The sequence below is a fragment of the Lissotriton helveticus genome, chromosome 1_1, assembly GCF_964261635.1.
Source record: "Lissotriton helveticus chromosome 1_1, aLisHel1.1, whole genome shotgun sequence".
Classification (NCBI taxonomy): Eukaryota; Metazoa; Chordata; class Amphibia; order Caudata; family Salamandridae; genus Lissotriton; species Lissotriton helveticus.
This window is the reverse complement of record NC_136057.1, coordinates 151,278,346-152,431,778: the sequence shown is the minus strand read 5'-3', so window position 1 is coordinate 152,431,778 and position 1,153,433 is coordinate 151,278,346. Positions and strand designations below refer to the sequence as shown.

General features: G+C 46.3%; 1 protein-coding gene and 2 long non-coding RNA genes across 3 annotated transcripts; 1 reads left to right on the top strand and 2 right to left on the bottom strand.

The window, feature by feature from the left end:
- Positions 1-49,195: 49,195 nt before the first annotated feature.
- Positions 49,196-51,082, bottom strand: LOC144768373 (uncharacterized). Its single transcript, XR_013598536.1, has 5 exons — positions 51,023-51,082; positions 50,872-50,931; positions 50,722-50,781; positions 49,886-49,958; positions 49,196-49,799 (listed from the first exon to the last, which is right to left on the bottom strand). It is a non-coding gene; the product is annotated as an uncharacterized LOC144768373 (long non-coding RNA).
- A 176,197-nt stretch (positions 51,083-227,279) lies between these two features.
- LOC144775216 (carnosine synthase 1-like) lies at positions 227,280-771,012 on the bottom strand. Its single transcript, XM_078659222.1, has 10 exons — positions 770,906-771,012; positions 707,776-707,797; positions 641,443-641,701; positions 542,769-542,858; positions 424,428-424,900; positions 329,500-329,704; positions 310,811-310,896; positions 258,844-259,075; positions 247,466-247,749; positions 227,280-230,129 (listed from the first exon to the last, which is right to left on the bottom strand). Exons 2-10 carry the CDS (start codon positions 707,776-707,778, stop codon positions 228,894-228,896), a joined length of 2,868 nt encoding a protein of 955 aa, XP_078515348.1. The 5' UTR covers positions 707,779-707,797; positions 770,906-771,012; the 3' UTR covers positions 227,280-228,893.
- Positions 771,013-810,906: 39,894 nt separating this feature from the next.
- On the top strand, positions 810,907-811,927 carry LOC144768367 (uncharacterized). The gene is made up of 5 exons (XR_013598533.1): positions 810,907-810,969; positions 811,062-811,167; positions 811,269-811,335; positions 811,427-811,529; positions 811,634-811,927. It is a non-coding gene; the product is annotated as an uncharacterized LOC144768367 (long non-coding RNA).
- The last annotated feature ends 341,506 nt before the right edge of the window (positions 811,928-1,153,433 follow it).

The window sequence follows — 1,153,433 nt, the reverse complement described above, 5'->3', positions numbered from 1 at the left end:
CCAATAAGTCTTGGAGTTGGTATGTTCAGTTTCCCGCTGTTGACTATTTGCCAATTTTTCTTGACAAATTTGGCGACCTGGGTTGATGCAATATTGAATGTAGTGATACATATTGGTTTGGTTTCCTTTTCTTTGTCTTCCCTTTCATAGGTTTCTAGCAGGGAATCTCTATGATTGTTCATTGCTGTTTTCTTTGTCCTCATGATGGTTTTGGTGGGGTATTGGCGTATTTTCAGTTTTTCAGACAGATCTGTGGCTTGTATGTCGTAATCAGCAGTGTCTGTACAGTTCCTTCTCAATCTAAGGAACTGGCCAAAAGGTAGGTTCTCTTTGAGGTGGCGGGGATGAAAGCTATTGTATAACAAGAGGCAATTTTTGGCAGTGGGTTTAAAATGGGTCGTAGTTTTTAGAATCCCATTTTTGGCAAAAATGTTGAGATCAAGGAACACCTTATCATAGGTTCAGAACCGGAGTGGCAAACATGGGGCTGGCCCCCAAGTTGTCCTGAAGAAAAGGTGTAGGGGACACCTCGAAACATGTCGACGAGATAGCTAGGCCTTTGACCACATTATAGATCAAATTCCTACATCTAACCCCCCTTTTTTACTATACCAACTAGAGGCAAGAATAAATGTGTTTGCTTACGAGCTAGGTATTTTTAAACTCACATTTTAACACCACTCCACCACACACTGCACCACACATAGTGTCACTCAAAGTACTCCTACGTATCCTTCGCAAGTTGCAGCACGCCCCAAGCAGTAGATGCTTGAGAAGCCCCAATGATGAAGCATGTCACCTAAGGGCAACCTCTGGTGAGTGAGGGGACTAAAGAAAATAATGTTCTTTTCCAATCAAGTACATCCAATTGGGAAGACCTGCCATTCTCCCTTTTTTTGACAGTCTAGATTCTTACAATCCATTCATTATGGGTCACAATGTTATATATATATATATATATATATATATATATCAACATCTTGTTCCTCCTCCGCAAAAACTGGACTCCACACGCTCAGGTTATAATAATTGGTTTATTTAGGCAACCCGGTAATGCGTTTCGATAGTCACAGCGTTCTTGCTCACAATAAATAAATATATATATATATATATATATATATATATATATATATATATATATATATATATATATATATATATATATATATATCTTTCGCAAAGAGCCCAAGCTATTTGAAAGAGCACTCGACAGCGCTCGTCACCCAAGGGCAGCTCCTAGCCTCGTTGCAGCTCACCTCTCCTATACCATATGGTGTCTTCATGCCGACGCGTTTCGAGGCTTCAACGCCTCTTCTTCATGGGCTTGATAAAAACACGCACTCAGGGTTCACTTCAATTAACAATGTTCTTTTATTGCTGACACGCCTTCATTGGGCAGTTTTTTTCTCGTTAGGGCATTATGGGAATTGTTGTCCCTTCAAGTGAATACATTGATTCCTTAGTAGGTTGAGTGTCCCGTTTTTATACATTAAAAGCATTATAAATCCTTAGTAGGCTGGATAGTTAAAGCAAACTTCTGTAAGCAATCCGAGCGCTGTGCTTCGCAGAAACGATGTGTTCGTCTCCACAGCCTTCCACACAGCATGGAATGGTGCATCTTTCCACGGCGGGCCGCCGTGAGGATCATTTCTTTCGCAAAGAGCCCAAGCTATTTGAAAGAGCACTCGACAGCGCTCGTCACCCAAGGGCAGCTCCTAGCCTCGTTGCAGCTCACCTCTCCTATACCATATGGTGTCTTCATGCCGACGCGTTTCGAGGCTTCAACGCCTCTTCTTCATGGGCTTGATAAAAACACGCACTCAGGGTTCACTTCAATTAGCAATGTTCTTTTATTGCTGACACGCCTTCATTGGGCAGTTTTTTTCTCGTTAGGGCATTATGGGAATTGTTGTCCCTTGAAGTGAATACATTGATTCCTTAGTAGGTTGAGTGTCCCGTTTTTATACATTAAAAGCATTATAAATCCTTAGTAGGCTGGATAGTTAAAGAAAACATCTGTAAGCAATCCGAGCGCTGTGCTTCTCAGAAACGATGTGTTCGTCTCCACAGCCTTCCACACAGCATGGAATGGTGCATCTTTCCACGGCGGGCCGCCGTGAGGATCATTTCTTTCGCAAAGAGCCCAAGCTATTTGAAAGAGCACTCGACAGCGCTCGTCACCCAAGGGCAGCTCCTAGCCTCGTTGCAGCTCACCTCTCCTATACCATATGGTGTCTTCATGCCGACGCGTTTCGAGGCTTCAACGCCTCTTCTTCATGGGTTTGATAAAAACACGCACTCAGGGTTCACTTCAATTAACAATGTTCTTTTATTGCTGACACGCCTTCATTGGGCAGTTTTCGGATTGCTTACAGAAGTTTGCTTTAACTATCCAGCCTACTACTAAGGATTTATAATGCTTTTAATGTATAAAAACGGGACACTCAACCTACTAAGGAATCAATGTATTCACTTCAAGGGACAACAATTCCCATAATGCCCAAACGAGAAAAAAACTGCCCAATGAAGGTGTGTCAGCAATAAAAGAACATTGTTAATTGAAGTGAACCCTGAGTGCGTGTTTTTATCAAGCCCATGAAGAAGAGGCGTTGAAGCCTCGAAACGCGTCGGCATGAAGACACCATATGGTATAGGAGAGGTGAGCTGCAACGAGGCTAGGAGCTGCCCTTGGGTGACGAGCGCTGTCGAGTGGTCTTTCAAATAGCTTGGGCTCTTTGCGAAAGAGATATATATATATATATATATATATATATATATATATATATATATATATATTACCTACTGGCGGTCGCCAGTAGGTATATATAGTTAGGATTTTTTCTCTATGGGTTTTTTGAAAATTCTATGTCTAATAACTTTGGCGTTTGTGGACGGAATTGGCTGAAATTTTCAGGAAAATGGCACATTTTGTTTCTGAGCAGCCCTTGAAAATTTGGGGGGGGGTTCGTCAAGGGGGGGCCGAGAAAAAAGGGGGGTCCCAAAACGTGTTTTTAACATTGAGTTTTCCATAGGGCGGTTGGCCTCACTTTTAGCCCGAACGGCTGAATGGATTTGCACGAAACTTGGCAAAATTGTAGGGACTGGTAGCCCGATGTGCCTTTTGTAGGTCTCAATATATGTGCTCCAGTGGATTTTGAGAAATTAACGTTTAAAAAAAGATATATATCTGTAACAGCGGACCGGGCAGCGCACTGGTTCGCGGACTTTTCGCGCAACGGAGCTTTGTGAAGCGAAGCTGATTGGTTCTCCGGCGTCTGTCAACATTCCAAACAGTCCGTAGCGGCCGCCATCTTGTCTCTCGGTAGGATCGAGAGACAAGAGGAGGTCAAAACAAAGGGGGAAATAACTATAAGGGGGCATAGTAGATCCTCGCTGACCCCCTAGGTTTGATGTGGAGGTTTTAAAAGGGCCCCGCGGGGCAAAAAAAAAACAAAATAATAATAATCGAACGGCTGAATGGATTTGCACGAAACTTGGCAAAATATTAGGGACTGGTAGCCCGATGTGCCTTTGCTAGGTCTCAATATATGTGCTCCAGTGGATTTTGAGAAATTAACGTTCAAAAAAAGATATATATCTGTAACAGCGCTCCGCTTCGCGTACTTTTCGCGTTACGGAGCTTTGCGAAGCTGATTGGTTCTCCGGCGTCTGTCAACATTCCAAACAGTCCGTAGCGGCCGCCATCTTGTCCCTCGGTAGGATTGAGAGACAAGAGGAGGCCAAAGCGAAGGGGGAAATGACCATAAGGGGGCATAGTAGATCCTTCCTGACCTCTTAGGTTTGATGTACCATTTTGCCAAGTTTGGTGTAATTCCGTTCAGCCATTCAGGCTGTAGACGTATGTAAATGTCCTATGGAAAATTGCATGGGGAAAACACATTTGAAAGTGTTGAAATTTAGAACCAATTAAAATGTTACTTTGGTTTTGTATTTGTGTGTGATGAAAGTTAATTGGTTATGTATATATGTCAAATGAGAGGAAACCACAGCCATTTTGTGATACTACTGTCTGAGGTACATTTGTGAGGAATTTTTGGTGGTGAATTTCTGGTGTTTGATTTACACAGTACTAACACTTCTGCTACTTTTAAAAAGGTGAGTTGTTAATTTGTAAGGGGAACTATGTTGTACACTTGAAGATAATTTGAAAAATGTTTTCTGTTATTTATTTGCAGTCCTTCTGTTATACTAAATACTTGATAAAGTTAGTTTTATATTATGTATTACTAAAAACGATAAATGAAAGTGATTATTTTTTTCTGCAATTTACAGCAAGCAATTTCAAAATAAAATGGCTCACAATGAAGAGACCGTGGCAATTTCTTTTGAATTGTCCAACACATTGATTGAAATTGAGAGCACCAATAATGAAATATTGTCACAAGGAGGACATGACTTGTATGATTCCATTAGATTGATTGAAATGGACAGCACCAAGAATGAAATATTGTCACAAGGAGATGACTTGAATGATTCCACTACATTGATTGAAATTGAGAGCACCAATAATGAAATATTGTCACAAGGAGGAGATGGCTTGTATGATTCCATTAGATTGATTGAAATGGACAGCACCAATAATGAAATATTGTCACAAGGAGGAGATGACTTGAATGATTCCACTACATTGATTGAAATTGAGAGCACCAATAATGAAATATTGTCACGAGGAGATGACTTGAATGATTCCACTACATTGATTGAAATTGACAGCACCAATAATGAAATATTGTCACAAGGAGGAGATGACTTGAATGATTTTTTTGATCAATCTCTTGATGGCGAATTTATCGAGTGTTTGGAGACCATAGAGTTACAAGAATCATCATTGGAGACTTTTAATGAGGACATTGCTGATGAGGACATGTTACTAGTTCTTTCAAATTTAGAAAATTCTGAAGAATAAATTTATATTTAGAAATCAAAAATTGTTTGAGACATTATTCATTTTTATTTTTAATTTATGAGGTTGTAGCGAAGTGATTGTAGTATAAAATGAGACTTATAGTATAGAGTGCAACATTTTTATGTTACATGGTAAGTTTACTCATATTTACTTCCCTTCTGCCACTATATTATCTCCAATGTGTATTTGACATGTCTTCTTCATCTCCGGCCTCCTTTCTCTCACTGTGTGTCTCCGATGCATCTTATCGCTGGTATTTTGTGTAATTACAGAAGAGAGTAAAATAAAATAGTTCGGAACGTGAAAAGGGGGCAAAGTAGAGTACTCCTCACCCCCTAGGCCTTTTTAGGCGGTCCCAAAAGGATCAGTTTCTGCTTTCCTGAGAGATTATGGTATGAGTTCCATATACCACAATAACTTGCTTACAACATGCAAGATATCTATCTCCTATTACCAACTTTTGGAGATATTCGCGCTAAGCGCGAATATCTCCAAAAAGTAACACCTGCCCTGAGCAGTTCTTAGCCATGTTATCCAATGGGAGGTGGATAACATGGCTAAGAGCATTAGCTCGGTAATGCATGAATATCGCTGAGTTTTTAGCGATATTCATGCATTGCGGCCGTTTATTATCGCATTTGCGATAAACCTTGATAATAGTAAGGTTTATCTTCGATAATTTCTGACGATGCTTAGTGGTAAAAAATTGGTTGGTAAGCATCGTTAGCGATAAATATCGCTTAACTTTGGTAATATGCCCCAACGTCTGTTAACGTTCGATTCGAAGGAAATGAGGAAGTGTTGAAAAACATTGTCTGCGCCATCTTGCCTTTTTTGAAATGCCACACTTTTGTCGTGCACGGCAGCCATTTTAGGTGTCTTGACCAGACCCACTCTCTGCACGCTGTCGATTCGTAGCATGGCTCCTCACCCACGCAAGCATCTTCCCTAGGCACTGGTCACCACCGCTCTCTGTCTTATGCATGGGCAATAAACCTCCCCCCATCTGCGCTGCTCTTCCCTGAGAATCACACTCTGTGCCCGCCCGACACCTCCCTTTCGCCCTATTCACTACCGCACCCTCTGACACTCCTCTTTCTCTGTGTCCGATTGTCCAGGCTATCAGCTAGCCCTGCAGATGTAGTTTATGGCCCCAGCTGTAAAGAATCACCCCTCTTCAAAGGAGTTATAGTAGATCAAGGCCCACACTCGATGAGATCCGTCACACCACACGTGTTCCTACTATCTGAAAACCATCCTGTATTGTGATTGGGGAGGGGACCGAGCCTGAAGCGGAAGATTCCAGGAATGACTCTTTGTACATCAAAGTTTTTACAATTATGTGTCACATTAAAAATATATAGCACTCCAACAAAGTAGTAGGAATATAAAACTTTAATAACATATAAATATATACAACAAAACAAAAACAGTAAAAACATTTAAACAACGAAGAGACCGTGGCAATTTCTTTTTAATTATCCAATAGATTTATTGAAATTGACAGCACCAATAATGAAATATTCTTGTCAGTAGCGGTCTGTTGTGCGAATAGTTCCAAGGCAGCAGAACGCGCTGAAATCTAGATGGCACGAAAGTGATGTCTAGTAAGTTGCCGCCCAGCAAAAAACGGCGTGGGGCGCCGCGGGGGTGAGTGAGTCCAGTAGGCACCACAGCTATTCTTACCGGCATTGCAGAATTACTGCTGGGGACAATGCCTGTGCTGTAGCAGGGTCACAGCAGAAACAAAAAGGATTCTGTTGAAGATGTTGTTGGTTTTCAATTTGAAAACAGTTCTGGTGTCAACTGCTATGCTAATGTAGTGGTTAATGTTTTGTTTTCTCTAGAAAATGTAAAAGAGGGGGAGGCAGTCCAAAGTTCCGTTAAAAGGGCAAAGGAAAGGATCGGTGGTTTGAACTATCAGTCAAAAAGGGGAGGGGGTGCAATAATTTTTCCTACCGGGTCACACTGTGCTTTCACCGGAAGTGAGGTCTGCAGGATTCTAGTAATTCAAAGTGAGGCTGGCGCCAGCATGGGAGCGCCGACGTCCCGCGGATACAGTTTCGTCACTCCACGGGCGATCATGGCAGTCATTCCCCATCGGGGGTCGGAGACTCCCGCGGCTCCTCTAGAATCTTCAAGGTCGTGGAGGACTACGGTGGTGGAGTCAACCAGTGACCGGGCCATTTCTTTATGCTGGGCCCGCTCTTGCCAGGTCGACCGCCATTTTGAGAGTTCGGCAGCTACCGGCGATCGCGGGGTCACATGAGCGGACGGGCTCCACCCTGCCGGGCGAGACGTTGCAGCATGGCCACAGTGGAAGAACCGTTTTCCGGGCGCCTGGAGCGCTGAGGGTGCAGCTGGGAAGTCTCCACCTGGGGAGGCGGGAGAGGCCTGTTCGCACCGTCTCTCCCTCCCAGTGCACCCCACGGCGTCTCGCTTGAGATTTGTTATGGCCGGACCAGGCGATGAGGACGAGGGGGGGGTCGGAGGCATGTGCAAGACATCCCCCCCCAGTGTTGTCGCAGCCATTATAAAAGAAAGAAGTGTCCCGTCCGTCTTCGGGCCGGGCTTCCGGTGGATGTCGGCCGGACGCCCCTGGCTCTGGCCCCATGAACGGGTTTCTTGGTTTATCGGCTGCAGCCGGATCCCGTCGGCCTCGGCCCCCCGACCGTTGGTGGTCGGACCGGAAGAGCATGTGGCGGGACTACCTGCAACTCTCAAGGGCCACCGCGGCCGGACTGGGAGAGAGAGGGGAGGGTCGAGGAGACATTCCCCCCCCCTGCAACTGTTCAGCGTTGTAAAGGCAATCCCCTGGCCGGGTCCCGCTGGCCTCGGCCTCTCCTTCGGCTACACCCTACGTTAGGATCTCCTGGCCGAGGCGTGGCAGCAGGACCTGCCTTATATGGGCTGCTCCCGGCTGGGCGTAGCCGGAACCCTGCCCCACCTTGGAAGTTTCCAGAGTGGGGGTGGATGTTCTACTGACTTGCATTTTCCCTAGTCTATCGATTTTTTTGGCGTGGCAGGCGGTGGGACAGCGAGGGGTGATTTGGTTTCTCTTACTGTTTTTCTGGTCTCTCACCACTGGCATATTTTAACGTTTTCTTGTTTCTAGGACATTAATAGGTTTTATCATTACGTTATGTTATCGTTTCTTTGTTCGTTGTTTAATAAAAGTTCATGTTCATCAGTGGCCTACTGATTTTCGTTTTCCTATTTTTTTCTTTCCAGGTTGTTTCATGGTAAAGTTTCTGTTAACAGGATACAGTGATCACTTCGTTATTATTGCATATGTCCTTTTCACTAGGGGTGCTCTCTGGTCGGGCCAGATGACGTATCTCTAGTAAATGGTCCGGGTGAAAAAGGTGCATCAATCAGTGGGGAGTAGATAGGCATGACAGATTACAACGGGGGAGAACGGTCCGCATTACGTACCCTTTCACTACTTGCAAAGATTTTCCTACGTTTATTTGCAAACAGGGAATACCTCCAAAAATAACTAATTCCCAAACAGTCAATGTTCGGACAATCAATCAATCAATGAGGAATGAAATAGGTACGACGTGTTAAAGGCTTGCGTTACCTACCCTTCACTATCTGCAAAGGGAGATAGAATATTCCTATTCTTCCTCGTTTGCAGGTAGAGAAGATCCTTAAGAGAATTAACTTCGAACAATTCAATGCTCGATTGAAACAATCAACAAGGGGTACTGTGAACACAAATGAACGCCGCTTATATACATACGCATTGCTATTTTCAACAGGTTGTTCCTAATGTTTCTATTTTAGCGAGGTCAAAAGAGATCCCATTAGTGGCCTACTGATTTTGCTCGATTCCTTTTGTTTTTTTACACGATTTTTCGCTATCTGCAAAGACTAAACAGAGTATTGCGACTCTGTGCTTGTTTGTAAATAGAGAATGAACCAAAGAGAACAATCAATCAAATGGAGAGAGAAGCAGGCACGACGGATTACAAAGGGGGCAAAGGGCTGCGTTAACTACCCTTCACTATCTGCAAAGAGAGAGTACTCCTAATAGAAATGAGGGGTGGGGGGCAGCAATCAAAGCAGATCAGTGTGCATAAACACGAAAATGTTTTTACTTACCACGTACTTGACATTCGACAGCTTATGATATTTGCTATTAAAAAACCATTGAAATTCACTGAAAAAACCATAGGTTATAGACCATATATAGTTAGGAATTAGCATTTACAAAACCTTGAAAATTCACTGAAAAAACCATAGGTTATAGACCATATATAGTTAGGAATTAGCATTTACAAAACCTTGAAAATTCACTGAAAAAACCATAGGTTATAGACCATATATAGTTAGGAATTAGCATTTAAAAAACCTTATTTTACTCACACAAAACCATTGAAATTCCATATATAGTTAGTTGCACTAACTATATATCGCGCACCCGCAATCCACTGCTGATGATGTCACATATTACATCATTCATGACATGGTCAGTGACATCACTGATGACATCACTGATGACATCTCAAATGACATCACTGATGACATCACTGATGACATCTCATTTGACATCAATGACCACATCACTGATGATATCATTCATGTGACAATACAATGCATCTCCTCACACTTTAATATAACCTCTGTTACACCCAGTGTTAAATACAGAGTATAATTTTTGAAACCATTGACACACCAATACTAGTTACTACATACGCACTCAGTGATTCCTATGTTTACACACACATTCACTCATTTACCCATACAATCATTCATACATACAATCACTCATCTTTACAACACTATCATATGCACTCATACACCTATACAGACTCTCACACTCTGTCACTCATCCATGGAGTTACTCACACACCTAGTCAGTCCTGTAAAGAATCAATCACACTTCCATTTTCTAATCTATACAGTTAAACATAGAGCACCTTACATTTTGAAACATATACTAACACATAATTACTCTCTTATACAATCATTGATACAAGTACACATTGATCTGCACAGAGTCACACACCTCCCAGCCAGCCACACACACACTCAGTCTCCCATACAAATACTTGGGCAATCAATCAATAACCCATATAGTTACTCATATAGCTACTGATCAACACATGCAGCAGTTTACAGAACAACAGACATAATGATGCACAAATTAAGACAGTTTAGTCACTAACCCATGCACTCAGTGAGACACATTTAATCACTCACTCATACAGTCAGTCACGCACCTACTAAATCCTTCATCCAGACACTTCTACATCTACTCATTCTTCAATATGTAAAACATATTTAAACTTTACAGAAACACACAGTCACTGGATGATGTCATCAGTGATGTCATCAGTGATGTCATTTGAGATGTCATCAGTGATGTCATCAGTGATGTCACTGACCATGTCATGAATGATGTAATATGTGACATCATCAGCAGTGGATTGCGGGTGCGCGATATATAGTTAGTGCAACTAACTATATATGGAATTTCAATGGTTTTGTGTGAGTAAAATAAGGTTTTTTAAATGCTAATTCCTAACTATATATGGTCTATAACCTATGGTTTTTTCAGTGAATATATATATACACACACACATATATATATACACACACACATATATATGTATATGTGTATGTATTACCTACTGGCGGTCGCCAGTAGGTATATATAGTTAGGAGTTTTTTGAATAGGGATTTCTGAAAATTCTATGTTGAATAACTTTGGCGTTGATGGACGGAATTGGCTGAAATTTTCTGGAAAATGGCACATTTTGTTTCTGAGCGTCCCCTGAAAGTTTGGGGGGGTTTCGTCAAGCGGGGGCCGAGAAAAAAGGGGGGTCCCAAAACGTGTTTTTAACATTGAGTTTTCCATAGGGCGGTTGGACTCACTTTTAGCTCGAACGGCTGAATGGATTTCCACAAAACTTGGCAAAATTGTAGGGACTGGTAGCCCGATGTGCCTTTGCTATGTCTCAAGATATATGCTCCAGTGGTTTTTACGAAAATTAACTTTGAAAAATATATATTGGGCTACATTGGGCTATATATATGTTAGAGCCCAAATGTAGCCCAATGTAGCCCAATGTAGCCCAAAGGTGGCCACCAGAGACAAAAAAAAACAAATGTAGCCCAAATATCAGCCAGATGTAGCCCAACTATAGCCCACTGACAGAATGTCCCAGAGTGTTCTAAAGAACAACTAGAGCGCTAACAGTCTTACTTATGACAAAAGTATGGCACACCTGAAGTCATCTTGATTGGAATAAAGTGTTAACACTTAAAACATTTAATTTGCAAAGGAACAAAATGAGGGGTTTCATTTTGCCATAGAAATGTTGGACTCACTTTTAGCTCGAACGGCTGAACGGATTTCTATGAAACTTCGGCTCTCATTCATGACATGGTCAGTGACATCACTGATGACATCACTGATGACATCTCAAATTACATCACTGATGACTTCACTGATGACATCTCAAATTACATCACTGATGACATCACTGATGACTTCTCAAATGACAGCACTGATGACATCACTGATGACATCTCATTTGACATTACTGATCACATCACTGATGACATCATTCATGTGATAATACAATGAACCTCTTCAGACTCTAATATAACCTTAGATACACTTAGTGTAAACAGACACTCACAGACTGTCACTCATCCATGGAGTTACTCACACACCTAGTCAGTCATGCAAAGAATCAATCACACCTCCATTTCCTCAACTATACAGTTATACACACCTTACTTATTCAAACATATACTAACACATATTTACTCTCTTATACAATCCCTGATACAAGTTCACAATGATCCATACAGCCACTTACACATTCACTGGCTCTTATGCACAGTTATTTATATATGTCAACTCTCACATGTACTGTGTTTTACATATGTACTTACTTTGACATGTAGCACTGAGATATCCATTCACTCACCAATACACTCATGCACACATTCAACCGCCCATACAGCTGTTTCCACATGCATTTTTGAACCCATACATCTAGTGAATCAACTGCTCACACATCTATGCACAGAGTCATACACCTCCCAGCCACCCACACACACACTCAGTCTCCCATACAAATACTTGAGCAACCAATCAATAACCCATATAGTTACTCATATAGCTACTGATCAACACATGCAGCAGTTTACAGAACAACAGACATAATGATGCACAAATTAAGACAGTTTAGTCACTAACCCATGCACTCAGTGAGACACATTTAATCACTCACTCATACAGTCAGTCATGCACCTACTAAATCCTTCATCCAGACACTTATACATCCACTCATTCTTCAATATGTAAGACATATTTTAACTTTACAGAAACATACAGTCACTGGATGTTGTCATCAGTGATGTCATCAGTGATGTCATTTGAGATGTCATCAGTGATGTCATCAGTGATGTCACTGACCATGTCATGAATGATGTAATATGTGACATGATCAGCAGTGGATTGCGGGTGCGCGATATATAGTGAGTGCAACTAACTATATATGCGAATTTCAATGGTTTTGTGTGAGTAAAATAAGGTTTTGTAAATGCTAATTCCTAACTATATATGGTCTATAACCTATGGTTTTTTCAGTGAATATATATATATATATATATGAAAAAACCATAGGTTTCACACATGTTATAGTTAGCTGGACATTTCACTCATACAAAACCATTCAAATTCTCTTGTTATAGTTAGTTCAGCTAACTATAACTCGCGCGCCCGCAATGCACTGCTGATGACGTCAAATATTACATCACTCTTGAAATGGTCAGTGACATCACTCATGACATCACTGATGACATCTCAAATGACATCACTCATAACATCAGTGATGACATCATCCAGTGAATGTGTGTCATTCTGACAAATAAATATTTTATATATATGTATTTCTAAAGGTCGATAGAAGAATAAATGGGTAAATAAGTATCTAAATGGATTTTTTTTTGTAAAATTGATTGTATAACTGACTTAAGTGCATCTTAGTGAATACAAGTATTACCGAGTAATTTTTAAATATTTAAATATCTGTATCAGTGTCTCACTTTGTTTAGAGGTGGCATATGGGTTGGTGAGTAGCTACATGAGTGTCTACATGGGTTATTAGTTGTTTTTTAAACTATCAGTATGAGTGTTTGTATGTTTCGGTGTCGAATATTACTTAGCGCATAGATGCATGAATGAGTGACTCACTGTTTGTATGTGTTTTGAAGACAGCATGTGTGCAGGACTGAATGGGTGGATGAGTGTGTGTGTACGGGTGTGTTAGTGAGTGAATGACTGTCTCAATAGTATCTTTATGAGTAAGTAGATATGTTTTAAACTAGTATATGTGAGTGTTAATGTTTATAAGTTAGTATATATGAGAGTGAGAGATTGGAAGAGTTCCTGTATAAATAAGTATGTGTTTCTATAAGTAATTGTTTAAGAGAGTAAGTATGTGTACGTTTCTGTAGAAGTAAGTGTAGTGATGTGTGTATAGCTGTATATGCAAGTGCATGGATGTTTGATAGTTTATTTGCATGCATGAGTATGTGTGTGAGTAACTCTATGGATCAGTATCGGTGTGTAACAGGATGTATAGGTGTATGAGTACGTATGATGAGTGAGTACATGTATGAGTGACTATATAGAACTGTTGGTGTCTGAGTGGATGTGTATGTAGATGTTGGAATTACTGAATAGATTGTTATAACTGGTATTTGTATCTCCATTTTTTTTAAATTTTAGTTTCTATTTTTGAATGTGTCTCTATCAAAGGTTATATTAGGGGTAGAGGAGGTCTGCCACTCTTTCACAAGGATGATGTCATCAGTAATATCATCAGTGATGTCATTTGAGATGTCGTCAGTGATGGTATGAGTGAAGTCACTGACCATGTCATGAGTGATGTAATATGTGACGTCATCAGCAGTGCATTACGGGCGCGCAAGTTATAGTTAGCTGAACTAACTATAACGGGGGAATTTCACATGTGTGAAACCTATGTTTTTTTAGTGAATTTCTAAGGTTTTTTAAATGCTAATTACTAACTATAACGTGGCTGAAACCTATGTTTTCTTTCAGTGAATTTCAAAGGTTTTGTAAATGATAATTTTTAAATGTATAAATTATTATATTTCTTCGTTTTTATACTAATTTCTTACATTTTTATTATGAATATTTATATTTATTAATTTTTTCAATTATATTTCATATTCTTAATGTAAAATAATAACAAAACTAAATCCCAATTTTTTTTATAAATTAATTTTACCTATAGTATACTGTAGTACCTCCAATGCACTTCAATGTAACATATCCATATAAATATGTTACAAGTCTATGCTTCAATTTGCATTGCTGGTGAAACTGCCTGGGTGAATTTGTATGTGTTAGGAGCGGATTTACAACCCCCTTGTGCCTCTTTTACACATCTTTTCCTGCACTTTTGTGATGCAGCGGTGGTGCAAAAGATGTGCCATGGTGTCTGATAATTACAATGTGATGCATATGGAAGGTGCATCACATTCTAAAGCCCTGCGCCAGAAAGAGGCTTTCCTGTGCAGAGAGGGGGGGAGGGAGTGGTGGTGCAAAAGATGTGCCATGGTGTCTTATATTTACAATGTGATGCATATGGAAGGTGCTTCACATTCTAAAGCCCTGCGCCAGAAAGAGGCTTTCCTGCGCAGAGAGGGGGTGGAGGGAGTGGAGGTGTTCTGGCATAGGAACGCCTCCTAAAAGTGACTGAGTGAAATCTATAGGATTTCATTCAGTCACTTTTAGGCCTATGCTACGTCAAAACCGTGCGCCTGCTTGAAACAGGTGTACGGATTGACACAGCACTGGGAGCATAGAACCCCGAGAGCATTGCTTGAGCTGCGTTGCGCTTGAAACACAAGTCAAGTAATGCACCACCTTCACAACACAAATACATCACATATCTATGCCGTTTTTGCTCTATACTACACCACATTGTAAATACAGTACATCCATTGTGGTGATATCACAGTGCACAATCACTGGCATATCTCTGGGGATGTACCACTTATTGTACATCTGCTGATTACTGTTCGAATGTAGTGAATGGATTACTGCACACTGATCAATGAGTCACTACAAAACTATATCAGGAATGACAGAGTGCTTGGTGGAAGTGTAAAGATAAAGACTGAGGAATTCCAAATATAAAAAGTAAATTTGCAGGGGCATAGAACAGTACATGCATAGTACATAGGAGTTTGAAGCAGTCCATATACTAAGGCCTACTTTGCTCCATAATTACTTGGGTACTGACTGCATGATTACAGTTCTGCAAAGAGAGTGCATGACTGAATTTATAAGAGCTTCAGTTTTACCACAGTACATATATAAGGAAATACTGCTGAATGGCTCACTACAATATTGAAACAGTAGCGTGAGAGTGATTGTGAAAGTCTAATGATACAGACGGGGAAATTGAATGTATAAAAAACAAATGTGCAGCTACATAGAAGACTGCATGCATAGTCGATACAGGTTTAAAGCAGTACATGGCCTAAGGCCTACTTTTGCACCATGATTACTTGAGTACTGACTGGATAATTACAGTTCTGCAAGGAGAGTGTCTGTCTGAATTTAAAAGAGCTTCATTTTTAGCACAGTGCACACATAAGGGCATTCTACTGAATAGCTCACTACAATACTGAATCAGAAATCACAAAGAGTTTGCTGGAAGTGTAAGAATATACACTGGATAATAAAAGCTATAAAAGACAAGTTTGCCCGTGCATAGAAGAGTAAATGCATAGTGTATAGGAGTTTGAATCAGTCCATGCCCTAAGGCCCACTTTGCACCATGACTACTTGGGTACTGGCTGAATAATTACAATTCTGCAAGGAGAGTGTCTGGCAGAATGTATAGCAGCTTCACTTTTAGAACAGTGTATACATAAACACATACTGCTGAATGGCTCACTACAATACTAAAATAGCAGTACCAAAATGTTTGGAGAAAGTGTAAAGATACAGACTGGGCAAATGAAAGTTTAAAAGCCAAGTTTGCAGGTGCATAGAAAAGGGCATTTATTATTTATTAACCTTCCCAAAGCCCCAAGCGCCAGCACACCTTTCCGAGGGTAGGATTACGATTTACAAATGCTACCATTTTTTAAATTAAGAACCATAAAAATAACAAATATTACACCTTTTTTTTCTTCTAATGATAACGATATTTTTTTATATGTCTTCTATTTAGATGCTTTTAATCATGAAAATGCAAAGAACACATTTTACCGAGTAACACTTTTTAAACTCTCCAACGTATGTAGATAATAATACCTTATACGTGTTACTATCAAAATCGAAACCTTTACAGCTTCACAGTTTGTACGTTTTCCGAACACGTGCCGAAGGAAAACAGTTAAAACGTGAGCACGTGTAAACTGCAAAACGTGCCATTTAAATAGGCGGAGCCACATCTTCCTTCCATAGACTACTAAACAACCAAAAACTATATAAACCACACCTACTGTACAATTAGTTTCGTTTTCGCGAGTTATATCTGAATCGCCAATCTCTGTTGCAGGTTCCGTTTTCTAGCATCAGATTCTCTTTTTGCGTCAACAAACATATTCCGGAGTTGTAAGTTGTTTCAATATGGCATAGGCATAAATTGTAGCTATTTGTCAATATTTAAACATTTATATGTAGAAAAAATGTTATTGCATGTTTTTTGCTTTTTCTCTGTAACGTCAGCAGCTTGTTTTTAGAAACAGATAGATTATAACAAATATCGCTCCTTTTCTGGCTCCTTTCACCTTATATGTAGTGACTTTTTATATTATAATATTGATACTGTACTTCGCTCGAGAGGTGTTGCTGACCCGTTGACGCAAACCCTAAGCATTTACAATCAACGTCACAATCTTACACTTAATAATCTGTTTTCCCCTAGAGATCACATACTGTTAATGTGTATATTATAAAATTAACAGTCTTGGTGATCTTAGTGGAATTCACAATCCGTCGCCACAAACAGTAACGATAAGTAAGCAACGTTACCGGCTTGCGGCTTTCAGTCTATCTTCCCCTTGTGATCATATGGTGTGAGAATATATACAAATTATTATTCTCACCGTCATGAGGAGTTTATGACCCGTCGCCACGAAGATCAACATTTTTCACCTCCCTGTTAAAAGAAGTTCAGTAAATAATTACCGCTCGACAGTATTTCATTATGTATGTTCTGTTAAATACATAACTTTATTTTCCTTTTCTTTTTACTGTAACAATGGTATCAATTGTTATATTATAATAGATTGTCCTTTTGCTACAGAAGAGGAATGGGAGATTTTTCAGCGCCATCTGTAATATAATTATCAAATATTTATAAGTACTTGGTCAGATATTTTTATATATTATAAAATATAGCTATCATGCATGCTTTGTTACTTTAAATGTTTAATAAATCTTACATTTCTGAATATTATTTTCTAATTTCTATTCTTATTTGCGATTCCTATTCACCTTCTCCCTAAAGAATATATAGGACCTGTACTATATATTATAAGAGTACCATTCTATATATTCTTTAGTGAGTATGTGATTTATTAGCGGAACAGTCTGCAACCTGTAAAGACTAGGACAGCACGTTTCTGAATTGTACAGAATACAAATTTGAAAAATAATAATGCATGCATTTCTATGTAATATGAAATAATTTATATTTAACTGTTTTACTTGTTCTCTTGATCTGAGATAATGTAGTGCGGGAGTGTTTGTTGTAGCACTTCTATTCTACTTTATCTAAAAGTAACTGATGCCCTCTTACATCAACAAGAATGTGGGGCAACACTTTTACAAACTGTCGCACAAAAAAGAAGTATATAGCCACGCTTAACTGATATTTTATGAAATTCCATTTTTAATTGACACCCCTTTCATATATACAGCGACAGTTTCTGAAGAAAGTTTATTTGTATTAGCTTAATAAAAACTGTTTCAAACCCAGACTGAATTTTTTGCTGCACAACCACACCTCCCCATCAGGAAAGTAAACACCACATTATAAGTAAATAGTACTCCTAAGAAGTATGTCACCTACAAACTTGATAAAAGAAAACAGCGCAGGACACTGTCATTTTTCCGCTGTGATTTATACACCACACGGCAATTATATAAATGGCCCTTGAAACATATTAAAAAAATTGTTTCCCTCATAATTCCTCTCCACCACCTTATGGGCACTGTACAGAGTTATTAGTGTTCCTAACCTGCCCTCTACTACTTTCTTTCCCCATACTCCTTTGGAAAATGCATCACAATATCACTGACAATAGTGAACCGTTCCCACCCAATAAGGAGCAAACTTGTGCTCGGAACACTTTAGGCAATAAAATGTCTATGTTGTTCCACAGACAAGCAAGGAATGACTGCTAACCCTTCTACTTTTAATACTTCACACCCAATGAACATTAAGCTTCGTAAAGTCCCGCTTGGAGCACGTTACCCCAATACTCCCCGAACAGGAATGAATCCCTAACCAAACTTTTCCACTGACTTCTTCTACGACTAACGGTTCCTATGAAAAAAATAAATATAAATCTCCAGCACAGTAACTATTTCAATTAGCAACATATTGTGATGAACTTCTAACCTCTGTACTCACGCAAGTGATCCATGAACTGTTACTATGGTAACAGGCAGAAAGGTAGTGGCTGTACAAAAAAACTTTATATTCACCCTGGATCCTCTACAAGACAGAAACAAAAGTAAAATACCACATTTACAACCCCTTTGCACAGATGTTTTTAATAAAAAGAGGCCCGGGGGGGGGCTCAAGTGGGCGAGGAGGCGGTCCCTGGAACTCCGGGGGGCCATGAGTCCCCCGCATACATATAGTTAAAGATCCGGGGGGTAGCGATCCCCGCGCAGGTAAGAACCTCTAGGCCCCCCATTATGAAAAACAAATTGCCCCAGGGATTTGGCCCCCCCGGAGGCTAATGAACAATGAAGCGGGCTTCGGGTTTTATTTTATTTTTCGCCCAAACGTTTCCATCTCGCCTCAAGGTAATCGACAAGGGTCAGACTAAGATCTTTTTCTCAGAGATTAAAGCTCAGGCATATCTTGACGAGATTAAGCAAAGAAAAGGGGGCTCAAAAAATATGACGGTCGCACTAACTCAGACAAAACAAAAGATTTAACAATAATCTGAAAAAATTAAGAGGGCAAGGCTAAACACAACAGCAGCGGCAGTCTATGGCATAAACATAAGATTGTAACTAGAGCGGGGGAGGGAGGGAGGGGCGGGTGGCACCTGGGGCTACAGCTGTCACGCATAGGTCAGGACTGACCTATTTGCCCGTAAGGGGTGGGGCAATGGGGGGGGGGTACAGGGCACCTTGGTGTTTTTTGGTTGAATACTTATGCACAGAGAAGATCTCATGAAATTTGTATAATTGAGAGGGGGGACAGATAACAACGAGGAGGAAATGATAAAATAATGTGTTTTGCTGATGTTAACTTGTTGGGACACCTAACTGATGCACATTAATGGGTACTCGCATAATTACTGTGAATATTTGTGGATTAAATGATCGTGCTAAGAGGCAGCGGGTGGCAACGTGGTTAAGATCTTTAAATGTGGACCTAGTGTGCCTGCAGGAAACTCATATAGAGGGAGAACAGGGTCACTTGTTAGACCAGTTGGGATATCGTGTACTAGCCTATACTAAGCAGGGGGCCAAAAATAGAGGAGTGGCAATTTTGTCAAAACAAAGAGACCTTATAATAAGGAGGAAGCTTGAGGATCGATGGGGCAGGTGGGCCCTCATAGAATATAAAGTTAATGAAGAATGGGTTACTTTAGGGTGTATATATGGCCCAACAGAAGATGACCCTGATATCTTTGATTTTTTGGATCTGGAGTTGTCCACCTGGTCGTCAACTGTTATCTTAACTGGGGATTTTAATATCAATGGGGCAGGTGGACCCGGATTGGTCTCCAATGGGGGGTATCAGGGTAGAAAAAGGAGAGTCTGGCGCTCATTATGTAGCCTCGTAAGGAATAATGCTCTGATAGATGTAGGGGGGACAATATATCCTGACTAACAGGGGTTTACTTACTACTCAGCGCCACATCGGGTATGTGCTAGGTTAGACTACTTTTTTGTCTCAAACTCGCCCCAATCAAAAATAAAAATTGAGAAGCTCCCACGTATAATGTCTGACCATAACCCCCTGATCTTAACAGTAAATCTTGGAAGTAAAAGTCCGGACCGCATATGGACATTCGAGAGAGGGCTGTTAAAAGACGAGACCTATGTTATCCATATGAAGGAATGGATTACTAGTTTTTTAAATATCAACAGAGCTAGCACGGCGGCTGGGAACGTCTGGGACTCGTTCAAAGCAGCCGTTCGAGGGGAGACAATAAGTTATAGTGTAGCTAGTCGGAGGAGGGAAAGACAAAAGGATGCAGATCTCAATAAAGCGGTGGCAGATGCAGAGGATGAATTAACCAATATCGTGATAAGGGGCGCATCTCTGGACCAGGTATTAATTAGAATAGCTAAAGCAAAGATGGAGGCGCAGGAGAGCATAGCCAATAAGGCAGCTAAAACATATCTAGTAAACAGAGAAAGGTGCTACGAATTTAATGAGTCTGTGGGCCGTACCCTTGCTATACGTACAAGGCAAAATGTCTCCACTGGCCAAGTACGGGAGGTTCAGGATGATGTAGGAATAACAGTGTCAGACCCAGAGGGGATACGAGAAGTATTTAGGAAATTTTATACTTCATTATACGATCAACAGAATACAACTGACGTCTCTAAGATAAATGATTATCTGCAAGACATCCCAGTAACTATTCTGCCGGAGGAGGAGGCAAAGAAACTGGAAGATCCATTTAGCTCTGAAGAGATTTTGGCTGCCTTAACTAGTCTCCTCTCTGGGAAGGCTGCAGGACCTGACCAAATTCCAGTGGAATTTTTAAAGATTTTTTGGGATGTAATTAAACAGGATTTGATCATCACAATGCAGCAGGCGCAGGGAGGAATATCAATCCCGAATAGTTGGGCAGGGGCAGATATCGTTATAATTTTAAAAAAGGGCAAACCACCTAACCAACCTGGATCATATAGACCAATAACTCTGATGAATGTGGATACAAAAATATACTCCAAGATATTGGCGCTCAGAGTTGCCAAAGTAATCAGTTCCCTTGTGAGCATTAACCAACACGGGTTTATACCAGGGAGAGGTACCACCCACCACACATGAAAAGTCGTCACTCTTTTAGATGCTGCAGAGGTTACAGAAGACCCGATGGCGGTAATGCTATTGGATGCAGAAAAAGCCTTTGATCGGGTCTCCTGGGACTTTATATGGTTTATCTTGAAGAGGCTGGGGTTTGGAGGGGGAGTGGTGAGAGCCTTGCAGGTATTATATGCAGACCCAACTGCTCATATACGAGTAAATGCAGGGTATACTATTCAATTTAAGATCAAGAGGGGAACGCGGCAGGGGTGCCCCTGCTCCCCGCTTCTTTTTGCTCTCTATATGGACCCGTATATACGACGCATGGATTTAAATGATAACATCTGCCCAGTAGACATTTATAGGGACAAATGCAAAATTTTGGCTTATGCCGATGATGTAGCGATTTTACTCCGAAACCCACAGAAGCCATAGCATTGGTGGAGATGGAAGCCCAACAGTTTGGAGAAGTGTCTGGCTATGCCATGAATACTACTAAAACGCAGATTATTAAAAAGAGTAAAACACATTGGGGCAGATTTATGTCGGACTTGCGCCACGTTTACGCCGCCATTGCGTCACGCAACAGCGGCGTAAACGTGGCGCATCCCTGCGACTCATTTACAACGTGACGCATCTAGGCAGATGCATCACGTTGTAAAGCCTTGCGCCACCTGTGGGCGTTCCAGCGCAGGGTGGGCGTTCCGGGGCAGGTGCGCCTCGCAAAAGTGCCTGCGTGAAATCTACAAGATTTCACGCAGGCACTTTTAGGCCAATGCTGCGTCAAAACCCTGCGCCTGCTTGAAGCAAGCGTAAGGCTTGACGCAGCATTGGACAGATAGGGCCCCCCCAGAGCATTGCTGGAGCTGCGTCGCGCTTGCGACGAAACTCCAGCAATGCGTCACTTTTACGGCACAGATGCGTGACGCATCTGTGCCGTTTTTGCCCCATGGTGCGCCGCACTGTAAATGCGGCGCACCATGGGTGGCGGAGCTGCGGCGCACAATAACTGGCGCATCCCTGGGGATGCGCCAGTTATTGTAAATCTGCCCCTTAGTGTAGATAGTCGGGTGGTACAAAGTGGAGTATATCTAGGGGTAACAATTACAGCAAATTTAGACAAACTAGTAGAGGTAAATATAACACCTGTAATAAATATTAAATAAAGCCAAGAAGGACTTAGACAGGCTACATAACATCCATTTTTCAATAGTAGGGTGAACTAATATAATTAAAATGATCTTCCTACCAACATTTCTGTATTTATTCAGGGCTATACCTTTATTATTTGAGGCAAAATGGTTCAAGACCCTGGAACATATGATAAATCGTTTTGTTTGGGCGCATGGAAAAACCCGATGGGCTCTGAGATTTATGGCACTCCCCAGGGAGCGTTGTGGGTGGGCCCTACCAGATTTAAAATTATATTACTGGGCGGCATCCCTTCAGTATATGGCAGGACTATTTGGAGGGGGAGAAAGGGAAGGGCAAGATGAGTTAGGATCCCTAGCGATCTATACACTGGTTCTAGGAGACCATGCTGAGAACTTCTTCTTGAAGATTACTGATCATAGTTATTTTAAGAGGACTACATTTAAAACAGTCATGGCAGCCCATAAGATATGGACATCATTCGCGAAAAAGTTTGGCCTTGGTAAATATAACGCCTACACTAGGTTAAAAAATAACCCTAACCTCCCTGGTGACATATTCTCAGGGCCTGTCTTCAACGAGTGGGCAATCCATGGAATCACGAAGATGGGTGATATTATGGGAGCACAGGGGATTATGCAGTTTAGTGCTCTGCAGGCAATATATAGTCTGGATTCGACTCACTTTTTTAAGTATTTGCAAATAAGGAGTTTTATGTTGACAAAAACTGGAGGGGCGGCTGGATTCAGCTTGAATCCCATTTTGGATAATATACAGAATGGTACAGAATGCACAATCAGAAGAATTTATGGTGAATTGATAGAGCACCAAACAGATGATTTGGAAAAGTTTGAGTACAAATGGGTACAGAAACTGGGAGTAGAGAAGAAATGTTTTCATAGGTCATTGGAGCTAGGCCAGAAACTTTTGTGTTCGGCACCACTTCAGGCACAACACTATAAGACTCTATATCTATTATATCACACGCCCGCCAGGATAGCACAATGGGGAGGCACAGCTGGTATTACGTGTCCAAGATGCGACAGCGATGAAGCTGATTTAGTTCATATGCTTGCAACTTGCACCCATTTAAAGGTTACCTGTGATGAAATTGAACTGTTCCTTAAAACATCATTAAGGATAGAAATCACACTTACACCAGCAGTGGTGCTTCTCGGAATAAGTGATAATGCTACCCAAACATATTATGAATATTTTCAGCCATGGCTGTTCTGAGATTGTTTATTGCCACAGCTTGGCTCGACCGTTTACCACCCACATTCCACCAATGGTTAACAAAGCTACTAGCCACGTATAATCTTGAGAAAGCAATTTAAGCTAGGAAAGGCAGAAATGGTAAGAAATTAGGAAAGGAAATATGGGAACCAATCCAAAGATGGAAGGAGATAGATCCGGGATAGGGGGTATTAAAATTAGTGCCTCTAGGATTTAATCCACTCGTCTGATTTGTGCTCAACTATGTTTTGATTATATCTGTTCAAGTTAATCCGATGGTTTTTATGAACTGTTATACCTCTCTATGCTGTATTCTTTCTTTGTTTTATTTTCTAATTTTAATATTTGTGCCCTGTACAAAAAAAAAGGGGGGGAAAACTTTATGAATAAAAATATATATTTTTTTTAAAAAGCGTATATTACTTTTAAAATCAATTACGGAAATAGCGGCCGTACGTCGTGAGAGTAAAGATAGTTTGAAGACTTATACATTTTATAAAACAATATAGTACTGCACGCTAAATGAGAAAAGTCAGCACAATTATTGATCCCTCTCCCAACATTTAAAAGCCCCTGGGGGAGGTGGTAAATTAATCGAGACTGAATACGTTAGTACAGCCTACTGTGCTTACGCTACCAGGAACACACAACAACAGTACAAAGCCCAGATTTCCATTGTAGTGATTTCTTAGTTGCAGGTCTAGTTGTCAGATTGACACACACTCTCTCACGGCTGGTATACGCCCACACCACACACATCCACACATTCATCACTACACACGTGACCCTATGTATAAAAAAGACAGAGCGCACGTGTTGTACGCCATTTTAGAGTTGTTCTCAAACTACCGAACAAGGGGGCCCACTACTACATGCGTGGCCTCTTTAGTCACTGAGTTGGTGGTGCCCGAAGCACTGAGCGGGTGAAGAACCCGCGATGATAATGGTGGGAGCACGAGTATGTCGTTAGCCATGTACATTTACCACCCATGATAAAGGCATAAGCATGATAACGTCTTTCTGTTGACGGATACGCGTTGTAATGGCTGTGGCTTACGTGCTTCAAATTAGTTTTTAGGTATGCGTGTGACCAAGTCTGATAACATCAGAGGCCATGGACAAACACCGTTGTGTCTGTGGCAGGAAATCTCATCGATCACAGACAAGATAGGCGGAGGGTAAAATGAAAGTAATAGGTATAAAAAAAATAACGGAGGAAAACTACTAAAATGGCGGAGGACGGAGTATGTAATCAACGTTTGCTGCCTCGGCAATATGATTATTAATATATTACAAAAGTATAGCAGCAGATTACACACACGGCCCGGGAAAAGAGAGCGGCAAATTTAATACCTGAAATGAGGACAGCTTTGATTGGCGAACTTAAAGAAAAAGAAAGAAACATGGGCTTGGAAACGAGGCTGCTCATGCATAGAGAGTACGACTGGTGCACAAAAAAAACCTGAAAGTTTCACATACTTTCATTGAAATATAGCTCTTTTTTTCACCAGTAAAGTTAGTTCTCAAAAGAACTGTTTTTTTTTTTTAGCCCGAATGCCCCCACGATCCTTCCCGCATCCTTCGAGAGCCGGCATTGCTTTGTCAGAGAGAGCAGCTTACATGCTGTTGTCTCTAACGAAAAGCAATCTGCTTTCCTACTTGAAAGAGAGAGCAAATTAACTTGCTCTCTCTTTCAAATAGGAAAGCAGTTTGCTGTGGTAAAGTGGGAACGATGACGCTCCAGCCCTACCATAGCAAACAGCAGTGTCCCGGAGGTAGGCACCCCGGGACACTGCAGGAGCCGGCCCTGGGAGGCGGTGGTCCCCATGGCCATCAAAGGCTCCAGGAGGGGGGCCGCGCGACCCCCTCTCAACATTAAAAAGCCCCAGGGGTGCAGGTCCCCGGGGCTGAAAGGTCATTTTACATATTACTGCCCCAGGAATGTGGCGATCCCCGGGGTGTGTACGGGGGGAGGGAGAGCTGAAAACATATATATATATATATATATATATATATATATATATATATATAATTAGCAAATTCCACAATGCTCTATGTTCTGGAAAATTGAAAAAATATATAAAAAATACATATGTCATTTTCGTGAATATCATTAGATGTAAATGAAACACATTATGAGGGAAATGTTTCTTGGACATTATCGCTATATAAATCTTGCCTTGGTATTTGATCGCTATCTAGAAGTATTTTATCTATGTCCATACCTAGCCCTAGCATGTGACCCAATTAACATCTGACACTGGCACTTTAAAAGAACGATTCACAGTAGTGAACACTGTCATGTGAACAAGGCTCTTCAGAGCCGAAACGTCATGCGGCGTGCTTGCACCTGAATAAAACGAAAATTGCACTCAACCTGGTCCGTGTCTGCGTGTTCTGTGGTGTGGAGGACTCTGAACCCACGGAGGAAAAGCGCTGTTCTCTGGATATATTGACCGGCCAGCTTCCGAGCCGATCGACACACGAGACCCTCCTTACTCTATGGTCAGCACCTAATCGGAAACTCCCCTGGAACTGTTTCTAGGACTTTGTTTGAACCCCGGAAGGAGTAAGGTTTGCTAGACCCCCATCCACCGCTGAAATATACAAGTTACAACAGGGAGGGAACGAGCTCACAAGTTGGCGTGCCGAATTGAGGAAAAACCGGCAGTAATTGACTCGACACACCGGCAACAAATCAGACGCGGTATACTATTAGGAAAGGAGTTAAGTGCTTGGGCGTTCCTGTCATCCAACGATCCAACTTGGAATAGTCAGGACGCCTATCTACAAATCAGGAAATTAGCAAGTATGTCGACTGACAGTGTTCAAGACTGGGAGGCATTGGCATTAACAATGTTTTCCGACAGTTCTCCTCCCCTAAGCAACACCCGGGAGAAACCTGACAATTTAGCCAGTAGCAGCGGCAGCAGTGCTTTACGAGACCTAATCAAAACATTGGAGAAAAAATCCCGCAGTGAGCAGTCGAAATGGTGGGAATCCAAATCGCTACAGAGGTATGTGGAAGTAAATCGTATCCCTCGCGGATTGCGCTTTTTAACAGCTCCCTATGATGACCCCAACCCTGATTTAATGAAGGAATGGGCGGAATGTAATTTGGAAGCATCTCGCCGTCAAGTTCAGATCTTAATTAAATATGCGGACATTGACCGTGCTAAGTTACTGATTGAAATTGAGACTATAAATGAACAACTATCAAGTTTGGGCGAAAGTGAGGAAGAGGAACAACTCCTTAAAGCAATGAATGCGCGCCTGAAAAAAGAGGAAGCGAAAATCATCGAGAGGAAAACGTACAAATTCCAGCGAGATCGTAATGATTACGATTTAGGACAAATATTTACGTTCTCTCGAAAGTATGACTCATTGCGCGGAGGAAGCAATAAACCTCAAACTCAGCCCAAGCATAAAGCAAATAGACAAACCAGGGAGCAGGTTGACACGACAAACTCCACATTTAGGGGCCGATTATGATGGCGGACGGACCTGAGTCCGTCCGCCACCATAGAGTAGGAGGGACCATCCGCAGGGGCTGCGGCGGTCCCTCCGTGCAGATTAGGATGTGACCGCCAGGGTGGCGGTCACATCCTCAATCTTTAACATTGCGGCGGGTGCAGCTTCAAGCTGCACCCGCCGCAATGTTAAAAATGCATACATTGCATTTGTATGCAGCAAGCGGCAGGCACCGCGCGGTGCCTGCCGATTACTGCATACAAATGCAGGGGGGTACCATAGGTACCCCCATGTGCACCCCCAACCCCCCTTCACCCAGGGGGCCCGCAACGGGCCCCCGCAGTGAAGCTCCGTATGCTTTTCCACGGCGGAAAACCCGCCGTGGAAAAGCATTTCTTTTCGGGCATCCTAATATGGCTGACGGTGTCTGAGAGACACCATCACCATATTAGTGCTTTTCCGCCGCGGTTGTAAGCCAACCGCGGCGGAAAAGCTGCGGACGGAAACCAGGACCCACCAGCCATCCTACTGTGGCGGTGGGTCTTTGGTGGGTCCGCAGAGGATTTTCCGCATCCTCCGGGCCGGCGGTGGCTTCCGCCGGCCCGGAGGATGCGGAAAATCCTCCATCATAATCGGCCCCTAAGTTCGGATTTCGACTCTGGATCTGAAACAGAGCGCCGCAACCAGGCGTAAGCAACTGGCATTGCAAAACCATCACCGGGGCAAGAGATTGTTTTTTTATGCCAGCAAAGACTACAAACCCTGAGATCAAGCACTCAGCAAAAACACGCAAGCAGCGAGCAAACTTCAGGAGGCGCCAGAGGTCCAGGGCGTGTAAGAGGAGGATATCAAAGGAGAAAGAGAGGCAGAGGCCAGGGAACTGCAACCCAGTCAAACTAACTCGAGGTAAGAACCAAACAATTGTCAACTTAACTCCCTTTAATTTAACAACCAAAGAGGAGGAGATATTAAATCTGGGGTTGTCTTTTGCTCCACAGTGCAATTTCAATTATCCAGCAACTAGATGTGACATTTATAAAGCAGTAAGAAAACTTAAACTGCGTAAACTTTATGCCTCTAAAGCCAAACATGTGACTAAAGTAATCAATGTGGAAAATACAGTTGTACTTACCCAAGGTACTCGAACTATAACAGAACTATGGGAAACGGATGGAGTTGGGTATGATGAGAACACACAAGAAAGTGAAAATACAGGCGACCTGGATGAACTTGGCAACAGGTCATTAACGACTACACCTTTTAAACCACCCTCAACGTTTACCCCAGTACTCCCGAGAGACTCCATTGACATTTTTCATGAGAATGTGATAGGGGAATTAAAAGAACTAAAATGCAACATGTCCAAATCTAAATGGAAATTTGATAGACTATCACAAGGATATAAAGCAATTATTACCCGCCTAGCACAAGAGAAAAATATCATTGTCAGAGGAAGTGATAAAGGTGGGAATATAGTGCTGATGACAAAAATTAACTATGATAGAGAAGCATACTCTCAAATCAACAACAGGGAATGTTATGAACGCATCAAGGCACAAACGGTGGCATCGATCAGAACTGAATACCATCAAAAACTGTCCCGTTGGTAGTCCTCAAAATTGATCAGTGATGAGGAATTCAAATACCTAAAGGTGGACAACCCTGTATTGCCGATTATGTACTTTATCCCAAAGGTACATAAGGACCCATTAAACCCCCCTGGCAGACCGATCATCTCGGCCAGAGGAAGTTTGCTTGAACGAACCTCGATTTACATAGACTATTTTTTACAGGGCTATGTACAACAATTAGACTCCTGTATACGTGATACCAGTGATTTTTTGGTTAAAATTAGAGATATTGATTGGAGTCGGGGAGATTGGCTTATAGCATTGGATGTAACCTCGTTGTACACGAGTATCACACATGAACAAGGATTGATGGCGGTGAAACATTACCTATCCAGACGCACAGAAAGATTTGATGCACACAACATAATGTTATTGGACATGTTGGATTTCTGTTTAAAAAGCAACATCTTTATGTTCAACAATTTGATTTACCGTCAACTTCAGGGTGTGGCGATGGGGGCCAGCTTCTCACCAAGCTTCGCATGTTTGCACATGGGTGCTTAGGAGGAGCTGGTCCTCAGAACCACATACCTGAATGAAATCGATAACAATATTATTGCTTGGCATCGTTTTATCGATGATTTGTTTATTATTTGGAGAGGCAGTAAGGAGTCAGCTTTGATGTTCATTAATAACATCAATAATAATGAATTAAATCTCACATTCACTGCCACACTCAGTCAGGATGCAGTAACTTTTCTGGACAAGGAGGTGTACATTGATAATGACCATTTACATACTAGGATTTTCCATAAATTGACTGCTGGAAACAGCAGTTTACATGCTGCCAGCGCACACCCCAAGCACCTCATATCAAGCATCCCCTATGGGGAGATGCTTAGGATGAAACGTGGGTGTAGTGATCCTGTTGAGTTACAGAAGGCTCAAAATGAGAGTAGGGAGCGGTTCCTAGAGAGGGGATATTCAACTCAAATGATTGATAGGGCCATCACCAAATCTAATACAATCACCAGGGAGGAACTCCTTGAGGGTAGCCTCCGTAATACTAAAATAGATGATGAAGAGGCAAGGGGGAAATCTGATTTTAGAATTATCACTGGGTTCAGTAGGCAATCTCGTGACATCTACAAGATTGTCAACAAACACTGGCCCTTAGTGACTAGTGACCCCATTATTGGTGATAGTTTACCCAAGAAAGTATCCCTAACGTACAGTAGGGCACCCTCCCTAAAAGACCAAATAGTGGATACCAATCCAGAACCAGTTAAAAAGAGCACTTGGTGGCAAACAAATAAAGGATTTTACAAGTGCAAGACATGCAAGGCGTGCACTCATGGCATCAACACCAAAACGTACAGGGATGGTTTTAGTGATATAGAACATCAAATTTCACAGGTGTTGACGTGTAAAACTTAGTATGCCGTCTACATCTTGCAATGTCCCTGCTCATTACAATACGTTGGGAGCACCAAACTCCCGGTGCACCAGCGTATACTCCAAAATCTGAGGGCTATTACAAATGGGGATAACACCTACCCTGTCGCCCGTCACTACCGTGATTATCACCAGAGCAATAACAACTCGCTCAAATATTATGTAATTGACAAGATCAACACCAACAGACGTGGAGGTGACAGGGAGACAAAATTAAGAAAGCTGGAAACTAGATACATCCTCCTACTTAACACCAAAGCACCGACAGGATTAAACGTCACGGAAGATATGTACACGTGTCTGTTATAATTTAATTGTGAATAATTTAATTGTGAATCTTGTATTATATGAAACAACTACACCATACATACTAGATATCATTCCCGGCTGGGATGAACTAGGGTGTATTTTTACAAGCAATGATAGACTGCTTTGACATGGAGTCTCTGAAGCATAGTTGCGGCTGCTAACTGATCAGAGAAACAAATAGTTTTTTTTATGTTAATATAGGGGCATGGTGTTGCTGGTTCAACTCGGAGGACCCTTGTATCCCAGTAGTTGATTCACAGAACACTAATTGTAAACCCATTAATTGTCTTTCAATTCACAATATTACTTGATGTATGGGCGAGTTATAGCCTTCTACATGAAATTGTGTAAAAACCTCAGGCAATGATTTATTTTATGAAAAGACCAAAAAGTGGAGTTTACAATGCACATATTGTCGATTTTGCAAGTGACATTATTTGATAGTTTGACTTATTCAGGTGGAAAGAATGAACTTCGTATTATTTTGTTTACATTTATGCGTGTGTTTGCACAATTAACAGTACAAAGAATTTCGGGTACTGATAATATAGCATTTTTGCACAGTTGCGTAATTTGCACATTAGATTAAGCATTAGCACTTTAGCACTAGCACTTTAATTAGAACCTAATGTAATATTTCTTTCCCGGAAAAAATTATCCCAATGTTTTCATTTTATGAATGATGAATTATTCAACAATTATATGCATATTTATTAAGTCGAACCTATGTTTAGCTATAATTTTGCAGTTGACATAATATTGATAAGTAATTGTATTTAACTTATTAAATTAATCTTTGTGCAATATCAATAGGTATTTAACCGTAATTAGCAAATTCCACAATGCTCTATGTTCTGGAAAATTGAAAAAATATATAAAAAAATACATATGTCATTTCCGTGAATATCATTAGATGTAAATGAAACACATTATGAGGGAAATGTTTCTTGGACATTATCGCTATATAAATCTTCCCTTGGTATTTGATCGCTATCTAGAAGTATTTTATCTATGTCCATACCTAGCCCTAGCATGTGACCCAATTAACATCTGACACTGGCACTTTAAAAGAACGACTCACAGTAGTGAACACTGTCATGTGAACAAGGCTCTTCGGAGCCGAAACGTCATGCGGCGTGCTTGCACCTGAATAAAACGAAAATTGCACTCAACCTGGTCCGTGTCTGCGTGTTCTGTGGTGTGGAGGACTCACGGAGGAAAAGCGCTGTTCTCTGGATATATATACATATATATATGTTTTTTTAACCCCACGGGGGTGGTGGTCCCCGGGGCAGCGGGGGGCCTTACAAGCCCTCCTTTATGGAAAAAAATTGCCCCTGAGGTTTGGCCCCCCGGAGGCTAATTAAGAATAAAACGGACTTCTAGGTTTTTTTACCTATACACGTACCCCGCGATTTTTTTTTTTTTTTAAATTGGGGGCCTAAAGATCCATGTGGGACCCCTTGAGCAGGCCTAGAAGGTCAGGATGTTTCAACACTGCCCCCTTTCCTTATTTTTTAACTTTGTTTTACTGCTTTCTTGTGACTCGGTTTTACAGAGGCACAAGATGGATGCCAACACTTCCTGGTTTGGAGTGTTGACAGACAGTTGACATCCAATCAGCATGCAGCTCGTGCTCGTAATTGTACGGATTTCCATACGCATGCAGTACTTCGTCTCTAGATATCACTATGATTTTACTTTTGATTTTCTCAGGAACTACTGAACGGATTTACACCATTTGACAAAAAGCACAATCTGCGAACCGAACTCTACCTCTCTGCCAAATTTGGTGCAATTCCGTTCAGCCGTTCGGGCTGTAGCCCTGGCTAAAGGTCCCTATGGAAAATTGCATGGGGAAAACATGTTTTGGGACTGCCCTTTTTTCTCGGCCCCCATTTGATGAATCACCCCCAAACTTTCAGGGAAGGAGCGGAGCAGAGCAGACCATTTTCTTGGAGAAATTCGCGAAGATTCGTCCACCGGCGCCAAAGTTAATCCAAATAGAATATTGTGGATTTCCTATGGAAAGAAGGTCCTAACTATAACTACCTACTGCCGACCGCCAGTAGGTAATATATATATATGTAGCCCGAAATGCATTATGCCGTCTGAAATCCAATAAAGCTCCTTTTAACTTGTCCCCCGGGTGGCCTCCGCTCTTTCTGTGGGAGGAGTTGGTTTGAAATCTATACTAATATAATAAAGAGAGAGCCCAAACCTTTGAGGCGGGTAATCTCAGGAACCACAGCACCAATCACAACACCCAATACAGCGTTTGAAAGGGCAGTTGCAGCAGAAGGACATAGGCTATGCAGACGCCCACCATATACATTTAAAAGGTAAAAGAACCGTGTCAGCAAAGTAGTCCCTTGTGGGCATGTCTGCGTTGTGCTGTGGGCGTGTGCTGGGGCGTGACAAATGCTGGGGGCGTGTGGTACGTTCCGCCCTTCATGCCATGTCTCATATTGTGTGCTAATCCCACCCTGCTCCCTTTAAATACCCCTGCACCCCATAATCATAACCCACCCTTACTCCTTAAAATACCCCAACACCCTTAAACACTAACCCATCTTAACTCTATAAATATACCCTGTACCCCAAAACCCAAACCTATCCCTAAACCCTAAAAATACCCCTGTACCCCAAAACCCAAACCTAGCCCTGAACCCTAAAAATACCACTGTACCCCAAAAACCAAATCCACCCCTGAACTCTAAAATGCCCCTGTACCCCAAAACCCAAAACTACCCCTGAACCATAAAAATACCCCTGTACCCCAAAACACAAACCTAGCCCTGAACCCTAAAAATAACCCTGTACCCCAAAACCCAAACCAACCCCTGAATCCTAAAATACCCCTGCATCCCAAAACCCAAACCTAGCCCTGAACCCTCAAAATACCCCTGTACCCCAAAACCCAAAACTACCCCTGAACCATAAAAATACCCCTGTACCCCAAAACACAAACCTAGCCCTGAACCCTAAAAATAACCCTGTACCCCAAAACCCAAACCAACCCCTGAATCCTAAAATACCCCTGCACCCCAAAACCCAAACCTAGCCCTGAACCCTAGAAATACCCCTGTACCCCAAAACCCAAACCTAGCCCTGAACCCTTAAAATACCCCTGTACCCCAAAACCCAAACCTACCCCTGAACCCTAAAAATACCCCTATACCCAAAACCCAAACCTAGCCCTGAACCCTAAAAAAACCCTGTACCCCAAAACCCACACCTATCCCTAAACCCTAAAACTACCCCTGTACCCCATAACCCAAAACAATATCTGAACCCTTAAATTACCCAAACACCCTAAAACATACACCTCAGTACCCCAAAACATATACCCCTATACACATACTTACCTTATCCAAACATAAAAAAAACATGCTTTTTCCATTTATGCATTTACAACGAATTTCGTTGTAAATGTATGCATGGTAAAAGCATATAAAATGTAATGCCATGCGTTATAATGGCATTGTGGAGTCATAGTACTTTCGTAATGAAAGTATGCAGAGTGATGGTATGCGGAAAGAAAGTTGCAGAATAATGGGTGTTTACCCTCCCTCAGTACATTGGTGGCACGGCGGCCCACATCTCCAGCAACATACTCATATTTTTTTACCACCCATTTGAAAAATGCACAGGTCTTTCTCATTGATGGCCAGCACCCACATACACTTTTAGACACACCTCCCGCAACAAGTTCTAGAATTGTGAACTTTAGAGCTGGGGAGCTACGTTCGAATCTCGGCATCAGCTCAACATCCTGGGATTCCAGGCAAATCTCTTTGTCTCCCCTTGCCTACCACAAATGAATGTGTTCTTCAGTACTGTAATTTGTGCTCATGCCATGTTGTTGAGTTTGCGCTATATAATATTGCAAGGAAAAATAAAGTAGGGAAACTCAAGTTCACACACTACTGAACACGCACTCTTAAGTGCATCAGCAGTGCACTTTGAATCGGAGCGTTTCACAGGCCTGTCACAGATAAGAAATGCTATCAAAACGAAATCCTACAAAACAATATACTACTGGCCGGCAGCAATTCATACCCGGACAACGTCGGGACGGGCTGCTAGTATATACATACATACATAAATATATATATATATATATATATATATATATATATTCACGCTCCCACTCCACTTTTTCTTTGGAAGCACTCTCGAGCAGGTGCGAATATGCGGCTGTGGTATCCGCATTAAATTATCGCTCCACTTTTCCAATATTGTAAAGAAAAACTGCACTCACGGGGTGCTTGAAGAACCTTTATTTTCAAGCGGGCAACAGACGCGATTCAGCAGTCGGCCTTCTTCGGTGTTAACATCACACCGGAAGACGACATGTTTAAATTCATTAGTCAGTGTGTCTCGCAATAGAAAAGGGACTAGCGCCGTAGCGCAAACACGGGCGCCATTTTGTAGCGTGTACATATATAAACATATTTACTTTGTTTGCCCGTTTCTGTGTTAGTTATGTATACTTTACAGTCCATTTTGCTGCATTGATTTTTAGATACATCATATCAATTACATTCCATGATCAAAATGTCATCATTTGGAAAATAAAAGCAGTGTACAATGTACTCCATTTATCTTGCCGTGGATCGGCAAGGGTCCCTTCAATTATCAACATCCTGTGAAACCACATTCAAAGCGCTATTCAATGAGTTACAGCTAGACATTCATCTCAACCATTATTATACAGTTATTGCACCATTTGTTAACGGGGCATGTTTAATTTCATCATGCTGTGAATCAGCCTATAGATTTTATGCACAAATCATAAGAATAATTCATACCCCCAAATGTGAGGCCAATTCCTCCCGCAATTCAGTCCCTTTGGAAATTTAGTCTGCAGATCTATTATAAATCGCGACTCTAATCTACGCACCTTGCGGGTTCTGTCACCTCCTCTCCCATTTGAATAAACACAGTCGAAACCAAAAAACTTTAGTTTGTTGCGATCACTGGAATGTTTTTCTGCGAAATGACGCGCAACAGGATATGCAGCATCTTTTTTATCTATCGCCCTCAGATGTTCGAGTATTCTCATTTTTAGAGGGTTGATTGTGCTGCCTATATAGCGCAGTCCGCATATACATATATACACACACACACACACACACACATACATAAATATATATGTATGTGTGTTTGTATAATATATATATAAATATATATTTATATATCCGTAGAACAGCGTTCTCTCTCCATAGGTTAGGGATCCCCCACACTCCATAGAACAACGCAGACACGGTCCAAGTTCGTGCAAGTAATTTAATTAGTGCAAGCACATCGTATGACGTTTCGGCTCCGAGGAGCCTTGTTCACATGACGTATATATATCACCATAGGTCCTGAACTTCTGTAATCTCCAATACTTTTCAGGTACAGACCACAGTAGTGCGCTTTCCGGTTTGAATATTAAGTGCTTTTATTCTGTTCTCAATGCCAGCATGACGTGTTTCGGCTGCGTGGCAGCAGCCTTGATCACATGACCCCCAGGACATGGTGTTCAACATATATAGTGTTACTTCCTCGATAGGCTGAATCACGTTACTCATAGAGATAAAAGAGATACTACATTGCAACAAACTTCATATTGGGTCTGATGGTGTTACATAAATCCTAAATACATATTTAAAAACATAAATATGTGTAAAAACCATGTATCTAAATAGGATAAAAGTCCACATATAATAACCAATCACTTATAAAACTGTTTAAAAATACAGAGTTAATAGTAATAAAGGCCAAGTGGCAAATGGTTTTGGAACTTGTTATAATTGTAAACCCTAGTTCATTGCATCAGTACCTGACCTCTTCCTGTAACCGCAATTAACTCCTTAAAAGTGCTGGTACAACAAAACAAAATTACTAATGTGCAATTAAAGTGCATATCGATCTTAGAAAAACTTTATATTAAAATTCATATAAAAAAATTCCAGGATAAAAAATATAAGTAAAAAAATGGGTAGTACATATGAGAAACAAATTCACGAATAATTCGTTCCAGACCAGACCCATTAATGTAAAGTGCAAGTGCAGATATTAATTTGGATATCTCCAAAGAGCAAACATCAATACAAAGACATTACAACAATACTCTTTAAGTCCAAGATCTATAGGTCCACTGTAATCATTAAACATTTCATAAATCACAATCTTATATAGAACCACCATAGATTATACTGAAGCTGATACTTAGGTTATTCACTACATAACTCAAGTCATAACAATGTTAAAAAATGTTACAAAATATTATCATTCATTACATAATAGCTCAGCTTATCCCTTATTTTCAAATGTAGAACTAGTCCTACAACAAATATACAGAAATCAGGTATGGAATAGTGATGCAAGTTAGGTCTAAAGGGAAATTGTCCAGGTCCTCCCCCGTATTCCATCCATTAGGGATTCTAGTGTCAAGCAATAGAATATATTTAGACTCTAATTGCCTTAGCTGCTTCTCCCTATTGGCTCCCCTTATATTTTTCGGAACAGAGTCAATGACGAAGTAGCTCAAGTCATTTAAGTTCTTGTTATGTACCAACTTAAAGTGACGCGCTACCGGGTAGTTATCATCAGAATTTACTATTGCCCTTAGATATCTATATAAAGGCTTTATATGTACCTGCAAAATACTTAGGTTTGCGTTGTAAAGGCATGCATGGTAAAGTAAAGGTAAAACTGAGCGTGGTAAACACATGCGATGTAAACCCATATGCGTTGTTAAGCCTGCGTAGTAAAGTCTTGCTCGGTAGTTGCATGTGTGGTTCCATCATATAACCCCTTAGAGGGTCTGATGTCTCCAAAGTTGCAGGCTCCTAGGTGATGACAGGTGTCTACAAGGTTTCCTGGTCTACCTTTTTGTGGAGGAGCCTGGTGGAAAGTTGGCTGAAGATGAAGGTCCACCAAAAGCAGAAAGGGGTAAATGACTCTATAATGTCCCTACAAATGTCCTACCCTCACTACTCTGTAACCTTGGAATGTTGTGCACCATAACAGTGAGCCCCGGCTCAACTGCAGATGTTGTAGGTGTTGGCCATACAGAAGCGAGGATTAGGGTGCACACCACAGATATGCTGATGGATGTTTGGCCGCAGGAGGCCTACCCAACTATAGTATGTTGAGGAGGGGACTGCAGGATCTTCAGCACTATGTTTACTGATGATGTTTGCTGATGATGTTGTATTAATAGGCTGAGTGAGGCTCACCCTTGCAGCCTGGCCACACAAACCTGAGGGACCAGACTGTTCCTCCTCACAATCCAGACCAGCAGAAGATGTGTCTCCAATGAAGGCTTTGGCTGGAGTTGCAGTGGTGGTGGTGGTAAGATTCACAGGGTGTTGCTTAAATTCAAATCCGGTTGATGGCCCTACAATGTAAAAATAAGTATTTAGTACTATACCATCTTTATAATAGATATTTATAGAACATTGAGATCAGTGAGCTTCGGTGTAGAATACTTTCTCCAAAGGGTAACCTGCTGGTCATAGTGATATTTGAATGCTTTTTCATGTGTCCATAAGAGAAAGATACACAATAGTAAGTATTTTCTAAAATATACACATGTTTAGGCTGACTGAGATGATATGGGGCTTTACATCTCAAAGATGACATACATACTATCCAGTAAGATGCAAAGGATTGCTCTGCATTGAAACACTATCTTCAGGATTTGTTAACAAGAGAGTGCGCTGTCTTCATAATCCATCATAAGGGCCATCAGTCATATTTTAATAAAAGTAAGGTGTATAGTTTCATTTCAAAACCCATACATTCATTTCATTACACCTATGTAGTAGCACTATTGTGAAGACATCATTTGTTTTACTGTTAACAGAGGTGTACATGGCAAGATGTATGTGGAGTAACTATTCTACGCACACCCATTGGCCAATACATATTTGGCTTAACTGCTAGTGCTTACCTATACTTAAACACTGATTTTACAAACTAATTATTATGAATATTCATTTAGGTCTCATTAGAGGGCTAACAGCCTTGCTGTAACAGCAATGAAGTAGGTACATATTTTTTTAACAATAGTACTGTGCTGCAGCCTGTTATACTGAACCCACATTGATATTTTTATTAACAAATATTGGCATAGGACAGTAAATCCTAATGTTTTTGTTGCAGGGATTCTGCTCAGACACAGAACTGTGCACAGAGATTCAGGACCTCAGTGAATTAGGGTGTACCAAAAACTCACATTAGTACCTAACTTCCCCAACCAGACTAGCATCAGTTTCTCATTAGCTCTTCGTCCTATAGCAAAGTAACCAATGATTACACATCCCAGAACATGCGACTTAGGTTACCTCAGGTAAGGTGGGAAACATGAGCAATCTTTCGTTATACTCTCATACCAGTCCAAAACAGGGAGTAAAGGGAGACATGTGCAAGGTTTAAAATATTTATTTTAACGCCATGATCTCAGGTGCAGCATCTTAGCTAATGAAAGCAGACATATGATAAGTAATAAGATTGTCAGCATAGTTACTATTCCATAAAATACAAAGGGAGAAAGCATGTTATAATGCTAAATGGAAACAGGTAAATATATACCTATATTTCACCCTCCCTTGCTAGTAGGTTATTTTATAACTAAAGAAGGTCTCTTAGGCTTGCATAGGTGACCCCATACCTCAAGGTTTAGCAGGAGTGAATCACATCAAGTTCTGCACAAGCTCTCAGCATACGAATGTTCTCCAAGTGTGTTCAATCATGCCTACACAGTGCATTATTAAAGGCTCCAGTATCTGAGGTGGCCGCAGCTGCATATGTGTTATGTCTAGAACTTGCGCTGATCAGTTCGAACAACAGCCACAATGTTGAAATAACCTTGAAGGCCTCGGCACTCACTGTTTATACTAAGCTTACAAAGCAAGTCTAGCAATGTAGAAAAACAAGTTATTCTCATGTGAAGCAAAACACTCAGCCTAACTCTAAACAATTAATAAAGTGTGTGCCGTGTGCAAAAGACAGCAGGAAGCTAAAATGGCTTTAAACTTCTAACAAGCTCATGCTCACTTAACCCTGTGTGAATGCAAGGCTCAGCCCCACTACAGTTTACTATAGGTTTGTCATTGACCAATACTTAGAAGGCTTAGAGACAACATGAAAATGCAGCACTAAGTGAAGTAACTTATAGAGACCATGGAAAACAGATTTCATATAAATACAATAAAGAGTGTCACAAAAGAGGCTAAAGTTATGAAAACAAAAAATTGAAATGTTTATTTGATGTATTGATAACGGTAACTAGACATAATATCGACTCCACAATATCGAATGGACAAAATATCGAGTTAAAAATATCGACAATAATAAAATATCGATAACAAAAATATCGTTGGGAAAAATATCGATTAAAATAATGATAAAAAAAATCGAGTACAAAAATATCGACTCAAAAAAATCGACAAGACAAAATATCGATAAATAGTCAAAGTAAAAAATATCGATAATATGTAGAAAAAAGGTATAAAAAAAATAAAATGTATTAATAGTAATATAAATTGTAGTTAATGTTTAGGAGCGGGATGTTGGGTTAATAGGGGATAAGGGTGGGGAGTAATTTAAAATAATTAATTAATTAATGTTTGTAAATATTTTTAATTATTAATTAATTGATAAATAATTAATTTTAATTAGTTAATTAATTAATATAATTTTGTACATATTTTTTATTAGTAATTAATTGGTAATTAATCAATATTAATTAGTTAATTAATATTCATTAGTTAATTAATTAATATAATTTTGTACATAATTTTTATTAGTAATTAATTGGTAATTAATTAATATTAATTAGTTAAATAATATTAATAAGTTAATTAATTAATATAATTTTGTACATATTTTTTATTAGTAATTACTTGGTAATTAATTAATATTAATTAGTTAATTAATATTAATTAGTTAATTAATTAATATAATTTTGTACATATTTTTTATTAGTAATTAATTGGTAATTAATTATTATTAATTAGTTAATTAATATTAAAAAGTTAATTAATTAATATAATTTTGTACATATTTTTTATTAGTAATTAATTGGTAATTAATTAATATTAATTAGTAAAATACATTAATTAGAGTTATGTTTTTATATATAATATTTTGTTCTTGTTAATTAATTAATTGGGAAAAAATATTATTAATTATTACATTACATTAATTACAGCTAATGTGCTAATATATTAACTTCTTTGTTATTGTTAATTAATAATTAATTGGTAATTAAATAATATTAATTCATTTTGGGTAAAGGACCTTGTAATTCTCCTGAGGCGGAAGCCGGGAGACCTCTTGTTTTTAAAAATTGTATTTTTGTATTTTCACCTTGCGCATTCTTTGCATTTTAAAACTTCACTCACTCCCTGCCTTCACGGAACACAGGCGATAGAAGCGCCGAACAGCGACCCTTTCGCTGCAACGTAGGAAGCGGATACAAACAATTGTGCCGCCATTGACGGCGAGGCAGTCAGGCCACGCCTACCCCGAGGCCACGCCCACCCGCCCTCCACAGTATAAATACGCTGCCTTCAGCGCTACCAAGCAGACCTTGTAATTCTCCTGAGGCGGAAGCCGGGAGACCTCTTGTTTTTAAAAATTGTATTTTTGTATTTTCACCTTGCGCATTCTTTGCATTTTAAAACTTCACTCACTCCCTGCCTTCACGGAACACAGGCGATAGAAGCGCCGAACAGCGACCCTTTCGCTGCAACGTAGGAAGTGGATACAAACAATTGTGCCGCCATTGACGGCGAGGCAGTCAGGCCACGCCTACCCCGAGGCCACGCCCACCCGCCCTCCACAGTATAAATACGCTGCCTTCAGCGCTACCAAGCAGACCTTGTAATTCTCCTGAGGCGGAAGCCGGGAGACCTCTTGTTTTTAAAAATTGTATTTTTGTATTTTCACCTTGCGCATTCTTTGCATTTTAAAACTTCACTCACTCCCTGCCTTCACGGAACACAGGCGATAGAAGCGCCGAACAGCGACCCTTTCGCTGCAACGTAGGAAGCGGATACAAACAATTGTGCCGCCATTGACGGCGAGGCAGTCAGGCCACGCCTACCCCGAGGCCACGCCCACCCGCCCCTTCCCCACCCATAAAAAATGTGCAATTACCGGACGCGCAGCGGACGGGCGCAGCGGGCGCGCCGGCAGCGCGCCGAAGGCGCGCCAAAGGCAAGCCCGTCTGGGCCCGTCCGGGCCCAGCCGGCCCTAGGACCAGTTACTATGCCCAAATCACAGCCCCACCTATCCTACTCCCCGGATACCCTCCGCCTTTGGAACACTAAGAAAAACCCTCAGTGCGACTTCATTCTCAAGGATGACACCCCGTTCACAGGATGTCCCCTTTGCGACACCCACAAAGCTACGGAACCTTGCCATATGCTTCGACTGGGCCTTTTGAATTGCAGGTCGCTAGCTAAACACTCGCACGAGATCAACCTCCTCACTCAAACCCTCTCGTTAGATGCCCTATTTCTGACCGAAACCTGGCTGACCCCCAGCAACGGTTCGGACCTGGTCAACGCAACCCCCCCCCGGCTATCAAGTCTGCGGCCTTGATAGACCAGTTGGAAGAGGTGGCGGGCTCGCCATTCTCTATAAAAGCAATTTCAGCTGCAAGATCAACGAGGGCACGGTAAAGGACTGTGAAAACGGTAATTTCTCCCTCCAGATCTCTCCCACCACTTCACTATCGGTTCTGCTGGTATACCGACCACCAGGCGCGATAGGTGATTTCTCTAGCACGCTGATGGACCACATCCTTTTAAAAACATTAGAAACGCCCAACTTCCTCCTTCTAGGGGACTTGAACCTTCACTTTCTAGACAAGGCAGACAACACGGCCGCCAATCTCCAAGCAGACCTCATGTCAGCTGACCTCCTGCTCCTGAACTCGAAACCCACGCACGAGAAAGGGCATCTCCTAGACCCTGTCTTCTCAAACATTAAAAATCTTCAAACACAAGACCCTACCCCTCTCCCATGGACCGACCACTTTCTGGTCCCCATGCACTGGCCCTTTCAGCCCGCCACGGTTCCTAAACAGAAAACCAAGATTCTAACCAGACGTTGGAACAAGCTAAGACCAGAAGAATGGGAAGTGAAGCTGAGGGAATCCGACGGTCCCCTCTCCACTGACCCTAACACCGCCGATAGGGAGTTCAACAGCTGGCTCACCAACCCCCTAGACAGCCTCGTCCCACTAACATGCGCCCTCAAGCATGTAAAAAGGATTAACCATGCCCCTTGGTACACTCCGGCCCTGAACATCCTCAGGAAGGAGTGCAAAAAGACGGAGCGGACTTGGAGAAAAAATAAAACGGCGACGAACAAAAACGCCTACCAAACAGCCATGAAGGCATACAAACAAGCCCTCCACAGCGCAAAAAGCTCCTTCTTTGAGGAAAAAATAAAGAACTCCGCGTGCTCTGCGAAGGAGACTTTTTCCATCCTTAAAGAGCTTCTCCATGTCCCAGCGCCCCCGCAGATATCCCTGGACCCCAAAGCAGCCGAGGAGAAATGCGCTAACTTGGCTAATTTCTTTGATAATAAAATAAAGAAAATCCTTTCCTCCCTACCTGCCACCAATCAGGCCACCCCTGGATCAGCAAAGGAATATACCCTCATGTCAAAAAATCCCACTGATTCCTCCGAACTCCCCAGTTTAGCCTCATTCGGACCATTCACGGAAGAAGAAGTGGCAACCACCCTAGCAGCCACGAAAAGTGGCGCTCCCAGCGACCCAGTGCCCGTTCGGTTCACAAAAAACATCGCCCGGACTATTGTAGCTAGACTCACGGCCCTAATTAACACCTCGTTTACCCAAGGAGAAGTCCCTCAAAGCTGGAAGGAGGCCGTGGTCAAAGGTGTATTGAAGAAGCCATCACTAGACCCCACGGACTTGTCCAACTACAGACCCATCTCGCTCCTCCCCTGGATAGGGAAGGTCGCAGAGAAACTTGCAAATAAACAGCTGTCCCACTTCTTGGAGGCAAACCTTCTCTTAAAAAACTCCCAAACCGGCTTTAGACCAGGTCAGGGGACAGACACCGCCCTCCTAGCGGCCGTAGAAAAAGCGAGGGAAATCATTGACACAGGAGGATCAGTGGCAGTGGTCCTCCTGGACCTCAGCGCGGCATTCGACACTGTCAACCATCAGGTCCTAGCCCAGCGCCTAGACAACACAGGCATACAAGACAGTGCGCTGAGATGGCTTACATCCTTCCTCTCCCAACGCTCCTTCCAAGTTTGGGAAGCAGAAAGCCGCTCCCCCCGATTCCCCCTCCGGTGTGGAGTGCCACAGGGCTCTTCACTGAGCCCTACGCTTTTCAACGTGTATATGGCCCCACTGGAGGAGCTGGTCGCCCCATTTGGAGTCACGATCGTCAGCTACGCTGACGACACCCAGTTGGTGGTGACTCTCTCACACCCCAAGCTAAAACCCTCCAACCTGCGTGACTGTCTCTCCACCGTCCACCAATGGATGAGCGACTCTGACTTAAAGCTCAACGGGTCAAAAACAGAGATCCTGCTCCTCGGCCACAAAACCTTGAGTCTCCCACCTGACATCTGGCCCGCCTGTATGGGTGACCCCCCCTCCCCCAAAACAGAGGTCAAGAGTCTGGGAGTGTGGCTGGAGACAGACCTCACCTTCAGGACTCAGGCGAGGAAAACTGCCGGCATCTGCTACGGGCTTTTGAGATCATGCAGAAAGGTACTTCCCCTACTACCATTCCAGTCTCGTCTTCTGCTAATTCAAGGTCTAGTGTTAGCAAGGCTAGACTACAGCAACGCTATTTACCTCGGTGCGCCGGAAGCCACCTACCAGATCTTACAAAAAACCCAAAATGCCGCAGCCCGCCTGCTCACAAACACCCCATCAAGAACATCGGCCAAACCAGCGTTGAGAAAACTTCATTGGCTCCCCGTGAGGGAAAGAGTCGCATTCAAGGCCCTCTGCCTAGCCCACAAGACACTGCATAACGCTGGCCCCCCCATTCTGAGCACGTGGATCACCCCTTACAGACCACCGAGAGCGCTCCGGTCTGAACAGGGAAACCTTATCGTTGTCCCTAGGGTGAAGAAAGCCCGCTTTGGCGGTCGCAGATTCTCGGTAAACACGGCCAGAAAATGGAACGCTCTTCCCCCGAACCTTAGAGCGGAACCTAACCTCCTAAGATTTAGGAAGTCCCTCAAAACCCTCCTTTTTCCTTGATCTACTTGAAGTTTCCCTTGCCCCCCCCTGTAGGAGTACGAGGTTTCAGCGCTGGGATACTCGAGGGTGACTACGCGCTCTATAAAAACCTAAATAAAAAAAAATAAAAAAAATAAGGAGTATTTTTAGGGTTCAGGGTCAGTTTTGGGTTTTTGGGTAAAGGGGTATTTTTAGTGTTCAGGGTCAGTTTTGGGTTTTTGGGTAAAGGGGTATTTTTAGTGTTCAGGGTCAGTTTGCAGTCTTTAGGTAAAGGGGTATTTTTAGGGTTCAGGGTCAGTTTGGGGTTTTTGGGTAAAGGGGTATATTTTAGGGTTCAGGGTCAGTTTAAAGTTCTTGGGTAAAGGGGTATATTTTAGGGTTCAGGGTCAGTTTAAAGTTCTTGGGTAAAGGGGTATTTTTAGGGTTCAGGGTCAGTTTTCAGTTCTTGGGTAAAGGAGTATATTTTTGGGTTCAGGGTCAGTTTTCAGTTTTTGGGTAAAGGGGTATTTTTAGGGTTCAGGGTCAGTTTTCAGTTTTTGGGTAAAGGGGTATTTTTTGGGTTCAGGGTCAGTTTTGGGTTTTTGGGTAAAGGGGTATTTTTTAGGGTTCAGGGTCAGTTTGAAATTCTTGGATAAAGGGGTATTTTTAGGGTTCAGGGTCAGTTTTCAGTTCTTGGGTAAAGGGGTATATTTTTGGGTTCAGGGTCAGTTTTCAGTTTTTGGGTAAAGGGGTATTTTTAGGGTTCAGGGTCAGTTTTCAGTTTTTGGGTAAAGGGGTATTTTTGGGTTCAGGGTCAGTTTTGGGTTTTTGGGTAAAGGGGTATTTTTTAGGGTTCAGGGTCAGTTTTAAGTTCTTGGGTAAAGGGGTATTTTTTGGGTTCAGGGTCAGTTTTCAGTTCTTGGGTAAAGGGGTATATTTTTGGGTTCAGGGTCAATTTTCAGTTTTTGGGTAAAGGGGTATTTTTAGGGTTCAGGGTCAGTTTTCAGTTCTTGGGTAAAGGGGTATTTTTTGGGTTTAGGGTCAGTTTTCAGTTTTTGGGTAAAGGGGTATTTTTAGGGTTCAGGGTCAGTTTTTTTGGGGGTAAAGGGGTATTTTTAGGGTTCAGGGTCAGTTTTGGGTTTTTGGATAAAGGGGTATTTTTAGGGTTCAGGGTCAGTTTTGCGTTTTAGGGGTACAGGGATATTTTTAGGGTTCAGGGTCAGTATTGGGTTTTTGGGTTACAGGCGTACAGGGTAAATATAAAATAAATTTATATTAAATCAATGAAATGAAATTATAAAAAAAAATCCCTGATAATAGTTTGACTGGAGTAGGAATAGCAATTATTAATTGGTCAGTGTCCAGCACCTTCCTTGATATTAGCTTGACTGGAGTAGGAATAGTAATTAATAATTGTTCTGTGTCCAGCACCTTCCCTGATATTAGCTACACTGGAGTTGGAATAGTAATATATATTTTTTCTGAGTCCAGCACCTTCCCTGATATTAGCTAGACTGGAGTTGGAATAGTAATTAATCATTGGTCACTATCCAGCACCTTCCCTGATATTAGCTTGACTGGAGTAGGAATAGTAAATAATTATTGGTCAGTGTACAGCACCTTCCATGATATTAGCTTGACTGGAGTAGCAATAGTAAATATTAATTGGTCAGTGTCCAGCACATTTGCATATAATTGTACATTACTGTGTTATTATATTACAAAATAATGCAAAATGGATGTTTTCACTAAACTTTATTAATTTTTTTTAATTTTTTTATGTGTACTACAATACAATCACAATCAAAAAGAACATAACATTTTTATTAATTGTAGTATTTGCAGAATAACACATTATCATTTATGTACATGTTGTACATTATAACACAAAATTATTTTACAACATTTTTTCTGTAAATAAACATATTTATCATCATTAACTTTGAGTAACAAGTATTTATATTGAAATAAATAAAAAACCAGTTTTTTTTCAGCTTCTTCCATTTATATTTAATAATGTTAATATTATATATTAATATTATTAAATATTTATTTTTTTAATTTACATTTTTATAAAGTAAAGTAACATGACAATTATTATATTTGCTCAAGATATGGAAATACAAAGTAAGACATTTTTTGGTACATATTTCAGACAATGTTGTTTTTAAATGAAACATATAAATATATTATGTTGTAAACTTTATAACTGTATAGGGGAAGAATATGTTTTATAATAATATCTGGTATTGGCAAAAGATTATTTATGCAATTATATACTTTTATAATACTTAGAAATTATTATAAAACATGTTGTAATAATTAATAAAAATAATAACAATTATATTTATTATTATTATTATTAATTAATAAACATAATCATTTATCTCTTCTTTTCTGAAAAACATACATTCAGAGAAATAAAAATACATTATTTCAGGGCATTGTTTATATATTAAATGGTTATAATTTTTTTTATTAATAACAATAAATAAGTTATATTATTTATTATTATTAATTATTACCATAAACAATTATAATGTTTAGTTATAAACAAACACAAAGTTATTCCAATAAATGTACACAATAAGAAATCATTTACATATATTATTTCAAGTGTTACATACTTTTTTAATATTATTAATATATAATAATTACTATATATTAATTAATATTAAATATATTTATATTTTTCAAACAGTTTAAATTATAATGAGTCTAGTGTATTAATTTGTTAAAATAACAATGTGTATGTATTATATTTTTTTACTATAACATTGTATTTTCTATGATACCTTTTCAAAAATGGTTTAAGGGGACTACTTTTTTACCGCGTAAGGTTATTGCGCTTCATTCAGGACTGGAGAAGCTTGCGGTTGGGAGTTGCTTCGCGTGGAGAGAGGTAAGGTTAATTTTACATACAATTTATAACTGAGTGGTAATGTTTGAGGGTATATTCGAACTGTGTAGTGTTTTTGTGTGTATGTATGAATTGTTTATGTAGCGTTTAGGTGAAATGTCGTCGTTATAGATGCGTCGTGTATGTTTTAGTTCTAGTGTTATTTTAAGTGTTAGGAAATGTCTTCTTACATGGTTAATGTTAATTGTGAGTGTATTTACAAATGTTATGGGCTATTTGTGGGTGGGTTTCGTTATGCATGTTTTTTTCCAGGTTCCGGTTCCTCGCATGAAAACTACATGGAAGGAAGCGTGTTTTTTTCCGGAGAAACTAATGTATGACTTATTATGGTTATATTTTGACATGTATCTCCTATTTTTCGTGTTTGTCAGGAGCGGATTTTAAATTTGTAAACATTTTTCAGGTTTTTGGAGGGTTTCGTATTGGATTGATACATTGATATGCGTGACCGTTTTTTAAAAGTTGTGTGTATATCACTTTAAATACTAAAGTGTCCACACTACTGTTTTCGGGATTTTCCTGGAGCGTTTATTTCAGTTTTACATAATTTTCGGGTTTTTGAGTGTTTCCCATATTGGAATTGTCCTACATTGCAATGGATTGTATGGATTGTATTTTGCTTCATTACGTCTTTTTCATCTACAAAAATTGTAAGTATTTAAAGTAGTTTTTTTATTGGGTGGGAAATGTCGATCTTTATGTCATGTGTATGTGTGATGTAATTATAAATATTGCATATTTGTTCAGAAATAATGTCCCAAATTTTGATAAGTTTCTTAAACAAATATGTATTATTTATAATTGTTTAGAAATGTTTATGAATTTTATATTTACCATTATTGTAAGAAGACATTAGTATATTTTGTAGACATTTTTATAGTAGGCTTTTAGCTATTATTGACAGGTATTCTAATCCTCTAGTTGTAGGATATAGTGTGACTTGACTTTGCAGTAGTCGGAACATTTGTTTAGTTTGTTTAGTTAGTTTTGGACCAATTTGGGTCACAGATTGTTCCATTCTTAGTTCTTGATAGCTTTGTTCTTTTTTCAAAGCTTCTAGTAGGTTATGGAATGTGGGTTTGGCTCTGCTTGTGGTAGCTTGGAAAGCATTATGCCACCCTTCTACACTGTTGTTTGTTTTAGCCTCTTGGTTTAAAGTACTAAGATAGACATTCCACCAAGGGATTTGGAATTTGGGTTGGCGTCGATGTCCAGATCTGTGCAACCTTCCCACCCAAGTATCTTCGAAATAGTCCAGTAATGGGGTTAGTTTATCTTCATTCCTCTTGTAATATGTGCTGTCAATTAATAAATTATAGTGTTCCGCTACATCGGTAACAGGAACGTAGGCCAGTGCTATCAATTTTTTAATTTGATAGGCAAAGGTGCTATCTGTTGAGTATAGAATACTTAAAGTTGATTTCTGGAGATGTCTCCATATGCTCTGATTGAAATGATAGTAGCAACCCTGGATTGCTGTGTGGGGAAATGTTTTCAAAATGCTATTAATCATAGCTAATTCAAAATCAATAATTATTTTTTGTGGAAAATAATTATTGATTTCATTTTTGAGAACATTTAATATTTCTGTATAAGTGTTTTGCTGTTTGTTAGGTAGCACACAGTAAATGAAAGGGATGTTATAGTTATGGTATAAACCGTGGATGGAATATAGTTGATAAAAAGGTTTTGGGCATGGTTTAAATGTTCCATCCATCATCCATTGGGGACACTGTTGGATTTTTCTTAAATTACTTGCAGTTGCAAACATTATGATTGTGTTTGTACTGCTTTCATTGTCAAAAAGGATAAATTTGTCTTTATTGTGTGTGATGCACATTTCTGGTGAAATAATAATTTCCTCAAAAGTAGTAGGGTTGGGTTGGGTTGTGGTAGTGAGTCTTTTAGTGTATGCAATTGTGCGTTTAAGGGAGTCAATAGAGGGTAGTTGACCTGAAGCATGGGCTGGGACTTTTAACAGTTCTTCTTTAAGGATTTGTGTTGTTGGTTTATCACTTTGTGTGCTAGCAGTTTTTATACTTTCTAAAGCATCTCTTATTTCAATTTCTGTGACATTGGGGGGATGATTGTGTTCCCTGGTAAATAACACATTAGTTTCCTCAGTAGTAGCCCTTCCATAACATTTGTTTGAGTAATATTTGGTACATTTCCAGAAAACTTTTCTACCACTTTGTCTTTCCTGATTATAAACATAACCCATATAACATAACAGTAATTTATTTTTCTGTGACATAACAAATTCTGCACCTTCTGTCATTTTGTTTTACTTGTTCTAGGAAAGAGTAGAAAGAAACAAAATCAAAAAACATATATTTCACTTTGTGGTGTAAACATAATTAATGATGTTTTTATACTTACAGTTACTAAAAGTAGTAATCACAAATGCAGAACTGTATTTTGAAGGATTTTCTTGTATGTATTTCTTTATTTACTGTTGGTATGAAAATATAGAAATGCAAAGTTAGGGGCCGATTAGGATGGCGGACGGACTTGCGTCCGTCCGCCACCCCTGAGTAGGAGGGACCGTCCGCATGGGCAGCGGCGGTCCCTCCATGGCAATTAGGATGTGACCGCCACCCTGGCGGTCACATCCTGTATGTTTTACATTGCGGCGGGTGCTGCTTGAAGCAGCACCCGCTGCAATGTAAAAAACGAAAGCTGTGCATTTGCATGCACAAAGCGGCAGGCACCGCACGGTGCCTGCCGCTTCGTGCACGCAAAGGCAGGGGGGTACCATAGGTACCCCCCATGTGCACCCCCCACGCAACCTTCACCCAGGGGGCCCGCAACGGGCCCCCAAAGTGATTGTCCGTATGCTTTTCCACGGCGGAAAAGCCGCCGCGGAAAAGCATTACTTTCCCTACATCCTAATATGGCTGGCGGTGTCTGATAGACACCGCCTGCCATGTTAGTGCTTTTCCGCCGTGGTCGCCTTCCGACCGCGGCGGAAAAGCGGCGGACAGATTGTGAGACCCACCAGCCATCCTGATTTGGCGGTGGGTCTTGCAGGCCTCCTCGGCGGATTTCCCGCATACTCCGGGCCGGCGGTGGCTTCCGCCGGCCCGGAGTATGCGGAAAATCCGCCATCATAATGACCCCCTTAATGTTTACACATAACAAACGTTTTTCCTAGGAAAAAGCAGTTTTCTATTTTGCTTAGTAGTACATTTGATGTAAACATTACATATACTTACTTGTTTAAATAGTTGAGTTGTAGTATTTGGTGGAGTACATCAAGGTAGTAAAGTTCAGATCTGTAGAGAAGATAGAATAAATAAATGTTAAATATTATAAATAATATTTGGAACCGTTGGGAAATTGGAAATATTTAAAAGTATACAAACTTCTAAATAAGTAGTTTTGTTTGCTGTAGGTAGAATAGATGTATGATGTATTCAGAATATCTTGAGAGGAAATATAAAATAAATAACATGGTGTTAAGAACATAGTTTTCATTTTTTTCGGAAGTTTTAGACAAATTACAAGTATACTTACATTTTTTACAAGGGTAGTCTTGTCTTTTGGTATAGTTGATGTTGGATGTTTTTATTGGATCTGTAGGGAAGATGTAATATGCAAGATATGTTGTTTAGAAAATAGCATTTTTATTATTGGGTGTTTACTAACAAAAACATATATACTTACATGTTTAATTAGTGTAGTTTTATACATTTGTAGTGTTGAAATAGGAAAATCTCAGAATATCTGTGAATAAAATGTTTAAAATAAAGAATGAATCTTGTGAAATAGTGTTTAAAAACAGCAGTTGGTGTATAACAGAGCATTAATATATACTTACTATCTGATTTTCCAGGTGAAGAAATAGGAGCATGTATTAGGAATTTATTTGGAGTAGTTTCTATCAGAAATGCAGGAGGAGATAAAAATTAAATAAGTTAAGTGCAATAGTTAGGAGATATAAGTAAAATAGTAGACTACTAATTTAGATTTCTAAATAATGCACTGTAACTTACTTGAATAATTAGCTAGTGAGCTGGATCTTTAAAGATGTTTGTTCAGGAACAAAATCTTCAGAGTGTTGGCATCTTCTTTCTATAGAGTTAGCAGCAACAAATGGTAGAATGCATGTATCCCTTTTATAGTATGTGTATTTTGTGTGCTTTGATTTGATTGGTTGTAGGATGAAATGAAGCATTGTATAGGCTAGTTTGAATTTTTTTTTGTTAATTGGTGTGTTTGTTGATGTGAGAATGGTGGTATGTGGTGATTTCCGCATTAAAGCAGGTTAGTTGTTAAATAAAATAGATGTGTAAGTGAAAAAAAATAATGAAAATGTTAGTTAAATGTAAAGAATATTTTTCAAATGATAGAACGCATTTAATAGAATGTATAGCAAATGTAGATAAATAGGAATGTTATAAAAGTAACAGGTATTATATGTAAAATGTTTTTGTATAGAGCAATGACTTTTATTGACGATTAATATGGTATTTTAGACATGAAAGGGTACAAAAAAGAACTCGATATTTTATTTGAAACAATATTTTTGTACTCTATATTTTAGTAGTCGATATTTTTGTAGTGTTAGGGTTAATTTCTTGAAAAACGATATATTTGTAGTCGATATTTATTAAGGCGATATTTATGTACTCGATATTCTAAAGAGTCGATATTTTTGACTCGATATTTTTGTAGTTGGTGTAATAAGTATACAAAGTCGATATTTTTGTAGTCGATAATTTTTCAACGATATTTTAGCAAGTCGATAATGTGACCGTCGATAATATTTCAGTGATCCGTTGATAACACTAAAATATGCCTAAAGATGTTACCAGTGACACATGTAGAATATAAAAGGCAACATTTTCAATGAGGGAACATGACCTAGAATGTTGCAGTTTGGGAGATGTAGTCATTAACCCCTAACACTGTCTTCAAAGATGTGGGACATAAGTTAAAGTCACAGGTGATTTATTAATAAATGCAGATGAAACATAAAAGATTTTGTGACACATGTAAGCACAAAAAACATACCTGGTTTTGGAACAAGACAATACAAAGACATGGACTACATATCCCTGTGACTAGATTCTGCAATGTGATACTGAGCCAATGTTTGTTTTTCACTTCCTTACAACATTACTGTTTTGGCTAGTTTGAAAAATGTTCAGAGAAGGCACAAACAAACGAATACAGGTAAATGGCTGTGCTAATTATATCATGGGCATGGAGATGAGATGTTTCCAGTTACACACTTTATTGTAAGAAATGTCATTTTTCAATGATAACTTGAACAATTTTTAAAAAAGTAATTAGGTGAAAGAAATATGTAAAAGTATTATTAGCATATATGCAGAGAGAATTATAATTCTGGTGATGTTGCCCTTGCATAATTACTGTGATTTTACTGGCCAGTCTCCACTCCACTGCAGAATCCTGCAAAACATTCAATGATGAAGATTCTATACACCTTCTTCTCCGAGGGAAAGAGGTTCATGGGCCTGGGAGAACCAATATCTGCCTGCTGTGCATCAAGGTGTGACGCCTCCCTCTAAGATCATTCCAGTGCTTCCTAATTTCATCCTGTGAGTGTGTTGTATTAGATACTGTATCTACTCTTGTGGCAATTCTATCCCACGTTTGCCTTTTCTGGGTTACAGTGGTATTCTGAACAAAGACACAAAACAACCATGGCTCTACTCTAATAATCCATCAACCAGGACGGTTAATTCTGTCTCAGAAAATCTAGGGTTCCTTCTTCCAGGCATGGTAAACAAAAGAAAAAGAAAAACCTTGGCAAAATAAGTACAAAAATGGAGTAAACCAAGGACAACATTTCCCCTATGTCTTGCACCTTCCAAATAAGAAAGGCAAAGGATTGTGGTTTAGAAAGGGGTGTGTTTTATGGTGTGGTGTGCAGGGGTGATTGGTTTACACACTAAGCTCGGGTGTTTGACGTACATACCCATCATTAAGACATATGGATACGCCAAAGGGAAACTGTATGCAACATTAGTACTCCATCAGTACACCCCTCCAAGGCCACCGATATGATGGACACATTTAAATCTGGTGCAAATTAAACTACCACTCCAATGCAAATGGAGTATTATCTGAAGCTAGACAACTGTGCACCGCCGATAAAGGATAACCGCTGATCGGACATATAAACCGTCAACAAGGCTGACAGAGGTTTTTCCATCCCACTTATAAATTGGGTGGGAAAGCCTTTGCCAGCATGACAGACATATTGAAATCCCCATCATGGAGGAAAGATGGCCCGAACATAAACCTATAATCGGACCCTGAGTCAGAAGATAACATTTTGACCAGTACAAACCTGGTTTGTGTATTCAACCCATGTTCTATTGCGGTCAGCCTCAAATTGTGTCTAGATCCATATATACAGTGACCATTGATTATTGTTGGTCATTGTGCTTTTTAGCTCTATTTTTACTTTATCTTTAAAAGTTCATTTCTCCGATACCCCTTATTGCATTTTTGTCATTTTGGTGCCATTTTGTTTATTCAGTTTGGGATTTTTATTTTGCATTTTCACCTCATTACTAATTGTAAGTTTTTTTAATGATTTTGGAGGTTGGAGCAGCGCACATTTTTCTAAAAAGTTAGCTGCCAGGCTTTTCCCTTCACTTGAAAGCTCATATCCTAGAAATAATACGTTAAGACGGCTATCTTCTATATTTTAAAGTTGAATTCGTACATGGTATTCACTCTGTTCAAGTGTTCCTCCAGGTCATCGTCCATTAGATAAATATCATCCACATAGGACAATGCCTCCTCATCCTGATTTTGATGTAATTCAGTTACTCTGGCTATAAATAACCCCGGGCTGTTCTTAAACCCCTGGGGCAGTCGACAAAATTGCTCCTGGGACCATAGCGCTGAGAATGCTGTCAAACATATGCTCTCAGGCGCTATATTTTGGAAAAAATCCATTTGAGATATCTAGCGCTGTTTGTATTTTTTTCCGCACAATGTTATTCATTAATTGCGCACTGTGTGCATTCTGTACTGCAAATGTTTTAGGGCAAGTGTTTAAATGTCTGTAATCCAACACCAGATGGTATGTTTTGTCCGGTTTTGATAAGGGGAAACAAAGGGTTATTTATTTGAGAGGTGCATGTTTCAATCACTCTTTTGGTATTCAAGTTGATCCAAGATCTCCCTAACCTGTTTGTTTGCTTCTTGCCTTATTGGATACTACCTTTGTCTAGAAGGAGTAGGAATTATGTGGTGTGTTGAATCCTCATCCCATCCAACATGGTTTCTGTATAATGCTGGGGCTTGGGCTATCACCCACTCCTGTGCATATGTATATTTTACATATTTGGGAATGTGGTAGGAGAATGCTGGTAAAATTACCTTTTCTCCCCTGGGCAATCCTTGACGAATGCTGGCGGCCAATCTTGTTCAGCTAACAAAATGTCGTAACCAAACGTTAGGTTCTCCCAAAAGATACCTTTAACTGTCCTGCATTTGTGCCCCTCCATCCAGAGTGTTATTTCATACTATTTATGTGGGACACTTACCCTGGTATCAGGTGTTTCCACCATGTTATAATCATTCAAGTCCTCTGTCACCAAACATTCCATCAGGTTCTGTCGAGCTATTGTTCATCTGCCGCACTGTCTATCATCGTCAGAGTCCATTTCCTGTTCAGTAGTCAAGTCCTCAGAATTCTGGGCATGTCTGATTTTTAGAAATGTGGTTTTGGTTTGGCTTTATCTTCTTTTTTGGAAGTATAGTCTTGAGCGTTCTGCTTGTCTCTGGACTTTATACACTCTTCTTGTCTGTCTGACCATCCTTCCCTCTCTGAGTTTTTCGATGAACCCTGAAAGGAACGAGAGAAACATGTATCAGTATCCTCATACCTGCCAGGTTTCCTAATATTATCACTATTCCTAAGGTTATACCTCCTTTCAGAGGGCTCCTGTGGTGGAGATCTACCTCTTGATTGAGATCTGTTTCTTTAACTTTTTGTTATTGTACCACTTTTATTTAGAAGAAGTAGGTGTTTGCTTTAAAGTCTCCTTCTTGGGACTCCCCATCAGTTGTGATTTTAACACTTGTCCACCCAAACTAACTCTGCATACATAGTCTCAATTATTTTGGGTAGTTGGTGCTCCAGTTGTAAGGGACTGAACTCCCTTAGGCGTTGGCGGATGGCCACTGATGCTGCCTCCCCTTTAATATTTGCTAATGTTATGGCTGATACCTGGGCATATTTACCTAGTAACCTCATCCCTAATTTCAGAGCAGATTCTGCTCCGTATTCATTTTGTATTTGTCTTAATACATCTGGTAGTACTGCTAATGACGGGATACTGTGAGTTCTGCTATATATGGCAGCGAAAACTGTACCCCAAGAGGTGCAATCCTCTATCTGTGGTGTTATCCCCATGGATAAGCATATAGTCAGCGTGCTGTATTTTTCACAAGGGCTAGTATTTGGGAATACTGTTTCTAGCTGTGTTATTTTCTGAGCTATCCAGAATGCCATTTGTTCATGTTTTGTGGGCATTTTACCCATTACCGCATGTAATGTTGGTGGTGTAATTTTAGTCACTGTGTTCTGAACGTGAGCTGTATTTGTTGTTACCATTGCTGGCTAGACCGTAAGTGTCCTCATGACGTATTGCATCATGTTTCTGTAAAGTTTTATTAATTCTTTGTGAAGTATGAGTAAGTCTGGTCCTGGAATTGTTTCGATATCAGGATGTGGTGTGTAGGCTGCTAATATTGGCCTGGTTGCCCCTTCTCGTCCAAGCGGGCCGAGTCTCACTCTTCTTCTTGTATGGGGGAGAGCGCCTTTAAAGCAAAACCAAAGGGGATGATGGATGGAGTGTTGAACATTGCAAGCACTCACCCCCAGTCAACTGATCTGGGTTTAATCTATCATCATTCTTTAGCTCACTCCGCCACCCGAGTTCAGACATGGCCATACACAAATCAGTCTGACCCTGTGCCTCATGGGAACAGTCCAGCCCGAACTGCCAAGCCATGTCTTCCCTGGACTGGAAACAAGCATCCTGGGACCGGTTTCTGGCTAATTAGCCGTCATCTGCCAGGCTAGCTTGAATCCAGTGGCAAGGTGAGCAAGGGACCCACGTCTGGGCATACCCTGCCAATTTAGGGCGAGCAAAGCAAAACCAAAGGGGATGATGGACGGAGTGTTGAACATTGCAAGCACTCACCCCCAGCCAACTGATCTGAGTTTAATCCATCATCATTCTTTAGCTCACTCCGCCATTCCAGTTCAGACATGGCCATATGCAAATCAGTCTGACCCTGTGCCTAATGGGAACAGTCCAGCCCGAACTGCCCAGCCATGTCTTCCCTGGACCGGAAATAAGCATCCTGGGACCGGTTTCTGGCTAATCAGCCGTCATCAACCAGGCTAACTTGAATCCAGTGGAAAAGTGAGCAAGGGACCCACGTCTGGGCATACGCTGCCAACTTAGGGCAAACAAAGCAAAACCAAAGGGGATGATGGACGGAGTGTGAACATTGCAAGCACTCACCCCCAGTCAACTGATTTGGGTTTAATCCATCATCATTCATCATTCATAGAGCGCCTTTGAACCAGTATAAATGTTCCTGGTACTTGAGCAAAACATCAATGTCCTCATACAGATGATATTCCACTGGTGCATCACCTTCTGTGTAGAAGTGAAATGTTTCTGTTCTGGTATGATTCGTGTGCCTCAATCACAAAAGCTACTATGCCACCCCTAGGTGTTAAACCATGTGCAAGCAGTTTCAGGGTGACAGCATTTCTAATATTTTCTGTATTCTGAAATGCATTTGCGTCTTCCTCGTCATCTGCGAGGTACAAGTTTTGCACAACTCTTCCCGCGTTATCCACGTCTTCAGTCATTGTTTAAAGGAGGAAGTATTTTCCAAGGGAACTAAGATAAGGCGTTTTGCACAATTTTTGGGAACACTGTGTCCTTCAAGCTTGATTAACCAATAGCTAATAAATAGTATTTTTTGCCTACTCAGCTGTGGCGGAGTTTAGCCTACCCACTCCAGACGTCTCTGGTATTTTGTGAATAGGAACTTCTGAGAATAGCACGACTGAACTACTCAGATTCTACTGTTAAATAACTACCTAACCAACGTTGGCGGCGCCATGTCGTGTAGTTCCTATAAGAAATATACAGGATCTGCGCGTTTAGACAACATGCACTGTAGGATTGGTGTCAGGCAAACTCTGATCACCCCCACCGAGTATGCTGGCCTTCTTGTACCAACTAGCTAACAGTGCCACTAGAATCTCCTTATACCAAGGAGAGAATAGTTCCTGGCAACCATCGAACATTACAACCCTGATCCCTCAGGACCGTGGAAACAATATACTACCTTTCACTCAGTCACTCGTGCTTACTTAGTCTGTCTAAGAGAAATACATAGAATAAACTGGCTGGGCGTCTTCAGTAAGAATTTATTGAACAGTTGGTGTAGAATAGATGAGCTGCAACAACCGTTAGGCAGTATAAGATATAAATGATTAGCAGTACGATAAAGGTAAATGGATGGTATAGCTCTACCATCTTACTATAGTCATGAACACATATATGCATGTATAAAACACATGATAAAAGATGCACACTCCTACGATGCCTCCCTAACTAGATGTACCTAAGTGTACCTAGCATGTATGTAGGTGTTAAGCCAGGAATCCCCCTGGGAATTCGTCAACCCCATTACCCAAAGTGAGACACTGTGGGACCCCATCCTGGCCTCCAGTGGGACACCCTGCGAGGGATGTTAGACTACTGCAAACTGGAGTGTCTTGGTTCAAGGGTGCAACTTTGTATGCTCTAAGAGCCTCTCCTGTTTAGTCCTCCAGCTCCAGGTCAAGAGTTTTGAGGTAGGTTTATGAATGCAACTGGTGTCCCCCCTGCTGAATTTATAATATCTCTTGGGCCAAGGTCCATTAAATCTCTCTCCAAGATCGTATCAGAAATTCTGGGTCAAGTTTGGCCGTTCCACAACAGTGGGATCTCAGCAGCAGAAGGAAATTCCCAGGCATCTCACTGCAGTCTTCTAAGACTTTGGGTTGAGGTAGGAGTAGAATCTTATGTCAGGACTATTTTCTGGGCTGTGGGCAGTTCAGTGTGTACTTGACTTACAGTACTTCAATGAGTACTTGGCGCTTATTCTTGAAATTAACAGCCACACACCAGCAGAAGCCAAGTGCTACTTTTGGCACTATGGGCCCGATTCACAGAATGAACTTAAGACTCAATCCTAAACTTACTACTATTTTGGTATTCACAGAATGCACTTACTACTTTTGGCATTCACAGAATGAACTTACTACTTTTGGTATTCACAGAAGTTAGGATTTTGTCTTAAGTTTGTCTTAAGACAAACTTAAGACAGACTTAAGACAGACTTAAGACAGACTTAAGACAAAATCCTAACTTATGTGAATACCAAAAGTAGTAAGTTCATTCTGTGAATGCCAAAAGTAATAAGTGCATTCTGTGAATACCAAAATAGTAGTAAGTTTAGGATTGAGTCTCAAGTTAATTCTGTGAATCAGGCCCATAGTGCCTTGAGATGAAGATCTCGATTCTTCAGGAGGCGCCCCTAGGGCAACTCTTGGGTCACTTAATCTTCAGGACTGGCTTCTACCCGATGACCAAACCCTGTGTTGTGGTCACAGAGTCTTTTTATATACCGATATATACACAGCGATATCCTCAAGAGGTGCCAATAAAATTCAGCTGCGCTCTTCACCTGGGGGTCACCACAGGGAACGGGAAACCGGAAGGCAGAGCGTGGACAGCATCCCCGTGGCAGGCAGCGGTGATTACTGACTCCCCCCAACTTCCCACGGCTGAGGCGCCCGCAGACACCTGGAGCATCATGGGGAAGCCAAGGCCAACGTGTGCGGCCTAGCAATAAACTGGAGAAATATGCATACCAAAAGGATCAAACGGAAACCCAACAATTGTCTGCACAAAGCAAAAAGAATCGCCCCACTGACCAGCCCAAGGAGGTCACTCTTCAGGACGTCATGGCGGCCTTGCTCCAAATGCAAACGTTGATAGGGACGATACCCACAGATATCACGCTATTAGAGCAGACGTTTCCAAAATAAGCATGCGACTCACTGACATTGAAACTACAACAAAGGCGCTCTCCACAGATACGGCAGTGATGCAGAAACAAATCTAGAAGCTGGAATTGGCACAGAAACAGATGGCGGAGAAGCTGGACAATCAGGAAGGACGCTCACGGAGAAATAACATACGCCTGGTCGGAGTTCCGGAAAGCATCAAAGGACCGGCTCTGGACCTCTTTGTTGAAGAACTGGTCAAGACTCAACTTCAGCCGCGTGGACTTTCCAGCTTCTTTTCCGTAGAGCGCGCTCACCGGGTGCCGGGGGGTAATCCCCCGCCGGGAGCCCACCCCAGAACAATCTTGGCCCACATGTTTAAATTCCGAGACTGGGACACAATTTTACAAGCAGCATGCATAGCACCCCCTCTGCAGGTGGACAATAGTACGGTGTCCATATTCCCAGATTACACAGCCACAGTGACTAAACAACGTCGTAGTTTCCTGGACATCAAACAAGAAATAAGAAAGAGAGAACTTAAATATGCAATGTTATACCCGGCAAAATTACGAGTGGAAGCAGATGGTAAGACTTAGTTTTTTGCAACGCCAACAGAAGCGGCTGACTGGCTGGAGGGCTATCCCAAAAAGATAAGGATCTGTGCAACGACTGTGAGAAGTTGGCCTGGTATATGATGTCCACTATTCTAGTGGGCACCCTGCACCAGTCCAAACGACCCTTATGGTGATGGTTGTAAAGTCAACCTTATAGACCAGCTATCCCAGTGGTAGCATGGACAAAGCAGTCTTAGGCTAAAACGTCAGAATGCTTGTGAAGCCAGCTGTTTTACCATATATAATCCCTTGAATACCAAATGAAAGGACACCACACAAGGTATATATCAAATATATATGTATTTATTACTAACACAACCCCTCTGTACTCTTTATGAGGTCAGAGTTCGAGATACATTACAAGTTACTCATTAAGCATACTATAAGTTGCACAAATACAATTCTGCCCTAGGGGCCTCACAAACCATATACTAAGTAAGTGGTATAAGAGCCACTTCAGGAAAGGTGAATAGGCCTAGGGCCTAGGGAATCGCTGGGGCTACACTACAGGACCAAAGGTTTGGAAGTAGGAGACCCATGGGAGACGTGTGCAGTGTGGGAACACAGACGCAAGCTACCTTTGACAATGGAGAACGAAGACGTTACAAAGTTACTGATTAGGGACTCTTCCGGGTGGACTACGGTGAAACCCCTTTAAACTAGGACACTTGGATAGTCAATACCCACGGGAGCACCGGAGTACTCGAGTTACCTCACCCAGGGAAGCCGGGTGCATAGGTGTCTTTTCGTGTCGGGTTTCGTCGATGCTTTCAATGGAGACCTCCAAAAGAAGTGCTGCAGGCGGCCGAAGGAAGAGTGCCCGGGTGGATCCAAGGGTGGATCAAGGAGCTGAAGAACCTGAAAGCAGAGGGGACAGAGTCTGGGTCACTAGCCAGTGACCAGGATGGAACCAGGTGATGTCGCGAGGTATCAATTTAGAGAGAGAACAGCCACACTAAAGTCTAAAAACCAGAAAATCACAGCAAAAAGTGGGGGTGACGATAGGAAGCAGACCCTACTCTCCTACAAAGACAACAGCCGACAGTCACAGAACACCACGAAAGCTCAGATTGAAGTGAGACGCCAAGATATATGAGATCTGTAGCAATCCACACGAAGGCGCCTGCCAGGTGCTGGTACAGATTTTGACTTTACTCCACTGGACACTGGGTGTAGAAACAAGATCATAGTGGTCTATGCCTAATGGGGGTCCCTATGGAGGATGCTGAGCAACTCCCCCTCTTACGCAAGTACAAGTTATTGGGGAAAAAGCACTCTGCTAAGTTGGGGTGGCGGGTAGTGTTAAATCCGCAATGCAGGGAGGCAGGGAGGTGGGTGGGGGGATGGGAACTGTTTTACGGGTTGTTTTTTAGTTTGGTATTGATCTGTTGTACACTGTCTCAGTACAAACACGACTCTGATTTCCTGGTTGCACCAGAGACAATTTTTCCACCTTAATGTAGATGGCGACCACATCGCTTACCATTGACTCGCCACCTGATGTATTAGAGACACAGATGAGGACGGCCCTCTCGTCCACTCTTACCTTTGGGGTGTTGACCTGGAACTTGAAAGGTCTTAGTGGCAAAATAAAGCGAGGTTTGGTTCTCCAATATCTTAAAAGAAAGGGTCCCGCTGCAGTATTGTTGCAGGAAACACATCTGATGGGTTCGGCATGTAAGGCCCTAGATAGATGCGGCTACAAAATGGTTACGCACTCAGCCTATACATCGGGGTCCCGTGGGGTGGGGATATTAGGTAATAAACGATTACCACTGATAGTAAGCGGATCCTGGACTGATGACCTTGGACGATTTGCCGCTGTGTTGTGTCAGTGAGAAGGGCAACCTTACATTCTGGTGACGGTCTACATCCCTCCAGGGCTACATCAAGCGTTCCTCCCAGCTCTGGGAAAATTCCTCTTAACACTTCCGCAAGGTAACCTAATTATAGGGGGAGATTTCAACGCCACCATGGACCCATCTATAGATAGAAATCCACCCAGAGACCTCAATAGGGCACATCTTAGATTAGTGGAATTCACCGAAGCCCTTGGCCTCGTAGACATATGGCGGACTAGGAACCCAACAGACCGACAATTCACATTTCACTCAGGTGTCCATAATAGTCTCTCGAGACTGGACTACATTTTCACACTGACAGAAGGTTTGACACGAATTTCAGACATTTCACACCTGCCCAGGGCATCTCAGATCACTCCCCAGTACTCCTTACTTACACGTCCACCCTCCCGACTAGACGCCGTCTCTTCCCAATTTATCCCGGCTACATCAAACATCGAACGGTCGGAGGAGGCCTCCTGCGGGAGACAGAGCACTATTTTGCTGATAATCACCATTCAGTTTCGTCTCCCTCGAAACTATAGGAAGCGTATGAAACTGTGTTACGTGGCAGTCAATTTCCTTAATTATGGGACATAAGCATACTCAGCGACAAGAGATCGACAGCTTAGAACAGGAGGTGGCCTTTGCTGAAGCTGCTCATGTGGCAAACGCAAATGAAGACTCACAACACAAAGCATACTTAGCACAACAAGATTACAAGTCTTACACATGGCAGGAGACTAAAGCTAAACTAACCAAAACCCAACACATGGTTTATAAACTTGGGGAAAAGGCGGGCAAGCACCTAGCATGGCTTGATAAATGGGAGCGGGCTAGTAAATGGGTGGCGCAGATCCAATTAGAAGATGGTACCACTACGGGGGAGCCCCGTCGAATTACCGGAGGCATTTGCAGCCCACTATAAAAGAGTGTACACGCCTACAGCCACCAAAACTGTACTGGAGAACCTTGACTTCCTTAGAGATATACAGATGCCGGTATTGACCCTGGAACACTCTGAAGCTCTCGACAGCGACCTGTCTCTTGACGAGGTGGCTCTATCGATCGGCGCCCTTCACACTGGCAAGGCTCTGGGACCTAGTGGGATCCCAGTGGAATTGTTTAAGAAGGCCTCATCTCAGTTAGAGCCCCATTTTCTCAATATGTACACTGATAGTCTGGAAAAAGGAATCCTACCAAGGGACTAGCGACAATAGTGACGATCCCCAAGACAGACAAGCCACTGTAGGACTGTATGTCTTATAGGCCAAAATCTCTCATAAATGCAGAACCTAAAATACCTGCGAAGTTATTGGCCTCGAGACTGCAACCTTATCTCACTACACTAATTTATCTAGACCAGTCTGGCTTTATGCCTAACCGTAATACCACACTTAATTTAAGGAGACTGCATAGTGTAATTGCGGGCAAGCCCATGTTTGAAGAAGACACAGTCATCCTATCACTAGATGCACGCATGGCGTTTGACCTGGTCGAATGGCCATTCCTATTTGCAGTCCTCCAACGCATGGGTTTTGGTCCCAAGTTTTGTGCGTGGGTGCAGCTACTATACACACAGCCCTTGGCACATGTTGCTGTTAACGGCCATATCTTAACTGATTTTCCGCTGGGCAGAGGAACGCGACAGGGATGTCCTTTGTCCCGCTCCTTTTTGCGCTAGTGCTGGAGCCGTTGGCGGAGTGGATATGCCGGGATCTAGTTATTTGTGGCATGAAATGGACGCATGGATGGGAGGACCGCATCTCCCTCTAAGCAGATGATATATTACTGTATCTTACATCCCCGGCGTGCTCACTAAACTGCTTACTAGATATTTTTACCTCATATGGGCGAGTGTCTAGGTACACTATAAACTGGGGGAAGTCAATCCTCTACATACCATCACTCACAAAGAAGGGGAGAGGGTCAAACATAAACTCTACCACTCTTGAACCCCCAAAGTCAAGTTATGCACACACAAAGAAGGGGTGGCAGGACCAGAATACACGTATAATAATACAAGAAAGAGAAAAATTCATCTGTTTTGAAAAACTGCCCTCACTCACACACCAAGGTGTGTGACATGCTTCATCATCGGGTCTGCTTACAATACACCCTGGTGTAGCCTCACTCAGGGCGGAGCATAAGGGAGGGGGAAAAAATAATAAATAAAACAGGATCACAAGACGCAACATATACACGCAATGACAAACATTGTGATCAGGTGCCAATTCTCACCCTGTGACTGGGAATGGTGATACGACAAAAGTGCAGTAAAAAGGAAAGTGCTCTAAAACTGGTTTGGGGATACCAATCAAAAACCTTTATTCGTAGGTTCCACAACCAGGATTAAAAAGAAAAAAGGATGGGTAGTGTTTAAAAGAGAAATAAGGTTCTCAAAAACACCCCTCCTGATACTGCTTGTGCCAACATGTTTTGACCGACTTACTGTGCCTCAAAAGTTCACCCCGGTCTTCTTCAGGACGTCTGTCGTTCCCAATCCTGAACCTGGCCAAGCCGCAGTTCGGTCAATGTGCCAAGTGTAAAAAAAATTTTTTGTTTGTTTAGAAAGGATCGTAGTTTGATCGTCCCATGTAGTGGAGAGTCCCAAAAACACAGGATGTAAATACTGCAAGGAAGCACAATGATGTATATGCTTACTCCAAAGTGCCAAGCCAAATGAGCCCCTCAAAAGTATCAAAAATATGTTGTATCCAACTTGTGACCCAAATCGGGTAGCCTGTAACATTCATTAGACCCCCACAATATATCAAGAGTAACCTCATTTGCCACGCTATTGTATATGTTTAAAAGAAATCGTTAAAATATATTTCACTGCAAGGAAAAGATCAACATATCTTCCTAAAAGGCACACACTCCACAGGTCTGTCACATTATCAAACCAGTGCATACCCACACTGAATAGATGACAAAAAATGGACATGCCATGTACTCACCGAGTTTACCAAAGTTCGAAACTCGAAATGGCACCCGGTAGGGAGGTGTCCCAAGAACACAACCTATGTCACGGAATAAAGAGAAGTAAGCGTCTGCTCTGATTATCTTATATTGACGCCAAAAAGGGGTTCAACCCAGCACAAATTTGTTTATTGCCGATACCCGCGACATAATGCCTGCTATCCCGTGACGGCCGTCCCACCGTACCCTCATACGTCACCCCCAATCGCTCCTTACTGTTCTGCGGGAATAACCTCTCGTCACTGCCTGAATCCGAGTTGCCGTGCAGTCAGCAGCAGTTACGGTACTCGGGACTTAGATGTTGATGGCGTTGTCAAGCCATGATTCAGCCCAGTCACGTGACTCGCGTCAAAAACGTGATTGCGTGACTGCATCAAAGCATCTGGCGTCCAGGCATGCTGGGAAAGGTAGTCCCAAAGTGTCAAGCGTATTATTCTGAACATCAGGACTTGTTTTAATAGTCTCACACTGTCAGACACGATGGATAAGCGAAGCCCTGCATCATACCAGCAAACCCCCTTCAAACCTAGGTCTCTATTAGCCAAAACCAGATGGAAACCCTGGCCACCAGCGTCCCAAAGGCAACCAGATGTCGCGTTGCCACACAGACCAAGGAAGACAAGGAAGACAGAAGTAGTCTGACTTCATCAATTACACAATACTTGAAACGTGTATGGGGGGGCAGAAGATAATATAAGTCTCCAATTTGACCGGTCTCTAGAGGGAAATGCCAGGTCACCTTGGGGCAAAGGGAGCATAATTCAAGCCATAATCAGATCCCCTACCAGTCCATGTAACCCCCCTCAAGCAAACCCTCTCAAGGACCAATCATAGATAGTGACAATAGGCCGAGGGACTCAAGGCCATGAGTCACCTCCCCAACGTTTGCCACAGGATATCATCATTTAATCCCACTATGTGGCTCCGTATACGGTAGGCCCATTTCTGCTCGCGTAGGAGTAAGGTGCGTTGGTCGTCTGCCCCATATCTACCTAATTGTAGCTTCTCTATTACAGTCCACCTGATGTCTTCAGAAGTGTGACCCACCTCCAAAAAGTGTGCTGTGAGTCTAGTATTAGATCTGCCACATCTAATAGTACTTCGGTGTTCTGTAATTCTTGTCTTAACCTTTCTGCTTGTCATACCCACATACTGTTTTTGACAAGGACAGGTAATTAGATAGATCACCCCCTGTGAGTTACAGTTGGTATGGGATCTCTGCTCCCAGGGTGTTCGAAGTCCCAGGTCGATCTGTTTAGTACTGGTGGTAAGGTGGCAGACACTACACGAGCCACATTGTGTGTGGCCCATCAGTCTTGGTAGTCCCGTCACAGTATGAGTATCCCTCGTGATCATAGGTGCCCTTGGTCTCGTATGGACTAGCAGATTTTTCAAATTCTGGTTACGCTTAAAGGAAAACAAAGGCTTCTCCATACTTGAGCCACCCGAGTTTAGAATTTTCCAATTTTGTAGCACCAGCCGTTTAATCTGCTGGGATGCAATATTGAATGTAGACACAAACACTGGTTTATTTGATTTCGGTCTAGTCGTTATGGAGAGGAGGGACTCGCGATCAGTGTTGATGGCCCTCTTCTGGGCCCTTTTAATAGCCCTCCGGGGGTACCCCCTTTGCTGTAATTTTTGAGACAGGGTCCCCACCTCCGTGATGAAATCAGCTTGTTCTGAGCAGTTACGGCGGATGCGGAAGAATTGTCCCACCGGCAGGTTCTCCACCCTAAATCCCTCCGGGAGAACCTGCCGGTTCTCCCGACTCCCATGGGATGTGACATTCAAATTACAAGCACAGGTTTTAAATATTTGGGAATTTATGTAACGCATGAAACTACACAATTTACAGTTGAGAATCTCACGCTGCCACTATCGCGATTTAAAAGTGACGTCAAATATTGGCACTCCCTCCCACTTACATTGTTGGGAAGAGCGGCCCTCTTCAAGATGATGGCGCTCCCCAGATTCCTTTACGCTCTCCAGAATACACCGTTCCCGGTCCCCTTGTCCTACTTTACGGTAATAAACACAGAGGTTTATTCAGGCACTTCTGTCGGAAGGAAAGGCGACCCAGACAGCAATGAACAAACTAGTGCAGAGTTGGTATGATGGAGGCATCACCCTCTCCAATATACAAATCTACTATTGGGCCTCCCAACTGGCAGTCATTAATCAAGGGCTTCATGCACCCCACGACGATCCCGCCTACCGCATGGATAGGCATATGTTGGAATCTGGTGGGATCGTGGGAACACTCTATAATAAGACCATGTGATCCGCTCTTTTAGGCCCCATGGCACACAGTACGGGTATGGTTCGAGGCGCAGAGAGCACTGGGATGGGAGGGGGTCATCACGCAAGCCACGCCACTGTGGGATGTAAGGAAGCCAGGCATGCTACGAAATACTAAAGGTTTTACACAGTGGGACTTGATAGGCATCTCTAACGTGGGTGATCTATGGAAAAAGGTTGCAGTAGTTCCATTTGACCAATTGCAGCACACTTACAATCTAGCGCACACGGAAATGTTTCGTTACATACAGATAAGACACGCACTCCCTGAGAAAGTTGCACTTGGTACATAGCTGGCAGAGGCATCACCGTTGGAGGATAGACTCCTAACGGACCACCTGACAAAGAATGTTATCTCCCTCACCTACTGTAAAATAATTAATAATCAACCAGACACCGTTGCAGCCCTGAGGACGAAGTGGGAATCGGGGCTAGGCGACTTACACGATTCGGATTGGCAGGAGGCGCTTGCATCCCCCAAGGAAGTGGCGGTATCCTCCAAATTCCAATTAATACAATTAAAATTTTACATCGCACGTATTACACGTGCACGCTTCTACATAGGATTGGTAGCTGTGATATGCCACTCTGCCTCCGTCAATGTGGCGAGACGGGCACCTTTTTGCGTACGATCTGGCACTGCCTGAGGATAGTAAGGTATTGGGAGGCGGTTATGCGTACGATCTCACAAGTAACAGATGTCACAACTCTCCCGGAACCTAAGAGATGCATTCTCAACATTTGGGAACTAACAGACCTCAAACACGCGACTCAGGAGTGGGTGACACTTGGTATTATGGTGGCAAAGCAAAATATAGCACAACACTGGGGATCCCGACTGACCACTACCCTCTCACGGTGGTGTTGTGACATCGACGGCATAATGGTTGTTGAAAAATCTGTGTATCTCCACAGAGGTTGCCCCAAACAATGGACTCGAATATGGGGCAAGTGGAATGGTTACCGTGGGTATATCTGTGAACCCCCCTGATCAGACACACACTCGGAGGCCAGTGACTGAAGTGGTCTACAAACTGCTATATACAGGTGGTGTGACCCCCTGTTGTCATCCAGGAATATTATCTGTGCACTGTATTTATTGTATTGACTGTACTGGGCTGCAATGTATTGTGTGGAAACAGGAAATATGTACACATGTCAATCAGATCTACAATACCATGTTTTGTTATTTGCAAAATGCCAATAAAAATAAATAAAAAATGAAAAAAGACTGCATTTTATGTGGTTTAAAGGTGTATAAAAAAGACTCAGACAAGTGTTATGATAATTGTAAATGCTTTATTAACAATACATGGCTGACAGTGGTTTGTGATAAACATTAACTTTCTTTATTGGTATTACTGATTGTATTTAAACTGGTTTTTGATTATGGCAAAATAATGGTGTATTATTTGTGCTTTAGTATGGTGAACGTTCGACAAAGCCAGTATACATAGCATTTAGTAATCTGTGTAATAAATGTACTTTTGCTTTTCCAAAGAAAAAACGCTGACTCTGACTCCAGTCTTTCCCAAGTTTCCAGCTCCGGGGTTGGGCCCAGCAGCTTTCCTGAACGCTATGTATGCCATCGTAACCAAGGCCTCGTCACCATCCAGCACACCTTCGAGCCCGACTGCCCCACTGCGTCTGGCACTCTTCTTGCCAGTTCAGCTGACACCTCTTGGTGCCGTACCCTTTGGAACCAGTGCCGCCGCCACATAGCTTTGAACCGAAGCTCTGCTTCTCTGCACCGATACCCTGGATGGCGTTACCTCCACCATCGCCACTGCTGACTCCTCTGGCTTCAGACACAACAGTGTTGGCGCCGCAGCCCAACTTCAAATCTCAGATTCACTCTCAGAGGGAGGCCCAGAGGCTACTTGAAGAGGAGATTACACCTCCATTAAAGTTTTGGGACAGATTTTGTCCCAATAGAGTATTTGACTGGTGGGGAACCAGATTAGGAACCCCTTAATGTCATACACCTTACTGGAGCTGGCTACGGACTTACCAATGACCAATGAGAAGGGGGACTCCTGGCGGCGAATGATAGACAGATAAGATAGGGGAAAGACAACTAAACTACTATATACTTTACTTCCAAGATTCTAGAATCCACAAAGTCCCCCAAAGAACTGTTTAAAACAGTAACAGCACTGTCTCGCCGTCCGAGAGACACTGTCTTTGCCCCTGACCAAGCCTTTGTAGATAAGCTCGCGGTTTTCTTCCAGACTAAGGTCCAAATGGTTTATGAGGAACTTCAGAACTCAGAGGAGGCTAACAGGACAAATCATCTAGAGATATGGGAAGAACACTCTCCCCAAGGTAGCCTAACACAATTCACCGATCTGAATGGTAGACATACTCTCTCTAACCAAGTCTGGGTCCTCACTAGACCCCTGTCCCCCATACATTTTACATCTAGCTATGAATGAGGTTGGCGTTTCGCTGACCCCTCTGTTAAATTTAGTTATTGGAACTGGGACCTTCCCCTTCAGATAGAAAATGGCCTGTATTAGACCTATCCTAAAAAAAACCTTCATTGGACCCCTTGGAGGCTAAAAACTACTGCCCTATCTCCTGTTTACCTCTACCCTCTAAAATCTTGGAGAAAGCCATAAACCTAGAACTGGCAGCTTACCTTGAGGATAATAAAATTCTTGTTGCCACCCAGCATGGGTTTAGAGCTCGGCATTCTACGAAATCAGCTCTGATCATGGTTACAGAGGAGATTCGTAGGGTGTTGGACGAGGGTGGCAGGGCGGCCTTAATACTGCTAGACCTCACGGCAGCTTTTGACACTGTGAGTCGTACAGTGTTAATAAATAGGCTGCAATCCGTGGGAGTCAGTGGCAAGGCCCTGGCCCTTCTTACAACTTTCCTTTACTCCATAGAACAAATAATATACTGGGAGGGTTTGAGGTCGGAACGATTCACCCTCCCGTGTGGAGTTCCCCAGGGCTCAGCCCTCTCTCCCACCCTGTTCAATATTTATGTAACCCCATTGGCAAGACTAATTAAAAGTCACTGTCTAGCACTCATGTCTTACACCGACAACACACAGCTGGTAGTGTCTGTCACTCAAAGTGACAGTATGTCAGCTGAGCGGTTCTGTAACTGTCTCTCGTCTGTGATGTCATGGATGAATGGCCATTTTCTAAAACTCAACACTGGAAAAAACGAGGTTCTGGAATTCGGCAAGAAACCTTCAATCTGGAGCCGAAGCTGGTGGTCCCCTGAAGCCGGAATATGTCCGCTGCTGGTGTCTAATGCCAGAAATCTCGGCTTTCTCATTGACAAAGATCTCACTTGTGCCCCACAAATAAACCAAGTGGTCTCAGCCTGTTTTTTTACACTAAAGGTATTTCGTAAGATCCTTCCTTTTATTCCATTTTCCCTGAGGAAAACGGTGGTTGGTGCCCTTATTCTATCAAGGATAGATTATTGCAATTCCCTTTATTTAGGAACTGGAGTGAAACAACTCAACAAGCTTCAGTCACTTCAAAATGCTGCAGCACAAGTTTTGTATGGTCTACCCAAGCATGATTCCACCTCGGCCAGTATAAAACAACTTTACTGGCTTCCGGTGAGACGTCGGGTGGAGTTTAAAGCCTTATGCTCAGTGCATAAAGCCCTGTACGGAGGAGGGACAGAAAACATACAATCATTGTTTCCCCGATACATCCCCGCGCGCTGTTTAAGGTTTATGCATACTGGGCTTGTTCTTCCTCCCAGGATGAAAAGGATCAGTTGGGGAGGGAAACGCTTTTCATTCCTTGTAGCCAAACTATGGAATTCCCTCCCCTTCTCGCTGCGATTCCAGCCCTTACGCACCATCTTCGGGAAAGGCATTAAAACCAGGCTTTTTATGCAATGCTAATCACAGTGCGACTCTCAGATCACTCTACCTAGTGCCAAGACGCCTCAGCAGAAGTGCGCTCTACAAATACCCTCCATCAGTCAGTCAGTCACTAAACTACTATAGAAGACAACAACCTGCCTATATATACGATATATATAGTGCTCAAGTAGGGTCACACAATGTTAGACAACATGGGGCTGACAATAGGACATAATCATAATAATTCCAGGGATAACATAATTACAAAATTTCATTTTTTTAATTATAGTCTTATGGCCGCAGGGAGGGAGCTGCCAGGCTGAGCTCCTGGTCCGGGATCACCAAAGTGCAAATCCTGACCGGCGCGACCCCCACCAGCCACCCCTAAGAAGCGGTACTACAGAGTAACCCACAGAACTGTCCGGGGACGATTCATCACGGATTTGAGAGGCGGATCAGGTGACGAGAGGGACCCTGGGCGCAACGTGGTCAGAGCTCCCCAGGAAGGCGGACCGTAGACCCTCCGAGCTACATCGACAACAAGGCAACCTAGGAAGTCCTCTGCTCGGGTCCGGAGAGGTGCGGCAGCTCAGGAAAGTCGGGACCCACGTAATCGCAGACTCACGCTACTGCAATTGCCTGAGTGGGAGATGGCCGCCCGTAACTACCGGAGCCAGCCCTCAATGACCGGGGAGTGACCCTGAGACCTGGGTCCTCCCGACCGAGTGAAAGACGGTCGTCTGTGACCCCCAGGGGAGACCAGAACCTCCCGAGGCAGGAGAGGAGCCCAGGGACCCAACACCGTGTCTGAACCTCGGCTCCGGGGAGGGTGCTGCTCCTCGGACGTAAAAACACCCCTCATCACCTCCTGCGCCCGAGGTGAGCTGATCGGAGGAGGTGTGAAGAGGCGCTTCCTGCTCTTCGGCGAGGAGTACGCCCGACAGGGCTGCCTTGTGGCCTGATGCCTGACTCTGCAATGGCGGCGCTCGTGAGGCAGTGGTGCTGACTCCCGCTGACCACCCTACGCACTCCCGGGACCTGGTGGCGTGTGAATGACCAGGGCTGTGGCAGCGTGAGTTTAACACACGCCCATGTTCTCATCCGCGGAGCCCACCATACGGCATTACCATGAGGATCGTCTGCCTGGTTCTAAGATGGCGACGCCCACAGAACCCCTGTACCACTAACTTTGCCCGATTGCCCAGCGTGCTGCTCAAGCTTCTGCTTCGACAGGTGGGTCCTGTGCTGCGGCGCTCACCCTGTATGAGGCAGATATCCTACACACCACACCATTGTGCCCTGCGGTAGCTAGAAGTCTTGCCTCTGAGCAACTGGGAGAAAGTATTTATTATAATATTTAAGTGTGATGATAGCGCAGATAATGGATTGCCTGAAGTTCTGAGTGAGACCCTTGGCTGCTCTATCACTGAGTGGGCTCCCTCCTCTCCTCGGACCAACCCTCGAGATCCCTCTGACTCCTTTGGTGGCAATGTGATCCCACGCCGCCTCTGCTTTCTCCTCTACTCTGCGGCCCCCGACCCAGCAGTTCCTCGTCTCCCAGAGCTGCGATGGACCGCTCCTGTATTCCAATCTCACGTAATCCAGCTGTGATGGATCGTACCTGCATTCCATTCTCATGTAACCTATCAACACTACGCGGTACCCCAATCCCTGTCGATATTCCCATGCCGACCCACACGAAACCGCAAGGCGTGAACGCCTTTGAAATTAGCTCCCCCCCCCAAGCTCTCCACCAAAGCAGGGAGAAACCTCAAACATATTCTTATCAGACAACACCCAGAAACACTTTTTGTAGACACCTACCACTGCTCTTCCAAAGGGCAGGTGAAGATGGATCTCATCTTCCACACGGATAGACCGGACAATTGGATCACGACACTTAGATTTCAACTTCACATATCCAAAACGACGACCACCACACATAGCTGTAAGTTTATGACCTCTCTTCCGAACCAGGCGATTCAAAATGGGAACACTACAGTGACCATTTACTCAAATGGCACAGTGTTGATACAGGCCAACAATGAGAACCTCGAGGCTTTCGAGGCCCTCTTCCCTGCTCTCCGTTCCGCCCATCTCCACTCTCTCCGGTCGGCTCCGCCTCAACCACGTCACCAGACTCCCTTCCACACCACAGGTCACTAATACCGACTCCCATCCTCCCGGTGAGACCCTTCAGCCTCCCAGCTAGGAGCCCTTCTTTCTCCCCTGCTTCTAGTAATCGCGATCTCCAATCTCCCGAGGCTCCCCTTATCCCTACACCCCCTCAAACTCAGCCGCCCCCACATCCCTTCACCCTCACTCGAACACGGCCGTCCGACCCCCTCCCCTCTCCGACTGAACCTCTGAGGAAGAGCTCGCTACCCGACCCCCCACAGAGGAGCATGAACAGCGGCTATCTAGGCGACCCAACCAACATTAGACCCCACAATTCGATCTTGCCCACCACCTCAAGGGCTGTCCCGACACACAAGGACATGCCTCCACCCCCGGAAAACATGTTACACCGACTAATCTTATTAGAGAATCAGCTACTAACAATATTCAAAGACCTAGACGAAATTATAACCAACCTAGACAAGGCTCGTTTGCTCGAGCAAGCCCCCATAAGGGACTCTCCTCCTACCAACTCTAACCTTCCAAATTCCCAGTCCAAGCCCTGTCCTGCCCTTGATCTCCGGCCCCTGAGGCCCAACAAAAATGTTCTGGAGACCCCGTTACAGACCCGCTCCCGAATGTCCGAGTTATCCCTTAAAAGGGCTCCGCCTGCGACCAACTCTAACCTTCCAAAATCCCAATGCGATCCGTTTCCCGTCCACGATATCCGGCCCGAGGCTCAATAAAACCGTTGTGGAGTCCACGTTACAGACCCACACTAGTCCCCCAAGTTTGGTTACAGTATCCCATACACATAGACCCTCCAGGACCGAAGTAGCAATGTCCGAAGAAGCAGCGAACGTAGCCCCCACCTAGGCCTCTCCTTCCACAGCTTCACTTGAATCCAAAATACAAGTGATCACAGGCTTCAGAAGAGAACACCCCCCAAAGCCAAAAGATCCCCACCCTCCCTCCCGCCCATACCTAAGGCCCCACCAAGAAAGTACCCTAGCAAAAAGAGTCTATCCACTAGCTGTCTACTCATTAACTGTAGATCAGCCACCAAACACGCAACGGAACTAGCAGAAACCATCCTCTCCCATGACCTAGACATTGTGTTCATCACAGAGACATGGTTAAAAGAGACCTCCCCCCCAGCTTAGATATGCTTGTCCCTCCTGGCTACTCCATCATCAAAAAAGATAGGATAGATCAACGAGGTGGAGGTATAGCCATCATCCACAGAGTCAACGTAGACATCACTGTAATTGACTCCTGCAATTACAGCTCATTTGAATGTCTTTCTGTGACCATTAAGACTAAAGACAACAGCCACATAGTCTGCCACCTGCTATATCATCCCCCAGGGAACATCCCCACATTTGGGGAACACTTATCCGACCTAATTGCCCAGTGTGCACTCAAAGACACTAACGTCCTAATCCTGGGTGATCTCAACCTACGTTGGAACGAGACCAACAACTCTCTAATTCAATCTCTCAACAACCTCCTCTGTGACAATAATCTTTCACAACACTGCTCAGAAGAAACGCACTACAAAGGTGCAACCCTGGATGCCATCATTGCCCACCAAGATGCAATTACGATCGACAATATTCTTCCAGTGGACTGGTCAGACCACCACTTGATCCTATTCCACATCAACCAAAGACTTTTATCCCTGCCTCCGATCCTTGACCCCCCCAAATGGTCCAGAAATCTCTCCTAGATTCCCCTGGATGTCATGGAAGAGAGGCTAAATCTGCTCCTACCTAGTGACACAGAGCTCCCCACAACTGAGCTTATCTCGCTCTATAACGCGAACATGGTAACCCTGCATGACCAACTTGCTCCCCTGAAATTTAAAAAAAAGTCTTCCTATTCCGTCCAGATCATGGTTCGACTCAATGATGAAAGGAGACTACTAAGAGCTACAGAAAGTCGGTGGAGGACCATGCCCAGCACCACTCATCGCGATCAACTTAGAACAGTCTGGAAGAATTACAACAGACATATCAAGAATAAAAAATCAGTGTATTTCCGCTCCGCTCTTGATAGCGCAAAAAACAGACCCAAGGAGCTCTTTAATATCATCAGACGCCAAATCTCCAAACCTGATACGTCCCTAGGACCGGCTTCCTAAGAACGGTGCGATAACCTCGCCAACTTTTTCAATGATAAGATCTCCAAGATTGAACGATCCCTCATCACCAATCACGCCCCACTTCCCTATAGCAACCAGGGTGAGGTGTTGGGTAACGCTCCGCCTCTTACCTCTAAAACCTGGTCTCCTTTCCAGTCCATCCCAGAAGAAGAGATAGTTAAACTCATCTCTACCTCCAAACCCTCATCCCACGCCCTAGACCCCCTTCCGGCTCAACTCACTAAAAAGCTGAATCTCTCCCTAGCCCCTCTCTGGTGCAGGATTATTAATAGCTCTCTTAAAACTGGTATCGTCCCGGATTGTCTGAAAGTGGGACAAGTCACCCCACTGCTAAAAAAACCCAGGCCTAGACATAAATGACTTAAACAACTTCAGACCCGTCACCAACCTTCCTCTTCTCTCCAAGGTCTTAGAAAAATGTGTACTCCAACAACTAACACAACACCTGGACAACACCAATCTTCTCGACTCTTGTCAGTCGGGATTCAGGAAAGGTTGCAGCACCGAAACCGCAATCCTTAACATAATAGATGACATCCACAAATCACTGGACTCAGACCAATGCTGCCTACTTATTCTCCTAGACATATCAGCAGCATTCGACACGGTAGACCACAAAATTCTCCTCAAGGCCCTCGAAGAGAGGGCTGGTCTAGATGAGGTGGTCCTCAAATGGTTCTCCTCATTCCTCCACAACCGCTTCCAAAGAATCAAAATCAAAAGCTTTGAGTCCGACCTCCATCCCGTCAACAGGGGAGTTCCCCAAGGATCAGTGTCTCCCCTCAACTCTTCAACATCTACATGGAACCCCTCACCACCCTTCTCAGGAAAGGTACATCCCTTTCCATTTATATGCGGACGATCCTCAAATTTTCTTGGAAATCTCGTCGGCCAAAGACATCCAAAGACTTAACGAGTCACTAAGAGAAGTGCAACTATGGCTGTCCAATAATCACTTAAAACTAAACCCAGACAAAGCCGAACTCCTCCTCATTTCTAACAAAGAAGATAATCCACAAATGGTCGAGTGGATAAAAAGCATTGATGCGCTCAAAGGGAACCTCACTCTGGCCAATTCTGTTAAATCCTTAGGCATTACTCTAGACTCAAAACTGGACATGACCAAGCACATTAAGATCTCAGTGAAGAGTGCCTTCCTTAACCTTAAGCTTCTAAACAAAATAAAACCTTTATCCTGCCCAAACATCTTAAGCAAGCCACCCAAGCATTGGTGCTGTCAAGACTAGACTATGGAAACGCAGTCCTCTCCGGAATAGCTAAAACACACCTTGCTCCCCTGAAAACAACTGCCAGGATGGTCACTGGAGTTAAGAAATTTGATCATATTTCTCCTGCTCTCAAAGAACTCAAGTGGCTCCCTATAGAACTGCGGGCAAACTTCAGAACAGCCTGCCTCACCCACAAAGCCCTTCACACAGGCAAACCCGAATATCTGGCGGCCAAACTCAAAAAAGCCGGCCAGAACAGGACCCTTAGAAGCTCCAACACCTTACTCCTCATCCCGCAAAAATCACGAAAACAGAAAACCGCCACCAGGTCCTTCGCCGGCAACGCGCCTAAAATCTGGAACTCTATTCCCCCGCACATCAGAACTATTCCATCCTTTGCTAAATTCAAAAGAGAACTCAAAATCCTTTTCCTTGACCAATCCCTGACGAACAGATAGGAGCAGCTGGAGCCTAGAGATTCATACTTCCCTCCCCGGAGCCAATGTCAGTCAGGATCTTGATATGGACCCTCCACCGCTTTGGCACTGTGACTCTTATTGCTGAACTGTCTTGCCTTACTGTATTTTGTGCTGCTATCTTTTCCTATGCTGTGTAACCGATGTGAAGCGCTCCGATACCCTCCGGTCAGGCTAGCGCTATATAAAACTTCTAAATAAATAAAATAAAATTACATTCTGTCAAAATTTATAAAATGAAATACATAAACAAATTAATAGTATATAATAAACATATACATATGGGTCCCACACATAACATTCAGTCAAACAACACTCATTCACAGTTTCAAGGTTGCATACAGATTCATTCATCACTCCCAGTCCAACACAATCTAACAATCTTACATATAGCTAATACAATCTTGGATGCTATACAGCCAGATAATATAAATATCACAGGCTCTCGTGTGTACTCCCAATAGTCGATGGAGGTTGGATCCAACTACACAAGGTAATTCAACGCCAACCGCATTTCGGTGTCAGGCTCAGGGGGGCTACACCTTCATCAGGGCGGTAAATATATACAAAGTGTGGGACACACAGACAAACCTATTAGGGTAAGCGTATGGGAAAATAAATGAATGACACACAATAAATGTACATATCATCATCAATTCAAAATACCTATAACAATAGGTATATACAGTACATGGATACATGATACAAGGTTTTCAGGGCAGAGCGTTAAAAAATAGAACCTATGTCAGCCACACTGGTGCCCGAAGTATATTATCAAAGGATTAAATCAGGATAGGTCTTCAAATAAATACATGGATTGTTTTAGCTATATGTATGATTGTTAGAATGTGTTGGACTGGGAGTGAGGAATGAATGTGTATGCAACCTTGAAACTGGGAATGAGTGTTGTTTGACTGAATGTTATGTGTGGGACCCATATATATATGTTTATTATATACTATTCATTTGTTTGTGTGTCTCATTTTGTGAATTGTGACAGAATCTAATGAACTACAAAAAAGACTATAATAAAAAGAAATGAAATGTTGTAATCATGTTATCCCTGGAATTATTATGATTGTGTCCTACTGTCATCCCTGTGTTGTCTAACATTGTGTGACCCTACTTGGCCACTATATATATCGTATATATATGCAGGTTGTTGTCTTCTATAGTAGTTCACTGGACCACCAAAGCCAGAGGTTGTGTATTTTAAGAAGGGAATGCTCAAAGCCGCAAAGCAGTCGGACTTGTAATGGCCAATGACACTCTCACTGAGGTTATCCTGCCCTCATCAAACTCTTCGGACCCCTTCTTTCATTCAGTGAGGTTTTATTAGAACCAATTGAGGGGCCTGGGAGAACCCTTCCTCTACTCTGGCAGTCAATTGGCTCATAGTCTGCAACTACCGTTTCGCATCTTGCAATCTGACCTTTCTTTACATGCACTCTTCACCAGAGAGTTTGCTTCTCTAGGTCTCCTGTTTGGGGACCGAATCAGATGGTACCTTCCATACAGCCCTTTCTAACATGGAGCCAAAATGGTTGGAATCCTGGGGCAAGAAGGTCTTCTTGCCAGGGAATGTGTCCTTAAAGTCTCTCTGTGCCAACTCCCTTCTCACCTGCTACAACCACGCTTGTGGAACATGGCCCAGCTGATCCTTCAGCATGTTCCCACCAACATGAAGGACCGCTTTCAGGAGCTTATCAAGGATGGGCGAAATGCCTCCCAGCATATTGTTACGTCTGGATTGGACATCACAGACTCTGTTGCCAGGGCTATGGGTACATATGTGACAGTGTGTCACCATGGTTGGCTCAGGATGTCCAATTTCTCATTAAATGTCCAGGCTAAACTGATGGACCTCCCCTTTGACAGTGTGCACTTGTTTAGAGACAAGACCAACTCAGCACTGGAGTGGTTTAAAGCCTGGAAAGTCTTGGCCAGGTCTTTGGGCCTTCACTCTACACCCCCGACCAAGGACCTCAGGTCCTTCAGTTGCTTTTGTGGTTTTAACTAGTCTCCTCCCTTCTCTCCCAGCAGCACACACCAGCACTTCATCAGACATATCCACTAGTCCGGCAGTTCAGAGGCCGTGGTAGAGGTAAAAGCCACGGATCTGCCTTGCAACCCTCCTGGTCTTCCTCTTCTTCTTCCCCCACACAAAAAGAAAAGAAGGTCTAGTTTACGTCCCCAAGCGCTCATGGAGCCTTTGGGTGGGCAGGTGTCCCATTATCTCCTGGCATGGGTAGCAATTACTTCGGACAAGTAGGTCCTTCAAATTGTAGAAAAGGCCAACACCCTTCCCTTCCTTCAGGTCTCCCCCATGACGGATGAAGGGTGTTACCTGGAAACCAGCTCAAGATGCTTGTTTCCGGTCCAAGAAAGAACTGGCTTGGCAGTTTGGGCTCGATGGTTCCCATAAGGAAGAGGGTCAAGACTGATTTGCATATTTCTGAGTCTGAACTGGGATGACAAAGTGAGCTGAAGAACGATGACGGAGTCAAACCAAATCTGTGACTGGGTGTGAGTATCTGAAAAGTTTCAGTGCTTTGTCCATCATCTCCTTGTATTTGTCCTATTCTTTGCCCTCTTCCTGCTCTGCCTCCCAAACATTTGGCTATTCTGCAAAAAGAGGTGGCAATTCTCTTCCTCACAGGAGCAGTGGAGTGAGTGTCAGACGTAAAACAGGGCCAGGGCTATTACGCGTGTTACTTCCTGGTGCCCAAACGGACTGTTGTCTGCCTCAGATTCTGGATTTCAGGAGTCTGAACTTCTTCCTCAAATAGGAAAAGTTAAAGATGCTGATCCTAGCACAAGTTTGACTGGCGTTAGAGCTTGGAGACTAAATGGTGTCCTTTGATCTGCAGGATGCATACTTCCACACACCTATCCTGTGATCTCATCTGAAGTACTTGTGGCTTGTAGTGGGTTCTACACACTACCAATTTGCAGTACTACCCTTTGGCTTGATATTGGCACCTCAAGACTTCATGGACAAAATGGCAGTGGTGGCGGCCCATCTCAGACTGTCGAGTATCCTGTTTCCCATACCTGGACGACTGGCTCCTTGAGGACAGCTCATCGGACAAGGTGCTGCGCCTTCTGCAATCAATGGGATCTCTGCTGTTTGACTTGGGCTTTTTGATCAACAGGCCCAAATCTCACATGTGACCCTCTCAATGGGCCCGATTCACAGAACTAATTTAAGACAAAATCCTAAACATACTACTTTTGGTATTCACAGAAGTGTTTGTCTTAAGACAGACTTAAGACAAAATCCTAACTTAAGTCTGTCTTAAGTCTGTCTTAAGACAAATTTAAGACAAAATCCTAACTTCTGTGAATACCAAAAGTAGTAAGTTTAGGATTTTGTCTTAAGTTAGTGCTGTGAATCGGGCCCAATGACTCCAGTTCATAGAGTCAATACTGGAAACCACTCTTCTCTACTTTCATGCTTGAAGACTGAGCGGAGACAAGTGAGCTCTTTTTCAGACGCCGCTGGAGGTGGTTGATGTCATCTTCCTTGCCCATCACCCCTTCAAAAAGTCGGCCTATTCTGGCAGATTATGCAGTTGCTCGAGGTGTCCCTATTGCAGTGATCTGTAAGGCGGCAACATGGGCTTCCTTGCACACGATTGTGGAGCATTACTGTCTGGATGCTGAGGTGCACAAGGATGGACACCGAGAAGTCCGCCTCGCAGGATTTCCTTGTTTAACCATACATCAACCCTCCTCCCGGGCAAGGTATTGCTGTGAAACCTGTTCTACAGGTGAGAAGTCTGCAGGTAGAAGTATTCATCAAAAGAAAAAGTTGCTTACCTTCGGGTACGATGTTCCTGGTGGATGAGCTGTGAGAAAAGGTAATAACATTCTATCTTGTGTTATTTTAGTACTGCAATCCTTCAACAATGTCAATCTGTCACAATCCGCCTCTAAGACTGGGAGAAAACGGAGGGAAACTGATGTTGATGAACCATTGCAGGAGCTTTATGACCTTAGTGGCATCGTCTGATGTCACTTCCGGTGCCGACTGAGTCCAGCACCCTCTACTGGTGACCTTGTTGCTTTGAAGTTTCTAGATCCAGTCTGACCCCTGGGGCTTGTTCTACAGGTGAGGAATCTGCAGGTAGTTAGAGTATCCACCAGAAAGAATATTACCGAAGGGAAGTAACTTTTTCTTCAACAGCTAAAAGCTAACAATTATCAAATGAAAAGTAAACAATGTAAAATGAGCCAAACATCCATGCCATGGTGTTTTAAAATGTAACATTGTCCTCAAGATTTCCAAACTATTTATGGGGAGATTTCCAAACTTTCCAGTAAAGTTCTGAGCAACATTACTGGATGATATTACTTTAAATGCAGCGATTTTCCATGTTTACAAAAATGTCCTTCATAGGAGACCATATAAAATTATCTTTATGCTACCACAGTTTTGATTAGTTTTACTATGCTATAATGTGGACGGGCTCTAGGAGTTATGTGCTGTGATGTGGGTGTGCTGTAAGCCAGATGTGTTGTGATACTGACATGTTTACAATGGGTGTGCTGTGAGGTGGGTGTGGTAGGAGATCGCAGAGAGCTGAGTCTCTCACGAGGAGGGCCTTTAAAATACAGAATGTGCCACAGGAATTCTGTGAAACAAGTTGAGAGGAGAGTTCCCCTCTACATTAAGTGGTCTGTAAATTACTTCATTGTTCTATATCATGAAGTACCCAATAGGCTTTTATTTAAGAAGTCTTTGCATGCATTCCAGTAGTTGGAGCATTGTTTATCTTCGCTCCAACATATTGGCCATCACAACCAATAGCATTGTGAAATGGAAGTCAGGGTTTGGAAACTATGTGCCCAGAAGATATGAAATCATTTGGTAACCCTAGCTAAAATGCACCAGTGTCCCAAGATGTCCACCATGGACTTCCCTTGGTATCCAAGCAAAATGGGTAATATTTGGTGTTTAGTGGAGTTTTTTTGGCCACGGTGCCGCTGCACCTGCTGCACCATTTAAATCAAACCACTTTTAGCTGCAATGTCACTGCACTGCTGCCTGCCTGTTTAGTAGTAAAATATAGCAATATTAGGTGTTTTCCGAGGAGTTCTGCTAACTTTTTGGCCCGGTGCCACTGCACCTGCTGCACTATTCAAATCATGACCCTAGTGCCTGAAAGATAACTGCACTTGTGGATGCGTTTTTTTTTTTAAACAAATTTTATTTGTTAAATAACACATATAAAGCAGAGCTCTGTACCCCAGAGACTTCCGCAGCATCAACAAACACCATTTTGACTTTGACTATTTTCATGTGGATACAGGAAAAAATTAAAAGAAATACAAATGAAATATAACACAATGGCTATAACCCCCCCACACCCTCCCAATGGCACTGTCGTCCACTCCAGAGCAACATAGCAAAGACTTTAATTATACATTTATAATGTGTCATCACCCAGGAAGCAGCTTTTCTGCCACACGCATAAAAGGAAACAAAAGAAGAGAAGGGACAAGTTAACCCAGGTCAAGGTGCCGAGCCAGCGGGGCAGGCTCTAGCTCCAGGCCACGGTAGTCCACCCAGCGCTTCCAAATTTTAAAGTGCTTAGGTGGGCACCCCCTTGCCACAAAGATAGGAGCCTCTAAGCCCATACAGAAATCCAGGCCGTTCTTCCATGCAGAGAGGGAGGGTGCCACCGTCGCCTTCCAGGCCCTGGCAATATCCCTTTTAGCTAGGGTAAATCCCAGAAGCATAAGATGGCGTTTGTAGATATTGCCCCCAATGCCATCCATAACGTGTAGGAGCACCAATTTCGGTGAACAAGGAAGGTCGCAACCCAAAACTTCAGAAAGGCAGGCCATTACCCCCCCCTCCAGAATCGCACCAATGTGGAACAGTGCCATACAGTATGCAGCAAGGTACCCTCCTCATGCTCACATCGAAGACACTCCGGGAAGCCACCAAACCCGCCCTCCACAGCCTAAACCTGGTATAGTATACCCGATGGAGGTATTTGAACTGGATAAGCTGTAGGCTCATCGCAAAAGCTGCACCACGTGGGGAGGCCAGGGCCTCTGTCCAGTCTTCCTCCTTCATTGGGCCTATGTCTTCCTCCCATGTCTCCCTAAGATGCTGCAGCGAAGGGGAGCTATGCATGAGTAGGGACTGGTAGATTTTGGAGATCTTATGATCCTGGAGATCCCCCATGAACACCTTAGCCTCACCCGGACTAAACTCTGCCAGCGTCTCCAACCCCTCAAAACTAGGGGAAATAGCATGTCGGAACTGTAATTATTTGTAAAATTGTGTTTTTGGCATTAGGAAGTCTTTTCGTATAACTTGGAATGATTTCAAAACAAGCCCCCGCATAACATCTCTCTAGGTAGATATCCCAATAGTGTCCCAATCGCGAAAGACATTGTGGCTGCCTTTTTAGTTGTAAAATATAGCAATAATCAGTGTTTAGTGAGGTGCCTGGAGCTTTTGGGCCCAGTGCCAGTGCACCTGCTGCACTATCGAAACCATGACCCTGCTGTCTGCAAGGTAACTGCACTTGTGGCTACTGGTTTAGTTTTAAATGTTAGCAATAGTCTGGGTTTAGTAGGGTCCCTAGAGCTTTTGGCCACGGTGCCGCTGCACCTGCTGCGCTGTTCAAATCAAGCCCCTTTTATCTGTAAGGTAACTGCAATTGTGACTGCCTGTTTAGTAGTAAATATAGCAATATTATGTGCTTAGAGGTAACTGCACTTGTGGCTACCTGTTTAGTAGTAAAATGTTCATAGCTCTTGTATATTAACTTTATGTTTATCATGCAATGTTATTACAACATTTAGAATTTGATGAAATTGACCAAATAGATTGAGTTGAAAAAATAAATCAGAGAATGTCTACAAAGTGCAAAGAAAGGTACTGAGGCATGAATAGGGAATGCACAAACACTCTAAGGCATCTGCTTTACACAACTAAGTATTCAAAAGCAAGCATTCCAGCATACTGTTAGAAGCTGTCTGCCTTATCCGTGGGAAGAAATCTTATCTTAACAGTGAATGGGGCTTAAACAGTGTGAACAGTTTTAGTAGAAGTATCATAAATGCATGCAGCCAGGAGAAATTAACAAAGAAAAAAGTTCTACACAAAAGCGAATGGACACACTAATTCGGCTATGGGAACTGATAAGAGCCCCTTTTAAGATATTTAAATACAAGAGATTTCACAAGAAAAGCGCAAGCGCTGTGCAGGCAAAACCTAAAAACAGACATTCTTTTTCGACAAGGTAATAGGTGACCCTATTAGTGATGCAGTACCTATTACATTTTACATATTTTACTTCATGTTGCAAGGTACATGTATGTCACTTTTCCGAGTATGCACCTGTAGTTTTGTGTTTTATGCAATATTTAAGTCTTTTACAGCACATTCTGTACACTGAATTGCCTCTAGGTGTCTGAATGAGTTTCTGGTGCGGATGGGTGTTGATGGTGGGGCACACTTGAGAGCTCTGGAAGGCGGAAGGCAGTTTCGGACAGTGCTTGTGTGTCCTGTCATCAAGGTGTTCTGACTATATGCTCATAAAGTCCATATAGTCTCTCTTGAGCCTACAGGGCGATATTCACATATGTGCCACATGTAAATACGATTTGGAATGTGAAAGAGGTAGACAGGTGTGGGGATATGGACTGCCCCCCAAAAAAACGAAAACACAGAGGGGCAGATTTATGAAGGCCTTGCGCCGCCGGTGCGTCATTTTTAACATGGGAAAAAGTGGCGCACCGGCGGCGCAAGGCCTTCATAAATCTGCCCCAGAATGTGTGTGGGAGAGAGAGGCAATAGTAAAGTGGAGGAGATGAAAGGAAATTCATGCAGAAGAAAAGAGTGAAAAGAACTGATAGAGAAGAAGATTAAAGAAATGCAGATTGAGGGACTTCATAAAGATATGAAAAAAGACAGGGCGTAAATGGCTGACGTAGAGAGGAAGATTGCAGAGGAAAATGATGTAAGGAAAAGAATGGGATTGTTACTCATTCATCTCATGCTGATTAAAAAGGGGAACAGCCATTACAACGCGGTTTTTACCACGTGTTGCTATTACATCGCATGCATTACAACGCATGCGATGTTACAACGTGTCTTAAAAACCGCACGTACCATTACATCGCATGCGCTTTTACAACGCATGCAATGTAATGTGTAATTCGAGCGGCGGCGGCTATCCATGTAGTTGTGAGGAAACTTAGGCTGTTTCCTCACAACAACGTTCACCAAGCAGGAAGGAGGAAGCAGGAACCCGGAGCAGAGACGGTGATGCTGGAGAGGAGAGAGGTAAGGGGGTTTGAGCTTGGGGTGGAGGTTACTTTTTTAGGATTTAGGGTAGTGTAAAAGTAGTGTTCTAACGTTTGTGTGTTTTTTTAAAAACGTTTCAGTGTGTTTTTTTGTAGTGTAGTGTAGTGTTGTTGTGTTTGATTAGTGTAGTGTATTAGGGTTTAGGGAACTGTTGTAGTGATTTCGGTTTTAGGGTAGTGTAGTGTAGTTTTTAGCGCTGGGACACTCCAGGGCGTAGCCGCACGCTTTATAAATATGTGTTAACATAACATAACATAACATAGTAGTGTTTGTGTAGTGAGTTAGGTTTTAGGGTAGTGTAGTAGTGTTTGTGTAGTGTAGTGTTTTAGGGTAGTGTAGTGTTTTAGGGTTTAGTGTAGTGTAGTAGTGTTTGTGTAGTGTAGTGTTTTAGGGTTTAGGGTAGTGTAGTGTTTTAGGGTTTAGGGTACTGTAGTAGTGTTTGTGTAGTGTAGTGTTTTAGGGTTTAGGTAGTGTAGTGTTTTAGGGTAGTTTTGTAGTGTTTGTGTAGTGTAGTATTTTAGGGTTTAGGGTAGTGTAGTGTTTGTATAGTGTAGTGTTTTAAGGTTTAGGGTAGTGTTGTAGTGTTTGTGTAGTGTAGTATTTTAGGGATTAGGGTAGTGTTGTGGTGTTTGTGTAGTGTAGTGTTTTAGGGTAGTGTAGTGTTTTAGGGTTTAGGGCAGTGTAGTGTTTTAGTGTTTAGCGTAGTGTTTTAGGGTAGTGTAGGGGTGGGAGTAGTGTAGGTAGTGTTGTAGTGCTTTAGGGTTTAGGGTAGTGTAGGGGTGGGAGTAGTGTGGGTAGTGTTGTAGTGTGGTAGTGTTTTTGGGTTAGGGGTAGTGTAGGGGTAGGAGTAGTCTGTTGTGTAGGTGTAGGGGTAGGGATGTCACTTACCAAGCAAACTTTTACTACGACTATTGCTTTACCATGCATGCCTTTGCGTTGTAATGGAATGCGTGGTAAAGGCATACTCGTGGTAAAAGTATGTGTATTGTTGACATCACGTAGTAATACCTGCGTTGTAATGGCACACATGGTATTACTATGCGATGTAATGACATACATCCGAATAAAAATATTGCTAGCAAGCATGGATAAAGACAATAGGTCTTGTTTACAAAACAATTTGCTTATACCCGCTTAAGCCTTTTATTCTCTTTGTGTGTGTACTATGGGGAGCTTTAATCTTCCTGATACTTCATTCTCTGCTTATGCTATTTTTTCTACCAGGTTATCACCAGCACTAACGAGTCTATTTGGTGGTGGGTGGGAAGCTGAATGCGCCAGCCAGTCCTCTGTGAGGATGTGAGTGCGTTTGCCATTTTGTGGACGGGATGGTTACCCAAACACCGCCTACGCAACGCCTCTTCACTACCCGTCTCTGCCATCTACAGACCTGCCAACTCATACGGTGCCACTGTGTGAAACACGATTTTGGCTCCGCTAACATGGTCACCGGGTGAGGAGCCGAAATCCCACGATGGCAGGGAAAACAAGTCGCCAACCACTGTAAACAGTGGATTTCCAGCTAATTTTTACATCGAGCCTAGGCAGCGCCCATGCGCTGTCGGCAAGACCTGTAGTATTCAGTAAATGAGGTAGCTCCCGCCTGATACTTACCATTTGTCCAGCACAGTTTTGGTCTTCTTTGCTGCAGCGTAATTGGTTTTGGCAGCCAACGCCACTTCCGGTTTTTACCAGTGCAGCACCGACTAAGTATAGTTCTGTTACGCTTAGACAGCGTAACTGTTAATTAGGGAACTCTTTGTTTTGTTAATTGTTTTGCTTAGTGCTTGTGTAGGTGCTTGATGAACATCTGTCATCCCACCTTCGTCACCCCACCGCCACCCTCCCTCAGTTTCATCCCCCCACCGCCACTCGCCCGTCGCTCCTGGTTTGTGTTTTTGTTTTTTTACAATATCAACGCTTTCTTTATTTAGCACGGGGAGTCTGTTTCAGTTACTTTGAACATCGGAGAAGTGTTTGTATCCAGCTGGGGTTGCTGCTGAGTGTGTGGGAACGAGCAGCAGCACCATAACACTCCCCACTCAGTGCAGGCTTTGTCAGGGAAGCTGACAGAGCACAGTCAGCCCATGCAAGAGAAAGGCTTTTCCTCTGCCATCATGTCTTTAGCTGCGGCAATCTAGCTTCCTCAGGAGCAAAGCCAGCAGCAGCTCTTGCAAGCAGAGGCGACACAGGCTGCTTGAAGGAAGACTCTGGTTTAAATGGGTGGTCACATCTGCCAGATCTCAGCAGTGGAGGGAGAGCACCAGGCAGCAATACAGGCAGGGGTAGGCTCCCCGAGAAAAACACAGTGGATAAAAGCTTGAAAGGCAAAGTGGGGTGAGAGGCAACTAGGAACATCTACAATCCCAGGCCTTTCATCATTGGTTTGTCCCTTCCCTAGCCGCAGCAAAGCACGCTCCCATTCATCTCTGTTTGCAAGGGCGTCCACAGAAATTGTTTCGGAAGGGGGGGGGGAGCAACATTTTACTTCATCACCATCCTCCGACATGATTGAGCACAAGTATTAAATAAATAAATAAAAAATCTAATAAGACAAAGAGCTTAAATAAACAAAGAAAGCCATGGTGGGGGGGAGAGAAAAATCTCGTGAGACGCCACAGGAGAAGACCTGGAAAAAACAAAAAATGGCCGTAAAAAGAAATCTGAATCCGATTGATGTGGTTCAGAGAGATCCACATCAGAAAACCTTTCATTGATGATACAGTGGATGATTGTGTCAAATTTAAGAGCTAGTAGGATCAGCCTCGCTAAGCCACATTGTCTAGAACAATATTAATGAAGCAACTTATTACGTACCAAAGCCATGACTGATTCCATCTATCTACTTGGACATAGAAATGTCCTCTTGAGAGTCTGTGGAAAAGCAAGAGAGGGAGATCTCAGTGCAGAAGTAAAGGCCAGGTGCAGGAAAACTAAAATGTGGAAAGCATGAGGCTGATAAATGGGTAGGTTTTAGGTGTACTCTGTAAGTCATTGAACACAGACGTGGCAAGGCTACATGTCCTCTAATGCACACCTCTTTAGAACACAGGAAGAGACCATTTTTATTAGGTTATAAACTAAAGGGGTGGGGAATTCTTTTTAGTTTTTTCTTGTCTCAATAATAACATGAACTTTATTTAACTTTAAATTTTGTCTGTGCTGATTTTATTGCTCTTTTTCGTCTTTCAATCAGAAGTCAATTAGTTTGATCCCAAATAGATAATTCTCCAGTTGCTAGCCCAAGAGAAGTGGCTTCAAATATGCACACCCCATGTTGACACCATTGCATACACACACATGTATAGTCTCCACACCCATTCCTGCCTAAAGAGCTGCATTTCACATCGACAATGCCCCCATGGAGCTTGAGGTAAAAGTTTGTTCAAAATAGTGACACCTCACACAGATCCCAACAGAAGCATAGCACTTTGCAGACAAGACACTTCTTCAAAAGAACTGCATCTCTCCAATACACCAAGGAAGAGTTCTTTCTTTCTGAGACACTGTCCGTAGGTGCTACATAATTAAGGCGACAAGATGACTGCAAGTGATGGGGAGTATTACTTTTCCAGACCTGGGTTTTGCTTTTACATTATTAGCTAGTGTGTTCGACCAATTGGTTGAAAAAAAATTAACCTAGACTACAGCTCACAGAATGCACTAGTATGGCAAATCAAAGCTGGAAAGGTTGTGCCCTGGTGAGAGTCATCTGGTCACCCTATATATATGACTGATACTGCCCCGAAAAATGTATATTCGCAGACAGTGCCCAACCACCACAATGTCACCAAAGCTCTGCACTTCACCCAAGCAAAGACCCACATAAAGGGTGAGCCTCATACCAATACTTATTTCTTCCAAACAACATTAATATCGACCCGCCAAAAAGGTAACATAACAATGCTGCGGCATGGGGTACTTAATACCAGCACAGTACTCCAAGAGACATAGCCCACACAAGGGGCTTTAGCTGCAACTCCCTGAAGAGGCCCTCCTCTGAAATAACCCCCAAAGCACGCACAGAAAAGAGCGAAACCCCACAAATATGCCACCACAACGAGCTATCAATTAAGTCATTCTATACTGCCTGCCTCCCCCCTCCTCCCCCAATGCAAAACGACAATCCTATTTCTGTTCATGAAATGGGGGCTAGCTCACTTCACACTAACCACAGGTACTAAACCAACTTCTAGGCGGAGTTGCATCACAAACATACAATGCGCCTCCTCTCAAGTTTCGCATAACCAACTGAAACCCTTACCTCTAATACATAGCATAGCATTCCTTTATGTACCAATATTTCACATAGCCCGAGATGTACTTTAACAAAAATCGGCATCTTCCCCAATTAAATAAACGATTTATCATACCGCCACTTTGAGGATACCAAAAATAAGCAAAACATGCTGTAACCTGACTGCTAATTTAAGCAACATATTGTATCTAAAAGGTGTAAACCAACTGCAAAAAGCAAGAACGTCAATGTCCATTGCTTAAATCCTTGCAAAACATAAGGAGTATGGTTTTAAAAGACCACATTCATGAACATAAAGCTGCAGTACACATTTTATAAACTAATATAAGGAAAACAGTTTATAAGGGTGACATTTTTTCTCTCTCTAGTTCTGCCACTCTTACATTACTCTTGGCCCTAATACCTCCATGCTCTACTCTTGAAATCTCATCTTCCCACCTTTCCTCTCATATTTGCTTGCTGATTCTGCCCCTCTTACATTCAGATCTCTCTTCCCTGCCCTGCTCTTCACCTCTCAACTCTCCACCCAGTCTTTATCTTCTCTGTTGGTTATGCCTTCCTAAATACAGCTATGCCTTTTCCTTTCCTTCTCCCGTTTCCTTTTATCTTCTCTTGCTGTTCCTGCCCTATTACATACACCTCTCCCCTTCCGCCTTCTCTCTCCTCTTGCTGATTCTGCCCTTCTTACATCAAACTCTACCTCCCCGATCTAATCTTCATCTGTAATCTCTCACCAAGCCTTTAACGTTCTCTTGCTGGTTCTGCACATCTTACATCCACCTACTCCTCCTCTTTCCCTCTTCAGCCAACCTCTTAATATCTCTTGGTGGTTCTTCTCTCTTCCATCCACTTCTCTCTCTTGCCACTCTGCCTATGTGCTCTTGCTGGTTATGTCTCTCTTATAGCCATGACTCCTATCCATGCACTACCTTCACTGCTCATCTCTCCTCCAGCCTTATAACTTTTTTTCACTGGCTCTGCCCCATTTACATCTTCTCTATATTTTCATCCTCCTGAACACTCTATTAGTTTCTCACTGATTTTGCTACTTACACCACCTATTTCCATACATCGTCTACTCTTATTCTCGTCTCTTCCTCACACCTTATTTTGTGGATTCTACCCTTTAACATTAAACTCTCTGCTATCCCAACTTTGTTGCTTCTCTTTCTCATTATGTCCCTCTTATATCCACCTTTCTCCTCTATGCTGTATGCCTCATCTCTCCCCCTGCCTCTTACCTTTCTTACTGATTCTGGCCTTCTGCATCCCCCTCTCACCATTTCCTCTCTCTTCTCTGTGTAAGGTTTCTTGATTGTTCCGCCTCTCTTATGTCTACATGTCCCATGCATGTACTGCCATTCAGTTCTCATTTCTTCCTCCAGCCTCCTAGTGTTTTTTGCTGGTTTGCCCCCTTTACACCCACCTCTTCTCTTATACCTCCCTGCCTCTTACCTTGTCTCACTGTTTCTGCCTCTCTTATATCCACGTCTCCCTTCCATGCTCGACACTTTAACTTTATCTCTACTACTGTCTCTTTCCTTTCTCACTAATTCTGCCTCTATTACACTCACCTCTTACCTTCCTACTGAACCTTTCACCTCTCATCTCGTCACAGCCTCTAACGTTCTCTCACTGGTTCTACCTCTCTATATTTTACCTCTCCCCTGCCTCTCTCCCCTGCCTCTTACCTGCTCATGGTTGTCCTGCCCTCTTACATCCAACACTCACCATACCCCCTCCTTGACACTTAAGTTCTCCTGATGGCTCCACTACTCTTAGATCTACCTCTCCTATCCAAACACTTCCTTTCACCTTTCATTTTCTCTCCAGCCTAAACTTTGTTCACTGGTTCTGCCCCCTTTATGTCCACCTCTCCCTTCCATGCTCAACTCTTCATGGTTTATTTCCTCTCACCTCTACCCTCAATTCACTGTTTCTGTCCCTTAAGCTTCCATCTCTGCCCTACATGCACTGCTATTTACCACTCTTCTCCCCAGCCTCTTACCTTGCTTCACCTCTTGTGCCAGGACTCAATACAGGCCCAAGCAGCACAGATGGGCCCACAACACTTCAGGAGGCCCCCAACCCACCCCGGGGCTCCCATTCAGCCCAGGGCCAATGAATATCTGTGAGATATAGGAGACTCAGAGACCCATTATCACATTCTGCGGAAAGGGACCCCATCATTTTGGGTTACGCCACTGCTCTTGTTTTATTTACTAGAAGAAAGGGGAGTTAGGCCCTAGGGGACGAGGGGTAGGCAGGGCCATCCAACTATTGTAACTATGAAATTTGCCTAGACCTCAATTTATTCAAAGCATGCAATAACATCATCATCATTCCAACATTGTGTCATCATTCCATCAATATATAACAAAAACAATTAGGAAAACAATCTGGAATACATTGTGAAAAAGTAATTAATAAATAGTGCTCATATGTTAAAAAATCGTGAAAAATATTGTCAGCAACAATTTGATATTCACATTATTTCATTTGCAGATAAGTCAAGTTTATAGATGCCTATGCTTGACACCTATCATATTCAATCAATCGTATTCAATCACTTGATCGATAAAGTTTTCTACAAGGAAACAAGGAGAGGTTATTTTCATAGAATGAATATTCCTTGATCCTATCATGAGAATAAATCACAACATGTCTAGTTGTTTAGAGACTTGTTGTTTACAATATTTTTCACGATTTTTGAACATATGAGCACTATTTATTAATTATTTTTTCACGATGGATTCCAGATTCTTTTCCTAATTGTTTTTGTTATATATTGTTGGAATGATGATGTTTTTTTCTATGCATCAGTATATGAATATTTATTAACGAATGACAAAAGAAAGGTAAAATTAAAATTACCAAGATAAACAGAAGAAATTTGTTTACCTTTGTGCAGAAATTAATTGCTTGCTTTGAATAAATCGAGGTGTAGTCAAATTTCATAGTTACAATACTTGTTTTATTTCCGGCATTCTCTCCCCTTCAATCTTCCCACTCTCCCCGAGCCTGTTACATTTCTCTTTTGCATGCTATTCCTTTTACCTAACCAAGACTCTCCCCTTCTCTCATTGATTCTGCCATTACATACACATCACTCATTCCCCATCTCCCTTTCCTTAAGCGTCTTGTTCTATATAGTTGTTTTGCCCCTTATGTTCAGATCTCACCTTTGCTGCTCTGTCATCTCCCCCACCTATTACCTTATTTTGTTTGTCTAGCCCCTTTTAGATGTGCCTCTCCATTGATACTTCTATTAAAAGCAAAAGTGGACATTAGACCTCGTTAGATGTACCCAGGAACACAGAAATTCAATATTTCAGATATGAATAAACATGATGCCGGGGAGTAGTGCAACCTTTTCAGATGTGTAAAACAAGTAATGGAGAGTGACTTGAGGGGTTATAACTTGGGTGCATCTTGGAGGGTTTGTTGCACACCTCTCAGGGTGGTGATAATGGATGTGAGGATCACGCCTCCTTACGTCCTACCAACTCAATGTTATCATCTCCACTATTTTTTTACCTAACCAATTTTTCATTATTCCTTTTTTTATGTAAATTACATGAAAATAAAAAAAACACCAAGTGCTTTCTTCAACTGATGTCACTATTTATGTTTAACTCTATTTATGTTTATTTGGATGCACATGCTTGTTCGGAAAAAAACAAGAAAACAGTTGCAAAAAAAAAAAAGAAAAGAATAGCCTTTCTCTCCATTTTCTGCTCTTCTCCCTTTCCCTTCATTGAAACTGAGCAGCGCCGATTGTGACACTAAGGTCACTCGTTTTTTTGTTGTTGTTGTGAGCCCTGCAGGATGCTCTGCCTTTCATTCATGCAGGGGCAGGGCTCACTTCACACCTGCCAGTTCAAGCATCTGCAATTATCATGCAGATGCAGCGATTAGGATAAGAGAAAGTTGTCAGCAAAGAAAGGTGATCACGGCCACCAAACCAGCCATGCCCAGTCTGCCACAGCTGAAAGGAATCCGGGTGTCATATTACCTTTTCAGCCCATGGCAGCATGGCCCAGGAGAGGGGGGCCCGCCTCGGACCTTGCAGCTGCACCTCGACTGAACACCCCAAGCGAGGGGCGCTGCGATCCGGGTGGAGGGGGCTATGTGGGGGGGGGGGGGGGCAAGTGCCCCTCCTTGCCCCCCCTGTGGACGCCCATGTCTGTTTGGGGAACGGTATAACACCCATCTCCTCCCAAAAGCAAGCCAGGTGCAGTTGGGCATGTGTAGGTTGTATTATATTATTTATATATGATTTGCTTGTATGTAGCCTACAATTAACAGCTGCCAGACTCAGTGCTGAGAAAGATCACGCAACTTGGGGCTTATGTCATCCAACAACATCATGATTACAAAATGACCACTGCATCTCAGTATGTTGCTGTGCACAGTTTTAAAAGGCCGATGGGAGCACTCCCTCCCTGGTGGCCGACTGTTGGCCGACGCAGCCCCGCCCAGCCTTCAGAACGCCCACACTGCGGCGGAATGTTCGCCGCGCTAAACGGGTTAAACTGTTGTTTACTTCTTATTATTATATAGTGAGTGTACATGTGTAGTGTACAGCTTTCGTACACAGAAGTAACGAGGCAGGTGGCAGGAACACACAAACATGCTCTTTATTTTGTAAGCTTCAGACATAAAGGAAACAGGTATGTCCAACTCCTCTGCCACAGCAACTCCTGCAAAGAATGCTGGACAGTGGAACCTCACTGTGTCACCATCTACCACCCTCTACATTCCATGTCGCTTTGTAAGCATACAAACCATAACAACCCCCTAACAATAAAAACAATACATCTTCCCATAACCCCTTGTCCCAAACTAAAGAAAACAAGCATTTGCAATGCAAGAGTTCTTGCTTTTGCGAGAGTTTGAGCGCTTGGCATTGTAAATGACAATCCTTATTATTTTGGTTTTTTTTAAAAGCAGATGCACAGTATTGAGGGTTAAAAAACTGAGATGAAACGTAACCAGAGGCAGGATGGTTTAATAAGAATTGAAGTATAAAATAGCTGGACTAGGTTGTGTGCGTGTAAACTGCCCACAGGATATTCAAATACAAAGCTTCTAGATGTGCCCTCTCCACCCTCGCCCTTATTTAGATTTACATCATTGGTACGGTACAGGCTACAGTTTCCAGCATGTTAAAAAGCATGGTCTGTGGCTATTTGAAAGCTGACCACGCTTTCATTTGAGGTACATCCCATGGGCTTTGTTTCCCTTCAAGTGACTTTTTTGTGCAGTATACAAAATCGAAGTGTGCATTGGCTGTGAACAGATGAAAGTAGCATTTAGAATCCGGTCAGGAATAAACTCCATTCCATCACAAACTCATCAGTAATTGTGAAAAATTCTGGACGAGTTTAGACCTATACAGTAGAGGTGGAATCTCAGAACAAGTATTCGTACACAACGAGAGGACCAGTGTCCTCTAATGGGATTTGAGTTTTAAGTTTTTTCCCTTACTCTTCTCGTCGATGTTTGCTGCATGCAGTTTTTTCTGGCATGCTTGACACATTTTACATCATTTAAACAGATTTTACTTTTTCGTTCAGCGTTTAAGTGTATATGAGTACTGTTGTTTTGGTTGCTTTCCACTTCACAAACTAAGAGATCCAAGAAAAGATAAACATGCAGAAAAGATAAACGTGTGCAAGAAAACAAAGTAACGTGCTACATTCTTTTTTTTTTTTTTTTTTAAATGAACGCTCACCCAAAATCTTTGAAATATTAAACTAAACAAGTTGACAGTCTCACTAAGATATGGACAATTCAACTTAATGCTTGTATGATGCAAATTGACTTGCTTCAGTCTATCCCCCTCCAGAACCCTTTTATTGATATGTTTGTTTGACCTTAGTTCTGCAGAGAATTGTGTTTTCTATTTACATCCCATCAAATCCAGCATAGCAACAAGGACACACGAGGCACCCCTGCAAGAAGCTCCCATTCCATTCAACTGCAGAAAGGCAACAGGATGCATATCCCTCTTTGTTAAAAAAAAAGTGGAATGGCAGCTGGTACTACCAAGCAACTCCCCCTGCTGCAGTGTACTCGGCAGACTAAGAGCCCCATCACTCATATGTTGGAAAGCATTCACAATTTTGGGAGAGGAGTTGGTCTAAGGGCAGCCAACCTCAAATCTGGGTAACTGTGTTCGAGTCTCTGCAATGACGCTGAAAATCCTGTGATTCTGGGCAAATCACTTAATCTCCCCATGCCTACCAAAAATGTATGTGTCCTCATGTAATGCAACTGGTGCTATGTAAAGCGCTCTGATACTCGATTCAGGTCAATTTAGCGCTATATAAAACTCAGTAAAAAAAAGGAGGATCCAGTCCAAACTAAAGCAAGGGAAGGCTATAGCTGACGATATCCCAATATGATGACCAACTCACCTCCACTCTGGACAGTACTAGAACCTGTTCTTCTGTTTCAAATTGATCACATTGAGATGATTGATATGGAAGCGCACCTGACCACTGTTACTGTTCAACCATAACTTTTGTTCTAAAACATTACACAAAGTTAGTTTGTTAAAATTCCATTTGTGTCCATCATCTAACAACACACAATTACCAAATACTTTAAGTATTTTCTTTGGTATGAACCATTTGGAATAACTGTCCTTATGCAATCCCATATGAGAAGTTCTGACCTAATCGTTTTCCTTAAATTTGCAAACATTACTTGATATTTTACTGTTGTGCCTCCACCTATATTTTTGTGGATAGGCACTTATCCTACTTTTCAAACTTTGTTTGGAAATTGGTTTACAACTAGTTTTACGCATCCATGACGGGGGTTACTTTGCTACATGCAGAACGTCCCTTGAGAAGAGAAAATGGTGTTTCTAACGTGGCTGAATGTGGAGTATTACGATAACTCCAAATCATATTCTTTACAGCAACTTTGCAATCAATACTGTCCAAAACAGCCAATTGAACACATTCCTTTAACACACTGTTGAATCTTTCCACCATTCCATTCTCCCTAGGACAATAAACAGCAGTGGTGATATGTTTTATACCAAATGCTTTTAAATAACTTTGAAACTCACCAGATACGAATTGCGGACCATTATCCGTTGTAATAGACTCAGGGTAACCCTCTCTGTGAAAAAATTCCTCGCAAAAAGAGATCATATTGGAAGACTTAATTTCCCTAACAAAAGCTACCATTTGCTATGATAATCCATCAAAACAATTGCAAACTTTCCCGAATTGTTGCCCAGATTGAATGTACAACAAATATCGATAGCTAACTTCTTCCACGGTTGTTCAGGAAATGGTACAGGATGGATCTCAGATTCTTGTGAGGAATGAGATTTGTCACTGAAATTGCATGCCACACAACTTCTTACACATCTATCAATATCCTTGTCTATTCCTGGCCACCAAAAGTCACTTCTAGCTCTCCTTTTCATACCTGACATACCTGAATGACCCTCGTGTATGAGTTCCAGTAATCTGGAACGCAAAGAAAATTGAACTACTAATTTTTCAGCCCTTCTCACTAAATCAAGACTGGAATCATAAGACAACTCTGTCCAAACAGTCTTGTACTCAGAAAGTTCTTTGTCACTCCAAGTACTATGGCTGTTGTCGTGGGTTAAACGTAATATAACTTGTTGTAGCACTACATCATCAGAAACAGCTTGTTTCCAATCTCCTAAACTGATGGCACCATTGCACGCCTCATCTACCGTGGCAACTGACCAATCCTCATCCATTTTATCAGCATCACAACAATCATCAATAGGAAGGCGAGATAAGCAATCTGCATTCACATTCTTAATACCAGGCACATATGTGATTTGAAAATCATATTCCTGTAACTTATATATCCACTTTGCGATCCTAGGAGTCGCTTTGCCAGTACCCTTGGTTGAAAATATGTCCACAAGGGGTTTGTGATCAGTCCTTAATTCAAAATTAGTACCCCATACATATGTTCCAAAATAACTAACACCCCAAAAACAAGCAAAAGCCTCCTTCTCTATGACAGAATACGAAGGTTCAGCACCTTTTAATGTGTGGGAAGCAAATGCAATCGGCCACTCCAACTTACCAGTTCTCTGCATTAATACTACACCTAAACCATACGCACTAGCATCTACCACTATGATTGACTTTTTATTGGGATCAAACGGTTTCAAGGTCACAGCATTGACGATGTCTTTCTTAATCATGTCAAAAACCAGTTGGCAATCAGTGTCCCAAGCAAAAGTTACCCCCTTTTTCATTAATGACCTCAAGCAAAATTCCTTGGATGCAAAGTGAGAAACAAATTTTGAATAATATTCAGCTAACCCAAGAAAAGAACAAAGTTGTTCTTTATCAGTAGGCGATGGAGCATTTTTGATTGCATTAATTAAGTTTTGTTTAGGTTTGACACCTTCGGCGGACAAGGTATGTCCCAGATACTCAATTTCTGACACTGTAAACTTGCATTTTTCAGAAGCGACAGTTAACCCAGCTGTTTGTAACTTTGATAACACATCATTCAACACCATGTCATGATCTGCTTCACATTGTCCCCAAACCAAAATATCATCTTGGAATACTAACATGTTAGAAACACCTTCCAAAATCTTGCACATCGATCTTTGAAATACAGCTGACGCTGAAGCCAGCCCAAAAGGCATTCTTAAAAATTGATATGCACCCTCTGGAGTTATAAATGATGTTAAATGGCGAGATTCAGGGTGCAATCTTATTTGATGATAGGCATTTGATAAATCAATCGAAGAAAAATACTTTGAATCTTTGACAGACGCTATCATTTCATTTATACGGGGTAAGGGATGTCGATCAATCCATAATTCTTATTTAAATCTCTTAAATCTACACACATGGGAGGAGGAGCTTGGCGGGCATCCGAGATGGCCGCGTGAGCTCAGCGCTCCCCGGACCCCCGCCACTCCCGGCATGATATCCTGAACTAATCCTGACTTTTTACGAGGATTTGTGTAGAGGACACTGGGCTGATTGCCCTGGACTTTTTGAAATTTGATTTGGACCCGGGGTGCCGGAGTTACATCGATTCGGACTTTCGGGCTCCGCCCTCGAGGTACGCCCGGGACTGGGTGAGGCTCAGTGGCCGTCTTGCAGTTGAACAACAACGGCAGGGGGATTCGACTTGTGGGTCCCCCTCTTAAGTTTCGGTTTAGTTTCTGCCTCAGACTGAGACATCTGGCAGAGGAGCCTGGCCTGGGCTGAAGTCGGGGCACGGACCGGCTGTCGGGCCTTTGGCTGGTTTATTCTCCTGTCTGTTGACCCTCCCAAAAGTGGTACCCTAGCTGCGGTTCTTTGGTCCCGAGGCCCTGCTTTCCTGTGGCCATTCTATCGAGCCTGGTTGATCTCCTGGTGACGCAGTTCTATCATGGCTGGCAGAGGGGACCGAGAGACTCGGAAGACCAAGACGCCCCTGCGTGGGGGCCCGGTCCAGTCCAACGTTATGGACCGCTACACCCATTCCAAGGGGTCCCCCGGAGCCGCCCTGCCCGGATCAAGTAACGCTGATCACACTGTGGATGCGTCAACTGAGCCATCCTTGCAGGACGTCATGGGCGCCATTTCTGCCATGAAGGAGGCGATAGGCCAACAATATGAAGCTTTGGCCCACAAAATTGACACCGTGGCCATTGATGTGAACTTGATTCGTGCTGACCTGTCGAAAACCAATGAGAAGGTGAAGTCGTTGGATCTCAAGTCATCCAGTCTCATGGAAGACGTTTCGGAGATACAGACGGAGATCGGCAACCTTCGTAAGGTGAACGACTTCATGACCCGGCGCTTGGAGGACTTTGAGAACAGGGCCCGCCGCTGTAATGTGCGCGTGGTCGGCGTTCCGGAGAATCCAGAACCTCACTCGGTTGATCTCCTTGTTGAGGACTTGATCCAGAACCACCTCTCCCCGTCTGGTTTGACTAAGTTTTTCGCAGTGGAACGTGCCCATCGTGTTCCGGGGGGCAATGGTAAGCCGGGTGCCCCGCCGAGGCCTATTGTTGCGAAACTCTTCCATTATAGGGATCGGGACGCTATCCTGCAAGCATCGCGTGTGAGGGGCCCGGTGGCCTTTGAGAACGCCACGGTGAACTTCTATCCTGACTTTTCTCAACAGGTCCAGAGACAGCGTATGGGCTTCCGTGATGTCAAGAAACGTCTCCGAGACATGGGGCTCCGCTACGCCATGCTTTTTCCGACCAGGCTGCGCGTCGAATACAACGACCGAACCTTCTTCTTTGATCGGCCTGATTCTGTAAATGACTGGATGGACTCTCTGCCTGACCGACCTCCCGAGACTGAGTCCGCCGCCCACCCGGGTGGTGCTGAGGGTGGCGTGGAGAGCTGAACAATCCGCCTACGCCTGGGCCCTCGAATAGAGTAAACTCTTCAGGGATTTAATGCCTCAGTGCCTCTACTGTTTGTGTGTTTTCCTCATTATCTGTCCTACTCGGGGTGGCGGGTGGGCCAGAGCCTTTCCTCCTCCGGGGTTCTTTTTGTAGAATAGGGGTTCTTGGGCGACAGGCACACTGCATGTTGGGGTGGCTATTTAGCATTTTGCAGGGGTGCAGGGTGGGGGGTATTTTCTTAATTGTTGGGGGGTGGGTGATTGGGATGTTCGATGTTTATGTGTTATGTTTTCAAGGCGAATCAATCTTGCTTCTGATATTTGTTATGTCATGCTCATCACGGGGGGGTTTCGGCGTTGCTATGTGGGATGGGGGTAGCGGGTTGAGGCTGGTTTCATGGAATGTTAATGGTCTGGGAGATCGCATTAAGCGGAGCGTGGTGTTAAAATGTCTACGCCTTTTATCTCCAGATATTGTTTTTTTGCAGGAAACTCATTTGGTGGGCAATTCTTGTCGTGCGATGAATAGGTGGGGGTATCGCCTTGCTGCACATTCGGGGTTTACCACTGGTTCCAGGGGGGTGGGTATCCTTGTTCGGGCTTCCCTCCCCCTAGCCATTGATGATGTGATCCTTGATGATCGGGGGCGTTATGCTGTCCTCGTGGGTCGCTATGAGGGTCGTACCCTCTCCTTGTTTACTGTTTATGTGCCCCCCGGCCTACAGACTTCCACCTTTTCCGATTTGGGCCGTGTGTTGCTGAACCTTCCTGACAGTACTCTTTTTCTTGCAGGCGATTTTAATTCTGTGATCTCCGGTCTACATGATCGCTACCCCCCTAGGGATACTCCTTCGGCCCAACAATGGCTAGGTGGGTTTTTGGACACGTTTGGTTTGGTGGATTGCTGGAGGCTCATGCATCCTACCCAGCTCCAATACACCTTCCATTCGGGGGCCCACGGGAGTCTGTCTAGACTGGATTATTTCCTGATGCCCGCGGCGCAGACGCCGGCGGTGCGTGAGATCAGACACCTCCCCCGGGGCATCTCCGATCATTCTCCGCTCTGGCTTTGTTTTGAGTTTGGGGTGGAAGCGGCGGGCCGAGTGGCTCCTATCAACCCCTGGTATATTGCCTCCCCTGAGACCCGAAACCTTTTGACTAAGTCTTTAGATGCCTATTTTTTGGACAACGAGGGGTCGGTTTCCTCGGCTGTGTCACTGTGGGAGGCCTTTAAAACAGTGATACGTGGGCAGGCCCTTTCCCTTATTGCTCAATCCAAGAAGGCTAGGAATCGGGAGGTGGTGGACCTTGAGACAGAGATTGCGGAGAGGGAGGCCGACTTAGAGTCTGAGGTCACCTCTGATAAACTCCACGCCCTGGGTCTGAAACAATTTGCTTATAAATCCTTGGTCACGGATGCGGCTAGACTGATGTTTCGGGAACAACAGGGTCATCTATATGATGTGGGGGACAAAGCGGGTAAATTGCTGGCGTGGTTGGATAAGAAAGAGAGAGCGAATCGTGTGGTGCCTGTGATTCAGTCGTCGAATGGTGTCGAAGTGACAGACCCGGTTGGAATAGTGGAATGTTTTGCAGAATATTTTCGTGTGGTTTATACCCCTGTGTCTGGACGGGATGTGGCTGACTCTCGCCTTTTGCTGCGCGATATAGCTTTGCCCAGTGTTTCCGATCTAGACCGTGTCTCGTTGGAGTCCCCTTTTACTACGGATGAAATAGCGACTGCCATTCGTTCGCTCCGTTCGGGCAAGGCCTTGGGCCCGAACGGATTGCCAATTGAGCTGTACAAGCTACGCCCTGACAAGGTAGCGCCCCATCTTCGTGCCATGTTTTTGGAGTCCCGGGAACGGGGTATTCTCCCGTATGACCAGCGTCTTGCTACGATAGTCGTAATTCCCAAGGACGGGAAACCGCGGGACCTTTGTTCGTCTTATAGGCCCATTTCCCTGTTAAACGTTGAGCCTAAGGTCCTGGCTAAGCTCCTGGCGACCCGCCTACTGACGGTCATTAGCGACTTGGTTCATCCGGATCAGTCCGGATTAATCCCACATCGCAACACGGCTCTTAACCTACGTCGTCTCCACGGTGCTGTTGCGAGGGCGGGGCGTCTGACGGAGCCGGCCATTTTGGCCTCGTTGGATGCCTCGACGGCTTTTGACACGGTCGAGTGGCCCTATCTTTGGGCAGCTCTCGAAAAATTTGGTTTTGGACCTGAATTTATTGGATGGGTGAAGTTGTTGTATGTGGAACCCTTGGCGCAAGTGGTGGTGAACGGTAGAGTTTCTGTCCCCTTCAGCCTTGGTAGAGGGACCCGGCAGGGTTGCCCCTTATCTCCATTGCTTTTCGCGCTGGCCCTGGAACCGTTAGCTGAGTGGCTTCGATGGGAACCTTCACTCAAAGGGATCCGTTGGTCTCCGGACTTTGAAGACCGTGTCTCTCTTTACGCGGACGACATTCTTCTATATCTTACATTCCCGCGTAAATCCTTGAACGTCTTATTTGATGTTCTTACTTCGTTCGGAGCTAACTCGGGCCTTGTTATTAATTGGGCTAAGTCCTGCGTGTATGTTCTCTCGGGTGTTTTGCCCTCTTTGCCGGCCAGGTTCCCTATCCAAGTGGTCCAGTCTGGCTTCAAGTATTTGGGGATTTTTATTACCCTGGACCCCTCCCTCCGGTTTGAGCGCAATCTCCTCCCCCCGCTTCTTAGATTACGACTGGATGTGGCCCGTTGGCGTAAGCTACCCCTGTCTCCTCTGGGTAGGGCGGCTCTATTTAAAATGATGTCCTTGCCGCGGTTCCTCTACGCCCTTCAGAACTCCTTCGACGACATTCCCGCTACTTATTTCAGAGAAATCGAGAGTCTGCAAAGACAATTGATTTGGGACGGGCGCCCACGTATAGCAAAACTTACTATCCCTTGGTACGACGGGGGCATGGCGCTCCCCGACATCAAGAGATACTACTGGGCTGCCCAGCTCGCGGCCATTAACCACGCGATGTACTCGCCGGGTCGCGATCCGGCTTTTGAGATGGATAGGCTCCAGTTGCCGGGAGGGGACTTTAATAGAGCGCTGTATTCTAGATCGGCCGGGAGCCATCTTGTGGGCCCGTCCAGGGCTGCGGTCAAAGTGTGGCGTGCTGCGAATGGGAGTTTGGGGTGGGAGAATCGACTGACGCTGGCGACTCCGCTTTATGCTTCTGAACGTTTGGGATGTCTCTGGTCTACTAAGGGTTTTGAACGCTGGGATATGATTGGGATTTGTAAGGTGGGTGACGTTTGTCTGAATGGTCGCGTGAAGTCATTCCAGGCCCTTAAGGCGGAATACGACTTGAGTGATAGAGAGTTTTTCCGGTATCTGCAAGTCCGACATGCCTTGGCCTCGGTTCTGACTCCTGATGTGACCCTACCCGAGTCTTCCCCCCTTGAAGATCGTATACTAGATGGACACTTGCCCGACAGCACTATCTCGCTCATCTATAAGAAACTGATTCATAATCGTGCGGATTTGTTGGTCCGACTCCGGGAGATGTGGGTTGGTGATGGATTGGAACTGGATGACGAGGACTGGCAATCGGCACTCTCCTCCCCAAAGGAGGTCGCCATTCCCGCCCGTCTTCGTTTGGTGCAACTTAACATCCTCCACCGGGTGTATGTGACTGGTCCGCGTCTGGTCGTGATGGGTTTTTCCCCGGATGGATTGTGTAAGCGTGGCTGTGGGATGAGCGCTACCTTTCTGCACATACTTTGGGAGTGTCCTGTGGTGGCGGCCTATTGGGTGGATGTGCTTGCGATAATGACTGTAGTGACGGGTGTAGCCCTGTGGCCTGAGGCCCGACGATGCCTGCTGAATGTGTGGGAACCCTCTGATTACTCTGTGGCCCAGACTAGATGGGCGACCCTGGGTTACATGGTCGCGAAGCGCGACATTGCGCAACTCTGGGGCGTATCCCGACCTCCTGACGTTTCGGTGTGGGAGGACAACATGGACTGGTCCATGTTCCGAGAGAAGACAGTCTACGTGGCTAGGGGCAGGCCAGGGGCGTGGACGAAAATCTGGGGTCAATGGAATGCATACCGTGGAGATATTTGTACCCCTCCCTTGGTTGCCACCTCCGATATTACCCTGTCTCCTTAGGCCGACGTTCCCGAAATTTTTCACTCTGTTCTGGGATTTTCCTGTCCTCCCTGCTCCCCCCCCCCTCACGGCCTTACCGAAGCTCATTGATTTATGTCTGTTCTCCTGTTTAGTGACCTCCCCCTCTGCTATTTGGGCTGACTTGATTACTGTACTCGCCTTGTCTTTGTGTTAGTTATTTTCATGTTTTATATAGAAAATTGTTGTATCCTGTCCTATGTCTGGAGCAATTTTATTCTATGATTCGGCCTGGCCTCGGAAATGATTGTTTATTTCATGTGTCGTGCTATGTGACTTAGCGGCCAGCCCGTGTGGTTGTGGGCCCATCTTTGTATTTTTATGTGATTGCTCAATAAAAAAATTTCAACCAAAAAAAAAAAAATCTACACACATGCGCAATTTTCCATTGGGTTTTCTTGCCAAAACCACTGAACTAAGCCAATCGGATGCCTCGATTGGTTCAATGATGTTTTGCTGACATAATCTTTTCAATTCCGCCCTCAATTGTGGTCTTAATACAATTGGTACATTGCGTACTTTGTGTACAATGGGAACGCAATCAGACTTAAGAATAATGCGATGTTCAAATTTCTTTAAACATCCTAAATTGGAATTAAATACATTTGGAAATCTCTCTTGCCATTTAGACATAGAATTGTTGATCTGGGTTAATAAAACTTGGTCAGGATGGTTGGGGTCTAAAATAATCCCCAAATGTTTTTGTTCTTTCCAACCTAATAAGGCTTTACCCTGTTCAACTACATATACTTTACCTTGTGTACACCTGCCTTTGAAATTGATATTACCTTCAAAACATCCAATCACAGGTAATTTCTTGTTACAATAGCCAATAGGTGATACATCTGACTGAGGAAGAACACATTTGTTAAGAGATTCCCACATACTTTTATCAATAATGGTAAATGGTGAGCACGAATCAGCATATAACATCATGTCACAATTATTGATAGAAACTTTGCATTTATGTGATTGACTTTCACGGGAGATTTCATCAACCTCATTAAACTAAATAGCCATGACTTTAACCTCACTGTCACTGCTATGTTCATTAAAATCACGAATAGCATTCACAGAGCTTTTCCATGCACCAGGGTTACCTGATCTGCACATTTTTGCAAAATGTCCACACTTATTGCATTTAAAACAAGTGACATTTAGGGCAGGACACCTTTGAGTTTAATTAGAATGTTTAAGGTTTCCACATCTAAAACAAATACGTTTGTTAGGATTTTGTTGTGTTCTATTAGTAAAGGTTTTTGTTTGAGTTGTGTTAGTCTTGTTACCTTCTGAACTTCTAGTTTTGGATTTGCTAAAATCGTGACGTGGTGTGTAAGATTTTGGTTTGGAGTTTGTTAATACACTTACTTCACTTTGATCTTTGTTACACAATTCATTATGATCTTTGCTATGTTCTTTACCAAGTTCTTTTACATAACGAGAATTATTTTCTACTCTTCTAGCTATGCTAATAGTTTTTTGAAGAGATGGATCTTTCAAGTCTAATAATTTCTCTTGAATTTTTAAATGACATGTCCTGTTAATAAACTGATCCCTAATTATTTGATCATGTAAATCTTTAAATTTGCAAGTAGCAGCTAATCTTCTTAACACAGCTATATATTGTTCCACAGTTTCACCAGATAATTGTGCTCTAGAGAAAAATGTATGCCTTTCCACAACAATACTTGTTTTCTTTCCGTAATTTTCTTCAAGTGCCTTTAAAGCTTCCAAATATTCGTCAATCATGCACTGTTCAGTTTTGGTGCTGTCAAAAACAACATCCTCATCACTAGAATCACAATTACCACTACTATTAACTAATATAGTAGAATTATTTGAAATAGATGGTTTTGGCAGAGTCTTAAATACCTTTCTACCTTCTACACCAAGGTTGTGTTCAATTCAATTCAATAAAACTTTATTTCGGTTATATTGCAAACCATAAAAGTACACATACAGTATAAAATCTTATATCACAGATAGATGTAAATACATATCATGTAAAGTGCCAAAAGTGAAAAATAAAATCTACTTTCTTCCACAGAATAGGATCAAGACAAATAATGGAAATATAAAATGATGCAAAATTCACAGTGAGTCATTACTGGTCCAAACAGTTTCTCAATTTAACAGTCAATTTTAAAAATTCCTTAATTTGGAGGATACTGTCACTATGCAAAAGTTGTAAATACATTAACGCCGGTCTGATATGTGTAAAATTAAGTTTTTTTTAAAGTATTACCAGATAACACTTGCGTGGGAATTCATAAAACTTACATAAAAATATAAAATGCAGCATATCCTGCGGAGACTTTCCGTCGCAGCCGCAGGGTGCTGCCGATTTGTTAAAAATGTCTGTTTTTGGTCTGATCAGCAGATGATGGAATAAATTTAGCCTGAACCTCGTTAGGAGATATTTTTCATGGGAGGTCAATGAGCCAGCCAGGTACGGTTTTATAGTTTCACAAGTTTTCAGCATGGCAAATTTCCTCACAGTTTCTGAAGCTCCACTTCCTCTCTCTGCATCCTCCTGTCCAGAAGGAAGGCCCTTTTAATGAGCTCCGGACCCCCTTTTACAATTTTACTTGGATGTTCAAACAGATCCAGGTGACCCAGCCTAGCAAAGTTAGATTTCAAATATTTCAGCCAAGGGGTACACATTGCATTATCCTGACAAAGAAAATCCCTCACAAGCAAATGCGTTAGTGGTATATCCTGGTTCAACCACATTCTTAGCCAGCAGATCAAGGGACGTAGAGAGAACAGATCACTTAAATATTGTGTCCCTAACTCTTCATGTACAGAAAAGTTGGCGGTGCCTACCGGGACACACAAAAGACGCTTCAAGAAGAAGTTTTCAGCGATCTGCAAGTGCTCACCACCAAGATACCCCCAGATTTCACTCCCGTACATAACAGTTGCCACTGACTTAGCATTATACAATTTCAGCATGGCACAGATAGGTTTTTTGCCCCAGTTTTGCAGCAAAATTAAAAATGGAAGCATTAACCCGCACAAGTTCTCCTTTCTTTTTTGCAAGATGAGGGGCCCAATTGAGTTTAGTGTCAAAAAGAACCCCAAGATAAGAAAACGTCTTTGTTAAAGGGATTACAGCTTCCCCAATTTTAAAAACGAAATTTCTTCTTGATGGCTGGCCTACTTGCATGACAAATGATTTTGCGATATTAACCAAAAGATCTCTATCTGTCATGAATAAATTAAAAGTGTTTAGCAGAGATTGGAGTCCCTTCTCAGTTCTCGAAATTAAAACCGCATCATCTGCCTACAGGAGAATCGGAATTCCCCGCCTTCCTACTCTAGGGCAATCTGCCGGAACTTTCTGAAGCACGTTATCTAGTTAATTGATGTAAAAATTAAAAAGGAAGGGCGCCAAGATGCATCCTTGGCGAACACCCTTTCCTTTTTTTTTTTTAAATAATTTTATTGTTTTCTTGCAAGGAAATACAGCAGTAGATAGTAACAGAATACCGACTGTATACATAATAAGAACAAAAACATTTGCAAATTTAAGCAAAATAATAAAATCCAGTCAGCAATGGGTGCCCAGATCTTCTCCCCCAGAGCTCTTCTTTTGACCCCTCTTAGCTTATAAATAGCAGACTCTAAATTATACATAAAAAGTAACTTCTCACGCCAAGTTAAGAAAGAAGGGGGATCTGAATTTATCCATTCCCTAGTAATGCATGCTCTGGCTACTGCCATACAGATAAATAAAAAGCACCTTATTGGTTTAGTTCTTGAGATGGCGGACTCTAAGCCCAAAAGCACCAACTCGGCAGTTATTATAATATCACAGCTTAGAACAACCGTCAGAAAGTTTTCAATTTGTTGAAAGAAATCCCGGAGTTTAGGGCATTGAAAAAACATATGGACATCGTTAGCTGCATGTAGCCCACACCGACTACAATTCGTTCCAGTGGTCGTGCTCCACTTAACGACCTTGCTGGGAGTGTAATAGAGGTCATGTAAACACATAAAATGCTGTGATTTCATCATCCCTGTGATTAAACAATCTGAAGCTAATTTAACAGAACACAGAACATCAACCCCGACACCCCCAGTTTGTTAGCCCATTTCAGTTGGCACTGATCCATATCATCCCCACATTCTTGAACCAAACTTAAATACAACGAGCCAATAGGGGCCTTTTTCTGTAACAGTTCAAACAAATGGATTCTAATCATTCTGGCTGACTTAATAGCCGAAGAGCTCTGTAAGAAACTACGAATCTGAAGAAATTTGAAAAAATCACTTCTTGCCAAGGAAAAATTATTCTCTAATTCCTGAAATGAAACCATTTCACCATTCATAAATAAGTCGCCCAAATATCGTAATCCTTTCTGCTCCCACTTGTGAGTAGTTAAATCACAGAAAATCACAGATGGCAAGAGACCAGGAGAAGCTAAGGGAGTATAGACATTCAGTTTAGACAAGCCCAAAAGCTTCCGAACTTTTTTCCAGACTATGAAAGCTGCCTTCAGCGTCTTATACTTTGGTTTTTTATGATAGCTGGGCTCAACAACCTTAAGGAAACTAGCTTTCACTCTCTCTCCCTTAGTCATTTCAAAGATCGATGGATTTTGACAAACGGGGATATTTACTCTGTCTCCAATTATGAGAGGGCTGATATACTGAAGTGCTGCGGCCAGGTAGTAAAACAGAAAGTAAGGGACATTTCATCCCCCACACTCTTTACTCAGAATCATTTTTTTGAGGGCTTTGCGATGCCATTTATAGCCCCAAAGAAACCTAGAGGTAGCCCTTTCTAAATTTTTAAAACAGGAAGAATGAAATTCCAAAGGTATAGTGCGATATAGATACAGCACCTTTGGTAGGATCAGCATTTTCAAAATGTTGAGCCTACCATATAATGATAGATGTAGATGATCAAAGCGATATAATGTAGTATTGATTTGGGCTATCAAGGATTAAGATTAAGTTCTGGTATTTTTTCAATGGGCAAAGATATTTTGATTCCCAGATATGTAACCTCAGAAATAATAGGAATATTCGGTGATGGATTATCCCTAAAGCATAAAATCTGAGTTTTCCCCATGTTTAATTTATAGCCAGAGAATGATCCAAATTGTTTGGCAGGATCATTTATTGCCGGAAGAGCAGTCTGAACATCCGTGGTGGTAATTACAATGTCATCGGCATAAGCCAAAGCTCGGTAGTTTGTGTTGGCTAGACAGATAGGTCTAATCTTTTCCTCAGAAATAAAACGGTTAATTAAAGGGTCTATATAAAGTGCAAAAAGTAAAGGTGAACAGGGGCATCCTTGACGAGTGCCCCTAAAAATTAAAAAGGAAGGGGAAAGTTGGGCATTAATTCGAATACGGGCTTTCGGAGAGACGTACAGTGTTTTTAAAGCCATTATAAAACCTGGACCAAATCCCTTTCTAGCAAGCACATCCCACAGATAGCCCCAGGCAACCCGGTCAAAGGCTTTTTCAGCGTCAAGAAATATGAGTCCAACATTAGACCGAGTTGCCTGAGACCAATCCAAACACGCATTTGCAATGCAATAGGTCTCGCATTAGGAAAAGTTTGAGCTTTTAGTATTGTAAATGGCATTGTCTATTTATTTCTGCAGTAGTTAAGTTTTGTTTGTATAAAAAGGGACATATAAAATATGGCTTGTACAAAAGTATCAAATTTTAATGATAGATAGAAATAAATGTGATATGTACATGCGATTTTCAAACAAGGTAATTGTAAACATCACAAATATATTGTGCAAACTTTGCAATAGTGTTTTAGTTTTTGTAAGTTTTTTTTGAGAACATGGCTTGTAAAACATTTTTTGGAAAAGTACAACACTCTAAATAAAAAGTACAATATAAAAAAACAGTTATGATAGATACAAATAAATGTGATAAATACATGCGATTTTCAACGAGGTAATTGTAAACATCACAAGCATATTGTGCAAACTTTGGAATAGTGTTTTAGTTTTTCTAAGATTTTTTTTGAGAACATGGCTTGTAAGAAAATTATTGGAAAAGTACAACATTCTAAATAAAAAGTACAATATAAAAAACAGTTATGCATAGTAAAGATAGATTAATTGTATAGTATCAGTGTTATATAAAATTTTACATTTTAAGAATAAAAGCAAATATTAAAAACAAAATTTGTCAGTATTATTTTTTAGGCAAATAAACAGTTCTTTGCAGTTCAAGAAAAGTTTTTGTTATTGGTATCGAGTTAAATTTCTTCAACGACATCAGTTATGCATCCATTGCAAAACAAGACCTTTAATTTGATGGGTAGATATGGCATTAAAGCATCCTCAAAGTTTTCAGTATCTGGTTCAATTTCTAAATATTCCATTAAAGCTATATTGACAATGTCCACCGATTGTAAATTTTCATTTGTTCCTACTTGTGCTGTCATTGTTGTGTTTTCTTGTAATGTTTTCTCAACTCCATATAATGTTACGCAAATAGTTTCTTTTGGAGGTTGTATGACCTATGGAATTTTTTATTTTTAATTATTATTTCTTCATTTGGGTTAAATGTTAATAACATCTGAATGTATTTTGATAAATACAGTGTCTGAACTTAGGGAAAATCATTTACATACATAGTAGAAATTTATACAGCATACATAAAAAATTCAGTTGCACAAATTGTTTTAGGTGGTTTTAAAAATTATATTGTACAAGAAAGTGTTTTAACATAAAGCATATTTTTTAATTCATTTATTTACAAATTTTTACTTACTTGCAATATGGTATGTCTTGTCGTATTTAATATCTTTTCATCGTTAAATTTGTGTACAGTCAGATGCGTTAGCTGTACATACTTTCCAATATCGATAGTAAAGTCTGTTGCTTCTCTCCACAGACTAATTTTAATGGAGTCGGTAGCATAATTTATTGTTATGCTCCTTATTTTTGTTTCCTGTCCTTTGACGAATATAATTTTTGTATTTTCAACCTGCAATATATTAAATTCTTATTTGTTATTGTTATTATTGTTGTCCTATACATGTTGTTTTCAGATGAATAAAAACATATTTTTACATACTTTTCTTAGTAGAAATACAAACTTTTGTTAAAGCATAGCATGTATATTAATTAGGAATACTTTACATAAGAGTTAAGTAAACATACAGACAATTGTTACTGTTACTGTTAATTGAATTTTATTTTAGCTAGGAAAATTTAGCAAGTAGTATCATATGTAAAGAGTTTTACTTACCTTATACTTGTTAGAGAAAATATAAACTACTTTACTTACTTTGTATTGTTCCTTCAATATTTAAATTAAATAAAAAAATTTTTTAAAAGTATTTTTTCAAAAGTAGTGCTGGTTGCAATGTGCGTTGTTAAGTTGGAAGCATGTGGAGGAATGTTGTTTGGGAAGTGGCGGACATGGTGTGATGTAGGAGTGGTGATAACAGGAGGAGGCGACTGGCGGTTGAGTAACAGTGGCAGACAGTGCAGGGGAGGAGTCGTGGTGCGAGTGGACAGGCGGGAGTAGTGCTGGCAAAGGTATTTATGTAGGGGCAGGCAGGTGTTGGGGCATGCATGTGGCAGTTGGGGGAACCTGAGGATAAGGAAGAGGAGGCAAATGGTGCATTACAAATGTCAGAGAATTATTGCATTACAGGAGGAAAAATAGGGAAAAGTGATGTGTGCAGGAGAAAAAAACTATGTTTGCAGAAGGAAAAAGTGATATGTGTATGTTACAAAAAGTAGTGTGGGTGGAGCTCCTGAAGCAAAGTAAATTCCAGGTGGAAAAAGTAATGTTTGTAGTTAAGGTGAATGGCAGGGGGCCTTAAAGTTTAATTGCTCTTGGCTAACATTCCGATGGACTTCTAGTTAGTAATATTTCGGTAACACAAGCATGATTAAACTGCTTTACTATTGGTGTATTAGTATTTAATTGATGCTTTCTGTCTTAAAAAGTTGTTAGTGTAATGTTTAAATAAACATTCCTTTAGATCTTATAATAAACATTATAGTGATAACTTTTTGTAAGTAGCATTGGAGAAAGTGTTTTTTCTGTATAAGCAATATTGAAAACAGACAATTGTTCAATCAATCAATCAATCAAGTCATTTGTATAGCGCACTACTCACCCGTAGGGTCTCAAGGCGCTGGGAGGGGGGGGGTGCCGTTACTGCTCGAACAGCCAGGTCTTGAGCTTCTTCCTGAAGGAGAGGTGGTCTTGGGTCAGGCGCAGGTCGGACGGGAGTGAGTTCCAGGTCTTTGCAGCCAGGTGGGAGAAGGACCTTCCTCCTGTTGTCGCTCTTCGGATGCGGGGGACGGCGGCGAGGGCGTGGCTGGTTGATCTGAGGGGGCGCGTGGGAGTGTAGAAGTTGATCCTGTTGTTGAGGTAGCTCGGGCCTTGGTCGTGTAGGGCTTTGTGCGCGTGGGTGAGGAGGCGGAAGGTGATCCTCTTGTTGACCGGGAGCCAGTGCAGGTCTCTCAGGTGTCCGGAGATGTGGCTGTTTCGTGGGATGTCGAGGATGAGTCTGGCTGAGGCGTTCTGGATCCGCTGGAGTCTCTTCTGGAGCTTGGCGGTGGTTCCGGCGTAGAGGGCGTTGCCGTAGTCCAGTCGGCTAGTGACGAGGGCCTGGGTGACAGTCTTCCTGGTCTCGGTGGGGATCCACCGGAAGATCTTCCGTAGCATGCGCAGGATGTTGAAGCATGACGAGGAGACGGCGTTGACTTGTCTGGTCATGGAGAGGGAGGAGTCCAGGATGAAGCCCAGGTTGCGTGCGTGGTCCGTCGGTGTGGGTGCGGTGCCCAGGGCGGGGGGCCACCAGGAGTCGTCCCAGGCGGAGGGCGAGGAGCCCAGGATGAGGACCTCCGTCTTGTCTGCGTTCAGTTTCAGGCGGCTGGTCGTCATCCATTCGGCAACCTCTCTCATCCCTTCGTGCAGGTTGGCTCTGGCGGCGTCGGGGTCGTTGGTCAGGGAGAGGATCAGCTGGGTGTCGTCGGCGTAGGAGATGATGTTCAGGTTGTGTTGGCGTGCGATGGTCGCGAGGGGGCTCATGTAGACATTGAAGAGGGTTGGGCTCAGCGAGGATCCCTGGGGTACGCCGCAGATGACTTCGGTGGCCTCTGACTTGTACGGTGGTAGGCGGACTCTCTGTGTTCTTCCGTCGAGGAAGGAGGTGATCCATTCCAGTGCCTTGTCCTGGATTCCGATGTTGCCGAGGCGCTGTACTAGGGTGCGGTGGCAGACTGTGTCGAAAGCCGCGGAGAGGTCCAGGAGGATGAGGGCCGCTGTTTCCCCGTTGTCCATCAGAGTTCGAAGGTCATCGGTGGCGGCGATGAGGGCGGTCTCGGTGCTGTGGTTCGCTCGGAAGCCAGACTGTGAGGGGTCGAGGGATCCATTCGTCTCGAGGAAGGCGGCCAGTTGTTTGTTGACGGTCTTCTCGATGACTTTGGCCGGGAACGGGAGGAGCGAGATGGGACGGTAGTTCTTGAGGTCGGTGGGGTCTGCTGTGGGTTTCTTGAGAAGGGCGCTGAGTTCGGCGTGCTTCCAGCTCTCCGGGAAGGTGGCGGTGCTGAAGGAGGTGTTGATGATGTCCCGCAGGTGGGGTGCGATGACAGCGTCGGCCTTGTTGAAGACGTGGTGAGGGCAGGGGTCGGTCGGCGATCCGGAGTGGATGGAGTTCATTGTGCGGATGGTGTCTTCGGTGCTGATCGGAGTCCAGGTGCGGAGGGTGGTGGTGGGTGGCGTTGTTGCGGTTGTGGCTTCCGTTGGTTGGTTGCTGAAGCTGTTGTGTATGTCCGCGATCTTGTTGTGGAAGTAGGACGCGAGGGAGTTGCAGAGGTCTTGCGACGGGGTGATGTCGTTGTTAGCGGCGTTCGGGTTGGAGAGCTCTTTCACGATGTTGAAGAGTTCCTTGCAGTTGTGTGCGTTGTTGTCCAGCCGGTCCTTGTAGGTATTTTTCTTGGTGGCGCGGATCAGTTGGTGGTGTTTCCGGGTGGCGTGCTTGAGGGTGGTCATGTTGTCCGTGGTTGGTTCCCTTCTCCAGGCTTTCTCGAGGGCTCGACAGTTCTTCTTGGAGCTCTTGAGTTCTTCGGTGAACCATGGTGTTTTTCTGCTGCAGGGTCCGCTGGGTGGGGTTCTCAGAGGGGCGAGTTCGTCTGCGCAGTTGTTGATCCACCTCGTGAGGTTGTCAGCGGCCTGGCTGGGGTTCGCTGAGCTGGCGGGAGGGTGCTGGCTCAGGGAAGCGGTGAGCTGGTCGGCTGTGATCTTGTTCCAGCTTCTTCGGGCAGCCTGTTGCTGGTGGTGGTGGATCGTCGTTCTTTTGAAGGTGAAGTGGACGCAGCTGTGGTCCGTCCAGTGGAGTCCTGTTGCGTGGCTGAAGGTGACGTCTTTGCTGGATGAGAAGACTGCGTCGAGTGTGTGTCCGGCGAGGTGGGTGGGGGAGGTCACCAGTTGCTTGAGTCCGAGGTTGGCGAGGTTGTCGAGCAGGCTGATGGTGTTGCGGTCGCTGTTGTTCTCCAGGTGGAAGTTGAGGTCCCCCAGGAGGATGTAGTCGGCGGAGGGGAGGGCATGCGGGCTGACGAAGTCGGTGATGTCCTCGCTGAATCGTGTGCGTGGTCCCGGAGGTCGGTAGATCAGGGTGCCTCTGAGGGTGGTCTTCGGGTCGGTGTGGATCTGGAAATGCAGGTGTTCAGCGGTGGTTAGGGTGTCGTCGGTGTTGGTCGTGATGCGGATGGTGTCTCTGTGGATGATGGCGATGCCTCCTCCCGTCTGGTTGTCGCGGTCTCTTCGGATGATCTTGTAGCCCTCCGGGATGGCGATGGCGATGTCTGGGGCTGAGGAGGCGTTCATCCAGGTCTCGGTGAGGAAGGCAACGTCAGGGGCGGTGGTGTCGAGGAGGTTCCAGAGTTCTACGGCGTGTCTGTGGACGGAGCGGGTGTTGAGCAGGAAGCACTTGAGGTGGTTGCTGCTGATGTTCGGCTTGGCGAGTGCTGGTGCAGGGCAGGTCCGGATGCAGGTGAACCTGCAGGCGTGGCAGCTGAAGGGTCCGTGGGTGTGCTTCGGGGCGGCTTGGTGACATCCTGGGGTGCGGCCGGCGTTGAGTGCGAGGAGGTCCGCGGCGTTGTAGGTTCGTCGGGTCGGCTTCCGTCGGTGGGGACCAGGGGTTCTGGCACTGGGCGCGGTCCAGGCGCGGACGGGCGCAGACGGGCTTACCTTCGGCGCACAATCGGCGCGCCCGCTGCGCGTGACCGCTGCGCGTTCGCACGGTCGCCATATAAGGCGAAGTGCGCGGGTGGGCGGAGCAGCTGGGAGGCGGGAGCGGGGAGGGAACAAAAGAGAAAGGGGCGGGGTAACTGGCGGTGGCGGGAAGCGGGGAGGGAGAGCGGCGAGGGCGGCGGGAAACGGGAAGGCGTGGCACAGAAATACAAAGTCACAGAAACAGGCCCAAATTACGGGGAAAAAGAAGACAAGCACAAATTACGGTAAAAACAGGCAAAACGGGGAGAAAGAGAAGAGAACAAGCACAAATTACGGCAAGAACAGACTAAACGGGGAAAAATAAACAAGCACAAATTACGGTGAAAACAGGCAACGCTTAGGGGGAAAAGAAAACAAGCACAGATTCCGGCAGAGCAGCTGGAGCCGAGCGCACAGGGAGACGCAAGGCGGCCGGCGGCTCGGCAGTCAGGCACAACGGGGCAGAGGGGCACACGCAGCAGCTGGTGGCCGTGCGGCGCGGGGGGTGTCCCACAAGTTACAGATAATTGTATTGCATTTTAGCTAGGAAAATTTAGCAAGTAGTATCATATGTAAAGAGTTTTACTTACCTTATACTTGTTAGTGAGTTGTTGCTTTCTATTTGTATAATTTGTTTTTGCAAATTGTTTGCAAAAAATAGTTGTCAAAGATATTGTGAACATTGTAAATAATTTAATGCAAAACAGTACTGGCATAGTGTAAGTTGTTCATTGGGATGTATATTTTTTAGTAAGTAGTATCATTTGTAAATTGCTTTACTTACCTTATACTTGGTAGTGAATTGTTGCATTCTAATTGTATAATTTGTTTTAAAATTATTTGCAAAAAATAGTTGTAATAGCTATAGTGAACATTATAGAATAATTACATGTAGAAGAGCATTGCAATAATTTAAGTTGTTAATTGGACTGTATATTTATTATGGAGTAGTATGATATGTAAAGCGCTTTACTTACCTTATATTGAGTACTGAATTGTTGCTTTCTATTTGTATAATTGTGTTTGAAAATTGTTTGCCAAAAATAGTTGTAAAAGTTATTGTTTACATTGTAGAATAAGTTACTGCAGAACAGCACTGGCATAATGCAAGTTGTTCATTAGTATTTATATTTATTAGTAAGTAGCAACCTTTGAGACTGTCTGCCATGTTCCTTAGTGCAGTGCCTTAGCAATGTTGGAATCTAGGGGAAGGCAGTGGAATGGATCATTTCTTTCTTTGCTGGAAGAATAGAGAAAGTGTGCTTTCCCCTATTCAGATCAGAAGTCATTGAAGTCATCTGTGGCGTGCTTTAAGGCTCCTTACTCAGCTGAATCCTTTTTAATGTGTACATGAGCCTCCTTGCAGTTATTGCATGCCAACACAACCTTAATATTATCTCCTAAGTTGATGACATCTAGTTGATTTTCTTCCTTATTAATGATCTAGCTAATGCTAGAGTCAACCTACTTGAAGAAATGACAGACATAGCCAAGTGGATGATGAACATCCGGCTGAAATTGAACTCGGAGAAGAAGGAAGTTTTATTTTGGGATCTTCACTCTTTGTGTGGGATGACTTCTGGTGGTCCCTCTCCTTTCGTAGTGCATTCAAAGCAACAAATCTTGCATGCTATCTGGGCTTTATCCTGGACTCCTTCCTGTTGATGACCAGATAAATAATTGCTGTCTGTTCATTGTGCTTCAATATTATTTGCATGCTATGTAAGATGTTCTGTTGGATTCTCATCTAGATTAGGAAGATGGTCATCCAGGCCCTTGTCAGTAGCTTTTTGGACTATGCAACTCTATTTACGCCGGTATCACTATTAAACTCTAGAAGATACTTCAGTGGATCTAGAACGTCTCAGCATGTCTCATTTTGGATATCTTCCGGCGCAGTTACATTTCTGGCCACCTGATAGACCTGCACTGGCTCCTGGTTAACAAGACAATTATCTTTTGTCTTCTCACCTACATACACAAAGCCCTGTATAACTAATGTTCAATATATCTTAACAGCTGCTTTAACTTGTACACTTTTATATTAGCTCTTATTGACCAGCCACTTTCTTGTTGCTGTTCTTTGCATTTGAAGAGCTAGCAGAGGGGGAATGTCCTTCTTCTATTTGGCTGCCAAGATTTGAAACTCCTTTGTGAGCTATGTCTGCCTGACCTAGGATCACCTTAATTTCAGGAAGCAGGTCAAGACCTGGCTGTTTGAGCAATAGCGGACCATTTGTCTTTTAGTGTTAGTGACTTTCCAGTTGAGTAGTGCGGTTTATAAATGCTTTCATTGATTGATTGATTCATTATGTAAAGCGCTTTACTTACCTCATAATTGGTAGTAAATTGTTGCTTGTTATTTGTATAATTTGTTTGTAAATTGTTTGTCAAAAATAGTTGTAAAAGGTATAGTGAATATTATAGAACAATTTCATACAGAAGAGCAGCTTAATAATGCAAGTTATTCATAGGTATGTATAATTAGAATCATGGTAAAGTACATTTGCATAATAAACACTTAACTATAGTTATTCAGTTGTAAGTAACTTTTTTGTGTTTTTGGAAAGGAGACAAAATGGCAAACGTCATAGTAGTAACAAAACAATGTAGTGCATCTTACCTCTGTTACTGTTCCTGATACACTTAGTAGCGTCTTTACAGGAGCTTCGCGTGCAGCCTTTATTGGAGACACTGGTGGTGCCTTTGGCTGTAGAATATATTCCGCCTCCTGGATAAGAGCTGGAGAAATAGAAAGTGGTGGCATTCTTGCAATCTTTGTTTTTTTCATCAATAATAGTATATTATCCTTGAAAATGTAATTGCGAATAATCAGTCCATTTTGTTCTCTTGTTTGATTATAGAATTCTTCGTTGTAACATGTTGCTTTAATACATCCAGTTTCATCTGCTAATGACATATGGTATAACACTTTATTTTCATTTTTGGCATTTCTATAGTAAGTTTTTGATGAACATTTAATAATGTTGACACGTATTCCTTTTTGATATGGCTTGCCATTAACGTCTTTGATGTTCTTGAGTTCTTCAATAGAAATCATCTGTAAAATATAATGCAGTATTTTAGAAACATATATAATGCTGTAAAGACAACAATTTATACAGACAGTAATCTAATGCATGTATTTAAATAGCTATCCATATGGGTTTATGATCACTATAATATGATTCTAATGTGCCGCAAAAGTATGCATTTGTAAAAATGTGGTCTAACAAAGAGTTGTAGTCTGTTGTAGCTGTTGTTATTTTTTGTTCGCAATTAAAATGTGTTTGCATGTAAGTCAAAAGCAATTTAGTATCGTGTGTTATCTTAAGTAAATCAATATTAAAATCACCCATTATTATATATTTATGATGTGGATATGCATTTAATGTAGTTGTCAATGTTGTTAAAAAGGTTTGTATTGGTATTTTGGGTTGTTTGTATATAAATACTATTAAGTAATTTGTGTTGTTGATTGTTTGTGTTATTTGCAAAATGTCAACTTGTTGTTCTGTTGTAAATATTGGATGTATTATATGTTGTTTTTTGTAATAGATTGCAATTCCATGTTTTGTTTGTGTATTGAAAAATGTGTCAAATATTATACAATTATAATGTTCAATACAATATGCATTGGTAGATGTTTTGTGTGTTACATTAATTTCAGTTAAGCATAATATGTCAGCATTTAATATGTTACTATCAGCTTTCATTGACTTAAAATGTTTTTGTAATGATCTTATGTTATGTGTTATAATCGTGAAATATTTGTTATATTGTGCTATGTGTGTTACAGATATTTCTAATAACATATATGTTTTTAAACGTAGCATTTCTTCATGTACTTTAAAGTGTGTTGCTATTTTATTTTCATTGAAATTTTTTATATATATGTTTTGTAATGATTTTGCTCTGCTAATTGCTACATAATGTAAGTGATGTGTTTTGATGTTATTGAAATGTATATATAATGGTTCTATTGTTTGTCCTTGAGTTCTATGTATAGTGCGTGCAGATGATTGTCGTATTGGGAATTGTTTTCGTATAATACTTATACACTTTTTGCTATATTGAAATTGCCGAGAAATTGGTAATATTGGTGTCCAAGCAGTAGATATATTTGTATGATACAGATGTTGGTTTTGGTGTCTTGTTTGTGTACCTATTTTGTGATTGTCAAAAAATATCCAAATAATAATTGGGATATCATTTGTACTATCTACATATTCAACTATGCCTGTTGCACCATTAGTTAAACCATCATTAACATTTATATTTGAAGTTAGATCATAGCGCAATTTAATGGCAATATGTAATATTTTTGATAAGTTCATTGTTTGTGTTGCATTTGTAGGTAATCTTTCTATTATTGCTTCTTTTGCTTTAGCACTTAGGTCTCCTGCTACTGTATCTATTGCTATTGTTGTGTACATAGGATAGTGTTTTATGTGTTGTTGTAAAACATTATCATTAACTTCATCAACTTCTTTATTTGTACCCATTATATATGGTATTGATTGTATTATATTTGATTCAGGTTCTATTTCGCGAGCTTTCAATGTTTGTATATCAGCATTTGTATGTTCACCTATTCTCAGTCTATTAAGCATTTGTGCAAATGGTAAATCATTTATTTGACGCATTATTTTAGTAAGTTCATACAATTTAAAATGTGTTTGCCATATGTTTGTACTTAATGGTGCATACATATGCTTAGAGTTTTCAAATATATATGAATCAAAAACTGGTTTCAATTGGTAAAAGTCTCCAATAGCTAATATAGATATCCCTCCAAAAGGCTTGTTTGATGCTTTTATTTCTTGCATTCTATTGTGTATAAAAGTGAGCATATTTGTACCTACCATTGAGATTTCATCTATTACTAATACTTTCAAATGCATTAGCTTACTTTGTAGTGCACCTCTGTTTTCATGTGTTAATTGTTTATAGGTCAAAGTTTGAGATATTGGAATTTTAAATGTGCCATGTAACGTTTGTCCACTAATATTATGTGCTGCTTGTCCTGTTGGTGCTGTAAGCAAAATATGAATATTGTCTGGATTTTCTCCTGCTTTAGTATTGAAGTATCTTAGTAATGTTTGATAAAGTGCTGTTATAAGAAAACTTTTACCTACTCCTGCACCACCAGTACAAAAAGTAAAGAAATGTGTTGTTTGTGTTTTGAGCCAATTCAAATGGTGATATACAAAATCTAGTTGCTCTGATGTTAAATTTTGCATGATATTATTGTATTCTTCTTGTGGTAATACATTATTTATTAGTAAATCTTCTTCTGTTATACTTCTAACTCCTAAATTTAGTGCCAAGTCATAGTTTGCATCTTGTTGATAATCTTGTGCATGTATTTCTCTGTCATCTATTGATGTTTGTGCTGTAGGTGATGCTGGTGATGTTATCATATTGTCATCATCATTTGCTTTTTTATCAATAGGCACTATATGCTGCTTGTTATATAAGGAATAGTTGTTATCAACTTCTATTTGTACCTCTAGGTACCTTTCATAGTATGTGTTTCTGTCAGAAATTATATTGCTTTCTATTCTCCAGGGGTAGTAAAGCATTAACAATTCTCTGTAATAGTTTTCAGGGTCATCAACTTTATTAAATTTGCGATAGCGTATTATTTTGTTTTTTTTACGGCAAGTGTATATTTTACTTGTTTTACTGCTAAGTAAATCATCTATAATAAGTTCTTCATCATCTGAACTATAAAAGTTTGTTTCTAACAGTAAATTATCATAAATGTTTTGTTCTTTTTTTATGTTACTTTTTGTTGCTATATTATATTTGGATGCATAATCAGCTAAAGTACATTTTTCTAATGTTATTGGTCGCTTGCTATACTTATTAATTATATTGTCAAATTGTACTTTTGTTGATGTTTCAGGCATCTTATTAATTGTATTCATGTCTTTCATTAAGTATGTTCGTTTGTCTGGTGAACTTGTATTGATAAATAGAAATGATCTAGAGCTTTTTCTTAATGGCATCTGTAGTATAAGATAAGCAGCTTCTTGTGCACTAATTTCAGTGCAATTCAAAAATTTATTTCCAATATGTTTTAATTGTTCTTTAATGTTTACATTATGAGAAACTTCTTTTGTGGCTTGTGCTATTATTTTGCTTAGTCCTCGCTGAGATTTACTCATATATGATACAATATATACATCACAAGCATATGCATCTAAGACATATTGTATATCTATGTTAGCTTGCCATACTTGCAATATTATTCTATTGTAGTTATTATTAAAAGATTCAGCTGGTGTTCTTTCTAAAAATATAGTTGTTTTGTTTATGTGTAAACGTATGCATTTTAGATATTGTTCTTCTGTTAATTCCATTTTGTGTAGAAACTCTTCATATGTGTAACGTGGAAAACTTTCTGTGGACATTGTAGAATGAGTAATATCTATGTGTTGCTTTGCAATAGTATCTTTTTTGTCTAATTCTAATGGCTTTAATATTGTAGTACATGGCATAGGATATTTTGGATATTGATATTTGCATGTTTTTTTATGTTTTATACGACAATTTTTAGTATGTCCATGTTTTTGCAATGGAAGTAAACATTCTAAAGAAATGTCTTCTGATTTGTGACATGTTATGTGTTTGTCAATAAAAGTAATACCTTTGTCATCTTTGTCTATGCCATACTGTGGTGCATTATCTACCCAAAGTAATGCATGAATATGTGGTGATCCTCTTTGTTGAAATTCAACTCTGTAGAAATAATCTGTAATTTTACCTATTGGATTACTTTTGTGCAATAAAATACAGTTAAATAATTTTTTTACTTGATAATCAAAGTGGCGTGCACATGTTATCGGATCTTGCTGAATTAAACTACATTTAGTTTCCCAAGACATAGTTTTGAATTTTTCTTTGGTGCATTCTTTTAGTTTTTTTATACGTAAAATTATATTAATTAAGTGATACCACTTTGTTTCTGCTGCAGACAAAGTAAAAAAAAAGTAGGAATTCCTAATTGTCTTATCATTGCAAATAAATCTCTTTTGCAGTTTTCCCAGTCAGGAGGAGAACTTCGTATTGTTTTTAATATTTTATATCCTTCATTAAATTGCAATATAGTTTGTAAATTTTCTTTTATGTCTTTTACTGTAATAATTTTACCATCAGTAAAATGTTTTCTAAGTGATATAAATATTTTATCTTGTATTTGTTTAATTTGCAATTTTCTCAATTTGAAAAAAAGATTTGTAACATTATTAGCTACTCTTTTATCATAACTTCTCAACTCAACTTTACATATTGTACTATAATGTACTGATACAGGTCTATCCTCATTAGCTGTTCTACGTTTGCCGCAAAATATTGTGGGAAATGCTAAATACTCAGAATCTTTATCTTCATATAATCCACGTGGTTTATTATGTTCAGCTGGTGCTAAATTTAATATATTTATGTTATCATCTGTAATTGTTTCATTGCTCAATAATGTATCTAAATTGCCCACAGGTATGTCATCTGTACTACTTGAACTATTACTACCATCAGAAGTATTTGTAATAGTACTTGTTTCATTTGGAGTATATTCCCAATTTGCATTTATTGTTATTCCATATTCTTTAAACAAATCACTATTGTATGCTAAATATGAAGCTGCATTTTTAACTATATTCGGTCTCACATTTTCATAATGTGTGTATGATTTATAGCGTAATCTTCTTTTTAATCTAATTGGTATTGTCATAGTATCACTTATCTGTCTTGGTAAAATTGTAATAGTTGTCATCACATCAGCTGGAACATTAACAACAGCACCTGTTAATGCTTTTTGAAATCCACGTGGCAGTGTTTTAATTTGCAAAAAAGGTATTCTTGGAGATATTAATCTTTCTTCCAAGTCATACAAATATAATTCAGGTGGTATATCAGGAAAACTCATGCCATTATAAACTGAACATGGTGGTATTTTATTTTTAATAATGTACATATTACAGTATTACATATATAATTTGTTTGCTGGTTACTAATATTACATAATATGAAAGTTTTGTTGTGGATAATATTGCAAATATTTCTAACTGTTTGTTTATGTCACATTTGGTTACAAATAGTGCATATATATTCAGGTCCATACTGTATTTGATTGATGAAGTCATCTATAATAGACATCATTATTAATTGATTACCATTAATATTTTGTGTTGCATGTATTGTAACATTTTTAATGGTAGTAACATCACTATTTTGTTGACTTGCAGTAAGTTCTTGTATTTCAGACTCTTTATTTAAGATAATAGGCAGCATGGTATTTTCTAAGTTATTTGTTTGCTGCACATCAGTATTATTTTTGCTGGTACTAACATTTAGTTCAATATTTGCAGATATAACAGGTATAGTTTGAGAATTTAATATTGTACTATAATGTATAAGCATACGTGTAAGTACCTTGTTTTTTGTCTGTGCACTAAGTCTCCTTTGAGCTTTTTGAAATGAAGTTGTAAGAATTGCAGTTATAGTAATAGGTATAATGCTCATTAATATTGATTTATTATCAAGGGGTAAAATTGTATTTGAAAGCAGTGTTATATGTTGCACTAAATGTGTTTTTGTTTTAGTATGTAAAAGTACTCTTGTACAATTGTGTTTTTCCTTATTATGTGAAGCTGTATATGAATAATACATTAAATAGTTGTCATCACTTTTAGCAATAACAATTAGTATTGTATTTAAGTATATTATGACAGAGGCATGTATAGTTAATATATTTTTTAAAACTAATGTTATGCTTTCTTCTAAACTATCATTTTGTAACATTCTATGTATGTGTTGTTTTTTAAGCTGAATTGAATATGTTGTATTATTGTATTCAATGTAATTAGGTATATCTTTAATGTCTATATTTTGTTTACAATAAAAAGTTAGCATGTCTATATAATTTTTTTTTCCAAGTTGCATTACATTATGTATGTCTTGTATAGTCCATTCTTTCATAAATGTAAATTTATTGCAAAGAATAACAAATACAAGATTGCAAATATATATGCTATTTATTTCTTTTTCTTGAAATTCTGTATTTAAAATGCTATGATGTACTGTTATTAATTTGCTACTATCTGTATGATCATTATTGAGAAAGATCTGCTCATCAACATTTAATGTATTCTTAAAGAATTTCTCTATTTCAGTTTTTGTAGGAAATTCTTCAGTAACATTTTCTTTGTTGCTATTGCTAATAGTTGTTGTATTATTTGATAACAATCTTTCTTTCATAATTAACACTTGTTTACTATTTTTTTGTTGCTATTTTCTTTTTATCTGTTTTAGTATTCTGCAAGTCTTTAGTGAGTACTATATGTTGAGTAACTATGGTTGTAGTTTTCTGTTTTTTACAAGTCTTATAATGTTTGTTTTTTGTGTTATGTCTTTTTTTTGTGTTTTTATTAAAGTAGTAGTTTCAGATAATGTATTTAAGGATGAACTTGCTATTTCTGGATGTGTACTATTGTGAGTCTGTTTCTCTTGCAACTTAGATGTTGATGCTTCAATACTCATGTTACTATTGGTATCCGTTTGTACAGAAATTTTTGCTGTATGTACACACATTTTTGTTGTTTTCTGTAATTTTCTGTGCTCTATTTTTAAAGCTTTTTCAAATGATGTTTTTTGTATTTTCTGTATATTTATTGGCGTTAATTCAAATTGGACATCTACTGCATTAAATGCTTTTATGCTATTTGCTAAATTTTTAATATAATTGATTACTTCTTGAAATGTTTTTTTTCAGTACTACACATGTGCCATTATGATGTGGCATTCCAGTGTTATCTCCACTATGTGAATCAAATACAAAATAGCTATCTTCATTTTTAAAGATAGATATAACATAAACATCCATACAAAGTAAGACTCCAGAAGCTGTTATTGATAAATTTAATGCTTCTTGTATGTCTGGATATATTAAATCGAAACGTGTAAATATATTACCATAATAAGCTTGTCCCAATTTAATTGAATAAACATTGTTCCCATGTGTGATATATTTTGGCAGATCATCAGGATGCGTATAATCTTGTTTATTGATAGAATGCATTTCTAAATATAATGCATTTCCAAGGTCCATTATATAATGTAAATCTTCTGCATCCCATATATTTGCTATTTTATTTTGGTTGTGAATAATAGCAAAGAGACTATTTGGAAGGCATTGTTTACCTCTTGAATGTATTGAAAACTTTTCATGGCCTTGATGGTATTGAGCTTGTATAATATTATGCATTTTTAAATGTTTACAAAAGACTATTTAAATTTTAGTATTTAAATATATTTGTGTCCTTACTAAGTGTACTGTATATGTACAATTTTGTATGAATAATTACAGTTTAAGTACACAGATATAGATAGGCTTCTAAAATAATTTTGTGCTTAATGAAAAGTTCTTTACCTTATTGATATCTTCTTCTTTTGAAGAACCTGTAAAACAAAGTAATATGTGATAAATGTTTTATGCTATATATGATTTATACATTTATTGTTATACAATAGCATACAATACAACATGTATATAGAAAACTATAGTACAACAATGCTTTGTAATACTAAACAGAATACCTGCAAATATACATTATTGTAAACAAATACTAATTATATATTTAAGTATACATAAATTATTGCTAAATGTACATATCATTTGTGATGCATTTATTATTAAATAGTGTAGTCATTGCAGTTTGCAATTACACTCATAATGACTTACTTTGCACATACTGTTATTCAGTTTACATTCATTTTGCAGTGACTGTCTGTGCATTTACTTTGCATTTACTGTTACTTTGCATTTATTCTGCATTTCAGTGACTGTACATTTACTTTCTTTGCAGTTAGTTTGCATATAACAGAGGTGTTCAAACTTTTGTATGTTGAGCCTCTCTAGCTTAATTTTTTAGATGTTCGGCCCTCTTATTATCTGACAGAAATTTCTGGACCCGATTGCCATGTGAAATTCCGGGCATATTTAATGAATAACATTCAATACAAGTAGTTTTTTAACGTTTTTGCATGAAACACATATTTTTTTACAAATAGTAATAGACTTACTTACATTAATTACATAAAAAATAAATTAAACAAAACAGTATTTACAAGAATTTGTTTAGGAATTATTCCAGTTCATTAGAGAAAAAACAGAACAGTCTGTATCAAGGGGCCCCTGGTAGGCTGGATTGTAGTGTGTTTACATGTCTACTTTTGTAATTTAGGACGAAAACGTTAATGAGGCATGACATGCCTATATTTGTGTACAGGGGTAAGTCAGGCGAACATATGAATTTGGGTGCGCATGTTAGTACAGAGTGGGATGAATATGTATTGTTAGTGGTGGGCTTATTTGAGTCAAGTCAAGTCAAGTCAAGTCAGAATTTATATAGCGCACTACATACCCAGAGGGTCTCAAGGCGCTTGAGGAAAAGGGGGGGAGGTTTACTTAAATATCCAGGTTTTAAGCTGTTTTCTGAAGGCTAGGTGGTTTTGAGTGAGGCGGAGGTGGATGGGAAGGGAATTCCAGGTTTTGGCTGCTAAGTAGGAGAAGGATCTTCCCCTCATGGTGGCTTTGTGGATGCGCGGACGGTGGCGAGGGCTAGGTTGGACGACCGCAGCTGGCGGGTGGGGGTTGTAACGAAGTTAGCAGTCCAGTAGCTGGGGTGGGCGGAGCTAGGTGGGCAGAGGGGAAGAGGAGGGGACAGGATAGGAAAGGGCAGTCAGAGTAGGGACAGGGACGAGAGTAGATGTGTAATAATAAAGCTCCAGTGATAGCACTATATAGCGTCTGTGATTATTGTAGCAGGATGCTACAGCTGGCGACGAGGGTGGGATGCGCTTGAACCCAACCCACAGACCCTCACAAGAGAGCCCTGTCCCCAGGCAGCCTCGAGGAGAAGGAGACGCTGACCAAAGAGACGAAATTACGACCTGCCACGAGAGACCGGTAGCAGGTGACCCTGTCCCCCCCCCCAGCAGTCGAGAGGGACCCAAGAGGGAGCCGAGGCACCAAGCGTCTGAACGCTCAAGGTAGAAGAGACCTTTTCGCGCTAAAACGCGACTTGCGCAGGAAGCGCGTAGTGACCAGCCAGTGCTGCAAGAGCAGAAGCCAGGAGCCTACCCTGACTCTGCCAGACCCCAAGAGAGAAGAGAAAGTGCCCCAGCGTGGAGGACGGCGCCCCACGGAGACCGCCTGCCAAGCGGTGCTGAACGAGCGCTGTTCGCGCCAAAACGGAAGAAAAGCTCACCCCGATGCGTGAGACATCGCCTGCACGCCACGCAGTGAACCGGGAGCTCGCCTGGATCGCGTCTGACTGCTCCGGTGTCCGAGGAGCGTCTGGAGAGGTGCGGAGGGTGAGCTGCCTGAAGAAACCGGCTGCCGGTGAGTGCCGAGTGGAGAATGGAGGCTTGAATGAGATCTCGGGGGACACGAGATTCCCATAGCGGCGGCCATCTTTAAGTCAGGCGACTTCTGGGACATCCTCCCTGGGCAAAATAGAGGCGGCCATCTTGAAGTCAGGCATCAAGAAAAGAAAACAAGCATTGGCCATCGAAAAGAAAGAGAAAGGGAAAACAAGCACTGACAAAGGAACAAGCATTGGAACACAAACAAGCATTGACAGCCACAAGAGACAAACAAGCATTGCTAGCCACAAGAGAACAAACCTTGGAAACGCACGCCAGTCGCTGACGCAAGAAGCGGTCGCGGACGCCAAAACTCATTGCCAAGATGTCTAACCCTCCCGCGCAGAAGGACGTCAAGGGAGGCACCCACCTGCGAGCCCCGGAGCCACTGTCAGTCACAACAGGAAGCAGCATGGGACTAAAATGGCAAGAATGGCTAGAGGACTTCGAGGATTATATTGAAGGGTCTAAAATTGAACCAGACAAAGATAAGATCATAGCCCTTCGCAATCTAGGGGGGCGTGAAATAAGCAAGATCGTACGAGAGATCCCTGCCACAGATGGTGACACCTATGATAAAGTAAGAACTGTTCTAAATAACCATTTTCTGCATAAGAGAAACGTCGACTATGAGAGACACAAGTTCCACCAGCAGCGCCAGGGAAAGGAAGAACCACTGAGTTCTTTCATACATCGGCTGCGGCGGCAGTCCCAACATTGTGACTTTACCAACTTCTCGCCGGATGCAGCCATCAAATCTCAAATAATCACGGGGTGTCACTCGGAGTCGCTGAGACAGCGACTGCTGAGAAAACCACAGGAACTAGCAGAGATCGAAGAAAACTCCCGACTGTATGACCAAGCCGAAGAAAATGCGGCGGAAATTGAAACAGGACCCAGTACCAGCCGTGAACACGCCAACCGCATCACTGAGAGACGGCAGGGACGACAGGATCGGCGCGACAGTGGAAGACGTCACCCGCGAGACAGATCGCGGCGCTCCAAGTACTCGCCCAGGCGACGCCCGGACTACAGAAGGAAAGTATCCGGAAGGAGAGATCGCCGACCTGAACGCACGAGGCGTTGTTTCAGGTGCGGATACGACTACCCTCACATCGACTCCTGCCCTGCCATGGGCCAACGGTGCAGAAAATGTGGACGGTCCAACCACTGTGAGGCCATGTGTGGGGATTACCACAAAGAAAAACGCAACGATGGTGACAGACAGGATGGGTCGCAGCGGCCCTCACGATCGGAGGCCAAGCGTCATCACATCAGAGCAGTTCAAGAAGAGCCTCCTAGATCTCCCACATCCTCACACTCCAGTCACGACTCTCGGCGCTCCCGATGGGACCGTCGTTCCCCCTCAAGAGACTCAAGATCGTCCTCATCCAGGCGTTCATCCTACACCACCGAATATGTCAACTTTGCTGACCATGATCAGTTCAAACGTTATCCACGCCTCAACATCAACGTGGGCAACCATGCCGCCAAGTTCATGATGGACAGCGGAGCATCGCTCAACTACATATCTGTTGCCGAACACGACCGCATGGACCCCAAACCACGTTTGCATTTCGCGCCTGTCCGCGTCTACACCTGGATGGCGAAGAAACCTCTCCAATGCTTGGGCAAGTTTGACACCACCCTCACGCATGGCAAGCTCTCCATCCCAGCAGTCATCCATGTAATTAAAGGACCTGAGGCTGACTGTCTGCTGAGCCTCCCCACGGCGGAACGTCTTCAGTTGGTGCACATCCTCTTCAACGTCCATGACATCTCGGAATGCGCCGGAAAGTTCCCTTCCCTCTTCCGAGGTCTGGGGAAGCTGAAGGGCCGTCAAATCCACCTGCATATCAACGAGCAAATCAAACCAGTGGCTCAACACCCGCGAAGAGTGCCATTTCACTTGCAATCCGCGGTTGAATGTGAACTGCAGGAACTTTTGGACGCCGACATCATTGAGCGCACTGCGGGCCCCACTCCATGGGTGTCCCTGGTGGTTATCGTCCCCAAGAAGGGGACCCAAAACAAAGTCCGTCTCTGTGTGGACATGCGTCTGCCGAACACAGCTATTGAGAGGGAGAGACACCCAGGCCCTCTCCTGAGCGACATGATCACGGCCCTCAACGGGGCAACCGTGTTCTCTAAACTGGACCTGAACAAGGGCTACCATCAGCTCGAGCTAGACGACAGCTCTCGCCCCATCACGACGTTTGCCACCCATCTTGGTCGTTTCCGCTACAAACGTCTCAGTTTTGGCGTCTCATCAGCCGCCGAGATCTTCCAGGAGGCCATTCGTCTTGTCATCCACCACATCCCTAACGCCCTTAATTACAGCGATGATATCTTAGTCTACGGTTCGGACACGCAGGAGCATGACACCGCCCTCGATCGTGTCTGCCTCGCTCTGATGGAAGCTGGGTTAACCCTCAACAAGGACAAATGTGAATTTCATCAGTCGACCCTGAAATTTTTCGGACACATCTTCTCAGCGAGTGGCATGAAACCGGACCCGGACAAAATCGCCACGCTCAACAACACCAGGAGTCCGGCAGACGTCAACGACTTGCGTTCCTTTCTTGGGATGGCCAGCTACTGCGCCCGCTACATTCGTGACTACGCCACCGTGAGTCACCCTCTGAGACTCCTCACGAAAGCTGGCGCGCAATTTGTGTGGACCCCGGAGTGTGAGCGTGCCTTCAAGGACATCAAACACGCCGTGGAATCAGCCAAGTGCCTCTCCTATTTCAATCCCAGGAGGAAAACGGAAATCACCGTGGACGCAAGCCCCGTGGGCTTAGGGGCCATCCTGGCACAGTACGACCATGAGTCGGATCAGAGGAGGATCATCGCCTATGCCAGTCGGAGCCTAACAGACCCTGAGAAACGATACTCCCAACCGGAGAAGGAGAGCCTGGCCGTCGTGTGGGCGTGCGAACACTTCCACATCTTCATATACGGGAAACACTTCATGCTCATAACTGACCATCAGGCACTTGTCACGATCTATGGAAATCCCAAGTGCAAGATGCCCCCCAGGATCGAGAGATGGGGCTTGCGGCTGCAAGAGTACACGTTCTCGATTATTCACAAACCGGGGAAGGATGAGAATCCAGCTGATTATATGTCTCGCCACCCCCGAGACTCATCAGAGACTGCACCCTCCATTGCGGAACAATACATTCACTTCGTGGCCAATCATGCTCGTCCACCAGCCATCCCCATGCACGCCATTCGGAAAGCGACCAACCAAGACAGCATCCTACAAGAAGTGATAAAACGCACCCGAACCAACAGATGGAGATACCACCCGCAGGAGGAAAAGGAAAGCCCTGCTGTCAAGAAAGAACTCCAAGCCTTCCGACATGTCTCCGACGAACTCTCTGTAACCGGTGACGACCTCCTCCTCAGAGATCACAGACTAGTTATACCAGCGACACTGAGACAAGGAGTAATCGATTTGGCCCACGAAGGTCATCGAGGAGTCGTCTCCACCAAAAGAGCACTGAGAGAACGTGTCTGGTTCCCAGCCCTCGACCAGATGCTCGAGGACACATTGAAAGACTGCCACCCGTGTCAACTGACCAGCCACAGTAATCCACCTGCACCCCTACAGATGACCCCATTGCCTGATGGGGTATGGCAAGAAGTCGCCATGGACTTTTATGGCCCCCTGCAATCCGGGAAGTATGTAGTCGTCATCCTGGATGAATACTCCAGGTTCCCGGTGGCCCAGTTCATATCATCCACCAGTGCCGCCTGCACCCTCAGGGTGCTTGAAGAAGTCTTCGCGACTTGGGGTGTCCCCAGGGTCATCAAGACGGACAACGGGCCCCCATTCAATAGTCATGAGTTCAGCGACTTCGCGAAACACATGGACTTTCAACATCGCAAAGTCACACCACTCTGGCCTCAGGCCAACGGCACTGTGGAAAGATTCATGTCCACCATTAAGAGAACATTCCAGCAAGCCACGGCCAAAAAGAAAGATCTTCAGTCAGCACTGAACGAGGTCCTTAGTGCCTACAGGACCACTCCCCACTCCACGACGGGCCAATGCCCTGCGACTCTCATGCTTGGGAGGACAATGAGGAATCGGATCCCCACATGGGACGGAGCCCTGAGAAAACCTCCATCGGATCAACAACACAGAGACATGGCCATAACAGATCGACACCGCAAGGACAAGATGAATGAGTATGCGGACCGCAAGCGAAGGGCCCGGTCCCCCTCCCTGAAAGAAGGCGACAGAGTCGTTGTCAAGCAGGAACAACGCCAAAAGACTGATTGTCGTTTCAAAGATGAGCCCCTAACAATTACCCAACAAAAGGGCACCATGGTGACAGCAGAATCAGAGACACGAAGAGTCACCCGCAACGCATCTCATTTCAAGAAGTGCTCTCCTGAAGTCCATGAAAGTACACCTATGGTCCCCGCACCTGAAAGCAGGGACAATCCTGAGACTGTCGCACCCGACACCGGACCTTCACCTACAGAAGAACCCTCACCTGAAGATGTCGTGTCCACACCAGCGAGACCCCGCCGTCACGTGCGGCCTCCCAAGAGACTGATTGCAGAGATGGACTAATCTCTATTTCTTTCATTTGTTACTTTATTAAGAAAGGGGGAGATGTAACGAAGTTAGCAGTCCAGTAGCTGGGGTGGGCGGAGCTAGGTGGGCAGAGGGGAAGAGGAGGGGACAGGATAGGAAAGGGCAGTCAGAGTAGGGACAGGGACGAGAGTAGATGTGTAATAATAAAGCTCCAGTGATAGCACTATATAGCGTCTGTGATTATTGTAGCAGGATGCTACAGGGGTGTAAAAGGAAAGGCGCGTGTTGAGGCAATCCGGTCCAAGTTCGTAGAGGGCTTTTTGTGCGTGGGTGAGGAGACGGAACGTTATCCTTTTGTTGACGGGGAGCCAGTGCAGGTCTTTCAGGTGACCGGAAATGTGGTCTTTGCGAGGGATGTCTAGTATGAGTCTGGCTGAAGCATTTTGGATGCGTTGGAGTTTTTTCTGCAGTTTTGTGGTTACTGGCGTAAAGGGTGTTTCCGTAGTCTAGACGGCTAGTAATTAGTGCGTGGGTGACCGTTTTTCTTGTTTCGGTGGGGGATCCAGCAAAATATTTTTTTGAGCATGTGTAGGATGTTGAAGCATGATGATGAGACGGCATTGACTTGTCTGGTCATCGAGAGTGAGGAGTCCAGGATGATGCCCAGGTTCCGTGCGTGGTCGGTTGGTATGGGGGCTTTTCTTAGGGCCGTTGGCCACCAAGAGTCGTCCCAGGCGGAAGGGGATGCACCTAAGATGAGGACTTCCGTTTTGTCCGAGTTCAGTTTCAGACGGCTGTGCTTCATCTATTCGGCTACTTCTTTCATTCCTTCATGTAGGTTGGTTTTGGCGGTGTTTGGGTCTTTGGTGAGTGAGAGGATCAGCTGAGTGTCATCAGCGAAGGAGATGATGTTGAGGTTGTGTTGACGTGCGAAGGTTGCGAGAGGGCTCATGTAAATGTTGAAGAGGGTGGGGCTGAGTGATGATCCTTGCGGGACGCCGCAGATGATTTCGTAGGCCTCTGACTTAAAAGGGGGGAGGCGGACTCTCTGAGTTCTTCCAGCGAGGAACGAGATGATCCAGTCCAATGCTTTTCTTTGAATTCCGATCTTTCTGAGGCGTTGAATCAGGGCGCTATGGCAGACTGTGTCGAAGGCTGCAGAGAGGTCAAGGAGGATGAGGGCGACTGTGTCTCCGTTGTCCAGAAGAGTTCGGATGTCGTCTGTTGCTGCGATGAGGGCGGTCTCGGTGCTGTTTTTGGCTCGGAAGCCAGACTGTGAGGAGTCAAGTGATTTGTTGGTTTCGAGTAAGGCGGCGAGTTGATTGTTGATGGCTTTCTCAATGACTTTGGCAGGGAATGGGAGGAGCGAGATGGGGCGGTAGTTTTTGAGTTCCGTGGGGTCAGCTGTGGGTTTCTTCAGAAGGGCGTTGAGTTCGGCGTGTTTCCAGCTTTCTGGGAATGTGGCGTAGTTGAGGGAGCAGTTGATGACGGCTTGGAGATGGGGTGCGATAACGGAGTTCGCTTTTTTGAAGATGTGGTGGGGGCATGGGTCTGTAGGGGATCCTGAATGGATGGCGTTCATCAGGTAAATGGTGTCTTCTGTGGTGATTGGGTTCCAGTCAGAAAGGTTATTCGGAAGAGGCACATGTTCGGAGGTGAGAGGGGTGGACTGCTTTACGGGTTGGTTGTCAAAGCTGTTATGAATGTCGGCGATTTTGTCATGGAAGAATGAGGTGAGGGAGTCGCAGAGGGCTTGAGAGGGGGTGATGTCGTTGGAGCTGGCAATAGGGTTAGTGAATTCTTTGATGATGTTGAAAAGCTCCTTGCTGTTGCGAGCGTTGTTGTCTAGTCGGTCTTTGAGTGCTGATTTCTTGGCTGTCCGGATTAGTTGGTGATGTTTGCGGGTGGCGTTTTTGAAGGCAGCTAGGGTGGTAGTGTTTGGGTCTTTTTTCCAAGTTTTCTCAAGGGAGCGACAGAGCTTCTTGGATTTCTTAAGGGCATCGTTAAACGAGGGGGCGTTCTTGCTTCCCTGCTTGATTTGATGTTTTTTCAGGGGTGCTAGTTTGTCAGCGCTTTGGGTTAGCCATTGTGTGAGGTTGTTAGCGGCTTGGTTAGAGTTTGTTGAATAGGCAGGGTGTTTTTGAAGAAGAGATGAAGAGATCTGGTCGATGGAGATTTTGGTCCAATTTCTTCGCAAAGTTGGTTGAGGGTGGTTGTTGGTCGTGGTCTTGTTGTAAATGAAGTGGACGCAGCTGTGGTCCGTCCAGTGGAGGGGTGTGGTGTGAGTGAAGGAGATATGCTTGCTGGAAGTGAAGATAGGGTCGAGTGTGTGTCCTGCGTTATGTGTGGGGGTGTTGACAAGTTGTTTGAGTCCGAGATTGGCGAGTTTGTCCAGAAGGGTGGTAATGTTACTGTTGTTGCTCTTTTCCAGGTTGAAATTGAGGTCTCCCAGTAAAATGTATTCTTCCGAGGGGAGGGCGTGTGGGGTGATGAAGTCAGTGATGTCTTCGCTGAATTGTGTACGGGGACCTATTGGCCTGTAGAGGAGGGTGCCTTTGAGTGTAGTCTTGGGGTCGGTGTGGATCTGGAAGTGAAGGTGTTCGGCGATAGCGAGGTTGTCTTCTGAGCTGGTTAAGACGCGGATGGTGTTTTTGTGGACGATGGCGATGCCTCCTCCTGTTTGGATGTTGCGGTCCTTACGGATGATCTTGTAGCCGTCCGGGATGGCTATGGTGATGTCTGGAGCTGAGGAGGCATTCATCCAGGTTTCTGTTAGGAAGGCTATGTCCGGAGAAATGGTGTCGAGTAGATTCAAAGGTCGATGGCGTGTTTGTGAACCGAGCGGGTATTGAGAAGGATGCATTTAAGGTGGTTGGTGTTGGGTGTCTGTTTGGTGTTTGAGTGTTTGGTGTGGGTCTTGATGTAGGGGAATTTGCAGAAGTGGCAGCTGAAGGGTCCATGGGTGTGTCCTGGTGCTGCTTGGGCGCAGTTAGGGAGTCGGCCAGGGTTCAGTGATAGGAGGGTGGAGGCGTCGTAAGTAATGCGGGAGGGGTGGGAGATGCGGGGACCAGGGGGTCTGGTGCTGGGCATGGTCCAGGCGCGGACGGGAGTAGACGGGCTGATTACAGATTGAATAGTAAGGGGGACAAGTGAGTGAAGTGTTACGAGTTTGTGTTGAGTAGTGTGCTTGTATGACTGCAGGGTGAGGGACAGGGTGAACAGTGCAAGTGCATTGTGAGTGCAAAGTGATCACTGTGAGTGGAAGGTAAGTGGGTGAATGATGTGAAAAGATAGTGTTGAGTGTGAAAGCAAGTTGAGAAGGTGACTGGGTGAATAGTGTGAGTGCATTGTTATCAGTGTGAGCACATTGTGATCACTGTGAGTGCAGAGTGATTACTGTGAGTGGAGGTTAAGTGGGTGAATAGTGTGAGTGCATTAGGGTCAGTGTGAGTACTGAATGATAGTGAAAGTGAAGGGCGAGAGTGACGAATGAGTAGTCTGGATGCAGGGTGCATTCCCAGACACTTAAAGTAAGTCAGCATGTTACTGATGGCAGCATAGTGTTTCAAGTGTGTTAAACTATTGCTATTATGGCAGTAACCAGGGTTCAGGGTGGAGCAAATAAATAATGTGATGTTCCTTCAACAAACTTCTAGTCTTATAATGAGTATTTCTAGCTCATTATTTTGATGTCACATATGGTATAAAAATAATTAGTCACCTAAAAGATGTATTTTGAATACTTGTCTGTGCATACTTTGAACAGCAAAAATAAATGTAAAGAACTTGTATTTTCTAGAGTTGCATAAATTATTCATCACTGATAATAAAAGGGAACAAATATAGAAAAGTTACATTACAAATGAATCAACAAATAAGAAGAAGTGTTCGAGAGTTTGTTAACATTACAAATGAATACATACTTTTATTTATAACCATATTTATCAACTTGCAAGCTGTTTAAACAATACATCGCTGACTGACAGGTTGTGTGCCTGTCTGTGTTATTTAAAAAAATACTTTCAAGGATGTTTTAAGTATTTTGAGGCCTGGGGGCTAAATGTATTTTTGGGGCCCCTGTTTAGACTAGCTTTGATTTTATGATTCAGTCTCAGCTCTTTCATGCCTTCTTTGGTTAAATACAAAATATGTGTACATTGGATATTCCGGGATAGTGATGTGTGTTTTCACTATATAACACACCAGCAGTAACAGCAGTTCATTAATCTTACTGCAAATAATCTGTCATATTCTTCTATTTCTTATATGTGAGGTAATGTAGTGATTCAAAATAAACTTTTTATATCAATGTCGCATGACGTATAAAACATTTTGTTTGAAAAATGTCTGTAATAGACTCTTACACATAAAAAATGAGTGATTGAATAACGCTATTTATAACATTGTGTTTAAAAAGTATTCAAATTTTTTTTTTTTTCCTGAGTTAAACAGCATCCAAGATATTAATTGAAATGTTTTAAACAGTCATGGCAATTGAGGCAAGACATGGGCTACATTAGAACTTAGCATCCAAAAGTGAAATGTATGACTTTCTGTAATTGTGTACTTATGGTGACTGTACAATTCGAAATACTATTTTTTATCAGGTGAATGCAAAGTGTCCACCTTCAGTTGAATGTTTTTATGTTCAAAACGATTTTATTTTTATTAGTCTTGTAGTACATTTTCTGGTCTAATAGGGAAAGGATGATGGGGCGCTGAGTTGTTATGTAGTTAATGTCTCACCTCAATTGCCATGACTGTTTTAGAACATATTAATTAATAAAATCTGGATGCTGTTAAACTTGAAAAAAAAAAAAAAAAAAAAGCATTTAATGTTATGAGGGCAAGACTGTCAAATAAAGCTGGCTCTTTAATGCCCCCCACCTGCCTTCCCTTCACATCTCCTTTGAAAGGCTAGGGCCTATGCCATAACTTCTTTGTAAACTTTATTTTCATTCTGCAAGAGCTAACTCTCTCAGGAGGGGTTAATTTGTAGGTGACATGCTCGAGCTGCATTTGTAAGCAATGAGTTTGCTATGTTAAAACTAAAAGCGTATCTGTTTGTTTTTTTTGTTTTAAGAGAGGAGACTTCTTGCCTTCCAGTGCAACTCGAGCATGTCTCTACAAATTAAGTTTCTCCTGAGACACTTAACAACACAAAAGATATCAATGTCTCTTTCCTCTCTCTTTTAAATACTGGAGTCTTTCAAGAAGACAGGGAATGCAGGGAACAAAGCAGTTCTGCATAGTGATCAGGCAGATTTGCACCAGAATTTGTAGTAACATGCTAATGCAGTCAATGTGTACATCATAATAACAAGTATTTGTAAAGAGGCAAACATTAAAACATTTAAATACACTTACGTTTTTTTGTTGCTGGAGTTTATTTAGTAACTGTATTCTTTTGGTGATTGCTACAATAAACAGCGCAGCGTAGTAATGTAATAAATGCTGTAAAGAAATAGCAAAAAATTATTTGTGGATAATATACATTTTTTTGTATTTTTACAAATAATACTGTATTATTAAGCGTAATAATATAATGCAATAATCTTATTAATGCAAATTTATTTGTACTGTACAAAGTAATTGTCTGAATTATTAGTATTCATGCCTTTTGATGCCTTCAGGTAAAGTATGCATTATACAAAAACTGCAAAATAATTAAATAAGTACATAAATAAAGTAAATAAAAGTTGAGAATTTGCAGATGAAGTTTTTTTGTACTGTATTTGGAGCACTGGCTGTTAAAATGGTGTAAGTATTTATAGTGCAGCATTTATTGTAATTTAAAGAATTAATAGCATAAAGATGGGGACAGGTTATGAGGTTCTTTAGATGTGCTATAAATGTTCCATTGCCATTAACTAGGAGCATGAAGCAGGCCCGTTAAGTATTTTGCTTAAGGTGTGTGACTTATGTATTTTACTGGGGTATATCTAAACTGCACTGAAATGCACTGTTATGCATTTTTGCTACTCTGCGTTTGTATGCTATTCAAGGTGGTCGTGCATGACACAAGGTTTGTTGCTAATTGAAGACGTGCTGCTAGTAGCTGTACTCAGTAAGTTAATAGTTAAATTTTTGCAATCATCTGTAGAGTGGCTGAAGAGCTACATTTTAAATTTTGCCTGGGTGGCAGCTTCATGGCAGTATGCCACTTTTAGATGTATGCACACTGAGATAGTTATGAATCACTGATTGGCTTCAGCAATTACAAAGTCCTTGGGTGTCTGTACCTAACAGTGGTTGCTATTGTCTTTGGCATACAAGGGGGCCTGGTATAAAATCTGGAGGTGATATTAATTATGCCTTTTTATCTCATTAAGTATTTATTTATGTATTGATATTTTATATAGTGTGAACTTTACTTGAAGGTGTCATAGCATTTTACATAATAACATAACCAGTTACAAATATAAGGACTAATACATACATAAAAAAATTGCAATTTTTACTTTATATAAGAACTAGTTAAAAACGTACAGATTTAGGATAACATGTGTTACAAAAAAGGTATAAACAAAATATTGCAAATGTACAAGATATCCACTCAAAGCCACCCTCAAACAAGCATAGCACCTGGGACTGCTCTCGGGACAGATCAGCATTTATTGCTTACAGCAGAATGTTGCATGCAGCTACTCTGTGTGCTTAATAATAGACTGCATGACTCAAGTGCATGAAATTGTATCTAGTATCAGACATACTCTTTGCAGCTTTATATACTTATTTGCTTTCTAAGGAGTAGATGCAAGTTTTGAATCTGTGTGGAAAGTCTCTCAACTGAAAATGATGCAGCCCACCTATGACTTATGCAGGATGCAGCCTACTGCAGAGATAAGTTGTGTGTTTTTACATTATGAATGCACAGCTTCTTGCAGGGACTAGTTCGGAGGGTACTGTAGTATCTGCAACATTAAAGCCTTTTATGCCTCAGAAGCATAGATTTTCTAAATACCTTCTGTGAGACAAGATTTCGAGATAATATGTTTTGTTTGTATCTGGAGAATGTTGATATCCACAAATTGCATGTACTCCATTATATAGCATTCATCAATAAATCATTCATTAAGGTATCTAGGGCTGCAGACTTAAGAATGGACAGACGAGACATATGCATCATAATAAGGTATTCAATACCTAAGGCTGTCCCTAAACAATGATAGCACCCGGGATAACTTCTAGGACACATTAGCACTTATTGCTTACAGCATAGCACCACATGCAGCCATTGTGTGAGGATTACTAATAGATTGCATGACCTAGGGGCTGGAGGCAACATTTTGCGCCAGATATACTTCTTGCAGCTTCTTCTACTTATTTGACTCTTAGGGACTGGATGCAAATTTGTAGAATCTGCGTGCAAGCCACTCGTCCTGATGATAATACAGGCAACTCTTGATAAATGTATGTTGCAGTTTACTGCAGGGAGAAGCTGCAGGTCTTTACATTACTAATGCATATCTTCTTGCAGGGACTAGCTTGGAGGGTACCTTAAGGCCCTGCAATACCTAGGCCTTCTATGTCCAACTAGCATAGATTTCAAATCCAAGCAGCCTTTATGTATGTTACTGTATTCTTATATAGTCACTGCACGTAGTGTTCAAGCAAAACAAAATGCATGGCGTCATGCGTTTCAAGCAGATTTCCTGCTCCCCCTCCTCTCCATACTCTCCCAAAAATGTGCATCAGTGGACTTGCAATTGAATGCATGCTATTCCATGCACATGTCAGACAGAACAGCATGCACTTCTACTTATATCTTATGGCAAGAATGTGTGCATGCTGTTTGAAGTGTCATCCTAGTGAAGGGGAGGGCATCACTGGGCATTTTATTTTAGTGCACATTTCATTTTGTCCACATGTCATACAGGAAGCATTAATGGGTACATGCCTATCTTATGCCTCCAAAAAGAGAGTGCATCATTGGGTTTGTTATTTAGAACTCCTGCACTTGGCACCTTATGTAGGAAGTATGTGTGAAATTTTACTTTATTGTACCGTGCACACAATGTACAGAAAGAAGGTGCAAGTTCCTGCTTTATGGAACAATACACATGTCCTGTGGGTAGAGCATATAGCATTCTGCTTTATGGAATGGTGCATGCATTCTGCAGAAAGAGGTGTATATTCCTGCTTTACAGTTCATGCATACCTCCTGCAGGAAAAAGAGCTTGTTGCAGCTTCATCATATTGTGCACACTTAAAGTTAGAACACACATGTTCCTATTTAACAGATCCATTCATTATTATGCAACAGTAGAGTAATATCACTGCCTTACAGTGCAAGGTAAACCCATGCAGGAAGGGTAATGGAGGGGGCTGTGCTTTACAGCTTCATGCAGATTTCCTGCAGGTATTCTGTACACGTTCCTGCTTCACTGTATTACATACATTTTATGCAAATATAGAGGATGGGCGTTGCTTTACTGTACCATCCAATATACCATGCATATCTTTTGCATAAAGAAAGCAGTCGCTGCTTTATTGTACCATGCATACCTCCTACAGGAAGAGAGTAGGTGCTGCTATACTGTTCCATGCACACCTCTTCACCTGCAGGGAAACAGAGTGGCTGCTGCTATATTGTACTATGCACACTTCCTGCATGGACAGTGTTAGTTGGACAGTGTGAGTCGTTGTATAGTGTATTATGCATTTTTTGTGCAAGTAGAATTGAGTCACTGTTATACTATACATGTTCCTTCTTTACAATACTATGCAAACACCCGCAGGTAGAGTGTGTGGGTCAATTCTAACTGTACCATGCACACTTTATGCAGGGAAAGAGCAGGCGCTGTTATAGTGTAACATGCATACCTATTGCATAGACAGAGTGCATTTTTTTTTTTGCTTTATGTTTTATGCACACTTTCTGCTAGGAACATTTATTTAATGCAATTTTTATGGGGATTTTTAGTTATAGAATTTTTTGGACAGTGATTAGTTCCTGCACAATGATCTATTAGCCATATGGAATAGGTGTAGCACAGGACTGTACACATAACATTACAATACCAAACAACATTGCATTTTTAACTCAGCAATCACGCACGCATAAGTGAACAAAACGAGACACATTGTTTGCACCCGTCCTTTAGGATCCTCTGCCACCCTCTCCTCCGTCAATGAAACTTGCAGGCAAGGGATCGGAAAGTGAGATAGAGTTTAGTCTTTAATGCGCTGCTCCTGTCGGGCAATAGAATACCCCCTTCCTTCCCTCATTACTGAACTAGCAAGTGTGATCAGTGTTAATATTAATGATGGAGTAATTTGTTACATACAAATAAACTAATGGCCGCCGTGCATTAGAGGCATAAGCGGCTTTTAGGGCTCTCCTTTTTTTCCAGCTTCAATTTTATTTTATTTTATGTTCTGCAGCCTTCGTTTTTGGAATTTTTTTAATTTCTATTTGCATGTTCGGTGAACATTTCCAGACGGGGAGAGGGGGAGGGCGAGTCAAGCCCAGGCAGCAATAGCAGCGGGCCTCAGGAAGTGCATAGATAAATGCTTGCGATTAGAACATTTTCAGACGGGAAGAGGGGGAGGGCGAGTGAAGCCCAGGCAGCAATAGCAGCGGGCCTCAGTAAGTGAATAGTTAAATGCTTGCGATCAGCTCTAGAGTGGCTGAGGTGCTAATGTAACAAATGTGCCCGGGCGCCAGCCTCACGGCGCCGCGCTGCTTTCAGATGCACGCCTTACTGAGACAGTCATGACTCACTGACTGTGCTCCAGGAATTACTAAGACGCCCGGAGCCCTGCCTTCAACTTTGGTTGCTAATGGCTGTGGCAGACGAGAGAGCCTCGAGGTAAAATCTGTTGGTGATGGTCATACTGCATTTTGCCGTCCTCAAGGAAGAGATCGGGAAGTAAGGTAGGTGATAACAGAAACGGCGGAGGACTTGATAGAGTCAAGTCCTTAGTGCGCTGCTGTTGTTTCGTAATGGAACACCCCCTTCTCCCCTCTCCATTGCTGGACAAGCCAGGGCAATGAGTGTGAGTGATATTGATAGAGTAATTTTTTAAAAGAAGAGACACTAATGGCCGTCGCGCTTTAGAGCTATAACCACAATGCAGGCCACCCCATGCACATTTCAGTCAGGGCAGCTACGAAACAACATTGCGTTTTGGAGCCAGCGAACACACAAGTAAACAGAACAAGGCACACTGATTGCACCCGTCCTTCAAGACTCACCGCCACTCTTTTCGCTTTCAGGGCGATCACTGGCGGCATATTGACCCAGCACTATGTGACTTGGGGCAAAAGCTTGCTAATCTTCCGTCGACCTGTAGCGCTTAGAGACACTTACAGGTGACTTTTCGCTTTACAAATGCCGATTATTATTATTTTCTATAAGCGCTTTGAAACATGATCTCTAAATGAGAGTATATAAAAATGGCCACACAATTAAATATATGTACTTCATTAAAGCCTGAAAAACAAAAACAATCTGTGCTTGGCGGGTCGCGGCCACCCCCCTCCAGAATGTGCCTCTGCCCGGACACCTGGAATGGGGGTGCCGCGGGCGCGGGGTTTATTTACTGTGTAAATGTTGGAACTCTCTCCCCTCACCCCTCCCACCTACCCCCTCTAGAACGTGCTTCTGCCCGGACACCTGGAATGGGGGTGTCGCGGGCGCGGGGTTTATTTACTGTGTAAATGTTGGAACTCTGCCTCTATTACCAGATAATATGGCACTATGCTCTGCGTGTGTATGCTAATAAATCGCTGCGTCTAACAAGCTCTGCATGCCTGTCTTCAACTTGCAGACAAGGTGCTTCTTGTTTATTGCAGTTTTAAATAGCGCGAACTGGACCCTAATGTATTGGACCGCTTTACATGATGACCAGTTACATTACACATGTACGCGCGGGAACCTATGTGTGTTGACGCCGAGACTCGAGCCTGCTTCTCCAACTGTAAAGTTGGCAGTTCTGTTCGTTACACCACATTCCGCCTTCTTATGGGAGGAATAGCGTTTATACCGACAAAAAGACACTTCGGAGCATCAAAAAGCAGCGGGTGTCGAAGGAGGGAACATTTCGGAATTTGAGGGATGAGCAAGGAATAGACTATAGTGGTTAGGTGAACAGAGAAAAGAAGAAGACTTGGAATGGGGGTGCCGCGGGCGCGGAGTTTATTTACTGTGTAAATGTTGGAACTCTCTCCCCTCACCCCTCCCACCTCCCCCCTCTAGAACGTACTCCTGCCCGGACACCTGGAATGGGGGTGCCGCGGGCGCGGGGTTTATTTACTGTGTAAATGTTGGAACTCTCTCCCCTCACCCCTCCCACCTCCCCCCTCTAGAACGTGCTTCTGCCCGGACACCTGGAATGGGGGTGCCGCGGGCGCAGAGTTTATTTACTGTGTAAATGTTGGAACTCTGCCTCTATTACCAGATAATATGGCACTATGCTCTGCGTGTGTATGCTAATAAATCGCTGCGTCTAACAAGCTCTGCATGCCTGTCTTCAACTTGCAGACAAGGTGCTTCTTGTTTATTGCAGTTTTAAATAGCGCGAACTGGACCCTAATGTATTGGACCGCTTTACATGATGACCAGTTACATTACACATGTACGCGCGGGAACCTATGTGTGTTGACGCCGAGACTCGAGCCTGATTCTCCAACTGTAAAGTTGGCAGTTCTGTTCGTTACGCCACATTCTGCCTTCTTATGGGAGGAATAGCGTTTATACCGACAAAAAGACACTTCGGAGCATCGAAAAGCAGCGGGTGTCGAAGGAGGGAACATTTCGGAATTTGAGGGATGAGCAAGGAATGGACTATAGTGGTTAGGTGAACGGAGGAAAGAAGAAACGGGAGAGGGAAGAAGGGAACTGGAGACATAAGAAGGAGAAGAGAAAGGAGGAAGGAACTGGAGAAGGGGAAAGGGATATGTGTGTGAGAGTGAAAGGGGAGAATGTGAGATGGGAAGAGAAAGCAGAAGCTGCATAAAGGGAATGTAAGGCACAGGAGAGAGGAAAGGAAGGAATGTTAGAGGCAAGAAAGTAGGACAGAAGGAAGGAATGATTAGGAGAGACAGCCTGCACACTGTTTAGTAAAGCAGTCACGGGCTTTTCTACTGAAATATGGGCGCAGCCGCCGCTTCCACCGCATGGGAGACGTGACTCTCCAGCTCAAACCATCCTGCAGGCCGAGACCGGGCCCTGCCGCTCACTAGGGCACCTCCGAGCTGAGCCGTGGAGAGAAGGGCTGCCAGCAAAATTAATGTATAGCACACGCTGTCAGTAATGCAGCATATTATTAGCATCATCATGTTTTTTGAATTCAAACATTGCCAAAGCTACCGGCCACTGGACAAGCTGTGCTTTCCTACCCATGCTGGCAGTTTTCATTTAATCTTTCCCTTGCTGGTTTCTTAGGCTTTGTCACGTGTTTGGCACCTTCAAACAAAGTCCGCGCTATAGAAAAATGCCGCGCTAAATAAACAAGGAACGAAACACTTTGAATGGCGCGTTCAAGTCAAGTCCGCGCTACGAACGAAAGTCTTTAAAGCCTAAAAAAGAATGACACCTTCAATTGCGCTATAAAAAACAAGAAATGAAACTCTTTAAAGCCTATAAAAACGAAAGCATTCAGCCTACAAAAACGAAAGAATTCAACTAAAGCGATCACGCTCGAGGAAACGAAACTGACAGCACGCTTACACAGCCAAAGAAACACGCTGAAGGAAAAGCGCGTGCACGCAGTGAAATCCAGGACAAGGAAAGCTCGTAACACCTTCTCGTCCTTCCTTCCCTCGAGACAGATAACTATAAGTCTCCAACCTGGACGCATCCTTCGGATGCCAATTCCAGGCGAGACCTAAAAAGTGATTACCCGTCGAATATGGTCAGCGGTATCGTGAGCAGGAATAAACCCATGTTGATACTTAGAAACTAAAGAAGAAATAATATTAGACAGACGTGAGGCGGGGATTTTAGAAAAGATTTTACTGTCCGCATTTATGAGTGAGATAGGACGAATAGATGACGGTAGCAAAGGGGGTTTGCCTTTTTTAAGAAATACAGTAATTATGGATTCCCGCCAAGAAGCAGGGGCGCTGCCACGTTGAGCTGCTGAAAATAAGTCAACCAGTTCTGGTCTTAGTATGCCTCGAAAGAGCTTAAAAAACTCTAAAGGAATAGCGTCAGGGCCAGCAGCTTTTCCAGACTCCAAGGACAGCAGTGACAGCTCAATCTCCTCCCAAGTAATAGGCACGTCCAGCTTCTCCCTCTCTTGTATAGATAAAATACCGTTCAAGGCCTGTTCTGTAAATTGAGTTACCTGAGCTGAGCAATCCACTACCATGTCTTCAGTGTATAGTTTAGAGTAAAACTCGGCAAACACATTAAGTATATCAGCAGCATTATTATCAGTCTTCCCTACAGCATTATTAATCTTGTCTATACTAGCAAACACAGCTTTCTGCCTGGCTCTTTTAGCCAAATGTTGCCCTGAGGTTTCTCCTACTTCATACACCTCTGTTCGAAATGCAGCCAATTGCTGGGCATATTTTAAGCAAATCCTTGGTGAATCTTAACCTTATAAACCAATAGCTCTTTAAGAATAGTATCCATGGCTAATCCTTTGCTACAAGCCTGCATAAGCTGAATCTCCAACAGTCTCAAGTTATTCATCTCAGTTTCTTCCTTCCTCCGGTTCTCCTTCTGCTTTCTTATTACATAGCTCAAGGTTTCGCCTCGAACCCCACACTTAAATGTATCCCAAACTACTTCTGCAGAGGCAGACCCTTTATTGTTAGAGAAGAACTCAGGAATCCAGGTATTCATATGCCCAACGTAGGATAAATCAAACAAAAGCTTACGGTCAAAAGACCACGACCTAGGATTAGGTCCAATTTCTAAATCAAAGCCAAGGGTAATAGGATTATGATCAAATATGACTTTTGGTAGGACCCTGTATTCTATATTGGCGAGTTTGTTAAATAGTGCCCTAGAGACAAAGAAGTAGTCCAGCCTAAAATATCTTTTATAAGGGGCAGAAAAGAATGTACATCCATAGGTTCCCTCCCGTTTTTCATACCCCACATCTACCAACTGAAACTCTTGAACAATCCCATTGACTGCCTTAAATACGTTCCTTTTTCTACCTGCATACACACTGTTGCCACTAATATCAAAAGTCGCATCCAAATGCAGGTTGAAATCCCCACTTAGTATTAACCTAGGTGACCATAAAGCCAGCTCCACACTTAGTTGATGCAACGCTGTGGGGTCATCGATGGTGGAGGCATAAAGCGAGCATATAGCAATGATCGAGTTCCCAAGTTTAAGTTCTGCAATTACCCATCGTCCCAGTGGGTCTTCTTTAACTCTTTTAACTTCCCCCAACCAGGACCTTGTTAGAATAGCAATCCCCCTTGTTGTAGAGCTCTGACGAGAACACCCCACAACCTGCAACCCCAAATCTTTGAGCCAAGCTCTGTTTGCCCTTTCCAATGTTAAAATTATTCGTTATATGCAGGTCTTGGGAGTATCTCATATTAGCTCTGGCACTGGGTCATTGTAGAACGACCGCTACAGAATCCATACTGAGCAATGGACATAATATTTTTTTCCTCTGCCCATTCAGATAGTCTCTGCAGTACCATTCTCCCCACAATTTTAACCATGGAGTCTATTAGTGAGATGGGTCTGTAACAATGTGGGCTACCCTTGTCCCCCTTCTTAAAGACCGGGACAATTGTAGAAACACCCCATGATTGCGGACAACCATCTTTCACAGCAGCATTAAAAACAGACTCTAGTATAGGTGCCCAGAAGTTGGGCTCGGACTTGAATAAGTCCGGTGGGATCCCATCAGGCCCTGGGGCTTTCCCGGCTGTTAGTCCCACAACACCTTTAATAACCTCACCTCTATTAAAACTAGTCATTTCACCACCACTGACTAGAGGGGCAGTATTATGAGACACATCCAACGAGCAAGAATACAATTTCTTAAAATGTTCTTCCCAGTCATCCTTAGATATGTGACATTCTAGACCATCCCCCTGCACCTGGGACAAGAAAGGTTTCCTCATCATTGCCCAGAATCTGGTACTACACTGCAGAGTAGTGGGATCAAGAATCTCGCTCCAGGCCTCTTTCCTAAGTGAGTCCTTATGTCCCTCGATCACCATCTTCTTAGCAGGAGCTGACAACAGCTTTGGAACCTTGACCGTTAGATTTTGGAAAGCGCTAAGGATATTATTTGGCTGTGCGCCTTCTTGCATACAGACCATGATCTCATCTGCACAGGCAACTTTAATCTCTTTGTACAGCAGGTCTGGAGTGATCTTGGACCATCTTAATCGCCGTCTAACATCTGTCGTGGTCATCCTACCTAAAGTGTGATTCAGCCCTTCTTTAGCTATCCATGGGCCCCTCATATGTACAGTGAGTGGATTGTGGTCACTAAATTCACTGTCGTCAATAATGAAGGAGTCCACAAAGGACTGCATTGATGATGTTAAAAATACATAATCAATGAAGGTTCCCCTCCCATGACCCTTAAAGGTCGGTATCTCAAAAAGCATAGTAGGGTCCATGAGAGCCATTGTCGCCGTTAAGTCCAGATCGTTAAGCATATCATTTAGGTGTACCCCCTCGGTAGTGTGTTCAAGGTGAAATCCCTCGGACTGTGCACAGTGAAGGTCCCTAATACATTTGAGGAGGGGGTCCCCACAAGGATGAACATTAAAATCCCCCATAATTAAAAGATTATGCAGGCAGTCCTTCATTGAGCTGCTGATAAAAACATTCAATGCTACTATCTGACTAGGAGCGGAACAAGAATTAATAGCATTATAAAAATTTACCACACCGGCCATACAGTTATCCCCCGATAAGACTAGACCGATAATACCAGTATTACAAGTTGGCACTCTAAGAACTTTGCTAGATAATGCAAAAGAGATAAACGTGACCATTCCCCCCTTGGGTCTGCCCCTAATGGTTGCCGTTGCAGGGATATAAAAAGCCTTGTACCCTTCAAGAAAGTGATTGCATTCAATAGACCAAGTCTCCTGCAGGCATATAATTTGATACTGCTTAATGTACTTGATCCAATTACAATCCTCCATCTTGGTACCTAGGCCCGCAATGTTCCATGAAATTACATTGTTCTCCCTCATTTTTACACGGGTTATCTCTGTACATCCCACTTCCTCCAAACTATCAATTCCCTGACCCACAGATTTCTCAAGTCATTCACAGGACTCTAAACCTGAAAGTTTATCATATCTATTCTGTGTTACAATGTTGAACCCTTTTCCACACTGATTACCAACATTGTACTGATATGCTCCATTCGGGGTCAGCGGCTGATTAGGAGTAAATGGTCTAAATGACCCAGGATTCAGTGGGGCTTTAATCAAGTGGGTGTAAAAATAACCAAGAGGGCGTACACATATACTGTTCACAGTGTAAACTAGAGAAGCCGCTCTTAGTAAGACTGTGGCAACATGTTGGGGATGTTTAAAGTTGACAATAATACAGTCTCCATTTATTGTCTTTTTGGAAGTTCCAACCCAGTTGACCCTCCTTGTTGACAGAACTTGATCAGCAAATGTAACTGGGAACCCACAGTTTTTGTTCAGCCATGATTCTGTTCTGTTTTTTAGTGAATCATGAGATTCCTCATGGGACTGAAGAAAATGACACTCAGTGGGGGGGGGGGGAGTGGGACATTTGTAAGAACAACCACATATGGTGCGCAATCCGGAGGAAGATTAGCAAGGCGACTTTTCTTTGCACACATAGGAGCTGGCGTTCCCTCTGGGTCTGCAGTGGTCTTTATATTCCGGGTAATTGGAGGGACAGGCAAAGGTGGGGATGGCTCAATTACAGGTGATAGCTGGCTGGTTTGCTGTAGAGTCACTCTGCCAGCTCCTTGCCCCTCAGCAGCTGGTCTCTTATCCACAGCTATTGTTCTTCCAGCAGCGGCTGAGGCCAAGTGTGTTGCCAACATGCCACCCAGTCTCACCACTTCTGAGGACACAGTATCTAATTTGGAGATCAGGGGTTTCATCAGCTCTGCAATTTTTTCCTCTATCTTAGCTTCCATAGTGTGGATTAGGAGGGCAAATTGCTCCAAATTTATATTTATACCATCCGCAGTTTTTCCTTCCTGCAGGTCAGTTATATCTGCAGCACTATTTGAGGCTGTGTGACCTTTTTCTACTCTTCTTTTACTGTTCTTACCCCCCTGTTTAGTTTGGGGCTTTCTGCATGATCTGACTGGCCTAGGGGATGGTAGTAACTCTTCTACTGTATCGTTAGTTAAATCAGGTCGTTCATCATTTGGTTCAACATGGACCTGTGCATCGGCCATTGTAATAGTAGTACCCCCATTGCCTTGATCCAGATTCTCAGTTACAACCAGATCAGCTATTGGGAAAGACGACTCTTCATGTACATCAAAATGATTCCCTCGACCCAATGAAGCCCTTCGCTCGGTATTAATTTGGGTCACTTTTTTTACCAGGTAATTATCCATGGTTCCGAGGGCAGGTGCAGTTTTGTTTGTCTTCACCATAGACATATTTTCACAAGGCTAATCAGGATACAAATACAAATAATCACAGGCACTTTACTCAGGTAGCATTTAAATGGGACTCTTAAGTCAAAGATCCTTGAAGTAAGCGCCAAGGTCCGTGGCCCAGCCCAGGCCCAGTAGGAGGTAGGAGGGGCTGCTGCTTTGTATCGCCTCCGGGCGCAGTGCTCGCGTCACCGATGGAGCGCCGGGACCCCGGGGCAGCTGGGATGTGTAGTTCTCCCGCTATCACCCGGTCCCGGTCTGGCGAGAGGGAGAGACTGCTGCCGCTGCCCACGCGGCGCTGAACCGGAGCTGTAGCAATCCCCTCGCAAGGACAGGTGAGTTAAAGCTGGCCTTTGCCCTCACGGCATATGTCCGACTATTATTGATTAAACTGCTAAACTAAGATGTAACAACCACCACTGCCAGCATACCAGAACCCACATCAGAAGCTCATCTTCAGCAACTCAGAGGACACCTGCACCTCACTTTCGGTGCTCAGCATGGATTCAGATGCTTTCACCTATGGTATCAAGTGCATCAGCCATGGAGAGACCCTGTACAAGAGAAGAGGACATTGAGGCTGGTTCAACCTTTGCGATTGGAATAGATAAATGTCTTCTGTGGGTTCTCGTGATGGCATGTGTGCAATTGATGACTTTTATTGTGAGGAAAGCCACTGATATTTATGCAGCCCCACTCTGCTTGTTTCTTCTGTTATTGATGTTTGAGGGAAGTGACATTTCTTGTCATATGAGACTTTAACGCAAAAGATAGCTTTGAGAAGATAATTCTATCTCTAGTGACTCTCCTTACCGACTCATAGGCATAGTAGCATAATGTGCTTAGCATCTATTGGTCGCCGTGACTTGACTTTTTTTCATTGGTGTCTGGTGAGGATGTCTCTAGTGGTGTTCATTGAATCTGCACCCACCCCTCCATTCATTTCCTGACTGTGTAGCCTTGGAGTGTAGAAGTTTTATTGGAACACGCTTTTCTTTTCTGCTGCTCTCCTCTTCAGGTTTCATTTGGCTCAATGCACCAAGTATGGCTCAATTTTTATGAAGTTTCCATGCGTATTGCAGGTTCACTCCATCATTGTAGCCCCTGTTATGCTTTGGGATGCTGGATTTAGAAGTGCTTTTGTTAATGTTTATGGTCAGCATCCCACGTACACGACATCCTGTGATCTTTTGTGCAGTGATGGTAATGTAGCATTTGTTACCTGTTTCAGGCCTTGCCACACTTTAGTTTGAAATATGCCTTGTTGCTATGTTCACTTATAGCATCTTTTAGTTTTTTTTAGGTTGAGCCCGGGAAGCGCATGCGCTGCTCTGCTAGGCATGCTGTATTCAGGTATGGACTTGAAGCTACGCCCATCTTTTCAGTTGGCTCCTGTTACTGTCCTTTGTAAATGGTTGCTTTTGATTCATGAATAGGCTTAGTAGTCCCTACTTAGTTTCACCTTGTCTACATTTGTAACCTCAAATCAAAATTGTGGGGGAGGGTCCCAGGGGCATTATTTAAAGACCAGATTTACTCCATACCCCTAAGTATGTACCTATCTAACAACGGGGAGTCAATCGGTCTAGTCAGTGTAACAGATGTGCCTCCAATCCTAAAGCATACCCAGTTCACCAGTTTTCCGCAACTCGTGCAAGACCTGGCTTGAGATGAGTTTCCATCAGCCCACCCATTTGGCGGAACTTCGTCATCTGGAAACACAAGAGAGATGGGTCACGTGTAGCCAAAGTTGGTCTAAGGTTAACATACATGGATACTGGACCTCATACTCTCATGAAATCCCAGCCACTATGGTTGTACAAGATATGCGGAAACCGATGAAGTGCAGTGCAAGTGATAAACGTGTGTGGATTAAAAATGACTAGGAGGACATAAAATATGTTTATTAAGGATTGTCCTGATGCCATCTACTAAAAACCACCTGATAGTTTGGAATAATTGGACTATCTCTTGGCAATAGGTGAGGTCGACATGTTTCAGCCGGATAGCTCACTGGGTCGGCTTTTTTCAGGACCTTATGAGAACAAAGTGCTACTGCAAATAAGTCATAAGTGAAAAAATAGTTAATCAATAATTCATTTGTCAGCAGAAAATAATTCAGTGGTATATTACCACCCTACCAGACATGTATCCCATGTAATGTAGTTTTGAGAGTTATTTCTTCATTCCTGAAAAAAAGAAAGTGCTATCAAGAAAAAACAATAGGCTTAAAGTGGTGAACTAAACATATGCTCCATACATGGAGGTGCAACACGTTACTATGTCGATAATACATTGTATTAGACTATACCCATTCTACATAAGAATCTATTTGGGAGATTGAGATTTTTTTACAGTTGAAAAGGTACTCACCCAGTTTTCTGTGGGAGTAAGCCTCACCTCACCCGGCAACTGCTCGGTGGCTGAGGCCCCGCTCTAAAGGTAGGAGAGAATACAGGGACAAAGGGTAATCAAATTATCCATCTTATGTGCCCATAGTGTACTCTCAAAACTAAAAAAAACCTAAATCCAAATGACCATAAACCATGAAATTCAACACCAACGACGGCTGAAGAGTAGCATCGACCAAGGTAATTACTTCAAGTTTCTAAACATGTGGATAGACCAAGGTGTGGTCTCAGTGGTTGTTATATTTCATAGTGCCCACTTGTCTATATACCAATGATTATGATGTCGCCACTGACTGACCATTGTTGGAGAAATACCTTCACAGAGATGATTAAATTAAGCATGGGCGTAAAATCCGTTACGCTCGCGGATTTTTCGTATTTTCGGGGAATCCGCAATCCGCGAACTCTCGCGGATGCGGCGAGAATACGCAAAATCCGCGCGAAGCGGATTTTTTGTTTGTGTTCGCACTGCTCGCGCTGCTCGCGGTCCGCGGCGCGGGCAGGAACAATCTCGCACTAGCGAAAGTACAAAAATTACTTAGTAAAGGAAGTGGCCCAGTCTCCAACTTCCTGTTCCTGTCCAGCAAGCTCCTCCCATAGGGGTGGGGTGAAGGAAGTGCCCCAGTCTCCAACTTCCTGTTCCTGTCCAGCAAGCTCCTCCATTTCCTGGCCACTTTTCGATCATTCTTGACTGGGAAGGATTACTTTTTGTGGTTGCTGCTGGATATTTGGATTTGAGGCTTTTTGGATTACTTTTGGATTCGAATTTTGATTTCACAAAGAAGTAAGTTGATGTTGTTTGTTTGTGGTGATTTTTGTGTGTGTTTTTTTTTTCGACTTTTTGGGGGGAAAATCTGCAAGTTCGCGAGCTGAGGATGTTTTTGCTTGTGTTCGCACTGCTCGTGTCCCGCGCAGCAACAATCTCGCACTCGCGAAATTGTAAAAATTACAATTCTGCTGCACATGAATTGAAAACCACCAGGCTTATTTATGGGTGCATGGATGATACAACTGTTTTGTAGAAATTATTTTTGTTAACATGATTCTGTGCTCTGATGTCATCCATTATGCCCAGGGGGGCCCAGAATCGGTCTGTTCGCGGATTTTGTGGGTTTTTGCCACGTTCGCGCCGTGAAGCAACAATCTCGCACTCGCGAAATTGTAAAAAATGCAATTTTGCACCGGAAAACCACCAGCAGGCAGCATAAGCCTTCTGAAAATGGATGGATGGCATTGGATTGTGGTGATTTGATTTGTGTTGTGTGTTTTCACTTTTTGGAGTAGGGGTTGGGTGCTGGCTATGTTGGTGGTGGCCATTTTGAGGCATGGTCCTGGCCATGTGGATGGGGGGGTCAAGCGGCCATTTTGAAGGCAGGCAGTGAGCTATGAGACATAGGCCTACACCCATTGTGCCTTGCTTTCACCCATGGTGCCCAGGCGGAGTCAGGGGTACATGAAAGCACAACCCTCTGTGTGTGTGCTCTCTTGGATCAATGTTAAATTCCTGTTTCCCAAAAATTTAGCAAATCCTAATTTTGAAAATTCCATATTGTGTGGTGTGCACGTGTGTATTCATAAATGCCTACTTGCTAACTGTTTATTCAAGCGCTACATATGCAACATTTATATTTACTGATGTTCCTCTGTCTTCATTTGCGTTTAGGTGCACAAAACTACGCATCATCGTTGAGCATCAGTGCCAGGAAGAAGTGCTGCTGCGGCCTGTTGTTAAGACATCTGAAGAAGATGGCTCCAAAAAGAGGTGCCCGTAGGTCCTCTTCCAAGAAAGATGTCTCTACTAAGGAGAAGAAGAAGCAAGTGGCACCACTTACCAAGGCGACTGGTTGCTCAACCAAGACATTTTTTGGGCAACAACAACCAAAAAAACAAAGGCCCACCATGAGTGCTGCACAGGTAGCCTGTTTAGTTGTTGAATCACCAACGACCAGTGATGTTGGATCATCGCAAGAAAGTAGCAGCACGCCATCAACACAGGTTTTAACTCATCTCACAAGTACTATTCAACAACCAAAGCCGCAACAACAACTGCATGGGCTACTAGTACAAGCAGAAGTACATGCGCAAGGAGCTGTCCGAGAAGGAGCTGTCCGAGGAGGAGCTGTCCGAGAAGGAGCTGTCCGAGAAGGAGCTGTCCGAGAAGGAGAAGGCCGAGAAGGAGAAGGCCGAGAAGGAGAAGGCCGAGAAGGAGAAGGCCGAGAAGGAGAAGGCCGAGAAGGAGAAGGCCGAGAAGGAGAAGACCGAGAAGGAGAAGGCCGAGAAGGAGAAGGCCGAGAAGGAGAAGGCCGAGAAAGAGAAGACCGAGAAGGAGAAGGCCGAGAAGGAGAAGGCCGAGAAGGAGAAGGCCGAGAAGGAGAAGGCCGAGAAGGAGAAGGCCGAGAAGGAGAGGTCCATGGAGACTTGCAAGTAGAGGTCAGTGAAGATGGCCATGGAGCGGTGCAAGTTCCCACAATGGTTGTTCTTCCAGAAGTAGGGGCACAGGAGGAAATTGACTTTGGAGCCGGGGTATCATGTCAGGAAGACGAAGCCACTCCTCCTGATGATTCATTTTCTCCCAGCTCCCCAGCAAGGAAAAGATCAAGGAGGATGTGTAGCAGTTCCTCTTCAAGCCCCGCTCCATCAGACGATGATCTGGATCTGGATTGGCAACCATCTCCGACGTCTGAGAGGGAGGCACACCATGAGCTGCGAAAGGTATCAAATGTTAAAAGGAAGGGCCCCGGAAAGCTTATACTTATGGATCCGAACGTCGGACTTGATGAAGTGGTGCATTCTGATGTTGTTGAAGAGGATGACAGCAATGACCTAGTCATCACACATGTCAGTCCAGCCACACCGGCCATGCAGCAGACAGACATTTACACCCTATCCCGACGTCATGCTGAGCGTGACCCTGGCGACGTGCCACTGGTAGCACCACCAACGCAGTCAAGTAGTACCACAAGTTCAACAAAACCTACAGCTCCCATATTTTCTCCCCGGAGGGGGACTCCATCCCGCTCGACTCCCTCAAGTAAGGTTGCTGCAATAATTGCACAACCCAGTAGATGTCTGCAAGGCTCATCCACCACTGCTTCATCTGGCATTGGCAGCAGTATCACCTCGTGCGGCAAAACCAGAAGTTTCCAGTCCCCAGTTTGGAACTTTTTTAGTGTCCATGAAAAATATGATAACATAGCCGTTTGTTGCATTTGTAAGACTAGAGTTAGCCGTGGTAAGACTGGTACCAACTATGGAACCGGAGGCCAGATAGGTCATCTTGAAAGAAAGCACGCTGTCGAATGGTTTCCGCACCTAGCAAACGTCAAGGGAAAGCGATCCCAAAGGGCAAGTGGCCAAAATATACCCATAGTAGGTGTTTCATCTGAAGATGATGGGGAGGTAGAAGAAGCGTCAGACATGTGTCCGGTTGCACCCAGTACCCCTTGCAGCATCACACCCTCCGTAACACATAACAGGCACACTGAGAGTCTGGGAGACACACCAATGCGGAAAATGTCAACACTGATCAGAAGTGGGTCGAAGAAGGCATCCGCATCATCCCGTAAATTTGTCCAGCGCACCATTTCAGGCATGTTCTCCTCAGATGCGCAATTTCAACGCAACCACCCAACTGTACGCCTCTATAACACTAAGCTGGCAAAAATGCTAGCGGTGGACCTTCTCCCTTTTTCGTTTGTCGAATGTGTGGGTTTCCTTGAACTCGTGGCAACATTGGCCCCTAAATGGAAGGTTCCTAGCCGGTACTATTTTGCCAGGGTTGCTGTTCCAGCACTACACAAAGAGGTGCTTGAGTTGGTGGGGGCAGCTTTGCAGAAGAGTGCTGTTCACACTATACACCTGACAACAGACATGTGGACCAGTTGCCAAGCCCTTGATTACATGTGCATCACTGCACACTGGGTCTCTTTTTCAGGGGTTATTAAACAGATAAATGCAGGTGGTGATTTGGTCGAGATTTTTAAGGGTGCTCGTAAACATGCAACATTAGCCATGTTTGGCATGGAGAAAAGTCATACTGCAGTCAACATTTTGGCTGACTTTAACAAAAAGGTCTTGAAATGGCTGCGCCCAAGAAATTGCAAGGTTGGTTATGTTTCTACAGATAATGGCAGGAATGTAGTTAAGGCCATGGAGGACGGTTTCTATATCAGAGTGCCGTGTTTGGCGCACTGTATCAACCTTGTTGTGCAAAATTTTTTGAAAAAAGAACTTGCAGTCGACAAAACACTGACCATCTGCAGAAGAATATGCACACATTTCAACCATTCTTTTAAGGCCCGGAAGGAGCTGAGGCGCAAGCAAAATGAACGTAGAATGCCAGTGAAAGCACTTATCCAGGAGGTAGCAACACGTTGGAACTCAACCTTCTACATGCTTGAGCGTCTGCATGAGCTGTTTCCAGTAGTCAATGAGTATTTCTACAACCTGGGTGGTGATACGACAGGAATGATGCTAGCGGTGGAGCAATGGCAGCTAGTTAAAAGCCTGACAGACATGCTTCGGCCTTTTGAGGTCTTCACGCGTGACGTGAGCAGGGAGGACTGTTCTTTGAGCAAAGCTATCCCACTGTTGCTGAAGCTCGAGCACCAAGTCAAGGTGGTGTCTTCACAATTAAAGGACGTTGGAAAGAACGAAGCACATGAGTTGGCGCAGAGATTATTACAACGCCTAGTTAGCAATGAACGGCTTGTAAATATCAAGAAACAACAGCACTACATTTGTGCTACTATTCTGGATCCACGTTACAAAAAGCCATTGTTTGGCAAAGTAATAATTCCTTTTGAAACATCGGATGTTACAGAGTACAAAGGTTGGCTAGCTCAGTCAGCCATTCGTTTTGAAATAGAACGGAAGGAAACTGTAGGAGAAGACAGTACTACTAGTGAATCAGCAGGCGATCAGGCGTCCCAAAAAAGCACTTCACCATCTGTGCCTGTGGCAGAAGTGAGTGACTTTCCCTCTGAGCCGTTAACCACACCAGCAACCGTATCATCTGCACCAGGCGCATGCGATATGTCTGAAGCGAGTTGGCTAACTCAGCTAGGGTTTCCTGGTCCTAGAAAGGACACAGAAGTGCAAAGTACAGGAATCCGGGAGGACATTCTTTCAATGGTGCAGGCCTATCTGGATGACTCAACAGAGGTCAATATTACTGAGGACCCATTGGCGTATTGGCATGGGAAAAGAAAAATATGGCGAGAGCTCACCAACCTGGCTATCAATTACTTGTCTTGCCCACTCGCAAGCGTGTCTTCAGAACGTGTTTTTAGTTCTGCTGGTGGCATTGTGACTTCCAAAAGGTCCCGCCTCTTGCCCGCAAATGTGGAGCGGCTCACCATGATAAAGATGAACCAGCACTTCATACCACCAGATTACAGAGTACGAGAATGCACGCAGGAAGAAGAGGACACCGCCCTACCCGAGGAAAGTTCTCCTCAGTTACCAGAAGTAACCCCGACTGATGATTTAGCAGAGTATGAGGACGAGTTCTGCTTCCCTGACAGCGAGTTCTGAAAATGACTCAATCATTCATTCATTAATTGTAAATAGTCCTCCTTATTCACTTTTATTCCTGTATGTCTGTCTTTCTTTAGCAAGTGCTTCATCACATTCCCAACAAAACTGTAATCACCCAATCAAACAACAAGCACATCAGCAGAACTGTCTTGATTTTGATGCCGCAGCATTCCTCCGGTTCACAACAGTTAGTTGACAAGAACTCAGTCCTGGTCGTCTATCCTGAGTCCTCCTCCTCCAGACTCACCCTATCCATTACCCATAATGCTGATGCCTGGATTCTGCACAATGAAGAAATGAAGAAATGAAGGAGCCAGCCCTCAAACACAAATTACAGGTAAGATAAGCTTTTGGATGGGAGGTAGTATAATGGAGTATTCGGAGAGGCGAGAGAGTGACAGTGGTACTAGCAGCAAAGTCCTAGGGCTCTTGAATTGACAAAGTCTGTGACAGGCATTTACTTAGGAAAACATTTGGCCTATTGCACGTGAACGTGTAGGCGTTCTATTGCTCGCTTGCCTGTCTCAGGGGTGCTGTCTCTGGGGCTTCTAGGTTTTAGGGTTGTGTCAGCACCGCTACCACATTTCTAATGTTGATTGCTTTTGATTTGCAGAAAATCCACGCCGGGAAACTCCAGTTGTGGCCCTGCTGCAGAACGCGTTAGGACTCTGTGAATTCCAGGTGGAGCCAGCCCTCAAACACAAATTACAGGTAAGATAAGCTTTTGGATGGGAGGTAGTATAATGGAGTATTCGGAGAGGCGAGAGAGTGACAGTGGTACTAGCAGCAAAGTCCTAGGGCTCTTGAATTGACAAAGTCTGTGACAGGCATTTACTTAGGAAAAAATTTGGCCTATTGCACGTGAACCAACACGATGACAGTGTTCTGTTAAATGAAATTACTGCAAAACCACCACCCACCCAGCTCAAAAGTAGTAAAAAAACAGGTATGCTCAGATAAAGTTTGAAAAAGTATATTTATATCCCTAACAAAATAATCTCCCGCAAGACCCTCCCTAACCCCAACAAATAGTCCTCAAAAGTCCCCAAAAAACCCAACTCCCAATTCCCACCCCCCAAAAGTCTCAAAAAAAGGGGCAAGGGACACTCTAGGGATGCAAGCTGGTAAGTTTGGCCTCCAGGGCATCATGCTTTAGGGCCAGGGCATCATATTTTTCTTGGAGGATGGCTTGCTCTAGGCGGAGGCCCTCCACCACATTTTGAAATTTGTGCCATTTCTGGACCTCCGCCTCTAGGTCTGACACTCTGCGGAGTGCACGGCGCAAGCGACCTTTAACAGTGCTGCGAGGTGCAGCTTTTGCTGCTCGGCGGTGGCGTCTTCCGGCACGGCTCCGGTTCGCTGGAGCACTGTGCTTACCGGCAGAACGTGGGGTAACAGAGGAGGATGTAGACGATGTTAAGTTGGATGCACTGGAGTGCGTGTCATCCCCCTCGAGTTCCACCAGTCGCCGATATTCCGCAACAGTTGCTTCCAGCCTCCGTTGCCGGGCCAGTACAGCCAGCATACTCCTCGTTGGTTTGGAGGTTTTAGTATTGCCAACTATATGAAGAAAGAAAGACATAATCTGTAAGCAATGCTCTTTAGGAATATGATTAACACAAAATGATTCAGCAGGAAGTTGTGTCACAGTACAACTAGCAACTAGCCAGGGCAGTACAAAACTATTCAGGCCAGTATCATGGGCGTCCGCAGGGAGGGGCGCTTGAATCACCATTTCCCTTCCCACAACTCTCTTGTATCCTTGGTTTGGTGCTCTTTCATATGAAAGAGATCTGGCAGAAGTGTGTGATTTTTTCTCTGAGCCGTTAACCACACCAGCAACCGTATCATCTGCACCAGGCCCAGGCGATATGTCTGTTTCCCTCCCTCTCTCTCTCTCTCTCTCTCTCTCTCTCTCTGTCTCACTCTTTCTGTCTCCCTTTGTCTCCCTCTACCTCGCTGTCTCTCTCTCTCTGTCTCCCTCCCTCACCCTCCCTCTGGCTCCCTCCCTCTCTATCTCTCCTTCTGTCTTCCTCTCTCTCTCTCTCTGTCTCTGCCTCTATCTGTCTTTCGGTCCCAGCCTGCTGTAATTACCATATTGTAATTTGTCACTGGGCCACCACTGGATACACATCATATCCTATCTAAGAGTCAGATAGTACCATGATCCAGCTTACCTGTACTCGCCACCGCCACTGTCTCCTTCCTCACAGTCTGTACTTCTTCTTGGTCCGACTCCTCTAGCGCCGCCTCCTCCCCAGATCGACCCTCGGACTCAGAGTCAATGATGACCACATCCGAGCTGGCCCCGCCACCAGATGTTCCACCTACAAAGTAGATTTAAGAATGTTAGATTACACCACTCCACTAGTATTTGGTCTATGAATGAAAAAATGTGAAAACAACTGAAAAATTAATTGACTGTCTACTCTAGTCTAAAGTAAATGTCCCTCCTTCCAGGGAAAGCTGTTGTCTTGCTTAATTTTTTTGTCACAATTGTTGAATGCTTGCTTAATTTTTTAACACACATTATTTTTCTCTGAACAGACAGAAACTGGACTTCTAATGACAAGAGAGGAACATCAACTTGAAACCAGGTGAAAGCTCGGCTCGACCACAAGAAATGTGTACCATTCCAGAACTCATCAAATCAGCACCAAGCACTTTTCCATTTCCAACTAACTTTATTTTAATATATGTGTTTACTTAAACTTTTAATAAAGCTTTTAAACTTGAATTGACTCTGTAGTTTTTCCTCTAGAGAGTCCGGACTAGAGTGACTGAGCGAAAAGTTTTGCAATTTTTGGAAGGAGGAATCTGTGCTGCTGACACTACCAGGTTTATTTATACAGTGTGCCAAACACGCCCCTCTGAAATATTATTACTCTGGTCTTTGGTGTCCATAGTTCGGTTTGTGGAGAATTGTCCCTGCAACAGTAGGATTATTGATTTTGCTCCTATCTAAACACTATTTCGAAACAATTAAATTAGGAATGCTTGGACAACAATAGGTCCTCTATATTTAAAAGAAAACTTACTGGGGCCAGCAAAGGAGCACTCGCCGCCCTGGCCTGCATCCTCCTCCTTTGGAGCCACTGCTGCAGCAGATTTTTCGGTCCGCTTGCCCCTGGGCGGACCTAACGTACAACATGAAAGAAATAACAGAAAACATTGATGATTGCTGCTTGCCGATGTCCTTGTCAACCAAATCAAACATTTAGAAAGAACAAGAACCTACTATTTCATCCAAAAAGAGGGCTACAAAGGAAGGACTGCACCTGAGCCTCTACTCTAGGGGCAGATTTACAAGCCCCTTGCAGCTCTTCTGCTCCATTCTTGCGTCAATTTTGTGACGCAGCGCCACAAGAGAGGCGCCATGGTGTGGCGTATATTAACAACGTGGCGCATATGGGAGATGCATCCCATTCTAAAACCCTGCGCCATTAGGGAGCGTTCCAGCGCAAGGGAGGGCGTTCCTGCGCAGGAACGCATGCTAAAAGTGGCTATGGGGAATATATAAAATTTCAATCAGTCATTTAGGACAATGATGCGTCACTGAAACCCTGCGCCTGCATGAAGCAGACTTACGGCTTGACGCAGCATTGCTGGAGCTGCGCCATCGTTGCAACGCAACTCCATCAAAGAGCCGCCTTTACGGCACCGATGCGTAACGCTTCGGTGACGTTTTGGGACCATGGTGTGCCGCATTGTAAATACGGCGCACCATGGGTGGTGCTGCCGTGCCACACACTTTGCAGGGATGCGCAGGTAATTGCTAATCTGACACTTACGGGCATACTTACGAGTTCTGAGCTGCACACCTCCAGATGTGCACCAGAACAAATACGTAACACAAAAATAACCTTGCGTCACGGCAGATGCGCCGCTATTACAATGCGGCAAACCCTGGCGCAAGGGTAGGCAGATGCGTAACGCATCTCGTGACGAAATAGGGGCGCATCTCTAGAGTCGCTTCGCGGGCGCAATGCAACTATAGCAGTGCTCAGGGCTGCCCAATACTCTACATACCGCATCAGTCCTTACGCCTGCTTCAAGCAAGCAGGCATAAAGAATTGACATAGCAGCGTCGCGGAAGTGCCTGCGTTAAATCTTGTAGATTTCACGCAGGCACTTTTGCGAGGCACACATCTGCCTGACCGGCACCACCCACCCCCCACTCCCCCCCTGCGTGGGAACGCACCCATTGAGGCGCAGGCCCAGGCATTCACGTGGCGCATCTCCTTAGATGCATCACGTTGTGCATGACTCGCAGGGATGCGCCACGTTTACGTCGCTGTGCGTCAGGTAAGGCAGTGTAAACGTGGAACAAGGGGCTTGTAAATCTGCCCCTTTGTGGCTAGCATTACGCAGTTCTGTAAAATACACTCATACTCAGCCCAATTAAATGAACACAAAATAGATAACAAATAAGCAGTGGCACCGGCACAGAGAAGGAGAACAGTGCACATGAAATGCACAGAAGATTTTGAAATATTAATGAAAAAATTGCTACTACTACTCACCAAGACCGGGGACCTCCACTCCCAGCACGTCTAGCAGGTCACGCTCTCGGTCAAGGATGTCGGTCCAGCGGTGGGTGACCTGATTGTAGGTGCGCTGGACCCCCGTGATCTTAAAAAGGGCCCGGCACACCTGCGCCCACCGCTTCCGTCGCTCCTGGCTGTTGGTGTAACCAGCAGCAATCCTGCCGCCTGCCGCGATGGTCCTGGGGAGACGGCGCTGCACGTAAAAAACAAGTGCGCCCACCTCCTCAGGGCTGAAAATCTCCCGAGGCACCACCATTTCCGCCCTCAATCGACCACACGGGAGCCGGGCACGGGCTGCGGTGCCCGTCTTGGGCAGCTTCACAGCTGTCTTGACCATGTTCTTGTTCTGGGCAGGTGTGAGCAGTAAAGAAGAGACAAAATGAAAAAAAATAAGAGTAGGGAAGAAGGAAAGTAAAAGTTTAAAAAAGTAGTTCAAAAGTAAACAAAAATAGCCTAAAACACAAAAATATAGATCTAGAAAAATACAGGGATAGAAAATAAGTTAAATAGATCAAAAAAATAGTAAAACAAGCAAAGGATGGCAGAGATATAGAGAGGATAGAAACACCATACCCAGACACATAGGAATGAATGAAAAACAAGATGGCGGCCCGATCACGTGCGAGTAAGTAAGTTCGCACGCGATTTCTCTCGCGAACTCGTGCGAACTTGTATTCGCAAGGCGCGAGTCGGGCGAGATTACACTTAGCGGGCGGAAACGGAAATACGTCACGCAAACAAAATGGCGGCGCCCATACTCAACCTTGAGGTAACTCGCACGAGTTCGCGGCTTCCACGGGCGAGTTCGCACTACGACGCGCCCCGCGAATAGGGCGAAATTACCGAAAAACGAGTTTTGCAAAAGCAAAACGAACGAGCAGGTGCAAAAGTTCGAGCTATTCATTTGTAACCATTTACCTGTAGTGCTTCCTGAAGGGGCCCTCCAGAATCCGGTTGCCTACTTGCAACTATTGTGTGACCCTGCTCTATCAGTCACAGAATAGTTACAAGTATGCCATTGCATCCTGTTAAAAAAAATTATTTACTTTGCATTTGCAACAAAAAGGAAAGGGAGCAGACAAGCAGGTGCCAGCCTTCATTAATGTCAGTTGGGGCAGGGCAGGTGTTGTTGTTTGCAAAACTTAAGGCACTTAGCAGGTGTTTGTTCACTCAGTGGTCAATCAGAGGGTGTTGTGATGACACTGAGGGTGGCATGGGTGTGCCAGCCAGAGGGTGGCATGGGTGAACCAGAGTGCCAGTGTTGACAGAGGATGGCAGTGCTTTGCTTTGCCCCAATAATGTACACTGGTGAACTAGAGGGTGATGTGATGACACAGAGGGTGACATGGGTGAGCCAGAGGGTGGCATGGGTGACCAAAGAGAGTGCCAGTGGTGACAGAGAGTGGCAGTGATGAAGAAAGCTTAGCAAACAGACTGGGCACGTACAAACAACAAGTTCGCTAAACTGGCGACCCGACAAGTAAGTTCGCAATTTGCGAAATAGTACAAAACCCTCGCGAACTTGCAGAAACCCGTGCGAACACACACACCCCCAAAAAATCCGCTAATCCGCGAGAATTCGCGGATTTCGCGTATTTTCGCAATCCGCGAATACGCAAATCCGCAAATTCGCGGATCGCGAATCCGCAAAATCCGCCCATGCTTAGATTAAATCTAAAATGCAGTGAAGGGTTAGCCATAATTTTCAGGGTATTACCATTGGTGTTAAGTCTATAAATGAAGTGTTGGTACTAAGCCTAATTTAAATGGTTATTGGCAATGACTAGAGAGCCCAATGTTAAAGATAATGTTCAATGCCCATGCTGATAGTTAAAAATACTGCTTCTATCATCAGGAAAACAAGAGAGTAGGCTCAAACCAACAAAACCCAACCAATAAGTACAGTCCACCAACTTGTGTTGACTCACCTCTCCGTCTGTACCCCTTCACGATCTGCGAACAGTGTGGGAGGTATCGAGGATGGTTTGGAGTCTTTTTTTATAGACGAGCTGATTGGCCTAATCAGAGCTCATCAAGTAATTAGCCAAACACTGCCCGTGTAATGGTGTTGGAAATGCCGACATGCCTGTCAAGCATTATGCTATTGGAGCATATAGGCTGCCTCGTAACCAATCATACGCTGTTTATTCCTCCCTGGGACTGGTAAGTTGCCTCGCCTCAAACTGAGACGCTATCTCGTCTGTCTTGTTCCCAGCACGCATGCGCCCTTCTGCCTCACCGCTCTCCGCGAGTCCTTAACTGATATCACGCGCGTCCTACCCTGATGCTGTATCAGCACGCATGCGCGCTAGTACCAAACTGCAGATAGCGCACGTGTCATCTTTTGAAGCCGCGAGGTGGCAGTGACAGCACAAGTCGCGGAAATGCACGACGTGTAAACAATACATCTCTCGTCAAAAGGAGGGGAAAGATTTGTACGATCATTTATTCAAACCCCACTTGAACATGTTCAAGTGGGGTTTGGATACATGATCGTTGGCTAACTTTGGCTACATGTGACCCATCTCTCTTGTGTTTCCAGATGACGAAGTTCCGCCAAATGGGTGGGCTGATGGAAACTCATCTCAAGCCAGGGCTTGCACAAGTTGTGGAAAACTGGTGAACTGGGTATGCTTTAGGATTGGAGGCACATGTGTTACACTGACCAGACCGATTGACTCCCCGTTGTTAGATAGGTACATTTGTAACCTCCCATGAGGATTGGACTTTTTACTTGTGTTGTTACACGTCTGTTTTATCTACAGTCTGTGAGCACTATTTTCTTTAATGTATTTATCCTAGCTGCTGTTGCAGGCTTGATAGGCTCTCCCTAACCCACCCTGTTCTCTGGAAAACGCGGTGCCGATCATGGAAGCTGGAACTTATCTTTGGAAGATGCTCCTGCCACGCGCCTTTCTTTTCTTTTGCACAGCGCAGCACTTCTGCATGCGCTATGCTGCTTCATGGTTTGCCACTGTCGTAACCTGATAGGGTGGGCGACCAACAGTAGGGCGTTAGGACCCTGTGGGTCCTGAGGGGGAGTGACCAGGTCGTCACCGGACACCAGTTCTGGTGACGGGACAGGAAGAGGACAGACAAGGACTAGGACGGGGATGAGTAAGGACGTGCTGACGAGTAGCTGTACGAAATGATAATAAAAGGAATGCCCGACTAACCTGTGTCCTGTGTTTTGGTGTGCCGCTCAGCAAGGGACAAGAACATGACAACTGGCGACGAAGGTAAAGAAACGGATTGACGCGTGGATCGACGTGTGTCCAGCAAGTGCACCATCGTGGAAAAAACCAGGTGCTCACCCTGGATGCGCCGCAAGTAACATGGAAGACGGGAAGAGCGACGCGGGAGCCCACCAGACAGCAACAGTGGAAAGATGCAGCAGATCGCGGTAAGCGCTAAGAACAAGCGCGAGCCTTTGAAAACAAGGCGCGAGGTCCCGCGAGAGCTTAGGAGTCTCGGCGGCCATCACTAAGTCAGGCGGCTGAGCCAATCAAAGTGGAAAACCAATGAGGAGGCCATTATGAGGTCAGGAAAAGCGAGATTTTGATCGCGAAATCTCGCGAGATAACGGCGGCCATTTTAAATGGGACATTGGAGAAATAGGCCACAAGAAACAGCGGGGCTGCCATTTCAAGGCCAGGCGAAGAAGAAAATAAGTGAAAAAGAGACAATTAAAGAACACGAAGAGAAACAAAGGTAAACAGAGGTAGAAAGGGACTAAAGATCCCCACAACAAAACAACAAAGAAGAAAAACAAGGGGCAAAAGAAGATAAAAGAGAAGAAAATAAGTAGAAACACAATTAAGGCGCCAGAGAAAAAGATAAAGAATAAAGAAAAAGGAGCACAACATAGCATACCAAAAGAAACAGAGACTCAAGAAAAGATCATAGGAAACAGCAGAGCAGCCATTTCAAAGCAAGGCAAAAGGGCAAATAAGAAGAATAACACAAGAAAAAGTGAAGAATAAAGGATAAACAAAGCGAAACAAGGGCGCACAAGTGGAAAAAGAGCAATAAGACAATGGAGAAGACAGTGCAATAAGAAAAGAGAAAACTAAAGAGAGAAACAAAGAGAAAGGACATAAACAAAAAGACAAAAAGACAAAGAGAAACAAGGAAAATATATAGGAACGGAGCAAAAGAGAATGGAAGAAGCCAGAGAAGGCTAAATAAAAGACAAAAAAAAGAGGAATAACAAAGAAAAGAAAGAAAAATAAAGAAAACAGAGCAGAACAACAAAGAAAAGAAGGACAGAGATCGCACAAGAAAAAAGAAAGAGCAAAGGAGAAGTTACAAGGCAACAAAGAAAAGAAGAAAGAAGAAAGAGAAGTAAAGTAACAAAGTAACAAGGAAAGAAGGGACAAAGACCACTCAAAGGAACAGAAAGAAGAAAGGAGAACAAGGAAGAAAAGAAAACAAAAGGAAAGACACAAACATAAGAAATACGTCGCAGGAAAGACGCAAATATAAGAAAACAAGGAAATAAAGAAGAAAAAGACTAGGAAAGCCCAGAAGAGGCCAAGACACAAACATAAGAAATACGTCGCAGGAAAGACGCAAATATAAGAAAACAAGGAAATAAAGAAGAAAAAGACTAGGAAAGCCCAGAAGAGGCCAAATAAGAATTTTATAAAAAACAAAGAAAAGAGAGAAGGACAAATAAGAAAGAAGTAAAAATAAAGGAAAGCCAGAGAAGACTAAACAAAGGACAGAAAAGAGAAATAACAAAGAAAAGAGGGACAAAGAACAAGAGACAAAAAGAGACACCACCATGCTAGCAATCCAGGAAGTATCGAGGCACGAGATAATAAGTGAAGAACTGTCAGAAGCAGAGAAAGGCATCTTAATGGAGGAGACACGGATAGCAACACCTTACAGAATGTGCAAGACGAGACTGCCACAAGTGGAAGATAAAATAAGTACAGATCGAAGGGACTTAACAATAAAAGACGAGGAGGCAAAAGGACAGATGAAAGCACGTGGTGATCACCGGAAACATGCATCTGGACTAAAACTGAAAGAAGGCGACATGATACTGGGGCGACAGAAACAACAAAAGAAGTCTGACAACCAACTATCCAGAGACCCACTAACTGCGACGCAAGTAAAAGGACCAATGATTACAGCAGCAGCATGTCAACACGACATGACGAGAAACTGCTCACACTCAAAGGAGCTCAAGACTGGAAAAAGAAGAAGCATCAACGGAACAAGCTGCAAGAATAACGGAGGAGATAGAGGACAAATAAAGGAAGATGAAGCAAGGCTGAGAAGAACATGCAAAAAAAAATCACAGAGGCAATTTGTGTGAAGAGGGATAAAATGAGCAGGTTTCTCTCTCTCTCTCTCTCTCTCTCTTCTCTCTCTCTCTCTCTCTCTCTCTCTTTCGTTCTTTCCCCTTCATCAATGTAACTGTGAATAAGGACTGTCAATGGTGGGCGACAGTGATTATGATAAATGTGTCATGAACATTTGTTTGCAACAAGGGGGGAGATGTCGTGACCTGATAGGGTGGGCGACCGACAGTAGGGCGTTAGGACCCTGTGGGTCCTGAGGGAGAGTGACCAGGTCGTCACCGGACACCAGTTCCGGTGACGGGACAGGAAGAGGACAGACAAGGACTAGGACGGGGACGAGTAAGGACGTGCTGACGAGTAGCTGTACGAGATGATAATAAAAGGAATGCCCGACTAACCTGTGTCCTGTGTTTTGGTGTGCCGCTCAGCAAGGGACAAGAACATGACAGCCACCTCGCTCAATATTATTTTGTAAAAGCGCCCCATGCCATGCTTTCACTTTAATGGTGGCCGTGCACCTTTCTTAAGATGCGGCTTGTCTTAAGAAAGGGGCGTGGCCACCACTAAATTGAAAGCACGGCATGGGGCGCTTTTAGGTTCAAGCATTTGCAATGCATGGTCTCGCATTTGCGAGAGTTTGAGCTATTGGGATTGTAAATGGCAATGCCTTTTATTTGCCTGTGTTAAAAACTAACGCATAAATAAAAGGCATTGCCATTTACAATGCCAATAGCTCAAACTCTGACCAGTGTGAGACCTATTGCATTACAAATGCTTGTTTGAGGCTGTAAGATGCCGATATCCATTAAGTGGTGTGAATATTCCGCAGGACGTAGGCGACAGCCTCGATGAGCCTTTGTCTTTTTTAGGGGGATGATAAGGACTTGGTGTGGGGTAGAGTGCCTCTTAGATAGCTCTTGACACCACGCCTCAGCCCCTCGAAGGCCCCGCCCCCTCCTCACACAAAGAACTTATTTTGTTAGATGGCAGGTCTGCATCTGCCCCACCCCCATGTCTTGTGCTCTTTCGACAGTGGTTATGAAATACGAAAGCAGCGCTGCTGTTATGCCTATCTAGTTATCATGTGTAATTCATTTTTTGGCACCCCCAGCTGGGATTCCACTTCCTATTATTCCAGTGCGTCTTAGTACCAAGGATGGACTTTGTTTAGCTGTGGGCCTCTTTCAAATCTTTGGGATACATTCTACAAATCAAACTTATTATTTGCTGCGCTTGCTTTGCTACTATTAGAGCTGAGTGAGGTTAATCCCGTGGCCTAACACCACAGCCCAATGCTGTCAGGCCTCTGACCACCATTATGTGTAAAAAGTTCAATCGGGTCAGGGACAATCGATATTTGCCCGGCAGTATTGCCTCTGTGACCCTCTAGTTATTTAAATCAATGAAGAGGCAGGCGCTGGAGACTGGAAAGCAGGAAACAAGGGTTTTTATTCTCTCCGGAGGAGAACACAACGAAACGGACAGAAGGTATCGTTCTGAGGTGCTCTAACTGTATTCCTGAGGCCTGGCCTCTTATACACACATTTATGACTTTATTGTAGATTACACATACATGTTAAAGCTTTGATGTACGGAAAAGACATTCTCGGAACTCCCCTTTGGGCCCGTTCCCACACACATTTACAGTTGAAGTCCCCACCCTAGTCACAACAGGTGATGAGCATCGCGCAGCTGGATAATCCGCCGATTCACGGAATGTGGAGGGTTTGATCGGATCTCATGGGGTGGGGGCTTTGATCAACCCGGGGATTCTTTGATGGGGGAAGCTTTCTATTGTACGGGGAGGGGCAAGGATGGTATCGGCAGAGCTGGGTGTCGGCTTGGGAACGGGGAGGACAAAACGGGCACACGGGGAAAAAGGGTTTTGCATCTAAGGGCCGGAGATCATGAAAGGAAAGCAGGGAGGTGTCGCGCTGGGAACAGGATGAGGGCCTGGGGCAGAGCAGCGCCGAAGAGGGGTTTATGACTCAAGGCAGGTGCAAGCAGGGGGTGGATAGCGTGCAGGCTTAGTGAAGGCGAAGGGCTATGTCAGGGGCCAGCGGCATGCAAAAGGGTTCGTTCTGATCGGGGCATCTTAGAAAATGGCGGGCGCGCACGACAAAAGTGTGGCATCAGGGGAAGAGGCAAGATGGCGCAGATAATGTTCACCAAAACGTACTAATTTTCAACAGTCCTCCCTTTAACATATTCAAGACATCTTGCTGGTTCATTTTCTACTCGGTTCTATTGTGGTGGGCATGAGAAGGAAAATGGTAGGAACCCTAGATAAAAAGAGTTGTAAACGATACATTTTAACTTTTCTAGTTTTCAGGAGGCGGGCCTATTTGATAAACTTTGATAAACTTGTTCAGCAGGAAAGTCATAGGAATGTAATACAAAAACGGCGAGCAGCAAGTACATATCATAACGTGAACTGGCAGGTTAATACATATTTCAGATTCGGATTGGAGCAGGATCAATACAATGGCGGCTGGGAGAGAAATGAGGCATAAGAAAACGGTGATTGAGGATGTCAAATGTTCGAAGTTTTACGAGTTCTCATTGTTCTTTGTGGTCTTTCGTTGGCGCTGTTGAGCACCGGCGGGGGAGCTACAAGTCCAGCTCTGTTCTAAGTTCTGCGTTGCAGGGCACGACCCTTTCCTCGCGTTTCTGGTCGGAAAGGTCCTTTTCGCCCTGTGTCCTTTGAGGTGATTGTCAGAAAGTTCGGATGGAAGAAGAGCGTACAAAACAGTCCATAGGGTAGGTCAGAGGGAAAGGGGGATGGAGCAAGGCCAAATTAGGAACAAACTAGGGGAACGAGAGACTTCAAATAGGCGGGCGTGTGACCGAATTCAGAGAGCGGGGACTTGTCGACAGGCATTGGACATCGAGCAGGGGCATCAGGTCGACCCTTTCTTCTCATGTTGTCGAAAACAGTGCCTCGTCCTGCAGCTCTTTTCAGTCGTGGTCTCGCCTTGGCTAATGTCGCAGGTGTTCCTTAGTCTGCAGTCGGGCCTCGTGCTCCCACATCCGGTCCTTTTCTCCTCCAACAGCGGTACCCTTAAACAAGTTTGAAAAGACAGTCTTTAGAAAATTTGCAGATGAAGATAATCAAAAAGTCTATTTCTCTCCCAGCTCCAGGCAAAGAATGAAAAATGCCCGTTATTTTAGTGTTCACAACTGGCATATGAATGACCGGTGACGGGTTCTGTTGGATTTACTATGACTTTCCTTCATAATTATTTATTACAGGCATGGAAGTTCATCTGATGGTAACCCACCCTTGTGAGACAAATCTGGCGAAGATATGCCGTTCTCTAGAGTTTTACATTTACAAAAGGGTGCAGTGAGTCGTCAACATGGTACTACACAGGTATTTTGCTGAGAGACGAACATGGCTAAACATTTCCTTTCTATCGGTGCATCCTGTTTTGCAACTACTGCGGGGTTCATTTCGATGATTTCTTTACCTTGAACTAGTCTGTTAACCTTGTAAAACATCATTCTGGGTCCTACGTAACCTTTTACAGCCCGATTACTTAATTAGGAAGGACAGGGGTTTTATGGGAAACAACCAGGGACATATACAGGGGAGGTAACGGGGGTGGTCATTTTTCCGGTTTGGGTATTGCGACAATTCGGGGAGGGGAGGGTCGCGTATTCTGAGGTCCTTGTCTTATACTATAGGAGCCGTTGACATGTAGTTCCCTTATTTTCGGGTCAGATTAGGGAACCTCTGTCGTTTTACCTGTCCTTTCCCTTACGGCCCAACCTGGGTTCATTGACTTCTAGCGGAAAAGGAGAGGTAATGACGCGGTCTCAGGGTGATTGTATTAAAGACAAGTTTTTGTGCAAATACTGACGGTATTTGAAGCCAATTAGGTGGGGTGCTAGGGGTGGCAGTCTGCCAATTTCGGGGCTAACCACTCGGAAGAGTGGGAGTGCAAAAATAGAGGGAGAGAGAGAGAGAGAGAGTGCAACGGCAGGCTAAATAGTACACGTGCAACAGAGAGGGTGGCAGTGTATTCAAGAAAGGCTATTTAGTGCATTACACAGTAAAGGGCATTCACGAGTCTGCGTTAGAATCTTGTAATCATGCAGTTTGAGCATTAGACAGGGTAGAGGGGACGTGCCTTGAGAAAAAGGAAAGAAGAAAGGAGGTACCATGTTGTCGCACTTTCTCGCATTCTCGGTCCTTCGACCAGTTGGGCCAACGCCTCAGTCACACACACACACATTCCCTCATAGTTTCGCATCATACGTGACATGGGTTCATTCGTCCGGTCTGGTTTAAGGGTGACCACTTTTTATCAGGTTGTGCTAATTTTTCGGGTTTGTTCGGTACGTGAGTAGTCTGCAGGCGTGCTTAGACACCACCTTGCGGCGCTAGTCCGCTTCGTGTATTAGACGTGGCAAGGCTTCAGATCTTCGCCACACCTCGGCTGTAATCTCTGATGTAACCTGCAGAAGGAGGAAAAAAGGGGGGGGTGGGGGGAGACAGCATTCGCGCGCATTCAAATACATGGATTCATAAGTCCTTTACTTACCTCTTACTCGTCTTTCCTCCTTGGGGCAGGGTCCCCGGGGATATGGTTTCTGGAGTCGGGGGGGGTAGTGTGTTCATGTAGGGCGTGTGCGGGGAAACATAAAAAGGAAACCAGAGGTGCCTAGTGCGAGGTATCTAGTCAAAGGATGTATCTCACTATCGGGGTCCTTAAACCTCTTTCAACGCTGTGGCGTTCTAAGGTTCTTTGGTTCTTGGGTCCCTGCTACTTTGGAACGTTGTACTTTATAATATTTACATTATTTCATTTCACCCTCCTTTTACATTCCCTCATTTACACCATTCGTTTTACCCATCCTTGGAAGTCAAGGTCTTCCTCTACGCGAGAGTTCATGAGTCAGACGCGTACCTTGAAGGCGGAGTGTCGTGTTGTCGATCCGATCCGTCCTCCAGGGCTGGGCAACCATCTTCTTTTAACCTTAAAGAGAGAGCAGAGTAGGGTGCACAGAAAAGAACTTTCCCACCCATCCCATATTTTTTTAAAATAAAGCATGCAATACCCGTCCATAGTTTCAAAGACTTTATTTTGCAAAATCATTTCAGCATATGGATTATGAGGGTGCGGTCGTATTTGGCCGGTCGTGGCAATGGCTAAAGTGCGTACAGTGGGGGGGTGTCGTTTGCAGCAATAAAAACATCGGAAAGTTTTACTCATTCATTTGTAAGAGACTATAACGTCTATTAATTGGCTGGGGGTTCGGGGGCATATATTTTCATAATTTAGAAGCATAATCATAACAGTTGTAATCAGATTTCCTATATGCATACCGTACGTGTGCGTCGTAAATGGGGTTTACATCAGTTATAAAAATATAATACATTGTACATTCGTAATCAACATTTGTAACGGGGATCTTTTCATACTGTTCGTCGAGTAAGTTCTCCTTGTCTTTTCTAGCCAAGTGTACAAAGGATCATATAAAATCTCAGAACATCAAGTTTATATTAGTGCGAAGGAACACCACGAGGTGTTCGTAAGTTCCGATTGATACCAGCGCCATTTTGGGCGGGGCCGGCTCAGTCCGGAAGCAGCATCAGGGGGAAATGTTTCCATTACTGGTAGTTTGGACCAGAGTCCTTTTCGGCAGTTCTAGAATTCACGCTAACAGAAGGTGTGGCAATGTCATGTTTGTTTCGTTGGCGATCAAGGCAGCCGTCCCTTACCGGAAACCTGCAAAGGCCGAAGGTTCCGCCGGGGACCCTTGTAGGATCTTCAAGGCTGCGGAGATGCTGTCGGAGATGGGGGCTCGTGCTCCAGAGGGCAAATGTTCGAGTTATATTGCTGGTCAAAGTTACTCTAGTGGCCGGGGCCCACCTTCCAGCGGACCCAGACGCCATTTTGAGGCCCTACCGGGGCCACTCTCGTCGAGTTTGCAAGAGTGGAAGAGACCCTTCGGAGTGAAAAGGAAGGGGTCCCTGTTTTGTGAAAGCGGGACGTTCGGCTGGGGTGCGGCTGTGATGCCCCCACCTGGGGGCAAGGGAGACTCGTTCGCCTCGTCTCCTTCTCCCGGTGTACTCCATGCCGCTCCTTTTCATCGCCCCGCATGAAGGCCTCTCCACATCCGGTGTTCCCCAAGTGCCACCATTGTACGTTCGGTGCTGCGCAAGTACTGGGGTGCCACCATTGTACGTTCGGTGCTGCGCAAGTACTGGGGTGCCACCATTGTACGTTCGGTGCTGTGGAAGTATTGGCACCATCGCCTGACTGGGGGTGTTCGGCGTCGGGCTGGGGGCTGGGAAACCTCCTACCGGTGGAGGTGGGAGAGGCTCGTCCGCGTCGCCTCTCCCTCCCAGCCCAACTTGGACAAATTGTTGTGGAGGTACGTGCAGGACATCCCGCCGTCCAGGACTGCTGCGGCTGTGACGGAAGAGAAAAGGAAGAGGTGCCTCGTTCTCCTCTGGACATGTGGCGGGACTACCTTAGTCTTTCCAGGCCCGTTGCGGCCGGCCAAGGAGACATGTGGCGGGACTACCTGCAAATGCCCAGGCTGCGGGCTCCTGCCTCTCCTCCGGCTCCCCCATACGTTAAGATTTCCTGACCAAGAGTTGGCGGCCGGGCTCGCCTTATATGGGTTGCCGCTGGTTGGGCGTAGCCGTAACCCTGCCCTACTTTGGAAGGTTCCAGAATGGGGGGGGGGGGGCGAATGTTCTGTTTGACTTTCATTTTCTACAGTTTATCGTTATTATTCCTTGTTTGTTGTGTTAAATTAAAAGTTCAAGTTCATTAATGGTCTACGGATTTTGTTTTACCATTTCTTTCTTTCCAGGTTGCTTTTATGCTAAGTTTCTGCTAACAGAGGTCGAGTAACACGGAAACACGTGTAGAGGGATGACGCAGATTTGCACATTACATACACACAAACTCAGACGGGGGACAGTACAAGTACGACATACAAAGACCCAAGACAAATATAAAAACAGTTATTGGTCATAATTATCTCTTTCCGTCTGTGAATTTTTAAACGAGGCTGGGTTCCCGTCTTGACATTGCCCGACCTAGGAGAACGTGAGCATGCCGCTGAGATTTTCCTGGCGAAATCTGTGCCATCGGGCATAATCAAACGTGGTGGTTCTGTCTGGTTTGTCTATGTAAGTCGGGTTCTTCTTTTGTCTCGCGCCTTTTCTCGTACTGTCGGTCTGTCGTTCTTGTCGGCCCTTTGCCTTTACTCACGCTCAGTAGAGTCGGGCATTGGGCTTTCCAGTGTCCGACATACCTACAAAAAGCGCATTGGTCTGACCCTAAGTCTGGTCGTCCTTTGCATAGTGTCGGGGGATAAGTTGTGGGTAGCGGTGTCCTGGGGTTGTCCTGTCGGTATATTTCCCTACTTGGTTTATCCTCGTCTTTTCTCTGTCGTTTCGTAGCCTCTCTGCGCCACATACCGAGACTGTCGAGCATAATCGGCGTTGTCTTATTATTTCGAAGGGCTATTTCTAACGTTTCTATTTTATCAAGGTCAAAGGATCCTGCCAGTGGCCACTGTTTGTCTTGACTCTCTTCGGTATACCTGTGCCATAATTTATTATAGGCTATGGTGACTAACCCATAGTTTATGAACATGTCCTTATTAGGGGTGCCTTCTAATGGAGCTATATGGTCCACCTCTAATACGCGGTCCGGACTAAACAGGCTATTTATCAGTGGGGAGAAGACAGACATGACGGCTCGTAACGAGGGACTAAAAAGTCAGCACTGCCTATCTTATCACTAGGTGCAAAGACCGTACAGAATATTTCTATTCAACGTTGTTTGCAGGCAGTGAATACCTCATGGATCAAAAAAAAATATAAAACCAAACGACCAATAAATAACAATGGGGAGAATGAGTAGGTCCGCAAAGATCTGCGTTACCTACCCTTTTCACTATCTGCAAAAAGGGTGGTCTCTTCCCTGCTTGCAGACAGGGAATCTCCAGGAAACAATAGTTTGCGAACAACAGTTCAGTTTCAAGCAATTATTGAGTGGGGGAGAAAAAAATAAGCACGGCTGCTACCCTACCTATCCTCCACTGTTTGCAAAGAGAGAGAGAGCCTGTTGTTTCTCCGTTTGCAGACAGTGAATCTCCAAATAAAAATAAACAGAGCAATACTAGTATTGTTGAACAAACAAACAATCAAGCAAATTTTTCGCAACTTGTCGTGGTAACACGACCTTACCCGGACCGCATGGACAGTTTCTTGTCTTCCGAATCCAGCGCCCGATCGTCCTCTTTTTCTCGTATTTCTCACGGCACTCCTGATGGTTCCCAGTCAGGACCGTAGATCACTCGAGAGAGGTCTGTTCGGAACTAGTGAAGTTCGGATGATCGGCTGCCAGACGAGGGTCTATTGGGCAAGAGCTCTCCCGATCGTTGCAGTCGTTCACTCTGTCGTCGGGACCTCTCCCACTGGATCCACGAGTCGCTGATGGGCCCCACGCTTGGGACGCCAATTGTAAAAAGTTCAATCGGGTCAGGGACAATCGATATTTGCCCGGCAGTATTGCCTCTGTGACCCTCTAGTTATTTAAATCAATGAAGAGGCAGGCGCTGGAGACTGGAAAGCAGGAAACAAGGGTTTTTATTCTCTCCGGAGGAGAACACAACGAAACGGACAGAAGGTATCGTTCTGAGGTGCTCTAACTGTATTCCTGAGGCCTGGCCTCTTATACACACATTTATGACTTTATTGTAGATTACACATACATGTTAAAGCTTTGATGTACGGAAAAGACATTCTCGGAACTCCCCTTTGGTCCCGTTCCCACACACATTTACAGTTGAAGTCCCCACCCTAGTCACAACAGGTGATGAGCATCGCGCAGCTGGATAATCCGCCGATTCACGGAATGTGGGGGGTTTGATCGGATCTCATGGGGTGGGGGCTTTGATCAACCCGGGGATTCTTTGATGGGGGAAGCTTTCTATTGTACGGGGAGGGGCAAGGATGGTATCGGCAGAGCTGGGTGTCGGCTTGGGAACGGGGAGGACAAAACGGGCACACGGGGAAAAAGGGTTTTGCATCTAAGGGCCGGAGATCATGAAAGGAAAGCAGGGAGGTGTCGCGCTGGGAACAGGATGAGGGCCTGGGGCAGAGCAGCGCCGAAGAGGGGTTTATGACTCAAGGCAGGTGCAAGCAGGGGGTGGATAGCGTGCAGGCTTAGTGAAGGCGAAGGGCTATGTCAGGGGCCAGCGGCATGCAAAAGGGTTCGTTCTGATCGGGGCATCTTAGAAAATGGCGGGCGCGCACGACAAAAGTGTGGCATCAGGGGAAGAGGCAAGATGGCGCAGATAATGTTCACCAAAACGTACTAATTTTCAACATATGCTGAGCAAAAAAGTCACCCAAACCATTGACTCTGTGGATCGCAAGACCGTAGAGAAAGCAGTGTCACTGGCCCTAAAACCCCTTCACACCTGGGTTGACAAACCCACTCAAAAGTCTTTAAATGCTTCACTGAGAGGCCAGGGAGATTCATGGATTCCTGATCAGGTTTTAAAGGAAGCCCTATGCTTCGACAGCAAAGGCGAAGTTTTACCTAACCCAAGCATTGGCAAAGCCTATTGGGCCCGGCAATGCGAGAGCTACTGGCTTTGTCAGTGTATTTCAGCATGGCATGGCTAGATTATAAGTGTTCCCCAGGCAGTTGAAGCCTCCCCAAGTGCATGCAGCTGGTGCACCATTACTCCTTTGTGTAAAAATGGGCATACATAAACAAGGCATCCCAAATTAAATGTACCATTTAATAGAGAGCAAAGAGAGTTCCCTTAAATGAGTGCTGCCAAATTTACACAGTAAAATTATTATACTTATTTTGTTCACCTTTCAAAAACAGAAGTTACCGTCTGCCTTAGTCACACACATGCCTACTGCAGGCACTCAACCCACTGAGCTATCCTACTGGCTAAGCATCACGACCAACAATCATCAAAATGTAGAGACCACTGCAAGATGGATTCACATTGCCAGACATGTTGTACAGTGTCACGGCTGCTGGGCAACATGATTTAAAGTACAAACAAAGGAAAAAAAGAAAAATAAGTGCTACGACACAGCCGGTGTTGAGTGCGCCATAACGATTGTTTCTTTTCTTTTAATGTTTTTTTACTTTCAGCCACACTGCACAGCAGCCACAATGCTGTACAACATGACAAAAAAATATAGACACAGCCAATAGATTTCGCGTAGGCAAGACATATTTTGTAAGCGCTGTCTAGCCGAAACTTTAAAAATGCATATGTTAGCAAGTGTTGCTTGAATGAATGGTGAAGTCTCCCCGTTTTAGTGGCCCAATTACGTTTTCAAGACCTACGATTTATCGCTGTGCCAGCCTGCTCAGTAGAAGGCTTCCCTATGATATTTGCTTCCTAAAGATAATTATGCAGCCTTTGAGTTAATTGCCTTCTGTGATTTAAACACTTTCACAGCTGTGTGTCCCTGCTGCTGAAATAAGATACAGAGTCTGTGATACAGGAGAGCCGTGTAACACCTCCCTAGGGCAGATGGGAAGGCTATGCCCTCTCTGAGGTAGTGCCTTCATTTCACAAGGCTCTGATGTCAGGTCTAACTTCCTTCCCTTTACCACACTATTAGTCGCAAGAAGTGCGTTTATCGGATGTTTGTCAAGTGCTCAGTTCTTCCACTTGACGTGAACAGCAGAGCTGGTGGCTGCCTTGTCACCAATGGCGTTCAAGCGATCTGAGCAAACAGGAGTTACAGTCGCCCATGTTACACAAAGGACCATATGTACAAAGGAGTGGCGGAGTGAGGCGTTAGCGTCATGGCTTAACGCTTCACTCCGCCACTTCAGAAACGCACGGCTGCACCATATTTATAGGAATGTGGTGCAGCCTTGCATTTCGCCCTGAGCTGGCGCTACACTTAGCGGTGTAGTGCCAACACAGACACCCTTGCACCATAGTGCAAGGGTGTCTGCGTGCAGGAGATTGTTTATATGTAGGAAGGTGTCTATTCCTACACATAAACAATCCTGAAATGCCATTTTGTCACTTCTATGTGTGCTGCTTAATGCAGCACACATGGAAGTAAACACGTAAACAATCCAAGGCGGTTTGCTTTTTCCATGTGAAGGAAAAAGCAAAAATTAGGATAAATAAAGTATTTCTCCTCGTTCCGCCAAGTTAAGATCTGGTTTTCCCTTGACTTAATTTTGGCACTGCCTCCTATTTACACCTCCCTTGTAAATAGGAGGCAGCGTCAAAATCAATTGATGTTCCGGTGGAACGCCCACCGCAACACCCATTGTCCACCCCATTCAAGCTAAGCATAGCATGAAAGGGGGCCTTATTTACAAGGCAGCTTTAAGCCACATTGTGGCTTAAGACTGCCTTGTAAATAAGGCGAAGCCCCTATTGCCGCGGAAATGTCAATAAAAGTGACGTTTCCGTGGCGATAGGGGCTTGTACATATGCCCCAAAGAATTTTGCACCAGGGCAAAAAATGGAGCATACAGCAGTGGCTCACCTGCCAGCAGTCAAAAAAATGAAAAATAAAACGATAGTAAACTCTTATTCATTATCGTTTTATTTTTGCTCTAGAGCCAAGGCTTGGGGGTGGGGCCAGAGGATGACAGGCTGGTGGAGGAGTGCTTTGCACTGCTATTCAGTGTGCATGTCAGTCTGTCCAGCCGCCACAGGCCGGCCAAACCGTCATGCGCACTGAAGCTCCTTCCAACCCAAGCTGCGTTGCTGCGTTGGGGAGAGCAAACACAGGCTTCCAGTCTGACTGGAAGCGCAAATCATCGGTGCTCAGACCAATCCTGACGCTGCATTGAGCAACATGAAAGCAACGTTGCGATGCCGATTCCCCAGGTAAGTGTTTCTTTTAATGTGTTTTATGTGTTTCTGTCATCTGTCCTCCCCCCCTCAACCCACCGACCCCCTCCGCCTCTCCACTGTATCCACATACCGGCCGCTACTGGGAGCATACTGAATTTGCCCTGATTTGCAGTGTTTGCATAGCGAGAAATGGAACAAATGTATTTTCGCAACTTTTAAAATTTGAAAGATGTCAATAATTTTGAGGTAAATATGTTTCCTTTTTCTTATAATCAGTTAGCTGTATTGTGGGTTTAGTTTTATTTTTTAAGAACTTTAATACATATATAAAATGACTTATTAACATAGGATGCATCTTGCAGTTTTTTCGTTATTCCTCTTTACCCTGGTGCTTCACTTGATATAATATTGACAAGAGCAATCACTTTTCTCCGTTCCCTTTGAAGCAAACAACAACTGTTCAAAGGAGCAATTGATCCATTTTAGCACGAATGCAGGCCCTGCGCAAATTAAAACAGTTAAATGCATCAGTGCAGTGCGTATCATTTCTCGCTCTTATCTGTATAATCTACAGCTGATTAGTATTAATCACGTCAGGGCCCCCACTATATATACACTTCTGGGTCGATAAATTCAGGGACCCATTAGCACATACCTACAATGTTTAATGAGCAACTAAAATTTTCCCAGAAGGCAGTTTTCCGCTGGCCATAAAGGCAAGACAAACTGAAAGTGTGACCCCATAGCCTGGGCGATATGGCAGCAATGCACATTATTATAAAGTTAAGCCTAGCACCTTCGCTGCGGCGGCTATTCCGCCACAGCGCTAAGGGGGTGGGGGGCCACGCGGCGCGCCCATGCTGGTGACGGAACCGCTCCGTCACCAGCCTCGGTTGAGGTGTGCTCATGACGGAGCGGTTCCGTCATGGCCCCGCCCGCTCAATTGAACGCGCCACGCAGGCGCGAAATCAGCGCCGCTCAGGCGTTTTGGGCGGGCCATGACGGAACCGCTCCATCATCAGCACAGCTCTACCGCGGCTGATGATGCAGCGGTTCCGTCATCAGCGCGGAAGAGGCTAAAGTATTTTTATTCTTGAGCTGCTGCGTCTAATACATGAATTTATTTGGTTTTATATAGTGTTGATAAAGACTTTTAGTTAGAGTGCTAGAATGATTTACAAGCACTTTCATCAATTTCTGGGAAAAACTGACAATATGTCGTTGTTGTGCTTGTGGTAATTATAATTGTAGTCCTTAATTAGACGTAGCCTCTAGGTGCCGCTTCCGTCATACATTTAACTGGTGATAATGAAGGAGCCGGATCTCCAGTTCTATATTCGCTCTCGAACCTCGAGTCAAAGGTACTTTTTCTCAGCATGAGAGTGTGGGGGAGGTGGGGAGGAATCATTAGCAGGTCAATATATTCATTTGATGGTCGCTACAGTCATCAAGAAACACAAAAATAGAGTTAGAGGATTTATTACAAAGCCAGCAACAACTGAACGTACAGACACCTCAAGATGAGGGTGTAGAAATGTATTGAAGCTAATACAAAGCCAAACTTATGAAGGAAATTAAGGCAGTGTAATATGCACAAGACTATTAATTCAAGAATCAGGATACTAAAGAGCAGAACACAAAAGTCCGGATTTCCTTGCATTGAAGATTGCAGAGAAATAAACATTAATCTATACCTACACTAACACTAACATGACATCCCTAGTTAGGCATATTGTGTGGCAGGGTCGGTTAAGGTGTCAGTGAGTGGAGTCTTCCTTAGAAGTCTCTCCACATCAATTGGGTCAAGTAGCATGAAGCTATCGAGACAGAGCTCGTTCTAAGATGCTCTCTCCTTGAAGGCAGAGAGGAAGTCGGGCTCTTTCCCTAGTTACCATACATCATTATTACAGGTGACTTCCCAAGATCCTCCTCGGACATACCATCCGTCCAGGCCACATTCTCAAAGGTATTTTTCCACTGGACAGCGATGCTCTCAGGCAGTGGCGAGACAACCTTGATTCCCAGGCTTTCTCCAATGAAAAAGCACAACAGTTCTCAATATCAGTATCAACGTATCTCCTTCTGTCCTTGCCTAACTCCTAAAACAAAGACATTATTCTAACTATCAAAGATGCTTTTTCCACCTGCAACATAAGCGTGAGAAAGAACAAGACCTAGCATGCAGATGAAATTCAATTATTAATTCTAATGCAAGAGCTTTCAGGGAAAATGCATTCCAGACCTACATAATTCAGCTAGCTATGGAAAATAGAATATGATCATTCATGAAATTAAATCGAAACTTAGGCACATAGAGTTAACATTCTCTTTTACATGTGAAACAACATGATTAATAAACATATCGCTAGAGTGACATAAGTCAATTGCACAACACAAGCGTCTTTGTTAATGTTTCAGCTAGTTGCGGTTACTTGCCCCACTACTTTTTCCATTTTACGTTGAAGTATCCTAAAATACATCACGATTAATGTTATTACATTTCAGAATCTAATATCTCAGATTAATACAGTGAAGAAATATATGTGGATGCGGTCTACGTATGATTATAATGCAGCCCTACAAATGAAAAATAGATTTGGCGCTACATCAATCATGTCAGTGCAGGAAGAGGCATGACAAATGCATGCCATAGACAAATGGGGAGAAAGAATATGAGACTGACAGTGGAGCCAGCAAGTGAGAAGCCTATGACGGGATGAAGCCCACAAAGTATTTACTACATGCCTTGAAGGCTGAGACCTAACAAGAGGGTGCATTTAAAATATTGAAGGCCGCCTTCTTAGCTAAGATGCAGGATAGTCACTGTAAGACCCGTTCTACCCACTTCCCTAAGGAGAATTATTAATTTCAGCCAGGCAGACCAATCTCTTAATTCATTGTCGGACCACTATTCAGCTGATATGGGGTTATGTGCTTCGGAGGTCTCTGAAGCATCTAAAGAGGAAGATCAAAGGATGTGGCATCCTCAAAGCCACAGAAGGAAAAGGGTTGATGACAATCTTAAGGCTCAAAGTGAGAATCTGGATCCTTCCCCTTCAAATAAGATCCTCTTAAAGAGGTTGTTTGATCTAGAATATATTGTGCATCCCAGATCCACTGACTCCCTGCGAGCGGCCTCCTACATGCAGCTGAGACATAGTAAGTCCATTGACAGGGACCTGAGAAGCCGCTTTAGGGGAGAGTGCCCAAGACTTTCTTGGATGGATAAAATGGCAGCCGTCCAAGCGTTGGATCCAAATATGTCTACCACTGTCAAAACGCTCCAGGCAGAGTTCCTTGGGAGCCTTCACAGAGCTTAGCAGAAATTCTAAATAAGCTGTTGGATTTAAGAGGCCCCTTGACTAAAATATTTGATTTGGCGCTCTCGGCTGGCGAACCAATGGTCAATCATGTGATTTGTCTGACTGGTGGAGGAGTGAAAGATGCCTTTTAGGAATTGCGAAATGTGCATTGTCAATGCGAAGACCTAGTTCGCTTCCTATTAAGCTTGGCCCCAAACTGTGGGAACCCATCTGGCTATGAAGTGGGTCCAGTGGCTCCTCATAGGAAACCGTTTTTGTAAAATAGTTGGTTCGCTTTGTTACAACATTCACTGAACTTGATAAAGCTCAACTCTTGCTACAGAAGTTTTCAACTGTGCACCTTTTTCAAAGGCCAGCCGTATAAGGAGGGGGCAGTGTTTGTCAGGGCTACCTACAAGGCCCTCAGACATTTCAGGATAACAGGCAGACAGTGGAAACTTCGCCTCCCTTTTCCTAACTGAAGGCCTTATTGGTTGTGGATGATTCAGGGACCATACCAGAGGATCTGTTAACTTTCATCAGGGACTCTCAGGTGAGAATAATTCTTACATCAAAAATAACAGTAGACAGACCCGTGTGTTTGTCTACAATACACATTACCTTGTGGCAAATGAGCTGAGTCCAAGGTTTTCATCTGAAGTTTATCGCTTCTCTACAACAATACCAAAAATCTCTTTAACCGTTGTCCATCCAACCAAAACAACTACTAATAGAAAAGAGGTCAAGTACCTCATCCAAAAATAGAATGTCTGCAAATCTAACATGTATCTAAATGGCTTTGTAAATCCTTTTAGTCAAGAAACAAACAGGGGTTTCTGTATAGTAATCAGCTAAAGGGAACTGAATATGTGGATACACCACTTCAGGATGGAATGGAACTATCTTCTGCGAGACACTTTTAGGCACCAAGACTGGATTGTCAGACTGCACTCTAAAGAACCCTATTTTAACATCCCAGCTTTCTCCCATCATCATCAATTTTTACAATCATTTTGTGTGAGGGCGTCAAACCTGCACCCTGGTTAAATAATTGAAGACCCTGGGAAAGAGATTAGGTATTTATCTAGATTATATGGTTTTCATGTCTCAAGCTCCTTGCTTACTGCGGCCTAAGCTGTGTTCTATCCAGACATCCTTTGGAATCTTGGGTTTCAATTAAACCAAATTAGATTTTAATCCCATGAAACAGTTAGACTCTCTAGGCTTCAATATCAGCTCAGTTCTAGGAATCCTACGGCTTCCCAAGGGAAAATAAGGAAACTAAAGAAAGAGATTCTCTTGTACCGGAAAAGAAATCAGATTTTATTCAAATAGTTGGCGAGGGTTGTAAGTCTACTATGCTCATTGAATCACGCCCTTTTCCAGGTCCACCCCTCTATTGTGCCCTACAGTGACTAATGGTCAGCCTTATGCTTGTTCTACTTGGACTTGATACCATTCTCTCAAGAAGCCCAGACGGGACTGCTATGATGGACACAACATATGAAAACATGGAACAACAGAGCGATCATTGGATGCTGCCCAGGCATAGTAATAGAACTGGCGCCAAAATGAGGGGCTGGGAGGTCAGTTATGCTCTGTGTGGTTGTATGCTGGACAAAGGACAAGATCAACTTTTGAATTTCACTGAAAATTGACAACATCTCATCAGTTTGCTCTATAAACAAATTTAGAGGGATTAAATAAAAAATATAGGCAGATCTGGACAGAGATTTCTGGCATTACTTCCTACACAAAAAGGCATTTTTAGTTGTGGAATATCTGTAAGGAGAGCTCAACGATAATTAGGATTAGCACTCCAAATATCTCATCGACAACAGCCATTGACACAGATTTTTTGAGGCTGACAAAAGATTTTGGACCATACATGATAGATTTATTTATCTCTTTGTTGAACTACTAGCTTTAAGCATTGTACAGATGGCGCCCATACCTAGAAGCAATGGTGATGTATGCTTTCCTCCAGGGTTGGAGGAGTGAGAGAGCATATGCTTTCCCCTCCTTTTGCAAAGAGAGTGACAGCCCAATTGAGGCGTTAAGAAGTGGACCTAATCTTAGTGATTTCTGTTTGGAGGTATGGTTTCCAATTTTGTTGCAACTGCTGTTATCATCTGATTCTACTTCCTCAGTCCTCTCACCTTTTGAAGAATCAATTTGGGTAATATCACCCGATTACATCATTGCAATTTTATCTGCTGGCATGGAAACGATCTGGAAAATATGTCAAATGCCAGGCTTATTACAAGCAGCTGTTTTCTACATCAATCAGGCTTGGGCCCCTAGAATAGGAAACGAGAAAAATCAGTTTCTCAACGGTGTGGGTCCGGTACAACAAACCCCAGGATGAGCGCGATTTTTTATTGAAACAATTTGTTTCTGTACGTTTTTTTCTTTGTTAAACAAACACTTTACTCCATTTCTCTGTGTTCAATCAATAAGTTAATTTATTCCATCATCCATTACTTCATGGTGAAATTTCAAAACACGCTATGTAATCCAACAATTTCATATAACCCAATTCATTTCGGGTCTAGAAGGAGACCCTTCCTCAGGGGTCTGTAACAGAAAGATACATGACGCAAGATCAGCCTTTCATAAAACAAGATATTAAACTTGACATGTGCAAAAGTAACAAGATACTCAAAAAAGACCCAACACTGTTCAGTGGCAGCATACTAAATTCTGTGTCCCACCTCGGTATGATCTAGTTAGCGCGCTTTGTTTAAAAAAATAAAATAAATGTAGGTCTAAAGCTTAACATAACTCTGGGTCTTATAAAGAGGATTTCTCGTGCAGTACATGGTTGAGTCTTTCGTCGCCGTGCTCTATAGAGTATATTTACGCGCATTTACAAAATTCGAAGATGATAGTTGAAACTGCACACGGAGGCTAATAGTTACGATAAGTCAATTCAAATTGACTTACATCTTCTGATGGATAGGCTGGCGTGTGTCTCGTTCAAGCTTGACTGCTTTCGCGTCCTGGATAAAATTCCAGGAAGTATGTAACAAACTTTATACACAATCGCGTAGCCATTTGGGATGTTCCCTATACACGTGATCAGAGCTAATTCTTGCATAGCGGCTTCGAGTCACATGTTTATATTTGACCTATCATAGATAATGAGATGCGGTACGAGCACAACCCAAACTTTTACTGGTGCATGTGATGGGGTGAATTATTCCTTGCCGGCTTCAAGTCACGTGTTGTCAATAACCCAATTGTAGGGCTCAGATCCCGAACAAAATAAACTAACATGAGATTACGACAATAAATGTTGCCTAATGTAAACGACCCATTCTTATCATGAATAACATGCAAAAGAAAGCGCGCTTTGGTGTGAACAATTGCCATGAAAAACATATCTATTCTAACATCTTGTTTACACATGAATTGGTCAAAACAAAATGCTCATTCTTATACCTTCATATTATAGTTATTACATATGCAATCAAAATACTATAGCAGATGACTCCATGTTTAGTCATTATACGTATATGTTATGTAGAATTCAATAAAGCACAGTTCAGATGATTCACGAGTTCATTATCAAAAACAGGTAAGTTGAACACGATCATTCATTCCGTGTGGTTGTAAGGAGTTACATTTTTTTATCCCAAAAAATTCCGCCATTAATAATTATTTATGCGGATCGATGTCACAACACTGTTCTACTGCTTCTAGCACAGTGAATTTCAATTGAGATATTTGATGAGCCAATTCATGCCAGTGTGCTGCAACGGTTGATTTGATTTTGTGTGTTCTTATACTGCTTTTATGTTCGGTCATCCTGATCTTAACTTTTCACTCGGTTTGACCAACATATATTTTGCCGCATGGGCATTTGATAGAATATACAACGTTCTTTGTATCACATGTGCTGGAATGGTGGAGTGGTATTTTAGTGCCTTTCATTGGGTGCGTAAATACATTGTCTTCCATGACATTATTACAGTGAACGCAATTTAAACATCTTGGCATTCCTTTTTGGATAATTTTCTCAGGTTTCTTTGTCTTTAACAATTCTTTCAAATTTTCGGAACGTTGAAATGCGAACGTGATTTTTTCATCAAACAGATGCTTAAGATTTGGTTCAGAGTTAATCAATGCCCACTGTCTCTTGATTATACTTTTGATTGTATTGGCGTGTGTGGAGTATTTCAGAACACATACTGTGGGTGAATTTTCTTTGAAGGTTTTGGGTGCTAACAGTGATTCTGTCACGATTGGCTCCCTGTGCTTTCGTGTCCACAACCAGTGGGACTCTCCAGTGTTCTAATATGCTTCCAGACCCTTCCCTGCATGCATATCCTGACTTCCAGCCATTTGGGCACTTATTGGGAATTGACATCCATCCCCAATCCATGCCGGGTTTTGTGAAAGCCATCCTGCTTATACTTGAAGCCAGCCTACTCATGCCTGAAACTCCATTACCCAGAATTCCCTGCTCACTGCTTTGTCTCCACCCCTGCAGGCCAAGGATGGGTGGAGGAATTCAGTTCACCGGTGGCTGGCTGCTGCTAGCCTGCTCACACCTGCTGCATGTGATTACTGTGAGCTCTTTTAAGCACAAGCTCCCTTCAGGCCAAGGTTGGTCATTGTAGCTGTTTACTGGTGAGACCGATCCTTGTTTCCAGTGCTCCTGAGCTTTTGCTATTCTTGTTTCCTGAGCTTTAGCTATGTCTTGTTCCTGACCTGTTGCTGACTTCCTTGCCTGCAGTGCTACCCTGACCCCTGAGCCTTAGTATTCCTTGTTCCTGATCTGCAGCAGTTTCCCTTCTCCTGAATTAGCACTGCTTGCAGTGCTACCTTGTTTCCCGAGTTCCTGAGCTATAGCCATTCCCTGTGCCTGAATTAGCACTGCCTGCAGTGCTCTTGTTTCCTGAGTTCCTGAGCTATAGTTATTCTTTGTTCCTGGGCTTACCCATTGCTTGTTCCTGATTTGCACTGCTTGCAGTGCTCTCTTGACTCCTGAGCTGTAGCTATGTCCTGTTTCTTGAACTAGCACTCCTGTAGTCCTACCTTGACTCCAGAGCTAAAGTAATTTTCCCTGTTCCTGAACTAGCACTGTCTGCCGTGCTACCTTGACTCGAGCCTTAGCTTAATTCTTGTTCCTGACCCAGCACTGCCTTCTATGCTATTTTGTTTTCTTGGTTCCTTAACCTCCACTATTCTAGTATACGCTTGTAGCCTCCCCTTCTGTATATCCCTTTCCAGTCCCTGCCTTTTTTCATAATTACTTGGTTCCAGTTCCTAGTTTGCTGTCTTGCTTCTGTTGCCTTTTATGTGTGTTACCCGCTTTCTGCCAAGTGTGCCCTGTCATTTCCTTCCTTTCCTGTTAAGCACTCCTCCTTGCTAGCTGCTTGTCTATTGTGCTTGTGTTTAGTTCTACCCCATTGCTGTTACTGCCTTGCGCTTTCCTGTTTGAATCGCCAGGATCCGTGGGACAGCTGACTACCTAGGTGGTGTTTCTTGTTCACTGTGAGTATTGTCTTTGAGTTACATTTATAACATCACCAGAGGTATAAGCTCCACAGACCCTGCCTTTGCATCCATATCTTACATGTGGGTATTTGCAGTCAGTATCTGTAACAGCAATTGTGGGTAAGAAACTTACTGAGCTTCAGTCTTACCGTGTGAAGCTCCTGAGTGCTTTACCCAAAACCCCCTTTATTGTTAATGTTGTATTATATATATGTCTTGCACGTCCATCCTGGGTGTAGTTAGTCTGAATTCTAAATTGCCTTGTGAGTGCCCTTCATTTCTGAGTCTTACCCATCTTGTTCACTTGTACAGGCTTCCCCTTTGGATCCCTTTTTCTCCTCTGACTCCCTGTATGATCCTGGGCAGCGCTGTACTCTTTCCTTCTGTGTACGTCTTTTACCCAGTTCCCAGTCCTTGCCCAAGTCCCTGACTGTGTTCCCCACATAGTCCCGGACAGTCCCTGACAGATTCTCTGTTCAGCAGATTCACCTTTTTAATAGATTCTTCTATTATGTTTTTGTGGTAACCTCGTTTAAGATACTTCGAAGCTTGGTTTTTGATTGTTGGTATTACTTCAGTGGAATCTGAAGTGATGCGCTTAAGTCTGATAAATTGTGAAAACAGTAGATGTGTCTTTAATGATTCTTGGTGGAAACTTTGAAAATGCAAACATGAGTTGCGGTCCGTAGTTTTTGTATGTACCCTGGTATTTATGGTGTTTTGCTCAATTATTACCAGTACATCAAGAAATGATATTTGTTGTTTGTCTAATGTGTGAGTGAAATTAATCCGTTCATTGTGCGAGTTCAACTATTCAATGTTCTTTTTCAACACATTTATATTGCCTCTCCAGATGATGAATATGTCATCTATGTACCTTTTGAATAGTACAAGATTATCTGTCCACTCAGGATTCTGTAGAATGTACTGATGTTTGAATTTAGCCATATAGATATTTGCTTAGGACAGTGCCCCTGCAAAACCCTTTGATGTACCGTTGTATTGGCTGTAGTATTTATCTTGCCACTGGAAGTAGCTGTGGTATAATGCAAAGAGCATTAGTTCTAACAGAAATACCTTATTCACATCCTCTACATCATTGTTTAGCAAACAACTTTCTAGGGCATCTAAGCCTTCTTTGTGGGGTATTGATGTATACAAAGCGGCGACATCCACTGTGCATAACCACCAGCCCTCTATGTGATCAGTATCTAGAGATGTTAAAATGTTCACGAAAGCTGTGGTGTCTTTAATATAGGGTACCCATTTTTGAAAGAGAGGCTGCAGGAACCAGTCAACATATTTTCCAATGGGTTCTGAAATGGATCCACAAGCTGAAACTATAGGCCTGAAAGGTGGTGTGCGGATGTTTTTATACACCTTTGGGAGCATATATATTTGAGGTCTTCGGGGATTTTTGGTGTCAAGAAATTGGTACATTTGGTCTTTGATCCATTCCATAAGTAAAGCGTGATCTAATATTTTCTTGAGAACTGTTTGAAAAACGTGCGTGGGGTCTTGTTCCAACTGCATATAAGTATTCTCATCAGATAGATGTTTTGCAACACTATTAACATAAAATTCAGTGTCCATCACAAATAAGGCACCACCCTTATCCGCTCTCTGGAAAGTTAGTGTTGAATCTGCTAGTAGTCCTTTAAGGATACTCCAATCAGTTTTTGAAAAGTTACTTTGGGTGTCTGGAAAAGTTGATCTTATTCACTTCCATTAAGATTGTTCTCTCAAAGGCGTCGATCATTTTATGGTACATTGGGGCACAAAAGGTACTCTTAAGTTTGAAAACTTTAACCTTTCTTGTTTCCTCATTGTTGATGGAAGGTTGAATTGTACTGAAAAAATATTTCAGTCTTAATGATCTCAAAAATCTAAACAAGGATATTTCCGTTTCTTGTAAATTGCTTTTGTAGACTGCAACACATGTTGCACCTTTGTTCAACAAGAGCATTTGTGCCTTCGTGAGTTGTTTACTAGAGATGTTCATGACAAGGTTATCTTGGTCTTGCTCCTGGTTGCTCGTGTTTTCCTTTCTTCTTCTGTTTCTTTGCCCCCTCCTTGTCATTCTTGTTGTGGAGCGTTGTTGGCTGCCGGGCTTGTTGATAAAAAAAGACGCCTTTTGAACTTTAGAAGTTATCACATTTTTAGCTTGTAATGATGAAGTGCTGGCTATTGGCGCTCTGGTCTGTGCTAGATCAGAATCAGAAACCACACTCTCTTGTGAAGAGTTATTGTCAGTTCTTGGTTGTTGCCATTTTTTTTTATTGTAAACCTCCGCCCAAGTATAAACTTCTTCGAGTTTATAATCGATCGTATCTCTACGATATTTTCTTACTTTTCGTTCGTGCACTTTTTTAGCATATCTTTCCAGTTTTTGCTTTATGTCATCAAGTGTGTCTTGAAGATTTTCATGTTTTTCTAATTCTTTTTTGATTCCACTTAATTCTTCCTTGAGGCTTTTCAGAATGCTGGACAACTGTTCTTCGATTAGTAAAATCAGATCAAGTGAGCATTTGTTTAAAATTTGATACCATCTCTCGGTGAAAGCTTTATTGTTTTTGCACAACATAGGTTTTAAAGCAATTCGCAAACCTCTAGGCATTCTTTTGTTTTTATGATAATGTATTAACGTAGTGGCATGAAGCCTTTGATTGATCTCTCTTTTGCCTATGTATTCCAATTGTTAAAGTAACTGTGTAGATTAGTGGGCTGAAAGCTCTAGTTTTATGTATCAGTCCGTAAATTTCTTCAGCCGCCTCGGATGAGAAGGCTAATGTGTCTGCTTTATTAGTGGTGATCTAAGCTATGTCGTCAAACTGCATTTTTGATGGTGCACCAGGAGATAGGGTGGACAACAGTGTATTAATCAGAGTTACTGTATCTCTGTGCACTCTATATCAACAAGTTTTCAACAAAAATTAACCTGGTTCCTTTACGTTGATACATCCGTTGCACTGTGTCCCACAGTGGCTGTACTCAACGGTGTGGGCCCAGTACAACGAACCCCAGGATGAGCGCGATTTTGTATTGAAACAATTTGTTTCTGTACGTTTTTCTCTTTGTTAAACAAACACTTTACTCCATTCCTCTGTCTTCAATCAATAAGTTCATTTATTCCATTATCCATTACTTCATGGTGAAATTTTAAAACACGCTATGTAATCCAACAATTTCATATAACCCAATTCATTTCGGGTCTAGAAGGAGACCCTTCCTCAGGGGTCTGTAACAGAAAGATACATGACGCAAGATCAGCCTTTCATAAAACAAGATATTAAACTTGACATGTGCAAAAGTAACAAGATACTCAAAAAAGACCCAACACTGTTCAGTGGCAGCATACTAAATTCTGTGTCCCACCTCGGTATGATCTAATTAGCGCGCTTTGTTTAAAAAAATAAAATAAATGTAGGTCTAAAGCTTAACATAACTCTGGGTCTTATAAAGAGGATTTATCGTGCAGTACATGGTTGAGTCTTTCGTCGCCGTGCTCTATAGAGTATATTTACGCGCATTTACAAAATTCGAAGATGATAGTTGAAACTGCACACGGAGGCTAATAGTTACGATAAGTCAATTCAAATTGACTTACATCTTCTGATGGATAGGCTGGCGTGTGTCTCGTTCAAGCTTGACTGCTTTCGCGTCCTGGATAAAATCCCAGGACGTATGTAACAAACTTTATACGCAATCGCGTAGCCATTTGGGATGTTCCCTATACACGTGATCAGAGCTAATTCTTGCATAGCGGCTTCGAGTCACATGTTTATATTTGACCTATCATAGATAATGAGATGCGGTACGAGCACAACCCAAACTTTTACTGGTGCATGTGATGGGATGAATTATTCCTTGCCGGCTTCAAGTCACGTGTTGTCAATAACCCAATCGTAGGGCTCAGATCCCGAACAAAATAAACTAACATGAGATTACGACAATAAATGTTGCCTAATGTAAACGACCCATTCTTATCATGAATAACATGCAAAAGAAAGCGCGCTTTGGTGTGAACAATTGCCATGAAAAACATATCTATTCTAACATCTTGTTTACACATGAATTGGTCAAAACAAAATGCTCATTCTTATACCTTCATATTATAGTTATTATAACAAGATACTCAAAAAAGACCCAACACTGTTCAGTGGCAGCATACTAAATTCTGTGTCCCACCTCGGTATGATCTAATTAGCGCGCTTTGTTTAAAAAAATAAAATAAATGTAGGTCTAAAGCTTAACATAACTCTGGGTCTTATAAAGAGGATTTCTCGTGCAGCACACTAAATTCTGTGTCTCACCTTGGTATGTTCTAATTAGCGTGCTTGTTTTTTAAAAAAAATCAGTTTCTGCCAGGTGGTTTAGTTGGTGTATGAAAATACATCTGGATCCCAAAGGTAGAATTGTAGTCCATATTGACAATTTACTATCAGAACGTTCTCAGAAAGATTTAGCCTACAGAAGAATTAACTCTTAGAAAGCCATGTTTTTCAGCGGCCCTTCAAACAATATTTAATTTTCCAGTGGGGGCTAATTTTTTAGTTAAGAAACATCTCTGGGGCGTCTGTTTGTCAAATACCTAAAACCTGTTCCAGAATGATACAATATAGTTTATTTACTAGTCAACTACAACTTTCTATTTTCAGTTGCTTATATATATGAGGATAGACTTCAATAGATGACATCTAGAGATGCTAAATAGTTGATGATATCATTTGTAAAACCGTTTTGCAATTGTATCTATGGCCACCATGGCAAAATGGGTGAAATGGATCATGTCGGAAACCAATATGGAAAGATTTGCTGAAAACTTGGTGAGAAGAGCCATATCAACCAGGGCTTACCTAGTAAATACCTTTTTAGAACATATTGTGCAAGCTGCCGACTAGGTCTCGGATTTGATATTTTAAATGTTTTATTTCAAATCACAGACAAATGTAGAATCTAAGGTAAGTGAAAAACTTTGAACTAGTATAATACTTAGCTCCAGCCTGCCATAGAAGGTACATTTTTCTAGCTTTCATATCTGAAAATTGTATTCTATGAAGGACATGGGTATGAGTATTATCCCACCCAGGTACTGCATAATTTTAACATATACCTGAGACATCTTTTAACACTTTATGCAAGGTTCTTCTCATTATGCTTCCTTGCAGTGTAATTTTAATAATGATTATAATTTCTTATCTTATTTTACCTTAGAACATGATGGTAAATGGATGATCTTCTTTTCGTTAAATAGGTTCGCCCGTACACTAGGCCAGTAAATAATCATCAGATCACAATACACTGACAGTTGAAAACAAAGGAGATCACAATAGCTGTGTCTTCATAAGTACGATGCAATGCAAGCCCATCGCAGTGGCAACTGGTGAGATTTTAAAGTAGTCCGGCATAATACTTGGGTATGAATTTTAAGTAGCGAACGAAGCAAGCAAGCTCATTGGACATGAGCATGGTTTGGGGGAGGCATCCTGCACCCCGAGATAAAAAGATTGACAAATAGTGCTTTTTAAAGTAAATTATAATAAGGAATTTAGTGAGAATGCAAGACATTTATACAGCAGGTGTGAACGTGCAGTCTTCAAATATTTAAGCACTTTAATATTTTCAACAATTTCTGTAGTGCACAAATTGTACAGTGCAACAACTTCAGGCAATTTAAAGCGTGTGCCTGCCCAGTGTCTTGTACTGTGTGCAGCATTGACTTTGGAAACATGCTCTAACCAGGCTTGGGGAAGCACTCGCAGCTGCTGGCTGCAGTCAGTCATAAACAAATCTATGCAGACAGGGCTTTAATTGGGATGAAAAAAGTGGTGTCTTTAAAAGCCCTATGGCTTAAACATGGAATATACATTTCTGTGATTCCGGTAGTGTGCCACCAGACAAGTATTTCGGTTTCTCTCTGAACTTTCTGTTATTACATCCTGATGTATATACCATAACAACTGACATAAATGTACAATCTGCTAGTACTATTGGCTTTGTCAATGGTTGTTAGTTGTTTAAGATAAATGAATAACAACAATGATTTTGTCGTAAATAGTTTCGTTTCATAATCATAAATAATAGTTTCAATTCTGAAATTGTGAGATTGTGAATTCAATATTATTAAGGCCTGTGGAATTAGTATTGGTCTTCAGTTAGGTGCGCTTTATGTGAGACATGTATAGCTTTTTTCTATCAAAGTTTCGTCCATCTACATATCTTAAATCTCATCTCTTTTTCTTTAGCACCCTTTTCTCACTCTCTCCGGAATGGTCTTTTCTGTTCTTAAGTTCATCAAGACTGGCTCACTGCTGGATCCTTTACCACCTCACATGCACAGCTGGTTGGATTCTAGCCTGCTATTAATTATGGATCTTCTTAATGCCTCACTTTTGGAAAGGGTTGTCCTCCAGAAGTGGAAACATGTTATGGTCCTACCTCTTCAGAAAAAAGTTAATTTGGACGCAGCCAATCTGTCACATGTCAGCCCTATCTCCATGTTGCCCATTTTCTCCAAGATTCTGGAGAAACATGTAAACGGCCAGCTGACCTCATTTGCGTGAGCTCAAAATTTTCACCATCCACCTCAGTCTGACTTTAGGGCTGGACACTCCCCTGAATCCACCCTTCTGGGGGTAACTGAGCTTCTAAGGCAGCTTATGGAGGAGGGAGGAACAACCATGCCCATCTTATTAGACCTCAGCGCAGCCTTTGATACCATGTCTCATTCTGTTCAGATGAAAAGATTGATGACACTTGACCTGCATAGCTTATCTCTGGAGTGCTTATGATCTTTTCTTAACCCCTTGTATGCTCATGACGAGCTGAGCTCGTCATGGCATACATTGCTCGGGTGCTCATGATGTGCTCAGCTCGTCATGAGGCCCACCCACGGGGTGGGAGGGGCGCTGGCGCTCCCCCCGTGGGTGCCCGAATGTATTCTTTTTTATGGGGAAGACCTTCCCCTGCCTCCCCCCGCCCACGTTATCAATGACGTCATTGGAGGTTCCCTTTCTCCTCTGACGCTCAGGGAAGCCATTTGCTTCCTGCGCGTCGGAGGAGAAAGAGGTAAGTTTTGGGGCTGGGGAGGGGGGATGCGAACGAAAGAGGCATCGGGGGAAAGGAAAGGGTTTTCCTTTCCCTCGATGTCTCTTTTGTATATTCCTGCTGCATGATTGTGCGATCGTGCAGCAGGAATGCCCACTAGACGCCAGGGATTTTTTGTTGAATTGGCAGTGTTTGTTCGGGGAGCGGCCCCTTGGGCAAGGGTCGCTCCCCCTTTTGGGGCAATTTCCTTTGCTTTGTCTGCCCCCCTTGGGGGCAGATTTTCATTATTTTTAATTAAATTGAGGCACTGGGGCAATGCGAAGGGAGTGGCCCCTTGGGCAAGGGCCACTCTCCTTTTGGGGGCCAATTTGCACAGCCCTATTGTTTTTTTTTGTTTTAGGGAGCGACCTCTTGGACAAGGGTCGCTCCCCTTTTGGGGGCAAGTAAGAAGGCTTTGTCTGCCCACTGGGGGGGGGGGGCAAATTTTTTGATACATTTTAGGATGTGCTGGGGAGTGGCCCCTTCGGCAAGTGTCACTCCTCTTGGGGACCATTTTAGGAAGCCCACAATGTTTTTTTTGTGTAGGGGAGGGACCCCTTAGAGATGGGCCGCTCCCCTCTTGGGGGCAATTAGGAAGGCTTTGTCTGCCCCCTTGAGGGGGAGCAAATTTATTGTAAATTTTAAGATGTGCTGGGGAGTGGCCCGTTGGGCAAGGGTCACTCCCCTTGGGGGCCATTTTAGGAAGCCCACATTTTTTGTTTTTGTTTTGGGTAGCGACCCCTTAGGTAAGGGTCGCTCCCCTTTTGGGGGTTATCCTTTTTGCTTTAAAAATGTATTTGAGACACTGTGCCAATTGAGTAAATGTAGTGGGGAATGGCCCCTTGGGCAAGGGTCACTCCTCTTTTTTGGTGCATATATTTTGCCTTGCCATTTTGGTATGCCCATGATGTTAGGTTTTAGTTGGTGTAGCTCACTCCAGCACCTCAGTTCAGACATGTCCATATGCAAATTAGTCTGACCCTATGCCTCATGGGAACAATCCAGCCCAAACTGCCAAGCCATATCTTCCCCGGCCCGGAAACAACCATACTGGGACCGGTTACTGGCTAATCAGCCGTTATCAGCCAGGTTAGCTTGAGTCCAGTGGCAAAGTGAGCAAGGGACCCACGTCTGCCAACTTAGGGCCATCAAAGCGCACAGGGTCAGTCTGATTTGCATATGGCCATGTCTGAACTAGGGTGGTTAAGTGAGCAAATTAATGATGATGGATTAAACCAAGATCCGTTGACTGGGGGTGAGTGTTAGATTTGCTCAAGCGCTCCGTCCATCATCCACTTTGGTATCACCTTGAAGGGCAGTTCTGCTGTTTTTTTTTTGTAGGACCACTAGGGCACCAGGGTTTATTTTTATGTTGGGGATCCGTCCCTTGGACATGGGTCATTCCCCTCTATGGGAGGATGATTGTGACCTTTTCTGCCCTCTTTGAGTGGCAGAGTAGCAGTATGTGTTTAGTCCCATCTGTCCCCAAGGGGAGCAGAAGCCACTTATTTTGGTCGGGTGGCCTCAAGGGCAAGGGTTGCTCCCCTATTGATTTTATACTGTTAGGCCCACCTACCCCTTAGCTTGGCAGGTGGACTGGTGCATTTTTTGTATATGTGATGTTTTTTTCTTCTTTTTAAATCTAGTGTAAAGCTTTTGATTCCTGTTTGCGGTTTCGACAGTGGTTGTTCTGCAGTTTTGTTTAGTTGCATTTTTTAGGTAATAAAAACATTTTTGTTGTATGTACTCCAAAGGAGTAATATTGCAATGTATGAATTATTTATTATGTAAGTGGTGTCATAGTGGCATTTAGTTAGTGTTTTGAGCATGAAAATCTTTGTGATGTGTTTTGCATATTCTTATGTGTATTTTGATTTTTCTCTTTCTTTTTTAGTGGGATATTGTTGATCCATACTGTGTCTGCGCAGAGTACGTGGTGGTGAGTTTAGCTGCTTCTGGCAAGTGAGTGGTATTGTTTTGTAGTATATAGGTATTTTTGATAAAGGTGAATTTTGTTCATTGTTTATTTTACATAGTGTTTGTTGTTGTTGACTTGTGTGACAAGTTACCTTTATTAGTAATCATTATGGCTAGCTGTAGAATGACTGCTCATCAGGTAGTTGGTATGCTTCTTGAATCTTCCTCTGAGCCGGATTATGACACTGACAGTGCGTCTGAGGGAGAGGAAGAGCGGAAGATTCTGGCAGTGAGTTTTCTCTCCACATGGAATTATCGGATGATGAAGGTTCTCTCAGTGCAGATGAAGGGCCTGTTTTAGAGGAGGATACTGCTGTGCCGATGGTGCTGTGGAAAAGTAAATTTTGCCATGTTCTGTGTCCCTACGTGTCCTCCATCTTATGTTATGTGTGCATGATTAAATATGCATATGTATCCCCCATGTTTGATTAAAGACGCAATTACAGTTGTGTCCATTACTAGTATGCCAGTTTCCAGTTCTCGTGAAAGCTACGAGTATTAGGCCTATGTAAAGTTACGTTGCCACGTTTCTCAGTGTGCACGTTATTTCATTGTAAAGTCCCCGTTTCTAGGCCTCAAAAGGGCCCGGACACCAGATTCAGCTCCTGTCTTCTGAGTCCTCGCTGAGGAGCGATACAGCCCCCACCTGTATCCTCGACCCTTCACTTACTTCCTGCCTCACAGTGCCCGGCTCAGCCTGGCTCTGCCTCTGAGTCTGCCAAGAGTATGTTATGATTCTAGTTATCAGTCCAGCCCTCCTTCTCTGCATTCCTAAGCTACTGAATCGCATCAATAGTTTCCGTCATTGTCTAGCCTTTACGTCTCCATGTAAGAGAAATACTGCATTTAATGGTCATTTAATATTCTTCATCACGCACTACATGTAGAGTAATGCATGCACCATTCTTAGAGTCTGTTAGCCTTTACCCCGATAACTTTTGGATTCTATCAACATGTTCTCTAAACATCAGATACTAGATACTGTTTAGGTACATGTCGCCCTGACTCTCCAGACTTCAGTCTCTGCTCCTAGCACAGAGTTCATAGCCCCCAGCTTCTCCTAGTAACACGTCATTGTCAGTTTGCGCGCACCATTAGGTTAGAGGTCCCGGCTCCTTAGGTAGCCCCCTCCATGTTTCCGCCCCATTTATGACATATTCTGTTACGTTTGCATCACATGTCTATGTATACGCCCCTGTTACACCCATTTTCACCCTTATCTTTCGCGACTGCTATTGACCACACCCACTGCTCCGCCTACTGTAATTCATTGTAATGTAACTGTTTTAGTATATATATTTGTGCACTGTTATTAAATGTTACGCCGATTCTGATCCTGCCCCCGGCAGCGCTGTCCATCCTGTTCCCGTGCAGGTTGTCCTGTTCCTGTCCTTTATGCTGTATTAAACCTGCAAACTCCTACTACCTCGAATCTTGACTCTTATTTATTGAGCTATCTGTTATTGCTATGTCCAGTCAAACCTAGATCCGGTATTATTTATTTATATACCACATAATGGCGCCCGAACAGGCACTTGCCCTTTCCCCACGCGCCGGTGAAGCTACGCCGGCCCCCTGACCCTCTGCAGCCGTGACGGAACCATACCGTGCACGTGCAGATATTTCTGCTTCAAGTATCCCTCAGGCCCACGGAGGAGACGGAGGTGGCGGTCCAGCATCCAGACGAGGCGGTGGAGGAACGCGGCGAGTCCCGACCAGAGCCCAAGCCGAGAGTCCAAGGTCCGAGGTATCCGGAGGCCCACCCGTAACAGAAGTCCGAAGCTCGTCCGTCCGGCGTCGAAGCAGTCCAGTCCAGTCCGAGGCCTTCCGTTCTTGCTGCCCGGTGAGTACCATTGCTGGGGTAGTATCTAGACAGGGTCAATCTAATTGACTCTGGTCCGTGGGTTGGTGGTACACAGACCCAAAACGAAGTGTCCACTTCGGTGGATGCGGGTCCTGACGTGTCTCTTTATGAGACCGGTAAGTTTCGTACTGTTTCAGCAGTGCATCTAGTTTCTGTTCTAGTCAGTTCTGTTCTCGAGAAAATTCATGTATTCTGAGTATTCCAGGTAGTATTCTGTTCGAACTGTTATTTTAAATGTTCTTCATGTATTTTTAATGTCGTGGTATGAAAGTGGTGTAGTTATCGTGTTCGTTGTGTATTGTATTGTGTCTAGATTACAGTTCAGTCATGCCTTTATTCTCGAAATTACGTCAGTTAAAAACCAGAAAAGGTCTGCTAGAAGCAGCAGTTCCTGTCCCGCCTAGGGACAGTCCAGGTCATTTTATGTATCAAAAGCATGGCATAAGTGCCATATTATATCTAGATTTATGGGTAGAGTATACCAAACAGTTAGAAGAAAAGTATAGATGGCCTGTATCGGGTACATGGGATGCCGAGTGCATCATGCGAGTAGAAGAAGTATTATGGAAAAAGAAAGCCAGACAGTCACAGAAAGATGCCATCGAGTTATGGCGCAAAGAATCTCATAAAAGAACCGAAAAAGAAATCAGAAAGTCAGAACTAAGTAGAGAATCCTTAGAACGAGCCCAAGAAAGGGAACTAATCGAGATAGGTGAACGAGTTAAAACAGAACAGTCAGACAGACAGAGGCATGCCCTTATTAAGGGTATGTATCCTCTTCTTGCCGAGGGCTTGCCAAAAGCGACCCCGGAGGCATCCAGTAATTTTCCGCCACCACTAGTTCCGACTAAGCTACGTCACAAACCGACCGCAGCTGATATTTTCATCTCGTCCTATTTGGACGACACAGTCCCGGAATATGCAAATCCTGTTCCGCCAGTCCCTGTAAATCAGGCAATTCCTGCTCCCCCAGACACCGGGGCACCTCTTGCAGTACCTGCTACGGTACCCCCGGTCCAGCCTACATTACAATTTCCCGCCGCGCTAGTACGAAGAGTATCAGTCGACGGTCCAGTTTAGGGGCCGCAGGAGGAGGTCCTCCTGGTACCCCGCCACCGCACCAACGTAGAACGTTGGCCGAGTTACATGAATGTGCGTTACAGCGTACGCCCAAATTTAAGTCCGTTGCAGAAATCCGACGAGCTCTTACTGAATGCCGCTATGATCCAGTTGCAGGTGATGATAGTACAGTAATATATTCCATCCGTGTAAGACGGGTGACCGGGTATTTAGACACCCTACCAGATATGAAAGGAGATCTAGACAGAATATATCGTTTCATCCGTACAGGGGATGATCCAGAAAGTATTGGTGAAGCCATGTCCCAAAGGAAAGCTGAGATCCAGCTCATGATATTAAAGTTTCTGATTAATTGTCTAATAAGAGAACAAGATTACCCAACTAAAGATCCGGCCGAAATGAAAATCCTGACAAGGTGGAGTGATAATATAGCCGAGGGTAAACACAAGACTATCAGTAGTATAGAGAGTATGTACAAGAGAATTCGTAAAGAAATAATAAAGTTACATGAACAACGTAAAGCAGCACAAGTAAGCGAGAAAGAAAATGACTCTTCTACTGAAGAGGTAGAGGACGAGAATCCCGCCAGAATAGCGTATGTAGGAAAATCTAGATTTCCAGACCGACATTCACGTCTAGACTACAAGAAAACTGTTCCTCATCCGGCACCAGAACAAGGTTCTCTAGAACAAGTATTTCAAGCTACCGATCACATTCTGAAATCACGAATCGGTTACAGTGAGTTAAGTACTATGCATGAACAAGAACTAGTCCGATCAGCAGTCCGATGGATTACTGATTCTACCACTTTTCCAGACGAAATAGTGGCACAAATGTTTCTGAAACTGCCTCCAGCCGAGCAACGACTGGTGGGTATGTATATGATCCAGCACCTCATTACTCTGTATGAGGGTCAACATTCTGATCCAGGTCCGTTACACGATGTCCTGAACGAGTTACTCCAATATAGATGGAAAGGTTTAGGTACCGATTTAATTAGTGTCATTCTAGAACAGCGCCACAAATATAGAACGTTTTTGAACCCGCATTTTGTTCATGTCTCACCTCCAGAAAGTAAACCCTTTTACATAGACAGACAGAATCCGTTACGAGAAGTACACCCAGTTAGGACAACAGATGGTGAAATGCAACGAGTGTTTGTTTACACTCCGATTACAAAGATGGAACTCTTAGAGATGAAAAAGTTAATTCCCTGTCATGATAAAGATCCAGCAGGGTTCCACCGGGAATTAAAAGACATGCTCCGTATGGGAGAATACACGTATCCAGATATAATTAAAATGTTAAAAGTCTTATTGCCCGCAGGGGTATACGAGAAACTCAAGGAAAAAGATTGGGAGGTGGGAGAGAAAAAGATCGATTGGGCAGTTCTAGAAGCTGAAGATAAGATACGAGTACCAGGTACCGGTCTTGGAGAGAAATGTAAAGAATTACCAGAATTGTTAATACAAGTTTTGCCCAGATTATTAGCAACTAAAAAGGAAGACTGGGATGCAATCTCAGCCTGTAAACAGAAACAAGATGAAGACACTAGTGATTTTTATTCTAGATTCGAGAAATGCTTTAGTATCAACAGTGGCCTCAAGACAAGTAGCGAGTCATACCCTCATCTTTTTGTTACTAAATTAGTCGAGAATTCAAGTCCACAAGTTAAGAATCGAGTTTTGAAAGTCGAAAGTACCTGGCAAGCTAATACCCCGTCCCAGATGTTACAGATGCTCCAATACCACCAGAATAGAATCAGAGAAGAGCAAGAACACGAGAGAAAACGTATGAAGGACACGAAAATGAAAGTGCTGGTTGCACAATCTATTCCACAAGACAGTCAAAAGAGGGGTCCGAATCAAGCCAGTCATCCTGCAGCTCCCGTTAAAGGGAACTGCAATTATTGTAAACAGCCAGGTCATTTCATAAACGAGTGTGCAGTTCTGAAACACAATATAGCTACCGGTAAGACTAAAGAAAGACCACGTCCGCCTAGACAAGAACAAGTTTCACAGACTTCTCAGCCACAGAATGCACAACAGACAGTTCCAGCACCGCAGCCTATTGCTGCAACACAGCATGTTACACAGCAGATGTACCAGTATGCGCAGTCCGAGTATCCAGAGTATCAGCCGTACTCATGAAACAGCCTAGAGAGGGAGGTAGGCTTGCCTCTCATCGAGATACCTGTAGATCAAGAGGGTCCCTATGTTCATAGTCAAGTACTAGGGAAAGACAGAAAGTTTTTGATTGATACAGGGGCAAGTAGGACCACCATTAGTCACGCCGAAGTTCCAGGGGCTCCGCTCTCAGGCTCTAGAAATGTTTCCCTTGGATTTTCAGGAAAGCCTATTGTAAATGAGATATCTAAGCCAGTTACTCTAGAAGTAGGTCCATTGTCCCGCACTACTGATCTGTTACTTACGAAGTCATGTCCAGAAAATTTATTAGGCATTAAAACACTGAAAGAATTAGGTGCAGTTATTTGCTGTTCCCCAGAGGGAATACGATTGTTCCTACGTGACTTCAAGGGTCACTATGTATTACGAGATTTTGATCCGAGATTGTCTAATGTTCCGCAGCATCTATGGGCGCAAGGTCCAACTGATGTTGGTTATATGCAAATCACACCCCATCGTGTGACTCTCAAACCAGGTGTAGTGTTACCACGAATCAGACAGTACAGATTGCCACCTGAGGCTGTAGCAGCCTTATCCAAAATTATTGACGAGCTCATCGCTCAAGGAGTAGTTGTAGAAACTGACTCCAATGTATGTAATTCTCCGATCATTCCAGTCATGAAACGTACTGATCCAAATGCACCCCCAGTATATCGATTAGTGATTGACCTTCGAGAACTCAACAAATGTATTATTCCCCAGTACCCAGTTGTCCCAGATATCTCTTCCCTATTGACAGCCATTGATTCTGAAGCCTCATTTTTTTCAGTCATAGACCTCAAGAACGCATTTTTTAGTGTCCCCATTCATCCAGACAGCCAGTTCCTTTTCGGATTTTGTTTAAATGGAAGGAGCTATATGTTCACACGAGCTCCTCAAGGTTTCACAGAAAGTCCTAGTATTTACAGTCAAGCACTTAAGAGACAACTAGACAATATTCACATGCCAACTGACACTGCCCTGCTCCAGTATGTCGATGATCTACTGATCACAGCCCGTTCTGAACGTGCTTGCGAGCGAGCATCCCTTACAGTCTTGTATTTCCTTGCCGAGATGGGGCACAAGGTGTCCCCTTCTAAGCTTCAATTCTGTGTCCAGCAAGTGATCTACTTAGGCCACTTACTGTCCAAGAGGGGTAGGCAGTTGACACCTGACCGTATCCAGTTAATAGCGAGTCTTCCTCAGCCCAAGACCCAGAAGGAGGTACGTGCTTTTATCGGCCTCACTTCTTACTGCAGACAATGGATTCCTCAGTATGCATTTCTAGCTAAACCACTGATACAGTTAACGACACAGGAGGCAGCCGTATCGACTGTCCTCCCTTGGACATCTGAACATACACTTAGTTTTAATGAGTTAAAGAAAGCTCTATGCCAAGCTCCAGTTCTAGCAACACCGAACTACAGTAAGCCTTTTACACTTTTTGTCACTGAACGTGAAGGTACAGCATTATCTGTTCTCACACAAGATCAAGCAGGACAATACAAGCCCTGTGCTTATTTTTCGAGCACATTAGATCCAGTAGCCCAGGCTCTGCCTGCGTGCCTCAAGTCAGTTGCAGCCACAGCACTAGCTATTAGACAAAGTGATTCCATAGTATTAGGACATTCCTTGACAGTACAAGTTCCACACTCCGTGGAAGTTCTTTTAAACCGAACACAGACTCAGCACTTGACAATTGCACGTTTAACAGGTTATGAACTGACACTGTTCCAGCCACACATAGAAATCAGACGCTGCAACGTTCTAAATCCTGCTACACTGTTACCGTCAGTTAATTCAAATCCTGCCACACACGACTGTGTGGAAGTAGTTAACATTATGACTAAGCCAAGACAAGATCTGACAGATATTCCATTACCAGATCCCGACCTGACACTTTATGTGGATGGTTCATGTATGAGAACAAGTACAGGAGAACTAGTAGCCGCGTATGCAGTGACTACTGACACTGAAGTTATTGAAACACACCGTATTGACACCCTGTCTGCTCAAGCAGCAGAGCTAGTTGCTCTGACACAAGCCTGCATATACGCCAAGAACCTGAAAGTTAATGTTTACACAGATTCACGTTATGCATTTGGAGTCGTACACGACTTTGGAGTGCTCTGGCAGGAGAGAGGTTTCATGACTTCTCATGGACTCAAGATTCAGCATGGTCTCCTTATTCAAGCTCTGTTAGATGCCATACACTTACCGACATCCATTGCTATCATGAAATGCAAAGCACATACGAAAGTTACCGACACTATTTCTCAAGGTAATGATCTAGCAGATCGCACAGCCAAGCTTACAGCACAGACACCAGACATTCCAGTTAATAAGACACCGACATACACTCCAGATCTGACTACCTGTATGACAGTTAAGGACCCCACTCAAGATGTCATAGATATTCAGTTACATGCTACTCCCGAGGAAATCAAGAAATGGTCCGAACAAGGAGGGGTCCAGACAGATCAGGGATGGGTAACGAAGGGTAAAGCCACATGGTTTCTCCCCGACTCTATGGTTCAAGTCATTATCAATACCGCACATAGTCCAGCACATTTAGGAGAAAAAGCTATGTTAGATAGTATCCAGAACATTTGGTTCAACAAGCATTTACGAGCTGCAGCCAAGCAGAAAGTCCGTACCTGTATGATATGTTGTCAGTTTAATCCAGGTAAAAGTGTCCCGGTGGAACAAGGTGGATTCCAGCCCCCTGACCACCCTTTTGAAGTCCTCCAGATGGATTATATTCAGATGGAGCGATGTCGAGGTTTCAAGTATGTCCTTGTAGTTGTATGCGCTTTGTCCAGGTGGACAGAAGCATATCCAGTCCCAGATTACACAGCCGTGACCACTGCCAAGCAGTTGGTTCGTGAATTCTTCCCCCGTTATGGACTCCCTAGGGTCGTGTATTCAGACAACGGCCAGCCATTCTCATCCGAGCTTATGAAACAAATTTCCCTGTTGTTAGGGTACCAGTGGAAGTTCCATTGTGTACGCCATCCAGAAGCAGCCGGTCTCGTAGAGAGACATAATCAGACCCTGAAAATCCGAATTGCAAAAGTATGTAAAGAGAAAGGTGTAGACTGGCTAGTAGCTCTGCCAGTTGCCTTATTTTATATGCGCATGGTCGCACATTCCAGATCAGGTCTGTCCCCTTATGAGGTCGTATTCGGCCGCCCCCCTAACATGTGGGGTACACCTAGACCTCGAAGTATTACCGATGTTTCAAGTAATATGCTGACAGATTACCTAGCTTCCTTGATGTCTGCCCTCAACTCTTGTCGTTCACAGGTTGCTGCCGCATTTCCAGACAATACCGAGGTGGCACCGCATGAAATCGTTCCCGGATCCATGGTTCTCGTCCGGAATTTTGATCGTTCAAGTCCGCTGGAGCCTCGCTGGAAGGAACCCCGACAGGTCCTCCTGGCCACCCGTACTGCCGTCAAGCTGGAAGGCAGGAAGGGCTGGGTCCATTTGTCACATGTGAAAAGATTTTTTGGATTGAAACCTGTTTCAAAGAACATTTCCGAGGATCTTAAAGACTGCCAAAGTACTATTCTTAAGGACTGTCCCGCAAAAGACATTGCTACGAACCCTTCCCTGTTAGAGAAAACTCCGCAACAGGAGTATAAGCTTAAACTAAGGTCTAGTAAAATAAGTCAGCCAGTTTGATTGTCTAAGTCCTCCCCTAGGTGAAACGGTTAGACCGGTTTCTGACATGTATATAATAGACCCCCACAGAGAGAGAGTTAGTGAGAACTCTAGAAGTTGCACTATTATTTTATGTTTTCTGCTATATTTTAGCATTATGATTTCCTGCACCAGTTATGCATTTTATTTGTATTTTTCAGTTTCTCATGTAAATAAGTCTGCCAATGTTACAGTAGAGCACACGTTTAGTGTTCTGCCTCCTCATGAACTCTCATATCGTCTTGCTATGCGTAATAACTCCTTTATCCGCATGTTACATTATTCACACCAGACCAGCAATGCCACAAATTGTTGGGTGTGTGGTCGACTCCCCCCTTTCCAGACACCGAAGGGAGTTCTGCCACTCTTTCCTTATCCATTTTCACATAATGGTTCGTGTGGAGCATGGTCCACGTTAACGTCATCCTCAACAGATATGTCTTTTCTTAACAGTACATGTTTCCCAGACAAGCAAGGTCTTCCCCACAGAACAGGGTTAGATCTAGAAAATGAAGTTTATGATTTGGGTAATTATTCTTCGAATTTCATGGTCCTGAATGTTCAGTCTGATCCTACTCCAGACTTACCTGCCATGTCAGTACTACCAGTCAAAGGTGAATTATGTGTCCGAAATAATGGTTCCATACATGTAGGCCATAGTGATTGTACTACTATTATCAAGTATAGTGACAGTAGGAAATCTATTTTCAAAGCTTCACGTCATTCTTATTTTGTTTGTGGTCAGACCGCATATGTTCGTCTGCCCCTCGATTGGGAGGGAACCTGTTACATTGCCTTCCTACTGCCACCAGTTTTTCTAGCCCCACCTGACTATCATAGGAATTCCCACCTAGTACATACTAGACACAAAAGAGACCTCCCGATTGTCGATTATACTGAAACTGCTCTAGAACAATACATAGATATCAATAAAGGTGTCTTCCCTTATTTAGGTACTGTCGTGAATAGTAAACTGATACGTAGATTAACGAGAACCCTTGAAGCAGTAGTGATTGAGACTACTTCTGCTCTAGGTAACTTAACCGAAGAGCAATCCTTTATGAGAATTGTCGTGCTCCAGAATCGTCTCGTCCTTGACGTCATACTGGCCGATAGGGGCGGGGCCTGTAGAGTCATCGGATCTAGTTGCTGCATTTTCATTCCTAATAACGCACCGTCTGTTTATTCAGCTATTACCAGACTCCATAAAATTGCCCATATGTTACACCAAGATCCAGGCACCTGGACATGGTCCGGTTGGTTCTGGAATATAATTTCCGCCTGGGGATGGAAAGTATTGTCATTTCTGGGTATTGCAGTAGCGATCATATTCAGTTGCTGCCTCTGTTTACAATGTGGCCCTGCGATTTGCGGCATTTGTGCTACATCTTGTGTTCCTAGTCCCAAGTCCCGTCCTAAATCCCGTTCCAAGAAAATTCGAGACGAGCAAATGATACTGTATGAAATGATAGATGGTATCATGAATATTGATGTTTCCTGATGGAAACGTAGTGACAAGGAGGGAATGTGGAAAAGTAAATTTTGCCATGTTCTGTGTCCCTACGTGTCCTCCATCTTATGTTATGTGTGCATGATTAAATATGCATATGTATCCCCCATGTTTGATTAAAGACGCAATTACAGTTGTGTCCATTACTAGTATGCCAGTTTCCAGTTCTCGTGAAAGCTACGAGTATTAGGCCTATGTAAAGTTACGTTGCCACGTTTCTCAGTGTGCACGTTATTTCATTGTAAAGTCCCCGTTTCTAGGCCTCAAAAGAGCCCGGACACCAGATTCAGCTCCTGTCTTCTGAGTCCTCGCTGAGGAGCGATACAGCCCCCACCTGTATCCTCGACCCTTCACTTACTTCCTGCCTCACAGTGCCCGGCTCAGCCTGGCTCTGCCTCTGAGTCTGCCAAGAGTATGTTATGATTCTAGTTATCAGTCCAGCCCTCCTTCTCTGCATTCCTAAGCTACTGAATCGCATCAATAGTTTCCGTCATTGTCTAGCCTTTACGTCTCCATGTAAGAGAAATACTGCATTTAATGGTCATTTAATATTCTTCATCACGCACTACATGTAGAGTAATGCATGCACCATTCTTAGAGTCTGTTAGCCTTTACCCCGATAACTTTTGGATTCTATCAACATGTTCTCTAAACATCAGATACTAGATACTGTTTAGGTACATGTCGCCCTGACTCTCCAGACTTCAGTCTCTGCTCCTAGCACAGAGTTCATAGCCCCCAGCTTCTCCTAGTAACACGTCATTGTCAGTTTGCGCGCACCATTAGGTTAGAGGTCCCGGCTCCTTAGGTAGCCCCCTCCATGTTTCCGCCCCATTTATGACATATTCTGTTACGTTTGCATCACATGTCTATGTATACGCCCCTGTTACACCCATTTTCACCCTTATCTTTCGCGACTGCTATTGACCACACCCACTGCTCCGCCTACTGTAATTCATTGTAATGTAACTGTTTTAGTATATATATTTGTGCACTGTTATTAAATGTTACGCCGATTCTGATCCTGCCCCCGGCAGCGCTGTCCATCCTGTTCCCGTGCAGGTTGTCCTGTTCCTGTCCTTTATGCTGTATTAAACCTGCAAACTCCTACTACCTCGAATCTTGACTCTTATTTATTGAGCTATCTGTTATTGCTATGTCCAGTCAAACCTAGATCCGGTATTATTTATTTATATACCACAGTGCAAGAGGCATCTGGATTGCAGCCTGAGGCTGCTAGTCTTCCTACTGGAAGTGCTGGACTCTGGGTTGATCCTAACCTGATGCAGCCGGTGTTGCCTGCCTTTAGCGGTGATGCAGGGTGTAGAGTGGATTGTGAATTTTTTTTGCCTATACAGTATTTTCAGTTATTTATGGATGATGTATTTTTGGGTGAGATTGTTGAGCAGACTAATTTGTATGCTGAACAGTTTTTGAGGGACAACAGTGACAAACTTAGGCCCCACTCTAGAGCTACAAGGTGGACTCCCACAAATCTGGAAGAGCTGAAGAAGTTTTTGGGTTTGACTTTATTGATGGGTCTGGCTTCATATTGGTCTTCCAGTCCCTTGATGTCAACAGCCATATTTCCAGCAGTTATGACTCATGATCGGATTTTACTTTTGCTACGTATGTTGCATTTTGTGGATAATTCTTTGGAGTTGCCACGTAGTCACCCTGACTGTGACCGTCTTTTTAAGATTCGGCCTGTTCTTGATCACTTTGTTGATCGATTTTCAGAGATTTACATTCCAGGGAAAGAAATATCTGTTGATGAGTCTTTGGTTTTGTTCAAGGGTCGTTTCGTTTTTAGGCAGTACATCCCTATCAAAAGGGTACGCTATGGAATTAAACTGTATATGTTGTCTGAGAGTAAGACAGGATATGTTTTTAATTTTCGTGTGTACACTGGTAGAGATTCTACTATTGACCCCCCTGGTTGTCTGTCCACTTTTGGAGTTTCAGAGAAAATTGTGTGAGATCTTGCTAGAAGACTGTTCAACAGAGGCCACCATTTGTACCTTGATAGCGTCTACACTGCTGTGCAATTGTTTAAGGAATTGTTTAAAGTGGACACTTTTGCATGTGGCACAATCCGCTCTAACCGCAAAGGTTTTCCGAAAGAGCTTGTTTGCAAACAACTTCAGAGGGGTCAGTGCAGTTCCTTGCGTAGAGAAGAACTACTAGCTGTGAAATTTGTGGACAGGAGGGATGTGTACATGCTACCATCATGTGCCTGTTTGGGGTCAGGTTGCTGATGTGCACAAACCTATGTGCATTCTGGACTACAATAAGCACATGGGTGGTGTTGACAGAGTAGATCAGAGGTTGGAACCTTACACTGCTATTCAGAAGGCTTATGTTTGGTATAAGAAGTTGGCCATCCATTTTTTCAACTTAGCAACTTTCAATGCTTTTATTGTGTTCAAGGAGTGTTCTCCTGTGTCCAAGTTGACATTTCTTCAGTTTCAGAACTCTGTGATATCTAGCCTTGTTGTTGTGGAACAAGTAAGTGTTCCTAGATTTGGAGTGGTGGAGGATGTGGCTCAATTGAAAGATCGCCACTTTCCTGATTACATTTGTCCCACATCTACAAAAGACTTTCCCACTAGGAGATGTAATCTGTTGGCGAAAAGGTTTGCAGGAGACTCGTCTTTTCTGCCCTGGGTGTCCTTCTAACCCTGGGCTGTGTGTGCCTGCTTGTTATAGAGCTTACCACACACAAAATAATTTTTGGGAGTATCCATGAGTGGTAAAATGAACTGCCTGGTCTGTATTGTTTAAAATTTGTATTCTGTTTTAAGGTTAGCATTAGTGCAATGTATTTAGTTTCAGATTTTGTGTTACTAGATTTGTAGCTATTTGCAATTTGTTTGTGTTTGCCTTGGCATGGCTTTACAGCTCACGAGCTGTGAGTCAATGGTTCAGTTTCTCATCCTTTTAATTATTAACAGTGCATTTCATTTTTGTGAAATGACTTGCTAATACAATTGTATATACTGAATCATCACTCACCCTCGTGCCAAATCCAACCAGTAAGTGTGTGGGCTTGAGGATTAGATGGCTGTGCAGTAATATTTGTCTTTTTTCTCTTTCTGAAGCAGGGTGTACCTTGTCCCTTTTTGTGAATGTTGTAATGTGTTGCTTTTGCTCCCGGATGGTGTGAATGGTCTTGTGTGTATCAGGTATGAAAGGTGCGTGAATGGCCTGTAAAACGGTTGGTGCCTTGTCGTGGCTTTACAGCTCATGAGTTGCGAGTCACTGGTTCGGTTTTTATGCATTTAATTATTGACAAAGCATTTCATTTGTGTGAAATCTCTTGTTAATAAAACTTTATGTACTGAATCATCTCTTGCCCTCGTGCCAAATCCAACCAGTATGTGTGTGTGTTTGAGGAATAGATAGGTGTGCTGGAATGTTTGACTTTTGAGTGTCTCTGTTAAGGTGTACTTTCCATCTAAGAATAACCTACTAAATGTAGATATTATTGTTAAACCATGGGAGTATATGGTGATGTCTCTCTTGTCAATCCTGAGTTATTTTTTTATCCACAATGTCCTGCAAACTTGAAAATGTCTGTCACAATTTCCATGCAATATTGTCCCAAAAATCTCACGCTGTAGAACTGAACACATAATTAAGTCAAAACAATTTAGGTTTACAAGGGAGGTCACCTGGGTTTTTGGTTCTGTGATCGGTGGCCATCTAGGGATACCTATCAAACCCACACACTTCTGAAAACTAGACACCCGGGGGGCTTTCAAGGAGGTATGGCTTGCATGGATCCCCCAACGTTCCCTTACCCATAATCCTATGCAAACTTCAATTTTAGACGAAAAAAAGTTTTTTCACACATTTTTGTGTGGGAAAGCGTGTCATCACTGGGCTCACACAAATTTCCAACCACCCAGCGTTCCCTTAGGTCTCCCGATAAAAATGGTGCTTCACTTGTGTGGGAGGCCCAATGTACCCGCGACAGGCAAGGGCCCAATACGTAGTGAGGCGACTTCAAAATTGCCTATGTCAAAACCACCTGTTTTTGCAAGGGCGGTGACCTGTGTTTTTGGCCCCGTGCTTGACGGCCATCTAGGGAAACCTACCAAACCCACACATTTCTGAAAAGTAGACACCCGGGGGCTTCCAAGGAGGTATGGCTTGCGTGGAACCCCCAACGTTCCCTTACCCAGAACCCCTTGTAAACCTCAATTTTAGCTGAAAAAATCAGTTTTTTCACACATTTTCGTGTGGGAAAGTGTGGCTTCATTGGGCTCACACAAATTTCCTACCACCCATCGTTCCCCCAGGTCTCCCGATAAAAATGGTGCCTCACTTGTGTGGGAGGTCCAAGTACTCGCGACAGGCAAGGGCCCAAAACATTTTTTGATAGGCAATATCGATGTTGCCTCAAAATGGGGTACCAGTTTTTCTCGGAAGACTTTGGGGAACGCGGAGTGGAATGAAATTTGTGAATCCACGCAGATTTCAGAACTTTCCACCACAGAAATGTGGGGAAAATTTGTTTTTTTGTCAATTTTTAGGTTTGCAAGGGGTTCTGGGTAACAGAACCTGGTGGGAGGCAGTGACTTGACTGCTTTCATCCTGGATTTCACTGGGTGACTAGTTTTCAAAAATGTATAGGTTTGCTAGGTTTCCCTAGGTGCCGGCAGAGCTAAGGTTAAAAAACTACAGCTAGGCACTTTGCAAAACAAGGGTAATTTTTCACTGCGAAATTGAGGTGCAACCTTGTTGCATTTTGCGCCATTTTCTGTCGAAGGCAGTAGGCCAACCCACACAAGTGAGGTACCATTTTTCTCAGAAGACTTTGGGAAACGCGGGGTGGGTGGAAATTGGTGGATCCACTCAGATTCCAGAACTTTCCACCACATAAATATAGGAAAAATGTGTTTTTTTGGACAATTTTTTAGGTTTGCAAGGGATTCTGGGTAACAGAACCTGGTGGAAGGCAGTCAAGTCACCCCATCCTGGATTCCCCAGGGTGTCTACTTTCAAAAAATGTATAGGTTTGCTTGGTTTCCCTAGGTGCCGGCAGAGCTACAGCTAGACAATCTGCCAAAAAAGGGTCATTTTTCACTGCAAGATTGAGGTGTGACCACGTTGCGTTTTGCTCCGTTTCCTGTCTCGGGCACAAGGCCAACCCACACAAGTGAGGTACCATTTTTATCGGGAGACTTAGGGTAATTCAGATTTGTAAATCAACTCTTATTACCTATTGAGTTTTCATGCATTTCTCCCTTCCAAATGAAAGACATTGTGTAAAAAAGAAGTCATTTTGACAATAATTCTCATGCTAGTATGAGTATTCCCAATTTTAAAAATGTGCAAATATATACTGTTTCTAAACTCTATAATTTGTACCCAATTCAGAAATACATAGGTGTCTTTCATACCGATTTTTCCATGTATACATTTTCCCAGAATAATTGCTCTATACCCGGTACATAATAAAATACCATTGCAAGTTGCTGCTCAATTTTTGGCTCTGGGTTCGTCGGGTTCTTGGTGAACCTACAAGTCCTATAAATCCCCACAACCAGGACAATCCAGCGGATGTAACAGTATACTGCTTTCAAGGAGCTGTCCTAATTACAAGAAGTTACAGGTGAAAACATTGAGACAAAAGGCTGTTTTTTTCAACTAATTTTCAATTTTTCCAATATTTAACTGTTAGTTTCTATAAAGAGACCTTCATGGATTTAGACAAATGATCCCTTTATGAATTCTGAATTTTGTTTACTTTTCTAAAATGTATAGCTTTCCAGGATCTATTATTGCTTTCATACTCATTTTTACCATTAACTGGAAGGAGGTTGAAAGCACTAAAAATAGCAAAAATAGGCTATGTCCCAGAAAAATGCCAACATTCTGTGAAAAATGTTGGTTGTCTGACAAAAGACTGTCATTCCCTAAAAGCTGTGAAAATGGTGATTTCAGCCCCAAAAACCCTTTTTTGATAACAGTTGCACGGAAAAACCCACAGCTTTCATTTGCAGTCCATTTTTCCCATTTTTCTGGAAAAAAACCAAATATTTTACTGTATTTTGCTTAATTTCTGGGACCCCTCTAAGGGAATCCACAAACCCTGGGTACCTTTACAATCCCCATGATGTTGGAAGAAAAGGACGCAAAATTGGCGTGGATACCTTATGTGGTCAAAAAGTTACAGGGGCCTAAGCGCGCACTACCCCAAATAGCCAAAAAAGGCTTAGCACAGGAGGGGAAAAAACCTAGCAGCGAAGGTGTTACAGATCGGTCTTTTCAGGTCTTCTCTTCCACTGCCAGGTCCAATTCACAAGCACTTTCTTCTGGAGTCCAGCAGGGCTCTGTGTTGAGCCCTATGCTGTTTAACATCTACACATCTACCCTTTTGTGGATGAGGTCGAGAATAGTGGCTGCCCATTTCTTCCTATGCAGATGACACCCAGATAATCTTGACTTTGTCAACTGCACAATCATGGGCCTTTTGACCTCAGCCTGGGCTTGAGTCCTCTTGTCTTGTCTCCTCTTGAACACATAACAACTCACTCAAGCTCATTGGGAACAAAACTGAGGTCATGAATTTGGGCAAGAACCCTGCTCTCTGGGATCCACTACATTTGAATTTTGAATTTTTAGCAATTTGTAAAGCGCACATTCACAAGGCAGTTTCTTGGTGCTGTAGGATTTCAGAACTGAGGAAGATATCGGGGGCTATCGGCTAAAAGCTTGCTGAAACAAAAAAGTCTTAAGGGCTTTACGAAATTCTGTGTAGGAAGGGGAGGATCTGAGAGGGAGGGGGAGGGAGTTCCAAAAGGTAGGTGCAAGTACCGAAAATTTCTGGCCGCCAGATCGTTTTTTTCTTGAACCGGGGGATAACTAATAAAGATTGGGTAGAGGAACGTAAGTCTCTAGCCGGGCTATAGTTAGTGATGGCAGAATTGATAAAAACGGGGGCCGTGCCAGCCCGGGCTTGGAAAGTAAGGCAGCCAAGTTTGAAAAGAGCTCTTTGTTTAATTGGGAGCAAGTGAAGGGCCGAAAGAAGGGGGGAAGAGTGGTGATATTTCGATAGGCCATGCACCAGGCGAGCTGCCTGGTTCTGCACCAGCTGGAGGCGTTGGAGTGCGTAAGTGGGAGCTCCATTGTAAATGATGTTCCCATAATCAATCTTAGATAGAACCATGGCCATTACAATTAACTTGAGTGCAGGAAGAGAGAAAAACCGGGATACTTTCCTGATAATACGTAAAGTAAAAAAACAAGAAGAGACAACAGAACTGATATGGGAGTGAAGTGTCAGGTGATTGTTTAGTGTGATGCCAAGGGTCTTAGCCGAGTGAGAGGGAGTGGGAGGAAGGCCAAGAGAAGAGGGCCAGAAGGAGGGCGACCAGGGATTGCCACTGACTCCAGTCAGAATCAACTCTGTTTTATCCGGGTTAAGTTTGAGATGATTGGCGTTCATCCAATCCCGGATAAACAGCAAGACGGACTGGAAGCTGGAGGTGGCTAATGCGGGGGAGGAAAAATTAAAAATGAGTTGGAGGTCGTCAGCGTAGTTGTACACTGAGACCTCCATTTGTTGAAGCGCAAAGATAAGTGGGAAAATATAAAGGTTAAATAAAAGGGGGGACAGAGAAGAGCCCTGAGAGACGCCACATTTCACCCTACTTGGTAGGGCGGAAAATTCGGCGAGGTGGACCGCCTGAGTACGGCCTTCCAGGAAGGAACCTATCCAGGCTAGGGCCTGTTCCCCTATGCCCGCCGCCCTGACGCGGGACAAAAGGATGGAATGGTCTACCGTGTCAAAAGCGGCGGACAAATCGAGAAGGACCAGAGCCTGGGGGATGTTGGTATCAAGTCCTTCCCTGAGTTGGTCCATAACTGAAATGACCACCTTTTCCGTAGAGTGACGGGGCGGAAACCCGCCTGGCAGGGTGAAAGGTGGTAGCTGTTCTCTATAAAGGAGCTGAGCACCTGGGTGACATGGGACTCTGCTACCTTTCCCAGATAAGAAAGAAGGGATATAGGACGGTAATTTGCCGGGGAAGAAGGGTCAGCCCCTGTTTTTTTTAGAATGGGTAAAATTATGGCAGTCTTAAAGGAGGCCGGGACAGAGCCAGAGGTAAAACAGTTGTTGAGGAGAGTAAGGGCGGGGGATGGCCATGCCGAAAAGAACGGACAGAGAATGCGTGCCGGGCCGATATCAACTGGAGAGCCCGATTTGACACGGGCAAGTAAGAGGGGCAAGGATTCTCCAGTGAGAGGGGGGATAGAAGTAAAGGAAAATTGATTTTCAGGGGGTTGGGGAGGAGTGAAGGTGAGGGGGGATGTTGGCTTTGATAAGGGCTATCTTATCAATAAAAAACTCGTTAAGCGAGTCGCATAGGGCCTGAGAGGGGGGAACATTGGGTAGAGTTCTGTCCGATGATGCCAGCTCGTGGATGGTGGAAAAAATCTCACGAGGCTGGCTTTCTGCAGCTAGGATACGTCCAGAGAAATATTCCGTCTTGGCTGTCAGAATGGCTGCTTTGTATTCGTTGAGTACGACCATGAAGTGTTGTCTGCAGGTAGGGCAGTATGCTCTTCTCCAGGCTCGTTCGGCCTGCCTTAGCTCTAATTTCTTAGCTTTAAGGCCAGGGCTGAACCATTTGTTGGCCGTGTGGGTGCGGTTGATGGTAATCCGCTTCAGGGGAGCCACAGGGTCGCAAGCGTTAGCAAGCCAGTGACCTAATGTGGCAGCCTGAGAGTGAGTGTCCATGCCCGAAAGATCAGGGCAGGTGGCGGTTAACGAGTTACAAAGAGAAGAGATGTCAACTTTATGCCAGTTCCTAGCCCAGGTGTTCTTGGGAGGAGGAGGTGATGTTTTATGGCTCAAGTCAAGGGAAAAAGCGAGCAAGGAGTGATCCGACCAAGGGCAGGGCTACATTGGTGTGCTTCCCTAGGTGCTCTACCCATGACATCTTCAAAGGTCAAGAACTCGGCTCCCTTGTGTTTGACACGCTATCAATGAAGCCGCAAGCGACTAAGGTGACGTCCACTTGTTTTGCAGTGCTCAAGTGGCTACATAAGATCCTTTGGTTGATCCCCGCTTCTGTCCAAAGAACGATGAGCCAATCCCTTATCATCTTCATAATAGATTACGGCTATGTGCTGTGTTTGGGAGCCAACACAGCAACTATCTGTCGGCTTTAGCTAGTGCAGGACACTACTACTAGTCTTCTTTATTGGTTGCTCAAATTTACCTCAATCTCAAATCTTTTGCATGAGCTGCAAAGGCTTACGATCTTCAATCGTATCAAATTTAACACGGTATGCTATACATTCAAGACAAAAGCCGTAGTTGGACCTTAGTACATTCGGATCTAGTACTCCCTTATCCTCCTTTTTTAATAATTCTTTTTATTGAAAGTTGGAAACAAAGCAACTATTGTTAATGACACATTGTTACAGCACATGTTAACAAACAATTCACAGTGCAGGGTACGCATCGGTTACAATATGTACAAAGTTATCCATAGCATGTGTAGTATTTCCCCACTCTCATTGTTCCCCGTGTAGGGGCTAATCCTCAAATGGCATACATAACATTCCTCTGCTTTAGTTCCAAGTCCCTCAGATCTTGGTCCACTTTTGAGGACAACCTCTTTCCTCATAAATCACTCTTTCAGCCTACATCCACCAGTCCATGTAATTTTCCCACTCTTGGAGTCTAGGCTCAGCCACCCCCTTCACTTATCTTCCTTCTTGTTCCTTGAGAGGGCTTTGGGAGCTAAAAAGAGAGCACGTTTTCCTCAGCAATGTGAAATAAAGTCTAATATTCAGAGAATAACATGTAATTCCAACAGCCCCAGAGAGTAAGTGGATTCTCCAGTGTTCTACTACAGCTTCACTACAATGTATTTATGATAAAAGCATGGCATATGTGAGTGCCATCTTCATGGAATCAAAGCTGTAAAACTTAAAGCATTTCCTTTAAAAAGAAACAAAATGAGGGAGTTCATTTTGCCATAGAACTTATGGTTAATGCTTTAGAAAGCTAATACTAGGACATACTTCTCAAACATCTTCCTCGTTCATTTCAGTAAAACATTATTACATGCAGACTAAAACATGTACTTTCAATACCAGCAGCAGTCTTTCCGTTAACTCCCTAGAGATCAATTGCAGCCTCACCGCACAGTTCTAATGAGCAACTAGAGCACTAATATTCTATATTTATGACAAGAGTGGCAGGACCGAATGCCATCTTGATCCAAACAAAGCTCTAAAATGGGTTGCACTTTCTACAAAAGAGGCTGCAGTAGATCAAAAAACGAAGGGGTTCTTGGTTAGTGCTCTAGAAAGCTAAATTAAAGGTAAATTTTCTAGGAGGGCTCCACTATCTTCAACTGTTTGTTCTCTTCTCTGACACCAGCCGCTACTGACTCCATGCGTGGACATGTGTTCCAGCTCTCTGCAGGCGTATTTCTTCCCACCATCAAACACATGCCCTTGTGTTTTGTCTTGCTCTCTCCTTCGTGTGTGGCTCTCTTCCTATTTCCCCACTGCGAAACCCACACCATGCTCTATGTAGCTGTCCTCCAGGTGTGCTGTTTTCCTCCTTTATCCTTTACCCCCATCCAGCTTATTTAATTGCCCAAACCCAGTTCATTCTCCCCACCTCCTCCTCCATCGCCTACCCCTCGTGCTCCTTTTCATATTTTTTGTTTTATACACTTCTTGGGGTTCCTTGTGTCTTGCATTAGCTTCTGTGCCACTCTGCCTGCCGAAATGCACTTTAGCACAATTGAAAATGTATTTCGTTTTTTACTGCACTATGTGGCTGCCACCATCTTGGATCGACAAATTAAAAATAAAGTGGTGCCTGCGACATTCCCCTTGCATGGTGCTGCATGTGTCATGCACATATACCAAACGTGGGTGCCAGTAGCTTTATGACAAGGTATGCTTTAATCACATGATGACACATTTCTCTTTTTTTTGCTTTTTATCGATGCCTACAGTACCATCAAAAGCATTAGCAAAGCCAATAGGACCCAAAGGCTACACCTTTTGGCTTTGCCAATGCTTGTTGTTTTTGTCACTAGGCATTTGGGGTTTTCCACTGGTCGCAAATATCGAGAAAAAACATTGGTCCGTAATTTTTCCATGAATGTTAAATGTGTACATGAGTGCCATATCTGACAATACCAAATATATATTTAGTGATAAGATCAGGGTTTATTGTCACTTGGGGATTTAGCATTTGTAGGTAACTATTAGCATGTATAGAATGCCAGGATAACAACAAATTGCTGTGCTTATCCGGAGGGGACTATTTTGTATTTTGTACCTAAGAGAATACAATAGCATAGTCAGTAGATATTCGGTTTTCCAACACACACACACACACATTGAACATAGAAAAAAACCAAGAGTGCAGTGAGATAGTAATTTAAATATATTTAGGGGTTCCTAAAGAACAGGCTACTTACCTTTGATAATGCCTTATCTGTAGAGACTCTATGTAGCTGTAGATTCCTTGCCTTAGAATTACCCCAGGCATCAGAATGGTTCCATACATTTTCAAGCATTTCTCCTGCACACTCGTAGGTGGTGTTGTTCAGATCACTGTCGTCCGTGCCGGAAGTGACATACAGATGCGATCTCGGCACGCTGAAGTCAGTTCATTTTCGCGACTTTCTACGGCAGGAGCTTGGAGCCACAATAAAGACGGACCACTGGTGTGAGTTTCTAGGGCTCTTTGTAAGGGGCAACCTCCTCCTTTAATCAGGTCGCTGAGCAGGGAGGATGGAAGGGTCAGTATGGAATCTATGACTAGATGGAGTTTCTACCAGATAAGTCATTACTGAAGGTAAGTAGTTCATCTGATAGAGACTTCTAGCCACAGATTTTTAAATCTAGAATAGATAATCAAGCAATACCTCCCCAGAGGAAGGTCTGCAAATCCAACTTAGACCAGGAAGTCCTGCAGGAACAAATGGGCAAAATGCAGATCCCAATGGACCTGACTGTCCAAGCAGAAGTGCTTTGTGAATGTGTGCCGTGAAACCAGATGGTGGAGTCTCTCCTCTTCCTTAGAAGGAAGAAGCAAGGCAAAAAAGGTAGGTAAGTTGATCACCTGGCCTACATGGATAGGAGTGACTAACTTTGGGAGGAAGGAAGCACATGTCCAGAGCACCCATTTTCAGGATAAAAAGTATTGAAAGGTGGATGCACTGAGAGAGCTTGCAACTCGCTGACCCTCCTGACCGATCTAATAGCCACCAGAAAGGCGATCTTGATCATTATTAACCAAAGAGGGTAGTAGTGCAACCGCTCAAAAGGCACAAAGAGAGAACTAGGTTGAAGTCCCAAAGGTTCATGATGATTTGCCTGTGGGGGAAACGTCGAGAATTCTCGTCACAACGGGTGACTTAAATAAGGAAGGTTGATTCAATAAATGCAGAAATGTCTAAAAGATAGCCCTTAACTGTGCTCAGAGCACAACCTAGCTGGGCCAAAGAAAGAACAAATAATAGGACCTCAGAAAGAGGAGCAGATAAGGGAATCAATGCTTTTTGATACACACCATGCTACAGATTTGTCCCAGCGGCAGGAATATACTGATTTGGTGGAGGGATGCCTGGCTGCAAGAATAACATCACAGACTTCAGGAGGAAGGTCAAAGGCTATTAATTGTCACCACTCAATCTCCAAACTTGAAGGTGGAAAGTGTTCAGGTTTGGGTGCAGAACCCTCCCCTGTTGTTGGGACAAAAGAATCTCCTGAAGAGGCAGCTTGACTAGAGGACCGACTCTCATGGTCAGCAGCTTGGTATATCAGACTCTCGATGCCCAATCCGAAGCCACAAGAATAACTTGGGCCAGTCATTCCTATCTTCTTGAGAACTATGGGCAGGAATGGTATTGATGGAAAAGCGTACAGGAGGCCAGAGCACCACTTGAGACAAAAAGCGTCTCCGAGCAGTGTGCAGAACTGCTGACATTGCTTGTTCTCGGCAGTGGCCAATGGATCAAACCAAGGTTCTCCCCACTCTTGGAAGAGGGCTTGCAGCACCTCTAAAAGAGATGCCATTCGTGACCTGCTAGATATCGATGCCCGATTTTGTCCGCCCTTGTTTTCAGATAGCCTACCAGGTGTTGAACCGCCAGGTAAATGCGCTGGTGTTCCAGCATTGTTCAGAAACGCTGCTCACTTGAGAAAGGGTCCATGACTTCACTCCGGACTGTGTTTTGCAGTACCACATGGTGGTGGTGGTAACCGAGAACCCCAGCACTAGCCTTTCCTTTATGAAGGCTAGCAAGGCCTTCAATGTCAAGCAAATCACCCAATTCTCCAACAAGTTTATAGGGGTCCGGACAACGCCAGAGATCAGAGTCTTTTGATTTCCACCTCCACCCAAATGGCTGCCCCACACCAGGAGTGACACATCTGCCACTGTAGTCAATTTCAGCTAGGGAAGGGAGAATGGTCTGTCGCTGGCCCAATTCTAGTTCGTCAGGCTCCCCAGCAGGTCTTTTGCACTTTCCTCTGAGATACGGACCATGTCGGAGAGATTGCCCTGATGCTGCGCCCATTGAGACTTCAAGTCCCACTGCAGAACCTGCATGTGCCAACGGACATGTGTTACAAGCAGGATGCAGGAGGCTATGAGGCCCAGCAGCTTCACAGTTTATCTCACAGAAATCACAGAAATCCAGGAAAAAGGCTGAATAGTTGGTATCATAGCTTGAATATTTTGGACTTGCCTATCAGTAGGATAAGCTGATACTGCACTGTGTCCTGAACAGTTCAGATGAAGGGGAGTGTCTGAAAGATAGTCTGGTATGACTTTGGCATGTTGATAGTGATCCCCAGTTAGTGCAGGAGGTTCACCGTAGTCTGGAGGTGTGGGGCGGCTGCTGGGGTAAGCCAGCCTTCAACAGCCAATCGTCCAGGTTGGGGAAGACTGGAGCCCTAGTCCTCCACAGGTGTGCTGCAACCACCCCTATCATCTTGGTGAGCACCTGCGAGGTGCCCGTATAGCAGAAGGAAACACAGCAAACTGAAAGTGCTCGTGGTCCACCATGAACTGCAGGTAACATCCGTGGGCAGGCAGAACGGGGATGTGAAAATATGCATCCTGCAAGTCCAACGCTCCCATCCAGTCTCCCGGATCTAGGGCAGAAAGAACTTTAGCAAGCATGAGCATTTTGAATTTCTACTAGTATAAAGGCCCCTGTCCTTCTTGAGCACCAGAAAGTAGCAGTAATATCAACCATGATCTACTTCTGAAGCCGGCACCCTCTCCCTAGCTACCTTGACCAAGAGAGCCAACATTTTCCTGGGAGATTAAGGAAAGATGGTCTTCTGTCAACCAGTTGTAAATGGGTGTGGAATAACCCTATTGTACAATCTTTAGTGCCCAACAGTCTAATGTTGTTGACTCCAATGGGACACGTGATGTCGTATCCTGCCTCCCACTGGGTGACCATGATGGATTGAGGGTAAACTAAAGAGGCTTGGAGGCTGTGGCTGCCAAGGGAGAGGTAGACTGGCTCAATTTCTAGCTACCTGTTCCACGTGGTCTGTGGGAGCCGCTTATTTGGCCACAAAAAAATGTGGATGCCTGCTGGCCGTGGTGGTGGGGTTGGTATTGACGCAGTTGGAAACACCATCCATGGCCATGAAATGGGCAAACGGCAGACTGGGGAGGGTGAGGGGATCATAGAGAGGCTCAAGGTCCTGGCCGTAGCCCTCAAATTCTTAAAGTACGCTATCGCTGAGTCTGCCTTCACTCAGAAGAGATGGGAGCCATCAAAGGGCATGTCCATTAGCGATGCTTGCACATCCCTGGAATAGCGAGTGTAGGAAGGTGGATACCTGACTATGGTTACCCCCAACTTTTTGCCTAGTGTTTAGCTGGTTTTCGACTTAGTTGGCCTGGGATCCTGCTATTCAGGACCCCAGGCTATCTGCTCTCTCTGTAAAATGGACTCCATGTACTGTAGGTACATAGCAAATTGGATATTGGGTCACCTTTGTGAGTCCCTGTATAGTGTACCATAGGTACCCAGGGCATAGGTGCACCCAAGGCCTACCAGGGGCTGCAGCATATATTATGCCACCCCTGGCTGGCCACCTAAATTGACACAACTGGCTGATCACTCAGCTGGGGCAAGGTTGTGTAATCACCCCTTGCTTAGGTATAGTATCCCTATACCTACTTTATATATAGACACATAGTAACCTATAAGTCACTCCTATGGCAGGCCTTAACAATCCTGGAGGCAGAGGTCTTGATTATGTGTGAGATGGTGCTCTAGAATGAGCTGAGCCTGTCTGCAGCTTTCGAAACCATGTCCTTATAGCTGTTCTATGATATTGCCATACCATATACTCTGTAGCCACCCCCCTTCCTGGTCCCACCCATAGGAGGGACCTAGAAAGTAATCCAGCCCCTTTTAGTTGTATAAAGGTAGGAGCTGAGTCCTGAGAATTTAGATTAATCCTGAATTGAAACTTGACACGAAACTCTGGACCTTCGACATTCTGCTGAAGCTGAAGACTGAAGAATCTCCCTTGTGGCCAAGGAGTGACCACACTGGGCCCCCAGGCACCATCCAGCAAATCAACGGCTTGCTTTGTCGACGCTCCCGGCAGGAACCGAGCACATGGCCTGACAAGACCTAGACTTCCAGACCTCCCTGACCCTCTCTTCACGACTGCAGCATAGCTGAGATCCGTGGAGGCGACAAGAAACGTGGGACCGGACCCCTTGAAAAGCCTGCAACGTGCTAACTGTGCAGCTCCTGAGGCATCCTCGAAGCTGTGCCCTGGGGACTGAGAAACCCCGAACCCGAGCTCCACCTGCACCGAAGATCAGCCCTCCACACTCCACGAGTTCTGCGTGGGGCCCTTCTGTTCTGTTCTGCTCGACGCATTGTCCGGTTGCTGGCCCGTTGGCTATTAGCCTCTGTGACGACAATCCTTTTGATCGCCTGCAGCATCTTTCTGCAAAGGCTCCATAGGCTTCAACGGCGAAACCCGACCCATCTTCACACCTATGCACCCGCCGTCCGTGGGTGAGGTAACTCGAGTACTTCGGTGCTCCCAAGGGTATTGACTATCCAAGTGTCTAGGTTTTTAGTTGTTTCCTCCTAGCTAAACCGGAAGTGCCCTAAATCCTTCTAAATCTAACTTCTAAGTTCCCATTGACCTTACATTGACTCTCGCGTGTGTGTAAAGACACTTCACGCGCCGCTTGTGGGCCTCCTACTTCTAAACTAAGGTTCAGATAGTGTAGCCCCAGCGATTCCCTAGGCCTTTCCTTTTCTCGTGATGTGGTACTTATACCACTTTCTTAATATATGGTTTGCTTCGCCCCTAGGGCCTAACTGTAAATTGTGCGACTTAACGTATTCTGACTAAGTAACTTGTTATGTGCTTTGGCCTCTGATCTCATAAAGAGTTCAGAGGAGTGTGTTAGTAAATAAATACATATATATTTTATATATACCCTGTGTGGTGTCCTTTCATTTGGTATTCAAGGGCTTACATATGCTAAAACAGCTGGCTTTACACGCCCTCAAGAGTCTTTTAGCCTATGACTGTTCTGTCCATGCTACCACTAGGATAGCTGGTCTATAAGGTTGACTTACAACCATCACCATAAGGGTTGTTTGGACTGGTGCAAGGTGTTCACTAGAATAGTGAACATCATATACCAGGCCAACTTCTCACAGCGAGTAGTCTTCAGACAGCCATTGGTTTGCCCAGCGAGTCGGTTGTGTTCAGACCATAATGAATGGTGAACTTTGCTGCATCTGCAATAGCCTGAGAGCGTATGACTCGGGCCTTCTCCAAAGCGAGGTCTAGGTGGCGAAATTCGCTCCATTCGCTGAGTTTCCTGCACTCTGCAGAGCTTGCGGAGTGCAGAAAACTCCGCGTTGCAATGTGCAGCTGAGTTTGTTCCCCGATCGCGAACTGTAAGTTTGCGAGAAAAAGCTGCCACTTGGGTAGAATTTCTTCTCGAGCTGCAGGAATACCAGCACTAACTGCAGTTCGCACTGTACTCTGCCACTTGTGGAACTTCGCAGGGTTTTTTTGAAAACTCTGTGAACTACGCCCAGGCCTATCCAAATCTAGGGGTAGCACTTGGCAACCGAGTCCCACATCGTGTGGGAGAAACTGCCCAAGAGGCATGCGGTGTTCACCGATTGCAGTGCTAGGCTGGTGGAAGAAAACATTCTCCTAACAAAGGTATCCAGCCTCTTACATTCCCTATCTGGTGGAATGGAAGGGAACGCACCAGGGATAATTCTGGAAGTGAAGGCCTGGACAACCAAGCTCTATGCAGTGGAGTGCTGGGTGAGGAAACTGGAGTCCCCTAGGGTGGTGGCGGTGGGCAATCGTCTTGTGCACAGGAGCACCTGGGCAGGGCTTGGACCAGGCCCCAAGGAGGATATTGGTGGGGGCTTCATTAGAGGGGACCAAGAGTTCAGAGGGAGCAGTCCCTGGCCGAAGCACTTCTGTCAAGATGTTAGTCTTGACTGGCACTAAGGGCAGCTGAAGATTCAAGGCCTCAGCCGCCCTATGCATCATCATATCGAAAGAGGGCCCCCTCCTCCGTACCCACAGTAGGAGCAGCGATCAAGCCAGTGTCAGGTGAGGTGTATAACCCACTGGCATCCGCCAGCTCCTCCTACCAGGTGTATTTGGTATCATCCAGTGAGTGGATATAGTCATCTGGGTTGCCATACCCCTTCCATTCATCCCCTGTATCAGGCCTGTCAAAGACAAAAAGGCCCTGGCCCAGGCATAGAAGGTATGGCTCTGGATGGTACCAGAACCAGCATTGTCAGACACCGGTCCTGCTCCATGTCGAAGCCGAGGAAGATGGAGATAGCGTCATCAATGGGCAACACTGGGAGCAGGTGCCAGAGCAGATCTCTGTCTCGCTGGCAGTGCGGCTCTGGATCACAGAACGTATCCATGGGGCCTAACTGGTGCCGACGGTGTACCCGCTGGCAGGAATCTAGCGGGGGCCCCTCATTAACCACAGGGGCCTGAAGGTGCTCCAAAGTGGTCGGGCCACCCAAAATAAGGTGCATGGCCTCATAGAACTCATGTAGTTGGGCAGGTGTTGCTCTGGGAAAATCGGGGAAGACTCTGGTTGGGGTTCCATGGAGGCCAGGGGCCTGGAGTGCTGATGCTCCCTCATCTTGTTGAGGATTTGGACAGATACAGAGAAGTTGAAGACCTCAGATTTGTGATTCTTGTGCGACTTACCTGATGACAATTTTGACCGGGATGGCGACCATCGGGTTCATCTCTGTGAGTGGTCCCGGGACCCTCCACGTAACAAGGATCTTGATCATCGCTGGATCGTCTGACGTCTGGTGACAAGGAGCTTGAGAGAGCACTGCTTTAGAGCATTCGGGTGCATGGTGCGACAATCGTCATGGTCTTTCTCAAGGCACCATAGACAGACCAAGTGGGGGTCTGTCACAGACATCTGTGACAGGTGCCACATGGTTTGAAATGCTATAGTTTTTTGGGGGACATCCCTGTCATACCAGGAAAAAGGATTTTTCTCAAAACGTTTCTGACAAAATATCGAAAAAGATGCCAGTCAAAAAGTGACTGAGGGGTACCTCTTCACAGATTTGCGCTATCTGGCATGGAAAAGAATGAACTGACTTCAGCGCGCCAACATGGCATCTATATAGGTACTGCATACACCACTCTTGGCGCTGACGTGAAGCCGACCAACGCCACCTAACGGCGTGCATGGGTATTGTTTGAACATTTCCCGATCCAGACTGACACCTGGGGATAATTCTAAGGTAAGAAATCTGCTGCTAGACGTCTTTATCGGGTGCAATTTGGAATAGCAACTGAGTCATCAGCCAATATGTTAGTGGCAAGAGCTTGAAATGTCAGACATATTTTTGCAGATAGGGCAGTCAAATGGGAAATAGGTGGAAAGATTATAAACATAATTTTAGTCCACTATGTGCAGGCAGGCATTCACCCAGATACCCTTGAAGATAGCGTTAACAGGGTCAGATTAACTTAGCCCCCATGTTGTCTGGTAAGAAGCAGATCCCCATCAAAGATTATCTCCAGAACACAAAAGATTGAGGACTGGATGCATTGTGTTTATTACAGTATGAAAACTCCAGCCTTGTGTTCTGTGTACAGTCTAACCAATCTCGTGCTATTTCTGGTGATTGACATGGCCAGATGCTGAAAAAGACCTCTATGTATGTTCTGGAAAGATAAAATAGCCAGGATGTGAGGTATGAATGTGGTGAGAGTCGAATTCAGTCATGATATGCTCTGGCCCCTGAGCAAACACGTTTTCTGAATATACAAAAGGTTTAATCTGACCACTGGAAGGAAAAAAATAGACTAATTTACTTAATTTTTAATTTTGTAAGCTGACACACAAGTGGGACACAGTGAAAACCCCGATAGTCTGAGGGCCAGGGAATGCTTATAGTGATGTTTGACAGTTCACAACTCAAAAAACAGAAGCCATGTTAGCATGTATTAATGTCTAGAATGAGCCAGAAACCTCCTGGGTGTGCCCAATCTGATCGGTACCTTAATCTTCTTAAGTCTTGACATTTTCGGAACATACAATGCTAGCAATGGGGACGTGCATCTTGTGTGTTTACTTCTGATTAGGTTCTTGACTTCACGGACACATAGAAGAGAGGTAATGCTAACATAGTCTGAAGTGATTCAAACCCACACCTCCTGAAAAAAGTTTGTCACTGATGAACAAGTCTTTGTAACTCTAAAGAGTAAATTATGACTAGATTTTTGATGAGCCAAATGTTGATATTTAAAAAAAACCTGCTAATATGCTCTGTGCTAACACCAGTCTTCATGACTGTAGAAGACGTAATGTGAATAAGGAACCATGTCTCCACATTTTGTAAGAAGGTCATATTGCCAGACACTGTGCAAATCGTAGTATTAAGGATTCCAGAAGTAGTGACGTTATAAATATCTTGATGTGCTTTAATGATGCAAGTTTAGCAATTGCAGTATCTGAAGAGAGCTGTATCTAGAGGTCTAGCAGCACCAAAGTGGTGTAAGCATGAAGCTAGCCAAGAGCTCTACTTTAAAGTGTGACATGTATTTTTTGAAGAGGTGCTATTAGCAAGGCCTGAGCATGATGTTCATGTTATGTGAAGATGTGATATGCATTGTGAAATTATACTTGACCACCTTGGAATGGCAATGATAACATGGTATGAAGGGATTTCATTTGAGCTTCCTTTTTCAGAGGTAAAGGGTGATACCAGTCCAGATTTCTCCAGAAGAAATTATGTCAACACGGTTGGGATTAGGCCCAGTTGAGAGGTGAGTCTAATTTAGATTTCTCTTGAAGTGAAGTTGTCAGCACGTTTGAGAGGTAAGCTCAGTCTATAACTCTTCTTGAGTGATGATGGTAGCAAGATGTGAGGCAAGACCAAACTATATTTCTGCAGGTCAGATAGTTTTGAGTTCACCTTCAGTTAAATATGTCTTGATGATTCCCAAAGCACTTTCAAACCATGAGAGATGGTGATTTAAGATGAAACAGATCTTAATGTGTCCTAAACTGGTGAGAATAACACGGCCAGGAAGAGTAAGCAGAGGCATTTGTAGACACAATGTTCATATGATATGAGTTGGATCTAAAGTACATATCTTATTCCTGTAAAGGTTGTAGGTAAATAATCTTAAAAAAGAGAGAGTTAATGTAGGCATGGATGAATCAATCAAAAGTTTGTGAAGAGACACTGATATTTGATTTTGCTGTGTAAACTTCCTCGCTCTTACTGAAGAGGTTCCCGTACACAAAGAAACAGAGGTGATGCTGGCATGATCTGAGGTGACCCATCCTAGATCTCTTTGACAAGAATAATTCTCATAGAGTTCATGTTTCCTGTCTGTCTAGGGACACCACAGATGGGTCCTTTATGTTCACCATCTTCGATTCTCCAGCCCTCATTCCACGGCGTCCTTATCGCTACTTGAAGTCAGAGGTAAAGTAGGACACTGGATATTCCATGGTGTCAATGCCTAGGACCTGGCAAGTGCTGATCAGCTGCTGACATGCCTTTTCTCGGGTTTCACTAACACAAGCCACATTGCAGAATGGCTCCTCATATTCACTGGAGATCATGTCATCATCTAACATGTTCAGCCGGATCACACCACGCTTATGCAGGGTTTGCAGGGTCTCCATGTTGGCTGTGGTCTTCAGTGCCCATAGATGTAGTGAGACCACACACATGACACCTACCAAGTAGGTCTGTGGCCGAGCACGATGCACTGGCATCAGTGGTGGCACACTACAAGCCACCATTACACTGGCTAACATGATATCTTCTCCATAGATCTCCTGTATCCAGTCACGTAGGTAGAATCCGCCCATCCGTGGGTTGATTTCAATCAGTTTAGGTCCAGTCTGCGTCATCTTCAGCTCAACATTAAAGACGCCATCTGTCAGGCCACAGCCAAGGCAACACTGGTAGGCAGCCATCACCAGCTGAGCTTCCTTATCCGGTGGAAGATATGTGGGCATACAGGCTGCTGTCTCTGTGAAGTAGGGCACCCTGGTGGGGCCATTATCAGAGACAAACGCTCCCATCAACCGACCATCATAGATGATAATGTCAACATCATGTTCTGTACCAGAGACATATTCCATCAGCAACATGGCATTGCCCCAGCCCAGCCCAATGCCAGGGTAGTCGGTGTCTTCTTTCAGGTCACTTGAGATCTTCTCGTAATGCTGGTGGCACTGCTCAAGATTCTCTACAAGTTTTACACCCACAGCTCCAGCCCCAAACTCTAGTTTCATCACTCCAGGGAAGTTGAGGTATCGAGAGGCCTTCTCTACATCAGCATGACTCTCCAAATGGCAGCAGGGAACAGCATAGGGACCTGCAGCTGTTACACAAGTACTGCCCTTTTTGTGGCGGAGCAGGTGGAGGTGGGTGCGGCTCTTTTGCTTTGAAATGCGCATGGCGGATACTGGGCTACATCGAAGGCCTAGCTGTTCACATACCAAAGCAGTGAGGACCATACAGTCATCCCAGTAGGAGAGGCAGCCATCGAGCTGTATTTCACGGTCACGCACCATCTCTGATATCCACTGGGCATGCTCCTCATCCCGCTTGTGGTCAGTGACATCATAGTGAATGAAGTTGTGTACAATGCTTGAGGCAAAGTGGTTTGGGTCTGACTCAATCAAGTGAACCTGAGGACAAAAAAAAATTCTGTGTTACTCTCTGCACACTATCCCGTTTACCTAGTCATCCATCCACCCAATTCACCACCCATCGGCCAATACCAGCATGTTGTTAATCTCTTTTGTACTATCTGTTCCACAAATTCATTCATCTATCCATATACCAAACAATCCATCCCACCACTCTACACATCAAACCACCTGTGTAGCAACCTATCCACCCACATTAACATTGATATGCATAAATAATTGCTCACAAAATAATTTCTACATCCACGCCTCATTGTATCTAAATTTAGTAGCAGCATGATGATTTGCTTATTGTGTACAAAAAACCCATTGGGGTTAAAAATACTGGTTGCACAATCTTTTCTTACTGATTGCTGCAACGTCTTTGAGATAGATGGGTAATTTGCAACCAGTTGGAATGGATAGCTGGCGGAGCACATTATTTCTGGTTGGTTGATGGTATAATTCAGGGATGGGAGGCTGTATGTGGACATGGCTTCCATCCTGAGAGCCTATATTTTTACATTTGTTGCAATGTTTGGAAAGCCCCATCACTGACAATGTACATATAATCGCAGACACAACAGAGCTTAGCATACATCTTTTTAACATAGATGCAGGCAAACCTAGAAAGCCTTAACAGACCAGGGGGCATATTGATTAACATTTGACACAACGCAGCACAGCAAATGAGACTGCAGCACTGCATTGCATGAAAGGCGGTGGGACATATTTTTTTACTTTTACCCCATCTCGCTCAACCAGATGTCCGTGTTTGGTGCTTTGATCTTTTAGGCGCTCTTTTCTACTAAAAAACATAACAAAATTCGTAACTACGGTTGTAGTGACTTGATTTTTTGTCACTTTGGCGTTAAATAATTTATTAAAATGTACTCTATTTCTCTAAATTCGTGTGGGATTTTTCTCGTGTTGTGTTATCACTTTATTACTGTTTGTGTGCTGCATAAATTCTTTACAGTTAAATCTACCTGCTTTTTGTGCCAAGCTACCTAAGGATAAGCACAGGTTAATTTAGTGACTTTCTGTGGTTCTCCCTCCCAGGTATTGTGGCTGTGGCTTGACCACGGCTCACACCCCAGTCAAACACCAATCCAGTCGCTCGTGTCCGGGGCAGACAGGATGTGAGCGGGAGTGAGTATTTTGAATTTGTCCTTCCTCAAGAAGGCATTCAGAGATCAAAGGATTTCCTATAACTATCTAAAGAAAATAAAGGCATGTAATGTAAATAATTGGTCTGTTATCATTCTAATCCGTTCAGTTGCAATGTTATTTTGAATGCTGGAAAGGGGAAACGGTAGTGTAAATGTAGGGAGCTGCAGTCTAGGGACCATAGAAAATAAAGGACCGGAACTTAGAAGTTGCACAAGGTGGCCTGTGTATGGCTAGAAAGTTATAAGAGGTGCATGTTAGGGTGTGAGATAGCGTTTAAGTGTCACTGTCTGATAGTCAGTCAGGAGCCAGACCTTTTACAGCTTTGAGTACTAGTAGCCTATTCCTAGCAGTGATGAGCAGCTGGTAAAATGTACAGAGGTTGGGTGGCAAAGTTTAGAACTTATTTAGTGCTGATTACAAGTAACTAAGAAAACCTACTTAAAGAGATGGGTAGGATAAGTTACTTACCTGTAATCCTAGTTCTCTTCCAGGGGTATACTCATCATAGTCATAAGCACTGAATAGTCCCGCCCACGTGCGGGATCCCGGAGCAATAGTCAATAATATGAATACATCTACATATATACACATATAAATACCCATATATATATCAAGGGTGAAGGGGTTTGGAAATAAACACTTTTGTAACTGGATATTCGTGTGCTTGCCGTTAATCGACCGACAACTGGTGGATTGTGTGTTCATATATATATATATATATATAGATAATATGCATATACATATGCAGCCTGAAAACACCATATTAGGCTCCAAAACTGTCTTTATTGCATGTAAAACCTTTACATTTGACCAAATAAAGACATATAAATCACCATATATGATGTATGTAAAGAAGAAAACTGCCCTGAGTTTCTTTGAAACACACAACCTTTATTTTCAAAGGTAAAAACAGGCAGGATCATAGAGGCAGGTTTAGCCTAGACAGGCTGCATGGGAAACCATTAGAAAATTGGCGCCGTGCCTTTAAGACCTCCAGGAACCCCCAGGCTCCCATCATGCACCACAGGTGACAGTTAGGTCAGTTCCTTTGGACGGCGTATAACAGTGTAATCACAGCATGGGTAACGGGTACATATATAGGTCTGGCATTCGTCCGGGGAGGAGGAAGAGTTGCTTATGACTTTGTGTATACCCCTGGAAGAGAACTAGGATTACAGGTAAGTAACTTATCCTTCTCTTCCAGGGGATACTCATCAATAGTCATATGCACTTAGTAGATTAGCAAGCCCATCCCCATACCCTGTGGGTGAATACCAGCCTACCAAAACATTTCACCAACAGGCATTACCCAAACAAATTCCTTAGGGGTGCTTGACCAAACTGAGCATCCACCTGAGTGTCAGAATCAAGGCAGTAATGGCGTGCAAAGGTATGAACCGAACGCCATGTGGCTGCCTTACAAATTTCATGAATTGGTACATTCCTAAACATTGCTATTGTAGCAGCTTTGCCTCTTGTAGAATGAGCTCTCGGCTTGCCCGGGAGCTGCTTTTGTGCCAACTGATAAGATAACAAGATGCATGACACTATCCATCTGGAAATGGACCTTTTAGAGGCAGGGAAACATGTATTCAACGGACCATAATTTGGTCAGACTTTCGTAAACTCTTTGTTTTATCAAGGTAGAATGTCAACACTTGTTTTAAATCCAAAGAGTGCAGAGCTCTCTCAGCCGGAGTGTCCGGATTGGCAAAAAATGTGGGAAGAGTGACTGAGTGGTTAATGTTAAAATCCGAGACCACCTTAGGGAGGAACCTCGGGTGAGTACGTAACACCACTCTATTCGCATGAAAAACAAGATAAGGCTCTGTAGAGCATAAGGCCTGTAACTCGCTTACCCTGCGTGCAGAAGTGATTGCCACGAGAAAAGCAGTCTTCCATGATAGGTGTTGTAAGGAAGCCTTATAAATGGGCTCGAACGGGGGGGCAATTAGTTTAGATAGGACCACATTTAGCTCCCAGGGAGGAGAAGGGGCCCTAACAGGGGGATAGACTTTCTTGAGGCCCGCCAGGAAATCCTTAACAACTGGCATTTGAAAGAAAGAAGCCTGAGTGGGAGACTTTCTATATGCTGTTATTGCTGCCAGGTGAACTTTTATGGAGGAATACTGTAAACCTGCTTTGGCCAAAGACAGTAAGTATGGCAACAGTACCTGTTCTTGACCTCAAATAGGCTCATGACCTTCAGCAGTACACCGCATGAATAAGCGCTTCCACTTAAAAGCATAAGACTTCCTTGTAGAAGCTCTCCTGACCTCTTTTAAAATCTGCATGCAGTCCTGTGAGAGGCCTAAATGTCCGTTGTGGATGAACTCAGGAGCCATTCTACTAACCTCAGGGACGGCAGGTTGTGGTGGAACATCTTGCCGCTCTTCCTGGTCAGCAGATCGGGATGACATGGCAGCCTCCCGTGTGGTACTTTGAATAGATGAAGAAGTTCCGGATACCACCACTGGCGAGGCCAATCTGGAGCAACCAGGATCATGTCTGTCTTGGCCTTGTACAGCTTCCTGATCACCAAGGGAATGAGTGGAATCCATGGAAAAGCGTAGAGTAATGTCTCTGACTAGTCTATCCACAGAGCATTCCCCTTGGACCCTGGTTGCGGGTACCTGGAGGCCAAGACGCGGCATTTTGCATTTTCTGCGTCTGCAAAAAGATCGATGTCTGGCGTTCCCCAGTTGTGGAAGATGTCTTGAACCACTTCTTGCTTTAACGTGTGCTTCTGGAAAGTGCATGCTTAGGTTGTCCGCTTGAACATTGAGGACGCCCGGCAAGTGGGCTGCAGATATTCTCATATCTAGTGCCAGAAGCCAATTCCAGATTGTCTGTGCTTCCAGAGACAGGGGTCTGGATCTTGTTCCACCCTGCTTGTTCAGGTAGTACATCGTTGTTGTGTTTTCCGTCTGAACAAGCAGAGAGGTCAATGTTATTGACGGGAAGAACGCTTTGAGAGCTAGATGTACAGCTCTGAGCTCCAGCATGTTTATGTGGTATAGTTGCTCTTTCTCTGACCACATTCCTTGGATCTGCAATGATCCCATATGAGCGCCCCATCCCTGAAGGGACGCATCCGTCACCAGAGTCTGTTGAAGCCTGTCCTCTTGAAAAGGGACTCCCACGATGAGATGAATCCGTCGCATCCACCATCTGATGGAGAGTCGGACTGACAGAGGTATAGACAACCATCCACCCAGGGATTGGAGATCTTGGACCACTGTGAAGCCTGAAATTTGGAACGAGAAATATGCACGAGGCCATGGGCCCCAGTAGGGAGGAAATCTGTCTGGCCGTAGGCTGAGGTGTCTTCAAGAGAGTTTGACACTTGAGGAGAATGGATGAAAGTCTCTCCTCCGAAGGATACGCTCTTGCGTTGACTGAGTCCAGAGTTGCTCCAAGATAGTGTATCCTCTGTGCTGGATTGAGGATGGACTTCTTGAAGTTTACATGTAGACCGAGCCGATGCAACTGATGAATACATTGCTCGAGATGTTGTTGCAGAAGAGTGGGAGACTCACTCATGAGAAGCCAGTCATCTAGGTAAGGATAGACGAATAGGTGCTGTTTCCTCAAGAAAGCCGCTACTACTACCATGCACTTTGAGAAAGTGCGGGGAGCCAACTTCAGCCCGAAAGGCAGGACCGTAAATTGGAAGTGGTTTGATTGGATGCGAAACCGTAGGAACTGCCGATGCTTTGGAGAGATTGGTATGTGGAAATAGACTTCTCTTCCAGGGGATACTCATCAATAGTCATCAGCACTGAATTATCTCCGCCCATATGTGGGAACCCGGACCATATAGCCTAATACATATATATGTGTAAAATATATACAAAAAACCCCCAAAAAAAGTACATAGTACAAAAAAATTACACACATATACATGTATAAACTAATAATATGTAGCCCTAAACATATCCAATAGGCTAATAAAGCCATAATTACATGCCGTTCTGTAGTATGAAAATAACTCATAACATATAATGCAAGAAAAGGACATAAACATTAGTTGCATTCCGCAGAAAAACTGCCCTTTATTTTCATCAAAGAAAACAGGTAATGAAAGACCATTAGCCTAAATAGGCTGCATAAGCAAATAACATCCCTGTACAGAAAAGAAGACTGGCACCTCGCCTTTAAGGCCTCAGAGAATCTGACTACTTCGCCTTTAAGGCCTCTAGGAGGAGCCTGCTCCCATCATGCCCCACAGGTGACAGTTAGGTCAGTTCTTTTTTCCGGCTCTTTCTGAGAGGAACCTGGAACTTGAGCTCAACTAAGTTTTACCCTTTTCAGTCAGAATTTGGTTATTTCCTATTTGTTTTCGAAATTTCTGATCGTTGGTGGTAATTTTACATCTTTTCTGACTAATTAGTTGCTATTTTTTAGTCAGATATGCCACCTTTATTTTACAAGTGTCCTTCCTGTGGGAAGAAGATGTCTAAAACCGATCCTCATTTGGTGTGTGTGGTGTTTACCTTCTTCTCACGACAGAGAGACATGTTACCTCTGCCTTCAACTTTCCAGAAGGACTTTGAAGGAGAGAGAGAAGATCCAACTTCTTGGTCTTATGGAGAGTGAAAAACATCATGAAAAGGGCCCAGGAAGTCATCTTTCATCTGGAAGGCCCTCCTCTCCCAGAAAACTTCGAAGATCTGCTTCTCCTGATGGTAGAAGTAAGAAAAAACATCATGATGTACCGTCGACGTCTAGACCAGTTGAAAAAGTAAGATCGACGTCAAAGTCTAGATCGCCGTTGGTGCTGTCGACGTCAAGGCCAGTGGAAAGAGTGAAATCGTCGTAGAAGACATCACCTTTAAGAAGTAAGTCGACGGCGAAAGTGGTATCGACGTTGAGACCCGTGACGTCGACCGCAGCAGAATCAACGTCGAAGGTGAGAAGTAGATCGACGTCGAAGGTGAGAAGTAGATCGATCGAAAAGCAAGATCGCCGTCGAGACGTAAGTCGACGTCGAGACATGCTTTGGGCTCGAGGCATGTGAAATCTCCATCGACGTCGAAGAGGCTACCGACATCCAGGAAGTCGACGTCGAGATCTCCGCCACCTGTTTCAGGGTCGGCGTCAAGGCGCTCGAGATCAACCTCTCGGACCCGTCATAGGTCTTTGTCGAGGTCAGAGCCGACGTCGAGGACACCGACTGACCATCAGCGGTCGACGTCGAAGGGTCCGACATCGAGGGTGTCTTCCCATAGATCTCCATCTACCAGAGCCTCTCCTCATCAGTCATCGTCGATGGTGGCTCATTCTGGTTCGACGTCGAGGCGTTCGACGTCGAGGGACAGGCAATTGATCCCAGTGGAAAAGTTGAATAGACCTGCGTCTAGATCTCCACGGTCAAGGTCAAGGAGTTCTTCTTCATCTTCAATGGGGATATAGATTATTCAGGTTACACCGGACGGCTCACCAGTTCACATGTCACCTCCTGTCAACATGTCCCCTAGATGGCTGAAAAGCATTGGAAAAGCATTGGAAGATGAAGTCCAGAGCGGGCGAAAGAGCTTTTGCCTTGGAATGCTCAAGACCGCCTGGTAGTAGGTTCCCGAGACGTTCCAGATCTCCACTGAAACAACGTTCGCGCTCAAGAGATCATACTGGATCTCCTACAACGACCACGTCAACGAGGTCATCCTATAGAGACTATTCTCCAACGATTTCTTCAACGCCACCTTCCAGGGTATCGCCTGTTGATGATCTGGGGACTTTCAATGAGGTGTTATGTCGGGGAGCCAACAAGTTTAACATAACTATGACTGTACCTCAAGTTACTTCATCGGTTATTTTTGAGACATTACATCATAAGTCTTCGGCAAGACCTCTATTGCCTTTACTCCCAGGATTACTGGAACCGGCAATGAAGACTTTCTTAACACCTGCTACAGAGGGCTTGGGGCCCTCGAGGATTGCAAAGAAATATAAGGCTCCAGATCAGGATCCTTTATTTCTACGTACAGACCCACCACCGGATTCTCTTATAGTTGCCGCTGCTAGGAAGACACATTCTGCTACGTCCATCTCATCTGCTCCGCCAGAAAAGGGTAGCAAGAACATGGACTCCTTGGGACAGAGAATGTGTAATATGGCAGGTTCTGTAATGAGAGTGGCGAGTGCAGCCGCTTTACTGGGACGCTACGACCGACTGTTATAGGATTCCTTGACAAGATTTGTTGAAAAATTACCCATGGAGGATCAAAAAGATTTCTTGGAAATTGTACAAGAAGGAGGTTTGGTGGCCAACCAGATTATTGGTACGGCAGCCAACTCTGCTGATTTAACAGCTCATGGATATGCCCATGGCATCTGTTCCAGAAGATCAGCCTGGCTCCGCCTCTCGAGCCTCAAGCCTGATTCTCAGAGGAAAATTGTTAATTTACCTTTTAATGATCAACGTTGTTTGGGTTGCATGAAGACGATGAGATGGCTAAGATGAAAACTGAACTAGATACTCTTAGGGCTGTTGGCCTGGAGAAAAAGCAAGAGTTTCGTCGTCGCTTTCATCCCTATGACAAGCGGTCTTTTCAACAGCGAGGGCAAGCAACGGACTGATCCTCACAAAACCAGGGCCAATCTCAGCAAAGGTCGCAGTTTCAGCAACGCAGACGTGGACGGGGCAGAGGCGGTAACAGACAGCAGTCAACAGCTTCAAAACAGCCACAGAAACCATGAGATGCACCTTCCTCCAAAGCCGTTGTCCACTCCGGTAGGAGGAAGCATTGCAATATATCTGGACGAGTGGAGGCATTTAACAAAAGACAGGTGGGTCATCGGCATCGCTCAGAACGGATATCTTCTCAAATTCAAGAAACCTCCTCCTTCCATAGTTCCAAAAAGTGTTATTCCCCAAAACCAAAGTTTGCTGCAAAAAGAAGTGAACACCTTATTAAGCAAAAAAGCCATAGAGAGAGTTCTAACTCCACAAAGAAATCAGGGGCTTTATTCTCGTTTTTTCCTTGTACGAAAGAAAGATCCCTCCGCAGAGTACAGACCTATACTGGATTTGAGATTGTTGAACAGATTCATTCGAAGGAAAAAATTTCGAATGTTGTCACTTCATCAAATCTTCCCTCAACTTCACCAAGGGGATTGGATGTGTTCCATCGATCTGAAATTCGCATACTTTCATGTGCCAATTTCTAAGAGACATCGTACGTTTCTGAGGTTTCGAGTGTGTTCAGCATTACCAATATGCAGTTCTTCCGTTTGAGCTGAAGTCAGCTCCCCAAACATTCTCCAAGTGTATGGTGGTGGTAGCCGCCTTCCTTTGGAAGCAGAGGATATTAATTTACCCTTACTTAGACGACTGGCTCCTGAAGAGCTCGTCTCCATCTCTGCTGCAGGATCATCTCTCAAGATGCCTTCAACTGCTACACAGACTGGGGCGTCAGGTCAATTTCAAAAAGTCCATACTAAACCCAATGCAAAGGATTCATTATCTAGGTTCCTGCCTGGACACAGAAAAAGTAAACGTGTGTCCTTCGGAGGAGAGGTGGTTATCAATTCGAACAAAATGCCAGACTCTTCTTCATGCAAGATTCCCGACAGTTCGTCACGTGTCATCTCTGCTGGGGTCAATTGCTTCGTGCATCTTTATAGTACCAAACGCAAGATTGCACATGCATCCACTGCAACAGTGTTTAGAGGATCAATGGATGCAAATATCAGGGTGCTGGGAGGAACAGATAATTCTTCATCAGGCAGCCAAGGATTCCATCCGATGGTGGATGAAGAGATCGCACCTAATGAAAGGAGTGCCGTTCCATCAGGATCCTCCAACACAGACTCTGGTCACAGACGCCTCTCTCCAGGGTTGGGGTGCTCATATGGGCCCTTTGCAAGTACAAGGTCTTTGGTCCGACTCCGAGAGGGGTTACCACATCAATCTGCTAGAGCTAAGAGCTGTACATCTCTCAAGTCCCTATTTCCGTCGTTCAAGTCTTGATCCCTTCTAATTCAAACAGACAATACAACAACAATGCATTATTTAAACAATCAGGGAGGTACTCGGTCAAGGACTCTCTCCATGGAGGCTCAGACCATATGGAACTGGCTTCTGGCAAGGGACTTGTCAATAGTAGCTGTGCATCTGCCGGGCTCTCTCAATTCTCAGGCGGATTTGCTCAGCAGAGACTTCATCGAGGCTCACGATTGGGTTCTCAACGACGAGGTCGCAGGCAAAATCTGTCAGGCATAGAAAACTCCAGACATCGACCTGTTTGTAGACGCGGGAAACGTAAAATGCCCTGTCTTCGCATCCAGGTTTCCCCAGAAAGGATCTCAAGGGAATGCCCTTTTGATAGAATGGTGTCAGAACTTACTGTACGCTTTTCCACCAATCCCATTAATACCAGCAGTGATCAACAAGATGTACAGGGCCAACTCCAGGATGATTCTAATAGCCCCGGAGTGGCCTCGCCAATGGTGGTTTCCAGACCTCCTTCAGTTATCGGAAGTGCCACACAGGAGATTGCCATGTCGCCCGGATCTTCTATCCAAGCAGGCGGGGAGAGTATTCCAACCCAACTTGTCCTCCCTTCGGTTGACAGCATGGCTCGTGAAGTCATCCAATATGATCACTTACAATTGAATTCAGACTGTATGGATATTCTTAAAGAGGCTAAACGTCCTTCCACAAGGAAGTCATATGCTTTCAAGTGGAAGCGATTCTTCATATGGTGTGTGGACAATGGACATGATCCCATCCAAGGTCAAGAGCAGGTGATTTTACCTTATTTGCTGCATTTGGCAAAGTCTGGCCTTCAATTTAATTCTCTTAAAGTAAATCTTGCAGCAATCACCGCCTATAGAAAGTCACCTAACCAGACTTCTTTCTTTAGGATGCCGGTGGTGAAAGACTTTCTGGAAGGCTTAAGAAAGGTGTATCCTCCAGTCAGATCTCCCTCTCCTCCATGGGAGCTTAACATTGTGTTAACTAAACTAATGGGGGCTCCTTTCGAGCCTATTCACAAAGCTTCCTTACAACATTTAACTTGGAAAGTTGCGTTTCTGGTAGCCATAACCTCTGCTCACAGGGTGTGCGAGATCCAGGCTCTTTGTTGTAAGGAACCTTTCATGGTGTTTCATGCTAACAGGGTGGTTCTCAGAACACATCCTGGTGCCTAAAGTAGTTTCGGACTTTCACAATAACCAAACCATAACTTTACCGACTTTCTTTCCGAATCCTGCGAATCCTCCAGAAAGAGCTCTCCATTCTTTAGATCTCAAGAGGGTTCTCAAGTTTTATTTGGACAGGATAAAGGCTTTGAGGAAGTCAGACCGTTTGTTTCTTAACTATGGTCCTATGAACACGGGGTTTGCAGCTTCAAAACGATCCATATCAAGATGGATTGTTTCTTGTATTCTTCTGCCTACCAGTTAGCCAACAGGTCTTTGTCGGGGAGGCCAAAGGCTCATTCTACGAGGGGAAAAGCCTCTACCACAGTTCTCTTAAGGAATGTTCCCATGGCCGGAATTTGTAAAGCAGCTACATGGCGTTCAGTTCATACTTTTTCTCGCCATTACTGTCTTGATTCAGACACACAGGCAGATGCTCAGGTTGGTCAAGCCTCATTGAGAAACTTGTTTGCTAATACTAGCTAATATGTATGTGACAAAGTGTTTTTTCTATTTTCTGCTTTTCCGCTTGGAAGTGGGTATGAGGTTGCTACTCTATTCAGTTCTTATGACTATTGATGAGTATCCCCTGGAAGAGAAGGATTACTTACTTACCTGTAATCCATGTTCTCTTCCAGGGGTATACTCATCAAAGTCATGAGCACCCTCCCGCCTCCCCGGGCGAGCAGTAGCATTGTTTGATATGTTATTATTACATTGTGTATGCAGGTTCCTACAGGTTTCTTATACCGTACAAAAGAACTGACCTAACTGTCACCTGTGGGGCATGATGGGAGCAGGCTCCTCCTAGAGGCCTTAAAGGCAAAGTGTTAAGATTCTCTGAGGCCTTAAAGGCGAGGTGCCAGTCTACTTTTCTGTACAGGGATGTTATTTGCTTATGCAGCCTATTTAGGCTAATGGCCTTTCATTACCTGTTTTCTTTGATGAAAATAAAAGGCAGTTTTTCTGTGGAGTGCAACTAATGTTCATGTCCTTTTCTTGCATTATATATTATTTTCATTCTACAGAAAGGCATGTAATGATGGCTTTATTAGCCTATTTGGATATGTTTAGGGCTGCATATTATTAGTTTATACGTGTATATGTGTATAATTTTTTAGTACTATGTACTTTTTTTGTATATATTTTACACATATATATGTATTAGGCTATATGTTCCGGGTTCCCGCATATGGGCGGAGATAATTCAGTGCTTATGACTTTGATGAGTATACTCCTGGAAGAGAACTAGGATTACAGGTAAGTAACTAATCCATATTGAAGATCTATGTAACACATCCAGTCCCCTTGATGCAGAAGCGGTATTATTTGATGTAATGCCAGCATTCTGAACTTTTCTCGGAGTATGAATCTGTTGAGATGTCTGAGATGTAGTATAGGCCTGAACTCCTTGTTTTGACCTTTCTTTGGGACCAAAAAATATCGGGAGTAGATCCCTTGCCGACGTTGTTGCCATGGGACTTCTTCGTTGGCGCTCTTTAGGAGTAGAGCACACACCTCTTCCCTAAAAAGATTTATACGATGGGTGACAGTCTTTTGAGGAGGAATGGATGGTGGCGTGGACTTGAATTTGTGTTGTACCCATTCTTTACAATATTCAGCACCCACCTGTCTAGCGTGATTTTTGTCCACTCTTCCAGATGAAACTGTACACTTCCCCCCACCGGAGTGGGTAACGGAGATAGGGAAAGCAAGTGTTCACTTCTGTTGCTTGGCAGCAGGTGTGGACTGTCTTGAATTGCCACCTCTTCCTCTACCAGGACGACGCTGGGAGAATTGTGACCTTCCTTGGTTTTGTTGCGAGGACCATTGAGGGGTTTGAACCCTCTCTTGGTTTTGTCGTCGGTCGTAAGGCCTGAAGTCCTTCCTCTTTTCGAGACCCACAGCTTTAACCGTATCAAGCTCGGTTTTCATTCGAGACATCTCATCATCGGCATGAGACCCGAAGAGTGATGACCCATTGAACGGAAGGTTAAGAATCCGATGCTGTGCTTCGGGTTTCAGTCCTGTGACCCTCAGCCACGTTGAGCGTCGAGCACAGATCCCATGCAAGTAGCCATGTGCAGCTAGATCTGACGCATCCGCCGCTGCGCTGATCACTTGATTGGCTACTAGGTCACCTTCATGCAGGATTTCAAGAAAATCTTGTTTGTCCTCTTTAGGGAGCTTCTCTGTAAAGCGTGACAGTGAGTCCCATAATGAACGATCATATCGACCCAGGAGGGCCGAGGCACTGGCTACTTTCATGTAGGAAGCCGAGGTAGTACACATATTCTTCCCTACAGAGTCCATAGCCTTACTGTCTTTATCGGGGGGCACAGATGATGATGCTGCCCCTGTCTGATTCTTTCGTGCCGCCTACAAAATAACAGAGTTCGGTGGAGGGTCAGCTCACCCACCGGTGCTGGAGTAAGAAACTTGTGCAACGCAGGCTCCAGCAATCCAGGCACTAGAGGAAACAAAGGTCTCGTGGAGGACTTTTGGTGCAGGGTTTCAAATATCACCGATATCTTGGTGGTAGAGACCGGCATATCAATGTGGAGTTTAGCAGCCCCATGGCAGAGAACCTCATTAAAGGTTAGAACATCATCAATGGGTGATATTCTGCTTGGAGGAGATGAGGAAAGAGTCGGAGAGTAGTCTGCCTTGGAATCCGACGACCCTGGGGAAGACCTATGGCTCTGCCTTCTAGAAGATCGGTGGCGTGATGATCTACTCCTAGGAGAGCGTGATAATCTCCTCACCGATGGGGACCTTCTCGGCGTGGCCTGCTCACGTCTCCCCGAAGAATGCACCAACTGTATCAAAGGTGACCTATACCTTGAAGAAGACCGTGGTAGGTTAATCCTGCGGATCTTCCACTCTCTGATATCTCCTAGCCATCTTGGCGAGATATTGGTCGGTCGGGCTGGAGACGGTGCTGGTGAGGGCTCTGGAGATACTTGTACGATCTGAAGCCCTGCAGAGGAAGAAGAACTCCGACGACACCACCGGGACGTCACAAGTCGAACGGTCCTTCGATGGCGCGCTAGGTCTCTTCGCTGGAGGAGAAGCCGATTTAGATCTCCTCGACGTCGACCTCCTCGACGTCGACCTGGATCTCAATCTTCTAGACACAGAAGGCCTTTTTCTTGATCTTGCTGTCGATCTCCTCGATGGCGATCTCTTCGACGGCGATCTTTTCGGCGTTGACGTCAATGGGATGTGTCTCAACGTCGAGTGACTGGTTCTCTTCGGCGTCGAAGCCCTTGGTGTTCGGCTCGACTTCGATGCCAGTGGACCTCCCGCCATTGACCGCGATCTCGGCGTCGGTCCAGAGCCTCACGGCGGCGAACTTCGACGTCGATGGGTCGACGTCAAGTCCAGACCTCTTGCCGTCGTAGGTGGGCCAGACTTGGACCGCCTACACGTGGATGGAGACCTCATCCTCTGTTTCTTCTCACCTTGTCTCGACGGCGAGGGACGTCTAGACGACAAGGGATGCTTCGACGGCGAGGGATGTTTCGATGTCGACGGACGTCTCGACGGCGATTTAGATGCCGACTCTGAGCACAGAGGTACCTTGGATGAAGATCTGTCCCTCGACGGAGAAGGAGACTGATGCCTTCTTTTTTCACCTCTTTCCTTGCGCTCTTTAGGATGAAGAGAGGGCTTTCTTGAATGATGCTCTTCTCGCCCACTCCCTGTTTCTCTTCTTTTATGAAGGGAATGCAGCTTGATCTTCTCCCTCTCTCTAAGGGTCCTCTTGGAAAACTTGCTGCAGTGGTAACATTGGTCTGGCTTGTGGGATGAAGGCAAACAAGCAATACAGACTGAATGAGGGTCTGACTTAGCCATTGTTTTTACTACAGGCCGGGCACTTATTAAATAAGGCCGGCTTTTGACTGGAAAAAATAGGCAAAAGTCAGAATAAATTGCTCAATTAGTCAGATAGAGACTAAAGACTAAAAAAAAATAAGTTTCTACCAGAAAGAAGTGATAAAATATCACCAACTGGCAAGCTCAATGCTCCAGGATCCTCACAGAAGGAGCCGGAAAAAAGAACTGACCTAACTGTCACCTGTGGTGCATGATGGGAGCCTGTTTTTTTTTGGAGGTCTTAAAGGCACAGCGCCAATTTTCCAATGGTTTCCTATGCAACCTGCCTCTATGATCCTGCCTGTTTTTACCTTTGAAAATAAAGGTTGTGTGTTTCAAAGAAACTCAGAGCAGTTTTCTTCTTTACATATATCATATATGGTGATTTATATGTCTTTATTTGGTCAAATGTAAATGTTTTACATGCAATAATGGCAGTTTTGGAGCCTAATATGGTGCTTTTCAGGCTGCATATGTATATGCATATTATCTATCTATCTATCTATCTATCTATCTATCTATATCTATATATATATATATATATATATATATACACAAAGTGGTAGCTGTTCCCAAGCCACGGTATCGGCGGGCTCACGGCAGGGGTAGCCACCCCCTAAAATGAATCACGTCACCACCAGCGCTCTCCTTCCCGATATTGAGGAAAAGAAATACACAGGAGCCGTGGCCTCGGTTGCAGTGCAGATTTAATTTCAGACACAACGTATCCCGCACGTGGGTGGGACTATTCACTGCTTATGACTATTGATGAGTATCCCCTGGAAGTGAACAATAAACAACAAAAGTATATAAAATCAGTTTAAGAGGAGATCAATACAGGTGATTATAGTGTCATCTAGTGCATGATTTCAACAAGGCAGTCCAAAATGCATGACTGAGTGAGTGTCTAAAGAAAAACAGTATTTGAGTTATAAGGGATTAAGAGGTCCTGCATGAGGCCACATGATGCAAAGATGTTACCCATAGGGGTGGTAAAAAGTGTGATTATAGGAAGGCCAAGGACCATGAGCTTCGGGAACGACCTACTGGAAAGGGATAGATGTTGATATCTTTGAATCCCAGGAGACAGGGTAAGAGAAACAAGCGAGGTAAGAGGTGATCCAGTTGTGTGATAAACCAATGATACCTACTAAATCTAAAGAGGAGAGGAGAGGAGAGGAGAGTAGAATGATTAAATAGGTTAAGGGAGTCAGATAGGTCTAAAAGCATAAGCACTGAAAGAGTCAGATGTGATGGGCACTAGTAATGACGTTTGATATGCATGAGTGTTGTTTCTGTGAAGTGGAGGTCTTGTTGGAGGAGGTTATTAAATTGTATGAGGAGAGATACATTGTGAAGCAATTGAAGACAAATTGTACCAGTATTGTGGAGAAAAAGGGAAACTGAGAAAAAGAGCGCTAGCACATAACAAAGAATCACACTGGGTTTTTTGAGAAATGGAATAGTGACTAGGGATTTGAAACATCTTAAGGTCTTTGACAGATCTATTGAAATAGTTGACAACCGATGTAAGACAGAGGAGAGAACTGGGCATGAGTGTTGAAGTTTGAACATCTGATGGCTGAACAAATTCTCTGGTGCACAGGTTCATTTAGCAGTTTTGCTTACTGGAACGAGTATGGTATGGTATTGCAACAAATGTGAACATGTAGATGAATGCAATTGGAGTGTAGAAAGGCAGTGGTGCAGAAAGTTCTGTTTCCATGCTGTCCCTACTAGTAGTAAGCAAAGCAATTAGCTGATAAGTATAGGGCATTGATAGTGTAATGTGGAGAAGGTCCGGATAGTGTGTGCTAATTGTTGCAGGTGAGTCTGAAGCAAGGTAATCAGGGTCCAAAGTATGAATATTTGCATCGTCAAAGATTCTTGATAGTGTGCTTAAGGCTTATTTGTAGACTTCAAGGTTTGCCATTGATTTGTTCTTGCATGGTTTATGCAGAATTGCTCTTATTTTTGGTTTTGAGATTTTGATTGCTAAATAGTATCCAATGTTGCAGGGCAGTCGGAGTGAAAGTGCTTTGAGGATAATGTGAATTAAAGGTTTGTATTGTATTGCTGCTTTTAGCTGTTTGTATCATGATAATAGTGGAATAAATAAACGCCATTGTCATAGAGTTTTTTCCTACTGTATCATATGTGTGTTTGCCATCTGCAAAACCCTCACCTATATGTAGATAACCATACTCCCCTGCATGGAAAAATTCCTTCATCCATCTATATAGGTAAACCCATTCCATTCATGTAACTGTTTAAACTTATGCCGCAAATTAGATTCCATTGTTGAGTGGTAATACCTGAACTCAAAACTACTTGCTATAATGCCAGCTCTAGTGAAGAGAGGGTAGGTCTAGGTTAGGTCTAACAGCAAGAGCTAATGCAGAAACTCTTGGGCACTAGTCCAGACACTGGTGCTGCGCAGCGCAGCAACTCGTTGTGAGGCACTCAGGGCTGTGGTTTGCTGCTTAAATTGGCCCCCCAGTTCTGGGATAGGTTTATTTTACTTACAAAGGTTCAGCAAAAGTTCTAGAACTACCTGGGTTCTAATATCATTCCTGGCGAGAGTTTAGCACAGGTGGTGAAAGCTAAGAGCTAGAGCCAAGTCACCTGGGATCTCTTTACTGTGCTGGAGGGTGGCCATGCATGTATACAGGGGCAGGATCCCTGTATAATGCAAGTGCCTGTTGCATATATAGGTGACTCATGGGCAGATCTACAGTTGAGAGCTCACCTTTGAAGTCAAAATCAGAAGTTCTGGCGTGTATTCCCAGGTCATACCCCAGAGGCGACCGAGTGATCTACAGAGGTCTGGATTTTACTCTCTGCTCAAACTGATAAAGCTGAGGTCCAACAGTGAGGCCTATTGCTGGATAGTAGAACTGCTGGCAGAAAATCCCGCTGTGACAAAGTTAAGATCTACTGAGGTCTGAAGTCAACATATCTAATATCTAATCCCAGCTTTGGAAGATGGAGATCTTGTTGTTGTGACAGATCACAAAAATCACTTGATTACACTAGGATGTAAGAACTTTAAAGATCCATTCAAACACAATGTACTCCGTATAGCTCAAACTGCACCAAATAGGTAAGAGAAGACGAAGACAGAACATCAGTCTCACTTTGATCTTGTAATCTCTGGTTGACTCCCAGATGAACTTCTTGCTGATACCGCCAGCTCCTATGACGAGGACCTCCTTTCCCTCCATAATGTAGTGCTGGGATCTCTTCACCATAGTCTGAATCAGCAGGCTTGAAGCAGACTCTGACCCCGCACATGCTGGCGACAGCAGGGAGCGGTTCATTGATTCAAAATCCCCACAGGTGTTCAGGCAGAGGTGACAGTTCACACCTACAGCAATGGGAGTTATGATCTGGTCCACACAGGTCAATATGAAGTCAACACCTAGGATGAGAACAAAGAAGGATTAGATGGAACAACCTCAAATAGAAATATTTGAATGAGATCTAATTACCATGTAGTTCTTTTTTGCCTGAAGGTGCCTGTATCAGTGGATGGAATCCTCACCTTTTCTATGGTGTACAAGATCTGAACCATTATTAGTACTTGAATTAAACATACAATCATTCACTTAACCTACATCCATGTCCACAGTGCTTTAAGTCACACATTGTTCGCTTAATCCTTAACTAGTCAAAATGTTTATCATTTAACTGGCGATGCAAAAGAATGACCAGCAACATCGATTATGTAAAGTATATACGTATTACAGATAGATTAAGGTACATAGTGTACGGGCTCCATCAAGGTTTTTTTTTTAAGGGATTTCTTTATTCACAGTCTTCTTGTTCTTTAAATAAAACCTTTCTTCCTTAAATCTCAATGTAGCCAACATCTTTCGTCCCTTAACAGAGACTTCTTCAGGGCTTTAAGGTGTGTTGACACTTGTACTGGCTAGAAGTGTTGATAGATTCTAAATGTTACAGCGTGGTGTCCAATGTAACCTTTCCAAGATGTCCAATCTTTTCATTAGCCTATGTCTATTGCTAATGATGATATATTATCTTGTCTTCGTATTTATCAATCTCACGATCCAATTAGTTGTGCCATAGTTGGCATATTATGTCCAAGCATGTGCTGGCATCAGAACCAGTAAGCACAGTATCCCACAAGCGGCGTAATGCGGCACGATTGAAGTTTAAAAAACTTTTTATTTAAAGAACAAGAAGACTGTGAATGAAGAAATCACTTTTAAGAAACACCCTGATGGAGTCTGTGTACTATGTAACTTAAACTATCTGTAATATGTACATACTTTACACAATCAATGGTAGGTGCTGATCATTCTTTGGAAATTAATTTATGGAGTTGTGCTCCTGTTTGGAAGTTTCAGTGGCTGACTTCCAGATCTGTGCCACAACTGTATTTGCACTAAAATAGTCCACTATAAGTGATAGGTGCGAATTTGTCTGCCTCCGCCTTGTCTTTTAAATCATTTAAAAGGCACCTGCCTCAGCTCTAAAATGACCAAGAATTCAACAGTTTCCCAGCTCCGGGCACCAAAATAGTTTTTGTGATGGCAGCTGACTAAGGCCCTCATTGCGAGGCCTCATATTTTGGGATTTCTCTCTGATAGAACTGCTTTTGTGGTTGCTCTTAGCGCTCTAATTGTTGCCTTTTCCAAAAGGAATATGCAAAGATTTTTGGTCTCAACCATACCTCCTGAACTAGATTTTTCCTTTTTGTAAGCTGGCTAATTTTAGGGTTTCATATTTTGTTCCCCTGCATTGGAGTTGTTTATCCGAATGTGTTCTAAAAAATAGAGGAGATAGGGGAAGGCGTATCCAAAACTTTATGTTGAGTCTGAAGGTTACAGGAAGTGAGTCTCAGCCATGAACTATGTATCAGATCATGTTTGTCCTCGGTTGCAATAATTGTTTGGTCTGAAGGGGTCATACCTTTTTGAAGGGTGTCCTGAAAGTCTTCTCTACCCACTTAAGGAATCAGCACAATAAGGTGGTCAAGAGAATTTCACAACTGTCTTTTATATAAGCCTTGCAGCACGCTGGTGCTTGCAACCCTCATGGCAGTGGCTGAAGTTACAAATACTTTCTTTCCACACCAATGCACTTGCGCTCTTTTTTGGGAACTGCTGAGGTAGCAGAGCTAAAGGCATTGTAGTGCGTCTTGGCAACAAATACAACTATAGAGTCAAAATACAGTGCTTCCCTTAAGAAGAGGAGATCAATTTCTGGAAGTGTGTATTACTTTTCTTGATTAGAGTAAACAAGGTTTATGGAGGCACAAGCCAAGTAGGTATCCTCTTGGATTCTAAGAGAACTGAGACCAAAACTACAGTGGGTCTCATTTGTAATTTTGGAAGCAGGGTTTAAAACATAATGGAGGTTTTGTAAACTGGAGCAGAAACTTTCATGTTCAGTTTATTTTGTAATTTAGCGATTCTGCAATCTTAAGAAAAAGATCGCAAGATGTTCAACCACTACCATGTCATGCCCAGAGAACTCAGCCCAGAGAACTCAGTAGCATTTGCACAGGATGATGATCCCGACAAGGAGGTTAGGGGTACTATACTTTTCTAATAATCAGTGAGTTGAAAATTAGTCTAATACCACTCTCACCCTGGCAAATCAAAGGAACTCTCTCATGCCCAAGCCGACAAGACGGAAATTGCTACGGCTCAAATGGCTATTGGGAAGAGTCATCCATTACTCCTATAGACCATGCCAAAATGGTTGAACACTGCTGATGACCTAGTGGGATTGTGGCAAAGCACTGGAGGTGACCAGTTGGAAGCTCACTTTGGCGGTGATGTAGATGAATGATGTCCAGGATGTTGATATTCCTATGAAAATGTGGACATCTGTGACTTTCTGAGGTGGACCGATTGTGCCAATATCTTGTACATTCTGCAGAGCAGCATAAATAACCCCACATATAAGACATAGCCAAAGCACTCCACTTTGTTTTGGACAAAGGCACCTTTCTTCTTGAGTACTGTTTGCATTTTGGCAGCTGCTTGACGACGGCTGATAGTCATTAATGATGTTCACTAATGGCGTAGGTTTAATCAAGATGTCACTGCTTACATTTATGATGCATTTCAGAGCAGTTAACAATTCTTTCCTACATCTGCAGATAAAATGAAGCTAAACTATAACCTGTACAGAGTTGCTGTGGTGTTAACTGTACAACAACTTATATACAGTTCCTCTGTCAAGTAAATAAAGAAAACAGTTGGTGCTTTACCATAAAACACGCTGCTACTCTACAGCAGATTTTGCTTTTAATCACCTTATTAAGGAGACTAATTTTGCAGTCAATTTCAGTTATCTGAAGGAAGTATATACAAAATAGTAACCTGATTAGTAGCTAGTTAAAGTATTTGTTCTGTAATTATTTCAAACAAAGGTATCATATAAAGTGCTGTCAATTTATCTTTTAGACTTTTGGTGATTTAAGGTGCACGTCAGATGAGAACGATGATAGTTGCTGCTGCTATGTGTTGTATCACCACTGGTAATTTATGATGGCTAGTATGAGGTTTTTCTGTCAAGTTACTTCTGGATCCAAAGGGGTGCGTCGTCCCTTAAGTGGTGGAGAGTAAATGTTCATAGAGCCATGCACTGTCATGTAGAACTAGGTAACCTAATTTAAATAGTTTAGAGCATTCCCCGAAGAAGTTGAACAGGTCATTATTTGCAGATGTGTGATGCCTTTTTCTGGTGACGCCTCCTGCATAACCATTTCTTTATTACGGAGCCAACACCAGAGAACTGGTGGTGGATGTCTATCCATCTGGGGTTTGACCATCCTCCCTCAAGAACAAGAGACAGGCAGTAGGTGCCCATCTAGCTTGCCAGCAGGGCTCACATATAGAGCCTGAGAAATGACAGAACTAGAGAAGGATGCAACCGTCTACTAATGGGCTGTTAACATTTTCCAATATGAATAACATGTTAGAGTGATAAAGGATCACAAAGAGCTGATCTGTTTGTTTCAGAGGTCTGCGCCACATCCCCCTCTTTAGACTGAAATAGGCTTCACAGCCACAAGAAAATCAGTTTGAGATCTGCCAATGGCCGGGTTAACAACTCAGCTGATTAATTCTCCAGACTTCAAGGCTACACAAATGTGCAAGCTCCAGTTGGGCAGTATGGAGGAATACGTAAAGGTAAATCGTATAAGGGGATCTGTGCAAAAGTCTTTTCCATTGAGGAAATGTGTGAAGCCACCAGGACATATTAAGGTGGACATTCAAAATATCGATTTTTAATTATAGAAGCACAGTTATATCGAGTTTTAGATATCATAGGGATAAAATATCGAAGTGAAGAATATGTACAACCAGAATATTGAAGTTAAGGTAAGAAATATCGATGTTGTAAATATTGATGTTAGTGATATTGATAGTTAAATTATCGATGTTAATAATATCGATATTTATATTAGTGTTATGTATTTTAGTATGTATTTAATATGCATGTGTTCTATATTTTTTGTTAAGTATTATACTGTTTTTTTAAAATATATGTATACATTTTTGGGAAATTAGTAATTTTTTTTCAAAGTAAATTTTGTGTTTTAGTACCGTAGCGGGTTGTGGGTTTATAGGGGAATAGGGTGGGAAGTAATTTGATTATATTAAATTAAATAATAATTTTTAGGAATTATTAATTTATTGTAATTAAACTTTGTGTTTTATTTCTGTAGCGGGTTGTGGGTTTATAGGGGAATAGGGTGGGAAGTAATGTAATTTTAATTAAGTCATTATTATTTTTGTATTATTGTTATTAATAATTAATTTGTTGTTAATTAATAATTGTTAATTAATTATTAATTGATACATATTTTATTTGTATTCATTTATTATTGGAGTGGGTTGTGTGTTTTTAGGGTAATAGGGGAGTAAGTAAATTATATGTAATTAAGTAACTAATTAGGAAAAAAGGAGTATTGATAATTACATTTTTTGTTAATTAATTATTAATTGGTTATTTTTTATTAAATATTATTTATTGGTATTGGTATTTTGTTGTTAATTAATTAGTATTTTTTTTAATAATTCCTACTAAATAATATTTATTGCTGTTGATAAATATTTGTTGTGTTAGTTATTAATGTTTATTACATATTATTTATTGTTACTGATAATTCTTTTTTTGTATTTTAATATTATTTTATTTTATTATTTGATTAATTGAAAATTAATGCAATTGTGTGACATTTTATGTGGAGTGTGTTGTGTGTTTATTGGGGAATAGGGTGGGAAGTATTTAATATTATTAAAGTAATTATTATTTGTGATATATTTGTAGTTCTTTTTCTTCTAAATTTATTAATAAATCATTATTTAATTACAATATTTATTACATTTATTAATATGTTATTTTTAACATTTAGGTTGTCCAACACTTCCCCTACTGTTGCACTCGCGTAGTACGATCCGTTCCGAGATAATACTTCGAATCATTGCGAACCGTACGAAAATGAAGGGTAAATCCGTATGACATCGACCCGCACAGTGAAACGTATGATTCGTAAAAATGCTGTACGACCCGCCAAGTACGATCTGGACCAGGGAATGAGTACGCGATTCGTATGGTAAATGTCGCTTATGAGCAATTCGTACAGATGGCAACACTATTACATACGCACCGTACCCCTAAAATCAAGGGGTGTACGCACCGTACACATACGACACTGGGGTGTACGAACTGTACCCCTATGGTCAGTACACATACGATCATGGGGTGTACGCACTGGGACATACGCACCGTACCCCTGAAATCCAGATGTATACGCACCGTACCCCGATGCACCGTACCCCTGCAACCATGGGGTGTATGTACCGTACCCGGGGGGGGGGGGTCCGTTTCGTATGCATTTCGAGGCAAAATCTGCTTTTACGGAAGTTTTAAGCTCCAGTGGAAAAAGAGTTGTAAGGAGTGTCGTCGATACGATTCGTACTTGCTGGGTCGGAAAATGCAGCTTCGATCCGTACGGACATCGCGTACTGCGCGTTCCGAATGCGATTCGTACGGATTAGTGAGTTGTACGGTCTTCGGTACGATTCGTATGGAGAACTGCTTTGGGTACACATCGTACTACATCGTACGTACGGGTACGATTCTGCATATGATTCGTATGGGAAAAACGCTTCGTACGGCTATTCAGAGGGCATTTTACCAAATCTGAATCGACCCCTTAATGTATTAGTTATTATTTTTATATATTTTTAACTATATTTCTTTTAATAATATGTATTATTTACTTAATTTTACATTATTATTAAAACATTTTAAAAACCAATATTTTTAACTTCAATATTTTTTACTATATTTTTTCTCTCGATATTTTTGTACTTCCCTTTATGTAGTTTGGACTTCGAATATTTTTGACTTCTAGATTTCTGTGTCGATCTTTTTGCAGGTCAATTTTCTGTCCGTCGATTTTCTCTCACACATTCCATATTAATGCTTGTGAGGAACCTTCATGGCCGTGAGCTTCCACTCCACCAGTTTCCCAACCACAACCTTCCTTCCACTACCACCCTGCTCATCTGTATCTCACCCAATCTTACCTCAGAATTGACTTGCCCACTACCCCTTCACTTTGCCTGACTCCCGTCTTCCCTGTAAACCCCAGCTCCTGCTACAAACTTATCTCACTGCCCCGCGCTTCTGCCCCCGATTTCCCAAACTTAGACCCGGCTCCCTACTTCCTATTACCTTCCTTGTTTTTTTCCTTGACCCTCAACTCCTATTCAAAACCTTACTTCCGGACCTACCTTCTCTCTGTTTCTTGTCTCTCGCCCCAACCCTGGCTCCCACACCTAGCAACAACACCCACTTTCCTCTTCACTGTGCTCAAAACTCCACCTCTCCTCTACAAACAATTCTTCCTCCTACCACTCCCTCTGAACCACTCCTCAATATCCACAGCATTTTATGTTGCCACTCCATCAGTTCTCTGTACACTACCTTCCTCCCCATCTACATTTCTCCCCCGAATCATTTATCTCTCTTCCTATTCTCCACCAAAACCTGGATAACATTTCGCTACCTCTGACTTGTACCCTCCTCCACATTTCTTATTGCCCCCCAACATTGGCTACCCCACCGAACCGACAACCTCTTCTTGCTTCTCCTTCATGAACACCCCATGTTTCACCCCATTTCAACATCACTCCACCCTCACCACTGTATCTCTTCACTCCCTTGTTAAACCCCAGTACCCCTTAGTATCCTACTTTGTCACCGATTAAGGTTCTTCCCCTTTCTACTTTTGATGCCCTACTGACAACTATAATACACACTCTCTATTTCAATCAAGCAGTTTATCAATCAATCAGGGGTTTGTAAAGCGCACCACTCACCCATAAGGGTCTCAAGGGGCTGGCGGAAGGGGTGTGCAGCTCTGTTGAGGTCATTCGAAGAGACAGCTTTTGAGGTATTTCCTTAATTAGTGCAGTGTCGGGCTTCCCCGTAGGTGAAGGGGGGATTGTTCCAAGTCTTGGCTGCGAGGTATGAGAAGAACCTTCCCCCGCTCTGTTCCATGGGACGGTGACTAGGGAGAGGTCGACTTAGCTGAGGTTTCTCTTGGAAGAGTGGAAGGAGAGGCAGTTGTTTAGGTAATAAGGTCTGATGTTGCAGAGGGCCTTGTAGGCATGCGTGAGCAGTTTGAAAGTTATTCTTCTTTTTGTTCTTCTGGTATACTCCTACCAGACCGATTAGCTCCACGAACACGGGCCTCATCCATTCCCCTAAAATTCGGAGAGAGCCAGATAGGGAGGCCGGAGTCTATCATACTTTGCAGCCAAATTATGGAACAAACTACCATCTTCCATGAGACTTCAACCCAACCGGCAGCATTTTAGGAAAGTGCTAAAATCCGGGGTGTTTCCGTCAAACTAAACCATCAGTGCTATCGCTCAGCTCTCTTCCGTACACCCCCAGTGCCAAGATGCCATGGCGTTTGAGCCTTTAAAAATGACTATCGTATCCTGATGGTTGTGCCATGGGATATTAAGGGGCTAATTAGGATGGCGGGAGGACTTTGTCCGCCCGCCACCCTAACGGAGAATGGGACCGCCCGCCATAAGGGCGGGGGTCCCGTAGGGGGAATTAGGATATGCCTGCCACTGTGGCAGGCACGTCCTCCATGTTTTGCATTGTGGCGGGCAGTGCACTCTGCACCGTCCGCCACAATGCAAAACACTTGTGAGCGCATTTGCATGTGCAAAGCGGCAGGCACCGTGCGGTGCCTGCTGCTTTGCATATGCAAATGTGCGGGGGGATACCATGTCCTCCCCTTACACCGGCATCACCTGGGGACCCCCCGCAGCAAACACCGCCTGCCTTTCCGTGGCGACATTGCTGGCGGTGTCCATTCGACACGGCACCATATTATTCCATTACCGCCGCGGTCCGACTGCGGTGGTAAAGCGGCGGATGGTCTTTCCGTCCGCCGTGCTCCCCCCCGCCATCCTAATACGGCGGGGGGGGAATCCGGGCATAGGTGTCGGGCGGATTGCCTCCGGAGGCAATCCGCCCGACATCATAATGGGCCCCTGAGTATTAGTCTGGCTGCGGCGTTCTGGACAGTCTGGAGTTTGCGGAGGAGTTTTTTGTCGATTCCGGTGTAGAGGGAGTTGCTGTAGTCCAGTAAGCTGGTGATGAGGGCATGCGTGACTGTTTTCCTGGAGTTGGGGGGATTCATTTGAATGTTTTATGTAGCATGCTGTGAGTGTTGAACCCTGCAGTGGAAATGGCATTGATTCATAGTGAGTGATGAGTCCAGTATGATGCCAATGTTATGTGCATGATCTGTCGGGGTGGGAACCTTCTCCCCCCCCTCTCACACCCCCCGAACTGCATATGGCCACTTCCTATACCCAGTTCAGAAAACTACTTAAAAGCTGGTTATTCTCCCAGGCATATAATTGAGCCCACTGCCTTGTGAATGCAACCGCCCCTACTTAGCGCCAAGAAACCGCTCGGTGTACGTGCGCTCAATAAATTACTTTAAACATAACATACAAGTGTCCCCAGCGTAGAGATCTAAAATACATGCCAACATTCTCCTTCTCCTCAACATGCTCTCTCCTCCAGTCCTAGCTCTCTCCCCATCATCTACTCATGAGCATCAGTACCCTTGACCCTGCATCTCACAAACCAGCCCTATCCACCACACAATATGGCTCTCAACCAATCAATATAGACCTTGTTTCAATCAACAATAACCAGAAGTGGGTTCGACATTTTGGAGACTTCTTCAGAAAAAAAACCTGCACTCATTACACACAGCACTTACTCATCCCCCGTGGATCAACCCATTCCTTGAGCAACACCACAACTGCAGACGAGCTGTCCACCGAAGAGCTAAGAGCCGTTCCAACACTCTCAGGACCTACTTCTAGGCAAAGCTGTACTGTTCCCTATGTTCAACTATAATTCCTGGCTCCTGGTGGACGAATTCCACTTTCTGTATCAGAGAGGCTGAGCATGGGTCCAGGAGTGTGAGCTCCATTCCAGACATTCAGGATATGCACATAAGATAAATTTAAATATAATGAATCTTATCAAAGCTAATTTACGTTGTCTGTGGCAAATCTAGCCCAGACCCGAACCTCTTAGACCTATGTTGGACACCCCTGTTCATATGCAACTGCGGTAAAACATGGGGTGGGACTAGGACATTCAAGCATGATAGTCTCTGTTCTGTTTATGCTTCTTTTCCTCTCCCTGGTAGGGCATATGCAGAGAAGATGAAAAGGCAAGGGCTTGCCCCAACATCTCCATTTCTAACAAGAAGTCATAGAAGCAGTAGAAGAGAAATGGATTTTAACAACTAGGGCTTTTAAATCAAAGTCATGCACGCTCACACATGCAATCTCTCCATTCTAGCAACTCCTCCCTCTTCCAATGCCTGTGTCATCAAGGCACATGGCATCTGTTTGACCAATCAGTGGTGGCAGAAATGAGTCTAAACTTGATAACTGATATGAAAAGGGGAACCGCAATTCAGCGACGGGGGATGACCAGGCCTCAGCATGATGTGAGGATCGGAGTGTCTTTTGAGCAGCTCATGGTTCCTGGTACTCATGGACAATGACATTGTGAATTAATCATCTCATAGTTCAATGACATTGTTAGGATGATGGTGTGATTTAAGCACCTCATGGTTCTCTTGGACCCTCTGTGGATGGCAGTGTGCTTTAAGCATCTCATTATTCATGATACTCATGGACCGTCTGTTGATGGTAGTGTGCTTTAAGCATCTCATTATTCATGGTACTCATGGACCCTCTGCGGATGGCAGTGTGCTTTAAGCATCTCATTATTCATGGTACTTATGGACCCTCTGTGGGTGGCAGTGTGCTTTAAGCATCTCATTATTCATGGTACTCATGGACCCTCTGTGGGTGGCAGTGTGCTTTAAGCATCTCATTATTCATGGTACTCATGGACCCTCTGTGGGTGGCAGTTTGCTTTAAGAATCTCATTATTCATGGTACTCATGGACCCTCTGTGGGTGGCAGTGTGCTTTAAGCATCTCATTATTCATGGTACTCATGGAGCCTCTGTGGGTGGCAGTGTGCTTTAAGCATCTCATTATTCATGGTACTCATGGACCCTCTGCGGATGGCAGTGTGCTTTAAGCATCTCATTATTCATGGTACTCATGGACCCTCTGTGGGTGGCAGTGTGCTTTAAGCATCTCATTATTCATGGTACTCATGGACCCTCTATGGATGGCAGTGTGCTTTAAGCATCTCATTGTTCATGGTACTCATGGACCATCTGAGGATGACAGCGTGGTTTAAACGTCTCATAGTTCAAGGCTATGGATTACGAGAATGGCAGTGTGGGTTAATCATCTCGTGGTTCATAGTACTCATGGACAATGTTAGGATGATGGTGTGTTTTAAGCACCTTGTGGTTCATGGTACTCGTGAACCATCTGAGGATGGCAGTGTGGTGTGAACATCTCATTGTTCATTGTACGCGTGAACCATCTGATGATGGCAGTGTGCGTTAAGCATTGCATGTTTGATGGCGCTTGTGGGACATTCTGAGGATGGCAGAATGGTATATTCATCTCATGCTTCATGGTACCCATGGACCACTCGAGGAAGGCTTTGTTTGTGGCATCTCATGGGTTCCAGTCTAACACCAAAGTCATACAACAGTGTAAACAAAGAAGTCAGCCCTCTGTCCTCCAGTTTAAGTGATACTAGTAACAGCTCCATATATCTCACCCCTTTATTCATGACACCAGTACAGGCATCAATTTTCTTCCCAGTGCTACAGTGCTGCAATAAATGTGAGTTCTTGACACAATGATTTCAAACTACAATTAACATGGAAAACTGACATAAGTTCTAGTATCATCCTTCTTGCTCAGCAGGGAGATTTTTATAGACACTCCAAATATAATTTCTGAAAATGCCATTATTTGCAAGGTTACCCTAGTTTGAAGTCTAGATGTTGACTAGCTTGTCTCTGTCATCCTCACCAATCACGTCGGTCTGTGCTCTCCTGGCTCCCCGCTGCTCACTGGTCAGTCCCTTCTCCATCTCAATCACAGCTGCCATAGCTGCCTGGGACTTGTCCATGACCTGGAGGTGAATGACTTTCCTCTGGGCCTCGTCAGTCACCCCACATTGCAGCAGCGTAGTCTCCAGACTCTGCGGAACCAACGTCTGATGGCTCAGCGGTTTATCAGCTCTGCCTACTGCACAAATCACCTGCAGGAACAGAAGCAGATGGGAAAAGCTGCATGAGTTAGAACACCACTCTCTGATCATCAGGACGAGCCAATCGCATCCCTTACTCCCAGGTAAAGCTCAAAATGTTACAACAATCTCACTTAGTCTTTTTCAGGCCTTAAATTCAACTCCTGCTCTTCCTTGATATGCTGCTCATCAGAAAGCTTTTCACCATCCATTGTTTCATCCCACAACAGAACCTTAAGCATCATTCTTTGACACAAACTCCTCAGCACAAAATTACCTTTGACAAGATAGATTTTCATCTACTCACCATTGGGCCTTCAGCATTAATCAGACCCTGCTGTCCTTTGAAATTAAAGTCATCTGAAACAAATGTTCTATTCATGCACACTCACAGTCAATTTCATCTGCCAATCATTTAAACTCCAGCTCCACTAATGTCTTGTCTACTCGCAGGCTTCTGTCCTCCCTTCTCCAAGATTGTAAAATGAAGAAACTGCTAAATTACACACTTTTCAAAGTAGCATTCCAGTGATATCAAAGTGTGCATGTGTGTGCTTTAGAGGGTAGAAATTTTGAAAGAGTTCATCTATATGGAAGCAAAATAACATGTTTATTTCCTTTCATTTTAATGCAACCCTTAGTTTCTCTTTTCAGCACACAGCAACCACAGCAACTATTTCTAAATAAAAGAGGAGAATATGGAACGAATTGCGCAGAAATCAAGGGAGAAGGGCTGCTGAACTTATGGATTGGTAACCCTTGATATCCTGTCTATAAAAGACAGTCAGGCTACGATTCCACATGGACATGGATAATCAATATCCATAAACTAGCAGCGCTATGCACGTTCTAATTCCAACTCACACATCCACTGGTATGAGGACCACAAAAGGACACAGAAATCAGCCCCATGCTTGGAACACAAACTACTGGTGGCTAGCGGTAACAGTTGCCACTCGCAACCAGATTTTGTGACCTATGGACACCAGCTGGGGAGAAACCCCATTCCCTTGCTTGTATTGATTTGTTGATACCACCTGGAAGAGAAGAAACCATTCCAGCAAAATGTGATGCCTGATAACTGAGTAGGTGGCTTAATGTTGAAATACCAGGGAAAGAAGCTACCTCGGCCCTCTTATGGCTGTATGTGGATGCCTAACGGCTGGGGTAAAGGGCCACTTACATCTCAATCTTGTGACCCCTTCCAAGTCACTTCCTCCTGATGGTGCGGGATAACTGTACAAATTGTGGCAAAAAACCACCTCTATCCTCAGGTGATGATTTATTGGTGTGGCCGAGAAGAAGGGAAACTTCGGTCAAAACACTGCTGCTTAGACTAAAGCAGGGTCCTGTATGTGGATGCCTAACAGCTGGGGTAAAGAGCCACTTACATCTCAATCTTGTGACCCCCATCCAAGTCACTTCCTCCTGATGGTGCGGGATAACGGTACAAATTGTGGCAAAAAACACCTCTACCCTCAGGTGATGATTTATTGGTCTGGCCAAGAAGAAGGGAAACTTCGGTCAATACACTGCTGCTTACACCAAAGCAGGGTCCTGTTAGTTTCCACCCAAATGTGGTGGCTTAAAACAAACAACTGGAAATGACTGTCATCTCCACCCTCATGTGTTGAATTATAGGCTATTGATAAGGTAGAGGACCTTTTTGCATTCTAAAGTGATCCATTTCTGAATGCATCTTAACATGATGAACTATGAATTCAGCTGGACCACTAACCCCCTAGTTTTATTGTGTATTGTTATAGTCCCCCCAAAAATTACATCGTTTTCAATGCACTAGGGAAAATTCAGAGCGACCTCCCTCTTACAGCTCCTTCCCAAGGCAGGGATATGTCTTGGCATTACCTTGTATGTAGACTATAGGCCTTCAGGATCAGTTGGGTTTTTAGAACCTCCCTAGAATTTCTAAAAGTATTCCTCTCCCTCTTTTCAGTTCTTAAACTAGAAGTCCCAGAGGCTGGAGCCTTGATTATGGAGGGGTATTTTGCTGACTGCTTTCTTTTTAGCCGAGATTAAGCTAGCCTGGTTCTGGGTGGCCGACATTAGGTGGGTGATTACTTGATACTTCTGAAAGACCTTGGATAGGTGAGCTCAGATCTTTAAGTTCAGTACTGTTGTGGATGATTCACACAGTTTAAAATTGGGTTCTTTCTGTGACTAGTAGCCAGTGTCGAGCTAAAGCTGGGGTTATGTGGTCAGTGCAGTGTGGTCAGAAGCTGATATTTGCCATATGGTTTTGGACCTTTTGTTCTATCGAGATGGTAGTGCATGGCATCCCGGGTACACAACACCACAATAATCCAATTTGGAGACTCTCATTACGATGACCATTGCAACTAAGTAGTGGAAGATTAGCATATGTTTGCTTAACCCAAGTAAGAGCAGCAAGTAGAAAATACTTCTAGTGCCCCTTTTAGATTTGTGGATTGAAAGTTAGCTTAGATTCAGATTTTAGCCAGAGATTGTGTGCGCTTTCTGCCTCTGCAGACGGCACCCTTCTGTGCTATTAATCTGAAGGGAACAACAGCATGATTGAACTGGCCCATTAGCATGGATGCAGTGTCAGCTTTAGTGCATCCACCCTTGCAAACCAGCAGGGTTTCCCAGGCCTTTCTACAGTTATGCATATAGCTGATCACCGTCATCATATACATGGACTCCTATGTTGTAGGATTAAGTTATTTGTGTCAGCCCTCCAAGGTATTTGTTAAAATTGATATTGGTTGCTTTTTTGGAGATCAGGCTGTAGAGCTTGAATTGATAAATTTGGGTCTTCATGAAAGATGTGCACCAAACAAGAGATGGACTTCTATTCCAGCATGTTTAGTCATTTGCTATGCATTGTTCATAGGCCCAACTGTATGGCCTTAGTCCAAGGAGGAGAGAAGTTCTTACCTTGTATTCAGTATTCAATTTCTTTGTCTAAAGCATGGAGTGAGCTGAGCGTGGCTCAGTGGTTAGAGGCGGCAGACCTGGAAGCTGAGATCGGCCGTGGACCAGGGTTCGATTCCCCGCCTTGGCGGGTCTCGGGCTCAAAAATTCCACGGACTCGACAATTCTCGCTCCGGTGCCTACTCGACTCACGGGGTCACACTCTGCGACTCTGGGCAATAGCTTGCTTAATCTCCACTACGGCCCCTTGCGGCGGGATGCCTGGCTTTCACCTTGTGGATACCCTGCCGGGGTATCTCACAGGGGAATACCAGGACGGGTTCCCTAAGCAAGCGCCTTGAGACCCCTGGGTGATTCGTGCGCTATATAAATCGAAATACATTTACATTTACATTTAATGTAGACCCCATTGCAGCTGCCATGGCATTGTAGGTGACTAGAGAATTCCCTGTTCAAGACTGCCTTGACGGGTTCAGCTACACAGTGTAAGCCAGATATGAATCAGAAGTTAGCCATGATATGTCATCTGTCTCCTTGTTTTGAGGAACCATGTGCCAATGGCAAGCTTGAGTGTGTTGGACTATAGAGGAGGCCAGGGAAGGACCGCCACTTCCACCGTAATGTGGTGACTAAACCAGGCCAATATGGCTAGAAGGGAGATGCTTATACCCTAATGTGGCAAACAATGGAAACCCACGAATTGCAGTTGTACATCAACATGTATTGCAAAATGTACTGTGTTCCAAGGTTTAGGCCTGTAAATCAAAATCTCAAATCTTCGCAGTTTATGCTGCACAGAGAAAAAGACTATTACCTAAAAATCCTACTAATCATAAGAATACCGGACAACAGACCAATTAAAGGATAGAATGTGCTGGTGGAACACAACCTCGATAGTTGTAGATGAAGATGATGACTATGAAAGTCTTGGTGTGAACACACCACTTGCTTTTTAGCACTTGAATGTGGTGGCATTTACCACTGGCCTTTTATTAACAATATAGGCGCGTTGAGCCATGTCAGAATTGTAGAGGATTGGAGAGTCTAACTTGGGCAGTTTGATTTTGAAGGAAGCAAACCATTCCAGAGCTGTGTCACTAACACCAGTCAACGTTGCCTCCTAGTCTATGAGCACATTATGGTCATTAGCATCCTCTAAGGCTGTGAGGGCTCATAGAATTAGGGCAAAAGGGTTACTCTGGTTTTGAGAGTTAAGTGATTCTTGGATAATATTCAATGGCATTGTCTCAGTTCTGCAGCGAGGTCTGAATCCTCATGAGAAAGGAAGGTGCACTCTGGTAGAAGTCAGTCAATTGACACAAGTAAAGTCCATTAATCTTCTTTTTATTTAACGTTTTTCAAAACAACGTTAAATAAAAAGAAGATTAATGGACTTTAATTGTGTCTTTTGACTGACTTCTACCAGAGTGCACCTTCTTTTCTCATGAACTTTTTTTTACACATTTGGTATTCATCAATGGCGGATGCTGGGAGTAGCTGCAGCTTTTTGTGATATATGAAACAAGTGGAATTGAAGTGCTCAACATTGGTCGGCCGTTGTTTGCTTTTCTGTTCGAGGTCTGAATCCGCACTGGTAATCGCATAGCAGGCCATTTACCTTGAGGTTTATGGAGAGTCGGCAACTGACCGCTGTTTCCAGTGCCTTAGCAACGTAAATTGTGACCTCGATTTGCTGGGCTGTCAGAATTAGCAGAGGGTTTCTTTAAAGTTCATAGATGACTACATGTTTCAAGAACACAGGGGTTTCACCAGAGCTGAAGGCGTTATTTAAGCAGGTGATAATCGGTGTAAGTGTTGGGAGGCCTAGATGAATAACCTTAGCATTTGATGTGTCCAAAGAACTGGAGTGTTTTTTTGAAAGACTTCAGGATTTTTCAAATGTCTGAGTCATTGCTTGGGTGAACTCACAGAGGTGAGCAGGGGAACGGTTTGGGCTGGTCAGTATCTTCAGTGTGTGTAGACCAAAGGGCAATATTTTTTTGCCCTCCAGTAGTCAATTGTATTGTTTACATCTGCTCTGGGGTTATCACAAAGATCTTGTGAAGTGTCAGGTGATTTATGCACTGGGTTTTGGGACACCAGTTTCTCACAGAGACAGGCGAATTCCTGTGTAGACTTTTCAGCCTAATCGATGCAGATATGGGCATACACCATGTTCTCTCTATTACAGGCTGATTTATAGACCCGAACAAATATGCAAAAAACATTAAAACAACCATTAACATTGATTTGTTCCAATATCTGCTAATTATCCTTTCATTACATTACATTTCTTGGAGACCTTAGTGAACCGCTGTAGTCCATCCACAGATTAACCTTGCAGATGCAAATGAGTTGATGCTCAGTATGCTTTTGACTATAGTTGCATTAACATGTTGGCAGGTAGAGTTTGAGTGAAAATGCCCAGTTGGATTTTGTTCGAAATCCTCTATGCGATAAGCTGCCCCTGTTCAGCCTGCAGGCTTGGATCCTTTGTAAAGCTCGGTCTCAACGAATAAGGTAACTAAAACATGATACAACCAAAAGAGATACTGCATTCCACTGAGTTCAGGCATAAAGGAGTGCAATAAGCTGAGACTTAGATTGCCCCGGGGGAGGGGTATAGGGTGCGGGAGGGGGGTCTATTTGTTGGTGAAACCTGGTCCATCCATGCGCTCTACAAAACCTTGCCTGTTGCACTTAGATAGTTCATCAGCTTAGATGTTTAGAGCGCCGGGAATAAAGTCTTCTTTTAGGATAGCTAAAATGCATTTGGGGAGGAGATTCATTGGTAAATTCAGTGACCTAGAAGGAGGTGTAATCCGCTGTGTGAAGGATTTCTGTTCCGTTTTGTGAAGGATGCCCCTCTTCTCATTCTCTTTGTTCATAAACTCAACAAGATCCTCAACCAATCCAATCTGTACCTTTCTGAGTGATACCACCCAAACCAGAGTTTTGTACACAGGAAAACCCTCTACTGATAAGTATATTTACACAGCGGGATCACAGGACCCAAGTTCTAACAGAGGACAACAAGAACACAGTTTCTTAAATTCATGTATCTAATGGATTATTTATCATACGGACAGGTGGTTCTGACAGAACCGGTAAAGCACATTAAACAAGAAATTGTCCACACAGTTAGAGGGAGAAAAAACAACAATATTGCCTTAGGCACAAACTTAAGAACTGATCGAAAACATATCAGGTTCCCCATCCAGACCATAGACAGGATATTAGAACAAGTCCGGATGGAACGCGTACCACTGCGCCTTCTTGGATAAAAATGGGTCTGGCTTTGATTGCCTGGCACAATCCTCTTGAATTATTTATTATCAATGGAGGTAGCAATGACTGCTTGGCTGGATGTTCTATATTGGGTTCTTAACCCATGGTTTGTGAACCTCTCTGGTCCGTGAGACATACTTAGAAGGACTGTGAGTGTTTAGAAAACTAAATCATTTTAGCAAATTAATAAACTATGTGCACATAAAAGCTGAATTTAAAAATGAACATTTTAAAACTATGAAAAATCAGACTAACCATCAAGACGGTATCCCTACCTTGATTCATGGGAGCTGAGTAAGTAGAACAAACAGATTCTAGTATTGATGATTGGGAGCCTCAAATGAAGTGTTGGCATGTGCCGACAAAAAAAGCATACATTGAGAGCAGAAAGGACCAAGTGATCTGCAAGAGTCTAGCGTGGCACTGCGTCTTGTATAATGAAACTCAATATTGAAAAGTTCCAACCTCCCCATTAAAATGAAACTTTTGATTTTTGTAAAAAAAATTGTTTGTGACTGAAATCAAGTATTTCATCCTTTGTGTAAGTGTTTGATGTATGTTTGTTTCTCTATTGTTCTGTAATGTTTGGGATTTGCCGATAGTGATTCAGTTGCGGTCCAGAGAAGCCAAAAGATACAGGACCTAATTTAGATCTCGGTGGATAGGTTACTCCATCACAACAGAGCTGTTGGTGGAACACACACCATTCAACACTTTTCCATCTACTGCTTGTCTTCAGGTTCAAGCCGAAGGGATGGGTGATTTGTACAGGGTTTGGGGTTGACTCAGGGTGATTTATGTGACGACCCAGAAAATGTACATCTGCTGACAGGACCTGTATCAAGCAGTCATTCAGATAGGCGTAGCTGAAATGTTACTTCATTTGTAGGTGACTTGCTACCATCACAATGCACTTCGAAAAGGCCCGTGTTGCTGATCTGAGGCTTGACAACAGAACCTTCTATTGGTAATGAGCCTAAATGTTTTCCTTCTGCCCTTCTTCTGCACCAGAAAGTACCCACAGCGAACTCTTCCCCTTCTGAAATGAAGGGACCGCTCTTCTGCTTGTTTCTGCAGAAGTTTATAGACTTAATACTGTAGACGTACAAGTTGGTGATTTCCCCTCCACCTCCGTAGGTATTTTATCGGACTGAGGCCAGAACCTGACAGCAAACAGAATCCTCTCTTCCCTCTCTTCTACATCCAGCCTCTCTCTGGAGAGGCCATGAAGCAAATGATCACGTTTATTGATATAAAGACTTCCCTTTGCACCGCGTGTAATGGGAGGGTTCATAGTTTCTGTGATGAATATTTCCTAGTGGGAGCTGGTGGGACACTCTTTGTTTCCTGTAAGCCTGTAACTACAATAAAGAGAACCCCCTTCATACCAGGGGCATTCTACCTGATTCCTGCGCCCACGGGCGCTTGTGAGTTATAGCATAGACCCTGGCTAGCAGAGCAGTCTCAGAGAGTGGCAGCCCTCCAGGGGCTAGTCCTGGGTGGACGCCCACAGACATCAGTTCCTGACGGGAGGCCGAGTGCTTGCATCCGCCACCTGTTCACTGCTTCCAAGGACAGCCTTCCGTGCTAACAGACTTTCTAAACAGAGAAGGCCGGGTGAAGAGTAATGCTGAGGGACTCTCCGACACCACTTATGGCATAGTTGTGCCTGTGCGGCTGTGCCTGCACTTCTCAGCGACTCCCTAGTATGCACCCGTTTAACGGTTTCCTTTAAGTCCCTAAAATAAGAGCCTGTTTGTGACTGATTAATAATGTCTTGTTGGTACCTGTGTTATCACTGCCTGTCTGCAAGTGACAAATTACTTTCCATCAGTACCCGTACTGTGACTGCCTGTCTGCAAGTGACAAGGATAAGTTACTTACCTGTAATCATAGTTCTCTTCCAGGGGTATACTCATCAAAGTCATAAGCACTGAATAGTCCCGCCCACGTGCGGGACCCCGGAGCAATAGCCAATAATATGCATATATCTACATATATATATAAAAACATATAAATACGCATAAAATAACCATATATATATAGATAATATGCATATACATATACATATGCGGCCCAACATACACCATACTAGGCTCAAAAACTGCCATTATTGCCTGTAAAATCTTTACATTTGCTAAATAAAGACATATAAATTACATTATATGATAATGCAACGAAGAAAACACTGCCCTGGTTTTCTTTGAAACACACAACCTTTATTTTCAAAGGTAAAAACAGGTAGGATCATAGAGGCAGCTTTAGCCTAGATAGGCTGCATAGTAACAACAGAAAAATATGGCGCCGTGCCTTTAAGACCTCTATGAGCCTCCAGGCTCCCATCATGCACCACAGTTGACAGTTAGGTCAGTTCTTTTGGACGGCGTATAACGGTGTGATAACCACATGGGTTACATGTAAAATAGACAGTTCTGGTATTTGCCCGGGGAGGAGGGTGGGTTGCTTATGACTTTGATGAGTATACCCCTGGAAGAGAACTAGGATTACAGGTAAGTAACTTATCCTTCTCTTCCAGGGGATACTCATCAATAGTCATAAGCATTGACCGGTATTAGGGCTCCTACATCTGGCCCTTTTTCTGCAAAACGAGACAAGGAATCTCACAGTGCGCGGTCATAGCGACTCAGTAAAGCGGAGGCGCTGGCGACCTTCATGTAGGAAGCAGAGGTGGCACACATTCTCTTCCCTACTGAGTCCATAGCTTTGCTGTCTTTATCCGGCGGCACAGAAGATGACACCGCTCCTGTTTGATTCTTTCGTGCTGCTGAGACAATCACCGAATCAGGTTGCGGCTCAGACCTCAGAAATAACGGATCATTGTCCGGAGCCTTATACTTCTATGCGATCCGAGAAGGAACCGCTCCCAAAGATGCAGGAGTTAAGAACTTGTGCTCCGCAGGCTCCAACAGACCTGGTACCAGAGGAAGTAAAGGCCTTGAAGATAACTTCTGATGTAAAGTTTCGAAAATGACCGTTGTCTTGGCAGTAGAGACCGGCATCTCGATATTAAGTTTCGCTGCTCCACGACAGAGAACTTCATTAAAGGTAATCACATCATCAATCGGTGATATCCTACTCGGAGGAGTTGATGACAGCGTTGGTGAGTAGCCCCTCTTCGAATTTGTAAACCTTACCGAGGATCTAGTATCGCGTCTCCTCGAAGAATGGTGACGCGAAGACCTAGGAGAGGGTGAAGTCCGCCTCCTCTCTGATGGAGACTTTCTCGGAGGAGTACGCTCACGTCTTCTCGGAGAGTGCACCAACTGTATTAGGGGCGATCTTGATCTTGAAGCAGGTCTTGCCGACACAGGGGACCTGGAATAAGACCTTGGAAGGTTAATCCTCCTTATCTTCCAGTCTCTGATCTCCCCCAGCCACCGTGGCGAGATATTAGCCGCTGTAGGTGAAGGTGCCCTTGAGGGCTCTGGAGAGATTTGCACAATCTGCAGCCCAGGGGAGGAAGAGGAACTCCCAGAAGACACAATAGAAACCTTAGACCGGTCTTTAGACACTGTTCTAGGCCTCTTTGCTGCAGGAGACGCCGACGACAGCCTCCTCGACGTCGATTTTCCCAAAGGCGATCTCCTCGACGGCGACCTCCTCGGCGGCGACTTCCTCGGCGGCGACCTCCGCGGCGGTGACTTCCTCGACGACGATGGTCTCTTCGGCGTCGACGTCATGCGCCTCGACGGCGATGATTTTCTCGCCGTCGTGTGCCTAGACGCCACATGACTTGGGCTCTTCGACGTCGAAACCCTTGACTTATGTTCCGAGCCTCTCGGCGGCGACCGTCGACGTCGATGAGACGACGTCGAGTCCCGCCCTCTTACAGTCGTAGGGGAGCCAGACCTGGATCGCCTACGCTCATGCCTTTTCTCACCTTGCTTCGACGGCGAAATCTTCTTCGACGGCGAGGGATGTTTCGACGTCGACGGACACCGCGACGGTGATTTCGATGCTGATTTTGAGCACACAGGTACCTTAGAAGAAGATCTGTCCCTCGAAGTCGAAGGAGACCAATGTTTTCTCTTCTCCCCTCTGTCCTTGCGCTCTTTGTGCTGCGAAGAAGGCTTCCTGGAATGAAATTCTTCTCTTCCACTCACAGTTTCTCCTCTGTCATGCAGGGACTGAAGCCTGCTCTTCTCTCTCTCTCTCAAAGTTCTATTTGACAACTTGCTGCAGTGGTAGCAGAGTTCTGGCTTGTGAGAAGATGGTAGACAAGCTACACAGACCGAATGTGGGCCTGTCTTGGCCATTTTTTTACCACAGGCCGGACACTTAACAAATAAGGCCGGCATTATGACTGGAAAAATAGCCCAAAAACAGTAAAAAATTGTTGAATTAGTCAAATAATGACTAAAGACGTCGAGTAAAGACGAAAAAATTAGAGAAATACCAGAAGAAAGTGAAAAAATGTCACCAACTGGCGAGCTCAATGCTCCAGGATCCTCACAGCAAGAGCCGGAAAAAAGAACTGACCTAACTGTCACCTGTGGTGCATGATGGGAGCCTGGAGGCTCATAGAGGTCTTAAAGGCACGGCGCCAGATTTTTCTGTTGTTACTATGCAGCCTATCTAGGATAAAGCTGCCTCTATGATCCTGCCTGTTTTTACCTTTGAAAATAAAGGTTGTGTGTTTCAAAGAAAACCAGGGCAGTGTTTTCTTCTTTGCATTATCATATAATGTAATTTATATGTCTTTATTTAGCAAATGTAAAGATTTTACAGGCAATAATGGCTGTTTTTGAGCCTAGTATGGTGTATGTTGGGCTGCATATGTATATGTATATGCATATTATCTATATATATATGGTTATTTTATGCGTATTTATATGTTTTTATATATATATATATATGTAGATATATGCATATTATTGGCTATTGCTCAGGGGTCCCGCACGTGGGCGGGACTATTCGGTGCTTATGACTATTGATGAGTATCCCCTGGAAGAGAAATGACTTTCCCTCAGTACCCGTACTGTGACTGCCTGTGTGACACGACTACCTGCCGGTAACTATGTTGTGACTGTCTGTATAAAGCTTATAAATGACTTCCTGTCTGTACCTGTGTTAGGACTGCCTGACTGCAGTTGATAAATGACTTCCGGTCGGTACCTGTGTTATGACTGCCTGACTGCAGTTGATAAATGACTTCCGGTCGGTACCTGTGTTATGACTGCCTGTCTGCAGTTCATAAATGACTTCCTGTTATAGCTGTGCTGTGACTGCCTGTCTGCAGTTGATAAATGACTTCCGGTCGGTACCTTGGTTATGACTGCCTGAGTTACTGGAGAAAGAAACTCATGCAAAGATTAAAAACACTAGAAGCCAAAACAAAAACAATGACACTTATGTTCTCATGAGGTCAACATATTTCTTGCCTGGTGCGCTCAAAACTGTCAATGTCAAATTTTCAGGCTCCTATGACTATCCTATAATCTACTTTTGAGTTAGACATGCTGGTATCTTTCCTCACCACTTCCCTTTTGTAGAAGAGTGTTTCCATTGAGAGATAATCTTGAAGGCAATCACTGTGTTGCGTTTGGCCAGCCAGCGTTGCATTTGCTTGTTCTCATGCAGCCTCATCTTGGTAGTGGTCCTTCTCCAGAGATTGTAGTCGCTTCCTGTCCTTGAACTTGTTTATCTGACTATGGGGGTGCATCGCCTTAAGGTAACCAGAGGATATGTGAGAATGTAATCGTGCTTGTTGAGTGGTGGGCTCATTCTGACTGAGCACCAAGCCCACCCAAATCTCTGTAGAGTGATCCGCTGCTGTGAGCTATGTAGACCCTACCAGCCTGATGAGCGTGTCACCTGTTGTCGAACCTCTGTTTCTCACTGCTGCTAATCACGTGCACCCTTCCTACTTGGTGGTTACACTATTCTCTGAGTCACTGCTTGTACTGCACCTGTCTGCGCTATTGCTGTTCTATACTTCTTCTCTGCTAGCGAGAGACGCATGCACCTCCACCGTGCATGTGCAACCTGTTTTTGGAGGGAATCTTAGCCTGCTCTAACCTGCCCATGCTGAACTTGTATTGCAATCCTGAAGCTTTGTTGAACACATTCTAGAAAGCTTAAAAGGCTGGCTTTATCAGTGCTTGCTGTTGATGCTTTCTTAGGTGGCACATGCAGCATGCAGGCCGATTCATAGCGTCATAAATGGAAGTCTCTTTCTTCCCTAGTCTGCCTACTTGTATTCCTGTACACACTCCACCCCTTAGATAACATGACCATTCTTGGCCTGTTCACCCTGTCTTCACTTGTACAGGGACACTCACAGTTTCTTTATATTTACCACTTTTATTCCCTGACAATCTTGGAAAACTGTTCTTTGAGGTTTGGTTTATTCTATAAATATATACTACTATACACTTTCTGTGAAGAATAACTTTCTTGAGGTCCTGATACAGATGGTGGAACAAATATCCAGGTAAAAGAACTGAAAATTCAAGAAGAGATTATTCCCAAACACAACGTGCTTCACACTAGAGAAACCCTGAGGATCCTCCATTCCAGACCTCATGAACTACACAGCTGTGAGGGTGGAAAAACAGAAGTACTCTAGGTTGCAAGGAGAAGATGTTATATTACTACTTGTTTTCTATCATACTTAAGCTGTCTGCTTCAGGATGCCTAAATAAACAAGGGAAGCTTGCTCACAAAGTTTTTTGAGTTTACACCATGATAAATCACTGAGTAGTCGTTAGGGTCAACATCTACTGATATAGCCCCCCTAATTGTTCAGGAAAAGAAGTTAGCCGTGCAACATAAATGTTATATGACAATAATTCACTTCTCCAAGGTGAAAGAAAGGAGATTTCCCCAATGCTCACAGCTTATGATAAAACCCAAGCCCTTTGCGTTACAATAATCAACACTATCTGTTATTTAACCCTAAAACCATTTAAATGCCCTCCCCCTGCCCCCATCACTGGTGTGTTCAAAGCGCTTACTGCTTCTACATCGGGTACAAGTGAAGCTTGCTCACATTACAAACAGTAAGAGTAATACGATTAGGACAATATATCAATATTAAGGAAAGGGGAGCAAAGCTTAGACATTCACTTAAATTCTTCTTACTATAATGCAAGATATAAGGGTCTTGGCTGCCAATATCATGAGAATGAATGCATGCATGCCATTTCCTTGAGCCTTTACCTCACAGATACCTGTACCATGCATGCCTTTACCATGCATTCTAACCATATGTAAGGTAAGTCTATATAATATTTATTTTTTGAATAACACATCTATATTAATTTTGAGGGAACTCCCCAAGTCCTATACTTTCTTTTAACATTTTTCAGGCCACAAAGTGAAACCATAGAACCGAGCACAAGGGGCCCCTGCACTGTAGCTGAAGAGAATACAGCTCCAGCTTCGAATGCTTTAAAAAGATATGTTAATCTGTCCTGGAGTCATTAGTTAAAGGACCCAGGAGACTTATTGTGCTTTTTTTTAATGTTGCTATAGGCTGCTGCACTCCCTGTAGCCCCTCAACATTCCAGAAAATGCTTTGTAGTGCGCCTGCCCCTTCTAGGGGCACCACCAGGATCCAAAAATATAAACACAGCTCATTATGGGGACTCCTTATCTGGAGCAGTGAATAATAAGTGAGCTGTTCCTGCTGCTCATTTATTATTCATTTTATATATAAATTTTTTATTGTTGGATGTAGCGAGTGGAGCCCCAGGGCCTCTATGGCCTCTGCCAGCTTCCCAGCCCTTCTAGCAGGAGCTGGTGATTTTTTATTTTTTTTCCTATGGGTGCCCTGGTGTCTACACAACATGTTAAAAGTTGGGGGCCATGGGGAGCGCTCCAAGGCCTCCACAGCCCTGGCCGGCTCCCCAGCCACCATTGTGGCAGGACCAGGCCATTTAAATTTAGGTGCTTCACAGATTGGGTCCACAGATGAGAAGAAAGGGTTTCCAAGGGGTGAGTCCAGTGGCTATGAATAGTAGTAACAGAGGGATCCAACTGAGTTCAGAGTTGCATAGAACTGACAAGGAAAACTGCAGAAGAGGCCCATTGTCTGTGGCCTAAGCAGGGAAGCCCATCACAGTACTGATTAGTCTACCCTGAGATTGGCAGGAGGGAGTTGTGTTTGACTTGGCCTCCTCTGTAGGTTCATCCTCCATCTTTTTACCGTCTACCCTCATGTTTTCTTAACCTGTTTTTGTTGGCTTTTATGACTCTGTGTAGTTCACCACTGCTAACCAGTGATCGAGTGATTGTGCTTTCTCCTTTATACATGATACAATTGGCTTACACCCAGTTGGCCCATTTAGTTTACTTATATGTCGCTAGCAAAGTGGTACTAAATGTACTCAGGGTCTATAAATTGAGTGCTACAAGTAAAGCCTTAGCACTTCTTGTGTCACCTGGCTAAGTAGCCCTTTTTTAAACATATCAGGCCTGTCACTCCAGCCTGTGGGCAGTTTTAAACATCCATTACGCTCAGGAAAAAAAAACATTCCACCAGGCTTAAACCTTCCCTTTTAACACCTTGAACGCTATGGGGATTTTTCCCCTGTGCTGGAAAAGCAGCAGATGCACTTTACATGACGAGCTGGGCTCGTCATGAGCGTAGCAGGAGGCTACTGCATGACGAGCCCAGCTCGTCATGAGCGTCGAAGGGGTTAATACTTAGAAGTCACCCCTATTGTAGGTCCTAAACAGCCCATAGGGTGGGGCACATTTAAAAAGATGAACAAGTACTTTTAACTTTTACTTGTCCTGGTAGTGTATTTAAAATCCTCTTTTATGGTAAAGCTGATTTTTAAGTCAAGATTCCGAAAATGCCACTTTTAAAAAATTGACATTTTCTTATCCCAATCATTTGATGCCTGCAGTCTGTGTCCTGGATTAAATGATGAAGTGTAGTTGGCAGTTGGACTTTTGTGTATTCCACCCAGACAGTGGCACAGAGGGGGACTAGATGCTGTCAGGATGGGACATCTTTACAGGATGGGAGGGGGTGAGCTGTCGCCTACCACACTTGCATTTCAAAGGGGTTGCCTCAGCAAACTCACAAAGGGCTTCAAACTAGTTTATTGGCACCTCAGACCCCTCAGAACTAGGCAGGGGAAAGAAGGAAATTTCAGAACCAGATGTGGGGGGACGTCTGGAAATTTCTCCCATGTTAACGGTGGCACCAGGTATAAACAATTGACCCCCAGACAAACTCTTCAGTTTACTACTGGACCTGTGGTTACTACTGAAGAAGGACTGCTCTTTTGCTACAGGACTGCCCTGCTGCTTGAGGCCTGCCCTGTTCTCTGAAAAGGAAGACCTGACATGCTCACTTCATGCCAGGCAGAGTGACCCCAAGCCTCTTTTTCTGAGCTACAGGGACACAACAAGCCCCATAGGCCTTCCTGCAACTGCCCAGATGACCTGCTGCACTGGCGCTTCCTGGACCAGCCATGGAACCTGCCTGAGCCCTGCTGGCCTCTAGTGGAGTGAGCTCCTGATCCCCAAGAGGTACCTCCCCAGGTCAAGTATCTTGGTTGGCATCAGAGAGAACTACTCCTGGCATAACTAAAGGTCCTATCAAATCCGGAGTCAAGCAATGTGAGTCTCCACAAAGCTTTGCCACACAGCTGCACAGCTCCATTGGAACTGATGATGAGCATCGCACAGCACCAAGAAGCCTCACTAAACAGTTGCAAGCCTCTTTGGAACCGACACCAGAGGACGAAAAGCCTTGCAAAGTAACGCCGTCCAGACCAAGCACCAAGGATATAAGATACAATCCTCAGCATGCAAACTTGCTGCCTGATTATGATGTCGGTCAGACTGCCACCCACAGGCTGACAGTGGCGGTCTGACAGACTGACAGTCCTTAGGTCCGAACACTACAGTATGATGCAGACGGTCGGACCCTCAGCACCTGGGGGGAAGACTGCCACCTCCAACAGGATCTTAGATCCCTTTGGGGCAGCGATCGGAATCGCATCCCTTGAATGGCAGCGGTGCAGAGACAGGCTTAATACCCCTTCTGACAGCCCTTTCATGTAGGATAGACTACCATGAAAAGGCTGTCAAAGACGCTTTTTGGGGGCCCCAAACAGGGCCCCTGTCCATCATGAGCCACTGTAAAGTGGCCTGGGGGTAAATGTAGGGCACCCGCGCACCTCCATGCACTGTGTGTCATGCACCACATGCTCTCTGGCACACAGTGCATGGATGTGCACAACGTGCTCTTTTACGCTGCAGATTTTGCTGCCGCCCTTTTCCTGGGCCACTGCATAAGCCGCCGTGTAAATGAGCAGCTTCCAACTCGGCGGTCGCATCAAAATGCAGTGGTCGGACAGCCAGCTGCTTGTTGGGCGGTCTCAAGACCACTGCAATCTCGGTCGGAAGCCCAATAGTCTGCCATCATAATAAGCCCCTTAGTCGGGTGTATGCTTGCCCTCCATCGTGGTCAGCCCAAACTGTGTGTTTTTGTCCTGGTCCAGAGCAACCAGATACCCTCTTTAGGAACTACTTTTAATTTAATCTTTTAAAATTATTTTTCTACAGTTCTCTAAATGGATTTTTGTTGTTTTGGTCAAAAGTTGTTTATTACATTTTTATCTATTTTTCTAACTTGATTTCCGATTTTTCTTGTGTTGTGTTTACACTTTATTACTGCTTGTGTGCTGCATAAACACTTTACACAAATTGCCTCTAAGTTAAGTCTGACTCCTTTGTGCCAAGCTACCACGTTAAGCAAGGGTAAATTTAGTGATTTTTGTGGTTCACCTGAATAAGGATTGTGATTGTTGCCTGAGTAGGTTTTCACCCTCTCAACCAATCACCCCAATTACACACACATATATATATATATATATATATATATATATTACAACAATTTTCCCCGTAAAGGAAGGTGGAGCCGCACATGAACACCTGATGTTTGCCAATGGTCTTTTTATTATTCAATTGCATTTCCAGACGCGTTTCGTTCTCCTCGGAACTTCTTCAGTTGTGGTACACCGTTCTTCTGGGAGTGCCAATTTGTTTCCACAGGTACGCAGCAATTTGAATTGTTTATCGAGCCTCCAGTGGTTAATTTTTTGGCAGGTCACTTCCTGTTCACTAAGCATGATGGTACCTGTAGTGCAAATGGTTCCCAGATTTCTTTAACAAAAGTTTTTTACCCTCCAGTGGGTGCGGTGTTGTTTCAATGTCGTGGTTATTTATTCTATTGCTTTTGGGAATTTATCCGGCAATAGGTTCCCCAAATCAGCCCCTCTTTTTGGTTGGCGCGTTGGGTCCAAAACCGGGTCCAGTACCCGGGAGCACCATGTCCCCCTAAGCCGTATTCACGGAGCAACAATGAGGTTCATTTCGGAGGGCATGTGGCGCTCAGGATGGCAGCGCAGTCTCCTTCGGCGGAACCAAGCCGATTTTGTATTACAACAATTTTCCCCGTAAAGGAAGGTGGAGCCGCACATGAACACCTGATGTTTGCCAATGGTCTTTTTATTATTCAATTGCATTTCCAGAACGACATTGCACAAGACGCGTTTCGTTCTCCTCGGAACTTCTTCAGTTGTGGTACACCGTTCTTCTGGGAGTGCCAATTTGTTTCCACAGGTACGCAGCAATTTGAATTGTTTATCGAGCCTCCAGTGGTTAATTTTTTGGCAGGTCACTTCCTGTTCACTAAGCATGATGGTACCTGTAGTGCAAATGGTTCCCAGATTTCTTTAACAAAAGTTTTTTACCCTCCAGTGGGTGCGGTGTTGTTTCAATGTCGTGGTTATTTATTCTATTGCTTTTGGGAATTTATCCGGCAACAGGTTTCCCCAATTCAGCCCCTCTTTTTGGTTGGCGCGTTGGGTCCAAAACCGGGTCCAGTACCCGGGAGCACCATGTCCCCCTAAGCCGTATTCACGGAGCAACAATGAGGTTCATTTCGGAGGGCATGTGGCGCTCAGGATGGCAGCGCAGTCTCCTTCGGCGGAACCAAGCCGATTTTGTATTACAACAATTTTCCCCGTAAAGGAAGGTGGAGCCGCACATGCACACCTGATGTTTGCCAATGGTCTTTTTATTATTCAATTGCATTTCCAGAACGACATTGCACAAGACGCGTTTCGTTCTCCTCGGAACTTCTTCAGTTGTGGTACACCGTTCTTCTGGGAGTGCCAATTTGTTTCCACAGGTACGCAGCAATTTGAATTGTTTATCGAGCCTCCAGTGGTTAATTTTTTGGCAGGTCACTTCCTGTTCACTAAGCATGATGGTACCTGTAGTGCAAATGGTTCCCAGATTTCTTTAACAAAAGTTTTTTACCCTCCAGTGGGTGCGGTGTTGTTTCAATGTCGTGGTTATTTATTCTATTGCTTTTGGGAATTTATCCGGCAACAGGTTTCCCCAATTCAGCCCCTCTTTTTGGTTGGCGCGTTGGGTCCAAAACCGGGTCCAGTACCCGGGAGCACCATGTCCCCCTAAGCCGTATTCACGGAGCAACAATGAGGTTCATTTCGGAGGGCATGTGGCGCTCAGGATGGCAGCGCAGTCTCCTTCGGCGGAACCAAGCCGATTTTGTATTACAACAATTTTCCCCGTAAAGGAAGGTGGAGCCGCACATCAACACCTGATGTTTGCCAATTGGCTTTTTATTATTCAATTGCATTTCCAGAACGACATTGCACAAGACGCGTTTCGTTCTCCTCGGAACTTCTTCAGTTGTGGTACACCGTTCTTCTGGGAGTGCCAATTTGTTTCCACAGGTACGCAGCAATTTGAATTGTTTATCGAGCCTCCAGTGGTTAATTTTTTGGCAGGTCACTTCCTGTTCACTAAGCATGATGGTACCTGTACCTCCATGCACTGTGTGTCATGCACCACATGCTCTCTGGCACGCAGTGCATGGATGTGCACAACGTGCTCTTTTACGCTGCAGATTTTGCTGCCGCCCTTTTCCTGGGCCACTGCATAAGCCGCCGTGTAAATGAGCAGCTTCCAACTCGGCGGTCGCATCAAAATGCAGTGGTCGGACAGCCAGCTGCTTGTTGGGCGGTCTCAAGACCACTGCAATCTCGGTCGGAAGCCCAATAGTCTGCCATCATAATAAGCCCCTTAGTCGGGTGTATGCTTGCCCTCCATCGTGGTCAGCCCAAACTGTGTGTTTTTGTCCTGGTCCAGAGCAACCAGATACCCTCTTTAGGAACTACTTTTAATTTAATCTTTTTAAATTATTTTTCTACAGTTCTCTAAATGGATTTTTGTTGTTTTGGTCAAAAGTTGTTTATTACATTTTTATCTATTTTTCTAACTTGATTTCCGATTTTTCTTGTGTTGTGTTTACACTTTATTACTGCTTGTGTGCTGCATAAACACTTTACACAAATTGCCTCTAAGTTAAGCCTGACTCCTTTGTGCCAAGCTACCACGTTAAGCAAGGGTAAATTTAGTGAGTTTTGTGGTTCACCTGAATAAGGATTGTGATTGTTGCCTGAGTATGTTTTCACCCTCTCAACCAATCACCCCAATTACACACACATATATATATATATATATATATATATATATATATATATATATATATATATATATATATATATATATATATATATATATATATATATATATATATATATATATATATATATATATATGAACACCAAATCTTCAATCCTTTGCATAAAGAAGACACGGACCCCAGGCTGCAGTAAGGGAGATTTTATTCACCTCTCAGGCGACGCGTTTCGAGCAACTCGTGCTCTTGATCACCTATATATATAGGTTTTACTTTTTTGGGAGGGAATATCTCTTCCCTCAAACCCCCATGTTTTTATTTACTCCTAACCTTTTTTGATCCTACACCACCCTAAACCTTAAAATTATCCTTATCTCCCTTTATCCCTGCCTACCCTTAACCCCTAAATTACCTTTGCCTCCCTTTACCACTACCCGCAACTAGCCCCCCATAAAAAAAATACATACCTTTTATGTCATTTATATATAAAAAAAATCATTAGCATGGGAAATGTATGTGTGGTAAAGGTACAAATACTTACCTGCATGGCATTTTGTGGTAAAGACTTTGGGTCCGATTCTGATCTCGCTATGAAAGCCCACCATACGACTCTGGAAGGCTTTCCAAGCGAAACGTGCTTCAGGAGTCAGAACGAGCCAGTACGATGCAGCCGTATGCTTACGAACTCGGTTCCCTTTGGACTCCCATCGAACTCCATAGGAGCCTGTGTAAGCAAAAAGGGGTGCTAATGCGTACAACCTGTGGCGGGCACCCCATGGTGCCCGCTACACTGTGCATCACTGAATCAGAGGTACCCATGGGCACACCCCCGTTACAGATTCGGAGGGACCCAGCTGAAGTACGATTCTAACAGCTGCTTCCTCTCGCTGAGACTGAGGCGAAGTATCTGTCCGAATCATGCATCGTACTCGCTCGGTTGGAATTCGGCTCCATTGCATGGCACGATTCAGCTACAAATGAGTTGTACGGACAGGTTAGGGTCCTGGAAATTATTCTGTCGATGCGTACATGATCGTTGCATCGTACTTGGTAGTTCGGACCTGTGTACGATTTGGTCGGAAACAAGGGCTACAAATCGGATCCCAGAAAGCCAAGTCCAATTCGGAGGCCTTCCGAACCACATCTGAGTCTGGCCCTTTGTTGTAAAGGCTGTCTCCCATATCTGGAGTAGAGGGAGCCAGCCTTAAAGAAGTCACCCTGGTAAGGCCATGATGTAATCACAAGCAGGGCAGAATGAAGCAAAAGTAAGAATAGCTGAGAGTAACATGAAGTACTAACAAAAATAAGAACCCATCATTGAGGTTACATCCTGCCATAGCCAAGGATGTCTAGTGATCTCCATGTAGATCAGTGGCACAATATCGAATCAACAAATATTGAGACGCACAAATATTGGAAAATTAATATTGAGAACAAAATGTCGACTCTATATACATAATTATAAAAATCACTAATATTAAGCACACAAATATTGTTCACAAAAATATTGTTTTTTTACAGATATCAATAACAAACATATCGGAAATATAAATAATGCTGCCTATAAACATGTACCATGTCAAAAATATTGATTAACCCAAAATCAACTACAACATTATCGTCAAAATAACTAATGAATTCAATAAAAAAACACCAAAAAGCCAATTTTCGCATAAACCAATCACTTCAAATAAACCTGAAACTTACAATAAAAATATATAATTTATTTCACGTATTACATCACTAAAAATTTAAACTTGCAACTGAAAAAAATAGTACACCTCTAAAATTATTTTTTACTATAAACGTTTAAATATAAATAAAAATATAAAATATTATGTCAAAAATAAATGTATAGTTAAATAAATACAATTGTATATAATACTACTAACAGAAAACATAAATTAGCTATTACCAAAAAAAGGCCTACCTGATTCAAAAAAATCAAATTATACTAAACTAACCAACAAAATCACACTAGAAACAACTTCCACCAATAAAATTACTCAAACAGTTAAACAATATAAAAGGCACACTATTTAAAGCAAATATTTACTTCAAAAACGACACAATACTGCTAGAGGAGGAATTCTTTTTATTAACATGCTCAGTATTCAGCACATAACTTATGTTCCTGTGGGCGTGGGAGAAGGGACGACCTTGACACCAGGTGTTGCGGGCAAAGAAGGTTTTATTTTCAGAGAACTTTTATACACAAATGTCCGTCGCCTCCTCTGAGTCAAGCGGTCATGGGGGAACGCACTAGGATCCGTGGCTGTAGGCTTTGCTCGTATGTTGGGGCTTCGGGGAGTTGCCGCGCTGATCCCACGTCGTCTCAGTCACATACAAGAAACCAAAAAGAGGGAGGCCATTAGTTCAAGCCCTCTTCCATAAGTGCACCTTTTTGGGACCGGGTAGCGTGAGGATAACCCCAGTGAACAGTGCTCTCACTTAGATTTAGTGCACGGTGAACGAGGGGTTCGGGTAGGAGGTGCGGTACAGGGTAGGAAAGAGTAATGGAGGCAAGAAACAAAACAAAAGGGAATGTACGAACCGGGGGTTTCTTTACACTATGTTACACGTGAGCCCTCCGGCTCTCCACCCAAGCTGCCCTACGCCGCCGTACCTGTGACAGCCACACTCCTCCCTCGGGAGTGTGGCACGGCGGTGCACGGGGTCGTTGGCCTCCTGGCTCTCCTTCTCTCTCCGTCTCTGCTTCTTCTCCGCGATGTTCCTTCGGATCGGGTCCCTCTTTGTCTCCTCCGCTTTCTCCGCTCGGCTCCGCAATTCCTTCCGCTCCTCCGGGGTGATGACACACCCTGCGTACCTCACTTCCTTGCTTTTGGCCAATTCGGCTACTCTGACGTCTTCAGGGGGCTGTTCCTCCTCTTCAGTTACGAACGCCCAATTAAAGGGGCCGCTGGGTTCGTCTACGTCATCCTGGCCGAACTGATCGTCTTTCCACCGGTCGGTCTGGAAGGAAGGAGATGAGGTAGGGTCAACAGGGCTCGGGCTCCACCAGTCCCGAGGGGTACTCACACCCGCCTCGACTTCGTTACAGTTCCATTTCAGCAAGTTACATGTCTTCTTTTTACAATAAGCATATATTTGGACCTATGACATCAGATTTAGCCCGCCACTCCCCCCTATTCCTATTACATATGTCGATCAACACCTGCCTCGATATGCACTCCAGGACTCCCATATTTTCTCCCATTTCTTCGGGCATCCCCTGCTCTGGTAGACCGTATGCTCTGCTTGCTGACACCAATCGAGGTCAGCTACCCACTGCGACACCTCGGGGGGGCTTCCGCCCCCCAGTTTTGAGCAATATTCAGTTTTTTAACCACTGCTGCTAATTTTAACAATTTTTCCATGTAGATGGGCTACGCCTGTTCATTTGATATGAGCGGTAGGAACCACCTGGGGTGCAGTAAGATTGATTGATGATCTGTCATAATGATCCTCATGTTTTCCCAGTATGCCTGTAACACTGGGCAATCCCATAACATGTGATAAAAGGAGCCCACTTGTTCGCACCACCTCTGACACTTACTATTCTCTGCATGTCCCATATGGTGTAGAGCCGTATGTAGATTTTTTAATTGGATGAGTCGAAATCGGGCACAGATCACTACCTTTATTGGTCCCTGTCTCAGCTCCATCCATCCATCCATTCCTTCTCGTCTATCTGCTCTAGGTTGTCCTCCCATTGAGATTTCGACGCACACGCCGACCGTGACGTCTGGCGGCCGGAGGCCGTCCGATGCATGGAAGCGGTTAATACGTTTTCTATATATAACCGATATGACTTTGTTGGTCAGTGGATCAGTCAGAAGCCTGTTTTTCAATGGGGACGTTTCTGGCAGGGCGGTCCCTTGCTTTATATGGACTTTTAGGGCATGTCCCAGCTAGAGATATCACAGCCACTCTCCCTGGCTTAGTTCGTAATCCTTTTACAGGTCTGCAAATGTTATGTGGGCTCTACCTCTCCACACGTCTCCCAGTCTTTCTAAGCCCAGCAGCCTCCATTTGTGGAAGCTTTGTAGGCGGCCTAATCCCTCTAGTTGTTTCCTTTCCCATAGAGATGTAATCTCCCTTAACTTTCCTTTCCACTCTAAGTACTTTTGGGCCGCGTTCCAAGCTTTTATAACTGTGAGTCTGTGTGGGGGCAGGTTTTTGGCTTTCCTTGAATTATAAAGGAGGCGTGGATATCCCCCCTCTTCCATATCGTCTCTATCAACACGATAGGCCGGGTCTATCCTGTCCCCAAACACCCAATCATTAACGCATACCAGCGGCGAGGCCCAGTAATACAGCCTAATATTTGGTATTGCTAATCCCCCATCGTATACCCCTTTCTGTAGTTTCCTCAAAGCTATTCGAGGTGGGCCACCATTCCTGATCAGAGCTCTCAATTCAGCCTCTACTCGAGTAAAGAATGTGTCCGGAATCTCGTTAGGGGTGTTTTGGATGGCATACAATAGTCGCAGAAGGGTCATCATTTTGAATAGGGCCCTTTGGCCCATCATGGTGAGGGGCAATTTTTTCCAACGATCAGCGTCTGCCCTGAAGCAGGCCAGCGGCCGCTCGATATGTTTCTGATAGAAATCATGTGAACTTCTGATGATATAGATTCCCAGGTATTTGAATCCTTCAGTTTCGACTGGGATTGCACTTCTGCTTGTGAGTGTTGGGATACCACCTGCCAGGGGTAAGAGCAGAGACTTATCCCAGTTGAAACGATATCGGGCATATTTGCCGTATATACGTAGGATTTGGAGTAACTTATCTATCGACTGCATGGGTTTCCTTGCATATAGAAGGACATCGTCCGCATATAATGATATGCGTTCTTCCCCCTCCTCCCCGACTGGAATCCCCCAAATCAATGGGTCGCGACGAATCCACCCTGCAAGAGGCTCAAGGGCCAGGCCAAAAAGGAATGGGGACAGGGGGCATCCCTGTCTAGTTCCCTTCTACAAGTTAAATGCCCAGGGCACCGTTGGGTTAACCCTCACTTGCACGAGAGGCCGACAGTACAGAAGCCTCACCCTTTGTATAAAATTAGGACCGAAGCCCAGGTGGCCCAACCCTGCAAACAGATAGGTAAATTCAACGTTGTCAAGGGCCATTTTGTCTTCTAAGGACAGCAAGGCTGCCGGCTGCAAGTTGTCTGTGGATGTAAAATGTAAGACCCCGAACAATCGTCTGAGATTGAGCCTTATGCTTTTGTGCAGCATAATTCCTTTCTGGTCTGGGTATATAAGGGATGTAATTACCTTCAGTAATCGTGTTGCCAACGCCTTGGCTAGAACCTTTGTCCCATAATTTATCAAAGAAATTGGCCTGTAGGAGCTACAGTTTTCGGGGGGGGGTTTACCTTCCTTTGGGATTACTACGATTGTCACCACTCTCTGATCGGGTGGGAGAGCCCCAACTGTTTTGGCCTCCATATACATTGCCAGAAGGTGTTCCGCTGCTTTATGTCATAGTGATTTAAGTAATTCAATCCGCAGTCCGTTTGGTCCTGCGCTTTTCCTGATTGGAGTGCTTGTGTAGCCACTTTAATTTCCTCTACAGTTAAGTCACTGTCTAGCATGTTTTTCTCTGCCTCGGGTAGAAACGGCATTCAAATGAATTTTAGGAATTCCCTGCATTCAGCTTCAGATTTTGAGGAGGGGACCTGGTATAAGGACTCATAATACGTGTCAAAGGCCTCTGCTGTTGCCCTGCATGTCTCGTGCAATTGACCCTTCTCGTCTATTATTCGGGGGACCCAATTACGTTCCTGTTCTATTCTTGCCTAGCTAGGCCAACAGTTTGTTTGCTTTATTTCCCACATCATATAGCCTATGCTTTGTAGCCCGGGCCAAGGTTCAGGCACTATCTTCCAATAAGTCCCTCAACTCTTTTTGCTGTAATTGCAACATGTGACTTCTATACGGCATCGTCCGACACTCCAATATGCTCCTGTGCCTACCCTCTAATTACTGTTTTGAATGATTCCCAGAATGTTATTTTCGAATCAACGGACCCCACGTTTTCAAAAATATACAGTTCCGCCCCCTTCCGCAAAGCCTTTTTGAGTTTGGGGTCTTTAAGATACCATGGGTCAATTTTGGGGATAGGGTATGTTCTCTCCGCGGGCCTTCCATAATCACCTCCACTGGGGAGTAATCGGACACTCCTCTTGCAATGTGGGTAGCCCTGCTGAAGTCTCCCAGGTTAGCGGCCGGTGTGAGAATGCAATCCAGCCTGGCGAGGCTCCCATGAGACGCCGAGACATGTGTGTATTGTTTAATCCCGGATGTAAATGTCGCCAAATCTCACTGAGCCCCAGCGTACTGAGGAATTCACCCAGTGGCTCTAGGCATCAGTCTATCACCACCCCTCTCAAGGTGTCCAGGTCTCCCGAAACCACATTGTTCATGTCGCCTCCAAGTATTGATTGGCCCTCCGGGAGCACCAGCAGCACCAGACCTCGTGAATCAAGAGTTGCCCCCTGTAGGCCCTGGGGGGGCATAAACCGAGCATAAATTTAAGATCCTACCGTCGCGCCGGCTCCCCACCGCCGTAAATCTGCCCAGTGGGTTGGACCATTGTGCCGTTACAATATATGGAAGTGATGCCCTACATAATATTCACACCCCCCTTGACCCTGTTGTGTAACCTGCATGTGCAAACAAGGTGTATCCGTATCTGTTTAGTGCTTTACATTGTTTGCCGAGGACGTGGGTTTCCTGGATCAGGAAAATATCTGGGGCATGCCTTTTAATGAACTGGAGCACCATCGTTCGCTTCAGCCCTTCATTCAGACCATTGACATTTCAGGACCAGCTCTTTATCTGTCTTCATGCAGTATCAAAGGACGCCATTAGCTAGGACTAATTCAGCCACCCTCCTCCCTCCCTGTCTCTTAGTGTGGTGTATGCTAACCAAAATGTCGGTTTGTCTAGCATTGTAACTTCACTGAGTCATTACCTGAGCTTGAACCTGAACTATAAAACTATTACAATACTTAGCCCTCAAATGAAAACAACCCCCTTCCACTCCCACCCTGCTAAATAGGTTGTACCTTCCCAACTCGTGAACCCACAGAGAGCCTGTCGCCCCAATACTTAACTGTGTCAATACAATGGAAGGGATGTCCCAGCCTCAAGCGCCCCCTGCCACCCCGCTCAAGCGCAATGACAATCCTTGTTTCTACATTTGTCAATCCCTTTCTGTCTTATGTGTATTATGATGATCGGCAGTCTTTCAATCCCTAAGTACCTTTATCTCATTGTCTCTGTCGCTAGGCCCTTCTCTGGGACTCTCCTCAGTGTGATCACAGTCCGGTTGAACTTGCTGTACCCCCCACTACATTTGGGGCTCCACCGACCTCCACTGCGTCTTCCCTGGTGCTCAATCGTTCTTTGTTACTTTGTGCTCGGTCAGGGCCTTTTTTGTGCTGTCGCAAGCAGCTTGCTTGAGTTCGAGTTTCTGGATATAGCTCCTTCTGCCATTCTCAGACTTCCTCCGGGCTGACGAAATGCCATGTTTTACCATCCATAATGACTTTGTGTTTGGCTGGAAACAGCATCATGTATTTGATTCCCCTGTCACATAGTTTCCTCAAAATTCCTACATTGTTTCTGCATCAGCAAGGGGAAGTCCGGAAAGAGTCTAATTTGAGCATTTTCGAGCTGTAGTCCTCCTGTGGCCCTGGCTGCCTGAAGGATAGCTTCTCAATCGCAGTAATTAAAAACTCTTGCGATTGTTGTCTTCGGGAGTGGCCCTGGGCTATGGCGGAGAAAATGGAGCTCGGTGTGCCTGTTCAATGGAGTAAAATTTGGACAGGTTCTTGGGCTTCAGTTTGTTTACAATGAGGTCTTCCATGAAGAGCTCTACGCTGGGGTCCTCCTTTCCTCCCGGACCCCCACCACACTTATGTTATTCTGCCTCATTCTGCCTCCATACCTTCAAGTTTGGCCGCAATTGTCTGGTGTAGTGGGTCAGTTTCTGCACTTACCCCTCCAGCCGTTTTGTCACTACTTGCAGTTGAGCTATTTGCTTTTCGGCGGACGTATCTCTCTCTGAGCTTTGACAGGTTGGTGCAGATTAGCTTTACCTCTATTGTCACCGTACCTATCTTTGGCTTTAGGGTGTTTTTTAAATCTTGTATGGCCGCCATGAGAGTGACAGGGCCGTCTAATCGTCTGGATGAAGCACAAGGGTCCCCGCCACAACACCATTCACCGCCTCTTACTTCTTCCGTTTGCCGCCGAGGGACAAGCACAACCACCTCCGCCGGCTGGGCCCCTGCACGCTCCGCTTCTCAATCACTGCGACCCTGTCAGGGCTCAGTCACTCATCACCTGGCCACTCCGGGGAGAGAAGAGCACCACCCCTGGGTACCTTTGTTTCTCTACTCGGGTGCTGAGAAAGCACTCCAGGACCAGATACCGTGTCCTTGATCCGCTTCTTGGACTACTGCCTCGTGACTCTCGGCTCATTTCCCTGACTCCACTGTACTCTTGCGGGACGCGGTCTTCTTCGGGATTCAGATAGGATGTCAGGATTTGTCACTTCGAAATGCAGAGCGCAACAGAGCGTGGCAATCTTCGCTCACGGCCAAGCCACGCCCTGCAGAATGAGCAAAATTGATGACTTCACAAAAAAAAACAGTTATTAAGTAATATGGGCTACAGCTACAGCCATGAAAGTGTATCAACAGAAACTATAAACTGGAAATGTACTAAATATTATTCTAATTCATGCTATGGAGGGGCAAAAACAAAAGAAAATGTTGTTAATAATGTAAAAGGGCATAGCATGAGAGGCAAGCATGAGTTCTCATGAACCCACAACCAAACTGCTTAAAGACATACTACCCAAATTCCCTGAACATATAACGGGACTACCATCTATCCCCACTCCAAACATCTAATTACATGCACAGAAAAAAAGCCACCAACGATAATCCACCTGCTCCTAGGAGATACCAGGACACAGACATACCAGAGCATTTAACAGTAACACATTAAGAGGAACCCTTCCTCTTACATGACAATAAAAATAATGAAAAATGAATCCTAATCTTCTCCACTGTAAACAACTTTATGAAACTTACCCAGTGCCAAATGAGGATGATGGATGGGACCATCAAAATTTGTCCTAAGCCATTCACTCAAATGTACACCATACATGGTGAATTTCAAAACACCAATATCCATTTCATATACGCTTTGTCATGTGTTTTCTGCGTGGCCCATTGCAGTTTTCCCTATGTTAGCCTAATTGTGCACATTGTAGGCCACATTTTCATTTGCACACATTACTATATAAACATACTTACTTTGGGCAAAACTATACTTTCACCCGGAACCTGTAAATGTATTTGCGTTTTGTTCATTTCTTGGGATTTAGTTTGAACACTCTAGACAAGGTCAAACAACAATGCCCTTGTTATTCTATGTGGTCAGACACTAGCACCTAGACACACTACAGGAATGCAGTCGTTTATGAGCACACACGTCTTGTCATATAACTGAGCACAAGAGTTTAGAAAAAGACATGGAGCGAGAGTTCTGGGACAAGATCACTGCAGCAGTTGAGATGTAGAGCGTCCATCTGTGTTTGCTAAGGTACGGTGATTGCCACTTATCCCACATATATTTGATATATAATCATTTAGCTTCATTTGAAAATTGGGGGGAGGGGCTAATCTGTCTTATACCATGACAGGGCTTTTTACAATATATAGTTTATTAGCCATGTTAACAGTATTTTTGATATGCATTTGTTTTCTAATTGTGGCACTTAATATTGCAGTTTAGGAAACGATAGTTTGAATAAATATTCAAAACTTCCTTCATGTGTTTTTTTGATTGTGGACGAGTACAAGTGAGAGAGCGAAGAGGTGTGTCCTGTTACTGCGTTCCCTGAGAGGCTTGAGAGGGTTGCGTTCTGGGGTGCCAATTCACTTGCTTCGCTGGTAAGGTTAGGAGGGCAAGTTAGGCACTATAGCTAGTCGGACTTGGGCTCATAGGTACTGAGGTGGTATGATGACTCAGTCCCTGCACGCAATTTTCTGTGGTCCCAGGCATAGTTCTGTTTCTGAGCAGAATCCCTGTAACACAGCACCAACGTTTTGGTCAGGTACTTACTTGCCGGAACCCTGAGTAGACAACAAGGAGATTCTCCACCACGGAGTCCTCTGAAAGACGGTACAATGTTTGCAATCGCACTAAAATTAAGACTCTAGACAGGTGTCAGTCGTCTAATACACGTTCTTCTCATTCCTTTCAGGAATCATCAGACCAACAGTATGACAGAAGAGGGCGATCTGACCACAGACAAGAGAAGTATGTGAAACCAAAAAGGTAGACACAACGCTCATCTTACGTGAAGATAAAGGAGGATAGATTTCCTCCATATAAACCACCTTTTCAGAAAAAGACATTTGCGGCTCTAACTGCAAAATATGCCACAGACGGTGAGAACCCTCCACCTGTACAGGAGTTGGGCAGTGACTCTCCTCGACAGCACAGTAAAAGTCGCCATAGCATGCCAGAATCCCCACCAATTTCTGGTAGCGAAAGCAACTGATACATTTATTATGGTTGAAACTGCGAACACCCAAGTTACATCTGGACAGATAATACCTTTTAGACATTCAGATTGAGGGTGACGTCATATGCACTATTGAAGCTATATTGTAGAACAACTTAACTCCATCTTATGACCTTCTCTTGGTGAAGATCGAATGGCCCCCACCTTTTGTTCTGGCATTCCCCCAGGGTGAGAATGTCATTCTCCCTTCTTTCTCACACCACGTCCCGTTTGAGGGAAACATCCTTTTCAACGCAACTTTTACCACGCAGTGCCTTTACGACGCAACTATTACAACGCATGTCATTACAATGCATTGCGCTGAGGGGCGCTCTAGGATAGCCACGAATACGAGGTTCGCCGGTGTTGGTAAGAACAGACAACACTACGGCGATGCACTATTTAAACAAGCAGGGAGGAACCAGATCTCTCTCCCTATCTCAGGAGGCCCAGGAGATATGGGAATGGGCTCTTCGACAAGGAATATCACTGTCGGCAGAACATCTCCCAGGAGATCAAAATGTCAAAGCGGATACCCTCAGCAGGCTCAAATCGTCCTGCCACGAATGGGAGCTGGACCAGGGGACCCTGGACAGCATTTTTCACAGATGGGAGACACCAATAGTGGACCTCTTCGCCACAAAGGAGAACAAGAAATGCTGGTTCTCTGCAAGCTGGCTTCCCCAGAAGGGATCTTGGGGGAATGCGTTTTCGATGGCATGGTCCGGCGTCTTTGCTTACGGTTTTCCTCCAATCCCTCTTCTCCCCCGCGTACTGGTGAAGATCAAGAGGGAACCGTGCAGGATGATCCTGATAGCCCGTGGTGGCACAGACAACACTGGTTCACGGAACTCCTGCTGCTATCGGAGGACCGTCCAGTTCAGCTTCAACCAATTCCATCGCTGCTGACAATGTCCAGGGGTCAAGCGCGCCATCCGGACCCGAAATCCTTGTGATTAGCGGCCTTTCTCCTGAGCACTGTGAGTTTAGTCATCTAAATATCTCACACGAATGTAGGAGAATCCTGTCTAAGGCTAGAGCGGATAGTACCAACAAAACCTACAGGATGAAATGGAAGAGGTTTTGTCTGTGGTGCACGAGACATAACATTCACCCTCTTACTGCTGCACCTCATCAAATTATCCCTTACATTCTGCTGCTAGCGAAGTTGGGTTTGGCTCACGCTTCCATCAAAGTGCATTTGGCTGCGTTGTCCCGCTACATGAGGTCCTCATCCAGCCCGTCATTGTGGTCATCGAAAATCATCAAACAGTTTATGAAGGGACTGTTCAGGGTTTTTCCACCAGTAAAGCTCCGCCACCATTATGGAACCTCAATGTGGTACTGTCGCAATTGATGAAACCACCGTTTGAACCTATACACAGAGCGGACCTTAAGTTCTTGTCCTGGAAGGTGGCTCTTCTCATTGCACTAACTTCAGCGAGAAGAGTAGGAGAACTGCAAGCTCTCACAATTCGGGAGCCTTTTCTGCAGTTTCAGGAGGACAGAATGATTCTGAGAACGAATCCAAAATTCATTCTTAAAGTCCCGACTGATTTTCATTTAAATGAGCCGTTGGTGTTGAAACGTTTCTTTCCTCGCTCATCAACAGAAGCAGAGAGAGTGTTACACTCACTGGACGTTCAGAGATGTATCAAATTCTATTTAAAGGACACTAAGAGCTTTTGTAAATCTTCTCAGCTCTTCGCCGCTTTTAGCGCACCCAGGAAGGGTTTTCCTTTGTCAAAGAGGGGAATTGCCAGATGGATTTCCAGCGCAATTGTCTACTGTCATCAAGCAGCTGGAAAACCTCTAAATGCACAAGTTCGTGCTCATTCTACAAGAGCAGTGGCCACATCCACTGTACTATTCGGAGGAGTGCCGATCCAGGATATCTGCAGAGCAGCGACCTGGGCATCTACGCAGACCTTCACCAGACACTACTGCCTGGAGGCAGCTGCAGAGTCGGATGCAGCAGTGGGAGAGGCAGTACTGCGGAATATCATACAATGATGGTGAGCCTCTTTTACATCCCTCCATCCTTTATTTCTCTTGTTTTACAAAGTCACATTATATATATCTAAATGTATGATATTATGCTTGATTTTCAAATGGTATTGCATGATTATGAAATGTATCACGGGAAGTGACTAATGTGCTTTGTAATATTACTGCTGGCTAATCTGATTCAGGCATGTGAATCTATGAAAGTTCCAATACTGGAGTAAGAAAACAAGTTACTTACCTGTAACTTTAGTTCTCCAGTATTGGAAGCTTTCATAGATTCACATGCACCCGCCCTCCTCCTCTGAGAGGCTCACCTCGGATTTAGCACGACAAGTGTTCCAGGTAAACAAGTGCGCGAAAAATCTGAGGGCAAGAGGTTCTCTCAGGAGTGTCCTAGAGGGTGAGGAGCTCTGATTGGTTCAGGGAAAAGTTTGGGCCTTTTTTACATAACAAAGGCTATGGGTTGCAAAAGGGAAATGGGCCTAGGCCTCTTTTCAGTTTGCTATACTACTAAGCATTGCTTTTTTATGTACCGGAGACTCCCGTCTCGACGACGGGGAATGATTCAGGCATGTGAATCTATGAAAGTTCCAATACTGAAGTAATCATCTTTTTCCTGTACTCAAACCACATCATTCATATCACATTGTCTTAGATTATAGACATTTACATAGCCACATGTGCAGTACAAAATACCTTTATATGGCACTCATTAATAACGTAGTCGGTAAAAAATATAAAACCACTTTGGATATTTCCAATGGGTTTTTCAGTCACAATTTGGCTCCTGAGACCGAGACTGGGTTGCTGTTAGCACTGTAGGCCTTTCAAAGGTGCTACGCTCGACTTCCTGTAGGCTATAAAAACAGCCCAGGAGCTTTTGCGTCACAAATTGTGTTGATTCTTCGGGAAATAGACCCTGATGCTTTGTCCTACATAATGATTTCTACCTGGCCGATGATAAATTAAATTTCCATCTAGCGAGAGTTGATTGAATAATACTGCGATTTACAGAACTTGGCTACAAGTTTAACTTAAAAAAATCAAATATAGCTTTTCTGAGTGTCCCTTTCTAGGGTTATGAACTTACAAATGAAGGAAAAAGTTTAGCCCATCACTTGGCAAACCTTAAAGAACGGCCACTTGCTCAAGGCAAGTGCATCATTGTCGTTTCTCCTGTACCAGCCTTAGAGGCTGTCACAAAAGCTAGCGTTTCTAATGCTAAATCCCTCCATCCTTGGTGGATACACTGGGCTACATCTTTATTTTTGCAATATGAACATGTTTATCATTTATTTTCTTTAGTTCTGCCTCTTCATCAATATAAATATATTATTTATACTGATGGTTTCACACAACCTGCTATAGGTTTTAAGAAGCAGTATTCTGCTACATGTGCCATAGTTATCGGTTCTATGGTGAATGGCATTTTTAACCCCCAATCAACTTGGACACAGTGCATTTGGCTGAACTAAAGACATTGCTTCTTGCACTTGAGAATATGGAACCTAAATTCCCCACTGTATTGTGTGTGATTCATATTACTGCATACATTCCTTAAATGATTATTTACATTTTTGGCAACAAAATGAGTTTCACATTTCCAAGGGTAGAACACACAATCGAGCACAAACTGCTTTGGGTTAAAGTGGCAGGACTTAAAGATAGGTTGCCACAAACTCATGTTACACATACATTGAGTCATCAACGTGTGGGATCACAGCCTGAAGGGAATTCTCTGGCTGATAAAGCAGCAAAATCTGCAGTAGCCACAGCTAAAATTGCAGCAATAACGTGCTCTAACACTCGTATCGACAATGATATTTTGGCTGCAGTGAATACTTTTAAGCACAGCAGCCCTTTAGCGAAGGGTTTTCCTTCTAAATATTGTTACTACTTAAATGACCAAAATGTTCCTTTTGCAACTATTCCTGGAGTTAGTGATCATGTGATTCCCAACGCTGACCACAGACATAATTTAATTGTAGCTTCCATCCATGCAGGAGTAGCTGCCACTATTTTGCTCTTACAGCGCCAGTATTGGTGGCAAAGGTTATACCTACAAACCAGAAAATATGTTTGATGTTGTGAAATATGTCAATAAATCAAATGTTCCAATGAGTCTCTTCCGCACAGACAAGTCTCTTTATTTCCAACCAGCCCTTTGGCTTTATTTACTTATATCATTGTGGTCAACTAATTTCAGATACTGCATTCAATTTTTGGGGGATTTCAGTTGATTCTTGCTCTAGGAGTCTCTGGGTTTGGCCACAGCACTCGGCTGATGCCCACACCATTCTTAAAGACTTGCAAGTTTTTGTCTGTACTTATGCCTGCTGTACATTCCATTCGAACCAAGGTCCGGTTTTCACTTTTAAAGCGTACTATGATTCGATGAAGTCCCTGGGTGTACAAGTGCATTATTGTTCACCATATAGGCCAAGAACATTTCTGTTGTGGAAAAACTGAACCGTGACTTAAAGCATTACTTAATGGCAAGGGTATTAAGTACAGGGTGTTGTTGGTTGAACCATCTCTATGAAGTTGAACAAGCATTAAATAACCTCCCCATAGAGATCTCTAGGTGGGCAGATCCTCCAAAGAAGTACTTTTTGTCATCAAGATGCATGTTCCAGACCTCGACGGTCCAGACATTGTGGCGTCTGCTGCATTCTTTTACGTAGCTAACAATTGTGCTGACTTACAGGACATACACAAGTTTTAGGATGTTCAATCTTACAAGCACTTGCCTATCTAGCTCTACGTGTGCTGAGAATCCACATCTAGGTTCCAATTGGCTTCCAAAAATTGGTGATCTAGTTCGAGAAAAACTGGTGATCAAAAAGGAATTCGGCCCCACATACTGTGTTCCTGTTCCAGTCCTTGGTGTCCAGGGTACACGTACTATGATTTTGCCACAACTGCCAGGTAACAGAGAAAAGGGCTTTGTCTCCAGTAAAAATGTCAAATTACACCATGTGGTTGATTCTTCATAGTATGCCACGGAACAGTTGTTGTTTTCCAGCCATGAGCACCACCGACACTGATACTCACCGGCAATGGGGGGGGGGGAGGTGGAGTCCTCAGTTTACAACTTAACTGATGCACTACCTGTTTTTACTATTACATCTTCTACAATGGATGTAGTTTATACAGATCCACCGTTGGCGAATTCTTCTGAATCTGATTTTTTGAGCCCTACTGCTAAGTCACAGCCTCCTGATTTGCCAGCTGAGTATCTCCCGGTACATGGATCAAGATAATTTTTCTTCCGATAGTTCTTCTGTTTTGTACAAGCCCAAAGCACCGATTTGTGTTTTTATTTCATGGTTAAAACTCACTTATCTAGTCTCACCTTGGATTCATGTTTAGATCGTTCTCTCCTTGGTTTTTCTGTTCATGTGTAATGGATTGGTTACAATTTATTTTTGTCAATCAATGACCATTACCTCCTGGAATATTTTGCTACAGATCTGGTCGAGTGGGTTTGACCCTCATTCTTCATTGCATAGATTGAAAAGAGACTTGTCCCTCATTAACATTTCAGGCATTCCAGTGACTGATGTAATTGTTTGGGATACAGTTCCTTTGGAAATATTTGGTCCTACGGAAATCCTGCAGATACTATATGTGTTCAAAGTTTCTACGAGTGATGTAAAAGTACCATGTTACATTTGAAATATTTGGGTTGTTTACACTGTAAATTCAATGCTTTCTGAACTAGGTTATTTTACCATTTTTCAATCGGAGGATCTATATCTTGATTCTGTAAATGATGCCAATATGTTCTGTTATCATCACTATGCACATCATTTTCTACACTAGCCAGTGAACAGCGCCCTCATTTGAATTTTAAACAGTGGGAAAATTGTCCCCTCAAGGGAGTTCCAGAAAGCAAAAGGAAAAGTAGACATATGTTCCTTGATATGACCCCACGTCATATTATTTCAAATTGGTTCCAAGATATACTTACTCAGACTAAGGTCATCTAAACAGCTTTGTTAGTTGACCATTTGGCGCTCAAAGGTTATGACTACTATAGGAAAGACAACATCAATTTGAGATCGCTTTGGGGTACGAAGTACTGGCAGGTTCAAGGCACGGAAATCCTGTTTAATTCCCACCCAATGATTTTCTTGAATGTAACAATCCAACAGACGACCTGTCTGGGATCGGCAAATATTAAAGAAATAAATGCCCCGAACATTACCTCTGTTGCCTGCGTTGATAACTGGCAAAATCTAACAAACTATACTGTAAACCAATTAAATAGAATTTTGCAGCATGGCACATATAATTCCTTCTTTTTACCCCAGGTTGGAATTCCTCATTTAAACCCCAGGTTGGAACTAAGAAAACGGGCATGACAACCATTTGTGTCCCCCGGCCACAATAACCAATTCCTCATTTTTAGGTCCTGTTGGGTGGTTATTGGGGCCAGTGGACACAAATGGTTGTCCTGCCAGTTTTCTTAATTCCAATCTGAGATTTAAATCAAGCAGACTTGCCCCAATACTCTCAGTCAACACATTCTAGTACTTTTACCACCAATTTGTTGGGAAAGTTATGTCAACAATGATTGTAACATCCCACACTGTCTGCAGTGAAACAAAAACGTTTTTTCCTGTTCGAAGACATGAATTTATCAGATTTTCTTTTTGGTTCCAGATCCGGCAAGGTTCTACAAGCTTTCCATATTCAACTTATAATGAAATTTGGAAATTGTCCCAAATGGAAGCTGCTGTATGTTTAACACAAAATGACCAAGATAATTTAAATAAAGTGCTACCTGTTGTTGATAATAATATTAATGTGCTGCATTCTCCTATTTACAACTTAAACAACATTGTGTCGTCTGTTATTGATCTTATGCAAAGTGATATGTCAACGTTGTAACATAGGAAAAGTCAGCTTATATCTATTATACAGTTTAGTTGGACGCTTGAAACACATAAACAGCAACTAATGGCTATGAAAGATGCAACCTACATAATGCTGCATTTAGAAAAATTAATTAACTTCCATTCACCATAGCTGAAACGTTTTCGGCAGTGTGGTTAATACATTTGTTATTTCTCTGCCTCTTTCGACATTTCAATTTCCAGAGTGCACCAAACATTTCCCTATAGGTAGACTTGAACCCCTTGGAAGCAGGTTTCTTTTACATATCGGTGTGAATGTGTTAATAAGGAGGGTTTTATTACTGGGAAAGAATGCTACAGTCGGACATTCACTTGTTTATAAACAGATTAAAATGAATGGCGCCTGTAATACTTCAGTGCCTAATTTAGCTTGTTTTTTTAAAGGGATTCCGGTTCCCGCAATTCTCCCTTTTTCTTATGGTACTCTCTAACGGTAGTTATCTCATGTTTAGTGATCAAGACTTTTGCAGAATGCGGGCTGAAGTACAGTATATTTAGTCAGTTTTCCAGTTAGTCACTTGTTGCAACAATGTCTTGTTTCCCCTTTCGCGTGGTATTGCAGATAGCTCATTGTGGCCTTCCAGTCCAACTTTGAAGGCAGGTTTCAACAAGCTCAGCAGACTTGGAGAATTATTGTTTCAACAAGAAGTAGCTATTACGTCTGCTCATGAGACCATTGTACTGCAGGTGGGTAGAACTTCTAGTGAAATACATTCATTGTATAACACAAATCTTCCCCTGCACTTCGGAGAATGAAAGTATCACATTTGTAATACTTCTAATACAGCCGGTCTAGCCCACTTTTTAAGGGTGTGGGCTTCAGCATCATTAGCTCTTTTCAAACCATCTTTTGAGTAATATCAGCTTTTATCCACTCCATTTTTTAGGGCTCGCCTACGCAGAGCGCATGCGCTGCATATGAGACCTTTAGTAATCGATTCTGTTATGGCCCCAAAAAGTGCACATGTTGCATTGCTTTGAATGGCAACGACTGCACGTTTGCTGATTCCCTTGCGGGAGCGAGCTTTAAAACCATTTGGTTTTAATTAATATATGGTTCCTGCTCGCTCCCGCAAGGGAAAGAGGCGCAGGCCTCCTCCTCCCTCCCCTCCCCCTGCTGCCTCCTCATCTCCTCGTTAGCGCGAGACGCGCACTTGTCTTTTTTGGATCCATTTCACAGGGAAGCAACTAAATGAAAGAAGGAAAGAGAGGTTGTGAACCGTTTCTTCAAGTCATGGTTTTCAGTAAGTGAGAAGCAAGACAGAAAGAGATGGAATAATAGGAAGAGAGGGGGGGCAGCTGCCAGCACAAAAAAGAAGAGGACTTTGTCCGTGTCTTCTCCAGCAGTCACTAACTAGGCTGAGTCAGGCAGACCTCAGCCGGTCCAACTCTCAACACCGGTCCGGGCTCCTGTGTCTCACCTCTTCGGGAGACCGGAGATCAGTCTCATGGTTGGTGCCATGCCATGTTGGGGTCAGGCAGTCACGTATGCAGTGCTCTCCAGCCTCGGTGGGTGGGTATTGAGGCGCTATCAGCTGAAACCCCATTTGTGAAGAAGGTCCCAGGTTAGAAGGGGGCATCAGAAATAGGTCTGTGTTTCTGGTCCAGGAACAAGACCAGAGGATGGACGTTGGCCTCTGGACACCCCAGGGATGAGACTGTACCAGATATCACTACTGTTGAATGGAGTGGTGGGCATGACTCACAGGAACATACCCCACATATTATCTGGTTTAAGTCATGACATATTTTCATGTACATTTCTTTTATTAAGATGCTTAAAAAAATCAAGATGCAGGGGTTACACTTCTGCCGTGAAATGTATGTGAGATTGCAGATACCCCTGGCTTTCGGGAGAGTTGTCTTCCTATATAAAGTTGAGCCGAGGCAGTAAAAAGTTTCTGGCTGCTGTGGCAATAAACTGAAATCTGACCTTTGCACTTTAAGTATATTAGTACAGTGGACTAAATCACCAGCGTTACCCTACAAATTGGTTATAGTATTATTGTAACTGACACAATCATGTCTACTTCAATAAATATGACTGCTTCAGCATTTTCCAGTAGTTACCATATGAACCTTCTTAGGTCACTGAATCTGCTGCCACCTGAGACGAGGGGGACCACCCTCCCAAGGACCGCTCACACCATTAACCCTTTGCACACCCCGCATTCACCCAAACATTCAGCCCCAGACAGCACTAGGAACTGAGCGGTAGTTTTTGCTGATTCCATATAGCGCCGCAACGCTGCATGCATTTGTAAATGCCGACCCCATCAGGGGACATATTTCAAAAGTCTGAATTATTAAAAGTCCCAGTGTCGCCAGGCCATGTCATTCTTCTGTGCAGATAAGAATAGTTTCTAACCAGCGCGGCGCTGCTCAGCCGCCATCTTCTCCTTAGGGGGCCCTGAAAAATAACTTCCTCTCATTAGGAGCGAATAAATAATTCACTGAAAATCGCAGCATCGTTTTTAATAAAGCATGCGGTGTGTTAAACTGGAGATCCTCTGTGCGTTAAAGGGTTTGAGACAACAGAGGCCTTGGCGGGACCCACACACTTTAAACTGACTCTATATGCCCCCACCATGATTATTTTAAATGCCAGCCCCATATTGATACCAGCAAGGGTGCCCCCTCAGGACTAGTTGCACAGCAAGGGTGCCTTGCGTCCTAATGCACGAAGGAAACTGGCCCTGACTGCCCCAGATCACGTACTAAATGCCATCTTATTTGGGGTGTAATGGGTCTCGGTGCCACTGCACCTGCTGCACCAGGAGTAGCTACACCCGTCTCGGAGGGTATGTGGAGGTTTCCTGTCAAATAAATATTTTGGGAAATAGGGCCAGACAAATTTTAAATGTTTCAGTTATGAAAGTTGTACAATTTTCATTTCTTTATCCACTCCCCTATTGTTCCACACATTTTAATTAACCACCAATAATCCTAATTGCTTTGTTCTTTCCAGATCACACAATATCGATAATAACCCGTTCGCAAAGGGGTTCAGGGACATGGGCAATGGCAGAAGATAGAAGAGGTGGTTTTTACTAGTCTTGGACTATTTTGTTTCAGAAAAGGCCACGTGTTCCAAACCTCAATTTTCTTTAACTCCCCCTTCCATAAAGTTGATGCTTTTATGGTAGAAATAAACACATGTGTGGGTAGTTGCTGTGGTGAAGTTGATGTGCTAGTGTGGTGGAAAGGTCTGTGTGAGGGGCTGATGGGTGGGGACTGTTTGCAGTCACCTGGTATATGATTGCTTGACTCTGTTGGTAGTATTCATGCCTTATCTGGCGGTCATTTCCCCCCCTCACGAAGCAGTTGACTCTGCCCTCCCTGTGGATGTATAAAGACCACTGCAGACCCGACTGAGATGGGGTTGAATCGGTTGCCTCCTCCCCTCCACTGCCCTCCTGCGTGAAGTGTTATGCTCAGTTCACACTGCAGGCACTATGGCATGCTGCTAGCATGTTGTAAGTTCAGTCTGTGGTTGGCACAGTAGTGCAGGTTCGAGCAGTGCCCCCTAACCCAGGAAGACATACAAAGATTTTTCTTTTGTTTAGGTCTGCATAATGAGAAACAGTCATTCCAATTGTGCAGCCATTTAGCCCAAAGTAAACATGTTCACCGTGGCCACAACTGTAAAGCCACTTTCATACAATTTTAAAGCCCTGTTTGGGAATATGAATGTTAAAGTGATTTCCTATACATTCTAACTCTAATTTGCACATTGGTCCTCAAGAAAGCTATACAATAACATTCAGTGAGTCCTTGTACCTGCATCTTAAAGCATCTACAGGCAGTTTGTGTTAAAGCTTTTAAGGCCTCCTTGAGTGTACCGTTTTACAATTTTTGGACTCTTGTACTCTTCGCAGCGTTTGCCTGCCCCCATAAAGTAGAAAGTATATGCAACAAGGTGGCTCCCCTCTATACTATGAAATACGGTAGTGCCTCCGTGACACCGATGCACCATGAGGATTTCACCATGACATCCATTTTATTAGAGTGGTTACAGAACATGAAATAAACGTTGCTCTTTCATTTCAGGCCGGTTCTTCCCTTGCCATTCACTACAAACCCGCGGGCACACAGGCACCCATACCACAGCAGTACCTTTCCACACACCATAGCCCCAGGTGCTCTAACACGCCCACTCCAACACACTGGAACCACACACACGGTTACACCAGCAAGCGGTCACTCCTACACACTTGTATGATACAGAAACACACAGACTCACTCGCTGCATCTCTGACACAGACTTAAAGTATACACACTACATAGAACTCTTTGCAAATTTGCAAAAACACATGCATTGGAAAACATGCACAAGTAGGTTTTTGCACAGCCATGCATCACACAGACACTTTAACATGTGCACACTCGCGTTATCTTTGTACAATGAAACACTTGCACCTGCAAAAACGTACACTGTTACACTACCTCTTTACTCTGACACTTACACACTGCTACATAGAAACATACAGCTTTGCACAGGCATATGTGCCTCACACAAATACACATACTCTTAAAGGTTCACACACTACCACACACTGTCAACTTGCCAACACTGAACAAGAATTGGCATAGCCAATAGGTCTCGCCTTTGGGACCTTATAAGTGTTTAGTTATCCAGCACAATATCCTTGGTGCAACAACATCAACTGTTGCATGGCTAAACACTTATAAGGTCCCAAAGGCGAGAACTATTGGCTATGCCAATGCTTGTTTCTAGTGCCAGTAGCATCCCAACCGCCGTATTATGAGTTAACCGCCGGGCTGGTGTTGTTGTGTCTGCGGTGCCATAGTGGGGGCATGTTTTGGCTCATAGAGAGCCTGTGGCATATGCTGCAGCCATGTCAGCACCACTTGCACTTTGGTACACTGTGTACCATGAACCATGTCATCAATGGCACACAGTGTACGCATGGCAGTGCAAGCAGAGGGGGGGGGCACAACATATGCCCCACTGCATTCCCCCATGGGCTAAAATGCCCGGGGCACTGCTAGGGGCCCCTTTCCCTGCCTCTCAGCTGACCTTTTCATAGCGGGCTCACCGTCGTGAAAAGCTCTTTGGAAAGGACGGTCGTAATCTGCACAGTGGTGCTGGCATCGACACCAGCCCAGCAGACCACCGCTTTCCCCACCACTGCCTGTCGGGGTCCAGGAACCTAGCGGTGGTGGCTGTCATATGTCGGGCTGGTGGCGGTCTGACTGCCAAACTCGTAATCAGGCAGTCAGGCCACCGATATTGCGGCAGTTGGACCGCCACTGCGGGTACGGTGGTCTTGGGCCCCCCATACTTGTAATAAGGCCCTAAGTGTAGAATACAACACTAGGAGCCAATTTGCCTTCAAAGTCAAAAAAGATGATAGCACTAGCCTAGGTCCCTATCACAGACGTAGTAAACCATTATAACATACTAATAGCAAGCGCTTACCATCAACAAAATGAAGATAAACTTAGTCCCCATATGGACTATTTTGAAGAGTCATTGGTTGGCAGACTGCATCGTTCAGGACACAGACGCCAAGCCAAATTCCATACACCATGGTGGAATTTCTAGGACAGCACCCAGGCACAGGAAGCAAAAACAAACAAAGCAGTGGAAAAATGGCATAATGCCTTCCAATCCACATTAGGCAGAACTCTACCTACATTATACAAATTTATCAAAGCACTACAGAAAGAACACAGCTACCAAAAACTGAGAATAGGAAGAACAATTGTTACTTACCTGTAAACAGGTGGTTCTCCAGTATTGGTGTCTTTCATAGATTCACATGCTTGAATATTCCCCGTCGTCAAAGTGGGAGTCCCACGGTACATAAAGATAGCAATAATGCTAATATATATATATATATATATGTAATAACATAATACATAATAAAATAGAGAAAATACACACTGGAGAGACCTCTACAATGGCTCCTCCATAGGAATACATTATAAAGAGAAAAACTCATTTGTAACATATCAGTGTCATTATGTTAGTCCAAACTGCAGCCAATCAGGCTCAAGCACCCTCTAGAACCTTCTCCTCAGAAGCTCCAGTCCTCAGATTTTCGTAGCACCAAAGTGAAGTAGAGTGCATGAGGAGAAGAGAGCCTCTGAGGGGAGGATGGGTGGGTCGCATGTGAATCTATGAAAGACACCAATACTGGAGAACCACCTGTTTACAGGTAAGTAACAATTGTTCTTCTCCAGTATTAGGGGTGTCTTTCATAGATTCACATGCTTGAATAGAATAGATAGCAGTAAACTCCTTAGAACTGGGATTGCTAAACATATTCTCCAACTTGAAGAAAAAAACATACAGCTTAAAAGCATATAGCAATCACAGAAAGAAAAGGAGGAGGGAACAGAGGCTCACCTTATTTAAAAAGATGACGAAGCACTGCTTGCTCCACTGCGGTATCCGCCTCATTGATGGTCTCCAAACAGTAATGTCTGGTAAAGGTGTGCCTGCTGGACCATGTCGCCGCCCGGCAAATCTGGTGTAGAGGCACCCCGGCAAACAAAGCGGTGGATGATGCCATCGCCCTCGTCGAATGTGCCTTCACTGAACACTGTAAAGGCTTGCCAGCTTGTTGGTGACAGAAGGAGATAGCTGCTGAGAGCCATCTTGCAACTGTTTGTTTTGTCACTGAGTGTCCCCTCCGCATCCGTCCATATGCCACAAACAGTTGATCGGATTTACGGAAAGGGGAAGTCCTTGAAATGTAAAACTTTAGACAACGTTTGATGTCTAAAGAATGTAGTCGTTGTTCCGCCGGAGATCTTGGATCCGGGAAAAAAGTCTTTAAGAAGACAGGTTCGTTCAAATGGAAATCAGTAGGTACTTTCGGCAAAATCGAAGGATTGGTACGAAGTGACTCTCCATCGGGCTTAAATTGTAAATACGGAGGCTTGATCGTGAAAGCGTGAAGATCACTTACACGACGAGAAGATGTTAAGGCCAAAAGTAATGCAACCTTCCAGGTAAGAAACTTGATGTCTGCTTTGTGAATTGGCTCAAAAGGAGGCTTCATAAGCTGTGACAACACCACGTTGAGGTGCCATGCCGGAGGAGGGCGCCTAACAGGAGGAAACTTCCTTTAAAGAACTGTCGGATTATTCTGGATGAACAGAGAGACGCTGAACAATCGTGTCGAAAGCTGCTAGAAAGACTCTCAAGGTGGCATGAGAGAGACCAGACTGAGCGAGGCTCAAAAAGAAAGGCAAAAGCTGCTCCGGAGTGGAATTGACTGGATGTACATCTGATGCAGCGCACCAATGACAAAAACGCTTCCATTTTAGCTTGTACGTTTTGATGGTTGATGGAGCTCTAGCAGAAGCTAGAATGTCTCTGCATTCCTGGGGCATATCTAAATTTGCAAATTCGATGTATTCAGGTTCCATGCCCATAACTGAAGCGTAGTTGGGTCTGAATGGCAAATTTGACCTTCGTCCATCGTCAGGAGGTCTGGACGTGGATGCAGATGAATGGGTGTGCATTGGGATAACAGAAGAAGTTCTGAGAACCAAGCCTGTCTGGGCCAACGAGGTGCGATCAGTATTAGGTGGCAGGGTTGCCTGCGCATCTTCCACAACGTTCTCGGCACCAACGGGAACGGAGGGAATGCATACGCAAACAGTCCGGTCCAATCCATGAGGAGGGCATTTCCGAGGGACTCTGGGTGAGGATGCCAGCTGGCAAAGGTTCGGCACTTCCGATTGACCGGGGTTGCAAAGAGGTCTATCATGGGGCGACCCCAACGGCGGAAAACCATGTCTAGAGACGGCTGATGGATCTCCCACTCGTGAGTGGATGACGTGGACCTGCTCAAAGAATCCGCAAGGATGTTGGACACCCCCGGTAGATGGACCGCCGAAATTTGATGACGAAGAGCCCAGTCCCAAATCCTTTGAGCCAGTTTAGACAGTGGCTGAGATCTTGTGCCGCCCTGTTTGTTCATGTAGTGCATGCTGGTGGTGTTGTCTGTCTGAACCAACACCGACTCTCCTTGCACTACGGGCAAGAAAGATCTGAGCGCTAGGAAGATCGCCATCAACTCCAGCCGGTTGATATGCCAGGTCCGTTGTGTCGCCGTCCATTTGCCTTTGATGGAAAGGTCCTGGAGATGAGCTCCCCAACCCTCCATGGACGCATCTGTAGTCAACGTCAGATCCGGAGACTGGGCTAGAAACGAAGTTCCTTCGTCCGGATTGGATGAGTTTACCCACCAAAGCAAACTGTCCTTCATGCGGGACGTGACCCTCACCAGGTCGTTGAAAGACCCCGACACCTGGCGCCATTGCAGGTCCAATTCTTCCTGTATAGGACGAGTGCGTAACCTGCAATTTTGGATCAGGCCGATACAGGACGAAGCCATCCCCAGAAACAACTTTAACGTCCGCACAGAAACTGACTGTTTTGACCGGATGAGAGAGACCAGACGGACTATCTTTTGATGACGTTTGAGGGAGATGAAGGCTTTTGACAGGTCTGTGTCTAGAATTGCTCCTAGGAAGTTTCTTCTTTGCAGCGGAGCAAAATGTGACTTCTCCATATTGATGGTTAACCCCAGTGACTCGAACGTCTGCTGACATAGACGTGTGTCGTGAGCCAACTGTAGAGGAGATTGGGACTTTAGAAGACAATCGTCCAGATAAGGAAAGATCTGAACTCCCTGAAGACGTAGATGAGCCATGACCGGAGCCAAAACTTTCGTGAAGACACGAGGAGCTGATCGTAGGCCAAAGGGTAGCACCCTGAACTGGTAGTGTGCGTGACCCACTTTGAACCTCAAGAACTGACGATGCAGATGGAGTATTGGCACATGAAAATAGGCGTCTTGCAGGTCTATTGTTGTGAGAAAATCTCCGCTGGAGAGAAGTCGCAAGACCTCTGATAGCGTCAGCATGCGGAAAGATTGCTGTTTTAGGAATAAATTGAGAGCTCTCAAATCTAGAATGGGCCGCCACTCTCCCGTCTTTATGAGAACGAGGAAAAACCGTGAGTAGAAACCTTTCCCTCGCTGAGATACAGGAACCACTTCGACTGCACCCTTTTCCACTAGAAGACGCACCTGATGTTGTAGTTCCTCGAGATGTGGAGGTGGCGGGCCTGATGGTGGAGAATTTGGAGGAATCTCTGTAAACTCCAAGGCATGACCCCTGTGTACAATGTCTAATACCCATTGGTCCGATGTTATCATGGACCACTGGGAATAAAACTGCGAGATTCACCCTCCAACTCTTTGCGGAACTTGAAAGTCATTGGCGCTTGGTATTGGAGCCCCTATAGGTAGTTTTGCCTCTATAGGGTCTTGATTGCTGTTGACGATTTGACTGTTGGTTGGAGTAACGCTGGTTTCCTTGATTGTACTGACGGTACTGGGACTGTCCTCCTCGAAAAGTGCTGGAAGTAGTGCCTCGTCCACGTACGCCACGAAAGGGCTGCTTTTTGAATTGCAAGGATCCAAGCGATTTTGCTGTATCAGTGTCTTTCTTTATCAATTCTAGTGCCTCATCGACGTGAGAGCCGAAGAGAGACTCACCGTCATACGGCATGTCGAGTATCCTCGATTGGACCTCTTGCCGAAACGACGTGGATTTTAACCAACCCTGACGTCGGAGAGCCGCAGCACTGGCAAGGATACGGAAACCAGTCCCCGCAACGTCCACAGCACAGTCGATCATCTCTTCTGAGGCCCTCCTGCCATCCTGAAGGATCTGGTGCGCTTCCGCTCTCGATGCCTCCGGAATCAAAGAGACTAACGCAGAAATGTCAGACCACATTTGTCGGTCGAAACGACCTAAAATGGCCAATGCATTTGCGGCACGGACTGATGTAGACGCCATGGATGAAAACTTCTTCCCAATCGCATCCAAACGCCGACCCTCTCTATCAGGTGGAGTAGTGATAGGAGTTGCAGGGTTACGTTTTCGCCGTTGCGCTGCTTGGGTCACCACTGAATCCGGCTTAGGATGCGAGAGCAAGCAAGCGGGCGAACCAGTCGGTGCCCTATATTTCTTCTCCAGCCGAGGGAGTTGAGCAGGTAAGGAGTTAGGAGCGTGCATGATCTTTAAACCCTCCTTTCACACAAAGTCGATAATAGGTATGGTGTGGACCTGTTTATAAGGCTTGTTTTTAAAATCGTAGAGAAAGCAGTCTTCCTCTCGCTGTGCTCTTGGCAATTTGAAGCGTTCTGCCGCTTTATCCATCAAGATATGGAAGCTAGCGATGTCAACCGGAGGTGAATCACCGGAGTCACCCGGCTGAGGAGAGGGCGTCTGCGTTCGATAGTCATCGAATTCGGCCATATCCGGGTCTTGGTCGTCATCCGTATCCTGGAGAACTTCTCCTTCCTCTCTATCTGGCTCTGTCTCATCCTCCACATCTTGATAAACATCAGTGGGGATGGGTTTACGGGGCCCTTCTGGAAGAGCTATCTGCTCTGCAGGTTGGTGCTGGTGCCGAGTAGGCTCTGCAGACTCAGATGCAGTATGGCACGGCGTACCCTGAGGTGTTGGAGGAAATCTCCTATTGTAGTCGTCCAGCATATGCTGGAGGTTGGAAAACAGAGAGACTGGGAAAGTTGCCATTGGAACCTGTATACATTGTTCCTGCTGCTGGTCATCGTCCTCCTCCTCACCGTCTTCAGAACTGGAGTCCTGACACTTAATAATTAAGTCCGATGGACTGTGGGCATCACCAAGAACATCGTCGTCCGCAATGGATTCCGTTTCCTGGTCAGTCGCGAACATTGGCGAAGGTGGTTGGAGACTTGGAGGTGGCAACTGAAGTGCAGATCCCTGGAAACCTCTCACGGAAGAAGTTGAAGTGTCCAAAGGCACTAGGGGCATAGTGGCGAAAGACATTGCTCCTGTGGATGCTACGCCTGCCTGCTGCGTTCCCGAATGTAAAGGCAAGACTGCCGTTGACGGAGCCGTCGCCGTCGATGAGGTAGTCAACGAAGATGTTTTCCCTGGAGCAGCCGTCGAAGATGAAGACGTAGACACAGCTGTTGGAAACGGTGATTTTTTAGATGTACTCGTCGACGACGAGTGTTTTGCCCCTACCGTCGACGGAGCCTTCGTCGACGGTAACTTCGTCGACGAATCCTTGGGTGTGATCTTCTTCGTCGACGAAGCATTCGTCGACGGGGTTGTCGACGAACTGGTCGATGGAGTTTTCTGTGCCGAAGGGAACGTCGTCGCCTTTGAACTCGTCGACGGGACATTAGGCGTTGACGATGTTTTCTTCGTCGACGGCAGCTTCTTCGCCGACGAGATGACAGGAATCGTCGACGAGACCGTGGAGGTGGAGACTCTCGTCGACGTGCAGGCCGTCGACGAGACGGTCGTCGACGACGATGAAGCAGACGTCGTCGTCACAGTAAACGTCGACGAAGCCACAGCAGCCAATTTCGTGGATGGAACGGTCGTCGACGAGCCCGTCGACGACCGCGCTGACTGAAGTGTTAGAACACTCGAAGAGGCTGAAAATGACGCCTGAGAGCCAGGTCTCGTGGGCGTAGACACAGAAGTCACAGCTGTAGTAGGAGCTACTGCCAAGGCCAGCTTTTTCTTCTTTAGAAAAGGAGAAGGCAACTCCTGAACACTGCCACGCTTGGAAGCAGAAGTTGAAGGACCTGACTGAAAACTCTCTGCATCTGACAAAACTGCGTCTTTGTCCTGAAGGCGCTTCAACCACAGAAGAAGACGACCTTCCCTGTCTCTGAGAGTCTTAGCAGGAAAAGTTCTACAGAACTTACAATCAGCCACCTTGTGTTCAGGATATAAACAGTAAATACACTTTTGGTGGGGGTCCTTCTCAAACAAACGCAGTTTCCCACAGGAAGAGCAAGGCCTGAACAAAGACTTCTTACTTGACATCTTGAAAACTGAAGTAGTAAAGTTGTAATGAAGAAAAACTGAGCAGAGCTCAGGAAGACTCCCTTCACACGACGTGCGGTAGAAAATCTGAGGACTGGAGCTTCTGAGGAGAAGGTTCTAGAGGGTGCTTGAGCCTGATTGGCTGCAGTTTGGACTAACATAATGACACTGATATGTTACAAATGAGTTTTTCTCTTTATAATGTATTCCTATGGAGGAGCCATTGTAGAGGTCTCTCCAGTGTGTATTTTCTCTATTTTATTATGTATTATGTTATTACATATATATATATATTAGCATTATTGCTATCTTTATGTACCGTGGGACTCCCACTTCGACGACGGGGAATATTCAAGCATGTGAATCTATGAAAGACACCCCTAATACTGGAGAAAGTTTGTTACCGAAATTATCCGTAAAACTTAACAAAATGAACAAATGTATAAGATGCTACAAAGCAAAGTAAAATCTTCATAAATAACACCGGACTAGACTACTTAGAAGTAATAGCCAAATCTGTCCTCTAAAATACATATTAACCTACCGTAAACCTCAAAAACTACAACATTAACATCATGAACCAAATATATTTTTTAAATCTTAATATATATATTTTATTACATAGAAATAGAAATGTATTATTCACTGATATAATGCAAATATTATTAATAACTAAAAAATATATTTGATACAAACCAATAAACAAACTGAAAAAAACCCCAATCCATAATATCAAATAAATATTACACATAATTTAAACAATACCACATAATAATAACATAAGAAACTGTTAAAGACCTGGCTGTTTTAGGTGGTCCCTGCTTATGAGTACCCATTTCTCGAAGCGCCGAGAGATCCCTTTGGGGATGATTCGTTGCGCTCTATAAATGAGTAAATAAAAAAAATACAGGATGAACAAAACAATATTACACTATACCCACTGGAATTAGGAAATTGTGTGGCTGCTGCAATTTTCGCATAGTGATAGATTGTTCGCATTTGTCACATAATCCATCATCTGCTGTATAATATGCAGATTTTAACAAAAAATATTTCATTTCTAGCTAAAATGGTTCAAAAGTTACTAAAAATGCAGCAGCAAGTGTTACTGCGCAGTGGAAGGCCTTCTGCAAAGGCAGACTGATCATCTTTCTATTGATTATTGCTATATTTGGGTACTACTAACCCAACATCCCGCTACAAAAAAATCTACAATTGAAAAAAAATGAAGACACCTAAAAAGGACAAATTAAAACAATTTAATAAATAAAATAAACTCTAAAACAAAAACATATAAAAAAATATAAAAACATAAAATAAAAGAATACATTACATACTTTTTTACACTGAAAAATTATATTATGTTAAATACTATTTACTACTATATTTTTTACATCAAAATTGAAAGGAACACTTAAAACAATGTTTTTGACTTCGATATTCCGGTCCACGATATATATGAAATCCCGATATTCTTGGAAAAATATTTCTGCAACCCAATATTTTTCCCCCGATATTTTGTCCAAATACCTTTTATACACCTCAAAGGACTCATGGGAAGGGAGTAATTACCAATACTGGTACATCTGGACTATTGTGTACCAAGGGTTGGGGGTGGGATAGTACATGCATGAATGTGTGAAAAGCATAGGACAAGTATGGGCATCAAGTAAAGTGTAAAATTACTATTTAGCTCTTTAACAACTTATGTAAGTGCAAATTGATGTAACAACTAATAGTATCAAGGAATTATGGCAAAATGAGTCACTCAGGCAGGGAGAAGAGTACTGATAAAGAATTGAAGCAGTTTGGGGATTCTGCCACAGACAGGACAAATACTGATGCTAACTAATGGAGAAAATGAGAAGAGACTGTCAGGAAAAATTACAAAGAGTGAGCAAAGTATGGAAATACCTCAGAAGAAAACTAAAACATAAGCTAAAGGAGCTTTAAGACAAAATCTTGATTAAATGTACATTTTAAATTTTGGACATAACCTAAGACGCAGTTAAGGCAGACCTAAAGGAGGTAATTGTGAGTATAATAGGAGAAAGAAGCAATTCACCAACTACCTACACTCCTGCAGTTCAGCCAAGGCTCTAAGAAAACCATAATATCACTCTTTTCTCCTCTCTGAGAATGAAAACTCCCAAGCCATGTGGGCTCTCACAAATTTTCTTTCTCTTTGGTTCTGAGTTCATCTTGGTCACCAGGTATCCTCCGATTTCAAAAGTTGTTTCTCTTTATATCATCTTTCAGGTTGCCTACGAAGATAACCGAGGAGACACATTTGCTGCTGAATGGAACAATCATTTCACTGCCAGATGTTATTACATGTTGTCTCCTAATACTTCACTTTTTGATTGGTTTGCCTCAAAATACTGCAGTTCTCTGTGATTAAGTCATACGTACAAAGAAACCAAATGGCGTAAAAACACAAGTTGTCATTGCCTGACATATCGGTTCACAGCTAATCTCCATTTCTTAGGCGTCAATGGGGACCAAACCCTTTCTCTCCCCATCTTCTAAGACCGATGGCTTATTTATCATATTGGTGGCCATTGAAAGAGTGGCTGAGGTCCCTGAGAATGACTCAGGCTGTCACTAGGAGGGAGGGACAGAGGCTGCCCCCGTTACCTTGCTCAGCTGAGGCCGGTCTCCGCGGGATCTGCAGATGACGGTGCAGATCCGAACCGCCAGGTCGGGCCTCGGGAACGAGCTCCCTGGGAGGGCGAGAGAATAAAATAAAAGGAACAAGAAGAAAGAGATGGAAAAAAGAGGAGCTGGTAGCCAGAAAGGATGAAAAGACAGGAGAAATAAAGGGAAGGGAAATGAAACGTGAAGAAATGGAGGAGAAAGAGGGAATGATTAATAGGGCAAAGTAAAAAGGATGTTAGAGAGAAAATAGTATGAGAAAATAGAGTAGGATGAGAGAGTTCCTGACTGAAAGAGAATCCCAATGACATAAGAAGATGAGTTAATGAGAGGGAGAGGAGAAACAGAGTAAAGAGAGAGAAGAGGCGGTGAGAAGGGGCGAATTGGGTAGAGATGGTGACCTATTTAGAGGACACAAAATGATACAGAAGAGCATAGCTAGGAGGAAAGAGATGAAGTAAGAGCAAAAGGAAGGTGGGGATGTGGAGTAAGGGGGAAAGGAATAGGAGGAGAACCAGGCTAAATGCACAGAAAAACAAAAAACTGCAGGGCCAAGATGATAGGGTGGGAAAAATTGATGACTCCTGATGGGGAGAAAGAAGAGACCGAGGGAAGAAAGGGAGGGAAATGGAAGAGAAAGTAAATATAAAAAGGGATACAGCAATGAATTAATGAAGGAAGCACAAGAAGGACAGGAAATGAAAAGATGACTAGAGAGTGATAAAGAGGAAAACAGAAGAGGGGGAGGCAAATGGAACATTAAACGAAAAAAGATACAAGTAAAAATTGAGAAGAAGAGGATTTGAAAGAAGAAAGGGGAGGGACAGAGGAAAGGACAATAACAGAGAAGACAATAGGAAATGGTTGTTACAAAGAGTAATGAGACAATAAGAGAACATTACATAAAGGAAGTGCAGTGCAGGTGAAGAGAGAGGAGTTAGATGGCTGGATAGAAGTGAATACATGGGAATAGAGGAAAAGCAAATGAAAAGGACATTGAAGAATAGTCAGATGCAGAGTAATAAAGAGAACAAATTGAGTGCTTTAAATGTCATGAAAAATGTACAGCACTAGATTGGAAAGAAGTGGAGAGAGTAAGACTTATGAAAGATGCATATGAATAACAATGAGCTGAAATAAAGATGTGTTGATGGCTGACTTGTGATTGCCAATGGCGAGAGAGGAGACAGGCTTGTGTGAAGATGGACAGGTGTGTAGTGAGATCGTGAGCAATGGACAACTGTGGAGGGAGATGGAGAGCACTGAAGATTGGCAGGTGTGTAGGGAGATTGAGTGCACTGGATATGGACAGTTGTGTAGAGAGATGGAGAGCACTGAAGATGGACGTGTGTGGAGAGATGGAGAGCACTGAAGATGGACTTGTGTAGAGCGATTTAGAGCACCAGAGATGGACTTATGTGAAGAGATATGGAGAGCACTGGTGATGGACAAGTGTGAAGTGAGATTGAGAGCACTAGAGATGGACAGGTGAGTACAGAGATTGAAAGCACTGGAGATGGACATGCATGTAGAGAGCTGAAGAGCACTTGAGATGGACACGTGTATAGAGAGTTGGAGATTACTGTGGATGGACAGGTGGGTAGTGAGATTGAGAGCACTTGAGATGGACAGATGTGTAGATATATTGAGTGCACTGGAGATGGACAGGTGTGTAGAGAGATGGAGAGCATTGGAGATAGACATTTGTAGAGAGAGAATGCGAGCATTTGAGATGGACATGTGTGTAGAGAGATGAAGAGGACCGGAGATGGACCTGGGTGAAGAGAGATTGCGAGCACTTGAAATGGATAGGTGTGTGGAGAGATGGATAGCACTGGAGATGGACAGGTGTGTACATAGATTAAGAGCAATGAATCCCCTCCTCTAAAAACCCACTGCAGATCCGACAGACCTCAAGAACTACTGACTGATCTCTCTCATCCCTTTTGCGACCAAAGTCACCGAAAAGATCGTCAACGTACAACTAACAAAATTCATCGAAGAGAACTCCATCCTCAACCCCTCCCGATCCAGATTCTGCAGCAACCACAGCACAGAGACCGCCCTACATGCTGCTACAGACAACATGCGCACGCTCCTCGACCAAGGACACACCGCGCCCCTGATCCTGCTTGACCTCTCTGCAGCCTTCGACACTGTCTCCCACCGCACTCTTACCGCCAGACTCCACGATGCCGGCATACAGGGAACCGCCCTTGACTGTCTCCGCTCCTTCCTCACCAGCAGAACCCAAAGAATCAGACTCCCTCCCTTTCTCTCCGAACCCACAAAGACCAGTTGGAGAGTGCCCAAAGATCATCGCTCAGCCCCATGCTCTTCATCATCTACATGGCTCCCCTCGCCACCATCGTCAGACAGCATGGACTCAGCATGGTATTCTACGTGAACAACACCCAGCTCATTCTCTCCCTCACTAAGGAACCCCTCACCACCAGACTCAGCTTCCAGGAAGGAATGAAGGACATTGCATCCTGGTTGAGCAGCAGCTGCCTGAAGCTCAACTCAGAGAAGACAGAAGTCCTCGTCCTCGTACCCTCCCCCTCTGCATGGGACAATACCTGGTGGCCCACTGCCCTTGGCAGCCCCCCACGGACCACACCCGGAACCTTGCCATCATACTCGACTCTTCCCTCTCCATGACCCGACAGATCAACGCTGTCGACTCCACCTGATTCAAAACCCTCCACATCCTTTGCAAGATCTTCAAATGAATAAAGAAAGACCGTAACCCACGCACTCATAACCAGCAGATTGGAATACAGAAACATCCCCTTTACGCTGGGATCAACAAATCTCTGCTCCGCAAGCTCCAGACCATACAGAACACCGCAGCTAGACTCATCCTTGGCAATCCTTGACACAAACACATCACCCTACACCTGCGAGACCGCCACTGACTCCCCGTCGAGAAGAGAGTAATCTTCAAGATAATCACCCATGCATACAAATGCCTCCACAACACCAGACCCCAATATCTCAACGAAAGAATCGCCTTCCACAAACCCAAGAGAAACCACCGATCCGCCGACCTCGCCGAAACACTGTGCATTCGCAGAGCCAGAACAGGTGGAACAGTCTTTTCCTAAATCTCGGCAAAGACCTGGAACGAGCTCCCGATCATCATCAGATGCGCCTCCACTCTGCACATCTTCAGGAAGACCTCAAGACCTGGCTTTCGACTGACCGGAACTGCTCCTCCCCCCCCCCCCCGTCCCAGTGCCTTGAGACCCTTACAGGTGAGTAGCGCGCTTCACAAGTCCCTGATTGATTGATTGATTGAAAGAACTAGAGATGGGCTGGTGTGTAGAGTGATGGGAATCATTGGAGATGGACAGCTGTGTAGAGATTGGGAAGGAGATGGGCAGGTACGTAGAGAGATTGAGAGCACTAGAGATGGACTTGTGTGAAGAGACATGGAGAGCACTCGAGAAGGATCAATGTGAAAAGAGATTGAGAGCACTGGAGAGGGCCAGGTGTGTTAGATTGAGAGCACTGGACATGGACAGGTGTGAATAGAGATTTAGAACACTGGAGAAGGACCACTGTGAAGAAAGATTGAGAGAACTCGAGATAAACAGGTGTGCAGCGAAATTGGGAGCGCTGGAGATGGACTTTTGTGACAAGAGATTGAGAGCACTGGAGATGAACACATGTGTAGAAAGATGGGGAGCACTGGATATGGAAAGATGTGTAGAGTGAAAGAGAGCACTAGAGATGGACTTGTGTGAAGAGAGATGGAGAGCTCTGAAGATGGACAGCTGTGTAGAGAGATTGAGGGAACTGGAGATGGGCCGGTATGTAGAGAGATTGAGACCACTGGAGGTGAACTTGTGTAAAGAGAGTTTGAGAGCACTGGAGATGGAGAGGTGTATAGAGGGATTGGGAGCTCTGGAGATGGATAGGTGTGAAGAGAGATGGGGATCACTAGAGAAGGACAGATGTGGATGGAGATGGAGAGCAATGAATATTGGCAGGTGTGCAGAGAGATTGAGAGCGCTGGAGAGGGCAGGTATGTAGAGAGATGGACAGCACTGGAGATGGACAGGTGTGTAGTGAGATCGTGAGCACTGGAGATGGACAGGTGTGTAGATAGATGGAGAGCAGTGGAGATGGATAGGTGTGTAGGGAGATTGACAGTACTGGAGATGAAAGTGTGTGAAAAGAGATAGAGGGCACAGGTGATGGATAGGTATGTAGAGAGATGAAGAGCACTAGAGATGGGCAGGTGTGTAGAGTGTTGGAGAGCACTGGAGATGGACATGTGGGAGGAGAGATTGAGAGGACTGAAGATACCCAGTGGTGAAGAGAGATGGAGAACACTGAAGATGAACCTCTGGGAGGAGAGATTGAGATCACTGGAGATAGACAGGTGTGTAGAGAGATTGAGAGCACTGGATATAGATATGTTTATAGAGAAATGAAAGGCACACAAGATGGACCTGTGTGAAGAGAGATGGGGAGCACTGGATGAGGACATGTGTGTAGATGGATTGAGGGCAATGGAGCTGGATAGGTGTGTAAAGAGATGGAGAGCACTGGAAATGTACAGGTGTGAAGAGAGACAGAGAGCACTGAAGATGCACAGGTGGGAAGAGAGATGAATAGCACTGAAGATGAACCTCTGGGAGGAGAGATTGAGATCACTGGAGATGGAGAGGTGTGTAGAGAGATTGAGAGTACTGGAGATGGACATGTGGGAGGAGAGATTGAGAGCACTGGAGATGGGCAGGTGTGTAGAGAGACTGAGAGCACTGGAGATGAAAATGTTCGTAGAGAGATGGAGAGCACTGGAGATGGACTTGCGTGAAGAGCGATTGAGAGCACTGGAGGAGGACAGATGAACAAGTTACTTACCTTCGGTAACGCTTTTTCTGGTAGATACTATATCTGCCTGTGGATTCCTCACCTTGTGAATATCCCCCTTGCGTCAGCAACGTTCGGAAATTTTCTTCGTAGCACGCCAACGTGGACGACGTCACAGGAGCACGGCAACGCGCGCGACTCCGTCTGACGTCACCGACCCCATATCAGGCCCACGCCGGGCGTGATCACGTCAGTTCCGCCCTTTTTTCCATGCCTTCGAGGCACACGGACGGACCAACGACAGCAAATATGCATATATACAATGTACACAGTACATACAAACATCATACCAAAGGTATCAAAACCCAAAATATATACAAACAATAAAACCAGGTATAGCAGAGTGGACAACGGGGAGGCGGTGGGCATGTGAGGAATCCACAGGCAGATATAGTATCTACCAGAAAAAGCGTTACCGAAGGTAAGTAACTTGTTCTTCTGATAGATACATCTGCTGTGTGGATTCCTCACCTTGTGAATAGAGTCCCACAGCAGTCCCCACTCCCGGAGGAGGGTGACCACTCCGTTATACCAGGAAATCTTGGAGAACAGAGCGCGCGAAGTGGCCGTCCTTCCTCACCTCGGTATCCAAGCAGTAGTGCTTCGCGAAAGTGTGGAGGGAGGCCCAAGTCGCGGTTCTGCAAATATCCTCAACAGGTACACCCCTAGACAAAGCAGATGTTGCAGACTTTGCTCTAGTTGAATGTGCTCTAATACCCTCAGGAGGGTCCTTACCCGCAAGGGAGTAGCAGATCTTGATGCACAGGATTATCCACCTGGAAAGTGTGCGCTTGTGCACCGCTCTGCCCTTCTTGCAGCCAGCAAAACCAACAAACAGCTGGTCGTCCATCCGGAAGTCTTTAGTCCTGTCCAGATAGAAAGACACCGCCCTCTTAGGGTCCAGGCGATGCAGCCTCTCTTCCTCCTTAGACGGATGAGGGGGAGGATAGAAGGTAGGAAGGGTAATGGACTGCCCAAGATGGAAAGGAGTCACCACCTTAGGCAGAAAAGCATCCCTGGTCCTGAGAACCATCCTTTCAGCATGAATGGTCAGGAATGGGGGTTTGGAACTTAGAGCTTGAAGCTCACTTACCCTCCTTGCCGAAGTGATTGCAACGAGGAAGATCGTTTTAAAAGAGAGAAGCCTCAATGGACACTTGTGCAAGGGTTCGAAGGGAGAACCCGTTAAGAAGGTCAGCACAAGATTCAAATCCCAATGAGGAACAACAAAAGGAGTAGGAGGGAACATATTTATGAGACCCCTCAAGAATCTTAAAACCACCGGAGATTTAAAGAGAGAGGGCTGATCCGGCAAACAGAGAAACGCCGATAAGGCCGAAAGATACCCCTTGACCGTGGACACAGCCAAACCTTGCTGCGCCAGAGAAAGAGCAAATTGTAAAATATCAGATAAATGAGCCTTCAAAGGGTCAACATCCCTCTCCCTGCACCAAGAAACAAACTTAGACCACCTATAGGAATAAATGGACTTAGTGGAGTCGCGCCTGGCAGAAAGAATGACATCCACCACATCGTGAGGGAGAGAAAAAGAACTCAAGTTGCCCCGTTCAATCTCCAGGCATGAAGGTGTAATGTCTGGAGGTGGGGGTGTAGAACCTGCCCCTCCATCTGAGAGAGGAGGTCTGCCCTGTGAGGGAGACAGAGCGGCGGGTGAGAGGAGAGGTGGAGTAGGTCTGTGTACCACACCCTTCTCAGCCAATCCGGGGCGATCAATATGACTTGGGCCCGGTCTTGGCGAATCTTCCTCAGAACCCGAGGAATCAAGGGTATGGGAGGAAACGCGTAAAGGAGTTGATTTCCCCAACTCAACTGAAACGCGTCCCCCAAAGCTCCTTGCAACGGATACTGGAGACTGCAGAATGACGGGCAGTGATCATTCTCGCAAGTGGCAAACAGGTCCACCCCACATCTGAAAGATGTCGTGAACCACCTCCGGGTGAAGCCTCCACTCGTGGTCGGCAGAGAACTGCCGACTGAGACTGTCCGCACGAACGTTCAGAACCCCGGCCAGATGATTTGCCATCAGACAAATCTGATGATCCTGAACCCAGGACCAGAGACGCAGAGCCTCTTTGCAGAGACACTGTGACCCCACTCCTCCCTGCTTGTTGATGTACCACATCGCGGTCGTGTTGTCCGTCAGGACTTGAACCGACCGACCGCGAAGGGAAGGGAGGAAGGCCTTGAGCGCCAAACGTATCGCCCGCAATTCCAGAAGGTTGATCTGAAGCAACCTTTCTTCTGGAGACCAAAGGCCCTTGACCTCCAGGTCCCCCAGATGAGCACCCCACCCGAGAGTGGATGCATCCGTTATCACTGTGGCCACTGATGGAGGCAGATGAAAAGGCTTTCCTTGAGACAGATTGCCTTCCACGCCCCACCAAGACAGATCCGCTGCAGCTTCTCTGGAGATCCTCACTGACTCCCTGAGATCTCCGTTGTGCTGATACCACTGCCTGCGGAGGCACCACTGGAGTGCCCTCATGTGCCAGCGTGCATGACTGACCAACAGAATGCAAGAAGCCATCAGACCGAGCAGACGAAGGACCTTCAGGACTGGAACAACCGCTCCATTGTAGAATAAAGGAATCATCTCCTGTATGTCGTGAATCCTTTGAGGTGGAGGGAATGCACGACATACAGTAGTGTCCAGTACCGCACCTATGAACAGGTTGCGCTGGGAGGGCACCAGGTGAGACTTGGGTACATTGATCGAAAAACCCAACCTGTGCAACAACTGAGTTGTCTCCTGCAGATGATGGAGCACCTTCTCCGGCGACTCCGCTTTGATCAGCCAGTCGTCCAGATAGGGGAACACAGGTATCCCTGATCTTCTGAGATGCGCAGCCACCACTGCCATCACCTTGGTGAAAACTCGAGGCGCAGTAGTAAGTCCAAACGGAAGGACCGCAAACTGGTAGTGCTGCGATCCCACCGTAAAACGGAGATACTTTCTGTGCGACTTCAGAATGGGGATGTGAAAATACGCATCCTGCAAGTCGATCAACACCATCCAGTCTTCTTCCATCAGCGCCAGAAGAACCTGAGCAAGGGTGAGCATTTTTAACTTCTCTTGTTTGAGATAGAGGTTCAAAATCCTGAGATCCAGGATTGGCCGAAGCCTGCCATCCTTCTTGGGAATCAAGAAATACCGGGAGTAGCACCCTTGACCCCTCTCCTGCTCTGGAACCACCTCTATTGCACCCTTTCGGAACAGAGCCAGGACTTCTTCCTGCAAGAGAAGCAGGTGATCCTCTGAACAATAACCTTGGCAAGGAGGGTAATTGGGAGGGAACTCCTGAAAAGGAAGTGCATACCCATTCTCTACGAGATTGAGAACCCAAAGATCTGATGTAACCGATTCCCAATCTCGTAGAAAATGAGTAAGCCGACCCCCTACTGGCCCCACATGATCCAGAATGGTGGATCTAGGGCTGCTTTGCTGATGCGGGTGGGGGTTGGGCATTATTGGAGGAAGTGGAGGAAGAGGAGACTTGACGTCCACGTCCACGACCCTTCTGTCTACCTCTATAGGACTTATATAGAGGGTTCTGCTGTTGCTGCTGTTGTTGTTGGCCTTGCCTGAAGGGACGAAAAGAGGATCTACCAAATCCTCTAAACTTTCTAGTTGTCGACCCTCTCATCTGGAGACCCAAAGACCTTGCAGTGGCACGGCTATCTTTAAACCTTTCCAAGGCTACATCCGCCTTTTTACCAAAAAGGCCAGTCCCTTCAAAAGGTAAGTCCAGCAATGTAGACTGCACATCCGCAGAGAAATCAGAGGACTTTAACCACGCAGCCCTCCTGGTCGCAACAGAAGAGCCCATAATCCTGGCAACAGAATCAACAGTGTCCATGCCACTCTGAATGACCATGCGTGCAGCAGCCTGAGTGTCAGATACCACCTCATTAAAGTTCTTTCTATCTTCCTCAGGAAGCTTGGGTGATAACTGCTTCACTGAATCCATCAACGCATGCACATACCTTCCTAAAAGGCAAGTAGCATTACATGATTTAAGAGCCATGCTCCCTGAAGAGAAAGTCTTCTTTGCAGACTGATCTAATTTCTTTGATTCTTTGTCCGCTGGTACTTGAGGGAAAGAGCCAGCAGCCCTGTTAGAACATGCCGCCTGCACCACAAGACTTTCTGGAGAGGGGTGTGAAGAAAGGAACGCAGGGTCATCAGGAGCCACCCTTTAGCGCCTTGCAACAGCTCTTGAAACTGCAGGAGCAGACAACGGTCTCTTCCAAATCTCTTTTATTGGATCCGTTAAAGCATCAGTGAACGGCAGTGTAGGTTCAACAATAGAAGAGGGAGAGTGTAAAACTTCAGTGAGGATGTTGGGTTTGTACTCAACTGTGGGCAGCTTCAAGTTGAGAAGATCAGCAGCCTTCCTAATAACAACGTGATAGGGTGCCACATCCTTAGAAGGAGCATCAGAAGCCGACGGTAGACCCCACTCAGGAGAGAGCTCCAAACCACTAGCATCACGAAGGTCTTCAAAATCATCATCCTGATCAGGAAGCTCACCTTCTTCCACATCTGAATCTTCATCTTCCCTTTGTTCAAGAAGACGTTGAGCCCTTCGTCTCGACCACTCTATTCGAATCGAAGTCGGCGGATTCGGTAACGACTCCGACGGAGCCGGATTCGACGTCGAGCGAGGAGTCGGGACAGCCGGAAGATGAGACTCACGGACAGGTGTGGAACCTCGATCCAAACTACGAGGTCGATCCGGAGTCGGCGAAGCCGCATGCGGAGTCGAAGACCTCGGTGGCGCCGTACCGAGCCAAGGTGTAAGAGGCGCCGGCATAAAAGGCATAAATGGAGCTGGGGCGTACGACTGAGGAATGCCCAAATTGTACGATAATGGACCCATGGGACCAACAGGTGCTCCAGCGGGGTACATGGCCCTGGAATACACTCCAAACATCGCATTGAGAAAATGCGAGGGGTCCTGACCAGGACCAGGAAAGGGAGGGTACGAACCTACCGGATGTTCTAACGGAGGTCGTTCCGACACCTGTTCACCCTGACCTTCTGGGTCCACAGGAGTCTCCATCGGAGCCGGAGTCTGAGGAATTACTTCTTCTTCCTCTTCATGTTCCGAAGGATGTAAAGATACCGGATCCGGTTCCGGTTCCGGAGTCGGAGAACCTTCGATTGACAAAGCAGGAGAAGGAGAAACAAAGTCCTTATGGTGTTTACGAGACTTTTTCTTTGAATCAGAAGATTCCTTCCCTGAATGATGTTTTGAACTGTGCTTCCTCCTCTCGTGTTTTCTCTTCGAGGAGCTCGAAGCGTGACCCGAAGCCGACTTGGATCCAGACCTAGATCTCTCCCTGGACCTCGACTTCGCTCTGGATCGTGACTCCGCTCTGGATCTCGAACCCGCTCTGGATCTTGACGCCGATCTCGACGTCGATCGAGACCTATGCTTCGACTTCGAGAGTCTCGACGTTGACCTTGAAGACCTTCCAGTATCTTGTCCTTTTACCTTCGCGAGAAGTAGCTTTGCTTCACGCTCACGAAGCGCCTTTGGGTTCATTTTAAAACAGGAACTACAATTCTTGACGTCGTGAACCGAACCAAGACACCACAAACAATCCTTATGTGGGTCAGTGATAGACATCATGCGGGCACAAGACCTACATTGCTTAAATCCTGTCTTCCTCGACGACATTCTCGATGAAGAAACAAATCGCAAGGAGAAACAGAAACTTTAAGACAATAGCTAGATACTAAGTATCGCAGAAGATCCCGAAAACCGTTAGCGTCGAAGACGCGGAAAAAAGGGAACTGACGTCATCACGCCGGCGTGGGCCTGATATGGGGTCGGTGACGTCAGACGGAGTCGCGCGCGTTGCCGTGCTCCTGTGACGTCGTCCACGTCGGCGTGCTACGAAGAAAATTTCCGAACGTTGCTGACGCAAGGGGGATATTCACACGGTGAGGAATCCACACGGCAGATGTATCTATCAGAAGTATAGATGGATTGAGGGCACTGGAGCTGGATAAGTGTGTAGAGCGATGAAGAGCACTGGAGATGAAAATGTTCGTAGAGAAATGGAGAGCACTGGAGATGGACTTGCGTGAAGAGCGATTGAGAGCACTGGAGATGGACAGGTGTGTACAGAGATGGATAGCACTGGAGATGGACAGGTGTGTAGATAGATGGAGAGCTGTGAAGATGGACAGCTGTGTAGAGAGATTGAGGGCACTGGAGATGGACCGGTATGTAGAGAGATTGAGACCACTGGAGGTGAACTTGTGTGGAGAGAGATTGAGAGCACTGGAGATGGAGGGGTGTATAGAGGTATTAGGAGCTCTGGAGATGGATAGGTATGGAGTGACATGGAGAGCACTGGGGATGACAGGTGTGGAGGGAGATGGAGAGCACTGGATGTTGGCAGGTGTGTAGAGAGATTGAGAGCGCTGGAGAGGGACAGGTATGTAGAAAATTGGAGACCACTAGAGATGGACTTGCGTGAAAAGTGATTGCGAGCACTGGAGATGCACAGGTGTGAAGAGAGGTGGATAGCACTGAAGATTAACCTGTGGGAGGAGAGATTGAGATCACTGAAGATGGACAGGCGTGTAGAGAGATTTACAGCACTGGAGATGGACAGGTGGGAGGAGAGATTGAGATCAGTGGAGATGGACAGGTGTGTAGAGAGATTGAGAGTACTGGAGATGGACATGTGGGAGGTGAGATTGAGAGCACTGGAGATGGGCAGGTGTGTAGAGAGATTGAGAGCAATGGAGATAGACATGTTTATAGAAAAATGAAAGGCACATGAGATGGACCTGTGTGAAGAGAGATGGGGAGCACTGGAGGATGACAGGTGTGTCGATGGATTGAGGGCAATGGAGCTGGATAGGTGTGTTAAGACATGGAGAGCACTGGAGATGGACAGGTGTGAAGAGAGATAGAGAGCACTGAATATGCACAGGTGTGAAGAGAAATGGATAGCACTGAAGATGAACCTCTGGGAGGAGAGAATGAGATCCCTGGAGATGGACAGGTGTGTAGAGAAATTGAGAGTACTGGAGATGGACATGTGGGAGGAGAGATTGAGAGCACTGGAGATGGGCAGGTGTGTAGAGAGATTGATAGCACTGGAGATAGACATGTTTATAGAGAAATGAAAGGCACGCAAGATGGACCTGTGTGAAGAGAGATGGGGAGCACTGGAGGAGGACAGATGTGTAGATGGATTGAGGGAACTGGAGCTGGATGGGTGTGTAGAGCGATGAAGAGCACTGGAGATGAAAATGTGTGTAGCGAGATGGAGAGCACTGGAGATAGACTTGCGTGAAGAGCGATTGAGAGCACTAGAGATGGTAAAGTGTGTAGAGAGATGGATAGCACTGGAGATGGACAGGTGTGTAGAGAGATGGAGAGCACTGGAGATGGACAGGTTTGAAGAGAGATAGAGAGCACTGAAGGTGCACAGGTGTGAAGAGAGATGGAGAGCACTGAAGATGAACCTGTGGGAGGAGAGATTGAGAGCACTGGACGTGGGCAGGTGGTTAGAGCGATTGAGAGCACTGGAGATGGACTTGTGTATAGAGAAATGGAGGACACACGAGTAGAGAGGCTGAGAGCACTGGCGATGGACAGGTGTGTAGAGATAGAGAGCATTGGAGATGGACATGCGTGTAGAGAGATGAAGAGCACTGGAGATGAACAGGTGTGTGGAGAGATGGAGAGCATTGGAGATGAACAGGTGGGTAGAGAAATTGGGGGCACTGGAGATGAACATGTGTGTAGAGAGATGGAGAGCACTAGAGAAGGACTTACGTGAAGAGAGATTGAGAGCACTACATATATGGACAGGTGTGTAGAGAGATAGAGAGCACTGAAGATGCACAGGTGTGAAGAGAGATTGAGAGCACTGGAGATGGACATATGTGTGGAGAGAGATGTGCAGACAGACTGATAGCACAGACAATGGAGAGGTGTGTAGAGATTGAGAGCACTGGACACGGTCAGGTATGTAGACAGATTGAGAGCACTGGCGATGGACTTGTGTGAAGAGAGATTGAGAGCACTGGAGATTGGCAGCTATGTAGAAAGCTGGAAAGCACTGGAGATGTTCTTTTGTGAAGAGAGATGGAGAGCCTTGGAGATGGACTGATGTGAAGAGAGATTACGAACACTGGAGATAGACAGTTATGTAGAAAGATGGAGAGCACTGGAGATGGACATGTGAGTACAGAGAGTACTGCACTGGAGATGGACTTTTGTGAAGAGAGATGGGGAGCACTGGTGATGGACAGGTGTGTGGAGAAATTGAGAGCACTTGCTAGATGTGTAGAGAGTTTAGGAAGCACTTGAGATGGACTTGAGTGAAGATAGATTGAGAGCACTGGAGATCAACGTGTGTTTATAGAGGAGAGCACTGTTGAAGGAAAGGTGTGTAGAGAGACTGGGAGCACAGGAGACAGGCTAGTGTAAAGAGAGATGAGAGCACCGGAGATGGACAGGTATGTAGAAAGATTGAGAGCACTGGAGATGGAGTTGTGTGACTAGAGATTGAGAGCACTGTAGATGGAGAGGTGTATAGAGAGATGGAGAGCACTGGAGATGGACTTGTGTGAAGAGAGATGGGGCGCAAAAGAGATGGATATGTGTGGAGAGGGATGGAGAGCACTGGAGATGGTCAGGTGTGTAGAAAGATAAAGAACACTGGAGATTGACATGTGTGAAGAGAGACTATTAGCACTGGAGATGGACAGGTGTGGAGGGAGATGTAGAGCACTGGAGATTGGCAGGTGTGTATAGCGATTGAGAGCAGTGAAGATGGAAAGGTGTGAAGAGAGACTGAGAGCAATGAAGAGGGACACGTGTGTAGAGAGATTGAGAGCACCAGAGATGGACTTGTCTGAAGAGATATGGGGAGAACTGGAGAGGGACAAGTGTGAAGGGAGATGAAGAGCACTGAGATTGGCAGGTGTGTAGAGAGATTAGAAGCACTGGAGATGGACATGCATGTAGAGAGATGAAGAGCACTGGAGAGGGACAGGTGTGTAGATATATTGAGCGCACTGGATATGGAGAGTATTGGAGATGGGAAGTTGTGTAGAGAGATGGGAAGCACTGGAGATGGACATGCGAGTAGATGGAGAGCACTGGAGATGGACTTGTGTGAAGAGAGATTGAGTATACTGGAGATTCGCGGCTATGTTGAAAGATTGAGAGCACTGAAGATAGACAGGTGTGGAGGGAGATGGAGAGCACTGGAGATTGGCAGGTGTGTAGAAAGATTGAGAGCACTGGAGATTGACAGCTATGTAGAAAGATGGAGAGCACTGGAGAAGGACAGGTGGAAAGAGAAATTAGGAGCACTGGAGATAAACATGTGTGTAGAGATATGGAGAGCACTAGAGATGGACTTGCGTGAAGAGAGATTGAGAGCACTGGAAATGGACAGGTGTGTAGAAAGATGGAGAGCACTGGAGATGGGCAGGTGTGAAGAGAGATGGAGAGCACTGAAGATGAACAGGTGCGAAGAGCGATGGAGAGCACTGGAGATTGACCTGTGGGAGGAGAGATTGAGAGCACTGGACGTGGGCAGGTGTGTAGAGAGATTGAGAGCACTGGAGATGGACATGTGTATAGAGAAAAGGAGGACACAGGAGATGGACTTGTGTGAAGAGAGATGAGGAGCAGTGGAGATGAACAGGTGTGTAGAGAGATAGAGAGCACTGGAGATGGGCAAGTATGTAGAGAGATTGGTAGCACTGGAGATGGATTTAGGTGAAGAGAGATTAAGAGCACTGTAGACGGAATTAGGCGAGGAGAGTTTGCGAACACTGGAGATAGACAGGTGTATAGGTGGGTAGAGAGATTGAGAGCACTACATTGGAGATGGACTTTTGTGAAGAGAAATGCGGAGTATGGGCGATAGACAGGTGTGTAGAGAGATTAAGACACTGGAGATGGACTAGAGTGAAGAGAGGTGCAGAGCATAGGCGATGGAAAGGTTGTTGAACGATGGAGAGCACTGGGCATAGCTTTGTGTGAAGGGAGGTGAAAAGCACTTGAGATGGAGAAATGTGATGATAAATGGTGAGAGATGAAGATGGATAGATGTGAAGAGAAATGGAGCGCACTGGAGGTTTATAGCGTGAAGAAAGACAGGCGGACATGGACTGGTGTGGAGAAAGATTGAGATAGGTGAATATGGAAAGGTGAGAAGAGATTAGAAGCACACTGAGCTTTGATATTTGTGAACAAAGATGGAAACAGCCATAGGTAGATAGGTGTGGAGTGAGGTGGAGATGGATAGACATAACAATGGAGAGTACAGAAGAATGAGAGATATAAATGTGGAAAATAGATGTGAATTGAACTGGATACAGATGGAGACATGCAGGTGTGAAGGTAGAGCACTAAATATTGATGCGTGGGAAGTGAGAAGGAGACATGGAGTTGCATAAGTGGGAAAAGAGGAGACAAGTCAACATAGATATATGTGGGAAGAGAGGAGGCAGGCGGAGATGAATCAGTGGAGCTAGATATATGTGAACACAGATGGAAATGGACAGGTGTGAAGAGAGATCCAGACCACTACAGATGGATAGGTGGAAAGAGTGATGTAGAGCACTGGTGATAGATAGGTGGGAAGAGTGATGGAGAACACTGGGGATGGACTTGTTTGAAGAGTGGTGGAGATCACTGGAGATGGAAAGCTGTGAAGAGAGCTGGAGAGCATTGGAGATGGATAGGTGGGAGATTGATGGTAAGAACTGGAGATGGCTTGGTGTGAAGGGAAAGAGAAACAGACGCAAATGCTGAAGTGTGAAGAGACAAGGACACACAGAGATGGATAGATTTGAAGGGAGTAGAATGGTGGTGTTCGATAAGTAGAACATTGTTAAAGACAGGTGGAGATGGATACATTTAAAGAAAGAGAGCACTGGGGCAGGATGCAAGTAAATATAGATTGAGACAGTTGAAGAAAGATAGACCGGAATTGAGAAGGAGACAGTAGAAGTTAGGTAGGTAGTTGTGCAGAGAGATGGGGTGGTACAGAGGTGAATACATTGACAATAGTGAGAGCCAAGAAGATGGACAGGTATGCAGAAATATGGAGTTGGGGACGGGTGGAGATGGATGGCTGTGAAAAGAGACAGGTGGAGATGGGTAGGTGTTAATGGAAAAGGATATCACTGGGGATTGATACTTAAGAAGTGAGATGAAGAGCATTGAGATGTTTAGATGTGAACAAACATGGAGGCAAGTGGAAAGAGATACATGTGAAGAAATGAAACAAGGTGAGGATAGAGAGATGGAGAGAGGTGGCAGGAAAAGATGGATATATGGAGATGAATCAGTGTGAAAACAGGTGGTTATAAATAGGTGTGAGAGGGTGGTAGATAAACGGCAGAAGACAGAGAGTTAGAAGGAAGAAAAGTATAACAGAAAAAGAAGAAAATAAAATATTTGAGAGCTTTGTGATTCCGCCAAAGATTTTGGCCCCAACTTTACTGATTGGTTTTAGCTCCATGCTGTTGAACTCTTGCACCAGAAAACACCCTTCTGAATCAACCACACCATCACCCAGCCCTTTGCTGCATGCTCCCGCCCAGGCAGGCTGCACCCTACCCCAACACTGCAACCCTACCCTCCCCTGCCAGGTACGCTGCAGTCTCATATTATGCAAAAAGAACAATTGAAGGACAGAATGCTGAACAATGTCTAACATTCACCCCCAATATAGAGATCTGGGCCTAAAACCATCGTTTATTTGCTCACCATGTCAACTCAAGTTCAGACCTAGCCATATGCAAGTCAGTCTTGACCCTGTGTCTCATAGGAACAGTCCAGCCCGAACTGCCAAGCCAGATCCAGTTCGGACCGGAATGAAGAATCCTGAGAATAGTTTCAGGGTATCACCCCGTTTTAGCTAGGCTAGCTTGACTCCAGTGGCATTGTGAGCACGGAAGCCACGTCTAGGTAGTCCCATCCCACTCAGGGTGACAAATGCAAAAAGAATAATTGATGGACGGAATGCTGAACAATGTCAAACATACACCCCAAGTACAGAGATCATTGTGCATTTTGCTCACTATGACGTTCCAGTTCGGATCCAGCCATATGCAGATCAGTCTTGATCCTGCGCCCTATAGGAACAATCCAACCCAAACTGCCAGCTAGCTGGCTGATAATGGGTGAAACACCATAACGGTCCACGGAAGTTTGTTTCCGCTCAAGTGAGGACCTGGCATGGTAGTTCGGGCTGGACAGTTCTCATGATGAGCAGGGTCAAGACTGTTTGCATATTGTGGGTCCAAACTGGGTTGGCTTGGTGCGCAAAAAGAGCAATTGATTAAAGCCAGATCTGTGACTGGGGGTAAACGTTTTCATTACTCAGCATTCTGTCCATCATCTGTACTTTTTGTCGCCCTAAGTGGGAAGGGTATGCCCAGACATAAGCCCAGTGCTCACTGGATTCATGCTAGCCTGGCTGATGAGGGGTGTTCCCCGAAACTGGTTCCATGATGCTTGTTTGCGGTCCAGGGAGGACCTACCCTGGAAGTTCGGGCTGGACTGTTCCCATGAGGAGGAGGGTCCAGATTGATTTGCATATGGCTGGGTCCAAGCTAGGGTGGCTTGGTGATCAAATGAACATGGGATTAAACCCAGATCTGTGACTGGGGTGAATGTTTGCAGTGTTCAGCATTCCGTCCATCATCTGTTCTTTTTGCCATCTCATATTATAGCATACCACCCTTGTGGAGGAGGGTGAGTAAAGCGGGTTGCGAGCCTCTGCTGGCTTTGAAGACAGTGAGCAGTGTGCATTGGGCCTCTTAGTTGCCCCTCTATCTTGTATTCATTCTTAAGCATGTTGTCCCCCATACTACAGGTGGCAATATGATATGGTGTTGTGCTGCCTTTAGCAGTGGTGAATTTGTTTTTCAGGAAAAATACTGAGGCCTTCCCTCTGAAAGGTAGGTGAGGTCTGCTCACTGTCTTGGGTGGCACAGCAGGAGTGAGAAGCGACCCACAGCCGCGCTGCCCTAGGATCACACAGCCTGCGTGACTGCCATGTTCTGATCTCACTGAGGGACACTTGTATGCTCATGAAGAGAACTCACGAGGGGCGTGTCTGTATATAGAACGATCTCAGCCATGGTGTGGCATCCAACAGAACGTGGCAGAGGCTCAAACAAAAGGGAATTGGGAGCAGTGTCATAGAATGGTTCAATGCACAGTTTCTTTATATTCAATATGAATGAAGGGTGTGTGAGTTCCTGAGGGGTTACTTTAGATTGGCCTACTAAGGAGTCTAAAGACTCTTTATTTAGGGGAATGAGTTTTTGAGGGAGGTAATAGAAGTAACACAGTGGACTGTACTGTGGGGCCTTGAAACATAATTGAAAGGACTTCAATCCTTGAGGGACAGGGGACCCGCATACTCCGTTCCCTGTTTGCACAGGGATTGGAATTGTGCCCGTAATTCATGAGGAGGGCCCACAACTCTTTATTTAGGGGGATGAGTTATTGAGGGAAGTGATACAAATGTAACACCATGGGCTGTGGAGTCTTGACACAGCATTGGACTGCCTTTAAAGCTTGAGGGAGATGGGATCGGCATATTTCAGCTGAGCATGTTATGCAGTCTATCATGTCCCTGGGAGATATGAATGGTGTCACTCAAATGATAGTAGGGTCCTGTAGTGGCCGCACACCTATAGCTCTCTGGGAAGCTAGGGATACCCTCCCCACTCCCCACTCTTGTCACACTGTTCTTACGTCCGAAAGCAGCTGGTGTGTCAAGGACAGGTGTCCGCATCACAGGGAGGGCTGGGCAGACCGCCTCCAGCAGCAGGCTCTCTCCGTCCTCCAGATTCTGCAGCCGAGACTTGGCTTCCCGAAGGATGCCAGAGTGGTCACTTCTTGGATGAAAGGTTATGGTGGACTTCCTGCTCCATCGATAACCAGCCGCCTTCACTGCCACCTGTGGGACAAATATTCAAGTGCATCATAAGTGAATGTGGCAGGAAGAGTTTGCAGTCTTCTTTGGCATGGAGGCTTCTATGAGCGAGAGGCTTGTTGGGAGATTAAGGAGACTTAGGGCCATATGTATGAAGCCAAATTGTGATCGCAATGTAGGCAGAGTGCAATGTAGCACACAAAAATCCACTCGCAAAATGAGGAATCGCAAAATTTGTGATTCCCTATTTTGCATATGCATTTAAGGAATCCTAAATTGCGATTCCTTACATGCAATGTAGGAAGCACCCAAGTTGTGCAACTTTGACTTAAGGAATCACAAATTACCAGCAACTTCAGGTTGGTGGTAATTTGCGATTTCTTTGAAAAATGCACTTTTTTGCTTTTTTCAAAGCGTCATGTGGCGCACATACATGCCCTTAGGGCACGTTTGTGCCCCACATGTGCACACATGATTATTTCAGGGGTGTAACAGGGTGTCCTATTGACTCCCTTGCAACCTTGAAATTGCATTCTCAATTTGCGATTCTCTAATTGGGAATCGCAAATTGATAATGTCTTCCCATTCATTCCTATGGGCCTTCTAGCCCGTATGAAAGAATGGGAAGGCATTCCTTATTTGCGAATCTCAATTTGCAAATAAGGAATATGTAGGATTCGCAAAATATTTTGCAATTCCTACATACATTGCATTTTGCAATTCTCTAATTGTGATTCCCTATAAATCGCAATTTGAGAATCGCAAAACACGTTTTTCATACATATGGCCCTAAGTTACATTAGAGTGTGACAGATGCCTTTGAAAGGACACCAGACCTGTGCAAATTCATCCACATGTCACCCTCAGTCCCTCGTTTAGATTGCTGTATTAATGGCAAAACAAGTGGTATCTCGATTACGCCACATTTCGGAAATTAACATTGATTTAGATACTAGCCTGTGCTCCTGAAACCTAAATCTCATGGCAATATCATTCAGTGTCACTACCAAACTTACATGAGATTCATAATTGTATAAATATTTTTATTTCAGTTCATTAGCAATTTTCAAATGTGTGATAAACAATAATGTTTCATGCATTTTACAACGTAAAAGCACATTTTTCTAATGACCGTATTTCCTTTCCTTGTTGATGGATTATTTAGTTCTATGTGTCCGTATCCACGGCTGTTGTCAGCAGGACTCTGCAGGGATTTGCAAGGATCTGCAGTCTTAGGTCCTTATTAAGAGTTTGGGGGTGCGGGAGCAGAACCGCCTACCTCACACCTCACCAAATGCATATGGGAGCCACCTGCCAGATCAGGCGGTTTCTTCTGTCTGGCGGGCTATTCTTTGGTGTTCCCAGGGTGGTGCCTTTGAAATGGCACCGCAGTGGGAAGGTCAGAGGCAGTACTTGCATGGCATGGACTGCTCCAGTCCATGCCATGTAGGTACTGCTGTGCATGCACACAGGTGCCCCCCTGAGTGCATCCATGTGGCGTGAAGAAACTCGTAATATGCTTGGCGGGGCTGCAGCAGCTATGCCAAATATACAGTGGCCTCAGGACCGCCGCACAACTGCCAGGGAATGGACGTTCTATGGCGGTTGCAGCCGAAGTGGTGGTCCCTGGGCGGCCCGAACAACCTAGTCGTAATAAGGTGGTCTGGACACCGCCACTGTGACTCTGGAGGTCCGTGTACCGCCAGACTCATAATAAGCACCTTAGACACAAAAGAGGATATTTTCAGCAGGTTATTGTTAACACAGGAGTACATTTAAATCCACCTAAAGAATCCAGCTTGGATTGTTTGAAGCCCTTCTGCAGGAAGGCATGCTGTCATGCACTCACAGTGTATATTTTTAAAGGACTATTTATAAATCCAGTCCAGGCGGGTCAGTCCGAGCTTTAGTGACACAATGTTTGATTCTGGAAGCATGTAGACAAGATTCAGAGGACAACACAGAGGCAACAGGAATATGAAGCGGAGGCATAACTTGTGCAGGCGGGTACCAGTAGGGGCACCAGAACTCATTCTTGAGAACCTGGAGTTATTTTTCTACATCAGACTTAGGGCCTGATTTATATCTTGGTGGTATGGATACTATTTTGCAACAGCGGCAGATTATCTATACCGCCAAGAATGTGGTCCACCCGCCAAGCTTCAATGCAAGTGGGCCTTTGGTTTATTCACTGTGGAGACTACTCTGTCTCTGCCATTTTTGAAACCCTCTGACAGCCAGATGGAGTCAGGAACAATTGATGTTGACCTCTAATTCTTCCCTCCTAATTTATAAGGGAGAAATTAGAGGTCAGGTTTCACTATATGTCACTGCCAGGAAAACCATGACACATAAGGAGCAGTGAAAATGTTCAAATGCTCCCCTTGCCATGGGAGAGGACTCCCATGGTGAGGGGAGTAACGTATTTGTTAGAATTGGGGGTCTCTGGTTGGCACAGGTGAGTACTTGTGACAAGCAGGGACCCTCTCCTCTAGTAAGGGCAAGGGACGTACTCTTTAAAATAACCCCTGCTCACCCTCTAGGTTGCGTGGCGCGAGCAGACAAGGCTAAACTTCAGAGCGTTATGGGTTAAGCATTTGTAAGTGCATACAGTAATTCAGTGATTACACCACAAAAGGGATACCACACGAGGATTTGTATAAAAAATAATTACTTTATATAAGGCTTAGCACAAGAACCAATTACGTTTTAAAATTAGGCCACAATACTATTCAGGCAAAGCGTTATTTAAAAATGCGTAGTTCTCTTATCTGTGCGCTTCGCGCACTTTTGTCCGACACAGGGTAATAAAACAATGTCTAAAGGCTTGCTCAGGCGCTGCGGACCTTCCGGCCCGAGGCGTATTAACAGGGGGTGCGAGTCGCAATGACAGTACCTTTAGGTGGTGAGGAGTCCGGCTCGAGTGAGGCATACGGGACGTGCAGGCAATCCAAAGACGCTGGCGGTTCCACTGCGAGGCGGGTCCCGGCTGCTTTAGGCTTCCCGGTGAGAGGCGTAGAGCGGGGGGGTCTCAAGGAGCGAGGCGAACAAGGCTGGGTCTTCGAAGCGTACAAAGCGTTTAGGCAGCCTTAGAGCCGTACCTTCCTGAGCGGGGCTGGTGGTGAGGGGAGAGCAGTGTGGCACGAGGCGGCCGGTAGGGTGCGTACGGGCCGGCTCTTCAGGCTCGGCACTGCCGGGGAAGCTTCACCCGGGTGTTGCACGGCAGATGGTACGCTTAGAGCGTACATGCCGTATTGGACCTGGTGGTGCAATTCGATCCCCAGCGGCAGGAGGCAACAAGCAGTGCGGCTCAGAGATGGGAGGGGGAAGTGGGGTGTGGTGCGGCCCGGCTGAAGTACGGTGCGAGCTACGGCTCGTAGGAGAGCGGAGACACACAGTGTGGGGCGGCAACAACACGGCTTCAAGCGGACAGGGTTTCACGAGGCGCACTCTGCTTAAGGCTCTGACGGCGCAAGAACACAGGCAGTTCCAGCAGCTCTTGGGGAAGGCAGGGGAGAGTCCAATAGTCCCGGGACTCTGTTCAGGGGGGCAAGCTCACCCACAAGCCCTTGGAGATTGTTGAAGCACAAGTTTGCAAAGTCTCTTTAGTCTTTTCTTCTCCTTTCATAGCAAGGAACCCACTGCAGGCCAATCCCCCAGGTCAGTCTCTCCTTCAGCTTTTCCAGGTCCTTCTTGTCGGGCAGAGGTTCTTCGTGGTTCAAGCAGGATCTGATTTCTTAGGAGCAGGGCTCCTATATTTATACTGCATTTCTTTTGTTCTTTCAGGCCAGGGGGCCTTTGCCTTGTTCAGTCCAGTTCTTGAGCACTTTGTTGACATGATGCAGGCTTCTGCTTTCAGTGTGCAGGGCAGAGAAATCAGACGCTCCACAGGAGGTGGAGCCAGCATTGTGGTGGCAGAGCACAGCCCTATTCAGAGTCAAGGGGCACTCCTCCCACCCATCCTGGTGTAATCTTTCTATTCACCACCTGGGTGCCCAGTCTGTCTCCTGGAATTCCCCAGCCCTGTCACACACAGAAACCAGACAGCAGATACACATCCTAGCAGAGGCGGGCTGAAAAGGTTAGGCTAGCAAATATCAACTTTCTAAAAGTGGTAGTTGCAAACACAGAACATTAAAATAAACTTTACTAAAAGCTGTATTATATTATTCTGAGTTCAGCCATACTAAACTTGAATTTTTACCATGTTCTCTGAGTCTGTTAGGAATGTATAATGTAACAATTCCAACCGCCCATTCTGGCCTATGAGAACAGGTAGCCTTACAATAGTGAAAAACGAAAATGGCTGTAATTCACTGATAGGACATACCACACACATCAGGGCTTGTCCTAATGCGTACAATGCACCCTGTCCTTGGGCCTACCATAGGGGTGACTAATATGAAGTTAAGGGTAAGTTTAGGGACTGGCAAGTAGGTGCACCTGCGCAGTCAGCATGACAGTACCAGACTGCACGCAGGTTCTGCAATGCAGACCTTAGACACATTTTACCAGGCCACTTCTGTGGGTGGCACAACCAGTGCTGCAAGCCCACCAGCAGCATTTGTATTTACAAGCCCTGGCACTCCTGGTGCACTTTACTGGGATCTGACAGTAAACCAAATAAGCCAATCATGGAATCCAATCAATGTATACACTTAATACAGGGAGCACTTGAAGTGTGGCACTGGTTGGCAGTAGCACAGTGCTCTGAGTAGCTAACACCAGCAATACACATGAGGCAACAGCAACAAAAATGGAATGGAGACCCATGCCAATGGTGCCAGGTCTAACAGTCTTGTTTATTTTTGAAAAGAAAATCCAGCTTAAGGATTTTTTTTTAAAATAAAAAATGAAACATTTGCTATAATGCGCCATCATTCCTGATGGATCTGTGCATCAAACTGCACAAAGCACTGACAGGAACTGTGCTGATGGTGGTTCCTGGCAACGCTTTAGGAAATGACCACAGGCAGTGGTAGTCATTTCATAAATTGCCAAACCTCTGTCCGCCAAATTATAAATCAACCCCTTAGATCGGGGGACACAAGAACAAGGCAAAAACAGGTGACAAGAAGAAAAGTAAGAAAGAAAAACAGGGAACAATGTAAGATGTAGGGATGAAAAATAATTTTCAAAAGTAAAATACAGAGAAGGGAGGTGTAGGGTGGTGGGAGGATGAGGCATGATGTGAAAATCAAAATTAGGTACTATTAGTATTTGGTACCTCGGCATTTGGGAACACGGATGGTGGACTACTAAGAAAAATCTCCGGGCCCTTGCACTTTTGAGAGATTAGGCACTGAGTAGAGGTGGGGCTTCTGTTATTAACTTAGAAGCGACGATGATCACCTACTGGCTTGTTAAGAGATTGTCTACTGTGTAATTTGCCCCTCAGGTTTCGGATTGTCATGAATATCTTCCCCATGGTCTCCATCCATTTTTCCATTCCCTCGTCCAGGTTTCAGGTTATTTTTATTTTTAACATTTGTTTGGGAATTATCTTAGACCAAGGGTACAGTGGATCTTCTGGTTTCTTATGGGGGAGTCTCTTTTGAATATTTATTTCCGTTGTAAGATGCATGTGACATTCATCTTTCACCTGTCTGATGTATGCTGTACTTGACTTTCCTCTGATGTAAAATGTGTACAGTAGACTGATGGGATAGCTCTGTTTAAGGAATGGACTCTGTGGACATCAACATACCAATGATATACGGGTAATGTCCTATTCTCATGAACTTGACCAGGTTCTTCCTCTTTGGCGGTGACAGATTAGCTGTCTGGCTAAAGACGCGATTATCAGGGGCTTTTGAAGTCTTACAGCTGAACTCAAAGGCACTATTTGGACTGCAGAGCTGTAATTCTGCCAGCAGTTTGGCCTTGATTTTGACTCCTCTACTTAAAATACTCCCCAGGTGCCAAACCGGATCTGGAACACTTTTCTCCAGCAATGCTCCCATATTCCAGTAAGTGACACTGTGCAGTTCAGCTTTGATTCGTTTCCACTCCAGAAATCAGAGTAGAGCCACATTTAAGAGCCACCCATGTGCACTGAAGTCAGTTCATTTAGTTCTGCGCCTTCTGATGATGATTCAGAGCTCCACTCCCAACTTCAGAAAATGAAAAAAAATCTAGTGTGCTAAGGAACCATGTCCCCTCGCAAGACTACAGGTTTCAAACCATGCTGCGACTGTAGACAACAGATGTCGCTAACTGATCTGAAACAAGATGTTTCTCTGGTGCTTGGGCCTTGCGTGACAAGTGTGCCCTCTTGCACCCTAAGGTGATCCATCACCAAGAAGCAAAGCTTTACATTGTCAAACACAAGAAGAAGTCTGAGGCCTCACGTAAGTCCCACTCCAGTTTCATGTCAAGAGTGCAAGCGCTCCCAAGGCAACTGCTGTGATTTTTTCCGGCTCCTTCTGTGAGGATCCTGGAGCTTGAGCTCTTCAGTTTTTAACTGAAATTGTGAGAGATTTTTCTAAGAAAATTCGACATTTCGGGCTTATTAAGGCTTCTAAATTGTTTTTTTGTGGTAACCCACAAGAATTTCTAGTCAGAATGCCTGCTTTGTTCCGGAAATGTCCTTCTTGTGACAAGAAGATGGCTCTGGCTGACCCACACTCAGTGTGTATTGTGTGCCTTCCATCTGCACACAATCCTGACCAGTGGCACCACTGTCAAAAATTTTCAAGACGGACTCTTCGTGACAGAAAGAGAATTAGACTTCACGCAATGCTGGAGAAAGACAAAAGTCACCAGGTGGGTGCTCCTGCAGTCCCCAGATCTTCTTCTGCAAGCAAGCATGGCCAAAAACTGCGTCGTTTCGCTTCTCCTGCCCCCAGAAAGAGGAAGAAGGTGGCCGTCGAAGAGGCCCAGATCACCATCGCGACGCAGTCAAGTAAGTCGGCGTCGAGACGCCACACTACGGGCTCGAAGTCTGTGGCTGCTACCATCTGTAAGTCTCCGTTGATGTTGAGGCTTCCGTCGACGTCGAGACACTCTCCGCCGCCCCCGAGGGGTTTAGCGTCGAGAGCTAAGACGGCTTCCAGGTCGCCGCCGGCTGGCGGGTCCCCGTCAAGAGGGTCTTCAAGATCCCACCATTCGACGTCAAAGAGGACGACGTCGAGGCGACGCCAGGAAAGGTCGCCGTCGACACAACGTCGAAGAAGGTCATCGTCGACACGACGTCGAGGGTCGTCGTCGACACGACGTCATGGAGGCTCTCCATCTGACCGACGTCGAGGAAGATCACGTCGAGGGCTCGACATCGAGGTTCGCAGTCGAGCCCCTCACGGCGTGGGCGATAGACGTCGAGAGCATCAAGACCCCGCTCGATGCCATTGGTCACACAGACGTCTTTGACGTCAAAACTTTCGCCGTCGAGGGATCAGGTGATGGTCGTGGTGGAGTCCCGTGGTTCCAGGTCTTCAGGAGACAAATCATCATCTCCCGGATTGAATATCATGGAGATCTCCCCGGAACCTTCCCCCAGATCTGCGGACAGATCACGCAGCTTAGTACCTCATCGTCCTCAAGGGGCTGTCTCTGGCGGTCATAGTAGTCCGGGCTCCGATTACTCCCGCACATACTCTCCTACTGCAAGAACCCCGGCCAGACCGTCTAGTTCTCCTCGGAGGCCCCGGGTTTCATCCAGACCAAGATCTCTGGCCTGATCACGTTCTCCAGTGTGGCCAAGAACATCTATCAGGCCAAGACCTTCTCCTAGACCGAGATCTCCGTCAAGACATCGCTCTAGGTCCCGGGACCGTCACAGCGGGCATCGTGACAGGCCCCATAAGAGGCGGCGCACAAGATCTTCTTCATGGTCATCTTCCACTAGGTCGTCTTTCCGAGATTACTCTCCGACTTTCCCCTCGATGTCTCCTTCACGAGTCTCTCCAATTGATGACTTCGCGACTTTCCCAGATGTTCTGGGCAGGGGAGCAAAAAAGCTCAACATTACGCTGCATACACCAGTGGTACCCACTTCTGTGATTTTTGATACCCTTCATCATCGCACAGCGCCCAGACCTCTGCTGCCCCTGGTTCCCGGCCTCCTAGAACCGGCTTTGGCTACTTTCCTCACACCGGCGGTGGTGGGTTCTGTTCCATCTCGATAGCCAAGAAGTACAAGGCCCCGGCAGAGGATCCCTTGTTCCTCAGATCTGACCCTCCTGTGAACTTCATAATTGTGGCGGCTGCCATGAAGTCCCATTCGGGCACTACCTCCTCCTCGGTACCACCTGAAAAAGACAGCAAACTCATGGACTCGTTTGGCAGAAAGGTATGCAACACCTCCTCTTCATATATGAAGGTAGCTAGGGCCTCTGCCTTACTTGGAAGGTACGATTGTCCAAAAGGGTGCGGTAATACGCACCCATATGTCGCACTGCGGATTAATGGAAATATCCTAACCATCAACTTCTTCATTATTCCTTATAATTGTAGTGCTCATTTTTTCGCAGTAAACAAATCTGTAATCCAATACTTTATCAAAAATTCATCCATATTTACAACATCACTGAGGTAGCAGCGAAATTCCAGCTTGATTCATTTAAAATTTTCCCATATCTCCTGCATGCCTTCCAGGCCTTCGACAGCGACACGTTGAAAAGAATCATTGGAAACTCGTTTAGCTCAAAAGATGTTTATTTTCTTTACACCCAATGCATTTCAGGCCACAGGGGCCCTTCGTCAGGGGTCACTTAAAATCTCGTCATAACGTACAGCTCCCATTAACACTGTCAGCATTCGGTTTGGAACTTGGAAGGTACGACAGGTCCCTCTGGGACTCCCTGACTCGCTTTACAGAAAAGCTTCCTAAGGAAGATCGGCAAGACTTTGTTGAAATTATACAGGAAGGAGGGCTCGTAGCCAATAAGGTCACCAGCGCCACAGTAGATGCCTCTGACCTTGCGGCCCATAGCAACTCACATGGAATTTGCTCCCGTCGTTCGGCCTGACTCCGCCTGACAGGACTCAAGCCGGACGCCCCGAAAAACATATTGAACCTTTCCTTCAATGGTAATTCTCTTTTTAGGACACATGAGGGTGACGCAATGTCCAAAATGAAAGCGGAAATGGACACTGTCAAGGCTGTGGGATTAGAAAAGCGTAAGGAATTCAAGAAGCGCTTTCGCCAAGGAGACAGGAGGTCTTTTCAGCAGAGGATTCAAACCCCTCAGTGGACATCCCAGTCTCAGCAGGAAATGCAGTTCCAGCAGCGACGTCCTGGCAGAAGCAGAGGCTGTAGGAGAGTAGGGTCTGCAATCCTATGGTCACCCCAGATTTTTGCTTTTTGCTTCACTGGTTTACGACTTTCCCTGGCTGTGAGCCTGCTAATCAGACCCACAGCCTAGCAGTTCTCTCTCTAAATTGACACACATGTACTTTAGGTGAATTTACCAATTGGTATCGGGTCACCTTATCAGCCCCTGTACAGTGTACCTTAGGTACCCAGGGCATAGGTGTACCCAAGGCCTACCAGGGGCTGCAGCATGTATTATGCCACCCCTGGCTGGCCATCTAAACAGACACAACTGGCTGGTAAGACAGCTGGGGCAAGGTGGTGTAATCACCCTTTGCTGTTGATATAGGATACCTATATCTAACCCCAAAATGGACACATATACTCCTATCAGTCACTCATATGGCAGGCCTTATCAATCCTGAAGGCAGAGCGCTTGGAATTATGTGAGATGGTGCTCTAGCATGAGCTGAGCCTGTCTGCAGCTTGCGGAACCAAGTCCTTATAGCTGTTCCATGATAACGCTATACCATATACTCTTAAGTGCATTATAATCCTCGCAGTTATTGCTAACTTTGGTATAGCATTATCAAAACATGTCGAGTAAGGTGTCATACGAATTGGAATACTACCCCCTCGCCAGTTCTGGCGACGGGGGTAGCATTCCACCCTTTTAGAGGGACACGACATGTATGTAAGTGTGAACCCCGGTTAAAGATAAACAGAGCCTCAGCATCACAAAATGGATGCTGCCACCACAGACACAAGTCTGACCTCCTGCTGCTGGGAGTCCTTTCAGCGAAGGAGGCCTGGACAAAGAGTTTCCTGCCTTGGGAGGTGCTAGCACCACCCCAGACAGGATTTTGTGTATTGAGGTAGGGAGGACTGAAAGGAATGAGACATGCCTAGGGCACACAAGGTGTCCCTGTGCATACCCCGGTTCAAACCAGTTGCTGGGGCACTCCAGCCCCAGCTCTGGCGCGAAACCGGACAAAGGATAGGGGGTGTAACCACCCCCCTTCCTGGTCTCACCCCTGAGAGGGACCTAGTCACTAGTACAGCCCCCTTTAGCAGGATAAAGGTAGGAGCTGGTCTCATTCCAAATTAGAATATCCTGAACAACTTTACAAGAAGAAACTCTGAACTTCGACGTTCTGCTCCCCAGAAGACTGAATAATCTCCCTTGTGGACAAGGAGTGTCCACCCTGCAACTGCAGGCACCATCAAGCATCCTAGAGGTTCTCTTTGTCGTCCTTCTTGCCGGAACCAGACTTCAGAGCCCGACGAGACCCGGACTCCCAGACCTCTCCGACCTCTACCTACATCTGCAGCACAGCTGAGACCCGTGGGTGCGACGAGACACGTGGGACCGGCCATCTTGAAGAAACTGCACTCCGCTTCCAGCACGACTTCTGAGGCATCCTCGAGTAAGTGCTTTTGGGGATTGAGAAGCCCCAGCCCCGAGCAGCCCCTGCACCGAAGACCAGCCCTCCAGCATCCACGAGATCTGCGTGGGGCCCTTTTGCTTGGTTGCTGCTCGACGCGTTGTCTGGTCACTTGCCGGCTGGCTAGTGGCCTCCTAGACGACGATCCACGAAATCTACACTGCTGGTCTGGTTGCTCCAGACTGGCACTTGCTCTGCTACAAAAGAGGAGCACCCCGTACCCTCCTGGTCCGCACCAGATGCCGTTTCCACTCACCGCGTTGGTTACCTTTGCCAAGGCCTGTTGACTCCAAATCCGGATCCGACACCGCCGACAGCAAGAGCCTGCGTGGGACAGCTCATGCCTCCATCCTGGTCGTCGAAGACACCTCCTGGTCCACGTGGCTGCAGAGTCAAGCGTCCACTCTTCACCTGATCGCGACAACAGCACCTGGTTCCTTCCTGGTTCCACACCGGTCACTGGCTAGTGACTTTGAACACTGTCCCCTCTGCTTTCAGGTCCTCTTCCTCCTTGATCCACCCTTGGATCGCACCGGACATCATCCTCCTGGTCGCCTGCAGCATCTTTCTTCAAGGCTCCATTGACTTTAAAACCCGACACACTTTCACACCTATGTACCCGCAGCCCGTGGTTTAGGTAACAAGAGCATTTCGGTGCTCATATGTAGATTGACTCTCCTAGTGTCCAGATATCCAGTCGTTTTAGTCTTAACTAGTTGGAACTGTCTGTTACTTACCTTTTCGTAATTTGTTCTGCCCATTGACTTTGTTCCGCATCTCGCGTGTGAGTTCACACTCTGCACACGCGTCCCGTGGGCATCCTGCTACTTACCTAAGGTTAGGGTAGTGTAGTCCCAGCGATCCTACAGCCTCTGGGCATCTTCATTCCCTCTATCGATTTCCTTATGCCATTTACTTAGTATATGGTTTGTCGTGCCCCTAGGGCACCATTGTAATTTGTGCGATTTACTGTATTTTTCTTAAGAGTCTTGTCAGAGGTGTTTGTTATTAATAAATATATTGTTTATTTTCATAACAACCTGTGTGATGTCCTTTCATCTGGTATTCAAGGGGTTATATGTGGTAAAACAGCTGGCTTCACATGCCAAAAGAGTTTAGCCTAAGACTGCTCTGTCCATGCTACAATTAGGATAGCTGGTCTATAAGGTTGACTTACAACCAATCACCATAAGGGTTGTTTGGACTGATACAAGGTGATCACTAGAACTAGTGAGCATCATATATCAGGCCAACTTCTAACATTGGTGTGCAGCGGTTGGGATTTGAGCTTGCTGTTGTTTTTACCAAATATAATCTTGAGATATCATTTGAAAGATCACATAAGGTACCATAGGTACATATACAAGCTTAGAAATACACTCTGAGTTCTACTGAACCAGCTGTTGTAGTAGAAAGGGCCTAGTACACCCTGACTACAACTCTAGCAAGGGATCAGTAGGAAAACCTATAGTGTAGGTAAGTGCACCACTTACACCTCACTAGAAAGCATGTCTACCACAGGAGAGATCTCAGTGGCTCCCCTTGTGGTTAGTGACCCTCCACAGGTCCTTTCCAGATATGCAGCCCTCAGCGTCCAGGAGATGAGACAATTGTGTACCTCCAGGAAACTGAAACAGGGTTCTAACCCTACCACTCCTTTTCTGTTAGGTCTCTTAGAGACATATGATGCTGGAAGGGCTTCTAACCCAGGCCCCTCTAATCCAGCAGATGGGAGCATACCCCCCTTAGAAGATAACCCAGACTCTAACCTCCCTGAAACAGAAGATGTAGATGGTAGGGAAGAAGGGGACTTATCTGAGGATGAGGTAGACAATGGCCAACCTTTAGTCAGCAGACTTACAAGGGCCAACTTAGGCCTACATGAGGATGGGTTTGGGGGAGCCCCAGACCTAACCACAGGCAGGCCTAACCTTGGAATTAGAAGAGATAGGTCTCACTCTAGGGACTCCAACAGATCTGTTCACTCCCATGCCTCTCATGCATCTGATCAGAGGAGGATGACTTCCCCTCAGAGGAGAGAGCATGAGGCAAAGATGAAGGAAGTTAATCTGAGGATCCAAAGGGAAGAACTTGCCCTTGCCAAAGAGAAACTTGCTTTTGCAAGAGAGTAGAAATTGAGTGGGGTAGACTCCACTGGTGGCAGCAGTATCCCTAGGGATAAAGACAGGAGTTTTGATAATAGACACCTGAGTAAAATAGTGCCCTCCTATAAAGCAGGAGATGATATCCACAAGTGGATAACTGCTCTGGAGAGGGCCTGCGAAGTACAGCAGGTACCCCAGAGTCAGAGGGCAGCTATATTGTGGCTCTCCTTTGAAGGTAAAGACAGAGATAAGCTCCTCACTGTTAGAGATGAGGATGCTAATGATTACCAAGTCCTGAAAACTGCACTGATTGATGGGTTTGGCTTAACAACTGAACAGTACAGGTTGATGTTCAGAGACACCCAGAACACTCAGGCTCAGGATTGGACTGACTTTGTTGATTGTGCCACTAAGGCTTTGGAAGGCTGGTTACTGGGTAGTAAAGTTACTGATTACACAGGATTGTACAATCTTATTATGAGAGAACAAACCTTAAATAATTGTCAGAACCAGTTGTTGCATCAGCACCTGATTGACTCAGATCTGACCTCTCCCCAAGAATTGGGAAAGAAGGCAGACAGATGGGTCAGAACCAGGGTCAAGCAGCAGAACCAGAACCAGGGTGGTGGCCAAAAGAAAGCAGACCAAAAAGGTAGTAATCAGAATCAACAAAATGGCCAGACGTCTTCAACAGGGCCCCAAGAATCCAAGGAGGGTGGGTCCCAGAATTCCCAAAAGAACAAGACTGATGTTCCAAAGAAACCATGGTGCCAATACTGTAAAAGTAAAACTCACTGGTTTAGTGAGTGCACCAAGAAAGGCCCAGCTCCTACCACTACTGTCCCTAAGACACCTGAACCCCCTAGTACAGTTAGTAGTGGTAGTGTACACCCCAAGGCTATAGTTGGGTTAACCCTGGGGACTGAGGTGGGTTCTGACTTAGTCAGAATACCTACTCAGGCTGTTCTTGTCTGTAGTGGGGACATGGATATGACCCCTACTATCAGTCCCAGTACTCTGGGCAAATACAGGCAAACGCCTTTAATCAATGGAAAAATGGCTCAGGCCTACAGGGACACATGTGCCAGTATCACTATGGTGACACCAGCCTTTGTGGACACTGATCAGATCATGCTAGGTTCAGATGGATCACTGAAATAATATCGAGGGACAGAATATCGACCAACAAAAATATCGTTGACAAAATATCGAGAGACAAAATATCGAGTTTCTATCTACAAACAGGTAAGTACAAAAATATCGAGTTAAAAATATCGTTTACAAAAATATAGTTGTAAAAAATATCGACTTTAATAAAAACAATGTTTAATTACATTAATATAAAAAATTAATTACTAAAATATACTTAACAATACTTAAAATAACTTTTAATAATTAAATAATTAATGAAAGTTAAAAAATAATATTTATTTAATCATATTTCTTAAAACATATATATATATAGTAACAAAATTTAATTAAATAATAGCCAATATTATTAACGTACAAATACAAAAGAGTAAAAATTACTATTCCCACTCCAGTGGGTGCAACAGTAGGGAAAGCGTTGGATAGCGTAGGGGTTAAAATTACTATTCCCACTCCAAAGAGTGCAACAGTGGATATATGACGTTACAACGCAACTTTTACAACGCACTAACATTACAACGTAAGTATTGGTAAGTATATAATAATTTTTTTAATTTAAATTATTTAAAATTATTTTAATATAATTTAATTTCATTTCATTTCATTAAATTAAATTAATGTAAATTTAATTTTACTTTATTTTTACACTGTACCCCTGTACCCCAAAAACTCAAAACTGACCCTGAACCCTAAAAAAAACCCTTTACCCAAAAACCCAAAACTGACCCTGAACCCTAAAAATACCCCTTTACCCAAAAACTAAAAACTGACCCTGAACCCAAAAAATACCCCTTTACCCAAAAACTAAAAACTGACCCTGAACCCTAAAAATACCCCTTTACCCAAAAACAAAAAACTGACCCTGAACCCTAAAAATACCCCTTTAATTTAACATAATTAGCAATTAATCAATTAAATTAAATTAATTACCAATTACATTTTAATTAATTAACAAATATTTTTTAATTAACAATTAATTAAATATTACTACCAATTAATACATTTACATATTTAATTAATTATAATTAAATTACTTCCCACCCTATTCCCCTATAAACCCACAACCCGCTACAGGAAATAAATTATTTTAATTTACATAATTAGCAATTAATTAATTAATTAATTATTAATAGTCCTAGCTCCAATATGGTGCAAAATTATCAATAGCTCTTTGAGCTCCGGATCCGTTCCAGACTGCCTCAAGGTAGGACAAGTCACTCCACTACTAAAGAAGCCAGGTCTAGACACAGAAGACTTAAACAACTACAGACCGGTCTCGAACCTTCCTTTTTTGGCCAAAATAATGGAAAGATGTGTCCTCCCTCAGCTAACCCTTCACCTTGATAACATCAAGCTTCTTGATCCCCTCCAATCAGGATTCAGAAAAGGATGCAGCACTGAATCGGCAATCCTCAACGTCATTGACGACCTACGCAAATCACTCGACGCGGATCAATGCTGCCTTCTCATCCTCCTTGACCTATCGGCTGCATTCGATACAGTCAACCACAATTTACTGCTAAGGGTCCTTCAAGAAAGAGCTGGTCTACAAGAGACAGTCCTCCAATAGTTCTCCTCCTTTCTTCACAACCGATCACAGAGAATAAAAATCAAAAACTTCGAATCCGACCTACATCCAGTCATCAGAGGTGTTCCTCAAGGGTCTGTTCTCTCCCCACAGCTCTTCAACATCTATATCGAACCCCTCACCTCTCTACTCAGAAAATCCAACATCCCCTTTCACCTATATGCGGATGACACGCAGCTGTATCTGGAAACAACCTCTATTGAGGACATCCAGAGACTAAACAACACCCTCAGGGAGATACAAGACTGGCTGTCAACCAATCACTTGAAACTGAACCAAGACAAAACCGAAATACTACTCATCTCCAACAAAGATGATAACCCTCAAATCAAAGAATGGCTTAAAGCCATCGATGCCCTCAATGATAACCTTTCCCTAGCAGACTCAGTGAAATCTCTAGGGATCACCCTTGATCCAAAACTCGACATGAAGAAACACATCGCAAAATCTGCCAAAGGTGCTTTTCTCAACCTTAAACTACTATACAAAATAAAACCCTTCCTTCCACCCAAAGACCTTCAACAGGCCACCCAGGCCCTAGTCCTCTCCAGAATAGACTATGGAATTGCGACCCTGACAGGGACAGCAAAATCCCATCTTGCCCCCCTGAAGACGACACTCAACGCAGCAGCAAGAATGGTCTCCGGAATTAAGAAATTTGAGCACATCTCTCCAGCCCTCAAAGAACTCAGATGGCTCCCAGTGGAGTTACGAGCCAGTTTCAGAACAGCCTGCATCACGCACAAAGCCCTGCATACAGGTAAACCAGAATACCTGGCCGCCAAACTCAATAGAGCAGGCCAGTCTAGAAACCTAAGGAGCTCCAGCTCTCTACTGCTCATCCCTCCCAAACTGGGCAAGCTCAAAACTACAGCCAAATCTTTTGCTGGCAACGCTCCCAAAATCTGGAACTCCATTCCTCCCCACATCAGAACAATCTCCTCATTTCCAAAATTCAAGAGGCTCCTCAAAGACTTCTTCCTCGACCGTACTCGAGGTACCTGAGAGACCTCTGTCACTCCAGCTTTAACAAAATTCCAAGTCTGACATCAAGGCTGCAGATCAAAATAGCTCTTGGATACAATCATTCTTTCAACAGATTATGTATATCTAAGTTTCAGTCTGCTCATTATGTCATTTACTGTATTTGTTGTGAAGCGCTCTGATACCCTTGGGTCCAGTCAGCGCTATACAAAACTACTAAAATAAATAAATAAAAAATAAATAAATAAATTAAATTAATTACCAATTACATTTTAATTAATTAACAAATATTTTTTAATTAACAATTAATTAAATATTACTACCAATTATTAAATTTACATATTTAATTAATTATGATTAAATTACTTCCCACCCTATTCCCCTATAAACCCACAACCCGCTACAGGAAATAAATTATTTTAATTTACATAATTAGCAATTAATCAATTAAATTAAATTAATTACCAATTAAATTTTAAATAATTAACAAATATTATTTAATTACCAATTAATTAATTATTACTACCAATTAATAAATTTACATATTTAATTAATTATAATTAAATTACTTCCCACCCTATTCCCCTATAAACCCACAACCCGCTACAGAATAAAATTACACAATAATTTAAAAAAATTCATTAATTAAAAATAATTATAACATAAAATGACACTTTTCACACATATTATAACATAAAAACACTATAAATAATTAAATATTATTTAAAAAACGATATTTTTTACTATCTAGATTATATACTTGGATATTTTCACTTTCTATATTATTTACAGTCGATATTACTTCACTTACCTTAAAAACGATATTTTGGCTGTCTATATTCTGTCCTGTCGATATTTTGTCCAAACGATATTTACAACTCGATATTCTGTCCAAACGATATTTTGGAGTCGATATTATGTCTGTGCACCGTTCAGACTACCTAGTAACCAATGCTAGCAACGTCACTACCAATCACAGTATGGCAGTTGTTAACTTCTCCTGGAAGGGGTAACTGCCCTCAAAAGGGTTGTAGTTAGTTCAGACCTCCCAGTAGATTGTCTCTTGGGCAATGATTTGGAATCCTCCATGTAGTCAGATGTGGAGTACAGGACTCATGTAGAAATGTTAGGTCTCTCCTCACATGTCCTTGCTGTGACCAGGTCACAGGCCAAGAAGTGCCCAGCTGAACAAGTGCTGGATCCTGGAACAATGGACCAGACACTACCAAAGAGGAAGAGTAGTAGGGTTAAGGCAGTGCCTCCCCCCCTGCCTCGGGTTGAGGATCACCCCTCTCAGGAGGCTGACCCAAAGACCCCAGAAGGAACTGTCCTAGGAAAGCTTGAACCTGAACAGGTTGAGTTTCTTGGGACAGGGGGACCTTCCAGGGCAGACTTGAGACAGGGACAGTTAGACTGTTCCTCCCTTGCGCCCCTCAGACAGCAGGCTGCTGCTGAGGCTGCAGGGAATGCTACAGGTGCCCACAAGGTATACTGGGATGAAGGACTCCTATACTCTGGGGCAAGAGACCCCAAACCTGGTGCTACCAGGAGGCTGGTCATCCCCTTGTCTCTCAGAGGTTTCCTTCTCACCTTAGCCTATGAAATTCCCCTTGCAGGACACTTAGGCCAGAACAAAACTTGGGACAGGCTTGCCCCACACTTTCACTGGCCTCACATGTCTGAAGATACCAAAGAGTTTTGTCGCTCATGTGTCACCTGTCAAGCCAGTGGCAAATCAGGTGGCGCAACAAAGGCCCCCCTTATACCACTACCTGTGGTGGGGGTGCCCTTTGAAAGAGTGGGGATAGACATTGTAGGACCAATGGACCCCCCAACAGCATCTGGGCACAGATGTATACTGATGGTAGTGGATCATGCCACCAGGTATCCAGAAGCTATTCCCCTTAGGACCACTACAGCTCATGTTGTGGCCAGGGCCCTACTTGGAGTTTTCTCCAGAGTGGGGTTTCCTAAGGAGGTTGTCTCTGACAGAGGTGCAAACTTCATGTTAGGATACTTGACTGCAATGTGGAAGGAGTATGGTGTAAATTACAAATTTACCACACCCTATCACCCACAGTGCAATGTGCTTGTGGAGAGATTCAACAAGACCCTAAAAGGGATGATAAAAGGGATACCTGAAAAGCTTAGGCGAAGATGGGACATCCTTTTACCCTGCCTCCTGTTTTCTTACAGAGAGGTCCCACAGAAGGGGGTTGGCTACAGCACTTTTGAGCTTCTGTTTGGGCATCCTGTAAGAGGACCCCTATGTCTTGTGAAGGAAGGATGGGAGTTACCTCTCAAAAAGCCTAAGCTTGACATAGTGGACTGTGTACTTGGTCTCCGCTCCAGGATGGCAGAGTACATGGAGAAGGCATCCAAAAACCTTGAGGCCAGCCAAGAACTTCAAAAAGCTTGGCATGACCAAAAGGCTGTCCTGACTGTGTATCACCCAGGACAGAAGGTGTGGGTGTTGGAGCCAGTGGCCCCAGCAGCTCTCCAAGACAAATGGTCTGGACCCCATACCACAAGGTGTCCCTGTGCATACCCCGGTTCAAACCAGTTGCTGGGGCACTCCAGCCCCAGCTCTGGCGCGAAACCGGACAAAGGATAGGGGGTGTAACCACCCCCCTTCCTGGTCTCACCCCTGAGAGGGACCTAGTCACTAGTACAGCCCCCTTTAGCAGGATAAAGGTAGGAGCTGGTCTCATTCCAAATTAGAATATCCTGAACAACTTTACAAGAAGAAACTCTGAACTTCGACGTTCTGCTCCCCAGAAGACTGAATAATCTCCCTTGTGGACAAGGAGTGTCCACCCTGCAACTGCAGGCACCATCAAGCATCCTAGAGGTTCTCTTTGTCGTCCTTCTTGCCGGAACCAGACTTCAGAGCCCGACGAGACCCGGACTCCCAGACCTCTCCGACCTCTACCTACATCTGCAGCACAGCTGAGACCCGTGGGTGCGACGAGACACGTGGGACCGGCCATCTTGAAGAAACTGCACTCCGCTTCCAGCACGACTTCTGAGGCATCCTCGAGTAAGTGCTTTTGGGGATTGAGAAGCCCCAGCCTCGAGCAGCCCCTGCACCGAAGACCAGCCCTCCAGCATCCACGAGATCTGCGTGGGGCCCTTTTGCTTGGTTGCTGCTCGACGCGTTGTCTGGTCACTTGCCGGCTGGCTAGTGGCCTCCTAGACGACGATCCACGAAATCTACACTGCTGGTCTGGTTGCTCCAGACTGGCACTTGCTCTGCTACAAAAGAGGAGCACCCCGTACCCTCCTGGTCCGCACCAGATGCCGTTTCCACTCACCGCGTGGGTTACCTTTGCCAAGGCCTGTTGACTCCAAATCCGGATCCGACACCGCCGACAGCAAGAGCCTGCGTGGGACAGCTCATGCCTCCATCCTGGTCGTCGAAGACACCTCCTGGTCCACGTGGCTGCAGAGTCAAGCGTCCACTCTTCACCTGATCGCGACAACAGCACCTGGTTCCTTCCTGGTTCCACACCGGTCACTGGCTAGTGACTTTGAACACTGTCCCCTCTGCTTTCAGGTCCTCTTCTTCCTTGATCCACCCTTGGATCGCACCGGACATCATCCTCCTGGTCGCCTGCAGCATCTTTCTTCAAGGCTCCATTGACTTTAAAACCCGACACACTTTCACACCTATGTACCCGCAGCCCGTGGTTTAGGTAACAAGAGCATTTCGGTGCTCATATGTAGATTGACTCTCCTAGTGTCCAGATATCCAGTCGTTTTAGTCTTAACTAGTTGGAACTGTCTGTTACTTACCTTTTCGTAATTTGTTCTGCCCATTGACTTTGTTCCGCATCTCGCGTGTGAGTTCACACTCTGCACACGCGTCCCGTGGGCATCCTGCTACTTACCTAAGGTTAGGGTAGTGTAGTCCCAGCGATCCTACAGCCTCTGGGCATCTTCATTCCCTCTATCGATTTCCTTATGCCATTTACTTAGTATATGGTTTGTCGTGCCCCTAGGGCACCATTGTAATTTGTGCGATTTACTGTATTTTTCTTAAGAGTCTTGTCAGAGGTGTTTGTTATTAATAAATATATTGTTTATTTTCATAACAACCTGTGTGATGTCCTTTCATCTGGTATTCAAGGGGTTATATGTGGTAAAACAGCTGGCTTCACATGCCAAAAGAGTTTAGCCTAAGACTGCTCTGTCCATGCTACAATTAGGATAGCTGGTCTATAAGGTTGACTTACAACCAATCACCATAAGGGTTGTTTGGACTGATACAAGGTGATCACTAGAACTAGTGAGCATCATATATCAGGCCAACTTCTAACATTGGTGTGCAGCGGTTGGGATTTGAGCTTGCTGTTGTTTTTACCAAATATAATCTTGAGATATCATTTGAAAGATCACATAAGGTACCATAGGTACATATACAAGCTTAGAAATACACTCTGAGTTCTACTGAACCAGCTGTTGTAGTAGAAAGGGCCTAGTACACCCTGACTACAACTCTAGCAAGGGATCAGTAGGAAAACCTATAGTGTAGGTAAGTGCACCACTTACACCTCACTAGAAAGCATGTCTACCACAGGAGAGATCTCAGTGGCTCCCCTTGTGGTTAGTGACCCTCCACAGGTCCTTTCCAGATATGCAGCCCTCAGCGTCCAGGAGATGAGACAATTGTGTACCTCCAGGAAACTGAAACAGGGTTCTAACCCTACCACTCCTTTTCTGTTAGGTCTCTTAGAGACATATGATGCTGGAAGGGCTTCTAACCCAGGCCCCTCTAATCCAGCAGATGGGAGCATACCCCCCTTAGAAGATAACCCAGACTCTAACCTCCCTGAAACAGAAGATGTAGATGGTAGGGAAGAAGGGGACTTATCTGAGGATGAGGTAGACAATGGCCAACCTTTAGTCAGCAGACTTACAAGGGCCAACTTAGGCCTACATGAGGATGGGTTTGGGGGAGCCCCAGACCTAACCACAGGCAGGCCTAACCTTGGAATTAGAAGAGATAGGTCTCACTCTAGGGACTCCAACAGATCTGTTCACTCCCATGCCTCTCATGCATCTGATCAGAGGAGGATGACTTCCCCTCAGAGGAGAGAGCATGAGGCAAAGATGAAGGAAGTTAATCTGAGGATCCAAAGGGAAGAACTTGCCCTTGCCAAAGAGAAATTTGCTTTTGCAAGAGAGTAGAAATTGAGTGGGGTAGACTCCACTGGTGGCAGCAGTATCCCTAGGGATAAAGACAGGAGTTTTGATAATAGACACCTGAGTAAAATAGTGCCCTCCTATAAAGCAGGAGATGATATCCACAAGTGGATAACTGCTCTGGAGAGGGCCTGCGAAGTACAGCAGGTACCCCAGAGTCAGAGGGCAGCTATATTGTGGCTCTCCTTTGAAGGTAAAGACAGAGATAAGCTCCTCACTGTTAGAGATGAGGATGCTAATGATTACCAAGTCCTGAAAACTGCACTGATTGATGGGTTTGGCTTAACAACTGAACAGTACAGGTTGATGTTCAGAGACACCCAGAACACTCAGGCTCAGGATTGGACTGACTTTGTTGATTGTGCCACTAAGGCTTTGGAAGGCTGGTTACTGGGTAGTAAAGTTACTGATTACACAGGATTGTACAATCTTATTATGAGAGAACAAACCTTAAATAATTGTCAGAACCAGTTGTTGCATCAGCACCTGATTGACTCAGATCTGACCTCTCCCCAAGAATTGGGAAAGAAGGCAGACAGATGGGTCAGAACCAGGGTCAAGCAGCAGAACCAGAACCAGGGTGGTGGCCAAAAGAAAGCAGACCAAAAAGGTAGTAATCAGAATCAACAAAATGGCCAGACGTCTTCAACAGGGCCCCAAGAATCCAAGGAGGGTGGGTCCCAGAATTCCCAAAAGAACAAGACTGATGTTCCAAAGAAACCATGGTGCCAATACTGTAAAAGTAAAACTCACTGGTTTAGTGAGTGCACCAAGAAAGGCCCAGCTCCTACCACTACTGTCCCTAAGACACCTGAACCCCCTAGTACAGTTAGTAGTGGTAGTGTACACCCCAAGGCTATAGTTGGGTTAACCCTGGGGACTGAGGTGGGTTCTGACTTAGTCAGAATACCTACTCAGGCTGTTCTTGTCTGTAGTGGGGACATGGATATGACCCCTACTATCAGTCCCAGTACTCTGGGCAAATACAGGCAAACGCCTTTAATCAATGGAAAAATGGCTCAGGCCTACAGGGACACATGTGCCAGTATCACTATGGTGACACCAGCCTTTGTGGACACTGATCAGATCATGCTAGGTTCAGATGGATCACTGAAATAATATCGAGGGACAGAATATCGACCAACAAAAATATCGTTGACAAAATATCGAGAGACAAAATATCGAGTTTCTATCTACAAACAGGTAAGTACAAAAATATCGAGTTAAAAATATCGTTTACAAAAATATAGTTGTAAAAAATATCGACTTTAATAAAAACAATGTTTAATTACATTAATATAAAAAATTAATTACTAAAATATACTTAACAATACTTAAAATAACTTTTAATAATTAAATAATTAATGAAAGTTAAAAAATAATATTTATTTAATCATATTTCTTAAAACATATATATATATAGTAACAAAATTTAATTAAATAATAGCCAATATTATTAACGTACAAATACAAAAGAGTAAAAATTACTATTCCCACTCCAGTGGGTGCAACAGTAGGGAAAGCGTTGGATAGCGTAGGGGTTAAAATTACTATTCCCACTCCAAAGAGTGCAACAGTGGATATATGACGTTACAACGCAACTTTTACAACGCACTAACATTACAACGTAAGTATTGGTAAGTATATAATAATTTTTTTAATTTAAATTATTTAAAATTATTTTAATATAATTTAATTTCATTTCATTTCATTAAATTAAATTAATGTAAATTTAATTTTACTTTATTTTTACACTGTACCCCTGTACCCCAAAAACTCAAAACTGACCCTGAACCCTAAAAAAAACCCTTTACCCAAAAACCCAAAACTGACCCTGAACCCTAAAAATACCCCTTTACCCAAAAACTAAAAACTGACCCTGAACCCAAAAAATACCCCTTTACCCAAAAACTAAAAACTGACCCTGAACCCTAAAAATACCCCTTTACCCAAAAACAAAAAACTGACCCTGAACCCTAAAAATACCCCTTTAATTTAACATAATTAGCAATTAATCAATTAAATTAAATTAATTACCAATTACATTTTAATTAATTAACAAATATTTTTTAATTAACAATTAATTAAATATTACTACCAATTAATACATTTACATATTTAATTAATTATAATTAAATTACTTCCCACCCTATTCCCCTATAAACCCACAACCCGCTACAGGAAATAAATTATTTTAATTTACATAATTAGCAATTAATTAATTAATTAATTATTAATAGTCCTAGCTCCAATATGGTGCAAAATTATCAATAGCTCTTTGAGCTCCGGATCCGTTCCAGACTGCCTCAAGGTAGGACAAGTCACTCCACTACTAAAGAAGCCAGGTCTAGACACAGAAGACTTAAACAACTACAGACCGGTCTCGAACCTTCCTTTTTTGGCCAAAATAATGGAAAGATGTGTCCTCCCTCAGCTAACCCTTCACCTTGATAACATCAAGCTTCTTGATCCCCTCCAATCAGGATTCAGAAAAGGATGCAGCACTGAATCGGCAATCCTCAACGTCATTGACGACCTACGCAAATCACTCGACGCGGATCAATGCTGCCTTCTCATCCTCCTTGACCTATCGGCTGCATTCGATACAGTCAACCACAATTTACTGCTAAGGGTCCTTCAAGAAAGAGCTGGTCTACAAGAGACAGTCCTCCAATGGTTCTCCTCCTTTCTTCACAACCGATCACAGAGAATAAAAATCAAAAACTTCGAATCCGACCTACATCCAGTCATCAGAGGTGTTCCTCAAGGGTCTGTTCTCTCCCCACAGCTCTTCAACATCTATATCGAACCCCTCACCTCTCTACTCAGAAAATCCAACATCCCCTTTCACCTATATGCGGATGACACGCAGCTGTATCTGGAAACAACCTCTATTGAGGACATCCAGAGACTAAACAACACCCTCAGGGAGATACAAGACTGGCTGTCAACCAATCACTTGAAACTGAACCAAGACAAAACCGAAATACTACTCATCTCCAACAAAGATGATAACCCTCAAATCAAAGAATGGCTTAAAGCCATCGATGCCCTCAATGATAACCTTTCCCTAGCAGACTCAGTGAAATCTCTAGGGATCACCCTTGATCCAAAACTCGACATGAAGAAACACATCGCAAAATCTGCCAAAGGTGCTTTTCTCAACCTTAAACTACTATACAAAATAAAACCCTTCCTTCCACCCAAAGACCTTCAACAGGCCACCCAGGCCCTAGTCCTCTCCAGAATAGACTATGGAATTGCGACCCTGACAGGGACAGCAAAATCCCATCTTGCCCCCCTGAAGACGACACTCAACGCAGCAGCAAGAATGGTCTCCGGAATTAAGAAATTTGAGCACATCTCTCCAGCCCTCAAAGAACTCAGATGGCTCCCAGTGGAGTTACGAGCCAGTTTCAGAACAGCCTGCATCACGCACAAAGCCCTGCATACAGGTAAACCAGAATACCTGGCCGCCAAACTCAATAGAGCAGGCCAGTCTAGAAACCTAAGGAGCTCCAGCTCTCTACTGCTCATCCCTCCCAAACTGGGCAAGCTCAAAACTACAGCCAAATCTTTTGCTGGCAACGCTCCCAAAATCTGGAACTCCATTCCTCCCCACATCAGAACAATCTCCTCATTTCCAAAATTCAAGAGGCTCCTCAAAGACTTCTTCCTCGACCGTACTCGAGGTACCTGAGAGACCTCTGTCACTCCAGCTTTAACAAAATTCCAAGTCTGACATCAAGGCTGCAGATCAAAATAGCTCTTGGATACAATCATTCTTTCAACAGATTATGTATATCTAAGTTTCAGTCTGCTCATTATGTCATTTACTGTATTTGTTGTGAAGCGCTCTGATACCCTTGGGTCCAGTCAGCGCTATACAAAACTACTAAAATAAATAAATAAAAAATAAATAAATAAATTAAATTAATTACCAATTACATTTTAATTAATTAACAAATATTTTTTAATTAACAATTAATTAAATATTACTACCAATTATTAAATTTACATATTTAATTAATTATGATTAAATTACTTCCCACCCTATTCCCCTATAAACCCACAACCCGCTACAGGAAATAAATTATTTTAATTTACATAATTAGCAATTAATCAATTAAATTAAATTAATTACCAATTAAATTTTAAATAATTAACAAATATTATTTAATTACCAATTAATTAATTATTACTACCAATTAATAAATTTACATATTTAATTAATTATAATTAAATTACTTCCCACCCTATTCCCCTATAAACCCACAACCCGCTACAGAATAAAATTACACAATAATTTAAAAAAATTCATTAATTAAAAATAATTATAACATAAAATGACACTTTTCACACATATTATAACATAAAAACACTATAAATAATTAAATATTATTTAAAAAACGATATTTTTTACTATCTAGATTATATACTTGGATATTTTCACTTTCTATATTATTTACAGTCGATATTACTTCACTTACCTTAAAAACGATATTTTGGCTGTCTATATTCTGTCCTGTCGATATTTTGTCCAAACGATATTTACAACTCGATATTCTGTCCAAACGATATTTTGGAGTCGATATTATGTCTGTGCACCGTTCAGACTACCTAGTAACCAATGCTAGCAACGTCACTACCAATCACAGTATGGCAGTTGTTAACTTCTCCTGGAAGGGGTAACTGCCCTCAAAAGGGTTGTAGTTAGTTCAGACCTCCCAGTAGATTGTCTCTTGGGCAATGATTTGGAATCCTCCATGTAGTCAGATGTGGAGTACAGGACTCATGTAGAAATGTTAGGTCTCTCCTCACATGTCCTTGCTGTGACCAGGTCACAGGCCAAGAAGTGCCCAGCTGAACAAGTGCTGGATCCTGGAACAATGGACCAGACACTACCAAAGAGGAAGAGCAGTAGGGTTAAGGCAGTGCCTCCCCCCCTGCCTCGGGTTGAGGATCACCCCTCTCAGGAGGCTGACCCAAAGACCCCAGAAGGAACTGTCCTAGGAAAGCTTGAACCTGAACAGGTTGAGTTTCTTGGGACAGGGGGACCTTCCAGGGCAGACTTGAGACAGGGACAGTTAGACTGTTCCTCCCTTGCGCCCCTCAGACAGCAGGCTGCTGCTGAGGCTGCAGGGAATGCTACAGGTGCCCACAAGGTATACTGGGATGAAGGACTCCTATACTCTGGGGCAAGAGACCCCAAACCTGGTGCTACCAGGAGGCTGGTCATCCCCTTGTCTCTCAGAGGTTTCCTTCTCACCTTAGCCTATGAAATTCCCCTTGCAGGACACTTAGGCCAGAACAAAACTTGGGACAGGCTTGCCCCACACTTTCACTGGCCTCACATGTCTGAAGATACCAAAGAGTTTTGTCGCTCATGTGTCACCTGTCAAGCCAGTGGCAAATCAGGTGGCGCAACAAAGGCCCCCCTTATACCACTACCTGTGGTGGGGGTGCCCTTTGAAAGAGTGGGGATAGACATTGTAGGACCAATGGACCCCCCAACAGCATCTGGGCACAGATGTATACTGATGGTAGTGGATCATGCCACCAGGTATCCAGAAGCTATTCCCCTTAGGACCACTACAGCTCATGTTGTGGCCAGGGCCCTACTTGGAGTTTTCTCCAGAGTGGGGTTTCCTAAGGAGGTTGTCTCTGACAGAGGTGCAAACTTCATGTTAGGATACTTGACTGCAATGTGGAAGGAGTATGGTGTAAATTACAAATTTACCACACCCTATCACCCACAGTGCAATGTGCTTGTGGAGAGATTCAACAAGACCCTAAAAGGGATGATAAAAGGGATACCTGAAAAGCTTAGGCGAAGATGGGACATCCTTTTACCCTGCCTCCTGTTTTCTTACAGAGAGGTCCCACAGAAGGGGGTTGGCTACAGCACTTTTGAGCTTCTGTTTGGGCATCCTGTAAGAGGACCCCTATGTCTTGTGAAGGAAGGATGGGAGTTACCTCTCAAAAAGCCTAAGCTTGACATAGTGGACTGTGTACTTGGTCTCCGCTCCAGGATGGCAGAGTACATGGAGAAGGCATCCAAAAACCTTGAGGCCAGCCAAGAACTTCAAAAAGCTTGGCATGACCAAAAGGCTGTCCTGACTGTGTATCACCCAGGACAGAAGGTGTGGGTGTTGGAGCCAGTGGCCCCAGCAGCTCTCCAAGACAAATGGTCTGGACCCCATACCACAAGGTGTCCCTGTGCATACCCCGGTTCAAACCAGTTGCTGGGGCACTCCAGCCCCAGCTCTGGCGCGAAACCGGACAAAGGATAGGGGGTGTAACCACCCCCCTTCCTGGTCTCACCCCTGAGAGGGACCTAGTCACTAGTACAGCCCCCTTTAGCAGGATAAAGGTAGGAGCTGGTCTCATTCCAAATTAGAATATCCTGAACAACTTTACAAGAAGAAACTCTGAACTTCGACGTTCTGCTCCCCAGAAGACTGAATAATCTCCCTTGTGGACAAGGAGTGTCCACCCTGCAACTGCAGGCACCATCAAGCATCCTAGAGGTTCTCTTTGTCGTCCTTCTTGCCGGAACCAGACTTCAGAGCCCGACGAGACCCGGACTCCCAGACCTCTCCGACCTCTACCTACATCTGCAGCACAGCTGAGACCCGTGGGTGCGACGAGACACGTGGGACCGGCCATCTTGAAGAAACTGCACTCCGCTTCCAGCACGACTTCTGAGGCATCCTCGAGTAAGTGCTTTTGGGGATTGAGAAGCCCCAGCCCCGAGCAGCCCCTGCACCGAAGACCAGCCCTCCAGCATCCACGAGATCTGCGTGGGGCCCTTTTGCTTGGTTGCTGCTCGACGCGTTGTCTGGTCACTTGCCGGCTGGCTAGTGGCCTCCTAGACGACGATCCACGAAATCTACACTGCTGGTCTGGTTGCTCCAGACTGGCACTTGCTCTGCTACAAAAGAGGAGCACCCCGTACCCTCCTGGTCCGCACCAGATGCCGTTTCCACTCACCGCGTGGGTTACCTTTGCCAAGGCCTGTTGACTCCAAATCCGGATCCGACACCGCCGACAGCAAGAGCCTGCGTGGGACAGCTCATGCCTCCATCCTGGTCGTCGAAGACACCTCCTGGTCCACGTGGCTGCAGAGTCAAGCGTCCACTCTTCACCTGATCGCGACAACAGCACCTGGTTCCTTCCTGGTTCCACACCGGTCACTGGCTAGTGACTTTGAACACTGTCCCCTCTGCTTTCAGGTCCTCTTCTTCCTTGATCCACCCTTGGATCGCACCGGACATCATCCTCCTGGTCGCCTGCAGCATCTTTCTTCAAGGCTCCATTGACTTTAAAACCCGACACACTTTCACACCTATGTACCCGCAGCCCGTGGTTTAGGTAACAAGAGCATTTCGGTGCTCATATGTAGATTGACTCTCCTAGTGTCCAGATATCCAGTCGTTTTAGTCTTAACTAGTTGGAACTGTCTGTTACTTACCTTTTCGTAATTTGTTCTGCCCATTGACTTTGTTCCGCATCTCGCGTGTGAGTTCACACTCTGCACACGCGTCCCGTGGGCATCCTGCTACTTACCTAAGGTTAGGGTAGTGTAGTCCCAGCGATCCTACAGCCTCTGGGCATCTTCATTCCCTCTATCGATTTCCTTATGCCATTTACTTAGTATATGGTTTGTCGTGCCCCTAGGGCACCATTGTAATTTGTGCGATTTACTGTATTTTTCTTAAGAGTCTTGTCAGAGGTGTTTGTTATTAATAAATATATTGTTTATTTTCATAACAACCTGTGTGATGTCCTTTCATCTGGTATTCAAGGGGTTATATGTGGTAAAACAGCTGGCTTCACATGCCAAAAGAGTTTAGCCTAAGACTGCTCTGTCCATGCTACAATTAGGATAGCTGGTCTATAAGGTTGACTTACAACCAATCACCATAAGGGTTGTTTGGACTGATACAAGGTGATCACTAGAACTAGTGAGCATCATATATCAGGCCAACTTCTAACATTGGTGTGCAGCGGTTGGGATTTGAGCTTGCTGTTGTTTTTACCAAATATAATCTTGAGATATCATTTGAAAGATCACATAAGGTACCATAGGTACATATACAAGCTTAGAAATACACTCTGAGTTCTACTGAACCAGCTGTTGTAGTAGAAAGGGCCTAGTACACCCTGACTACAACTCTAGCAAGGGATCAGTAGGAAAACCTATAGTGTAGGTAAGTGCACCACTTACACCTCACTAGAAAGCATGTCTACCACAGGAGAGATCTCAGTGGCTCCCCTTGTGGTTAGTGACCCTCCACAGGTCCTTTCCAGATATGCAGCCCTCAGCGTCCAGGAGATGAGACAATTGTGTACCTCCAGGAAACTGAAACAGGGTTCTAACCCTACCACTCCTTTTCTGTTAGGTCTCTTAGAGACATATGATGCTGGAAGGGCTTCTAACCCAGGCCCCTCTAATCCAGCAGATGGGAGCATACCCCCCTTAGAAGATAACCCAGACTCTAACCTCCCTGAAACAGAAGATGTAGATGGTAGGGAAGAAGGGGACTTATCTGAGGATGAGGTAGACAATGGCCAACCTTTAGTCAGCAGACTTACAAGGGCCAACTTAGGCCTACATGAGGATGGGTTTGGGGGAGCCCCAGACCTAACCACAGGCAGGCCTAACCTTGGAATTAGAAGAGATAGGTCTCACTCTAGGGACTCCAACAGATCTGTTCACTCCCATGCCTCTCATGCATCTGATCAGAGGAGGATGACTTCCCCTCAGAGGAGAGAGCATGAGGCAAAGATGAAGGAAGTTAATCTGAGGATCCAAAGGGAAGAACTTGCCCTTGCCAAAGAGAAATTTGCTTTTGCAAGAGAGTAGAAATTGAGTGGGGTAGACTCCACTGGTGGCAGCAGTATCCCTAGGGATAAAGACAGGAGTTTTGATAATAGACACCTGAGTAAAATAGTGCCCTCCTATAAAGCAGGAGATGATATCCACAAGTGGATAACTGCTCTGGAGAGGGCCTGCGAAGTACAGCAGGTACCCCAGAGTCAGAGGGCAGCTATATTGTGGCTCTCCTTTGAAGGTAAAGACAGAGATAAGCTCCTCACTGTTAGAGATGAGGATGCTAATGATTACCAAGTCCTGAAAACTGCACTGATTGATGGGTTTGGCTTAACAACTGAACAGTACAGGTTGATGTTCAGAGACACCCAGAACACTCAGGCTCAGGATTGGACTGACTTTGTTGATTGTGCCACTAAGGCTTTGGAAGGCTGGTTACTGGGTAGTAAAGTTACTGATTACACAGGATTGTACAATCTTATTATGAGAGAACAAACCTTAAATAATTGTCAGAACCAGTTGTTGCATCAGCACCTGATTGACTCAGATCTGACCTCTCCCCAAGAATTGGGAAAGAAGGCAGACAGATGGGTCAGAACCAGGGTCAAGCAGCAGAACCAGAACCAGGGTGGTGGCCAAAAGAAAGCAGACCAAAAAGGTAGTAATCAGAATCAACAAAATGGCCAGACGTCTTCAACAGGGCCCCAAGAATCCAAGGAGGGTGGGTCCCAGAATTCCCAAAAGAACAAGACTGATGTTCCAAAGAAACCATGGTGCCAATACTGTAAAAGTAAAACTCACTGGTTTAGTGAGTGCACCAAGAAAGGCCCAGCTCCTACCACTACTGTCCCTAAGACACCTGAACCCCCTAGTACAGTTAGTAGTGGTAGTGTACCCCCCAAGGCTATAGTTGGGTTAACCCTGGGGACTGAGGTGGGTTCTGACTTAGTCAGAATACCTACTCAGGCTGTTCTTGTCTGTAGTGGGGACATGGATATGACCCCTACTATCAGTCCCAGTACTCTGGGCAAATACAGGCAAACGCCTTTAATCAATGGAAAAATGGCTCAGGCCTACAGGGACACATGTGCCAGTATCACTATGGTGACACCAGCCTTTGTGGACACTGATCAGATCATGCTAGGTTCAGATGGATCACTGAAATAATATCGAGGGACAGAATATCGACCAACAAAAATATCGTTGACAAAATATCGAGAGACAAAATATCGAGTTTCTATCTACAAACAGGTAAGTACAAAAATATCGAGTTAAAAATATCGTTTACAAAAATATAGTTGTAAAAAATATCGACTTTAATAAAAACAATGTTTAATTACATTAATATAAAAAATTAATTACTAAAATATACTTAACAATACTTAAAATAACTTTTAATAATTAAATAATTAATGAAAGTTAAAAAATAATATTTATTTAATCATATTTCTTAAAACATATATATATATAGTAACAAAATTTAATTAAATAATAGCCAATATTATTAACGTACAAATACAAAAGAGTAAAAATTACTATTCCCACTCCAGTGGGTGCAACAGTAGGGAAAGCGTTGGATAGCGTAGGGGTTAAAATTACTATTCCCACTCCAAAGAGTGCAACAGTGGATATATGACGTTACAACGCAACTTTTACAACGCACTAACATTACAACGTAAGTATTGGTAAGTATATAATAATTTTTTTAATTTAAATTATTTAAAATTATTTTAATATAATTTAATTTCATTTCATTTCATTAAATTAAATTAATGTAAATTTAATTTTACTTTATTTTTACACTGTACCCCTGTACCCCAAAAACTCAAAACTGACCCTGAACCCTAAAAAAAACCCTTTACCCAAAAACCCAAAACTGACCCTGAACCCAAAAAATACCCCTTTACCCAAAAACTAAAAACTGACCCTGAACCCTAAAAATACCCCTTTACCCAAAAACCAAAAACTGACCCTGAACCCTAAAAATACCCCTTTAATTTAACATAATTAGCAATTAATCAATTAAATTAAATTAATTACCAATTACATTTTAATTAATTAACAAATATTTTTTAATTAACAATTAATTAAATATTACTACCAATTAATACATTTACATATTTAATTAATTATAATTAAATTACTTCCCACCCTATTCCCCTATAAACCCACAACCCGCTACAGGAAATAAATTATTTTAATTTACATAATTAGCAATTAATTAATTAATTAATTATTAATAGTCCTAGCTCCAATATGGTGCAAAATTATCAATAGCTCTTTGAGCTCCGGATCCGTTCCAGACTGCCTCAAGGTAGGACAAGTCACTCCACTACTAAAGAAGCCAGGTCTAGACACAGAAGACTTAAACAACTACAGACCGGTCTCGAACCTTCCTTTTTTGGCCAAAATAATGGAAAGATGTGTCCTCCCTCAGCTAACCCTTCACCTTGATAACATCAAGCTTCTTGATCCCCTCCAATCAGGATTCAGAAAAGGATGCAGCACTGAATCGGCAATCCTCAACGTCATTGACGACCTACGCAAATCACTCGACGCGGATCAATGCTGCCTTCTCATCCTCCTTGACCTATCGGCTGCATTCGATACAGTCAACCACAATTTACTGCTAAGGGTCCTTCAAGAAAGAGCTGGTCTACAAGAGACAGTCCTCCAATGGTTCTCCTCCTTTCTTCACAACCGATCACAGAGAATAAAAATCAAAAACTTCGAATCCGACCTACATCCAGTCATCAGAGGTGTTCCTCAAGGGTCTGTTCTCTCCCCACAGCTCTTCAACATCTATATCGAACCCCTCACCTCTCTACTCAGAAAATCCAACATCCCCTTTCACCTATATGCGGATGACACGCAGCTGTATCTGGAAACAACCTCTATTGAGGACATCCAGAGACTAAACAACACCCTCAGGGAGATACAAGACTGGCTGTCAACCAATCACTTGAAACTGAACCAAGACAAAACCGAAATACTACTCATCTCCAACAAAGATGATAACCCTCAAATCAAAGAATGGCTTAAAGCCATCGATGCCCTCAATGATAACCTTTCCCTAGCAGACTCAGTGAAATCTCTAGGGATCACCCTTGATCCAAAACTCGACATGAAGAAACACATCGCAAAATCTGCCAAAGGTGCTTTTCTCAACCTTAAACTACTATACAAAATAAAACCCTTCCTTCCACCCAAAGACCTTCAACAGGCCACCCAGGCCCTAGTCCTCTCCAGAATAGACTATGGAATTGCGACCCTGACAGGGACAGCAAAATCCCATCTTGCCCCCCTGAAGACGACACTCAACGCAGCAGCAAGAATGGTCTCCGGAATTAAGAAATTTGAGCACATCTCTCCAGCCCTCAAAGAACTCAGATGGCTCCCAGTGGAGTTACGAGCCAGTTTCAGAACAGCCTGCATCACGCACAAAGCCCTGCATACAGGTAAACCAGAATACCTGGCCGCCAAACTCAATAGAGCAGGCCAGTCTAGAAACCTAAGGAGCTCCAGCTCTCTACTGCTCATCCCTCCCAAACTGGGCAAGCTCAAAACTACAGCCAAATCTTTTGCTGGCAACGCTCCCAAAATCTGGAACTCCATTCCTCCCCACATCAGAACAATCTCCTCATTTCCAAAATTCAAGAGGCTCCTCAAAGACTTCTTCCTCGACCGTACTCGAGGTACCTGAGAGACCTCTGTCACTCCAGCTTTAACAAAATTCCAAGTCTGACATCAAGGCTGCAGATCAAAATAGCTCTTGGATACAATCATTCTTTCAACAGATTATGTATATCTAAGTTTCAGTCTGCTCATTATGTCATTTACTGTATTTGTTGTGAAGCGCTCTGATACCCTTGGGTCCAGTCAGCGCTATACAAAACTACTAAAATAAATAAATAAAAAATAAATAAATTAAATTAATTACCAATTACATTTTAATTAATTAACAAATATTTTTTAATTAACAATTAATTAAATATTACTACCAATTATTAAATTTACATATTTAATTAATTATGATTAAATTACTTCCCACCCTATTCCCCTATAAACCCACAACCCGCTACAGGAAATAAATTATTTTAATTTACATAATTAGCAATTAATCAATTAAATTAAATTAATTACCAATTAAATTTTAAATAATTAACAAATATTATTTAATTACCAATTAATTAATTATTACTACCAATTAATACATTTACATATTTAATTAATTATAATTAAATTACTTCCCACCCTATTCCCCTATAAACCCACAACCCGCTACAGAATAAAATTACACAATAATTTAAAAAAATTCATTAATTAAAAATAATTATAACATAAAATGACACTTTTCACACATATTATAACATAAAAACACTATAAATAATTAAATATTATTTAAAAAACAATATTTTTTACTATCTAGATTATATACTTGGATATTTTCACTTTCTATATTATTTACAGTCGATATTACTTCACTTACCTTAAAAACGATATTTTGGCTGTCTATATTCTGTCCTGTCGATATTTTGTCCAAACGATATTTACAACTCGATATTCTGTCCAAACGATATTTTGGAGTCGATATTATGTCTGTGCACCGTTCAGACTACCTAGTAACCAATGCTAGCAACGTCACTACCAATCACAGTATGGCAGTTGTTAACTTCTCCTGGAAGGGGTAACTGCCCTCAAAAGGGTTGTAGTTAGTTCAGACCTCCCAGTAGATTGTCTCTTGGGCAATGATTTGGAATCCTCCATGTAGTCAGATGTGGAGTACAGGACTCATGTAGAAATGTTAGGTCTCTCCTCACATGTCCTTGCTGTGACCAGGTCACAGGCCAAGAAGTGCCCAGCTGAACAAGTGCTGGATCCTGGAACAATGGACCAGACACTACCAAAGAGGAAGAGCAGTAGGGTTAAGGCAGTGCCTCCCCCCCTGCCTCGGGTTGAGGATCACCCCTCTCAGGAGGCTGACCCAAAGACCCCAGAAGGAACTGTCCTAGAAAAGCTTGAACCTGAACAGGTTGAGTTTCTTGGGACAGGGGGACCTTCCAGGGCAGACTTGAGACAGGGACAGTTAGACTGTTCCTCCCTTGCGCCCCTCAGACAGCAGGCTGCTGCTGAGGCTGCAGGGAATGCTACAGGTGCCCACAAGGTATACTGGGATGAAGGACTCCTATACTCTGGGGCAAGAGACCCCAAACCTGGTGCTACCAGGAGGCTGGTCATCCCCTTGTCTCTCAGAGGTTTCCTTCTCACCTTAGCCTATGAAATTCCCCTTGCAGGACACTTAGGCCAGAACAAAACTTGGGACAGGCTTGCCCCACACTTTCACTGGCCTCACATGTCTGAAGATACCAAAGAGTTTTGTCGCTCATGTGTCACCTGTCAAGCCAGTGGCAAATCAGGTGGCGCAACAAAGGCCCCCCTTATACCACTACCTGTGGTGGGGGTGCCCTTTGAAAGAGTGGGGATAGACATTGTAGGACCAATGGACCCCCCAACAGCATCTGGGCACAGATGTATACTGATGGTAGTGGATCATGCCACCAGGTATCCAGAAGCTATTCCCCTTAGGACCACTACAGCTCATGTTGTGGCCAGGGCCCTACTTGGAGTTTTCTCCAGAGTGGGGTTTCCTAAGGAGGTTGTCTCTGACAGAGGTGCAAACTTCATGTTAGGATACTTGACTGCAATGTGGAAGGAGTATGGTGTAAATTACAAATTTACCACACCCTATCACCCACAGTGCAATGTGCTTGTGGAGAGATTCAACAAGACCCTAAAAGGGATGATAAAAGGGATACCTGAAAAGCTTAGGCGAAGATGGGACATCCTTTTACCCTGCCTCCTGTTTTCTTACAGAGAGGTCCCACAGAAGGGGGTTGGCTACAGCACTTTTGAGCTTCTGTTTGGGCATCCTGTAAGAGGACCCCTATGTCTTGTGAAGGAAGGATGGGAGTTACCTCTCAAAAAGCCTAAGCTTGACATAGTGGACTGTGTACTTGGTCTCCGCTCCAGGATGGCAGAGTACATGGAGAAGGCATCCAAAAACCTTGAGGCCAGCCAAGAACTTCAAAAAGCTTGGCATGACCAAAAGGCTGTCCTGACTGTGTATCACCCAGGACAGAAGGTGTGGGTGTTGGAGCCAGTGGCCCCAGCAGCTCTCCAAGACAAATGGTCTGGACCCCATACCATCATTGAACAAAAGGAAGCGGTCACCTACCTGGTGGACCTTGGAACTCCCAGGAGCCCCCACAGGGTGCTTCATGTTAACAGGCTCAAGGCATTTGTCGACAGGGAGGACATGGGCTTGCTCATGGCCACAGATGAGGGACAGGAGGAAGAGAGTGAGCCTCTCCCAGACCTGCTCACTCAGAACCCTGATGATGGGTCAGTTGATGGTGTGGTCTTTTCTGACAGCCTCTCTGAACATCAACAAAAGGATTGCAAACAGGTTCTTCAATCCTTTAGACAAATGTTCTCACTGACACCCAGTCAGACAAACTGGTGCACCCATGAGGTAGACACTGGTGACAGTCTGCCTGTCAAGAGTAAAATCTACAGGCAACCTGACCACGTCAGGGACTGCATAAAGAAAGAAGTACAAAAGATGTTGGAATTGGGAGTCATTGAACCCTCAGAGAGCTCTGGGGGTAGTCCTGTAGTTCTAGTGCCAAAACCTCACACCCAGGATGGTAAGAGAGAGATGAGGTTTTGTGTAGACTACAGGGGTCTCAGTGCTGTCACTAAGACAGATGCCCACCCAATTCCTAGGGCAGATGAACTCATAGATAAATTGGTTTCTGCCACATTCTTGAGTACATTTGACCTAACAGCTGGTTATTGGCAAATCAGGTTAGCTGAGGATGTCAAGGCCAAAACAGCATTTTCTACCCCAGGAGGTCATTACCAATTTGTGGTGATGCCCTTTGGTTTGAAAAATGCACCTGCCACTTTTCAAAGGTTGGTGAACCAAGTTCTCACTGGGTTGGATGACTTTTGTGCAGCATATCTAGATGATATTGCTGTCTTCAGCTCCACCTGGGAGGATCACCTGATCCACCTGAGGAAAGTTTTGGAGGCCCTGCAGAAGGCAGGCCTCACTATCAAGGCCACCAAGTGCCAGATAGGGCAGAGTCAGGTTGTGTACCTGGGCCACCTTGTAGGTGGAGGCCAGGTTCAACCCTTGGAGAGCAAGATACAGGCCATAAAGGACTGGGCTCCTCCAACCACCCAGACACAGGTCAGAGCTTTCTTGGACCTGTCTGGTTACTATAGGAAGTTTGTAAAAAATTATGAGTCCATTGTGACACCCCTCAATGACTTGACAAGCAAGAAAATGCCAAAGAAAGTTCAGTGGACAGTTAGCTGTCAGAAGGCATTCGATGACCTGAAGCAGGCCATGTGTACTGCACCTATTCTCAAGAGTCCTGACTACTCCAAAAATTGTCCAAACAGATGCATCTGAGTTGGGTGTGGGAGGTGTTCTATCTCAACTGAATATTGATGGTCATGACCAGCCCATTGCTTTTATAAGTAGAAGGCTGACCCCTAGAGAGAAACGTTGGTCAGCTATTGAGAGGGAGGCCTTTGCTGTGGTTTGGGCCCTGAAGAAGTTGAGGCCATACTTGTTTGGAACTCACTTCAAGATTCAGACCGACCATAAGCCCCTCTTGTGGCTAAATCAAATGGGGGTGAAAACCCCAAACTTCTTAGGTGGTCCATTTCCCTACAGGGGATGGACTTTACAGTGGAGCACAGACCAGAGACTGACCATGGCAATGCAGATGGTCTCTCCAGGTATTTCCACTTAGAACAGGAAGATTCACCTGGTCAAGGTTAGTTTAATGTCCCTAAGTATGTAGGAGAGTAGGGTCTGCAATCCTATGGTCACCCCAGATTTTTGCTTTTTGCTTCACTGGTTTACGACTTTCCCTGGCTGTGGGCCTGCTAATCAGACCCACAGCCTAGCTGTTCTCTCTCTAAATTGACACACATGTACTTTAGGTGCATTTACCAATTGGTATTGGGTCACCTTATCAGCCCCTGTACAGTGTACCTTAGGTACCCAGGGCATAGGTGTACCCAAGGCCTACCAGGGGCTGCAGCATGTATTATGCCACCCCTGGCTGGCCATCTAAACAGACACAACTGGCTGGTAAGACAGCTGGGGCAAGGCAGTGTAATCACCCTTTGCTGTAGATAAAGGATACCTATATCTAACCCCAAAATGGACACATATACTCCTTTCAGTCACTCCTATGGCAGGCCTTATCAATTCTGAAGGCAGAGTGCTTGGAATTATGTGAGATGGTGCTCTAGCATGAGCTGAGCCTGCCTGCAGCTTGCGGAACCAAGTCCTTATAGCTGTTCCATGATAACGCTATGCAATATACTCTTAAGTGCATTATAATCCTCACGGTTATTGCTAACTTTGGTATAGCATTATCAAAACATGTCAAGTAAGGTCTCATACGAATTGGAATACTACCCCCTCACCAGTTCTGGCGACGGGGGTAGCATTCCACCCTTTTAGAGGGACACGACATGTATGTAACTGTGAACCCCGGTTAAAGTTAAACAGAGCCTCAGCATCACAAAATGGATGCTGCCTTCACAGACACAAGTCTGACCTCCTGCTGCTGGGAGTCCTTCCAGCGAGGGAGGCCTGGACAAAGGGTTTCCTGCCTTGGGAGGTGCTAGCACCATCCCAGACAGGATTTTGTGTATTGAGGTAGGGAGGACTGAAAGGAATGAGACATGCCTGGGGCACACAAGGTGTCCCTGTGCATACCCCGGTTCAAACCAGTTGCTGGGGCACTCCAGCCCCAGCTCTGGCACGAAACCGGACAAAGGATAGGGGGTGTACCCACCCCCCCTTCCTGGTCCCACCCCTGGGAGGGACCTAGTCACTAGTAAAGCCCCCTTTAGCAGGATAAAGGTAGGAGCTGGTCCCATTCCAAATGCTCCCCAAAAGACTGAAGAATCTCTCTTGTGGACAAGGAGTGCCCACCCTGCAACTGCAGGCACCATCAAGCGTCCTAGGGGTTCTCTTTGTCGTCCTTCCTGCCAGAACCAGACTTCAGAGCCCGACGAGACCCGGACTCCCAGACCTCTCCGACCTCTACCCACATCTGCAGCACAGCTGAGACCCGTGGGTGTGACGAGACACGTGGGACCGGCCATCTTGAAGAAATTGCACTTCGCTTCCAGCACGACTTCTGAGGCATCCTCGAGTAAGTGCTTTTGGGGATTGAGAAGCCCCAGCCCCGAGCAGCCCCTGCACCGAAGACCAGCCCTCCAGCATCCACGAGATCTGAGTGGGGCCCTTTTGCTTGGTTGCTGCTCGACGCGCTGTCTGGTCACTTGCCGGCTGGCTAGTGGCCTCCTAGACGACGATCCACAAAATCTACACTGCTGGTCTGGTTGCTCCAGACTGGCACTTGCTCCCCTCCAAAAGAGGAGCACCCCGGACCCTCCTGGTCCGCACCAGATGCCGTTTCCACTCACCGCGTGGGTTACCTTTGCCAAGGCCTGTTGACTCCAATTTCGGATCCGACACCGCCGACAGCGAGAGCCTGCGTGGGACAGCTCGTGCCTCCATCCTGGTCATCGAAGACACCTCCTGGTCCACGTGGCTGCAGAGTCAAGCATCCACTCTTCACCTGATCGCGACGACAGCACCTGGTTCCTTCCTGGTTCCACACCGGTCACTGGCTAGTGACTTTGAACACTGTCCCCTCTGCTTTCAGGTCCTCTTCTTCCTCGATCCACCCTTGGATCGCACCGATCATCTTCCTCCTGGTCGCCTGCAGCATCTTTCTTCAAGGCTCCATTGACTTCGACGCGGAAACCCAACACACTTTCACACCTATGCACCCGCAGCCCGTGGGTGAGGTAACAAGAGCATTTCGGTGCTCATAGGTAGATTGGCTCTCCTAGTGTCCAGATATTCAGTCGTTTTAGTCTTAACTGGTCGGAACTGTCTGTTACTTACCTTTTCGTAATTTGTTCTGCCCATTGACTTTGTTCCGCATCTCGCGTGTGAGTTCACACTCTGCACACGCGTCCCGTGGGCCTCCTGCTACTTACCTAAGGTTAGGCTAGTGTAGTGCCAGCGATCCTAGAGCCTCTGGGCATCTTCATTCCTCTATCGATTTCCTTATACCATTTACTTAGTATATGGTTTGTCGTGCCCCAGGGCACCATTGTAATTTGTGCGATTTACTGTGTTTTTCTTAAGAGTTTTGTCATGTGCTTAGCCCTCTGATCTCATAAAGAGTTCAGAGGTGTTTGTTATTAATAAATATATTGTTTACTTTCATAACAACCTGTGTGGTGTCCTTTCATCTGGTATTCAAGGGGTTATATGTGGTAAAACAGCTGGCTTCACATGCCAAAAGAGTTTAGCCTAAGACTGCTCTGTCCATGCTACCATTAGGATAGCTGGTCTATAAGGTTGACTTACAACCAATCACCATAAGGGTTGTTTGGACTGATACAAGGTGATCACTAGAACTAGTGAGCATCATATATCAGGCCAACTTCTCACAGAGGCAACAATAACAAACAGCAGTCTGCCTCCAAGCAGCCTCCCAAGCCCTGAGCCATTGCTTCCTCCACGACTGTTCGCCACTCCGGTGGGAGGGAGTGTTTCTCATCTTCTGGCAGAGTGGAGATCCATAACAAAGGACAGATGGGTGCTGAATATTGTGCAGCATGGTTACTTGCTGAGGTTTAAATCCCCCCCTCCGCAAGTCCTCCTTCAGGCAAGGCACCTTCCCCGATTCCACAGCAACTGCTGCAAGGTGAAGTCTCCGCCCTCCTCAAGAAGATGGCCATAGAGGAGGTTCCCCCATGCAAAGAAATCAAGGAGTCTACTCCCGGTATTTTTTGGTTAAAAAAAGAGGAACAGTCAAAGAATACAGGCCCATTCTGGATCTACGGCTGCTGAACCAATTCATCCAAAAAGAAAAGTTCCGCATGCTCGCCCTGCACCAGATCTTCCCGCATCTCCATCAGGGAGACTGGATGTGTGCCATCGACCTTCAGGATGCTTACTTCCACATACCAGTGTCAGTCAAGCACCGAAATTTTTTAATGTTTCAGATCGGAAGCCATCACTACCAGTATCGAGTGCTTCTGTTTGGCCTGAAATCTGCACCTCGAGCATTCTCCAAGTGCATGGCGGTAGTGGCTGTTTTTCTTCGCAAAAGAAAGATCTTTGTCTATCCATATCTAGATGATTGGCTGTTGAAAAGCTCCACTCTGACTCGGCTTCAGAACCATCTGTTGTTCTGCCTCAAAATGATTGACTCGTTGGGTCTTCAAGTCAATCTAAAGAAGTCAGTACTCAACCCTTCCCAACGGATTCACGACCTGGGCGCTTCCCTGGACTCGGTACAGGCAATCGTGTGTCCTTCGGAGGAGAGGTTGTCATCTATGCCCCTGAAGGGTCGCCTTCTACTGGACACTCACGCCCCCACAGCCAGACAAGTGTCCTCTCTCCTGGGGTCGATGGCCTCGTGCATCTACATCGTGCCCAATGCTCGCCTTCACATGAGGCCTCTGCAGCAAGCCCTCGAGGACCAATGGTCTCAGAGATCGGGTCACTGGGAAGACCGGGTCTTGCTTCCTCAAGAAGCCAGGGACTCGATAAGATGGTAGTTGAAACGGACCAATCTCCTCCGGGGGGTTCCATTTCATCATCCTCCTCCATCTCAGTCACTTGTCACAGATGCCTCCCTTCAAGGCTGGGGTGCTCACATGGACCAGCTCCAAGTTCAAGGCCTCTGGTCCGAAGTAGAGCAAGGCTACCATATCAACTTCCTGGAGCTTCGAGCAGTTCATCTGGCTCTCAAGTCTCTTTACCCTTCTCTGCGCACCAACTACCTCCAGATTCAGACGGACAACACAACAAATATGTTCTATCTGAACAAGCAGGGAGGCACGAGGTCAAGAATCTTGTCTCTGGAAGCACAAGCCATCTGGCACTGGCTCCTAGCAAGAGGCCTTTCCATCGTGGCAGTTCATCTACCAGGACTTCAAAACGTCCAAGCAGACTGCCTAAGCAGAGTCTTCATAGAAGCGCACGATTGGGTGCTCAACGAGGAAGTCACGCAGGAGGTTTTTCTGCGCTGGGGCGTACCAGACATAGACCTGTTCGCAGATGCGGCAAATGCAAAATGCCCCGTCTTCGCGTCCAGGTTCCCCCAACAGGGATCACTGGGGAACGGTCTTTTGATCAGCTGGTCGCAGACATTACTCTACGCCTTTCCTGCCGTGACTCTGATCCCGGCGGTGATCCAGAAATTTTACATGACCAACACCAGGATGATCCTGATAGCGCCAGAGTGGCCACGCCAGTGTTGGTACCCCAATCTTCTACAGCTTTCGGAGGTCCAGCACCGGCGACTTCCTTGCCGTCTAGACTTGTTATCCAAGGACCAGGGGAAGGTGTTTCACCCAAACCTCCCCTCCCTTCGCTTGATGGCATGGCTCCTGAGGTCATCCAGTATGGACACCTAGACCTCCCAGCAGACTGCATGAACATTCTTAAAAAAGTGAAACGACCCTCCACTAGGAAGTCATATGCTTTCAAGTGGAAAAGGTTTTTCTTATGGTGTCATGAACACTCTCTCGACCCGGTACATGGCCAAGAGCAGGTGATTCTACCTTATCTGTTGCATTTAGCGAGATCAGGCCTAAAATACCCCTCCATCAGGGTTCATTTAGCTGCCATCACAGCATATAGGAAGACACCTTCACAAACATCTATTTTCCTTATGCCTGTAGTTAAAGATTTCTTAGAAGGGCTTAAGAAACTCTTCCACCCGGTGAGGTCCCCCTCCCCTCTCTGGGAGCTTAATATCGTCCTGACTAAACTGATGAGAGCTCCTTTCGAGCCTATACATAAGGCTTCTTTGCAGCACTTGACCTGGAAAGCTGCTTTTCTAGTGGCGATTACCTCTGCCCGTAGGGTCAGCGAAATCCAGGCCTTGTACTTTAAGGAGCCTTACATAGTTTTTCATGCCAACAGGGTGTTCCTACAAATGCACCCATGTTTTCTGCCTAAGGTAGTCTTGGACTCTCAAATCACATAAAAACTTTTCTTTTCCCTAAAACCTCATAAAAACCCCAGATCCTGACACAAGCGGAGATGGCGGTCGCAGCTTACTAGAGCTCCCGCCTGCCCGCCATTAATCCGACTGTTTATCCTGGTCCCTGACCCCGAATACCCACAACAAAGCAGGGCGATTGTGGCCAGGAGTGCAGAGGACCCTCCGGTACACTCAGCGGTGGTCCTGCGCTCCGAAATCAGCCTGGGCTGCGAGGCGAGTGGTGCGGCCTAGAGGGCTGTGGAGCAGCCGGGGCCTCGATTTTGGAGCTCCCCGGTTGGGGAGCCGTGCAGTGCGCCGCTTGGCCTGGTGGCGGCCGCGACGATCGGCAATCCGGAGCGCCGAGGGTGCAGAAGACTTGCGCGGACCTCCTCGCCCAGCTGCTTCGTGAGGAGACCCGGGGGCAGCAGAGGATCGGAGGCGGCCGAGACGGCCTGGCGACCTGGGCGCAGCCGGGACCTGGATTTTCGCGGCCCCGCGTCCACCTGGGGCCTGCGGACTTGGAGGGGATCGGACGCCCTGGTGATCCTGCCTGGCGGTGAATGGCCCGGGACACAGATGACCGGCGGGGCGGCTGGCAACAACAGTGAGTAGTGGCCCTCCCCATGCCCCCCCGGACCGGAGGAGACACCGACGCTGTGGCGCGAGATACACTTGGCCTGTCCGCCCTTCAAGGGGAGGGTTGCTGGTCGTGTGGAACCCTGCTCATTAGCGGTCGTTGAGGCCTGTCCCGCTCTGGACTTGGCATTGGGCCATACCAGAACGGCCCCTCCAGGACCCACCGGGGGGCCAGCGTCAGGACATTGCTTTCCCCCCCCCCCCCCCCCCCTCCCACTATATTGGATAGGTTTCAACGGGGGCGGTCGGAATCCCACGCATTCGGCTGCGTCTTGGGGGCCCCCATAATCTCGGCGGTCATGACCAGAGGAGGCGGTGGCCCCACCAAGCAGGTGACCATCGATAAATTTACGGGGCCCGGGGGGGGCCCTGGTCCGTCGGGGGGCGCTCCACCTGGAGGGGGGCCGGACAATGCAGCACTCATGGCGGCCATCACCCAGTCGAGAGACATGTTGGACGCCAAGATAGGGGCAGTTGGCGCGGATGTGACCCTGTTGCGCCAAGACCTGAGAAATGCCGTGGCGCGTATCACCGAGACCGAATCCAGGGTATCGGTGGTGGAAGACGATGTATCTACCCTTAAAAAGAAAATGGCGGCGATGGAATCTGCGCAACGGACCACTGCGCTCCGGGTGGAAGATGCCGAAGGGCGGGCACGCCGCAATAACCTCCGCTTTATTGGCTTTCCGGAGCGCTGTGGCAAAGGCAACATGGAACAATTCCTCGCACAATGGCTGGAGTCCTGGATGCCCCCGGGGACGCTATCTGCCTGCTTCGTTATTGAAAGGGCGCACCGAGCCTTGACGCAAAGGCCGCCTGAGGGCGAGCGGCCAAGGGCGGTGATCGCTAGACTGCTGAATTATCATGACAGGGACGCCATACTGAGGGAAGCTAGAACCAAAGACGCCCTCCTGTACGAAAACAGTAAGATCATGATTTTTCCTGATTACACTAAACTTGTGCAACAACAGCGTCAATCTTTCCTAGCCGCCAAGGCAAAGTTGAGAGGCCTTAAGCTTCAATACTCCCTGCTGTACCCAGCGCGCCTGAGGGTGATCTTCCAATCACAGACACTGTTCTTCGATACGCCGGAGGACCTGTTCAAATGGACGGACGAAACGGTGCGGATCAGACCCAATTCTCAACCAGGCCTCAATCCAGGCTCTCCTGAGGGATCACCACGGGCGCAGAGACACCGGACGACGAAGAATAGTCGGAACAAACGCTCCAACTCGCGTAGGCGCGCGGCCTCGGTAGATGGCACACAGAACAGTGGTAGAACCGAGGATTCGGAACACTCTGGCACAGATCATTGAGATCACCGGGGCCTTGGCTCCCCTATTCTACTGTGGATGCTGTGAATTCTGGTGGGACTCATCGGGCTGCCTGAGCCCTATTGCTTGCCTGGCTATGCTGCTGCCCTGGGGCAGTACTGCTTCTGTCTCCTGAACGTGGATAGAGTTGTGGGATGGGGGTTCGGGGACCATGTGATAGGGGCTACCACTCTCCAATTAGAGAGAGGGACACTGAGGGAGGGGGGGTGACTTTACGGTTCCTTGTTCGGGGATGTTGGGATCCATTGGTATGGGTGGGCCCGGGCCCTATGTTCTGGTCTCGAGACCACCCATGCCGCGACAGGTACTTCATGGTTCATTGAGGTATGGGGTGGGGGGAGGCGGGTTGCGGGTGGTCAGGGTTGTGGCCACTGGGTTGGGGTTGGGGACCGTTTGGGGCTGTGGGACTGGGGGGTCTGTTGTTGTTGGGAGGGTCGGGGATGGGAGGGGTGGGGGAATGCATGTGCTGTATTTTGAAGACATGGAAAGAGTACATGGGGAGTGGCGATGGCACCCGGGGCCGTCATGTTGGACTTCGATTGACTATGGCTGACTCGCCTCGCGGACTCCCCCGGGAGTCCCTTCGGATAATCACATGGAATGTCAGGGGGATGCTGGATGTAATTAAAAGGGGAGCGGTCCTGCGGTGGGGAAAGAGGGAGGCTGCGGATGTACTCCTGCTCCAAGAAACTCACATGATGGGCTCTAAGGTTCTTAGCCTACAGAGATTTGGATATCATCAGGTCTTTCATGCCGGATTTGTCAGAGGTTCTAGGGGTGTTGCTATACTGGTGCATCGTAGAGTTGCATACGTTCACGAGAAGCAGTGGGTGGACCCACAAGGCCGCTTTATATTCATCAAGGGCATGGTGGGCAGGGAACCAGTAGTGTTGGGTAGTGTGTATGCCCCCCCCCCTCTGCAGTGGGCCCTATCCGAGAGGCTGTTTGCGGTGTGGGATGATATTCCTGAGTCCTTGGCGGTGATTGGCGGCGATTGGAATGAGGTAATGGATGTGCATGTAGACCATCAGAGGCGGCAGGGAATGCTTGCTGGTCCTTCTGCGAGTTCCCCAACCCGGTTGCAGGCTATGGCTGAGGGATTAGGATGGGTGGATGTGTGGCGGCATTTGCATCCGACTGCGCGAGAATACACATATGTCTCTGCGGTGCATGGCTCGTTCTCGAGGTTGGATTATGTGTTTATGCCTGCCGTCTGTCTGAGTAGAGTGCGCAGCGCGGCGATGCTTCCGAGGGGCCTCTCGGACCACTCCCCTGTCTCAGTCACAATAGACCTTCTGACGAAGAAACAACCTTTCCGGTGGAGGATGTCCTCGTGGCATCTCCAACAGCCCTCCTATGTCCAACACTTGCGGGAAGCTGTTGCACACTATTGGCGTGAGAACCTAGTCGATGATATGGATGTTGTGGTAGTCTGGGAAGCCATGAAACCTACTATAAGGGGGGTGGATATTGCCTGGTGCGCTGAAGCCCGCCGTGCTCGTCGGGAGTCGACCACTACGGCTGCCAAACTTGTAGAGGAGCTAGAGCAGCGGAGTCGAGGTGGAGGGGACGAGGTAGCGGTGCGGCTGCTTCTCCAGGCGCAGCAATCCTATGCCACTCTCCTAATGGACGAGGCTAAACAGGCGTGGCTCGCCACGCGGAGCAGGATATACCAGTGGGGGGACAAGTCCGGTACCATGCTCCATAGGTTGTGTCAGCAGCGTCTCCAGCCGATCGAGCTGCCGGGCCTCACTGGTGAGGACGGGGTGACGATTACGGAACCGGCTGACCTTGCAGCGAGCTTCGCCGATTATTTTAGGTCACAATATGCCCCACAAGATAGTCTCAGCGCTGAAGACGTAGCTAAATTTATTGACGACTTGCCCCCTCGGGCGGTTTCCGACGAGGCTAGACGGGACCTAGATGCTCCGCTTACGGCGGAGGAGCTAGGGGAGGCGCTGGGTCAACTGAATGTCGGTAAAGCTCCGGGCCCGAATGGCTACCCGTGTGAATTTTTTAAGAAGTTCCAGCTTCTCCTCGGGACCCATTACCGGGCTGCTCTGGAGGCGGCACGAGAGCGGGGCGGACTGCCGCCTGACTGGTGCCACGCCGAAATCGTTGTTTTTCAAAAACCTGGTAGACCCCCTGACCGACATGACTCGTATCGCCCCATATCGTTACTAAATATAGAAGCCAAGATTCTAGCTAAGGCGATAGCGAATCGTTTACTCCCCTACATGGTGGACTTGGTCCACCCAGACCAGGCAGGCTTTATGCCCCACCGAGCGACGCGGCACAACATTAGGCGCGCGCAGGCGGCGGTGGACGCGATGGGGGTCCTGGGAGAGGAGGCGGCTTTATTATTGGCAGACATACATAAGGCGTTCGATTCCGTCAGTTGGACGTACCTGTTCGCGCTCCTCTCCCGCCTTAATCTGGGCCCGGTGCTTCTGTCGTACATCTCACTGCTTTATACCGGTGTCACGGCGTCCGTTAGAGTCGCTGGGGCCACGTCGGGGACATTTCCCATCGGACGGGGGACCCGTCAGGGGTGCCCGTTGTCCCCGTACTTGTTTGCGCTGGTCATGGAGCCGCTAGCGTCGTGGGTTCGCATAGATGCACAGCTGCGGGGTTTTGTTTGGTCTGAAACCCTTATCGATAGGATTGCCTTATATGCGGACGACGTCCTCTTCTTTCTTACTGATTTGGACCGCTCGGGGCCCCGAGTGTTGGAGATGATGAGGATTTTCGGAGAGGTCTCGGGTCTCAGCTTGAGTTTAGGCAAGTCTACCCTCTGGGTGCTGGGAGGCAGGGCGGAGGTGGGCCTCTGGGCGTCAGGCTTACGGCAGGCAACTGATGGTCTGAAGTATTTAGGGGTGTTCCTATCTGAATCCGCCAGTGTTACGTGGGAACGTAATATGGTGCCTGTATGGGGCAAAGTTCAAGACGATCTTAAAACTTGGTCCCGGATGCCATTAACCATTTTTGGCAAATCGGCGATATTTAAGATGGTGGCTCTTCCCCGTCTATTGTACCAGTTGCAGACCTACCCTCACCCCATCCCTCCCCTGTGGTTTCGGCAAGTTAATTCCGCCCTGTGTCGTTATCTGTGGGCCGGGGGCGCAGTCAGAGTTGCCCTGAAGACGTGCTTCCTCTCCACGTATTGTGGAGGTTTAGCCACCCCAGATCTGCTGTCATATTATCAGGCTTCACAGTTGCTCATACTTAATGAGTGGTGGTATGGTGATAGAGGGGACCCGGCCTACGCCCTGGAGCGCTCATTGATGGGCGACCATACTTTGCACACGGTGCTCTACTCGGCTCGGCTGCGGCGAATACTGCCATGCGTCACGAGGGTGGTTTTCACGGTGTGGCGGCAGGCGTTACGTCGTATGGGTTGGTGGGGCAGGCTAACTGCTGAGACACCGTTGTGGCATAACGGTCTACTCCCCAGCCTGATGACTCTCTCTGGGTTCGACGGCTGGGATGCTGTTGGGATATCGACGTTGGGACAGGTCATGTCCGGGACTACTCTTAAGTCCTTCCAGGACCTTAGTGCTGAGTTCGAAATGCCCCAGACCCAGTTCTTCCGATACTTGCAACTCCGACATGCACTTACACCCAGTATCGCGGACCTTGACTCACTCCCTGAGTTTAGCCCCATCGAAGCTAAGATATTCATGGGGGACCTGGGCGACAAGAAAATCTCTCGCATTTATCAAACGCTGGTGACCCACTGCTCCTCCACCTTACTGCCTTTGAAAGCCGCATGGGAGGCTGACGTAGGCCCCCTAGACGAAGATGACTGGAGGGAAGCCCTGGAGTCCCCACGTGGAACCGCGATAGCGATGAGGCTTCGCCTCATTCAATTCAAGTACCTCCATAGGGCTTATTATACACGAGAGAGGCTCTGGAAGGCTGGACTGATTGGCTCGTCGGATTGTTTGCGGTGTGGCGCGGCGGTGGGTACGCTGCTACATACAGTGTGGTCATGCCCTAGATTGATTGGATTCTGGAGGGGCGTATGGAACTGCTTGTCTGAGGTTTTGGGGTGGGACCTCCCGCGCACCCATTGGTTGGGCCTACTCCATGTACTCGAGGGTGTGGGTGGGAACATCTACAAGCGCCACTTATTGCTACTGGGATTAATAGTGACCAAGCGGGACCTAGCCAGGGCGTGGAAGAGTGTCCGGCCCCCCCCCTGTGTGCATGGAAGGCCGGCTTAGATTTTTATATGGGATTGGAACGACCTGTGTTTGAGGCGAGGGGCTGTCCCAATAAGCATTTCAAGATCTGGAAGAGATGGGCGGAGTACAGGGGGCTGCTTCTTGATCCCCCGGAGGTGCAAGAGGAAGAGTTGTAGACAATGGTGCCTGGTGCCTCCTTGCTGTGTCATGCCTTACGACCGATGTTACTGAATGTCTACTGCACGTGCATGGGGTTAGGGTGGGATAAGGGGTGGGTGATGGGGGTGTTGGGTGTTGGGGGGGACAGGGGTGGGGTGGGAGATCCTTACTTTGACTTCTTCTTCTTTTCCTTGGTTCTCCTATGATGTGTGTACACTATGCTGCAATGTTTGGTGGCGCTCTCCTGATTGTGGAGAACCATGCCTTTTTGCTCTGCTTTACCTCAAATAAAATAAAAAGTCGTTGTGAAAAAAAACCCAGATCCTCAGAGTCTTCTGTTATTAGTTAGGTAGCGCTGGGACGCTCTAGGGCAACCATGCGCTTTATAAATCAAATTTCATTTCATTTAATTTCATTTAATATCAACCAGTCTATTACCTTAACTACCTTTTTTCCTCAACCTTCTACTCCCCCGGAGAGGTCATTACACTCTCTAGATCTCCGGATGGTCCTGAAGTTCTACTTGGCTAAAACCCTTCCACTTAGAAAGTCTGACCGGCTTTTTGTTAATTATGGCAGCACTAATACTGGCCTGTCAGCCTCAAAACGGTCCATTTCTCGCTGGATTGTCTCCTGTATAACTTAAACTTACCAACTAGCTAACAAGACCTAACAAGGTAAACCACATGCACACTTTACTAGAGGGAAAGCTTCAACTACAGCTCTCCTCCGTAATGTTCCTATTTCTGAAATTTGTAAAGCGGCAACTTGGCGGTCTGTGCATACCTTTACCCGCCATTATTGCCTGGACTCAGATACTCAGGCCGATGCCCGAGTTGGGCAGGTCTCTTTAAAGAACTTATTTGCATAAGATGCATTTTCAATGTCTCACTTACTCAGTCTTAGATGTATTTTTTCTTGCTCGTCCGCGAGACTTTGGGTATGAGCTTGCTAATCTATTCATAGATTATGACTATTGATGAGTATCCCCTGGATGAGAAGGATTAGTTACTTACCTTTAATCCTAGTTCTCATCCAGGGGTATACTCATCAAAGTCATAAGCTCCCGCCCACCTCCCCGGACGAGCATGTTCATAAAGTTATGAGATGTTTACTGTGGATCTACTTAGGTGTTATGCACCTCCAAAAAGAACTGACCCAACTGCCACCTGTGGTGCACCATGGGAGCAGGGTGTCGCCTTCAGGTCTTAAAGGCACGGTACCCCTACTCTAATGCCTTAAAGGCAAGGTGTCAGTTTTCTTTGTTGCTTTATACTCTACTGCAGCCTACTGGCAAATACCTGCAATTACAGGTTTTTCCTATGGCAATAAAGCATTGTTGTATGCAAATGTTTACTGCTCTCTCTTTCTTCCTTAGGGGTTGGGAGAGTACTACTGTGTGTATGCTAATTTTATGTAATTTTGCGGCAATTTTGCCAGTTGGGAAATGTTTTAGGCTGCAAATATATGTTTTCACATATATATACATATTATTTTTATGTATTTTCTATATGCTCCGGGATCCCGCACATAGGCGAGGATTATTCATAGATTATGACTATTGATGAGTATCCCCTGGATGAGAACTTATCTGACACAAGATGTTTCTCTGGTGCTAGGGCCTTGCCATAACTCAAAGTTGTGTAACAAGTGTGCCCTCTTGCACCCTAAGGTGATCCAGCACCAAGAAGCAAAGCTTTACATTGCCAAACACAAGAAGAAGTCTGAGGCCTCACGTAAGTCCCACTCCCGTTTCATATCAAGAGTGCAGGCTCGCTCTCAAGGCAACTGCTGTGACAGATCAACCTCACAGGTGAAGTCATCTAGTAAAACAAAATCGAAATCCAAATGCTAGCACAAGACAGCGAAGCAGGATTCGACCCCATTTTGCCACTTTCTATCTACAGAGTATGCGCAAGGGCTTCACAATGTCAGTCTGTCTCCATTCAGAACTCTATTTCTGGTGCCAGTTCCCGAATTAATTTCAGTCTGGCCCGAATTTCTTGGGCTAATGACGATGCCGCAGCAACAAATCGACATCTTTAAGGAGACAACTCTGCAGATATTTGGCATTCTTCTGGCTCCCTCTCTCACCACCTTCAGGCTGCAAGGTTCCGCAGAGATCTCTAATTATGCTACTACAGGAGGATCCTCAGACTTGTATGAATCCCTTGAACCTGTTAGGGCCCGTTCCAACTTTGGTACAGACTTACGGCTTCACGGCCTATGGCGGTCGCTCGCTCATCTTTGCTGGAACTGATGATTCTGATGTCAGATCCTGAACCGACTTCAGTCTAATCCTGACTGATGTCGCACTACAAAATTCCTAAGTGCAGCTGGTCACCATACGACCTGACTCTGCCTCTACTAGAATGGACTCACCATCAGAAGCTCCACTATCTTTTTGGCTCTGATCCTAACAAAGATTACCACCATCCAGAGAGGACGATGGTGGATGGAGGTAATGTACCCCCTCATTATGACAATTTTTACATGGACTTACAAGAGGCCAGTGGGCTTGATACTTTGCCTGGTTCAGTACTTAATTTGCCCCTTGGGCCACCAATGGAGAGTGCACCATCTGCAGCTGTAGTCCAGTGAGTAACAAAGGGCCTTTATTGAGACTAAGACCGATGTCTTTAAAGAAATCCTACAGCCTGGCCCAGCCACATCTGAAACCTTCCTCTTTTTCGATGGAGCCGTCACTAATACCATAATGTGCACCTAGTCAAACTCTTGTTCTTGTCATTCCCAAGGAAGAGCGTCATATGTCAGCTCTGAGTCTGGAGCCCCATACGTAACAGCATTCAGTAGTAAGAGTGTTTCACCAATTAATGCATAGCAGGTATAGACAAACGCTAATACACGGTTAATGGTGGGCGCTTATCAGTCGTTACTTCTACCTAAAGTACAAAAGACTCCCACTCCCCGCCCATGTGTCTCCACCTTCATAGGAAGCTGTTTTCGAGTATAGGCCTCTGCTCTGGTCCAGGTCAACAGCACACCAAGTCAGCGTCTGAGCACAGGAGGGGCAGACGCCTTCATGCCATGGCTATTTGATGTCTGAACAACACTTATGCTAGATCTATGAAGTGTGTAGGGGCTTGTCTTTGGGGTGGGCGTAGTTGGCGGAGTACTACTACATGGAATTCTCCGATTCCGCTCCGTCGGACTCCAAATTAATAAAACAGAAATCTCATATACTTTGGTTAAAATAACAAGTATCTCTGTCTTTACATGCTAAAATGCATCTGGTCATTTCACAAAAGTGAAAATGAAAATTTAGTAAGCAGTAATAGAGGTGATGATTTTGGGATCCTCCCTAACCTAGGGAAAGAACGAAGCAGATGCCTTGAAAACAAAGAGCACACCTTGCTGAACGATTCAATGGTGGTCCAATCCTCTTAGGACCACCCTAAGCACAGTTATGGGCAAAAATACAATCCCAACCAAAGGCCCTGCAAAGCATTATGGGACGTGATTAGCAGAAGGCAGTGAATATTATAGTATCCAATATCAAAATAATTCTACAAAGAGCTGCAGTTCAACTAGTCGTTACTAGGTGTCCCTCATGAGTCAAATGCAAAAGCATTGAAATTATTACATCAAGCTGCAGTTCCACAAGCAGTGGCAGGTATTGCAGGCACTGTCTGTGGCACCGGAGAGGACAGAGGGTCAGGCTCGCCAGTCGAGGCGCTCAGATTCAAGTCAACAGGGAGGACTGATATGTTGCTATTTAATAAACCGGTTTGCAGGTCAGGCCAGGTAGTCCATCCGGCATAGAGAGCGTGTGCATTCCCGTAGGGCAGATGTTAGGCCCCAGGAAACCCGCAGGACAACCACGCAGCAGCTGGGACAAAACAGGGATATCAGGTATGAACATGGCATCTGACAGAGGTCAAGGCCACAGGCAGCAGTGTGTGGCAGACACCAGCAGGGAAGTTCGTTCTCCACAGGACTGAGGAGCAGTCAAATCAGAGTCCAATACTACTTATGCGTTTTTTTCCGTATCAAACCCTTGTTCTTGCCCACCAGTAAACAAGGTGTTGTTTGGCGATCTTAATTTTCTCACTAAACATCCTACTCAATAAAGTCATGCTTCAACCAGAAAGAAGAGAATGGAGTTTGAACAACTTATGTTCCCTTCTGCTCGTCTAGCACTGAGATCGGCCAAAACAGTCTGGTTTTGTGGCCATTATAAGCATGCCCTCTGGGACATGGCCATCAAGGTACTGCCAGTGGTCCCAGAAGACCTTGCGGCCTCACGGTCTGAAACAGTTCCTGAGGCTCACGATGTGGCTGTGATTCCTGCTGGCCTTGATACTACTGAATGATAAGGAAGGGCAATTGGCACCAGTGTGGTGTATGCACTCCACAGATTTTCCAGAGACCTACAGGCCTCTCTCATGGTATGCCTTTTGATGGTTCACACATTCGGTGAAAAGATGATTCTGCCTAGGAGCATTTCAAAGAAAGCCACATCATGCTACTGGGTTCACCAGTTTAGGAAATTTAGGAAATTACAAGGCTACTCTGGGGGCTGGGCATAGGCAGTGTCAGTCTCCCCAACCACTGCTACAAAAACCTCAGTCCTTTGGTGGCCAGAGGCGTGGATCTGGCAGACAACAGACAGGTCAACAAGGGCACCAGTCTTCCCAGTCCCCTTCCACTGCAGGAACAGTCACCAAGCTACTTTAGCTTGCCATTGGTGTTGAAGAAATATCCTATGGCAAGCACAATTTAGCACGTGTTCCAAGGATGGCGATCCATCATATCCGACATATGGGTCCGTCAAATCAGTCTGCATGGTTATGCCCTAACCTTTGTTTCTGCTCTGCCAAATCTTCCCCCACATCCGAGCGAATCTTTGTCCCATTATGTTGCAAATGGCGTACATTTTACTTTCTAAAGAAGTAACCAAGTACCAAGAGACTTCTAGACTTGAAAATAGGCTCAGGTTGCTACTCTCGCTGTTTTGTTATGCTGAAGAAGGATAGGTCCTTTGGTCCATTTGAGACCTTTGACCTCGGAGTACCTTGCTGCAGAATGTTAAATTCAAAATGCTCATGCTGGCTCAGATTGCGTGTGCTCTGGACCCAAATGTGTCTTTTCATACACCCGTCCTGCAGACCAAGAACAATAGTTACTTACCTATAAACAGGTGGTTCTCCAGTATTGGTGTCTTTCATAGATTCACATGCCTGAATCATTCCCCGTCGTCGGAGTGGGAGTCCCACGGTACATAAAAAAGCAATAAAATGCCATAATATTTATAGCAAATATCAGAAGTACCCAACCAGGAAGTAAAATAGTACCAGGTACAGTAGAAAAGCCCTCACACTCGTGACTGTCTTAGTCATTATGTGTTAGTCCAAACTGCGGCCAATCAGGCGACAGCACCCACCAGAATGCTCTCCCCAGAGGCTCAGGCTCTCAGATTTTCTCGCACAGGAGTGAAACCCCATAATGCCTGAGTGAGTCTCTGGGGGGAGGCGGGCGGGGTGCATGTGAATCTATGAAAGACACCAATACTGGAGAACCACCTGTTTACAGGTAAGTAACTATTGTTCTTCTCCAGTATTAGGGGTGTTTTTCATAGATTCACATGCCTGAATCAGAATAGTAAGCAGTACTCCCAGCAATAACGCTCGTAGACGTCAGAGTATCAAATATATATATATATATACAGTATACATGTATAACAATAATCATCAACATGTGACCAAACGTCTAAAGAGCATAGAAGAGGAGGTGGAAAAAGAGGCTCACCTTATTTGAAAAGATTGCGCAGCACTGTTCTTCCAACCGAAGCATCTGCGTCGTCTGCTGAATCTAGACAGTAGTGTCTAGTAAAGGTGTGCCTGCTAGACCACGTAGCAGCTCTGCAGATCTGTCGGAGAGGCACACCAGCAAAAAGGGCAGTGGAAGAGCTAACCGCCCTTGTAGAATGTGCTCTTGGCAAGGCCTGTAAGGGTCTACCGGCCTGCTGATGACAAAGTCCAATTGTAGAGGAGACCCATCTAGCAATGGTCTGTTTTGAAACTGCACAGCCTTGGCGTTGCCGCCATAAGCTACGAACAGCTGGTCTGTCTTGCGGATGGTAGAGGTTCTTGATAGGTAAAACTTGAGGCATCTCTTAACATCCAATGAATGCAGTGCTCATTCAGCCGGAGACTGTGGGGTTGGAAAGAATGTCTTGAGAACAACCGGCTCGTTCAGATGAAAATCCAAAGGCACTTTTGGCATGTACGTTGGATTAGTACGTAGTACTACCGAGTCAGTGGTAAATTGGATGAAAGGCGACTTAGATGTGAATGCCTGAACATCGCTAACCCTTCTAGCAGATGTTAAAGCTAGCAACAATGACACTTTCCATGTTACAAATTTCAGGTCCACCTTATGGATCGGCTCGAAAGGGTGACGCATGAGTTGAGTCAGTACGACATTCAGATGCCATGTAGGAGGAGGTTTCCGCACCGGCGGAGACATACGAAACAATCCTTTGAAGAATTGCTGTATAATCCGCACAGAAAACAAAGAATTTGATCCATCCTGACGAAATCTGGAAATGGCAGCCAGGAAGACCTTAAGAGTAGAATGCGCCAAACCCAATCTGGCCAAGTGCAAAAAGAAGGGTAGAATTTGTTCAGCCGTGGCATGAATGGGATGAAGACCATTAGACTGGCACCATGCACAGAACCGCCTCCACTTAAGCTTATAGGTTTTGATCGTAGATGGAGCTCTGGCCTTCGCCAGTACCTCCTGGCAATCCTGTGGAATGTTTAAGTGTGCAAATTCCATGTGCTGAGGAGCCAAGCCGACAATTTCAGCGGGTTCGGGTCCGGATGATACACCTTGCCCTTGTGGGTAGAGAGAAGATGCGGAATGCGAGGAAGTTGGATCGGATTGCATTCCGAGAGAAGTAGTAGCTCGGTGAACCAGTATTGCCGGGGCCATCGTGGCGCAATCAGGATCAACCGGCATGGTTGCTTCTTCATCTTCTTGATGACTTTCGGGATCAGAGGTATCGGTGGAAAGGCGTAAGCGAATATTTGATACCAACTCATCGAAAGGGCATCCCCGCAAGAGTCCTTGTGGGGAACCCAGCTTGCAAAGTATAGGCATTTCCGGTTCTGATGTGTCGCAAACAAGTACAGATCCGGATGCCCCCAAGTCTGAAAGATGCGGTCTAGAGATGGTTGATGTAGCTCCCACTCGTGAGTGCAACCTGAGGATCTGCTGAGAGAGTCCGCTAACACATTTGCGATTCCCGGGACATGGACAGCTGACAGATGGATATTGTGAGTCAGGGCCCAACTCCAAATCTCTTGTGCCTGGTGTGACAGCCGGGCTGATCTTGTGCCCCCCTGCTTGTTTAGGTAATGCATGCAGGTGGTGTTGTCTGTCTGGATCAAGACTGTGGCACCTTCTAGGGTCGCCTGAAAGGACTTCAGGGCTAGAAAGATGGCGTGCAATTCGAGCCTGTTTATGTGCCATTTCATTTGGATTTTGTCCCATTTCCCGCTGACCGTCATGCCTTGGAGGTGTGCACCCCAGCCTGTCATTGAAGCGTCTGTCGTCACTATGAACCTGGGCACTTCCGTTAGGAAAGAGCATCCCACTTGTATGTTGTAACTTTGACTCCACCATTGGATCGCTTCTCGCATTCGTGGTGTTATTTTTATGATGTCCTCGAAGGACCCCGACACCTGTATCAACTGGTGGCTGAGCTCCTCTTGCAATGGCCTCATCCGAAGACGACAGTTGGGGGTGAGAAGAATACAGGAAGAGATCATCCCTATGAAGGACTTGAACATGCGTACTGAAACGCACCTTTTTAACAACAGTGCAGCCGCCAGCTGTTGTATCTTTTCCTGTCTCTCCTTTGAGATAAATACTTGGGCAAGCTTGGTGTCTAGTGTCGCTCCCAAGAAAGTCTTTCTCGTTGCTGGCGTTAGGTGCGATTTCTGGAAGTTCACTGTGAAACCCAGGCTTTGCATCAGTGACAAAGTTTTTTGAATGTGAGTTTTTACCATGTTGAAAGAACTGGCCTTGATAAGGCAATCGTCCAGATATGGATATATCTGTATTGACTGCAACCGAAGGTGCGCTGCCACCGGGGCCAACATCTTTGTGAACACTCTGGGGGCTGAGCGCAGTCCAAAGGGAAGAACTTTGAACTGAAAGTCCCTGCCAGCCACTCTGAACCTTAGAAACTTCCGGTGCCTGGGAAAAATTGGAACGTGGAAGTATGCATCCTGAAGGTCGAGTGTTGCCATATACTCTCCCGCCGAAAGAAAATGGAGGATTTCTTGCAGTGTCAGCATCCTGAATGACAGTTTTTTGAGGAATTTGTTGAGGGCACGCAGGTCGAGGATGGGTCGCCATTCCCCCGACTTCTTGCGAATAAGGAAAAATCTTGAGTAAAAGCCTTTTCCTTTCTGATGATGAGGTACCCTTTCTATTGCTCCTTTCCGAATCATAATGTTGATTTGGGCAAACAGCTCCTTGAGATGTGTTGGAGGTGGTCCTCTTGGAGGGGTGTTTGGGGGAGTTTTTATGAATTCTAAAATGTGACCTCTGGCCACCACATCCAGAACCCATTTGTCCGTGGTAATCTTGGACCAATTTAAGTAATTTTGGGATATTTTTCCTCCAATTTGGTTCGGTTTGGGGCAAAGTGGCGACAGGATGCGTTTCTCACTTTTTATTGTCTCTTCCGCGATAGTTGGATTTTCCTCGAGACTGAGAAAAATTTCCTCTTCTCTGCCCGTAAGTCTGCTGACGATACGGCTGGTATCTTTGGTTTCCCTGGGTGGAAGTATAGGAGCGCTGTTGGTTATAGCCTCCTCTATTAGAGAAATTCCCTCTTCCTCTTGCTCCACGAAAGGAAGACTTCCTGTATTGTAAAGTGCCCAGCGAACGTGCTGTCTCAGTATCCTTCTTAATGGCTTCCAGAGCATCGTCCACATGCTTTCCAAATAAATACTCCCCATCATAAGCCATATCTATAATCCTTGCCTGGACCTCCTGCCAAAAGGATGTTGCCTTCAACCATCCTTGCCTCCTGAGGACAGCTGCACCTGCTAGCTGACGAAAATTTGTGGCAGCAACGTCCACTGCAGCATCAATCATCTCAGATGAGACGCACTCTCCTTCTTGCAGGATCTTCTTTGCTTCTGCCCGATCTGGCTCGGGAAGTTTGTCCACATACGGTAAGATGTCTGACCACATCTGCCTATCGTATCTCCCTAATATGGCTAGGGAGTTTGCGACTCTAATAGTTGTAGCTGCAATTGTAGAAACTTTTTTCCCGATTGAATCTAGACGCCTCCCATCTTTATCTGGCGGAACAGAGACCTGAGCTGATGGGTTAGTAGATCTCTTTTGCGCTGCCTGCGCCACCACAGAGTCTGCTTTCGCTTGTCCAATGAGGCACGCTGGAGATGAATTTGGCGCCCTATATTTTTTATCCACTCTCGGGAGCACTGCTGGCAAAGAATTTGGTTTGGACATGATCTTTAGTCCTTCCTTCCATATGAATTCTATGATTGGAATGGTCCAACTCTGTTTCTGTGGTGAAGACTTGAAGTCATACAAGAAGCAGTCTTCTTGTTTTGACTCCATAGTTATCAGGAACCTCCTTGTTGCTCTATCCATGATCTTGTGGAATGAGGTAATGTCCGCAGGAGGTGACTCCGATGTTGTAGGCTCTGCCGGAGAGGGTATGTTTGCATTGTAATCCTCATACTCCGACGATTCAGAGCTAGTGTCCAATTCTCCTTCCTCTTGCTCCTCATTACCTGAGTACCCACCATCCTCTGTTTGAGGAGCTATGACTTGTGACGCAGCCAATGCTGAATGTCCTTCCTCCAACGTCACAGAAACAACTGGCTGTGCCTGCTTTGAAAGCGGCGTCGCAGTCTTAGGTCTTGGTGTAGATACATGAGAGTCACCTGACTCTGAAGGCGGAAAATGCCTATAGTAGTCGCTGAGCATGTACTGTAAATTGCGAAACAATTCCTCTGGCATTTGCATGCGGGGAACAGGCCTGTCCTCATGTGACAAGGGCTCCGTTTCTTGCACATCTTCTTCCGTATCACTGTCCTGAATCTTAATTTGGAGGTCAGACGGACTTCTGGCCAATCCAAAATTCTCATCCTCGTAGGATCCCTCCTCATCAGAATCCAAAAGCTTCTCTGGCACTACCAGCGTAGAAGGGATCGCCTCATTAGTAGCCCGTTTCTTTAACAGCGTAGCTGTAGTTGCAGGTGAGGGCAACGGTATCCCAGATGGCTGTGCCGACCATACTTGCAAGGCAGTGCAGCTTGACAGTGGCGGCGTCAATGGGTACACCTCCGTCGCCGACGAACCTGCTTTTTGATAATGACTCTTATGTGTCGTCGACTGTACCATCGTCGACAATTGATCCATCTTCGTCGACGACGACTTTTTAGATGATACCTTCGTCGACGAGGTCGTCGACGATAACTTCGTCGACGGGGACGTCGTCGACGGTAGCTTCGTCGACGTGGATTTCATCGTCGACAAGGATTTTGTCGTCGACGGCAACGTCGTCGACGAGAGCTTCGTCGACGAGAGCATCGTCGACGCCACCGTGTTCATCGTCGACGGAGAGCCAACCGTCGACATTAAATTCGTAGACGAGGAGCTCGTCGACGGTCCTTTAACCATCGTCGACGGGACTATCTTCGACGACGAGATAGGTCTGATCTGAACATGGACCAGCGTAGGCGATGAGGCCGAAGACATCACTAGAGCTGGCTTAGGTGAGGAGAAAGTCATCGTGCAGGTGGTAGAAGTGGCCACATGAGAGGAAACACAATCCTTTTTTGACGTTGAAATTGTCAAAGGTAGCGACTGAGGAGGCACAGACTGTGAAGATTTCTTGGGAACTGTGGATTTCCCAGACTTCTTAGAGGGCGTATTATCCATTTTACCAGATGGAAGAGGCTTTTTGGAGACACTAGGCCCAGAAGAATCCAGAGAGGAGTGGGCCTACTTTGCCACCTTCGCCCTTGGAGATGAAACTTCAGTTTCAGCCTTCCTCTTAATGGAAATTCGTGACGAACCATAGGCAATACTTCCTACCTCAGACAAAGGGTCGTCTTTGTCCTTAAGTCTGTTAAGCCACAACAGCAGTCGTCCTTCCCTGTCTCTGATAGTCTTGGGGGGAAAGTCCGGCAGACCTGCACTCCTTTGCCTTATGGTCAGGATAAAGGCAATATAACATTTTTTTGTGGGGATCTTCTTTGAATAGCCTAAGCTTCCCACAAGAATCACAGGCCCTAAACAGGGATTTAGAAGTAGACATCTGGAAACTTGTAGAAACTAACTAATCTTAAGAAAAAACTGAGCAGAGCTCAGGGAGACTCCCTTCACACGACGTGCGGTAGAAAATCTGAGAGCCTGAGCCTCTGGGGAGAGCATTCTGGTGGGTGCTGTTGCCTGATTGGCCGCAGTTTGGACTAACACATAATGACTAAGACAGTCACGAGTGTGAGGTTTTTTCTACTGTACCTGGTACTATTTTACTTCCTGGTTGGGTTCTTCTGATATTTGCTATATATATTATGGCATTTTATTGCTTTTTTATGTACCGTGGGACTCCCACTCCGACGACGGGGAATGATTCAGGCATGTGAATCTATGAAAGACACCCCTAATACTGGAGAACAGATGTTACCTGCAATTCAAGGTTGGCCAGGAGAATTTTGAGTTAGCTGTGTTCCCAGGCCCCCTCGAGTATTCACAAAGTTGATGGCGGTGGTCGCTGTCCATCTTTGAATGTCAGGGATACCAGTTTTCTATGACTGGCTGTTGAAGGTGGGTTTGCCACAGTCAGTTAGAGACCACCTCTACACAAAAGTGACTCTCCTGACATAAGAACAATAGTTACTTACCTGTAAACAGGTGGTTCTCCAGTATCGGTGTCTTTCATAGATTCACATGCCTGAATCATTCCCCGTCGTCGGAGTGGGAGTCCCACGGTACATAAAAAAGCAATAAAATGCGATAATATATATAGCAAATATCAGAAGTACCCAACCAGGAAGTAAAATAGTACCAGGTACAGTAGAAAAAACCTCACACTCGTGACTGTCTTAGTCATTATGTGTTAGTCCAAACTGCGGCCAATCAGGTGACAGCACCCACCAGAATGCTCTCCCCAGAGGCTCAGGCTCTCAGATTTTCTCACACAGGAGTGAAACCCCATAATGCCTGAGTGAGTCTCTGGGGGGAGGCGGGCGGGGTGCATGTGAATCTATGAAAGACACCAATACTGGAGAACCACCTGTTTACAGGTAAGTAACTATTGTTCTTCTCCAGTATTAGGGGTGTCTTTCATAGATTCACATGCCTGAATCAGAATAGTAAGCAGTACTCCCAGCATAACGCTCGTAGACGTCAGAGTATCAAATATATATATATATATAAATATATATATATATATATATATATATATATATATACAGTATACATGTATAACAATAATCATCAACATGTGACCAAACGTCTAAAGAGCATAGAAGAGGAGGTGGAAACAGAGGCTCACCTTATTTGAAAAGATTGCGCAGCACTGCTCTTCCAACCGAAGCATCTGCGTCGTCTGCTGAATCTAGACAGTAGTGTCTAGTAAAGGTGTGCCTGCTAGACCACGTAGCAGCTCTGCAGATCTGTCGGAGAGGCACACCAGCAAAAAGGGCAGTGGAAGAGCTAACCGCCCTTGTAGAATGTGCTCTTGGCAAGGCCTGTAAGGGTCTACCGGCCTGCTGATGACAAAGTCCAATTGTAGAGGAGACCCATCTAGCAATGGTCTGTTTTGAAACTGTTTTAATTAAACAAGGGTAGTTTGGGGTCTCAGGGATTATTTTTAATGACCACTCAGCACTATACTCCCCGGAGGTAACTGAGCAAAATACAAATAATAGTGGAGGGTCAAAACAGCGAATTTCAAAGAAAACGACTATGTGAGAGAGCCAGTGGCTGTAGTCCACTAGTCAGGGTACATCATTCGTGGTTGCTGAAAAATACCCATCAGTAGCTCTTCCTTGGCGCCCTTTTCATCATGTGGGTTCCTTCTAACCATGAAGGATGGTTTTTTAATATGGTCAAGATTGACAGCATAAGGACCAGTGATGGTATGACTGGGTCACAGGGGGCTACTGAAAAGCAGTGCGAGGGGGTGTGGTAAAGTGCAAAAAGTGCAGGGTAGTGATGTATAAAATTAGATAACTTTGAGGAAAATATGTTTATTGCAGACCTCAGAGTTTCTAAAAGTTAAAAAGAGCGAGATTGGTAGTTTCACTTAATAGCTACCAACAGGTTGGTCGACATGTTTCAGCAGAATTTCGGATCACAGAGGTATCCACTGCATTCCTCAGGACCTGTGTCGCTACTGCTAGTGTTGTGTTAAAAGAATAAGGAAAAATTTCACCTGGGTGCTAGTGAAGAGTCATTCTCCCAGCTGAGAAGTCCAGTGGAGAACAAACATAGTCGAGAACAAAGAAAAAACATACAATTAGTATATCTACGGTATCCAAAACACTTTCATGGTGTACCATATCTATAAAGAGAACATATAATGCAATCCTCTTAGTAGTACTTTTATTCCTACATATGACCACAATACCTTGATATGATATGTAGTAGGACTCTCACTTACCATGTTGTGCAGGAGAGTGCTGCCTCACCTCACCTGGCTCACAGCGCAGGTAATTGAAGCACCGCTCTAATGTAAAAAGAAAGACATACAAAGACACGTCAGCAACAGCTGACTTCACACTTAGTCACGACTTTTACTGGTGTTTTTTGTTATTTGGCTGGTCAAAATAAGCCACAATGCCCTAGGCTTGGGCATTGGCAACATTTAGTAGTATGGCACTGGCACAATCGTCGTTTGCAGGGAAAGGTGCATTATACCAGTTGTTATTGAGAGAATAACAATTATATCTAAATCACAACAGGGAGCGTAAACGGCATCTGTGTTGACCCAGAACACCGCCTTGTAATTACACATGAACATATCATGTCTCCCTTCATAGTTTCAATGAACCACAGCGAAAATCTCACAGGAAATCACAGAGAAAATCACAGAGAGAAACCCGCTGTTAGAGGTATGTCTCAATCCGTGTGTAATCGCGTTTGAACTAACACTCGATTAATCAGTAAGTAGTCTGGATGAGCCACAGAGGAAATCTCAGCGTTTGGCAGCGTGTCTCAATGCCTAATCACGTTTAGACTGACACGCGATTAATCAGTGCCCCTGCTTTTCAGCACACTCGGTTATGACAGTTTTATTATCCGCCGTGGTAGAATGACAAAAAAATATATATTTTATTTTGCCGCTTTGTAATGTATATTTGCGTTTAAACTAACGCGCGATCAATCAATGCCCCAGATCTGTAGCACAAGCGGTTATGACAGGTATGTATCCCGCCGTGGTAATTTAACAAACATATTACCGCTTTGTCACACTCTGTTGCGAGCGGGGAGGCAGCCTAGCCTAATAGACGCGCTCGCGCTCGGCGATCCCTGTTCTGTACAAAGACTGGGAGAGGGCGCGCATAAAGTGGCAGCCTACTTCTATGATCGCAGACAGACAGGCAAAGAGAGCGTATCTCTTACCTGTCCGTCGGTACTTCCAGCGTCCCTCTGGCTGTAAGGGGAGGTGGCGCGCGAAACTACCAGCATCAATTTCACTTCCTCAAGTGGGCGTGTCCCATTACATCACGTGCCCCTAAAGGATTGTGGGACATGTAGTCCAACGAAAGAGATACCTGATTCCACATAGTTTAAATTGTGTGATCCATTACAGTTATATAATGGATACATAATCAGATGCGCAGTCATTTATTCTAAAAGGTACTCTAATCTAAATCGACTTCAAGTGGATTGTTAGATATAAAGCGCCAGCAGACCTCACCGGCAGGTTGAAGGATATGTGATGCCATATTGAGTAGCTTGTGGATCTACCCTATTAGATGGAGTCTATCCGTTACGATTCATAATCAATCTATGGGTGATCTACGAGTGATATTAGTATGTATAGATACCAACACCTGAGGAAGGCGAACGTAGACTTATATCTGGTCAGAACTAACTCCAAGGACCCTGATAGGGTTTGTGTTTCTTGAGATTACCCTTATAATGTAGTAAGGGAATGATTATCAGAGTGACATCCACGGGATGTCATCATTCAACCCGTCCTTGTCTGAGTTAAGGGTGTACACCCATTTTTGTTCTTTCTTGAACAAAAACCTGTTGATGTCTGTCACGTGGTTAGGTATCAATGGGTGTTCTAGCACATTCCAATGAAAATCATTTGGGCCATGTCCCACATCCAGAAAATGGTTGGTCATTTTGGTGGACTGTTTCCGACACCTGATGGTACTCTTGTGTTCGGAAATGCGTGTCTTAACTTTTCTGGTCGTCATCCCCACGTATTTATACTCACAAGGGCAGACTATCAGGTAAATGACATTTAGACTGTTACAATTGGTGAAGCGCCTTTGTTCCCACTGACGCCCACCCCCAATGTCAATAGTTCTAGATTTGGCAGTCTGCGGGCATGCAGCGCAATTCCCACATGGATGGTGACCTGTCACGGCTGGCATGTCCCAGAGTGTACCTACTGCTCTAGGGGTCACTAATCTAGGTCTGGTGTGGACCAGTTGGTCCTTTAGATTTCTGCCCCTTTTGAAGGCAAACAACGGGGGAGGCAGATTGTCATTACCCGTGTTGAGGATACCCCAATGTTTCTTAATGATCTTCTGAATCCGGTTGGAGCGAGTGCCGAAAGTGTTGACACAGGTGATCCGAGGTTCTTGTGTTTTGGGAACTGATGGCTCTAGAAGGCTTTCACGGTTATTATTGAACGCCCTCTTTTTTGATCTTCGTATCAGCTGCTTGGGATACTTCTTCTCAAGCAAGTTGTTCTCCAAAATTTTGGCATGATTAAAGAAACTCTCCTTGGTGGAGCAATTCCTCTGAATTCTCAGGAATTGCCCGTATGGCAGGTTGTCTCTCAGAGCTTTTGGATGACAACTCTCGTAGCTCAACAGAGAGTTCCTTGCCATGGGTTTCCGATAGAGTTCGGATTGGAGACCAGTCGGAGTGACATTGATCTTGAGGTCCAGAAAAGCCAGATGTGTTTTGCTGTGTTCAACTGTAAACCGGAGAAATGCATTTCTGCTGTTCAGCCAAAAGTGGAAGGTTTGTAGCTCATCCACAGTCCCACGCCAGACCACGAGGACGTCATCGATGTAACGTTTCCATAAGCGGAGCGAGGCGAAAAAAGGGTTCGTGTCGGTGAGGATGATTTCTTCTTCGAACCGATGGACATAGAGATTCGCCAGGCTCGGGGCAAAAACGCTGCCCATGCTGGTCCCAGAGACCTGAAGATACATGGAATCCTCAAATTGGAAATAATTTTCGGTCATCGCTAGATTGGCCAAGGTCATGATGAAAGACACCGGAGTGATAGAGTCTAGATCACGCGCTCGTAGCAAGGTCTCGACCACATCAAGAGTCTCTCTCTGGGGGATTGACGTGTAGAGAGATTCTACATCGAAGGATACCAGTAGATCCCTGCTGGCATCAAACTCAATGTCTGGTAAAATCTTCAAAACATCCTTCGTGTCTTGTAAATATGTAGGCATATTGTGGACCATAGGTCTCAAAACCTGGTCTACGAATGTGGAGAGTTAGAGTTAGTTCTGACCAGATATAAGTCTACGTTCGCCTTCCTCAGGTGTTGGTATCTATACATACTAATATCACTCGTAGATCACCCATAGATTGATTATGAATCGTAACGGATAGACTCCATCTAATAGGGTAGATCCACAAGCTACTCAATATGGCATCACATATCCTTCAACCTGCCGGTGAGGTCTGCTGGCGCTTTATATCTAACAATCCACTTGAAGTCGATTTAGATTAGAGTACCTTTTAGAATAAATGACTGCGCATCTGATTATGTATCCATTATATAACTGTAATGGATCACACAATTTAAACTATGTGGAATCAGGTATCTCTTTCGTTGGACTACATGTCCCACAATCCTTTAGGGGCACGTGATGTAATGGGACACGCCCACTTGAGGAAGTGAAATTGATGCTGGTAGTTTCGCGCGCCACCTCCCCTTACAGCCAGAGGGACGCTGGAAGTACCGACGGACAGGTAAGAGATACGCTCTCTTTGCCTGTCTGTCTGCGATCATAGAAGTAGGCTGCCACTTTATGCGCGCCCTCTCCCAGTCTTTGTACAGAACAGGGATCGCCGAGCGCGAGCGCGTCTATTAGGCTAGGCTGCCTCCCCGCTCGCAACAGAGTGTGACAAAGCGGTAATATGTTTGTTAAATTACCACGGCGGGATACATACCTGTCATAACCGCTTGTGCTACAGATCTGGGGCATTGATTGATCGCGCGTTAGTTTAAACGCAAATATACATTACAAAGCGGCAAAATAAAATATATATTTTTTTGTCATTCTACCACGGCGGATAATAAAACTGTCATAACCGAGTGTGCTGAAAAGCAGGGGCACTGATTAATCGCGTGTCAGTCTAAACGTGATTAGGCATTGAGACACGCTGCCAAACGCTGAGATTTCCTCTGTGGCTCATCCAGACTACTTACTGATTAATCGAGTGTTAGTTCAAACGCGATTACACACGGATTGAGACATACCTCTAACAGCGGGTTTCTCTCTGTGATTTTCTCTGTGATTTCCTGTGAGATTTTCTCTGTGGTTCATTGAAACTATGAAGGGAGACATGATATGTTCATGTGTAATTACAAGGCGGTGTTCTGGGTCAACACAGATGCCGTTTACGCTCCCTGTTGTGATTTAGATATAATTGTTATTCTCTCAATAACAACTGGTATAATGCACCTTTCCCTGCAAACGACGATTGTGCAAGTGCCATACTACAAAATGTTGCCAATGCCCAAGCCTAGGGCATTGTGGCTTATTTTGAGCAGCCAAATAACAAAAAACACCAGTAAAAGTCGTGACTAAGTGTGAAGTCAGCTGTTGCTGACGTGTCTTTGTATGTCTTTCTTTTTACATTAGAGCGGTGCTTCAATTACCTGCGCTGTGAGCCAGGTGAGGTGAGGCAGCACTCTCCTGCACAACATGGTAAGTGAGAGTCCTACTACATATCATATCAAGGTATTGTGGTCATATGTAGGAATAAAAGTACTACTAAGAGGATTGCATTATATGTTCTCTTTATAGATATGGTACACCATGAAAGTGTTTTGGATACCGTAGATATACTAATTGTATGTTTTTTCTTTGTTCTCGACTATGTTTGTTCTCCACTGGACTTCTCAGCTGGGAGAATGACTCTTCACTAGCACCCAGGTGAAATTTTTCCTTATTCTTTTAACACAACACTAGCAGTAGCGACACAGGTCCTGAGGAATGCAGTGGATACCTCTGTGATCCGAAATTCTGCTGAAACATGTCGACCAACCTGTTGGTAGCTATTAAGTGAAACTACCAATCTCGCTCTTTTTAACTTTTAGAAACTCTGAGGTCTGCAATAAACATATTTTCCTCAAAGTTATCTAATTTTATACATCACTACCCTGCACTTTTTGCACTTTACCACACCCCCTCGCACTGCTTTTCAGTAGCCCCCTGTGACCCAGTCATACCATCACTGGTCCTTATGCTGTCAATCTTGACCATATCTTGGCCACTCGTGGAGAAAGACTCACCGCCTGATATTGCTTAGACTCCCTTTCCTGCTGCTGATCCCTGCTACAGGAGTAGCATAGCTGTTTCCTCAAGAGCGCCGCTGAGTGACTGTGAGCGCGAGGCCGCAGAGGAGGACGAGGCGCCGGCCCCAGGACTGCGAGGACCAGCATTCACCACCTTCAGCTGGTCCTCTTCCTGTGAGAGCCGCGCCCCCTTCCAGTGCCCCGCCCCCAGCGAAGCGCTACAACACCTCGCGGCACCCGCTGCGCGGGTGCCACTCGTGGAGAAAGACTTACCGCCTGATATTGCTTAGACTCCCTTTCCTGCTGCTGATCCCTGCTACAGGAGTAGCATAGCTGTTTCCTCAAGAGCGCCGCTGAGTGACTGTGAGCGCGAGGCCGCAGAGGAGGACGAGGCGCCGGCCCCAGGACTGCGAGGACCAGCATTCACCACCTTCAGCTGGTCCTCTTCCTGTGAGAGCCGCGCCCCCTTCCAGTGCCCCACCCCCAGCGAAGCGCTACAACACCTCGCGGCACCCGCTGCGCGGGTGCCACTCGTGGAGAAAGACTCACCGCCTGATATTGCTTAGACTCCCTTTCCTGCTGCCTGATCCCTGCTACAGGAGTAGCATAGCTGTTTCCTCAAGAGCGCCGCTGAGTGACTGTGAGCGCGAGGCCGCAGAGGAGGACGAGGCGCCGGCCCCAGGACTGCGAGGACCAGCATTCACCACCTTCAGCTGGTCCTCTTCCTGTGAGAGCCGCGCCCCCTTCCAGTGCCCCGCCCCCAGCGAAGCGCTACAACACCTCGCGGCACCCGCTGCGCGGGTGCCACTCGTGGAGAAAGACTCACCGCCTGATATTGCTTAGACTCCCTTTCCTGCTGCTGATCCCTGCTACAGGAGTAGCATAGCTGTTTCCTCAAGAGCGCCGCTGAGTGACTGTGAGCGCGAGGCCGCAGAGGAGGACGAGGCGCCGGCCCCAGGACTGCGAGGACCAGCATTCACCACCTTCAGCTGGTCCTCTTCCTGTGAGAGCCGCGCCCCCTTCCAGTGCCCCGCCCCCAGCGAAGCGCTACAACACCTCGCGGCACCCGCTGCGCGGGTGCCACTCGTGGAGAAAGACTCACCGCCTGATATTGCTTAGACTCCCTTTCCTCCTGCTGATCCCTGCTACAGGAGTAGCATAGCTGTTTCCTCAAGAGCGCCGCTGAGTGACTGTGAGCGCGAGGCGGCAGAGGAGGACGAGGCGCCGGCCCCAGGACTGCGAGGACCAGCATTCACCACCTTCAGCTGGTCCTCTTCCTGTGAGAGCCGCGCCCCCTTCCAGTGCCCCGCCCCCAGCGAAGCGCTACAACACCTCGCGGCACCCGCTGCGCGGGTGCCACTCGTGGAGAAAGACTCACCGCCTGATATTGCTTAGACTCCCTTTCCTGCTGCTGATCCCTGCTACAGGAGTAGCATAGCTGTTTCCTCAAGAGCGCCGCTGAGTGACTGTGAGCGCGAGGCCGCAGAGGAGGACGAGGCGCCGGCCCCAGGACTGCGAGGACCAGCATTCACCACCTTCAGCTGGTCCTCTTCCTGTGAGAGCCGCGCCCCCTTCCAGTGCCCCGCCCCCAGCGAAGCGCTACAACATCTCGCGGCACCCGCTGCGCGGGACGCAGCCCGGGGCGAAGCCCGGGCCAAGGGCGGGCCCGTTGTTGCCCGTTAGTGCCCGATAGAGTCCGGACCGGGCCACTCCTCGTTCATCAACGACCCAGTAACAAACAAACATGCCACCCAAAACAAGAAGTACCTCCAAACCAAAATCCAAACATGCGCAGGAGGTAGCACAGGTAACAGGCCCTATTGACTTATTTATATCGCGGGTCCATGAGACGATAAACCAAAGCATAGCTTTGATGGAGAGGAGAGTATCATTAGATCTCATGAGTGCAAACGCGAAGCGCTCTTCACTAGGCGCTATAGCCAATGCCACCTCTCCAATTAATCTTAACACTCAAAACAGCTCTCTTCCAGTGACTTTGTCAGTACCAGACTTAAATACTGTCCCGTCGGTAGTAGACCTGTCAGTCACGCACTCTGAACTGGATCTTTCTATAACGTCTGATGACCTGGAAGCAACTCCCGATCTAGCTGGTTGTCAAACCCAGGGAGACGCTCAAGCCTCTGAAATCGCGTTCCACAAAGGCGAGAGAGAAGGAGCAATTCCGAAAACTCGTCCTGCAAACAGTGAAGAAATACTTAGACCATCGTGTCAGGAACATACAACAACTCATTCAAACTCCTCAACGACCCACAGTATACTACAGTTCCCCGAAACCACCCTTCCACACAAGGCAATCCCCAATGACACTATCACTAACCAATGCAAGACTTGCAGAATCACCTCGCAAGTTCTTACTACAACCAAAGACCTATTATACCAATATCTAAAGCCTATTCAGTTGAGCATCAGAAATCTTGAAGCTCAACTAACTATAATTTCGGCCACCCTCCTAGATTCAAACACTCGTATTGACATAAAGGGGCAGCGCAACATCTCGCACCCATCCAAAAAAGAATATCAAGCACACACGCAGAAAACAGCAAATCATATAAACTCAACATCTTCAGTACAGAAAAATTTAAAACAAAACATTACACTACCCAAATCCACAGCAAACACGCTCCATCCCCAGAAAGATAAACCACCTCCCAAAATAGTACAGAAAACTGTAACCACAGATAAAGATACGGTAGATACCCCAGGTCCAGTAACAAACATAGACTCCAGCAGAATCTGTTCAGAAAATAAGTCTGAATCTCTTTCATCGAAACCTCCGCCCCCTCAAAAAACACCTAAAAATACACCTAAAAAACCTCCTTCAGTTAGACGTCCTGCCCATTTGCCCCCGGAAGCTACTCCCTATACAATAGTCCTTACAGGAGTACCCGAGTTAACAGATGATACATCAGAAACTGCATGGTCACTTAAAAACAAAGCCATGCAGTGGCTAAGCATCAATAGACCCCTTGAATCCCATCTCTCGGGTGGGATCACTACAGCCCGCAGGGTAGCCTGGATAGGCAAAACGAAAAAATCAATACGCGGTGATTGTATCATCGTAACATGTAGAGATCCCTCAACCGTAGATCATATTTGTGCTTGGCCTCAACTCGACAAAAAAGGGGGGATTGACGCCCGACACCTCTCCTTCTTCTACCCCCCAGTGAACCAATATCGTAACCCACCATCCTGGGCATGGCACTATCATCCCAAAGATTCGCGTAACCAGGAGCCATGGTATCAAACGCCATGGAATCAGATGGAATACCCACACGAATACATAGCCAGGGGCGGATCGAGAGAAGGGTACTTAGAACGTCAAATGCCCTACCGGCAGGACAGATCCTATCAAGCATATGAAGGTTGGCAGGGCTTCCCAACCCATAATCGCTTTGATTGCCTCGAAATGGTCGACTGACCATCCCTGGATAAATCTAGCTACCATAACCCTGACATTATACAACACTCTGCATCCGATAAACAGTACACATCATCTCTAGAGTTTTCTTACATCTTTGAGATATCATCGACATACCCAAATAATCTCTTGACTAGTATTTCTCCAGCAGCAGCGGATACCAACTTGGGACCAAGCATCCAGCAGGATGCAGTCAATACAGTTAATATTAACAACTGGATAACATCTGCCAACGTGAAAGAAACACAGTCCATGGGTATAGGTATTGCCTATTGGAACGTAGCAGGCCTAACCGCAAAAATAACATGCCCCTTATGGCTGAACACAGCAAGGAGCAAACAAATCTTGTGTCTGCAAGAGACCTGGCGTACAACCCCTCTCCATCTAGTGGGTTACAAAACAATCTTTACCAAAGCAACACCTAGTACAATGGGAAGGCCAAAAGGTGGACTCACGATCTACCTCTCCAACACCGTTCCACTTACTGTAAAACTACTAAAAGAAACATGCATCTACCAAATTATTCAAGTTACGCACGAGATGGCAACAAAGAGAAATTTACTCATACTCATAAACTATTACAATAACACTGGTATCCTGGAACGCTGCTCACACTTAGATGAAATGGTAGCATATATATCTTCACTACAAACAATAACCCAAAACGCAACACTTAATTATATCTGGGGAGGTGACTTCAACCAGACACTATGTCCAAATCACACAAATGGGATCTGTGGACTACAGAATGAACTTGGAAACCCCATCCCTCACTTTGCACATACCCCGGGTGGCAATAAGCTGAACGAAATCCTCTTTACCCTGGATCTCGATTTCGCTAACGAACTAGTCAATCCTGTGCAGGAATTTCAACCCACCTTTCATGGGCGAGGTTGTCTGACAACCATTGACTACATCCTAGCCTCAAACACCTGCAAAGGACTATTAAAAAACTACAAAGTAGGGTCTAGTCCAATTAGTGATCATTATCCCCTTAGCGTGGAATTCCTCATGGATAAAACAGGTCCACCTTCAATAAAAGCCAGCTCCCTCGATCAACACTCGCTGGCCATAAAGAAGAAAAATGGCTATGCGATTAAATGGTCAAAAATCGACCCTGAAGAGACAACACAAAGAGTATTTGAAAAAACAAGCCTATGGCTAGCGGACTGTCTGTCTGCAGAGGCATCCCCCGAATCAATCATTATCTCCTTTAATAACATCCAAGGAGCAATAAGGGAAGAGCTATTTAAAAACACAGCAAACAAACCCAGACTCCCTATGACGAGATGGTTCGACACTGACTGTCGAAAGGCCCTTACATGTCTCAAAGAAGCTCTTGGACAGAAACCAAGAGACGTCCAAATAATTTCACAACGGAGGAAAACATACAACAACGCCCGGAAAAATCGCAAGCAGCAGATAAAGCAAGATCTATGGCATCAATTACATGACAGCGCATTAAGGAAAGACAGTACTGTATTTTGGCAGACTATAAGATCACCCTTCCTGGATAACATCGCTGACCCATATCATCTAGACGTGGCAATAACTGAGAACGACTGGGTCCACCACTTCACAAAAATCTTTGGTATACCAACGGACTTTCCCCAAACAAAAGACCAGGAACAAGCAAAGAATAACATATACCCCATTAACTTGCGTTTCACCCTTAATGAGGTCAGAAAGGCTATCAAAGCCTCAAAAACTGGCAAGGCCCCCGGCCCAGATGGGGTACCTATGGACTTGTTCTTATATAACATTGATTATTGGTCACTAATAATTACCCGGGTAATGGCTGCAGTCACTGAAACTGGACTCCTCCCATCATGGTCAACATCTACCCTATTGCCAATATTCAAGAAAGGGGACCGCAACGACCCTGCGTGCTACCGACCGATCTCCCTTCTGGACTCCACGGGCAAGATTGCAGGTCGACTACTCTTGGACCGACTACAATCTTGGGCCCGAGAGAATAATACCATCACAGACCTGCAATATGGTTTCCAGAAGGGGCTTGGAACGGTGGAACAGGCCCTAAACCTGACCCTCCTGGCTGGGAAGTATACATGTGCGAAAGGAGGTAACATCTATTTGGTCTACGTAGACCTGAGCGCGGCATTCGACTGCGTACAGCATGCAAAGCTGTGGCAGATTATGACAAACCTTGGAGTGGATCCACCCATATTAGCTTTCTTGAGGGAGCTATATACCAACGCGGAAGGCCGAGTTCGCTACGGCATTGGCGGCGAACTATCACGTCCCTTCAAAATATCACGGGGAGTAAGGCAAGGGTGTGTACTGGCTCCCTTCCTGTTTAATCTATATACCAACGGCCTTGAACAGGCTATGCTGGAAGGGAGCCAGGATCTCCCACAGATAGCACACCGTCCGATACCCATCCTCCTGTATGCCGACGACTCGGTCATCCTGGCCCGGACACCTAACCAACTTCAGCGGCAGTGAACAAATACGTGTCATTCATGGACTCCCTGGGGCTAAAAGTAAATATTAAAAAAACCTTCACAATGACTATTGGACCAAAACGAGGAGTTTCAAAGCCCATATTCATTAGTAACAGCAGATTGGAAAAAACATCGGTATATCCATACCTGGGCATATTAGTGGAAGACAAAATGACCTGGCACAAGGCAATTGAAGCCAGAAATTTCAACTTTCGCCGAGCAGTGTCAGCACTAAGTGCTTTCTCTAGGAAACTAGGTAAACCGGCCCCAGCGGAACTGCTAACTATATACTATGCAAAATGCCACAGTGTGGCTACATATGGAGCAGGTATCTGGGGTTATGGATGTATCGACCAACTCCAGATCACGGAGAATGCTTTCATCAAATACATCCTAGCCCTCCCTCAAAGCTCCCCGATCTTGGCCTCGCATCGGGAGCTGGGTATGGAATACGTGACCGATACCATACGATGCCAGCCTCTGATACTCTGGCACCGTATATGGTGTAACCCCGAAAGCCACATAACACGTTCCCTTATTACCGAATGTCTTGGCCTAGCGTACTGGAGGAAAATACCGTGGCTCAATTACATCCACAAATTTTTCCAAGACCTTGACCGTGAGCAATACTTTTTAGAACCACCTTCAATAGAAGTCATTTCAAAGAAACAGTTGAAGGAACTATCCATGGGCCATTTAAGAGAGCTCCGCAATCAAGTCGAGATTGTCAAAACACATAATGAAAAAATCTGCACATTGCAAACGGAGAAACTCATACAGCCCTACCTGACGTACTTCCTTTCGAATTATGAAAAATTTCTACTGACAAGACTACGGTTCGATCTTTTCTACCGCATAGTCTCATTTCCTGAAATGAAGAACTGGTCTCGAAACTTGATGCGATGCCCCTGCGATGGAGTTTCCAAACAATCAACGATACACGCCATCCTGTTTTGTAAATACTACAGATTAGCAAGGAAAAAATGGATTTTGCCTCTCCTCCGTTTAAGCGGACTCAGACAATCATACCCAGCACTTGCTTACCTTCAATTGCCGAAATCCCCGCATGAAGCAAAACTGATAGCGACCTTTTTAAAAATAGTAACATCAACTCGTCGTAAAATCGTCTTTTAATATTGTATGTGTTCAAATATCATTGACCTCTTTTTTGATTTCGTATTATTCTTGTGTTTTTTAAAAACTGTACTTTTTATGATTATACAAATTTTATAATCGAATAAAAGTTGATGAAACTGAAACTGAAACTGACCATATTAAAAAACCATCCTTCATGGTTAGAAGGAACCCACATGATGAAAAGGGCGCCAAGGAAGAGCTACTGATGGGTATTTTTCAGCAACCACGAATGATGTACCCTGACTAGTGGACTACAGCCACTGGCTCTCTCACATAGTCGTTTTCTTTGAAATTCGCTGTTTTGACCCTCCACTATTATTTGTATTTTGCTCTGTTTTGAAACTGCACAGCCTTGGCGTTGCCGCCCATAAGCTACGAACAGCTGGTCTGTCTTGCGGATGGTAGAGGTTCTTGATAGGTAAAACTTGAGGCATCTCTTAACATCCAACGAATGCAGTGCTCGTTCAGCCGGAGACTGTGGGGTTGGAAAGAATGTCTTGAGAACAACCGGCACGTTCAGATGAAAATCCAAAGGCACTTTTGGCATGTACGTTGGATTAGTACGTAGTACTACCGAGTCAGTGGTAAATTGGATGAAAGGCGACTTAGATGTGAATGCCTGAACATCGCTAACCCTTCTAGCAGATGTTAAAGCTAGCAACAATGACACTTTCCATGTTACAAATTTCAGGTCCACCTTATGGATCGGCTCGAAAGGGTGACGCATGAGTTGAGTCAGTACGACATTCAGATGCCATGTAGGAGGAGGTTTCCGCACCGGCGGAAACATACGAAACAATCCTTTGAAGAATTGCTGTATAATCCGCACAGAAAACAAAGAATTTGATCCATCCTGACGAAATCTGGAAATGGTAGCCAGGAAGACCTTAAGAATAGAATGCGCCAAACCCAATCTGGCCAAGTGCAAAAAGAAGGGTAGAATTTGTTCAGGCGTGGCATGAATGGGATGAAGACCATTAGACTGGCACCATGCACAGAACCGCCTCCACTTAAGCTTATAGGTTTTGATCGTAGATGGAGCTCTGGCCTTCGCCAGTACCTCCTGGCAATCCTGCGGAATGTTTAAGTGTGCAAATTCCATGTGCTGAGGAGCCAAGCCGACAATTTCAGCGAGTTCGGGTCCGGATGATACACCTTGCCCTTGTGGGTAGAGAGAAGATGCGGAATGCGAGGAAGTTGGATCGGATTGCATTCCGAGAGAAGTAGTAGCTCGGTGAACCAGTATTGCCGGGGCCATCGTGGCGCAATCAGGATCAACCGGCATGGTTGCTTCTTCATCTTCTTGATGACTTTCGGGATCAGAGGTATCGGTGGAAAGGCGTAAGCAAATATTTGATACCAACTCATCGAAAGGGCATCCCCGCAAGATTCCTTGTGGAGAACCCAGCTTGCAAAGTATAGGCAGTTCCGGTTCTGATGTGTCGCAAACAAATCCAGATCCGGATGCCCCCAAGTCTGAAAGATGCGGTCTAGAGATGGTTGATGTAGCTCCCACTCGTGAGTGCAACCTGAGGATCTGCTGAGAGAGTCCGCTAACACATTCGCGATTCCCGGGACATGGACAGCTGACAGATGGATATTGTGAGTCAGGGCCCAACTCCAAATCTCTTGTGCCTGGTGTGACAGCCGGGCTGATCTTGTCCCCCCTGCTTGTTTAGGTAATGCATGCAGGTGGTGTTGTCTGTCCGGATCAAGACTGTGGCACCTTCTAGGGTCGCCTGAAAGGACTTCAGGGCTAGAAAGATGGCGTGCAATTCGAGCCTGTTTATGTGCCATTTCATTTGGATTTTGTCCCATTTCCCGCTGACCGTCATGCCTTGGAGGTGTGCACCCCAGCCTGTCATTGAAGCGTCTGTCGTCACTATGAACCTGGGCCCTTCCGTTAGGAAAGAGCATCCCACTTGTATGTTGTAACTTTGACTCCACCATTGGATCGCTTCTCGCATTCGTGGTGTTATTTTTATGATGTCCTCGAAGGACCCCGACACCTGTATCCACTGGTGGCTGAGCTCCTCTTGCAATGGCCTCATCTGAAGACGACAGTTGGGGGTGAGAAGAATACAGGAAGAGATCATCCCTATGAAGGACTTGAACATGCGTACTGAAACGCACCTTTTTAACAACAGTGCAGCCGCCAGCCGTTGTATCTTTTCCTGTCTCTCATTTGAGATAAATACTTGGGCGAGCTTGGTGTCTAGTGTCGCTCCCAAGAAAGTCTTTCTCGTTGCTGGCGTTAGGTGCGATTTCTGGAAGTTCACTGTGAAACCCAGGCTTTGCATCAGTGACAAAGTTTTTTGAATGTGAGTTTTTACCATGTTGAAAGAACTGGCCTTGATAAGGCAATCGTCCAGATATGGATATATCTGTATTGACTGCAACCGAAGGTGGGCTGCCACCGGGGCCAGCATCTTTGTGAACACTCTGGGGGCTGAGCGCAGTCCAAAGGGAAGAACTTTGAACTGAAAGTCCCTGCCAGCCACTCTGAACCTTGGAAACTTGCTGTGCCTGGGAAAAATTGGAACGTGGAAGTATGCATCCTGAAGGTCGAGTGTTGCCATATACTCTCCCGCCGAAAGAAAATGGAGGATTTCTTGCAGTGTCAGCATCCTGAATGACAGTTTTTTGACGAATTTATTGAGGGCACGCAGGTCGAGGATGGGTCGCCATTCCCCCGACTTCTTGCGAATAAGGAAAAATCTTGAGTAAAAGCCTTTTCCTTTCTGATGATGAGGTACCCTTTCTATTGCTCCTTTCCGAATCATAATGTTGATTTGGGCAAACAGCTCCTTGAGATGTGTTGGAGGTGGTCCTCTTGGAGGGGTGTTTGGGGGAGTTTTTATGAATTCTAAAATGTGACCTCTGGCCACCACATCCAGAACGCATTTGTCCGTGGTAATCTTGGACCGATTTAAGTAATTTTGGGATATTTGTCCTCCAGTTTGGTTTGGGGCAAAGTGGCGGCAGGATGCGTTTCTCACTTTTTATTGTCTCTTCCGCGATTGTTGGATTTTCCTCGAGACTGAGAAAAATTTCCTCTTCTCTGCCCGTAAGTCTGCTGACGATACGGCTGGTATCTTTGGTTTCCCTGTGTGGAAGTATAGGAGCGCTGTTGGTTATAGCCTCCTCTATTAGAGAAATTCCCTCTTCCTCTTGCTCCATGAAAGGAAGACTTCCTGTATTGTAAAGTGCCCAGCGAACGTGCTGTCTCAGTATCCTTCTTAATGGCTTCCAGAGCATCGTCCACATGCTTTCCAAATAAATACTCCCCATCATAAGCCATATCTATAATCCTTGCCTGGACCTCCTGCCGAAAGGATGTTGCCTTCAACCATCCTTGCCTCCTGAGGACAGCTGCACCCGCTAGCTGACGAAAACCTGTGGCAGCAACGTCCACTGCAGCATCAATCATCTCAGATGAGACGCACTCTCCTTCTTGCAGGATCTTCTTTGCTTCTGCCCGATCTGGCTCGGGAAGTTTGTCCACATACGGTAAGATGTCTGACCACATCTGCCTATCGTATCTCCCTAATATGGCTAGGGAGTTTGCGACTCTAATAGTTGTAGCTGCAATTGTAGAAACTTTTTTCCCGATTGAATCTAGACGCCTCCCGTCTTTATCTGGCGGAACAGAGACCTGAGCTGATGGGTTAGTAGATCTCTTTTGCGCTGCCTGCGCCACCACAGAGTCTGCTTTCGCTTGTCCAATGAGGCACGCTGGAGATGAATTTTGCGCCCTATATTTTTTATCCACTCTCGGGAGCACTGCTGGCAAAGAATTTGGTTTGGACATGATCTTTAGTCCTTCCTTCCATATGAATTCTATGATTGGAATCGTCCAACTCTGTTTCTGTGGTGAAGACTTGAAGTCATACAAGAAGCAGTCTTCTTGTTTTGACTCCATAGTTATCAGGAACCTCCTTGTTGCTCTATCCATGATCTTGTGGAATGAGGCAATGTCCGCAGGAGGTGACTCCGATGTTGTAGGCTCTGCCGGAGAGGGTATGTTTGCATTGTAATCCTCATACTCCGACGATTCAGATCTAGTGTCCAATTCTCCTTCCTCTTGCTCCTCATTACCTGAGTACCCACCATCCTCTGTTTGAGGAGCTATGACTTGTGATGCAGCCAATGCTGAATGTCCTTCCTCCAACGTCACAGAAACAACTGGCTGTGCCTGCTTTGAAAGCGGCGCCGCAGTCTTAGGTCTTGGTGTAGATACATGAGAGTCACCTGACTCTGAAGGCGGAAAACGCCTATAGTAGTCGCTGAGCATGTATTGTAAATTGCGAAACAATTCCTCTGGCATTTGCATGCCGGGAACAGGCCTGTCCTCATGTGACAAGGGCTCCGTTTCTTGCACATCTTCTTCCGTATCACCGTCCTGAATATTAATTTGGAGGTCAGACGGACTTCTGGCCAATCCAAAATTCTCATCCTCGTAGGATCTCTCCTCATCAGAATCCAAAAGCTTCTCTGGCACTACCAGCGTAGAAGGGATCGCCTCATTAGTAGCCCGTTTCTTTAACAGCGTAGCTGTAGTTGCAGGTGAGGGCAAAGGTATCCCAGATGGCTGTGCCGACCATACTTGCAAGGCAGTGCAGCTTGACAGTGGCGGCGTCAATGGGTACACCTCCGTCGCCGACGAACCTGCTTTTTGATGCTGACTCTTATGCGTCGTCGACTGTACCATCGTCGACGATTGATCCATCTTTGTCGACGACGACTTTTTAGATGATACCTTCGTCGACGAGGTCGTAGACGATAACTTCGTCGACGGGGACGTCGTCGAGGTCGTCGACGGTAGCTTCGTCGACGTGGATTTCATCGTCGACGAGGATTTTGTCGTCGACGGCAACGTCGTCGACGAGAGCTTCGTCGACGAGAGCATCGTCGACGGCACCGTGTTCATCGTCGACGGAGAGCCAACCGTCGACATTAAATTCGTAGACGAGGAGCTCGTCGACGGTCCTTTAACCATCGTCGACGGGACTATCTTCGACGACGAGATAGGTCTGATCTGAACATGGACCAGCGTAGGCGATGAGGCCGAAGACATCACTAGAGCTGGCTTAGGTGAGGAGAAAGTCATCGTGCAGGTGGTAGAAGTGGCCACATGAGAGGAAACACAATCCTTTTTTGACGTTGAAATTGTCAAAGGTAGCGACTGAGGAGGCACAGACTTTGAAGATTTCTTGGGAACTGTGGATTTCCCAGACTTCTTAGAGGGCGTATTATCCATTTTACCAGATGGAAGAGGCTTTTTGGAGACACTAGGCCCAGAAGAATCCAGAGAGGAGTGGGCCTCCTTTGCCACCTTCGCCCTTGGAGATGAAACTTCAGTTTCAGCCTTCCTCTTAATGGAAATTCGTGAAGAACCAGAGGCAATACTTCCTACCTCAGACAAAGGGTCGTCTTTGTCCTTAAGTCTGTTAAGCCACAACAGCAGTCGTCCTTCCCTGTCCCTGATAGTCTTAGGGGGGAAAGTCCGGCAGATCTTGCACTCTTTTGCCTTATGGTCAGGATAAAGGCAATATAAACATTTTTTGTGGGGATCTTCTTTGAATAGCCTAAGCTTCCCACAAGAATCACAGGCCCTAAACAGGGATTTAGAAGTAGACATCTGGAAACTTGTAGAAACTAACTAATCTTAAGAAAAAACTGAGCAGAGCTCAGGGAGACTCCCTTCACACGACGTGCAGTAGAAAATCTGAGAGCCTGAGCCTCTGGGGAGAGCATTCTGGTGGGTGCTGTCGCCTGATTGGCCGCAGTTTGGACTAACACATAATGACTAAGACAGTCACGAGTGTGAGGTTTTTTCTACTGTACCTGGTACTATTTTACTTCCTGGTTGGGTACTTCTGATATTTGCTATATATATTATGGCATTTTATTGCTTTTTTATGTACCGTGGGACTCCCACTCTGACGACGGGGAATGATTCAGGCATGTGAATCTATGAAAGACACCCCTAATACTGGAGAATATGGGTTTACAATCAATGAGCCGAAGTTGCACATGATTCCTTGCAGAGGCTTCCTTTCATTGGAGCTGTTCTGGATACAGCACCGTTCAGGGTCTCCTCTTTGTTGCAATGTGTCCAGGACTTTTGGGCTATGATCTTGATATAAGTCTCGGTCCTGGAACTCAGTGAGAGCACATTCAATACCTGAGTGGATTATCTCAACCAATGGTGACTGGCACACCATGAATAGTGGCTACACTCCATGATGGTGCAGGGCAGTTTTTGGCAGTTGAGAGATCCCTGGTAGTTCTTTGCACCACCGCTGAGAGTGCACTATGTTTGGCACACTTGGGTTTCCACATGGGCACGGTCTAGTACATGCTTTCTGGCTGGAATGGAACTCAGGACCTCTGTATGCCTTCCGACCTATGTCTCTCTGGCCCTGCTTTGTAAAAAATATCTGGGACTACTGAGCTAAAGAAAAACCAAAGGTGGTGATGGACGGAGCGTTGACAATACAAACACTCACCCCCAGTCAACTGATCTGGGTTTAATCCATCACCGTTCTTTAGCTCACTCCGCCACCCCAGTTCAGACATGGCCATATGCAAATCAGTCTGACCCTGTGCCTCATGGGAACAGTCCAGCCCGAACTGCCAAGCCATGTCTTCCCTGGACCAGAATCAAGCTTCCCAGGACCGGTTTCTGGCATTACAGCCGTCTTCAGCCAGGCTTGCTTGACTCCAGTGGGAAAGTGAGCAAGGGACTCACGTCTGAGCATACCCTGCCAACTTAGGGCAAACAAAGAAAAACCAAAGGTGGTGATGGACGGAGCTTCCAGGCTGATGAAGGCTGATAGCCAGAAACCGGTTCTTGGATGCTTGATTCCGGTCTGGGAAAGACATGACTTGGCAGTTCGGGCTGGACTGTTCCCATGAGGCACAGGGTCGAGGCTGATTTGCATATAGCCATGTCTGACCTGGGGTGGTGTGGAGTGCAAAAAAACGATGGATTTAGGCCCAGATCTCTGTACTGGGATGAATGTATGACATTGTTCTGCATTCTGTCCATCAATTGTTGTTTTTGCATTTGTCACCCCGAGTGGGATGGGTATGCTCAGACGTGAGTCCCATGCTCTCCACACCACTGGAGTCAAGCTATCCAGGCTGATGAAGGCTGATAGCCAGAAACCGGTCCTTGGATGCTTGATTCCGGTCTGGGAAAGACATGGCTTGGCATTTCGGGCTGGACTGTTCCCATGAGGCTCAGGGTCGAGGCTGATTTGCATATAGCCATGTCTGACCTGGGGTGGTGAGGAGTGCAAAAAAATGATGGATTTAGGCCCAGATCTCTGTACTGGGGTGAATGTATGACATTGTTCTGCATTCTGTCCATCAATTATTGTTTTTGCATTTGTCACCCCGAGTGGGATGGGTATGCTCAGACGTGAGTCCCATGCTCTCCACACCACTGGAGTCAAGCTATCCAGGCTGATGAAGGCTGATAGCCAGAAACCGGGCCTTGGATGCTTGATTCCGGTCTGGGAAAGACATGGCTTGGCAGTTCGGGCTGGACTGTTCCCATGAGGCACAGGGTCGAGGCTGATTGCATATAGCCATGTCTGACCTGGGGTGGTGTGGAGTGCAAAAAAACGATGGATTTAGGCCCAGATCTCTGTACTGGGGTGAATGTATGATATTGTTCTGCATTCTGTCCATCAATTGTTGTTTTTGCATTTGTCACCCCGAGTGGGATGGGTATGCTCAGACGTGAGTCCCATGCTCTCCACACCACTGGAGTCAAGCTATCCAGGCTGATGAAGGCTGATAGCCAGAAACCGGTACTTGGATGCTTGATTCCGGTCTGGGAAAGACATGGCTTGGCAGTTCGGGCTGGACTGTTCCCATGAGGCACAGGGTCGAGGCTGATTTGCATATAGCCATGTCTGACCTGGGGTGGTGTGGAGTGCAAAAAAACGATGGATTTAGGCCCAGATCTCTGTACTGGGGTGAATGTATGACATTGTTCTGCATTCTGTCCATCAATTGTTGTTTTTGCATTTGTCACCCCGAGTGGGATGGGTATGCACAGACGTGAGTCCCGTGCTCTCCACACCACTGGAGTCAAGCTATCCAGGCTGATGAAGGCTGATAGCCAGAAACCGGTCCTTGGATGCTTGATTCCGGTCTGGGAAAGACATGGCTTGGCAGTTCGGGCTGGACTGTTCCCATGAGGCACAGGGTCGAGGCTGATTTGCATATAGCCATGTCTGACCTGGGGTGGTGTGGAGTGCAAAAAAACGATGGATTTAGGCCCAGATCTCTGTACTGGGGTGAATGTATGACATTGTTCTGCATTCTGTCCATCAATTGTTGTTTTTGCATTTGTCACCCGAGTGGGATGGGTATGCTCAGACGTGAGTCCCATGCTCCCCACACCACTGGAGTCAAGCTATCCAGGCTGATGAAGACTGATAGCCAGAAACCGGTCCTTGGATGCTTGATTCCGGTCTGGGAAAGACATGGCTTGGCAGTTCAGGCTGGACTGTTCCCATGAGGCACAGGGTCGAGGCTGATTTGCATATAGCCATGTCTGACCTGGGGTGGTGTGGAGTGCAAAAAAACGATGGATTTAGGCCCAGATCTCTGTACTGGGGTGAATGTATGACATTGTTCTGCATTCTGTCCATCAATTGTTGTTTTTGGATTTGTGACCCCGAGTGGGATTGGTATGCTCAGACGTGAGTCCCATGTTCTCCACACCACTGGAGTCAAGCTATCCAGGCTGATGAAGGCTGATAGCCAGAAACCGGTCCTTGGATGCTTGATTCCGGTCTGGGAAAGACATGGCTTGGCAGTTCGGGCTGGACTGTTCCCATGAGGCACAGGGTGGAGGCTGATTTGCATATAGCCATGTCTGACCTGGGCTGGTGTGGAGTGCAAAAAAACAATGGATTTAGGCCCAGATCTCTGTACTGGGGTGAATGTATGACATTGTTCTGCATTCTGTCCATCAATTGTTGTTTTTGCACTACTGAGCTAAAGGCATTCTAATGCTCCGGATTACGCCAGGAGAGTGTGGTACCCGGAGCGTCTGGGCATGAGTACCTGCCCTTCAATCAGGAAGTCACTTTGGGAGGTCCTCCAGTCTCAGCAATAGGGCAGTATCCTCCACCTGAATATATGTAATGTACACCTCAATTAATGGCAATTGACTGGTGGAAGTGAACTGCATTTGACCTGCTACCGGAAGTGGTCAAAGTCATCCTTGCTGCTAGACGCCCTTAAACAAAGTTCAATTATGCCAGGCGATGGGACTAGTTTGTGGTGCGAGAGATTGACAATTCACAGTCCAAGCTGTTGGATGTTATTTTGTTTGTTTTGCCTTTGACCCAACAACACCTCGCAATGGGCACTATAACAGGGTATTTGTCAGCCCTTTCAGCCTTTTTAAGTTTGCCAGACCAACTGTCCTCATTTACATCATCTATTGTGATGATGTTCATAAAAAATGTTTGACAAGCATATTTCTACCTAACTTGTTTCTGATGCCACGGTGGGCATTTAATTTGGTCGTAATGTTTCTCAGATGAATGGCTGTTGAGCCGATGTATTACAGCTCGATACCAATCGATACAACTCTTGACTTTGAAGACTATCTTCCTCTTGTGATCGTGGCGTGAGTGACTTCCGAAGGGAATTTTTTTTATTGTTTTAACATATTCACAAATAGGCGGACATTACATATGAACACATGCAAGTGACACAACTGTATTTTCCACTGTTTTGCAGCATTTAAAGCAGCAGCACAGGTTGATTCTGTCACAGCTCCCTCTCCTGCATTGCACTGTCCCAGGTCTGCTTATATGGGGAGTCTGCAGATTGCTCCTGACAGGGAGCATTATACAACCATAGGTAATTACAAATAACATTGTAAACTGTGAAGTAATCCATGAATTAACCCTCAGCCCCACGCCTGGCTTATTCCTTCTGGCCCTCAAGCGTTGACAAGGGTCTGACTGTGCACCTGTCCTGTTTCCCCCTCAGTTCGTATCTGTGTTTTCCGCAGTCCTATTGGATAGAAGTGTCAGCCCTAGCCTCGTCCCCTGCTGGACTGTGGTCAGCCCAGCATTTCAACAAACAGTTTAACAAGATCTTCCCACTGGTCTGCAATGGAGTATTTACATGGTCCCAGTTTTTCCTCTGTGCAAAGAGCAATGCCATCGGTTACAGCCTATTTCCCTAACTTCTCCTTCCATCGGCATCTTGGCAAGATCACAGGGAATTTCCAATGCATTGGTATACCTCGTCTAACGAGCACTATGGCCAGGGCCAGGAACACTAAGCTGACCCTGCTAATCTTCAGAGACGCATACATGCCAAAGAGATAAATCTCAAGTGTATAAAGACCTCCCTTGACACCCATCAGCAGCGCCACTATAGTACCCTTCCAATCGGTATTTGGATTAAAATACAGAGTTGTAAATATCAGGAGATGGAAATATCGTAAAAAATATATCATGTTGCAGAAATATTGTAATGTAGGAATATCGCTGTCAAGAAAATCGTTTTTTCAGTTAGGTAATATTGTTAAGAATATAGTTGTTGTAAATATCCTTTTCAATAACATAGTTGTAAATATATTGCCCGATTCACAAAGGTAAACTGAGACGAATGTCTAACTTTACGACTTTCGGTATTCACAAAAGGGCATTTAAGGGTAGTAAAGTTAGACTTTTGTCTAGTAAGTTTTGGTCTTAAGTCTAACTGAGACCAAAACCGAGATTTGTGAATCAGGCCCATAGTGTGTAATGTTAAGTGATTTAGAATTTTTTACTGAATTGTTAATAGTAATTTATAGAGTCATAACGGGTAGTTGGGTTTGTAGGGGGATAGGGTGGGAAGGTAAGTATTTACGATTTGAAAAAGTATGTGATAGATGATCCTTGTGTATGCTATGTAATATCAATGTATTATACTTATATTTTAAGTACAGGTTGCCATATATGTAGGGGTATAGAGTGTGAAGTTATTTAGGTAAAAATGTACTAGCAATTTATTTATAATGTATTGGTAATTATTTAATTGATTACTAATTATGTAAATTGTGTAATGATCATACATTATAGTCAAAGTTTAGCTGCCGGCTGCTGAGTTTGTAGGGGTATAAGGTGGGAAGATAAGTAAGTAATAATTAATGAACACATAATTAATAATGTATTATGAATTATTTTATTGATTATTAATTATGAACAATATGGAATATTGATAAATTTTTGTTACATTATAGTTATGGATTTCTAGGTTTGTAGGAATATATGGTAGGAAGTTAATTACATAATAACTACAATATTATAATAATGACTGTATAATTAAATATGTAATTGATTAATAATTAAGTAAACTGTGTAATGTTTTTGTAGGGTGGGAAGTTTATCAAGTGATAATTAACAATTAACTATCAATTGTTTATATTTATGTAACTTTTTAACATTTATGTAAACTGTGTTATACTTGTTTATTTTCATTATATTTTTGGTGTGGATTGTTAGGTTTGTAGGGGTCTAGGGTGGAAGGTTAATTAAGTAATACATAAGCAATATTTTAAAATTGAATACTAATTATTACATTGTTTATGACTTTTTGTAAATTGGATAATTGTTATTCATTTCTTTTAATGTTTATTTATGTTTTATGTTAAGTAATAATGTCTATGTTTAGAGCCTTACATTTTTTTCTACATTATAAGAGTTAGTCAAGTATGTAATGTGTTTGAAGTGAAGTAGTTTACCTACTATTGGTTAGACTGGATTGGGAATAGTAAATCTTACCCCTTTGAAGTCCAATGCTTTTCCTACTGTTGCACAGACTGGAGTGTGAATTGTACATCTAACCCCTTTGAAGTTCAACGCTTTCCCTACTGTTGCAGAATGTGGAGTTTAGAATAGTAAATCTTCCCATTCCAGAGTCCAACACTTTCCCTACTGTTGCACTGACTGTAATGGGAATCGTAAATCTTACCCCTTTGAATTCCAATGCTTTCCCTACTGTTGCACAGACTGGAGTGCGATTTGCACATTTAACCCCTTTGAAGTCCAACGCTTTCCCTACTGTTGCAGAGAGTACAGTAAATCTTCCCATTCCAGAGTCCAACACTTTCCAGACTGGAAAGGGAATAGTAAATTTAACCTGTCCGAAGTCCAACTCTTTGCCAGCTGTTGCCTAGACTGGAGTGGGAATAGTAAATGTAACCCCGTCAAAGTCCAAAGATTTCCCAACAGTTGCAAAGACTGGAGTGTGAGCAGTAAATCTTACCCCTCTGAAGTCCAACGCTTTACCTACTGTTGCACAGAGTGGAATTGGAATTAATATATTTAAACTCTTTGAAGTCCTACAATTTCTCTACTGTTCAATAAACTGGAGTGGAAATAGTATATCTATTGTTCCCAGACTCCAATACTTTTCCAAATATTAGTTGAATATATATTTTTTAAATATGTGTCTATAATTTTAATTTTTAGTATTTGTTTATATTTTTATCTGTTTTTCAATGTCGATAATATTTTTTGCAAATGTGTTTTTTTATTTTTATATTCTGTTTGTTTGGTAATTTATTTAATGTTTTTAAATTGAACTGTTACTATATTTTCATTTTTGTGTACTAGATATCTAGATATATATATATATATATATATGTATATATATATATAAATGCTCCGATTTTCCACAGTTTACGGCGCACTCTTAGACGGGTGCGGAAAGCGGTCATGGATACCGCTAAATATTTCAGCTCCAAAATCCTTCGTTTATAAAGGAATTCTCCGCACTCACGGGGTATCTTTCAAAGGTTTTATTCAACCAGCCAGCAACAATATAAATGAAGGATTTTGGAGCTGAAATATATATATATATATATATATAGCACTTCATTACCATCCAATCAAGAAAGAATCACGGACACTGAGGTTAGTGTTGCTTATTATTGTTTCAATTTGCATTGAATGGTAATGCAGCTGCATTAAATCTCTGCTGCAACACTAACCTCAGTGTTCGTGATACTTTCTTGATTGGATGGTATTGAAGCGCTATGTTACAGGGTTTCCGGTACACTGAACGCGGACCGCCCTGCTGACAGCCCTTACCCCGACCGGACTCTGTTTGGAATATATATATATATATATATATATATATATATATATATATATATATATATATATATATATATATATATATATATATATCGCCACACAAATGCCGAGCAAACCAAGCCCGAACCTTGAAGGGCGGCCAGTGTGTCTGGTGCGCGCCTTCCAGTAAATATCACAACGAACCCTCCTTTCCTTCCAAGAAGGCACACTGACGCTGGCTGGGTTGCTTAGAAAACTGCTTTAATGATGAACAGCATGACAGCAAGAGGCTACCTGAGCCCAACGTTTCTGCTCTTTCAAGCCTTGATCACGGGCGGTGCCTCTCTGTAACTTTGAATAGCCCACGTGACATCTCTTTTATTGACGCGGGCCGTATTCTTCCACAGAGTGCGCGCAGGTAAATTAGTTTTATTTCGAAAGGGAACGCCAGCATATTAAAGTTCTACTGCTGAATTGCGCACACCAGTCTTGAGTATTTAATGGTCCCTTCGCGCATTCATTAAGGTAACATTCTTGCCCAGTTCATGATTTCTTGTTTCACTCACTGCTTATCCAAAGCACTTCCAGCCTGCAATTCGGACATCTGTCCTTCTGCTCCCAGCTCGCCTCGCTCCGCAACACCGTCACAGGGGGCAAGCAGGTCGGGCTCCAACAATTGAATCGCCACACAAATGGCGAGCAAACCAAGCCCGAACCTTGAAGGGCGGCCAGTGTGTCTGGTGCGCGGCTTCCAGTAAATATCACAACGAACCCTCCTTTCCTTCCAAGAAGGCACACTGACGCTGGCTGGGTTGCTTAGAAAACTGCTTTAATGATGAACAGCATGACAGCAAGAGGCTACCTGAGCCCAACGTTTCTGCTCTTTCAAGCCTTGATCACGGGCGGTGCCTCTCTGTAACTTTGAATAGCCCACGTGACATCTCTTTTATCGACGCGGGCCGTATTCTTCCACAGAGTGCACGCAGGTAAATTAGCTTTATTTCAAAAGTGAACGCCAGCATATTAAAGTTCTACTGCTGAATTGCGCACATCAGTCTTGAGTATTTAATGGTCCCTACGCGCATTTCATAAAGGTAACATTCTTGCCCAGTTCATGATTTCTTGTTTCACTCACTGCTTATCCAAAGCACTTCCAGCCTGCAATTCGGACATCTGTCCTTCTGCTCCCAGCTCGCCTCCCTCCGCAACACCGTCACAGGGGGCAAGCAGGTCGGGCTCCAACAATTGAATCGCCACACAAATGCCGTGCAAACCAAGCCCGAACCTTGAAGGGCGGCCAGTGTGTCTGGTGCGCGGCTTCCAGTAAATATCACAACGAACCCTCCTTTCCGTCCAAGAAGGCACACTGACGCTGGCTGGGTTGCTTAGAAAACTGCTTTAATGATGAACAGCATGACAGCAAGAGGCTACCTGAGCCCAACGTTTCTGCTCTTTCAAGCCTTGATCACGGTCGGTGCCTCTCTGTAACTTTGAATAGCCCACGTAACATCTCTTTTATCGATGCGGGCCGTATTCTTCCACAGAGTGCACGCAGGTAAATTAGTTTTATTTCAAAAATGAACGCCAGCATATTAAAGTTAATGCGCGAAGGGACCATTAAATACTCAAGACTGGTGTGCGCAATTCAGCAGTAGAACTTTAATATGCTGGCGTTCACTTTTGAAATAAAACTAATTTACCTGCGCGCACTCTGTGGAAGAATACGGCCCGCGTCGATAAAAGAGATGTCACGTGGGCTATTCAAAGTTACAGAGAGGCACCGCCCGTGATCAAGGCTTGAAAGAGCAGAAACGTTGGGCTCAGGTAGCCTCTTGCTGTCATGCTGTTCATCATTAAAGCAGTTTTCTAAGCAACCCAGCCAGCGTCAGTGTGCCTTCTTGGAAGGAAAGGAGGGTTTGTTGTGATATATATATATATATATATATATATATATATATATTTTTTTTTTTTTTTTTCTTTCACCTATAGGAAGGCCCGTTCTCTAAAAGATAGCCTGGTTCATAATCATTTAGAAAACACTTCGCCCAGACAGGGAACTTTAAAAGATATGAAAGTTTTTTATTCCCTGTGGGAGGTGTAAAGCTTGTGTCTCCAGTAAAAGGGTCTCAACATATACAATCAGGGGACTGAAGGGGGACAAAAAGATCAATAAATTTATGACATGCCAGACTACCCATGCAGTATATTGCCTGACGTGCCCCTGTGGATTAAATTACGTAGGGAGCACTATTAATATGGTGAAATTAAGAGTCGTAGACCACATGCGTGCTATCACAAAAAAGGATTTCAATTACCCAGTGGCGCACCACTTTTTTGTAAAGCATAACAGTAACAGGGATCTGTTATGATATTTCAGCATTGACCATGTACCCCCACATGTAAGAGGGGGGATAGAGTATTGAAATTAAGAAGGTTAGAGTCCCGTTATATCATAGACCTTGGCACTAAATCCCGAAACGGATTAAATAGTGGAGAAGAATTAATAGTACATCTTGGCAAATAATAATGAAAGAATTAATTTATTGAAATCATGTTGAAACAATTTTTCTTTTTTGTAGTTAGTTCTTTGTAATTTATTGGAAGCATGGATTTTGGGCCTATATATGGCTTTATTATATGGGATAGAGGGCATCATGCTGATCCACGGCAAGATCACGGACATTGCAAAATGCATTTGAAATGATAAAAATATCGGGCATTTAATTGTTTGTACATGAGATGCATTGTTGTGTAATGAAATATACTGCTAAAATTGGATATTTCTCCTACCAAAATGGCGCCTGTCCCTATTGAACGACGCATAAGCCCCCTTTTCTATTTTGATGAAATGAATGTGCTTCCCTTTAAAGATTTTTTTTGTAGATAAGACAGGAGTATAACCCATAGACCAGGTCAGGACTGGGTAGGAAAGTACAATTATCACACAATGTCCTGAAAGGTAAAAGTCAGTAGACAGTTATGTATAGCATGCACATAGCATTGCTGTCGTAGACAAGAAGGAGATTATTCATTTTTTTAAGTCAAAAGATAGTTATTCATCTTTATGTAATAGCATTCATTTCATGGTTGGAAACATACAATTAGGAATATACAGTTAGAAACAGCACTGCATTGAATGTATTGACAACCACAAGAAACTTGGTGCAACAACAAACGTGAATAAATAGTGCAAGTGGCGACGCAATTGGAAGAAGAGAGAAAACAGCGTGTTCGGCGCACTGTATGTGAGGTGCAAATTATCTACAGTGAGTGGCTAAGGGCGGCGCATGTGACATAGTGATATCACATAGGGCACAATTAGTTTGGTAGGTTTAGAGCCACTAAGGAGAGGTGCGCCTATTAATTAGGCTGTTGTTGGCAGAGATCGAGTCGTGTCCGATACCTGGTATGGGACACGCTGACTTAGACAGCGCTGACCAGACACGGCTGACTAGCGCGGCCGAACATAACGCGGAGGTGAACCAGCACAACCCTCTCCAACTCGGCTGAGTCAGAGGCGAAATCGATAGCGAGCCTTCTCCGGCCTCATCCAGCGACTCGATCTCTGGTGATCACCCTATTCATACCTCCCCGCAGTCTACAAGTATTCCAATTTACAAGGATTGCCCAAGATTCCGAATTTACAAGGATGGTGAAAGCACTACTTTATTCAGACAACCAGTCCTGATGATGATCCGAAATGGTCCGGATCGAAACGCCGTCGACCCAACAGCCTAATTAATAGGCGCACCTCTCCTTAGTGGCTCTAAACCTACCAAACTAATTGTGCCCTATGTGATATCACTATGTCACATGCGCCGCCCTTAGCCACTCACTGTAGATAATTTGCACCTCACATACAGTGCGCCGACCACGCTGTTTTCTCTCTTCTTCCACTTGCGTCGCCACTTGCACTATTTATTCACGTTTGTTGTTGCACCAAGTTTCTTGTGGTTGTCAATACATTCAATGCAGTGCTGTTTCTAACTGTATATTGCTAATTGTATGTTTCCAACCATGAAATGAATGCTATTACATAAAGAGTTCAGACGCAGCTATATGCAAATCAGTCTTGACCACCCATTGAGCAGCCAGGTAACACACCTCAAAGTCTGGGGGGCTGAACCCTTCCTCCCACACAGGACTTTGCAGTATCTCCTTTGAAACTCTGCAGCCCCACCATCCGAGATCACCTCCCTCAGTAACATATGGAGCTGCATGAACCAGGAGAGAGGGATCCAAAGCAGTAGGTTTGTGAAGTGGTATAGTATTCCCTGTAACATCACAATCTTGGAAAGTGCTAAGTGCGCCATGGTGGGTAGCTTAAGAGAGCGCCAGAAGTCTACATGCACCTTCAGTGCACAGAGGGAACCCCTTAGATGTCCTACAGCTTCAGGCACTGTTGATGCATCTACCGTGTAGCACCTTTTGTCCAAACAGGCATGACAGCCTTCTTGCCTACATATAATATATCATCCTGCCTATGTTCTTAACCTCTCTTCAGCCCTCGAAAGATAAGGAGAAGCTTCATTAGCGTCCACTGAACCCCTAAGGGCCTAAGCTTTTAGATTGACTGTACCAAGGAACACCATGTGGACGATTTATTTTTAATGGGGGGTTCTCTGAGGTAAAGAGAGGAACTACTGTGCAAAAGAGGCCCATGTCCTGGCGGATAGCCCTGTACATTAAGATTTGCTAGGCACTGGCCAAAAAACACCTGCTGGCAGGTCAAAAAGCCCCTTCCACCAGGGCTAAAGCTGCTACCATTGCATTGGCACATGGAGTTCCTGTCCTTGACATCTCCTGCGCTGCGATGTTTGCATCAGTGCATACGATCACAAAGCACTACTGCCTAGATACCCATGACCAGGGAAATAGTCATTCCACTTGCTCAATTGTGCAAGACTTAGAGATCTGAGTCCACTCCGAACACCTTCCACCTGGGGAGGGTCTGCATTGGTATCTGTTCTAAGGTGAGGAATCTGTGGTTAGAAATGCCAGCAGAAGAACAAGTTATTTACCTTTGGGAACGCGCTTTCTGGTGGATACTCTATCTAACCACAAATGCCTCACTGCCATCCCACCTCCCAGTTCTGTGGAGCATCCTATTTTTAACATCTAAAAAAGGTGCTAAGTTAGCTATCTTCACACTGATACTACCAATTATGTACATTCAACGTCTTAAGGTGCGGAACACGACAGACAATAAACTGAGGGCTGATGCTTATTATTCGTGGCTCAGGTCTCTTATTTTTAGGGAGTCAACGCACAGCCACTCGCAGAGCACCAATAGCGGGATGTGGGACTATTGCTGGAGACAAATTTCCGGATTCAGTCTTGGGGTCTGGGGAGTACACTGATGTGAATAAAACGTGGTCAGATAAAGTATAGGCCAGAAAGAGCATTACCGAACGGAAGTAACTTGCTCTTTACAGCTTATTAAGAAGGCTTAAGGTGACTCCGCCTACTACAGAGCATGGCTGGAATTTCACACATATTCGTAACACTTTCTGATAGTTAGCTACTTTTTTACTTTTTCTAAAATTATTTGATGTGTGTTGGTTTGTTGCTGTTTGTGTTCTTGAATACAAGAAAAGAGAGGTAGAAGACAAAGAGCAAAAAACAAATGAGAAATAGAGGAAAAAAGATGGCCAAAAAGAGACAAGCACCCAGAGATGTGGACAGACATAACAAAAGATACAGGAGAAAGGGAAAGGAACTAATGAATAAATGAGATAGAGAGATACATAGAAAACGAGAGAAAGAGTCAGTGAGACAGAGAGAGAGGCTAAGGCATATGTAACACAGCAGAAGTTCTATGAAGGCTCCAGCACCGAGGCTTACCTGCTGGACATTGATCCGGCTGTTGGACTGCAGGAAGTCCTCGATCTCCTCCTGAAGCAGGTTCTCCTCCCCCTCCTTCTGGTTGAGCACCACCGTGCGCACGTGCCTGCTTGGCTCATGCGCTCTTCTATATGTGAAAGCAAGGGTTGTTGGCACTGCCAGGCCAGCCCGGCTGAGAAGCAGGCGCGTTGCCAGCTTGTCCTCCAGGAGGTGGGCCAGTGAGTCAGAGCCTCCTGATGGACAATCCAAGTCACAGCTGAGAGCCACTAGCCCTGACAGGCACTCCGATCGAGGTACCTCAAAGGAGGCCGTGAAATAGGTGACACGACGAGGGGTCGTAAACTCGTCCAAATAACTCCGTCCACCAAGGTCGAAGGTCACAGCTTTCTGCACAAGAAGAGTGCACTGGTCAGGGTGGGATTTCGATGGAACTTTGGAAAGCCACGTGGTAGAGAGACACAGCAGCATATTACCTGGGACAGGGGATAAGAGGAAGATGAGGCATGAGAGCAATCGAAAGACAAGGAGAGGTAGGCACATTGAGAACATGATAGAAGAAGAGAAAAAAGTTAAAGACAAGTAAATATTGTTTAATTACAACGGATTCTCGCCTTACAAAATGCTCAAATTGCTGTGAAAGCATTATCAACTTTTTAGAAAATGCAACTATTTTGATTCTCAGAAAACGTGTGTTATATACACATTCATAATATGCATCAGGGATCGGAGGGAAATTCTCACAAACCATGTGCTAAGTGCACAATCAGTCTTCTCGGCATGTTACTTGTGAAACTCCCAGGTGTTCTGCGTTGACGCTTGCAGTTACTGTCTCTCAGCCTCCATTGGAATGCTTATATTCTAACATGCCAATGGCCCTTTCTCTAAAAATGTTTTCCCCTTTTTCAGTTACTGAGTTCATTCCCGCAGGCACCTGTCTCATAGGACGTCCCTCTTTTGTACCTGTGAACACTTTAGAGCTGGTTGATAATCTTCTGTGGCGTCTCACTCTAGACCCAGGTTTCTTACACGCTCCTGGGAAGGCTTCAGACGTGATGACACCTGGCTGGATATAATTGTTGCATTAAATCCCCATTAGTAACGACAGTAATGGGCTTTAAATGCTCTAAGAAAGAGGGCACATGTCCTTTAACTGTCTTGTAACTGCCCTGTAATCGAGTAAAACATGGTTGATTCTTCTCAACCGTGTTTTGCAAGTTTCAGTGTTCTAGACCATTCTAGACCGTTCTCATTGAAGCACTCACCCATGGTTTAGTTATGCCTTACAGATGCTGGTAGAAAGGAGAGGGGTAACCTCTATTCTAATATTTCTTGGGAGGACCTTGTTTGGTAGTAAGAATGCGAATAAAGTGATTTCTTGAAGGTCCAGTCCCTTCAAGGGAAACGTTTATAAAAATATACAAGTCTGTGACAATGGGAAAAAGAAAAAGAAGTGTGGTGGAAGGAAAGCAGGAACAAAGCTCATCTACTGGTAATGTACTGTGCACAGCATACGTGTTCCCATGCAGTGCAGAGTGGACGGGACCTAACAGTTCCTGCTGCTTGCCCATATGGGGCAGGGCCAAGACTGGTTTGCATATGGTTGACTCCTGTCATAGTTGCACAGTGAGCAAAAATACTATACATTAGGAGGCGGCACAAGCAATTACTAGAAATGAGATAACCGAGGCATTCAATTAATCATTCATTCGTTTTCTCAGTGAAAAACTGTGATAAGGTATGACGAAACACTACAGGACAGAAATTGAGCCTCATTGACGAAACATGTCTTGCGTTGTTAAAGTTCTCCTGCAGACGAGACCTTGCCTAATAGTTTAGGATAGACTGTCAACTTTTGAGCGGGCTGAGACTGATGTGTATGTAGTTGGTCTCTCTCTGTAGTGGCACAGTGAGCAAAAGGGATGATCAGTACTAATGGCCGACTCATTACTAATGGCCGAGGTAACATCATGTATTCCACCCATCACTTTTATTTGTTTCCTCAGTGAGACAGCCCGAGGACAACAGGTATCCCCAATATGGGTCCCCTAGATCATTGTGCCATGATGCAGTAACTGCACGTCACCAAAATGGCCCAACAAGACTTAAGCATGTCTGTGGTTACTTGTGTTCCCATGCAACGAGGACATGGCTCTGGAATTTTTAGACTTCATAGGATTTTTTGTCCTGCTCAATGATATAATAATATACCCTTCTATAGGTTTTTCTTACAGACATATAAATACAATAACGTATTAAACTCTACCCATGATTGGCATGAAGGCGCATGGCTGATCCTTCTTGTCCCAGCTGATGGGTCGCCATACAGGGAGGGATGCCATGAATGACTTAATGAATGAATGAATTACAGACCAGTAAAGAGTGCTGTTACCAAACAATGGGTGTCATGGTGCTAAGCAAACATAAAGCAGATGATGCCTGGAAGTAAATATACAGCTAACTTACAAATAGGTGGAATTTGAGAACTTTTCTCAAATCTATATGAGAGGCGAACCACAGGGATGAAGGAAGAATGTTCTAAGGTTTATCAATCAATCAAACACACATGCCGGAAGCTGGAGAAGAAATGGCTCCATGACCGCACGCCAGACAGCCAAGCAGCCCACAAGGACACCATCCGCAGACACCATCACCTATTCAGAACAACTAAGAGATCTTCCTTCAAAGCCCGCATGGATACCAACACACACAACAGCAAAGAGCTTTTTAGCATAGTAAAGGAACTCTCCAACCCCAGCGCCAACACCAACGACATCCCACCCTCGCAAGGACTGTGCGACTCACTGGCCACCTTCTTCCATTGCAAGATCGCCGACATCCATGACAGTTTCAACACCCCGTCTGCCCCGACAACGACAGACCCCTCCCCGAACACCACCTGCACCAACCAGCTGACCTCCTGGACCCACGCCAACGACGATCAGACACGCAAGATCATGAACTCCATCCGCTCAGGATCGCCAGCAGTCCCCTGCCCGCACCACGTGTTCAACAAAGCAGACGTTACCATCGCACCCCAACTACAGAAGGTCATCAACATCTCCTTCGACACAGCAACATTCCCGGAAAGCTGGAAGCACGCCGAAATCAACGCGCTCCTCAAAAAGCCCAAGGCGGACCCCAAGGACCTCAAGAACTTCCGGCCCATCTCCCTGCTCCCCTCCCCGGCGAAGGTCATCGAGAAAATCGCCAACACTCAGATAACCCGCAACCTTGAGGACAACAACATCCTAGACCCATTGCAGTCCTGATTCAGACGGAACCACAGCACCGAGACAGCCCTCATCGCCGCCACAGACGACATCCGGCGCCAACCAGACAAAGGTGAAACTTCAGCCCTCATCCTCCTGGACCTGTCAGTCGCCTTCGACACGGTCTCCCACCGCACACTAAGAACACGCCTCCAAGAAGCCGGAATCCAGGAGAAGGCCCTAGACTGGACCACGTCCTTCCTCTCCGGCAGAACCCAGAGAGTCCGCCTCCCCCGTACCGATCCGAAGCTACTGACCTCATCTGCGGCGTACCCCAGGGCTCATGCCTCAGCCCGACCCTGAGTTGTGTTTCAGGCAGCTGTTCTTCATCCAGGTTGCGACGGCTTTCATCCATTCTTGGAAGTTGTGCCTGCTGATGTCGGGTTCCTTGGTGAGTGGGAGGATGAGCTGGGCGTCATCGGCATAGGAGACGATGTTGAGCACATGGTTTCTGTCGATGGCTGCGAGGGGGGCCCTGTAGATGTTGAAGAGGGTGGGGCTGAGGGAGGATCCTTGGGGAACTCCGCATCTGATCTCTGTCGGTTCTGAGAGGAAGGGCAGGAGTTTAATTCTCTGTGTTCTGCCTGTGAGGAATGAGCGTAACCAGCCTAGGGCCTTTCCTTGGATGCCATCGTTGTGGAGTCTGGTGGCTAGAGTGTGGTGGGAGATGGTGTCAAAGGCTGCTGATAGGGTCAGGGGGATGAGGGCTGCTGCTTGGCCTTGGTCAAGGAGGGCACAGATGTTGTCTGTGGCGGCTAGGAGGGTCGTCTCAGTGCTGTGGTTGTTACAGAATCCAGATTGAGAGGTTTCTAGGATTTTGTTGGCTTTGATGAAGTATGCTAGCTGGGTGTCAGCGGCCTTTTCGAGGACATTGGCTGCAAAAGGAAGCAGTGAGATTGGCCTGACGTTCTTGAGGTTGGTCAGGTCTGCGGACGCTTTCTTTAGGATGGGGTTGACTTCTGCACACTTTTAGTTGTCGGGGAATGTGGCGGTCTTGAGGGCGCAGTTGATGGTTCAACGTAGTTCAGGTGCGATGGCTGTGGCAGCCCTGTGGACGGTGTGCTACAGGCAGGGGCCAGAAGGTGCTTGTGAGTGGATGCTCTTCATGGTCTTTAGGGAGTCTTCTGTTGTGAGTGGGGTCCAGTTAAGAAGGGTCTGTTGGATCACTGGGGGTGGGGTTTGGGGCGGTGCAGAGGTCTTGGTCGTCGAAATTGTCGTAGTGCGTCTTGGCCTTGAGGTGAAAGAAGGAGCTGAATCAGTTGCAGAGGTCTTGGGAGGTAGGGATGCCAGTTGTTTCGCTGTTGGGTTTGGCAAGTTCCTGTAAGATGGCGAAGATCTCAGAGTAGTATGTAGTCTGTGGAGACGATGGTGTGGGGTGCGATGAGGTCGGCAATGACATTGGTGAACGGAGCTTGGGGGCCAGGCAATCTGTAGACCAGTGTTCTGCGGAGCGTCGTTCTGGGGTTGATTTGGATTTCGAAGCGGGTGTGTTCCATGGGGTGCAAGGCGTCATCCGAGTCAGTGGTTGTCAATCGGAGAGAGCTTTTGGGGATGATAGCACGGCCTCCTCCTAGGTGGGTGGGGAGGTCTTTACTCAGGATCTTGTATCTGTCGGGGATGGCGGTTGCGATGTCGGGTGCCGAGCTTGCATTCGTCCAGGTCTCTGTGAGGAAGGCGACGTCAGGCATGTGAGTGTTAAGGTCCTAGATTTCTATAGGGTGTCTGTGCAAGGAGCGTACATTGAAGAGGATACAGTTCAATGGCTTGTGTACACTGGCATTTGGCCGCTTGGGGGCAGCTGCTGGAATCAGGAGGTGGGTGAATGTGCAGCGGCAGTGACTGCAGGAGAATGGGTCTTGGGTGTTGCTCGGTGTCGAGAGCTGGCAGTTGCTGCGTCTGGGGTTGAAAGCATGAAGGGTGCTGCGGTTGTAACGGCGGGGGTCGGGGGACCAGAGTCCCTGGTGCTGGTTGTGCTCAGGTCATGTGTGGTTTAAAGGTTATAAAGTGGCAAAGTACCCCCTTTTCTGGTTTTGGGAATGCATGGAAACTGGGGAACCTTGGTTGAGGTGGAAAATATACAACTTGCAAGGACATATCTTGTGAAAAGTACATAGGACCTTTTAGATGATTAGAACAATGACAAATACATAGCACCTTAAAACACAGTGTTTTCAATGGGCAGCCAAAGAAGCGAATTGAGATGAGGAGATAATGGCAACATTTCCTGATATTCAGAATAAGGCATGATGCCACATTCAACAATAGTTAAAACGGTATTTTTGTAGGCTAAGAAAGATGGAGTTGGAGTAGTCTAATCTCGCCATGACAGTGGCCTGGACTGCAGCTGTATGATGTTTATAATAAGTATGTAGAAAAACAAGTAGAGACAAGGTTAGAAAAATGGTGGCCAAGTGTTAGATTCGAGTTAAACACAACTCCTAGATTCTTATCTGACGAAACAGGAAGGGGAAAGATGCCTAATTTGTCTGGCCACCTATTAGAATTTCATGTGATGGAGGAATTTAGAGGTAAGGAATTATGGGTTGTTTAGTTGGGGATGGTTGACGCACATCCTCTTAATTAAGATTGAAGCGACTGAATGCCACCATTTATTCTCAGTATGAGTTGTTTGTTGTTGGCGTAGGAAAAGAAGAAAGCCTAAAATGTCTAATCAGAAAAACCATTGGCGAAACATTCAGATTTAAAAGAGTAACGATGAGTGGAACCATGTGGCACCCTAAATATAAAGGTTTAAAGTGTGATTGCTAGGGAGGAAAAATTACCGACAAAAAAATTTAAAACCAACCTAAAACCAGGTTTCCTGCTCCTACCCGTGTCAATCGTGCAATGAGGGTTGAGTAGGTGACCCTGTTGGAGGCCGCAAAAAGGAGTAGTAGGATGACGGCAGCACTGTGCCCCACATCTAATTGCTTGGGGACACAGTTGAGTAGTGAAACAAGAGCTGTTTCCATAGCATTGGAAGGATGAATACCTGACTGTTGAATATTGCAACAGTTTGAGGATTCTAAAAAAGATTATAGTTGTATGTTGGCAAATGACTATGACTTTGGAAGCAGCAGAAAGAAGAGAAATTGGATGGTAGTCAGAAGGTAGTTAGATTAGGTTCTACTGCGGGCTTTGTAAGAGGAGGTACTTCAAGCATGTGTTTCCAGGCATTGTGGATAACATCTCGAGAGAAGGATATGTTATACAAGATCATCAGTTGAGGGCAATAGATGGAGCCCAGAGTTTCAAAATATTTTCTGGAAGAGGAACTAAAGGGGAGCCTGAAGACAGGGAACAGCATATTTTTCTAACAGGTTTAAAGGGCCACTTCAGTGGGTGGCAAAATCAGTGCTGCAGGCCCACTAGTAGCGTATTACCACCTTTGTGAATGTCGGTTCCACCAGGATGGAATTAGAAGCCTGAATATCAGTACTGTGTAGAGGATGTACAATAGCAATTAGTACTCTTTTTAATCCTGCACACAATATCCATTCCTAATGGAATCTACCGCATTTACTTTGAGAACAGCCACTACAGTGCCCTCTCCTGCCAACATAAGGCAAGAACATTGAAATGATTTGAAGCTAGGGTGCACTCAGTAATCAGAAGTTACAAGACACATTTTCTTTTAAATTAGCACACAAGTACCTGCTCAAAATGCTGTCAGTTTTAAATGCTTTATCCTTCATATTGCTCCAAAATGTGAAAAGTAAAATGTATCCATACAAATGATTTCTTTGCCAGCCGTTGCGTTTTATCCTAATGTTGACTTTCTCAAGGCATTCATATCAGTATTCTCTATATAAGTGAGTAGGTAAGGACTCCTGTATAGGCATATCCAATAATTCTTTGCTGAGATTAATTATTTAGTCACATGGTTACAACCTAATGAATATCATAGTGAATATACTATGTGCACAAAGTCTCCTTACAATGAGGTGGTCAAATTGTACTCCTCTTATTTTTACATATTTTCATGATTTAATCCCAACTCAATATGTATCACCGACCCTCTGTAGAAACGACATTAGCGTCAGCTGTCAAAGAAATTGCTTCTATTAATACATTTTACTACTCGTATTTTGGAGCAATATAAAGAGCAAAAGATTTGCGACTTTGTACTTGTGTGCTAATGGACTCATGTCAACTTGGAAACGATAAGAAAACTTGCCTTGTAAAGTCCGATTTGGAGTCCAAAGTAGCTTCAAATCTGTCTAAAGAAAGTGTCTGGGCAATTTCAAAATTTTAGGGACTTTACCCTGAAGAAAGTTAGAGATTAAATCAAGAGATATAAGATAAGTAGGTTTACAAATATCCAGCAAGGTTAGTCAATCGAAAATATTAAAAACATTCTTCGATTTGTTAGAAGGTTTTTTGAATCAATTGCCATATTAATAGATATGTGCGATTCGAATGATTTTTTGTAATCACAATGTTAATATTGATAAATACGATGCTGATGTACACCATGATATATGCACGGATAACAACAAACCCACGTCTTTGTTGTTGAATTCACCAAATATGACCTTCTCCTCCACCCCAAGTCAGAAGTATGTGGTCAAGCAGGCCCTGCCTCCTAGGCCTGCAGCAACTGATTGACAGATCACAGGTGGAGGGACACGTAATCCTAAAATAAACACGCAAACAGGATCACCCAGATTGCTCCCTCAGATAAGGAGCAACGGCACAATGGTCCTTGGAGATTGGCAATGATTGACCAGAGGTTTGCACATTTTTAAAAACATAATAAAGTCAGATGTCACACTAAGTTAGGAATACTCAGCTAATTGGAACACAGCATGTATATTACACACAGTGATCAGGCGCTCCCCATGCCGGACATCTGGATACATACCCACTACCCCTGCATTGTGTCCACGCAAGTTGGAGACCCACCTGCGCTCCTCATCAAAGGACCAGATTTATGGCCCAGTGACTAGGCCCAGATTTCTGTCTCCAAAGGAATGTACAAATTGTTCTATGACACTTCCTGTAATGTATACAATTATGGCTGAAACATGTGTGGCGAGACAGTTTTCAGGTCCCGACTCTGTTGCCTGCACTTCTGGTTGCTGCATTTAATTAAACCAACTGTTCCTGTTTAGCCAAACGCTGCTTGCCTTTTTTTTCTCAAGGTAAATTCATATTCGAGCTACAGCAAAGAGATTGCTGATAAAGTATTTTGTAGGACTGATCAAGGAGCAAGCCAAGGGAAGATTCCAAACCAATGTGTCTCAGTGTACACAATGGTGGCAACATGCATGGTAGGTGAAGCAACCAACCACCTAAACCTCCTGCAGAAGGCAGGCAGTGGTTGTGGAAGAGTGTGCATAAGAGAAGGGCCATTCTGAAGAGAGTATAGGGGAAACAGCCAATCTTGCTGCCTTCCCTTCTGGGATTATCTTGCTGCCTTCACTTCTGGGTTAAGGTCTCCTGCGTGTCAGCTCTGAACCTGATGACACCTGCACTGTCCAGAACAGGGGTGGGAGACATCCCAGACCTATGAAAGCATCCCTTACTGCGCCTCTACCGGCCTGGTCGCCCCCACGCTCCTCCTGCCTCCCGCTCCTGCACCTACCTGCTCCTGTGCCTGCCGCCGCAGCCGCCGCCGCCTGCTCCCTCCTCCCTCCTCCAGCGCCCCAGCCGCCGCAGGGCCGCCCACACTCGATTTTCCCGCCGCTGCCAGCCCGCGGCCCCGCCCCCCCACCAGCTGATTGGCTAACCCGCTCCCGCCTCCCCGCAGACCCTCCCTACAGGCTCCCTTCTTATGAAGCCCCCAGAGCGACCGCGCGCAGCTGGAGCACCGAATGAGCGCCGAAGGTGCGCCAAAGTTAAGCCCGTCTGCGCCCGTCCGCGCCTGGACCGCGCCCAGTGCCAGGACCCCTGTCCCCCGCAGTCACCAGCCCCCCCGCCGGACCTACGCCGCCACCGACCTCTACGCACTCAACGCCGGCAGACTCCCGGGCTGCTACCGAGCCACCCCGAGACGCACCCACGGACCCTTCTGCTGCAACGCCTGCAAGTTCACCTGCATCCGGACCGGCACCACTCCAGCAGTGCCCAAGACCTCGACGAGCATCAGCAACAGCCACCTGAAGTGCATCCTGCTCAACACCCGCTCCGTCCACAGACACGCCGTCGAGCTCTGGAACCTGCTCGACACCACAGCCCCAGACGTCGCCTTCCTCACGGAAACCTGGATGAACACCTCCTCAGCGCCCGACATCGCCATCGCCATCCCGGACGGCTACAAGATCATCCGGAGAGACCGCATCAACCAGACAGGAGGAGGCATCGCCATCATCCACAGGAACTCCATCCGCATCACGACCAACACCGACGACACCCTCGCACCCGCCGAGCACCTGCACTTCCAGATCCACATCAACCCCAGGACCACCCTCAGAGGCACCCTCATCTACAGACCCCCGGGACCACGCACACAATTCAGCGAGGACATCGCCGACTTCGTCAGCTCGCATGCCCTCCCCTCCGCTGACTACATCCTCCTCGGGGACCTCAACTTCCACCTGGAGAACAACAACGACCGCAACACCACCACCCTGCTGGACAACCTCGCCAACCTCGGACTCAAGCAACTGGTGACCACCCCCACCCACTACGCCGGACACACTCTCGACCCCGTCTTCTCCTCCAGCAAGGACATCGCCTTCAGCTACGCCACCGGACTCCACTGGACGGACCACAGCTGCGTCCACTTCAGCTTCAAAAGGACCACGATCCACCACCACCAGCAACAGGTTGCACGCAGAAGCTGGAACAAGATCACAGCCGATCAACTCGCAACTTCCCTGAGCAAGAACCCACCCACCAGCGCAGCCAACCCAAGCCAAGCGGCCACCAACCTCACGATGTGGATCAGCGACTGCGCAGACGACCTCGCCCCTCTGAGGACCCGGCCTAACAGACCCGGCAGCAAGAAAGCCCCATGGTTCACCGACGAACTCAAGAACTCGAAGAAGAACTGCAGAGCCCTTGAGAAAGTCTGGCGCAGAGACCCAACACCGGACAACATGACTACCCTCAAGCTCGCCACCCGAAAACACCACCAACTGATCCACGCCACCAAGAAAACTGCATTCAAGGAACGACTGGACAACAACGCACACAACAGCAAGGAACTCTTCAACATCGTCAAAGAGCTCTCCAACCCCAACGCCGGAAACAACGACATCACCCCTTCGCAAGACCTCTGCAACTCCCTCGCCTCCTACTTCCACGACAAGATCACGGACATACACAACAGCTTCAGCACTCAACCGACGTACGCCACGACCGAACCACCGCCCCCCACCACCACCCTCCGCGCCTGGACCCCGATCAGCACCGAAGACACCATCCGCACGATGAACACCATCCACTCCGGATCTCCGACCGACCCTTGCCCTCACCACGTCTTCAACAAGGCCGACGCTGTCATCGCACCCCACCTGCGGGACATCATCAACACCTCCCTCGACACCGCTACCTTCCCGGAGAGCTGGAAGCACGCCGAACTCAGCGCCCTACTAAAGAAGCCATCAGCCGACCCCTCCGACCTCAAGAACTACCGACCCATCTCGCTGCTCCCGTTCCCCACAAAAGTCATCGAGAAGACCGTCAACAAGCAGCTGGACGCCTTCCTCGAAACGAACGGATCCCTCGACCTCTCGCAGTCTGGCTTCAGGGCCAACCACAGCACCGAGACCGCCCTGATCGCAGCCACCGATGACATCCGAGCTCTGCTCGACAACGGAGAAACAGCGGCCCTCATCCTCCTAGACCTCTCCGCGGCCTTCGACACCATCTGCCACCGTACCCTAGTACAGCGCCTGAGCAACGTCGGAATCCGGGAGAAGGCGCTGCAGTGGACCATCTCCTTCCTCGCCGGAAGGACACAGAGAGTCCGCCTCCCCCCGTTCAGATCAGAAGCCACCGAAGTCATCTGCGGCGTCCCTCAAGGCTCCTCGCTCAGCCCAACCCTCTTCAACGTCTACATGAGTCCCCTCGCAGCCATCGCACGACAGCACAACCTCAACATCATCTCCTACGCCGACGACACCCAGCTGATCCTCTCCCTCACCAACGACCCCGCCACCGCCAGAGCCAACCTACACGAAGGGATGAAGGAGGTAGCCGAATGGATGAAGATCAGTCGCCTGAAACTGAACTCGGACAAGACGGAAGTCCTCATCCTGGGATCCTCACCCTCCGCCTGGGACGACTCCTGGTGGCCCCCCGCCCTGGGCAGCGCACCCAAACCAACAGACCATGCACGCAACCTGGGCTTCATCCTGGACTCATCCCTCTCCATGACCAGACAAGTCAACGCCGTCTCCTCGTCGTGCTTCAACATCCTACGCATGCTACGCAAGATCTTCCGGTGGATCCCCACCGAGACCAGGAAGACGGTCACCCAGGCCCTCGTCACCAGCCGACTGGACTACGGCAACGCCCTCTACGCCGGAACCACCGCCAAACTCCAGAAGAGACTCCAGCGGATCCAGAACGCCTCAGCAAGGCTCATCCTGGACATCCCCCGTCGCAACCACATCTCCGGACACCTGCGAGACCTGCACTGGCTCCCGGTCAACAAGAGAATCACCTTCCGTCTCCTCACCCACGCACACAAAGCCCTGCACAACCAAGGACCAGGATACCTCAACAGCCGCCTCAACTTCTACGCTCCCAAACGCCAGCTTCGATCGACCGGCCACGCCCTCGCCGCCGTCCCCCGCATCCGAAGAGTCACCACAGGGGGAAGGTCCTTCTCCTACCTGGCCGCCAAGACCTGGAACTCCCTCCCGACCCACCTCCGCCTGACCCAGGACCACCTCGCCTTCAGGAAGCAGCTCAAGACCTGGCTGTTCGAGCAGTAGCGGACCCCCCTCCCCAAGCTCCTTGAGACCCTCCGGGTGAGTAGCGCGCTATACAAATGCTTTGATTGATTGATTGATTGATCCCTTACAGTCAATGACACAGAGAGTTTTTGGCAGCACTACCAACTGAGCCATCATAGACTAACACTTGTCCTGCACATTGGATAGCTAAGCAGCGTACTCCAACTACGACAATTGCCTTTTTCAAATGATCCTAATGAGAGAAGGGAGCTGGGGAGATATTGAGGTCACCAAATACATAACTATAATGCACTGGCAGTCTGCCAACTCCTCTCATTTTGCTGAAAAGGCAGCTTGCACCTTACCATCAAGAGAATCTCTGCCTAACACCATCAACACAAAAGACCTTCCGTCGGGGAAGCAGAGGACAATACGGAAGCCACCCTAAAGGACTAGCACTCTACAGATTCAGAGATGACCACAGGCCCAGTGGTGATATCTGCACCTTCAGGGTTACAGCTTTTTGGGTCAGAAAAGCCCCTCACATGTTAGTAAACTTGAACGACAGCCCAGAGTACCCCAACTGATATGATTTATAGTGAGTGATAAAGTAATAAGGTTAGGCCTTTTAACCTGTGTCATATGAGTGGATCTTTTCCCAATTCATAGATGTTCCACTAATGTGAACTCAGCTCGACCTTGGCCTACATCAGGGAAGATTTGGGAACAGGCCATGCATATTGAGTAGGTCTGGGCGGAGTTCGAGGAGTTCTGCTACGCGGAACTCCGTGAAGTGCAAAAAACCTCTGCTGTGCGCCGCGGACCTCCGCAAGCAGCAGAGTGCCTTGGATAAATGCTGTTTACTGTGATTTTCAATGCCAGGTGCTTGTCTACACTGTGCAATCATCGCGAACAGCACCATGCACAGAGCAAGCGGGCGCTGCTTCCTTTCTGCAGCTCAAGTAGGTTTTTACTCGAGCGGCAGCTTTCTCAATGCGAGCGGACAGTTTTTCAATGCAGGCGGTCGTAAGCATATGCGACCACTCGCAATGAGAAATATGAGCGCCTGCGTTGAGAAATCTCGCCGGGAGGTTGATTTTCCACGCTCGCTAACTTGATGTTGACGATCGCGGACTCGGAAAAATCTCGCTGGGAGGTCAATTTTCCTCGCTCGCCATCTTGCCGTTGATGAACGCGAGCAAGGGAAAAAACTCTGCAAGCTCCACGTAACGCAGAGTGCGGAAATCTCCCAAAAATTTGAGTGCAAAGCAGAGTTCACCACCCAGACTTAGGGCCCGATTCACCGAATGAACTTAAGACTCAATCCTAAACTTACAACTATTTTGGTATTCACAGAATGCACTTACTACTTTTGGCATTCACATAATGAACTTACTACTTTTGGTATTCACAGAAGTTAGGATTTTGTCTTAAGTCTGTCTTAAGTCTGTCTTAAGTGTGTCTTAAGACAAACTTAAGACAAATTCCTAACTTCTGTGAATACCAAAAGTAGTAAGTTCATTCTGTGAATGCCAAAAGTAGTAAGTGCATTCTGTGAATACCAAAATAGTAGTAAGTTTAGGATTGAGTCTTAAGTTCATTCTGTGAATCGGGCCCTTAATGTTGAGTGTACTGCGCTAGCATGCTCATGAGCCTGTTAGTGCCACCGTACATGGGGAGAGCAGGTGCATGTGTGAGTGTACAGCACTGCTATGTTTTATTTTTATTTTGTTTAATAGGATTTATATAGCGCTGGCCAGACCCAAAGGTATCGGAGCGCTTTACAGCAGAAAGGAGATAAATTAAATAAAGGAGATAAAAGTAAACATGAGTGTTCAAAAGTTGCATTGTGCTGTGCGTCTGAGGTGCGCCATCAAAGTAGAGAGGTCAAGAGGTTGTCTCGAAGCATGGACAAAGTCTTAGGCTGAATCTTCCTCCGAGCGGCGGTGAACAAGGGAGGGGGGGGGTAAGGAGAGGGGATGAGGTAGGGAGTGGAGGAGCATTGCCAGGTGACTGCAGAGTGGAGGCTTGTGAGTTACAGGTTTCAGTTCGGGAAGGCACGGTCAAGGTAGAGGTCTTTTAGGAGTCTTTTGAATTTTACAAAGGAGGGGGTAGTTCTGATATCAACAGAGATGGAGTTCCAGATTTTGGGTGCGTTTCCTGCGAAGGAGCGTGCTGCAGTTTTTTGTTTGCGTGTTTTCAAGGGGATGAGTAAGAGGGAGTTGGTGATCCTGAGGTTTCTAGACTGGCCGGATTTCTTAAGTTTAGAGGCCAGGTATTCCGGTTTCCCTGTGTGCAGGGCTTTGTGCGTGAGGCAGGCAGTTCTGAAGCTAGCACGCATTTCCACTGGGAGACATTTTAGTTCTCTGAGTGCGGGAGATATGTGGTCATATTTTTTGACTCCGGTGACCATTCTGGCAGCAGCATTGAGAGTTGTTTTGAGTGGTGCTAAATGGGAGAGAGCTGTACCAGAGAGGACTACGTTCCCAGAGTCCAGTCTAGACAACACTAGTGATTGGGTGGCTTGTTTGAGGTCCATGGATGGAATGTATGGTTTGGTTTTATTGAGAAGCTTCAGATTAAGGAAGGCACTCTTTGCGGAGTTCTTGATGTGGTTGGTCATGGTTAGTTTTTGGTCAAGGGCGATTCCTAGTGATTTTACTGAGTTTGCCAGGGTGAGATTACCGTTGAGAGCATCGATTGCTTTCAGTCACTCTACAATTTGCGGGTTTTCTTCTTTATTGGAGATGAGGAGGATTTCGTTTTTTTCCTGACTGAGTTTAAGGTGGTTTGTTGATAGCCATTGTTGAACTTCTCTGAGAGTATTGTTGAGTCTTAGAATGTCATTAATGGAGGAGGTTTCCAAGTAGATGTGGGTGTTTTCTGCATATAGGTGGAAGGGGATGTTGGCTTTTTTCAGAATGGTGGTGAGGGGTTCCATGTATATGTTGAACAGTTGAGGGGAGAGAACCGATCCTTGGGGAACACCTCTGTTGACGGGGAGTAGGTCGTACGGAAAGGATTTGATTTTTATCCTTTGGGAGCGATTGTGAAAGAAGGAGGAAAACCATTAAAGGACCACCTCATCTGCACCTACTCGGTCTTTGAGAGCCTTGATGAGAAGATTGTGATCCACTGTGTCAAAGGCTGCCGACAGGTCTAGGAGGATGAGTAGGCAGCAATGGTCCGTGTCAAGGGAATTGAGGATGTCATCCACGATGTTTCGGTGCTACCACCTTTTCTGAAGCCCAATTGGTGTTGGTCTAGCAGATCGATATTGTCAATATGTTGGTTCAGTTGACGGAGAACGCATTTTTCGAGGATTTTGACAAGGAAGGGGAAATTGGAAACAGGTCTGAAGTTGTCCAGGTCATTGGTGTCTAGGCCTGGCTTCTTCAGAAGTGGTGTGACTTGGCCGACTTTGAGGCAGTCTTGCATGATGCCGTTTTTTAAGGAGCTGTTTATGATTTCACACCAAAGTGGTGCAAGGGAGAGTTTCGGCTTTTTGGCCATTTGGGAGGGTATAGGGTCGAGGATGTGGGATGAGGGCTTGGAGGAGTAGATTAAATTGAGAATCTCAGCTTCAGGGATGGGGGTCGAAGGATCTCCAAAATTTTGTGGGGCGCCAGCTAGAGGTAGTTTTGATTGCTGGGGCAAAGTTTTTTCCGGCAGGATGGAGGTTGGTGTCAAGTGGTAGTTCAATCTTGATGATTTTGTTGTTAAAGAAGTTGGCGAAGCTGTCACATAAGTCTTTGGAGACCTGGACTTGAGTAGTAGAGGACTTGGATGTTTCTAGCTTGATGATGTTAAAGAGTTCTTTTGGTCTGTTTTTCACATTGTCAAGTGCGGTGCAGAAAAAGTTGTTTTTTTCATTATTGATCTGTCTTTTGTACTTTCTGCTTGCTGTTTTGAGTTCTTCGCAGAGGCTAGAGGAGGTATTCTTTCTCCAGAGACGTTCTGTGGCTCTAAGTTGCCTCCTTTCATTGTTGATGTCCTTGTTGAACCAGGATCTGGAGGGGATGTTCCCCGATTTTTTCAGTTTCAGTGGGGCTAGTTGGTCTAAGATGGAGGATATGGTTGTGTTGTAGTGGGCTGTGAGTTCTGTAGTTGAGAGGCCGTCAGGGGAGATGGGCAGGAATGTGCTTATTTTTTCTTCTAAGTCAATTGTGTTGATCTGTGTTAGGTTTCTTAACCATCTAGAGAAGATGTGATCCACTGTGTCAAAGGCTGCCGACAGGTCTAGGAGGATGAGTAGGCAGCAATGGTCCGTGTCAAGGGAATTGAGGATGTCATCCACGATGTTTCGGTGCTACCACCTTTTCTGAAGCCCAATTGGTGTTGGTCTAGCAGATCGATATTGTCAATATGTTGGTTCAGTTGACGGAGAACGCATTTTTCGAGGATTTTGACAAGGAAGGGGAAATTGGAAACAGGTCTGAAGTTGTCCAGGTCATTGGTGTCTAGGCCTGGCTTCTTCAGAAGTGGTGTGACTTGGCCGACTTTGAGGCAGTCTTGCATGATGCCGTTTTTTAAGGAGCTGTTTATGATTTCACACCAAAGTGGTGCAAGGGAGAGTTTCGGCTTTTTGGCCATTTGGGAGGGTATAGGGTCGAGGATGTGGGATGAGGGCTTGGAGGAGTAGATTAAATTGAGAATCTCAGCTTCAGGGATGGGGGTCGAAGAATCTCCAAAATTTTGTGGGGCGCCAGCTAGAGGTAGTTTTGATTGCTGGGGCAAAGTTTTTTCCGGCAGGATGGAGGTTGGTGTCAAGTGGTAGTTCAATCTTGATGATTTTGTTGTTAAAGAAGTTGGCGAAGCTGTCACATAAGTCTTTGGAGACCTGGACTTGAGTAGTAGAGGACTTGGATGTTTCTAGCTTGATGATGTTAAAGAGTTCTTTTGGTCTGTTTTTCACATTGTCAAGCGCTGTGCAGAAAAAGTTGTTTTTTTCATTATTGATCTGTCTTTTGTACTTTCTGCTTGCTGTTTTGAGTTCTTCGCAGAGGCTAGAGGAGGTATTCTTTCTCCAGAGACGTTCTGTGGCTCTAAGTTGCCTCCTTTCATTGTTGATGTCCTTGTTGAACCAGGATCTGGAGCGGATGTTCCCCGATTTTTTCAGTTTCAGTGGGGCTAGTTGGTCTAACATGGAGGATATGGTTGTGTTGTAGTGGGCTGTGAGTTCTGTAGTTGAGAGGCCGTCAGGGGAGATGGGCAGGAGGGTGCTTATTTTTTCTTCTAAGTCAATTGTGTTGATCTGTGTTAGGTTTCTTAACCATCTAGAGAAGATTGTGATCCACTGTGTCAAAGGCTGCCGACAGGTCTAGGAGGATGAGTAGGCAGCAATGGTCCGTGTCAAGGGAATTGAGGATGTCATCCACGATGTTTCGGTGCTACCGCCTTTTCTGAAGCCCAATTGGTGTTGGTCTAGCAGATCGATATTGTCAATATGTTGGTTCAGTTGACGGAGAACGCATTTTTCGAGGATTTTGACAAGGAAGGGGAAATTGGAAACAGGTCTGAAGTTGTCCAGGTCATTGGTGTCTAGGCCTGGCTTCTTCAGAAGTGGTGTGACTTGGCCGACTTTGAGGCAGTCTTGCATGATGCCGTTTTTTAAGGAGCTGTTTATGATTTCACACCAAAGTGGTGCAAGGGAGAGTTTCGGCTTTTTGGCCATTTGGGAGGGTATAGGGTCGAGGATGTGGGATGAGGGCTTGGAGGAGTAGATTAAATTGAGAATCTCAGCTTCAGGGATGGGGGTCAAAGGATCTCCAAAATTTTGTGGGGCGCCAGCTAGAGGTAGTTTTGATTGCTGGGGCAAAGTTTTTTCCGGCAGGATGGAGGTTGGTGTCAAGTGATAGTTCAATCTTGATGATTTTGTTGTTAAAGAAGTTGGCGAAGCTGTCACATAAGTCTTTGGAGACCTGGACTTGAGTAGTAGAGGACTTGGATGTTTCTAGCTTGATGATGTTAAATAGAGTTCTTTTGGTCTGTTTTTCACATTGTCAAGCGCGGTGCAGAAAAAGTTGTTTTTTTCATTATTGATCTGTCTTTTGTACTTTCTGCTTGCTGTTTTGAGTTCTTCGCAGAGGCTAGAGGAGGTATTCTTTCTCCAGAGACGTTCTGTGGCTCTAAGTTGCCTCCTTTCATTGTTGATGTCCTTGTTGAACCAGGAGCTGGAGGGGATGTTCCCCGATTTTTTCAGTTTCAGTGGGGCTAGTTGGTCTAAGATGGAGGATATGGTTGTGTTGTAGTGGGCTGTGAGTTCTGTAGTTGAGAGGCCGTCAGGGGAGATGGGCAGGAGGGTGCTTATTTTTTCTTCTAAGTCAATTGTGTTGATCTGTGTTAGATTTCTTAACCATCTAGGGGCGTCTTGGATGGAAGGTTGGCACATGATCGGTTGCGAGATGTGGAATAGAATTAAGTGGTGTTCTGACCAGTCTCCCGGGAGGATGTGGTCTATTGTGATTGCATCGTTTTGGGCAATGATGGCATCCAGGATTGCCCCTTTGCTATGAGTTTCTTTTAAGCAGTGCTGGATAAGGTTGTTGGAATGTAATAGCTCGTTCAAGTTTTGTATTGGAGCGCTATTTTTATCATTCCAGTGGAGTTGAGGTCGCCCAGAATTAGGTTGTTGCTATCTCGGAGAGACCAGTGGGCAATCAGGTCAGACAGGTGTTCCGTGAACATGACGGTGTTGCCTGAGGGATGGTATAGGAGATTGCAGTGTAGTAGATTGTTGTTACTGGTTTTGATGTTGGCAGTTAGGCATTTGAAGAAGTTGTAGTTGAAAGTATCAATCTCGGTCACTGACAGGTTGTTGTTGTGAATGATTGCTAAACCTCCGCCTTTTTGGTCTTTTCTATCTTTGTTGATGATAGAGAAACCCGGGGTACAAGCATATCCATGATTGGAGGAGAAGAGTCGTTGAGCCAGGTCTCGGTGATGAAGGCTATATCTATGTCATGGTTAAGGATGGATTCAGCTAGCTCTGTGGCATGTTTAGCGGCTGATCTGCAGTTTTTTAGCATGCAGTTAGTACGGGGAGTCTCTTTTTTTGGTTCAGTTGTTAGTGGAGCAGTAGGGATGTTGAGGAGAGAGGCTGGGGGTCTAGGGGGTTTCGGAATGGAGTGCTCACTTCTTAATCCAGTGATTACCTGAATCGTGGATTGCAGGATGTGAGTGGAGGGGGTGGTGTATGCGGAGGCCAGCTTGGTCGCTTCATCAGAGGACATGGCTTCCATAGTTCTATTCTGTCTTGTGGCATGGATCGAGGGGGGATGAGGTCCAGCTGGGACGCAGGGCCTTGGGAAGCCTATGGTGTGCGAGGTTGGGGAAGATGGGAGTAGAGTGAGTGTTTAAGGGGGGCTTATGGAGTGTCGCGAGGTTGCTTAGGATGTCATTCAGGCCCTGTATTATAATAGCCACTTGGCTTTCAATAAGGGAGAGACGGCGGCCCGTCTCTTCTTGAGGGGGGGTGGGTTGCTTCTGGGAAGGGTCTTCTCGGTGAGGAGAAGAAATGACACTGTTGTGCTGTCTTCTGGTAGTAGTTGTGTTGTCAGTTTGGGTTATGGGATAAGGCGTAGAGTGAGAGGGGGGTTGTGTTGTGTTAGTGGTTTTTTTTTGCAGGTGGGTATAGGCAGGTGATTGGGAGACTTAGAGTGGGTATTGAGGTCGCCCGGTAATGTTTGTAGGAAGTTATGCACAGCAGGCTGATCCAGAGGATGGACTAATGCAGGAGGGGGTGCCTTGTTCTTGGTGGTAGAGGTGTTGGAGGAGGTTCGAGGTGGAGCGTAGGTGATTGTGATAGCGGGAGCAAGAATGGGGAGGGTGTTCTGTTGGGGGGACTGGTTGTCCGGGTAGATGGGGAGCGTTGGGAGGGGAGCTGTGCGTGGGTGTTGTTAGTCCGTAGAGAAGGGAAGAGGAGAACAAAAGCCTCAAGGTTGGCATTGTTAGCTTGAATCAGGACTGTGCCGTTGGAGTAGATGGTCACAGAGGTGTTCCCACAGTGCGGCAGGTGGTTAGGGGTAGAGAATGATAGTTTGCAGCTATGGGGAGTATTGGTGGTTTTGGTAATGTGGAGTTGTGCTCTAAGGATGGAGTTCCAATTGCCGGGCCTTTCCGTGTGAAAGATAAGGTCCATTTTTACTTGCCCTTTGGCGGAGCAGTGATATATGTCAGCAAATAGTGATTCAGGGTATTGCCTGATCAGTTTGTGTTTGAGTGTTTTTTCCGCTTTGGGTGAGAGGTTGTGGGGGAGACTGATCGAGAAGGAATTCGGGTCGTGCTGCTTTATGTAGGGTGAGGAGAGGGGGTTGGGGGAGGTTGTCGTAGTAGAAGGCATATTATCTAAGTTGGCGGTGGGGCTAGTTCCTTTCGGGCTAGGTGTGTTATGATAAAGCAGCAGTCTGAGAGGGTAGTGGCGACAGACGAGACTGCTAGCGGGGTCAGATCGCTTCTATATGTATTGGGTTAGTTGGCTGCTGACACGTGGTCTTTGTGGGCAGGGAGAGAGTGGGAGCAGTGGGGCTTGAGTCAGTTTTGTTTCTGGAGGGGAGTGGGCCAGTTACTGTTGTCCGGCTGTTGAAATTACGAGTTATGTGACCAGAGTTTAAGGGGAGAACCCTCAGGTGGTCAGGCCTAGTGAATAGATGGGCGGTGCAGGATAAGGATGTGGCGGGCTAACTTCGCAGCAATGCTGACACTTCATTAGGGAATTAATTAGCCTGGCCGCAGGGACAGTGCCTCGTCAGTGGGGTTAGCAGGAAGGAGTGGAGCTACAGTATCTACGTGGAAAGAGTTATCACCTATGTAGGGGGTCAGATTTGTAATAAAGAGGGGTGAGTCCCCAGGAATGAGGTGAATGGGTGGCAATCAGGGTGAAGGGACTCACCGGGGCAGTCTGGACGTTGTGAAGCTCAAGGAAGTTTGTAGTGCATTTTTCAGGTTTCCTTAGTATCAGCTTGGAGATCTTTGGTGGCCTTGGCAGTCTGGGCTCCCTTGGGACCTCTGCAGGGTGCCCTTGAGCTGTGAGCAGTTTATTCCGTGAGTCAGGGTCTCATTGTGCCCACATGGTGGCCATTCTTTGAACAAGCACTGTAGAGCTCAGCAGTAGCTCAAAGACGGCTACCTGAGGTCTCCCTGATGTCGGATTGAGGAACACTGGGGGTCGAGGTTCTCATGTGCTCTGTGCAGGGTGACAACAGATTGCTTACAGTCAGTTTCCCAGGAGTTTTTTCAGTTTGTGACCTAACTGCGCGGTCATTTTAAGGTCAGGCGTTGCGGGGCTCGGGAGCATCTCGCTCTCCGTTTTCAGCCAATGGTCCTCCTTATTGTCCAGGGTGGGGGGATGATTCCAAGTCCAGGGCTGTCGGGACTAAGAGGGTGTCCTTAAACAGAGATCCGTTATTTCCCCAATGTTAATGAGGCAGACGATTTTTGGTCAGGCACTGCAGGGCTCTGCAGTAGGTCAAATCCAGCTGTCTGAGGTCCCATTTCACCAGAATCAAGATTGAGGCGGGTCGTGGCTCTCGTGGGCCGCAGCAGGGTGTCACCAAATTGGCTGCAGCCCTTTTGTTGCAGCTATTTATTGAAGCTGACCTAACTATGCGGCCATTTTAGGGTCAGGCAGTACGGAGCAAGTGAACAGCTTGTGCTCCATTTCCAAATCAGAATCACAGTGGTGACCGTGCATGGGAAGCGGTCCATGGAAATCAAGGGGGGCTCTTGTGTGTCCGCTACAAGGTGCCAGCAATTTGCCTGCAGCCGAGAGTTTTATTTTTGTTTCCTTCTTTGGACCTGTCCTGACTATGCGGCCATTTTGGGGTAAGGTGATTATGGAGCATAGGAGCAGTTTGCGCTCCGTTTCAACAAAAGGATCTTTGTGAGGGCCGGGTGCAGGAGGTGACGTGAAGTGCTGAAGGTGCTGGAACACTGTGAACCTATAAGTGTTACAGAACATGAAGACAGTGCGTGCGGTTTTGTGTGCACCACAATGATATTATGTGTGTGTGCCTATGATTGGTACAGCACATGGAGAGTTACACGCAGGTTTGCGTGCATCGCGAAGGAAGCGCAGGTGCATGAGGGCCTATCGTTTCCCTTTTGGGGGTCGCTGAGCCTGCTGATAGGGACATGTCTAGGTAGAGGAGCAATCCAGACAGATTTGTGGATTGGTACATTCCTGATGGCTCAGTGGGGCATACACACAATGGAGGAAGGGGGAGCCAGGCTCTTCAGTACACTTCACCTGGTGTGTTTCATTCTGAAAGAGGTCACTGGTAAGAGGGGCCTAGACACATCTCAGGAAGGAGATGAGACTCTTAAGAGTGTCATAATAATTAGGGCTGAGGGTATTTGCAACCTTTTGATACATATATTAATGAGGCTGACATCCAAGTGTGATCCTCTAGTCACTCCCATGGCCTGCGTATGGAACTGTCAAGTGTATAGACACTCCTGCTGTGTTAGACGGCTCTCTGGAGGGACAGCACAACAGAGGAGTGGGCACCTAAAAGTGGGCAAACCCGAGAACACAAATTTCAATGACTGAGACACTAAATCACATGTGTGTCTGGAAATGGAGGAGCCTCCCAAATTATCATAATGAAGCTGTACATCAGCGCAGAGAAGCACAGTCCTGTAGGACAGACCGCGCAGAGTGACCATCCCTCCTCACCTCGGAATCCAAGCAGTAATGCTTCGCAAAGGTGTGGAGGGAGGCCCAAGTTGCCGCTCTACAAATGTCCTCTACAGGAACACCTCTAGACAAAGCAGATGTTGAAGACTTTGCTCTAGTAGAGTGAGCTCTAATACCCTTTGGAGGTTCCTTCCAGCCAAAGAGTAACAGATCTTGATGCACAGGATTATCCATCTTGAAAGGGTGCGCTTGTGCACCGCTCTGCCTTTCCTGCAGCCAGCAAAACCCACGAAGAGCTTGTCATCCACACAATAGTCTTTAGTCCTATGAGGTAAAAACTCACCGCCTTCTTAGGGTCCAGGCGGTGAAGCCTCTCCTCCTCCTTGGAAGGGTGAGGGGGAGGAAAGAAGGTAGGAAGGGTAATGGACTGCCCCAGATGGAAGGGAGTTACCACCTTAGGCAGAAAAGCAGCCCTGGTCCTGAGTACTATTCTTTCCGCATGAATGGTCAAGAATGGGGGTTTGGAACTCAGAGCTTGAAGCTCACTCACCCTCCTTGCCGAGGTAATAGCAACCAGAAATACTGTCTTAAAAGATAACAGTCTCAAGGGACACTTGTGCAAGGGTTCAAAAGGAGAACCCATCAAGTAGGTTAAGACAAGATTTAAGTCCCATTGAGACAGAATAAATGGAGTGGGTGGAAATGGGTTGGTAAGGCCTTTAATAAAAACGTAACACAATATTTAAACAAGGATGGCTGATCCGGCAAACAAAGGAAAGCCGACAAAGCCGATAAATAGCCCTTCACAGTAGCCACGGCAAAACCCTGCTGGGCTAAAGAAAGAGCAAACTGAAGGATGTTAGATAAACGAGCCCTTAAGGGGTCAAAAGACTTCTCTCCACACCATGAGACAAATTTGGACCACCTATACGAATAAATAGACTTGGTGGAGTGTCGCCTGGCCAAAAGAATCAAATCCACCACATCAGGTGGTAGGGAGAAAGAATTCAGATAGCCCCGTTCAATCTCCAGGAATGAAGGTGTAAGCTCAGAGGGGCGTGGCTTGGAGGCCGAGGGGAATGGCGGCGTGAGCCCGGAGCTCCGCGCCCGACCCCCGCTGAAATCCTGATAAAAGGCACGAAATCCGGCGTGCAAGGAGCATCCTGCCAGCAGAGAATGTTGGAGGGGCGACGGAACCCCAGGGATCGAGTTTAACGCCACTCTGGCGCTTTAAAACCTACTCGGCGGACTGAGTGATAATCGTGACGCTTCGGCCCAAAATGGCGGACAACGCTCGGAGCTAGTGCAGCTGAGTGCCGAGGGAGAACAGCAATCCCCCCGGACACATCGGACAGGCGAAAGGCGCCGCCTGAGACCCTCCCGCTCGGCACCAACAACGGGGGCCGCGACTTGAGTCCCCTGGCAGCAGCGGCGGCGGACTCGATTGCTGACTGACGGGCTCCCCGGCAGGATCCCATAAGATGGCGGCTACCCCGGGAATCGGCGGATGAGGGGACCGCAGTGTCAGAGGGCCAGGGATACAGTGAATGGTGAACACCCTGCGCGGGGATTGCCCGTGAGGAAAGCGGACCACCTGCATATACGGGGAGTGGACTTCCCGGCGGTCTGAGGCCGGAATACCTACGCAGCAGGAAAACGAGCAGAGGCCAGCAAGAAGCGGGCGAGGGGCGGCTATTACCGGCATATCAGGACTGAGGGAACACGGAATCGGGCGGAACTAAGGCTGAGCAAGCTGCCGAGAACTGGGGGAAGCAGGTGCTCCGGCAAGACTGGGGGTGCACAGAGCCCCATGAAAAGGGCCGGATAGCGGCAGAATTGGGGCTAGAACGCCGGCGGCGCTGACGACGGCTGTGCAGCCCAAAGGGAGTGCAGGTGAAAAAGAGCCCCTGCGTGGACCCACGCTACCTGAGCGACATCAGAGATGGCAAAATCTCCAGGAGGGCCCTAGGCCTGTGAAGGAGAGCCCGAACGCGGATCGTCACTTAAGCCGAGGCTGGGATGGTGCTTGGAGGATTGGGAGGCTAAGAGCACTGAAAATAGAGCAGCAATAAGAGCGGGAACGCTCAGCCCGAGACCTCATTATACACTGGAGGTAAACGGAACAGCGAATGTGCAGTGCTGGGGGAGCCCCTAGTCCCTGGTGGAGCGCAGGCCTGATAAAGGCTGCAGGGAAGACTGGGGCACTGAGGTTGGCCGGATCAAGACAAGAAGAGTTGGGCGGGCTGGTGCTGTGAGTGACCCCCTGGCACTGGAAGCCGCCACGAAAAGGGCGCTGATCCGAGGCGGCGGCATTGAGCGCTGACCAGAACTTATCAGCTGGAGCCTGTGGCGCTCTTGAAAAGGATTAAAGAGGGGCTGCTGAGAATACGTTTCTTGAAGGGGAGCAGTGAGCGAACCCCCCCCCCCTCTAGTATTACGGGGGAGAAGCAGTCGACTAGCGGACAAGTCGAGATGGGGAAACCCAAGGGGAGAGTGGAAGGGGCTGCCGGCTCTGAGACAGCGGATGGCACGAGGCAGGGCCCTACGGACTTACAACAAATGCAAGACCGTATCTTGGAAGCTATCACGGCCACGAAAGACGCTCTGCGACAGGATATAGCTCAGGTGGCAACAGGACTGGGGATTCTGCGAGCGGATCACGATAAATTGAAGGACAGGGTCAAGAGCGCGGAGAACGCACTACAAGAGATGGTACCAGGGCATAAATCTATGGAGGGACGGTTGGGAGACGCGCTAGACCGAATACAGGCACTGGAACGGCGAGCAGAGGACGCTGAAAATCGCAGTAGGCGCAATAATGTACGCTTGGTAGGCCTGCCGGAGAAAAAAGAAGGTGATGATATGGTGGGATATCTGGATAAATGGTTACAGACAGAAGTGGCGCCAGAGGGACTCTCACCTTTCTTCACGCCGGAACGAGCGCACCGGGTCCCGGCCAGACCACCTAAACCGGGCCTACCACCCCGTCCAGTGGTGATAAAACTGTTGCATTATAAGGACAGGGACTGGTTGTTGCAAAGGGCCAGAGAGGCGGGCCCATTCCAAGTAGATAATAACAACGTATCACTGTTCCCTGACTTCACATTCGAAACACAGAAACTGCGGGCCTCCTTCTTGTCACTCAAGCGGGAACTACGAGTGGAGGGCATAAAATACTCACTCCTCTTCCCAGCCAAGCTTAGAGTGGTGGTGGATGATAAGGCACTCTTCTTTCCTACATCAGCGGATGCCTGGGCGTGGTGGGAAACCTACAAGGCCGTGACGGACGGAGCACAATTCAGAGCTGAGGAGGAGCAGCGTAAACAGCCGGTCCGGAAATCACAGAGACTCCGGAGGCAACGACAGAGGACTAAGAAGCCAACGGAATCGCAAACGGAAGAGGAGAGAAGAGCAGCACTGCAAGCGGTGGTGGACTTATCGGGGACGGTGAGCAACCGATCACGTAGGGGCTCGGACTCAGAGGGACATGCTACGGGTTCCGAAACGGACCTTTCGGAACTTGGTGGCGCCAGGGGCCCAGTGGTGACGCCGCAAACATCGGAGGAAATTATAGAAGCTTGACGGGAGAGGTGAACAGTACTAACTACGCAAAGTGCCTGGGGGGACCGGGGCCTTCCGACGTAGATGACTACGACAAAGAAGATCGGAAGCTCGTGAGTGACTATGGGGGGAGGGGATGGGATTGTGGTGGTCACCCTCGGGGTCGCGTCATGCCCTGTTGGCCCATAAGGCCACCGTAGTGAAGACTGCGGATTAGGGGGGGTAGTGGTTGGAGTAGCTAGTCCTTTTGTTGAAGTTTGGATGGGAGCTGCTTTTGCGAAGTTAGGTCCTGTTCTGGGGGGAGGATGCCGAGAGTAGTTGGGGTGGCTCGAGGCGAGGGACATGGGGTGGGGGGGGGGACAGTTGGTTTGGGGGGAGAGTTGGGTTGGGGTGGTGCCTCCGCATGCGCCTGGAAGTGGACTTATGCTATTTCATGTTGGTTAACATGGGATTATGGCTAATACTGGAACGGTGAAATGTGTAACCTGGAACGTGAGGGGGCTACATACTATGGCAAGGAGACATAAGATTCAGGCTTACTTAGTTCGCAGGGGGGGTCCAAATTGCGCTATTGCAGGAAACACATCTGACAAAACAAGAAGGGATTGCGCTGCAGCGAAGGTGGAGAGGGCAACTGTTTAACACCACGTATTCAGCATATGCAAGGGGAGCACTGATCTGGATTCGGGCGGGGGTTCCCTTCCAAATGGTTAGGCATACAATAGACCCAGAAGGTAGATTCGTGGCCGTAGAGGGGAAGCTTAAGGGCCGGGATATAGTGCTATGTAGCGTATATGCCCCCAATGTCGACCAATCGGCATTTTTCACGAGGCTCTCCGGCGCGCTAGCAAGTTATTTAGCGGGCCCCGTAATAATAGGAGGAGACTTTAACTCAGTGGTAGACACAGCATTGGACAGATCTCACCCACCGCTGGGTGCATCCCCGGTACATCGACTGGCGAAGCGTAGCCTAGAGTGGCAGGAGAGATGGGAGCTGGAGGACGCTTGGAGAGCCCAACACCCAACTGTAAGAGATTATTCATATTACTCTAGTTTACACGACCTCCATGTCCGCCTAGACGTCTTTTTGTGCTCCCAGCTAGTGATCTCCGCTGTGGCGAATACTGAGTATCTGACCCGCACGCTGTCTGATCATAATCCCCTGCTTCTGACATTGAATTGGATGACTGAGGTCTCACGAGTCCCGACGTGGCAACTGCGGCCGGATACATTGGACGACCCACTGTTTAGAGAGGCATTGGGAGAGAGGATTGCACACTATTTTGAGGAAAACGAGGGCACCACGGCATCCAGGGCGATGGAGTGGAATGCCTTCAAGGTTGTTGTCAGGGGCCACTGTATAGGGAAGTGTGCAGGAGTGCGTAAGGCTTTATTGGATGATCTGGATAAAGCAGAAAGGACATTGCGGTCGGCCGAGCGGGCGCGGCCTAACCATCCCGAGCTACAGGGGGCTGTCTGTGCGGCCAAGGAAGCAGTAGCGGTCGAAATGGAACGACTTCGTGGTTTCGACCACAAGGCCTATCTGACGAGGGTGCACGCAGAGGGGGATAAGGCCGGGACGCTGCTAGCCTGGCTGGCTAACCCCACGAGGCGCAGCCACCTGATATTGACCGTTGAGGGGGAAGAGGGCCGAATATGCCATACCCAACTGGAAATACTGGACCGCTTCCAATCATACTATAGTACGCTTTATGAAAGCGCGTTAGAAGGGCAAGAAAGCGAGATCGACACCTTCTTGGAGGGGCTGCAATTACCGCAGCTAGACCATGAGCAGGCAGATGCCCTGGGAGGTGACGTAACATTGGGGGAGATAGGAAATGCCGTGAAGCAAATGGCTCGGAACAAAACCCCGGGCTTGGACGGTTTGCCCATAGAATTTTACAGTAAATACATAGGGCACCTCGCTCCGCGACTCCAAACAGTATACAACGAAGCTCAGATTAGAGTCAATCTACCTCAGTCCATGAGCGAAGCTCTCATGATCCCGCTGTTGAAACCGGGAAGGGAAAGCGATAGGCCAGAGTCCTATCGACCGTTGTCCATGCTTACAACGGACTACAAAATCCTGAATACCATATTGGCGACCAGACTATTACAACACATGACGGGATTGATCCATAGCGATCAATCTGGCGTCATCCCCACACGAAACACTACTATCAATATACGTAGACTGATACGATTGATGGGCGACCCACTGCCGGACGCGAGAGCGCCTTTGGTGTTATCAATTGATATCGAGAAGGCGTTTGACAGTTTAGAGTGGGAATATCTGTACAAGGTCATGAAGCACTTTGGCCTTGGAGATGGGTACATAAGCTGGACGAGAGTGTTGTACACCTCGGCGACGGCAAGGGTGCGGGTGGGCTCCCTTATATCACACCAATACCGGGTGAGCCGTGGCACACGGCAGGGGTGCTCGTTATCCCCTCTTTTATTTGCGTTAGCTATAGAGCAATTTGCAGCGGAAGCCAGAACGGGACATTATTATAAGGGCCTAACCTACAGGGGAAGACCGCAGGTCATCTCGCTATATGCGGACGACCTCTTATTATTCCTAGAAGACGCAAGCGAGGCGCTGGAAGGCGCTGAAAGACTTCTGGCACTCTTTGGCAGGCTGTCGGGTTTAAAGGTTAATTGGTGTACATCATGTTTATTTCCACTGCGACAGGGGGAGATGCGACCTACCACTCGCCCACTGCTCAATTGGGAGCCTAATTGCTTGAAATATTTGGGGGTACATGTGTATCACAGGGCTGCAGATATGTTGGAGGGCAATGTGGGTCGATGTATCCGGGCACCGAGGGGCAGCATGTCCTTTTGGGCCACCCTCCCGCTCTCGGTGACGGGACGCATCTCGCTGGTGAAAATGATAGCTCTGCCACGCCTACTTTACTACTTCCGCACACTACCGGTGTGGATACCCTGCTCTATTTTCCAACAGCTCAGATCGATGCTGATATCATTTCTTTGGGGTACAGGCAGACGTAGAATAGCGCTGGTTACACTACTCCGGCCGAAGGACGAGGGAGGATTAGCGGTCCCGGACTTTGAGCTCTATTACTTAGCGGCTCAGTTGCAGATATTCACGCAAGAAGTGGCGAAGGTGTACCGGGGTCCGGAGCATGAGAGGGAGGGAGGTACCCCCCGCCACGTGCTGGCGTACATCACCCTACAGCAGAAACTACTTCTTCGGGACCTATCTCTTGAGGAACAGACGTTCAGGCTCTGCTGGAATCGGTCGAGGCGACGAGCGGGAGTGCGACGCATGTACGCACCCGAAATACCGCTGGGAATGGTGACGGCGCTCCCTCATGGAGGCGATTGGTCGTGATTACAGGGATGGGAGGACGCAGGACTGCAAATGTTAGGGGACCTGTACGAAGATGGGGAGTTAATCCCTTACCAAACCTTGCAGGATCGGTTTGACCTCCCGAGGGGGGACTACTTGATGCACGCAGCTGTGACCAGAGCCATGCAGGCGCACTGGGGGGAGGGGCTGCTGGAGCCCGCCACATCCATGGCTTGCCAATACACTATGATGGCAGCTGGAACTTTTAAAGCGGTGACGTGCCTGTACTCTAGAATGTTGCGTGAAAATTTGCAGCCTCTGACAACACTGAAGACTAAATGGGAATCAGACCTCCAAATAGAGATCCCTGATAACACTTGGGCGCAACTAATGAGGCGGGCGCGGAAGAGTACGAGGAATGCGCGTTTTCAACTGATACATTTTTATGTCCTCCATAGAGCCTACCTCACGCCAGGGAAAATGGGGAAGTACTTTGGAGTAGAGAATGTGGCATGCCCCAGATGTAATGCGGCAAAGGCGGACCTGGGCCATATGCTATGGGACTGCCCACACCTACAAGACTATTGGAGGGAGATCGGGGAGACATTAAACGGAGTAACGGATAGGGAACTGCAATATAGCAAGGCTGTAGGTGTTTTACATTGGTTCCCGCACACACCCAAGAATAGGATCACGAGCAAATTTATTGATATGGGGCTGATCCTGGCCAAGAGAGAAATAACTAGAAATTGGAAATCGAAAAAGGGGCCCACTCACAGGAGGTGGCTTAATGAGCTTCTCAAATGGGCAGCGAGCGAAAGTACACTCAGATTCCAGCTGGCTCACCGCAAGGCTGACGACATAGCACGGGAGGCGGCAACGACGTGGGAGTCGCTGGTGCAAGCCTTGCGAGACAGTATGTTGGAGGAGGAAGAAGAGGTCTCTAACTCAGGGGCTGAAGCTCCCACAGACACACCAGGTGCACTTTCTACATAATTAAACAATTACTCCTGTTAGCACACACACATACACTCTAACAGCAAGGTCGGGCGTAGGCGGGGGCACTTAGAGGTGGGTGGGGGAGGGAGGCAGGGAATTAAGAAGTTGGGGAATGGAAGGGGTTTGGGGGGAGGGAGAAAACACAGTAAAAGCAGACTGAAGACATCCTTGCATGGGGAAAAGTCAACGATTGAAGGTTGCCGTGCATGATGATCCATCGTTTGACGCCGCCCGACCTCCGGGTTGTGGGCTCACAGGCTGTGTATGAATAGCAATCGAGCGAGAAATAAGCATTGACGATAGCAGCGCAAAATGATTATAAGTGTATGCTATATATCTTGGTTCTGCAATAAAAAGTGTTTAAAAAAAAATGAAGGTGTAAGCTCTGGAGGTGGGGTGTAGAACCTTCCCCTGCGACTGCGAGAGGAGGTCTGCCCTGAGAGAGAGACGGAGCGGAGGGCACGAGGAGAGGTGGAGAAGATCTGTGTACCACACCCTTCTTGGCCAATCCGGAGCGATCAATATGACTTGGGCCCGGTCTTGGCGAACCTTCCTCAGAACTTGAGGAAACAAGTGTATGGGAGGAAACGCGTAAAGGAGCTGTGAGCCCCAACTCAACAGAAACGCGTCCTCCAAAGCTCCCCGCATCGAATACTGGAGACTGCAGAATGACGGGCAGTGAGCATTCTCGTGAGTGGCAAACAGGTCCACCCGAGGAAATCACCATGTCCGAAAAACGTGACGAACTACCTCCGTATGAAGCCTCCACTCATGATCGGCAGAGAATTGCCAACTGAGACTGTCCGCACGCACGTTCAGAACTCCGGCCAGATGATTTGCCATCAGACAAATCTGATGGTCCTGAACCCAGGACCAGAGACGCAGAGCCTCTCTGCAGAGACAATGCGACCCCACTCCTCCCTGCTTGTTGACATACCAAATCGCGGTAGTGTTGTCCGTCAGGACTTGAACCGACTGCCCGCAAAGGGAAGGGAGGAAGGCCTTGAGCGCCAGACGTATTGCCCGCAACTCTAGAAGGTTGATGCGAAGCAACCTTTCCTCTGGGGACCTAAGACCTTTGATCTCCAGGTCCCCCAGATGAGCATCCCACCCTAAAGTGGATGCATCCGTAATCACTATGGCCACAAATGGAGGAAGGAGGAAGGGCTTTCCTTGAGACAGATTGCCCTCCACGCTCCACCAAGACAGATCTGCTGCAGCATCTCTGGAGATCCTGACTGACTCCCTGAGATCTTCGTTGTGTTGATGAGGGCGCTCCACTGGAGCGCCCTCATGTGCCAGCGTGCATGGTTGACCAACAGAATGCAGAACCAATGGAGTCGCCTGCTCATCTGGCACAGGAATCACTTCTTCTGGAGCCGGAGAATGAACCAAAGCCGGTGAGGGAACTGGCGTCGGAGATCGAGGTGGAGAGGCTGCAGGCGAAGCCGATTTTTCAGGAGAAGCTGGATTCGAGGGAGAAGGAGACACAAAGTCCTTACGGCATCGTCGAGATGGAGAGGTTGACTTTGGCGCCGCTTCTTTATCAGAATGGCGTCTTGAAGAATGCCTCTTCTTCTTGACTCTCGAAGCATGCCCCGACATCGACTTCGAGCCCGACCTCGACCTGGAGCAGGACCTCGACCTTCTCCTACCTCTTTTTTCCTTTCTCATCTTCGCCATGAAGAGCTTCGCTTCCCTCTCGTTCAGTGCCTTCGGATTAATTTTCCTGCAGCAGGCACCTCCCTCAACGTCGTTTTCCAACGATAAACACCAAACACAGTCCTTGTGTGGATCAGTAATGGACATATGTCCTCCGCACTCCATGCAAGGCTTGAACCCGGACTTCCTCGACAACATCCTTGAAAGTAAACAAGAAGTAGCACAGAAACACAGCCAGAAACACAAAGTAACAAGTGTAACAACGTAGAGTCCTAGAAAAACCATTAGCGTCGATGGCGCGGACAAATGGGAACTGACATCATCACGCCGACGAGGCTCCTTTATGGCTCCAGTGACGTCAACGGAGTCGCGAGCGGAGCCATGGTTCTATGACGTCGTCCTTGTCGGCGTGGAGAGCTACAAAAATTTCCGAACACTGCTGGCGCAGGGGATATTCACAAGGTTAGGAATTAACTGGCAGATGTATCCATCAGAAGTCAGGTGCAGTGTTGTGACCTGAAGAGGGACGCTGCCTAAGTATGTGACTTGTCACCCTCATTTGCCAAGTAGGGGCCGCAGTGAACCTTAAGGACTTGTTGTCCTGGTGGCGAAGATAGGGTTGTTGTCCAGTGCAATGTTGTGACCTGAAGAGGGATGCCACCTCAAGTGCGTGGATCCCCATCCCTGTATGCCAGATGGGAGTTGGTGTGAATCTTACGGACCATCGCCCTGGTGCAGTGTTGTGGTTAAGATAGGTCCGTCCCCTGTGTAATGTTCTGATTCAAGGTGGGGGCTGCGGAGAAAGCTGAGGGCAGTTGTCTATGAACAGTGTGCAACTATGAACTTAGAGCTGCTACTAATTCATTGGAAGAAAACAAGTTACTTACCTGTAACTTTGGTTCCACAGTATTGGTAACTTTCATAGATTACCATGCTTTGTATCATTCCCCGTCGTCGGAATGGGAGCCTCGGTAAATAAAAAAAAATATCACAACCATAGGTACAAAAGAGAAAACCAGGCCTAGGCCTCATCTAATTTTGTAGCATATCACCCTCTTTGTGTAAAAGAGTCCAAACTTTCTGCAACAACCAATCAGAATAGCCTCACCCCATAGAACCTTCCTGAGAGAGCCTCAGATTTTCGTAGCCGTTGTGCAAACAGCCACTATCTCAGTAAAAAGGCCGAGCTTTCCCAGGGGAGGAGGGTGGGCGCATGGGAATCTATGAAAGTTACCAATACTGGGGAACCAAAGTTACAGGTAAGTAACTTGTTTTCTTACCCCAGTATTGGAACTTTCATAGATCCCCATGCTTTGTATCAGAGAAGCTAGCAGTAAGCCAGAAAAGCACATTTTGTTACATGAATCTCAGGACATGACAATATAGCTATCCTCCTAGGACACAAATAATAAATGTTATCACAGAAAGAACTCGATAGCTGAAACAAAATGTGACAAACAGGAAGGAGGGATTGTAGGGAAAGCTCACCTCTTATTGAAAAAGATTCCTGAGGACTGCTTGCCCCACAGCAGCGTCATCCTTCATTGTAGACTCTAGGCAGTAGTGTCTTGTGAAGGTATGTGTACTGCTCCACATTGCTGCCCTGCAGATGTCTTTTATAGGGACACCAGAAAATAGAGCCACCGAAGATGCCACTGATCTTGTGGAATGGGCACAGACTTCTCTTTCCAGTGATTTGCCCGCTCCTTGGTGGCAGAACTGAATAGCACTGGAGATCCAGCGGGAAATGCTGGCTTTGGTTAGCGGAAATCCCTTCCGCGGGGCACTGTAGGACACGAACAGTTGTGAGGATTTCCTAAAAGGTTTTGTGCGCTCTAAATAGAACTTTAAACACCTTTGAACGTCCAAAGAATGCAAGGATCTTTCTGCTGGAGAAGTAGGTCGCGGAAAGAATGACTTTAAAATTAATGGTTCATTCCGATGGAATTAGACGGCACCTTTGGGATGAACCTCGGATTTGTTCGAAGGATCATGACATCCCGCTTGAACAAAAGGAAAGGTTCCACTATAGACAGCGCCTGAAGCTCACTAACTCTCCTGGCAGATGTCAATGCCAACAGAAGAGCCAGCTTCCAAGATAGAAATTTAAGGTCCAATTTGTGGATGGGTTCAAATGGGGCTTTCATTAGCTGAGCTAACACCAAATTAAGCTGCCAAATCGGCGGCGGAGGACGGACTGGAGGATACATCCGAAACAGGCCTTTTAAGAATTGCTTGCCGATCCTAGCGGACCAAAGAGAAGGACCTGAAGATGTCCACCTGAATCTTGAGATGGCCGCCAGATGAACTTTCACATAAGAATGAGCCAACCCAGATTTAGCCAGCGACAGGATATATGGTAAAACCTGATGTGGAGCTGAAGTGTAAGGGTGAAGATGTTGTGTCTGACACCATAGGCAGAATCTTTTCCATTTTGCTTTATATGTTTTGTTCATACTTGGAGCTCGAGCCGTCCCTACACTCCTTGGGGAGGTTCAAATGTCGGTACTCTCTGTACTCAGGAGCCACGCCGCCAAGTGAAGCAAACTCTGGTCCGGATGGAGCACTTGACCCTGAGACCTCGACAACAGAGAAGGAACCAGCCGCAGTCGAATGGGATGATCCTGGGAGAGCAAGAGGAGTTCTGTGTACCTAAACTGCCGGGGCCACGCTGGTGCAATCAAGATCATTCTGCACGGTTCTGCCTTGATTTTCCTGATTAACCTCGGGATTAGATGTATCGGAGGAAAAGCGTAAAAGAATGCGCCCTACCAGGCAATCGAAAGCGCGTTCCCCAAGGACACCGGATGGTGATCCCTGCTTGCATAGAACCGGCCTTTGGTGTTCTCCGGAGTCGCAAACAGATCTATGGTCGGGGTCCCCCAGATCGAAAACATCTCCTCTAGAATGGTTTGGTTTAACTCCCATTCGTGATTGATCGATTTCTGACGACTTAGCGCATCCGCTGTTACATTGAGCGAACCTGCAAGGTGTTCTGCCGTCAGAGCAATGTTGTGAAGAATCGCCCAATCCCAAATTAGTTGAGCTTCTTTGGATAGAGTCTGAGATCTGGTTCCCCCCTGCTTGTTGATATAGTGCATGGCCGTCGTGTTGTCCGTCCGGACCAGCACTGAATGATTCCGAATCCGTGGCAGAAAAGCCTGCAGGGCTAATCGGATGGCTTTGAGCTCCAATAGGTTGATGTGGCACTGGCGTTGACCTGGATCCCAATGTCCACTGACTTGTAGTTCCTGGAGCACTGCTCCCCAGCCTTCTAGTGAGGCGTCCGTGGTGAGAACCATGGGAGACGGAGGAAGCATGAAAGTCAATCCCTTCGCGATGTTGCTTTTCACTAACCACCATCCGCATGCCTTTTGCATCTCTGATGTCACAGTAATCCTGTCGTCGAAAGAGCCCTCTGCTTGGTACCATTGCTTGTCGAGATGCTCTTGCAGCGGCCGCATTCGCAGCCTGTAATGCGGAATTAATGGTATGCAGGATGAAATTGATCCGAGCAGGGACTTGTAGAGTCGTACTGATAGGGATTTCTTTTTTAGTAATCGGTGAGCCGAGAGCATCAATTTGTTTTTACGTTTGTCTGTTGGGTAAGCCTTGCAGTGTTTCGTGTCCAGAATTGTCCCCAGAAACCTTGCTGACCTGGACGGTTGAAGAACTGACTTGTTCTCGTTGAGTTGGAAGGCCCAGGTGAGTGAACAACTGAATGCAGGTTTGAATGGCCCTGGAAGTTTCCTGGAAAGATGGAGCTTTGACTAGCTAGTCGTCCAGGTAGGGAAAAACTTCCAGAGATTGCTTCCTGAGGAAAGCTGCTACTGGAGCCAATATCTTTGTAAATATTCTCGGTGCAGACCAGAGACCAAAAGGAAGTACTTTGAATTGGAAATGGCTCTTGCCTACTGTGAATCGCAAGTATTGCCTGTGAGCTGGGTGGATCGGCACATGGAAATAAGCATCCTCTAAATCCAGAGTCGCCATATAGTCCCCTGGATTTAGCAGACGAAGAATATCCTGGAGGGTGACCATCAAAGGATAGTTTGATGAGATAAGTGTTGAGCTCTCGTAGATCTAATATGGGGCGCCAAGTTTCTGTTGTCTTGTGAACCAGGAAGAACCTGGAATAAAACCCTCTCCCTCTCTGCGAGAGAGGTACAGGCTCTATCGCCCCCTTGATAAAAAGCTGGTGGGTTACGAGACGTTGCAATCCCAGATGTTTTGTTTGACTGGCGCCTGGAGCTCTGGTTGGAGGTAGATTTTGAAACTCCAACGTATGGCCACACTGAACGATATTCAAGACCCACTGGTCCGATGTAATTACTCTCCAGCAGTCTAGACAATGGGAAATCCTGCCCCCCACTCTTGTTATCGGTAAAGCAGGAACAGTAGAAAGAGCCGCAAGGTCGCTATTGCCTCTTGGAGTTGTCTCGCACTTGCCGATTTTGATGTCCTCTCTGCGGTTGACGAGAGAAAGACGCCGACTGCCCTGGCGTTGGTTGGAATACTGAGGTTTGTACGATTGGGAGGATTGTGATGAATATCTCTGTTGGTTGCCACCTCTGTAAGAGGAGAAACCTCTTTCTCTCGCACCTCTGAATGGAACCTTACGGTAGTTCAAAGATCCCAAGGACGTTGCTGTGTCCGTATCCTTTTTAATGCTTTGAAGGGCGTCATCTACATGCTTCCCGAAAAGCATTTCTCCCTCGAATGGTAAGTCCAAGATCTTATTCTGGACCTCCTGGCGAAACCAGGTCACCCGCAACCAGCCCTGACGTCGTAGTACAGCTGATCCAGCCAGGGCACGAAAAGCAGTAGACGCTATGTGCATAGCACAATCTATTACCTCTGACGAGGATCTCTCTTCATTCCATCAACACCTTTCTAGCCTCATCCCTGGTTGATTCAGGAAGCTGTTCCACAAACGGGGATATATCGCACCACATCTGGCGATCATACCTGCCTAGGATGGCAAGAGCATTGGCAGCACGAACTAGGAAGCTGGCCATAGAGGAGAATCTCTTGCCTACATTGTCCAAGCGCCTCCCTACCTTGTCCGGAGGTGTAGTAAGGGGCGTCGAAGGATTCTTCGATTTGCTTTGTGCCGCTTGAGATATGCCAGAAGCCGGTTTGGCCTGTCCCAGAAGACATGCTGGACTGCCGTCCGGCACCTTATATTTCTTCTCCAGCCGGGGAAGAACAGGAATGACTGTCGCCAGATTTTGCATAACTTTAACCCCTTCTGAACATACATGTTCTATTATAGGTATAGATCGGACTGATCTCTTGTATGGTTCTTTAAAGTCATAAAAAAAGCAGTCTGTCTGCACAGTCTTGATCAGCAGACCAAATCTTTTAGATGCCCTCTCCATGAGGTTATGGAAACCCCCAATGTCAGCTGGTGGAGATGTAGCCGAATCTTGTCCTGTCACATCCGGATCTTGAGGACCACTATCATCATAATCCAGATCTGGATCATGCGTAGCATCCTCCTGAACATTGTTATCAGAAGACACATCATCCACAACGTCCTGGGTTTCCTCTCTGGGTTCCGGCTCCATCATCCGTGGAACCACCGTTGTTACAATGATTGCAGGAGCAGGAGGTCTAACTGGAGAAGAAGAGCGCTCCTGTTGTGTTATAGGTTGAGATGGAAACCTATTTCTATAATCTTGCAACATCAATTGCAAATCCAAGACTAGAGAGGATGGCATGGCCACCATGTCCTGTCCTAAGGCTTGTGGAGGTCTGTTTTGCTGGATATATTGGTGTTCGTAATATTCCTCAGTGTCTGTATCCTGACACTTCACATTTAAGTCCGAGGGACTGTAGGCATCCCCATAAGGATTATCATCCTCCTCGTCATCAGACTCCTTATCCAACAGCATAGTGGGAGGCAAAGGTGTTACACGCCTAGGAGAAGTTATCTCCGGCGTTATTTGCTGCTTTCGCATGGAAATGTGGATCTTTTGAACCGTCGACGACCTCGTCAACGGAGTCGTCGTTGACGGAACTGTCAGTGTAATCGTCGTTGTTGTAATCGTCCACGGAACCGTCGATGGAGAAATGGTTCTCGTCGACCGAGTTTTCATCGACGACGGCGGATGGATCGTCGACGGCATCGTCGACGTACTCGTCGACATCAACATTACAGCAGCCATCGTCGACGTCGTCGTCGTCTTCGTAGTCCTCGATGCAGCCATTGACACTACCCTCGCCGTCATTATCGTCGACGTCGAGTATACAGCCATCGTCGACGAGCAGGAAGGCACCTTAAACGTCGACGAAACCATCAATGGAGTTGTCGTCGACGCAGCCACCGTCGACAGACCCATCGACGGAGCTATATTTGAAGATAGGTCTTTCTGAGAAGTCGTCAACGTACCTGTTGTTTTCGTCGTCGACGGATGCTGCTTTTTTGTCAGCTTTTCCATCCTAAGAGACAGAAGCCAGTTTTTTACTCTCCTTCACTTTTTGGGATGGTTGTACAGGGTCTGAAACATCCTTTTTCACCTTCTTGACTGTGTCCACCTCAACAGCCTGTCCCAGCCTCTCCTTTTCACCTCGGTGAGGATATTTAATGGGACTAGCCCTCTCAGACCTATCAGAGATCTTATGTTGGGCTTTGACAGGGGCCCCAGAAGAAGTAGAGGGAGGAGACCTACCCCTCTTTCTTGATTTTCTGGAGGAAGTAGCAGATGAAGAGTCCTCCTCATCCGAAGACAGCACCTCCTTCCGTGACTTCATTTTCTGCAGCCAAGTCAATATTCGGCCCTCCCTGTCTCTTAATGTCTTTGTAGAAAAAGTTCTACAGATCTTGCAGTCTGTGGCCTTGTGGTCCGGATACAGGCAATAGATACAGTCATCATGCTTGTCCTCCACAAAAAGTCTCTTTTTAGCACAGGTAGCACAGGCCCTGAACAAAGCCTTCTTCTCCTTGTTAGACATTATAGTTTGAAGCAATTTGTAGAAGAATCAAGTTGAAAAGAAAGAAAACTGAGCAGAGCTCAGTGCAGACTCCCTAGCACAAAGTGTGGTAGAAAAATCGGAGGCTCTGAGGCTCTCTCAGGAAGGTTCTATGGGGTGAGGCTATTCTGATTGGTTGTTGCAGAAAGTTTGGGCTCTTTTACACAAAGAGGGTGATATGCTGCAAAATGAGATGAGGCCTATGCCTGGTTTTCTCTTTTGTACCTATGGTTATGATATTTTTTTTTATTTACCGAGGCTCCCATTCCGACGACGGGGAATGATACAAAGCATGGGAAACTATGAAAGTTCCAATACTGGGGTAACTTGAGTCGCAACCCCTGGACTGCTAATAGAGACAGACCTTACTTACTGCAAAAAAGGAGAAGATCAGTGGAAGTCCAGAACCTGTGCTAGCCACAATAAGAATATTGTAATTGCAAGCACAAGCTGAAGCCGACCGTGACTCATGGCTGCTGAATTCTCCAGGACCTTCTGTTTCATCTAAAGCAGGAGTAGGTAAAAGTGCATCTTGAGTCGCAGATCCTTTGTAAGGGGAAACTGCACTGACTGAAGTGCTGAAGGTACTAGAACACTGTGGACCTTTGTGGTACTTCTAAGACTCATATTCTCTAGCAGGGCCTAACCTGTATGTTGCCTCAAGTAAATGGGAAAAACTCTAGTCCATAGCTAAAAGAACAGGACACTGGTGCCTGTGAGGACAGTTATAGAATATAGATCTTAAAAGAGTATGTTATTAGTTAGTGTGTACCATATTTCACTTTGTGTGTTTAAATGGCAAATTTTATAAAAGCAAATATTTGGCTAAACATTCATTTATTTAGGCTGCTGAACATACGTTAAGTTGTGATACTGTGTTCGCCCTACACCTACCTCGTCCCTAAGAAGCCTTGGCTGCTCAACTTGTGCTACCACTGAGAATCAAGTGTGGAAGGGGAATTTGGCCCATTTGCTCAGAGCCTATAGTAGCTAGCACCAGGACATCAGGAGTAAAGGGCCTCAACCAACTCAGTTGGGCACAATAGCTCCTGCTTGCCCTGGGGCGATTTGAAAGGGGTTCTGACACTGCTGTCATGGCTGGACCTCTGCAGGACCTACACGGTTGGTGGATAGCTGCTGTTTGGTTGGCTACCAGTCACAAAACATTTTAATTTTTCAGAAACAAACTCCCAAAGTTGGGAAGTTTCTCCCAGGAGGTGAGGAACATTATGTTTTCTGTCTCTGACTGCCAGGTTTTTCCTGGAAGCGACGGACAGAAAAAAAATCAGACCCTCCCCTCTAAACAGGACAGGCGATCTGATGTCCTAACACTAATGGCCCCTTTTCTGTCGGGTCACTGGTGTATGTTTTTTGACAGTGGAGTAAGTGAGGGCACCATCATCAGAAAAATGACAGTCTGTCCAACTCAGAACAGAGATTTCAGACTGATGGTTTGGCTAATTATTTGTGACGGGAGTAGCCTATCCCCCTACTCAAAATCAGGCCCCAAGGGTCCTACTTAACCTGATTCCACCGAAACAAGGACAAGGCTAAAATCAACCCATTTAAACAGGCTAATTTTTATTCACTCTCATTCATTTAGTGAGCATTTATAGAATACCTGAATGCCACATTGCCACCACCATGAAATAAGTGACGAATTTCGATTTATATTAAAATTTCATTGAAAGAGTCTTAGGCCACTGAATGACTACAATTTTAAAGTGTAAGCTCTCTTCTTCTGTCCAACCCCTTTGATGCAACATTTATATTGAAATGTTGTTCCCTGCAGGACACACAAAGCCACCATCATGCCTACCTGTGACATCATCAAAAGGAAGGCCCAAGTTCTTTAAAAATAGTATGGAGTAATTTTACAGGGATCTACAATTCTACACTCAGAATCCACTTCTTAGCCTCTCCATAGGTTCTAAAAATATCAAAATGCCTTATGGGAGGAAGTTCAGCATCTAAAATTAGTAAATATTAAATAACAGATACTGCTCTCGGTCTGTGCGGGTGTTAAAGAGAACATTAATCTTAAACATCCGAACTCTCATCAACAAATCAGTATGTGTTTGCGACCATTAGATGAGCGCAGAACAGAAAGGGGAAATGGTCTTTACAGTGTCACGTGTGCCAATTCCCCGCAAGTGAACGACGCTTGCGCGTGGTTAAGGCAGTGCGCTAGTGCGCGGTCTAGCGCTAATGAGTGAGTACAAGAAGGATTGGGAGAGGAGCTCCAGGACGTGGTCTGTTAAATACATCTGGGGATTGTTTTTTTTTAGTTTTTAGAGGCTCAGGGGGTAGGGTTGTTTTTAAGGCAGGGGGCTGGGTTGTAGGGCTCAGGGCGGGGGTGCGGGGAAGTTTTAATACATGAGGGTTGAGTTTTAGGGTAGGGAGGGGGGTATGGGACAGTTTTCAGGGCCGGGGACAGTTTTAAGACTCAGGGAAGAGGGGGCTGAGTCAGTGAAGTTTTTAGGATGTGGGGGCAGGTTTTAGGGCTCAGGCTTTGTGAAGGCACTGTTTTTAGGGCTGGGGCAGTTTAAGGGCTCAAAGATGGATCAGGGTAGTTTTTAGTACATGGGACCGGGTTTTAGGGCTCAGGGCGGGAGGGCTGGAGTGTGGTCTTTACCACTTATATCCCTTAACCATTCATGCCTTTACCACAAAATTGCATGGTAAAGGAATGCGTTGTTTAGATGCATTAGTTGATGGGGCCATATTGAAGATGCATCCATGGTTTAGCCATGCGTGCTTCTGTCATACAACCACAGAAAGGGCTCCGGCATGTGTGGAGTAGTGTGATGTATGAAGAGAATGTTAGAGCACTGCCTGTGATTAATCTTCCTCATGCCTTGTGTTAGTCCAGACCTTTCAGAAAGAGTGAACTGGTACAAGACTCTGCACACATAATCAAAACACCTTTATCTGGCTCTAGCTGCTAATGAAAGCCAGATAAAGGCCCAGGCGGAACCAATATAAAAAAATATCTAAAATAAAAAATAAAGTTATGCTGTGGAATCTCCTTATAAATAGGCGGCAATCTGTGTTTGTGGTTTTCCGAGGTTAAGGCATTGTAGTTTCTCCGCATTGCTGCACATGCCCCCCCACCCGGGTGAGGTGAAAGATGAAGGGAAGCATGCACTCCAGGACATGGAAGGGGAGGACAGGTTTGTTTGCTGGGTCTCTCTCATCTGTCGTGTACAAGATATTGTGCAGATGATGCATAAATAAGCAATAACTTTCAGTCACAACAGGGCTAATCGCATGCAACTGGTGTGTATTTGCTTTTGAATGCGATGCTGTTATGTTTATTGTACACTGTACAGATTGGTGGGTGAATGTCCTCTGAGGCCTTAATTTATAACATGAGGTGTAGGAGGATTGTTGCAGCATCGGTGCAGTTCAAGAAGTGTGATGGTTAGTGCTAGCTTTGGTGTTACTGTGCTGTGTTTTGCGTATGTATGTGTATTTGATGACTGTGAGAATGTCCAGCGCCCACTCATATGTTGCTGTACCAGTGGTTGGAGTGGAGAAAGAGAAGTAGGGGAACTCTGGATTCATCTGGTTAATCTACGCTTTAACCAGGTATTGCAGTACCACCAAGATTGGTGCACTTCCCCGCCCAGGGAAAATAATGTTTTTCAAAGGAAGACAAGAAAACAAAAGTAGCTCTCCAATGGCAAACTCTGTAAAGTTGTGCTAATGTTCAGGTGTGAATAAAACCAATCTGGCCACTTTGCGACCACTATGTCTTGTTTAATTTATTTATTTATTTCTCATATTTTGAACTTTTTCCCGAGGCTGCACTTTGGAACAGAAAAATGTCAGAAAAGACGGCATTTTTAGGAAAAGTGTTTTTCTTTTTAGGATCCATTTCACAAGGGAACAAATACACGAAAGAGAAAAGAGAGGATGAGAACCCTGTTTGTTGAAGTCACGGTTTTCACTAAGGAGCTAGTCAGGAAGAAGAGGAAACAAGCATTGGCGTACTCAATAGGTCTCGCCTTTGGGACATTAAAAGTGTTTAGTTATCCAGCACAATATCCTTGGTGCAACAACTTCAAGTGTTGCATGGCTAAACACTTATAAGGTCCCAAATGCGAGACCTATTGGCTATGCCAATGCGTGTTTTGAGTGAGTGGCTCATGCAGGTATGCCACTGTGAGGTAGAGATGCTAGTGCTTTTACAGGAGCCCCTGTGACATTGCGCTTCTTCAAAATGTATCTTGGGTCTGGTGTAATACTTCTAGCCCCTATTCCAGTCTTCTCGCACCCAATGCATCCTTAAATGTCCCATGTGCAGCCGGGATTGACACTCCTATTACCCCTTCCCTCCAGTGACACTTTACCTGTGGTGGACGGGGTGGTGGATGTAGTGGTGGTGGACGTGGTGGTGGATGTAGTGGTGGTGGACGTGGTGGTGGTAGACGTGGTGGTGGACGTGGTGGAGGACGTGGTGGTGGATGGAGTAGTTTCTGTCCTGTAACTCCAGTTCTGTAGTAGGGGTATCTCTGTTATAGTCATAATCTAGTGAATAGTCCCGCCCATGTGCGTGGACCCCGGAGCAATCAAAAATAATCTCTTACAGTGTCAAAAAATGCAGAAATGCATAGACACTTAAGAGAAAATTTTAAAGACAGATAATGCAGCCTAAAAAGGCTACACTGTCCAGTACTTCAACTAGAAATTCCACCATAAAATCCACAAAACAGCAAAAGCCTGTACAGATTTCCATTGCTTTAAAAGCAAAACTCCCTCAGGAATGATAGAGAGAAGAACCTGGACAGACAAGCCCCATAGGCTGCCATTATGTGGCTCAAAACAGGATACTGTGCCTTTAAGAGAATCTTCCAGAACCTTCTCCCAGTATCCCAGAATGCATAGCAGGTCCAACTTACTTTCAGTTCTTTTTGAAGGCGACACACGCCAGACCTGTAGCATTCCTTAAAGGAATTTTGTCTCTCTCTCCACCGGGGAGGAGGGCGGGCGCTTATGACTATAACAGAGATACCCCTACTACAGAACTGGAGTTATAGGACAGAAACTACTCCTTCTGTAGTAGGGGATCTCTGTGTATAGTCATAATCTAGTGAATAGAATGGCAAGCCCATCCCCACACCAAAGCGGCGGTGGAGAAAAGAGAAGTAACACCACTATTGTGCGAACAGATTTCGCAGCGAAGCTTGCCCAACCTGAGGGTCTGCCCTGGCATCAGTGTCCAGGCAGTAATGCTTAGCAAAGGTATGAACCGACTTCCAAGTGGCCGCCTTGCAGATTTCTGCAATCGGAACATTACGGAGCAATGCTGTCGTGGCAGCCTTGCCCCTGGTGGAATGAGCCTTAGGCTTACCTCCTAAGGTCTTATTAGCTTTTTGGTAACACAATTGTATGCAGGACACAATCCACCGCGAGATGGACTGTTTAGAGGTCGCAAGACCCGTCCTGACTGATCCATAATTGATGAACAATTGGTCTGACCTACGAATATCCTTGGTTTTATCCAGATAAAATTTCAACACCCTCCTAACATCCAGGGAATGCAAAGACCTTTCCGCTGGAGAGGATGGATTCTGAAAAAACGTAGGTAAAGTTATAGTCTGGTTGATATGAAAATCAGAAACAACCTTGGGAAGAAACTTAGGGTGAGTACGCATAACAACCTTAGCAGCATGAAATACAGTATAAGGTTCCTGGCAACACAATGCCTGAATTTCACTCACCCTGCGGGCCGATGTAATGGCCACGAGGAACGCCGCCTTCCAGGACAGGTGCTGCAACGAAGCCTTATGAATAGGTTCAAAAGGCTCCTTCATCAATCTGGACAGCACCACATTCAAGTCCCATGAAGGCGAAGGAAGCCTGACAGGAGGGAACACTTTCTTCAAGCCTTCCAAAAAATCCTTGATCACAGGGATCTGGAAGAAGGAAGTCTGTGAAGGGCATTTCCTGTAGGCAGTCAAAGCAGCCAGATGAACCTTAATGGAATGGACATTAAGGCCAGACTGCGCCAAATGTAGCAGATAAGGAAGGATGACATCTTCCTTGCATGTCGTAGGGTCATAGCTCTTAGACTGGCACCAGATGCAAAACCTCTTCCACTTGTAAGCATAAGAAGTCCGAGTGGAAGGTCGCTTAGCCTCCTTCAGTATGTCCATACAATCCTCTGGGAGATTCAAATGGCCATATTGCACTATTTCAGGAGCCATGCCGCCAAACTCAAAGACGAGAGGTTGGGGTGCACCATCCGCCCCCCGAACTTCGTGAGAAGGTCCAGCCTGCACGGCAGCTTCATGTGAGGAAGGAGAGACCGGTGAAGGAGGTCCGTGAACCACCATTGTCTGGGCCATTCCGGGGCAATCAGAATCATCTTCGCCCTGGATTGTGAGAGCTTGATGAGAACCGCTGGAATCAGGGGAATGGGTGGAAAAGCGTACAGAAAGCTGTTCGACCAGTTGATCCATAACGCGTTCCCCAGCGTCCCCGGCTGGTAGTACCTGGAGGCGAAGCCTCGGCATTTGCTGTTTTCGGCGGTGGCGAACAGATCGATGTCTGGAGTGCCCCACCTTGCGAAGGCTTCTCCTAGTACTTCGTCGTTTAGGACCCATTCGTGGTTTTCCTGAATCAGTCTGCTCAGCTCGTCTGCCTGAACATTCTGCACACCTGGCAGATGAGTGGCCGTTATCGAGAGTCCTCGAGCCAGAAGCCAATGCCAGATCGCCTGCGCCTCCTGAGACAGAGTGCGCGATCTCGAGCCCCCCTGCTTGTTGAGGTAATACATCGTGGTCGTATTGTCCGTCTGTACAAGCAGAGAGTTGGTCCGGAAGGACGGTTGAAAAGCCTTCAGTGCCAAGTGAACAGCTCTGAGTTCCAGGAAATTGATGTGGTACGTGGATTCCGACGGGGACCACGTCCCTTGAATCTGCAGGTCTCCGGAGTGCGCTCCCCAGCCCAGGAGAGAAGCATCCGTCACGATAGTCTGAGTGGGAATGTCCTTGTGGAAGGGAACCCCCTGAGGAGATTCTCCGCTGAACACCACCACTTCAGAGACTGAAGAGCATGTAGAGACAGTCGTATCTTGTCGTCCCAAGATCCTCTCCTCTGGTCCCACTGATCTTCCAAGCATTCCTGCAGCAGTCGCATGTGCAGCCGCGCATGCGGCGTCAGGAAGATGCAAGAGGCCATCGATCCCAGCAGAGAGGACACCGTCCTCACTGTCGTGGATGGAGTGGACATGAGAGCCTGAGCCTTCCGAAGGAGTGATAAACGTCGCTCTTCCGAAGGAGACATGCTTGCTGACAGCGTATCGATGGAGGCTCCCAAGTACTGGATGCACTGGACCGGAGTCGGGACAGACTTGGACATGTTGATGTGCAACCCCAGCTTGTTCAAGAGAACGCACGTCTTCTGGAAGTGTGCCTGAGCTTCCGAGAAGGAGGAGGCCTTGATCAACCAATCGTCCAGGTACGGGTAGACAAACACCTTGTTCTTCCTCAGGTGTGCCGCTACCACTGCCATGCACTTCGAGAACGTCCGGGGCGCAGACTTCAGCCCGAACGGAAGTACCGTGTACTGATAGTGATTGGTGCCGACTTGAAATCGCAGGAACTTCCTGTGTTTGTGTGCAATGGGCACATGGAAGTACGCATCCTGTAGGTCTATGGCGCAAAGCCAGTCTCCCCGCTGCAGCTGAGGATAAATCTGATGCAACGACAGAATGCAAAATTTTTCTCCGCGAATCCATTTGTTTGCCTGTCGCAAGTCCAGAATGGGCCTGAACTCGTTCTTGTCCTTCTTGCGGACCAGAAAGAACCGGGAGTACAGACCTCTTCCTCTTTGAGACAGAGGTACGTCTTCTATCGCCCTTTTCCTTAGAAGGATGTCGGCCTCCGCCTGGAGCTCGCGCAGTTGATACTGCGAGCTGACTGGAGGAATCGATGGAGGAGGGCTGATGAACCGAAGACTGTATCCATTGCAAACAATATTCAGCACCCACTTGTCCTGAGTAATTTTTCTCCACTCTGCCAGAAAAAATTGAACGCTTCCCCCCACCGGAACGGGTAACGGACGAAGGGGAAGTAACCGCTCAGGGTCGAGGCCCAGCCGGGCCCTTGTTCGCGGTAGAGGACTGCTGTCCACCTCTACCCCTCTGACGTTTCTGGAAGGGTCTTCTGTATTGCTGCTGTTGTTGCTGCTGCTGTTGTTGCCCAGAAGACTGTCCCCTTCCTCTACCCTGCGACCCGAACCGTCGTTGGAACTGGCGGTAGGGTTTCTTTTCTTTGGGCTTCTCCAAGCCCACAGCCGTCAGGGATTCAGCCTCGGCCTTCATCCTGGCCATTTCGTCATCTGCGTGTATCCCGAAGAGGGTGTCGCCGGAAAACAGCAGATTTGCCACTCGTTGTTGCGCTTCAGGCTTGAGCGACGTCAGCCGGAGCCAAGCATGGCGTCTCTGATTGATACCGTGGCAGTACCCATGCGCGGCCAGCAGGGAGATATCCGCCGCGGCGCTGATGGCCTGGTTCGAAACCAGCATCCCTTCCTGGACGATCTCCATGAAGTCCTCTTTCCTGTTGCGCGGGACAAGGTCCGCAAACTGTTCCATGGAATCCCACAGTGCAAGGTCGTATCGTCCCAACAACGCCGAGTCACTGGAGGCCTTCATCGTCGTGGAAGACGTCCCACACGCCTTCCGTCCGCTGAGTCAATCCAGCGGCTCTCCTTATCCGGAGGCACAGTGGAGGACGGGGAGGTAGCATGTAGTTTCCGAGCCGCCGTCACAATCACCGAATCGGGCACTGGGTCCTTCCGCAAGAAGGCCGGGTCCGACTCTGGAGCCCTGTACTTCTTGACGAGCCTGGAGGGAGCAGCTTTCACCACCGCCGGCGTAAGGAAGAGCTGTTCAGCAGGCTCAACCAGTCCCGGCACCAAGGGCAGTAGGGGGCGAGACAGGTGCTTCGTGTGCAAAGTCTCGAAGATCACAGAAGTTGTGGGCGTAGGGGCCGTCACCTTGATCCCCAACTTCGCAGCCCCTCTCAGGAGAACCTCCTGGAACGTGCCAATGTCATCTATCGGAGACACCCTCGTCTCCGGTGAATCCGACAATGTAGGCGAATACGAACGGGTCCCAGAGGCCGAACGGGACCTGGACCTATGCCTCCTATGGCGATGTCTGGATCTCGAGGAGGAACCGTGTCCACTCCTAGATCTATCTCTCCTCCCGGAGCGTGACCTCGATCTCCTGGGTCTGGGACGCTCCGCCGGCTTCCCCTGGCCAGACGTCTTGGGTTGAGGAGGAACCTTCGACTTAGGAGTCTTCTTCGGAGGTGTCGGAAGTTTGGGCATCGACACCGATCTCGGCGGAACCGGAGGAGGAGCACCCGGTACCGGGGCCTGCGGTCCTGACGGAAGAGCAGGTAGAGGAGGTAATGGAGGAGGAGTCGAAGCCCTCGGAGGAGGACCTTCAGGCAAAAGAGTAGTAGGAGGCGGCTTAACAGTCTTCCTCGGGGTATACACCTCTGAGTACGCCGTTCCCGGCGAGCCACCATCCTGACCTGACTGAGGGGAGCCCCCCACAGTCCTCGGCCTGTCCTTACGACCCCCTGACGTCGACGACCGGTGTTCAGACGTCGACCGTGGTTCCTTCAACGTCGAGCGGCCCTTCGGCGTCGACCGTTCCACACGCTTCGGCGTCGACCGGCTTCTATGCCTCGACGTCGACCCCGACCAGATGGACGATCCACGAAACCTCGACGACGGGCGTTGACTCATCGACGGCGACCTCGACCGCCTCGACGACGACCTCTTCGATCGCCTCGATGTCGACCTCTTCGACCGTCTCGACGTCGACCTCTTCGATCATCTCGACATCGACCTCTTCGATCGCCTCGACGTCGACTTCTTCAGCGCCGGAGACCTCTTCCGCCTCGACGGCGACCTCGCCTTCCTCGACGGCGGCCTCGACGACGAGGATCCCCTCGACGACGACGATGACCTCGCCCTCGACGGCGAACGGCGGTGTCGCCTCGACAGCGAGCGCCGATGCCGGGTCCTCCGATTTCATCCACTCTACGCCGACGACGAAGAGACCGACACCGGGTTCGACGGCGGCCTGTGTAAGTCCCTCGACGTCGACGGGCGACGTTTTCTTTCTCAACCCAGAGCCCTGGGGAGACTGGGAACTGGCCGTGGACCTTCCTCTCGACGTCGTGGTCAGCGCAACCGACCCAGACGGAGACCTTGGACGTTTGCTGGACTTCCTGCCCCTGGGGAGCCCCCCAGAGGCCTCAGCATGGGCAGTAGAAGCCCCTCCAGACCCACCTCGAGCCTTCAGTCTTCTTTCTTCAAGTCCCTGAAGTCTGATCTTCCTCCTGTCCTTCAGGGTCCTGCCAGAGAAGCCTCTACAGATCACACACTCCTCTGGGATGTGGGAAGAGGGAAGGCAGAGGATACACACCTCATGGGGGTCTGATTTGGCCTTCTTCCTGGAGCACTCCGGGCATTTGTCAAATAATGCAGGCATTATGGACAACAAAGAGTGCAGAAAACCAAGAAGAAAGTCACCAAAGTACTTTAAAAGTACACAAAATCAAATTTAGTGAAAAAACACCAACAAAACCCTTGAAAAGGGAGAGCTCAATGCTCCAGGGTCCTGCTTGCAGGAGCCGGAAAAAAGAACTGAAAGTAAGTTGGACCTGCTATGCATTCTGGGATACTGGGAGAAGGTTCTGGAAGATTCTCTTAAAGGCACAGTATCCTGTTTTGAGCCACATAATGGCAGCCTATGGGTCTTGTCTGTCCAGGTTCTTCTCTCTATCATTCCTGAGGGAGTTTTGCTTTTAAAGCAATGGAAATCTGTACAGGCTTTTGCTGTTTTGTGGATTTTATGGTGGAATTTCTAGTTGAAGTACTGGACAGTGTAGCCTTTTTAGGCTGCATTATCTGTCTTTAAAATGTTCTCTTAAGTGTCTATGCATTTCTGCATTTTTTGACACTGTAAGAGATTATTTTTGATTGCTCCGGGGTCCACGCACATGGGCGGGACTATTCACTAGATTATGACTATACACAGAGATCCCCTACTACAGAAGTGATAGTACACGTGGTGGTGGTGGACGTGGTGGTGGATGTAGTGGAAGTGTTGGACGAGGTGGTGGTGGTGGACGTGGTGGTGGTGGTGGAGGACGTGGTGGTGGTGGTGGACGTGCTGGTGGTGGATGCAGTGGTGGTGGATGTGGTGGTAGTGTTGGGGGTGGACGTAGTGGTGGTGTTGGCAATGGACGTGGTGGTGGTGGATGTGGTGTACGTGGTGGTGGTGATAAACATGGTGGTGGACGTGGTGGTGGTGGTGGGCGTGGTGATGGTGGTGATGGACAGCTATTGGGTAGGAGGGTGCTGGCAGAATGTGGCAGGAGAGGAGGATCTCAAAGGGGGCACATGGGAGAGCAGAAAGAGGCCGAATATTAGAAACAAAAAATGGCGAGTAGATAGAACACAAAACAGATTTAACGGGGTGGTCTCTTCTTATAGCGTATGTGAATGTTCCTTACCACCCCGTTTTCAGTAAACAGGGGGACCGTGGGGAGATGAATTGATTAATCACGCATCTTGTTTCAGTCACGTAGACCCCTTCACTCCCTGGTTTCTGTCACACAGACCTCTTTGCTCCCTGGTTCAATCACAGAGACCCCGTCACTCTCTAGTTTCAGTCACACAGACCTCTTTGCTTCCTGGTTCAGTTACACAGACCCCTTCACTCTCTGGTTTTAGTCGCACAGCCCCTTTCGCACCCTGGTTGTAGTCACACAGCCCCCTTTGCTCCCTGGATGCAGTCACACAGTCTCCTCTCTTGTAGCGTGCACTGATTCCCTGTCCCATTTCACACCTGGTTTGTGCTCTCTTCCATGGCCTTGAAAGCTTTAGGGTGTCTCTCAGCCCCCCTCCTAATGCTGAGAGGCTGTGAAGGGGATCAAGCAGGCAGATTCAGAAGTTTGCAACTTTCGCTCGCTGCACCGCAGATGGAAAGTGATCACGAGAGGCACTACATTGGCGCAATCACGGCCGGAAGCCATGTGAGTAGGTGCAAAGTCTTGCAGGTGCTCTGCTGTGCGCCCAGAAGGTGGAATTCTGAAACTCTGCGCTCCACTGTACAGTGCCTAAATTCTGCAAGCGGAGAGGAGTTTACCGCCTGTGCCTAATCAGGATGGCCCACCCTGACAACTCCTAGACCCTCTTTTGTGATGCTGTCTGGGAGGGAAACACAACGGCCACCTGCCAACTACACTAGGTCGTGTGACCGTGGAATCGCGTTGCAGACACCAGATAGTTAGGACCAAAAAAGACCAAATTTCTAAAGTGCATCTACAGAATTGTGACTTAAAATCTGACATTACTAATAAAGCGAGTTTTAACCTACAATTGCCCAGCACCAGACATTACTTTACTACCTGCTCATAAACAAAAGTTATCCTTGTTGAATATAATAAGGTAACCAAATGTTATTTTATTGGAGCAGTAGGCCTTGCAATTGTGAAAAACGAATTTATGCTCTGCCGGTGGCTCTGCCGTGACGAGAGGAGACGCTATCACTTGAGAATACTTATATTATTTTGCCACCTGAGACTGACTGCATCTTTATCATTGCGCCTATTGGAATTCTCCTCCTTAAAAGAATTGTTTCTATATATTAGAAGTTGAAAATACAGACTACTACTGATATGATTTACTACCTTTGCTCAAGATCATATTAAAGAGCCCTGACGAAGTTCCCTCTGTCAAAAAAACAGGACCGAAATTTGTTGGCTGTGTGCCAGTTTTTAAGGATTTATTGAAATAAAAAGAAGTACTTTTGGAATATACTTTGACTGCTGCCTCTTTACTCCGCAATGTGTGCACCTTCCGCTTTCTTTGAAACAACCTAAAAGTACAAGTCAAACCTTTTAAATACAACGTAACCTGCCCTATGGACAGTTTAGGGTCTACTCTAGGGGTGACATGTGTATTAAAAAGAAAGGTTTAGGCCTAGCAGCAGGTTTATTTTGCCAGGTCATAATGGCAGTTTAAAACTACACACAGGCTGCAATGCCAGACCTGAGACATTTTTAAAGAGGCTACTTAAGCGCATAGCACAATAAGGGCTGCAGGCCCACTAATATAATTTATTTACAGGCCCTGGGTGAATATAGTACCAGTATACTAGGGCACTACAAGTGAATTATATTGTCCGATTGGGTGTAAACCAATTTTACCATGTTTAGAGTAGAGAGCACAGTCACTTTTGAACTGGTCAGCAATGGTAAAGCACACAGAGTCCTAAAAGCCAGTAACAAGTGGTTAAGGCAACAGAAGGGGTGAAGGCAAAAAGCTCAGGGGTGACCCTGCAGAGAGGGCCAAGCCCAACAACCAATCACTTTAAGAGAGATTCACACACATCAGAGACTGCTAAATTGATGTTTTAAGCCAGCCATTATTTAAAATATTGCTAGGGTATATGATACATTGACTCACTCTACCCTCAATTGAGAGAGACGTAACCCACAGATATACATAGGATAAAGTAAGACAAGCTATATGCTCTAAGGAGTCCATCCAGTAGTAAGAAAAACTCCAGGATCATGAAGCAGAGGTTATGGCCATAACTACTGTCCATCCCCAAAAATGGAAATTGTCACTGGAAGTTATCCTGAGACAAGAAGTCAAAACGAGTTCAGAAACACAGAAAGGGTTAAGAGCAATACTTCCAAGCTAGCGAGAGACCAGGAGTTAGGAGGCAGAGGAGGAGCTGGTGGAGATTCGCCATTAGGCAGAAAAGGTGTGGACAACATGCTGTGCACAAAAATACACACAGTACAATATAATTTCAAGCAGCCCAACCACAACAGTTTATTTCATTCAAAATTACAATCCAAAACTCAAAAGATAGCTGCTCTCAGCAATGACCATAAAGTGCCACTGGAGATCATAGCATGCAAGATTTCTCTTCAGTGTGTCTCCTCTTGCCTGAAGCATGCAACAGCAATGGATGCATGCACCACAGTATGGAGCTCAGCTAAAACATGGTTAAGAATTTCCCCCCTGCAGATTCAGTGAACAGGGCAGTTTGAGCCCTGCTAGGGAAATATCTCCTTGACTGGTAAGGTTGTGGTGGACGTTGGTGATGGAAACAGTTTCCGAGCAATGCAGTGCAGCACTATACTATATTGCATGCCACTGACCACAGCTTCAGCCTCAGTTTTCTGAGTGGATATGTAGTCTGGCTACCTGGGCAGCAGAACTATAGCACCTAGTAGGATGCCAAGCTCAGCAGATTCAGTGCATGCTGAGTAACATTAGACTGCACAGTCTATTGGTGAAGAAATTGAGAGCCCATCCTACTGCGAACATTCTGAGCTTTCCTGAAAATTGCAATGAACTATTTGTCAGGGTGGAGTCTAAATGTATAAGGCACATCTCACCACTGAAGAGGGTGGTAACGGAGTATGCAAAGTGCATATTGGCAAGTGCCAGGGTGCACTGTACAGTGCGCTGCACAAGGTGAGCTGTTATTGAAGGGGGGCAACACACCCTGTCTGGGATATGACACCTCGGGATGCACACCACATGAAGAGCATACACGCCCCAGTGTCAACTGTACAGCTCTGACAAATGGAGCAAATATTCAGCCTTCTCATGGTCTACATACCATCACTGAATTGTTAATTGTACATCCTGAAGGTTATTTAACATTGAAGATTTTTTGAGGTCCGCCATTTAAGAAATTCTACATCGGATTGTTGTAAACATTTCAACAAAAAACGAAATCCTTTGTATTTTTAGATGGGCTGATGTCCCTTCTGTAATTTAACGGTGGACATCTCTAAATAATCATGTCAGTGCAGGAAACACCTTGCCCAGAGTGAGTCTGTGAGGTCATTATGTATGTCTTCAGTCTTTTGTATTGAGTGAGTCTTTTGTACTGCGTGAGTCAGTGTTGAAGGTTCCAGCCTTTCCTATTGAGTGTGTCTGTGAGATCACTCTTGCATTCAGTCAGTCTGTGAGGTCATTGTGGACAGCCTGAGCCACTTTATAATTCAGCAAATGAATCTGAATGATAATTGTTGAAGCTATGCGTTCTGTTGTTGTAGGCAAACTCTGCATAGGGCAAAAGGGAAGGCAAATTATCATAGGTAGTGCTACAAAAACAAAAAAGGTATGTTCCAGCTGCTGGATGATCCGTTTGGTGAGCCAATTAGTTGGGGGGGGGGTTATGAAATCCTGTAGATAAGGCTCTGGTTATTCCAAGGGCTGTACATACTGCTTTCCAAAATCAGGAAATGAATTGGAGCCTCCATCGGAAATGATGATGGATGGTAGACCATTTAAGCCAAATACATCAGATATAAAGCACTGGGTCATCCCCATACCTGCAGGTACCTTCTTAAATTACGAAAAATAAGTCATCTTGGAAAACTGGTCAACTGTTCCCATAATAAACGCAACAAGATGATGGATGGAGTTCTGATACTTTTTACCACTCACCTCCAGTCACAGATCTGGGTTTAATCCATTGTTCTTTTGCTCACTATGCCACCCCAGTTTGGACAAAGCCATATGCATAACAGTCTTGGACATGTTCCTCATGGGAACAGTCCAGCCCAAACTGCCAGGCCAGGTCCTCCCTGGACCAGAAACAAGCATTCAGGGACTGGTTTCGGGGTGTTACCCTTCATCAGCCTGACTAGCGTGAATGGACGAGAAACAAGCATCATTGGACCGGTTTGGGGGTCTGAACTGGGGTGGTAAAGTGAACTAAAAAACGATGCCCTGATGTGAGTTCCTTGCTCACTTTGCCACTGGATTCAAGCTAGCCAGGCTTGTCAGGGGCGCTACCTCGAAATGGGTCCCAAGATGCCTGTTTCCGGTCCAGTGAAGTGCTGGCTTGGCAGTTCGGGCTGGACTGTTCTCAAGAGGAACAGGGTCAGGACTGATTAGCATATGGATGGGTCTGAACTGGGGTGGCAAAGTGAGCTAAAGAATGAAGAAGGATTAAACCTGAATCTGTGACTGGGGGTCAGTATCTGAAAAGTGTCAGCCCTCCATCCATCATCTCCTTGTGTTTGCTTTGTTTGCCCTAAGTTGGAAGGGTATGCCCAGACGTGGGTCTCTTGCTCACTTTGCCACTGGATTCAAACTAGCCTGTCTAATGAGGGGTATTACCCCGAAACTGGTCCCAGGATGCTTGTTTCCATCCTAGGGGAGACCTGGCTTGGCAGGAACAGGGTCAAGACTGATTTGCATATGGCTGGGTCTGAACTGGAGTGACGAAGTGAAATACAGAACGATGATGGATTAAACCCAGATCTGTGACTGGGGGTGAGTGTCTGGAAAGATTCAGTGCTCCGTCCATCATCTCCTTGTGTTTGCTTTGTTTGCATTAAGTTGGCAAGGTATGCTCAGACATGGGCTTCTTGCTCACTTTGCCACTGGATTCAAACTAGCCTGGCTAATGAGGGATGTTGCTTGTTTCCATCCTAGGGGAGACCTGGCATCTCTTTGACTTTTGGTAAGTCTAAGATAAAATCTGTATATAGTGTGCCAGGGTCTGGGGTCCACAGGAAGTGGATGAAGAAGGCCATAGGACTTGGCATGAGAGACATGGGGTCTGATTTAGAATTTGGCAGATGGGTTACTCCGTCTACAAACGTGACAAATATTCTGCCCACTGTAGTACGAGTGCCAGAGGGTATAATTTTTTGTTTGTTTTTGAAAACCTTTATTATAGCATTCAAGAAAATACAGGCATGGGCCTACAACCGCGGGGGCTGGCCGCTAGATAGATTAAGACCACCAATAGTACAGTACTACACAGCCCATCAGCCGACAACCCGAGGTTCGGCGGCGATTCAGGACAAAACTGGTATAAGAATGCAAAATTAAGTTTCAGAATGAGTCAGAGGTTTCGTTTTATATTATATGAGAGAGGATCAGGTGCCATACAATCAAACCAGATAATGCGGGGGACAGGGTAAGAAACAGGATAGACACATAATAACCACTGTGATGGAGAATCGGCGCCAAAGGATTCAGATCGATGCAAATGAACACACAATATACATTCCATGTTGTGCCAATTCTCGGAGCCTGCCCACCCGGAAATCGGATATCAGAAAAGCATGAGCACTAGATACAAGCATACGAGAAGAGTCCGAATAATTCGTAGCTATACTGATCCTTAAGAAAGAAAAGGAAGGGAAAGAAAGGCCATAGAAAATAAAAAAGGCAAAACAAAAAAAAAAACCCGTCCAGCCCCCCACCCTGCACCCCTGCAGATGGCTACAGCCTAACCCCACTAGCAGCGTGCCTGTCGCCCCTAATAACTAAAACCCTAAAGAAAGGAAACAAAATGGAGGAGGGCATAGACATTTGGGCTCCCAGCCCCTTTAGACCCCCCGCCAGATACAGCCACCCCCTATCAATAAAAGAACACTTACGACAACAGTATAGAAGAGAGTAGAGGGTACCGGAAAACACCGCCCAGCCTCTTAGAGCAAGCAGTTACAGGTCGAACACTTGTGAACGTCACTCCTACCCTCCCCGACCTAGTCAATCCTAACCTTGGCCCTTCCGAACAAGAACACGGACCCCTCCCATCGAGACCCAAAGGCACACAAAGAGGTAATAAAGGAGAAAAGAGTCATCAAAAAGCAATCCATGGCGACTCGCAGGCAGTAGGTCCACGGGAACCTTAGACGCTGAAGACCTCTCCCTCCTGGACGAACAGTCCCAATGTATTCTGCACAGGAGTCGTAGAGTCACCAAGAGAGGAGAAGACGACCACAAAGTGAAAGGAAAGTCACAAACAAAAGTCTCCGGGAGGGGAACGCCTCTTGATATCTCCCCAGCCGGTAACGGCGGAAGGTTTGGTGATACCATAACATCCTCGGGAACACCGTCTCCCAGGGCACCATCCGATGGTTCCAATGCCGGTTTCCACACGGGGCTCTCTCACGGAGTCAAAATGGCCACGGCTTGAATGGCTGCAGATTCCTGTTTCAATCGTAAGGCCGGGTCCGGGTCCACCGGGAGCATCTCTGATAGGCGCGAGTCCAATTTGCTCAATAAGACATCAACCTGTGATCGAAACGCCCAAATTTCCGCCAGTACTGACTTCAGCGATGGCTCATGCATCGTTCCATCCACGGTCTCATGCCCGATATCAATCCCAATCACCTCCCCGGGTGAATCCGGCAGCCTCGGGGGGGACAAACAGGATCGCAAACATACAGATGCCGAGGGTGACCGGTCTTTGCTCGCAGCCACGGTCCACACCGTTAAGGCCGCAGGTCAGCGGCCCCAAACCACGAACCCCGGCGGCCCCGATACCGGGTCCGCGGGACGGGAACCCCCACTCACAGCCAGCAATAAGCAGGATCACTCCTCCATCGATAATGAGCAATTGAAACGATCACCGCCAAATTCGGGCTTAAACAAAGCCTCCACTCCGGTTGACCGGACCCAGCCTGATTCTTATGGCCGATATGTTGTTGCACTGCAGCCCGGCTGTGAAAGTACTCGAGGCCCCGGCTTCACCGCTGGAGCAGGCAGCATACTTCAACACGACAGAACTTCTTCCAACAAGCCGATAAAAGTTTCCGGATTTCACCATCGGAGTGCGGAACAGTTCATGTACACAGAGACCGGGCGTAAAGTCAGGATAATGTACAGGATATCGCGGCGGGTTACGGAGGTCGGCGGAGCCGGGAGCCTAGCAGCCATCTTGTTTGCTGACGTAGCTCCTCCTCCCAGAGGGTATAATTGACTCGTAATACGGCGGATTGGGATATCCGTCATGTTTGTGATAGAGTGACCCGGTCTACCAAACTTTAAATCAGGCCCATTGCATGTCGAACAAGAAGAAACATACTGTTTCACATCCTTGGCAATGGTAGGCCTCCAGAAAAATTGAAAGGTTAATTCCAGGATACTTGTTTTGCCACAATGATCAGCACTAACAGTGTTGTGACATTGAATCAAGACAGCTCTTTGTAGTGTGGACTCAGAAACAAACAGGGCTTTTTTGAAAACATTTAAATCATCTTGTTTCTTTAGATGAAATATGTCACACATTTTCTTAATTTTTCCATACTAAATGAGGAATATGCTTGTTTGACTTCTTCCAGAAAGGAGGTGACTGAAAATATTATTTGTTCTGGGGCCAACAAGGTTTGTGGTTGAGTATCCTAAAAAGGGATTCTTGATGGTATAGACCATCTGCAAGAGTGTCACGAGAACCCGAAATGTAGGTCATCACAAAACTGAAGTGGGAGAAACAATACACCGAACTGGCTTGCCAACTGTTTTGACACTGAAAATCTTGCTAAATATGAAGATTCCAATGGTGCATCCTGATTTCAAAAGGTTATCGACTTCCTTGAAGTTTCCTTCATTGCTAACAGTTCTCTCTCGATCACTGAATAGTGTTGTTCTGAAGGTGATAAAAATTGGTGAATCCCAAGAGACTTTGAGTCTCTTTATTGGAAGAAGGGTTGGCCATTGTAAGACGACTTGCACTTTCCTTGGATTCATAGTGATTCCACTAGCGGCGGCATTAACCCCAAAATACTCTACCTCAGCCTTTTTAAACAGGCATTCTCAGGTTTGCCTGTTAAAGAAAGCCTTTGTAACCTATGCAAAATATCTCTGACATGTTGACCCTGTTCAGCTACATATCTGGAAAAGATCAAGATATCACACTAATACACAATTTATGTTGAGGTTTGAAAGGCTTGAATAAATGTTGAAAAATGGATGGGACATTACATAAACCAAATGCCTTTACTTTATATTCAATGTCCCAATAGAGTTCGAAATGCAGTTTTTCCCCCATGTCCTGGTCATATTCTCAGCAAATGGTAGACCTCTCTGAGATCTAGCTTAGAATATACTTGAACTCCTCTGGTTGACTCAAGAATATCCTTAATTTTTATAAGGGGACACCAATCCTAAATCATGATATTTTTTACTCCTCTGAAATCTATGCACGGTCTTAAACCGCTAGTTTTCTTTGGTACAAAGAACAGTGGAGCTCCTGCAGGGGATACAAAGGGGACAATGAGGCTGTTTTCTAAATTTTCATCCAAGAACTACGAAAAACCTTCCTCTATGTTTCTAAATCCATTTATATCCTGCCATTTGGTATTTCAATCCCTGGTACAAGATTGATTGCACAATAACACAAACACTGAGGCGGTAATGCTTGCACCTTCGCCTTTTCAAAGATATACCAAAAGTTGTGGTAATGTGTGGGTATGGAGAACATACTTACCACCAGCCTTACAGGTTCTGTAGCCCAGTCCTTATCCATGAACATACCTGTGGCAACGGAATCCAATAATGCCAGCACAGGAACAGACTGAGGGCCTGATTTAGAGTTTGGTGGAGAATGTTACTCCGTCGAAACATGACGGATAACCCGTCCACCATATTAGGATGCCTTTATAGCTTATGGGGATCGTAATACATCAGACAGGATATACGTCATATCTGTGAGGGGGTAACCCGCGAGCCAAACTCTAAATCAGGCCCTGAGCCATGTGCATGACAGTAATTGGTAGCGTAAATAAATTACCCTGTTCAGTAGACCTGGTGGCCCAGAAGACATTATTTGAGGTAGTGCTTCCAGACCCAATCCTTCCTTCTTCTCAACGACAGGGCTTACTCGTTTCCCTACAAATTTCTGGGCCTCCTAGGACACTGAAGAAGAAAATGTCCATTTTCCCCACAATACAGACAGAACTCTTTCTCATGACGCCTACGTCTTTCTTCCACCGAGATAAGACCTCTAGTGGTCCCTATCTACAGGGGCTCTTCAATAGCTGATGTTGGTTCCAGATCTTTCCTCTTCCTGGATGGAGGCGGCATTTGTAGAGTGGAAGTAGAAGATTTAACACAGTTCCCCCTTTCTCTCTTTTTGTCTCTCATTGAGTCGATGTTCTATGTATAATGCTAATTTGATCGCTTCAGTCATTGTAGTGAGGCAAGGCATATACATACATTAGTCCTTGATTTCTTCCTTGAGTCCCCTGTGAAGCAAGGGTAAGAGCATTTGCTCCACCCAAGTTAGTTCTGCTGCCAGGAGCTTACAGCAGGTCATGTAGGATAACACATCCTGTGTTCCTTGTTAAATTTAGAAAGGGCTACATCTGCAGAACTTTCAAGATTGGGCTTCTCAGACAATTCGCCTGAATGCTACAACAAAGGTGGAGTAATCCAAGAGTGTTGCCCTAGGCAGGCCAGCTTTCATTAAGCAGCTAATAACATAGCCCAACTTGATTCTTTCTTGAGTGAATCGGGTGGGTAAAAATGCAAAATGGACCTTTAAGGGGTCCAGGAATTCATTCTTTCAACTTATTAGAATTGCCATCAAAATGCCGGGCTCCTGCAGGAAGAGGCGGTAACTCAGATCGAACCCTGGCTGACAAGGCTTGGCGCAATAATGTTTCTCGTTACGTAAAGAATACAAGCCACCACCTGACTCTGATGCTATTACAAGTGTTGATAATCATCTTAGAGATGAGATTACATATCACATAACCCTTAACAGTTTGACAGAGATGACTATGAATGTAGTATGATTAATTGATTTGGTTATGTGTTGTTTCTTAATTGCATTTCGTTTGTAGGTGTTGTTATTTATTGTTGTAAATATTGTAGGGGCATAAGCATTGCTATTGGTGTATAAGTTATGATTTGCCTAGTGTTGTGCAACCAGAATTAATACTAGCTCAGCCGACAAAAATATTGCTATTGATGAACATTAACCCATTACTTTCCTAAGAACAGAATTGGCGCAATGTGTTTTTACCTGTTGACATCAACATGAACTCAAGTAATCCTTTGATTTTGTTTGTCAGAAACTACTTTGATTAACAGGATTTTACTTGTACCTCCTTCCCTGGTTCTTGTATTCATTACCTTTGAGCAACGTCTAAGGAGTATAAGTGGTATAGACTACTGCATGTGCTCACTCTACTTTGTTAGGGTCCTGATAATGACCTAGTAAGTTGTATGATGATCAATAGGCTGTCAACATAATAATGGTCACAAAGTAATTTTTTGAATTCATCCTTATACAGAGTACAATAAAAGAAATGACATGGACTTCATTAAAATTATTGTACACTGCCTAAACTGTGTATTTAATATATTACCTTTTTCGGGCTGATTACTCACCAGTGCAGTGAACTCACTTTTTCACACTGAACACATATAGGCTTATTCATTTATTTATTACACCTTTGTCTATATCGTACAATATTGCAAAATGTAAATATTTTTTGCATTCATTGGTATTTACATGGACTTTTTTTATGAGCGGTGCATTTGATGTTTTTATGATATATTAAGTATATTGCTCCAAGGCTTTTTGTTATCTTTATAAATGATACCTTGATGGACAAAGTTGTTGGCTATAGCCGTATCCAGGTCCACGCAAGGTCTACGAGTTGTTCTTGTGGTTTATGTTGTTGAATTAAAATACCAAGCGGTACATAACATTTGGCACAAAGTGGGAAGCAGACAGAACCTTACTGAAACAGGTAGCAGTAGATGGACTGCCTGTCTCACTGATGAGTTGGCTGCTAAATTCACCTACTGGGTTACACAAAAGGGTAAACCCGGAATCACTGAGATCTGGGTATTCAACAGTATATAAAGGGGTGGTCCCAGTAAGTATAACATCAAAAAGTGTTAACAATCAGGACAAATTGGAAAACAAATATTTAGGAAAAGCAGCTCAAAACACAATTTAACGTTCAGTGTTATTTAATCACACTGACATTGATCATAGGTTATTCAACCAGAACAAAACCATTGAACATTAAATACATCACTGGAAAAATTACAGTGCACAGGGGAAGGGGGTGGGAGAGGTTGTGATTCTGGTGAGGTAGTGGGATGGAAAAGAGTGTAAATCACATGTAATGCAAGCACATATTAATCATGGTCCGAAGGACACAAATCAAAAAACACATTTATAATAGAAGTAAATCTAATCTGTACTGGTCTGCCATGTAACATGTAGTAGCTCAGTAATTTAAGTACTGAAGGTAAGACTGGTATTGGGTAGTTGTCGACGTTTTGACCCCCTTGAAGACGTAGGCCACCTCAAGAACCTTACAGTGGGGGTCTTCCTCAGGACAGTGAGTAGGTGGAGTGGGGTTTCGGGGCACCTAGGGGAAGAGAAGAGGTGTGTCACATCACTGGCAACTGTGGTAGGAGACTTAAAAACGTCCCTAACAAGGGGCGTGTGTGAATAATTACCGTCAATGGGAAGGAAAGGGCTTCTCACAAATAAATGGTGGGAAGAGGCATGGCATCGGCGGCTCATGACATCGGAGGAGTGAGAAAGCACCTGCAATAATAAGGTGGGTGTCAGCCAATCCTGAGGGGGTACTGGCTGCGTAGAAGACAATCTAATGCTTGGTGCGAGACTTACTCAAAACTGGGTTTTGACAGCTGCTGTGTGAAGGAATCCAAAGGACAGGTGGGCTGAGGGATAAATCCAAAAGTCAACAAGCTTCAGGGACCCGAATCAATCAGGGGACCAATTCAAAAATGAAAGAGGAGGAACAGCTAGCATAATCAAAGCCTTACGGGATGTTGCAGACATTGACAACAGCTTAATCTAGAGGGATTAAGGCTATGGGTGGTGCCAGAAGGCGATACCCGGTTCAATGTAAGAAATGTGGGCACCGCTGTATTCATGGTGTAGCCACAAATCAGACAATTGTATTGTGCACAAACTTAGGAGGTAAACGACACTCAAATGCGCCCAGTTTATCACAAACCGATTCCAGTCCACAAATCTGGACCCAAAGTTAATAAATGGTAACATGAATTAAAAGAACTGCGTTACTTACCTGTAACAGCAGTTATCCAGTATTGGTGTCTTTCATAGATTCACATGCCTGAATCATTCCCCGTCGTCGAGACGGGAGCCTCCGGTACATAAAAAAGTAATGTCCTATAGACATACATAGAGAAAATAGGCCTAAGGGTCTCACCTTAGTAGCCTTTCTTTGTCCTTATGCAAAAAGGACCAAACTCTCACAGTCAGCCAATCAGCTCCGACCTCCCTCTAGAACCTTCCTGGGAGGAGCCTCAGTCCCTCAGATTTTCGTACGCACTCAGTTAGTTAGGCGTAACATTGTGAGAAAGGGATGTGAGACTTCCCAGGGGAGGCGGGAGGGTTGCATGTGAATCTATGAAAGACACCAATACTGGATAACTGCTGTTACAGGTAAGTAACGCAGTTCTTATCCAGTATTAGGGGTGTCTTTCATAGATTCACATGCCTGAATCAGAGTAGCTAGCAATTAGACATGCACATTCGTGATGGAAAGGTGCCCTGCAGGCATGTTAGACAATGTACACATTGTACTATAGCATGTAAAAAGACAGCATAAGCAGAGCATCACAATAGCAGAGAATGTGCATACCTGGATGGCGGGATGAGGGAAGGCTCACCTCACTGAAAGAGATGGCATAGCACCGCCTGGCCCACTGCTGCATCCTTCTGAAGTTCGAGATCCAGGCAGTAGTGTCTGGAGAAGGTGTGCGGTGACTTCCAGGTCGCCGCTCTGCATATGTCCAGGATCGGCACTCCAGCGAAAAGTGCTGCAGATGTGGACATCGCCCTGGTGGAATGTGCAGTGACACGATCAGTCAAAGGCCGTCCGGCCTTGGTATGACAGAACGCAATCGCCGAGGAAATCCATCTCGAGATGCTTTGCTTCGTGAGAGGCAGGCCCATTCTTGGATTGCTGTATGCCACGAATAGTTGTGAAGATTTTCTGAAGTCTTTGGTTTTATCCAGATAGAACTTTAGACATCTCTTGAGGTCTAAAGAATGGAGTGCTCTTTCGGCTGCGGTGGAAGGGTTTGCAAAGAAAGACCTAAGGACTATTGGCTCATTGAGATGAAAGTCCGAAGGCACTTTCGGTATGAACTTTGGGTTCGGTCTTAACAGCACTCTGTCCTGTCTGAATTGCAGGTATGGATCCTGAATGGACAGGGCTTGAAGTTCGCTCACTCTCCTGGCCGATGTTAGAGCGAGCAAGAGCGCAGTTTTCCATGAGACGTGTTTGATGGATGCCCGATGAATGGGTTCAAAGGGATGCCTCATAAGTTGGTTGAGAACTAGGTTCAGATGCCACATTGGGGGGACTTTCCGAGGCCTCGGAAAGGATCTATAAAGTCCCTTCAGGAATTGTTTGACAAGTCGATTGGACCACAGGGAAGGTCCCGTGAAAGTTCTGGTGAACCTCGATATAGCTGCTAGGTGGACTTTTATGGACGCATGTGCCAGTCCTGATCGTGCCAAGTGCAGCAGGTATGGCAATAGCTGTTCAGGAGTGACTAACAGCGGTTGCAGGCATTGGGCCGAACACCAAATGCAGAATCTTTTCCATTTGAGAGAGTAGGTTTTGTTGGTACTGTCTGCTCTCGCTTTTGCCAGTATATCTCTGCAGTCCTGCGGGATATTTAGGCCACCGAACTCTCTGTGCTCAGGAGCCAGGCCAATAAGCTGAGCGATGGCAGGTTCGGGTGTTGCACCTGCCCCTTGGACATCGTCAGGAGGTTCGGGTGCTGTCGCAGACGAATCGGTGTCTTGATAGAGAGCCGAAGTAGATCCGAGAACCAGTGTTGTCTCGGCCAGTACGGGGCAATCAGGATCAGGGTACAGGGCTCCGCCTTCATCTTCCTGAGGAGCCTCGGGATCATGGGAAACGGAGGAAAAGCGTAAGCAAACACGCTGAACCAACCGATGGAAAAGGCATTCCCCAGCGATCCTTGTTGGGGATGCCAGCTTGCGTAGCTTGGGCATTTGGCGTTCCCCTTGGTGGCAAACAGGTCGATTCTTGGGACTCCCCATTGAGAGAAGATGTGAGTCAGCGCGCTGTCGCTCAGTTCCCACTCGTGGGAGAGTGATCGTTGCCTGCTTAGGGCGTCGGCGATGGTATTTTCCTTGCCCGGCACATAGGCGGCCTTGAGTGCGATTCCCTGCAGCACTAGCCAGTTCCAGATCTTCTGCGATTCGCGTGATAGAGAGAGCGAACGCGTTCCTCCCTGTTTGTTGAGATAGTGCATCGTCGTGGTGTTGTCCGTTTTGACGAGCACTGGGGAGTGCCGGATGCGTGGTAGAAAGGCCTGTAGCGCTAGATACACGGCTCTCAGCTCCAAAAGATTTATATGAAGCTGTTTTTCCTGAGTTTCCCATTTGCCGCTGATCCGAAGGTCCTGAAGGACAGCTCCCCATCCCTCCAGGGAAGCGTCCGTGGTGATCACCAGAGGTGTTGCCGGAAGGAGAAATGACAGTCCTACGGTCAGATTGTTGCGACTCCTCCACCAGGTTAGACTCTTGGTCATTTTGGGTGTTATCCAGACAGTGTCCTCGAAAGAGCCAGTACTTTGAGTCCATTGGCTCGCGAGCGCCTCCTGCAACGGGCGCATTCTGAGTCTGCAGTGAGGGACGAGGAGTATACAGGAGGACATCATGCCCAGGAGGGATGTATAGGTCCTGACCTTCAGGTTTGTCCTGTTCGCCACAGCCGTGGCCAGGGACAATATCTTGTCTGTCCTTTCCTTCGAGGGAAAGGCTCTCGCACACTCTGTGTCCAAGGTTGCTCCGAGGAACGTAATTTTTGTCGTAGGGACGACACAGGATTTCTTGAGATTGAGGGTTAATCCCAGCCTCTGAAAAATATTTGTGCAGGCGTTGGAGGATGTGGCTGCGTCTTCCTCCGAGGGTGCTTTCACCAGCCAGTCGTCTAGGTAGGGGAAGACCTGGTGACCCATTTGACGCAGGAAAGCTGCCACTGGTGCAAGGCACTTCGTGAAAATCCGCGGCGCGGATTTGAGGCCGAATGGTAGTACCTTGAATTGATAATGTTGCCCTGCCACCTCGAACCTCAGGAATTTTCTGTGACACTTGAGGATGGGAATGTGGTAGTAGGCATCCTGGAGATCCAAGGAGGTCATGAAATCCCCTCTTTCTAGAATGCCTAGTATTTCTTGAATCGTCACCATCCTGAACGATTGGCTTCGTAGGAAGACGTTGAGCGCTCGGAGGTCCAGAATGGGCCGCCACTTGTCCTCTTTCTGGTGTACAAGAAAGAAGTGGGAGTAAAAGCCCTTCCCCTTCAGGGGTGCCGGAACGCGCTCGATAGCTCCTTTCTTCAGCATTACAGAAATTTCCTGGAGAAGCAGGCGTAAGTTTCTGTGCGCCCGCCTGCGAGGAGGAGTCCTGGGAGGGATGGTGGTGAATTCGAGGGAATGGCCAAAACGTATAATTTGGAGAACCCACTTGTCCGTGGTTATGAGTTGCCAATTGTTGAGGAAATGGGTCAATTTTCCTCCAATTTGTAAGGATGGATAGGGTGGCTGGACTGGCTGGAGTAGCTCGTCACTGGCGGCCTCCAGTGCCCCTCTTTGTAGACTTGCCTCTGAAGGTAGATCGTCCATAGGATGATTGACGGCCTTGAGGTTGCTTGTGTTGGTATTGACCTTTGTTAGAATAGGAGTACGAGGACCTATTCTGATAGGAACCTCGATACGAGGACTGTCCTCTAGATCTGTTGCCTCGAAAGGACTGGTTTCGGGACTGTAAGGTACCCAGAGCCCTTGCCGTATCCGTGTCCTTCTTCATGGTTTGCAATGCCTCATCGATTTTGGACCCAAAAAGGTGCTGGCCATCGAAGGGCATGTCCAAGACCTTGGACTGCACCTCCTGGCGGAAGGACGTCGCTTTAAGCCATCCTTGACGGCGTAGGACCGCAGCTCCAGCAAGTTGACGAAAGCCAGTCATGGCTGCATCGATAGCACAGTCAATTATTTCGGCAGCCGAAGATTGACCCTCCACTAGTAGAGCCTGGACTTCCCCATGGACCGAGTCCGGCAGGTCTGACAAATATGGGGCTATGTCTTCCCAGAGTTGGCGATTATAACGCCCCAATAAGGCAATGGAGTTGGCTACCTTGACGGTCATGGCCGAAGTCGTGGTGAACCTTTTGCCGATCGTGTCCAGTTTTCTTCCTTCTTTGTCCGGAGGAGCGGACAGCGGGGAGGAAGGGTTGCGTGAGTGTTTCTGGGCTGCTTGTGTGACCACTGAATCCGGTTTAGGGTGCCCATTTAGGCAAACCGCTGCAGACAGTGGGGCTTTGTATTTTTTGTCTAAGCGCGGAACAACCGCAGACACAGAAGCGGGCGTCAGCATTATCTTCTTGCCTTGTTCCCATAGAAATTCTATTATTGGAATAGATTTCGTCGTCTTTTGAGTCTGCTCCTTAAAATCGTGTAGGAAGCATTCAGTCTCTGTTGATTCGATAGTCATATGGAATCTCTTCGCCGCTCTTTCCACAATTTTATGGAAGCCGCCTATGTCTACCGGCGGCGAGTCCGCATGGCGCGGTTGGGGCGATGCTGGTGAGGACGCCACATATTCATCCTCCTCATCATGGGAAGAGTGGGCCTCCTGGACCTCTCCTTCCTCCAATTCTTCCTCCTCCTCATCCTCGTCAGACGACACTACCTCCTGAGGTTGAATCTTTTCATGGTGGGCCTGAGGGGGAGGTCGAGACGGTTTTGGGGCTGCCGCTGGGTTAGGAACGATAGGTGGCTGATCTCTACTGTCAGCGTCCGGGAAACGTTGTTTGTAATCCTGTACAAGGAATTTCAGGTCGTTCACCAGAGCAGCAGGGAGGCAGATCATGGGGGTAACCTCCGTGGTGACTTTAGTGTGGACGGAGTGCTCCTGGTAGGAGTATTCCTCTACCTCCTCGTCAGTGCTTTGGCACTTGACATGTAGGTCCGAGATGGAAGTAGCGGGGCCCAGGTGGTCATCCTCCTCTGATTCTTCACTCTGGAAGATTTTGTTAGGTGGGTGCAGCTCCACTTTGCTTGGAGACGTGGTCTCCGGCGTAATATGCGGCTTAGTTGACTTGCCCAACGCAGGACTGGAGGTGGAAGCTGTCGAAGGCGTCGTCGACGGTGGTAGCGTGAGGGATGCCACCTCCACGAGCTTGGTTTTCTTCCATGTGTCCGGAAGTGTCTTCGTCGACGACGAGTCCTCCGTCGACGGCAGCTTTAACTTCGTCGACGACGACGACGAGTCCTCCGTCGACGTCTTTAACATCGTCGACGACGAGGAGTCCTTCGTCGACGGTAGGGTCCTCGTCGACGGAATCTCCGTAGACGGCAATTTGGTCGTCGACGACCGGGGCGTCGTCGGTGCACTCGTCGACGGCGAGCCCGTCGTCGATGTCGGTCTCGTCGACGTTTTCGTCGTCGACGTCTTCGTCGTCGATGCCCTCGTCGACGCTGTCGTCGTCGGGGCTGTCGGTGGTGGGTTCGTCGTCGACGCCGTCGTCGTTATCTTCGTCGACGGCGTAGTTTTCGTCGACGGAGTAGTTTTCGACGTCGACAGGGTCTTTGTCGTCGACGATTTCAGCAGTAAAATGGATGAAATAGGCCTACCTGTCGATGACGATGATGGAGATGTTATCGTCGACGGTGAAAGAGACAACGCTGACGTCGTCGAGACCATGGTAGTCACTGAGGTAGTCCTCTGAGGTCTGCTAGAGGCCTGAGCAGGCTTTTTAAAAGTCTGAGTATCCTTAACAGACACAGAAGATGTCGTAGATCTTGCCTCTGAAGACTTCTTGGCTGTCTTCCTAGGAGGGGTGTCTGAGGGGCCAGGGGAAGTTACCCTTGGCCTCTTTTGAGAGACTGCTGAGGTTTTAGAGACACTACCTTCGGAAGATTCCAGAGTGTCTCTGTCCTTGAGTCTGTCGAGCCAGATGAGAAGGCGGCCTTCCCTGTCTCTCACGGTCTTCCTAGGGAAAGACCTACATATTTTGCAGTCTGCAGGGACGTGGTCCGGATAAAGGCAATATAAGCATAAGGTATGCTTATCATCCACATGGAGCCTTTTCTTCCCACATGAAGAGCAGGCCCTGAAAAGGGCTTTCTTCTGGGATTCAGACATCGAAGAAAGCAGTGGAAAGCAAACACTTACTGCCTCAAAGTGTTACTGAAGTAGTCCTTGAAGATTGTAGAATGAAGATTCACTTTTCAAAGGAAGTAGATGAGTTATAAGGAATCCTGAGAAGAGCTCAGGCTGGAGACTCCCTAGCACAACGTGCGGTAGAAAATCTGAGGGACTGAGGCTCCTCCCAGGAAGGTTCTAGAGGGAGGTCGGAGCTGATTGGCTGACTGTGAGAGTTTGGTCCTTTTTGCATAAGGACAAAGAAAGGCTACTAAGGTGAGACCCTTAGGCCTATTTTCTCTATGTATGTCTATAGGACATTACTTTTTTATGTACCGGAGGCTCCCGTCTCGACGACGGGGAATGATTCAGGCATGTGAATCTATGAAAGACACCCCTAATACTGGATAACACAAAGGGGCTTTAACTAAAGCCGGGCGGCATAGCTGCAGTTGTGGTTAACGCAACAGTGTATGTCTAAGTGGGCACGCAAAAGGTCTTACAATCAGCTGAGTGTCACTGGGCGATTGTCATTAAAGATCTCAATGAAAGGTTTAGTGGACACATCATGGTATTGAACATGCCAAGTGTCACGGCAAAACTATCATTAGTAATTAAAACAGGAAGGGGAGCCTAATCCACTAGAAAAAATAACTAAGACCATCTCTACTTTCCAAAGGGCAAATTAACAATGTAAGTTAAATTAACCTATATACAGAAGCCCGACAGAAGTCTGCTGAGAAATCCAAAGTGAACGCTTCAGACAGAATATTTCATTATTGAAAACCGTGGGGGCATGCCACTACTGGAACGACTTATTTCAATAACAAGCATTTGCAATGCAATAGGTCTCGCATTTACGCGAGTTGGATCTATTGGCATTGTAAATGACAATGCCTTTTATCTATGTTTTGGTTTTTAAAACCTAAATAAAAGGCATTGTCATTTACAGTGCCAATGGCTTAAACCCTCGTAAATGAGAGACCTATTGCATTGCAAATGCTTGTTTTTATTCCTAGCACGCTTAAAACACCAGATAGACGTGTTTCGGAACGTTCGCCTTTCTCAATGTCGGTGTAGCTCAATTTAAATAAAAAAAATGTATACTAAAACAAAATAACGAGTGCAAAGCCAAAAGGCTACCAGCCAAGCAAGACCAAACCTTTCGACCTAGTCAGTGCTTTTAATAGTGAAAGATTAAAATGATCCATACGACTCAAAGCACTGGCAAGTATAGTAAAACTAACAAAAGCTGCGCATGCCTTCCTCACACCATTACCTTTGTGTTAGGACAGTGTAGTTATTAGTACTGCGTCACAGGACCACTAACCGTCATCCATATCGATGTTTTTTCCTCCCCAAAAAATCTGTATCTGCTTCGGCGCTGAAAATATACTAAATTTTTTTAAAAATAGAAGCGGACATGTCTCCATTTTGTTAGATGCCCTTACAGGCCTTACACACTGCGACCTTTGCCCAATATCACTTTCAGTCAACCTGTTAAATGTTGCCCGGCTAATGCGGGGAGGGGCGGGGCGATAAAACTGCCACGCAAGCCCTTTAAATTGGTTATGAACTTCTGCATTTAGAAGCTGCAAGTAAAACTAAAATACAAAATGCTGCTGAGCTAGAAAAAAATACAGCTCTTGCCTGTAAATCCCTGCTGACATGGCTAGCCGTGTGGGCCGGAAGTGGAGGCGTTGCCCAGTAGGGTGACCAACCGTCCGTAAATTTCACGGACAGTCAGTAATTTTGGCCGTCTGTCCGTTGTCCGTGAAGGATTCTTTAACGGACGCCATTTGTCCGTCATTTTAGCCGGGCCCTGGTCGCCCCCACCCTAAAGCCGGCACAGCTTCCACACACCTCCCTTCTTGACTCCGATACTGCACCAAAGCTCCTCAGATACTCAGCAGCATTGGAGAGGCACAGCGGGATGGCAACCCCTGACACATCCAGCCCTTGATGACCTCCAGCCCTTGCTGAGCTGTTAAGAGGTGCTTGAAGGTGACTGAGAGGGAGGGGCTGCAGCTTCAGGAGCAGGGGCATCCATTCAGATGCAAACAGCCCTGAATGGTCATGTCTCTGCAATTTAGAGGGGCCCCACACATTCCATTTCTACCCAGGGCCCCAAACATCCTAGACTCCGCTCAGCCAGATTACACCAAGGCAGCACGTGGTTCTCTTCACCGAGCTTAATTACTGTCACTAAATTGTAAGCAAACCTGCAAACCTCGGTTCTTCAAACATGCAGTCTATAATGTAATACAATAAAGAAAATGCACAATCGCACCCACACTGATTAACAAAGTATGGAGGACAATCAGTTCAATCAGTTCTATTAGAGTATCTCCTGTAAGTATTGTACATCACAGTGGGGGATGGCATTTTGGACAGAGAGCCTCTTGTGCAGGAGGGGGCGAGGAGCCCAAGATGATACTTGAATACTGCATGCCCACCCCTGTGCCCACCCTGGTGGATCCTGTTCCCCCTCCTGTGATGGCTCTTGTCCCCCCTGTGGTGGATCATGTCTCTGAAAATATGAAGCTTTACCGTACCTGGAAGGGAGTGTGCAAACGGCAAACTGTCCCCAGTTCAGAACACTAGCAGGAAGGTCCAGAAACGGGTGCTCTCTCAATCCAGTGCCCTACTCTCTGGGTATTAAGGGTAGATGAACATGTTTTCGTATGCCCTGAAATCTGGAAGACTCCACAACTAAATTGACCTGCAATTTGGGGGTGGGGAGGGGACAGTGATCTCCTCACACCACTTAGTTCTGAAAGGAAGGATGCCCCACGGGGACAGCCCATTTACCTAGTGACAAGGACAGCCTCGCCGGAGACAGTGTTAAGCAGGTGTCTGGCCAACAACTCCATTTGATGGAGCCAGATCATAGCTCAGTTGGTGGAAGCACGCACAGAGCTGGTTAGTAGTTTATCTGTAAGGGTGCAGGTAAATCCAGTCATTAGGACAGTCGGGTATGATGCACACAGGTCCCAAGGAGGGTGAGGGTACAAATGGGTGTCCGAGAGATGCGAAAATAAGTAAACAAACAACATTGCACCAATGCAGAAACACATAACGAACCCCAAATGAAAATTCAATTTTTGTGTTAAAAATTAAAAACTAATATTGCTTGTTAGCAAATATATAGCAAATATATTTTAGCGATGTGACATTCTGGAAATTTTATAAGAACTACAACTAGGGCCAATGCATGGTGAAGGATAAAGGTTAGGGGGGGTTTCCATGCATGGAGATTATTCTAGGATTCTTTCCCATGTGTACTTATGTAGTGGGTGGCAACAAGGGGAGAGTGGGAAAATGGACTAGGCAAGGAATGGTGGATTCATTCAACTTTAGAGGAGCTCCAAGATGTACTTTCAGTGCGCTTTGTGGCGCTATGAAGAAGCTGTCTACGGAAGTCAAGGAGAACAGGCTGTTGTGGTACCCCGAGCGAGTGCCCACCTCGCTTAATATTTAGATTTAAGGCCGGTGCCCACCCGGCATTGCTCCGTGTATTCACCGCCGCGGCCCCGAGTGAGAGGAGGAAGCAGCGCCCGCCTTCAAGCCCGGGCCGCGCTGGGATTGGCCCAGCCGGTCGAGCCCCCTTCCGCGTCATCGCAGGAGGAGGAGGAGAGAGCCGGAAGGAGGAAGCAGCCTGCATCGACCGTCCCGAGGCTCCCGAGCACAGGAGGAGCCCCGGGGAAAGAGAACGTCCCTCCGCGGCCCCGGAGAGTCCCGAGGAGCGGGAGCTCTCCTCCAGCAGCCGCCGGACCCGGTGAGTGCCTGCAAGGGGAGAGGGGCGTCGGGACACATTGTCGGTGTCCGCCCCTCCCCCCGTAGTGCGATCTCGCACCCATTATACTGTAAGCTGCAGAGAGCTCAAACCAGAGACCCGGATGTACGCGTCGCTTCGCTTTTAATGCACCACTTCACTTCTGGTGCACCGAGTCGCTTCTCCTGCACCACTGCCTCCCCGAGCATCACTTAATTTCTCATGCTCCCCTTCCGAGCACCCTTTCGCTTGTCCTGCACGACTTCTCTTCCCCAGCACCGCTCCACATGTCCTGCGCCGCTAATCCTTGCACGCAGCTCGGTTGGTCTCAGCTCGTGCACGCAGCTCGGTTGGTCTCAGCTCCTGCGCGCAGCCGTCTTTGGATCAGGGCGCATCTACAGCTCAGGGCACAAAGCTCCAGTGATCCGCGGTGATGAAGAGCTTCTTTGTACACACATCATGCCAGCACGCGCGTCCACTTCCTGTGCACACAACTCGCGTGAACAGTACAGCTGTCCAGAGATACTCCGTCTCTGGGCGCTGCACCTAGGGCGAGGAGCTGTCTAGTAACTAAATCTACCAAATAGCTGTACGCATCTGGTCAAACATTACACCTTCCTGGGATATGTCCTCCACAGAGGCAGAAAGAGTACAATTCCGAGAAACAAATAAAACTCAAGCCTAAACATTACATCGGATGGCTTGACCTACAGACCTAGCGCTGAGATGCAGAAGGATGGAGCGCTTTACTAATTCACAAAATAAATGAAACGGGGAAACGACACAAAGCAGTCCATCATTTGCTTAACCTGGGGCGAGTGGCAGGTGTGACTCTAATGTGTGCAGCGGGATGTGCACGCGGACCGTGGTGCGTCAGCAGAGGACACGGCCGATGGGAGGGGTGCCACATCTCCCAGGTATGTCAGTGGCACTGCCCAGCACCAATAAAAAATCGATGATGCGTGTTCAAACCAAACCTGTGGCACTTGATACCTGTCAGGCAGTGAACCACACCACGTGCAAAAGGATACCAAATGAACATTTATAGCGCACACGCCACAGAGTAGATGCATCTCGGAGCTTGATTAATACCTCATGTCAGGGCCACCCCTCCGAGCCATGATTCTTAAAACCCTCTGATGCCCTTAAGCTTCGCCTGACATCTTGCAGGCCAGATCATGTTTCGCTCCCGCCTGAATTGGCACCGCGCCTAGAGGCCAACACGTACGAAAAGTGCCCGAGATACATTACATAAGTACGCACAAACAAATTGTTGTTACTATTTTCAACTGAATGGAACTCAACTCCGCCCTTTGATCTGAGAAGGATAAAAGGCTGAGCCTTTCCGATCCATGTGCGAAATAATTAAGCTAGCATACAACATTAATCACGAACAATAAAGTGGGTCATCAGCTTGTTTTCAGAAGAACACTTGTAAATCACTTTCACAATTAAAATGTTATCATTTTTACTGATTCTTTATGATATTGTGTTTTTTTTAAAAATCTCATAAGTAAATATGTATTATTTTTTATTAGCCAATCTAATAAAGCATTCATGAACTGGATTGCCTTTTAGCATGGACAATCTACATTCTGAGAAACATTAAAAGCATAGTTACTTCTGCCAGGATTTTAACAGACCGCACAGTTCTTTGCTACAGGTGCATTAACCCGCTGTAACCGTGCAAACAAGCCAGAAAAAGACCGGTTCATACAAACGTGTGAAGCCCCGGCATTTCAGGGCACACTAGTTGAGAGAGTTACATGTGTAATAAAAACACAATCACACCCCTTCTATTTTAGACAGTGGTTCTTCCCAGCCGAAGCTCACCTTCTCCTGGCAGCCTGCTCATTAGCACACAAAGCGGCTGGAGAGTCTGTCACTCCGCTCAGCTGGCCATGTAAGTTTCAGATGTAAGTGGCCGGGAGTAGGAAATCCTGTTATATCCTGCCAGCCAATTAAACCACTCAAAGGCTGCAACTTCAATCGCCTAACAAGGGCCGGCTGTGTGTGTGGGAACACAGAGCGGCCGCCCCACCGAAATCCATATTTAAGGAGACAAGAGGGAAGGGAGGCCTAAAAGTACGGAGTGCCGTGTAAAGATTATTTTGCTGAAAGATAGAATATATATACACACACACACACACATATATATATTATATGCACACGCACATATATACACACATTTATACACATACGTGTATATATACACACACACACACATATTATATATATATATATATATATATATATTCCAACCTTTCGTCCACGCTTCGAAGAACGACGTCCAAGCCACAAATGTAATTCAAACTGGATTTATTTCACATCCCACTGTGTTACATGTGTAATAAAAACACAATCACACCCCAGTTTGAATTACATTTGTGGCTTGGACGTCGTTCTTCGAAGCGTGGACGAAAGGTTGGAGTATTTAGGGACTGGCGATCCCGTCCAAAGCCCGCCGCTGTAAGGGGCCAACACAGCTTAGCGCCAAAAACGTGGCTGGGATATATATATATATATATACACACACACATATATATATCGATCTCTGGCTTCGGGAAACGGACTTTTGAGCGAGTAAAGTATAATACAGCAATTGCAAGGGTTCGATGGGCCACTCTCCACTGGATAATAGAGTTGGCAAAACGCTAAAAAAAGATAGACATAGAACAATAACTGCTGAATAAGGTGTGCTTCCACGTCAACGAGCCTAGGCCCCAAATACTGTACCGTTTTAATCTCCAGATGTTATTCGCCATCTTGACCACAGATCACATTATTCTCGAGCCCCATGTAAGAGTCTGCGCGGGGTGGCGGGATCTGACCAGTGAGGTACGTACAGTTAGAAGACACATTCCAAATTAAAGTATCCGGTTTCAAAAAGAGTTTTGTTTCCGCTTGGTGAGTTTACACGCTAGCTTGTGTACTCGAAACGAGCGCGGCCTCCCAATTTCTTATTGCGGAACCTCTTTCAGAACAGTTTCTCTTCTCAAATAGTGCTGCGACGTGGTGGAAAAGAAACCGTGGGCGCTTTAGAAAACACCAATTTAATTTAAAAGCCACTAAGTGTTCCTCTCAGTCGAGGGGTCAGTGAGTGTCAAAGCCAAGAGGGCTGGGGTGATTTAATATTCTGTATCTGGTGCCACTTTAAGATATTATTTCCAGCCCAGAGAAGCACTTCGAAATGAGCAGATGTCGGTGTTGGAACCGCCCCTTGCAGAAAGGAGAGAGATAACGAACGCATCCGAGTCACCAACCGCTGGGACAACATCTGGCCGCGTAAATAACGCCAACTGACTTGTGCAAAGCACCAGCAAACCTAACATTGCAGAAGGCACTGCTACCAGGGAGGTGTGCGTTTGGTTGCTTGTGGTGGTTTAAAGGGAGGGAGGTGATGTTATGAAATGTGTGATTTCCCAAAAGTTAATTAAGCGACTGTTATGTCTAGTGGGGTGAAGGAGGGCATTCATAATAAATGCTCCGCTTTCGGAGCTTCGTGAACTCGCCGCCGCAGAACCTTTGGGAAATCGGGGAAAGGATCGGGTTACCCTGGCACAGACGGTGGCCTGCTCCCTGGCACAGGTCGGGACACACTTTGCAGCATCTTAAACAAGCTACTGCCCGGCCACCATCTTCGCCGAAATGACGAAAACAAACATTGAAAGAAAAAAAAGTAAACCCGCCCACCGCCGCAATGACGTTCTTAAAGGGGCGGGATGAGTAAAAATCGCCAGAACGCCCACGAATCTGGTCCGGCCATGACGGACAGATCTCTGTTCCAATGGCTAGCCTCCATTTATGGAGCTAGCCAATGGAACAGAGGGCGTATTCCAAAGCCACATATTATTATTCTCATTAGGTTTTCACCTGCGTGAAAAAGCTGCGCAGCGCGATCGGTACAGACGTGCAGCTCCTGTGCATACCGCTTTTTCGTCTGTACGGGTGTCCAACGTTATCCTCTACTCCCGCTTCTTGGAGCAGCACAGGAGGGGTCCGGTGCACACAGTTCTTGCGATCTGGGCTGATGCCCGGATCCTGTTAATATCAGTGCACAGGTCCTGTCCCTGTGCACATACAAAAGCTAGTGACCCCTTGCTACAGCACATATATCCAACTCCTCTGCACACAACTCTTGTGTGGAGTGCACGTGTCCAGATTATGCCCACTTGGCGCCTTTGATCAGTGCAGATTCCAAGTGGCTGTGCATGCAACACACACCTCCAGAGGTGATGAGCTGTTCCCTCAGCACCGCCTGCGCACACCGCTTATTTGCATATAGCTCACGTTACGTTCTTGTAGTTTATGTGCCCTTCCCCATGCTAAGCATCGCCCGTGCACAGTTCGACATGCGGAAGATCCTCTCGGTTCTACATGTGGAAGAGCCCCGTGGGATGGATTACTCCTCTATTTGTCACATGATCCAATTCGCTGTCCATCCCCAAAAAAGACCAGGAAGGGAGGGTAGGAGGCAGATCTGATAGGTTAGCTAGGCTACTGCTAGCTGCTGATTGGCTGCATTCAGCCATCTGCAGTGCGTAGAAGGGGTTCTCGGACGGCCATGCTCTGAGTGGCGCACAATTACCAAGTAGGAGTTCAGGAAGTCGGTTAGCGGTGAGTGTAAGGCCAGTTAGGGTGACCAACTGCATGGGTGCAAATTCAGGAAGGTGAGTGTAAAAATTCAGGACAAAGGTTCAAAATTCAGGACAAAAATTCAGGACAGAAGGTCAAAATTCAGGACAACATTTCGGGACAAAAGGTAAGTCTTACAGACACATCAGATGGTCGCGCAATAGTATATAAGTAAATAGACAACCACTTAAGTACAAGTCAAAATAAGTTTATATTAGGTAGAGACAATCGTGTACTTCACCAGCGACCTCAGAACACCCTCTGAGGACAAGCACGAGCGGTCCTCTCTAGAGGCTGGTGTCTCGTCGCATCTTCTTGTCCAGCGTCTTGAGGTTCGTGCGAAAGGGACAGTCACTAGCAATCCTTGCAGGAGGCTTGATACTGATCTAATCCTCGCTCCAGCGCCTTGAGATTACAGTGCAAGGACAAACACTAGCGATGCTCTCAGGTGAGTGTACATCGGTGTATCTCCTTGCCTCATCGCCTTGTACACAAGCAGTAACTATTCTCTGAAGATACTTGCATCCGAGAGTTGTCTCCCTTGCTTGCCCCAGCGCAGCGTGTGGGGGGGGCTCTGTGTGGCTGTGTGAGGGGGGGCTCTGTGTGGGTGTGTGAGGGGGGCTCTGTGTGGGTGTGTGCGTGGGGCTCTGTGTGGGGGTGTGTGTGTGGGGCTCTGTGGGTGTGTGTGGGGGGGCTCTGTGGGTGTGTGTGGGGGGCTCTGTGTGTGTGTGGGGGCTCTGTGTGTGGGGGGCTCTGTGTGTGGGGGCTCTCTGTGGGTGTGTGTGTGTGTGTGTGTGTGGCATTTGCGAGAGATTAAGCTATTGGCATTGTAAATGACAATGCCATTTATTTATCTGTTTTCCAAACCAACACAAATAAAAATGTTGTCATTTACAATGCAAATAGCTCTAACTTTTGCAAAGGCGAAACCGTTGCATTGTAAATGCTTGTTTCCCTTTGTAGTGGTACGGTGATGCTGTTATTTATTAGCCAGTGTAGCTGTCCTTTAGAATTTTTCCCATAGGTCGTCGTATTTATTAGGTATGGGGCATGCGGTAAGGTCATTATCGGTGAGCACATATTTGAGGTCTGAGGGGGCGGGCATCATCCTATGGAGGTTCCCGCCCAGGGGGAGGGGCCTGCGGGCCACTCCTAGAACTCCAGGGGCAAGGTAACTGATGCTGCAAAGGAGCGCGGGTAGGAGTAGTTCACGCTTTCCTTAGGCTGGTAGCCACCCCGCGCGCGTGGACTCATGACGTCACCGGATGGCGCAGAGTAAGGGCCCTCCTTTAGTGGGTAAATGGAGTTCAGGGCGTAGACCGGGCAATTCCCGGGGTAACACTGCGCATGCGCACGTCTCTAGGGGAGGCGCAGCTTGTAGGACCTGACACCGGTAGTGACCTTGCCATATGGCCAGAAATGTACAAAAATCAAGATGAGGATGTTAGACTCGGTTAGGAAACAACATGTATTAGAGTTTTTGTTAAGGTCAGGCTCTCAAACTTGTTGACAAGAACTTGTATCTAATGTCCTGCTGATTTTTGTATAAATTGTTGATCATGCAATTAAAACCTTTTTTAATTTCATATCTTAATAAATACGGCCGGGCGACTAGCGCCCGCCTTCCAAAAAGTAAAGAAGTCTCGTGTCCACGTTTCTGGGTGTTGGGTGCCGGTTGGGGGGGGAGGCGGCAGCTAGTCGCTGACCATGTGAGCTATAAAATATTGTTTAATATGGTGGCATGTGCTGCCAAGTCTCGTGCAGATGAGCGGAAACCCGGCTGTGATGGGGGTGGGGAAAGTCATGTTTTACGGAAACATTTGGCGCTTTAACATGGGAATACATGCCCATCCAATGGCTGGAAGGGAGTGGGGTTGACAAAGACCGGTGTTTGCGGGACCCCGGAATATGATGCACTGTAGCATGCCCAAGAGCTCAGCAGCCAGCTGTCTGCATACAGCGGGACGGGTCCTCGTTTTTCGTGAAGTGGGAGAGTCGCCATCGGTCACAGGCTCTTGAAGGCCTGCTGAGATGGACAACAGCCAACGCTGTGGCCACAGCATTTTGTGCTGAGTCACTGTGAGCAGAAACAAAGCCCTAATGGAGAGTGCAGCACCCCATTCCGTTTCCAGCGGTTACTGCCTGAACAACACAGGCAGAACTGTTCATAAACAGATTTATAAATAACAAGATGCGAGCATTTACGAATGGCCTCTCAGAACGGGTTAAATGGAGGCACGTTTAGTGTGAACGATGGTGAGTTTCAATGACACTCTAGCTCTCCACAAAAGCAGTTTTAAAACCATTTCTCAACCTCATTAACTTCTTGATGCCTGATAGTTTCGAAAGTTGCACGGGGCGCAGCTTGGGAGAGAGAGAGAGAGAGAGACTCGTGCACGCTGACCAGCTCACATCCCAGAATAGGCTATCAAAAAACAAGGGACCAGTTGCTGCAGGGGCCTCTGTTCAAACTGAGACAAAAAAAACTGATCAGACAGAAAAGTGACCTGCCCTCCAGAGAGAAGAGAAGAGACCGACGTAGAGCACAGAGATAATGAAAAACAAGCATTGAAAATGCAATAGGTCTCGCAATAGAAGAGTTTTACATTTTTCGTTTTGCAAATGGATGAGTGGCGTTGCGTGGATGAGTGGCGTTGCGTGGATGAGTGGCGTTGCGTGGATGAGTGGCGTTGCGTGGATGAGTGGCGTTGCGTGTGTGAGTGGCATTGCGTGGATGAGTGGCGTTGCGTGTGTGAGTGGCGTTGCGTGGGTGAGTAGCGTTGCGTGGGTGAGTGGCGTTGCGTGGTTGAGTGGCGTTGGTTTTGAAAATAGCAAAATTAATAGCTTTGTCAGTTACAATGTCAATAGTTTTAACTTTCGCAAATGTGACACCTATATCATTTGTAATGCAATGTGTGTTGTATTTACGTGACTTAGATGTATTGATATTACAAATAACAATGGCTTTTAATTTTGTAAATAATAAATACTGAAATAAAATGTATTGTAATTTATAATGGCAATAGCTTAAACGTTTGTAAATAACTTTTGTGAAGATTATGTTCAGTGTATTTTATTGTGACGAAAATTCAAGAACATTGCATTTGCACCTACACACACACACACACACATATAGATGTGGTGGTGGTGGATCTAGGGGATATGGTGGTGGTGGATGTGGTGGTGGATGTGGTGGTGGTGATGGTGGATGTGGTGGTGATGGTGGTGGATGTGGGGGTGGATGTGGTGGTGGTGGTGGATGTGGTGGTGGATGTGGTGGTGGTGGTGGATGTGGTGAAAGTGGTGGTGGATGTGGTGGTGGAAGTGATGGTGGGTGTGGTGGATGTGGTGGTGGATGCGGTGGTGGATGAGGTGGTGGATGTGGGGGTGGTGGTGGATGTGGTGGTGGTGGATGCGGTGGTGGTGGTGGATGCGGTGGTGGTGGTGGATGTGGTGGTGGATGTGGTGGTGGTGGATGCGGTGGTGGTGGTGCATGCGGTGGTGGTGGAAGTGGTGGTGGATGTGTTGGTGGATGTGGTGGTGGTGGATGTGGTGGATGCGGTGGATGTGGGTGTGGTGGATGTGGTGGTGGATGCGGTGGTGGTGCCTTTTTTTTTTTATGTGCTAAAGTAAGTTATTAATGCAATTTCGGATTAGGGGGGCATGATGACAGTGCATCTTTGCTTTGCACTTGGACATGCTGCAAAACATACTGTGTTGTATTCTTCTGTGAAATCCCCATGACATTTGGCAGTTAAAAGAATGTATTGAAAGAAATGTTCATCTAAATAAGATAATTAGTGTGCACGACATAATTCTGTAGAACTACAGATCCAGTTTAGGTATGCAGCCCTGCGTTACAAAATCATTTAGAACTGAAATGCAAGAAAGTTGCAGTTTGGCTTTGAAACGGATCAGAGAGGTGTCTGCGTGATAAATGAATGATGCATAGGAATGGACAGAATGGAAATGTGTTTTGAAGGACGTGCTCGGGGTGTGCATACTGGAAGCAGGGCGATGGATTCGAGGCTATGAGCGAGGGTGATGCCGAGCTCACCTCAAGGAGAGGGGGAGGGGCCAGGGCAGAAAGTAGGGAGGGGAGGTGTAAGTCGGCAAAGTCGCACGGATCGAACAAACGATGAGTAAGGGAAGAATTGTTAAATAGGTTTAAAATGGAACAGGAAAAAAGAAACAAACTAGGGAAGGAAAGAAACGGAATCTGAAAGGAAAGAGAAAAAGAATAAAGGAAAGAGCAGAGGGAAAATACAAGACGGAGGGAAGGCAGAGAAGGGGAGGGGGGAGGAGAAATGCGACACGGCGGGCAGGGGAGGGGGCGGAGCGGGTTTCGGATTAGGGGGGCATGACGACAGTGCATCTTTGCTTTGCACTTGGACATGCTGCAAAACATACTGTGTTGTATTCTTCTGTGAAATCCCCATGACATTTGGCAGTTAAAAGAATGTATTAAAAGAAATGTTCATCTAAATAAGATAATTAGTGTGCACGACATAATTCTGTAGAACTACAGATTCAGTTTATGTATGCAGCCCTGCGTTACAAAATCATTTAGAACTGAAATGCAAGAAAGTTGCAGTTTGGCTTTGAAACGGATCAGAGAGGTGTCTGCGTGATAAATGAATGATGCATAGGAATGGACAGAATGGAAATGTGTTTCGAAGGACGTGCTCGGGGTGTGCATAATGGAAGCAGGGTGATGGATTCGAGGCTATGAGCGAGGGTGATGCCGAGCTCACCTCAAGGAGAGGGGGAGGGGCCAGGGCAGAAAGTAGGGAGGGGAGGTGTAAGTCGGCAAAGTCACACGGATCGAACAAACGATGAGTAAGGGAAGAATTGTTAAATAGGTTTAAAATGGAACAGGAAAAAAGAAACAAACTAGGGAAGGAAAGAAACGGAATCTGAAAGGAAAGAGAAAAAGAATAAAGGAAAGAGCAGAGGGAAAATACAAGACGGAGGGAAGGCAGAGAAGGGGAGGGAGGAGGAGAAATGCGACACGGCGGGCAGGGGAGGGGGCGGAGCGGGGAGAGCGGCCTTTGAAGTGCACTTTACACGGCCGGCCGGCAGTGAAACTGAAAGCACGGCCGGCCGGCCGTGAAAGCCTTTGATGACGCAGCAGGGGGAACAGGCGGCGAGAGGGTGTGAAAGCAGCAGGGGCAGGCAGGCGGCTGGGGGCATGTGCACGCGCTTTTAAGCGCATGCGCATTTAGCTTAAAAGTCACGGGCACTGCAAGGAATCGCCACGATTCCTTGCAAGTTAGGTAAAGAGTGGTTAAGCCCCCATAGTCTCGCAAGCTCGATGCGCATGCGCATCGACAGGCGAGACCTAAAAAACGAGCGTGCACATCCCGAAAACGGAAGTTCCGTCTTCTGCGGGAAGCCCGTGTCCACGGAGTGGCTGGCCAGAGGAGCAGTGGTGATGCGGGGCTCCCATGCCTGAGGAAGAGCCCGCGGAGGCTGCAGAAGGTAGGAGTGGCGGCTGAGGCCGCCGATGTGGTGAGTGGGGCTTTAGTTGTACGGGTGGTACGGGGAGGGGGGTGGTATGTGTGTGTGTGGGCGCGTGTATCTGTGCGTGTGTGTGCAGGGGGGCTGGCTGTGTGTGTGTGTATGTGGCCGGGCAAAGCGTGCACGTCGGCTGGTTGCGTGTGACGTGCTCAACACTGGGGATGGACTGAAGCCTCAGAGGGGCAAAAATTAGAGGAAAGACTACAAAGGGCAAAGTGCTCATCTCTTCCCTATATTACATTGTACAAAACCCGATAGGGACAGAACAATTGTTAGAGTAAATACATAACCCTCAAATTATCATAAAATCGTGATTAGTTTTCCACCATGACTCAGAGCTGCAGTACCTGGCATGTTAAAAATACTTGTTGGCCCCCTTAATGGAAAAAACATGAAGTACAGATTACGAGGACAATCTGTTAATTATAGGAAATACCTAAAATGTTGGACAGTTGTGCAACATAATTACGAGTAAATAGTGTAATTTATACTTAAAGGTAGCATGCATGAGTGCATAAGTGGCAAAGACCATTCTAGTGGCAACAGAGTGCTAAAGCGATCGCGAATAGACAGTTCAATTAAAATACATGATGCCATGTCTCCCAAGTATTTATACATGTAAATGACATCTTAAGGAACATACATTTCGAAATTACAGGAGACAATAAGGTGGAAAAACACAAAGTGTTAAATATTAATGTCAAAGAGCTGCGAGCATACATTAAGGTTACTGTTAAGAGGTGACAAGTATGTGCACAGTCTTAGCAATGAGTTGTTAATGGTGTGTCAGCAACAATAAGTACATAGTGTTGGGTGACATCAAGGTTGCTGTTGGTTATGGTGTAGGTATATTACTAAGGGTGGGCGTAGTTCGCGAAGTAGCGCTACGCGAAGCTACGCGAAGTGCACTTCGCACTACGCGAACTTCACGTAGCACTACGCGAGCTGCGTAGTAGCATGTTCGCACTGTGCAAGATGCGTTTTCAATGATTGCACAGTGCAGACAAGCATCCGGCACTGTGCAAGCATTGAAAACGGCATCTTGCACAGTGCGAGCTGTAGTTTTCTGCTGCTCGAGTAGATTATTACTCGAGAGGCAGCTTTCTCAACGCGAACAGGTAGTTTCTCATTGAGAGCGGTCGCGAGCATGCGCAACCACTCACAATGAGAAACCTGACCTCCTCGCGTTGAGAATCTCGCCGGGATGTCATTTTGCTTGCTCGCGGTCGCGAACATGACGTTCAGGACCGCGAACAAGCAAAAAATGAGCGCTGCACTACGCTACGCTGCACTACGCATGTTCGCACTGTGCTACTCGCGAAGTTGCAAAAACTTTGCAAACTCCGCGAGCGTAGCGTAGTGCTTCGCCCAGGGTTACATATTACTGTGGAAGAAGCTCATGTCATAGCTACAATCCCAGGGTGGTGGTCATTCAGTCACTAGGCCGGCCAGTTGCGAATTGCTGGCCTCAGACTCATTGAGCCCATTTGAAATGGTATTCATGCAGATCATCATCTTAGACTCCCGTGTATTGAGGATTGCACCAATGTCTCCGCCTCTTGGGCCAAGTTCTGCCTTTTCAAGTACTAGCCATTGTAATTGGTCTGGATTATGTCCCTTGGGCAAAAAATTTTCAACAAGTGGAGCTCCTTCCACTGCGCATCTGATTCGACTTTGATGCTGGAGTATTCTCACTTTGACCTTCTGCTGTGTTTGTCCCACGTACAGTAGTCCACAACGGCAGAGAATACCGTAGATGACGTTTATAGTGTTGCAGTTGGTAAAGGCACGTAGGGCAATTGTTTGCTGATTGTGATCCACTGACGCATGATAGTTTCGCCGTGACACTTGGCATGTTCAATTGCATGATGTGTCCACAAAACCTTTCATTGAGATCTGTAATGACAATCGTCCCGTGACCCTCCGCTGATTGTAAGACCTTTCGCGTGCCCACTTAGACATACACTGTTGCGTTAACCACAACTGCGGCTATGCCGCCCGGCTTTAGTTAAAGCCCCTTTGTGTTTTAATTCATGTTACCATTTATTAACTTTGGGTCCAGATTTGTGGACTGGAATCGGTGTGTGATAAACTGGGCGCATTTGACTGTCGTTTGCCTTCTAAGTTTGTGCACAATACAATTGTCTGATTTGTGGCTACACCATGAATACAGCGGTGCCCACATTTCTTACATTGAACCGGATAACGCCTTCTGGCACCACCCATAGCCTTAATCCCTCTAGATTAAGCTGTTGTCAATGTATGTAACATCCCGTAAGGCTTTGATTATGCTAGCTGTTCATCCTCTTTCATTTTTGAATAGGTCATCTGATTGATTCAGGTCCCTGAAGCTTGTTGACTTTTGGATTTATCCCCCAACCCACCTGTCCTTTGGATTCATTCAGACAGCAGTTGTCAAAACACAGTTTTGAGTAAGTCTTGCTCCAAGCATTAGATTGCTTTCTACGCAGCCAGTACCCCTCAGGATTGGCTGACATCCACCTTATTATTTCAGGTGCTTTCTCACTCCTCCGATGTCATGAGCCGCTGACGCCATGCCTCTTCCCACCTCTTCCCACCATTGATTTGTCAGAAGCCCTTTCCTTCCCATTGACGGTAATTATTCACACATGCCCCTTGTTAGGGACGTTTTTAAGTCTCGTACCACAGTCGCCAGTGATGTGACACATCTATTCTCTTTCCCTAGGTGCCCCGAAACTCCACTCCACCTACTCACTGTCCTGAGGAAGACCCCCACTGTAAGGTTCTTGAGGTGGCCTATGTCTTCAAGGGGGTCGAAACGTCGACAACTACCCAATGCCAGTCTTACCTCCAGTACTTGAATTACTGAGCTACTACATGTTGCATGGCAGACCAGTACAAATTAGATGTACTTCTATTATAAATGTGTTTTTTGATTTGTGTCCTTCTGCACATTATTATTATGTGCTTGTATTACATGTGATTTACACTCTTTTCCATCCCACTACCTCACCAGAATCACAACCTCTCCCACCCCCTTCCCCTGGGCATTGTAATTTTTCCAGTGATGTATTTAATGTTCAATGGTTTCGTTCTGGTTCAATAACCTATGATCAGTGTCAGTGTGATTAAATAACACTGAACGTTAAATTGTGTTTTGAGTTGCTTTTCCTAAATATTTGTTTTCCAATTTGTCCTGATTGTTAACACTTTTTGATGTTATACTTACTGGGACCATCCCTTTATATACTGAAATTCACCTACAGGCAGTAGTGCTAGGTAGACGTGTGCCTGCTCTTCTAGGTGGCTGCACAGCAGATGTATTGGAAAGACTCACCAGAGTACAATGCAGCGTTGGTTACCATAGTCCTAGTGGAATGTGCCCTCACTCTACCCTAAAGTAGAGGCTTCTCTTTGTTGTGTCAGAAGGTGATGTAGGCTGATAGCCAATATGCTATTCCCTGTTTGGACAGATAACCGAAGGACACAAACAGCTGGTGAGTAGAACTTATGTCTTTTGTCTTGTCCTGTGTACAGCTAATGAGTGTAAGATTTTCCCCCTGAAGCTGTGGGGTTTGAGAAAGACGAACGTAGAATGACAAGTTCATTCAGTTGTAGGGACCTTAGACATGAATTTAGGATTGGTTCACAAAATAATCATGTCCCTTGTAAATCAGAGAAAGGGTTTCTTTACAATAAATGCTTGCAATTCTGCTCTTCTCCTTGCCAAAGTAAGTGCTTAGAGAGGTGATGCTTTCCAAGAGCTGAACTGCAGATGGACTCTGTGGATAGGATCAAAGGGGGTAGTTGGCTTACAAAACGATTTCAGCTCCCAAGGCACTGAAGGGTGGCAATTTGGAAGACATACCCTTAAAAATCTCTTTGTGAACTGTTTTATGACCCCTTAGGAAAATAAAGTGTCTTTTGTTCGCCTAAATTTGAAGAATGAATGCAAGTGAACTTTCCCTGACGAGTATGTACGGTCACTCTTTGCCAGATCCAGCAAATATGTAAGCATTTGATGGGGGTTAATAGACAATGGATGAAATCCCTTGTCTTTATAACTGTGAGGGTAGGTGTTTGGGACTTAGACTCACAGAAAGCCTACACCAGTTATATAAGGTGATCTATACCCCTCTCCTGGGTAAAATGGAGTCTACGTTAGATGGATGGCATAACTTACTGACCTCGACTGGAAGTTGAGGGGCAATGGTGAAAATACATATCTAGCCACCACTGAACTATCTGTCTACATCAATCCTAATACACCGAAGTTAGAGGCCACCTGCCCTTTCTGCCCCCAAAGGATCCCCCTACCACCTAAGGAAACCGCAAGTAAGGTCAGCACCCACACCCCCGATTGCTTAGATCGACTGACCTAAAGTGGCCGCCATATGCGACCACAACTTCTAAGAAATAGAGCCCCCCACCATCTGAGATACCTTACCCCTAGAACCCACCCAGAACTGACCCAGAATAGCGCTACAGCACGCCCAAACCCCAAAAGAAGCTCTACACACACCCCCTAGTCTCCGCCTGACTTCTAAACGGTGATCAATACCTCCCCACTGTGCTGCACAATCCCCTAGATGTGGTGCCTACCACCTCTGACACAAGTTTCCCTCTGCCCCCAATAAAGACGGAACCTTTTCTCTAGAGCCCTGTGCCCAGCAGGAAGCCCCTCGCCCACTGCCGAGCCTGCCTGGCCATAGGATGGCTACCCCCAAGAGCTCTAAGAGCCCCAGCCTACCAGCTAACAAGCACTTTTAACCTTGCACAATGAAGATCTAGGGAAGTGGAACACTAAACCTACCAGGAACTACGACCCCTCCCAGGATCCTGCCCGGCCCTTGCCTGAACGCCAGAGTCCTGACTACAACTAACAACAGGCCCAGACCAGACACCAACGGTAACCGTTAACACAACATCCATCTCACCCCCTCCCCACCTCACACACACCCCGTTCTGTGACCTGTTCCCCCCTGCACACAGTACCTCCACTATGGCTCCTGACTCGCCAACCCCCTCCCACACAATCCCTACCTACACATCTGAAACCCCATAGGCCGAACTTATACACCATTATCTCCCCCCTCCTCTGCTAAAATGAGACGAATCTTCAAACAGAAACTAATCCGACAACACAAAAAAAACCTATTCACAGACATCTACCACTCCTCTTCCAAAGGTCCGATTAAGATGGACCTAATTTTCCACATGGAGAGACCTGAAGGCTGGATCTCCACGCTCAGAACGCAACTTTATATCGCCAAAACCACATCCACTCCTCACAGCTGCAAACTAACTTCACTACTCCCCAACCACTCGGCTAGAAGAGGGTTCACATCCGTGACCATCTACACGAATGGCACTGTCCTCATTTAGGCAAACAATGAGAACCTTGAAGCTTTCGACTCCCTATTTCCCTCACTCCGATCCGCTCTCCCGCACCTTCCGCGGCCCGCCTCAAGCCAAAGCCCGCTTACAGCTACAGCTAACCTTGAAGCTCTCGACTCCCTCTTCCACTCATTCCAATCCGCCCCGACACGATCCGCACCCCCCCACCCGCTTCGCCCCGCCTCAACCCAATTCCCGCCTATAGCCAACCGGCCCCAACAGGAAACTCAAGCCACACCACCAAATGCCCCCACCACTCATCTCAATACCCCTACCAAGCATATCCCACAGCTCCCTACGGAAAACACAACCTCCCCTCCATACTGGATCGACCCACCACAACCTCACGGACGAGACCCGCTGACAGTGACCCCTAACCTCACTAGTTCCCTCACAGCTCTCAGACACTTAAATTCATCTCATGTCCCTATCTACCCCCTCCCTTGACTTCTCCCTTGACTTCAAAAAAGGGCAACCCGTTCTACACAATCAATAAGAGACAACACTCCCTCAACCCGATCTTCACCACACAAGACGAATCCTTAGATGCCCTCAACCCCTCCCACGACGCTATGGCGCATCGACTCGTGTCACTTGAAAACTAGATAGACGCGATCTCCCGGGGCTTAACCGAAATCCTCACCAACCAAGTAAAGCACGCAGACCCCACCAATCCCCTCCCTGGGCTCCCCCACTGTCAACACCAAAAGCCCCGCCTGGCCCTCAGAAACCCTTGAAACTCAGACTCAGAGACCCCGAAAAAGAGTTACGGAACCCTGGCCACAAAAAGCCTCAAGAACCGCAGTCCCTCCCCCTAGGGCTCAGAGCCGTGCAATTTCCAATACAAAACCCCCCGACCTCAAGACCCACTAGAACAGAAGCAGCCATGTCCGACAACGAAGCAGCCATTCTAGCTTCTTCGTACGAGACACCCCCCTTTGACTCCCCTAAATCCAAAATCCAAGTGATCACAGGTCTCCGGAAAGGCCTTCCCTGCACAAAACCCCCAAGACCGCCCGTCCTTACCGCCATACCTAGGGTGCCCTAAGAAATGACCGCCAGCAACAAAGAGCTTTTTGCCATCTGCTTACTGATCAACTGCAGGTCGGCCTCACTACATGAAACTGAACTAGCAGCGGCTATCCTCTCACATGACATTGACATTGTGTTCCTCACGGAGACCTGGCTCAATTAAATATTCCCACCATGCTTAGACATGCTTGTACCCCCGGGCTTCTCCCTCATAAATAAAGACAGGAAAGACCAGAGAGGAGGAGGGGTTGCTATTATCCATAAGGACAACATGGTCATCACGGTAACTAACTCTTACGATTACAATTCATTTGAATGTCTATCATCCAACATCAAGACCAAATATAGTGGTTCTTTACTTTGTCACCTGCTCTATCACCCCCAGGTAAAAACGCGGCATTTGGAGAACAACTATCCAACCTGATAGCTCAGGGTGCACTCATGATACTAATAATTCTTGGCGACCTGAACCTACGGTGGAATGAGACCAACAACCCTCTAATCCAATCGCTATCTAGTCTCCTCTGTGATAACAATTTAATCCAGTACTGCACAGAGGAGATGCACTACAAAGGTGCCACATTGGATGCCATCATTTCTAAAAGAAACACAATCACTATCAACCACATACACCCCGTTGACTGGTCAGACCACCACATGATCCTATTTCATATCAACCAACCCACTCTCTCCCAAACACCTCCATAAGACCACCCCAAATGGCTGAGAAACTTCCCTCAAGTTCCCTTGGAAATCCTGGAAGAACAGATAAGGTCACTTCTCACCGACACCAATGACCACCTTTCCACTAAAGACCTCACCGATTGTTACAATGCTAAGCTAGTGTCCTTGCTTGACAAAATATCTCCATTAAAGCTCAAAAAGAGTAGAGCCATCCCATCCAAATCATGGTTCAACTCTGACCTCAACTCCGAAAGGAGGAATCTAAGAGCCAAAGAAAGAAAGTGGAGAAACAACCCTACCTCCATCCTCCGCGTTCAACTCAAATCAGCTCGTAGGAAATACAACAACCACATCAAAAACAAGAAATCCAGCTTCTTCCGCGCAGCGCTGGATAGTGCCAAAAACAGACCTAAATAGCTCTATAGCATCATTAGACAACAAACCTCCAAGCCCGTGTCCTCATCAGTACAGTCGTCCAAAGAACTCTGTGACAACTTCGCCTATTTCTTCAACGACAAGATCTCAAAAATTGAACTATCATTGGACATCAACAACTCACACCTCATGAAGAGCATCACGACTGGGCCGCATGATCTTTCTCCTGGCTCCTCTCCCAATTCCTGGCTCAGCTTCCGTTCAAGAAAATGAGATAATCACGCTGATCTCCACCTCCAAACCCTCAGCTCATGTCCTAGACCCCATTCCTCCCCTACTGATCAAAAAAATGAAGCACACCTTTGCACCACTCTGGAGCCCAATCATAAATAGCTCCCTAAAAAACTGAGTGGTTCCTGACTGCCTTAAAATGGGGCAAGTCACCGACCTATTGAAAAAACCCGGCCTAGATTCAACAGATCTGAACAATTTTAGACCTGTGTCAAACCTCCCCTTGCTCTCAAAAACACTAGAAAGATGCGTACTACATCAACTAACACAGCACCTGGACAACATCCACCTCCTGGACCCCCACTCGTCTGGCTTTAGAAAAGGCTGTAGCACAGAAACCGCGATTCTCAACATCATGGACGATATTCATGGATCACTAGACTCTGACCAATGCTGCCTTCTCATTCTCCTTGACCTCTAGGCAGCATTTGATACTGTTGATCACAAACTCCTCATCAGGGCTCTCCAAGAAAGAGGTGGTCTTGGTGAGGTAGTCCTCAAATGGCTCTCCTCCTTTATTCACAATCGCAGGCAAAAAAAAAAAAATCAAAAACTTAACTTCCGAACTTCAGCAAGTCAACAAGGGCATCCCTCAAGGCTCGGTGCTCTCACCGCAACTGTTTAACATCTACATGGAACATCTCTCCAAATTACTCAGAAAAGCCAACATTCGCTTCCACCTCTATGCTGATGATACTCCGATCTATCTGGAAGCTACCTCTCTCAAAGACATTAAAAGACTAAATGTTGTCCTGAAAGATGTCCAACACTGGTTGACGAGCAACCACTTGAAACTAAATCCTGACAAGACTGAGACACTCCTCATCTTGAACAAGGAAGATAACCCCCAAACCACCGAATGGTTAAAGGCTATCGATGCGCTCAACGGGAATCTCCCTCTACCAGACTCTGTCACATCTCTAGGCATCACCCTAGACCCAAAACTGAACATAATGAGACACATTAAGAATTCGGCCAAAAGTGCGTTCCTTAACCTTAGACTACTGAACAAAATAAAACTCTACATTCCAACCAATGACCTCAAACAGCCACCCAATCTCTGGTACTGTCAAGACTGGACTATGGGAACACAGTCCTAACAGGAATTCCTAAATCGCATTTGGCTCCCTTCAAAACAACGTTACATGCGGCCACCAGAATGATCACCGGCATCAAGAAATTTGATCATATCTCCCCTGCACTTAAGGAACTCAAATGTCTTCCAGTCGAAATGCGAATAAGCTTCAGAACAGCCTGCCTTACCCATAAAGCCCTTCACTCCGGCAAACCCGAATACCTGATGAAAAAAATCACAAAAGCCGTCCAATCCAGGAACTTGAGAAGCTCAAACTCCCTCCTACTCGGATCACTGAAACAATATCGATGACAAAAATATAGAACTACCATAATATCGAGTAAAAAATATAGAATGCCAAAATATCGAATTCCTATCCCCAAACAGGTAAGTACAAAAATATCGATGTAAAAGATATAGTTAGTCAAAATATCGCATTTTTTAAATGCTTTAAAGTAATTAAAAATTAATGAAATAATAAATATAATTAACTTAAAAATACTTAAAATAACCTTAAAATTAATAAATAATCAATGTAAGCAAAAAAAACATACAAATTGATTTGTTAATACATATATATATATATATATATATATACGTAATATTAATACAAATTATACAATATTTTTACCGTAGGATAGCAGAAAGGGTAACATTTACTATAACCACTCCAGTGAGTGCAACAGTAGGGAAAGCGTTGGATAGCGTAGGGGTAAAAATGACTATTCCCACTCCAGAGAGCGCAACAGTAGGGAAAGCGTTGGATAGCGTCGGGGTAAAAATTACTATTCCCACTCCAGAGTGCGCAACAGTAGGGCAAGCGTTGGATAGCGTAGGGGTAAAAATTACTATTCCCACTCCAGTGAGTGCAACAGTAGGGAAAGCGATGGATAGCGGGTGGGTAAAAATTACTAGTCCCACTCCAGAGAGTGCAACAGTAGAGAAAGCGTTGGATAGCGTAGGGGTAAAAATGACTATTCCCACTCCAGAGAGTGCACCAGTAGGGAAAGCATTGGATAGCGTAGGGGTAAAAATTACTATTCCCACTCCAGAGAGTGCAACATTAGGGAAAGCGTTGGATAGCGGGAGGGTAAAAATGACTATTCCCACTCCAGAGAGTGCAACAGTAGGGAAAGCGTTGGATAGCGTAGGGGTAAACATTACTATTCCCACACCAGAGAGTGCAACAGTAGGGAAAGTGTTGGATAGCGGGAGGGTAAAAACGTACTATTCCCACTCCAGTGAGTGCAACAGTAGGGAAAGCGTTGGATAGCGTAGGGGTAAAAATTAATATTCCCACTCCAGAGAGTGCAACAGTACGGAAAGCGTTGGATAGCGTAGGGGTAAAAATTACTATTCCCACTCCAGAGAGTGCAACAGTGGGGAAAGCGTTGGATAGTGTAGGGGTAAAAATTACTATTCCTACTGCAGAGAGTGCAACAGTAGGGAAGGTGTTGGATAGCGGGAGGGTAAGAATTACTATTCCCACTCCTGTGAGTGCAACAGTAGGGAAAGTGTTGGATTGCGTAGGGGTAAAAATTACTATTCCAACTCCAGAGAGTGCAACAGTGGGGAAAGCGTTGGATAGCGTAGGGGTCAAAATTACTATTCCCATTCCAGAGAGTGCAACAGTAGAGAAAGCGTTGGCTAGAGTAGGGGTAAAAATTACTATTCCCACTCCAGTGAGTCCAACAGTAGGGAAAGCGTTGGATAGCGTAGGGGTAAAAATTACTGTTCCCACTCCAGAGAGTGCAACAGTAGGGAAAGCGTTGGATAGCATAGGGGTAAAAATTACTATTCCCACTCCAGAGACTGTAACAGTAGGGAAAGCGTTGGATAGCGTAGGGGTAAAAATTACTATTCCCACTCCAGAGAGTGCAACAGTAGGGAAAGCGTTGGATAGCGTAGGGGTAAAAATTACTATTCCCACTCCAGAGAGTGCAACAGTAGGGAAAACGTTGGATAGCGTAGGGGTAAAAATTACTATTCCCACTCCAGTGAGTGCAACAGTAGGGAAAGTAAATACTTCATATATTAATAAAAAATATATATATATTAATACCAATTACAAATTAATTAAAAATTATTACCAATTTAATATAACATAATAATTAATCAATTAAAAATACAAATAAAAAATATTTATTAAAAATCATTACCTATTAATATAAATTAATTACCAATTTACAATTAATTAATTAGCAATTGAAAATTTATTAACAATTAATTTAAAATAAATACCAATAAATACATAAAAAAATGTATTTAGTTACAATTAAATTACTTTCCACCCTATTCCCCTATAAACCCACAACCCGCTACAGTAAATAAATTAACAAAATTAACATAATTATCAATTAATAAATATTAATTACCAATTATGATTTATTTACCAATTAAAAATTAATTAACAATTAATTCAAGATAAATACCAATAAATAAATTAAAACATTGAATCAATTATAATTAAATTACTTCCCACCCTATTCCCCTATCAACCCACAACCCGCTACAGAATAAACATGAATAAAATTAACATAATTATCAATAAATCAATTAATAAAAATTAATTACCAATTATAATTTAATTAATTACCAATCAAAAATTAATTAACAATTAATTCAAGATGAATACCAATAAATATATTAAAACATTTAATCAATTATAATTAAATTACTTCCCACCCTATTCCCCTATAAACCCACAACCCGCTACAGAAAAAAACCATTAACGTAATTATCAATTAATCACTTAATAAAAATTAATTACCAATTATAATTTAATTAATTACCAATAAAAAATTAATTAACAATTAATTCAAGATAAATACCAATAAATAAATAAGAACATTTAATCAATTATAATTAAATTACTTCCCACCCTATTCCCCTATAAACCCACAAATAAATACACACTTTTCACACATATACTAACATAAAAAAAACTTTAAAAAATTCAATATTATTTAAAAAAATCGATATATTTAACATCTATAATATATACTTCAATATTTTGACTTTCTATATTTATGTAAATCGATATTAACTTACTTACCTCAAAATCAATATTTTTGTTGTCTATATTCTGTCCATTACGTTCGATATTTTTGTTGTCTATATTCTGTCCATTAGATATTTAGTCCATTCTATCTTTTTAACTCGATATTAAGGCAATTCTATATTTTTAACTCGATATTTTGACTGTATACCCTCCTACTCATCCCACCCAAAACCAGAAGGAAAAAAACTGCGGACCGATCTTTCACTGGAAGCGCCCCCAAAATTTGGAATTCCATTCTCCCGCACATTAGAACAATTCCCTCCTTTGTAGAATTCAAAAGACAACTAAAAACCCTGTTCCTCAACTGCTCCCTAGGAAGTCGATAGCTTGGGACAGACAGCAAACATCGAGCGCTGCTCCAACCCTAAGATTCCGAAGAATCTCGAAGCCAAAAAATGTCCTGCACTACAATATGTTGCTCTTTATTTTTGACGCTCGTTAGTTGATATGTCGCTCCTCTATCTTGTATCTGATGATTATATGCTATGCACCTACTGTAACGCGCTCCGATACCCCTGGGTCTGGACAGCGCTATAGAAAACTTCTTAAATAAATAAATAAATATCACCCTGCATTATTAATTACAATTTCGTTTTTATACCTTTTGTAGCTCCCTCAAGTGAAGATGATGTTCCTTCCTGGGCAGGGAGACAGATAGCTTCTGTGTGAACTCTAAGATCTGTCTGGAGTGCACAATCACCCACATCCATCGGTCTAATATTATGAATTCCCAAGAAGAGGCAAACGGAAATTTTTACCATGATTTGATAAGATAATAGGGGGCAGCTGAGAAGAGTCAAGCTCCCTTAGTTATCAAGGGAGTGCCAGTGGGTGGAGCCTTTTTTCCATCCAGAATACCTGCCATCCTTTTTTAACATCCAACCATCCTACGGCTTCAATTGCTGGGTGCTATCTCTTCCCTGATTTACTGAACGGGAGATTGTAGTTGGTTCGATTGTTAGAACTTTTTTCCTAAACATGGTAATTTCCTCCAGTTTCTCTCATGCAGGTACATATACCAGCAAGAAACCTGACCCCCAATAGTCTCTGGGTACCTCAATCATGGGGTACTAGACATTTAAGTATATTTTATGGGTTCAGGGTGTCCAAAGGTGGTAAACTGGGGGCAGTGCATTTTAGAAATGTGGAAAGCAGCTGCAAGCATAAGGCTGGCTTGACATACCTATCGGCTGGTATCAGATATCATCCCATGGCAATATGGAAACATACCGCAACCACATGCTTTTAACATCTACATATGGGTTCTACCAGTGTGTACTAGACCTCCCTCATCCTCATTACCTAGCCAGGATATTGCCCTGAACAAGTTTACTAGATTTTTTGCATTAAGCTCCAAAACATAATTCCATCTTGTCTCCCTCATGCAGGAACACCCCTGTCAAGACTTGACCCTAACGTTGTTTCTCTGGATCTCATGAGAATGGTTATATCAGACATGTATAGGTGTTCCATAGGTTCAGCGTGCCTACAGGCAATAAAGTGGATGTAGTGGATTTTGGGAAAATTGGATATCAGCTGCAGGATAAATAGCAGTTTGGGGTACCTCTCGTTTGATCATGTTTCACTACTGGACTGTATAGAAATATACCACAACCATAAATGTTTAATCTCTGCACATTATAAGATTTATATCTCTGGGTGCCAGACCACCCACCACTTGAATGGCTCTTCAAGACAATGCACTGAACAAGACAATTCAAATTATCTAAATAAATAACCATAAACTATGGTAGTCTCCTTCAGTCTTTCTCACATAGGACCTTATGCATTACAAGAGTGGACTCAAATCTGTGTACCCCTATTTCTTCAGAGTTTGGAGGACTTAGATATTGCTGGTTTTCCCATGGGTTTGAGCAGATATCCGCACTCTAGACAACAAGGGATATTTTATGACGGGGGAAGTGGGGGTTATTAGAGATGCGTGCAGTATTTGGGCATAGAGTTGTTCAGCAAGAAAACAAGTTACTTACCTGTAACTTTAGTTCTCCAGTATTGGAATCTTTCATAGATTCACAAGCCTGAATCATTCCCCGTCGTCAAGACGGGAGTCTCCGGTATATAAAAAAGCAGTGCTTAGTAGTATAGCAAACTGAAAAGAGGCCTAGGCCCATTTCCCTTTTGCATCCCATAGCCTTTGTTATGTAAAAAAGGCCCAAACTTTTCCCTGAAACCATCAGAGCTCCTCACCCTCTAGAACACTCCTGAGAGAACCTTCTGCCCCTCAGATTTTTCGCGCACTTGTGCATATAACACACTTCTTGTGCTAAATCCGAGGTGAGCCTCTCAGGGGAGGAGGGTGGGTACATGTGAATCTATGAAAGATTCCAATACCGGAGAACTAAAGTTGCAGGTAAGTAACTTGTTTTCTTACTCCAGTATTGGAACTTTCATAGATTCACATGCCTGAATCAGAATAGCGAGCAGTGAAAAAAGAAAGCACATTTTCCTGATACATTACATAATCATGCAATACCATTAGAAAATGAAGCATAATCCTATAAACATATATCCATACTTATATAAAATGCGACTTTGTAAACAAGAGAAATTATGGATGGAGGGATGCAAGAAAGGCTCACCGTTACTGGATGATATTCCGCAGTACCGCCTCTCCCACCGCTGCATCCGATTCTGCGGCTGCCTCCAAGCAGTAGTGCCTGGTGAAGGTGTGCGTAGATGCCCAAGTTGCTGCTCTGCAGATATCCTGGATTGGCACTCCTTCAAACAGTGCAGTGGATGTGGCCACCGCCCTCGTGGAATGAGCACGAACTCGTGCATTCAAAGGCTTTCCAGCAGCTTGATGACAGTAGACAATTGCACTGGAAATCCATCTGGCAATTCCCCTCTTTGACAGTGGGAAACCTTTCCTGGGTGCGCTGAAGGCGACAAATAACTGAGAAGACTTGCGAAACACCTTAGTTTCTTTCAAGTAAAATTTCATACATCTCTGAACGTCCAGCGAGAGCAATACTCGTTCTGCCGCTGTTGATGGATGAGGAAAGAAACGTTTCAACACCAATGGTTCGTTCAAATGAAAATCAGTTGGCACCTTCGGAATTAACTTTGGGTTTGTCCTAAGACTCATTCTATCCTCCTGAAACTGTAAGAAAGGCTCCTGAATTGTGAGCGCTTGTAGTTCACCTACTCTTCTCGCAGAAGTCAATGCAATGAGAAGAGCCACTTTCCAGGACAAGAACTTCATGTCTGCCCTGTGTATCGGTTCAAACGGTGGTTTCATCAATTGAGAGAGTACAACATTCAGATTCCATAATGGTGGTGGAGGCTTTACTGGAGGAAAGACCCTGAATATCCCCTTCATAAATTTTTTGATAATCCTTGATGACCATAAAGATGGGCCTGACGATGACCTCCTGTAGCGGGATAATGCAGGCAAATGCACCTTGATGGAGGCGTGTGCTAATCCTGACTTTGCTAACAGCAGAATGTAAGGTATAATTTGATGAGGTGCAGCAGTAAGAGGGTGAACATCATGTCTCTTACACCACAGACAGAACCTCTACCATTTCATCCTGTAGGTTTTGTTGGTACTCTCCGCTCTGGCCTTGCATAGGATGTCCCTACATTCGTGTGAGATGTTCAGATGGCTAAACTCACAGTGTTCAGGAGAAAGGCTGCTAATCGCAAGGATTTCGGGTCCGGATGGAGCACCTGCCCCTTGGACATTGTCAGAAGCGATGGAATTAGGTGCAACCGAATTGGATGGTCCTCCGACAGCAGCAGCAGTTCCGTGAACCAGTGTTGTCTGGGCCATCACGGGGCTACTAGGATCAGCCTGCACGGCTCTTTCTTGATCTTCACCAGTACGCGGGGGAGAAGAGGAATTGGAGGAAAACCGTAGGCAAAGATGCCGGACCATGCCATGGAAAACGCATTCCCCCAAGATCCCTTCTGGGGAAGCCAGCTTGCGAAGTACTGGCATTTTCTGTTTTCCCTTGTAGCGAAGAGGTCCACTATCGGTGTTCCCCATCTTCGAAAGACGCTGTCCAGGATCCCCTGGTCTAGCTCCCATTCGTGGCAGGACAATTTTAGCCTACTGAGTGTATCCGCCTTGACGTTTGGATCCCCCGGGAGGTATTCTGCTGCCAATGATATTCCTTGCTGAAGAGCCCATTCCCATATCTCCTGGGCTTCCCCCTTGCTTGTTCACATAATGCATCGCCGTAGTGTTGTCTGTTCTTACCAACACCGGCGAACCTCTTATCCTTGGCAGAAAAGCCAGTAATGCCAAGCGTATTGCTCTGAGCTCCAGCAGATTTATGTGTAATTGCTGCTCCTGTGACTTCCAACGACCACTGACTTGAAGGTCCTGAAGGAAAGCTCCCCATCCTTCTAACGACGCATCCGTCGTTACCACTAGCGGAGCCGCTCTTGCCAGAAACGTCAGTCCTTGAGACACATTTGCTTTTTGCGTCCACCACTTTGCTGCCTGTATCATCACTGGTGTCACCCTTATTGTATCGTCGAAGGATCCCTCTGCCTGACGCCATTGGAGATCGATCTGTTCCTGCCATGGCCTCATCCTTAGCCTGCAGCAAGGTACCAGAGGAATACAAGAGGACTTCGTGCCCAGCAAGGATTTGTACCTGCGGACTGAAAGAGACTTTCTTTTTACCAAGTCTTGGAATAGGGACACAATCCCCAGTTGTCTTTCCTCGGAGGGAAATGCTTTGTTGCAGTCTGTGTCAAATATTGCCCCCAGAAATGTGATCACTTTTGTTGTGTGGTGGTTTGACTTTCCCTCGTGAAGAGTCAATCCTAGATCGGTGAATAAGTCTATGCAGGCCTGTGTTGATGCTCTGGCCTGTACCTTTGATGGTGCCTTGACTAACCAGTCGTCGAGGTAAGGAAATATTTGATGTTTTTGCTTCCTCAACACAGCCGCCACTGGAGCCAGGCATTTCGTGAAAACTCTTGGCGCTGACTTCAAGCCGAATGGCAGTACCCTGAATTGGTAATGTCTTCCGGCTACCCAGAACCGAAGGTACTGCCTGTGTGCAGGATGTATCGACACGTGGAAATACGCGTCTTGTAGGTCCAATGTGGTCATATGATCTCCTGGGTTTAATAACGGAAGGATATCCTGCAGAGATACCATCCTGAAAGATTGCTTCTTGAGATAGGTGTTTAAGGATCTGAGATCCAGAATGGGGCGCCACTGGAGCTTGTTTTTCTTGATAAGAAAAAACCGGGAGTAAAACCCCTGGTTTTCCTGGGATTTTGGTACCGGTTCTATTGCTCCCTTTCGGAGCATTGTCCGAATCTCCTGTCGGAGTTGATGCAGATGGTTGGCTCTCTGGTGCATCGGGGGCGTACAAGGGGGCGCTTGAAGAAATTCTAGGGTGTGACCGAATTGAACTATTTTGAGGACCCATTGGTCCGTTGTTATTTTCCGCCAATTGTGAAGATAGTGAGCAATCTTTCCACCCAGGGGAGCATCTGACAGAGCCAGAAGATGGAGATTGTCATTGTCGACGGGTGTTGTCCTTTCCCCGGCCACCACGTCCTCTTGGAGTTGATTTTGTATATCCTCCTGACTGACGCTGGCTGTATTGTTGACGGTAAGGCTGCGATGAGGACTGATAAGAAGAAGAATATCTCCCCTGTTGGTATCCTCCTCTATACGAGGACTGTCCTCTACCCCTGGAGCCACGAAAAGGGTTTTTTCTGTATTTCAGTGTTCCCAGAGCCTTTGGCGTATCAGTATCCTTCTTGATACTCTCTAGAGTATCATCAATATGTTTTCCAAATAACTCTTCTCCATTGAAAGGGAGGTCTAAAATCTTGTTTTGCACCTCCGGCCTGAACGCTGTTGCTCTCAGCCATCCTTGCCTGCGCAGGACCGCAGCTCCTCCCAAGGATCTAAATGCCATGGTAGCTATATCCATAGCACAGTCTATGACTTCAGCCGAAGTCCTTTCTCCTTCCATGAGAATTTTCTTCGCCTCCTGCTTCACTGGTTCCGGCACCAGGTTAACATATGGAGACAGGTCACACCACATCTGCCTGTCATACCTTCCCAAGATAGCGAGGGCATTAGCAGCTCTCACAAGCAGAGCCGACATTAATGAAAACCGTTTTCCCGCATTATCCAACTTTCTGCCCTCTTTGTCTGGAGGTGTTGCAATCGGAGCAGATGGGTTCCTGGATTTCTGTTGTGCCGCCTGAGTGATAACAGAATCCGGTTTGGGATGACCCAAAAGGCAAGATGGAGCATCAACAGGCGCCTTATATTTTTTATCCAGTCTGGCCAGAACCGGCGTTACCGTCGCTGACGTCTCCATAACTTTTAATCCTTCCTTCCAAATATGAGATACTATAGGCAGGGATCGTACGGATTTTCAATACGAGTCTTTGAAGTCTTATAAAAAACATTCCGTTTTCTCTTCTGTCATGGTCAGTGCAAACCTCTTAGTGGCTCTTTCCATCAGATTATGAAATCCACCAATGTCCTCGGGTGGAGAATCTACTGGTCTCTGCGGAGGAGTTGAAGGTGATGGGGCGATATAGTCATGCCATTCTGCACTTGTGTCCGCAATCTCCCCATCCTCATGATCATCATCCGAGTTATCGTGGTGTGTCGTCGGCGGTGGAGACCTAGCAGTCGGGTCGGGCACAATCTCTCTCCTCCGAACTGGTGTCCCTGGAATCGATCGTGGACGTGGAGTAGCCTCTAGGGCCTGTTGAGCGACTGGAGTCGCTGGGTATCTCTTCCTATAATCCTACAACATTCCCTGGAGATCCTTCAACAAAGAGGATGGCACACTTGTCATCTCCTCACGTTGCTGTTGGCGATACCGGTGCTGTTCCTGGGGTTGTTCTTGATAACCCCCATATTCCTCCTCAGAATCCTCCTCCTGGTACTTGACCTGCAATTGCGAAGGACTACTGGCAATTCCATACTCATCATCTTTTTCCGAATCTTCCTCTTCCAGCAGATGAGATGGCAGCAATGGGGAGACCTTGCTCGGAGATGTAACCTCCGGTGTTATAGGTTTTTTCCAAGGCATCAACCTTTTTTCTGGTGTTTTTTCCCTCGTCGACGAGCCCGTCGACGAGATACCCATCGCCATCGTCGACCAAGTCATCGTCGTCGACGCCACCGTCGACGTTGTAGTTACCGTTGACGCTGTCCTCGTCGACGTCATCGTCCTCGTCGACGCTGCCGTCGTCGACACAGTCCTCGTCGATGCCGCCGTCGGCAGCACCGCCGTCGACACCGCCGCCACATTTGTCGACGTCCTCGTCGACGGTGAAACCGTCGACGATATCGCCGTCGACGGTGAAATTGTCGACGCTGTTGTTTCACCAGCCTTAACATTATCCTTCTTCGGCGACGGCGGAGGTGTTTTTGTCATTGTCGATGGTCCCTTTTTTGTCGACGCTCCCGTCGACGGAGCTGAAACAGTACCCTTCTCCTCAGAAGGCGTAGAAGAAGACCGTTTGATGGTAATCTTGATCTTCTGAGGTGACTGTGGTGGATCTGAGGTGGATTTTCCTCCTTTCACCTCACCAGCAGAACCCTTCTTCCCCTTAGTTGAGACTGAAGGGGATTTTGAGGGACTGCGCCCTGAAGACCCTGAAGTGGTCTTTTTTGGGGCCTTCTCAGGTCTTTCCCCCGAGGAATGTATCTGAGGAGATCTACTTCTCTTCTGAGATCTCTTAGACGCCACAGATTCCTCCTCACTCTCACTTGAGAGGATTTCCTTCCTGGCTCTGACCTTCTGAAGCCAGATCAGTAGCCTTCCCTCACGATCTCTCAAGGTCTTATTTGAAAAGGTACAACATACCTTACAATCTGCTGCCTTATGGTCTGGATAGAGACAGCAGATGCAGTCCTTGTGAGGGTCATCTGTATAAAGCCTCTTCTTAGAGCAGGTGGAACAAGCTCTAAATAATCCTTTTTTCTCCTTTTCAAACATGGTAGATAAAAAACTCAAATATAAGCCAAAATACTGCAGAAGTAAAGAATTTGAGCAGAGCTCAAAGGAGACTCCCTAGCACAACGTGCGGTAGGAAAATCTGAGGGGCAGAAGGTTCTCTCAGGAGTGTTCTAGAGGGTGAGGAGCTCTGATTGGTTCAGGGAAACGTTTGGGCCTTTTCTACATAACAAAGGCTATGGGTTGCAAAAGGGAAATGGGCCTAGGCCTCTTTTCAGGTTGCTATACTACTAAGCACTGCTTTTTTATATACCGGAGACTCCCGTCTCGACGACGGGGAATGATTCAGGCATGTGAATCTATGAAAGTTCCAATACTGGAGTAAATAGAGGAACCTACCAGCCACAAGCATTTGCAAAATCTAGAAGCTCACACTCACACTCATATGGCTTGCATAAATCCCAACATGTTTTTTTCACACAGAATCCCCGGCAAATGTCAAAGTATTGTAAAAAGAAAAACTTTCCCTTTTCTGTGACTCAGGCAAAAGTCTAAAACCTGTGACCATATGAAGAACACAATGAACTTATATTGACTTCACATTGTCACATATGTATCCTTCTCTTGTCAGCTAAAAGAGGCCCACCCACACATTGAAGGTACTGTTTTCAATGATAAATGTGGAAATGCTAGGTGGTGGGACTATTGCTATTCCCCCACTGTTAGACCTGGCATCATTGGCATGAGTCTCTCCTCCATTTTTTTCTGTTTGCCTCCTCTGTTTACGATGTTTTTGCTGGTAAATGCTTTGGGCACTGTGCCACTGCTGATCAGTGCCACAGTGCAAGTGCTCCCTATGTGAAATTGCTGTATTGATTGAATTCCATGTTTGGCCTATTTGGTTTACTGTCAGTCCCTAGTAGAGTGCACCAGGAGTGCCAGGGCTTGTAAATACAAATGCTGCTAGTGGGCCTGCAGCACGTGTTGTGCCACCCACAAGAGCGGCCTAGTGAAAGTATGTCTGAAGGTCTACCATTGCTAGACCACGTGCAGTCTGGTACTGTCACGCAGACTGTGCAAGCACACCTACTTGCCAGTCCCTAAACCTTCCCTTAACTTCATGTTAGTCACCCCTATGGTAGGCCCAAGGGCAGGGTGCATTGTAAGCATAAGGTAGGACAAGCCTGACAAGGTTGGCATGTCCTAATAGTGAATTACAGCCATATTTGTTTTTCACTATTGTAGGGTTACCTGCTCTCCATCAGTTAGAATGGGCTGCCAGGATTATTAATGCTATAATCCTAGCGGGCTCGGGGAGCATGGTGCAATGTCGAGTTTGGTATCCCTGAACTCAGGGTTTAATAACGCATCCGTTTGTGTGGATGGTTTTTGGACTCTGTGTTTGAAAATAGCACTTTTAGAAATTAGCTATTTTCTTGTCTAACTGTCTACCGGTCTCTGCTGGTTCTGGTGTGCGTGTGACAGGAGCTGGGTGGCTCCAGATGTCTGAATGAGTCAGTGTGGGATGAGTGGGGCATTTGCATTGAGAGTAGGGGAAGAGTAGCTCCTGATAGCCTGCCCTGCCTGATACAATGCTGGCTCCGCCCCCCTGCCAGGCGACTGATGACTCTGTGCCTGCCTGGGACTTTCCTGGCCCACCTCCTGCCGGGCAACTGATGGCCCTGCCCCTGCCAGTGACAATGCTGGCTCCGCTCCTGCTGGGCGGCTGAAGACTCTGCCCTGCACAGTGAATAGGCCAGGTGCTTCGGCCTGGCAACACCCACAACAAACCCAAGATGGGGGGAAATTCCCCTGCATGGACAAAGGGATCAAAGCCAAAAAGGGGTATAAGAGAAGGACCCCTGAACCAAGAATTTAGATCACTTCTGACAAGGAAACCTGTACCAAGGACAAGAAGCCTGCTGATCTAAGGACTGCCTACCCCTTCTGCCAGAGTGCTGTTTGTTGGGGGAATCCTGCATTGCTTCTTTATTTTTGCCAAGGAACCAGGAGAGAGGAACTGTGTGTGTACTCTCAATCTTTGCTAAGAAAATCTCCAAGGGCTGGAAGAGTGCCAGTCTCCTGTTGAAGTCACAGGGCTAAAGGACTTCATCTGCTTAAAGTGCTGTTTGCTGGAATTTGTGAATCCAGCACCTCTGAAAGAATCCAGCAATCTCGACGCCGACGGACGCCGACGAATCCAGCTCGACATCGTGAGTAACGGCTTCAGTGTCCCGCTTCCTCGACGCCGGCCGCCGGGCCCGATCGACGCCAGCAACAACGCCAGTGAGTAGTGAGTTCGGCTCCAGCTCCAAGTGACCTCGTGTCGGCACCGCTGCTGATCGCATCGACTTCGAGCCCTCTCGACGCCGTGAGCGCTGCTCACTCTTGCAACATCGACATCGACGACGCCGTATCCTGCTTCACCTCGTGAGCGCTGCTCCTGCCTGACTTCGGTCGACGCCGCTGCAGATCGCCCCGACTCCGAGGCCCGATCGACGCCGAAGACGCGACGCCGGACATCTCGACGCCGCTGATCATCGAGTGCTTCACTTTTCCAAGGTACTGTGTTGTGGGGGTCTGTGCGACTCCGGGCTCGACGTAGCGCTCCTCGCGGTCGACGCCGAACCTTTGGATTAACTTTGCCTCGACGTCGTGTGACTCCCGTGTGGGTTACATTGTTGCCAAGAACTGTGTTTTAGAGAAGAAGAGTTGCTTTTGATACTAAAGACTTTGTGCTAAGAAAAAACTACGCTTGAACTATTATTTTTCCTTCCAAGAGTATTTATTAAGATTGTGGTATATTTTTGTCGTTATTTGGTCTTGTGCTAAGCCTTATATAAAAATCCTTATTTTTATAATACTACTGTGTCGTGTCCATTTGTAGTGTATTCACTTTATTACTGTATGTGGTCATAAATGCTTAACGCACTGCCTCTGAGATAAGCCTGTCTGCTTTGCCAAGCTACCAAGGGGGTGAGCAGGGGTTATCAAAGTGTGTGATCCCCTTGCCCTGACTAGAAAAGGTGTGTCCCTATTTGTCAGAAGTGTATACCTCTGCCAACTAGAGACAGCCGCTTCTAACACCCACACTTTGCAGAACCTTCTGTCACAGAAATGTGAGGAAATCCTTTCTTTAACTGTTAGACCTGTGCATGCAATCTACAGTACGAATAAGATATGACTTCCACACAAGTCACACCGCCCTCACTCTCACTTCTCTCTTTCCCACAGAATAAAGTGGAATAATGTGGCGGGAATAGCTAGGGAGGAGCCGAGGGCTCCTTGCTAGTGCCAGAAAGGACCAAGCACCTGCAACCTCTTCCCCTGACCCCCCAGGTCGAGATAAAGTTTGTCCCCAGCGGGAGGACAAAAAAAAGCTGCCGGTAGGCCTTGGCTGCCCTTGACATAGATTGCATCATAAGGGCATCTCAGAGGTAAATATATGTAGTGAGGGCTTCCTATAGACACCCTTTCATCATGTGTATATGTCAGTAGGGCAGACACAAAGTAAAACATGAATTCTTTATAATCTATTGAACTAACTTCAATAACATTAACATTTTTACAGAAAAAAAGATAAATTTACAAATACTTTTAAATTATAATTACCCTCCCACAAACATTGATCAAATGGATAAATAAATTACATCTAAATTACAATTCTAATTCCGCTTTAACAAACATTGATGAAAGTGCATGCATTTGAGGTGCTATATTTACTATTTTAACTCCAGCCCTACTAATAGGAAAATTAATAAATGTTGGCTAATCATATTTGCTGTTCTAACTTCAACACCTAGGTACATTTAAAAAATGCATACATTTTAAGGTGGGCAGATTTATTATTCTAGCTCCAGTCCTACTGACAGTGGGAAAGTGCACATAGTTGGGCCAGGGGTTAATTTATTGTGGTATCCATTTCTATTACCATTAGGGAAAGCACATATATTCGTTGAGGATCAAATTTGCAATTTCAACTCCTGTCCCACAAACATTAGTGAAAGTGTACATATAACTGGAGAAGAGGAGGATTACTATTCATATCCCAGTCCCCCAACATTGGAGAAAGGTTGTACATTTGGAGGGAGGTGCAGATATACTATTCAAACTTCATTCCTACGAACATGAGAGAAAGTAAATATATTCTGGGAGTTTGAATTACTATTCTAAATCCTGTCTCACTAAAACATTGGAGAAATTACTAATCTTAGGAAGGATATTCTGATTCAATGTTCTAACTTAAAACACTGAAACTCTTAAAACGTAACCTACATTTAAAAAAATGTAATTAAATCTAATCTCAAAGGACAGATTTTTTTTTCCAAAATATATTTATTTTTAATTTTCGAATATATACACACACGTCTTTAGATATATATATATATATATATATACATATATATATATATATATATGTATATATAGTATATATACATATAGAAGAATATATATGAATATGCAGATATATACATACACACACATATATATATATATATATATATATATATATATATATATATATATATATATATATATATATTATTTTTTTACTGAAAAAAAGAAAGGTTACAGGGACATTATAGTTAGGTTGCTGTTTTACCCGCACCAAACCATAGAAATTCGGCAGTTATAGTATGTAAAAAAAATTAAACTTATTTTATTAGATCATTCAGTATATTATAAACTCTACACCATTAACAGATTCAAACTGTTGAGTCATTATCCCACGCATTTAAAAAAAAACAGCAATAACTCCATGCAAAAGGACCAGTGCTTACAAAGCATTACATTGGAAATCAATGTCCATTAATCCTTCTCCCCAAATATGTGTACCACTCCCCATGGCTGCTAGTATGTCCTTAACCCCCAGATTCCTGCCTAGCATTTGCAGCCACCCCCTCGAACCTTGTAAGGATTCCCCTCCATGTTTGCAAACACTCCTCTGCACATCATCCCTCCTACACTGATGGAGCCACACCGCTCTGCTACCGCCCATTTCTTAACATCTTTGATTCTTCCATGTTCCTTGGGTCCTCTCGGTGCACTGCTGTTGGGGCGATGAGGTCCCCTTGCCTCCCAAGGGCCTCAGGACTTAAGTAGACTTCATCCCCCAAGCAGCAGTGTGCAAGGAGGCTTGTTTGCACAATGGTGGAGAAAAGGGGCATGGCCTCTGACTACCTCTCAGCAATCCAGCTGTGTGGGGCTTACTGGAGGTAACATGAGGGCTAATTGGCTCCTAGGGACCCTCAAGAGTCAAGGGGACTTCATCCCCAAATAATAGTGCGCCAGGAGGCGTGTTTGCAGAGTGGTGGAGAACGGGGTGTTGTAGGAAGCTGGCTCTGTATATACTATACCAAAGTGTTGTATACTGTGCACAGAGTCCAGTGGAACCCTAAAGGTAGGCAGAGCTAAAGTTAGATAGCACCTCACTTTCTATTTGTAGTAGTGTGATTGAGCAGTAAGGCAGTATCAGAGGACAGTGTTCAGCTTTTTTTGTACACACTCCGTCAGAAAATGACTCAAAGACTGAACTTCAGACCAATTGTTTTTGTATGAAAATATCATTTTAGTTATTTTATTTTCAAGAACCAAGTGAGCCTGGCACAGGTAAGCAATAAATCAATAAATACTTGACAGTAGTAATGCAGTTTCTAAACAGTTTGAATTGATATTGTATGTGCACTTTGTTTTGACTTACAGTATGGTATCAGAGAAATGCAATACTTTGTAAATACAGTACATTGACTTGAATGGGCTTTTAGGTAAAATTACAGATGTTACTTTTGAGATTACTTTTCTTACTCAGAGTAGTATACCTGCATACTAATCTGGGACATTTCCTGTAAACAGGTAAGAAACATCGTTTTTGTTAGTGACATTTTAAATACTTTCTTTAGGTTTTCAAACTCCACACTTTTCCAAGAAAAACAGTCAATGGCATCCTATGGAGGAAAATAGTGTTATCGGTTTTGAGGTAAGTATTTGGTAGTGGGAGTTGAGGTTCTGGGGGTAGACTCAGGGGTCCCCCAGGGTAAAGGATGGAATCTAGTTACACCCTCAGCGGCACTAGGGCGGCTGGGTGCAGAGTGCTGAGGCCCAACGTTATCCAATGGGGACAGGGAGCAGCTGGTTGGTGACTGCTGACGAGCAGGCCACTTGGTTGTGGGAGCAAAGCTCCTGGACTTTAGCTCAGGGCAAATGGGGAAACAAAGTAGCACAAAAGGTGCACCCTCAGCAGCACTAGGGCGGCCCGGGTGCAGGGATGCTGTTTTGATGTTGGACACCCTGTTGTTTTCAATGGGGAACCTCCGGTTTGCAAAGGCATTGCAGGTTTGGGGACGAAGGTCTTCTGGGTGCGATCACCACTTCGAGAGGTAAGTTGGGAAGTTAGGGGTTGGTTAGGCACCATCGGTTTGGGCACCCAAGGCCGTGGGGCGTCGGGTGCCAGGATGCCTTTTGGGGTCGGATCTTCTTTTCAGCTCCTGGTTGTTTTTGGGGGGACCTTCTGGATTAGACTGCAGGCGTCGGCTGGAGTATTGAGGCAGGTCAGGGGTTGCTAGATCTCGGGTCAGGATTGCCGGGGTGACCTCCTCGTGGTGTTTGTCCACTCGAGCTCCGGCCGTGGACGGCAGGTGCACAGTGGGGCAGATTTGCGGTGTTCGGCCGGAGCCAGAGGTTGCAGATGAACAAAATCGTTGTTCACGGGAGACACAGTCTTTGGGGTTGAAGGCAGGCAGGTCCTCCGGGGTTTTCGAGGTTGCTGGCTGAAGGACACACCAGGATTTCACAGGAGCAGGTTCGAGGTGGAGACAGGCCGGTAGGGCTGGGGCCAAGTCAGTGGGCATATTCCTCTTGTTAGCTGCTGCACAGCTGTTCGGTTCTTCTTTTTTTTCACCTTGTAGTTTCTTCTTGTCTGAGGAAGGAAGGTTCAAGGGTGCCCTTAAATACTAGATTTAGAAGCATTACAGGTAGGTAAAAGGTATGGACCAATAGGTCCCTTCCCTGGGGTGGCTACACCCCCTATTAACCCACCCTACCAGGTAGGTCGCTCCCCCTCTGCACAGCACTGCGTGTGTGTCCCTGCCCCAGCTGTCGCTGCTGAGGAAGTTCGAGGTGGCCAGTGGTTGGCCGTAGGTTTGATTCATCTTCCACTCATTGCTTCATTGTATTGCCTGTTTTCTCCATTACTTTCATTGCACTGCCTGTATTTCACTGCCTCATTGTATTGTCTGTAGTTTCATTGCTTCATTGTATTGTCTGTAGTTTCATTGCTGCCTCTGTGACTGCTTTTGTCTGTCTCCCCCCGTTGCCTGTACGTGGTGTCTGCCCGTTTGTCTCCCTCTGCTCCCCTTGCTATCCACTGTCTCTCTCTGCCCGGTCCTTTCTTCTGTTCCCCTCGCTGCCCCTGTGTCTCTCTGCCCGTTTTTGCCTTCTGTTCGTAACTGCCCCTGTATTTCTGTGCCCATTCAGCCTTCAGTGCCACTCGTTTCCCCCTTTATTTTGTGCCCTTTTTGCCTTCTGTGCCACTCGTTTCCCTCCTTATTTTGTGGCCTTTTGTGTTCTGTTCCCTTCGTCGTCCCCCTCCGCCCCCGCCGCTGCGTCCTCTGCGGCCCCGCCCCCCTGACTGTCCATTCGCTGCCCCTGCCTCCCAGCTGCTCCTCCCTCCCACCTTCCCACATATGCTGGCCGCTGCACGGTGAGGAGAGCGACCCTTGACCCTACCAGGTAGGTCGCTCCTCCTCCGCACAGCATCGCCTGTGTGTCCCAGCCCCAGTTGCTGCTGCTGAGGAAGTTCGAGGTGGCCAGTGATTGGCCTTAGGTTTGCTCCATCTTCCGCTCATTGCTTCATTGTATTGACTGTTTTCTCCATTACTTTCATTGCATTGCCTGTATTTCACTGCCTCATTGTATTGTCTGTAGTTTCATTGCTGCGTCTGTGACTGCTGTTGTCTGTCTCCACCCGCTGCCTGTACGTGGTCTCTGCCCGTTTTTCTCCCTCTGCTCCCCTAGCTGTCCCCTGTCTCTCTGCCCGGCCCTTCCTTCTGTTCCCCTCGCGGCCCCCGTGTCTCTCTGCCCGTTTTTGCCTTCTGTTCGTAACCACCCCTGCATTTCTGTGCCCTTTCTGCCTCCTGTGCCACTCATTTCCCCATTGATTTTATGCCCTTTTTGCCTTCTGTGCCACTCGTTTCCCCCCTGATTTTGTGCCCTTTTTGCCTTCTGTGCCACTCGTTTCCCCCCTGACTTTGTGCCCTTTTGCCTTCTGTTCCCTTCGTCATCCCCCTCCGCCCCTGCTGCTGCGTCCCCACCCCCCTGACTGCCCATTCGCTGCCCCTGCCTCCCAGCTTCTCCGCCCTCCCACCTCCCCACATATGCCGGACGCTGTGCGGCCGCGCCGCTCGCCCGCCGAAGGCGCGCCCGTCCCCGCCCGCCCGTGCCTGGACCGTGTCCCAGCACTAGAACCCCTGCCCTCTGCTCCCGCCATGACGGCCGCCGCTGCGATGCCAGCACACTCCACGCCCTCAACCTCGGACGGCCCACACCTGCTTCAAGGCCACCCCGAAACGCACACACGGTCCCTTCACCTGTCGGAACTGCAGCTACACCAGCCTCAGAACCGACGAACCACCCACCAAGAAAGACCGCACCCACCTGCGATGCATACTACTGAACACCCGCTCCGCACGCAAACACGCCGTCGAGCTCTGGGACTTGCTCGACACAACATCCCCGGACGTCGTCTTCCTGACAGACACCTGGTTGAACGACTCCTCCGCACCCGACATCGCCATAGCCATGCCAGAAGGCTACAAGATCACCTGCAGAGACCGCACCAACGGAGTCGGAGGAGGAATCGCCATCGTCCACAAGAGCAGCATCAGGGTCTTGACTAGCGCCGACGACGCGTCCAGCACCGCCGAACACATGCACTTCCAGATCCACACAGACCCCCAACTCCACCCTCAGAGGCACCCTCGTCTACCGACCCCCCGGACCCCACCGTCAGATCCCCTCCTGCATACGTCTTCAACAAAGCAAGCAGCTCCATTGCACCCCCACCTGCGCAGCGCCATCACTCACTCGAGACCGCTACCTTCCCAGAGAGCTGGAAACACGCCGAGATCAACGCCCTACTGAAAAAACCCAAGGCAGACCCACGAGACCTCAAGAACTTACGGCCCATCTCTCTGCTCCCCTTCCCGACCAAGGTCATTGAAAAAATCGTCAAGCGACAGCTAACCCGATACCTCGAAGAAAACAGAATCCTGAGCCCTTCCCAGTCCAACCATAGCACCGAGACTGCCCTCATCGCCGCCACCGACAACATCAGGACACTGCTGGACAACGGCGAGACCGCAGCACTCATCCTCCTAGACCTCTCTGCCGCCTTCGACACCGTCTGCCACCGCACACTACGCGCACGCCTCCACGTCGCAGGGATCAGAGACAAGGCTCTGGAATGGACCACCTCCTTCCTCTTCGGCAGAACCCAGAGCGACCTCCTCCCCCCATTCCGGTCCAAAGCCTCCGAGATCATCTGCGGCGTACCCCAGGGATCCTCCCTCAGCCCGACACTGTTCAACATTTACATGGCCCCGCTCGCACACGTCGCCCGACAGCATGACATCAGCATAATTTCCTACGCCGACGACACTCAACTGATCCTCTCCCTCACCAAGGACCCCATCACCACCAAAGCCAACCACCACGAAGGAATGAAGGCTGTCGCCGACTGGATGAAGACCAGCCACCTGAAGCTGAGCTCAGACAAGATGGAGGTCCTCATGCTCGGCTCCAACCCTTCAACCTGGGATGACTCCTGGTGGCCAACAGCACTGGGAACGGCCCGACACCCACCGGCCACGCACACAACCTGGGAATCATCCTCGCTCTCAATGACCAAGCAGGTCAACGCCGTCTCCTCCTCTTGCTTCAACACCCTCCACATGCGCCGCAAGATCTACAGATGGATCCCGACAGATACATGAAAGACAGTCACCCAAGCCCTCGTCAGCAGCAGACTCGACTACGGAAACGCTCTCTATGCTGGAGCCCCGACCAAGCACATCAAACGACTACAATGCATCCAAAACGCCTCGTTACGACTGATCCTCGACGTACCACGCCAGGGCCACATCACCCCCCACCTGAGGGACCTGCACTGGCTCCCCGTCAGCAAGAGGATATCCTTCAAGCTCCTCATCCACGCACACAAGGCACTCCACAAGACCGGCGCAGCCTACCCCAAAAGACGGCTCTGCTTCTACATCCCCAACCGCCAGCAACCCTCCGCTGACCTCTCACTCGCCACCATCCCGCACAGTCGAAGAACAACCACCGGCGGGAGATCCTTCTCCCACCTCGCCGCCAAGACATGGAACACCCTCCCACTGAGACTACGACAGACCCAAGACCTGCTGACCTTCAGGAGGATGCTCAAGACCTGGCTGTTCGATCAGTAGTGCTCCCCCAGCGCCTTGAGACCCTCGCGGGTATGTTGTGTGCTTTACACATGAATGATTGATTGATTGATTGACCCTCTAGTGGGAGGGGGCATGAACCTGTCCCTAGTTGGGGTCCCATCTGCAAGATGGCGTGGACTGAGAATAGTGCTTGAACTCCTCTCCCCCATCTGAGGGGTGGAGTTGGCAGAGGTGGGCACACCTCTCTTCCTCACTTGTTTTTCCAGCCAGTTCTCCCACCCAAAGTGGGGGTCAGAACCAGTGGGGATAAGTTGCTGAGAGCAGCAAGTGGCCTGGGGAAGCTCACAAAGGCGGCAAGCCCTTCGTGAACCCTGCCCATCCTGGGGAAGGAGGCTTGGCACCTCGTCCCAGGATGAGCATTGTTTGAGGCCCCACAGAGCAGCAGGCTCTCAACCTAGGGGTCCAGAAACATGTCTAGTGGTGGCAGCTGAAAACAGCAGCTCAGCCTGGACACTAGTGGTAGGTTAGTTTTCAGGGGGCATCTCTAAGATGCCCTCTGTGTGCATTTTTCATTAAATCTCACACTGATATCAGTGTGGGTTTAATGTGCTGAGAAGTTTGATACCAAACTTCTCAGTTTTCAGTGTAGCCATTATGGTGCTGTGGAGTTCGTAATGACAAACTCCCAGTACCATATACTCCTAATAGCAGCACTGCACTTACAATGTCTAAAAATGGGCTTAGACAGTGTATGGGTACAGGGCTCATGCACCTGTACCACCACCACTGATATAGTGCACTCAGCTAGAGGGGTGACTGATCTATGCCAGGGCAGTGGGTTTTAGGCATGGCACAAGGGGATGTGTGTCATGTCGACTCTTCACTTTGTTCTGCACCAAAACACGCAGCCTGCAAAGAGTGTAATGGTACAGGACCTCCAAGGGTGGCACAATAAATAGAGGCCTTCTCTGGTCACAGTGCCCTGAGTACCTTTGGTACCATTTACCAGGGGCTGACCTGTGGCCAGAGATGCCAATTGGGTTTAGGCTTCAATACAGTTTTAGGGAAAGAACATAGGCCCTGAGTACCTGATTAGCAGGAGCCCAGAGCACACTCAGTCAAAACACATCAGCAATTCAGCTAACCCCGGGCGGTGAAGTCTGCTCCGCCAGGGGAGTAGAGAAGTTTAGCCAATTCTGCACTCCATTGGCAAGGCGGATTTCAGGCAAAACTCTGACTCCGTGGTGGAGCGGAGTTAGCCCCTTAGCCCCTGCACCATGGCCCAAAATAAAAAATAAACAAAACACTTACCTGCTCTCTAGCGTCTCCGGGCTGCCCTTCTCTTCGCAGTGCTGTTTCCTCCTCGCCACCGTCCTCGCTGCAAACCACTACGTTTTACGTCTTGCGTGGCCTGCTGATCCGCAGTTTACGCAAGACGTAAAACGTGGGGGTTTGACCGGCGAGGAGGACGGTGGTGAGGAGGAGAGACCACGGCGAGGAGGAGGTCAGCCTGGAGACGCCAGAGAGTAGGTAAGTGTTTTTTTTCATTTTTTTTAAAGTGGGGGTGGAACTGGGGCAGAGCGGAGTTCCATAGAGTTTTTTTTAAGTCCGTGGAACTCCGTGGAGTGCCACTCTGCGTACACAGCCGGATTGCTGAGAAGCTGTGAGAGACTACGCTCCCTTTCTCCACCACTCTGCAAATGTGCCTCCTGGTGCACTATTAGTTGGGGGATAAAATTCCCTTGGCTACAGAGGGACCTTGGGGGCCAAGAAGCCCTTCTGGTACCTCTGTTGAACGGTAAGAAATGTATTCTGTTAAGTTAGCCTCTACTCCTCTTCCATTTTGTCTACCAGCCCCCATTTTTGTGTTTCTGCAGAGACTTTCATAAAGTCAAAAGTTACGTGTTCACTGAAAGCTGGTTGTACTGTTAATGCTCGTGTGTCAGAGTAAGCAGCCCTGCCCTGCCAAAGGGCCTACGTGCACAGATGTCTAATCTGTTTGCCCACCAACACCTGTAACCTCCTGTTTGCCCACCAACGCCTGTAACCTCCCTTGCCTATCTACAAAGATGACATGGGTAGGGGTTTATCAGGATTCAACAGTTCAGCATGTAAGCATTATACAAAAGGGTCGTGTAAGGGGTTGTGTAAGCATTATGTAACAATGACGAAGTGCGTTTCACGAGGCACAGAAAAGTATAAATGCCATGTTTGAACTTGTACTTGTAAGCCTCCTCCCTCCGGCACTTGCAGTGTCTGAGTGATGAGACTCATCTCAGGAGATAGAATAAACCTGTTTTGTTCCACTCCAGTGTCGATGCTCATTTACTGAACCCGTAGACTAGGGGTGTCCCTGCACCAGTGAGACAGATAAGGTATCTCACTTCTACACCTCCTGTAAGTCCTACGCAGCGGAATTCATGAGAGCTGGTCTGAGGCCCAGCCCCCTTTCTCCACCACTCTGCAAACATGACAGCTAGTTAAAAAACCTTAAAAATTCAATTAAAAAACAAAGGTTACAGGGATGTTATAGTTAGCAAATTGAATTAACAAAACCTTAGAAGTTCACTAAAAAACCAAAGGTTACAGGAATGTTATAGTTAGGCTGACATTTAACTCATACAAAACCAGAGAAAGTCGGCTGTTATAGTTACTTAAGTTAACTATAACTTGCGCCCCCGCAATGCACTGCTTATGATCTCACATATTACATCACTCATGACATGGTCAGTGACATCACTGATGACATTTCAAATGACGTTACTGATGACATCAGTAAAGACATCATCCACATAATCTCTGATGCACCCACTCACACCCCTATAGAATCTTTTATACACCCACTGCCACTCCCACAAAGCCATTCACAAACCCACTGACAGAGCCATCCCAGTACTTACACACCCACTCAGTAATTCATAGATCTACACACACATCCACTTGCTCACCCATACTGCCACACATAACTCTGCTCCCTCACCAATACAGCCATTGTCATATCTACTTATATACCCGTACAGGCACTCCCACAGTGAGTGAATCACCCATAGAACTACTCACACACCTACACACTCCCACACAGTCAATCATACAAGTACATTCTAACCCAAACAGTTACATCCACATCTACTTACTTGCTCATACAAACAGTAACACATACTCATTTACCTAGACAGTCACTGACAGAAGCATGCACTCATCCATATAGCCACTCTTACATTCACTCATGCATGCATACAGTCACTCATATACCCAGTCACTCACCTATACTGTCTTTCACATATCCAGTTACTCACCCATACTGACCCAAGCACTCAACCGCTGATGCAGCCATACAGACACTCATTTACCCATACAGCTTCTCACTCACCCACTCACTCATCTTTACAGGCAGTCATACACCTCCTCACCTACACACACAGACAACCATAGAGACAATCGACCAATCAATCACCCATATAGCCAACACTCACAGTCACTGGATGATGTCATCAGTGATGTAATTTGAGATGCAGTGATGTCATCAGTGATCTCACTGACCATGTCATGTGTGATGTAATATGTAAGGTCATAAGCAGTTATAGTAAACTCAGGAAACTAAAACAGCTGAATTTCTCTGGTTTTGTATGAGTGAAATGTCAGCCTAGCTATAACGTCCCATAACCTTTATTTTTTTTAGTGAATGTCTAAGGTTATTTCAATTCCATTTGCTAAGTGTAACATCCCGGTAACCTTTGTTTTTTGTGTGTGAATATATATATATATTCCAAACACTTTGAAATATATATATTTCTTAATAGTTATATATATGTGTGTAAATATATGTATATATATATATATATATATATATATATATATATACACACACACACACACACATCAATCCTTCTTAATGAACTTCGCTCAGGAAGCAGGCATGGACTCCAGTTTAGTGGGAAAGCTGTTTACTTTACATATTTCAGTGTAAGTGCATTGTCCATGACGCGTTTCGGACGCTGTTAAACGGCCTTGATCACTAAATAAAAAATAAGTAAATGGAGAAAAGGTGGCCTTATATCAACCTAAACACTGAGCTTCTTTATATGTAAAGTTGTCACTATTCAATACCCACAAAAATAATCTTGTGTTCTTATTTATTCCAGTTTAAAACATATAATTTAATGAATGGCAAAATTTATTTTAAAAATCTTTTAAATAATGTTATAATTGTAATAAATGACTATACAGGATAATACACATTTAATTAAATTATTTAATAAGTATTAATTTCACATTATTTAATTAACACACGATTATAAACAAACAAAGCACTAGTCACCTAGTGCCCCAAAAAGTTCTACAACTTAAAAAATATTATCAATAATTTAATTTATAAATAAAAATATAATTAAATACAAATGACATATATATTTTTTTATAAATCTCATAAGCTAAAATAAATCAATGGTTTAAAACTATATATTTATATCAATAAATATATAGATATATAAGTTTGTATAAAATATTTTTTTTTATTAAACCAGTACCCATCCAATCCAAAACATTAACACTGTAACACTTATAAAGTTGAATAACAGAAACATAATACGTTTATATACAATTTTTGTTACAAAATAAAAAACAATATATACAGCAATATTGTAGCATACTATATTTTAAACATCAGTGCTATTTTAAAACATAAAAAGCAATATACTTACCTTTGCTGTTCTGTTCTACAATATTCATTGCAATGGCGCTATTTTGACCATAATATTATGGACAAACAATATTTTGGAGTTCATATTCAGGTACCATACTGACTGCATTTTATATAATTATTTGACTAACACCTACAATGCACATTATCTGACATGGAATCTCTACTGACTGCAGCTCTGCTCACCTGGACACAGGTTACCTCCTTCCAGCAGGACGGACAGGAAGGTGGATGGAGAACCCAGGATGCAGATTGTAATGTCAGACAAGGTGAATCCTGAAACAGAGAATGAACATATTAGGCCCTTTACCTGCCTTGACCCGGTCATTGTTCCAGCAGCATAACTGTCGGGGCCGCTGTCCAGGGTATGTATGTACAGTGCACTGATGATGCTGCCTACGGTGTTGAGATGTGCTGTGCTGCAGAGGTGCTGTCCATTTGGTGAAGACCTGCTATGCTGTTGGAGGTGGTGTCAGACGATGCTGTGCTGAGTATGAACAGTACAGTGCTGTGTTGCCCATGGTACTAGGAGGTTTTCTGCTGCTAGGGGTGATATCCATGGTATGACCAGTGCTGTGCTGCTGGAGGCGCTGCCCTTGCTACTAGGAGGTGTGCTGCTGCTAGGAGTGCTATCCATGGTAGGAACAGTTCTGTGCTGCTGGAGACGCCGCACATGGTACTAGAAGGAGCAATGCTGCTAGGAGTGCTATCCATGGTATGAACAGTGCTGTGCTGCTGGAGGTGCTGCCCATGGTACTAGAAGGTGCTCTGCTGCTAGGGATGCTGTCCGTGGCATGAACAGTGCTGTGATGCTGGAGGCGTTGCCCATGGTATTAGGAGGTGTTCTGCTGCTAGGGGTGTTATCCATGGTATGGACAGTGCTGTGCTGTTGGAGGCGATGCTCACAGTACTAGGAGGTGTTCTGCTGCGAGGGGTGCTATCTATGGAATGAACAGTACTGTGCTGCTGGAGGCACTGCCCATGCTACTAGGAGGTGTGCTGCGGCTAGGAGTGCTATCCATGGTATGAACAGTGATGTGCAGCTATAGGAGCTGCCCATGGTACAAGGTACATGGAGGCATTCTGCTGCTAGAGGTGCTGTTCATGGTATGACCAGTGCTGTGCTGTGAGGTGTTGCCCATGGTACTAGGAGGTTTTCTGCTGCTAGGGGTGATATCCATGGTATGACCAGTGCTGTGCTGCTGGAGGCGCTGCCCTTGCTACTAGGAGGTGTGCTGCTGCTAGGAGTGCTATCCATGGTAGGAACAGTTCTGTGCTGCTGGAGACGCTGCACATGGTACTAGAAGGAGCTATGCTGCTAGGAGTGCTATCCATGGTATGAACAGTGCTGTGCTGCTAGAGGCGCTGCCCATGGTACTAGAAGGTGTTCTGCTGCTAGGGATGCTGTCCGTGGCATGAACAGTGCTGTGATGCTGGAGGCATTGCCCATGGTATTAGGAGGTGTTCTGCTGCTAGGGGTGTTGTCCATGGTATGGACAGTGCTGTGCTGTTGGAGGCGCTGCTCACAGTACTAGGAGGTGTTCTGCTGCGAGGGGTGCTATCCATGGTATGAACAGTGATGTGCAGCTATAGGAGCTGCCCATGGTACAAGGAGGCATTCTGCTGCTAGAGGTGCTGTTCATGGTATGACCAGTGCTGTGCTGCTGGAGGCGCTGCTCATGGTACTAGGAGGTGTTCTGCTGCTAGGGGTGCTATCCATTGTATGAAATGTGCTGTTGGAGGCGCTGCTCATGGTACTAGGAGGGTTCTGCATCTAGGGGTGCTATCCATGGTATGAAAAGTGCTGTGCTGTTGGAGGCGCTGCTCACAGTACTAGGAGGTGTTCTGCTGCTAGGGGTACTATCCATGGTATGAACAGTGATGTGCTGCTGGAGGCGCTGTTCATGATACTAGGAGGTGTGCTGCTGCTAGGAGTGCTATCCATGGTATGAACAGTGATGTGCAGCTGAAGGAGTTGCCCATGATACAAGGAGGCGTTCTGCTGCTAGAGGTGCTGTCCATGGTACGACCAGTGCTGTGCTGTTGGAGGCGCTGCTCTTGGTACTAGGAGGTGTTCTGCTGCTAGGGGTGCTATCCATGGTATGAACAGTGCTGTGATGCTGGAGGCGCTGCTCATGGTACTAGGAGGTGTTCTGCTGCTAGGAGTGCTATCCATAGTATGAACAGTGATGTGCAGCTGGAGGAGCTGCCCATGGTACTAGAGGTTCTCTGCTGCTAGGGGTGCTTTCCGTTTTATGAACAGTGCTGTGATGCTGGAGGTGCTGCCCATGGTACTAGGAGGTGTTCTGCTGCTAGGGGTACTATCCATGGTATGAACAGTGATGTGCTGCTGGAGGCGCTGTTCATGATACTAGGAGGTGTGCTGCTGCTAGGAGTGCTATCCATGGTATGAACAGTGATGTGCAGCTGAAGGAGTTGCCCATGGTACAAGGAGGCGTTCTGCTGCTAGAGGTGCTGCCCATGGTACGACCAGTGCTGTGCTGTTGGAGGCGCTGCTCTTGGTACTAGGAGGTGTTCTGCTGCTAGGGGTGCTATCCATGGTATGAACAGTGCTGTGCTGCTGGAGGCGCTGCTCATGGTACTAGGAGGTGTTCTGCTGCTAGGAGTGCTATCCATAGTATGAACAGTGATGTGCAGCTGGAGGAGCTGCCCATGGTACTAGAGGTTCTCTGCTGCTAAGGGTGCTTTCCGTTTTATGAACAGTGCTGTGATGCTGGAGGTGCTGCCCATGGTACTAGGAGGCGTTCTGCTGCTAGGGGTACTATCCATGGTATGAACAGTGATGTGCTGCTGGAGGCGCTGTTCATGATACTAGGAGGTGTGCTGCTGCTAGGAGTGCTATCCATGGTATGAACAGTGATGTGCAGCTGAAGGAGCTGCCCATGGTACAAGGAGGCGTTCTGCTGCTAGAGGTACTGTCCATGGTTTGAACCGTGCTGTGCTGCTGGAGGCGGAGGCGCTGCTCATGGTACTAGGAGGTGTTCTGCTGCTAGGAGTGCTATCCATGGTATGAACAGTGATGTGCTGCTGGAGGCGCTGTTCATGACACTAGGAGGTGTGCTGCTGCTAGGAGTGCTATCCATGGCATGAACAGTGATGTGCTGCTGGAGGAGCTGCCCATGGTACAAGGAGGTGTTCTGCTACTAGAGGTGCTGTTCATGGTATAAATAATGTGCTGCTTGGCAGGGCTTTTTACTAACAATCCCTGCACATTTTAAATACAAATGAGACCTACTTGCATGGTATGAACCGTGATGTGCTGCTGGAGGAGCTCTCTGTGGTAGAAGGAGGTTTTTCGGCTGCTAGAGGTGCTGTCTATGGTATGAAAAGAGCTGTGCTGGAGGAGGCGCTGCTCATGGTACTACGAGTTGCTGCTAGGGGTGCTTTCCATGGTATGACCAGTGCTGTGCTGCTGGAGGCGCTGCCCATGGTACTAGGAGGTGTTCTGCTGCTAGAGGTGCTGTTCATGGTGTAAATAATGTGCTGCTTGGCAGGGCTTTTTACTGACAATCCCTGCACATTTTAAATACAAATGAGACCTACTTGCATGTTAAAATTGACCACACTAATCATTTTGCTTATGGAAGGTGTAGTGAAGTAATATTTGGAACTGTAATAACAGCTAACAGGCTGTGTGAGATTGATATATTATTTCATAAACAGACTGACATTAATTGCGGTAACAAAAATAACAAGAATACAGAAAAGTGAAAATCTTTCATTCTGCCTGCCTTTCGAATATGTCTTTAACTGAGGCACTGTTCACGAAGCAGAATAGATGGAAGAAGCTGCACATACAATGTCCCTCTCCTCTCTTCACAGAGAATTACTGACGAAGAGGATGTAAAGAGACCTAGGAATTAGGGAGGGGCAGACACGAACACTGGTTGCTTGGGGAAAACGCTGGAGAGCTGATATCCACGTGCCAACCTTCTCGGAGGTATGCAGGGTTAATACATGGCTTGGCATAATATAGAACCAGTGATGTGACAATTCAGCCAAAAACATAATTGGGAGGCTGACAATATTATAGCTATAAAGATAGGTAGTGTTTAGACTAATTAACTTTAGAAAGTAGGAATGTTTGATATAAATGCTCTGGTAGGTCCAGCCCCCGCTGCCTGGGACGACTCCTGGTGGCTGACCGCACTGGGAGCAGCTCCGACACCTACGGACCACGCACGCAACGTGGGATTCATCCTCGACTCCTCCCTCTCCATGTTGAAGCAAGTCAACGCCATCTCCTTCTCCTGCTACAACACCCTCCGCATGCTCCGCAGGATCTACAAGTGGATCCCGACCGAGACAAGAAGAACAGTCACCCAGGCCCTCGTCAGCAGCAGGCTGGACTACGTCAACGCACCCTACGCAGGAATCCCAGCCAAACACCTGCAACGACTACAACGCATCCAGAACCCCTCAGCCCGACTGATCCTCAATATCCCCTGCCGCAGCCACATCTCATCCCACCTAAGAGACCTGCATTGGCTCCCCGTCAACAAAAGGATCACCTTCAAACTGCTCACCCACGCACACAAAGCACTCTACAACACCGGACCAGCCTACCTGAACAACAGACTCAACTTCCACACCCCTGCCCGCCAGCTCCGCTCCTCCTGTCTCGCCCTCACAGCCGTCCCGTGCATCCAACGAACGACCTCCGGTGGCAGATCCTTCTCCTTCCTCGCCGCCAAGACCTGGAATACCCTCCCCACCCATCTACGGTAGACCCAAGAACTGCTCACCTTCAGAAGGCTCCTCAAGACCTGGCTCTTCGAGCAGTAGCAGCATTCCCCCCCCCCCCAGCGCCTTGAGACCCTCACGGGTGAGTAGGGCGCTTTACAAATTTCTGAATGATTGATTGATTGGATTTTTTTAAAGATTCATTTGTTTGATATGATAGCTGCTGAAATAATATTTATAGTTCTTATCATTGCTATATACAAGGTTTGCGTGCTGATTGCACATAATAAATAACATAACATAACATCTCTTTCTTCCAGCACCTGTAGCGGCACAGCATCTCCTAATAACCGTACAGCACTTTTGCAAATCCCTTTTCCCAAATGTGGTGCACACCTGAATAAAGGTCCTTAGCCCCAAGGTAAAATTGCTTTTCACACCTTGCCTCCTTTGGAAAAGGGAAAACAGGCAGTTGTCCCCACCCTTCGCTATAATTTCTCTGTAATGAGTTAGGCTCATCTAGATTTAGTGTGTCAAACAACCCAGTCAGATATACTCTTATCTGTCGGGGTAATGTGTAGTTGCACAGTCTGTTACCCTGATCCCTGAAAGTAGTACATGTATGTAGCAATTGGTGTTTGTAATGATTAGTTATCGGATTTTTAAAGGGCATGGCTGCCCCAGCAACGGGGCGTCCCAGGGCTAGGTCCACAAATTACCAGACCGAAGAAAGGAACAGAACAGAGGATTAATAAGGGAAGAGCCATATTTTAACTCCTGAAAACCCCATTATTCTGTATGCTCCTGATAGTGCACAGGAGAGCATTCCAGAGACAGTAAACTAAAGTCCGGGACGACCGACCTCCAGCCCGTGCTCTTCTAACACGAAGAACACGTAACAGATGTTGATTAGAAGAGCAGAGGGCGCGTTCCGGTACATATGGGGAAAGGAGATTTGCTAGAGAAGGAGGGGCTTGTGCATAGAAATTTCTATGAGAGATACACAAAGACTTGAAGTAAATTATCCATTTGATCTGAAGCCAGTGTAATTTATGTGTGAATTTGGAGAGAGAACAGGATTTCTGGAGGGCAAAGAGGGTCTGAGCCGCGGCATTCTGCACCCTCTTAAGGCAAGTGATGCCTGCTTTATTGCCACCCAGGTAGAGAGGATTGCAGTAATCCAGTCTAGAGAGGATAGTAGATTGGATACCATTTTTACTATTAGAACATCTCAGAACCGTAGTTTAGGCTTTGGTCATGAGCAAACTTGACTACGGGACTGCATTGTTGGCCGAAGTAGGAGATACAGGGTCACTTTAAATGCGGGCCATTTCAAGTATCTGGGTACAAAAATTGGGTTACTCGCCATTATTATTGAAGGTATTGCATGCAATACTAGTGATTAATTATGTTTGTTGTAGTACCTTTTGTATATTCAACTTCACGGTCACAGTATGCATACAGGCTCGGTTAAATTTTAAAAATACTCTTATCATGATGTGCTGATGTCAATAGCTAGTAAGACATAAAGACTAGGGCACAGAACTTTGAGAAACTGGGACATATGAGCTATGTTGAAACATAGTAAGGAATAACTATTGAGACTAATCGATTTTATGTAGAAGAATAGGAACGTAGACTTGGCTAAAGATTCAGCACGGCAAGAACAGGTATTCCTTTATTTCATAAATGAGACATAAGTCTAGGGTCTGTTTGACTCTATAATTTCATTTCTGGTAGTCTGTACATAAATTCATTGCGGATAATAAAAATACTTTGTTTATCTGCAGCAATACAGGCCCAAGCAGGCTATAGACAGGGATTACTGAACCTGCATGAGTTACAATTTTGTGAGCTCTTTTCATCAAGATATAAAGGTAATAAATATATGTTTTTTCAAAATAAAAAGGAATGAGATTCACGCATGCAAAGTCTGGCCCTATTAACAAATTTTTTAAAAAATTCAAAAGGATATATGAGTAATGTCACAAGCTTATAAGCATGCCCAATGTAAAAATGCACAATCCAGATTAGTACCCTCTACACAAATAGAGACTGCTATGAAATATTAACAATATGTAGAATTTGGAGTTTGGAGGTTAGAAGGAAAGGGAATAATTCCTCATGTGATGAAGTTGCTCCTTCAACAAATCTAATGGGATATCATGTGTCTTTTTAGAAACTAGCCTATCTTGCCGCATTCAAGAAATATTACCAAGGTGTACTGACTGTTGACTATCACTCAGTATTTGAGGTATGAATTTGACTTATGCTCTCTGAAATTCCCTTTCTCTTTGTTATTTGGATCATCAATAATTTTTTTATGGATTTTTCTCACTATCAAGAATCTTTTAAGTTTAACAAAGGGTACCTATGAGCACTAGAGTAATTTAGTCTCACCATGTGAAGAACAGTGCTTCCTTCTGTTCTGTCGATTCATCAAGAACGAAACAATCAGTCAAAAACTTTCTCTAATCAAAATGTCAACCAACTTGGATCTATCTAGTAAACACAATAAGCTTGGGTATTTTAATGTTTATCCAATGTTTTTAACCTATGTGTATGTATAGATGTTTATTAGTGTGTAATTGTTGTATGTTTCACCCTTAGCCCTGAAGAAGTCTCAATGTGTGAGACGAAACGCGTCGGCTAAGAAGAGAATCCATATGTGTTCTTGGATTTTTTCCTGACTTGTATTATCACAATAAAAAACTTTGGAAAAATAAATCTCACTGAAATCCGGACTTATTTTCACAAGACTATATACTCTGATATGCACTATGGACCTTTGAAATTATTGAGAAAACACTTTTTTGGATGGGTGCTGATTCCTTATCATTCATTAGGAGATGCAGGGTTAGCCAAACTGCAGGTGATCCAAAATACTGCAGCCAGGATGGTTTTGAACCGCCCCCCAGGATCTCCACCTCTTCCCCTGCTCAGAGAACGTCACTGGTTACCAGTGAAAAAGAGAGTTCTTTTTAAGACCTGTTGTCTCCCATTTAAAGCCCTTAATGGGGAAGGCCCCCCATTACCTACAAGAGAAGCTATATAAGCACACATCTGAATGTAACCTAAGATCAAACTCCCATGCCCTCCTGAGCGTCCCACGTATCTGCTTGAGCTGTACAGGATCGTAACCAAAACTGGGTCTGGGCTCACGGGCAATAAGGACAAGCCTCAATAATGAACAAAAAACCAAAACGAGCACCACTATTGCCAACTGTTTGTATAGGGGTCTCTGCTGACCACTCGACCTACTGAATTTAAACAGTAACTCTCAGGACACTTATTTGTCCGGATTGAATCCAATGATTTTAATTAATTCGTTTTATCAAAACACATCTAAATGAATATATTTCACATCAATTGTAAAACAATGCTTATTTCACTCCACATTCGACATACAAAAAATGATTCACTCTCTCAGATATAAATATTCAAACACTCTCAAACACTCGTACCAACAATGCAACACAAAAGTAATGTATACATTTTACATCAGTTAATAAACACAATATTTACAGTTCAGTTCTTTACACAAAAAACAAGGCATTGGAAAACACTTTTTTAAGAGTTTGTTAACAGTGTTGTCATTTTAGCACAACTTTCCTAATGCTAAATGGAGGTCTACGCGTTTCGATCGCCCCTAGTTTTAGGGAGATCTCTTCAGGACCACGTGCCTGTGAATGAAAGGGACAGATATAAATGAATATGGTAGAGGACCCAGCCTGTGCAACCTCAGGAATAAAAGAGAACCTAATCCTACCTCAAAGGTGTTCGATTTCTCTTGGACTTGGTGCTGTAACGAAAATCAGACTATACTTAGTACCACGCTCTACTCTGCTTTTGCGCTTTAAAAGGAAAACAATCAAAGATACTCACAGGCACGTGGTCCTGAAGAGATCTCCCCAAAACTAGGGGCGATCGAAACGCGTAGACCTCCATTTAGCTATGACAACACTGTTAACAAACTCTTAAAAAAGTGTTTTCCAATGCCTTGTTTTTTGTGTAAAGAACTGAACTGTAAATATTGTGTTTATTAACTGATGTAAAATTGATACATTACTTTTGTGTTGTATTGTTGGTACGAGTGTTTGAGAGTGTTTGAATGTTTATATCTGAGAGAGTGAATCATTTTTTGTATGTCGAATGTGGAGTGAAATAAGCATTGTTTTACAATTGATGTGAAATATATTCATTTAGATGTGTTTTGATAAAACGAATTAATTAAAATCATTGGATTCAATCCGGACAAATAAGTGTCCTGAGAGTTACTGTTTAAATTCAGTAGGTCGAGTGGTCAGCAGAGACCCCTATACAAACAGTTGGCAATAGTGGTGCTCGTTTTGGTTTTTTGAGCTGTACAGGAGGCAGAGCCTTCTCATACGTTGCCCCCAAACTTTGGAACTCGCTACCTGAGGCTCTGCGGAAATCAACATCTCTCCAGACCTTCCGGAAACAACTGAAAACCTTCCTGTTCTAACATAACACTGTTTCGGAGAAATTTCTCTCCTGACCCGCTAGATGTCTTCCCCCAGGTTAAGCGCCGAGATGACCCTGGGTGATTCATGCGCTATACAAGAAACCAATAACATAACATAACATAACGGTCTGGCACGTTTGAGCATAAAAAACCAGGAGCAGTGGCTTCAGTCCGCATAGGAGTCGGAAGCAGTTGTCAGTCACCGATTTTGTCTGTGCCTGAAAGGTAAGTGCACAGTCAAGCCAAAAGCCCAGGTTTTTAACAGTTTCCTTAGAGGTAGTGTGAGCTCTCAAAGCAGCAGGCTACTATTGATCACTCCAAAGATGCGTGCCTTCCTAGAAGATGAATCTCGAATTTGCTCGCATTCAACTGAAGGCAATGGCTGCCATCCAATCCGCAATGGCCATCATGTAATTTCGGAACTTGGCTATGTATTGGTCAGAGTTGTAAGATAGAGAGATCACAAGCTGAGTACCATCAGCGTATCAGACCATAGAAAGGCCCCTTCTTTTTGCAACTCCCGCTAGGGGTTGGATGTAGATATTAAATAATGTTGGTCTCAGAGCTGAGCTCTACGCAACCCCTGTGATGTGTGGACTGCACCTGGGAGCCACAAGGAGGTGAGCATACTTGGAAGGATCTATCTGATAGGAAAGACACAAACCAGATAAGAGCGGCATCTCCTAAGCCTATATCTTTTAGACATTGCACCAGAAGTTTATGTGATACAGTGTTGAAAACGTCACTAATTTCAAGAAGAATCGAGGCAGAGGTGTAGCCCTCGTCCAATGAACTCTGCAGCTGTTCAGTGACTGCCAGTAGAACTAACTCAGTACTGTGGCCGGGTCTGAAACTGTTCTGCGCAAGGTCAAATATATTGTTGAACTCAACAAATTTGGTCAGAATGGAATTGATGTAGGACTTGATGACTTTAGCCACAAACAGAAGTTGCGAAATTGGGCGGAAGCTTTCTGGTTTGGAGGCATCCAAGGTAGGCTTTCTTTGCAGAGGGATGACCTTGGAATGTTTCCATGAGGCTGGTACAACTGCAGATGCTAGGGATAGGTTTATCAGCTCACAAAGTGTAGGTAGAAGTTGGGGTAGAAATTGTAGGAGCTAATCTGGTTTGAACGGATCAGCTGGTGATCCTGATTTAATTTTATAGCAGAGAGTCCTCAAAGCTTCATAGGATAGCGCTAGGAAAGAGGATATCCTGCTCGATGTCCGGTATCCGGTACCGGCAGCAACAGGTGTCATCTGCGCACACCGGTCGGGAGTAGTAAATGCCGTGCGCAGTGCATCTCTCTTTGTCATGGAGACGTTTGTCTCAATACTGAAAGGCACAGCCAGCAGTGAAAACCTATGAAAGGCCTGTGAAAAGCCTATGAAAAGCCTGTGAGAGCCTATAAAAGGAGGGAAAAAACGACGAATGCTGTCGAAAAGGAAAGTCTGTGTCTCGCTGCACTGGAGGCTATCGAACTATAAGGTGACGCTCAGAGGGACTAGAGAGACCAGGATAAATTGTATAGCCGTGTTCAGTGTTGATATTGGGGTATATGGCAATAAAATAGATCGGCAGCACAGTACTTGCAAAAGAGGTTCCTGGGTCACTAATAACACTAATAATACAACTGTGGCTCCGCAGATAATACCAGGGCGGCAAGTCAACTGGCAAATCAACTGGCAAAGTGGGAAAAGATACAGGGAAGTCAAAAAACAAACCCAGTTTCAATCCTGGTCACAATTACAGGTACAGACACGGATACAAAGACATCTCCTAAAGCATTCAAGTGAAAAGAATAGGATTCTCAGTCAAAAACAGGACATGGAGAGAAAAGAAAAAAGAGATGCTGCAGCCGATGACAGTGGTGATATAAGAGCAGGAACACAAATAACTGTGCTGACCTACTCGGAACTCGAACTCGACGGAGAGGTGGAAGGGGAAGTCATGGCCCAGCAAAGAGTTTGTGAGGCCCAGGAACAACCCCAAGAACTACCCCAAGAAATACAGGAACATGGAGAAAACACGAAGAGTGTGGAAAACAATCCACTCCGTTATAATGTGGTAAAGGAAAAGGAGATGGTGGATGTGTCTGTGTCACAAATAAATAATGAGAGACAGAGAGGCCCTGAAACTAGAGGGTCAAAGGCAAAAGAAAAGGACTTGGAGAGAAATGAACCTCATGAGAGTGGGAAAATTAAAAGTAAAAGTAAAATCGCGGAAAAAAATATAGAAAAAAAACCAGAGAAAGACAAGGAGAAAACAAAACGAAAAATAAAAGAGAAAGAGAAAGAGAAGGAGAAAGAGGGAGATACGGAGGAAGATGACAAATTGGAGTTAATGGCCAAGAAAGCCCAGCGGCTACAAACAATAAAAAATGTGAAGGCTAACGCAAAAAATCCAGGCTCTCCGACTACTTCTCAGCCTAGAATCTCCAATATCTTCAGTTCTCTACATAAGGATGGCGCGGCTTACGCCTTAAAGAATGAAAAATTACAGATCAAAGTTCCAAGTAGTACGAGCGGAACTTGTATAGATAGCCCTGGTGTGCCCCTGGAGAACATTGAAGGAAATGAAAACGACTTCAGAGATGCGAACTTTGCCAACCAGATTGCAGCTCCAAGTGGGAGCATTGAAGGGTCGAGGGCAGCCATAAAAATAAAAACGTTGTTGATTAGTCAAAGGGAGCAATCAGATCAAAGCAAGATGTCTCCACAGGGGCAAGATATACAACTAGAAAATAAATCATACTCCGAGGAAGATTCTGACTCAGATATATATCAAACAGGGATGTCTATATCAAGCGAGTCAAGTGAACTGAGTGAATTAAGTGATACTAATAAAGCTGGTCCAGGTTTACGAATGGAGACCTTATCTTCGGAGATATCTGGCTCACATGACTCCAGGAATATATGTGAAACAAATCCAAGGAAAAAACGGGGGAAAAAAAAGAGGATAAGAAGCAAAAAAGAATCTAACCTTGTCAATGAAGAGACAACAGACCCAGGCACTAATACGGATCATGGCAAAACCAGAACAAATCCTTCACGGAAAAGCCCGATCATAAAATTATCGGGAGAAACACCGCACCAGAAACGCAGCTCTGCCGAAATAGAAGGAGAAAACCTAAAATCAATGGGCGACAGCAGCAGATCTGGAACTGTAAGCGAACCCACATTAAGTGATGTTCTGAGCTCAATAAAGAACTTTCATAAGGATGTCAAAAAAGACAGCCAAAGGAACCGGGCGGCTATTGACAAATTGCAAAGTGCAGTTAAAAAAGTGGAAAACATTTGTACAGAGATCTCGGAGAGAATGGCCACAGTAGAAACTCGGACCGAAAACTTAGAAACAGACGTCATTAAACTACAAAAGACAGAAAAAGAACACGATGGAATAATCAAAGATCTTATGGCGAAAGTCGAGGATCACGAGAACAGATCCAGACGGAACAATCTAAGATTTCTTGGTATTCCAGAACATTTTGAAGGAAATGACGCTAGAGGGACAATGATTACTTTAATCAAAACGGCATTCCCGGAATTAGAGGCCTGGGATATGGATAGAGAGATTCAACGTGTCCATCGCTTCCCTATGACTCTATCGAAACATTCTCATAAAACACACCAATATCCCAGGGCTATGCTGATTTACTTTGGGAACTTTCTTCTTAGAGAAACAATTTATGATCTTGCAAGACCCACAAGCCAAAGGGAATATAACGGGTTTAAATTTTTTGTCAGACCAGACTTTGCGCATACCACCGTAGAGCGAAGGTGGAAAATGCGCCAATTATTTGCACCATTTAAAAAAATTGGTGCCAAGGTATTCCTACAGAATCCGGCATGGTTGAAAATTTTATTTAAAGGTTCAATCAGAAGCTTTACGAGTGAAATACAAGCTGAAGAATATTTAAGAGAAATCTCAGAGATGGAGACCCGAAATTCTGGGAAATAACTGAATAACATATAAAGAAGTAATAGGAGAAAACTAAAACATTCTGGGAATGTATGGGGGAGTACTAAAAAAGTATAAGTAAGGCGGAGCATATTATTAGTTTAAAATTTAGAAACCCTATGCTGAAACAAATAGCTTTTCCTGTTTAAAGGTTGTGTTTAATTTTTACAAATCTGTCAGGGCCACGGGGTGTGCTCTGGCGATCTGACCATACAGGCGCCCACACCTAGGACTCGGGACCTAGGATGCCTAAAGGGATGGTAAGGGACGGGGATGGGGGAGGGGGAAAAGGGTGGGACATGGAAGTAGGGGGTGGGAGTGTAGGACCAAGGAACGTCAATCATATGAAGGGTAAAAAAAACTGTATCACTGTAGTCACAGACAATCGTGCAACGATTAGGAAACAAAGACATGGATATGACACTAGGCTAATGGGAATAATTCTAATTTTAATATGGCTAAGTTAAAAATTGTTTCTGTAAATATTTGCGGACTCAGCGATATTAAAAAAAGACAGAAGGTGGCGGTAGGACTACAACTAATGGAGGCTAATATCGCCTGCTTACAAGAAACTCATATTGAAGGTTCTCAGCACTACTGATTGAAATCGCTGGGATATAACCTTATCACAGCTTCTACACAGGGAGTCCGAACTAAGGGGGTGGCAATCTTAGCAAAAGGTGGGGGGCTCCAATTTGATAGAGTATTGTCCGATAAACTCGGGAGATGGGCAATCGCCGAATGCAAGTACAATAAGGGGCGAAATAAAATAACAATTTGTACTATATATGGGAGTGTTTGTGATGAACCAGAAGTGCTAATAAAGATCTCCAACGAGCTTGCTCATTGGCCTCTACCCTTTATAGTGTGCGGGGATTTTAACCTTCATCTCCGCGGGGACTGGACTATGGGTCCGGAATTTAAATATCATGGCAGGAAACCTAGAGTCTTTCGGGCTCTAAAAGACTTATGTTTGGTACATAGCCTTATAGATGGGTGGCAACATAATCACTGGGGAGATTCTGGTTTCACATTCTACTCATATCCACATTCGCGACATGCAAGACTTGACTACATGCTTATATCAAATTCACTGAAAAGTGTGTGTACGATAGATAAATTACCACGCCTACTATCAGATCATAACCCAATAACTTTAAAACTATCATATATTCCGAATCAACATACAACTAAGAGCTGGACGTTCGAAAGGGCTCTATTAATGAATGAAAAGTACTGTGAACACATGAAGGGGTGGATCCAGGGCTTTATTGCAGATAATATTGGAAGTACATCTATAGTAATCGTATGGGATGCCCTTAAAGCGGGCATAAGAGGTGAGACCCTACAATTCTCTCTCAGGTCTAACAAGGAAGGGAAATCCCACTTAGCTGCACTACATTATAACTTGGGCAAAGCCGAAGAAGATCTGATTGCTGCAGCTCAACAAGGCCAGGAGTTAGACAGTGCACTATCTCAGGTAGCCATTGCAAAAAACCTTATCACAGAAATAATAGTGGAAACAGCCATCACTAAAGCATCAGTAAATAAGGAAAAGATATATGAACTGAGCGAACTGGTTGGGCATCAGCTAGCGATGCGTATAAGAGAAGAGGCATCAGCAAGCACTATTAGAGAAATCCAAGACCCGAGATTAGGTATTGAATCAGAACCAGATGAAGTAAGGGCCGCATTCCAGAGATTCTATCAAGATCTCTAAACTGAACCGATAAGTGGATTGGGGGATCCAGATCTTTATTTAGATGTAAATCGAGGTCCTACATTTGGGAAGAAGAAGGACCAGGACAGGTTGAATGAATTACCCAACTGGGATCAGATCCTACTATCTTTAAAAACATTAAAAAGCAGAAAAGTGACAGGACTGGATGGGATACCATCTGAGTCTTATCTGAAATTTGCTGATCAATTAAAAATAATACTGATGACTTTGTTTAGCCACATATTTCAGGGAGGTACACCCCCCCCCCCCCCCCCATCCTGGTCAGAAGCTAAGATTGTGGTCTTCTTGAAAAGAAATAAAAATCTGCTTGATTTAGGTTCATATCGACCAATTACTCTAATAAATGGGGACTCAAAAATCTACTCGAAACTCCTGGCGGCAAGATTGGCACCAATAATAAATAAAATAGTATCCAAACACCAACATGGATTTATACCAGGAAGGTCAACAACTGACCATGTTCAACGGGTGATTTCACTGTTTGACTATACAGAGTCCACAGGAGACCCTATGGCGCTTATACTCCTTGACGCAGAGAAGGCGTTTGATAGGGTCTCCTGGAGATTTTTATGGAAGGCAATGTCTTATAGTGGAATCAACAACAAATTTATTATGGCCACTCAAGGCCTATATAATAAACCAAGTGCTAGAGTATTAGTTAATGGGCTCCTGTCAGAAAACTTTGCAATCACGAGAGGAACTAGGCAGGGATGCCCCTGCTCACCCCTCTTATTTGCAATATATATCGATCCATTTATCCGTTGGCTTGACAATTGTATAAATATTTCACCAATTCAAATACGTAGTCACAATACCAAAACCTTGGCATACGCCGACGATATCGCGCTTGTCACTCTAGACCCCAATATAGCAATGCCGGTGATAGAAGAGGAAGCACACCTATTTGGATTAGTATCTGGATATAAACTGAATGCTAATAAAACCCAGATTGTTCTAAATAACAAGATCGTGATGGGGGATTTAAGAGTAACTGAAGAGGCCGTATATCTAGGGGTTACAGTAACTGCCAAAATTCAAAACATTGTTGACATTAACTTAAAACCATTGATTTGTAGAACCAAGAAGGAGATGGTCCGACTAGATAGTTTACATCTAACTATAGGGGGCCGCTGTAATTTGAATAAGATGCTTTTTTTCCCCCGATTTTTATATTTCTTTAGGATTATCTGCCTTGAATTTTCCCCCAAAATCTTTAGGAATATCGACTCTATGCTCTCAAGTTTTATTTGGGGATATAAAAAACCTCGACGGGTACTTAAACGATTGGTATTACCGAAGCAAAAGGGAGGTTTATCCCTACCAAATTTCAAGTTATATTACTGGGCCACTGTCCTAAAATATTGTGCCAATTTGATCTCGATCGATAGTATTAATCAAGAGATCCCGACCCCTCAAGAACTCCTACTAGGAGAAGATTGTGCTGGTTGCTTCTGGCGACATACTAACTACAACTATTTTAAGAAAGTCAAGTTTAAGACTATCTTAGGGGCTTATAAAGCATGGAGCAGTATACGCAAAATGTTGGGGCTTGGGCGATTCTCATTTTACACACCAACTAATAGTAATAATTATCTGCCTTTAATATTTCATGACAATTGTATAAATAGATGGATATCGGCAGGGATGGTGCAACTTGGTTGCTTTTATAAACAAGGATGTCTTAAGATATTTGAGGATCTGCATGAGGAATATAATATTAGCCATAGGGATTTTTTTAAGTTTTTGCAGGTTAGAGATTTCCTAACGAAGAAAACTGGTGGGCGGGAGAATATCCGGAACAATCAATTGATAGATAATTTATGTAAAAAAACAACTCCCAGGATTGGGGAAATCTATGAAACATTGAATTTAATGGCATCAGATGATATGGATAAATATTGTGTAATTTGGCAGGAACAACTAGGAGTACATTCCAATATCCCCCGCATAGCATATGAGTTCGCACTACATTCATTAATGTCGATAAAGCTACAGGCGCAATTTTATAAAACTTTTATCTTCCTATATTACACCCCCAAGAAAATTGCTAAATGGGGAACAGGGAAGGGAACAACATGCCCTCGTTGTGCACTATACGGGGCCGATATTATACATATATTTGCCACATGCAATACGCTGACTAAGCTGATTAATGACATATCTGAATTTCTATCAGAGGTTTGTCAAACAAGAATTGAAATCTCAACGGAGAAAATCATGCTGGGGGTAGCAAATCGTGAATTGCAGACAAACACTCAGGGCCTAATATTCGTGGCCATGGCTATACTTCGACTTAATATTGCCTCAGCATGGTTAGATCCTGATCCACCGGCATTTCAACAATGGAGGTCTAGACTATTAGCCACTTGTAGCCTGGAAGTTGCAATTTATAAAAACAAAGGGCCTAAGAAAAGATTAAGGGGCATGCGGATTTGGTCACCAATGTTATGGTGGATTCAGAGACATACATGAGTGTATTTTGAGTATATAGTATTATCTTCATTTTTATTTCCCTGTACCCTTATGGTAAAGTATATCACATGGGATTAATTTCTGTTGTATGTATGTAATATGCTATTTCTTTATCTTTTTGATGTGTTCTTGGTCAGGGAAAGGGGGGTGGGGAGGGTGGGAATGCATTTTGTATGTAAAAATTGTCAATTAAAAGATTTTAAGAAAAAAGGAAAGAGGATAGAAGAGTACCTGGGCAACCAACTAGTGTGATCGATATGCCCTACAATGCTAATAGCTTACGGGAAGGATTTGTAGATGTCTTCAACTTTTTTAACAAAAAAAGTGGCTAAGGTCTCGCACTGAGAGTTAGAGGTAATGGTGGGTGCACTTGCTGAAGGAGGATTTCTAATATCATTCAGCAAGGAGAAGATACTTTGGCAGGATTATTGCTGTTTTCGATTTTTTCTGCAAAGTATTCAGCGTGTGATTTCCTTATAGATTTATGATAAGCCTTAATAACTGAACAATATTGTGTCTTGAGGGTCAGATCATATTGGCGTCTCCAAGCACATTCTAGAATTTTGCAATTTTTTATCATCTGGGTAAGGGTCTCATTAAACTAAGGACTGGTCTGAGTTCTGTGGCAAGGCGAAAATTTAGCAGTGAGAAGGTTTATCAAGGGAGTGTGTGATCCATTCTTGAAAGCGGTTGTTAGCTACTTCCACAGACAGTTGAGGCGTTTGGGATCATGGAGTGTCTAAGAAGAGATTGGCATCTTACTTATGCCAAGGGCATTTAAGAATGAGCTTAGGTTGAGTACACGAGGGCGGGTTTTGGTAGAGAAGTGCCATGGAAATGAGAAAGTGGTCTGGACATGCCATAGGGAGGGGAGAAAGAACTTTGAGGTAAGGTACATTAGTAAACACTTGATCTAGAAGGTGGCCGGCAGAGTGTGTCGAGTTGGTGACATATTATAATAGTTGACAGGCTGTGTTCTAAAGCAATGGCTGCTCGGAGTTTCAGCTCTGTAGTGAACCTTGTTTTCATCCTTCTGAACAGCGATCCGCAGCTCTGCTCTTACACCTAATCCATCGATTCAGCAACCGGAATGCAGACGGACCCCCTAGAGCTGAATGCAGTCCTCCGATCTACTATCACGGAGACTTCTATTCCGACGACATTTTGACTTCTCCTGGTGCTCGTTCGTCCAGAGTTCGCGGAGCGACCGGAGCACAGCACCTTCACACTCGGTTGAGCAGCAGCTCTCCAAGGAGACCCATGACTGAGGCACAGTGAGATACCAGCCGGTAGGCTGTGGAGCGCTTTGGAAGAAGAGCTGAGGCAACACCGATCCCTTGATGATCCCTCCCGCCTTTTCCAGGGTTCGCCGCGAGATGGAGGATGATGAGCTGTGACACCCTAGATATCATCGGGAGCACAAATGAGTCATGATGGTGAGCCCGGGAGGCTGGGGCTCATTACCATGCCCTCCTCAAGTACTTTTGAACATATCTATTTTTAATTGAGTGCCTCTTTTGTGACGCTCCTGACAACAAAATGGCGCATGCAGTGGACCGTCGGCAGGGTTTGAGGTTACACCTAGATGAGACCCCCCTGTTTCCATTAACAGCATATAGGCTATGAAATTGATCAGAGTCTGCAATCTACTTCTCAGACCTTTTGGCACGTCCCTGTTCAGCGATATTAAATCAGAAAGACACCTGTCCTGCTAATGGCGGCCGTCTTTCACACTGGCGGACATTACTCAACATCTTGCTCTCCCTTTCAATTCCAATGCCGCCCCTGGCCCTCATGCCAATCCTCGGCTTGCTCGCACCCCGTTTACTGTGTGTTATTGAGAACAATGGTGACCGACCTAATACGAAACTCAATGACTCATCCCCCTTGCCTGGCTTCAAGATGGCCTCCCCATGGAACCCTCCTCGTTACTCTATCTCTCCTGGTTGAAAATAACTAGTCATCTCCCTGATCCTGTTCAGCCCTCTCATAACCTTGTTCCTGATCTATCAGCAGGACTTTTATTCTGTGTCCTCCGCATTGACAGTGAGACCTAGCCACTTTGACTGATGCCCGTTGGAGCTACTACGATAGCTATTGGGGAGATGGGTTGTGGTTTCCCTCCTCGGCCATCACCTACCCAGCCGGTCTTTGGACAGACCCTCCTTCGTCTCTCCTGACCTTATCTTTCTCCTCCCCCTTCACCCTACCCCCATACCCCTATCTGCTCTAATCATCTCTTCTTTCCTACTCTCGACCTTTGCCCTCTCCAGTCCTTGTTTATAGTTCCCATCCTGTCACACATCTGACGTTCTTCTGGGAACTTTCCCTCGTCTACTGAGACCTAGCTATCTGACCAATGCCCGATGGAGCTACTTGATAGCTATAGGAGAGAAGGGCTGTGGATTCCCTCAGCGGCCGTCACCTACCCAGTCGGTCATGGGGCAGACTTCCCTTCGTCTCTCCTACTATCTTTTCCCTTTTATTCTCCCTTCTCACTCCCCTCTTCCACCTCTCAATGTTATTTGGTGCACCTTCCTTTCTCTTTAAATGTTATGCTTAAACTTGATGAAACGTGTAATTGTTATAATTCTTGAAACATTGTGTAACCTAATGTGAAATGTGCTTTGATACCAACGGGTCTAGCCAGCGCTATATAAAACTCATTAAATAAAGGTCCGCCAGAAAATTGGTAATCTTGCCAGCTTGGCTGTCCTCCAGGTGGAGGTTGATATCCCCCACGATATTAAAATTAGCGGATTTAGTTACCAGGATGGTAGTAGAATTGGCAAGTGTAAACTGTTTAGATGGTCCGGGAGGGCGATAGATAAGCATTCCTGTCAGAGTAAAATTGCGGCCAGTCAGTAGTGATAGGCTCATAGACTACAGGCATAGTTGGTTTTACAAATGATCGCTATACCTCCTCCCGTGCTCCCCTCTCTATTCAGTATCTTTATAGAGTATCTATGAGGTAATGTCAACTGTGGCTCAGCCAGCATATCGGAGGTAAGCCAAGTCTCTGTGAGAAATAAAACATTGGGCCCCTCCTCCTGGATGAGGTCAAACACATCAACGTGGTGCTTTACTAAAGAGCGGCAGTTCAGAATAAGGAATTTAAAACTATGGCCAGAGGGCATTGCAACATGGCCATCAATTCTGAATTTGTAATTGCAGTGTTCACAGCAGAATGTGCGATCAACTGGGTCCCAAACCTGATTAAGACAGGAGTTCATTGTGGCTTTTAATGAGCAAAGTTCCATGGAGGAGTAGACCTGTCTATGGGAGTCCAAGTGAGCAGAGTGCCTTGCATCTGGCGATGTCCAGGTGCGGACAGGTGTAGACGGGCTTAATTTTGGAGCGTAAGCGGCACAACCGCTGCGCGCGTCCCCACTGTGACCTGCCTGAAACGGCAGGAGGGAGGGGGCCACAACTGCCTTTTCCCAACCTCGCATCTTATTGGGCAAGGCCACCCATTCAGTGTAATCAGTGCCACAGGCGGAAGTAAAATGCAAATTAAATACAACAGTTAAGTACAATAGAAATGCAAGATATTAAAAGATGATTAAAGCGGGACCGCAATCCACGCCAGCGAAGACACACTCTCCGGTGAGATCAAATGTAGATTATCGTGTCCGCGCTGCAACCGGCCTGAAATGGCCGGGGAGTACAGCTGCCTTCTCCCGACCTCGCATCTGATTGGGCAAGGCCACCCAATCAGTGCAAGCAGTGCCTCAGGCGGAAGTAAAACACAAATGAAGTACAACAGTTAAGTACAATAGAAATGCGAGATTTTAAAAGATGATTTAAGCAGGACTGCAATCCACGCCAGGGGAGACTCACACGCTCTCCGGTGTAAAATGTAGATTAGCGCATCTGCGCTGCAACGGACCTGAAATGGCCAGAGGGCAAAGCTCCTTCCTCGTGACCCCGCATCTGATTGGGCAAGGCCACCCAATAAGGGCAAGCAGTGCCAAAGGCAGAAGTAAAACACAAATTATGTGCTAATAGAGATGCTGTCTGGAGTATGAGCAGAGATGTGAAGCGGCAGGTGCTGTCTATGAAGGTAGGAAATGCCGTGCTACTAGAGATCCTGTCCAGTGTATGATCAATGTTGTGGTGTTAAGGGATGCCCTTCGACTGTCAAGGGTTGTTGTACAAGGTGTTAGGAAGTGCTGTTCCGCTAAAGGTATTTCCCATGATAAGAACAGTGCTGTGCTGCTGAAGGTGCTTTGTATTGTCTTAGAAGGTGCTGTGCTTCTGTCCAGTGTATGAAGAGTGCTGTGATGCTGGGTGGCTGAAGGTACCGTCTATGGTGTTGAGATGAACAAGTTACTTACCTTTCGTAACACCTTATCTGGTAGAGACTCTATCTAGCTGCAGAAACCTCACTGTATAATTATCCCCAGGCGTCAGACTGGATCTGGAAACATTTTTTATCAGCAGTGACCCTGTAAGCCCTTAGGTTGCGTCGTTTGGCTCCACATGGCATCATCTGTGCTGGAAGTGATATGCATGATGCCTATTCAGGCACCATCACAGCGTCCTGACGTCAGTTATTTTTTGTGATTTTCCACGCCAGAAGCTTGTAACCATGATGCACACTGACCACTGGTGGAAAACTGGGGCCCTGAAAGGGAGAAAACTCTGTCCCTATAAATCCATTCACAGAGTGGGAGAATGAGTGGGTCGGTAAGGGATTTGTGGCTCGATAGAGTATCTAAAAGATAAGGCATTACTGAAGGTAAATAACTTGTTCACCTGACAGAGACTTCTAGCTGCAGATTCCTTACCTTACAATAAATACCAAAGCAATACCTCCCAGAGGTGGGTCTGCAGACCAATTTTACACAAGGAGGTCATGCACGACTGAACGGGCAAAGTGCACCTGAACCTGACTATCCAGGCAGCAATGATTAGTAAACTTGTACAGTGTAGCCCACGTTGCTGCATGGAAGATGTCCAGGACTGAAACTCTACGTGCTAATGCAGTGGATGCAGCTTTAGCTCTGGTGGATTGAGCATGCAGGCCCTCTGGGGGTTGCGTCTTGACCAGTGCATAGCAGATCTTCATACAGAGTATGATCCATTGTGAGATGGTCACTTCTGAAGGGCTTGTCCTTTCTTCACTCCGACATAGCCCACAAAGAGTTGGTTGTCCAACTGGAATACTAGTTTATGGTCGAAGTAGAACGGAAATGTTGTTTTTGGGTCCAGACTATGGAGTCACTCCTCTTCCTTGGAGCGATGTGGTGGAGCGTAAAAAGTAGGCAGAGTGATTAACCTACATCAAAGGGAGTGACCACTTTTGGTAGATAGGAAGCTGTCGTACGAAGAACCAGTTTGTCAGGGTAGATATAGCAGTAGGTAGGCTTGGATGATAAATCCTAAAGCTCACTGACCCTCCGGTCAGAAGATATAGCTACGATAAAAGCAGTTTTGATGGTAAGGAGCCTGAGTGGATAATTGTGCAAAGGTTGAAAGGGAGCACACATAAGGAAAGTAAGGACAAGATTGAGACCCACTTGGGCATTATGAAAGGAGAAGGTGGGAACAAATGTTGCAAATCTTTCAGACATCTATTTACAATAGGGCATTTGAAGAGGGGTGGCTGGTCATGCAAACACAGAAAAGCTGAGATATCAGAAAGATAGCCTTTGAGAGTGCCCAGAGCAGAGCCCTGCTCTGGGCCAGAGGAAGTAGGAAGAGAAGAAACTAAGAAATGGGGTGGAGAGGAAAGAAAGTGGGTCAATCTATTTTTCTATACACCATGCCACTGCAATTCTGCAGGTGTATACCGTCTTGGTAGAGGGACGCGTGGCTGCCACGATAATGTTACAGACTTCGGGTGGGAGGTCAAAAGCTGTCAACTGCCACCGCTCAATCTCCACACAAGAAGGTGAAGAGTTAACAGGTTCAGATGGAGGACCCTCCCCGGCTGCTGCAACAGAAGATCCTCCTGAGGGGGGGCAGCCTGATTGGAGTTGGCCATGCTCAACAGCTTGGGATACCAGGCTCTCCATACTCAGTCTTGAGTTACAAGTATGGCTTGAGCCCGCTCATTCCTGATCTTCTTGAGAGCTCTAGGCAGGAGTGCTATAGGCACAAAAGGCACACAGGAAACCGGAGCTCCACTCGAGCCAAAAAGTGTCTCAGAGCAAAAGCCACCTTGGAAACTCCAGTGCGCAGAACTGCTGACATTGCGCATTCTCTGCAGTGGCTAACAGCTCTAGCCAATTCTCTCTCCACTGCTGAAAGACACCTTGCACCAACTCGGGATCGAGATGCTATTCGTGATCCGCAAGGCATATTCGGCTGAGTCCATCCGCTCTGGTGTTCAGAGAGCCCGCTACATGTTGAACCACCAGGAATATGCCCTGATGTTCCAGCCATGTTCAGAGATGCAGGACTTCTTGACAAAGGGTTGACGACCCCACTCTGCCGTTTTTGTTGCAGTACCACATGGCGGTAGTGCTTTCTGTGAACACCTGCACTAGCCTTCCATTGATGGAGGGTACAAAGGCTTTCAATGCCAGCCGGGTCACCAGGAGCTCCAAAAGGTTGATATGGAGTCCGGATTCTGCAGGAAACCTAATACCTCTGATCTCCACCACTGCCAAATGGTCACTCCATCCCAGGAGGGATGCATGTATCACCACTGTCAGATCTGGTTAGGGATGGGGAGGGGTCTGCCACTGAACCAATCATGGCTCGTTAGCCACCACTGCAGCTCCTTTACATTTCCCTCCACAATCTGGACCATGTCGGAGTGATTCCCCTGATGCTGCGCCCACTGCAGAACCCGCATGTTCCAACTGGTATCCATCACTAACAGGATGCAGGAGGCCATGAGGCCCAGCAGCCTCAGAGTCAGTCTCCCTAAAATTCAGGAGAGAGGTTGAAACATCAGTATCATAGCATGAATATCCTGGACTCGCCGGTTTGGAGGCTAGGCCGGAAAATGCACAGTGTCCAAAATAGCTCAGATGAAAGCGAGCATTTCAGAGGGAGTCAGGTGTGACTTTGGCATGTTTGTAGTGAACACCAGTGAATGCAGGTGGTCCATCATAGCCTGCAGGTGGGAGACAACGGCCTGGGGGGAGCTTGCCTTCAACAACCAGTCGCTGAGATACGGGAAGACTGGCACCCTTGATATTCACCAATGAGCTGCAACCACTGCCACCACCTTGGTGAACACACAAGGGGTGCTGTTAATGCCAATGGGGAGCACGGCAAACTGATAGTGCTTGTGACTTACTGTGAACCGCAGATAACGATGGGAAAATATGCATCCTGAAAGCTCAATGCTACCATCCAATCTCCAGGGTCCAGGGCAAAGAGGACCTGAGCAAGAGTGAGCATTTTGAACTTCTTCTTGGGGAAGAAATTGAAAGAGTGCAGGTCGAGGATCAGACTAAGGCCTCCATCCTTCTTGGGCACCAAAAAGTAGCGAGAATAACAACCACAACCTACCCCTTGGCCAAGAGAGCCACCACTTCCTTGCGGAGAAGGGATAGGTGGTCCTCCGTCAGCCTGACATAAGAAGGTGGCATTGGCAGTCTCATAGGATAGGGAGTGACCATTCCGGACGCTCTGAAAAACCCGCCAGTTTGATGTTATTGACCACCAGTGGGGCAGGTGATGGCAGCTCCTGCCCCCCACTGGGTGCCCATGGTGGTAAGAGCAAAAGAAACACAGATGATGGACCAAATGCAGAGCAAATCAAACATTCACCCCCGGTCAATAGAACAGGGTTAAATCCATTGTTCTTTTGCTCACCATGCCACCCCAGTTTAGACCCAGCCATATGCAAATCAGTCTTGACCCTGTGCCTCATGGGAACAGTCCAGACCGACCTACCAAGCCAGGCCCTCCCTGGACCAGACACAAGCATCCTGGGACCGGTTTCAGGTCATCACCCCTCATCAGTCCCCTCCCCCCCCCCCCCCCCCCCCCCGAAACCGGTCCTAGGATGCTTGTTCCATTCCAGTGAGGACCTGGCCTGGCAGTTCGGGCTGGACTGTTTCCATTGGGCACAGGGTCAAGACTGGCTGGGTTCAAACTGGAATGGCATGGGGAGCAAAAAAACGATGGATTTAGGCCCAGATCTCTCAACTGGGGTGAATGTATGACATTGTTCTGCATTCTGTCCATCAATTGTTCTTTTTGCATGGTGGTAAGAGGGCAGAATATCAGGGTTCGGCGGCTGCAACTGCTGATTAAGTGGTGGACTGGCCCAACCTCTGGCAGTCCGACCCACAGGGTCTGTGAGTACAGGGTCCTTGGCCGTGCAGAGGCTGGGAGGCTTGATTGCTGCGGTGGCGTATCGGGTATATAAGCAGATTGAAGTCCCTTCCGTGGCCACGAAAGGAGCAAAAGGCAGATTGAAGTTGGCGAAGGGCCATGGAATGGCCCAGGAGTTGTGCTTAAAGCGTTCTGTGTGCAGAATATGCCTTGTCTTCGAAGAGATGGGACCCATTGAAGGGCATGTCCAGAAGTGATGTCTGAACATCCCAAGATAAACCAGAAGTCCTCAACCAGACATGGCGCTGTAAGGTCACCGTTAATGAAACCGCAATCGTATCCCAGCGAGCATGGGAATAGCGACCAAAAAGGCATGAGGTGTTCACGGACCACAATACCAGGCTGGTAAAGGAAACATGTTCTTTCCCAAGTTGTCCAGCCTCTTGGATTCCCAATCTGATGGTGCGTTTGAGAATGTACCAGGATTTACTTTGAAAGTGGAGGCTTGGATGACCAAGCTCTCTGGGGTAGGGAGTTCTGTTAGGAATTTGAGGTCTCCTGCAGTAGTCTCCTGCAGTGGGGTGGTGGCGGCAGGCAACTGTCCTATTCACAGGAGCCCCTGTGTTGCGCTTGGACTGAGTCCTAAGCAGGACATCAGTAAGTGCTTCGTTAAGTGGGAGAAGCAGTTCTGAAGGGGACACTCCTGGCTAAAGCACATCCCTCAAGACATTAATCTTGACTGCCACTGAGGGCAGGCTACCGTTCAGGACCTAGGCCGCCTCCTCACTACCATTGTGAATGAAGTTCCCTCCTCCATAGTCACTGTAGATGGAGAAAGCATGTGAGTATATGGAGAGGTATTCAGTCAGCTGGTGTCCGCCAAATCCTCACATCAATCCATGTTGGTATCCCATGGCTGAGGGTTCAGTTAACCCTCCTATTTCCCAGCCCATAAGAATGTAGCTCAGGCACCAGCCTGGAAGGCATTGCTTCAGTCATCAGCACAGACAACGCCCCTCCGGCTCCGTGTTGGAGATATAAATGGGGGCGGCACCTCTGCTGGTCGAGATGGCACGACCGGCTCCAATACAGGCACTTCAATGGATTCGTGGGCCAGAGCCGCCAGCGTGGAACCAGTAAGGGCCCCTGCAGAACCAGTAGGGCCCGAAAGCATGCCATAGGGAAGGGGTCACTCAAATATGAGGTGCATAGACTTATAGAAGTCTTGCAGTTGGGCGGGGGTTGCTCCGGCTCCTTGAAACTCGGGGAGGAACGGAGACGGCCCAGGCACTGGCTCAACCAAGAAGCCAGGTTTCGAGTGTTCACACTCTCTCCTCTCGTCAGCCGACGGACGATGTTGAGTCGAACAACGCTTCGCCTTCTTCTTGTGGTAGGAGTGGGACTGACAACTTCATGTGCAATGAGTATCTCAGACTTATTGACCGCTCCCGGGCACCTTTCTTTCGTCTGGGATCTCGATCGTCGCAACTTCGCACATTGAGCAACCAAGAGTTTAAGGGATCACACCCTCAAGGCCTTGGGGTTCATGGTGTGACTATCGGAGCAGGCCTTTGGATTGTTGTTGCACTCGAGGCCCCAAAAGGATACAAGGTGCCAAAATTGAGTGGTGACAGGCACCGCAGTGCTTGAAGCCAGACTTCTTTAATGACATCCTACAACAGGGGGTAAAACCTCCAAAGAAAATTCACACACAACAAAACATCAAAAAAAGTTAGTCAAAAAGTGACTACATGGAAAGGAAAGAAATGATGTCAGAATGCTAGGGTGGCATATAAATAAATATATATATATATATATATATATATATATATATATATATATATATATATATATATATATATATATGTGCACCATGCACGTAATTTCTGGCACAGCCCAAACTGCCAAGCCAGGTCCTCCCTGAACCAGAACATAAGCAGCCCAGGACCGGTTGAGCCCTAGTTATGGGCTCATCAGCCAAGTACAGCTTGGTTCAAGTAAAGAGCCCTAATTAGGGCGAAACCGATTCTAGGTTGCTTGTGTTCTGGTTCAGGGAGCAACTGTGCCTGGAAGTTTGGGCTGGAATATTCCCATGAAGAGCAGGGTCATGACTGATTTGCATATGGCTGGGTCCAAACTGAGGTGACATGGTGGGCAAAATAAAGATGGATTGGAATGCAGCCTGGAGTGATTTCCTTATGGCTAAGATGGATTCGAGCATTTCATCCATCACCTTATTTTTGAATTTGACACCCTAAGCGCGTTGGGTATTCCCAGATGTGAGTCCCGGGCTCACTGTGCCACTGGAACCGAGCTATACCTGGCTGAGTCCTAACTAGGGCAAAACCGGTTCTAGGTTGCTTTTGTTCCACATCAGGGAGAACCTAGCCTGGTCCAGTTTGGGCTGGACTGGTCCTCTGAGGAGCAGGGTCAAGACTAATTTGCGTATGGCTGAGTCCAAGCTGAGGTGGCATGGTGGGTAAAAAACAATGTATTGGGATGCAGCCCTGAGTGATTGCCTGTGGCTGAAATTAATTCAAGCATTCTATCCATTACCTTGTTTTTGCATTCTTACAATCAAGGTCACTGGAATCATGTGAAAGTGCATCAATTTCGTATAATTATAGATTTGCTGCATTCACCACACAATCCATCATCTACCGTATAATCTGCAGATTTTAACAAAATAAATATTGTTTTTAGCTCAAATGAAAATTGCAGCGACATGTGGCAGCGCAGTGAAAGTCCCTTCACATTTAAGCTTAACTTCTCACCTTTTTGTTGATTATTGCTATATTTGGGCATTAAAATAGTACTAAGGAGGTGCAACACATGCCCAGAGAGTGTTACCAAGTTTAAAAATGATGAAATAATGAAATAATACTATTATAAATCATGCTGCATTATGCTGCATGATTTGGCTTTTATTGCAACATAATTTAATCAACACAGCTGCACAATTTGGCATTCTTGTGCCGCATAATTCCAGTGGCCTTGCTCACAGTACGTGCATTTCTCTTACATACAGGGACTGAGCAAAGTCACAAGCATGCCTCTCTTAAGTACCTGTAAAGCATGAAGCTATGAGCCTTTGTTTCCTTTCCCCTCCATTGTATTTAAGCAGTGGGGTAACACTAGTCCCCATGATGTAGGGGGACCTGAGCTCCAGGGGCCCCCTCTTGCACTGTGCATTGGTGACAGGCTCCTTGCCTGAGAGCTCTTGACTGGGTCCTGGGATGGGCACTCCCTGTACTTTGCAGGGAGCCCCCTCAAGCTTCGTTATGGAACTGTATTTAGGAGTGAGGCTCCAAATAGCTCCCAGCCAGGATACTCCAACAAAAGGAGGCCTGGGGGCCCCTTTACTTCAGCTTTTGTTATGGGACCAGCTACAATCAGATGAGCCCCATCCCCGCCTGCACATTACTACTCTGCACGAAAGCAGACACTGTGCGGGAGCTTCTGAATGTGTCCTGGTGTCTTGAAATTACACCAGGACAAGTTTAGCAAATTTCCGTTGGGTACAATGTCTTGGCAGGGTAGACACTTTCACCCTGTGAAAAGAGTGAGCAGACGCCATCTACCGGTGCTTGTGCTTACCCTCGACTTGTGCCCTGATTCTTAGTGTATCAAGTACAAAAACAATTAAGGGAACGCTTCATTATTTCATACATGCCAACCCTCCCGATTCAGATGGGAGACTACCGATTTCAAGGCCTTCTCCCGCCTCCTGATTTGTGCATGCAAAAATCTGATTACTTCACGGGCCTCAGATAGCAGCAGCTGCTCTTGTGTGACTCGGAATATGCAGTGCTAGTAACCTGCTCCTGCAAGAAAATGCACAACATTGTTGTCATGCTTTCTCTGCCTCCCACAGCGATTTCTCTAGGCTTCTGACAGGCATGGAAAAAAACTTTTTGAATTTCTGATTTTCGATCCCGCTGCAGCTCACTTGCAAGTCCCAAACACGCCGATAGACCCAACGCAGGCTGTAATAGGAGCCAATGGGAGATATATTCTCTTGATTCTTTTTTTTAAAAATCTATTACTTTCCTCTTTCAAAATGTTGGCACGTACGTTATTTCAAGGACCTTTTGCTTTCTTCAGAAAATCATTATTTTTGTACCAGACAATTCTGAAATATTTTCCTCAAAAAACAAAGGTTGATAAGCTACGGCTTTTTCTTTGAATTCAGTAAAAGTGTTTTTTTTACCAACCTTGTAATGAAGTTTAGTGTGGAATGCTTTGGTGGGCCCACATTGGGTGGGTGTGACTTGCTCGAAGGGAGATTTGGGGGCAGCCAACCATAGGGAGGTATGTTCCCTGGGTATTTTTGGGATGTGTAGCAGTGGGATAACTGCTCGAGATGTGGGCTACTTAGTAGGCCGAGGGATATATCCTACTGCGTCTAAGGTACAAGTCACCCTTTTGTAAGGTGACACAGTGATTGGTACCTGGTAGTTTGATTTGCTGCAAGTAGTGCTAGTGTTCAGCAATTTAGCACCCCACGCCCCTTTCTCCTTACTAGTGGGCATGTCGGCCGGCGTGTCCAGTGAGGGCGAGTTGCCCCAGGAGTTGAAGCTGCTGGTGGGCATCTATTTGTTGATGGAGGGGGCACCGCAGCATGGCGGTCACCGCATAAAGAGACTAGCTTGGGGGGGGGGCGTGGCGTGGTCCTATTTATGGCAGTGCCGGCTCCTGGGAACAGCAGCAACAATGGCAGAAGGGCGGGGTCGCTGCTGCATGCGGAGAGTGGCCCCTATGTGGGCAATAATGGGCCCCGGGCTGCTGGGTGCTCTCAATTGTTTAGGGCAAGCCTTCGCTGTGTACAATCATTCGCGCAATAAACAGACCACGCAGTGTCAGCGTAAAAGGCCATTTTATTAGACCAGAAACTGCGTAATCTGTACAAAAACAGTAAACATAAACAGGTAATAACATCAAAACCCCCACTCACACTCCCCCTCACTCGTTTCACTCGTTCCACCTCATCACAAAGCCCTAGAGGCTCCATACCATGCTTTCTTCCTGCCCCTCAATCCTTTGTCATCCAGCCCACTCATTGCGTCCTGCCATTCACGCTTCTATCCCCCCTATGAACTCCCCCCCAAGGGATGGGTGTGCCCGCTCTTGACCCCCTTGTCCCTTCAAGTACCGCCTAACGCAGCTCTGGCCTAAACTGGCAACGCCAACGCCAACCCTACAAACCACCTCCAACTGCCGGGTGGGTGGGTGGCCTTTTGTGACCCTCCCGATGGTGCCAGGCGCAGGAAGAGGAAGTTCCCTTCCTCCCCTGCGCCTATATCCCCCAACCCCTAACTCCTCCCTTTCCCCTACCTGGCCTATCAGCGCGAATGACCCCGGGGGAAGACTAGTCTGCGACTTTGCTTCCCCCGGGGCCCGGCATTGATATAGCTGGGCCTAGCGTGAGGCCTCTCATCAAACAGCAGAGGCCTCACAGCTGCAGATTGTGTGTGGGCCTGGCCACGGGGGCTTCATGAGGCGTGTTCGAGGCTGCCCGGCATTAGTAGAGGGCTCGCTGTTGGTAAAAGGGGAGTTTGGGGGGCAGCCGGGCCCCGTGAGGTCTGCCCCCCCCCCCCCGCAGTTTGGGAGGGAAAGGGGCAGCTGCACCTGCCACTTTGTAAGTTTGGGCTGCATGGGGAATAGCCCAAATGCAGCCCAAGGAATGTTTGTAGCCCAGAGGCTATGAGGGGTTGTCACAGCATTTCCCAGCCACCATTTTAGGTTCTGGTGACCTGGTGGCTGGGTGTGTAGCAGGGTGTAAAATTTTGTGGAGTCAGTCAGGAGGTTTTTGATAGGTTTCTAATTTTCACAGGTATTAGGACTAGGAATACTATTATGGCAAGCGAGGATAATAGGGTTCTGGAGGCAGTGCGGCTCCTCAGCAAGGCCGGCCGTCTTGACCTCCTGATGCTGGAGGCCTCGGGGAGTGTGCGCCCGGCGAGGCGCACGGCCGCAGTGGTGGCAGCCGCTGAAGAAGGGCAAGAGAGGGCAGGTAAGTGAAGCGGGCCGCACGCGCGGTGTGCGGGCGGCCCATGAAGTGACAGGGCTGCCGCAGCCTCGCGAGCGTACGGAGGTTGCGGCGGGTGGGGGGAATGGCGGGGCCCGCTGCGGGGACACGTCTTGTGTTTCCCCGGTTGGGTCCCCGAGAGCGCTGGGCCGCTCCTATGCCAGGAGAGTGGCCCCGCCGGTGCGGAGTGGAGCGGAGCCTCTGGTAGTGAGGGAGGCTCCGGCGGGGAAGAAGGGGGACGGGCCCATCGGAAGAGTGGACCGCGTGGCTCTCAGGTCGGGCCCCTGGGTCGGCAGCGGAAGTCCCGGAGAAGGGAGGCGGGGAGCCCCGATGGGCCTGTGTTGGTGGAGGGCGAGCAAGGAGGGAGAATGGAGCTTGGGGAGCAATGGGGCGATCCCACCTAATGGGGGGGCTTTGGGAGATAAAGGTTTTGAGGCTGGTAGGAGGCAGTGTGAGGGGACCGAACTCGCGCCCCAGCCCACGCATACTGAGGGCAGGTTATCCCAAGGGGGAGAAGGTCGAGGACAGTCGAGGAGGTCTTGTCAGAAGGGGTAGGGGGCACTGGGGGGGGCATTGGGGGGTTGGTTGGGGGAGGGAGATGGGGAGAGCATCCCAGAGGAATGGGAGCCAGCAAGGGGAGCTCATGATTGGGACGGTTTAGATATATTTACGCCCTGGTATGAGGAGGTCCGGGGTTTAGACAGTGTGGGTCAATTGGATGCCTACATGGCAAATAGTGTTTTGCTGGATCTGGAGGCCAGTTTGAGCGCGGGTGCTGGGGGTCACGTAGACGGGGGTTGCGCAGGAGCTCTGGGGCCAGGGGGCCGTGGCAGGACCTCGTGGATCAGGGGATCAGTTAGAATGGAGCGATGAGGAAGGGAAAGACAGGGTGACAGGGGTAGCACTGGACCTCACTAGAGTGGGTCGGCACTGGGAGGCATCGTCATTCGGTGTTGGGGTGGGAAGGGCAAGCGAGGAACAGGGTAGGTCAGTTAGACCCAGCACACCAGTCCAGTTATTTTCTTTACAGGCGTCGGACCAAGACTTGGCAGAGCTGGGAGCGGCTCAGAGGCGCCGATGTGAAAAGAGGATGGAGCCTCGCGCGGCGTGCCCAGTACTGTCGTGGGAGCCCATCGTAGCCGGGGCAAGTAGGCACCGAGCGGTCTCGCTGGCCCCAACACCCAATAGCCCTCAATGGGACAAGGGACACCAGGAACACAGGACAACAAGCAGTTTTGAGGCAGTTGGGTGGAGGAGGGTGCAGTCTGCCCCTCCGATTGACAGGATTTGGGGGCCAGCAGAGACCAAAGTGTTTGACTATGATGTGGATATTATGGAAGAAGGTGAATTAAGAGAAAGCGAGGAGGGTGAGGGGGGCCCAATAATAATGCTTGTTCTAGTACATTGCAGATGTCACAATGTCCGGCGGAGCCCACGGGTCGGACATCTGGGTTGGTTGAAAGGACGGCCCCAGTGACGAGGCGGACTGCAGCACGACGGGCACCCTCCTTGAAGCCAGGTAAAAAGCAAGAAGGGTTGAAACCTAAGATGGTTTCAGTGGGGATCGGGGCAGGCAAGGGGGTGGGGGAGGAGGCTAAATAAAGGAAAATATGTGTTGGATGTGGGAGTGGGCACTGATGACACAGGAAAAGCGGTGGCGGGCGACACTAAGGCAAAGAGGTGGGCGACTTAGGGGCAGCAGGGACGGTAGGGTCAGACGTAAAACTAGAACGCAAGAAATTGAAAATCAAGAAACTGGGTGACGAAGCCATTGGGAGCGCATTTGATGTTGGCCGCTAAAGAGTGCGTATGGAAAGGGGAATACGTGGAAATGATTAAGCTGCTGCACATGGAGGTGCGTGCAAAAGAAGGGTCAAAAGAAGAAGAGTACGAATTGGCTAAGCGGTCGAGAGTTCCCCTTACTATTGAAAACTGGACGGCGGCTTTTTTAATATATATATATATATAGTGTGTATTGCGAAAATACCCAGAGAGGTGTGTGGCTCTCTTTAAATACATGGACGTCATTAGAAAGGCACAGATCACAGGGGAGGGATATGCATGGGCACAGTATGATGAGGAGTTTAGAGCCCGTATGGCATGGGACACAGAATCTAAGTGGGGGGAGTTAGCTACAAATCTCTGGCAGCACACTATGGGGTCCGCTAGGACTGGGAAGACGATATTCACGGCCAGTGGGCTCCAGCTAGTTTATCGGCCCTTTCAAGGGCGGCCCGCCCATCTCCAAAAAGGTATTTGCCACAACAGGAGTGTGGGGAGGCCCATTTCCAGGCAAATCTTTTGAAATACAAGAGAGTGGGAAGGCCTGTCTCCAAAAAGGTATGTGACACAACAGGGGAGTGGGGAGGCCCATTTCTAGGCAGGTCTTTGGCAAAACAAGAGAGCCGGGAGGCTCGTCTCCAAAACGTTATATGGCAACACAGGAGAGCAGGAAGGCCAGTTTCTAAAGGTCTAGGGAAAAGATAGTAATGTTGGTCCAGACAAAGGCGTTCCGGGCAAAAAACCTTTTCACCCACGGGGTAAAGGAATGACAGAAGGGGATGTGGTGCTGAAATCCTTACGTCTTGTAGTTTCATCCAAGGTTTGCAATCTAAACCATGAAGCTGGGAAAATTGGAGAGTGAGGTAACGAAAATGAAACATCTGCATTACAGGGTACCTCAAAACCATTACGGGTGCACTCTGTGCTAGCCACCAGTGAGAGGATTATGGGAAGGATGCATATGGCACAATGCCAAAACTGATGCATAGGGAGATCAGGTCTGTAGAGGGTTCTAAGGTCAGACAAGTTGTTGACAAGGATGCAAAACCCACCTGGGGATATTTGTTTCACGAAGGGGCTGATATATGTATACAGACTTGGTCAGCTGGGTTTTCTTAGACGGGGGTGGGTGTACAGTGGAAAGTACCCAGAGAAGTCGGTCTCACTATTCAAAGAAATGGACGTACTTAGAAAAGCCCAGCTAAATTGCAGAGGCTACACATAGGCGAGGAGTTCCAGGCCCGAGTGGTGTTTTTTCCGGAAGCTCAATAGGGCAAGCCTATTGCAGAGCACTATGGCCCCTGCTTAGTTTGGCAAGACAAAATGTGACTTCCAGCGGTTTCAACATAATACACCAGCCCTTGTAGGGGTGCTCCACTCAGGCAGGGATCTCAAACATCGAACAGTGCGGTTACTTGGGGGTTGCTGGGAGTACAACAAGGGACTCTGCACAGGGGAACGTTCTAAGTCACGGTGTACATGTCCCAAACGTGCAGCAGGTATCACTTGGATAACTAATTTGGGCCGGTGAGCCATCCAGCTCAGCAGGACATGGGCACCAGCAGCGGGCCACAGGCAAAGCAGGGAGCCCCGGAAGTGTAGCTTCACACAATACTGTGGAACAGTTCAGAGTGGGAGCCTAGATTGTTGTATGAAGGCCCGAAGGTATGCAGTGGGCAGCTCATTTTTAATTCATCTCGTTGAGGATAGGTAGGTGTTGTGAGAGACAAGTTGCTCAGACCGATTAAGGGGAGTAGGATAGGGAGCCCGTCTGTTGATTGGCATATCGAATGCCTAATGAAGTCTCGGAATGGGCTAGTTCCCGGAAACAAGCAGGGACAGTTTAGGTTGAGGCAGCATCTCTCCTGGCCAGAAGGATGGTCAGTAATGGATTTAATACCTGTAGGCCAAGCCTCAGTGGCATACTCATCAGTGGATGTGGCAGTTGCCTTAGTTGGAAGAGTTAGACAGGGGGCGCTAATGGCCAAGTGCGACATAATGTCAGCTTTCCATTTCTTGCCAGTACACCCTGCCGCCCTTTTGCTTGCTGGGGCATACAGTTTGAGAACAGATGATATATAGACAAAGCGCTGCCAAGGGACCAAACTATTTTCTTTTCTTCCTAAGTGATTTGGCACGTTTTGCAATAGAGTCTCACATGGGGCAAGTAATGCATCACTTGGATAACCTTTTCTTTCTGGGAAATCCAGTTCCGCGGACTGCCAGCTTACTCCGGTAAGTTCACCGATCTCACGGGTGCCTAGGCGGGACTTTAGCACCACAAACGTCGGTGGGTCCCAGCATGGTCCTGGCGGTTCTGGTATCAAGATTGATTCAGGGGCTATTGAAACCAGGTTGACTGAGGAGTAACATACGATGCAGTGACTTACAGGCAATGTTAGTAATAAAATAAAGTCACAGTAAAGGAGGTACAGGTTATGTTGGGCCATTTGGGCTTGGCACGCAGACAGGGAGAGGGGGAAGACATTCTGTCAGAGGTTGAGCTTGTCAATCGGGGTTGCACATACCACATCATCATGCCAGGTTATCTACAGGCGTCCAAAGAGGACTTGCTTACGCAACAGGACTTATTTACAATCCTTTTTGGGATTCATATAGCAACATTGATTGTGAGGCTCATTTGTTTTCAGACCCAACAGGGGGTTTAGGTTTTTGGGGCTTTATTGGCTATGACAGTGGTTAACTGAAAAATGGCAGCCAGAGTGGAAGCAGGGGGTGCCGCAGCATTGCATTTCCAGGGTTCTTTTCCCGGTTTGTAGCAGTGACGCTGGGGGATGAGCGGTTGTCCTATAGTAGAGTGCTCCTCGGGGTTGTAAACGTTTAGTCGGGTAGGTGGATAATAGGCAGCAGCAGGGGAAGCTCAGCTGTGGAGGTTGTTGCGGTTTTACTTATACAATGCCTGCATATTAGTATTGTTTCAGAGCCATGTATGTGCCAGATGTGGACAATGACATTCCCTTGGCTTTGTCTCATTCACAGTGGGAAAAATTCCATGGGGCGGCCGGAGGGGGACTCGGGCCGCAGGAGCTTTGCTCAATAAGAGAGAGGGGTTTCTTCAAACGTAGCTGATTCTGTAGCAGCCTTGACAGACAGCTTATTTACGGGCCCGTTTTTGAGTTCTTAGAGGGTGGTGTCAGGAGGAGGTCAGAGTTTTCTGTCAGGACAATAAATTTAGTCCAATTTAAATTGTCCTGCAGGATAATAGGCCTGACAAGGGAGGCGATTTATGCAGAAATGCCAGGTGTGGAAGTCAGGGGTAAACTCTTGTAGCGCTACCCCTCCCCCCACAGCTCATGATTTAGGGAGAAGGGTTTTGGAAGGTTGGGCCTAGGTAATAGGGAACTCTGGTCCAAGAAGGAGACCTTTCACTTTGGACATGTTAGTGACGTCTTGAAGTTCCATCCAAGGTTTGCACTGTAAACCGTAAGACAATGCTGTTCTCTGCTCTTATGTATTGGATGTTTTTGGCGCAACCAGGGTTTCAGGTATCCTGGGTGGGAAGGATGAATAGGGAATTTATTTGGAAATGGTTAGTGAGCAAGTTGAAGGCCTACAAATCTGGCTAAACAAGGTTCAAACAGATCAGAGGTGTGAGGGCAGGGGCATTCTCCTCTGGGTATATCTTGTTGCCAGACTCGCACGGTCTAATGGGGGGGGGGGGCAGGTAGGGGGGGTTGATCATTTGGCCTTGGTCAATGCCTAGGAGAGATTCGGTCTTCCAGCTCGCAGGAAGCCAACTATTTATATCTTTTCAATTGTTGGCCATCAAGAATTAGGTGAGGGTACAGGGTGCTTAATGGTGCAGGGTAGGTGGTCGTCCTTCAGTTTCCAGAGATATATTAAGGGGAAGGAGGGGTATTTTCTAACTAAGTGTGAACTTTTCTTTCTGTTCAAGGTTCGGTACCTTGGACTCTGGTAGGAGGTTCAAGATATGGATTGTGGACAATGTCCTCATTCAGGGAGCTGTGCAATGCGCAAGATCCAGTGGCCATGGAAGCAAATTTAGTTTTTAATGTTACACTAACTCTACCAGTGGGTATGGTAACGGAGATGGGTGGAGAGAGCTTCTACACTATTTGAACTAGCTTTTAGTAAAGGTTTCTGTACACTGATAAACTTCTGTAGCTCTTAAGGAACAAATTAGCAGGGCAGTAAGGATTCGCTTGGTATGAATGCAAGAAGTTAGATTTGAGGAACGCCATCACAGCTGCTATAGACAGAGATGGGAGGTAGCCAACGAGGACTGTGTTTCTGTTGTAGGGATATCAGTTTAGATAGTGATGTACATTTGGATCTTGGTTCCAGGAGAATTGGGTGCATTCTACATTCAGGAGCATTTAACGTTACTAGTGCACATAAAGCTGGTGTTGGCTAAGGGGCCATAAATCCGTTAATCAAGAAAAGTATAACCCTAGCCGAATGGTGTCGGGGGGAATGGGGGCAGAAAAAGGGTAGGGGGAATTTAGGCACCCCCACCTTTTTGGAGTGGTGATTGGCATAGAAGTTGCCATGGTTTACCGATGTTTATTGTTGTGGTCAGTGGCACTTCAGGTTCATAGATGTAAGAAAGTACAAAGAGATTTTAGAGGTCTCAGTTGCAGTTGACCAGCCCTGGAGCATATACAATATAGATATTGTAAGTTGTTATGAAGGGGGAGGGATATCTTAGAGGTGGAGGGTAGCTTAACATAGGTGAGCAACTTTGTATAGTGAGGATGTAGTTTTGCATGGCGAAGGACAAGGTTGTTTACGTGTTGTGTACCTATATCAATAAAGCGGCTATTTCACACAAACCTGGTGTCAGTGGTCTGTACTGCTTCCCTATTCCCCAATACACAGGTACACTAAGTCCTTGTCTATCCGTCCTTCTACTGCCGCCAGACGGTTGTGCGTCTTTTAGAAAAGGAAGGCCAGAGCCTTCTTGTTGTAATATACAATGAGGAGCCATCAAAGATGCGGAGGGTCCCTCTGGCTCCCACTCCCCTAATCAGGGACACGTCCACAATTGATTACATCTTCATTTAAGATCATCTGCCATTACACCTCAGTTACTACGAAATTGACAATAGGCATGAGAGTGATCACAGATTGCTGAGGGCAATCCTCCAATTAGACGGGAAAGTCGTCCCACAACTGCAAACACTAGGGGATCCCACTGGGGATGAGTGTCACAAAGTCCTGAGCAGATTAAATGGTTTGCAAAACGCAGACCAAAACTTATGGAGTAGATCACATCCAAAGAGCAGAACTCAACAGCAACATGTACAGTCCCCTTCCTGGAACACTGGCTGGGAATCACTCCTTGCAGACCTAAAACAAGTCCTGAAGGGCGGACTAGTAGCTACCCAGACGCAGGCCACCAATGCCCTTCCACTCCACCTACAAATTAAACCAAGGGAGTTATACTCAACCAAACGTACCCTTTCAAAGGCCCTGAAGGCAAGAAGAAAAGGGAATAAAAACTTGCAAACACATACAATCTCAGTCCTTCGTGCAGAGCACAGAAAGGAAGTCTGACAGATAAGATCTAAAAAGATTAAGGCAGAATGGCTGAAAATCTTCAGCCTCCTCAAGGAAAGGGGACACATTCAACTTTGGAAATAAATTAACCAATGCAGTAACACCGGCTAGACAAAAGAGAATGGAGTTGCAGCCGATGAGTGGGTCAAACACGCAAAACAGTTATACTTTAACCATCAGAACATATCACATACCAATCCACAACAATCTTCCTCAGCAACATGCCAGGCTCCCAAAACACCCAACATTACAGAGGCCGAGGTAACCCACTTCATTAAAAAAATGATGATAGATGGTGCCTGATGACCCAATGGGGTCCCTGCATCAGTGTTCAAAGCCTCTCATGCATACTGGTCAGGACAGCTTACCCCACTCTTCAAGCATGCCTATGCCACCGCAACAATTTCATCAATATGGAAAGGTTCCAGCCTCTTCCCAATTTACAAAAAGGGGGACTTACGAAACCGGGAAATTACTGCCTTATTGCTTTATTAGACCTAGAACCAAAAGTGTAAGCAAGAATACTACTGAAAGAACTAGAAACCTGAGCAAAAGACTACAACTTCCTTCCCCTCTTTCAGTCTGGATTCAGGCCCGAAAGTTCCACCACGGATAACATCTTAGCACTGGGTCACCTGTCATACCGAGCTACACAGCTGACACAATCACTGCTTTTTTGCTGTTTTGTAGATTACTGCAAAACCAACAGTTGATGGACAGAATTCAGAACAATGTCATACATTCACCCCAGTACAGAGATCTGCGCCTAAATCCATCGTTTTTTTGCACTCCACACCACCCCAGTTCAGACATGGCCATATGCAAATCAGCCTTGACCATGTCTGAACTGGGGTGGCTTGGTGAGCAAAATAACGATGGATTAAACCCAGATCTGTGACTGGGGGTGAATGTTTTGCCATTGTGCAACATTCCGTCCATCATCTTGTGTGTTTTGCTGTTCTCCCTATGTGGGAAGGGTATGCCCAGACGTGGGTCCCGTGCTCACTAAGCCACTGGAGTTAAGCTATCCTGGCTGAAGACGGCTGATAGCCAGAAACCGGTCCTAGAATGCTTGATTCCGGTCCAGGGAAGACTTGGCTTGGCAGTTCCATCTGGACTGTTCCCATGAGGCACAGGGTCAAGACTGATTTGCATATGGCCATGTCTGAACTGGGGTGGCATGGTGAGCAAAATAACGATGGATTAACCCAGATCTGTGACTGGGGGTGAATGTTTTGCCATTGTGCAACATTCTGTCTATCATCTTGTGTGTTTTGCTGTTCACCCTATGTGGGAAGGGTGTGCCCAGACGTGGGTCCCTTGCTCACTAATCCACTGGAGTCAAGCTATCCTGGCTGAAGACGGCTGATAGCCAGAAACCGTTCCTAGGATGCTTGATTCCGGTCCAGGAAAGACATGGCTTGGCAGTTTGGGCTGGACTGTTCACATGAGGCACAGGGTCAAGACTGATTTGCATATTGCCATGTCTGAACTGGGGTGGCTTGGTGAGCAAAATAACGATGGATTAAACCCAGATCTGTGACTGGGGGTGAATGTTTTGCCATTGTGCAACATTCCGTCCATCATTATGTGTGTTTTGCTGTTTTGTAGATTACAGCGCAGCATTTGACTGGATGGATCAAGGGAAACCATGGGAAAAACTAGAATCCTCGGGAATCCCCCAACAGCTACTAAAGACAGTACCTGCATTACATTGGGGAACCTGGGTCTGCAAAAAGACCAGCCAATACACTGTTACAGCAAAGGTGTCAACCAACAACGGCCTGAAACAAGGCTGTGTCCTCACCCACCTTCTTTTTATTTCTCTACACAGCAGACCTGGGCAAAGGTTTAGAAGGCGCATGTTTACTGACACCAAGGTTGGGGAAAGTGTGGCTCCAAATCCTCCAGTATGCTGAAGACATCGTAATAATGGATCACATGAGGACTGGTTTACAGAAAGCCCTTAATGCACTCCACAGGTACAATCAAAAGAACAACCTCATGGTAAACTAGGAGAACACCAAGATAGTCATCTTTGGGAAGTACCTACAAAAGAAAACAGCTCAATGGCGCCTAGGTGATCTGCAAATTAAAACATGCATGAGCTACAACTATCTGGGGATCAGGCTAACAGATGGAACAAAGCCAGTGGCCCATCTAAAACACCTAAGAAGTAAGGGGACTGGTTACAATTTGAAACACCTAAACCAGCTGTTACACAGTCCAACTGCTGAACCCATCCTGAAATTTTTGAGAACTAAACTTGTCCCCTCTCTTAATTACGGTCACCCAGCATTTCTCGATGCACTCAACAATGAATCTTCCAATTTCCACTTGCAAGAAGGTTTTAACTCTCTCTCGACAGGCCAGGAGAGCCAGAGAGAGATTGGAGCTGGGACTCGCCCGTCCAGACATTCTATGCTCAGGGGACATAATAAAATATACATCAGTACTTTGCGTGGATCAGCACCCTCACTGAAAGCTCAAATCAAAAAAATCTTTGAAGTGGCTTGCTCCCCATGGCAGGCACAGTTGGCAGCGGCCACAAGTCTACTTGAAATAGAAGTTCAACATTTGCAAAACCAGGACATTCCGATCACAGCCTGGAAAAAGACAGAGAAAGCACAGGTCAAGAAGCTATCATTTGAAATGGACCTGGAAAGTTTACGCTGCCAACCCATTCTTTCTACACTGGATACCTCCTATATTCTGGGAAAACCTCAGCCTTACTTTGAGCAAGTTTTGACAGTCCAGGCTCTGAAAAGAATCACCTACATGAGACTTCTTGCGTTGCTTATCATGGACTTCAATCAATCCTGGGCTTGGCAGAACAACTCAACCGCTTGTCGTCTTGTAGCTACCAACGCCAATCTAGACTTCACCTGCTGTGCTGCTGCTACTCAAAGATGGCAAGTGAGCGGCATCGCTTGGTAATCTCAATTTACAGGTCTTACGGCCTTAGACACTGCATAGAAGTCTCAGACCTGTGTTTCTCCGCCAACGCAGCACAAACTGCGACCAGACTAGGGAAATTCACAGATGCAATTGGGGCAGCACTGATACTTACCATTAAAGCCACCAGAAGCAAGTAATTGGCCATCAAGTATGAGCGACAAAGATCTAATGGCTTTCACAGCAAAATAACAGTCTTGCGTCCACAACAAAGCCAGAGACCAGGCTCGGATTTTATCTAACATAAATTGCAGGCACATAAGGAAACTAAAACGATTAAGATCAGAAGATCAAACAAGCACGTCAGACAAGTCAATGTATGCACCCTGCACCGAAAAGAGGAAAACACCTGTTAATGTTGTATTAGATGTTTTTTTACTCATAATCAATGTTGGGACAGTTAACCTTTTTGCACTGTAAACAAACATGAATCCATTGGGTTAAGTGGCCCACCTAAAGGACGAGTAAACTGGGCCCCCAGACGTAGCTGCCATCCTCATGCCCTAGCACTTTAGTTCCAGGCTGGACTATTGCTTTTACAATGTTATAGATTTTAGCGAACCCAGTTACTGCAGCCGGAGTATGTAGGTCAGTTATGAATACAAAAGCTCTTATTTTTACCTTCTCCCTTCTTTTTCTACTCTGCACATGAAACATGAAGTATATAGTAATGATCCTAATTAAATGAATAATAAAGAATGGCATACATACAATGAGGGGCAAACCTCTGGTTTAACCGAGGTGACAATGGATTCGTGAGACATTCTGTTTTGCCTTGGCCCAGTACCGTTCACTTCCTTCAGTGTACCGTAAACCGGGAACCGAGGGTAGTGTCGGCCGCTTCTCCTCAGTCACCAGCAGCGCGGATTCCCGACATTCCGAGGCAGGTTTACGGTTTACGCATGCGCGCGAAATTCATCCTTCGACATGCAGGTGCACGCGCCAGGAACGCATTGACAAGCAAGCCGAGCCCGATTAACGGTTTCATCCGATGACGGTGACTCAGTGGGGGTAGCGCGTGCGCAGTGATGTCAGGCTGTGAGCGCGAGCGGTGTCGCGTGAGGGAGGGCACGTGCCTGCTGGCGTGCAGTGCTGGTCGGGGCCCGTCCAACAGCGGACGCCCGGCGGGGGTCTCTCTGCCGGCACTCCCGGCTCAGTCCCGGAGTGACACGTGCCTGCCCTCGGCCCACGAGAATCATGTTATCCTGGACCAGAGATTAGAAAGAGGTGGGTATTATTAGTAGTTTATACTTCCTACACTACAGTGATGGCCGTCAGAGTTTGGGCCTTGGTGAGGGACATGACTTGGGAATCACATCAGCTCACTCCGTTTGAAAGGGCGCCACCCTTTTTCATAGCTGCCAAGGTGTCAGATTGCCATGTGTGACATTCTCATAATTTCAGTGTAATTACGAGTGACATTTCAACGACTACGAGTGACACTTTTTTGTGAGCAAAATCAATCATTAAAGATGAGAGAAAAACATAATTATCAGAAATTAAACCCATCTGAGGTACGAGAAACTCTAAGAAGATCTTAAAACTTTCAAATCGCCAGAAATGAAGGGCACTGTTGTACTCGACTTTACCAAACAGGATGTTAGAGTTCATACTGCCTGCAAATGAGGCTCATGTTCCATAACGCCCCATCCACCTCAATGCCCACTAAAACAGGATAGAACACATGCCTCATCCTCCCTCTGCATGGACTGATCAAACTGTGCTTAGAAACCCCAGCTTGAACAGGCATAAACTCCTGTACCATGAGACCCTCAAAGCTACCTTCTGACACAAATGTCACCTTATAAGTAGGTTATGGTCTTAATAAGAAGTGACAACCAGGCCGCAAATTCTCCTCAGTCTGAACATTGACACTCCTCCCAGTAATAAGCACCTGTGTCTGACCAGGGCCAGAGGCGCAATTAGAGTCAAATTTTGGGGGGAAGGGGGGACTAAGAAAAAATTTCGTGGGTGGGGGGGGGGAGGGGGGGGGGCGCTGAATCTGTAGGCAATCGGCAGAGTCAAGCTGCAGGGGCTCTTAGAAGGGGAGAAACAACAACAATGCCCCATTAACATGCACAAGGTCTTTTAAAGACATGTGAAGTGCTTGGATGCGGCTGTGAGCGGGCCCGGGAAGTGTCTCATCCTGGTCTGCCACACACGACGGGGGGGCTGAAGCCCTTTGAGGCCAATGGGTGTTGCGCGCCTGACCAGGGCTGTAGTGGCTTCTGTGGATTATTGCTTTTATTAACTGAAATAGTTCACAGGTATGTCCTCCTGAACTGGCCACATAGCAGTAGAGTTACACCTGGTTGTCTTTTCATTGGCATGGGGCATGTTCTATTGCTTTTGCAAAAGTTATGAAAAGCCCTAAAAGCTTGCATTTTTCCCTCAGTAGTATATACTTAAGACAGCAAAAACAAGTACAAGAAAGCACTTTGCCGTGTTCTGGAGCTGCCAACCTAATTATCATTGGCTGTTAATTAAATTAAACAGACAGAAAGGCGATCTATAAAAATGAATACACTTTATAAAGACACATTTTTATAGCGCTGTATATCTTATTTGACCCTTTCCAAATCTTGAAACGAGGTGAACAAATGGCAGATATTTCTTTATAAAAGGTGGCAACCCTACTTACCAGTTGTTTACTGTGCTGCTTAGGCGTCGGTTGTGCGGTAGGCAGGGGCTCTATTGAAGGCTGTCTCTCACTGTCTTCGAGCTCAGGACAGTTCTGAATCCCCACAAATCATGCATCAGTCCAGTTCAAAGCTTACTGGCCTCAGTCAATGTTGCTGATGAGCTTCTTCAGGCAGCGGGTCTCTGGTGGGCTGAGGTGGAGGAGTCAGACTGCTGGCAAAGCGGAGTCCAGTCACTGTGCGCCCAGTGACACTGGCAGGACCAGGCACTATGTCTTGGTCCTCTGGCACCCTCGTAAATGGGCAGATGATGTTTTCTTGATCCAGCGGGGGGACTGTGAAGTGCACTCCCTCCAAAACGTGGAGAGATGGGCATGTGAAATGTGCTTCCATCCGGCAGGTTCGGGCGATTGCCAGTGTCTCAACATGGGAGGCCGGGAATCACACAGTATTTAAGAAATTACATAAGACGTCCTCCTTCCTCGATGTCATGTCCGATGCCAGTGAGTCCCTCACACACTACGAACTAAAAAGCATATTTGTAGATTAATACTCAGATGGCTCTGTTTCACTGACACTTTTGTCAAAGTCTGCCTGTTATTTTATGTGATAAAAGCCACACTCTGTCTTCAGACATGTGGCTGGTGCTAGCTTCAGACACAAGTGGTGCACTTTAAATGAAGGTAAAGTTTTGTTTGACCTTTCTAATTACGCTCCTACCGACCACCGCTACCGCTCCAGTCATCAGGCATGGCAGGCTCCGAATATATTGTACAAATCATGGGAGTCCTGCACCACCCAGAGAGGTCAACGGTGTTCACAGTCTCCAAGACCGTTAGTAACTAGTGCAGCACTGCAGTGTCTGCGTGTTATGCTAAATGTGCACGTCAAGTGTGTGTGGCTGCAAGTGCGGCAGGGTAGTGTGGGCGTGGAAGCACATTTGGATTTTAAAGCATTATGCCACGGTGCGCTGGCAAATGATTTATTGTCCCTCACTCTAGACACACTCACTTTTGCAGGGGCAGCCAGTGAGAGCAGCTACACAGCTGCCTAGCTCGCCTCCCTCCTTGTGCCTGGGCACCTACTGCTCTGTGCAGCCCAGCTGAGCTGCCAACATACCACCCTTCTGGCCGCCGCAGGGAGTAATCAGTTACCCCCGGTGGGCCTGACTGGGTCGGTCATGGTCTCGGTCGCGCATTACCACAGCAAGATCATTGATTTCAGGCAGCGTAGCCACTAATCTTAAATTAAACTGCTACCCCCTCGCGCAAAGGGCGGGCTTGCAGCCTATGGACTCGTCGCACTCGCCTATCTGATGGAAACTCATACTCCTAATAAATGGCTCGGTACAGTGACTTGACCTCAGTGAAATACATCCTATAAATTATTACTTCCTACTTAGGCAGCAGGGCACTCTGACTGTCAGACACTGAGCAGGACCAATCCCGCGCCGACTGACGAACACAACTCCTCGAGTGCCCGGCCCCACCGCTTCTGACCGGGACCACGCTTCCTTCCTCTTAAGGACGTGAGGTCACACCCTCCACCCCAACAGCGCCACAACAGCCTGAACGCAATGAGGGCAGGCCTCGCCGGATCTCTAGTATCGGGCAAGTCTCGCAGTCAGTGTGACTAGTATGTGTGACAGCCACGGCCCTCTGTGGAGCGGGCAGGAATTTCAATCCCGGCAGCAAGGCAGATTGATTCAATGAGCACGATCTTTATACCTGTTACTGAGCCTGCTGGCAGCCGTTGGGCGCACGGACGCAGGCACACAGGTGCAGAGGCGCCTGCGCACTCGCTAGCGGCTGCCTGGCTTTGGCAGCCCGGTCAGTGGCAAAATGCGTGACAATGCATTTCAGTGCGGGGATGCGGGAACACCACACTGAAATGCGTTAGTGTAACACCTGATGTGTGACACTTGGCAGGCCTGCTTTTTTCTGCATCAAATCCACTTCCATAGGTGAAAATGCCTTCCACAGACTTCCTTAGGGCCCGCCTCTGCGCAAACTTTCATTACCCTATTAAAATAAGTTTTGTTTTTAGCCTAATACCTTGTTCTTTAAGGTTTATACTTAGTCCTATGTGAAATTACTGGGTATCAATCAATCAATCAATCAGAGCATTTGTATAGCGCACTACTCACCCGGAGGGTCTCAAGGCGCTGGGGGGGGGAGGGGGGGGGGGGGGGGTTCGCTACTGCTCGAATAGCCAGGTCTTGAGCTGCTTCCTGAAGGCGAGGTGGTCCTGGGTCAGGCGGAGGTGGGTCGGAAGGGAGTTCCAAGTCTTGGCGGCCAGGTAGGAGAAGGACCTTCCTCCTGTGGTGGCTCTTCGGATGCGGGGGACGGCGGCGAGGGCGTGGCTGGTCGATCGAAGCTGGCGCGTGGGAGCGTAGAAGTTGAGGCGGCTGTTGAGGTATCCTGGTCCTTGGTTGTGTAAGGCTTTGTGTGCGTGGTTGAGGAGCCGGAAGGTGATTCTCTTGTTGACCGGGAGCCAGTGCAGGTCTCTCAGGTGTCCGGAGATGTGGCTACGGCGGGGGATGTCCAGGATGAGTCGTGCTGAGGTGTTCTGGATCCGCTGGAGTCTCTTCTGGAGTTTGGCGGTGGTTCCGGCGTAGAGGGAGTTGCCGTAGTCCAGACGGCTGGTGACGAGGGCCTGGGTGACCGTCTTCCTGGTCTCGGTGGGGATCCATCGGAAGATCTTGCGTAGCATTCGCAGGATGTGGAAGCACGACGAGGAGACGGCGTTGACTTGTCTGGTCATGGAGAGGGAGGAGTCCAGGATGAAGCCCAGGTTGCGTGCGTGGTCAGTTGGTTTGGGTGCGCTGCCCAGGGCGGGGGGCCACCAGGAGTCGTCCCAGGCGGAGGGTGAGGATCCCAGGATGAGGACTTCCGTCTTGTCTGAGTTCAGTTTCAGGCGGCTGTTCGACATCCATTTGGCTACTTCTGTCATCCCTTCGTGCAGGTTGGCTCTGGCGGTGGCGGGGTCGTTAGTGAGGGAGAGGATCAGCTGGGTGTCGTCGGCGTAGGAGATGATGTTCAGGTTGTGCTGGCGTGCGATGGCTGCGAGGGGGCTCATGTAGGTGTTGAAGAGAGTTGGGCTGAGCGAGGAGCCTTGAGGAACGCCGCAGATGACTTCGGTGGCCTCCGATCTGAACGGGGGGAGGCGGACTCTCTGTGTCCTTCCGGTGAGGAAGGAGGTGATCCACTTCAGTGCCTTCTCCTGGATTCCGACGTTGCTGAGGCGCTGTACTAGGGTGTGGTGGCAGACAGTGTCGAAGGCCGCGGAGAGGTCCAGGAGGATGAGGGCCGCTGTTTCTCCGTTGTCGAGCAGGGCTCGGATGTCGTCTGTGGCTGCGATCAGGGCGGTCTCGGTGCTGTGGTTGGCCCGGAAGCCAGACTGCGAGAGGTCGAGGGAGCCGTTCATCTCGAGGAAGGCGGCCAGTTGCTTGTTGACGGTTTTCTCAATGACTTTGGCCGGAAACGGGAGCAGCGAGATGGGGCGGTAATTCTTGAGGTCGGTAGGGTCTGCTGATGGTTTCTTGAGTAGAGCGCTGAGTTCGGCGTGCTTCCAGCTCTCCGGGAAGGTGGTGATGTCGAAGGAGGTGTTGATGATGTCCCGCAGGTGGGGTGCGATGACAGCGTCGGCCTTGTTGAAGACGTGGTGAGGGCAGGGGTCTGTCGGAGATCCGGAGTGGATGGAGTTCATCGTGCGGATGGTGTCTTCGGTGCTGATCGAGGTCCAGGCGCGGAGGGTGGTGGTGGGGGGCGGTGGTTCGGTCGTGGCGTGCGTTGGTTGAGTGCTGAAGCTGTTGTGTATGTCCGCGATCTTGTTGTGGAAGTAGGAGGCGAGGGAGATGCAGAGGTCTTGCGAAGGGGTGATGTCGTTGTTTCCGGCGTTGGGGTTGGAGAGCTCTTTCACGATGTTGAAGAGTTCCTTGCTGTTGTGTGCGTTGTTGTCCAGTCGTTCCTTGAATGCAGTTTTCTTGGTGGCGCGGATCAGCTGGTGGTGTTTTCGGGTGGCGAGCTTGAGGGCAGTCATGTTGTCCGGTGTTGGGTCTGTGCGCCAGGTTTTCTCGAGTGCTCTGCAGTTCTTCTTGGAGCTCTTGAGTTCGTCGTTGAACCATGGGGCTTTCTTGCTGCCGGGTCTGCTCGGCGGGGTCTTCAGCGGGGCGAGTTCGTCTGCGCAGTCGCTGATCCATTTCGTGAGGTTGGTGGCTGCTTGACTGGGGTTCGTTGTGCTGGTGGAAGGGTTCTTGCTCAAGGACGTAGTGAGCTGGGTATGTGACCATCTACCGCTTTCGGACAGTTATTAAATATACAATAACGAATCTCAAAGTGGGTTTAGCTACCGACCTCGAAATGCTTTTAAGCAGAGGTGTTTTTTATTTTTTTTATTTTGAAAGTTTTATAGAGCACGAACAAGACCCTTGCAAGTATCAGAGCGCTTTACAATCAGTGAAGAAAATTATACAAAGTGTCCGGACGAGACATATGAGGGCCCTTTAGGATCAGATATCCTCTACAAGTGAGAGAGGTGATTGTACCTCGGGTTGAGGCTCAACTCTTAGTTTTTCGATTAAGGGAGTGTCCTTTTATGGAATATGGTTGCGTAAACCACTATCAACATACGACATTTGACATGCTGGTTCCTTTGCCCTTGTCCCGAGGATGCCAAGAAGAAATTGAAGGCTGAAACGTGTCCGCGTCGACAGTTTCTTATAAGAGGAGTCTTTATAAAAACAAAAATTGTAACTTAGTTGTTAAAGCACACTAGAGCAATGGGAATAGAGGGGTTATACCTCATGTGCTTAGAAGACTACCTCAGAGTGTATCACCCAGATTAAGTGCGTGAACACTTAACATTTGCAAAAATGTGGGTATTGGCAAGGTAGATTTGTTATAGTTAGCTTTCAATTTACAATTGTTAGTGCTGTATATGTTTATATATATGTACTTTGTGTGTTTTCTTTTTGTGTTTACAATTTTCATAATGATTTATTTTCAAAGATTGGTCCCATGGCACGTGTGTTGTGAATTGACTTCTTCAATGCATTCCTACAGAATTCTGCACCACAGATAGGGCAATCAAATGTTCCCTATGACTAAACAGAATTGCCATTCAATATGGTATATTTTAGTGGTTGCTACCTGTTGTAGATATGTTTATCTAAATTAGGAGTTAGTCTGTTCTTAGTGTTTCCTACTTAGAATCCTAGCTATGTATGGGGTTCTCATGTTCTGAGCAGAGTTCTAGGTCAGACAGTTGGAGCTTGGTCTGATGGTGGCTTGTCCACTCGTTTTCTGTACTTCAATTAAACTCTACTCTTTATCTGGAAATTCACTCGTCTCAAGCAGCCTTTCATTTACTACATTTTGGCGACAAGGAACCTGAAGAGTATCAACCAAGCTGATCGAAAATTGCAGCGGTGAAAATAATTATAAAAGACAGAAAACAAAGAAAACAACCACCAAGAAAGAAGCCACTGCGTGCTAGACTGTGCCTTCCTGTTAATAACCGAGCCGATTACAAAGAGTACAGAAGAAAAGGTTAAAATCGTAAAGACTCAAGGTGAGCGCTAAACGAACTATATGTAAACATCTGAAACTTGCCTAACGCGCGTGATTAGGCATCGTTCTCGTGCAACAGCGCGTCACACTCGCTGCTCGACTGATGTCAGAGAACTTGACGAGTGCGGCATACGTTGCCATACCAACTTCGACGAAGGCGCTTCACCCTCTGACCTTGACGTCGTGACGTAAGACGTTGGCGGCCATCTTAGTTGTTTTCATTTCACTGAAGAAAAAGCGGAACGGAAAAAAAAAATCTTCGAAGGCTTTTACTCCACTTCAAGCAACGCTCGATAATAAGCGTATTAGTAATGCACATGGACTGAAACAAGAGAAGCAACCAGTCATCTCGCTGATTTGATGAAAACTAAGAAAGAAAAATAGTAAAGTAAGCGGTAAAATTTATTGTTACTCATTGAATACGCTTCTCATTTTCTTTTGCAAACGTGTGAGACAAACCTTCTTATTTAAAAGGTTTAGTAAACAATGTCGCAACAAGTGAATGTAGCCTTACATCCTCCTTCTTTTCTATCAGAGCCAGGCAGTCCGAGCATTGCATGGCAAGATTGGGTTGTCATGTTTAACAACTATTTAGAGGCTGTAGATGGAGAAGAATTTTCCCCCAAGAGGAAGAAAGCACTGTTAATGACCACATTGGGGAAGGAGGGACAAAGGCTATTTAAATACTTGCCGCAAGCTTTACCTTCTGGTTCACAATCTCCATTGGACGAGTATAAAGAGGCAATAACCAGACTTGAGACAAGGTTCGCCAAAGAAGAAAATTTAGTTTTAAACAGATACAAGTTCTACAAGAATAAACAACGAGAAGCAGAAACTGTTGATGAATTTGTAGCTCGTCTACGAGAATTATCAGTAAAGTGTAACTTCGGGCAGATGACTGATGAACATATACAAGACCAACTTATTGTTCAGAGTAACAACCACAAAATACAGGAGAGACTATGGGCTGCGAAAAACCCTACCTTAAAAGTTGCTATCGAACTTGCTAAAATTGTTGAAGAATCGGAAAAATGTATGGTAGAACTACAGAAAGGTGGTTTAGACCAGAGTGTAACAGAGGTGTCTCACAAGTCTATATATAATAGTGATAATAGTGATAGTGAGAGTGGAGCTGTTGCAATAGTAAGAAAAAAAGGGTATGTTTTGCAGAAGAAGAATATGAGTCAAAATAATAACAAGTGGCAAAACAAAGTGTGTTCGAGGTGTGGTAGCAGCACCCATAGTTCCGATGCAAAGTTTGCTTTGCGAATAACAAAGAATGCTTGAAGTGTGGCAAGCTCGGTCACTTTGCTAAAATGTGCAAGAGCAAGACGAATTCAAGAGTGACTGTTGTTAGTGAGCAGCATGAGTTAAGACGCGATACTAACAAAATTCTGGTTGTAGATGATGCAGTGATCAATCTAGAAAATAGAGAGAGACGTCCTAAAGCTGAATTTATCATAGATGGCAAAGACATAAGTCTAATGGTCGATTGTGGTTCTAAGTGGACTATCATTCCTATGTCTTTGTTGAGACGTGTGTGGGGTGATAGGATCTTAGTAGCTCCTGACATTCACCCAAAAGGCTATCAGGGCGGAAAGATTGATTTAGTTGGGTGTTTTGAGGGAAAAATTCAATTCAAGAACAGATTGATTCACGGTAAAGTCTATGTTTCAACTGACGGTCCTGCCATCTTAGGTTGGATGCATCAATTTCACCTTCACATAATAATTGATCCAAGAGCAATCGAACCTGTTTTGGTCGTTGATGATTTTAGCACGGAAGATATTCTTCACAGTTATCGTAATATGTTCAGAGATGAATTGGGAGAATTGCAAGGCTATCACCATAAAATTTTAATAAAGGAAGGTTCCATCCCTGTCCAGCATAAGGCTAGAAGGGTTCCATTTACCGTTAGGAACGAAGTTAAAAAAGTGTTAGAAGAGATGCTTCAAGGCAGGATCATTGAACCTGTCGAAGCATCGTCATGGATTTCGCCAGTAGTGATTTCTCAGAAATCTGACAAAAAAATCAGATTTTGTGTGGATCTGCGATCACTCAACAAGTGTGTTGTGGCTGATGTGTTCCCGTTACCAAACATAGGGGAGTTAATCTCTACACTGAAAGGTGCCAAATTCTTTAGTAAACTGGATTTAAAACATGCTTACCACCAGATTCGTCTACATGACGAATCTAAGCACCTTACAGCTTTTATTACTGCTGAAGGGACATTCCAGTTCAATAGATTACCTTTCGGGCTTATATCCGCAGCTAGTGTTTTTCAGCGGATGGTGTCTGAAGTTTTTAAGGGCATTGATAAGGTCATTTATTTTCAAGATGACATATTGATTTTTGGAGATTCTTTAGAAGAACATAACAATGTTCTCCAGTCTGTTTTGCGTAGGATTGATGAGGCTGGCCTTACACTGCGGAAGGAGAAATGTTCATTTTTGACACAGGAAGTTGAGTACTTAGGGTTTACGCTCTCAGCTGATGGGGTTAAGCCCAAGAGAAACTTGCTAGAAGCGATTGAGATGGCTCCGTCTCCTGTTGATAAGGACCAGTTGCGGTCATTTATGGGGCTTATTGAATTTTATTCGAAATTTGTGAAGGACTTTTCCAGTAAAACGGCTCCTTTGAGGAGTTTACTTAAAAAAGGAGTCAAATATTCTTGGAACTCAGATCAAGAAACTTGCTTTATGATGATAAAAAAGAATTAGCTTCTACTGAGGTTCTTACCCCTTTTGACATAAAATGCTCTTCTATCTTAATGGTGGATGTAAGCAGCATTGGTCTAGGTGCTGTCTTGTTACAGCGGCAGGGCTCAGAGGAGAAAACAATAGCCTTTGCCTCTAGGCCTTTAACATCTTCTGAACAGAACTATTCTGTGATTGAGCGAGAAGCTCTAGCGGCTGTTTGGGGCACGTACTACTTTAAGACCTTTCTGTGGGGCAATAAGTTTGTGATACGGTCGGACCATAAACCCTTAGTTAATATTCTTGCTCCTGGTGGTATGGGAAAGGGGTCTCCAAGATTAGCTAGACTAGCTTCACGCCTTCAGGATTTTCAGTTTGAGTTAGAGTTTGTGCAAGGCTGGAAAAATGTGCAAGCTGATTGCCTGTCTCGCCTTCCTGTTCAGTTCAATGAGAGGATTGAGCCTCAAGACGATTGTGCCATAGCCTTTATGGAGGACGTTCTTTTCCTGTGTTCTGGTTCTTTCACGTGGGATGAGTGGTCGGTGAGCATGGATAAGGATGTTGTTCTCAAGAAAGTTATGGATCTTATTAAAAAAGGCACAAGGAGAGAAAGTTCTGTTGAACCTTCCGTTCGCCCTTTTATCAAGATAGTAAATGAATTGTCTCTCTCCAATGGTATAGTATTGATGAGAGGGGACCGGTTCATTCCTCCTTGTTCATTAAGGCCCAAGATTCTTTCCTTAGCTCACGAAGGGCATCTGGGCCAGACCCTTACCCAACGCAGGGTAAAAGAGAATTTTTGGTGGCCTTCTATTGATTCTGATGCTGCTAAATATGTTGTACAGTGTGAGTTCTGTAAGGAGGGAGAGAAAAGGTTAAAAATTGTGGGCTCCAAGGAGAACTGTGAAATTTCCTATCTCAACCAGCCTTGGCACACAATCAGTTTGGATTTTATAGGTCCCATGGATGAATTACCTTATAACCAACGTTTTGCAATCGTAGGTATAGATTGTTACTCCAAATGGTTGACAGTTCGTTTTGTAAAAGACATTACTACAGATGCCACAATTGATTTTCTCAGAGGCGTATTTATTGATGAGGGTTTTCCTTCATTTATAATTACTGACAATGGGACACAATTGACTTCACATAAAATGAGTGTGTTATTGCAGAGTTGTGCTGTGACTCATCGAAGAACTAGTCTTTACAATCCTAGAGGGAATGGTATGTGTGAGAGAGTTAATAGACTAGTGAAGGGAGATATTCAGATGTCTTGTGAGTTTGGTTGTTTTTCAGATGAAAGAGTTCAAGAACTTGTATGGGCCTATCGGTCCACCCCTCATAAACAGGGCGAAAAATCCCCTTTTGAGTTAATGCGTGGACGTCCACCAGTCTCGAAATTGATTCCTTACTGGTTGACTAATCATAATGTGAAACCGTCCTCTCAAACTCGAAGTAAAGAAGTTTCTTTACCTGTCGGTGTGGGAGATCTTGTCAAAGTTAAACCCGGCAGGTTTACTAAAGGTCTCAAGAAATTAAGGGGTCCCTTTTGGGAGAAATGGAACTTCCGCAGAGTTGCTTTATATAGAAGACTTTCCGATACTACTGGCAACTCAATTTCCAAACACAATTTGAGCGGTAATGGGTACATGCTCTCTACTCAAACTTCCCCTGAAGAATGTTTGCAGTCTGGTGGAAGGAGGGAAGTGGGTAGTGGTGATGCTTCGTGTAATGGTTGTGAGAATTTCCAAGTTACTTCTTGTCCTACCCATGATAATGTTTCTAGTAATGAATATGCTATTGCCACTAATGTAAGATCATGTGTGAGGAGTTCTCGCTCCCGTCATCCACCTGCCTATTTGGGTGATTATGTTTGTTAATCAATTTACCTTTTCTTTTACTTATCTTTAGCATTCAAGGGAGGGAGATGTGTTGTAGATATGTTTATCTAAAGTAGGAGTTAGTCTGTTCTTAGTGTTTCCTACTTAGAATCCTAGCTATGTATGGGGTTCTCATGTTCTGAGCAGAGTTCTAGGTCAGACAGTTGGAGCTTGGTCTGATGGTGGCTTGTCCACTCGTTTTCTGTACTGCAATTAAACTCTACTCTTTATCTGGAAATTCACTCGTCACAAGCAGCCTTTCATTTACTACACTACCACAGTTGAGGTCGCAAGACATTAATCAGTGAATTCTCCCCCTCCCCCCCGAATTGCAGTGATAACTGACTGACAGACAGGGTGGTGGTCCCTTTAGATACCTGTCCATATGTGTATGGCACAGCTTTCCAAACTTTTCATGTTGGTGACACACCTTTTAGACAATCTCCATCTTGCGACACGACAATGCGAGCAAGCGCAGCCCGAACCACTTAAGGGGGGCTCGCGAACATTTTTGACAAAAATAGTGGGCAAATGGTGCATTTTCATGCAAAGTTGAGAAAGCAGGAAGGTTAATAAAGCAATTGTGAATATGTTTTAACAAAGACAGTGACTGGCAAAACTGGGTGTAAGCAAGGTTAGGTTTGTGCCTGAAACAAGAGTATAATGATGCACACATTGACACATGCCTCAGTCATTTACGGCACAAAAAGGGCGGGTGCAAATTTCAAAGTTTCCTTCTTTCACTTTGCTTTTCCAAATTACTCTTTTGTCATGTTGTGATGTTGTTTAATAAATTTTTACTCTACTTTTCTCATTCTTTTTGGCATTTTTATTGTGTTGCATTTTGACTTCATTCTTGTTTTGGTACTGCTTAAATACACTGCCCTAAATTAAGCCTGTCTGCTCTGCGCCATTGAGGCAGGTTCATGTTTTGACTTTGAGGGTTCGCCTTCACGAGTTATGATTATTCCTTGAGGTTGCTAGTCACTCACCCCAAATAATCATTTTTTTGCAATGGATATATATGCACACACACATGCAAAATAAGATGTGAACATTTTAAGCCTATACATATATTTACCTTTGCAGATTTATATGTGGCTCCAATGTGCAACCCCACCCCTCAAACAAATGTTACATCTAGATATGCCTCTGATAAATACTGATAAAAATGAGCAAATATAAATATGGATACAAATGTGGGAATGTTGATAACCTCTCTACCAGGAGTCCTATTGTAATACATTGCAGGCATTTTGTCTGTGTCTGTGCCTGAGTCCTAGAGCCTTGAGATGCTGTTGTGTGCGGTTTGTGCAACTGCCTCAGAAGAAAACCCAATTTCGCTAAGTGTACAAACAAAGGTGCACTGCTTGCACCAGTGGGCACTCAGCAGAACAGGCGCCTGTCCTGGGTTATACAACTCCTGTGTCACATTCTGCTGGCATCCTATTTCCCAAGTGCTTCATTTTTACACAAGTCACCCTCCTTTAAGGGGCTGCATTTCTTGTTTGTGATCGCGTTTATCAGAAATGAAAATCTGCTTTCTTGCTCGGAGTCAGATCCATTGATCCGGTCGCACTGGCCCTTTTAAAGTACAGAAATTTGGTTTTGAGGCAATTTAGTGTTTACATTTAATAAGTAATAACATTAATAACCCATTCTATGTGTCACTCGTTCCCTAAGTTGTACTCTTTCGTATTACCGTGAATACTAGCCATTATGATTACTTATCTTATTGGTACTCATATTAAATGTGCCTCAAAGGATGATGAGCTAAGTCGGCACTGCTATCATTCGAACCTGTGATTTACCCGTCCATGCAGATTTCTGCAGCGGGCCATTAATCCACTGAGTTGTCTCGCCGGCACCAAGACCAAGCGTAGCAAATATCGGGATGAAATAGCTTTGAGGGTTACCTTCAGCTCAGACTCCTGCCATCAAATGGCGGCACTAATCAAGAAGAAAACAAACTACATCTCCTACATTGGCGCCATATTAGTTCAGGCCAGGATACAATTTAACCCCTTCCATGCTGATGACGACCTCAGCTCGTCATCAGCATTACCTACCCTGTGCGGATGACAAGGTGAACTCGTCACTCAACATGTTGATTTTGAAAATCCAGCGCACAGCGGGAAAACCGCTAGCGTGCAAGTGGTTAATGCCAACACTTTTTCAAATTTGGAATTTGCCTTGCCGAGCGCCTGGGGAGGGGACTGCAGAGACGGCTCAGTGGACTGCAGATAGGACGTTCAACGCACGTTGCAAAGGGAAACGAGGCCGAGCTCACCTAACACCTCTCCGTCATCGTTGCGCGACACACCCACACTTGGGAGGCGACACACTACTGTGTCGCGCCACAGAGTTTGGAAAGCTCTGGTGTATGGCAACGGATGACCTTGGGAAGAGTAGGGCGAGGTCCATTGGACTACTACCTGCTCCCTCCGAAGTTCTCCAACTAGCCTAATTAATTTTAATTAGGCATGTTATTATGCGAATGTTGATGTTTGAATGCTTGATTGATGTTATGACGCAAGCACTTAATGTCGATGTGTAATTTGAGGCCACCTATTGCGACTTATAGAAAAGCAACGGGATGACCAGCTTCTGAAGGACTCCATGGACCCTATCCTTTTACAGTATGGATTAAGGATCAGAGTCCATGTATGACTGACATTTTGAAAAGAAAATTGATGAGTGCTCGATAGTTTATAACTTCAAAGGTAACTATAAAAGTCTGAGTACTTGCTCCAATTTAAAAGAAGGACTTGTACTCTCCTCTTCAAATTAAAGGAGTGCAGAGTCTGATTCCCGGACAGTGCCTGCCAATTTATAGCTTAAATGTTTTCTTTAGTGCTGCACGTGTGCCTGAGTCTCAACGGTCACCTGTCACCTAGAATTTTTGTAGTTTTGTTATTTTTCTGCAAATTGACAACAGTTCAGGAAGGGTTTGCTAGACACAAAAGTTCAGAACCCTGAGCACTAAGACGCAAGGACAGCTGCGAGTAACCAAAACTTCAGTTGAGAAGGCTTTGACCACTGAGTTGCATTGTCTAGCAGCATTGTAAAAAGTGTTAATCTACAAGTGGTCGGGTAGAAGGAGCATTGGCAAGGTAGCAAGCTTGCAGTCAGTAGTGAAACTGGATGGGATATGTTGACTGAGTCACCATATGTTGACTGAGTCACCATTATTAAAAATAAAGAATCTGAGCAGGACTGAAATGGAGAGTTGAATGGTCTCGCAAATTTTAGGAAGCAGCCCAGTTTCTGAAGTGAGGTATAAGTGAATACAAACGTAAAATATTAGTACGTTTAGTGGGATTATTATTGCAAAACACCACAGTACCTATAAACACAGTCATTCAGAATGTGATTGACGGGATTATTTAGTTTGATCAGATACAGTATCGGTCCCATTCTTATCTGCCCATCTAAACTTGCACCAGAAGGGACCAAGTTTATATTGTATTGAAAGTAAGAGAATTGGATATTTCACAAAAGCCATTGTTTCCACTAAGAAGACAAAAGCAACAAATTAGTGGTGAAATATCAGAACTTTGCTTGTGGATTTTCTGAAATGTGGAGAATCTGCATACGTTGGTTTATGGAACCTCGCCATCAAAATGTATACTTTTCCTGAGGTCTATAATCTTCTGTTCTGCACATTGTGTGATCTTGGGAATTTACTTCAGCGGTGCTTCCTTCCACAGAACTGTCAACCCTGAAAGTCTCCAGACACAGGTTAAAAGTCAAAGCAAGGTACGCAGTAACCGACTCAACATACTTGACACAAGCATCAATCTAGAACATGTTACACATGTTACAGTTGTTGCCTCCTGGAAGTTTTAGCAAGGGAGTCCTTACTTACGTTACTCTCTTGGGAATGCTTTGTTGGTAAAGAATATACTGTAGTTTGCTTGATAAAACAGTAGAGTTAATGCACAGTTGGTCTCCTAAGCTGTTCAAGGAACATTAATAAAAATGTATGTACACAGAGTAAAACTTCTGTTTTTCCTTAACAGTAAAATATTTAATATTATGTATAAACATTTATTAAATAAAAAAAACTACATTTGTACTCTGGGTCTCTCAAAACACTTTTCCTCATGCAGTGAATGACCACCTTGCAGCCACACTTCTCCATGGGACCAGCTGGGCTGCCATTAACTTGGTAACCTAAACCTAGGTTCCGTAGCTAGGTAATACATAGTGCCCTGTTGGTCTCTACTTCACACATCCAGCTGTGCTGTTGGCCCTAGGGAGATGCGTAAGAATTGTTGGTTAAGAATGCCACAGTGACGCTGAATACTTTTGGTTGCAAGTCAAAAACAACAGGTTACAAGTTTAGAGACCATTACCTGTTATAGCGTGGAAGGTTTGTACTTGTTAGTGTTTTCTACTATACTTGTCAAGCTCAAGGGGTTTTGCCATATGATTATTTTAGGTTAAGTCTTTTTTTTTTATTGGAACAGTGATGGTCAGCATATAAAATTTAACCAATGAACCAATACAGTTAGAACCACATACACTCGGAGATACCCCATTGAAGAGTTAGTAATCTATTAATGTTGGACCACCTAGAATTCTGGTGCTTAATTATCATAAATCACAGTGGTTCATGTGGACCTGAAAAAAGAGTTAGGCGGCAAGGCCAAAGGTTAATCAGACCACGAAATCCACAGAATACTCTCTCAACAAGAAGGGGCCCGTCACTCATTGTCATGAACAATGCCTGTGCCATAAGAGACCCGATCTTCCCATAATGGTTGTATAATAGAACCACGCATACGTTTACCAAGCATGCCAGTTCCACGGAGTCTGTACAACGCAAGTCTTAGCCATGAAAATACCTTTACCATGCATCCCTTTACAACGAACCCCCTCGCCCTAAACCCTAAAAACGTCCCTGCCTCCAGTCCTAAATACTAACCCGCCCTCCCCTAAGCCCTAAAAATTACCCCGACCTCACTAAACACTACCCATGAAAACTACCCAGAACCCCCTGTGAATACTCTTCCCATTCTAGTGTTGGGCACAGATGTGTGCCCAATGTTTTCTTCAAAGAAGTCTTTTGAGGCATGAGGTACTGTGACCCCTCCTCTTGCTGGTAATGTGCATGGTCATCGACTCCATTGTTGGACTGTTTTCTTTCTGCTGTTGAGTTCGGACATCTGCTCCTGTGCTCTGCTTTAACACCGTAGTGGTGCTTTTTTAAGTCTAGACTGGTTCCTTCCCTCCTATCGGTTTTGTTTACAATCGCAGTCCTCTATTCTCTTTCTTGGGTTGATGATTCCAGCTTCAACTGGGCGACTCTCAGTTGACCTCGACCCTATGGGGGGTCTTGTCCCTTAGGGGTATCTTTCTGTCTCCCGATTGCATTCCCTCCACCATGAATCCACAGTGATGGGATGGACTCCATTCCTCTACTGTCCTCGCTGTCAACTGAAATACTCTCAAACTGTCCTCTGTCAGGTCTGTAATTTGAGCTTATCTCCCAAGCACAACAAGGTTGTCTGCCACGCCTGCTGCTCCTTCAGCTCTAAGAAATCTTTCTGCGCCCGTCAGGCTAGGCTTCCAGAGATGTCACATGAGAGTGGAGATGATACCCCTGACCTCTTTGGCCCGTGGGCATCTAGGGGGAACACCACCCTCAAACGTCGGCTGCAGATGAGGAAGCTTTCATCCCGAAAACCGCTCCGGCTCTGATATGGAGATCGAAGATCTTCCCCCAGCACAGCCAGCCGTGAGTATGGTACTCCCTCCCCCTCAACACCACTCGCAAGTTTAGCTGCCCCTTCCCAAGGGTAGTCAGCCACTCTGGAGCCCCAGAGACTGGCCGCTGAGCCATCACTGCCTTGGGGTCATGGTCATCACTGACCACCACCTTCATACGCAACATTCAGCTCGGACTCGGCATAAAAAAACATTGAGGTCGAATGCTTTGGCACTGCCCTCTCCTGCTTTGGAGCAGACCCAACCATCGGGCCTTCACCTTCAGCATTGAAATCGGTGTTGGTGCTGAGACCTTTGGCATCAATCAACAAGACCAGCCACAACTTGGGTACTGTTGAGCTGATCATCCATACACTCCAACGGTAGATCGACACCCAGAAGAAACGCTTGATGGTTCATCCAAACACAGGCCGGATTCTCAACTACCCTCATGATTCTGCTGCTCAGCCATCCAAACAGTAGCTGACCTTTGAGAAAAGCTTAAGACTTTCGACCTCCAACCAAGCAGTGCACGAAAGTGGACAAGGCTTCTAGCCTTTCGCCCCTCACTCTTCCACCTCCACCTGCTCCACATCATTGACCTTCCTCACCCATTTCTCCCTATTCATCTCAGGGGCACCCCACTCAGACATGGGGGGCCGAAGGTAAGTGATAACTTCAACAAACCTCATCAAGGTGATCCTTGGGACACCTATGATGCTGACCACCGGGGGACACAAATCCCGACCTGTACCTTGCCAGTCCCTCCCCTCCTGACGACTCTTCGCCCTACCATTAACTGATTAATAGGGCTGCCTCGTTCCACAAGGTAGAGTTACACACTGAGACTTTGGAGGAGGTCTTTCTGTTTGAAATCCTGCCCTCCAATCACCTCTCCACCCAGTACCTTCCTGTGAGGGTGACCCCAGCCCCGAACCTACCCAGGTTACAGAAATCCCGCAACCCGGTTTGTGGAACCCATACCTTACAAAAGAGGAAGACCTTTTAAAAATGGCGCCGCTAATGGACACTTCTTCCCTCCTCCCGCAGCACGATGAAAATGACCCGGATGTTGTCAGCCAGCAGGAAGGCGGGACAGAAACACGAGCGGACCAATCAGGGACGCTCTTGGAAGGTCATGATAGGCAGAAAAAGCGCGAGAACAACACGGATGGCGCGCCAGCCAGGAATACCCCGGAAGGAGATTATCGAGCTGAGTCTTTACCGAGGAACAGCGTGGACGCCAGAAAACCCGAAACTGAGGACTTCCAAAGGAGGAATGAAGACAGCGAGGACCACAGAGCGGGAGAACCAGAAGACGACGGTCCAGAGACGTGTCCCGAAGATTGGTTGGTCCCGGAGGACGTGCGAGCCGCCACAACTCCGGACAGTTGTGGCTCATAGCGGTACGTGACGGGAAAGGGGCTTAGGGAGGGGGTGGGAGTGTGTTATGGGCAGCAGGGTATGAAGGGGAAAATAGAGGGGCATGTAGTTTTTAAAAACCCCTGTGCTCACCTTGTTATGTTATGTTATGTTAGGTGCCATTTGTAAAGCGCACTAACGCCGAAGCTTCCTGGCGCTGCTAGACAGGGTAGGAGAAAACGGAAAACAGAGCAACCTAACATAGGGGTGGGAAGAGATGGGTCTTTAAGAGTTTTCTGAATGAGAGAAGAGAGAGGGAAGATTTGATAGACAGAGGGAGGGAGTTCAAAGAGTGGGGGCCAAGTGAGAGAAGCGGCGACCACCAAATTTCTTGGTTTTGTTTTTATGGGTAATTAGTAAGTCATTGCGGGCAGAACGAAGATTGCGTGTGGGGCGGTAGGGTCGGATGAGGGAGTTGAGAAACCCTGGACTGGGGCAGTGAAGACATTTGAAGGTGAGACATGCCACCTTAAAGGCGACCCTTTGATTCATTGGGAGCCAATGGAGGCTGTGAAGCAGGGGTTTAGCGGATTGCCATCTAGGTAATCCGTGGATCAAGCGGGCTGCCTGATTTTGTACGACCTGAAGGCGGTTAAGCAGATAGAGTGGGAGACCGTGGTAAATGGAGTTGGAGAAATCAAGACAAGAGAGTACAAGTGAGGTGACAGATTGAGTGAGTGCCGCAGGGGGGAGAAGGTGACGGACTTTACGAATCCTCCGAAGTTGGAACATGCATAATGAAATTACCGCTCCAACTTGGGCTTTGAGGGAAAATTCAACGTCGATAATTACGCCCAGACTTTTTATTGTTTTAGCTGGGGTAGGAGGGGAACCAAGCTCCGGCGTCCAGAACTGAGGGCCCCAATGGGTGTGGCTTAGGCCGGGGAGAAGGAGCTCAGTTTTTCCTGGGTTCAGTTTTAATTGGTTCTGGTCCATCCAGAGTTGTATGTGGATCATTACTGCGTGGAACGTATTGAAAGCTAGTGGGGAATTAAGTGAAAAAACAAGCTGCAAATTATCAGCATAATTGAAGATTGAGATGTCCCATTTGAGGAGGGATTGGATCAGTGGCCGGAGATACAAATTAAATAGAAGCGGAGAGAGGGAGGAGCCCTGGGGGACTCCACAGGGCGTAGGAGATTTTTTGGCCGTATAAGGGCCCAGGCGAACTGCCTGTGTTCTTCCAGTAAGGAAGGATCTGACCCATTCGAGAGCAGGGCCTCGGATGCCAGCCTGCTCGACACGGTGGAGAAGGATGTTATGGTCCACCGTGTCGAACGCGGCGGACAGATCCAGAAGGACGAGGGCTTGGGGATTCCCGACGTCAGCGTTGCTCCTGAGAGTATCAAGAACCGCCAGAATGACCGCCTCGGTCGAGTGGGCAGGTCGGAAGCCCGCCTGGTTAGGCTCGAGGTACTGGGAAGATTCAACAAAGTTTGATAGGCAGCGGGTGACATGGGCCTCCAAGATTTTAGAGAAATAGGGAAGGAGGGAGATGGGACGATAGTTCGATGGCTCGGCAGGGTCAGCACCCGGCTTCTTAAGAAGGGGCACCAAGATGGCCTCCTTAAAAGAGGTGGGGACACTGCCACTGGTGAGTGATCTATTGAGTAAGTGTAAGATGCTATCTGGCAGATTAAAGCAGATGCTACACAGAACAGAGGGAGGGAAGCAATCCTTAGGGGAGCCAGATTTCACACGGGTGGCAAGTTCCGCTAAAGAGGTCGTGTCTAATACAGGAAAGGTAGTGAAGGTCAAGGTGTTATTGAGGGAAGGGTCCAGAGGAGGAAGCTGAGCGAGGGGAGGGATAGATTTTTTAATTTTGATGACTTTTTCCAAAAAAAGGGAGTTCAAAGTATCACAGGTGGCCTGAGTAGGGGCCTGAGCTGGAAGGGATCTTTCATCAGTGGTTAGCTCGTTTAGAACTCTGAACACTTCCTTGGATTTTTTTGTAGCTGAAGCAATCCTATTGGAGAAGTGTTCCATTTTTGCTGACCTAATAGCAGATTTATAGTTATTACGTGTGGCCAAATAGGCCTGTCTGGCTGAGTCAGAATAGTCGCGCCTCCAAGTGCGTTCTGACTGGCGAGTTTTTAGTTTCAGAGTCTTGAGGTCGTCGGAGAACCACCTGTGAGAGTACCGATGCCTGGTACGAGGGAAAGTGACCAGGGGGGCGAACTGGTCGCTGGCCGACTCCAGCCAGGAACCTATTTCCTGTTCCAGATGATCGATGTCGCTGGAAGGGTGAGGGTCAGGACAGGTTTCGACGAGGGCGGAAAGAAAGCCCTGGGCATCATAGGTGTTCCATTTTCGTGACTGTCCCCCGGCCATTAGGGGAGTGAGAGTCTGGCCGGTGACTGTGATGGTAGTATCCACCAGGTGGTGGTCAGACCAGGTACAAGGGAGAATAACTGGTGAAGACAGGGCCAGATTACAGGACCAAATCTGGTCTAAAATATGGCCCTTAATATGGGTAGGATGAGAGACATGCTGAGTGAGGTTCAGGTTCGCAGGTTCTTTTTGGTATCCCCGTGCACCCCGCCTAAATCCCTCCTAGCCTTGCCTTCCGAGCACAACACACAGCCTTTACCCAGCTCCCCTAATGAACACCCGAAGACGGCACTTAAATAGCTATACTCACCCCTCACGTGGTTTTGGTGACGGTGGCCTTCAGTATAGGACTTGTGTCTGACCACTACTTTTCTCTTGTTATATTTTGAGCTGCTCCAGGACCCGGGAGACATAAGAAACCCGTAACAGGTTTCTTAGCTACAGTGAAGACCTACTCACCTCCGGCGCCACGCCGACACCGAAGACATCCCTACACCCTTTTTGGAGCCAACAAACTGTTTGTTTTATTTCGGACTCACAGGATTCTCTTTCCCTTACCAACTTGTATTCATACCCAAATAAAACCTCTCACTATTGACCCCATACGGCCTCTTCGCTTCTGCTTCCGACCATCCCTCCAACACTTCCCATTCTTAGGAGCATGCTACGTCACACCCCGGACATCTTTCACTACTCCACCCGTGCCAGGATCATGTTATGTTATGTTACTGAGATTTATACAGTGCACAAATTCCAAACGGTGTCTTGGCGCTAACAGTCTGGAAGCAGGCAAGTGAACTATTCATTAAATAGCCAGGTCTTTAGGGCTTTGCGAAAGGATGTTAATGGTGGAAGATCTCTGATGGAGAAGGGGAGGGTGTTCCAAAGTTTTGTAGCACCCATTGTGAAGCTTCTACCGCCCCAATTATCCTTATAGAATCTCGGAGAGAATCAGTTTTAGCCCCTTCAGACCTATGACATCTGTTTGGGGAGTACCAGTTTAGTGATCATCACACCTAGGGTGGAAAAGAAATACAAAGATTCCTCTACTGAACCCCCTGTACATCGATTGCCAACTTCCACCCGGCTATTTAGTTGTCACTACTGCGCGTAGGAGAGCTAACTCTCAGGCTACTGTTGATTCCCCTCCATATGATAAAGAGAGCTGTGCTGCTGGAAGTGCTCACCACGGTGTCTCAGTGGTGGTGCTGTGCCACTGAAGGTGTCAATCACGGTCCCTTAGTGGTACTTTGCCACAAGACGTGCCGATCATGTTGCCTCAGTGGTGCTGTTCCACTTGATGGACCAATAATGGTGCCTTAGTTGTGCTGTGCCCTCTGGTGGTGCCAGTCATGGTTCCTTATTGGTGCTGTGCTGGTGGAGGGGCTGATCATAATTCCCTAGTGGTGCTGTGTCCCTGGAGGTGCTGATGATGGTGTTGTTGGTGCAGTGCGGCTAGAGGTGCTGATGATGGTGTTATTGATGCTTTGCTGCCATTGCTAATGATAATATTAGTTGTGCTGTGCTACTGGAGGTGCTGTTCATGATTCCTCAGTGGTGCTGTGCCACTGGAGGTGCTGATGATGGTGTTATTGGTGCTCTGCTGCCGGTGCTGATGATGGTGTTAGTGGGGCTGTGAAGGTGGCGGTGCTGATCATGATTCCTTAGTGGAGCTGTGCCACTGGAGGTGCTGATGATGGTGATATTGGTGCTGTGTCACTGGAGGTGCTGATGATGGTGTTATTGGTGCTCTGCTGCCAGTGCTGATGAGGATGTATGACATTACAACGCATGCTTTTACATTGCATGCCTTTACAACGCAAGTATTACAACGCAGTCCATTACAACGCATAGTGCTTTGGGGTGCTGGATAGTGAATAGTTTAATTTACTATTCCAACTCCAGTCCCCGTGGACACTAGGGAAGGTTATTGGATAGTAAATTAACCTATTCCCTATCCTAGAGCGCCCCCCAGAGCAATGCGTTGTAATAGTTTGCGTTGTAATGGTTGCATTGTAAAGGCTCTGCGATGTAAAAGTTGCGTTGTAAAGGTTGTTTGCCGCTGATGATGGTGTTAGTGGGGCTGTGAAGCTGGAGGTGCTGATCATGATTCCTTAGTGGTGCTGTGCCACTGGAGGATCATGGTGCCTCAGTGGTGCGGTGCCAATGGAGGTGCTGATCACGAACCCTTAGTGGTGCTGTGCTGCTGAATTTGTGATCATGGTGCCTCAGTGGTACTGTGCCACTGGAGGTGCTGATCATGATTTCCTAGTGGTGCTGTGCCACTGGAGGTGCTGATCATGATTCCTTAGTGGTGCTGTACCACTGGAGGTGCTGATCACTGTGCCTCAGTTGTGTTTTGCCGCTAGAGTTGCTGATTATGGCGCCATAGTGGTGCTGTGCTGCTGAAGGTGTGATCATGGTGCCTCATTGGTGCTGTGCCACTGGAGGTACTGATTATGATTCCTTAGTGGTGCTGTGCTGATCATAATTCCTTAGTGGTGCTGTGCTACTGGAGGTGCTGATCATGGTCCCTGAGGGGTGCTATGCTGCTGGAAGTACTGATCAAGGTGCCTCAGTGGTGCTGTGCTGCTGAAGGTGAGATCATGGTGCCTTGGTGGTATGCTGCTGGAGGTGCTGATCATGGGGACTCAGTGTTGCTATGCTGCAGAATGTGCTGATCATAGTGACTCAGAGGTGCTCTTCCACTAGAGGTACTGATCATGATTCCTCAGTGGTGCTGTACCGCTGTAGGTGCTGATCATGATTCCTCAGTGGTGCTGTACCGCTGGAGGTGCTGATCATGATTCATCAGTGGTGCTGCGCCGCTGGAGGTGCTGATCATGATTCCTCAGTGGTGCTGTGCCGCTGGAGGTGCTGGTCATGATTCCTTAGTGGTGCTGTGCCGCTGGGGGTGCTGATATTGATTCCTTAGTGGTGCTGTGCTGCTGGAGGTGCTGGTCATGATTCCTTAGTGGTGCTGTGCCGCTGGAGGTGCTGATCATGATTCCTTAGTGGTGCTATGCTGCTGGAGGTACTGATCAAGGTGCTTGAGGGGTGCTGTGCTGCTGAATGTACTGATCATGATTCCTTAGTGGTGCTGTGCCACTGGAGGTGCTGATCATGATTCATTCGTGGTGCTGTGCCACTGGATGTGGTGATCATGATTCCTTAGTGGTGCTGTTCCACTGGAGGTGCTGATCATGATTTCTTAGTGGTGCTATGCTGCTGAATATGCTGATCTTAGTGCCTCAGTGGTGCTGTTCCACTGGAGGTGCTGATCATGATTCCTTAGTGGTGCTATGCTGCTGAATATGCTGATCTTAGTGCCTCGGTGTTGCTGTTCCACTGGAGGTACTAATCATGGTGCCTCAGTGGGTGATCATGGGGACTCAGTGTTGCAATGCTGCTGAATGTGCTGATCATAGTACCTCAGAGGTACTCTTCCACCGGAGGTACTGATCATGATTCCTTAGTGGTGCTGTACCGCTGGAGGTGCCGATCGCGATTCCTCAGTGGTGCTGTGCCGCCGGAGGTGCTGATCATGATTCCCCAGTTGTGCTGTACCACTGGAGGTGCTGATCTTGATTCCTTACTGGTGCTGTGCTGCCAGAGGTACTGATCAAGGTGCTTCAGGGGTGCTGTGCTGCTGAATGTACTGATCATGATTGCTTAGTGGTGCTGTGACACTGGAGGTACTTATCATAGTGCCTCAGTGGTGCTGTGCCACTGGAGGTGCTGAATTGCATTCATGTAAAAATAAAATGTAAATCCAGTATTTGTAAAGCACACAGCTACCCGGAGGCATCCCAGCGCTGGGGGCCGTCGGAAAGATTAAGTGAGCTATTGCCCAGAGTCACATGGTGCTGGGCTGACCTGCCACTGGTGCTGGGGATCGAACAGTGAGCCCCAGCGTCCGGTGTCAGTCGCCCTGGCCGTAGCACCACACCTCTTACCTATGTCATGTAAACCGTTCATTGCTGGATACCCCCTGCATCTCCATTCCATTGCATTTGTAGAGTGCGCAGCTACCATCCATGGTGGTGTCCCGGCGCTAGTGCAGATACGACAAATCGGCAAGGGAAGCGGAAAAAAAAATACAGCTCAGGAAGATCAAATAGCCATGTTTTCACAGCCCTCCTGAACTTGATTTCTGACTCAGCTTTACGAAGATGGGTTGGCAAGGAATTCCATAAAGAGGCCATTTTCACTGAGAAAGCTCGCCCACCCAGCCTAACTGTGCAGAAATGGGGAATCTGGAGCAGTTCCTGATGATTGGATCGTATGGCCCTGGTCTGGGGATACTTCCGCAGCCTCTACTTCAGATATCCAAGGCCCTTGTCTCTGGACGCTCTAAAGGCCAAGGTCAAAGCCTTAAATTCTATTCTGTTTTTTGACTGGGAGCCAATGAAGGTTGCGCGAATGGGGGAGATAGGTTGGCGGAGCGGCACATTCCTAATGAGCCTAGCCGCAGCATATGAGCATGCCCTATCCTTAACTCACCATATGTTAGTGAGGTATCTGAATCTGCATGTCAGTGCTGTCTAATCACCAAGAATCTGTATTGTCTATCTTATTTTAGGGTTGTGTATAGAAATGAGATTATTCGGCAATACTGACCCATCACCAGCGCTCCCAGCAGAGTCTCGGGGTCTGGGTTCTTTGACAAACCCAACCAAACCCCCCCTAGCCATATTGGCCACAACATCTCACTAGCTGTACTGGCCATTTTTAGGTCTCGCCTGGCGACGCAGCGCGAAAGCACTGTCGCCAGCGAGATCTATTGTCGCTGACTTGCTTCTCAAGAAAGACAGGAGATGGGCACGCGCAGGCTGCAGGCCGGACTGGAAATGTGGACGCGACCGTGAACACGCACGTAGTGCGATGTGCTCATCTCCTGTCCCCCTTCCGTCCTCACCAGGCTCACGTAATTTCTTTGTTTTCAAAATGCGTACGCGCGCTCTAAATATACAGCATGCCCCACCTACTAGCTCATGTGGGGACTGTGCGTTGGTCTCGTGTCTTCATCGGCTTACTGCAGCACCACGCGAGGCTCCGCCTTGATCACAGGAGCCCCGCCTGATATCCTGCTTTGGCCGCATGATCCACGCAGCACTCACTAAAGTACGGCGGCTGTTCATGTCCGCACTCGCTGCCACTGGGCACGAGCCGCAGAACACGCGAAAGATCCACGTACAGCCCTCTCCCTCCCAGGTCTCCTCCCCGGCCCGGATAATTTCTGTTTTGCTTTTTTTTTAAGTGTGCGATGTTGCGCATTACTGTACTTTTTTGTTCCCACTTTCAATAGGTGCGATTGTGCACTTGGTCGCTCTAGACTGAGCTCCAAAGCCACACCGTCGTTACCCACTCTGAAGTTGCCGGCCCTGCTCCGCTCGACCCCCCACCCCACTTCAGTGGGCTCCTCATAACGTATGTAAGGTAACTGAAAAATGCAGTGAATATGCGTTTTTCGCGAGAGCTTACATTTCTATCTATCCCGTTCTGCTAAGTTGGAATTAGGCGGTGTTGCATTATTGTAAAAAACACGGCAAGACCTCGTCTTATGCAGAAATGTCTCAGGTTTAAAATCTGCGCCTGCCTGCGAACCGTGGAAACTCCTCTGTGTTACCCACACGTGTGGAAACGCTGCTGACCCTGAAGGCATTCGGGTCATTACCGCATTGTGGCATTCCCTCATTGAATTCTCCTGGTACTCGAACAGGGGGTCAGTCAACGGCCTGGCTTCCTTTTGCCCTATAGACACCCCTCCTGCCTTGGGAAGCAGGCGTGTGGGATGTAGTGTGTTGTGGCACAGCTGTGAACAGGACGCGCCCCGCCCCCTCCCTGCCACGGCCTATATACACATAGCAACATAGCAACTCTATACACAACAGCATGGCCCTGCGGGTGAATGACTCCCTCCATTCTGCTCTTCACGAGTGACGCGATCTTGGCTCTGATGACACGGCGTAGTGTCGGCGTGCAGTGTGTGCGGAGTTGTAGGTTTTCTACAGGGGTGCAGATAGCGGGGGACTGGAGGCATGTGTCCGGTGGGAGCTGTGACAAGACGCCGCTCAGGGAACCAGCTAGTTACACTTTGCACGTGAGGCCACCCTGGTGCAGAACACTGATGCTGCGGGGGAGTGTGCACGACGGTGTGTTAGTGCACACATCCGTCCACCTGGAAGGGGGAGAGAGGCGCTAGACAAAGGAGCAGGACGCCTTTAAGATGTGTGCGGTGATCGGTGCCACCTGTGAGGTGGTGGCCGTGTGTGGCACACAGCGTAGGTAATGGGCCACGGGTTACCGTGGTGGCGGCGGGCGGCACACAGACCAGGAGCGTCTGTGTAGAGTCTGCGTTTGTACTCTGCAGACGTGCAGCAAAGTGCCTTCCGAGGCGCACAAATGTGCATCCGAGATACAAATACGTCGTGTGCAGCATGTGGAGGGGAGGCGGGCTTTAATGGAGGGAGTGGGTATGCACACGCGGTGGGTGAGGAGGTGAAGAATTATTATTATTTTTTGGGAAAGTGCGAGTAGTCAAGTGCCCTCGGCATGGTGCTGCGAGGGCTCACGGGCTGGCATTCCAGGGACGAATGATGCTGAAGTATTCTGCACTGTGCTAGCGCAGAATTGGTCTGTGCGCTTCTTTTTACCAAGAAGGTACAGGGCCGTGTGCTGGTTCGTCGTTAGAGTGCGCAGGACAGAGTCCTGTACAGAGAGGGCAACTAGGTAGTAGCAGTGAGATACGGTAACTGTTCTTTGCAGAGGGATGTATGACGTTACAACGCATGCTATTACAACGCATGCCTTTACAAAGCAAGTTTTACAACGCAAGTCGTTACAACGACTTGCGTTGGGGGACGATGGATAGTGAATAGTTTAATTTACTATTCCAACTCCAGTCACCGTGGATAGTAGGGAAGGTGTTGGAAACTATTCCCTGTCCTAGAGCGCCCCCCAGCGCAAGACGTTGTAAAAGTTGCGTTGTAATGGTTGCATCGTAAAGGTACTTCGTTGTAAAAGTTGCGTTGTAAAGGATGTTCACTTTGCAGAGTGCCCAGATAAACGTGTCCTTGGCAGTGTGCGGAGATGTAGACTGGTGTCATGTGCAGTGATGCAAAATGCAGCTCGTGGTGTGCAGTACACAAAGAGGCACAGGAGTGTGCTGTGCACGGGGTGCAGTAGCATGGACGCGTACCGTGCAATGTGGTACGATCAGTGGTCGATGTGGGCGGAACCGCAGAGCACGGCGTGCCCCTACTTCTTCAATTATAACAAATCCGTTCCCCCTAATTTTGTCTTTTAAAAATGCGCTCCAAGTCGGCGGAGATAGTCAAGGCTTATAAATAAGGCTCCGCGGTTGGGAGACGGGTCAGGTGGGCAGAGAAGGAAAAGGACTGTCTCTACTTTCTTGCCCAGAAAAAAAAACAGCATTTACAATGCAATAGGTCTCTCATTTACGCAAGTTTGAGCTATTGACATTGCAAATAACCATGCCTTTTATTTTTGTTTTCGTTTTAAAAACATAAATAAAATGCATTGTCCTTTACACTGCCAATAGCTTAAACTTGTGTAACTGCGAGACTTATTGCATTGCAAATGCTTGTTGAATATTGAAGGAAATGACCTATTCCAATGTTAATGTCTCTTGAACTTCATCAAAGGCGATAAATTCTTCCCCAGGGTACAAATCTCTGAGAGTATGACATTCTCCATCCTTCCAATCAACTAAAGATATGGCGATTGATACACTATAGAATGTTTGCAACCACCATATCTTTAAGTTTCTAGCAAAGGATGGTGACTCAGAACTCTTCTTACCATATCTTCCTAAACAGCAGCTGTATGTCCCGCCACGTGTGGCACTTGTCTTAATGCCCCTCATGATCAGAGTCAGCAGGTGCTCCCCCCTCAAGTGTGCCTCGTTCCAGTCTTTTCTCCCAAATATTTACCTCTCCACACCACTTGGCGGCGTGCTGTAGCAGTGCTGCCACATAATATAATTCTGAAGCAGGTAAGCCCAACCCACCCTCCTGCTTGTCTTCCTAAATACTTCCAGTTTTTCTTTGCTTCCTTTGCGGACCCACACCAATGAATACAGGAGACTAGCTAGCTCCTTAAATGTTGATCGTAGTAGGAGGCAAAATGTGTTTTGTAAGGTACTTAGGCGTCTGGGGATCATTGCCATTTTAGCCAGTGTTATTCTGTCCACAGTATATACAGGAAGCTGTTCTAGAACCGTACTGATTCTCTTTTAAGCCCCCCAAGTGCCCATTCCATATTCTAATCATATTTCTTTACCCCAGTGTGCATAATTTGCATTCAAAAATATCTAAACTGATCCGTCTCCCATCAAAGTCCCTGCTGTTGTAAGTCCTCACAACAGTGATGGGTCCTGGCTCTCACTCAGCAGGGCTGAGCCATTAAGATTAAAGAACAAAACAGTTGCCAATGCTGAGACTGACTCCTCCTTAGTTTGTGAAATGATTTCATGAACAAAAACATGAAACCCAGCTTTAAAGATTGCTATTTATTCATGCGCAAAGTTTTAAATATTCATTTGTTTTTTCAGACAGCGTTATCTATTGTGCATTTCAATGAAAAATGGACATAAACACTACAGTGAGCCAAAAATATTTACAGTTATAATACTTTTTTTCAACATGAATTAGATACATTTGGCCAATCTCACATTCATATCACATTCACACCACATTCATCCTACAAAACAAAAAAGAAGAAAAAGTTCCTTGCCATATTTGAAACATATGTTATAACATTTGAAGCAACACAATCCTTTAAAGATTCAATAAATGAGAGATAAGTTGTTTTCTTATATCTAAAGTTGGCTTCTAGATGGCAAGGGAACAGGTCGATCGACGCGTTTCGAACCACTATTGATTTATGGGTTCTCCTCAGGACCAAAAACTCTCTTCAGTTATCCACATAAATTTGGGATCCTTGTATGTCATAATCCATACGTCACATATACAAAATCACGTGTGATATGCGATTAATCCTGGCAATAATATCACTCGTAGTGTATTTTGACTACGCTGTGTATCGGTCTGGTGCCCAAGCAGAAACGGTAGATGTCCTCCACTTCCCGTACAGAAGTATTCGGGTGTGTAGAAAAAACTGCAGCGTCCGCTGCTTCACTCGCGGGTCTGCTATTAACCAAATACTGGATGGTTTATTTTTCAAAATCACGGCGTACACGTCCCTCTTGTTCGAGTATCGGCGTTCGAGAGAAGAGTAGCATCTTCTCCTTATTGATTTTCAGGCCTGATTCATGCTCAAACCTCTTCATCTCTCGCAACAGTGCCCTTGGTTGAAGTACTGTGGGAGGTTCTACCCTAGCGTGATAGAGTGTTAACCACTGGATGTGCGTCCTTGACCCTAGCGAGTGCTATGCTACTGGAAGTGCTTTCCACAACATAGGGGGTGAGGTGGTGCTCGAGGTGCTGCCCATGGCGTTATCCAGTGTTGTGCTGTTGGACGTACTCACCATGAATTGTGTAGTGCTGTACTCAAGAAAGTGCTCTCTTTGGTGTAAGGAGTGGTTTACTGTTGTTTGGCCCTGTGTGTGGTTCTAGAGGTGCTGTGCTATTCTAGATGTAGTACATGGACTGGAGTGCTGTGTTGCCAGTCCTGATTTACAGAGATTTACTGTAAGTAACTTACTGCAGCTAAAGAGTTCTTTTCTGCTGTGGATGCTGTGCGTTGTGTAAATAAACATTGTACTACAGGCAATGCACTCCATGGTGATAGGTGGTGCTGTGATGTTGAAAGTGTTGTGCACCCCCTGGCATAACGGGTGTTGTACTGCTGTAGCTCCTTGAAGGTTCTCTGTTTAGTGCTAGATGATGAAGTGCAACTGTGAGTGCAGTGCTGGCCCCAGCATAAGGAGTGAAGTCTCATTTAGCTGTAAGCCCTGGTGTGCGTGCTGTGCTGCTCATGATGCTCCCTTATTTGGTAGATGGTACAGTGCTGCTATTAGTGGAGCCAAGTTAACTAAAGCAGCGTGTAGCTCGGGGCAAAAGTAATTTGTAATTTGCATTTGTATAGCGCATTATCACCAACGGTCTCTAAGCGCTGTGAGAGGGGGGGCCTGCTAAGGTTGGGGGTGAGGAGGTGGTACTTTACTGTGAGCCCCCAAGTAAGAACAGAATATAGGATGGTGCATTTTCCTCATGAGAGCCGGGCCGACGACGGCTGAAATGCCAGAAACCGGTCCCCGGAAGCTTGTTTCCTTCCCAGTATAAGAATTGGCTTGGTAGTTTGGTTTGCCCTGTTCCCATCATGCACTGGGACAGGAACAGACGAATTTGCATATAGCCAGGTTATGAGCTGGGATGGTGCAGTGAGCTAAAAAACGGTGATGGATCAAGCCCTGATCTTTGGACTGGGTAAGAGTGGTCTGCTTAATTCAGACACTCTGTTCATCACCACCCCCTTTTCTGAATCTTATACAATTGAGTCCTATCAAAAGTGGTTCTACTCTTCCTGACCAATTGTTTCAGTCTGCGGAAGAGGACTCTAATGATGGTTCAGAGGTGGAGAATGTCTTCGGCCAAGCGTCTAGCCCATCCGAGCTAAACATCAAGTGCCAAGATTATGATGAAGAGGAGGAAGAAAACGTCGAAGATGGTACAGATCTATTTCCTGTGGACACTTCAGAGGCACCTATGGCGGAACAAATGACACAGATACCACTGTCTTTAGTAATGAATCTGCAGCACATGCTGGACGATTACAATCGAAGATTCCCGCCGTCCAGGCCTGTTTCTCCAGTGCCGCAACCTCCTCCGCAGCCTCTAATTCCTGCATCAGCTCCTCCCAGGTTACCAGTACGTACCCAGCAGGATACGGATAATGAGGATCCAGACCCTCACAACCCAGATCAGGATGATGATGACGCTGGCCTTCAGGAGTGGGACGACTACAGGTCTCATACACCTTCGACCCCACCAACATCGCCTCTGGCTTCGCCCCCTGTGGGCATTGGCAGTTTCCATAACTTGATGGTCTGCGCTGCGAAGAGGTTTCACCTCGCTTTGGAAGTGCAACAGACTGATTGCTTCCTATACGATTTCAAAGACTTACCTCAACGGCAAGCTCACACTATTCCGATCATCGACCATGTTTGGGGGGAAGGCCTCAAATTGATGGAGAAACCAAATTCAATTCCTGCTGTCTTACCAAGGCTGGATAAAAAGTATAAAGCGCCACCGAACTCTCCGGCATGCTTAGTGTCTCAGCCTAAGACGGATTCCGTCATTACTCAAGCAGCTCAAAAAAGGTTCCGCAATCCTGCCACACCTCTCACATCTCCTCCTGATCAGGAAGGCCGCAAGCTGGACTCCTTAGGGCAAAAATTGACCACCATGGCAGCCACTACTGTAAGGGCAGCTAATTCCTTGGCTATTCTTGGATGGTATGACCGCCAAATGTGGTCTGAAATTGCAGCATATATTCCACAATTTCCGGATGCCATCCGGGCGGAAGCACAAGCCATCATTCAGGAGGGAGAAAAGATGTCTTCAGAGATTATTGACTGCGCCCTCGACATTTCCTCTACGGGGTTTAGACAATTGGCTGGAGCTGCAGTTTTGAGGCGTCAAGGCTGGTTAAAGTCTACAGCATTTCGCCCGGAGGTTCAGGCTAGAGTCCTGGATCTACCATACGATGGTGATTCGCTCTTCGGCAAACATGTCGACGATGTCCTTGAATCAATCAAAAAGGATACAGATACGGCCAAAGCTTTAGCAACCCTACAGTATAGATAGCGGCCATTTCGAGGGGCACGTGGTAGAGGCGGCAATTCTTCCACTTTTCGTGGCTCAAACCAATATCGCTCATACAATGACAACCGTCAAAGAAATACTTACCAGTCCCAAAATTGACAGACCTCCTCCAGGCCATACCAGAGGAAAACAACATACAGAGGTGGTTCTAATGCAAAGAAACAGTGACAGTCCCAGCGTCAACCTTTCGCCGACTGTAAAAATTGGTGGGCAAATCTCCAACTACATCTTGAATTGGTCGAACATCACCTCAGATCAATGGGTCCTAGATGTGATTTCAAAAGGACATACCCTGGAATTTACGAAATTTCCTCCCAATCGCCCTCCTACTGGTCCGCCCCCTCCCCATTTCGAGGAACTATTGGCTCAAATCAAATTAATGATCAGGAAGGGTGCTATCGAGGTAGTACCGCAAGGCCAGCGAGGCAAGGGTTTTTACTCCCGCTTCTTTTTAGTCAGGAAAAAGTCGGGGGAGTGGCGCCCCATTTTGGATTTACGGGCCCTGAACAAATTCATTACCTCGAAAACTTTTCAAATGTTGACCTTGCTCCAAATTTTGCATTATCTCAACCCCGGAGAGTTCTTCTCCACGATCGACCTCCAGGACGCGTACTTTCACGTGCCAATTCACCCCAGGCACAGGAAGTACCTCCGTTTTACAGTCGGACACCTCCACTTTCAATTCAGAGTTCTGCCGTTTGGCCTACGCTCAGCACCGAGGGTCTTTACCAAGATCATGGCCCCGGTAGCTGCTTTTCTGCGCCTGCAAGGCATTCAGTTTTATCCATACCTGGACGACTGTCTTATAAAGGCCCCAACCCTCCAGCTGGCAAACCAGCACACTCAGGTTTGTCTCTCTCTTTTTCAAAATTTGGGCCTTTCCATCAATTGCCAGAAGTCACACTTTCACCCGTCTCAGCGTCGAGATTTTCTAGGAGCCTCGCTAGATTCTCGGCTAGCAAAAGTCTTCGTCTCCCAGGAAAGTCAGGACCGCATGCTCAAGATGGTACGATTCCTGCAGTCAAGACTGTGCGTTTCAGTCCGGATGTTGAAATCATTCCTGGGCATGGCTTCCTCGTGCATACATTTGATCCCCAACTGCAGGCTACATATGAGGGTCGTTCAAGAGGAACTAGACATGCAGTGGAAGCAGATTTCAGGATCGTTCAACGACAGGATCATTCTCGCGCCCCGCATTCAGGTAGCTCTGAAATGGTGGTCTCACCCTCCGAACATATCCATCGGTCGCTCTTTTCAAGACGCGACTCCGTCTCTGACACTTACAACCGATGCGTCCCTAGAGGGTTGGGGAGCGCACCTCGAAGGAATGTCCGTAAAAGGAAAGTGGACGGCAGTCCAGCGCACTTGGCACATAAACCGCCTGGAGCTTCTTGTGATTTTCCTTGCCCTGAAGTCTTTCCAGAGGTTAGTGCAGGGCCAGTCTCTGTTGGTGAGAACAGACAACACCACCAGCATGCACTACCTCAACAAGCAGGGCGGCACGAGGTCCCTTCTGCTTTCCCGACAAGCACAGGAGATATGGAACTGGGCGATTCATCACCAAGTTCATCTTACAGCCATCCATGTGCCGGGTGTTTCCAATGTTCTGGCGGACTCACTCAGCAGATCTCTCTCGGACAATCACGAGTGGGAACTCAACCAACCAACTCTCGAGTTCATTTTCCACCAGTGGGGCCAGCCGCAGTGGATCTCTTTGCGACTGCCGCAAACAGGAAATGCCACGCTTTGCAAGTCGTCATCCCCAAAGAGAGTTGAGCGGAAATGCATTTTCGATCAACTGGTCGAACGAATTCATCTACGCTTTCCCTCCGCTTCATCTGATTCCGCGCCTGTTGCACAGGATGAGGCTTCAACCCTGTCATGTCATCCTGATCGCACCCAAGTGGCAGCGGCGCCCATGGTTCTCGGACCTTCTGTTGTTTTCCCAGAACGAGCCAATATCGCTTCATCCTCTGCCTCACCTCCTCACGATGAAGCTAGGGCAGATTTGCCACCCAGATCCGGCATATCTCCAGCTCCATCCCTGGAACCTGAACACAATGAATTTGCACGTCTAACCATCGACACAGATTGCAGGGAAGTGTTGGCGCACGCTCGCGCTCCATCCACCATTAAAACCTGTCAGCTGAAGTGGAAGCGTTTCTGTGTTTGGTGCCACACCAAAGCCTTGGATCCAATGACCGCCAAACCGGAACAAATCCTGCCTTTTTTCCTATCCCTTGCAAGATCAGGACTTTCTCACTCCACTCTTAAGGTGTTTATCACAGCACTTTCCCGTTTCCGTCATGACGGTTCCATGTCACTGTATTCCTCTAGAGTCATTCAACAGTTTTTCAAAGGCCTCTTCCGGATGTTTCCACCCATTCATCGCCCTCCACCTGCTTGGCGACTAAATCTGGTTTTGTCTCAACTCCTTCTACCTCCTTTCGAACCCATCCATTCCGCAACCTTAAAATTCCTCACATGGAAAGTTGCTCTGCTGCTCGCCTTGACGTCATCTAGGCGTGTTAGTGACATCCAGGCATTCACAATTCAGCCTCCTTTTCTCCAGTTCTCCAATGAGGCGGTTACGCTCCGTACTAATCCAAAATTTATCCCGAAGGTTCCAAGTGATTTTCATCTCAATGAACCTGTCATTCTAAAGACTTTCTTTCCTCATCCACAAACTCCTGCTGAACGTTCATTACATTCATTGGATGTGAAACGCTGTCTTAAGTTTTACATTCAGCGTACTACACCATTCAGGAAATCAGACCAGCTGTTCGTGGCCTATGGTCCGATCTGCAAAGGACAACCTGTTACCAAACAGACTATTACCAGGTGGATTTCCTCCACCATTACTTTTTGTCATCAACGGGCAGGCAAGCCCCTTCCTGCTCCAGTACGGGCTCATTCAACTAGAGCCGTGTCAACCTCTACTGCCCTCTTTGCGGGGGTACCTCTACGACACATTTGCAGAACTGCTACGTGGTCGAGCAGCCATACTTTTACGAAGCACTATTGTCTCCAATCAACAGACGCCGCGGATGCGGTAGTGGGACAAGAGGTGCTGCGGAATCTTTTCCAGTGAAGAGGAGCCTCTGTTGCTACCCACCTCCAGTCATAAAGGTATTTTCTCATGAATTTGACTATATTGCCTTTTTAAATGATATGAGAATGTATACTTGGAGTTTTTATGTTACCTTTATGACTTATGTGATGATTTACTGCTTTCTACTCTTATTCAAGCATGTGAATCTATGAAAGACACCCCTAATACTGGAGAAGAACATAAGTTACTTACCTGTAAACTGTGGTTCTCCAGTATTGGTGTATTTCATAGATCCACATGCGACCCTCCCTTCCACCCCTCAGAGGCTCTTTTTCTCCTCAGGCACTTTTGGGTTACTTGGTGCTACGAAAAGCTGAGGACTTGGGCTTCTGAGGAGAAGGTTCTAGAGGGAGCTACAGCCTGATTGGCTAGAATGTGGACCAATACATAATGACACTGATATGTTACTAAAGTGAGTTCTCCCTTAGGCTTTCTATGGGCCTATTTGGTTCTATGGTACTTTTAAACTTTATATATTTTACTGCATTTTATATATGTATATATGTAATTATGATATTTTTCATGTATATATGTATATATTACTGCTATTTTATGTACCGTGGGACTCCCACTTCGACGACGGGGAATATTCAAGCATGTGAATCTATGAAAGACACCAATGCTGGAGAACCACAGTTTACAGGTAAGTAACTTATGTTCTTCTTTTGCCCACTACGCCACCCCAGTTTGGAGCCAGCCATATGCAAATCAGTCAAGGACGGGTATGCCCAGACATGGGTCCCGTGCTCTCCATGCAACAGGAATCAAGCTATCCTGGCTGATGAGGGGTGAAAGCCCGAAACCGGTCCTAGGATGCTTGTTTCCAGTCCAGGGAGGACCTGGCCTTACAGTTCGGGCTGGACTGTTCCCATTGGGCTCAGGATCAAGACTGATTTGCATATGGCTGGGACCAAACTGGAACGGCATGGTGAGCAAAAAAACGATGGATTTAGGCCCAGATCACTGTACTTGGGTGAATATGTGACATTGTTCTGCATTCTCTCCATCAATTGTTCTTTTTGCATTTGTCACGTCGAGTGGGACGTGTATGCCCAGACGTGGGTCTCGTGCTACCCAAGCCACTGGAATCAAGCTATCCTGGCTGATGAGGGCTGAAAGCCCAAAACCCATCCTATGATGCTTGTTTCCAGTCCAGGGAGGACTGGCCTGGCAGTTCGGGCTGGACTGTTCGCATCGGGCTCAGGGTCAAGACTGATTTGCATATGGCTGGGTCCAAACTGGAACGGCATGGTGTACAATGGCTTTAGGCCCAGGTCTCTGTACTGGGGTGAATGTATGACATTGTTTTGCATTCTGTCCATCAATTGTTCTTTTTGCATTTGTTACTACAGAAGGGCATAGAGGGGAATATAAACGTGCCATGGGCCCAGGCGGATAAAGAGGTGTTGAGAACGAAGTTACCGTCATTGCTAGTTGGGGTAGGGAAGTGGTTTACATACTTCGAGAAAAGCACTGTAGGTATCAATGTAGTGATAGGAGACATTAAGAGTCTGCTAAGCAATCCAATTGGGGGGCAGACTAACTTGGTGTTGGCCCAAGCTCAAATTACAGCAATCACGCTAACAGATATCCAACATGACAGGGCCACATTTAATACACATTGCCACCTGATCTGGATGGCCCTGAGAGAAATATTCCCTGGCTGCCCAGATGTAGAGAGGGGAGAGGTGTGGCGCCGCGGCCAGGGCGACTGATGCTGGAATCTGGGGATCACGGTTCGATCCCCGGCGCCAGGCAGCAGATTAGCCCAGCACCATGTGACTCTGGGCAATAGCTTGCTTAATCTCTCCAACGGCCCCCAGCGCCTAGAGACCCTTACGGGTGATTGTTCACGCTTTACAAATGTGGATTATTATTATTATGTAGGAGAGCTAATGGCAGAGACCATGAAGCCAGAAGAAGGCGTAAACCATTTCCTGGATCAGACAGCCCTGGACCAATACAGGCCCACAAGTCACATTTTGTGCAATATTCCTAAGAAAGGTTGCCCACCCAGACACGGATGGCTAGCATAGTTGGTCTAGATACCAAACCCTGACGGGAGATACAAGATTACATACTCCACTACCATAAGAAAAAGCAAGAGAAGTGTAAAGGGAAGCAAGAGCAGGTGCAAAGAGACACAGCAAAACTGGTTAAACATGAGTTGAAAAAGACTGACCTTGAGGGGGTGGCAACTGTACAGAAGGCACCAATCACAATGAGGGCTCCACCGCAAACCTTTAGAGTATACCAAACAGGCAGTCCAGGAGCACGACCAGGTTATGGTAGCGGAGACCTGGAATGCTGGTCCCAACAAGACCCTATAGAGAGCTACTATTGCTATTCCTTTATTGTACTACCCCAACAGTCCAAGGGACAATTTCCCTGGTTTGCACCATGGCATCCTAGGTATGCAACTTTATATCGCTCCATTGTCTGGTCCTCCCTGCGACATAGCTGCCAAGTTTCCTAGGTCTATGCATGATGCGCAGGCCCAGTGGAGTTGCAGTCCTCTTTTATAATGGAATAAGTTAGACTATAAGTCCCAGGATCCTAAAAAACCTTGGACTGGAGCAGCACCAGGCATGGACCTGGGGAACTTGACAGGGTTGCTGCGAGATTCACTAGAGACAAAATAAGCAGTTAGTAGGGGCAGGCATACCTGGAAACTCTGCTGCGTAGCCTCATCTGGAACACGGGCCGGCCCCGCGTAGCGCTGACCAAGCTCTACATGCCAACTGAGCAGGGGGGCCTGGCGGTCCCTAACATGGAGCTATACTACCTCTCGGCACAGATGCAGTGGATGACGGGGTGGCTCAGCGGCAAGCACCTCGAAGATACCGCATCGGACACTGCTGCCTGGACGCAAACACAAATATGCACGCTGTTCCACCCGATAACCCGGACTCCCTGCCCCTTACAACTACACCTGGCGGTGGCGCGCAGATGCTTCCTGCGTTGTTTACGGCTCACCCGGTCGACGACGCCATACGCCCCGATACTACCTATCCTGGGTACTCCAGGGCCAGTGGATGCACTAACTGCGACTCGACTAACTAGCTGGGCGCAGGCGGGGGTGGACACTCTGGGAGATCTATACGCTGACGGAACACTACTCACCTTTGCGGACCTGGCCGCTAGCACAGAAATCCCAGCTGGCCAGTTCCTACTGCATGCGTCCCTCTTACGCACACTCACTCAGTCTTGGGGCGACATGACTGACGAACCGCCGATGCACAGCTTCCTGCAGTATCTCCACGTCATGGGGAATGGCTCGCACGTCATACATTGGTTAGCGCAGGCCCTACAAATGCACTCGCAACCGTCTACATTGCCGCTACGGGACAAATGGGCGATGGATAGAGGACAGGCATGGACTGATAAAGAATGGGCGATGATCTTAGCCGGACCGACATACATCCCACGCAACCCCCGTTTCAGAATAATTCAATTCTACATCTTGCACCGAGCTTATCTGACACAACCGAAAAGATAAACAGGTACTTCACAACCGCTGATGCCGCTTGTCCACGCTGCTCTCTGAACGGAGCAGACCTCTTGCATATGCTGTGGCATTGTCCTGACGTACACATGTACTGGAATGAGGTTGTAACGCTACTCACACGCAGCACTGGCGAGCAGGTGCCACACACGTGGGAAACGTGCATCTTGGGGCTATACAAACGCACTAAACTTAGCAAGGTGCGGACGCGTTTCTGGGACATGGGGCTTATCGCAGCCAAACGTCTGCTTACCAAGCATTGGAAGGCTGCGACCCCCCCCCCCACGCTCAGCACTGGCGCGCCTCCTTTACCAACTGGGCGCGAGCGGAAGGCACGGTGCTTCTCCGCGAGGAAACAGCGGGACTCCGTAAGTTCCCTATTGCTCAGCTCTGGGATGACCTCCTCAAGGCGTTCCGACGCGCCTGCCAGGAGCGAGGGATTACTTGAGACACACTCACACCGACACCTTGCATCACCTCTTAACACCGGAAGCAGACAAGGCCCTGCTCCCCTCTCCCCCGCTCTCCCGCCTCTCTGGACTTCAAGATGTACACTAACGGCTATAGGCGCTTGCTATACCACACACCGCACCGGACGCCCACACAGTACCACGCACCAGCCGCTGCCTTTGACTCGACTGACCTGCGCCGATTGCGGATACTGACAGGGAGATACCTCCCCCCTTCCAACAGGAAAGCGGTCGACACGCCAGCGGGCGGCACTGATGCCCCGTGATACGCTGACCAGCAATCTGACCACACCCCAAGGGCAGCACCCAATCAGCTCCAGCTCGGAAAAAAGCGACACCCCCCCCCTCATCTCTCGCTTCACGGGGCGAGAAGCCCTGCTAGGCCCTGCCCCGCAACCACTGCCACATATGAGGTCCCGTGACGAACCCCCCCCTACCCCTTCCTTACTGGCCCTACCCCCCAGATTTTCCCTGCCGAGATATAGGCATAGGGAATGGTTTGTTAGCTGGTCGTGTTCCCTGACCAGACCCGTTTCTTCACACAAAGGAGGACGCTAGAGGCAGCATGTCACTATCAGGAAGCGATACCTTATTGATCTCAAGCTACACATAATCTGCAGAGTCACGGTGAAACTTACACATTGCGAGAGATACGAATTTGCACACACCCTCGCCCATGTTAGCAAAGGACCCGCTGCACAGCCTATTAGATATTGCTACGTCTTTTGCGACCTCCCATCACCACCACTGGGAAATCGCGCAGACACCATACTACCAGACACTCGAGACCTGTCTGAAACGGCTGCAGACTAACCCTGCCGCACATAACCACCTGCTACTATGCCTCAGTGAGCTATACCATTATACACCTTGTCGTTTCACAGTCAGCATTATGGTCACGGATCTGGTAAACCATCTGTTGCAGATCCCCCCCGCTATTGGTTGCTCACAGCTGACTATTAGACTATTTGCGGGGAATTGGGGGATTGCTATCATGGCGCTAATGCTGGGTGAACACTGCAAAGCTAATCTCTACAACGTAAGACAAAAATACAAGATCTAATGCTAAAAATAACTGCACATCGGATGGCTGCATATGCACCTTCATGAGACTCGCCGCCGGACCCCCGGGTTGTCGGCTAAATGGCTGTGTCATCTAGTTACAGGTTTACCTGATTGTTTTCTGCCCGGCTGGCCCCTGAGAGCCGCTGAATGTAACATGTAAGATATTTACCATCTGTACAATAAAGGTCTTCAAAAACAAAAAAACAAAAAAAAATAGTAGGGGCAGGCATTCTTCGTCCCACCACCTCTGTAAGATGGTCCAGCAACAATCTTCATTTAATGTCTGTATGATGATGTCCAGGACCCTGCTTTGGAGTAACAATAGTGGGCTCCTCTTGGTTCGCTTTGGAATAGAGTGTGTTCTAAAAAATTGGCAACACTGTAAGTGAGTTTGTGGTGTTTTGGAACTGTTTTTAAAGAACTGCCCTAGCCTGCATTGCTGACAAAAATCTTGTTGGTGTCCCATCTCATCAGCGTTTTCTACCCCCCCTTTCACCATATACCATAAATATTAAACGTGTGGTGCGTCCTCCTTAGCGAAATATAAAAGCACTTTGAGCAGCGGACCAGTGGGTACCGTGAGGGTCAGGGATACTTGTAAACAAAATTATATATATATTATGTTGTAACATTTATTTTCTGTCTTTGTTCACTATAATTAGTAGCCATGGATTATTACCAAAGCTCTAGAACAACGTTTCAAGGTGCTTTGCATTTATATTTGCTGTTTGAAGTATGTATAGATAAAGGCTAGAAATAACGACTTGAGGTTATTTTGCTTATTTACAGATGTTGCCCACTTCATTATTATATGAGGAAATGTTCTAGTTTTCACTAAATGCAACATGCTCCTCCATCAGCAGTCAAAATCTCTTCATCTCTTTGAAATATTATTAATTGTGGGGACCAGCTTGATGGATATCAATGGAATGCCTCTGAAGTGTTTCTAAGGAATGAATAACTAGGCCAGCATGATGTCATCTGTCCTTTAACTACCAAAATGCGTACAGTTTTCATTTTATGTGCCACTGCTTACAGACATTATCCCGGGAGCCACTCAATTAAACAGCGCTTCCTGGTTACATGTTTGCCTGAAGCCCCATTTATCTGTCGTGCTCACACCTGCCAGGGTCCATCTTCCAACACAGCAGGGCTGCATCGGGTCTCATGCACACCCAGGAGACAACACAGATCGCCATGCTCAAGATATCAAATCCAGTGTGCAACTTGCATTTTTTTCTTATAATGATCTATTTGTAATTGTCGGTGTGTACATTGGTGCTATACGTTTTGTAGTTCACAACTGCAGGTTCTAACATCTTTATTGCGATGTGTTTCCTGCTTTATTCTTGGTGCAAAGTTTAGTGTGACATAGGCTTAAGTAGTGATCAGCTTAATACTTGTTAAATCTCTTAAAATATTCAAGTGTACTCATGATAGACCAACTGAACATGCATGTCATTTCCTGTTATGTCACTTCCTGTGATGTCACACCCATTCTGTCTAACTTGTTGACCCCCCCGCCCCCACTCACTTATGTTTTAGGTCTCGGCTGGCGTGGGCTGCGCATGTGCGCAGTCTCGTTGGCGAGATTCAATGATTTAGAGGGCTTTCAGTAACAGGCTTTATGCCCCGCCCCGCCCCTCTTTTCCATTGGCCGGCGACACCGTTTATGCTAAACGGTGGCCAGCCATTGGAAAAGAGGTTTGTCTGACGTAGACTTTTCTCTTTTACAGACAGTCCACTTGGACGGGCTCACCTACTTTCCTTCTGAAGTAAAAAGTTTCTTATCTTTATGGGGCCAAACACATGGCCCCATAAAGTTAAGAAACATTTTACTTCAGAAGGAAAGCAGGCGAGCCTGTCCAAGTGGGTCGTCTGTAAAAGAGAAAAGTCTACGTCACAACCGCAGCTAAAACGTGACTCAATATCTCTCTCCCAAAATACTGAAATGTCATATATAAATAAATACACTTCAGAACAAGAAACGTCACACACGAAGCGAAGAAAAAACTTGGTAGCTTGGTGAGAAATATGAAATACATTGTATTTTTAGAGCTGGGTCCTGCTTTCAGAATAGTCAGTTCAACTGATAAAACACACACTTGCTGCCGGGCTAACTCTGCTACCTTAGAAATAAGCCACGTTCTGCTCTTGCGTTTCTCGTTTTAACATCACAGCTGCTGTCAGACGTTGCTGGCTTCCCCGCTGAAGGTCAGTGAGCATTCTAGCTTCTAAAGCTCTGTGGTAGTGCTTGTCCTTCTCTGTCATTGTTTCTTCGTCCGGTGTCGCGGGTCGCCTGCTTTCAGCTGACGGTGGCTTGGAGGGAACCCGGAAGAAGAATGGACGCTGTATTATCATAGAAGAAAAAAATCTGCTAGCTCACATCCTGAAGACAACTGCGTACACAGCTACCAACCCCAGGGTCGGCTACTAATCAGGCAGAGGCTTAGAGCCCTTACCCCGGGGAGGGCTGCCACTACAAGGTCGAGGCAGCCGCATTTTCGGAGTGGGTCCTTACTTGTGGCCAAAAAATCTTCCCCACCTGCCGTGGAACCTTCTACCCAAATACCCTAGAAGGGTTCCTAGCACATCCCAGATAAGTTTGACATTTTAGGCCGATATGCTGGACAGCTGTTGAATGGAGAATCTGGGTAGCTGACAACGCCACGTCAGCCGCAGGGGCCGGAAGGAACAGGAGAGCCCGTGGCAGGACAACGTTGGCTTCAACTAGTAGGAAACAGCGTTTCCCCCACAGCAGTTCCCCAGTTCATCTTCCGCCTGTTGAATCTCCTTCCTGCTTCTTGATCCTAACAAATGACCAGTCCTTACTCCTTGTACAGTAGCTTCCCTTGTTTTACCAGGCACCCCAGCGGATACTTTGACCACCCCATCTGCAGCTGTATTTGGACACAACCAAAGCACTGATTGTGACATCTAAAGTGGCATTTGCCAAACAGGACATACTTTTTGCTCATAATCACTCTGTAATCACTCAGACATAGCATAGATCCTGTGATAGGAGCAAACAATCACCCTTTGCCACAGGTCTTCCTGACGCCCACTCACCCCCTACATTTCGCTCTTTGTGTAGATTATGTGAAAGCAGCCAAACGCCATCCTAGTAGTCCCTTTGCCTCCCATCGCCACACCGGACACAGGTAACATTTGCAACACTTCCAAGACTATTGCCTAGTTTGGTGAAGCGTCATTTGTGCTAAAATGATGTTGAAGAGATGCAGAATCGTTTTGTTCCTGTTTTAATATTGACTTGAGCGAAATCGACATCTGCTGTTGTGATAAAAAAGAGTTGTATAGATGTTTAACATTTCGGTCAGAAACTTTATTTATAAACATTCTAAGGATTCTCTGTTTACGTTTTTATGAAAACCGAAACTCGTACTGTTTCTGTCATTGAACATTCTATTTTGTCGATGTGACACTCTTTTCTCTTTTCGTAAAAGTTTAAAGACTTGGCTGTTTAACCAGTAACCTACCTCAGGAACCAATATCAGGAGAGTCATGAATTGAGTTTTCAGCGTCGAGACGCCCATGGGCATTCGTTCGCGCTCTATAAATCTCAAAAATAAATAAATAAATACATTCCATCTTGACTTGTGGTGGTGAAGATTTCACGGTTGTATCGATTGTACGATTTCCTGGATCATCTCTTTAACCTTTCTTGGGGAAACCGACAGCAGAGGAGTAACCATGGCGGCTTCAAACTGGGGTTTGATAATGAACATAGTCAACAGTATTGTGGGAGTCAGTGTCCTCACCATGCCGTTCTGTTTCAAACAGGTGAGTTGGGAGACCATCAGGTATCACCCCACCTCTTTCTTCATCACTCGCGCTCGTTGAGCCATGACACTTGTAAAGTATGCAGCGTGTACACAGTCGACTTAATGGATTGGTGTGGTTTTATTTCACGATGAGTAGACTTGTGTGGCATTGTTGTTTATATATTTGTTTAGCATTACAAACCGAAGTGCCTTCAGGAGGTTACCTCAGAAGTAGAGTATGGAATATTTTACAGCGAGTATTAAGAGGAAAAGGACAGGATGGAGAGATTATGAGATGGTACAAGACGAAACATCCGTTATTGCTTAGTAGTACTTGAGTAGCACCTTAGCAATAAAAACAACATGACTGTGTTTGTTAGGGCATCAAAGCCTAAATAATGCAAGTAATGGGTGTCGGGTTGTGTGAGGGGTTTTCTTTAGTTCTTGAGAAAATAAGTGGTTACTGTAAAGTGTCCATGTTGGGGTTTGTCACTAACCACACTGACACTGCTGGTTCATGGCCTTAGCTACTATTGCATCCCAATTGGTCTTTAGAAAAGTGGTAGAAAATAGTGCACATTTGAGTTACTGTCCTGTTATTGTTGCATTTTCCTGCCCTCAATACTTTTAGGACTTTTTAGGATGTTAATATAATAAACCCCTTTCTTGAAGTCTAGTACGAAATGCCTCATGTACAAACTGTAACACATACAATTTTGAAAATGTATACATTGGTACCGATATAACTCCCACTGAAGCAAATACCTAGATGTTGTCGCGCTCCTGTGTTTCAAACGGTTCCCTGTGCTGCCAATGGCGATGAAAGTGGGAGGTCACTTCAACTACTTCTGGCTTTTTAGTGAATGAACACACATTGAAGTACAGAACTGACACCCACACTTGAAACACGTCCTTAAATACGAGTAGGATCAAATGGTTAGGAGGCCCGCTCTGACTGCCTCCTGTCTGCCTCAACCCGATTTTGGCCGGCATCCCGCAGCCTTTCCACGCAAGATCCGGTGATTGCTCTTCCCCTACAAACCTTGCTCCAGGGGTTGGTTCCCTTGTTGGTTTTACGAACTGACTATTTTCCTCCTCGTCCTCACGCCATTTTGTCACTTAATCTGGGGTTCTTGACCGGATCCGCCATCTTGTCTCTACAGACTCTCAGGTTGAATCCGGCCGCCGGTCCACGCCTTGTCCCCTCCAGACTCGTCATCGTCCTTATGGATCACCTCCTGGACCTCTTCAGCCCCCTTTCCTTGCTATTTCACCGGGGTGTTTCCATTTGCCCCCTCCTCCTGTCCCGTTCCCTTTCTAACACTACCTGAAGCAGGGTAGGAGGCCTTGCCTTGGACTTTGTTGGTCCACTGGACCCTACTGGTTTGTTGACTCGATTCGATTCAAATAACTTTATTTCGATTCCTCATGGAAATCATAAAAGTATACATCAATTAAAAAAATACATAAACCATAAACCATAATAAATTCACAAAAACATTTCTATCTAATCTTATAGAAACATCATGATACATAATTCTGATTTCCACAGATATATTCAATAGCGGTTTCTGATTACAAGAGCGGATCTAATGAAATTCAATACAGCATTACAGATCTTTACATTTGAAAGTGATAACAAAAATTCGTAACCTTCTTTATAATAAGACGTTCCGAGGGATAATAGTAATGGTCTGATGAAAGAGTTTCTTGGGTCCTTATACAAAGTACAAAAAAGGATAAGGTGCAGGGTATTTTGCGAGACCTTATTATTACAAGGGCAACAGGGTAACTTTTCCCTCCAACCCGCCTGCTTTGGGAAAGCAAAGAGGAAATGTAAAGTACCAAGACGAAACCTTGTAAGATAAAAACGCCCTTGAGTGTTCATGATGTATGTTAAATAAAATGGTCGCACTAATCTTCCCTGAACACGTAATACCTGTTCATTCATTTTTAAGGAACCCATTTTAAGACTATACGCTTTTTTTATAATTTCCTTGGTATCCTTTTTAAGCATATCAGGTTTTCTAAAAATAGTTTCTAACCCGATTTTATAAAAAGTATCCTTAACATAACGAAGCCATGGGATTTCCCCATAATGCTCAAGTTTAAGACAATCTGAGAGAATATCTTTTGTCAAATTCAAATCGTCAGATTGCCAAACTTTGGACCATAATACCAAGGGTGCAATATGAATAGTATCACGTACAAACTCAATTCCAACCTCACCATGGCAAAATATATTTGAAGTACCCGACGGAACAGATAATAAACGTTTTAAGAATTTGTTCTCCATGATCTGTATCTTTTCACAGTTTTGTGACCCCCAAACACCAGCACCGTAAGTCATAGCAGAAACACATTTAGCTTTGTACAAAGATATCATTTCAGCTATACGTCGTTGTCCTAACTTACTAGCAAAGCGAAAGATAGCTTCAATTGACTGTGAAACCTTTTGAACTCGGGTTGACATCAGTGGTTCCCAGTTCAGTTTTTTGTTAAAAAGGTTGCCCAGATAACTGAAATTATCAACTTTCTGTATGTCAGAATCCCTCACCCTGTAATTGCGGATTTTGGTATTTTTTGGACCGCAAGTCATGGCAAAAGATTTAGTAAAATTAACCCCAAGATCTAATTCTCCCATAAATTTATCAAAGGCATTCAGACAGGTCTGCATGCTATTGGGGGTAAGGGTCATCAGGACAGTATCATCAGCATATGACAACATTGGGATTTTTTTCCCATTAATCTTCGGGAAGTCAGCACCAGTTTCAATCAAAAAACCTTCTAAACCATTTGTGTAAACCAGAAATAAAAAGGGAGCTACAATACATCCCTGACGGACACCTTCAGTAGAAAAAATATGTCTGGTTCTTTCTCCTCCTGGACCATATCTGATTCTGACAGTTGTGGCGGTGTGTAACCTACGGAGCAGAGTTACCAAAGGCTCCTCAAACCCCACAGCCCCCATCATACGCCACAATTTATCCCTGCATACTGTATCAAATGCGCTGGACAAGTCCATGAATGCCAAGCAAATAAGATTTCTCTTGGCACCCATATACTTGCCCATAATCAGTGCTAAATTCAAGCACTGTTCAGTAGTTCCCTTCCCTCTTCTGAACCCATACTGTGATTCTACAATGAGCCCAGTTGATTCTGCCCAAGTTTCCAAACGAGCCAATATCACCCTACCCATTAATTTACAGGAGGCATCTATTAGCGATATTGGCCTATAACAGCGTGGGTCCGACTTATCTCCTTTTTTAAAAATAGGCACCACAACTGCCTCTTTCCATGAGGTCGGAATCTGCCCTAATACTACTGCCTTAAAAATGTTCAAAAGCAATGGACACCAGACCTTCGGGTTATGTTTAAATAGGTCTAAGGGAATTGCATCAGGGCCGGGGGCTTTTAAAGCCGCCCCCTTAGTCAAAGCTAACTCCAATTCCTCAAGCGTAAGTGAATCGCTGAGTAGTTTAGCTGATTCCATATTAGAGTCACCATATTCACCATCTCCCATGGTAGCAATTTGGGTTATTTCATTAGGGTTAAAGATTTTATTATAATGCGCCACCCAGGAATTTTCAGGAATATGTACTCGAATTGTATTGTCTTCCCCTGTTTTTAAAAAAGGACTATTTATTGTCTCCCAAAAAAACCTATTGTCCCTTAGATCAACCGCTTTATCGAGGTCATCCCATGCTTTAGTCCTCAAATCATTTTTCCTCTTTCTAATTGCCTCCCTATATCTTTTCCTAGCCAGTTTAACCATTTCTCTATCACGTGGTTCCTGGCGAAGGGCCTTTGTTAAATAGGTTTGGGCAGATTAGCATTCGGCGTCAAACCATTTAAGACCTTGTTGTCGATTACTCCCCCCTGTCTTTACAAGACGTGAGGCAACATTACTCAATAGTGTTTCAAAACTATTAACTACATAAATCGGATCGGCTATAGGTGTCAAACAAGCTTCTATATGATCTGCGTTTTCCTTAAAAATGTCCGTTTCCAATTTCTTTACATTTACTTTGTCCCACCTTAAGGTGATACCCTTATTTCGACTAAATACTATCGGTTGTTCCGGGCACGGTCTTTTCCCAAGAGCCAAATTAAAACTCAAGATTAGGGGAATATGGTCACTGGCTAGGTTCGCCTCAATTTTAAAATCCTTCAAGAAATGAGAAGACTCCCTAGAGACCATAGCAAAATCAATTGTGCTCATTCTACCCCCTGTTCCTTGAAAGGTGGGTATATTAGATGGGGCTGCGAAACTGGACATATCTAGGATACATAGATCATTATTCATGATGATACTATTTAGAGCTTCCCCTTGTTTGGAATGGGTAAAATGGGCCATAGGTTGGTCAGCTAGATCCAACATACCACACACCCTGGACCCACTGAATTTACATAGCTCACAATTGAAGTCACCTAACCATATAATTGAAAGAGGGAAAACACTATTTGTCACCTTAATAATTTCCTCCCGTAAATTGTCAATAATTACAGTTTCATGGGGATCAAATATATTATAGTACCAATTAATAAGAAGAAGATTTTCCGGGAATAAACCCTTAATCATAAGTAATTGGTACCAAGGTGATTCCAACACTACTCACATATATTGATTTGTGTCTTACAGAGATTGCTGTCATTAACCCACCCTTTGCTCTCCCTGATTGCGATGGTATTGCAGGGACATTAAACATTTGGAACCCATCCAAACGCTGATCAGCTGTACTCCATGTCTCCTGTAAGCAGGCCATGTCAAAAGAGTCGACATACTTTAACCAAACTGGATCCTCCAATCTACGACCAAGGCCAGCTATATTCCAGGAGATTAAACGGAAGCCATTAAACTCCTCTTGGTTACCTGCTTTTTCCTGTTGTATTTTCGTTATGAGATGGGGTGGGTCACACCCCTCTGACATGTTTCGTATAACATTTATTCCCACATCTAGTTCCTGATAATTTTTTATATCATCAGGTATACATGTACCTTCCCTACAACCCCCATCCAAGTGAAAATTACATTTCACTTCATCCAGGGGGATAGGAAAAGACTTGTTATCCCAAGCTGGTATTTTTGATTGTAAAGTTGGGTTCAGTCAGTCATTTAGGTTCATGGGGGTCAGTGGATGAAACATATTTGATAACGGAATATTCCAGAATTCTTTTGGGTTTGTGGGAAAATGATTATTTGGTCTAGAGTAAACATCAGGGTGACTCAATGAAGGAAAGAATTCAGCACTTCTGTTAGGAGTAGGTTGATTCCTAAAATATTTCCGTTGGTAGGGGAGATCCATCCCAAAGTCATTCCGATAACCCTTCGAGGGGAACAACATGTTTTGTGGATAGAAATATGTTAGGTTCCGGGTTGACACTCCCCCATTGCTACCACACACAAACCAGTCACTTATATAAGATACCACCCTATGATCCCGAAAGTTAACTATAACCAGATCACCCTCTATGTCCTTGGGGCGTATACCCACCCATTGACATCTTCTAACTGAGACAATGTCTCCATTCAGGTGTGAGGGTAGTGGCCTGTTCAAGCGTAACCAGTGAATCACTTTATTCCTTAAACTGGCATTAGATTCCACCACTCCCTCTGAGACAGGAGGGACGCCAGTTAGAACAATGACAAAATTAAAAGAGTCCGGTGGCAGATCTGCAATATTTTTATGATTTGGTTTACCTCTGCTAAGAAATTTTGTTTGGGTAGAGGGTATCTTATTATGGACAGTCTTCGAAACTACTAAAGGCATTTTTTCTTTACTTATTATTGTTGAAGCTGTCATAACGGTTATGCCTGCTGGAGCACTAAGTTCTTTATTAACAGGTACAATGTCAGTATTTTTAGAAGAATTATATTGACTGATTTGGGTATTTTCAGATTTCCTAGATGTATTTCTGTTTTTGTTTTCAGTTGAGATACCTGGGGCAATTAGGAGTGTTTTCTGTTATGTTATGTTATGTTATGTTATTTATATTTTTATAGCGCGCAGCTGCCCCAGCAAAGGGGAGTCCTGGCGCTTTTGACAGATGCTATAACATAACACACAATAAAGAAAGGAAATTAACTAGACACCGGGAACAGGAAAATTTTGATCGCCTGCCTGAAGGCGAGCAGATCTTCAAGAGCTCGGATGTGTACCGGGAGCGAAGTAGTATTTTCCCCAAGTAGATTTAGTATTAATCAGGAGTATCAACCATAAAAGGAAATTTGGGAAGCCTATAAACACACCAAGTAGCAAACTCGTCAGAGGGGGGGCCCAGCCCGGCCTCCTTCGGCCCCTGACGGCCACAGACGGCCCCGCCCTTGTCCCGGGCTTCTCCCGGGACGCTCCCGCGCGCTCCCGCGCCGCGGATAAAGACCTACTCTTAAGTAGGTGGGCCTATACGTAACAGGCGGGGCGTGGTGGACAGGGAGAGCGGCCAGGTGGCGTGAGGCGCGGGTTGCCGAGACTTCTGGTCCTTGAAGTCCGGCCCCGCTTGCTCGCAGCACTAGTCCAACCCGCGCTTACAGGGGTGCAGTGTCCAGCCTTCCCAGGCGCAGCGGGACCCGCGGAGCGGGTACCGCAAGTTGTAGGTTTTAAAAAGGAAAAGAGGGAAACAGGGTCTATCAGCGCCCTCAACAAACGGAGCTCGATTCAGCAGAGTGTCCCACGGCGGTATCTCATCCCCCGCCTTTTCAGGTGTGCAGGCGGGGCGTGGTGGACAGGGAGAGCGGCCAGGTGGCGTGAGGCGCGGGTTGCCGAGACTTCTGGTCCTTGAAGTCCGGCCCCGGGGAATGACCTCTGGTAGGAGGAGATCCAGCTTTTTATCTAACCTCTTAAGCCTTTCAACAAGGGGAAGGATAAAAGCCTTTAAGAGACTTTCAATAGCCTCCAAAATCCCGTCATTAAGGGTATTTATGTTACCGATATCTACATCCCTTTGTATTGATTCTATCTCATCTGTACTTTTCCCCCCAGCTTGCTCTAATACAGTTTCTTTAGGGGCTGTTACACGTGGGGGCAACCATGGGTTTACAGACTCATTATTACTTTTCCCTCCCTTTCTCCTTCTCTTCCTAACTGGGGATGATACCACATTTTTAGATTTTTGGTTGTCGCGTGCTTTGTTTTTCTTAATAGTAGGCTGAGAAGCACGCAACGTCACAATCTCTGTTTGTATCTTTAGTGGGGGAGGTAAAGTATGACTAATAGTATGAGCAGCAATCTCCTGGGGAAGAGGTGTATTGTGATCTATAAGGTTATTAGTTAATACCGGGGACAAGTCAATAGTACCATCAACAACTACATCCGATACCTTTAGTGATAACGTGGTTTCTTGGAAAATTAAAGGTATACTATCTGTGTTGAATAACTCCGCATCTGTCTCTACTTGTTCTGTGGTGCTTACAGGAGATTTCGGTTTACTAGGAGGGGGAACCTGCCTCTTTAGTGACTCGATTGACAGACGACACTCAGCCCTCCTTTCAGCTAGAAGTAACTCTCGATCAATGTCCTTAGCCGCCTTGACAAAGAATTTATCAAGGGGGCCAAGAATAGATATATTCACACGATCAGGGAGAGGGTTAGGACTAGAGCTAGACATTACTAAAATAATTAATTAAAATGAATATCACCTAAAAAACAGGATAGTATTAAATATAAGGGAGGGAAGTTAAAAATATCCGATGAGGGTATCAAACAATGTTTCAACACAGTTTTCCCCAAGTAGATTTAGTATTAATCAGGAGTATCAACCATAAAAGGAAATTTGGGAAGCCTATAAACACACCAAGTAGCAAACTCGTCAGAGGGGGGGCCCAGCCCGGCCTCCTTCGGCCCCTGACGGCCACAGACGGCCCCGCCCTTGTCCCGGGCTTCTCCCGGGACGCTCCCGCGCGCTCCCGCGCCGCGGATAAAGACCTACTCTTAAGTAGGTGGGCCTATACGTAACAGGCGGGGCGTGGTGGACAGGGAGAGCGGCCAGGTGGCGTGAGGCGCGGGTTGCCGAGACTTCTGGTCCTTGAAGTCCGGCCCCGCTTGCTCGCAGCACTAGTCCAACCCGCGCTTACAGGGGTGCAGTGTCCAGCCTTCCCAGGCGCAGCGGGACCCGCGGAGCGGGTACCGCAAGTTGTAGGTTTTAAAAAGGAAAAGAGGGAAACAGGGTCTATCAGCGCCCTCAACAAACGGAGCTCGATTCAGCAGAGTGTCCCACGGCGGTATCTCATCCCCCGCCTTTTCAGGTGTGCAGGCGGGGCGTGGTGGACAGGGAGAGCGGCCAGGTGGCGTGAGGCGCGGGTTGCCGAGACTTCTGGTCCTTGAAGTCCGGCCCCGCTTGCTCCGAGCCCTAGTCCAACCCGCGCTTACAGGGGTGCAGTGTCCAGCCTTCCAAGGCGCAGCGGGACCCGCGGAGCGGGTACCGCAAGTTGTAGGTTTTAAAAAGGAAAAGAGGGAAACAGGGTCTATCAGCGCCCTCAACAAACGGAGCTCGATTCAGCAGAGTGTCCCACGGCGGTATCTCATCCCCCGCCTTTTCAGGTGTGCAGGCGGGGCGTGGTGGACAGGGAGAGCGGCCAGGTGGCGTGAGGCGCGGGTTGCCGAGACTTCTGGTCCTTGAAGTCCGGCCCCGCTTGCTCGCAGCCCTAGTCCAACCCGCGCTTACAGGGGTGCAGTGTCCAGCCTTCCAAGGCGCAGCGGGACCCGCGGAGCGGGTACCGCAAGTTGTAGGTTTTAAAAAGGAAAAGAGAGAAACAGGGTCTATCAGCGCCCTCAACAAACGGAGCTCGATTCAGCAGAGTGTTGACTCGCTTTCTCTATGAACGTGTTCCCTCTTTATACTATTCTCCTTGGCTTCTCCTTCAAGTCCTGATCCCTTCCTCCGTCTTTTTCCTCCTACACCTCCGTGGTACCATAGTACTTGTCTCTGTTTGTAATAAGTTAATAACAGAAGCAATTATGTAATTATGTTTCCCTCTCTTCTCAACGTTCTTTCATGTAACAGCTGTAACGTGTGTAACAATGCTAACCTCATGTAAAGCGCTCTGATACCTACGGGTCTAGCCAGCGCTATATAAAACTCATCAAATAAATAAATAAAATAGTAATACCTTTCATGAAAATATTAACCCAAGGTACATGCAAATCTAGTAGCACAATAGGTGGTGTAAGCTCCTGTGGTCTCCTGACAAGGGCCCTGGCAGGTATTTCTTTACCAATTAAATACTCTCCATATCCGTAGTATCAGTCCTTGAAGGATGTAAAGCAGAGAGGCCACTGCTGGAATTCGAGCTGGAAATGTAGTTCCCCGCAGAAGGCAGATAGGACTAGATTTGCAAAGATGCATATTTGTGCATGTTTTGATATTGCATGTACGAATTTCAGCAGGAAAATGGGTAGGCGCACTCCAGGGGAATTGTTGTGTATTTATAAGGCTACATGTATAGCGATTGCTACTTATGGTGCAGGCATTTGGGAGTACGCTAATGTTACCATGCTACAGGTGGCAGAAAATATTTTTCTCAGGTACCTTTTGGCAGTACCGGACATCACTTCTACACTAATCTGTCACACAGAACTTGGTCTGCCCTACCTTGAGGATGTGATCAAAATACAGCCTGTCCTTTTGTGGCATAGGGTTTGGACCACCGAAGAGTCTGCATTCAATCGTCTTATTTTAAAGGACGAAATGAGTATTGATGGGGCTAATAAGATAAGATGGTTACATTATGTTAAGATGTTTTTTATCTCATAAACGCCATAAGGAATATTTTAGTGATCCCTTATCAATGTGTCAGGTTCCTAGAAAGGTTCTGAAAAACCTATGTATGACACATTTGTGTGAACTTAGAAGCACAAGTAAAATGACCAAATTTACGGTGGTGGCACATCATCTCACCCTGGTTGCTGTCAACGTTCAGCCTTATATCTTGTTAACCTCTAAGGATTTTGACAGGTTTTTGTTAACGCGCCTCAGACTTAACATCTTGCATAGATCTTTAAGCTTTCCTGAGGTGAACGATTGGTCACGATCACTTTGTAATTGCCCATGCGATGATATATCGGCGCAGCCGTCCATACATATTTTGTTCTTTTGCACATTTTACACAATACCCAGAAAAAGATGGATTGTTCCAGTGTTAAAGAGAATGGAACTAAGACAATGCCGCCCAGCATTCCTGGCGATTCAGAATTTAGATAATATATTTACTGTTGCTTCTGTTACTGCCTTTTAAAAAAACATTTTTAAATTTCGGAAATCAATTGTAATATGAACTTTTTATATATAAGTTTTTAGTTACGTGTATTTTTGCTACTTTTAAATATGGACTTTGATTGTGATTTATTAATTGTACTTTTATGGTTATTTCTAAAGTTCTTTGAATTGAATTGAATTGAATTGATATTGCATGTATATATTGGGGAGAGGATGTTGGGGAGAGGATGTGGCGTATCTGCCAGAACTGCCAACTTTGGAGCTGGGAAACTAAGGTTCGAGCCTCGGGGTCAACGCCACATCCTGTGATTCTGGGCAAATCATTTAATCTCCCTGTGTCTACCAAAAACAAGCACTGAAAATGCAATAGGCCTCGCCTTTCATTAAGTTGAAGCCATTTGCTTTGCTATACAATACCATTAGGAAAGCAAATGGCTGTAACTTAATCAAAGGCAAGACCTATTGCATTTTTAATGCTTGTTTAGGACTTGTGCCCTGCCATTGTGGGAGGCGTGTTTGTGTCGTGCCGGACAGTAGAGTGGTGTGTAATGGAGGGTTTAGTGCGAATGGTGGACGTGAATGCTATAGATTCATTCATTCACTCATTGTATCTGATTGAAAGGGAGATTGCTGTGAGTGTGGTCTGTGCGGGAAGCTTGCTATACTACGGATTGTAGTGACAGCTGGAGGGCACCGTGTTGGTCCTGGGGCACAGGGCCAGTTATCATCATAAGGTCACGGGTTACCTGTTCTTGGCTCCCGTGTCCGGTCCACGGTCAGGGGGAGTCCGGCTTCCCTCAGACTGTCCTGGAGGCGCTTGTAGCACTGCTCGGTCCATGCTGAGCCGTCGGCGTCCTCCTCTCTCTGTGTGCCGTCGAAGGAGGTGTCTATCTTCCATGGAGGCTCCGGAGAGCTGAAGGAGGCCAGGCTGAGCCCCCCGATGTCACACACATCCAACTCCTTCGAGATGACCGGGGCCTCGCGCAACATCTGCTCCAGAGAGATCTGTGGAGACAAGAGAGACTCGACTGAAGCACGCTCTTCAAATGTGATGGGTGTGCGATCATTTAGAGAGCACTATATACGGCTCTCTAAGCGCTGTAAACACTAGGCCTTACTAGAATCGCTTTTAATGATGCTCAGTTTCGTGGCTGCGGGCGGATGGATGACTGAGTGGCCTCACTGGGATATGAACTTGGGTCAGTAAGAGCAAGAACTATCAGAGAGTGTCCCCTTCATATAACCGCGTATGGATGTATACCTCTGGTAATAGAAGTCGTAGCATCCTTTCAGTGCTATACGGTGTGTATTATTAGTATCGTCGTGTATGTGATAAAGGACCTCCTGCCGTGCAAGCCTAGTCCCCATACAGTGGACAACTCCAAGGTGACTTCTCATACATATCCTACGCCATCGATAGCATGGCCATACATCTTTTTATCCAACCGGCTTCAAAATCTGGGTTCGGAGAGTGCCTTGATTCTTGCTGTCTTTCTATGACTTATAAAAAATATACTATGACTCGGAGCAAAATATGATTAAGGCCGTTTGAGTGTAAGTCAGTGTCAAAAGCATTCATTGTTCTCAATGTGTGTTCCCATCCAAATACCGAGGTGTGTGTACTGAACTCCCAACGGTGTAATACAGAAGCTACTGCCATATCGGCTGGAGACTGCACATTCTCATGGAAAGTGGCTGCGAATCAAGAGCTGAGAACCAGCGGCCCTCTTGGCTGTTGAACAGCAGTTGTAATTCTGGCTGTGCCCTCCCTTTCACCCTGTCTGCTGGCTCGGACTCTGGTGCCTTGGCACACACAGTGCCAGCTGCAATAGCCTGGTACAGGTCAGCAGCCACATAATTTTCTTATTATAGGCGCCTCGAGCACTGTAAGAACCTGAACGGCAGTTTAGCGTCATTACAGGCATCCATGTACTATTTTATTATTGCCGTGTTCTTATTATTTTATCGTGAGATTTATTAGGCCCTGACGACAAGACGGCTCAGTGAGTTGAACGCTTACTAATGTTACTTTTAGTATTTTGGGGCTCACACGCTCGAAGCCGAAGGACTACAAGTCAACTCGGGCTTTTATCCTTCTGATGTTGTGAAATTGAGGTCTATTAGGGCTTTTGTTGCCAGTTCTCAGAAACAGGATCGCTGCATGAACTCCAGCTCTCATGGCTGGGGGTTGGGCGCTATTATCACTGTCCGGGAGCCGGCGTCCCCTTCAACGGGGGAGAGGTCAGACTCTAAGCTGATTTCAGGATGGGCCACAAATAGCAGCGCTGACCCCTGGATCTCATGACAGCGCAGGAGGATTCCCGGCATAGCTCGGCTAATCCCGGGCTCCAGCTGGCGGAAGGATTAGGGGGCACGTGCGCCACACAGCACTCCGAGGCACAGCACCCATGGAAGCAGCAAACATAGGACACAGAGCGAAGGGAAACAACACACCGCGCCCAAGGGAGCACAGAACACAGCACCCAGCACGTCAACACCATGGGCCCAAATACAACAGCCCTCATGGACACAGCGGCCAAGGGAGCACAGAACACCATGCGACAACTCAAGAGCAAGGGCCCAAACATGACAGCCCCAAAGCACACAGCAGCCACGGGAGCACACGACACGCCATGCACCAACACAACACGAGGGGCCCTAGACTCAGACAGCACCCAGGGACACCGCGCCCAAGGAAGCACAGAACACAGCACCTAGCATGCCAACACCATGTGCCCAAATACAACAGCCCTCATGGACACAGCGGCCAAGGGAGCACAGAACACCATGCGACAACCCAACACGAGGGGCCCTAGACGCAGCCAGAACCCAGGGACACCGCGCCCAAGGAAGCACAGAACACACCATGCACCAACCCAACACGAGGGGCCCTAGACGCAGAGAGCACCCAGGGATACCGTGCCCAAGGAAGCACAGAACACACCATGCACCAACCCAACACGAGTGGCCCTAGACGCAGACAGCACCCAGGGACACCGCGCCCAAGGAAGCACAGAACACCATGCGCCAATTCAACAGCAGGGGACAAACAAACCGGCCCCCGGGCACACAGCAGCCATGGTAGCACAGAACACTATGCAGCAACTCAACCGCAGGTTCGCCAGACACAGACAGCACCCAGGGATACAGTGCCCGAGAGAGTACAGAACACAGCACACAGCAACTCAACACCAGGGGCCCAAACACAACAGCCCCAAGGGACACAGCTTCCAAGGGAGCACAGAACACCATGCAACAACTCAACAGCAGGGGCCCAAACACGACACCCCCCAGGCACACAGCAGCCACAGGGGCACGGAACACACTATGCAGCAACTAAACCCCAGGGGCCAGACAACACCCAGGGGAACAGAGCCCAAGAGTACACAGATAGACCATCCAGCAACTCAACACCCACGGGCCTCAAACACAGACAGCACCCCTGGACACGTGCCCAAGGGAGCACCATACACAGCATCAATTAACTCAACAATAGGGGGACCAAACACAGGCAGCACCCAGGGACACAGAGGTCAAGAGAGCACAGAACACACCATGCAGAAACTGAACACCCAGGGGCCTCAAACACAGACAGCACCCATGGACACACGCCCAAGGGAGCACCATACACAGAGTACCCAGGGACACAGAGGTCAAGAGAGCACAGAACACACCATGCAGAAAATGAACACCCAGAGACCTCAAACACAGACAGCACCCATGGACACCGCACCGCGCTCAAGGGAGCACCATTCACAGCATCAATTAACTCAACAATAGGGGACCAAACACATGCAGTACCCAGGGACACAGAGGTCAAGAGAGCACATAACACACCATGCAGAAACTGAACACCCAGGGGCCTCAAACACAGACAGCACCCCAGGACACACACCCAAGGGAGCACCATACACAGCATCAATTAACTCAACAAAAGGGGACCAAACACAGGCAGCACCCAGGGACACAGAGGTCAAGAGAGCACAGAACACACCATGAAGAAACTGAACACCCAGGGGCCTCAAACACAGACAGCACCCATGGACACACGCCCAAGGGAGCCCCATACACAGCATCAATTAACTCAACAATAGGGGACAAAACACAGGCAGCACCCAGGGACAAAGAGGTCAAGAGAGCACAGAACACACCATGAAGAAACTGAACACCCAGGGGCCTCAAACACAGACAGCACCCATGGACACCGCGCTCAAGGGGGCACAGAACACAGCATGGAACAACTCAACACCAAGGGCCCCAAACACAGACAGCATCCAGGGAATCAGCACCCAAGAGAGCATCGCCCTGCTGCATCCAGCAACTCAACACCAGGGGCCCCAAAAACAACAGCCCCCAGGGACACAGCGCCCAAGGGAGAGCAGAACACACCATCCACCAACTCAACACCAGGGACCAAAGACAGCACCCAGGGACACAGAGCCGAAGAGAGCACAGAATTCACCACACAGGGATCTCAAACACAGACCGCAACTATGGAAACCGCACCTAATGGAGCACAGAACACAGTATGCAGTAACTCAACACTAGGGGCCCCAGACAGCCCTCAGGGACAAAGAGCTCAAAAGAGAACAATACATACCACGCAGCAACTCAACACCATAGGCTCCAGACAGCACCAGATACAAAGCGCCCAAGGGAGCACACAACCCACCATGCAGCAGCTCAACAACACCAGGGGCCCCAGACACAGACAGCACCCAACGACACAGCACCCAAGACAACACAGCATACAGCAACTCAACACAAGGATCCCAAACACAACAGCCCTCAGGGACATCGCGCCCAAGGGAGCACAGAACACACCATGGAGCAACTCAACTCTTGGGGCCCCAGATGCAGATACCACCCAAGGGACACAGTGCCCAAGAGAGCACAGAACACAAAATACAGCAACTCAAAACCAGGGGCCAAACACAACAGCCCCTAGACAGACCGCACCCAAGTGAGCACAGAACACAGCATGCATCAACTCAACACTAGGGGCCCAAACACAACAGCCCCCAAAGAGATCGCACCCAAGTGAGCACAGAAACCACCATTCAGCAACTCAACACCATGGGCCCCAGACAGCACCCAGGGACAGAGCGGCCAAGGGAGCACACAACACACCATGCATCAACTCAATGGGGAGCCAGTGGAGGTCTCGTAGGTGCTGGGTCATGTGCTCATGTCGTGGGGTGTTGGTAGAGTGGAGGTTCCTTTTGGGTAGGTGGAAGGAGACTCTTTTGCTGAGGTATTTGGGTCCGATGTAGTGGAGGGATTTGTAGGCGTGGGTGAGTAGCTTGAAGGTTACTCTCTTCTCGATGGGGAGCCAGTGGAGGGTCTCGTTGGTGCTGGGTTATGTGCTCGTGTCGAGTGGTTCCAAGGACGAGTCTGGTTGCAGTGTTCTGGATGGCTTGGAGCTTGTGTAGCAAGGTTTTGTTGATTCCGGCATAGAGGGCGTTGCCGTAGTCCAGTCTGCTGGTTATGGGTGCGTGGGTGACAGTTTTTCTGCATTTTGGTGGGATCCACTTGAATCTCTTGCAGAGGATGCAGAGGGAGTTGAAGCAGGTGGAGGCGACGGAGTTGATCTGGCGATTCATGGTGAGGGCGGAGTCTAAAATGATGCCACGGTTTCGGGTGTGGTCTGATGGAGTGGGTGGGTTTCCGAGGGCGGAAGGACACCAGGTGTTGTCCCAGGCGGTGGAGGAGGGTCCAAGTATGAGGACCTCTGTCTTCTTCGAGTTGAGCTTAAGGCAGCTGTTGTTTATCCTGGCTGCAATGTCTTTCATGCCTTTCTGGAAGCTGAGTCTGGTGTCTTCGGGGTTCTTCGTGAGGGAAAGGATGAGCTGGGTGTCGTCGGCGTAGGAAACTCTGCTGAGCCCATGCTGTCTTACGATGGCGGCGAGGGAGCCATGTAGATGTTGAAGAGCGTGGGGCTGAGCGAGGATCCTTGGGGTACTCCGCAGTTGATCTCCGTGGGTTCGGAAAGGAAGGGTGGGAGTCTGATCCATTGCGTTCTGCAGGTGAGGAAGGAGCAGATCCAGTCGAGGGCGGTTTCCTATATGCCGGCATCGTGGAGTCTGGAGGCGAGGGTGCGGTGGGAGACTGTGTTGAAGGCTGTGGAGAGGTCTAGTAGGATGAGGGCTGCCATATGGCCCTGGTCGAGTAGCATGCGGATGTCGTCGGTGGCGGCGAGGAGGGCGGTCTCAGTGCGGTGGTTTCTGCAGAATCTGGACTGGGAGGAGTGGAGGATGCTGTTCTCTTCAGTGAAGATGGTCAGTTGGGCATTGACAAATCTCTTGGTGACTTTGGCTTCAAAGGGAAGGAGCGAGATGGGCCGGTAGTTTTTCAGGTCCGTCGGGTCGACCGAGAGTTTCTTTAGGAGGGGTTTGACCTGTGCCTGTTTCCAGTCGTCGGTGAAGATGCTGGCTTCGAAGGAAGTGTTAATGGTCCTGCATAGTTCGGGTGTTACCGCTTCGGTGGCTCTGTGGAAGATGTGGGGTGGGCAGGGATATGTGGGGGCTCCTGAGTGGGTGTTGTTCATGGTTGCGGAGGTGTCTTTGGTGGTAGCCAGTTCACCCAGGGACACAGCGGCCCAGGGAGCACAGAACACACCTTGCCGCAGCGTTTATGCACCATCTAGTAACTTAACACCAGAGGCCCAAACATAGGCAACACCCAGAGACACTGAGGTAAGGGAAACAACACACATGAGCAGCACAGATGAACCACCAATACCCAGAGGCAGAAAAGAACCACAGCGCCAATAGGAGCATATAACACACCATCCAACAACTCAACACTAGGGACCCCAAACACAACAGCACCTGTGAACAGAGCACCCAAGAGAGCACCTCGCACACCATTCAGCAACTCAACACCCAGGGGCCGCAAACTCAACAGGACCCACGGACATAGTTTCCAAGGGAACCTCGCACACACAGCATCCCGCAACTCAACACTCACAGGCTTCAAAAACAAGCAGCACCACGGGACACAGCGCTGAAGGGAGAACCACACTTAGCATGTAGCTTCTCAACACAAAGGGGCTGCAGACACCACAGTACCCAGGTTCACACTGCCCAAGGGAGTGCCACACACACCATGCAGCAACTTAACTCACAGAAGCCCTGAATAAAGCACTCAAGGATTCAGCACCCAAAAGCACACCACACTCAGCATTCAGCAACTCAAAAGCATGGGGTGCTGAACACAGACATTAACAGGGACACAGTGCCCAAGGAAGCACGACACTCAGCATCCAACAATTCAACAGCATGGGGCCTGAACACAGACATCACCTAGGGACACAGCGCCCAAGAGAGTACCTTTTGGACCTGGCCCTTTTTGGCAGGTTCACCCCTAAACTTTTTGCTTTTTCCTAGCCTGTTTCTGTGACCTGGTGTTGGTGATTTTAGGCCTCTGCGCACTTTTTCACTGTGGTACAGTGTAAAGTGCGTGAGCTCTCTGTGTATGTGTGGTGAATGACCTGCCCTCCCATAGGAATGAATGGGGAATATGTATGCCCATGGTAGTTCCTGATGTGTGGGGAGTGCAGGGTCGAGTTTGGTATGTGCGAACTTGTGAGATTGAATGCTGCGCAATGGTATATGCGGCATGATTGTGTCTGGTGTAGAAGTGCCACTTTTAGAAGTTGGCATATTTGTGTAATTTGTGTCTGGCGTGTGATTGGCTGGCTGAGGCTGGCTTGTGAGCCTGGCTCCAAGAGTCTGGGAGGGTCTGCCCCGGTGGTGAATGGAGTGTTTAGCATGCTGATGTGAGGGGAGGAATGAGCCTGGGCCTGCTTGTGGATTGACTATCTGGTCTGAGGGTCCTGGGTGAGGCTGGGTTTTCCCCACACAATGCTGGCTCCACCACCTGGGGTGCGTCTGATGTCCCTAGCCTGGCCAGTGAAAGGAATTCCCTATAACCAGTTCTAGCTGGTTCTCACACTACCTGCACCCTTTAGACAAAGGATTTTGGGTATAAAAAGGGTGCTGTGACACTCTAAAAATGTTCTTGTTTCTGACTTGAATCTTGCCAGGGGTGTGCTGCTGCTTGGGCTCAGGGGAGGCCTTGCCTTCCTGGGCCCTGCCCAGCCCCTGGATGACTGGACTGCTGAAGGACTTCCTGGGACCCCTCTGCCTTGCCTGGGGTGATGGGAGACTTTGTTTTGGCCCTGGAAACCTTTGCCTGTGATGTCCTACTTGTTGCTGGGACCCTCCTTGCTAATGGGGTCCTTTCTGAGGGGCCTCGCGCTGTCTGGGTCCCCCAAGCGCCTTGAGAGCGCTTTATGTTACTTATAGAGCTGGAGGGCACTTTCTCTTGTCCTTTTAGCGCTGAAAGGCGCTTTATTTAACCTCTAGCGCTTGGGAGCGCTTGGTGTGCTTTGGCCGGTGCCCACCTGGCATCTTTTTACCCCGTTTTTATGATTTCATTCTCGAGCGTCTGCCCATGCCGCCTTTGCCCGATTTTCTTCACCTACGGGTGCTCACCGCCGTAGCCCGGAGACAGCTGGAGAGGCGCTGCGCCCGCCTCCCTATCCAGGGCCGCGCTGCCATTGGCGGCCCCGGAGAAAGCATTGCCGCACTGTATTGGTTCCCGGGCCGCGCTGTGATTGGACTTCAGTCGCGACCCGAAAGTGCCCAGCTAAACCCGGACCGAGGTAGCGGCGTCCTGACCGGGGCTCCCATGAGCGAGGGAGAGCCCCGGTCTGCCTGGGAGCCCCGCCCGTTGCCCAGCGAAGAGAGGAGCTGCCGCCCCCGCCGCCTCCATCAGCAGAAGCGGAGAAGCTGGTGAGTGACGGGGCGGGAGGGACACGGAGAGAGCTGGAGCCCACGAGGGCTCCGAGCACCATTTCCAGCGGAGGGGGGCGTCGGGGCACATTGCCGGTGCCCGCCCCTCCCCTTTAGTGAAAGGCTCGTGGGGGTCTTACATGTTTTAGGGCCTGTTGAGGCTCCATGGGCATTTGATAATTTTGAGTCCCCCGAGTGGGACTCCAACGGAGTTGGGTGACCTTCCTGCTAATTCGAGTCCCCCTGCGAGGGACACCCACGAGGCCCCAGTGATGTCAGTTGAGCCCACGAGAGGGCTCTGGGGGCCATTAGTATTTCGAGCCTGATAGGCTCCGCCGCTGTTTGGCCCCGTATTGGTGTTAGAGCCCGGCAAGGCTCCCCCAGCGGCCGCATTCTGGCAGAGAGCCTAGTGAGGCTTTAGGGGGCATTTCTCTTGAGCACGAGTCCCCAGAGGGGGGACTCCAACAACGGGGCCATAATTGTTTAAGAGCCTGTGTGGCTAGTGACAGCCCCTGTCGCAGTTTGTTTCCCAGCTGCCCAGCAATTAGTGGGCAGCTACACCGTTTAGGTCTTGTGATTGTTCCCAGGTACCCAGCAAGTAGTGGGCACCTGCAACGTTTAGGTTTTGCGCCGGTGGCGCACCCCTGACTGACGCTGCATTGGCAGCGCGCCCTGACATTCTGGACACAGGGCTCTTTAGTCCCTTTATTAGATGGGGGCTGGTATGTGATTTTATTTAGGCGCAATGTGATTATCTATGTGATGGTAATTGCCTAATGTGAGTTTTGCGCAATGTGATGTGGTGCTAGGAAATGTAATGCGTTTAATATGATTACGCACCTTGATCTTACACCTCTGAATGTTTTTGGGCATCATGTGTTTTTGCGCTATTGAGTTATGTTCTGGCACCTCTGAATGTTATTATGCATCATGTGTCTTCCTAGATTTTACACCTCTGAATGTGTTGGTTTATGCATCATGTGTTTTTCCTTCCCTGCACCTCTGAATGTGTTTTTGATGCATCATGTGCCTTGTTATTACACCGCTGAATGTATGTTTTATGCATCATGTGTTTTCCTTCCCTACACCTCTGAATGTTATGATGCATCATGTGTAATGTATTCTTGCTGATACCCCTAAATGTATTTTATTCTTAGGTGGTTGTTCTTTCCAGTACAGGTGGTCCTAGTGAGGTCCTGGTCCCCTGTGTGACATTCTCCTAAGGTGGTTAGGGTTGCGTAGGTGGTACTTACCTGTTACCAGTAGTTACTGGTTGTGTGCTATACTTGCTAATTTGTGCTAAAGTGATTTTATATCCTTTTATTCTAATTTCTGACAGTATTTCTATTTCTAAAAGTATTGATCCTGACAGTGGCCCATGTGGCCCTGTCTTGTGAATAATCCCTTGTGAATATTGCCCGTGCCAGTTGGCACAATGTACATGTGTGATTTCTATCTGATGTGATTTTGACAATACAGAAGTCATTTTTATATAACCTTGTGTGGAGTTCCTTTTGTGGTGTGCCTAGGATGTTGTTGCTGTTGTGTGCTGGCGCAAATGCTTTACACATTGCCTCCGAGTTTAGCCTTACTGCTCGTGCCAAGCTACCAAGGGGGTGAGCAGGGGTTATCTTGGCGTGTGACTCCCTTGCCCTGACTAGAATGGTGGTTTCTGCCTGGCTTTGGCGTCAGCCTTAGCCTACCAGAAATATCCAGTTCTAACAGTACCATACTCAGCTTCCAGCAATTCGACACGCAGGGGCCCCAAACACAACAGCACCCAGGTACACAGGGCAGAATGGATCACCACAAAAAAACATCCAGCAACTCTACACCAGGGACCTCAGACACAGACAGTATCCAGGGACATAGCGCCCAACGGAGCACCACACACTATGAACTCAACAGCCAGGAGTCCCGTGCAAAACAGTACCTAGGGACACCGAGCGAAGAGGAAACAGTCAACATAAGCAGCACTCAGCGGTACCGAAGACAGACAGAACCCAGGGACACAGCACCCACGAGAGCTTGACCCTCCGCACCCAGCATCTCAAAATTCAGGGGCTCCAGATACAATAGCATCCATGGAACACAGATCCCAAGAGAGAACCACACACAGCATCCAGCAACCTGAGGGGCCTCAAACACAGACAGCACCCAGAGGCACAGCATCCAAGGGAGGACCACACTCCCCTTCTACCAACTCAACAACCAGGGGTTCTGAAACAGTACATCACCAAGGACAATGCGCAATGGCCCCAAGAATCCACAGCACCCAAAGACATTACACCAATGGGGTTGCTGCACAAATTCACTTACAAACCTAGGGGAACCAAACGCAGACATCAGGCAAGCATACAGCAGCCAGAGATATGTTAACACACAGCATTGAGGAACACATCACCCACGGACTCCAAACATAATACATGCGCACTATGCCCAGAGGCCCTAAACTCCTACACCTAATGGGACATCACACAAAGCCACAAAGCAAACAAACACAGCAGCTATGGATCCACACCTCCTGTACCACTCAAAACCAAGACACAAAAAGACACAGAGTATCCAGGGCCCCTACCACAGCAACAACTGAGGAGGCAACATGTACAGTACAAAGACCTGAGAGCACAGTCCACTCAGGGACACCAAATACACACCTTCCTCAGGCCTCAAAAATCACTCACAGCCACACAAAAATCATGACCACCAATTATATTGAGTGTGCAGTTCTGGGAGTCGTATCAGTACCATACCCCCAAAATATACCATGCTGGCAGTAAATTTCCAGAACATGCCATTAGCAAAACACAAATGGACCCCAGAATATACAGAACACACAAAACACAGGAATCCCAAAAATATAGCTTGCACATCGCACCCAGGTACCTACTGTACAAACATCACACAATGACTTTACTCAGCACCCAGGGAACCCAGACTTAATCTGTCCATTAAGGGACCCACATACATATCTTACACATAGCACATATCATGCATACCATTCATCTACCATCCACACAGAAACACATAGAATCCAACAAATACACTAGAGTGTGTAAAGATCCTGATGACCCGGAACAGATTCTGTGCACAAGGCGATAGGAACACCGACTACTAAAGCACCAGTGAGCACAAATGAATACACTATCATGTCCATAATTTCAAGTGCTTCCAAATCACTGAAAGGGCACAAAATAAACCAGCAAAGAAGACCCACCAACTATGAAAGCTCAACAGAACAGTCCCATCGGTCCGATAAGGCCTCTAGGAAAATAGAATCCACAAGACCAGCCCAAGGGACAGAATCTAGCACAGTATGGTACTTTTAAGATCTAAGAGGCACTCACACATATGCCGCTAAAACTTCATCAACACAAAGGGGCTCTCACAGCGATTCCAGCCTCTGGCCAGACATCTCAGCTCTATGGGGGGCCAACCATCAAAGACGAGTATGACTCCACTGTACACATTGAAAGGAAATAACGGCATTATCAACAGCCAAAACATCTTGAAACATTTACAACACATTCAGCCGCTGTCTTATATCACATGTAGGCCCATTGTCAGGGTGCAACTCGTCACCGACCTCGCAGCCAAGAATGGAGCAAACTGTTAAAACTTGTCGTGACTCCAGCACAGCAACAACAGTGCTAAAAGAAAAAGACCAATTCGCAGAATGGGGGATAAACATCCAGTTTATCGAAAAGGAAAAGTATCCATTCATTTTACGTGCACCCTCCAAGAATATCCCCACGGTCTGTGTCCCGAAAGGGAACAGCCATGGGAAATGCTTTGTAGAACAAGCAAATATGAATATTAGGTGTATGGTCGACGGCCGGTATGGGGGAAGACATGTCACTACCACCTGAAACACAATTCCCAAGACCAGAAGGTCTCAAGCGGGTAGAGAGGTCCTCCGTCAAGAGGATAGAAAGAATATATCCTCCCTATTCTATACACTTTTAACCAAAAGAATATGCTTGCAATGATGTATTGGTTGCTCCCTCTCTAACTAGGGGGTAGCAACACAGGAACAACCAAAAAGTAGGGGGGGTTTGTTCCTAGGTGTGTAATGGGAATACTCTCAAGAAGCTTCTTGAGAGAATTATGAGTATGACCAACCCGTTGTTTACGGGTGGGAAGGCAGAAAGACCCTTTTCTTTTAATAGCCCTCACTCACTCTAACAGTGACATGCTACATCAGTAGGGCTCACCCCAACTCCTAAATTCGGGGTGGGCTCAACCATGTTTCAGGGAGCACTTAAGATATTGTGTATGGGGGTGTACTATTAAAGTTAAAATTCCTCACCCACTCTTAAAGAAATCTTTAATAATGGGGTGGGTGGGAAGGTTAAAATAAATACAAACGGGTGTTCAGGTTGTGATGGCTCTATGACCCTTGCTTCTGCACCAGCATGTTTCAGCCCATCCGACCTGGCCTAAATAGGTCCTGGGCTTTCATCAGCGTTGGACGTAAGGAAGTTACTTCCCCCAAAGACGTGAGTGCATATGAACAATTTGTCTCTAGCACTTCTAAGTGTTAAAAACTGGAGCAAGCCTAATACTTGCCACTGGTCTGGATGAGGAATTACCTAATCAGAAGAAAAGATATTTATTAATTGTTTATTTATTCGTTTATTTAAAGTTTTGTATAGCGTGAACATGACCCCAGAGGGTGTCCGAGCGCTTTACATACGAGTTGCGGAAGCCATAGGTAGATAGCTGTGGGAGAAAAGTAGAGATATATACAACAGATACACAATGACATATTCGAGGGCTACATTGAGGCCGTACCAATTGCCAGGTAGCAGATTAATTGGCTAAACAAGATTGGAGACAAAAGGAGAAAAGCTTCTAGTTGAGCGCAGTGCTCATCAGTAGAGCTTTCACTTCCCTTTTGAAGGCAAGTGTTGAAGGAATCAGTCTTGTTTCCACAGGTAGGGAGTTCCAGATTCTCGGGGCAATACCCGAGAATGTACGATTGTAGGTTTTCATTTTCTTAAATTTCTTTGGCTTGAGCAGCAATGCACTGGAGCTCCTTAAGGAACCAAAGCCACCAGATAGTTTGAGCTTATTTGCCTGGTAAAGAGGAGTGTTGAGATGTAGTGCTCTATGGGTCATGCATGCAATTTTGAATTGAATCTTTGACTCAAACAGAAGCCAGTTGAGAGATTTCAGGTCCGGAGAGATGTGGTTGGTTTTCTTGGAACCAGTGATGAGCCTAGATGCAGCATTCAGAGATGCTCTGAGGGGGGCTAAACTGAGTTTCGGTCACCCGCAAGGAGTGGCACTGCCGTATTCTAGTCTTGAGATGACTAGTACTTGCAACGCAGATTTGAAGTCATCTTGGGGAAGGTAGGGTTTGAGATTTCTTAGGATGCCTAGTTGGAAGTTCGCTCCTTTGGTAGATGCTCTGATGTGATCTTGCATGTTTAGGTTTTTATCCAGCACAATTCCCAGGGATTTTGTGGAATCAATGATGTGTGGTGTGCAGTTCAGAGCGGAGAGGTTTTTCAGATATTTCTCAACAATGGGGGTTTGCCTAGTGGGTGAAATGAGGAGGAATTCCGTTTTAAGGGCGTTTAGTCTTAGGTGGTTGGAGGTTAGTCAATTTAGGGTTTGTGCAGGGTTCCGTTGAGTGTCTTGATATCTTCAGGGGAAGAGATTTTAATGTACAGTTGTGTGTCATCTGCATACATGTGATATTGGATGTTAGCTGCTTTGAGGATTACAGTAAGTGGTTCAATGAAAAGGTTGAAGAGCGTAATGGTGAGCGAGGACCCTTGGGGCACCCCCAGTGTGCAGGGACTGGAGTTGGATAGAGTTTGATTGGATTTGACTCTCTGCGTTCTGTTATTGAGAAAAGGGGCCAACCATTTTGGTACAGTGCCTGAGAGCCCCATCCTACATTCCAAAAGGTTAAGTAGATTGTCATGTTTGACAGTATCAAATGCAGATGAGACATAGAGTAGTATTAGTAGGCAAGATTCATTCTTATCAAGCAATGTGAGAGCGTTGTCCACTATATGAGTGAGGGCTGTTTTAGTGCTGTGGCCGGGACAGAAGCCCGATTGGAATTGGTCAAGAAGTTGGAATTCCTCAATGTCTTTGCGCAGTTGTTCATGGACACATTTCTCAAGGAGTTTTACTAGAGTAGGGATGTTTGTGATTGATCGATAATTATTCAGGTCCTCAGGGCCCGCCGTCGGTTTTTTGAGAATAGGGAGAAACAGGCCCGCTTTCAGGCAGTCAGGGATCTCACCTTGAAGAAGAGAAGCATTGATGATTTTGGACCAGAGTGGGACTAGTGATCTTATCATTTCTTTACAGAAGTTGGGGGGAGGGGATCACTGAAGTGATTTGAAGGTTTCAGGGTCGAGAGAATGTTGAAGATGGAAGTGTCGTTGAGTGGTGTGAATTGACTCAAAGGGGCATTGTTTTTAGGGGAGAGACAGGGCGGAGGAAGAGGGAGTCAGGGGAGGGTGAGAGATCGATCAGTGCAGACTTTAGATCCGATTTGATCTTACTCGTCTTTTCAAGGAAGATCATCGCAGTTTGGCTTGGGGCAGGAGATGAGAGGAGATTGGATAGGGGTGGTATTGGATTGTAACTTTATCAACTCAAACAGCCTTTTCGGTCGATTTTTGGCTTTGTCAAGTTAGGGTTTGTAGAAGGTTGATTTCGCCGTTGTTAGAAGGTGGTTCTGACACTATGACCCGTCTAGACTTTTTCACTTTTTGAGCACCTAATTGTTGAGCTTTTACTGTGGGGGAGCCTCATAAGTTGGGACCCACCCACAGTGCACTTACAATGAAAGAGACTGCATGGTGATTTTACTAGTGTCCCCCTGGCTTGACCAGGCCGCTGCGCAGCAGCAGGAGGAAGGGGCACCGGGCTAGTTACATGCAGACACATGTGTACATGTGTGTGCACACGTGTACGGGCTGCGCAGGAGAGATTCCGGAAATGCGTACAGTGGGAAGAAACATGCCAGGGAAAGTCAGTGTGCTTTACACTGTGTATTCCATTATTCTCTTATGGAGATAGGGAGCACATGGGCTAGTTTTTACGCCTGCAAATTCCAGACACGCATTAAGCCCACTGTAACAGGTGTGAGAAGAAGTATTCTGCAGAGTCCAAAGTCATATTTGTATTACTTTTGGGTCATCCAGAAATGTCATAATTCTCTGAGTCAGCCATATCCAGAGCCTGGCTGGGCCCTGCCCTCAGCAGGCTGGATTGATAACCTTTCTTCCACGAGCTAAAGCCTCCTCTCCAAGGAAGAGAAGATGGGTGGAGCTACAGGCTCATCCATCAGCTGCTATCACTGGGTGCCAGGCACCAGGCGACACCAGGGAGAAGGCATCCCTGGGGGAAGGGGCTTTTTCAGAGACCATGTGGCCGGAGACCCTGGACAATGCCATCTTGAACCAACCCAGAGGCCTGGGCAGGAAGGAGGGAGCAGGGGCAGAGAAGTGATGTGTCACTGTGTGATAGGGCAAACAGAGACTTCCTGCCAGCCCCCTCCCCAACTTCTTAAAAGAACTTGCACAGGAAGAGGAGCTCTCTCTGGGGTGTGGTCTGCTGAGGCAGAAGGTGCTGGAGCCTGGTGCAATGGGCAGTTGTAAGGAGGAACCCCCTGACTATCCCAGTGCTCCCAGTGGCTGGGGAGTGCCATCAGGAGCAAGAGGAGACAAAAATGTCGCAGATGCGTACCCTGGGGGCTGAGATATGCCCCCAGAAGGTAGGCTGCCTTTGATCTCCAAGAAATCTGACGACGAAGCGCGTGGGGCTCCACCACTGGTCTTGAATGGGCCCACAGGATGGGACAAGTCCCGGGGGATGCCCCCACAAGAAGCGACGGTGCTCCCAGTGAAAAGTGTCTTTGTGGGGTGCCAGGAGCCCACCCTGGCCCCCGTCAACACCCGAGGGAGGGGAGCGCCATCGCGCCCCCCCTGGGAACAGGGAGAGGTGCCGGGATCCCAAATTCGGGCCCCGCCAAAGCCGGGGAGCGTGACAGCGCTCCCCGTGAAAATGTCGGTGATGAGGAGGCGGGGAGCGCCGTCGCGCCCCCCGCATAGAGGTCTTTAGGGGCCTGGGACCCCATCCCCGGGCCCTGAAGCAAAGTTGGGGTGTGCTGTCCGCTCCCCGTGAAGATATCCCCCATGGGGGGCTAGGAGCCCACATTGGCCCCCGCCAAAGAAGAGCAGCCGGGGAGCGCTGTCGCGCTCCTCGTGAAGAGGAGGAGGGGCCCGGGACCCCATCTCTGGGCCCCGGAGTAAATGGGATGGAAGGGAGCGCTGCCGCGCCCCCCTGAAGATGTCCATGGGCCTGGACCCCATCTCTGGGTGCCGCCCACTCCCCCCCCCCGAAGATGTCCCCAGGCCCAGGACCCCATCACTGGGCTCCAAAGTGAACAGGATGGAGTTCAGAGCCGTCGCGCTCCTGAAGATATCCGGGACCCCATCCACGGGCCCCGAAGAGAAGGAGGAGGCCGGGGGAGTGCCGCTGCACTCCCCTGAGGTCCAGCCGGGCCAACGGAAGACTCTGTGTCTGTCCGCTGGAGCGAGCAGTCCAAAAATGATGGGCCGCCTCCCGCGGCAGCATGCGAGGGTTCTGGCCGCAGAGGGAGCTGTCAGGGGCAGCGGGGGTTGGGCTCTCCGAGCTGCCCTCCAGCGTGGAAGGCCTGCGGGGGTCCCGGGTGGGACCGGGACCACGGATGTGAGGGCAGGGGCACGGGGACCCCTACAATACGCATCAGCGGCCTGGGGTGGGCTCCCCGAGCCGCATCCCTCCCCTGGGGGTCTGGGTGGCACCGGACTCTCCTTCGAAGCGCTGAAGTGGCTGGAGGCCCACATCGCGGCTCTCTCCAGAGTAGCGGGAGAGCCCCTGTTCTAAAATGCAAGAATTTCCATAATACCTTGCAGGCCAGGAACGGCCTGCAAGGGCAACCAGCAGTTGTCCCTGCTTGTGGTGGCCCTAGGAGAACAGGGTCACCACCACACGTGTGCAAGGGTACAGGGGGGGGCTGCAGGAGCAACGCAGTCTCCCCCAGCACAATGAAGAAAAGTCCCTCCCTTAGTCATCTGAGGACCTGACACGGTTAACCCCTCAAGGGCTCAGCCTGCATTTAACACCTCCTGGGCTGGAACATTTGTTCTACAGCTGGGGGTGTATGGAGAAGTGCATCAAGGAGTGATGGGCTGAGTGGGGGATGTGTGGAGAAGGGCATCCCCTTGAGGTGAAGAGGGATCCCAAATTCCCAAATGGTTGTGGCTGTTCCACTCCAAGGCTGACCTGGTCTGTATGTTTTGCGTGAAATCTGATGTCATTTGTTGTCTGGAGGTGCATGTTGCAGCATCTCTATGTGATTGTCACCATATTTGTGCCTGTGTGAGCACAAGTAATGCATTTACTAACGTTATTCCTTTTAGAGGGACTGAAGGTCACATGTGTAATGCGAAGTACCTGTGTAAGGGGATGATGTGTAAGGTGATGTCATAAGCAAAGTGGTCTTATGTTGCCAGACATTCCTGCTAGGGTATCAGGATGTATATGCGTAATCCTGTGATTTCATCTGTGATGCCTTTAGGGCAGAGGTCTTCAATCTGTGGGGCGCGACCCCCAGGGGGGCCATGGCGTCATGGGAAGGGGGTGCACATTCACCAGCCTTACTGTCGGCACACAACAAAGATTGCTTAATGGCATCAGCTCCTAGCGGTAGTACCAGACAAAGCCTCGCACTGGGAGCTGCTCAGAAGCAAACATATCTTACATACCCCTCACCAGTTGATGAAGGAGGATGGGTCTTGGCGACCACGACGAATAGGAAGCAGTCAGGCTCTGTGGGAGGCAAGTGCCAGCTTAATTGAGCCCAGGAGGCCTGTTCATGCAGTGCGACCTCAAGGAAAAGTGCAAGCTGGGCTGGTGGGGGGATGGGTATAGGGGTCGTTCTCACCGAGGGGAAAATGGGATGGAAGTCAGAGGCCAGAACGACCTAACTACGAACTTTCCTTACGTTCTGCTATCTCGAAATTTGTAATTTGTCCTGTGTATATTTCACTTGTACTTAATCTTGCCTTCTGTAAGAGTGTTTGCACGACACAACTGAGAGCCCTGGAGTTCCTTGTTCAAAGCAGTGCGAGTTTCTCACAGTGGCCATCAGTGGGGTCATGTAGGTGTTCAGAATACATGACCATTCAGCCCTTGGCCTCTCTGAAGGACAACAGTTATAGTATTCCAGTTGCAAATGTAATTCTGTACAAATGCGCGTGTGATGGAGGTAAACAGTTTCCTAAACATTGACACAGGGTAGTCTAAGAACATGCAGTGCTTACAGGCGAGTAGGTTCGCATTGTTTTTGTTATGGGTTACGACGTAAAGGAGAAATGCAAAAGTGCATTCCAGAGTGACTGAAAAGACAGTGCTGAAGAAGAAAGAGAATAGGTGTCAGATATTCAGATGAAAGATGCGGCGAGAAAGAGCGTAGGTGCCTAATATAGAGTGAAAATTACAGGTGTGATTGAGACACTGAAAACCACTACCCACCACTTCCTTAGGCTTCATTAATGTTTATTTACAGTCTCATATGTTCAGTCTGTAAAAATATTCAATATTATTTATAAAATCATTGTTCATATACATTCATTTTAAATAGTTTCACAATGTACTAGTGTGCATTTTCCACTGAGTAACAAGTTTTTACATTTATTTTTCATTTAAGCTACCCGTTATTTTATACGTAGCTACCTAGCGGAGGACAACATTTACAAAATAGACTGTTTAATATTATTTCCCCACCGTAAAAATGATTTGCCAGGGGAATTGCGGGCGTTTATGGTTATTGATGATGAGTAACAGGTTCTAGAATTTTTTGTCAGGAGGGGGTCCTTACACCTAAAAACTTTTGACAAGGGGTTCTCGGCATCAAAAAGTTTGAAGACCTCTGCTTTAGGGGCTGTGATTGCAATGCATTCTAACGATCCGCAAATGGCGATTGCTAGCCCACACCATCTCCCTTGAGTGAGCCTCAGACTGCCCTGCAAGGCTACCCTCTGAGAGTCAGGCACTACGATTGGGTGTTTGGTTCCCAGTGAAGGACAAATGTAGTCATATTATTTGTGCAGGCCTCACACACACTGCCTCGTTTTCCAACAGCCGTTCTGATGAGTTTGTTGTATCTACTCCTTTTTAGTCGTAGAATTTTTAGTAGACCAGTGGATGGAGCGGATCTCCAAGAGCGTTCTGCTAATCTCAGGCTGCGTCTGCCAGCATTTAGACCGTCATTGAACCACCCTTTGGAGTCTTTGTTGGATATTCTTTTTAGTTAAAGGGGGGCAGTAGCATTCAAGGCAGTCAACATGGAGTTGTTATAGTGCTCATTGAGGATGTTAACGTCGGACATGTTTGCAGGTGGCGGTAGGTAGATATTGCAGCAAGATATAAGCTCATTTATATTTGTATTTTGGAGCGATCTTTTCCAATGTTTTTGTTTTAATGGTTGTGATCTTTTGGAGTTCCAACTTTCTAGAACACGGAAGGTGATATAGTGATGGTCCGACCAGTCACAGGGGAGAATAGATTCGAGCTGAATGGAGTTGGGATTGGAGATGATTAGATCGAGGGTCGAGCCTAAGATGTGCGTAGGACTGTCACAAAATTGAGTCAGGCTGAGGTCAGTTAGGACATTTTTGAGACTGTTAACCGCCTGATCATTTGGGTCCTTCCAATGGAGATTGAAGTCACTAGGGAAGATCTTGGGGCAGTGTCGACCCTGGTCGGAGGCAATGGTTTCCATTGTTTGTTCAGTTAGAGAGACGCTGTCTCCTGGAGGGTGGTAAAAGATGTGCAGGCTGCATAAGGGTCTATGTTTGCTAGTGATGTCTATGCATATATATATATATATAGCACCTAAGAGCCACGGTCAATTCAGACCCAACTTACCCAGTGGCCAGGCATGTAAAAGCTGAGCATGACAATAATGTAAATGTCCTGCAGTATTTTGTGATAGATAGCGTTCCATTTAATAAGAGAGGGGAAGACAGAGAGAAACAGCTACGCCGACTTGAGACAAGGTATATAGTGGAACTTGAGACAAAGACCCCAAGGGGGCTTAACATCTGCGAAGATTTACACCATTTCTTGTAAATAGTTTGTCGCAATAAAATTATCGGTCTTTAGTTCCCCGGTGTGCGGTTCGGGCCAGGACTCATTATGAAATGTATATTTATGTATTTAACAGAGTCGTTAATTAGACATTTTTTAACATATTTAACATTCTATATGTTTTAAATGGTTTTAAATCTTATTTATCATAATGGGTGTTAAGCCCCTGGTAATGGTATTCATACCGTTACTAAACAGGTTTGTGGCACAATGTGATGATAGCTAATGATCCTGACATCTTGAATTCAGTCCATAGACAACATGGGGACCATAGTGAAGGCTTTGATGCGAGGAGGGAGTTTTTATACTACACAATGTAACTTGTCAGTATTAGGTGTTTTAGAGGATTATGTGTTCTTTCTTTCTCTCTTTCGTTTGTATCCAATTATGACTACCGGTAGAGTCAAATGGAATGTTTACAGTATTAGTACAGGTAGTAATGCCGAACAAAGAATTATATCCTGCCCAAGTTTTTCCTGCCCTTTTTATAGATTATGAATGTCATTTAATATTTAAGACATATACTCCCGGCTGGGAGTCCACACAGCACATGATTATACACTCAGGGGATTATGTTGCACTATGGAGTCTTTTTACAGAGGGTGCAATATTGCTAATGGGGGCACAGTGAACAGATTATGTTTTTACTGACATTATGAATAATGTGTTAGCGTTTTTGTATTTGTACAGTGAGATGAATTATTCCCTAATATTGAATTCTGTATATATCGAATTATGTATACTTTGAATTTATATGAATTGTGCTTTTTAAATCAAAAGAATTGTTTAAGTACATTGGGATGTTAGACAGTAACCGGAGTTAAGAGGTCTGTCTTTGCATTTTAGGTTTGTCTGTGTCAACATGCCCGTAGGAGTCTGTCATTGATTTCCATGATTCTGTGGTGACCGGGGATTGGTGGTGTGGTAATTTAAAAATTAAGGGGATTGTGAGCACTTGTTACCAGCGAGCAAGGCGACCGGGATCGCCGAAACGCGTTTGGTTGAGCACAGCAATGCACAGATAAAAAGCTAAATAAAAATACAAGCGGCTGCTGATTGAATGAAGAGTCCGTCTCTCTCGTCTTTGTTGGCGCGCGCAAGCGGCGCTGAGAGTGGAAACTGGATATATATATATATATTTATATATATATATATATATATATATATTCACATGATGAGAGATTTGCCGAAGGGGACTGCTTAAAGGGGAGATTAGAGAGGTTCCAGAAGGGACTGGGATGACTGCAACAGAGGAGTTGTAAGCTCGTAGGAGGGAGAGAATATCAAGTTCTGATAAATGATTTTTGAATCTGGCAGGTCTAGAAGGGGCGTTAGGGTAGTGAGTGGTAGTCCAGTTCGGGCCTTGGGGTTTTTTGCCCAAGGTCCCTCGATAACATAGTGGAAGGAGATGGTATTGTAGGGTAATGGTGTATCATATGACGCATCTCCTGCGAAGTCTTATTGGAAAAGAAGTCAAGGTGCAGTTCTGAGTTGATGTTAATGAGGTTTTGTATGTCAGTTTTGAGTTTTAGAAGCTCCCAGTTTATTTCCTTGAGCTTAGATGCAGGACCAGATTATGGTTCGTAGCGTTGTGGGTTAGGAGGAGGAGGGCTGTTCATTAGGGTGGAGGTAGGCATGTCCTAGTAAAAGGTGCGATGAGGAGGGGGAACGTCCCATGGCGAGGATTTCCGTCTCTGATGGACAGGAGAGCAAAGCAAGTGGCGCTAGAATTGGCGTGAGGAAGGAGTTTGGGTGGAAGGGGGAAAGGGTTCAAGAGTTGGGGAATAGAAAGGGAGCGGGGTCTCTTAGTGTTGATGAGGTTAGGGGGAACCGACTTCCGGGTAGAGAGTGGGCAAGCCTGCTGTGGAGAAAGGGAATTATCTTGGAGAGAACCAGGAGGAAGGTGAGTGGGGGAATTGTAGGAGAGGTGGTCGGAGCTAGGGATAACATTTGCTCCAGCATTACGGTAATGGAGGTGATCAAGACTGGGTGGTCGGGAGACAGTGGGTGAGTCTGTGAAGCCAAAATTTGGTGGCACTAGGGCCCTATGAGTGTTGTTCATGGTAGGCCGGTCAATCAACAGGTGGTTGTGGCTCATTCGAGAGAGATCATGGAGGTCCTGTGGCAAAGTTAGGGGAAGGACGACACCAGAGTGATTAGGAGTGTCACTTTGGTCTAGCGATTTTTGTGATGAAGGAGAACCTGTCATCAAAGGTTCTGATCGGAGGCTTGAATTAGGATAGTCCCATTGTTGTAGATGGATATGGTAGCATTTGCTCTAAATGAGGGTGACGTCACAGCCAAGAGTCTTAGGCTGTGAGGAAATTTCTTAGACAAGGCGATTCTGAGTAAAGAATGGAACGCCATTCTCCACTGAGCTCTTATTTTAGTATAAAAGATCAGATCACTGGTAATAGTACCTTTTTTTGACAAAAATAAGGGTCAGAGATAAGGGTTTCTGGATTTGCTTTGAGCAGTCTATGTTTTAGAGCTGTAATCGCGTTTTTGGACAGGTTGGACGGATAATTAATTGTGTAGCTATTCATACCTAGCTTCTCTAGTCTGGAGTCTAGTCTGCACTGAGCGAGGGAGGGAATGATGGATAGAGATTTAATCACAAGGATTAGTAGAGAGGCAGGAGTGGATAGGTGTCCACTGGAGAGCTCGATCAGATGGCAAGGTGATTATAAGCAATCTTAGATGGACGTCTCAGATTTGATGCAGAGGTAGACGGTGTTTACACTCCTGATTTGTGTGCTGGAAGTCCCAGTTAGGTGTTTAGAGGGGATAGAGCAGAACTAGATGATCATAGCGGGCTTCGTATTGGCCAAAAGAGTTGCTGGGTGAGTAGCCAGGATTAAACCTTAATCTGAGAGGGTTGGTGAAAAGCCCGAGGAAGAAGCGTAAAGAGCTTACCACTTAGTAGTATACCAAGAAGTACAGACCTTCTCAGGGGAGACAGGGAGGGATCAGCAACAGGCTGTAGCATTCCAAGATGGCCGCCACATTAGTGATTGTAGTTAATAGGGTGGGATTAGAAGAAGGCCGAAGAAATTAACCTTCCTATTCAGGCTGGAACATGTGCTCTTTCAGATCAAGAGCAGAGGAGCAGGGCAGTGCCCTTGCCATGTATGACTAGTGGGAGCAGAGATAAGTGAGGCTTTGAAGCCAGGGGACAGGGGACATGGCAGGAAAGACAGAGCGTGGGCCTCTATCCCTGTCTGATAATTTAGACCGGGAACAAGTATTCAAGGAGCGGCACCTTTAGGTGAATCAAGTTTCATGAGATGGTGGGCTCAAGACCTGCCATCAGGGAATGTATGACTAGTGGGCGCAGAGATAAGAAACCATAAAAACCATCACAGTAGATTAGAGATCAGAGGGAATGTGTAACTTATATGGAAAGACTGGATGTATATTGTGAATGAAATAATGCATGTTTGCATGATCCCATATTTATTTATTTATTTATAGGTTTTTATAGCGCTATGAATAAACTCCCGAAGGAGTATCTCCGCGCTTATGACACCTAGAGTGGAGAGCTTAGATGGAGCTACGGGGAGATATTTTAACACTTTAATACCAAAGGTCTAGTAAAAACCAGCGGATACATGCTTAGCATAGGCTAAACAGAAAAGTTTTCAGACATTTTCTGAATTCTAGATGACTCCCACACTGTTTTAAAGAAAGCGGGAGGGAATTCCAAAAGCTTGGGCCTACCACAGACAAGGTCCTACCTCCTTGCCTTGCTTTGGTGATTTTTGGAATGTTCAACAAGAGCTGTTCACCAGACCTAAGGGTACGTGTAGGAACGTAGGGAACAAACTTAGTAGCAAGATACTCAGGTCCTAATTCATTGAGGCCTTTGTGGATTATACAGCCGATCTTAAAATTCACTCGCTGCCGTATTGGCAACCAATGAAGTTTGTGCAATAGAGGTCTAGAAGGAGACCTAGGGGGAGCATTGAGCACCAACCTCGCTGCTGTATTTTGTACCACCTGTAGGCGGTTGAGGACCTCTTCGTTAGCTCCTGCCAGGAGGCCGTTGCAGTAATCAAGGCGGCTGATAATCAGAGCTTGAACCAGGGTTCTCCTATAAGAATCCGGAAGGAAAGGAAAAATCCTCCGGAGGAGACCTATTACGTGGAAGCATGTTCCTACCGTAATGGAGACATGATGTTTCATAGTCAGCTCTGGTTCTAGTCTGACTCCTAGATTCTTGATCACTGTTTTGGGCTCAGGGACTGGGCCCAGATCAGGAGGCCACCAGTCAGGGGACCATAGGACCTTGACATCACCAAAAAGCATAACCTCCGTTTTTCCAACGTTGCATTGGAGGAAATTGGCGGACATCCATCTTGCAACTGCCTTCATTCCGTCGGAGAATGATTGTATTATCTCCGGTGTAAGATGTTTAAAAGGGAAGAGCAGCTGCGTATCATCAGCATATGATACTGGGTGGAATCCATAAGCTCTAGTTACACCTGCCAAGGGGGCCACATAGGTGTTAAACAGGGTTGGGCTTAAACAAGAGCCCTGCGGGACCCCCTTGGTGATGTTAACCTCCTCCGACCTAAAATCATAGCACATGTGAAAGGCACAAGAATGCATATGGAATGTCAAACTTGATACATATGATTTAATCACAACAGCAACATGCTGGGTTAGTAGGATTGGCGTACTGGGTGAAAATGCCTACACCCGCACAACAACGACTCTAGGGGGTCTATATAATGATGGTATTCCAATGTAAATCACAATGTATTTAACAATTAATAAATATCTTTTCTCCTGATTAGGTAATTCCTCATCCAGACCAGTGGCAAGTATTAGGCTTGTTCCAGTTTTTAACACATGGTGCTTGAGACAAATTGTTCATATGCACTCACGTCTTTGGGGGAAGTAACTTCATTAATTCTCACCCTGACGTAAGCCCAGGACCTATTTAGACCAGGTAGGAAGGGCTGAAACATGTTGGTGCAGAAGCAAGGGTCATAGGACCATCACATCCTAAACACCCGTTTGTATTTATTTTTACCTTCCCACCCACCCCATTTTAAAGATTTCTATATAGTACGCCCCCATACACAATATCCTAAGAGCTCCCTAAAACACGGTTGAGCCCACCCCGACTTTTAGGAGTTGGGGTGAGCCCTATGATGTAGCATGTCACTATTAGATTGAGTGAGGGCTATTAAAAGAACAAGCATTTGCAATGCAATAGGTCTCGCAGTTGTTAGAGTTTGAGCCATTGGCATTGTAAATGGCACTACCTTTTATTTATGTGTTGGTTTTTAAAACGTAAATAAAAGACATGCCTTTTATTTAACGTTTTAAAAACCAACACATAAATAAAAGACATTGCCATTTACAATGCCAATGGCTCAAACTCTAACAACTGCGAGACCTATTGCATTGCAAATGCTTGTTTCTTTTTTTTGGGTCCTCGTAGCACCATTGTATGCAAATAACAGCCTGCCAGCCGTTCGGTACCTCCCCAGACGTTTTGCGATAGTTCAATAGCCCTGCCTTGTTGTAGGTATGATGTTACTTTTTGTATCATATATCTGGATGCAATGACAGAAACAGCAAAATACAAGTCGGGCGGCACACTATGCTAAGCACAGATTTTTAGCTTACTTTTTTTAAGCCACGCCCTTAATTATATTGGCCACGGACCTTTGAGAGACCCCAGTTTTTTCATCCCACTTAAAGCCCTGCTGGCAGGGGAAATTGGTAATGCGAGCTGATGTAGCCTCCTGGCGAGGCCTGGCACTTATTGTTTGACAAATTAAGCACTGCCGTGCACTGCAGTAACCACTCTCGCTGTCTCTGCTACTCTCCCCTGCTGCAGTGACCTTTTTCACGTTCCCGTCCCGTTTCCTCCTGCTTATATATACCCACTCTTGCTCTCACAGGCTACTCTCTCTCTCATGCAGTAATCGCTTTAACTCTCCCTCCTCCTCCTCCCCCAGGTTCTCCGCTGCCGCGGTCTCCATATGTGAACTGACGTTCTTCCTGCACCTGCTCCTGTCCCGGTGTTGCTCGTAAGTACCGCGGCTTTACTCGTGCACAGTCTATGCCTCAGAAAGACCAGGAAGGTGCAGGGCGCGAGCGCAGCCAATCAGCTGTCAATGCTGTGCACGCGCATCGGCGGCAACCATGGCTAGGACACTGTTTGCTCTGCTTTTGAAATACAACGTATGGGTTAATATTAGGGAGCGTCACAGTAAGGAGATGGGAGGAATCCTAAGGGCAGTGAAAGGACGGGAGGAAGGGAGTGTAAATGAAGATAATGCCGAGAGAATAGGAGTGAATGAAGAGACTAGTAAAACGTATTGTAAATTCATTCATATAGCGCTTCACACCCCTGAGAGGGGTTGAAGCGCATTTACAGCAAAGTAGCTTGCTTTTCCGCAGAAGTGTTAAGGGTTGTAGATTGTATGCTCGATTCATAATGTCATTTTTGTCCTTGTCCCTAAAGATAAGCTCACGGGGGGGGGTTATTTCATCAATACTTGTTACGAATTTAAAGAATAATTCATGTCAGACAGTAGTTTAACTAATGCAGAATTCTCAGCCACAAGAAAGTAGAAAAAAAAAGTCCCTGCCGGGCCGTCGCGCTGCCTGCGACGACCCGGAAGCGGTTGGGCAGCCGGCCAATCCCATCGCGGCCCCAACCGGAAGTCCCGCCCCATCGCGGCGAGAGAGAGCTGCCCGAGGAGCCACGAAGGCTCCTGATTGAGTCCCGGTCCCGAGATGGGGGACCGGGTGAAGAGCGGCCGGGCGCATGGGGAAGGCAGGGCTCTCATGTGGTGAGAGAGCCCCGCAAAGCGCTACCGCCGCCCGAGAGCCAGAACCGCCGCCGAGCACCGCCAGAACAGGTGAGTGTGTTGAGGGAGAGGAGAGGTGTGTGTCTGAGTGTGTGTGTGCGTGCGTGCGTGCGTCTGTCTGTCTGTGTGCGCGTGTGTCTGTTTAAGGGGGGGTGCGTGTGTGTATGCAGTGTGTGTATGGCTGTGTATGTGAGCATGCGTGAGTGAGGCTTTGTTTGTGCATGGGAATATGAGGCACGGCGACGTGCGCGCTCCCGAGGTTAAATCTCGGCCAGGGAAAGCGCGTGGAACTCTGCTGTCCACATTCCCCCAAAAGTAACTACATAAGTTGTCTCGCCATAGACAGCAAAGCTTCGCTTTGCTTTCGTCTAGGCGAGACCTAAAAAGGTCTTTCTCCCTTTCCCACTTGTAAACAAAGGGTCGGTCATACTCAATTCTCTCAAGAAGCTTCTTGAGAGTATTACCATCAAACAGCTTTGTTGCTACCCCCTAGTTCGAGAGGGAGCAACCACTAAATCATTGAAAGGATATTCTTTTGGTTAAAAATGTCACAGTCCCCACACCCCCCTGCACCACACCATCTCCAAACTCGGCTTATTGGGGCCGGGTCGCCTCCAATGTGGCCGACAAAATTCATGCCCTACCATCGCAAGGACTCCTTCCATCACAGCAGAACAGCAGAAGTATCCAAATTCTAACCATTATGACATGGAACGTCACAGGCATGCACAAGATCTTGCAAAGCTTGACAGCGACCTCGCTCCTCAAAGGGACAGATCTCATCTGCGTGCAAGAAACGTGGGAAACCACATCTAATCCCTTAACAGGCTACGCTGATTTTTTTAATCCAGCAATCAAAATCAATCTATCGGAAGGCCTTCTGGGGGCATTTCCATGTACATCAAGCACTCTCTAAAGCTGTGCTTTACGAGATAAAAAAACACATCTGACATGCCGCAACTAGTCAACAAATGCTAATGTTGTGATTATTGACTTCTGTGGGAAATAACTTCCCATCTATAGGTAGGGGCAACTTTTTTCTCCTTATAAAGACATTTTAAAAGGGGTAAGTTTAGGTAGCATCAGACACGTCATGATTAACTTGCGGCAGCCGCACTATCACAGAGCAGATGGTGTGTACTGACTTTGACAATGACGACAGCTGGAGCGTCGACAGTTTCATCGTCGACGACTTCGACGACCCCGATCTCGTCGACGCGTGTACAACCGTCAACGACGGAACCGTCGACGATATTGTCCTCTGAAAAGAGAATTACGATTTCCGTAACAAGAATCACGCCGGAGATGACTTCTCCGAGGAGTGTGTCCCCCCTACTACCAACCATGCTTTTTCAAGAGGGGGAGTCAGAGGAGGATGACCAAGACTCGTACAGCTATGCTAATAGTCCCTCCCAACTTCTAGTCAAATGCCAGGAGACGGACTCTGAGGGCGAATATGACCACGAGGAAGTTGGTCATCATCAGAAGGCCCAGACGCAACACCATTCTGGGCAGGATACGGTTACAGTGCCATCTTCTTTTCTTCAAGATCTACATAAGATGCTGCAGGACTACAAATGTAAGGCGAATAGGCCAATTCTGGTCCCGACGGCGCCTGCTGCGCCTACAGGGATTTCGGCCTCATCAGTGATGCCAAATTTACCGGCTCAAGTTTCTCCTCAGCCTCAAACATCCTTCCAACAGGATTCCTCCGGGCTGGCAGAGGCCCATGATGATTCCTCGGATGAGGATCAGCAGTCGGATCATGACTCTGTGCCTAATACTGAATATGATGAATATATCATTCCAGATGCCTCATCATCAGTTCCAGATCCGGCTGATTCCCCGCCAGCGGACATTGGGGGCTTCCATCAGTTGATGGAAAGAGCAGCTGGCAGATTCAAATTGGCCATGCCTAAAGTTACTACGGGTTGTTTCCTTTATGATTTCAAGGAACCCTTTAGGAAATCAACTAGGTCCACTCCTATTGTAGATCATCTGTGGAAGGAGGGCCTAAAGGCTATGAAGAACCCAGCGACGGTGGTCCCTGTGCTACCGCGTCTGGATAAGAAATACAAGGCACCCGACGATGGTCCGGCGGCCTTAACGGGTCATCCAAGACCAGACTCAGTTATCTCGCAGGCAGCGCAGCGGAAATCCCGTAACCCCTCTGCTCCCTTAACAACTCCTCCGGACAAGGAAGGGCGGAGATTGGATAATGTGGGGAAGAGATTCTCATTGATGGCGAGTTTGCTAGTGCGAGCTGCGAATGCCCTGGCGATCTTGGGTAGATACGACCGCCAGCTTTGATGTGATGTCGCCCCGTACCTTGACCAGCTACCTCCGGAGTCAACATCAGGGGCAAAAAAGATCTTGCAAGAGGGAGAAGCGACATCAATGGAGATCATTGACTGTGCAATGGACATTGCAACAACAGCGTTTCGTTCCTTGGCTGGGGCGGCAGTCCTCCGTCGCCAAGGATGGCTCAAGGCTACTTGGTTTCGGCCTGAGATCCAAAACAAGGTCCTGGATCTTCCCTTTGATGGTGAGGCATTATTCGGGAAACTCATTGACGATACTCTTCAAGAAATAAAAAAGGTCACAGAGACTGCCAGGTCCTTGGGGACCCTTCCATACCGCAAGTCTCCTTTTAAGGGATCCAGAGGCAGAGGTAGTAACTACAGGGGATCCTTTTAACAGCAGCGCTATTCCTCCACGGGCTCAGGTCCCCAGCAATACCGTCAGCCTTATCAACAGCGGCAGGGCCAGTCTACAAACTACTCCAGGCCTTACAATAAGGGGAAACAGGCTGGACGAGGACGAGATTCGTCCAAGCTCCAATAGCGGCCTCCTGGCTCTTCCTACTGGACCCTCCTTCAAGAGATCATCAGTTGGAGGCAGGGTCACCAAATACCTTCAAAACTGGTCCAGGACAATATCGGACCGTTGGGTGCTCAACATCATTCGGAAAGGTCTTACCTTGGAATTCACGCAAGTCCCTCCACCCAAGCCCCCGGCAGCCATTCCATCGAAACACCAGCGTCTCCTGCGGCTCGAGGTCCAACATATGCTCCGGAAGGGAGCGATAGAGCCGGTCCCCTCAAACCAAAAGGGACAAGGATTCTATTCCAGGTTCTTCCTGGTGAGGAAGACGCTAGAGAAATGGCGCCCCATTTTAGACCTCAGGGAGCTAAACACCTATCTCATCTCCCTGTCCTTCCGGATGGTCTCTCTCCAGGACATCTTGAAGCTAATCAGTCCGGGGGACTTCATGGCCACGCTCGACCTCGAGGATGCGTACTTCCACGTTCCGATTCACCCAGCACACAGAAGGTTTCTGCGATTCACAGTAGCCAAGAGCCATTTTCAGTTCAGGGTTTTACCGTTTGGACTCCGCTCAGCCCAGAGGATTTTTACAAAGTTGCTGGCGCCAGTAGCAGCTTTACTGCGAAGGAACCATTTCCAAGTGTGATATTCATGATACCAACATGAGCTCTGATATTGGTATGTGTAATGATATGTGCTCTGATTTGAAAATCATCAATCTGTCTAATAAAGTGTTAAGCAATGACGAAATTAATATCCTGAGCAGAGGCCTGAATTATTGTCCTACACAAGAGGGTGATCGAGTCAATACTCATATTGATCTCTTCAAATTTGTCAGGACATTGAAACTTAAAGACTTTTTTCACAATAGACCACATGAACAACGTAAGACACCACATATAGACCAACATACGGGATCACACACTATTGGGGAGGTCAGGGGAGTACATTGCCTACTAACATTGAATCAGGAAGAGGAGGGCATTGATATTCCGTCCATCCTAGAGGACCTTAAAATCCCCCGTTGTGATGACACTGACAGTGGACTCTGTCCAAAGTCCAAATTTATTCCAACACACTCATATCATAAAAACATCGATGTCTTTTTTGAGAAGGTCTCACAAGATCTATACGATTTGGAAACCCCCCAAAAATATGCCCCAAAAAGCACTCATAATATCACCATGGGAGAGAGGCTGGCCCTAAAAAATCTTAATAGTGATACCAACATAGTCATCAGAGAGGCCGACAAAGGGGGCAATATTGTAATTATAAATCATTATGACTATATGGTAGAGATCATGAGACAACTAAAAAATCCAGGATCTTACAAAAGAGTGGCGAGTAATCCGATCCCTACTAGTACTATTGTAATTAACACGCAACTCCTTGAATGGAAAGATATTGGACTCCTTACTGAGGAGGAATACAAATTTCTGAGGGTTGATAATCCATCTTTCCCATGTATGTATGTATTGCCAAAAGTACACAAGGGTGGTGGCTTCCCCCCTGGGAGACCTATTATATCCGGGATAGGTTCGCCTACGGAAAAACTGTCCCAATTTGTTGACCAAAAGTTACAAAAACTGGTCCCTAACTTGCCTTCTTTCGTTAGGGATAGCAAGGACATCCTAACAAAGATTCGAGATTTTGAATGGTGGGATGAGTTACTATTTGTCACTCTTGACGTAGAGAGTTTATATACTTCTATCAACAAGGAATACGGGGTGAGAGCGATTCGGTCATTTCTGGATAGAGAAGACGCAGGGTTGTACGAATACAATGAAATGATCATCAGAATGATTGAAATCATTCTCACAAATAACTTCTTCCTTTTCGACAACTGTTGGTATCAACAGATACATGGAACTGCTATGGGCTCCAAGTTTGCTCCCTCTTACGCCTGCCTCTTCATGGGGTGGTTCGAGAGGGAGCATGCTTGGGGACGTCGTGCCTCCCCCTGGACCAATAACATAGTGTACTGGGGGAGGTACATAGATGACGTGATATGCCTTTGGTCTGGTACTACTGGACAGCTTGACCAATATTTTGCTCTTCTTAGTGATAACACCTTCAACATCAAATTTACCATGACATATCACAAAGAATATATCAACTTTCTTGATATTAAGTTCTATGTAAAGGATGGTTGGATCAATAGCACTTTATATAGAAAGGAAACATTGTGCAACTCAGTACTGCACGCAGATAGTGCTCACCCACCCTCAGTAAAGAAGAACATTCCGTACGGCGAGATGGTAAGAATCCGACGGAACTGTAGCGAAGAAGAGAATTTTGATGCTAACATAGAAGATACTGTTAGTAGGTTTGCCAAGAGGGGATATAATGGAGATGTACTCAAAAGAGCTCAACAGAGAATTACAAATGTCACCAGGAATGATACTTTAAAAGAAAAAGCCATTGATAAAACCAATCACTCGAAATTACGATTCGTGACTCAATACACCACTCGTAGTGGTGCGGTGTTCAATGTTCTACGCAAACATTGGCACCTTCTACAGGATATCTCAGGCCTAAAAGAGCACATTGAAAATAGGCCAACTGTGACATATAGAAGAGGGGTTTCATTGAGGAACACACTATGCCCAAGTTATATAACCACACCAAAATGCATTCCAAATTGGTTCCCAGAGAGACCAAAAGGCTTTTTCACATGTGGGAACTGTAACATATGCCCCATGGGTAAAAATAAGATTTCTAGCTTTTGTTACAACTCAAGCAGGGAGTATAGAATCGACTCTTTCATAAACTGCAACATGACACAAGTGGTTTATATACTTGGATGCAGGTGTAACATCATTTATGTAGGTAGCACATTGCGCCCCCTTAAATTGAGAATCCAAGAACATGGACGTGCGATTAGAACCAGAGATATTAGATATCCCATCACGAATCACTGTGTGGCCGAACATGCTGAGGATCTTGACTTTTGGTTCCACGCTATAGAGCACATTCCAACCCCAAAAAGGGGAGGTAATAGAGAACTGCTATTACGACAAAAAGAGGCAAAGTGGATTTGTCGTTTGAGGGCCATCAGCCTCGGGCTCAATACTGATGATGAGATGCATCACTTCTTGTAGGGCGTACGATTTATACCTATATCCCGTTGGGCCCAATGGATATACTATGAAATCCTGTAACTGGAACGAAGTAAATGAATAAATTACCTATATGATGTTTTAGTCTACTTCGAAACAAATTGTAACAACATTAGGAGGAGCTTAACACAGCGGATTTGTTCTCTCACTTCAATAGCCCTGACGAAGTTCAGTGTGAACGAAACGCGTTGGCTGAGGAGTCTGTTTTTATGAAAACTAATTAAATAAAGGAAATTTTGGAATAAGATTTGGAGCTTTCGAGTACTCCTTTTGGTGCACCGTCCCTACTTATATGAACTTTGGGATCTACTTTGCAAGAGAGTAGCTGTGTGGCATACTCTGGACGTTTTTGTGCACAGCCTTTGGACTTTGACTTCATACTTTGGAATGCCATGTACATAACTAAAGTCAGCCGCTTTTTCTTTCTCAATTTTCCATTTCCAAGTCTTCCCCTACCTGGACGACTGGTTGCTGAAAGCTCCGTCCAGGGAGGCAGCGCTGGACGCTGTTCAGGCTTGTACAAATTTGTTTGAGCATCTGGGACTCACTCGAAACAACGAAAAGTCCTCCCTGGTCCCGTCCAGAAAGGCTCGCTTCCTGGGAGCCATCTTGGATTCAAAGCTCTCAAGAGCCTTCCCTACTCCGGAAAGGAGGGAGAAATTACAGACCTTGGCTCGGGACTTACAAGCAAGAAGGTGTCTTTCAGTACGCCGCTACAAGTCTCTACTGGGAGTGATTTCATTGTGTATTCCCCTGATTCCCCATTGCAGACTAAGAATGCGTCCTCTGCAGGAGCAACTAGACAACCAGTGGAAACAGGTCCACGGTTCTTTCGAGGACAAGGTGACTGTCACTCCAATGATGAAAGAAGCGGCCTTATGGTGGACAGATCAAAACAACTTGTCCCAAGGTCTATCCTTCGTAAGCGACCCGTCTACACAAGTAGTGACAACGGACGAGTCATTGGAGGGTTGGGGAGCTGTGATGCAAGACCTGCATGTCAGCGGTCATTGGTTGCCCCCAGGAGAAACGTCTCCATATCAACCTCTTAGAGCTAAGGGCAATAAAACTGGCTCTGCAAGCTTTTCTTCCTCGCCTGGAAGGTTCGCAAGTGCTTATCAGGATGGACAACACCACGGCCATGCACTATGTGAACAAGGAAGGAGGAACCAGATCTTGTCCATTGTCGCAAGAAGCTCAACAGATCTGGGAATGGGCGATCCTTCACGGGATATCTCTGAAGGCAGAACACTTGCCAGGGGTCCTAAACGAAAACGCCGACAGACTGAGCAGGTCATCCTCAGTCAGCCACGAATGGGAATTGAATCCGAGAGTTTTGGAGGAGGTATTCAGCCAGTGGGGCAGACCGGAGGTCGATCTTTTTGCCACACCGACCAACAAGAAATGCCGGTCTTATGCAAGCAGGCTTCACCATCGAGGTTCTCTGGGGAGTGCGCTTTCGATAGCATGGTCAAGGACATTGTCTACGCCTTTCCTCCCATACCTCTGATCCCACGGCTCATCAGGAAGATCAAGGTGGAGCCGTGCAGGATGATCCTGATAGCCCCTTCTTGGCCGAGACAGTTCTGGTGCAACAACTGGAGGTCACAGTTTACAATTATGCTGATGACCTCCAACTCATTTTTAATTTTTCTTCTCCCTTATCTGGTGCCGCTAGCCTCCAGTCTGTCATGCTGTTTATCTGGGATTGGATGAATGCAAACCATCTCAAACTCAACCCGGATAAGACAGAACTGATTTTGACTGGAGGCAGTGGCAACCCCTGGTCTCCTTCTTTCTGGCCCCCTTCCCTTGGCTCACCTCCCACTCCCTCCTTTTCAGTCAAAACCCTTGGTATTATTCTTAATCAGGATTTGACACTTCACTCTCACATCAGTTCTGTTGTTTCTTCTTGTTTTTTCACTCTCCGCATCATCAGGAAAGTATCCCGGTTCTTTCCTCCCTCCGCACTGAAACTCATAGTATTGGCCATGGTCTTATCTAAGATCGATTACGGGAACATAATTTATAACGGTGCTCCCGCCTACGCACTCCAGCGCCTCCAGCTGGTGCAGAACCTGGCTGCTCGCCTGGTACATGGCCTACCCAAACATCATCACTCCTCACCCCTTCTTATTGCCCTTCACTGGCTCCCCATCAAACAACGCGCCCTTTTCAAACTTGGCCGTCTCACGTTTCAAGCTCGGGCGGGCACTGCCCCTGCTTTCATCAACTCCACCATCGCTAATTATTGCCCCTCTAGAGCATTACGCTCCTCTTCTAAATCTTTATTAGTTATCCCCCGATTTAAGAAAAAAAGATCGGGAGGCCAGAAACTCTCGGTTCTTGCACCTACCTTCTGGAACTCTCTCCCACCCCAGGTCAGACTCTCCCCCTCCTATCTGCAGTTTTGCAAAGCTCTCAAGACTTTTTTGTTCCAACAGGCTTTCAGCCCATAGCCTCCAGTGTCCGCCTCAGCTCAAGAACCCTATAGCGCCAAGAAACTGCACAGTGAACGTGCGCTTTATACATTTTTAAAAATTCAAATACGGAACTCCATCTGTTGTCGATAGCCCCTCCTCTTCCTTGAGAGTTATACCAGATCTCCTCACAGTGTCCGAAGGACAAGTTTGGCACCCAGATCCAGTCATTACACCTGACTGCATGGCTCCTGAGCAGCGAGAGTTTATGAATCTACCCATTTCAAGAGAGATTAAGGAGGTCCTTTCCCAGGCAAGGGCTCCTTCAACGAACAAGACTTACCGTCCTAAGTGGAAAAGATTTTGTTGCTGGTGTAGGAGAGAAAACATTGATCCTTTCACTTCCAAGCCTCATCAGCTCCTGCCTTATCTGCTGTCCTTGGCTAAGTCGGGACTAGCCCATTCATCGATTAAAGTCCATTTGGCCACCAGTGCACATCCCTGTTTGTGACTTTTCTCCAATTAAGTTGTAATTCGGTCACTTTGGTAGAACGATTTCTTTCAAATTCCTCAGATATTCAAATAGTACACAGTCCATCAATATTTCAAAATCTTGTTTATTGATTATTTTTCTTGCCACATCGTCACAGCCGACGCGCGTTTTGCCCTCCACGGGCTTTTTCAAGGCTGCAAATCAGTATACAAATACACACAATCAGTAAAATTATTTTCATAGAAGGCCACCTTTGCTCTAAATCATGTTTAGCCAGATGCCAACTTCCAGTATAAATCATACATCCATGATCCTTTTTCTAATATGATAAATGGAATCTAAGTTCCTGCACATTATCTGAAAAAGCAATGTTGAGCATACATTAATTGAACAGATCACTTACATATCTTGTTTTGTGGTCAGCCTACTTAACACCATTATTTTATAATATCTGTTTAGGTTGTATTAGTCAATCCCTTTGCTCCAGATGACCACCACTTGAGCCTCAGTTGCTTCTTTTCAATAGGCAGCATATTAGTGTGCCCATAATCACCATACTCTGCCCATATTTAAAGAATAATCATATTTCTAATGCCCAGTCACAACCTAGAGTGCAAAAATATTGCCAGCTAATATTTTAAAAAAAAATTCCACTTACCAAAAGCAAAGTAGAATGGTGAGTGGCGTAATCATGTACAAATCAATAAAAGATATAAAAATCCTTCTCTTAATTCTCCTGTAAAACCAAACAACGCCGGTATTTAGAATGTATCATATTTCGATTCACAGTTTCACCAGGCCCCATCCCATATCCAACGGCTTACCTTAGAGCCTTTCAATAGTGGAGGTAATAGTTATCCCTTAGAGTACTAGTGCTTCTAATTCCATTCCTCATTTGATAGTCCATGCATATGTCTAAAGTTCAAGGAGCCATGATAAGTTCCATCTGGAAAAAGAGGTTCATTCCCATTTCAATTAATTTAGAGGTTCAAAGTTTGTTATGAATGTCTCTGCACTGTTATACATATCACCAAAAGTGATTCTCATGTAGTAATAACCAAGTTACATGCAGGCTGTCAAAGACACAGCCTAGCCAAATACCGGTCTCACACTCCCATAAAAACACCAATTTGCCCAACAGCTCAATCCTGTTATCCAACGTATGAAGCCAACCCTAAATAAATTGCCCCTCATCAAGATAGTACTATCATACTGCCAGAAGCATGCCTCAATTCCCGTTTTGACTTATTCTAAACCCCGTCAGTGTATTGCACATTACATCAGGAGCTTGAAATGATATGTGTCCCTAAATGCCCTAGTTGTTTCACCTCAAAGTGCACCTAACATGCAAGCATTCAGCGCAGTACTCAAGCGCACCTGCATGATTTGAACACTGCACCCGAATTCAATTTCCTTCCGCCGGCATGACGCCCTCAGCGCTTTTAATAAACTGTTCAAACCGTGCACGTTACTCGGTGTGCGGCAACAAAGATTACAAATTCAAATTCAATCATGGCTCCAATTCCTAAACGCCTTCACTGTAAGCAACTGACCGCGACCTTAACGCAAGTTATTACAGCATGCCCGAGCCCGGGTCTTCACGAATTAAGGAATCAGGGCCATGCGTAACAATAATGCCCAATATCCCCTGGCATCACACTTTAACATGGTACACCAACCAAATGATTTGCATAAAATAAGGTTCCATGGTATAGATGTTGTGATGGCAGGTAACAGGGGTGGGAACCGTGAGCAGCAATTGCGAAGACTGGAAAGCAAATGGATTATTTCTCTGAGAGCGGTGGAGAAAGGAGCCAATATGGACAAAGAGATGTGTGAGTTTTTGTAAATACCTAAGTTGTTAGGTTCATCAAAATTGGGTAAAGAGGAATGAGATGTGAATAATCTAATGTGCCCATAAACAATTACACATTTAAGTGTGATGAAAATATGTGTGTATTACGACTTGATCAATAACAGATCAGAAGAGATGCAAAGGATTTGTTGTTGTTTTTGAGTTTTTAAATTGTATATATTGTGTGATTTTGCCTGTTGACCCAGAAGAATATGCCTGTTATATGTATGTGATCAACTTGGATAAATTGTTCTAAGATGGCCACGATTTTCACCTTAGTTCGAAGTAACCATTCGTTTGAGTCCTTCCTTAGTGTTTAACATAAAGGGTGGGCCAGGCTCATGCAGCTACTCTCTGCCAGACGAACGCGGAAGGGAGAAGCCTTGCGGAGACGCGACCGGCTTTGCAATGGCGGTAAGTTTAAACCTGGTTTCTTGTGACTTAGTGAATGCTGCTCAGAATGAAGAAGACGCGGTCTCCGCGTGACAGTCATACCGGGCGCAGCCTTAATTCGTGAAGACCCGGGCTCGGGCATGCTGTAATAACTTGCGTTAAGGTCGCGGTCAGTTGCTTACAGTGAAGGCGTTTAGGAATTGGAGCCATGATTGAATTTGAATTTGTAATCTTTGTTGCCGCACACCGAGTAACGTGCACGGTTTGAACAGTTTATTAAAAGTGCTGAGGGCGTCATGCCGGCGGAAGGAAATTGAATTCGGGTGCAGTGTTCAAATCATGCAGACGCGCTTGAGTACTGCGCTGAATGCTTGCATGTTAGGTGCACTTTGAGGTGAAACAACTAGGGCATTTAGGGACACATATCATTTCAAGCTCCTGATGTAATGTGCAATACACTGACGGGGTTTAGAATAAGTCAAAACGGGAATTGAGGCATGCTTTTGGCAGTATGATAGTACTATCTTGATGAGGGGCAATTTATTTAGGGTTGGCTTCATACGTTGGATAACAGGATTGAGCTGTTGGGCAAATTGGTGTTTGTATGGGAGTGTGAGACCGGTATTTGGCTAGGCTGTGTCTTTGACAGCCTGCATGTAACTTGGTTATTACTACATGAGAATCACTTTTGGTGATATGTATAACAGTGCAGAGACATTCATAACAAACTTTGAACCTCTAAATTAATTGAAATGGGAATGAACCTCTTTTTCCAGATGGAACTTATCATGGCTCCTTGAACTTTAGACATATGCATGGACTATCAAATGAGGAATGGAATTAGAAGCACTAGTACTCTAAGGGATAACTATTACCTCCACTATTGAAAGGCTCTAAGGTAAGCCGTTGGATATGGGATGGGGCCTGGTGAAACTGTGAATCGAAATATGATACATTCTAAATACCGGCGTTGTTTGGTTTTACAGGAGAATTAAGAGAAGGATTTTTATATCTTTTATTGATTTGTACATGATTACGCCACTCACCATTCTACTTTGCTTTTGGTAAGTGGAAATTTTTTTTTAAATATTAGCTGGGAATATTTTTGCACTCTAGGTTGTGACTGGGCATGAGAATTATGATTATTCTTTAAATATGGGCAGAGTATGGTGATTATGGGCACACTAATATGCTGCTTATTGAAAAGAAGCAACTGAGGCTCAAGTGGTGGTCATCTGGAGCAAAGGGATTGACTAATACAACCTAAACAGATATTATAAAATAATGGTGTTAAGTAGGCTGACCACAAAACAAGATATGTAAGTGATCTGTTCAATTAATGTATGCTCAACATTGCTTTTTCAGATAATGTGCAGGAACTTAGATTCCATTTATCATATTAGAAAAAGGATCATGGATGTATGATTTATACTGGAAGTTGGCATCTGGCTAAACATGATTTAGAGCAAAGGTGGCCTTCTATGAAAATAATTTTACTGATTGTGTGTATTTGTATACTGATTTGCAGCCTTGAAAAAGCCCGTGGAGGGCGAAACGCGCGTCGGCTGTGACGATGTGGCAAGAAAAATAATCAATAAACAAGATTTTGAAATATTGATGGACTGTGTACTATTTGAATATCTGAGGAATTTGAAAGAAATCGTTCTACCAAAGTGACCGAATTACGACTTAATTGGAGAAAAGTCACAAACAGGGATGTGCACTGGTGGATTTATCTTTATATATGGTTCATGAAACTCTACTACAGGCTTGTGGGCAGATTTTCGTGACGGAAATTGCTTAAGGGTGAATAAGCATCCTACCAGTTGGGCACTCCAAAATTGAGTATTCTTATAGGATTGGACTATGACTATGATGGGTAATATACAATAGTGATGTGCTGATCATATATAGCAAGTTCACCCTTTCTTTTTGTTGATGCAGATAAAGTCCATTTGGCGGCGATATCGAGGTTCAGAAGGACTGGGTCTGGCCTTCCTTGTGGTCTTCCAGAATTGTTAAGCAATTTCTTAAAGGCTTGTTCAGAGTCTATCCACCAGTGAGACCACCTCCTCCTACATGGCATTAAATCTAGTCCTTTCTCAACTCATAAAAGGCCCATTTGAACCAATTCATCGTTCTGACATGAAATACCTTTCATGGAAATTGGCTCTCCTCCTCGCTCTCACGTCGGCTAGGCGTGTTGGAGAATTGCAGGCCTTGACTATCCAAGAACCTTTCCTCCAATTCAAAAGAAACACTGTAATCATGAGAACTAATCCTAGGTTTATGCCTAAGGTGCACTCGGACTTCCACTTGAATGAGCCGGTCATTCTGAAGGCGTTCTTTCCTCAACCGGCTACACCAGCAGAAAGAACATTGCATTCGTTAGATGTGCAACGGTGCTTGAAATTCTATTTAGAACGTACTAAGGGATTTCGGAAATCCTCACAGTTATTTGTTGCCTTCGGAGGTCCAAGCAAGGGCCTTCTGCTTTCCAAACAGGGCATTTCAAGATTCTCACACTGCTGCAGGAAAACCTCTGACTGGCAGGATTCGAGCACATTCCACAAGATCTGTGGCTTCTTCGACAGCCCTCTTCGCGGGGTACAGATTAAAGACATTTGCAGAGCTGCTACCTGGAGCAGCGTTCACACCTTTACCAAGCATTACTGCTTGGAGTCCTTACAACAAGATGATGCGGCAGTAGGACAGGCTGTCCTGCGGAACCTCTTCCAATAATTGGTGAGCTTTCCTTTCTATCCCACCTTCCGTATTACACATTTTGTATCTTTGTCATGTTGCCTATTGCTATAATTTTATGATGCAAAATGTGGTTTTGTTTCTAAATGCTTGCTACTCTGATACAAAAGCATGGGAATCTATGAAAGTTCCAATACTGGGGTAAGAAAACAAGTTACTTACCTGTAACTTTGGTTCCCCAGTATTGGTAACTTTCATAGATTCCCATGCGCCCACCCACCTCCCCGAGGAAAGCTCAGCCTACAACAGATATGGTGTCTAAGTACACAACGGCTCTGAAAATCTGAGGCTTTGAGGTTCCTTCAGCAAGGTTCTAAGGCATGGGTACTCACAAACTTTCTCTCAGGGGCCAAATTTACAGTGTGGTTTGTGTCTGAGGGCCGCACCGGTGGGGTCAGTGAGAGAGGGGGCGGGGCTAGAGCACAAAAAAAACCTGTGACCATGAGGTTGAACACAGGCCCCTGCAGCGGACGTCTTCGTCCACTGAGCCACCAGATCCAGCATACACACATATGTCTCTCTCTCTCTCTCTCTCTCTCTCTCTCTCTCTCTCTCTCTCTCTCTCTCTCTCTCTCTCTCTCTCCTCACACCCTCTCTCTCTTCCTCTCCTCCCTCCCTATCTTTCGCTCCCTCCCCCTCTCTCCCTCTCTCTGTCTCCCTCCCTCTCTCTCCCTCCCTCTCTCTCCCTCCCTCTCTCTGTCTCCCTCCCTCCCTCTCTGTCTGTCTCCCTCCCTTACTCTCTGTCTCCCTCCCTCACTCTGTTTCCCTCCCTCCCTCTCTCTCTCTCCCTTTCTCTCCCTCCCTCTCTCCCTATCTCTCTCTGTCTCCTCCCTCTCTTCATCTCCCTCATTCTCTCCGTCTCCCTCCCTCCCACTTTCTCTCCCTCTCTCCATCTCCATCCCTCCCTCTCTTTCTCTCCCTCCCTCTCTCTGTCTCCCTCCTTCCCTCTCTCTGTGTCCCTCCTCCCCTCTCTGTCTCCTTTCCTCCCTGTCTCCCTCCCTCCCTGTCTCCCTCCCTCCCTGTCTCCCTCCCTCTCTGTCTCCCTCCCTCTCTATCTCCCTCCCTCTCTGTCTCCCTCCCTCTCTGTCTCCCTACCTCTATGTCTCCCTCCCTCTCTGTCTCCCTCCCGCTCTGTCTCCCTCCCGCTCTGTCTCCCTCTCGGTCTCTCTCCCTCCCTCTGTCTCCTTCCCTCCCTCTGTCTCCCTCCCACCCTCTGTCTCCCTCCCTGGCTCCCTCCCTCCCTGTCTCCCTCCCTCCATGCCTCCCTCCCTCCCTGCCTTCCTCTGTCTCCCTCCCTCTGTCTCCCTCCCTCTGTCTCCCTCCCTCCTTGTCTCCCTCCCTCCCTGTCTCCCTCCCTACCTGTCTCCCTCCCTCCCTGTCTCCCTCCCTCCCTGCCTTCCTCTGTCTCCCTCCCTCTGTCTCCCTCCCTCTGTCTCCCCCCCTCCCTGTCTCCCTCCCTCCCTGTCTCCCTCCCTACCTGTCTCCCTCCCTCCATGCCTCGCTCCCTCTCTGTCTCCCTCCCTCTCTGTCTCCCTCCCTCTCTGTCTCCCTCCCTCCCTGTCTCCCTCCCTGTCTCCCTCCCTCCCTGCCTCCCTCCCTCCATGCCTTCCTCCCTCCATGCCTCCCTCCCTCTGCCTCCCTCTCTACCTGCCTCCCTCCCTCCATGCCTCCCTCCCTCCATGCCTCCGTCCCTCCCTGTCTCCCTCCCTCTCTGTCTCCCTCCCTCTCTGTCTCCCTCCCTCCCTGTCTCCCTCCCACCATGCCTCCCTCCCTGTCTCCCTCCCTCCCTGTCTCCCTCCCGCTCTGTCTCCCGCCCTCTCTGTCTCCCTCCCTCCCTGTCTCCCTCCCTCCGTGTCTCCCTCCCTCCCTGTCTCCCTCCCTCCCTCCCTGTCTCCCTCCCTCCATGACTCCCTCCCTCCATGCCTCCCTCCCTCCATGCCTCCCTCCCTCTGCCTCCCTCCCTCCCTGCCTCCCTCCCTCCATGCCTCCCTCCCTCCATGCCTCAATCCCTGTCCCCCTCCCTCCCTGTCTCCCTCCCTCCCTGTCTCCCTCCCTGTCTCCCTCCCGCTCTGTCTCCCTCCCGCTCTGTCTCCCTCCCGCTCTGTCTCCCGCCCTCTCTGTCTCCCTCCCTCCCTGCCTCCCTCCCTCCCTCCATGCCTCTTTCCCTCTGTCTCCCTCCCTCCCTGTCTCCCTCCCTCCCTGTCTCCATTCCTCCATGCCTACCTCCTGTTGGGGTTCAAGGGGGCCTGGTTCCTTCCGTCTAGTTCCCCGTTAGCGTTTTTTTCTTAAAAGTGGCAAGGGCATATGCGAATTTATGGACGCTCCCTAGGGCTCGCTTTAAAAGGTGGCTGCCAACAGGAAACAGGTGCTTGGTTTCTATATTGGTCCCTTGCCGTGTGATTCCTGTTCCTGTGGTCCTACCCTGTTTCCCTTCCTTCGAGCTCAGTTCCAGCGGTCTTTTCTGGTGCTGGGTTTAGATCCCCTTTTTCCCCTGTTCCCTAGTTTTCCTATTCCCTTGGGCATTTCTGAACCCTTTATTGGGGACCTGTTTTTGATCTTCGGTGACGTTCTAGGATTCGCGGCTGCATTTCCTTTGGGTTTTCACGTCCCGTTATTATCCCTTTTTGTATCCAAGTCATCTTGTTATACGCTGTGTTTGGGTGGTTTCACGAAGGAGCTGAATACCGGCCGTTTTTGCGCTACCTTCGTGTTATTTTTTAGATTCCAGGTTTTTTTTGGGTATCTTTTGTATTCCCTTGATACCATTTTTCCCCTGTCCCTTTTTTGTCCTAAGAATTGTGATTTCCACCCCCTTTGTCATTCTCTGTGTTTTCCGAGGGGGCGTGGTTGGTCTGGGGTTACGCAAGAAACAACCAATACGATTGCAGTGGAAGAATTCCTGTTTCATATCAAGCCACTCCCGTTTGTCATCTGGGGTAAGCAGGGAGGTCGGTGGTTCGCGTGTGTACTTGGCACTGGTAATAGTAGTAGGGGTGTGTCTAATCGTGTCCCCTTCTTTCATTTTAGCGGTCTCGTCTGTGTCACGCTGTCAGCTGCCAAGAAGCCAGAGGAGACGAGTTGTGTTCCCCAAGACCTTGGGTTCCCTTGTTTTGTTACCCACCTTCTCCCGGTGTCGTGTTCTCCACCATCCGTTTTGATAGCGGGTGTTGGGGGTCACGGTGAGGGTAGAGGATTGGGACGTTCTTCACTCCTGCGGTGTTGGGCCGGTCGGCATCGGAACAGAAAACCAAGCCCACGAACTAACACACCGCCCGAGTGAAGAATGGGTGAGGTGAAGGAAAGCACTAAGAGAAGAGGGAGGGATCCCTCAGTTAATGCTAAGCCCCCATTGATTCAACCAGCCACATTTAAATATGAGAGGAGTGGGGGCAGAGTGGGTCTCCTTCTCCTTTGTCCGTTACAGTGAACACTCCCGTGCCGGTGCCTCTAGCAGCTCCAGAGAGGTTTTCCGGGGATAGTAGCAGATATGCTATATTTATGAACCAGTGCCATTTGCACTTCATGTGTCAACCAACCGCTTTTCCTGACGATACTAATAAAGTAGCGTTTGTGATCTTATATCTTTCGGGTACTGCAGCTATTTGGGCGGTCCCCTTAGTGGAAAACTATGACTCTGTGTTGAATAGTTTCCCGGCCCTTAAGAACCAGATGCATAGTCTGTTTGCTAAGCATGCTTTTATGCAGGCAAGCGATGTTGAATTGTTAAAGCTACGGCAGGGTAAGCAGGATCTTTTGGGTTATGTGGCTACTTTCAATCGCCTAGTAGCAGAGACACAATGGCCAATGGCAAAAAGAACCTCTTTGTTTTATCAGGGCTTGTGTGAGGACTTAAAAGATAAGGTCTCTCAGGTTGTAGACCCCCCTGAAGATTGTGTGGAGTTCGTCGATTTGGTTGTCAAACTCAACCATCGAATGAGTGAAAGACAAGGGGCGGTTCAAAGAGTCCCGCATCATTTCATGGTATCGGCTTGCTTCGCTTACTCATTTTGTGGTAGAGCTTCCTTGTCGGTATTATTGGTTTGTGGGGCCACAGGGAACTTTATGGACATTGGGTTGGCCGAGTCGTTGATGGTTCCCTGTGTAATGTAGAAACAACCTGAACCCGTGAGGGCTTGACGGCACGGAGCTAACCTCTGGGTCGATGGTACGACAAACCGAACCTTTGTTGATGACATTTGATAATGGGCATTCTGAGACGGTCTGTTTCGATCTGATTGCGGCACCAGCATTTAGGGTGGTACTCGGGGTACCCTGGTTACAGGCCCATAATCCCAGAATCGATTGGGCGCGGAGGCTGGCTACGCTTGATTCGGAGTATTGTCCTTCATCGTCCTTGGTTGGGCATCCGGGGGTCAATAAGACCAAAGAGCTGTGTATGCGTTGGTTTTGGTGGAAGCCTCTGACCCATGATGTACAGGTATTTTTGGCCTCATGCCCGGTGTGTGCTGTTAGTAAGTCCTCGCACATGTCTCCTTCCCCCTGGCATATGGTCAGTATGGACTTTGTGACCGATTTGCTGCTTGATTCAGGGTTTACGGCCATTTCAGTTGTTGTGGATTTATTCACAAAAATGGCTTACTTCGTTCCCTTGCCTGGGTTACCTACGTCTAGAGAATTGGCTGATGTGTTTATGGCCCAAGTGATCCGACTGCATGGGGTTCCTACTGCCATCGTTTAGGATAGAGGGGCACAGTTTGTGTTACATTTTTTGGACTACCCTGTGTCGATCATTAAAGATGGAAGTACGTTTGTCAACAGCATTTATTTGAGTCCAAGAAAGCCATGAAAGTACAGGCAGATAGGCATAGACGGCCAGCTCCTTTGAGGGAGGTTTTCGGGAGGGGGTACTGTTGGGGTTCAAGGGGGCCTGGTTCCTTCTGTCTAGTTCCCCGTTAGCGTTTTTTTCTTAAAAGTGCCAAGTGCATATGCAAATTTATGGACGCTCCCTAGGGCTCGCTTTAAAAGGGGGCTGCCAACAGGAAACAGGTGCTTAGTTTCTATATTGGTCCCTTGCCGTGTGAATCCTGTTCCTGTGGTCCTACCCTGTTTCCCTTCCTTCGAGCTCAGTTCCAGCGGTCTTTTCTGGTGCTGGGTTTAGATCCCCTTTTTCCCCTGTTCCGTAGTTTTCCTATTCCCTTGGGCATTTCTGAACCCTTTATTGGGGACCTGTTTTTGATCTTCGGTGACGTTCTAGGATTCGCGGCTGCGTTGCCTTTGGGTTTTAACGTCCCGTTATTATCCCTTTTTGTATCCAAGTCATCTTGTTATACACTGTGTTTGGGTGGTTTCACGAAGGAGCTGAATACCGGCCGTTTTTGCGCTACCTTCGTGTTATTTTTTAGATTCCAGTTTTTTTTTGCGTATCTTCCGTATTCCCTTGATACCATTTTTCCCCTGACCCTTTTTTGTCCTAAGAATTGTGATTTCCACCCCCTTTGTCATTCTCAGTGTTTTCCGAGGGGGCGTGGTTGGTCTGGGGTTACGCAAGAAACAACCAATACGATTGCAGTGGAAGAATTCCTGTTTTGTATCAAGCCACTCCCGTTTGTCATCTGGGGTAAGCAGGGAGGTCGGTGGTTCGTGTGTGTACTTGGCACTGGTAATAGTAGTAGGGGTGTGTCTAATCTTGTCCCCTTCTTTCATTTTGGCGGTCTCGTCTGTGTCAAGCTGTCAGCTGCCAAGAAGCCAGAGGAGACGAGTTGTGTTCCCCAAGACCTTGGGTTCCCTTGTTTTGTTACCCACCTTCTCCCGGTGTCGTGTTCTCCACCATCCGTTTTGATAGCGGGTGTTGGGGGTCACGGTGAGGGTAGAGGATTGGGACGTTCTTCACTCCTGCGGTGTTGGGCCGGTCGGCATCGGAACACCTCCCTCCATGCCTCCCTCCCTCTGCCTCCCTCCCTCCCTGCTTCCCTCCCTCCATGCCTCCCTCCCTCCATACCTCCCTCCCTGTCTCCCTCCCTCTCTGTCTCCCTCCCTCCCTGTCTCCCTCCCTCCATGCCTCCCTCCCTGTCTCCCTTCCGCTTGGTCTCCCTCCCGCTCTGTCTCACTCCCGCTCTGTCTCCCGCCCTCTCTGTCTCCATCCCTCCCTGTCTCCCTCCATTGACTCTCTCCCTCCCTCCCTCTGCCTCCCTCCCTCCCTCCATGCCTCCCTCCCTGTCTCCCTCCCTCTCTGTCTCCCTCCCTCCCTGTCTCCCTCCCTCCATGCCTCCCTCCCTGTCTCCCTCCCGCTTGGTCTCCCTCCCTCTCTGTCTCCCTCCCGCTCTGTCTCCCGCCCTCTCTGTCTCCCTCCCTCCCTGTCTCCCTCCATTGACTCTCTCCCTCCCTCTCTCTCCCTCCTTTGCCCTCCCCTGTCTCCCTCCCTCCCTCCATGCCTCTTTCCCTCTGTCTCCCTCCCTCAATGCCTCCCTCCCTCTGTCTCCCTCCCTCTGTCTCCATCCCTACTTCTGCCTCCCTCCCTCCCCTACTCTCCCTCTCTTTCCCTTCCCTGACTCTCCCTCCCTCCCCTGACTCGTCCTCTCCCTCCCTCCCTTGCCCTCCCCTGACTCTCCCTCTCTCTCCCTCCCTCGCCCTCCCTCGCCCTACCCTGACTCTCCCTCTATCTCACTCCCCTGACTCTCTCCCTTCCCTGACTCTCTCCCTCCCTTGACTCTCTCCCTCCCTCTCTCCCTCCTTTGCCCTCCCCTGACTCTCTCCCTCTCTCGCCCTCCTCTCACTCTCCATCCCTCCCTCGCCCTGCCCTGGCTCTCCCTCTGTCTCCCTCGCCCTGGATCTCCCTTCCTCGCCCTGGCTCTCCCTCCCTCGCCTTCCCGCCTCGCTCTCCCTCCCTCTGTCTCTCCCTCCCTCGCCCTCCCCTGACTCTCCATCCCTGTCTCTCCCTCCCTCGCCCTCCCCTGACTCTCTTCCTACCTCGCCCTCCCCTGATTCTCCCTCTCTCCCCCTCCCTCACCCTCCCCTGACTCTCCCTCTCTCTCCCTCCATCGCCCTCCCCTGACACTCCCTCTCTCTCTCCCTCAATCGCCCTCCCCTGTCTATCCCTCTCTCTCCCTCCCCTGACTCTCCTTTTCTTTCCCTCCCCTGTCTCTCCCTCTCCCTCCCCTGACTTTCCCTTCCTCACCCTTCCCTGACCCTCCCGCTCTCTCTCTCCCTCGCTCTCCCCTGACCCTCCCTCTTTCTCCCTCCCTCGCCCTCCCCTGACTTTCCCTCCCTCGCCCTCCCCTTTTCACACTGTTAAAAGTAGGTTGTGAAGGACAGCCCTGCCATCAGCCAGGGGCAAGCAAGCTTATGTATGTGACCACCAGAAACCTGCGTGCCAGGTCAAAGCCCTGAAGGAAATATATGTGTCACATTCAGGCGTGCAACACTCATTGAGTTTAAAATCGCCCCACCCCCTTGTCAGCCCGGGATGAGACAGCTTGCCTGGGGCGCGTGAGTTTAAAATCGCCCCACCCCCTTTTCAGCCCGGGATGAGACAGCTTGCCTGGGGCGCGCACAGCCGCGCAGGAGCATTTCACAGGTCTTTAAAGACCATTAACTTTTTAATGAGGCTTTGTTCTGTTTCACCTCACCTCACTCTATGGCTGGAATCTCTCTGCCCCCAGAGAGCAGAGCCTCTCTGAGTCCAGGCTGCTGCAACGGTGGTGTTTACTTACACTCGAGAATTTTATTTTTTAAAACTGGTACATGTCTGTAAGGTCCGCGGGCCGCCAAGGAAGGCTTGCCGGGCTGCGGGCGGCCCGCGGGCCGTACTATGAGTACCCCTGTTCTAAGGGGTCAGGCACTTCTGATTGGCTGATGCCTAAGTTTGGTCTCTTTTACAAAAAGAGGGCGATATGCTACAAAAGGGAATGAGGCCTAGGCCTTTTTCCTTTATCTTTTGTACCTACAGCTATGGTATTTATGTTACCGAGACTCCCATTCCGATGACGGGGAATCAATCAATCAATCATGCCATTTGTATAGCGCACTACTCACCCTGGAGGGTCTCAAGGCGCTTGGGGGGAGGGGTATGCTACTGCTCGAATAGCCAGGTCTTGAGTTGTTTCCTGAAGGCGAGATGGTCCTGGGTCAGCCGAAGGTGGATGGGGAGGGAGTTCCAAGTCTTGGCAGCCAGGTAAGAGAAGGATCTTCCTCCGGCGGTGGCTCTTCGGATGCGTGGTACGGCTGCGAGGGCGAGGCTGGTGGACCGTAGCTGGCGGGTGGGCGTGTAGAAGGTCAGGCGGTCGTTGAGGTACTTGGGGCCCAGGTCGTGGAGAGACTTGTGTGCGTGGGTGAGGAGCCGGAACGTGATCCTCTTGCCGACGGGGAGCCAGTGCAGGTTCCTCAGGTGGCTGGAGATGTGGCTGCGTCGGGGGACATCCAGGATGAGTCGGGCAGAGGCGTTCTGGATGCGCTGGAGTCTTTTCTGTAGCTTGGCTGTGGTTCCGGCGTAGAGGGCGTTTCCGTAGTCCAGTCGGCTGGTGACAAGTGCCTGGGTGACAGTCTTCCTGGTCTCGGTCGGGATCCAGCGGAAGATCTTGCGAAGCATACGCAGGGTGTTGAAGCACGATGAGGAGACGGCGTTGACTTGTCTGGTCATCGAGAGGGAGGGGTCCAGGATGAAGCCCAGGTTGCGTGCGTGGTCGGTTGGCTTGGGTGCGGTGCCCAGGGCTGGGGGCCACCAGGAGTCGTCCCAGGCGGAGGGTGAAGATCCCAGGATGAGGACTTCCGTCTTGTCCGAGTTCAGTTTCAGGCGGCTGTCCTTCATCCACTCGGCGACGTCTTTCATCCCTTCGTGTAGGCAGGTTCTGGCGGTGTCGGGGTCTCTGGTGAGGGAGAGGATCAGCTGGGTGTCGTCGGCGTAAGAGATGATGTTGAGGTTGTGCTGGCGTGCGATGGCTGCGAGAGGTTTCATGTAGATGTTGAAGAGGGTGGGGCTGAGTGAAGATCCTTGTGGGACGCCGCAGATGACTTCGGTGGCCTCGGAGCGAAACGGGGGGAGGCGGACTCTTTGTGTTCTTCCGGCGAGGAACGAGATGATCCACTCCAGTGCCTTCTCTTGGATACCGATGTTGCTGAGGCGCTGGACTAGGGTGCGGTGGCAGACCGTGTCGAACGCAGCGGAGAGGTCCAGGAGGATGAGGGCCACTGTTTCCCCCTTGTCGAGCAGGGTCCGGATGTCGTCGGTGGCTGCGATGAGGGCGGTCTCGGTGCTGTGGTTGGCTCTGAAGCCGGACTGCGAGGGGTCGAGGGATCCGTTCATCTCGAGGAAGGCGGTCAGCTGTCTGTTGACGATCTTCTCGATGACTTTAGCAGGAAAAGGGAGGAGCGAGATGGGGCGGAAGTTTTTGAGATCGGTGGGGTCCGCTGTAGGTTTCTTCAGGAGGGCGCTGATCTCGGCGTGCTTCCAGCTCTCCGGGAAGGTGGCGGTGTTGAAGGAGGCGTTGATGATGTTCCTGAGTTGGGGTGCGATGGTGGAGTCGGCCTTGTTGAAGACGTGGTGTGGGCAGGGGTCGGTCGGTGATCCGGAGTGGATGGTGTTCATCGTGCGGGCTGTGTCTTCGGTGGTCACCGTGGTCCAGGTGCGAAGGGTGGCAGTGGGGGGCGTTGGTTCGACGGTTGGGTGCGTGGGTGGGGCGCCGAAGCTGTTGTGGATGTCGGCGATCTTGCGGTGGAAGAACGAGGCGAGGGAGTCGCAGAGGTCTTGTGACGGAGTGATGTCGTTGGTGCCGGTGCTGGGGTTGGAGAACTCCTTGACGATAGTGAAGAGCTCTTTGCTGTCGTGGGCATTGTTGTCCAGTCGTTCCTTCAGGGATTTCTTCTTGAATGATACAAAAGCATGGGAATCTATGAAAGTTACCAATACTGGGGAACCAAAGTTACAGTTAAGTAACTTGTTTTCTTCCTCTAGCCGTGCTTTGTCAGTGCTATAGAACGTCAGAAGTGTGACCTTCCTCCAGCCGTGCCTTGTCTCTGCTGTAGAACTTCAGAAGTGTAACCTTCCGCTAGCCGTGCCATGTCAGTTCAATAGAACTTCAGAAGTGTGACCTTCTTGCAGCCGTGCCATGTTGCTGCTATAGAACTTCAGAAGTGTAACCTTCTAGCAGTGCCATGCGTGTGCTATAGAACTTCAGAAGTGTGACCTTCCAGCTGTGCCTTGTCGCTGCTATAGAATTTCAAAAGTGTGACCTTCTTGCAGCCCTGCCATGTTGCTGTTTAAGAAATTCAGAAGTGTAACCTTCCTCTAGCCGTGCTATGTCATTGCTATAGAACTTCAGTAGTGTGACCTTCCAGCTGTGCCTTGTCGCTGCTGTAGAACTTCAGAAGTGTGACCTTCTTGCAGCCGTGCCATGTCAGTGCTATTGAACTTCAGAAGTGTAACCTTCTAGCCGTGCCATGTCAGTGCTATTGAACTTTAGTAGTGTGACCTTCTTCCAGCTGTGCCTTGTCGCTGCTATAGAACTTCAGAAGTGTGACCTTCTCTCAGCCCTGCCATGTCGCTGCTATAGAACTTCAGAATTGTAACCTCCCTCTAGCCGTGCCTTGTCATTGCTATAGAACTTCAGTAGTGTGACCTTCTTCCAGCTGTGCCTTGTCTCTGCTGTACAACTTCAGAAGTGTGACCTTCTTGCAGCCGTGCCATGTCGCTGCTATTGAAGTTAAGAAGTGTAACCTTCTTGTAGCTGTGCCATGTCAGTGCTATAGAATTTCAGTAGTGTGACCTTCTTCCAGTTGTGCCTTGTCGCTGCCGTAGAACTTTAGAAGTGGGCCTTCAAATATCGATTACTGACCCCATGAAGGTTGTTTGTGGTGCCTCTCGTCGGACCACTACGTCGCAGAGTGTTTGTCATGTAGGCGCATGATCCCCAATACTTTAAAGGAGAGGGAGGCCAAGCTGTTTGTGGCTAACGTAAAAAATAGAAAAAAGGCCGAAGGAGGTCGAGGTCCCAGTCCAAGTTACTGACTCCGCATACCTCAAAGTCATCAAGAAAACATCCAAAGAAGCGACAACATGGTTCTCAACTCCGTTCATCAAAGGATAGAACACCAAAGTCTGGGTCTCTGCCTCTCCCACATCATCGCAAGGACAGAGTCTAACCTTCTCCTCAGGTGACTCCAGCCCAATCCTCAGCTCTGAGAGCTTCACTGGCGCTGAGTGAAACGGCACATCAACCGCTGGCCAGTACGGCGGTCTCAGAACCTGCCGTACTGCATCCAGGATATCCTGCCTTCCCGACTCCAGGTACGGATCCTTCGCATTTCTTCAATGCGATATTTGGCATGTTTGCCAAAGCTTCTAACCCTGCTGTTGCACTGGTTGGCCCCATGTGTCCGCTGTCTTACTCTCTCTGAGGCTTGCCACCTCACTTCCCTCAGGCACCTCTCATAACGTTTATGCAATGGCTCTGGAGAGTTGGCCTCTCCCGAAGCTGGGGTTCTCGAAACCAGTGCAGTGCCTGGAGGGAAGAGTGCAGTTGGGCGGATCCTCTCTGACGCCATCTTGCTCCTGTCCGGCGCCGGCATGACCATGACCATTCTTGTACTATCCCGGTTTAACTTCCATCAACACCAGTCCCGAAGTCACCGCGTCCACGTCTGTCGCCACCCATGCCGGTCCCAGAAGGGAAGCACAAAGACTGATGGAAGAGGAGGAGTATCAAGAGCAGTAGGAGGAGGCTGGAGAGGATGAGATTGTCAACTCTATGCAAGAATTTGAGGGCTTGCAGTAGGCTAGTGGCCTAGATACATATCCTGAATGGGACCTCCCCTCGCCAAAAGGCCTTCCAACGCAAAAGGGTGTCTTTGTATCATTGCGTAATTAGGAAGGTGGCAGACCTGTTAGATTCACCATTGCCTACTGCAGAACTCAAATCTAACATCTTGACTGAGGTGCTTCATTCCCCTTCTTCTGTCTTGGACTCCTTGCTTCCTTCCAATAATGCTTTGAATGAGCTTATTTTGCAGGTGTGGAAGAAACCAATGACTGTTCCTGCGGTTGCCAGGTTTGTGGCGAGGAGGTATAAGGTGGCTTTGGGAGATCCTACTTTCCTATCTACCCACCCATCACCAGAGAGTTTAGTAGTCCAAGCGTCGTGCTCCTCTAAACAATCTGCAGACTCATTCCCATCTACACCTGCATGTAGAGAATCCAAACGAATGGAGCAATCTGCAAAGTAAGTATTCTCTTTGGTTAGTATGGCTCTAAAGTCGATGAATGTGACATGCCTGTTGGGACGTTATAAGCATGCTCTGATGGAATCAGCAAGGGAAGTGCTTCCGAAGCTTCTGAAAGCTTTTCAGGCCCATTTTTATGAGATACTTTCTGATACTCAAGCTGCGGCATGTCAGGTCATTCATTCGGGTCTGGACACTATCGACTCTGTTGCCAGGGTAATGGGTTCCTCTGTTGCAAACAGGAGGCATGCTTGGCTATGGGGGTCTGGGTTTTCACCAGATGTCCAGGCTACCCTATTGGAGTTGCCTTTTAACAGATCTCATCTTTTTGGTGGGAAAGCGGACTCAGCGCTGCAGCCCTTTAATGATAGCAGAGCCACAGCAAGATCGTTGGGTCTCCAGTCCCAGTCCATGTGTTTGGATACCACATGTTTTGCGGTTTTGGAAGGACTTTATCCCTTCGAGACAAGCAGCAGACGCGACAGCAGCAACAGGCAAACCCCCTGTACAGGTCATACATGGAAAAAGGTAGAGGTTGTCTGCGAAGTACGGCTCGGCAGAAAGTCTCTTCCTCCTCCTCTCCTGCCCTCCAACTGGTATGGCAGGGAAGCAGCTCTAGCTTATCCATCCCAGAGCATGTTTGTCCTATACCCGGATGGGTGTCCAGTTTTCTATGGAATTGGAGGTCTGTTACTTCAGATCACTGGGTGTAGAACCTTGTGGAGAATGGGTCTACCCTACTCTTCTGGGAGTTTCACCCTCCTCTCCCATCCCCGTCAGGGTTGGTGCTCAGAAGAGCACCTTTTGCTACTACAGAAGGAGGTTCTAACTTTACTGCAAAAAGGTCAGATAGAGGTGGTTCTGGAGCAGGAAAGGGGTCAGAGATGCTACTCCCAGTACTTCCTGATTCCCAAGAAGGACAGTCGATTGAGGCTGATCCTAGACCTCATGGTCGTGAATTTTTACATCAAGCAGGAGAAGTTCAAGATGTTTACCCTAGCTCAGGTACCTCTGGCATTACAGCAGGAAGACTGGATGGTGTCGATCGATTTGCAGTATGCATATTTTCACATTCCCATCCTCAAGTCGCATCGGAAGTATCTCCATTTTATGGTGGGGTCTCAAAGCTACCAGTGTGCGGTCCTTCCGTTCGGTCTTACTTCCACACCTCGAGTCTTCACAAAGGTGATGGCGGTGGTAGCAGTACATCTCAGAAGGTAGGAGATTCTTGTTTTTCGCTATCTGTACAACTGGCTGCTCAAAGCAAGGCTTGACAAATCCACTCAACTGCTCGCATTTGCAAGGTAAATTTAATGAGGTCAAGCTATTTTTAGGTCCTACTCGCCCTTTCTGGCGAGTAGGAAAACAAACTAACAATACAATAACAATAACAAGATTTAAAGGCATTTATATTGCTCACAAAGCAAATGAGCCATAACGATGCCTTTAAATCTTGTTATCGTGTCACATTTGCTCCGCTTTCTGAGACTGAGGTCAAGTAGGTTGCTGTTAGGTCAAGGACATTTTTCAAGGTACTAGACCTGCAGGACTAGTACCATTTTTCAGATTTTTCGAGCCCTGCAAAGCAAAGTCACCAGAAATGGTGCTGCATCATTTGCAAGTAACAACGCGTCTGTTGTTCAACTTGGGTTTTCCGATAAATGTACCCAAATCTCACCTGTTGTCCTCTCAGCGCATCCTGTTTCCATAGGGGCAGTACTGGACACTACTGTGAGTCATGAGGAAAGTTTGTTTCACGTCAATCTTCTGGAATTGCGGGTGATACGTTTGTCTCTTTAGGTCTTCCTTTCCTCCCTTCACGGTTAGTTGATTCAGGTCCTGAAGGACTACACTACACCAATGTAGTACATCAACAAGCAGGGAGGAGTATGGTGGTCTCCTCTCTGCAAAGAGGCTCTGCGACTCTGGTCCTGGGCTTGGGACCATCAGATTTGCGTGATTGCATATCATCTGGCCTGAGAGCTGAATGTGCGTGTGGACACTGAGTACTCGGCCGATCACAAGTGGAATCTCCATCTGGAGGTGGCCCATCACATTTTCAGGATGTGGGGTTTCCCACAGATGGACCTTTTTTCCACTCACGAGAACGGGCACGACCCATCGTTCTTCAATCTCTAGTATCCGATTTGGGAAGCGTTGCGGGACTCGTTTCAGTTAAATTGGGATCACTATTTCTTTACATGTATCCTCCCATACCCCTGGTTGCTTGGGTTCCGAGGAAGATTCGCCGAGACCGAGCCCAAGTCATATTGATCCCCCCAACACCCCTCCCCTGATTGGCCAAGCAGGGTGTGGTACACAGACTTCATTTACCCCCCATAGCACCCTCTGCTCCGTCTCCCTCTCAGGACAAACCTCCGCTCATTGTCACATGGGCAGGTTCTACACTTCCACCTCAAGAGCCTGCACCTTCATGCCTGGAGATTGAATGGGGCAACCTGAGCTCTTGCTCTCTCTTGCCGGATGTGGTGGATGTTATTTTATCAGCCAAAAGACACTCCACCAAATCTGTCTATTCTGGTAGGTGGGCCACGTTTGTTAAGTGGTATGGAGAGAGATCGATTGATCATTTGCAAGCCCATTTGTCTGATATTCTGAGTTTCTCTCTTTCTCTGACTCAACAGTTTTGTGCAGTTGCTACTGTTGAAGGTTACTTGTCTGCCTTGTCGGCTTTTCTCTGTTTACCAGATCAACCCGCTTTATTTAAATCTCTCACAGTTATGAGATTCATTAAGGGTCTCACAAGTCGGTTTCCTCCCACTCCTTTTATCATGCCTCAGTGGTATTTGAATCTGGTTTTCACTTCCTTGATGGGGTCTCCCTTTGAACCCTTACATAGTTGTCACTTAAGGTTCTTGCATTTAAGAATATTTTGCTGATTGCAATCACTTCCACTAGGAGGGTGAGTGATCTGCAAGCTCTTAGCTCCAATCCTCCTTTTACCTCATTTTATGAGCATAAGATGGTTCTTAGGATCAGTGCTGCTTCCCTGACTAAGGTGGTCACTCCTTTCCACTAGGGCAATCCATTACTTTAATGACATTCTATCCTCTGCCTCACCCGTCTAAGGAGGAGGAGAGACTTCACCGCTTGGACCCCAAGAGGGTGGTCAGCTTCTACCTGGACAGGACATAGGACATCAGATTGGATGACCAACCTTTCAGTAGATATGTGGCAAGATGAAGGGCAAGGCTGCCACAAAAGAATGATATCCAGGTGGATCATCCTCTGTATCAAGATCTGTTTATCCTTGGCCAAGAAGGAGCCTCCTGAAGGTATTAGAGATCATTCCACCAGAGCTAAGTCTTCTGCTTTGGCTTTAGCTAGAGGTACCCCTGTTTTAGACATCTGCAAGGCGGCAACTTGGGCCTCCCTCCACACTTTTGCAAAGCACTATTGCTTAGACTTGGCGGTGAGGAGGGACGGTCATTTTGCACGTTCTGTGATGCAGGATTATTTGGTATAAGTAGGCAGGCATGCTCCGCCAGGAACGGGACTGCTTTGGGATTCAATTCAAAAGGTGAGGAATTCACAGGCAGATGTATCCATCAGAAGAACAAGTTACTTACCTTCTGTAACGCTTTTTCTGGTGGATACAGTATGTGCCTGTGGATTCCTCACTGACCCACCCACCTACCCATTGCCTGCCTGTTTATACCGAAAAATGATTGACATGTAATTTATGTATTTTATTGTTGGAATAATTGGAATAATGTGATACTTGTCATTAAGAAATGTCTAAATTTTAGAATTTCCTGCTTTAATTGGTTTTGAATACTATGTATACTTGTGAAAATGCTCTCTGTTCACCTGTTCGCCCCAAAGGCACGGAAAAAAATGGGTAGAAACGATGTCAGCATACCAACGAGGTCCTCTTATGGCTCCGATGACGTCACCTGGAATTGCATGTGGAGCTGATCCATTATGACATCCTCGTCGACGTGGGAGAGCTATGGATAAAGGTTTCTGTGGAATGCTGCGCATGGTTTAGTTAAAAAAGTGAGGAATCCACAGGTAGATACTGTATCGACCAGAAAAAGCAATACCGAGAGTAAGTAACTTATTTGTCAGTGCTATAGAACTTCAGCTGTGCCATGTGGCTGTTATAGAAGAACTTCAGAAGTGTGACCTTCTCCAGCTGTGCCATGTGGCTGCTATAGACCTTCACAAGTTTGACCTTCATCTAGCCGTGCCATGTCGCTGTTATAGAACTTCAGAAGTGTGACTTCTTCCTTCCGTGCCATGTCAGTGCTATAGAACTTCAGAAGTGTGACCTTCCTCTAACTGTACCACGTCAGTAACACAGAATTCCAGCTGTGTGAGCTTCCTCCAGCAGTGCCATTTTATTTCTTTATTACTCCTGCAGTGTGATCATCTTCCAGCAGTGTCATGTCAGTGCTTAAGAACTCCAGCAGTGTAAGCTTCCTCCAACAGTGCCATTTCATTTCTATAGGACTCCTCCTGTGTGAGGTTCCCCCTGCAGTATCCTGTCAGGATCACTGAAATAATATCGAGGGACAGAATATCGACCAACAAAAATATCGTTGACAAAATATCGAGAGACAAAATATCGAGTTTCTATCTACAAACAGGTAAGTACAAAAATATCGAGTTAAAAATATCGTTTACAAAAATATAGTTGTAAAAAATATCGACTTTAATAAAACAATGTTTAATTACATTAATATAAAAAATTAATTACTAAAATATACTTAACAATACTTAAAATAACTGTTAATAATTAAATAATTAATGAAAGTAAAAAAATAATATTTTTTTAATCATATTTCTTAAAACATATATATATATAGTAACAAAATTTAATTAAATAATAGCCAATATTATTAACGTACAAATACAATAGAGTAAAAATTACTATTCCCACTCCAGTGGGTGCAACAGTAGGGAAAGCGTTGGATAGCGTTGGGGGTTAAAATTACTATTCCCACTCCAAGGAGTGCAACAGTGGATATATGACGTTACAACGCAACTTTTACAACGCACTACCATTACAACGTAAGTATTGGTAAGTATATAATAATTTTTATAATTTAAATTATTTAAAATTAATTTAATATAATTTAATTTAATTTCATTTCATTAAATTAAATTAATGTAAATTTAATTGTACTTTATTTTTACACTGTACCCCTGTACCCCAAAAACCCAAAACTGACCCTGAACCCTAAAAAAAACCCTTTACCCAAAACCCCAAAACTGACCCTGAACCCTAAAAATACCCCTTTACCCAAAAACTAAAAACTGACCCTGAACCCTAAAAATACCCCTTTACCCAAAAACCCAAAACTGACCCTGAACCCTAAAAATACCCCTTAACCCAAAAACTAAAAACTGACCCTGAACCCTAAAAATACCCCTTTACCCAAAAACTAAAAACTGACCCTGAACCCTAAAAATACCCCTTTACCCAAAAACTAAAAACTGACCCTGAACCCTAAAAATACCCCTTTACCCAAAAACTAAAAACTGACCCTGAACCCTAAAAATACCCCTTTACCCAAAAACTAAAAACTGACCCTGAACCCAAAAAATACCCCTTTACCCAAAAACTAAAAACTGACCCTGAACCCTAAAAATACCCCTTTACCCAAAAACCAAAAACTGACCCTGAACCCTAAAAATACCCCTTTAATTTAACATAATTAGCAATTAATCAATTAAATTAAATTAATTACCAATTACATTTTAAATAATTAACAAATATTATTTAATTACCAATTAATTAAATACTACTACCAATTAATACATTTACATATTTAATTAATTATAATTAAATTACTTCCCACCCTATTCCCCTATAAACCCACAACCCGCTACAGGAAATAAATTATTTTAATTTACATAATTAGCAATTAATCAATTAAATTAAATTAATTACCAATTAAATTTTAAATAATTAACAAATATTATTTAATTACCAATTAATTAAATATTACTACCAATTAATAAATTTACATATTTAATTAATTATAATTAAATTACTTCCCACCCTATTCCCCTATAAACCCACAACCCGCTACAGAATAAAATTACACAATAATTAAAAAAAAATCATTAATTAAAAATAATTATAACATAAAATGACACTTTTCACACATATTATAACATAAAAACACTATAAATAATTAAATATTATTTAAAAAACGATATTTTTTACTATCTAGATTATATACTTGGATATTTTCACTTTCTATATTATTTACAGTCGATATTACTTCACTTACCTTAAAAACGATATTTTGACTGTCGATATTCTGTCCTGTCGATATTTTGTCCAAACGATATTTAAAACTCGATATTCTGTCCAAACGATATTTTGGAGTCGATATTATGTCTGTGCACCATCCTGTCAATGGTATAGGACTCCTAATGGATGAGCGTCCGCCGGCAGTGCCAAGTCAGTACTATAAAACTTCCACAGCATGATACAGCATGAGCTTCCCACAGCAGTGCCCGGTCAGTGCTATAGAACTACAGCAATGGGAGGTTCCTCCAGCAGTGCCATCTAAGTGGTATATGTTAGATTTGGGGGTCTCTAGTTGGCACAGGTAGGTACTTGTGACAAATAGGGACCCTCTCCTCTAGTCAGGGAAAGGGGGATTACACTCCTAAAATAACCCCTGCTCACCCTCAAGGTAGCGTGGCAAGACAGCCAAGGCTTTACTTCAGAGGCGTTGTAAGTTAAACAGTTGTGACCACATACAGTAACCCAGTGACATCACTACAAATGGACACTACACAGGTTTTATAAAAAAAATAAGTAGACTTTATATAGAGTTACCACAAGACCATAAACGACAAAAATACACACTATGATTACTTTAAGATGGTAGATTTAAGCTTAGTTCAGTTCAGTTCTTAGATGCGACACTCTGCGTCAATGTACCTTAGGTTGCGTTGCGCTTCCACGACAAGCAATTTCGCAGCGGTGGGAAATGCGGCAAAGTTCAGGTGCAAAGAAATAAAGACGTGAAGATCTTCCAGATGCGGCACGCTTCACGGGGATGCGAGAAGTTCTCGGTTTGATGCGTGGACTACAGCGGCGACATCCAAGATGCTACGGCAGCAGCTCCAGCGGCAACGCTCTTCTCTCAAGATGCGTGAAGCTTCCGCTTGATGCGACAACTACAGCGGCGACATCCAAGATGCGACGGCAGCAGCTCCAACGGCGGCGCGATTCTCAGGGATGCGAGGTGCTCTTGGTCGATGCAGTGCAATGCGACAGTTCCAGCGGCGACACCCTCCTTCAGAGTTGCGACGGCAGGCACAGCGACGGCGACACGCTCCGACCTCGTTGCGAGATTCTTTTCCTGATGCGGTGCAGTGCGACAGCTCCAGCGGCGACACCCTCCTTCTTCGGAGTTGCAGCTACGGCGACACGCTTCCTCTTCATTGCGACATGCTTCTCTCCGATGCGGTGCAGTGCCACAGTTCCAGCGGCGACACCCTCCTTCGGAGTTGCGACGGCAGGCACAGCGACACGCTTCTTCTCGTTGAGTCCCGCTTCCAGCTCCATGCGAAACGCAGTTACTCAGAAGGCCAAAAACAGCAGCAGGCACTTCGAAAAGAACTCTGGTGAGCCGCGGGGTGAAGTCTGTTGTCACTGAGACTTCAGCAGGAGGCATGCTCTTTTCCAAGCCCTTGGAGATCCTTCACAAGTTGAAAGCAAAGTACACAAACGTCCTTTCTCCTTCCTTTGGCAGTAAGGCAACCACTGCAGGCCAATCCCCCATGCAGCACTTCAGATTGGGAATAGTCTCTCCTCAGTTTCTTCAGGTTCCTCTCCTCAGTAAAGGTTTCTTCTTGTAGTCCAAAAGTGATCTAATTTCCTGGAAGCAGGCTCCCAATATTTATACCCCAAAATCCTTGGTTCTCTGAGGGGAGAGGGGCCTGTGCCTAGTCCGAACCAGTTCCTGAGCACTTTGTTTACCAGACTTCTCCTTTCCTTTCACAGTGCAGGGCAGAAACATCAGACGACTCACAGGAGGTGGAGCCAGCATTGTGGAAGGCAAGTACAGTCCTGGAGCACTTTGTTGACAGGACTCCTTCTCTTCTTTCAGTGTGCAGGGCAGAGACATCAGCCACTCCCCAGGAGGTGGAGCCAGCATTGTGGAAGGCAGGCACAGCCCTATTCAGAGTTCAGGTGCACTCCTCCCTCCCATCTAGATGCAGATCTCTCTATTCACCCCTGGGTGACTCAGCCTGTCTCTGGGAATCCCCCAGCCCTGTCACTTCATGAAACCAGACATAGGAATACACATCCTAGCAGAGGCAGGTTTGAATGGTTAGACAAACATAGACCTATTTTCTGAAAGTGGTTTTTGAAAACACAGAATATTAAAATAAACTTCACTAAAAGATGTATTTTTTTATTCTGAGTTCAGGCATACTAAACTCGAATTTCTACCATGTTCTCTGAGCCTGTTAGGATTATAAAATGTAACAATCCTAGCAGCCCATTCTGGCCTATGGAAAACAGGTAGCCTTGCAATAGTGAAAAACGAAAATGGCTGTAATTCACTATTAGAACATGCCACACACACCATGGCTTGTCCTACCTTATACTTACAATGCACCCTGCCCTTGGGCCTACTATAGGGGTGACAGATATGAAGAAAAGGGAAGGTTTAGGGACTGGAAAGTGGGTGCACTTGCCCAGTCAGCATGACAGTACCAGACTGCACACAGGCTCTGCAATGGCAGACCTTAGACACACTTTACAATGCTGCTTCTGTGGGTGGCACAACCAGTGCTGCAGGCCCACCAGCAGCATTTGGATTACACGCCCTGGCACACTCAGTGCACTAGACTAAGGTCTGACAAGTAAACTAAAATAGCCAAACATGGAACCACTGATTAATGCATCAATTTACAATAGGGAGCACTTGCACTATGGCACTGGACAGCAGTGGCACAGTGCCCAAAGCATCTAACACCAGCAAAAACACATGAGGCAACAGCAAAAATGGAAAGGAGACTCATGCCAATGGTGCCAGGTCTAACAGTATAGTACTCTTACAGTGTGAGATTTCTTCAGCAGTGCCATGTAAGTACTATAGAACTGCAGAAGTGTGATGTTTCTCTAGCAGTGCCATGTCAGTGCTATGGAACTCCAGCAGTGTGAGCTTCCTCCAGCAGTGTCATGTCATCACTGTATTATCGTATTTCTGTAACTCTGCTTTTTCCTTGTCTCCTATCTATCTATATGTTCCCATTTAGCACTCTTTCTTTATTTGTCTTACTTCCTTTGCTCCTATCCCCTCTCACTTGAATCTTTCCCCTTGCCCGCTACACCGCCTAGCCCCCTGACCTTTTGTGCCCTTTGACTAAGCACTCCTTCTCCCCTTGTTGGGGAAAAATCCAATATTTATACCCAGGAGTCTCAGCGAACCCGCTGAGAGAGTCCACAGCGCCTAGGGAGCCACTCACAGTTGAGGTATGGAATGGCACTCCTTGCCAAAGCACTCCCTCTCCCCTTTTTGGGGAACGATCCAGTATGTAGGCCTTGGAGTCTCAGAGACCCCTCTGAGAGAGCCCACTGCATATAGGGAGCCTCTCGCAACAGAGATGGGGAATTGATACCACTTCCCATGGGATCACAGCTTACTGGACTTTGGACGCAGCTCTGACTCGTCTACCAGTTTGTGTCCCCGTCACCCTCCCCCTCCTCTTTCCATGCTGTGTCTCTCACCCTCCCCTCCTTCTTCCCTCCTCCATTCTCTGTCTACTTCCCCTGCTCTTACCCCCCCGAATCTCTCCCCTTGCCTGCTTTTTCCCTTACATATATGTCCTTTTTGTTTGTCTCCGCCTTACTTGTCACTATGTTACCAGGCTCTAATAACTGTGTAACCTTTGTAACGATGTAGCCTGCAATTATGGTTTGATACTCATGTAAAGCGCTCTGATACTTCCGGGTCTAGCCAGCGCTATATAAAACCTTTAAAATAAAATAAATAAATACTCCTGCAGTGTGGCTGTCTTCCAGCAGTGTCATGTGTGCTATAGAACTCCACTGGAGTGAGCTTCATCCAGCAGTGCAGTGCAGTATCAGTGATATAGCACACCTACATTGTGAGCTTCCTCCAGCAGTCTGGTGTTAGTGCTATCGGACTCCAGCAGTGTCTTGTTAGTGCTCTATAACTCCTACAGCGTAAGCTACATCCAGCAGTGCAGTGTCAGAGCTATAGCACTCCTACAGCGAAAGCCTCCCCCAGCAGTGTAAGCTTCCTCCAATAGAACCGTGCCAGTGCTATAGAATCTTCGTTCACGTGCGCCGTTTTAGTTCTGTAGGACTCCTGGGGTGTGAGCTTCATTCACCCGTGCTATGTCAGTGCAATAGTACTCCTACAGAGTGAGCTTCTTGTGGTACCTGCGTGTTAGTCCTCCCGCCCTCATCCAGCAATGCAGTGTCAGGTGCTATAGTACTACACTCTGAGCTTTGTCCAGTAGTGCCATGTCAGTCCTATAGGAATCTTACAGTGTGAACATCCTTCATCAGGGCCCTCTTAGAGCTGCAGTACAGTGACAGGTTGAGTTTTCTCCATCAGTGCCATGTCAGTGCCATAGGACTAGTTTGAGTGGTCTGTAAGTGCTATAGCACTCCTACAGTGTGTACGTCTTGCAGCAGTGTCCTAGTAGTGCTATAGAACTCCAGCAGTGTAAGCTTTCTCCAGCAGTGCCATGCATGTGCTTTAGAAAGCCTATAGCGTGAGGTTGCAGTGCCATGTCAATGCTCAAGGGAACTGCTACAGTGTGAGCTTCGTACAGTGATGCCATGTCAGTGATATAGGACTCCAGCAGTGTAGGCATCCTTCTGCTGTGCTCATGTCAGTTCTGAAGTACTTCAGTAGTACTTCAGCAGTGTACCCCCTCTTGCTGTGCCCCTGGCAATTCTACAGTACTTCAGTAGTGTACCCCCTCCTGCTGTGCCCCTGACAGTTCTATAGTACTTTAGTAGTGTACCCCCTGCTACCGTGACCCTGACAGTAGTGTACCCCCTGCTGCCGTGACCCTGACAGTTCTATAGTACTTCAGTAGTGTACACCCTCTTGCTGTGCCACTGAGAGTTCTATAGTACTTAAGTAGAATTTAAGCAGTGTGCCCACCTCTTGCTGTGCCCCTGAGAGTTCTATACTTCAGTAGTGTACCCCATCTTGCCATGACCCTGACAGTTCTACAGCACTTAAGAAGTATTTCAGCAGTGTGCCCACCTCTTGCTGGGCCCCTGAGAGTTCTATAGTACTTCAGTAGCACCTCAATAGTGTACCCCCTTCTTGGTGTGCCCCTGACAGTTCTATAGTACTTCAGTAGCACTTCAGCATTGTACCTACCTCTTGCTGTGCCTCTGAGAGTTCTATAGTACTTCAGTAGTACCTCTGTAGTGTACCCCCTTTTGCTGTGCCTCTGACAGGTCTATAGTACTTCAGTAGCTCTTCAGTAGTGTACCCCACTTGCTGTGCCCCTGAGAGTTGTATAGTGCTTCAGTAGTACTTCAGCAGTGCATCCCCTCTCGCTGTGACCCTGACAGTTCTATATATCTTCAGCAGTGTACCCCCTCTTTCCGTGACCCTGACAGTTCTAGAGTACGTCAGTAGTGTACCCCCCTCTTACTTTCCCCTGACAGTTATATGGTACTTCAGTAATTCAGCAGTGTACCCCCTCTTGCTGTGACACTGACAGTTCTATAGTACTTCAGTAGTGTACCCCCTCTTACTTTCCCCTGACAGTTATATGGTACTTCAGTACTTCAGTAGTGTACCCCCTCTTGCTGTGCCCCTAACAGTTCTAATATGACTTCAGCCGTGTACCCCATCTTGCTGTGTCCCTGTCAGTTCTATTGTATTTCAGCAGTGTACCCCCTCTTGCTGTGCCCCTGAAAGTTGTATAGTACTTCAGGAGTACTTAAGCAGTGTACTCCCTATTGCCGTGCTGCTGACAGTTCTATAGTACTTAAATAGTACTTCAACAGAGTACCCCCTTTTGTTGTGCCCCTGAGAGTTCTATAGTACTTCAGTAGTACTTAAGCAGTGTACCCACTTCTTGCTGTGCCCCTGAGAGCGTTATAGTACTTCAGTAGTACTTTAACAATGTGTCTTTCTCTTGCTGTGCCCCTGAAAGTGCAATAGTACTTAAGTAGTACTTCATCAGTGTACCCACCTCTTGCTGTGCCTCTGACAGTTCTATAGTACTTCAGTAGCACTTCAGTGGTGTACCCCCTCTCGCTGTGCCTCTGAGAGTTCTAGAGTACTTTAACAGTGTGCCCACCTCTTGCTGTGCCCCTGAGAGTTCTATAATACTTCAGTGGTGTACCCCCTCTTGCAGTGACCCTGACAGTTCTATAGTATTTCAATAGTATACCCCCTCTTGCTGTGCCACTGACAGTACTATAGAACTTAAGTAGTATTTCAGCATTGTGCCCACCTCTTGCAGTCTCCCTGAGCGTTCTATATTACTTCAGTAGCACCTCAATAGTGTACCCCCCCTCTTGCTGTGCCCCTGACAGTTCTATAGTCCTTCAATAGCACTTCCGCATTGTAACCACCTCTTGCTGTGCCTTAGAGAGTTATATAGTACTTCAGTAGTACCTCAGTAGTGTACCCCCTCTTGCTGTGCCTCTGACAGTTCTATAGTACTTCAGTAGTGTACCCCCTCTTGCTTTGCCCCTGACAGTTCTATAGTACTTCAGTAGCACTTCAGCAGTGTACCCACCTCTTGCTGTGCCTCTCAGATTTCTATAGTACTTCAGTAGTACCTCAGTAGGGTACCACCTCTTGCTGTGCCTCTGACAGTTCTATAGTACTTCAGTATTACTTCAGTAGTGTACCTCCTCTTGCTGGGCCTCTGAGAGTTCTATAGTACTTCAGTAGTGTACCCACCTCTTGCTGTGCCTTTGAGAGTTCTGTAGTACTTCAGTAGTACTCCAGTCGTTTACCCCCTCTTGCTGTGCCTTTGAGAGTTCTACTAGGACTCCAGCAGCTTAGGCCTACTTCTGCTGTGCTAATGTCAGTTCTGCAGCACTTAAGTAGCCTCTCAGCAGTGTACCCTGCCCCTGCCTTTCCCTCGGCCCCCCCCCCCCCCGCCCACACACTCCCATCTGTGCCTCTAACAGTTCTATTGTACATCAATAATGTGTAGAGTGAAGGGGAGGCACAAGGCAGACAGGCAGTAAACACAAAAAGTAATGAATCAGAGCACATCTTACCATCCTTCTGGACTGAAGATCGCTGAAAAAAGAGAAACAGAGAGTTAGTTCTCGAAATCTCCTGCAGTGCATGCTGCAAAGTGACGTGCAGAGAGGCGGGATGAGTGATGGGCCATGATAAAAGACTGTGTGATCAACCAAGGCTAATGTTGGACTAAGCAGAGCGAAGGCCGTGGCGATGTGATGTGTGCTCTTACATGTCATTCATAGTGATGCAGGTTGACTTGCAGTCATGGATGTCGAGTGATGCACGTGATGTAGGAATGAGAGTACCATTTGGAACAAGTTGATGGGTAAGTATTTGAGGTGCCGTAGAAAGTTACTCAGGCATGGCGGGTGATGTAAGGCAACGGCTTTGGATGGGGTGATGATTGCTGATGGAGAGTGGTTTGGGAAGGTCTGATGGGCATGCAGGATTATACAGTAACCGTAGCAGGCTTTCTTTCGCCTTCTAGTTCAGTCCATACATGTGCTATACCTAACATAACATTGTCTCATCACTGGAACACAAGCCAACATTCAAAATGTTAGGACATGCTGCCTAATACAAAGCTCTAACTGCTACTAAAGACAGAGTTCTCAAAGCTGCTCACCAATTACTGTCTGTTTAAAGTCACTGCTTTCAGAGCATTTCCATAATCTGAGTTTTTGCTTGAAATTAAAGTCATTTAAAGTGCGAGTTTAAATGCTAATACTAGAGGTTTCTCCTGGCTTGATTTTGTGCCATTGATAAATGGCTGATTTTGTAACCTTAAAGTGTACACCATCATCAGGAATTTATTGACTGTACATTTTATGTTATTTATTTTATTACTTGTCATAATGACTTGAGATCCCCAAATTAAGAGTTCGGTGGCCGTGGTGATAACTTTTTTTTCCTGCAGAGGACCATATGCATCATGTTTCCTAGCAGGTTCACGCATTTGCACTCTAATAGGCCTTTTGGCTCTGGCAATTCTTGTTTTATTCTGTCATGGTTTTTGTAAAACATTGGTTATTAGGGTAGCTGGCAATCCCTCATCAATCTACAAAAAAACATATATTACCATTCTAGTCCCTGAAACTGACGGGAACTACTTTGTGTGTGGGTGTGCTCCTTGTGTAAGGCAGAATGCTGTAAATTACTGTGAAGTCAGACAGTGTCTTAAGTGAGCTGACCCAATGCCCTATGAGGCATGAGAGAGTGGGTGGAAGAAAAATGTGTATGGCACAACAGCAGACTAATTTAGGCCTTGCTGGAAACCTTTAACAACAACTATGTTATACACACACGTTTAGTAAAATCAAAAGGGCTTGGCTAACAGCAGACCTAAATAGGCATATCGTTCTGACGTTGACTGCCAGCATCTTGCCTTTGCTAATACGTTTTAAATAATATTCTTATAAATCTTTATTACAGCTAGATAGGGTGGGTTGGAAAAAATGGCTAAAAAGGCTTGCAAACAGAAATAGAGGCGGTTATATAAATAGATATTGGTGCGTAGATGGATAAGTAGATAGCGTTGCATAGAAAGATAGGTAGACAGATAGGTAGGTACATAGAGTGGCAGACAGACAGACTGGTAGGTACATAGAGAGGTAGACTGACGGGGGATAGACAGGTGGATACATAGAGAGGCATACAAACAGACAGGTTGATAGAAAGGTTGACAGATGGACAGATAAGATAGACAGAGATAGCACAGCAAATTGGAATAAACAGCAGAGCTTAAATTAGTAAAATAATAGTTAAATGTCTATTTAAGCACAACATACAAGAGCACTGAAACCAAACAAGCATGGCATGCACGAGGATAAATAGACCAATTTGGTTTAGAAGTATAACTGTAGTCCTCAATACAAATACAGTCAAATGGCCCATTCCATGGCGTCAGGCAATCCCCAGTACTGTGGCTACTAGTCTCCTCCGTCGCTGCGCGTATCCCTCCATCAGCCTGTGAGCTTCTCCACAACAACTGTTCTGCATGTTGTTTGGTTGTGTTGAGCTAGAACCAGTCAGTGTTGTGCCTCTATATCACAGACCTGAGGTGCAGCTACCGAGTGAGGGGCAGTCAGTGATGCTCTTGACTAAAACCTGCCAGTTGCTCTCACACCTTTGCTTGACATATTCTGAGCAGCTAATAATGTAAAGTGTAATGCATTTTGATATCTTTTTGGTATTTTCAAGAATACTTATTGCCAGCATCTGTTGTGCCAATACATTGCAACAAGGAACACTAACAGCCTGATTCATCAATCTCCCGTTTTGCGAGCCCCTAATAGCGATTCATAACGAATCGCTATTAAGGACTTGCAAAACGGGATTCATGTAGGAATTGCATAAAGAAATGTGATTCCTGCACATTCCTTATTTGCGATTAGCTAATTGCTAATCGCAAATAAGGAATAACTCCCCACTCATTCCTATGGGCCAAAAGGCCCATAGGAATGAATGGGGAGTATTCCTTATTTGCGATTAGCAATTAGCTAATCGCAAATAAGATAGCGATTTAAAGGGTGCCAGGGGTGTCCAAAGGACACCCTGTAGCACCCCTTAAATGCAAATTGAAACAGGTGTTGCGCACACACATGTCCAAAGGACATGTGTGTGTGCAACATGCAACTTAGAAAAATGCTTTAAAAGCATTTTTCTAAGTTTTCGCTATTTACCACGAGGTTTGACCTCACGGTAAATAGCGGGCCGAAATTGCGAATTCGCAATTTTTAAATGGATGATGAATTGCATTTAAGGAATCTCAAATAGAGATTCCTTAAATGTAATTCCTCGCTAAATAGCGAAATCGCTATTACCGATTTTTGCATTTGGGATGATGAATCCCAAATGCAAAAATAGCGCTCGCAAAGGGCCAGATTCTCAGAATCTGGCCCTTTTCGAGCCGATTTCGGCTTGATGAATCAGGCTGTATATCTATTAAAAAAATTCCTGTGGTGTCTTCTCTGCTTTTCAACATCTTTACACCCATGGCTGGAGACATGAATGTTACAGCAATACCGCCCTCCAAATCCCTGGATCACCAAGGGAACAATGGCACCAAGGGATGAAAAGCTTTAACATGCACGTGGTGAGCATTACTTTAATGGAGTGTAAGGCTAGAGGAAACAAGTATTACTATTCAAGTGTTTGGGAGCTAGGGGCAGGCACTTGTTTAACTATGTTGCACCAATACAGACACCAGAATATGATAAAGAATTGGACACATATATTGAAGCAAAAAAAGAATGGCGGAACATTTTGACACCACTCTCCGCATAATTATGGAAAGACACAGTTTTTAGGTTGAGCCTGAGCCAACTTGCACGCCCTGCTCTGCGAGACTTGCTGTATTGGAGTGTAGAAAAGAAGCCCCACCCACGCTCAGCCCATATTTTTTATTAGCTTGTGTCTTTGTGCTTCGTAAATGCTGGCTTCTGATTCATTAACTGGCTTGTTATTCCCTCCTTAGTACGGACCTGTCTTCATTTGTATCCTCCCATGGCTACTGACCCCTTTACTTCGCATGTTACACAGTACGTGTTATAGTCTAGAAGCACTCTTCTTTACTGACTCTTGACCCTGCTAACAGGGCCGGTCGCTCCACACACCACACGGCTCCCCGTGTGTGACCAGGACTCCTGCCCTTCACCGCTGCTGCCGCGAGTTCGCCGCTGCACCCGTATTTCTGAGTATTGTTGTTGACTGCACCCAGTGTTTTACTTGCATTCTGCCCTGTTTATTGCGTGTTGCAAGTATATTTTGTGTTTCTCCGTGACTGTTTTTCCCGCTTCTGTGCCCCCCCAGCTCCCTGCTTCCCGCCGCTGCTCCCCTGCGGCCCGCCCCTTTTTCTTCTGTGCCACGCTCCCTCTGTCGCCCATTGGCCACCCCGCTCACGCCTCACAGCTGCTCCTCCCTCCCACTTCGCCATTTATGAAGGACGCCGTGTGGAGGCGCGCCAAAGGCAAGCCCATCTGCGCCCGTCCACGCCTGGACCGCGCCCAGCGCCAGAACCCCTGTCCCCCGCCGACACCAGGACACCCGATTAAGATACGACACCGCCGCCCTCATCGTGCTCAACACCGGACGACCAACCGCCTGCTACCAAGCCACCCCTAAGCGCACCCACGGACCCTTCACCTGCAACACCCACAGCAGCAAGGAGCTCTTCAGCATCGTCAAAGAGCTCTCCAACCCCAATGCCAGCAACAACGACATCACCCCGTCACAAGACCTCTGCAACGCCCTCGCCACGTTCTTCTACCGCAAGATCGCAGATATACACGACAGCTTCGGACCCCAATCTCCACCTCCGGACAATAAACCAGTGACCCCCACCACCACCCTCAGCGTATGGACCCCCATCAGCAGTGAAGACACCATCCACATCATGAACTCCATCTACTCCGGCTCTCCCTCCGACCCATGCCCCCATCACATCTTCAACAAAACCGACACCATCATCGCACCCACCTTCAGAACGTCATTAACAGCTCCTTCGCGTCAGCCACCTTCCCTGAGAGCTGGAAACACGCAGAAATCAACGCCCTTCTGAAGAAACCCACATCGGACCCCAAAGACCTCAAAAACGTCCGCCCCATCTCTCTTCTCCCCTTCCCGGCTAAAGTCATCGAGAAGACCGTCAACAAACAGCTGACCGCATTCCTCGAGGCAAACAACTCGCTCGACCCTTCCCAGTCTGGATTCCGAGCCAACCACAGCACCGAGACCGCCCTCATCGCAGCCACAGACGACATCAAAACCCTGATGGACAATGGAAAAACAGCCGCTCTCATCCTCCTAGACCTCTCAGCAGCCTTCGACACCGTCTGCCACCGCACCCTAATAGACCGCCTCGACAACACTGGAATCCAAGGAAAGGCCCTAGAATGAATCACCTCGTTCCTCTCCGGCAGATCCCAGAGAGTCCGCCTCCCGCTTCGAGGCCACTGAGATCATCTGCGGCGTACCCCAAGGATCCTCACTCAGCCCAACACTCTTCAATATCTACATAAGCCCCCTCACCGCCATCGCACGCAAACACAACATCAACATCATCTCCTACACCGACTACACCCAACTGATACTCTCCCTCACCAAAGACCCAGCCAGCGCCAAAACCAACCTTCAGGAAGGTATGAAAGAGGTAGTGGACTGGATGAAGCACAGCCGTCTGAAGCTCAACTCAGACAAGACGGAGGTCCTCATCCTCGGACAATCCCCATCAGCCTGGGACGACTCCTGGTGGCCCACGGTGCTGGGCACCGAACCGACACCCACGAACCACGCTCGCAACCTGGGATTTATCCTGGACGCCTCCCTCACGATGACCAAGCAAGTCAACGCCGTTTCATCCTCATGCTTCAACCCCCACCGAAACCAGAAGAACAGTCACCCAAGCCCTCTTCACCAGCCGACTGGACTACAGGAACGCCCTCTACGCAGGAACCACGGCCAACCTTCAGAATCGTCTCCAGCGCATAAAGAACGCCTCCGCACGACTCATCCTCAACATCCACAGCCACATATCCGCCCACCTGAGAGACCTCCACTGGCTCCCCGTCGACAAAAGGATCACGTTCAGGCTGCTCACCCACGCACACAAGGCGCTCCACAACACGGGTCCCGAATGTGAGAAGTTGGCCTGATATATGATGCTCACTAGTTCTAGTGATCACCTTGTATCAGTCCAAACAACCCTTTTGGTGATTGGTTGTAAGTCAACCTTATAGACCAGCTATCCTAATGGTAGCATGGACAAAGCAGTCTTAGGCTAAACTCTTTTGGCATGTGAAGCCAGCTGTTTTACCACAATATAACCCCTTGAATACCAGATGAAAGGACACCACACAGGTTGTTATGAAAATAAACAGTACATTTATTAATAACAAACCTCTGAACTCTTTATGAGGTCAGAGGGCTAAGCACATGACAATCTCTTAGGAAAAATACGATAAGTTGCACGAAATTACAATGGTGCCCTAGGGGCACGACAAACCATATACTAAGTAAGTGGAATGTGAAAGTCGATAGAAGGAATGGAGCTGTCCAGAGGCTGGAGGATCGTTGGGACGACGCTACACTAACTCTAGGTAAGTAATAGGAGGCCCACGGAACGCGTGTGCAGAGTGTGAACTCACACGCGAGATGCGTAACAACGTCTATGGACAGTACAGTTCAAGTTAAAGGTGAGTACGGACAATCCTGACTAGGTAGGACTAAAACGACAGTGGAACTGGACACTAGGACAGTTAAACTACCCTTGAGCACCGAAATGCTCTCGTTACCTCACCCACGGGCTGTGGGTGCATAGGTGTCAAAGTGTGTCGGGTCCTCGCGTTGAAGTCTATGGAGCCTGTAAGAAAAGATGCTGCAGGCGACCAGGAGGAAGATGTCCGGTGCGATCCAAGGGTGGATCAGTGAAGAAGAGGACCTGAAAGCAGAGGGGACAGTGTTCAAAGTCAATAGCCAGTGACCGGTGTGGAACCAGGAAGGAACCAGATGCTGTCGTCGCGATCAGGTGAAGAGTGGACGCTTGACTCTGCAGCCACGTGGACTAGGAGGTGTCTTCGACGACCAGGATGGAGGCACGAGCTGTCCCACGCAGGCTCTCGCTGTCGGCGGTGTCGGATCCAGAATTGGAGTCAACAGGCCTTGGCAAAGGCAACCCACGCGGTGAGTGGAAAAGGCATCTAGTGCGGACTAGGAGAGTCCGGGATGCCCTTCTTTTGGAAGGGAGCAGGGGCCAGTCTGGAGCAACCAGACCAGCAGTGAAGATTTCAATATTCGTCGTCTAGGAGGCCACTAGCCAGCCGGCAAGTGACCAGACAACGCGTCGAGCAGCAAACAAGCAGAAGGGCCCCACGCAGAACTCGTGGAAGCTGGAGGGCTGATCTTCGGTGCAGGGGTTGCTCGGGGCTGGGGCTTCTCAATCCCCAAAGCACTTGGTCGAGTTTACCTCAGGAGTCGTGCTGGATGCGAAGTGCAGGTTCTTTCAAAATGGCCGGTCCCACGTGTCTCGTCGCACCCACGGGTGCAGATGTGAGTTGAGGTCGGAGAGGTCTGGGAATCCGGGTCTCGTCGGGCTCTGAAGTCTGGATCCTCGAGGGAAGACGACAAAGTGAAGCCGCTGGACGCTTGATAGTGCCTGCAGTTGCAGGGTGGACACTCCTTGTCCACAAGGGAGATTCTTCAGTCTTCTGTGGAGCAGAACGTCGAAGTCCAGAGTTTCTTCTTGTAGAGTAGTTCAGGATGAATCTAATTTGGAATGGGACCAGCTCCTACCTTTATTCTCCTAAAGGGGGCTGCACTACTGACTAGGTCCCTCCCCTGGGTGGGACCAGGAAGGGGGGTGGCTACACCCCCTATCCTTTGTCCGGTTTTCGCACCAGAGCTGGGGCAGGGATGCCCCAGCAACTGGTTTGAACCGGTGTATGCACAGGGCACCTTGTGTGCCCCAGGCATGTCTCATTCCTTTCAGGCCTCCCTACCTCAATACACAAAATCCTGTCTGGGGTGGTGCTAGCACCTCCCAAGGCAGGAAACCCTTTGTCCAAGCCTCCCTCGCTGGAAGAACTCCCAGCAGCAGGAGGTCAGACTTGTGTCTGTGGTGGCAGCATCCATTTTGTGATGCCAAGGCTCGAGTTAACTTTAACCGGGGTTCACAGTTACATACATGTCGTGGCCCTCTAGAAGGGTGGAATGCTACCCCCGTCGCCAGAATTGGCGAGGGGGTAGTATTCCAATTCGTATGACACCTTACTCGACATGTTTTGATAATGTTATACCAGAGTTAGCATTTAACCGCGAGGTTGATAATGCACTTAAGAGTATATGGTATAGCGGTATCATAGAACAGCTATTAGGACTTGGTTCCGCAAGCTGCAGACGGGCTCAGCTCATGCCAGAGCACCATCTCACGTAATTCCAAGCACTCTGCCTTCAGGATTGATAAGGCCTGCCATAGGAGTGACTGATAGGAATATATGTGTCCATTTTAGGTTTAGATATAGGTACACTATATCTATAGCAAAGGGTGATTACACCACCTTGCCCCAGCTGTCTTGCAGCCAGTTGTGTCAGTTTTAGATGGCCAGCCAGGGGTGGCATAATACATGCTTCAGCCCCTGGTAGGCCCTGGGTACACCTATGCCCTGGGTACCTAAGGTACACTGTACAGGGACTGATAAGGTGGCCCAGTACCAATTGGTAAATGCACCTAAAGTACATGGTTGTCAATTTAGAGAGAGAACAGCTAGGCTGTGGATCTGATTAGCAGGCCCACAGCCAGGGAAAGTCGTAAACCAGTGAAGCAAAAAGCAAAAATCTGGGGTGACCATAGAATTGCAGACCCCACTCTCCTACATAACCCCCCCCCCCCAAACTTAGGGACATTAAACTAACCTTGACCAGGTGAGTCTTCCTGTTCTAAGTGGAAATACCTGGAGAGACCATCTGCATTGCCACGGTCAGTCCCTGGTCTGTGCTCCACTGTAAAGTCCATCCCCTGTAGGGAAATGGACCACCTAAGAAGTTTGGGGTTTTCACCCTTCATCTGATTTAGCCATAAGAGGGGCTTATGGTCGGTCTGAATCTTGAAGTGAGTTCCAAACAAGTAGGGCCTCAACTTCTTCAGGGCCCAAACCACAGCAAAGGCCTCCCTCTCTATAGCTGACCAACGTTTCTCTCTAGGGGTCAGCCTTCTGCTTGTAACAGCAATGGGCTGGTCATGACCATCAATATTCAGTTGAGATAGAACAGCTCCCACACCCAACTCAGATGCATCTGTTTGGACAATGAAGGTGTTGGAGTAGTCAGGACTCTTGAGAATAGGTGCAGTACACATGGCCTGCTTTAGGTCATCAAATGCCTTCTGACAGCTAACTGTCCACTGAACTTTCTTTGGCATTTTCTTGCTTGTCAGGTCATTAAGTGGTGTCACAATGGACCCATAATTCTTGACAAACTTCCTATAGTAACCAGACAGGCCCAAGAAAGCTCTGACCTGTGTCTGGGTGGTTGGAGGAGCCCAGTCCTTTATGGCCTGTATCTTGCTCTCCAATGGTTGAACCTGGCCTCCACCCACAAGGTGGCCCAGGTACACAACCTGACTCTGCCCTATCTGGCACTTGGTGGCCTTGATAGTGAGGCCTGCCTTTTGCAGGGCCTCCAAATCTTTCCTCAGGTGGATCAGGTGATCCTCCCAGGTGGAGCTAAAGACAGCAATATCATCTAGATATGCTGCACAGAAGTCATCCAACCCAGTGAGAACGTGGTTCACCAACCTTTGAAAAGTGGCAGGTGCATTTTTCAAACCAAAGGGCATCACCACAAATTGGTAATGACCTCCTGGGGTAGAAAATGCTGTTTTGGCCTTGGCATCCTCAGCTAACCTGATCTGCCAATAACCAGCTGTTAGGTCAAATGTACTTAAGAAAGTTGCAGAAGCCAACTTGTCTATCAGTTCATCTGCCCTAGGTATTGGATGGGCATCTGTCTTAGTGACAGCATTGAGACCCCTGTAGTCTACAAAAAACCTCATCTCTCTCTTACCATCCTGGGTGTGAGGTTTTGGCACTAGAACTACAGGATTAGCCCAAGGGCTCTCTGAGGGTTCAATGGCTCCCAATTCCAACATCTATTGGACTTCTTTCTTAATGCAGTCCCTGACGTGGTCAGGTTGCCTGTAGATTTTACTCTTGACAGGCAGACTGTCACCAGTGTCCACCTCATGGGTGCACCAGTTTGTCTGACTGGGGGTCAGTGAGAACATTTGTCTAAAGGATTGAAGAACCTGTTTACAATCCTCTTGTTGATGTTCAGAGAGGCTGTCAGAAAAGACTACACCATCTACTGACCCATCATCAGGGTTCTGAGTGAGCATGTCTGGGAGAGGGTCACTCTCTTCCTCCTGCCCCTCATCTGTGGCCATGAGCAAGCCCATGTCCTCCCTGTTGACAAATGCCTTGAGCCCGTTTACATGAAGCACCCTGTGGGGGCTCCTGGGAGTTCCCATGTCTACCAGGTAGGTGACTTCTCCCTTTTGCTCAATGTTGGTATGGGGTCCAGACCATTTGTCTTGGAGAGCTGCTGGGGCCACTGGCTCCAACACCCACACCTTCTGTCCTGCATGGTAAACAGTTAGGACAGCCTTTTGGTCCTGCCAAGCTTTTTGAAGTTCTTGGCTGGCCTCAAGGTTTTTGGATGCCTTCTCCATGTACTCTGCCATCCTGGAGCGGAGACCAAGTACATAGTCCACTATGTCAAGCTTAGGCTTTTTGAGAGTTAACTCCCATCCTTCCTTCACGAGACATAGGGGTCCTCTTACAGGATGCCCAAACAGAAGCTCAAAAGGGCTGTAACCAACCCCCTTCTGTGGTACCTCTCTGTAAGCAAACAGGAGGCAGGGTAAAAGGATGTCCCATCTTCGCCTAAGCTTTTCAGGTAACCCTTTTTTCATCCCTTTGAGGGTCTTGTTGAATCTCTCAACAAGCCCATTGCACTGTGGGTGATAGGGTGTGGTAAATTTGTAATTTACACCACACTCCTTCCACATTGCAGTCAAGTATCCTGACATGAAGTTTGCACCTCTGTCAGAGACAACCTCCTTAGGAAACCCCACTCCTGGAGAAAACTCCAAGTAGGGCCCTGGCCACAACAGGAGGTGTAGTGGTCCTAAGGAGAATAGCTTCTGGATACCTGGTGGCATGATCCACTACCATCAGTATAAATCTGTGCCCAGATGCTATTGGGGGGGTCCATTGGTCCAACAATGTCTATCCCCACTCTCTTGAAGGGGACCCCCACCACAGGTAGTGGTATAAGGGGGGCCTTTGTTGTGCCACCTGATTTGCCACTGGCTTGGCAGGTGACACATGAGCGACAAAACTGTTTAGTGTCCTCAGACATATGAGGCCAGTGAAAGTGTGGGGCAAGCCTGTCCCAAGTCTTGTTCTGGCCTAAGTGACCTGCAAGGGGAATCTCGTGGGCTAAGGTGAGAAGGAAACCTCTAAGAGACAAGGGATGACCAGCCTCCTGGTAGCACCAGGCTTGGGGTCTCTTGCCTCAGAGTAAAGGAGTCCATCATCCCAATATACCTTATGGGCACCTGTAGCATTCCCTGCAGCCTCAGCAGCAGCCTGCTGTCTGAGGGGTTCAAGGGAGGAACAGTCTAACTGGGCCTGCCTCAAGTCTGCCCTGGAAGGTCCCCCTGTCCCAAGAAACTCAACCTGTTCAGGTTCAAGCTCTTCTAGGACAGTTCCTTCTGGGGTCTTGGGGTCAGCCTCCTGTGAGGGCTGATCCTCAACCTGAGGCAGGGGGGAAGGCTCAGCCTTACCCCTACTGCTCTTCCTCTTGGTTAGTGTCTGGTCCATTCTTCCAGGATCCAGCACTAGTTCAGCTGGGCATTTCTTGGCCTGTGACCTGGTCACAGCAAGGACATGTGAGGAGAGACCTAGCATTTCTACATGAGTCCTGTACTCCACATCTGACCACAGTGAGGATTCCAAATCATTGCCCAAAAGACAATCTACTGGGAGGTCTGAACTAACTACAACCCTTTTGAGGCCAGTTACCCCTCCCCAGGAGAAATTAACAACTGCCATACTGTGATTGGTAGTGACATTGCTAGCATTGGTCACTAGGTAGTCTGAACCTAGCATGATCTGGTCAGGGTCCACAAATGTTGGTGTCACCATAGTGACACTGGCACATGTGTCCCTGTAGACCTGAGACATCTTTCCATTGATTAAAGGTGTTTGTCTATATTTGCCCAGAGTACTAGGACTTACAGTAGGGGTCATATCCATGTCCCCAGTACAAACAAGAACTGCCTGAGTTGGAATTCTGACTAAGTCAGAACCCAACTCAGTTCCCAGGGTTAACCCAACTATAGCCTTGGGAGGTACACTACCACTACTAACTGTACTAGGGGGTGCAGGTGTCTTAGGGACAGTAGTGGTAGGTGTTGGCCTTTCTTGGTGCACTCACCAAACCAGTGAGTCTTACTTTTGCAGTATTGGCACCATGGTTTCTTAGGACCATCATTCTTCTTCTTTTGGGAATTTTGGGACCCACCCTCCTTAGGTTGTTGGGGCCCTGTTGAAGACTTCTGGTCATTTTGCTTATTCTCATTACCCTTCTGGTCTGCTTTCTTCTGGCCACCACCCTGGTTCTGGTTCTGCTGCTTGACCCTTGTCCTGACCCATCTGTCTGCCTTCTTTCCCAATTCTTGGGGAGAGGTCAGATCTGAGTCAATCAAGTGCTGATGCAACAACTGGTTCTAACAATTATTTAAGATTTGCTCTCCCATAATTAGATTATACAATCCTGTGTAATCAGTAACTTTACTTCCCAGTAACCAGCCTTCCAAAGCCTTAGTGGCACAATCAACAAAGTCAGTCCAATCTTGAGCCTGAGTTTTCTGGGTGTCCCTGAACATTAACCTGTACTGTTCAGTTGTTAAGCCAAACCCATCAATCAGTGCAGTTTTCAAGACTTGGTAATCATTAGCATCCTCATCTCTAACAGTGAGGAGCTTATCTCTACATTTACCTTCAAAGGAGAGCCACAATATAGCTGCCCACTGGCTCTGGGGTACCTGCTGTACTTTGCAGGCCCTCTCCAGAGCAGTTATCCACTTGTGGATATCATCTCCTGTCTTATAGGAGGGCACTATTTTACTCAGGTTTCTAGTATCAAAACCCCTTTCTCTATCCCTAGGGATATTGCTGCCACCAGTGGGGACTACCCCACTCAACTGTTGCTCTCTAGCAAAGGCAAGCTTCTCTTTGGCAAGGGCAAGTTCTTCCCTGTGGATCCTCAGATTAGCCTCCTTCATCTTGGCCTCATGCTCTCTCCTCTGAGGGGAAGTCATCCTCCTCTGAGCAGAGGCATGAGAGGCACGAGAGTGCACAGATCTATTGGAGTCCCTAGAATGAGATCTATCTCTTCTAACTCCAAAGTTAGGCCTGCTTAGGGTCAGCACTGGGGGTCCCCCAGTTCCTACCCTATGTAGGTCTAGGTTGGCCCTTGTGAGTCTGCTGACTATCACAGGACCTTTGTCTGCCTCATCCCCAGATGGTTCTTCTTCTTCTTCCTCCTCCTCATCTACATTCTCTGTTTCAGGGAGGTCTGGATCACCAAGTGTACCTTCTAAGGGGGGCATGCTCCCATCTGGATTAGAGGGGCCTGCAGTAGCAGCCCTTCTGGCATCATATGTCTCTAAGAGACCTAACAGAAAAGGAGTGGTAGGGTTAGAACCCTGGTTAAATTTCCTGGAGGTACACAATTGCCTCATCTCCTGGAAACTGAGAGCTGCATATCTGGAAAGGACCTGTGGAGGGTCACTAGCCACTAGAGGAGTCTCTGAAGACTCTCCATGGGTAGACATGCTTTCTAGTGAGGTGTAAGTGATGCACCTACCTACACTATGGGTTTTCCTACTGATCCCTTGCTAAGAGTTGTAGTCAGGGTGTGCTAGGCCCTTTCTACTACAACAGCTGGTTCAGTAGAACTCAGAGTATTTCTAAGCTTGTTATATGTACCTATAGTACCTTATGTGATCTTTCAAATGATATTTCAAGATTATACGTGGTAAAAACAGCAGCAAGCTCAAATCCCAACCGCTGCACACCAATGTGAGAAGTTGGCCTGATATATGATGCTCACTAGTTCTAGTGATCACCTTGTATCAGTCCAAACAACCCTTATGGTGATTGGTTGTAAGTCAACCTTATAGACCAGCTATCCTAATGGTAGCATGGACAAAGCAGTCTTAGGCTAAACTCTTTTGGCATGTGAAGCCAGCTGTTTTACAACAATATAACCCCTTGAATACCAGATGAAAGGACACCACACAGGTTCATATGAAAATAAACAGTATATTTATTAATAACAAACACCTCTGAACTCTTTATGAGGTCAGAGGGCTAAGCACATGACAATCTCTTAGGAAAAATACGATAAGTTGCACAAAATTACAATGGTGCCCTAGGGGCACGACAAACCATATACTAAGTAAGTGGAATGTGAAAGTCGATAGAAGGAATGGAGCTGTCCAGAGGCTGGAGGATCATTGGGACCACGCTACACTAACTCTAGATACTCTAGGTAAGTAATAGGAGGCCCACGCAACGAGTGTGAACTCACACGCGAAATGCGTAACAACGTCTATGGACAGTACAGTTCAAGTTAAAGGTGAGTACGGACAATCCTGACTAGGTAGGACTAAAACGACGGTGGAACTGGACACTAGGACAGTTAAACTACCCTTGAGCACAGAAATGCTCTCGTTACCTCACCCATGGGCTGCGGGTGCATAGGTGTCAAAGTGTGTCGGGTTCTCGCGTTGAAGTCTATGGAGCCTGGAAGAAAATATGCTGCAGGCGACCAGGAGGAAGATGTCCGGTGCGATCCAAGGGTGGATCAGTGAAGAAAAGGACCTGAAAGCAGAGGGGACAGTGTTCAAAGTCACTAGCCAGTGACCACTGTGGAACCAGGAAGGAACCAGATGCTGTCGTCGTGATCAGGTGAAGAGTGGACGCTTGACTCTGCAGCCACGTGGACCAGGAGGTGTCTTCGACGACCAGGATGTAGGCACGAGCTGTCCCACGCAGGCTCTCGCTGTCTGCGGTGTCGGATCCGGGATTGGAGTCAACAGGCCTTGGCAAAGGCAACCCACGCGGTGAGTGGAAAAGGCGTCTGGTGCGGGCTAGGAGAGTCCGGGATGCCCCTCTTTTGGAAGGGAGCAGGGGCCAGTCTGGAGCAACCAGACCAGCAGTGAAGATTTCAAGATTCGTCATCTAGGAGGCCACTAGCAAGCCCGCAAGTGACCAGACAACGCGTCGAGCAGCAAACAAGCAGAAGGGCCCCACGCAGATCTCGTGGAAGCTGGAGGGCTGATCTTCGGTGCAGGGGCTGCTCGGGGCTGGGGCTTCTCAATCCCTAAAGCACTTGGTCGAGTTTACCTCGGGAGTCGTGCTGGAAGCGAAGTGCAGGTTCTTTCAAGATGGCCGGTCCCACGTGTCTCGTCGCACCCACGGGTCTCAGCTTTGCTGCAGATGTGAGTTGAGGTCGGAGAGGTCTGGGAATCCGGGTCTCGTTGGGCTCTGAAGTCTGGATCCTCGAGGGAAGACGACAAAGTGAAGCCGCTGGACGCTTGAAGGTGCCTGCAGTTGCAGGTTGGACACTCCTTGTCCACAAGGGAGATTCTTCAGTCTTCTGTGGAGCAGAACGTCGAAGTCCAGAGTTTCTTCTTGTAGAGTAGTTCAGGATTAATCTAATTTGGAATGGGACCAGCTCCTACCTTTATTCTCCTAAAGGGGGCTGCACTACTGACTAGGTCCCTCCCCTGGGTGGGACCAGGAAGGGGGGTGGCTACACCCCCTATCCTTTGTCCGGTTTTCGCGCCAGAGCTGGGACAGGGATGCCCCAGCAACTGGTTTGAACCGGTGTATGCACAGGGCACCTTGTGTGCCCCAGGCCTGTCTCATTCCTTTCAGGCCTCCCTACCTCAATACACAAAATCCTGTCTGGGGTGGTGCTAGCACCTCCCATGGCAGGAAACCCTTTGTCCAAGCCTCCTTCGCTGGAAGGACTCCCAGCAGCAGGAGGTCAGACTTGTGTCTGTGGTGGCAGCATCCATTTTGTGATGCCAAGGCTCGAGTTAACTTTAACCGGGGTTCACAGTTACATACATGTCGTGCCCCTCTAGAAGGGTGGAATGCTACCCCCGTCGCCAGAATTGGCGAGGGGGTAGTATTCCAATTCGTATGACACCTTACTCGACATGTTTTGATAATGTTATACCAGAGTTAGCATTTAAACGCGAGGTTGATAATGCACTTAAGAGTATATGGTATAGCGTTATCATGGAACAGCTATTAGGACTTGGTTCCGCAAACTGCAGACGGGCTCAGCTCATGCCAGAGCACCATCTCACATAATTCCAAGCACTCTGCCTTCAGGATTGATAAGGCCTGCCATAGGAGTGACTGATAGGAATATATGTGTCCATTTTAGATATAGGTACACTATATCTATAGCAAAGGGTGATTACACCACCTTGCCCCAGCTGTCTTGCAGCCACTTGTGTCAGTTTTAGATGGCCAGCCACGGGTGGCATAATACATGCTTCAGCCCCTGGTAGGCCCTAGGTACACCTGTGCCCTGGGTACCTAAGGTACACTGTACAGGGACTGATAAGGTGGCCCAGTACCAATTGGTAAATGCAACTAAAGTACATGGTTGTCAATTTAGAGAGAGAACAGCTAGGCTGTGGGTCTGATTAGCAGGCCCACAGCCAGGGAAAGTCGTAAACCAGTGAAGCAAAAAGCAAAAATCTGGGGTGACCATAGGATTGCAGACCCCACTCTCCTACACCGAATACCTCAACAGTCGCCTCTCGTTCTACACCCCCACCCGCCAGCTCCGCTCCACCAGCCTCGCCCTCGCCACCATCCCACGGATTCGCAGAACCACCACCGGAGGAAGATCATTCTCCTACCTGGCAGCGAAGACTTGGAACTCCCTCCCCAAACACCTACGACTGACCCAGGACCATCTCACCTTCAGGAAACACCTCAAGACCTGGCTCTTCAAGCAGTAGCGCCCCCCCCCACCCCCCCCCCTCAGCGCCTTGAGACCCTCACTGGATCTGATCCTGGACGGTCGCTCCCCCCACGCTCCCTGGCCAAAGATATCTGCTGCACTCTGTGGTATCGTAGACATCTGAGCATCACGCTTAATTGCAATTGCATTTTTTCATCGCGCGTATCTGAAAAGCAGCATTTAACTTCGCGCTCGACTGAATTAGCATATTGAAGTTCGCGCGTGATTGAAAGTAGCTTTCAACACCGGGCTCGATTTAAATTGCATTTAAATTGCATTCTCAACATCGCGCTCGACATTTATACACAGCGCCTGAGTGTATTTGACTTGGTAACATCGCGCACGATAGAAATTGTAATTTGAACATAGCGCATTGACTATTAGCGCCGTACCTCGCATTATTGTCTGCATTTTGGTGCAACTTCATGTGATTGTAGCTACTGCCGCCATCTATAATCTGCATTTTTGTGCCACCTCGACTGTGTGCATTACATTGTGGAATTAGCTTTTAACTAACCAAAGTCTGTCCAAGTTTCACTTCCCAAACTCCATTTTGTAACCTGGTTTGTTGTTTACTCCCTTGTCCCGCCTACCCTCCCCGCTAACACCTCCCAGCTGACCCTACCACCCACGAATACAGTGTTCACCTCCTCCATTTCACTGCTGTGACCATCTGGATCTGATCCTGGACGGTCGCTCCCCCCACGCTCCCTGACCAAAGATATCTGCTGCACTCTGTGGTATCGTAGACATCTGAGCATCACGCTTAATTGCAATTGCATTTTTTCATCGCGCGTATCTGAAAAGCAGCATTTAACTTCGCGCTCGACTGAATTAGCATATTGAAGTTCGCGCGTGATTGAAAGTAGCTTTCAACACCGGGCTTGATTTAAATTGCATTTAAATTGCATTCTCAACATCGCGCTCGACATTTATACACAGCGCCTGAGTGTATTTGACTTGGTAACATCGCGCACGATAGAAATTGTAATTTGAACATAGCGCATTGACTATTAGCGCCGTACCTCGCATTATTGTCTGCATTTTGGTGCAACTTCATGTGATTGTAGCTACTGCCGCCATCTATAATCTGCATTTTTGTGCCACCTCGACTGTGTGCATTACATTGTGGAATTAGCTTTTAACTAACCAAAGTCTGTCCAAGTTTCACTTCCCAAACTCCATTTTGTAACCTGGTTTGTTGTTTACTCCCTTGTCCCGCCTATCCTCCCCGCTAACACCTCCCAGCTGACCCTCCCACGCCCCGCCCCCTCCACTATCCATTTATGTCGAATGCCCCAACGCGCAGCGTCCACGCGCTGCAGCCGCCCCGAAGGTGCGCCAAAGGTAAGCCCGTCTGCGCCCGTCCGCGCCTGGACCGCGCCCAGCGCCCGTCCCCCTGCTCTATGCCGCTCCCAACCCCCCAGAGTAACTTATGATGCCGCTACTCTCCTCGCCCTCAACGCCGGACGCACCCCACTTTGCTGCGAAGCTACCCCAGGACGTACCCACGGCCCATTCTCCTGCCTCTCCTGTAAGTTCAACTGCGTCAGGACCCTCACCAAACACACTTCCTCCACACACAGCTCCGAACCCAACGACTTGAAATGCATCCTACTGAACACCCGCTCGGTCCACAGACATGCAACCGAACTCTGGGACCTAATCGACACTGCGTCACCTGACATCGCCTTCCTTACTGAAACATGGATGAATGCATCTTCTGCCCCCGACATCGCCATAGCCATACCGGACACTTACAAGATCATTCGAAAAGACCGCACCAATAAAAAAACTGGAGGAGGCATCGCCATCGTCCATAGAAACACCATCAAAATTACAACCAGCTCTGACGTCAATCTTGCAACCGCCGAACACCTCCACTTTCAGATCCACACCGACCCCAGGACCACACTTAGAGGAACCCTCATTTACAGGCCCCCAGGCACCCGATCTCAATTCAGCGACGACATCTCTGACTTCGTCAGCCCGCACGCCCTCGCCTCCGAGAACTACATTCTTCTAGGAGACCTCAACTACCACCTTGACAACATTCTCGACAACAACACCACCACCCTTCTGGACAACCTGTCCAATCTCGGACTCAAACAACTTGTTGACACCCCCACTCACATAGCCGGACACACGCTCGACCCTATCTTCACCTCCAGCAAGCACATCTCCTTCGATCACACTACAGCCCTCCACTGGACGGATCATAGCTGTGTTCACTTCAGCTACAAAACAACCCTGACCCACAACCGTCCACAACCCATTCCCCGAAGAAAATGGAACATAATCACCATCGAACAACTCCTCACATCACTCAGCCAAAACACTCCCACCCTGGCAACGGACCCAGACCTAGCGGCCACCAACCTCAGGCAATGGATTACCCACAGTGCGGACGAACTAGCACCCCTGAAAAAACACCAGTCGAAATCATCCAGCAAAAAAGCTCCCTGGTTCAATGATGACCTTAAAAAATCCAAGAAGACATGCCGCACCCTGGAGAAGAATTGGAGAAAAGAACCAACCTCAGACAACATGGCCTCCCTCAAGACAGCCACCCGCAAACACCACCAACTGATCCGATCCGCCAAGAAATCAGCACTTAAGGACCGTCTCGACAACAATTCTCATAACAGCAAGGAACTCTTCAATATCGTCAAAGAATTCACCAACCCTCCCGCAGCATCCAACGACATCACTAACTCCCAAGACCTCTGCGATGCGCTATCCTCCTTCTTCTACAACAAAATTGCCGACATCCACAACAGCTTCAAGAATACTCCCAATGACCAACTCACCCCACCCCCTTCGGATCCCACCCCTCCAACTAACTACCTCAACTCCTGGAACCCAATCACCATTGAAGACACCATTCGCCTCATGAACTCAATCCACTCTGGCTCACCTTCTGACCCCTGCCCCCACTACATCTTCAACAAAGCTGACTCCATCATCGCTACCCAACTCCGCGATGTCATCAACTGCTCCTTCGACTCCGCCACCTTTCCAGAAATTTGGAAACACGCCGAACTCAGCGCCCTTCTGAAAAAACCAACAGCAGACCCCTCAGATCTGAAAAACTACCGACCCATTTCCCTCCTCCCTTTCCCGGCCAAAGTCATCGAGAAAGCCGTCAATAGCCAACTAGCAGCCTTCCTTGAATCCAACAACTCCCTGGATCCCTCACAGAACGGCTTTCGAGCCAAACACAGCACCGAAACCGCCCTCATTGCGGCGACCGACGACATCCGAGCACTCCTGGACAACGGTGAAACAGTGGCCCTCATTCTACTCGACCTCTCCGCCGCCTTCGACACTGTCTGTCACAACACCCTCATACAACGCCTCAACAACATCGGCATACAAGGAAAAGCCTTGGACTGGATCATCTCATTCCTAGCCGGGAGAACACAGAGAGTCCGACTCCCCCCATTCTACTCAGAGCCCACCGAAGTCATCTGCGGCGTACCTCAAGGCTCCTCACTCAGTCCCACCCTCTTCAACGTCTACATGAGTCCCCTCGCCTCCATCGCACGTCAACACAACCTCAACATCATCTCCTACGCCGACGACACCCAGCTAATCCTTTCCCTCACCAAAGACCCCAACACCGCCAAAAACAACCTTCACGAAGGTATGAAAGAAGTAGCCGAATGGATGAAACAGAGCCGCTTAAAACTCAACTCAGACAAGACGGAGGTGCTCATCCTAGGATCCTCCCCCTCAGCTTGGGACGACTCCTGGTGGCCTTCCGCTTTGGGATCTGCGCCCACACCCACAGACCATGCACGTAACCTTAGCTTCATTCTAGACTCCTCCCTCTCAATGTCCAGACAAGTCAACGCCGTATCGTCCTCCTGCTTCAACGTCCTTCGCATTCTCAAAAAGATCTTCCGCTGGATCCCCCTCGAAACAAGAAAGACTGTCACCCATGCACTGGTCACGAGTCGACTGGACTATGGTAACACACTCTACGCCGGAATTACAACAAAATTGCAGAAAAAGCTCCAGCGCATCCAAAACGCATCAGCGAGACTCATATTAGACATCCCGCGCCAAGAGCACATCACCGGTCACTTAAAAAACCTTCACTGGCTTCCCGTCAACAAAAGAATTACTTTCCGCCTTCTTACCCACGCACACAAGGCCCTTTATAATCTAGGACCCGAATGCCTCAACACCCGACTGTCCTTCTACTATCCCACCCGCCAACTAAGATCATCCAATCAAGCCCTCGCCGCAGTCCCGCGCATCCGAAAAACCACCATGGGTGGCAGATCCTTCTCCTTCCTGGCTGCCAAGACCTGGAACTCACTCCCCACCCACCTCCGCCTTACTCAGAATCACATCTCCTTCAGAAAAGAACTGAAAACATGGCTATTCGATAAAAAGTAAACCCCTCCCTCCAGCGCCTTGAGACCCTCTGGGTGAGTAGTGCGCTTTATAAATGACTGAACTTGAACTTGAACTTGAACTAGCGCGCTTTATAAATGTCTTGATTGATTGATTGAGTTTCACTGCAGGCATGACATGCGCTGCTTCAGCTGGTTGCTCACACAGCAGCTTTCCTAGGAAAGAGATTTGTCCTGTTAAAGCTAAGTTTACTTACTCTGATGCTGCGCGCTGTACAAGTGGCATCCCGTGTGACTTTGAATTGTGTGTGTTCTGTATAATGCAGTAAACGCGCAGTGTGTCTGTGGAGAGCGGGCGTGCCCGCCTCGGCTGTTTGCCTAGAGACAGCTGTGTCTTTTGCTTACATGTGTTGTGCACTGAAGCCTGCGCTCAGTTTTTGTGGGAGTCAGGCATGTCTTCATGGCAACAGTGTGAACAAATGAGGGATCGCTGACTCACTCTGGAATAAGACACTGCTTTTGCAGATAAGAGTAATATTTTATTGTTTCTCACATTAGCAGCAAGCACTAGTCTAGAACGGTTGTCTAAGACATGCCTGAAACACACCTCATTACCGGTTCCTGGCAGCTGGCCTCGCAGAGAGCAGCTCAATTTGACAGATTGTTGTACACCGCGTAGTAGCTGCTGTCAAGCACCAGCAAACCCCATGATTAACCTTCTAGACTCATCATTAATCTGTTTGCTGTGGGAGTGCTTTGGCTTGGACTACGCTCTGCCTTTTGGTTGCTGGTACTGTGTTATGATTGGTCATTTCATTGTGGACACTGGATGTTTTAAGTGCAGAGAGGCAGGTTGTTAATGAGCGGATAGTGAACTGGACGTGTTAGCTGAGTTATCCATGCATTGAGTTAGCATCTGCAGCACCATTTTAATTCCAGACGCCATTTTGAGTGATGATCGAAATTAACTTCTGTCTCCCACATGTTCTACCCCAGCTGAAAGCAGATGCAATTGTTTTCATTTCTCCAAGGTTGAGCTTCGCTGTACTAATGAACACTCTGTCTTTGTCTGTGCATACTTTTCCCACTAGATAGGCCTGCTCCGACCCTCAAAGCGGCGGGTGCAGACAGAGTGATCTTGCCGCTGAGATAGCATGTGCCTGTTCTCAGGATCAGAACCCATCCTTCTGTATCTCCTTTGTTTACCAGCTACGAACTGGAAATTTCCAGTTAGGGTGGGACTTTATTGGTTTTGAGTTATACTTATTGTAACACCATGCTTGCTGAAGTATCTCCCTCTGCAGCAATCTAAGGAGGCTGGTCGGACCGGACTCCACTCGAGTGTATCCTGAATAAAGCTTACTTGGTTTGTATTCTCTACTGACTGACCGACTCTTCATTTGTATGGAAAGCTGAGAGGTGGTCGCGAGTGACCCGGGTGACACTCATCGGGTCACTTCCTTCACTGGTGCCGGGGTCGCCAGCCATGCTGTGCTCCTGACGTGAATTTGTGTGTGTGAAAATGTAATATGAAAGCGTAGATTTGGAGATTCATTTCAACAGCCTGAGATTAGGGTGTTGGGGAATTCACTAGTGCCCGCATTTACCAATATTATGTTCAGTGATAGGAGTTTTAAGTTGTACTTTATGGGAATGTTCATAGAACACTTCTCAAACACCAGCAACTATGTTGGTACTCAAAAACATGTTGCATGACTTCCAAAATGTTAGTACATACCCCAGCAATATTCACAGCCTGAATACATATGCCTGACTAGTTTTGAAAAAGACATGGGTAAATGTGTTTTCCGGGGTTGGAGCGCAAAGGATAAACGCTTATATCATAGGCATGCACGAGAGAGAGTTTCCACAGAGTAAATTATTTTCCTAGTGGAGAAAAAAAATAAGGATATCTGTGGTAAAGAATGTACATTTCTGCTTTATTTACTCAAGATCGCATTTTAGAAACTTTGGCCTATTGGTATTGTAAATGACAATGGCTTTTATTATTGCATGTTGTTTAAACAAATAAAAGGCATTGTCATTTACAATGTCAATAGCTCAAAATCTCGCAGTTGTGAGGCCTATTGCATTGCAAATGCTTGTTTACTTACGTTGGTGTTTGTGATGAAGTGGATGTATGTTGGATGTATGTTGTTTGTAGTGGAATTGTGTGGTTTAAATTGAAATCATTAATTGTGGAATTGTGTGGGGTGTAATTGTGTGGTGTTTAGTGCATTTGTGTTTTGGAAACAAGTGGGATGGTGAATTGATAGGTGTTAGAGTTGTATAAAATAGAAAGTAAGAATGAAAGTGATAAATACTTTGTGTATGAAGTGGTGAATGAACTCTAGATAGAATAGTGGAAAGAGTGTGAGAGAAAGAGTATGAAGGGGTGAGAAGGTTATAGACGCAAAAAGAGGCTAAGCAATATGAGAAATGCTGGATCAGTGTGTTTGTGTGTAATGGAATTATGTGGATATTAAGTATGTGGTATTAAGTGTAATGGACTTTTATGTAATCGTTTTGTGGGTCATAGAGTGGCATGTATTGAGTTGAATTATGTGGCATGGTGTTGAATTATGTGGCATTATTTGGACTTTCAGTGGGGTGGATTTGATATATGTGGTGCGTAGTGGAATTATGTGTTGTGGGGTGGAATTGTCTGGCGTGCAATGGAATTTTGTGGAGTTGAATTGTATGATGTTGAGTGAAATGATGAAATGAAGGTGGTAACAAAGTGTAGATGCAATAATTAATGCAGCAAATGGTTCACTACTACACGTTTGGAACAACCCTTCAAAATTCACGTCTGACACCAAAACCCTTACCACATATGCTCCTTTTTAAACTCATGCTCCACGAACAAAGTAAAATAATAACCTCATCCAAAAGCACGTTGGGGCTTTGCCAGGGGTATAAGATACTACACAAATGTAGTAAACAGTTTGCTACACTTATTAAAACCTCAACATCGAGGGCTCAACAATATTGAAGTTCAGATACTTAATTTCAGGGAGACTTTAGCAAAGCATTATCACCATCTATGCCAAACCATTTTAATCATGTGGCAAACAAGTTTCAGTCAATGTTGCCTCAGAATTGATGCTCATGCAAATTCCAAATTGCCACAAAGGTCCAAAAACGTTTTTAACTCACTGATTCCAAAATGATGCCAAACAGTGTTCACTCTACGAGTGACTGTCAACCAAACACAGCCAAACTTTCAAAGCTATTTAACAACCACACACATTTTTTATTTCATCTGTGGTAATATGTAGTAATGCAGTTCACATATTTTGCTAGAAGTGGGGGGGGGGCGTGGCTTGAGCACCACCGGGCATGGACGCGTGAGCGAAGGGCTCCGTGTCAGCCTCGTCCATTATCCTATTTTAGAGACCCCCCTGGTGGCGTTGGCGGCTCTGAACGGGGCCCCCGGTGTTGTGAGACACCTGCGTTTGCCTTTCCTGAGTTGCGGGGGCTCTGTCGGCTGCCCAGAGGGAGCTGGCCATCTTGCCCACGGCCTGCGGTAGGCCTCACATCCCCGGCCTTGCGTGACCGGCAGACCGTCGAGGGGAAGCGACTGCCCTGGGACGGCGGAATTCGGCGCCGCGGTGAGGCGCGGGGCTAACTGAGCCGGGAGCAATGATACCGGTGGGAGCGACCCAATAAGGTAGCCGCCGTTCGCTGGAGGAGGGACTACGACGCAGTGACCAGGTGGCGCAGTCCCGACGGGACAAGGAGAACTGTCCGGACCTCGCCGTTGTGGGAGGCGGCCGCCCCTACTCCTGCATGCCGGCGGCACCAGGGACCGAGGAAGACTGGGAGGCCGGCGCTCTACTGCCGGGATCTGGCGGTGAAGATCGCAGGGACCCTGCCGACGCTGACGGGAAGTCGGGGATAGGTGGGCCATTGCGTACTGGCCGTGAGGCGGGGAGACCTGGCTGGGCGGTGGCGGAGACACCCTGGCATCGTGGGCAATGCGGGTGCCCTGCTCGCGCCGGGGGAACCCCCCCCCTTGCGTCCTCGCTCCCTGGTGACTGCTCTGTGAGGGGCCTGGGCCACGGCGGTGCGACGCCGAATGAAGCGGCCTTTACTGTTTCTGCAGTCTGGACATTGGAGGCCCGGGCCGCCGATAGCCGGTAGTGTTGGGGATGCCCCGGAGTGCCAGCAGCAGTAGTACGGTGGAAGGGTGAGTGCGGTGGAGACGGCGCTTCCTTCCCCCTCCCCCGCGTCATAAGGCACCTTCTCTGGTACCAACCTCATTCAGCAGAGTGGGGACTGGCTGATCCGCCTGGAGGTGGGTGCGAACCCCCAGCAGGGATGGCCTTGACGCGTCTGGCGCAGAATTTAGAGAAGGAGTGGGCGCAGTGGGGGTAGCAGCCCGGTGAGGTTTGCCCAGGCTGGGAAGCGGACGGCTGCAGTGACCGGGACGACGGTGCAACAGGGGGACATCACACCTTGAGGTACCCCGGACGATGACTGGTGGGGTCACGACCCTGGCCGACAGCGACGGGCAGCTCTAGCTCGCATTTTGCGCCCAGCGGGCTGGGGGATCACCCTGTGGGGACGTCGATTGTCCACGACTGAGGAGCCAGCTGAGGGCACTCGGCGCAACTATTCTTGTGCCTGGAGAACGGGACTGGAGGTGCCTAAATCTTGCTCTTTGTACTGGAGGCCTGTCTTTGGTCTGGACTATGGGGAAACCAAACCAGAAACCGGGGGTGACACCACCTGACCCGGCCGAGGACTCGCTCGAGAAACAGGAGCAGGGCGCGACTGAGGGTCCGCCCTCAGGGCTGCAACAACAACAGCTGGACCAGATCCTGCAAGCCATTTCAGAAACGAAAAAGGCACTGCACAACGATATCGCACAAGTGTCGACGAGTCTAGGATTACTGCGGGCAGATCATGGCAAGCTCGCCGACCGTGTCAAAAGTGCGGAGCTGGTACTTGAGGAGCTGGGACCGGCCCAAAAGGCGTCGGATGCCTCGGTGGGCGACCTATTGCGCAGAGTGCAGCAGCTGGAAAAGAGGGCCGAAGATGCGGAAGGACGCAATAGGCGCAACAACATACGGGTAGTGGGCCTACCCGGAAAAATCAAGGGGGACGATATGGTCTCCTATTTGGAAACCTGGCTGCGCGATGTGGTTGTCCCCGAAGGACTGACATCATTCTACACGTTGGAGAGGGCCCACCGGGTGCCTGCCTGACCTCCAGCGTTGGGTCATTCCCCCCCCCACCCAGTGGTTGCAGGCCTGCTGCACTTCAGGGACCGTGACCTTATCCTACGGAATGCCCGGGCGTCTGGCCCGTATCGAGTGGACAATGCCTCAGTCTCTCTTTACCCTGACTACTCGCAGTAGGTCCAGAGGAGCCGCTTTTAATTTCTGGCCGTCAGGAGGGCCCTTCGAGAGGAGGGAGTGCAGTACTCTCTTTTATTTCCTGCACGCTTGAAGGTGATGGTGGATGGGACCGCAACCTTTTTCGACACACCGGAGGATGCATGCCACTGGCTTCAAAAATATCGTGCTGGCACGGATGGTGCTGGGAAGTGGGAAAAGACGGTCGAACCTCAACCGAGAACTCGCAGGAACCGTCGCACCCGGAAACGCACACTGAACAACAGATCACCACCGACGTCACAGACGGAGCTGGAGAGACAGGCAGCTTTGCAGGCGGTCTCCGCCATATCGGGGGCGGTGAACACGGCCTCGCCGGCGGACTCTGGAACCCCACGGGGATCGGAAGGAGGGGTGTCAGAGGGTTCTGAAGAGGACTCCGGACACTTACCTCAGGTTACCCCACGAACTGCCGATGGCCTACTGGACGAGTGAACTTGGTGGACTCCGGGCTGTACAGAGTAAGGGGGCATATAAGTAGCACTGCGTTGTACTGGCGAGGGTTATGGTGATGGTTTTGTTGATGATGTTGGGTGGCTTGATTTCTGTCCGAGGTGGGGGGGGTGATGGACCGGTAGAGGGGGGGCCCCGGTGGGGTGGGACGCTGCTAGGGAGGGGGGGGGGAAGCTGAGTGCAAGGCTTAACCGACACGCAGAGACGCTAAGATTGTTGTTTGGCTCGGTTGGTGTAGAGCCGCCTCCTCTACCTCACAATAACTGTGAGACTCTGGTTGCTACCAGGGTGTTCCCCGCTAGTGGGGGTTAGGATTTGGATGGGTAACAATGGTTTGGCGCCTGTTCTGGGGAAGGGCGGGTTGAGGGTCTGTTGGGGATGTTTTGCATTTTTTGCCAGGGGACATTTGGGATCTGGGAGCACTGCCAGCGTGCCTACTAGGAGGAGGGGACGATTGTGTCTTAGTGGATTCACATATGGGGACCCGCCTTGAACTGAAATGCATCACCTGGAACGTGCGGGAGCTGAGCTCCAAGAGGAAGCGATACAAGGTCCATGCGTATTTGGTGTGCAGAGAGGTTCAAGTGGCCTTTTTGCAGGAGACCCATATTGTTCAGGCTGAGGGGCGGGCGTTGCAGCGTAGATGGAGGGGTCAATTGTTTTATACTACTTATTCTGCATATGCGCAAGGTGTTTTAATCTGGGTGCGGGCAGGTGTTCCTTTCCAGCCTTTGACTACCATGATTGATCCAGAGGGACGATTTGTGGCGGTGCAGGGGAGATTGGATGGTAGAGATGTGTCCCTGTGCAGTGTGTATGCCCCGAATGTGGAGCAAGCGGCCTTTTTCTCGCGTTTGTCTGGTAAGCTGGCGTCCCTGCTGACTGGACCAGTGTTCTTGGGGGGTGATTTCAACTCTGTCACCGATGTGGAATTAGACCGTTCGCACCCTCCGTTGGCCCAATCGGCGGTATGTCATCTAGCGAAGGTGAGGAAGGATTGGCAGACCTCCTGGGGCCTGGTTGACACTTGGCAGTTGCACCATCCGACTGATAGGGACTATTTGTTTTATTCTGTACCACATGATCTGCATGTGCGTATTGATAGTATCCTCTGTTCCCCGGAAGCCCAGGGGATGTCCTACCATAGTGAATATCTATCAAAAACGATTTCAGACCACAACCCTTGTCTGATTGCGGTGCGGTGGACGGCGCAGCGTCAGGTGATCCCCACATGGCGCTTGAACCCTCTGACTCTGGAGGACCCCGTCTTTAGCACTGAGGTCCAAGATAGTATAGAACACTACTTCACTGAAAATGCGGACACGGCGTCCAGTAGGGCCCATGAGTGGGACGCGTTCAAAGCCGTGGTGAGAGGCGTGTGTATCTCCTCTACGACGGGCGTCCGCAAGACTTTTCTGCGGGATATTGGCCGGGAGGAGGATCGGTTACGTCAGGCGGGGAACAGGCGGAGAAGGCGTGCCATGCCGATGCAGCGAACCATGGAGCGGTCGCGGAAGCGCGTGAGGCGGTGGCTACTCAGGTTGAGCGGTTACGCTGTCTTGATTATAAGGAGAATTTGGTGCGGGCTCACGCGGAGAGGCACAAGGTGGGGTCTCTATTAGCGTGGCTGGCGAACCCGGCTGCCCGGGGTACCCCGATCTTATCTCTGAACACAGCGACCGGGGCCTAGTGTATTCCCAGAAGGAGATTAACGAGCAATTCCTTAATTATTATGCTTCACTGTACCAGAGCACGGTGCCGGACCTGCCGGAGGGGCTTCATGATTTTCTTTCGGCAGCCCAGCTTCACCACTTGGACCCGACACAGACAAGTTAGGCGAGGCTGTCTCCCTGAGTGAAATTAGGGCCGCGATTAAAACCATGGCGCGACGTAAGACGCCGGTAGCCGATGGTCTCCCGGTAGAGTTTTATGCGAAGTACGTCGATCTCCTAGCGCCGCGGCTGCAATTGGTATACTAGGAGGCATGGGAATTGGGCAGGCTGCCTACAACTACCAGAGAAGCGATTATTATACCGCTGTTGAAGGGGGGTGGGGATGCCTGCTTACGATCCGCATACCGGCCGCTCTCGATGCTTATGGTAGACTACAAGATTCTCAGTAAGATCCTTGCGACCTGGCTCTTAGAACATATGACGACACTGGTGCATCCGGACCAGGCGGGCTTCATTCCCACTAGGAACACGGCGATGTGCATACGACGGCTACTCAGGGTTATGGAGGGAGGCTGTGATACTGCCCCGAGCGCGGCTGTGCTCTCGGTTGACATAGAAAAGGCCTTTGATAGCGTGGAGTGGCCCTATTTGTTCCGGGTCCTGAAGGAGTTCGGCCTGGGAGACCGGGTTATACAATGGACCACGCTGTTGTATAGCTCTGCTACCGCCAGGGTCAGGACGGGACCGACCATATCGACGGCATATCCGGTGGGGAGGGGCACCCGGCAGGGCTGTTCTCTATCCCCATTGTTGTTTGCTCTGGCGATTGAACAGCTGGCCGCACATGCTCGACTGGTGAGGTCGTACGAGGGGCTGTCTCTGCGGGGAGAGATCCACTATATTTCCCTGTATGCTGATGATCTACTGATGTTCTTGTTGGGAGTGGGCGAGTCACTGCGAGGTGCCAGAGCGTTGCTTCAGAGGTTTGGGGAACTGTCGGGCTTACGCGTCAATTGGAGTAAAACTTGCCTATTCCCTTTGGCCCCAGACAACCGGGAACCTCTAGAGGAAGACGGTTTCTGATGGGAACCCCATTGTCTACCTTATTTGGGCACGCGTACTTACCATACACAGTCTGATCTTTTGGAGGGTAATGTGGGCAAGGCGATAAGAGGCCTCTGGGGGAATATGGACTTTTGGAGTGCCCTCCCCTTGTCGGTTGCTGGACGGGGGGCACTCCTGAAAATGGTGGCGCTGCCGCGCTTGCTTTACTACTTCCGTACTTTACCGGTGTGGATTCCTCTACTAAGTTCACTAGTAAGTTCTACGACCTGGGGCTAATCATGGCAAAAAGGGAACTTGCCATGCATTGGAAATCCAAATCGGGGCCTAGCTATCGGAGGTGGCGGACGAGTTTTTTGACCTGGGCGAGCAGCGAAGGGACGCTCCGCCTGCAAGTCGCTAGGCGCTCCGTTAATGAAAAAGCACTGGAAACAGCTAGGGCATGGGAAGCTTTGGTGGTCGAGCTCCACGCTCCTTCTGCAGTGCCTGGGGAGGAGGAGGGGGCAGAGCACACAGGGCCTAGTCGGGGGGACCAAGCGTCAGCATCAGACGGATAGAGACTGTATGATGCAAGGCTGTGACGTACGGACGAGTGGATAGGGCATTCTGTCACAAACCAGGGCTGGTGCTGTTTGTGGATTGCACTGTGAATTTGTGGACCCATCTGTCTTCACGGAGACACTCCGATTTGTTTCTGCACCTGCATCTTCTTTGTGTAGCGGGATGTGCGACTGGATAGTCGGCTACCCTTATTGAGTTCGACCAAAGGGGGGCACGCTGGCAGGGGGCGGGGGAAGGGATTGCTGGGCTGAGGGGAGGAAGAGCCAATCCTTTGATACTAGTTTATTATCCTACGACAGCATAAGCCATCTGCGAAATGGCGGTTTTAGGACACCTGCTTCAATTGGTTTAACTGTGAAGAAAACTAATAAAAACGTGTTTACAATTTTTTTTGTTGCTAGAAGTGAAACTTGAGCGGAGGCAGCAATGAAATGACTTCTAGGGAAAAGTAAGTACAAATGTAAGTATAAAAGGATCCATTCAAATATGCAGTAGAAAATAAATTGACTACTAGAATGTAAATGAACACCTGTGTGGGTCTTCTCCATATCGGCATGACAGTATCACACAAACAAAGATTGCTTTTCGATTATGACATTATGCTAAGCTTTTGACCTAAATAGACTACGTAGTAGAAGACGCCAAGGGACAACAGTAAAAAAATAAAAAACTGTTTGAAAAGGGCATGTCCAGGAATATTTCCGGGGAGCAAACATAGCTGGCAGGCAGTGACCCCCTCAGCAATAAGCGAATGAAAAGAGCATTTGTTCTCAGTGACACTGTGAAACGTAAAACAAGGAGACTGATAAGGAGGAAACGGGGCTAGAGAAGTGAACATGAAGAAAAAAGGGTCAGTGGGATAAAAGAGGAAAATTAAGAAAGGAATTGTAGAAGATTTAAGATAGCGATTTAGAAGGAGGAGAGATTATTTTTTAATATATTTTGCATAGTTCACCAATTCCTTTGCCTCTATGGGAATCTCGGAGCTCAGATTCTCTTCTGCTCAGTGTGATGGATAAAGACAGAAGTGAAGACAGTGTGGATGAAAGGAGGGGACAATGGAAAATGATGGGGGCGGGAGAAGTCACGAGGCAAGGCAAAGAGATGTAATATGAAATTATGAAATATATGTAACGGAGAAGATATGGGGCTGGGAAGACGGAAGAGGGTAAGTAAAAAGATACATGGGAGATGAAAGAGTGACCGTTGGGGAATGTGGGAGGGGTTTCAAAAGAAAGGAAACCTAAGAAAGGAGGATGACCCTGAAAGGTTTTAGAGTTTTACTAGTACAAAATCATAAACAGGCATATGGGAAGGGATGAATACAACTTGCAGACCTCTGACCTCCTGTGTACAAGCAAGAATTTTGCTATAGCCAGCACCTATCTGACACGGCTTCCGTCAACCAGTAATGACCGGCACTCCCGCTGACCCCTTGTCAGAAACAATAGCTATCGGGCTGGTTGCACAAATGAAGACAGTGGGCAACATTCCTGCGTGTTCCTCTCCTCAACAAACAAGGCAGCATGTAAACATTATTGGGCAAAGGGCACAATTACGAAGCCTATGGAATCCCAAACACTGAAAAAACATACCCCCCTCTCTACACATGTATATGTGGTGTGGCAGCAAATTGTATCAGCACGCAGATAACTGCGATCGTCTCCCGCCAACCACAGTGCCATGTCCATATGGCACCCTATTAAGAGAAATACTCTGGACACTTGCATAGATGTCATGCATTCCATTATAAGCACCTTGCCCGCATAACCCCAACGTCGTCACTTCCATTTACAAGTTTTTCAACAGAAAAACAAAACATCACAAATGTCTTTTGACATCTTTCATCGGCATGGTACCCAAACACGAGCCTTTTAACATATATAAACTCACCCCTTTCATGAAACACTGTGACACATAACAAATCCCCTACATGGTGCACGATACATCATGCGCACACCAGTTACGCAAGGTTTGCTGCATTCACGCGGCCACATAGAATCTAGTTCCCTCAAATCACTTTGCTAATCATTTAAATACACTTCCGAAGTTGAAACTGCAGAGATAACGAGGTGAGGATCCACAATTAACTACTGCCCGTCAACTGTCCCTCAAAACAAGTCCCCCGTGGCCCTGCTGTGCTGCGTACAGCACTCCTACCTTTGCCGACAGTAATGGTGGGCAGCTTTCAGGATGTGCAAGCGGAAGCGTCGGTCAAGCGCAGCAAATGCCTGCATAGTGAACCGGCTCCTAATCAACTCCCTCCTCTAAAACAAGCGGTCGAGATCGTCCCAGCATCGAAAGTGAAAACGCGCGCTGAATGTAAATAAAGCATGACGTCCTGCCCGAAGTTGGCAGGACAAACTCAATAATGAAAATAGTACTTAGAACTCTAAAAGCAATCATTTGCAGTGCAATAATACTCGCATTTACACAAGACCTATTGCATTGGAAACAGGAGTGCGGGTGGGCAAGAAGGCACAAATGGGAGTGCAGGAGAGTGGGGGCAGAGAAGTCACGGACTGCGGGAGGAGGGGAGGCATGGGAAGAAAATGGTGTTCGAAGTAAAGGGGCCAGTAGCCATGGAAGGATACAAATGACGACATGGTCGTCATGAGGAAGGACTAACAAGCCTGAAACCAATCACAAGGCAGCATTTAGGACCTAAGCCAATGAAAAAGATGGGCGGAGAGTGGGCGAAGCATCCTCGCCATACTGAATACTGCATGCCTCGCAAAGCGAGCAGCGCTTGCGCGCTGCCGCTATAGGCTTGACCTAAAAAGGGTGCTATGGTTGTCCAGATGGGGATTGGTCATGAATTAAGTGTCTGCTTTAAGTGGTTGCTTTTCAAAGCTTTTTGGGAAGATATTCAAGGTATCTCCCAGACAAAGAACCATTGATTTCCAAATGTGGGCTCCGTTTGCCCTAATCGTTTCTTTCTACCATTTTCTCCTTTTGTATTCAGGGGTAGATAGTGGAGCTGGAGTGGGTAAATCAGAATTATGTTGCTGGATCAAGTTAAGTAGTGAGTTCGGTTTGTTGGTTTTTAATATGATATTTTACTCACAAAAGAAAGATCACAGTATATTTAAGTATGGTATTTAGACAACTTATGTTGGCAAAGAAAACATAATATGTTGTCACAATGTCACTAATACGAAGGCTTTGAAGAAAGCAGGTCCACCAGAGAATAGGATCTTAAGTAGTGATTTATTCAAATTGGTAGCAACAGAAGTCAGGTTTCGAAGAAAAATGAGGAAGGTTATTGGTCATCCGCTGGCTTCCTCTGAAGTCTTCTACTTTCAGCGGTGTTCCTGGGGGGGGGGGGTTCCGGATACTTCTCCGAAGCTCGGGCTCAGGAAAGAAGAGAAAAGAAATACCCCAAGTTACTGGTGGGGCTCTGGGATATAATTTGAGAACGAGAAGGGAAGGGGCGTGAGGGGATCACCGGGGACCATCACCTGTTGTAGACACTTCAAAAACAAACTTCGCTATATCGAGTGATAGGGAAGTGAAAAAAAAACTGAGAGCGTAAAGAGCCCCGTGACCGCCCTCACCCTCCCCTACCCAGTCCCACCCCGTGAATAAAGAAGTCCCCTTAAACGGCCCCGTACCTTGTCCAGCCACACTTCTCCAGAAGTGCGGCGGGGCGGCTCGCGGTACCGGTGGCGTCCTGGCTTGACGATCTCTCCGGTCGTGTCCTCTTCCACGTTCAGCTCCGCCACAGCAGCAACGCCTTCCGTCTTCCTCTCTTCTGGGGCACTTCCTCCTCCGGCATTCCCGCTTTCGTCGCTGCGTCCAGCTTCCTTATCAGCCTTCTCTCCCTCGGATTGGCTCCCCAGAGATGACGTCAGGGAGGGGGGGGTGGCCACTGAAGTAATCCAGGCTGCATTAAAGGGGCCGTCGGAGTCTCGCGGACGGGGTGGAAAGGAGCAGTCGTTAAAGTCCACACCCCGTCCGTCAGTGTCACCGACCCCATGACACATCCCACCCCCGAGATTTTCCCAATCGGGGGAAATTGGAAAGCGGGAAAGGAAGTCCACGTTCCCTTGGCCCGAGCCCTTTCGAATGTCGGACGTCAATTTGAAAAGGTTGTAAGGCCAAAAACCAGCGCAGTATGCGATCGTTATGGCCATGAATACGTTGGAGCCACGTCAGGGAAGCATGATCGGTATAAAGAATGAAGTGCCTTCCGTCCAAGTAATACCGAAGCTTCTCCACCCCCCACTTAACAGCCAGACATTCCTTTTCTATGGTTGAGTAAGCCAATTCTCGGGGAAAGAGTTTCCTGCTGATGTACAATACCGGTCTCTCTGCCCCTTGTTCGTCCTGCTGAGAAAGAACAGCTCCTATACCCACCCCTGAGGTGTCAGTCTGTAAAATAAAGGGTTTCTGGAAGTCAGGGGAGACAAGTACAGGGGATGAGGTGATAGCCGACTTTAAGGCCTGAAAGGCAGATGTTTCTTTGTCAGAAGGAGTAGGTAATGCGGAAGACCTGTGGGACTTACGGAGCCTATCGGTGAGAGGTCCTGCCAGGTTAGCAAACTGGGGGATAAATCGGCGGTAATAACCCACCAGGCCTAAGAAGGCTCGAAGATCCTTTTTAATGGCAGGGTAGGGAATGAATTTTATAGCCAGCACTTTCTCAACCTGTGGCTCAATATGGCCTTCTCCCAGAAGATAGCCAAGATATTTGACTTTTCTAAAGGCAACTCGGGATTTTTTTGCATTAATGTGGAGATTGGCAGACTGTAGACTGGTAAGTATCTTCCCCAAGTGTTCAAGGTGGTCCTCCCAGGTTTTACTAAAGACTACGATGTCGTCCAGATAAGCCGAGGCATAGTCCAAATGAGGGGATAACACAGTGTCCATGACCCTTTGGACGGTCGCTGGGGCCCCATGCAGACCAAAGGGGAGGACCGTAAAGTGAAAGTGACCTGAGGGGGTAGAAAAGGCTGTCTTTTCTCTATCCGCGGGAGCTAGGGGTATTTGCCAATACCCCTCGGTGAGGTCGATGGTCGTGATATATCGGGCCTCACCAAGACGCTCAAGCAGTTCATCAACCCTCGGTAACGGATATGCGTCTTGTTTTGACACTCGATTAACAGCTCGGAAGTCTATGCAAAACCGGATGCTGCCATCCGGTTTAGGCACAAGGACTACTGGTGAGCACCAGTTGCTGTGGGAGGGCACTATTATCCCAGCCTGTAACATGCTTTGTACCTCCTTCTGAAAGGCTAGGCGTCTAGCCTCAGGAATGCGGTATGGGTTTTGCTTTACGACAACCCCGGGAGGGGTTGGGATGGTGTGTTTGGCCAGTAGTGTCCTTCCCGGTTAGTCCGAGAAGACCTCGGAATAGCGAAGGAGGAGAGACAGAATCTCTTCTTTCTGCTTCTGTGAGAGGTCTGTGTTAATCGGGGTGTCTCTGACGGTATGTGGTGATGTCGGCTTTGTGGAGATGGATTTTTGTTTAGAATGTTTATGTGATACATTGGCTTTTTCCCCCAGCCAATTGTAGCGCATAGGTGGTATGCCCTATCTTCCTAACAATCTTGAAGGGTCCCTGCCACTCCTTTTTTAACTTATGGGTGGAGGTGGGCAGTAAAACCCAATCCCCCACACTGAATTCTCTCCACTTTTTCCCTCGATCGTAAAATTTCTTTTGTTTCGCTTGGGCAATGGCCAAATGGTCATGAGCAAGGGTTCGTAACTTGTGAAGCCGTGTTTGTATTTGTCTTTACGTTCTCTGTTTTTTTTTCACTTCCCTATCACTCGATATAGCGAAGTTTGTTTTTGAAGTGTCTACAACGGGTGATGGTCCCCAGTGATCCCCTCACGACCCTTCCCTTCTCGTTCTCAAATTATATCCCAGAGCCCCACGACTAGGGCCTAAACTTTCTAGGATGGGCTAAATAAAAGAATCTCCGAATGCTGATCAACCAAGGCAAGGTACTGTATGTATTCAGTGTTGTAGACAATGACCGTGAGTCTATCTTACAGGACTATGAGGGTGTTTTTAGATATGGACTGGGTTTCCTAAAGGGATCCCAAGAACACATACTCGGATCATTCACACAAAAGGTCAGTCCAGAACATATAATTATTAACTTGAAACGATGTAACGGCGGTTTTGGACAAATGGCAAGCATGTGGCATTATTAAATGAGTCTGTGCTTCATTAGTTGTCGCCTGTGTTCATGGTCAAGAAAAAGAATGCTGAAATAACACTATGCATTGCCCTCCGGCATATGAATCCCCTAGTGGTGATTTAGTATGAACCATTATTCTTTATCCATGACATGGTAGCTCCATTTGAGGATGCATAGGCCTTTATGACTCTCAACTTCCCTGCCGCCTATTTACGAATTCGTTTGCATCAAAATTCAAGAAACCGCACTGTGTTCAAGATGCCCAATGGACCATTCCAGTTCTGCTGCATGCCCTTTAGCCTAAACTCTGCCTCTGCTATGTTTAAAGAAATATCAAATAAACTTATGAAGGGAATGGAAGGCATACATACATTTCAAGATGATGTGTTGATTTATTCTACCACTGAAAAGGAACAAGTTATCAAGTCGTGTGAACTGCTGCAAAGATTTCAGGACCATGGCTTGACAGTCAAGAAGGGGAAGTGAAGATTTATGCAATCCTTTGTGGAGTATTTGGTTCATGTCATCAGCGCTGATGGTGTCACCGAAAACCTCCTTAGTGTCCCCCAATATACAGTCTTCAAAACAAGTACCAAGGAAAAACTTGCCTCCACCCTTGGATTTTGCGAGTTTTAAATAAGATACATAAAGAATTATGCAAAGAATTTGGAACTGATGAGAAAACTGGTTCAGGGCTAACATTGATGGGGGAGAGAGCTGTAAGGCAAGAGTCCCCATGTCTGATTCATTTGAAGAGACTCTAAGCTCTAAAGTGACAGTTGATGCAAGTTAAGTTTGTCTTGGCACAGTCCAAAGCCTGAGAGATGGCACGAAGACCATTTGATAGCTTTTTTCATCACTTTATGAATTATTGGTGGCCCATTATGGACCAAGATGTCGATATGCATGTGCATAAGTGGCAAATGTGTAGAGGTTCTGATGAAGGTCTAAACCTACAAGCAAATCCTCCACTAAATTTACTTGAGGGACCTAAGCAGAATATGCATAGGTCTGATAGGGCCTATGAATAAATTACCCTTTCCATGCATTCGGTGATGGTTGATTATTTCACTGCATGGATTGAATAAACATGTTTTAGCCCCTTCGAGGCGGATGACGAGGTTACGCCTCTCGTACGCTCATGACGAGCTGAGCTCGTCATGCACCGCTGGTTTTTTAAAAACTCAGCGCAGCGCGGAAATCTGCACCGCACGCATGCGGTTAAACAACATGTGGCGAAGGATATACTTGAATTCTTGAAAGAAATATTCTCTAGGGAAGGATTTCCCAAGCCAGTCGTCGGTGACTCCCCCAAGGTAACAGGTTGAACATGCTAACCAATTAATAAAGGAGACTATACAGTTAGCTCTTATAGGAGGCTTGTCTGTGATAAATGCATAGAAGAGATGTCTTTCGTAATACTGTATCATGCCCAGGGCCATGGGAATTATGCAGCAGAGGAGGACAAATTATATGCATCCGGGATTACTAAATTATGTGTCATGAAGAAGGCAAATTATGTGACCTACTGTGGCACATTTTGTGAAAGTATTACTTCATAACTTTGTCATTTTTAGGTCGAGCATCAGCGCGCATGTGCTGTCTGCAAGACCTGGTGTAATCAATAAAAAGACTGTTTTCCCGCCTCCTACTTACCATTGATGCATTCCAGCGTCACTCTTCTTTGCTGCCTCCTGTTTCGTTCCTGCAGCCAATAGCTCACTTCCTCTCCAGGCTGAGGAGCACCGGTAAAGTACAGTGTAAGTACACTAGTTTAATTAATGTTCCTTCCTTCGTACTTTTTTGGCTTTCCAGGACACCCCTTTCACGATGCTAACAATGCTTGTTCTGTTCGGTGGTGGGAATGTTCGTTTCATGCATTTTAAGAGCATGAACGTTTCTGTAAAGTTAAGTGTGAGCATCAATATTCATCTTAGTCTTTTGCGCAATTGCATGCGTTCTGGAGATTTTTTTTAAATATTGGCATGCATGGCGATGTGCCTCGCGTTGTGAGGGTTTCTGGACACTGCCTGTTTTCCCCTTAAAAATAAGAGTTTTACAGGAAAGGGGGGCCGCTCACCTTCCCCCGTGTCCTCGGTGGTGGGGCGTCCCCACGCCTTTGCCGTCGCATCTTGATGACGCGGGGGGGCGCCTCACCACCGATTGGTGCCGGCTCACCGTTGACCCGGAAGCGGTAGGATTGCTTCCGGGTCAAGGGGAGGGGCCAGGGGGAGGCGGGCCAAGCTGGAGCTGGTCGGCCCCCAATGAGAGAAATGGATAAAAGCCTGGGAGAGCACGTGAGGCGCCCTCTTGCCCCCACGCTCTCCAGGCCCGCTCCGTGCCCCCTACCCGGCTAGGGGCCGAATTATATTTTTGTTATTTTCCAGGTCTTGGAGTTTCGAGCGGCGCACGACGTTTCCTCATGGCGAGCGGCACAGAACGGTTCCTCGGCTTGGGTTTTGTCGTTGAATCCTGGACTGTGGAGACTCGGCAGCCGGTCGACGGGTGTTGCGGAACTGTTAAGAGCGTCTGGAGGAGCGGCGCAAGACTTTGGAGACTCGGCAGCGGACACACGCTCCGATTTAGTAAGGCAGCAGGAGCTGGTTGGGGGGGCCGCGCTGGTGAAGAAGTTTTCGACAATAGTGGGGGAAAGTACCTTTAGCGCGAGCAAGGCTATCGAGTCCCTCATGGTTTGCTCAGCGCGCCCCTAGAGCAGAAGAATATTATTGTCTCACGCTGCTGATTTCATTGTTTGCTCAGCGCGCCCCCGGAGCGAAAGAATATTATTGCCTAACGCTGCTAATTTTACCATTGTGCCTTCAAGAGCTCGTGTGGTAGAGCGGAAGGCGGTAACATAAAGTGGGGCATCCTTAAGTCTTGGCTACACAAAGGCCCATTGTAAAACGCTCGTTTTAAGAGTGTTTGAATCCCGAATAAAACGGGGAGAGAGCATATGGTGCTATCTGTAATCAATTGCTGGTATTGGTTTTTTTTGTGGTTTTTTTTGAAAATCTGTTTATTAAATGCAAACAACAAATTAACATAAAAGAAAAAACAGAAAACAAGGCAATACGGTACAAGTACGTCATGTCGGTGCTGGGGGGGGATACATATTCAAATCAAATGCCAGAAGTATGTGATGAGACTGGGGAAGGGGAAGGAGTCCAGGAGCAAGCAAGGTAGCTAAATGCCCGTGGAGGAAACGTCAGGTCGGGGGGATGATAGGTCAGTATCCAGTCCCGAGGGGGGGGGCAGTACAGATGCCACCACGGTATTCGTTCCATTGATTCCAAATTTGCCCCCATTTGCGGGGCGTGCCACGGGAAACCTACACTGTCTTTTCCCTAAACATGCACCAGTCCATGTTTTGTTGCCACACCAGAACTGTCGGTGGCCTCTGGGCACCCCACAACTGAGCAATGTCTCTCTTAGCAATCATATTACCCAAGGTCACCCATCGAAGCTGCGCCAGGCCATAATAATTCGGCTCCCAGACATTCAACAGACACCGCCTCGCCTCTGGCATTGATTGCACACCCGTGACCTCACTCATCACTTCATGCACACGAGTCCAATAGCTCATAACCGCAGGGCATTCCCAAATAATATGGAAGAACGTACCCACCAGACCACAACCACGCCTGCACAATCCATCCACAGAGAAGCCCATTCGCACCAGACGAGGACCAGTGACGTAGACCCTATGAAGAATTTTGAGCTGGACAAACCGGAGGCGCGCCGGGATAGCCACCTCCTTCGGGGAGGAAATCGCCGCCTGCCAATCCTCATCGTCGAGTTCCAGACCGTCACTAATCCACACCTCCCGAAGGTTACTCAGTAAGTCGGATGTGGCATTGATCAACTTCTTGTATATGAGGGAGATCGTGCTGTCAGGGACATGCCCGTCTAGCACCCGATCTTCAAGCGGGGACGCCTCCGGAATATCCGAGCCCAGGGGAAACACAGACAAAACCGCGTGCCGGATTTGCACGTATCGAAAGGATTCTCTATCATTCAAGTCATACTCAACTTTCAGCTCCTCAAACGTCTTGACTCTACCCTTGATCCACACATCATTCACCCTGCTGATACCGATCACATCCCACTTATCGAAAGCCTTCGACTTCCAGAGGGAGCCAAGTTTTTTCTGATGCATAAAGCATCGGGTCGGCTTATCAGCCCAGCCCAGGGCCGCTGTAGCGCGATGCCACACCTGCACCTCTGTCCTAGTGGGGCCCGTGAGAGATCCGCCAACAGATTTCGCATACAGAGCCCTGTTGAAGTCTCCACCAGGCAGCAGCCATCTATCCATATCAAACGCCGGGCTCGGCAAAGGACCGTAAGTGCAATGGTTGATGGCCCCCAGCTGAGAGGCCCAATAGTAGCGGCGGATGTCCGGGAGCGCGATACCCCCGTCGTACCACGGGAGCGTCAGCTTCGCAAGAGCAATACGAGAACGGCCCCCCCACACCAATTGTCTCTGTAGACTTTCAATCTCCCGGAAGTAACGGGCGGGCACAACATCAAGTGTATTCTGCAACGCATAAAGGAACCGAGGGAGCGACATCATCTTAAATAACGCCACCCGTCCCAGAGGAGAGAGAGGGAGCCTGCCCACCGCTGTCACATCGGCATGGAGGCGCTGGAGAGGGGGCAACAAATTGCGTTCATAACGGAGCACAGGGTCCAAGGTGATAAAAATCCCCAAGTACCTGAATCCCTCCCGCACCACCGAAATAGGACATCCCCGAGGCAGGAGAGGGGCCTCGCCGCATAGAACATAGATGCAAGACTTCGACCAGTTGATGACCAAACCGCAGTTTTTTTACGGAAAGAAGTTAAAACGTCAAAGAGGACGATCAACGATTTCTGAGGCGACGTAAGATATAGGAGTATATCGTCTGCATATAAGGAAATTCGGTCCTCAAACTCCGGAGTCCATCTAATGCCCTTCAAGGACGGTTCCCATCTCAGCCATGCCGCCAACGGCTCCAAAGCAAGGGCGAACAAGAGAGGGGACAAAGGACAGCCCTGGCGCGTTCCCCTACCAAGAGCAAAGGAGGCCGAGACACGACCGTTGACCACCACCTGGGCTAAGGGGTCGGTGTAAAGCAATTGCACCCAGGCAATAAAAGAGGGGCCGAAGCCAAATTTAGAGAGAACCGCCCATAAATAAGGCCATTCCAACGTATCGAACGCCATGGTGGCGTCCAAAGACGCCAAGATGGCAGGTTCAGCAGAGTCGCCGCTCGCGCGAGGATGCCATGCAGGCGCCGAAGATTAAGTGCCGTGTTACGATGGGGTATGAATCCGGACTGATCCGGGTGAACCAGATCGCCTATAACTGTGACCAAGCGAGTGGCAAGTACTTTAGCCAGAATCTTCGGTTCGGCATTAATCAACGATATGGGCCTAAAGGAGGCGCAGCGGTCACGCGGCTTGCCATCCTTGTGGATCACCACTATGGAAGCCAGCCGTTGGTCGGGAGGGAGGGAGCCTGCCTCCAATGATTCCAAGAACATCGATCGCAGATATGGCGCTATCACATCCGGATGGAGCTTGTAAAGCTCCACCGGGAGCCCATTAGGACCCGAAGCCTTCCCCAAGCGAACCGAGCGAATAGCCGTAGCAATCTCGTCAACTGTAGGCAGAGCCTCTAGAAGATCCCTGTCAGGGTCAGACAATCGTGGCAGCAAAATATCACGCAGGAGCAAGTGGGAGTCCTGTTTCGGTCTATCAGAAACGGGGGAATACACTTCCCGAAAGTGGTCAGCGAAACATTCAACAATATCAGCAGGGTCGGTGATACTCACGTCATTCACATCAACAATCACAGGGACGACCCGACTCGCACGTTGCCTCTTATCCAGCCAAGCAAGCAATTTCCCCGCCTTATCCCCCACATCATACAGTCGTCCCTGTTGCTCCCTGCTCATCTCCCTTGCAGCATCAGTCACCAGCGCTCTATAATCAAGTTGTTTTAGACCCAAAAGATGCAGCCTCTCCGGGGTGACCTCGGTTTCAAGCTCCCCCTCAAGAACGGTGATGTCATTTTCAATACGAACAACCTCCTCCCGCCTACTTCTCTTGACATTGCCAATCATGGAGAGAGCCTGGCCCCGAATAACAGTTTTGTACGCTTCTCACAACGTGACAGAGGAGGACACAGAACCCACATTTTCGGCAAAGTAGTGGTCAATCGCTTTAATGAGTTCCGCCCTAACCTTGGGGTCGCGGAGATACCAGGAGTGGATCGGGGCCACCCTACCCTCCGACCCCAAATGAGCGTCCACAACCAACCACAGCGGGGAATGATCCGAGATACCCCTAGCAAGATGTTTCACCTCCCGTACGGAGGAGGCCTGGGAGGAGGGCATCAGCACATAATCTAATCTCGAAAGACTACCATGGGCACCAGAGTGAAAGGTATACTGCAGTTGCCCAGGATAAAGCAGGCGCCAGCAGTCGGTGAGCCCCAAAGCCTCCAGGAAATCCCCCAACCAGGACTGTGACTTCGCAATGTCTCGGGGAGGGTAGCGATCACACATTCCCGACACTACAGAGTTAAAATCCCCACCCACTACAAGCAGACCCTCGGGGAATCCCAAAATCACACGTCCCAGATCAGCATAAGTGGCAGTCTGGAGACCCGGGGGCACGTAGACAGAGAGCAAGGTGACAACCCTTCCCTCCCAGCGCCCCACAATGGCAGCGTAACGTCCCCTGTCATCAAGGATGATGTCATCAACAGCAAGAGGGAGGGAGTTCCGAACTAGAATGCCCACCCCCCTGGAGCCAGAGGTGAAACCAGAGTGCGCGACGAGACGATAGCCACACCTATTCATTGCGTGGCACGTATTGCCAAGCAAAAGCGTCTCTTGAAGCAGGACCACATCAGGGGACAACCGTCTCAAGAGTTGCAACACCACGCCCCGTTTAATCCTATCTCCCAACCCGTTCACGTTCCAACACAGTACCTCAAGTCCCCTAACCCCCATCCCAAAGGTCAACCCCGTCCCCACCCCACACCGTGTGCGACACTATACGACAGGAGATCATCAACAATATGCCTTGAAGAAAACAATGAAACGAAAACTGTAACCCCCCAATCAACCCCATACATCATACCCCCACCCCGCACCCCTGCGTAAGACTCAAAAGCCACCCCAACTTGCAGTGTGCCTGTCGCCCTAACATACAACTATTCTACAAAAGAACCCCAGAGGAGGGAGACTCGCCCATCCCCCCGCCCACACCCCAAGAAGACAGCATGATGGCAAGCAATAGAGGCATAGCACCAAACCACAGCCAAAAGTCAATACGATGGACCGGGAGCCGATTCAGCCCCTTATTCCTGCTCCACCGGGCCTCGCTCCACCGGAGTGTCCAGAGTGTTCAGAACGATCCGGGCCAGGGGACAATGTGTCCAGCCAGTCACTTGCCGCCCCTGGATGATCAAAGAAAAATGTTCGCTCGTTGTACACCACACGTAACCTGGCCGGGAAAAGCATGGCTTATTTCATGTCTCTAGTCCTCAGTCTCTTTTTCACCCCCTGGAATCCTAGTCTCTGTTTCTGAACCTGCTGGGTAAAGTCCGGGTAGAAGCTGACTGCAGTGTTCTCATAAGCCGTGGGACCTGATAGGCGCGACGCTTGCAGGATTGCGTCCCTGTCCCGAAAATTAAAAATCCGAGCAATGATGGGTCGCGGAGTGGCGCCCAGCTTAGGCGGACCACCCGGGATCCTGTGTGCACGTTCAACAGCAAAAAAATTGCTGAGGCCCTTGGGTGCAAGATGATTCAGGACCAGATCCTCCACCAGCAGGTCCACCGAGGAAGCTTCCGAGGTTTCCGGGACACCAACCAGACGGACGTTGTTTCGTCTTGCACGGCCCTCAAAGTCGTCCAGGCGACGAGTGAGGTAGTCACGGGCGGCTCGCAAGTTACCGACCTCTGCCTGTAAATCGGAGACGTCAGTAACAAGACTAGATGTCGTTAGATCGAGGGATTTGACCTTCTCATTAGTTTTTGCAAGGTCAGCCCTGATCAAGGTAACATCGACCGCGACCGTATCCAACTTGTGGGCCAGGGCCTCATACTGTTGACCCAGTGTGGCCTTCATCCCGGCAATGGCGCCCATGACGTCCCTCAACGACAGCTCCTCATCCAGCGGGGAGTCTTCTCCCACCGTGGCCGGGGATTTAGCCGATCCACCCGGAGAGCCCTTGACGAGGGTGTATCTGTCCATAACATTTGATTGCACGGAGCCCCCTCTCGTTGCCTGTCTGGTCTTGCATTTCTCTCCCTCAGGCTTGGCCGCCATCTTAGTTCGTGCGCCCCGAAGGGTAGCCCTAGACCTTGTAAAAATGGCTAAAATCGATGCGCCCGCCAACAATATAGAAATGAAGATGCAAACCAATCACCAAGTGATAAATGACAGGGGGCCAAGGCACCAGTCGGTGAGCAGCGGTGAGGTGAAAAGCAGCAGGCCAGGGGGCGATCGAAACAAAGTCAAGTAGGACCAGGCGCCTGAAACGAAACCGAAAGTAGACAACCGGGCAAAGGAGGCTCGCGTGATCCGTTGTTGTTCAATTACTGTCCGGCTGGCAGAGAACCAAGCCCGGGGGCAGCACCATGGAGCAGGCCGAATAAGTTCACAAGTCCATATCTTCAGCTCCCGATGTCCAAATCAAAGTCCGAAAACGGATAAACGATCAGCAGGGCCGTGCCAGTAATGACCCGTCGTCCAAGTCAGGATAGAGTTCAGGATAGTCGGTGGAGGTGGCGAAGGTCCGGTAGCCCTAAGCTCACGCGACCATCTTGGGTGCGCGCTAAGCTCCTCCTATTAATTACTGATATTGTTGACGCAGGCGGAGCAGAGTGAGCCCTGGGGCAATAGGTGCTGGCAAATTAGTGTGACTTGTGGGGCACATAAGTAGGTTGTGATAGTTGTAGGTTGTGCATTTGAAAGCTTTTAGTGCACGGTTAGGAGACCAGCGTGGAACGCTCCCTGTGTGTGTGATTTACAGAGTGCTACTCAGCTAGGGGTTTTATTTCATAACAAAGGCGCATTGTTTTGGAGCCATTTCTGTGTCGTAACTTTCCTCTCATCGTAGGCCTTCATTCCGGGGGGCGCCTTCGGACGGAGCTGCTGGAAAGTAACACGGTGGACAACGCTATCTGAGGACACAGGCAGGCCTGCATTTCACTGCTTCTGTTGGGCCGCCGGGCTAGAGTGCTCTCGCCCAAGCACCCAGGCTAGCTGGTGTGTTGCGGTCACAGTTGCATGGTGCTTATGGCCAGCTTGTGAGCCTCCAACTCTGGTGCAGGTACAAGGCACATTGTGCCCATCGGTGGTATTTAGTGTAGGTTGTACATCGCTTACTGGGGTATAGGAATGTCGAGGGGGCGCGGCGCTAAGCGTACCCTCATGGAACTCATGCTTCAGGGCATGATGCGCAGGATGTCAGCCATGGACAGGAGAATGGGGACAGTGGACCAGTTGGGGAGGAGTGTGGCAGAGCTGAGTCAGAGGCTAGATGATCAGGCTGGGCCATCGGGGAGACCCAAGCGAGTGATAGGACCCCCGCAACACAGGGGGGAACTGGAGGCTTTGCCTAAATGGGTCAGAGCTAAGAGGAATAATGGTCGGGTGCCTAAGTCACAGTTAGTAGAGGGTCACCGGTTAGGGTCCCCGACTAGGTGCCCACACCTCCGTTGGCACCCATGCCTCCTCCACCGACCCCGATAAGTTTACCGGCGCCAACAGCTCCAGCCACGCCAGCAACCCCCTTGATAATAGCGCCCATAGGGGTCCCGGCACCAGTAGTGAACCCGTCACCTGCCCCGGTGCCCGCCATTGTTTCACCCACCTTAGTGGTTGCACCTCCCGGAGGTGGTCAGGTACCCCCAGAGCTGGCGGCGCAGATAGAGGCGGTACTCCCCTGGTTGGGAATTGGGGGAATGTTACCTGCCGCCGACGATCCCTCCGCAGAGGCGCAAAAATTGGTTGCAAAGATCATCATGGGTAGGGGTGGCGGGGGCGTGCCAAGTGCACCGATTTCTCCGCAGGCCTCAGGTTCGGGCAGCGTCACGGGAGAAGATAAGAGTGTGGCACCATTGCAAGTCACTGAAAGTGGTAAGGAGGTTGCTCTCCCGGTGCTAGGGGTGGGTACAATACCATCCAGGAGAGAGAACTTGGTACAGCATGTTACACAGGGGGTGAAAGAGTTGATTTGGACAGACAAGTATATCAATATCGTTTCACTGTTAATTGATAACAGGGAAATGGAGTATGCCAAGACACAGAAGGAATGGATGTTTCCTAGTGAATGGCGGACCCAGTTGCCAAAGTTCAGGGTGGAGGAGACATTGATTAATTGGATAAGAGCTTTCTCTGTCTTTATGGCAGTCACGGCTGAGCGTTCCCCCAACTTGCAGGCGGAGATGGCATGTTATCAGAGTAGGATTACTACATTCAGTGACCAGTATGGAGGGGATGTGTGGAAAGAGTACGACATAGCCTTCAGGAAAGCAAAGGAGTTTGATAAATCACTATCCTGGGATATAGTTGATTCTGTAGCATGGAATGCCCGGTTTACTGGTGGGCAAACAGCCAGTGCGGGCACAAGCTGGGATAAAAGCTATTCCTCCAAACCTCAACAGCCCTTTCGACCGGCGCAAGGGGGTGACGCGGCTGGTAGAGGCAGAGGCAGTGGTGATCGCAGAGGTGTGTGTTGGGATTTTAATAGACGTAAATGCACCAGAGCAGCGGGCACTTGTAAGTTCAAACACACATGTTACATATGTGGCCACTCTTCCCACGCAGAAACAGCATGCCGCTCCAAAGGTAACATCTCAAGCAATAGGGGAAGAAAGAAACAGGAGTGGTGGGGGGGCCTGTGGGTCCCTCATTCGCCCATTGATGTAATAGCTATGATCCCTTGGCTGAACAGGTACCCAGACCATGCCTCTGCGAGGTTGCTGCATGAAGGTTTTTCACAGGGCTTCAGGATCCCAGCGGTGGCATATACTGGGACACCAGAATGTAGGAACCAACTGTCGGTTAGGCACAATCCGGCAGTAGTGGCAAAGAAAATTGACAAAGAATTGCGCCTAGGGAGGATAGCGGGTCCTTTTGATGACATTCCTGTACCTAATTTTGTTTGCTCGCCTCTCGGGGTGGTCCCAAAGAAAGTAAAGGGCGAGTACAGACTCATCCACAACCTCTCAGCTCCTAGGGGGGCGTCTTTAAATGACGTCATTGACGACGACATTTGTAGTGTCTAGTATGGGTCGTTTGACCAGGCAGTAGTTATGTTGAGGACCCTTGGACCCGGGGCTTTGATGGCTAAATCAGACATAGAATCTGCTTTCCGGTTACTGCCCGTGCATCCTTTAGATCAGCATTTGCTAGGTTTTTCCTTTCAAGGCAAATTCTACATGGATAAGTGTATGCCCATGGGTTGCTCTGTTTCATGCGCCTACTTTGAGACATTCAGTTCCTTCTTGGAGTGGGTTTTGAGGCAGACGACGGGGCACCACTACGTCATGCACTACCTCGATGACTTTCTTTTACTAGGCACAGCGGGCTCACAGGAGTGCGCGTGGGCATTGCAGGAATTTTGCGTGCTTATGCGGGCCTTCGGGGTCCCGCTGGCACCAGGGAAAACGGTTGGGCCAGATACATGCTTGGAATTTTTAGGCATTGAATTGGACTCAGTTGAAGGTTATTTCAGATTAGCAAAAGAAAAAATCATGCAATTCAGAGCAGCCCTACAGCAATGTTTAGTTAAAGAAAAAGTCACGCTACAGCAGCTGCAGCAGACCGTGGGTCAGATGAATTTCGCACTGAGGGTAATACCTATGGCGCGCCCCTTATCCCGCTCAATTGCACAGGCCATGAAGGGCCTGCGTGAGAAACATCATCACACTAGGTTGTCAGTCGAGGTTCGCCAGGACATGCGTATATGGATGGCATTTCTGGAGGATTTCAACGGCAGAGTATTGTGCGGCCCCCCACTACGTCGGCGGAGTTAGGTCTATGGACCGACGCTGCAGGCAGTGTGGGGTTTGGTGCCATACTTGGAAACAAGTGGGTGGCGCAACGGTGGCCGGATTGGTGGGAAGAAGATGGTTTGACAGCAAACATCGGCTTTTTGGAGTTGTTTCCAATATGGGTAGCCCTAACGGTCTGGCCCGAGTACTTGCGCAATCAATCTGTGATCTTCTGGTCAGACAACATGACCGTAGTGGAATGTATCAATTAACAGGCAGCGCGGTGTACGTTTATACTCCGCCTCCTCAAGGAGATTGTGCTGAGATGCTTGAAATTGAATGTACAGTTTAGGGCCAAACATGTTCCGGGCGTATTGAATAACGCAGCTGATGCACTCTCTCGCTTTAAGATGCAGGTATTCAGGGAACATCTTCCATCTGTAGAGGCTACACCAGCACACTTCCCAACAACACTTTGGCAAATTGGTGCCCCCGGCTACAGAACCTCATGGCAGCCAGCCTAGCTCCCAGGACCAGGACGGCGTACGAAGGGGCGTTTATGTCTTATTGCTGTTTTTTGGGGCAGGAGTGGGAAGATAAGTGGGATCAAGAGGAGAATTTTACCTTGTACATGGACACATTACACAGAGAAGGGCGTTCAGCAGCGATGGCTAGCAGACATAAGGCGGCCGTCTCGTTCTTTGCGCAACTTAGGAAGGCCAGAGATCCCACTAACAGTTTCATAGTGCGAAAGGCATTAAGGGGGTGGCGGCGCCTACAGGCTAATGCCGCTGACACCAGGCAACCAATAGGTTTCGAACGGCTGGCAGCAGCATTGGATGCCTTGTCTGACCCTTGTAGCTCCCCGGGGGACATATTCCTATTTAAAGCTGCGTTTTCATTGGCCTTTTATGGCGCGTTACGAGTAAGCGAGCTGGTGGCAAGCAGCAAATTGGACACGCTAGGTGGTCTCCGGCGTGACAACACAAAAATAATAGGCGATACACTGTTGTTAACCATACTGAAATAAAAACAGATCAGGAGGTCCGGGGTGATAGTTTGGTACTCCACCTGGCACAGACTAATCCTTGCTGCCCCCGTGGCCCATGTAGAAGCATTCATCAGGCAACGGGTAGGCACAGCGGAGGGGGCATTGTTCATACATGCAGATGGTACCCCATTGACCAGGTTTCAGTTCAAGAGAGTTTTGGCAATGGCAATCAGCAAGGCAAGTTTGAACCCAAAGGTTTTTGGAACGCACTCATTCAGAATAGGTGCAGCCACTGAAGCCACAGCGAGAGGGATGCATGCCAGCAGTGTAAAGAGGATTGGGAGATGGTCTTCGGACTGTTATAAGCGCTATGTGTGGCTGCACATGTTGTGAGGTACAACTAAAACACCCTGACACCTGCCTTGTTGTTCTGTTTATGTTTCAGTTTCTCGAGCCTGTGACGCAGGGCGGAAACTAGTACCGTGTCATCAGCGACATCCGTCATCATCACCGCAAGCGCAAGAAGACAGAAGCAGGACACATGTAGTATGGATTGTTGGTAACTCGTATGTTAAACGTGCTAAACCCGTTTTCCTTTCGGGCGAATGTAGACGGAGGGCGGAACAGAGGGGTTTCAAGGTTTCCTTTCATGGTAGGGGAGGGCTCTGCCTCAGCCAGTTTAGGGGGTTCTTTGCAGACTTACTTGACTCATACACCCCGCCTCCCTCAGTGGTAGTCCTACACCTGGGGGGGAAACGATTTGGTAAAACTGGGGAGACGGGTCCTGATTGAAGAGATTATCTCAGTAGCGGGTTGGCTGGCGAAGACATGCCCAGGCTGCACCATAGTGTGGTCCCAGTTGATACCTAGGCTGCAGTGGAGGGGGGGGGACTCCGTTAGGGCGTTGAATCACTCGGTAAAGAGGATCAACAACAAGATAGAGAGATTATTTGGAACACCTCAATTGCAGAGTATTCCACATGGGTGCATCTGGGGGGACCATTTCTACTTACAGGATGGGGTCCACCTGACTGAGGCAGGTAACGAGTTACTGACGAAGAATATTTTAGCATGGTTGGAGGCTTTTGCGAGGTAGGTATGACCTTTCAGAGTAGGAGTTTGGGGAGGGCCAGATTGTCAGTCAACTATGCTGGCCCGTGGTGGTAAGGTCATGATCGGTGACCAGCAATTTAAGGTCCTTAGGGGGCGTCACCATTCTCGAATTGGGTCGCCCAGGGGGAGGGCCCAACGGTCTCTCCTAGAACTTCAGGGGCAGGATATCCAGTTGGTCAGAAGGAAGTGGGGGAGGGAGTCACTCTTTCCTTGGGCTGTTAGCCCACCGCACGTACACTATGACGACATCAAACGGCGCACAATGAAAGGGCCCTCCTTTTGGTTTAATTGAGTTCACGGAGCGTACGGGGTAATCGGGAGAGGGACGTTCTCTCCCAGTAACTGGGCCCTGTCGCGCATGCGCACTCATACGTGAGGGCGTAGCTGAATAATAAGGATCTGACACCGGTTAGCGACCTTGCCGTAGGCTCATAAATGCTAGGATGCAAAATTCATACGTAGGATGTTAGATTCGGTCAGGAAACACACTGTATTAGACATTTGTTAAGGTTAGTCCTTTTATACCTGTCTACATTGCTGTAAATCTAATGTCAGAATTGTGCATATTAATGCTTGTGTAAATAATGTTTTATTTAACAATTTTATTTTGTTTTCATGTTTTAATAAATGCGGCCGGGGGGGTCGCGAGATCCCCCGCCTTCAAACGAAAACTTCTCGCATGACTAAACTACTTCAGGGGTTGATATGGTGGTACACAGAACAGGGAGGGGGCAGTCGGTAGTTCCAGACCATAAGGAAAGGGGGGCCGCTCTGCCCCCACGCACTTATGGCCGGGCGCCGGCTGCCCTCTCCCCCGTGTTCTCTGTGGTGGGGCGTCCCCCCGCCTTTGCCGCCGCGTCTTGATGATGCGGCGGGGGCACCCCCCCACCGATTGGTGCCGGCTCACCGTTGACCCGGAAGCGGTAGGATCGCTTCCGGGTCAAGGGGAGGAGCCAGGGGGAGGCGGGCCAAGCTGGAGCTGGTCGGCACCCAATGAGAAAAATGCATAAAACCCTGGGAGAGCGCGGGAGGTGCCCTCTTGCCCCCACGCTCTCCAGGCCCGCTCCGTGCCCCCTACCCGGCTAGGGTCCGAATATTTTCCCACCCACCAGCCCTTGAAACAGAATGATAAAGTTTTGCATAGGTCGGTCTTACCGTTAATGGTGTTATGTCATTATAAATTGTTTGGTGTGCATTTGTTCCTTAGGCCTTTTTTCCCTTTTACAGGCGGTAGTATTGGAATTCCTTAAAGAATTTGTGCTTCTTTGGTGCGTGTACTTGTTTTCTCCTTAGGCCTTTTTTCCCATTCACAGGTAACATATTTGTCGTATTTATTGTAAACTTGGTCAGGCGGTAAGGTCATGATCGGTGAGCAGCAATTTAAGGTCCTTAGGGGGCGTGACCATTCTCGAATGGGGTCGCCCAGGGGGAGGGGTCAATGGTCTCTCCTAGAACTTCAGGGGCAGGATATCCGCTTGGTGGGAATGGTGCGGGGGAGGAAGTCACGTTTTCCTTGGGCTGTTAGCCACCCCGCACGTACACTATGACGTCATCAAACGGTGCAGAATGAAAGGGCCCTCCTTTTGGTTTAATGGAGTTCACGGAGCGTACGGGGTAATCGGGAGAGGGGCGTACTGTCCTGGTAACCGGGCCCTGTCGCGCATGCGCACGCATACGTGAGGGCGTAGCCGGATAATAAGGATCTGACACCGGTTAGAGACCTTACCGTAGGCTCATAAATGCTAGGATGCAAAATTCATACGTAGGATGTTGGATTCGGTCAGGAAACACGCTGTATTAGACATTTGTTAAGGTTAGTCCTTTCATACCTGTCTACATTGCTGTAAATCTAATGTCAGAATTTTGCATTTTAATGCTTGTGTAAATAATGTTTTATTTAACAATTTTATTTTGTTTTCATGTTTTAATAAATACGTCCGGGGGGTCGTGAGATCCCCCGCCTTCCAAAGAAAACTTCTTGCATGACTAAACTACTTCAGGGGTTGATGTGGTGTTACACAGACCAGGGAGGGGGTAGTCGGTAGTCCCAGACCATATGCACTCGGAAGAGGCGAGCCTGTGCTGCCTGTCATGTTTGGCGCATTTTTTATAAGGCTCTTTCATGACAGTCCTCACTAGCCCCCCCCCACCAAAAAAAGGAGGATAGAAAAAGAGCTTGTTGGGGGCATAATTAGGCCCCACCTCCCTCTCTTCTGTTTCCTCGCTCTTCAATATTGCATGTTTTTTCATGGCTGTAGGGAGGAAGTACTGGATCATATATTTTCCTACTTGCGCGTGAAGTGTTCATTTTTAAATTATGTGTGTTTTTCCACCTCGTACGCATATTTTCTTTTGTTTTATGGAAGAGGAGTGTGGTGGAGATGTGCAAGAAGTGCTCATTAGCTTTTACCTGGGTCGGGTGCACTACTCACTGCAGCCGACTTAGGTGCTGGAGACCAGGGTTTGAGCCTTGTTGTGGTCGCGTCCACATCTGTGATTCTGGGCAAATCACTTAATCTCCCCGTGCCTGAATGTGTAATGTAAATACGGTACTCATGTAAAACGCTCCAATACCTTCGGGTCGAGTTTGCGCTATATAAATATGCAACAACAAAAAAAGTCTCCCTTACTTGACACCCTCTTTATGAGGGACGGTGGGAAGTCGGTCTAGGGTCTGTTATCTGTCTTTTTCCGCGTTCTTCTGATTAATGCATTTTTCTCCAACACCGGAAGATAACAGAATCCGCTTTTTCCCTCACATGTCAAAATTCTCATTGTGAAGTTTCACAATTTCTATCTACATGGGCGCCTGCTTTCATGTCATCTTAGCGCTTGTTCTTTTTGACACTATATTTAGTTTTTAGGGCAGTGTAACAGGATGTAGCCATTACGATCATTAGGGGCCCGATGTAGGTAAATCCCATTTACCGATTTTGAAATACCGATTCTTACCGATTCGGTATTTCAAAATCGGTAAATGGGATGTAGGTCCCAACATCTGGATTCGTTACCGAATCCTTAACAATTCTTTAATTACCGATTCGGTAAATACCGAATCGGTAATGCCCATTCATTCCTATGGGCTTTGAAGCCCATAGGAATGATTAGGCATTACCGATTCGGTATTTACCGAATCGGTAATTAAAGAATTCACAAGGGTGCAGGGGGTGTCACTTTGACACCCTCTAGCACCCCCAAAACGGGCATGTGTGCTATGTGGCACACAGACATGCCCTAAGGGCACGTCTGTCTGTCACATGGCACATGTGTACATGCACAGATGTGCATGTACACAGGAATCGGTTTTTTACCATGGAGTTGTATTCCATGGTAAAATACCGATTCTGTAAGCCATGTGCTGATGGAACATAGGCTACCTACATTGCATTTTCGGTAATTTTACCGAATCGTTCTCATTTCCGATTCGGTAAATATTACCGATTCGGTAATGATAACGATTCGGTAAAATTACCGAAAATGTGCACCTACATCTCGATAGCCCTTTACCGATCGGAAACGGCCGAAAATCGGTATTTTCGGCCGATTCCGATCGGTAAAGGGCTACCTACATCGGGCCCTAGATCCTTTCATAGCTGCATGCAACTCACGCTTTAAATTTACATACTTAGCGCCCACTTTCATTTTTATATAATAAGTGCAGCGTCAGGTTCCTTACGTGGTTATGTTAAGGTAAAGTCTGATGAGGAGGAGACGTACCTTTGTGATGGCTGTGTGCTGTTACTTCCTCTGCCTGCACGAGAGAAGTTCTGCAGCAACACACACAAAAGAACAACTCATACCATTCACTGCACTCTTCCAAATCACCCAAAATCATTCAGCATGCCACGCAGGATGTTCAGTTTCTGAGCATTCTGAAAAATACAGCAGCCTATTTTTGTCATTGCCTTGGCAAGGTTAGCCTACATATTTTTCAACAATCTTTATTAAGAATAACTAGATGAACAGTTGCTGGACCCATTTAGGAGGGCCACCCGAGAGGAACCCGTCGTTTGTTCTTAAGATCTGTACAATATTATGCTCCCCCTGTTCGGCTTTGCCCAAAGACAATAGACAAGGAACTTTATATCACTTGAAATACACTAAGCAGGGCTACAATTATGGGGCATATTATCAAGAACGGCGTTACAATTAACGCCGGTTTAGCGGCAGAAAACTGCCACTAAAACGGCGATAATGGGCTTGATAATATGCCCTGGAGAATTCCAATAGAAGCCCAGGTTGACACCAAAACCTGGGCTTCTATGGGAATTCACGAGGGCATATTATCAAGCCCATTATCGCCAGTTTTCTGCCGCTAAACCGGCGATAAGTTTTAACGCTGTTCTTGATAATATGCTCCCATCTTCCCTAAGTGCAATTATCAACTTTGATTTCCTGCTCTTAAACACATTTTCGATTTACAGGTGTAAATGTTCTTTTAAAACCCCTATGTAATGTTGCGAGTGAAACAGCCGGCAGATATTTTGTCTGAAATTGTGACACTCACTATATCTGTATTGCAGCTGCATTATGGCTATTTTTCGTCATTACAGGTTCTCATTAAACTAAGCTAGGTGTTTATTTTGTCCTTCTCTGCTACAGAAATCATATTATTTTTTAAGATAATTGCCTGGTTCACATTGACAGTGACTGGGAGTTAAATGCGTTCTTCAGATTCCTGTAAAGGGTATGTTCTTAACAATACTGCACAGACTGGTAATCGGTTTCGTTTTCACAAGAACATATACTTTTTAAAAATGATATAAACTTTACGTTTTATTTTGAACTACAACCTTTGCAGTGCAGGTCTGTCTTGTATTCACTGTTTTAGAACTACATAGCATGCGGACTCTGAATTAAAGTAGTGAGTTGTGTGATAGTGTTATCACAAAGGGCGCGCTCCTTTAACATGAAACTCAATGGTTTCTTTACTACTTTCTTGTGGAGATATGTTCATCGATCACAGTCAATCATTTGATATTTGTAACATTCTTTCTTTATTCGATCACTTGGTATTCACCAATTCAAAGATTTTGATGATTCATTATAATCATGAATTCATAAATTGCGTTTCATTATACCCAATGCATTTCGGGTTATCAAACTAACCCTTCATCAGGGGTCTGTGGGAAAAACATACAGGACCTTAGTATTCAGGACATAACATATAAATATCATGCATACATTCTGATTAAAAAACAATGCAGCTCTTATTATATGCATTCTTAATGAGTCGAGTCGTATGATGCAATCAAAATTAAAGTGGTTCTATTAATTATACATACACAGTGTACTAATCTGCTTGAGTTATCGTGTTATTGCCTCTGTTCAAAAGTGGAAACATGGAACAGGTCTCGAAGTATTGCTTAAGACGAACGCGAGGTTAAACTGAAGAGTGTGGATGAGATATGCGAGAAAACCATGTTAAGTGAAAGCGAACCTGAGTAGGAGTATGAAAGCTCGCAATATTATTGTAGCGGGAATCACTACATTACAACCCAGTTAACAATCCTATAGATACGTGGAAACTGTCTTCGTAAACCGAGCTGGTTACGCTGGTTTTTGGGTCTCGCTGGCAATGCATCCGCAAGCGGATGCATGTGTCCAGCTGGAGACGTATAGCGATCAGTCTGGGGGGAAGGAGGAGAAGAGGGTGTACGAGCTTTTTTAGCCTGGATTCGTGTGCGCGAACGCGCACGTCGCGTCCCGCGCCGTACACATGCGCGCGCAGACAGTCACTCGCTCACACACACCCCCCATCCCCCACAGTCACACACACGCACTCCAAGACACATACACACACGCACGCACACACACATACACAGCCCGCCCCCCCCGCACGCGCGCGCGCAAACACATGTTCCCCCCCAGCAGCTCAACAACCCCCTCACCGGCTTCCTTCGTGCGGCGGCTCTCCTCAGCTGCAGGGCCCGGCAGCAGGACTCTTCTTCCCTCCTTCGGCACCGGGGCGCAGGGTAGGCTCCTGCCTGCTCCGGTGCTCCAAACAATCGCGGCTCTTCCGTGGGAGGCGGGGTAGGCTCCCGCCCTCCTACTTCCTGTTTCCGGTTGTCGCGCCGGCCTGCCTGACTTCCTGGTCGCAGGCCGGCAGAGTGACGAGGATGTTTGATTTGCGGTATTTATTTATTTATGCATTTTTATATAGCGCGGACTTTACCCGAAGGCGGTATTTATTTATTTATGTATTTATGCATTTTTATACAGCGCGGACTTTACCCGAAGGCGGTATTTATTTATTTATGTATTTATGCATTTTTATATAGCGCAGACTTTACCCGAAGGCGTCAGAGCGCTTCACATTAGGAACTGAAATGAAACATAATGAGAAACATTACAAAAAAACAGGTTGCAAAAACATACGTTACTTACATAAGGTAATAGTGACAATTGTGAGCAAACAAAATACATGAGGTAGTAAAAACTATGAGCAACCAAAAATACATGAGGTAGTAAAGGTAATAGTGACAATCGTGAGCAAACAAAATACTTGAGTAAAAATTGTGAGCAACCAGAATACATGGGTAGTAAAGGTAATAGTGACAATCGTGAGCAAACAAAATACTTGAGTAAAAATTGTGAGCAACCAAAATACATGAGGTAGTCAAAAGTGCACAAGAGGAAATGAAAGTGACAAGTGTGCAGTTATAAGAGAAAACAGATTATAATTAGAGGTATAGTCCTGCAATAAGTGCTAGACACTCAGGCTCAGGAACAAGCGTTACATGGGCAAGGTGGCACTTGTGCAAGTATCAAAGGCAAAGACATGTGAGAGGTAGCAGCCGTGTGTTGCAAGGGCAGAGTGGTGTGTGCATGTTACAAAAGGGCACCGAACACCAGTACATGGAAAATACTGCAAAAAGGCAGACCCTCAAATCACAGGCATACACTGGGAAGGCACTTCCATGGTCATGGAATGTAGAAATTATCAGTAGTGGGAAGTCTTCCTCACAAATAGCAAGAGGACGTGAATTACTTTTGGAGGTGTCTCTGGAGGAGGAGAACTTTGAGGTCCCTTTTGAAGGCCTGGGAGGAGGCGGTGGTCCGGAGCTTTTTTTTCGTCCTCTCGCGGTTTGTAAATACAAAACATATTGCATTACAAATGCTATAGGTATCACATTTGCGAAAGTTATAACTATTGGCATTGTAAATGACGAAGCTATTAATTTAGCTATTTAAAAAAAAAGAAACATAAATAAAAACTTTGCCATTTACAATACCAATAGCTCAAACTTTCCTAATGCGAGACCTATTGCATTGCAAATGCTTGTATACACAAGTCGCTGAAGTTAAAGCCCTGTAAAAGTCGGACAGACGCGGGGTGAACTTACTTCATGAAACGCGCTGAGTGTTTCTGAGATCGGTGTCGGCTGGTTCAACAAGAAGCCAATCACAGTGCTTCTTCTAAAAAACATTATGTGTCACGTGCAATGACGACATGCGCTAGTGTAGGAAGTGTATCGTGACCCTGTTGATCTGTAAGGGTACTTGATTCATGGGTATAAGTGGTGTTACAAGTTGCATATTGGTCACAAACACATAATACGCCCTGTGATAATAATAAGCCACGTTCGGTCGCAGTAGTTGTCCTGCTGCATTACCTGGGAAACTGAGAGACGCGTTCTGATTGGATGGTACTGTTCAAGCTCCGGTCTCGTGATATCGCGTGTTGCCGGTCGAGGGGATAATAAAGATTTCAAGCAATAACCCGTATGTCAGAGGCTCATGTAACTAAACAAAATACGGTATGTAACATGGTGTGTGTTCATTCTTAACACGAATATATCACAATAAGTAAAACATGGTTAAAGATTTCCAAATAGGGAAAATGAATAAATATCAAAATTGTTAAAAAATGCATCAAACTGTAACCAAAAAAGTATGATTATGATAATGGCACATCCTGGGTGCTAGTTCATCATTACTTCAAGGAGTCCGACAGTGAGTATCCTAGGCCGATCAGAACGCGTCTAGCGCTAGCGCATGTCGTCATTGCACGTGACACATAATGTTTTTTAGAAGAAGCACTGTGATTGGCTTCTTGTTGAACCAGCCGACACCGATCTCAGAAACCCTCAGCGCGTTTCACGAAGTAAGTTCACCCCGCGTCTGTCCCAACTTTTACAGGGCTTTAACTTCAGCGACTTGTGTATAAAACCAGCGTAACCAGCTCGGTTTACGAAGATAGTTTCCACGTATCTATATGATTGTTAACTGGGTTGTAATGTAGTGATTCCCGCTACGATAATATTGCGAGCTTTCATACTCCTACTCAGGTTCGCTTTCACTTAACATGGTTTTCTCGCATATCTCATCCACACCCTTCAGTTTAACCTCGCGTTCGTCTTAAGCAATACTTCTAGACCTGTTCCATGTTTCCACTTTTGAACAGAGGCAATAACACGATAACTCAAGCAGATTAGTACACTGTGTATGTATATTCAATAGAACCACTTTAATTTTGATTGCATCATACGACTCGACTCATTAAGAATGCATATAATAAGAGCTGCATTGTTTTTTAATCAGAATGTATGCATGATATTTATATGTTATGTCCTGAATACTAAGGTCCTGTATGTTTTTCCCACAGACCCCTGATGAAGGGTTAGTTTGATAACCCGAAATGCATTTGGTATAATGAAACGCAATTTATGCATTCATGATTATAATGAATCATCAAAATCTTTGAATTGGTGAATACCAAGTGATCGAATAAAGAAAGAATGTTACAAATATCAAATGATTGACTGTGATCGATGAACATATCTCCACAAGAAAGTAGTAAAGAAACCATTGAGTTTCATGTTAAAGGAGCGCGCCCTTTGTGATAACACTATCACACAACTCACTATTATATGAAGGCACTGAGAGACACAGTGCGTCAAGGACAGCACCAAAATTAATTTATCTATAAATTACATAGTTGAAATAGGTGTGCACGGAGATAATAAATTTATACATTTGACTCTGAATTAAAGCCCTCTTGTTCACATTTCATTACAACTTAGGCTCTCCCTTACTCCAAACTCCACCAGGTTCTGAATGAAGTCCATAGGCTAGTCTCCAGCCTGCATTGTGTTCTCTAAAGACCACTGGAACTCACAAGAGACCCTGGCACAGAGAACTGAATGCAATAGGTCTCGCATTTGCAAGAGTTTGAGCTATTGACATTGTATATGACAATGCCTTTATTTGTTTTGAAAGCCTGCCAGGGGTATGTAAACACGAACTTTGTACATATAGTCGTTGCTTATGAAAACCAAGGTTGTTAGTAACTGCATCCGTTTTACTGTCAGCCTTGCTTCTCACAAGCAATGACTATAAGTACAAAGTTCGTGTTTACATACCCCTTGCAGGTTTTCAAAACGTAAATAAAAGGCATTGTCATTTACAATGCCAATAGCTAAAACTCTCGCAAATGCAAGACCTATTGCTTTGCAAATGCTTGTTTGATATGTTAAATCCAGTATTTGTAAAGCGCACAATACCCGAGGGCCATCAGGAAGATTTAGCAAGCTACTGCCCAGAGTCACATGGTGCTGCACTAACCTGTCGCCGGCACCAGGGATTGCACCGTGAACCCCGTGGTCCGGAGTCAGGCGCCCTGGCCGATGCACCACACCTCTTCCCATATGTTAACACTCTCCAGGCAAAGGTTTCACCTTATCAGTGCCATTTTAACATCCAAATACAGTAATAAGCAACTGAAAGATGACCAATCAATCTATGTATAGGGCCTTCCACTGCAATATGTGCTGCTGCAATTTTAATAACTTGATTCCTTTGAGGAAGAAACTATTTTTTTGTTTAAATCTGCAGATTATGCAGCAGGTGATGGAATATGTGGCAAATATGGAAATACATAACTATGCAGAAAACAGCACAGCTGCAGAATTGCAGAATTCCAATGGCCTTGACCATGCCCCATGGTGTGACTGGTAGAGGTCTCTGTAAGCTTCTAAAATACTGGTTGGTCTCACCAAGATCCATCTGCTTTAGTTTAAGGTGGAGGAGTGATGCACTCTTTCAATACATTCCATTCAGCAACAGTTTCTCTAGTGACAGGCATAGCCAGTCACTAGATAAATATGGTGTAAGAAGCAGTCACCTTGGATAATACATGGTATTGCTGAATAATTAAAACCCTTATTTGTTGCTTTAAAAATAATACGTGCTTATGTGCTGAAAGCAAAAGCAAAAATTAGTTCCCTGAATATGAGCAGTGGAAGGATACACATGTTCTAGTCTAAAGTATGATTTTTTCACTGGATGGATGTGAGGTGTAGTGGCCATGATATTGATTACGTTTTTAGGATGTAACAGTAAAGTTTTGTCGTTGGTCAGCCTAGTATCTGTTACAGCTGTAAAGGCAATAGTTGGGTGACTTTAAGGTGTAACTCTAGATTCTCAGGACGCACAACCGTTTTTGGTTGTCTTTTGTCAAAAATACCTAATGTGGAGACTACCAGTCCTTATAGTGGGTTTTGGTTCAGTCCATTACTTGTCATCGGTTTGCTTTCTTGTCAGCCACATTTGCTTGCTTCTTGTTCAGTGGCTTTCCTTCCTCTTGTGTTTGTCCCTCCCTTGAGCATAACCTCTTTAGAAGGGTGTAAGTCATCTGATTGGATGACTTACACCCTTCTACAGCTCGCATCGGGGAACTGCTTCTTTCTGTTACTGTGTACAACATATCCCCGTGTGCTTCTTACCCGATCACAGTTCCACTCTGCCCCTGCACCCGCTGTGTTCCTCCCCAGGCCTCCCTACTAGCCCATAGAAGCTCTGCAACAGGTGTATTTTTGTCAGGGTTTGGCAAAAAAACAGATTATAGAGTTGGTTTGTTGTATCTCCTGCATTCCACATGTTGCATCAATGGCCAGCCCTAGGCACACATAGGCAGCATTTATATCAGATGGAGGGGCAGATTCCTAGGGCCTCATTTATTAAAAGTGACGCATCGCTGCGAGAAAACAGCGATGCGTCACTTTTCATTGCGACCTCCTTGCGACCCCAAGGATGCGTCATATTTACAATATGACGCATCATTGCGCAAGGACTTACAGATACTTCAGTATTTCTGACGTATCTGTAAGCGCAAAAGTGACGCATTGCTGGAGTGTGTCACAAAAGTGACGCAACTCCAGCAATGCGTCCTTTCACATGGGGAAAGCCCCATGTGAAAGGGCTTGCGTCAGTCTTACGCCTGCTGTGAGGCAGGCGCAAGATTTTGACGCAACAGCGTCCTAGAAGTGACGCAGTGAAATCTCATAGATTTCACTGCGTCACTATTACGAGGCTTTTTGCGGGTGAACGCCCCCTCTGCATACATTATACCTGACGCAGGTGTGATGTAGCGCAGGGGTTTACGAAGTGACGCATCTGCTTAGATGCGTCACTTTGTAAATAATGCGCAACAGAAGGCATTACGCCGCCGATGCGTCACAAAAAGTGACGCACCGGCGGCGTAAAAGTGACGCACGGCCTCATAAATGAGGCCCCTAGCATTAAGGCAGCATGACTGCAAAGGGAGTTTCTGTTCTCCTTGGTGTCCATAAATTTGCTCCCTGGGTTGTTGCTGAGCGATTGCTGTAGCATTTGTTTCGGTTCGGAGTCCTGTAGAATTCTGACATTTTCCTATTCTTTTAGATTCTATTCAAGGTTTCCTGGTGAAAAGTATTTAAAAAACAAACTGGCTTTTTATAAAGATTGAATATATTGAATTAAATGTAGAATATCGAGATACCTTAAAATTTGTGTTTTGCTTCTCATTCGATATATATATATTTTCTTTTACTTTTTTTTTAAACAGTGCTTTAGAGACAGGCATTGCCAAGGTCAATAGCTCAGCTTTTCTATTCCAAAGGCAAGACATATTGGCTTTGGCAGTGCTTGTTTCTGCTACGCTCTGTTTGTGTATTTTTACCCGTTTTGACGTCTTTTCTTTTTCTCAGAAAGTTACAGTTTCTTAGCTTTTCCATGTCTTCCTCTGTCCTTAGCAATTCATGACCTCTCTCACTCCATACTCGGCAGTTTCTGATGTTTACCATCTGTCGTTAACGGGTCACGCTGTGTTCTACCCCCTCTCATCTCTCTTCGCTCTTTGTATTTGTCTATCATTTTATAATCACATCAGTTACCCCTCAGAAATCCCAAGTTGTCCTTCCTATGGTCAGTTCCTCAGCAGTCAGGTGTTGTCCCCTTCCTCTCCGTGTACTTCCTTTCTCTGCACACCCATCTTCCCGTTTTCCATGACCACACTCTTCCTCAACAGTCCCTGTGTGCCCCTCCTCTTACCTCCAGCCCCCACTTCCCTCTAGCAGTCACAGTTTGTCCTCTGCACTCACAGTTTGTCCTCTGTTTCTATTTTCCTTTTCAGCCCACATATCCTCTTTCAGCAGTCCCAGCTATCCCCTTCTGCCCTTTCCACTCTCAGCATTCTCATTTCTCCTCTCTATGCCCACCACCCCTCTCTGCCGTGCAATATGAAATGCGCCCCACTGTGCCCACCTCTCTGCAGTGTAATACGAAATGTGCCCACCACATCCCCTGTCTGCACTCTGCCGTCTGTATGCCCCGTCACTCTCTGTGCGCCCACCTGCTCCACATAACTCACCCCATTAATAAACCTAAATTAAAAGAAATCCGACCTGGGTGCAAATCCCCCCGTGGCGACTCCCTTTCCCCAGCCACGTGTGACCTCCGTGCCCTTACCAGTAACAGATTACATGCAGCAGCAATAAAATGGGTAAAAAGACAGTCCTGTTCTCTACCTTGATGTGTCAAGAGATGGCTCCGAGGGTTTCCGCGGCTGAGAAGGAAGGAGGGCGCCCACACGCAGACTGAGAGAGGGTGAGAGAGAGGACACAGTCACCGTGATTGAAAGGAACGGCTCTATGGGCTTTATATAGAGGACGCGAGGGTTGGCTTATCACAGCTCCGACTGATAGGCGTGCCAGTGCCCACCCTTCTCCACCCCACCCCCATCCACCCAGGCTGCACTGCCAGGGCGGAGGCTTAACACACCTCCGCAAGATATGGGAGACTCCGCCATCTGGTGCGAGTGCAAGAGTATATAGGGCTGAGAGGCATTCTCGTCGCTGGCTATGGGTCCCACTGCTGCAAGTCAGGATTGAGGTGCACTGTAAGAGCTGTGTGAGTCAAAATACTGACATAGTAGGAGCTGCCACAGAGCACTGTTGAGGTGCATTATCTATGTGTCTGTGGGGTCCACTGTTACAAAATAGCACGGTTTCAAGTCAGGCTTGAGGTGCATTGGGTGAGCTGCGTGAGTCACAGTACTGAAATAGTAGAAGCTGCTTATGAAGCACTGTTGAGGTGCATTCTCAGAGCTGCCTGTGGGTCCCACAGTTACAAAACAGCGTAGTTTCAAGTCAGGATTGATGTGCATTGGAAGAGCTGTGTGAGTCACAGTACTGACATTGTAGGAACTGCTACAAAGCACTGTTGAGGTGCATTATATTATCGGTGTGTCTGTGGGTTCCACTGTTACAAAATAGCAGTTTCAAGTCAGGGTTGAGGTGCATTGGAAGAGCTGTGTGAGTCACAGTACTGACATAGTAGGAGCTGATACAGAGTACTGTAGAGGTGCATTATCTGCGTGTCTATGGGTTCCACTGTTACAAAATAGCACATTTTCAAGTCAGGATTGAGGTGCATTGGAAGAGTTTGTGAGTCACAGTACTGACATAGTAGGAGCTGCTATAGAGCACTGTAGAGGTGTATTATTGGTGTGCGTGTGGGTTCCCTGCCGCAACAGATCGCAGTTTCAAGTCAGGATTGAGGTGCATTGGAAGAGCTGTGTGAGTCAAAGTACTGACATAGTAGGAGCTGCGTACGGAGCACTGTGGAGGTGCATTATCTGTGTGTCTGTGGGTTCCACTGTTAAAAAACAGCACATTTTCAAGTCAGGATTGAGGTGCATTGGAAGAGCTTTGTAACCCACAGTACTGACATAGTAGGAGCTGCTACTGAGCACTGTAGAGGTGCATTATTGGTGTGCGTGTGGGTTCCTTGCCACAAAAGATCGCAGTTTCAAGTCAAGATTGAGGTGCATTGGAAGAGCTGTGTGAGTCACAGTACTAGCATAGTAGGGGCTGCTTACGGAGCACTGTTGAGGTGCATTATCGGGATGTCTGTGGATTCCACTGTTACAAACAGCATCGTTTCAAGTCAGCATTGAGGTGCATTGGGTGAGCAGTGTGAGTCAAAATACTGACATAGTAGGAGCTGCTACAGAGCACTGTAGAGGTGCATTATTGGTGTGTCTGGGTTCCACTCTTACAAAACAGCATAGTTTCAAGTCAGGATTAAGTTTCATTGGGAGAGCTATGTGAATCAAAGTACTGACATAGTAGGAGCAGCTTACGGAGCACTGTGGAGGTGCATTATCTGTGTGTCTGTGGGTTCCACTGTTATAAAACAGCGCAGTTTCAAGTCAGCATTGAGGTGCATTGGAAGAGCTCTGTGAGTCAAAGTACTGACATAGTTGGAGCTGCTTATGCAGCACTGTTGAGGTGCATTCTCAGTGTGTCTGTGGGTTCCACAGCTACAAAACAGCATTGTTTCAAGTCAGCATTGAGGTGCATTGGAAGAGCTGTGTGAGTCACAGTACTGACATTGTAGGAGCTGCTACAGAGCACTGTGGAGGCGCATTATCTGTGTGTCTGGAATCCACTGTTACAAAACAGCATTGTTTCAAGTCAGCATTGAGGTGCATTGGAAGAGCTGTGTGAGTCACAGTACTGACATTGTAGGAGCTGCTACAGAGCACTGTGTAGGTGCATTATCTGTGTGTCTGGAATCCACTGTTACAAAACAGCATTGTTTCAAGTCAGGATTGAGGTGCATTGGAAGAGCTGTGTGAGTCAAAGTACTGACATAGTAAGAGCTGCTACAGAACACTGTAGAGGTGCATATATATTTTTCTAGCTGACGCGTCAAGAATTTTCAGTTCTATTAAGGACACGGAGGCGAGGATTATGCTTCTCGCTCTTTACTGAATAACAGCAGCAGCCAATAAACTTTAACTAGCATAACCCCGGAAGGACAACCCCTCCATAGTATGCAGGAATCACATAGCTTTAACAGGTATAAATGTCTCTAACACAATACTGCTTCCTCTTTCTTTGCGAAAACCTTCAAACACAGTCCTTAAACATGACCGTTGCACCTTAAACCTCGACAATTCCTTCATCAACCTGAACCAGGATGTTAACCACAGGAACCTCTTCTCCTGATCCGATTTGTGTTTCCTCAAGTCGTTTTACTCTGCTGTCCTGAAAATAGAATATAGACCGTAACACAGACGTTCCCAAACTTTTTTGACCTGTGGCTCCCTTGACCTAATCAGCAGTTGGCCGTGGCTCCACACCATTTTTTTACCGGTGGGTGGGAGGGATGTAAGCCCAACCTCGGGAGTACTTACTGTTGCCTTCCTTAAAGTAATTGGGACGCAGTGATGGTTGGAATGCTTGAATTATTAATCTCATCTACTGGCAATCACTTTGGCTGCATCCCAATCCATCGTTTTTTTTCCCAACAGAGTGCCTGGTCCAAAACCCTCATTTTTGCCAGCTGCTGCTTTCAGTAGCTTTTGGTACTGAGACCCGCTCTGAGAAAATGGAACATTGAGTTTGGTCTGTCGTAATCAGTATCACCAGCCTTATTTTTACACTAAAAAGGAGGGCCCCTTATGAGTGGCTTCACCGACCCAGAATGACGCATGCAGGTGCAGGACTATGCATCTCAGTACCTGCGCAAAGGCTTCGTGCAGGCCTATGCGGAGAAAGCTATGTGCCTGGCTTCAGAACTCATTCACCGCTAGCAAGAGAGGAGCTGGAGTGAACCAGGGCAGGCAGCTACATGGAAGTGCAAAAATAATCTGTCAAACGTTGTGTGCATGAAGATGAGTGTGTGTTTGAAAGTGAGCGTGAGACAGGAGGAAGGTCCTTCTCCTACCTGGCCGCCAAGACCTGGAACTCCCTCCCGACCGACCTGCGCCTGACCCAAGACCACCTCTCCTTCAGGAAGAAGCTCAAGACCTGGCTGTTCGAGCAGTAACGGCACCCCCCTCCTAGCGCCTTGAGACCCTACGGGTGAGTAGTGCGCTCTATAAATGCCTTGATTGATTGATTGATTGAGTGACTGCTATTGTGACTTAGAACAAGTGAGGCTGAGAATGAGGGCAAGTGAGTGAAAGTGATAGGGCATTGCACTGAATCAGTGTGAGTATGGAAGTGAGAGAGTGTGAGTGAATGAGTTCAAAAGGAGCATGAGTGAGAGTGTATTTGAGGTACTGGGTTTTTCAGAACCGGTACCGAACCGGTAACCCAGTGGTGTCAGGGTACACACCCAAAGACCTCGAGTACTTTCCTGATTTAGACCACAGAAACTCAGAGTCTTCTAGGTGAAGTCAAGGATCGATTTTATTGGCTGCAACCAAGTAACAGGTCCTAGAAGTACAACAACACGGGATGTATATTCTCAGGAGACTGCTCAATCTTACAAAGCCAGGCTTCTCTTTTTATACAAAATATTATGCTTCAGGCAAACATTCTTACATTTACAGTAGGCCATTCACATATTTTCACTACAAAGAAAAAGCAGAGTCATGATGACAAGTCCACATTACAGTTCGTCCAGCCCATAATAAATCACCCGGCAAGGCCCAACAGTTTCATCAGATATCGGTGGACCCCCAATAAAAACGGGCACCTCCTCCTCGTAAAGCAAGTCAGAGAGAAAGGAATAGGGACAGGTGGGAGCAAGATTAGGCAGGGTGTGTGTGCGATGAAAAGGGTTTATGACATGTTGTGCCTTGATGCTATCTCGTTCGGCCACTGGGAGAGGAACTGACCAAACAGGTTCGGCCTGAGGCAAAGGTTTCAGCTTGCCCAGGTCAGAGAAAAGTCAATCAAGGTGTACGTGTCCTTTGATATCGAATTTAGCTGTATTATAAGCCTATGTCAGGGCAACCCACAAAATGGCTGCCGTACACAAAATGGAAGCCAAGGGTTCAAGACGAAAATGACGATTTCGAGGTGAAATCGTCACTCGAATATGACGAAAATGCTTGTACATAGTGTACTAGCCATTTTCGGTCTTTTGATATAAAAATCGTCATGCTACGACGAAGTTTTATTCATGAGTTCAGAATTTTCAGAACTACAAACCCTCCTTTTGCCCTTACATAGGCAATTAACCTATCCTCATGCTAATCTGAGTCCAGGTCTATATTCCTAAAGTCATTGAGATGTTGCTGTAACATCATTCTATTACTTAGTTCGTCTTTTGATACAGGTTTCCTTACACATGATGTAGCACAGAGGCCACATATTGCAGGAGCACACTGCACGCACAGACAGAACAGGAAAAGAATGGCTAAGACCATCCCAATGACCATCAGAATTTTCCATCCCCAGGCGGATATCAGTTCCCAGAACCATCCCATTAATGATCAATCTCCTTCATCCACATGAATAGATTCGGAAATCTTATGCAGTTTAGAGATGGCCTGGTACACTGTTGGAGCGTTATCTGGAATGAAAACACAGCAACTCGATTGGATCAATCTACATACCCCACCTCGGTCTGCAAGTATGACATCTAATGCGACCCTGTTCTGAAGGGTCATAAGACGATCCAACTGGAGCTCAGCAGTCAAGTTACTAAGGGCACCAGCAGTTTCAATTACGGTGGACTCAACCACCCTTGTCAATTGCCTTATGTTCCTGCTGTTAACCATGGGTCCCCAGAACGGCAGAAAACCCTTTACAAAGTCCCCAAATTCTTGTCGTGCAGTGTCTTCTTCGCTGAAGACACCTCTAACTATCCTTGTCTTGTGGTAATCTGCCGCCGCTGTGTAGGTGGGAGGCAGCAGGAACGAAACAAAACATGTGCCCGAAAAGTCAGGGGGCAACCATGTATAGGCTCTATCATGGCAGATGAAATAGGTACCCTTAGCTGCTAAGAACGGAGGGGAAGTCTGAGATGCAAAAACATATGTTTCAGTGCAGATGCTTTTCCCTAGCTGAGCTCTAGGATTCTTGCCAGTACCTTGCAGACACAGGTGACCCTGATGGGTACAATCCAAATCGGGGAAGATCTCTTAGCTTGCTGTTTCTCACTCAGAGTAGCTCCATATCCGGTCACGTTCCATCCTATGTATACTAGTGTCTCATCTCTCGGGATAGTCTCATAAGAAATATCTTCCTTAATCATGTCTACTATACCCTTAACTAGAGCACTATTCTTAGGATTGTCTGTTACAGAACGTAGGGGGTAGATTTCATGTGCATATATGAACATTGTTCTGTATGCCCACACAGAACCATTGTGGCTGAAAGGCAGGACCAGATAAGGGATACCTTTATCCGTTGTGTGAGGCATAAGACCACACACCCAACAGTTAGTTGTGTTCATTACTAGTTGGTGTTGGTGCAAAAGCTGAACAAAGGAGTTATTAATAAACTCTAATCTCCTAGCGGATTCGTGTTCAGGAAGGGGTTGAAAAGAGTATGGGGAAACAGTAGAAGGAGGAGGTATAGGCGATGTAGTGGGTGCAAATGTTACTCGAAAAGAGAATAACACATAACTTATTAAAAATATCATCACACTGAATAACATGAAAATGCACAATATCAAAAAGCTTTTCTTTGTCATTATTTTACGAATCCTGTTTTTAAAGTTCACAGTTTTGGCAGGTCTCTCCATCTCGAAAAACTCCATCCTCTCTAAAGTGCTGCCCGCGATGGGAGGTTGTTTCTGCTAAGGAATGCTTCTGTCAGTCTAGGGCAACTCCCTTGGACCAACCAGAACTGTCGACCTAACGTCGTCAGCTGCACCCCAAAGACTTTGGGCAATCGCGGCCCTAGCAGCGGAACCTGGATGGTGGTTCGAAAAACAAAAATAAGCAAGTTTCTCAGATGGGAGAGCTGCGCTTTCAAAAATAGTACTTGAAGGAAAAAAACTTTTATTAGTTCGTATTTCTCGGCCTCAGATTATACCGTTGTTTTCCTGGTATTGTATTATCTTGGAAAAGGAGTTCAGGTTCTGTAGTGTCCAATCGAACTGATGGTGATACAGCTGGTTGCAAAATGTTATCACTCTCTTGTTCAGTAAGTGTTCCTTTTACTCGTGCATCACTGAAAGGCAGAAAACGTGGCACAGTTTCAGTCTCTGAGTCGGCGACACCCTTCTGGACCCACTGGTCGTACGGCAGGGGTAAAGGTACCCTCTTGCAGTGGACTCCATGGATCCAGTGCTTCTTCCCTTCCTCTCGAACAGCTGATCTCGTGGAAAGAAGGACGAGGTGCGGTCCAGTCCACCTGGACTGGTCGTTCTTGGTTCGCTGGAAATTCTTCACGAGAACCCAGGTTCCAGGGTCGATGGGGTGACCTGGAGTCTCAGAGACCGGAGGCAGGGTGTCATGGACCTGTTGGTGTAAAACACGCAATTTAGCCGTCAATTCGTACAAATAATCGAGCAAAACAGGGTGTTCTATTTCACTGAACTTAGTGGGCCTTGGCACTCCCCATATGTTGGCCGGGCGGCCAAAAACTATTTCGTAGGGACTAAGTCCCACTCGCGAATGCACAGTCATTCTGGTGGATAGGAGTGCTAAGGGTAGAGCGTCAGGCCATTTAAGACCAGAGCTCGCTTGGATTTTGGCCAGTTTAAGTTTGAAAGTGCCGTTGTAGCATTCTACTAATCCAGCTGATTGGGGGTGATTTGCATCGTGGAACTTTTGCTGAATGCCTAGCCCTTCACATACTCTCTTCATCACACGACCCACAAATTCACTCCCATTGTCACTCCAGACCATTCTAGGCATTCCGAATCTGGGGAAGAACTCTTTCACAAGGGCTTTAGCTGTGGATAAGGCAGTGTTGTCTTTTAGGGGATAGGCTTCCACCCATCTTGAAAAGGCACAAACAACGAGTACGTATTTTAAATTGTTGCACCTCTCCATGTGGATTAAATCTAGCTGCAAAACCTCGAACGGATACGTAGGAGGTGCAAAATTACCAGCTGGAGTTGGGGTTCCCCTACCAGGATTGTGTTTCAGACACACCATGCAATTCTTGACGACATTCTCTGCACACTTGGGAATTCCTGAATTTTGCCATACTGGAGCCAACAACTTGCAAATCCCTTTCACGCTGATATGAGCCATTCCATGAGCCATTGTAACCACTGCAAGCACATATGCATCGGGTAACAACCATCTCTGATGCTCTGACAATTCAACCCAACAACCATTTGCATCCATTCTACCCGTACTTTCTCTCCACATGTTCAACTCTTTCTCTGTAGCCTCAGCTTGAATAGACTTCACACTCTCTATCGTGTCTTCACACATTCCAACATCACCAACCCATCTTGCAGGGCCTGCAACATACATTCGGCTCATTACATTCCTTGCAGTTTCTTTTGCGATTTCGTCAGCAAATGCATTTCCACTACCAACATCATCAGTCACCTTCTTGTGAGCACTACATTTCACAATCACCACTTGCAGAGGCAAGGTCAGTGATTCAAGAAGCTCATTCACCAACTGACCATGCTGAATCTTAGCTCCATGCGAAGTCAGGAACCCACGTTCTTTCCACAATCGTCCAAAACTATGAGCCACACCAAATGCATACTGACTATCGGTGTAGATGGCCACTTTCATTCCTTTTGACAACACACATGCTCTTCTAAGTGCAATCAATTCTGCTGCTTGAGCTGAATTATGTGGAATATGTGCAGCTTCAACAATTGTATGCAAAGTCGTGACAGCATATGCTGCAGTCGTGTCACCATTCGGGAGCTTGAAGCATGAACCATCCACCCATAATGTACCATCACATTCAGCAAGGGGTGTATCTAGGAGATCTACTCTCCCTTTCGTTTCTTCTTCTGTTCTATGAAAACAATCATGCTGTTCAGAAGCATCTAGTTCCTCTACAATTGGCAACAACGTAGCTGGGTTGAGAGTGTTGCATCTTTTTATGTGCACATGACTCGCTAACAAGGTTAATTCGTAAGCTGACAATCGAGCACTAGTTAAGTGCTGTGTCTAGGTTCTGTTTAACAACGTGTCCACTGCATGTGGAACCATCACAACTAACATGTTATTCATTACTAAACCAGCAGACTGTCAAATAGAAACAGCTGCTGCCGCTGTTGCACTTAAACAACTCGGCAATGCTTTAGCTACCGGATCCAAAGTCGACGAAAAATATGCACATGGACGCTGTTTGTCTCCAAACAACTGAGTCAACACTGATAATGCACAACCTTCTTTCTCATGGACATACAATGTAAAGGGCTAACTGTAGTTGGGTGTACCTAACACAGGAGCCGAACATAATGCTGTGCGCAATTCAAAAAAACTTTTCTGACACTCTTCAGACCAAGGAACGGGATTGGGTGTATCTTTACACGTTAATGCCACCAAAGGTTTTGCTAATAACGAAACATTTGGTATCCATTGCCTGCAATATGAGGTAATGCCCAAGAAAGCACGTACTTCTCTCTGTGTTCTTGGCACACTCAATTTCGCTATTGCCTGAATTCTTTCTGGGGTCAGTTTCCTTCCCTCCTTCGATAAGAGATGACCTAAGTAGGTCACTTCTTGTCGACAATATTGCAATTTTGAGAGAGACACTTTGTGGTGCAAATCACACAAATGACGCAACAATGACAACGTGGCTTCTTTACAGATTTCCTCAGTATCTGCAGCAACAAGCAAATCATCTACATACTGAATGAGGGTAGCGCCATCAGGTAAAACAATCGTATTAAGCTGTGTTTTTAAAGCTTGACTATATATTGATGGACTTGCACATTAGCCCTGTGGAGCACGTTTAAAGCGGAAGCTGCGTCCTCCTAAACTGAAGCCAAAAATATCCCTGCTCTCCTCGGCAATCGGGATGCTGAAGAAAGCATTCTTCAAGTCAATCACCGAAAACCAGGTGGCAGAAGCTGGAATCATAGTCAATAGGGCAGTAATGTCAGGAACAACTGGAAATTGTGGCACAACTATTTTATTGACCTCTCTAAGATCAATCACAAATCGGTACACAGGTGGCTGAGAAGGGTCAGTTCGTTTCAAAACAGGCAGAACAGGACTATTGCAAACGTTGCCTCTTGTCTCTTCAATCACATCTTTTTCAATCAAATCGTAAATGATCGCTAGCAAAGCTTTTTCACCTTCACTAGAAATTTTGTATTGGGGAATTCGTGGCATTTTAACATTGGCTTTCAATGTTACAACATATGGTGGTATTTCTAAAAGACCCACATCATTAGGACCAGTAGCCCAAAGAATATTAGGGAGAGATGACAATTCTGTTGGAAGTTTATCCCTTGACAAATACATTGGAGAAACCACTTTCTTACCCAGTGTAAGTTGTACTCCAGAAGGAGAACAGTACAAAGTCGCATACAATCTTTTCAGCAAATCTAATCCTAGCAAGTTTTCACCACAACCTGTTGTCAGAATAAGGGGTGCTTCGAATTCACAAGGTCCAACAGAAAGGGACAAAGGGTCAGACATCGGATTTCTAACTTGGGCGCCAGAAAAACCTACTGATACATTCATTTCGCCAGACAAAGGTGCGCCAGGGAGTTTGGAGTGTATAATAGAACTCTTTGTAGCACCAGTATCCAACAGAAAAGGCTCTGGCACACCTGATGTAATCACCTCAACGTATGGTCCACTCTGATCTACTGGAACTGAAACAACTCCCTCTCTTTGTCTATGGCTGTCCTAGCAATCATTACCGTCCATATGCTCATCTTCTGCATAGTAATCATCAGCATAGTACTGAGCCGTCCTACCAGATGCGTTATTCTGCTGGTCAAACCTATTCATCGAATTTTGAGGTGGAAGAGACTGTGTGTTCTGGGGGAAATTTCCACGTCCTTTACCTCTAGATGCTTGTTGAAAACCTCGACCTCTTACACCAGAAGCACCATTTGCACGCTGTAATAAAATAGGACAACTATACTTGAAATGGCCCTCTTCCTTACAATATGAACACTGATTGGGGCCTACAGGGACACGTGGTTGAGTATACTCGACTCTTACCTCTGATACTGTTGAGGCTGCTGATAATTACTCTGATAGTTACTCTGAGCACCACTATTTTGACCACCACGTGGCGGATATGCTTGCTGTAACAAAACCTTCGTTTTCAACTCTTTAGTTTTCTTCTCTGCTCTATCTTTCTCATCTTTGTCTCGATTTTCGTAATATTGTGCAGTAGCCAATATCTGTGCTGAAGAGGAAACTGCCCAAGAACTCTCTGAATCTTTTAACTTTTTACACAACTCGGGAAGCAGATTGTGCACAAATTTATCGACGAACAATCGCTGACCACCTTCTGTGCTCATATCTTGACCACTGTGGTCGACAAAAGTTTCTTCAAACCTGGTGAAGAAATCAGACACCGTTTCATCTTTCTTCTGCTTACATGCAGACAACTTATCCCAATTTACACGCTTCGCAGGCATTATAGTTTTCATGTAATCAATGATCTTACCAGGAAGTTCTGCTACTAAAGGCTCAGGTTTAGTACCACCAACTTGTCGGGCATCTGCAGCAGTAATATTAGCCCATGAATCACCTAACTCTTGATCATGATCTGCATGACGAATCTTTCCCCACAAAGCCTGTGGAACAACATTCCCAAACAACATATCTATATCCGCTAAATTCATGATACATGACCCAGCAGTCTGTGACAACTCCTTGTAATACCCTGCAGGATTTTTACGGGGATCAGGCAATGTCTGTTTAAGAGCCAAAACTTCAGCTCGCTTCCAAGGAACATGTACCCACACACGCTGAAAATGTGCTGGTATAGCTGGGGGATTATTATTATGACCAGCTGCTACTTCTTCCTTCCATACCGGAGGAACTTCTCTCATGGGATATTGTCTTCCCTTCTTTTTACCAGAAGAATCAAATTCAAACAACGACTTAGAAACACCTTCAGTCCTAAGTGACAACAACGTCGCAACTGCTTTCCTAACATCTGAACCCACAATTGCGCCTTTTGAAAACTGAAAACGTACATGGCTCAACTCGGGCGGATTAGAGTCCAAATCATTTTCCTCTAAATCTTCACATAGAAAAACACACATTTTCTCAAAAACGTATCTCTGCTTTGATGCTTCCCACTGGGTGAAGACATCCATAACACATTCTAAATCATATTTTTCCGGGTCAGCAACCCATTTACGTGCCAAATAATTCAACGTTTCTTTCTCCCTAGAATCAGGCTGTTGACTACGCAACTGTTTGCGCTCTGTGTCAGGAGTAACACTCGTTGCACCAAAGAGAGGATGCAAAAAATTTGCGACAGTGCTAGCCACTCTCTGACGAACAGAAGGAGAAGTTGATGAAAAGACAAGAGGGAAAGCAGGGTGAGACGAGGCAGATGCAGAGGCAGTGTCAGGAGAAGTACCAGGAGTGGTAGTCGATATAGTAGTCAAAGTTGCAGGAAGTAAAGGAGGAGCAGATGTAAAAGTCGGTGGCCCTTGAGGAGGCTGCACCGGAGGAGCAGGAGCCAGCTGAAGAGTAGCTGGTGGGTGCTGTGGAGGAGCAGGAGGCAATGCAATCACAGGTTGCGCAACTAAAGGTTGCGGAGGTGCCGTAGCATTTTGCGCATAGGGGGGTGGCGAACTTAACAAATGCGACATTAAGGGATCTTTTTCAAGCTCTTTTGCTGCATCTTGCTGAAGAGGCGGCAAAACTGGATAGCATTTATCTATCACCATTTTACGTTGCCTGTGCAACTGCTCACTCATCTGTTCTTCTTCATTGTCTTTAAACTGCATAGCAGCTTGCATTATCGAAATACCCCTTTCTCTCTTATTTTTCTTCGCTAATTTAATTTCCTTCTGTTTGGCTTCCTTATGCCATAGGCGGAAAGAGTCAAACATTGCCGGCCGGGCTTTCTTCTTAAAAAGCTTAACTTCGAGGTTATCTAGGATTTCCGTGTCAAAGCTACCATATTGGGGCCATTTTAAAACACCATCTTTTCTGGTGTATTTGATCCACACTTCATTGTATGTGATGGGGCTACTCCATGTTTCACATATAATTCATAAGTTGGAGTTCCAATCGGAGGAACCGGACACGAGTCCTCCAATCGGGAGTCCCTATTATTACAACCAAGACAAAACAAATTTCCAAGTCTGCTAAGACCAGGCATCTTTGCTCACTAGTCTAGCTTCAAACTTCAAAGGATTTATCGATTACGATATTTCTCGTGAATACACGAGTCCTTTGGCTTTGGCACTTGCAAGTTCCAAAAAAAAAAGTGATCCCAAGGGGATACCCAAACTAAGACCAACTAAGGACTGGGAGACGCTCCACTTATACTTAACTGAGATATCGATGACGTCACCAGAAGACTCGTCTATCGTTTCGCTCTACCAAACTTCAAGGGTCCAAATCAGGGCGATAGCCAGGGCAGCAGTCCTTTGTAGCCGTCGGGAAGCGGAGAACCTCGCAGCAAAGACTTTCGGACCACATCAACATGCAGGGGTCGATGAAGTGGTTGACCTTCCTCCAGAATTTTCACACGAAGCTCCTCACGAACCTCTTGCTGGACCAGTACCGCTGGTATCGCCCCGCGTTGGGCGCCAACTGAGGTACTGGGTTTTTCAGAACCGGTACCGAACCGGTAACCCAGTGGTGTCAGGGTACACACCCAAAGACCTCGAGTACTTTCCTGATTTAGACCACAGAAACTCAGAGTCTTCTAGGTGAAGTCAAGGATCGATTTTATTGGCTGCAACCAAGTAACAGGTCCTAGAAGTACAACAACACGGGATGTATATTCTCAGGAGACTGCTCAATCTTACAAAGTCAGGCTTCTCTTTTTATACAAAATATTATGCTTCAGGCAAACATTCTTAAATTTACAGTAGGCCATTCTCATATTTTCACTACAAAGAAAAAGCAGAGTCATGATGACAAGCCCACATTACAGTTCGTCCAGCCCATAATAAATCACCCGGCAAGGCCCAACAGTTTAATCAGATATCGGTGGCCCCCCAATAAAAACGGGCACCTCCTCCTCGTAAAACAAGTCAGAGAGAAAGGAACAGGGACAGGTGGGAGCAAGATTAGGCAGGGTGTGTGTGCGATGAGAAGGGTTTATGACATGTTGTGCCTTGATGCTATCTCGTTCGGCCACTGGGAGAGGCACTGACCAAACAGGTTCGGCCTGAGGCAAAGGTTTCAGCTTGCCCAGGTCAGAGAAAAGTCAATCAAGGTGTACGTGTCCTTTGATATCGAATTTAGCTGTATTATAAGCCTATGTCAGGGCAATCCACAAAATGGCTGCCGTACACAAAATGGAAGCCAAGGGTTCAAGACGAAAATGACGATTTCGAGGTGAAATCGTCACTCGAATATGACGAAAAAGCTTGTACATAGTGTACTAGCCATTTTCGGTCTTTCGATATAAAAATCGTCATGCTACGACGAAGTTTTATTCACGAGTTCAGAATTTTCAGAACTACAAGAGCTGTGTGAGTCAAAGTACTGACATAGTAGGAGCTGCTACAGAACACTGTAGAGGTGCATAAATATTTTTCTAGCTGACGCGTCAAGAATTTTCAGTTCTATTAAGGACACAGAGGCGAGGATTATGCTTCTCGCTCTTTACTGAATAACAGCAGCAGCCAATAAACTTTAACTAGCATAACCCCGGAAGGACAACCCCTCCATAGTATGCAGGAATCACATAGCTTTAACAGGTATAAATGTCTCTAACACAATACTGCTTCCTCTTTCTTTGCGAAAACCTTCAAACACAGTCCTTAAACTTGACCGTTGAACCTTGCACCTCAACAATTCCTTCATCAACCTGAACCATGATGTTAACCACAGGAACCTCTTCTCCTGATCCTATTTGTGTTTCCTCAAGTCGTTTTACTCTGCTGTCCTGAAAATAGAATATAGGCCGTAACACAGACGTTCCCAAACTTTTTTGACCTGTGGCTCCCTTGACCTAATCAGCAGTTGGCCGTGGCTCCACACCAATTCTTTTACCGGTTGGTGGGAGGGATTTAAGCCCAACCTCAGGAGTACTTCCTGTTGTCTTCCTTAAAGTAATTGGGACGCAGTGATGGTTGGAATGCTTGAATTATTAATCTCATCCACTGGCAATCACTTTGGCTGCATCCCAATCCATCGTTTCTTTTCCCAACAGAGTGCCTGGTCCAAAACCCTTATTTTTGCCAGCTGCTGCTTTCAGTAGCTTTTGGTACTGAGACCCGCTCTGAGAAAATGGAACATTGAGTTTGGTCTGTCGTAATCAGTATCACCAGCATTATTTTTACACTAAAAAGGAGGGCCCCTTATGAGTGGCTTCACCGACCCAGAATGACGCATGCAGGTGCAGGACTATGCATCTCAGTACCTGCGCAAAGGCTTTGTGCAGGCCTATGCGGAGAAAGCTATGTGCCTGGCTTCAGAACTCATTCACCGCTAGCAAGAGAGGAGCTGGAGTGAACCAGGGCAGACAGCTACATGGAAGTGCAAAAATAATCTGTCAAACGTTGTGTGCATGAAGATGAGTGTGTGTTTGAAAGTGAGCGTGAGACAGGAGTGAGTGACTGCTATTGTGACTTAGAACAAGTGAGGCTGAGAATGAGGGCAAGTGAGTGAAAGTGATAGGGCATTGCACTGAATCAGTGTGAGTATGGAAGTGAGAAAGAGTGTGAGTGAATGAGTTCAAAAGGAGCATGAGTGAGAGCGTATTTGTAAGTGTGCTGTAGAGCTTGCGAGTCTGGGGCTGACCCTGGCATTCGTGGCGTCAACTTTAGTTGTGTTTCAAGCCGCTGCTGTTTAATGGTGATGTGCAGTGACAGGCCCCATGTAAAGGTTAATAGGTCCTGATCAGACCAATCCAAATTAAAGTCTTCTTCCTAAACCCAGAATAACATGGTTGGGAATAAATCGCGTTCAGACCCAGAGGATAATCCCAAAAACATAGCGTACTCCGGAGTTATTCTACATCACCCAGACGTGGAAATATCGCAAGCCATCCTGTGTGGGAAGTTCCTTTACCAATCACACAAAGACCTTGCTGCGCTAACTAGAATACTGAGCGTTAGGCTGGCTACTTACTACTTAAACTTTACCTCACTCAGCCGCTATGCCAATGCTTGTTGAAATTAGCTTTAGCCACTTTGCAAAATATTCCCACTGCTGTACAGCACGGCTACAAAACGTTGACAAAGCAAATAACTCTCATATAAAAGAGCTATTGGCTTTGTCAATGCTTGTTGCTAATGTCTGCTCCACTTGCAACAATAAATAATAATTTTTCAGGTGTTACTTTCCTTTGGGGCCAGTGGTCGCAAGAACAGCTGCGACGCCTGGCACCCCGTAAATGAATTCTGAATCCCTCTCTTGGCTCTCCGCTATTCCTTCCTCTGTCTAAGGGCCTGTCTCTCCCTTTATTTGCACCCCACCCTCCCTCTGTGACCCCGTACCTTTCCCCTGTATAGCCCTATCCCTCGTCTCACGGATGTATGACGTTACAACGCATACTTTTACAACGCATACCTTTACAACGCATTTTTTACAACGCAACATCCATTACAACGCATGCTATTACAACAAATTTTTAAAAACTACCTTTACAACGCATTCCATTACAACGCATACTACCTTTACAACGCATACCATTACAACGCATACCATTACATTGCATGTATGGTAAGTATTGGATAGTGTAGGGGTAAAAATTACTATTCTAACTCCAGGGGGTGCAACAGTAGGGTAAGTGTTGGATAGTGTAGGGGTAAAAATTACTATTCTAACTCCAGGGGGTGCAACAGTAGGGTAAGTGTTGGATAGTGTAGGGGTAAAAATTACTATTCTAACTCCAGGGGGTGTAACAGTAGGGTAAGTGTTGGATAGTGTAAGGGTACTATGCGTTGTAATGGTATGCGTTGTAATGGTATGCATTGTAATGGTTGCGATGTAATGGCATGCGTTGTAAGGGATGTTGCGTTGTAATGAATGCGTTGTAATGGTAGTGCGTTCTAAAAGTTGCGTTGTAAAGGTTGTTTCCCTCGTTTCACTACGCCCTCTTCATGGCTTCCTGCCCTCTGATATTTATGGCTCAATTGATAGTGCAGGTGCCAGAATGAGTGAGCGGACCTGGAAAGAATCAAGAGAGGAAGCTGAACCAAGCCAAGAGCTTTACCCCTACACTATCCAGTTCCCAGGCACCCTCACCCCTTTCACACCAGCCTCTCTAGTGCCGACCCCTTTTCAGAGACTTTATCTCACCTCTTCCCTTTCTACGCGTTCATAGGACAGACTCCGGTACTTCTTCTCGCCCCTTTCCTTGCCATTCACCTTTTTCCTTCTTTTTCCATATCTACCAAACTCTCCCTCCCTATCTTCTTCTATTTTCGCTTTCTCTCCTTTTTTTTTATTTCGCATTTTTTTTTTATTGAAAAGAGAAGATTTTACAGGTATAATACAATACTTCCCTTTCTCTCCTTTATCTTACATTTTTATCTCCATATGATGTCCAAGCCGTGCCCACCAAATGACGGACGGCTGAGGGCTGTTGGTAGCAATTTCCCACATTGTGCGCGCTGCGCCCCTGGCACCTCATTACGGCGCCCTGGGGTGCCGCGGCGCACAGTTTGGGAACCACTGCCGTAACATATCACTCACTGAATGTATTTCCAACAATATTACGGGCGGGAAGAAACCCAACATCATTATACATAACATTGTATAAAAGCACATTTGTCAATATGAACAATTCAAACCTCATATTGTATAATGCAGTTTCTAGGGCGGGATAATCCTCACCTCCTTGTCTTTAATAGAATTGACATTTTTTGATGCGTCAGCTAGAATCTTTTTTAAATTCTATGGCAGTCCACGGAGGCTTCGGATTATGCAAATTTAAAGTTGATCCACCACCGTAGATGCCACATCCACAATTGGTTTTTGATAAAACGTTTAAAAAAGTAGAATCAGAAGACCAACCCGCCACAGTCATAATGTCTTCCAACCGAGAACCTGTAGAAAAAGCTTTAGAAGCCATAGCTCATCTCACAAAATGGGCCCCAAAAGCCGAAATATCAATACCTGCCAGACTTAACAACCAAGTGACCCATCTGGCTAAAGTTGTAGCAGTGACGGGGCGAAAAGGTCTATGTAAGGAAATCAACAACTGTCCTGCAACGTCATTTCTAAATACTCTGGTATAATCTTCATAACATTTCAAACATTGCACCACACACAACTTGCTATGATGTGGAAACGCAGGCGAAGAAACACATTTAGAATTTCTTTTGGTTCTTTTCGAACTATTAAATGATACCCCCGAAGGAGTGAATACTCTACCTGCCAAATCCAGTGCTCGCACATCAGACACTCGTCTACAGGAAATCAAACATAACAAAAGTGTCAGCTTTGCAGATAACTGTTTAAGGGACATGCCCTCTTTCGCCGGCCAATTCCTGAGAAAACGTAGAACTATATCCACATCCCACAATTGTGAGTATCGTGGTCTTGGAGGATTCACTAACCTGATGCCTCTCACCACCTTGCAAACCAGAGGATGTTCCCCCACGGCTTTCCATTCACATGAGGATGACCGGCCGAAATTGCAGAGCGGAAATTGTTAACTGTCCGATAGGCCAAACCTTTACTCGCCATGTCTGACAGGAAATTAACTATCACATGGATTCCGGATCCCATGGTATCCCCTGTTATTCAGCACCCCAACCAACCCACTTACGCCAAGTTGACTCATATCGCTTGTGTGTAGCGGGGGCCCAGGATTGAGACAGTAAAAACATTGCGTCCTCAGAAACTTCCGGCATTTTCCAACGTCTCCTTAAAGTCTCCATGCCATGAGAGACAACTGCTCCTGAAGTACTAATAGATGAGGTTGACCCAGAGGTTCCGTCAAAATCTCTAGGAACAATAGCAGACGTACTGGAGGAGCACACGAAAAGGCCAGCGCTGCTGGGAACCACGCTTGTGCTCTCCAACACAGTGATATCAACATCACCTCAGCCCTCTGCCTGCGGATCTGCGCCAATACTCTCTGGATCATGAGAAATGGAGAAAAAGCATATAGCATACCCATCTTCCATGATTGAAGGAGTGTGTCCGAGTTGGTCGCCAGAGGATCCGGTCGCCAACTGTAAATCCGAGACAGTTGCATATTCGGCCTGGACGCAAACAGATCTATCGCACAAGGAGCCCACCTGTCGATCAATTGTTGAAATATTCTGGGGTGAAGCTTCCAATTGCTGGAATCTCGAAGGAAACGTGAGTTCCAATCCGCCACCACATTGTCGCTGCCCGGAATATACTCCGCTGTCACCGAGATGTGGTGTAGGAGGCAATAGTGCCAGAAATCTTTGGGTATTTCCACTAAAAGCTGGCATCTCGAGCCCCCCAGAAGGTTGATATACCTTACTGCCGAGACATTGTCCATCCGCAGGAGTATACAACAACTCGCCGTCTGTGAGGATAGTGTCCTCATTGCAAGTGAGCCCACCAACAGTTCCAGAAAATTTATGTGGAGTTTCATTTCCTCCGCGGACCAACTGCCCCTCGTTTCCAAGGGGCTGCAACGGGCTGCCCTGCCCCATCTACTGGCATCCGACTATTACTATGTCCGGGACTGACGCGAATATGGCCTTCCATGGACGCCATTCCATGCGTCCATGTTGTGAGAAGTTGGCCTGATATATGATGCTCACTAGTTCTAGTGATCACCTTGTATCAGTCCAAACAACCCTTATGGTGATTGGTTGTAAGTCAACCTTATAGACCAGCTATCCTAATGGTAGCATGGACAAAGCAGTCTTAGGCTAAACTCTTTTGGCATGTGAAGCCAGCTGTTTTACCACAATATAACCCCTTGAATACCAAGTGAAAGGACACCACACAGGTTGCTATGAAAATAAACAGTATATTTATTAATAACAACACCTCTGAACTCTTTATGAGGTCAGAGGGCTAAGCACATGACAATCTCTTACGAAAAATACTACAAGTTGCACAAAATTACAATGGTGCCCTAGGGGCACGACAAACCATATACTAAGTAAGTGGAATGTGAAAGTCGATAAAGGAAATGGAGCTTTCCAGAGGCTGTAGGATCGATGGGACCACGCTATACTAACTTCAGGTAAGTAATAGGAGGCCCACGGACCGCGTGTGCAGAGTGTGAACTCACACGCGAGATGCGTAACAACGTCTATGGACAGTACAGTTCAAGTTAAAGGTGAGTACGGACAATCCTGACTAGGTAGGACTAAAACGACTGTGGAACTGGACACTAGGACAGTTAAACTACCCTTGAGCACCGAAATGCTCTTGTTACCTCACCCACGGGCTGCGGGTGCATAGGTGTCAAAGTGCATTGGGTTCTCGCGTTGAAGTCTATGGAGCCTGAAAGAAAAGATGCTGCAGGCGACCAGGAGGAAGATGTCCGGTGCAATCCAAGGGTGGATTGTTGAAGAAGGAGACCTGAAAGCAGAGGGGACAATGTTCACAGTCACTAGCCAGTGACTGGAGTGGAACCAGGAAGGAACCAGATGTCGTCGTCGCGATCAGGTGAAGAGTGGACGCTTGACTCTGCAGCCACGTGGACCAGGAGGTGTCTTCGACGACCAGGATGGAGGCACGAGCTGTCCCACGCAGGCTCTCGCTGTCGGCGGTGTTGGATCCGGGATTGGAGGCAACAGGCCTTGGAAAAGGCAACCCACGCGGTGAGTGAAGAAAGCGTCTGGTGCGGACTAGGAGAGTCCGGGATGCCCCTATCTTGGAAGGGAGCAAGGGCCAATCTGGAGCAACCAGATCAGCAGTGGAAATTCAAAGGTTCGTCACCTGGGAGGCCACTAGCCAGCCGGCAAGTGACCAGACAACGCGTCGAGCAGCAACAAAGCAGAAGGGCCCCACGCAGATCTCGTGGATGCTGGAGGGCTAATCTTCGGTGCAGGGGCTGCTCGGGGTTGGGGCTTCTCCGTCCCCAAAGCACTTGGTCGAGTTTACCTCGGGAGTCGTGCTGCAAGCGAAGTGCAGGTTCGTTCAAGATGGCCGGTCCCACGTGTCTCGTCGCACCCACGGGTCTCAGCTTTGCTGTAGATGCAGTTTGAGGTCGGAGAGGTCTGGGAATCCGGGTCTCGTCGGGCTCTGAAGTCTGGATCCTCGAGGGAAGACGACAAAGTGAAGCCGCTGGACGCTTGATGGTGCCTGCAGTTGCAGGGTGGACAGTCCTTGTCCACAAGGGAGATTCTTCAGTCTTCTGTGGAGCAGAACGTCGAAGGCCAGAGTTTCTTCTTGATGAATAGTTCAGGATAATCTAATTTGGAATGGGACCAGCTCCTACCTTTATTCTCCTAAAGAGGGCTGCACTACTGACTAGGTCCCTCCCCTGGGTGGGACCAGGAAGGGGGGTGATTACACCCCCAATCCTTTGTCCGGTTTCCCGCCAGAGCTGGGGCTGGGATGCCCCAGCAACTGGTTTGAACCGGTGTATGCACAGGGCACCTTGTGTGCCCCAGGCATGTCTCATTCCTTTCAGGCCTCCCTACCTCAATACACAAAATCCTGTCTGGGGTGGTGCTAGCACCTCCCAAGGCAGGAAACCCTTTGTCCAAGCCATCCTCGCTGGAAGGACTCCCAGCAGCAGGAGGTCAGACTCGTGTCTGTGGTGGCAGCATCCATTTTGTGATGCTGAGGCTCGAGTTAACTTTAACCGGGGTTCACAGTTACATACATGTCGTGTCCCTCTAGAAGGGTGGAATGCTACCCCCGTCGCCAGAATTGGCGAGGAGGTAGTATTACAAATCGTATGACACCTTACTCGACATGTTTTGATAATGTTATACCAGAGTTAGCATTTAACCGCGAGGATTATAATGCACTTAAGAGTATATGGTATAGCGTTATCATGGAACAGCTATTAGGACTTGGTTCCGCAAGCTGCAAACGGGCTCAGCTCATGCCAGAGCACCATCTCACATAATTCCAAGCACTCTGCCTTCAGGATAGCCAAAGGTCAACGTAATGCAATACAGAGTTTGAAGGAAGACACCTCAGTGGTCATAAAGCAGGCAGATAAAGGGGGTGCGGTGGTTGTCTGGCCTCGCGCCATGTATCTAACAGAGGGACTCAAACAAGTTGAAAATGTGACATGGTATAGGATGCTATCAGAAGATCCAACAAAGGAGATCCAAGGACTGATTAGTGTCGTCCTTGAGATAGGAAAGGAACAAGGCTTTCTGGGAAATAAGGAATTCGAGTTCCTTAATAAGAAATTCCCTAGGACTCCAGTCCTGTATCTATTACCAAAAATCCACAAAAGCCTAAATGAACCACCGGGCCGACCCATAGTATCGGGTTGCGACTCTTGCCTCGAGTACATATCTAAATACGTGGACTTTTTTTCTGATGCCATTTATCAAAGATGTAAGATCTTATCTAAAGGATACTACCGATTTTTTATTAAAAGTCGAGGGGACACCATTTGATCCATCCACCCAAATAATGGTCACAATGGACGTCATGTCCCTGTATACACAGATCCCGCTGGACGAGGCCCTAGAATTGATGGAGTATTACCTGGACAGTAGGCCGCGGCCACACAGAGTGCCCACATCGTTCATTTTGAGACTAGCCGAAATAGCGCTGAAAAAGAACTATTTTGTCTTTAATGACCAGTTCTACCTGCAGATAAAAGGGACCGCGATGGGTTGCCCTTATGCCCCAGAGATGGCGGTGCTGCATATGGCACAATACGAAATGAGATTTGTTGAAAGAAATAACCCCTTTTCTGAAAACATTGTCCAATGGTTGCGTTATATAGATGACGTCTGGCTCCTGTGGCAGGGGAGCCAGACCGATCTATTGGCGTTCCATAATTGGATTAACGAGAGACATCAAGATATCAAATTTTCAATGGAGGCGAGCACGACCCGTATGACATTCTTAGATGTTGAATTGACTTGCACCGAAGGGTGCTTAAAAACATCATTGTATAAAAAAGCCACGGACAAAAACACAATTTTGCACCATAGAAGCCACCATCCGAGAAACCTCAAAGCAAATCTCCCCTATGGACAACTGCTATGGATACGTAGAAACTGTAGTGAAATAGGAGATTATGATAATCATGCACAGACTTTCTGTGAAGAGATGAGGCACAGAGGATATCCCAAAAAACTTCTAAAACATTCATACAAAAGAGCACGGTTCACACCACGTGAGTGCCTGTTACAGACCAGACAGAAGAAAGAATTAGATCGGCCTGTCTGTGTGACTACCTTTGGCCCTGACACGCATAGAATGCGGCAGACAGTTCTGAAAAATTGGCATCTGTTAGAGGGACTGGAATGCCCTTTCCCGCGCCCAATATTCGCCTACAAAAAGAATAAAAGTGTGGGGCAACAAATTGTCAGTGCAGACATCTCGAGGCCAAAACAGAAACATGACCTTTTATCTCTCTGGAATATGAAACCATTGGAAGGTCACCACAGGTGTGGAAACTGCGTGGCATGTGCCAGTACTATTGAGGGGAATGAATTCGTACACATGAATGTAAAATGGAAACACTCCGCTTTCTCGAACTGTAAAACAAAAAATGTAATTTATGTGGTCATCTGTCCGTGCCAGAAGATCTACATCGGCAAATCAATCAATCAATCAATCAGGAGTTTGTTAAAGCGCGACTACTCACCCGTAAGGGTCTCAAGGCGCATGGGGTGGGGGGGGTTGGGGGGTGCAGGTTCCATTCCATCAAGGAGGGGGTCTGTCGAAGAGCCAGGTTTTGAGGTTTCTTGCGAAGATGGGGAGCGATGTTGTCTGTCTGAGGTGGAGCGGAAGGGCGTTCCATGCTTTGGCCGCGAGGAAGGAGAAGGAGCGGCCTCCCGATCTGGTCTTTCTGGTGCGGGGGACCACAGCGTAGGAAAGCTGGGCTGATCGTAGGGTCCTTTGGGGTGCGTGGAATTTGAGTCGGCTGTTCAGGTATGCTGGTCCGGTGCCGTGGAGGGCCTTGTGTGCGTGGGTGAGCATCTTAAAGGTGATTCTCGCCTCGACGGGGAGCCAGTGGAGTGTGCGCAGGTGCTGGGAGATGTGGCAGTGTTTTGGCAGGTTGAGGACCAGTCTTGCGGCGGCGTTCTGGATGTTCTGTAGCTTGCGGATGAGGTTTTTGTTTATTCCGGCGTAGAGTGCGTTGCCGTAGTCGAGTCTGCTGGTGACCAGGGCGTGAGTGACTGTCTTTCGGTGTTCGAGGGGATCCATTTGAAGGTCTTACGAAGGAGGCGGAGGGTGTGGAAGCAGGAAGATGAGACAGAGTTGATCTGGCGGTCCATTTTGAGCTCGGAGTCCAGGATGATTCCCAGGTTGCGTGCATGGTCTGTGGGGGTTGGCGGGTTTCCGAGGGCGGTGGGCCACCAGGTGTCACTCCAGGCGTCGGGGTTTGGGCCCATGATGAGTACTTCTGTTTTGTTGGTGTTTAGTTGTAGGCAGCTGTTTTTCATCCATTTGGCAACGGCTTCCATGCCTTCTCGAAAGTTGCGTCTGGCGGTGTTGGGCTCGTTGGATAGGGAGAGGATGAGCTGGGTGTCGTCTGCATATGACACGATGTTGAGTCCGTAGGTTCTGACGATGGGGGCAAGTGGAGCCATGTAGACGTTGAAGAGCGTCGGGCTGAGGGAGGAGCCCTGGGGGACTCCGCAGGTGATAGGTGTTGGGTCCGAGAGGAAAGGGGGGAGTCTGACCCGCTGCGTCCTGCTGGAGAGGAAGGAGCAGATCCAGTCGAGGGCCTCGTCCTGGATTCCTGCATCGTAGAGTCTGCGTATTAGGGTGCGGTGGGAGACTGTGTCGAACGCCGCTGATAGGTCGAGGAGGATGAGGGCTACTGTTTCTCCTTTGTCCAGTAAGGTGCGGATGTCGTCTGTTGCGGCGAGGAGTGCGGTTTCCGTACTGTGGTTTTTTCTGAAGCCGGATTGGGAGGAGTCGAGGATGTTGTGTTCGTCAATGAATGTGGCGAGTTGGCTGTTGATGGCTTTCTCGATGACTTTCGCTGGGAACGGGAGCAGGGAGATGGGTCTGTAGTTTTTGAGGTCGGTGGGGTCCGCTGAGGGTTTCTTTAGGAGGGGGTTGACCTCGCGTGTTTCCAGTCATCGGGGAATGAGGCGGTCGCCAGGGAGCGGTTGATGGTTTGGCGGAGCATGGGTGCGATGGTGTTGGCGGCTCTGTTGAAGATGTGGTGGGGGCAGGGGTCCGTGGGGGCCCCTGAGTGGATTGACTTCATTGTCTTCAGTGTGTCTTTGGTGGTGAGGGCTGTCCAGTCATCAATCGCTGGTTTCCGGGTGTCGGGGGTGGTTGGTGAGGGTTCAGTGTGTTGGTTGTCTTCGTCGAAGTTGTCGTAGATGCTCTTGATTTTGTGGTGGAAAAAGATGCTGAGTTTGTCGCAGAGGTCTTGTGAGGGAGGGATGTCGGTAGACTCGCTGGTGGGTTGGGCGAACTCCTTGATGATGCTGAAGAGTTCCTTGCTGTTGTGTGTGTGGGTGGAGATTCTGTCTTCAATCGCTTTTTTCCTCGTTTCTCTGATGAGTTGATGGTGGGCGTTGGTGGCGGCTCTGAAGTTGTTGTGGGCTTCTGTGGATTTGGTGTTTCTCCAGGCCTTTTCGAGGCGGCGGCATGTGCGCCTGGACTCTCGAAGTTCGGTGGTAAACCATCTGGCTTTCTTGGCACGGGTATTGTTGTTTTTCTTGAGGGGGGCTATGGTGTTGGTGCTGTCCGAGATCCATCTATGCAGGGTTCGGGCTGCGGTGTTGGGGTTGTCGTTTTCCGCGATGGTTGGGGTGGAGTTGTTGAGTGAGGAGGTGAGCTGGTCATCGGTGATTTTGGTCCAGTTTCTTTGTGGAAGCAGGTGCTGGTGTCTGTGGATGGTGGGTGTTCTGAAGGTGAAGTGGACGCAACGATGGTCGGTCCATGGGAGTTCGGTGGTGTGGCTGAAGGTGATGGAGTTTCCTGTAGTGAAGAGGGGGTCGAGGGTGTGTCCTGCTGAGTGCGTGGACTCGGTCACGATCTGGCGGAGTCCAATGTTGTGGAGGTTGTCCAGGAGGGATGTGGTGTTGGGGTCCAGTTGATTGTCGAGGTGGAAGTTGAGGTCTCCCAGCAGGGTGTAGTTGGTGGATGCGATGGCCTGCGGGGAGATAATGTCCGTGATGGAGTTGGCGAAGGGTCCGCGGGGTCCAGGGGGTCGGTAGATGAGGGTTCCTCGAAGGGCGGCGGTGGGGCTGGCCAGTATCTTGAAGTGAAGGTGTTCCATCAGTTCTGTGGACTCGTCAGGGAGTGTGCTCAGGCGGAGGCTGGATTTGTGGACGATGGCGATTCCTCCTCCTGGGTGGATGGGGCGGTCCTTCCTGGAGATCTTGTATCCTTGGGGGATGGCGATGGCGATGTCCGGTCCCGAGGTGGTGTTGGTCCAGGTTTCGGTGAAGAATGCTACGTCTGGGGTTGTGCTGTCGAGGAGGTCCCAGATTTCTGTGGCGTGTTTGTGGAGAGATCGGACGTTGAGGAGGATGCATTGCAGGGTCTTCAGTTTGGTTGTGTTCTTGTGGGCGGGTTGTGCTGGATCCGTGTTCTTGGCGGTGCTACAGGTGTGCCGGCAGCGGTGACAGCTGAAGGGTCCATGGGTGTCGGCTGGTGATGCTAGCTTGCAGTTGTTGTTGCAGCCTGGGTTGAGTGCGTGGAGTGCTGCTGGGTCGTAGCGTTGGCGGGGCGGAGGTCCAGGGTTCCTGGTGCTGGTCGCGGACGGGTCGCAGACGGGCGCAGACGTGCTTGCCTTTGATGCGCCTTCGGTGCACCAGCGGCGCGCCCGACAGAGGTCCACTGGACCACCAGGGATGAGGCGCAGGGAAACCTGCGGGTGGAGGAGGGCCTCGATCACCAACACTCAAGAGTGCAGGGGCAGGGGCACCTCACTTAATGGTGGAGCTGCGAGGGTGGGAGAGCAATTTCACTGACAATGAGTCAGTGGTCTTGCTCGCCTGTCCCCGCAGTGGCCGCCATTAAGTAGGGGTCGGGGAGGGCTGAACAGCTGGGAGGCGGGAGCGGGGAGGGGAGCTGGATTGGGCCGGTCGTGCTGGGGGGGGAGGGGCCGCGGGGGCAGCAGCGGCGGGGAAAGGTAAAGGGAGGAAAGAAGGGATAAAGAAAAAAGGGAAAATAGGCAGAAATAAGGCACAAAAGAGCAGAGATGCAGAAAAGAGCAGAAAGGTGAAAGGTAGAAAGGGTAAAAAAACGAGTGAAAACGAGAGAAGGAGCAGAGGGAGAGAAAGGGAAAATGGGCAAAAATAAGGCACAAAAGAGCAGAGGTGCAGAAAGGTGAAACATAGAAAGGGGAAAAAAACGAGTGAAGGAGCAGAGGGAGAGAAAGGGAAATGGGCAGAAATAAGGCGCAAAAGAACAGAGGTGCAGAAAGGTGAAAGATAGAAAGGGGAGAAAAACGAGTGAAGGAGCAGAAAGAAAGAAAGGAGACAGAGGTCCACTGGACCACCAGGGATGAGGCGCAGGGAAACCTGCGGGTGGAGGAGGGCCTCGATCACCAACACTCAAGAGTGCAGGGGCAGGGGCACCTCACTTAATGGTGGAGCTGCGAGGGTGGGAGAGCAATTTCACTGACAATGAGTCAGTGGTCTTGCTCGCCTGTCCCCGCAGTGGCCGCCATTAAGTAGGGGTCGGGGAGGGCTGGACAGCTGGGAGGCGGGAGCGGGGAGGGGAGCTGGATTGGGCCGGTCGTGCTGGGGGGGGAGGGGCCGCGGGGGCAGCAGCGGCGGGGAAAGGTAAAGGGAGGAAAGAAGGGATAAAGAAAAAAGGGAAAATAGGCAGAAATAAGGCACAAAAGAGCAGAGATGCAGAAAAGAGCAGAAAGGTGAAAGGTAGAAAGGGTAAAAAAACGAGTGAAAACGAGAGAAGGAGCAGAGGGAGAGAAAGGGAAAATGGGCAACAATAAGGCACAAAAGAGCAGAGGGGCAGAAAGGTGAAACATAGAAAGGGGAAAAAAACAAGTGAAAACGAGTGAAGGAGCAGAGGGAGAGAAAGGGAAATGGGCAGAAATAAGGCGCAAAAGAACAGAGGTGCAGAAAGGTGAAAGATAGAAAGGGGAGAAAAACGAGTGAAGGAGCAGAAAGAAAGAAAGGAGACAGAGGTCCACTGGACCACCAGGGATGAGGCGCAGGGAAACCTGCGGGTGGAGGAGGGCCTCGATCACCAACACTCAAGAGTGCAGGGGCAGGGGCACCTCACTTAATGGTGGAGCTGCGAGGGTGGGAGAGCAATTTCACTGACAATGAGTCAGTGGTCTTGCTCGCCTGTCCCCGCAGTGGCCGCCATTAAGTAGGGGTCGGGGAGGGCTGGACAGCTGGGAGGCGGGAGCGGGGAGGGGAGCTGGATTGGGCCGGTCGTGCTGGGGGGGGAGGGGCCGCGGGGGCAGCAGCGGCGGGGAAAGGTAAAGGGAGGAAAGAAGGGATAAAGAAAAAAGGGAAAATAGGCAGAAATAAGGCACAAAAGAGCAGAGATGCAGAAAAGAGCAGAAAGGTGAAAGGTAGAAAGGGTAAAAAAACGAGTGAAAACGAGAGAAGGAGCAGAGGGAGAGAAAGGGAAAATGGGCAAAAATAAGGCACAAAAGAGCAGAGGTGCAGAAAGGTGAAACATAGAAAGGGGAAAAAACGAGTGAAAACGAGTGAAGGAGCAGAGGGAGAGAAAGGGAAATGGGCAGAAATAAGGCGCAAAAGAACAGAGGTGCAGAAAGGTGAAAGATAGAAAGGGGAGAAAAACGAGTGAAGGAGCAGAAAGAAAGAAAGGAGACAGAGGTCCACTGGACCACCAGGGATGAGGCGCAGGGAAACCTGCGGGTGGAGGAGGGCCTCGATCACCAACACTCAAGAGTGCAGGGGCAGGGGCACCTCACTTAATGGTGGAGCTGCGAGGGTGGGAGAGCAATTTCACTGACAATGAGTCAGTGGTCTTGCTCGCCTGTCCCCGCAGTGGCCGCCATTAAGTAGGGGTCGGGGAGGGCTGGACAGCTGGGAGGCGGGAGCGGGGAGGGGAGTTGGATTGGGCCGGTCGTGCTGGGGGGGAGGAGCCGCGGGGGCAGCAGCGGCGGGGAAAGGTAAAGGGAGGAAAGAAGGGATAAAGAAAAAAGGGAAAATAGGCAGAAATAAGGCACAAAAGAGCAGAGATGCAGAAAAGAGCAGAAAGGTGAAAGGTAGAAAGGGTAAAAAAACGAGTGAAAACGAGAGAAGGAGCAGAGGGAGAGAAAGGGAAAATGGGCAAAATAAGGCACAAAGAGCAGAGGTGCAGAAAGGTGAAACATAGAAAGGGGAAAAAAACGAGTGAAAACGAGTGAAGGAGCAGAGGGAGAGAAAGGGAAATGGGCAGAAATAAGGCGCAAAAGAACAGAGGTGCAGAAAGGTGAAAGATAGAAAGGGGAGAAAAACGAGTGAAGGAGCAGAAAGAAAGAAAGGAGACAGAGGTCCACTGGACCACCAGGGATGAGGCGCAGGGAAACCTGCGGGTGGAGGAGGGCCTCGATCACCAACACTCAAGAGTGCAGGGGCAGGGGCACCTCACTTAATGGTGGAGCTGCGAGGGTGGGAGAGCAATTTCACTGACAATGAGTCAGTGGTCTTGCTCGCCTGTCCCCGCAGTGGCCGCCATTAAGTAGGGGTCGGGGAGGGCTGGACAGCTGGGAGGCGGGAGCGGGGAGGGGAGCTGGATTGGGCCGGTCGTGCTGGGGGGGGAGGGGCCGCGGGGGCAGCAGCGGCGGGGAAAGGTAAAGGGAGGAAAGAAGGGATAAAGAAAAAAGGGAAAATAGGCAGAAATAAGGCACAAAAGAGCAGAGATGCAGAAAAGAGCAGAAAGGTGAAAGGTAGAAAGGGTAAAAAAACGAGTGAAAACGAGAGAAGGAGCAGAGGGAGAGAAAGGGAAAATGGGCAAAAATAAGGCACAAAAGAGCAGAGGTGCAGAAAGGTGAAACATAGAAAGGGGAAAAAACGAGTGAAAACGAGTGAAGGAGCAGAGGGAGAGAAAGGGAAATGGGCAGAAATAAGGCGCAAAAGAACAGAGGTGCAGAAAGGTGAAAGATAGAAAGGGGAGAAAAACGAGTGAAGGAGCAGAAAGAAAGAAAGGAGACAGAGGTCCACTGGACCACCAGGGATGAGGCGCAGGGAAACCTGCGGGTGGAGGAGGGCCTCGATCACCAACACTCAAGAGTGCAGGGGCGGGGGCACCTCACTTAATGGTGGAGCTGCGAGGGTGGGAGAGCAATTTCACTGACAATGAGTCAGTGGTCTTGCTCGCCTGTCCCCGCAGTGGCCGCCATTAAGTAGGGGTCGGGGAGGGCTGGACAGCTGGGAGGCGGGAGCGGGGAGGGGAGCTGGATTGGGCCGGTCGTGCTGGGGGGGGAGGGGCCGCGGGGGCAGCAGCGGCGGGGAAAGGTAAAGGGAGGAAAGAAGGGATAAAGAAAAAAGGGAAAATAGGCAGAAATAAGGCACAAAAGAGCAGAGATGCAGAAAAGAGCAGAAAGGTGAAAGATAGAAAGGGTAAAAAAACGAGTGAAAACGAGAGAAGAAGCAGAGGGAGAGAAAGGGAAAATGGGCAAAAATAAGGCACAAAAGAGCAGAGGTGCAGAAAGGTGAAACATAGAAAGGGGAAAAAAACGAGTGAAAACGAGTGAAGGAGCAGAGGGAGAGAAAGGGAAATGGGCAGAAATAAGGCGCAAAAGAACAGAGGTGCAGAAAGGTGAAAGATAGAAAGGGGAGAAAAACGAGTGAAGGAGCAGAAAGAAAGAAAGGAGACAGAGGTCCACTGGACCACCAGGGATGAGGCGCAGGGAAACCTGCGGGTGGAGGAGGGCCTCGATCACCAACACTCAAGAGTGCAGGGGCAGGGGCACCTCACTTAATGGTGGAGCTGCGAGGATGGGAGAGCAATTTCACTGACAATGAGTCAGTGGTCTTGCTCGCCTGTCCCCGCAGTGGCCGCCATTAAGTAGGGGTCGGGGAGGGCTGGACAGCTGGGAGGCGGGAGCAGGGAGGGGAGCTGGATTGGGCCGGTCGTGCTGGGGGGGGGGGGCCGCGGGGGCAGCAGCGGCGGGGAAAGGTAAAGGGAGGAAAGAAGGGATAAAGAAAAAAGGGAAAATAGGCAGAAATAAGGCACAAAAGAGCAGAGATGCAGAAAAGAGCAGAAAGGTGAAAGATAGAAAGGGTAAAAACAAGCATTGAAAATGCAATAGGTCTCGCAATAGAAGAGTTTGACCTTTTTTGTTTTGCAAATGGATGAGTGGCCTTGCGTGGATGAGTGGCGTTGCGTGGATGAGTGGCGTTGCGTGGATGAGTGGCGTTGCGTGGATGAGTGGCGTGTGTGAGTGGCGTTGCGTGTGTGAGTGGCGTTGCGTGTGTGAGTGGCGTTGCGTGTGTGAGTGGCGTTGCGTGTGTGAGTGGCGTTGCGTGTGTGAGTGGCGTTGCGTCTGTGAGTGGCGTTGCATGGATGAGTGGGGTTGGAATGCAATAGGTCTCGCATTAGAAAAGTTGTAGTTATTGGTCTAGTAAATGACATATATTATTTTTTTTTGGTTGTTAAAATTGCTAAATTGATGGCTTTGTCATTTACAATGCCAATAGTTATAACTTTCGCGAATGTGACACCTATAGCATTTGGAATGCAACATGTTTTGTATTTACGTGACTTATATGGCAGCTCTTGTCGTTATGCCACATCTCTAGAGAGCAGGAGAGTGCAGCAGGGGAGAGGGTGAGGGTGAGGTGTTAAGGGGGAGTGAGGGTGAGTGAGGGTGAGGGTGAGGGTGAGGTGTTGAGGGTGAGTGAGGGTGAGGGTGAGTGAGGGTGAGGGTGAGTGAGGGTGAGGATGAGGGTGAGGGTGAGTGAGGGTGAGGAGTTGAGGGTGAGTGAGGGTGAGGGTGATGAGGGTGAGGTGTTGAGGGTGAGTGAGGGTGAGGTGTTGAGGGTGAGTGAGGGTGAGGGTGAGTGAGGGTGAAGGTGAGTGAGGGTGAGGTGTTGAGGGTGAGTGAGGGTGAGGGATTATTGAGGGTGGGTGAGGGTGAGTGAGGGTGAGGGTGAGTGAGGGTGAGGGCTTGAGGATGAGGAGTTGAGGGTGAGTGAGGGTGAGGGTGAGTGAGGCTGTGGGGTTGAGGGTGAGGTGTTGAGGGTGAGTGAGGGTGAGGATGAGTGACGGTGAGGGTGAGTGAGGGTGAGTGAGGGTGAGGATGAGGGTGAGGGTGAGTGAGGGTGAGGAGTTGAGGGTGAGTGGGGGTGAGGGTGATGAGGGTGAGGGTGAGGTGTTGAGGGTGAGTGAGGGTGAGGTGTTGAGGGTGAGTGAGGGTGAGGGTGAGTGAGGGTGAAGGTGAGTGAGGGTGAGGTGTTGAGGGTGAGTGAGGGTGAGGGTGAGGGATTATTGAGGGTGAGTGAGGGTGAGGGTGAGTGAGGGTGAGTGAGGGTGAGGGCTTGAGGATGACGAGTTGAGGGTGAGTGAGGGTGAGGGTGAGGGTGAGTGAGGCTGTGGGGTTGAGGGTGAGTGAGGGTGAGGTGTTGAGGGTGAGTGAGGGTGAGGGTGAGTGACGGTGAGGCGTTGAGGGTGAGTGAGGGTGAGGGTGAGTGAGGGTGAGGGTGAGGAGTTGAGGGTGAGGGTGAGGGTGAGTGAGGGTGAGGGTGAGGTGTTGAGGGTGAGTGAGAGTGAGGGTGAGTGAGGGGTTGAGGGTTAGGAGTTGAGGGTGAGTGAGGGTGAGGTGTTGAGGGTGAGTGAGGGTAAGGGTGAGTGAGGGTGAAGGTGAGTGAGGGTGAGCGGTTGATGGTGAGTGAGGGTGAGTGAGGGTGAGGGTGAGTGAGGGTGAGTGTGGATTTCTGTTGCTTGTGGATGTCTGTTGCTTGCGGATGTCTGATGCTTGTGGATGTCTGATGCTTGTGGATGTCTGATGCTTGTGGATGTCTGATGCTTGTGGATGTCTGATGCTTGTGATGCTTGTGGATGTCTGATGCTTGTGGATGTCTGTTGCTTGTGGATGCCTGCCGCTTGTGGATGCCTGCCGCTTGTGGATGTCTGCTGCTTGTGATGCTTGTGGATGTCTGATGCTTGTGGATGTCTGATGCTTGTGGATGTCTGATGCTTGTGGATGTCTGATGCTTGTGGATGTCTGATGCTTGTGATGCTTGTGGATGTCTGATGCTTGTGGATGTCTGATGCTTGTGGATGTCTGATGCTTGTGATGCTTGTGGATGTCTGATGCTTGTGATGCTTGTGGATGTGTGATGCTTGTGGATGTCTGTTGCTTGTGGATGTCTGTTGCTTGTGGATGTCTGATGCTTGTGGATGTCTGCTGCTTGTGGATGTCTGCTGCTTGTGGATGTCTCATGCTTGTGGATGTCTGATGCTTGTGGATGTCTGATGCTTGTGGATGTCTGATGCTTGTGGATGTCTGATGCTTGTGATGCTTGTGGATGTCTGACGCTTGTGGATGCCTGCCGCTTGTGGATGCCTGATGCTTGTGGATGTCTGCTGCTTGTGATGCTTGTGGATGTCTGATGCTTGTGGATGTCTGATGCTTTTGGATGTCTGATGCTTGTGGATGTCTGATGCTTGTGATGCTTGTGGATGTCTGATGCTTGTGATGCTTGTGGATGTGTGATGCTTGTGGATGTCTGTTGCTTGTGGATGTCTGTTGCTTGTGGATGTCTGATGCTTGTGGATGTCTGATGCTTGTGGATGTCTGATGCTTGTGGATGTCTGATGCTTGTGGATGTCTGATGCTTGTGATGCTTGTGGATGTCTGATGCTTGTGGATGTCTGTTGCTTGTGGATGTCTGTTGCTTGTGGATGTCTGTTGCTAAGCATGTCTGATGCTTGTGGATGTCTGATGCTTGTGGATGTCTGATGCTTGTGGATGTCTGATGCTTGTGGATGTCTGATGCTTGTGGATGTCTGATGCTTGTGATGCTTGTGGATGTCTGACGCTTGTGGATGCCTGCCGCTTGTGGATGCCTGATGCTTGTGGATGTCTGCTGCTTGTGATGCTTGTGGATGTCTGATGCTTGTGGATGTCTGATGCTTGTGGATGTCTGATGCTTGTGATGCTTGTGGATGTCTGATGCTTGTGGATGTCTGATGCTTGTGGATGTCTGATACTTGTGGATGTCTGATGCTTGTGATGCTTGTGGATGTCTGATGCTTGTGATGCTTGTGGATGTGTGATGCTTGTGGATGTCTGTTGCTTGTGGATGTCTTTTGCTTGTGGATGTCTGATGCTTGTGGATGTCTGATGCTTGTGGATGTCTGATGCTTGTGGATGTCTGATGCTTGTGGATGTCTGATGCTTGTGATGCTTGTGGATGTCTGATGCTTGTGGATGTCTGATGCTTGTGGATGTCTGTTGCTTGTGGATGTCTGTTGCTTGTGGATGTCTGATGCTAAGCATGTCTGATGCTTGTGGATGTCTGATGCTGTGGATGTCTGATGCTTGTGGATGTCTGATGCTTGTGGATGTCTGATGCTTGTGGATGTCTGATGCTTGTGGATGTCTGATGCTTGTGGATGTCTGATGCTTGTGGATGTCTGATGCTTGTGGATGTCTGATGCTTGTGATGCTTGTGGATGTCTGATACTTGTGATGCTTGTGGATGTGCGATGCTTGTGGATGTCTGTTGCTTGTGGATGTCTGTTGCTTGTGGATGTCTGTTGCTTGTGGATGTCTGTTGCTTGTGGATGTCTGATGCTTGTGGATGTCTGATGCTTGTGATGCTTGTGGATGTCTGATGCTTGTGATGCTTGTGGATGTCTGATGCTTGTGGATGTCTGATGCTTGTGATGCTTGTGGATGTCTGATGCTTGTGGATGTCTGATGCTTGTGGATGTCTGATGCTAAGCATGTCTGATGCTTGTGGATGTCTGATGCTAAGCATGTCTGATGCTTGTGGATGTCTGATGCTTGTGGATGTCTGATGCTTGTGGATGTCTGTTGCTTGTGGATGTCTGATGCTTGTGGATGTCGGATGCTTGTGGATGTCTGCTGCTTGTGGATGTCTGTTGCTTGTGGATGTCTGTTGCTTGTGGATGTCTGCTGCTTGTGATGCTTGTGGATGTCTGACGCTTGTGGATGCCTGCCGCTTGTGGATGCCTGATGCTTGTGGATGGCTGCTGCTTGTGATGCTTGTGGATGTCTGATGCTTGTGGATGTCTGATGCTTGTGGATGTCTGATGCTTGTGATGCTTGTGGATGTCTGATGCTTGTGGATGTCTGATGCTTGTGGATGTCTGATGCTTGTGATGCTTGTGGATGTCTGATGCTTGTGATGCTTGTGGATGTGTGATGCTTGTGGATGTCTGTTGCTTGTGGATGTCTGTTGCTTGTGGATGTCTGATGCTTGTGGATGTCTGATGCTTGTGGATGTCTGATGCTTGTGGATGTCTGATGCTTGTGATGCTTGTGGATGTCTGATGCTTGTGGATGTCTGATGCTTGTGGATGTCTGATGCTTGTGATGCGCTTGTGGATGTCTGATGCTTGTGATGCTTGTGGATGTCTGATGCTTGTGATGCTTGTGGATGTGTGATGCTTGTGGATGTCTGTTGCTTGTGGATGTCTGTTGCTTGTGGATGTCTGATGCTTGTGGATGTCTGATGCTTGTGGATGTCTGATGCTTGTGGATGTCTGATGCTTGTGGATGTCTGATGCTTGTGATGCTTGTGGATGTCTGATGCTTGTGGATGTCTGATGCTTGTGGATGTCTGTTGCTTGTGGATGTCTGTTGCTTGTGGATGTCTGATGCTAAGCATGTCTGATGCTTGTGGATGTCTGATGCTGTGGATGTCTGATGCTTGTGGATGTCTGATGCTTGTGGATGTCTGTTGCTTGTGGATGTCTGTTGCTTGTGGATGTCTGATGCTAAGCATGTCTGATGCTTGTGGATGTCTGATGCTAAGCATGTCTGATGCTAAGCATGTCTGATGCTTGTGGATGTCTGATGCTTGTGGATGTCTGATGCTTGTGGATGTCTGATGCTTGTGGATGTCTGCTGCTTGTGGATGTCTGCTGCTTGTGGATGTCTGCTGCTTGTGGATGTCTGATGCTTGTGGATGTCTCATGCTTGTGGATGTCTGATGCTTGTGGATGTCTGATGCTTGTGGATGTCTGATGCTTGTGATGCTTGTGGATGTCTGACGCTTGTGGATGTCTGCCGCTTGTGGATGCCTGATGCTTGTGGATGTCTGCTGCTTGTGATGCTTGTGGATGTCTGATGCTTGTGGATGTCTGATGCTTGTGGATGTCTGATGCTTGTGATGGTTGTGGATGTCTGATGCTTGTGATGCTTGTGGATGTGTGATGCTTGTGGATGTCTGTTGCTTGTGGATGTCTGTTGCTTGTGGATGTCTGATGCTTGTGGATGTCTGATGCTTGTGGATGTCTGATGCTTGTGGATGTCTGATGCTTGTGGATGTCTGATGCTTGTGATGCTTGTGGATGTCTGATGCTTGTGGATGTCTGTTGCTTGTGGATGTCTGTTGCTTGTGGATGTCTGATGCTAAGCATGTCTGATGCTTGTGGATGTCTGATGCTTGTGGATGTCTGATGCTTGTGGATGTCTGATGCTTGTGGATGTCTGATGCTTGTGGATGTCTGATGCTTGTGGATGTCTCATGCTTGTGGATGTCTGATGCTTGTGGATGTCTGATGCTTGTGGATGTCTGATGCTTGTGATGCTTGTGGATGTCTGACGCTTGTGGATGCCTGCCGCTTGTGGATGCCTGATGCTTGTGGATGTCTGCTGCTTGTGATGCTTGTGGATGTCTGATGCTTGTGGATGTCTGATGCTTGTGATGCTTGTGGATGTCTGATGCTTGTGGATGTCTGATGCTTGTGGATGTCTGATGCTTGTAATGCTTGTGGATGTCTGATGCTTGTGATGCTTGTGGATGTGTGATGCTTGTGGATGTCTGTTGCTTGTGGATGTCTGTTGCTTGTGGATGTCTGATGCTTGTGGATGTCTGATGCTTGTGGATGTCTGATGCTTGTGGATGTCTGATGCTTGTGGATGTCTGATGCTTGTGGATGTCTGATGCTTGTGATGCTTGTGGATGTCTGATGCTGTGGATGTCTGATGCTTGTGGATGTCTGATGCTTGTGGATGTCTGATGCTTGTGGATGTCTGATGCTTGTGGATGTCTGATGCTTGTGGATGTCTCATGCTTGTGGATGTCTGATGCTTGTGGATGTCTGATGCTTGTGGATGTCTGATGCTTGTGATGCTTGTGGATGTCTGACGCTTGTGGATGCCTGCCGCTTGTGGATGCCTGATGCTTGTGGATGTCTGCTGCTTGTGATGCTTGTGGATGTCTGATGCTTGTGGATGTCTGATGCTTGTGGATGTCTGATCCTTGTCATGCTTGTGGATGTCTGATGCTTGTGGATGTCTGATGCTTGTGGATGTCTGATGCTTGTGATGCTTGTGGATGTCTGACGCTTGTGGATGCCTGCCGCTTGTGGATGCCTGATGCTTGTGGATGTCTGCTGCTTGTGATGCTTGTGGATGTCTGATGCTTGTGGATGTCTGATGCTTGTGGATGTCTGATGCTTGTGGATGTCTGATGCTTGTGGATGTCTGATGCTTGTGGATGTCTGATGCTTGTAATGCTTGTGGATGTCTGATGCTTGTGATGCTTGTGGATGTGTGATGCTTGTGGATGTCTGTTGCTTGTGGATGTCTGTTGCTTGTGGATGTCTGATGCTTGTGGATGTCTGATGCTTGTGGATGTCTGATGCTTGTGGATGTCTGATGCTTGTGGATGTCTGATGCTTGTGGATGTCTGATGCTTGTGATGCTTGTGGATGTCTGATGCTTGTGGATGTCTGATCCTTGTGGATGTCTGTTGCTTGTGGATGTCTGTTGCTTGTGGATGTCTGATGCTAAGCATGTCTGATGCTTGTGGATGTCTGATCCTGTGGATGTCTGATGCTTGTGGATGTCTGATGCTTGTGGATGTCTGATGCTTGTGGATGTCTGATGCTTGTGGATGTCTGATGCTTGTGGATGTCTCATGCTTGTGGATGTCTGATGCTTGTGGATGTCTGATGCTTGTGGATGTCTGATGCTTGTGATGCTTGTGGATGTCTGACGCTTGTGGATGCCTGCCGCTTGTGGATGGCTGATGCTTGTGGATGTCTGCTGCTTGTGATGCTTGTGGATGTCTGATGCTTGTGGATGTCTGATGCTTGTGGATGTCTGATCCTTGTGATGCTTGTGGATGTCTGATGCTTGTGGATGTCTGATGCTTGTGGATGTCTGATGCTTGTGGATGTCTGATGCTTGTGGATGTCTGTTGCTTGTGGATGTCTGTTGCTTGTGGATGTCTGATGCTAAGCATGTCTGATGCTTGTGGATGTCTGATGCTGTGGATGTCTGATGCTTGTGGATGTCTGATGCTTGTGGATTTCTGATGCTTGTGGATGTCTGATGCTTGTGGATGTCTGATGCTTGTCTGATGCTTGTGGATGTCTGATGCTTGTGGATGTCTGATGCTTGTGGATGTCTGATGCTTGTGGATGTCTGATGCTTGTGGATGTCTGATGCTTGTGATGCTTGTGGATGTCTGATGCTTGTGATGCTTGTGGATGTGTGATGCTTGTGGATGTCTGTTGCTTGTGGATGTCTGTTGCTTGTGGATGTCTGATGCTTGTGGATGTCTGATGCTTGTGGATGTCTGATGGTTGTGGATGTCTGATGCTTGTGGATGTCTGATGCTAAGCATGTCTGATGCTTGTGGATGTCTGATGCTAAGCATGTCTGATGCTTGTGGATGTCTGATGCTTGTGGATGTCTGATGCTTGTGGATGTCTGTTGCTTGTGGATGTCTGTTGCTTGTGGATGTCTGTTGCTTGTGGATGTCTGCTGCTTGTGGATGTCTGATGCTTGTGGATGTCTGCTGCTTGTGGATGTCTGACGCTTGTGGATGTCTGCTGCTTGTGATGCTTGTGGATGTCTGATGCTTGTGGATGTCTGTTGCTTGTGGATGTCTGCTGCTTGTGATGCTTGTGGATGTCTGACGCTTGTGGATGCCTGACGCTTGTGGATGCCTGACGCTTGTGGATGTCTGCTGCTTGTGATGCTTGTGGATGTCTGATGTTTGTGGATGTCTGTTGCTTGTGGATGTTTGATGCATATGGATGCTTGATGCAGATTGCATGTCTGCTGGGGTGACAGCGTCAGTACAAGTCAAGCTCTAAGTTGGTGTGTGCTGGGACGGGCAGTGTCAGAACTGGTTGCCTCGGGGAAAAATACAAGTTCTCCCTGTAAATAAAGAAAGAGGAGGTGAGAAAGGAGGGTCCGGCTTGGAGCTGGGAAAGAGGCTGAAAGGGAGGGGAGAATGCATGGAGCGCATTCCAATGAAGTCTGTTGCGAGGCGTGGGGGGTGGGGGAGGGGAGCTGGCATATGGTGTGTGTGAGCAGCCTTTGATGTGCGAGAGAGTGGCCGTGAAAGCATATGGTGTGTGTGAGCAGCCTTTGATGTGCGAGAGAGTGGCCGTGAAAGAAGTAAACAGCAGGCATGTAATTAGGGGGGAGGAGAAGTCGCGCTGGGGTGAATACCCGAGGCCAAGCTGCCCGCGGGAGGGAGGCTGAGGGAAAATACATGCAAGGCAGGCGGCTGGGGGCATGTGCACGCGCTTTTTCACGGGCACTGCAAGGAATCGCCACGATTCCTTGCAAGTTGGTTAAAGACTGTTTAAGCCCCCATAGTCTCGCAAGCTCGATGCGCATGCGCATCGACAGGCGAGACCTAAAAACGAGTGAAAACGAGAGAAGGAGCAGAGGGAGAGAAAGGGAAAATGGGCAAAAATAAGGCACAAAAGAGCAGAGGTGCAGAAAGGTGAAACATAGAAAGGGGAAAACAACGAGTGAAAATGAGTGAAGGAGCAGAGGGAGAGAAAGGGAAATGGGCAGAAATAAGGTGCACAAGAACAGAGGTGCAGAAAGGTGAAAGATAGAAAGGGGAGAAAAACGAGTGAAGGAGCAGAAAGAAAGAAAGGAGACAGGTCCACTGGACCACCAGGGATGAGGCGCAGGAAAACCTGCGGGTGGAGGAGGGCCTCGATCACCAACACTCAAGAGTGCAGGGGCAGGGGCACCTCACTTAATGGTGGAGCTGCGAGGGTGGGAGAGCAATTTCACTGACAATGAGTCAGTGGTCTTGCTCCACGAACCAACAGGTGAATGCACGTATAGGCCAGCATAAATCGCGGCTCAAAAGGAAGGTGCTCAATGCTCCCATGGTTGAGCACTTCATTGAAAAATCGCACAACGAAAACGACTCTAAATGGTCTGTACTATTTACTATAAATAGTACACAGTGCTCTGGTGATGTAGACAGGATGCTGCTTCAGAAAGAAGCATATTTAATTCTGAAATTTAATACCACCTTAACTGGACTAAACAGTATGTCTGAACTGGCTAGAGTGTGACCGTGTCTGCAATGTCAAAGAGTTTAGTTAGCCTGTCCCGTCACAAATCAAGTTTTACAGCCTGTTCCATGGAACAAGTAAATTCATGTATTTTTTTTTTAAAAAGTTGCCACGATATAAATGATGAAAAACTACATGTCCCATAATTCCAGAGGGCCTAGTATTTTCCCATAATGCAAGCTTAAAATGGCGCTCTCCGCATTGTGAATCAGTCAGACGGCTCCTGACTTTATGCGGAAGCGCACACCTGAGTGCTCGTCAAGATTCACTAATCTAGTAAGTTTGGTGCCTTCGCTCGTTTGCTCTTCAACTAAAGCCAGAACTTGGCTGTTTGCGCGAGTCACTCACCGGCCCCTTATATTTTTCAGAAACACTGCAGTCTGTTTACTTGACTGGGATCTTAATTCACGTTCAGTCCCCGAACGACGAAGGCCACAGGGATTCAAGCTGCACGACATGTGCATACAAACGCAGGTATGAACCTGTGCGACAATAAGCTAATGCATCATCGCTAATTTTTTAAGCACCCTCGATGTAATTATGCCTAAACTCTGACACACATGTTTATTAAATAGGCAACGAATACATGAAAGCAGCTACCCGCACAACTACTCAATCACGACATAAACTTTTCGAGACGAGGTAGGACACTTTTGGTTTTCTACCTCTTGCAAATATGAACGTGGCATTTTAATATACTGACATTGGCACGCGCCCTCGTTCTTTCATTTAGAATTGGCAGCGCTATGATATGGTGATACGGGCAGAGCATAGAGAAACAGCCCTTCCCAAGGAGAAACCCTTCGACACCGCTTTCATTGTGAATCATATCACAGGTACAATTAGGCAATCTTTGAGGTACGGCATAAGAGCTGTACGAGGCCATTGACTTTCTTGAACGAGTAGTGATTTCATTTGTCTTTTTTCACTTCCTACACAGATTAATCATAAGGCCCTGATGATAGTTCGGGAACCCTGGTGGCCCCAACTCGAAACGCGTCGGCATATCAATGGGAACACACAGTATATTAAAAATACACTAGGACTTTGAGAATAACTTTCCAACGTCCCTGGACATTTGACGTGGTCTGATGATAAATCATGAAATTAATTTGAAAAAAATAATATTTGTATTGTATTTAAATTGATTGTTAGTATGTTGTTAGGATGTGATGCAGTGTAAATTATGAAATTTTTTTCGTTGTGCATGAAATGTATATATATGTGTATAGTAAGTTAGATGTGTTAGTGTATCTGCTTTTTTCTGCACAAAAACACGTATGAAATTCTTTCAAAAATAAAAAGTGAATAGTACAAATCAAGGTACCAGATCAACCGAGATTAAGTAAAGGTATGGTCTATATTTGAATAAGCACATTACACTAAATAAGAAGGGTGCAGGCATTTGTCTTGTTGTATTGATTCAGGATAGTTAAGGCCTTCCATAGGAGTGACTGATAGGAATATATGTGTCCATTTTTAGGGTTAGATATAGGTATACTATATCTACAGCAAAGGGTGTTTACACCACCTTGCCCCAGCTGTCATGCAGCCAGTTGTGTCAGATTTAGATGGCCAGCCAGGGGTGGCATAATACATGCTTCAGCCCGTGGTAGGCCCTGGGTACACCTATGCCCTGGGTACAGGGACTGATAAGGTGGCCCAGTACCAATTGGTAAATGCACCTAAAGTACATGGTTGTCAATTTAGAGAGAGAACAGCTAGGCTGTGGGTCTGATTAGCCTACTAACCTGGCTAACATCCTCAAGGATATAGTCTGAGGCAAGCCCTCTCCTCAATTCCTTCTTGAGCGCAATTCTTTTCTTCAATGGAAGCAGTAACTGCGCCTCTATTGAGTTCACCTGGAACCCCAAAATCTCCATAGACGGTGCAGAAGTCAGTATAGACTTGTCTGAGTTGATAAAGAAACACAAATCCTGTCGGAGTTGAGTCATCCACACTAGATGTCGAAGAACTGTATTGACGCTCTGTGCCATGATGAGAATGTCGTCCAAATAAATGATGAGTCTAACCCCTCTCTCTCTCAAGAATTGCACCGCTGGTTTGAGGAGCTTGGTGAAGCACCAAGGGGAGGACGAAAGTCCAAACGGCATGGCGGAGAATTTGTACCATTTGGTTCCCCATTGGAACTGTAGGAACCTCCGGTGTGGAGGGAAAATTGGTACCGCTAGATACGCGTCTTTTAAATCTAGACACACCATCCAATCCCTTTCTAAGAGCAAATTTCGAAGTAAATGTATGACCTCCATCTTGAAGTGGCGATACACTACCCAAGAGTTGAACTCCCTGAGATTTAGCACTAGTCGGAAGCCCTGATCTTTCTTTGGAACTTGAAACACAGTGCTGATAAAACCGTGATTTTGAGGCTCTGTCTCTACAATTCCCCTTTTTGCACCAGAGATGCCACTTCGTTGTCTATGAAAGACCTCTCTACATGGGAAAAATGTAGGGGATGCGGTCTGTGAGTCTGTTTTGGAGTTACATAAAAGTCTATTTGAAAACCTTGTACTGTCTGAAGCACCCAAGGGTCACGTGTCAGGTTCTCCCACTTGTGTATAAACCAGGCAATCGGACCTGCCACTTTGACATCCCCACACTGAACTGGGTTTACCTGAATAAGGAGGCATCTCTGTCGTTACTCTGCCCTTGATAGCCTCCCTTCTGATGTCTGCCTCTACCAACCCTCACTAACCTGAGTGCCAGTTAATTCCAGGCTAAAACAGCATTGTTTCAAGTCAAAATTGAGGTGCATTGGAAGTGCGTTGTGAGTCAAAGTACTGACATAGTAGGAGCTGCTTACGGAGCACTTTGAGGTGCATTCTCAGAGCTGCCTGTGGGTCCCACTGTTAGAAAACAGCATAGCTGCAACTCAGGATTGAGGTGCATTGAAAGAGCTGTGTGGGTCAAAGTAGTGACATATTAGGAGCTGCTTTGGAGCACTGTGGAGGTGCATTATCTGTGTGTCTGTGGGTCCCACTGTTACAAAACAGCATTGTTTCAAGTCAGGCTTGAGGTGCATTGGAAGAGCTGTGTCAGTTAAAGTACTGACATAGTAGGAGCTGCTATGGAGCACTGTGTAGGTGCATTATCGGTGTGTCTGCAGGTTTCACTGTTCCAAACCAGCATTGTTTCAAGTCATGATTGAGGTGCATTGGAAGAGCTGTGTGAGTCACAGCACTGACTTAGTAGGAGCTGCTACAGAGAACTCCCTGTTGCAGAACATTGTAGTTTCAAGTCAGGGTTGAGGTGCATTGGAAGAGTTGTTTGCAGGCTTAAAGACTGAAATAGCAATAGATGCATCAGCACCATGTTGAGGTTATTTTGACAGACTCTTTACGTGTCCCAATAGTGAAACAGCAGTGAGGATTTCCGATCCGGATTGAGGTCATTGTATTGCATTCCAACATTTATATGGCTCTTACCACCGCTACATGGGTCTCTGAAGTGCTTTCCTACATAGGTAGGACGTTACACCATATGTAATGTTTTGCTGGATGTGTGTTGTCTTTGTTTTGATCCTGTGTGGGAAGTGTTTCCATGTTGTGCATGAGAATCTCCAAGATGCAGTTATCATGTTATGGGACAGAGCTCTTAGCAGTGTGATGGATAAAGAAGAGAGAGGCAGACATGTGGTTTATGGTTTTCAGTAAGCTAGAAGATTGAGCAGCTCTGCAGGTCCCTGGTTTGGTATTTCTTATGTTCATAGTCTTTTTAGCTGGTTACTATACTCGCTTGTCCATTCTGAGATATGCTGTTTAGTTTATGGACCAGAGAAGGCATAGGTTAAAGGGAGAAGAAAACTGTTGGAGGGATCAGCTGGTGTAGACTTTGTTGCTGTTATCCCAAATCTGATTGTCCTCGTGAGATCACAAGAAGTGTCCATTGTATGTTGCTAGTTGGGACCTGCTGTGTTGGACTACATTGGAGGTTTCTGTTGGCCAGTAGTCTGTGGCTGATCTCTTCAGGTATTCTGTGTCTGTTCAGTTTATTATGGGTGGATAACTGCTGAGATTGAACAGAATAACCAGAGGATTAATATCCCAAATCATCCCTACTTATGATGATCTAGAGGAAGACCTATTGTTGGCTTCGGAGAAGGAACTTAGGGGCATATTATCAAGGGGGTTTATCTCCGCTTTTTTGGCTTTAAAAGCCAAGAAAGCGGAGATAAAATTATCTCCCTATTACCTAGCTGTCGCTAACACCAGTTAGCGACAGCTAGTAGGAGATAGCGACCATCTTGGGCCCAACTTTGCATGTCAGTGATATTTATCACTAATGACATGCAAAGTGGGCGTGCCAAGATGTTAGCGACTGGAAACAGTCGCTAACATCGCTATCTCCTATTACCAACTTATGGAGATATTCGCGCTAAGCGCGAATATCTCCAAAAGCGAACACCTGCCCTGAGCAGTTCTTAGCCATGTTATCCAATGGGAGGTGGATAACATGGCTAAGAGCATTAGCTCGGTAATGCATGAATATCGCTGACTTTTCAGCGATATTCATGCATTGCGGCCGATTTTTATCGCATTTGCGATAAACCTTGGTAATACCAAGGTTTATTTGCGATAAAAATCGCCGCAGCTCAGCGGTAAATTTTTGTCCCTAACCAAGCAATAGCGATAATTATCGCTATTGCTTGGTTTACTTCCAACTCCTTGAAACTCATGGGTATTCTCATAGAGAATGCAAATAGAAAAGTGACCTGAACACAAACAGAGATCAGTACCTTAGAATCAGGAATCAAAGATCTCAGCCTTTCAGAAGCCACAGCAAAAAAGCATGTAATTTTGAATGAGATAATTCAGAAACATGAAGAAGAGATTAAGTAAAGAAAGGCTTGTAAATTAAAAAGAGATGAGGTAGATTATAACAATGGTAGGATTTTTACCTTCCCCAAAAATCCTATCATATGATACTTATAGACCCAAGAGACAATTCACTGGGTCAGGCTTCAATAAGCTCTAGCTCTACGTCATTAAATGATGCACTTACCAATGATAGTGAGGCTGATGCGGGGTAAGGGGCATCCGAACAGATCACAAAAGAGAATCTTTTTTAAGGGAAGTTCGAAGAATAAAAAGAGGCACCAGGGAAGAACCAAGACAGAGAGACAATACAATAAAAACCCGAAAGGGAAAGAGAGGATGCAGTGGAAAGAAAGGAGAGGGATGAAGCTCAGGTTATGGGACAAGAGAAATTGAAGGTGTTACAGGACAAGGGAGTGGTGGTTATCAACCTCTCAAATAAAGATCTAACCACTGACATGGCCACACTATTCCCGAAGGGTTTGGGATTTTGTCTTATCAATGAAGGAGATATTTGCAAACTGAAGATTGATGTGCTCAAGTATATAAGAGGGTAGAAAATTAAGAAGTTTTTCAAACTTAACCCCTGATTGAATAAAACGCAGGTAAATACGCCATCCAACATTGTGTCCAGCTCTCGCACTATACAGGATATACATGATACTGAACTCTCCATTACGGATCTGAAAAATGATCCCATCAGTACTTCACAAATATTACAGGATTTAAACAGATTTAGATTTAACGATCTTCAGTGGGCTGGGAATGAAATCTAGATGAACTCTGACATTATCTCGTGGGAACACCATAGACATTTTTCATAAATTGGTCATTGTGGATATGGATAGATACACTCACAAACAACTCACACATAAATCCAGGATCAGAGACAACCTTAATAAAGGCGAGGCACTAGGACAGCTGAAATAGGATAGTGAGATTGTGATCAGGGAAGCAGATAAGGAGGGAAACATTGTAATAATAAATAGAAATGACTATGAACAAGAAATCATGGCACAATTAAATAATCCAACCTGTTATGAAAAACTGAAAGGGAATCCTATGTGGAGGATCACGGATAAGATCAACGGGTTCCTTACGCTATGGCATGATAAATGTTTAATTGACTATGATGAATACATGTACCTAAGAGTTGTCCGATCCAGATTCCTATGTTTATATACTGTCTCCAAAGTACACAAAATATGCCCTTTCCACCAGGGAGACCCATTGTGTCCAGTATTGGGGGTCCAACTGAGAGTTTATCACAGTATGTGCATCTTTTTCTTCAACCCTTAGTATATAACCTCCCATCATTCCTTAGAGACACCAAATACCTCCTCAGCCTAGTAGCAGAATTAGTATGGCTCAGGGAATATTGGCAACATTAGATGTTGCATTGCTTTACACAAGTATCAGATCTGATTTAGGAATACAATCAATCAAACCGTGTCTGAGTACCAAACCATGATCAACTATAGAGGGTTGTGGCCCTTAATCAGTAAGGCTAGGCCAATAATATTAAGCTTACAACAACACGCATGCCAATACTGATACTTACTCAATATTCATTCCATCAGATCACACATGACACCCATTGTGACCAAAACATGTCTTTTTTATTCTTTTCTTTCAATAAAAATTGCAAAGTAAGTTTTTCAGAAAATCTCAACGGTTAACATGAAAGTACATGCACCCAATTTTTACATAGACCACACTTATTAAAGCACATACATTACATGTATTACATCACACTTATTGGAGGACACTAGACATGACATAGACAACAAATTGTACAATTCAAAAACAAAATAAACAGGCTCGAGTTCCAAAATTCAAAGACTTGAACAATACCAAAATGAAACAGAAAAAAGGAAAGAAGGAAAGGGAGGTCCAAATCGGTTGCAAATTATTTAAAAACAGTTTTTTGTAACAAAACAACCCTGATATGGGCAGTGACCAAACAGTGTACTATTCAGGATACCAAAACAATTTCATCAGTCTATCACAAAAAATGATTTTAAAATGCAAAAGTTAGCCTGATATTATATTTTTATCCACTTGTCTAGTCATATTATGGTCAATGCGTTTCGAACCTCAAAAGAAAGATTTGATAGGGTTCTCCTCAGGACCCGGAACTCAAAAGAGCTAGGTTTGAGATGAGCCAATCTCTGCCATGAAGTTGATCTTATCTTTGTCATATTAACTATTTTTCAAAGTTCTAGTGTCCGTGATGGTAGAGTGTGGTTTGGACGGTGTTTGTCCTTGTTGTTTTGGTTTTTAGGATGATGGCGTTTAAATGTGACGACGCTTTTAAATTTGTTGAAAGGCTTGTGGTTTGAGACGTTTTTTATGGGTGGGAACGAGATTCAATCTCGAGAAGTCCTCCAGATATTCTCCTCTAGCTTCCAGCATCTTCGGTCATTCAATGACCAAGGACAAACACCGTCCAAACCACACCATACCATCGCGGACACCAGAACTTCGAAAAATTAGTTGTTATTCAGTCACAATGAGTGTCACGTGTTATCTGATGGAATGAAAGTATCAGTATTGGCATGCGTGTTGTTGTAAGCTGAGTACCAAACCAGCCACTCAATGGGAACATACAGAAACGCTAGTGTCAATGATTGAATTGATCTTGACTAACAATGTTTTAATTTTCAATAAAGGCTGGTACCGACAAATTCAAGGAGTGGCCATGGGTTCCAGATTTTCCTAATCCTACGCTAACCTCTTTATGTGGTGGGTGGAGGAGGAGTGAATCTGGGACCCGAGGACCACAGAGTGATGCAAAATCTAGGGTTGTTAGATAGATGATTGCATTATGATCTTCTTTGGAACAATGGCAAAATTGAAACAATTTTGCGAGTACTTGAACACTAATGACATGGACATTAAATTCACACATCAATATAGCATGACCAACATCGTGTTCTTGGATGTAGAACTGTTCATACAGGATAATGAGATACTGCAGATTATTCCGTAAACTGTCATCATGCAACTCAATCTTACATGCCTTGAACGCTCGCCCCTTTCATCAGATCAGAGCCATACCACATGGCGAATTGAAAAGGGTAATAAGAAACTGTAGCAAGGATTCAGACTTTAACATATGCTTGATAAACATGAAGGCACATTTCTCTGCTAGAGGTTTTGATAAACGGACTATCAGATTAGCTGAAAAGAACATCTCCAAAATTAAGAGGCAAGACACTTTGAGAGACTAATCACATGAGCAGGGTACGCCAAACAAAGTACGACTAATAACAGATTATAATGGATTGCCTAGGGTTTTATTTAGAAGTATGCGTAAACGCTGGGACATTTGACGTGGCGACAAAACCCTAGAAGAATTCCCACCAGGGAGACCAGGCGTCACTTTTAGGCAGGGCAGGATACTAAAATCATTAATAAATACTAGTTATCCCAGATACAAGACACCGGTACACTGGATGGACCAAGGCACATTAGGGTTTCACAAATGTGGACATTGTGGGATGTGAAGATGGGCTGATGATAAGAAAAAGAACTTCAGTTGAGCCAATGCTAAAACATATGAAATATGTTTCAACGTTAACTGCAATACCAAATATGTGGTCTGCATCATTGAATGCAAATGAAAATACATCTATGTGGGAAGTTCGATTTTGGTACTTAAAGAGCGAATTAGTGAACACCTTAGAGCCGTTCAATAAGAAGATTACAGATACCCAATGACAGTACACGCAGTAGAATGCAAGGTGCCAGGACAGCCAAAACGCATTTATTTCCATGGTATAGACCATATAGGCCTTGATCCTCAGGCTGGAATAGAGAACTTAATCTAAGACGTAAGGAGGCAATGTGGATAATGCGTCTTTAGGCTGTGGAACTGGGCCTTAATACTGATCACTAACTACAGTTTTTCCTAATTGATAGACAGAATGATGTTATGGAAAATTTGACTTGTTGGTTGATTGTTTTGATATTTTTTTTGCTTTGGTCATATCAAGTGAGTTAATTGTAACACACTCGACCCTGCCTTTCAGACCATGCATTAGCATCAATAATTAAAAAAATATATACATTTGTATTAACATTTTTTCAATAGAATCACGTTACATCATCTTATGTATAATTTAGCGACAGTGATGCTGTTGTTCAACCAAAGGACATACACCCTGCATTCGGCAGGGATACCGGAAGTTGTAGTCCACTTGTTTTCTCTGTAACCTGATGTCGGAGGGAGCTGGGGAGAATAAACTAGGGGTGTATTGCGGGGGGAGTCAGGGCGTGGGCATCATGGAGGGCGTCTTGGTCATGTCAGCTACAGTCTGTAGGTGTGGCATAGCATTGTTTAAGGGCTATCCGTTGGACGACGTCGCTAGGTGCAGTATACAGTTCAGCGTGTAGCGGAGCACTCATACATCACGTGATGGTCGGGCACTGGGAGCTGTGTCATGCATGCTCTGTTGCGAGGTTTGTACTGCCAAGTTCGTGGGGTCGTGTTGAGAGGCGTTTGGATCTGTACGCGTGTGCGATTGTTTAAACTGGTGGGATAGCATGGCCCACTCCAATGATATGGGGTGCTTTCACAGACCATTTGCTTCCTCCTCCCCCAGGGTCTCCTCCTCTGCCTTTGACCATTTCTGTACCGCTCCCACCCATGCCTCTATCGGGGGGTCTAATGTGGCTCCCCAGTTCATGGCGATACTTTTTTTGGCTAGGAGCGTAGCTAGTGCCGTGAAGCGGACTTGCACTTTGTGTGATTTCGGTCTTCGGAATATTCCTAGAGCGACTGCTTCCCAGGTGTGTAGATCTGCGAGTCCTGTGAGTTCTTTAATTGTGTCAAGGACTGCAAACCAGTACGGTCGTAAAGTGGTGCAGCTTCAAAACATGTGCTGGAAGTACGCGTCTGGTGAGTGACATCTGGGGCAGAGAAACTGGATGTCTGGGTAGAGCCGCTGCAGGCGCGCCGGTGTTTGACACTTGCAGCGGATACGTCCTCCGTGGTTTGGCACCCGGCAGCAGCAGACGGCAGAGCTCTGGGGTGGGGACCAGGCATGCATTAGCATCAATAATATACCGTAATGTTCTTTTTGGATAATGTGACCTGAATATTGAATATAACTATTAAGCGTTTTGGAGAAGTGATGATTTATTTGTAAACTAACACAAGCAATTTATTGTAGGTGAAGTAATTTATGTAATATAGGGTGCTAGGCATTGAATAGGATATGAACACATTGATACGGTCGTAACACAGTTTTTGAGATTGCGCAGCTAAGTAATAGTGATTCTGGCTGTATGCACTTGTCCTACATGCGCGGTATGAAGAAACAATAGGGTACAACACATAATTAGGTGGGTCTGTGTATTGACAGGACAACTCTAGAGCTAAGATGTGGCTGTTTATGGACATTGGTATATAGCGGTCTTCCCAATATGGCGGCAGTCCTTGGACATTATATTTACAATAGGTTTTGCGTTCTAGACACGCTGGCCAGAACTCATGAATAAATATCGATGGGGGTCAAAGGGAATTGTTCCTGCGCTGCTGAATACGAACGGCGCAGGCCTGGGATGCCGAGAAAAGTTTAAGCGTACTGGCAGGCGCACACGCATATTTGACATATCAGGTATGCCCTTTTGATAATAGGAAACTTCGACTGTGACATTCCTGATATATGATACTAGTAGTTACAAGGATGTGGAATTCCTATAGCCCGAGGCCTGGGACATATTGTTTGGGGTGAAGGGCAACACATTTTCATGTCTATTTTGTCCTTGGGACAAGTAGGCCCAACCCCCTACATCACAAACCCTTTGATTGCTAGTTTACAGTACCATATTATGTATCAGTGAAACGCATTGCCTGAAGTTAAGGTAATACTTGTGTCCATGTGTTAAATCTGTTCAAGCTTGTATTTATGGTTCATTAATGCAAAACCTTTATTATTAGGGTGAGCAATCTAAGTACATGTTGTAAGCTCAGACTATGCTACTGACAGTGGTTCCAGTATAAAGATGTGTATACACTTTTCAATGTTTAGCAATATGAGGCTGTGTATACTGCTCCCAGAATGCTCTCTGATTATATACAAATATATGCAGAAGTTTAAAAGCAAGATTGATGATTCTTTGCTTTCAAAATGAAATGTTCACAAAAAAATGCAAAAACATTTCGCTAAACTACTGTAACACTTTAGGTACTGTTTGTTTGCAGCATCATTTGGTAAAATGTGTAGATGCATGCCAGTATTTCCCAAAAATATTCCAAACGGAAAATCAGTGTAATCAGTTTTAATAAGATTATGGGAATCAAAAATAAACAAGCATTGGTAAACCCAATAGGTCAGAAATCTTTGTTCAGCCTTTTGGATTTGTGAGTGCGTGACTTGTTTTGGCATGGTTTTTGTAAAAACCTATTGGTGTGGGAGTTTTTATGGGCCCTCAGCATTATAACAAACATTGGCACAAGCAAAAATTGTTTTGGTCTCAAAAAGGGCACATTGCCACAGTAGTTCCTAGCACTGAACAAAACAACTGTGTTGATTCTGCTCCTTGTTAAGGAACAGCCTGCTGTCACTCACAGTGAAGCTAGCTGAAAGAGAGAGACAGAATTTTAATAAACACAAAATGTCATGGTTAACGCCAGACCTAATTAGGGGCCCAATTATTAAATAAAGTCTCAAAAGTGCCCTTGTCCCTGCATTAGGTGCAGATATACAACCTTTGTGAATTCACAATACTTTACAGAAGTAGGCCAGGAAATAGTACTCCTAGAAAATATTTGTTAACAGCAACTGTGCTGATGCCCTTGCACCACTGAAGAATCCTCCCAGCAGACCCGGCAGCAAGAAAGCCTGGTGGTTCACCAACGACCTCAACAACTCCAAGAAATCCTGCCGTACCCTCGAGAAAGCCTGGCGCCACGACCAGTCAACAGAAAACATGACAGCCCTCAAGAACGCCACCCGCAAACACCACCAGCTGATCCGCACCACCAAAAGGACAGCATTCAGAGAGCGACTGGACAACAACACCCACAACAGCAAGGAACTCTTCAGCATCGTCAAAGTGCTCTCCAACCCCAGCGCCAGCAACAACGACATCACGCCCTCGCAAGACCTCTGCGATTCACTTGCCTCGTTCTTCCACCACAAGATCGCCGACATACACAACAGCTTCGGCGCCCAGACCACGCACCCAACCACCGAACCAACGCCCCCCACCACTACCCTCTGCACCTGGACCCCCATCAGCACTGAAGACACCACCCGCGTGATGAACACCATCCACTCCGGCTCCCCAGCCGACCCCTGTCCTCACCATATCTTTAACAAAGCCGACTCCATCATCACACCCCAACTCCGGAACATCATTAACTACTCCTTCGTATCTGCCACCTTTCCAGAGAGCTGGAAGCATGCAGAGATCAGCGCCCTCCTGAAGAAACAAATGCGGACCCCACGGACCTCAAGAACTTCCGCCCCATCTCGCTCCTCCTCCCTTTCCCCGCCAAGGTCATCCAGAAGACCGTCTGACCGCCTTCCTCGAGACAAACGGCACACTCGACCTATCACAGTCTGGCTTCCGAGCTAACCACAGCACCGAGACCGCCCTCATCGCAGCAACCGACGACATCAGGTCCCTGCTCGACAACGGGGAAACTGCTGCCCTCATCCTCCTCGACCTATCGGCCGCATTCGACACAGTCTGCCACCGCACCCTAACAACCCGCCTCCACCACGCCGGGATCCAAGGAAAAGCTCTTGAATGGATTGCCTCCTTCCTCTCCGGCAGAACTCAGAGAGTCCGCCTCCCTCCCTTCCGCTCAGCGCCCACCAAGATCATCTGCGGCGTCCCACAGGGCTCCTCGCTCAGCCCCACACTCTTCAACGTCTACATGAGCCCCCTCGCAGCCATCGCACGCCAACACAACCTAAACATCATCTCCTACGCCGACGACACCCAACTGATCCTCTCCCTCACCAACACCCCCGCCACTGCCAGAACCAGCCTCCAGGAAGGAATGAGAGACGTCGCAGAATGGATGAAACTCAGCCGTCTGAAGCTGAACTCGGACAAGACGGAAGTCCTCATCCTCGGACCATTCCCCTCCGCTTGGGACGACTCCTGGTGGCCTCCTGCACTGGGCACCGCCCCTACTCCCACGGACCACACACGCAACCTGGGTTTCATCCTAGACTCCTCCCTCACGACGACCAAGCAAGTCAACGCCGTCTCGTCATCATGCTTCAACACCCTGTGTATGCTCCGAAAAATCTTCCGGTGGATCCCCACTGAAACCAGCCGATTGGACTACGGGAACGCCCTCTACGCTGGAACCACAGCCAAACTACGGAAAATACTCCAACACATACAGAACGCTTCTGCACGACTCATCCTGGACATCCCCCGTCACAGCCACATCTCTGCCCACCTGAGAGACTTGCACTGGCTCCCCGTCAGCAAGAGGATCACGTTCAGGCTCCTGACCCACGCACACAAGGCTCTCCACGACATGGGCCCCAAATACCTCAACAATCACCTCACGTTCTACACACCCACCCCCCAGCTCCGTTCCACCAGCCTTGCCCTCGCGACCGTCCCACGAATTTGCAGAACCACCACCGGAGGAAGATCTTTCTCCTACCTGGCGGCCAAGACATGGAACTCCCTCCCAACCCACCTACGGCTGACCCAGGACCATCTCTCCTTCAGGAAGCAACTCAAGACCTGGCTCATGTGTTTGATTGATTGAGCATTTTAGCATGAGCAAATGTGCATTTGTAGATTTGCTCATGCAAAAATCTCAGTTTTTGCAAGTTCACTTTCCCTCCAACCACTTTTTCCCCAACTGTGGAAGAAGGTTTATGTCTGCCATTGCCAGGAGTAAATTTCCAACCTTTTTCAGTATGGGAAAAGATTAGAGAAGAGTTGGTGAAAACCCTTAAAACATGCAAGTTCGTAGGTTCGCACAGACCCAAAAGGGCATCCAACCCTGGAACTGTTGCTTACCATTACCTTCAGCCCCAGTATTTAGATCTGTGAAAACGTGGCAAGATAAGAGAATTGCTAGTATTTAAACCCTACTATGGAAGGAGCCCTGGCATAATCAGAGAGGGTATTTCAGAGCTCTTATATAATGAGATTGCTGCCATTATTTGTCACCGCGTTACATGGCACAAAAGGGACAACTGGATTTTGTTACAGGACAAGTAGATTTATGAAACAACCTGCTCCATGAACATGTAGATATTTTATTAAATTCCACACCCCTGAGTTAGAGGTATAGCAATAAGTAATTGGCGGTTGTCATTTTATATGTGTTGCAGCAGCCTCAGTAATTACTTGAGGGAACATGGTTTCCACAAATGTTGGCAATATTATACAGGATGCACTCAATATCAATGCACTACAACAGACACACCAATAATGTTTGATTGGCGCATTTGCATCACACGATATGGGTGAGATATATTATGGGTATATGGACGACTCCCTGGTTAGTAGGGGTCAATTCAAAGAATTTAATTTAACATAATATTATTCTTTTTGTTTAAGAAGTTTTATTGAATTTTTAAGTACATGAGACAAAAAGAGAAAACAGAAAATATACATACCATATTCCAAAAGATACAAAGCAAATAACAATGGTGTATGATAAATCTAATATTGGAGAAAAAGAAGAAGAGAAAGAAGAGGTGAAAGAGGAGAGATAGAAAAGAGAGAAACAGAAAAGGAAGTGGAAGAGAGGAAAAAAAAATTGCATATGAGAAGAATATAAAGAAAGGACGAAAAAGAACTAGTGTATGGGAGTGTGAGTAGAGAGATATGTTGTGAAAGGTAACCAAAGTGTCATATAGTTACTGCTTACCTATATACCGTGTTAAGTTAGCATGAGCTTATTAAATGTTTAAACGCCATTTTTCCTTTTTGCTGCTTCTGCACCCGGCACATAATTGTTGTTTTAGCTTTCAGCCCAGAAGAGCGTTGTGATTTACGTGAGAATAATATGTTATTGCTCTGATATCAGCTTTGCTTGGTAAACTATGTCTGTACAGTGAGTGCTGAAGCTTCAAGGATAACTCGACACAGTATTGTTGTGAGGTCTGATCTTCGCACCTTCATAGACATAACATAAGTGCAGCTTCTGCCAAATTCTGGCTTTAGGCGCGTTTTATATTGCTTTGCTTAGAGCACACATACACACTTGATGCTGTTCGCATGCAGAGAGCTGGTGGAAGCTGATGTGATCTCTTCACACTACGATCTTGAGGTATGAGGCCGCCCTGCTAAAACCCAAAGAGACCTTCTTAGATATTAATATAATATGCTAGGTAGGGAGGGTGAGAATTAGGTGTTGTTAACCCTTATTCATTACAGCATTTTAGCATGCTGTCACCTTTTGCTTTCTATGGACTAGTAACTATGCTGGTAACTTTGCTTCTGATAATGTTTCCTTGTATTATCTAAGATACTGCGTTTGAGAAAACTGCATTAGTAAATAAATATTTCAAATGTGCACGTGTTCTCATTTACTCCACGTTCTGGTTTGAAATGATTGTATAACGAAAGAGTGCTCATGTGTTCCACGTGACCTGAGGTATTGTAAGTTCATGTTCTGGTTTGTCTAAACATTGGGAGTTTGTTATGACCAATGAGACACTGTAGCTAGCTCGGTAAGGGGATTTTGGGTACTGAGGTGAGTTTTGGGCCACCCTAATTCACTGAGGTTCCAAATCTCTATGCACAGTTCTGTAGGAGAACGGAATCACTGCTACAAAAGAAGATCAGATTTAATTTTTTGCGAAAGGCAGATAGAGGGAACATTAGCAATTCTGTGCTCATCACAAATGAAATTCCACCATGTTAATAAAGACATTTTAGAGTTGTCTTTCCAGGAAGATAAAATAACTTGAAAGGCTAGTGCAATAAAAAGGTCAAATAACATGGAAACTGAAAATGAGTCAACAACATCTGGTGAAGAGGAACCTAGAAAAACATGCTGTAATGATAATGTAAAATCACATTTGAAAATTGTCATGCAAATAGGCCAAACAGATTTCCAGAAGGATAAAACATTTGAACACTCATAAAGTTGATGTTTCAGTGTGCCCATATGATTAGAACATGACCAACATAATGGAGAAGAGAGTGGTGAAAATTTAGAAATACAAACAGGAGTAATAACAGCTCTATTATAAATAAAATACAAAGATTGGGTTATTCGAGCAGCAGCAGAAACTTTGAATAACTTAGACCACAATTTATCCCAAGTCGTAACAGAAAAAGAGACGGATAAATCAGTCTCCCATGCCATTTCAATAGGGGATTTGGGCCTTTCAGTAACATTCGACGACAGTATCTTATATACAAGAGCAGCTTTAGGTCTGTGTGTTGAAAATAAAAGATATAGAGGAGTGGTTGGGATAAGAGAAGGTGGATGAACAGGAAGGTCAAATGTGGCTAATTGTGATTGTAGGGCAGTAACAATGATGGTAAATTCATTGATACAGGAATCAGGTAATTGGTACTGAATTCGTAGTTCATGAAAGGGAATAACAGAATTTTGGTGAACTAATTGATGCACATAAATTATTCCCTTCTCCTTCCAGTATTTGTAATAAAAAGATTTACCTTTATATTTAAGAAATTTCAATGTTTTCTTTGTGGAGGAAAGAAAACATTGAAAAGGAGTGAAACCATCAGAAAATGTGTTATATAGTTGACTCTGGAAATATTTTAAAATAGGGTTATTGGAAATGAGAGTGTGCAGTACTGAAAATTCTGGACCCGTGTTATAAACATCAACGTACCATGACGATTTTGATATCAGAAGACCGAGAATGGTTAATACACTATGCACAAGCATTTTCGTCACATTCGAGTGACGATTTCACCTTGAAATCGTAGTTTTTGTTCTGAACCCTCGGGTTCCATTTTGTGTACGGCAGCCATTTTGTGAGTTGCCCTCACATAGGTCAATGATAAAGGCCAAACACGGTATTGAAGGACACGTACACCTTTCCTGACTTCTCTGCGACCTGGGCAAGCTGATTCCACTGCCCAGGGCAGAACCTGTTTGGGCAGTTCCTCTCCCAGTGGCCGGTCGAGATAGCATCAAGGCACAACATGCCATAAACCTTTCCTCGCACACAAACCACGCCTAATCTTGCACACACCTGTCCCTGTTTCCTACGTTATGATTTGTTTTACAAGGAGGAGGTGCCCGTTTTATTGGGGGTCTGTCGATATCTGATGGAAATACTGGGCCTTGCCGGGTAATTTATTGTGGGCTGGACAAACTGAAATGTGGGATTGTCATCAGGACTCTGCTTTTTCTTTGTAGTGAAAATATGTGAATGGTCAACTGTAAACTTAAGAATGTTTGCCTGAAGCATAATATTTTGTATAAAAAGAGAAGACTGGCTTTGTAATTTTGAGCAGTCTCCTGAGAATATACACCGTGTTGTACTTCTAGGATACCTGTTACATGGTTGCAGCCAATAAATTCGATCTTTGACTTCACCTAGAAGACTCTGAGTTTCTGTGGTCTAATCAGGAAGAATCCGAAGTCTTAGGGTGTACCCTGACACCGCTGGGTTACCGGTTCAGTACCGGTTCTGAAAAACCCAGTACTTCAGTTGGCGGCCAACGTGGCGCGATACCAGCGGTACAGGTCCAAGCCAGAGGTTCGTGAGGAGCTTCGTGTGAAAATTCTGGAGGAAGGCCGCCACTTCATCGACCCCTGCATGTCGACGTGCTCCGAAAGTCTTTGCTGCGAGGTTCCCCGCTTCCCGACGGCTACGAAGGACTGCTGCCCTGGCTATCGCCCTGATTTGGACCCTTGATGTTTGGTAGAGCGAAACGATAGACGAGTCTTCTGGTGACGTCATCGATACCTCAGTTAAGTATAAGTGGAGCGTCTCCCAGTCCTTAGTTTGAGTATCCCTTCGGGATCTTTGATTTGGAACTTGCAAGTGCCAAAGCCGAAGGACTCGTGTAGTCACGAGAATATCGTATTCGATAATCCTTTGAAGTTTGAAGCTAGACTAGTGAGCGAAGATGCCTGGTCTTAGCAGACTTGGAAATTTGTTTTGTCTTGGTTGTAATAGGGATTCCCGATTGGAGGACTCGTGTCCGGTTCCTCCGATTGGAACTCCAACTTATGAACTGTATGTGAAACATGGAGTAGGCCCCATCACATATAATGAAGTGTGGATCAAATACACCAGAAAGGATGGTGTTTTAAAATGGCCCCAATATGGTAGCTTTGACACGGAAATCCTAGATAATCTATAAGTTAAACTCTTTAAGAAGAAAGCCCGGCCGGCGATGTTTGACTCTTTCCGCCTATGGCGTAAGGAAGCCAAACAGAAAGAAATTAAATTAGAGAAGAAAAATAAGAGAGAAAGGGGTATCTCGATAATGCAAGCTGCTATGCAGTATAAAGATAACGAAGAGGAACAGATGAGCGAGCAGTTGCACAGGCAACGTAAAATGGTAATCGATAAATGTTATCCAGTTTTGCCGCCTCTTCAGCAAGATGCAGCAAAAGATCTTGAAAAAGACCCCCTAATGTCGCATTTATTGAGTTCGCCACCCCCTTATGCGCAGAATGCTACGGCACCTCCGCAGCCTTTAGCTGCGCAACCTTTAGTCGTATTGCCTCCTGCTCCTCCACAGCCACCAGCTGCTCTTCGGTTGGCCCCTACTCTTCCGGTGCAGCCTCCTCAAGGGCCACTGGCTTTGACATCTGCTTTGCCTTTACTTCCTACAACTTTGACTACTATATCGACTTCCACTTCTGGTATTCCTTCTGACACTGCCTCTGCATCTGCCTTGCCTCCCCCTGCTTTTCCGCTTGTCTTTTCATCGACTTCTCCCTCTGTTCGACAAAGAGTGGCTAGTACTGTTACTAGTCTTCTATATCCTCTCTTTGGAGCGACAAGTCCGACCCCTATCTCAGAGCGTAAACAGTTGCGCAGCCGATGCGTATGTGCTTGCAGTTGTTACAATGGCTCATGGAATGGCTCACAGCAGCGTGAAAGGGATTTGTACGTTGTTGGCTCCAGTATGGCAAAATGCTGGAATTCCTAAGTGTGCAGAGAATGTGGTCAAGAATTGCATGGTGTGTCTGAAATACAATCCTGGTAGGGGAACCCCAACTCCAGCTGGTCATTTTGCGCCTCCAACGTATCCGTTCGAGGTTTTGCAGCTAGATTTCATCCACATGGAAAGGTGCAACAATCTGAAATACGTACTCGTTGTTGTTTGTGCCTTTTCAAGATGGATAGAAGCATATCCCTTAAAGGACAACACTGCCCTGTCCACAGCTAAAGCCCTTGCCAAAGAGTTCTTCCCTAGGTTTGGAATGCCGAGAATGGTCTGGAGTGACAATGGGAGTGAATTTGTGGGTCGAGTGATGAAGAAAGTATGTGAAGGGCTAGGCATACAACAGAAATTCCACGCTGCAAATCACCCCCAATAAGCTGGATTAGTAGAGTGCTACAATGGCACATTAAAGCTAAAATTGGCCAAAATTCAAGCGAGCTCTGGTCTTAAATGGCCTGACGCTCTGCCTTTGGCACTCCTATCAACAAGAATGACTGTGCATTCGCCAGTGGGACTTAGTCCGTATGAAATCGTGTTCGGCCGTCCGGCCAACATATGGGGAGTGCCAAGGCCGAAAAAATTCAGTGAGATTGAACACCCTGTGCTGCTTTACTATTTGTACGAATTGACGGCTAAATTGCGTGTTTTACACCAACAGGTTCACGATTCTCTGCCTCAGGTCTCTGAAGATCCGGGTCACCCCATCAATCCTGGTTCGTGGATTCTGGTGAAGAATTTCCAGCGAACAAAGAATGACCAGCCCCGGTGGACCGGCCCTCATCTAGTTCTTCTCTCAACAAGATCGGCCGTCCGAGTGGAAGGGAAGAAGCACTGGATCCACGGCGTACATTGCAAGAGGGTGCCTTTGCCTCTGCCGTACGACCGGTGGGTCCAGGAGGGTGTCGCTGACTCAGAGACTGAAACTGTGCCTCGATTTCTGCCTTTCAGTGATGCACACATAAAAGGAACAATCTCTGAACAAGAAAGTGACAATCTCTTGCAAGAAGCTGTGCCACCGTTAATTCGATGGGACACTACAGAGCCTGAACTCCTGTTTAAAGACCAGACAGCATCTGGGAAGCAACGCTATAATTTGAGGCCAAGAACTATGGACAAATAAAAATCTTCCTTTTCTTTACTAAATTTTCTTAAAGTGCAGCTCTCCCATCTGAGAAACTTTTTATTTTTGTTTTTCGAACCACCATCTGGGTTCCGCTGTAGGGTCGTGGTTGCCCAAAGTCTTTGGGGTGCAGCTGAAGACGTTAGGTCGACAGTTCTGGTTGGTCTAAGGGAGTTGCCCTGGACTGACAGAAGCATTCCTTAGCATAGAACACCCAACCATCGCGAGCAGCATATTAGAGAGGATGGAGTTTTTCGAGATGGAGAGACCTGCCAAGGAAATGAACTTTAAAAGCAGAATATGTAAAATGATGACCAAGAAAAGCTTTTTGATATTGTGCATTTTAATGTTATTCAGTGTAATGATATTTTTAATAGGATATGTTTTATTCTCTTTTCGAATGACATTTGCACCCACTACATCGCCCATACCTCCTCCTTCTACTGTTTCCCCACACTCTTTTCAACCCCTTCCTGAACATGAATCCACTAGGAGATTAGAGTTTATTAATAACTCCTTCGTTCAGCTTTTGCACCAACACCAACTAGTAATGAACACGACTAACTGTTGGGTGTGTGGTCTTATGCCTCACACAACGGATAAAGGTATTCCCTATCTGGTCCTGCCATTCAGCCACAATGGTTCTGTGTGGGCATACAGAACAATGTTCATCTATGCACATGAAATCTACCCCCTACGTTCTGTAACAAACAATCCTAAGAATAGTGCTCTAGTTAAGGGTATAGTAGACATGATTAAGGAAGATATCTCCTACGAGACTATCCCGAGAGATGAGACACTAGTATACATAGGATGGAACGTGAGCGGATATGGAGCTACTCTGAGTGAGAAACAGCAAGCTAAGAGATCTTCCCCGATTTGGATTGTACCCCAGCAGGGTCACCTGTGTCTGCAAGGTACTGGCAAGAATCCCAGAGCTCAGTTAGGGAAGAGTATCTGTACTGAAACGTATGTTTTTGCATCTCAGACTTCCCCTTCGTTTTTAGCAGCTAAGGGTACCTATTTCATCTGCCATGATAGAGCCTATACATGGTTGCCCCCTGACTTTTCGGGCACATGTTTTGTTTCGTTCCTGCTGCCTCCCACCTACACAGCTGCGGTAGATTACCATAAGACAAGGATAGTTAGAGGTGTCTTCAGTAAAGAGGACACTGCAGAACAAGAATTTGGAGACTTTGTGAGGGGTTTTCTGCCGTTCTGGGGACCCATGGTTAACAGCAGGAACATTAGGCAATTGACAAGGGTGGTTGAATCCACCGTAGTTGAAACTGCCGGTGCCCTTAGTAACTTGACTGCTGAGCTCCAGTCGGATCGTCTTATGACCCTTCAGAACAGGGTCGCGTTAGACGTCATACTTGCAGACCGAGGTGGGGTATGTAGAGTGATCCAATCGAGTTGCTGTGTTTTCATTCCAGATAACGCTCCAACAGTGTACCAGGCCATCTCCAAACTGCATAAGATTTCCGAATCTATTCATGTGGATAAAGGAGATTGGTCGTTGATGGGATGGTTCTGGGAACTGGTATCCGGCTGGGGATGGAAAATTCTGATGGTCATTGGGATGAACTTAGCCATTCTTTTCCTGTTCTGTCTGTGTATACAGTGTGCTCCTGCACTATGTGGCCTCTGTGCTACATCATGTGTAAGGAAAACTGTATCGAGGGACGAGCTAAGTAATAGGATGATGCTACAGCAACATCTCAATGACTTTAGGAATTCAGGGCCCGATTCACAGAACTAATTTAAGACAAAATCCTAAACTTACTACTTTTGGTATTCACAGAAGTTAGGATTTTGTCTTAAGTTTGTCTTAAGACAGACTTAAGACAAAATCCTAACTTAAGTCTGTCTTAAGTCTGTCTTAAGACAAACTTAAGACAAAATCCTAACTTCTGTGAATACCAAAAGTAGTAAGTTTAGGATTTTGTCTTAAGTTAGTTCTGTGAATCGGGCCCTTAGACCTGGACTCAGATTAGCGTGAGTATAGGTTATTGCCTATGTAAGGGCAAAAGGAGGGGCTGCAGTACTGAAAATTCTGGACCCGTGTTATAAACATCAACGTACCATGACGATTTTGATATCAGAAGACCGAGAATGGTTAGTACACTATGCACAAGCATTTTCGTCACATTCGAGTGACGTTTTCACCTTGAAATCGTAGTTTTTGTTCTGAACCCTCGGGTTCCATTTTGTGTACGGCAGCTATTTTGTGAGTTGCCCTCACATAGGTCAATGATAAAGGCCAAACACGGTGTTGAAGGACACGTACACCTTTCCTGACTTCTCTGCGACCTGGGCAAGCTGGTTCCACTGCCCAGGGCAGAACCTGTTTGGGCAGTTCCTCTCCCAGTGGCCGGTCGAGATAGCATCAAGGCACAACATGCCATAAACCTTTCCTCGCACACAAACCACGCCTAATCTTGCACACACCTGTCCCTGTTTCCTACTTTATGACTTGTTTTACAAGGAGGAGGTGCCCGTTTAATTGGGGGTCTGTCGATATCTGATGGAAATACTGGGCCTTGCCGGGTAATTTATTGTGGGCTGGACAAACTGAAATGTGGGATTGTCATCATGACTCTGCTTTTTCTTTGTAGTGAAAATATGTGAATGGTCACCTGTAAACTTAAGAATGTTTGCCTGAAGCATAATATTTTGTATAAAAAGAGAAGGCTGGCTTTGTAATTTTGAGCAGTCTCCTGAGAATATACACCGTGTTGTACTTCTAGGATACCTGTTACTTGGTTGCAGCCAATAAATTTGATCTTTGACTTCACCTAGAAGACTCTGAGTTTCAGTGGTCTAATCAGGAAGAATCCGAAGTCTTAGGGTGTACCCTGACACCGCTGGGTTACCGGTTCAGTACCGGTTCTGAAAAACCCAGTACTTCAAGTGCTGTTGGACATAAACATTACATTCTGAAAAGAAAAGTCTTTTAATAAAGAGCGCTCAAAAATAATCCATTTGGGAATGGGGATATCAACGAAGTCATAGGATAAAGCAAAGGATTGTTTAATCAAAAAGGCCGAGTGATATGCTTTGAAGTTTGGAAAACGTACACCACCCTCACTCTTAGGGCGTATAAGTTTATTAAGAGCAATTCGAGGATGTTTCTTGTTGCACAAAAATTTTATACAAGCGGAGTTAATTTGAGAGAAATAGGAGATGGGAATCCGTATAGGTAACATGGATAATGTGTATAGAACATGAGGTACAATCAACATTTTGATAGTATCTAGCCTACCCCACCAGGAAAGAAATAAGGGGGACCAAGTGAGAAGGAGTGATTGGATTTTAGTAAGTAACGCATGAAAGGTATATTTAATTGTGGCAGGCAGAGATGAAGAAAACCACATACCCAACTATTTAATTTTCGAGGGGCACCAGGCAAAATCAGTATTGTTAAACATAAATTGGTAGCATATGGAATTTAAGGGTAAAACTTCTGTTTTTGAAAGGTTTAGTTTATACCCAGAAATACTAGGGTATAAACTGACTTCATCCAAAAAATGCGGGAGAGAATCAATGGGATTTGACATATAGATCAATATATCGTCTGCATAAGCATAATTTAGTTTCTGTAGAGTTGTAATTGAAGCCAGTAATCTGCGAGTTAATACGAATATGCTCCAGGAAAGGTTCTAGGCATAAAACAAATAATAAGGGGGAAAGCGGACAACCCTGCCTAGTACCTCTGGATAGAGAAAAAAAATTGGAAAAATGATTGTTAACAAAAATACTAGCTCGAAGGCATGAATATAATATTTTAATATAAGAAATAAAAGATGACCCAAAACCAAACCATTTGAGAGTTTCAAACATAAATTGCCAATTAATAAGATCAAAGGCCTTTTCGGCATCCAAGGACAGGGCTGCAAGAGGGGATTTATACGTTTTGCTATATGAAATAATATTAGGAAACATTCGAGCATTATCTGATGCTAATCTACCCTTCACAAACCCAACTTGGTCAGTTTTAACTAATAAGGGGATAATAGTTTCAAGTCGAGATGCAAGAATTTTGGCAAAAATATTGCAATCATAATTTATTAGAGAAATAGGGCGATAGTTTTTACAATAAGAGTGGTCTTTATCTGGTTTTGGAATGATAATGATCAAGGCATCCATAAAAGCCGGACGCTTTGGCATCAGCAATAAAAGAATTAAAAAGCGCCAAAAGTTTGGGAACAAAAATGGAGGTAAAGGTGGTATAGAATTCAACAGATAGACTGTCAGGTCCTGGAGCTTTTGATTTTTTTAAAGATTTGATAGCATTAATTATCTCTTGGGTTGTGATCTCTCTCTCTAATGCATTGAATTCATCGGGTAAGGCGGGGAAGGGAGACCTGAGAAAAAGGTATCTAAATTTTGATTAGTTGGAAACGTGTCATCAGAATAAAGAGACCTATAGTTTTCACGAAAAACCTCAGCAATATCTTCATCTGATGAGACCTGTTTGTTGATAGATTCATTGAGGATGGGACCAATATTTTTACGTTCAGATTTAATTTTCAAATAATTGGCTAACATCTTACCCGCTTTATTTTGACCTCCATGATATTTAGATTTAATTTTAAGCAGAATATTACAGGCTTAAATTGTTGCTAATTTATTGAAATCAGATTTTGCCTTAATTAATTCATGAAGGGTGGTAGGCGATGTAGATGTAAAATATTTATGTTGTAGTTCTTTAAGACGTCGTAATTGATCTTCATATTTTTTCCTCATGGCTTTCTTCTTTTTCGAGACATAAGAAATAGTAAAAGCACGAAAAGAGGCCTTGAAGGCATCCCAAGTATTAGGGACGGACGTGTCCAATGGGTTATTGAAATAAAAAAATTTGTCAATAAAGGTGGTAGCTTCTTTGATAAAAACAGTATCCAATGACTAAATTGAGGGGAGGTAAGTGAAAGGTCTAATACACCATGAACGGGAGCATGGTCAGAAATGAAAATGGAGCCAATTCTGAAGTTTGAATGGAGGGAAGAAGGGATTTACTGACCAGAATATAATCAATTCTAGAGCGAGTCTGATGCACATTAGAGAACAAAGTATATTCAAGCAAATCAGGGTTACAAGTCTTCCAAACATCATACAATGAACAAGAGGCAATGGCAGACTGAAAAGCTTTATGAGATTTATCAGGATTAAATTTGCATTTGGACAATCTATCAGAAAAGGGGTCCAACCATTGGTTAAAGTCACCAGCAACACTAATATTAGGATAATCTACTGAAGAAAGTAAAATTTTAATATCATTCCAAATTTTATGATCTAGTTTGACAGGACCATAGATATTTAGCAAAACTAGGGTTTTATTTTGTACAACAATCTTTGCCATTACCCATCATCCATCATCATCATTCTGTGTAGACAATATTTGAACTGATAATGATTTATGAAAGAGTATAGCAAAAACACCTTTCTTGTTGGTTGCAGGAGAATAAACAACTTGACCCACCCATTGCCTTTTCAACTTAAGTGAATCTGCCTCAGAACAATGGGTTTCTTGAAGAACTGATATTTGAGAGTCAAGTTTTGTCTTTTGACTGGATTCCCAAGACCACCAACGTCCCCTGTGACGAACTTACACATAATGGAGGAGTGGGAGGGTAGGACACGGATGGAGTTGATACACGTCAGGAATACAGCTACAAAGCGAAACACACCACATAAGAAATTTATAAGCGTAAAATGTTACACAAAGACACATAATACCAACATACATAAGCAATAAGCCAAATACAATACCCATTACAAAACAGATAGAGGAAAGAAGAACAATGATGAACATAAGAAAATAAAGACCATTTTGTCAAAGAAACAATAAGCACAACACAAGACGAAAAGTAAGAAGAGTGGAAAAAGAGGAAAGAAAAGGGAGATAGGGAAGAGAGAAAATGAATAGAAGAAGGAAGGTAGAAAACAGATCAAGGAATAACATCCAGATCTGAAAAAGAAAAAGAAGTCGAAAGATGAGAAGCATAGTGACGTCAAAGGGCACGGGCCTCAGAAAAATGTACAACAAGAAGAACCTACCAGAACCTCATAGAGGAACAGAACAAATATTCCGATAACAGTGAATAAAAATGAATAATGAATTCAAAAGATGCATGGTGAAGTCAAAGGAACCTAACATGGCATGAAGAGAAATCAGAAATGTATATGATCCCACTTGCACTCAGTGTTCATTAAAATGTAATAAATTGTAGCGTGCTCTAGGGTGCACTCTCCGTTATGAGTGCTGGGAAATATGAATTCACCGTGTGCCCCTAAATTGGGTAACGTCGCCTAGTCACAGCAATGTCCCTTAATTGGGTTGTGAAATTTCCAAACTCAAATAATATCCTGTTCAATTTTTCAGAAGTTGAAGTTTTTCAAAATGTTTTTTGTTCAACCATTAGGTATCAACCTTAATTCATGGTAAGTTGCAAATCCATCACAAGAAACAATCCATTTTTTACTCTCAGAATGTCATCCAATGCATTTCGGCTCATGGAAAGGCTTCATCAGGGACTGGGTTCTACAAATCAAAAGAATTATACTGAGGATATACAGAAATAACTCGAAGTTACACATTTCATATGTCAACAATTCGTGAATAGCGATCCAAACATTACATAAATCCAGTGTTATTGCCAAAAGAATGTCCTATGAACCCCAGTAGAATAAAATAAATCACCGAAATGTGCTCCTAATAATTTACGATAGTGTCTTGATGATGAAAGTGAATGTCCGATTCTAAGAGGAATGGTGAAGTTAACCAACATGTGTTAAAAAAAGAGGCTCATAACAGTGGGTTAAAAGGAGATTCGAAACGAAATTGCCTAAAAGAATCATTAGTAATGATGTTACAAACGGTTACTAACAAAATTAGTAGTGCGTAAGGTTAGGGTTTTTAGGGTTAGGGTTTTTCTCAATTTAGTAGTAGTAAAGTTAGGAGTCCTAACTTTACTACTACTAAATTGAGAAAAATCCTCATTTTTAGACTTTCGGTATTCACAGAAGGCATTTAGGAGTCCTAAAGTTAGGAGTCCTAACTTTACTACTACTAAATTGAGAAAAATCCTCATTTTTAGACTTTCGGTATTCACAGAAGGCATTTAGGAGTCCTAAAGTTAGGAGTCCTAACTTTACTACTACTAAATTTAGAAAAATCCTCATTTTAAGACTTTAGGTATTCACAGAAGGCATTTAGGAGTCCTAAAGTTAAGAGTCCTAACTTTACTACTACTAAACTGAGAAAAATGCCAATTTTAAGACTTTAGGTATTCACAGAAAGCATTTAGTAGTCCCAAAGTTAAGAGTCTTAACTTTACTACTATTAAACTGAGAAAAAACCTAATTTTAAGTCTTTCGGTATTCACAGAAGGCATTTAGGAGTCCTAAAGTTAGGACTCCTAACTTCTGTGAATACCATAATGAGTAAGTGTCTTCTGTGAATACCAAAATGAGTAAGTGCCTTCTGTGAATACCAAAATGGTAGTAAGTTTAGGATTTTGTCTTAAGTTAGTTCTGTGAATAGGGCCCATGGTCCCCAGATCTTATCAGATTTTGGTATCTTCTGGTGAACAACCATCATCAATTTTTTCCATGCAGAGGAGTTCCCATAGCTTATACAACCAGTCAAAGTGTGTAGGTGTTCTTATCGTGCCCCAACGCAACAGTATTACTTGTTCGGCTGTGCAAAGGGCCAAGGTCAAAGCTCGTTTCTTCATAGATCTCAAGATGTAGGTCAGGGCATTAGGAAGGCCTAATGTTATATAACTGGGAAACCTGCGGCGTTCAGTATCATACATTTTGTCAATGTCATGCTAGGACCACAGCCCTGATTGCTTCAGTTTGGGGCAGTGCCAGAGGAGATGTATCAGTGTGCCTGTCTGTCCGCATTCTCGCCAACCGTTTGCATCCCCATCCCGCTTTCAATTAGCCGTTGGAGCTGGGTTGTAAACCAGTATTCTGCAATCAAAGAAATGTCTCTTTACCCGAGGCACTGTGAGCCAAAGTGCAGCTGTTCTCAAAAAGTCTGACCATACTTTCGGGTTAAGCAGTCGTTCACATTCCAATTCACATTTTTACTGTTCCAATTTGGTGTGGGACAGTGGGGAATGGAGAAAGCATAAATGTCGGAAAGAAGGCTCTCGGCTGTGTGCCAGGTGTGTAGCCCCTTTCGAATGGCAGGATGGTTTGTCTAGTAAGTGGGAACATGGATGGTTGTGTAACCCAATGGCGAATCTCTACATATTGCCAATGTGCAGTGTGGAGGATATCCTAATTAAGTTGGATCTTTGCAAGGTCCATCAGTCAATTCTGATCAAAGAGGTTGCTTATTTGTTTACACTGAGCCTGCTGCCATTGAGCGAATACTGGCCCCTGATATGCAGGTGGAAAGTCAGGGTTCCGTGTTATCAGGGTTTGGGACAAGATGCGAGTGGGGAGTTTCTTCGATGGTTGCACCTTGTCCCACGTTCCTATTGTTGTCCTGAGCACAGGAGAAATATACACCCTGGGTGGTCAATGGAGTTTAGGCAGCCAAGGTTGAGTTTAGGCAGCCAAGGTTTCTTCTAGATATGGATCCCAGCTACGGCCTGAGCTATAAAGCACTAGTGCTCCTCCGTGTGGGGTCTAGCCCACTCTACTAAATTGCAGAGCTGGGACTCCTGATAGTATCATGTGAGATGCGGAATCCCCAGTCCAACCTGTCTTGAGCCATGTATGCCTGTTTTCCTGCCATTCGGGCCCTCTTACCAACCCAAACATAGTCCTCTATAAGGTGTTGCAATTTGCTTTGTGTATGCAGAGGAGGCTGTAATGGCAGCGTCTGCGTGACGTAAAGTATCTTAGACAGTAGGGCCATTTTGACTGATGTGAGGTATTATGTGTCCATTATAAATAGAGCCAGCTATAATGGAGAGCAACTCAGTACCCCTACTAACAGCTGGGGCCCGATCCTATAACGTTTAGTTTAGGTGACTAGTCGGATACTGGCACCCTCTATTAAGAAGTAATATGTGGTCAACACATTTAGCCATTTAGCTATATACCGTCTGCAACACACCTGGTAATAGATGCTCTTTACTCTCACAGACCCTAATTACAAAGAGGGATTTGTAAAGGACGATACATTTGAATATCCTGTTCGGGGAAAGCAGTGAATGAGCCCGATGTGAAAGGAGCTCCCGGTTAAAAATTATTCCGTGGAGGTCGTGAAGAAGGTAATATTAGGAACATTATGTTAATTCCAGTATATATATATAATAAAGTTCAATTGGGATATGCAGACAATTAAACTAAATGTTATATCTGTTTTAGATTCCGCTTACAAACGGAAGTGGATTGATATAGGCCAACCGGCCATATGATACGGCATATATATAGGTTTTTTTGTGCCTAACCAAGAAATATCCAGGTGAGGCTCAGTTTTAACTATCCCTTTACGCCGAAGATGTGATCATAGTATATAGTATGCCAAGAGTAACAGCAGTATACTATTATGTGTCCATAGATATACCCCCGTGGCTCCTAGACTAAATAGAGGACATCTGTCCAGAGTCTATATTTTAAATTGTGTGCCCAAATCGTGAAAACGATAAACACTGCCTATATTAGTGAGAGCATTTTATTTTCTCCCCCCCCCCCTTTTTATCAATAAGTAAGGTGCTTGTGTGGGAATGTGAGGTTGTGAGTTTTCTGTGTATTTGTGCTCCAATGGGCTACAAGCAATCTTTCTAACCCATAAGAGTGCTAGGGTGCAGAGGGATAGATGATTGCCATATAGTTCCATAAAGACTTCTAGGTGACCTTTACGTATTCTCTGCCATGTCTACAACTGACTTACTCCATTTTATTTAATTGTGGGTTCAGTTTTATGGAGAGATGACAATTGGGATATGTAGTATCATCTGTGAATATACAACATGAAAAATGGGTAGATTCACCCATTCTACAAGCATAGGTTTCCAATGTATAAAGTTTGATGAAACATGCTGGTTTAAAGGGTGCTGTCTTGGGGGACCTACTGATTGATATTTGTGTTTTATTATACAGGTGTTTTTAAATCAACATTGCTCAAACTTTATGTTAAGAGAGTCAAAACTGTTGTCTCGAAAAAGATGGTGGCATAATTTACCCATCAAAACGCGTCAGTGCCTACCAAAGTACACAATCTGTGAGAAAGGCTGTGGTCAAAGAGTATTTGCATAACTTATAAATACCAGGATCTACGCCTATATTACTGCTGCAATACAGATGTGTACCACGTAAATGACATATTGTGCTTGTCTATGCTATGTATTCTCTTTGGTCATTTTTGCTGTGTTTTTTAAATAAATTAATTGTTTTAAATACATGATTGTGTTTTGAGCTAATGTGATCCTTGTTGATTAGGAACATTATATATTGTGCCGATTAGATATAATGTTCTTTTTAAATCTCAGTGTAATTTTAATCAATTATTGGTTTTTAATAAATCGATTTATAGTTTTGTACATCTCATGATTCTTGACTTTCTTTGGGAAATATGTGGCATAATCCTCTTAAGTGTGTATGTGAGTTTATGGAGAGTATAATCAGGTTGAATGCAATTCGCAGACGGGTTGAGTATTAGAAATTGCAATCTGGTCCAAAGGATAAAGTCTTTTTTCCACTGTATAGTGCCCTATTCCTTTGGTCTTAAGGGGCTCCTCTTTGTTTTTATCAGTAATTTAAATCTTGCCTGGTTGAGCTGGTAGAGTGGATGTCTAATAGCTGCCTATGACTTAATGCAGATAAAACTGAGGTCCTCATTGTTGGAAAATCTCCCTCCACCTTTAGAAGCCATGAGCCTGATTCACAGAATGAACTTAAGACTCAATCCTAAACTTACTACTATTTTGGTATTCACAGAATGCACTTACTACTTTTGGCATTCTCAGAATGAACTTACTACTTTTGGTATTCACAGAAGTTAGGAGTTTGTCTTAAGTTTGTCTTAAGACAAACTTAAGACAGACTTAAGACAGACTTAAGACAAACTTAAGACAAAATCCTAACTTCTGTGAATACCAAAAGTAGTAAGATCATTCTGTGAATGCCAAAAGTAGTAAGTGCATTCTGTGAATACCAAAATAGTAGTAAGTTTAGGATTGAGTCTTAAGTTCATTCTGTGAATCGGGCCCTACATCACCTCTGGCCAAGTGTGCTCCAAAAATCGAAAGATCAATCCCGGCTTCCTGCATCACCCATCTAACCCACCTAGCTATAGTGGGAGAGGAGACCGCCTTAAAGGGCTTATGCAGAGCAATGAGCAGCTGTCGTTCTCTGGGAGGACGAAACTCCTCAGTCATCTCCTCATATGCTTTCAAGCATCGCACCACGCACAGTTTAGGAGAATCTGGGAATTCCGGGTAGGAAATAACTCTTGTTTTTTTGTCATCCTGTGTAAAGTAAAAGTTATCCTGATTGGGGCAAACATTCTGCCTGTGATATCTGATGCTCTCACATCAAGGTTTGAGGCATAGTAACATAGCCAGTTTGGCTGACGACTCTTTCCTAGAGGGAAACCGGTTAGGTTGCTAGGAGATGAAGAGATTAAGGACCTGGTTGACGTCGAGGTTCTGGGGGAAAAGAGAGTCTGATACATCGGAGTAACCTGCAAATTAACGGGTGCTCACCCACTGCTGTGTCATTGATCGGGCGTGATCGGCTGAGATGGCTGACCGGAAGGTGTTAATTGATCTGTAGGCTAAACCTTTATGTGCCTAAGTAGCCAAAAAGTTAAGGGTGATGAAGCCTCTCGGGTGGGGAAGGCGGGAAGAATAGCGCCTTTGGAAAGAAGGGACGCTACTTCTTGGTCCACCAGAATAGTATTCTGTTGTGAAAATTGGATAGGGCGAGGGCGAACTCACTGGAAGGGGTTTCCAAAAAACTCTATATGGAATCCTTGGATAGTTTGCAGGACCAATGCATCCCTTGTGATGGAAGTCCACTCTGGAAAATAATTGCCAGCCTCCCCCTACTTTTAACTAGGATGAAGGGAGTACACTCTCCGGGGCTTGAGACAATTTCTTCTCCTCTGTAACCTCTACCCTTGCCACGACGTCCCCTCATAGGGTAGAAGTTACCAAACCTTGGAGTCCATTAGGATGGCGTACGGACAAAGTGGGCAGGTACCGTCGGCCACAAGGGCGGAGAAACCGTGACCCCAATTAGGATGCACCCGCCACAGTGGCGGGTGCATCCGCATTTTTAACATTGCGGCGGACGGTGCTTAAAGCACCGGCCGCCGCAATGTGAAAAAAGCATGTTGTGCGTTTCACAGCACAACATGACAGGCACCGCGCAGTGCCTGCCATGTTGTGCTGTGAAACGCAGGGGGGTACCATAGGTACCCCCAATGTGCACCCCCCACCCTCCCCCTTCACCCTGGGAGCCCGCAAAGTGCCCCCAAAGCAGGAACCGTTCCCCTCAGTCCATCCTAATATGGCTGGCGGTGTCTGATAGACACCGCCACCATATCAGGCCTTTTCTGCGACCGCGGCAGACGGTCTTCCCGTCCACCACGGTGCCCCCCGCCATTGTAATATGGCGAGGGGAAAAAAGGTGGTGGACGGGCAAGGATGGCGGACGGATCGCCACCGCCTGCATGCGGTGGCGATTCGTACACCATCCTAATGGACCCGTTAGTCTGGTCCTGGTATTGTCTGGGGCCTTGTCCCTTCTGTTGGTACTGGTTGGAGCCACAGCCGGTAGAGCGGCCTCTACCTCAACCGTCCCAGCGGATAACCCGAGGGAAGACCCTCTTGATTGTTGTCTGCGCCTTATCTAAGTAAGTAAAACTATTGACAAACTTCCCTAGCTCTTTCACGAACGGATCTTCGAAGAGCCTCGCCTCTGAGTCTGCAAGATCCCCCAATTTAGGGTCCACTTTTATAAGCAGAGAGCGACAATGCTCTGTTGATAGGGCACAGTTCGCATAACCCAAAGATAATATAGCTCTCTGAGCCCACCCAGAAAGGGTCTCTGGGGAAATAAGGGCTCCAGAAGTTTTTGATTCCTCAGCCATGTTGGGGGCCCCAGGGCATCCAGGAGTTTATCCTGGCATGCTTACCATGAACGACCAATCCCCTTTTAGGGTCTTTCATGAACTTCTACATGAAGGTGGCCATACCCAGGTCAATTTCGGGGATCAGGGCCAACTTCCCCTCCAACGAAGGGCAAGACATTCTGCCTGAAGGCAGTTACGAGCCTCTTTTTCAGAATGTCTGCGGATTGCGACCGGCTACACAGCAAGTGACTTTATCGGCCGGGGCCCATTCAGAGGACTGGAGATTAATTATGTCCTCTGGACCCAACATGTCTGATATATCAAGGGAGGTATTAGAAGGCCGGGAGGTGTGGCCGAGACCAGATGGACCAGGTTCATTGTCTGGGTCCCCTGAACCCTTAGGGGTGGGGGATTAAATGATAGGAGCGGCACCCTTATCCCCTACTGGTGAAGCAGATTGCATCACCAAAAAAGCTTGACGCAGCCTATCGAAGGCGTCCAAATACACCCTTGCTTCACAGGTACATTTTGCAGGGGAGGGGGGCACTGAGTCTTATAGGGTAGGTGTAGAGACCAACGTTTTTGGGTGATCTGGGTATGTCTGGGTGGCAGACTGTTAGCCCTTATCAATTGGCCGCTCAATGGGGGACTGGGTGTTAGTCCAGATTATTATGCGAGGATTTAGCAGTAATATTGGTGGGTCTCAGCCCTGGGACACAACCTGGAGAGCATGTATGTGAGAAGTTGGCCTGGCATATGCTGTCCACTATTCTAGTGGGCACCTTGCACCAGTCCAAACGACCCTCATTGATGGTACGTTTAAAGACAACCTATATAGAAAGGTATCAGTCAGTCAAAACTCTTTATTTTGATTAATTAAAATCATAAAAGACAGAATAAAAACATACTACATAAGAATTTAAAATGTGTTGAGCTAAATATGCATTCGATTATTACATTCAATATATATGATATTTACAGTACAAAAGTTTGTCTTTAATTAAGAGAAAAAGATTTGATAAAATAATTTTTTCCGAGTATGGGTCCAGCTAGAATGTTATGCACAGACTATCTTCTTGTTGTTAATCCGGGCCGCAGCCACCAGAAAACTTGCAACACTATAAATGTCACGCGTGCTACTGAGCATTTGCAAATACAGCAGGGCAGGCCTCACTTGTACAAAACCCGCCTCTCGTAATATCGGGGTTAACAATTTTTTCAGAATCTCTGCATAATGCTCACAAAACATAACATAGCGCCTTCTTTCCTTCTCAGCGCTTGGACGCCTCAGGGCAGCAATTCGCGCTTTATAAAACGCTTTTTCATTTCATTTCATTCATTTCAAAATGTAGAGTGTCTTGTGTAGAAAAATTATCACAAGAGCAAGGCGCAGAGTTTTCTGGTTTTCCCCACTTTGGGAAAGTACCTAGGGTGAGGTGAATTAGGTTAAACCGAAATCTGACCAGTAAGTGGCGGTGGAATGGCTTGGTTACAATTTTTAAGTACGGTTCAATAGAGGGGGAAGTTAATAAAACATCATTAGTTTTGACACACGGTTTCCTTAACTCCTGGTCCTCCCGTTCCATCTCTAGCATGTTCAGAAAGTTATTCTTAATCCAACCTATGTCCTCTTTCTTTATACAATCAGGTGATGTGTACAATTCAGGTCACCCCAGCTTGATGAACGCCGCTCTAACGTGCATCAGCCAGGGAACCCTGTATGCCTTGTCAAGAGTTACACAATCACTTAGATCTGGTGATTTAAGGTAATTTCCTCATTTAACCACGTTTTCACCCAACAAATCAATGGTGCCATTTTTAAATAATCTGAGATATAGCCCAATCTTAATTCTGTGTGTAAGGAATAGGTCGGGTCGACTGGAGAAGTGTCAGAATGGATCTTAAAAACCTGTTTTCTACGACTTGTATCTTAGTCAGAGATGTATACCCCCATAGAGATGCACCATAGGAAGCAATCGCCAAACATTTGGATTTATAGATCTTTAACATTGCCTCCATAGGTCTTGCTCCCAGCCTCTTGGAGAAACCCAGGAGGGCTGATGTAGATCTTGCTACAACATTGCTCTTCAGCTTCTGTTGTGGACTCAAATTTCCCTTCTCGTCAAAAAGGACCCCGAGGAAGGTAAAGACCGGGACCTTTGTTAGTTTCACACCGTTGCAAGTAAAGGATTTTGTCTTTGTATTCTTGCTTCTCGCTCCAGCCACCATTACGTGCGATTTTTTAATATGAACTTTTAGATCCAAGGAATCCATAAAGCCACCGAAATGATCCAGCAGCCTCTGGAGACCCAGGCCTGCATGTGCCAATAACACTGCGTCATCCGCGTACAGGAGAACCGGAATAACCGATTCCCCTATACGCGGAATATCCAGAGTAGCCACTCCCAGGGTCTTCTCTAGAGCATTGATGTAGCTAGTAAAGAGGAGGGGTACCAGAAGGCATCCTTGTCTGATGCCCCTCCTTGAGCTAAAGTGGCTGGTGCACCGTCCTTTCCAGGTGACCCTGACTGATGCAGAGAGGTCCTGATGCAGAGCACTTAAAAAGTTAATCAATGATGGATCTATGCCTGTTTCTCGTAGGATTAACCATAGTTTTGAGCGATTAACTAAATCGAACGCTGAGGTAAGATCCATGAAACCCATGCACAACAGCCCTTCCTTAGCCACTGTGTACTTACTAATAAGGAGGTGTAGGTTTAAGCATTGGTCCAAAGTACTCCTGTGTTCTCTAAATCCATACTGGAGATTAGAGAGGACCCCCCTGCTCTCTAGCTAATCCCCAAGTTTATGTAAAATAACTCTACCCAGAATTTTCACTGCAGAGTCTAACAAGGAGAATGGCCTGTAGCAGGCGGGGTCCCCTCTGTCCCCCTTTTTAGGTCTTGCGCCTAGCGTTGCACTGCACAGCAGTGCTTCGTGCAGCGCGAGGCATTTAGTAATTAAAAAACGGGGTTTCAGCAGTCACCTAGGAATCGCATACGTTCGTGCTTGTGCGTTTCCTTTTCATCTCCCCCATTGGCCTTTGCGTGCGTCTTAATCTAAAAGACTGCACCCAATTGGCCCGAGGCGTCCACATAGCTCCTCCCACGGCCTATTGGTGTCTATTACGCGCACCAAGTGCGTAATAGACACCAACAGGCTGAGGGAGGAGCTATGATCGTGCCCAGTGACACGCGCCCCACTTGTTTTTTTTTATTTGGCCTTTCGTGCGCATCACTGCAGTCTGGGGATTCCGTAGACCACCCTGGGAGGTTTTTTTTAAGTCTTTGCCGCGGCACACTGCTTCCAGTTGAAAAGGCTGGGTCTTTCTCCTCGTTAACTACCTTCTGTTGATGGGTAGTCCGCCCTCCCCCCTAGCCTGTGTGCATCGAAAGGCAGTGTTGTATCAGTAAAGCTAGCAAATTAGCGCTTGTTTGTCTTTCAGTTCCGCCACGTTTCTATGCACATCATTATTCCAAACTGAAAAAAATATCTAAACCTAGAGAAGACACCACGGTTCGCCGCACCCGCCTGCTGCGCAGCTGGAAACGCACACTTAAGACAAATAGCCTTTACGTCGGCGAGGCTTTAAGGAAATCGTGGATGCGTTCTGAATGCTAAATTTCAAGATAAACATCTTAAAGAAAGGTTGCCATAACAACGCGTACTTTTTTGCGTGCATGTGTATAACAGCACCATTTCTTTTTTTTTTTAATGGCGCTCTCTGTTAATCATGACTCAGGCACAGCAGCGGGAAGCTGCGACCTTCCCACTCCAGCAGGAGGAAGCGCGAGCAAAGGATGGGGAGGCAAAAATGATCACCTATTTGACACCACGCACTCCGAGGAACCCTGAGGCGCCTCTCCCTGCGGGGCAGTGGTGTGCTTGTTGAACTTGTTAAAACAACGATTCCGCCATGATGGCTTCTATCCGCATTTAAAAATGCACTTTACAAATAAGACATTTGAACAATTTGAATCCGGAATCGTAAATAAAAATCGTGAACTTGCATTTAGCAATTATTGTTTTTGGCCACCTAAGTCACTAAGCACTAATGTTTTGAGTCTTTAAATTCAGTTTCATATTCATAGTCCAAATTCCCCTGTCAAGGGACAGGCGCTTTAAAGTAGTCTTGACAACTAATTTAACACAGGCCTTCTTTTCTGCGGAATGTTGTCATGCGCTTGAGTTCATTAACGAATATGTTAATATCGAGACCTATTCCAAGCCTTCTCATGCTAATTAAAAAATGCTTAAAATATTAATGTTAATTCAGAGATGGCGGTATACAGGTCTGTTGATTATAGTAAAGCCTCAATGGTAACATATTTGTGTGCTAGAAGTTTTAAGTGACAGCTTTGACTGTAATATGAACGTCTTGTACTCCAAGATGGCTGACAGCGGTGTGCTCATGGAGACAGATAAGGGCTGTCACGGCATGAGCATGCAGGCTTGTCCTACGTTTAGGTTTATTGTTTTAGATGCTGTTCTAAGCTAGGGCATCTGCGCGGTGTGAGCAGCAGTCTCTTCCCTGCAGCAGGTGTTGCAGTAAGTACAGCAGTTATCAGCGCAAGTGCCAACGCAAGGTAAGAGATCTGCATCTCACAGAGCTGCACAAGAGCGTTTCTGCATTCTTCATCCCCTGCAAGTTACTTCCCTCAAGTTTGCGTTGTGTCCGTCGCGCAATAAACAGACCACGCAGTGTGTAAGCGTAAAAGGCCATTTTATTAGACCAGGCTGCGTAATCTGTACAATAACCATAAACATCAACAAGTAAATAACATCAAACCCCCACTCATACTCCCCCCTCATTCGTTTCACACGTTCCACCGCATCGCAAAGACCTACGAGCTCCATCATACCTTATTCCTGCCCATCAATCACTTGTCATCCAGCCCGCTCCTTGCGTCCTTCCAGTCATGCCTCTATCTGCCCTTCGAACTCCCCCCCCAAGGGATGGGTGTGCCCGCTCTTGACCCCCCTGTCCCTTCAAAGTACCGCCTAAAGCAGCTCTGGCCTAAACTGACAACGCCAAGGACCTACCCAAAAAACCGCACCTCCAACTGCCGGGTGGGTGGCCTTTCTTTTTCCCCTCCCGATGGTGCCAGGCGCAGGAAGAGGAAGTTCCCTTCCTCCCCTGCGCCTATATACCCACCCCCTAACTCCTCCCCTTCCCCTGCCTGTCCTATCATGCGCGAAAGACCCCGGGGGAAGACTAGTCTGCGACTGTGCTTCCTCCGGGGCCCGGCATCGCGCAATAAACAGACCACGCAGTGTGTAAGCGTAAAAGGCCATTTTATTAGACCAGGCTGCGTAATCTGTACAATAACCATAAACATCAACAAGTAAATAACATCAAACCCCCACTCATACTCCCCCCCTCATTCGTTTCACATGTTCCACCGCATCGCAAAGACCTACGAGCTCCATCATACCTTATTCCTGCCCATCAATCACTTGTCATCCAGCCCGCTCCTTGCGTCCTTCCAGTCATGCCTCTATCCGCCCTTCGAACTCCCCCCACCAGGGATGGGTGTGCCCGCTCTTGACCCCCCTGTCCCTTCAAAGTACCGCCAACCGGGGAACCCCCTGTAGGGCGGTTCCCTGCCCCACCCCCCCGACCTAGGTTAGTCCGCCCGCACCAGCACACCCGCAATCACACCCTGACACACCAGATATTCTCATTCCACAACTTGCTCACAACATCACGCATCTCCATCATGTACCAAGCATTGCCCAGCTGTGACAAGTGTACCCCGTTGTCCCTAAAAGCCAAAGGTTCCTCCAGTCGAATCCCTCCGTGAGCAATCACTTTAATGTCCTTGTCAGCACAGTATAGTCTCATTGCCTGTTGAGTTTCCGTCGTGCCTTTTCGATCGCCCCATGCTTCATCGCCCATCTCCAGACTTTCCTGGGGACTAACTCAGTCCAGGCAATGCAGGTCCCCACAAGCCTAGATTTCAACACCTCCAGGTCCCTCTGCATGAGCTGTAAAAGCGCCAAACCTGAAAGCTGCACCAGATCGTTTTCGCCAAGATGTATTATTAGCAAATCAGGGCATCCCCTCTGTGGGACCATCTTCGTGAGCCAGGGCAGTAGTGCCCCCCATCGCATGCCGCCCTTGCCCCACCATTGTACCTCGTGCAAGTGTCCTTTCAGTCCAAGGTTACGGCCGTAAACCTGTCGCTCAGCATATTTGGATGCCCAGTGCACGAAGGAGTGCCCAACAATCCATGTCACCGTCTTTTTTCCCGGTCCACCCACGCAACCTACGAAGAAAAAGATGTTAGAACAGGAACAACAACCGGGAATCACCCAACCCTGCCTGGGACCCTCTCATTTCCTCACACACCTCTCACAACACAAACTTCCAGCGCCCAATCCGCCGAATCCAATCCCAAGACCACCCCAACCGGGCCGCAGCTGTCGCAGCCCCAATTCGGAAAGAGTGAGTCCCGAAACCAGACGCATCCATCCCCAATCGTCGCAAAGCCATGCGCAACACTGCCAACAACTGGCCCGCCGTCAATCTCGCACCTGAAGCGTGACAAAAAATCTCCCCCCGCGCCACACTCGCCGCCCCCAGGAAAGTCCGCCACTCAGCCACAGGGCACACCGGCCCATCCTCCGTCTCATTCAACCACACCCATTTACCCCAGCCCAACTGATCAGTCTTCGAGCACCGCAACCAAATACCCAGGCGACCCCCATCCACCCGAACTTCCTCAAACAACCTGCCAGTCACTCCCCTGGTACCCAGCAGCTCAGACACCCTGAACGCCCCGAAAAACATCCACACCATACACAAACGGAAAAGGCCCACCTCAAACAGATCATAACAACATTCCGGCAACACCTCAACCAGCCGGACCAACAACTCAAAAGTAACTGCTTCCCGCAGCCTACCCCCCCACTCCTGCATTCCCTGCCCCAGCCCCTCAACATCCTGCTCACGATCACATCTTTGGTCGGGTCAAAACCCAGAACCAACACACAGTAAAAGGATATCCCCGCCAATTTACCAGAAATTGTAGCCGCAGTCAGGCCCCTGTCAATACAATCCAGCACAAAATGTCTCAGACCCTGTTCCACCACAGACTCCGCACAAACAACATCATCCAGCCTCCAACCCATGAAAGCGCTAAATTCAGACCATGCCAAGCGATACGCCCTCCTCGTCGTTTCTGCAACAGACCCTTCCACCAGGCCAATCATCCTCACTCCCCCAAGGCCCAGATGCCGGCCGGCAGCTCAGTCTTGCACGCATCCGCTCCCGGAGCCAGGTGCCGGAACCGCTGCCACTGTGAACGAGACAAAGCATCCGCAATGTCATTATTCGCCCCAGGGCATGCTTCGCCCGAAACACCACATTCAGCCTCAGACAAGCCAACATGAACCTCCGCAACAGTCTCAGCACTCTCAGGTCCCTTGCCCTCTGACGATTCACCAGCTCCACCACCGTCATGTTGTCCACATGGAAAAGCACTGATCTGTTCCTGAATTGCCCCCCCCACACCTCCAAAGCCACCAGCAGAGGAAAAAATTCCAAGAAAGCAATGCTCCTCCCCTGTTTGAGCCAGTGAGCCGGCCAGTTCTCCGCGCACCACCTCCCGTCCCAGAAAACACCAAACCCCGCTGACCCAGCCGCATCAGAGAAAATTTGGCATTGCCAGACCACCCTCTCCTCGTCAAATTCCAGGGGCACACCATTGAACTCCTTCAGGAATGCAATCCAGGTCCTCAAATCAGCACGCACCCCCATGGAAACCCTGACTCTGTGATGTGGGAGTACCGCCCCCGACATGGCCATGCCGAGCCGCCTACAGAACGTCCGCCCTGCTCTCACCACCCTACATGCAAAGTTAAGGAAACCAAGGAGCTTCTGAACCGCCCTCAAAGGGATCCGCTTTTCTTCAATCGCCCACTCCAAACAATCCAGTATTTCCGCCACCTTGGCCGCAGGAAGGCACGCCAGCCACCGTACCGAGTCCAGCTCGATCCCCAGGAACGTCAAGCAACAGCTGGGACCAGCCGTCTTTTCCGATGCCAGAGGCACCCCAAAATGAAGGGCCAGTTCCTGGAACCGCGACAGGGCCCTGCCGCAATCCCCCGAATCTGCCCTCCCCAGGAAGAGGAAATCATCCAAGTAATGAGTGACCTCTCGGCACCCACTGACTCGCACCATGACCCACTGCAGGAAAGTGCTGAATAGCTCAAACAGAGCGCAGGAGATGGCACACCCCATGGGCAAAACCTTGTCCACGTAGACGGCACCCCCAAACTGCATTCCCAAGAGCGAGAAATCCGCAGGATGAATGGGCAGTAGCCGGAAAGCTGACTTGATGTCACATTTCGCCAATTCAGCCCCCGCCCCACACACCCTCACCAGACGGATCGCATCGTCCACCGACGCATAGAGTACCCTAGAATCTTCCTCCGCAATGAAATCGTTCACTGATTGCCCCTTCAGCCACGACAGATGGTGTATCATCCTAAACTCCCCTTCCTCCTTCTTTGGTACCACACCCAACGGAGAGATGATCAGATCGTCCAAAGGCCAGTCAGTAAACGGGCCAGCCACCCTTCCTTCCTCAACCTCCTTCCTCAACTTAGCGGCCACCACACCAGGCAACTCCTTAGCAGATCGCAAGTTGTCGGCCCAACGGCGCTCCCTAGGGCCCTGATAGCCCACCCTAAAACCCTCTGTGAAACCCCAGAAAAGCCGCGCCGCCGCCTCCTGATCCGGGTAGCACGAGAGCCACGGGCCCATCGCCTCCACCCTAACCGGTGTAGGCGCCCTTCTGTCCAGGGTGGCCCCGCCCTCGGGCGTTCCTCCACTGTTCTGACGGCGTGGCAAGTGTGAGACACTGAGTGAGAGCATGTTTGCCTCCGCATTTCGAGCACTCATGTTTGAACTTACAGGGGTACCGGGAACAGTACCCCTTATTGTAGCTCCAACAGGCCCCTGTGGAATATTCTCCCGGCTCAGTCTGTTGACCCGATACGATGGTGCTGGGCACTGCTCCACCTCCCGCCCTCACCTTGGGCGGGACGCGGCGGAAAGGACCGATACACTACCGGCAAGCCGCTGGCTGTGTGCGTGGATGCAGTGGAGTGCGTGGACGCCATCCACTGCCCCCAGAGTTCCTGATCCACCTCCCCCCAGCTCTTCTCCAGATTCGCACTGACCCTGGCCCTAAACTCCTCGTCATAACTCGGCCAAGCAAATCCCCCAAACTGCATCTGAGCCTTGCGAATGATGTCCATATACTTGAACAACGCAATGGCCCTGTCCAGATACTTTTCACAGTAGATACTGGCATAAATCAAAAACGCTGATGTCCAGTTCTCCATCGTGACTGGCACCCTAGGGCGTCTAGTCAGCTCCCACTCTTCCTCCTTCGAGCCCTCCTTAGCCTGCACCTCCCTATGGAGCAACTTAAACACATCCACGAATTCGAGCCTCCAAATCCGTGCCCTGAGTTTTTCGGAGAGATGCGAGCCCAATGGCATCGCCAACCCCATGTACGGCAGCTTCTTCTGGACCTTCACCCCTTTTTCCTCCTTCCCCTCACCCTTGTCCGTCTGCACCCCCTTAGTCACCGACTTACCGTCCACCTTCTCACCATCCTCAAGTGGACTGCCCGATGGCATCGCCAGCTCCCGGACCGACCCGTCTCCCACACCCACTGACCTGCAAGTCCTCTTACACCCTGCCCACCATGAACCCTCACCTGTGAGAGCCGAGGTCCGTTCCCTGGGCCGTCCTCTGGGCGCCGCCACCTGGACCGCCGCCGTCACAACTTTGGTCTTCGTCACCGCTGCTGCCTGTAAAACACCAACATCGCCGTTGTCCGCAGCGCCCCCAAAGCCCGCTGCGTCATCCCGCACCTCCCCCTCTTCCAACTCGTCACTCTCATCACCATAATCCAGCTCAAGCACCGGTTCCGGATACATACGCACACACTCTCTACCTCTCTCCCCGCTCTCTTCACACCTCTCTGCACACCTCCCCGGCCACGCCCCCCAGTCACCACTCGCGCCGCAGGAGCCCGAGCCCTCGGCGGAGGGACAGCCGCCGCAGACTGCCCTGCTGCTTCAGTCCTGCGTTTTGGAGCCGTCTTGCGCCCCGCCAGGCACCCCCGGGCTCTGCCGACAGCCGCCGGCTTGGATCCCCACCCGCCCCTCAGGTCGCTCCAACCTGAGTGGGCCCCAGCACCATCGGGCCTCAGAGCCGTCCTGGCCGTCCCTACACCTGCCATCTCTCCCTGCGGGGTGGAGGGGACCTCCATGGCCGTTTTGGCCCCCTTTCTACGCCTCTGCTCTTCCTCCCGTTCCGCCTCCCTTTCCTCCTCGGAGGTCGGGGGCCCCTCAATCTCATGGCTCCACACCGCCCCCACTCTCGCCCCAGACTGCTCCGCCCATCTCGCTTCCCGGATCTGCTCCATAATCCGTTCCTGTCTGGCCCTATCCTCCCAAGACAAAGAGCCCCAGATCAAGGAGGGTGGGGGCGGGCAGTAGCCAAAAAACTCAACCCCCGCAGGAGCAAAACCCACCCGACCAGGCCCTGAGGACCCCCCCCCGCCACCCAGGGGCGCAGGAACCACTGAGCCCCCCGGGCCCTCTGGGGCCCCCGCCGCCCCCCGCCCAACCCTGTCCCATTTAATCCTTCTCCCTTGATCTTTTGTGGTTAAGCTTCTGCACTCCCCCCTCCAGTTACCCTTAAGACCACTCAGTACCCCTAAATCAGCCTCTAACAAAACCGGGTTGTGGTCACTAAGGGGTCCATTAGGATGGCGGACTTTGTCCGCCCGCCACCCTAACGGAGATCGGGACCGCCCGCCATAAGGGCGGGGGTCCCGTTGTGGGTATTAGGATGTTTTGCATTGTGGGTTGCGGTGCTCTCTGCACCGCCCGCCACAATGCAAAACATATGCTGACGCATTTCAAGATGCAAAGCGGCAGGCACCGCGCGGTGCCTGCCACTTTGCATATGTACATGTGGGGGGTACCATAGGTACCCTCCATGTGCCCCCGACAGTGATGGCAACCTGGGGGCCCTGCAGGGGGCCCCCGCAGCTATCTCCGCCTGCCTTTCCGTGGCGGCATTGCCGCCGCAGAAAGGCCCCTACTTTGTGCCATGGTAATATGGCTGGCGGTGTCCATTGGACACCGCCACCATATTAATGTATTACCGCCGCGGTCGCAAGGCGACCGCCGCGGTAAAGCGGCGGATGGTCTTTCCGTCCGCCGATGTCCCCTCCGCCATCCTAATCTGGCGGAGGGGAAAACGAGAGTGCTTGTCAGGCGGATTGCCTCCGCCAGGGTGGCGGTGGCCACCGCCACCCTGGCGGAGGCAATCCGCCCGACATACTAATGGACCCCTAAATGTTGAGATCACCACTCTATAGGCTATAGTCTTTACCAATACTGCGGGAGATAGAAAGATATATTCAATGACTGAGTTAGACCCTCGTCCTATGAAAGTGGGTGCCCTCTCCCCCCCCTTCAGCGAGACCAGGTTCAAATAGGTTCATATTAGAAAGGAAGTCCTCTAGTGCCTCTCCCTGCCTACTGTGCTCAAAATGAGGAACCACTGCACTGGGCAGCCCAGATGGATCACCTGAATAACAGTCCCATTTACACGGATGAATGTTAAAATCTCCCAAAAGGATCACTTCGAAGACAGAGTTCTGATTCAGTTTATAATCTGACAAAAAAATGGTCCAGAGTGCTTAGGTGCTCATTATACTGTGAACCATCTTGTGAATTGTAAAAATTAATTAATAGGTACTTCTTCAAATTAGTACTGCTCCATTCAACTATCAAAATATTACTGGAGTCTAAATCAAGTTTTTTTAAAACGCCTGACAAATTAAGCGAAATGAGGAAAATTAGACCACCCTTAGGCCTTCCAGCAATTACCTGGGACGGCTGGGACGGCAAAGCTTAGGTATCCATTCATGCTAAAACTACTTGCAACATCCCACGTTTCCTGCAGGGCAATAATATTGTACTGCATTACAAAATTCACCCATCGGTCATCAGACCTTTTAGGCCTAATGCCTGCCACGTTCCAGCTCAGAATCTTGCATGATACTATCTGATTAGTCCCACCATCTAAATCACCCTGACCTTGAGTACTAACGGATTGTCAATCATTTGACTCCATATGTGTCAGGGGAGAGAAGCGATTTGAGATGCCTATCTCCGGGTTTGACTGGTGCGAAGGGGAGTGAGCTGGTGTTAACATTGCAGGAACCCTTTCAGGCCTCTGTAATGACCCCCTGCTAGTCTGTTCTGTGTAGTATCATCAATTTGGTATGGGGTCGTCGACAGACTTCACCGGGTAGGCAATGCCTGATTTGTCATCTGATTTTTTACGTATGGCCTAACTGGGGGATAAAAATAGCCCAGAGGGACAGGTCTAATGCCCGTGTTATCCAACTCCGATGCATCCCAAAATAGTCAGCAATTGACCGGGTATTAAAATTAACGACCACACAATCCCCAGTAATACATTTTGGGCGACGGCCAACCCAATCGACCCTCCTTGCCATAATGATGGATCTTGTGATGTCTAAACCTCCACTGCTGTGATGTCCGCACCAATGACTGGCTAACTTCAGGAGATTGTGTGTTGATTCGTTTGTGCCATCCCTTAATGGGGGGACCCCCGTGAAGACAGCCACCAGTGGGGCAGCATCTGGCAGCAAATACTTGGATGAAAATATCTCAATATTAATGACAACTCGAGAGTCGCAGTAACGCTCTAAAAGCGGCGACGACTCGAGAGTCGCAAACAGTAATTAAAATTCAATAATTCACTAATATCTGAAGAGAAAATGAACCAGTTCTTATCTTGGCAGCAGCAGCGTAGAAAGAGGGGACACCGAAAAGGGACTATATTGGGTTACCTATGTGTTGATTGGACAATAACTTTGTTCCTATTGGTTGTTTTTGAACTACAGTGTTCCCGATGTATCACGGGAAAAGTAGTTTCTTGTTTTAGGTGATATGGCTGCTGTTAAAATAAAGGTGAAGAAAGAAGGCTTCTCCAGTATTGGGGTGTCTTTCATAGAGTCACATGCTTGAATATTCCCCATCGTCGAAGTGGGAGCCCCACGTTAAATAAAATAGCAATACCAAATATCATATATGTATATAAAATCATAATTACATACATTCCAAAACCCTAAATACTCATAAGTACCATAGGTTAGCATTAACACATAGAACTTCATTAAAAGAAAAAGGCACTAAAATTGCCTATCCATGTCATTATGATAGTCCAAAGTACAGCCAATCAGGCACCAGCACCCTCTAGAACCTTCTGCCCAGAGGCTCAGGCCCTCAGATTTTCTACTGCACTTCGTGTGAAGGGAGTCTCCCTGAGCTCTGCTCAGTTTTTATCTACTTCCTTTTGGATTTTCTCAGCTTTTGGGATGTCTTCAAGTAAGAAATCTCTTTTCCGTCCATGTGCTTCTTGTGAGAAGTTGCGGCTCTTCTCAGATGACCCTCACAAGAAGTGTATTTACTGCCTCTATCCAGAACATGAGGTAGGCAAGTGCAAATTTTGCAGGACTTTTTCCACCAAGACTCTTAAGGACAGAGAAGGGCGACTCCTTCTGTGGTTACAGAGGCTGAAGAATATGGAGGGCCCTCTTTCTGACGCCGATAGCCTTGCGTCTGGAATGTCTAGAGCCACTTCTAAGCGTAGCAGTGTGCAGGAATTGCCCTCTCCTTTCCTTAAAAAGAGGAAGCTTCAGCTTCAGGTGGCTCCTACAGTGTCTCCACCTCTTCCTGCTACGCCTACGCCCCTGAGATCTGACTCTCAGGCGTCCACGGCTCCTTCGGGGGTGTTGGACGTTTACAACAAATCTTTTACCACGCATGTATTCACAACGCGGTTGTTATAACGACCACGTTGTGATTTCGCATACTATTACTCCACAAGTCGGAACAATGACTTGCGGAGGGGGGGGGAGGTGTTGGATTTAAAATCCAACGAATCACTGTCAAAATATCAACCTACAAAATATTGACCTACAGGAATATCGATGCAGAAATATCGAAGGCAAGAATATCGACATCCTATCTACCACATGGTAAGTACAAAAATATCGAAAAAAATATATAGATGTTAAAAATATCGTTTTTTTTCTGTAAAAATATACATGTAAATAACACTAATAAATAAAATAAAATAAAACATAATTAAAAATATCTAATAATGTTTAAAATTAATTAAAAATACATATATAATAACAATACATTAATTAAACATATACATAACATATATAATATATACATACTCAATAAGTTGTAATCATTATTTTAATAATTTATAAATTAATAAAAAATATGATTAATTACAAATACATTTACAAACATAAAACAAAAACATAAATAAAAAGTAAAGAATTACGTTTAATAAATAAAATATATATATATACCTTTAATATTTATCTAAATTTATACAAAAAAATTAAATAACTAAATAAATAAAAATACTATTCAAAATCCATAAGTAAAAAAAAATACAGTAATAAAAATGTTGGATAGCATAGAACTTACAATTACCATTCCCACTCCAGAGAGTGCAACAGTAGAGAAACTATGGGGCATATTACCAAGCAATAGCGATAATTATCGCTATTGCTTGGTTAAAGAGCAATAGCGATAATTATCGCTATTGCTTGGTTAAAGACAAAATTTTACCGCTGAGCTGCGGCGATTTTTATCGCAGATAAACCTTGGTATTACCAAGGTTTAACGCAAATGCGATAAAAATGGTCGCAATGCATGAATATCGCTGAAAAGTCAGCGATATTCATGCATTACCGAGCTAATGCTCTTAGCCATGTTATCCACCTCCCATTGGATAACACGGCTAAGAACTGCTCAGGGCAGGTGTTAGCTTTTTTTTTTTTTTATTTAATTTTTAAATAACTCTACATCATTTGCAAATACCCATTAATAATTACTAAAAACATTTCAAATTGAATAATTAATTAACACTAAAGTAACAATAAATACCAATAAATATGAATTAATGAATATAAATTACCAAATAATAAATATTGAACACTAACATATTTTTCAAAACAAAAAACATATTGATAATTAAAAATTGGTAAACAATAAATTTATTTTTTAATAAAAAACATTTTTATGAAAAATTAATTACCAATTAATAAAATAAGTTCCCAATTAATAAAAAGTAATTAACAATTAAAAATATCAATTACCAATTGTACAAAATTAATTACCAATTAAAAAAAATAATTTCCAATTAGAAAACTGTAATTTCCAATTAAAAACCTTAATTACCAATTTAAAAAAATTAATCGCCAATTACAAAATGTAATTACCAATTACAAACCTAAATTACCAATTAAAAAAATTAATTAGCAATTAAAATAATTATTTAGCAATTAATTATTAATTACAAATAAAAAATTATCAATACCAATAAAAAATAAATAATTACTTAATTACAATTAAATTACTTCCCACCCAATTCCCCTATGAACCCCCAACCCGCTACAGAACTTAAAAGCAAAAATTAATTTAAATTAAATTACAATTACTAAAAATTAATAATTAATTTAGTATAATTAAATTACTTCCTACCCTATTCCCCTCTAAACCCACAACCCGCTCCAGTACTAAAACATAAAATTAAATTAAAAATAACATTTTTAATATACAAAAAATAGTACACATATAATTAAAAAAAATAAAATACTTTAAAAAAAACATATAACACATACATATAAAATACATAATAAAATACATAACAACAAACAAATATCAATATTAGTAACATCAATATATTTGATATCGATATTACTAACTTCGATTATACTTACATCGATATAATTTTTTTTTATATTACTTACCTTAGGGTCGATATTCTGTACAACGATATTATTGACCTCGATATTCTTCACCTTCCATATTTTAAACTCGATATTAATGTAATTTGATAATTAGGAATCAATATTTTGACTGTGCACCAAATCCAACACCTTCCCTAGTGTCCACACTGACTGGAGTTGGAATAGTAAATTATACTATTCCAACTTCCAGCATACCCCCTCCGCAAGCCGTTGTTCCGACTTGCGGAGTAAAGGTATGCGGAATCACAACGTGGTTGTTGTAACGACCGCTTGTGATTCAGAGCTCAAACCACAGCAAAGGCCTCCCTTTCAATAGCTGACCAATGTTTCTCTCTAGGGGTCAGCCTTCTGCTAATAGAAGCTACTGGCTGGTCCTGACCTTCATCATTCAATTGTGACAGCACAGCCCCTACCCCCAACTCAGATGCATCTGTTTGGACAATGAATTCTTTGGAGTAGTTAGGACTCTGCAGAATTGGTGCAGTGCACATGGCCTGCTTCAGGTCATCAAATGCCTTTTGACAGCTTACTGCGCACTGAAGTTTCTTAGGCATTCTCTTGGAAGTTAAGTCATTCAGGGGTGTCACAATGGAACCATACCCCTTGACAAATCTTGTGTTATACCCAGCCAGGCCCAAGACAGCTCTGACCTGAGTCTGGGTAGTTGGAGCAACCCATTCCATGGTGGTCTGGATTTTGCTCTGTAATGGTTGAACCTGGCCTCCTCCTACAAGGTGGCCCAGGTACACAACCTGACTCTGTCTGCCCTATCTGGCACTTAGTAGCCTTGATAGTTAGGCCTGCCTTCTGCAGGGCCTCCAAAACATTTCTCAGGTGGACCAGGTGATCCTCCCAGGTGGAGCTAAAGAGAGCAATATCATCTAGATATGCTGCACTATAGTCTTCAAGGCATGTTAGGACTTTGTTCACCAACCTTTGAAACGTGGCTGGTGCATTCTTCAGACCAAAGGGCATTACCACAAATTGATAGTGCCCACTAGGAGTTGAAAATGCTGTCTTTGGCTTTACATCATCAGCTAATTTGAACTGCCAGTAGCCACCTGTAAGGTCAAATGTGCTCAGAAAGTTGGCTGAGGCCAACATATCTATAAGCTCATCTGCTCTTGGGATTGGAAGGGCATCAGTCCTAGTGACTGCATTGAGACCCCTGTAGTCAACACAAAACCTCATCTCTCTATTACCACCCTGGGTGTGAGGTTTAGGTACCAAGACCACTGGACTAGCACAAGGGCTATCTGAGGGGTCAATAACTCCCAAATCCAACATTTTCTGGACTTCAGTCCTGATACAGTCCCTGACATGATCAGGTTGCCTGTAAATCTTATTTTTAACAGGCTGACTGTCCCCAGTGTCCACTTCATGAGTGCACCAGGTGGTCTGACTTGGAGTCAGAGAAAACATATGTCTGAACTGATTGAGTACCTGTCTGCAATCAGTTTGCTGCTGATCAGTGAGGCTGCCTGCCAAGGCTACACCATCTACTGGTCCATCATCAGGGTTCTGTGAGAGCAGGTCGGAGCAGATCACTCTCTTCCTCCTGACCCTCATCATAGCCATGAGCAAGCCCATGTCTGCCCTGGCAACATATGGTTTTAGTCTGTTGACATGAAGCACCCTATGGGGGCTCCTGGGAGTTCCAAGATCTACCAAATAGCTAACCTCTCCCTTCTGTTCAACAATAGTGTGGGGTCCACTCCACTTGTCTTGGAGAGCTGCTGGGGCCACAGGCTTCAAAACCCACACTTTCTGTCCTGGCTGGTAAACAGTCAGTAATGCCTTTTGGTCATGCCAGACTTTCTGTAATTCCTGGCTAGCCTCAAGGTTTTTAGTTGCCTTTTTCATATACTCAGCAATCCTGGAGTGGGGACCAAGTACATAGTCCACTATGTCCTGTTTAGGGGGTTTGAGAGGTAACTCCCATCCCTCCTTCACCAGACACAATGGGCCTCTTACAGGATGCCCAAACAGAAGTTCAAAAGGGCTGTAGCCAACCCCCTTCTGAGGAACCTCCCTGTATGCAAATAAGAGGCAGGGTAGTAGGATGTCCCACATCCGCCTAAGCTTTTCTGGGAGACCCTTGATCATACCCTTTAAGGTTTTGTTGAATCTTTCAACTAAACCATTGCATTATGGGTGATAGGGTGTGGTGAACATTGCAGTCAAGTAGCTTGACAGTTTGCCTCTCTGTCAGATACTACCTCCTTAGGGAAACTCACTCTTGAGAACACTCCCAAGAGGGCTCGTGCCACAACAGGTGCTGTAGTGGTTCTAAGGGGTATAGCCTCTGGGTACCTAGTGGCATGGTCCACCACCACTAGGATAAACTTGTGCCCAGATGCTGTCTGATGATCCATTGGTCCAACAATACCAATCCCCACTTTCTCAAAGGGAACCCCCACCACAGGTAGTGGTATCAGGGGGGCTTTGTTGTACCACCTGCTTTGCCACTGGCTTGACAGGTGACACATGAGCGACAAAACTCCTTTGTGTCTTCAGACATGTGGGGCCAATGAAAGTGAGGGACAATTCTGTCCCAAGTCTTGTTTTGGCCCAGGTGTCCTGCTAAAGGAGTATCATGGGCTAGTGTTAATAGGAAGCCCCTGAATTTCAAAGGTATAATTAACCTCCTGGCTGCACCAAGCTTGGGGTCTCTACTCTCTGAGTATAGGAGTCTATTATCCCAATAAATCGTATGGGTGCCACTAGCATTCCCAGCAGTCTCAGCAGCAGCTTGCTGTCTGAGGGGCTCAAGATAAGGGCAGCTCAGCTGCTCCTGACTCAGATCTGCCCTGGAAGGGCCCTCTGTCCACAAGAACTCAATCTGATCAGGCTCAAGCTCCTCTGGGACAATTCCTTCTTCAGGAGCACAATCATCTCCCTCAAGAGACTCATCATCACAGTCTGGGGGAAGGCACTGCCTTAACCCTACTGCTCCTTTTCTTGGAAGGCACCTGATCCATTATTCCAGAATCCAGGGCCTGTTCAGTGTTGGACATTTTGGCCTGTGACCTAGTCACAGCAAACACATGTGCAGAGATACCTAACATTTCTGCATGGGTCCTCAACTCCACTTCAGACCAGGCTGAAGTCTCTAAATCATTTCCAAGCAAGCATTTTACAGGGAGGTCTGCACTTACCACAACTTTCTTGAGTCCAGTTACCCCTCCCCAGGAGAAATTAACAACTGCCAGGGCATGGTTGATCCTGACATTGCTAGCATTGGTCACTTGGTAAAGTTCACCAAGTATGATCTGTCCAGGGCCCACAGGTCCTGTGTCACCATGGTGACACTTGCTCCTGTGACCCTGTAGGCCATAGCCTCTTTTCCATTTATCAAAGGCTGTTGTCTGTATTTGCTCAAGTTACTGGGACTCACACAGGAAGACATATCCATGCATCCATCACAGATCAAAACAGCCCGAGTTGGCTAGGCCAGAGCCCATCTCAGTACCCAGGGCTAACCCTACTACACCCTTCTGCTGAGTACCACCACTTGGACCTGAACTAAGGGGAACCGTTGCCTTAGGGGCAATGGTGGCTGAAGTTGCATCTTTCTTAGTGCAATCACTAGTTCAATGGCTGTTCTACTTACAGACTTTACACCATGGTTTGTTTTGGCCTTTCATTTTAGAAGATTAGGAATCCCCACCATTAGAATATTTTTGGGGGCCTTGTGAAGACTTCTGGTCTTTACCCTTCTCCCCACCCTTATTAGGATCTTGCTTCTTCTGGTCACCACCTTGGTTCTGTACCTTCTGCTTCACCCTGGTTCTCACCCATTTGTCTGCCTTCTTTCCCAATTCTTGGGGAGAGGTCAGATCAGAGTCTACCAGGAGCTGAAGCAACAGCTGATTCTGACAGTTATTAATGATCTGCTCCCTCATATTCAAGTTGTAAAATCCTGTATAATCACACACTTTACTGCCCAGTAACCAGCCCTCCAGACCCTTCATAGCACAATCAACAAAGTCAACCCAGTCCTGAGTCTGTGCCTTTTGGGTATCTCTGAACTGTATTCTATACTGCTCAGTGGTTAGGTCAAACCCATCTATTAGAGCACTCTTCAGGACTTTATAATCATCAGCATCCTCTTCTCTGACAGTGAGGAGCGCATCTCTACCTTTGTCTGTAGAGGAGAGCCACAGGATTGCTGCCCATCGCTCCTGGGGGATCTACTGTACTTTGCAGGCCATCTCTAGTGCAGTAATCCATGTGTGGATGTCATCCCCACTCTTGTAGGGAGGGGCAATCTTACTCAAGGTTTATGGTCATAAGACCTATCCCTACCACTAGGGATGTTGCTGCCACCATGGGACTCTAGTCCCATCCTTTTTCTTGCTCTTTCAAGCTCTAGGGACTGCATTTCTAAGGCTACTCTTTGTTTCCTTATCTCCAGTTGGGCTTCTTCAAACCTCAGCTGGTTCTCTCTCTTCTCCTGGGAGGTGTCCCTCCTATGCAAAGAGACAGAGTTCCCTACAGATGTATCAGAATGGTTAGATTCCACTGAAGGAGATCTTGGCCTTCTAGGCACACCCACAACTCTTTCTTGGGGGACAAAGACAGGGCCACCTTGGCTTTCTTCATCTCCAGTTGGGGCTGGATTGTCCAGGTCTAGGTCATTGTCACCTGCCTGGTCAACATCAGAGTCTGAGCCCTGTGGGGTTGTACTACTGGCCTATTCCCCTTCTGTTGCTTCCACCCCATTGCCTACCCTTTCAGGCTATGTAGCCTTCCTCTGGTCATCAAGCAGTAACACCTCTCTAAGGTGTTGGGTGGTGGAATTCTTGCCTTTCTTCAGTTTTCTCATAGTACACAGAGCCCTTAATTCTAAAAAAGGGAATGTGTCATACTTAGATGTCTGTAACATACTGACATCTGGCAGGGACCCACTGGTTCCTGGCCCTGAAGACATAACTAGTGAGGCGTGGTGTATGCACTACCTACTCTAGTTGTTTACCTACTAAACTCTCTTGAGTTGTAGAAAGAGTGTGCTAAGCCCTTGACACACAACTCTAAGTTCAGTAGAACGCACTGTATTTAAGTTTTAATTATATGCACCTCTGGTACCTTTAGTGGTTTTCAAATGATTAATCACTTGAGATTATCTGTTAAAACAATGGCAAGCTGGAATCTCACACTCTGCACACCAATGTGAGATGTTGGCCTGGTATATATTGTCCACTATTCTAGTGGGCACCTTGCTCCAGTCCAAACGACCCTTATTGATGGTAGGTTTAAAGACAACCTATATAGAAAGCTATCCTAGTGGTAGCTGTGGAGAGCAGCCTTCAGGCTACGTCTTGAAGGAATGTAAAGCAGCTTGTTTTACCAGTCTATAATCTCATGAATGACTAAATGAAAGGAGAACCGCACCAGGTATATATATAAAATATATGTATTTATTCTAAACATATCCCTCTAGTCTCTTTATGAGGCTAAAGGCAAAAGTACATTCAGTAAACTTATTTAGCACTCAGTAAATTAGCACAATATACCTTGAGCCCTAGGGGCGTACCAAACCATATATTAAGAAAGTGGTATAAGAACCACGACTGACATAGATACAAGGTCTAGAGCCTTTAGAACTGCTTGGGCCACCAGGAACCACCCAAGGTAGTGACACAGGGGACCCACGGGGGACGCGTGCAGTGTCTAAACACAGCCGCGAATCGCCATTAACTTCTATGGGAAAAGTCACGGTTGGAATGTTAAAGATTAAGGACACTTAGAAGAGGACTTGGAGCAAACCACTTTAGATCTAGGAAGTTCTAGAGTCAATACCCACGGGAGTACTCGAGTTACCTCACCCAGGGAAGCCGGGTGCATAGGTGTCTTTTGATGTCGGGTTTCGTCGTCGTTTTCAATGGCGATCTGCTGCAAAGTGCTGTTGGCAACCAAGTCGAAAGTGTCCAGGTGGATCCAAGGTTCGATCGGAGATCTGAAGAACCTGAAAGCAGAGGGAACAGAGTCTGGGTCACTAGCCAGTGACCAGGAAGGCAAGGAGCGGATCCCCACCGATGTTGGGTAATTTCAGGTGAAGAAGGTGAAGCTTGACTCTTCAGCCACGAGGACCAGGAGGCGTCGATGAGGACCAGGGGCTGGATTTGAGCTGTCCCACGAAGGATGTCGAGTGCTGCGGTGTGGACTTCTGGATTGGACCCAACAAGCCTTGGCAACAGCAACCCACGCAGAAAGCAAAGATTGGCTTCGGGGCAGACCAGCAAGGTCTGAGGGACTCACCACTCGGTGGGGAGTCAGGGCACGTCTGAAGCAATCAGCAAAGCCCAAGAAATAGAATAGTTACCTTCGTGTGGACCCACCAGTCAACGGACCAGTGATCGCGAAGGAGCCTCGAGCGGAAATGCTATAAGTGGGCCCACGGAACACTTGTGGAGTGTAGGCACACAATCTTTGGTGCAAATGGTGCTCGGGTCTTGGACTATAAGTAGCCCAACGCACAACTTCGGGAAAGCTCGGGAAGTTGATGCACTTGCAAATGTGCACGGTGTCCTGAAGTTCCGGTTCCATGTTACTCGTGAAGGCTGCGGGTCTTAGCTTTGTTGGGATCTTGTCTCGTCCTCTGCGAAGTCTGGAAGTTTGTGTCCTGAGTAACAAATCCGTCGGGGTCCGGCGGGAGCCTTAGAAATGCTGACCGGCAAGATGCTTCTTTGGTGCCTGTTTGACCAGGGGAGTCACTCCTTGACCCCAAGGGAGATTCTTCCGTCTTCTAGTCATGTACAATGTCGAAGTTCCAGAATATATGTTGCAGAGTTTCATCCAGGTGTAATCTAAAGACCTAAGGACTGGGTTCCTATACTTATACTGATTGATTGATTGATGCTTTATTTCGATATGCACATATCATAAAAGCAGTACAAAAAGATAAAAACAGCATGTCGAAATAAGTAAGACTGTACAAATAGAATGGTAATTAAAACACAATATGTCAGAATAAATTAGCTAAAAAAGAATTAAATTGATATGGACAGTCTTCTAAGTCTTATCAACCAAGCCCATTTTAAAAATTTTGCAACAGCACAGACAATAGGAGGGGCTGTGTTCGTTAAAAGAATCCGAAGGGCAACAGAGTGCTGACGAGTCCCCAGTTCTCTGCAAATGGGGGCAAGCCAACGTGATCTGGGGTGACCATAGTCCGGGCATTCGAAAAGGAAGTGTGGCACCGACTCTGGTTTGTCCGGACAGGAAGCACAAAAGCGTGATGTGTGCTGGGCTTTATTCCACCTTGAACAAAGATCCGCCAAGGGCAAGGTTCCTAGCCGAAATTTTATATACAAGGACCTATCCATGGCAACTGTTATAATATCCATATATGGCTCATACAAGACAACGTCTTTGAACAACAGGAAAGCTGCGGTGGTTTTACAATGCTGCTGGCTACTGGAGCGCTTCACGTCAACCCACTCCCAGAAAAGTTTTTTTAGAATCTTCTTTGGTGGAGCGGAGTGACTATGCCAGCAAGAGGCCAAACCCAGTTCCCCTAAAAGATGTTTTATGTCCTTCAGCCATTTAATGCTACTCCAACCATCCGCATGCATCACTTCTGCCAGCCCATTGGCGTAAGATTGTAGCTCCGGGACCCTCCACAAGCGCGCCCAGAGCAGAAGGGGACGAAGCCGAGCCTGGTCCCTTATGGCTTTACAGCCGGTGTCCAAGAGCATTGGGATGGTCGGGCTGCTCGATGGAATAGCGAGAAGGTCCTTGATAAATTTATTTTCGGCCTTACTCAGTGAATCGACCTTGCCCAAGCCCCACAATTCCGATCCATAGAGAGAAGCAGGGACTGCACGGGCTTTGTAAATCTCAAGTATGGGTGCAACACAATGTTTTGAGGAGTTATTGTACTCCTTGAGAAGGGCGCCCCCCACCCTTTTGTGAGCCAGAGTCATTTTATCAATATGGGCAGTCCAGCTCATTGCATCATTCAGACGGATCCCCAGATAATCAAATTCCGCCACTCTTTCTAGGGGTATAGAGTTCAGAATTGGAGGGCGACCAAGTTTGCGGGGTGGGTGCATGACTAGGTACTTGGTCTTGTCTATGTTTATGACGAGGCCTTTAGTGGTACAGAAATCCTGGAAGCGGTTCAGTAAAGACTGTAGGCCTTGGGGAGTTTTGGAGATGAGGAGGGTGTCGTCGGCGAACAACAGAGTTGGAATTTTTACTCCACCCAGGCTAGGAGCGTCTGATGGTTCGCCCAGTAGATGATCTACCACCCCGTTAATATAGAGGGAGAATAAGGTGGGGGCCAAAACACAGCCCTGTCTTACCCCCCTCTCGACCCTGATTTTATCGGTCTTTTCCCCATTCAACCCCCATCTAACCTGGGCATAGGTGTTGGTGTGCAGGTTAATAAGGAGGTTCAATAGGTACGGGGGCATCCCTAGACCATCAAGCACCCTCCAAAGTTCCTCCCTAGGTACCAGGTCAAAGGCAGTCTTAAGGTCAATAAAGGCCAGATAGAGACTGCCTTTGCCCAGCACCACCACCTTCCAGTGTAACAACAAGAGCCTAAAGGCCTGTTCAATAGTTCCTGTACCCGAACGGAACCCAGCCTGCATGTCGGACAGAATGTGATTGTCGTCCACCCATTGAGTAATTCTCCCCAAGATGGTTTTCCCGGCCAATTTCTGGCTGGAGTCTATTAGGCTTATAGGCCTATAGTTCCCTGGTGAGTCCCGACTGCCCTTTTTGAAAATGGGCACCACCTCCGCACCTCTCCAGGAGTCGGGCACAAGCCCTCCCCCCATAATTGCATTGAGGAGTGCAGAGATTAGAGCCCCCCATTCTTCCGGATAGGCACGGAGAATGTCCCCCGGTAGGCCGTCCGGGCCAGCTGCTTTCAGGGGGACCAAGGTTTTAATTTGCTTTGTTACATCGAGGGGGGAAAACAATTCCAGGTCTCGGTCTAGAATAAAGGATGGAATTTTAAAGGGGTCATTAAGTGGGCCTTCAACAACAGAGTAAAGATTTTGGAAATGGGAGAACCAAGTCTGGGCATTAATCGCACACGTCCTCCGGGAATCGTCAGGACGATTCCTTTTGCCCACCATGTCCCAAAAACCTTTGGCATCTTTCCCACGGCTGGCAGCCAGGAGGTCCTGCCAGAAATTATCCTCCCATTCCATCCTTGCATTTTTCTGACAGAGTGTGTAGTGTCTCCTGGCCTCCCTAGTCCTGAGCGGTAATTTGGACTTGACTGCCTCGATAAGGAGTGATTTCGCCTCCCTACACTTTTGGTTGTACCAGCCTTGACCCGGTCGTCGGTTGGGTTTCCTTCCGCTCGGGTGGGCTGGGACTACAAAGAGGGCACCAATGGCCTGAATTAAGGCACAAAACCTAGGTGCCACCTCCATCTGCCCTTCCTCTTGGCAGTCAAGATTGGCCAGGGCTGAAACCAGAAGCTTATACTTATACTAAGAAAGGGGGTTGCACATACTCTAGGGACCCACCTATGGGAGGATCAGGGAAGAGGGTTGGTTACACGCATTCCCTTTTGTCCAGTTTTGCACCAGAGCAGGGGCTGAGTGCCCCTGCAACCGGTTTGAACTGGGGTATGCACAGGGACACCAAGTGTGCCCCCAGCACTGTCTGAAAAGCATTTTCTGAAGGCACCCACCCAGCCCCAGTACACTAAAGCCTGTCTGGGAGGTGGTTACACCTCCTTGTGACAGGAAACCTATTGTCCAGGTCTCCCCTGACGGAGTTTCGTCCAGCAGCAGGAGGCCAGACCTGTGTCTGTGGCATCCATTTTGTGATGCCAGGGCTCTTTTAAACTATTACCGGTTAGACTAGTGTGTACATGTCTCTCCCTCTAGAAGGGTGGAACTCTAACCCCGCCACCAGGACTGGTGGGGGGGGGAGGGGTAGGATTCCAAAATATTTGACACCAAACACGACATGTTTCCATGCAGCCATTCCAAAGTTAGCATGTACCGCAAGGAAATAATGCACTTAAGAGTATATGGTCTGGCTGTATCACAGAACAGCCTCAGAGAATAGATTCCGAAAGCTGCAGAGGGGTCCTGCTCATGCATGGGCACCCTCTCACACAAACCCAAGCACTCTGCCTTCAGGATTGATAAGGCCTGCCATAGGAGTGATTAATGGTAGATAAAGGTAGCCTATATCTTAGTAAGGGGTGCATGCACCACCTTACCCAGGCTGCAGTAGCAGTCCTGTGGTGGCATTTTGGAAAGCTTCCCAGGGGTGGCAAAATACATGCTTCAGCCCCTGGTAGGCCTCTGGGGTACCTATGCCCTTAGTACCTAAGGCACCATATACTAGGGACTCACAAGGGTAACCCAGTAACCAATCTGGAGTGTACCTAAAGGACATGCAATCAATTTAGAGGGGAAGCAGCTAGGCTGGGGTCCTGGATAGCAGGGCCCCAGCCAGACTAAAGTCGAAAAACAGTGAAACACCAGCAAAAAGTGGGGGTAAACATAGTAAGCAGACCCTACTCTCCTTCAAAGATCCCAAGGTGTGTATGTAGGAGCCTCATGGAGGTCAGGTGCAGTGTAGGAACAAGACCACGTTCCCCGTACAAATCAACGTGTAAGTCACAGTTTTTCAATTTTAAAGAAGAATTACCCTTCTCAGTGGATTCTGAAGAAGCCCAGTGGAAGACAGAATGTTGGAGAGCCACTCCACCCGTAGATACCTCAGGGACCAGGATACCTGCCCCAGGGGTGCCAGATGTGAAGTGTCATTGGAAACTGCAGTCGAACCCAATGGAGGACTTCAGGAAAGTGCCGCTGCTGGAGAAGGTGAAAGTGACCGGTGAAACCCAAAGGTGAAATCAAGTCTAGAAGTACCTGAAAGCAGAGGTGACCGAGTCTATCCAATTGGTAAGTGACCAGGAGGCACGGAAGACGAATGTCCACCAATGTCAGTTGTTGTAAGATTGTTGACGGTGCCCTTAGAACTGCAGCTGTGAGGTCCAGGTGATGCTTTTGAAGACCAGGAGCTGTTCACGAGCTGTCCCACATCGGATGTCGAGAGTTGAGGGGTCAGTGTCCGGCGGAAGCCCCACCAAGCCTTGGCAACTACAAACAACCTGGAAGTAGAAGAAGGTGCAATGTCGGGACCAGCAAGGTCCAGGAGACTCACCACAAGCAGGGGAGTCAGGCCAGGCCCGAGCAATCAGGGGATCCCAAAAGCATTCAAAAGTGACGCTCAAGAGTGCCCAGACGGTCAAAGTTGTAGTGGTGTCTGAATTGTATTGTGTCACACAATGAAAGTAGGGACCTACCCACAGGTAAGCCCTTATATACCCCAAAGAATGGGTTGGGACAATACAAGGGTGCCTCCCTAAGGAGGGGCTAGACAAGGGGGAGGATACTCCCCTGTCCTTTGCCCAGTTTCGCACCACAGCAGGAACCGACACCTCCCAGAACTGGTTTGAGCTGGACAATGCATGGAGGGCACCAAATGTGTCCTGCGTGCAGAGTACGTGGCACTGGCAAGTGCTCCGACCCTGCCCCAATACACTAAAACCTGTCTGGGAGGTGGTTACACCACCCTGAGACAGAATGCCTATTGTTCTGCCTTCCCCTGCTCAAGCTTGGCTCAGGAGCAGGAGGGCAAATCGTGTCTCTGGTCGGCAGCAGCTATGTTGTGCTGTCCGGGTCTAGAAGACTGGTATTGGGAGCACTGAGGGCCTAACGGAGGCCCTTCACAGTGCTTGGAATCATACCTCCCACACTGTTTATGGTGTGCGGGTATGATTCCCACATGTTTGATACCAAACACGTCAGGGTTCGTTGCAGGCATTTAAGAGAGTTTTCGCGTAATGATGCTGTGCCCCTCTATATGTTATATGGCTGTCTCTCTTACAGCCCGGGAGAATGGACTCTGAAGGCTGTAGGTAGGGGGGTCCTGCTCATGGAGGTGAACCCTCACACTTAGAACCAAGCACCCTGCCTTCAGGATTGAAAAGGCCTGCTGTAGGGGTGACTTATAGGTTTTAAGTTTAGTGACCTTCGATTTAGGGAAACCCATATCGTTCGTAAGTGGTGCTAGCACCAGCTTACACAGGCTGCAATGGCCGGCATGTAGAGAGAGTTTGAATGGTGTCCTATAGATGCCATAATATATGATTCAGCCTATGGGGGACCTCTGGGATTCCTATGCCCTGGGTAACCTTAGTACCATATACTATGGACTGATAAGGGTAACCCAATATCCAATCTGGGATGTACCTAACTACTTATGATAATAATTTAAGGGAGAAAGCAGAGAGACTGGAGTCCTATGGGGTAACCATAGCAGCAGATCCTACTTTCCTACGTGATTGTTTTTCACTTTCAGGCTCATTTCCCTACTCAAATTCTTTGCTGATTTTTCCTTACAAGCACTCTCACTTCCCACCTTCCGCTGACCGTGCCTAGCACCTCTCCCCTCTCTCGGGTAACCTAGTTAATAGAGGCAGCAGTCCAGCCGCAGGGTGCTGACGTCTGTCAGCACCCTGGCCCCCGGTCCTCCTCCCATGTACAGATACACAAGCACTGAACTTCTAGCCCTCAACCACGGGACGACACAACAACAACTGCAACCTCGCCTCCCCGCGAGCAATGGCAGGACGTTTCTCCTGCCGGCACTGTCAATTGCACTGCAGCACAGACTCCGTGAACTCCACTTGCCACTACTTCTACAGATCAACTCCAATGCTTGCTAATCAACGTCCAATCACTCCACAAGCATGCCAGCGAGATCTGTGTCACCATCACCTCCCTCACGCCTGACACCGCCTTCCTCACCGAGACGTGGCCTAACCCAGCATCTGCGCCCAACATCGCCACCGTCACACCCTAGGGATGCAAGGTAATTCGCCAGGAGCGCACCAAAAAACAAGGTGGTGGAATAGCCATCTTCCACAAAGAATCCCTCAACTGCACACCACCACCATTAAAATTGCACTTACAGCTGAAATCGGCGTTTTATACATTGCACTGTAAATTTAGCAAAACAGCTTGACTGAATAAGCGTTAGCCGACTACCTCGCTCCCCCTCTTTTCCGCAGCCCAGGACCACTCCCAGCCGAGTATTGACGCTGTGGAGCCGGTCCCGAGCATTGAATAGCGGCGGCCATCTTGTGTGTGGGGTGGATCGAGTGCGCTCTAGTCGCGCATAAAAGGGGTCCCGGAATACCCAGCACCTGATTGCATGACTGTTGAGCACCTCCTGAGGCGGAAGCCGGGTGGCTGTTGTATGATTTTGCGCTGCATAAGATTTTAACCTGCTTTTAAAATTGCACTTACAGCTGAAATCGGTGTTTTATACATTGTACTGTAAATTTAGCAAAACAGCTTGACTGAATAAGCGTTAGCCGACTACCTCGCTCCCCCTCTTTTCCGCAGCCCAGGACCACTCCCAGCCGAGTATTGACGCTGTGGAGCCGGTCTCGAGCATTGAATAGCGGCGGGCATCTTGTGTGTGGGGTGGATCGAGTGCGCTCTAGTCGCGCATAAAAGGGGAAGGTCATGTCTTTGCACAGCGAACGCGCACAGGGGGCGCGCCTGACTCGCGCCGGAGTTGAGCCAGAGTCAGGCCCGTCTACGCCCGTCCACGCCTGGCCAGGACCAGGGGCCACAACCCCTGGCCCATGCCCTCGATATTCTAGGGAAACCTTGCTCGCACTAAATAACAAATCCAGTTTTATATGCCCGTGCCTATTGGACACACTGATACATGAGAGGCTACTGAAACCCACAGCTAAGCCACCTATTAGCAAGACTAGCATGAGGAGGGAAATAGGAAAAGTAACATCACAGAGCATTGCTCTGCTCAATACACGCTCCCTCCAAAAAAACAATCTGGAGGTGTTTTCCCTGCTTCAAGAAGACAACCTGGATGTCTTAGGGGTCACGGAAACCTGGCTAGAAGAATCTTCCATGCCCGACTTGGTGGCAGCACTACCCCCCAACTTCAGCGCCATTATTCATAACAGAAAAGATGGTAGGAAAGGGGGGAGAGTTGCCCTTCTATATAATAAATCATTCAAAACCGAGACCATCTGTGCAGAAAGTCTGGAGGGTGCGGATATTCTGGGAGTCAAGCTCTGCTCGGCCACCAACTGCCTGGTGATACTCCTTGTCTACCGCCCCCCCAAGGACTCCCACCGCCTTCATGGAGCCTTTTCTGGGACTGGTTCACGACCTACGAACAAGGTATGAGGGTCTCATAGTTATGGGAGATTTTAATCTCCACTGGGAAGAGTCCCCTAAAGACGCTATATTAAAACAGTTAGAAGAGGCCATGACTTCGCTAGACCTAATCCAGAGGGTGACTGGTCCGACTCATGAGAAAGGTCACACATTGGACCTGATCTGGACATCAGTCCCGATGCTGAGCCCCATTATCATATCGCCCTGCATATGGTCGGATCACCACCTGCTGCAGGGTAGAATAGCATTTCCGGGGCAAGGCGGACCGCATATCGCTGAGTGGCAGGTTGTGAGAAGGTGGAACACTATCAACACTGACACACTAATCTCCACTCTAAAGGGACTACCTCCTCACCTTAATAGACTACCAGAGGATGACACAGAGACGGCCAGACTCAAACTGTCACGAAAACTGGAAAGCGCCATTGAGGCAGTGGCACCAGCGCGAAGGGTCAAAATTGGAGATAAGGGTAAAAATGCCCCATGGTTCAATGATGCATTAAGGCTTCTGAAACGCTCCCTGCGTCGGACAGAGAGAGCCTGGCGCAAGGGGTATGATTCCGTCATTCAAACTTTATATGCCAAAGAGTTAACCACCTATAAACAAGCTATTAGGGCCAGGAAAGCTGAGTTCTATGAAGACAGAATTGCGACCTCTCCCAATCCCCAGAAAGAAATCTTTAAGGTTCTGTCTGAATTGAGAAAAAAGAAGGAACAACCTCCCGCCTTCTCACAAGTAGACTGCCAAAAATTTCAGTCATTCTTTACCATCAAGATAGCTGACCTCCTGTCCGAAATCGAGACTACCCCCAGACTGAATTGTCCGGATACTACTACTAAAATTACCCCAATAGTCACCCAGCCCCTAACCTCAATACCCTTACTCACTAAGGAAGCCGTGAGAACAGTGATGGGTCGAGTTAAATCAGGCTCACCGGCGGACCCGTGTCCTCCAAGGGTTTTTAAACAAGCCTGGTCAGGGCTGGAGGACGACATACTATCACTCCTGAACAGCTCACTTACAACTGGACAGGTCCCATCCAATTTCAAGGAAGCCCGCTTGATCCCCCTCCTGAAAAAGGCAGGGGCTGATACAAAGATCCTGAAAAATTACAGGCCCATTTCACAACTACCGTTCCTAGCTAAAATCTTGGAACAACATGTGCTGCCTACCCTCTCTCAACATCTAGAAAATAACTTCCTGCTAGAGCCCAACCAGGCCGGCTTCAGGGCCCAGCATAGCACGGAATTGGTCATGCTTTCCGTGCTGGACGACCTGAGACTTAAAGCAGATAGAAAAAACCTGTGTGCCCTGGTGCTGTTAGACCTGTCCGCGGCATTTGATACGGTCAAGCATGACCTACTGTTGTCGCGGATGTGGCATCTCGGTATTCAGGGCACCGCCCATGCCTGGCTGACCTCCTTCCTTGACGCACGGGTCCAGAGAGTGCAACTGGCTGACCTGGTATCGGAGGCAACAGGTATCACATGTGGAGTCCCTCAGGGCTCAGCATTATCACCCTTACTGTTTAATGCCTACCTGCAACCCCTCATTTCAACACTAAATCAGATGGACTGCAGTATATACAACTACGCTGATGATACGCAGATCATCATTCAAATTGACAACTGTCCTATGGCATATCAGAGAATGCAAAATATTTAAAAATTCATCGTGAACTGGATGACGACCAACTCATTAAAAATAAATCCCGATAAGACTGAGGTGTTGGCGATCACAACGGCATCTAGCCCTTGGAACGATCTCCTTTGGCCTACTGAATTAGGGCCTTTCCCAATACCAGCAGAAGCAGTGAAAAGCCTGGGCTTGATCGTAGATGCCAACCTCACTATGTCAGCCCAGGTTTCAGCCGTAGTGGGCACATGTGTGGGCCTAATGAGACAACAGCGTAAACTCTCCCCTATCCTGACGGTAGATACGCTCAGGAGAGCAGTATCAGCATTGATCCTGGCACGTCTGGACTACGGCAACGTTTTGTATGTCGGTATCCCTCAAAAATTGCTGAGCAGACTTCAGATAGTCATGAACGATGCCGCAAGACTGATTTTCAACAAACCTAGAAGGACTCATGCTACCCCTCTCCTCCACAAACTCCATTGGCTGCCGGTGAAACAGCGGGCCAAATTCAAGGGCCTATGCATTACGCATAAAGCCCTGTACGGACACGGTCCAAAATACATCAAGGAACGTTTAGTCCCGTACGCTCCCAGCAGGAATTTACGATCAGCAGACGCTGCACTGTTGGTTTGTCCGCGATTTAAACTATCCTCTTTAGGAGGGCGCACTTTCTCCCATACAATTCCCAGTGCATGGAATAAACTGCCAGAGAGCCTGCGCAAAGAAACAAATCTTCTACCATTTAGAAAAAAGCTAAAAACGGTGTTGTTTCAGGAGGCTTGGGGTAATGTCTAACTCTCTCTCCTTTTGGCACTGTGCTCATTCTCTGCTAAGCGCTTAGAGACCCCTGGGTGATAAGGCGCTATACAAATCCAATATACAAATACAAATACAAATACAAATACATCAACACCCCCACTCCCATCATGGAACACCTCAATTTCCAGATAAGATCAATTGCAAAACAACAATCAGAGCCACTCTCATCTACAGACCTCACAGACCACGGCCCGCCTTCTGCGATGTCGTTGTTGACTTCCTCACCCCACTAGCCATCTACTCTAAAAACTTGCTCTTTCTTGGAGACCTCAACTTCCACCTGGATGTCCCCAACAACACCAACACAGCCAACCTACTTGAGGACATGGAGATCCTCAGCCTCTCCCACCTGGTCATGGATCCCATACACTTCGTTGGACACACTCTCGACCCCATATTCACAGCTAGCGACAGAATGAAATAAAGCTACTCCACCGAAACACCTGATCAGACCATTCCATTGTCCACTTCCACATAACAGCCACCCCCTCCACACCGGCTCTGTTGACCCCTACAGGAGCTGGAGCAAAGTAGTAGAAGACCTCTGGACCAACTTCATCATAACCTCGCCTCCCGATGCCACCACCAACTTCGAAGTGGAAGTTGGAAACTTCAATGCATGGAACAACACATGCTCCAACAAAGATGCCCCCCTCAGGCCGAACAAAACCAGCAGATCGCACAGCTACTTCACAGCAGGGCTCAATTTCCACAAATGCTCCTGTAAGCAACGTGAGAGGATTTGGGGCACCATAAAAACAAAGACAGATTGCAACAACTTCAAACTCGCCCTCAACAGTTAACCACCACCAGCTCAAAACCGCCAAAACAAACGCCCTGGCCCTTTGCCTGGACATCAGCTCAAAGCACAGCAAGGAACTATTCTGCATCATCAAGGAGTTCTCCAATCCCAAAGCCACTGAGAACACCATAAACCCCTCAGAGGAGCCCTGCAACACCCTCGCTGACTTGTTCCACACCAAAATAGCTACAATCTATCAGATATTTGACCCCCAATAACCAAACTTAATGGGCTTTTCAGCAACCCTAACCCCCAGAAAAGATTCACAAACACAAGAGAACCTCTCTCTGTGCCCAAACTGCCACTATCATGGGCTCCATCTACTCAGGAGACCCGAGAATCCTTGCACCACCACATGTTCAACCTAGGACAAAGCGCCATCAGCTAGGCACTCATCATCATCAATACATCTTTATTCGGCTGTAAGTCAACCGTAAAAGATTACATAATAAAAAACGTTTCATACAATTAAAACAATCAAGTTGATGTAAAAAATATCATGTTGAGCAATATAAAATCATTTACCAACCATGTTCCGAAGCCGAACCACGGTGAAGATGTATTTAAAAATCATTAAACAAATAAACTCATCTTTCAAGAGGAGGAACAAATATTGTAGCGCAGCCCTGCACTTTCTTATATTTAAAAATCTTAACAGAGGTTTTAAAAAGACGCGTCTAGGAGTGGTATAGAGGCTACAAAAAAACATAACATGTAAAGTGCTCTGTGTTGATTCTGAGTGACAAGGACACAAATCCAGTTTTGCATCACAATGTGCGTCACGCGGATAGGAAACCAATAAATGGGCGCTACTGTAGTGTGGGTTGGGCCTTGTTATTCACACTATCTGAAAGAAACAGGTTAGTGTTAGATTCCTTACCTTGGAATATCCCCAGGCGTCAGACTGGATCCGGAAAGTTTTGCGTAGCAGTACCCCTGCGCGTCGGTAGGCGTCGTCTGCGGCTCCGCGTCCGTCGTCGGCGACGTTGGCGCCGGGATGACATCATCGGAGTACTTAGACGCCGCCCTTGTGTGCTGATGTCAGTTCTTCTTTTTTCCGCGTCAGCAAGCGCAGATCCGGAAAAAGCAGTCCTCCTTAGTCAATTTTTGACGTACTTTTTTGATTTTTTTTTTATCCTGTTTCGAGACGCAAGACTATGGGTGCCGGCAGGGATGCCCGGTTTCATACCCTGTGCGGATTGCAACTGACTGATGTCGGTTACCGCCCCCCACCGCCGGTGCCTGTATTGCCTTGAGGCCGACCATGATAACAAGTCGTGCCCGACTGTCGGGCCTTGACGTCGAAGGCTAGGCGGGAGCGGTCCTGTAAGCTCCTCGAGCTCCTGCAGTCGGCCCCGCTCTGCTTACGGTCCCGGTCCAGGAGGAGGTCGAGGGACCAGTCGCGGGGCCGCAGTCATCACAGCTCGGCGAGTCGTCACCACTCGTCGGGCTCCGGGGCGGCCGGGGTTCGGCGACACCGCCCACACGGCTCCGCCGGAGCCGCAGGCGCCCCGGCCAGCTCTATACCCGCCGGTCCCTGGGCTGAACGCGCCACCGTAGGAGATCGATGCATTCCTTGTGGCCATGAGGAATCGCTCTCCTCCGACGGACCCTACGGAGGGCCCTTCGGGGCCGTGGCTCCGTCTGGGCGCCCTAGCGGGCCGATGGCTTCGGCCCTGGCGCCGTCGGGGGCTTCGACCCCGGCGCCGTCGACGACTTCGGTCCCAACGCCGCATGGCCCCACTGGATCCGGGTCCGGATCCGGGTCGCCGCTGGTCGACCTTACGACCCCTCCGCCGGCGCCGACCCCCAGGGTGTCGCACCCGACGCCGTCCCCGGATGACGTCGTCCCCGATCCCCCCTCGATCCGGTTCCGGCATCAGAACGGCATCGCTCGACGCCGCATTCGATGCCGAGAGAACAGCAATTCTTCTATGATCCGGCCCCATTATTTGTACCTGACTACCAGGAGATGGAGGGCGAGGAAGATTGGGAGGGGTCTGAGGACCCTCTGGCACAGGAGTGCCAGTCGTATCAGGACTGGGCAGGTGAACTAGGGGAGGCCAGTGGTTTGGACACTTCGCCCGACACTGGATTTGTCTCACCTCCTACCGTGGCTACGGAGGAGGGGGCTGCCTACAGTGTGGCGTTGACGAGTGCGGCCAAGGCCTTGGCTTTTGAGCTCCTCCGTCGCGGCCGTGAGGACTAACCTCCTCACTGAGGTCCTCAAACCGCAGGCAAGCTCTTCAGAGCCTCTACTGCCGTTCAATGAGGCCCTTACTGACGGTCTGTTGGTCACTTGGTCCAGGCCCGCTACAGGTGCCCCTGTAGATAGGAACGTGGCCAGACGCAACTGCCCGGCTCCGGGCGACCCTAGCTTCCTGTCCACCCACCCCACCTCCGAGAGTCTGGTTATCCAGGCCTCCAACTCCCAGACCGCATTCCCGACAGCTCCTCCTGGTCGGGAATCCAAAAGGTATGAACAGTTCGTCGAGAAGATGTACTCCTCACTCAGTTTGGGGTTGCGGTCGGTCAACACCTCTTGCCTTTTAGGCCATTATACCCACTCTCATGTGGGACACGGTCGCGGACGTGCTGCCAGCTTGCCCGGAGGAGGCCCGGGTAAAACTCGCCCAAGCCCTTGTGGAGGGGCGAGATGCAGCACGGTACTCTATCCATTGTGGGCTGGATACTACGGACTCACTAGGCAGGGCGATTGCAACGACGGTGGTGGTTCGCCGCCATGCCTGGCTGAGGTCCGCCAACTTTTTGGCTGATGTCCAGAACACCCTCATGCCGTTTGATGGCCGTCGCCTCTTTGGCAACAAGGCTGACAGTGCGCTTGAGCGCTCTAAGGACTCCAGGGCTACGGCCAAGTCCCTGGGCCTGTCGGGCCAGCGCCAGCAATCTTCTGCCTTTTGCCCCTTTCGTGGCCAAGGAAGGCCGCAGACTAACATCCAGCGCGGCCGCGGACGTGGTAACCGCTGTGGCGGTGCCAGGGGACAGCGGCGAGGCCAGTCCACATCCACCACCGCAGCATCCGCAGCAAAGCCTTCCTAGTCCGAGCTTTCAGGCCCATTTAACGCCAGTGGGGGGCAAGGTTCGCCATCACCTCTTCCACTGGCGCACCATCACATCGGACAGGTGGGTGCTGCAAATCGTCCAAAGGGGCTACTCCCTCCCCTTCGAGGTGACCCCTCCAGCTATGCCACCGCAGTACCACCGCGTGTCGCGGGATCACTTGCGACTTCTGCAAGAGGAAGTTACGGCCCTCTTTGCCAAGGGGGGCATCGAGCGCGTTCCTGGCAGGAAGTAGGATGTGGTTGTTACTCCCACTACTTTCTGGTTCCCAAGAAGGGCATGGGGGCCTACGCCCTATCTTGGACCTGCGGAACGTCAACGGCTTCCTCCGGAAGGAGAAGTTCAAGATGCTGACTTTGGCTCAGGTCCTAGCTGCCCTAGACCCTGGAGACTGGATGGTGGCGTTGGACTTGCAGGACGCACACTTTCACATCCCCGTCCTGCCGGCCCACTGGCGCTACCTGCGGTTCACGGTAGGCCACAAGCACTTTCAGTTTAACGTTCTCCCCTTCGGCCTTACCAGCGCCCCTCGGGTGTTCACGAAAGTGATGGCGGTGGTCGCAGCTCATCTGCGCAGATTAGGGGTGTCAGTCTTCCCCTATCTCGACGACTGGTTGTTGAAGGCGGGCTCGCCCCAGACAGTTGTCAGCCACCTCCAGACTATGGCCGACCTCCTGTACCTGCTGGGGTTCTCCATCAATGTGCCAAAGTCACACCTGTGTCCCTCTTGGAAGCTCCTCTTCATCGGAGGGGTTATGGACTCGGCGCGGATTCGGGTTTATCCTCCCGAACAACGGGTTCGGGATATTCAGGGCCAGATGCATCAAGCATCCATTTTGCGATTCCTTATTAGCGAAAAATAAGGAATCGCTAATAAGGAATAGCAAAATGGAATGCATCAAGCAATCACTACAGAAATAGCGATTCCTTAGAATTCCTTAATTGCGACTCGCAAATTGCGAGTCGCAATTAATAAATACCTCCCCATTTATTCCTATGGGCCTAGAGGCCCATAGGAATGAATGGGAAGACAATCTCAATTTGCGAATCGCAATTAGCGATTCGCAAATTGAGATTGCGAGTTCAAGGGTGCAGGGCTGTCCAAAGGACACCCTGTTGCACCCCTGATTTTGATCTGTGCACATATGTTGCGCACACACATGCCCTTAGGGCATGTGTGTGCGCAACATGAAACTTTGAAATATGCACAAAAGTGCATTTTTCAAAGTTTTTGCAAATTACCATGAAGTTGTACTTCGTGGTAATTTGCGTGCCTTATTAGTGAATTCGCTATTTTTGAAATTTTCATGCATTGCATTTAAGGAATCTCAATTTGAGATTCCTTAAATGCAAACAACCGCAATTTAGCGAATTCTCTATTTGCGATTTTTGCATTTGGGATGATGCATCCCAAATGCAGAAATACCGGTCGCAAAGGGGCAGATTCTGAGAATCTGCCCCTTTGTGACCGATTTTTAGCTTGATGCATCTGGCCCTCAGTCTCTAATTCCAATCTTTCAGCCTTTATCCAGAGTCTCGGTCAGGTTGACGCTGCGGCTCCTGGGCTGATGGCCTCCTGTATTCTTCTGGTGCATCATGCCCGGTGGCGGATGCAGGCTCTGCAGTGGGACCTGAAGTTTCAGTGGGCCCAGCATCAGGCCAACCTGTCTGACCACGTCCTGATCTCGGAGGGCACTGCGAGACAGTTGCAGTGGTGGCTCACGGATCGCGATTGGGTCAGCGGAAGATCCCTCTCCCAACCCCAACCAGAGCACATAGTTGTGACGGATGCATCCCTTCTGGGCTGGGGGCCCACATGGGAGAGGCGGAAATCAGAGGCATCTGGTCTCCGGCGGAGTCCCGGCTCCACATCAACCTTCTGGAGCTGCGGGCGATCCGACTTGCACTGAAAGCATTCCTCCCCTCTGTCCGGGGGAGTGTAGTGCAGGTTTTCACAGACAGCACCACCGCCATGTGGTACTCCAACAAACAGGGCGGGGTGAGTCGGGGACCCTGTGTCAGGAGGCTCTGCGCCTCTGGCAATGGCTGGAACATTAGGGCGTGACCTTGGCGGTTCAACACCTGGCAGGTTCCCTGAACGCCAGGGTGGACGAACTCAGCCGTCGGTGCATGATGGATCACGAATGGCGTCTGAACTCGGAAGTGGCGCAAGGTCTCTTTCAGCAGTGGGGAGAGCCTTGGATAGATCTTTTCGCCACAGAAGAGAACGCGCAATGTCATCAGTTCTGCGCATTGGAATTTCCAAGGCGGCACTCGCTCTGCTATGCTTTTCGTCGCGAGTGGAGCTGCAGTCTTTTGTACGCCTTTCCGCCTATACCACTTCAGCCCAGAGTGCTGAAGAAGATCAGGCGCGACCGGGCCCAAGTCATCCTTTTGACTCCGGACTGGGCACGAAGATACCGGTATCCTCAGCATGTCAGTCGATCCCCTGATTCGTCTGCCTCTTCAGGAGGACCTTCTGTCGCAGCAGCAGGGGACGGTTCTCCACCCGAACCTGTCCAGCCTCCACCTCCATGCATGGAGATTGAGCTGCGGCAGTTGAGGCCATTTGACTTACCTCCTGAGGTCTGTGATGTGATTCTGGCAGCCAGACGTCCCTACACAAAATCGGTATACGCCTGCATGTGGAACAAATTTGTGGCATGGTGCACAGTAAAGGCTGTGGATCCCCTTTCTACACCCCTTTCAGAGGTTCTCCTCTTTCTTCTTTCTCTTGCACAGCAGGGCTCTCCTCTGGGCACTATCAAAGGCTACCTCACTGCCATTTCAGCCTTCTTAAGGCTACCTGATCAGCCTTCTCTTTTTAAGTCCCCTGTTGTAAATAGATTCTTGAAGGGCATCACTCACATGTTTCCTCCTGTTACTTTCGTGATGCCTCAGTGGTACTTGAACCTTGTTCTTACTTATTTGATGTGCGCTCCTTTCGAGCCACTTCACAATTGCCCTCTTTGTCTTCTAACTCTTAAGACTGCATTCCTTGTTGCCATCACCTCTGCCAGGAGAGTGAGTGAGCTCCAGGCTCTATCTTCCAAACCTCCTTTCCTTTCTGTCCATCCGGACAAGGTTGTCTTGAGAACACGTCCCTCTTTTCTGCCCAAGGTAGTCACAGCATTTCACATTGGGCAGTCCATCACCTTGCCCACCTTCTTTTCGCCTCCGCATCCCTCGAAAGAGGAAGAGAGGCTCCACCGTCTGGACCCTAAATGTGCGCTCTCATTCTATCAGGACAGCACACGCCAGTTCCGCGTGGATGACCAGCTCTTTGTTGGTTACGTGGGCACTAAGATGGGACAGGCGGTGCACAAACGGACCATTTTTCGATGGGTCGTTTTGTGCACAAAGGCTTGTTATTCACTGGCTAAAAAGGAGCCTCCTGTGGGGCTGCGTGCCCATTCCACTCGGGCCACGGCGGCTACTGCTTCCCTGGGTCGGGGAGTCCCCTTGCAGGACATCTGTCAGGCAGCTACGTGGGCCTCGCTGCACACGTTTGCTAGACATTACTGCCTGGACAGCCAAGTACGGAGAGATGGCTTTTTCCGCCGTTCCGTTCTCCAGGACTTTCTGGTGTGATCTTGGTTCGCAGACCCACCACCGGGGTTGGTATTGCTGGAGTATCTATTCTAAGGTAAGGGATCTAACACAAATCTGTTTCTTTCAGATGCACAAGTTACTTACCTTCGGCAACGATATATCTGTAAGAAACAGTAGTTAGTATTAGATTCCTTACCACCCCACCCATCTGCCCGTTCTGCGAACCGACATCTAGGGTTAAGGTATTTCCCTTTGAGGGCCCTAGTTTTTGTGGCACCAGTATTGGTTTTTATCATGGCTCTGCGTTCCTGGTGCGGAAAAGCTGTATATAAGAACTGATGTCGGTGTGCGAGGGCGGCGTCTAAGTACTCCGACGATGTCATCCCGGCACCAACGACGCCGACGACGGACGCGGAGCCGCAGACGACGCCTACCGACGCGCAGGGGTACTGCTACGCAAACATTTCTGGATCCAGTCTGACGTCTGGGGATATTCTAAGGTAAGGAATCTAACTCTAACTACTGTTTCTTACAGATATATTGTTACCGAAGGTGAGTAACTTGTGTGTTAAGTTAGCATTGGCTTATTAGAAGTTTAAACGCCATTTTTCCTTTTTACTGCTTTTGCACACAACACTACATATAACTGTTGTTGTAAGTTTGGCATGCTTGTAATGCTTTACATGAGACTGGCTTGTTTTCAGCATTCCTAGACTTACATCATGACTCTAGTCTGCACATTGAGTACTAAAGCATCCAAGGTTATCATAAGAAGGTAGCTGTTGTCCGGGCTGATCGGCTCACGTTCTAGTCATAACATATATGCAGCTGCAAGCCAACTCGATCCTGACGCCTTTAATATCACACTGTAAGCATTATTTCAGGCACTTGGAAGATTTCCGTTTCCAGAGAGAAAGAGCTTTTGCAGATTCTGATGTGATTCATCCCTGCTGATCTTAGAGGTATGGGGGTCCCCCAAACAAGCCTAAGAGACCTTCTTTAGTTCATAAAACATAGTTCCTAGCTAGAGAGGGTGATTTCCTAGGCGCTATAGTACCTATTTTCACCATCATTATAATATGATTTCTCCTTTTGTGTTTTATGGAATTGTAAAAATGCTGATCATATTATTTCTAATCATATGTCTGCTTATGTTAGCAAAGATACTGCATCTGAGAGCACGTTGTTAAAATAAGCCTTTTAACCTTACCGTGTCTCTTTTTTACTCCTGTTGTGAACTGGTATGAGAGTATAACAAAAGAGTGTTCTTGCTTCCAACCATTCCTGAGTATAATCTAAGTCGCATGTTTTGGGTTGTCTAATCATTGGTTCATTTTGTGAGAAGTTGGCCTGATATATGATGCTCACTAGGTCTAGTGATCACCTTGTATCAGTCCAAACAACGCTTATGGTGATTGGTTGTAAGTCAACCTTATAGACCAACTTTCCTAATGGTAGCATGGACAAAGCAGTCTTAGGCTAAACTCTTTTGGCATGTGAAGCCAGCTGTTTTACCACAATATAACCCTTCGAATACCAGATGAAAGTACCCCACACAGGTTGTTATGAAAATAAACAGTATATGTATTAATAACAAACACCTCTGAACTCTTTATGAGGTCAGAGGGCTAAGCACATGACAATCTCTTAGGAAAAATACGATAAGTTGCACAAAATTACAATGGTGCCCTAGGGGCACGGCAAACTATATACTAAGTAAATGGTATAAGGAAGTCGATAGAAGGAATGGAGCTGTCCAGAGGCTGTAGGATCGTTGGGACCACGCTACCCTAACTTTAGGTAAGTAATAGGAGGTCCACGGAATGCGTGTGCAGAGTGTGAACTCACACGCGAGATGCGTAACAACGTCTATGGACAGTACAGTTCAAGAAAAAGGTAAGTACGGACAATCCTGACTAGTTAGGACTAAAATGACTGTGAATCTGGACACTAGGAGAGTCAAGCTACCCTTGAACGCCGAAATGCTCTCGTTACCTCACCCACGGGCTGCGGGTGCATAGGTGCGAAGTCGTGTCGGGTTTCTGCGTTGAAGTCTATGGAGCCTGGAAGAAAAGATGCTGCAGGCGACCAGGAGGAAGATGTCCGGTGTGATCCAAGGGTGGATCAGTGATGCTGAAGACCTGAAAGCAGAGGGGACAATGTTCAAAGTCACTAGCCAGTGACTGGAGTGGAACCAGGAAGGAACCAGAGGCTGTCGTCACGATCAGGTGAAGAGTGGACGCTTGTCTCTGCAGCCACGTGGACCAGGAGGTGTCTTCGACGACCAGGATGGAGGCACGAGCTGTCCCACGCAGCCATCGCTGTCAGCGGTGTCGGATCCGGATTTGGAATCAACAGGCCTTGGCAAAGGCAACCCACGCGGTGAGTGGAAACGGCGTCTGGAGTGGACCAGGAGGGTCCAGGGTGCTCCTCTTTTGGAAGGGAGCAAGGGCCAGTCTGGAGCAACCAGACCAGCAGTGAAGATTTCAAAGTTCGTCGTCTAGGAGGCCACTAGCCAGCCGTCAAGTGACCAGACAACGCGTCAAGCAGCAACCAAGCAGAAGGGCCCCACGCAGATCTCGTGGAAGCTGGAGGGCTGATCTTCGGTCCAGGAGCTGCTCGGGGCTGGGGCTTCTCAGTCCCCAAAGCACTTGGTTGAGTTTACCTCAGAAGTCGTGCTGGAAGCGAAGTGCAGTTTCTTTCAAGATGGCCGGTCCCACGTGTCTCGTCGCACCCACGGGTCTCAGCTTTGCTGCAGATGTGAGTTGAGGTCAGAGAGGTCTGGGAATCCGGGTCTCGTCGGGCTCTGAAGTCAGGATCCTCGAGGGAAGACGACAAAGTGAAGCCGCTGGCCGCTTGATGGTGCCTGCAGTTGCAGGGTGGACACTCCTTGCCCACAAGGGAGATTTCTTCAGTCTTCTGTGGAGCAGAACGTCGAAGTCCAGAGTTTCTTCTTGTAGAGTAGTTCAGGATTAATCTAATTTGGAATGGGACCAGCTCCTACCTTTATCCTGCTAAAGGGGGCTGTACTGGTGACTAGGTCCCTCCCCTGGGTGGGACCAGGAAGGGGGGTGGTTACACCCCCTATCCTTTGTCCGGTTTTGCGCCAGAGCTGGGGCAGGGATGCCCCAGCAACTGGTTTGAACCGGTGTATGCACAGGACACCTTGTGTGCCCCAGGCATGTCTCATTCCTTTCAGGCCTATCCTACCCAATACACAAAATCCTGTCTGGGGTGGTGCTAGCACCTCCCAAGGCAGGAAACCCTTTGTCCAAGCCTCCCTCGCTGGAAGGACTCCCAGCAGCAGGAAGTCAGACTTGTGTCTGTGGTGGCAGCATCCATTTTGTGATGCCAAGGCTCGAGTTAACTTTAACCGGGGTTCACAGTTACATACATGTCGTGCCCCTCTAGAAGGGTGGAATGCTACCCCCGTCGCCAGAATTGGCGAGGGGGTAGTATTCCAATTCGTATGACACCTTACTCGACATGTTTTAATAATGCTATACCAAAGTTAGCATTTAACCGCGAGGATTATAATGCACTTAAGAGTATATGGTATAGCGTTATCATGGAACAGCTATTAGGACTTGGTTCCGCAAGCTGCAGACAGGCTCAGCTCATGCCAGAGCAACATCTCACATAATTCCAAGCACTCTGCCTTCAGGATTGATAAGGCCTGTCATAGGAGTGACTGATAGGAATATATGTGTCCATTTTAGGGTTAGATATAGGTATACTATATCTATAGCAAAGGGTGTTTACACCACCTTGCCCCAGCTGTCTTACCAGCCAGTTATGTCTGTTTAGATGGCCAGCCAGGGGTGGCATAATACATGCTTCAGCTCCTGGTAGGCCCTGGGTACACCTATGCCCTGGGTACCTAAGGTACACTGTACAGGGACTGATAAGGTGGCCCAGTACTAATTGGTAAATGCACCTAAAGTACATGGATGTCAATTTAGAGAGAGAATAGCTAGGCTGTGGGTCTGATTAGCAGGCCCACAGCCAGGGAAAGTCGGAAACCAGTGAAGCAAAAAGCAAAAATCTGGGGTGACCATAGGATTGCAGACCCCACTCTCCTACACATTTGCTATAGGACGAAGAGCTAATCTGACACTGATGCTAGCTGGTTAGGTTTTGTAGGTACTAAGGTGAGTTTTTGGGTACACCAAAATTCACTGAGGTCCTGGGTCTCTGTGCACAGTTCTGTGTAGGAGCAGAATCCTTGCGACAATACCCATCCTGAATATTATGAGATAAAACATCTTGTGATGATAAAAATAAAAAGAAAGATAGGGTTCAGTGCCTAAAGAACAAACCAACAGTGAATGTTCGACAACTCTTTTCTTACTATATTCTAAACAATCTCTGGCTTCATAACTATATGTCATTAAAAAAATTTAGTTTAACTCTTGGAATTTTGGCTATGTCACCGGGAGTATCAATACAGTCTGAGAGCCCAAACTTCCCCAGTAACTCATAATCCAGGGAATTTTCTTGACACAATCCAATTTTAGTATTAAATCTGTTTTATTGGCAATATACAGAAACAATGATTACAAACCAAGGAATTGCCTACAACCCAATGGGCTGGCCAAAGAATGTGCATTAGTGCATGTAGTTCAAGGAGAATGACAGTTCTTCAGATGTTAAACACAGCAAGCCGCCTACAACCCAATAGGGCTGGCCGCATCTTAAAAAGAAAGGGGGAAGTGAGGCGCCCAAGGTACGACGTGTCCGCCCCTGTGCAGACTAAAGGAGCAATGGCTGGCAACCGCGCTCCATCCCCCTTACATCGCCCGCCCTCCTGAGCACCGTGGGCCGTGGACTTCGTGTTCCGTGGGCAGTGCATGCTCAATCATAATAGTCCAATAGCACAAGGACGAGCCGTGTACCCCACCAGGAAGTACGTGGCTAGAATGCTGTCCCAACCATCCTCCTGGCCGGGCTCCTCAGAACAGTCAATGCCGCTGTAGAGGCCTCTTCTTCACCCTACCCCCAAACCCAACGCCCCCCCCCCCCAAAAACACCTTCCCGCCTCCCCCCCGGGTCCAGGTCCAGCCCCCTCAATGTCCAAAGGGACACACTCTCCTAACGCTTCAACCCTCGGCTTGGGACAGGCGCAGTAAACGAAGGTATCTGGGACACGTGACCTCCCTGAATTCCGTGGCTAAGAGGGATAGAAACGGCTGCCACAATTCTGCATATTTGGCACCCTCGCCAGCTTTGACCAGGGACAGCTTTTCCATGCCAAGAACCGCCCACAGGCGATGGAGCCACCCCTGAAATGTGGGAATATGTGTGGTGCGCCAGTGAGACAAGATATTTTGTAAGGCAGACCCAATGGCGATGGCGATCAGTCGGCCCTTGCGGGACCTCAATGGGTATGTAATGGGATTAGGTAGCCCCAGTAGGACATAGGAGGGAAAGCGCGGAATTTCGGTATCGAAATGTGAGTCTACTTCATCCAAGACTGATTTCCTGTATCCCTGGAGGTGGACACAACCCCAAAGAAGATGGACCAGCGAGCCCCTCTCCCCGCATCCGCGCAGCAGCTTGCATCCTTCGTGTGGTCTATCTCATGTAGCCTCTCTGGTGTGTAATACCAATATGAAACTTCCCATTCTTTAGTGCTGAGGGTACGCCCCAGTTCTCTCTACCAATGAGCCCTACCAGAATTATAAACCAGGGAGTATCGGTCCAAAAGCATGCAATACAGGTCAGAAATGAGGTGTTTATCTGCAGTGCGTGTGATCAGCCAACGCTCAAATGGCTGCGGAAGTCTGTCTGCTCCCTCTCATACCTGACTATTAAGCGCCCAGTGTCGAGCCTGAAGATACCGATGCCGTTCCGCTTCCAGCAGGCCGTAGTCCCACTTGAAGGTCTCGAATGGTATGATCCCTTCCCTAGTATACAGGTGAAAGAAAATTCTGCATCCCGCAGGACGCCACTTCGCATATGCCACAACATCCTTCCGGGCTAAAATCTGGGTTCTCGAGCAAAGGCGTGAGCGGGGATGGAAAGGTGGTCAGCTCATGTTTGAGATTGGTGCTGTCCCACACCTCCATCGGTACCCTCGTGATATGGGAGGCGTAGAGGTTCAGGGGTCGGTGCTGTCTACGGAGAAAGGGCACCTCTTGGAGCGGACGGCCCGCCACGGCCTGGTCTTGGAAGAGCCAATGTTTTTCAGACTCCCACCTGCTCCATTCGACCAAGGTCCGCAGCTGGGCCGCCTGATAGTTCAGGAACCAATCTAGTAGGCCCAACCCCCTCTTCTCAGGAGGCAACATCGCCAGTCTGAGCTTCATTCGCCGCTTCCTGCCGTTCCAAATGAATTGAGCAACTTCGGCCTGTGTCTGATGCAGCCAACCTTCTGGCGGGCGTAGTGGAATGGCCCGGAATATGTAAAGAATCTGCGGCAAGATCGTCATTTTTATGGCTGCTACCTTACCCAGCCATGACAACGGGAGAGGTCTCCACCTTCCCAGCTCACTGCGGACTAAATGGCCCAATCGCGCATAATTGATACGGACCGTGTCCTGCAACGCGGGAGCCAACTGGATTCCTAGATATGGGACTGTCTCCTGCGCCCAGCGAAATGGAAAACGCTCCTGTAACTGGGACCGCGTGTGCCCTTCCAATAAGAGGTCCAAGGCCACTGATTTAGACATATTAACATTGAATCCCGACACCCGAGAGAATGCATCCAGAGGCGTGATGCAGGCCGGTAAAGAGGCGCCAGGGGCGGATAGAGATAGAAGGACGTCATCCGCATAGAGGCTGATAGTGTGTATATCGACCCTGAATTTAATTCCGCGCACCTCTGGGTTGAGTCACATCAACTGGGCCAACGGCTCCATATACAGGGCGAAGATTAGGGGCGACAAAGGGCACCCCTGTCTCGTGCCTCGTTCGATCGAGAATCGGGGCGAAGTACAGCCGTTGACCCTAACCGTCGCTGTAGGGCAGGAATAGCTGTTTAGGACCCAAGTGCGGAATTTGTCACCCAACCCGCCTTCACCAACACCTGCTCCAAGTAGGGCCAGTGGACACGGTCGAACGCCTTTTTGGCATCAATTGCGAGCATCATATATTCACCGGTCGTCCGCGTGGCCTTCTCTATGAGGTGTAGCGCCCTCTTGGTATTGTCCACCGTTTGGCGTTCGGGGATGAATCCCGCCTGGTCCGGGTCTATCAAACCAGGCATCAGCGGCGCAAGCCGGGCTGCAAGAATGCTAGTGTAAAGCTTGAGGTCCACATTAATGAGGGATATAGGGCGGTACGCTTTGCATCGGGCGTGGTCTTTCCCCGGTTTGGGGATGACCGAGATGGTGGCGTCCAGTAGATCTCTCTGGATCATTCCGGGGTCCGCGAAGGAATTAAAAAGGGCAGTCAGTAGTGGCGTCACTTGTGAACAGAACGTCTTATAAAATATAGCTGAGAAGCCATCCGGGCCCGGCGCTTTTGCCGGCTTGAAACATGAGATGGCCCTGATCACCTCTTCCGGTCGGAGAGGCCGGTCCAATAGGTCAGCCCGCTTCGAAGTCAGGGAGGAGAGGGGGATTGACGTCAAGAACCTCGCACCCTCAGCAAGGTCAAGCGAGAACCCAGTACAGAGGGAGGTGTAAAAAGCACCAAAAGCCGCCGCAATGTCCGCGTCTTCCATAACCACCCTCCCGCCCTAAGTAACTATCTCCTGTACTGTATGTTTTTGTCACACTTCCCGGAGCGCACGTCCTAGCAGTCGCCCACATCTGTCTCCCCCTGTATAGTACATGTGTCGCACCCTCAACGCCGCGTGTTCCGCCCGGTCTCGGTCAAGTGCCACTAATTGCTGCCGTACCTGCCGCAGCTGCCGCCATATCCTTGATGCCCCAGTACGTTGGTGCATGTTGTAGGAAGGTGGATATCTGACTATGGTTGCCCCCAACTTTTTGCCTAGTTTTTTGCTTGTTTTCGACTTAGTTGGTCTGGGATCCTGCTGTTCAGGACCCCAGGCTTCCTGCTCTCTCTGTTAAAATGGATTCCAAGTACCTTAGGTACATATCTAATTGGTACTGGGCAACCTAATCAGTCCCTGTACAGTGTACCTTAGGTACCCAGGGCATAGGTGTACCCAGGGCCTACCAGGGGCTGAAGCATGTATTATGCCACCCCTGGCTGGCCATCTAAAACTGACACAACTGGCTGCATGACAGCTGGGGCAAGGTGGTGTAATCACCCTTTGCTATAGATATAGTATACCTATATCTAAGCCTAAAAATGGACACATATTCTCCTATCAGTCACTCCTATGGCAGGCCTTATCAATTCTGAAGGCAGAGTGCTTGGAATTATGTGAGATGGTGCTCTAGCATGAGCTGAGCCTGTCTACAGCTTTCGGAACCAAGTCCTTTAGCTGTTTCCATGATAACGCTATACCATATACTCTTAAATGCATTATCAACCTCGCGGGTTAAATGCCAACTCTGGTATAACATTATCAAAACATGTCGAGTAAGGTGTCATACGAATTGGAATACTACCCCCTCGCCAATTCTGGCGACGGGGGTAGCATTCCACCCTTCTAGAGGGACACGGCATGTATGTAACTGTAAACCCCGGTTAAAGTTAACTCGAGCCTTGGCATCACAAAATGGATGCTGCCACCACAGACACGAGTCTGACCTCCTGCTGCTGGGAGTCCTTCCAGCGAGGGAGGCTTGGACAAAGGGTTTCCTGCCTTGGGAGGTGCTAGCACCACCCCAGACAGGATTTTGTGTATTGGGTAGGACAGGCCTGAAAGGAATGAGACATGCCTGGGGCACACAAGGTGCCCTGTGCATACACCGGTTCAAACCAGTTGCTGGGGCACTCCAGCCCCAGCTCTGGCGGGCATCCGGACAAAGGATAGGGGGTGTAACCACCCCCTTCCTGGTCCCACCCCGGGGAGGGACTAGTCAATAGTGCAGCCCCCTTTAGGAGAATAAAGGTAGGAGCTGGTCCCATTCCAAATTAGATTATCCTGAACAATTCTACAAGAAGAAACTCTGGACTTCGACGTTCTGCTCCACAGAAGACTGAAGAATCTCCCTTGTGGACAAGGAGTGTCCACCCTGCAACTGCAGGCACCATCAAGCGTCCAGCGGCTTCCATTTGTCGTCTTCCCTCGAGGATCCAGACTTCAGAGCCCAACGAGACCCAGATTCCCAGTCCTCTCCGACCTCAACTCACCTCTACAGCCAAGCTGAGACCCGTGGGTGCAACGAGACACGTGGGACCGGCCATCTTGAACGAACCTGCACTTCGCTTCCAGCACGACTCTTGAGGTAAACTCGACCAAGTGCTTTGGGGATTGAGAAGCCCCAGCGCCGAGCAGCCCCTGCACCGAAGATCAGCCCTCCAGCTTCCACGAGATCTGCGTGAGGCCCTTCTGCTTGTTTGCTGCTCGATGCGTTGTCTGGTCACTTACCGGCTGGCTAGTGGCCTCCTAGACGACAAACCTTTGAATCTTCACTGCTGGTCTGGTTGCACCAGACTGGCCCTTGCTCCCTTCCAAAAGAGGGGCACCCCGGACTCTCCTAGTCCGCACCAGACATCTTTTCCACTCACCGCGTGGGTTGCCTTTGCCAAGGCCTGTTGACTCCAATTCTGGATCCGACACCGCCGACAGCGAGAGCCTGCGTGGGACAGCTTGTGCCTCCATCCTGGTCGTCGAAGACACCTCCTGGTCCACGTGGCTGCAGAGTCAAGTGTCCACTCTTCACCTGATCGCAACGACAGCATCTGGTTCCTTCCTGGTTCCACACCGGTCACTGGCTAGTGACTTTGAACACTGTCCCCTCTGCTTTCAGGTCCTCTTCTTCACCGACCCGCCCTTGGATCGCACCGGACATCTTCCTCCTGGTCGCCTGCAGCATCTTTTCTTTCAGGCTCCATTGACTTCAACGTGAGAACCCGACACACTTTGGCACCTATGCACCCGCAGCCCGTGGGTGAGGTAACGAGAGCATTTCGGTGCTCAAGGGTAGTTTAACTGTCCTAGTGTCCAGTTCCACAGTCGTTTTAGTGCTACCTAGTCAGGATTGTCCGTACTCACCTTTAACTTGAACTGTACTGTCCATAGACGTTGTTACGCATCTCGCGTGTGAGTTCACACTCTGCACACGCGTCCCGTGGGCCTCCTATTACTTACCTAGAGTTAGTGTAGCGTGGTCCCATCGATCCTACAGCCTCTGGACAGCTCCATTCCTTTTATCGACTTTCACATTCCACTTACTTAGTATATGGTTTGTCGTGCCCCTAGGGCACCATTGTAATTTTGTGCAACTTATCGTATTTTTCTTAAGAGATTGTCATGTGCTTAGCCCTCTGACCTCATAAAGAGTTCAGAGGTGTTGTTATTAATAAATATACTGTTTATTTTCTTAACAACCTGTGTGGTGTCCTTTCATCTGATATTCAAGGGGTTATATTGTGGTAAAGCAGCTGGCTTAACATGCCAAAAGAGTTTAGCCTAAGACTGCTTTGTCCATGCTACCATTAGGATAGCTGGTCTATAAGGTTGACTTACAACCAATCACCATAAGGGTTGTTTGGACTGATACAAGGTGATCACTAGAACTAGTGAGCATCATATATCAGGCCAACTTCTCACATTGGTGTGCAGCGGTTGGGATTTGAGCTTGCTGTTGTTTTTACCACGTATAATCTTGAAATATCATTTGAAAGATCACATAAGGTACTCTAGGTACATATAACAAGCTTAAAAATACTCTGAGTTCTACTGAACCAGCTGTTGTAGTAGAAAGGGCCTAGCACACCCTGACTACAACTCTTAGCAAGGGATCAGTAGGAAAACCCATAATGTAGGTAGGTGCATCACTTACACCTCACTAGAAAGCATGTCTACCCATGGAGAGTCTTCAGAGACTCCCCTAGTGGTTAGTGACCCTCCACAGGTCCTTTCCAGATATGCAACACTCGGGTTCCAGGAGATGAGACAATTGTGTACCTCCAGGAAATTGAAACAGGGTTCTAACCCTACCACTCCTTTTCTGTTAGGTCTCTTAGAGACATATGATGCCTTAGAAGGTACTCTTGGTGATCCAGACCTCCCTGAAACAGAGAATGTAGATGAGGAGGAGGAAGAAGAAGAACCATCTGGGGATGAGGCAGACAAAGGTTCTGCGATAGTCAGCAGACTCACAAGGGCCAACTTAGACCTACATAGGGAAGGAACTGGGGGACCCCCAGTGCTGACCCTAAGCAGGCCTAACTATGGAGTTAGAAGAGATAGGTCTCATTCTAGGGACTCCAATAGATCTGTGCACTCTCGTGCCTCTCATGCATCTGCTCAGAGGAGGATGACTTCCCCTCAGAGGAGAGAGCATGAGGCAAAGATGAAGGAGGCTAATCTGAGGATCCAAAGGTAAGAACTTGCCCTTGCCAAAGAGAAGCTTGCCTTTGCTACAGAGCAACAGTTGAGTTGGGTAGTCCCCACTGGTGGCAGCAATATCCCTAGGGATAGGGAAAGGGGGTTTGATACTAGAAAAACCTGAGTAAAATAGTGCCCTCCTATAAGACAGGAAATGATATCCACAAGTGGATAACTGCTATGGAGAGAGCCTGCAAAGTACAGCAGGTACCCCAGAGTCAGTGGGCAGCTATCTTGTGGCTCTCCTTTGAAGGTAAAGGTAGAGATAAGCTCCTCACTGTTAGAGATGAGGATGCTAATGATTACCAAGTCTTGAAAAATGCACTGATTGATGGGTTTGGCTTAACCACTGAACAGTACAGGTTAATGTTCAGAGACACCCAGAAAACTCAGGCTCAAGATTGGACTGATTTTGTTGATTGTGCCACTAAGGCTTTGGAAGGCTGGCTACTGGGAAGTAAGGTTACTGATTACACAGGATTGTATAATCTAATTATGAGAGAGCAAGTCTTAAATAATTGTCAGAACCAGTTATTACACCAGCACCTGGTAGACTCTGATCTCTCCTCTCTACAAGAATTGGGTAAGAGGGCAGACAAGTGGGTCAGAACCAGGATTAGGCCTAAGAACCAAGGCGGTGACCAAAAGAAGGAATCAACCAAGCCTCAAGAGAAGGGTGGGAATAAATCTACAGATCAAACCACATCAGGGCCCCAAAAATCCTCTGAAGGGGGTGGGTCCCAGAATCCTTCCAATACCCAGAAGAAACCTTATTGCCATAACTGCAAACAGGTAGGCCATTGGAAAACTGACAGCAGTTGCCCAAGGGCCAACAACAATAAGGAGAACATGCCCCCAAGTAACACTTCCAAGCCTCCTGTTAATACTAGTAGTAATCCCCCAGGTGGTGGGAGTGCCCCCAAGAATTTGGGTGGATTTACTTTGGGAGTTCCTGGGGACTCTGTCCTAACCTGGTCCCCTGACTTAACTACTCTTGTCTGTGAAACTGGCATGGGGTTTGCCAACTTCACTGCTTGTCCCAACACTTTGGGCAAGTACAGACAGGAGCCCCTCATCAATGGTATAAAAGTTGAGGCCTATAGAGACACAGGGGCTAGCATCACCATGGTGACTGAGAGCCTGGTCCCCTCAAGGCAACTTTTACCTGGAGCCACATACCAGGTGACTAACATTGATGGAGTGCAGAGAGATCATCCCATGGCAGAGGTAAATCTCAGCTGGGGAGGTGTCACTGGTCCCAAGAGAGTGGCAGTGTCACCAAACTTGCCTGTAGATTGCCTGCTGGGGAATGATTTAGAGATCTCAGCCTGGGCTGAGGTAGAGCAAGACACCCATTTTAAAATGGTAAACCTCAATGGAAAGGTTAGTGGGGCTGTGATGGCCACAGCCCCAGTCCAAGATGTCCTCCCTGAACAGGTTAGGAGGGTCGTGCCAGTCTCAGCCCAATCTCAGACAGATTCCTTCCCTGAAAAGGTTAGCAGGGCTGTGATGGTAACAGCCCATACCCAAACTGAGTCCCTACCTGAAAAGGTTGGTGGGGCTGTGATGGCCACAGCCCAAACTCAGACTGATAATAGTGTTGTGAAGCCTGAAACTATGGATCACTCCACTCAAACAGAGAGCACTGAGGAGGAAGAGAAATCTCCCTCCCACCATATTTTAGGAAAGGATCAGCCTCCTCAGGGAACTGATCTTACCCCTTGTGAAGAAACTGCCCCAGAGGTAGTCAGGCCTAGCCTGGCAGAACCCCTGATGTCAGTGGACCCTTCCAAGGTGGGACCCAGTCTGGAGCAGGTAACCTGCCCCTCTCTACCCTGCCTCAGTCAGCCCAGGGCTGTAGAGGTCAGGGTGGCCAGTGGTGGACCCCAAAGGGCCCCCTGTCCACAAGAACTCCCCAATCAGCAGATTAATGGCACTGAAGCTAGTAGTCCTAGCCAAGTGAAAATAAAACAAACTCCTGAGGGATCCCCCTTAAAATTAGTTAGGGACCTCCCACAGATGGACACTGTTGGGCACAGCCAAACCTGGGACCCAAGGGCCCCAAACCTGACCTGTCCCTCCAGTAAACCAAACAGAGGGACCCAGCCTCCAGCTTCAGCTTTAGATAGCCAGAGGTTGACCCTGAGAGCATACAGCAACTCAGTCCTGGAAAGAAAGGCATATATGGTGGATAGTGATTGGAGGAAGTTGAGCCCAATATTAGTGGAGCCTCAGTTCAGTACTCCATCCCAGCACCAGCCTTTTACTTTGCCAAAACACACCACAGGTAGAGATTCCCTATGGTGGAGACCCTCAGATACCCTTAGGGTGCGACATTGCTTAGTGGACCATGAGATAGGGGGTAACCATGCCAGTGCATGCACCTCCTCATATGGCCACTCAGGCAATATTGGTTTACCTGGTCAAGGATAGCCTTATCTTCTTTCGTTTGGGGGGGTCATGTAGGAAGGTGGATATCTGACTATGGTTGCCCCCAACTTTTTGCCTAGTGTTTTGCTGGTTTTTGACTTAGTTGGTCTGGGATCCTGCTGTTCAGGACCCCAGGCTTCCTGCTCTCTCTGTTAAAATGGATTCCATGTACCTTAGGTACATATCTAATTGGTACTGGGTACCTTATCAGTCCCTGTACAGTGTACCTTAGGTACCCAGGGCATAGGTGTACCCAGGGCCTACCAGGGGCTGAAGCATGTATTATGCCACCCCTGGCTGGCCATATAAAACTGACACAACTGGCTGCATGACAGATGGGGCAAGGTGGTGTAATCACCCTCTGCTATAGATATAGTATACCTATATCTAACCCTAAAAATGGACACATATCCTCCTATCAGTCACTCCTATGGCAGGCCTTATCAATCCTGAAGGCAGAGTGCTTGGAATTATGTGAGATGGTGCTCTAGCATGAGCTGAGCCTGTCTACAGCTTTCGGAACCAAGTCCTTTAGCTGTTTCCATGATAACGCTATACCATATACTCTTAAGTGCATTATCAACCTCGCGGTTAAATGCCAACTCTGGTATAACATTATCAAAACAGTCGAGTAAGGTGTCATACAAATTGGAATACTACCCCCTCGCCAATTCTGGCGACGGGGGTAGCATTCCACCCTTCTAGAGGGACACGACATGTATGTAACTGTAAACCCCGGTTAAAGTTAACTCGAGCCTTGGCATCACAAAATGGATGCTGCCACCACAGACACAAGTCTGACCTACTGCGGCTGGGAGTCCTTCCAGCGAGGGAGGCTTGGACAAAGGGTTTCCTGCCTTGGGAGGTGCTAGCACCACCCCAGACAGGATTTTGTGTATTGGGTAGGACAGGCCTGAAAGGAATGAGACATGCCTGGGGCACACAAGGTGCCCTGTGCATACACAGGTTCAAACCAGTTGCTGGGGCACTCCAGCCCCAGCTCTGGCGGGAAACCGGACAAAGGATAGGGGGTGTAGCCACCCCCCTTCCTGGTCCCACCCAGGGGAGGGACCTAGTCAGTAGTGCAGCCCCCTTTAGGAGAATAAAGTTAGGAGCTGGTCCCATTCCAAATTAGATTATCCTGAACAATTCTACAAGAAGAAACTCTGGACTTCAACGTTCTGCTCCACAGAAGACTGAAGAATCTCCCTTGTGGACAAGGAGTGTCCACCCTGCAACTGCAGGCACCATCAAGCGTCGAGCGGCTTCACTTTGTCGTCTTCCCTTGAGGATCCAGACTTCAGAGCCCGACGAGACCTGGATTCCCAGACCTCGCCGACCTCAACTCACCTCTACAGCCAAGCTGAGACCCGTGGGTGCGACGAGACACGTGGGACCGGCCATCTTGAACGAACCTGCACTTCGCTTCCAGCACGACTCCCGAGGTAAACTCGACCAAGTGCTTTGGGGATTGAGAAGCCCCAGCCCCCAGCAGCCTCTGCACCGAAGATCAGCCCTCCAGCTTCCACGAGATCTGCGTGGGGCCCTTCTGCTTGTTTGCTGCTTGACGCGTTGTCTGGTCACTTGCCGGCTGGCTAGTGGCCTCCTAGACGATGAACCTTTGAATCTTCACTGCTGGTCTGGTTGCTGCCGACTGGCCCTTGCTCCCTTCCAAAAGAATTCTCTGCTTAATTCAGAGACTCTGTCCATCACCACCCCTTGTTGTAAATAATTTTGTCCACCCTAAGCGTGGAAGGGTATACTCAGATGTGAGTCCCTTGCTCATTGCACCATCAGGATTCAAGCAAGCCGGGCCGAAGACGCCTGAAATGGCAGAAACCGGTCCCCGGAAGCTTGTTTCCTTCCCAGTGTAAGAATTGGCTTTTGTAGTCTGATCTGCCCTGTTCCCATGATGCACTGGGCCAGGGACAGACTAATTTGCATACAGCCGGGTTCTGAAACTGGGATGGTGCAATGAGCTAAAAAACGGTGTTGGATCTAGCCCTGATCTATTGACTGGGTGAGAATTCTCTGCTTAATTCAGAGACTCTGTCCATCACCACCCCTTGTTGTAAATAACCCTTCCAAAAGAGGGGCACCCCGGACTCTCCTAGTCCGCACCAGACGTCTTTTCCACTCACCGCGTGGGTTGTCTTTGCCAAGGCCTGTTGACTCCAATTCCGGATCCGACACCGCCGACAGCGAGAACCTGCTTGGGACAGCTCGTGCCTCCATCCTGGACATCGAAGACACCTCCTGGTCCACGTGGCTGCAGAGTCAAGCGTCCACTCTTCACCTGATCGCGACGACAGCATCTGGTTCCTTCCTGGTTCCACACCGGTCACTGGCTAGTGACTTTGAACACTGTCCCCTCTGCTTTCAGGTCCTCTTCTTCACCGATCCACCCTTGGATCGCACCGGACATCTTCCTCCTGGTCGCCTGCAGGATCTTTTCTTTCAGGCTCCATTGACTTCAACGCGAGAACCCGACACACTTTGGCACCCATGCACCCGCAGCCCGTGGGTGAGGTAACGAGAACATTTCGGTGCTCAAGGGTAGTTTAACTGTCCTAGTGTCCAGTTCCACAGTTGTTTTAGTCCTACCTAGTCAGGATTGTCCGTACTCACCTTTAACTTGAACTGTATTGTCCATAGACGTTGTTACGCATTTCGCGTGTGAGTTCACACTCTGCACACGCGTCCCGTGGGCCTCCTATTACTTACCTAGAGTTAGTGTAGAGTGGTCCCATCGATCCTACAGCCTCTGGACAGCTCCATTCCTTTTATCGACTTTCACATTCCACTTACTTAGTATATGGTTTGTCGTGCCCCTAGGGCACCATTGTAATTTTGTGCAACTTATCGTATTTTTCTTAAGAGATTGTCATGTGCTTAGCCCTCTGACCTCATAAGAGTTCAGAGGTGTTGTTATTAATAAATATACTGTTTATTTTCATAACAACCTGTGTGGTGTCCTTTTATCTGATATTCAAGGGGTTATATTGTGGTAAAACAGCTGGCTTCACATGCCAAAAGAGTTTAGCCTAAGACTGCTTTGTCCATGCTACCATTAGGATAGCTGGTCTATAAGGTTGACTTACAACCAATCACCATAAGGGTTGTTTGGACTGATACAAGGTGATCACTAGAACTAGTGAGCATCATATATCAGGCCAATTCTCGCACACATGTGTTCTAATTCCCGTGTCTTTTGCGAGAGCTCGTCTCTCTTACGTGCCCGTTCAGCATTCTCGGCCACCGACACCGCGATAAACTCACCGCGTAGTACCGCTTTAAGCGCCGCCCAGTGTGTGGCTAAGGATGTGTCTTCCATGCTGTTGTGTGTTAAGTAGTACAAAAGGGGGTAGCGATGGAAGGAGCATCTGAACCAATCAAACACTCGCACCCAGTCAACAGATCTGGGTTTAATCCATCACCGTTCTTTAGCCCACTTTGCCACCCCAGTTCCAACATTGCCATATGCAAATCAGTCTGACCATGCGCCTCATGGGAACAGTCCAGCCCGAACTGCCAAGCCGTGCCTTCCCTGGACCAGAAACAAGCTTCCAAGGACCGGTTTCTGGCATTTTAGCCGTCTTCAGCCTGTCATGCTTGAATCCAGTGGCAAAGTGAGCAAGGGGCTCACGTCTGAGCATACCCTGCCAATTTATGGCGAACAAAGCGGTACAAAAGGGGGTGGCGATGGACAGAGCATCTGAACCAATAAAACACTCGCACCCAGTCAACAGATCTGGGTTTAATCCATCACCCTTCTTTAGCCCACTCTGCCACCCCAGTTCTGACATGGTCATATGCAAATCAGTCTGACCCTGTGCCTCATGGGAACAGTCCAGCCCGAACTGCCAAGCCATGCCTTCCCTGGACTGGAAACAAGCTTCCGAGGACCGATTTCTGGCATTTCAGCCGTCTTCAGCCCGGCTTGCTTGAATCCAGTGGCAAAGTGAGCAAGGGGCTCACATCTGAGCATACCCTGCCAACTTATGGCGAACAAAGCGGTACAAAAGGGGGTGGCGATGGACGGAGCATCTGAACCAATCAAACACTCGCACCCAGTCAACAGATCTGGGTTTAATCCATCACCGTTCTTTAGCCCACTCTGCCACCCCAGTTCCGACATGGCCATACGCAAAACAGTCTGACCCTGTGCCTCATGGGAACAGTCCAGCCCGAACTGCCATGCCATGCCTTTCCTGGACCGGAAACAAGCTTCCGAGGACCGGTTTCTGGCATTTCAGCCGTCTTCAGCCCGGCTTGCTTGAATTCAGTGGCAAAGTGAGCAAGGGGCTCACGTCTGAGCATACCCTGCCAACTTATGGCGAACAAAGTGGTACAAAAGGGGGTGGCGATGGACAGAGCATCTGAACCAATCAAACACTCGCACCCAGTCAACAGATCTGGGTTTAAGCCATCACCGTTCTTTAGCCCACTCTGCCACCCCAGTTCCGACATGGCCATATGCAAATCAGTCTGACCCTGTGCCTCATGGGAACAGTTTAGCCCGAACTGTCAAGCCATGCCTTCCCTTGACCGGAAACAAGCTTCCGAGGACCGGTTTCTGGCATTTCAGCCGTTTTCAGCCCGGCTTGCTTGAATCCAGTGGCAAAGTGAGCAAGGGGCTCATGTCTGAGCATACCCTGCCAACTTATGGCGAACAAAGCGGTACAAAAGGGGGTTGCGATGGACGGTGCATCTGAACCAATCAAGCACTCGCACCCAGTCAATAGATCTGGGTTTAATCCATCACCGTTCTTTAGCCCACTCTGCCACCCCAGTTCCGACATGGCCATATGCAAATCAGTCTGACCCTGTGCCTCATGGGAACAGTCCAGCCCGAACTGCCAAACCATGCCTTCCCTGGACCGGAAACAAGCATCCGAGGACCGGTTTCTGGCATTTCAGCCGTCTTCAGCCCGGCTTGCTTGAATCCAGTGGCAAAGTGAGCAAGGGGCTCACGTCTGAGCATACCCTGCCAACTTATGGCAAGCAAAGCGGTACAAAAGGGGGTGGCGATGGACGGGGCATCTGAACCAATCAAACACTCGCACCCAGTCAACAGATCTGGGTTTAATCCATCACCGTTCTTTAGCCCACTCTGCCACCCCAGTTCCGACATGGCCATATGTAAATCAGTCTGACCCTGTGCCTCATGGGAACAGACCAGCCCGAACTGCCAAGCCATGCCTTCCCTGGACCGGAAACAAGGTACCGAGGACCGGTTTATGGCATTTCAGCCGTCTTCAGCCCGGCTTGCTTGAATCCAGTGGCAAAGTGAGCAAGGGCTCATGTCTGAGCATACCCTGCCAATTTATGGCGAACAAAGCCGTACAAAAGGGGGTGGCGATGGATGGAGCATCTGAACCAATCAAGCACTCGCACCCAGTCAATAGATCTGGGTTTAATCCATCACCGTTCTTTAGCCCACTCTGCCACCCCAGTTCCGACACGGCCATATGCAAATCAGTCTGACTCTGTGCCTCATGGGAACAGTCCAGCCCGAACTGCCAAACCATGCCTTCCCTGGACCGGAAACAAGCTTCCGAGGACCGTTTTCTGGCATTTCAGCCGTCTTCAGCCCGACTTGCTTGAATCCAGTGGCAAAGTGAGCAAGGGGCTCACGTCTGAGCATACCCTGCCAATTTATGGTGAACAAAGCGGTACAAAAGGGGGTGGCGATGGACGGAGCATCTGAACCAATCAAACACTCGCACCCAGTCAACAGATCTGGGTTTAATCCATCACCGTTCTTTAGCCCACTCTGCCACCCCAGTTCCGACATGGCCATATGCAAATCAGTCTGACCCTGTGCCTCATGGGAACAGTCCAGCCCGAACTGCCAAACCATGCCTTCCCTGGACCGGAAACAAGCTTCCGAGGACCGTTTTCTGGCATTTCAGCCGTCTTCAGCCCAGCTTGCTTGAATCCAGTGGCAAAGTGAGCAAGGGGCTCACGTCTGAGCATACCCTGCCAACTTATGGTGAACAAAGCGGTACAAAAGGGGGTGGCGATGGACGGAGCATCAGAACCAATCAAACACTCGCACCCAGTCAACAGATCTGGGTTTAATCCATCACCGTTCTTTAGCCCACTCTGCCACCCCAGTTCCGACATGGCCATATGCAAATCAGTCTGACCCTGTGCCTCATGGGAACAGTCCAGCCCGAACTGCCAAGCCATGCCTTCCCTGGATCGGAAACAAGCTTCCGAGGACTGGTTTCTGGCATTTCAGCCGTCTTCAGCCCGGCTTGCTTGAATCCAGTGGCAAAGTGAGAAAGGGGCTCACGTCTGAGCATACCCTGCCAACTTATGGCGAACAAAGCGGTACACCACCCCCTTTTGTACCGCGTTGTGTGTTAAGTAGTCCTTGATGACCCCTGGAACCTTTGCCACCACGTCCACTCGAGCAGTAGAAAAAAATTGGTGCGGAAAGCAACAGGACCGCATCCTCGAGCAATCCCTCTGCAGTTGGTGGGTTTCCTGCAGAAGGCAGATATCAGCCTTAGAGGCCTCTAGAAGGGAGAGGACGGCTTTACGTTTCACAGGATTATTAAGTCCTCTCACATTTAGTGTGAGGATTTGCAATTCAGTAACAGGCATAATTCAGAATGTGGGCAGGGATCCCCCCCCAACCGGGTAATGAATGGCGGTAGTTGGAGCCCTCTCCCAAAGTGCAAACCCCCTCTCGGGAAGAGCCCAATACAAAGATCTGTGCCAACATAAGGGGATGAAACTCTGCAAGACTCAGAAGGAGCCCCTGGACCTGGAACCCACCCCCCTCCCAACCCCCAATCCCCCACCCCACCAGGACCTCCTGCAAGATAAACAAAGAATGCCCAACATTTCAAAACATGCTTAATGTCCATCATCCAAAGGTGATTGGTGGAGCACAGAAGTGGGGTAGATTACTCACAGCTTAGAAGCCGTCCCTCCCACCGACAGCAGGAACCAAAATAGACATTAGGGCCCATGTGGCCATCTAGTCCACCAGGAGTTCAGCTAGGCAAAGATACGTCTGGCCCTGCGGAGACTGCCTCCACCGCTTCCCATTGCGCAACCCGAATCACTGCCACAGGAGGCTTCCGGACACTTCGTCGCCTGGTCTGATGACGCCACCTCGGTCTGCCAACTTCGGGCTCAGTGGAGGGCACATCTTCGTCAGGGCTTTCTTCCGGAGGGTCTATTCCCAATAGCCGACATGCTTCCTTCAGGGACCGGAGTTGGTGGAGCTTGTTGTCCTTCTTAAATATTAAGCGAAACGGGTGACCCCAACTGTAAGAAATGCCATGTTGTTGCAGATAGGTCGTGACTGGTCGGAAGGTCCTGCGCTTCTGCAGTGTGAGTGCAGACAGGTCCTGATAAAGCACAGGGGATTGGCCTTTAAAAGACAGGGGATGTTGTTGCCTCGCCTTCTGTAAGATATCTTCTTTAGTGAGAAAGTCCTGCACGCAAGCCAATATGTCCGAAGGGGGCGCTGATGCCAATCTCGGGGTGCCCACTCTGTGCACTCTGTCGATCCTGAGTTCCGAACCCGCAGGGCATCCCAAGATGTGGTTGAAAAGATCACAGGTAAAGATGAGCAGGTCCCTGGTGTCCTCCGTGGATGTAACCCCTCTAATGCGGACGTTGTGGCGGCGGGAACGGTTTTCCAGGTCCTCCATGTGCGATTGTAGGTCGACCTGTTGGTCATGGATCCGTACTATTTCTTGCCTCAGTGCTTCTATCTCGGTGTCTCGACTGTCACTCTTGGTCTCAAGGTCCGCCACACGTACCCCTATGCCATCCACGTCTCGTCTCACCACCTATATCTCTTCCGCGAACTCCTTTTGTAGGGTGTAAATGTCATCCCGTAGAGTGGTAAAGAGAGATTCTAGGAAGGCCTTAGTGATAGGTTCTGACCCCTCCGCCTGCCTCCCAGAGGCCTGTGATGAGTTCGCCGCCATTACCTTGGCCTGTTGATTCTCCTGCGCCTTCTCGAAAAGTTATTTGACCGTCTTTTCCTTCCGGCCCCTCGTCATGGAAATAACGGTCCGTCACGGCTACCAAGGCTAGCCGGCATAGGCCCCGAACCACGCTGCAGGCCCCGCCGGGAGGCTTTTATTTTCAAGTTGGCGCACCCCTCTCTCACACGTCGTCGAACCGCGCCGGGTCAGTGGCGCGTGCACCTCCGCACTTCACCGTGGCACGCTGCAGGGTCAGTCTCCCAAGATAGCATCTCGATCCTTACTGTGTAGGTCAGCGTTCTCCCGCTCTGTCTCTCAAGCGGCCAGAGGAATGGCGTGTGCGTCTCGCCACCGGCACCTGCGCTATGAGTGCAGGCCTCAGACCCCGAACTCTGGTCAGTGGGCTGTCGGGTCTACATCGCACTCAGTGGTGCGCCTCTCCCCCACGCATTTTCCGCTGCTTCCAGGGGTCCGAGGGCCTCAGGGTATCCCACCAATGCGACGATGTAGTCAGCACCCGCACCCGATGCCCACTGCAGACAGTCCACGTTGATGGTCGTAGCGCTCCCCAGGCCCTGCCGCAATACAGGCTCCCCCGCAGATGCAGTCTGCGTCCCGTAGGCACCTCCGCCGCTCCCTGCTTCCTGAGGCCCCGTCTCAAGATGGCGGCACGCTTCCCCACCACTCGGTCATGTCAGCCGCACCCGCCAGATCCATGCGGTGCCCAAGTTTGCTAGTGCCCTCCGGGCTGCTCCGCCCACCTGTGTCTCCTCACCGCTGCACTCTGTTCTGTGGTTGCTCCCACAGGTCTTCCGAGCCGGGGCAGAAGAGTTCTCCGCCGCCGCACCTCCACAAAATGGCAGCTCTGGCTTCGACCAGCGGCCCCACAGCTCCCTGCCGGCCTTTCTTCGCCGTCGGGACTGCCACACGCCGCCTCCGTTTCCGTGAGGGCAAGCGCCCGCCAAAGCTGCCTCTCCGTTCGGCACCTTCCCCACAGCGCCATACACCGCACCCGCAGCCTTCCTCCGCTGCTGGCCACTCCGGGTCCCCGGCCGCCCCTGGGTGCAGACAGCCGCTGGGATGTCACGATCGCCAACTATGGGATCTACTGGCAGTTCTGTAGGGTAGACTGCCGTTCAGGCCGAACCACCGCTTTATTATCTGCTTCTAGGCCCGTGCTATTTAGTGCTGTCGGCGGGAGCTCCGGACAGACGCGTCCGATGATGCCGCCATCTTGGCCACGCCCCTCCACAATCCAATTTTAAACAGTCAGTGTTTATAGCACGATTTAGAACAGTCTCTTCTTTCACCCAAATGCTACGCCATAACAGAAGTGGTGATAACTGAAGACGAAAAGATAATGGGGTTACACCCAATTCATTATGACAAATAGTAACAGCAGTACTTTTAGGCACTGTCAACAACCGATTCAAAAACATGTTTTCAGCTTTCTGTAAACCCGCAGTGTTACAAAACCCTCACACACCAGCACCATACAAGATAATGGTGCACATACAAGCCTTGTATATGTCTAAGATGACTTTATAGGTCGGGAACCTAATTTGTTGTGCGAATATAAACAAGGCCTCGATGTTACGATTAAAACCTCCAATTCTTGCCTCCACTAAGTGGGACCATGAATTTTTTTGATTAAAAAGAATGCCCAAGTAGGAAAAGGTGTGGTAGACAAAGTAATTTTTCATTGTTAATTAAACATGTTTTCATGTTTGTGGGAGATTTGCCCACCTCCATAACATGGGATCTAGCCACATTTGTCTTCAGGCCAAGATCACTCATAAAGCCATTAAAACTAGTTAAAAGCCTCTGCAACCCCACCCCAGTTCTGGACATTAAGACGCAATCATCAGCATAAAGAAGTGCTGGAAGGGGTCTACAGCCTATCTGGGGTGCATCCATGTTCCCATTTACTAAATTGCTCACCAATTCGTTAATATAAAGGCAAAATAAAAAAGGGGCGAGGACACAACCCTGACGGACCACACGATCCATCTTTATTGGGGTAGTGAGCTCGCCATTAACACCATACCGCACACTGCCTGTTACACCCTGGTGCATTGCTGCCAGGAAATGAACAATCAATGGTTCTATGCCCATAAAGGGCATATTCTCCCAGAGTTTCCCCCTCTGCACCCAATCAAAGACGGACATTAGGTCCATGAACCCCAAATACAGGGTTCCAGACCTAGCTTAGGTGTATTTGCAGATGACCGGATGCAGGTTCAGACACTGTTCAACAGTGGCAATGCCTCTCCTGAACCCGTATTGGATATCTCAGAATTTCCCCGTTTCGACAGCCCAAGTCTCTAGCCTCTCTAGAATATTATGCGTCTCATGATTTTACATGTACAATCAATCAATGATATGGGGCGGTAAAATTTGGGGTCTGACCTGTTATCCTTTTTGAAAATGGAAACTATTATCACTGTTCACCAGGAATCTGGGGGACCACTCATCACAATCATCAATGCTTTCATCACATCTGCCTCTTTCCCTGAAAGATGGAAATGCAAAAATCAAACCGCTCCTCAAAATTCCCATTATAGACCACAAAGACCTAAAAACCTACCACCCTATCTCCCTACTGCGTTTCCAGCCAAGATAGTAGACAAAGCAATAAACCTCCAACTCACCTGAGGAAGAATAACCTTATAGACCCCTGCCAATCCTATTTTTCTCAAATCATAGTCCTGAGACCACCTTGATTGCGGCCACGGATGACATCAGGACCTCCTAGACAGGGCAGGAACTGCTGCTCTTATCCTTTTTGATCTCCCCGCGGTGTTCATCACTGTCTCACCACACCCTCCTGCTTGGTCTCCACCTATTGGGAATTGAAGAAAATCCCTCAGAATAATACACAACAGCAAGCTCCTTCTGAAGAATCTGATAAACGCTGTCTAATCCTCTTGCTTTCTCACAGTGCTCTTACTCAGAAAAATCTTCATATGGCTTCCCTTCGAAACCAGATGCACATGACCCATACCCTCATCACCAGCCGTCTGGACTACGGCAACTCCCTCTACCAGGGAATCAACACTCAACTACTAAACAGACTCCAGACCATCCAAAGCACAGCAGCAAGACTCATCCTCGGCCTCATGAGACAGACCCACATCTCCCCCAACCCCAAAGTCTTGTACTGGCTCCCTGTCAGTAAATGGTGCCAGTTGAAACTGCTCACTCATGCATACAAAGCCCTTCATAACAAGGGTGCAGCCTACCTCAACCACTGGGTGAACTTCCACCAACCTACCTGCATACTTCTTTCTTCGTCCCTCTTACTGGCCCACACCCCCTGCATCCATTGAAGCAGGAGCAGTGGCTGTGCCTTCTCACACCTGGCGGCCAAGTCCTGGAATGGCCTCCACTTCCACCTTTGTACTTCCCCCACCCTACAGGAGTGGACCTAAAGACCAAGTGCTTCAAAGTCACTCATCTCAGCAGCAGCATTCCCACCCATCCCCTTGTGCCTATATACCTTGAGGGGTGATACGCAGCGCTCTACAAACCCTTTGATTAATTAATTAATTGATTGATTGGGCGTGGTGATTGCGGATAACTCTGCCCCCCCTTCCTCTGCATAGGATGAATGGCAAAAACACATTGACAAAGACAATAGATCTCTCTATTAGCTTTGACTGTGCGGGTAAGCCAAGTGCCCTCAACACGAAAGGGCGGCAAGCGCAACAAAAGCCACGTCACACTTTTCCACTAAAAAAACGATGTGCTTTTTTTAATGGTGGTAGATGTGGATTTGGGGCTCAGCCGGCACCTAGGGAAACCTGCCAAACCAGCCAGCACATTTCTTGAAAATTAGACACCCAGGGGAGGCCAGGGTGAGATGGGTTGCATGGCTCTCACCAAAACTTCTAGAGCAATTATGACTCACCACTGTTTACGACTGCCTTTTATATCCCCTACCCTATTTTGATACTTCAACAGCTTTAATTCACAATGGCAAACCTTGATCAGATTTGCCCTAAGCCCGGCACAAAACATGCCTCTATCACTAGTTTACGAGGGACAAAAAGGGGTGGGATGGGTAGCACGTCCACTTGCACAGTTGTGCCTCAAGCCTTGATAGGGGAGAGGCATACCTGCAGTGGTACAGGAGGCCTGATTCAATCCATATGGTGTCTCCATGACTTGCTGTGGCCACAACACATCGACCCACTGCCTGCAAAAATTCACAAGGACAATGGGGCATATTACCAAGCAATAGCGATAATTATTGCTATTGCTTGGTTAGAGACAAAATTTTACCGCTGAGCTGCGGCGATTTTTATCGCAGATAAACCTTGGTATTACCAAGGTTTATCGCAAATGCGATAAAAAACGGCCGCAATGCATGAATATCGCTGAAAAGTCAGCGATATTCATGCATTACCGAGCTAATGCTCTTAGCCATGTTATCCACCTCCCATTGGATAACATGGCTAAGAACTGATCAGGGCAGGTGTTAGCTTTTGGAGATATTCGCGCTTAGCACAAATATCTCCAAAAGTTGGTAATAGGAGATAGCGATGTTAGCGACTGTTTCCAGTCGCTAACATCTTGGCACACCCACTTTGCATGTCATTAGTGATAAATATCACTGACATGCAAAGTGGGGCCCAAGATGGTCGCTATCTCCTACTAGCTGTCGCTAACTGGTGTTAGCGACAGCTAGGTAATAGGGAGATAATTTTATCTCCGCTGTCTTGGCTTTTAAAGCCAAAAAAGCGGAGATAAACCCCCTTGATAATATGCCCCAATGTTCTTCATTCTTCAAATATAAGCACTTATTAATTCACCGAGGTGAGGATCAGGTGGGGCTATGGTAAGAGCTGACACTGGGTGAGGTTATCTCTCTCTTTAACCAATACTAGCTTTAATATAAACCCCGGATGATGACATGCACGGTAAAAGTACCTGCCAATGCCCTTGTGTTTATTATGTGATTTCTGGTGTGTTTTATTTGAGCGAAAACCTTGCTGAGCTTCCATAGATCTTGTTCCAACAGTGCCATGTCAGCAGAATAAGTTCTGCCGAGCAGGGCAGTAAAAAACTGTTGAGTCAGAGGCACAATTTAGGTTGTGCTATGTGCTCACGTTCTCCCCCTCCTATCACCGCCTATTCCTGACTTCTGCTTTTTTCCCTTCTACCACCTCCTCTCCCTGGCCCCTGCTCTCTTGCTCCCATCACCTCTTCTCCCTTCCATCACCTTCTCTCTCTCTCACCAGTGCTCCTTACGGCTTACAGTGTGTTTAGAGCCTGCCCACTGCTTAACACTAGTTGAATTCAATGTCACTCTTATATGCTTGCTTCCTATTTGTTAGTGTGTGTGCGGTTTCCTTCCTCTTCTTGGTTTTATCCATCCCTGAAGCATGGATGTAGTACTGTGTTCTTACACTGCTAACTTTTTCATATGCTACTTTTCTTTTAAAGCCTCCATGAGAGTGCATGTGTTTTCCAGCTGACTCCCTCTGCCTTGCTTGTGTTGCTCTTTCTCTGCATGTGTTCTTCTTCTCGCCCCCTCCTTGATGCACTCTCCCTCCTGTGCTTCTCTGCCAATTTCTTTTTTGCCCATGAGCTTCCCCCAGCTCCACATTGCTCTCTCTCTCTCATCCTTTTACATCCCTCTCTTTTTTTGTTGTAAATCTTTAATTAACAAGTTTTTAACTTACATGGAAAAGGTACAGGTACAATTACCGGTCACATTCCATCAAGCTTATGACAGTCTGGTATCTGCTTCAAACCGCACCACCTATTTGACTATAATTTATTGATGTACTACGTCAACAGAAGGTTGAATAAGGTAGTTAGACAGGTAAGTCTGGGCGTAGTTTGCGTAGCAGCAGGATACTAGCTGAAGACACTGTGTACTTGTCTGTACTATGCTAATATTGCAAAATAATTGCATAAAGCTTTCTGTACCTGACCAGATGTGATAAAATAAGCTTTTCTATCTTTATATGCTAAAGTGCATATAGTACTTTCACAAAGATGAAACTGAAAATTGACAAGCAGTGGGAGATGTGATGATTTTGGGATCCTCCCTAACCTAGGGAGAGTACCAAACAGATGCCTTGAAAACAAAAAAGCACATCTTATTGAACGATTTAGTTGTGGTCCCATCCTCTTAGGACAAACCCAAACACAGTTATTGGCAAAAAAACATTCCCAACCAAAGGCCCTGCAAAGCATTATGGGATGAAATTAGCAGTGGGCAGTGAATATTATATAGTATACAATATCAAAAGAATTCTACAAAGAGCTGCAGTTCCACTGGTCGTCCCTAGATGTCCCTCACGAGTCAAATGCAAATGCTTGATGAAAGGGTTTCAATGGTTTTGTATTTCACTCGTGAGGCACATCTAGGGACGACCAGTGGAACTGCAGCTAGATGTAAGAATAATTTCAATGCTTTGCATTTGACTTGTGAGTATATGCTGTTAAGCATGTAAAAATGCTTTTCAAAGCATCTGAGAATATTGATGCTACGCTACGTGATTAAGCGCAGTTTTGGTACTGTACTACGTGCAATTTGCGAAGTGCGAATTGCATGCTCCGTCAGCGTAGTGAAGATTTAAGCCCAGGGTTACATACAGGCAATAGGGGAGTACTTACACCCATCATGTGTCTCTTTTCAGGCGTAGTGTGTGAACACCGCACGTCCAGTCCGAGTATCAGTGTCTGGGGCATGTGAGTTTAGACTGGTTGATCCCTAAGATAATTCACCAGAGGCTCCCAAATATTTATCGTGCGAGATGAGGTCGGTCGAAGTTAAGCATAGGTCGTGAGCTGATCCCTGCATTAGATAAGGTCAGTCATCCAGTCCTTGAATTTTGGGCTCGTCCTCTTCCCCATCTGCAGGCCACCTTACGTTTGGCCAATAATAGTCCCATTGCTACGAATCGTCTGTAGAGTGCTTGTATGTCAGCTATATGACCAAGAAGTGCCAGCAAGGGAGATGCGGGTGAGGGGTGCCTATAATTTGGGAAAGGGCAGTAATCATTTCGCGCCAGTACTCATGAACTCCAGGGCATCGCCAAGCGAGGTTCCGGAGGTCCGCTCCTGCCTGACGACATTTCTCACATCGGTCGTCCTTTCTCAGTTTGTACTTGTGCATTCGCGAGGGTGTATGATAAGTCCGGTGTAAGTATTTGAAGTATATTATTTGTAAGCGACTGCTTGCTGTGATAGCTTCCGTTTGGGTGCAGCGATATGCCCATTGCTTGTCTGTCAGAGGTGACTCCAAGTCAAGATCCCATGCCTCTCTGGCCCCATGTTTCGACTGCTTCCTCTCAAGTAGTGCAGCCTGGTAAACTCTAGATACCGCGTGTGCTGGTCCCGCCATTTTAAATAGGGTATGTTTTGCTTCTAGAGTGGAATGCTCTTGGGGCAAACCTGGTACATGTGCTCTAATTTCATGTTTTAGTCTTCTATATAGGAATGTGTCTGAGGTGATGACGTTGTCCTCGGTGAGCAGATCTCGTCGCTCCCCGAAAGTCCCCTCTCGGTATAGATCACCACAGCAGTTTAAATTCCTCTTGCGAAGCATTTTGTAGCACACAGCCTCATAAGTGACTAGTGCTTGTGCGAGGTATGGGAGTGGCATGAGAGGGGAGCACAATATTGGTTTCCCCGCCGTCCTGGCCAGTCTTTACCATGTGTGATTGGTACATGTTACTGTGTGGTGCATCACCCGTTCCCTGGGGACTCGGTTGCCCAAAAAGGAGGCCATGGGTATAGGGGTCCTGTAACCCTGCTCAATGGCCAAGTGTGGCATGAAGGGTGGGGGGGTGAAGCCAATATGCTGTGTTATGGGCCTGGGCTGCCAGGTAATGTAGTTCCATATCTTGGGCTTCAAATCCCCCAGTTGAGAATGGTTGCGTCATGGTGCACCATCCCACTCGGGCCTGTTTACCTCCCTCGCTAGCTTGATGAGGAGTGATCGAAGGTTGTCGAAAAAGGGGCATCCTGAGTTATAAGGTATATTGATAAATCAATATAGTTGTTTAGGTAATATAATTGTTTTCATTAAGGCCACCCTGTCTGCCAAAGAGAATGGTATCTTGATCCAGCGGGACACCCAGTTGGTGATGGTGTCAATGGCCGTGGCATAGTTCACACGGAGCGTTTCTTCCTTAGTCCTGGTTATTGTCACACCCAAGTATTTAATTTCGTTTTCACACCGTTTCAGGGGGAAGTCTGTGATGAATGGGACCATGCAGGTCGTGAGTGGAAAGATTTGCGATTTGCTCCAGTTGATCCCTTTCCTGGAGAGTGAGCCAAATTTGATAAATTCCCGCAGGATCGGATTGAGACTGATCTCTGGCTCCCGTAAGTATAGAGTGATATCATCTTACGCCAAATTTAAACTGTCTTGTGGCGATCTTGTGCGAACCTGTGGGCACTTACCAGAAACTCTTCACGGACCCGCTGCCTGTCCCTCTGTGTTAGCCCCCCTCCCGCTGCCGCACTCCAATTCCATCTTCGTGCGGCCGCAGTGCGGAGGAGGGGCCGGGGGAACAGAACTACCACAACCAGCAGCCTTTGCGGCCGGAAGCCGCACCCGGGTCAATCGCGCCAGGAGGCGCTTAAATCACTGCCTCATCTCCGGGGGAGCGGAGATTACGCCAAATTTAAACTGTCTTGTGGCGATCTTGTGCGAACCTGTGGGCACTTACCAGAAACTCTTCACGGACCCGCTGCCTGTCCCGCTGTGTTAGCCCGCCTCCCGCTGCCGCACTCCAATTCCATCTTCGTGCGGCCGCAGTGCGGAGGAGGGGCCGGGGGAACAGAACTACCACAACCAGCAGCCTTTGCGGCCGGAAGCCGCACCCGGGTTAGTCGCGCCAGGAGGCGCTTAAATCACTGCCTCATCTCCCGCGTCGTGGGAGCCCGCGGGCAGCGCCGGGCGAAGCCCGGGCCAAGGGCGGGCCCGTTTAAGCCCGTTCAAGACCGGTCAAGGACGGGGCGGGCCACCCCTCTGTCATTTGCCACAGTAATATCAAGGTCAGTGTAACTTTGTAAAGAAATTTATAGCTACTCACTCACCATTAGCCACCAAAATTAGTATTACGGAAGGACTAGAAAGGGTGGCTACCTCACTAGATGGTGGACCTAATAGCAGGAAATTAACTGGTGGTTCACTATTGGGAACTCTTGACAATTTTCTCATAAGGGTATCAACCGCACTCGCCAAGGATATTGAACTTACAGAAAAAAGACTATCCTTGGACACTTCATTTGATAAAAGGACTTCCCTGGGCCCCTTGGCACACGCAAAATCACCGATCCACCTACCACCTGGTTCACAGGGTTCGCTCCCTCCATCCGGAGTGGTGACTACTACTCCACCTCAATCAGCTACTATTATGAACATAAGTGACGCTTCCCCGAGAGAAGGAGTGCTTAGTAGCGATACGGTTAGAAGCCCATCCCCTAAAATTAAGACTCGATCTGCTGGACAGGTAAAACCTATTATGGTCCAGCCTAAGGGGAGGGAGCAAGCAAAAAGGAAACGCCCTGTTCCACAAACGAATGCCGCAGGGAAGAAGGCTAAATCCTGTAAAAGTAATGCCCCATCTGAAGATCCAGCAGTGATGCCACCAATCACCCCCATGCACGCCGAAAGGGCAGATAAAAGTGGGCAGGGAAGTCATTTGGATAATAGGGGGGAGGATCCATACTTGGAGTTGGGTCCTTCTTTTTGTAAAAGACTGGAGAGTACTTTTAAGAAAATGTGTCACCTATTGCATGAACGGCTGGACTCCATTGAAAATAGACTGGTGTGCCTTGAACTGTCATTGGTATCAGTCCAGAAACAGGCAGGACTAAGTCGCAGTGTTCATACCGCGAGGCAAAAAAACCCTGTGGACAATGGCCCATCTAATTCCAACAGTGGTACCGGGTCAAGCCAGATAGCTAGGCCAATTCTGGCTGTTGACAAGGGGCAACTTACTAATATACTACCTGCCGCTGAGATAGGAGTGGGAAAAACAAATCAAGCTAGTGGGACGCCACAAAGTACCTTGTCGCGGACAGACGTTCCGTCGGTTCTGAACCATGTAGGAATGGGAGCAAAGTAATAAACAAATAGGAGGTTCCCCTGTAATTTATAGCAGGGAGGGGGATCTTAACCGCAGAAAAGGTAAGGTGCCCCTGACTCTTTAGATTGGCAAGTTTTAAGATAGCCAACTAAATATTTATGGACAAGGTCTAGCTTTATAGAGATGAATCTCTATTTCTTCATGTGGATAGCAACCATCTCACACTAGGCAAAGTAGAATTACTGGGATACAACTTGATTCAAATGGACACACAACTGAATATAGCACTCAAACCATTTTAGTCATATTAAAAAACACATAGAATTTATTATTATCCTCCCAATTGGGTTACAATCTAAAAAAATCAGTAACATCCATATAGTTAAAAACACCACCTGACGTGGTCATACAGTGGAAATATTAAAAAAAACAGTCAAAGTTACAACAACAGTCGACGCAGCGTTTCGGTGCTTTGTTTTCTTTTTAACACCTTCTTCAGGACCTTAAAACATTTGACTCCAAAATCTCTAAAAATGAAATGAGAGTATTTTAGTGTTTATTTCTATTGTGTGAGTACAAGTCATTTGCTTAGTTTTACACTACTTGCTAATTCTGACTCTTTATTGGTGCTAGACCTGCTTTCCAGGAAAACAGAATTTTTTGGTACTTCAACAACCATCATCGGATACCACTCTAAAGGTCTTACATGAGGTACTCCTTTTTAATAAAAACAAAACCTTTGCGTTGTTGTGTTTTACTAAATACACAATTTTTTCGCTTTTGGGTGCAGCTGTTTGAGTCATACCTGTGTTCTTTACGGTAGTCTCATTTCAATTGATCGCTACACGCACTATGAAATGCTCAGGTCTTTCATGTATCCTTGAGCTGTATAAATCATCAACACAAAAAACTCGATTTAGTCATTCATCCGCATAATCTATTAGGTATTTAGAGTTGTCAGCAAAATCAATTACCTTTCATTAACGAGATATAGTCTTCTAGTTGCACGGAGGAACCACCGTTGGTGGGGAAAGGACTTCTTATAGTCTTATTTCCTGAATGTAAAAGAAATTATTTTTATGTTGCTAACATTTATGTAACCATTTCAGTGTTCTCACTATTTTTCTATAGTGTACTGACCTGTTTTTGAATTTGGCCAGTTCAGAAGTGGACACTGTTCATGTCAGTCTGGTTTCTTCTTATCATTTGTCCAAAAGCCGTTCTCCTAATTAGGATTTATCACTCTAAAATGAAGATTTATAAGAATTTACCAAACGGGTTTTGTTAATAAATTCTATAATACTGTATAAACATATCTTAACTCTCCCTTTGATGTAAGAGAGGGTTTGGTAGACGAATATGTTCAAAAATTTATAGAGAAACGAGCATATAAAAAGGTTACACGAATTGTGCTAACCATCGGTGTCCATTCTCTACTCACGGTGTTTTTTACCCATTCTATATATGATAGGCGCTGGCCTCACCGTCCATTAATGAGTTTTTATTGTTGGCGTACTAAGTACTTTTAAAGTTTAAACGACAACCCCCTAAAGTGGGTTTTTGTTAAATTATTACGCATGGGTTCCTAGGCCGGGCCTCACCTTATATTTAAAATTCGGCCTCCCTGCTCCTCCGTGCTGTCGTCTTCCTGGAAATTTGAAGAGTGCCCACCATGTTCGAAACCGGCGATTTTATGTGTCCGGCACGCCCCGTGAACCGGAAGAGATTCAATGATTACTCGTATCACAATTAAATGTTTCTAGCATTTTAAATTAATTCCTATATTTACTCTTATATTCATATTCAAATGCGAGTGAGTATAAATGCGAACCCTTTCGTTTAAAATTTCAAAAAACGGGTAAGATGAACCCGGAAGTCCTCGAACATCGCGACTTCATTCAATTATTTTCATATTCGTTGAGGCGTAACCACCCTTCTCTTATCTATATTTAAATCAAGAAGGAATGTCATCCCCCTTTGTTGGATATATGTGAGGAAAATCTCTATGTATTTTTATTTTTATTTAAAGAATTTGTAAAGCGCTGCTGACACCTTGCAGGTTTCCTGGCGCTGGAGAAAACTCTTAACTGAGGAAAGTCAGAACGAGGGCAGAGGGGGAGGGTTTAAGGAAAAAGCCAGGTCTTAATGCGTTTCCTGAAGGGGAGAAGATGGGAAATTTGGCGGATATCGATAGGCAAACTGTTCCATAATTTAGCCGCTGCAATTCTGAAAGATCTGCCCCCAATTCTAACTTTATTGTAATTCGGCACTTTTGCCAAACAGGCAGATGCAGAGCGCAGGGTTCTGTTGGGAGTATACCAAGAAAACAAGGCTTGCAAAGGTTTGGGTCCGACTCCGTGCAAGGCCTTGAAGACCAAGCAAAGGGCCTTGAATGCCACACGCTGCTTCAGCGGTAGCCAGTGTAGCTCGGCTAGTGCTGCTGTGGCCGAAGATCTCCTGGTCCAGCCGAGAGCTAGTTTAGCAGCTGCCGACTGAATTCTTTGCAGCCGATCCAGCAACACGACTGGGGACTCAAGTAACAGCGCGTTACAATAGTCAAGGCGACTAAGAATAGTACACCTGACAATCGTTGCCCGGGCATGTGCGGGTAGGAGTGGCATAATTTTGCGCAGAGAACGCAACAGAGCTGAACAAGTCCCCACTGTTTTTGTAACTTGAGTTTCCATGCTCAGCTTGTTATTGAGCATGGCCCCAAGGTTGCGGACCGAGGTTACTGGCTGTGGTTTATCCGGTATTTCCCGAGGCCAAAAGTCGCTCGGGAACGGACGAGAAATTCTGTTTCCAGCACAGAACAGTACCTCGGTTTTGGAAGAGTTGAATTGTAGGGAGTTGTTATGCAACCACCCAGCCGTCTCTCTTAGGCAATCATGGAAGGATGTTAAGGGGATAGCATCTTCACCCTCCCAAGAGAGAATGAGCTGGGTGTCGTCAGCGTAATTGATAGTTTTTATCCTGTGGGACTTTATTAACGTGATCAAGGGTTTAAGATACACGTTAAAAAGAATGGGGCTGATGGAGGACCCCTGGGGAACTCCCTGGGGCACGGCTGCAAATTCAGATTGAAATGGGGGGAGGGATACCGCCTGTCTCCTGTCCTGCAGGTAGGAGTGAAACCACAGCAAGGCCGTGCCCTCCACACCGGCCTCACCGAGTCTCTTCAGCAGAGTCTTGTGATTGACCGTGTCGAATGCGGCAGACAGGTCCAGCAGTATCAGAGCTACTGCCTGGCCCCTGTCTGCACGCATTCGAAGATCCTCCATGGCTACCAAGACCGCTGTTTCGGTGCCGTGGGCTGGGCAAAAACCGAACTGGAGGTCGTCCAGGATGTGGTTCTGCTCCAGGTGAGTGGAAAGACAGGAGCTGACCCATCGTTCGGTGACCTTTGCTGGAAATGGCAGGAGGGAGATAGGTCGATAATTCGACAAACAGTCAGGGCTTAAAGAAGGCTTTTTCAGAAGCGGGGTGACAAGAGCCTGCTTCCAAAGACTAGGAACGTATCCGCAGTGCAAAGATTGGTTGCAGGTTCTGCGCAGAGTGTCGAAGAGTTCAGGTCCAAAGCTTTTCCAGATTTTCGGAGGCAAAGGGTCAAGAGGGGAGCCCGAAGTGATTCCGAGCGCCAGTCTTTCAAACTCGGTTTCTGGGATAGGGGGGAATTCTCGCAGCCTTGCCATGGGGGGGGGATCTGATAGCATCGAGTCGTGGCTAACAGTACTGGTTCTCGGGCTGTTGGGGCAACCCAACGAGGGGGAAGTCTTCAGATTGTGGATGATGGTATTAATTTTTTCTGTGAAAAAAGCTGCGAGATTGTCACAGAGTTCTTGTGTAGGTGACTGAGTCCTTGTGGCACACTCTGGATGGGTTAGATTTTTGAGGATCTGGAAAATGCTTTTCGAGCTATTAGAGGCATTGGCAATAGTTGCGCAGAAGTAATTGGCTTTACTTTGCACTATAGCAGTTTTATATGCCTGAAGATTGTCTTTCCAGAGCAATTTGTTGGTGTCAGAGTAGCCTTGCCTCCATTTTCTCTCCGATTGTCTGCAGGCTAATTTGAGGGCTCTCAAGGAGTAGTCAAACCATGGGGCTGGTGCTCTGCTCTTAGGTTTGCACTTTTTCTGGGGGGCAAGGGAGTTCGAAGTGTTGGAAATCACTGTGCAGAGGGTGTTGTAGTTGTCCTCCACCGATGACAAGGGGGAGAAGCTGTTGACCACATTGAACACCGGGCCAGCCGATCTAACTTTGTCCAGAGCTTTCCAGTCTCTGTAAAAAGCGTCGGGAGAGATATTAAGTGATGGCCTACTGGCTCTGCTGACAGCTATGTGAAATTTGATGAGTGCATGTATGTGTCTATAATTATCTAAAATTATATCCGACTTCACGTGGCGGCCATCTTGGAACAGGCTTCTCGACCTAAATTCACTGATAGATAGGTAAACAACCACCGCTAGGTCTGACGTAAAGCTCATGAATCAGAACACTACATTATTATCTTGCAATTTGAATCGACATTTTTTTGATCTATCGCATGTGTTTGCTTCTTACATCACTAAGTCATTTTAACATTTTACTCATTTCTGTTGATACATTCTGCTCATTACTATATTCTTATGGGTATGTCACATCGCAGTTTTGTGAGTAAAACATTCCTAGCTAACAGACATATATCTATGTTAGCAGTATCTATATTGCATTAAATTCCATCGTATTACATTTACATTTACATTTTTTGCCATAACTCTTAGTATCTGAACATTTCATTTCATATGAATTTGCTAACTTTACAGTATTACATACTCACAGAGTATTTATGGTACATTGCTCAAGATATGAAATTAAATAAAAATGCATCAAATCTATAGTTACATAAACAAACATAGGGTTAAGCCATGTTATGTATTATTAGTGTTTGGTTTAACCGCTTCAGAATGCATGTTCGGCGCCACATCATATGAATGCCTGGCTCTTCTATTTTGTAATACGATGGAATTTAATGCAATATAGATACTGCTAACATAGATATATGTCTGTTAGCTAGGAATGTTTTACTCACAAAACTGCGATGTGACATACCCATAAGAATATAGTAATGAGCAGAATGTAACAACAGAAATGAGTAAAATGTTAAAATGACTTAGTGATGTAAGAAGCAAACACATGCGATAGATCAAAAAAATGTCGATTCAAATTGCAAGATAATAATATAGTGTTCTGATTCATGAGCTTTACGTCAGACCTAGCGGTGGTTGTTTACCTATCTATCAGTGAATTTAGGTCGAGAAGCCCGTTCCAAGATGGCCGCCACGTGAAGTCGGATATAATTTTAGATAATTATAGACACATACATAGAGATTTTCCTCACATATATCCAACAAAGGGGGATGACATTCCTTCTTGATTTAAATATAGATAAGAGAAGGGTGGTTACGCCTCAACGAATATGAAAATAATTGAATGAAGTCGCGATGTTCGAGGACTTCCGGGTTCATCTTACCCGTTTTTTGAAATTTTAAACGAAAGGCTTCGCATTTATACTCACTCGCATTTGAATATGAATATAAGAGTAAATATAGGAATTAATTTAAAATGCTAGAAACATTTAATTGTGATACGAGTAATCATTGAATCTCTTCCGGTTCACGGGGCGTGCCGGACACATAAAATCGCCGGTTTCGAACATGGTGGGCACTCTTCAAATTTCCAGGAAGACGACAGCACGGAGGAGCAGGGAGGCCGAATTTTAAATACAAGGTGAGGCCCGGCCTAGGAACCCATGCGTAATAATTTAACAAAAACCCACTTTAGGGGGTTGTCGTTTAAACTTTAAAAGTACTTAGTACGCCAACAATAAAAACTCATTAATGGACGGTGAGGCCAGCGCCTATCATATATAGAATGGGTAAAAAACACCGTGAGTAGAGAATGGACACCGATGGTTAGCACAATTCGTGTAACCTTTTTATATGCTCGTTTCTCTATAAATTTTTGAACATATTCGTCTACCAAACCCTCTCTTACATCAAAGGGAGAGTTAAGATATGTTTATACAGTATTATAGAATTTATTAACAAAACCCGTTTGGTAAATTCTTATAAATCTTCATTTTAGAGTGATAAATCCTAATTAGGAGAACGGCTTTTGGACAAATGATAAGAAGAAACCAGACTGACATGAACAGTGTCCACTTCTGAACTGGCCAAATTCAAAAACAGTCAGTACACTATAGAAAAATAGTGAGAACACTGAAATGGTTACATAAATGTTAGCAACATAAAAATAATTTCTTTTACATTCAGGAAATAAGACTATAAGAAGTCCTTTCCCCACCAACGGTGGTTCCTCCGTGCAACTAGAAGACTATATCTCGTTAATGAAAGGTAATTGATTTTGCTGACAACTCTAAATACCTAATAGATTATGCGGATGAATGACTAAATCGAGTTTTTTGTGTTGATGATTTATACAGCTCAAGGATACATGAAAGACCTGAGCATTTCATAGTGCGTGTAGCGATCAATTGAAATGAGACTACCGTAAAGAACACAGGTATGACTCAAACAGCTGCACCCAAAAGCGAAAAAATGGTGTATTTAGTAATACACAACAACGCAAAGGTTTTGTTTTTATTAAAAAGGAGTACCTCATGTAAGACCTTTAGAGTGGTATCCGATGATGGTTGTTGAAGTACCAAAAAATTCTGTTTTCCTGGACAGCAGGTCTAGCACCAATAAAGAGTCAGAATTAGCAAGTAGTGTAAAACTAGGCAAATGACTTGTACTCACACAATAGAAATAAACACTAAAATACTCTCATTTCATTTTTAGAGATTTTGGAGTCAAATGTTTTAAGGTCCTGAAGAAGGTGTTAAAAAGAAAACAAAGCACCGAAACGCTGCGTCGACTGTTGTTGTAACTTTGACTGTTTTTTTAATATTTCCACTGTATGACCACGTTAGGTGGTGTTTTTAACTATATGGATGTTACTGATTTCTTTAGATTGTAACCCAATTGGGAGGATAATAATAAATTCTATGTGTTTTTTAATATGACTAAAATAATTTGAGTGCTATATTCAGTTGTGTGTCCATTTGAATCAAGTTGTAGCCCAGTAATTCTACTTTGCCTAGTGTGAGATGGTTGCTATCCACATGAAGAAATAGAGATTCATCTCTATAAAGCTAGACCTTGTCCATAAATATTTAGTTGGCTATCTTAAAACTTGCCAATCTAAAGAGTCAGGGGCACCTTACTTTTTCTGCGGGAATGGGAGCAAATCCATTGAATAAAGAAAAAAATCTGTGTGATGGAACCAAGTTGAAAGATAAACAGTTAAATCCATCTGTTTTAACTAGGGCTCATAGCGAGCCTTCGTTACCCTATATTGACCTAACTCCCCAATCAGCCCCCTTTGTGGTAGCCCTGGTAGGGGTTCCCCCACTAGCCCGAGGGAAACGAGAATCATACCCAGACTTAAAACATAAGTGTATATTCTGGCTTAATAAGTATCGCCCTTTGCCAGCTAACATGCAAGGTGAAATTATGGGAGCCAGGAGAGTCAGCTGGATAGGCAAGGGATGTAAGACCGTAGCAGGAGACTGCATCATTATTAATTTTAGAAACCAGTCATGTGTTAACTTTATTTGTAATTGGCCACAAAATGATTTGTCCAATGGGATACAAGCTTTACCTTTAGCTTACTTCTACGGGCCCCCTATCCCGGTTTCCTTTGAGAGGGATTTGTTTTCTCAGGGACCTGTAACTAACTTTTGCCCCTTAGGGAATATAAGGTTGTTTAACAGATTCCAGCCCCTGTCAGGGCTAGGGGACTGCGATTGACAGTCCGATCTTCATAAATCTATCCCGGGTAATAGGGGAGGGGATGGAAGAGAGGGGATGGTGACTAGGAAAGGGATTGTGGCCGTCCAGAGCAGCAATGATGAAGGGTTGGCTGAGTCTGGCCAAAGTAACACATGTAATATTGTTTTTGAGGTCCCAGTGGTGAAGCAGTCCTTGAATAGACAGTTTAACACAAAGTATATCTCAGGGGGATGTCCCGAACGGGGAAAATTGGGCATAACATTGGATGGATCATTGTGCCAGTTATCTCTGGTCTCTTGGAATGTGGCAGGTTTGGGGTCGAAACGTAATTCGCAGACTTGGGCAGATTTCATCGACCACTTTGACATTTGTTTGTTTAAAGAAGCTTGGGCGGTATATCCAATGTTCAGAGTGGGCTACTTGAATTTCTTTGTCCCTGCTGTAAAAAAAACTAAAGGGCGACCTATGGGGGGTTTAGTGATATGGGTCAAACAGTCTCTAAAATGTAACATCCAGTTGCTCCCTATTATATGTAATGATATTCTCGGTGTCAGAATTAGATTCCATGCTAATTTAGAAATTGACATTCTAAATGTATACGCTAGGGGGCTTCAAGGTGGTAAGAAATCGGAAGTTGTAGCTAAACTGGACACAATATTACAGGCTACCCCAATTAACATAATGTCACTGATTGCTGGTGACTTTAACACCACTTTTGAACCCCTTGGTTTGGACAATATACATTTAACAGAGGAGGAGGACACCAGGTGGGGAGTTCATCAGCTCGGTACTAAACCCATTAGAAAATGGACTGAGGCTGCTATCCAGTTAAAGGCCTCTGCATGGAAAACGAGCTGAGGGCTGCCAACGGGCGCACATTGTCAGATAAAATGGGGAAGGAAACCTTTGACAATGGTGCTAGGGTAAGCAACATTGACTATCTACTCGTCCCTCTCAAGATGTGGTCTATGCTTCTCGACATGGAAGTGGTGACTCGCATTGAAAGTGACCATAATCCTTTGAGTGCAAAGTTTAATCTGGGTTTTCATATAGAGGCTGATCCTCATGTAGGGCACTCCTACCCGGATTTGGTCATGGCAAATGATGAGCGCCACCTTAAATGGTGTCAAGTCGTAGAGCATCAGGAAATAATTAGTAACATCGAGGGGGACTTGGAAGGAGCTCTAAAGGCTATGAAGGAAGTCATCCGAAATGGATCTCCCCCTTATCTTTTATTAGAGGCACACAATAGGCTCTTTGTAAAATTGAAAACCTACTTTTGTAAACCTAGCTTAGGAAAAAGAAGAATTCAAACTAAAAAACCAGAGAGTTGGTATGACGGCTCCTGCCAGCAAGCTAGGAGAGAGTTGGGATTAGCCCTAAAGTCCAAAGATATGGGTACAATAAGATCGGCTCGTGCAAACTATAGGCTCAAGCAAAATATCGCTAAAAGGGCTTGGGAAGAGGGCCTGTGGCAGGATTTGAAAGTGGCGTGCTCTGCTAAGAACCCCAAACTTTTTTGGGAAATTTTTAAATGGGATAGGGGAGGACATCGAGATAGTCCCCATAATAATGTTGATCGTAATTCTTGGGTTGACTACTTTAAGCCCCAATATGCTGCTATTGCTAATGGTAATAACGAAGAAGCTTTTGTCCATACTGTGTATAAGGAGCCCATCTTTTCCCGGAGTGAAGTGGATAGGGCATTGGACCAGGTCACTGAGGGCCGGGCTACCGGCATGGATTGTGTCCCTGCAGATCTATTTCTGAACAACAGAGGGCGCTGGCGTTTATATCTTTTGTATGTGGCAAATGCCATAGCCCAAGGGATGGAAGTGCCTACCTCATGGAAAGGGGCAGAAATACTGCCGGTGTATAAAAAGGGTGATAAGTCGCTCGCAGCTAATTATAGACCAATAGGTCTAATTGACTGTTTACAAAAAATTATGGGATGGCTAGTTTTGGACAGAATCCAGACCTGGATGGATAATGACAATATTTTGAGTCACCTACAGGCTTGGTTTCCGCCCAAAAACAAGTACCATAGACCAGGTCTTCCGGTTTATTATGTTATACTGGCGTACCGTGGTCCTGGAAAAGGGTACCTTGTATGCCGTTTTTGTCGATTTAAAGGCGGCTTTCAACCTGGTCCCTCGCAACATACTATGGAATGTCCTAGCAGAGCTGGGGATGGCACCTGAACTGCTGAGTCTGATTGTCCGCCTGCATGAGGACACCTTCGCTCTGGTCCATTGGGGTGGCCAGGGGGAGGTTACAGAACCCTTTCCGGTGGAGCGTGGAGTGAGGCAAGGATGCGTTATGGCACCAACCCTATTCTCGCTCTTCGTGAATGGGGTTGCGGATTTCCTCTCCCTGGTCCCGACCTATGCCCCTGCGATGTCTGGCGAGTGGGTTCTGATCCTCATGTTCGCGGACGACACGCTCATCATTTCAAAGACTCCGAGTGGACTCCAGCAAGCACTGAAGCGGTCTGAAGTTTTTTGTTTGACTAGGGGCCTAGAAATAAACACGACAAAAACCAAGTATATGATCCTGACTGGCCGTAAAACGTGCGGGTCTAATAGACCCTTTAAAGGGGTGATCAACATGAACGGTTCCCCGCTGGAGCGGGTAGATGCCTTCACCTACCCTTCAGAAAGACTTGGGGTGGTCTAGCCAATTGGATATTGCGGTGCTAAAACTCCGCCAGCAGGCAGGTATCCTTCTGAGAAAATTTACTTCCTCAACAACAAAGCCTATTAGTCCCCTATTGGAAGTATACGGGATGAAGGTCTTAGGTTCGGCCCTTTATGGAGCCGAACTTTGGGGTTTCGAAGATCTAAGAAAGCTAACGCTAGCAGAACGCTAGCAGAAAATGAATTTCTACGGAAAGCTACTAGCGTTCCCATAAGTACACAGTTAAAACCACTAATGTGGGACCTTGGAAAAAAGGCAGTCCAGGATCTTGCCTTTTTGCAGCCATTACTCTATTGGCGCCGTTTATGGACCACAGAAGAATTACAGCACTATGCCCAGGGACTAAGGGAGATAATGGCTAAAGACTCATGCCATAGAATATACTGGCTGAAGGCCATTAGATCAATACTCTTCAAACTGGGAATGAGGGAATTATAGGAGGATCCGGAAAACGGCCAATTTCCCTCTAAAAAATCACTAAAAGAAAAGTATTGGGAGATGGTGATTGCTGAAGAGAGGTCAGAGGGTCTCCCCACGCACTTAACTGGTCGTTTCATGGATATTAAAGCCCATCCACATCTGGAACAATATTGGGACATTATTGGTAAACAACAGGACCGAAAGCTTTATTTCCAGCTTAGGGTAGGATCACTACCATTAAGATCCTTTACAGTAAAATGGGCAGAAAAAAAAGGTAACGACAGATGTCCCAAGTGTGGGGAGGAACAAGAGTCATTAAGTAATTTTTTATTCTTTTGTCCTTTGTATATTGACCCCAGAACGATGTGGATCAAGCCTATATGTAAACTCCTTGGGATACATAAGCATGATGAGGCTCTGAGAATTCTATCTACAGACCCGACGCCTAGAATTGCTGTTGCCGTGGCTAAATTCTTGAGATGGGCTTGGGTAATTCGCACAAAACACATAGCGGTAACTATATAAAGATTAAGCTGTATTCGCCTATGTACATTGGGGTTAACTCTCGTGAATTTTTGTGCAATCCTCCTCTAGATAAATGTATATTGATGAAATGATTTTAGACCTTTTTAATTGTAATTCGACAATAGTCTATTGTAGTTTAATACTCCTTTTAAATATTTATTGTATGGTTTTTAAATTGTCTTTTTTATTAACAATTGTGTATTTTATGTATACTTTTATGACTTAATTGTCGAATAAAATTTGTGAAAAAAAAAGATATCATCTGCATACAGCAAAATCAATATTTGCCTTGAGGGGTATGTTATGACATGTTCCCTGTGGTGTTGTCTTATTTTGGCCGCAAGGGTTTCTTTGGCTAGGGCAAATAGTAACAGAGATAAGGGGCATCCTTGTGTGCTGCGCATAGTGGGTATCGGCAGGGAATGTAGGCCGTTGATCTGTATAATGGCCTCAGGCTAGGCATATAGTACTTTGGGTTGAGGAAGTCCCATCCTACCCAGAATTGTAAACATGTAGTCCCATTCCAGGGAATCAAAAGCTTTTGTGGCATCCAGGAATATTCCCTGGGTGAGTCGCTGATCCAACCTAGGGCGGTATCTTCAAAGTAGGCAGCTGTATCAGGGGGGTTCCTTTTACGTGTGCAATAGAGTTTTGCATAGTACTTAGAAAAAATATTGAGAATTTCTTGTGACTCACTATGCTTGTCGCCTGTCTCATCTATTATCTCCAATATTTGGTTAGTAAATCTAGGGGGTCTGGTTGCTTCAGACAAGGCTCTACCCGGGCGCTCACCCTCCCCATATTATCTGGCCACTTGATATTTGGAGCGAAATTTGACCTCCCGGGCCGCTTCCTCGTTGTATTCAATTAGTAGTTCTTTAAGCCGTGGCTTCTGCTGTGTGGTGGGGGCTTTGATGTCTCTCTCTAATCTAGTTAAGGTTCCCCTTATAGATTTCAGGATCCCTCCGCTCTGGGCAATACATGACCTGCAGATGGTGACCTTAAAGCTCTTCCATACACATGCCAAAGTTGAGACACTATCTTTGTTACGAGGGAAGAACTAGAGTATTTCTTGAAGTATTTCTTCACAGAAGGCACCATCTAGTACGCCAAATCCACCAAAAACGATATGTTGATTCGTTGCCCGGCGGGGCCAGCCTCATGAGAACAGGGGAGTGATCTGAGAAGGTTTGTGCTAAATGAGTCACACTTTGGAGCCATGTGCTAAGGCCTTTCGATGTCAGCCATAGGTCTATACAAGACCAGCTGGAGTGCACACTGGAGTAGAAGGTTTCGTCCCAGTGCGATGGATGGATGTTCCTCCAAGCATCAAAGAGTTGGTAGTCTGTCATGATACCTACGAGGTGCTTAGTTGCCTGTGGGTGTGAGATCGGGGTGTTGTGTGAGCGGTCTGCATGTGGATCTAATGTTAGATTAAAACAGAGGGGCATATTATCAAGGACAGGCGATACATTATCGCCGCCTTTATCGGCAGGAAACTGCCGATAAAGCGGCGATAATGGCCTTGATAATATGCTCTATGAATTCCAATCGAAACCCATGTTAGATGTGAACACATCTAACATGGGCTTCGAGTGGAATTCATAGAGCATATTATCAAGGCCATTATCGCTGCTTTATCGGCAGTTTCCTGCCGATAAAAGCGGCGATAATGTATCACCTGTCCTTGATGATATGCCCCAGAGTTCTTCAAACTGTGGGGCGTGCCCCCCCAGGGGGGCGCGACACCATCCCAGGGGGGCGCGCACTCAACCCTAAAATCTTACCTTTGTTGTCCTCTGCGGCCCAAGTCTTCACCCATTTCAAGTGGGAATTTCTTTCATTAGAGATCTCCTGGTGACAAAGGGTTGGAGGGGTGAGGGAGGGGGAATCATTGGGCATGACGCGCCCATGCTTTTGTCAGCTAAGTGCTAACAGTTCACCGTCCCAGGAGGGGGTTAATTGGTAGCGTTGAAATGCTTCAGCTGCAGTGGGAGGCAGGACGTCTCCTCAGCTAAAACCGAAAGCAAAGGAATAGACAGTCCTGTTCCTTTGCGTTCGATTTCAGAGCAGAGGAGACTCCTTGCCTCCCACTGCAGCTGAAATAACTTTTCCATAACTGCCAAGGTTTAAGATTGCAATGTGTGCCACTTTTATAATTTCAGTGTAATTATGAATTACATTTCAATCACTGAGTGACACTTTTCTCGCAAGCAAAATCAAGCTGACGAGGGAAATGTGTATAAACATTAGAAATGACACACATGCTACTTTAGGAAATTTAATTGCACTACGATTGTTTATTGGAGGTAGCATACAGCGAAATTTGCACATTGCGGAGTCCAGAGTGTACAGGGCACTTTATCGCGTAATTTGCACATGATGTTATCTGTTTGAGAGCATTTGCCACTTCTGAAATTTGTTTGATACCAGAACAAATATTAGATACTGTATAGCGACATTATGTACTTTAGGTCGTAAGAGGCACTTGTTTTTAAAGCTTGTATGATATTATGTGTTGAATAATATGTCCAAGTTTATTGTTTGAATGCAAGGATTGGTGTTGTTTTAATATGGATGGATAATAATACTGACACCCATGTATTTGCGATGTTTTTAATATGTGTATTTGTGATTGTTTATATGGTTGTGCTTTGCAAACCAAATAAAGCGTTTTGAACTGAACTGAACTGACACACATATTGGAGCATTAATTCAATTAATTCACTTGCATAAATTCTAGACCCCTTGGCTTCAGAGTTTATGTGAGTTATCAGATCTTTAAAAACAATTTCTGTAATAGCAAAATTTGCATTGTGTTGCTTGGCTTTTTATTCCATAGGATAACTCTGTTATTTAATGACAGAATCATACATTGACTTGAAAGTCATAATTGGCTAAATATATTTACGAACAAGCTACCTGTTCAGAATATTGAATGGCTTTAAAATGTGATATATTGTTTTCCGTTGCCATGCTGCCACTGGCATTCCTATTTGATTATATTATCGAAATTCAAAAGCTTTGTATGATCGTGGCGGTATTTAATTCACAGTTCTTCTTACCCCCATGCACAGTCCTCCTTCCTGTCACCTCACTCAGGTAAACTTGTGTGCCATCCTGCTCACCACTACCACTTGGATCGCAGGTGGAAAAGTCCTAACGCCACTGTATGTCAATTGGATAGTAAAGACTGTGGGCCTTATAAAGTTATTTGCTGCCTCGTCGCCACAAACAGACACATTCATACATGGGTAAAAACTACATCATGGCTGCAGGTTAGCCATGCCAGCATGGTGTTCATGTCATCACTTGTGGTTCCTGACTGTAGGCCTACCAAAGCAGAAGGTGGTGAGCCCATCCTAAACTAAAATCCCCCATGCTGTGGTAGTGTTCTTCCGTGGCGTGGTACTTTTCTGCCCTACTACTAGTACTACACTAACCTAGTCACATAGCTACAAAACTCTAACATCAATTTATTCACGGCAGCAGCGGATAAGTGTTTAAAAAGATGTAATTGATAACTACAGTTTAGTTAATAGATTACCTGCTCTATCAAGAACTTAATAATTATTCATGATCGTCACTGGACAGCAGCTGAGCCCGGCTGTGGCCCGGTAGGCTTGGTCCCTCCCCGTCGCATGATAAATTACCGCCACCGATGTGCCATCAGTCATGCTGCAACCAATGAGCACAGCAGCTTGCCGCACCCACTCTCACTGCGACTTCCCACCCCCCCACCCTTTCCCCCGGTGCTGCACGGTGACCCTGACTCGTGAGCCAGCCAGCCTCTTTAGCCCTGACTTTGGATGACTGGTGCAGGTGGGATCTGATACCACATTGGAACCATTCATGAGCCATCTTTACCGCAGACGGTCGACGGTGTCCTGCATTGACAACGGTGAAAATCAGCCGCAGCTGGCATTAGTTACTATTGGAAATACCACGGTCAGAGCGGCGAGTTCAGGAGGAGCAGGAGCTGCGCATTTTAAGTTAAGAAACGCAGTCGGCAGCAGGAGGACGCACATAGCCTAGTATTGTGAGTCTGCCGGATATGGCCCGTAATATGTACGCGGCGGTCAATTATCTAGTGTGCCAGATTCCAGAAATTTCGGTCAGGTGGTGGGGGGGCCCAACATTAAAAAAATTCAGCTAGGGGGGCTCAACCTACAAAAGTTTGAAGACCTCTGGATTAAAATCTCCCTCCATACAATGTAGGTGGAGCCTATTGCCAGGATGTGTCCCCAAAGATTGTCGAAGAAGGAGGCATCGTCAATGTTGGGGGCATAACAGCTTAACAAAGTGATATTGTGTCCAGCTATCCTTCCCCACATTGCGATGTACCTGCCTTGAGTGTTGTGCAGTTCTCCCATCAGACAATATCTCATGTTAGCCTTAATGAGGATGGCGGTGCCCCTGGCGTACGTCAAGTAGGATGAGAAGCAGCTGTAAGTCGCCCATTTTTTCCTGAAGGAAGGTGGTAGCCTAGGGTCTAAGTGTTGTTCTTGGAGCATGGCCACCTGTACCTGATGTCTATCCAGATACCCTAAGACCTGTCTGCGTTTGCGGGGGTCGCGAAGCCCATGCACATTCCATGTAACTGGGGATCCGGTCCCCCCACAGTCCTTCCCTGTCTGTCACACCCCGCTGAGGTTAGATGTGTCTGTGTGGTCCGTCATGGGTCTTTTGTATAGATACGTTATCAGTCGTGTGTGCATAATACTTGTTCGTACAATACTGTTATATAGAACACCCAAAGATTCCTCCCACCCCCCTCCCACAACAACGGCCCAAACCTGTGAGGGAATAGTGTCCCCTCCCACCTACTCATTTTCCTTCCAGCCATTCAAATTGTCTATAATTAATTGCTGACATTTCCCATTTGTTACATTACTTAACATTCACATAGCGATGTGGCAGAGGCATATCTTCTTATATCTTGAGTCTGGCGGTCCCAGTATGCACAAACATGTTGCAATTAACACCCTAGTAACAGCAAAATACATCTTTACGGGAACTCCCGCAGGGGGAATACACCAGAGAGGCCGTAAGCGCACCTCACAGGAGCGAGTGTGCCTGGTTCTATAGTTAGTCATGGCAAAATCTTAAATCCTATGCCTGCCGCTTGAGCAGGTTCAGCAGGGCTTTCCTGGCCCTCTTCTTGTAAAGCAAAAGTAATGTAAACAAGCATTTGCAATGCAATAGGTCTCGCATTTGCGAGAGTTTAAGTTATTGGCATTGCAAATTACAATGCCTTTTATTCATGTGTTGTTTTTCAAAACAGATAAATGAAAGGCATTGTCCTGTACAATGCCAATAGCTTAAACTCTCCCAAAAGCGAGACTAATTGCATTGCAAATGCTTGTTGAACACAGCAACAAAATGCGACCCCACCTCCTCAAATCACAAAAGCCAATGGAAGATGAACAGCTTCAACAATTTTAAAAGCTGTTGTCAGCCAGGCACATATGGGAGAGTATACCTTACATTTCACTGCAAGCATCGGGAAGAGCCATATAATAACAAACAACAGATTTTTTTGTTAAAAGGTGGCCCACGCTCACAGGATGTTGAACTATAAAAACACTTTGGCCTCCTACAACACTGTGCACAATGCATGACTGACTTCAAACAGGCATACAATGGCAGCCAGGGAGAGAGCGGAGACGTAACACACTTTGCAAACTTTCTCCATTTTTTTCTTCAACGTAGACTTGACTATTTGAGAAAACCACAAAAATCACTTTGCAGAAACTAGTCGTGAAAGAGTTTATTCTCAATATATTTAATGCACAAAATATTATAATAGAAAATATCACGATAATTTGACACACACATCACATTAACGTGAGTAGGCGCAATGTCTAAAGTCAGGCCAAAACATAATGGTCGGACTTTTCCCCCCTTCTTCCCCTCCCCTCAATTTTATTATCCTTCCACTGCATGGCGGAATGCACTTGTTTTGGCATCTGCCAATATTCTAGGTTACTAACTACATAACAGTTTGCAGTAAGGCCAAGATTGCTTTCAACATCACAGTTGTCTAAAGATCACAAAAGCAATCTCGATAATGCAAACGCATTTATTACAGCAACATTGTGGGGCATATTATCAAGGGGGTTTATCTCCGCTTTTTTGGCTTTAAAAGCCAAGAAAGCGGAGATAAAATTACACCCCTATTACTTAGATGTCGCTAACACCAGTTAGCGACAGCTAGTAGGAGATAGCGACCATCTTGGGCCCCGCTTTGCATGGCAGTGATATTTATCACTAATGACATGCAAAGTGGGCGTGCCAAGATGTTAGCGACTGGAAACAGTCGCTAACATCGCTATCTCCTATTATCAACTTATGGAGATATTCGCACTAAGCGCGAATATCTCCAAAAGCTAACACCTGCCCTGAGCAGTTCTTAGCCATGTTATTCAATGGGAGGTGGATAACATGGCTAAGAGCATTAGCTCGGTAATGCATGAATATCGCGGACTTTTCAGCGACATTCATGCATTGCGGGCAATTTTTATCGCATTTGCGATAAACCTTGGTAATACCAAGGTTTATTTGCGATAAAAATCGCCGCAGCTCAGCGGTAAATTTTTGTCTCTAACCAAGCAATAGTGATAATTATCGCTATTGCTTGGTAATATGCCCCTGTGTCCCTACAATCGTCATTCAATGCAAACTGACACAAATCTCTATTCATTTACCCCCAGATGCATCAACAACCCAATTTGCGATTCCTTAATAGCGAAAAATACCGATTCGCTTTTAAGGAATTGCAAAATGGAATACATCAAGAAATCACTTAAAAAATAGCGATTTCTTAGAATTCCTTAATTGCGACTCGCAATTTGCGAGTCGCAATTAAGGAATATCTCCCCATTCATTCCTATGGGCCTAGCGGCCCATAGGAATGAATGGGAAGACAATCTCAATTTGCGATTCGCAATTAGCTATTCGCAAATTGAGATTGCGATTTCAAGGGTGCAGGGGTGTCCAAAGAACACCCTGTTGCACCCCCGAAATTGATATGTGCACATATGTTGCGCACACACATGCCCTTAGGGCATGTGTGTGCGCAAGATGAAACTTTGAAAAATGCACTTTAGTGCATTTTTCAAAGTTTTTGCAAATTACCATGAAGTTGTACTTCATGGTAATTTGCGTGCCCTATTAGCGAATTCGCTATTTAAAAAAATTTCATGCATTGCATTTAAGGAATCTCAAATTGAGATTCCTTAAATGCAAATAATCGCAATTTAGCGATTTCTAAAATTGCGATTTTTGCATTTGGGATGATGCATCCCAAATGCAAAAATACCGCTCGCAAAGGTCCAGGGGGCATATTACCAAGCAATAGCGATAATTATCGCTATTGCTTGGTTAGAGACAAAATTTTACCGCTGAGCTGCGGCGATTTTTATCGCAGATAAACCTTGGTATTACCAAGGTTTATCGCAAATGCGATAAAAAACGGCCTCAATGCATGAATATCGCTGAAAAGTCAGCAATATTCATGCATTACCGAGCTAATGCTCTTAGCCATGTTATCCACCTCCCATTGGATAACATGGCTAAGAACTGCTCAGGGCAGGTGTTAGCTTTTGGAGATATTCGCGCTTAGCGCGAATATCTCCAAAAGTTGGTAATAGGAGAAAGCGATGTTAGCGACTGTTTCCAGTCGCTAACATCTTGGCACGCCCACTTTGCATGTCATTAGTGATAAATATCACTGACATGCAAAGTGGGGCCCAAGATGGTCGCTATCTCCTACTAGCTGTCGCTAACTGGTGTTAGCGACAGCTAGGTAATAGGGAGATAATTTTATCTCCGCTTTCTTGGCTTTTAAAGCCAAAAAAGCGGAGACAAACCCCCTTGATAATATGCCCCCAGATTCTCAGATAATATGCCCCCAGATTCTCAGAATCTGGGGGCATATTATCAAGGGGGTTTATCTCTGCTTTTTTGGCTTTAAAAGCCAAGAAAGCGGAGATAAAATTATCTCCCTATTACCAAGCCCTCGCTAACACCAGTTAGCGACAGCTAATAGGAGATAGCGACCATCTTGGGCCCCGCTTTGCATGTCAGTGATATTTATCACTAATGACATGCAAAGTGGGCGTGCCAAGATGTTAGCGACTGGAAACAGTCGCTAACATCGCTATCTCCTATTACCAACTTTTGGAGATATTCGCGCTAAGCGCGAATATCTCCAAAAGCTAACACCTGCCCAGGAGCAGTTCTTAGCCATGTTATCCAATGGGAGGTGGATAACATGGCTAAAAGCATTTGCTCGATAATGCATGAATATCGCTGACTTTTCAGCGATATTCATGCATTGCGGCCGTTTTTTATCGCATTTGCGATAAACCTTGCTAATAGCAAGGTTTATCTGCGATAAAAATCGCCGATTTGCGGCGATAATTTTTGTCTCTAAACAAGTTAGAGACAAAAATTATCGCTAGTTGTTGGTAATATACCCCCTGGCCCTTTGCGAGCGGATTTTTGTTTGTTGAATCTGGCCCTTAGTTAACAATCCATTCAAATGGCACTGGGCCCGATTCACAAAACTAACTTAAGAAAAAATCCTGAACTTACTACTTTTGGTATTCACAGAAGTTAGGATTTTGTCTTAAGACAGACTTAAGACAGATTTAAGACAGGCTTAAGTTAGGATTCTGTCTTAAGTCTGTCTTAAGTCTGTCTTAGGTCTGTCTTAAAACAAAATCCTAACTTCTGTGAATACCAAAAGTAGTAAGTTTAGGATTTTGTCTTAAGTTAGTTCTGTGAATCAGCCCCACTGTTCGCAGTCTACCCATCCAGCACAGGGCTGCCCCCACTGAGACATCTCTTCTCTAGGATCGTCACATGGTTTGGGGAAAGGTTTGGAGGGAAACATGACAAGTTACTCCATTGCTGTGCTGCCGTGACTTGCACAGTTTAAGTTCACCTCTTCAGACAGCTAAACAGGGTACTGTTCTCTAAAGAGAAACTGTAACTTATGCATATATAGGAAACAAACATAATAAGCATTTGTAACACATGGGCAACAGGAGAGAGGACGTGAGAGTAAAGCAAATGGGCAGCCAGAGAAGAGTTATGGCCCGATAACGGAGATAAGCTATGTGCAGCTTGTGAATACTGTGAGGGCTGGCAGGGAGGGGCCCCGAAAGAGAGACTCCGGATGCGAGGCTCTGCGAGTTTTAAGTGAATGTGCTTGTCCTGTGCTGGCGCAGAGCTCAGAGAAACAAAAGACAGGAAGGGGTTAAGGGTGGGTGCATTGTGGGAGGGTGACTGAGAGAAAGGGAGATAAACCCCTTGTAAAACTAGGAAGAGGGGCACAGCTGCAGCACTACCTAGAGTACTTAGAATGAGGAACAACCTCTCCCCAGCCACGCATTGGCTTAAGCTCATATTAAATAAGGATGAGTGTTAACAACACTCTGGGGCATATTATCAAGGGGGTTTATCTCCGCTTTTTTGGCTTTAAAAGCCAAGAAAGCGGAGATAAAATTATCTCCCTATTATCTAGCTGTCGCTAACACCAGTTAGCGACAGCTAGTAGGAGATAGCGACCATCTTGGGCCCCACTTTGCATGTCAGTGATATTTATCACTAATGACATGCAAAGTGGGTGTGCCAAGATGTTAGCGACTGGAAACAGTCGCTAACATCGCTATCTCCTATTACCAACTTTTGGAGATATTCGCGCTAAGCGCGAATATCTCCAAAAACTAACACCTGCCCTGAGCAGTTCTTAGCCATGTTATCCAATGGCAGGTGGATAACATGGCTAAGAGCATTAGCTCGGTAATGCATGAATATCGCTGACTTTTCAGCGATATTCATGCATTGCGGCCGTTTTTTATCGCATTTGCGATAAACCTTGATAATAGCAAGGTTTATCTGCGATAATTTCTGACGATGCTTAGCGTTAAAAAATTCGTTGCTAAGCATCATTAGCGATAAATATCGCTTAACGTTGGTAATATGCCCCTCTATTTCCAGAATTCTTAGTTTAACAGTGAACATAAGAATCCGAATGTCATCTTTGGGTTTGCATCATATAGTACAGCTTGGTATGTGTTTTCCATGCACATATGATAATATCGGAGTTATATATTTAAGAATGGGAAAATAAACACAAAAGTAATTATTAACTATTAAGACGGCAGCAACACGTGTTATGAAACAAAAAAAATGAGTGTGAGGATGGCACAACAGCAACCTGTTTTGCAGAGATCCGAGGCGCTATTAAGGTGGCATAAAGTGCCATACAGCTAACTAGCTACTCATAACTTTCCGCTATAAAGTGGGGAAGGTCACATTTTCCATTGAGCTTTTATTACATAAAGTGTACTTCTCTTTTTAAAGTCTAATTTTTGTTCCCCAGCCCGCTGTCACATGTAATGTGAGTAGCGAAAGCAACGCATGCTAGAAAGGAAAAAACACTCAAAAAACTTGTGTTCGAATACAGGTGGCCACATCCCGCAAGATTGGCTTTATAAGGAGCATTTATTGCTAAGAAACATGAAATTAACTCAAATACGAAGAAAAAGCATGGGGTCATTGCACAGCCTCGTCGTAGCCACCCACCTGTGTGTGGTTGTATGACCGATGCTTTCACAGCATCATAAATATGTTAAACGAGACGAGAGTGCTCTATACAGATTTTCTGAAATATTCATGACCTAACATGTTTATTACTCACCGCAAAATCACAGTAAAAAAATTAACAAGACCCTTTAAAAGTAAAAGCAATAGTAAAAAAATGTTTTAAAGTTACATTTATTTCTTTTAGCAGAGACTTCCGGATTAAGACAAGCATGAATGAAATTAGAGATTACGCAGAGAAAAAAATGAAAATAAAGTGCGCTCACCATTTGTTTTAAAATGTCCAAGGGGTATCTTCAGTAGTAGGAGGAGGGGACTCTAGAATGAGAGGAAAATTTTTGCTAAAAAGTTTATAAGGTAAATAGAAAGGGTCGGTTTAAATAAAAAGGGCTGTAGGAATCCTCTCGGGTAAATAAAAAATGCAAACTTACTCTGCATTTTAAATGACATGCATTTGTAACACACGGACAGAGGGAGAGGACGTTAGAGCAAAGCAAATGGGCAGCCTGTGAAGATTTATGGCCCGATAAAGGAGATAAGGTATGCAGGGTGTGGGGATGTTGTGAGGGCTGGAAGAAAGGGGCCCCAGAAGAGAGACTCCGGATGCAAGAAGCTGTATGTTTTTTTAAGTAAATGTGCGCTGATGCATTTGGAGCACAGAAGTGAAATGCAGACACCTTGAGTATTAAACGTTTAGTAAAGTGGGTGGTCAAAGGGAAGAGATGGAAATAAAAGTGTCTCTTAACAAAACTGACTCCGAGATGGAAGGCTAGCTCCGCCGCCAGTTGTAAATAAGTGCAGCAAAGACTTGGGGGCAAGAGACAGAGGCTTTTTTTAAGTGGCAGGCAGAAGTAGGGATGCCAGGAAGCAAACAGGGAAAGGCTGTGTGTTGGACCTGGCCCTCTTGGCAGGGTCATCCCTAAACTTTTTGACTTCCTCCAATACTCTCTCTGACCTGTTTTTGTTGGTTTAATGACTCTGGGCACTTTACCACTGCTGACCAGTGCTAAAGTGCATATGCTCTCCCTGCTGAAAAGTGTACATGTGATTGATGTCCATGATTGGTTCATTGGATTTACTGTTAGTCCCCAGTAAAGTGCACCAGGAGTGCCAGGGCTTGTAAATGCCAATACTGCTAGTGGGCCTGCAGCGCTGGTTGCGCCACCCACAGAAGCAGCCTTAAAATGTGTCTAGGGTCTGCCATTGCAGAACCTGCGTGCAGTCTGGTACTGTCATGCTGGCTGGGCAAGTGCACCCACTTGCCAGCCCTAAACCTTCCCTTAACTTCATATTAGTCACCCCTATGGTAGGCCTGAGGGCAGGGTGCATTGTAAGTATAAGGTAGGACATGCCCTGATGTGTGTGGCATGTTCTAATAGTGAATTACTGCCAAATTCGTTTTTCACTATTGTAAGGCTACCAGTTCCCTTTAGGCCAGATGGGCTGCTGGAATTATTACACTCTATAATCCCAGCAGGCTCAGGGAACATGGTAGAAACTAATGTTTAGTATGCCTGAACTCAGAATAATAAAATACTTCTTTTAGTAAAGTTTATTTTAATATCCTGTGTTTGCAAATGCTACTTTTAGAAAGCTAGCATTTGCTTGCCTAACCATTTCAGCCCGCCTCTGCTTTTGTGTGTATCTGACTGTCTGAGTTGTGTGAGTGACAGGGCTGGGAGTTGACAGGTGGTGAATAGCAGGATGACACCTTAGTGGGAGGTGGGAGTTTCCCTGAATGATGCATCAGGCAGTGCTCTGCCTCCACAATGCTGGCTCCGCCCCCCTGGGGAGCGACTGATGACTCAGCCTGCACCTGGCCCAGGAAGGACCGAAGCTTGTCAACAAAGTGCTCCCGGCTGCCCCTGTCCACACAATGCTGGCTCCGCCCCCCTGGGGAGCGGCTGATGGGCCTGCCCTCACACTGAATGCAGAAGCAGAAGTACCCACCACAAGTGCTCAGGGACTGAGAGCAGTTATGCAAAGGCCCCCCTGGCCTGTGAGAACAAAAGAAACTGGGTATAAAAGTAGGAGCCCTGCTCCTTGTAAATTAGATCCTGTTTGCGCTACAGAAGAAACTCTGCCCGAAGAGAAGGACCTGGAAGGACTACAAGGAGGAGTGCTGTCTCTGGCCTGTGTCTGGTGCCTTGCTGCAGAAGGAGAGAAAAAGAAGAGACTACAAGAGACTTTTGCTTTTATTTGAACTTTGTGCCAAACTCCTAAAAGATCTCCAAGGGCTTGCTGTGGAACTTGCCCCCTGACCAGCGCCCCAGGAACAGTGGGCGCTACCCCCTGACAGAGGAACCGCTGTGAGACGCTGCTTTCCCTCTGCAAGCCTCTCCAGGAAAAGCGGAGCGCGCTGTGACCATCGTGCTCTTCAGCACCGCTCTGGGAGCTGCCCTCCCTCTGACCAACGTGACTGCCGCCTGCCAGGCCCAGAAGCAATGCAAAGACCAGCCCCGCTGATCCAAGCACCGTGACTGGCCCCGAGCCGCAGCTCGCAACGTGAAGAAAGGCCGTGCCCGGTGCCTGCTTGCCCCCCTTCGTGTCTTGTGCCCCTGAACGCGCCGTCACTGTCCGAGAAACAGCTGCTGCGTGGGGTGCCAGAACGTCGCCTGGATTAACAGAGGCCTGCGCTGAGGATCGCTGCCCTCTGCGTGTGCCCCCCTTTGTGAGAACCCCGAGGCGCTTCACCAGCGTGACCCGGCCCGCGCCGCAACGCCAACCCCCGAGCCAGAGCCGAGCCGCCGCTCGCTCCAACGTCGGAAGGAAGACACCACGACGCGGATCACCGCGCTGACCTGCGCCCCAGCTGCTTCAATAAAAAGGTACTGTTTCTTGCCCCGCGGTGCGAGCATCTGCCCTGCCTCGCTCGCACCGCCCTCTGTCTCGCCCAGCCCTCGGAGCCGCGTGTGGAGCGCTCCCAGGGCCCCCGCTCTCTCCCCCGCCAGCCGCGCACAGCCGTGCAGCTCACAGAGAGAGGCAGACGCTGACTCCCCGGCCGCCGCTCCCGCCTAAAGCGTGAGATTGGGCAGACCGGGCCCGCTTTTCCTACGCGGAGGAGCCCAGGGGCGCAGAGAGGCCCACGGACAGCCCGGGGTAACCCTGGTTGATCAACAGGACAGGAAAAGTACATTGAAGAGCCTGAAACCCCCCTTTCCTTTGAAAGACAAGTAAAGAACTTAACAAGACCTGTGGCATATATTAAAGAGTAACTGGAACCTCGCATTTTGAAAGTAACTCAAACTGTATTTACAAGACTGCTGCTGAACAAAATATAAAGAGAATATATTTTTACTACAGAAAAGTTTGGTGTCATTGTGTGGTGGGTTGGTGGTGATGGTGTGATACTGCAAATGTTTAACCCTATGTGCCCCAGAGATTAGCCTAGACTGCTTGCGCCACACTACCTAGAGGGTAAGCAGAGGTTGTTCTTGAAGGTAACCCTTAGCCCTGACGGGGAAGAGAGAGTCCCTGCTTGTCGCCAGTGCTGCACTGCGCCAACTAGAGACTCCCCCTTCCTACATTGGACGCAGCGGTGAGGATCGCGGATTTACATTTGCAGTGTTCATACATTTACTATTGACCATTGCACAGTGATGACAGTCCAGTAACTAAGCCACAGACTTTTTTTTATGTTTTACTGAGAGAATCCACATTTGTTGCGAAGTCATGCCTGGATCAGCAGGAAGCATCATGGATTTTGGTAGAGCCCTGTCGCCAGAGGAGTTGACGGACAGGAAGGAGGCCAGAATACATGAAATGAAGTTGGCGGAGCTGAAATTGAATTGCCAACTGGAGCTAGAATCTAGGAAGTTAGCCCTGGAAGAAATGAAAATGGAGCTTGCGCATGACTTAAGAATGAGGAAACTTGACTTGGAGCTCGAGGGGCGTGAGGCTAGGAGGGCTTCAGCCCAGCAACAAGAAATATGTGTAGCTCAGAGATTGAGCTTTGCTGAGTTGGAGGTGGAGTCCAGCTCAGATGGTGGCATCAACATTCAGGTATCTAGTGCAGACAGCATAACGCGCGCGCCTAGAGGTATGGCACCTGACTTGGAGGGGGTTAACATACACCAGGAGGTTCAAGGGCATGAGGTAGCTCCAGTAGTGCGCAGCGTCCCTGAAGGGAATAGGGTAGCTGGCGTAGGAGTTCATGGTCCTAGTGGTGGGAGGGATTCCCCCATGGTTGAGGTCCTGGTGGGTGAGTGTAAGGACCGCCCAGAAGAGTGTGGGTTGTGTGACAGAGACAGTTCGCTACTGTCTGGCCAGTCTCAGAAGAATGGTGTAGAGTATGTGTGTGAGGCGCTGGATGGAGAGGTGAAGGATGGTTTGGTTAACCCTGCTAGGGGGCTGTGTAATCCAATTGTGGGAGAGCATACTTTAAGTCCCAGTTTTCCAGAGCTATGCCAACACCTGTTTGAGAGTGAGTTCTCTGACCCCAGGGAGCTCACATTGGAGGCAGACCTTGTGGTGGATTCCGGAGGGTCTGGAGAGGCATTGGGGTGTGATCCTGTGGGGAGTGGCTCAGGTATCTTCCAGCCCAGAGTGGTGGAAGTGGCGCAGAGTAGCCCAGCTAGGTCCTGTAGTAGTGAGAGGGGTGTAGGGCCTCACGTCCTGTCCTTAAGGGGAAGGAGTGAGAATGGGGTTTGTCCCGGTAGTGCCCAACCTCAGTCTCAGAGCCTGGATGGTTCTTTAAGGGAACACCAGGTGGGGAGCCTAGGCTGTCCGGATGAGTCACCCGCTGAGGGGGATCTCCCAGTGGCTAGAGAACATGGAGGCTCTGTAAGCAGAGCTCCAGTAGTTCTGGTGTCTGGCAGTACCGCTCCAGTTGGGAGGGTGCAGAAGTCCAGAAAGAGGGGCGAGAGGGGGAAAGAGTCCCCAGTGGAAGAACCAGTGGGTCAGGGGCCAGCCAGCAGGGCTGCGTCCCCAGTGAATGACCAGGGGGACGCCACTTCTGTCCTGGGGGATCTTCCCTCACTGTCAGAGGGACAGGGGTTGGGAGATCTGCGCCAGGCAGACTGTCGCACGACACATGAGTTACTTGCCACCCTCAGGGGGGGCAGGCGTGCTCCCCGGGAAGTCCTGGTGCGCCAGGCAAGTGTTCAACTGCGGGGTTGGGTCCCTGAGTTGGAGAGTCAGGTTCAGGTGTTGTCTGACCTGGAGGGTGGGACCACTGTAATCAGTGTCCTGGCCCATGTCACTTCTAGGGGTACCACTCCAGTTGGGAGTGGGCAGTACTCTGGAAGGGGGTGCAGAGGGAGGGAGTCCTCGCCTCTGACCCCGGTACGGATTGAGGGTTTAGACCCTAGGTTTAAGGGCCAGGTGCAGGGTGTCCCCCCTGACCTGGTGCCCCAGTTGCAGGATAGCACCCCTGAACTGGTGGGCGAATTGTGCAGGTCACCTGCCCCAGGTGCCCTGACAATTCTGGAAGGGGGTACCACTCCAGGTGGGAGGGTACAGAACCCCAAGGAGGAGGACCGGGTGTGGGAGAGGCCACCCCAGTCTTTGGTCCAGCCGCCAGGTACAGACCTGGGACTGGTGGGTCAGTGCCAGGATGTCATACCTGACCTGACAGGAGGGAGAGTGGACCAAGGGTGCCAAGCACCTGGGGCTAATGCCCCCCGCTCTTTAAGGCCACAGAGGTTTGAGAGCCCTGAGAGGCATAAGGCCTGGGTCTCATTCCTGACTACTGTCAGTGGCCACTGTGACATTTTTCTGTCTGCCTGTTGGGACACACCCGTGAGCGAATTAAGGTTCAAGGCTGCACGGGTGGTGTCCACAGGTGTAGAGAAGGGTTTCCCATGGATTGGCTTTGTGGACCCTGAGAGCATACCCAGAGGAATCGAAAAAGGTTCAGTTTGGCGTAGAACTGGAGTCTGCCCCTGCAGTTGCGGGCCAGGTCCTTGTTCTATCGCCCAAAGCAGTGAAGACCATCAAGGTAGTGATTGGTCCACCCTGCGTTTTGGCTGGAAGGGGGTTGTGTTGGACCTGGCCCTCTTGGCAGGGTCATCCCTAAACTTTTTGACTTCCTCCAATACTCTCTCTGACCTGTTTTTGTTGGTTTAATGACTCTGGGCACTTTACCACTGCTGACCAGTGCTAAAGTGCATATGCTCTCCCTGCTGAAAAGTGTACATGTGATTGATGTCCATGATTGGTTCATTGGATTTACTGTTAGTCCCCAGTAAAGTGCACCAGGAGTGCCAGGGCTTGTAAATGCCAATACTGCTAGTGGGCCTGCAGCGCTGGTTGCGCCACCCACAGAAGCAGCCTTAAAATGTGTCTAGGGTCTGCCATTGCAGAACCTGCGTGCAGTCTGGTACTGTCATGCTGGCTGGGCAAGTGCACCCACTTGCCAGCCCTAAACCTTCCCTTAACTTCATATTAGTCACCCCTATGGTAGGCCTGAGGGCAGGGTGCATTGTAAGTATAAGGTAGGACATGCCCTGATGTGTGTGGCATGTTCTAATAGTGAATTACTGCCAAATTCGTTTTTCACTATTGTAAGGCTACCAGTTCCCTTTAGGCCAGATGGGCTGCTGGAATTATTACACTCTATAATCCCAGCAGGCTCAGGGAACATGGTAGAAACTAATGTTTAGTATGCCTGAACTCAGAATAATAAAATACTTCTTTTAGTAAAGTTTATTTTAATATCCTGTGTTTGCAAATGCTACTTTTAGAAAGCTAGCATTTGCTTGCCTAACCATTTTAGCCCGCCTCTGCTTTTGTGTGTATCTGACTGTCTGAGTTGTGTGAGTGACAGGGCTGGGAGTTGACAGGTGGTGAATAGCAGGATGACACCTTAGTGGGAGGTGGGAGTTTCCCTGAATGATGCATCAGGCAGTGCTCTGCCTCCACAATGCTGGCTCCGCCCCCCTGGGGAGCGACTGATGACTCAGCCTGCACCTGGCCCAGGAAGGACCGAAGCTTGTCAACAAAGTGCTCCCGGCCGCCCCTGTCCACACAATGCTGGCTCCGCCCCCCTGGGGAGCGGCTGATGGGCCTGCCCTCACACTGAATGCAGAAGCAGAAGTACCCACCACAAGTGCTCAGGGACTGAGAGCAGTTATGCAAAGGCCCCCCTGGCCTGTGAGAACAAAAGAAACTGGGTATAAAAGTAGGAGCCCTGCTCCTTGTAAATTAGATCCTGTTTGCGCTACAGAAGAAACTCTGCCCGAAGAGAAGGACCTGGAAGGACTACAAGGAGGAGTGCTGTCTCTGGCCTGTGTCTGGTGCCTTGCTGCAGAAGGAGAGAAAAAGAAGAGACTACAAGAGACTTTTGCTTTTATTTGAACTTTGTGCCAAACTCCTAAAAGATCTCCAAGGGCTTGCTGTGGAACTTGCCCCCTGACCAGCGCCCCAGGAACAGTGGGCGCTACCCCCTGACAGAGGAACCGCTGTGAGACGCTGCTTTCCCTCTGCAAGCCTCTCCAGGAAAAGCGGAGCGCGCTGTGACCATCGTGCTCTTCAGCACCGCTCTGGGAGCTGCCCTCCCTCTGACCAACGTGACTGCCGCCTGCCAGGCCCAGAAGCAACGCAAAGACCAGCCCCGCTGATCCAAGCACCGTGACTGGCCCCGAGCCGCAGCTCGCAACGTGAAGAAAGGCCGTGCCCGGTGCCTGCTTGCCCCCCTTCGTGTCTTGTGCCCCTGAACGCGCCGTCACTGTCCGAGAAACAGCTGCTGCGTGGGGTGCCAGAACGTCGCCTGGATTAACAGAGGCCTGCGCTGAGGATCGCTGCCCTCTGCGTGTGCCCCCCTTTGTGAGAACCCCGAGGCGCTTCACCAGCGCGACCCGGCCCGCGCCGCAACGCCAACCCCCGAGCCAGAGCCGAGCCGCCGCTCGCTCCAACGTCGGAAGGAAGACACCACGACGCGGATCACCGCGCTGACCTGCGCCCCAGCTGCTTCAATAAAAAGGTACTGTTTCTTGCCCCGCGGTGCGAGCATCTGCCCTGCCTCGCTCGCACCGCCCTCTGTCTCGCCCAGCCCTCGGAGCCGCGTGTGGAGCGCTCCCAGGGCCCCCGCTCTCTCCCCCGCCAGCCGCGCACAGCCGTGCAGCTCACAGAGAGAGGCAGACGCTGACTCCCCGGCCGCCGCTCCCGCCTAAAGCGTGAGATTGGGCAGACCGGGCCCGCTTTTCCTACGCGGAGGAGCCCAGGGGCGCAGAGAGGCCCACGGACAGCCCGGGGTAACCCTGGTTGATCAACAGGACAGGAAAAGTACATTGAAGAGCCTGAAACCCCCCTTTCCTTTGAAAGACAAGTAAAGAACTTAACAAGACCTGTGGCATATATTAAAGAGTAACTGGAACCTCGCATTTTGAAAGTAACTCAAACTGTATTTACAAGACTGCTGCTGAACAAAATATAAAGAGAACATATTTTTACTACAGAAAAGTTTGGTGTCATTGTGTGGTGGGTTGGTGGTGATGGTGTGATACTGCAAATGTTTAACCCTATGTGCCCCAGAGATTAGCCTAGACTGCTTGCGCCACACTACCTAGAGGGTAAGCAGAGGTTGTTCTTGAAGGTAACCCTTAGCCCTGACGGGGAAGAGAGGGTCCCTGCTTGTCGCCAGTGCTGCACTGCGCCAACCAGAGACTCCCCTTTCCAACACTGTGTGTGTGTTTGTGTGGGACGGCAAATCGACAGGCTAAATAAACAAGCAACGCTGCCACCATTGCCAGAAGGCCATGTTACATGTACCATGTCATACAGTAGCTAGATGCTGTACAACATGCTAAAAAAAATTAAATGAGGAGCGATGATGCAACTCATGTGTCATCTGTTTTTTTAATTTACCATGAGATAAGAAAAAAAATAGAAACTGAAGTAGCATAAAAGCAATTTTGTAATAAAGCGGAGGGGCCTGCAGCAACTTGCTGCCTGTTCCTCCGACCCACCCAAAAAAATCTTTTTCGAAAAGAATGAAGAGGTAGGAGGCAACTAAGGAGTGAGTGGGAGGGAGGCAACAGGCAGGGTTGGGGGAGAGATAATGCAGCACACAAGGGAGAGCAGAGGAGAAGCACACAAGGGAAACAAGGACTGGGCGAGAAGGGAGCGGGGAATGCCAGTAGGGAAAGTGATGGGGCAGGTAGCACGCGAGTGGTGTGCACGCAAATGGTGATTACTTTAGCGGCTGCTTTGATGTTCTCAGTGGCACCGTGGCTCACTGAGAACATCAGAGCGGCTGCGAAAGTGATCACGCAGGCTGACAAATGGTGCATGCGCCCGGTGCACATGCACTGTACCCGATCCGCCTGCAGCCTTTGGGAGCACTTTCAAAAGCCCCTTACTTAATATCTTACAGAGCATCGCTTACGCGATAGCTAGGCGAGACCTAAAAAGCCCTCTAATGTAGAATGTGTAATCTTACCTGAATAGTCAGTTAAATTTGCCCCTCACGTGTCAAGTTTTTTCAGTCTTCTTCAGGGTCAGGCATTGGCCACCGGGTGCCAGGATTGTCACTACTTCTCAAGGCAGAGGACAGCGCGAGCGGGGCCCAGGTGATCGGCAGCCGATAAAGGGTCTTCTCAGCTCCAGCAGTGTCCAGCGGTCCCGCCTTCACATCTTTTGGCAGTCCCTCCGTACCACGGCATAGCCGTGGGTTAGTTCCCCGCCCCCCCCGCATCGCGGCAGTCTTGCAGGCTGTTCGCTGTGTCGTTGGGGTGCGAACAATTGTTCAATTAGGGGCAGATTTATGAAGGCCTTGCGCCGCCGGTGCGTCACTTTTAACATGGGAAAAAGTGACGCACCGGCGGCGCAAGGCCTTCATAAATCTGCCCCTTAGTGTTTTCCTGCACCGCAATCTTGCGCCACCCTAGGCCGCAGAGTTGAGCTTCACCGCGCCAATTGTTCAGGACAGCAAAGTACAGCTCCTGTGGCAGCTCAGTCTTTCCTGTGTTTGAAACATAGCATTCAATAAGTTTGGGCAGTTTTTGCAACGTTTGTTAGGACGATTATACCGGATTGATTACCCGGGCTAACAGAGCCTCACAAGAATGCGACCATCTTGTTCGCCGGCTCTCTAGCTCCCCCACATCCCTCTCTTGCTGTTTGCCTCTCTCCCTGTGCACTCTGTGTTGCTTCCTCCTACACCTGCACTTTATGTTGCTTTCCCATCCTGTCCTCCATGTTGTTGCTCCCATCCGCACCCTCTGTGTTGCTCCACCTTCTTGTTGCTCTCCGAGTGCTGCTGCTCCTCCACTGTGTTGTTTATCTAACCTACCTTTTGTGATTTTTTCTCATTTTAGTTACCAATCGAACTCAGTCCAGTAACTAAAAAGAAAAAAAACTGCTCTCATCATTTTGTAGGTGCTACAACATTACTCGGACAACCAAATCAAGGGCTTTTTATTTTTATTAATCTTTAGCCGCCCAGCACTGGATATGGTGTGCAGAGTGGGTAAAAACTATTGGCTAAACCGATTGTTCCCAAAGACAAGACCTATTGGCTTTGCTAGTGCATATTTCCCTGGCTTACGTCCCTCTTCTCTCTATTTCCTCTCTCTAACTGATATCACTAGTCTACTCTGCCCTCAATGTTCACTTTTATCTGTGATCAGGTATTGCTCTCCTGCCCCTCCTTCGTGTATCCAAGGTGGTTTCACTATACATTTATCAGGGCGTGTGTCCTCACCTTTCTCATGCGAGGATGTTGCCTCACTGACAGATAAAAGAGGTGTTTCTATGTTTGAGTCTTTACCTTACACTGATATTACATTTATAAACCCTCACCGCCTTGTTCAACTCTTTGTCCAGCAGGAAGGGAAAAAAAAATCTTTCATTAATTCTAAGTAAATATATATATATTTCCTGTTTCTCTATGGCTAGTCAGGTTCCCTGTTAGTCAACAAAACGTTTCCATTTTTCACTACAGTTTCCTCTTGTGTATATAGATGTGTGTGTGTATATATATATATATAAATATATATTCATTATTCTGTCTTTTATTAGATTTTGGCTATAATTGTTTTATACACCAGGTGTTTTATTCACTTTTTATCTTGATAAATTAATTAACCATTTTTTGTAATGTTTTAAATCTAACTTTTATCTAACAAAATGAGGTTCTGCTTGATCCCTATTGTTAAGATGGCATTTATGCATTGCAATTACAGGTTGATTTTATCATGCACTACAGCACTTTATCCCGCTTTTTTGCATATGTAATGTAAACTTCTTACACTTTAGGCATTGACCAGGTGTCACTATTAGTAGCACTATAAGTTCCCCTGTCCTGCCTGAATATCATATTGCTCTGTGGCTATATTTTAAGAATATCTTTAGTGTATTAGACAATCATATAACGCCTTGTTTCTTATATTAGAAAAGTAAGGATGTATCCTGTTATTTTCAATTGTCATAATTTATTCAATTATGTTCTTTACTACAATGTTTAAAACTTGCTATTTTTCATGCAGTGTTTTTATCGGCGTATTTTGCACAACAGGCAGTATGTTTTCTATCTCTAGGGTCACATGACCAGTTTAGAGGCGGGTGGCAGTAGGATCACTTGCATTATAAAAAGAAAAAAGTTGCATCGGATCTATTGCATGTGAACAAGGGCTGTTCCAGCCCGAAACGCGTCTTGCCCTTTAACCCAGCTGAAACTGCAATAAAGAATACCTGTAATTTATCCTGGTGGTCCGTCTCCTGCTTGCTTCGCCGTTCCGAGTTTGGGATCGGAGGTAGTGTTTGGAGTTTTCGCGCATATATATATAGATATATATATATATATAGATATATAGATATATATAGATATATATAGATCTATATATATATATATATATATTACCTACTGGCGATAGCCAGTAGGTATATATAGTTAGGATTTTTTTCCTATGGGATTTTTGAAAATTCTATGTCGAATAACTTTGGCGTTTGAGGACAGAATTGGCTGAAATTTTCAGGAAAATGGAACATTTTGTTCCTGAGCAGCCCCTGAAAATTTGGGGGGGGGTTCGTCAAGGGGGGGCCGAGAAAAAAGGGGGTCCCAAAACGTTTTTTTCCCATGCAATTTTCCATAGGGCGATTGGCCTCACTTTTAGCCTGAACGGCTGAATGGATTTACACCAAACTTGGCAAAATTGTAGGGACTGGTAGCCCGATGTGCCTTTGCTATGTCTCAAGATATAGGCTCCAGTGGTTTTTACAAAAATTAACTTTGAAAAATATATATTGGGCTACATTGGGCTATATATATGTTGGAGCCCAAATGTAGCCCAATGTAGCCCAATGTAGCCCAATGTAGCCCAAAGATGGCCACCAGAGACAAAAAAAACAAATGTAGCCCAAATATCAGCCAGATGTAGCCCAACTATAGCCCAATGACAGAATGTCCCAGAGTGTTCTAAAGAACAACTAGAGTGCTAACAGTCCTACTTATTACAAAGGTATGGCACACCTGAAGCCATCTTGATTGGAATAAAGTGGTAACTCTTAAAACATTTAATTTAAAAAGGAACAAAATGAGGGGGTTCATTTTGCCATAGAAAGTATGATTAGCGAATATATGACGAAATTCCGCATACCATCAGTCCGCAAAAAAAATCCCGCATGTACTATTAGGCCGCAAATTAAAATAACGAAAACTTTTAGAACGAATATGCCTTTAGCATACACTAAACAACTAAACTACCCTAAACCCTAAAACACTACCCCCAGCATGACCCTACACTACACAAACAGTACAACACTACCCTAAACCCTAAAACACTACCCCCAGCATGACCCTACACTACACAAACACTACAATACTACCCTAAACCCTAAAACACTACCCCCAGCATGACCCTACACTACGCAAACACTACAACACTACCCAAAACCCTAAAACACTACACCCCAGCATGACCCTACACTACGCAAACACTACAACACTACCCTAAACCCTAAAACACTACCCCCAGCATGACCCTACACTACACAAACACTACAACACAACCCTAAACCCTAAAACACTACCCCCAGCATGACCCTACACTACGCAAACACTACAACACAACCCTAAACCCTAAATCACTACCCCCAGCATGACCCTACACTACGCAAACACTACAACACTACCCTAAACCCTAAAACACTACCCCCAGCATGACCCTACACTACGCAAACACTACAACACTACCCAAAACCCTAAAACACTACACCCCAGCATGACCCTACACTACGCAAACACTACAACACTACCCTAAACCCTAAAACACTACCCCCAGCATGACCCTACACTACGCAAACACTACAACACTACCCTAAACCCTAAAACACTACCCCCAGCATGACCCTACACTACGCAAACACTACAACACTACCCTAAACCCTAAAACACTACCCCCAGCATGACCCTACACTACGCAAACACTACAACACTACCCTAAACCCTAAAACACTACCCCCAGCATGACCCTACACTACGCAAACACTACAACACTACCCAAAACCCTAAAACACTACCCCCAGCATGACCCTACACTACGCAAACACTACAACACAACCCAAAACCCTAAATCACTACCCCCCAGCATGACCCTACACTACGCAAACACTACAACACTACCCAAAACCCTAAAACACTACCCCCAGCATGACCCTACACTACGCAAACACTACAACACTACCCAAAACCCTAAAACACTACCCCCAGCATGACCCTACACTACGCAAACACTACAACACTACCCAAAACCCTAAACACTACACCCCAGCATGACCCTACACTACGCAAACACTACAACACTACCCAAAACCCTAAAACACTACACCCCAGCATGACCCTACACTACGCAAACACTACAACACTACCCAAAACCCTAAAACACTACCCCCAGCATGACCCTACACTACGCAAACACTACAACACTACCCAAAACCCTAAAACACTACCCCCAGCATGACCCTACACTACGCAAACACTACAACACTACCCTAAACCCTAAAACACTACCCCCAGCATGACCCTACACTACGCAAACACTACAACACTACCCTAAACCCTAAAATACTACACCCCAGCATGACCCTACACTACGCAAACACTACAACACTACCCAAAACCCTAAAACACTACCCCCAGCATGACCCTACACTACGCAAACACTACAACACTATCCTAAACCCTAAAACACTACGCCCAGCATGACCCTACACTACGCAAACACTACAACACTACCCTAAACCCTAAAACACTAGCCCCAGCATGACCCTACACTACGCAAACACTACAACACAACCCTAAACCCTAAAACACTACCCCCAGCATGACCCTACACTACGCAAACACTACAACACTACCCTAAACCCTAAAACACTACCCCCAGCATGACCCTACACTACGCAAACACTACAACACAACCCTAAACCCTAAAACACTACCCCCAGCATGACCCTACACTAAACAACCACCACAACTCTACACTACACTAACACAACACTACACTACACAACACTACACTACACTACACAATCACTAACCCACGAAAAAATTAACACAAACCCACTTACCTCTCTCGTCATCGTGGTTTTCACAACGCAAATACATTTACCATACATGCCTTTAAAACGTAATTCTTTGTAAAGGCATGCGTGATAAATGCACATGCGTTTTGAAAAAATGCGGGATAATGGTATGCGAGGTCAATGACCTTGCGGGATAATGGTATGCGGACTGAAAGTCTGCGGGATAAAAAATGCGGGAAAATGGCTGCAAACCATGATTAGCAGCAGACTTCCCTGGTGAGCACTAGCTTTACTACAGTGATCTAATGAGCAACTAGAGTGCTAACATTCAGAATTTATGGCAAATGTGTGACACATCTGAATGCCTTCTTGATAGAACCAAAGTAAACAAGCATTGAAAATGCAATAGATCTCGCCCTCGTTTAAGTTAAAGCCATTCTGTTTGTAATGAGGTGGCTTTTTAGCTTTGCTTTTATTAGTGTTTTTAAAACTTTCATGTAAATAACATGCATATGTATGCATATATGTATATGTATGCATTCATTTATATTTATATAGATATGCAGATTATATATGTTTATATATGTATATTACCTACTGGCGATAGCCAGTGGGTATATATAGTTAGGATTTTTTCTCTATGGGATTTCTGAAAATTCTATGTCTAATAACTTTGGCGTTTGTGGACGGAATTGGCTGAAATTGTCAGGAAAATGGCACATTTGTTTCTGAGCAGCCCCTGAAAATTTGGGGGGGTTTCGTCAAGGGGGGGCCGAGAAAAAAGGGGGGTCCCAAAACGCGTTTTTCCCATTCATTTTTCCATAGGGCGGTTGGACTCACTTTAAGCTCGAACGGCTGAATAGATTTACATGAAACTTGGCAAAATTGTAGATATGGTTTGCCCGACGTGCCTTTGCTATGTCTCAATATATGTGCTCCAGTGGATTTTGAGAAATTAACGTTAAAAAAAATATATATATCTGTGACAGCGCTCCGGTTAGCGCCCCGGTTCGCGTACCTGACGCGTTACGGAACTTCGCGAAGCGAAGCTGATTGGCTCTCCGGTGTCTGTCAACATTCTAAACAGTCCGGAGCGGCCGCCATCTTGTCTCTCGGTACGATCGAGAGACAAGATGTGGTGAAAAACAAAGGGGGAAATGAAGGAAAGGGGGCAAGGTAGACCACTCCTGACCCCCTAGGATTGATGAGGGGGATATTAAAGTGCCCCGCGGGGCAAAACATAAAAAAAACATTTTTTTGCGATTTTACGCCGTAGAGGCGCGTCCCGGTACGCGAACCGGGCAGCTCACCGGGCAGCTCACCGGGCAGCTAACCGGGCAGCTAACCGGCAGCGTAGGTTCGAGAGACAAGATGTGGTGAAAAAAGAAGGGGAAATGAAGGAAAGGGGGCAAGGTAAACCCCTCCTGACCCCCTAGGATTGATGAGGGGGATATTAAAGTCCCCCGCGATTTTTCGCGGTAGAGGCGCTTCCCGGTACGCGAACCGGGCAGCTAATCGGCAGCGTAACGGGAGTCCGCCATCTTGTGTTTTTGGAGCGTCCGGTTCGCGTACCGGGTAGCGTCCCGGTAAGCGTAACAAGGGGAAAACCAAGAGAAACAGTAAAAAAAAAATGAAGGGAATAGATTTCCAGCAAACTTGGCAAAATTGTAGGGACTGTTTGTTTGATGTGCCTTTGCAAGGCCTCAAGATATGTGCACGTGTGGATTTTGTCTAATTAAGGTTAAAAAAAATATATATATCTGTAAGCGTGCTCCGGCACGCTTACGTTACGGGTTTTGTTTGCGCTGCAGAGCCGATACGTCACAGTTATGCGACGCGTCATGAGGCGTCTCACGTGGCTACGTTATACGTCACGTAATAAAGAATATATTTTACAGCTATAGATATTAGCTTTTAAAAAACCAATGAAATTCACTGAAAAAACCATAGGTTATAGACCATATACAGTTAGGAATTTGCATTTACAAAACCTTGAAAATTCACTGAAAAAACCATAGGTTAGAGACCATATATAGTTAGCTGGACATTTTATTTACATAAAACCAATGAAATTCCATATATAGTTAGTTGCACTAACTATATATCGCGCACCCGCAATCCACTGCTGATGATGTCACATATTACATCATTCATGACATGGTCAGTGACATCACTGATGACATCACTGATGACATCTCAAATGACATCTCAAATGACATCACTGATGACATCATGACACACCAATACCAGTTACTACATACGCACTCACTGATTCCTACGTCTACACACACATTCACTCATTCACCCATACAATCACTCATACATACAGTCACACATTATTACAACACTATCATATGCACTCATACACCTATGCAGACACTCACACACTGCCACTCATCCATGGAGTTACTCACACACCTAGTCAGTCCTGTAAAGAATCAATCACACTTCCATTTCCTCATCTATACAGTTAAACACAGAACACCATACTTCAGTGACATCACTGATGACATCACTGATGACATCTCAAATGACATCACTGATGACATCTCAAATGACATCACTGATGACATCATGACACACCAATACCAGTTACTACATACGCGCTCACTGATTCCTACGTCTACACACACATTCACTCATTCACCCATACAATCACTCATACATACAATCACTCATTATTACAACACTATCATATGCACTCATACACCTAGTCAGTCCTGTGAAGAATCAATCACACTTCGATTTCCTCATCTATACAGTTAAACACAGAACACCATACTTTTCACACATATACTAACACATACTTACTCTCTTATACAATCACTGATACAAGTACACATTGATATGCACAGAGTCACACACCTCCCAGCCAGCCACACACACACTCAGTCTTCCATACATCCACTCATTCTTCAATATGTAAAACATATTTAAACTTTACAAAAACACACAGACACTAGATGATGTCATCAGTGATGTCATTTGAGATGTCATCAGTGATGTCATCAGTGATGTCATTTGAGATGTCATCAGTGATGTCATCAGTGATGTCACTGACCATGTCATGAATGATGTAATATGTGACATCATCAGCAGTGGATTGCGGGTGCGCGATATATAGTTAGTGCAACTAACTATATATGGAATTTCATTGGTTTTATGTCAATAAAATGTCCAGCTAACTATATATGGTCTCTAACCTATGGTTTTTTCAGTGAATTTTCAAGGTTTTGTAAATGCAAATTCCTAACTATATATGGTCTATAACCTATGGTTTTTTCAGTGAATATATATATATATATATATATATATATATATATATATATATATATATATATATATATATATATATATAGATCTATATATATCTATATATATCTATATATATATATATATATATATATATATCTATATATATTACCTACTGGCGGTCGCCAGTAGGTATATATATTTAGGATTTTTTCTCTATGGGATTTTTGAAAATTCTATGTCTAATAACTTTGGCGTTTGTGGACGGAATTGGCTGAAATTTTCAGGAAAATGGAACATTTTGTTTCTGAGCAGCCCCTGCAAATTTAGGGGGGGTTCGTCAAGGGGGGGCCGAGAAAAAAGGGGGGTCCCAAAACGCGTTTTTCCCATGTTAATTTCCATAGGGCGGTTGGCCTCACTTTTAGCCCGAACGGCTGAATGGATTTGCACGAAACTTGGCAAAATTGTAGGGACTGGTAGCCCGATGTGCCTTTGCTAGGTCTCAATATATGTGCTCCAGTGGATTTTGAGAAATTAACGTTCAAAAAAAGATATATATCTGTAACAGCGCTCCGGGCAGCGATCCGGTTCGCGTACTTTTCGCGTTACGGAGCTTTGCGAAGCGAAGCTGATTGGCTCTCCGGTGTCTGTAAACATTCCAAACAGTCCGTAGCGGCCGCCATCTTGTCTCTCGGTAGGATCGAGAGACAAGAGGAGGCCAAAGCGAAGGGGCAAATAACCATAAGGGGGCATAGTAGATCCTCCCTGACCCCCTAGGTTTGATGTGGAGGCTTTAAAAGGGCCCCGCGGGTAAAAAACAAACAAAAAAAACCACGTTTTTTTTCGTGGGGTGCGCCCGGTACGCGTAACGGAAAGCGGACTGGGGAGCGTACTACAAGGAAACAAGAATGATTGACTTTTAACTTGTTGTATGTTTATAGACTTTTTTTTTTTTTTTTTGCTGAGTGACGTCTCGGCCTATCTCCACGGGATGCAGTCCCTACTATCTCGGCGTTTAAGCACAGGGGGACCGGTAGTGTGGGAGAGATAACGTCTGTTAACGTTCGATTCGAAGGAAATCAGGAAGTGTTGAAAAACATTGTCTGCGCCATCTTGCCTTTTTTCAAATGCCACACTTTTGTCGTGCACGGCAGCCATTTTAGATGCCTTGACCAGACCCACTCTCTGCACGCTGTCGATCCTTAGCATGGCTCCTCACCCTCGCAAGCATCTCCCCCAGGCACTGGTCACCCCCGCTCTCTGTCTTATGCATGGGCAATAAACCTCCCCCCATCTGCGCTGCTCTTCCTTGAGAATCACACCCTGTGCCCGCCCGACACCTCCCTTTCGCCCTATTCACTACCGCACCCTCTGACACTCCTCTTCCTCTGTGTCCGATTGTCCAGGCCGGTACCAGGCTATCACCTAGCCTTGCAGATGTAGTTTATGGCCCCAGCTGTAAAGAATCACCCCTCTTCAAAGGAGTTACAGTAGATCAAGGCCCCCACCCGATGAGATCCGTCACACCACACGCGTTCCTACTATCTGAAAACCATCCTGTATTGTGATTGGGGAGGGGACCGAGCCTGAAGCGGAAGATTCCAGGGATGCCTCTTTTTACATCAAAGTTTTTACAATTATGTGTCACATTAAAAATATATAGCACTCCAACAAAGTAGTAGGATTATAAAACTTTAATAACTTATAAATATATACAACGCAACAAAAACAGTAAATACATTTAAAAAAAAAATTGAAAAAAGAAGCAACAATGGTCAGTAGCTGTGTTTTGTGCGAATAGTCCCAAGGCAGCACAACGTGCTGAGTTCTGGACGGCACCCAGGTGATGTTACCTGGGTGCCGCACTGGTTTTTGGTATCCTACAATGCAGCTCCGAAAAACGGCGTGGGGCGTCCCGGGGGGTGCGGGGGGAGGCCTCGTCAGTAGCGGTCTGTTGTGCGAATAGTCCCAAGGCAGCAGAACGCGCTGAGATGTGGATGGCACCCAGGTGATGTCCAGTAAGTTGCCGCACTGGTTTTGGTATCCTACAATGCTGCTCCGAATAACGGCGTGGGGCGCCCGGGGGGGGGGGGTGAGGCGGCGTGAACGGGCCTCCTTAGGTGGAGGCTCGTCTGCTGTAGTGGGGCGCCCCTTTACCGTTTCAGTTGCCATTCCGCCCGCTTTTGGTACACTGTGCCAAAATCCGCCATTCAGCTGAGTTGCGCCCACTCTTGCGGTGCAGCGATAGGCGGCTGCCACAGGACTCTCAAAATGGCGGCAGGCTCTTTCCTTTTTGGCCCTGGTCCACTGAAATGGCCCTGGGACACCTTGGAACTCGGACGCTTGTCTGCTAGGTCTTGGACCCCATTCTCGAAAGCGTCCCCTCAGCCTTGAAGATTCTACAAAAGTCTTGGGGGCCCCCGACTCCTACAGGCTTCCGGTGGGGAGCGGCTGCCATGATTGCTCGCGGAATGACCACGACGGAGCCGCGAGATGGTGGTGCTTTCATGCTGACGCCAGCTTCAGTCTGAAACATCCAGAAACAAGGTGGGGCTTTCATCGTTTGGGAAAAAAAAATGTTTTAATCCAATGAAAAGTGTTATTTTTAGGTCATATGATCAAGCCTTCCATCATTAGGAAACCAAAAGTAAAATGAACCAATGAAAAGTTTTATAAACAAGTCACATGACCTGTTATGCGGCATAGGGCTATAAAAAGCGTAGAAAATCCGTTGGCACGTGAGGCGGCGTCAGTAGCGGACCGATGTGCGAATAGGCCGAAGGCAGCACAACGCGCCAAGATCCGGATGGCACCGAGGTGGTGTCCAGCAAGTTGCCGCACTGGTGTGGCCATCCTACAATGCTGCGCCGAAAGTCGGCGTGGGGCGCCCCGTTGGCCTGTGAGTTCGCGTCAGTCAGTGGGGGCTGTTTGAGGATCTGATTGCATTGGAAAGCAATGTGATGCTGTGCGTCGCCCCCAAGATGGAGGTTCCTCGGCTGCAGTGGGGCGCCCCTTGGTGTTTCACTCGCTATGCAGCTGAGTTGCGTGCGCACTTGCGGCGAATAGGCCGAAGGCAGCACAACGCGCCAAGATCCGGATGGCACCGAGGTGGTGTCCAGCAAGTTGCCGCACTGGTGTGGCCATCCTACAATGCTGCGCCGAAAGTCGGCGTGGGGTGCCCCGTTGGCCTGTGAGGTGGCGTCAGTAGCGGACCGATGTGTGAATAGGTCGGAACCAGCACAAGGCGCCAAGATCCGGATGGCACCGAGGTGGTGTCATAGTTGAGAGTTCTGAGAAGCGGGGGGGAGGCGGCGCAAACGAGTCTCTCCCTCCATGTGGAGGCACTGCTTCTGCAGTGGGGCGCCGAGATCCGGATGGCACCAAGGTGGTGTCTAGCAAGTTGCCGCACTGGTGTGTGTTGAAAAGATGAAAGGTCCACAGCAAGTCTATGTTCCTTCAGTGGAGCGCCGTCTAGCTGAGTTTCGCCCGCTGTTGCTGCTACAGCGACAGGCGGCTGCAACAGGACTCTCAAAATGGCGGCCTGTTCTTTGGATTTGGGCCTGGTCCACTAAAATGGCCCTGGGACACCTTAGAACTCGGACGCTCGAATTTTTTTTCCTTTCCTCTACATGCAAAAAAGGTAAATGCCCGGTACGTTACCTGCCTCATCTGCCACGATGTACTCTCCAGAGGAACCGAAAAAAAATATAGTTATGGTAATTGTGGCAAATTAATTTCATGTGGACAGATGAGTGTTACTCTAATAAAGACAGCATATGAACATCATCATAGTCGATGGTTGGTGGAGACATTTTGACTATATCCTGGACCTGCCCGTCCTTGTCCAAAATGGCGCCGGAAAAAATGGGACTCGTAACTCCTTGTTGTGTACTGGTTGCACAACCTTGATATCACGAGATACGTATGCAGTTTTGAAGCACATGGCGGGCGGGGACGAGAATTGATTGAATATTTCGACATACCTATTGATATTAAGTTCTGATGTGTTATTGATTACTGTACTATTGAAAGTTCGAATTAACGTCACCCATGGTACTTGCCCGCAAATGTATATCTAGATAATTTTATTGTAACTGGCCCTGTCGTATTTTAATTATAAAATGTACGTCCACCGATTCCGCAACTGTTAGACACCTTAGTTCTTGCAACCTAATGGCCCGCCCGTTACGTTCCTCTACAGTGTAAATGTCTCCTCATCATATACGATTACAGTTTGCTCCGTGGCCAGCCCACGTGGTTATAGGCCCGTATTTGTATACTGACATTTTCACAATAAAGGTTTTTAAAAGAAAACTTGGTAGTAGTATTTACATTGGTAATGTTTTTAATAATAGTCACTGTTTTGGAATCAGTAAAAGGCAAGTGAAATAAAGCAGTCCAATTACATGAAGGGTAAAAGGTATAGTACGCAGGAACGCAGTAAAGATAAATGGTCAAGGGCTGTTGTGTTTTCTACTCCTGCAACATAAAGTGATCGATAAGAATCTGATATTCAGGCGTATCGGCGACTAAGACAGCAGGCCGAGCCTCTTTTGCTCAACGGCTCCGTCATGGGACGAAGAAACACCCTTTTTCTCGAAAAAAGAATATATTTTACTTGCAGGACAGTTGTAAATTTTCCGGGAAAGTACATTAGCTTGGAACATTATAACATATATGTTTAAGAAAAAAAAATGTTCGAAAGTAATAAAAAGTGTAATTTTTAGGTCATATGACCAAGCCTTTCATCATTAGAATAAGAAAAGTAAAATGAACCAATGAAAAGTTTTATTAACAAGTCACATGACCTGTTATGCTTACGTTACGCGCTGCGCGCCGCGCCCCGGATCGCTTCCGGGAAGCTGCGCTTCGCGCACTGGAGCACTTCCGGATGCGCTAACGCGGCGCGTCATATGACGCATTACGCGACAACGCAGGTCCAGAATATAGTCAAAATGTCTCCACCAACCAGCGGTCGGAACACAACCCCTTTCAGCAGGCTAAATAGTTCTGTTAAATGACAACCGAAGGGACAGGCAACAAGAACCATCAGTCAAAGAGGGGAGGGCAAGTTCTTCTCTACCGGGTCACGTTGGGGCGCTACCGGAACTGATCGAATTGGTAGTCTACAGTGTTTCTGGATGTTTCAGACTGAAGCTGGCATCAGCATGAGAGCACCACCATCTCGTGGCTCCGTCGTGGCCATTCCACGAGCAATCATGGCAGCCGCTCCCCACCAGAAGCCTGCGGGAGTCGGGGGCCCCCAAGACTTTTGTAGAATCTTCAAGGCTGAGGGGACGCTTTCGAGAATGGAGCCCAAGCCCTAGCAGACAAGCGTCCGAGTTCCAAGGTGTCGCAGGGCCATTTTAGTGGACCACGCCCAAATCTGAAGAGCCGGCCGTCATTTTGAGAGTCCTGTGGCAGCCGCCTATCGCTGCACCGCAAGGGCGGGAGCAACTCAACTACATGGTGAGCGAAACGCTGTAGTCGCAAGAGCGGGCGGTAAACAGCTGAATAGCGGAAGAGGCACAGTGTAGCAAAAGCGGGCGGAATGGCAACTGAAACGGTAAAGGGGCGCCCCACTACAGCGTGTCTTCAGGTTAAACGGATTGTGGGACAAGGTCAAGAATTGAAGAGTCACCAAAAGGCAAAAAGTTCCGCTTGACCCCGGGAGCCGGCCACCTATGTCGGGGGCGATCTCAGGCCACACCAGGGCAACACGACTTGGGGAGGGGGCCGGAGCCAAGCGCCCCCTCCGAGTCCGCGCCATCACACCGTCCCTCGGGGGCCTCCGTCAAGCGGTTCAGGGAGGCACCGCATCACATTGTTTTCAAATGCAGTCACGTCCTCATACAGCCCCCACTTACATTGAGAATAGTGAAGCTGTAGCAGGTGCAAATAAGCTTCAGACAGTCTAACAAGCACTCCTCAAAACTTTGAACTATCAGAGTGCATGAGTTTCATGCTCGATCGATTGAGCTAGCCGGATCGGGCAACAAAAAGTATAAAATAGTTATGTAAATAGTTATTTAATAAACTGATTTACCCTGTTACTTTACTGGTGTGTTGTATATATTTGTAATATTTGCATAGAGTTTATCGTTATTTTGGGCGGGGTGGGTGGCGGAGCCGAGCTGTCTTGCAGCCATCATGGTGTGGAGCTCAGTTCATCTCACTAGTTTCGTATTTCTCGTGAGGGGTTGTTTCTAATGTTTCTATTTTAGCGAGGTCAAAAAGAGATCCTATTAGTGGCCTACTGATTTTGCTCGATCCCTTTTGTTTTTTTACACGATTTTTCACTATCTGCAAAGACTAAACAGAGTATTGCGACTCTGTGCTTGTTTGTAAATAGAGAATGAACCAAAGAGAACCAATTCTAAAACAGTAAATGCTTGGATAACAATCAATCAAATGGAGAAAGAAGCAGGCACGACGGATTACAATGGGGGCAAAGGCCTGCGTTAACTACCCTTCACTATCTGCAAAGAGAGAGTACTCCTAATAGAAATGAGGGGGGGCAGCATTCAAAGCAGATCAGTGTGCATAAACACGAAAATGTTTTTACTTACCACGTACTTGACATTCGACAGCTTATGATATTTGCTATTAAAAAACCATTGAAATTCACTGAAAAAACCATAGGTTAGAGACCATATATAGTTAGGAATTAGCATTTACAAAACCTTGAAAATTCACTGAAAAAACCATAGGTTATAGACCATATATAGTTAGGAATTAGCATTTAAAAAACCTTATTTTACTCACACAAAACCATTGAAATTCCATATATAGTTAGTTGCACTAACTATATATCGCGCACCCGCAATCCACTGCTGATGATGTCACATATTACATCATTCATGACATGGTCAGTGACATCACTGATAACATCACTGATGACTTCTCAAATGACATCACTGATGACATCACTGATGCCATCTCAAATGGCATCACTGATGACATCACTGATGACATCTCAAATGACATCACTGATGACATCACTGATGACATCATCCAGTGACTGTGTGTTTCTGTAAAGTTTAAATATGTTTGATATATTGAAGATTGAGTGGATGTATAAGTGTCTGGATGAAGGATTTAGTAGGTGCGTGACTGAGTGTATGAGTGAGTGAATAAATGTGTCGTACTAAATGCATGGGTTAGTGACTAAACTGTCTGAATGTGTGCATCAGTATGTCTGTTGTGATGTAAACTGCTGCATGTGTTGATCATTAGCTATACGAGAGGCTATATGTGTTATTGATTGGTTGCCCAAGTATTTGTATGGGAGATTGAGTTTGTGTGGGGGTGGCTGAGAGGTGTGTGACTCTGTGTATAGATGTGTGAGCAGTTGATTCACTAGGTGTATGAGTTCAAGAGTGCATGTGGAAACAGCTACATGGGCGGTTGACTGTGTGCATGAGTGTATTGATGAGTGAATGGATATCTCAATGCTACATGTCATAGTAAGTACATATGTAAAACACAGTACATGTGAGAGTTGGCATATATAAATAACTGTGCATGAGAGCCACTGAATGTGTGAGTGGCTGTATGGATCATTGTGAACTTGTATCAGGGATTGTATAAGAGAGTAAATATGTGTTAGTATATGTTTGAATAAGTAAGGTGTGTATAACTGTATAGTTGAGGAAATGGAGGTGAGATTATTTCTTTGCATGACTGACTAGGTGTGTGAGTAACTCCATGGATGAGTGACAGTGTGTGAGTGTCTGTATACACTGAGTGTATCTAAGGTTATATTAGAGTCTGAAGAGGTTTATCGTATTAGCACAAGAATGATGTCAAATGAGATGTCATCAGTGATGTCATTTGAGATGTCATCAGTGATGTCATCAGTGATGTCACTGACCATGTCATGAATGATGTAATATGTGACATCATCAGCAGTGGATTGCGGGTGCGCGATATATAGTTAGTGCAACTAACTATATATGGAATTTCAATGGTTTTGTGTGAGTAAAATAAGGTTTTTTAAATGCTAATTCCTAACTATATATGGTCTATAACCTATGTTTTTTTCAGTGAATATATATATATATATTATATATATATATATAGATATATATATATATCTATATGTATATATATATATATATATATATATATATATATATATATATATATCTATATATATATGTGTAAAATGGTGCCTCACTTGTGTGGGTAGGCCAAGTGCCAAACGCAACGTAGACACATCACATTTTTCCACTGAAGCTTGCATCCCTCAGAAAGATATTTCCATTTTGTATAGAGACATTACACCCAATGAAGTTCTTATGGCTATACAACATCTACAATCTGGTAAGGCACCTGGAAATGATAGGTATAGTGCAGACTTCTGTAAAACATTTGGCCCATTGCTAGCCCCCATACTGGCGAGGTTATACAATGCCTTTAGCATCACCAGTACCCTGACAGACACAATGCAACTTGCCATGATCACTGTAATTCCTAAGCCCGGTAAGGTCCCTAAACGCTGCTCCCTCTACCAGCATATTTCATTACTAATTATGGGTGCTAAGATCTTTAGGGACGTTCTGGCCAATAGACTGGCTCACTACTTGCAAGGCCTGGTTAACCCTGACCAGACCAAAATCACAAAACGTATCTTTCATCTCCTAGACCAGATGCAGTGCTCCTGTACACCAGCCCTTCTGCTCTCTATTGATGTGTAGAAAGCCTTTGATCGGGTGCACTGGCCATATTTTCGCTTGGTGTGGGCGCGGTCCACGGTTCCGTCGGTGGATCCAGTGTAGTTATACTTCCCCTAGGACAATGGTGAGGGTTAATGGGATGTTGTCCTAGCCCATTCAACGCTCTAAGGGCACTTGACAAGGCTGTCCCCTGTCACCCTTACTATTTGCCATGTATATGGAGCCCCTTGCCGAATGGATACGTAATAACCCAAACATCACAGGGATAGCCTTAGGGGCCAGGGGACACAAAGCAATGCTATACGCTGATTATTTGTTACTATTTTTATCAAACCTGTATGACTCCCTGTCAGCAGTGATGAGAGAACTGGTGCCCTTTGGTGGGGCCTCTGGCTTCAAACCAAATCTCGAGAAAAGCTATTCCAAAACTCACTGTTCCTAAGGCTGATCAAGCTCAGCTTGAAACTGGATTCCTGTTCACTTGGGTCTCACATGGGAAAGGGTACCTGGGTCTGCAGAGATACCCAACAGATGGACATACTGTAGAGCACAACTATGCTGCACCCCTGGCGATCATTCGCTCTAATCTATCTAAGTGGAAGCATTATGGCTCTCATGAATGGGATGTTTAGGGGCCATCAAGATGACAGTTTTACCAAAGATTCTATATGATAAGCAAACTTGCCACTCCAACCCTCTTCACCCCCCACAGATGCTTGATAGGTTGGAGCGTCTTATATGGGAATTCATATGGGACAGTAAGAAGGTCTGGATGGCAAAGACCTAGTCATACCTGTCTCAATTGGATGGAGGACTTTGTGTCTTTCATCTAAAGTAAAGTAAAGTCCACATTTGTAAAGCGCACAATCACCCGTGAGGGTCTCTAGGCGCTGGGGGCCGTCGGGAAGATTAAGCGAGCTATTGCCCAGAGTCACATGGTGCTGGGCTAACCTGCCGCCGGAGCCGGGGATCGAACTGTGGTCCCCAGATTCCAGCGTCAGTCGCCCTGGCCGCGGCGCCACACCTCTTCCACAATCTAGTGTGCAACTATCAGGCAGCACAACTCCGTTTTATGGTGGAGTAGTCTCAGCCTAACACTGAAAAGCACTGGTGCTTTATCGATCACCCAGTGGCTGAGATCCATATTTGGAAGGGCCAGCCGGAGTCTATATTTCACCGGTACTCTTAGCCAACATGGGAGTTTGGGACAGGGTGCAACTCCAACGGGGCCTATCCACTCTTATTTTGCCCCAGACACCGATAATAGGGAATCCAGACTCCGCCCCGTACTCCATGTCTTAGCGTTTACTGCATGGCAGGTGGCCAATTGCAAAAGGGTGACTTATTTGATGTAGATGGCCTTATGAACTCTTCTCAAGTCCAATTGGCTTACGGACTCCCATCGCTGCACATTGGCAGGACACGACCATCCACCACTTGCTATCACAGCCCCTTATTCACCTCCATGCTGGTAGACCTCTCACGACGATCAAGAAATTACTCCTTGAATAAATGACATATTTATAGAGCACACGGCTACTCCTTAGTGTCCCGGCGCTAACAGGTCAGTCCAGATGCACAACCCCATACCAGAAGATCTACTTATTCCCAGAAAAATAACAGGTTTTTCGTCTTTTACTGAAGATGAGCTCAGAAGCAGTCAACCGCAGCTCACAGCGTAGCACATTCCATGCCTTGGCTGCCAAAAAAGAAAAGGCATTAACGCCCCTTTGAGCCCCCTTATAGTGTGGAATAACTAAAAGAGAAGCGGAAGTGGAGTGCTTCATTCTGGAGGGAAAATACTGAGTGAATCTATTGGCCAGATATCGAGGGCTGGAGGAGAACACTGTTTTGTAGGCCATCACTAATGCTTTGAAGAGGATGCGTTTCTTAATGGGCAACCAATGTAAAACCTTGAGAGCGGCTGCCGTTGAGGAAGCCTTGCCTAGGCAAACAAAGAAGTAGCCTGGCAGCTGCGTTTTGAAGCACCTGCAGGCACTTCACCTGGGCTTTGGCAGCACCCAAAACAGGACATTCGCGTAGTCAGGACATAGTGATCAAGGCATGAATCACTACTCTACTTACCTCCAGACAGAGGAGAGTAAGACAGTTTGTGATGGTACACAACAGCCTAAAGCATTGACCTACTACCGCAGAGATCTGAGCCTTCATAGAGAGGGCGTTATTCAGTTTTACTCCTACGTTTTTTACCATTGGTGAAGGTGGAAGTGGGGCTTGTAATGCAAAGCGCCAAAGATCTTCCACCAGTTAGACATAGGTGACCAGAAGGAGATCATTTCTAAGCCTGGGCGTAGTTTGCATAGCAACACTACACGTAGCTTCACGTACTATACATTAACCTTTGCATAGTACACATAGTCTGCATAGCGTAGCTGAAGACACTGTGTATTTGTCTGTACTGTGCAAAAATTGCAAAATAATTGCAGAACGTTCCTGTACATGACCAGATATGATAAAATAAGGTTCCCTATTTTTATATGTAAAATTGCATGTAATACTTACACAATGGTAAAACTGAAAAGTTAGCAAGCAGTGGGAGATGTGATGATTTTGGGATCCTCCCTAACCTAGGGAGAGTACCAAACAGATGCCTTGAAAACAAAAAAGCACATCTTATTGAACAATTTAGTTGTGGTCCCATCCTCTTAGGACAAACCCAAACACAGTTATTGGCAAAAAAACATTCCCCACCAAAAGCCCTGCAAAGCATTATGGGATGAGATCAGCTCCCCCTAGGTTAGGGGGGACCCCAAAATCATCAGCTCTCTCATTACCTATTGTTTTCATTGTTAAAGTTCATTTTTGTGAATTGCTTATGTGCTGTTAAGTATGTAAAATTGCTTTTTGAAAGCATCTGAGAATTTTGATCATTTAGATGCTTTGCTGAGTGATTAAGCACAGTTTTGGTACTGTACTAGTCAGCGTAGCGAAGTTTTAAGCCCAGGGTTAATAATTTCATTTTTTTCTGCATTGCATTTCAGTTGGTTGCTCTCCATCCAATCAAAGACATAGAGGTAGACTGGGACTGAGGGTCAGCCGCGTGTAAATTGAAATCCACTAATACGGTCAAATTGGCCCATTTAAGTAGGTGAGAGGCCAAGTCTTGTTCAATAGAATCAATAAAATCCACTGCAGAGCCCTGGGGATGATAAATGAATAATCCTGAGAAGGAGGTTTGGGCAGAGAGTGTGAGGTGGTAACCGAGAGTCTCCGCTCCCTTAGGTTCACTGAGCTCAAAAGTAGAGCCTGTAAGAGGGAAAACATGGCGGCCGCCGGCTAGAGCGGACCGCACGCACCGAGCAGCCCTCTGAGACCCTTGCTGCAGCGCAGTAGAAGACGCTCATCATGGAGCTGCCAATCGCATACATTTGTTGAACAACAACAAAAGATTGGATAAGATAGCGGATTTCACTTCCCGAGACTCTCGAATCGTTTTTCTTCGTACCTGGGCTTGTGGATGTGTTTGCCCACTGCTGACTTCTCCCCGGCTCCCCCCCATCCTCCGAGTTGGAGGCGGGCAGCCGTGGAGCTTCGGCACGGAGCGGCCGCAGCTGGGGGCTGTATTGCTGCCGGCAGCGGAAAAGGAGAGGGAAGAAAGTCGACCGACGCCGGACCCCCGTGGCTTCAACCAGCTGACGACTCACCTGCATGGACACCAGACGGGGAGGCGGCTCACATAGAAGAGGTGAGAGGTCCTCGACTAGTTAAAAATAAAATTCTTGAATCAAGCAGTGACGTGCCAAACCTAAGGGGGATAGTTGGGGATGCAGACCCCCAAACAAGAGTAACAAGGAGCAAAACCAGGGGCGGTCACAGAGGGGCCATACTGGTGAAAAAAACACAGGTTCCAGAGTGCAGTTTGGGGGAAGATATAGCAAAGGAGCTGGACTATCAAGCAAAAGCAGCAGAATCAAGGAGAGCTGCCACAATTAAGGGGGCCAAAACCATAAAACAGAAAAAGCCCCCAAAAAATAAAAGCCTAAAGGCCTCCAAGGGCATTACTCCATCACTGCGGACCTTTTTTAAACCCATACCCCAGGTACTGGAAATTCCACAAAACATGGCAACATCAAAAATTCTAGGGGCCTCATTTATGAGAAGTGACGCATCGCTGAGTGAAAGCAGCGATGCGTCACTTCTCAGTGCGCACTCCTTGCGACATACCTGATGCGTCATATTTAATGTATGATGCATCATGTCGCAAGGAGTTACAGATATGTCAGTATTTCTGACGTATCTGTAAGCGCAAAAGTGACGCATTGCTGGAGTCTGTCACAAAAGTGACGCAACTCCAGCAATGTATCCTTTCACATGGGGCAAGCCCCATGTGAAAGGGGCTGCGTCAGTCTTACGCCTGCTGTGAGGCAGGCATAAGATTTTGACGCAACGGCGTCCTAGAAGTGACGCAGTGAAATCTTATAGATTTCACTGCGTCATTTCTATGACCCTTTCTTGGGTCAGAACGCCCACCCTGCATACATTATACCTGACGTAGGTATAATGTAGCGCAGGGGTTTACAAAGTGACGCATCTGCTTAGATGCGTCACTTTGTAAATAGTGCGCAACTGGAGGCATGTTTTACGCCGCTGATGCGTCACAAAAAGTGACGCATCGGAAGCGCAAAACTGACGCAAGGCCTCATAAATGAGGCCCTAGGTCTACAACAGGATAAACAGGAGGATATGTTAAAAGCTGCTTTAGGGGAGGGACATCTCCCCACCAAGAGTCTGGATGGGACATTACCACCGGCTCCTCTAGGGAGCCCCGTGCCTGAACCCAAGTCACCCTTAAATGCCACCCCGTTGAGTCGCTCAACATTCCCAGAGGCTAGTAACGCAAGTGAGGCACCCAACCCACAGGAGCGGCGGGAAGATGAAGGGGGGCACACTGTGTTAACATCAGGAAAGGAGGTAAGACAGGAGGTAGCAGACCGGGGGCAGGAGGAACTAGGAGTAGGCAGCACCCTTGAGGCTCTTGTTACCTCTATAACTGCGATGAGAGAAGAAATAAGATGTTCCTGGCAGCAGAGTCCTCAATATTCTTTGATCTAAATTTAGGCTCTTCAGTCTTGGCTGTAGTTTGGGAGACTTTTAAAGCCTTTCTGAGAGGTCAGATTACTAACAGAGCCTCTTATAGGCGTAAAATATACAGAGATAAAGTAGCCAACCTGGAGCAGGAAATGAGACTATTAGAACAAAAAATTGATACACTCCCGGCAACCTCACAGGAGCAGATAACACTAGCTGAAAAGAAGATACAACTGGAAAATATTCTACAAGAAAGGATAAACAAAAGGTGGGAAGTAAGTAAGATCTCCCAATTTGAATTTGGAGAAGCCGCCGGGAAAGTTCTGGCCTGGAAAATAAAATCTGATCAAGCTCTCAAATATATCAGAGAAATTCAGGTAGAGGGGGAGGCTACAGTAAGATCTTCTAATTTAGATATAGGTAAAGCCTTCTACGATTTCTTTGAGGCAATTTATAAAGAAGACCTTCCCAACGACCAACATGCAAGGGACAGATGGCTCAAAGAAATATTGCTCCCTGCCCTTTCAACGGTACAGAGTAAATCCCTGGAGAGCGAGATAACAGAGGAAGAGGTGAGGAAAGCAATACGTCAATCCAAAAAAGGGAAAGCGCCTGTCCCAGATGGTCTCCCAGGGGAGATATATAGAGCACTGGAAGATGTTATCGCCCCCGTGTTGATGGCTCTATTTAATGACATTTTAATAGAAGGAAACCCACTGCCAAATACATGGGGGGAAGCTACAATTGTGCTTATTCCGAAACCAGGCAAATCTCCCCGAGAATGTGGGTCATATCGACCCATATCGTTGCTCAACAACGATTCTAAAATCTTCACAACGATAATATCAACAAGACTGAGTGGCGTAATAGGCAATATAGTACATCAACATCAGAAAGGCTTCATCAAAGGTCGACAACTATCAGAACTAACCCACGATCTGATAGGAGCCATAGACATTGCATCAGCCTTTTCCCTACCCTTGGCCACACTAACTTTAGACGCAACTAAGGCGTTTGATAGGGTTAATTGGCCCTACCTCAAGGATGTCCTTAAAAAAATTAATTTTGGAAGTAGATTCTGTAGAGCGATATTCCAACTTTACAGTGCCCCCTCTGCTAGGCTACTGGTTAATGGTGTCTTGACGGAAGCCTTTCATATCACCAGAGGTACAAGGCAGGGCTGCCCGCTCTCCCCACTCCTCTTCAACCTATATATCGAGCCATTCGCCCAGGTTCTGCGGACAGAGGCCAATATTCCGTCATTTAGTTTCGGGGAGTGGGAGAGGCGGGTAGCACTATACGCTGATGACATTTTGATTTTCACATCTGATCCAACAACAGCATTTCCGGTAGTCATACAGTGAGGAAAGGAATTTGGGCATATCTCGGGTTACGATATTAACTCGAGTAAAACCGAAATTATGACATGGAATATTCCAGAACAACACTTGGGGATAAACGTCTCAACCTCCATGCGGTACCTTGGAATAAGAGTCACTCAAGAAGTGGGCAACATTGGTCAAACCAATCTGGACAAAATCCACAGCGAGAGTAAAAAGTTGTTGAGATCTTGGTCACACTTGCCACTCTCCATAACAGGTCGAGTAAACCTAGTTAAAATGTGTATCCTCCCAAAATTTATCATTTCCTTCAGCGCTATTCCCTTGGCATTTGATCTCAAAACAATTGAAAAAAGCCAACAAGAAATCAACTCCTTTATTTGGAATTATAAATCCACCAGACTCGCCTGGAAAAAGCTGAGGAGGAGAAGAGAGAAGGGAGGTCTCGCTTTGCCTGACCTATTATACTATGCTTGGGCCTTCCAGATGACACACTCTAGGATGCTTCTAAAAACACCAACCAACCTTTCTAATGGGTCAATGTATAGAGCCATGTTAATTGGGGCAAACTTATCAGTGGACGGGTTTATGTTTAAATTTGCTAGCCATAAATTTTTCAAAAAAATCAAACTTAAAATACTACAATCATGGTCTAAGACTTGGCTTATCATCAGAAAAAGACTGGGGCTGTCTTACTACTCAAACTTTGCCCCAATTTGGGAATCCCCTGGGCTTCCACTATGTATGAGAGATAGCTTGTCATTCACACTAGAACATGCAGGGATTTCAAGATGGGGTCAACTACTGAAGGAGGGATCATTAATTACATGGGACGAGTTATACGACCACACCGGTCCTAGACTGTCCAGATTTAAGTACATTCAACTGGATAGTTGGACGAGAGCCCAGCGCAGTAAAGACAAATATCTTGGGAAAGTAAGCTCTTTGGAACAACAGCTAGTGGAAAAACCAGCGGGAAGAAAGGAGGTAGCTTTATGGTACTGGCAGATCCTTGAAGAAATTGATGGAGATTTTACCCTCCCAGATCAGTTATGGGGGACAGTAACTGGCCTCCACTGTGAGAAGAAGTGGTTAAATTATTTTGCCCTTCTACATAAGATTGTAAAACCATCATGGTTAAGAAGAAATCATCTCTTCTCAGTACACCGTGCATACATCACGCCACTAAAACTTTCCAAATTCCTTCCTGACAAAAAATGTAACAAATGTAATCTTATGGGAGCATCCGACGTCCACATGTTTATGGACTGTCCTGAAATAAGTCGGTTTTGGGAAGAAGTGAAGGCCACTTTAAACTCCATCCTGAATACATCACTCTTAATTACACTACCACTTATTATCTTTGGGTTGGAAGACAACATAACTGGTAAAGCAAGGTCATTCCTCTTCTACGCCATTTTGCAAGAAGGCAAATCTGCTTGCATTGGATAGAGAAAACAGCCTCTTCACACTCTGGATGGCTCACATCTCTATATGAAACATCCAAAGCAGACCTCAATAGATCATGTAGCAAACGCAATCTGGCATTTTGGGATGTGTTGTCCGAGTGGAGATAGAATCCGGGTTTTTTTTTTTTTTTTCTTCCCCGGGTCCTATGATTATGCCGTAAACACTCCTTGGACTGGGTCTGGCCTCGATATGATATTGGTCCTACAGGTTGAAATATACCTAGATGGAGTCAGCTCAAACTCCTCAAGTTTCTGGGATTTCTCTCCCACCCTTAAAATAACTTGAGTCCTGGTACAGGAAAGAGGGCACGAAAAGCACTTTGGCTTGGCTCCAAAGTGAAGGACTCGCTAGGTGGTTGGTATCTCCTATATTAAGGGCATGGCAAATGAGGACACAAAAAAAAAAAAGAGGCTGTTTAAAAGGGGAAACAACCATCACAACGCAACTTTCACAACGCACTACCATTACAACTAAACTTTTACAACGCAAAATCCATTACAACGCATGCCATTACAACGCAGATGCTATTACAACACATGCCATTACAACGTAAGTATGGGTAAGTATTTAATTTAAATATAAATCTTTTACTTTATTAAAATTATTTAAATTGTTTAAAATATTTAATAATTTTTATTTTTTATTCAATATTTTTTATGAAATTTAAATCAATTTATTTAAAATAATTATAATGTTTTAATTACATTTAATATTTTTTAAATTATAATTTAATTTACTTTATTAATTTTTAATATTTTAATTAAATTTAATTGTAATTTAATTTATTAAAATTAAACCCCCTGGAGTTAGAATAGTAATTTTAACCCCTACACTATCCAACACTTACCCTACTATTACACCCCCCTGGAGTTAGAATAGTACTTTTAACCCCTACACTATCCAACACTTACCCTACTATTACACCCCCCTGGAGTTAGAATAGTAATTTTAACCCCTGCACTATCCAACACTTACCCTACTATTACACCCCCCTGGAGTTAGAATAGTAATTCTAACCCCTACACTATCCAACACTTACCCTACTATTACACCCCCCTGGAGTTAGAATAGTAATTTTAACCCCTACACTATCCAACATTTACCCTACTATTACACTCCCAAGGAGTTAGAATAGTAAATTTAAATAAATTAAATAAAAATAAAAATTAATTTAAATAAATTAATAAAGAATTTTTGTAATTTAATTAAAAATAAATTAATATTTATAAAATTAAATACTTACCTATACTTACGTTGTAATGGCATGCATTGTAATAGCATCTGCGTTGTAATGGCATGCGTTGTAATGGCATGCGTTGTAATGGATTTTGCATTGTAAAAGTTGCGTTGTGATGGCATGCGTTGTGAATGTATGCGTTGTAACGTCATACATTCGTGTAAAAGCTATTGCCTTTGTCGACTGTAAAACGAACCTTTCATCACGGTGCAGGTGGTTTCAGGTCATCCACGATCGCATTGAGGACATTTCGGATCCTGAGGAACTGTGCATTACGAATGTTGCTACCTTTTGTATATGCAGCTCCACTGCAGAATGTATTGTAACATCTCTAATGGAAGTATATTGTTTATGGTTAATAAAAAGTATTAAAAAAAAGCTATTGACACCCTCGCGCCCTTGTTTAGGGCGTCTATTAATCTGAACCAAGGAATACCCCTCTGGAATAGCCAGAGCAGTGTCCAGCGTGGAAGACTAATTTCATCCAGGTTTCCTTCAAAAAGAGCACATGCTGGCCCCCATCACTCAAAAGATAAAAAAATTTGAGGGCAGGTTCATCCAGAGATTGGAAAACGATAAGAACAGCAGAGAGCTCCTTTTTTCGACTGCCGCCTACCCTTGAAATAGCTACAGGATCAGACCGAGGCATACGAGGGGGGCACATAGGTAGACAGTCAAGAGGGTAGACATAGTGACACATAGGACACGGTGTACGACCCCAGAGGTCCTCAGGGGTCAGGTGAAGCATGAATGGAGTGCTCTAAGCGAAGTGCTAGAATATTATAAGCCTGGGTGGTTATCGGGGGCCACTTAGGCGTGAAAGCTGTGCATGTCTGTTGCACGTCCACAACTCGGTGCTGTTTAAATGCATCAGCGGCATCCTACCCTCTCCTGCCTCCACCTCGATGACTAGGAATGCAGTCTTACACAAAATGAATTCTGTCTTTTTTTTAAACCACCAAGAATACCACAGATGAAAAAAAAAGGGATAGAAATATGTGCAGGAAATAAGGAGTGTTACCCGCTCTTCTGATAAGCTCTTCTTCATCGATATCTCACTGCTCCGCACAGATCATTGAAAAGCAGAATGCAAACACACCTTTACTGATAAAGAACAGTCCAATATTATCCACCACTTCTGTGCTTCGACCGTAGTTCCTCCAGCACAGAAATGTTTCTTAAAATTGCACATTATTGTTACTTTACACCGGCCTGGGTTTCCCAGTGGAAAGCTGGAGGGGACAGTACATGTTGGCAGCACTGCTGACAGACTGGCACCTTCACTCCTATTCTTTGAAACTACCCCAAAATAAGTTCCTTTTGGAGTGAGTGAGGTATTAGCTGAGGTGGATGAAATGTATGACACAGACTTACACAGGTTTCCCAGCTATACCTTGCTGGGACTCTCTAACCCTTTGATGTACCCCCTAAAATCTGCAATGGGGCTTGCCATTTCTTTAGCCCTGGGAGCCGCCAAACAAATCCTGCTCTCCTGTTGGGGCTCATAGGCAATCCCAATACAATTGGACTGGCTGCACAAACTATGGAAATTGCTTGGACTGGAGAAATTGACAGCAGTGGCATTGTTTGATAAGACATGGTGGCCATGCGTCCGGTACCTGTCAGATGAATTTAGCGAACTGACCTGCCCAATATATCTGTAGGTTCACTGCCTGACCCACCCTGACTGTATGACTACCTAAACTGGCAGATGGTGGGTTGCCCTTTGCCTCTTTCAGATCCCCCCGCCATTCCTTTTGTGTAACCTGTGTCTCGTCCCACTTAGGTTGTCAGCACACACCCACACCTTCTCATAGCCTATCTTGACTGGTATTCCTTCTGTTTCTTCCTCCCTTGCCCTCCCATGTTATAGCTTTAATTGATGTTTCCCCACTGGTCAATGGATGTAGGTGGGCTAATTGTTGTACCTTGTTGTATAATAATATTAAAAAGATCTTAAACCTAAAACATGCAGGCACACATAACCCAGGATTAGAAGGACACTCGGGGCAGTGTATACAAGTCTCTTTTTGTACGCCTCTATGGACACAGGCTCTACATCTCCTACAGTGAAAGATTGTTTGGGTGTGGGAGTAATGTAATCTAGCCACATGCTCCAACACTCTGGGGACACTTGCCTGCTCCACTACAACAGGGCTTCCTATTACAGACTGCTGAAACCGACAAAGTCATTTTTGGATCTGGGGAACAATCCTTGGATATAACAAAAGCATTCAAGGTTGCCAAATGAAACCAATGGACAGCCACTTTCGTATACCAAATGAATGGCTTACAAACAGCAGTGTAAGGCTCCAACTTCTGATCTACTCTATCTACACCATCCATGCGCTTTTTGTAGTGTAAAATGCACACAGGTTTGCACAGTTCAGCAACCTGACCCCAGTCACAGGTGAAGTACTTTCATCATGAATAGTTGTCAGCATGTGGACATCTATCCTGTCCCCTCTGAAGCTTTTTACATTCAAACTCTTTAGGGTACCCTTTATGGTTAGAGTGGATTGTGCCACATGCAACAGTGTCCACTTTGCACAATTCCTCGAACAATTGCACACCAGCGTAGAAGGTATCTACGTATAAATTATATTTGTTAAAAAGCCCTCTAACAAGTTCCCACACAATCTTCTCACTGACTGCAACCAGGAGGGTCTATACCCTGTCAGTGTACACCCTGAAAGTATAGAAATATCCAGTACTACTCTCAGACAGAATATGCATCTTACCCCCAGATTCATCAAACCCAAATTCTGCGAATTATAAATTGCGAGAAATACCGAATCGCAATTTAGAATTTGCAGAATGGGATTCATCAACAAATGCGACCAAAAAAAGCGATTCGCAAATGGCCGCAATTGCCGTTTGCGATTTTGCTCAAATCGCTAAATAATTAGCAGAATCGGCCTTTTTCTGAAAATAAGTTGCGATCTCGCAATTACCGAAATCGCAAATTGCGATCTCGCTAATTGCGAGATCGCAAAAACGGGAAGTCGCATTTCGAGCACAGTGATGACATCACAACCAGGAAGCAGGCAGTTCCCTCCCTTATTCTGCATACTGAGCCTGAAGTGGAAGCAACACTGGCCAGAGCTCCACTCCAGACCACCTCCAGCTCAAATTCAGGAGACAACCCACAGCAGAAAATGTCCCAGGAAGCAGCAGGGAGCAGTTCCACACGAAGGAAACGTAAAATCAAATTCTCTGAGCAAGAATTGGAATTCTTAAATGAGGGAGTGAGCAAAGACCATGACTCAAGGAGGGTGGGAAGGACTCAAGGAGGGTGCCTGAGGCGGAGAAAAGGCGCATTTGGATGCCCATCCGCGCCAAAGTAAATACAGTTTGAGTGACCCAGCGCTCCATAGATGACTTGAAGAAGAGGTGGTATGACCTCAGAGGGCGTGCCAAGGAAAGGATTGCAGAGATGCTGGGGTAGCGTGTTGCAACTGGAGGAGGAGAGCCCACCGTACCACCCAACACCCCACTGGAGGACCTCGTGGAGGACACCCTTAATCCCGAGGCATGCGTGGGAGTAACCCGGCTGGACTCCTCCCGACCCACCCAAGAATTCCAAGGTAAGGGAGAGGAGTTGGCCTAATGGCTAGGGCGCTCGACCTCGGACCTGGGGATCTGGGTTCGAGTCTCGGTAATGACGCCAAAAACCTCCTGTGATTCTGGGCAAATCACTTAATCTCCCCGTGCCTAAAAAAATGAAAGTGTGTCCTCATGTAACGTAACTGGAAAATATGTAAAGCGCTCTGATACCTGATTCGGTTTGGGTCTAGTTCGCGCTATATAAAACTCTGCAAAAATCTGCAAAAAAAAAAGAAAGTGCCATGCGACTGCGACCCTGTCCCCTAACAATGGCCATGACCCCAGAGCTACCCATTAGAAACCCCAATCATGCAGCCCATGCACACCAGAAAAGCCCTATTGCATTGTGGGACATGTAGCCTGACCACAATTTCCATTTAGCCCCATACAGCCAGACCTGTCCAGTGAGAGTCAATCCTACAGCCAGTCAGGGAATGCTAGCCTGCATGCATGTAGCAACCTTCCATGTGCAAGATACATGTCATTAATCAACGTCCACTTTACATCACAGGTGGCGCTGAAGAACCCAGCACTGATAGTGAGGCCCTGCAAATAGACGACAATCCCGAGGACACCGAGGGAGACGTCCATCCTTCCCTTCAACCAGGACCATCAGGGCCAGCACCAGCACCAGCAGTAGTACCACCACCTGCCCCTGTGGACAGGGCCACCCCAGCAGCAACAGGCGCTGGCAACTACAGCTGCTGCTCGGAAGCAAACAAGGCGCACAGCCACTGTGAGATCACAGTCAAGCGGACTGGTGAGGGAGCCGCGTGACACAACACCACGCGCCGGCAGGGGTGTGAATATATGGGTACCTGGCCTATCAATTGAGCATCGTATGCTCCGCGTACACCAAAAGCAGGCACGTCACCTTGCAGCCATCCACCTGCAGCTGCACAAGACTGCACGGAATGTGGGACAGCTCTCTGACAGAATGGAGAGGATGACCGCGGCAGTCGAGGAAAACACCCAGGCCATGTTGACCCAGCGGGACGTCAACCGGCGCCGCCACCGCCAGCTGCTGACCCGCCTGCCTGCGTACACACGCTGGAACCACATTATTGGGAATGCCACCTCCCAACTATCACGTCACTTGTTGGCGATGCAAGTACAAATGGTGCAATGCTGCCAGGATGTCGCTAGGGCACTGGAGCAAGTCACCACTGCAGCGCAGAGTCTGCAGGCGACTGGCCATGGCCAGGCAGGTGGGGGGGATGACGCAAGTGAGGGCAATTCAAGCCACAGCAGCCTGTCGGTGCCACTGGTGACAGTACTCCGCTGCAGCACCAGGCCCACTGCTGCCTCACGGGCAAATGCTGAGGAAGAGGTGGAAAGGCGACTGGGAGCGTCCGCCTGGAGGCGCCACTGACAATTCATTGTGTACCATGCAGGGCCATGCTGATGAAACAAGCATGCCCTCCTCACATACATGGGGATGTATGAGTAAATACAGCTCTCATGTAACTTTAAGAAAAATGCCACATTATTGTGATTAAAACAATAATATTTATTCAGTACCAGTTAATCAGACTCATGTCATTATTTCTGTTGTCATGCATGAGTGAAGTGTTGGGTGAGGGGAGTGGGTGCACTAGAAACAGTTAATTGTGATTTGGTTGCGGCGCCTGTGTCCCTCAGCAGGATTCTCCCCGCGTGCATGATGCACATGTGCAGGTGGGCGGATGTCCCCTTCCGACTCACTGCTAGAGATCTCTACAGGTATCCTGCGCTTGGTAGCAATGTTGTGGAGTATTGCACACACGGTCACGATGCGGCAGCAGACCTCAGGCTGGTATTTGAGGGCCCCACCAGTCTTGTGGAGTATGCGGAATCGGCTCTTCAAAAGCCCAAATGTCCTCTCAATGCAATTTCTTGTGCGGATGTGTGCAGCATTGTAACGCCGTTGCTGCGGTGTGGCAGTGTTGAGGTATGGGGTGAGGAGGTACTCACGGAGACCATAGGCGCTGTCACCTAAATGAAAGGAGCAGAGGGTGAGTGCCTTTTATGCGCAGCTACATGGTCACAATGTAATATTTGGTGGCAATTGTACTTACCTAGAAGGTGTCCTTCGCCAAAGTCTCCCCTAGCCAGTCATGTGTGCATGCCGCTGTGCCGGAATATGAAGGAGTCATGTGTGCTCCCCGGGTATTGTGCCACTATGTCCGTGATGATTGTCTTAGCGTTGCACACCATCTGGATATTCAGGGAGTGGTAGGACTTGCGGTTCCGGTACATGTATTCGGTTTGTGCAGGTGGGCAGATGTGGATGTGGGTACAGTCAATGCATCCGATTACATGTGGGAATTGCGCAATGTTGTAAAAAGCAGTAATTGCAAACACAACAGTGATGGACAGAATGTGGATCAATGTCACACATTCACCCCAGTCCAAAAAGCAAGCTTGGTTTGATTCAAGTCCTGTTGGGTGGTCGGGAATGTGATGTGATGGTGTAGCCGGGTCAGCATTGCCTCCAGGAAACTCCTTAGGCAGCGGGACATGGTGCTCTGGGAGATCCCCCCTGTAACGGCAACTACCCCCTGGAAGCTTCCGGAGGCCAGGAGGTGCAGGCTGCACAGGATCTGGACATGGGTGGGCACGGCATTGGTCCTCCTTGTTGGGTGCTGCATCAGGGGGTCTAGGTCCCGGATCAGCTTAGTGATCATTGCCCCATTCAGGCTGTACCTGGAGTAGATTTGCTCCTCAGTTTGGCCCAGAAGGGTGATCCGCAGGCGGAATATTCGCACATGGATCCTGCGTCTGTTCCTTGCTGCAGCCTGGAGCCTTCGCCGCCTGACCAACATGTAGAGTCCTGGCATTGTGAGAGTCCTCATGCTACAAGTAAGTCTCCTCAAGTGTGTTTGGTCAGGCCTGCACCTGTGGCTAGTTTAATTTTTTTTATTGACTTCATGGTTACCACCTGGTTTGGGTTCTCCTTAAATTGCGCGTCGCAAATAGGGATTTTCTCATTTTTCGCTATTTGCGAGTTTTCATGAATTGCGTTTGCGATTATTTAGCAAGTTCGCGAAATATTTTGTAGAATCGTTGGATTCTCGCTATTTCCGAATCGCTAAAGGGGTTCCACCTAGATTCTGCAATTTATATTGCGAATTCGCAAAATATTTTTTGCGATTTCGCAATTTTGGACTTTTTTTGATCATGAATTGCTTTTCTTTTAATTGCGATCGCAATAGCTAATTTGCAGCTATTGCGATCGCAATTTTGGTTGATGAATCTGGCTGTTAATTCCATAGCGTATGCCTTTGCTAGGACTGTACTTCCTAAAAACCAAATTGACCATGAACAGGACCAAAGACTTATCCACAGATATTTCCTTCCCTGGAACATAGCTCACCGAAAATCGATCTACAAAATGATCACTAGCAGGCTGAGTCTGGAAGAGGTGGTTGAAAACTGGGGTGATCCTTTGGCATTATCAACAAAATGCAACATCTGAAGCACAAGCCAATACCGATCATGACTCATTGTTGCAGGAAATATAGCAGTTGCCATCAAGAAACTAGGAGACCAATATGAAGACAACGATGGCTTCCTTATCAATCCCGAAAGACTGCAAAAACCTCTAAACTGACCTGTATCTCTTCAATCGCTGGCCCCTCAGGCTCGTGCAAAAAATATGCCCCCAAAATATTTGCTCAACCAAGATATTTCATAAAACCATATTTATTATTAGTAAAAAGTTTTTTTGTTTTTTCTCTTTTTCAAAGAATTTTTTTCATTACTATAAATTAACACAGAACATGAAAATAGACACACAAGCAGAATAGTCCTGTTACATCTCTATCTCAATATGGTTCATGTATTTAATTTCCTTGAACGGCTTGGTATCTCAATTACTGTAACATGATTACATAAGACAGGCAAAGCAATTTCAATATAAGCAAATAATCATACACATGAAAAGGAAATAATTACAACATGTTACAACTTTTGTTGTCTTACCCTCCTCTAGGACCTTACATTATATAGGGGATACCTTTCTGCTTATTAGTATTCCTTATCAATCCCACCATCAAAGTTAAACCCCAAAATTTCTTCACCTCATCCAGATTTGTTGGAGTCCTCTGGGTAGCTCCAGAGTGGGGATTGAGATAGGCACTGTTGTCACTCAAATACTTCTCAGCATGCAAATTAGTCTAGTCAACAATATCATCCAAAAATACATTGTCCATGAACAGCGGAAAAAGTTTATAGGAAAAACTATTTCAGTTTTCACCCTACATCCTGCGACACCACTAAAGGCATGCAACACCTTCTGTACCATGTTTGGGGCAACCCAGAGTTCAACACTTACAATGGGAAACCTTCCACCCCAGGCTGCAATCCAGCTTGCTCTTGCTGCACTATCAGCAACTCAGTGTCCTCACCTAAAAAAGGCACTTCCTCTGCACTGGTAGTAGCTTCATCATCAGAGGATTCCTCTCAGGCAGAAAATTTACTGCCAGAATTTTGGACTTCCTGCTGTGCCTCAGTTGCAGTCAGTCTCAGAACCATGGCCAGAAGAAGATTAAAAAAGCAAACCAATAACCTGCTGATCAGTCAGCCTGCGGTTAGCCATAACCTAATAAAAGTAATACAGCAAATAAGCCAACAATAACCAACACCATTTAAAATACGTAATTAAGTGTGGCTTTATCAAACACAAAGTAAAACTACTGGCATATAAGTAATCTGTAAGGATGAGTCAATACAAAGCACACATAGACTTATATACTCAAAACCTTTCCCTTCACTTGCCAGAGGCAGCAAGACTGAGGATCAACTGTAAGGACTTTGCACAAACACAGCAAGCACCAAAGAAGTCTCACTGGAAAAGAAAAAATGAAAATTACACATATCACAAGGGAGTAAAGAACGTGTGTACAAATCAATACGTTACTTTGAAAGACAATCACACAAAAGTGCAAAGATCCAAACATTAGTACAGCAATCAAAAATATTATACAAACAGGCAAAGGATACACATTAGATGAAAAGATTACAAAATGAGTTGTTACCAACCACAACTCCGCAAACAACAGATCTGCCAAAGGTGCACCTGCAAACAGTATTCACAACAAGGCAAAGAAAATAATTGGCTCTCCAAAAATAAAAAAGAAAAGAAAAGTTTGATTGCATGTGTGGCTGTAGATACAAATATTCTGCATACTTCTGCCATCTTCTGTTGGGATCGGAGTTGTGCAACTTGTTTTTCTTCAAAGAAGTCTTTTGAATCACAAGGTAGAATGACTTCTCCTTTCAGTGATGCATAGGCCCTGACTCCTTTGTTAGATTGTTTTCTCTGTGCTGTCGGGCACGGAAATGTGTGCCTCTCCTCTATGTTCAACTCAGTTTGGTACGCATCTTCGGTCCCATCCTGTCTTTGGTATAGTGAACCTCAGTGGCGCTTTTCCAGTCCATTGCCACTTGATAATATTCAACCGGTCGTGCATCCATTGATCACCTTTTGGGATGCCGTCCATCATCCACCTTCCCTTCCATGTGCACTGTATGGAAGATGTGTTCCTGATGGAACAAACACCTTTTCAGTTCTACCCATAGTGTTGCGCTAAATATCCACATACAGACCTACACCAGATGTGTAACCTTTGTCTATCGCCAGACCACCATGAAGCTGACTGCGACACCTTCAAATCTTTCAGATCCAAAAAGATGCTATGTAATCGAAGGGCACTTAGACTGGAAATGTCTTGCCGCAGCGAGGCTAATACTCCTGATGCCTTCGGTGAGAAGCAGCCCAGGAAGAGCAAAAAAAGTGAAAAGCCGGAGAGCCAAGAGGAGGATACAGCGTTCTCAGTCGAGGAGCTCTCCGGCTCTGATGTGGAGGAAGATCTTAAGTACACCCTGCCTCTCAGGCAGCGCATGAGTACTGCTGCCACCAGCCCAGCTGTACCAAAAAAGAGTTCCAAATACTCACCTCATCCACTTCTAGAGGTCTCCAGACCACCACTTCCTTCGGGCCATGGTCAAATCCGAAAAGAGACCCTGCGGACTGGCTCCGACAACTGCTGTTTAACATAAGCCTTCTGCTTCGGCAGCAACCTCATCAGATCGAGCGCATTCTTTGGTCTCCGCCAAGCCTTTGGAACTGACCTGGCAATCTACTCCATCGTCTTCTGTGCTGGAAAAGGGATCATCTAAGGCCTTGGTACTGGAATCGCCCAAATTCAAACACTCAAAGCATTCTTCGGTTTCTTTGTCTTTGGCCAAGCCTATTCTTGAAAAGATTAACATTTAAACAAAGGAAGATCCACATTCAAGAAGGTGCACAGCGTATCATAGCCTCACCTCCCCCTAAAAGGCAGTTCAAATTTTAGGAGGACTCGAACATTCCAGTACCTCCCAAAAACAAGACAAAAGACAAGGCTACAATCCCTGCACATCATCCTCCAGCACCACCTCTTCTACATTCACCACCATCACCTTCTTCTCCACACCAGGACCCTCTAGACCATACACCTGCAGGCTCACCAACAGGGGGTTTAGGAGAACAATTAGGGGACCCTGTTCCTCAAATCACTCTATTTACAGATGCTTTAGAGACAGGTTGGGGTGCACATTTAAAAAAACACACAATGCAAGTTCTGTGTGATGCCAAATATCAGTCCCTGCACATCAACTACTTGCAACTTCAGCCAGTGTTCCTTGCACTGAAAGCGTTCCTTCCCCATATATCTCACAAGGTTGTCCTACCCCGCCATGTGCTCTCCACATGGTCTTCCCAGTTGTCACACCTCCCTCAGACCATGTGGAATTGGGCTCTTCACCATCACATTCATTTGTTTGCAGAATATATGCCGGGCCGGACAACCCTCTTGCTGATCTGCATAGCAGGACACACCAAAAACTCATGAACGGGAACTCAACACCTCAAGTCCTCTGTCCCTACTTTCAGAAGGGGGGAGCTCCTCACAAAAACCTGTTCTCCACAAAAGAAAATGCAAAATGCCCAGACTTCACTTCCAGGTTCCCATACCCACTATCTAAGGGCAACACACTACGGATGAGTTGATCAGGGATATTTGACTACGCTTTCCCACCTCTCCCTCTAATTCCATTTCTGGTTCGGTAACTCTGGCAAACATCTCCCACCATGATCCTAGTAGCTCCCACTTTGGCACGTCAGTCCTGGTTCACAACGCTCCTGGATCTCTCAGTAATACCACACATGAAGTTTCCCTCCAGGTCGGACCTTCTCACTCAGAATCAAGGACAAATCAGGCACACAGACACCAAAATGCTCACCCTAGCGACTTGGCTCCTGATGTCTTGAGGTTTGATTATTTAAACTTACCATCTCTTAAACAGGGATGCATACCCACAACTAGAACCTGTTACGCTGCAAACTGTAAGCGTTTTGTTTGTAACTGCTAACTTAAATGCATTCATCCAATCAAAGCCACTGTGCAGGACATTATTTGCTATTTACTACATTTGCAAAAATCAAATTTGGCATACACTTTTATTCAATTACATCTTGCTGCAATATCTGCCTATCTCCAAAATAGACAGCATTTATCTTCAGACTTCCTGTCATTAAAGCATTCATGGAAGGATTCAAATGAGTCATTCCACCTTGTGTGCCTCCAGCATCCTTCTGGAACCTAAACATTGTGCTTACTAGGCTCCTGGGCCCTCCTTTTGAGCCGATACACTCATGCTCACTTCAATTTCTATCATAGAAAGTAGCATTTTTAGTTGCGATGCCCTCACTCACACATGTTAGTGAGCTCTAGGCATTAACCTTAGAAGAACCATTTTTTCAAATACATAAACAAAAGTTATAACTTCTGACGAATCAAAAATTCACACCATAGGTAGTGTCTCAATTTCATATCAATCAATCCATCGATCTACCAGTTTTTTCCCTAACCCTGTTTACAATAGCAAAAAACGGTCTTCACACCTTAGATGCGAAAAGAGCACTCATGTTCTACATAGATGGAGCAAAAACTTTCAGCAAAATAAAACAACTGTTTGCAGCTTTTTCCCCACCGCATAAAGGGAACCCTCTATCCAAATCTGGAATATCCAGATGGATAGTAAAATACATTCAGACTTGCTATGTTAAAGCAAAACGACCTTTACCTATAACTCCCAGAGCACACGCTACTCATAAAAAAAGGAATAACAATGGCATTTTTAGGAAATATTCTCATTGCTGAAATTTGAAAAGCAGCTAAATGGTGTACATCACATACATTTACTGAACACTACTATGTAGATATGTTGATATGTTAGCACGCCAACAAGTCAATGTAGGTCAGGCAGTGCTACGTACACTTTTTCAAACTACTGCAACTCCCACACATTAGCCCCCACTTCATAGGGGGGACTGCTTTACAGTGTATGCATAGCATGTGTGTCTGCAGCCACGCATTCTATCGAACTGATTATGTTACTTACCCTGTAAACATATGTTTATGGCATGTAGTGCTGTAGATTCACATTTGCCTGCCTCCCCCTCAGATGCTTGTGGCCATTGCAGTTACACTTTACACATTCTTTTAGCATGAAAATCTTTATACTAACACTTTACTTACACTCCTTTCTCACCCACATGCGAAAAAACAATCTAAGGTGCGCACTATCGCTGAGAGAAGTCACTCTGCCTTGTGACTCGAAAGACTTCTTCAAAGAAAAACTGGTTGCACAAGTCCGAAACCAACATTAGATGGCAAGAGTATGCAGGGCACGTGAATCTACAGCACTACATGCAATGAGCAAATACTTACAGGGTAAGTAACAATTCTCATAACGTAATTAACAAGCATCTGCAATGCAATCGGGCCTGCATTTGTAAAAGTTACAGCTATTGGTATTGTAAATGACAATGTTTTTTACTTATGTTTTTTTTGTTTCCAATGGAGTGATCATGTAGAAAAAAGTGCACACTGTACAATATTATATTAAAAACACATTTTTAAAAAGGCGCGCAAGCTTCACAAAAACAATGTCAATTACATAGGAAAATCTAACCAGGGATAGAAGAGCTATACATTGCCAATTTATCAGAATAATTGTGAAAAAATTGAGGGGTGGCTCGAGGATTTTCCTTTTTTTTTAACGGGGTTGGGGGCACAGCAGGAATCACTGCTCTAGCGGGTGAGGAAGCAATGCTGTTCAGTGGTGGTGAGGGGATCAGAAAATTAAGAACATCCGAGTAGTTGTTGACATTGTAAAAGATATAAATCTGAAGTAATGAACCCTGAAGTAAAGCTCTGAAATAAATACCTCCAACTAAAATGTCAGTAAGGCCTTAAACCATTGTATTCCCACCTTAAAAAATAAGGATGCTAAAGCCAATTTAAAAACAAAAAGAACATTCTATGAATTAGTTTCTATGAAATGGTAAATACCATTCATCCTGCAAATTTCCATTAAACAGTTGAGGTTTTCTCAGTAATGGTATTCCATGTAATCGTTAATCCTTGAAATCACATACAACTCCGGCAACCCAACAACTAAAATAAAAAATAAAAGTAAAATGTGTTTTTAAAAGACTAACTATCAAGTTGGTCTGCTCTCCAGGGTTGCGCAAAGTAGTCCAAAAGGACTGAATTACCACCCCTGAAGAACAGCTTGGCTTTAACTCTCCAAAATTGTATAATTTTGCATGTATTACATAAAGTTCTCTGACAAAAGGATATGCTTTGTTTTGACCACATTATTTTGAAATGACTGGGTTAAAAACAAGCATTAGCTATCATGCAAGTTAAACAAAAGAAAATAAAAGTAAAAAAAAATAGTAAAACAATTAAAGGAGAAATTTGCCTAAAACCCTGGTACTGAAGTGCACTACTTCTCATTTGTAATCTGCTGTAACTTATGGTGCAAGAGAGTCAATCAGTGGTGTGGCGTAAGTGTTGTAGAATGGAGGAGTAGAGTAGAGTGTCGTAGAGTGTAGTAGAGTATAGGGGAGTGACATAGATTAGAGGAGAGAGATGTACAGTGGATTGACATAGACTGGAGTGAAGCAGAGTGTTATGGAATAGAATGGAGTAGATAGAGTATAATAGAGTGAAGTGGTGTAGAGTGGAGTGATATTGAGTGGAGTAAAATAGAGTGGAGTAGCTTGGATTGCAGTAGAGTGGAGTAGAGTATGGGAGAGTGGAGTGGCATAGAATTGAGTAGAATGTTGTAGAGTGGAGTTGTATAGAGTGATGTACAGTTGAGTGACATAGAGTGGAATAGTGTCATATAGAGGAGTAGAGTATCTTAGAGTGGATTGGCATAGAGTGGAGTATAATGTTGTAGAGTGGAGAGGCATAAAGAGTAGTAGAGTGGAGAAGAGTGTTTTGGAGTGGAGTAGAGTGGAATATAGTGTCAGGGAGTGGCATATAGTAGAGTAATGTGGCATAGAGTAGAATGGCATGGAGTGGAGTGGCATAGAGTGGAGTAGGATAGAGTCAAGTGACTACAGCAAAGTATACTTGCTTTCTTGCCCAGACTTGTTTTTATTCCCCTGTGCCTAACTTGCTTTCTTGCCCAGACTTGTTTTTATTCCCCTGTGCCTGTACTTGCTTTCTTGCCCAGACTTGTTTTATTCCCCTGTGCCTGTACTTGCTTTCTTGCCCAAACTTGTTTTTATTCCCCTGTGCCTAACTTGCTTTCTTGCCCAGACTTGTTTTTATTCCCCTGTGCCTGTACTTGCTTTCTTGCCCAGACTTGTTTTATTCCCCTGTGCCTGACTTGCTTTCTTGCCCAGACTTGTTTTTATTCCTCTGTGCCTGTACTTGTTTTCTTGCCTAAACTTGTTTTTCCTTCCTGTGCGCAGTTCTCCCGTGGCCCCTGCCCGTTTTTCCCACCGATGCGTCCCTGCGGCCCCGCCCCTGCAATCCCATTCGCCGCCCCGCTCCTGCCTCCCAGCTGCTCCTCCCTCCCACATCCCCTCATATGAAGGCCAGGACCCCCTGAACGCCACGACGCCCGACACTGCTAAGATGCAGAACCCTCCACGCACTCAACACCGGATGATCACACACCTGCTTCCTGGCCACCCCGAAGCGCACCCACAGAGCTTTCACCTGCCGGAACTGCAGCTTCACAAGCATCCGCCCCACCATGCTGCCGAACAGGAAAGAACCCAACCACCTCAGATGCATCCTTCTCAACACCCGCTCCGCCCGCAAACACGCCGTTGAACTCTGGGACCTACTCGACTCAACCTCCCCAGGCATCGCCTTCCTGAGGGAGACCTTGCTGAACCCTGCCTCAGCACCTGACATAGCCATAGCCGTCCCGGAAGGCTACAAGATCACCCACTGGGACCGCACCAACGGAGCAGGAGGAGGAATCGCCATCTTCCACAGGAACACACTCGGAGTCTCGACCAACACCGACGACACCCTCAGCACCGCCGAAAACCTGCACTTCCAGATCCATACCGACCCCAACACCACCCTCAGGAACCCTCATCTACAGACACCCCGGACCCCTGCCACAGTTCAGCGACTTCATCAGCGACTTTGTCAGCACGCACGCCCTCGCCTCCACTGACTACATCCTTCTTGGGGACCTGAACTTCCACCTCGAGAACAACAACGACACCAACTCCACCACACTGATCGAGAACCTAGCCAACCTCGGACTCAGACAACTCGTCACAACACCCATCCACTCTGCCAGTCATACGCTTGACCCCATCTTCTCCGCAAGCCCCACGTCTCCTTCAACCACACCACTGAACTCCACTGGACCGACCATCGCTGCATCCACTTCACCTTCAAGAAACCAACCGCACCCAACAGATGCCTCGCCGCTGCTGGAGCAAAGTCACCGAAGACCAGCTAACCACCACCCTCGCCCAGAGCCCACCCGCCGACCCCACCAACCGCGACAACGCCGCCCGCAACCTCAGACAGTGGATCAACAACTGCGCCAACACCCTCGCAAGAAAGCCAGCTGGTTCACTGAAGACCTCCGGGCCTCCAAGGAAACCTGCCGAAAGCTGGAGAAGATCTGGCTCTGTGAAAGAACACCGGACAGCCTCGTAGCCCACAAGAACGCCACCCGTAGACACCATCACCTCATCAGATCCGCCATAAGGGCCTCCTTCAAAGACCGCCTAGACAACAACGCTCACAACAGCAAAGAGCTCTTCAACATCATGAAGGAACTCTCCAACCTCAGCTCCAACACCAACGACGTCCCACCCTCACAAGACCTGTGCGACTCGCTGGCCACCTTCTTCCACCGCAATATCACAGACATCCACGACAGCTTCAATGCCACGACTGCCCCGACAACCACTGAGACCTCTGCCTCCACGACCACCATCCCCACCAACCGCCTGCTCTCCTGGGCCAACATCAACGACGACGACACCATCAAGATCATGAACACCATCCACTCCGGATCTCCCCCAGACCCAAGCCCGCACCACATCTTCAACAAAGCCAGCACATCCATCGCACCCCATCTCCGGAAAGTCATCAACACCTCCTTCAAGACAGCAACCTTCCCGGAGAGCTGGAAGCACGCCGAGATCAACCCCTTACTCAAGAATCCCAAGGTGGACCCCAAGGACCTCAAGAACTTCCGGCCCATCTCCCGTTCTTGGCAAGGGTCATCGAGAAGACTGTCAAAGAACAACTGTCCCGCTACCTCGAGGAAAACAACATCCTGGACCCTTCCCAGTCCAGGTTCCGCAGCAACCATAGCACCGAGACTGCTCTCATCGCCAGCGCAGGTTACATCAAATCCCTGCTGGACAACGGTGAAACGTCGGCCCTCATCCTCCTGGACCTGTCAGCCGCCTTCGACACGGTCTGCCACCACACACTACGAACACGCCTCCGCAACGCCGGGATCCAAGAGAAGGTCCTGGACTGGACCACCTCATTCCTCTCCAGCAGAACACAGAGCGTCCGCCTTCCCCCTTCCGCTACCAAGCTACCAAGATCATCTGCGGCGTACCCCAGGGCTCATCCCTCAGCCCAACTCTGTTTAACATCTACATAGCACCGCTCGCCCATGTCGCCCGTCGGCACGACCTCAACATCATCTCCTATGCCGATGGCACCCAGCTGATCCTCTCCCCCACCAAGGACCCTCACACCGCCAAAACCAACCTTCAGGAAGGAACGAAGGCCGTCGCTGAATGGATGAGGAACAGCCGACTGAAGCTGTACTCGGACAAGACGGAGGTCCTCATCCTCGGATCCACACCTTCGGTCTGGAAAAACTCCTGGTGGCCAACCACACTGGGAACTGCTCCAACACCCACCGACCACGCACGCAACCTAGGGGTCATCCTCGACTCCACCCTCTCCATGACTAAACAGGTCAACGCTGTCTCCTCCTCCTGCTTCAACACCCTCCGCATGCCCCACTGGATCTACAAGTGGATCCCCACTGAAACAAGAAGAACGGTCACCCATGCCCTCGTCAGCAGCAGGTTGGACTACGGAAGTGCCCTCTACACAGGAGCCTCAGCAAACTCCTGAGACGGCTCCAACGCATCCAGAATGCCTCTGCACGCCTGATCCTCGACATCCCTCGCTGCAGCCACATCACACCCCACCTGAGATACCTGCACTGGCTCCCGGTCAACAAGAGGATAACCTTCAAGCTCCTTACCCACGCACACAAGGCACTCCACAACACTGGACCAATGTACCTCAACAGATGACTCAGCTTCTACACCCCCACCCGCCAGCTCTGTTCTGCCTACCTCGCCCTCGGCACAGTCCCCCGCTTCCGAAGAGTGACCTCCGGCGGCAGATCGTTCTCCCACCTCGCAGCCAAGACCTGGAACACCCTCCCCATCCACCTACGGCAGACCCAAGACCGGCTGACCTTCAGAAAACTCCTCAAGACCTGGCTTTTCAAGCAGTAGTAGCATTCCCCACCCCAGCGCCTTGAGACCCTCACGGGTGAGTAGTGTGCTTTACAAATGATATGATTGATTGATTGAAAGTAGAATGGATGCCGTTGAGTGGAGTGGTGTAGAAGTGGAGTAAATTGTTGTACAGTGGAGTAGAGTGTTGTGGAGTGGAGTGTCATAGAATGGAGTAGAGGATCGGAGTGGAGTGTGAGAGTGGAGTGTCGTAGATTAGAGGAGAGAGTTGTAGAGTAGAAAGTCAGACTGGGGTACAGTGTTGTGCAGTATAGTGTCATAGAGTAGAGTGTTATAGAGTGAAGAGGTGTAGCGTGGAGTGACGCTGAGTAGAATGAAGTAGAGTGGAGAGGCATAGAGTGGCAAGAGTGGACTAGCATGAGGTGCAGTAGAGTGGAGAGGTGTAGAGTGGAGTATAATGGAGTGGCGTAGAGTGGAATAGTGTCACAGAGTGGAGTAGAGTATCTTAGAGTGGACTAGCATAGAGAGGACCAGAAAGTTGTAGAGCGGAGTGGAGTATAGTGGTGTAGCATGGTGTAAAGTATAGTAGTGTGGAGAAGACTGTTGTAGAGTGGTGTGAAGTAGAGTGTGACAGAATGGAGTGGCGTATAGTAGAGTAAAGTAGTGTTGAGTGGTATAGAGTGGAGAGTGGCATATGTCACGAAATCACCCACATGTACTCCGGTTTGTTCCCTCCTTGACACTGCTTTTTCCCAACTCCCTCTGAAATCCACCAGAAAGGCAAGGATGGAATACACCTGCCGTCCTGATAGGCTCCCAGGGGGGGAATTGGTATGAGAGACAAAAGAAGACACTCTGGACTCTTGCCTACTGACTATTCAATAGGGTCATGTATTGTATTGTAATTGCATTTATATAGCGCTTACTACCCCTGGCGAGGCGTCGAATCGCTTTTTCGGTGAGTAGCACGCTACTCCGGTACCCATAGAGGATTAGTGTTGGATTAGTATAGTGAAACATACAAGTACATTTTAAGTGGTCGATAGGTTAGTCAGTTATTTGGATTTGGAATGATAGCAGAAGGATAGAGGAGGACAAAGGTTTGCATTTATATAGCTCTTGTTGACGCACGCTATTCAGGAAGCCTAGAAAGAATTAGTGGTGAATTAATATGGTGAAATATGAAGTAATTTCAGTGGTGGATATTAGTCAGTTACTTGGAGTGAGAAGGATAGCGGAGGGATAAAAGGGGAAGAAAGATTTGCATTCATATAGCACTTGTTACCCTGATGGGTGTTGAAGCGCTTTTCTGGCGAATAGCACGCCACTCCGGAACCCAAATAATGATTACTGTTGAAAATTAGTATAGTAAAAAATATGCTTAATTTGAGTAGTGGATATGTTATTCAGTTACTTGGGTAGTATAGTAGTATAGTTTAATATGGAATTTGAGAAGTGAACATGTTAGTCTGTTAATTTCGATTGAAAAGGATAGTGGAGGGATAAAAGAGTGAAGTTTATTTTTATTTTGTTTAGGTCTTAGCAGTAGGAGGCTTTTGGAAGAGTAAAAAGGAGTTTTAGAGGGGAGGAGTCAGAGGGAAGTGTTTAGGAAGGTTTGTTTTAGGGGATCGGTATAGTAAAAGAGGTGTCATGATGCAAAGAGGGGTAGAGTAGGAGAGAATCTAGAAAGGGGTATTTTGCCAATCATAGTAGTGGTATGGGGTTTGGGATAAATTACAGAGTGGATGTAGATGATATATTGATAGATTTATAGGATGAGAGATAGGGTAGTGCATTGGAAGGAGTAGTAGAAGAAGTTTGAGATGAGTCAGAAGGTTGGGCTAGAAGATATATTGAGCGAAGTATAGGCTGAGAAATAGGGTAGTGCATTGGAAATGCTAAATTAGAAGAAAGTGATAAATATATAAATCCATAATTACATTGAAAGTATATAGATACATAAAGGAGGTAAGTATATGTAGATTAAAGATATTGATAGAGGCACAGGATGAGAAATAGGGTAGTGCATTGGATATGCTTTTTCAGGAGAAAAGTAACAGACATACAGATCCAAGTACATGGAAAGTACATAGATGCACAATGGAAGTATGTACATGTAGACCAAAGATGATTTTTATTTATTTATTATTTTTTTTTTTTCTCAACAACATAATTATTTTATACAAAGTAATACACAAAGATAGGTACATATCTATAGTGAAAACAGATGCCTGTATACAGAGGGATATGCTGTAAATTTCTGTTTGAGTATGGTGCTTATGTGGGGAAGAGCCAAACCTTGAGTAGTTTTCTGAAGATATGGTGGTTGTCGGTGGACCTTATGATGGGGGTAAAGAGTTCCATAGTTTGGCTGCTTGAACAGAGAAGGATGTGCCACCCATGTTTTTTTTCTTGTATGGTGGGATTTTGAGGCGAGATGCTCCTTTAGAGCTGAGGTTCCTTTGTTGAATGTGTTTGGTGATTTTATTCCTGATGAAGAGTGGTCCCATTCCATGTATTGCTTTGTGGGTGATACAAAGCAGCTTGAACGCGGATCTTCTGGCAATGGGTAACCAATGCAGGGCTTTCAAGGCAGGGGAGATGTGGTTTCGCGGTTTGATATGCAAGAGTAGTCTGGAAGCGAGTTCTGAATCCGTTGTAGTCTTTTCATGGTTGTTAAAGGTGATCCGTGGTAGAGGCTATTGGCGTAATCGAGTTTGGACAGAACAAGGGAGATGGTAGCTTGGACCTGGTGTGGAAATCCCAAATGAGGGAAAATGAGTCGCAGCTTTTTTATAGTGGCAAAGCTTGATCCTGCTAGTTTATCCACTTGGGCATTCATCGACAGCTTGGAGTCCATGGTGATTCGAGGTTTCTTATTGCTCTCGATACTTTAGGCAGTGATCCCAGTTCATCAGGCCATGCGGCAAGCGGGTTGTAATTTTTCCACACGTGAGTATTTCAGTTTTTGAAGCATTTAATTTGAGATGGCTCCAGGTCATCCACTGATCCACGGCTCTGAGACAGCTGAAAATTGGTGATTTTTCAATGTCTTTGGGGCATTCCAGTTGAAGGAGTATTTGGTGTCATCTGCATAATTATAGCACATGAGGTAACATTTATTGATCAGTACTGATAAGGACTTCATGTAGATGTTGAAAAGCATGGGCGAGATGATAGAACCTTGAGGGACCCATACTTTTGTGGAGTACAGTTTGGACAAGAAAGGTGGGGTATGGATGACATTAGTTCTGTTTCGAAGGTAGGACGCGATCCAGTCTACAGCAGTTCCCTCTAGGCCGGATTAATAGAGTCTTTGTTTCAGAGTGCCATGGTCAACCGTGTCAAAGGCAGCTGAGAGATCCAAGAGGAGTAGTGCAGCAACCCTGTTGCGGTCAACTGTATTCTTTAGGTCATCCCAGATGGCAAGGAGGACAGATTCAGTGCCTCTTCCCGGACGGAATCCCGTTTGGAAGTCTGAAAGTATGTCATTGTCTTCAATGAATTGTGACACCTGGGCGAACGCTGCACTTTCTATCAGTTTGCCCAGGAACGATCCATTTGTAATGGGTCTGTAGTTGTCATTTGGTCTGTGAAATTAATTGAGTATTTTATATAATTCCTTATTTGCACATTTAGCGTTTTGAATTCTGTCTGAATAGTACCTTTTCTTAGCTTTTTTGATAGCCGACACTCAGGCAAGAAATGACGTCTCACACACAAGACTGAACTCAGACCAATTTTGTTTGTATACAAAATATTATTTTAATATTTTATTTCTAGAACCAAGCCAAGCTTGGTGCAGGTAAGTGAAATAATACCTCGCAAGATGTATGCAGTAAATTACAGTTGAATGCAGGTTCAAATGTAGTTGGTTGATTTACGGGTAAACCACTAATCAGAATTACTTTTCAGTTACTTTGTATTACAATACACATTAATACTTGGATTACTTTTCAAGTTACTTTTGCTAATCAGTGTGATATGCCTGGATATCACACTGAGACATCTCCTAGACAAAAGGGAAGTAATTCACTTTTTTCACATATGCAGTTTTCCAGTTGTCATACAAACCAACTCCACACTTAAAAGAATGTTCAAAGAAAAGCAGTCAATCCAATCCTATGGTAGGTAATAATGTTATCGGATTAATGGTAGGTACTTGGGTTTTGGAGTTTAAGGGGCGTCCGGTTGGCGGCTGCTCACAAGCAGGTCACAAGGTTGTGGGAACAAAGCTCCTGGTGTTAGGCTCAGGACAAAGGGAGATCCGGTTTAGCACACAAAGTGCACCCGAAGTGCCACAGGGGTGGCTGGGTGCAGGGTGCCTCTTTGCTGTCGGGTGCCCTGTGGGTTTCAATGTGGATTCTCCGGTTGCAACAAACATGCTCTAGGTGTCGATTGTAGATTCGAAGCAGGTCAGAGATCACCAGATCTCAGGCCAGGATCATAAATGAGACCTCCTCGTGTTTTTCGGACACTCGAAATCGGGCCGTGGGCGTCGGGTGCAGTGGTGCAGACTCACTGATTTGGCGGAAGCTACAGTATGTCGGTGAGCAAATCCAGTGCTCACTGGAGACAAAGTCTTGGTTTGGGAAGGTAGAGGAAGGTAGAGCAGGACCTCTGGATTCTTGGGGCCTGCTCGATGCAGACCACGCCGGGATTTTGCAGGATTTTGCAGGAGCAGGTTCGAGATTGGTACAGGGCGGTAGGGCCAGGGCCTAGTCAGTGGGCGTCCTCCTCTTCTTAGTTCAGCAGGACTTCTTCGTCCTTCTTCTTTTCTCTTTTTGTCATGTCTTATCCGAGGAGGCAAGGTTTGGGGTTGCCCCTAAATACTATATGGGTCCCTTCCTTGGGGTGGGTACACCACCTATTATGCCATCCTCCAGTGGGAGGGTGGCATAAGCCAAACTCTGATTGGCTGGGTCCCACCATCTGAAAGATGGTGGGGACTGATCGTTGTGCTTCACCTCGCCCCCCTCATTTGAGGGGTAGGGTTGGCAAAGGTGGACACACCTCTCCTAACTTGGTTTTCCCACCGATTCTCCTTCCCAAAGTTGGGGTCCGAACAGGTGGCGGCCAGTTTCTGGGAGCAGCAAATGGCTGTGGTAGCTGACAATGGCAGCAAGCCTTTGAAGCTTCCCCTTCGTGGACCCTGCCCATCCTGGGGGAGGCGGCTTGGCACCTCGTCCCAGGATGTGCATTGTTTCAGGACCCTGAGAGCGTCAGGCTCTCAGTCGTTTTTTCAGAGGACATCTCCAAGATGCCCTTTAATTGCATGTTTCATTAAATCCCACACTGGCAGCAGTGTGGGTTTAATGTGCGGAGAAGTTTGATAGCAAACTTCCCAGTTTTCAGTAAAGTCATCATGGTGCTGTGGAGTTCCTAATGACAAACTCCCAGCACCATATACTCTTAATGGCATTACTGCACTTACAATGTCTAGGAATTGGCTGAGACATTGTAGGGGGACAGGGCTCACCCCTCGTATAGTTCACCCAGCCAGAGATGGGGCTTACCTATGCCAGGACAGTGGCTTGTAGGCATGGCACACAGGAACTCTTCACTTTGATCTGCACCACAACACGCAGCCTGCAAGGGCAATGAGTGTGTAAAGAAACAGGGCCTCTAACGGGTGGCACAATAAGTGCTTCAGCCCCTAGAGGCCTTCCCTGGCCACAGTGCCCTTGGTACCTATGATACCAGTTAGAAGGGACTTACATGTGGCCAAAGAGTGACAATTGGGTTTTGCCTCAGGACAGTTTAGGGAAAGAACATAGGCCCTGGGTACCTGGTTGGCAGGAACCCAGGGCACACTCAGTCAAAGTACATCACAGTTTGGCAAAAAGTGGGGGCATCCATGCAAAAAAGAGGCACTTTCCTACATGTGGGATGATAGCAAATCTCCACCAGACATGTACCAATGGCACATCTCCTTTAACCTAGCAGGGCTTATTTGAAACACGCATATAGCTTTAAATTGAATGCGCTTTCTGATGGGGAGGCAGTAAAGCTCACACAAACCCACAGAAGCAACCTGACGCTTAGGAATATCAATAATAGCCCTAGCAAGAGCGTTCTGTGCTACCTGTAATCGAGTCAAAATAAAGAGCATTACAATAGTTGATTCTGGACATAACCATGCTAGGGCAAACTTCTTCTGCGCATATATGGGAAGGAAGGGAAACATTTTCTTCGACATTCGTATAAGACAGAAGCACATTGCCACTGTGCGATTGGCAGGTCCACTAAGACAAAGCTCTGTATCCAGGATCACTCATGGATTTTTAGCTATATCAGATGGGAAAGGCAAGGTGTCAGGTCAATTCGGCCATCAGGTGTTATTCCATATCAAGGTATGCGTTCCAAAATGCAGCACCTCGGTTTTCTCACCACTGAGTTTAAGAAGGTTTCTTCCCATCCATTCTGCTACTGCAGACACACAATGTGTGAAATTGGCTACTGTGACTGCAGTGTCCTTGGGAATCGATACAATGATTTAGGTGTCGTCAGTGTATGATATTGCATGCCGCCCACAGGGACGAATAATGGTGGCAAGTGGAGAGACGTACAAATTAAATAATGTAGGGGTCAAAGAAGAGCCCTACGGTATACCACAAGGCAGGGAGAAGACATCAGAAAGATATTTATTCAGCATAACCCTTTGAGAACGATCTCTCAGGAATGAGGATATCAGTGCAAATGACCTATGTGTATGATGCCCATCTCTTGTAGGCATTCAATTAGTAGAAAATGGGAGATGATATCATAATGTATGTATATTAAGTCGTACATTATGTAACATGCACATTTTACATGTAACACTATACACGCTTAGCTAGGGTCTTTCTATTTCCTTTATCTACTCTTTATGACTATAGAAACAGAATCCTTTCAGTATGCTCCTATACAGTAAGACTGCTCTTTGACAATGATCCACTACCTTTGACTAAGGCCTTGGAGTTGGGGGATAGGAAACTACTGTCTGGCAATGGCTTCTGGTGAGGGAGAATGGCTCGATTATTGCTATACAGGTATTTGGAAGATGTCCGGGATACTAGAGGGATTGGAATACCACCTGCAAGGAGTCCTGATGTTTCACAGCAGCTCGCAAAATGGGTGATGGCTTTTCTGAAAATATGAATCCTGTATCCAAGATTGATTTCAGGTCCTAATTTTCCTGCCTTTATGTGAACAGACTATTATGCCTGAAACTCAACTCAGAGAAAACAGAAGCCCTCGTCCTTGGCTCCAGTCCCTCTGCGTGGGATGACACATGGTGGCCCCCCCACCCTCAGAAACCCCATCACCCCGACAGACCATGTACGAAACCTTAGCATCATACTTGACTCATCACTTACGATGAACCACTAGATCAACAACGTATCCTCGACATGCTTCAACGCCCTCCACATACTCCGAAAAACGTTCAGATGTATCCCATCCAAATCCAGAAAAATGGTCACACACGCCTTCATCAGTAGCAGACTGGAGTAAGGGAACTACTTCGCAAACTCCAGACCGTCCAGAATGCCGAGACGTACCCCATCACAACCACATCACCCAACACCTCAGCGACCTCCATCAATACACAAGAAAGCAACAAAGCAGAGATGCCAATTCTACACATGCACCACCCCATCGAAAGAAGAATAACCTTCAAGCTCCAAGTCTACTTCTTCAAGTCAAAACATCTTTTTGCCTTTTCTCAATTGGGTATACCTTCATAGAACATTACAAGAATACAACATTATCTCATTATGCCATCACTTTCCAAGTTTGTTTTCAATTATTGTTTTCTTGAATATGAAATTCACAAACCTGATTTATCTTTCACTTTACTCCCAAAGGGATTCTCAAAACTAAAAGAAACTAATAACAAAAGAAACAACAGGTGCACTAATATTCTGCGTTTGTTCAAATGATTACACTGGGGTTACTGTTTTCTTTTCTAACATTGCTCAGGAACTGTACAAATAATTATACTAACTGTATAATCAAGATTTCTGATCCCTTTTCGTCTTCTAAGCAAACTCAAAGGAAGGTACATTAATCTCTGTCTCTTCGTTTTCTTTTTGTTTTAAGAACAAGTATTATGCAAAAGTCTTAAAACCTTCTGAAGACCTCGCGCAGCATTTCCTAAATGTTCTCTTGTTTAATTGTAGGTCAAGAAGTTTGTCGCAAGTTTTAAATAGCTTTCAGTTCTTACCGGAGAGGGTTAACACATGCAAAGACGCCTGCAGCAGATAATTGCTCATTTGCCTAATGTTTCTTGAATGTTGTTTAATGGAGGAAAAAGTGCTAACATCAACAAGCATTGGTCAGAACAATCTTTAAGCAAGCATTGGCTTCAGCAAACCTTATGACTGTATGACACATCAAACGATTAAACAAATACAAACTTGATACTAACTCTTGCATGTTACCAATAAGACAGAAGTCAAGTATTCAAGACAAGTTTCTATCGTAGCCGAGTTAAGTTGTCACGTGACAGCATAGGGTGAAGTAGAGTGGAGTGTTAAAGTGAAGTGGCAAGGGGCCTATTCACAGAATGAATTTAAGACTCAATCCTAAACTTACTACTATGTTGGTATTCACAAAATGCACTTACTACTTTTGGCATTCACAGAATTAACTTACTACTTTTGATATTCACAGAAGTTAGGATTGTGTCTTAAGACAGACTTAAGACAGATTTAAGACAGACTTAAGACAAAATCCTAACTTAAGTCTGTCTTAAGACAAACTTAAGACAAAATCCTAACTTCTGTGAATACCAAAAGTAGTAAATTCATTCTGTGAATGCCAAAAGTAGTAAGTGCATTCTGTGAATGCCAAAAGTAGTAAGTGCATTCTGTGAATACCAAAATAGTAGTAAGTTTAGGATTGAGTCTTAAGTTCATTCTGTGAATCGTGCCCATAGAGTGGAGTACAGTCTTGTAGAGTGGATTAGAGTGCCATAGAGTGAAGTGGTATAAATTGGTGGCTGTAGAGCAGAGTAGCATAGAATGGTGCAGAGTGGAGTAGAGTGTTGTACAGTGGAGTGACGTAGAGTGGCGGAGAATGGAATGGTGTAGGAAGGAGTGAAGAAAGTGGCATTGAGTGGCATTGTGGAGTGATTTGTGTGATATGTGCTAGCTTGAAGTGTGTGTGTGTGTGTGTGAGCGAGAGAGAGAGATATAAATAAGTCTGGAGCAAGACCGGCGGCTAAATGAAACCAGCCCATCTGTCGCTGACCAAGAAAGATAAAAGAAGTGAGAGTGACGAAGATGCAAACCAATGTTATCTAATTGGTGAGCTGTAAGCCCGCTTTAGGTTTGTTTGAGATACAATAGAACTTGAAGAGACAAGACACGTGTGCTGCCTCAGGCGAGACCTAACAACGAGCTAACAGAAGATCATAGCACATAGTAGCTGCACATAAACCAACCATTAAACAAAATTACTGAATAAAAAGCAAAACTATTTTTTTCTGGGTCTATGTACCCAGAATCTCGATCAACCATGCTTCTATTTAGAAAAGAGTTGTAGATGCCCCTCTTAAAATAACTTTACTTTCCGGCTAAATTCAAAATATGGAACTCTTACATATACGCATTTTCAAAAGGGGCATTTCCAAGCAAAAATGCTGTAAATAGCAAAATACGTGTCACTTAAGAGTATTAACAGCTTAAGTGGATAACTTGTCTAAGGAACACATGACTAGAATGTGCTCAGGTGGCACACCAAATCCAATAAGTCAAAACTGCATTTCATCAACATATAAGGCTTTATCAAAGAGGCAGCTTCTGAACTGGCACCCATGCAAATCCAGCCATTCGTTGAACTATAAGAGTATACATTTCCCTGGTGTAGTAAAAAAAACTGCAAAGAACAAAAAATCTAATTAATTGACACCCACAAAGTTTCCACATAAAGGGCACCAGAGAAAACATTCACACAAAAAAACCAGAAATCACTTCCCTAAAACACAACTCCAGACGGTCACCATCAGCCCCAAGATAAAATGTTCCACAGCCGTGTGTTTGCAGAGTGTGATACAGCTAAAGTAAAGGAGCATGTAAGTAGCTCAAAGGTTATGTCACGTGGTAAGAACAGTCTCCAAGCCTTTCTGCCGGAGTTTCACATAAGAAGGAGGCGTGTGCCTTTCATGTGAAGCTTAAAGTTGATAAAGACTCCCACAGATCTTTTGTAGAGGGGTGGTTTTCTCAAGTGGAGTCGGATGGGGTGGTGCATTGACAATCCATGGTTAAGCATGCCTAACAAAAATGAATGTGTCCTCATGTAATGCAGCTGGTGCTATGTAAAGCGCTCTGATACCCGATTCGGGTCACGTTCGCGCTATATAAAACTCTGTAAAAAAAAAAAACATGTCAGAGTCGCAAACGTTTGGACTCAAAACACATTAGAGGGTCCTCTCTGTAGTCTTGTTATCCATGGCGAGGGGCGGCAGTTATGGCTTCTGGGCTGGTCATTTCAAAATCGATTATAAAGATGTATTTTGTGAGATTTAGGGCTTCATTTAGGCGATTGAGATGAAGGTCTTACTATAGCATTATTGCAGCCTCCCTTGTGTCTCTTGCAGCATGCTCCATACTGCTCAGACAGTGGCTTGTGCCATTGGCCAGTGTTTCAGTAAATCTCTTAGAGGATGATTTCAGCCCAGTTTGAATTTTTTTCTCAATTTGAGGTATCCGATTTGTTGAGGATGTCACTAATGGCGTGGTGCACACATGCCAACGAGATCTCTATGTCCAGTGTGTATTACGGGTAACTTCTGTTGATATTTTATTTGGCTGTAAATTCTTCCATTCATATTTTATTGTTACAGTGGCTTAGGGCCCGATTCACAGAATGAACTTAAGACTCAATCCTAAACTTACTACTATTTTGGTATTCACAGAATGCACTTACTACTTTTGGCATTCACAGAATGAATTTACTACTTTTGGTATTCACAGAAGTTAGGAATTTGTCTTAAGTTTGTCTTAAGACAAACTTAAGACAGACTTAAGACAGACTTAAGACAAAATCCTAACTTCTTTGAATACCAAAATAGTAGTAAGGTTTGGATTGAGTCTTAAGTTCATTCTGTGAATGCCAAAAGTAGTAAGTGCATTCTGTGAATACCAAAATAGTAGTAAATTTAGGATTGAGTCTTAAATTCGTTCTGTGAATCGGGCCCTTAGTGTTTGGTTAGGATTATCCAAGCTGCTTGGCATAAATCTGTCAAACCTGTTTGAGGGAAAACAGTTGATTTGGCCATAAATATAGATTAAGCCTTGACATCTTGCTTGAGGGTATTTTAAATTGACTGTGAGTGTTCTGCATGCAAACGTGTGCTTAGATGTCTGGCGAAGCGATACTTAGCTTTGAGACAAGGGTGATGGCAAAAGCATTTGAGGTGTTTTTTGTTGTATTCAGAATTCGGCTACATCTCGATTAGATTGATTGTGGTTTTGGTGTGATGCTTGGAATTTAATTTTGGTTCTCTGCATGCGGTATGGGTGACTGAGGCACCCACGAAGCACACTGCTGTGTCAAGTAATGATACCAGATTGTCCGCAGAAGGTTATACCAGTTCGCCTCTACACTTATAGGTTCTTTTTGTTGACTTTAATTCTTACGGTGTCAGCAGTATAGATGTTCATTCTTGTTTTCTGTGGTTGGTTGAGTTTCTACCTGAGTCATTTTGCTCCTCCTAAAATGTATGTGTTTTTGTGACATTGAATACGTTTTTATGTATAGAAAAGTTATTTTCCATTTGTTGAAATGGATTGTACAGAATAAGTGGAACCATACTGAAGGGCACACTGCCTCTTTTTATAAACACCATCTTGAACATTATCTTGAAGTTTCTTCTGGAGACACATCCAACAGAATCGCTCCATGTGGGCTCTGCGAAAGCTACCAGCCTCTATCTACCCTTGTGAAGTTGCTTTTTTGGGGAATCACACACTGAGAGCGGGGCACATAATTTCCCGTGAGTGTGCTATGCTCATATGTTAACTAAATAAGCACTGAGCAATTTTTAAAGCAGCGTTGTGTTCACTTGTGTATTTTTTTTTAAGTACCTGCATTTTTATAGTGTACTTAGGCCACTGGTATCTTGTCAGTGCGCTTCTTTAACAGGAACTTTTCACATTGTTCTTGTTCACACCTACACAATATGTAACCGATGCTTTGAAATTAAGTATTCAAAATATCTGTAAATCATAAAAGTAGACAGATGCATAATTTGTGCAATATGTCGACACGTTATGCCTCCACTATCCTTCTCAATCCAAATAACTCAGGGGCATATTACCAACGATTAGCGATATTTATCGCTAACGAGGCTTAGCAACGAATTTTTTAACGCTAAGCATCGCCGGAAATTATCGCAGAGATAACTTGCTATTAGCAAGGTTTATCTCAGAAGTGATAAAAAATCCTCACGCTAACTGCCAAATGAGGGAATATCGCTGGAAAACCAAAGATAATCTCTCGAAGTTTGGAGTTAGCTTGATAATAGGGGCTCACAAACTTAGCCATGATATCCACCTTCCATAGGATATCATGGCTAAGTCAGGAAAATACCAGGGGGCATATTATCAAGGGGGTTTATCTCCGCTTTTTTGGCTTTAAAAGCCAAGAAAGCGGAGATAAAATTATCTCCCTATTACCAAGCTGTCGCTAACACCAGTTAGTGACAGCTAATAGGAGATAGCGACCATCTTGGGCCCCGCTTTGCATGTCAGTGATATTTATCACTAATGACATGCAAAGTGGGCGTGCCAAGATGTTAGCGACTGGAAACAGTCGCTAACATCGCTATCTCCTATTACCAACTTTTGGAGATATTCACGCTAAGCGCGAATATCTCCAAAAGCTAACACCTGCCCTGAGCAGTTCTTAGCCATGTTATCCAATGGGAGGTGGATAACATGGCTAAGAGCATTTGCTCGATAATGCATGAATATCGCTGACTTTTCAGCGATATTCATGCATTGCGGCCGTTTTTTATCGCATTTGCGATAAACCTTGCTAATAGCAAGGTTTATCTGCGATAAAAATAACCGATTTGCGGCGATAAGTTTTGTCTCTAAACAAGTTAGAGACAAAAATTATCACTAGTTGTTGGAAATATGCCCCCAGGTGTAAAAAAAGCAGTGCTAACCGCGGTTAGCGCTGCTTTTTTTTATCACTAACAGGGTTAGCGAAATCCTTGATAATAGGAGAAATGTCACTTAACAACATTTCTACTATTATTTTTCTCTGGAACGCCCCCTTTGCATCTCATTAGAGATGCAAGGGGAAGCGTAGAGAAAAAGGGTGCTAACATGCAAATTTGCGTGTTAGCACCCTGTTGTTGATAGGGAGATAATTTTATCTCCGCTTTCTTGGCTTTTAAAGCCCAAAAAGCTGAGATAAATCCCTTGATAATATGCCCCACAGTAACATATCCACCACTCTAATTACTTTCATATTTTACTATACTAATTAACCACTAATCCTTTATGGGTTCCAGAGTAGCGTGCTCCTCGCCAAAAAAGCACTTTGACGCCTCAAGGGTAGTAAGGGCTGTATAAATGCAATTACAATACAATACAACACTCAAAACCACAAGATTTGAAAAATATTGAGTGGGCATTCTATCTGTCATGATAGGACGGACGAAGACTGCAGTCAGGTGAGGTAATGGATCAGTGCTTGTCCTAGTCCTGGATCGATAGTACTGATTAGATTGTCTTCATTGCAAAGAAACTAACAGACACTGGAAGAAACTGGCATGTATCCAGCTGAAAGCAGTGAGAGCTGTCTCAGGCTGTGCTTCTCAGTCATTTGTTTTTAAAAGAAAAAAACTGATGATTACCACTAGGTGGCAGGAATGACTAGCTAGTGAAAGGAAACGGTAACTTTACGAAGGTTTTCTTTCCATCACATTTTTAATTAAGCTGTGTATGCACTCTATTAAATTCAAGTTAATTTTAACAAGTGCCCCAAAAATCTACTAACAGGCTTTGAGTGTTTACGTTTCACCGTTACACCACTTTACCATTTATGCATCGGAGCGACGTCAGGACCAAGGCATGGGGAGGTTAGAGAGTGGGAAGTGCCAGCTCGAAGGCTGGGCATGCCCTGGGCGGTGCGCCTAATCAAGCAGGAGGGATGCAATTATGTTTTGCGAACCCCTTTTAAGCTCCCCCACACCTCGTTGTTTACAGTGGTTGCTCCCAGGGCTCCTAAGGACAGTATGGTGGCAGAGCCACTATATTATTTCTAAAGCTGTTTTTACAGGAAATGCGGCTCCCTGTAGAAAAGAAAATACCCGCCCATTGCCGCTTTTACAACAACGTCAGGACCAAGGCAGAGGGAGGAAGTGGAGAAACTGACGGGGGTTAGAGAGTGGAAGGTGCCTGTTAGAGGAGGCTGGGCCTGCCCTGGGAAGTGTGCGGCTTATCAAGCAGGAGGGATGTGATAACTCCAGTTTTGGAACTTTCATAGCTTCACATGCTTGAATCATTCCCCGTCGTCGAGATGGGAGCCCTCAATATTCAGTCAGGTTTACTGCCAACTTTGTAAATCTGTCTTGAGGTGATTTAAACAGACGCCCACCATTGTCAGATACACCTATAAAAGGTCTCGTCAGAGCCTGTGTTACTTGCAGGAAGAATAGACTTCATATTGATGATAGGCACAAGGACTGTCTTTATTGCCTGTATCCTGAACACCAGCCCAAGGATTGCAAGGTATGTCGTACTTTCTCAACAAAGACCTTGAAAGATTGTGAAGGGAGGCTTCTTTTGTGGTTTTAGAGGCTTAAAGAAAGGGACACAGTGGTATCAGATGAGGAGAGTGATGCTTCCTCTAAATCTTCCACCAAAACGCCTCAAAAAAGGTATTTAGATGACCCTGCTCGCTCATCGTCGCAGCTTCCTATAAAAACGCCAAAAATGGAATCTTCTTTGTCTCAGAAGCAGTGTATGTCTGCTAGCAAAGTTTCTCACAAAGAAAAGAAAATGTTGTCTTCAAGAAATCCTGCTTCAGAACTTTCTACTCCACCCGTGAAGCTGAAGCACACCTTCAAGAAGCCTATTTCAGGTCCACCGATGGGCAGCTCAGCGACGACACCTTTGTCGGTGGGAAAATCCTCGCCTGAAGTGATTCTGGTCACATCGATGGTTTCTACAGATCTACCATCACTGTCTATTCAGCGTCCATGTCTTCGTCGGCGACAACATCATCGTCAGGTCAGGCACCTTTATTAAGCAGATTGTCTCTTCGAGGTCATTGTCGTCGTCGAAAGGCAAATTCCCGCCGACGGCAGTTCGTCGACGACACAACTCTCTTCGTCGATCTCGCCTTCGTCGACGATGAACTGTCAGAGACAGGGATCTTTGTCGAAGGTAACTGAGCGGATACCATCATCAGTACCACCAATGACACTTCCGCTGTCGACGAAGGTTGCCCTGTCGACGGCGGAAGTGTCATCGGTGGTATTGATGATGATAATGATGATATCCACTCAGTTACCTTCGACAAAGATCCCTGTCTCCGACAGTTCATCGTCGACGAAGGCTATTCCATTGATGGACCAGGAGAAACAGCCCTCGTCGACGAAGGAGATTCCGTTGACTAGCCAAAGTTTGGCTGTAAAGCAGCAATCGTCGACAACACCATCGCAGAGAAAAGAAAAATTGCGGACTTTAATGTCAAATATCAGGAAGATTTTGATGATGAAGAGGATTATGGTCATCAGTATTACTTTCACAGCAGCAGTATCAATATCAGGATGTAGTGTACCTGCCTTCAAATATGATGACGGATTTACAATTTATGCTGACAGACTGTAAGAGGTTTCCTCCAGAGGAGAGTATCCAACAAGCTCCTCCTCCTCCCCTGCCTTCCCTTCCACAGGCACAGGCTCGCTCTCCTCCTCTACAGCTGGGGTCCCCAATTGTTCAGCCCTCAATTGTTCAGCCCTCTCCTCAAGAGGCTACTGTGCAACACTTATCGTCTTCGTAAGAAGAAATGGAAAGGGAAGGACAGATACATTATTCCCACCCCGGCATCCCCTTCTCTTCCTCAAGCAGATTCATCTCCTGAAGATATTAGGGGGTTCCATAATCTTCTGGAAAGAGCGGCAAAACACTTTGATATACCAATGCCGGTGCAACAACAGGACTGTTTTCTATATGATTTCAAAGAACCTTACAAAAAATCGGTAAGGTCTATGCCTATTATTGATTACATTTGGAAAGAAGGTTTGAGAATAAGGCAAAATCCAGCTACTGTCCCACCTGTGTTGCCAAGGCTGGACAAAAAATATAAAGCTCTGGATGACGCTCCGGCCTGCTGAATAGGTCATCCAAAACCTAATTCAGCGATCTTGCAAGCAGCGCAGATGCGTTCTAAAAACCCTTCAGCTCCTCTGACAGCTCCTCCCGAAGAAGGCAGAAATCTTGACAACATCGGGAAGTGTTTTTCGTCTTTGTCAGCCTTGACAGTATGTGCTGCGAATTCTCTAGCTTTATTGGGCCTTTATAATAGGTAAATGTGGTCGGACATGACACCATTCCTGGACAAACTTCCCCCAGAGAACAGAGAAGATGCTAAGAAGATTCTTCTTGAAGGGGAGCGGTCCGCCTCTGAAGTAATGAACTGCGCTATGGATGTAGCGTCCACTGGTTACCGACATTTAGCGGGAGGGGCCGTCTTGAGGCGTCAAGGTTGGCTGAAAGCCACTTCATTCAAACCAGAAGTGCAAACGAAGATTCTCGATCTGCCTTATAACGGAGAAGAGTCATTTGGCAGCCATGTTGATGAAGCTCTACAAGCTATTTAAAAGGACACAGATAGGGCTAAACTCTCTAGGTACTTTACAGTACAGAAAAATTTCTTTTCGTGGCTCCCGAGGGAAAGGTTACCAATCATATAGAGGAGGCTACCAACAATATCATTACCCAGCCTATTCTTCCTCTGGCCAACAATATAGACCCCAGTTTACTCATTGCCAACCACCTGTAGTTGCATACAACAAGACCTACTTAATAGATGAAAATTAGGATGCCAGGGCAAGGAGACCGGTCGCTGCCAATGACCTCCCACAGCTCTCAGCCTCTATCCCACCTATCCCATCCTGGGTGGGTGGCAAAATATTCCAACATTTTCATTTCAGTGGCAAGCCATAACATCGGACCGATGGGTCCTGAATCTAATCCCATTCGGACACTTTTTGGAATTTATAAAGATCCTCCTCTGCCCCACTTTCAAAAGCACCCGCATCCCTTACAGATGGAAGTAACCAACATGTTGCAAAAAGGAGCAATAGAACGAGTTCTTCTCAGACAAAAAGAAAAAGGTTTCTACTCCTGTTTCTTCTTGATCCAAAAAAAGGTAAAGAAGTGAAGACCGGTAGTGGATCTAAGAAACTTAAACAAATTCCTCAAAAAACAACCGTTCGCATGATCTCTATTCAAGATGTGCTACACCGCCTCAGTGGAGTCCCTGGACCTCCAGGACGCATATTTCATATACCCATATGTCAAAAACAGAAGAAAATCCTAAGATGCACAGTGGCCGACACCACTATCAATTCCACGTCATACCTTTCGGACTAAAGTCTGCTCCCCCCATCTTCAGGAAGTGTCTAGCGCCAGTTGCAGCTTATTTAAGGCAAATATCATCACATTTTTCCTTACCTAGATGATTGGCTTCTCAAAGCCCCCACTTACAAAGCAGCAAGGTCATCCACCAAAGCCTGTCAGCAACTATTCAGGCAATTAAACCTCACCTTAAATGTGGAGAAATCAATTTCTGCAAGTCTGCAACCCTCCCGTTGGCTGCTCTTTCTAGGAGCAATCCTGGACACCACGGAAAACAAGGCGTACCTACCTTGGAGAGACAACAAAGGATGTTATCCTTGGCAAAACGGGTCCAAAAATTTCTCCTAGGAATGATTCCTTCTTGTATTCACCTCATACCTCACTGCCGGCTCCACATGCGTCCTTGTCAAGAAGCTTTAAACGGGGAGCGTGACCATGCTGTTGAAACTCCACCAGACGCCCCAGCGATCCTGCTTTTTCCCCGATATTTGCAGTGGCTGCTTCTGCATTAAGTGCAGCATCGGTGCACTGAAGCACTCCCGGTCACGATGATGCCATTTCCAGATGATGAATCCACGTCCACATTGTGAAACACCGAGTGCCGGGAGAACTGATGGCAGACATTCAGCTGAGAAAGGCGGCACTTCTCCGGCGTTGTGCAGTGGAGGGAAGCCTACAAGTCATCACTGGCTCGAGGTGAGGAGGACCCGCAGCGGCTGTGGTTGGGTCGAGCGCTGGGCGGCAGTGGCGAGGCCCTCCCCTGACCGACAATAGTTTTGGATCGGTTGCGGCTAGTTCTAGCTGCGCCCGACCCCCAAGGCGCCCGCCTGCCGTTTCCCAGAAGCCATGCGGGGACAGGGCCTGTGCTCTGCCAGGGTGCGTCCGATCAGGCGCAAGCTGGTCTGGAAAGCGAAAGGAAGGGCCGAACCGGGGTCTGCCTGTGTGCCTGGATCTTCTGCCTTGCGGCGTGGCTTCCTCTCCCTTGGGTCCCATTCACCATGGGACAGCGGAACTGTTACCTGCCTGCCGCCCTTTGCTGCCCCGTGAGGCATGCTATAGCTGATGCTTCTTCCACCTTTGCAGTAACGGAGGCCTGGCGATTTCCTTCCCCAACCAGCAGCTCACCTTGACTGCACTGGCCGCTGGCTGTGGCACATCAGCACCACATCTCCTCTGACTTCTGCTTGGGCACAGGCTGTTGTGCTCCTGAGGCTGCGGGGCCCAATCACTGACCCCTGAGGAGTATAGGGCCTAGAACCCATCGCATCCGACCTCCCTTCAGACTTGCGACACTGCCATGGAGAATTGTGGGGTAGATTCACCCCTTTTGGTTTCTCTATCACCGCCTGGAATACGAGTTACACGCTTCTAGGGCCAGCCACACGCTACTACTTGCTGCAGTAGGCCTGTTGTGAGGAGCACTCCGCGGATCCCCAACTAATCCATTGCCTCCCAGTCTGTTGGATAACTGCATTTGGTGACTTGTCCACCCTTGTACATCTTGGTAGTTGCTAACACCCCCATGATTACTCTGGTGAAACGGCCCCTCGGCCGGAAAGACCCCAAGCAAAAGACCCTTCCCTCCGAAAAGATTGTGGACGGGGCCCCTGGGAACAATGCTAACATGGCGGAAGGTGCTCAGGGCATCGATCACACTAACGACCCCCCATCCCTTTCCTCAGCTGTGCTGCAGGAGATGAGGGCTGGTTTTAAAGCTCTGGACAGCTGTTTCGACATGCTGGACAAGAACCTGGCAGACTTGGGGTCTAAAATCCAGGAACATGATGGTCGCCTAGATGTGGCGGAGGCCCGCATCTCTGACATAGAAGATGGAACGGCTCAGTCCCGCAAAAGATTGGAACGTGTCGAGCGCATCCTCAAAGAAGTGGCTCTCAAAAATGAAGACCTTGAAGCACGCAGTAGGCGCAATAACATCCGCATTCTGGTTGTTCCGGAAACCACGGCAACCGGACGCATGGACCTTTTTGCAGAGACTCTTTTGGGTTATTTGTTTGGCTGAGAGTCATTCACCCCTGGGTTTGTGATAGTCCGTGCCCATCATTCCTTGGGTCCCAGGCCTAATCCGGGTTGTCCCCCTAGACCTATAATTGCATGCATTAAAACTCCCGGGACCGCAACTCTGCCCTGCACTTGCTAGAGTCTGTGGGGACATTACATGGCAGAATTATAAACTTTCCTTCTACCGGGACTTTACAGTAATGGTACAGGATGCACACCGAAAGTACAATGGTGTCAAAGCCGCCCTCCACAATCTGGGTTTGATGTATGGCATGTTGTACCCTACCAGGCTACGGGTGGATGTTGCGGGCAGGTCACGCATTTTTGACAGTCCTACGGAAGTGCAAGAATTTTGTCATACATATAAACAAAACACCAACAGGTCTGAGGCAAATTAGGGGGGAACCGTCGCCCCCACCACAGCAGCTCCGACGCAAGCGTTGAACTCTTTTCTAATTCCAGCACTGGATAAGTTTGCTACATTGGTCCTTATTTGTTTATCACATGTTTCTTTGGGGTTAAAAGCCATACGTACACCTGTAATATGACATATAGCTGGTTGTCTGACGTGGCGTTGCCACCCCCAACGGTGTACACCTTTGGGATTGTTTTGGTTATTGAGATTGTACCATTACTAGGCACTTTTAGTTCAGTGTAAAGGCTATTGGTGTTACACTTTATATTTACTGCCATGGTTTTGCCTCGCTTGGAGGGGAGTGAGGTTGGGTAGGGGGTATAGGCGGGGGTCGTTTTTCCCTGTTGCATTCTTTCTATTTTTTTACAGGATGGGTTACTGTCACTATATTCACCACTTACGGCTTCTTGTCTATAATCAACTCCGACACACGTATACCCGATATCTAGGTTAAGTAACGTTAAAGGCCCTTCTGGCCTCTCTTTATTGTCTTGGAATGTTAGGGACCTTAATGATAATCGGAAACAGAGATAGGTGGTCCACTATTTGCTGAGACATAATGTGGACATTGCCTATATGCAGGAAACGCATCTACCCAAATCGGATTCCTCCGGTTTTGCTGCTAGCTGAGGAGCGCATAGGTATTTTAGTAATTATAGTAACTACGCCAGAGGCACTGCCATCCTTATTCATGAATGGGTTCCTTTCAGCCCCTGATCTGTGCTGGCAGATAATGAAAGAAGATACATAATTGTAGCGGGTTTACTCATGGGACACATGACGGCGCTGGTGTGTATATACGGCCCAAACACTGACTCTCCTGACTTTTTCCATGCATTACAATCCCACTTAGCAAAACTCAAGCCCTGCTTCCTGCTGATGGGGGGGATTTCAACCTACTACTGAATCCTAGCTTAGACTGCACCCCTGCGTCCACGGACACCAAACCTAGAGCATGTCGCGCCTTACTGGAACTTTGTGAGCATTTGTCTCTACTAGACATCTGGCGCCAGCCTAATCCCATCCTCACGAATTACACTCATTACTCAGGCCAACACGATACCTGGACTAGAATAGATTACTAGTTGATTTCTCCTGGCCTTGTTAGCTGGTTCGGTGCACACGTGACCTTACCGAGGACGTACTCAGTCCACTCTCCAGTGCAACTGCATCTGCTCGTCCCTCGTCCCAAGGGTTTTGAGCGGAAATGGCGATTCCAGAGCAGAGCCCTTCTTGACGACCTCTTTAACACAGAGCTACACGATGCCATCGAAGAATATTTTTCTTTAAACACTGGTACGGTTGACACATGGGCGGTACTATGGGAGGGCTTCAAGGCATATGTAAGAGGAGTCTGTATAGCGAAGCATGCTGGAGTTCTTAAAGATCTGCAAACTACACTTGCACGTATTGAGCGTGACCTGGCCGATGTGGATGCCGTAATGCTCCACGCTCCTGATACGGAGACTAGGTGTCGGAGGTTGATCCTCTCGGTAGAATTTTGGGAGGCCTCTGACCACGAGCTTCTATATATGTGTAAATATCACGTCGCCAGGCTATCTGTCCGAAATTGCATTGGTATATCTTGAGAAAAACATGCAAGATTTTCTAGCAGAACCTATCTCAGAGGCAGATGTCCTTGGTGCTGTTGACGCCCTGCGTGGTTCATCTGCTCCAGGACTAGATGGCTTCACAGGGGACTTCTATAAGGCTTATAAAGACCTATTAGCGCTACAACTAATAGAAGTGTATGCTGAGGCCCTTGAAAAACAGATACTTCCTCCCACGCTGCATGAGGCTGTCATTGTGCTCCTCCCTAAACCAGGCAAAGACCCATCCATATGCAGCTCCTACAGACCATTATCCTATTGAACCTAGATTATAAAAGTTTAGCTAAAATAATCGCCAATCTCGTCTATCGCAGCTTATGGAGTTCATCATAACACTGGCCCAATCGGGCTTTGTACCGCACCGCTCTACTTCTTTGAATCTCAGAACACTCTTCTCTATATTGCACAGAATTAATCCTGAAGTCCCTGCTGCCACCATTCTCGTAGATGCCGAAAAGGGCTTTGATTCTTTGGAGTGGCCCTTCTTCATCTCGGTGATGCGCCGAATGGGCATGCTGTGGGCTTTATTTCCACTACTGCATTGATATACAGCCGCCACACGGCGAGGCTTCGCTTAAACGACATACTCTCCAGTCCTTTCTCCCTCTCCAGGGGCTAGTTGGCCCCCAGGGACCCTCAGTAGCGACGGGGACTTCATCCCCCAACTCAGAGCACACCAAGATGCTCGTTTGCAGAGTGGTGCAGGGAGGGGTTGGGGTCTCCGGCGAGTTAGCGGTTTCTTTTTTTAGATTTTGTTTTAGAGAGATGGGCTGTGCGCCTTCCCTTCCCTTGACCCTTTTGGGCCCCGGGGACCCAATCCCCACAGGCCGGAGCCATTTATTTATTTTTACATTGAAAAGGGAACTAATGGCCCACTCGGTCAGTTCCTGTCTTGAAAGTTTCGGGTGATTTGTCAAGCGGGGGCGAGAAAAAAGGGGAGTCCCAAAATGCATTTTCTCCGCAAGACAAAGTCTGCTTCAGGACAAAGAAATGGAATCCTCCTGTCTGTTTCTAAAGAGGAAACTTTAGACAAGGCTGGGTCAGGTCCCTTGGGTAATGCCAAAGATGATGATGGGGCCAACGGGGGCCCCCGCAGCCAGCAGGACTGCCACCTCTCTGGGGTCTATTTAATGATATGCAGGGGGCATGTGGCCCCCTTGCAGCCCCGGGGACTGCCACCTCCCCAGGGTTTTAAACATAAAGAAAAGGCTTGCGAAGCCCTGGGGACCGCCACCACCCCAGGACTTTATCTTAACTAAAAGGTGTGGCGGGGCTCCTGCCCCCCCCCCCAGCTTCACCACTTCCCCGGGGCATAGATTATGTAATGCAGGGGTCCGTTGTGGCCCCCCGGCCCCGGAGACCAACACCTCCCCATGGCTATGCAAATGCTGGGAAGGGGCCCCCTCCAGGAACCCTCCATGGCTTTGGGGACTGCCACCGCCACCCCCAGGGCCGGCTCCAGCAATGTCCCATGGTGCCCACCCCCAGGACATTTCACTTTGCAATGGCATGGTGGGAGCACTGCTGCCACCATGCCATAGCAAACATCTGCTTTGCTTCATGGAAGCAAGAGCAGGAAAACTGCTCTTGCTTCCTGCTTTCACTTCCATGAAGCGAAGCAGATTTGCTTTTGGGCCAGGGAGCTGCGTGTTTGCAGGTTCCTTTGTGCCCATCAGGTACCGCCAGTAAACCCCATACACTGGCATTGGTGAGAGGTGGTCCGGGCCACACCTCTTTTCACAACACTCTTGGCGCACCGGTGGTGGGTGATGAGGTCCCTTTGTGTCCTGAGGACCTCAGGACTGTAGTGGACTTTATCTACCAAGCAGTAGGGCGTCAGGAGGCGTGTTTGCAGAGTGGTGTAAAAAAGGGGGTGTCGCCTCTGGCCACTCTCAGGTGTCCAGCTGTGTGGGGCTTACTAGAGGTAACAGGAGGCTAGTTGGCCCCCAGGGACCATCAGGAGGCAAGGAGACTTCATCCCCAACCAAGAGTGTGCCAGGAAGTACGTCCGCTCAGCAATCCCACTGTGTGGGGCTTACTGGAAGTAACAGGTAGGCTGGTTGGCCCCTAAGGACCTCCAGCAGCCAATGGGACTGTAATCTCCATGTAAGAGCACACCAGGGAGCGTGTTTGGAGAGTGGTGGGCAAAGTGGGTGTGGCCTGCTATGAGAATTTAGCAATCCTGCTGTGTGAGACTTACTGGAGGTAATAGGAGGGGTAGTTGCCCCCAAGGATGTCTTGGTGGGCCAACTCCTCCTCCTGTTACCTTCAGTAAGTCCCACACAGTGGGATTGATAAGAGGTCTTCAGATGCCACGTCCCCCCTTTCTCCACCACTCTGCAAACGCGCCTCCTGGCACACTAATGGTTGGGGATGAAGTCCACTTTACTCCTGAGGGACTTTGGGGGCCAAGAAGCCCTCATGGTACCTCCTGTAAGTCCTATGCAGCGGAATTTCTGAGTGCTGGTCAGAGGCCCAGCCCCCTTTTTCCACCACTTTGCAAACACGACTACTAGTTAAAGAAGCATTGGCAATCTAATAGATCTCGTGTTTGCGAGAGTTAGAGCTATTGGTGTTGTAAATGTAAAAGTTTGATACTAATGTTTTTTGGAGTGGAGTGGATATATGTTGTGTATTGTGTAATTATGTGGTATGTTGTGCAGTAAAATTATGTGGATAGAAGGTTTGTGGTATTTAGTGTTTAGGAATTATGCAGAGTAGGATTATTTGTTATGGAGAGTAAATATGTGGTATGGCAGTCTGTGTTGTGGAGTGGTAACCTCAAGTTTAGTCTTCATCGTTTCCATAGAACCTAAACTATAAACTCTATGAAGCAAAAAAAAGAAGGAACTGCTGAAGAGCACTTCTGGACCTAGTCAGAGTTATGAGTAGGGCCACTGGAATTATGCAGGTGCACTGATTTTTGCACAATTATACATTTTCCGCATTTGCCACATAATCCATCATCTGCTACATAATCTGCAGATTTGAACAAAAAAACCTTGTTTCTAGCTCAAACGGCTCATATGCTACCAAAAATGCAACAACAAGTGCTACAGCTTATTGGAATGCCCTTTGCTAACCTGGAATGGTCTCCTGTTACTTATTGCTAAATGTGGGTGTTAAATTGGTACTAATGGTGCGCAAACTACTCTTGCTCTTTCTGCGCCTCTCCTGCCTCTTTCTGCATTTCTCTAGCTTCTTTCTGTACCTTTCTTACTTTTTCTGCACTTCTCTTGCCTCTTTCTGTATGTCTCCTCCGCTTACTGCATCTCCTTTCTTACTGCCCCTCTCTTGCTTCTTGCTGTACCTCTCTTGTTTCTTTCTTCTGTACCTCTCTTGCCTCTTTCTGTAACTTTCTCTGTCTTTCTGCACTTCTCTTGCCTCTTTCTGCACCCTCTTTCTGCACCTCTCTTTCCTCTTTCTGCACATCTCTTGCCTCTTTCTGCACCTTTCTTGCTTCTTTCTGCACCCATTTTGCCTCTTTCTGTACCCCTGTTTCTTCTTTTTCTATGTCTCTTCTGCTTTCTGTACCTCCTTTCTTTCTGCCTCTCCCTTGCTTCTTGCTGTACTTCTCTTGCTTCTTTCTTCTGTTACTCTCTTGCCTCTTTCTGTGCCTTTCTCGGTCTTTCTGCATTTCTCTTGCTTCTTTCTGCACCTATCTTGCTTCTTTCTGCATCCCTCTCTCCTCTTTCTATATCCCTCTTCCATATTTCTGCACCTCAGTTGCCTGTTTTTGCACCTCTCTTGCTACTTTCTGCACTTCTCATGCTTCTTTTTCACCTCTCTTGCTTCTTTCTGCACCCCTCTCCCCTCTTTCTGCAACCATATCCCATCTTTCTACACCCGTCTTTCTTCTTTCTGCACCTCTGTTGCCTGTTTCTGCACCTCTTTTGCCTCTTTCTGCACTTCTCTTGCCTCTTTCTGCACTACTCTTGCCTCTTTCTGCACCTCTCTTGCCTCTTTCTGCACTTCTCTTGCCTCTTTTTGCACCTCTGTTGCCTCTTTCTACATTTCTGTTGCCTCTTTCTGCTCCCCTCTTGCCTCTTGTTGCACCTCTGTTGCTATTTCTGCACTTTTCTCGATTGTTTCTGCACCTCCATTGCTTCTTTCTGCACCTTTATTTCTTCTTTCTGTACCTCTCTTGCCACTTTCTGATACTCTCTTGCCACTTTCTGTACCTCTCTTGCCTCTTTCTGCAGTTCTCTTGCCTCTTTCTGCACCTCTGTTGCTTCTTTCTGCACTTCTCTTGCCTCTTTCTGCACCCATCTTGCCTCTTTCTACACCTCTGATGGTTCTTTCGGCACTTCTCTTGCTTTTTTCCGTACCTCTCTTGCTTCTTTTTGCACCCCTCTTGTTTCTTTCTGCCCCCTATTTCCTCTTTCTGCACTTATCTTGGAATACGCATTCGATACATCGCATGCCATTACTACGCGGTTGTTACAATGATCACATTGTTACAGCGCATGCCATTACAACGCAAGTCTTTACAACAGCTTACTGTACGGGGCGCTGGATGTTGAAATAGTATAATTTACTATTCCAACTCCACTCTGTGCAACAGTAGGGAAGGGGTTGGATTTTAAATCCAACACCTTCTGCCTCCTACAGCAAGTCGTTGTAACAACGTGAGTTGTAATGGTTTGCGATGTAACAACGCGGTTGTTGTCACGACCGCGTTGTAATGGCATACAATGTATTGCATGCGATCTAAAGGATGTCTCCCATTATCTTGCCTTCTTCTGCTCCTCTGTTGCTTCTTTCTGCCCCCCTCTTGCCTGTTTCTGCACCTCACTTGCCTCTTTCTGTACCTCTCTTGCCTCTTTCTGCAACTCTCTTGTCTCTTTCATCACTTCTCTTGCTTCTTTCTACACCTATGTTGCTTCTTGCAGCACTTCTCTTGCCTCTTTTCAGCACTTCACTTGACTCTTTCTGCACTTTTCTAGCCTCTTTCAGCACCTCTCCTGCCTCTTTCTGCACCTCACTTTCTCTCTATATGCTGTTCTTTTGCCTCCCTCTGCACCTCTGTTGATTCTTTCTGCACTTCTCTTGCCTCTTTCTGCACTACTCTTGCCCCTTTCTGTACCTCTCTTGCCTCTTTCTGCACTTCTCTTGCCTCTTTTTGCACCTCTGTTGCCTCTTTCTGCATTTCTGTTGCCTCTTTCTGCTCCCCTCTTGCCTCTTGTTGCACCTCTGTTGCTATTTCTGCACTTCGCTCAATTGTTTCTGCACCTCCATTGCTTCTTTCTGCACCCTTATTTCTTCTTTCTCTACCTCTCTTGCCCGTTTCCGCAGTTCTCTTACCTCTTTATGCACCTCTGTTACTTCTTTCTGCACTTCTCTTGCCTCTTTATACACCCGTCTTGCCTCTTTCTACACCTCTGATGGTTCTTTCTGCACTTCTCTTGCTTTTTTCCGTACCTCTCTTTCTTCTTTTTGCACCCCTCTTGTCTCTTTCTGCCCCCTCTTTCCTCTTTCTGCATTTATCTTGGATCGCATTCGATAAATTGCATGCCATTACTATGATGTATTGCATGCGATCTAAAGGATGTCTCCCATTATCTTGCCTCCTTCTGCTCCTCTGTTGCTTCTTTCTGCCCCCCCTTGCCTGTTTCTGCACATCACTTGCCTCTTTCTGTACCTCTCTTGCCTCTTTCTGCAACTCTTGTCTCTTTCCTCACTTCTCTTGCTTCTTTCTACACCTATGTTGCTTCTTGCAGCACTTCACTTGCCTCTTTCTGCACTTTTCTTGCCTCTTTCAGTACCTCTCCTGCCTCTTTCTGTACCTCACTTGTGTTCTTTCTGCACCCCCTTTGCCTCTTTACGCTGTTCTCTTGCCTCCTTCTGCACCTCTGTTGATTCTTTCTGTACTTCTCTTGCCTCTTTCTGCACATTTCTTACTTGCTCTGTACTTCTCTTGTTTTTTTCTGCAATTCTCTTGCTTCTTTCTGCACTTCCCTCACCTTTTTCGGTATTCAAATGGGAAGCTGTTAATTTTAAAGGTCTGCATGCTTTTGTGACTGAGGTATATGTCTACTTGAGCATGTATTCTCATATGTGTTATGCATCTGAAGATGATAGTAAAAAGTGGGTAGCTTTTCCTATAGGTGGTCGAATCTTCGTAGTTCTGCTCTGTCATTCGGTTGCACAGGCAGACATGTCTTATGTATATAGGTGTTATAGAGCCCCTCAAATATACTAGTCAATGCTCCTGTGCCCTATATTATGAGCAGAAATAAATACATGCACCTTTTTGTACACACATTTACAGAGTATGCTGTTTGTAACACAGGTATTCAAGTCTTTGTATGTCTATTTCTATATAACATGTCACTAAGTAAAAGCAGAGACACACGCATGCATACCTTCTCAAACTTGGTCAGACGTACAACAGTGATATGGTTAGGATTGCTGTTTTACATTTGGTAGGCCTAACATTCTGAACAGTCGATGAAGAGTGAACCTTCAAGAGTAAAGTTAGATTTAAGTCATCTTGGGAGAATGATTAGTGATGAGGCTACTTTGTATGAGTCTGTGAAAAGGTACAGTCACAGTAGGCCTCTTTCTGCACCTCAGTTGCTTCTTTCTGCACTTCTCTTGCTTCTTTCTCCACCTTTCTTCCTCTTTCTGGACTTTTGTTGCCTCTTTCTGCATTTGTCTTGCTTCTTTCTGCACCTTTGTTCCTCTTTCTGCACATCTCAGCCCCTTTTCTGCACTTTTCTTGCTTATTTCTGCAACTTTCTTCCTCTTTCTGTACATGTTCTACCTATGTAGGTATAGTTAGAAATTAGCATTTAAAAAACCTTAGATATTCACTGAAAAAAACACAGATTTCAGGGACGTTATACTTAGGGATTAGCATTTAAAAAAACTTAGAAATTCACTGAAAAACCACAGGTTACAGGGACATTATAGTTAGGAATTAACATTTAAAAAACCTTGGATATTCACTGAAAAAAACCCAGGTTTCAGGGACATTATTATTAGGCTGACAATTCACTCATACAAAACCAGAGAAATTCAGCCGTTATAGCTGAGCTAACTATAAATGGCGCCCTGCAATGCACTGCTGATGACGTCACATATTACATCCTTCATAACATGGTCAGTGATATCACTGATGACATCTCAAACGGCATCACTGATGACATCATCCACTTAATATCTGATGCATCACGTCACATCCTAATAAAACCTTTCATACACCCACTCGAAAATACAGACTACCATACTCGAAACCATAGACACACCAATACCAGTTAGTACATACCCACACACTGATTCATAGGTCTACACATACATCCACTCACTCACCCATACAGTCACTCATCAATACAGCCACTGATATATGAACTCATACACCCATACAGACACTCACACACCGCTACTCACCCAGTTACTCACACACCTAGTCAGCCACCCAAAGAATCAATCACACTACCATTTACTCACCTATACAGTTATATACATACCACTTCACGTATTCAAACAGATACTAACTCATACTTACTCTTTTTTACAATCACTGACACAAGTACACACTTATCCATATGGGAAACAACCATCACAACGCAACTTTCACAACGCACTACCATTACAACAAAACTATTACAACGCAAGATCCATTACAACGCATGCTATTACAACACATGCCATTACAACGTAAGTATGGGTAAGTATTTAATTTAAATAATATTAATTTAAATATAAATGTAATTTTCATAAATTAATTGAATTACTTTAATTATTTTTAATTTTAATTTAATTACATTTTATTTTATATATAAATTAATTTACTTAAATTAATTTTAATAATTTAATTACATTTTATTTTAATTTAATTTACTTAAAATAATTATATTTTAATTACATTTAATATTTTTTTAATTTTAATTTAATTTACATAAATACATTTTAATATTATAATGAAATTTAATTTTAATTTAATTTATTTTAATTAAACCCCATGGAGTTAGAATAGTAGTTTTAAGTCCTACTCTATCCAACACTTACCCTACTATTACACCCCCCTGGAGTTAGAATAGTAATTTTAACCCCTACACTATCCAACACTTACCCTACTATTACACCCCCCTGGAGTTAGATTAGTAATTTTAACCCCTACACTATCCAACACTTACCCTACTATTACACCCCCCCTGGAGTTAGAATAGTAATTTTAACCCCTACTCTATCCAATACTAACCCTACTATTACACCCCCCTGGAGTTAGAATAGTAATTTTAACCCCTACACTATCCAACACTTACCCTACTATTACACCCCCCTGGAGTTAAGAATCACTCACTTATACAGTCACTCATGCACCCACTAAATCATCCATTCACTCATCAATGATTTGATTTGAGATGTCATCAGTGATGACACTGACCATGTCATGAGTGATGTAATATGTGATGTCACCAGCAGGGGGGGGGCATGACTTGAAGCTCATGATGGTGGTCGCGTAGGCGAAAGAGCTCCGGGCCAGGGGCACCCAATCAGTGAAAAATATCCATCTTATGCCCATTGTACTCGACCGGCTGTGGCATCGTGGCCCCGCATAAGCTGGTGGGTTTTGGAAAAGTGTACTGCCGGGGGCCGTGGCGGGCTGAGACTCATGTACTGGCCCACGGAAGCTACAGTGGCATGATGGGCCTGCGAGGTGGAGTGGCTACGGATGCCGGGAGCTCTCCTAAAAGTGGTCCAAGACGGCACTATCCGGTGACGGCGTGCAGCTGCACATGAGACCCTGAATCTGGGCCTGTGAGTACGGATGCAGACCCGAGGACCGGAGGAGCTCCAGGTTGTCCTGCCGGAGTCCCCCACAACTGCTGGATATGTGTTTACGCTGAGGAGCAAGTAGCGGCTTCCCCGCTCCTTTTTGCTACGGGGGCTGAAGATTTCTGGAGTGATTTCTGGAGCATCTCTCACTCTTTCCCCCTTCCCTCCTCCTGACTGGGTCCAGAAATCTTCTGCGGCTGCCTCCTGGGGGCAATTCCTGGCCCTGCACTGACTCGCGGTTCCAGGCTGGAGGTCTCATTCTTGGCCTCTCTGAGTTGACCATAACATTCCTGCGCTGCTGTGCTGGGGGGTTTGGACATTGTTTGCCTCCCCTCACCTTTTTCCTTTTTGCAGAGCTGGATTTCTTATTTGGCACGGATGGGAACTGCATGCCTGTAGTGCCACGTCAATCTACCTGGACCCCGAGCCGAAACGCAGTAAGTGGCTGCCGATTGAGTGCCTGCTGGCCTGTCCTGAAGGAAGCCTACAGGTTCTGTGGTGTCCGGACTCCAGCCTGTATGAGAGCCGATTGTGTGGCAGGACTGCGCCTGAGAGATCGGAGCTGGGATACTGACCATTCTTGAGGTGGCTGCGCAGTGTGGGATTGCTGACACAGTGTTTATCCTCGAGTATCATCCCATAATCTGGCGTGCCTGTCTGAGGACGGTGCCTACGGAGGCAGGCAGTGTCACACTGGGGCAGCTGCTTCGAGGCTGGTTGTCCTGAGGCATACTGCGCTCCTACCTGGGGAGTCCCATACCCAGTCTAATCATCTGCAGCTATGGGTAGAGTGAAGAACAGAACAACATCAAGATCTGGCAGGGCTGGATCCCGTCCCCCCTCCCCCTCAGAAACCTCAACTGGGTGCTCTGGGCTGATGGACGATGGGTCGCGTCGGCTCCCCCAGTTGATAAACTAGACATGATCCTGCAAGAAATCCGTGATTCTAGATCTGCACTCGAAAACGATTTGGGAACGATTTCGGTAGACCTTAATTTACTCAAAGATGACCACAGAAAACTATCAGACAAAGTCAAGACAGCAGAGCAAGTACTTGATTCAGAGGTGCCCCAGTTGAAAGACCATAGCGAGCACTTGAAACACTTGCGCCATCAAGTCGAATCCTTACAGACCAGAGTGGACGATGCAGAGGGTCAGGCTCGGCATAACAACCTCCGTATCGTGGGTCTCCTGGAGGGCATGGAGTGGCCTAATCCAACGCTTTACTTGGAGGAGTGGCTAAAAACAAGTGTACCTCCTGCAGTCCTATCCGCGCTCTTTACTGTTGAAAGAACCCATCGAGTTCCCGCTCGTCGTCTTATTCCTGGTGCAAATCCCTGCCCGATCTTGGCCAGGATCTTGACTTATAGGGATCCTGATCATGTACTACAGGCTGCGAGCGAGAATGGTCCACTACAGATCGACAATGCCAGATTCTCCATATTTCCAGACTATACGCTGGCGGTCCAGCGTAAACGCTTCTCGTTTATGGAGGTCAAGGCTCGGGTCCGTGCGGCGGGCCTCACGTGTGCATTGCTTTTCCCAGCAAAACTGGTAATTCATAATCACCACTCGTTCTTTTTCGACACGCTGGATGGTGCTTGGGACTGGCTGGACAGGAACTTCCCAGACACAATGTCCTCCAAATGCCCAGAGACTTCACAGCCGAAATCACAACGGGACCTAGGAAGCGGAGACAGGGTCTTATGACACAGAGGACAGGGTCCAGTACTCCACTTCGCCAGCTGATTATGGAGTGTAGACAGGAGGCCCTCTGGTCCGCCACGGCCTTTCATAATATCCGCCCATCTATAAGCACCCATCCCTCCGTGGAGGTTAACACTGATTCGGACTCAGGAGGAAGTGTAAGACTGTTCCCTTCAGAAACCACTCAACTAAGTAAGGATCCATTGGGTTGACACCATGATGTTCACGATGGTAGAGTACCCCTGTGTCGTTTAGATGTTATATGTATATTTTACAATCAGCATGTAAACAATGTTAATTATGTTTTCCTATGATATGGGTATAGCATTGAAGAGGTATGTAAATAATGCTCCGATGAGTCCCGTGGCCCGGGTAGTCCTGGGTAAATCCACTTATTGCCAATTGGGAACACAAATCCTAGATGAGGCAATAAAACTATGTGTTACAAGGGGCAATAGGCAACATGTAACTAAGGTTCTGTATATAAACATGCACAGGTACTTTCAACTTTTTATATAGTTTATTCTATATAAACATATATTTTTTCAGTTTTTTATCATTATTTCTTTTAAAAGATATGCATAAAATGGATTTGGGATGACAGCTATCGATATGCAGTTATCAAAACTTCACAATTGCCAAATCTATATTGCTGAGGCATTCCAAGAAAATATTTTCATCAATAGATATGCAATACAAATGAAAGGTGCATGTATTATTTCAAAATGATTAGAATTCAAATTATGGACATATGATTGTCTCAGGAACCCATCTGATTTATTGTTTTATACATGATACAATACAGTGTAAATTGAGAGAACCTGCGGTGTATTTAAACCATGCGAGTTTCGGCGAAGCTTTCTTCAGGGTTCCATCTCAGTAAATACTGCAGAAAAAGACAAATACAACAGCAGAACCTATGTTAAGTGCCAATTGCCAGAGCATCTAAAGGCTAATGATTAGGGAGAGGGAATAAAAGGGATGAAAAAGACACAGCTGTAGTCCAAAGATGGCTTGCCAGTTGAACAAAACAATAAGTGAAAAAAATGTTTTGGGAAAAAGGCCCAATGCCCAAAACCGCACAAGTCATTATAGACACGTCAAGGTGTGTAGAAAATATAAAATGAAAATTGGAGATTGCTGAAAAAATAAAAAAAGGGGACCAGTTTTTTAAAAGAAGAGATGTTAGCGATGTAGAATTCAGAAAGAGTGATACCTCTATCAACGATTGAAAGCCTTGTTGTGACTTGTGAGTTAGACATGGCCTGGTTCTAATGGACTTTGAAATACTCTCCCCTGAAAAGATACATAAAACCAACATGTGAGAGCATTAATATACACAGACTCAAAATGATTAGAGTGTATTAAAAACTAGGAGGGTAAAGACTCCATGTAAGTACCTTATTTACTGTGATGAGGCTGCATACTTATTATTAAGTCTTGAGTGTCTGCTCAACTGGGGATATGAAATCCACTTATTGTACATGTTCAATATGCAGCATACCCCACAAGTGTAAGCAGTTGTTTACAATATACTATGTTAAGTTTTGTTGCACAGTTTGGTCAAGCAAAGTTGGATCGTTGGACCCAGTATTGGGATAAGAATGTTTTGATTAGGTTGTTGCCACTGTCCACTTGCAATCGGGGTGGGGGGGGGGGGTACAGCATTTGATAATGTATCCTTTTTAAACAATAATGATGTTGGTGGTTAAAGCTTACACTATAATTTCCTGGAATGTTCGGGGATGGGGCAATTCAGAAACGACTTTGAATAGCTGCACAATTGCATCGTCGTAAAGTCCACATAGTCTACCTTCAAGAGACACATTTAATATCATCGGAAGCTAGTAAATTACAGACACACTGGAAAGGCCAGTTTTATCTCCTTGGGATCCATGGTGGGGATAAGGTGTGACGTGTCATAGACATTACGGACTTGGAAAATAATTTACAGTCCATGGAATTAGCAGCCCGGGCAAACACACCTTCAAGAGGCCAGGATAAAATATGCTGAGCTCTTGGAACGACTAAGAACAATTGACTCAAACACTTATACGATACGTGCACACCCAGAGGCCGATAGGGCCAGCGCGTTGTTGGTGCAACTGATTAAACCATAAACATCTCCCCTGCCAATCCTGGTGATCCATGGTCTCCACCGCTCCCTGGTCACTTCCCAAGTTGATATCAATAGGACGTTTCAAGAATTTTACACTAGTCTATACATTGCTCCCTCCCTCGATACTACGGCGGCAACTGCTCTCTTTCTTGGAGCTGTAGACCTCCCTACTATTACCGATTTGCAGGCTGAAGAGTTGGCTGCCCCACTCACTTTAGCAGAGAGCCGTAGAGCTATAAATGCATTGGCCCGTAATAAGACCCCAGATTCCGATGGGCTCCCCATTGAATTCTATTCCACTTATGCAGCACTAGTCCCGAAATATTGCAACTTTATACCACTTCACTTACAGAGGGCACTCTACCACCCACAACCATGGAAGCCATAGTGACCTCCTTATTGAAGCCTGATAAGGTCCCGACTGACCTTACGTCTTATAGATCCTTGTCAATTCTTAATACTGAATATAAAATACTCCTTGAACTCTTAGCGTCTAGATTGCTTCCTCTCCTCCCCAAACTGATACATCCAGACCAGTGTGGGTTCATACCCAAACGCAGTACCTCTCTCAGTATACGCCGTCTCCATGCACTGATGCACGCAGCCTCCACACTAGCTCCGCAAGCAGGTTGTTTATCGTTGGATGTGCGCCAAGCGTTCGATACCCTGAGTTGTTCATATATGCTGGCTGTAGTAGACAAGTTTAGACTATCCCCGGAGTACAGCCAATGGCTGAAATTGCTTTATACAAATCCTACAGCTCGGGCTAAAAACGGGCACCACCATCTCTCCAGCATATCAAATATTTTGTGGGATGCGTCAGGGGTGTCCCTTGTCACGCCTCCTGTTTGTACTAGCATTAGAACCTCTAGCACAGCAATTACGTCATGCTATGGCCCCATATGGTACCTGGATAGGCGAGACAAATCACTCTTTCACTTTATGCAGATGACATGTTATTATACTTAAGAGTGGACATGCAACCCATAGCCACCTTATTCGCACAGTTTGGTGGAATATCTGGCTTGTGTCCAAACGCCTCAAAGTCCGTAGCATATTCCTTTTATGATAGCTTTAACAGGCCCAGTCTGCAATTTTACAGTTCAGATTGAAACCCACTACTTTCAAGTACCTGGGTATATACATTTACAGGACCAGCCCTGATAATATAGATGGGAATCTGATTAGGACCATAAACTCACTCCGGTCTCAGGTGGCTTTCTGGTCTACATTTCCGTTGACGACAGCAGGCTGGCTGGCAGTGTCAAAAATGGTTATGCTGCCCAGACTCTTCTATCATTTTGTAAATCTCCCGGGTTGCCCTTCCGGCTTGGATATTTAAAACACTAGACACATTATTGGCGTCTTTGCTTTGGGGACGGGCCGGCACAGACTTGCTCTGGCCAAAATGCAGTTGACGAGTCGGCGGTAGGTATAGGGCCCTTGATTTTAAGGCATACTGCATAGTCGGGCAGCACCAATGGTTGGCGTACTGGTTGGCCGGCCTTAATCTATTTGAAATAGGTTACTCCCCTGAGTGATTACAGCTAGGGACGCTGCAGGCCTTGTTATGCCCCGGAGCTGCCAGGACGAGGGATTCATCCTTCTTCCTACAAATAGCATTACATTATTGGAAGCTGGCATTAAAATATGCCAAAATACTTACTCCTCTGTGGCCTACCTACCAGGTGCAAAGTATTGTCAAACGCTAAACTGCGGAGCAGGACACAGGCGGGTACTGTGACTGTGGGGGACTTATTCCTGGAGGGCAACTTGATGCCCCATGCCGACTTTGCACGTAATAATGCGGTCCCGGACACCTTATTCTTAACACTTGCTGATTTTATACACTTGGTCCACTGGCATTGGTTGTTGGACCAAAAAGAACACCCTACGTTTCAATTATTGCGGGCTATTCATCTCATAGGTCGTGGTATCCATTTGGTTAGGTGATTATACTGCGGTTTGAGGGAGCATCTGTGTACTCCCCTACAGGGCCTTCATCTCAAGTGGTAAGCAATGCTGACCAGGGAATTGAATGATAGAGAATGGGCAATGGTGCTAGAACACCCAAGGCGGGTTTCCCGTAACTTTTGATTAAAACAATACAGCTGATGCTATTATAAATACCTAGCAATACAAAAAATGTACCCCACCGCCTCCGCAGATTGTCCCAGATATTCTCGGGCCGGATGCTGATTTTATTCATATGAGGTGGGCTTGCCCCTCCTAGAGGGTGTTTTGGTCTACGGTCACCCAGGCTCTCTCCTGGCTAACCGCTTGCTCCCCATGGGCCACTATAGAAACCTGTCTTTTGGGCCTCCTTCCCCTTCCGAAGAAGGCAACCCTGCTACCCTGATTTGCAGGGCTGGCCTGATGCTCGCTATACGACTAGTCACGCAGCATTAGAAATCCCGCACAGCCCAACAAGAGGGTAGATGGAGGGATGAAGTACTTAAATGAGCCACGGCTGAACGGGAGGCGTTGCTGGGTGAGGGGTATAGAGGACTGAGGAAGAAGCCGATCTCCTTAGACTGGGCTCAACTATTAGAACAGTTTTGAGGAGGCCGTAGACAGTCAGGGTACACCAGGTGGCCCTCCTGACATGCTTGATTCATAATTCTACTACGAATTACAACAATGTGCCTGTTCCTTCCTTTCCCATTCTTTCCCCCCTGCCTGCTTACTGTATTCCTCTCCCTTCTTCCCCGCCTCCCCCCCTCCCCAATGCCGGGACTATTGCCCTGGCTGGTGATACTATAGGATAGGACAGAAGAGTTTTCAGCTGCAAAGTTAAGGGAAGTTTTCGGGAGGGGTATATAATGGGTGGGAGTTTAATGGGAGGGACTAAAAGTTTTGTTAATAATGTTTTGATGTCATTTGCTGATTTGAAGATATGCGCCAAAGGTGAAACTGGATGCAGATGTATGTTACACTGCTCGGTAATAATGTACCGCAATATGGTATATGGTTAAAAAAGAAAATTCCAACTGTATTGTAACATTTGATTGCAAAGAATACTGACGAATAAAGTGAGGTCATCAGCAGTGCATTGTGGGGCGCGAGTTATAGTTAGCTCAGCTCACTTTAACGGCTGAATTTCTCTGGTTTTGTACGAGTGAAATGTCAGCCTAACTAAACCCCCCTGGAACCTGTGGTTTTTCAGTGAATATCTAAGGTTTTTACAATACTAATTCCTAACTATAACTTCCCTGAAACCTGTGGTTTTTTCAGTGATATATTTATGTATATATACCAAAAAAACACTGAAATTCAGCAGTTATAGTTGCTCAAGATAACAACAACTTAAGCTCCTGCAATGCACTGCTTATGACCTCACATATTGCATCACTCATGACATGGCCAGTGGCATCACTGATGACATTTTAAATTACATCACTGTTGCCATCATCCAGTGAGTGTAAATGTTTTGTTAAGGTTTATGACTCATAAAGATATATACTAAGCTATTGCATAAGTTAAATTACTATTCTTTTTGTACTACTGAGGGATACTGTTTCTAATATATGTCAAATTAGTAGCTATGTGAGTATCAGTGTGTGAGTGGGTGTATAGGTTTGTCAGCGGGTATGTGAGGGGCTGTTTTAGTGGTTGTATGGGTGTTTGAGTGAGTGTGTGAGGGGGTGTCTGGGTGTTTGAGTGGGTGTATAGGTGTATGAGTTGGTGTGCAGGTGTGGGAGAAGCTGTGTGAGTGGTTGTATGGGTCTGTAAGTGGGTGTTTAGGTGGTTGTAAGGGTGTGTGTGATTGTATGGATATGTGACTGGAGGTGTGAGTGGGTGTGTGAGTGGTTGTGTGGGTGGTTCTGTGATTTATGTCATCAGTGATGTCATTTGAGATGTCATTGGTGATGTCACTGAACTTGTCATGAGTGATGCAATATGTAGGGTCATAGGCAGTGCATTATAGGGGTGTGAGTTATAGTTAGCTCAGGTAACTGTAACTGCTGATTTTCAATGGCTTTGCATGAGTGAAATCTGAGCCTAACTATAATGAAACCTTTGTTATTTTCAGTGAATTTTTAAGGTTTTCTAATTATGGGGCATATTATCAAGCTCCAGCGATAATTATCACTAAGCGCACTTAGTGCTAGGATAATTATCGCCGGGTAGCGTGGATTTTTATCACTGAGATAGCGTGCTATCAGCAAAGCTTATCTCAGAAAGGATCAAAATCCTCGCGCTAACTGCCAAATGAGAGATTATCGCTGGAAAACCAACAATAATCTCTCGAAGTTTGGCGTTAGCTTGATGATAGGGGCTCACAAACTTAGCCATGATATCCACCTTCCATAGGATATCATGGCTAAGTCAGGAAAATACCAGGTGTAAAAAAAGCAGCGCTAACCGCGGTTAGCACTGCTTTTTTTTTATCACTAACAGGGTTAGCGATATCCTTGATAATAGGAGAAATGTCGCTTAACAACATTTCTCCTATTATTTTTCTCTGGAGCGCCCCCTTTGCATCTCATTAGAGATGCAAGGGGAAGCGTAGAGAAAAAGGGTGCTAACGTGAATTTACGTGTTAGCACCCTGTTGCTGATAGGGAGATAATTTTATCTCCGCTTTCTTGGCTTTTAAAGCCAAAAAAGCAGAGATAAATCCATTGATAATATGCCCCATTATTTCCTAACTATAACATCCCTGTAACATTTGAGAGTGGCTGTATGGGTCGGTGAGTAGGTGTTAGTGGCTGTATGGGTCTGTGAGTGGGTGTGAGTGGCTGTCTGAGTCTGTGAGTGGGTATGTGAGTGGCTTTGTGCATGTGTGAGTGACTGTTGGGTCTGTGAGTGGGTGTATGAGTGGCTGTATGGGTCTAGTGTGTGAGGGGCTGCATGGTTCTGTGAGTGGGTGTGTGAGTGGTTGTTTGGGTCTGTGAGTGGGTGTGTGAGTGCTTGTCTGGGCATGTGAGTGGGTGTATGAGTGGTTGTGAAGGTCGTTGAGGGTGTGTGAGTGCTTGTGTGGGTCTGTGAGTGGGTGTGTGGGTGGTTGCATCGGTATGTTGGTGGTTTGGTGTGTGTTTGACTGAGTGTATAAGCAGCTTTGTGGGTGTGTGAATGGGTTTGTGAGTGGCTGCATGTATCTGTGAGGGGAGGTGTGAGTAGCTGGGGGGGCATGTGAGCAGCTTTTATGGGTTTGTGAGTAGGTGTTTGAATGACTATGGGTCTATCAGTCATTGTTTGAGTAGCTGTGTAGGTGTGTGAGTGGGTTTGTGAGCAGCTGTATGGGTCTGTGACTAGGTGTGTGAGTGAATGTATGGAAATGTGAGTGGGTGTTTGAGTGGCTTTGTGGGTATTTAATTGGGTGTGTGAAAGGTTGGGTGGGTCTGTGAGTGGATGTGTGAGTGGTTGCACGACCCCCTCCCTGGAACAATATGAGCCTTTAAGAACATGTGCAAAAAGTTTTAAGTGACTGTACCGTATAAAAATTGGGGGCAAATCTAGCTAACAATCACAAAATTGTATTTGTCATATGCGTTAGGCGTGTATAATGTAGAACACCAAATCTGGAAACGTATCCTTTAAAACCTTTGTGTCTCTTCAATTATAGTATTTCGATAAATAGTCCAAAAGATGCAAATTAAAAAGAAAGCCGTTTTAAAGCTTTTAAAAAAGTCACATACATTAGATTGAAAATTAATATGTGTGAGTCAGTAGTTTTAAACAATTCACCTCGTTTTGTTTTCAAAACAGGGAACTTGTATGGAGGAAAAGCAATACAAAGATAACTGCATATACAAAGCTTTCTCCTGCTTGGTATGTTTAACCAAATAGGGCCCTAAAAGTCAGTTTACTGCAGTCAACAAAATTACTTGCCTTAGATTTAAATGCGGTCTTCATGACGTCATGTGACATCTCACTGTCAATTTTCCCTACACTTTCATTGGGTTTTTAATACAGTGGTTTGAAATAGCACCTTGAATTTTAGCTAACGTTGACGTTAAAAGACCATTTTATAACTTTAAAAAAAGAAAAATCATAGGTCCTTGATTAATTTGCATGTTTGCAGCTTCCTTTATCCAAAAGCAGTGCCGGCTCCCGCAGGAAGTTGCGAGCCGGCAGGGATCACAGGGGCATTGGGGCTCCCCCCCGTGGTCCACTACACAGATGCCATGCTCTGGGGGATAGGGTCCTCGGGGCCAAAAAGGGCCCAGGAGGGGGGGCCCCTTTTTAATTTAAATAAAAATACTTCCGGGCCCTGGGGGATGGGGACCCTGGGGCAAAATCTGGCTTCAGGAGGAGATCCACGCGGCCCCCATCAAAAAGCCCAGTGAAGGGTGGGCACACAGCCCACTTCCATAAAAAACCTTTTGCCGGGTCCCGGAGGATGGGGTCCCTGGGGCTGAAATCGCCATGGGGAGGGGCGCCGCTCAGCCCCTCCCCCCTTTAAAAAAATTAAAATAAACAAAGGCCTAGCCCCGGGGAATGCGGTCCCATGACTGTAATCAGACTCGGGAGGAGGGCTTTGTGCCCCCCTCCATTTTCAATAAAAAAAATAAAAAATAAATGGCTCAAGGCCTGGGGGATTGGGTTCTTGGGGCCCAAAAGGGCCCCAAGAACCCAAGGGAAGGGGAGCCGCACAGCCCACCTCCCTAAAAGACAATTTCACAAGATAAATCGGCAACTCACCTGAGGCCCAACTCCCTCCCTGTACTACTCTGCAATCCACCTTCCGGCACGCTGTGCGTTGGGGATGAAGGCCCAGTCACTACTCAGGGTCCCTGGGGGGCCAACTAGCCCACCAGGTACCTCCAGTAAGCCCAACACACTGGGATTGCTGAGAGGTGGTCTTGGGCCACACCCCTTTTTACAACACATTGCAATCACGCCTCTTGGTGCACTGGTGGTGGCCCGATGAAGTCCTTCTGTGTCCTGAGGACCACAGGACTGTGGTGGACTACATCCCCCAAGCAGTAGTGCACCAGGAGACGTGTTTGCAGAGTGGTGTAAAAAGGGTGTGTGGCCTCTGACCACTCTCAGGAGTCCAGCTGTGTGGGGCTTACTAGAGGTAACAGGAGGGCTAGTTGGCCCCAAAGGATCTCCAGCAGCAAAGTAGACTTTAATCCCCATCCAAGAGTACACCAGGGAGCGTGTTTGGGGAGTGGTGGAGAAAGGGGGCATTGTCTGCTATGAGAACTTAGCAATCCTGCTGTGTGGGACTTACTGGAGGTAATACGAGTGTTAATTGGCCCCCAAGGATATCCTTGAGGGCCAACTACCCCTTCTATTACCTTCAGTAAGACCCACACAGTGGGATTGCTAAGAGGTCTTCGGAGGCCACACACTCCCTTTCTCCACCACTCTTCAAACGTGCCTCCAGGCACACTACTGGTTGGGGATAAAGTCCACTTACTCCTAAGGGACTTTGGGGGCCAAGAAGCCCTCCTGGTACCTCCTGTAAGTCCTATGCAGCGGAATTCCAGAGCGCTGGTCGGAGGCCCAGCCCCTTTTTCTATCACTCTGCAAACCCCACTAGTAGTAAAAGAAGCATTTGCAATGCAATAGATCTCACATTTGCGAGAGTTCGAGCTATTGGCGTTGTAAATGTAAAAGTTTTATACTAATGTATTTTGGAGTGTCGTAGAATTATGTGGTATGTTATGCAGTGAAATTATGTGGATAGAAATTAAGTGGCATTTAGTGTTTAAGTATTATGTAGAGTGGGCTTATGTGTTATGGAGAGTAATTATGTGGTATGGTAGTCTGTGTTGCGGAGTGGTAACCTCAGGTTTAGTCTTCATCGTTTCCATAGATGCTAAAATATAAACTCAATGAGGCAAAAAAAGAAAGAACCACTGAGGAGCACTACTGGACCCAGAGGTATGAGCAGGGCCACTGGAATTATGCGACTGTTCGGCTGCACTGATTTTCGCACACTTATACATTTTCCGCATTTGCCACATAATCCATCATCTGCTGCATAATCTAGAGATATGAACAACAAAAAAACTTGTTTGTAGCTCAAACGGCTCAAATGTTACCAAAAACGCAGCAACAAGTGTTACAGTGTGGTAGAAGGCTCTTTGCAAACCTGGAATGGTCACCTTTTACTTATTGCTAAATGTGGGTGTTACATTGGTACTAAAGGTGTGCAATTTACTCTTGCTCTTTCTGCGTCTCTCTAGCCTCTTTCTGCATTGCTCTTGCTTCTTTCTGCATCTTTCTTACTTTTTCTGCACTTCTCTTGCCTCTTTCTGTACATCATTTCTGCTTTCTGCGCCTCCCTTCTTTCTGCATCTCTCTTGCTTCTTTCTGCACATCTCTTATTTGTCTTATGCGCGCCTCTTGCTTCTTTCTGCACCTCTCCTACTACTTTCTGTACTTCTCTTGCTTCTTTCTGCACTCCTCTTGCTTCTTTCTGCACCCTCTTTCCTCTTTCTGTACCTCTCTTTCCTCTTTTTGCATTTCTGTTGCTTCTTTCGGCACTTCTCTTGCCTCTTTCTGTACGTTTCTTCCGCTTTCTGCACCTCCTTTCTTTCTGCACCTCTCTTGCTTCTTGCTGCACCTCTTTTGCTTCTTTCTTCTGCACCTCTCTCGCCTCTTTCTGCGCCTCTCTCGGTCTTTCTCTACTTCTCTTGCCTCTTTCATTACCCTCTTCCCTCTTTCTGTACCTCTCTTTCTGCGCATGTCTTGCCTCTTTCTGCACTTCTCTTGTCTCTTTCTGCACTTCGTTTGCTTCTTTCTGCACTTCCCCGCTTCTTTCTGCACCTGTCTTGCTTCTTTCTGCACCTCTTTTGCTTCTTTCTGTACCTCTGTTGCTTCTTCCTGCATTTCTCTTGCCTCTTTCTGCACCTCTCTTGATTCTTTCTGCACCCGTTTCCCCTCTTTCTACACCCCTCTTCCCTCTTTCTGCACCCCTGTTGCCTGTTTCTGCATCTCTCTTACCTCTTCCTGCACTACCCATGCCTCTTTCTACATTTCTGTTGCTTTTTTCTGCACTTCTCTTGAATCTTTCTGCACCCCTCTTGCCTCTTTCTGCACCCCTGTTGCTATTTCTGCACTTCTCTCGCTTGTTTCTGTACCTCCATTGCTTCTTTCTGCACCTCAATTTCATCTTTCTGCACCTCTCTTGCCACATTCTGTAACTCTCTTGCCACTTTCTGCACTTCTCTTACCTCTTGCTGCAGTTCTCTTGCCTGTTTCTGTGCCTCTGTTGCTTCTTTCTGCACTTCTCTTGCCTCTTTCTGCACCCGTCTTGCCTCTTTATGCACCTCTGATGGTTCTTTCTGCACTTCTCTTGCTTTTTTCCGCACCTCTCTTGCTTCTTTTTGCACCACTCTTGCCTCTTTCTGCCCCCTTTTTCCTCTGTCTGTACCTCTCTTGCCTGTTTCTGAAACTCTGTTGCCTCTTTCTGCACTTGTCTTGTTACATTGCAGTCGATACATTGCATGCCATTACAACGCAGTCATTCCAACTGCTTACTGTAGGGGGCGGCAGGATGTTGGAATAGTATAATTTACCTTTCCAACTCCAGTCTGTGCAACAGTAGGGAAGGTGTTGGATTTTAAATCCAACACCTTCTGCCCCCCAGAGCAAGTCGTTGTAACGACTTGAGTTGCAATGGTTTGCGATATAACAACGTGGTCGTTGTAACAACTGCGTTGTAATGGCATGTGATGTATCACATGCGATGTAAAGGATGTCTCACGTTTTCTTGCCTCCTGCTTTGCCTCTTTCTGCACTTCTCTTGCTTTTTTCCACAGCTCTCTTGTTTCTTTCTGTAACTCTCTTGTCTCTTGCATCACTTCTCTTGCTTCTTTCTACACCTATGTTGCTTCTTTCAGCACTTCTCTTGCCTCTTTCAGCACTTCACTTGAATCTTTCTGCACTTCTCTTGCCTCTTTCTGCACCTCACATGCTTCTTTCTGCACCACTCTTGCATCTTTCCGCAGTTCTCTTGCCGCCTTCTGTACCTCTGTTGCTTCTTTCTGCACTTCTCTTGCCTCTTTTTGCACATTTCTTACTCTTTCTGCGCCTCTCTTGTTTTTTCTGCAATTCTCTTGCTTTTTTATGCACTTCGCTTGCCTTTTTCTGTATTAAAATTTAAAGTGCAAGCTGTTAAGTTTAAAGGTCTATGTGCTCTTGTGACTGAGGTATATGTCTACTTGTACATGTATTCTCACATGTGTTATGCATCTGAAGATGGTAGTAAAAAGTGGATAGCTTTTCCAATAGGTGGTCAAATCTTCTTAGTTCTGCCCTGTCATTGGGTTGCACAGGCAGACATGTTTTATGTATATAGGTGTTATAGAGCCACTCAAATATACTATTGAATACCCTTGTGCCCTGTATTATGAGCAGAAATAAATACATATACCTTTTTGTACACACATTTTTGTAGTAGGGGATCTCTGTGTATAGTCATAATCTAGTGAATAGTCCCGCCCATGTGCGTGGACCCCGGAGCAATCAAAAATAATCTCTTAAATTGTCAAAAAATGCAGAACTGCACAGACACTTAAGAGAGAATTTAAAGACAGATAATGCAGCCTATATTCACAGGCTATACTGTCCAGTACTTCAACTAGAAATTCCACCAAAAATCCACAAACAGCACGGCCTGTCCAGATTTTTCCACAGAGAAAAACCTTGCCTTTACCAGCAAAACCCTCTGGAATGATAGAGAGGAAGAAGTGGACAGACAAGCCCCATAGGCTGCCATTATGTGGCTCAGAACAGGATACTGTGCCTTTAAGAGAACTTTCCAGAACTCTACCAGTATCCCAGAATGCACTGCAGGTCCCTTTTACTTTCAGTTCTTTTTTCCGGCTCCTGCAAGCAGGACCCTGGAGCATTGAGCTCTCCCTTTTCAAGGGTTTATTGGTGATTTTTTCACTATTTCAAAGTATTGAGTGCTTTCATTGAAGGACTTTGGTGTTTTTTCTTCCTTGTATGTGTCTTGGTCACTCTTTTATTTGTCAAGATGCCTGCTTTGTTTGACAAATGCCCAGAGTGTCCTAGGAAAAAGGCCAAGTCGGACCCACATGAGGTGTGCATCGTCTGCCTTCCCTCATCTCATGTCCCAGAGGAGTGTGGCATCTGTGAGAAGTTGGCCTGATATATGATGCTCACTAATTCTAGTGATCACCTTGTATCAGTCCAAACAACCCTTATGGTGATTGGTTGTAAGTCAACCTTATAGACCAGCTATCCTAATGGTAGCATGGACAAAGCAGTCTTAGGCTAAACTCTTTTGGCATGTGAAGCCAGCTGTTTTTCCACATATAACCCCTTGAATACCAGATGAAAGGACACCACACAGGTTGTTATGAAAATTAACAGTTTATTTATTAATAACAAACATCTCTGAACTCTTTATGAGATCAGAGGGCTAAGCACATGACAATTTCTTAGGAAAAATACGATAAGTTGCACAAAATCACAATGGTGCCCTAGGGGCACGGCAAACCATATACTAAGTAAATGGTATAAGTAGAATGATTTAGAAAATTAAGATGCCCAGAGGCTGTAGGTTCGCTGGGCCTACCCTACCCTAACCTTAGGTAAGTATCAGGAGGCCCACGGGACGCGTGTGCAGAGTGTTTACTCACACGCGAGATGCGGAACAAAGTCAATGGGCAGAACAAATTACGAAAAGGTAAGTAAAAGACAGTTCCTACTAGTTACGACTGAAACGACAGGATATCTGGTCACTAGGAGAGTCAATCTACCCTTGAGCACCGAAATGCTCTTGTTACCTCACCCATGGGCTGCGGGTGCATAGGTGTCAAAGTGTGTCGGGTTTCCGCGTCGAAGTCTACGGAGCCTTGAAGAAAGATGCTGCAGGCGACCAGCAGGAAGATGTCTGGTGCGATCCACGGGTGGATCGAGGAAGAAGAGGACCTGAAAGCAGAGGGGACGGTGTTCAAAGTGACTAGTCAGTGACCGGTGTGGAAGCAGGAGGGAACCAGAGGCTGTCGTCGCGATCAGGTGAAGAGTGGACGCTTGTCTCTGCAGCCACGTGGACCAGGAGGTGTCTATGATGACCAGGATGGAGGCACGAGCTGTCCCACACAGGCTCTCGCTGTCGGCAATGTCGGCAATGTCGGATCCGGATTTGGAGTCAACAGGCCTTGGCAAAGGCAACCCACGTGGTGAGTGGAAACGGCGTCTGGAGTGGACCAGGAGGGTCCAGGGTGCTCCTCTTTTGGAAGGGAGCAAGGGCCAGTCTGGAGCAACCAGACCAGCAGTGTAGATTTCGTGGATCGTCGTCTAGGAGGTCACTAGCTAGCCGGCAAGTGACCAGACAACGCGTCGAGCAGCAATCAAGCAAAAGGGCCCCACGCAGATCTCATGGATGCTGGAGGGCTGGTCTTTGGTGCAGGAGTAAGGTACTGGGTTTTTAAGAACCGGTACCAAACCGGTAACCCAGCGGTGCCAGGGTACACCCAGAGACCTCGGGTTCTTTCCTGATTCAGACCACAGAAACTCAGAGTCTTCTAGGTGAAGTCAAGGATCAATTTTATTGGCTACAACCAAGGTAACACGCGTCCTAGAAGTACAACACACGGGAAGTATATTCTCAGGAGACTGCTCGAATTCACAAAACCAGGCTTCTCTTTTTATACAAAATATTCAGCTTCAGGCAAACATTCTTAAATTTACAGTATACTATTAACATTTTTCGTTACAATGGGAAAAAGCAGAGTCATGATGACATGTCAATATTTCACTTCGTCCAGCCCAAAATAAATTACCCGGCAAGGTCCGGTATTTCCATCAGATATCAGTGGACCCCTAATAGAAACAGGCACCTCCCCATCATAAAGCAAGTGAGAGAAATGAGCAGGGAAAGATGTTAGCAAGATTCGGCAGGGTGTGTGTGCGATAAGAAGGTTTCTATGGCTTGTTGAGCCTTGATGTTATCTTGTTCGGCCACTGGAGAGGAACTGACCTAACAGGTGAAATCGTCACTCGAATATGCTAAAAATGCTTGTACATGGTGTACTCGTCATTCTCGGTCTTTTGATACTAAATTCGTCATGTTACGATTAAGTTTTATTCTCGAGTCTGAATTATAACACGAGTTCAGAATTTTTAGAACCACAAACCCTCCTTTTGCCCTTACATAGGCAATTAATCTATCCTCATGCTAATCTGAGTCCAGATCTATATTCCTAAAGTCATTGAGATGTTGCTGTAACATCATTCTAGTACTTAGTTCATCTCTTGATACAGGCTTCTTTACACATGATGTAACACAGAGGCTACATATTGCAGGAGCACACTGTATGCACAGACAGAACAGGAAAAGAATGGCTAAGACCATCCCAATGACCATCAGAATTTTCCATCCCCAGGCGGATACCAGTTCCCAGAACCGTCCCATCAACGACCAATCTCCTTTATCCACATGAATAGATTTGGAAATCTTATGCAGTTTAGAGATGGCCTGGTACACTGTTGGAGCGTTATCTGGAATGAAAACACAGCAACTCGATTGGATCAATCTACATACCCCACCTCGGTCTGCAAGTATGACATCTAATGCGACCCTGTTCTGAAGGGTCATAAGTCGATCCGACTGGAGATCAGCAGTCAAGTTGCTAAGGGCACCAGCAGTTTCAATCACGGTGGATTCAACCACCCTTGTCAATTGCCTTATGTTCCTGCTGTTAGCCATGGATCACCAGAACGGCAGAAAACCCTTTGCAAAGTCCCCAAATTCTTGACCTGCAGTGTCGCTCAAGACACCTCTAACTACCCTTGTCTTGTGGTAATCTGCCGCTGCTGTGTAGGTGGGAGGCAACAGGAATGAAACAAAACATGAGCCCGAAAAGTCAGGGGGCAACCATGTATAGGCTCTATCATGGCAGATGAAATAGGTACCCTTAGCTGCTAAGAACGAAGGGGAAGTCTGGGCTGCAAAAACATACGTTTTAGTGCAGATACTCTTCCCTAACTGAGCTCTGGGATTCGTGCCATTACCTTGCAGACATAAATGACCCTTATGGGGTACAATCCAAATCTGGGAAGATCTCTTAGCTTGCTGTTTCTCACTCAGAGTAGCTCCATATCCGGTTAAGTTCCATCCTGTGTATACTAGTGTCTCATCTCTCGGGATAGTCTCATAAGAAATACCTTCCTTAATCATGTCTACTATACCCTTAACTAGAGCACTATTTCTAGGATTGTCTGTTACAGAACGTAGGGGGTAGATTTCGTGTGCATATATGAACATTGTTCTGTATGCCCACACAGAACCATTGTGACTGAATGGCAGGACCAGATAAGGAATACCTTTAACCGTTGTGTGAGGCATAAGACCACACACCCAACAGTTAGTTGTGTTCATTACTAGTTGGTGTTGGTGCAAATGCTGAACAAAGGAGTTATTAATGAACTCTAATCTCCTAGCTGATTCGTGTTCAGGAAGGGGTTGAAAAGAATGAAAGGAAACAGTAGGAGGAGGTATGGGCGATGCAGTGGGTGCAAAGGTTACACGAAAAGAGAACAAAACATAACTTATTAAAAATATCATCACACTGAATAACATACAAATGCACAATATCCAAAAGCTTTTCCTTGTCATTGTTTTACAGATCCTTGTTTTAAAGTTCACTCTTTTGGCAGGTCTCTCCATCTTGGAAAACTCCATCCTCTCTAAAGTGCTGCCCGCGACGGGAGGTTGATTCTGCTAAGAAATGCCTCTGTCAGTCCCGGACAACTCCCTTAGACCAACCAGTACTGCCGACCTAACGTCGTCAACTGCACTCCAAAGACTTTAAGCAATCGCGGCCCTAGCAGCGGAACCCGGATGGCGGTTCGAAAAACAAAAATAAGCAAGTTTTCAGATGGGAGAGCTGCACTTTCAAAAATAGCACTTGAAGGGAAAAAATATTTTTATTAGTCCATAGGTCTCGGCCTCAAATTATAGCGTTTCTTTCCCGGTACTGTCTGATCCTGGAAAAAAAGTTCAGGCTCCAAAGTGTTCAATCGCTTTGATGGTGGCACAGCGTCTTGCAAAATGTCCTCACTTTCACGTTCAGAGTTAGCTCCTTTTACACGTGCATCACTGAAAGGTAGGAAACGTGGCACGGTGTTTGTTTCTGAGTCAGCGACACCCTTCTGGACCCACTGGTCATATGGCAGAGGCAGAGGGATCCGTTTACAATGGATTCCGTGAATCCAGTTGGCCTTCCCCTCCACTCGAACTGCCGATCTTGTGGAAAGAAGGACGAGGTGCGGTCCGGTCCACCTGGGCTGGTCGTTCTTGGTTCTCTGGAAATTCTTGACCAAGACCCAGGATCCAGGGTCGATCTGATGTCCTGGATTCTCAGAGACCGGAGGCAGGGTGTCGTGAACCTGTTGATGCAAAACACGCAATTTAGCCGTCAATTCGTATAGATAATCAAGCAAAACAGGGAGTTTAATCTCACTGAACTTAGTGGGTCTAGGCACTCCCCATATGTTGGCTGGGCGGCCAAAAACAATTTCGTAGGGGCTAAGTTTCACTCGTGAATGCACAGTCATTCTGGTGGACAGGAGTGCTAAGGGTAGAGCGTCAGGCCATTTAAGACCTGTGCTCGCTTGAATTTTGGCCAGTCTCAACTTAAGCGTGCCATTGTAACATTCTACTAATCCAGCTGATTGGCGGTGATTTGCAGCGTGGAACCTCTGTTGGATACCTAGCCCTTCACACACTCTCTTCATCACACGACCCACGAATTCACTTCCATTATCACTCCAGGCCATTCTAGGCATTCCAAACCTGGGGAAGAACTCTTTCACAAGAGCTTTAGCTGTGGATAAGGCAGTGTTGTCTTTTAGGGGATAGGCTTCTAACCATCTTGAGAAGGCACCAACAACAACGAGTACGTATTTTAAATTGTTGCACCTTTCCATGTAAATGAAATCTAGCTGCAAAACCTCGAACGGGTACGTAGGAGGTGCAAAATGACCAGCTGGAGTTGGGGTTCCCCTACCAGGATTGTGTTTCAGACACACCATGCAATTCTTGACGACATTCTCTGCACACTTGGGAATCCCTGAATTCTGCCATACTGGAGCCAACAACTTGCAAATCCCTTTCACGCTGATATGAGCCATTCCATGAGCCATTGTAACCACTGCAAGCACATATGCATCGGGTAACAACCATCTCTGATGCTCTGACAATTCAACCCAACAACCATTTGCATCCATTCTACCCGTACTTTTTCTCCACGTGCTCAACTCTTTCTCTGTGGCCTCAGCTTGAATGGACTTCACACTCTCCATCGTGTCTTCACACATTCCAACATCACCAACCCATCTTGCAGGGCCTGCAACATACATTCGGCACATCACATTCCTTGCAGTTCCTTTTGCGATTTCGTCAGCAAATGCATTTCCACGACCAACATCATCAGTCACCTTCTTGTGAGCACTACATTTCACAATCGCCACTTGCAGAGGCATGGTCAGTGATTCAAGGAGCTCATTCACCAACTGACCATGCTGAATCTTAGCTCCATGCGAAGTCAGGAACCCACGTTCCCTCCACAATCGCCCAAAACTGTGAGCCACACCAAATGCATACTGGCTATCGGTATAGATAGTCACTTTCATTCCTTTAGACAACACACATGCTCTGGTAAGTGCAATCAATTCTGCTGCTTGAGCTGAATTATGTGGAATACGTGCAGCTTCAACAATTGTATGCAAAGTCGTGACAGCATATGCTGCAGTCGTGTCACCATTCGGGAGCTTGAAGCATGAACCATCCACCCACAATGTACCATCACATTCAGCGAGAGGAGTGTCCCTAAGATCTATCCTCCCTTTCGTTTCTTCTTCTGTTCTAAGAAAACAATCATGCTGTTCTGAAGCATCTAATTCCTCTACAATTGGTAACAACGTAGCTGGGTTTAATGTGCTGCATCTTTTTATGTGCACATGACTCGCTAACAATGTTAATTCGTAACCTGACAATCGAGCACTAGTTAAGTGCTGTGTCTTGGTTCTATTTAACAACGTTTCTACTGCATGTGGGACCATCACGACTAGTGTATTGTTCATTACCAGACCAGCAGACTGTCGAATAGAAACAGCCGCTGCCGCTGTGGCTCTTAAACAACTTGGCAACGCTCTAGCTACTGGATCCAAAGTCGACGAAAAATATGCACATGGACGCTGTTTGTCCCCAAACAACTGAGTCAAAACTGACAATGCACAACCTTCCTTCTCATGGACATACAATGTAAAGGGCTTACTGTAGTTGGGGGTACCTAACACAGGAGCCGAACATAATGCTGTGCGCAATTCATAAAAACTTTTCTGACACTCTTCAGACCAAGGAATGGGATTGGGTGTATCTTTACACGTTAATGCCACCAAAGGTTTGGCTAATAACGAAAAATTTGGTATCCATTGTCTACAGTACGATGTAATGCCCAAGAAAGCACGCACTTCTCTCTGTGTTCTTGGCACACTCGATTTCGCTATTGCCTGAATTCTTTCTGGGGTCAGTTTCCTTCCCTCCTTCGAAAAGAGGTGACCTAAGTACGTCACTTCTTGTCGGCAATATTGCAGTTTTGAGAGAGACACTTTGTGGTGCAAATCACACAAATGACGCAACAATGACAACGTGGCTTTCTTACATGTTTCCTCAGTATCTGCGGCAACAAGCAAATCATCAACGTACTGTACAAGAGTAGCGCCTTCAGGTAAAACAATCGTGTCAAGCTGTGTTTTTAGAGCTTGACTATATATTGATGGACTTTCACAGTAGCCCTGAGGAGCGCGTTTAAAGCGGAAGCTGCGTCCTCCTAAACTGAAGGAAAAAATATCCCTGCTCTCCTCAGCAATCGGGATGCTGAAGAAAGCATTCTTCAAGTCAATCACCGAAAACCAAGTGGCAGAAGCTGGAATCATAGTCAATAATGTAGTAATGTCGGGGACAACTGGAAATTGTGGCACAACTATTTTATTGACCTCTTTAAGATCGATTACGAATCTGTAAACAGGTGGCTTTGAAGGGTCAGTTCGCTTTAAAACTGGCAGAACAGGACTATTGCAAACGTTGCCTCTTGTCTCTTCAATGACATCTTTTCCAATTAGATCGTAAACGATCGCTAGCAAAGCTTTTTCACCTTCACTAGAGATTTTGTATTGGGGAATTCGTGGCATTCTAACATTGGCTTTCAATGTTACCACATATGGTGGTATTTCTAAAAGACCCACATCATTAGGACCAGTAGCCCAAAGAATATTAGGGAGAGATGACAATTCTGTTGGAAGTTTGTCTCTCGATAAATACATTGGAGAAACCACTTTCTTACCCAGTGTAAGTTGTACTCCAGAAGGAGAACAGTACAAAGTCGCATACAATCTTTTCAGCAAATCTAATCCTAGCAAGTTTTCACCACAACCTGTTGTTAGAATAAGGGGTGCTTCGAATTCACAAGGTCCAACAGAAAGGGACAAAGGGTCAGAAATCGGATTTCTAACTGGGGCGCCAGAAAAACCTACAGAAACATTCATATCGCCAGACAAAGGTGCGCCAGGGAGTTTGGAGTGCATAATAGAACTCTTTGTAGCACCAGTATCCAGCAGAAAAGGCTCTGACACACCTGATGTAATCACCTCAACGTAAGGTCCACTCTGATCTACTGGAACTGAAACAACTCCCTCTCTTTGTCTATGGCTGTCCTAGCAATCATTACCTTCCCAATGCTCATCTTCTGCATAGTAATCATCAGTATAGTACTGAGCTGTCCTACCAGATGCGTTATTCTGCTGATCAAACCTATTCATCAAATTTTGAGGTGGAAGAGACTGTGTGTTCTGGGGGAAATTTCCACGTCCTCTACCTCTATACGCTTGCTGAACACCTCGACCTCTTACACCAGAAGCACCATTTGCACGCTGTAATAAAATAGGACAACTATACTTGAAATGACCCTCTTCCTTGCAATATGATCACTGATTGGGGCCTACAGGGACATGTGGTTGAGTATACTCGACTCTTTGCGAGTTCCTCTGATACTGTTGAGGCTGCTGATAATTATTTTGATAGTTACTCTGACCACTATTATTTTGACCACCACTATTCTGGCCACCACCACCACGTGGCGGATATGCTTGTTGTAACAAAACCTTCGTTTTCAGCTCCTTAGTTTTCTTTTCTGCTCTATCTTTCTCGTCTTTGTCTCTATTTTCGTAATATTGTGAAGTAGCCAATATCTGTGCTGAGGAGGAAACTGCCCAAGAACTCTCTGAATCTTTTAACTTTTTACACAACTCGGGAAGCAGATTGTGCACAAATTTATCGACGAACAAACGCTGACCACCTTCTGTGCCCATATCTTGACCACTGTGGTCGACAAAAGTCTCTTCAAACCTGGTGAAGAAATCGGACACTGTTTCATCTTTCTTCTGCTTACATGCAGACAACTTATCCCAATTTACATGTATTGCAGGCATTATCGTTTTCATGTAATAAATTATTTTACCAGGAAGTTCAGCTACTAAAGGCTCAGGCTTGGCACCACCAACTTGTCGGGCATCTGCAGTAGCAATATTAGCCCATGAGTCACCTAATTCCTGATCATGATCTGTATGACGAATCTTACCCCATAAAGGCTGTGGAACAACATTCCCAAATAACATATCGATATCGGCTAAATTCATGATACATGACCCTGCAGTCTGTGATAACTCTTTGTAATACCCTGCGGGATTTTTACGGGGATCAGGTAATGTCTGTTTAAGGGCTAAAACTTCAGCTCGCCTCCATGGGACATGTACCCACACACGCTGAAAATGAGGCTGAATAGGTGGGTTGGCATTTGCATCACCCTCTCTCCATTGTGGGGGGACCTCTCTCATGGGGTACTGTCGCGCCTTTTTCCTACCATGCTCAAATAGCGACTGAGAAGGGCCCCCCTTACTCCGATATGACAGCAATATCTCAACCGCTCTCTTGACATCGCGACCTACAATCATGCCCTCTGCGAAATTGTACCGCACACGACACAACTCTTGTGGGTTGTATTCCAGATCATTGTCTTCCAAATCCTCACAGAGAAAAACACACATTTGTTCAAAAACGTATCTCTGCGTCGGTGCTTCCCATTGACGGAAGACTTCCATGACAGACTCTACATCATACTTTACAGTGTCCATAACCCATTTATGCGCTAAACGATTCAGTGAATCTCTCTCTTGATAGTCAGGCAGTTGACTTCGCAACTGTCTTCGTCCCATGTTAGGGGTCGTAGTAGGCGACCCGAAAAGAGGTGAGAAAATATTAGTAACAGTGTTGGCCATTCTCTGTCGAACGGAAGGAGAAACTGACGGGAGAACGGGTGGAAAAACAGGGTGAGACAAGGCAGGGGCAGAAGCAATAGCAGAGGGATCATTAGGAGAAACAGAAAGTGCACTAGGCAAAGTAGTAGAAAGCACAGGTGAAGCAGGTGTGATCGGTGTGCCTTGAGGAGGCTGCACCAAAGGAGCAGGAGCCAGCTGAAGAACAGCTGGTGGGTGCTGTGGAGGAACAGGAGGCACAGGTTGCACAACTAAAGGTTGTGGAGGTGCCGTGGCATTTTGCGCATAGGGGGGTGGCGAACTTAATAAATGCGACATTAACGGATCTTCTTCACGCTCTTTTGCTGCATCTTGCTGAAGAGACGGCAAAACTGGATAGCATTTATCTATTACCATTTTACGTTGCCTGTGCAACTGCTCACTCATCTGTTCTTCTTCATTGCCTTTAACCTGCATAGCAGCTTGTATTACCGAAATACCCCCTTCTCTCTTATTTTTCTTTGCTAATTTAATTTCCTTCTGTTTGGCTTCCTTACGCCATAGGCGGAAAGAGTCAAACATTGCCGGCCGGGCTTTCTTTTTAAAGAGTTTAACTTCGAGGTTATCTAAGATTTCGGTATCAAAGCTACCATATTGGGGCCATTTTAAAACACCATCTTTTCTGGTGTATTTGATCCACACTTCATTGTATGTGATGGGGCCTACCCCATGTTTCACATATAACTCGTAAGTTGGAGTTCCAACCGGAGGAAAAGGACATTAGTCCTCCAATCGGGAGTCCCTATTATTACAACCAAGACAAAACAAATTTCCAAGTCTAAGACCAGGCATCTTCACTCTCTAGTCTAGCTCCAAACTTCAAAGGATTATCGATTACGATATTTCTCGTGAATACACGAGTCCTTTGGCTTTGGCACTTGCAAGTTCCAAATCAAAACCAACTAAGGACTGGGAGACGCTCCACTTATACTTAACTGAAATATCGATGACGACACCAGAAGACTCGTCTTAGTGTTTCGCTCTACCAAACTTCAAGGGTCCAAATCAGGGCGATAGCCAGGGCAGCAGTCCTCTGTAGCCGTTGGGAAGCGGGGAACCTCGCAGCAAAGACCTTCGGACCACGTCAACATGTAGGGGTCGATGAAGTGGTTGGCCGTCCTCCAGAATTTTCACACGAAGCTCCTCACGAACCTCTGGCTGACTGGTACCACTGGTATCGCCCCAAACATTGGGCGCCAACTGAGGTACTGGGTTTTTAAGAACCGGTACCAAACCGGTAACCCAGCGGTGCCAGGGTACACCCAGAGACCTCGGGTTCTTTCCTGATTCAGACCACAGAAACTCAGAGTCTTCTAGGTGAAGTCAAGGATCGATTTTATTGGCTGCAACCAAGGTAACAAGCATCCTAGAAGTACAACACACGGGAAGTATATTCTCAGGAGACTGCTCGAATTCACAAAACCAGGCTTCTCTTTTTATACAAAATATTCAGCTTCAGGCAAACATTCTTAAATTTACAGTATACTATTAACATTTTTCGTTACAATGGGAAAAAGCAGAGTCATGATGACATGTCCATATTTCACTTCGTCCAGCCCAAAATAAATTACCCGGCAAGGTCCGGTATTTCCATCAGATATCAGTGGACCCCTAATAGAAACAGGCACCTCCCCATCATAAAGCAAGTGAGAGAAATGAGCAGGGAAAGATGTGAGCAAGATTCGGCAGGGTGTGTGAGCGATAAGAAGGTTTTTATGGCTTGTTGAGCCTTGATGTTATCTTGTTCGGCCACTGGAGAGGAACTGACCTAACAGGTTCGGCCTGGGGCAATGGTTCCAACTTGCACAGGTCACAGGGAAGTCGATTAAGGTGTACGTGTCCTTTGGGATCGAATTTAGCTGGATTAAAGCCTATGTAAAGGGCAACTCACAAAATGGCTGCCATACATAAAATGGAAGCCGAGGGTTCAGAACGATAATGGCGATTTCGAGGTGAAATCGTCACTCGAATATGCTGAAAATGCTTGTACATGGTGTACTCGTCATTCTCGGTCTTTTGATACTAAATTCCTTATGTTACGATGAAGTTTTATTCTCGAGTCTGAATTATTACACAAGTTCAGAATTTTCAGAACCACAGGAGCTGCTCGGGGCTGGGGCTTCTCAATCCCCAAAGCACTTACTCGAGGATGCCTCAGAAGTCGTGCTGGAAGCGAAGTGCCGTCTCTTCAAGATGGCCGGTCCCACGTGTCTCGTCGCAGCCACGGGTCTCAGCTGTGCTGCAGATATGGGTAGAGGTCGGAGAGGTCTGGGAGTCCGGGTCTCGTCGGGCTCTGAAGTCTGGATCCGGTAGGAAGGATGACAAAGTGGACCGCTAGGACGCTTGATGGTGCCTGCAGTTGCAGGGTGGACACTCCTTGCCCACACGGGAGAATCTTCAGTCTTCTGTGGAGCAGAACGTTGAAGTCCAGAGTTTCTTCTTGTAAAGTTGTTCAGGATAATCTAATTTGGAATGGGACCAGCTCCTACCTTTATCCTGCTAAAGGGGGCTGTACTATGACTAGGTCCCTCCTATGGGTGGGACCAGGAAGGGGGGTGGTTACACCCCCTATCCTTTGTCCGGTTTCGCACCAGAGCTGGGCCTGGAGTGCCCCAGCAACTGGTTTGAACCGGTGTATGCACAGGGATCCCTTGTGTGCCCCAGGCATGTCTCATTCCTTTCAGGCCTCCCTACCTCAATACACAAAATCCTGTCTGGGGTGGTGCTAGCACCTCCCAAGGCAGGAAACCCTTTGTCCAGGCCTCCCTCGCTGGAAGGACTCCCAGCAGCAGGAGGTCAGACTTGTGTCTGTGGTGGCAGCATCCATTTTGTGATGCTGAGGCTCGAGTTAACTTTAACAGGGGTTCACAGTTACATACATGTCGTGTCGCTCTAAAAGGGTGGAATGCTACCCCCGTCGCCAGAACTGGCGAGGGGGTAGTATTCCAATTCGTATGACACCTTACTCGACATGTTTTGATAATGCTATACCAAAGTTAGCAATAACCGCGAGGATTATAATGCACTTAAGAGTATATGGTATGGCGTTATCATGGAACAGCTATAAGGACTTGGTTCTGCAAGCTGCAGACAGGCTCAGCTCATGCTAGAGCACCATCTCACATAATTCCAAGCACTCTGCCTTCAGGATTGATAATTTCTTACACTAGGGAGTTAGGTCCTTAGCCGTGAAGTCTGTTAGACCGTCAATAAATTGTACATAAAAATAATTACCAACTTCACCTTTACTTTACGCCTCTCAATTGAGGAAAACAAACCAAAATAACTCTCTGGTCTGTTTGGTATATTTACTTCATACCTTTTTGTTTTTTTTATTTCATTATATTCATAAAATAATTGGATACAAAAAAGACATTTGCATACATTCCACAATTTCAATATTATTCAAGAATCTTTCTACATTACATATATGAACACCACACACTACATATATGAACACCACATTACTTACATTACATATATAGCGTATTGATTTTGATCAACTCTTAGACTCACATGTATGAATTGTGACTAAACAAAGGACAAAGTGAACATTTGAATACTATTGTTAAGCAAAAAACAAATTAATGAATTTCAATTTATCAAAGTCAATAAATGAATTGCAAATGAATGCGCTCCTGATTCAAAAGCCGACGCGTTTCAAACCCATTCCTGTCACTCGATGGGTTCTCATTAGGGCTCTTTCTCTTTTTGTTAATCTACAGGATATATGTAGAGAAATAATTTTAGTATTTGGGTTTATTCCTTGTCTATGTCCTCACTATCATTCGTGAAATCACAAAACCTGTACCTGAATCGTTGCTGGTCATTCCGCGACTGTACCGATCCCTTCCATCTCTGGTTTCCTGCAGTTTCAAGGAGACACGGTTTAAGTGTCTGATGCGTGAAACTTGATATCTACTCGCATGAGTTTATCGCGCATCTTACCTCCTTTTCGTGCACGCCGAGTGTAAGTCCGCTGTGTCCATAGACATCGTGGCCATCTTGTAACGTGTTATTTAAGCGTTGCATGCCTACAGTAAGTGGGGGCCATCTTGGAACGGACTAGTTGTCGATACATTCTACTCACATTTTATCATTAAGTGTTCCAGTGGTTCCTTATTTTAATTTGACACTCTCTACATTTTAGCGCACATGTGGCGGTCAACAGTGATTGGTTTATCTAATCGGTTCGGGTTAAGACATTCATTAAAGTCGCGAAACGTCGGACAATGTATTCAGTCCGGTTAAAGCACTATTTTGAAGCGGCGGGTGGGTTGAAGCGGCGTTGACGAGGCCGCCGTCGAGATCGCCGTCGACGGTGTCATCGACGTCGTCGTCGAGTCATTGACGTCGAAGGAGTTCGGCCCGGCGTCGGCACTCGCCATCGAGGCGACACCGCCGCTCGCCGTCGGCAAAGAGGAGGAGATCGTCATTGAGGGGATCCTCGACATTGAGGAGGACGTCGAAGACTCGCAGGCGTTCGACGTCGAGGAGGCGTTCGACGTCCAGATGGCGTTCAACGTCGAGAAGGCGTTCGACATCACGAAGGAGACGCTCGACGTCGAGAGGTCGGCGGTCGCCGTCGAGGAAGAGACGTTCGCCATCCAGACGTGGTTCAACATCGAGACGAGGGCGCCGGTCGATGTCGAGATGGCGTTACTCGATGTCGACGTTCTTTGACGCCAAAGAAGTGCAGAAGGAGTTCTGGCACAAGGAGTCCCTCTGGGTCCGCTGGAGCGCCTCGGCGACGTTCTCCAATAGGAGACACGGCCTCTACATCGCCTCCGCCTAAGAAGAAGAGGGAGTCACAGGGCTCTGTGTACTCCGAGGTATATACACCTATCAAGCCAAAATCGACTACCCCTCCTCCTCCCTTGCACAAGGAACCTCCACCACGGAATCCCACTCCGCCTCCGCTTCCACCTCTGGGCCCCCTCATGATCATCCTCTGCTACCTCCTCAAGGACTGCCTCCGGTTCTGCCGAGGTCGGTTTCGCTGCCACGGTACCCGACGCCTCCCAAGGGGACTCTTCAGCCGAGGGTCCCGGTCAGGCTGCAGTCTCCTGCTCCTGTGAGACCTGCGGAGCGTCCGAAGCCGAGGAGATTGCGCTCTCCTTCCGGACGGAGGGAGAGATCGCGGAGTCGTCACCGGTCGTCGACAAGATCAAGGCGACGCCACAGGAGGCGCAGATCTAGATCCCACACGGGCTCCTCTGGGACCAGGTACTACTCGACGACTTTGTCGGAATCCCCGGGGACGAGGGTGTCGCCAGTGGACGACCTCGTCTCATTCCGAGATGTTCTGCTGAGGGGTGCGGCTAAGTTGGGCATCACGGTGACGGTGCCCACTCCCACGACGTCCGTGATTTTCGAGACGCTACATAAAAAGCACCTGTGTCGGCCGTTGCTACCCCTAGTACCAGGTTTGGTAGAGCCCGCTCAGGAGTTGTTTCTCACTCCGACGGTGACGAAGGCTGCTCCCTCCAGGCTCCTCAAGAAGTACCGGGCTCCGGATTCTGACCCGGCCTTTCTCAGGATGGATCCGCCACCAGACTCGGTCATAGTGACAGCTGCTAGGAAGCAGCATGCCATCACCCCGTCGTCCACGGTACCACCTGATAAGGAGAGCCGCTGGTTAGACGCGGCGGGCAGCAAGGTCTCTGGGACGGCGTCTACTGCAATTAAGGCTGCAAGTGCCGCGGCTTTGCTAGGGCGATATGATCGAGCTCTGTGGGAGTCCCTCCAGCAATTCGCTGAGCTCCTTCCTCGAGGGAAGAAAGAGGACTTCCAAGAGATTCTCAATGAGGGACTATTGGTGTCAAACCAAGTCATCAGCGCGGCTGCTGATGTGTCCCTTCTGGGACGCATGAATATTGTCATGGTGTCAACCAACGGCGCCACGCTTGGCTTCACCTTACATCCCTCAAGCCAGAGGCCCAACAACGGGTGGCCAACCTGCCTTTCTTGGGGGAGACCCTGTTTGGCAAGCATGCGGATGACGAAATGGCCTGCATGAAAGCGGAGGCCGAGACCCTGGGGTTGGAGAAGCCCAAGGAGAAGAAGACCTATCGCCCGTTCCAGAGACGGTTCGGGCGCAAGGCAAAGGGCGAGGACAGGATTCGGGACAGCAACAACAGCAGCAGCAGTTCCGGAGACCCTTCCAGAAGCGCCAGAAGGACAGAGGCCAGCAGTCCGCCACGGCGAACAAGGGCCCGGCTGGGTCTAGGCCCTGAGCGGTTACTTCCCCTACATCCGTTACCCACTCCGGTGGGGGGAAGCGTTCAATTTTTTCTGGCAGAGTGGAGAAAAATTACTCAGACCAAGTGGGTGCTGAATATTGTTTGCAATGGATACAGTCTTCGGTTCACCAGCCCGCCTCCAGCAATTCCTCCGGTCAGCTCGCAGTTTCAGCTGCGCGAGCTCCAGGCGGAGGCCGATATCCTGTTAAGGGAAAGGGCGATAGAAGATGTACCTCTGTCTCAAAGGGGAAGAGGCCTGTACTCCCGGTTCTTTCTGGTTCGCAAGAAGGACAAGAACGAGTTCAGGCCCATTCTGGATTTGCGACAAGCAAACAAGTGGATTCGCAGAGAGAAATTTTGCATGATGTCGTTGCATCAGATTTATCCTCAGCTGCAACAGGGAGACTGGCTATGTGCTATAGACCTACAGGATGCGTACTTCCATGTGCCCATTGCACACAAACACAGGAAGTTCCTGCGATTCCAAGTCGGCGCCAATCATTCTCAGTACACCGTACTGCCATTCGGGCTAAAGTCTGCGCCCAGAACATTCTTGAAGTGCATGGCAGTGGTAGCTGCACACCTGAGGAAAAACAAGGTTTTTGTCTACCCGTACCTGGACGATTGGTTGATCAAGGCCTCCTCCTTCTCGGAAGCTCAAGCGCACTTCCAGAAGACGTGCGTTCTCTTGAACAAGCTGGGGTTGCACATCAACATGTCCAAGTCTGTCCCGACTCCGGTCCAGTGCATACAGTACCTGGGAGCCTCCATCAATACGCTGTCAGCAAGCGTGTCTCCTTCGGAGGAGCGACGTTTATCACTCCTTCGGAAGGCTCAGTCTCTTATGACCGCTCCATCTACAACAGTGAGGACGGTGTCTTCTCTACTGGGGTCGATGGTCTCTTGTATCTTCCTCACGCCACACGCACGGCTGCACATGAGACCATTTCAGGAGTGCTTGGAGGATCAGTGGGATCAGAGGAAAGGATCTTGGGACGACAAGATACGACTGTCTCTGCATGCTCTTCAGTTTCTGAAGTGGTGGTGCTCGGCGGAGAATCTCCTCAGAGGGGTTCCCTTTCACAAGGACATTCCCACACAGACTATTGTGACGGATGCGTCTCTCCACGGCTGGGGGGCGCACTCCGGAGACTTACAGATACAAGGAATGTGGTCCCAGACGGAGTCCACGTATCACATCAATTTCCTGGAACTCAGAGCTGTTCACTTGGCACTAAGGCCTTTCATCCGTCCTTCTAGACCAACTCTATGCTTGTACAGACGGACAATACGACCACGATGTATTACCTCAACAAGCAGGGGGGCTCAAGATCGCGCACTCTGTCGCAGGAGGCGCAGGCGATCTGGCGTTGGCTTCTAGCCAGAGGACTGACGATAACGGCTACCCATCTACCAGGTGTGCAGAATGTTCAGGCCGACGCACTGAGCAGACTGATTCAGGAAAACCAGAATGGGTCATAAACGACGAAGTACTAGGAGAAGTCTTCGCAAGGTGGGGGACTCCAGACGTAGATCTGTTCGCCACCGCCGAAAACAGCAAATGCCAAGACTTTGCCGTCAGGTACTACCAGCAGGGGACGCTGGGGAATGCGTTATGGATCAACTGGTCGAACAGCTTTCTGTACGCTTTTCCACCCATTCCCCTGATTCTGGTTTTGCTCATCAAGCTGTCCCAGTCCAGGGCGTGGATGATCCTGATTGCCCCGGAATGGCCCAGGCAGTGGTGGTTCACGGACCTGCTTCACCGGTCTCTCCTTCCTCACATATGGCTGCCCTGCCGGCCGGACCTTCTCACGAAGTTCGGGGGCAGATGGTGCACCCCAACCTCTCGTCTTTGAGTTTGGCGGCATGGCTCCTAAGATAGTGCAATATGGCCATTTTAATCTACCAGAAGATTGTATGGACATACTGAAGGAGGCTAAGCGACCTTCCACTAGGACTTCCTATGCTTACAAGTGGAAGAGAGTTTGCATCTGGTGCAAGTCCAAGAACTATGACCCAACGACGTGTTATGTTATGTTATGTTATGTTAAGGGGAGCTTATAAAGCGCTCTGTCACCATGGGTTTCCTGGCGCTGGCCTGACACTGAAAAAAGGAGAGAAAGTTAACCAGATTGTGAGAAAAGCCAAGTTTTTAAAGATTTACGAAATTGGATGAGCGAGTTAGAAAATTTGAGTGAGGAAGGAAGAGAATTCCAGAATATGGGGGCGAGGAGAGCAAATCTCCGGCCACCAATTCTGCAGAGTTTAGAAGAAGGAACGACCAGAAGGCGAAGGGTAGAGGATCTGAGATTACGTGAGGGGCAATAAGGACTGATGAGGGATTTCAAGAAGGCGGGACAGGTACCGGTAAGAGATTTAAAAGTGAGGCAGCCGATCTTGAAGGCTGCCCTCGAAGAGATAGGAAGCCAATGGAGTTTGGTAAGGAGAGGTTTGGCGGATTGCCATTTCGGAATCCCGCAGGCCAGTCTCGCCGCTTGGTTCTGGACGATCTGAAGTCTAGAAAGAAGGGCCTTAGGCAGACCATGGTAGAGTGAGTTCGAGAAATCCAAGCGGGAGAGGACAAGGGCCATGATGACTAGAATCAGGGCTTCAGGCGTCAGGAGGTAAGCCACCTTTCTAATCCTGCGCAGTTGGTACATGCAGGAAGAGACCACCGACCCTATTTGGGGTTTAAAAGATAGCTCGGAGTCAATGATGACCCCGAGACTCTTTACTGAGGCCACAGGGGTGGGAGGAGGGCCGAGGTCTCCTGGCCAAAAGTGCGGGCCCCAGTGAGTGGAGCTCTTACCGGGGAGAAGGAGCTCCGTCTTCCCGGGGTTTAATTTAAGCTGGTTCTGGCTCATCCACTGAAGAATGTGGATCATAACCGCCTGGAAATTAGAAATGGCAGAAGAAGAGTCAAGAGGAAAGATGAGTTGCAGGTCGTCAGCGTAGTTAAATACGGTGACGTCCCACTGCCTCAGAGAGAAGAGAAGAGGTTGAAGGTACAGATTGAAAAGAAGAGGAGATAAGGAAGAGCCCTGAGGGACCCCGCAGAGTGAGCGCTCCCTGGGTGCCCTGAAAGTACCCAGGCTAAGAGTTTGAGACCTCCCGGTCAGGAAGGAATTGACCCAGGTCAGCGCCAGGCCCTGGATGCCGGCCTGCTCGACACGGTGGAGAAGGATGTTATGATCCACCGTGTAAGGAAGATGTCATCCTTCCGTATCTTCTACATTTGGCGCAGTCTGGCCTTAATGTCTATTCCATTAAGGTTCATCTCGCTGCGCTGACTGCCTACAGGAAATGCCCTTCACAGACTTCCTTCTTCCAGATCCCTGTGATAAAAGATTTTTTGGAAGGCTTGAAGAAAGTGTTCCCTCCTGTCCGGCTTCCTTCGCCTTCATGGGAATTGAACGTGGTGCTGTCCAGATTGATGAAGGAGCCTTTTGAACCTATTCATAAGGCTTCGTTGCAGCACCTGTCCTGGAAGGCGGCGTTCCTGGTGGCCATTACATCGGCCCGCAGGGTGAGTGAAATTCAGGCGCTGTGTTGCCAAGAACCTTATACTGTATTTCATGCTGCTAAGGTTGTTATGCGTACTCACCCTAAATTTCTTCCGAATGTTATATCTGATTTCCATGTCAACCAGACCATAACGTTACCTACGTTTTTTCAGAATCCTTCATCTCCAGCGGAAAGGTCTCTGCATTCCCTGGATGTTAGGAGGGTGTTGAAATTTTATCTGGATAAAACCAAAGATATTCGTAGGTCAGACCAATTGTTTATCAATTATGGATCAGTCAGGACCGGTCTTGCTACCTTAAAACAGTCCATCTCGAGGTGAATTGTGTGCTGCATACAATTGTGTTATCTGAAGGCTAATAAGACCTTAGGGGGTAAACCTAAGGCTCATTCCACCAGGGGCAAAGCTGCCACGACTGCTTTGCTACGTAATGTTCCAATTGCAGAAATCTGCAAGGCAGCCCCCTGGAAGTCGGTCCATACCTTCGCTAAGCATTACCTTCTGGACACTGATGCCAGGGCAGATGCTCAGGTTGGGCAGGCTTCACTGCGAAATCTGTTCGCACAGTAGTGGTGTTACTTCTTTTTCTCCACCGCCGCTTTGGTGTGGGGATGGGCTTGCCATTCTATTCACTAGATTATTACTATACACAGAGATTCCCTACTACATAAGCAGTAGTTTCTGTCCTGTAACTCCAGTTCTGTGTAGGGGTATCTCTGTTATAGTCATAAGCGCCCGCCCTCCTCCCCGATGGAGAGAAATATTCATGTGAGGAATGCTACAGGTCTGGCTTGTTACGCCTTCAAAAAGAACTGAAAGCAAAAGGGACCTGCAGTGCATTCTGGGATACTGGGAGAGTTCTGGAAAGTTCTCTTAAAGGCACAGTATCCTGTTCTGAGCCACATAATGGCAGCCTTTGGGGCTTGTTTGTCCACTTCTTCCTCTCTATCATTCCAGAGGGTTTTGCTGGTAAAGGCAAGGTTTTTCTCTGTGGAAAAATCTGGACAGGATGTGCTGTTTGTGGATTTTTGGTGGAATTTCTAGTTGAAGTACTGGACAGTGTAGCCTGTGGATATAGGCTGCATTATCTGTCTTCAAATTCTCTCTTAAGTGTCTGTGCAGTTCTGCATTTTTTGACAACTTAAGAGATCATTTTTGATTGCTCCGGGGTCCACGCAAATGGGCGGGACTATTCACTAGATTATGACTATAACAGAGATACCCCTACTACAGAACTGGAGTTACAAGACAGAAACTACTCCTTACAGAGTATGTTGTTTGTAACACAGGTATTCAAGTATTGGTATGTTTATTTTTATGTCAGTAGGTCAAAGCCTAGACACACGCATGCATACCTTCACAAACGTGGTCAGTCTTACAACAGTGATATGGTTAGGATTGCTGTTTTACATTTTGTAGGCCTATCATTCTGAGCAGTCAATGAATAGTGAACCTTCAAGAGAAAATTTAGATTTAAGTAATCTGGGGAGAGGGATTACTGATTAGGATACTTTGTAAGAGTCTGTGGAAAGGTGCAGTCAAAGTAGGCCTCTTCCTGCACCTCAGTGGCTTCTTTCTGTACTTCTCTTGCTTCTTTCTCCACCTTTCTTCCTCTTTCTGGATTCTGTTACCTCTTTCAGTACCCTCTTCCCTCTTTCTGCACCTCTCTTTCCTCTTTCTGCACATGTCTTGCCTCTATCTGCACTTCTCTTGCTTCTTTCTGCACCTTTCTTCTTCTTTCTGTACATGTTCTACCGTACCTATGTAGGCATAGTTAGGAATTAGCATTTAGAAAACCTTAGAAATTCACTGAAAAAACTACAGATTTCAAGGACGTTATACTTAGGGATTCGAATTTAAAAAACCTTAGAAATTTACTGAAAAAACCTCAGGTTACAGGGACATTATAGTTAGGAATTAACATTTAAAAAAACTTAGACATTCACTGGGAAACAAACAGGTTTCAGGGACATTATAGTTAGGCTGACAATTCACTCTTACAAAATCAGAAATTCAGCCTCTAGCTGAGCTAACTATAAATGGCGCCCCCGCAATGCACTGCTGATTACGTCACATATTACATCACTCATGACATGGTCAGTGACATCACTGATGACATCTCAAATGGCATCACTGATGACATCATCCACTTAATATCTAATGCACCACGTCACAACCTAATAAAACCTTTCAAATACCCACTCTAAAATACAGACTACCGTTCTTGAAACCATAGACACACCAATACAAGTTAGTACATAGCCATGTACTGATTCATAGGACTACACATACATCCACTCACTCAACCATACCGTCACTCATACACGCAGTCATTCATTAATACAGCCACTGATATATGTACTCATACACCCATACAGACACTCACACACCGCTACTCACCCATAGAATTACTCACACACCTAGTCAGTCACCCAAAGAATCAATCACACTACCATTTACTCACCTATACAGTTATACACACACCACTTCACGTATTCATACAGATACTAACACATACTTACTCTTTTCTACAAATCACTGACACAAGCACACGCTCATCCATACAGCCACTCTCCCAATCACTCACTCTCACATATAGTCACTTATAACACTCATATATACTACCTTTTACATATGTAGTTACTCACACATATACCACTGAGACATCCATTCACTCACCAACACAGTCATACACACACTCACTCACACATACAGCCCCTCGCAGATGCACTCATGATCCCATACATCCAGTGAATCACCCACTCACAAATGCATGCAGGAAGTCAATCAGCCCCCCCACCCACCCACACAGACAATCAGGCACCCATACAGATACTCAGACAACCAATCATTAACCCATATAGACACTCATGTAGCTACTCACCAATCCATGCAGCCACTTACGCACCAACTGACAGACTGATACAGACATTCACACAGATTAATCACTCACCCATACATTCTATAAGACACGTTTAATCACTCACTTATACAGTCAGTCACGCACCCTCTAAATCATCCATTCACTCATCAGTGATGTGATTTGAGATGTCATCAGTTATGTGTCTGACCATGTAATGAGTGATTTAATATGTGACGTCATCAGCTGTTCAATGTGGGGGGGCGAGTTATAGTTAGCTCAGCTAAATATAATGGCTGAATTTCTCTGGTTTTAAATGAGTGAAATGTCAGCCTAACTATAACCTCCCTGGAACCTGTGTTTTTTTCAGGGAATATCTAAGGTTTTTTTAAATGCTAATTCTTAACTATAACGTCCTGGTAATCTGTGTTTTTTTCAGTGCTATATATATATATTCCCTGAAAAAACCATAGGTTTCACCCATGTTATAGTTAGCTGGACATTTCTCTCATACAAAACCATTGAAATTCCCCCGTTATAGTTAGTTCAGCTAACTATAACTCGCGCGCCAGCATTGCACTGCTGATGACATCACATATTACATCACTCATGACATGGTCAGTGACATCACTCATGACATCACTCATGACATCTCAAATGACATCACTGATGACATCATCCAGTGAATGTGTGTCTTTATGAAAAATAAATATTTAAAATATATAATATTTTTATATATGTATATCTAAAGGTCGATAGAAGAATAAATGGGTAAATAAATGTCTAAATGGATGTGTTTTTTGTAACATTGATTGTATAACTGACTTATTAAGTATATCTTAGTGAATACATGTATTAGAAAGTAATGTTTACATATGTATATATCTGGATCAGTGTCTCACTTTGTGTATAAGTGGCTGCATGGGTTGGTGAGCAGCTACATGAGTGTCCGTATGGGTTATTAGTTGGTTTTTTGAGTATCAGAATGAGTGTCTGTATGGTTTGGTGGGGGGTATTACTTAGCGCACAGATGCATGAATGAGTGACTCACTGTTTGTATGTGTTTTGAAGACAGAATGTGTGCAGGACTGTATGGGTGGATGAGTGTGTGTATGGGTGTGTTAGTGAGTGAATGACTGTCTCAATAATATCTTTATGAGTAACTACATATGTTTTAAACTAGTATATGTGAGTTTTGATGTATATAAGTGAGTATATGTGATAGTAAGCGATTGGAAGAGTTCCTGTATAAATAAGTATGTGTTTCTATAAGTGATTGTTTAAGACAGTAAGTATGTGTACGTTTCTGTAGAAGTAAGTGTAGTGATGGGTGTATAGCTGTATATGCAAGTAAATGGATAGTTTATTTGCATGTGTGAATATGTGTGTGAGTAACTCTATGGATGAGTATCAGTGTGTAACAGGATGTATAGTTGTATGAGTACATACAATGAGTGAGTACATGTATGAGTGACTATATAGAACTGTTGGTGAATGAGTGGATGTGTATGTAGATGTTGGAATTACCTAATAGGTTGTTGTAACGGGTATTGGTATCTCCATTTAAAAAAAATGTTAGTTTCTATTTTTGAATGTGTGTATGAAAGGTTATATTAGGGTGAGAGAAGGTCTGCCACTCTTTCACAAGGATGATGTCATCAGTGATGTAATTTGAGATGTCATGAGTGATGTCATGAGTGATGTCACTGACCATGTCAGATGTAATATGTGACGTCATCAGCAGAGCATTGCGGGCGCGCGAGTTATAGTTAGCTGAACTAACTATAACGGGGGAATTTCAATGGTTTTGTATGAGAGAAATGTCCAGCTAACTATAACATGGGTGAAACCTATGGTTTTTTCAGTGAATTTCTAAGGTTTTTTAAATGCTAATTCCTAACTGTAACGTGGCTGAAACCTATGTTTTTTTCAGTGAATTTCTAAGGGGTTTTTAAATGCTAATTCCTAACTATAACGTGCCTGAAACCTATGTTTTTTTCAGTGAATATATATATATATGCACTGGAAAACTAAACACCCACTTCCTTTACATAGAAATGGAAAGTTTGTATCTCTGCAACCTCTCTAATTTTTCACCTTAGTCATCTTCCACTCAATCAACACAACAACCACAAATACACACACCTACTTGCTAACATTCTTGCCTGAGCTTATCAATTATTCTTCTTTAATTCAAATTCAAAGTGCAGGCCCTTTATTCAGCCTTCTTGGTAACTACTACCCGTGAATAGCAGTGGGTAATTTGCACACTTCCGTCCTTTCTTGCGTCTTTTCTACCACACACTGCGGCAGGATTACAAGCCCCTTGCGCAACTTTTGCATCATTTTTCCCACGACCTTGTAAATCTGCCCAACTGTGTGTACTTTATGCACTAGCTTTCTTCCTTAGATGTGGTACTAGTTTCTCTTGCTCCCATGCGGATTCCAACACCCTATCTGTGTAATGACCTGGAAATCCAAAGATCCACTGCACTGACAATGCAGTGGGTAGTTTGCGTCTGTCCAACCTTTCTTATTTTTCACGTTTTTCATCTTCCACTCAATCTACACATCATCCACACATACACACATCTAATTGCTGCATTCCTTAGCTGTGATTATCAACTATTCTTCTATTTTATATTCATATTCAAAGTGCAAGCCCTTTATCGAGCTTTTTTGTTGTAATTACTGTTCCAGGAATTCTGCTCATACACAGAACTGTGCATAAAGACTTAGGACCTCAGTGAATTACGGTGTACCAAACCCACCTTACTACACAAACCCCCTACCAGACTAGCAATCAGTGACTCATTGGTTCTTCGCCCTAGAGCAAAAACACCAATGACTAGTCAACCCAGAACATGCTACTTAGATTACATGAAGTAAAGTGGATAACAAGAACACTCTTTCAACATAGTCTTACACCAGTCCAAAACAAGATGTTAATAAAGACACGTGAAATTTGAAATGTTTATTTCTAACGCCATAATCTCATGCACAATACCTTAGAAAATACAACCAAACTTTTATCAGAAACAAGGTTGTCAGCATTGTTACTATTCTATGAAATACAAACGGAAAAAGCATCCTATAATGCTAAAGGTAAACAAATTTTAAATATACCTACATTTCACCCTCCCTACCTAGCAGATTAGTTTATAACTACAGAAAGTCTCATAGGATTACATGGACAGACCCATATCTCTGGTACTCAGCAGTAGTGGATCACATTCAGTGCTCCACAAACTGTCAAGATACGAATGTTCTCCAACTGTGTGTAACTTTGCCTCCACAATGCATTATAAAACGTGCAAGTATCAGATGGGGCCACAGCTGCAGATTTATTATGGCTCGAACGTGCGAGGATCATTCTGAATAACAGACACAGTATTCAAGATAACCTTGATGTTCCATGCTCTCACTATACACACACAACTAGCGAGGCAGTTTACAAATCTAGCATACCAAATTATTCTCATATAAAGCAAAATACTCAGCCTTTTTTAAACAATATCACAAGTACGTGTCGTGTGCAAAGCAGAGCAGGAAAGCAAAAATAGTGTGTAAGCTTCTAATAAACCCATGCTAACTTAACAGGGTGTGAGTGCAAGGCTCAGCCCCACGGCATCCTTTCTTGATCAAAGCAAGTGATATAAACGTGGGCGAATTAGGAACGCAGCGTCCAAGCCTAAAAAGCAGAGTCACGTTCACATTTCCAAAAAAAAGTTATTTGCTCTTTTATAGAAAGCAGTAGCTAAATAATAAAGAATACGTAAAAAAATCAAAAAGTCTTAATCCAGCGTTGGGAGACACCGTACTGCAGAGACACAAACCAGGGCCCAGTCGAAATCGCAGCTCAGGCAATGGAACACAGGTTGAACGCATGTGAAAAAGGAAAATCGAAACGATAATCCCTAAGCTGCACTCAACGTAGCCAAAGGCAGCGCTCCGTAATAACTAATCATTCGGTTGTGAACCATCAACAGCCGGGACATATTGTCGTCTGCTGCAGGATGTGCATCCATATTTATGTAAACAAATTAATAAGAGCACACCGGCAACTAATGCGAGTATTAAGCGCAATCCACCAAAGATGCTGGAAAAAATCGAATGAAAAAATCCCCAAAAGACACCAAATATACTTTCTACAGAAGTCACAATGCCACTGCTTCTTACTTTAAAAAAGTAAGGTAAACCCGTAGTCAAGGACACATTAGATGATACTCTAAATTAACTCCCCAAAATTCAAGAGCACGTCTGTATTTAATAAACCATGCACTTCTGTGCGGGTGTTTGCTACATGAAGGACAAATGTTTCTGTACCAGATATAAGAGCAACCTCTTTTTGAGACAATAGCGCTTTTATACGACTCATTTGGTTGACTCTGCTTTCAAGGTCGAAATCGACAGCCAGATGGAAACATCCAGCTTCCCATGCAGAGGAGTTAACACAACTTTTTTTTAATCAAACCACACGCTCAGTTACTGTAATCATGTAAGCGATGCCTGCTAACATTGCACAACAATCTCCATTATTTCAAAGTAAATAACTCCCGTTTCCAGTAAACTGAACGTTGTTAAGATAGCAGGTGTCGGACTACCTTTCAAAACTCAGTCCAAATTAGGCGCATCTTGTATACAAGAGCCATGCAATTGTATGTGTCTACAAATTAAGGAGTGATCTGGTACTATTGTGCAATCCTCGCCATTCACATAGACTTCTTTTCCCTCCCTCAGACACCTATATGTAAATGGTAATAACCAAGCTTCATGCAGATAAGCGCTCCCTAAACATCCATATCTGCCTATAGCGTAGTATTTCATGCAAACCTCAAACTTAACCAGGTTAAAAAATAATGTTATGATACTGTGGATAAGCGACACACCTGAATTGGATCTCCAATGAGTGACCACTTCTAACCATTCTCATAGCACGCCCTGTGCTCTGATTTGACAGTGAGAGCGTGATCGCACCATAGTTTTTAACTGCTAATCATTCTCAACATACGCTACGAATACCCTTTGACGTTACACATCGCATCAAAGCTTCCATGTGACGTCATGTACGGCGCCCCGTACTGTTGGACCCGGCCTCATGGCGTGGTCCTACCCCTCCCGCGTGGCGGGCCCCGGACGACACCAGCCCTCCTCCGGACCTCGGGCGGCCCCTTCGGCCCGACCCCGCACGCCCCAACACCACCGATCCGGCTGCCATCCCGGATCCCCATCACCAGCCTGGCTCCTGCGTAGGCCTATCACGACCTAAGCACGAGGCCGTGCCCGACTCCATCTTGGGTCCCCCACGTCACGACCACGTGGCCTCGGCCCAGGCCCAGGCCCCAGCGAAGCCCCGACATCGAGGCACCAAGATCGTCCCAGGTGGTCGAGTGGCCACTCGACAGATCCCGGAGGGAGGGGAGTTTCGATGGCCCTCCAGCCGTCCCCGGACGCCTGGTATCGATCGCCCTCCGGCCTCCCTGGGCGCTGGCTCCACCCCCCTGCTGGGTGTCTGGACACCATCACCCCGGCCCCTCTGACCCCCAGGCGGGAGGGTCCGGACATCAAAGGACCTCCGTCCTATATCTGGGCCAGCCCCGGAGTAGGACGTCAGTTGCATCCTGGACTGGAAGCCCTACTGACGCTGTCACGGCCGACACCAGACGAACTCATCCTTCCTGTAACCCGTCGTCCATCTGAGAGCCTGCTGGCGCTGCCGCGGCCTACCTTGCTGAACCATCTGAGAGCCTGCTGGCGCTGCCGCGGCCCACCTTGCTGAACCATCCGAGAGCCTGCTGGCGCTGCCGCGGCCTACCTTGCTGAACCATCTGAGAGCCTGCTGGCGCTGCCGCGGCCCATCTTGCTGAACCATCTGAGAGCCTGCTGGCGCTGCCGCGGCCTACCTTGCTGAACCATCTGAGAGCCTGCTGCCGCGGCCTACCTTGCTGAACCATCTGAGAGCCTGCTGGCGCTGCCGCAGCCTACCTTGCTGAACCATCCTGTAAGCCTGCTGGCACGGCCGCGGCTCGAACCTCTTGATTGAGAGCTGTGCGCAGGGTATCCCTTCCTCCCCCCAGAAGCGAGACTGTCCCGCTACCTCGCCCCCCTTTTCGAGACTTTACGGATCCCTCGATCCGCCTGTATATACTGCCAAGAATCCGCAACCCTTATTCCTTATAAAAGCTTGAGAACTTGACCTCCTGTGTGGTGTCCGTTTGTAGTGTTGTGATTACTCTGCTGTACGATCCTAGGAGAGGGCCCTCACCCAGGAGGCCTCTCGTAACGCTCGGCTACGTCTCGACGGAGAGGTGGACCTAGGGGTGGTCATTCAGACATCTTCTGCCTCCCCCGGGGTCGCCTTTCTAACATTGGTGGCAAGCGCCGGGATCCGAGCCCACGTAGATCGTACAGAGAGTGATTCACTCGCTACCAAGAGAAACCCACTGCGACCATGAGCACAGAATTCCAGAAAGAGAAAATGGAAGACTACAGTCACAAGGAGCTAAAGCAATTCTGCAAAGACCTAGGCATCGCTACCTCTGGCTTAAGCACCAAAGAAGACTTTAAATCAGCCCTATTGGCCTGGGTGGACGCCGGCGAGGCGCCACCTCCGAGTGAAGATAACCCGGGCCCGAACGGACGCCCGGAGGCTGAGGTGAACCCAGCGGGAGGGAGACCCGCAACCCCAAACACGGGCCTCTCCCCCGAAGACGCCCGAGAACGAGAGAGGAACCGGCTCCACGAGTTGGATCTGGCTCGACTCCGACAAGAAGGAGAAATCCAACTGGCAGAAAGGAAGCTAGCCCTCGAGGAAAAAAAACTCATGCTCGAGCACGAGCGCGTCCTCAAAGAAATAGAACTCAAAGCCAAGGCAAACGAGTCTGCCCTCGCCGGGAGTAAGACCTCACCCCCGCCGGTGGACACGAAGGTGCACATACCCAAGGATGTCGTCAAAGAGTACTATAAGAACGACGACATCCAACAGTGGTTCAAAGCCTACGAGGTCGCCATGGCCGCCCATCGAGTACCCCTCAAGGACTGGGGCGCCGGCCTGTGGGGGAAGTTTATCAACGAAGGGAGAGACGCCTTGCTGGAGCTCCCTGATACCGAGAGGACCTCGTACGAGCACATGAAGACCGCCCTCCTCACTCGCTACGGACTCACCCCCGAGATGTACCGGCAGCGATTCCGAGACTGCAAAAAAATCCCCGGTACCACGTGGGTGGAATACGTGAACTATTACAGTAGAGCCTTCGAGGGGTGGACTCGGGGCTGCCAGGTCACCACCTACCAGCAGTTGGTCGACCTCATTCTATGGGAACATCTGTCCAATAACTGTTTCATCGAACTTCGGGAGCACCTCCTCGACAGCAAATTGACGGAGCCACGAAAACTCGCTGTCGAGGCGGATCGATGGGCGAGCACCCGAGTGCCCCGGAGCACGATGGGAGACTACGGCCGGGGATCCCCGGGGAACCACCGACCACGAGGAGGCGGGGTAGGCCAGAGCCGCGGTCGAGACATCCCCCAGGGGTCCTCCCCTACCTCCACGTCGCCCTCCCTGCGCCGGAGAGGGGCCCCCCCAGCCAGACCGGGGCCCCGCCCAAACGTTACGTGTCATAGGTGCCAGCGACAAGGTCATTATGCGAATGACCCCCTCTGCCCGATGAACCAGCGACCCGGCACCACCGGGCCCCCAGCCCCCCAGATCGCGGCGGCTGCCCTGGGTGCAGAAAGAAGTGAGGAAGAGGACGACGACCACGAACAGGCCGAGTGGGAGCCCGCCGCCATGACCTTGGCATGCCTGGGTACCCACGACCTGATCCCTCGAGGTCCGATCCCCGGCAACACCCAGAAATACCGCCAGTGGGTCACCATCAATGGTCGCCGGACCGAAGCCCTCCGTGACACCGGAGCCAGCGTGACAGCGGTCCGTTGCCATCTGGTGACCCCAGAACAGATCCTTCCGAACGTCCTGTGCCCAGTCCGGTCCGCAGATAACTCAGAGACTTTGTGCCAGATGGCCCGCATCCCCTTCGAGTGGGGAGGAGTGTCGGGCATACTGAAAGTGACTGTCCGCGACGATGCCCCCGTGGACTGCCTCCTTGGGAACGACCTGGAAAGTTCCCCATGGGCTGGCGTCGAACGAAGAGAGCACCTGGGGATGCTAGGCCTTCCCGAGTGGGTCTGTGCGACCACCCGCTCCATGTCCGCCCGAGCCTCCAGCCCCGCGGGGGGAGCTCCGACCGAGGAACCCGAGTGGCCCGCACCTCCACCACCCGTCGTCCCCGAGGACGCCGACCCCGAACACGGCCCCCAAGGGCCCGACCAAGAAGACCTCACCGAGCTCAACCACCTCCCAGAACTCGCTCAATGGCGCCAAGAAGGTAGCCCCACCCGCGAACAGTTCCGGCAGGAACAGAAAACCTGCCCCTCCCTCGAGGGGATTCGACAGCAAGCCGCTGCTCAAGCCGTTGGAGACCCCGCGGGGTCCCACTGGGTCTATTGGGACAACGACCTCCTCTACAGTGAGCAGAAGATTGCTGAGCTAGGGGCCGGCCGGGTACTGGTCGTACCCCTCCGATTCAGAGACTTCCTCCTGAACTTAGCACATGATGTGCCCCTCGCCGGGCACCTGGGGCAGGACAAAACCTACAGCCGCCTGGTGACCCATTTCTACTGGCCAAGAATGCGCACCGATGTGCATAACCACTGCCGAACCTGCCCGACCTGTCAAGCCAGCGGGAAGAGCGGGGGGAAAGTCAAAGCCCCGCTCCAGCCGTTCCCCGTGGTGACCACCCCCTTCGAGCGAGTAGGAATAGACATCGTAGGGCCCCTGGACCCTCGCACTTCGCAGGGACACCGCTTCATCCTAGTCCTGGTGCACCATGCCACCCGCTATCCTGAGGCCATCCCCCTCCGAACCATCACGGCCCCCGTGGTGGGCCGAGCCCTCATGAGCATCTTCTCCCGAGTCGGCTTCCCCCGAGAAGTCGTGAGTGATCGGGGCTCCAACTTTATCTCGAAGCATATGCGATCCCTATGGCAACAGTGCGGGGTCGCCTATAAGTTCACCACCCCGTATCATCCCCAAGGAAATGGACTAGTGGAACGATTTAACAGGACACTGAAGGGAATGATCAAGGGCCTCGAAGAGCCCCTCCGGCGCAAATGGGATGTCCTGCTGCCCTGCCTCCTGTTCGCCTACCGAGAGGTACCCCAGAAATCTCTGGGGTTCAGCCCTTTTGAACTCTTGTACGGACACCCGGTTCGAGGCCCCCTCAGCCTGGTCAAGGAAGGCTGGGAGACAGCAGTTCGAGATGCCCCGCCGGATGTCTACCGGTACCTCCTGACCCTCCGCAATCAGACTCGGAAGTTCCGGGAACTTGCCGAGGCCAACCTCGAGGCCAGCCAGGAGGAGATGAAACGCTGGTATGACCAGAACGCCTCCCCCATCGAGTTCGAGCCGGGCCAGCAAGTCTGGGTCATGTCCCCGGTTGAACCGTGTGCCCTCCAGGACAAATGGACGGGGCCCTTCAAAGTGGTGGAGCGCAAGAGCCCCGTCACCTACCTGGTAGACATGGAGTCCCCCAGGAACCCCCTCCGGGTTCTACCCGCTAACCGGCTCAAGCCGCACTTTGCCCGCACTGAACTGAGTCTGCTGCTGGCGACCGATGACGGAGCTGAAGACGACTCCGAGCCACTACCAGATCTCCTCAGCACCACCGAGAAAGACGGCTCCTTCGAAGGGGTCCGGCTCTCCTCTACCCTGACCCCAGAGCAGCAACAAGACTGCCGGAGGATGCTGGGGCAGTTTGCGGATCTGTTTTCCCTCACGCCGGGGGTCACCCGGTGGTGTGTCCACGATGTGGACACCGGAGACAGCCCACCTGTAAAACACCGAGCTTTTCGAGTGCCCGACCGGGTTCGGGCCTGCATCCAATCAGAAGTGGCCAAGATGTTGGCCCTGGGGGTAGTCGAACCCTCCAACAGTCCCTGGGCCAGTCCCGTTGTCCTGGTCCCTAAGGCCGCCTCCCCCGGAACAGCTCCAGAGCTCCGGTTCTGTGTTGACTACCGGGGACTGAATGCAGTCACCAGGACCGACGCCCATCCCATCCCCAGGGCGGATGAATTGATCGATCGCCTAGGGGCCGCCAAATACCTCAGCACCTTCGATCTCACGGCGGGGTATTGGCAGATCGGCCTTACTCCTGGTGCACAAGAGCGATCGGCCTTCTCGACCCCTGATGGCCACTATCACTTCAAAGTGATGCCCTTCGGCATGAAAAATGCGCCGGCCACCTTCCAGAGACTAGTGAACCAGGTGCTGGCCGGACTAGAGGAATACAGCGCCGCTTATCTAGATGACATTGCGGTGTACAGCCTTCAGTGGGATGAGCCTCTGACCCACCTCTGGGAGGTCCTGACGGCCCTCCGGCGGGCCGGACTAACCATCAAAGCCAGTAAATGCCAGATAGGCCAAGGGTCCGTCACCTATCTGGGACACCAAGTGGGGAGCGGCCAAGTAGCTCCCCTCCAACCAAAGATAGACGCCATCCGGGCCTGGGAGCCCCCGGTCACCCAAACCGCCGTCCGAGCCTTCCTGGGGCTCACCGGATACTATCGGCGATTTATAAAAGACTACGGAGCATTGTGGGGCCCCTCACAAAACTGACCTCCAAGAAATTACCCCAGAAGGTGCATTGGACCCCTGCGTGCCAAACAGCCTTTGAGACTTTAAAGACTGCCATGTGCACCGCCCCTGTGCTCCAGGCCCCCGACTACAGTAGAGAGTTTGTAGTCCAAACCGATGCCTCGGAGCACGGCATCGGGGCGGTCCTGTCCCAAGTTAACCCCGAAGGAATCGACCGGCCTGTGGCCTTCATCAGCCGACGCCTACTGGCAAGAGAACAGCGATGGAGCACCATCGAGAGGGAAGCCTTTGCCGTGGTGTGGGCACTCAAGAAGCTCTGGCCCTACCTCTTCGGCACCCACTTCCGAGTCCAGACCGACCACCAGCCCCTGCGGTGGTTAATGCAGATGCGGGGAGAGAACCCGAAACTGCTGCGCTGGTCCATTTCTCTGCAGGGATGGACTTCACTGTGGAGCATCGCCCCGGCAACGACCACGCCAATGCTGACGGCCTGTCCAGATTCTTCCGCCTCGGCGAGGAGAATCCCCAAGAAGATGGGTGACTCTCCCCTGCCTTCAGCTGGGGGGGACGCGTGTTGGACCCGGCCTCATGGCGTGGTCCTACCCCTCCCGCGTGGCGGGCCCCGGACGACACCAGCCCTCCTCCGGACCTCGGGCGGCCCCTTCGGCCCGACCCCGCACGCCCCAACACCACCGATCCGGCTGCCATCCCGGATCCCCATCACCAGCCTGGCTCCTGCGTAGGCCTATCACGACCTAAGCACGAGGCTGTGCCCGACTCCATCTTGGGTCCCCCACGTCACGACCACATGGCCTCGGCCCAGGCCCAGGCCCCAGCGAAGCCCCGACATCGAGGCACCAAGATCCTCCCAGGTGGTTGAGTGGCCACTCGACAGATCCCGGAGGGAGGGGAGTTTCGATGGCCCTCCAGCCGTCCCCGGACGCCTGGTATCGATCGCCCTCCGGCCTCCCTGGGCGCTGGCTCCACCCCCCTGCTGGGTGTCTGGACACCATCACCCCGGCCCCTCTGACCCCCAGGCGGGAGGGTCCGGACATCAAAGGACCTCCGTCCTATATCTGGGCCAGCCCCGGAGTAGGACGTCAGTTGTATCCTGGACTGGAAGTCCTACTGACGCTGTCACGGCCGACACCAGACGAACTCATCCTTCCTGTAACCCGTCGTCCATCTGAGAGCCTGCTGGCGCTGCCGCGGCCTACCTTGCTGAACCATCTGAGAGCCTGCTGGCGCTGCCGCGGCCCACCTTGCTGAACCATCCGAGAGCCTGCTGGCGCTGCCGCGGCCTACCTTGCTGAACCATCTGAGAGCCTGCTGGCGCTGCCGCGGCCCACCTTGCTGAACCATCTGAGAGCCTGCTGGCGCTGCCGCGGCCTACCTTGCTGAACCATCTGAGAGCCTGCTGGCGCTGCTGCGGCCTACCTTGCTGAACCATCTGAGAGCCTGCTGGCGCTGCCGCGGCCTACCTTGCTGAACCATCCTGTAAGCCTGCTGGCACGGCCGCGGCTCGAACCTCTCGGAACCCCCCAGCTCGAGGATTGAGAGCTGTGCGCAGGGTATCCCTTCCTCCCCCCAGAAGCGAGACTGTCCCGCTACCTCGCCCCCCTTTTCGAGACTTTACGGATCCCTCGATCCGCCTGTATATACTGCCAAGAATCCGCAACCCTTATTCCTTATAAAAGCTTGAGAACTTGACCTCCTGTGTGGTGTCCGTTTGTAGTGTTGTGATTACTCTGCTGTACGATCCTAGGAGAGGGCCCTCACCCAGGAGGCCTCTCGGTAACGCTCGGCTACGTCTCGACGGAGAGGTGGACCTAGGGGTGGTCAGTCAGACATCTTCTGCCTCCCCCGGGGTCGCCTTTCTAACACGTACAAAAAAGACGCAAATGTTTTTAATTGTTTAAAAACATATATTCATGTATTTAATGAACATACTATCAGAAGACTTAATCCAGGATAATTATATAATAATATTTTTTTAAGTTTTAAAAATCCTATATTACTTCTATATTGTATGCGTGCAGCTGCGTGCCCCTCCGCCTGGTACCCTAGACTCCATCACGCTAAGACCCGGTTCATAAGCACGCGTGATCGTCACCACAAAACCATTAGCACGCATATCGCTTTTCCACACATGCTTTTACAGCTAGTATGCATTTATCACACATGATAAACGCATAATCTTAATAATGTTTTTTTGTTGACCAAAACATATTGTAATGGCTGTGCCTTACATCCTTCAAATTAGTTTCTAGGTATACGTGTGACCAAGTATGATAAGATCGGAGGCCAAGGACAAACACTGTGGTATCTGTGGCACGAAATCTCATCGATCACAGAGAAAATATGCACAGGGTAAAATGAAAGTAGCAGGTATAATACAATTAATGTGGGAAAACTACTAAAATGGCGGTTGGACGGAGTATGAAATCAACGTTTGGCACCTCGACACTACATTTCAAATAAATATACATACAATATGTTTATTAATATATTAAAAAAGTATAGCACCGGATGACACACACCACCCGGGAAAAGAAAGCAGCACATTTAATACCTAAAATCAGGAGAGGTTTGCTTGGCGAACTTGAAGAAAAAGAAAAAAAGTGCACTTGCAAACAAGGCTGCGCATGCGTAGAGAATACAACTGATGCAAAAAAAAAAACGTAAGGTTTTACATTCAGTCATGGAAATATAGCTCTGATAATTGCCCCCGTAATATGCCCCCCCCGGACCTAATGAATAGAACAGACTTCTAGTTTTTTTTCACCTTTTCCACTGCGTACAAGTACTACATGAGTACCCCGCCATTTTTATTTATTTTTTTAAATAAAAATTAAGCCTAAAGATCCATGTACCACCCACCTGACCAAGACTATAGGGTCAGAATGTTTCTACCCTGCCCCCTTTCCTTATTTCTCAACTTTGTTTTACTGTTTTCTTGTGACTCGGCTCTCGCGACAAACAAGATGGCTGCCAACATTTCCTGTTTTGGAGTATTGACAACCAAACAGCATACATCTCGTGCTCGTAATTGTACGTATTTCCATACGCGTACGCCGAAATTTTTCTTTTTTTTAAAAAAATGTAAAAAAGAGCCTAAACATCCATGTACGACCCCCTGAGCAAGCGTAAAGGGTCAGAATGTTTCTAGCCTGCCCCCTTCCCTTATTTCTCAACTTTGTTTTACTGTTTTCTTGTGACTCGGTTCTACCAAGGCACAAAATGGCCGCCAACACTTCCTGGTTTCGAGTGTTGACAGACAGTTCACAGCCAATCAGCATGCAGCTCGCACTCGTAATTGAACGAATCTCCGTCCGCGTGTAGAACTCTGTCTCTAGACATCGCTATGATTTTACTTGTAATTTTCTCAGAAACTACTGAACGGATTTACACCATATATATATTTTTTTTTTAAGTATGTTTTTATTGCAGAATTAGAAACAAAGCATCAAATCAAGTCAACCATTACACTCTTGACATCACAATGCACCTCAATATCAGCAAAATTGCACACAGCCTTTCAGCCCACATCCCGGAGGCTGGGCGGCGTATTAGTATACCAGCAGAGAGTCACGGTGGCCATCTCATAGAGATGCCTGGTCAACAACAAAATATAGTATCTGCGTTTTCTAACCAACAAACTCCCCCCCCGAAGTCCCCGCCTAGTATAGCTAGCCAGCCTATGTGAGCAGCGTCAGTATAACCAGTGCCCGCTGTAACAGGTCCCCACCAGTACCCTCCCATGGTGACTGTCTCCGAGGCCTACCGGTAACCTCTGTGCACGTACCCAAAAAATGCCGCCCGATGTCCCCTCTCTGTCTGGCATTGAACGGATTCACACCATTTAACAAAGAGCACAATCTCCAAAACTGAACTCTACCTCTCTGCCAAATCCGGTGTAATTCCGTTCAGCCGTTCGGGTTGTAGCCCTGGCTAAAGGCCCCAATGGAAAATTGCATGAGGAAAACCTGTTTTGGGACCCCCTTTTTTCTCGGTCCCCACTTGACGAACCAACCCCAAACTTTCAGGGAAGGAGCGGAACCAAGCAGGCCATTTTCTTTAAAAAATTCACGAAGATTTGTCCACCGACGCCAAAGTTATTCCAAATAGAATGTTGTGGATTTCCTATGGAAAGTAGGTCCTAACTATAACTACCTACTGGCGACCGCCAGTAGGTAATATATATATATATATATATATATATATATATATATATATATATATATGTTCGCTTCCAAAGTGCGCTAAGGCGAGAGAGCACTCTACTGCCAGCTTGTAGGTAAAAACGGCTTCAGTTGCGCCGATGCGTCTTCCAGCTCCGTCGTCTCTCAATGCCTGACGCGTTTCAGTAAACCTTCCTCAGAGGCTCAAGACGTTGGAAAAAGGGTGCACAGCTGACGTAAGTCCTCTTTATGCACATGACACGCCCTGAATGGGCTGCTTGGTAAAGTCGGTGCCTGCTGGGACTTGTAGTCAGTTTTGTGTGCAAATGTTACTGGTGATAGATAAAAGCCCTGAATGGGCCTCAGCACACTGTCGCCATCATAGATCCTATGGTCAGTCCGCAAAAACAACCCAGGTGGATCCCAAATATGCGGTCCCCACATTACCGGGGTGGTGTTCTCTCGGCGGCCAGGCTGCCGCCCAAAATGTTCGCTTCCAAAGTGCCCTGAGGCGAGAGAGCACTCTACTGCCAACTTGTAGGAAAAAACGGCTTCAGTTGCGCCGATGCGTCTTCCAGCTCCGTCGTCTCTCAATGCCTGACACGTTTCAGTAAACCTTCCTCAGAGGCTCAAGACGTTGGAAAAAGGGTGCACAGCTGACGTAAGTCCTCTTTATCCACATGACACACCTTGAATGGGCTGCTTGGTAAAGTCGGTGCCTGCTGGGACTTGTAGTCAGTTTTGTGTGCAAATGTTACTGGTGATAGTTAAAAACCCTGAATGGGCCTCAGCACACTGTCGCCATCATAGATCCTATGGTCAGTCCGCAAAAACAACCCAGGTGGATCCCAGATATGCGGTCCCCACATTACCGGGGTGGTGCTCTCTCGGCGGCCAGGCTGTCGCCCAAAATGTTCGTGTGGGAGGGCAGGCTTGATAAACAGGCGTGGAGGCTGAAGTATAGGTTTAAATGAAGGTTTATTAACAAAAGTTTTAGAAGATGCTGGTTGTTGGGTTATAGGTGTTGGATGTGTTTCTTCTTCATTTGAGTCTGATGAGGATGAAGAAGTCCTATCTTCGGATTGTCCTTGACCGTGGTGTTCTCCCCGGAGGCTCATAGGAGGACAAAGAAATGAAAGGAGCCATCAGAATGATACATGGCACGATTTCAAAGGTGTAATTCCATTCCCACACCTTGGTGCACTACGTTTGTTGAAGTGTCAGTGTCTCGAGAATAGTCCCACAGCCAAAATAAAGGCAAAGTAGAAAAGGCAAGGCAAGTAAGAGGAGAAACGGAAAAATATATATCTATAAGGATATCTTTTATCATAGGTTCGTCAGGTGTCCGACTGAAAAAGGTATGGGTGCGCAATGGTTTAACTAAGGTGGCGTATTCAGGCACAAAGGATTCAAAACGTATTCAGGCACAAAGGATTTAAATATACATATACAGGCACAAAGGATTCACATATACGTATTGTTCCTCTGTTGTACGCGGTGCCCACCCCCTCTTTCCACCCTCTCCTGCCTGTTCCCAGGACACAAGCACTAACCTGGCTCCGCCGTAACTCTCCTGAGTCACGGCCGCTCCCCAGCCACCTCCGGACACCACCAATCCTCGGACCAGGTTTCTTCACCGTCCTCGGCACTTCCCGATGTCCAGGTCTTCTCTGTGTCGGGTCCCGCGTCTTCTTCCTGCAGACCGGGTCCCGCGTCTTCCTCCTTGAAACCGGGTCCCGCGTCTTCCTCTCGTGTTGTTCTCTTTCCGCCTACTTCCTCCCCGTAATGGTCATTCCACTCTTCTCTTATTGGTCTCGGGTAACCGCTTCCGGTTCTCGAAGGCGGGACTTCCGGGTTGAAGCCCTGATCGCGTCCCTGCGGAGACAGAGGAGAGGGGTCTGGATATCGTATTTGTGGGGATCGGTAAGGCAGTCTCTCACAGTTCGCCTCCAAAAAGCCCTGAGGCGAGAGAGCACTCTACTGCCAGCTTGTAGGTAAAAACGGCTTCAGTTGCGCCGATGCGTCTTCCAGCTCCGTCGTCTCTCAATGCCTGACGCGTTTCAGTAAACCTTCCTCAGAGGCTAAAGACGTTGGAAAAAGGGTGCACAGCTGACGCATCGGCGCAACTGAAGCCGTTTTTACCCACAAGCTGGCAGTAGAGTGCTCTCTCGCCTCAGGGCACTTTGGAAGCGAGCATTCTGGGCGGCAGCCTGGCCGCCGAGAGAGCACCACCCCTGTAATGTGGGGACCGCATATCTGGGATCCACCTGGGTTGTTTTTGCCGACTGACCATAGGATCTATGATGGCGACAGTGTGCTGAGGCCCATTCAGGGCTTTTGTCTATCACCAGTAACATTTGCACACAAAACTGACTACAAGTCCCAGCAGGCACCGACTTTACCAAGCAGCCCATTCAGGGCGTGTCATGTGGATAAAGAGAACTTACGTCAGCTGTGCACCCTTTTTCCAACGTCTTGAGTCTCTGAGGAAGGTTTACTGAAACGCGCCAGGCATTGAGAGACGACGGAGCTGGAAGACGCAGCGGCGCAACTGAAGCCGTTTTTACCTACAAGCTGGCAGTAGAGTGCTCTCTCGCCTCAGGGCACTTTGGAAGCGAACATTTTGGGCGGCAGCCTGGCCGCCGAGAGAGCACCACCACGGTAATGTGGGGACCGCATATCTGGGATCCACCTGGGTTGTTTTTGCGGACTGACCATAGGATCTATGATGGCGACAGTGTGCTGAGGCCCATTCAGGGTTTTTAACTATCACCAGTAACATTTGCACACAAAACTGACTACAAGTCCCAGCAGGCACCGACTTTACCAAGCAGCCCATTCAAGGTGTGTCATGTGGATAAAGAGGACTTACGTCAGCTGTGCACCCTTTTTCCAACGTCTTGAGCCTCTGAGGAAGGTTTACTGAAACGTGTCAGGCATTGAGAGACGACGGAGCTGGAAGAAGCATCAGCGCAACTGAAGCCGTTTTTACCTACAAGCTGGCAGTAGAGTGCTCTCTCGCCTCAGGGCACTTTGGAAGCGAGCATTTTGGGCGGCAGCCTGGCCGCCGAGAGAGCACCACCCCGGTAATGTGGGGATCGCATATCTGGGATCCACCTGGGTGTTTTTGCGGACTGACCATAGGATCTATGATGGCGACAGTGTGCTGAGGCCCATTCAGGGCTTTTATCTATCACCAGTAACATTTGCACACAAAACTGACTACAAGTCCCAGCAGGCACCGACTTTACCAAGCAGCCCATTCAGGGCGTGTCATGTGGATAAAGAGGACTTACGTCAGCTGTGCACCCTTTTTCCAACGTCTTGAGCCTCTGAGGAAGGTTTACTGAAACGCGCCAGGCATTGAGAGACGAAGGAGCTGGAAGACGCATCGGCGCAACTGAAGCCGTTTTTACCTACAAGCTGGCAGTAGAGTGCTCTCTCGCCTCCGGGCACTTTGGAAGCGAGCATTTTGGGAAGCAGCCTGGCCGCCGAGAGAGCACCACCCCGGTAATGTGGGGACCGCATATTTGGGATCCACCTGGGTGTTTTTGCGGACTGACCATAGGATCTATGATGGCGACAGTGTGATGAGGCCCATTCAGGGTTTTTATCTATCACCAGTAACATTTGCACACAAAACTGACTACAAGTCCCAGCAGGCACCGACTTTACCAAGCAGCCCATTCAGGGCGTGTCATGTGGATAAAGAGGACTTACGTCAGCTGTGCACCCTTTTTCCAACGTCTTGAGCCTCTGAGGAGGGTTTACTGAAACGCGTCAGCCATTGAGAGACGACGGCGCTGGAAGACGCATCGGCGCAACTGAAGCCGATTTACCTACAAGCTGGCAGTAGAGTGCTCTCTCGCCTCAGGCCACTTTGGAAGCGAACATTTTGGACGGCAGCCTGGCCGCCGAGAGAGCACCACCCCGGTAATGTGGGGACCGCATATCTGGTATCCACCTGGGTGTTTTTGCGGACTGACCATAGGATCTATGATGGCGACAGTGTGCTGAGGCCCATTCAGGGCTTTTATCTATCACCAGTAACATTTGCACACAAAAGTGACTACAAGTCCCAGCAGGCACCGACTTTACCAAGCAGCCCATTCAGGGCGTGTCATGTGGATAAAGAGGACTTACGTCAGCTGTGCACCCTTTTTCCAACGTCTTGAGCCTCTGAGGAAGGTTTACTGAAACGCGTCAGGCATTGAGAGACGACGGAGCTGGAAGACGCATCGGCGCAACTGAAGCCGTTTTTACCTACAAGCTGGCAGTAGAGTGCTCTCTCGCCTCAGGGCACTTTGGAAGCGAACATTTTGGGTGGCAGCCTAGCCACCGATAGAGCACCGCCCAGGTAATGCGGGGACCGCATATCTGGGATCCACCTGGGTTGTTTTTGCGGACTGACCATAGGATCTATGATGGCGACAGTGTGCTGAGGCCCATTCAGGGCTTTTATCTATCACCAGTAACATTTGCACACAAAAGTGACTACAAGTCCCAGCAGGCACCGACTTTACCAAGCAGCCCATTCAGGGCGTGTCATGTGGATAAAGAGGACTTACGTCAGCTGTGCACCCTTTTTCCAACGTCTTGAGCCTCTGAGGAAGGTTTACTGAAACGCGTCAGGCATTGAGAGACGACGGAGCTGGAAGACGCATCGCGCAACTGAAGCCGTTTTTACCTACAAGCTGGCAGTAGAGTGCTCTCTCGCCTCAGGGCACTTTGGAAGCGAACATTTTTGGAGGCAGCTTGGCCGCCGAGAGAGAGCACCACCCCGGTAATGTGGGGACCGCATATCTGGGATCCACCTGGGTTGCTTTTGCGGACTGACCATAGGATCTTTGATGGCGACATTGTGCTGAGGCCAATTCAGGGCTTTTATCTATCACCAGTAACATTTGCACACAAAACTGACTACAAGTCCCAGCAGGCACCGACTTTACCAAGCAGCCCATTCAGGGCGTGTCATGTGGATAAAGAGGACCTACGTCAGCTGTGCACCCTTTTTCCAACGTCTGGAGCCTCTGAGGAAGGTTTACTGAAACGCGTCATGCATTGAGAGACTACGGATCTGGAAGACGCATTGGCGCAACTGAAGCCATTTTTACCTACAAGCTGGCAGCAGAGTGCTTTCTCGCCTCAGGGCACTTTGGAAGCGAACATTTTGGGCGGCAGCCTGGCCGCCGAGAGAGAACACCCCGGTAATGTGGGGACCGCATATCTGGGATCCACCTGGGTTGTTTTTGCGGACTGACCATAGGATCTATGATGGTGACAGTGTGCTGAGGCCCATTCAGGGCTTTTATCTATCACCAGTAACATTTGCACACAAAACTGACTACAAGTCCCAGCAGGCACCGACTTCACCAAGCAGCCCATTCAGGGCGTGTCATGTGGATAAAGAGGACTTACGTCAGCTGTGCACCCTTTTTCTAACGTCTTGAGCCTCTGAGGAGGGTTTACTGAAACGCGTCAGGCATTGAGAGACGACGGAGCGGGAAGACGCATCGGCGCAACTGAAGCCGTTTTTACCTACAAGCTGGCAGTAGAGTGCTCTCTCGCCTCAGGGCACTTTGGAAGCAAACATTTTGGGCGGCAGCCTAGCCGCCGAGAGAGCACCACCCTGGTAATGTGGGGACTGCATATCTGGGATCCACCTGGGTTGTTTTTGCAGACTGACCATAGGATCTATGATGGCGACAGTGTGCTGAGGCCCATTCAGGGCTTTTATCTATCACCAGTAACATTTGCACACAAAACTGACTACAAGTCCCAGCAGGCACCGACTTTACCAAGCAGCCCATTCAGGGCGTGTCATGTGGATAAAGAGGACTTACGTCAGCTGTGCACCCTTTTTCCAACGTCTTGAGCCTCTGAGGAGGGTTTACTGAAACGCGTCAGGCATTGAGAGACGACGGAGCTGGAAGACGCATCGGCGCAACTGAAGCCGTTTTTACCTACAAGCTGGCAGTAGAGTGCTCTCTCGCCTCAGGGCACTTTGGAAGCGAACATTTTGGGCGGCAGCCTAGCCGCCGAGAGAGCACCACCCCGGTAATGTGGGGACCGCATATCTGGGATCCACCTGGGTTGTTTTTGCGGACTGACCATAGGATCTATGATGGCGACAGTGTGCTGAGGCCCATTCAGGGCTTTTATCTATCACCAGTAACATTTGCACACAAAAGTGACTACAAGTCCCAGCAGGCACCGACTTTACCAAGCAGCCCATTCAGGGCGTGTCATGTGGATAAAGAGGACTTACGTCAGCTGTGCACCCTTTTTCCAACGTCTTGAGCCTCTGAGGAAGGTTTACTGAAACGCGTCAGGCATTGAGAGACGACGGAGCTGGAAGACGCATTGGCGCAGATGAAGCCGTTTTTACCTACAAGCTGGCAGTAGAGTGCTCTCTCGCCTCAGGGCACTTTGGAAGCGAATATATATATATATATATATATATATATATATATATATATAACATAGTTCCCAACCGTATCAGATTGAGAAGCCAGCACACTTCATCGTGGGTGTTCTCACATTTATTGCATAGGTTACAGCAGACACATGGACATAACAGGGACGCGTTTCGGCAGTCTCGGTTGAGAAAGACAGCGAGACTGCCGAAACGCGTCCCTGTTATGTCCATGTGTCTGCTGTAACCTATGCAATAAATGAGAGAACACCCACGATCAAGTGTGCTGGCTTCGCAATCTGATACGGTTGGGAACTATGCTGTACATTTCTAAGCGCAAGCGGTAGCACCACCTTTCAAGCACCACCAGCGATCTGTTATATAATTGCCCGAGATAACAATAACTTAAGCTCCTGCAATGCACTGGTCATGACCTCACATATCGCATCACTCACAACATGGCCAGTGGCATCACTGATGACATTTTAAATGACATCACTGTTGCCATCATTCAGTGAGTGTAAACGTTTTGTAAACGCTTCTGACACTTAAAGATATATACTAAGCTATTGCATATGTTAAATTACTATTGTGTTTGTACTACTGAGGGATACTGTTTCTTCTATATGTCATATGAGTAGCTATGTGATTATCAGTGTGTGAGTGGGTGTATAGGTTTGCCAGTGGGTATGTGAGTGGCTCTTTGAGTGGTTGTTTGGGTGTTTGAGTGAGTGTATGAAGGGGTGTCTTTATGTTTGGGTGGGTGTATGGGTGTGTGAGTTGGTGTATAGGTATGTGAGAGGTTGTGTGAGTGCCTGTATGGCTGTGTGAGTGGTTGTATGGGTGTTTGGGTGTTTGGGTGGGTGTATGGGTGTGTGAGTTGGTGTATAGGTATGTGTCATGCCTGTAGAGTACAGAGGAATGATGTGCTTACTCACGCATAGAAATAACGGTGGTTGTTTGTTTTAGAGCCGAGATACTGACTGCTCTTTCGGCGTGATTGGCAACGATTGGCATAATCGGCTCCAGGAGTCATAGCGCATGCGCAGTAACCGCGCATGCGCTGGAGAGTAGCGTTACAGACCTTAAAACACGCCCAGATCAGGAAGGAAGTGCTTCGCGTTTAGCTAGAGTGAGCCCATTCTCGTTCCGGGTTGTGTTCGTGGCGTCCGAGGAGCTAGCTGTTGGTGGCGGTGATTTTGCGCCTCTTACGGTATTTTGTATGTTCGTTCTGATATTTGAGAAACAAGTTACTTCAGGAATTCTTGTTCTGTTCTTGTTTTCGATTTCCGCTGAAGTTATAGCGGTGTTTATTGGACGGTTGTTTCCAATACTTTGAGTTTGTTCAGGGGAGTTTTGTACCTTGGTGATTGTGATTCTACAGGTAGTTAGAATTACGGCAGTACCTACCTACATAAGGTTGTGGTGGATATCCTTTGAGGAGTATTCTGATGAGAATAGTGGTGAGTGCTTATCATAGCAGACATATCCTGATAGGGTGTAGTTTACGTTTATTCATATCGTATATATTGTGTTTCAGTTTTCATATACACATCTCCAGTCATAAGTCAAGACACAGAGTTCCAGACACTTTTCCTTGGTTTCCTTCTCTAGCCTCCCCGAGATTTCACGAGGTAATATTAGATATATGACACATATTACATATAGGGATAGCAAGGGAGGGTATATTGCTCACTTCTTGTTCTTTGTATTTCACTGCAGTGCCATTACAGATGATAAGAATATTACCTGAGTGGACGAAAACCGGTGGAGAGTCTTCTTTTTTCCCCCTTCCTACCCTTGTTTTGTTCCCCTGTGTTCTCCTTGGTTACCTTTCTGGTGTTAGTGTTACATTCCTGACACCCGGGAGGTGGCGAGGGGAAGGTAGGGGATTTAGCCTCGTGACTCCAGGACACCTCTGAGACAACCAGGGGGCGTGCATGACAGAACGCGAAGCCTTTATCAAATTGTCTCCCAGGTGTCATGGATCTCACATTGCAGGATGTAGCGAGTATGGTGGGGAATCTCCAGCGAGAAACCCAAAATATTGCAGAAAGACTAGAGGCGTTAAGCGCACAAGGAGGGGATAGAGCAGGAGCTAGCAATTCCACCCCTGTAGTACAAGTGGTCACTCCTCACACTATTCCCCTAGCCCCCCCTGAAAGATTCTATGGCGATCCCTTGAAATGTGCTGCGTTTTTGACACAGTGTCAACTCCATTTCTTATGCAAAGCTGCCTGTTTTCCTAACGACCAGGCCAAGGTGGCCTTTGTTCTATCATATCTGGGGGGGTCAGCAACTAACTGGACCATACCTCTTATAGAAAAAGATGACCCCATGTTATTAGACTATGAAGCGTTTCGTAGAGAATTGCGTAAAATGTTTGACAAGCACTCTTTTACCCATGCGGCCGATACAGAGTTGTTGAATCTCAAGCAAGGAACAAAAGATCTTATTACCTATATCACAACTTTCAACCGATTGGTGGTGGAAGCTGATTGGCCAGCCAATAAACGTAGTGCTCTTTTTTACAAAGGTCTACGTGATGAATTCAAAGATGAGTTGGCTCATGTGGTAGATCCTCCTGCAACCTGTCCGGAATTGATCGATTTGGTGGTGAAACTGGACCATAGATTGGGAGAACGTCGTAAAGATAGAGGGAGGTACGACCATCCTAGGTTCAGCCAAAGAGACAGAAAACCAGAGTCTGACAGTAAGTCGGAGGATTCTGAGCCTATGCAGATAGGCAGTATCAAAGGTCCTTTGAGTGAGGCCGAAAAGAAGAGACGTAGAGAGAACAGGTTATGTCTCTATTGCGGCAAACCTGGCCATTTTTTAAGAGAATGTCCAGTTAAACCTAAATCATTCCGCAAGTCGGAAAACTAGTAGACCCGCAGGTAAGAGAGACCGTACCGCCGGGTACTTTAGGTCACATGGTCTCCTCATTATTGAATAATGAAGGACATTTTTTTATTACGTCCGAATTGTCCTGGTTTTCACACTCTATCACGCAGACAATTATGTTGGATTCAGGAGCCTCAGGTAATTTTATGGATTATGGGCCATCGACAATAAGGTTCCTACAGTACATAAGACACCACCAGAGGAAGTATATACCATTGATGGAAGTCCTTTAAAATCAGGACCCATCATGCACTCCAGCATTCCATTGGAAGTACATATGGAACCATCTCATCAGGAGGTTTTACCCTTTGATTTGATCAAATCTCCTCAGTTCCCTGTGGTCGTAGGTCTCCCTTGGTTGCGCCTCCACAATCCCCACATAGATTGGCAGAAAAACATTATTACATTCACAGAAGCAGACGATCAACCTACTGTCACTGGTAGTTCAATGCCTGTAAATCAAGCACTCACAAGGAAATGCTGTCTAGCACAAAAAACAGTTCCTGTGGTTTCAGAGGGCCCTGTCGAACAGGAAGTAGTTGATCAACCTGATACGGTTTTACCTCCTGTGTATCAAGAGTATCTGGCAGTGTTCGATAGAGAAAAAGCTACTAGCCTGCCCCCTCACAGAGTATATGACTGCCGGATAGACTTGCAACCTGGCTCTCGTATACCGACCAGTAGAGTGTATTCCCTCACCGAAAAAGAGAATCTGTATTTAAGGGAATACCTTGACACCATGTTAGAGCTTGGGTACATCAGAGCCTCTAGATCTCCTGCTTCCTCAGCTCTGTTTTTCATTCCTAAAAGGGAAGGAGGATTGCGCTGTTGTATCGATTATAGATCGTTAAATGCTATCACTATCAAGTACAAGTACCCCTTGCCGCTCATTTCATCTCTGCTCGATCAAGTGAAGGATGCCAAGTGGTTCACAAAATTGGACCTACGTGGAGCCTATCACTTGGTTCGGGTCAGAGATAGGGATGAGTGGAAAACTGCATTCTGCACCAAATTCGGGCTGTACGAATATTTGGTGATGCCCTTTGGGCTTTGTAATGCTCCTTCAGCATTCCAGTATTTCATCAATGAAGTGCTGAAGGAGTATCTGGACAAGCATGTGATAGCCTACATTGATGATCTCCTCATTTATTCTAAAACCTTCGAAGAACATACAGGTCATGTGAAGGCTGTCCTGCATCAGTTGCAGGTCAATAATCTCTTCTGTAAGCTAGACAAATGTTTCTTTCATCGACATCAGGTTGCATTTTTGGGTTTTATAGTGTCAGCAACAGGTTTGCGCATGGATCCAAGCAAGGTCTGTGCCGTTTTGGATTGGCCACCCCCCAGAAATGTCAAGGAAATCCAGCAATTCATTGGGTTCGCAAATTTCTACAGGAGATTTATACACCAGTTCTCAGATTTAGTGGCCCCTATCACTCGTTTGTTGCGGAAGGGAGTCTCCTTTCTTTGGTCGGAGGAAGCAGACAGGGCTTTTACTTACCTAAAAGCTGCATTCACACAGGCCCCCATTCTCAAACACCCTGATCCATCCAGCCCCTATGTGGTGGAAGTAGACGCCTCACAAGTAGCGGTAGGAGGGATTCTGTCTCAGGTGGATGCTGACACAGGTGAATTACACCCTGTGGCCTATTATTCCCATAAGCTGACTCCTGCTGAGGTGACTTATGCCGTGGGAGAAAGAGAACTCCTGGCCATAAAAAAAGTACTGGAAGAATGGAGACAGTATCTCTTGGGTACAAAGCACACAGTCACTGTCCTAACAGATCACCGTAATCTACAGTATTTGAAATCGGCGAGAGCTTTGTCCATGCGACAAATGAGATGGACTCATTTAACGAGTACGATTTTAACATACATTTCAGATCTGGCCGACAAAACGGCAAAGCAGACGCTTTATCTCGTCTGGGGTTCGAACAAATACCTTGTGAGGAAAAGCCCCCTTGCATTATTGCTCCGCAAAAGATCATTGGAGTACTTACATCAGAGAGAGAATTCCTCCTACAAGTAAAACAGGCCCAACAAGAGCCCGGTGCGCAAGACATATTGCAACAACATCAATCCACTGTAGAGGCAGACCTTCATTATGTTCAAGGAGGGTTATCATAGCAGACATATCCTGATAGGGTGTAGTTTACGTTTATTCATATCGTATATATTGTGTTTCAGTTTTCATATACACATCTCCAGTCATAAGTCAAGACACAGAGTTCCAGACACTTTTCCTTGGTTTCCTTCTCTAGCCTCCCCGAGATTTCACGAGGTAATATTAGATATATGACACATATTACATATAGGGATAGCAAGGGAGGGTATATTGCTCACTTCTTGTTCTTTGTATTTCACTGCAGTGCCATTACAGATGATAAGAATATTACCTGAGTGGACGAAAACCGGTGGAGAGTCTTCTTTTTTCCCCCTTCCTACCCTTGTTTTGTTCCCCTGTGTTCTCCTTGGTTACCTTTCTGGTGTTAGTGTTACATTCCTGACACCCGGGAGGTGGCGAGGGGAAGGTAGGGGATTTAGCCTCGTGACTCCAGGACACCTCTGAGACAACCAGGGGGCGTGCATGACAGTATGTGAGAGGTTGTGTGAGTGCCTGTATGGCTGTGTGAGTGGTTGTATGGGTTTGTAAGTGGGTGTTTAGGTGTTGTAAAGGTGTGTGTGATTGTATGTATCTGTGACTGGATGTGGAGTGTGGTTGAGTGGGTGGTTCTGTGAATGATGTCATCAGTGATGTCATTGGTGATGTTCCTGACCTTGTCATGAGTGATGCAATATGTAGGATCATAGGCAGTACATTATAGGGGTGTAAGTTATAGCTAGCTTAGATAACTGTAACTGCTGAATTTCAATGGCTTTGCACAAGTGAAATCTGAGCCTAACTGTAATGTAACCTTTGGTATTTTCAGTGAATGTTTATATTTCTTAACTATAACATCCCTGCAATATTTGAGACTGGCTGTATGGGTCGGTGAGAAGGTGTTAGTGGCTGTATGGGTCTGTGAGTGGGTGTGAGTGGCTGTCTGGGTCTGTGAGTGGGGGTGTGAGTGGTTTTGTGGGTGTGTGTGTGACTGTTGGGTCTGTGAGTGAGTGTATGAGTGGCTCTATGGGTTGGTGAGTGGGTGCGTGAGTAGCTGTATGGGTCGGTGAATGGGTGTATGAGTGACTGTATGGGTCGTGTGTGATGGGCTGCATGGGTCTGTGAGTGGGTGTGTGAGTGGTTGTTTGTGTCTGTGAGTGGGTGTGTGAGTACTTGTCTGGGCATGTGCGTGGGTGTATCAGTTGTTGTGTAGGTCGGTAAGAGGGTGTGTGAGTGGTTGTCTGGGTCTTTGAGTGGGTGTGTGAGTGGTTGCATCTGTTAGTGGTTGGGTGTGTGTTTGACTAGGTGTATAAGCAGCTGTGTGGGTGGGGGAATGGGTTTGTGAGTGGCTTTTATGGGTTTGTGAGTGGGTTTGTAAATGGCTGTATTGGTCTTTCAGTGGTTGTGTGAGTAGCTCTGTAGGTGTGTGAGTGGTTTTGGGAGCAGCTGTATGGGTCTGCGACTAGGTGTGTGTGTGACTATATCGATATGTGAGTGGGTGTTTGAGTGACTTTGTGGGTATGTAATTGGGTGTGTGAAAGGTTGTGGTGGTCGGTGAGTGGATGTGTGAGTGGTTGCATGACCCTCTCCCTGGGCCAATATGAGCCTTTAAGAACATGTGGATAAAGTTTTAAGTGACTGTTCCGATTAAAAATTGGAGGTAAATCTGGCAAAAAATTACAAAACTTTAGTTGTCATACGCGTTCGCCGTGTATTATGTTAGGAAAATACAAAAGTGTACAAGGAGAGATAGATCTCTATAAACTTTTCAAATAGGGGACTGTCAATTCTCCTATGCAAGGGACATTGTCCAATAATTCAATATTATTTTGAGACAAACAACAATCACATACCAATGAAGACGTGATTACATATTTTAATTATAGTAATCAAAGGCAATACTTCATCCTATAAATTCACATTCTTTTTTGGGTTATAATATACACATATATATATATATATATATATATATATATGATTTATTGCGGACTAAGCTGTTCCCCCGCATCACTTCCTTCAATTTCCATTAAAAGAGTGGCGAAAACTTACCTGGTGTTGTGGCTTCTTCCTCAGCAGGCAAACTTTGTGTTTTGATTGAAAGCGGCTGGCCTGAGTCGCGGAAGATGCCCGGCTGCTGTTCGAGCAGTCCCAAGGAGACGCAACATTGCGTAGCCGTATTTGGAACATTGGGAGCCAGAATTGAAGGAATGAGCAAGTGGTGAGGCATGTAACAGCGGCGTACCGCAATCTACTTGAATACAATTTTGCAATACGAATTGGGTTATACGGCAACTCACTTGAGGATACAAAAACTACATGTACCACAGGCCACGGGGGTGGCCACGCCCACAGGGGCGGAAGCTATCAGTTTCAAATGTGGTGCCAAGAACATTGCCGTTTAACCTGTGTTCACAACCGGCAGCCCCAGATGAAGTGAGGAGATCACGAAACGCGTTGGGCAGAAAGGGTGATTTAGTGCGGACTAAGCTGTTCCCCCGCATCACTTCCTTCAATTTCCATTAAAAGAGTGGCGAAAACTTACCTGGTGTTGTGGCTTCTTCCTCAGCAGGCAAACTTTGTGGTTTGACTGAAAGCGGCTGGCCTGAGTCGTGGAAGATGTCCGGCTGCTGTTCGAGCAGTGCCAAGGAGACGCAACATTGCGTAGCCGTATTTGGAACATTGGGAGCCAGGATTGAAGGAATGAGCAAGTGGTGAGGCATGTAACAGCGGCGTACCGCAATCCACTTGGATACAATTTTGCAATACGAACTGGGTTATACGGCAGCTCACTTGAGGATACAAAAACTACATGTACCACAGGCCACGGGGGTGGCCACGCCCACAGGGGCGGAAGCTATCAGATTCAAATGTGGTGCCAAAAAATTGCCGTTTAAACTGTGTTCACAACCGGCAGCCCCAGATGAAGTGAGGAGATCACGAAACGCGTTGGGCAGAAAGGGTGATTTAGTGTGGACTAAGCTGTTCCCCCGCATCACTTCCTTCAATTTCCATTACAAGAGTGGCGAAAACTTACCTGGTGTTGTGGCTTCTTCCTCAGCAGACAAACTTTGTGGTTTGATTGAAAGCAGCTGGCCTGAGTCGCGGAAGATGCCCGGCTGCTGTTCGAGCAGTCCCAAGGAGACGCAACATTGCGTAGCCGTATTTGGAACATTGGGAACCAGGATTGAAGGAATAAGCAAGTGGTGAGGCATGTAACAGCGGCGTACCGCAATCCACTTGGATACAATTTTGACATACGAACTGGGTTATACGGCAGCTCACTTGAGGATACAAAAACTACATGTACCACAGGCCACGGGTGTGGCCACGCCCACAGGGGCGGAAGCTATCAGATTCAAATGTTGTGCCAAGAACATTGCCGTTTAACCTGTGTTCACAACCGGCAGCCCCAGATGAAGTGAGGAGATCACGAAACGCGTTGGGCAGAAAGGGTGATTTCGTGCAGACTAAGCTGTTACCCCACATCACTTCCTTCAATTTCCATTAAAAGAGTGGCGAAAACTTACCTGGTGTTGTGGCTTCTTACTCAGCAGGCAAACTTTGTGGTTTGATATATATATATATATATATATATATATTCTTAAGTTTATTTTCTGTAGGATCCCCACCTACGCGTTTCGGACAACAATCTGTCCCTGGTCACGGTACAAACATTAGTCCATCATCACTTTCCACACTTTATACCTGTAGTTACCACCTGGCAGTTAAGGTGCATTGTGGGCACAGTAGTTTTATGGATTAGTTTCATTCCAAATCATGCACCATGAAGGCCGGATCCCAACATTTTCACGACACAAATAATGCTCAATTCATTGAATTCAATGATGAAACATCATGACGCTACATGCAGTCCAAACGGACTATTAATGATGTAGCTAAGTATGCTTACCCCGACCAATAATATCGAGCTGTGGATCGTTGTGCGAAAATGTATCTTCATATGTGGACTACTTTCTGGCACCCCTTGTCCCAACTCTGAGTTCCTATATTAAAGACACTGGGGACTTCCTGAGAATTATCATGGGAGTGAACTGGCAACCTGATTACTGGCTAGCAACAATAGACGTTGTCTCGTTATATACTTCTATCCAGCGGGACATCGGACTGACAGCAATCAAGTACTTTCTGGGTCAAAAACCAATATCAGAATTACGACACACCAACATGGTAATCGATATGATGACCTTTTGCCTAGATAATAACGTTTTCATTTTTGACAAAAAAGTTTACAGACAAACCTGCGGATGTGCCATGGGTGTTTCCTTCTCTCCTAGCTATGCGAACCTCACGATGGGTTGGTGGGAAAAACACATAGCTTGGGGAGAAGGAAATGAGCCATATACCACGGACGTGGTTATATGGCTAAGATTCATAGATGATTTGTTCCTCCTCTGGAAAGGGACCAAACAGAAACTGGTGGAATACATTGCTATTCTCAATGAGAATGAAGTTGGACTACAATTTACGTCAAACATACAGAAAGAAGAAATAGAATTTCTCGATACCAAAGTCTATGTTAGAAATAATAGACTGGAAACAACTGTATTCAGAAAAGCAACCTCAACAAACAGTGTGTTACATGGAAGCAGCTTCCATCCAACCTCACTAAAAAAGAGCATCCCTTATGGGGAATTCATTAGAATGAAAAGGAATTGCTCGGAAGAAACGGAAATGGAGAACAAATTCAAAGAGACAAAAGATCGATTCTCCAAGCGTGGATATAAACACACTGACATAATCAAAGGAGAACAAAAAGCAAGAGCCAAGACCAGAGCAGAAACTCTAATAACAAAACAGAGTCCAATTGAACAGAGTGAAGAAAATGACCAACCGCGATTAGTATTAACATACTCCAAGGAAAGTTACAACATCAAGCGAGCACTGCAAAAATACTGGGATGTATTAAAAAAAGACAATGATATAGGCAGCCTAATCGGCGATAAACCTCTGGTAACATATCGCAAAGCTCCATCAATTCGTGATACTCTAGTTAACAGCCACTTCAAACAAATAAGAAATCAAAGTTGGTTGGAAAAGAGACAATTGGGTTTTAGTAAATGCATGAAATGCAAAGCCTGTAAGATTGGACTAAATTTGAAATCACTCACTGATCCCAGGGGCAGGACTTTTGACATCCGGAACAAAATCACTTGTGACTCACAATTTGTAGTATATTTAATTCAATGCTTCTGTGGTAAGCAGTACATTGGTTCGACAATTTGCCCTTTGAAGAAGAGAATTCTTGAACATACTAGAGCAATTCAGAACAATGACCAAACCTACGCCACAGCTAAACACCTGAACTCACATCCAGGGAAAACCTGGAAAGACATGAAATATTCAGGAATAGCGATGGTTGGCGAGAATGAGAGAGGTGGTGATAGATTAACTAACTTGAGAAGGCTTGAGTCCAAGCTAATAATCAGATTCAAAACAAGAAGCCCTTGGGGTCTCAATGCCGATGAGGAACTCCATGTACATTTATAAGCTTGATACCATCATTAATACTCTGTTTGACCAAATAAGTGTTATAGTCCATAATTCTCGTAGCATCTGTAGAAATGAAATGCTGTAGTAACAAATAAGTTTCTGTATTTAACAAACCTAGTAATTTACATTCAATTTGTGATAAGCTGTAAATCGATTTTAATTATTCAAGCATCATGATTACTGTTGATCCACAGCATGGAGCGACTCAATGTATGCTCATAGGCACTCAGCCATCACTGATAATTAGGACACTTAGTCCACTACGAACAATATTAAACAGAGATGAAATTGGCGCTTTAAGATGTAAGCATACTTAGCTACATCATTAATAGTCCGTTTGGACTGCATGTAGCGTCATGATGTTTCATCATTGAATTCAATGAATTGAGCATTATTTGTGTCGTGAAAATGTTGGGATCCGGCCTTCATGGTGCATGATTTGGAATGAAACTAATCCATAAAACTACTGTGCCCACAATGCACCTTAACTGCCAGGTGGTGACTACAGGTATAAAGTGTGGAAAGTGATGATGGACTAATGTTTGTACCGTGACCAGGGACAGATTGTTGTCCGAAACGCGTAGGTGGGGATCCTACAGAAAATAAACTTAAGAATTGAACCTATGGAGTAGTGTGCGGCGTGTTTCTTGATTGAAACGATTTTTGCTGAAAGGTATCCTGCGAGGGTGTCCTGAACCTCGCCGCCGGCACCAGCTACAGAGCTCCTCTCACTATTGGGACATTTGCTCATACATATATATATATATATATATATTCACTGAAAAAACCATAGGTTATAGACCATATATAGTTAGGAATTAGCATTTAAAAAACCTTATTTTACTCACACAAAACCATTGAAATTCCATATATAGTTAGTTGCACTAACTATATATCGCGCACCCGCAATCCACTGCTGATCATGTCACATATTACATCATTCATGACATGGTCAGTGACATCACTGATGACATCACTGATGACATCTCAAATGACATCACTGATGACATCACTGATGACATCTCAAATGACATCACTGATGACATCACTGATGACAACATCCAGTGACTGTATGTTTCTGTAAAGTTAAAATATGTCTTACATATTGAAGAATGAGTGGATGTATAAGTGTCTGGATGAAGGATTTAGTAGGTGCGTGACTGACTGTATGAGTGAGTGATTAAATGTGTCTCACTGAATGCATGGGTTAGTGACTAAACTGTCTTAATTTGTGCATCATTATGTCTGTTGTTCTGTAAACTGCTGCATGTGTTGATCATTAGCTATACGAGAGGCTATATGTGTTATTAATTGGTTGCCCAAGTATTTCTATGGGAGATTGAGTTTGTGTGGGGGTGGCTGGAAGGTGTGTGACTCTATGCATAGATGTGTGAGCAGTTTATTCACTAGGTGTATGAGTTCAAGAGTGCATGTGGAAACAGCTACATGGGCAGTTGACTGTGTGCATGAGTGTATTGATGAGTGAATGGATATCTCAATGCTACATGTCATAGTAAGTACATATGTAAAACACAGTACATGTGAGAGTTGGCATATATAAATAACTGTGCATGAGAGCCACTGAATGAGTGAGTGGTTGTATCGATCATTGTGAACTTGTATCAGGGATTGTATAAGAGAGTAAATATGTGTTAGTATATGTTTCAATAAGTAAGGTGTGTTTAACTGTATAGTTGAAGAAATGGAGGTGAGATTGTTTCTTTGCATGACTGACTGGGTGTGTGAGTAACTCCATGGATGAGTGGCAGTGTGTGAGTGTCTGTATACACTGAGTGTATCTAAGGTTATATTAGAGTCTGAAGAGGTTTATCGTATTAGCACAAGAATGATGTCAAATGAGATGTCATCAGTGATGTCATCAGTGATGTCATTTGAGATGTCATCAGTGATGTCATCAGTGATGTCACTGACCATGTCATGAATGATGTAATATGTGACATGATCAGCAGTGGATTGCGGGTGCGCGATATATAGTTAGTGCAACTAACTATATATGGAATTTCAATGGTTTTGTGTGAGTAAAATAAGGTTTTTTAAATGCTAATTCCTAACTATATATGGTCTATAACCTATGGTTTTTTCAGTGAATTTTCAAGGTTTTGTAAATGCTAATTCCTAACTATATATGGTCTATAACCTATGGTTTTTTCAGTGAATTTCAATGGTTTTTTAATAGCAAATATCATAAGCTGTCGAATGTCAAGTACGTGGTAAGTGAAAACATTTTCGTGTTTATGCACACTGATCTGCTTTGAATGGTGCCCCCCCCCCTCATTTCTATTAGGAGTACTCTCTCTTTGCAGATAGTGAAAGGTAGTTAACGCAGGCCTTTGCCCCCGTTGTAATCCGTCGTGCCTGCTTCTCTCTCCATTTGATTGATTGTTATCCAAGTATTTACTGTTTTAGAATTAGTTCTCTTTGGTTCATTCTCTATTTACAAACAAACACAGAGTCGCAATACTCTGTTTAGTCTTTGCAGATAACGAAAAATCGTGTAAAAAAAAAGAAAAGGAATCGAGCAAAATCAGTAGGCCACTAATGGGATCTCTTTTTGACCTCGCTAAAATAGAAACATTAGGAACAACCCCTCATGACAAATACAAAACTAGTGAGATGAACTGAACTCCACACAATGATGGCTGCAAAACAGCTCGACTCCGCCACCCACCCCGCCCAAAATAACGATAAAGAACGGCTGCCATGATTGGTTGCGGAATGACCACGACGGAGCTACGAAATGGTGCTGCTCTCATGCTAACCCCAGCTTCAGTCTGAAACATCCAGAAACACTGTAGACTACCAATTCGATCAGTTCCGGTAGCGCCCCAATGTAACCCGGTAGAGAAGAACTAGCCCTCCCCTCTTTGACTGATGGTTCTTGTTGCCTGTCCCTTCTGTTGTCATTTAACAGAACTATTTAGCCTGCTGAAAGGGGTTGTGTTCCGACCGCTGGTTGGTGGAGACATTTTGACTATATTCTGTACCTGCGTTGTCGCGTAATGCGTCATATGACGCGCCGCGTTAGCGCATCCGGAAGTCATCCGGGGCGCGCAGCGCGTAACGTAAGCATAACAAGTCATGTGACTTGTTAATAAAACTTTTCATTGGTTCATTTTACTTTTCTTATTGTAATGATGAAAGGCTTGGTCATATGACCTAAAAATTACGCTTTTCATTACTTCCGAACATTATTTTTTCTTAAATATATGTTATAATGTTCCAGGCTAATGTACTTTCCCGGAAATTTTACAACTGTCCTGCAAGTAAAATATATTCTTTTTTCGAGAAAAAGAGCGTTTCTTCGTCCCATGACGGAGCCGTTGAGCAAAAGAGGGTCGACCTGCTGTCTTAGTCGCCGATACGCCTGAATATGAGATTCTTATCGATCACTTTATGTTGCAGGAATAGAAAACACAACAGCCCTTGACCATTTATCTTTACTGCGTTCCTTCGTATTATACCTTTTACCCTTCATGTAATTGGTCTGCTTTATTTCACTTGCCTTTTAATGATTCTAAAACAGTCACTATTATTAAAAACTTTACCAATGTATATACTACTACCATGTTTTCTTTTAAAAACCTTTATTGTGAAAATTTCATTATACAAATACGAGCCTATAACCACGTGGGCCTGCCACAGAGCAAACTGTAATCGTATATGATGAATAGACATTTACACTGTAGAGGAACGTAACGGGCGGACCATTAGGTTGCAAGAACCAAGGTGTCTAACAGTTACGGAATCGGTGGACGTACATTTTATAATTAAAATACGACAGGGCCAGTTACAATAAAATTATCTAGATATACATTTGCGGGCAAGTACCATGGGTGACGTTAATTCGAACTTTCAACAGTACAGTAATCAATAACACATCAGAACTTAATATCAATAGGGATGTCGAAATAGTCAATCAATTCTCGTCCCCGCCCGCCATGTGCTTCAAAACTGCATACGTATCTCGTGATTTCAAGGTTCTGCAACCAGTACACAACAAGGAGTTACGAGTCCCATTTATTCCGGCGCCATTTTGGGTGAGGACGGGCAGGTCCAGGATATAGTCAAAATGTCTCTACCAACCATCGACTATGATGATGTTCATATGCTGTATTTATTAGAGTAACACTCATCTGTCCACATGAAATTAATTTGCCACAATCTAAACATGTCATTTTAATCTTTCCAAAGTTCTTCTAAATATTTGGGACCGTTTCCCTTGCCTCTGAAGCTCTCAGTGCCACTTCTTTGATGAATGTACTAGCAGGTCAGGGGTTCTCCTCCAAATCTCTCTTTTATGCAGCACTATAATTAATTGGTGCCACCTCTCCATATGACGATGCATGGTATAGTTACCACAACTATATTTTTTTTCGGTTCCTCTGGAGAGTTCATCGTGGCAGATGAAGCGTGTAACGTACCGGGCATTTACCTTTTTTTGCATGTACAGGAAAGGAAAAAAAAATCGAGCGTCCGAGTTCTAAGGTGTCCCAGGGCCATTTTAGTGGACCAGGCCCAAATCCAAAGAACAGGCCGCCATTTTGAGAGTCCTCTTGCAGCCGCCTGTCGCTGTAGCATCAAGAGCAGCCGAAACTCAGCTGAATGGCAACTGAAACGGTAAAGGGGCGCCCCACTACAGCAGACGAGCCTCCACCTAGGAAGGCCCATTCACGCCGGCTCCCCCCCCCTTCGGGCACCCCACGCCGTTATTCGGAGCAGTATTGTAGGATGGCCACACCAGTGCGGCAACTTGCTAGACATCACCTCGGTGGTAACCGAATCTCAACGCCTTGTGGTGTCTTCTATTCAAAAAACATTGTTATGCTGCCTTCGACCTATTCGCCGCAAGTGCGCACACAACTCAACTGCATAGCTTGCTAGACACCACCTCGGTGCCATCCGGATCTTGGAATGTCAGCACCTTTTGGTGTCTTCTCTTCAGAAAATATCGTTGCGCTGACTTTGGCCCCATTCGCACATCAGTCCGCTACTGACGCCATCTCACAGGCTAATGGGGCGCCCCACGCCGACTTTCAGCATTGTAGAATGACCACACCAGTACAGCAACTTGCTAGACATCACCTCGGTGCCATCCGGATCTCGGCGCCCCACTGCAGATGAAGTGCCTCTCAACTATGAAACCACCACGGTGACATCCGGATCTTGGCGCGTTGTGCTGCCTTCGGCCTATTCGCACATCGGTCCGCTACTGACGCCATCTCACAGGCTAATGGGGCGACCCACGCCGAGTTTCAGCATTGTAGGATGACCACACCAGTACAGCAACTTGCTAGACATCACCTCGGTGCCATCCGAATCTTGGCATCTCAACGCCTAGTGGTATCTTCCATACAAAAAATATTGTTACGCTGCCTTTGGCCCCATTCGCACATCAGTCCGCAACTTAGACATCACCTCGGTGCCATCCGGATCTTGGCATCTCAGCGCCTTGTGGTGTCAGTCAGAAAATATTGTTGCGCTGCCTTTGGCCCCATTCGCACATCGGTCCGCTACTGACGCCATCTCACAGGCCAACGGGGCGCCCCACGCCGACTTTCAACATTGTAGGATGGCCACAGAAGTGCGACAACTTACTAGACACCACCTCGGTGCCATCCGGATCTTGGCGCGTTGTGCTGCCTTCGGCCTATTCGCACATCGGTCCGCTACTGACGCCATCTCACAGGCCAACGGGGCGCCCCACGCCGACTTTCAGCATTGTTGGATGGCCACACCAGTGCGGCAACTTACTAGACACCACCTCGGTGCCATCCGGATCTTGGCGCGTTGTGCTGCCTTCGGCCTATTCGCACATCGGTCCGCTACTGACGCAAACTCACAGGCCAACGGGGCGCCCCACGCCAACTTTCAGCATTGTAGGATGGCCACACCAGTGCTGCAACTTGCTGGACACCACCTCGGTGCCATCCGGATCTTGGCGCGTTGTATTGCCTTCGGCCTATTCGCACATCGGTCCGCTACTGACGCCGCCTCACGTACCAACGTATTTTCTCCGCATTTTATACCCTATGCCGCATAACAGGTCATGTGACTTGTTTATAAAACTTTTCATTGGTTCATTTTACTTTTGGTTTCCTAATGATGGAAGGCTTGATCATATGACCTAAAAACAACACTTTTCATTGGATGAAAACTTTTTTTTTTTCCCAAACGATGAAAGCCCCACCTTGTTTCTGGATGTTTCAGACTAAACTGGCGTCAGCATGAGAGCACCACCATCTCGTAGCTCCGTCGTGGTCATTCCGCGAGCAATCATGGCAGCCGCTCCCCACCAGAAGCCTGCAGGAGTCGGGGCCCCCAAAACTTTTGATGAATTCTCAAGGCGGAGGGGACGCTTTCGAGAATGGGGTCCAAGACCTAGCAGACAAGCGTCCGATTTCCAAGGTGTCCCAGGGCCATTTCAGTGGACCAGGCCCAAAAAGGAAAGAGCCTGCCGCCATTTTGAGAGTCCTGTGACAGCCGCCTATCGCTGCACCGCAAGAGTGGGCGCAACTCAGCTGAATTGCGGCTTTTGACACAGTGGACCAAAAACGGACGGAATGGCAACTGAAACGGTAAAGGGGCGCCCCACTACAACAGATGACACTCCACCTGGAGAGGCCCGTTCACGCCGCCTCCCCCGGGGCGCCCCACGCCGTTATTCGGAGCAGCATTGTAGGATACCAAAACCAGTGCGGCAACTTACTGGACATCACCTTGGTGCCATCGTTCTGCTGCCTTGGAACTATTCGCACAACAGTTTGCTACTGATGACCCACCCCCCGCGACGCCCCACGCCGTTATTTGCTGGGTGGCAACTTACTAGACATCACTTTCGTGTCATCTAGATTTCGGCGCGTTCTGCTGCCTTGGAACTATTCGCACAACAGTTTGCTACTGATGACCCACCCCCCGCGACGCCCCACGCCGGAAATCTGGACGTTGTGCTGCGTTGGGACTATTCGCACAGCCGACCGCTACTTCGTTGTTTTTCCCTAAAAATGTTTATATGTTATTACTATTTTTGTTTTCTTGTATATATTTATAAATTATTAAAGTTTTATAATCTTACTACTTTGTCGGAGTACTATATATTTTTAATGTGACACATAATTGTAAAAACTTTGATGTACAAAGAGTCATCCCTGGAATCTTCCGCTTCACGCTCGGTCCCCTCCCCAATCACAATACAGGATGGTTTTCAGATAATAGCAACGCTTCTGCTGTGACGGATCTCATCGATGTGGGCCTTGATCTACTATAACTCCTTTGAAGAGGGGTGATTCTTTACAGCTGTGGCCATAAACTACATCTGCAGGGCTAGCTGATAGCCTAGGACCGGCCTGGACAATCGGACACAGAGGAAAAGGAGTGTCAGAGGGTGCGGTAGTCAATAGGGCGAAAGGGAGGTGTCGGGCGGGCACAGGGTGTGATTCTCAGGGAAGAGCAGCGCAGATGGGGGGAGGTTTATTACCCATGCATAAGACAGAGAGCGGGGGTGACCACTGCCTGGGTGAGATGCTTGCGAGGGTGGGGAGCCATGCTAAGGATCGACAGCGTGCACAGAGTGGGTCTGGTCAAGGCATCTAAAATGGCTGCCGTGCACGACAAAAGTGTGGCATTTGAAAAAAGACAAGATGGCGCAGACAATGTTTTTCAACACTTCCTGATTTCCTTCGAATCGAACGTTAACAGACGTTGGGGCATATTACCAAAGTTAAGCGATATTTATCCCTAACGATGCATTGCAAAGATTTTTTTACCGTCAGAAATTATCGCAGATAAACCTTGCTATTATCAAGGTTTATCGCAAATACGATAAAAAACGACCGCAATGCATTAATATCGCTGAAAACTCAGCGATATTCATGCATTACCGAGCTAATGCTCTTAGCCATGTTATCCACCTCCCATTGGATAACATGGCTAAGAACTGCTCAGGGCAGCTGTTACTTTTTGGAGATATTCGCGCTTATCTCGAATATTTCCAAAAGTTGATAATAGGAGATAGCGATGTTAGCGACTGTTTCCAGTCGCTAACATCTTGGCATGCCCACTTTGCATGTCATTAGTGATAAATATCACTCACATGCAAAGTGGGGCCCAAGATGGTCGCTATCTCCTACTAGCCGTCTCTAACTGGTGTTAGCAACAGCTAGGCAATACAGATATAATTTTATCTCCGCGAAGCGGAGCGCTGTTACAGATATATATCTTGTTTTTGAACGTTAATTTCTCAAAATGCACTGAAGCACATATATTGAGACCTAGCAAAGGCACATCGGGCTACCAGTCCCTAATATTTTACCAAGTTTCGTGCAAATCCATTCAGCCGTTCGATTATTATTATTATTTATTTTTTTTGCCCCGCGGGGCCCTTTTAAAACCTCCACATCAAACCTAGGGGGTCAGCGAGGATCTACTATGCCCCCTTATGGTCATTTGCCCCTTCGCTTTGACCTCCTCTTGTCTCTCGATCCTACCGAGAGACAAGATGGCGGCCGCTACGTACTGTTTGGAATGTTTACAGACACCGGAGAGCCAATCAGCTTCGCTTCGCAAAGCTCCGTAACGCGAAAAGTACGCGAAGCGGTGCGCTGTTACAGATATATATCTTTTTTTGAACGTTAATTTCTCAAAATCCACTGAAGCACATATATTGAGACCTAGCAAAGGCACATCGGGCTACCAGTCCCTACAATTTTGCCAAGTTTCGTGCAAATCCATTCAGCCGTTCGATTATTATTATTATTTTTTTTTTTTGCCCCGCGGGGCCCTTTTAAAACCTCCACATCAAACCTAGGGGGTCAGCGAGGATCTACTATTCCCCCTTATGGTCATTTGCCCCTTCGCTTTGGCCTCCTCTTGTCTCTCGATCCTACCGAGAGACAAGATGGCGGCCGCTACGGACTGTTTGGAATGTTGACAGACGCCGGAGAACCAATCAGCTTCGCTTCACAAAGCTCCATTGCGCGAAAAGTACGCGTCCTGGAGCGCTGCCCGGTCCGCTGTTACAGATATATATCTTTTTTTAAACGTTAATTTCTCAAAATCCACTGTAGCACATATATTGAGACCTACAAAAGGCACATCGGGCTACCAGTCCCTACAATTTTGCCAAGTTTCGTGCAAATCCATTCAGCCGTTCGGGCTAAAAGTGAGGCCAACCGCCCTATGGAAAACTCAATGTTAAAAACACGTTTTGGGACCCCCCTTTTTTCTCGACCCCCCCTGGACGAACCCCCCCCCCCAATTTTCAGGGGCTGCTCAGAAACAAAATGTGCCATTTTCCTGAAAATTTCAGCCAATTCCGTCCACAAACGCCAAAGTTATTAGACATAGAATTTTCAAAAAACCCATAGAGAAAAAATCCTAACTATATATACCTACTGGCGACCGCCAGTAGGTAATATATATATATATATATATATATATATATATATATATATATATATATATATATATATATATATATATATATATATATATATATATATACATATATATATATATATATATATATATATTCACTGAAAAAACCATAGGTTAGAGACCATATATAGTTAGCTGGACATTTTATTGACATAAAACCAATGAAATTCCATATATAGTTAGTTGCACTAACTATATATCGCGCACCCGCAATCCACTGCTGATGATGTCACATATTACATCATTCATGACATGGTCAGTGACATCACTGATGACATCACTGATGACATCTCAAATGACATCACTGATGACATCACTGATGACATCTCAAATGACATCACTGATGACATCATCTAGTGTCTGTGTGTTTTTGTAAAGTTTAAATATGTTTTACATATTGAAGAATGAGTGGATGTATGGAAGACTGAGTGTGTGTGTGGCTGGCTGGGAGGTGTGTGACTCTGTGCATATCAATGTGTACTTGTATCAGTGATTGTATAAGAGAGTAAGTATGTGTTAGTATATGTGTGAAAAGTATGGTGTTCTGTGTTTAACTGTATAGATGAGGAAATCGAAGTGTGATTGATTCTTCACAGGACTGACTAGGTGTATGAGTGCATATGATAGTGTTGTAATAATGAGTGACTGTATGTATGAGTGATTGTATGGGTGAATGAGTGAATGTGTGTGTAGACGTAGGAATCAGTGAGTGCGTATGTAGTAACTGGTATTGGTGTGTCATGATGTCATCAGTGATGTCATTTGAGATGTCATCAGTGATGTCATTTGAGATGTCATCAGTGATGTCATCAGTGATGTCACTGAAGTATGGTGTTCTGTGTTTAACTGTATAGATGAGGAAATGGAAGTGTGATTGATTCTTTACAGGACTGACTAGGTGTGTGAGTAACTCCATGGATGAGTGGCAGTGTGTGAGTGTCTGCATAGGTGTATGAGTGCATATGATAGTGTTGTAATAATGTGTGACTGTATGTATGAGTGATTGTATGGGTGAATGAGTGAATGTGTGTGTAGACGTAGGAATCAGTGAGTGCGTATGTAGTAACTGGTATTGGTGTGTCATGATGTCCTCAGTGATGTCATTTGAGATGTCATTTGAGATGTCATCAGTGATGTCATCAGTGATGTCACTGACCATGTCATGAATGATGTAATATGTGACATCATCAGCAGTGGATTGCGGGTGCGCGATATATAGTTAGTGCAACTAACTATATATGGAATTTCATTGGTTTTATGTAAATAAAATGTCCAGCTAATACGAAAAAAAGAGCTGGGAGTGCGATATTTATGTCAGAAACAATTTGAGTATTTAATGAAAAACATATAAATCAATTAATGCGAAAATACAATCAAGATTCTTCTCTTTCTCGTTTTCCAGCAGCCGACGCGTTTCGTCCTAGAGGCAGGACGTCATCAGGGCTGCAATAGTAAACAAACAATACAAATACATCATTATATGTATACAATATCACTCAATAACCTTAGTAACCTGTGAAACGAAACAACATATCTACAGGTAACATATTAAATACAATACAGCTCCTGGTGCCGAATGATACTGTCCGAACATTAATTGACATAACAGTTCTACTGATAAGCGGGAATACAATCCTCAAATTATCCAATTGGTTCCATCAAGTGCATATTTCACAACATATTTGTTGTGCCTGATTTTACACACTAACATGTTTAATCTACATCCTGTTATGAAGTGCCAGCAAACTGTTGTACAAGTGTTAAAAAATAATCATTCATGGATAGTGGACCGCTCACCTAATATTTGTTGAAATGAGAATCTTCTTTTGTTATGGCTCCTAATTTTAAACCAGTGGTCTAGGCAACAGTTACTTCAAGAGGCCAATTCTTCATATACACTCTCGTAATATTGTCAAACTGAGGTGAGGCAAAAAACGGAAAAAACCAATGAGTTACCCAATCAGTTCCTGAATATCCACCCAGGTAACCTTCACTACTCAGGTTTTCATTATTATCCTGTACTAACTCCAAGTGCCAAACCATGATAGTATCCATACCTTATCAAACTCAACGTTTCGTCTTCTCTCTAAATCGATTTAACCATTCTTTAAATCGAGAGTCTCTTAAAAACGATCCACCCGTGGCTTCTCGCACCTACAAAATATCCAGAACACACTAATATAATCTAGAGTTCTATATATGTCCTCTTTAATGTAAGCCCAGGGTGTTTCCCTATTAACTCACCGCTTTCCAATATTGTGCAGCCAAGCGGGAAAACAACTTCTATGTCTGCAGTCACAAAGTCCATCTATTCATCAACTGCTTATTCTAAAAAATATTGATGACAAAAAAAGAAAAAAGGAACAGATGCTGTAAATTTGGCATATCCTATATTCGAATTTCTTTCTTATAATCCTCACTACCTCAGTATCTCGCTTACCTTCGTAAACTCGCCTCGTGAAACCTATGACCACGCCAACCGGGTGCGATAAATCCCGGAAGTGCGGTTGCTCCGATCTCCCTTGGTTAAAAAAGATTCCTATAGCCAATCAGAGCTCTCAAAACTTTCGCGCGCATTGTTATGCCGTTCACCTGTCAGTGAATGTGAGTTCCCATTCAGGTCCGCTATCGTTTCGTTGCCGCCTGTCATTTACCAATCATGCGCACTACGCTATTACGAGGTTGGGTCGCTGCCTCTGTTCAATTGTTGATAGTATATCCGGTCATGCGCAAATAACTGTTCTGCAAGTCAATTTGATTCCAAAGTCTTTCCGGTCCTGCGCATTGAATGGGCATAAGTTTCCAGTCTGGTCCGCAAGTGTCGAAAACTATTAATATATACTAAAAGAAGGTTTTCTGCAAGTCAATTTGATTCCAAAGTGTTTCCGGTCCTGCGCATTGGATGTGCATTAGTTTCCAGTCTGGTCCGCAAGTGTCACAAACTATTGATATATACTAAAAGGAGGTTTTCCCTGGATAGTTCTTATAATCTCTGCATCATGATAACCTCTAATAATACGCATATGCGCGCTCATCTACAGTCATTGAAAAGCCGTCTACACGTGCTCCATTACACCATACACCACGTACACCATTGTCCATTTCGCGCGAGACTACTTCTTAGTGTATTTACTCACACGTTCGTTGTGAATGTCCCAAAGCCAGTTATCAAGCTCTCATCGGCAGAGGCATATATCTATCCAATAACACCGTGTGCTAGCACACTTTTGACAGAAATAACATAGCTACCTCTATCTCTTCTTATTGTTGCTATACTTATATGTTACTCTGGTTTACACAAGATTACATCTTTCTATATTTACTAACACGTTCGTTTAAAATCACCAAAACCCATTAGCAAGCTCTCATCAACAGAGAAGTATAACTATCCAATACCTCCGTGTATCCGCACACTCATAACAAAAATACCGTTGCGACCTCTACCCCTTCTTATTATTCCTATGCTTGTGTATCCCCCTTTTTTAGTCAATAATTTGCGAGTATGTCTTCATATAGATGATTGTTACACCGGGGCATATTAATGTAGTATTACCATATTATCTCGGAAAGATTACCAACCGATTGGTCTAGTAATGGATTATATATACATACACTCGATAAGAGAGTATCCCATGCAAAATAAAGAGACCAACAGTTTGCCTGCTCAACATCTCAGGATGTGTACAATGGACACATTAAATCTACACTTCATAAGGAAGTATCCATAAAGAAAACAATAATTGTTAAAGATTTTATGCCAAAAAATGGTGCAGTTCAGAGTCAATATTTAAGCCATGAGTCATACTGCGACATTTGATTATCCAACGTGCTTCTGTTTGGCGGATTCGAAGTTCCCAATTCCCCCCCCTAACATGCTGTGGCACCTTTTGTATACCATGGAATTTAAATCCCAAGTTGGCACCATGCTCCTTTTCCATATGCACGTAGAGTGGGGATCTAGTGTCACGATTCATCACTGCTCGTCTATGTTCCTGCATTCTTATTTTCAAGGGTCTTTTGGTGCTGCCTATATATACTTTGTTGCAGCTACAGATGATAACATAGATTATTCCTACACTGTTGCAATTAATGAAATCATTAATGTAAAATTGCTTGGATCCGTTAAATCTGAAAGTTTTTGTTTTGTTAATGCCGTGCGAGCATATGACACAGGATCCACAGGTGTAAAAGCCTTTAGGCTGGGTGGATAACCAATCTGTCGTTGGCTTCTTTGTTGGACGAATATAATTCGTCGAAACTTTATCCCTAATGGTCGGGCATTTTTTGAACGTGATTGCGGGTCTATCATCCAGTATTGTGGATAGACCCGGGACACCTCTCAATAGGGTCCAATTCCTACTTAGTGCTTGTCTGATTTTTTCTTTTTGGACACAATATGCAGTGACAAAGGAAAGTTTGTGCCTAACTAATTCTCTCTTTTTTGGAAGTAAAGTGGTTGCTCTGTCAATTTTAGATACTTTCTCACTGGCCCTTGCAAGATCTTTTTTGGCATAGCCTCTCTTACTTAGTCTCAGTTTCAATTGATTGAGTTTATGAGTATAGTCTTCATCCCCACTACAATTTCTGCGGGTTCTGACCATTTCACCGTAAGGTATTCCCCCAATCACAGATCCTGGGTGAAAACTGTCTGCTCTTAAGATCGAGTTGGTGGCCGTTGCTTTTCTAAATAGACTGCTGCTGATTTTATCTCCAACTGCTGTCAGTGTCACATCTAAGTATTCTATACTTGATGTACTGTGATTCATTGTCAGTTTCACATTGAAATCATTATGATTCAAGTAGTTCAGATACTTTTCAAGCTCATCGGAAGTACCTCTCCATATTATTAGGATGTCGTCGATGAATCTGGCCCAGAATACCACCAGATCCATCCACTCACCAGCTCTGCGGCACCAGGCGTGCTCCCTCTCATACCAGCCCATAAATAGATTGGCATAAGAGGGAGCAAACCTGGATCCCATCGCCGTGCCCCTGATCTGGTGGAACCATTCATCCTCAAATAGGAAGTAATTATTTTTCAAAATTAGCTGACTCATTTGAATTAACATTTTAGAGTGGTGTCTTAAGCTCGCACTTCTGCTGCCCAAAAAGTACTCTAGCGCTTGAATACCTTTGTCCATCTCGATGCAGGTATACAGACCCACTACGTCTAATGTTGCCAAGATCATCCCATCTTCCCACTTGAAATCCTGCAATTTGTTAAGAATGTCAGTGGTGTCCCTCACATATGAAGGTAAATTCACCACTACCGGCTTAATAAAGCCATCAACAAACTCTGACATACGTTCTGTAACACTGCCAATGCTGGAGACTATGGGCCTACCTGGTGGATTAGCCCTGTCCTTGTGGATTTTCGGTAATGTGTAAAGGAAGGGAGACATTGGATGACTAACATTTAAGTACCTATATTCAGAATCTTCTATCAGTCCTTCCTCCTTCCATACACATAAGTATTCCAAAATATTTTGGGAAACCTCTTTCAACGGATTAGTTTTAACTTTTTTGTAACAATTCTCATCCTTCAATTGTTCCCTTATCTCTGCCACATAATTTGCCCTATTCATCACAACGATGTTCCCTCCCTTATCAGCTTCCCTGATGATTATTGAGGGATCTTGTTTTAAATTTGATAAGGCTAATCTTTCTTGCCGGGACAGGTTATCTTTATAATGGTGATTCAATGTATAATTATCTTGCAGTTTAAAAAATTCCTGCAAAGTCTTTTCCATAAAAAGGTCAATTGCTGCGTATTGGCTGCCATGGGGAATGAATTTAGATTTGCTACGCAATCCGCTGGTGCATTGGTAATTTGTTTCTATTTCACATAGACTTGCAACATCGTCTACAGTGAGATCCATTTCCCCTGACAAAGTCATTAACAAATGAACATCTTCTAACTCGGATAATGTCATTTCAGAGTCTTTATTCAGTATTTTGTTCTGCACATTTACATCCAGTGTTGAAAAAAAACTTTTCAATTTTAAATTCCTACAAAATTTAAACAAATCAATATGTAACTCTGTGTAATCACAATTGTATACAGGACAATATTTTAATCCTTTTTGCAAAACTGAAACCTCATGTTCATTTAAGTGCCTATCCGACAGATTAATGACTTCCAATTCCCCAGGGGCAGCCTGACAATGTTCTAGTTCTTGTTCCTGTTTTGACTCCTGGTGCCCATCCTTGTATTTGTGGGATTTCCTCCTCCCCCTTCTAGTCCTCCTGTGAACTTTTTCCGACCCTTCTTGATCATTTTTAGTTCGTCGCAAAAAGAAGAGTTCTTTTTCGGTGCTCCTCCTGCAGCACCCATTGTGTTATCCTCAATAGAGGAGATACTAGAACTACTATAATTTGTAGATGTGCTTAAATCACCTGATTGTGCTGCCCCAGCCATTTGATTGGATTTAGGTTTAGGTTTGGCCACCTCATCATACCCTCGGGCAAACGTAAAGATTCTTCCCTCATTGTAGTCCCGCTCATCTCTTTTTAGTTTACTTAGTTTTTTATCCTTAATTTGCAGTTGATGTTTGTTAATAACATCTTTCAAAATAAGATAATTTTTGTCTGTAAGTTCAGGTAAATTCATCTCTTTGATTTCCTTTTCTAAATCAGCTATTTGAACTCTTAATTTTTCTACTTTCCTGTCCGAATTCTTAATCAAAATATTCATCATAGTAAATGATGAAGTGTACAGATTCTCTTCCCACTCTTTTAAGTGGTCTTCATCAAGATCATCATAAGTTGGGAATATGAGGATACGGAGTCCTCGAGGTACCCTCTTTTGTTCCATGTAATTTTTGAGGGTTACACCATCCCACCATTTGCTCAACTCGGATTTACGAAGCCTCTCTAATTTCAAAAATTTATCTCTAAGACTAATTTTGGTGTCATTTCTTTTAGTACCCGCGGCACCATTGGGCTGTCTACTCTGAAAAACTTCTGCGGCTAGTTTATCTCTGTCATCATCCATAATTTAACAGGTCCCTGTGCTACTACAACCCCAATAACAATTTTATAACCAAGATTTTAGGACGACGTTGGGTTTACTACGGTGCACTAGGGATAGTACACAAAAAATCACACTTATGGACACTCCACCAACTACCGGGGCACCGTCCCACCCCGGATGAAACTGAGCTAATACGAAAAAAAGAGCTGGGAGTGCGATATTTATGTCAGAAACAATTTGAGTATTTAATGAAAAACATATAAATCAATTAATGCGAAAATACAATCAAGATTCTTCTCTTTCTCGTTTTCCAGCAGCCGACGCGTTTCGTCCTAGAGGCAGGACGTCATCAGGGCTGCAATAGTAAACAAACAATACAAATACATGGAATCAAATTGACTTGCAGAAAACCTTCTTTTAGTATATATTAATAGTTTTCGACACTTGCGGACCAGACTGGAAACTTATGCCCATTCAATGCGCAGGACCGGAAAGACTTTGGAATCAAATTGACTTGCAGAACAGTTATTTGCGCATGACCGGATATACTATCAACAATTGAACAGAGGCAGCGACCCAACCTCGTAATAGCGTAGTGCGCATGATTGGTAAATGACAGGCGGCAACGAAACGATAGCGGACCTGAATGGGAACTCACATTCACTGACAGGTGAACGGCATAACAATGCGCGCGAAAGTTTTGAGAGCTCTGATTGGCTATAGGAATCTTTTTTAACCAAGGGAGATCGGAGCAACCGCACTTCCGGGATTTATCGCACCCGGTTGGCGTGGTCATAGGTTTCACGAGGCGAGTTTACGAAGGTAAGCGAGATACTGAGGTAGTGAGGATTATAAGAAAGAAATTCGAATATAGGATATGCCAAATTTACAGCATCTGTTCCTTTTTTCTTTTTTTGTCATCAATATTTTTTAGAATAAGCAGTTGATGAATAGATGGACTTTGTGACTGCAGACATAGAAGTTGTTTTCCCGCTTGGCTGCACAATATTGGAAAGCGGTGAGTTAATAGGGAAACACCCTGGGCTTACATTAAAGAGGACATATATAGAACTCTAGATTATATTAGTGTGTTCTGGATATTTTGTAGGTGCGAGAAGCCACGGGTGGATCGTTTTTAAGAGACTCTCGATTTAAAGAATGGTTAAATCGATTTAGAGAGAAGACGAAACGTTGAGTTTGATAAGGTATGGATACTATCATGGTTTGGCACTTGGAGTTAGTACAGGATAATAATGAAAACCTGAGTAGTGAAGGTTACCTGGGTGGATATTCAGGAACTGATTGGGTAACTCATTGGTTTTTTCCGTTTTTTGCCTCACCTCAGTTTGACAATATTACGAGAGTGTATATGAAGAATTGGCCTCTTGAAGTAACTGTTGCCTAGACCACTGGTTTAAAATTAGGAGCCATAACAAAAGAAGATTCTCATTTCAACAAATATTAGGTGAGCGGTCCACTATCCATGAATGATTATTTTTTAACACTTGTACAACAGTTTGCTGGCACTTCATAACAGGATGTAGATTAAACATGTTAGTGTGTAAAATCAGGCACAACAAATATGTTGTGAAATATGCACTTGATGGAACCAATTGGATAATTTGAGGATTGTATTCCCGCTTATCAGTAGAACTGTTATGTCAATTAATGTTCGGACAGTATCATTCGGCACCAGGAGCTGTATTGTATTTAATATGTTACCTGTAGATATGTTGTTTCGTTTCACAGGTTACTAAGGTTATTGAGTGATATTGTATACATATAATGATGTATTTGTATTGTTTGTTTACTATTGCAGCCCTGATGACGTCCTGCCTCTAGGACGAAACGCGTTGGCTGCTGGAAAACGAGAAAGAGAAGAATCTTGATTGTATTTTCGCATTAATTGATTTATATGTTTTTCATTAAATACTCAAATTGTTTCTGACATAAATATCGCACTCCCAGCTCTTTTTTTCGTATTAGCTCAGTTTCATCCGGGGTGGGACGGTGCCCCGGTAGTTGGTGGAGTGTCCATAAGTGTGATTTTTTTGTGTACTATCCCTAGTGCACCGTAGTAAACCCAACGTCGTCCTAAAATCTTGGTTATAAAATTGTTATTGGGGTTGTAGTAGCACAGGGACCTGTTAAATTATGGATGATGACAGAGATAAACTAGCCGCAGAAGTTTTTCAGAGTAGACAGCCCAATGGTGCCGCGGGTACTAAAAGAAATGACACCAAAATTAGTCTTAGAGATAAATTTTTGAAATTAGAGAGGCTTCGTAAATCCGAGTTGAGCAAATGGTGGGATGGTGTAACCCTCAAAAATTACATGGAACAAAAGAGGGTACCTCGAGGACTCCGTATCCTCATATTCCCAACTTATGATGATCTTGATGAAGACCACTTAAAAGAGTGGGAAGAGAATCTGTACACTTCATCATTTACTATGATGAATATTTTGATTAAGAATTCGGACAGGAAAGTAGAAAAATTAAGAGTTCAAATAGCTGATTTAGAAAAGGAAATCAAAGAGATGAATTTACCTGAACTTACAGACAAAAATTATCTTATTTTGAAAGACGTTATTAACAAACATCAACTGCAAATTAAGGATAAAAAACTAAGTAAACTAAAAAGAGATGAGCGGGACTACAATGAGGGAAGAATCTTTACGTTTGCCCGAGGGTATGATGAGGTGGCCAAACCTAAACCTAAATCCAATCAAATGGCTGGGGCAGCACAATCAGGTGATTTAAGCACATCTACAAATTATAGTAGTTCTAGTATCTCCTCTATTGAGGATAACACAATGGGTGCTGCAGGAGGAGCACCGAAAAAGAACTCTTCTTTTTGCGACGAACTAAAAATGATCAAGAAGGGTCGGAAAAAGTTCACAGGAGGACTAGAAGGGGGAGGAGGAAATCCCACAAATACAAGGATGGGCACCAGGAGTCAAAACAGGAACAAGAACTAGAACAGTGTCAGGCTGCCCCTGGGGAATTGGAAGTCATTAATCTGTCGGATAGGCACTTAAATGAACATGAGGTTTCAGTTTTGCAAAAAGGATTAAAATATTGTCCTGTATACAATTGTGATTACACAGAGTTACATATTGATTTGTTTAAATTTTGTAGGAATTTAAAATTGAAAAGTTTTTTTTCAACACTGGATGTAAATGTGCAGAACAAAATACTGAATAAAGACTCTGAAATGACATTATCCGAGTTAGAAGATGTTCATTTGTTAATGACTTTGTCAGGGGAAATGGATCTCACTGTAGACGATGTTGCAAGTCTATGTGAAATAGAAACAAATTACCAATGCACCAGCGGATTGCGTAGCAAATCTAAATTCATTCCCCATGGCAGCCAATACGCAGCAATTGACCTTTTTATGGAAAAGACTTTGCAGGAATTTTTTAAACTGCAAGATAATTATACATTGAATCACCATTATAAAGATAACCTGTCCCGGCAAGAAAGATTAGCCTTATCAAATTTAAAACAAGATCCCTCAATAATCATCAGGGAAGCTGATAAGGGAGGGAACATCGTTGTGATGAATAGGGCAAATTATGTGGCAGAGATAAGGGAACAATTGAAGGATGAGAATTGTTACAAAAAAGTTAAAACTAATCCGTTGAAAGAGGTTTCCCAAAATATTTTGGAATACTTATGTGTATGGAAGGAGGAAGGACTGATAGAAGATTCTGAATATAGGTACTTAAATGTTAGTCATCCAATGTCTCCCTTCCTTTACACATTACCGAAAATCCACAAGGACAGGGCTAATCCACCAGGTAGGCCCATAGTCTCCAGCATTGGCAGTGTTACAGAACGTATGTCAGAGTTTGTTGATGGCTTTATTAAGCCGTTAGTGGTGAATTTACCTTCATATGTGAGGGACACCACTGACATTCTTAACAAATTGCAGGATTTCAAGTGGGAAGATGGGATGATCTTGGCAACATTAGACGTAGTGGGTCTGTATACCTGCATCGAGATGGACAAAGGTATTCAAGCGCTAGAGTACTTTTTGGGCAGCAGAAGTGCGAGCTTAAGACACCACTCTAAAATGTTAATTCAAATGAGTCAGCTAATTTTGAAAAATAATTACTTCCTATTTGAGGATGAATGGTTCCACCAGATCAGGGGCACGGCGATGGGATCCAGGTTTGCTCCCTCTTATGCCAATCTATTTATGGGCTGGTATGAGAGGGAGCACGCCTGGTGCCGCAGAGCTGGTGAGTGGATGGATCTGGTGGTATTCTGGGCCAGATTCATCGACGACATCCTAATAATATGGAGAGGTACTTCCGATGAGCTTGAAAAGTATCTGAACTACTTGAATCATAATGATTTCAATGTGAAACTGACAATGAATCACAGTACATCAAGTATAGAATACTTAGATGTGACACTGACAGCAGTTGGAGATAAAATCAGCAGCAGTCTATTTAGAAAAGCAACGGCCACCAACTCGATCTTAAGAGCAGACAGTTTTCACCCAGGATCTGTGATTGGGGGAATACCTTACGGTGAAATGGTCAGAACCCGCAGAAATTGTAGTGGGGATGAAGACTATACTCATAAACTCAATCAATTGAAACTGAGACTAAGTAAGAGAGGCTATGCCAAAAAAGATCTTGCAAGGGCCAGTGAGAAAGTATCTAAAATTGACAGAGCAACCACTTTACTTCCAAAAAAGAGAGAATTAGTTAGGCACAAACTTTCCTTTGTCACTGCATATTGTGTCCAAAAAGAAAAAATCAGACAAGCACTAAGTAGGAATTGGACCCTATTGAGAGGTGTCCCGGGTCTATCCACAATACTGGATGATAGACCCGCAATCACGTTCAAAAAATGCCCGACCATTAGGGATAAAGTTTCGACGAATTATATTCGTCCAACAAAGAAGCCAACGACAGATTGGTTATCCACCCAGCCTAAAGGCTTTTACACCTGTGGATCCTGTGTCATATGCTCGCACGGCATTAACAAAACAAAAACTTTCAGATTTAACGGATCCAAGCAATTTTACATTAATGATTTCATTAATTGCAACAGTGTAGGAATAATCTATGTTATCATCTGTAGCTGCAACAAAGTATATATAGGCAGCACCAAAAGACCCTTGAAAATAAGAATGCAGGAACATAGACGAGCAGTGATGAATCGTGACACTAGATCCCCACTCTACGTGCATATGGAAAAGGAGCATGGTGCCAACTTGGGATTTAAATTCCATGGTATACAAAAGGTGCCACAGCATGTTAGGGGGGGGAATTGGGAACTTCGAATCCGCCAAACAGAAGCACGTTGGATAATCAAATGTCGCAGTATGACTCATGGCTTAAATATTGACTCTGAACTGCACCATTTTTTGGCATAAAATCTTTAACAATTATTGTTTTCTTTATGGATACTTCCTTATGAAGTGTAGATTTAATGTGTCCATTGTACACATCCTGAGATGTTGAGCAGGCAAACTGTTGGTCTCTTTATTTTGCATGGGATACTCTCTTATCGAGTGTATGTATATATAATCCATTACTAGACCAATCGGTTGGTAATCTTTCCGAGATAATATGGTAATACTACATTAATATGCCCCGGTGTAACAATCATCTATATGAAGACATACTCGCAAATTATTGACTAAAAAAGGGGGATACACAAGCATAGGAATAATAAGAAGGGGTAGAGGTCGCAACGGTATTTTTGTTATGAGTGTGCGGATACACGGAGGTATTGGATAGTTATACTTCTCTGTTGATGAGAGCTTGCTAATGGGTTTTGGTGATTTTAAACGAACGTGTTAGTAAATATAGAAAGATGTAATCTTGTGTAAACCAGAGTAACATATAAGTATAGCAACAATAAGAAGAGATAGAGGTAGCTATGTTATTTCTGTCAAAAGTGTGCTAGCACACGGTGTTATTGGATAGATATATGCCTCTGCCGATGAGAGCTTGATAACTGGCTTTGGGACATTCACAACGAACGTGTGAGTAAATACACTAAGAAGTAGTCTCGCGCGAAATGGACAATGGTGTACGTGGTGTATGGTGTAATGGAGCACGTGTAGACGGCTTTTCAATGACTGTAGATGAGCGCGCATATGCGTATTATTAGAGGTTATCATGATGCAGAGATTATAAGAACTATCCAGGGAAAACCTCCTTTTAGTATATATCAATAGTTTGTGACACTTGCGGACCAGACTGGAAACTAATGCACATCCAATGCGCAGGACCGGAAACACTTTGGAATCAAATTGACTTGCAGAAAACCTTCTTTTAGTATATATTAATAGTTTTCGACACTTGCGGACCAGACTGGAAACTTATGCCCATTCAATGCGCAGGACCGGAAAGACTTTGGAATCAAATTGACTTGCAGAACAGTTATTTGCGCATGACCGGATATACTATCAACAATTGAACAGAGGCAGCGACCCAACCTCGTAATAGCGTAGTGCGCATGATTGGTAAATGACAGGCGGCAACGAAACGATAGCGGACCTGAATGGGAACTCACATTCACTGACAGGTGAACGGCATAACAATGCGCGCGAAAGTTTTGAGAGCTCTGATTGGCTATAGGAATCTTTTTTAACCAAGGGAGATCGGAGCAACCGCACTTCCGGGATTTATCGCACCCGGTTGGCGTGGTCATAGGTTTCACGAGGCGAGTTTACGAAGGTAAGCGAGATACTGAGGTAGTGAGGATTATAAGAAAGAAATTCGAATATAGGATATGCCAAATTTACAGCATCTGTTCCTTTTTTCTTTTTTTGTCATCAATATTTTTTAGAATAAGCAGTTGATGAATAGATGGACTTTGTGACTGCAGACATAGAAGTTGTTTTCCCGCTTGGCTGCACAATATTGGAAAGCGGTGAGTTAATAGGGAAACACCCTGGGCTTACATTAAAGAGGACATATATAGAACTCTAGATTATATTAGTGTGTTCTGGATATTTTGTAGGTGCGAGAAGCCACGGGTGGATCGTTTTTAAGAGACTCTCGATTTAAAGAATGGTTAAATCGATTTAGAGAGAAGACGAAACGTTGAGTTTGATAAGGTATGGATACTATCATGGTTTGGCACTTGGAGTTAGTACAGGATAATAATGAAAACCTGAGTAGTGAAGGTTACCTGGGTGGATATTCAGGAACTGATTGGGTAACTCATTGGTTTTTTCCGTTTTTTGCCTCACCTCAGTTTGACAATATTACGAGAGTGTATATGAAGAATTGGCCTCTTGAAGTAACTGTTGCCTAGACCACTGGTTTAAAATTAGGAGCCATAACAAAAGAAGATTCTCATTTCAACAAATATTAGGTGAGCGGTCCACTATCCATGAATGATTATTTTTTAACACTTGTACAACAGTTTGCTGGCACTTCATAACAGGATGTAGATTAAACATGTTAGTGTGTAAAATCAGGCACAACAAATATGTTGTGAAATATGCACTTGATGGAACCAATTGGATAATTTGAGGATTGTATTCCCGCTTATCAGTAGAACTGTTATGTCAATTAATGTTCGGACAGTATCATTCGGCACCAGGAGCTGTATTGTATTTAATATGTTACCTGTAGATATGTTGTTTCGTTTCACAGGTTACTAAGGTTATTGAGTGATATTGTATACATATAATGATGTATTTGTATTGTTTGTTTACTATTGCAGCCCTGATGACGTCCTGCCTCTAGGACGAAACGCGTCGGCTGCTGGAAAACGAGAAAGAGAAGAATCTTGATTGTATTTTCGCATTAATTGATTTATATGTTTTTCATTAAATACTCAAATTGTTTCTGACATAAATATCGCACTCCCAGCTCTTTTTTTCGTATTAGCTCAGTTTCATCCGGGGTGGGACGGTGCCCCGGTAGTTGGTGGAGTGTCCATAAGTGTGATTTTTTGTGTACTATCCCTAGTGCACCGTAGTAAACCCAACGTCGTCCTAAAATCTTGGTTATAAAAATGTCCAGCTAACTATATATGGTCTCTAACCTATGGTTTTTTCAGTGAATTTTCAAGGTTTTGTAAATGCAAATTCCTAACTATATATGGTCTATAACCTATGGTTTTTTCAGTGAATTTCATTGGTTTTTTAAAAGCTAATATCTATAGCTGTAAAATATATTCTTTATTACGTGACGTATAACGTAGCCACGTGAGACGCCTCATGACGCGTCGCATAACTGTGACGTATCGGCTCTGCAGCGCAAACAAAACCCGTAACGTAAGCGTGCCGGAGCACGCTTACAGATATATATATTTTTTTTAACCTTAATTAGACAAAATCCACACGTGCACATATCTTGAGGCCTTGCAAAGGCACATCAAACAAACAGTCCCTACAATTTTGCCAAGTTTGCTGGAAATCTATTCCCTTAATTTTTTTTTTACTGTTTCTCTTGGTTTTCCCCTTGTTACGCTTACCGGGACGCTACCCGGTACGCGAACCGGACGCTCCAAAAACACAAGATGGCGGACTCCCGTTACGCTGCCGATTAGCTGCCCGGTTCGCGTACCGGGAAGCGCCTCTACCGCGAAAAATCGCGGGGGACTTTAATATCCCCCTCATCAATCCTAGGGGGTCAGGAGGGGTTTACCTTGCCCCCTTTCCTTCATTTCCCCTTCTTTTTTCACCACATCTTGTCTCTCGAACCTACGCTGCCGGTTAGCTGCCCGGTTAGCTGCCCGGTGAGCTGCCCGGTTCGCGTACCGGGACGCGCCTCTACGGCGTAAAATCGCAAAAAAATGTTTTTTTTATTTTTTGCCCCGCGGGGCACTTTAATATCCCCCTCATCAATCCTAGGGGGTCAGGAGTGGTCTACCTTGCCCCCTTTCCTTCATTTCCCCCTTCGTTTTTCACCACATCTTGTCTCTCGATCGTACCGAGAGACAAGATGGCGGCCGCTCCGGACTGTTTAGAATGTTGACAGACACCGGAGAGCCAATCAGCTTCGCTTCGCGAAGTTCCGTAACGCGTCAGGTACGCGAACCGGGGCGCTAACCGGAGCGCTGTCACAGATATATATATTTTTTTAACGTTAATTTCTCAAAATCCACTGGAGCACATATATTGAGACATAGCAAAGGCACGTCGGGCAAACCATATCTACAATTTTGCCAAGTTTCATGTAAATCTATTCAGCCGTTCGAGCTTAAAGTGAGTCCAACCGCCCTATGGAAAAATGAATGGGAAAAACGCGTTTTGGGACCCCCCTTTTTTCTCGGCCCCCCCTTGACGAAACCCCCCCAAATTTTCAGGGGCTGCTCAGAAACAAATGTGCCATTTTCCTGACAATTTCAGCCAATTCCGTCCACAAACGCCAAAGTTATTAGACATAGAATTTTCAGAAATCCCATAGAGAAAAAATCCTAACTATATATACCCACTGGCTATCGCCAGTAGGTAATATACATATATAAACATATATAATCTGCATATCTATATAAATATAAATGAATGCATACATATACATATATGCATACATATGCATGTTATTTACATGAAAGTTTTAAAAACACTAATAAAAGCAAAGCTAAAAAGCCACCTCATTACAAACAGAATGGCTTTAACTTAAACGAGGGCGAGATCTATTGCATTTTCAATGCTTGTTTACTTTGGTTCTATCAAGAAGGCATTCAGATGTGTCACACATTTGCCATAAATTCTGAATGTTAGCACTCTAGTTGCTCATTAGATCACTGTAGTAAAGCTAGTGCTCACCAGGGAAGTCTGCTGCTAATCATGGTTTGCAGCCATTTTCCCGCATTTTTTATCCCGCAGACTTTCAGTCCGCATACCATTATCCCGCAAGGTCATTGACCTCGCATACCATTATCCCGCATTTTTTCAAAACGCATGTGCATTTATCGCGCATGCCTTTACAAAGAATTACGTTTTAAAGGCATGTATGGTAAATGTATTTGCGTTGTGAAAACCACGATGACGAGAGAGGTAAGTGGGTTTGTGTAAATTTTTTCGTGGGTTAGTGATTGTGTAGTGTAGTGTAGTGTTGTGTAGTGTAGTGTTGTGTTAGTGTAGTGTAGAGTTGTGGTGGTTGTTTAGTGTAGGGTCATGCTGGGGGTAGTGTTTTAGGGTTTAGGGTTGTGTTGTAGTGTTTGCGTAGTGTAGGGTCATGCTGGGGGTAGTGTTTTAGGGTTTAGGGTAGTGTTGTAGTGTTTGCGTAGTGTAGGGTCATGCTGGGGGTAGTGTTTTAGGGTTTAGGGTTGTGTTGTAGTGTTTGCGTAGTGTAGGGTCATGCTGGGGCTAGTGTTTTAGGGTTTAGGGTAGTGTTGTAGTGTTTGCGTAGTGTAGGGTCATGCTGGGCGTAGTGTTTTAGGGTTTAGGATAGTGTTGTAGTGTTTGCGTAGTGTAGGGTCATGCTGGGGGTAGTGTTTTAGGGTTTTGGGTAGTGTTGTAGTGTTTGCGTAGTGTAGGGTCATGCTGGGGTGTAGTATTTTAGGGTTTAGGGTAGTGTTGTAGTGTTTGCGTAGTGTAGGGTCATGCTGGGGGTAGTGTTTTAGGGTTTAGGGTAGTGTTGTAGTGTTTGCGTAGTGTAGGGTCATGCTGGGGGTAGTGTTTTAGGGTTTTGGGTAGTGTTGTAGTGTTTGCGTAGTGTAGGGTCATGCTGGGGGTAGTGTTTTAGGGTTTTGGGTAGTGTTGTAGTGTTTGCGTAGTGTAGGGTCATGCTGGGGTGTAGTGTTTTAGGGTTTTGGGTAGTGTTGTAGTGTTTGCGTAGTGTAGGGTCATGCTGGGGTGTAGTGTTTAGGGTTTTGGGTAGTGTTGTAGTGTTTGCGTAGTGTAGGGTCATGCTGGGGGTAGTGTTTTAGGGTTTTGGGTAGTGTTGTAGTGTTTGCGTAGTGTAGGGTCATGCTGGGGGTAGTGTTTTAGGGTTTTGGGTAGTGTTGTAGTGTTTGCGTAGTGTAGGGTCATGCTGGGGGGTAGTGATTTAGGGTTTTGGGTTGTGTTGTAGTGTTTGCGTAGTGTAGGGTCATGCTGGGGGTAGTGTTTTAGGGTTTTGGGTAGTGTTGTAGTGTTTGCGTAGTGTAGGGTCATGCTGGGGGTAGTGTTTTAGGGTTTAGGGTAGTGTTGTAGTGTTTGCGTAGTGTAGGGTCATGCTGGGGGTAGTGTTTTAGGGTTTAGGGTAGTGTTGTAGTGTTTGCGTAGTGTAGGGTCATGCTGGGGGTAGTGTTTTAGGGTTTAGGGTAGTGTTGTAGTGTTTGCGTAGTGTAGGGTCATGCTGGGGGTAGTGTTTTAGGGTTTAGGGTAGTGTTGTAGTGTTTGCGTAGTGTAGGGTCATGCTGGGGTGTAGTGTTTTAGGGTTTTGGGTAGTGTTGTAGTGTTTGCGTAGTGTAGGGTCATGCTGGGGGTAGTGTTTTAGGGTTTAGGGTAGTGTTGTAGTGTTTGCGTAGTGTAGGGTCATGCTGGGGGTAGTGATTTAGGGTTTAGGGTTGTGTTGTAGTGTTTGCGTAGTGTAGGGTCATGCTGGGGGTAGTGTTTTAGGGTTTAGGGTTGTGTTGTAGTGTTTGTGTAGTGTAGGGTCATGCTGGGGGTAGTGTTTTAGGGTTTAGGGTAGTGTTGTAGTGTTTGCGTAGTGTAGGGTCATGCTGGGGTGTAGTGTTTTAGGGTTTTGAGTAGTGTTGTAGTGTTTGCGTAGTGTAGGGTCATGCTGGGGGTAGTGTTTTAGGGTTTAGGGTAGTATTGTAGTGTTTGTGTAGTGTAGGGTCATGCTGGGGGTAGTGTTTTAGGGTTTAGGGTAGTGTTGTACTGTTTGTGTAGTGTAGGCTCATGCTGGGGGTAGTGTTTTAGGGTTTAGGGTAGTTTAGTTGTTTAGTGTATGCTAAAGGCATATTCGTTCTAAAAGTTTTCGTTATTTTAATTTGCGGCCTAATAGTACATGCGGGATTTTTTTTGCGGACTGATGGTATGCGGAATTTCGTCATATATTCGCTAATCATACTTTCTATGGCAAAATGAACCCCCTCATTTTGTTCCTTTTTAAATTAAATGTTTTAAGAGTTACCACTTTATTCCAATCAAGATGGCTTCAGGTGTGCCATACCTTTGTAATAAGTAGGACTGTTAGCACTCTAGTTGTTCTTTAGAACACTCTGGGACATTCTGTCATTGGGCTATAGTTGGGCTACATCTGGCTGATATTTGGGCTACATTTGTTTTTTTTGTCTCTGGTGGCCATCTTTGGGCTACATTGGGCTACATTGGGCTACATTGGGCTACATTTGGGCTCCAACATATATATAGCCCAATGTAGCCCAATATATATTTTTCAAAGTTAATTTTTGTAAAAACCACTGGAGCCTATATCTTGAGACATAGCAAAGGCACATCGGGCTACCAGTCCCTACAATTTTGCCAAGTTTGGTGTAAATCCATTCAGCCGTTCAGGCTAAAAGTGAGGCCAATCGCCCTATGGAAAATTGCATGGGAAAAAAACGTTTTGGGACCCCCTTTTTTCTCGGCCCCCCCTTGACGAACCCCCCCCCAAATTTTCAGGGGCTGCTCAGGAACAAAATGTTCAATTTTCCTGAAAATTTCAGCCAATTCTGTCCTCAAACGCCAAAGTTATTCGACATAGAATTTTCAAAAATCCCATAGGAAAAAAATCCTAACTATATATACCTACTGGCTATCGCCAGTAGGTAATATATATATATATATATATATATATATATACATGCACATATATACAACGAATATATACAAAACAGACAAAAAAAGTGAACAAAATTCATACAAATGATACGTAATCTGAAATTCCTTTTCACCCAAAAAGTTAAAACAAAATGAAGTGCCCTGCTAATTGTTACAGGACGTACACTTAGAGGTAGTCAAGCACAATCGGTTCTAATAAGTCATGAACCTAAATTTAGAGATTGTGTCAGAAAATACATTTCCAATTTAATTCCATTGGTATCATCAGACTCCTCTTTATATAGTGTGTATAATGCTAGAACACCAAATCTGGAAACGTATACTTTAAAACCTTTGTATCTCTTCAATTACAGTATTTCGAAATAGTCCAAAAGATGCAAATTAAAAAGAAAGCCATTGTAAAGCTTGAAAAAAGTCACATACTTTAGATTGAAAATGAATATGTGTGTGTCAGTAGTTTTAAACAATTCATCTTGTTTAGTTTCAAAACAGAGGCAACTTGTATGGACGAAAAGCAATAAAAAGATGACTGCATATACAAAGCTTTCTCCTGCTTGGGATGTTTAACCAAATAGGGCCCTAAAAGTCAGTTTAGTGTATTCGACAAAATTACTTGTTTTAGAGTTAAATGCGGTCTTCATGACGTCATGTGACATCACACTGCCAATTCTCCCGAAAGGTACCAAGATACATTATTCATCTGGGTACATTTTATCGTCCCTTCCTACACTTTAATTGCGATTTTAATACAGTGGTTTGAAATAGCACCTCGAATTTTAGCTAACATTGACGTAGAAAGACCATTATATAACTTACAAACGAAAAATCATAGGTCCTTGCTCAATTTGCACAGTAAGTTTCATATAGGTATCATATTTTTCAGTGCAACAAAGAACCTTCATGCTTTAAGTATGGACATAATTCCTTGGCCCGAATTTCCATTAAGGTTGTGGGGACGATCTTTATATATTAGCTAGATGAATGCCATCATTTTGGCAGAGATGGTGCGTCTGCCGAGTAAAGAGAATAACGGCTAGCCAGAACAGCCTTTTGGACCATCTACAAACATTGCAAGAAGCCACTCTGCTGGATGCAGGGACCCTTCTGGGAGACCCCCACACAAAGTTGCACTCGAGGGGTGCAGCGTCCCGTCCCACAGACCTGCCCTGTTCTATGCGCCAAAGAAGAAAGCCGCAGGGAATGAGCGGCGCTAGTGCGCCATTGGCACTCACTGCCTGCCTGACTGCATCAGATCCAGACAGCGAGCAGTAATCTAACTGGCTGAAAACTGTCCCAATACGGACCCGCTGGCAACGGATGAACCTCATCGGTGGAGGCCACGACTCCTCCTTCGCTTGTAAAATGTCTTCAGCCTCCCCCCCCACCCCCCCAACGCCCCCCTTCCCTCCCTCGGATGGCAGCAAACGCATTCTACAATGAAATATGACACCTTCTTTTCGGCGGCACACCAAACCTATGCCTGAATTTTTTTTTCCTTACTTCCCCCGTATTACTATTGCCATGGCAGCTGTGGAAATTGGTACCTTCCCTTTCTGTGATTACTCTCCGGTTCTCGTTTGACTTTGATATGCACTGCCTATCCTCACCCCCCTCACCTGGCATCTCAATTCCAAGTTCCTTATATACGAAAAACACTGACTGAAATTGTGGCCTCCATCAACTCAGTCTTGGCTACTAATGACATACCAGATACGACCATAGCACTACTGTGGGACAGATTGAAAGCGGTAGTATGGGGTCTATTCAACGCCATAGTGGCCGCCTCAATAAGGCTTGACAGGTCCAGGAACTGGAGGAGCTCCACAAGAATACTGTTTCACTTGCGCTAGGGCATCAACTCATGGCCACGTGCAAGCAATCAAAAACCCTAGATATGGATAGAGCTGAATATGCCTTACTACTCATGAAGCAGTCATATTATGTGGGTGGAAAGAAGACGAAATCTTCTCTGTTCACAGGCTGTACAAAATAGGGTGGATGAACTAGTGGGTTCTGATAGTGCCCCGAAGCATCGGGATGTGCTGACTACCCAGGAATTTGAGCGTCTCAATACCACTCTCTACTCAGCAGACGGTCTCAAACCTGAGGACATTGCTGTATATCTGGAACCAGTACCCCTGTCCTCTCTCCCCCAGCCACTGCCTCCACCCTAGATAGAGATATTACTCCAACTGAAGTTTTCATGGCCTTTTACGCCTGCAACCTGGTAAAGCTCTAGGGCATGATGGGTACAATGCAGATTCTACAAAACATTTGGGGACAAATTTACAAGCCCCTTATGCCAGATTTGCGCCGCCGTTGCGTCACTTTTGTGATGCATCGGTGGCGCAAAGCCAGCGCCATACTGCGGGTTATTTACAAACGTAACGCATCTAGGGAGATGCGTCATGTTGTAAAGCCCTGCGCCACATGTGGGCGTTCCTGCACAGGGGGGCGTTCTGGTGCAGGAACGCCCCATGCTGCGTCAAAACCCTGCGCCTGCTTGAAGCTGGCGTAGAATTGACGCAGCATGTTAGAGATAGGGGCACCCCGAGCCTTGCTGGAGCTGCGTCTGCCCATCCGTGCGCCAAGGTGCGCCGCATTGTAAATGCAGGGCATCAGTGGTGGCGCACGGGTTGGCAGATGCATTGCAACTCTTCTGGTGCATACCTGCTGATTAGCAGAGATGCGCCAGAAGTAGTAAATCTGCCCCTTGGACCGCTGTTGCCACCCATACTGGCGAAGCTGTACAATGCCTTCAGCATGACCAATACCCTGACAGACACGATGCAGCTTGCAACGATCACGGTAATCCTCAAACCCGGGAAGGACCCTAAACACTTCTCCTCCTACCGCCCCATTACGTTATTGAATGTGGACTCTACGATCTTTATATGCCTTTTGGCAAATAGACTTGCTCTGTATATGCAATGCCTCGTGAACTCTAGACGGACTGGGTTTATACCCGAGAGGCTGCAGTGATAGCACAAAACGCATTTGTCTTGCATATCTTCACTGGGTCATTTCGCGGTTTGGTCTGGGTCACTGATTCCATCTGTGGATCCAGTGTAGTTACACCTCCCCTAAGGCAATGGTGTGGGCCAACAGGATTTTATCACAGTGCTTTAACATGTCCAGGCACTTGTCATGGCTGTCCCCTTTTATCCTTTATATTCGCCATGTGTACGGAGCCCTTTGATGAACGGTTACATGTTAACCCCAATATTACTGGTGTAACCATGCGGGGCAGGGAACACAAAGCCATGCTCTATGCCAACGATCTACTACTGATTTTATCACACCCATATGACTCTTTACCTGCTGTGATGAATGAACTCTCAGCTTTCTTTGTATCCTTGGGCTTTAAAACTTACCTCCAAAAATCCTCCACCTTGAATCTTGCCATCCCCAAAGCTGACCAAGGTGAACTTGAGAGTTGCTTCCTGCTCTCCTGGTTGCCACAAGGGATAGGTTCCCTAAATTTACAGATACACCCCACGACAGACTTGCGATTGAATGTTACTACACAGTGATCTCTGCGACTGTCCACTACGACCTGTCTAAGTGAAAGGGAGACCGCCTCTCCTGACTTGGCCATCTAGTGGCTGTCAAGATTAATTTTTTTTTAAACTCCTTTATATTATGCAAACTATGCCACTCCAGTCCCCTCAAAGACTCTTGACGAATCGGAGTGTCGTATATGGGAATTTATTTGGGACTGTAAAAAGGCTAGGATGTCAAAGAAGCAGGCTTACCTGTCTCAAGCAGACAGAGGACTTTGGTGTCCCCAATTTAAGGGGCTATTATCAGGCAGCGCAGTTGCATTACATGGTGGAGTAGTCCCGACCTAGCACTGGTGCTCTATTGAGCAAGCAATGGTGGGCATTCATATCTGGAAGGTCCTGTGGCTTTTGAGATCACACCGGCCAGTTGGAGTCTATATCTCACAGGTGCTCCGGCCACCATGGGCATCTTAGAATGGGTGAAGACGCAATGAGGCTTATCCACCCCTCTTCCACCCCAAACACCAATCAAAGGCAACTCTGATTTCTTGTGTGGCAATAGGCCAACTGCAAGGGGATATGTGGCCTCTCTGATGTGAATGGCCTCATGGACGTACCTCAAATTCAGTTGGCTTATGGCCTTTCACCAAGTGATCTTTGGTAATCCACTGCCATTTGCCATTGGCTATCACACCCACTGGTTCACTTACATGCTGGTAGAACTCTCACATCAGTGAAAAAATGGCTTCTTACACGCTCTTCTGATAAGCGAATCCTCTCCGATATATAAACCTTCCTCATTACACTCCAAGGTTCCACCAAAACACCCGTGCAGCGCAGATGGGAGGAGAAATGTGAACACACATTCTTCTTCATGCCTGAGCTTCAGCCCACAGTACTTCCAGTAAAGAAATGTTTCTTAAAATCGCCCATTACTGGTACTTTACACCAGCTAGAGTTGCCCAATGAAAGACTGGCAAGGACTGCACCCTTTGGCGGTACTGCGGGCAGCCTGGTACCCTCACTCACATTCTATGGCACTGTCCCAAAATAAGTTTCTTCTGGACTGAGGACGAAATGTACGATACTACCCTGCCTAAATTTCCCACCTACATTTTATTGGGCCTCCTATCCCCGTGACATACCCCTCAGCAATTTACATTGTGCTTCCCTTAGTCTTGACTGTAGTGTTGATACCATGATGCAAAGGAGCAAACTTTTCTGGGATATGATGTAATGTCCAGCCCCACCCTTTTTCTGTCTAAACTGATTTTTATGACCTCCTCTACCATTTAACACACATTCATAATGTTCATTTTTGTAAAAATTGCAATTGGGTCCATTGATTACACTTCATCCGGCCCGAGTTGGAGAGTAAGGCCCGAGCCGGAGAGTAGGGCCCGGGTGCAGTGATTCCGGCTGACTGCGGACGTAAAGATATGACTCGTAAATGATCTTTGTAAATACCAAAAGCTATAAAGTTAGATTTTTGTCTCAGATTGCCTTTGTAAATCGGGCCTGCTATTTTCTACCTCCACACAAAGGGCTGCATGCCCCCTGTAGTTAGTCTGGAGTCAGGACAGGGAAGGTAGGGTATGTGGACTTCAAAGCGGAAACCTCTTTAAGCATCTCCCACTTCAAGAGAAGGCTGAGGTATAAGTATTGGACCACAGACACCAACTCATCAGTATACATCTGGACCGGTGGATTCTCTTCAAGGAGGAAGAACTGTTGAGCTGCTAGAAGGACTGCCACTCTGCTGGACTGCTGTTTTGTTGGATTGCTACCCTGCTGTGCTGATCTGCTGTCTGCTTGCCTGGGTGAGAAGGTCCGGACCTCCTTCTGTTCATCCCAGGACCCCAGCGTTGTTCCAAAGCCTAGTTGGCTTGCCTCCTAACTATAGCCTGAGGGACATAAAGTTCCAAAAACCTTAAACCCAGCACCTGGACTCTGCCATCTGTGAGTCCTACCCTTCCCAGTGATGCCACCTCAGTCCTGGACCGTTGGAGGTGGGCCTGAAGGTGCTTTGCTAACCCATCTGTGGATCTTGCAGAATTGATGCATCACACCTGCTGCAAGGATTCACTTGGTGCAAGGATTCCACATCAACGTCGCAGTCTGCATCAAAAACACTGCTGTGCAAAGCTTCCCCAATGCAGATCCACGCATCACAAATCTCTCGTCGATAGCAGCCTTGACGACGCAGGTTCTCGCATCTCAGCCTCCCAGCTCTTCGGAACTGAGGCATCACCTCAACTGTGCAATGCGTCCTCAACACCAGACTTCGCATCACAAGCCCTCGTCGATGGGGATATACGACAACTACACAGGACCTCGCATTGCAGCTTCGCAGCTTCGCAGCTCCACAGATCCGACGCATCTTTGATGCTGGATCTTGCAACGCTCCACAACCAGAATTAAAGGTACTCTTCTGCAGCTGGCCTATCTGGGTCCTTGCAGCGGGTCTGCGCTCCATTGCTTTATGGCATTGAACAGGTCTTTCGAGATGCCCGGGCAGGAAACGAGGAATTCACCTTAAGGAGAGAGGCAATGCGGATAAAGCGTTTGAGAGCAGTAGAAGAGGACTGCAAAACAGACCACAAATTACAGTACTTTCTGGGTGAATGAAGCCCACATCCTGACACATTATTAATGTGGGGTGCATGTGATGGTAGATTATAATAATGCCCATTGTGAAACATTGAGTGTTATGAGAATTTGCATATTACTATTATGGAGAATAACAGATATTGATTTAATGATATTACTCATTCTTTTGAAATATGATGTAGCACTGCCATCAGATTGTAAATTGTGAATTTAAGACTCATACAACAATACATTTTGTGGATGAAGGCTAGCACTTCATGGTCACATGTTAGATAAGGTCACTATAATGTTTAGTGTTTAGCAATTGAACAGGTTAATAATCGTATCGTATGTAGGTAGATCTCCTTGTTGTATTATTATTACAGAATATGTTGATCCAGGAAGTGGCCAATGTATTTATAAGAATGTTGGAGCCTTATTAATTCCAAGACAGTGATGATTAGGCATGCAATGTTATTAATAACAAAATTATCTCTTTAATGCTTTATGACCTAGGTAGTCGCTAATGTATGTCTAGAATATAGAAGCATCCTGAGTTTCAAGAAAACTATTATTAGGAACGCAATGTAGAAATAATATTTGCGATGTTTTGTGGTACGTAACATGGGTATAGCCATTTAGATTGACAGTTTAATCAATTACATGTGGAATCAATATTTGATCTTAGATGAAGCATGAGATTTTAGAGGAAATAGTTCTAATATACGAAGTGGTACATGCCCATTTACGAGACTGTCGCTTTTCTAGGCTCGAGCGTACTGGCTCATACTGTGGAAAATAACAAATAGCTCCTAACTGGTGAGTTAACGTGAGACTTTTATGGGGCTAGTCTGGAAGAGGATTTCTCAGTTTAATTGTAGTATCCTGATACTTTATTAATTTTACAGTACCAACAGATATTAGCGAGGTCTGGATTGAGGAGACACCTATTGGTACTTATTTTGTGCATGAATCTACAACATATGGGATTAGGATGTGTGACCATATTTATTGGTGAGTGAGTCATGGCATGCTATGACATTCCCCCAGGATTATGGGGGTTAACTCCAAGTTTCTTATGGATATTTTAAATAGTTAGAGGTAACAACTGGGAGGATTTGACTGTTAATTTTATCCAGGACGGAATTACAATGGGAACTAAGGTAGGCAGATTTTGTTGTTATCAATAAGGGCACGACCTAACTTGTGAGATGTTCAGTTGCTTATGATAGCTATTCTTCTCATTGTAGGCGCAATCCTAGGACTTACACTGTTTTGTTCTTACAGGTACTTCATCTATATGGTCTTGGAAACTGGTGGTAGAGGGAGATGTTGATGTGCACTATGGTAGAGTAACTCAGGATAAGGTTTGGTAAAAATCACGTCTTAATGTCATCACTGATGGCAGTTCACAGTAATTGAGGTGTGAACAGAACCTTTGTATTTAAAACTTTATATTATGTATATAATATTGTGGTGCACAACATGAAGTGCCACTCAAGAGTTATATATATATTAAAAAAGAAAAAATACTTTGTATCTTGTGTCTTGGTTTCCACAGATTTGTCACCAATTGGGGTATAAATATATATGAATATTGACACTAATGTCACTGGATCAGAGTTGTGAAGTGGGTAGTACTTGAATATGTAGAATTACAATTGGGATTGGTTTCCATTTCTTAGCCCTGAGGAAGTTTATTTCGGGTACGCCCCATACACGACGAAACATATGGTTGCTTTAAGGCTAAACAGAAAAGCAGAGGCCGCAGGCTGACTAAAAAGATAATTATATTACAGATTGTGGTTTTAAATATATCTTTGTATACTGTAACATTGAATGCAGCGTATGCTGGGGGCTGAAGGTGATATACAGTGGTCTTTGAACATTCAAAAGTGGGAGTTGGGTGAATCTCCCTACCCCTTGTAGCACTGCATACGCATTAGCATGTGGCTGGATATTGTGTGGGATTTTTAAGTGAGTGCCTGAGCCCTATTCAGTCACTCCTCACGAGACAACTTGTAACTTTATCCCAGTTACCAGATATCCACAGTTGGCGCTTTGTGTTTTTTGGTGCTATATTTACAGAAATCTTTAAAATTGCATATCTCTGGTTCTACTGATTGTATGTTCGAGGCATGTGGGCTGCTGAATTCATATCTGTGCATAGATCGCCTCCTAGTGTTGGGTCCGGATGATTGCACCTTGTTGTCCTGGAAGAGTCTTCGAAGTATCACGAGATAGGTGACTCCTCCCCTGGACTACAGTGTGCATGGGCATCTTCTCCATCCTCAGATTGTTTTATTCCGCCATTGGGTTCGGATGTTATTCCTATGCTCCAACTTCGGAATCGAAAACAAAACTTTCTAAAGGCCAAAAGGTCTTCGACTTCAACGGTATTGTTCTCGCTTGGTAATTTTTAACTCGATTGAACTTTCCATCTCAAACCGGTCGTCGACGCGGGCCGTTGGGCCTTTTCGACGCCACGTGGGCCTGCTGTCGATGGAAAGGAGCCCGTTCAAAAGGTGCCCACAATGCCACTCCAAGTTCCCGCAAACTGACAAACACTCAGTATGCAACAAGTGTCTATCACTAGACCATAAGGAAGAAACCTGCCCATCCTGTTCCCAATTCCGGTCGAAGAAAACCATCCGGATTTGACGGGCCGCTAGGCAAGAGATGCAGCGACAGGCACCAGAACCAGACAACATCTTCAATGATGACTAAGAACTACCGGAAGCTCCAGATTCGGACCTAGAGATCGTCACCGTCGAGGGCTACTCGGACTTCGACGACGAGATCCCACCGGGGCAAATCGTGAGTACACTGCCACCGACACCGATTAGCCCGTTACCGAAGGCTTCGGACGAGGCATCGCCAAAAGGCATTAGCCAAGATCCAAAGAAACATTCGCCAGCCCCGCCGTCCGGCTCGGCTCCGAAACCAAAGATAAAGCCTTCTGAGACCCCAGGGCCACGTAACGTGATCCCAAAGACCAAGAAGGTGCTCGACCCGAAGGGCGGCAAACCGAAAAAGGCCTTACAGCCTAAAGGCGTCGAGCCGAAGAAGGCCGTCGACTCAAAGGGCGCCGATCCAAAGAAGGCCGCCGAGCCTAAAGGCGCTGAACATAAAAAGGCCGTCGAGCCAAAGAAGCCCACAGAGCCGAAGGGCGCCCACCCGAAGAAGGCCATCGACCCAAAAAAGCCTGCTGTGCCAAAGGTCGCCGAACCAAAGAAGGTCGCCGACGTAAAGGGTGCTCCATCGAAGTCTGTAACCCAGACGAAGAAGGCTATCGAACCAAAGTCAAGTGCTCCAAAAAGACCGGTCGATCCAAAAGAAACCATCAAGTCGGCAAAGGATAGTCAACCGAAAAAACCTGTCGAGCACAAGAAGAGTGTCGAACCGAACAACCCGGTCGAGCCGAAATTACTCTTCCACCCCAAGACAGGGGCCGATCCGAAAAAGACCAAAAAGGCACCAAAGTCAAGTCAAGTCAAAAAGGCTTTATTTCGATAAAATTTATCATAAAAGCTTTACATTAAAAACAACACAAGAAGACAAATGTGCAAAAAGTTTGTGTGCAAATACTTTAGAAAAATTTAACTATTCACTTAAAAAAGGCTTTTCATAAATTATTTAAAAAAGAATTAAACAGTTAATTTAAGCCTTTTGGCTCTAATAGTCCAAGCCCATGCTAAAAACTTGGCTAGAACACAAGCATACAAGGTGCGACTATCAGACATTAATATGCGTAAGGCCTCCACATGACGTCTAGTGCCCAGCTGGCGGCACAAATGTTTGAGCCATTTCTTCCTAGGCAGAGCATACTCTCCACACTCAAACATAAAGTGCGCCACTGTCTCAGGTCTATTTATACATACTGGACAAAATTCAGTAGTTTGTGCAGGTGATTTCCACCGTGATGAAAAGGCATGCAGGGGGAGAGTTCCAGCTCTAAATTTAAAATAAAGGGCCCTATCAAAAGGTTTTTCAATAATGTCCAGGTACAATTCCCGTTTCGGTAGATCCTTAAATTTCAAAAAATCCTCGGTGAGTCTGCCCAGGGATTCATTAGAGTTCCTTTGTAATGTAACCCAATTCCAATAAAGAGTTTTGAGGGTTGCTTTTGGGGGGGAAGATCTATCTACCCAGGCTTCCTTCAAGCCCAAATTGGTTAACAAAGAATTCATATCTCTCAGCCATTTGATTTTGTGCCACCCTGGTAGAGACATGATTTCTGAGAGGCCCTGCGCGTATTTACCAAGTTCCTGAACTCGCCACAGACGTGCCCATAACAAAAGTGGGCGTAATTTTGCTAGGTCGTCAATGGGTCGAGAGCCTAAATCCAACATTAATGGGACCATGGGAGTGCCTTGCGGGAGTGCCATAATTGCCCTGCAAAATTTCCTCTCGGACTTGGGCAATTCATTGGTGATAGAAGAACCCCATAGCTCTGCCCCGTAGAGAGCAGAGCTCACCCCTTTGGCTGTATAAATTTCAAGGACAGCACCTATCGGTCTAGATACACAAGATCGTTGTTCTTTCAGCAGGGCTCCTGTTATTCTCTTGTGATTAAGCAACATCTTGTCAAGGTGTGGGCCCCAGTGCATTTTGTGAGACAAACGAATGCCCAAGTAGTCGAAAACTTCTACCCTCCCCAAAGGTTCTGCATTCAGGGTAGGCGGGTGTACTGTTTTCGAAGGTGGGTTCAACACAAGGTATTTTGTCTTGTCAGTGTTGATTACCAGGCCTCGCTTGGAGCAGAAGGATTGGAAGTTGTTTAATAGTCTTTGTAGTCCTATTGGAGTTTTAGATATTAAAAGCGTATCATCCGCAAAGAGGAGGGTCGGTATACGCTCTCCAGCCAGGGATGGTTCGTCTGAAGGATGTTTTCGAAGATGCTCGACCACCCCATTTATGTAGAGAGAAAAGAGGGTGGGAGCTAGAACACATCCCTGGCGGACTCCTCTCTCAACCGGGATACAGCTGGTTTTTTCGCCTTCTGATCCCCACCTTATCTGAGCAAAACTTTTTTCATGTAGCCTAACAAGTAATGAGAGAACATTGGGTGGCATCCCCATATCATCAAGAACTCTCCATAGGGTTTCCCTCGGTACTAGGTCAAAGGCAGTCTTTAGATCGATAAACGCGAGGTAAAGACTGCCTTTGCCTATGACCACAACCTTCCAATACACCATCATCAACCTGAAGGCTTGCTCAATTGTGCCTGTTCCCACTCTAAATCCTGCCTGATAGTCTGAAAGGATTTTGTTTTCGTCTATCCAGTCTAAGATTCTGATCAATAGTACCTTACCAACTAGTTTTTGGCTAACGTCCAGTAGACTGATAGGTCTATAGTTAGACGGATCTTCCCTGGCACCTTTTTTATAGATGGGAACAACCTCCGCCCCCCTCCAAGATGAAGGAATCGGAGCTCCCCTGCAAATGGCAGTAAGTAAGCAGTGGATAAGTTTGCCCCACCTCTGGATATCTGATCTCAAGAGATCCCCAGGAATGCCATCCGGACCAGCAGCTTTTTGGGGAATGATGGTACTTATGGCATACTCCACTTCCTTTAGTGTGAAATCGAGTCTTTCGAATTGGGGCTCCCCTACCAATGGGCATCTACTCAGGGCCCTTCCCTTCCATTCAACAGCATTAGAGGCATAGATGTCAGTGGGGTCAACTTGACGAGTATATAATTTGGAGAAGTGGCTAACCCATGCCTGACTTGGGATGCTACATGTTATAAGATCACTGTCTGGTCTATTTCTGGCTCTGATTGTGTCCCAGAAACATTTTGGATCTTTTTTAGAGCTGGCCTCTTTAAGTACACGCCAGTACTCTTCTTCCCATTCTCTTTTTGCAAGTGTTAGTATTCTCTTGTGATCTTTTCTAGCCAACTGGATCAGGGGTTGAAATTTACTTTTAACGGCCTCTATTAAAAGAGATTTTGCCCGTCTACATGATCCCAGCAAGGTTCCAGCTAAGGACTTTTATAGCATCCTTATCAAAGTTGCAATTATTTTTGGTATTAGTATTAAATTGTATTCCCAGTCCATTATTTTTGTGGTTATGGGAAATTGGCTGGATGTTACTGGGAACTGTGATGGTTATAGGATTAGAGCACTCGGATTGCGAGCTAACTATCGTGGATGTCACCTCCCCCCTTTTCGGGTCCAAGGATAGGGTGCTGGTTGCTTCAGGAGTAAGTCAGTCTACATCTTCAAGGGCACAAAACCTATTCCAGTGTGCGAACTGGGATAAAAAGGGGTCGGCTACAGGAGGGGCCTGCCAAGGTAGTTGCCATTGGAGGAAACTATGGTGTGGAGCTTATAAGTGTGCTCTATTGATTGGTAAACCTGACCTCGGGGTATGTTGTCTAGGAGCCAATGTATAAAAGTAAGAAAGGAGGAATGGGTGGATTCCGGTGCTAACTCCACTGTTGTGTGTGTTGCAGATTGTGAGAAGTTGGCCTGATGTGCAGTGTTCACTATTCTAGTGATCACTATATATCAGTCCAAACAACCCTTATTGATGATTGGTTGTAAGTCAACCTTATAGACCAGCTATCCTAGTAGCATGGATACGAGCAGTCTAAGGCTAAGACTCTAGAGGGCGTGTTAAGCCAGCTGTTTTACCATCACATTACCCCTTGAACACCCAGTGAAAGGACACCACACAAGTGTTATGAAAATAAACAGTGTATTTATTAGAATCACAACAACCCTGTACTCTTTATGAGGACAGGGTGCTAAGCACACAACAAAACTCTTACGAAAATATTTAAGTTAGCACGGTATACACAAATGCCCGAGGGGCACGAAAAACCATATACTTTAAAAGTGGAATGCGAAATTACTAGCAGGTAAGTACAGTACTAATAGGCTTTGGAATCGCTAGGACTTGACTATGGAATCGTTAGATTACTTCTAGGAGGCCTAGGGGACTCGGGTGCAGAGTGTGCACTCTCACGCGGGATGCGGGACAAAGTCTATGGAAGCTAGTAACGCTAAAGTTAGTGTTCACGGGCGAACCCGACCTGGTAGGGAGAAAACGACAGTGGATCCTGACCCTTGGATAGTGAGGCTATGCTGGGGCACCGAAATGCCCAAGTTACCTAGCCCAGGGGCTGCAGCTGCATAGGTCTCAAAAGACGTCGGGAATCCTCGTTGCCGGACCAGGAGCCTGGAAGAAAAGATGCTGGCAGGCGACCAGTGAAGATAGTTCGAGTTGATCCAAGCCTGGATCTGGAAGATGGATGACACCTGAAAGCAGAGGGGACCAAGTTCGTGACTACTAGCCAGTAGTCAGTGGGCACCAGGAGGGCACCGGATGGCAGTCACCTCGACTAGGTGAGTGGGCGACGCTGGCTCTGCAGATCTCACGGACCAGGAGGCGTTGTTGGCGACCAGGATGGAGAGGCGAGCTGTCCCACGATGGATGAAGCTGTCGGCGTCGAAGTTACCCAGGATTGGGCAACAAGCCTTGGCTAATTCAAGCCCACGCGGTGGACTCAAAATGGCGTCTGGAGTGGACCAGGAGGGTCCGGGTGCTCCTCTTCGGGAAGGGAGCAAGGGCCAGTCTGGAGCAACCAGACCAGCAGCAGTGATGATGTCGGGCGTCGTTCAGAAGGCCACAAGCCAGCGGGCTAGTAGCCAAACAACGCGGTGAGCAGCAAAAAGCAGAAGGGCCCCACTCAGATCGTGGAGATGCTGGGAGGCTGCACTTCGGTGCTGGAGCTGCTCAGGGTCGGGGCTTCTCGGACCCCAAAGCACTCACCAGGAAATTACTCGGCGGGCTTGCTGTGCAGAAGTCGTGCAGTCTTGCAGATGGCCGGTCCCTCGAGGTCTCGTCGCACCCACGGTTCTCAGCTGGGCTGTAGAGGTGGGTAGAGGTCAGAGGTGCCAGGGAAGCCGGTTCTCGTCGAGCTGGGCAGTCGGATTCCGGAGGAAGGACTTGCAGCAGACCGCAGTGTTCTTGCGATGGTGCCTGCGGATGCAGGGTGACTACTCCTTAGCCACAAGGGAGAAATCTTAGGAAGAAGTCTTGAGTTCCTTTCGTAGAAAGTAGTTTCAGGATTCAAAGATGATCTAATTTGGAAGGGGGCCTGCTCCTACCTTTATCTGGGAAAAGGGGGCTGGCACGCGACTAAGTCCTGCCCTAGGGGTGGGACCAGGAGGGGGGTGGTTACACCCACTTCCTTGGCCGGCTTTTCCCCAGCACAGGGTCTGGAGTGTCCCTGGAACTGGTTCAAGCCAGCCTATGCACAGTGAGCACCGGGGTGCCACGTGCAGTCACCTTCCTCTGAAGCCCTGCCTACCTACAATACACAAAATCCTGTCTGGGACGGTGCTGGCACCGCCCCTGGCAGGAAACCCTTTGTCCTTATCTCCTGCTCTGGGAGGACTCCCAGCAGCAGGAGGGCAGACTTGTGTCTCGGTGGCAGCATCCATTTTGTGGATGCTAAGGCTCTGTCTGACTTTAACCGGGGTTAGGGGTTACATACATGTCGTGTCCCTCTAGAAGGGTGGAATGCTAACCCCGTCGCCAGAATTGGCGAGGGGTTAGTATTCCAATTCGTATGACACCTTACTCGACATGTTTTGATAAAGCGATACCAGAGTTGGCATATAACCGCGAGGATTATAATGCACTTAAGAGTATATGGTATGCGATATCATGGAAACGGCTAAGGGATGGATCCCGAAAGCCGCAGACATGCTCAGCTCATGCCAGAGCACTATCTCACACGATTCCAAGCACTCTGCCTTGAGGATTGTTAAGGCCTGCCATAGGAGTGACTGATAGGAGATCTGTGTGTCCATTTTTAGGGTTAGATATAGGTATACTATATCTAAAGCAAAGGGTGATTACACCACCTTGCCCCAGCTGTCAAGCAGCCAGTTGTGTCAGATTTGGATGGCCAGCCAGGGGTGGCATAATACATGCTGCAGGAGTTAATTAGAAGCACAGGTGCACCATGAAATGAACAGTTTTTCAACAATCACTTAACAAGTATAAATGTCCAGAAAGTCCGTTTTGTTTAGATAATTTATTTTTCCACAAATTGCAAAATAGGACAGCCGACGCGTTTCGTCCCAGCCGGGACTTCTTCAGGGCATGAGAAAAAATTCAATATCCAGAATAAGGTGTTGAAACCAGAAAGGTGGCAGTCCGCTCTGTCAATCTCTATTTCCAATAAACTTGGTAAGTATCCACGTGGATATTCGAGCGATAGTTCAGTCATGAAGTGTCATGTGTACACGGGTGCTTCTAATTAACTCATGTTGTAGTTCTTTCTGAACTGGCATTGTGTTGGTGGGTGTCGTATCAGTGTGCACATGATCCCCACCCAAGGGTATAGATAAGGGGAATCCTTTCACATAATTGGTTACATTTTTGTATCAGGTGCATTAGTTTCAAGGTTCCGCCATCCACCTTGCTTCAAAAGATGCTGCAGCCCCTGGTAGGCCCTGGGTACACCTATGCCCTGGGTACCTAAGGTACACTGTACAGGGACTGACAAGGTGACTCAGTATCCAATTAGATGTGTACCTAAGGTACATGGAATCCATTTTACAGAGAGAGCAGTAGGCCTGGGGTCCTGAATAGCAGGGCCCCAGGTCAACTAAATCAGAAAACCAGCAAAACACCAGGCAAAAAGTTGGGGGCAACCATAGTCAGGGATCTACCTTCCTACATAACCCCCCCCCCCCAAATGAAAGGAGATAAGGCTATCCTTGCCAGGTAAGCCTATATTGCCTGAGTGGCCATATAAGGAAGTACCAGCACTGGCATGGTTACCCCCTATCTCATGGTCCACTAAGCAATCCCTCACCCTAAGGGTATCTGAGGGTCTCCACCATAGGGAATCTCTACCTGTGGTGTGTTTTGGCAAAGAAAAAGGCTGGTGCTGAAATGGAGTACTGAAGTGAGGCTCCACTAATTTTGGGCTCAGCTTCCTCCAATCATTTTCCACCATAGAGGCCTTTCTTTCCAAGACTGAGTTGTTTTGGGCTCTCAGGGTCAACCTCTGGCTACCTACAGCTGGAGGTTGGGTCCCTCTGTTTGGCTTACTGGAGGGACAGGTCAGGTTTGGGGCCCTCAGGTCCCAGGTTTGGCTGTGCCCAACAGTGTCCATCTGTGGGAGGTCCCTAACAAAATTTAAGGGGGATCCCTCAGGAGTTGATTTTATTTTCACTTGGCTAGGACTACTAGCTTCAGTGCCCTTAATCTGCTGATTGGGGAATTCTTTTGGACAGGGGGCCCTTTGGGATCCAACACTGGCCTCCCTGACCTCTACAGCCCTGGGCTGACTGAGGCAGGGTAGAGAGGGGCAGGTTACCTGCTCCAGACTGGGTCCCACCTTGGAAGGGTCCACTGACATCAGGGGTTCTGCCAGGCTAGGCCTGACTACCTTTGTGGCAGTTTCTTCACAAGGGGTCAGATCAGTTCCCTGAGGAGGCTGACCCTTTCCTAAAGTCTGGTGGGAGGGAGATTTCTCTTCCTCCTCAATGCTCTCTGTCTGAGTGGAGTGATCCATAGTTTCAGGCTTCACAACACTATCATCTGTCTGAGTTTGAGCTGTGGCCATCACAACTCTCCCAACCTTTTCAGGAGGGGGCTCAGTTTGGGTGTGGGCTGTGACCATCACAGCCTTGACAACCTGTTCTGGGAAGGAAGTTGTCTGAGATTGGGCTGTGACTGGCACAGCCCTCCTGACCCACTTGTGGGACACCCCCGCGCCGCACGGCCACCAGCTGCTGCGTGTGCCCCTGTGCTGTGCCCTCTGCCTCGCTGCCTGCCCAGCTGCCGGCTGACCCTGCTGTCGTTTGCTCTGTTCTGTTTTGCCATTCATTTGTGCTTGTTTTATTTTTCTTAGTTTCTGCCCGTGTCAAGCGTTCTTTGAGTGTCATTTGTGCTTGTTTCTATCTTTCTTAGTCTTTGCCCGTGTTAAGCGTTTTGACTGTAATTTGTGCTTGTTTTTCTTAGTTTCTGGCCGTCCTCCGTCCTGTTTCCCGCCTCCCTCGCCGCCCCCGCTTCCCGCCACCACCGCCGACCCCGCCCCTTTTTTCCTTCTGTTCCCTCCCCGCTCCCGCCTCCCAGCTGCCCCGCCCACCCGTGCACTTCGCCTTAAATGGCGACCGTGCGAACGCGCAGCGTTGACGCGCAGCGGGCGCGCAGATTGTGCGCCGAAGGCGCGCCAAAGGTAAGCCCGTCTGCGCCCGTCCGCGCCTGGATCGCGCCCAGTGCCAGGACCCCTGGCCCCCACCGACGGAAGCCGACCCGACGAACCTACACCGCCGCCGAGCTCATCGCACTCAACACCGGCCGCATCCCAGGATGTCATCGAGCCGCCCCGAAGCACACCCACGGACCCTTCAGCTGCCACGCCTGCAAGTTCACCTGCATCCGGACCTTCCCTGCACCAGCCAAGCCGAACACCAGCAGCAACCACCTCAAGTGCATCCTGCTCAACACCCGCTCCGTCCACAGACACGCCGTAGAACTCTGGAACCTCCTCGACACCACCGCCCCTGACGTTGCCTTCCTCACCGAGACCTGGATGAACGCCTCCTCAGCCCCCGACATCGCCATCGCCATCCCAGAGGGCTACAAGATCGTCCGGAGGGACCGCAACGCCAACCAGACGGGAGGAGGCATCGCCATCATCCACAGAGACACCATCCGCATCACAACCAACACCGACGACACCCTAACCACCGCTGAACACCTGCACTTCCAGATCCACACCAACCCGAACACCACCCTCAGAGGCACCCTGATCTACCGACCCCCGGGGCCACGCACACGATTCAGCGAGGACATCGCCGACTTCGTCAGCCCGCATGCCCTCCCCTCCGCCGACTACATCCTCCTGGGGGACCTCAACTTCCACCTGGAGAACAACAGCGACCGCAACACCATCAGCCTGCTCGACAACCTCGCCAACCTCGGACTCAAGCAGCTGGTGTCCACCCCCACCCACCTCGCCAGACACACACTCGACGCCGTCTTCTCATCCAGCAAAGACGTCACCTTCAGCCACGCAACAGGACTCCACTGGACGGACCACAGCTGCGTCCACTTCACCTTCAGAAGAACGACGATCCACCACCACCAGCAACAGGTTGCCCGAAGAAGCTGGAACAAGATCACAGCCGACCAGCTCACCGCTTCCCTGAGCCAGCACCCTCCCGCCAGCTCAGCGAACCCCAGCCAGGCCGCCGACAACCTCACGAAGTGGATCAACAACTGCGCGGACGAACTCGCCCCTCTGAGAACCCCACCCAGCAGACCCTGCAGCAGAAAAACACCATGGTTCACCGACGAACTCAAGAGCTCCAAGAAGAACTGTCGAGCCCTCGAGAAAGTCTGGAGAAGGGAACCAACTACGGACAACATGACCACTCTCAAGCTCGCCACCCGGAAACACCACCAACTGATCCGCGCCACCAAGAAAAATACATACAAGGACCGACTGGACAACAACGCACACAACTGCAAGGAACTCTTCAACATCGTGAAAGAGCTCTCCAACCCCAACGCCGGAAACAATGACATCACCCCGTCGCAAGACCTCTGCAACTCCCTCGCGTCCTACTTCCACAACAAGATCACGGACATACACAACAGCTTCAGCAACCAACCAACGCAAGCCACAACCGCAACAACGCCACCCACCACCACCCTCCGCACCTGGACTCCGATCAGCACCGAAGACACCATCCGCACAATGAACTCCATCCATTCCGGATCTCCGACTGACCCCTGCCCTCACCACGTCTTCAACAAGGCCGACGCTGTCATCGCACCCCACCTGCGGGACATCATCAACACCTCCTTCGACACCGCCACCTTCCCTGAGAGCTGGAAGCACGCCGAACTCAGCGCTCTTCTCAAGAAACCCACAGCAGACCCCACCGACCTCAAGAACTACCGTCCCATCTCGCTCCTCCCGTTCCCGGCCAAAGTCATCGAGAAGACCGTCAACAAACAGCTGGCCGCCTTCCTCGAGACGAATGGATCCCTCGACCCCTCACAGTCGGGCTTCCGAGCGAACCACAGCACCGAGACCGCCCTCATCGCTGCCACCGATGACATTCGAACTCTGATGGACACCGGAGAAACAGCGGCCCTCATCCTCCTGGACCTCTCCGCGGCTTTCGACACTGTCTGCCACCGTACCCTAGTACAGCGCCTCGGCAACATCGGAATCCAGGACAAGGCACTGGAATGGATCACCTCCTTCCTCGACGGAAGAACACAGAGAGTCCGCCTACCACCGTACAAGTCAGAGGCCACCAAAGTCATCTGCGGCGTCCCTCAAGGATCCTCACTGAGCCCCACCCTCTTCAACGTCTACATGAGCCCCCTTGCGGCCATCGCACGCCAACACAACCTCAACATAATCTCCTACGCCGACGACACCCAGCTGATCCTCTCCCTGACCAACGACCCCGCCACCGCCAGAGCCAACCTGCACGAAGGGATGAGAGATGTAGCCGAATGGATGACGACCAGCCGCCTGAAACTGAACTCGGACAAGACGGAGGTCCTCATCCTGGGCTCCTCGCCCTCCGCCTGGGACGACTCCTGGTGGCCCCCCGCCCTGGGCACCGCACCCAAACCGACGGACCACGCACGCAACCTGGGCTTCATCCTGGACTCCTCCCTCTCCATGACCAGACAAGTAAACGCCGTCTCCTCGTCCTGCTTCAACATCCTGCGCATGCTACGTAAGATCTTCCGGTGGATCCCCACCGAGACGAGGCAGACGGTCACCCAGGCCCTCGTCACCAGCCGACTGGACTACGGCAACGCCCTCTACGCCGGAACCACCGCCAAGCTCCAGAAGAGACTCCAGCGGATCCAGAACGCCTCGGCCAGACTCATCCTCGACATCCCATGACGCAGCCACATCTCCGGACACCTTAGAGATCTGCACTGGCTCCCGATCAACAAGAGAATCACCTTCCGTCTCCTCACCCACGCGCACAAAGCCCTACACGACCAAGGCCCGAGCTACCTCAACAACCGGATCAACTTCTACACTCCCAAGCGCCTCCTCAGATCAACCAACCACGCCCTCGCCGCCGTCCCCCGCATCCGAAGAGCGACAACAGGAGGAAGGTCCTTCTCCTACCTGGCCGCCAAGACCTGGAACTCACTCCCGACCGACCTGCGCCTGACCCAAGACCACCTCTCCTTCAGGAAGAAGCTCAAGACCTGGCTGTTCGAGCAGTAACGGCACCCCCCTCCCACCCAGCGCCTTGAGACCCTACGGGTGAGTAGTGCGCTCTATAAATGACCTGATTGATTGATTGATTGACCTGTTCAGGGAGGATATCTTGGACTGGGGCTGTGGCTATCACTGCCCCACTAACCTTACCATGGATGTTTACCATTCTAAAATGGGTTTCTTGCTCTACTTCAGCCCAGGCTGAGAGCTCTAAATCATTCCCCAGTAGGCAATCTACAGGCAAGTTTGGTGACACTGCCACTCTCTTGTGGCCAGTGACACCTCTCCAGCTGAGATTGACCACTGCCATGGGATGATCTCTCTGTACTCCATCAATATTGGTCACCTGGTATGTGGCACCAGGTAAAAGTTGCCTTGAGGGGACTAGACTCTCAGTCACCATAGTGATGCTAGCCCCTGTATCTCTATAGGCCTCAACTTTTATACCATTGATGAGGGGCTCCTGTCTGTACTTGCCCAAAGTGTTGGGACAAGTTGTGAAGTTGGCAAACCCCATGCCAGTCTCACAGACAAGAGTATCTAAGTTTGGGGACCTGGTTAGGCCAGAGTCCCCAGGAACTCCCAAAGTAAATGCACCCAAATTCTTGGGGGCACTCCCACCACCTGGGGGATTACTACTAATAGTAACAGGAGGTTTGGGAATGTTACTTGGGGGTATGTTCTCCTTATTGTTATTCTTTGGGCAACTGCTGTCAGTTTTCAAATGACCCACCTGTTTACAGGGATAACAATAAGGTTTCTTCTGGTTGTTAGAAGGATTCTGGGACCCACCCCCCTCAGAGGATTTTTGGGGCCCTGATGTGGTTTGATCTGGAGATTTATTCCCACCCTTCTCTTGAGGCTTGGTTGATTCCTTTTTCTGGTCACCACCTTGGTTCTTGGGCCTAATCCTGGTTCTGACCCATTTGTCTGCCCTCTTACCCAATTCTTGTGGAGAGGTCAGATCAGAGTCTACCAGGTGCTGGTGTAGTAACTGGTTCTGACAATTATTTAAGACTTGCTCTCTCATAATAAGATTATACAATCCTGTGAAGTCAGTAACCTTGCTACCCAGTAGCCAGCCTTCCAAAGCCTTAGTGGCACAATCAACAAAGTCAGACCAGTCCTGAGACTGAGTTTTCTGGGTGTCTCTGAACAGCAACCTGTACTGCTCAGTGGTTAAGCCAAACCCATCAACCAGTGCATTTTTCAGGACCTGGTAATTGTTAGCATCCTCAACTCTAGTAGTGAGGAGCTTATCTCTACCTTTGCCATCAAAGGAGAGCCACAGTATAGCTGCCCACTGACTTTGGGGGATGCACTGTACAGTGCAGGCCCTCTCCAAAGCAGCCATCCATTTCTGGATGTCATCCCCTTGTTTAAAGGGGGGCACTATCTTTGTCAGGTGTTTAGTATCTAAACCCTTCTCTTTTTCTCTTGGGAGATTGCTGCCACCAGTGGGAGCTAACCCACTCATCTGCTGCTCTCTAGCAAAGGCAAGCTTCTCTTTGGCCAGGGCAAGTTCTTCCCTTTCAATCCTCAGTTTAGCTTGTCTCATCCTTGCTTCATGCTCTCTTCTCTGAGGGGAAGTCAATCTCATTTGTGGAGAGTTCCCTCTCCTCTGAGAAGAGGCATTAGAGTGCAGAGATCTAATGGAGTCCCTAGAAAGAGATCTATCTCTCCTAACTCCAAGGTTAGGCCTCATCAGGGTCAGTACTGGGGGTCCCCCAGATCCTTCCCCAAGTAGGTCTAAGTTGGCCCTAGTGAGTCTGCTGACTAACTCAGGACCCTTGTTTGCCTCACCCTCAGAGAGTTCCTCTAGATCCTCCTCCTCAAGTCCATTTTCAGTGTTAGGGAGGTCTGGATCACCAAGGTGCCCTTCTAAGGCTGGCATATTCCCATCTCCCTGAGATGCTTTCCTAGCATCATAAGTCTCCAAGAGACCTAACAGAAAGGGAGTGGTGGGGTTAGACCCCTGTTTCAATTTCCTGGAGGTACACAAGTGTCTCAACTCCTGGAAATTGAGAGCTGCATATCTTGAGCTGACCTGTGGAGGGTCAATCACCACTAGAGGGGTCCCTGAGGACTCTCCCTGGGTAGACATGCTTTTCTAGTGAGGTGTAAGTGGTGCACTTACCTACACTATATGTTTACCTACTGATCCCTTGCTAGAGTTGTAGTTTAGGGTGTGCTAGGCCCTATGAGCTACAACAGCTGGTTCAGTAGAACTCAGAGTATTCTAAGCTAAGTTATATGTACCTTTAGTACTTATGTGATCTTTCACAAGATATTCTTAGGATATGTGTGGTAAAACAACAGCAAGCTCAAATCCCAACCGCTGCTCACCAATGTGAGAAGTTGGCCTGATGTGCAGTGTTCACTATTCTAGTGATCACTATATATCAGTCCAAACAACCCTTATTGATGATTGGTTGTAAGTCAACCTTATAGACCAGCTATCCTAGTAGCATGGATACGAGCAGTCTAAGGCTAAGACTCTAGAGGGCGTGTTAAGCCAGCTGTTTTACCATCACATTACCCCTTGAACACCCAGTGAAAGGACACCACACAAGTGTTATGAAAATAAACAGTGTATTTATTAGAATCACAACAACCCTGTACTCTTTATGAGGACAGGGTGCTAAGCACACAACAAAACTCTTACGAAAATACTTAAGTTAGCACGGTATACACAAATGCCCGAGGGGCACGAAAAACCATATACTTTAAAAGTGGAATGCGAAATTACTAGCAGGTAAGTACAGTACTAATAGGCTTTGGAATCGCTAGGACTTGACTATGGAATCGTTAGATTACTTCTAGGAGGCCTAGGGGACTCGGGTGCAGAGTGTGCACTCTCACGCGGGATGCGGGACAAAGTCTATGGAAGCTAGTAACGCTAAAGTTAGTGTTCACGGGCGAACCCGACCTGGTAGGGAGAAAACGACAGTGGATCCTGACCCTTGGATAGTGAGGCTATGCTGGGGCACCGAAATGCCGAAGTTACCTAGCCCAGGGGCTGCAGCTGCATAGGTCTCAAAAGACGTCGGGAATCCTCGTTGCCGGACCAGGAGCCTGGAAGAAAAGATGCTGGCAGGCGACCAGTGAAGATAGTTCGAGTTGATCCAAGCCTGGATCTGGAAGATGGATGACACCTGAAAGCAGAGGGGACCAAGTTCGTGACTACTAGCCAGTAGTCAGTGGGCACCAGGAGGGCACCGGATGGCAGTCACCTCGACTAGGTGAGTGGGCGACGCTGGCTCTGCAGATCTCACGGACCAGGAGGCGTTGTCGGCGACCAGGATGGAGAGGCGAGCTGTCCCACGATGGATGAAGCTGTCGGCGTCGAAGTTACCCAGGATTGGGCAACAAGCCTTGGCTAATTCAAGCCCACGCGGTGGACTCAAAATGGCGTCTGGAGTGGACCAGGAGGGTCCGGGGTGCTCCTCTTCGGGAAGGGAGCAAGGGCCAGTCTGGAGCAACCAGACCAGCAGCAGTGATGTCGTCGGGCGTCGTTCAGAAGGCCACAAGCCAGCGGGCTAGTAGCCAAACAACGCGGTGAGCAGCAAAAAGCAGAAGGGCCCCACGCAGATCGTGGAGATGCTGGGAGGCTGCACTTCGGTGCTGGAGCTGCTCAGGGTCGGGGCTTCTCGGACCCCAAAGCACTCACCAGGAAATTACTCGGTGGGCTTGCTGTGCAGAAGTCGTGCAGTCTTGCAGATGGCCGGTCCCTCGAGGTCTCGTCGCACGCACGGTTCTCAGCTGGGCTGTAGAGGTGGGTAGAGGTCAGAGGTGCCAGGGAAGCCGGTTCTCGTCGAGCTGGGCAGTCGGATTCCGGAGGAAGGACTTGCAGCAGACCGCAGTGTTCTTGCGATGGTGCCTGCGGATGCAGGGTGACTACTCCTTAGCCACAAGGGAGAAGTCTTAGGAAGAAGTCTTGAGTTCCTTTCGTAGAAAGTAGTTTCAGGATTCAAAGATGATCTAATTTGGAAGGGGGCCTGCTCCTACCTTTATCTGGGAAAAGGGGGCTGGCACGCGACTAAGTCCTGCCCTAGGGGTGGGACCAGGAGGGGGGTGGTTACACCCACTTCCTTGGCGGGCTTTTCCCCAGCACAGGGTCTGGAGTGTCCCTGGAACTGGTTCAAGCCAGCCTATGCACAGTGAGCACCGGGGTGCCACGTGCAGTCACCTTCCTCTGAAGCCCTGCCTACCTACAATACACAAAATCCTGTCTGGGACGGTGCTGGCACCGCCCCTGGCAGGAAACCCTTTGTCCTTATCTCCTGCTCTGGGAGGACTCCCAGCAGCAGGAGGGCAGACTTGTGTCTCGGTGGCAGCATCCATTTTGTGGATGCTAAGGCTCTGTCTGACTTTAACCGGGGTTAGGGGTTACATACATGTCGTGTCCCTCTAGAAGGGTGGAATGCTAACCCCGTCGCCAGAATTGGCGAGGGGTTAGTATTCCAATTCGTATGACACCTTACTCGACATGTTTTGATAAAGCGATACCAGAGTTGGCATATAACCGCGAGGATTATAATGCACTTAAGAGTATATGGTATGCGATATCATGGAAACGGCTAAGGGATGGATCCCGAAAGCCTCAGCTCATGCCAGAGCACTATCTCACACGATTCCAAGCACTCTGCCTTCAGGATTGTTAAGGCCTGCCATAGGAGTGACTGATAGGAGATCTGTGTGTCCATTTTTAGGGTTAGATATAGGTATACTATATCTAAAGCAAAGGGTGATTACACCACCTTGCCCCAGCTGTCAAGCAGCCAGTTGTGTCAGATTTGGATGGCCAGCCAGGGGTGGCATAATACATGCTGCAGCCCCTGGTAGGCCCTGGGTACACCTATGCCCTGGGTACCTAAGGTACACTGTACAGGGACTGACAAGGTGACTCAGTATCCAATTAGATGTGTACCTAAGGTACATGGAACCCATTTTACAGAGAGAGCAGTAGGCCTGGGGTCCTGAATAGCAGGGTCCCAGGTCAACTAAGTCAGAAAACCAGCAAAACACCAGGCAAAAAGTTGGGGGCAACCATAGTCAGGGATCTACCTTCCTACACAGATATAATTCACTACTGCTGGGTTCTTAAAATTAATAGTAATGACATCCCCTGCTATTGTTTTGATGTTCCTACCTATCCACTCTCCTCTTCTGACTGCTAGTATTTCTCCAGTCATGTATGGGGGTAAAGGTCTATTTATCTGTAACCATTGAGCGCATTTATTTCTTAGCTCGGCAATGGATTCCCTTCTTCCTTCCTTCAGCGGTGGTACACCCGTCAAAACCACCACAAAGGGTGATGCTTCTGGTGGTAGATTGAGTGTCCTGAAGCGAGTTGGTTTGGACTTTGCCTCTTTGTTTATAGTAGGTGTAGAGACTGATGTTGTATGTTTCCTGGTGCTTTGTTCATCCTTGCCTCCCTGTTTAGGAGGTTTGCTTGTGCCAGAAGCCTGCTGGGGCTGTGGGTTAGAGGCAGTAATAGAATTTGAGACAACATTCGGAGCTTTCTTCCCAGTGTGGGTCGAATGATGCGTGGCTGGCGCTGAGTTTACTGGGGCTGGTTTAGATTTAGAAAGAACATCCTTTGCAGGTTTGCTGGATGGTCCCCCCGAATACCCCACTTTAGTGCCCTCTTGAGGTATTATGCCCGCATTTCCACTTTGCTTATTTGACCCAAACCCTTTAGTGTTGACTAATGATGTCAGTCTGTCAATTTTTGACATAAGAGGCTTGATGTGTGCTATAATTGTATCTTCAAGATCGGCTTTCAGGTCGGCTACCATGTTTGCCACCCAACAAGGTATGCCTGTTGAGGAGTTGGAGGTTGGAGTCACTAAATTATGATTGCGTACATTAGCTTTAGGTTTTTTCTTGCTCTTGTGGACGCTACTTGAGGTGCCTGCGCTCTCTTTTCCTGCAGTTGGATTATTTGACATTTCAGTATCCCTTGTGGGGCTAAAATCAGGAAGAGTATTTTGAAAAGACCCTGAGAGCTCGGTAGAAGGCTGGCCGCACGGGAGCTCAGCAAAAGAGGCAGTGATTCCAAGGCTTAAGTCCAGATCATCAGTAACATCTAGAGATATAGCCAAGGTGTCGACTGCTACCTCCTGAGAATCGTGCACAAGTATTGTTGGAGGTAGAGATAGCCTCCTTTCTGTGCTGGCTATAGCAGAAGATACTGCCCCTATAGTCTGTTGTAACATAATGTCAATTGCAGTAAGGGTGGGGACTGGTTGAAGGTTGGATTCCTTTAATTTTGTTTTCGATCGAAGAACAGGCATTCTTCCAGATTTCAAACCCCTCCTCATACTGTATCAATTGGCCAAGGAAGAGAATATGCAGGTAGAATGGCAAGACCAGTATTGGGGTAGATGCAGAGATGGACACTCGGTAAGGTATAAGGATAGAGAGCACTATACGGGCAGTAGCTAATTAGCTAGTTACCTGACCGGTGTGAGAGAAGTGGCCCGGCCCGGCCTCTTCTGGCCTCTGAGGGCCTCAGAGGGCCCTCTCTTTGCCCGGGCTTCGCTCCGGGCGTCCCGCAGAGCAGTCTCTGCTCCTTCTTAAGTAGCCCAAAAGGAGGGCGGTGGGCGGGGCTAGCAGGGGGGCGCTGGCCGGATGTTGGTAGGCCACGCAGGGACTCCTGGTAGAGCGAGTCCCTGCCGCGCTTCACCCCTGTCGATGACTCACCGCCTCACTGCCCCCAAGGTCCGCCAGGCGCACTCTCCCAACGAGAGAAACACACAGCGGCACCCGCGCAGCGGGTGCGGCAAGGAGCAGCGTCCGTGGCAGAGAGGACAGGCTCAAGGCTCCAGCAACGAAGGATTCCGCAATTAAGTTCAGGTAGGCACTTCTGTGCAATAGATAGCGTATTCCCACTTGGTCCCCGGGTAGAAGGCTCTTTATCCACTCGCTCTGCCGGGCGGGGGGCGGGGCTAGCAGGGGGGCGCTGGCCGGATGTTGGTAGGCCACGCAGGGACTCCTGGTAGAGCGAGTCCCTGCCGCGCTTCACCCCTGTCGATGACTCACCGCCTCACTGCCCCAAGGTCCGCCAGGCGCACTCTCCCAACGAGAGAAACACGCAGCGGCACCCACGCAGCGGGTGCGGCAAGGAGCAGCGTCCGTGGCAGAGAGGACAGGCTCAGGGCTCCAGCAACAAAGGATTCCGCAATTAAGTTCAGGTAGGCACTTCTGTGCAAGAGATAGCGTGTTCCCACTTGGTCCCCGGGTAGAAGGCTCTTTATCCACTCGCTCTGCCGGGCGGGGGGCGGGGCTAGCAGGGGGCGCTGGCCGGATGTTGGTAGGCCACGCAGGGACTCCTGGTAGAGCGAGTCCCTGCCGCGCGCCACCCCTGTCGATGACTCACCGCCTCACTGCCCCCAAGGTCCGCCAGGCGCACTCTCCCAACGAGAGAAACATGCAGCGGCACCCGCGCAGCGGGTGCGGCAAGGAGCAGCGTCCGTGGCAGAGAGGACAGGCTCAGGCCTCCAGCAACGAAGGATTCCGCAATTAAGTTCAGGTAGGCACTTCTGTGCAAGAGATAGCGTGTTCCCACTTGGTCCCCGGGTAGAAGGCTCTTTATCCACTCGCTCTGCCGGGCGGGGGGCGGGGCTAGCAGGGGGCGCTGGCCGGATGTTGGTAGGCCACGCAGGGACTCCTGGTAGAGCGAGTCCCTGCCGCGCTTCACCCCTGTCGATGACTCACCGCCTCACTGCCCCCAAGGTCCGCCAGGCGCACTCTCCCAATGAGAGAAACACGCAGCGGCACCCGCGCAGCGGGTGCGGCAAGGAGCAGCGTCCGTGGCAGAGAGGACAGGCTCAGGGCTCCAGCAACGAAGGATTCCGCAATTAAGTTCAGGTAGGCACTTCTGTGCAAGAGATAGCGTGTTCCCACTTGGTCCCCGGGTAGAAGGCTCTTTATCCACTCGCTCTGCCGGGCGGGGGGCGGAGCTAGCAGGGGGCGCTGGCCAGATGTTGGTAGGCCACGCAGGGACTCCTGGTAGAGCGAGTCCCTGCCGCGCTTCACCCCTGTCGATGACTCACCGCCTCACTGCCCCCAAGGTCCGCCAGGCGCACTCTCCCAACGAGAGAAACACGCAGCGGCACCCGCGCAGTGGGTGCGGCAAGGAGCAGCGTCCGTGGCAGAGAGGACAGGCTCAGGGCTCCAGCAACGAAGGATTCCGCAATTAAGTTCAGGGAGGCACTTCTGTGCAAGAGATAGCGTGTTCCCACTTGGTCCCCGGGTAGAAGGCTCTTTATCCACTCGCTCTGCCGGGTGGGGGGCGGGGCTAGCAGGGGGCAATGGCCGGATGTTGGTAGGCCACGCAGGGACTCCTGGTAGAGCGAGTCCCTGCCGCGCTTCACCCCTGTCGATGACTCACCGCCTCACTGCCCCCAAGGTCCGCCAGGCGCACTCTCCCAATGAGAGAAACACGCAGCGGCACCCGCGCAGCGGGTGCGGCAAGGAGCACTGTTTGTGGCAGAGAGGACAGGCTCAGGGCTCCAGCAACGAAGGATTCCGCAATTAAGTTCAAGTAGGCACTTCTGTGCAAGAGATAGCGTGTTCCACCAAAGTCGCGTGTAGGCACCAAAAGTCATCGATACAGAAGGTGATATCGACCCAGAGGCGATAGTCGATCCAAAACAGACTACGCCAAAAAAGCCAAGGACACAACCACAGACAGTGGTAAAAGAACTCTTCCATTCGGATCCATCAAACGACCAGGCAAAAATATATATGAATCCTGAGACTGGTAAAGTCACAATCCTACACAGGAAGAAGAGACCACTGGACACAGACTCTCTTTCCCCCATTCCCCTGAAGAAAAAGGACTTTGGGACTTCTCCCTCTAGAACCTTCATTCCTTTCTATCCCACTATGCCTACTACTCCTTTTGCTCCTTACTCTCTTCTTATTTGACACTTTCCCTGCTTCAGAGAAAAATGAAAGAACACTTCCTATTCTAAAGGGGGTGTTAAAACACGCGCCTGATATAATTAAAGGTACAGCCAGAGCACGCGTAATCAATCACAGGATTGAAAAGAAATATAGAGCAGCCCCTACAGACCCTACCTATATCAGAGGTCAGTTACCATTAGACTCACTAGTAGTGGCTAATGCACGCAAAAGGGCCAACTCACAAACAACAGGGGAGGCTCCTCCTCCTGATAAAGAGTCCAAAATACTAGAGGCCTCTGGTAAAAGGGTAGCATCACAGGCCTCCAATTCATGGAGAATTGCGAATACACAAGCTCTGCTAGCTCGTTACGACAGGGCACACTATGATCAGCTTGAAGGCTTAATGCAACACCTGCCAGAGACTTTTAAAGCCCAAGCTAATGACCTCATACAGGAGGGAAAGTTTATTACAAACGCCTCCATCAAATGTGCGCTTGACGCAGCCGACACTGCAGCCAGGTCTATTAACACTAGCGTTTTACTACGACGACACGCATGGCTGCGTATTTCGGGCTTTAAGAACGAGGTGCAGTTCACCATTCTTAACCAGCCAGTCAACCAAGACTTCCTTTTTGGCCCTGCAGTAGACACTATTTTAGATAAAATAAAGAAAGACACAGAAACTGCTAAATCAATGGGTGCATTACAGTTTCAGCAACACAGAGTTTCCTTTCGACGCTCCTCATACAGAGCAGCTACACAAGGCAATACTTCACAGACCTCATCCACATATAAAGGCAACACCCAAGGTTCCTTTAACAAGAACTCCAATAGAGGAGGTTATAGGGGCAACAATAGCAAGGGAAGAGGACGTGGAGGCAATAACACCAGAGCCTCCACTGCCACAAAACAGTGACTTCATCACGCTACCTCCAGACCACCCAACACCGGTCGGAGTCAGACTCCAACAGTTCCTACCTGTCTGGAACGCAATTACCACGGGCAGGTGGGTAAGACAAATTATCCAGTATGGTTATTGCCTAGAACTTACTTCTACTCCACCAAACATACCACCCAGACACCGTCCTATGTCCAAAGACCACATCACGCTGCTACAACAAGAGGTGAAATGCATGCTGAAAAAGGGGGCCATAGAGCAAGTCCCTTTCCAACACCAACGGACAGGAGTATACTCCCTACACTTCCTTATTCCCAAGAAGGATGGTTCCCTCAGACCAATATTGGACCTCAGACCCCTAAATCAATACATACTGTTGGAGCACTTCCACATGATCACACTACAGCAAGTGCTCCTGTTGCTACAACAAGGAGACTTCCTAGCAACACTGGACCTCAAGGATGCTTATTTTCACATACCCATCCATCCGGCTCACAGGGAATACCTCAGGTTCACAATAGAAGGTCAACACTACCAATTCAAGGTTCTCCCCTTCGGGGTAACCACTGCTCCAAGAGTGTTTACAAAATGCTTAGCAACAGTGGCCGCACATCTCAGGAGGAAACACATCCATGTGTTCCCGTACCTAGACGATTGGCTAATTCAAGACAAATCGTACGAACAGTGTGCAAGAGACACGTCTCACACACTTCAGCTGCTACACAGCCTAGGCTTTTCGATAAACTACCCGAAATCGCATCTACAACCGTCCCACACACAACAATATCTGGGAGCTACTATAGATGCCTCAGTGGCAAAGGAATATCCAAACACAGCAAGGATAGCCAGCATGCAGATGCTCATTTGCAAATTTCAGCCACAGCACTCTCTGCCAGCTCGAGTCTTCATGCAGCTCATAGGCATGATGGCCTCCTGCATATTCATTGTCCCCCATGCCAGACTTTAAATGCTTCCATTGCAAGAATGCCTAGCACGGCAGTGGAACCAAGCTCATGGACAACTAAAAGACCTAGTGTTGGTAGATAGTCGCGCTCACAACTCTCTGCAGTGGTGGAACCCACGAAACCTTTCCAAGGGGCGACTGTTCCAAGAGCGGGTTCCACAACTAGTACTAACAGCGGACGCATCACTGACAGGCTGGGGAGCCCACCTCCTTCACTACACAGTACAAGGGCTCTGGACAATCAAACAAAAGAAACTGCATTTCAACCAACTAGAGTTGATAGCTATGTTCCTAGCCCTGAAAGCATTCAGAAAATACTTGTACAGCAAGACTGTGTTGATCCGGACGGACAACATGACAGCAATGTACTATATTCAGAAACAGTGAGGAACACACTCTCCACAGCTGTCCCACTTGGCACAGAGCATATGGAAGTGGGCAATTCCAAAAGACATCTTTCTCCTGGCAGAACAACTCCCAGGGAAAGACAACCAAATAGCGGACCTGCTCAGCAGACACAGCCAGCAACTACACGAATGGGAAATTCACCCCCAAGTTCTCCAGCCATTCTTCAGCCAGTGGGGTCATCCAGAGATAGACCTGTTTGCCACAAACAAAAACTCAAAATGCCAGTACTTTGCCGCCAAGTTCCCACATCCGTTGTCACAAGGCAATGCGATATGGATGAACTGGTTCGGCAAATTTGCGTACGCTTTTCCCCCAGCACCACTGATTCCGCTGGTGGCACGCAAACTGCGACAACAGTCACTCACACTAATCCTAGTTGCTCCCACATGGGCGAGACAGCCATGGTACACAATGTTCCTAGAGCTTTCAGTAGTTCCTCATCAAATGCTGCGCCTCACACCCCACCTTCTAACTCAGAACCTAGCGATCTGGCTCCTGAGGTCTTAGAATTCGGATACCTTAACTTGCCTCCAGACTGCATGATCATTAAGGAGGCAAAACGGCCAACTACCAGAGCATGCTATGCAGCTAAATGGAAAAGATTTGTTATTTACTGCAACAATAACCAAATCAACCCATTAGATGCTTCCATACAAAACATTATATGTTACCTCCTGCATCTTCAAATATGAAACCTAGCATACTCTTCAAAAAGACTACACCTCGCTGCTATAGCAGCATACCTTCAAAACAGGCAACACCTTTCACTGTTTAGAGTCCCAGCAATCAAGGCTTTTATGGAGGGTCTGAAAAGGGTGATTTCTCCAAGACACCCACCTTCCCCAGTCTGGAACCTAAATGTAGTACTTACCAGACTTATGGGACCTCCTTTCGAATCTCTACATTCATGCGAACTGCAATTTCTAACGTGGAAGGTGGCATTCGTGATTGCGATTACCTCACTTAGGCGAGTTAGCGAGCTACAAGCACTAACTATTCAAGAACCCTTCATGCAAGTACATGCTAACAGGGTAGTTCTTAGAACAAACCCTACGTTTATGTCGAAAGTCATATCCAATTTTCATATTATTCAATCAATAGAACTGCCAGTGTTCTTCCAGAATCCACAGTCAATAGCTGAAAGAGTCCTACACACACTGGATGTAAAAAGAGCTCTGCTTTATTATGTGGACAGAACAAAATCATTTAGAAAAACAAAGCAATTATTTGTTGCTTTTTCACCACAACATAAAGGAAATCCCATATCAAAGTCAGGAATAGCCAGATGGATAGTTAAATGCATTCAAATATGTTATCTAAAGGCTAAACGCACTTTAACTGTCCTCCCAAGAGCACACTCTACGCGAAAAATGGGGGCATCCATGGCTTTCCTAGGAAATATTCCTCTTGAAGACATGTAGAGCAGCCACATGGACTACCATACACACTTTCACAAAACACTACTGTGTACACGTACAAGCAAAGCAGCAAGCTGCTGTAGGCCAGGCTGTCCTGAAAACCCTCTTTCAAACTGCTGCAGCTGGCACAGGTAACCACCGCAAGAGGAGATACTGCTAAACAGTCTATGCACAGATATGAATTCAGCAGCCCACATGCCTCGAATGGAATATGCTACTTACCAGTATGCATCTGTTCTTGGCATGTAGGGCTGCTGACATTCATATCGCCCGCCCTCCTCCCCGGTGCCTGTCGCAGCTGTAGCATTTTCTTTTGCGTAGCCATCTCTTACTTTACTATCTCCATCTCTGCCACAATGGCGAAAAACAATCTGAGGATGGAGAAGATGCCCATGCGCACTGTAGTCCAGGGGAGGAGTCACCTATCTCCTGATACTTCGAAGACTCTTCCAGGACAACAAGGTGCAATCATCCGGACCCAACACTAGGCGGCGATCTATGCACAGATATGAATGTCGGCCGCCCTACATGCCAAGAACAGATGCATAGTAGCATATTCCTTTGGTGGTTTAGCTCTTTGTTTATTTATTACAGATACTCCCTTGTCTAAGTTGATGTAGGATTTTATTTTTCTTGTGTTTTCACTTTAAAACTGTCTGAAGTGCTTCATAAATAGTTTACACATTGCCTCTAAGCTAAGCCTGACTGTTCAGTGCCAAGCTTCCAGAGGGTTGAATACAGGTTAATGTGGGGTTTACTTGTGCATCACCCTGACAAGGATTGTGGTCACTGCTTGAGTAGGGTCTCACTCAGTAACCCAACTTCTTACATTGTTGATCAGTGGTGATGATTAGGACCCGTGTTTGTGCAGTGCCATTTTGGGTTATACTGAAGATCCCAGATAAATAATCTGAGACCAATTTGAGTCTTAAATTCAGCCTTACTCTACTTGACTGTTGGTGCCTGGGACTTCACTTGCAAAGATGTCATTTGAGCTCCTCAATCTGGAGAGCTGCACAGTGGCTAAGCTCAAAGAATATTGTAAAAAGAGGGCCTGCCCACCAAAAAGAGCACCAAGAAGTCAGAGCTCCAAGAGGTTCTGAGGTCATGGGCAGACGCTCACTACTTGACAGTCACAACAGAGGGCTACGATGGAAAGGTTGATGTGGAGGACCCGGAACAGGGCCTGGATACCAGCTTTAAGATGCAGCAGTCAACTGAGGGGGAAGTTTTGACCCCAGAGGAGCTGGAAGACAGGAATGCATAGAGGAATTTTACCTTACAGATGGCCCAGTTGAACACTGAAGCTGAGCAAAAGAAACTGGCCTTGGAGAAAAATAAACTGGCCGTTGGAAGAAAATAAGCAGGCCATGGAGGCTTAGACAGCTTAGGAGAAGAGAAAAAGTATACTGGCTCATGAATTGAGCCTGAAGGAACTGGACAGCAAGGCCTAACAGGCAAAGCCTAGCAGCAATGGTGGCAGCATACCTGCAGTGCCTTCTGGAGACAAGAGGTTCCAGATGACATTGACAAGTGGTAGCTTTACAGATGCATAGGATCCCTGAGGAGTATTGGGGAGGGATAGCCCCCTGGAAGCATATCCCTAGGGAGGGGAGGGACACCCCCTTGGCCTCTAGAGAAGGTCGACAGGATGAGGTACCCTCCCCCCCCCATGAAGGAAATGCTTGTCAGAAAATATGGTCTTACCCCTGAGAAGTACAGGTAGAACTTTAGGGACAGCCAGAAGCTGCC

Excerpts from the sequence above, each read along its gene's own strand:
- LOC144775216 (XM_078659222.1), bottom strand. Across the intron at positions 329,705-424,427 it reads GCCGGATCAATGTCCAGCAG|GTGGCAGTGAAGGCGGCTGG; the intron begins GTAAGCCTCGGT and ends TTTGTCCCACAG. Across the intron at positions 247,750-258,843 it reads AGCACAGACCGACGTGATTG|GTGTTGACTTCATATTGACC; the intron begins GTGAGGATGACA and ends TTCTCATCCTAG.